The 1153433-nt window shown below is 47.7% G+C and overlaps 1 protein-coding gene across 3 annotated transcripts; it reads right to left on the bottom strand.

Moving 5' to 3' along the window:
• Window positions 1-212574: 212574 nt before the first annotated feature.
• LOC138285541 (proteoglycan 4-like) lies at window positions 212575-1001124 on the bottom strand. Of its 3 annotated transcripts, XM_069225611.1 has the most exons (11): window positions 1000946-1001124; window positions 930030-930055; window positions 899189-899273; window positions 847555-847645; window positions 762876-763007; window positions 620067-620152; window positions 619907-619980; window positions 474738-476118; window positions 391748-391893; window positions 268025-268169; window positions 212575-214800 (listed from the first exon to the last, which is right to left on the bottom strand). In XM_069225611.1, the coding sequence occupies exons 1-10, from the start codon at window positions 1001099-1001101 to the stop codon at window positions 268043-268045; spliced, it is 2304 nt and encodes a 767-aa protein (XP_069081712.1). In that variant the 5' UTR covers window positions 1001102-1001124; the 3' UTR covers window positions 212575-214800; window positions 268025-268042. The 3 variants fall into 3 exon arrangements, 2 of the variants coding, with proteins under 2 accessions (XP_069081712.1, XP_069081713.1); XR_011201610.1 differs by lacking the exon at window positions 391748-391893; XM_069225612.1 differs by lacking the exon at window positions 762876-763007.
• Window positions 1001125-1153433: the final 152309 nt, after the last annotated feature.

The raw sequence follows: 1153433 nt of genomic DNA, 5'->3' as shown, positions 1-1153433 counted from the left end.
CAGGGTGCTGGCGTACTACCGGGCTCTGAACACCAGCCCTTGAGGTCCTAAAACAGCCGATGTTTGGGCTGTTCCCGACGGTCTTTAGGTCTTGAGACCTAACAGGGACCATTTTAAATATCAAGATGTTGGATTTTGAGGCTTTTAAGAATCTGTTGAGGGTTCCACCACCCTATTGCTTTTGAGTGCATGTAAGAGCTGCAGAGTTTTTATATTTAGACCTATGGACGCCCTTATTACAAAGAGTAGATCTTACAGTCCTTAGGGGGACACGGTTGCCTAGTCACGCCAATATATTGTCTATGTCAACTGTGGCTGATTCACAGGCTATGACCACCTCCCTCCTACACCTTGCTAACCGCAGGATTAACACTCTCTGGGATGGTCTGGAGGACCTGGTATCGACCCCCAACTTACCAAGTTTTGAGGTCTTGAGGTTCAGACGTGATGGCAGTTTCCTAAAGGCCTGTTGTATTTCTTTCAGACATGTTTCCAAAACCCTGTTGGGGGTCAGGGCGCCACATTTTGTTCTGCTACGTGTGTTATTAGCTGAGTGGTGTATATTACAGCCTGATCACTGATAACAGCAATAAGCCCTTTTTGAGTAGGTGGGTCGGATCAAAAGAACAGGGCCCCAATGTGAACACCTCGGTGATCGGAAGCCTGATCATCGCTACATGGAGTTCCAAAACTATGATTTTGTGAACTGCTACAGCCTGTACTGCTGTCAGGATATATTGAGGAGGATGGTGAAGACCATTGCACGCAGGCACTTGGTGTAGGGCTGGTGGGGTCATACGCTCCAGGTGGTATAATTGGTGACATCAGACATGGGGAAGTTAAATGTTGGTCATAATAACTCAAGGCCTCTGATGCATACGAAGTGCTGTGGCTGGGTGTGGATGATTGAGATCCTGGTGATTGCAACCCTTCGGTGGGCACGTTAGAAGGGCCACATTGCGTTGCTGTGGCTTCAGAACTCTCTACCAGACCCGCTAGTGCCTTTAGAAGTCCTATACACCCAGAATAGAGATCCTCTCTGGGGCTATCTGTTTCTAGGTGTGTGTCATGTAAACTGGGAGGGGTAGTTATACAGGCGGGTGGGTACTAGGGCGTTGACAGCCCCCACTATATTACACTCCTCAAACATTGAGCATTTAAAACACTGGGAGCTAGGTGGAACAGTCTGAGCCTCAACAACATTTTTAAAAGACAGGTCTAACAGCAAGGCTTGTATCTCAGGGGTCTGCAGATTCTTCTTACGGTTCTTTAAGGACAACTAATTTATTTTAGGCTTGTTGCATTGATTAGGGTCCCAACCATAGGTTCTACATGTTACAGGACGGTGTGTGCCTGAGGCTGCAATCGTTAAGCTGTCAGATTATCAAAAACGCATGTACACAGGTAGTTACTGTAGAAGTGTTCACAGTACTGGGCCCAGCCTTTATAATGGCTGGTATGGTGTAGTTAAGGGCTGTACCTGGTCCAAGACATCTGTCTGTAGAGCCGGTGCATGGTTCGTCCTTGAGCCCTGCGTTGTACACAGATGCTGCTGGTGCCCTGGGGTTTTGAAGGGTCACGGTGTTGTCCTTTAAAGACGGGGCCGTCCGCTTAGCCTGATGGCAGACTTCTCCAGAGCTCTTTTGTGATGGTTCTAGGATGTGGAGATAACAAAATACATATTAGGTGCTGCTTTGGCAGCAATATCCTAGAGGTGAAAGAGGTTTGGGAGACACTAAGGATTGAATTCGTCGGGCTCTTCCGGTTCTAAAAACTCACCTGTGGTGTTCCGATGTGAGGGGCCTTTCTTTATAGGTGGACCTTCCTTAAATGCTGGGGACTTACTTTTGCGGACTGTCTTTTTAATGCCCCCTACCATATTCTGGATTGTTACCATGGGAGTCTCTTGTACCACAGGAGGGCCTGGAGAAAAAAAAAAGAAGAAAAATGTCACATTTACAATATAATACACAGACTATACCTGGTCTTTGAGGGTGCATTCTATGCGGTTTTTATGGGGCTTTTCAGGTTTTCACAGCATTTACACAGGGACTTCTTTTGTTTACCAGCAAAAGCTGTATCCTAAGACAGTTTGCCTGCACCATTTTGAGCCTACAGGATTTGATGTACAGCACTAAACGCCAGCTGTAGTTCGGCATCATAGCCTTAAAAGCACACAAACGCATAGGAAACCATTAATGGTAAAAAAATAACAATCAGTACATCCGTGTTTGTGATGGCTGATGACACGGGTCTCTGAACTATAAATCTCTAGATACATATACCTTGTTGCAAGGCATCCATTTCCTCTGGGGACAACATTAGCTCTTGGGGATTCTGCATGCAGAAGAGACAAAAAAAGGACTTTTAAACCTTAATGCTTTTTAAGCTATATACATAATTGCAAGGTAGCATTGCAGATAAATATTAGTTGAAGCGTTGCCACTCCTCATGATTGTAAGCCTTATTGATTATCAGGGTATACACACACTTTTAGAGGTATATACTAATACATATGTCACATTCAAGATTTCTTTATACATACATTTAAAAATAAAACTAATTTCAAGCATGCTCTCTCAGGATGCTTGCTGTTAAGTATCCACGCAATCCATACACAGGTTCTGAAAGTACAATACAGAAAAAAAATAATGTTCACATTTCTCAAACACCCTAGCTGATTATCAGAAAAAAAAAACACATTGTGGCGCTGATGCATAACATAAGATGTAGGGCTCTTTCAATAGGACAATATTTATGTGGCTCCAGAACCTTCAAAACATTATTTACACACATTACTATATAATTTATAGTCCTTTTAATACACCACCTCATAATTATAAAACACTATAACATATACCACATAACATTTTGAAAACAAATACAGCAAATTTATATTATACATATATATATATATATATATATATATATATATATATATATATATATATATATATATATATATACACATATATATATATATACATATGTATATATATGTACATTGGATTGGCTACTATATCCTGGAATCCATTCCAGGTTTTTACCCTCACTCTCCAACCTCTCAACCATGTGTGGGGGTGGGGCTACCTTGTTAGGAAGAACAGTGGAGCCAACGGAGGCACAGCCATTCTTCCTCACAAGCGCATGGATTTAATACTGGCCTCCCCCAGCCCCATGGAGAACACTAGGCCCACACGTTTGGAGCCCTGCTTTTGCCCCCCCTGTACCACAGGTCTGTAAAGGGGCACACCCTTTGACGGGTGGCCACTAGGGTTACATTTTTTTTTTTTTTTTAAATTTATTTTTTAAACCCCTCACTCATAAGTGGGGTTCTATAGCACATAAAACACTGCTTCAGATGCTGTTCAGACCCCTCCTGGGGGCTGCAGGGGTGCTTGTGGGGCCCGGTTCATGTTTGGCATAGGGGGCAGCCTGCAGTGAACCATATCAGCTTAAAAAACAAAAAAAACAACAGGGATCATGGCCCACGCGCGGATCGGATCCCCAATTGCCATTATAGCCAGAGCTGTGAGGCCCGCATAGTCCTAACAATAATGTCTATAATGGCGGCCGGGGACCTTGGCTGCGTGAGGAGTGTGTCCCCGGCCGCCTTTACAAACATAGATGTTAGGGACCGCATGGGCCTTACTGCACTGGCATTAATACCGGCCGGAGCCCCGGGTAGCGCATGGCCCGGGTGCCCCAGCATGTTTTACAAACAGCTATGTTAGGGACCACATAGCCCTAACCCTGATAAGTGTAATATCGGCTGGGGACCCTGACCGATTGCGGCCCGGGTCCCCGGCCTGCTTTACAGACAGCGATATTAGGGGCCCCCTGGCCATAATCCTAGTCCTCAGCCCCACCCATCAGCACCCTAGTCGTAACATAGGATAAATGTGCATAACATCTCTCCAAAGCCCAAATTTCACATACATGCATTTGTTTTACAATGTTTGTCAAAGATGGCTTTACTAATCCACACAATTGTCCATAAATAAATATAGTTCTGCTATTTGCAGAACTATGGCCCTCATTACAACATTGGCGGTAAATGCCGCTTACCGCCGTGCAGAAGCCCGCCAACACATTGCTGCAGTTGCGGAATTCTGCTACAGCTATCATGACCCACACCTCGGAATCCACCATTATACAGACACCCACACAAGTCTGCCACACCAAAGGTCAGTGATAAACTGGCGAAAACAAAACCTCCACCGTCACGCCAACAGGAATACGCCCACACTAATACGACCCATGAATCCAAGTGGCGGTCTTTAAACCGCGGTATTCCATTGGTGGTACACACCGCAGCGCTCAAAATACACACACATTTACAAAACACAACCACATTGGACAATTCGAAATACACACACCACTCCCACACACCCAATCCAATATAAAACACACACCCACATCACCCACAAACCCTTACTACCAAAAATTCCGAAAGGAGGCCAGAGAGAGACACCACCAGAAACAACACTAGCATCCACAGACACACAACATCATCACTCACACAACATCCACGCACCTCAAACAACACACAACACATCCCCTCACACATCACAACACACAACACACACCACCTCACACATCACCCACACCACATCATGGCACCACAGCGACACCCCAGGTTCTCTGAAGAGCTGCTCAGGGTCATGGTGGAGGAAATCGTTCGGGTAGAGCCACAGCTATTCGGATCACAGGAGCAGCACACCTCCATTTCTAGGAAGATGGCGCTATGGCGCAGAATCGTCGACAGGGTCAATGCAGTGGGACAGCATCCAAGAACACGGGATGACATCAGGAAGAGGTGGAACAACCTACGGAGGAAGGTGCGTTCCGTGGTCTCAAGACACCAGATTGAAGTACAGAGGACTGGCGGTGGACCCGCACCTCCTCCCCCACAACTAACAACATGGGAGGAGCCAGTCTTGGCAATACTGCATCCTGAGGGCCTCGCAGGAGTAGCAGGAGAAATGGACTATGGTAAGTCAACTCTTAACTATTATATCCCCCACCCTCACCCCCATCACTCCAACACCTCACATATGTCCCACTATCACAACCCACCCATCCCAACACCAAGCCCTGCATGCAACACCAAAGCAGGGACACCCATCACCAAAGCATGTCCACTACAGATACCCACACAGACCCCAAACCAAATATCACACAAGGACCTAGACAAGAATGCAAGCACTGGAGTACAGGGTTACTCACCCATTGCACACGATGGCACACACAGATGCAATAATCATGCCTTTACACCCCTGCAGGACCCCTACTCAACGTCACCGGACAAGAGGTTCCAGACATATCCAGTCCCCCCACAGAAGAGGCCCACAGTGATGACAGCATCTCTGCACAACTGGATCAAGATGACCAGCCCGGCCCATCTGGGACCTCGGGACAGTCGGTTCCCCTGACACTGGCACAAGCCACCACAGAGCCTCCCCCCCAGGAAACACCAGCAAAGCACCCACCCAGCGGGCCCATCCCTCTGTCCCCAGGACACGTCAAGCAGCAGTGTGTCCACCACTACAGGGAACCCAGGCAAATCCACCACCCCAAGAAAATCAGGGACCTGGGGGCAGTGGCAGTGGGCACACGGTTCAGGGGACAGAGGAACAGGAAAACAGGGGAACTGGGAGGACAGCTGTGCGACAGGGGGAGGACAGGCCCAAGGAACCCACTCTCCACGAGGCCCTCTCCAACATCATGGGAGCGTACCATCATTTCCAGGAGACGATGGCAGCAGTACTAGCCAACTTTCAGGAGACCCAGTGGCTGCAGAAGGAACACTATCTGGGGATCAGGGAGGAACTGAAGTCCATTAACACCACCCTGGTCACCATTGTAGGGGTGCTGAAGGACCCTGTCAACACCAGGAGGGACACTGTGGCACAACAAGGGGCCCCTGACACTAGCCTGGATGATGAACAGCCCTCCACCTCCGCCGGTGCTAGTGGACAGGAGGCACCGCCACAGGACCACGACACCAGCACCCTACCTCCTGCAGATGGAGAGCCACCCCGCAAACGGTCCCTGAGATACAGGAACAAGACAGAGAACATTGCCAAGACCCCTGTCAGGGAATGAGACTCCCCTGAATGTCACCCTTTTGTCCCACTTTAACACGCTGTCCATCCATCAACTGCCTTTGCTCCACTTCCTATGCCCCTGTGGACAATGCACCTGTGAAACAAATAGACTGGACTCTGCCATGGACATTCCTCCACCATCACCCCTGCCCATTTTGCACCCCCTCCACTTATTTGCACAGAAATAAACACACATCAAGCACAAAACAATCTGGATTCAGTCTGTGCTTTCACTAATGTGTAATTGCAATAACTATGGAATATAGCAATATCAATTTAATTGTTCACATACCGATGAAACACAGCTGAAGGTCTTCAGGAAATATAGTAGAGGGCACAAAGTGGGACCCACATCTGTTAAATAGAAAGTCAAAGTGACAAATCAGGGTCCATACACTGGGTGAAAATGACAGACTTCTGATAGATCAAACAATAGTATGAGATGTGTGAGGCAGTGACATCTTCTTACCTGTGTCTCACTGGAAGTATTGCTGGATAACGTTGTGTCAGTTGTCGATATCCTCTTCTTCTGCCTCCTCTTCTTCACTGTCCACAGGCTCCACAGCTGCCACAAGACCTCCAGCTGGACCATCCTCCTGCAGAAAAGGCACCTGTTGTCACAAAGCCAGGTTGTGCAGCATACAGCAGGCCACAACGATCTGGCACACCTTCTTTGGTGAGTAGTAGAGAGAACCACCTGTCATATGAAGACACCGGAATCTGGCCTTCAGGAGGCCGAAGGTCCGTTGGATCACCCTCCTAGTTCGCCCATGTGCCTCATTGTAGCGTTCCTCTGCCCTTGTCCTGGGATTCCTCACTGGGGTCAGTAGCCATGACAGGTTGGGATACCCAGTCACCTGCAAATTTCGAGGGACAACTGTTAGACACACACCAACCCGTAGGGACAACCCCATACCCAGACGCCTATTCACACTGTATAGGGTCCTTGTCCTCACCTATTAGCCACACACGGTGCCTCTGGAGTTGCCCCATCACATAAGGGATGCTGCTATTCCTCAGAATGTAAGAGTCAGCACTGAGACAGGAAATTTGGCATTCACATGGGAGATGTACTGGTCGGCCAAACACACCATCTGCACATTCATCGAATGATAGCTTTTCTGGTTTCTGTACACCTGTTCACTCCTGCGTGGGGGTACCAATGCCACATGAGTCCCATCAATGGCACCTATGATGTTGGGGATATGTCCCAGGGCATAGAAGTCACCTTTCAATGTAGGCAAATCCTCCACCTGAGGGAAAACGATGTAGCTGCGCATGTGTTTCAGCAGGGCAGACAACACTCTGGACAGCACGTTAGAGAACATTAGCTGGGACATCCCTGATGCAATGACCACTGTTACTTGAAAAGACCCACTTGCCAGTAAATGGAGTACTGACAGGACCTGCACTAGAGGGGCTATCCCTGTGGGATGGCGGATAGCTGACATCAGGTCTGGCTCCAACTGGGCACACAGTTCATGGACTGTTGCACAATCAAGTCTGTAGGTGACTATTACGTGTCTTTCTTCCATTGTCGACAGGTCCACCAGCGGTCTGTACACCGGAGGATGTCGCCATCTCATCACCTGGCCCAGCGGACGTGCCCTATGGAGGAGAACAGCGAGCAGAGAGTCAGCCTACACTGAGGTATCACAAAATGTAATTTTCCCACATTAATCCGCAATGTGCCTGTTACTGTGTGTATGCAAGGTCTAGATAGGTGTGATGCAGTTATTATTAATGCTATGTGGCCCCCTGAAATGGCGGATGCCTGACCTGTAAGGTGGGACAAGGGGATATGAGGTAATTGCGCTGGCGTTCTACACTGTCGCGGTAGGCGGTCGAAGACCGCGGCGCAATCCTGCATTGGTTAACATTGGACCCTATGGGTCCGAGGAGCCAATGATGATGTATGCCGGCGGTGATGGTTCGCACCGCCGTGGACGTGACTGCCATTTTCTGTCTGGTCACTCACTTGATACCTGACCTTCAACAGGAGACGACCTACACTGCAAGTACTGCTGTGACCTCAGTCTGGAAGCAACGATGGCTCATGTGTCTGGGGAAAGGGCCCCTGCCTTCACTTCGGAGGAGTTGGATAAATTAGTGGATGGGGTCCTCCCCTAGTACACACAACTGTACGGTCCTCCAGACAAACAGGTGAGTACACTGTGACCATGCTGCATGGGCAATGCCTGTTTGGAGTGGTGTGGATGGAAGATACATGGGGGGGGACTGAGGCCTGCATACGCGGACAGTGAGTGGGTGGGAACGTGGGCCAATGAGTATGACAGTCCAGATAGGTAAAGATCTTCCATTTCCCCTGTACTATTCCTCTACGTCAGCGCCCACCAGAAGAAGGATATTTGGCGTGTCATCGCCAAGGACGTCCGGACCCTGGGGGTCCACCACAGACGGAGCACCCACTGCCGTAAAAGAAGGGAGGACATTCGCCGCTGGAGCAAGATGGCCCAGCTGGGGATGGCCTCCCAACTTGGGAGGGGTGCCGTCGCACCATGACCCCCCTGATGTTCCGGATCCTGGCGGTGGCGTATCTGGAGTTGGATGGGCGCTTCAGGGCATCACAGCAGTCACAAGGGGGTGAGTACAGTCACATTCGTCTGACTCTGCGTGCATTACGAGGTGTCTGGGTGGGGGAGGTGGGCAGTGGGTTCCCCTAGGCCAGGGCGAGCTTGGTAGGCAAGGTCCCTTGAGAGGCAGGTTCAGTGGAACCCCAACCCACCTAGTGGTTAGTGCCATCTACACCTAGTCAGGCTCCTGTGACTTCCATGTGTGCAGCAATCGGGCTTAGGCCTTGTACCCCAGGGGCATGTGAATAATCTAGGAACAATAAGTGCATGGCGTAGTGCAGAGGGCTGCTGTGTCTGTAGTGTTCACCAACGGTAGTGGTGTTGCATGCACTGAACATGTCTTTCTTCTGTCTTCCCCCCACCCTTTTTGTGGTCTCCCTGTTCTTGTGTGCAATAGCATCATCAGGCGGAGGAGCAGTGGCACCTGAGAGGAGGGAGCTGCATCCCACTTGGCCCTGGAGGGTGAACAACTGAGTCAGAAGCCACCAGTGGGACGGAGGGCGAGGGGAGCTCCACGGCGGGGACAGGAGGTGACAGCAGTGACTCCTCCTCTGATGGGCGCTCCCTTGCAGTGGTGGGCCCCTCTGTGCCCCCCACATCAACAGGTACAGCCGCCACCCCCCTACCAGCACCGCCCTCCCAGCAGCCCCTCAGCGTGTGTCCCGTGCCCGCTCACCCAGGAGGTTGGGCATCTCCTTCGCCCCAGGCACCTCAGGCCCTGCCCCAGTCAGCCCTGCTGCCCTCAGTGAGGAGGCTATCGACCTCCTGAGATCCCTCACTGTTGGGCTGTCTACCATTCTGAATGCCATCCAGGGTGTTGAGAGGCATTTGCAAGAAACAAATGCATACCTGGAGGGCATTCATTCTAGCCAGGCAGCCCATCAGAGAGCATTTCAGGCTCTGGCCTCAGCACTGATGGCAGCCATTGTCCCTGTGTCTAGCCTCCCCCCTCCAACTTCCTCCACCCAGACCCAATCCCCTATACCTCAGCCTATCCCAAGCACACCATCAGACCAGCATGCACACACCTCAACACACAAAAGTGGCTCAGGCAAACATAGGCACCACACATCCAACAGGCACTCACATAAGCATCATACCCATGCACACATATCAACATCCACTGCCTCCACTGTGTCCCCCTCCTCCACGTCTCCCTCCTCCCTCCCAGTATCGTTTCCACTCACACCTGCATGCACTACATCTTCAGCCACTACCTCCATCACCAGCACGCCCATCACAACACACCGCTCACGTGCACTCACCACCCCCACTACCATTCACACATCCCCTGTGTCCTATCCCAGTGTGTCAGTGAGCCCTCCTCCTAAAGTACACAAACGCAGGCACACACCCACCCAACAGCCATCCAGCCATCCACCTCACAACAGCCTGCAGCCCATGCACCTTCACCCAAATGCAGCAGACGTACACCTCCTACAACCACTGCCTCTTCCTCCACTCCCAAACCCCCTCCATCTACCCATCCCAGTGTGTCTAAAAAACTTTTCCTGGCTAATATTGACCTCTTCCCTACACCTCCACCCCCCCGTCCGTCCCCTAGGGCCAGGCTTTCCAGGTCCCAACCCAGCAACTCAGCCACCACATCCCCAAACACAGTGGTGCCAGCAACAGTGGGCTATTGGAGTGCACCAACCATCAGGGCTGCCAGTGTGCCACGGAGCGAGGGCAAGGACATTCCGCCACCTGCCAAGCTAAAAAAGTTGCCCACATCCCGGAGGGTGAAGCAGAAAACACCTGCCACCAAGGGGTCAATAGTGGCAAGACAGCTGCGCCATCATCAAAGGTGGGGGAAGGACCAGAAACTGAAGGGCAGGTCAGGAGAGGGCATGGTGGCACCGACTGAGGGACCAGTGTCACACCTTCTTTCCACATCGACGCCAACCTGTACGGCAGAGAAGACCGCCACTTGCACCGCCGCCACAGAGCCCGACACCAGTACCACTGCCACAGAGCCCGGCGCCAGCACCGCTGCCACAGAGCCCGCCGCCAGCACCGCCGCCACAGAGCCTGCAACCAGAACTGCCGCCACAGAGCCCGCAACCAGCACCACCGCCACAGAGCCCGCCGCTAGCACAGCTGCCACAGAGCCCACAACCAGCACCGCTGCCACAGAGCCCGCAACCAGCACTGCCGCCACAGAGCCCGCTGCCAGCACCGCTGCCACAGAGCCCGCCGCAAGCACCGCCGCGACTGACACCACCGCAAGCACCGCCGCAACTGACAACGCCGCAAGCGCCGGCAGCGGCTCCGCAACATCCTGAGCCAGTGGCACCACCGCAGACATGGCTGGCATCCCCAGTGGTCAGTCGTCCAAGGCTGGTGGTGAGCTCCAGGAGTCTGGGCAAATTCCATGAAGCATCACTTTCAATGGAGAAAGGCATCCACTACCTCAGTCCTTGGCAGGATGAAACACTCTGGGCACAAAGCCCCCCCCCCAGAACCAGTGGAGTATCACATCCACTACCTCAGTCCTTGGCAGGATGAAGCACTTTGGGCACAAAGCCCCCTCCAGAAGCAGTGGAGAGATACATCCACTACCTCAGTCCTTGGCAGGATGAAGCACTCTGGGCACAAAGCCCCCTCCAGAACCAGTGGAGACTGTTATCCACTTGAGAGACTGTGGCTTTGCACTCCCCAGGATGAAGCAGTGGGCAACCCACCCACTGAAAAGACTTGAGAGACTGTGGCTTTGCACTCCCCAGAATACATCAATGGGCATGGAGCCCCCTCGTGGAGCAGTGGCGTCGTGCGTTCATCAGGCTGAGGTGCCCCCCTCCCCCTGAGGTGCCTGTTTCATTTCAATCTGATGCCCCTGCAGTGTTCTCTCCGTTTCCAGTCAGGTATCTAGTGTGGGCCTCGCCCATGCATTTTGGGCCCAGTGGTCCACGGACAATGATTGGTGCACTATCCGGACTTGTGTAGTTGGTGTACATAATTGTATATACTGGATTTGGAGTTTTGACTACTGGATTTTTATTGATTACAATCGTTCAATTTATTTCCTTTTGTCCTAGCGTTATTCAAGGGGGGGAGGGAGGTAAATGTAATGTTGCAGCATGTATTTGTATGTATGGTGTTGTGGGGGTGTTGCGTGTGTGTGTCACTCTCTTTTCCCTCCCCCCCCTGTGTTGTAGGTGCAGTACTTACCGTGGTCATCACCACCGTCGTTGGAGCTCCTGATAGAGGAGCAGGAAGACCATCGCCGGAAGGATCTGCAGTTCTGGCTCCATGGCGTCCTGGTTCCTCGTGGGGTGTGGAGAGGTGAGTGATCTTCCCTTCTGTGTACTGTTTCCGCCGTGTTTTTATTTGTGTTGGTTCCGCCCCAGAAAAGGTGGCGGATTGCCGTGTTGTGATAGGGTGGGCGGTACATTGTTTTCCGCCTGTCTGTTGGCGGTTACCGCCGTGCTGTTTGTTTGTCGACCGCCGTGGGGGTTGGAGTGTTAAAGTGGCTGTCTATGTTGGCGGTTTCCGCCTTGGTCATGATTCCATTTTTTTTTCCACCGGCCTGTTGGCTTTATTACCGCCACTTTAACACCGACCGCCAGGGTTGTAATGAGGGCCTATGTATTAACCATCTGAGCTACATTATGACCAGTCAAAGCTGCCTCTAGACAAAACACCCTTCTCTCTCTCCCTGTAGCATAAACATTAATTGCAAGTAATATCACAACATTATAAATTCTTCCTAAATCTGGATGCCCATGGAAGCTTTCAGTATGTGTTTTTACATTGTTAGTTTCATAAGTTATTGCTAAACACAGCTACCCAGTGCGGCCAGCACCACCCAAACCACATCATCACCAACCTTAAAGCAGACACTGCTAATAACCTTCAAAACATAATGGGTCTGATAAACCTATTTTATAAAAACAGCAGAGTAATAAAATTGTGTGCGCCTAAACCACATAGCTTCGGATTGCAATATTAAAAAAACTTTTAATTATCATGTATATTGTCCTATAAATTTAGACACTTCTATTTTTACCACAAACACTGTTTTCACCCCTTTAAACATACTATACCCCTCTACAAATTAAACTGTTTCAACACCTTATAAAGGTGTATCTCTGATAACTCTGAGTAAAAACCTTGGCGTTATGCTCTCATGGGGCATAGTTGGTAGGGGTAACGTCTAGGTTAAACTACAATAGAACATACATGCAACACATCATTACAGACCTTAAGTAGAAGATGGTTAGCATCACCAGTCTGTGCTCTTTCCTTCATGTTTTCAGCCTTAAGGCCCGGATGGTACCTGCTCTCCGCAAACTTCAAATATGTAGTTCAGACAAAATGAGGTCTGTGAATGTGGGGGCTTTTATATCAGCCTCCTTGTGCTAATTATGCCTAGGCTTTGTGTTGGGTGGGGCTTAGAAATAGACATCCGTTTTAGGGGGGCATTGCCTACCCACTGTTTGTTTCAAACTTTTAATTGCATGGGCAGTTTATCATTTAACCTCTACTGAGACCCCTTTGATGGCTGTCCTGGGATTTCTTTGGGCTACATCTGTGTTAGGTTTGCAATGCCTGTCATCCTTTGAGTCCATTCCTGGGAAGTCATGGGGGCATACATCTGTTTTAGGTTTGCAATGCTTGTCTTCTGTCTATTTCAAAACAATTTTAATTTGCCTGGTCACTTTATACTTTGATGTCTGTCGAACACCTTTAAACCCTGGCATGGGAATTTTGAAGCAAGCATCTGTTTTAGGTTTACATTTTTAAATTGAGTGGTTGGCTCTAACAAAAGCAACATTTGCCCAGTCCCTCTTTTTGGATTAGTCAGCAGTGTGGAGGTTTGGCCTTACATTCCCAATGCTCTGCCCTGTGAGGAGGCACCCAAGCAGCCACTTGGTCCTGAATGTCTGACATGTCCAGACTTGTACTCTTGGGCTCAGAAACATGGTGCACACCAGCATGGCCACCATTCTACACAGCCCATAGTCCTAGACCCAGGGGCTAGGACCCTGGCACATGACTAACACATGACCCCATGATGTCACAACCCATGTGGCACCCCTACACCTATGTCAGTTCCGGGGCGGACTCTCAGGGGCACCGGAACTCCCAGTAACAGATGTGATGTCATTTCCAAGGGGGCAGGACAACTGTCACTTTCCAATTGATGAGTAAAGGTATCCCGGCTTACTACGCCTGTCTTTTGAGAGGTATTTAGAGTTATTGCATCTAGAGATCCTAGTAGAGCACAAGGTGTGTAATGAGGAAGTGTAGCAGCATGAAAACAGTTTAATGAGAGACAGTTCGCAGGAGTAGAGTTTCCAGGAAAAGTTTATTCTTTAGATAAATGACCCACAATGATTCAAAATGACACCAAACAACATTAAAAGAGAAACAACATACAATACATACAAGTAAATAAAATAAACCACTACATTTTCTCCCTTCTTAAAATAAAACAAGAAATAAATAATGTTAATCCATTGATAAATCATAGTACAATAATTTGACAGGTAATTTGGCTTCACGACGTACATGTGTTCTGAGCCCTTGCATGTCATTGCACCCAAAATAAATAGATCTAGATTTCTTATTGATCTCAATGAGCTTGACCTGGAGGAACAAATGTTAACATTTGGGGCAAGTCTTGATGCAAAAGATTGTACACCATCTTCGTCCAGCCTTCGTGTCCCCAAAGCAAGCAAATCAGTATCTGAAAAGCACTTAAGAATATTGCAGCCAGACATAGCACGATCATTCACATTATTAAGGCAACAGGGCATCATAAGCATCAAAAAGGCCATCCTTTAAATCTGTTGTGAGGTTATTTTAGTGAGCTTTTTATGGGCACATTATTTTAGCAGCAGACCTGCCACTTGTGCCCTTTAGCCTAATAACAATTTATTTTATCAATTTTAATTTCTGAGCAGAAGCTTCATTCTGCTGTGATGTTTTATTTATCTCATACACTTTTAGCCTATAAACTGTTTTCATTCTTCTTAGTAGGACATTCTCATTCTGTACCCTGCTCAAGGCTGTATTTGATATTAGTATTCAGTACAAAGTAGGAATACCACAATCTTTGCCACTTCACAGGAAACATATGTACTCTTACGTTAGGACAGTTTTCTCTGAACACCAGCTGTTTTATTATAAAACATCCCTTTGCCCCCTATACATTAGAGGGAGAGTTCCAGCCAGAAAACTGCCACTGCATGCTGTGGCTTCATTGCAGGTGTCTGCTGAGACTTGACATAATTTCCGTCCACCTGGGAAAGGACTCTCAGTAGACCAACAGCCCTCTTGCCTACTACCATTTTCAGGTATGGTGTCTTCCTAGGGATCCTGAAGGACGGATTAGGATCAACACAGCTATGCTCTAGTAGTACCTTACTGGAGTAGGTAGGAATTCCAACCCATAGCATTCTTAGACTATGGTGGGACTTTTCTCATGTTTCACTTTCCTTGTCACCACATTGCTATTTTTTTGTTTTATCATCCTAATCATTGCAGTACATGCTATTTTATCTAGAACTCAGTTCTTTAAAAAAATGTATTGAAGCTATTCTAGCTTCTGTTTGTCTTTGTATGTGTGAGATGAATGTAAGTGAGAAAAGGATGACATCTGTTAGATCACGATTTCCCCGACAAATCAGAATGTCATGCACATGGCTGCCACAAATCACCGCCACCTTTAGTTCCTTGTGAGGTACTGCTATCTGGCCGGAAGGGTTAGGCCGACAATTGTCACACGGTGTGGAATTGGACTCAGTTCCCCGCAACCCAGTGGTGCTGCCGCCTGAATCCAGCAGTCTCATTGGTACATTGGAAGTCCACACGACATGGTGCCACCAACGTTTGGTCAGGCACTGATTTATGAATCTCCCTGAGTATCTCTGTCTTACTACGTGCTAAAGGCACCCCAATACTATATACTGAGACATCCATGGTATTGAAGATTTCGTCCTCAGCTAACTAGGTAGTACCTATTTTAGACTGAAAGATGCTCAAGCCTGAACTTTAGTAGGATTAATCCCCAATTGGTGTCTATCAATGAACCACTACATTTACTATGGCAAGCCTGCAGCAGGTGGTAATTACAGTAAATATGAGGCCCCCCTCACTAATCATTTATTACATAATGGCAATAGAGCATGGGGGGGGTGCTGTTTAATTTGTGGTTGAGGGTCACCCAGCTTATAGAACTCTTCGGTCAATTTTTCAGCAGTTTATGGGAACACTAATATATTTCATTATTATACACCTGTACAATACAGAGCATATGCATACAAAGAAATACCTCTATCTTTTCAAGACCACCAGAACTGGCTTCATGGCACCCTACCACATATAATACTACACGTTAGGTTAGGTCCTTTGAGTAATGATGGACCAACCAAGCCTCAATTGACCACATACACACCGCATCCTGATCCAGGCACCTTGGCGGTAGCTGAGGTTCACAGCTCATACACTGAGCTTGTAGCAATATACAGACTATGAGTACAGTTTGTAATGCAAACATTAAATACAAACCCAGCACGTGCTGCTCCAGCACAAACCCATGCAGTCACACCAGGCATTAACCCTGCGACGGTGCATTCGATCATGGGAAAAGTACTCGCAAAACATGAAGAAATTCTGTTTTGGCTATCTGAGAAAATAAATGTGCTGGAAGCTGTATTTCCCCATACGGGACCTCAAGTTAAACATAGAATTCTCAACATGTGCTTGTCACTTAGAATGGTTCCCACAGTGGATAACTGCAACAATTGGGGCACAGTATGGGGTACCACGCTCTACACTACCACACACGGTACACCCACACTTGCCAATCTTCTAGAAGTGTTAAAACAAATTCAAGATGAATACGGGGCTGCCCTGGCCTTGGATTTGGGGATGCAATTAATAGGCAATTTTGCTACAGTGTCCTCAATAAAACCTTAAAGGGGAAGCAGAAGCACTTGCAGTGCGCATGTGGCTCCAGGATGTTCCTGTACAGGATCAAAAACACAAGCTGCCTAAGATTATTGCCAAAAACGTATTTGAGTATAGGTCAAGATAATTTGGGAGCCAGACCTAGTAAACCACAATGACAATGTAAATCCAATAAGGATACTACCAAGCAAGCAAATGAGAGTTCTTAAAAAAAAGCTGGGATAAACAAAAATCAAAATTTTAAATAGACAGGGGACATCTTCACATTTGGAGACCCCTGAGAAATGACGTAACTTAAGAAATAGGGTTAATATAAAAACTCTTGATAGATATCAATACACTGTTACACGCCAATCTTGTTCTTTTCAGGACTCACCAGATAAACGTAGTGAGAAAGGTGGGCGATCAGAACAATGAACAGAGTACGTGAAACCATAAAAAGATTCACAATGCTCAGCCAAAGTTTCAGTTAAAAAAAGAAGAGAAACTTCCACAACAAAAACCCCAATTCAAAAAGAAGGTGGTGGCAGCTATTTCTGAACGAAATGCCATGCAAGATAAGAGTTTTATTGAAGAACAGGAACCGGGCTCTGGCTCTGCTAGACAGCACAGCAGAGGTCTCAAAATCTTCTACAGCATCTGCAAGTGAAAGCAACTGACGACTTCATAAAAGTCAAGACTGCGGACATGCGCCTCTACACCCCTATAGGGTGTTTAAAATGAAAATACAATTAGAGGGAGACACTGAGTGCACAACTGATATAATATTCTGGAAACACTGACTGGTATTTATGATATTTTATTGGCCGAAAAAGATTATTAAGCCTTCCTTCTCGCCCCTCCTATAGAATTAATAGAGTCATTCTCATTTAATTCGGCATTGGCACAGGCCCGAGTTGTATCGCAATCATCTAGGGTGGGATAAAGATTCTCCCTACCATATAATAACAATCAAGCCTCAACCTCAATATCCTATTAAGCATGAGGCTAAAACACCTGTGAGAGAAATTCTTGCACGGTTAGAGTACCAGGGTATAATTGAGCCCTGTCAATGTACAGTCCTCTATTTCCTGTTGCAAAGGCGGACCATTCATATAGAATAGTCTTAGATTATAGACATTTAAACAGCTTTACAAGCACATTTGCTATCCAAAATGCACATAGCACAGCACTGCTGCTGCCATCGGTTTCATTTAATGAGGGTGATACAGTCCCTATTGCATACAAATCACACTTATACTCCACAGCTGAACAACGTTTTGTTCCCACAGAAAAGATTCTGACTGCGGTTGAGATGGCTGTCATTAAAGAGAGACCTCTGACTCAGGAGAAACGCATCGCTGTGTCACTGATCCCAGCCCTCAATACTGTCACAAAGTCCTGTGTCCCGAACGCCAGTGGTAGCCCCCCCATTGGGGCAGAGGAGTGTCACCCCCCTGCTGCCAGTGCAGCAAACCAGTGAAAAATAAAATGGTAATAAAAAGAATTACCATTTTATTTTTCAATGCTCCCAGCCAGAGCAGTGTTTGGGGGCGGGCTGCTTGCTGCCGACTAGCAGCAGGGGGGGTGCTCACTCCCCCAGTTTAAACTACGCATGGCAGTTTGGCCAGCTGTCTTGAGCCAGCCAGCCTCACATGCACAGTGTAAACCTCTTCACCTAGCTGCCTTAGACAGCTTAGTGGAGGGCAGGCACATGCCCCCCTGTGCCTGCTGGAGCATGGAGGAAGCCCACTCCAGCCAATCCTGAAGCTGCTTTCATGCTGCTCATCTGCTGCATGAAGGCAGCATCAGGATTTGGAGAAGGGAGCTGGCTGAGGCTCCATGAGGTGCCATCGCTTTGAGGAGCGTGGGTCAGTACATTTGTTTTTTCCTTTTTCCTTTGGGCCCACTGACAGGCACTGTGAGAAACTGACATTGTCTTCAGGTTTAGTTCCAGAGCTCTTAGGCATAGCACGTTATAATAACGAGCCATGATTAAGAGCTCTGCAATCTTAGCCTAAAGGCATTGTGATTTTTTTTTTTTTACCGGGCCTGCCACTAGACTGCCACTGTCTCGATGACCCTCCACTGTTGAGGGTCACCGGCCGCCACTGCAGGCATTACATCCACGTTGGGTCCAATTGGCAATGTCTCCGACAACAACTGATGTTGAATATATTTTTGACCCAAAATTACAAACTCAAGAATTCCTTCAATACAAAATGGAATATCTAACACCGGCAAACACATTGCCAAGTGATCATTATCAAACAATTATTTACACTGATGGATCAGCCCAACCAGATATAGGCACAAGATATCAATACTCTGCGGTTGTGTGTCGGAACAACGCAGGCATTTACGGCGCCTGCCTTAAGAGCGTGGCCCAAACCACAAACGCGTCCCTACAACACATTTCTTTACCACGCAATCATTACAACGACTTTTCTTGGGGAAAGCGATGGAGTTTGGAATAGTATAATTTACTATTCCAACTCCAGTCTGCGCCCCAGTAGGGAAAGTGTTGGACATAAAGTCCAACATCAGTCCAACAACACTTTCCCTAAGGCAAGTCGTTGTAATGACTTGCGTGGTTAAGGAATGCGTTGTAAATGCATATTCGTGGTTCGGGCCTCGCTTTAAAGGCATAGCGTGGTTTGAGCCACATTGTTAAGGCTGTTTCCCATACTCTGCTGCTTGTGTAGCTGTAGTGGCTACATGAAAGATGGTGAATTCCATCCATTAAAAACACTTACCTACAGACCTTAGGAGACTGCACTACACAACTAGCAGAGCCTAAAGCTCTGGTCATGGCACTGGAACACACGGATTCAGAACAGCTAACACCGATAGTCTGTGATTCATACTACTCTGTCCAGTGCTTCAATGATTATCTGCATTACTGGTGTCAGCATGGGTTCAGAAACTGAAAATCAACACCATAAAAACACAGGTTACTCTGGGGGAAAGTAGCGGATCTGAAGGAGTTCATACATTGGGACATCAACATGTAGGACTACACGTTGCAGGCAATACCTTGGCTGATGATGCGGCAAAGTCAGCAGTAGCTACAGCTTCTGTTGCTTCAATAACTATTTCGCAAACGAGGTTGGATGATGAAATATTTGCTGCTGTGAAACCTTCAGCTGATTGCAAGCCATTAGCAAAGGCATTTCCTGCCAAATATTACTACCACATAACTAGACTAAATACTGACCTAGTAACAATACCATGGGTGGGTGATTGTGTGATTCCCAACCAAGATCAAAGATCTGAGTTGATAAAAGCGGCACATGAGGGGGTTGCTTCTGCCCATGCAGGTGTGTTGGTGACTATTTCTTTACTTCAAAAACTCTACTGGTGGCCAGGTCTATACAAACAGACAAAACAATATGTCCTTTGCTATGACACCTGTTAGCAAATAAAAGGGTCCACCGTTAAACACCCACTGCAGACACCCCTTCTAATTTCAAACAAACTACTACAAAGTGTGTACCTGGATCACTGTGGTCACATGATACCTGATGGTGCATACAAATACATTCTAGTAGCTGTCAACTTATGATCCAGATTTCTATGGGTTTGGCCACAACGATCAGCTGACGCTCAAAATGTTATTAAAAATTTGCAAGCCTTTATCATTACATATGCAGTTGCAGTTTTCCCACTCAGACCAGAGCCGTGCTTTCACCTAAACGGCATTCAGGAACACCATGGCTTCATTAGGGGTCCAACTAGATTTCTCATCCTGAGGGTAACAGTGTAGTGGAGCAGAAGAATCGAGACTTAAAGCAATCCTTAGCAGCGAGGGTATTAGGCAAGGGTCGTAGTTGGCTTGGTCACCTGCATAGAGTCCAGAGAGCACTTAATAATCTGCCCAGAAGATTCTTGGGAGGGCGCACCCCATATGAGGTGCTGTTTGGGACACAAATGTATTTTCCAGATCTTGATGGCTCTGGCGCAGAGGGGGCAGACACAACCTTTGACATAAATGAACAAGTCACTGTTATGCAGGAAATACAACAGTTACGTGACAAAAACGCATCTGCCTGTGCTGCCTCCTTGGGACTAAGGGATGCACCCATCTGCCGTCTGGATTCCAAAAGTTGGGGATCTATTGCAAGAAAAGATTGCTGTGAAAAAAGAGTTTGGTCCATCATATTGTGCACCGGTCCCAGCCCTGGGAATACACTGTACAAGAATTGTTATTCTACCACTGCTGCCTGGATCAAAAGAAAATTGCTTTGGCTCCACTGATAAGGTCACGCTACACCATATGGCCGATCCTCCACAGCAGACCTAGTGGACTCCTGGGTAGTTCCTGAATCCCTTTCACTACTGACCAAGATGTTCCTTTAAAGGTTTTGAGCAGCAATGCTGGCACTTCCCGGAGCTTGGCGAGGGTGTAAAATGATCTTTCATTAGTACCATTATCTTGATCTTTGACAAGAAGCGACAAAGGTAATGAGCACTACTACTCAAATGCAACTCAAACAGAAGGCATTGTTTACTACAAACCACTGATCAAGACTTCGGTTAGTTCTCCACTTCCTAACACAGCTCCAGCTTTTGCACTAACTGCTTCAGGATATTTTGCCAATCAACATAATTCATATTTTGACTCATCCACTTCTTCTGCGAGACCATTGTCAATACCATGTAAACTGATAAATTGGCTTGAACAAAACTATTTCATTTGTCCATGGAACTATCTGTGTTTTTTTATTAACTGTACATACCATTCCTCTTTTGATTAGGTTTGTTATTGTTTTTTTCTTACTGATACATGGTCATTACCTTCCTGAACGTGCTGCAGTAGAATTGGTGGATGAGGTTCTAAAACCACATTGTTCTTCACATAAGGTCCGTCAAGGCTTCTCGCTAATGAACATTTCAGCTATACCAGTCCCCGGTGAGATTATTTGGGATAAAGTATCTTTTGATATTTTCGGTCCGATGGACGTTCTGCAAATACCATATGTTTTTAAACTTACTTTCAATTATGGAATAATACCTGGGGTTGTTTCTGATGTACGGGATGTAAAAACTGTTGACTCCATGTTATCTTAATTAGAGTACTTTACTGTATTTGAAAGTGAAGACATTTACCAAACCAAAAAAAATTATGGTGATATGCTCTGCTACAATTATTATGGACATCATTTCATTCATAGAGCAAGTACCCGAAAGACTATTGTTAATTATACACAATGGGAAAATTCTCCTTCCCCGCTAATGGGGAGTTCTAAAACATATATGGATAAGTTTACATATTGTCCTGGGCATAATTATTAGATAATAATATTATTTCAAATTCCCCATAATGGAAATACACACTGTATTGTTGACTGATAAAAAATGGATTTATTTTGATTCCTTCATTTTCTGGTTGGCTATAGAAGGCTATGAATATTGGATGAAGTTGATTGACTTGAAGAGTGTTAGGGGAACTAAACATTGGCAAATACAGGGAAGAGAAGCTTTATTTAGAGCATGCCTGATACCTTTACAACTGATATTTTTAAATGACACAGTTCAGTAAACAAGTTGTTTAGGCTTGTCTAAATGGAAAGATTTAACTGTGGCCAGTATTCCCACTCCCGCAATATTTTACAAATGGCAAAAATACGTTAATGCAACTGAAGAATAGCTTGATGGATGGATCCAAAATGGAACATTTAACACAACACTTTCAACGTCTTGGTGGACAGTTATTTTGGCCAGTGGACACAAGTGGTTGTCAGGCACGTTTTGTAAACTCCACAGGGTTTTTTTTTTTAAGAGTGAACAGACCAGATCCTCACTATTTGTGACAACATACAGTGTAGGAAAATTATGCCAACAATGGTTAAAGAGTTCCTTACTAGATGCTGTAAAAGAACACCTACCTCTCCTGTCTAATAACACAGACTTACAAGACTTTCTGTTAGGCCCCAGAAGACAAAGTAAAAAGCGCTTCTTTTATGCAATTTATAATGAAATTTGGAAACTTTCACAACAAGAAGCCACAGCCCGGTTAAGGCTAACAGACCAAGAAAACGTACAGAAAGTCATTGTACATAATAGGACTAACACTTTGTCTGACCGCAGGCGATTCCAACCTTGTGTCCACCAAGGGTTCAGCCCTCCTGCCCAACATAACACCTGCAGCCTAAATCCAGAGGAACCCCTGACCGTGAGAGAACCAGACGAAGATTCCCGACAACAAAAGGTACCCCTGCACCCGCGTCCTGGGGCTTCAGTGCAGCAACGTTGAGTAGGTGGCCCTCCTCCTTTTCAAGCCTGTGGTTTTTTGGAACCAACCCCCTCAACCAAGCCTGCAGCTTATTGAAAATCATGGGAGCCCGATGCTGTGTTTGCACCCTGCAACCGGCTGCCCCTGTGCTGCTGAGGGTATGAGTTTGGTGCTGACCTATGCCACCCCCGGGTGCTCACCCAAACACCCCCCCCTCCAAGGTCTGCCCTCCGAAGTCACTGGTACTTACCTGCTGGGAGATCCATTTCTGAGTGGCACCAGTCTCCATAGTATCCCATTCTAATTCCCACAGCAACTTTGGCTTTGTGATGCTGGTGGTGTGTATTTGGGGTCAACTTGAATCCCAACCAGTGGACATCCTAACCCCAGCTACTGGAACTGTAAGTCGGGTACTCACCACAAAACTACTTTAACACTTTTCCCCCAGAACAGAGTTAAAAATTGCAGTGTGTCAACTTTTGAAATAGAAAATTGCTACTTACTTGTAAATTGTTTTCTTTGCCAAATCTAAACAAAGTGGTGTTGATACATATGCTTGACACTTACTTGCTAATGTACTTACCGGCAACAAGATCCCTTTGGTTCTAGAAATAAAGTAAAAATATATATTTTTGCTATATAAAAACAATTGGCCCGGAGTTAGTCATTGATTGTGTGCCTTGTTTATTGTCTGTGTGTGTACAACAAATGCTTTGCACAACCCTTGGGTAAGCCTAACTGCTCGACCACACTACCACAAAAGAGAGCATTAGTATTAGCTACTTTAGCCTATGCTAAGCCTCCGGGGAACCCCTGGACTCTGTGCACACTATCTCATTTTTATATACAGTAGTATATACAGAGCCAGCTCCCTATAGAAGGTACTTATATTATGCTGATCATGAAAAATTTGAAAAGTTGCCTTTTACTGTAGAGAAAATACCATCTGCTGTCTGGGTAATTCATAGGGTTATTAATCTGCCTATTTCAACACTTCAAGTCACATCCTGCTTGAAACACATTCCTGTAGGCAGGTATGAAAGGCTGGGAGATAGTTACATTAATGAGGTGTGGGAGCTACCCTTTTCGAACAAATGTTTCAATGGCATGAAGGAGGTCTTTCTTAGCTGCAGCAAATACCAGACTTCTGTGAGCCATTCGATGGTTTGTAAACAGCACAGAGCATATAACGCTTCAGCAGCAAAATTGGTATGTTATGTGAAGGGAGTTCCTGTCCCCTTGATTCAACCAGCATTCCAGGTGCTCCCTTTAGGAATGCTGGCCTGGTGTGTGGTGAGCACCTATGGTGTTATCACTTTATACCAAGTCCAGGCATCCCCTATTAGTGAGGTGTAGACAGTGTCAAGGAAGCCAGGGCTCTCTAGGGGTAGCTGTGGATGAGCAACCAGGACGTAACTAGGAGACATACAAAGCTTACGCAATTCCACTACAGTCACACGGCATTTACACACATGAAAGAACCACACAGTGTTGCATAAATAAAGGTACTTTACTATGGTAACACAAATACTAAAATACTGTATAGGCAATACACCACTAGGAGGTGAGTAAACACACTATTATATACACATTAGAAGTCAGTGATTAGCATAGAAAGCAATAGAAGATAGTAAAACAAAAGAAAATAGTGAAGGCCCTAAGGGGAGACTAAACCATATACTAAGTAAGTGGAATGCAAAAGGCAGCCCCCCACCAAGGGAGTGGAATCTGTAGAGAGGAACTGGAGGAACTAGGAACCCCAAAAGGTATGTACCAGGGTGCCCCCTCAGCAACCAGGACAGAAGAGGTAAGTACCTGGGTTTTCCCAAAACCCACAGGTAAACCCTGGGCAAGACCCAAGCAAGACTGGAATAACCCAAAGGTGAATCCTAACAGAAGAGGACCTGCAAAAGAAGAAGACCATGTCCAGTTCGAGTTGGAGTGTCTGGTTGGGGCAGGAGCCACTACTCACCCTACTGGTGATGCAGGACCAGGTTGATGGTAAAGACCAGGTGTCAGCTATGCAACACTGGAGCAGGAAAAGAGTTCCAGACGATGTCCCAGGATGGAAGAAGTGTTCCAGTCAGTCAGTGTGGTTAGAAAACCACCAACAAGCCTTGGCAAAGGCAAAGGTTGCAGATGAAGAGTTGTAGAGTTGCCGGGGACCAGCAAGGTCCAGGGAGACTCAACCCATGGATACTCAGCAGTGAGGAGAGTCGGAAGACGAGGCAGGCAGGCACAGGAGTAGCAGTGAGGCCCACTCAGCATACATGAATAGGAGTCACACATCAATGGAGCAGGAGACATTACACTGTGCTTAGCTTAGAAGAGTGCTGGTAGCTGGGGCTACATGGAGCTTGAAGATCCCTTGGAGAAGGAACAAATCAACCTTGGTAGAGTTGTGGAACACAGGGGATACTGTCCTGCAAGGCGAGGCAAAGGCTCACCGTCTCCCAAGTTGGAGAGCTGGTAGACGGGACCGAAGGGACCACTCCAGACCACCACCTGACTTGCAGGATCCATTCAGTTTTGCAGGAGAGAAGACCCACGCGCCTGAACGTCATTGCAGTTAGTGTCTGCCAATGTTAGGGAGTGACTCTTTCACTCCAAGGGAGATTCCTTCTTGCTTCTTGTGCGGGCTGAAGATTCGTTGCCCTCAGAGGCTGCACAGCCAGGGAAATGTTGCAGTTGCCGGAAGGAGCCAGAGAAAGAATGTTGCAAAGCAGAATCGCAGCTGGAGTTGCAGATTGTCGGTTCCTGGAGGGTCCAGTTGCAGTCTTGGTGTCCAGAAGATGAAGTAAACAATGCAGAGGAGTCCTGCTGGAATCTTGCAAGTCAAATCTGATGTCCCACACAGGAGGAAGACCCTAAATAGCCAAGGAAGTGGAATTGGTCACCTAACAGAGTGACCACCTATCAGGAGGGGGCTGTGACGTCACCTGCCAGACCTGGTCACTCAGATGCTCCCAGGGGCCTCTTCCCACCTTGGATTTGAGATTGCAGAATCAAGTGGCCACCTGGAGGAGCTCTGGGCACCACCCCTGGGGTGGTGATGGACAGGGGAGTGGTTACTCCTCTTTCTATTCTCCAGTTTCATGGCAGAGCAGGGACCCAGGGTCCCTGGACTGGGGCAAACCAGTTTATGCTAGGAGGGCACCAAATGTGCCCTTCAAAGCATACCAGTGGCTTGGGGAGGCTACCCCTCCCAAGCTATGTAACACCTATTTCCAAAGGGAGAGTGTCTTGCCTCTCCCCCCCCAAAGGAAATCCTTTATTCTGCCTTCGTCTGCTGGAGCAGGTTAAGCACCAGGAGGGCAGAAACCTATCCATGGGGCGGCAGCAGCGCCGGCTGCCTGGAAAACCCCAGAAGACTGGTATGAGCAATGATGGGGATCATCTAAAGAGCCCCCGGAGTGCATGGAACCATACAACCAATACTGGCAACAGTATTGGGGCATGATTCCGACATGTTTGACACCAAACATGCCCAGGTTCGGAGTTACCATTATGTAGCTGGACATAGGTAGTGACATATGTCCAGTACACTGGTAAAATGGCTTCCCGGAATTTACAAAGTCCAAGAAAATTGAGCTGGAGTTAGTAGGGGCACCTTTGCTCATGCAGGGGTGCCCTCACACACACAGGTCCCTGCACCCTGCCTTCTGGGCTGGGAGGGCCAGCCATAGGGGTGTCTTTCAGTGACCTGGTGCAGTGACCTGTAGCGAAAGGGTGCAAGCACCTTTTCACGCAGGCTGCATTGGCAGGCCTGCAGACACATTTTGCATGGATTTCCAAGGGTAGAACAATACATGCTGCAGCCCATGGGGAACCCCTGGTGCCCCAGTGCCCTGGGTACTGGGGAACCCCTGGTGCCCCAGTGCTCTGGGTACTTGAGTACCATATACTTACATAGGGGCACCAGTATGCCAATTGTGGGGTGTGCAAAGACCTAAGCAACCATATTTAGAGGGAGAGAGCACAGTCACTGGGGTCCTTGTTGGCAGGATCCCATTGAACACAGTCAAAACACACTGACAACAGGCAAAAAGTGGGGGTAACCATGCCAAAAAGATGGTATTTCCTACACAATCAAATATAAGTTATGTGCTTTTAAACAGTGAGAGCTGCTGTGGAATACAAGCCGGATTTGCCTATGTAGTTTCAGTCTCCCAAATTGTAAGTTGTTGCGGGAACGTCCCTTTTCCCTCAATGCAACAGATGAAAGTAGCAGACATCTGGCCTCATATTGCTACTTCTAATGTAAATTTTGACAAGCTGAGCAGATTAAAAGCTCCACTGTTTCAGAAACATGTAGCGCTGACATCTGCGTGCGAGATCTAAGTGCTCCAAGAAGCAAGGTCATCTACGGAAATACAGTCCTTTTTAAATACAAGCTTTTCAAGACACTTTAGTGAGCTTATGGGACGAATGCTTAATGTGTCCGATACTGCTGGGATTGTACACTTTTTTGAGGATGTTGGTTCTGGGTTCATCAACACCCTCTCTTCCACATTTCGCATAATACCCTCAGCCATACACTCAATATTTTCATGAATTTTTGTAGGATTCACAATTACTTTGGCCGTAATTGGTGACATTTTGCAGTTGCTATTTTTCATTTGCAATGGCTGCCCCATCTCAACAAGGAGGACTGATGGCGCTTCCACGAGTGCAACTGTGTTGTGAACGCATGTATTTCGAAGCACTCCTTGAGGAACTGGAGTGCAACTGGTCTCTATCATTCAGACCGGTACTGGACTGTGTGCAGCCCGTGTTTTGTGGCCTTTGGTGCCTTTTCGAATGTGCACTACAACTGTGCAGAGGCTGCCCCCCCCATTAGGGCAGATGAGTGTCGCCCCCTGCTGCCAGTGCAGCAAACGTGAAAAAATAAAATGATAATAAAATTAATTACCATTTTATTTTTCACTGCGCCCAGCCCAAGCAGTGTTTGGGGGTGGGGCATTGCTGTTGACTCGCAGCAGAAGAGTGGTGCTCTCTCCCCTAGTTTATACTGTGCATGGCAGTTTGGCCGGCTGTCATCAGCCGGCCGACCTCACATATGCAGTGTAAACCTCTCCACTCAGCTATCTGATACAGCTGGGTGGAGAGCAGGCACAGGCAATCTGTGCCTTCTGGAGCATCAAGACAGCCCACTCAAGCCAGTACTGTTGCTGCTCTCATGCTGCTCATCTGCAGCATGAAAGCAGCATCGGGATTTGGAGAGGAGAGCTGCCCGAGGCTCCAGGAAGTGCTGTTGTGCTGACTGGAGAACGACCAGGAGCAGAAGCAGAAGAAGGAGAGTGGGAAAGAATATTTTTCTTTTTTTTTTTGGCCTACTGATAGGCAATGTGAAAAACTCACATTGCCTTCAGCTTTAATTCCAGAGCTCTCAGTCACAGCCCGTCATACTTAACAGCCACGATTAGGAGCTTTGGAATTTGAGTCTAAAGGCACTGCATGGTTTTTTTGTTCTTTTTACAGTGCCTGCCACTGGACAGCGGTTTGACGACCCTCCAGTGTTAAGGATCATCAGCCGCTACAGAAACTGTGTCTTTCTACATGAAGCTTACTTTAACTGGACACTGATCTGTTGATGTTCTTGATGAGGGCTCTTTACCAGACATGCGCATTGAGAGTGAGTTTGCTACGGAAAGCCTCCTATGAGCTGCACTTTGTGGATTATGTGGCTCTGGGCACTTCATCTGGCACTACACGGAATTCTGCCACCTCAGCTGGAGCTAAGGTCTCAGAACACAAGTGCGCTTTGTTTTCCTTGGTACTGATTTGGTTACATGAACATCTGCCAAAGTGGGATCTTTCCTTGATTCTACTGTCCTGGATATAATTGGCACTTTTCAAAATAACAATGGCTTTTAAATCTGACATTCGGCTTTTGGTTTTGTCTTAATTTGGCCTGCTTTAGTATGCTATGCTTATCAACTTGGACATTTATATATTTGCTTCATTTTTCATGTAGTACTGACTGGGTTTTCCTTTACACTTTGAACTGACAATGAAAGGGTGCTGTGAGGTTATTTTAGTGAGATTTTTATGGGCATGTTATTTTCGCAGTAGGCCTGCCGCTTGTGCTCCTTTGCCTTCTAACATTTTATTTTATTCATTTTAATTTCTGAGCAGAAGCTTCATTCTTCGGTGATGTGCCATTTCTTTTATCTCATACACTTTTAGCCTAGAAACTGATTTCATTCATCTTAGAAGAACATTCTCATTCTGTGCCCTGCTCAAGGCTGTACTCAATATTGTTGTCAGTACAAACTAGGAATACCACAATCTTTGCCACTTCACAGGAAACATACTGTTGGAGGCTGGCCCTCTATTCAGTGAACAAAACTAAGTACACTATGCAGAGGGTCCGAACAACCACATGTTAGTTTTCAGGGGTAAAAATCAGACCACCTAATGCTCTAATTTTTAAGCTAGCTGGTCAAGCAGTTAGGCTAATCCAGGAGAAGTGCTAAGTATTTGCTGTACCCACCAATCCAACCATGCACCACACACACTCAATGAATAACTCAAGACGAGAATTTATAAAAATACTACAGACTTTTATATAATTTTTAAGACCAAAATCTTTAGAATACGTTAAGTACTTTTCTTGTTATTCCTTATTAAAGGTTTAGCAAAGTTAGTCTTTCTGAGCGTAATTACGCACCATTGGAATCAATAGGCAGTCACTTTTAAAAATGCATTAAAAATCATATGGTTGAGTAACCAGTCTCTTCTTTTGCACGGTGGTCGCAGTGGTTGTTGGGCACCTTGTGCCTTCTGGAGAGCTTCGGGCAGCTCCCGGTTCCGGCAGGAGCAGCTTTGGAAAAGTTCTTGGCACAGGCACAGGGCCACCTGGATGGGCCACTTGGAAAAGGAGCTGGTTTGCAAATTCAAAGTGGTGCTTGGGAGGTCCCCTTTGGCTGTCTAGGTCACAAGGGGTTGGGGACCTGGAGCACACAGCAGAACCTGCGATGGCAGGCCCAGGCAGCCAGGTGCAGGGCGTTTTGGAGGTCTTGGATGCTGTGCGCAACAAAGTCCACTGGAGCTGGAGGTAAGTCTCTTTGGTGGTCGCTTGCAGGACAATGTGGGCACTCTGGTTGGAGGTCCAGGGTGTTCCTGAAGTCTCTCGACAGGGGCTTCCTCCTGATCCTTTGTCCGCTCTGGGGAGCTGGTTTTCTCCTGGTCTGACATCATCTGACCAGGACCCAGGGTATTGCTCTATCTCGGCCGCTAGGGGTTGCAGTGCCACCAAATTTGGTACAGTTGGGTGGCACTCCTGGATTGTCGTCTGTGTGTCATCGGGTCTGGCTGTGACTTCCAGATGCAGAGAAATTGGCGATTCAGTGAAGTGTCCCTCACTGGTTTCTTGGTCCTTTGCAGCTTACCTGCTTTTCTTGAGTGGTGCTTTAGCTCAGAAGGGAGATCTGGGGTGATCCTTGAAGCCTGGAGGTCCCCTGGGTTTTTTGGGATTGGTCCAATGTTCAGCGGGTTCTCAGTTCTCGTCCTGGCAGTTTCTCTGGTGCTGGTTTTCTTGTCTTCTTGGAATCTTCTTCGAGTCATTTTCAAATCTACAATCTTGGTCTAGAGGAGCCAACTAAATTCTGAATTTAGTGGGCGTTTTAGGGGGAGCCTGGTAGTGTCCAATGGGGCACTTAGCCTTGGGTGGCTACACCCACTACAGTGACCACTTCCTGTGGGAAGGGTCACTTCCCTAAACCTCATTGGCTATTTTTCTCCATTCCACGATGGAGAAAACCGAATAAGAGGGTCCACTTCGCATGCAAGCCCTTAGGGGTGGTGCATGCTCAGTGAGGCCACTCCTCCTACCCTTTGTCTGGTTTCCCACCTTTGCAAAGGAGGAAGCCTTCTGCTGCTGGCAGCAGGCCTGGAGGCTCGAGTTTCAGGGGCTGTAGCCCTTTGAAGCTCACCGCCAGGGTGTCGCATATTCCTGAGGGAGGGGGACTTCGCTCCTTCACCCAGGAGGGGCATTGTCTTACAAACCAGAGAGCCAGGGCTCTCCCCAGGTTTGTATATTAGCTGTCTGGAGTGGCAGCTGGATGGAACCAGACAGCAACTCTGCCAGTTAGGGTTAGCTTTTGCAGGGGACACCTCTAAGGTGGCCCCTGTGCACATTTAAGGTTAAATCCAATACTGGTATCAGTTTGGATTTAATATTCTGAGTTGTTTCATACCAAACAACCCAGGGTACAGAGTGGCCATTATGTAGCTGGGGAACTCGTGTTTGGCCATTGCCCAGCACATACATTAAAATGGCTGCTCTGTTTACTCACTATGTCCTAGGATTAGCAAGGACACAGTGGGGGCATATTGCTACTGTAGCTATGCCCTCACATATAGTATGGTGCACCCTGCCTTAGGGCTGAAAGGCCTGCTAGAGGGGTGACTTACCCATAACATATGCGGTGTATGGTGGACAAGGCACACAGAGAGTGCCATGTCGAGTTTATCTTTTTAGGGTTGCCCAAGTACACTCAGGGGGTCATTACAACATTGGCGGTAAAAGCCGCTTACAGCCGTGCAGAAGACCGCCAACACACCGCCGCAGCCGCGGAAAACCGCCACAGCTATTATGACCCATAGCTCGGAATCCGCCAAAATTCAGACACCCACACAAGTCCGCCACACCAAAGGTCAGTGATAAACTGGCGAAAACAAAACCGACACCGTCACACCAACAGAAATACGCCCACACTATCACGACCCACGAATCCACGCGGTCTTTCAACCGCGGTATTCCATTGGCGGGACACACCGCCACGCTCAAAATACACACACATTTACAAAGCACAACCACATTGGACAATTCCAAATACACACACCTGATACACATACACACACTACTCCCACACACCCAATACAATATAAAACACCCACCCACATCACCCACAAACCCCTATGACCCAAAAATTCAGAAAGAAGGCCAGAGAGAGACACCACCAGCAAGAACAACAGAATCCACAGGCACACAATACCATCACCCACACAACTTCCACGCACCTCACACAACACACCACTACATATCAGCACACTTATCACCACACAATCCACCCCACACATCATCTACACCACCCCATGGCACGGCAAAGACAGGCCAGGTTCTCGGAGGAGGAGCTCAGGGTCATGGTGGAGGAAATCATCCGGGTAGAGCCACAGCTATTCGGAGCACAGGTGCAGCACACCTCCATTGCAAGGAAGATGGAGCTATGGCGAAGAATAGTGGACAGGGTCAACGCAGTGGGACAGCACCTAAGAAATCGGGAGGACATCAGGAAGAGGTGGAACGACCTATGGGGGAAGGTGTGTTCCGTGGTCTCCAGGCACCACCTGGCGGTTCAGAGGACTGCCAGCGGAACCCCACCTCCTCACCCACAACTAACAACATGGGAGGAGCAGGTCTTGGCGATTCTGCATCCTGAGGGCCTCGCAGGAGTAGGCGGAGGAATGGACTCTGGTAAGTCAAATCTTAACTATTACATCCCCCACCCTACCTGCATGCTATCACATGCCCCCACCCTCACCCCCAGCACCCCAACTCCTCACATATGTCCCAACATCACAAACCACACATCCCAACACCAAGCCCTGCATGCAACAACAACGCATGGACACCCATCACCAAAGCATGCCCACTGCACATACCCATACAACCCCCTAAACCACCATCACACAAGCTGCCACACAGGAATGCAAGCACTGGGGTACACGCTCACCCACCCATTGCACACCATGACACACACACAGATGTAATAACCATCCTCTTATACCCCTACCCAACGTCACCGGACAGGAGGGTTCACACATGTCCACACCACCAACAGAAGAGGCCCACAGTGATGACAGCAGCTCCGTCCAACTGGATCTAGATGACCAGCCCGGCCCATCGGGGACCTCGGGACAGTCGGTTCCCCTCACCCAGTCACAGGCCACCACAGACCTTCCCCCCTCTGGAAACACCAGCACAGCACCCACCCGGCGGGCCTATACCTACGTCCCCAGGACACGTCAATCAGCTGTGTGTCCACCACTACAGGGAACCCAGGATAACCCACCACCCCAACAACAACAGGGACCTGGGGGCAGTGGTAGTGGGCACACGGTCCAAGGGACGGAGGCACAGGAACACAGGAGAACTGGGAGGGCTGCTGTGCGACAGGGGGCGGACAGGCCAAGGGAACCCACTCTCCACGAGGCCCTCTCCTCCATCATGGGAGCCTACCACCACTCCCAGGAGACGATGCCAACAGTACTGGCCAAGTTTCAGGAGACCCAGCGCCTGCAGGAGGAACAGTATATGGGCTTCAGGGAGGAACTCAGAACCATCAGCTCCACCCTGGGCACCATCGTAGGGGTGCTGAAGGAAGTACTCAACACCAGGAGGGACACTGTGGCACTACAAGGGGCCCCTGACTCTAGCATGGACGATGAACTGCCCACCACCTCCGCCGGCGCGAGTGGACAGGACGCCCCGCCACAGGACCACCACACCAGCACCCCACCCCCTGCAGAGGGAGAACCACCCCGCAAACGGTCCCTGAGATCCAGGACAAAGACAGAGCACAATGCCAAGACCCCGCAAAGAAATGAGACCACCCTGATTGTCATCCTACTGTCCCACTTTGTCACTCTGTCCATCCTTAAACTGCCCCAGCTCCACTTCCTATGCCCATTTGGGCAATGCACCTGTGAGACTAATAGACTGGACTCTGCCATGGACATTCCTCCGCCATCACCCCTCACCATTTCACCACCCCCTCCAATACTGAGCACTTAAATAAATACACTTAAAACACAAAACAATCTGCAGTCTGTCTGTGATTTCGAAATAGTGTATTAGCAATTACAGTGACAAAATGCTCTTTCAATAGTAATGTCAACATACCTATGTCACACAGCTCAAGTCCATGAGGAATCAAAGCAGATGTCACACAGTGGGACCCACATCTGTGAAATCGTAAGGGAAAGTGACAACTCAGTGACCATACACTGGGTGAAAACGACACACAGTAGAGAGGTAGCAGTGTTTAAGTACATGTAGTAGGCAGGTCTGTACTCTTACCTGTGTCGCACTGGAAATATTGCTGGATCACTGAGTCCCTGTTGTTCATGTCTTCTTCCTCTGCTTCCTCGTCTTCACTATCCACAGGCTCCACAGCTGCCACACCACCATCATCTGGACCATCCTCCTGCAGAAAAGACACCTGTCGTCTCAATGCCAAGTCATGAAGCATACAGCAGGCCACGATGATCTGGCACACCTTCTTTGGTGAGTAGAATAGGGATCCAACTGTCATATGGAGGCACCGGAACCTGGCCTTCAGGAGGCCGAAGGTCCGCTTGATCACACACGGGCCTCATTGTAGCATTCCTCTGCCCTTGTACTGGGATTCCTCACTGGGGTCAGTAGCCATGACAGGTTGGGGTAACCAGAGTCACCTGCAAATGGCGAGGGACAACTGTTAGACACACACTAACCTGTAGGGTAACCCCAGACCCAGACAACCATTCTCACTGTCTTGCTTCCAGGTGCTCACCTAATAGCCACACACGGTGCCTCTGGAGTTGACCCATCACATAAGGGATGCTGCTATTCCGTAGGATGTAGGCGTCATGCACTGAGCCAGGGAACTTAGCATTCACATGGGAGATATACTGATCTGCCAAACATACCATCTGTACATTCATGGAATGATTACTCTTCCGGTTTCTGTACACCTGTTCACTCCTGCGGGGGGTGACCAAAGCCACATGGGTCCCATCAATGGCACCTATGATGTTGGGGATATGTCCCAGGGCATAGAAATCACCTTTCACTGTAGGCAAATCCTCCACCTGAGGGAAAACTATGTAGCTCCGCATGTGTTTCAGAAGGGCAGACAACACTCTGGACAATACATTGGAAAACATGGGCTGGGACATCCCTGATGCTATGGCCACTGTTGTTTGAAATGACTCACTTGCTAGGAAATGGAGCACTGACAGCACCTGCACTTGAAGGGGGATTCCTGTGGGATGGCAGATTGCTGACATCAGGTCTGGCTCCAACTGGGTACACAGTTCCTGGATTGTGGCACAGTCAAGCCTGTATGTGATTATGACATGTCGCTCCTCCATTGTCGACAGGTCCACCAACGGTCGGTACACCAGATGATGCCGCCATCTCCTCACATGTCCCAGCGGACGGTGCCTATGAAGGACAACAGCAAGCACAGAGTCAAACAACTCAGAGGTACGTACCCAAAGTTTACACAGAACACCATTCATACACAAAAGGTGGCCTGTATGTGTGTTGAGTCTAGGCCTAGGTATGTGTGACGCAGTTGGAAATGAAGCCATGTGGGCCCCTGAAATGGCTGCTGCCTGACCTCTAAAGTGGGACAATGGGATGTGAGGTAACTGTGCTGGCGCTGTACACCGTCGCAGTAGGCGGTCGAAGACCGCAGCGCAATGCTGCATTGGTTAACATTGGACCCTATGGGTCCCAGGAGCCAATGACGATGTGTGCCGGCGGTGATGGTTCGCACCGCTGCGGACGTGACCGCCATTTTCGATCTGTTCAATCACTTGATACCTGATCTTCGACAGGAGAGGACCTACACTGCAAGTGCTGCTGTGACCTCAGTCTGGAAGAGGCAATGGCTTGAGTGTCTGGGGAAACGGCCCCTGCCTTCACATCGGAGGAGTTGGAGAAGCTCGTGGATCGGGTCCTCCCCTAGTACACGCTACTCTACGGTCCTCCAGACAAACAGTTATGTACACAGGGAGCATGTTGTATGGGCCATGCCTGTGTGGAGAGGGCTGGATGTAAGAAGGAAGGGGGGAGAGTGCTGCGTGCATGAAAAACAGTGAATGCATGTGCCACATGGCAAGGGTAGGGATGGGGGCCAATCACTTTGACGGTGCAGTTGGTAATAACTTCTCTTTTTCCCCCTGTACATTTCATGTAGGTCAGCGCCCACCAGAAAAAAGATATTTGGCGTGCCATCGCCAAGGACGTCCGGACCCTGGGGGTCTACCACAGACGGAGCACCCACTGCCGGAAAAGATGGGAGGACAATCACCGCTGGAGCAAGAAGACGGCGGAGGCTCAGCTGGGGATGGCCTCCCAACGTGGAAGGGGTGCCCGTCGCACCATGACCCCCCTGATGTTCAGGATCTTGGCGGTGGCCTACCCGGAGTTGGAAGGGCGCTTGAGGGCATCACAGCAGACACAAGGGGGTGAGTATACTCTCATTCTGCTGACTTTGCGCGCAGTGGAGGTGTCTGGGTGGGGGATGTGGGCTGTGGGTTTCCCTAGGCCAGGGCGAGTTCCGTAGGCAAGGCCCCTCTGTACGGCAGGCCATGTGGCACCCCAGCCCACCTCTGTAGAGTGTCAAGTACACCTAGTCATGCCCCTGTGTCATCTACGTGTGCAGATGTCGTCCATAGCCTTGTAGGCCATTTCCCAGGAATTGAACAGTGGAGCCCAAGAGCGTGGCGTAGTGCAGGGGGCTTCTGTGTCTGTCGTGTCCGCCAACGGTAGCGGTAATGCATGCACTCAACATGTCTCTCTCCTGTCTCCCCCCCCCCTTTTTGTGGTCTCCCTGTTCTTGTGTGCATTAGCACCATCAGGCGGAGGAGCAGTGGCACCATAGCACAAGGGAGCTGCATCCCACATGGCCCTGGAGGGCGACACTACGGAGTCTGAATTCACCAGTGGGACGGAGGGCGAGGGGAGCTCCACGGTGGGGACAGGAGCTGAGACCAGCGACACGGACTCGTCCTCTGATGGGAGCTCCCTTGTGGTGGCGGCAACATCTGTGCCCCCCGCATCTACAGGTACAGCTGCCACCCCCCCCCCCTACCAGCACCGCCCTCCCCTCAGCCTTTCCCCGTGCCCGCTCACCCAGGAGGGTGGGCATCACCTTCGCTCCAGGCACCTCAGGCCCTGCCCCAGTCACCCCTGCTGCCCTCAGTGAGGAGGCCATTGACCTCCTCAGGTCCCTCACTGTTGGGCAGTCTACCATTTTGAATGCCATCCAGGGTGTAGAGAGGCAGTTGCAACAAACAAATGCATTCCTGGAGGGCATTCATTCTGGTCAGGCGGCCCTACACCAAGCTTTTCAGACTCTGGCCTCAGCACTGATGGCAGCTATTGTCCCTGTCTCTAGCCTCCCCCCTCCAACTTCCTCCACCCCGACCCAATCCCCTGTACCTCAGCCTATCCCAAGCACACCTACAGACCAACATGCACACACCTCAACACCCAAGGGTAGCTCAGGCAAACATAAGCACCACACATCCCACAGGCATTCACGCAAGCATCACACACATGCAGACACACCAACATCCACTGCCTCCACTGTGTCCCCCTCCTCCTCGTCTCCCTCCTCCCTCCCAGTGACGTCTACACTCACACCTGCATGCACTACATCTACAGCCACTACGTCCCTCTCCAGCACACCCACCACCACACCCCGCTCATGTGCAGTCACCACCCCCACTACCATTCACACGCCCCTGTGTCCTCTCCCAGTGTGTCTGTGACGCCCCCTCCCAAGATACACAAACGCAGCCACACACCCACCCAACAGCCATCCACCTCACGACAGCCTCCAGCGCACGAACCTTCACCAAAGTCAGCAAACGTACACCTCCTACAACCACCACCTCTTCCTCCACTCCCAAACCCCCTCCAGCTATCCGTCCCAGTGTTCCTAAGAAACTTTTCCTGGCCAGCCTTGACCTCTTTCCCTCACCTCCCCCACCACGTCCGTCTCATAGGTCCCGAACTAGCGCCTCAGCCACAACCTCTCCGGGATCAGTGGTGCCTGTAGTCACCGGAATCTGGAGTGCACCGGCCACCAGGGCAGCCAGTGTGGCACGGAGCCACAGCACAGACAGTCCCCCATCTGTGAAGCATCAGAAGTTGGCCAGTGCCCGGCGGGAGAGGGGAAGACTCCAGCCACCAAAGCCGCTCCCAGGGGTCCCGGTGGGAGTGTGGAGTCAGATGTGACACCTTCCAAGGTGGGGAAGGGCCACAAGAAACCCGGCAAGTCTGGAAAGAGCAGCACGGCGGAGAAGACCGCCATCATCCCCGCTGCCCAGGAGGCCACCGCCAGCACCAGCCCAGCTGCCCAGGAGGCCACCACCAGCACCAGCCCAGCTGCCCAGGACAAGACCACCAGCACCAGCCCAGCTGCCCAGGACAAGACCGCCAGCACCAGCCCAGCTGCCCAGGACAAGGCCACCAGCACAAGCCCAGCTGCCCAGGACAAGACTACCAGCCAAGGCCCCGTTGGGCCATGAAGGACCGCCAGCACAAGCCCCGTTGGGCCATGAAGGATCGGCAGCAAAGGCCCCGTTGGGCCATGAAGGCCCGGCAGCACAAGCCCCGTTGGGCCATGAAGGACCGGCAGCACAAGCCCCGTTGGGCCATGAAAGACCGCTAGGAAAGGCCCCGTTGGGCCATGAAGGACTGCCAGCAAAAGCCCCGTTGGGCCATGAAGGACCGCCAGCAAAAGCCCCGTTGGGCCATGAAGGACCGCCAGCAAAGGCCCCGTTGGGCCATGAAGGACCACCAGCAAAGGCCCCGTTGGGCCATGAAGGATCGCCAGCATAAGTCACGTTGGGCCATGAAGGACCGCCAGCAGCTGAGACCCTGCAATGGAGACCGCCATCTCAAGCACCGCTGCACAGGGCACTGACGCAACTGAGTCCGTCATGGGGTGAATGAAGCACTCTGGGCACAAACCCCCCTCCAGGACCAGTGGAGAGATCCATCCACTCCCTCTGTCCTTAGCAGGATGAAGCACTCTGGGCACAAAGCCCCCTCCAGAACTAGTGGAGAGATCCATCCACTACCTCTGTCCTTAGCAGGATGAAGCACTCTGGGCACAAAGCCCCCTCCAGAACCAGTGGAGAAGGCATCCACTTGAGAGACTGTGGCTTTGCACTCCCCAGGATTGAACAGTGGGCATGTGGCCCCCTTGTGGATTTGGCGTCTTGCACTCATCCGGCTGAGGTGCCACCCCTTTCCCTCCCCCTGAGGTGCCTGTTTAGTTGCTGTCTGATGCCCCTGCAGTGTTCTCTCCGTCATGGTCGGGGATCTTGTGTGGGCCTCGCCCATACCGTGTGGTCCCAGTGTTCCACGGACTTTCTTAGAACACTACCTGGACTACTATGCTTGGTATATATTATGTACATGGTGTATTTATATATTTCTGCCCACTTGCTTTTAATTTATTACAATAGTTACACTCCTTTTCTATTGTCCGGGGGGTTTGGGGGGTGTAACTGTGATGTATTGATATGCATTGTTTGTGTGTTGTTGTGGGTGAGGGTGGGGGTGTTGCGTGTGTGTGTAGCTGTTTTTTCCCTCCCCCCTCCCCTGTGTTGTAGGTGCAGTACTCACCGTGGTCTTAGCCGCCGGCATTCGTGCTCCTGGTAGAGGAGCAAGAAGATAAAGGCTGGGAAAATGTGGAGCTCTGGTTCCATGGCGTCTTCGTTCGTCGTGGAGTGTGTAGAGGTGAGCGTTTTCCCTTCAGGATTCCTGTTTCCGCCGTGTTTTTATCCGGGGTGAATCCGCCCCGGAAAAGGTTGCGGATTGGCCTTTCATAATAGCGTGGGCGGTACACTGTCTTCCTCCTGTCTGTTGGCGGTGACCGCCGCGCTGTTTGTTTGTACCGCTGTGGCGGTCTGAGTGTTAAAGTGGCTGTTTTTGTTGGCGGTTTCCGCCACGGTCGTAATTCCAAATGTATTTCCGCCGGCCTGTTGGCGGTCTTACCGCTGCTTTAACACCGACCACCAGGGTTGTAATGACCACCTCAGTCTGCAATGGCAATGCTGGGTGCATCTGGGGGCAGGCCCCTTGGGGGCTCCTGCCCCCAGGGGCCTACTCTTAATATCTCTTGCTCTGGGTACTGGGGTACCCATTTACTAGGAACTTATAGGGGTATTGAAGAGTATAACCAATTGTGCCCAGCATCACTACAGTTTAAGGGAAGGAGCTCTGGCCCAGGGAACCTGTTTAGCAGGGGCCCTGGGCACTACCAACTTCTAGAACACATCAACATCAGGCAACAATTGGGGGCTAACCATGCAAAAAGAGGCCTCCTCTCACACATATATATTCTTACTTTAGGACAGTTTCTCAGACACCAGCTATTTTATTATAAAACATCCATCTGCCCCCTATACCTAAGAGGAAGAGTTCCAGCCAGAAAACTGCCACTGCATGCTGTCGTTTCACTGCAGCTGTCTGCTGACACTTGATGTCTTTTCAGCTCACCCGGGAGAGGACTCTCAATAGACCAAGAGCCCTCTTCGCTACTACCATATTCAGGTATGGGGGATGGTGTCTTACTAGGGATCCTGAAGGGTGGAATAGGGCTATCACTGCTGTGCTCTGGTAGTATCTTTTTGGAGTAGGTAGGAATTCCAACCCAGAGCATTCTGACACTATGGTGGGACTTTTCTTGAGTTTCACTTTCCCTGTCACCGCATTGCTATTATCTTGTTTTATCATCCTAGACATTGCAGTACATGCTATTTTATCTAGAACGCAGTGGATTCAATAACATTTATTGAACCGATTCTTGCTTCTGTTTGTCTCTGCATGTGTGAGACACATGTAACTGAAGGAAGAGGATGAGATCTGTTAGACCACGATTTCCCTGGGAAATCAGAATGTCATGTGCACGACTATCACAAATCACAGCCACTTTTAGGTGCTGGTGAGGTACTGCTAGTTGGCCGAAAGGGTTATGACGACAGTTGTAACAGGGTGTGGAATTGGACTCAGTTCCCCGCAATCCATGGTGCTGCCACCTGAATCCAGCAGTCTCATTGGTACAATAAGGGCCAACACGACAAATCATCAGAAATCTTGGTACGCTCATAAATTTCAATTTGTTTTACAGTCATGGGAACAAGACGATTCTTATGTCATCAACCTTTTTGGTGTAACAAAACAGAACCTCCACTTACCCTCAGAGCATGCACAAGCTTAGTAAAGTTGGAATCCCCTTTTCCTACTTTAAAGGTTTCTTAATAAGAACCCATCCAAGGGGAAAAAAGTCCCAACACTGCCATTTCGATTATCAAAATATAATTTGTTTCCTTTGATAACATACAACGCTGTTCTTAACTTCATGTCCTTTCAATAAAAATAGAGAAACACCTGTAGACAAATGTGAAGAAACATAATATGCCCACAGTTTTTCATTTAAGAATTCTTTAACATTCAAGCCAGTTGAAATATCTGTCTGTAGGTCATCTTTAAGAAAACGATTAGCTCTTTCCACCAAACCATTAGCCAGGGGGCTACAAAGGGCAACTTGAAAATCTTTTACATTGTGCAGAGTTAGTAGTTCCTTAATCTCTATCCTTGATAAGATGTTTAGATGCTCCCTCAAGATGGAAAACACCAGTAATAAACTTCAAAACAGTTGTGGTAGTTGGCACATCCACAAAAGAATAGTAAATCAATTTAGAAAAGTAATCAATCATTACAATGAGAGCTTTACACTCAGATGACAAAATCTGGAATGTCCGTGAGAAATCCAAGGAAACTTTGTCCCAGGGATCGTCCGGTAATGGGACAGGATGTAAAAGCTTTTCATAAGTTTAAAGTGTTTGTCCAACACATTGTGGACCACTACTGACAAAAGCTCGAACTTGGGCATCCAATGAAGGTTACCAATAAAATTCTCCAACTTTTTCAACAGTAGCTAAAATCCCCAAGTATCCCTCATGAGCCAATTCTACAATTTTTCCACACAAACCATAGGGAGATACAAAATACCCATTCTTTATACAAATATCATTTCCACAAGTCAATTCAGCTGAAACATGAGCAAAGCTTCTCAAATCACTGGAAAGAGTCTTTGAATGAGGCCACCCTTCTTCAATAAATCTCACCACCTTCCACAACGTTTTGTCACTCATAGATGCTGCCACCCACTCAGTACAGAGATAGCACCTGTAGAAAGAAAAACAGCACCCAGAACGCCCACCAAACATTCAAACTCATCATTCATGAGATAATAAGACTAAGAAATAGAAGCTAAGCAAGAAAGACAGTCTGCTTCAAAATGTTTTTCCCTTTGTATGTATTTAACTTGCTCATCATACTCCTGCAATTTTGACAAACTGACTAAACTGACGATTAAATGCCGTCCCCAAACCATTTCCACCAAAAAGATACACCATTGGTTTATGATCCATATAAACTACTAAAGAGTTGTCCCATATATAAGTCTCACATTTCTGAACAGACCACGCACAGAAGGCCTGCCTTTCACTAGTACTATATTTCGATTCAGCATCAAGTAAAGTCCTAGAAGCAAAGGATACAGTGATCTCTTTAACACCAACAATTTGTCCAGTCACAGCACCAACCCTTTTTTAACTTATATCCAACACAATAAAAGAGTTCCCTTCTGGCATAGAGGGACTGAGAGTAGGAGCATTCGCAACCAACCTTTCGACAGACTCAGAAGCTTCATCCACCTCGAGAGTCCACTCAAACACTGCACCCTTTTTAAGCAGGGACCTCAAAAGCTGCACAATCAACACATAACCAGGGACAAGGTGTGCATAGTAATAGCAAGTTCTTAGGAAAGAACGAAAAGCATCTTTGTCCAAAGGTAGAAAAGCTTTTTGTATAGCCTTCAAATTACAACATTTTGGCCTTACTCGGATGTGTTGTGTCATTTGTACTTGAGTTCAGAAGCTGGAAAGTCATGTCTAATTCTTCAGGCGCCCTCTGGATAACAGAGGAAAAGAAACTGACCTGCGCCAATATGTTAAGAAGAACCTGTCTTTGGAGAGGTATTGAAATTTATTGCATGTAGAGAGCCGAGAGCAACATGTGTGTAATGAGGAAGTAACGAGTTGTCCGCTTCAGAATCATCATCTTCTGTGTGTGGGAATTCTGAAACGGGCGTCTCCAAAGCATAAGAATCGAAGCCGAATGTCTCTTCAATACAGGGAGGTAAAACATTTTCTAGCTTACACGTCAAGAATTTTCCATTCTATTAAGGACATGGAGGCAAGGATTATGCTTTCTCTTTCTTTTACTATTCCAAACAGCAGTCAATAATATAACAGTAAACAAAAAAACTTCAATACCCATAAGGTATAGTAACAGTCACATGGTCCAATCATATCACAGGACCAATCTCCATAAAAGCCATGACCTCAACAGTCACTTCCTCTTTCTTTGTAACAGTCCGATAAGAACCAGACACTGAAGGAAACAAAACTCCTTACAGAATAACAGTCGAAGGAAACTCTTTGTAGTCCAACATCATGATCCCAGAACCACCAGAGTCCAGAACAAGCTGCAACCTCAACCGGCACCTCCACGAACAGGAAGTTCAGGAACTGTACTCCTGCATCTCAAGGGATGAACCATCCGAAAAAACCATGGAGTCTTCTGATATGCTCCTAAAAGAGATAAAACAAATTCCAGTAATATCTTTGTTGGATATAACATCCACTTACAATCTATACATTGTCATGATACACCCGGGCGGTAAATACATAAAATATCAAAATCCTTTGAATACTATCATTTACAATAAATGAAACACAAATACTCGTGTAAGGGTGGGATAATCCTCGCCTCTGTGTCCTTAATAGAATTGAAAATTCTCCACGCGTAAACTAGAATAATTTTATTCTATGTCAGGACTGGAGGCTCCGATTATGCTAGTTTAAAGCTGACAAACCACCACAGTCGCCACATCAACCACTGGCTTATGACAGAATTTTCTAAATGTAGATTCTGAAGACCAATCAGCTACTCTCATAATGTCATCCAGACGAGAACCTAGCGAAAGGTCTTGGAAGCCATAGCTCCAGTAGCTGAATGAGCTCCATATTTAGAGGTGTCAATTCCAGCCTCATTCATCAACCACCTCATCCATCTAGCCAAAGTAGTCGTTGAAACCGGTTGAAATAGTTTTTGTAAGGATATTAAAAGCTGAACTTTATCATTTTGTCTAATGTCAACAGTAGCAGAATCATAATCCTTCAAACATTGAACTACACACAATTGTTGATTATCAGGAAACCTAGGATAAGTTACCAATCTGCAATTGGTTTTTGTTCTTCTGGTGACATTAAATGTAACTCCCTCTGGTGAATAAGCTCTACCCGCCAAATCCAAAACCCTAACGTCTGAAACACGTTTACAAAAAATAAGACAAAGCAACATAGTCAATTTTGCTGAAATTTGTTTCCTAGACAGATAACGGTTAGAAGGCCATTTATCTAAAAATTGTAAAATTACATCCACATCCCAAAGGGCAGTATATTTAGATTGAGGAGGAGACGTCAAGCGAATCCCTCTCATCACTTTACAGACTAGAGGATGTTCACCTACTAGTTTCCCTTCTACCTGAGAATGACCTGCAGAAATAGCTGACCTAAAATTATTCACTGTACAATAGGTGTAGGAGGCTGGCCTGGCTTATAGTGGGAACCTGATGGTACTTACACCTTGTGCCAGGTCCAGTTATCCCTTATTAGTAGATCAGTAGTGTTCTAGCAGCTTAGGCTGATAGAGGTAGCAATAGCAGAGCAGCTTAGGCTGAACTAGGAGACATACAAAGCTCCTACTATACCACTTATATCATATAGCACTATATCATAAGAATCACAATACTCAGAGTTACCAAAAATAAAGGTACTTTATTTTAGTGACAATGTGCCAAAAATATCTCAGAGGATATACTCCCTTAGGAGGTAAGTAAAATACACAAAATATACACACAAACCAAAATCAGGTAAGTAAACAGTTAGAAAAGTAGTGCAAACACTGTAGAATACAATAGGATGCAATAGGCCTAGGGCCAACACAAACCATATACTCTAAAAATTGAATGTGAACCACGAATGGACCCCAGGCCTAGAGAAGTGTGTAGAGGGTTGCTGGGAGTGAAAGAAAAGACTAAGGGTGTCCAATATACCCCAACCCAAGACCCTGGAAAGTAGGAGTAAAGTTACCCTAATACCCCAGAAACATACTAAAGTTGTGATAGGAGATTCTGCAAAGACAACAACTGACTGCAAAGCACTGAAGAAGGATTCCTGGACCTGAGGACCTGCAAAGGTAAGGGACCAAGTCCAAGAGTCACAAAAGTGTCCGGGGGGCAGGAGCCCACTAAACCCTGGATAAAAGTGCAAAAGGGCTGCCTCTGGGTGGAAGAAGCGGAAAATTCTGCAACAACGAAAGATGCCAGGAACTTCACCTTTATACAGAAGATGTCCCACGGCGTGCTGGAGGATGCAGAGTTGTTTCCACGCAAAAAGACCGCAAACAAGCCTTGCTAGCTGCAAAGGTCGGGGTTTAAGAAAATGGGTGCTGCCCGGGCCAAAGAGGAACAGGAGGTTGCCCCTTGGAGGAGGAGACAGAGGGGGTGCTCAGCAGCACAGAGCCCCCATGCAAAAGCATGCAGCAACCGCAGAAGCACTTGAACAGGCGTTCAAGAAATCTGAGCACAGCAGTCGTCTCAACACTACAAAGGAGGGTCCCACGAAGTCGGTGGTCAACTCAGCGAGTTGATCAATGCAGGAAAGAGTGCTGGGGACGTGGGCTATGCTGTGCACGAAGGATTCCTTGCAAAAGTGCACAGAAGCCCTAGCAGCTGCAGTTCACGCAGTACACAGGATTACTGTCTGGCGTGGGGAGGCAAGGACTTACCTCCACCAAATTTGGACAGAAGGACCACGGGACTGTCGGGGTCACTTGGATCCAGCTCCTGTGTTCCAGGGACTACGATCGTCGAGATGAGAGGGGACCCAGAGGACCGGTGAAGCAGAAGTTTGGTGCCTGCGTTAGCAGGGGGAAGATTCTGTCGACCCACTGGAGATTTCTTTTTGGCTTCCAGTGCAGGGTGAAGGCAGAAAGCCCTCAGAGCATGCACCACCAGGAAACAGTCGAGAAATCCGGCATGATTAGGCGCTACAATGTTGCTGGTAGTCGTCTTGCTACTTTGTTGCGGTTTTGCAGGCGTCCTGGAGCAGTCAGCGGTCGATCCTTGGCAGAAGTTGAAGAGAGAGATGCAAAGGAACTCCGGTGAGCTCTTGCATTCATTATGTGACGAGAAACCCACAGGAGAGACCCTAAATATCCCTCAGAGGAGGATTGGCCACCTAACGCGGTAAGCACCTATCAGGAGGGATCTCTGACATCACCTGCTGGCACTTGCCACTCAGAGACCTCAATTGTGCCCTCAAACCTCTGCATTCAACATGGCAGAGGTCTGGGACACACTGGAGGAGCTCTGGGCACCACCCCTGGGGTGGTGATGGACAGGGGAATGGTCACTCCCCTTTCCTTTGTCCAGTTTTGCGCCAGAGCAGGGGCTGGGGATCCTTGAACCGGTGTAGACTGGCTTATGCAAGGAGGGCACCATCTGTGCCCTTCAAAGCATTTCCAGAGGCTGGGGGAGGATACTCCTCCCCAGCCCTTAACACCTATTTCCAAAGGGAGAGAGTGTAACACCCTCTCTCACAGGAAATTCTTTGTTCTGCCTGGGACTAGGCTGCCCAGACCCCAGGAGGGCAGAAACTTGTCTGTGGGTTGGCAGCAGCAGTAGCTGCAGTGAAAACCCCAGACAGCTTGTTTGGCAGTACCCGGGATGCATGGGATTGGCACCCCAATACCAGATTTGGCATGGGGGGACAATTCCATGATCTTAGACATGTTACATGGCCATGTTCAAGGTTACCATTGTGAAGCTACATATAGGTATTGACCTCTATGTAGTGCACGTGTGTAATGGTGTCCCAGCACTCACAAAGTCTGGGGAAATTGCCCTGAACAATGTGGGGGCACCTTGGCTAGTGCCAGGGTACCCTCACACTTAGTAACTTTGCACCTAACCTTCACTAGGTGAGGGTTAGACATATAGGTGACTTATAAGTTACGTAAGTGCAGTGTAAAATGACTGTGAAATAACGTGGAACTTATTTCACTCAGGCTGCAGTGGCAATCCTGTGTAATATTGGTCTGAGCTCCCTATGGGTGGCAAAAGAAATGCTGCAGCCCATAGGGGTCTCCTGGGTACCTAGGTACCATATTTTAGGGAATTATAAGGGTGTTCCAGTATGCCAATCAGAATTGGTGAAAATGGTCAATAGCCTGCAGTGACAATTTTAAAAGCAGAGAGCGCATAATCACTGAGGTTCTGGTTAGCAGAGCCTCAGTGACACAGTTAGGCACCACACAGGGAACACATACAGGCCACAACCTATGAGCACTGGGGCCCTGGCTAGCAGGGTCCCAGTGAGACATATAAAACACACTGACAAATAGGGTTTTCACTATGAGCACTGGGGTCCTGGCAGGCAGGATCCAAGTGAGACAGTAAAAACACCCTGACATATTCACAAACAGGCCAAAAGTGGGGATAACAAGGCTAGAAAGAGGCAACCTTCCTACACAACCCCCACCAAACGAAGGACAATAAGGCTAACCTTGGCCAGTTAAGTGGTGATAAGTGGAGAGTAGCTCTGTAATAGATTGGTTACTCCCTTTATCATCCACTGTATAGTTAATTCCCTGTGGGGATGTAATCCACCCTGTTTTTTTTTTTTTTTTAGCTAGCCAACAATGTGAAGATATATTCTCAGAGTTCCTATTAGTATGTTTTAATTTAGAGCAGTGGGAATTGTCCACTGGGCCTATGTCAAATGATGAGAATGCCTGACTGGGATGCTGTCTCAATAAAGCCATAGCTGGGCAAAAACTTTGTCCATATGGCTGCAAGAGAGAACAGGGTTGCTGTTTCTCTTGAGTTGGAGCAGGGCAGAGCTGCTGTCCTACAAGCTCCAAACTAGGACAGGGTTGCTGTCCTAAGTGTTTTGAGGCAGTGCAGGGTTGCTGCACTAAAGTTTCTCTGGGAGGGTTGGAGGGATGCTCCATGTTAACTAAAATGGTGCACTTTTTCTCACCAATATTAGTTATCCCACAGAGAGGTACTTCCACCTCAGGGAGTACAGCTGTGCTAGCTAATGGTTCCCTTGGTACAGGTGTCACCCCAGGAGAGGTTTCTCCCACCACAGGAATGGTATCCTTAATGGCAGGGTGGGTAAGGGATACTTTGATGCCCTTTTTATCTGATGCTGGAGAAGGATCCTGAGTTTTCAGGCCTTTTTCATTTCAGCTGAAAGGAGAGGAAACAATTCCTCAGGGATATCCAGCATGGCTGCATGAGTATTAAACTCTACCTTAGCCCAACCTGAGGTCTCTAGGTCATTACCTAAGAGACAGTCTAGAGGTAAGCTAGGTGATACTACCACCTGCTTAGGGCCAGTAACTCAACCCCAACTAAACTGAATTATAGCTAAGGGGAGGAACTGAGTGGAGTCATGGACATCGATAATCTTGTACTGTTGTCCAATGATGTGTTGCGCAGGAGACACTAGGTTTTCAGTCACCAAAGTCACACTGGCACCTGTGTCCATGTATGCCTGAGCCTCAACACCATTTATTGAAACTGTCTGCCTGTACTTATACATTGTAAGGGGACAAGCAGCCAATGTAGCAAGGCCAATGCCAACAGGTGTGACAGAAACTGTCTTCGGACTGATTACCCCAGTTTCTATGATGGACCCAAAAGTGAACCCAACTACACCCTTATTTTGACTGTTGCCAGCAGTCCCACCACTATTCCCACTACTGCTAGGGGTACTAGAGTTTGATGTATTAGGGATGGTAGGCTCAGGGGGTTTACCTGGGCAGGACTTATCCCCTGGCCTATGGCCTTTATTTTTACACACATAGCACCAAGGCTTTTTAATGCGTGTGGGTTGTGAAGAAGAGGAAGAAGATGATTTATCCCCACCCCCTGAAGTGTGTTTAGGATGTGAAGAAGGATCTTTAGTTTTACCTTTATCTCCATGCTTATCCTGAGATTTCTCACCATCTTTCTTCTTGTCATCCTTGTCACCACATGTATGAACTTTTCTGTTCACTCTTGTTCTGACCCATTTGTCTGCCTTCTTTCCAAATTCTTGGGGAGAGGTCAGATCTGAGTCTACCAAGTACTGGTGCAACAAATCAGACACACAATTGTTCAAAATATGCTCTCTCAGGATTAGATTATACAGGCTTTCATAGTCAGTCACATTACTGACATGTAACCAACCCTCCAAGGCCTTCACTGAACAGTCTACAAAGTCTGTCCAGTCTTGAGAGGACTCTTTTCTGGTATCTCTGAATTTTATCCTGTATTGTTCAGTGGTAAAGCCAAATCCATCCAAGAGTGTATCCTTCAATTTTGAAAAAATTATTAGCATCACTTTCTCTGACAGTAAGGAGCCTATCCCTACCCTTACCAGTAAAAGATAGCCACAAGATAGCAGCCCACTGCCTTTGAGGGAGCAACTGTACCATACAAGCCCTCAAGTGCGGCAAACCACTTGTCAAGGTCATCCCCCTCCTTGTAAGGGGGGGGACTCTCTTATGCAGGTTTCTGGAATCTTGTTCTCTTACGGGATTGCTATCAAAAACACTGCTGCTGCCACCATGGGGAACTAACCCCAACCTCTGCCCTTCCTTCTCTACATCTATAGATTCCCTGTTTAAGGCCAGCTGCTGCTGTCTTAGCTTCAGCCTGGCCTCTTCCAACCTTAGCTTTCTGACTTCCCGTTCCATAATGTTATCATCAGGGTGGGAAGCTTGGGAATTCTGAGACACAGAAGAAATGTGGGAATTGGCAGAGTGTGGCCTGTCTCTAACTGGCTGGACTCTAGTAACCTGGCCTTTTGGAGTGAAAGGTGCCCTACTAGTGTGTGACCTGTGGGAGGCTGGCCTGGCTTATAGTGGGTACCTGGTGGTACTTACACCTTGTGCCAGGTCCAGTTATCCCTTATTAGTAGATTAGTAGTGTTCTAGCAGCTTAGGCTGATAGAGGTAGCTATAGCAGAGCAGCTTAGGCTGAACTAGGAGACATGCAAAGCTCCTACTATACCACGTATATCATATAGCACTATATCATAAGAAAACACAATACTCAGAGTTACTAAAAATAAAGGTACTTTATGTTAGTGACAATATGCCAAAAGAATCTTAGAGAATATAGGGGGTTATTACAACTTTGGAGGAGGTGTTAAACCGTCCCAAAAGTGACGGTAAAGTGACGGATATACCACCAGCCGTATTACGAGTTCCATAGGATATAATGGACTCGTAATACGGCTGGTGGTATATCCGTCACTTTACCGTCACTTTTGGGACGGATTAACACCTCCTCCAAAGTTGTAATAACCCCCATAGTCTCTTAGGAGGTAAGTAATATACACACAATATACACACAAACCAAAATCAGGTAAGTAAAACACCTAGAAAAGTAGTGCAAACACTGTAGAACACAATAGAATGCAATAGGCCTAGGGGCAACACAAACCATATACTCCAAAAGTGGAATGCGAACCACAAATGGATCCCAGGCCTAGTGTAGTGTGTAGAGGGCACTGGAATTGTAACAAAACACTAAGGGTGTCCAAGATACCCCACTCCGAGACCCTGAAAAGTAGGAATAAAGTTCCCCTACTACCCCAAAAGACAGTAAAGTCGAGATAGGGGATTCTGCAAAGACAACAACTGACTGCAAAGCACTGAAGACAGATTCCTGGACCTGAGGACCTGCAAAGGAAGGGGACCAAGTCCAAGTGTCATGCAAGTGTCCGGGGGGTGGGGGGGCAGGAGCCCACTAAACCCCGGATGAAGGTGCAAAAGTGCTGCCTCCAGGTGGAAGAAGCCAAAGATTCTGCAACAACGGAAGGTGCCAGGAACTTCTCCTTTGGTCAGAAGAGGTCCCACGGCGTGCTGGAGGATGCAGAGTTGTTTCCACACAGAAAGACCACAAACAAACCTTGCTAGCTGCAAGAGTCGCGGTTGAAGATTTTGGGTGCTGCCAGGGCCCAGGAAGGACCAGGAGGTCGCCCCTTGGAGGAGGAGACAGAGGGAGCACTCAGCAGCACAGAAAGCCCATGCAGAAGCAGGCAGCACCCGCAGAAGCACTTGAACAGGCGTTCAAGAAATCTGAGCACGGCGGTCATCTCAACACTACAAAGGAGGGTCCCACGAAGTCGGTGATCAACTCAGCGAGTTGAGCAATGCAGGACGGAGTGCTGGGGACCTGGGCTATGCTGTGCACGAAGGATTCCTTGCAAAAGTGCACAGAAGCCCTAGCAGCTGCAGTTCACGCAGTATACAGGATTACTGTCTGGCGTGGGGAGGCAAGGACTTACCTCCACCAAACTTAGACAGAGAGACCACTGGACTGTCGGGGTCACTTGGATCCAGCTCCTGTGTTCCAGGGACCACGCTCATCTTCTTCACCCATAGGACCGGTGAAGAAGAAGTTTGGTGCCTGTTTTAGCAGGGGGAAGATTCCGTCGACCCACTGGAGACTTCTTCTTGGCTTCCAGTGCAGGGTGAAGGCAGACAGTCCTCAGAGCATGCACCACCAGGAAACAGTCGAGAAAGCTGACAGGATTAGGCGCTACAATGTTGCTGGTAGTCGTCTTGCTACTTTGTTGCAGTTTTGCAGGCGTCCTGAAGCAGTCAGCTGTCGATCCTAGGCAGAAGTCGAAGAGAGAGATGCAGAGGAACTCTGGTGAGCTCTTGCATTCGTTATCTGACGAGAAACCCACAGGAGAGACCCTAAATAGCCCTCAGAGGAGGATTGGCTACAGAGAAAGGTAAGCACCTATCAGGAGGAGTCTGACGTCACCTGCTGGCACTGGCCACTCAGAGGCCTACATTGTGCCCTCACAACTCTGCATTCAAGATGACAGAGGTCTGGGACACACTGGAGGAACTCTGGGCACCACCCCTCGGGTGGTGATGGACAGGGGAGTGTCACTCCCCTTTCTTTTGTCCAGTTTCGCGCCAGAGCAGGGCTGGGGGATCCCTGAACCGGTGTAGACTGGCTTATGCAAGGAGGGCACCATCTGTGCCATTCAAAGCATTTCCAGAGGCTGGTGGAGGCTACTCCTCCCCAGCCCTTAACACCTATTTCCAAAGGGAGAGGGTGTAACACCCTCTCTCACAGGAAATTATTTGTTTTGCCTTCCTGGGACTGGGCTGCCCAGACCCCAGGAGGGCAGAAACCTGTCTGTGGGTTGGCAGCAGTGGTAGCTGCAGTGAAAACCCCAGAGAGCTAGTTTGGCAGTAACCGGGATCCATGCTGGAGCCCCGGGGATGCATGGGAATGGCACCCCAATACCAGATTTGGCATGGGGGATAATTCCATGATCTTAGACATGTTACATGGCCATGCTTGGGGGTTACCATTGTGAAGCTACATATAGGTATTGACCTATATGTAGTGCACATGTGTAATGGTGTCCCCGCACTCACAAAGTCCGGGGAAATTGCCCTGAACAATGTGGGGGCACCTTGGCTAGTGCCAGGGTGCCTTCACACTTAGTAACTTTGCACCTAACCTTCACTAGGTGAGGGTTAGACATATAGGTGACTTATAAGTTACTTAAGTGCAGTGTAAAATGGCTGTGAAATAACGTGGACATTATTTCACTCAGGCTGCAGTGGCAGTCCTGTGTAATATTGGTCTGAGCTCCCTATGGGTGCAAAAGAAATGCTGCAGCCCATAGGGGTCTCCTTGAACCCCAATACCCTGGGTACCTAGGTACCATATACTAGGGAATTTAAAGGGTGTTCCAGTGTGCCAATCAGAATTGGTGAAAATGGTCACTAGCCTGCAGTGACAATTTTAAAGGCAGAGAGGGCATAAGCACTGAGGTTCTGGTTAGCAGAGCCTCAGTAACACAGTTAGGCACCACACAGGGAACACATACAGGCCACAACCTATGAGCACTGGGGCCCTGGCTAGCAGGGTCCCAGTGAGACATATAAAACACATTGACAAATAGGGTTTTCATTATGAGCACTGGGGTCCTGGCTAGCAGGATCCAAGTGAGACAGTAAAAAGACCCTGACATATATTCAGAAACAGGCCAAAAGTGGGGGTAACAAGGCTAGAAAGAGGCTACCTTCCTACAATAGGCAAGACCAGAACTTGCAAGTTCTGCCAAAAAGTTAACAATCATGTCAACATTCAACCCCAGCGGATCGATACTCCGTCTGTCACACCAACTGGACCATCTCCGCCAGGCTGAAGCATACCTCTTATGCGTGCCTGAAGACCAGGCTTGTCTGCTGCCTGCTACGAAATGCCTGGGGAACTCCATCTCGCCCTGAAGCCGTCCAAGCCATCAACCAAAGCTGGTTCAACAGAACCAAGGGATGCTGAAGGCCCTCCGGACTCATCAGAAGATTCCGACGAGGAGGAATGAGAAGAGGAGGAGAGCAAGCTAACTGCAGAGCTACCGGGAACCAGGGTTGAGCCCTCCACGGAGGGGTTAGAAGTATAATCTCTACTTTTTGTCTTCTCACCTGGGCTAATACCCTGGAGATCATCACAAATGCAGGAAAGGCATATCCCCGAAGTGGGCTCCAATCCTGAAGGAAGGCATCTGTCACCCGAGCCATCGGGTCTGGACGCCAAATTAAAAATATCAGAATCTGAAAATTGAGACGTGACGCAAAAATGTGTATGTCGCAAGGACCCAGTTCCAGAAGGATAGGATGAAAGAGATCTTGACTTAATCTCCAATCACTGGCATCCCTCAAATACCTGGAGTTCCAGTCCGCTATGATGTTCTGATCCCCCGGGAGATACACTGCTGTGACACTCAAGCGATGAAGAAGGCAATAATGCCAAAATTCCTTTGCTATCTCGGCTAACATTTTGGACCGAGTTCCCCCCAGTTTGTTGATGTATCTCACTGCTGAGATGTTGTCCATCCTCAACAAGATACAACAATCTCGTCTGGGGAGAGAGACTCTTGATGGCGAAAGAACCCGCTAGAAACTCTAGACAATTGATGCGAAGCCTCATCTCTGTTTGGGACCAGCGACCCCCCCGTCGCAATCGAGCCACAGCGTGCTCCCCAGACCCACTGGCTGGCCTCCAACTCTATTACTACGTCTGGGAGAGAACCAAATATGGCCCTCCCATTCCATGCTTCCATATTGTTCAACCACCAAAGAATCTCCGACCTTACCTCCTTGGTTAAAGGAATCTGTTCCAAGCAGGAAAGACCCTTGCGTAGATGCTGACCTTTTAACCTCTTCTGGGACCGGTAATGAAGGGGAGCCGGAAAAATTGCTTGAATGGAGGAGGCCAGGAGGCCCACTATCCTGGAAATGGCTCTCAAAGACACGGTCTGGTTGGTCAAAGCCGACCTCAGTTCGCTCTTGATGTTGCGAATCTTGGGAGAGGGCAGAATAAGTTGAGTTCGCACTGAGTCTATCTGAAAACCCCAAAAATCTATTAACTGGGTAGGATTCAACAGTGACTTCTGCACATTGATAATGAATCCCAGATCCTGTAACAGATGAATAGTCCACGATAAATGAGTCAGGAGAGTCTGAGTGTCCTGAGGAATCAGCAAAATATTGTCTAGATAAATTATCAACCTGACCCCCTTGGCTCGAAGGGACTCTACCACTAGTCTCATCAACTTTGTGAAGTACCACGGGGCAGACGACAGGCTGAATGGAAGTGCTTTGAACTCCAGACAATGATTCCTCCACAGAAACTGGAGGAACCGTCTGTGAGGCGCGAAAAATAGGAATTGAAAGGTAAGCGTCTTTCAGATCCAGACCCACCATCCAATCGCCTTCTAACAGAATATCCTTCAACATGTGAATTCCTTCCATCTTGAAGTGTCTGTATAAAGTCCAGCCATTGAAATCTTTGAGATTAAAGACAAGACGGTGACCTCCACCCTTCTTGTCCACAAGAAAAATAGGGCTGATGAAACCTCCTGGATGGGGAGTGGAAAACCCCACAGCTCCCTTGTCTATAAGGGATTGCACTTCTTAATCTATTGTGGAAAGATCTGTTAGTGAAAAATACACTGGAGCGGGAAATTTAGTTTGTTTCGGGGTACTGATAAACTCTAGTCTGAAACCTGTCGCTGTTTGAAGAACCCAAGGATCCCCCAAAATCAACCTCCAATTGTGGAGAAAGGAACTTAACCTGCCCCCCAAAATTACATGTGAAGATGGAATAACACTTACCAGAATATCCTGCGTTTTGAACTGCACCCTGTTGTCCTCTTCTGGGACCTCTGCGGAATCTGGCACGTCCGCCATGAGAACGGGTGGGATAGAAGGTGGGCTCCCCAGGTTCTCCATACCAGCCTTCTCGACCTTTGGGGCAGTAGACTTGAGGGCTTGTGAAGGCTTGTCCGTAACGAACGGCGCTGAGAAAAAGGCCGTGCTTAAATACCTTCTTGAGGGACATCTGTGCCTTGTCGAGGGAGGTGCAGGTAGAGTAAAATTTTGTCAATTCTTTCACGAATGGTGCACCAAACAGCATACCATTCGCAGCAGGGCCAGCTTCCGAGGAAGACAGATCATTAAGCTTGGGGTCAATATGTATCAAGAAAGTCCATCTGCGCTCGGGAGAAATAGCACAGTTAGTGTTGCCAAGTTGGCAAACGGCCCTCTGTGCCCATCCAATTAGAATGTCAGTGTCTACTACCATACCCAATTCGTTGGAATGAAAGGCCAACTTCAAAATTTTTGTAAGGGAACCAGACATGTCCAACAGTTTATCTTGACAAGTGTGCCAAGCTCTGTCTAGACCCTTTTTAGGATCCTTCGAAAAAAAAAATCATAAATACTACCATTGTGGGATCCAGTTCAGGCGTATCTGTCACCTTCCCTTCTAGGTCGGGTCTGGGACATTCGGCCCGGAGACAAGCGCAAACCTCCTTATCGAAAGCTTTACACAAATGCGATTGTACATAATTAGCCACCTCAGAAGGAGGAACCCAGTTGGATGCCCTAGGGTGAACGATATCAGTGGGATCAAAATCTAGAACTTTGGGAGGAGACGGCTGTCTCTTGGGTTTGTTGCTGGGACCTGGTACATCAGTGTCATCAGAATCAGAAGAGACGTTGTCATTAGAGGAAGAAGGAGTATGATCCTCCTTTTTACTGCTGTAGTTGTGTTCACCAGCTCTTTTGCTGCATAATTTCTCAAAGGCATCAGTCTGATCAGAAGCGATATCGGAATCGGTCTGTTTCCCTTTGTCCCTCAGCTTAGGATGTTCAGAAGGGGCTGGAAGACCCAGTATTCAACCTTGATTACGAGCGTAATCAAGCAACTGACCCGAAAAGGGTCCCAAAGCTTTAACCAGAGCGTCATTTACTGGTTGTTGCACCCTAGAGTCAAGGGGTTCGACCAGATTCAATTTCCAGCTGGTCAAAATTATCTTCAGGATAATATCCTGATTCATCACCATGCCATTGAGTCATTCTCCTAAATTCCAGTTAAGTATTAAAATATATTACTATATATATATATATATATATATAATAATATAAGCTACAGAGTATACTCAGGAGGTCAAAACGGGGAGTGCAACAACCCCTGCCAGGCCAACACAGACAGATTTTTTCCTAAAGTGTGGAGGGAGCAGCCTGGCACAAAAAAGCACTCTAGGCAGTGCCTATTCAATTTTACAACCCCAAGCAAAGCTATGGGGCATCAGGGAGCACAGTATGGGGCCACAAAACTAGGGGAGTTAATCACCGTCGTGTCGCACCAACGCGTCGGCTCTTCACACTAAGGAAAAGGTAAAAAGAGCCGGAGCGCACGCGACATGACGCAGTGATAGAAATAAAGAAAGGACTATGCAAGTAACACATAGTCCGCTCCCGCTCCACTATAAAGTCGGCCAAACGGCACAAGTAACAGGACACACGCACGATGAAAGCGCCGCACAATAACACACAAACACACTACATAAAGATGATCGCTTTATGCGAGATAGTGTAAGAAGAAAAACAAGTTGTACTTATTTGCTGCGGAGCAGCAAAGAAAGAGGAAGAGACTGTTGAGGTCATGGCTTTTATGGAGATAGGTCCTGTGATATGATTGGACCATGTGACTGTTACTATACTTCATGGGTATTGAAGTTTTGTTTGCTTACTCTTATATAATTGGCTGCTGTTTGGAACAGTAAAAGAAAGAGAAAGCATAATAGGAGCCTCTGGTCCCGACACAGAATTTCAGTAACAGATTCTTCATCAAAAGAACCTTGCGCTCGTTTAAAGAAATATGCTTTTCTGCTAAGCAAGGCAGCTGGGACACATCCATAACAGGTGGTTCTAAAAGCTGCAGTTCTGGCTTCGTCAATAGCAGCAAGCACCCCGGAATCCAATTGACCAGTGGTTGAGAAAGCATCACTGTAGAAGCCACGCTGCTCTGCACGGGGTCAAAGTGCTGGACCCGCCTGAGGAGTGGAAGCCAGTGATCCCAAATCCACTTTGGGAGATGAGCGGAAGAGGAGCAGACTTGAAAATATCATGCCAGAAAGCCTTTATCTGTTAAACATTGACAGACGGTGCAGAAAACTCTGACCAGAACCTTTTTCAAGGTGGGCACCAGCTCGTAGTATACTGGAGTCAGAGAACAACATGCAGTCTACCAGAATGGGAGTACTTCCCAGGAGGAGTCGGGCGTCTCTTTGCCTTTCTTCCAATGCTGTATATGTTGGAAAACACTCTCGGGAGAATGCTGTCCTGTTAGACTGACCTGCAGGGAACAAGTGAAAGCACGCCAGATCACTACTAAAGGGCCTGGCTATGAACAGTTTGACCTCCATCTCCCTAATCGCCCTTGGGAGCATCGGGGATAGTTTTCGCTTGATGAGTCATGTCTGAAGGTAAGGCACAACAAGCACTCATAGTAGGGATTGAAGTTGTGAAATAACTGAAATGAACAGAGGAAGCACCAAATCCGTGTGGTAAACGTGCTGGAAAATAGGAATGGAGACAGTGCAAAGAGTAGCACCCTGTATGGCCCAATGTCACCGTTTCCAGAGCTGGTGAAGAGCACTGGTTGGAGCTGCATGATGATAATGCCCACTGGCAGCACTGAGGAGATTTTACTAAATGTCACACCTGGGGATATCCAAAAGTTGAGGAACTGGTCAGAAGAAGGATCACTCAGAAACATTTTTTTTTTTGAATAGCCAATTGTTTAACCTTTGTTTCATTTCCTGCACAAGCACATCCTATTCTCCCCACATACTTTGCAAAAGGGCTCTCCTCAGCCATGAAGAGCAAAGTGCCTTCTGCAGTCACAGTTCCTGAACTCCCTACTCAAGACTGCTTTAAGTCTTACTTTTAGTACACCGATACCTGGTGCATACCTCGATGGTACACTTTGCCTTGTTAGGGCGAGCGTGCAAATGCTATGACCTGTTATAAGTATTGTGGGCTTTTAACCAAGCCCACCTCACACCCATCACTTTCATTTATTCATTTGTGAGCTTACCTGTCAAATGTCACTTGATGTCATTGGAAAATGTTTTAAGTTTGTCCCGCCTTGGGGCGGTTTAGGTTACTGCCTTGAACACAAACCCTGTGACAGGGATAACTGCACGATTGCCAATATACTTCAGCGTGGGCAAACTACTTTTTTCTTTTGTCTGAGCTTTGTGGCCATGGCACTCACAGCGCGAACTCGATCTGCTGTATCGTTTTTACATTATATGCACTCTCATCTGCTTAGTACACATTCTGTGCAGCAGGCGTATTAACCCTGTGCGCTACCTCATGATGACTCCAAGCTTCCACTACACAAAAGTACGTTCTCTTGAATGGCAAGGTGTTCACAGCACGAACTCGATCAGCGATATCTTTTTTTACAATATATGCACTCTGATCTGCTTAGTACATGTTCTTTGCAGCAGGCACATTAACCATTTGTGCTACCTAATGTTGACCCCAAGCTGCCACTAGACAAAAGTATGTTCTCTCTCCAGAAAGAATATAAATCACCAGAGTTATTTTGATATTTTACATTACATGCACTTTGTGATTTGCCTAGTACACGTTTACTGCAGCAGGCACATTAACCCTGTGCGCTACCTTATGATGACTCCAAGCTTCCACTAGACAAAAGTATGTTCTCTTGACTGCCATTGCAATCACAACACTCAGAGCGCAAACTCAATCAGTGATATTTTTACATTATATGCACTCTGATCTGCTTAGTACACGTTCTTTGCAGCAGGCATATTCACCCTGTGTGCTACTTTAAGGTGACTCCAAGCTTCCAGTAGACAAAAGTACGTTCTCACTCCAGAAAGCGCATAAATGGCCAGAGTTATTTTGACATTTTTACATTATATGCACTTTGTGATTTGCCTAGCACACGCTCTTTGTAACAGGCACATTAACCCTCTGCGCTACCTTATGAGTCTAAGCTTCCACTAGACAAAAGTGTGTTCTCTCTCCAGAAAGAACACTAACCCTCTTCGCTGTTATAATGAGTCCAAACTTTCACTAGACAAAAGTACGTTTGCTCTCCAAAAAGAACATTAATCGCCAGAGTTACTTTGACATTTTTACATTATATGCACTCTGAACTGCTTAGAACACGCTCTTTGCAGCACACATGTTCATTCTGGGACTTGTAGCTTTATTTCTATAACGTGATACAAGCTGGGAACCAGCCCTTGGAGTAGTATTCGTAGAGTTGTCCAGCTTTCTACTTCGATGTGTGATTCACTCATTTAGTTTATGTTTCAGATTTGCATTCTGGGACTTGTAGTTTTATTTTTATAATGTGATATAAGCTGCGAATACAAAGCAGAAACCTGACCAGATGAACTACACGTTTGAGTTTGTGAAACTTGAGCTGTGTGTGTATGTATTTATAAAACTAACCTCAAGGAGAGCTTACAATTGATTACGCTGGTCAATATTGTATAACTAACATTTCAGTTCAAGACTGACTAAGGATCATTACTATCATGTGAGGTGGCTCTCCTTAAGCATGTGCAAAATCATAGAAGTTTTGCTAGACTCCCCCAGACTGCAGTAAAGGGACAGTAATCCACTAAGCACGCATTCTTGGAGTACAATTATTTATTCATTGGCCCGCCGGCAAAGTCGCCTGTACCAACTGCCAAGTAAATATATTTTGCACCTGGGAGTAGTTTGTGTTTTAAGGGCCTTGTTAAAAAAAATATTCCAGTAGGCCTACTAGCCCTTTAGTTATATGCAGAGCCACTGGAATTATGTGGCAGAAAGGAGCGAAATATGAGGCAGGGTTGACCAATTAATGTAGCAAAAAAAAGTCCAGGTATGCATTTACAATGCCAATAGCTCCAACTCAAGTAAATGTAAGACCTATTACATTGCAAATGCTTGGTTAGGTTGATTATTTCTTTTTTCAGGTCGAGCACGCAAGCACTTTGACCTGTTGTACGTCTTGTGGGCTTTTAACCACACCCACAGCACGCCCATCACTATCACTCGTTCATGGACTTGCCTTTCAAAGATCCTCTGTAATCATTGGTAAATGCATTTGGTTTGTCCTGCCATGGGGAGGTTTTGTTACCTCCTTGCAGACTGCCCCTGTTACATGGATAATTGCACTTTTGCCGATACTTGAATGCAAGCAAACTTCTTTTTAATTTTGTGTCTCTCTTTCGCACTCATGGCGGCCATGGCGCTTTAAATCGGCTCATTTATGTCAACTGTTTTACTTTTTATTTTCAATTTATGTGGCAAGAAAAGTCCAGTTAGGAATTTACAACTCTAATAGCCCTAACTTGAGGAAACGCGAGACCCATTGCATTGCAAATGCTTGTCTATCTTCAGGAGGTTAGCAGAACTACTGGCAAATGTTTTTTTCCCGTGGTTGACACCAAAATCTGGCACTTCCAATCCTTTACCCTACAGAAGATAAGGAACAGCACAATTCTTTCTTCCAAGCAAATCACTTACTTCCACCTTCATTTCTTTATTGTCAAGGAGGCAGTTTCTCAAAACAACGGGTCCCATAAATAAAATGAGCAGACTATATTTTTTAAAACTACATTTTGTGTACTAACCCTCGTACGTGACACAAAAATATAACATTAAAAAACACGAGCAGCACATTTTATTAACTCAGTGTGAGTGTGTTTTATATGTGCTAAGCAGTGTCACTTGCCATTTGTTTTGAAATCTCACTTCGAGAAATAATCGAGCTCAGAACTCTGTAAGTGTGAAGGAGATGCATGTGATTTACAGAAGCCCTGGGTTTGGTCGGGCGTGCGTGTGCTTATAAGGAGTATTTATGGGGCGAACTTGGGCATTTTTGACCAGCAAAACAAATCCTCTAGGACCGGCACTTGTGTTTCCCTCTCGATTCAAAACCTGAGGATTCCACTGATTGTTCACAATGTGTACAGAAACTGTTTGTACCATAGTTAGTTTGCTATAATGGCAGTTTGTTCCACGCAAGCAATCCTTCCTGGACCTTTTTTTAATACAGGGAGTGCAGAATTATTAGGCAAGTTGTATTTTTGAGGATTAATTTTATTATTGAACAACAACCATGTTCTCAATGAACCCAAAAAACTCATTAATATCAAAGCTGAATATTTTTGGAAGTAGTTTTTAGTTTGTTTTTAGTTTTAGCTATGTTAGGGGGATATCTGTGTGTGCAGGTGACTATTACTGTGCATAATTATTAGGCAACTTAACAAAAAACAAATATATACCCATTTCAATTATTTATTATTACCAGTGAAACCAATATAACATCTCAACATTCACAAATATACATTTCTGACATTCAAAAACAAAACAAAAACAAATCAGTGACCAATATAGCCACCTTTCTTTGCAAGGACACTCAAAAGCCTGCCATCCATGGATTCTGTCAGTGTTTTGATCTGTTCACCATCAACATTGCGTGCAGCAGCAACCACAGCCTCCCAGACACTGTTCAGAGAGGTGTACTGTTTTCCCTCCTTGTAAATCTCACATTTGATGATGGACCACAGGTTCTCAATGGGGTTCAGATCAGGTGAACAAGGAGGCCATGTCATTAGATTTCCTTCTTTTATACCCTTTCTTGCCAGCCACGCTGTGGAGTACTTGGACGCGTGTGATGGAGCCTTGTCCTGCATGAAAATCATGTTTTTCTTGAAGGATGCAGACTTCTTCCTGTACCACTGCTTCAAGAAGGTGTCTTCCAGGAACTGGCAGTAGGACTGGGAGTTGAGCTTGACTCCATCCTCAACCCGAAAAGGCCCCACAAGCTCATCTTTGATGATACCAGCCCAAACCAGTACTCCACCTCCACCTTGCTGGCGTCTGAGTCGGACTGGAGCTCTCTGCCCTTTACCAATCCAGCCACGGGCCCATCCATCTGGCCCATCAAGACTCACTCTCATTTCATCAGTCCATAAAACCTTAGAAAATCAGTCTTGAGATATTTCTTGGCCCAGTCTTGACGTTTCAGCTTGTGTGTCTTGTTCAGTGGTGGTCGTCTTTCAGCCTTTCTTACCTTGGCCATGTCTCTGAGTATTGCACACCTTGTGCTTTTGGGCACTCCAGTGATGTTGCAGCTCTGAAATATGGCCAAACTGGTGGCAAGTGGCATCGTGGCAGCTGCACGCTTGACTTTTCTCAGTTCATGGGCAGTTATTTTGCGCCTTGGTTTTTCCACACGCTTCTTGCGACCCTGTTGACTATTTTGAATGAAACGCTTGATTGTTCGATGATCACGCTTCAGAAGCTTTGCAATTTTAAGAGTGCTGCATCCCTCTGCAAGATATCTCACTATTTTTGACTTTTCTGAGCCTGTCAAGTCCTTCTTTTGACCCATTTTGCCAAAGGAAAGGAAGTTGCCTAATAATTATGCACACCTGATATAGGGTGTTGATGCCATTAGACCACACCCCTTCTCATTACAGAGATGCACATCACCTAATATGCTTAATTGGTAGTAGGCTTTCGAGCCTATACAGCTTGGAGTAAGACAACATGCATAAAGAGGATGATGTGGTCAAAATACTAATTTGCTTAATAATTCTGCACTCCCTGTATAACAAAGTACAATTTCCTGATTAGGAATTATTTCATTTGTAACATTTTTTTAATCTGTTGCTTGATGCTAAAATTCTTTAAGGGCTATCCAGTGTCGACAAGAGACATTTCTCTTAACCTAGCATCGGTAACAATCACCAAAAATAAGTATACAAAAGGCTCTCTAGCATGTGGCTTTTTTTGATGACGTGTACTTGGGACTGGAAATATATTGTGGTAGCATTCACTGGATGGCTCCATCCTCGCCAGCACTTATGCCCTCTTCAAGCACCTGCTGACAGTGCATATAACATGCACGAGGTTGAATAACACTGATTCATTTACAAAGTGGCATTCCATGCATAACACCGCCTCCTCATATACTAGGTTTACCACATCATCCTCTGTTATGTGTCACGATATATGTTCACATATATTCTGCTCCTCTAGCCGAAGTCAATTAAATAATACAGCAGGCTTTTATTCTGGAGCGATGACCTGTCTCTTTATTGTCACAAGGGTGTGAGTCACAGTTCTGAAGTCGCTTTTCCACCTCTGGCGTGGTTCCTCAATAAGTTTGGCATTCAGTAACAATGCGCTCAAATGTTACCAATTAGCCATAGTACACATCTGCAGTATATTTTCTATTTTCAAACTCCCTCAGTTCTTTTTTTTACTTTGGAGAGTCCTTCAACACATCCAGTGATGCAGCGTTAGGTGCATGCTGTGAGCAAGTTAATTCACCACAATCATATCAGACAATAAGGGTATGATTGAAAGAAACCTAAATGTAAGCGCTAAAACCCTATTTCTTTTCAAAAAAAATTCCTCAGCTTTTAGGGTCACATTATCAGTTTAATCGAATGCAATTTTCAACTTTCTATGTGCTAACAAGTGAACTTTGCCAGTAGATATAATATTTTGCTGACGCACTACCTGAATTTCTAGCACAGTGCAACCCGATTTAAATAACCAGCTTATGGGTTTTCCAGGTCTGTTGCAGTCTGACAAGAAAGGCTGCCATACAAAGAAACATGTGTGGTCACCTGGCAAAAGGTTACACAGAGCAGCACGTGCTGTCAGGGTCTGTCGGCACCTTATGCGCCTCTTTTGTATCGCATCTAATAGTAACATAACTTCAAAGCTCAGCCCAAGTCGCACCAAACAATACAACACTTCCTTGTTTCCTGATCAGTAGTTTTCTGGTTTGCAAAGTCCTAGGTTATCTTCCATTTTTTTTTTTTTTTTAAAGTCTGAAGCAGCTTTGTAGTGATGACACAAGGTGGCCTAAGCAAACAGAGGTACGTCGGTAAGCACACCTCTGCTTGTTGCCAATGTAAAGAACTGGAAGCAGGTAAACATCAGCTAAAATTCTGCATTAAGAGCCAAAGTCACATGCGGATGTCAGCAGCAGACTCAACCGCAGTCCAGACAGGATGTACAAAAAAAAAAAACAAGCTGTATGCGAGAGAGCAAAAACACAATACTTATACTTGGTATTTCCACTGGAAACTACCTGCATGCTTTAGATATACTGATGACATATTTCTAAAATGTGAAGCAGTTAGTCGAAAACTAGAAAAGCGTACTACTTACTTGAACAGTGTACATCCCACCATCAACTTCACCAGTACCACCACTAAGCAAAATCCTCATCCCCTTTTCCACTATACGCTCCCAACCTGACACTCATTGGCCTCCCTTACAACTCCAGGCACTACACTGCTGCAGAACTACAAGTTTGGACAAGCCACTCGGTCCTCAGAGCGGGAAACATTTTTTCTGAAGGCCATTTCCCTCTGTTCGACCAACTAGGAATGAGGAACACAACTTAATAACTGGGCAGTTATTAATGCACCAACGCCTTAACCACACAAACTATACCCTTTGGGACTTATCAGTGGGAGAACCTGACCACGCCCAGTAATGCAGGCCATTATAGCAAAGGGTGCCAGACATCACCTGGCTCTACAAAGCCATACGAGAATTTACGGCTATCTCCCTCATGGCAATACGCCAAAAGTGGGATGATGACTTTGGCAGGATGCTCCATGACAAAGACTGGGAACGTACTTTCGAGTTCTCTAAAAGGGTCTCTCAAAACTCTCGATTCAAAAATATACAATTCTTTGCCCTACATAGGGATTACTTGACCCCAGCGTGATTACATCCCCATTACTCTGGGACTCTGTTTGAATGCCCACGCTGCCGGGAACCAGATGCAGTCCTCAAACACATGCTCTAGTCCTGTCTGGCCTTATAGGACTATAGGCTCTCCATACACAGCGCCCTTTGTACGGTCACAGAGTTGCCTAATATATACTCCTGGGAGGCCTGCACCCTAGGCATCTACAAGCACAAGGCATCCCAGAAAGTTGGACCTCGCACTTCTTATAGCCAAGTGCGCCATAACACTACATTGGCACTTCTCTGAGCCCCCCTCTCAAAGCCTGGCAGGGCGCACTGTGTAAATGAAGAGCGGCGGAAGAAAATGCACTCAGCTACGAGGAGGTTCGTCACCTCCGCAAGTGACCCATATCCTCTTAATGGGCCACCAAATTGACATACCGCACAGGTGATAAAGAACGACGACCTTTCACCATGAACTACAGAGTTGCACACTGCCACATGCGACAATGAATAACATCTGTCAAACTCACTATGAAACCGCAAGCGAACATCTGCCCCTCCCCCCAGTGTTGTAAACCTCTCGGCTTGATCAGTGGTGGTGTCCCTCCTTCATGCACATACATTTTAACGCCGGGGAATGGATCCGACACTCCCCTTGACTGCCGTACATTTCCCACTAGTAATACGCCAATGTGATCTGTTCACACTAATTTTAAGTGTAAACGCAAGCAAAAATGGCTGCACGAATGCACACCTAACAACCACACAGCACTCAAGGACGCTACACGCAGCCATCACCAACTCCTCAGGCTAGCAAAAAGATCCTTCTTCAAAACTCGCCTAGAAAACAACGCTCATAACTGCAAAGAACTCTTCAACATCGTGAAGGAGCTCTCCAGCCCCAGCGCCACTGTCAACGACATCACCCCCTCCCAAGAACTATGCGACGCCCTAGCCACCGCCTTCCACCGAAAGATCACGGACATACACGATAACTTCAACACCCCTCCCACCTCTGACACGCCCATCCCGCTCTCTCTTCGAACTCCACCCGCACCAACCACCTGACCTCCTGGACCAGCATCAACGACGACGAAACTCGCAAGACCATGAATTCCATCCACTCTGGATCACCGTCGGACCCCTGCCCACACCACATATTCAACAAAGCAGACGCAGCCATCACACCACACCTACAGAAGGTCATCAACATCTCCTTCAAAACAGCAAGATTCCCGGAAAGCTGGAAACACGCCAAAATCAACGCCCTACTCAAAAAACCAAAGGCGGACCCCAAATACCTGAACAACTTCAGGCCCATCTCCCTACTTCCATTCCCGGTTAAGGTCATTGAGAAAATCATCAATACACAACTCACCCGGTACCTCGAAGACAACATCCACTACCCCTCCCAGTCCGGCTCCAGACGAAACCACAGCACCGAGACCGCCCTCCTCGCGGCCACAGACAACATCAGAAGCCATCTCGACAATGGAGAAACATCAGCCCTCATCCTCCTAGACCTGTCAGTCGCCTTCGACACAGTCTGCCACCACACTTTGAAAATCCGCCTCCACGAAGCAGGGATCCAAGAGCAGGCCCTCAACTGGACCACATCCTTCCTCACCGGAAGAACCCAGAGAGTCCTCCTCCCCCATTCCAATCCGAAGCCACCAACATCATCTGCGGCGTACCCTAGGGCTCATCCCTCAGCCCGACGCTGTTCAACATCTACATGGCCCCCTCGCACAAGTGGCCCGTCAACACAACCTCAACATCATCTCCTACGCTGACGACACCCAACTCATCCTCTCCCTCACCAAGGACCCACACACCACCAAAACCAACCTCCACGAGGGCTTGAAGGCTGTCGCCGACTGGATGAGAAGTAGCCGGCTGAAACTGAACTCGGACAAAACTGAGGTTCTCATCCTTGGGCCCACCCCCTCCGCCTGGGACGATTCGTGGTGGCCCGCCTTGTTATGCACCCCTCGGACACCAAGCGACCACACACGAAACCTCGGCTTCATCCTCGACTTATCCCTCTCCATGTCAAAACAAGTCAACGCCATCTCCTCCTCCTGTTGCAACACCCTCCGCATGCTTTGCAGAATTTACAAATGGATCCCAACCGAAACAAGAAAAACAGTAACTCAGGCCCTTGTCAGCAGCAGGCTCGACTACGGCAACGTACTCTATGCAGGCATCGCGTCCAAACACCTGCAGCGTCTTCAAAACACCTCCGCCCGACTCATCCTCAACATCCCTCGCTGCAGCCACATCACCCCCCCACCTAAGAGACCTACACTGGCTCCCCTTCGACAAGAGGATCACCTTCAAGCTCCTCACCCACGCACACAAAGCACTTCACAACACCAGACCAACCTACCTGAACAGCAGACTCAGCTTCTACACCCCCACCCGGCAACTCCGCACAGCCACCCTCGCCTCCATCCCCCGCATTCGGCGCAGATCCTCCGGCGGAAGATCTTTTTCCTACCTCACCGCCAAAACCTGGAACACCCTCCCGTCTGACCTAAGACAGATCCAGGACCTGCTCACTTGCAGAAGACACCTCAAGACCTGGCTCTTCGAGCAGTAGCAGCACCCCTTCCCCTCTGCCCCCAGCGCCTTGAAACCCTCACGGGTATGTAGTGCGCTTTATAAATAGTCTGATTGATTGATTGATTAAGGACATAGAACTCTGACAGGCTGCACATGCCTGCAGCTGATCCTTAGCAAAACATTTCTGTGATGGATTTACACCAGACTGATACTATGTCATATCAAATCAATACCATTATCACTCACCTATCAACTACTCTATGATGCTGTTGAACCTGTATATAAAAAAAACCAATAGAGATAATTTTTTTAAAAAGACCCCATTTTCTGGATGTGCGACTCTACACTCATAAAGGAAAATCATGCCAGATTTGTACAAGAAGTCAGCATATACTAATTTGTATCTCAACTGCATTTGAAGTGTAGGCAGTGTCTTAGAAACCAGGGCTCTCTAGGGGTAGCTGTGGATGAACAGCAAAGACTCATCTAGGAGACACGCAAAGTTTATGCAATACCACTATAGTCACACAACCCTTATAAACATAAAAGAACCACACAGTGTTACAAAAATAAAGGTACTTTATTATAGTAACACAAATACTAGAATACTGAATAGGTAATTCCCCAACTGGAGGTAAGTAAACACAGTATTATAGACAAATTAGCAATCAGTAAATAGCAGAGAAAGTAATACACATTGGTAAAAGCAATACCAAATAGTGAAGGCCCTTGGGGAGGGTCAAACCATATACTAAAAAAGTGGAACGTGAAAGGCAGTCTCCCATCCAAGCAAGTGGAATCAGTAGAAGGGAGCTGGAGGAACTAGTAACCCCAAGAGAAGAGTACCAGAGTGAGCCCCAGTTACCAGGAGAGGCGAGGTAAGTACCTGGTTTTCCCCATAACCAACAGAAGGGCTTTGGAAAAGAATTATGCAAGACCCAACAAAGACTCGAAGAACCCAAAGGTGGATCCTGACAGAAGAGGACCTGCAAAGAAAGGGGATCGAGTTCAGTGTGAGATGGAGTGTCTGATTGTGGCAGGAGAAACTACTCACCCTTCTGTGGATGCAGGACCAGGTCGTCGGTGGACGAAGAAGGTCAGTAGTGCATCACAGGAGCCGAAGAGGAGTCCCAGAAGTGATACAAGTGATGTCCCAAGTCTGCAGTCGAGATCCAGTCAGTTATTGGTGCTGGAGAACCACCAACAAGCCTTGGGAAATGCTAGAAACAGGAAAGAAGGTTTGCAAGGCTGAAGAGGACCAGCAAGGTCCAGGGTACTCGACCCAAGGAGAGGAGTCCGGGTTGACCCTCAGCAGCTGGGAGTGTCACAAGAGGAGGCAGCTCCCAAAGGCAGCAGGCACAGGAGTCGCAGTGAGAACCACTCGGCACACCTGGAGGAGTGTCCCACGTCGCCGGAGCAGCAGGCAGGGGACTGTGCATCGCAGGAAGAAGTGTCGGAGGCCGGGGCTACACGTAACCTGAAGATCCCTTGGAGGAGGAATAAACAAGCCTGGGTAGCTGCAAAAGCCGCAATGCACAGGGTACTGTCCTCAAGGAGAGGCAAGGGCTTACCATCTCCCAAGTAGAACAGCTGGTAGAGAGGACCACTTCAGACCACCACCTGTGAAGCAGGATCCATGCAGCTCCAGGGGAGAGAAAATCCAAGCAGCCGGTCATCTTTGCAGTTGGTGCCTGCGGATGCAAGGGAATGACTCTTTCACTCTAAGGGAGATTCCTTCTTACTTCCTGTACAGGCTGAAGGCTCGTCGCACTCACAGGATGCACACCTGGGAAAATGTTGCAGTTGCTGGAAGGAGCTGGAGAAACAATGTTGCAGAACAGAGTTGTCACTGGAGTTACAGATTGTCTGTTCCCGGAGGGCCCAGTTGCAGTACCAGTGGCCAGAAGATGAAGTAAATGATGCAGAGGAGTCCTGCTGGAATCTTGCACATCTAATCTGAGGACCCACCCAAGAGGGAGACCCTAAATAGCCCAGGAAGGGGGGTTGGTAACCTAGCAGGGTGACCACCTATCAGGAGGGGGCTGTGACATCACCTACCTGGCCTGTCCACTCAGATGCTCCCAGGGGCCTCTGCCTACCTTCGATTCAAGACGGCAGAATCCAGTGGCCACCTGGAGAAGCTCTGTGCACCACCCCTAGGAGGGGTGATGGACAGGGGAGTGGTCACTCCTCTTCCTTTGTCCAGCTTCACGCTAGAGCAGGGACCGGGAGTCCCTGGACTGCTGCAAATCGGTTTATGCAAGGAGGGCACCAAATGTGCCCTTCAAAGCATACCAGTGGCTTGGGGATGCTGCCCGTCCCAAGCCATGTAACACCTATTTTCAAAGGGAGAGGGTGTCGCCTCCATGTCCCATAGGAAATCCTATGTTTCGCCTTCCTCTGCCTGAGCTGGTCCAGCAGCATCAGGGCAGCGCCCTGTCTGAGAGGTGGCAGCAGCACAGGCTGCCCAAAACCCCCCAGGAAACTGGTATGAGCAATGTTGGGTGTTTTCTAAGGAGCCCCCAGAGTGCATGAAATCATACAACCAATACTGGCAACAGAATCGGGGTATGATTCTGACATGATTGATACCAATCATGCCCTGGTTTGGAGTTACCGTTGTGTAGCTGGACACAGGGAGTGACCTGTGTCCAGTACACAGGTAAAATGGCTTTCCCGCACATATGAAGTCCAGTGTAATGGAGCTGGAGTTCGTAGGGGCACCTCTGCTCATGCAGAGGTGACCTCACACACACAGGTACCTCCAACTCTGCCCTCTGGGCTAGGAGGGCTTCCCATAGGGGTGACTTACAGTGACCTGGTGCAGTGACCTGTAGTGAAGGGGTGCATGCACCTTTTCACGCAGGCTGGAATGGAAGGCCTGCAGACACATTTTGCATGGGCACCCATGGGTGGCAGAATAAATGCTGCAGTCCATGGGGAACCCCTCGTTCCCCAATGCCCTGGGTACCTAAGTACCATATATTAGGGACTTATATGGGGACACCAGTATTTCAGTAGTGGGGAGTGCAAAGTCCCAAGCAAACAAATGTAGAGGGAGAGAGCACAATCACTGGGGTGCAGGTTAGCAGGATCCCAGTCAAAACACACTGACCGCAGGCAAAAAGTGGGAGTAACCATACCAAAAAGAGGGCACTTTTCTACAATTACACACTCCTTACCAATATTACACATTAATTTACATATACATTACCCAGTGGCGAGATCACTACTGGGTAGTTATAGTTAGGATCTGGTTTTTATATGAAATGCCCTTTTCTGTTGGTGATAACTTTGGCGCCATGTGATGAATCTCCACAAAATTTTCCAAACAAGTGCTGCTTTTTGACTAGTTTGGTAATGGAAATTTTTGGAGTGGTCCATCAAGCAGGGGCAGAGAATAAGGGGGAGGGCCAAAACACATTTCATTTTCCCTATTAATTTTTTTGTAGGAATGTGAGAAACAGCTACAGTCTGAACCATTGAATGGATTTACACCAAACGTGCCTGAAAGTTAGCTCCAGGAAATGTGTTTTTTATGATTTGGTCTATATCTTTTCAATAGATGTAGTGGACAAAAAGATGTAGGAGGCAGGGTAGGAATTCTCGGACCCCTAAGGTCTGGTGTCTGGACCCCAAAAAAAGTTTAAAAAAAACTTTTGTAGCAAATTGGTGATGGAGCCGCAAATCCACAGCTAAAATTAAAAATCTTTTTTAAAATTAACCCCGGGTGGTCCAGATCCCGGAGGACAACATTAACTAACATTTTGAGGAGAGCGGCACGTGGTCCCCCTCCCTGAGCCTTTAAAGGCCCTGGGAACCCCAAGCCCACCCCAAGACAGTTTCCCTGCCAGCACTATCACAGGCAGGGAAACATATGTTTGCTCCCATCTAGAATAGCATTTTTAAATCTCCCACCAAATGTGAGCAAACCAACAAGTCTCTTCCCAGCCAGCGGGAGCTTTAGAAATGCTCCAGCTGGCTGGGAGCCGACTTCTGTTTGGGACACAGAACACATATTGCTACCACCAGAACGGAGCATGCAAAGATAGCTGCTCTCTACGAGCAGAAGCAATGTCGGTTCCCACACTATGCGGAGACCCTGAGGATCCATCTGTGGCCCCCAATGTGTTACTTGGTGGGTGCCCCTGGTGGGCACTGGGGCACCCACCTATAAAGTAGAAATGCCCCTGGGGATGGGGTCCCTAGGGCCTAATAAGTCTTCGGGAAGGGCCTGCATGCCTGCTTCTACTTTTTTTAATTATATTTGGCCAAATGGATGGGGTCCTGAGGGCCTATTAACATTTGGGAAGAGGAGCTGAATGCCCACTCCACTTAACATATATGTTTTTGTCCCAAGGGATGGGGTCCCAGGGGCCTGAAGGCCAACCCTACACCGTGTTGCTAAAGGCTGTGCATGGCGTGAAGTGCTCATTGTAAACAAATCATTTTCATAACCTTCCTCAAGATAAGTATTGATTCAATGTTCGTTTGTCATTATCAATAAAGCATTTCATTTTCAATAAACTGTGCATGAGACGTTTTTCTACTTCAAACATGCTGCAATGCAGCCTCAGGACCAAACAACAAAGGTCACCACACTCCAGAGTCTTGGGGTAAAGGTCCCAGCTTCAGGAGTACTAGAAAGTAGGGAAAAGGGCTCCCCAGGTCACGAATCCTGGGACCCAGAAGACTTAGGATGGCTTTTACCAAGTGACCATCTCTGATGGGTTAAAGGGGGCCCACTGCTGACCCAAGGCAGACCTTGAAATTGCCACCCTAAAGCAGAAAATGATGTGGTCTCCAGTGCCCCGTTCTGCTGTGCACCTTTACCTTCAGATGGATAAGATACTTACCTTCCATAACACCTTATCTGGCAGAGACACCATTTAGTTGCAGATTCCTTATCTTAGAATTTCCCCCAGGTGTCAGTCTGGTGCCAGAGATTGTTCTTGAGCAGTACCCCTGCGCGTCGTTAGGTGGTGTCAATTGGCTCTGTGTTCATTGTCAACAGCGCTGGATATGATGTTGTGGGTCCTATATAGGCGACACCCTGGTACACTGGCATCAGTTTCTTGTCACAACTTTCCATGCCAGAAGTGCAGAGCCATAAAGAAACTGACTACTGGTGGGTCAAAACTAAGGCCCTCAAAGGGAAGTCCCTTCCCCTAGAAATCAGTTCGCAGAGAGGGGAGGATGGGTGAGTCGGTAATGAATCTGTAGCTAAATATTGTCTCTACCAGATAAGGCGTTACTGAAGGGAAGTAACTTGTGCATCTGATAGGGGCATCTAGTTGCAGATTCCTTACCTTAGAGTAGATAACCATGCAATACCCTCCCCAGAGGTAAGTCTGCAAACTAAGATCATAATAGAAAGTCCTGCAGGACCAAACAGGCAAAGTGCCTCTCCCTACAGACCTGAATGTCCAGGTAGTAGTGTTTGGCAAACATGTGCAGTGACGCCTATGTTGGCGCCTGACAGATGTCAAGGACTGGGACTCCGCATACCAGCACAGTGGTCACAGCTTCAGCTCAGGTAGAATGAGCATGCAAGCCCTCAGGGGGTTGCTCCTAGCCAGAGCATAGCACAATTTAATACAGAGTATGACCAATCTGGAGATGGTTCTCTTCCGCACTGCCTGACCTTGCTTCACAACCAGATAACCAACAAAGAGTACATCATCCACCCTGAAATCTTTGGAATGATCAAGGTAGAATTCCAATGCCCTTTTTAGGTCCAGGGCAGTGATGTCTCTTCTTTTCCTTAGAAGGATGTGGGGGTGCTTAAAAAGTAGGCAAGGTGATGGATTGGCCTACATGAAAGGGCGTGACCACTTTTGGCAAAATAGAAGCTCTAATGCAAAGCACCACTTTGTCAGGATAGATGGAAAGGTAGGGCAGATTAGATGGCAATGCCTGCAGCTCACTCACCCTGCTGGCAGATGTAATGGCCACAAAGAAGGCTATTTGAAAGTGAGAAGACAATTGTGGAGAGCCTCAAAAGGAGCGCACATCAGGAATGTCAAAACTAAATTCAATTCCCATTGGGGGCATAATGAATGAAGATGGAGGAAACATGAGTAAGACCTTTAAAGAATCAATAGGAGACTTAAACAAGGAAGGCTGATCAGGCAACCTTAAAAAAGCAGAAATAGCAGAAAAATAACCTCTGAGAATGCCCATGGCACAGCCCTGGCGTGCCAGAGAAAAGATAAAAAACAGAACCTCAGAAAGAGGGGCAGAAAGGTGGTCAACAGACTTTGTCCTTGCACCATGAAACAAATATTTTCCAGTGACAGACATATACCATTTTGGTTTAGACACGCCTGGCTGCCAAGATTAAGTTACAGACTTCAGGCGGAAGGCCAAAAGTGTCAACTGCCGCTGCTCAATCTCCATGCAAGAAGGGGGAGACTGGACAGGTTTGGGTTGAGACCCTTCCCTGCTGCTGCGATAGAAGATCCTCCCAAAAAGGCAGTATGATCAAAGGATCGATGGCTATGCTCAGTAGCTCAGGATACCAGGCTCTCTGTGCCCAATCCGGACCCACAAGGATTACTTGGGCACGGTCGTTCTTGATCTTCTTGAGAACTCTGAGCAGAAGTGGTATGGGCAGAAAGACGTACAGGAGGCCTGAGTTCCACTCAGTACAAAAAGCGTTGCAGAGCGACTGCCATCTTGGAAACTCCAATCCACACAGCATTGCGTGTTCTCTGCAGAGGCAAACAAATCTAACTAAGGCTCTTCCCACTGCTTAAAGAGACCTCACACCACCTCTGGATGGAGATGCCATTCGTGATCGACTAAGCATTGTCGGCAGAGTTCATCCGCTCTGGCCTTTCAGAGATCCCGCCAGATCTTGAATCACCAGGAAAATGCCTTCATGTTCCAGCCACATCCAGAGGCGCAGAGCCTCCTGACAAAGGGTTCCCAACCCCAACACCGCCCTGCTTGTTGCAGTACCACATGACAGTGGCAGTTATCTGAGAACACCCACACTTCCTTCCCCTTAATAGATGGAAGGAATGCATTCAACCCGTCTGATTACACAAAGCTCCAACAAGTTGATGTGGAGTCTGGATTTTGCCGGAGACCAAATTCCTCTGATCTTCACCCCTCATACCAGGAGTTATGCACCTGTCACTGTTGTCAGATCTGGATGGGGAAGGGAGAGGGATCTGCCTCGAAACCAATAGCGGTTTGTTAACCACTACTGCAGATCTTGCGCAGTTCCCTCTGAGATCTGAGCAATGTCAGAGAGATTCCTCTGATGCTGCACCACTGGACTCTCAGGTCCCACTGCAGAGCCCACATATGCTATCTGCCATATGTCGCCAGCAGGATGCAGGAGGCCATGTGGCCCAGCAGTCTCAGTCATTCTCACCCACCAAGAATCCAGGATAGAGGCTGAAACATCGATATCATAGCCTGAAAATCCCAGACTCGCTGCTTAGGAGGATAAGCCCGAAACCACACTGTGTCCAGAACAGCTCAGATGAAAGGGAGCATCTAAGAGGGAGTCAGGTGTAATTTCGGCATGTTTATAGTGAGCCTCAGCAAATGCAGGAGGTTTGCCGTAGTCTGGAGGTAGGAGACAACAGCCTGTAGTAAGCCTGCTTTTAACAGCCAGTCATTGGGATAGGGGAAGACTGAAACCCCTAATCTGCGAAGATGAGCTGCGACCACTGACATCACCATGGTGACCACTCGAGAGGCGCATATAAGACGAAAAGGGAGCACGGTGAACCAAAAGTGCTCGTGGCTTACAGTAAATCACAAGTAACGTCTGTGGACAGGGAGGATGGGAAATACAGAAGTAAGCACCCTGCAAGTCTAACACTATCATCCAGTCTCCAGGGTCCAGGGCAGAGCCACCAGAGTGAGCATTTTTAACTTCTCCTTCTTGAGGAAGAGATTGAGGAACTGAAGTTCTAGGATAGGGTGGAGGCCCTTTTCCTTTTTGGGTATCAAAAAATAGCAGGAATAGCAACCACAACCTATTTCTGGCACAGGAAAGTTCTCTATGGTGCCCTTGGCCAAAAGAGCTGTAACATCCTATCAGAGAAGTGCCAAATGATCCTCCATCATCTAATCGTAGGAGGTTGGCATGGATGGAGGGATTGTCTCTAAGAAGAGGCAGTAGCCCCTTTGCACTATGTGCAAAAACCCACCTGTCTGGCGTGATGGATTGCCAGCGGAGCAGGTGATGGTGAATACTGCCTCAGACTTGTCCCTGAAGGGGAAAAGTCAGACTAGGAAGGTTTGGAGGCAGATTCAGGGGGGAGGGCGGCAGAATGGCCAGATTAGTGTCTCCCTGATCCACTAGGACCCCAGGAGGTGGATCTCAAATCCCCAGCCATGCGGAGGCTGGGCAGCAAGCATGGTAGGGTGGCTGGATGAGAACAGATGTGGCTGGGTGCCCCTTCTGTAGCCACAAAGGGGGTGAAAAGCAGACTGAGGGAGATGAGGGGCCACTGCGAGGCCCAAGGACCTGGCCATAGCACGAGAATCCTGCTTTCTCTCGGAAGAGACAGGTGCCATCAAAGGGCATGTCCATAAGATTGGTTTGGACATACCGCAAAAAGCCAGATGTCCTCAACCAGGTATGGCACCACACTTATATGAGATGTATGTGGAAGCGCATCAACGAGGTAAGCTCCCCTTTGATGCTAATTTGGCAACTATAGTAGTGATCCCAAAACTTGAGAAACCGCTGGAACGAAGGGACTCATATCTCTCAATATAGTTAATCAGTGCAGACACTAAGGTACTGTCTAAGGTCTTGGTGGATTGTTTGAAGTAAGTGATCCTAGATTTGGTGCATCCAGACAAAAATGGTTTCATGTCACACAGATTCATTAGGCTCAGTATTTGGCATCTCCACAACAACATGCTGCAGCAAAGGATGTAACATTTCTATTAGTGGTGGTATCGCTGGATGTGAATAAAGCATTCGACTCAGGAGAATGACCATTCCCTTTTGACGTCTTAGAAAAAATGGGTATGGTGCCCAAATTCAAAGGGTGGATTGGTCTCCTCTACGAGGCACCAAGAGACCAAGTTAAATTGAATGGTATTCTTTACCATAAGTTGCCTATAGGCAGGGGGACTAGACAGGGTTGCTCCTTGTCAGATATGCTGTTTGCCCCGGTGATAGAGGCATTAGCAGTGCGGATCTGAGTAGATGTAATAGTTTGGGACTGGTGTTGGGGAGACACCTGGGAGAAGATATTACTGTACGTTGATGATGTCTGTTCATCACTTCTGTTCCCCCTGGGTTCTTGGGAAGCTTGAGTTGCTCTTCCCATAGCTCTTAGAGTGGTACATGACTTTCTGATACCTGGGTCTCTGGGCTTCCAGGGACGGACCCACTCAATTTGAGAAAAATGTGGCCCTGTCTTCACATCCGACTTGAAACTGACACCATACATGGGAGGGTTCTCTCTGTTGGATTGAGCAGCACTGTTTAAAATGAGAACTTTACCTAAACGTATGTCCTATAAAACAGCCTCTATCGGATATCGGAGACTTTCTTTTGTAAAAATAACAGTTGTGTGAGGACTCGGATTGTGGCTGGATAGAACACCACCAATGGCCCTTCGCACCCTTCAAAGGTCTATGTATGATAGCCTTACCAGATGTTCACAAATATTACAAATCTGCTCAGGTTATCATTGTAAATGAGTGGGCATTTGCAGCTCTGGAGGACCCGGCCTATCGACATGACTGAGATGCCCTGAGAGTCAAGGGATATCTTCATGCTCTCTATGGTGACATACCCCCAGTGCCCCAGATGTAACTAAGATGGGACATGAAACACTCTTTCGAAGGACATGGGCTAGAGGAAGAGGTTCACCCCACAGAACCCCATTTTGGGGGGGCACGAAACTTGAGGTGGTATTGACCTTGCAGGGCTTTAGAGGGTGCCACCTAATCGGCCTCTCCATGCTCGTTGATGTATGGGATGCAAACATTACGTTGCCATTTGCACATCCTACAGAGGAATATGATATGGCTCCCTCACAATATCTTAAATAATACAACGTGAGACACGTCCTGAGGGGACAATTGCGCTGGATGATGACATGATGGAGAAGTCTCTACTACAGAGACCACTCTTAGATGACCATATGGTGATTAAAACAATCTCGTTAACCTATAAGACCCTCATGAATAACACACAGGGGGAACTAACACATTTGCAAATTAAATGGCAGGCAGATGTGGGCAATCTGGAAGATGATGAGTGGCAAAAGGCACCCCAGTTTCCAAAGGAGGTGGTCTTACAGAAACAAATCTGCATAATTCAACTTAAACCCTTCACAGAATATACTACACTAGGGCACTCGTACACAAGATCAATAGGGTGATGAGTGATAAATGCCTGCAGTCAGTGAGGGTCCATCGTGCAAACATTATGGGAGTGTCCCAGGATCTGCTTGTTTTGGGAGGGTATACAAGTTTGGTTGGATACAGTGATCGCGTAGCCACTTCCATGTCAACCTCAGTTGACAATATTTGGGTTGTGGGAAACTTCAGACCTCAACTGATAATAGAAAACCATGGGGAACTTGGGGTTTCTCCTAATAAAGCGAGAGATTGCTTGGAGATGGGGGGAGTGCAGCAAGCCCACAATTACAGGACTGGGTGCGAAAAATGGATATGTGCTGCAATCAGGAAAACATTATCTACAAGGGGCATGGCTGCCCAAGAAATTCAAGAAGCTGTGGACGGGGATGACCTCTGGGGGGAAAAAGAGGAAGTAACCGTGGGATGGGGTGAAGGCTGTAAAAGCTCAAGGACAATGGTCATGGAAATATTAATGGGGCTGGAATTCCTGACAATGCAACAGAACTTCCCAGGCATTGTGCCCCATGGTGAGAGACTATATTCGTGACACTTGGTATACTATGTTTGTTCCTGCCATGGTGGGGGGAGACTTTGGATGGGGGTAGGTGTCATTGCATCTTTTTGTTTTGAAGGTTGTTGTTTGACTATTTGTCTAAAAATCAATAAATACATTTGCAAAAAACAAAAAATGGCAGCCCCACCTTTGACTGGCTCCAGATGTCCAGCTACTCTCCTTTGTCTCTGTGGGGTTTAACCTTCCCAGGTCAGGTGCAGCATGAAGAGTAATTATCACATGCAGATTCCATGCCTACCATTTCTTTTCCTATGAACAGGCCCAAGTACTTGGCAAATGGCACTGCTAAAGGGGGAGGTTTTAGTTCCTCCAGCTGGCCGGAAAAGTCATTAGATTGGCCCAGCAGTAATACAAAAGCATGGAATCTACATAGAAGCTGAGTCAGAGAAAAATTATAAATCTTGAATTGCCACAAGAAGCGCAGATAAGTAGTAATTGATTTCAGATCTGCATTTGTTATCCTAATTTACTATAATACTCTTTCATCAACCGATACTCTAGCCTCACTGTGGCCAAATTGAACTTGAGTTCAGATTTTGCACATGGGGTATAAACAGTAACATACTCCAGAGGTACACACTCACACCCACTCATATTATAAGCCCTGCATACTTCACAGCTCATCAATGAAGAGTCCCTTTAGCAACAGACTACCGGTGTGCAGATACAAGGCCCAGTTACTTGATAGTTTCACATGGTCTGCCCATACACCTGTTTATGTTTATGTGCAGCCAGGCAGAACCTCTTACAATAGCTGTGCAGCAAAATACCTAATCGTATAAGGTAATTAGGTGGACACTGGTGGTTAGCAATCCTGATCCATTATAACAGAGCTTACAGTGAATAAGACCTAGGCAGTGAGAGTCATTGATGACAGATGTCCCTAAACCAGGTACTAAAAAAAAAAACATGAAACCCAAGGAGTTGAAAAAGGACAGACCCCATTTCTTACACCAGCTTAAAGTAGGGGAAGAATCAAGCCATTTGCCAGGGGGGTTCTTGCTTATTAAGCGGTCATAAGTCAAAATAGGTTCTGTCTGTCCCTACCATTCATCAGTTGTCTGCCACCACAGGTATCCTAAATGCCCTTCCTATACCAAAGACCTCCTACCTAACCCAGCCATAAAATGTTTCACCCCACAGGGAACCTAGATTGCACTAAGAAACAACCCACTTGGTTCTATTTTGAATGCATCCAGTACAGTAAGTGCCTACATGGCCTGAGCAGGTGTAGGCTCATTCTTGCCCTGGATCACACATCTCTATGCCAACCACAATGACCCTGATAAGAGTTCAGTGCCTCAGTACAGATGCTGTCAAACTTGACAGGTGCCAAACCTGTTTTTTGAGTGACTGTCAGTTACGGAAAATGCAACATCAATACCCTAACTCACCTGTGTCACTACACCCAAAAGATGTAGACACAGACCACTCATAGGTCTTCTGACCCACAGCACTTAGGTTGGGGTCTATAGCGGCCACCACCCTTGGGGGATAACTGGACTTCCCTGAGGGAAGAACAGAAGATTCAGCGTACTCTCCTAAAAGTCACTCCAGAGAAACCTCACCAATAGGAACCAACCACGGCGCCCTAGCCCACCTGCCCTCTGCCATTACACGGTCTGTGTCCCCCAGCACAGGAACTATCAAGCCACACTTTGGTTTTTTGGAAGACTGATGTGGGTCCTGTTTGGAGAACCAGCAGCAAATTGCACAACTTCATGAACCACTTTATAAACCCTGGCCCACACATTCTCAAAGAGGAGAGGCCTGTGTCTCTCACCCATGAGCTATCAAGCCCCTGGAAGCACCTCATGGCCCAATGCAGGCCACACAAGACCCAAGTCCAACTCTGGAAACTCCCTGGCCTCAAAAAGGCCAACCTGGAGAAGAACTAGAGTCCCTAAAGATACCTCTTTGAAATTTGACAGATCACTCTTTAGACAAACACTGTCACCTTGAAAGTCACTAAGCTCATGCGTGGTCCCTACAGCTGTACCACTGCATAGCAAACCAGAACTTCTGAGGGGGCCTTAAGGCATTCTGCCCCAAGGTTGGTACACCTGAAGTTCACCAGGCAGGAGTCTGCCAACGCAGAGCCCTCTGCAGCCTGTTCTTCAGACAGCATAAAGAAACAGAACAGTCCAGCACAAACACAGACTGATGCTAAAGGTCCCCTCCGTCTGCAGCAGGCACCACCCAGCAACCTTTTTGTGCCACTGTGAGCTCCATCTGCCTTATCCACCTTCTTCTCATGGGTCTGCGTCCATTGGGTCTGACCCCAAAAGACATACCTGATGGGCCATAGACATAGCCTGCTTAAGCTCCTCAAAAGCTTCCTGACAGCTAGCTGTTCACAATACGTTTTTAGGCATCTTCTTGGATGTGAGGTCATTAAGAGGGGCAACAATGGAGCCATAATTCTTAATAAACCTCCTGTAATACCCAGTGAGACCAAGAAAGCATCCGACCTGGGTCTATGTTGTACGGGGAGACCAGTCTAAAATAGTCTATATCTTCTCCTGCAGCGGTTCAATCTATGCCCCACCAACTAGGTGTCCCAGATAAATCACCTTCTCCTGCCCTATCTGGCATTTTGAAGCCTTGATAGTGAGGCCTTCCTTTTGCAGGGCTTCCAAAACTTTCCAGAGGTGGACTAGGTGGTCATCCCAGGTGGAGCTGAATACATCAATATCATCCAGATATGCTTCACCGAAAGCTTCCAGACCTTGGAGGACTGTGTTCATCAGCCTCTGAAAAGTGGCAGGTGCATTCTTCAAACCAAAGGGCATAACAATGAACTGATAATGCCCTCCAATGGTAGAGAAAGCAGTTTCAGCTTTAACCTCTTCTGATAGCTTGATCTGCCAATACCCTTCAGTCAAGTCAAAGGTGCTGAGATACTTGGCAGATGCCAGTGTATCTATAAGCTCATCTGCCCTGGATATAGGGTGAGATCAGTCTTTGTGACTGTATTGAGCCCTCTATAATCTACACAAAACGTCATCTCTTTCTTACCATTCTGAGAATGAGGCTGGGTACTATCACCACTGGGCTGGCCCAGGGGTTATCTGAGTGCTCAATCACTCCAACGTCCAACATATTCTGAACCTCAGACTTAATGCAGCCCCTGACATGGTGAGGCTGTCTATAAATCTTACTTTTGACCGGTAAACTGTCTCCAGTATCTATGGTGTGCTCACACCAAGTGGTCTGACCAGGTGTCAGAGAGAAAAGTTCAGAGAATTGGCCAAGGAGGTTCCTGCAATCCTCCTTCTGCCCTTCAGAAAGACAATCTACAAGAACAACTGCTTCCAGTGAGCCATCAGCTGCAGTGTTGGAGAAGAGGTCAGGGAGACGGTCACTCATCTTCCTGTCCCTCAGCAGTGGCCATGAGTAGGGTTAAGTCAGCCCTATCATAGTAGGGTTTCAGGCGGTTCACATGAAGTACTCTTAGAGGACTTCTGGGAGTTCCTTGGTTCACTAAAGTGACCTCACCCTTCTTTTCCACTATCAGATGTGGGCCACTCCATTTGTCCTGGAGTCTCTGTGTGCCACAGGCTCCAGCACCCACATCTTATGTCCTGGGTGGTACTGAGTCAGGACAGCCTTTTGGTCATGCCATTGTTTTTGCAACTCTTGGCTTGCCTGAAGGTTTTTAGTGGCCTTTTTCATGTACTCAGACATTCTAGATCTTAGGCCAAGTACATAATCCACTATATCATATTTAGGGGCCTTCAAAGGTTGCTCCCACCCCTCTTTCACAAGAGTTAATGGACCCCAAACAGGGTGACCAAAAAGGAGTTCAAATGGGCTGTAGCCCACTCCCTTCTGGGGTACCTCCCTGTAGGCAAAAAAGAGGCATGGTAATAGGACATCCCATCTCCTTCTGAGCTTTTCAGATAGTACCATAATCAAAACTTTGAGAGTTTTGTTAAATCGCTCAACCGACCAATTTATCTGGGGATGGTAAGGTGTGGTGAACTTTTAGGTTCCCCACACTTTCCACATTGCTTTAAGGTATGCAGACATGAAGTTTCTACCTCTGTCTGATACCACCTCTTTTGGGAAGCCCACCCTAGAAAATATTCCCAGGAGGCCTTTGCCACTGCTGGAGCTGTAGTGGTCCTCAGAGGAATTGCTTCTGGATATCTAGTGGCATGGTCCACTACCACCAAGATAAACCTATTGCCAGAAGCAGCAGGAGGGTCAAGGGGGCCAACTATGTCAACCCCTACGCTTTAAAAGGGCACTCCAACCACTGGCAGTGGGATCAAGGGGTCCTTTGGGGTGCCAACAGTCTTACCACTGGCTTGGCAAGTGACACAAGAGTGACAAACCTCTTTTTGTGTCTTCTGACATATGAGGCCAGTGAAAGTGAAGGACCAATCTGTCCCAGGTTTTGCTTTGCCCCAAATGGCCAGCAAGGGGAATGTCATGTGCTAGTGTCAGAAGAAACTCTCTATACTGCAAGGGAATGAACAGTCTCCTGATAGCACCAGGGCTTGGGTCCCTTGCCTCTGTATAAAGGGGATTAGTTTCCCAGTACACTCTGTGAGAGCCACTAATATCCCCCACTTGCTGTCTCAAACTCTCTAGTGTGGGTCAGGTCTGCTGTACTACACTTAACTCCTCCCTGGCAGGCCCCAATGCATCCAAAAGCTCAGCTGTGTCAGCCTGAAGCTTCTCTGGTGTAGGTTCTGCACAGAAAGTAGACTCCTCATCAAAAGGGGAATCTTCAGTGGAGGGAGGGATAGTGGATAAGGGTTTACCCTTTGTACCCCTAGTTTTTGGGAGCACTTGGTCTATTGTTCCAGGATCCAAGTTTCCCTTTCCTCTTTGCTTCTTGGCCTGAGCCCTGGTTAAAGCAAAGATATGTAAAGGAGTGCCCAGCATTGCTGCATGAGCCTCCAACTCTACTTCAGCCCAAGCTGAAGTCTCCAAATTATTGCCCAGTAGACACTCTACAGGTAGGTCATTGGATACCATGATGTATTCCTGGACCTGAAGACCTTTAAAAGAAGTGGACCAAGTCCAAGAAACACTGACGAGTCCAGGGAGAACGGGGGCCCCTGCTAACATGGATGAAGGTGCAAAAGAAGAACCACCGGTGAATAAGAACAGTCAGAACTGCACCCAACAAGACGGATGCAGGTTCCTGGTTGGTGCAGATGATGTATCACGCCGGATGGATAATTGCAGTTTGGTTTGCATCGTTGGATTCCGCCAACTAGCCTTGAAACACTCAAAGCTTGCGGTTAGCGAAAAATGGTGCTGCCCAGGACCAGGAGGGACCTGGTGGCCTCTACCCAGAAGGGGGATACAGAGGGGGCTCTCAGCAACTCAGAAGACCAGGCACTGTGCACAGGAGTCCCACAGCACGACGACAAAGAAGGTGAAAATGGCAGCCCACGCAGCCATACACAGAGAACTCCCACGCCGCCGGAGAACCACACAGGAGGTTGTGCGTCACAGGAAGGAGTGCTGGGGGACGGAGCTGCACAGTGCACGAGGAACTTCATGGAAGGATGCCAACAAGCACTGGCAACTGCAACACACACAGTGCATAGGGGTACTGTCTTGCGTGGGGAGGCAAACTCTTATCTCCACCAAAGTTGGACAGTAGGACGTCATGACTGTCGGACCACTTCAGTCCACCACCCATGATGCTGGATCCACGCACTTCTTCAGGAGAGGGGACCCAGGCCACCGGTCGTCGCTGCAGAGGAGTGCCTGCTGAAGCAGGGAAGTCACTCCTTCACTTCCAGGGAGATTCCTTCGTTCTTCTGGTGCAGGCTGAAGATAGGCAGTCCTCAGAGGAAGCACGACCTGGAAACAGTTGCTGAAGTTACAATGTTGCAGAAGTTGCCTTTGCTTCTTTGTTGCAGTTTGTAGAGTTCCTGCAGGGTCCAGATGCAGTTTTGTCGGTAGAAGGTGAAGTAAAGGATGCAGAGGATTCCTGCTGGAGTCTTGCCATCCGAATCTGATGAAACACCCAGAGGAGAGACCCTAAATGGCCCTGAAAGTGAGATTGGTCAGCTACACAGGTAAGCACCTATCAGGGGATGGCTCCGACGTCACCTGCTGGCACTGGCCACTCAGATGCTCCCAGAGTGCCCCACCACCTTGGAATCCAAGATGGCAGAACCCAGGGACACACTGGAGGAGCTCTGGGCACCACCCCTGGGGTGGTGATGGACAGGGGAGTGGTCACTCCCCTTTCCTTTGTCCAGTTTCACGCCAAAGCAGGCACTGGTGGTCCCTGAACCGGTGTAGACTGGATTATGCAAGGAGGGGACCATCTGTGCCCTTCAAATCATCTCCGGAGGCTCTGCGAGGCTACCCACCCCATGCCTGTAACACATATTTCCAAAAGGTGAGGGTTTAACACCCATCTCCAACAGGAAATGCTTTGTTCTGCCTTCCTGAGCTCGAGTTGCTTGAGCAACAGGAGGGCAGAAACCGGTCTGTGAGGTGGTAACAGCTGGGGCTGCCTGAAAAACCTCAGAAGGCTGTAATGGCAGTACTGGGGGTCCTCTAAGGAGCCTTCAGAGTGCATGGAATCATACAACCAATGCTTGCAAAATCCTTGGGGTATGATTCCAACATGTTTGATACCATACATGGCCATATTCGGAGCTACCATTGTGAAGGTGTACATAGGTAGCGACCTATGTACAGTGCACGCGTAAAATGGCGTCCCCGCACTCAAATTCTGGGAAAATGTTCCTGGATGACATGGGGGCACCTCTGCTAGTGCAGGGGTGCCATAACACACAGGTACTTTGCCCCTAGCCTTCAAGGTTGGAAGGCGTGACATATAGGTGACTTATAAGTGACCTGGTGCAGTATAAATGGCAGTGAAGGGGTGCATGTGCCATTTCACACAGGCTGCAATGGCAGTCCTGTAGAAGCCTTTGTATGGGCTCCCTATGGTTGGCAAAAGTAATGCTACAGCCCGTAAAGATCCCCTGTGACCCCAATGCCCTGGGTACCTAAGTACCATATAATAGGGACTTATAAGGGGTGACTAGTATGCCATTTTGGGATGAAATACTGGGTTACCAGTATGCAGTGACAACATTTATAGGAGAGACAGCATAAGCACTGGGGTCCTGGTTAGCAGGATCCCAGTGACACAGTCAAACACACTGACAGCAGGCAGAAATTGGGGGTAACATGCCCAAAAGAGGCTACTTTCCTACACTGGGGCCCTGCACCCAGATACCCCCAGCACTGCCAGTGCAGGCTGGTTGTACTGGGGCAAACCTAAAAAGTCAAATTCGACATGGCACACTCCCTGTGTGCCCTCTCCACCCTACACTGCATATGTTATGGGTAAGTCACCTCTCTAGAAGGCCTTACAGCCCTAAGGCAGGGTGCACCATACTATATGTGAGGGCATAATTGCATGAGCAATATGCCCCCACGGTGTCCTTGCTAGACCTGGGACACTGTGAGTGAACAGAGCAGCCATTTGCAAGTACATGTGCTGGCCAGTGGTATCAAACAACTCAGAATATTAAATCCAAACTGTTACCAGTGTTGGATTTAACCCTAAATGTACCCTGGGGTCACCTTAGAGGTGCCCCCTGCAAAAGCTAACCCTAACTGGCATAGTTGCTGACTGGTTCCATCCAGCATGCCACTTCCAGAAGGCCAGTATACAAATCCGGGGGAGAGCCATGGCGCTCTGGTTTGTAAGACAATGACCTTCCTAGGTGGTGGAGCTAACACCTCCTCAGGAATGTGCAACACCCTGGCAGTGAGCTTTAAAGGGCTACTGCCCCTGAAACTCGAGCCCCCAAGCCTGCTGCTAGCAGCAGATGGCTTCCCCCTTTGAAAACACCCACTTTTGGCGGGAGCTAAGGCTGGAGACCAGACAAAGGGTGGGAGGAGTGGCCTCACTGAGCATGCACCACCCCTAGGGGCTTGCAGGCAAAGTGGACCCTCCATCTCATTTTCCTCAATGGTGGATGGCAGGAAAATATCCAATAGGGTTTAGGGAAGTGCCCCTTCCCACAGGAAGTGGTCACTGTAGTGGATGAAGACACCCAAGGGTAAGTGCCCCAGTGGACACTACCAGGTTCCCCTTAAAACACCCACTAAATTCAGTATTTAGTGGGCTCCCTTAGACCAAGAAATTAGATTCATCTGGAGGAAAAGACGACAGCACCAAAGACCACGACCGGACGAGAACAGAGGACCTGCTGCACTAGAAGAGGCCCCTGCTTGCTTCACCAGAGTCCTGACAATCACTGCTGCGAGGAGCTGACCACTGGACCAACCTCAAAAGACCCCCAGGACCTCCAGGCTTCGCATATAGCCTGAGAACTCCCTCTTGAGTGGAGGCACTGTAGGAAGGTAGCCTCTTTTTAGCCTTGTTACCCCCACGTTTGGCCTGTTTGTGAGTATATGTCAAGGTGTTTTTTCTGTCTCACTGGGATCCTGCTAGCCAGGGCCCAGTGCTCATAGTGAAAACCCTATGTTGTCAGTGTGTTTGATATAGGTCACTGGGATTCTGCTAGCCAGGACCCCAGTGCTCATAAGTTTGTGGCCTGTATGCGTTCCCTGTGTGGTGCTTAACTGTATCACTGAGGCTCTGCTAACCAGAACCTCAGTGTTTATGCTCGCTTTGCTTTTAAAATTGTCACTGCAGGCTAGTAACCAATTTTACCAATTTTCATTGGCACACTGGAACACCCTTATAATTCCCTAGTATATGGTACCTAGGTACCCAGGATATTGGGGTTCCAGGAGATCCCTATGGGCTGCAGCATTTTTTTTGCCACCCATTGGGAGCTCAGATAATTCTTACACAGGACTGCCACTGCAGCCTGAGTGAAATATCGTCCACGTTATTTCACAGCCATTTTACACTGCACTTAAGTAACTTATAAGTCACCTATATGTCTAACCCTCACTTAGTGAAGATTAGGTGCAAAGTTACTTAGTGTAAGGGCACCCTGGCACTAGCCAAGGTGCCCCCAAATTGTCCAGGGCAATTTCCCCGGACTTTGTGAGTGCGGGGACACCATTACACGCGTGCACTACATATAGGTCTATACCTATAAGCAGCGTCACAATGGTAACTCCAAACATGGCCACGTAACATGTCTAGGATCATTGGAATTGTCCCCCCCAATACCAGATACATCCCCGGTGCCAAACGAGCTTTCTGGGGTTTTCTCTGCAGCTACCACTGCTTCCAACCCTCAGACAGGTTTCTGCCCTCCTGGGGTCTGGGCAGCCCAGTCCCAGGAAGGCCGAACAAAGGATTTCCTCTGAGAGAGGGTGTTACACCCTCTCCCTTTGGAAATAGGTGTTAAGGGCTGGGGAGGAGTAGCCTTCCCCAGCCTCTGGAAATGCTTTGAAGGGCACAGATGGTGCCCTCCTTGCATAAGCCAGTCTACACTGGTTCAGGGAGCCCCCAGCCCCTGCTCTGGGCGAAACTGGACAAAGGAAAGGGGAGTGACCACTCCCCTGTCCATCACCACCCTAGGGGTGGTGCCCAGAGCTCCTCCAGTGTGTCCCAGACCTCTGCCATGTTGAATGCAGAGGTGTGAGGGCACAATGGGGGCCTCTGAGTGGCCAGTGCCAGCAGGTGATGTCAGTGACCCCTCCTGATAGGCTCTTACCTGGTTAGGTAGCCAATCCTCCTCTGAGGGCTATTTAGGGTCTCTCCTGTGGGTTCCTCTTCAGATAACGAATGCAGGAGCTCACTAGAGTTCCTCTGCATTTCCCTCTTCGACTCCTGCCAAGGATCAACCGCTGACTGCTCCAGGACGCCTGCAAAACCGCAACAAAGTAGCAAGAAGACTACCAGCAACATTGTAGCACCTCATCCTGCCGGCTTTCTTGACTGTTTCCTGGTGGTGCATGCTCTGAGGGCTGTCTGCCTTCACCCTGCACTGGAAGCCAAGAAGAAATCTCCTGTGGGTTGACGGAATCTTCCCCCTGCTAACGCAGGCACCAAACTTCTGCACCACCGGTTCTCAGGGTCCCCTCTCATCTTGACGAGCGTGGTCCCTGGAACACAGGAGCTGGATCCAAGTGCCCTCGACAGTCCAGTGGCCCTTCTGTCCAAATTTGGTGGAGGTAAGTCCTTCCCTCCCCACGCCAGACAGTAATCCTGTGTACTGCATGAACTGCAGCTGCTACGGCTTCTGTGCACTTTTGCAAGACTTCCTTCATGCACAGCACAGTCAAGGTCCCCAGCACTCCTTCCTGCATTGCCCAACTCGCTGAGTGGGACTGCGACTTTGTGGGACCCTCATTTGTTGTGCTGAGACGGCTGTCGTGCTCAGATCTTCTGAACGCCTGTTCAGGTGCTTCTGCGGGTGCTGCCTGCTTCTGCGTGGGCTCTCTCTGTTGCTGAGTGCCCCCCCTGTCTCCTCCTCCTCAAAGGGGTGACCTCCTGGTCCCTCCTGTGCCCTGGCAGCACCCAAACTCCTCAACCGCTACTCTTGCAGCTAGCAAGGCTTGTTTGTGGTCTTTCAGCGTGGAAACAACTCTGCATCCTCCAGGACGCCGTGGGACATTTTATGACCAAAGGAGTAGTTCCTGGCACCTTCCGCTGTTGCAAAATCTTCTGCTTCTTCCACCCAGAGGCAGCCATTTTTGCACCCTCATCCGGGGTTTAGTGGGCTCCTGCCCCCCTGGACACTTGCGTGACTCTTGGACTTGGTCTCCTTCCTTTGCAGGTCCTCAGGTTCAGGAATCCGTCTTCAGTGCTTTTCAGTCAGTTGTTGTCTTTGCAGAATCCCCTATCTCGACTTTACTGTCTTTCTGGTGTAGTAGGGTAACTTTACTCCTACTTTTCAGGGTCTCGGTGGGGTATTGTAGGAGGCTGGACTGGCTTGTAGTGAGTACCTAGGGGTACTTGCACCTTGCACCAGGCCCAGTTATCCCTTATTAGTGTATAGGGTGTCTAGCAGCATAGGCTGATAGATAATGGTAGCTTAGCAGAGCAGCTTAGGCTGAACTAGGAGACGAGTGAAGCTCCTACAGTACCACTTAGTGTCATATGCACAATATCATAAGAAAACACAATACACAGTTATACTAAAAATAAAGGTACTTTATTTTTATGACAATATGCCAAAGTATCTCAGAGTGGACCCTCAGTGAGAGGATAGGAAATATACACAAGATATATATACACACAATACCAAAAATATGCAGTATAGTCTTAGAAAGCAGTGCAAACAATGTATAGTTACAATAGGATGCAATGGGGACACATAGGGATAGGGGCAACACAAACCATATACTCCAAAAGTGGAATGCGAACCACGAATGGACCCCAAACCTATGCGACCTTGTAGAGGGTCGCTGGGACTATTAGAAAATAGTGAGGGTTAGAAAAATAGCCCACCCCAAGACCCTGAAAAGTGAGTGCAAAGTGCACTAAAGTTCCCCAAAGGACAAAGAAGTCGTGATAGGGGAATAAGGCAGGAAAGACAAACCAACAATGCAACAACAATGGATTTCCACTCGAGGGTACCTGTGGAACAAGGGGACCAAGTCCAAAAGTCACAAGCAAGTCGGAGATGGGCAGATGCCCAGGAAATGCCAGCTGCGGGTGCAAAGAAGCTTCTACTGGATAGAAGAAGCGGAGGTTTCTGCAGGAACGAAAAGGGCTAGAGACTTCCCCTTTGGTGGACGGATCCCTCTCGCCGTGGAGAGTCGTGCAGAAGTGTTTTCCCGCCGAAAGACCGCCAACAAGCCTTGCTAGCTGCAAATCGTGCGGTAAGCGTTTTTGGATGCTGCTGTGGCCCAGGAAGGACCAGGATGTCGCAAATTGCGCCAGGAGAGAGAGGGGACGTCGAGCAAGACAAGGAGCCCTCTCAGCAGAAGGTAGCACCCGGAGAAGTGCCAGAAACAGGCACTACGAGGATGCGTGAAACGGTGCTCACCCGAAGTCGCACAAAGAAGTCCCACGTCGCCGGAGAACAACTTAGGAGGTCGTGCAATGCAGGTTAGAGTGCCGTGGACCCAGGCTGGACTGTGCACAAAGGATTTCCGCCGGAAGTGCACGGAGGCCGGAGTAACTGCAAAAGTCGCGGTTCCCAGCAATGCAGTCTGGCGTGGTGAGGCAAGGACTTACCTCCACCAAACTTGGACTGAAGAGTCACTGGACTGTGGGAGTCACTTGGACAGAGTTGCTGGATTCGAGGGACCTCGCTCGTCGTGCTGAGAGGAGACCCAAGGGACCGGTAATGCAGCTTTTTGGTGCCTGCGGCTGCAGGGGGAAGATTACGTCGACCCACGGGAGATTTCTTCGGAGCTTCTAGTGCAGAGAGGAGGCAGACTACCCCCACAGCATGCACCACCAGGAAAACAGTCGAGAAGGCGGCAGGATCAGCGTTACAGAGTTGCAGTAGTCGTCTTAGCTACTATGTTGCAGTTTTGCAGGCTTCCAGCGCGGTCAGCAGTCGATTCCTTGGCAGAAGGTGAAGAGAGAGATGCAGAGGAACTCGGATGAGCTCTTGCATTCGTTATCTAAAGTTTCCCCAGAGACAGAGACCCTAAATAGACAGAAAAGAGGGTTTGGCTACCTAGGAGAGAGGATAGGCTAGCAACACCTGAAGGAGCCTATCAGAAGGAGTCTCTGACGTAACCTGGTGGCACTGGCCACTCAGAGCAGTCCAGTGTGCCAGCAGCACCTCTGTTTCCAAGATGGCAGAGGTCTGGAGCACACTGGAGGAGCTCTGGACACCTCCCAGGGGAGGTGCAGGTCAGGGGAGTGGTCACTCCCCTTTCCTTTGTCCAGTTTCGCGCCAGAGCAGGGCTAAGGGGTCCCCTGAACCGGTGTAGACTGGCTTATGCAGAATTGGGCACATCTGTGCCCAAGAAAGCATTTCCAGAGGCTCCCCTGCCTTCACACCATTTTCCAAAGGGAGAGGGTGTAACACCCTCTCTCAGAGGAAGTCCTTTGTTCTGCCATCCTGGGCCAGGCCTGGCTGGACCCCAGGAGGGCAGATGCCTGTCTGAGGGGTTGGCAGCAGCAGCAGCTGCAGTGAAACCCCGGGAAAGGCAGTTTGGCAGTACCAGGGTCTGTGCTACAGACCACTGGGATCATGGGATTGTGCCAACTATGCCAGGATGGTATAGAGGGGGCAATTCCATGATCATAGACATGTTACATTGCCATCTTCGGAGTTACCATTGTGAAGCTACATATAGGTAGTGACCTATATGTAGTGCACGCGTGTAATGGTGTCCCCGCACTCACAAAGTCCGGGGAAATGAGAGAGCATAACCACTGAGGTTCTGATTAGCAGAGCCTCAGTGAGACAGTCACTACATAGGTAACACATTCAGGCACACTTATGAGCACTGGGGCCCTGGGTGACAGGGTCCCAGTGACACATACAACTAAAACAACATATATACAGTGAAAAATGGGGGTAACATGCCAGGCAAGATGGTACTTTCCTACACAACCCCCCCCCCCCCCCCCCCCCCCCCAAACGAAGGACAATAAGACTAGCCACGACCTGATGAGTCTTCATTGTCTAAGTGGAAATATCTGGAGAGTCCATCTGCATTGGAGTGGCTACTCCCAGGTCTATGTTCCACTGTATAGTCCATTCCCTGTAGGGATATGGACCACCTCAATAATTTAGGATTTTCACCTTTCATTTGTTTTAGCCAAAGTAGAGGTTTGTGGTCTGTCTGAACAATGAAGTGAGTGCCAAACAGGTATGGCCTCGGCTTCTTCAGAGCCCAGACCACAGCAAAGGCCTCCCTCTCTATGGCAGACCAACGCTTTTCTCTAGGGGTCAACCTCCTACTAATAAAAGCAACAGGTTGATCCTGGCCCTCAGAATTAAGTTGTGATAGGACTGCCCCTACTCCTAATTCAGATGCCTCAGTTTGGACATAGAAATTTTTAGAGTAACAAGGGCTTTTCAGGACAGGTGCAGAGCACATGGCCTGCTTCAGCTCCTCAAAAGCTTTCTGACAGTTTGCTGTCCATAATACCTTTTTAGGCATTTTCTTGGATGTGAGGTCATTAAGAGGGGCTGCAATGGAGCCATAGTTCTTAATGAACCTCCTGTAATACCCAGTGAGGCCTAGGAAGGCTCTCACTTGAGTCTGAGTGGTAGGGGGAATCCAATCAATAATTGTTTGGATTTTCCCCTGAAGTGGTGCAATCTGTTCCCCACCAACAAGGTGTCCCAGATAAACCACCTTACCCTGCCCTATCTGGCACTTTGAAGCCTTGATAGTGAGGCCTGCCTTTTGCAGGGCCTTTAAAACTTTCCATAGGTGGACCAGGTGATCATCCCAGCTGGAGCTAAAGACAGCTATATCGTCCAAATATGCTGCACTGAAAGCTTCCAGCCCTTGCAGGACTGTGTTCACCAGCCTCTGAAAAGTGGCAGGTGCATTTTTCAATCCAAAAGGCATTACAGTGAACTGGTAATGGCCTCCAATGGTTGAAAATGCAGTTTTAGGTTTAGCATCTTCTGATACTTTGATCTGCCAATACCCTGCAGTCAAATCAAAAGTTCTTAGATACTTGGCAGATGCCAGTGTATCTATGAGCTCATCTGCCTTGGGTATAGGGTGAGCATCAGTTTTGGTTACCTGGTTGAGACCTCTGTAGTCTACACAAAACCGCATTTCCTTTTTTCCATCTTTGGAATGGGGTTTTGGTACAAGTACCACAGGAGAAGCCCATGGACTTTCAGAGTGCTCAACCACTCCTAGTTCTAGCATTTTCTGCACCTCTTGCTTTATGCAGTCCCTGACATGGTCAGGCTGCCTATAGATCTTACTTTCGACAGGTAAACTGTCTCCAGTATCTATAGTGTGCTCACACCAAGAAGTGGTACCTGGCACAGTAGAGAAGAGTTCAGAAAACTGACCCAAGAGATTTATGCAATGGTCTTTCTGCTCAGCAGTAAGACAATCAGCCAAAACTACACCTTCCACAAGAGCATCTTGTTCTGTGGAAGAGAAGAGATCAGGTAGAGGATCACTGTCTTCTTCCTGTCCCTCATCAGTTGCCATGAGCAGGGTGAGATCAGCCCTGTCATAGTAGGGTTTCAGGCGGTTGACATGGAGCACCCTAAGGGGACTCCTGGCAGTGCCTAAGTCAACTAAATAGGTGACTTCACCCTTTTTCTCAACAATTGTGTGGGGACCACTCCATTTATCTTGGAGTGCTCTTGGGGCCACAGGCTCCAAGACCCACACTTTCTGCCCTGGTTTGTACTGAACCAAAACAGCCTTCTGGTCATGCCATTGCTTTTGGAGCTCTTGGCTGGCCTGAAGGGTTTTACTGGCCTTTTTCATATACTCAGCCATCCTTGATCTGAGGCCAAGTACATAATCCACAATATCTTGTTTTGGAGCTTTTAAAGGTTGTTCCCAACCCTCCTTGACAAGTGTTAGTGGACCCCTAACAGGGTGTCCAAAGAGGAGTTCAAAGGGGCTGAAGCCCACTCCTTTCTGGGGTACCTCCCTGTAGGCAAAAAGGAGGCATGGTAACAGGATATCCCATCTCCTGCGGAGTTTTTCAGGGAGACCCATAATCATGCCTTTGAGAGTTTTGTTAAATCTCTCCACCAGTCCATTTGTTTGTGGATGATAGGGTGTAGTGAATTTGTAAGTCACACCACACTCCTTCCACATGGCCTTTAAGTAAGCAGACATGAAATTGCTTCCCCTGTCTGATACTACTTCCTTTGGGAAGCCCACCCTGGAAAATATTCCCAGGAGGGCCTTTGCCACTGCAGGTGCTGTAGTGGTCCTTAAAGGAATAGCTTCAGGATATCTTGTGGCAGTAGGAGGGTCAAGGGGGCCAACTATGTCAACCCCTACCCTTTCAAAGGGAACCCCAACCACAGGCAGTGGAATAAGGGGTGCCTTTGGAGTGCCACCTGTTTTGCCACTGGCTTGACAGGTTTCACAGGACTTACAAAATTCCTTTGTGTCCTCAGACATCCTAGGCCAATAAAACAGGGGAACAAGTCTGTCCCAAGTTTTCATTTGCCCCAGATGTCCAGCTAGGGGAATGTCGTGGGCTAGAGTTAGGAGGAACTTTCTGTACTCCTGAGGAATCACTAACCTCCTGGCAGTTCCAGGTTTAGGATCCCTTACTTCAGTGTACAAGAGGTTGTCCTCCCAGTAAACTCTGTGAGAGTCACTGACATCCCCATTAGCCTGTTTGACAGCTTGCTGTCTTAGACCCTCTAGTGTGGGACAGGTTTGCTTTGCCACACTCAGCTCCTCCCTGGCAGGCCCCCCTTCAACCAAAAGCTCAGCAGTGTCTGCTTCCAGCTCCTCTGGTGTAGGTTCTGCACAGGGTGGGAATTCTTCTTCCTCAGAAGTAGAATCCACTGTAGAGGGAGGGATAGTAGGAAGTGGTTTGCTTCTACTAGCCCTAGCTTTAGGGAGCACTTGGTATATTGTTCCAGGATCCAAGCTTCCCTGTCCTTTTTGCTTTTTGGCCTGAGCCCTGGTTAAAGCAAAAATATGCCCTGGGATGCCCAGCATTGCTGCATGGGCCTCCAACTCCACATCTGACCAAGCTGATGTCTCCAAATCATTTCCTAGTAGACAGTCTACAGGTAAATCTGTGGCTACCACAACTTTCTTTGGAACAGTAACCGCCCCCCCCCCCCCAGTTGAGATTTACAACAGCCATGGGGTGGCTAAGTGTGTTGTTGTGAGCATCGGTTACTTGGTACTGGTGACCAAGTAGGTGTTGTTCAGGGTGGACCAGTTTCTCTATGACCATAGTCACACTGGCTCCAGTGTCCCTGTAGGCCTGAACCTCAACACCATTTATTAGGGGTAGCTGCTTGTACTTATCCATATTAAGGGGACAAGCAACTAAGGTGGCTAAATCAATAGCCCCCTCAGAGACTAATATAGCCTCTGTGGTCTCCCTAACAAGACCAACCCCAACTAAGTTACCAATAGTGACCCCAGCTACTCCCTTGGATTGGCTATTAGTAGGTTTGCTCCCACCACCACTGCTATTAGTAGGGAAACTAGGTGTAGCAGTAGGGGTTATAGTGGTAGGAGGCTTGGTGCTTTTCTTTGGACAACTGGGATCTGTTGTCCAATGGCCTTTTATTTTACATAAATAGCACCATGGTTTCTTTTCCTTGTTTTGATTAGAAGAGGATTTGGGCCCACCACCCCGACCAGAGTGTTTTTGTGGGCCTGATGAAGACTCATTTTTAGATTTGTCCCCACCCTTGTCAGAAGACTTACCATCCTTCTTCTTGTTGCCATCTTTGTCACCCTCTGTATGAACTTTTCTGTTCACCCTTGTTCTGACTCATTTGTCTGCCTTCTTTCCCAATTCTTGGGGAGAGGTCAGATCAGAGTCCACCAAGTACTGGTGCAACAAATCAGACACACAATTATTAAGAATATGCTCTCTCAGGATCAAGTTATACAGGCTGTCATAATCAGTAACTTTACTGCCATGTAACCACCCCTCCAAGGCCTTCACTGAATGGTCAATGAAATCAACCCAGTCTTGTGAAGACTCCTTTTTGGTCTCTCTGAACTTTATCCTGTATTGTTCAGTGGTTAAGCCATAACCATCCAGGAGTGCATTCTTAAGAACTTTGTAATCATTAGCTTCATTTTCTTTCACAGTAAGGAGCCTATCCCTACCTTTTCCACTAAATGATAGCCATAGGATAGCAGCCCACTGCCTTTGAGGGACATCCTGTACAGCACAGGCCCTCTCAAGTGCAGCAAACCACTTGTTAATGTCATCCCCCTCCTTATAAGGGGGAACTATCTTGTGCAGATTCCTGGAATCATGCTCTTTTGCAGGATGACTATGGGGAATACTGCTGCTGCCACCATGGGTTTCTAAACCCAGTTTCTGTCTCTCCTTCTCTACTTCTAAGGTCTGTCTATCCAAATCCAGCTGTTGCTTCTTGAGCTTCAGTCTGGTTTGTTCCACTCTCAATCTATTGAGCTCCCTTTCTAACAATCTGTCATCAGGGTGGGTGGGAGGGACATTCCTAGACACAGAAGTATGATGAGAATGAACAGAAGGAGACCTGTCCCTTACAGAGGGCACCCTAACAGCTTGGCTGACAGTGTAATGTGAGAGCACACCATCTGTATGATGTGACTCCACCTCAGTACCAACTATGCTAGACTGTCTAGTAATGGGCAGGCCAAGAAGTTTCTTTCCTGAATCTTTTCCTGGGGGAGTCCCTGGATCAGATTGGGAACCATTAGCTACTTTTTCAACAGATGGGGCACTTTTAGCCTTATCTTGTTCTCTAAGCATGTTAAGTAACAATTCCAAGGAAGGATTCTTCCCTACACTCAAACCTCTCTCTATGCAGAGACTCCTTGCTCCTTTCCAGCTAAGGTGATCATATGCAAGTTTGGACAGATCAACATTTTGGCCTGTGCCAGACATTTTTAGAGAGAGTTAAAGTGATAGAAAAAGAGAAAAAAGTTTGTCAGAGCTTTTAGAAAGACTGGAAAAAAAAACTTTCAACTTTTTAGAACTTTAGAAAGTTAGAAGTACTTTTCAGCACTTAGAAAAGAGTGAAAAGAGGAAATGTAAAACTTTTTGGTTATGTGTATATACACTGAACTTGTTTTGTATATTTTTCTCTTATGAAAAGTACAATGACAAGAGTGGTAAGTAGTCTCAAAGCACTTATCCCACCGCTGCACAACCAATGTAGGAGGCTGGACTGGCTTGTAGTGAGTACCTAGGGGTACTTGCACCTTGCACCAGGCCCAGTTATCCCTTATTAGTGTATAGGGTGTCTAGCAGCATAGGCTGATAGATAATGGTAGCTTAGTAGAGCAGCTTAGGCTGAACTAGGAGACGAGTGAAGCTCCTACAGTACCACTTAGTGTCATATGCACAATATCATAAGAAAACACAATACACAGTTATACTAAAAATAAAGGTACTTTATTTTTATGACAATATACCAAAGTATCTCAGAGTGTACCCTCAGTGAGAGGATAGGAAATATACACAAGATATATATACACAATACCAAAAATATGCAGTATAGTCTTAGAAAACAGTGCAAACAATGTATAGTTACAATAGGATGCAATGGGGACACATAGGGATAGGGGCAACACAAACCATATACTCCAAAAGTGGAATGCGAACCACGAATGGACCCCAAACCTATGTGACCTTGTAGAGGGTCGCTGGGACTATTAGAAAATAGTGAGGGTTAGAAAAATAGCCCACCCCAAGACCCTGAAAAGTGAGTGCAAAGTGCACTAAAGTTCCCCAAAGGACAAAGAAGTCGTGATAGGGGAATAAGGCAGGAAAGACACAAACCAACAATGCAACAACGATGGATTTCCAGTCGAGGGTACCTGTGGAACAAGGGGACCAAGTCCAAAAGTCACAAGCAAGTCGGAGATGGGCAGATGCCCAGGAAATGCCAGCTGCGGGTGCAAAGAAGCTTCTACTGGACAGAAGAAGCGGAGGTTTCTGCAGGAACGAAAAGGGCTAGAGACTTCCCCTTTGGTGGACGGATCCCTCTCGCCGTGGAGAGTCGTGCAGAAGTGTTTTCCCGCCGAAAGACCGCCAACAAGCCTTGCTAGCTGCAAATCGTGCGGTAAGCGTTTTTGGATGCTGCTGTGGCCCAGGAAGGACCAGGATGTCGCAAATTGCGCCAGTAGAGAAAGGGGACGTCGAGCAAGACAAGGAGCCCTCTCAGCAGCAGGTAGCACCCGGAGAAGTGCCAGAAACAGGCACTACGAGGATGCGTGAAACGGTGCTCGCCCAAAGTCGCACAAAGAAGTCCCACGTCGCCGGAGAACAACTTAGGAGGTCGTGCAATGCAGGTTAGAGTGCCGTGGACCCAGGCTGGACTGTGCACAAAGGATTTCCGCCAGAAGTGCACGGAGGCCGGAGTAGCTGCAAAAGTCGCGGTTCCCAGCAATGCAGTCTGGCGTGGTGAGGCAAGGACTTACCTCCACCAAACTTGGACTGAAGAGTCACTGGACTGTGGGAGTCACTTGGACAGAGTTGCTGGATTCGAGGGACCTCGCTCGTCGTGCTGAGAGGAGACCCAAGGGACCGGTAATGCAGCTTTTTGGTGCCTGCGGTTGCAGGGGGGAAGATTCCGTCGACCCACGGGAGATTTCTTCGGAGCTTCTAGTGCAGAGAGGAGGCAGACTACCCCCACAGCATGCACCACCAGGAAAACAGTCGAGAAGGCGGCAGGATCAGCGTTACAGAGTTGCATTAGTCGTCTTAGCTACTATGTTGCAGTTTTGCAGGCTTCCAGCGCGGTCAGCAGTCGATTCCTTGGCAGAAGGTGAAGAGAGAGATGCAGAGGAACTCGGATGAGCTCTTGCATTCGTTATCTAAAGTTTCCCCAGAAACAGAGACCCTAAATAGCCAGAAAAGAGGGTTTGGCTACCTAGGAGAGAGGATAGGCTAGCAACACCTGAAGGAGCCTATCAGAAGGAGTCTCTGACGTCACCTGGTGGCACTGGCCACTCAGAGCAGTCCAGTGTGCCAGCAGCACCTCTGTTTCCAAGATGGCAGAGGTCTGGAGCACACTGGAGGAGCTCTGGACACCTCCCAGGGGAGGTGCAGGTCAGGGGAGTGGTCACTCCCCTTTCCTTTGTCCAGTTTCGCGCCAGAGCAGGGCTAAGGGGTCCCCTGAACCGGTGTAGACTGGCTTATGCAGAATTGGGCACATCTGTGCCCAAGAAAGCATTTCCAGAGGCTGTGGGAGGCTACTCCTTACCTGCCTTCACACCATTTTCCAAAGGGAGAGGGTGTAACACCCTCTCTCAGAGGAAGTCCTTTGTTCTGCCATCCTGGGCCAGGCCTGGCTGGACCCCAGGAGGGCAGATGCCTGTCTGAGGGGTTGGCAGCAGCAGCAGCTGCAGTGAAACTCCGGGAAAGGCAGTTTGGCAGTACCAGGGTCTGTGCTACAGACCACTGGGATCATGGGATTGTGCCAACTATGCCAGGATGGTATAGAGGGGGCAATTCCATGATCATAGACATGTTAAATGGCCATCTTCGGAGTTACCATTGTGAAGCTACATATAGGTAGTGACCTATATGTAGTGCACGCGTGTAATGGTGTCCCCGCACTCACAAAGTCCGGGGAATTGGCCCTGAACAATGTGGGGGCACCTTGGCTAGTGCCAGGGTGCCCTCACACTAAGTAACTTAGCACCCAACCTTTAGCAGGTAAAGGTTAGACATATAGGTGACTTATAAGTTACTTAAGTGCAGTGTAAAATGGCTGTGAAATAACGTGGACGTTATTTCACTCAGGCTGCAGTGGCAGGCCTGTGTAAGAATTGTCAGAGCTCCCTATGGGTGGCAAAAGAAATGCTGCAGCCCATAGAGATCTCCTGGAACCCCAATACCCTGGGTACCTCAGTACCATATACTAGGGAATTATAAGGTTGTTCCAGTAAGCCAATGTAAATTGGTGAAATTGGTCACTAGCCTGTTAGTGACAATTTGGAAAGAAATGAGAGAGCATAACCACTGAGGTTCAGTGAGACAGTTAGTCACTACACAGGTAACACATTCAGGCACACTTATGAGCACTGGGGCCCTGGGTGACAGGGTCCCAGTGACACATACAACTAAAACAACATATATACAGTGAAAAATGGGGGTAACATGCCAGGCAAGATGGTACTTTCCTACAGGTATCTTGGACACTCAGTGTTTTCTTACACTCCCAGCGACCCTCTACACACTACACTAGGCCCGAGGTCCATTTGTGGTTTGCATTACACTTTTGGAGTATATAGTTTGTGTTGCCCCTAGGCCTATTTTCTCCTATTGTATTCTATTGTGTTCTACAGTGTTTCCACTACTTTTCTAAGTGTTTTACTTACCTGATTTTGGTTTGTGTGTATATTTTGTGTATATTACTTACCTCCTAAGGGAGTACATCCTCTGAGATACTTTTGGCATATTGTCACTAAAATAAAGTACCTTTATTTTTAGTAACTGAGTATTGTGTTTTCTTGCAATATAGTGCTATATGATATAAGTGGTATAGTAGGAGCTTTGCATGTCTCCTAGTTCAGCCTAAGCTGCTCTGTTATAGCTACCTCTATCAGCCTATGCTGCTAGAACACTACTAATCTACTAATAAGGGATAACTGGACCTAGCACAAGGTGTAAGTACCATCAGGTACCCACTATAAGCCAGGCCAGCCTCCTACAGTGTGTGCTACATTTCCTACCCAGAACCCTCTATTTTGCCACTTTTCAAAAAGACATAACCCATCCTTGGCCAAACAGGCCAAGTAGCCCACTCATAGAGTTGTGGCTAGTTTTTTGGGGGTGTACACCTCCTGACAACCTGATTTTCCCATCTGCCCCATCTGCCCGGGTGTAAATGTGACTGGGCCTGAGGGATGGCTTTGTCTTCCTCTGGGGAGCCTACTTGCATATCAGAGGCAATGTGCTCTTTGAAGCTCACTGCCTTGGTGTGCCACTTCACTAACCTTCCTGTCAAGAAGGGACTGTGGTGACACCTGCTGCTCAGGCAGGCCTTTTTTCTGACTCCTGAAAGTGTTCACATTCCCTTGCAGGGGGGTCAGAATTATATCTTGGCGGCAACAACTGCAAACTGGCAGCCACAGCACAGGAAAGCTGGATCAACCAGGTGGGCAACCTCTAAGGTCACCACCTGGGTGCATACCACATCACCCTGAATATAAGATACATGTCTGGGGTGGAAAGGCATGTTGTTTGATACCAAACATGACATATTTCAGCGGTACCATAATGGAGTGCCGGTAATGGAGTTATACCATTGACCACCTATCACTTATAGTAGACGTTAACAAGAAAAGGCTACTATAGGGACATATAAGCTTGCACTTATATGTCAACACCTTTAATATAATGCACCCAGCCTTTTGGGCTCAGAAGGCCTTAATTTGGGGTTACTGACATAGATTAAATTTCTTTTAGCTATTTTCTAAGGTATGTTTAAGATATTCTTAGTGGTTGTGAGACATCCACTTTGAGTGTTCTCTTTCTGATTGCTAAGCAATACCTGTGGATTTTTAAGTGAGTGAAGATCACTGTAGTGCCAATAGGATGAATGAGACATACTTAGTGGATTTTTGACATCCTACCTACCGTCGACCTGCTTGTTATATGTGTGAGTTTGCTTTAGGCAACATGCTGCATGGAGCTTAAAAGACTGTGGTCTCGGTGCAAGCATGCATGTCTGAGTAGAACAAGTTACTTACCTTTGGTAACACCTGATCTTGTAGATTATATCTAGCTGCAGATTCCTCACTTTAGAACTATCCCAGGAATCAGACTGGATCTAGAAGATATATAGTGAGTAGTATAGGAAAGGAGCATCTTTCTGACATAGTTAGCCCCACTTTTTGCCTGGTGTCAGTGTGTTTAGACTGCAGTACATTGGGATGCTGCTAATCAGGACCCCAGTGTCTGAGCTTTCTTGTCTAAATTTGGTTGCTGGAAAACCTTTACACCCCACAATTGGCATACTGGTGCACCTATGTAGGGTCTCTGTTATATGACACTTGGGTACTCAGGGCATTGGTACAGAAGGGGTATCCCACAGGCTGTAGCATGTATTATGCCACCCATGGGAGCCCATGCACACTGTGTGTGCAGTTCTGCCATTGCAGAACTGCATGAAGTGGTGAATGCACCTTTTTACTACCAATATACAGCTTGCCTTATATTGCAATCACAGCACTTACACACTATAAGTCACCCCTCAGGTAGGCCCTCCAGCCCAAGGGCAGCGTGTATGTACCTAAGTGTGAGGGTACTCCTGCATGAGCGGGGTACCCCTACGAGCCCAAGACTCCATTCCCTAGGCTTTGTAAGTGCAGGGAAGCCATCTTCAGGTACGTAATGGACATTGGTAACCACAAGTGGTCCAACTACATAATGGCTTCTCCAAACCTAGGCATGTTTGGTATCAAACATGTTGGAATCATGCAACTACACCTATTCCAGTGCTACTTGCAGGATCCCATGTACTCTGGGGGTTCTTTAGAGGACCCCCCAGTTCTGCCTGTGCAGCCTTACATGGTCTGGCTGCCAGCCCACACTGCTGCCAACCCAAGACACCGTTCTGCCCTCCTGCTGATGAGCCTATCTAAAGCAGGGGAAGGCAGAACAAAGAATTTCCTGGAAGGGAGAGGGATGACCACCTCCCCCCTTTTGAAATAGGTGTCTCTGGGCTGGTGTGGGTGGCCTCTGAGCGCCACTAGACTGCTTTGAAGGGCACACTTGGTGCACTCCTTGCATAATCTGGTTTGCACCAGTTCAGGAACCCCCAGTTCTCCCTCTGGTGTGAAACCACACGAAGGACAGGGGAATGATCATCCCTCAGTCCAGCTCCTCCCCTAGGGAGGTGCCCAGAGGTCTGCCAAGTGGTCACTTGACTGTGCCATCTTGAAAATAAGATGTGCAGAGACACCTGTGAGCATCTGACTGGTTCGGCCAGGTAGACGACGTTCCTGACCCCTCCACCCCCGATAGGTGGGACACTGCACCCTTTCTGGGTTACTTAAGGGTTCCCCCGAGGATGGATCCCATATTCATTGAGCAAGACTTTACAAGCAACTCTCTGAAAGACATCTTCTACTCCCGGCCTCCGGAGCCACTGCTGGTCTTCTTTTGGAACTGAAACAAGACTGTATCCAGTTGGGAGGGCTCCCACTGCAACATTGTTTCTCCTGCTCCTACAAGATGTCTGCAACCTCCGTGGCTGTGCAGCCTCCAGGGTCATAAAGACTGTGCCTTCATCCAAGAAGCAAGAAGGAATCTCCCTTGGAATGGAGTCACTCACCTTCAACTGAAGGCACCTCAAGATGACAATGAGTGGCTGGTGGATCCTGCTGTCCCACGGACACCAAAAAGGCTCTGCTCAAAGGTGGTGGCACTGTGGTCCCCTCTGGGTCCCTCTATTCTTCTGACCAACTTGGAAGATGGTGGGCCCTTGCTGAAACTAAAGGAACAGAACCCTTGTGCCTTGCGATTGTTGCTCTTACCAAGGCTTGTTGATTCTTCCACCAGGAGATCTTCAGGCTCTTAGAAGCCCCAGCCTCTAGCATTCTGCAACTCAAAGATCATTCGACTCTCTGTGGCTCCTGTGACATGGGACTCATATTTTGTTGTGCTGCTGAGGCCTGCCTGTGACTCCCTGTGCCTGCTGCCAGTGGGTCACGCTTGGGGGCTCCCCTGACTCCGGCTGGCTTTGTTCAATGCTGAATGCCTGCCCTGACTCTCTTCCAAGGGTCGATTCACTAGGACCTTGCTGGTTCCCAAAAGCCTACAGTCTTCCATGCACCAGCTAGTTGTATTTGCCAAGGCTTGTTGGTAGCCCTGCTGGATACTGACCCTCCTGCAATCCGACGACCGACGTAGGACAGTTCATGGGTGACTCCAAGAATCTCCTGCATCCCCTGGACTCCGCAGCTGGACTTTTGCCTTGACCGTCCTGCAGGAACGTCACCACCAGGTGGGTGGGCATTGCCATCCTGCACCACCTGGACATCTGAGTGATCTGGATATTGTCCCCTTCTTCCTCAGGTTCTTATTATACAGAATCCACCTATGGGTTCCACAGACCTGGTCCACGGGTCACAACAGCTGCTGGACAGTTAGGCTTCCATTTGCTTCAACTAGGGTTTCCAACAACACTTCACCCCTACTTCACCTCCATTCTCATACCACTTTCTTAGTATATGGCTTGCCCCACAGGTTCCCATGCATTTCTACATTGTTGCTGCTTGTTGCTAACTGCATGTATTTCATCTGTTCATATCTCCCAGTGGAGATATACCAATCTTAGTGTAGTCCTAGTGTTGCAACAAAGAACACTTTATTTTTGCAACACCTGGTGTGGTTCTTGTGAACTGTTACTGATTTTCTATCGTGGGTACTGCAAGTGCTTTACATTCCTCCTAAATAAGCTTTAGCTGCTCACCACAGCTACATCTAGAGGGTTTTGGCTATCTGGACACTTAAACACTATCACTAAGGGCTGTCTAGACTCAGTATAGGGTACCACACCACAGGTGTAAACCACAAAATGAGCCAGCCTCCGACAAGCAGTACCTCTGTGCACCACGGCATCATTCGGCTCCACATGCATCACTGGTGTCACCTGTGCCGGAAGTGACGTCCATGGCATCGATACAAACACCACCCAGGCGCGCTGATGTCAGTTTCTTTTCACAATTTTTCATGCTACATGAAGAACACTGACTGCTGGTGTGGATAACTAGGGCCCTGAAAGGAATACAGCTATGTCCTTAGAAATCTATTTGCAGAGTAGGGAGGATGGGTGAGTTAGTAAGGAATCTGAGGTAAGTTATAGGGCCTGATTTAGAGTTTGGTGAAGGGGGTTACACCATCACAGATGTGACAGATATACCGTCCGCCGTATTATGATCCATTTATATCCTATGGGAATTGTAATACAGTGGAAGAGATGTCAGTCACATTTGTGACGGAGTAACCTGTCCACCAACCTCTAAATCAGGTTCAAAGTCTGAACCAGATAATGCATTACCGAAGCTAAGTAACTTGTTCATCTAATAGAGACTTCTAGCTGCAGATTCCTTACCTTAAAATAAATACCCAAGCAATACCATCCCCGAAGGTGGATCTGTGGACAAATTACAGACGAGAAGTCCTGCAGGACATAACGGGCAAAACGCCCATCACAACAGACTTGACTGTCCAGGCAGTAATGTTTGATAAACGTGTGCATTGAAGTCCACGTTACTGCCTGGCAGATATCAAGACTGAAACTCCATGTACTAATGCAGAGGTAGCAGCTTTGGCTCTGGTGAAATGAGCGCGCAAGCCCTCAGGGGGTTGCTTTTTGGCCAATGCGTAGCATATTTTAATGCAGAGCATGACCCATCTGGAGATAATTCTTTTCTGCACAGCATGGCCCTTTTCATCTCCCACCTACCCTACAAAGAGTTGATTATGAACCTGGAATTCCTTTGTGCGGTCAAGGTAGAATGACAATGAACATTTGGGGTCCAGACGATAAAGAAGCTCCTCATCGTTGCAAGGGTGAGGTGGAGCGTAGAAAGTAGGTAAGGTGATGGACTGACCTATATGAAAGAGCATGATAACATTCAGAAGAAAGGAGGTCAGCGTGAGAAGCACCACTTTGTGAGGATAAATAGTTAAATAGAACGGCTTAGATCGGAAGGCCTTTAGCTCACTAACTAATCAGGTAGATGTTATAGCCACGAAGAAAGCAGTTTTGATGGTGAGCAACTGTAGGGGACAACTGTGATGTGGCTCAAAGGGAGCGCACATCAAGAGTGTGAGAACTAGATTCAAGTCTGACTGAGGCCTGATAAAAGGAGAAGGGGGAAAGAGATGGACTAAACCTTCCAATAATCTATGCACAATAGGAGATATGAAGACATAGGGCTGATCAAGTAATCTTAGGAATGCAGAAATAGTAGAAGGATAACCCTTAAGAGTGCCCAGAGCAGAGCCTTGCCTAGATTAAAGAAAAGAACCTGAGAAAAGGGGGCAGAAATGGGATCAACATTTGTCAGAACACCAAGCTGCAAATTTCTTCCAACGGCAGGTGTATAAGGTCTTGGTGGAGGAACACCTGGCAGCCAAGATGACATCACAGATTTCGGGAGGAAGGTAAAAAGCTGTCAATTGTCGCTGCTCAATCTCTGTGCAAGAAGATGGTGACTAGGCAGATTCAGAAGGGTAAGCCTCCCCTGCTGCTGCAACATAAGACCCTCTCAAAGGGGCAGCCTGATCGGAGGATTATTGGCCATGCTCAGTAGCTCGGGACATTTCACTCTCCGTGCTCAATCCAGGTCCACAAAGATGACTTGGCTCCAGTTGTTCTCAATCTTCTTGAGGACTCTGGGCAGGAGTGGTATGGACAGAAAGGCGTACAGGAGGCCTGAGCTCCACTCTAGATGAAAAGCATCCCTGAGCAACAACCATCTTGGAAACTCCAGCATGCAATACTGCTCATATTGTGCGTTCACTGCAGAGGCAAACAGATCTAACCTTGTCTCTCCCAACTGCAGAAAGAGACCTTGCGCCATCTCCAGATGGAGATACCATTCGTCATCCGCTAAGGAACTGGGGCTGAGTTTGGCCACCCTGGCGTTCAGAGAGCCTGCCAGGTGTTGAACCACTAGGGAAGTCCCATTATGTTAGGGTTCACAAATCCAGCCTTCACTGCTTGTTGCAGTACCACATGGTGATGAGGTTGTCCATGAACACCTGCACCAACCTCCCCTTCAATGCTAGTCGAATCGCCCGTAACTTCAGCATACTGATGTGGTGTCTGATGTGGAGTCTGGATTCTGCCGGAGACCAGAGTCCTCTGATCTTCACCTCTCCCAGATGGCTGCCCCATCCCAGGAGTGACACATCTGTCACGACCCTGTGTGTTCCGGTTGGGGAAGGGAGACGGGTATGCCTCTGACTTAATCGTGGTTTGTTAGCCACCACTGAGGATCTTTTGCAGTACCCTTTGAGATCTGGACCAAGTAGGAGGGATTCCCCTGATGCTGTGCCCATTAGAACTTCAGGTCCCACTGTACAGCCCGTATATGCCAACATGTATTTGGTTCCAGTAGGATACAGGAAGCCATGAGTCCCAGTATCCTTAGAGTTTGTCTCACCAAAATCTGTGGCTTGCAACATGTTGTTGCATTCATAATGTTGGTTTCACCCATTTGCCTCAAAGGCACAAAAAAGTGGGTAGAAACTGACATCAGCACAGTGAAGAGGACTTCTTATTGCTCTGATGCCATCACAGAGTCACGTGTGGAGTCGTATTCATTGACGTGGAGAGCTATGAAGAAATGTTCTGTGGAACGCTGGAGCATTAGGATATTTAAAAGGTGAGGAACCTACAGGTAGATGGAACTACCAGAAACATCACTATCATAGCCTGAATATCCTGAACTCACCGCACGGGAGGATAAGCCTGAAACTGCACTGTGTCTATAACGGCTCAGATGAAAAGGATCATCTGAGAGGAATCAAGTGTGACTTCAACATGTTTATAAAAAAAAATCCAGAGAGTGCAAGAGCTCAGCCGTAGTCTGGAGGTGGGCCCGTCTTCAACAGCCAGTCGTCGCTAGAGGAAGACTCTGTGGGAAAGAAGCCTCTTTCTAGCTTGGTTACCCGCACTTTTGGCCCATTTGTCAGTGTGTTTGACTGAGTCTAGTGGGATCCTGCTAATCAGGACCCCCAGTAGTTATGCTCTCTCCCTTAAATTATGGTTGTTGCATACTGGTAACCCAGTATTCCACCCACAATTGGCATACTGGTACCCCCTTATAAGTCCCTAGTATATGGTACTTAGGTACCCAGGGCACTGGGGTTCCAGGAGATCCCTATGGGCTGCAGCATATCTTTTGCCAGCTATAGGGGACCCATGCAAAGGCTTCTGCAGGACTGCCATTACAGCCTTTGTGAAGAGGTGCATGCACCTTTTCACTGCCATTCACACTGCACCAGGTCACGTAGGGGAGGGTGCAGAGTACCTGTGTGTGTGAGGGCACCCCTGCACTAGCAGAGGTGCCCTCACGACCTCCAAGGACCATTTTCCCCAGACTTCCTGAGTGCGGGGACACCATTTTACGTGTGTACTGGACATAGGTCACTACCTATGTCCAGCTACATAATGGTAACTCCGAAAATAGGCATGTTTGGTATCAAACATGTTGGAATCCTACCCCAAGGCTTTTGCAAGCACTGGTTGTATGATTCCATGAACTCTGGGTGCTCCTTAGAGGGCCCCCAGTATTGCCATTACAGCCTTCTGAGGTTTTCCCGGTAGCCCAAGCTGCTGCCATCTCTCAGACAGGTTTCTGCCCTCCTGTTGCTTGAGCAGCTCAAGCCCAGCAAGTCAGAATAAATGATTTCCTTTGGGAGAGGGGTGTTACACCCTCTCCCTTTGGAAATAGGTGTTACAGGCTTGGGAGGGGTAGCCTCCCCAAGCCACTAGAAATGCTTTGAAAGGCACATTTGGTGCCCTACTTGCATAATCCAGTCTACACCTGTTCAGGGACCTCCAGTCCCTGCTCTGGCACGAAACTGGACAAAGGAAAGGGGAGTGAGACTTCCCCTGTACATCATCACCCCAGGGGTGGTGCTCAGAGCTCCTCCAGAGGGTCCCTGGGTTTTGCCATCTTGGATTCCAAGTTGGCAGGGAACTCTGGGAGTATCTGAGTGGCCAGTCCCAGCAGGTGACATCAAAGCCCTCCCCTGATAAGGTCTTACCTGTTTAGCTGACCAAACCCCCATTCAGGGCTATTTAGGGTCTCTCTTGAGAGGTTCTTCAGAATCTGATTTTATGACTCCAGCAGGAATCCTCTGTACTTCACCTTCTTACTAACGAAACTGGATCTGGCCCTTCCAGGAACTCTACAAATTGTAACAAAGAAGCAAAAATTACTTCTGCAACATTGTATCTTCAGCTCCTGCCAGCAACTGTTTCCCGGTCATGCATCCTCACTGGACAGCCTGTCTTCAGCCTGCACCAGAAGAGCTAAGGAATCTCCCTTGGAGTGAAGGAGTCACTCCCCTACTTCAGCAGGCACCTCCCTGCAGTGGTGTGAGTACCCTCTCCTGATGAGTTGCGTGGATCCAGCATCACAGGTGGTGGACTGAAGAGGTCCCGATGGTCCTGATGTCCTACGGTTCAACTTTGGTGGAGGTAAGAGCTTGCCTCCCCATGCAAGACAGTACCCCGTGCACTGCGTGTTAGTTGCCAAGGCTTGTTGGCATCTCTCCATGAAGTTCTTCATGCACCGTGCAGCTCCGGCCCGCAGCATCCTTCCTGCGATGCACAGCTTCCTGAGTGGTTCTTCGGCGGCGTGGGATCTTTTGTTGTAGTGAAGTGTGGGCCTCCTTTTGCACCTCCTTTGTCCCCATGCTGTGGGACTCCTGTGCACGCTGCCTGGTCTTCTGAGGGCTCTCTGAGTTGCTGAGAGCTCCCTCTGACCCCCCTTCCTGGGTAGAGTCCACCAAGTCCTTCCTAGTCCCGGGCAGCGCCATTTTCCGCTAACCACGAGCTTTGCGTTTGTCAAGGCTTGTTGGCGGGAAAAGCGACGCAAACCAGACTGCAATCATCCACCCGCGTGGGACATCACCTGCACCAATCAGGAACCCAAATCCGTCTTCTTGGCTGCATTACTGACTGTTGTTCTTCACTGGTGGTTCTTCTTTTGCACCTTTATCCAGGTTAGCAGAGGCTCCTGTTCTCCCTAGACTTCTTGTGCTTCTTGGACTTGGTCCCCTTCTTCCACAAGTCTTCAGGTCCAGGAATCCACTGTTGGTGTCTTGCAGTCTCTTCTGGTTCTTGCATAATCTTCTTTCTCGTGTTCTTATGTGTTCTAGGAAAGTTGCTGTGATTTACTCTTACTTTCCTGGGCTCTGGGGTGGGTTCTATTACTTACCTTTGGTGTTTTCTAATACTCCCAGCGCCCCTCTACACACTACACTTGCCTAGGTGGGAAACCGATATTTGCAATCCACTTTCTTAGTATATGGTGTGTGTTCCCCCAAGCCACATTTCTGCCTATTATCATTTTCACTATTTGCACTGTTTTCTAACTATTTTACAGCTATTTCTGCATACTAGTGTATATAATTTGTGTATTACCTACCTCCCAAGGGAGTATAGTCTTTATGGTATTTTTGGCATTTGTGTCACCAAAATAAAGTACCTTTATTTCTGTAACACTGAGTATTTTCTTTCATGTGTGTGAGTACTGTGTGTATACAGTGGTAATGCATGAGCTTTTCATGTCTCCTAGTTAGGCCTTGACTGCTCATCCACACTACCCCTAGACAGCATGGCTTCTTGACACTGTCTACATTTCACTAATAAGCGATAACTGGACCTGGTATAAGGTGTAAGTACCTTAGGTACCCACTACAAACCAGGCCAGCCTACTACAGACTGGAACTCCTGGCCTCCACAGATGAGCTGCAACTGCCATCACCTAGTGTAGGAAGCTGGCTCTCTATATAGTGCACTAAAATGAAGATCCACTGGATTCTCTGCACAGTGTACATCTATTGGTATTGCAGAGGCAAAGGTAGATAGGACTGATACTCTATTGTGGTAGTATGGGTGAGCAGTTAGGTTTATCAGAAGGTAGTGCTAAGCATTTATTTTACTCACAGTAGCAATAAATGAGACACAATGAATAAATCGACAAACAATTTAGAAAAATTATTATTTTTATATATGTTTCAAACCCAAGAACTTTGTGATCAGATAAGTAGACTTTTAAGAATAAATCTTTACAGTTTCAGAAATCAACAGTGCAATTCTCAGCTCTCAATGTTATCCTACGGAGGAAAAACAATGTTCAGCAAACACTGGGTTAACGACGACTTACAAAGCCAATCTCAGGGAGTTAAGGTGAGCACTGATCAGGACAACACCAACAGGTCACACTGGGCGGGTGGGTGCAGAGATGTAGTAAGGCATTGGTTGCCCAGTGGTTTCCTATGGGAGTTTGGTCCTCGTGAATATAGACTGCAGACTCTTGCTAGGAAGCCAGTCAGGGACAACAAACAGGTAGGCAGTAGACTTTGGGTGCTCGGGGACATAGGTGCACCTTTGGTCCTGTGCACAGGGGCAACTGATGCAGGGGTGACTTTGGGCATAGCTTACTTTAGTTAGGACTGCAAAAACCTGTGTAGTTTAGTAAAATAATGAGTACCTCAGAGGACGGGGCTTTGGAGCTCAATGTCACCCTTTACCTTCAGCTTTCCCACAAGCAGTTAAGGGCCCTATGTAAAAGATACATAATAAAAACAGGCTCAATCCCTACCAGTGCCAGGCTCCAGGAACTACTGGCAGAGCATGAGCGGGCCCACCCTGCAGATTCGGCTTCTGACCTTGTAGATCAGGGCAGTGCAAGTGAGGGAGAACTGGACCCTTCACCACTTAAAAGAGTGGAACCTGTACCACAGATATAGAGCACACCTCCCCATAGTGAGGAGGACTCGGGTTCCTCAAGTTGTAGAGAGAGATTCTCTGAAGAGATGCTTTTAAAGAGATTAGCTTGGAGACTTGCCCAGGAAGGGAGAATCCTAGCAATAGAAAAAGAGAGAAGAGAAATGGTGTAGGAAAGTACCATCTTGCCTGGCATGTGTAGGAGGCTGGACTGGCTTGTAGTGAGTACCAAGGGGTACTTGCACCTTGCACCAGGCCCAGTTATCCCTTATTAGTGTATAGGGTGTCTAGCAGCTTAGGCTGATAGATAATGGTAGCTTAGCAAAGCAGCTCAGGCTGAACTAGGAGACGTGTGAAGCTACTACAGTACCACTTAGTGTCATATGCACAATATCATAAGAAAACACAATACACAGTTATACTAAAAATAAAGGTACTTTATTTTTATGACAATATGCCAAAGTATCTTAGAGTGTACCCTCAGTGAGAGGATAGGAAATATACACAAGATATATATACACAATAGCAAAAATATGCAGTATAGTCTTAGAAAACAGTGCAAACAATGTATAGTTACAATAGGATGCAATGGGGAAACATAGGGATAGGGGCAACACAAACCATATACTCCAGAAGTGGAATGCGAACCACGAATGGACCCCAAACCTATGTGACCTTGTAGAGGGTCGCTGGGACTATTAGAAAATAGTGAGAGTTAGCAAAATAACCCACCCCAAGACCCTGAAAAGTGAGTGCAAAGTGCACCAAAGTTCCCCTAAGGACAAAATAGTCGTGTTAGAGGGAGAATGCAAGGAAAACACAAATCAGCAATGCAACAACGATGGATTCCTGTCTGAGGGTACCTGTGGAACAAGGGGACCAAGTCCAAAAGTCACAAGCAGCTCGGAGATGGGCAGATGCCCAAGAAATGCCAGCGGTTGGTGCAAAGAAGCTCTTACTAGGCTGAAGAACTGTGAATACTGCAGGAACGACAAGGGCTAGAGACTTCCCCTTTGGAGGATGGATCCCCCACGCCTTGGAGAGTCGTGCAGAAGTGTTTTCCCGCCGGATGGACGCCAACAAGCCTTGCTACACGCAAATCGTGCGTTTGGCGTTTTTGGACGCTGCTGGGGCCCAGGAGGGACCAGGAGGTCGCAAATTGGACCTGCAAAGAGAAGGGACGTCGAGCAAGACAAAGAGCCCTCACTGAAGCAGGTAGCACCCGGAGAAGTGCCAGAAACAGGCACTACGAGGATGCGTGAAACGGTGCTCGCCGAAGTTGCACAAAGGAGTCCCACGTCGCCGGAGACCAACCTAGAAAGTCGTGCAATGCAGGTTAGAGTGCCGTGGACCCAGGCTTGGCTGTGCACACAGGATTTCCGCCGGAAGTGCACAGGGGCCGGAGAAGCTTGCAAAGTCGCGGTTCCCAGCAATGCAGCCCAGCGAGGTGAGGCAAGGACTTACCTCCACCAAACTTGGGCTGAAGAGTCACTGGACTGTGGGGGTCACTTGGACGGTGTCGCTGGATTCGAGGGACCTCGCTCGTCGTGCTGAGAGGAGACCCAAGGGACCGGTAATGCAGCTTTTTGGTGCCTGCGGTTGCAGGGGGAAGATTCCGTCGACCCACGGGAGATTTCTTCGGAGCTTCTGGTGCAGAGAGGAGGCAGACTACCCCCACAGCATGCACAAGCAGGAAAACAGTCGAGAAGGCGGCAGGATCAGCGTTACAGAGTTGCAGTAGTCGTCTTTGCTACTATGTTGCAGGTTTGCAGGCTTCCAGCGCGGTCAGCGGTCGATTCCTTATCAGAAGGTGAAGAGGGAGATGCAGAGGAACTCGGCTGAGCTCATGCATTCGTTATCTAAAGTTTCCCCAGAGACAGAGACCCTAAATAGCCAGAAAAGAGGGTTTGGCTACCTAGGAGAGAGGAAAGGCTACTAACACCTGAAGGAGCCTATCACAAGGAGTCTCTGACGTCACCTGGTGGCACTGGCCACTCAGAGCAGTCCAGTGTGCCAGCAGCACCTCTGTTTCCAAGATGGCAGAGGTCTGGAGCACACTGGAGGAGCTCTGGACACCTCCCAGGGGAGGTGCAGGTCAGGGGAGTGGTCACTCCCCTTTCCTTTGTCCAGTTTCGCGCCAGAGCAGGGGCTAAGGGGTCCCTGAACCGGTGTAGACTGGCTTATGCAGAATTGGGCACATCTGTGCCCAACAAAGCATTTCCAGAGGCTGGGGGAGGCTACTCCTCCCCTGCCTTCACACCATTTTCCAAAGGGAGAGGGTGTCACACCCTCTCTCAGAGGAAGTTCTTTGTTCTGCCATCCTGGGCCAGGCCTGGCTGGACCCCAGGAGGGCAGCTGCCTGTCTGAGGGGTTGGCAGCAGCAGCAGCTGCAGTGAAACCCCAGGAAGGGCAGTCTGGCAGTACCAGGGTCTGTGCTACAGACCACTGGGATCATGGAATTGTACCAACAATGCCAGGATGGCATAGAGGGGGCAATTCCATGATCATAGACATGTTACATGGCCATATTCGGAGTTACCATGGTGAAGCTACATATAGGTAGTGACCTATATGTAGTGCACGCGTGTAATGGTGTCCCCGCACTCACAAAGTTCAGTGAATTGGCTCTGAACAATGTGGGGGCACCTTGGCTAGTGTCAGGGTGCCCTCACACTAAGTAACTTTGCACCTAACCTTTACCAGGTAAAGGTTAGACATATAGGTGACTTATAAGTTACTTAAGTGCAGTGTAAAATGGCTGTGAAATAACGTGGACGTTATTTCACTCAGGCTGCAGTGGCAGGCCTGTGTAAGAATTGTCAGAGCTCCCTATGGGTGGCAAAAGAAATGCTGCAGCCCATAGGGATCTCCTGGAACCCCAATACCCTGGGTACCTCAGTACCATATACTAGGGAATTATAAGGGTGTTCCAGTAAGCCAATGTAAATTGGTAAAAATGGTCACTAGCCTGTCAGTGACAATTTGGAAAGAAATGAGAGAGCATAACCACTGAGGTTCTGATTAGCAGAGCCTCAGTGAGACAGTTAGTCACTACACAGGTAACACATTCAGGCACACTTATGAGCACTGGGGCCCTGGGTTACCAGGGTCCCAGTGACACATACAACTAAAACAACATATATACAGTGAAAAATGGGGGTAACATGCCAGGCAAGATGGTACTTTCCTACAGCATGTTACCCCCATTTTGTACTGTATGTATGTTTGTGTTTGCCTATGTGTCACTGGGACCCTGCTAGCCAGGACCCCAGTGCTCATAAAGTATGCTGTGTGTGTGTTTCCTGTGTGGTGTCTAACTGTATCACTGTGGCTCTGCTAGCCAGAACCTCAGTGTTTATGCTCTCTCTGCTTTTAAAATTGTCACTGCAGGCAGGTGACTAATTTTACCAATTCTGATTGGCACACTGGAACACCCTTATAATTCCCTAGTATATGGTACCTAGGTACCCAGGGAATTTGGGTTCCCGGAGATCCATATGGGCTGCAGCAGTTCTTTTGCCACCCATAGGGAGCTCAGACAAATCTTATACAGGACTGCCACTGCAGCATGAGTGAAATAACGTCCACGGGATTTCACAGCCTTTTTACACTGCACTTAAGTAACTTATAAGTCACCTTTATATCTAACCCTCACTTAGTGAAGGTTAGGTGCGAAGTTACTTAGTGTGTGGGCACCCTGGCACTAGCCAAGGTGCCCCCACATTGTTCAGGGCAAATTCCCCAGACTTTGTGAGTGCGGGAACACCATTACACATGTGCACTACATATAGGTCAATACCTATATGTGGCGTCACAATGGTAACTCCGAACATGGCATCCCCGGGTCTCCAGCATAGAGCCCGGGTACTGCCAAACTAGCTTTCCGGGGACTCCTCTGCAGCTACCGCTGCTGCCAACCCCACAGACAAGTTTCTGCCCCCCTGGGGCCTGGGCAGCCTGGTCCCAGGAAGGCAGAACAAAGGATTTCCTCAGAGAGAGGGTGTTACACCCTCTCCCTTTGGAACTAGATGTGAAGGACCTGGGAGGAGTAGCCTCTCCTGGCCTCTGGAAATGCTTTGAAGGGCACAGATGGTGCCCTCCTTGCATAAGCCAGTCTACATCGGTTCAGGGATCCCCCCAGCCCTGCTCTGGCGCGCAACTAGAGAAAGGAAAGGGGAGTGACCACTTCCCTGACCAGCACCTCTCAGGGGAGGTGCCCAGAGCTCTTCCAGAGTGTCCCAGACCTCTGCCATCTTGGATGCAGAGGTGTGAGGTGACAATGGACAGCTCTGAATGGCCAGTGCCAGCAGGTGACGTCAGAGACCCCTCCTGATAGGTGCTTACCTTTCTCTGTAGCCAATCCTCCGCTGAGGGCTATTTAGGGTCTCTCCTGTGGGTTTCTCATCAGATAACGAATGCAAGAGCTCACCAGAGTTCCTCTGCACTTCCCTCTTCGACTTCTGCCAAGGATCGACCGCTGACTGCTCCAGGACACCTGCAAAACCGCAACAAAGTAGCAAGAAGACTACTAGCAATATTGTAGCGCCTCCTCCTGCCGGCTTTCTCAACTGTTTCCTGGTTGTGCATGCTCTGAGGGCTGTCTGCCTTCACCCTGCACTGGAAGCCAAGAAGAAATCTCCCATGTGTCGACGGAATCTTCCCCCTGCCAACACAGGCACCAAACATCTGTACCACCGGTCCTCTCGTCATCCTGACGAGCGTGAGCCCTGGAACACAGGAGCTGTATCCAAGTGTCCCTGACAGTCCAGTGGCCCTTCTGTCCAAATTTGGTGGAGGTAAGTCCTTGCCTCCCCACGCCAGACAGTAATCCTGTGTACTGCGTGAACTGCAACTGCTATGGCTTCTGTGCACTCTTGCAAGACTTCCTTCGAGCACAGCCTAGCCCAGGTCCCCAGCACTCCATCCTGCATTGCCCAACTCGCTGAATTGTACTCCGTGGGACTCTTTTGTTGTGCTGATTCGACCATCGTGATCAGATCTTCTGAACATCTGTTCAGGTGCTGCCTGCTTCTTCGTGGGCTCTCCGTGTTGCTGAGCGTCCCCTCGGTCTACTCCTCCAAGGGGCGACCTCCTGGTCCTCCCTGGGCCCTGGCAGCACCCAAAATCCTCAACCGCGACTCTTGCAGCTAGCAAGGCTTGTTTGCGGTCTTTCTGTTTGGAAACAACTCTGCATCCTCCAGCACGCCGTAAGACATCTTCTGACCAAAGCATAAGTTCCTGGCACCTTCAGTTGTTGCAGAATCTTAGGCTTCTTCCACCCGGAGGCAGCCCTTTTGCATCTTCATCCGCGGTTTATTGGGCTCCTGTCCCCCTGGACACTTGGTTACTCTTGGACTTGGTCCCCTTCCTTTGCAGGTCCTCAGGTCCAGGAATCCGTCTTCAGTGTTTTGCAGTCAGTTGTTGTCCTTGCAGAATCCCCTATCTCGACTTTACTGTCTTTCTGGGGTAGTAGGGTAACTTTACTCCTACTTTTCAGGGTCTTGGGGTGGGGTATCTTGGACACCCTTAGTGTTTTCTTACACTCTCAGCAACCCTCTACACACTACACTAGGCCTGGGGTCCATTCGTGGTTCGCATTCCACTTTTGGAGTATATGGTTTGTGTTGCCCCTAGGCCTATTTTTCCCTATTGCATTCTATTGTGTTCTACAGTGTTTACACTCCTTTTTAACTTTTTACTTAGCTTATTTGGTTCGTGTGTGTATATTTTGTGTATATTACTTACCTCCTAAGGGAGTATACCGTCTGAGATACTTTTGGCATATTGTCACTAAAATACCTTTATTTTTAGTAACTCTGAGTATTGTCTTTTCTTATGATATAGTGCTATATGATATAAGTGGTGTAGTAGGAGCTTTGCATGTCTCCTAGCTCAGCCTAAGCTGCTCTGCTACAGCTACCTCGATCTGCCTAAGCTGTTAGAACACTACTAATAAGGGATAACTGGACCTGGCACAAGATGTAAGTACCACAAGGTACCCACTAAAAGCCAGGCCAGCCTTCTACACTCAGTGCTTATGCTCTCTCTGGTTTTAAATTTGTCACTATAGGCTAGTGACTTCATTTATCAATTTCAATTGACACACTGGACCCTTCCCTTATAAGTCCCTCACATTTGGTACTCAGGGCATTGGGTTCCAGGAGATCCTTATGAGCTGCAGCATTTCTTCTGACACCCATAAGGAGCTCAGAAAAATCTTTTCACAGGACTGCCACTGCAGCCTGTGTGAAATAACACACGTTATTTCACAGCCATTTTCACTGCACTTAAGTAACTTATAAGTCACCTATATGTTGAACCTTCACTTGCTGAAGGTTAGGTGCAATGTTACTGTGTGTGTTAAGGCACCCTTGCACTAGCAAAGGTGCGCCCACATAGTTCAGGGCCATTTCCTGTGACTTTATGAGTGCGGGGACGCCATTACACGTGTGCACTACATATAGGTCAATACCTATATGTAGCTTCACAATGGTAACTCCGAATATGGCCATGTAAGGGGTCTAAAATCATGGAATTGTCCCCCCATTCCAAATCTGGTATTGAGGAGCCAATTCCATGCATCCTGGGGCTCCACTATGGACCCTCAGTACTGCCAAACCAGCTCTCTGAGGCTTGTACTGCAGCTACAGCTGCTGCCACCTCACAGACAGGGTTCTGCTCTCCTGGGGTCTGAGCAGCTCAGTCCCAGGAAGGCAGAACAAAGCATTTCCTTTGGAAGCAGGGTGTTACACCCTCTCCCTTTGGAAATAGGAGTTACAAGCTGGGGAGGGGTAGCCTCCCCCAGCCTCTGGAAATGCTTTGAAGGGCACAAATGGTGCCCTCCTTGCATAAGCCAGTCTACACCGGTTCAGGGACCCCTTGCCCCCTGCTCTGGCGTTAACCTGGACAAGGGAAAGGGGAGTGACCACTCCATTGTCCATCACCACTCTAGGGGTGGTGCCCAGAGCTCCTCCAGTGTGTCCCAGACTTCAGCCATCTTGCTTTGCAAGGTGTGGGGCACTCTGGAGGGCTCTGAGTGGCCAGTGCCAGCAGGTGACGTCAGAACCCCCTCCTGATAGATCCATACCTGATAAGGTAGACAATCCCCCTCTCAGGGCTATTTAGGGTCTCTCCCATGGGTTCTTTTCAGATTCTACTTGGTAGTTGCCACCAGGAATCCTCTGCAACTACTACTTCATCCTCTGACCTCAGATCAACCGCAGCTTGCCCCAGGAAGCACTGTAACAGCAACAAAGTATCCACAAGGGATACTTTTCTTCTGCAACTTCAGCTCCAGCCAGCAACTGCAACAGTTTCTACTGTGTGCACGCTCGGAGGACTCCCTGTCTTCACCCTGCACCAGAAGGACTGAAGAAATCTCCCTGGGGTGACGGAGTCACTCCCCTGCTCACGCAGGCACCTTCTAAGTTGAGGACCGGTTCTCTTGGACTACTCTCCTGCCAACGAGTGTACTCCTTGAAATACAGAGGGTGGACCCCATCGACACAGACTGTCTTGTGGTCTTTCTGCTGTCCCCATTTGGAGGAGGTAAGACCTTGCCTTACCCCAGAATGACAGTACCCCTGTGCATTGCGTCTTCTTCACCTCCTGAGGCCTCTGTGCAGTATTTGCAAAAATCCTTCATGCGCAGCCTGGCCCAGGCTCCCAGCACTCTACCCTAGACACTCAACTCGCTGACTTGTTCTCCGGCGGCGTGGGACCTTCCTTTGTAGTGCTGCACCAACCGCATTTTGCACCTCCTTTGTCCCCATGCCCTGGGACACCCGTGGGTGCTATCTGGTGCTCTGAGGGCTCTCTAAAGTGCTGAGAGCCCTCTCTTCCTCCTCACACAGAGTTGAAGCCCCCAGGTCCCTCCTGGGTCCAGATAGCGCCTAGTTGACGTAAAACGCGACTTTGCCGGAACCAAGGCATGTTGGAGGAATCCAGTGCCAAAACTTGCCCGCATCCAACTTCACAGCGTGCGACATCCTTTGCATCATGCAGGGACCCGCTGGCATCTTCCTAGGGTGCATTTCTGCAGTCTTCGTCCAACCTGGGACTCTTCTTTTGCACCCTCTTCTGGGTTGGCAGGGGCTTCTGTCCTTCCTGGAACTTCTTTCAACTTCTGGACTTGGTCTCCTTCTTTTGCAGGTCGTCAGGTCCAGGAATCCACTGTTTGTTGCTTGCAGACTTGGTTGGTTCTTGCAATAATTCCAATCACGAGGTGTAGTGTGTCCTAGGGAAACTTACAGTACTTTACTCTTGCTTTTGTGTGCTCTGGGATGGGGTAATTTACTTACCTTTACTGTATTCTTACTCTCCCAGCGATTCTGCACACACTACACTTGTCTAGGGGGAATTCACGATTCACATTCCACTTTCTTGGTATACGGTTTATGTTGCCCCTAGACCTATTTTTTCCCATTGCATTCTATAGCATTTCCTATTGTTTGCACTTTCCTATGTCTAATTACTTGCCTTATTTTGGTGTCTAGTGTATATATTGTGTATAATACTTACCTCCAAAAGGAGTATTGTCTCTAAGATATTTTTGGTACTGTGTCACCCAAATAAACTACCTTTATTTTTGGTAACACTGAGTATTGTCTTTACTTGTGTAAACTATAAGTGGTATTGCAGGTGCTTTGCATGTTCAGCCTAAGCAGCTCTGCTGTTACCTTTATCAGCCTAAGCTGCTAGAACACTACTACATTTCACTAATAAGGGATAAATGGATCTGGTGTAAGGTGTAAGTACCCAAGGTACCCACTACAAACCAGGCCAGCCTCCTACACCTGAGATTGGCTTTTTAAGTCATTGTTAACCCTGTGTTTGCTGGACATTGTTTTTCCTCCATATAACACTGAGAGAACTTTGAAAATTGCAGTGTCTATTTCTGACACCGCAAAGTATTTATGCTTTAAAGTCTACTTCCCTGATTATGAAGTTCTTGGGTTTGAAACATATAAAAAGAATTATTTTACTAAATTGGTCTCAGATTTATTCATTGAGTGTGTCTCTCATTCATTGCCTCTGTGAGTACAACAAATGCTTAGCACCATCCTCTGATAAGCCTAACTGCTCGCCCACACTACCACAAATAGAGCATTAGTCCTATCTACTTTTGCCTCTGCAATACCAATTGGGGATCTACTGACTAGCTGCATAGCGTTCTTCATTCTAGAGAGTCAGCTTCCTAAACCTTTGTAAACACCCAAGGACTGCTGGTCGGGCAAAATGGTAGCACAGCACACTGAAAATGCCTGCGGCTGACCGTGAACCTTAGGTAATGCCTGTGGGCAGGCAGGACGAGGATTTGAAAATACGGTCCCGCAAGTCAAACGCTACCATCCAGTGTCTTGGATCCAGAGCAGAAAGACCCTGAGCCACTGTGAGAATCCTGAACGTCTCCTTCTTGAGGAAGAAATTGAGGGACCTCAAATCTAGAATAGGATGAAGGCCTCAGTCCTTCTTCTGCACCAGCAATCACAACCGACTTCTGGCATTGAGACCCTCTCTGACGCCCAAGAGAGCCGCAACTTCCTTGCGGAGAAGAGAAAGATGATCATCCATCAGCCTAGCTTGAGACAGTGGCATGGAGGGAGGGGTAGTGACAAAGAGGAGGGAGTAGCCCTGCCAGACTATTTGCAAAACCCCCCTGTCCGATGTTATGGACTGCCAGAGGGACAGGTGGTGGCATATCCTGTAGCCAACTGGGTAACCGTGATGGTTTAAGGGCAGATTAGGAGGGTTTGAAGGCTGCATCTGCCGGGGTAGTGGGGGCGGCGGACTGACCCAACCTCTGGCTGTCTGCTCCATGAGGTCTGTGGATACAGCACCCTCGGCCATGCAGGGGGCTGTGGAGCATATGCAGCACATTGGTTGGGTAGGTAGTGGCACAGCAGGTAGGTCCTTCTGTAGCTGAGAAGAGAGTGAAAAGCAGACTGGGGGGGGGCAAAGGGATGAAGATAAGCCCAATGACTAGGCAGCAGCCTGCCTGTCGTTAGAAAAGTTCGAGCGTTGAGTCTGATTTGTCTCCGAAGAGATGACCCAAAGGCTTGTGGTGTTCACAGACCGCAATGGCAGGTTGGCAGAAGACAACATTTTCTTCCCAAGTGTCTCCAGCACTTGGATTTCTTGCCCCGTGGAGCAGTAGGGAAGACGCCAGAGTTCACATGGAAGGTGGAAGTATGGAGCACAAAACTCTCAGGGGAGGGGTGTTGAGTGAGCAAAACTGGGTCCCCCGGAGTGGGGATGTGGCAACGGTCAATTATCCTATTTACAGGAGCCCCTGTGCTGAGCTTGGACGAGGTACCCAAAAAAACACATGTAAATGGGAGGAGCGGTACACATGGGAAAACTCAAGGCTGAAGCACCCCGTCGAGACATTCTTGAATGCCATTGAAGGCAGCTGATAGTCAAGGACCTCTGCTGCCCTCTGCACCACCATTGCAAATGACGCTCTTTCCTCTGTATTAACGGTAGGGGGAGAAAGCATGCCAATATCTGGTTAAGTGTCCAGGCCACTAGCTTCACCCAGTTACTCACACCAGTCCATAACCTGATCATAAGGCTGGAGTTCCTCATGGCCAAGTGACCCCTCCCATTTCTCCCCAAGCCCTAACCCATAGGAATGGGGCTGAAGCTCTGATCAGAGAGGAACCAGATTCTACCTCATGTGACACCCCCCTGTATTGGAGATCAGAGTAGGGATGGCATCGCTGATGGGCACTAGCGCCATCAGGAGTGTTAGCATCGGGACTGGCACTGGAGAAGGTTGAGGTGGTACGACCAGCATCAGTCCAGATCCATGAATGGTGCCAGAACTGCTAGTGTGGAACCAGAAAGGGCCCCTGCTGATCCCATGGGTCCCGAAGGTACACTGGAGGAGTGATCCTGCCCAAATATGATGCACAAGGCATCATAAAATTCTTTAAGTTAGGTGGGGGCACTCCGGCTCCCGGAAGCTCAGGGAGGTGCAGAAATGGCCCAAAAACAGGCTCAACTGCTGAGCAAGCCCTAGAATGCAGACACTCCCACGTCTCGTCAGCCAACAGGTGTGGATAAGTTGAAGAACGCTTCAATCTCTTTTTGTGCTGGAACTCACCAGAATGTCCTGATGACTTGGAGTAAGATGATGACACTGGACTCCGCAACCAATCCAGGGACCTTCCTCTTGACTGGGACCTAGAACAATGCAGAGTCACACAACCGGCTGCCGTCAGCTTTGGGGACAAATCCCTCAAAGTCTTAGGATTCATGATGCTGTAGTCAGAGCACAACTTCGGGTTATGCTTGAGGCACCACTGGAAAACATGATGTGGGCATGTCATCGACTACCAGCATGCAGGGGTGCTGCTCAGGAAAAAAGTTCCAGACCTGACGCCTGGGATAATTCGAAGGTAAAGAATCTGCTGCTAGAAGTTTCTATTAAATGGAGTGTGCATGTTGCAGTTTAGCTCTGGGCTTTATATTACTGCTTGCATGGAAGGGTGTGGTCTGCGCGCAGAGTATGAACTGGACACATTTGGGGGGTGTGAGCGTACCCCTTCCAGCATGAAAGACTGTAGTTTGTACCTTTTGGGGATAAGTGCATTGTTTCAAGTTTACCTTCTGGAATAGATAATTGTAGTTTGTATGAGGAGTATGCACTGCACACCCTTAGTGTATTTGTGTAGTGTATCGAGATTGCTATAGGCTTTATTCTCCTATTGGCTTATAATCTTGATTTCTACATACTGGGTATGCATGAGGTACCGTGAGAAATCCTGTACTAGTTTTGAGGTTGCGCACCGGTTAGGTGTGTTTAGTTTCTGCACGTTACACAACAATATGCATGCTAATTTGTTATGCCTTTAGCATTACCTTTATTAATTGACATTTTGGGTTAGACTGGTTTCTGCTTATTTAACCTTGCTTTGTATTTTCTCTACCTTGCCGTTGTATGCTCAATCCTTTTCTTGGATGTACACTCTCCTCGAATGTGCAATTGACTTGTTATGCCAATATCTGAATATTTGTTGCTGTTCTTACTGACAGGTGAAGAATGTCGGAAGCTGGCATTTTATGTAGTGTACCAATGTAGGGGTACACCATGCAAAATGTCCAGACGACCCTTATTGGTTTACAGGGGCTTACATTAATAATCCCAAGTGCTCTATTTGAGGAAGTGTGGTTAAGCAGTTTAGTCTTACCCGAGGAGAGTGTTGAGCATTTGTTCTACACACACAGCCAATAAATGAGACACACTCAAAAAGAAATCTGAGACCAACTAAGAAAAAATAACAGATATATATATATATATATATATAGACACCAAGATCATTGTACGAAGCTGGCTCTTCATATGGTGCACTAAATAGAAGTACACCCTTCAGAAAGTCCAGTGTATCCCCAATTGGTTTACACACGCAAAAGTAGATAATAGCAATACTCTCTTTTGTGGCAGTGTGGGCAAGCAGGAATGTGTAGGAGGCTGGCCTGGCTTGTAGTGGGTCCAGTTATCCCTTATTAGTATATTAGTAGTGTTCTAGTGGCTTAGGCTGATAGAGGTAGCTATAGCAGAGCAGCTTAGGCTGAATTAGGAGACATGCAAAGCTCCTACTATACCACTTATATCCTATAGCACTATATCATAAGAAACACATTACTCAGAGTTACTAAAAATAAAGGTACTTTATTTTAGTGACAATGTGCCAAAAATATCTCAGAGGATACTCCCTCAGGAGGTAAGTAAAATACACAAAATATACACACAAACCAAAATCAGGTAAGTAAACAGAAAAGTAGTGCAAACACTGTAGGATACAATAGGATGCAATAGGCCTAGGGGCAACACAAACCATATACTCCAAAAATGGAATGCGAACCACGAATGGACCCCCAGGCCTAGTGTAGTGTGTAGAGGGTCGCTGGGAGTGTAAGAAAACACTAAGAGTGTCCAAGATACCCCACCCCAAGACCCTGAACAGTAGGAGTAAAGTTACCCTACTTCCCCAGAAACACACTAAAGTCGTGATAGGAGATTCTGCAAAGGCAACAACTGACTGCAAAGCACTGAAGACTGACTCCTGGACCTTAGGACCTGTAAAGGAAGGGGACCAAGTCCAAGAGTCATGCAAGTGTCCAGTGTGGGCAGGAGCCCACTAAACCCTGGATGAAAGTGCAAAAGGGCTGCCTCCGGGTGGAAGAAGCCGAAGAGTCTGCAACAACGGAAGGTGTCAGGAACTTCTTTGGTCAGAAGATGTCCCACAGCTTGCTGAAGGAGTTGTTTCCACGCAGAAAGACCACAAACAAGCCTTGCTAGCTGCAAAGGTCGCAGTTGAAGAAATGGAGTGCTGCCTGGGCCCAGGAAGGACCAGGAGGTCCCCCCTTGGAGGAGGAGACAGAGGGGGCGCTCAGCAGCACAGAGATCCCACGCAGAAGCAGGCAGCATCCACAGAAGCACTTGAACAGGGCTTCAAGAAAACTGAGCACGGTGGTCGTCTCAACACTACAAAGGAGGGTCCCACAAAGTTGGTGGTCAACTCAGCAAGTTGAGCAATGCAAGACGGAGTGCTGGGGACCTGGGCTATGCTCTGCACGAAGGATTCCTTGCAAAAGTGCACAGAGGCCTAGCAGCTGCAGTTACCGCAGTACACAGGATTACCGTCTGGCGTGGGGAGGCAAGGACTTACCTTCACCAAATTTGGAAAGAAGGACCACTGGTCTGTCGGGACACTTGGATCCAGCTCTTGTGTTCCAGGGATCGCACTCGTCAAGATGACAGGGGACCCAGAGGACCGGTGAAGCAGAAGTGTGGTGTCTGCATTAGCAGGGGGAAGATTCCGTCGACCCACAGGAGATTTCTTCTTGGCTTCCAGTGCAGGGTGAAGGCAGACAGCCCTCAGAGCATGTACCACCAGGAAACAGTTGAGAAAGCCGGCAGGATGAAGGTGCTACAATGTTGCTGGTAGTCTTCTTGCTACTTTGTTGCGATTTTGCAGGTGTCCTGGAGCAGTCAGCGGGCGATCCTTGGCAGAAGTCGAAGAGGGAGATGCAGAGGAACTCTGTGAGCTCTTGCATTCGTTATCTGGCGAGAGACCCACAGTAGAGACCCTAAATATCCCTCAGAGGAGGACTGGCCACCTAGTCAGGTAAGCACCTATCAGGAGGGGTCTCTGACGTCACCTGTTGGCACTGGCCATTAAGAGGCCTCCATTGTGCCCTCACACCTCTGCATTCAAGATGGCAGAGGTCTGGGACACACTGGAGGAGCTCTGGGCACCACCCCTGGGGTGGTGATTGACAGGGGAGTGGTCACTCCCCTTTCCTTTGTCCCGTTTCACGCCAGAGCAGGTGCTGGGGGATCCCCGAACCAGTGTAGACTGGCTTATGCAAGGAGGGCACCGTCTGTGCCCTTCAAAATATTTCCAGAGGCCAGGAGAGGCTACTCCTCTCAGGCCCTTAACACCTATTTCCAAAGGGAGAGATTGTAACACCCTCTCTCAGAGGAAATCCTTTGTTCTGCCTTCCTGGGACTGGGCTGCCCAGCCCCCAGGAGAGCAGAAGCCTGTCTGTGGGTTGGCAGCAGCGGTAGCTGCAGTGAAAACCCCAGAGAGCTAGTTTGGCAGTACCCAGGGTCCTTGCTGGAGCCCCAGGGATGCATGGGATTGGCACCCCAATACCAGATTTGGCTTGGGGGGACAATTCCATGATCTTAGACATGTTACATGGCCATGTTCGGAGTTACCATTGTGAAGCTATATATAGGTATTGACCTATATGTAGTGCACACATGTAATGGTGTCCCGCACTCACAGAATCCAGGGAAATTGCCCTGAACAATGTGGGGTCACCTTGGCTAGTGCCCTCACACTTAGTAACTTTGCACCTAACCTTCACCAAGTGAAGGTTAGACATATAGGTGACTTATAAGTTACTTAGTGCAGTGTAAAATGGCTGTGAAATAACGTAGACATTATTTCACTCAGGCTGCAGTGGCAGTCCTGTGTAAGAATTGTCTGAGCTCCCTATGGGTGGCAGAAGAAATGCTGCAGCCCATAGGGATCTCCTGGAACCCCAATACCCTGGGTGCCTAGGTACCATATACTAGGGAATTAAGGGTGTTCGAGTGTGCCAATCTGAATTGATGAAAATGGTCTCTAGCCTGCAGTGACAATTGTAAAGCAGAGAGAGTATAAACACTGAGGTTCTGGTTAGCAGAGCCTCAGTGATACAGTTAGGCACCACACAGGGAACACATATAGGCCACAAACTATGAGCACTGGGGTCCTGGCTAGCAGGATCCCAGTGACACAGGCGAAAACAAACTGACACAAGTAACAATGGGGGTAAGATGCCAGGCAAGATGGTACTTTCCTACATAAGTCAACTCTCTACTACTAACACCCCCCTATCTGCATGCCATCACATGCCCACACCCTCACCCCCATCACTCCACTACATCCCACTCATCCCAATGACAAGTCTTGCATGCTGTACCAGTGCATGGGCACCCCTCACAGCCATGCACGGACACTCATCACTGAAGCATGCACACCATGAAGAACTAACACTCCCACCATACACTACGATACACAAGTGAAAACTGGCAGGGCAAATCCAACCATAGAGGGGAAGCCACAGCTGTACAATATTTCAGAAACATAAACCATAACACATCATTTCCATCCCCACAGGTATCCCAGCCAATGTCAGCTGAAAGGAGGTGCCAGCACTATCCAGCCCCCCCCAACTGAAGAGGCCCACAGTGATGACAGCAACTCTGGTCACCAGGATCTGGACGACCTCCCTGGCCCATCAGGGACCACTGGACAGCCGGTTACCCAAGCCCAGTCACACACCACCACCACCAGAGCCTCCCCAATCTGGAAACACCACCACATCACCCACCCAGCGTACCCACACCTCTGTCTCCAGGATATGTCAAGCAGCAGTGTGTCCACCTCTACAGGGATCCCGGGCCACACCTCACACACAAGACAGTCAGGGACTTGGGGTCAGTGGCAGTGGGCACACGGTTCAGGGGGCAGAGGCATAGGCCAACAGGGAAACTGGGAGGACTGCTATGCGCCGGGGAATGACAGACCCGGGGTACAGACTCTCCAGGAGGCACTCGCTGAGATCCTGGGAGCCTATCAACATTCCCAGGACACAATGGGCCAGATACTGGACAATGTGCAGGAGAACAGGCGGCTGCAGGAAGGACAGTACCAGGGGATCAGGGAGGACTTGCAGCCCATCAACAACACCCTGATCTCCATAGCAGGGGTGCTGGAAGACATAGCCAACATTATGAGGGAGGCAGTGTCACACCAGTGGGCCCCTGCCACTAGCCAGACATCTGAATAGCCTTCCACTTCCGCTAGTGGACAGGAGGCCCCACCACAGGCCACCAGCACCCCTCCTCTGCAGAAGGTCAACCATCCCACAAACGCTCCCTGCGATCCAGCCAGAGACACTTACCAAGACCCCGCCAGGAAATGAGACTCTCCTGATTGTGACCCTGGTTTCCCACTCAGTCACCCTGCCCACCTTGAACTGTCATTGCTCCCCTTCCTATGTCCCTTTGGACAATGCACCTGTGCTACAGACTGGAACAATACCCTGGGCTTTCCTCCATCATCACCCCATTCCATTGCACTTCCCCCCTCTATGTTAGCACTTCAATAAACACCCTTTGAAAAAAATCCATTTGGAGTATGTCATGTATATCAAATATGTATTGATTGAAACAGGTACAAACATAGCAAATTAAATGAGCATAGATTAATGACCTGTAGCTGGCTGTAGTAATCACACCAGGAGTATATGTCAAGTCACCAACATCTTCAAAATGAATTGCTAGAGGGAACAGTAAGTGGCCATAGGAGTTGGAAATATCAGCATGCCATTGCCACACAGAATACAACCAAAGTCATTGAAATGTAAAGTTACACTGCCCTACCTGTGTGTCATTGGAAGCATTGTCAAATAACTTATGATCCTCACTGTCCACAGGGTCTAATTCTGCCACACGGGCATCTCCAGTCTCCTCCTCCTGCAGAAAAGGGACATGGCGTCTGAAGGCCACGTTGTGCAACATGCAGCATGGCAATACTATCTGGCAGACCTTCTTGGGTGAGTAGCACAGGGATCCACATACTAGATGGAGGCACCGGAACTTGGCCTTCAGGAGTCCAAAGGTCCTTTCAATTATCCTTCTTGTTCGCCCATGTGCCTTATTGTAACGTTCTTCTGCCCTTGTCCTGGCATTCCTCACAGTATCAGCAGCCATGATAGTTTGGGGTAACCTGAGTCGCCTGCAAATATTGAGGGACAACATTTAGCCACACACTATCCTATATGGCCCACACCATACCCATACACCAACATCTACTGGGTCGGAACCAGGGGTCACCTATTAACCACACCCTGTGCCTCTGTAGTTGGCCCATCACAGCTGGGATGCTGCTATTCCTTAGGGCAAAGGCATCATGCACCGACCGAGGATACTTTGCTTTGACGTGGGAGATGTACTGGCCTGCCAAGCACACCATCTGAACATTCATGGAGTGGAAACTCTTACAATTCCTGAACACCTGTTCATTCTGCCGGTGCAAGGGCGGACAAATGCAATATATGTACCATCAGTCGCCCTAATTATGTTGGGGATATGTCCCATTGCATAAAACTCGGCCTTCACTGTGGCCAAATCCTCAACCTGGGAGAAAACAATGTAGCTGCACATGTGTTTAATCAGGGCAGACAACACGCTTGTCAGCATTATTGAGAACATTGGCTGTGACATTCCTGCTGCCAAGCCCACTATCACTTGGAAAGAACCAGTTGCCAGGAAATGGAGTACAGATACCACTTGCACAAGAGGGGGGATCCCAGTGGGGTGATAGACAGCAGATATCAGGTCAGGCTCCAATTGGGCACACAGCTCTGTGATCGAGGCCCTGTCAAGTCTATAGGTGAGGATAATGTGCCTGTCCTCCAGTGTTGCCAAGTCCACCAGGGGTCTGTACACGTGGGTATGTCTCCATCTCCTATGCATCAGCAACAGTAGGTATCTAAGAGACACAAGAGTGAGGAGGCTGTCAAAAACTGAACATTAGACGCCACAACAGGAGTTAGCAATCTGTAAACTTGTAATGGGTCAGTGTGATTTGTCCAGTATGTGCCTATTTAGCCTGTGACGCAGCATGAATCCATAGGGCTGCCCCTCCCCCTGAAATGGCATCTGCTTGTCCAGTGTGGAGGGACAGGTGGAAGTGAGGTAATTCTGCTGACGTTGTGCGCCGTGGCAGTAGGTGGTCAGGAACCGCAGTACAACTCCTCATTGGTTAATATTGGGCCCTATGGGTTACAGTGGCCAATGGTGATCTATGCCAGCGGTGACAGTATGCACCGCCACGGACGTGACCACCATTTTCTATCATATTCCTCACTTGCTACCTGACCTTCCATAGGAGAGGACCTACACTGCATGTGCTGCAGTGACCTGTCTGGACCTTCCATGTCCCGTGTGACCGGGGAAAGGGCCCCAGCCTTCACATCGGAGGAGTTGGAGAGACCAGTGGATGGGGTCCTACCACATTACAGACTGCTGTATGGGCCCACAGACCAACAGGTGAGTACACTGTGGGCACGATGCATGTGGCATGAATGCATGGAGTTGTGTGTGTGAAGGTCTCGTGTAAAGGGGGTGGGTGGATGTCCTCTTTTTGGTGCACAGCTTGTGTGCTGGGCTATGTGTGTGCCGATGGTGATGGAAACGGGTATGGTGGGCCTTAGTTGTAACAGGCTGGACTGTTTGTCTAATGTTATTTTCCTGTGTGTTTTGCCTCTGCAGGTCAGCGCCCATCAAAAGAAGGGTATATGGCGTGTCATCGCCAAGGAGGTGCAGACCCTGGGGGTCTATGGCCGGCAGAGTACTCACTGCTGCAAACGTTAGGAGGACCTGAGATGCTGGGCACGTAAGATGGCGGAGGCCCAGGTGGTGATGGCCTCCCAACGAGGAAGGGCTACCCGTCAAACCCTGTCACCGATGGCTTGCATACTGGCGGTGGCCTATCCAGAGCTGGATGGACGCTTGAGGGCATCACAGCAGCCTCAAGGGGGTGAGTACAGTGCCTATCACTCCAACTTATGCCTGGTGGGGTGGTATCTGGGTGGTGGATGTATGTCAGTGGGTGCCCTAGGCCAGGCCTGACATAGCAGCATAGGTCCTCTGGTGGCTAGGGTTCTGAAGGGATAATCCTGCCTACCTAGCTTGTAAGCATCCACTACTGGTCAGAGCTGCATGGGGCCCAGGTGTGCTGCAGTTGGCGGTGTGTGCCCCTCCTCATCCTTTGGTGGCTAGCGAGATCAGTGGTGGTGCAATGCATAGTGCTCAGGCCTGTTCCCTGTGTGTGAGGGTGCTGTGTACCCCAAGGGTGGTGCTGGTGCAGCCACTGACCCAGTGTATCCTTTGTCTCTCTCCCCCCCTTACTTGTTTTGTCATCCTGTCCTACTGTGCATTAGCATCATCTGGCGGAGGAGCTGAGGCACCGATGAAGGAGGGAGCTGCATCCCACAGGACCCAGGAGGCAGAGCCCACTGACGCTGAGGGACCCAATGGAACGAAGGACGAGGGGAGCACCACGGCAGAGACTGGAGGGGACATCACAGACTCTGACACCTCCTCTGATGGAAGCTCCCTGGTGGTGGCAGACACTTCTGCGAACACCCCAGCTACAGGTACAGCCACCAACCCCCGTACCAGCACCGCTTTCCCAGCAGCCCCTCAGTGAGTTGTCCGTGCCCGGTCACCCAGGAGGATGGGCATCTCCTTTGCCCCAGGCACCTCATCCCCTGCCACAGTGAGCCCTGCTGCCCTGGGTGAAGAGGCTATTGACATCCTGAGATCCATCTCGGTAGGACAGTCAACAATTGCGAATGCGATCCAGGGGCTGGCAGCCCAGATGCAACAATCTAATGCATTCCTGGAGGGCATTCACACTGGATTGGCGGCCCAACAGAGATAGATCTAGGCTCTGGCCTCCTCTCTGATGGCAGCCATTGTCCCTGTTTCTACCGTCCCCTCTCCAACTACCACTTCCCGGTCCCATTCTCCTCAACCCCAACCCATCCCAAGCACACAGCCAGGCGTGCATGCACACAAGACAACACCCAAGAGTGTCACAGGCAAACACAAGCACCACACTTCATCCCACAGGCACTCACACAAACACCATCCAGTTGCAGACACAACAACATCCACTATTTCCGCTGTCTCCCCCTCTTCTTCCTACTCTGCCTCCCACCCAGTTACATATGCATTCACACCTGCATGCACTACATCATCATCCACTACCTGCATCATCACCACACCAATTAGAATATACACCTCACTGGCAGACACCTCCACAAGAGCCATGCACACGTCCCCCTGTGTCCTCTCCCACTGTGTCTGTCCCCTCTCCTAAAGTACACAAACGCAAGCACTCAGACACCCAACAGCCATCCACCTCACAACAACATCCAGCCCATGCACCCAAATTCAGCAGACAAACACCTCCAACAACTACTCCCTCATCCTTCACTCTCATTCCTTCTCCCTCTTCCTGCTCCAATATCCCTAAAAAGCTTTTCCTTTCCACCATTTACCTCTTTCCTACCCCTTCCCCCACTTCCTGCACGTATGGCCAGGGTAGGAAGAACCCAGCCAAGCACCTCAGCCACACAGTCAACAGGCCCAGTTCCATCTGCACCTACTCATGGTGGAAAGGAATCCAGGCCACATATACTGAAGGGGAAGGAGCCTGCACCAGCAGGCAAGAAGGGCAAGGAGCCTGCACCAGCAGGCAAGAAGGGCAAGGAGCCTGCACCTGTCACCCGTAAGGGCAAGGAGCTTGCCACCTGAAAGGGCAAGAAGGGCCAGGAGCCTGCACCAGCAGGCAAGAAGGGCCAGGAGTCTGCACTAGCAGGCAAGAAGAGCAAGGAGCCTACACCAGCAAGCAAGAAGGGCCAGGAGCCTGCACCAGCAGGCAAGAAGGGCCAGGAGTATGCACTAGCAGGCAAGAAGGGCAAGGAGCCTACACCAGCAGGCAAGAAGGGCCAGGAGCCTGCACCAGCAGGCAAGAAGGGCCAGGAGCCTGCACCAGCAGCTGTCACAGAGCCCCCACCACCAACCATGGTTGTGCATCCATCCGAGGGTGCAGGGGATTTGCAGGAGCCTCCCTCCACCACCAGCACCACCACAGTACATCCATCCGAGGGTGCAGGGGATGTGCAGGAGCCTCCCACCACCAACAGCACTACCACAGTGCATCTATCCAAGGGTGCAGGGGATGTGCAGGAGCCTCCCACCGCCACCGACACAGTGCAGCAGTCACCGCCAGCGGACGCAATGTCATCCTGCCTCAATGGGCTGCTGTGCGGCCTGTCTACTCCAGAACCAGTGGGGAAGACACCCACCTGACAGACTGGGGCCTTGCACTCCCCAGGTCAAAGCAATGGGCATGTTGCCACCTCCAGAACCAGTGGGCAAGCCACCCACTTGAGAGACTGTGGCCTATCAATCCCCAGGACCAGGCATCGGGGCATGTTGCTCCCTCCAGAACCAGTGGGGAAGACACCCACCTGAGAGACTGTGGTCTTAACTCCCCAGGACCAAGCACAGGGCATGTTGCCCCCTCCAGAACCAGAGGGCAAATTACCCACTTGAGAGACTGTGGCCTTGCACTCCGGAAGACCAAGCACAGGGCATGTTGCCCCCTCCAGAACCAGTGGTCTTGTTTCTGCTAAGGTGCACCCCCCCCCCAACTGGGGGGGGGGGTGCTGTGCGTGTCACTCTCTCCCCCCCCCCCTCCCTTGTATGCTAGGCGGCTGTAATCACTGTTGTTGTCTTCGCCGGCGCTGGTGTTCGTGGTGGAGCAAAACGTAGAATATAATCGGGAATACATGCAGTTCGGGTTCCATGGCGGCATGGTTCTTCCCTGTGTCTATAATGGTGAGTCCTTTCACTTCTGAGGTCTGTTTCCGCCAGGCTTTTGATGTTGTTGGTACTGCCAGGAAAAGGTGGCGGATTGTGTTGTTGAAATATGGTGGGCGGAACATTGACATATGCCTGGCTGTAGACGGCTACCGCCGTGGTGACTGTTGTTTCCACCCTGGCGGTCGGTGTGGTTCATTGGCTGTATTTCGGTGATCTTTCCACCATGGTCATAATTTGGCGGTAATCACCGCAGGCCTGTTGGTGGTATTGCCGTCACTTTATCACTGACCGCTAGGGTCATAATGAGGGCCTAAGTCTGTTTTTGTTATGAATTTTCACTGTTAAGTAAAATGCTCAAACCTATGAGCCTTTATGCACAATGCAATCCTATGGAAGGAAAGGTCAGTGATGCATAAAGATAGGTACAGTCCGTTTCAGGGGTTCACCTTCAGGGTTTGGAGTTGTAGTGGGCAAATGTCCAAGGTGCTACCAGCAGTTCTTCTGGAGGCGCCTGGATTTGACTGAGAGCAAGGTGCTGTTGAGGTTGTAGCTGGGCGTGCTACAGTGAAGAGGGGCCACCTGGAAACAGGCTGCCTAGGGGAACTTAGGGACAGGTCAGAGAGCTCCTAAATGGCAACTTGTGTCACAAGGTGTCTTAGAGTAAGGGGGCATAGCCGGTTCTTCAGTACCCAAGGTGGGTGCAGAGTGGTTAAGGCGGCAGGGCAGGTATGCAAAGATGGTCCTAGCGGTTAAGTGCCAACAGCTGGCAGGGGCAAAAGCAAGACTGCTAGGTCACTCACAAAGTGAGTCTCGGTGGTGCTGATGTCCCTTGATGGCTGCTTGGTCCTGGTGCAGTGGGAATCCGGAATATACTCTTACTGTTGGTGCTTAGTGCAGGGCATTAGGTACCCCGGGGTTGGTGCTGTACAGCTCCGGTTGGTCCTGGTGTCTTCACACTCAGATGGGAGAACGATCTAGTCCTCCAGAGCACAAGTACCTTCTTCTAGTCCTCTGCAGCAGCTGGGCTGCGGAGCTGCCAAGGCAGTGGACCAGATTCTGCTTGTTGGTGCCTGCGGTCTGCAGGAAAGTATCTCCTCTACTCCAAGAGAGACTGGCAGGCGACCCAAGGCTTTGGTAGTTCTCCAGCTTGCAGGACGAGTCACTCTGTCGCAATGGTCAAGTGAATTGCAGGCAGGCAGGGTTTCACACCAAAATATCCACAGCTCTTCTGCTGTTCTCACCAGGCAGTGACTCTTCTTCATCGTCCTCCTAATTTGTTGACTCTGGGTTCTTGGGTTCAGGGGTGCCACCTAAATACTCAATCCTGGGGTGTTACAGGGAGTGACAGGTAGCAGCCAATAGGTTGCCTACTTTTAGGGTGACTACATCCTCTAAATGACCACTTCTGCTGGGAAGTGGTCATAACCCTGACCCTAGCATACTAATTCTGTCAAAAACAAGATGGAAGAATTTGAAAAGTGGTGTCCACATCAGCTGGTCCACCTTAGGGGTGAGACTGGCTGGATGTGGGCACACCTCCTATTCTTACAAATTTTCCTGCCTGTCTTGCCACCAAGAAAGGGGGTCAGGACAGGGGGGGGGGGGGGGGGGGGGGGGGGGGCTCATCTCTGCAATCTGGAGGGGCCTGGGTTGCATAACAAGGAAGTCTGGTTCTTTGAAGCTTCCCACCATGAAATGCCCTTTCTGCCCAGAAGAAGTGATAACGCCTCCGCCTAGAGCAGGTTTTAATCCCAGCCTCCAAGAGTGCTGGCTCTCATCTCAGTAGATCAGAAATCTGTCTAGCATGGCTGTGTTGGTCCAGACCAGTCAGTCAACACACTAGTAATTGGCTAGATGTACTGCCTGAAAACCTAAGGTACCTTCTGGATGAATATATTAATAAATCCAGCACTGGAATCAGTGAGGGTTTATTAATACAAGAGTTTTGATATCAAACATCTCTAATTTCGGTGGAGCCATCATATAGCTGGGGAATTCATACTGAACAGTGTCCAGCACATGCATCTAAAAGGGCTTTCCCTGTCCACTTACTATGTCTAAGAATTGACAAACACATAGCAGGGGCTCATGCAGATATGACACCACATGTGATGTAAGGCATCCTGCCTTAGAGCTGGAAGGCCTTCAGTAGGGGTGACTTACAAATATCAGATTCAGGGGACCTGGCACACAAAGATGTGTGACAGGTTGTGTTTTCACTTTTGTCTGCACCAAGATACGTTGCCTGCAATTTCAGCACTGTGTGGCACAATTTGTGCTGCAGCCCTTAGGGACCTTCTTTATTACCTCAGGCACTAGGTATCAGGGGAACCATTTAGTTGGGACTTACAGAGGGTGCTAAAGATTTTGCCAATTGGGGAAACAACTGTACAATTTTGGGAAGGAGATCTGGCACTAGGGACCTGGTTAGCAGGAACCCAGTTCACTTTCAGTCGAAATCACACCAGATACCAGGCAAAAATTGGGGCATAACAATGCCCAAAAAAGTGCTTTCCTACAATCATCGATATTGTATAAGTACTTTAGTCGTTATAGATTTTGCATGAAAACAGCAAAAATAACAGTGCTGTCAGAATTGGAAGCATGAGCCTCAAACATATTAATGTTATCCTATGGGAGAAACATACACTGCATAGGTGCAAATGTTTTGGGGGGGTGCTTTCTAGGACTCAAGGTGCCTAGGGAAACCCACAGCCGATCTATTTTACCTGCCCGGGTATGTCCGGGTACATAGGTGTTTTGTCCAGCAGGTCACTTGCGTTGTGGGCTCTCACTTTGCTTGAGAGACCTGGAGAGGGGTAGAAAATAGAACAGCAGGGCCACTTTCGATTTAGGCCTTGTTGATCCTGAAGTCCCTCCTTGGCAGGTCAAGTTTGATGTCAGTGATGTCCGGGCTGGAACACAACAAGCCTTGGTTGATGCAACTGTTCCAGTGCCCAGGGAATTGGTGCAGGGAGGCTCCTGGAGGTTCTAGAGTCTCAAAACCCAATAAAGAGAAGGGACGGACCTCTTGGAATCACTGTAACCTCCTTCTAACGAGACACTCCCTTAGTGAGACTGATGGCCAGTAAAAGACATACCAGGTGGATGCGGTTGGTGCCTACAAATGAAGGGGAATGCTCCTCACCCCTCAGGGAGATGTTACCTGGTTGTTTAAGTACTGGGCAGGCCTCCAAGTGATGCAGAGAATGCACAGCTTTTGGGCGAGTTCGATCAGTGCAACTGTCAAGGTACCAGAAGGAGGGCAGACTTTGGCACCAAGTTCAAGGAAATTCCTCTGCTCTCGCGGTGACTACTCTTTGTCCTTTTTTTGGTTTCCAGGTAGACACATGAATTCCTGGTGTCTGGGGGAACCCTTAGATACTGCATTTAGGGGTGTTTAGGGGAGTGTAGGGTAGTAGCCAATGGGATACACACCCCTGGTGTGACTACACCCCCTATGTGATCACTTCCTGTGGAGAATGGGCACATTCCTTACCCAGAGTTCCTAGTTTCACCAACAACAAGATGGCGAAATCCTTCCTTGGCTGTGCACTTCAGGTATCCCGTGCCTTAGGGGTGTGACAAGCCTAGGAATGCAACATACCTCCTGAATATCTAATGTCTTGCCTGCGCTAGTACCAAATGGTCTTCAGGGAAAGGGGTGGCATTTCCCAGGTCTGTGGGAAAGCCAGGGGTGCATATCAAAAGCTGCAGGGGCTTTGAAGCCCCTGTCTCCAATATGCTAAATCACTAGCCATCTTGCTGGAGAAGATGTGTTTACCTTCCTCCAGAGCAGGCATTGTTTCTGGCCTTTGAGATCATGGGTGTTCACCTGAAGAGGGGTCAGAAATACATCTGTAGTGGCAGGCTGGTTGATAATAGTCAGCCAGCACACTAAGAGAGTAGTAGGTTTTCAGGGTGCACCTCTAAGGTGCCCACTGGTTGCATGTCATAAATCCGGTACTGGACCCAATACAGATTTATTAACACAAGGTGTTTGATACCAAACACCATTAGTTTCAGTGCAGCCGTCATGTAGCTGGGTAATTCGTAATGACCAGTGCCACAGTGAGTGTGCCATGTCATGCTTCAGAATGGTTTGCACCATTTCACGCAGCATGCAATGGCAGTCTGCATGCTGTTTGTGTGTGGGTCCTTTAGGGTGGCATAATACATGCTGCAACTTACAAGGGACTTACAGAGGTGCTTAAGTCCTTGCAATTTAGGTTAAAATTAGCCATTTATCCTGTTGTAAGGGAAAGATCACTGGTACTGGCGACCTGGTTAGCAGGGACCTAGTGCCCTTTCAGTCAAAAAGCATAGGCAATAGGGCAAAATGTGAGGGAGAATGTTAGAAATGTGGTTTCTGGTTGGCAAGCAGGACTGACCACTCTAGTCAGGGCGATTAAGTTACACAATAAAGATCACTTGTGCTCACCCCCTTGAAACTTGGCACAGAGCAGTCTGGAGTATACCCAGAGGTCATGTGTAAAGCGTATGCTTAACTCTGTAGGAAGCTGGCCTGGTGCGTGGTGGGTACCTAAGGTACTTACACCTTATGCCAGGTACAGGTAATCCCTATTAGTGTAGTGTAGACAGTGTCTAGAAGCCAAGCTTTCTAGAGGTAGCTGTGGATGAGCAGCCAAGGCTTATGTAGGAGAAATGCAAAGCTCATGCAATACCACTGTAGTCACACAACACTTATACACATGAAAGAGAACACTCATTGATACAAAAATAAAGGTACTTTATTATGGTAACAGCACCAAAAATAATATACAGGCAATACACCCTTAGGAGGTACGTAACTCACAAGATATATACACTAATAGCCAGAAATAGACATAAGAACAGTTAGAACACAGTGCAAAACAGTGTAAAACAATAGAGAATGGTGACCCTAGAGGGAGCACAAACCATATACTAAAAAAATTAAATGCGAGAGTTGGACCCCCACCTAGGTATGTGGAGTGTGTAGATGGGGGCTGGTGGGGGGGACCAGGAAAGCACAAAAGTAAGTACCACAACACCCCCTAGTGACCAGGAAAGTAGGAGTAAATCACTAGAATTTCCCTAAAACACTCACTAAGAAGAAAATAATAGAATTTCAAAACCCAGAGGCGACTGCAAGAAACCAGAGGTGGTTTCCTGAAAAGGAAGACCTGTGGAAAGAGGGGACCAAGTCCAGAAGAACCAGCAGAGTCCAGTGGGGGCAGGAGCCCCTACCCACCAAGCTGAGGATGCAGGAGTTGGTCGACCATAAGGAAGGAAAGTCAGCACTGCAGCCCTGGAGTCGGAGTCAAGTTCCTGGAGGATGCAGGTGATGTCCCATGCCGGAAGGAAGATTGCAGTTGGGTTTGCCTGTTCGGATTCCAACAACAAGCCTTGGCACAGGCAATACTCGTAGTTGGCAGAAAGTGGTGCTGCCAGGGACCAGCAAGGCCCAGGAGGACTCAGCCCAGGAGGACTCAACCCAGGAATGGAGTCAGAGGGGGCTCTCAGCGTCGCAGAGAGCCCACAGAAGCACAGGCAGCACTCACAGAAATCCCACAGGATGGGGACACAGACGTTGCAAATGGAGCCTACCAGCACTATGAAAAGGAGTCCCACGCCACAGTAGAGCCACTCAGGGAGCTGTGATGGATTGCTGGGGCTTGAGCTACACAATGCCTGCAGACCCCTCGGAGGAAGTGCCAACAAGCCTTGGCAGCTGCAAAAGACGCAGTGCACAGGGGTACTGTGCTACGTAGAAAGGCAAGGGCTTGGTAGAGAGGACCGGCGGGACCACTTTTGACCACCACCCGTGATGAAGGATCCACGCAGCTCAGCAGGAGAGGTGATCCACGCAGCCGATGGTCGTTGCTGTTAAACCTGCAGATGCAGGGGAGTGACTCCTTTACTCCAAGGGAGATTCCTTCTTATTTCCTGTGCAGACTGAAGACGGGCTGTCCTCAGAGGATGCACGACCGGGGACATGTTGCAGAATCTGGAAGGAGCTGTGGAAACAATGTTGCAGGTGAAGTCTTGGTCTTTGTTGCAGAATGTCGGGTCCTGGAGAGTCCAGATTCAGTATCTTTGGTCAGAAGTCAAAGTGGAGGTTGCAGAGGAAAATTCTGCTGGAATCTTGCAAGCCGAATCTGAGGAGCGACCTAAAAGAGGGACACTAAATAGCCCTGAAAGGGGGATTGGTCACCTAGCTGGGTGACCACCTATCAAGAGGGGACTCTGATGTCACCTGCCTGACCTGGCCACTCAGATGCTCCCAGAGTTCCCTGCCAACCTTGGATTCAAGATGGCAAACCCAGGGACCCTTAGGAGGAGCTCTGGGCACCACCCCTGGCGTGGTGATGGATAGGGGAGTGGTCACTTCCACTTCCATTTATTGTTCAGTTTCGCACCAGAGCAGGGACTAGAGGTCCCTGAATCGGTGTAGACTGGTTTATGCACAGATGGTACCAAATTTGCCCTTCAAAGCATACCAGTGGGTTGGGGAGGCTACCCATCCCAAGCCATGTAACATATTTTTCCAAAGGAAGGGGGTGTAACACCCATCTCCCAAAGGGAATCCTTTGCTCTGCCTTCCTGGGCTTCAGCTGCTCAAGCAACAGGAGGGCAGAAACCTGTCTGTGAGGTGGCAGCAGCTTGGGCTGCCTGAGAAACCTCAGAAGGCTGTAGGAGCAATGCTGAGGGTCCTCTAAGGATCCCCAGAGTGCATGGAATCATACAATCAATACTTGAAAAAGTACTGGGGTATGATTCCAATATATTTGATACCAAACATGCCTAGTTTCGGAGTTACCATTATGTAGCTGGACCTATGTCCAGTACACACGTAAAATGGCGTCCCTGCACTCACAAGGTCCAGGGAAATGGATCTGAAGTTTGTGGGGACACCTTTGCTAGTGCAGGGGTGCCCTCACAGATAGGTAACTGCACCCTTCCCTCTGGGTTGAGAGGGCCTACCATAGGGGTGACTTATAATGACCTGGTGCAGTGACCTGTAGTGAAAACTGGAGCATGCACCTGTTTGACACAGACTGCAATGGCAGGCCTACAGAACCCTTTGCATGGGCTCCTTATGGGTGGCAGAATAACTGCTGCAGTCCATAGGGATCCCCTGGAACCCCAATGCCCTGGGTACCATATACTAGGGGCGGCTTACATGGGGGCACCAGTATGCCAATTGTGAGATGAAATACAGAGTTTTGGGAAAGAGAGCATAATCACTGGGGCCCTAGTTAGCAGGATCCCAGTGAACACAGTCAAACGCACTGATATCAGGCATGCCAAGAAAGTGGGTACTTTCCTGTAAACGCACGCACCCACACACACACACATACCCCCCCAATGATACAATAAATGCACAACAAAAGAGACTCAACACAGGATTATGTAAAAATATATGCCATATAATGTAAATATATATCATTTGGTCACAAAACCTCATAGGTCATAAATACAATGCAGTTTGCTCAATTACTGAACAGTTCCTAATACCCTTCTAAATGCAGTCAGATATAGCATCAGAAGACACACAATATAACCACAGGGTTTACCATATGAGTACATGAACCCTCAGATATGAGCTATCAGAAATTTATGAATCACAACCACTGGACTTGTAAGGCAAGGGAATTAGCATGAACCGCAACATCACAGCATGAGGCACAGCAGGGGGATTATAGCAGAAAATGTATGCATCCTCATATATCCCAAATACTGGGCATATTATGCAGTCATTCGAATATCAGTGGGTACTCAATGGTGCAAAATGACATGCACCAAATAGTTAGTTTGAGCAAGGCAAATGAAACACTCATATGGCAGAATGAGACAAATTTTGTAGGCAATACCAATAATGCAACCAGGCTCAGAGAACAGACAAATCACCATATCCAATCAGTGGGTGCGGAGTTTGCCTGCACTTCTACTAGAGTAATTACAGTAGATTTCATAGGTCTCAGGGAAACAAGTGAAATTATCACCAAAGTAAAGGCCACAGGAGTACCTACATGCCTACTCGTCGGGTTGTGCTAATCGAGTCACCCATCCACAGAGTTTCCTGGGATGGAGTGGGTCCTGCTTCAATTGGTGCCTCGTCCCCCAACAAGGATACTACTGTTCAAGTGCTCCCTCCAAGTAAGCACCCCCGGGCATGGCCCGAGGTAAGGAGAGAGGGCAGGGGGCGCGAACACAATGGAGGCTGGCAGGGAAAGCCTCCTCGCCTCTAGCCCCCACCTGTAGACTTCCTAGAAGGCCGGTTCTAGTGTGGCTCCTATCTGGCTTCAGGGCTCCTCCCTCTCTGATCTGGAGCTTGGCAGTTCCTTCCTGTGAGTGGTGTGCTCTGACACGCCCACAGGCGATTCCTCTCTCTGAGGCAGTGGACAAAGTAGAGATAGCACAGAGTGCAACTGGATTCTTCGGCCGCTTAAGCCATGCAGCTTTCTTTAGAAGACTGGCTCGGTGGCCTCTCCTCTCTCCATGCTTGCCATGTGCTGGGGGACGCAGTACAGAGGAAACAAAGCGAGCAGGGCACTCCACATGCCCCAAGGGCAAAGTGATCACTACACTCCTGTGGGGCAGAACAAGTGCTCTTATGCATTAGATGAGGAAATTGGGGGGGGGGTATAAAAGTGCTAACCAGGCACTATTGTAAATAACAAAAATGTAGATGCTCCTCATGCACTAAGCGGAGGATACAGAACTCCTCCTGCGCTGACTGTAGAAGATGCCAAGGAGTTGTAAACAGCAGTTCCCCCATACTGGGATCCTTTGGAAGCACTTGAGGGGCAGGAAAGGGGCAGGCAGTCAGACCAGGACAATAAAGCAAGTGGCTATTTGGTGGTTCCTCCTGACAGGTCAACAGTATTGAGTGAAGCCCAAAGTCAGGGAACAGCAGGCAGCAGGGCAACAAGCAGAAAAGCAATCTAGGGAGTCCTTTATGCCACCCAGCAGCAACAGGTAACAGAGTAACCACAGAAGAGCAGTCCAGCAGTCCCTCTGGCAGAGGTTCAGTCCCAGTTCCAAAAATGCTCTAAAAATCATACTCCTGGGCCGAGAGTACTTATACTCAAGTTGACCTGCTTCTAGAAGGTGAGAGAAGTTTCCAGCCAGCTCTGACCAGTTTCAGTGGCTTCCCCCCTTCCCTACTCTCACTTCAGACACCAGTCGAGGGTAAACAAGCCCTTTGTGGGAGGGCAGGACACAGCTTATACAAGTATAAAGTCTGCCTCGTCTCCCTCTCTCCCAGCCTTGGAAGACCATCAGTATGTAGATGAAGGCAGATATAACCCTATTACATGTAACCCCCCTAATTGAAGGCTGTCTGGATAGTAGGCACAAAGTGGAGCTGTCACTCTGCCCTAGACATGGATTGAAGTCAAGCTGCAAAGCACCAGAGTTATAAGCACAGAGAAATGCCCATTTTCTAAAAGGGGCATTTCTAAAATAGTAATGTAAAGTCCACCTACACCAGTAGGCAGGATTTCTCGGTACCATTCCAAACATACCAAAAATGTCCAAGCTACTCCTCACAGTTCAGAAATTACCACTTAGACATATATAAGGGAATTTCCAATGCAAACCTATGAGAGGAGCACCACTCACAGCAGTAAAAAACGAAACAGGCTGTTTGTCACCACCAGGACACGTAACACATAAAAATATACGTTCTACATTTTACATACAGAGCACCCTGCCCATAGGGCTATCTAGGGCCTGCCTTAGGTGTGACTTAGGTGTTGTAAAAAGGGAGTTTAGGCCTTGGCAAGTAGTTTGACTTGCCAAGTCAATGTGGCAGTAAACTGTGCACACATGCACTGCAGTGGCAGACCTGAGACAAATTTGAAGGGCTACTTCTGTGGGTGGCGCAATCAGCACTGTAGGCACACTAGTACCATTTAATTTACAGGCCCTGAGTATACGGTATAGCACTTTACAAAGGACTTACAGGTAAATTAAATAAGCCAAACAGGAATAAGTTAGTTATACCAAGTTTTGGGAGACAGAGCACATGCACTTTAGCACTGATTAGCAGTGGTAAAGTGCCCAGAATCCTAAAGCCAACAAAAAGAGGATCAGAAAAATAGGAGGAGAAAGGCAAAAAGTTAGGGGATAGCTCTGCAGAAAAAGCCATTTCCAACAGTGACCGTGTCAAAAGGAGCACTTTCCTGCAAAGAGAACATGTATTGACTTTGTGCTAGTGGCATGTTGTTTTCTGAAGATGTTAAATATGTTCATTTGACATTGAAATTCATTATGTTCTTGTGATGGGTTTTTCTATTTGAGAAAGGAAGTGTGTGAGGCTTGTGGCTGGGTGAGTTCATTCTGAGAATGTGCTATCTTGCTGTTTTTCTTGCATTTTAGGGAAGGTAGATGTGTGGTATATTAATCTGAGTGTGTCAACACTGTGTGATGTGATTAAATCATTTACTGCAGCCTACCAGAGATCGTTTATGGCACTCTCATGAGCGGCTGGCACAAAGTGACCTGCGCTAAGCTGCTATCATTCTACTTCCTGTTTGGGTCTCATATAATAATCTAGTTTTTTTCATCTTCCTACGCTAAATTACAAGGAATCCATTCGCTTAGGAAGCAGCATACATTATTAAAATAATATAAAATGTATTGAAATAACAAATAGCAGCAAGCTCCACCACCACTAAGGAAACAATATAAGCATTATGTATCTCAGAAATATCACTCGAATATCAGCTTAAGTATAGCCACAAATACAAGATTGTCATTTTCTGAAAATTCACACATTAATACCAGATTTTCCTTTTGGATATATTTAAATAAGTTTCCCAAACAACAGTTTATAAACACACATGTGATCCTGGGTGGTTAACAAAATGCAAAGAAAGCTCACAATATGCCAAAGAGTGCGACAACTATATCAGGGCAAACAATGTGCCACAGATGGGAGCCCATTATATACCAACACTATTATGCCAACGGATGCCGATAAAATGGCAAGTACAGACACCATTATCCAGGGATGTGCCCCCACATCAGCTTTATTTCTGGTGACACCATTTTGTAAGGGTGAGGCGGTGGCACAAGTACTGCAGTGAGAGGTCACAGTGAGGACTCAAGAGTTCCTTAGTCCCTCTCCATGTGATTTGTACAAACATAAACCTCTTTCCTCTGTAGAAAAAGTAACTTACCTTCAGTAATGCTTTTCTGATGGATACAACTACCCGTGGATTCCTCACCCAATGAATTCTCCCAACACGCCAGCATTCAATTGAAATTTTTCCCTTGCAGCTCTCCACATAGAACAGTCTCTGGTGCTTAAGCTTGGATCACAACGTTGCGGGTTACTCATCCTGTCAAAGCATGATTTCTAAAGCTCTGAAAGAAAGAGAAGCGAGGCTCTTTCTATCGGAAGCCAAGAAAGAGAAGCGAGGAAGTCGTAGATCCCGGACTTGGGAGGATACTTTGTCGCACTGATCGTTGAGATCCCACAAGAAGCGACCTCATCATTGACCATGGCACTGGTCGTCCCGAGATCATAGGCCTCGGCTAGTATCTCCGACTTGGAGATCACGGCGCCGCACGACTTGGGAAATGAGTCCATCTCTATCTCCCCAACCAAAGTCACCTGAGGTGTCTCTGGTGCCGTCTTTGGTGGAGATTTCGGATTCACCTTTGAGTCCAGTGGCTCAATTTTCACCTGTATCCGCACAAGGTCTGGAGTTGGAGGATCAGGCATCAGACTCATGGGTGTTGAGCATAGTGAGAAATGGCCTTCCCTTTTTGGGAGTTTCAACCACCCCCACTTCCCTTCCCGACAATCTTTGCGCTCAGAAGAGCAACAGGAGGTGCAAAGTCTACTGTTAAAGGGTGCAGAAGAGTTGGTTCAGAGTAAGAAAACGGTCAGGGATGTTATTTAAGGTATTTCCTCATTCCCAACAAGGATAGTCGTTTGAGGCCTATTCTAGTCTTGAGGGTTTCGAATTGGTTAATCAAACAAGAGAAATTAAAATGCTGATCCTAGCACAGGTCCTTCTTGCGGTGGACAAAGAAGACTGGATGGTGTATATCGACTTGCAGGATGCGTATTTTCACATCCCTATTCTGAAGTTGCACAGGAAGTATCTCTGGTTCATGGTAGGGTCGTAGCACTACCAGTTTGCGGTCCTTTCATTTGGTCTTACTTCTGTACCTTTAGTCTTCACGAAGATAATGGCAGTGGTTGCAATGCATCTCAGAAAGAAGGGAATATCAGTATTCCCTTACCTGGATGATTGGCTGATCAAAGCAAAGTCCCCAGAGTTAGTGCTACACCATTAGCAGGTGACAACCCAGTTGTTGTTCAACCTGAGCTTTTCCTTGAACATGCCCAAATCTCACCTGGAGCCCACTCAGTGCCTCCTGTTCATAAGGGCAGTGCTGAACACAACGTTGAATCAGACCTAACCTCCTCCCTAGAGGATTCAGGACATTCAGGCTATGATTCCAATGTTTCAAAAGGGAGCAGCTATTCCAGTCCTAAAGGTCCTACGCCTGCTTGGTCTGTTTGCTTCCTGCATTCTGCTGGTCACTCCCGCACGTTGGCACATGAGGGCTCTCCAGTGGTGCCTCCTTAAGCAGGGCAAGCGTCGCTCCCATTTGGGGGGCATGTGTTTTATTGCCATTTCCGCCCCCCTTGGGGGCAGATTGGCCTATTATTTTTAGAAACCACTGGAACGGCAGGAATTTTAAAAATTTATTTATGTGGGGGGGAGCGCCCCCTTGGGCAAAGGGCATAGAACTGTTGGCCATTTTTGCCCCCCTTGGGTGCATATCGGCCTATTTTTTTTTAGGTCCATCTTCCCCCAAGGGGGGCAGAAGCCACTTAGGCGCCAGGGATAGTGTGTGTGTGTGTATTTAGTGGACAGGGGGGTGGCACCTTGGGCAAGGGTCACTCCCTAGGGGGGATATTATTTATGGCCATTTCTGCCTATTATTTTTATTTTAGGCTGATCTGCCCCCCTTGGAATGCCCGGGATTTTTTTTATTTGTGTATTTCTGTGGGGGGGCGCCCCCTGGGCCAAGGCTCGCACGCCCAAGGGAGGCATAGATATGTTGGCCATTTCTGCCCCCCCTTGGGGGGCTGATCGGCCTATATTTGTTTGAGCCCATTGCCCCCAAGGGGGCAGACGCCACTTAGGCACCAGAGATTGTGTGTGTGTGTGTGTGTTTTTTGTTTGGGGGTGGTCCCTTGGGCAAAGGTCGCTCCCCATGGGGACACACTACTAAAGGTATTTTCTGCCCCCCTTGGGGCAGATAGGCCTATTTTTTTGTAGGCCCATCAGCCACTTAGGCACCAATTTCTAAATGCTTGATGGTGGGGTGTTTGTCAACTGGCAAAGTATTTGCATTTGTGCTAAAAAAAATATTCTTTTTGTTCTAGTTCAAAGCTTTTGCTTTCTTTGCTGTGGCTCCCTGCGGTTTTAGCGGTTGTTGACCTGTGGTTTGCATAGTTGCATGTTTTAGGTAAGTAAAAACAATTTACTCCTAAGGAGTATTGTTGCCATGCATGAATGACACGTTTGTAGGTGGTGTACTAAATGCAGGATTGTGTGTGAAATTGTCCTTAGATTTGTGCACAATGATATTTGTGTTGTCTTATTTCTAATTTGCTTTTCTTTCTTTCTTTTTAGTGGGATATCGTTGGTGATTGCTGTGTCTGTGCAGACTAGTTGCTGGTGAGTCCAGCTTTTTCAGGCAAGTGAGCGGTATAGTTTTTGAGTTCATAACTCTTAGTGATAAAGCTACACTTTATTACTTATCTTACACAGTGCTGGTTGTTGGTGGTGCATTTGTCCAGTTACTTTTCGTAGGAAAGATCATGGCTAGCTGCAGGATGACCGCTCAGCAGGTTGTTGGTATGCTTTTTGAGTCTTTGCCAGATCATGATTATGAGACGGACTCTGCATCTGAGGCAGAGGAGGAAGTGAGAGATTCTGGCAGTGAAGTTCCTGTGGGTGAGGAATCTTCTGATGAGGAAGCCACTCAGTGCAGATGAAGGGCCTGTTTTAGAGGAGGACACTGATGTGCCATTAGTGCAGCAACCTGGGGCTGAAAAGTTTCCCGTTAGAAGACCTGAACTCTGGGTTGCCTCAAACATGATGCCTGCCTTTACTGGTCTCCCAGGGTGTAGAGTCAATACAGAGAACTTTTTGCCTGTCAATTCCTTCGAGGTATTTATGGATGATGTGTTTTTGGAAGAGATTGTTGAGCAGACTAATTTGTATGCGGAGCAATATTTGAGGGACAACGCTGCTAGACTTAGGCCACACTCTGGAGCTACCCAGTGGATTCACACAAATTTGGAGGAGATGAAAGGGTTTTTGGATTTGACTCTTTTGATGGGATTGGTAAGGAAGCCGTCACTAGCTTCTTATTGGTCTACTCGTCCCTTGATGGCAACAGCTATATTTCCTGAAACCATGAGTCGTAATCGGTATTTACTTCTTCTTAGGATGCGGCATTTTGTTCACAATGCTTTAGCCTTGCCACGAGATCACCCTGATTCTGACCGTCTTTTTAGGATTAGGCCTGTCCTTGATTATTTTGTAGATCGTTTTTCAAAGGTCTATGTTCCAGGCAAAGAAATAGCTGTGGACGAGTCTTTGGTCCTCTTCAAGGGTCGTTTGGTTTTTAGGCAGTACATTCCTAACAAGAGATTGTATATGCTGTCTAAAAGTAGTACAAGATATGTGTATACTTTCCTGGTCTACACTGGTAGGGATTCCAGTATTGACCCCCCTGGTTGTCCTCCCACTTTTGGAGTTACTGAGAAAATTGTGTGGGAACTTGGTAGACGACTGTTCAACAAAGGTCACCATTTGTATGTAGATAACTTCAACACTAGAGTGCAGTTGTTCAAGGAATTGTTTAGAGTGGACACTATTGCTTGTGGCACACATCGTCGTAACTGGAAAGGCTATCCAAGGGAGCGTGTCTGTAAAAACACTTGAGAGGGGACAGTGCAGTGTCTTGGGAATGATGAGCTGCTAGCTTGGAAATTTTCCGACAGGAGGGATGTCTACATGCTAAGTACCATCCATGATGAGAGTACTTTCCCCGTGACTGTTTGGGGTCAGGTTGCTGAAGTGCACAAACCTGTGTGCATTTTAGAATATAATAAGCACATGGGAGGTGTAGATAGAATTGATCAGAGGTTGGAACCTTATACTGCTATTCATAAGTCTCACGTTTGGTATAAGACGTTAGCAATTCACCTCTTCTACCTGGCAACTTTTAATGCTTTTAAAGTGTTTAAGGATAGGTCTCCAGAGTCAAAGATGACATTAGTGAAATTTCAGGAGTCAGTGATAGAGAGCCTTAGTGTGGTGGTACAGGCAAGAGTTCCTAGAGAAGCAGTGGTGGAGGATGTGGCTAGATTGAAAGATCACCACTTTGCTGAGCACATTCCTCCCACGCCCAAAAAAGACTTTTCAGCTAAGAAATGTAGAGTCTGTGCTCGCAGAGGTATCCAGAGGGCGACTCGAATGTTCTGCCCAGATTGTCCTTCAAAGCTTGGGCTGTGTGTGGGTTGTTGTTTCAGGAATTACCACACCCAGAAGAATTACTGGGAACTACCATGAGTGTAAACTGCCTGTTTTATATTTTCATGTGTTCAGTTTCATGGTTGGCATTTCTGTCATGTACTTAGTTAGAGCATTTGTGTTTGTAGTTTTGTAATTATTTCTAATTAGTTAGTGGTTTCTTTGTTAAAAAAAAAAAAAAAAAAAAGTGATGCCATTGTTGTGGAGTGGCGCTTGGCTGACGATGTAAATATTGACTTGCTGTTGGCTACTGCAACGCACTGCCAGCCAAACGCCAGTCCACACACTCCCATCAGCTGGTGTGATTGCTGTATCAGGCATGTGGGCGTATGTAAGTGATGGGCCCTTGAGTGGCGCTGTCTGTTGATGCGAGTGTTGTAATGTGCTGGGCCCGTGGCTGGTGGCGTGAATGGTCTTGTGCACGTTATGTATGAAAGGTGTGTGAATGGACTGTAAAGCGGTTGGTGCCTTGTCGTGGCTTTACAGCTCACGAGCTGTGAGTCATTGGTTCAGTTTTTTGGCCTTTCAGATATTAATAGTGCATTTCATTTTTGTGAAATCTCTTGTTAATAAAACTTGATCCACTGAACCATCGCTCACCCTCGTGCAAAATCCAACCAGTATGTGTGGTAAAAATGACAAAACCTACTCCGCTGTGATCAGGATTCGCAGCACACCTATGACATGCTAGGTATCTCGGGTGGGAACCCGATGATGAAGCATGCCACCAACTTGGTTGGTGGGTGAGGGGTCTTTATAACATAACCTAAGTGCGTTTCTTTTCACATTTTTTTGTGTTTGGAACATCACATAAGTACGTTGGCACATCAAAATGATCTATTGCAAAACTACCTGTGTTTGGGGGGTAGTGGGGGAACCTATGTTTTTGGTCCCAGGTACGGCCTTCATATAGTGAAACCTACCAAACCCAGACATGTTATAAAAATAGACACCCCAAGGAGTCGTGGCTTGCCTAGTAACGTTTTCTTACCCAGAATCCTCTGCAAACCTCAAAATTTGATTTAAAAAAAGCATATTTTTCTCACTTTTATTTTTAGGATCACCACTGCGGCACAAATTTCCTACCACCCAGCGTTCCCCTCAGTCTCCCAAGTAAAATGATACCTCACTTGTGTGGGTCCCCAAAGCAGAGTCAGCCTAAAAGATGTATAAAAAAAAATGTGTGCTTTATCAGGTCGCTGTGCTAGCCCCTCAATCTCCACAGGTTTTTGGCATTTTTCTGTTGCAGGCACCTGGCCCACCCACACAAGTGAGATATCATTTTTATCTGGAGACTTGGCGGAACGCTGGGTGGAAGGAAATTTGTGGCTCCTCTCAGATTCCAGAACTTTCTGTCAACGAAATGAGAGGAAAAGGTGTTTTTTTTGCCAAATTTTGAGGTTTGCAAAGGAATCTGTTTAGCAATCTGGTCAGAGCCCCACAAGTCACCCCATCTTGGATTCCCCTAGGTGTCTAGTTTTAAAAAATGTGCAGGTTTGGTAGGTTTCCCTAGGTGCCGGCTGATCTGGAGGCCAAAATCAACAGCTAGTGTAGGAGGCTGGCCTGGCTTATAGTGGGTACCTTGTGGTACTTACACCTTGTGCCAGGTACAGTTATCCCTTATTAGTAGATTAGATGTGTTATAGCAGCTTAGGCTGATAGAGGTAGGTATAGCAGAGCAGCTTAGGGCTGAACTAGGAGACATGCAAAGCTCCTACTACACTACTTATATCATATAGCACTATATCACAAGAAAAAACAATACTCAGAGTTACTAAAAATAAAGGTGCTTTATTTTAGTGACAATATGCCAAAAGTATCTTAGAGGATATACTCCCTTAGGAAGTAAGTAATATACACAAAATATACACACAAACCAAAATCAGGTAAATAAGCAGTTAGAAAAATATTGCAAACACTATAGAACACAATAGAATGCAAGAGGAGACAATAGGCCTAGGGGCAACACAAACCATATACTCCAAAAGAGGAATGCGAACCACTAATGGACCCCAGGCCTAGTGTAGGGTGTAGAGGGTCGCTGGGAGTGTACGAAAACACTAAGGGTGTCCAAGATATCCCACCCCAAGACCCTGAAAAGTAGGAGTAAAGTTACCCTACTACCCCAGAAAGACAGTAAAGTGGAGATAGGGGATTCTGCAAAGACAACAACTGACTGCAAAGCACTGAAGACGGATTCCTGGACCTGAGGACCTGTAAAGGAAGGGGACCAAGTCCAAGAGTCACGCAAGTGTCCAGGGGGGGTAGGAGCCAACTAAACCCCAGATGAAGGTGAAAAAGGGCTGCCTCTGGGTGGAAGAAGCCAAAGATTCTGCAACAACAGAAGGTGCAGAGTTGTTTTCATGCAGAAAGACCACAAACAAGCCTTGCTAGCTGCAAGAGTTGCGGTTAAAGGTTTTGGGTGCTGCCAGGGCCCAGGAATGACCAGGAGGTTGCCCCTTGGAGGAGACAGAGGGGGCGCTCAGCAACACAGAGAGCCCACACAGAAGCAGGCAGCACCCGCAGAAGCACCTGAACAGGTGTTCAGAAGATCTGAGCACGGCAGTCGTCTCAGCACAACAAAAGAGGGTCCCACGAAGTCGGAGTCCAACTCAGCGATTTGGGCAATGCAGGACGGAGTGCTGGTGATCTGGGCTAGGCTGTGCAAAAAGGAAGTCTTGCAAAAGTGCACAGAAGCCCTAGCAGCTGCAGTTCACACAGTACACAGGATTACTGTCTGGCGTGGGGAGGCAAGGACTTACCTCCACCAAATTTGGACAGAAGGGCCACTGGACTGTCGGGGACACCTGGATCCAGCTCCTGTGTTCCAGGGACTACGCTCGTCAAGATGAGAGGGGACCCAGAGGACCGGTGATGCAGAAATCTGGTGCCTGCGTTGGCAGGGGGAAGATTCCTTCGACCCACTGGAGACTTCTTCTTGGCTTCCAGTGCAGGGTGAAGGCAGACAGCCCTCAGAGCATGCACCACCAAGAAACAGTCGAGAAAGCCAGCAGGATGAGGCGCTACAATGTTGCTGGTAGTCTTCTTGCTACTTTGTTGCAGTTTTGCAGGCGTCCTGTAGCAGTCAGTGGTCGATCCTTGGCAGAAGTCGAAGAGAGAAGTGCAGAGGAACTCTGGTGAGCTCTTGCATTTGTTATCTGATGAGAAACCCACTGGAGAGACCCTAAATAGGCCTCAGAGGAGGATTGGCTACAGAGAAAGGTAAGCACCTATCAGGAGGGGTCTCTGACGACACCCACTGGCACTGGCCCCTCAGAGGTGTCCATTGTGCCCTCACACCACTGCATCCAAGATGGCAGAGGTCTGGGACACACTGGAGGAGCTCTGGGCACGTCCCCTTGGGAGGTGCTGGTCAGGGGAGTGGTCACTCCCCTTTCCTTTGTCCAGTTTCGCACCAGAGCAGGGCTGGGGGGATCCCTGAACCGGTGTAGACTGGCTTATGCAAGGAGGGCACCATCTGTGTCCTTCAAAGCATTTCCAGAAGCCAGGAGAGGCTACTCCTCTCAGGCCCTTAACACCTATTTCCAAAGGGAGAGGGGGTAACACCCTCTCTCAGAGGAAATCCTTTGTTCTCCCTTCCTGGGACTGGGCTGCCCAGGCCCCAGGGGGGCAGAAACCTGTCTGAGGGTTGGCAGCAGCAGTAGCTGCAGAGAAAACCCCAGAGAGTTAGTTTGGCAGTACCCGGGCTCAATGCTGGAGCCCCGGGGATGCATGGAATTGTCCCCCCAACACCAGAATGGTATTGTGGTGACAATTCCATGATCCTAGACATGTTACATGGCCAAGTTTGGAGTTACCATTGTGACGCTACATATAGGTATTGACCTATATGTAGTTCACGGGTGTAATGGTGTCCCTGCACTCACAAAATCTAGGGAATTTACCCTGAACTATGTGGGGGCACCTTGGTAGTGCCAGGGTGTCCTCAAACTTAGTAACTTTGCACCTAACCTTCACCAAGTGAGGGTTAGACATACAGGTGACTTATAAGTTACTTAAGCGCAGTGTAAAATGGCTTTAAAATAACGTGGAAGTTATTTCATTCAGGCTGCAGTGGCAGTCCTGTGTAAGAATTGTCTGAGCTCCCTATGGGTGGCAAAAGAAATGCTGCACCCCATAGGGATCTCCTGGAACCCCAATGCCCTGGGTACCTAGGTACCATATACTAGAGAATTATAAGGGTGTTCCAGTGTGCCAATCAGAATTGGTAAAATTAGTCACTAGCCTGCAGTGATAATTTTAAAAGCAGAGAGAGAGCAGAAACACTGAGGTTCTGGTTAGCAGAGCCTCAGTGATACAGTTAGGCACCACACAGGGAACACATATAGGCCCCAAACGTATGAGCACTGGGGTCCTGGCTAGCAGGATCCCAGTGACACATATCAAACACACACTGACAACATAGGGTTTCCACTATGAGCACTGGGGCCCTGGCTAGCAGGATCCCAGTGAGACAGTAAAAACACCCTGACATATACTCACAAGCAGGCCAAAAGTGGGGGTAACAATGCTAGAAAGAGGCTACGTTCCTACAGCTAGGCAATTAGTAAAAAAACAGCTCTGTTTTCTTTGTGAAAATGTGATGTGTCCACATTGTGTTTTTGGGCATTTCCTTTCGCGGGTGCTAGGCCTACCCACACAAGTGAGGTACCATTTTTATCGAGAGACTTGGGGAAACGCTGGGTGGAAGGAAAGTTGTGGCTCCTCTCAGATTCCATAACTTTCTGTCACCAAAATGAGAGGAAAAAGTGTTTTTTTTGGCCACATTTGGAGGTTTGCAAAGGATTCTGGGTAACAGAACCTGGTCAGTGCCTCAAAAGTCACCCCATCTTGGATTCCCCTAGGTGTCTTGTTTTTAAAAATGCGCAGGGTCGGTGGGTTTCCCTAGGTGCCGGCTGAGCTAGAGGCCGAAATCTACAGCTAGGCACTTTGCAAAGAACATGTCAGATTTCAATGTAAAAATGCGATGTGTCCATTTTGTGTTTCCTGTCGTGAGCAGTAGGACTAACCATGCAAGTGAGGTACCATTTTTATCGGGAGACTTGGGGGAACACAGAATAGCAAAACAATTGTTATTGCCCCTTGTCTTTCTCAACATTTTTTCCTTCCAAATGTAAGACAGTGTGTTAAAAAGACATCTATTTGAGAAATGCCCTTTAATTCACATGCTAGTATGGGCACCCCGGAATTCAGAGATGTGCAAGTAACCACTGCTTCTCAACACCTTATCTGGTGCCCATTTTGGAAATACAAAGGTTTTCTTGATACCTATTTTTCACTTGTTATATTTCAGCAAACTTATTGCTGTATAACCGGTACAGAATGAAAACCCATTGCAAGGTGCAGCTTATTTATTGGCTCTGGGTACTTAGGGTCCTTGATGAACCTACAAGCCCTATACATCCCCGCAACCAGAAGAGTCCAGCAGACGTAACAGTATATTGCGTTCAAAAACCTGACTCATCCACTACGAAGCTCTGTGAGTTAAAAGTTAAAGTGCTTCATCTGTTGCCGGCAGTGGGCGGAAGCCACTGTAGTCAGCCTGCTCTGTTTCAGCTGTCGGCACAATGTAGGAACCAGTCACAAGCCTTCTGTTGTCGGGGCACTGAAAGTTAAAACAAAATAGTACCTTAATCACGTGGGGAGCAGTGGACGGGCACTAATTAATTTAAAATTAATCAGTGCTTGATCCCTGCTCCACATTGAGGAACGGAAATGGTGCCAGACGTGCCCTGACGAATTACGTGGCTGTCACGAAGAGTGCCGCGCAAACCAAAAAATGGTGAACGACAGGCGGGCTCCAAGCCCTTTATTGAACACAAGAGGGTCTCGCATACGAGACGCATGCACAAGTGCATGCACTCGTAGGCTTAACCCTAAGAAATGGGTGAAACTGATGTTAGCACATTGGCGAGGACTTCTTATGGCTCAAATGACGTCAGAAGGAGTTGCGTGTGGAGCCATACTATTATAATGTCCTTGTCGACGTGGAGAGCTAGAAAGAAAATATTTCTGTTGGATGCTGGAGCATTGGGAGAATTCATAAGGTGAGAAATCCGCAAGTAGCCGTTATCGAAGGGAAGTTCTTCCAGTGAATACTGTAGCTACCTGCACATCCCTCACCTATTGAATATTAAAAATGTCAGTTTGGATCTGGAAACACTTCAATAACTCTCCCATGCTGTTGGCGGGTGCCAACTCCACTTAGGCACAGCATACTACACCTCGTGACGTCACTCGAACCATAAAGCATCCCTGGTGGTATGAAAATGTCAGTTGGTATAAAAAAAAAAAAAAATGTGCCTTCAAGATGGACAGATAAAACCAACAACAATAAGGAAGTTGTAGTTTTTGGCAATATGATAGGGGCCACATCAAGAAGAAATGTGGTATACCAGCCATGCATGGAGGATCTCTGGGGATCAAGGTGGTGAACTCTCTTTTCCTTAATTTTTGGGTGTGGAAGAGGATATTATGTTGGAAAAGTAATGGACTGGGCTAGGTGGGAGGGGGTAATCACTTTTGGCAGGAAGGCAGCCCGGATTGTTAACACAGGCTTGTCTAGAACAAAAGAGCCATACAGAGGTTTTTCAATTAAGGATGGTAATTTGCTTACATTGTTAGATGATGTGATAGTGATCAGGAAGGCCGTCATAAAAGTAAGATGTCATAAAGGGCATTTTTACAACTGTTCAACCGTGGAACATATAAGAAATCTTAGAACAATGTTGATGTTCCATTGGGGCATAATAAGGTAAGATGGTAAGAATCTCACTACAATAGGTTATATAAAGAAGGATGGCTGATATGGCATGTGAGAGAACTGGGCTGACTGCAGAAGCCCTCTAACTTTTTGCCCCCATTTTAAACTTTTTGCTGGTGTTTTCCTGACTCTGATGGTACCCTGGGGACTGCAAACCAGTCCCAAGGTATGTGCTCCGATTAAAATTAGTATTCAAATTAGGCTAATTATAATTGGCATTATCAACCTACCCCTAAGTCCCTAGTATATGGTAGGGTATGTAGGTTAGGGGCGCCAGCATAGGTAGTGCCCCCGTAGGTGCACTGCTGAGGTGCCCAGAGTCATTTTAAAGGCAGGCCTGCCTTGCTGGCTGCTTTTAAATTAAAGTTACATGCAAATTCGACTTTGGAATTAAACATACTTCCAAAGTCTTAAACTACCGTAATTGTACATAAATGTCACACTTAAGGTGTGTCCTAGGTGCCCCTACGGAAGGGCCAGTGTACCTATAAGCAGGGACCTTATCAAATATGTTTTATAAGCCCTGGTGAGGAAAAATAGTAAAAGTCGCTTTCCCTCATTGTAGTGAATAGGCTCCATAGGCTAAAAAGAGGAGACTTCATTTTGATTAAAAAAAACTCTCCAAAAGATCAAGCTATGGCAAGTTTGGTCTCAAATTATTGTTATAATAAATCCCACAGGAAAAGAGTTTTAAAACTCTTCCTAAAAGTTACCAGTTTCAGCTCTCCAGTACCATTCTCTGCCTGGCCAGGCTGCCTTGATGAGGTGTGAAGTGGCCTGGGCTGAACACAAAGGAAGTGCCTGAGGGAGGAGATCTGCCTCAACAGATGATAAACCAGGAAAGGGGAGGGCAGCCAAACAGTCTTCAAAGGAGGGAAGGACATTTGGAGCAGCTCAGGACCTCCCTCATTTCCTGCAAATCCAGACAACCAGGAGCCCTCTTGATTAGATTAGGAGAGAGCAGGAGAGGGGTGTGTTAAGGATTTTTACCCACACCAGTGGGTGGGGCCAGCCAGACCCATCTTCCAAAATTCAGTTTCTGCCATTTTGAATTTTTAAGGAATGCTGCTCCTTGGGATTAAGGTTTTGCCACACTTCCCATGAAGTGGTCATCCAAGGGGGTAGTGGCCTGCCTGTGATTGCACAGACATGCCCCCTCTCCCTGCGCGTTTTACCCCAGGAGCGAGGATAAATTTGGCAGAGCTGCACCCACACCTCAGATCCCTACAAGGAACAACATCAGAAGGAAGACAGCCCTGCTGGACCTCTGACCTGCACCTGGACACTGCACTCTGTAGGACTGCACCAACTGCACACTTGGGCTTCACCACAAAAAGGACTTTGCCTGGCTGCAACAGGTTCAAGGGGGACTCCCAACTTGCTATAGGTGAAAAATAGCTAACCAGGGTACCCTGCATCAAATCCTGAAGAAACTGGCCAGCTGACCGCTGCCTTACCTGCCCTTATCAATAATCCACTTTCCAACAGGACAAACATAGGAAGGCTGATAAAGCTAATACATAGCTGTTAAGAGTGCCCACTATGCAACTCTGCTGGGCGAGCAAGATGGCAAACCATAGGATGTCAGAAAAACACACTGAAGAGGATTAATGGAGGCAAAATAACATCAGTCAAGACTGTCTGTCTTGAAAGCTGAGGGCTGGTGCCATGTGATTTGTCATCAAACAATTCTGGCAGACCTGAACCTAGGACCAGAGCTGCAGGAATTCTCGACAGAGAAGGAACAACCTCACTTCCCTATAGTTGCTGATGATACACTTTGCTGTTTTATTGTCCATTAACATCTGGACAGTTTGATCGCGAAGGGAATAGAGGAATGCCTTGAGAATCAGATGCATTGTCCATAACCCCAACAGATTGATACTCAATACCTGTTTTTATATAAAACAGAAGCTTTTTATGTTCAATTGCTCCAGATATGTCCTGACCGTAGAGTAGAGGCATCTTTGATAACTGCTGTCAGCTTTCCTTGTATAGGTTTACTGTTCTTACCCCACTATCATAGGTCTGCTACAGTGTACCTGGAGAGATTGATGCAGCTTTGGAGATCTCTGTTGTGTTGAACCCCTCGCTGCAGAGGCACCACTGGAGGGTCAGCGTACATGGGAGACCAACAGAATGCATGAGGCTAGCAGACAGAGCAGGTGTAAGACCTTCAGGATTGGAACACTTGTTCCATTCTGAACCACCAGAATCACTGTCTAAATATCTTGAACCCTCTGTGGAGGAGGGAAGGCTTGACTCAATATGGTGCCTAGTACTGCCCCTACGAAAAGGATGCACTGAAAGCTCTCTAGGTGAGATTTGGGCTTGTTGACTAAAAAGCCCAGGTCAAAGAAAAACTTGGTTGTCACCTGCAAGTGGCAGAGGAGAGCTGGTTTGATGGCTCAGAAGTCTGGGTAGGGATATACTGGCATTGCCGCATGCCTGAGATAGGCTGTAACCACTGGCAATGGAGCAGAAGTGAGGCCATATAGAAGAACCACAAACCAGCAGTGCTCAGACCAGACCGTGATTCAAAGATGCTTCCTGTGTGACTGAAGTATAGCAATGTGGAAATAAGCATCCTCCACATCGACAGAAACCATCCAGTTTTTGTCAACATCAGGACAGTGCGCGCTCTACGGGCATCTAGAATGCAAAAACCCAGCACTCTCAAGTTAATGTAATTTATGCATTGTGATGATATGTTATTTTTTAACCTTTTGCATTGCAGAATTCAACCCAGAAGATTCATTCTTAAGGTGCTTATAAATACTGTTCATTTGCAATGTATTGCTGCAGGCTTTCAAAATGAGTCAGGGTGTGGTCCCTTTCCAGGGCCTTCTAGAAGCTTCCCTGCAGCATGCCTGGGTGTGGTTGTGGGCTGGGCCAAGACTCTATATACGGGAGCCAGCCCAGCTCCACGTGCTCACTATTCAGAGGTCCCGGTGCAGAGCAGCGGCAACATCCTGAGCTCCTGTTCCGGTGGCCTACTTTGACCTTCCAGGCATCTGTGCTTCATACTACCGTGGTGATCCTTAGTCAGGGCGGTAAGGCGGAGGTTGGGCTGGGCTCCCGACCCCGTAATCAAAGATGCTCAAATTCTTGGGCCTAATTCTTTATGTTAATAACATTTTGCTCTTGCGCATGTAATTGTGCGTTTAGACTTTTCATGGCATGTGTATGCACATTCGAATCGGCAAGACGCACTATTCTTTCCTTGTGATTAATTAGTGTTATTTATTGTGCGCTACCATTCCTTGACAGTCTCATGGTGGCATTCGAATCGGCAACACGCACGATTCTTTCCTGGTGTGAAATTCTTGATATTCATTGTACGCTACCATTTCCGAGGCATTTTCATGGTGGCATTTGAATCGGCAAGACGCACTATTCTTTCCTTGTGATTAATTAGTGTTATTCATTGTGCGCTACCATTCCTTGACAGTCTCATGGTGGCATTCGAATCGGCAACACGCACGATTCTTTCCTGGTGTGAAATTCTTGATATTCATTGTACGCTACCATTTCCGAGGCATTATCATGGTGGCATTTGAATCGGCAAGACGCGCGATTCTTTCCTTGAGTGCTTTTCATGTTATTCATTGTGCGCTACCATATCTTGGCAGTTTCATGGTGCATTCGAATCAGCAAGGTGCGCGATTCCTTCCTTGAGTTTTAATTCATGTTATTCATAGTGCACTACCATTTTTTGGCAGTTTCATGGTGACATTTGAATCGGCAACACGCGTGATTCTTTCCTTGAATGCGATTCTTGATATTCATTGTACGCTATCATTTCCGAGGCATTTTCATGGTGGCATTCGAATCGGCAAGACGTGTGATTCTTTCCTTGAGTGCTTTTCATGATATTCATTGTGCGCTACCATTTCTCGGCAGTTTCATGGTGGCATTCGAATCGGCAAGATGCACGATTCCTTCCTCGTGTTTAATCCATGTTATTCATAGTGCGTTAACATTTTTTGGCAGTTCCATGGTGGCATTCGAATCGGCAAGACGCGCAATTCATTCCTCGTGTATAAATAATGTAAATTACTGTGCGCTACCATTCTAAGACATTTCCATGATAGCATTTCGAGTTGACAAGTCGCGTGATTTATTCCTTGAATCTACGTTGTGTGATTTCATGGTGCACAATCCTTTATGGTATTTATTACACATATAAAAACCTGCAATGTGCGCAATTCCCTTTCCAATGTTTTGAGAAGAACACAACAAGACCAGAGTTCTAGATCTAATGCTGTGTGTTCCTGATTTGTATTCTTAAATGGAGATTCATATGATTGTTTAGAAATTACTCAAAGTGTTTCCTGATTCTCATGCTAAAGAAAGTACTTGAATTTGAAAGTTCTATCTAACTTTTCTTGTTTCCTCCTCAGGTATTCATTCATCTAAAGCCTAGTCAGTTTAGGACTATTCTAGGGTTGTTCATGTTTTCAGAATGACTAAGCTTAGAGTTATAGCATGGTACTGATTTCATGAGATGTAATTTTGATGTTGTGTGTTTTAACCTTCTGCTTCCTACAGGTCTCCTTTGCAGCTGTTCCCTTCCTAATCCCCTTTTCTCCACTTGGACTCTCTTAGACTCTGTGACAAATCTAACCAGAGTATTGGCGCTGTCTTGTGGTGGAAGTGTTGGGAACGTGCACAGACCACGAGGATCTGGTGACTCTGACAGTTTTCTGCTTCCAGTTCAAACGGAACCTGAGCTAGGGATTGCATTTTCAAGTTTTCCTTTTTGAGGAACCAGTTCAGAACTCTGAGCTCTATGGTCAGGCATACGCCTCTGTCATTTTTGGGGATCGGACGTTTTGGAAATAGAACCCCTGATGGCGTTACTTCTCTGGAACCAACTCCACTGCGTACTTTAAGTGTAAGAATTAAGCCTCTTGCGGGAGGACACACAAATGATCTGGAGGGAATAAATCTGGATAGGGATGAGGTGCTTGTTCAAAGGATAGAGCGTATCCCCTTTCCACAATCTTCAGGACCCAAAGTCTGAAATGATGGTCCTCCATGCTTGTGAAGGGATAGCTGTCCTTCAAAAAGCTGGGTGTGTTCGGGTAAGCTGTGACTAGGGCTGCTTCCCTGCTCCGGCTGAGGAAGAGGAGGAGAGAGAAAGAGGAAAGGCATGTGTTCATCCTTTATCTCTTCCTCTATTTTATTTGTAGAGAGAGCTCACTTGTAGCTGTAGTTTGTTGGCATACTGATGCCGGCCCTGAAAGGAGAAGCCTCTGCAGAAGCCCCAAATCCTCCAAAATTGTAGCCAGTCTCAGATTTGAGTTTGGAAACCAACAGATCTCGCTGTGGCCTTGCCATCTTTGAATCTCTCCACTGCAGAATCAGCTTCTGCACCAAATAGGGGAGAGCCGCAGAATGGGAGATCCATCAGGCATGATGATGTAGGGAGCCAGATATTCCTATATCCCTTGCTATCGAATTAGCCATGTCAAGGCATCCTTGGAATATTTGCTTTGCAGAAGCTTGTCTACTCCCGATCAGCTCAGTAAAGTGGATTTGTTAATGGTCTGAAAGATTGGGCTATGGTTCCTTGTGCCGAGACCAAAATAGCATGGATGTATCTGTCAAGGTGTCAGGTGGCATTGATGGACTTATGGGCTCCCTACCAAGAAGATCTTTTAGTAAACTGCTCCATCTTCTTTGACTTTCTGTTAGATGATGTAGTAGGAAAGGCTTCCAGTGTCAGGATCAAAAGGTCTGTACTACCAGTCTATTCAGAGACAGATGTGGGGAGAGAAAGTCAGGACATACTTAGGCTAGCTTGTATTGTCAGGCAATGGTTCTTGAATCTGCAGTAAAGAAAAGGTTACTTGCATTCGGTTACACCTTATCTGGTAGAGACATATTCTAGTTGCAGATTTCGTACTTTAGAATTTTCACCAGGCATCGGTCTTGATCTGGAGATTTTTCTTGATCAGTACCCCTGCGTGCTGTTAGGCGGTATTGGTCGGCTCTGCGTCTGTCGTCAGCATTGTGCACGCCAGATATGATGTCACTGGACCTACATAGGCGCCACACTGAAGTCAGTTTCTTTTCACAGCTTTCCACAACAGAAGCGTGGAGCCATGAAGAACACTGACCACTGGTGCATCAGAACTAGGGCCCTGAAAGGGAAGTACCTGTCCCTAGAGATCAGTTTGCAGAGTGGGGATGGGTAGGTGGTGAGGAAATCTGCAATTAGAATATGTCACTACCAGATACTTTGTTACCGAAGATAAGCAACTTGTTTATCTGATTGAGACTTCTAGTTGCAGGTTCCTTACCTTAGAATAGATACCCAGCAATACTATCCCTGGAGGAGGGTCTACAAAATAAGATCATACTAGGAAGTCCTGCAGGACCGAATAGGAAAAGTACCCATCCCTCCAGGCCTGAATGTTCAAGCAGTAGTGCTTGGCTGAATGATTGAAGTGATGCCCACGTTACTGCCTGACAGATCCCCAAGACTCAAATTCCTAGTGCATTAGTTGTAGCTGTTGCTTTGGTAGAGTGGGCATGCAAACCCTCCAGGGGTTGCTTTTTAGCCAATGCACAGCACATTTTATTTCGGAGAGCAACCCATCTAGAGATGGTTCTCTTCTGCACTGCCCGACCTTTCTTCGCACCCACATACCAAACAAAGAGTTGGTCATCCACCCAGATCTCTAGTACAATACAAAACTCGGAATTCCAGACTCTTCTTGCCCAGTTCGGAGGCACAAGGTTTATTTGGGCCTGGTTCTTCTTGATCTTCTTCAGGATTCTTTGCAGAAGGGAGGAAAGGCATACAGAAGGCTTGTGCTCCACTCGAGACGAGAAGTGTCGCTGAGCGAGTGCTGCCTCAGAAACTCTAACGTGCAACACAGCTGACATTGTGCCTTCTCTCTGGAGGCAAACAGATCTAACCAAGGCTTTCCACACTGCTGAAAGAGACCTTGTGCCACCTCTGGATGGCGACGCCATTCGTGATCGATCAGGCATTTTTGTCTGAGTTTGTCTGCTCTGGCATTCAAGAGCATGCCAGGTGTTAAACCACCAGGGAAATGCCCTATGTTCCAGCCATATCCAGAGAGGGTCCATGACTCCACCCCTCCTTGCTTGCTTCAGTACCACATGGCGGTGGTGTTGTCCATGAACACCTGCACTACTTTCTCTTTGACAGAAGGAAGAAATGCTTTCAATGCTAGCCTGATCGCCCTGAGCTCCAAAAGGTTCAACCCTACATATCAAGAGCGCAGCTGTCAATAGTTCAGCAGGTTCACAGTGCAGAAGGTTCAGTGGCACCAGGGTTCCCCGGCGCCCCAATCACAGCTGGTTTTTAACTTCTGTATTCAGGGGATGGGTGGGGAAAAGAATAATGTGGAGCTAGGATTCTGCTGGAGATCAGGCATCTCTGATCGCCACCTCTCCCATGTGGCCGCCCCATCCTAGGAGCGACGCATCCGTCACTGTGAGAGCTGGTTGGGGAAGGGAGAGGGATCTGCCTCTCACCTAATCGCAGTTCAAGAGCCACCAGTGCGGATCTTGCACAGTTCCCTTAGAGATCTGGACCATGTCGGAGAGATTTCCTCAATGCTGCGCCCACTTGAACTTCAAGTCCCACTGCAGAGCCTGCATATACAATCTGGCATGTATCACCAAGATGCAGGAGGTCAGCACCCTCAGAGTCAGTTCTCCCTGAAATACAGGATACTGGCTGAAACATTGGTATCATAGCCTGAATATCCTGGACTCGCAAGCTCGAGAGGATAGACCGAAACTACACTGTGCCCAGAACAGCTCAGATGAAAGAGAATCTGAGAGGGAGTCAGGTGGGACTTCGGCATGTTTATAGTGAACCCTGTGAAATGCAGGAGGTCCGCCTTAGTCTGGAGGTGGGAGACGACAGCCTGGGGCAAGCCCGCTTTCAGCAGTCAGTCCTCGCAGTACGGGAAGACTGAAACCTCTGACCTGCGCAGATGAGCTGCAACCACATCCATCACTTTGATGAACACCTGAGGGGTGCTGGAAAGGCCAAACGGGAGCACAGTAAACTGAAAATGCTTGTGGACTACCATGACCCGAAAATTAAGTCTGTGGGCAGGAAAGGAATGTGGAAATAGGCGTCCTGCAAGTGTAACGCTACCATCCAGTCTCCTAGTCCAGGTTAGATAGAAAATGAGCCAGAGTGATAATTTTGAACTTCTCCTTCCTGAGGTAGAGTTTGAGGGACCGGAAGGCTAGGATAGGGTGAAGACCCTTGTTCTTTATGGGTACCAGAATGTAGCAGAAATAACAACCACGACCTACTTCTGGGGACCCTTTCCATGGCTCACTTAGTCAAGAGAGACGTAACATCCTCGTGGAGAAGTGCCAAGTTACCCTCTGTCATCTGATCATGGGATGGTGGCACTGATGGAGGAGTAGTCTTAAAGGAAAGGGAGTATCCCCTTCGGACTATTTGCAAAACCCACCTATCTGACATGATTGATTGCCAGTGGGACAGGTGATGCCAAATCCTGCCTCAGACTGGTCCCTGAAGATTTGGAGGCATGAATGGCTGGGGGAATGGCGGTTTTCTGGTTAGACCGCTGGCTCCCTCATCCATGAGGACATTGAATCCCACATCACCGGCCACGCAGAGGCTGGGCAAATGCATGGCATGGTGGCAGGAGGGGGTTCTAGACTTGGTGGGACGCCCCTTCCGTAGCCACAAAAGGGGCAAATAGCGGACTGGGGGGGCTAGGGACAGCTGCGAGGCCCAATGACCTGTCCGTAGCCTCGGACTTTTTTAAGAACTGGAGCATTAAGTTCTGCTTTGTCTCCTAAAAGATGGGTCCCATCAAAGGGCATGTCCATAAGAGTGGATGAGACATGCCCCAAAAAGCCAGACATCCTCAACCAAGCATGGCCCTTAAGGCCACCATCGATTCAACTGATCTACCTAGTGAGTCAGTCATATAGAGCCCACAAGTTAGCTGCATCTCTCCCATCAGCAACAGCTTGGCAGAGAATGACTTGGGCCTCCTCCGGGACCTGTGGCAGCACATGCGCAACAGTGTCCCATAAAGTATTGGTGTAACAGCCCAAAAGGCATGTGGTGTTCACTGACCATAATGCCATGCTGGAGGAAGCAAGCATCTTCTTCCCAAGCTGATCCAGCATCTTAGATTCTCTTTCAGGTGGTGCAGAAGAGAATGCACCTGGGGACGTGGAGGCTTGGATAACCAAGCTCTCAGGGATCAGGCGTTCCATCAAGAACACTGGTTCATAGGGAGCTGGTCTATGCTGGCAGGTGATTGCCTGGTTTGCAAGACCCTCGTGGGACTGGACCAGGTCCCCATCAGAACATCAGTGAGAGCTTCATTAAAGGGCAAAAGGGGTTCAGAAGAGTAAGCCCGGGCTGAAGCACCTAAGTCAGGAGGTTAGTCCTGACTGCCACCAAAGGCAGCTTGAGGTCCAGGACCTCGGCAGCTCTCCACAAGACCATGGAGTAGGATGATCCCTCCTCCGTAGTCACCATACAGGGAGAAAGCATGCCAGCGTCAGGGGAAGTATCCAGACCACTGGCTTCACCAAGGTCCGTTCCCCCATCCATGGATCTTCAAGCTGGTATTCCAAAGAATCCAGCGACCCCTCCCAATCCTCACCGTACCCCAACCTAAGGAAATAAGGGTCAGCATCAGAACTAGGGATCAAAGTCCCTGTTGAAGTTGGAATCAGCATTGCATGCCGTTGGTCCGGCACCGTGTCGGAGCCGCCAATGAAGATGGGGTCGATGCCAATGTCACGTACATTCTCATTATGTTAACGAGGCTACTAGATTTGGGCAGCAGAATCACATGGATTGTGGGTACTGAGTACAATTTCACACCATATGACAACTGTTGGCCTAATCCGGGTTCTCTGGCTAACTAACAGCATTTCATCTCTGGCGGAGATGATTGTGGCAACCGGACGCATGACAAGAAAGACTCTTCAGGGGAATCATGGTAAATCAGAGCTCATCCCTTTCTCTCAGTTACAAAAGTCTCATATAGGAAAAGACAACAGAGGCAGAATATAGTTCAGTAAGGATGTATTGAAGTAACTGCATTTTAGATTTAAAAAAAGGAATGTATTGCAATAACTAGGATGATAAAACACAATAAAAGCAAGCAGGTGACTAAAGAGTAAAACCCCAAAACAGTCCTACCATACTGTCACTAGGCATGATCAATATTTCTCCTGCCTATGCTATGTTTGAGCATAGCATAATAAGCTTAAGTCTTCCCTTCAGGTTTCCCCCTGAGAGAACGTCATCCCTCATACCTGGAGAAAGAAGCCTGTAGTCTAGAGAGATACCGTCCCCATGTGGACCAGGGGTTCAGTCGTCTAAGCAAATAACTGTAGCGAAACAATCAGCATACAATGGTGGTCATCGGGTTGGAATATCATTCTAACATGTTTGGGACAAAGGGGTGTTGTAATAATAAAACAGCTTACATTCTAAGAAATGGTCCTCACGTATGAGTGCATGTTTTCCTGTGAATGTTGGAGACACAGCATACCATGTTTGTTGGCAACCCTATCTGATTGTAGCCTTGGAGAAAGCACAAAGTGAAATAAATGCCCTACTAAGAACGAAATACTTTCCTAGGCGAAAGGACAATAAGATAGAGAAAATAAAACAGCACCGCAAATGTGGCTATTGCCAGAAAAAGAAGCGATGCTGAATAAAATGTAACTGTGTTAAAGTGCACAGCGGCAGGCATATTTGGCTAAAATAACATGTCTAAAATATGGCTAAAATAGCTATATAACACCAGCAGTAGGTACAGGCAGAGTCAGGAGCTTCCTTGGGGAAGGACGATATGGAACAACCGATCCTGGTTCGGATCTGGGAATGGATCCCTGGGTGCCCCCAGAGCTGAGACCAAAGCCACTGGCACGGAACACGAGGGGGACCCTGATGACTCCATAGGGCCCAACGACACTCTGGCAGAGTCTGACATCCCAGATATGAGGTGCGTAGCCTCATAGAACTCGCAGAGTTAGGCAGGGGTCGCTCCAGATCCCAGAAACACAGGGAGGCACAGAGCTGACCCATAAAAAGGTTCCAAGGACACAGCCCTAGAGGGACGATGCTCTTTTTCCCACATTGCCTCCACCGACGGACGAGGTGAGGTCGAAGGCTGCTTGTTTTTCTTCAACTTCATTTTGTGCCTTGACTTACCCAACCGTCCTGAGCACTTGGAGTGCAACAATGAAGAATGGGAGCTCCATTCTTCGGACCTTCCCTCTTGACCGAGACCAGGAGTGACACAGAGCTGAGCATTGGTGTGAGAAAAGGCCCCTTTTTGATAAGGTTAGCTCCCACTTGTTGCTTGGTATGTGATGTAGCCTAGAAGTTGTGAGTGCTCAGGGCCCGTGCTAACCAGGTTCCCTGGGCCAGAGCTCTTTCATTAAACTGTTGTGATGTATTAGCACAATTGGAGACACCTTTAGCTGCCACCATAAGTCCCTGCTACATGGTACAGAGGTACCCAGGGCAGGAGGTAATAAGAGTAGGCCCCTGAAGGCAGCAGCACTGATTGTGCCACCCTCTAGGGACATGCATTCAGAGGCACACAGAACGGCAATTTTAATACATGTGCTCGACACTGGTCAATACAAGTTTCAAAGCTACATGATGGCCACTTTGAACCCTGAGTTATTAGGTATCAATCATCTCAGAAATATAAATCCAAACTGGTACCAGAGTTGGATTTATTATAAAATGTACCAAGGGGTCTTTTGCCCTCTGGGATGCAGAACAAAGTCCTTCCTGGGTGGCGGTGCACCCTCTGCAGTAATGTGCACTGCCCTGTTGACGAGCTTCAAAGGACTTACTGCCTTTGAAACTAGACCTCCATGCCTGCTGTTAGCAGCAGGTGATTGCCCTGTTGCAAACCTCCACTTTTCACGATAGCAACAGTGGGAAATCAAACCTACCTGGCATGCACCACCCCTAAGGTCTTACACGTGAGGCGCACTCTCCATTTCCTTTTCCTCCAACTGGGGCGAAAGGAAAATAGCCTATCAGGTGTAGGGAAGTGACCTCTGACCACCGGACGTGGTTACTTAGTGGGTGTAGCTCCCCCCATAAAACGCCCACTAAATACAATATTTAGTGGGCATCCCTAGACCAAGAACTCAGATTTGACAGACAGAAGAAGACCAGCAACAAGAAGATCCAAAGGCACAAGAAATGTGGACCTGCTGCACAACGAAAAGGCACCAAACCCTGCCTACTGCACCCAGGACCTGACAATCGCCACTGAAGAGCTGCTGGACAACTGGACAGCTCTGAAGTACCCAAGAGGACCTCCAGGCTTTGTAAATTGCCAGAGAACTCCCTTCAGAGTGGAGGTACCACTCTAAATCCAAAAGGAACCAACAATCCAGTGAGGTCCACTTCAGTGATCAAATGCTAACTTCAGAACTGGATGCGCATCATGACCAAACTTTAACCAACAACCACAAGGACAATCCCTGCCACTGTGTCAAGCTTGGTGGCACTGCGCCCTCTACGGCTTAACCACACCAATACCCTGGGTATTGGTCACCTAGCTTAGGACATCCCAAAAAAAGTCCATCCGAACTGAAAAAGGACCAGTTGGAATCCCAGTTGAGGGACTTTGGAAGAAACCTGGACCTCCTGCCAGAGTGCCCCAGTTGTCCTGCAATTGACCCTTGAAGCGGCCCACCACCTGCTTCTAAGGGCATCCTTGCACACAGCTCCTGCACCAATTCACTCTGCATGCGGCTGCCCTGTGCCCTGTAACGAAGAACCGACTGTGCCCTAAGGCTCCCCCATTCCTTGCAACCTCATCACTTCAAGGGGACTGAAATAAATCCATAAGAAAAATACCAATTCAAAAAGTAAAACATTTGTTTATTTATTCAAGTCCGGAATAATGAAAGACCCCAGCCGCTCCTGCTCAGCTCCTTCTTTAACTGCCTCCAATCCCCACATTCCAGGCAGTACCGTTCTAAGAGCAGGGAGAGCAGGAAGATACCATTTCACATAACATAAATAAACAAAGCATAAAGGGACAAGATATAATTACCTGAACCTTGAATTACAATTTGCATACATAAATGTTTCCCCAACAAACAGAATACCACACCATCTTTCCCCTTCAAACAAATAACTATAAACATATATATATAATATTATTATGACATTCCTATTGAGATTCCCAAATAACTATAAATATATACACATTATTTTATTTTGACAATTCTATTGAGATTCCATACACGTCCATCATCCAATTTAACCGCTCCTTTGTAGACTTTAATAATTTTAAAGACTCTACTAAGACTGCCCTCCACCAGTTCTCCCTGGTAATTTGACTTTAACTAACTCCCCTACCCCAAAATGCATCTCCTTTACAGATTTTCTCGCATCATACACAAGTTTTCTTTTCTCCTGACAGGACAAATGCTTACTCCTTGCTGAAACTCTCCTGCCCTCATAATTGAGATGTTCCTTGGTATAATTTTTAACCCACGGTGGATTTATCACAATGTGAGGTATACGTTTCCTGAACATGATGAACGGAGATTGACCAGTGCTAGTGTGAGGGGTGAACCTATATTCCTCAACCTTCTTCTTCACCATATACACCCAATCACAATTTAAATGATTAGCTAACTGGATAGTCTCTTTTAATGTTCTGTTGAAGCGTTCTACCATGCCATTGGTTTCTGGATGATATAATGCACTCTTTTTGTGTAAAATCCCTCTTTTCCTCAAGAACTCACACATAAGTTTGGATGTGAATTGAACTCCATTATCGGTCAAAATAGACTTAGGATTACCCTCTCTACTAAATACTTCAGTGAGGAATTCTAAAACAGTCAAAGAAGACACCTCCGAGACAATCTTGACTTCCGGCCATCTAGATAACTCATCCATGAGGACCACCACATACTTCGAATGAGATATATAATTCAAAGGCCCCAAAATGTCAATAGATACAGAATCCCACACCTCAACAGGAATTTTTTTGAGTATCATGGGTTGAGTTCTGACTTTCAATGATTTATCTGCAACATTACACTCCACACAACCCCACCCTCATCGCCAAAATGAAGTAAATCCATAAGAAAAATACCAATTCAAAAAGTAAAACACTTGTTTATTTATTCAAGTCCGGGATAATGAAAGACCCCAGCCGCTCCTGCTCAGCTCCTTCTTTAACTGCCTCCAATCCCCACATTCCAGGCAGTACCGTTCTAAGAGCAGGAAGATACCATTTCACATAACATAAATAAACGAAGCGTAAAGGGACAAGATATAATTACCTGAACCTTGAATTACAATTTGCATACATAAATGTTTCCCCAACAAACAGAATACCACAGGGACCCCTAGGATTCACCTTTAAACTTACCAGTGCAGTGTTTTTCCAGTGGTACCTCGCAGTGGCCCTGCACCAGCTCCAGAGACCTTTTCCTGCCGGAACAAGGATTCGAAAGAACTCCTCCAACTGGCACAGTGTGCCCACTGACAACTTCAACCAACCTGCAAAAGAACAACTTGGTAAACCTACTGTGTGATTTTATATGCGTTTTAAAGGCAGTCCTCCATTGATTCCTATTGTGTGTAATTACGCACAAAAAGACTACATTTATTAAATTTCAAAACTTCATTTTTTGAAAAGTACTTAACCAATACTGATGACCTTGGTAATACAAACAACATAAAAATCAGAAGTGTTTTTATAAATTGGTCTTGGGTTATTCCTTTGAATGTGAGAGTTGCAAGATTGATGCTGTGATACAACAAATGCTTTGCTTTGCACTTCTCCAAGACTGGCCTAAAGGGTCGACTAAGCTAATTAGAGCATTAGGTGATTTAGTTTTTTCCCCTCTAAACCAGCTTGTGGTTGCCTGGACCCCCTGCACAGTGTGCCTATCTTTGTACACTACAAAGAGGGCCAACCTCCTACATTTGGTGGATCAGCAGTGGGATGAAGACTAAAGCATTTGCTGCTACCGCTTTGTCAATTTTGTGAGCACTCCGATAATTCTCCAAATTGCCTTTAGTTAATTATTTTTTGATTTTTAATTGTCAGGGATACCAGATCCTCGGGGTCTGCGCACGTTCCCAACATGTCCACCACTAGACAGCTCCAAGACTCCGATAGATAAAATCACAGAGGCTGAGAGAGACCAAGCGGCGGAAAAGGGGATTAGGATGGGAACAGCTAGGAAGGAGACCTGTAGGAAACAAAAGGTTAAACCACACAATATCAAGATTATATCACTTTGACTTTTACTAGACTATGATTCTAAGCATTGTCATACTGTAACCAGGGATAACTTAAGAAAGGACTAATAACTAGGCCTCAAGACATCTGAGTACCTGGGAAGGAGTCAAGAATAATTAATACAACTTCTCAATGAAACTTTTCATGAAATGTTACACATTGTCTAGGAATATAAGAATCTTCTAGAATTATGTTTTCAAAACAAACATGGTCTTTTTACATGAGGACAAAAAGTAATCTGAACGTTTCCTGGAACACAATAGGAATTGTATTAAGGACTTAATATGCACATATAATGTAACATCTAGAATTTTAACTCCTAGTTTTAAATGCAGGAAATGAATCGCGCACACTGCCGATTTCAACAAGGATATGCAAATGCCATGAAATGATTGCGCACTCTGCAAGTGATCTGAAACATCAGGATTTAAATGCGGGAATGAATTGCGCGTCTTGCTGATTCGAATGCCACCATGTAAATGCCAAGAAATGGTCACGCACAATGATTATCAAAGTTTTAGTGCAAGGAATGAATCATGCGTCTTGCTGATACGAATGCCACCATGTAAATTCCAAGAAATGGTTGCGCACAATGAGTATCAAGAGTTAAATGCACGGGATGAATTGCGCGTCTTGCCGATTTGAATGTCAATATGCAAACGTCTAGAAATGGTGGCGCACACTGTTGCTGACCCAAATCTCAAAAGTCAAATGCCAAGAATGAATTGCGCATCTTGCCAATTCAAATATCAACATGTAAATGCCAGAAACCAAGAGCACATTTACACGCACAAGGAAAAATCTTCCAACATGAAAACTAGGCCCAAGAACTCGAATGCCTTCGAAAACGGGAGCGGGGGCCCAGCCCGACCTCCGTCTTACCGCCCTGATCAATGATCACCAATACAATGAAGGACAAAGGCCTGAAAGATCAAGGTAGGCCTCCGGAACAGGAGCTTAGGAAATTGCTGCTGCTCTGCACCAGGACCACTGAATAGTGAGCACGTGGAGCTTGGCTGGCTCCTTTATATAGAGTCTGGCCCAGCCCGCAAACCACACCCAGTCATGCTGCAGAGAAAGCTTCTAAGAGGCCCTGGAAAGGGACCACACACTGACACACTCTGAAAGCCTGCAGCAATACATTGCAAATTAACAGTATTTACAAGCACCTTGAATATAAGTCTTCAGGCTTAAACTCTGCAATGCAAAAGGATAAACAACAGCCTATCAACATAAGGCATGAATTACGTTATCTCATAAGTGCTGGGTTTTTGAATTCCAGTCGCCCATAGAGCGCGCACTGCCCTGATGTTGACAGTACTCCCCTCTCGCAGACGCGCTCTAGGGCCTGGCTTGCCTGGATTGAGACGATGAAAACGCCTCACAAGTAGTGGAGCATGAATATCAGATGCGGAAACCCATGAGTTACTTTCAGGGCCATAACCTTTCCACGAGATTAAGTCACATAGGTTACGCCCTCTCAGTTTGGAATCCAACACCTTCTTGACTTCGTATTCGACTTCCCCCTGAAATAGAACTGGAGCTGGATGAGGACGGACCTTCTGGACTGCCTTTTTCAGGAGGGAAGTGTGGAACACTGGATGAATACGTAATGACCTTGGTAAATGCAAATTATAGGTCACAGAATTGATTTGCTGAAGGACAGTGTAGGGACCTATGAATTTGGGATTAAACATGTGCTTTTTCTTGAAGTCTTTGGGGGTCATTACAACATTAGCGGTAAATTCCACTTACCGCCGTGCAGAAGACCGCCAACACACCACCGCAGCCGCGGAATTCCGCCACAGCTATTATGACTCACAGCTTGGAATCCGCCAAAATTTAGACACCCACACAAGTCCGCCACACCAAAGGTCAGTGATAAACTGCCGATAACAAAACCTCCACCGTCACGCCAACAGGAATACACCCACAATCATGACCCACGAATCCACGCGGCGGTCTTTCAACCGCGGTATTTCATTGGCGGTACACACCGCTGCGCTCAAAATACGCACACTCCTACAAAACACATCCACATTGGACAAATCGAAATACACACACCTGATTCACATACACACACCACTCCCACACACTCAATACAATATAAAACACACACCCACATCACCCACAAACCCCTACGACCACAATTGCGACTGAAGGCCAGAGAGAGACACCACCATCTACAAACTAGCATCCACAGGCACTCAACACCATCACTCACACAACATCCACGCACAAAACACAACACACCCCTAAACATCACCCCACACATCACAACACACACCACCCCACACATCACCCACACCACCCCATGGCACCGCAAAGACACCCCAGGTTTTCTGAGAAGGAGCTCAGGGTCATGGTGGAGGAAATCATCCGGGTAGAGCCACAGCTATTCGGATCACAGGTGCAGCACACCACCATAGCTAGGAAGATGGAGCTATGGCGCAGAACCGTGGACAGGGTCAACACAGTGGGACAGCACCCAAGAACACGGGATGACATCAGGAAGAGGTGGAACGACCTACGGGGGAAGGTGCGTTCCGTGGTCTCAAGACACCATATTGTAGTTCAGAGAACTGGCGGCGGACCCCACCTCTTCCCCCAGAACTAACAACATGGGAGGAGCAGGTCTTGGCTATACTGCATCCTGAGGGCCTCGCAGGAGTAGCTGGAGGAATGGACTCTGGTAAGTCAAATCTTTACTATTACATCCCCCACCCTACCTGCATGCTATCACATACCCTCGCCCTCACCCCCATCACTCCAACTCCTCACACATGACCCACTATCACAAACCACACATCCCAAACCCAAGCCCTGCATGTAACACCAAAGCATGGACACCCATCAACAATGCATGGCAACTGCACATACCCATACACCCCCCTAAACCATTATCACAAAAGGTCCCACACAAGAATGCAAGCACTGGGGTACAGGGTCACCCACCCATTGCACACCATGGCACATACAGATGCAATAATCATGCCTTTACACCCCTGCAGGACCCCTACCCAACGTCACCGGACAGAAGGGTCCAGACATGTCCACTCCGCCCACAGAAGAGGCTCACAGTGATGACAGCAGCTCTGTCCAACTGGATCTAGATGACCAGCCCGGCCCATCTGGGACCTCGGGACAGTCTGTTCCCCTCACACAGTCACAGGCCACTACAGAGCTTACCCCCCTCTGGAAACACCAGAACAGCACCAACCCAGCGGGCTCATTCCTCTGTCCCCAGGTCACATCAAGCAGCAGTGTGTCCACCACTACAGGGAACCTAGGCTAACCCACCTCCCCAACAACACCAGGGACCTGGGGGCAGGGGTAGTGGGCACACGGGTCAGGGGACAGAGGCACAGGAACACAGGGGAACTGGGAGGGCTGCTGTGCGACAGGGGGAGGACAGGCCCAGGGAACTCACTCTCCACAAGGCCCTTTCCATCATCATGGGAGCCTACAAACATTCCCAGGAGACGATGGCAACGGTACTGGCCAAGTTTCACGAGACCCAGCAGCTGCAGGAGGAACAGTATTTGGGGTTCAGGGAGGAACTCAAAGCCATCAATACCACCCTGGGCACCATTGTAGGGGTGCTGAAGGAACTCGTTAACACCAGGAGGGGCAATGTGGCACAACAAGGGGCCCCTGACACTAGCCTGGATGATGAACTGCCCACCACCTCCGCTAGTGGAGAGGAGGTACTGCCACAGGACCACGACACCAGCACCCCACCCTCTGCAGATGGAGAACTACCCCACAAACGGTCCCTGAGATCCAGGACAAAGACAGAGAACAATGCGAAGACCCCCGCCAAGAAATGAGACCACCCTGAATGTCATCCTTCTGTCCCACTTTGTCACCCTGTCCATACTTAAACTGCCCTAGCTCCACTTCCTATGCCCCTTTGGACAATGCACCTGCGAGACTAATAGACTGGACTTTGCCATGGACATTCCTCCACCATTACCCCTGACCAATTTACAACCGCCTCCACTATTTTGCACTTAAATAAACACCCTCAAATCACAAAACAATCTGGAGTCAGTCTGTGCTTTCGAAAATGTGTATTTGCAATAACTGTTGAAAAATGCTATATCCAATGTATTGTCAACATACCTATGTCACACTGCTCTAGTCCATGCGGAAACAAAGCAGATGTCACACAGTGGGACCCACATCTGTGAAATTGAAAGGGAAAGTGACAAATCCGGGTCCATACACTGGGTGAAAGTGACAGACAGATGAGAGGTAGAAGAATTAAATCAGATGTAGCAGGCAGTGTTGTCTTCTTACCTGTGTCTCACTGGAAGTATTGTTGTCTATGTCCTCTTCTTCTTCTTCCTCGTCTTCACTGTCCACAGGCTCCACAGCTGCCACAACACCTCCATCTGGACCATCCTCCTGCAGAAAAGGCACCTGTTGTCGCAAAGCCAAGTTTTGAAGCATACAGCAGGCCACAATGATCTGGCACACCTTCTTTGGTGAGTAGAATAGTGAACCACCTGTCATATGGAGGCACCTGAACCTGGCCTTCAGGAGGCCGAAGGTCCTTTCTATAATCCTCCTAGTTCACCCATGTGCCTCATTGTAGCGTTCCTCTGCCCTTGTCCTGGGATTCCTCACTGGGGTCAGGAGCAATGACAGGTTGGGGTAACCAGAGTCACCTGCAAATATGGAGGGACAACTGTTAGGCACACACTAACCCTTAGGGACATACCCAGACACCTAGTCACACTGTCCTCACCTAATAGCCACACACGGTGCCTCTGGAGTTGCCCCATCACATAAGGGATGCTGCTATTCCTCAAAATGTAGGCGTCATGCACTGAGCCAGGAAACTTGGCATTCACATGGGAGATGTACTGGTCGGTAAACACACCATCTGCACATTCATCAAATGGTAACTCTTCCGGTTTCTGTACACCTGTTCACTCCTGCGGGGGGGACCAAGGCCACATGTGTTCCATCAATGGCACCTATGATGTTGGGGATATGTCCCAGGGCATAGAAGTCACCTTTCACTGTAGGCAAATCCTCCACCTGAGGGAAAACGATGTAGCTTTGCATGTGTTTCAGCAGGGCAAACAACACTCTGGACAACACGTTGGAGAACATAGGCTGGGACATCCCTGATGCAATGGCCACTGTTGTTTGAAATGACCCACTTGCCAGGAAATAGAGTACTGACAGGACCTGCACTAGAGGGGGGATCCCTGTGGGATGGCAGATAGCTGACATCAGGTCTGGCTCCAACTGTGCACACAGTTCCAGGATTGTGATACGACCAAGTCTGTATGTGACAATTACATGTCGCTCCTCCATTGTCGAGAGGTCCACCAGCGGTCTGTACACCGGAGGATGCTGCCATCTCCTCACCTGCCCCAGCGGACATGCTCTATGGACGAGAACAGCGAGTCAACCAACACTGAGGTACATAAACACAACTTAATTCCTCAATTTTTTGGAATTCTATATATGCCTGTATTATTGTTTATGCAAGGCCTAGATATGTGTGACGCAGTCAAAATTAATGCCATATGGCCCCCTGAAATGGCGGCTGCCTGACCTGTAATGTGGGACAAGGGGATATGAGGTAACTGCGCTGGTGTTGTACACAGTTGCGGTAGGCGGTCAAAGACGGCGGCGCAATCCTGCATTGGTTAACATTGGACCCTATGGGTCCCAGGAGCCAATGACGATGTACTCCGGCGGTGACAGTACGCACTGCCGCGGACGTGACCGTCATTTTCTCTCTGTTCACTCACTTGATACCTGATCTTCGACAGTAGAGGACCTACACTGCAAGTGCTGCTGTGACCTCAGTCTGGAAGAGACAATGGCTCATGTGTCTGGGGAAAGGGCCCCTGCCTTCAGCACGGAGGAGTTGGAGAAACTAGTGGATGGGGTCCTCCCACAGTACACGCTACTCTACGGTCCTCCAGACAAACAGGTAAGTACACTGTGAGCATGCCAAATGGGCAATTCCTGTGTGGAGTGGTGTGGATGAAAGATTTGGGGGGGGGGGGGGGGAGAATGAGGCGTGCATGAAACAACGGTGAGTGCATGTGTGTCATGGCAAGGGTAGGGATACGGGCCAATGACTGTGATGGTGCGGACGGTTATATCTTCTCCTTTTCCCCTATACTATTCCTGTAGGTCAGCACCCACCAAAAGAAGGATATTTGGCATGCCATTGCCTAGGAAGTCCAGACCCTGGGGGTCCACCACAGACAGATGCACCCACTGCTGTAAAAGATGGGAGGACATTCGCCGCTGGAGCAAGAAGAAGGCGGAGGCCCAGCTGGGGATGGCTTCCCCACGTGGGAGGGGTGCCCGTCGTACCATGACCCCCTGATGTTCCGGATCCTGGCTGTGGCGTATCCGGAGTTGGATGGGCGCTTGTGGGCATCACAGCAGCCACAAGCGGGTGAGTACACTCTCATTCTGCTGATTCAGCACGCATTGGAGGTGTCTGGTAGGGGAGGTGGGCTATGGGTTCCCCTAGGCCAGGGCGAGTTTAGTAGGCAAGGTTCCTTCTTAAGGCAGGCCGTGTGGCACCCCACCCCACCAGTGTTCAGAGCCAACTACACCTAGTCAGGCTCCTGTGACTTCCACATGTGCAGCAATCGGGCATAGGCCTTGTACCCCATGTCCCTGTGATTAATTAGGGAACTCTAAGTGCACGGCGTAGTGCAGGCGGCTTCTGTGTCTGTAGTGTCTGCCAACGGTAGTGGTATTGCATGCACTGCATGTCTTTCTTCTGTCTCCCCCCCACTTTTTGTGGTCTCCCTGTTCTTGTGTGCATTAGCATGATCAGGCGGAGGAGCAGTGGCACCGGAGCAGGAGGGAGCTGCATCCCACATGGCCCTGGAGGGCGACACAACGGAGTCAGAAGCCACCAGTGGGACGGAGGACGAGGGGAGCTCCACGGCGGGGATAGGAGCTGAAACCAGCGACATGGACTCCTCCTCTGATGGGAGCTCTCTTGCAGTGGCGGGCCCCTCCTTGCCCACCGCATCTACAGGTACAGCATTCATTCTGATCAGGCAGCCCAACAGCGAGCTTTTCAGACTCTGGCCTCAGCACTGATGGCAGCCATTGTCCCTGTGTCCAGCCTCCCCCCTTCAACTTCCTCCACCCAGACCCAAACCCCTGTACCTCAGCCTATCCCAAGCACACAATCAGACCAGCATGCACACACCTCAACACACAAGGGAAGCTCAGGCAAAAATAAGCACCACACATCCCACAGGCACTCACGCAAGCATCATAGACATGCAGACATACCAACATTCACTGCCTCCACTGTGTCCCCCTCCTCCTCATCTCCCTCCTCCCTCCCAGTCTCGTCTCCACTCACACCTGCATACACTACATCTTCCGCCACTACCTCCATCACCAGCACACCCACCACCACAACCCACTCACTTGCACTCACCACCCCCACTACCATTCACACATCCCGTGTCCTCTCCCAGTGTGTCTGTGAGCCCACCTCCCAAGGTACACAAACGCAGCCACACACGCACCCAACAGCCATCCACCTCATGACAGCCTCCAGCCCATGCACCTTCAACCAAACTCAGCAAACGTACACCTCCTACAACCACTACCTCTTCCTCCACTCCCAAACCCCCTCCATCTACCCATCCCAGTGTGTCCAAAAAACTTTTCCTGTCCAACCTTGACCTCTTCCCCTCACCTCCCCCACCCCTTCAGTCCCCTAGGGCCCGCCTTTCCAGGTCCCAACCCAGCACCTCAGCCACTACATCAGCAGGAACAGTGGTGCCAGTAGTAACCAGCTTCTGGAGTGCGCCAAGCAGCAGGGCAGCCAGTGTGCCAAGGAGCCAGACCACGGACAGTCCCCCTCCTCAAAAGCACAAAAAGTTGGCCACTGCCCGGCGGGAGAGAGGCAAAACATCTACCACCAAAGCCTCTCCCAGGAGTACAGTTGGGATTGGGAAGACAGCTGCGCCACCATCCAAGGTGGGGAAGGGACACAGAAAAACAGGCAAGTCGCAGAAAACCTGCACGGCGGACAGGTCCGCCACCAGCACCGGTGAACAGGACACCGCTGCCACAAGCACCGTTGCCAAGGACACACCGCCGCCACAAGCACCGCTGCCAAGGACACCGCCGCCACCAGCACCGCTGAATAGGACACCGCCGCCACCAGTACCGCTGAACAGGACACTGCTGCCACCAGCACCGCTGAACAGGACACTGCTGCCACCAGCACCGCTGAACAGGACACTGCTGCCACCAGCACCGCTGAACAGGACACTGCTGCCACCAGCACAGCAGGCCAATGCAATGCTACTGAGGCTGCCACGAGCAGGATGAAGCACTCTGGGCACCAAGCCCCCTCCAGAACCAGTGGAGTATCACATCCACTACCTCTGGAGGGGGCTTAGTGCCCAGAGTGCTTCATCCTGCCAAGGACAGAGGTAGTGGATGTGATACTCCACTGGTTCTGGAGGGGGCTTGGTGCCCAGAGTGCTTCATCCTGCTTGTGGCGGCCTCAGTAGCGTTGGAGCTTTTGGTGCTTATTGGCCTGCGGTGCTGGTGGCGGCGGTGCCCTGTTCAGCAGTGCTGGTGATGGCGGTGTCCTTGGCAGCGGTGTCCTTGGCAGAGGTGCTTGTGGCGGCGGTGTCCTGTTCAGCGGTGCTGGTGGCAGTCTTGTCCGCCGCGCAGGTTTTGCCCACTGCTGTATCCTGGGGAGTGCAAAGCCACAGTCTCAAGTCTTTACAGAGGGCGGTTTGCCCTCTGCTGTTATCCACTTGTGAGACTGTGGCTTTGCACTCCTCAGGATACAGAAGTGGGCAAACCACCCGCTGAAAAGACTTGAGACTGTGGCTTTGCACTCCTCAGGATACAGAAGTGGGCAAACCACCCACTGTAAAGACTTGTGAGTCTGTGGCTTTGCACTCCCCAGGATAAAGCAGTGGGCAAACCACCCACTGTAAAGACTTGTGAGACTGAGGCTTTGCTCTCCCCAGGATATAGCAGTGGGCATGGAGCCCCCTTGTGTAGCTGGCATTGTGCACTCATCCGGCTGAGGTGCCCCCCCTTTGCTTCCCCCAGAGGTGCCTGTTGTATTTCTATCTGATACCCCAGCCGTTTTGATCGGGTATCGAGTGTGGGCTTCGCCCATGTATTTTGCTCCCAGTGGTCCACGGACTTTAATGGTGGAATACCTTGGACTTGTATTCTTGGTGTATATATTTGTTTATAGTGTAAATATATATATATTTTTGATTACTGTATTTTTAATAAATTACAAACGTTCAACTCATTTCCTTTTGTCCTTGCATTCTTCCAGTGGGGGTTGGGGGTTGTAACTGTAATGTATCAACATGTATTGGTGTGTGTGTTGTAGTTGGTGAGGGTGGGGGTGTTGCGTGTGTGTCACTCTTTTTTCCCTCCCCGCTGTTTTGTAGGTGCAGTGTCGTCTTCGCCGCCATCTTTGATGTTCGTGGTAGAGGAGCAGGAAGACAAAGGCTGGGAGTATCTGGAGCTCGGGTTCCATGGCATCCTGGTTCCTCGTGGGGTGTGTAGAGGTGAGCGTTTTCCCTTCCAATTTCTGTTTCCGCTGTGTTTTTGTTGGCGATGAATCCGCCCCGGAAAAGGTGGCGGATTGGACTGTTGTAATACAGTGGGCGGAACCTCGTCTTACGCTTGTCTGTTGGCGGTTATCGCCGCGGTGTTTGTTTCTACCGCCATGGCGGTCGGAGTGTTAAAGTGGCTGTGTATGTTGACGGTTTCTGCCACGGTCGTGATTACATTTTTTTTTTACCCCCGGCCTGTTGGCGGTTTTACCACCGCTTTAACACCAACCGCCAGGGTTGTAATGACCACCTATATTTCTTGTAGAAAGTCACACTTTATCACCTGGTTGATACTGAGGTCCCTCACAATGTTTCTTGTCGTAATGCTTTTTGCATTTTTGTTTGGCTTTTTCTAAATACTGGTGAATACATTTCTGGGTTTTGTGAAGGTGTTGAATGCTTTCCGACACAGCTGGTGTAAGAGAGCTTTCTTGAGGGATCGTGATGGACAAGGTGTCTGGATGATAGCCAAACAAGCCACAAAGGGTGTAACACCAGTGGAGGTGTGAAATGAGTTATTGTAGGCTAACTCAGCTAACCAGAGCATTGATGCCCAAGAATGAAGTGCCTTCTCAGCGTAAGCATGCAGGTATTGCTTCAATGTCTGATTTAGTCTCTCAGTTTGACCATCTGTTTGAGGATGATGGCTAGTAGATAGTGTGGACGTGACTTGAAGTGTTCTGCATCATGTTTTCCAGAAATTGGAGGCAAATTGCGACCCTCGATCGGAGAGAATCATTTTCGGCAGCCCGTGATAACAGACCACTCTATTCAGTAAGATGGTTGCCAGTTCGCTGAAGATGGGCAATTTCTTACAGGCAATGAAATGTCCATATTTTGTGAGACTATCTACTACCACAAGGATTACTGAATGTTGTTGAACCACTGGTAGTCCTGTAATAAAGTCTAAATAGATGTGTGCCCAAGGTCGACATGGAGTTGGGAGCGGATGCAACAACCCTTTTGGTTTTGAATGACTTGTCTTGATGCGAGAACAGACTTCGCAGTTGTTTACCATTGTTTTGACATCGTTTGTCAGAGTAGGCCACCAAAAGTAGGTTGAATTAATTCAAGAGTTTTAGGAGCACCTGGATGACCTGCCGTAGGTATAACATGCAACCAATGAAATACTAACTTGTGAAGCTTGGTAGTGGGCACGAACAAGCAAGCGTCATGGAAAGGTAGTCCTTGCTTGATTGACCTTTTGAGATCTGCTTGAGCCCATGTTTGCCATTTCTCTATGGTGAAGGAATTACGGATGTCTTCAAAGAAATCTTCAGTTTTTATGATGCATAGGACTTTGTCTGGAGCAATGATAGCTCTGGAGGTTTGGACTGTAGGCAACGTGGTAGACTCTTGGCGGGACAAGGCGTCTGCTTTGCGATAGTCTTTTCCAGGACGGAAAGTTACCACAAAATCAAATTCTGCAAAAAACAACATCCATCATAATTGCCGAGGAGTCAAAAGTCTGGCTGAACTCATGAACTGGAGATTGTGATTATCAGTATATACTGTGACAGTGTACTTGGCACCCAACAAATGATGTCTCCATTCTTTAAAGGCGTCACCAATCGCCAGAAGCTCTTTTTCAGCAATGACATAGTTCTGTTCGGCTTCGTTCAGCTTTCGAGACATGTAAGCTACAGGATGAAGTTGGCCAGTGTCTTTGCTTCGTTGTGACAAGACTGCACCAATTGCCACATCTGAGGCATCGGCTTCCACTATGAATGGACAATCCACATCAGGGTGAGTCAAGACTGGGGAAGTGGAAAAAGCTTCTTTCAAAGTTGAAAAGCCTTGATCAGCTTCTGGGGACCATACAACATTTTCTTTCTTTCTCAATAACTTAGTGATTGGGGGCCACTGTTTGAGAGAAATTGTTTATAAACCTGCGGTAAAAGTTTGCAAACCCCAGGAAACATTGTACATCTCGAACAGTCTTTGGAGTGGGCCAATCAGATGCAGCTTGTACTTTCTTTTCTGCCATGACCATACCTTGAGGGATAAGAATAACCCCTAAAAACTCAACTGTGGTAACATGAAACTCACACTTGGTTAGTTTGCAGTATAAATGGTGCTTTCGAAGGGCTGCGAGACTTTTCTTGACATTTTGCACATGTTCGGTTTCATTGTCAGAGTAGATCAAAATGTCATTGATGTAGACTATTGAAAATATGTCGAGATACTCTCTAAGAACGTAATTCAGCAAAAATTGAAATGCTACTGGAGCATTACACAGACCAAAATGCACGACGGTGTATTCAAAGAGACCATATCTTGTCTTGATAGCAGTTTTCCATTAGTCACCCTCTCTCATTCTGACTAAATGGTAAGCACCTCGTAGATCGAGTTTAGTGTAGATTTGAGCTTTTTTCACTTGTTGCAGCAAGACAGGAATCAGGGGCAAGGGGTATTTATTCTTGATGGTGACCTTGTTCAAACCCCTCTAGTCAGTACACGGTCGAAGGTCTCCATTCGCATTAGGGACAAAAAACAAAGGAGAGGCTGCAGGAGACTTGGAAGGGTGGATGAAACCATTCTCCAAGAATTGATCTAGATCCTTTCGTAAATGTTGAGTTTCATGTTCTGACAAGGCGTATACACGACAGCTGGGGAGTATCGCACCTGGTATTAGATCAATTTGACAGTCATAAGGTCTATGAGCAGGCAAGGTTTCTGCTTCTTTTTCATGGAATACATCTTCATAGGATGAATATTGTCTGGGCAACTTTACTTCTTTCTCCGCTGAAGTGGCTATGTAAGAGTTGCAATGTTTAGTTACTTGAGAAGTCTGGAAGCAATTTTCTTTCTGAAGAGAACACGACCTTCCGTTCTGCTCAATTAATCTCAGGATTGTGATTAATTAGCCAGGGTAAGCCAAGGATAATTCCATACTGAAGAGCATGGATCAAGTCAAGGATGAGTTTCTCTTTATGTTTGGTTCTTTGGTTCTCCCCCTCACAGATCACCAACAAGGGGACAGTCTGAAAAGTTACTGGGCCTCCAGTCAAGAGTTTTCCATCTACTGCTTGTATTATTTCTGGAGTCTTCTTCCCGATACATGGGATCCCCGTGTGCGAACCAACTGGGCGTCAACAAAGTTCCCAGTAGCCCCAGAATCTACCAGGGCCATCTTGAAATAGTTCTTTTTCTTTACTTGAACTTTTATGCCCAGCTTGAAATGTCTAGATTGTAAAAGGGTCCACAGTGACACCGGAGAGCAACCCTTCTTTACATCTTGGGTGAATTAGTTTTCCGGCTAGACTTGTGCATTGGCTGCAAGTTTCTGGACAGGTCCTCGTTTGCTCTTTGGTTTGATTTGGGCACTTTTTGGCGAAATGACCCTTGCGCCCGCAGTAAAGACATTGTCCATTCTTTCTACGTAGGTCCTTTTCGTCTTTGGTCAAAGGCCTCCTGATTGTCCCGATTGCCATAGGTTCTGGAGATCTTTCTTTCTGGGTTCTTGATTCTCTATTATCGTGAACACGCCAGGAATATTTCTCTTTTTGCGTGTTCCCCTTCGTTCTGCTAAACGGTGATCCAGTCTCAAAACGATGTTTATTAGCTCTTGACAGTCTGTAGGCTGAGGGTCTATTTGAGCAAGGATGTCTTTTAACTCATCCTTGAGTCCTTTGTAGAACAAGGCCGCTTGCTTTTCTTCAGGCCAGGATGTCTCAGCTGATAAAAGTTAGCTAAGTAGGACACTAAATCCTGGTTACCTTGTCGCGAGTCTAAAACTTCACGATGTGCCGACAATGTCACAGTTCTACAATCAAATACTGGTTCAAACTCCCGAACAAAATTTCTCCAATTGTAAAGCAGGGGACTGTCTTTACGCACAAGAGGAATTGCCCAGGTAGCTGCGTCCACAGTCAGGCATGATAACAAGAAAGCCACCCTGGATTGGGCATCAGGGAAAGTGTGTGGCTGGCAGGTAAAATGTAATTCCACTTGAACCAGGAAAGATTGCGCTTTCAAGGGATCGCCTGAGAAACGTTCCAGAGGAGCTAGGTGAATGGCCGAACTCCACAGCTCCATAATGGCTACACTGAATACTAGGAAGTTTGGTATCAAACTTCTCAGGATAATAAACCCACACTGATGCCAGTGTTGGATTTATTAAAAAAGTGCTCACAGGGGCATCTTAGAGATGCCCCCTGTATTTTTCCCAATCCTTCAGTGCAGGACTGACTGGTCTGTGCCAGCCTGCTGCTGAGAGACGAGTTTCTGACCCCCTGCGGTGAGGGCCTTTGTGCCCTCTGAGGCCAGAAACAAAGCCTGTACTGGGTGGAGGTGCTTAACACCTCCCCCCCTGCAGGAACTGTAACACCTAGCAGTGAGCCTCAAAGGCTCAGGCTTCGTGTTACAATGCCCCAGGACACTCCAGCTAGTGGAGATGCCCGCCCCTCTGGACACAGCCCCCACTTTTGGCGGCAAGTCCAGAGGAGATACTGAGAAAAACAAGGAGGAGTCACCCACCAGTCAGGACAGCCCCCTAAGGTGTCCTGAGCTGAGGTGACCCCTGCCTTTAGAAATCCTCCATCTTGATTTTGGAGGACTCCCCCAATAGGATTAGGGATGTGCCCCCCTCCCCTCAGGGAGGAGGCACAAGGAGGGTGTAGCCACCCTCAAGAACAGTAGCCATTGGCTACTTCCCTCCCAGACCTCAACACACCCCTAAATTTATTATTTAGGGGCACCAAGAACCCAGGAAATCAGATTCCTGCAACCTTAACAAGAAGAAGGACTGCTGACCTGAAGCCCTGCAGTGAAGACGGAGACGACAACTGCTTTGGCCCCAGCCCTACCGGCCTGTCTCCCAACTTCGAGGAAAACTGCAACAGCGACGCATCCAACAGGGACAAGCGACCTCTGAAGCCTCAGAGGACTGCCCTGCAACCAAGGACCAAGAAACTCCTGAGAACAGCGGCCCTGTTCAACAATCTGCAACAAACAAGCAACTTTAAAGACTTCACGTTTCCCGCCGGAAGCGCAAGACTTTCCACTCTGCATCTGATGTCCCCTGCTCGACCTGCGGAAAACAAACACCTCAGGAAGGACTCCCCGGCGACTGCGAGCCCGTGAGTAACCAGAGACGACCCCCCCCTGAGCCCCCACAGCAACGCCTGCACAGGAAATCCAGAGGCTCCCCCAACCGCGACTGCCTGTAACAAGGGACCCGACGCCTGGAACCAACACTGCACCCGCAGCCCCCAGGACCTGAAGGAACCGAACTCCAGTGCAGGAGCGACCCCCAGGCGACCCTCTGCTTAGCCCAGGTGGTGGCTACCCCGAGGAGCCCTCCCTGTGCCTGCCTGCATCATTGAAGAGACCCCCGGGTCTCCTCATTGCTTTCAATACAAAACCCGATGCCTGTTTGTACGCTGCACCAGGGCGCCCCGTGCCGCTGAGGGTGTACTTTCTGTGCCTACTTGTGTCCCCCCCCCGGTGCCCTACAAAACCCCCCTGGTCTGCCCTCCGAGGACGCAGGTACTTACCTGCTGGCAGACTGGAACCGGGGCACCCCTGTTTCCATGGAAGCCTATGTGTTTTGGGCACCTCTTTGACCTCTGCACCTGACCGGCCATGAGCTGCTGGTGTGGTAACTTTGGGGTTGCCTTGAACCCCCAATGGTGGGCCACCTTGGACCCAACCTTGAACCCTGGTTACCGGTGAACTTAACAATTACTTACCTCCCCCAGGAACTGTTGATTTTTGCAGAGTCCACTTTTAAAATAGCTTATTGCCATTTTGCCAAAACTGTACATGCTATTGTGATTAGTCAAAGTTCCTAGAATACCTGAGTGAAATACCTTTCATTTGAAGTATTACTTGTAAATCTTGAACCTGTGGTTCCTAAAATAAACTAAGAAAATATATTTTTCTATATAAAAACCTATTGGCCTGGAGTAAGCCTTTGAGTGTGTGTTCCTCATTTATTGCCTGTGTGTGTACACAACAAATGCTTAACACTACTCTCTGATAAGCCTACTGCTTGACCACACTACCACAAAATAGAGCATTAGAATTATCTCTTTTTGCCACTATCTTACCTCTAAGGGGAACCCTTGGACTCTGTGCACACTATTTCTTACTTTGAAATAGTATATACAGAGCCAACTTCCTACACTAGGCCTCAAGATGCCTGGGTACCTGGGAAGGAATGAAGAATAATTAATAAAACTTCTGAATTAAACTTTTCATGAAACGTTACACATTGTCTAGGAATATAAGATCCTTCTAGAACTATGTTTTCAAAACAAACATGGTCTTTTTACAGGAGGACAAAAAGTAATCTGAACGTTTCCTGGAACACAATAGGAATTGTATTAAGGACTTCAAATGCACATATAATGTAACATCTAGAATTTTAACACCTAGTTTTAAATGTGGGAAATGAATCGCACACGCTGACGATATCAACAAGGACATGCAAATGCCATGAAATGATCGCGCACTCTGCAAGCGATCTGAAACATCAGGATTTAAATGCGGGAATGAATTGTGCGTCTTGCCCATTCGAATGCCACCATGTAAATGCCAAGAAATGGTCGCGCACAATGATTATCAAAGTTTTAATGCAAGGAATGAATCGCGCAAATTGCTGATTCGAATGCCACCGTGTAAATGCCAAGAAATGGTAGAGCACAATGAGTATCAAGAGTTAAATGGATGGAATGAGTTGCGCGTCTTTCCGATTCGAATGTCAATATGCAAATGTCTAGAAATGGTCGCGCACACTGTTGCCGACCCGAATTTCAAAAGTCAAATGCCAAGAATGAATTGCGCGTCTTGCCAATTCAAATATCAGCATGTAAATGCCAGAAACCAAGAGCACATTCACACGCACAAGGAAAAATCTTCCAACATGAAAACTAGGCCCAAGAACTCAAATGCCTTCGAAAACAGGATCGGGGGCCCAGCCTGACCTCCGTCTTACCGCCCTGATCAAGGATCACCAATACAATGAAAGGCAAAAGCCTGGAAGATCAAGGTAGGCCTCCGGAACAGGAGCTCAGGAAATTAATGCTGCTCTGCACCGGGACCTCTGAATAGTGAGCACATGGAGCTGGGCTGGCTCCCTTATATAGAGTCTGGCCCAGCCCACAAACCACACCCAGTCATGCTGCAGAGAAAGCTTCTAGAAGGCCCTGGAAAGGGACCCCACACTGAAAGCCTGCAGCAATACATTGCAAATGAACAGTATTTACAGGCACCTTGACTATAACTCTTCAGGATTAAACTCTGCAATGCAAAAGGTTAAACAATAGCATATCAACATAATGCATGAATTACGTTATCTCGTAAGTGCATTCCAGTCGCCCGTAGAGCGCGCACTGCCCTGATGTTGACATTAATTGACTAAAAATGTTTTGCTAATTTTTAAAATAATTGTTAGGTCCCTATAACTTCTGCAAAAGGTTTTGAAAATCCTTACTTTAGTGGGACTATCCAAGAAGGGGATTCCAAATTCTTAAAAAGGTCTCAAGTTTAGGAAGGTAAAAATGACAGATGCAGAGACCAAGACCCAGTAGCTCGACCTGGAGCTACCTATGAGGCATATAGATATGACCAATTAAGGAGACTCTGCAGGCTGTACCAAATGTGTATTGGAAAAAGCCCCAGTGCAGAAAAACGTAGATTTCTGGTGGGCCAGTATGAAAAAGATAATCCTCCAGATGAAGAAGATAATACATCTGTGGTGGATGAAGTTCCTGTGGATAATGGGGAGAAGCTCTAGAGCACCCACATAAACAGACCTGGATATTGCCAGGCTGACCAAGAGATTGGCCTTAGAGTCAGCTCTTGGAAATAGAGAAACGAGTTGGGCCTATGACCTATCTCTGGTGGCAGCATACAAGTGTTGAGGGAGGAATCTTTCAGCATCAAACTCCCAAAAGGAACTGTCCCTCAATTCACTGAAGGGGATGATATAGTCAAATGTTTTTCTGCCTTTGAAAGAGCCTGCATTGGGTGGGAAATTGAGAAAAAGCAGTGGGACACACTGTTGTGGGAGTTATTGTCAGGAAAGTGCAGAGATAGGCTCCTGACACTAAATGAGGCAGACTCTAAATCCTATGGCCTCATCAAGGGTACCCTGATTGAAGGCTTTGTATTTACAACTGAAGAGTACAGAATAAAGATCAGGGAGGCTTGAAAAGCCCAGAGCCAAACCTGGGTAAACTTTGTGGACTATTCAGTAAAAATGCAGGATGGTTGGTTAGTTGTACACAAGGTACACAATGGAAAGTATAACCTGTTCAGGAAAGTGTATCTGCTGAGTAATTGTTCCAATGATAGGATACATCAATGTCGGGCAGACCTGGGTCCACTTTCCCCTCATGAATTGGAGAGGAAGGCAGACCACTGTATCAAAACAACCACTTGTGGGGGAGACCAAAAGAAAGAGGACACTCCCCCTCCCCCCCAAGGAAAAGATGGGAGCCAGAGGGAAAAAAGTCTTCTCAAGGCCCCCAAAAACCTGCACAGGAGGGTGGGCCCAGAGACTCCTCACAGTCTAGGGGTGGGTACAAAGGTAGGCACTTCGATCCCAACAAGCCTTGGTGCCATGACAGCAAAACTAAAGGACACCAAACTGGAGACTCCAGCTGTAAAAACAAAACAAATGCCTCTAGTCAACCTGCAGTAAATGCAGTTGCCATTCTCCAGGTGGCATCAGAGGTGTGGCTTGACTATGTCAGTGACCCCTCAGAGGCAACATTAGTCACTGAGGGTGGGGTAGAAATATCCTGTGCTGTCTGGCCAAGTAATATGCAAAAATGCAGACAGCACCCTTTGATTAATGGGAAGAAAGTGGAAGCCCTGAGGGACACAGGAGCTAGTGCTACCATGGTAACTCAGCACTTGGTTCACTCAAATCAGTTCCTTGTAGGGAACTCTTATCCTGTCACCAATGCTGAAAATTAGACAAAGTTCCATCCAGTGGCTATGGTAACCTTTGATTGGGGTGGGGAGTTGTAGGCCAAAAAGAAATGGTTGTGTCCTCATCTATCCCAGTAGACTGCCTGCTTGAAAATTACCTGGAGTATTCCCCCTGGGCTGATGTAGAACTAAAGACCCATGCAGCAATGCTAGGGACCACTGAGTCGGCATGTGTCAAGACAAGGGCACAAAGCAAACTTCCGAAAGAAAAAGGAGAGCTAGATCCTGAAATAGTGGACCAGCCTCCCAAGAGAAAAGACAAGAAGATTGGGGGACCAGCTTCAAAACAGATCCCAAATCAGGATCCCTCTTCTCAGGAGGAGGCGTCGACCTTCCTGGAGGGAACTGAGTCTGGCGAGCTTGGGCCAGACCACCCAGAGCTCTTGGGCCCAGGGTGACCCTCCAAGGAAGATCTGTGCAAGGGAAAAGGACCTGTCCCTCTCTTGAAGGCCTGGGGCAGCAAGCTGCACAGGAGAAGTTAGAGAATGTCAGTGGTACCCACAGGGTTTATTGGGAGGAGGGGTTCCTGTACACTGAGGCCTGGTACACTGGTGCAACCAGGAGGGTGGTAGTGCCCCAGCAGTTCAGAGAATTTCTCCTCACTCTAGCCCATGACATTCCCCTAAGTGGGCATCTAGACCACAATAAAACTTGGAGTAGGTTAGTTAACCCCTTTTATTGGCCAGGAATGTCCCAAAAAGTGATGGACTTTTGTCAGTCCTGCCCCACCTGCCAGGCCAGTGGAAACGCAGGTGGGTACTTAAAGGCCCCCTTAATGCCACTACCTGTGGTACCCTTTGAAAGGAAAGAGGTGGACACTGTTGGCATCCTTGACCCTCAAACAGCATCAGGACACAGATACATATTAGTGGTAGTAGATCATGCCACTAGGTAACCTGAGGCTATACCCCTTAGGACTATTACTGCACCTGCAGTTGCCAAAGCCCTCCTGGGTATCTTCACCAGGGTAGGGTTCCCTAAGGAGGCAAAATCAGACAGAGGCTCAAACATCATGTCAGCATACTTAAAACACGTGTGAAAGGAATGTGTGGTGACCTACAGGTTCACCACCCCATCCCATCCTCAAACAAATGGGCTGGTTGAGAGATTTAATCAGACCCTAAAAGGCATGATTTGAGGACTCCCTGAAAAGCTCAGGAGATTGGATGACCTGCTTCCTTGCCTGATGTTTGCCTGCAGGGAAGTGCCACAAAAGTGACTAGGTTTCTATCCATTTGAACTTTTGTTTGGGCACTCTGGTATGGGACCACTAAGTCTTGTTAGGGACGGCTGGGACAAGCCTCTCAAAGAGCCCGTCAACATATTGTGAACTGTGTGCCTGGCCTACATTCAAGGATAGATGAGTACATGGAGAAAGTCAGCAAAACTCTTTTGGCCAGCCAGAGGCTGCAAAAGCTCTGGTATGACCAGAAAGTTGCTACAGTAGAGTTCCAACCAGGGTAGAAAGTTTGGGTGTAGCAGCCTGTTGCTACTAGGGTCCTCCAGGACAAATGGTCTGAGCCCTATCCCATATTTGCGAGAAAAGGGCAGTTCACTAATCTAGTTGACCTGGGCAGTTGCAAAAACCCAAAAAGAATAATTCATGTCAACAGCCTAAAACCTTTCTATGACAGAGTTGATGTGACCATGCTCATAGTTAAAGATGAGGAACAGGAGGATGAGACTGAGCCTCTCCCTGATCTCCTCTCCAGCAACCCACACAATGGTTCTGTGGACAGAGAGGTCTTATCAGACACCCTCACAGAACAACAGCAAGCTGATTGCAGGCAAGTCCTCAACCAGTATACTGAGTTTTTCTCTCTGACCCCTGGAAAGACAAACTAGTGTACCATAATTTGGAAACTGGTGACAGCCTGCCTATCAAGAACAAGATTTACAGTCAGATCACCTCACAGAGTATTCAAGCAGAAAATAAAAAGATTCTGGATTTGGGTGTCATTGAATCCTCTGAGAGTCCCTGGACTAACTCAGTAGTTTTATCCCCAAACCTCACTCCAAAGGAGAGAAAAAGGAAATGAGGTTATGTGTGGACTACAGGGGCCTTAATTCTGTTACAAAAACTGATGCTCGCCCAATTCCAAGAGCTGATGAGCTCACAGCAGACTAGGGGCAGCCAAATATCTTAGTACGTTTGATTTAACTTCTGGGTACTGGCAGATTGGCCTGACCCAGGAGCAAAAGAGAGGCCAGTACTTCCTACTCTTATTGGGCATTTTTCAATTCACTGAAATGCCCTTTGGATTAAAAAATAGACCTTCCAGAGTTGGTGAACCAAGTCCTTGCTGGACTGGGAATTTGTAGTGAAGTTTATCTGGATGATATAGCTGTCTATAGTTCCACCTGGCAGGATCACCTGATCCACCTAGGTCCTTGAGGCTCTGCAGAGGGCAGGCCTCACTATCAAGGCCAGTAAGTACCAGACAGGGCAGGGAAAGGTTGTGTACTTGGGTCATCTGGTTGGTGGAGGCTAAGTACAACCCCTTCAACCCAAGATTCACTTGCACTTGTGAAAGAGGGGTGGGAGCAACCCTTGAAGCCCCCCAAACAAGATAGTGTGGATTATGTACTTAGCCTAAGTTCAAGAAAGGCTGAGTACATGAAAAAGGCAACTAAAAACCTTCAGGCAAGCCAAGAGTCACAGAAACAATGGCATGACCAGAAGGCTGTTTTGACTGAGTACCACCCAGGACAGAAGGTGTGAGTATTGGAGCCTGTGGCACACAGAGCACTCCAGGACAAATGGAGTGGTCTACATCTGATAGTGGAAAAGAAGGGCGAGGTCACTTATTTAGTGGACCTAGGCACTCCCAGAAGTCCTCTAAGAGTACTTCATGTGAACTGCCTGAAACCCTACTATGATAGGGCAGACTTAATCCTACTCATGGCCACTGATGAGGGGCAGGAGGAAGAAAGTGACCCTCTCCCTGTCCTCTTCTCCAACACTGATGGCTCAGTAGAAGGAGTTGTTCTTGCAGACTGCCTTACAGAAGAGCAAATGGAGGCCTGCAGGAACCTCCTAGGTCAGTTTTCTGAGCTGTTTTCTCGGACATCGGGTCAGACCACTTGGTATGAACACACCATAGATAGTGGAAACAGTTTACCTGTCAAACGTAAGATTTACAGACAGCCTGACCATGTTAGGGACTGCATAAAATGAGAAGTTCAGAAAATGTAGGACTTAGGAGTGATTGAGCACTCAGATAGACCCTGGGCCAGCCCGGTGGTGCTAGTACCAAAGCCTCATTCTCAAAATGGGAAAAGGAAGATGAGGTTTTGTGTAGATTACAGAGGACGCAATACAGTTACTAAGCCTGTTGCTCACCCTTTACCCAGAGCAGGTGAGCTGATAGATACACTTGTATCTGCCAAGTATCTAACCACTTTTGACTTGACTGCAGGGTATTGGTAGATCAAGCTATCAGAAAATGTAAAACCTAAAACTGCATTCTCTACCTTTGGAGGGCACTACCAATTTACAATTATGCCATTTGGTTTGAAGAATGCGCCTGCCACTTTCCAAAGGCTGGTGAATACAGTCCCCAAAGGTCTGGAAACTTTCAGTGCAGCATATCTAGATGATATTGATGTATTTCAGCTCCACCTGGGGTGACCACCTGGTCCCCATCTGGAAAGTTTTGGAGTTGGTTTCAAAATGCCATATAGGGCAGGGGGAAGGTGGTTTATCTGGGACACTTAGTTGGTGGAGAACAGACTGAACCACTGCTGGGGAAGATCCAGACTATTTTTGGTCTCCCCTTCCTAATTAGACCCAGGTCAGAGCCTTTCTTGGTATCACTGGGTACTACAGGAGGTTCATGAAGAATTATGGCTCCACTGTTTCCCCTCTTAATGACCTTACTTCCAAGAAAATACCTAAAAAGGCATTATGGACAGCCAGCTGTCAAAAAGCTTTTGAGGAGCTTAAGCAGGCTATGTGTACTGCACCTGTCCTGAAAACCCAAAACTATTCTAGTTTATTGTCCAGATAGATGCTACTGAGGTGGGGATTGGGGCAGTGACTGTTGTGCACCAGGGGGAGGACAGGCCCAGGGAACCGACTCTCCAGGAGGCACTTGCAGAGATCCCGGGAGCATATCAACGTTCCCAGGACACAATGGGCCAGATCCTGGACAATGTGCAGGAGGGACAGTACCAGGGGATCAGGGAGGACTTGCAGGCCATCAACAAAACCCTGGTCTCTCTAGTAGGGGTGCCGGAAGACATGGCCAATATTATGAGGAAGGCAGTCACACAACAGCCGGTCATCTGAACAGCCATCCACCTCAGCTGCCGCTAGTGGCCAGGAGGCCCTGCCACAGGACCAACAGGCCACCAGCACCCCTCCACCTGCAGAAGGTGAACCAACACGCAAATGTTCCCTGCGAACCAGACAGAAGCCAGAGACACTTGCCAAGACCCCCGCCAGGACACAAGACTCTCCTCATTGTCACCCTTGTGTCCCGACCCTGAAATGCCATTGCTCCCCTTCCTATGTCCCCTTGGACAATGCACCTGTGCTACTAACAGACTGGAACAATACGCTGGACTTTCCTCCATCATCACCCCAGCCCATTGTACTTGCCCCTCTATACTTCAGCACTTCAATAAACACCCTTGGAAAAAAAGAAGTTTGGAGTATGTCATGTTTTTCAATTACGTATTCATCGAAACAGGTACAAACATTGCAATTCAACTGTACAGAAAATGATCGTAGATTAATGACCTGTAGCTGGCTGCAGTGATCACACCAGGAATGTATGTGAGGTCACCAACATCTGCAAAAAGATTTGCCAGAGGGAAGAGTAAGTGGGCATAGAAGTGAGAAGTATCAGCATGCCAGTGCCACAGAAATGCAAACCATTTTCATTGAAATGTGAAGTAACACCGTCTTACATGTGTCATTGGAAGTACTGTCTGATGACTGTCCTCATCCTCTGCCTCCTCATCCTCACTGTCCACAGGGTCCACTGCTGCCACACGGACATCTCCAGCCTCCTCCTCCTGCAGAAAAGGCAAATGGTCTCTCAGGGCAAGGTTGTGCAACATGCAGCATGCCACTATTATCTGGCAGACCTTCTTGGGTGAGTAGCACAGGGATCCACCTGCTAGATGGAGACACCTGAACCTCGCCTTCAGGAGACCAAATGTCCTTTCTATTATCCTTTTAGTTGGCACATGTGCCTCATTGTAACTTCTTGTGCCCTTGTCCTGGCATTCCTCACAGGGGTCAGCAGCCATGAGAGGTTTGGGTAACCAGTCACCTACAATATTGAGGGACAACATTTAGCCACACACTATCCTATATGGCCCACACCATACCCATACACCAATATATACTGGGTGGGGACCAGGGCTCACCTATTAGCCACACCCTGTGCCTCTGGAGTTGGGCCATCACATTTGAGATGCTGCTATTCCTCAGCACAAAGGCATCATGCACTGACCCAGAATACTTAACATTGACATGGGAAATGTACGGTCCGCCAAGCACACCATGTGTACATTCGTGTGGAAAGTCTTACGATTTCTGAACACCTGTTCATTTTGACAGGGGGCGGGAACAAATGCAAAATGTGTTCCATCAATCGCCCCAATTATGTTGGGAATATGTCCCATTGCATAGAACTCGGCTTTCACTGTGGCCAAATCTTCAAACTGGGTGAAACAATGTAGCTGCACATGTGTTTAATCAGGGCAGACAACACTCTGTTCAGCACTACTGAGAACATTGGCTGTGACATTCCTGCCACCAAGCCCACTATCACTTGGAAAGAACCAGTTGCCAAGAAATGGAGCATAGATAGGACTTGCACAAGAGGGGAGATCCCAGTGGGGTGACGGATAGCAGATATTATGTCAGGATCCAATTGTGCACACAGCTCTGTGATTGTGGCCCTGTCAAGTCTATAGGTGAGGATGATGTGCATGTCCTCCATTGTTGCCAAGGCAACCAGGGGTCTGTACACGGGGGTATGTCTCCATCTCCTATTCATCTGCAGCGATAGCAATCTACAGGACAAAAGAGTGAGGAGCCGGTCACAAACTGAACAATGGGGCTACAACAGAATTTTGCATGCTGTTAACTTGTAATGGGCAAGTGTGATTTGTATAGTATGTCCAAATTTCAACAGTGATGCAGCAAATATCCAGGGCCTGCCCCCTTCCTCCCCCCCCCCTACGAAAGGCATCCGCCTGTCTTGGACAGGTGGAAGTGAGGTAAATCCGCTGATGATGTGCGCCGTTGCGGGAGGCGGTCAGGAACCACCGTGCAACTCCTCATTGGGTAACATTGGGCCCTATGGAGTACAGTGACCAGTGGTGATCTACACCTGCTGTGACGGTATGCACCGCCACAATTGTGACTGCCATTTTCTATCCAATTCCTCACTTGCTACCTGATCATCCACAGGGGAAGGCCTACACTGCATATGCTGCTGTGACCTGTGTCTTGAACCTACCATGGCACATGTGACTGGGGAAGGGGCCCCTGCCTTCCCTTGGGTGGAGTTGGGTGGAGTTGGAAAGACTGGTGGATAGGGTTCTACCCCAGTACGGACTGATGTATGGGCCTCCAGACCAACAGGTGAGTACACTGTGGGCGCGATGCATGTGGCATGAATGCAAGGAGTTGTGTGAGAAGGCCTTGGGTAAGGGGGGTGGGTGGATGTCCTGTGGGTGGCATATTGGTTGTGTGCCGAGCCATGTGTGAGTAAATGGTGATGTGAAGGGGTATGGTGGGCCATAAGTATAACAGGCAGGACTGTTTGACTAATACTATTTTCCTGTGTGTATTTCCTCTGCAGGTCAGCGCCCATCAAAAGAAGGGTATATGGCATGCCATCACTAAGGACGTGCGGACCCTAAAGGTCTATGACAGGCGGAGCACCCACTGTCGGAAACGGTGGGAGGACCTGAGACGCTGGGCACGGAAGACGGCGGAGGCCCAGCTGAGGATGGGCCCCCAACGAGGAAGGGGTGCCTGTCGAACCCTGACCCCCCCTGATGGCCCGTATACTGGCAGTGGCCTATCCTGAGCTGGATGGGGGCTTGAGGGCATCACAGCAGCCACAAGGGGGCGAGTACAGTGCTCATCATTACAACTTACACATAATAGGGTGGTATCCCAGTGGGGGATGTGTGTCAGTGGGTGCCCCGAGGCCAGGCCTGACATTGCAGCGTAGATCCCCTTGTGGCTAGGGTTCTGAGGGGATAATCCTGCTACATTGCTGGTAGGCATCCACTACTGGCCAGGGCTGCATAGGTGCTAGGTGTGCTGCATTTGGCAGTGTGTGCCTCTCCCCATGCTTTGGATGCTAACTTTTTCTCTGGTAGTGCTATGACATATTGCCTAGGCCTGTTCCCTGTGTGTGAGGGTGCTGTGTACACCAAGGGTGGTGTTGGTGCAGCCACTGACCAAGTGTATCCTTTGTCTCTTCCCCCCTCCCCTATTGTTTTGTCATCCTATCCTTATGTGCATTAGCATCATCTGGCAGAGGAACAGAGGCTGTGTCCCTTTTTTATGTACACATGTATATATCTCTTGTCTTGCCTCACTTGTTTATCTTGATGTGTTTCTCTCATTACATTCCCTTTCTCAAAATGGTTTTGTCCTTGCATTATTCAACCGAGGTACAAATGTTTTGGTAATGCAGCTGAATGTGTGTTTGGTGTGTGTGTATGGTGGGTGGGTGTGTGGGGGTGTGGGGGTGTGTATGGTGGGTGTGTGTGTGTGTGTGTGTGGGGGTGTGTGTGTGTGTCACTCTATTTTTCCTCCCTCCCTTGTGTGCTAGGCGTCCGTACTCACCGTCGTCGTCTTCGCCGGTGTTCGTGGTGGAGCAGCACGTAGAAAATCATGGGGAAGACATGCAGCTCGGGCTCCATGGCAGCGTGGTTATTCCCTGTGTCTCCAATGGTGAGTCTTTTCACTTCTGTGCAGTGTTTCTGCCAGGTTTTTGATGTTGTTGGTACCACGCCGGAAAATATGGTGGAATCGTGTGTCCTAATATGGTAGGCGGAACATTGACTTCCGCCTGGCTATAGGCAGCTACTGCCGTGGTGGCTGCTGTTTCCACCCTGGCAGTTGGTGTGGTACATTGACTGTCTATCAGAAATAACAACGCCATTGTCATAATTTGGCACTAATTACCGCTGGCCTGTTGGTGGTATTATTGCCACTTTAACACCAACCGCCAGAGTGGTAATGAGGACCTAAGTGCCCAATTTATTTTCATTCTCATAATGGTTTTACCGTTTTTCTCAAATACTATTTAAGTAGTGAATGCATCAAAACCATTTTTTAAATGATGTATCAGACAAACAGTATTTAAAGCTACATAATAGTTTAGCAAAACATTTTCTGAAGTTGCAATTTGTTTTTGTTGTTGAAAGCAAACAATCTACCAGTTTTACTTTCATACTTCTGCATACATTTACATATGTGTGGGAGCATTTTAAATAGCCCTCAGCTGTTAAAAACTGCAAACAGGTGTACACATTTTTCTACTGAAGCCACTGTCAGAAGAGCAGACAAGCTTACAGCTCACTGTATTAGCTTAGAGCACTGAACCTAATCGCGAAGGGCTTTGCACTAGTGAATCATATATGTATAAGTTTGACCAACTTACGCTAGTAGGGACACAAATATGCCTCAGTGGCAGGCAATTGTTTTCCCCACAACTGTACTGTGGTACTGTAAATTAGAATCCAAATGGGTTTGGCCTGGCCTATTTGTCCACTGGAAAAAATAAACATCAAAACATGTTCTTGACTTCAAACATGTCCTGGGCACTGGGCTAAAGGAATTCCACAATCCTGGTGATAGTTAATGTTGGTTATCGAGGCCCAATCTAAGACACCACAATCTTTTTGGGTCAGCTGTCTGCTGCCTCGGTCTTGATCTTATCTGAAGTCGAGGTCATCCTTGGGAAAAAAACGACATTTAAGGACTATTTTTGTCAAGAATCATTTACTGACTATTAGTGCAGAGCATTGCCTACCTGAAGATGGTCTGCTCTGCTTTACCTTTCTTCACCCCGGCGAACCCAATGAAGAGTTGTTCATCCACCAGCTGTTCTATGATGCAATTGTTGTAGAATTGTTGTTTTTGGTGGGCGGGGGCCCAGGCAATCTCTCACCCTGTTTAGAAGGGTGAGACAGAGCAAAGAAGGTTGGCAGCGTTATGCTTTAAATGACATGGAAAGGGGTCACCATTTCTGGGAGAAAGAGGCACTGGTGCGGAGAACCAATTTATCTGGAAGACGTTGGTGTACAGAAGATGTACAGGCAGCACCAGTAACTCGTCAACCCACCAGGCTAATGTAATGGCCACTAAGAAGACAGTTTTGATAGTCAGCTATGCTTGGGCTTGAAGAGTGAATACATCGATAAAGGTAAGATCAAGTTAAGATCCCATTGAGGCAGAATGAAACATTTAGCAGGAAATATGTGTTTGAGTCCTTTCAGAAAGCAAGTGCCAACAGGTGACTTGAAGAGGGAGAGCTGATCTGGCAACTGCAAGAAAAATGAAATGTCCAAAGTATACCCTTTAACTGTGCCCAAAGCACATCCTTACTAGTCCAAAGATAAGGCAAATAAAGTTATGCTACCATCCAAACTCCAGCATAGACAGGACTTGAGCCAACATGCGCATTTTGAATTTCTCCCTTTTCAAAGAGTAGCTGAAAGGGTGTAGACTTACTATAGGGCAGAGACCTCCATCCTTCTTCGGTACCAGAAAGCAGCAGTAATAGCAACCACAACATACTTCTGTTGCTGGCACTCTCTCGAAAGCTGGTTTGACCTGAACAGACTGCACTTCCTGACAACATGGAGAAGTGGCCGTCCGTCAGTCATTTAGAGGTATGTAGCACGGCTGGCCAGTTTATGGAAGGGCATAACCCCAATGAACAATTTGGTGCACCTATTTCTCATAGGTTATAGACCACCATCGGAGCGGGTGGTGCAGAATTCTGCCACCAACTGGTTGCCAATGATGAGAGGGCATATTAAATGGGTTTGCAGGGGGTGAGGTTGCGGACTCAGCAGAGCTCTGGCCTTGCGTCCCATGAGGTTTGTCAAAGCTGCATCCGTGACCACAGAAAAGACTGGGAAGTCAGCTGGCCATGGTGGCTTGGTGTAAAAGGATGCGGCTATTAGCCCCTATAGTAGCCACGAAAGGGGCAAAAAGTAGAATGGGGCTGGTGAGGGGCTGTAAAGAATCCTATCAACTGGGCAGTGACCCTGCTGTCAAAGGGCTCAGGCGTAAAATCTGCTTTATCGTCTAACAGGCGAGTGCCATCCAGGGGTATGTCCATAAGGTATGCCTAAACATCCACAGAAAAGCAAGTGGAATTCAGCCAGGCGTGATGGCTAAGTGCCACTGATGAAGCAATCGCGTCAACTAGTGACTCTGTTGTGTCAAGTCAGCAGTGTATCGTGAACTTTGCCGCATCACAGCCATCAGCAATAGCATGGGACAGGATGGCCTCCTCTGAGACCATTGTCAGCAACCAAGTCCCAAACTGTGTGGGAATGCCAGCCATACAGGCATGCAGTGCTCATGGACTTCAGTGCAAGCTTGATGACAGGAAAAAGTCTATTGCTAAATATGTCCAGACTCTTGGATTCAATATCCAGTGGTGTGGTAGGGAAAGCACCAGGCTTCATCTTGGAAGTGGAGTCCTGGAAGACCAGGGTCTCTGGGGTGGGGTGCTGGGTGAAGAAAGCTTGGTCCCCAGGAGTGGTGCAATGGCAACAGTCCAATGTACAGAAGCATCTGTGCAGGGCTTGGCTCATGCCCTGATCAGGACATCAAAGTGCTTCATTAATGAGGTTAAAAGGTTCCATGGGGGCCTACCTGGTTGAAACTTCTTTGTCAATACTGGACTGCCATCAAGGGAATTGCGAGGTCCTGGACCTCAGTCGCTCTCACCGGCATGGTAAAGAAAGCACCTTCCTCCGTAGCCACACTAGAAGGAGAGACTACGCAAGTGCTATGAGAAGTGTCCAGACCACTGGCATTACCAGTTCCTCACAGCAGTTATCCTCGGCTAAGGGCTCTTCCGGGGGGTCAAGAAAACCATAAGGATTCTCAGAACCACCACAATCGTATTTCCAAAAAAGCCTGTCATAAAAGAAGGTGCTGTCTCTGACCTAGATTGTCTTCGTCTGGTCAGCATGCTGTAGTTAGCATCAGTTAATGCTGGTCATGCTCTGTATTGGAGGAAGATGCAATGATGGGGTCGGCGCTGCTGAGGGGTGTAGGTGGAGTCAGGAAGGGCGCTACTTGAATCGACTCTGGGGAAGGTCGCTGGTTTGTGACTGAGCAGGTCAGGGAACCAATTGAAAGGTCTCAACAGGTGCTAAGAGCAAATCCAGTCGGCGCACCTGCCGAAGCCGCAAGACCTAAAGATGCTCCAGAGGGGTCGTCCCACTCAAAGATGAAGTGCATGACCTCATAAATTTCTTTAAGCTGGGCTGGGGTTGTGCCAGATCCAGGAAACTCTGGAAGACACTGAGAGGACCTATACTCGGGTTCCAAAGCTGGGAGCGGAATCTAGATTTGTGGCGTCATACTTGTAGGAAGGTACTTGCCTGGCATGCTACCCCCATTTTTACTGTATGTATGTTTGTTTTTACCTATGTGTCACTGGGATCCTGCTAGCCAGGACCCCAGTGCTCATAAAGTATGCCCTGTATGAGTTCCCTGTGTGGTGCCTAACTGTATCACTGAGGCTCTGCTAACCAGAACCTCAGTGTTTATGCTCTCTCTGCTTTTAAAATTGTCACTGCAGGCTGGTGACTAATTTTACCAATTCTTATTGGCACACTGGAACACCCTTATAATTCCCTAGTATATGCTACCTAGGTACCCAGGGTATTGGGGTTCCAGGAGATCCCTATGGGCTGCAGCATTTCTTTTTCCACCCATAGGGAGCTCAGACAATTCTTACACAGGACTGCCACTGCAGCCTGAGTGAAATAACTTCCACGTTATTTCACAGCCATTTTACACTGCACTTAAGTAACTTATAAGTCACATATGTGTCTAACCCTCACTTAGTGAAGGTTAGGTGCAAAGTTACTTAGTGTGAGGGCACCCCGGCACTAGCCAAGATGCCCCCACATTGTTCAGGGCAAATACCCCGGACTTTGTGAGTGCGGGGACACCATTACACGCGTGCACTACATATAGGTCAATACCTATATGTAGCGTCACCATGGTAACTCTGAACATGGCCATGTAACTGGTCTAAGATCATGGAATTGTCACCCCAATACCATTCTGGTATTGGGGTGACAATTCCATGCATCCCCGGGTCTCCAGCATAGAGCCCGGGTACTGCCAAAACTAACTTTCCGGGGTTTTCTCTGCAGCACCGCTGCGGCCAACCCACAGACAGGTTTCTGCCCCCCTGGGGCCTGGGCAGCCCAGTCCCAGGAAGGCAGAACAAAGGATTTCCTCAGAGAGAGAGTGTTACACCCTCTCCCTTTGGAAAAAAGGTGTGAAGGGCATGAAAGGAGTAGCCTCCCCTGGCCTCTGGAAATGCTTTGAAGGGCACAGATGGTGCCCTCCTTGCATAAGCCAGTCTACACCGGTTCAGGGATCCCCCCCAGCCCTGCTCTGGCACCAAACTGGACAAAGGAAAGGGGAGTGACCACTCCCAGGGGAGGTGCCCAGAGCTCCTCCAGTGTGCTCCAGACCTCTGCCATCTTGGATGCAGATGTGTGAGGGCACAATGGACAGCTCTGAGTGGCCAGTGCCAGCAGGTGACGTCAGAGACCCCTCCTGATAGGTGCTTACCTTTCTCTGTAGCCAATCCTCCACTGAGGGCTATTTAGGGCCTCTCCTGTGGGCATCTCACCAGATAACGAATGCAAGAGCTCACCAGAGTTCCTCTGCACTTCCCTCTTCGACTTCTGCCAAGGATCGACCGTGACAGCTCCAGGACGCCTGCAAAACTGCAACAAAGTAGCAAGAAGACTACCAGCAACATTGTAGCGCCTCATCCCGCCGGCTTTCTGGACTATTTCCTGGTGGAAAATAGGGCTGTCTGCCTTCACCCTGCACTGGAAGCCAAGAAGAAATCTCCAGTGGGTCGACAGAATCTTCCCCCTGCCAACGCAGGCACCAAACTTCTGCATCACCAGTCCTCTGGGTCCCCTCATCTTGACGAGCGTGGTCCCTGGAACACAGGAGCTGGATCCAAGTGTCCCCGACATTCCAGCGGCCGTTCTGTCAAAATTTGTTGGAGGTAAGTCCTTGCCTCCCCACGCCAGACAGTAATCCTGGGTACTGTGTGAACTGCAGCTGCTAGGGCTTATGCACACCTCTGCAAGACTTCCTTCGTGCACAGCACAGCCTAGGTCCCCAGCACTCTGTCCTGCATTGCCCAACTCGCTGAGTTGGATTCTGACTTCGTGGGACCCTCTTTTGTTTGCGGAGTCGACCGTCATGCTCTGATCTTCTGAACGCCTGTTCAGGTGCTTCTGCGGGTGCTGCCTGCTTCTGCATGGACTCTCCGTGTTGCTGAGCGCCCCCTCTGTCTCCTCCTCCAAGGGACGACCTCCTGGTCCTTCCTGGGCTCTGGCAGGACCCAAAGACTTCAACTGCGACTCTTGCAGCTAGCAAGCCTTGTTTGCGGTCTTTCTGCATGGAAACAACTCTGCATCCTCCAGCATGCCGTGGGACATCTTCTGAACAAAGGAGAAGCTCCTGGCCCCTTCCGTTGTTGCAGAATCTTCGGCTTCTTCCATCCGGAGGCAGCCCTTTAGCACCTTCATCCGGGGTTTAGTGGGCTTCTCCCCCCCTCCCCGGACACTTGCGTGACTCTTGGACTAGGTCTCCTTCCTTTACAGGTCCTCAGGTCCAGGAATCCGTCTTCAGTGCTTTGCAGTCAGTTGTTGTCCTTGCAGAATCCCCTATCTCGACTTTACTGTCTTTCTGGGGTAGTAGGGTAACTTTACTCCTACTTTTCAGGGTCTTGGGGTGGGGTACCTTGTACACCCTTAGTGTTTTCTTACACTCCCAGTGACCCTCTACACACTACACTAGGCCTGGGGTCCATTGGTGGTTCGCATTCCACTTTTGGAGTATATAGTTTGTGTTGCCCCTAGGCCTATTTTCTCCTATTGCATTCTATTGTGTTCTACAGTGTTGGCACTACTTTTCTAACTGTTTACTTACCTGATTTTGGGTTTGTGTGTATATTACTTACCTCCTAAGGGAGTATATCCTCTGAGATACTTTTGGCATATTGTCACTAAAATAAAGTTCCTTTATTTTTAGTAACTTTGAGTATTGTGTATTCTTATGATAGAATACTAAGTGATATAAGTGGTATAGTAGGCGCTTTGCATGTCTCCTAGTTCAGCTTAAACTGCTCTGCTATAGCTACCTCTATCAGCCTAAGCTGCTAGAACACCTCTAATCTACTAATAAGGGATAACTGACACAAGGTCTAAGTACCACAAGGTACCCACTATAAGCCAGGCCAGCCTCTTACAATACTTGCACTTAATTTGATGACATGGTCCAGCAAAGTCAAAGAACAGTTCAACTCTTGGAATTTTTAAACTTCTTGTGGGAGTTACTGCAGGGTGACCTGAAGCACAACCAACCAGAACAACTTCAAGAGCTGGCCTGAGACCTTCCTTGTGACCAGGACCTGGAGTGGGGGAAGCTGTCTCATGTCAGACAACTAAGAACTCCAGTGAATTATCGCAGACCTCTTTGGGGTAGGTATATGTAGGAAAATGGCTCCCTGTTGCAGTTACCCCCCACTTTGTGCCTGATATCGATGCTGACTTGACTGAGAAGTGTGCTGGGACCCTGCTAACCAGGCCCCAGCACCAGTGTTCTTTTACTTAAAAATGTACCACAATTGGCACATCCCTGGCACACAGGTAAAACGTACCAGTGGTACCAAGGGCCCTGTGACCAAGGAAGGTCCCTAAGGGCTGCAGCATGTGTTGTGCCACCCTAAGGGACCCCTACCCTAACACATGCACACTGCCATTGCAGATTGTGTGCGTGTTGGTGGGGAGAAAAAGGCAAAGTCGACATGGCATCCCCACCAGGTTGCCATGCACACAAAATACTGCCTGTGGCATAGTTAAGTCACCCCTTGAGCAGACCTTACAGCCCTAAGGCAGGGTGCATTATACCACAGGTGAGGGCATAGCTACATGAGCAATATGCCCCTACAGTGTCTAAGTCTATTCTTAGACACTGTAAGTGGAATCTGATTTCCTGGGTTCTGGGTCCACCCTAAATACTACATTTAGGGGTGTGTTTAGGTCTGGGGGGCAGTAGCCAATGGCTACTGTTGTCTGGAGGGTGGCTACACCCTCTTTATGCCTTCTCCCTGAGGGGAGGGGGCACATCCCTAATCCTATTGGGGGAATCCTCCAATCTCAAGATGGAGGATATCTAAAGGACACCTTAGGGGCTGTCATGACTGGTGGGTTACTCCTCCTTGTTTTTCTCATTATTCTCTCCTGCCTTGCTGCCAAAAGTGGGGGCAGTGGCCGGACGGGCGCCATCTCCACTAGCTGGGATGCCCTGGGGTGCTGTAACAAAAGGCATGAGCGTTTGAGGCTCACCGCCAGGTGTTACAGTTCCTGCAGGGGGCGATGAGAAGCACCTCCACCCAGTGTAGGCTTTGTTTCTGTCCTCAGAGACCACAAAGGCTCTCACCCCGGGGAGGCAGAAACTCGTCTCAGTGGCAGGCTGGCACAGACCAGTCAGTCCTGCACTGAAGGTTTGGGTAAATTACAGGGGGCATCTTCTAAAATGTAATAAATCCAACACTGGCATCAGTGGGGGTTTATTATGCTGAGAAGTTTGATACCAAACTTCCCAGTATTCAGTGTAGCCATTATGGAACTGTGGAGTTCGTTTTGACAAACTCCCAGACCATATACTCAATATGACCACACTGCACTTACGAAGTCGAAGAATGAACTTAGACACTGTAGGGGCATATTGCTCATGCAGCTATGCCCTCACCTGTGGTATAGTGCACCCTGTCTTAGGGCTGGTAGGCCTGCTAGTGGGGTGAACTACCTATGCCATAGGCAGTATTTTGTGGGCATGGCACCTTGAGGGGCATGCCATGTCGACTTTCCCTTTACCAACACATATAATCTGCAATGGCAGTGTGCATGTATTAGGTGAGGGCTCCCTTAGGGTGGCACAACACATGCTGCAGCCCTTAGGGACCCTCCCTGGTCACAGGCCCCTTGGTACCACTGGTAACTTTTACAACTGACTTATCTGTGTGCCAGAGGTGTGCCAATTGTGGAAACAATGGTACCTTTTTAAGGAACGAACACTAGTGCTGGGTCCTGGTTAGCAGGATACCATCACACTGTCAAGTCAGCATCAGTATCAGGCAAACAGTGGGAGGGTAGATGCATACGTGCCAGTTTCCTACAGCCGTCTACAAATTTACATCAACATTCAAATCAAAATAGATGACTTCTAAAATTAAGTTAGGAGAGAATACTTGTAGAACTGTCAGAAGACATCCTATGACAGGTCAGTTACAAACAATGTAAAAGTATTGATTCATAATCCTTTTGTTAAAAGATCCATTTTTTGATAGTGCTAAATATCGAAATGGTTCAAATATTAAAGTGACTCCGGAGTTGGCATTTTTTTTTTTTTAATATAATGAAGGTTTTGCTGATTAGTTGTAATCCTTGGGTCAACCCTGGACAATGTCTCCCTTGAGGTGGAATATTTATGGGCAAAAGGGATCTGACAAGCACAATGACCTTTGTGAGTTTACATTTTATATATTTTTGCAAGAGGCGTGGTAGCAGTAGAGTGCTCAAATTAATCTCTTTAAGGTTTTATTGTAAGGCAGCATGTAATATTGACAGAGGAAGCCATCATGTGGGCTACTGACCATGATTTCCACCCAGTATACCAGTGATGCATGGACAATAAACATGGATACTTCATATAGCATGGTTATGCTGATCTCTTTTTCTTGACAAACAACTTACCTTCCTTCTGTAATGCGTCATCTGGTAGAGACAATATCTAGTTGCAGATTCCTTACCTTTGAATTTCCCCCAGGTGTCACTCAAGCCAGGGACTTTTCTAGAGCATTACCTCTGCGCGTTGCTAGGTGGCGACTGCCTCTGTGTCCGTCGTCGGATATGACATTGCTGTTTCTATATAAGCGCCACCCCGGCGTGCTGACATCAGTTTCTTTTCAAAACGTCCAACGCCAGAAGTGCACAGCCATGAAGAGCACTGACTACTGGTGTGTCAAAACTAAGGCTCTGAAAGGGGAGTCCCTGTCCCTAGAAATCAGCGGTGCAACCGCCACAAAAATGCTGGCAGTCTGCCGACTGCGGTATTGTGGCTAGTGCCTGGCCAGAGATGCTCACCTCCGCCCAGGCGGTACAGGTGGCATTTCGGCAGTTTGGCTTTAGCCAAACCACCAAAGTCGTAATATGGCGGTCTTCACTGTCGGCCTGGCAGCGGAATGACCGCCACCGCCACCACTGCGGTCAGGTGACCGCCAGAAGCATAATGACCACCATTGTCTCTAACAGATAAGGCATTACTGAAGTTAAGTAACTTGTTCATCTGATACAGACTTCTAGTTGCAGATTATTTACCTTAGAATGTATACCCAAGCAATACCATCACCGGAGACGGTTTTGAGAACTAAGATTATACTAGAAAGTCCTGCAGGACGGAACGGGCAAAGTAACTGCCCCTATGGACCCGATTGTCTAGGCAGTAATGTTTGGTAAATGTGTGCAGGCATGCTCACGTTACCGCCTCACAGATATCAAGGACTGGAACTACGTGTGCTAATGCAGTGGTCATAGCTGTAGTTCGACGAAAATGAGCACACAAACCCTTAGGGGGTTGCTTTTTGGCCAGTGCATAGCAGATCTTAATGCAGCGTATGGCCCATCTGGAGATGGTCTGTGTAGGAAGCTGGCTCTTTACGTATTGGGCCAAAATTAGGTACACTGGGAATCAATGCATACTGGTAGTAGTGTATCATGCTACCAGGTACCCTGAAGCAATTCCCCTAAGGTCTTACTACAGCTCCTGCAGTAGCCAAGGCCCTGTTTGGTATTTTTACTAGGGTGGGTTTCCTAAGGAGGCGGTTTCTGACAGAGGTACAAACTTAATGTTAGCTTACCTAAAGCACATGTGGAATGAGTGTTGGGTGACTTACACATTTTTGAGAGATTCAACAAGACGTTGAAGGGCATGATCATGGGGCTCCCTGAAAAACTCAAATGGAGATGGGATGTCCTCCTGCCATGCCTGCTCTTCGCTTACAGAGAGGTTCCTCTGAAGGGAGTAGGGTTCTCCCCCTTTGGACTTCTGTTTGGCCACCCTATAAGGGCACCACTGGCACTTGTAAAAGAAAGCGGAGAGAGACCTTGCCATGAGCCCAAACAAAATGTGGTGCACTATGTGCTTGACCTCTGCTCAAGGATGGCTGAGTACATGGAAAGGCATCCAAAAACCTTCAGGCCAGCCAACAGCTCCAGAAGCTGTGGTATGACCAAAAGGCTGCTTTTAAACTTGGCATCCTTTGCGTGGTCCCTCCGGTCTTTTTTGCCTCTGCTTCCCATGTTTTGACTGTGTGCTGGACTCTGTTTTTGCTGTGTTTGGTACTTTGGGCACTTTACCACTGATGACCAGTGCTAAGGTGCAAGTGCTCAATGTGTACAATATATGTGTAATTGGCTTTCCCATAATTGGCACATTTGATTTACTAGTAAGTCCCTAGTAAAGTGCACTAGAGGTGCCCAGGCCCAGTGAATCAAATGCTACTAGTGGGCCTGCAGCACTGGTTGTGCCACCCACATCAGTAGTCCTGTAAACATGGCTCAGACCTGCCACTGCAGTGTGTGTGTGCAGTTTTAACCTGCCAATTCGCCAAACCTTCCCTTTGTATACATGTAAGGCACCCCTAAGGTAGGCCCTATGTAGCCCCATGGGCAGGGTGCCATGTATGTTAAAGGTGAGACATGTACTGATGTGTTTTACAAATCCTAACAGTGATATACTGTCAAATTTGGTTTTAACTGGTGCAAGGTCCATCTCTCTTATAGATTTAACACGGGGCTGCCTCTGAATAACTTTTAAGAGCAGTTTCCCTTTGGGAGCAGATTGAAATTTGGAGTTTCGTGTTTCTGAATTCACGATTTAAAAATACATCTTTTGGTAAAGTTGTTTTTTAAATTTTAAATTGTCAGTTTGAAAATGCCACTTTTAGAAAGTGGGAATTTTCTTGCTTAAACTCTTGCTTAAATCATTCTGTGACTCTGCCTGTTTGTGGATTCCCTGTCTGGGTCAGACTGACATTTGGACTGTTTATGAATCCCCTCTAGACAGTGAGACAAAGGGAGCTGGGATGTAGCCTGCATATCCTGATGGGCCATCTGAGCTAGAGTGGAGGGAGGAGTGGTGACTTACACCTGAATGGGCTGTGTCTGCCCTTACATAATGCAGTCTCCAACACCCTGGTGTGCGTCTAGAGCCAGGCCTCAGCAAGGCAGTACCTGTGAACAACAGAGACTTTTCTTTGAAGTTCGCCTACTTTAAAGGGAGAAAGGAGAATAATTAGGGGACCCAAAACCTCAGATTTTTAAATCACTTCTATATTCAAAAGGAACCTTTGCCAAGGAGAAGAGCTGAAGGAGTACTGCTCCTTTGCCTGTGACTGTGCTTTGATGGGTTGGCCTGCAGTTGCTGCTTCTGCCTGAAAGAGGACAAAGACTGGACTTTGTGGTATATTCTTGCTTCTGAAGAATTAAGCTTGGATTGAGCTTACCTCCTGTTTTGAAGTCTCAGGGCCATCAAAGACGTCCTCTGCCTGCACCTGGACTCTCTGCTGAGACTCATGTCCTGCCAAATGGTGCCCCACCCAGTCCCTCGGCCCTTGTGAGTTGAAGTTGGCAGAACAAGGACTGAAATCCATGCACAGAACACCGTGCGGGGGAAATAATCGATGTGCCACCTGCAACACAGTAACAGCTAAAATCGAGACTATACCTGCATCGTGGACGGGAGTTCGATGCATTGCGGCTGAAGAAACACCACAACAGCCGCTTGCGGCTGATGATAAACACGTAGCGTGGTTTTCCAACACCATGCAGCTGAATTTCTCAAGCATCACTGCTGGGCATCAAAAATCAAAGCAAGCCTCAGCAGATCTGAGTTGCCCGTCTGGAAATCGACACATCGCTCTCTTGGAGGAGACCACCTGACCAGAGAAGAAAACGATGTACGTCTTCACTTGCAAGTAAGGAATTAACTCATCGCTGACTTTTCAAATGCAGGCTTGTCCGTGCGGCTTTATTTTTGGTGCATCGACGTCTCCATTGTTTTCTATGGAGTAAGACTCTTATTCTTTTAAAAATTCATATCATGACTGGAGTATGTTGGATTTTTGTCATTTTGGTCTTGTTTAGTTTAGATAAACATTACCTATTTTTCTAAAATGGTGTGGTGTCCATTTTTATAATGTTTTCACTGTATTACTGTGTGTGTTGGCACACATACTTTACACATTGTCTTTGAGATAAGCCTGACTGCTTGTGCCAAGCTACCAAGGGGGTGAGCAGGGGTTATCTTGAGTGTGTGTAGGAAAGTACCATCTTTCTTGGCATGTTACCCCCATTTTTACATGTATGTCAGTATGTTTTTGCCTGTCTCACTGGGATCCTGCTGGTCAGGACCCCAGCGCTCATAATTTATGGCCTAATGTGTGTGTTGTCAGTAGTGCTTAACTGTGTCACTGAGGCTCTGCTAACTGGAACCTCAGTGCTTATGCTCTCACTTCTTTTAAATTTGTCACTATAGGCTAGTGACTTCATTTGCCAATTTCAATTGGCACACTGGACCCCCCCCCCTTATAAGTCCCTAGTATATGGTATCTAGGTACCAGGGCATTGGGGTTCCAGGGGATCATTATGGGCTGCAGCATTTCTTTTGCTACCCAAAAGGAGCTCAGACAAACCCTTTCACAGGACTGCCATTGCAGCCTGCGTGAAATAGTGCACACAATATTTCACAGCCATTTTCGCTGCACTTAAGTAACCTATAAGTCACCAATATGTCTAAACCTTAATTTACTGAAGGTTAGGTGCAAAGTTACTAAGTGTGAGGGCACCCTTGCACTAGCAAAGGTGCCCCCACATAGTCCAGGGCCAATTCCCTGGACTTTGTGAGTGTTGGATGCCATTACACATGTGTATTACATATAGGTCAATACCTATATGTAGCTTCACAATGGTAACTCCGAATATGCTGCAATTTGCACCTTCTTTGTCTCCGTGTCCTGGGCCCTCCATGGGTGCTGCCTGGTCATCTCTGGGTTCCCTTCAGTGTTGGGAGCCCCCTCTGCCTCCTCAGTCCAAATTGAGGCCCCTAGGTCCCACCTGGACCCAGGCAGCACCACTTTGACGCAAAATGCGACTGTGCTTGAACCAAGGCTTGTTTGACGAATTCAGCGCCGAAACTCACCTGCATCCAACATCTCTTTGTGGGACATCCATTGCATCACGCAGAAACCTGCAGCCATCTTCCTTTGGTGCATTTCTGCAGTCTTCGTCCAACCGGGACTCTTCCTTTACACCCTCTTGTAGGTTGGCAGGGGCTCCTGTCCTTCCTGGAACTTCTTTCAACTTCTGAACTTGGTCTCCTCTCTTTGTAGGTCTTCAGGTCCAGGAATCCACCAGTTGCTGTTTGCAGTCTTGCTTGGTTCTTGCAATAACTCTAATCACGACTTGCAATGTCCCCTAAGGAAACTTGCAGTACTTTACTCCTACTTTCCTGGGCTCTGGGGTGGGGTATTTTACTCACGTTTGTGGCTTTACTACTCTCCCGGCGATTCTCTATACACTACACTTGTCTAGGTGGGAATTCGTGATTCGCATTCCACTTTTAGTATATGGTTTATGTTGCCCCTAGACCTATTTTCTCCTATTGCATTCTATAGCATTTCCTATTGTTTGCACTATCCTATGTCTAATTACTTCCCTTATTTTGGTGTCTAGTGTATATGTTGTATATAATACTTACCTCCAGAAGGAGTATTGCCTCCAAGATATTTTTGGTACTGTGTCACCCAAATAAACTAACTTTATTTTTGGTAACACTGAGTATTGTCTTTACATATGTACGAGTACTGTGTAACTATAAGTGGTATTGCAAGAGCTTTGCATGTCTTAGTTCAGCCTAAGCTGCTCTGCTATAGCTACTTCTATCAGCCTAAGCTGCTAGAACACTACTAATCTACTAATAAGGGATAACTGGACCTGGCACAAGGTGTAAGTACAACAGTACAGTCCTTGTAGGGTTTAATACCTATCACTTTGAGGGGTGGCATTTCTCTTGCACACTGTAAAATTTGTGAGGTACAGGGTTTCAAAGAGATTACAGGCAGGTCCAGATCTGCATCTGCCGGCATGCCAATAAATTGACATCAGCACGCAGGAGTGGCGCATATTTATAGGTAACACTTATTTCCGAAGTGGACTCCAGCCAGTGCAGAGTCTCACAGTGCCAATTACTTGTGAGCAGAGGAGCTGCTGAAAAGTTTCCGGATCTAGGCCGATTCCTGGGGAATATTCAAAACATGAGGAATCTGTGGTAGAAGGCTCCATCAGAAAAACCAGTACTAATGAGCTGAAAGCTTGGCTCGGATAGTGTTAACATGAGTATAAATAAAACAATGAGGTAACGCTATTATGACATACGCATCACTTTACTGCATAATTTGCGTTTTCATTGTCGCAAAATGTAGGTAGCCATGCCCTAAATACAGGAGGATCCATTCAACCTATGTGAAATATTGTAAGTTTGTGTATAATGGAAATCCCATAAAGGAGAACAGTTTATACAGCAGCTTACTTAAAGACGGTATTAAAAGAAAACATTACAAGGATCCTTATTTATTAATTACAATAACTTTTACTACTTTGCTCATGTGTCCTTTATTACTTTATTGTAGCAGTTCGCATGCATTTGATGTCAATGCTTAATTATTAGCAACCACATTGAATCTGGGATAGGGTACAAGTGACTTTTCATTTTTATTTACCTGAAATGAAGTCACAAAACTTAGATAAATATGGCACATCTTGAAATGTTAAGCACCGTGTTGGAACAGTGTGGTGATGAGCATGTCTTAAGCATGACAGTCCAACTAAGGCACAGTTAGGAATGATAGTTACATGGCCACAGGGAAGTATGCAGCAATAGTGAAAGCAAAGAGAACAACTAAAGGAGGCTTAAGAACGAGCTCTAGGATTCTTGATCTGTATATAACATTAATGCCTGCATCCTCAGCTCACTGATTAAGGCACAGACTCCCCATTTGCTTTTAAATACCAGATTCTGTAGGTTACAGGTTGTAATGTTTTATATAGGATCAACTAACTTCTTCAAGTTAGTTAACTAACTAACAAACTAACTTCAATTATGGTTTTGCTTTCAACATCGCAACTTTCTATTTTCAGAGGTGTGCTATAATAACTAAACAGGAAGCACTATATAAACATAAAAGTTCACAATCGTACTGTGGAGATTGTTCCAACCTGGTAAAACTAAGCATCAAATTGCAGTTACTCAAAGGGAGGTTGCAATCTGTCCTCAGCATGAGGGAGGTGTTAAATCAAACTAAATAAACAACGTAGGCAGTTTAAGCATAAGGCACTGCAGTAAATATAGAGGCTAACCAGGGTACAAAAGAGTGACGTTAAATTAAAGAAATATTTACAAAAAATCGTGAACTCAATATTGAGATCTACCTGGTACTACAATACAAACCTAACAATATTTTGACATGCATTCAAATTACCAAGTCGTACTCCTCGTGCAACAGAGACGCTGGAAGCAGGGAGTTGTGACCCAGACCAATAGGCCAGACAAAATAGAGAGCCTAGCACCCGTGCAAGTTTCAGGATCAATAAAGCACAGCCATGGATGACCCAAGAAGCACACAAAAGCCACCTTATCCTTTTTTAATTCACTAGTAGGAGGGAGTGAAAACTCACAGGAGAGCAAGCTCCAAGAAACTGGGAAAGGAGCCTCCGATCCATCTTAGGCCCAGCAAGTGTGGTGGAAGTGGATTACAAACATTAAGACTTCAAGAAGATAAATCTAGTTGCATACTCGCCTAAGCACAATGAAAAAGCATGTTAATCCAGTTTAAGAACCAAGAAAGGGGCGCGCAGGGAACTCAGTAAACTTGTAATACATCACAGTTCTAGTAGTTGAACAGAAAGTGTTAGGGTGCCACCTAGTGTTTGTCACTATATACGCCATTATTTTATATATTATTCCATCCAGTTTGTACTTTCTTTGATGCTCTCTCCACTAGGCCATATCTTCCTGGGTCCTTATTTTGAGGCTACAGAAGAATTTGTTTTTTTCATAAGCGCTCATCCAAATGCAGGCATTTCGTCACTACCTTTAAATAAGGGACTAATATTCTGCAACAATTCCAGCTAGAAGCATGAGCAGATTTCATAGTTTTAAAGAGGTACGTGTTTGTCCTTCAAAGTGTATGAAAAAAGGTAAGACAAAAAGGGTGACAAAGAGGACTCCAAGGTAAAAAGACAGCCGTAACTCCTGTTCATATTATTCTGCCTGGCTTACGAAGGCGTTGTAAAGCAAAAAAGCTGCGCACAAGTTAATGAATTTGAGACATCTTGGTTGCATGTGAAAACTGCATTAACAAGTAGAGAAAAAAAGGACCTGCAAAACATACAATTAACATTGCCTAAATTTGAGACAATGCTCAGGAATCCCAACTCAAAAAATGTGGAAACAAGAAAACAAAGAGTAAAGAAAACCAATATTACATATAATCTAAGTATGTTTTATCCAATTCAACAAGGGATGGTCCTAATGCCGAGCCCTGAAAATCTAGCTCTCCAGCTTCTGATAACGCTGTGAACGAGATGGATTTGGATTTCTCACATCAGTTGTCTCCACAGCTAGTAGAAAATAAAGGATCTTAAGGAAGTGGACAGGCTGTCTCCTTCCTGACTAAAACTCAGTGTCATTTCAAAGCATCCAACAGTGTGTTTAAAGCTGGAACAGAAAAACAGCAATGCGTAGATCCCCCATAGGTGAATTCTACGTGGCACAAGTCCAGCAGGGGAGGGGAAAAAAGTGAACCAAAGTCTCTCTGCTAGGGGGATGTTTCCAAACTATGCATCTGATCGTTTTCAAGAGCTGTGAAGGAAAGAAAATAAGTTATTTGCCGCCCTGCTCTCATACTTATTTTAAACATTCAAAGCATTTGAATTGTATACAAAAATAAATAAGGTGACATAAAATATATTTAATAACTCCCTAGTATTGACAATTTGTCTTTCAAATTATTTTTTCCCTATGCATGGGAAAATAATGACTACTAACTATCAAATATGTAGCTGTATACATCTGAAACCACCTGTCAACACAGTGATACTGGTAACATTAGTTGAAGTTAATTTAGCCTTTGAATATAAAGTTACTTACATGAAAATCCTAGTATATTCCCCCATCAAGGAATACTTTTAGCATTTATAAAAAACAAAATGTCAATAAATGCTATAAATGTTAATTCTAAATATACCAAGGCCCCATAGCATATCCGAGGCTAGGCATACAAATTACATTTTCTGATGCTTTTTCTTTAAAACATAATGCCCAAATGAAAAAGAATATGTAAAACAACTTTGGGCATTACTTTAACCGTGCTGTCCTAAACTGCTTTAAAAACATGTAAGAAATGAAAGAAAATTAAGCCAGCTAGGCAGCGGTCCTGAAAAGCTAAAACCAGGTCAGTGCTCATTTAAGAAGCTAGTAGCTTGCTTATCCATCACGCCTTGTGCTGGCATGGCAGTTGCTTCAGAACTCCAGTTTTTTAAATAGGATCCTAGAATTATTGAATTCCCTACCATATTATAAAAGTCGATCGTTATAGTTTCGCACAATGTCTTCTGCAGTCTTGAGTGTTTCCTGAGAGACTTTCAGTGCACTGTTTCAGTTCATCCACAATTATGTCATCAGAAATTGGCAACCATGCTCTCTGTAAAATGTCCTTGTTGTGGAAGGAACAATCTGCAAACAAACTTCATTATTTGTGTGTGCTCCGTTTGCAAAATCCCCACACTATAGACAAACTGTCCTTTTGTGCTATATTATGTACAGAAGGACCTGCAAGGATCGTAAAGGTACCTGTCTGAGAAGGGGACAAGGATTGAAAAGATATCTGTTTGAGACGGAGACTGGAGGACAACTACTTGAAAGATCTCCAGATCCAGTCTGACACCTAAGAATACACTACAGGAGAGGAATCTGCACTGTAATACCATTAGGTATTGTAACTGGTGGAAGTCACATTCAATATCTATTGACAACTCACAAAACAATATTACTTCGTAAAGAGTAGTTTAATCAATTATTTCACAAAAAGGGAGAACAAGCATGCATAATCATTGATACAAATGCAGAAATGTATAGAATTATATTTCATTACTTATATCAAAGACTACAACAAATGTCTTCCTTACTCTTGTCTTCAACATTCGATCAACTACAAGGTAACTCTCACAGGTAAATTCAGTAGACCACACCTGTATTTCTTCCATAGAAGAACAGCCCAAGACTGATACTGAAGTAGTTCATGACAGCAAACACGTGTTCCGCTGTGCAAATGTCACCACTTCTTCAGGGCTGTATAAGAGAATCACAGAAATGTACACATCAAATACTTTAAAACTGAAGGTGAATATACACAAAATATTGTACAATATCTTTTCGTGCATACAAGATTTAAGATTATACATTAGATACACACACAACCATTAACAGAACTCACCCATCAGTGTTTACAATATTTTTTTTACCTATGTAATTGATTTTAGTGGTGTTGAGGAAACCTCAATTAAAATTATACTAGCTATTCTGACCAAGGGATGGAGGAACTGAAAGATGTGTATTTTTTAATTTGTGACAACCTATGGTTCATATTGTGAAAGAAGTGATATTAAGTAGAGTACATACTGCATCTTTATAGACTCTAGTTTAAGGAAATGCTCCTTTTTGGTAATCAAGCACATCAATTTATATTACACTTGATTGCAGTGGATTGTTTTCACTGGGACAGTGGGATGTTTGGTATATATATGATTAATAAAGATGTACACCAATATTAAAACACCAGGCTTGTGACACCATTCAGAGTAAGGAAAGAAAACGAAGGCAAAAATAATATCTTGACTTGTGAACTTTAGCACACAATCTGCTCTTAGTATTTAGTCCAGCATGACTGACTTCATTGTTTTTTAAACAAAATGATTGGTGATTGTCTTAGTCTGGACTAAAATTTGAATTGTAATGATAGAATAACCGTTTATATTGGATTTCTTTATGAAAGGAGAAATGGATGATGCTATTAAATAAAATGCATATTAACCGAATGGAGTAGGGTAAAAGACATCAGAGGAAACTAAAGTTAAAAGAAATAATCAAGAAAAAGCATTTTGAAGCACTTAATTTTAAATTTAATGAAAACTTTGTGATTGTTAGTATTGCTATTTTTAACATCATAACAGTAGAGATAAACTGCATATGTTTTTGGTGATTTCAGCTACATTATTCTTTCAATGGTAATGGATAAAGAGTAATAGGGACTATAAATTGTTACTGTTTGTCTTTTGTGACAATCAGTAGTACTGCCACTCTGGTACTGCTGTAAAGGCAAATTTCCCTAAGTTGATGAGATCGAGTCTTTTGCCATCAAATCAAGTAATACTTAGTATTAGGTTGTGCCTGTGGATAAAGAAAGCATAAAAATAACACTGCAGGTTATTGTGCTATGTTTAAATGATACTAGGCACTGGAGATAGAAGATTTTTATCTTTTGTGACAGCTAGTAGCTGAGGGGCTTTGTTACTGCCACAGAGCTGGATATCATTGGATGACGTGATACCGTCCTGGGACAACAAATAAAGCGATGTTTAGTCTTTTGCAATATTTAAATTTTTTATTTTGAGAGGTAATTTTTAATGGTAAGTAGCGCAAATCTTTACTTACTGCTGTTCTGTATTTTTGCATTCTTATAGAATATTTGCCTAATTAAATTTTTCTTTCAATTTTCACTAGCAATTTTAGTCATTTACATTGCTGTGGTTGCATCATGGGCAATGCACTGATATTTCCTTAAAAACTTCATTCTCAGAATAATCAAACATGAAATACGTGATACTGGTTGTAAATCTAAACTCTTCCCATGTTTCGGTAAGCTTGACCACTTTGTTAAGACACACGATAAAGGTAAGGGGAGAATATATTTAAAATATTATATTTAAGTTGTGTACATAATATTTCTTACTTCTATCTATATATTTGTAAGTTATTGAGATGTCTGAGCAATTTGTGACCTGTTAAAAAGCTATTTACAGGAGCTCCTTAAAAATTAGGGACTATGAAAACTTAGTATGTGAATCAGGTATTGTCCAACCATGATGAAAGATAAGATATTGTTTTCATTATGAATTGTATCAAAAAACATAGGTAAGAGATATAAACTCTGAAGGATGAGTTTCGTTAATGATGGTATGCATGTCTAATGTGTAATCTTGAATTGTGTATGTATGAAAAGGTTGTGCAGTTTTTCTGTATATACACCTTCTACTGTAAAGTATCCTTTGAAGACCTTTCTGTGACTCTGCTTTACAGTCCAGAAGAAGCGGTGAAATTTGCACAGCAAAACAAGTGCTGGCTGTCTTGAGCTACTTCAAAATCTGCCTTGGGCTGCACTTCTGTGAAAAATATACAGAAAAAGACTGCTGATTACCTGTGAAAATTAACTTGTGGTTGGTCAAATATTAAAGGCAGAATAGGGACAAATATTTTTTGATATAAACAATGAAATTGAATACTATATAGTTAAGCATTTGCATGGATGAATATTTATGTATATTGCTTAATAAATTGTGTAAACTGCTTTTTACAAAAAATATTTTGTGAGTTGTGAATGGGTACTGTAGATGACTCCACACAAATTATAATACCCAATTGTAATGCAGTGTGAATATTGCATTATATGTGGGATATCTGACCAAGTGGGTTTGTAGTCTTTGCAGAGTATTTACGCTTGGTAGTACCACTTACCTTCCCATAAAATGCTAATATTTAGAATTGTTACATGCATTCCTGATTGACTGTGGTGAACGGGTCTGTCAAAGCTAGTGGGTGCCAAGGCTACTAAGTCAGAAAAGATCATAGGGTAGGACTTCCAGAGTACAGTAGGCAGTGGCACAATTGAAGAACTTAACCTTCTTTAGGAAGGTGCCTAGCAACTTCCTGTAGTGCACAGAACTTATCAATTGTCATAGTACTTCGATCACTGCTCTTTTTTCCGACACATCGCTTCCCCAATTTCTTCTTTTTTTCCTGACTTCCTGCCTTCTTTGACTGAAGTACAGATGACTCCTTGTTTTATTTATTCTTGTTTCACATTACTTCTTGGTTCTCAGCATAGCTATGAGCCTAGATTTTGTCAACTGTTGCACTGGTTTCTAATTATACTTGCTTAGGTTCTACTGAATTTACTGATGTTTATTAATGTCACTAAATATATCCGTGTTCTATTTATATGTACTGTACACTTAACTTTCCCAAGAAATCCAGAGTGTGAGAACTAAGTTAAAAATGCTGTTTTAATCAAAAACAGCAACACCTGACGATACCTACAAGCTGTCTCTTCTCCCTCTCCCATTCCCTCCAGAATTTAGTTCTTACTTTATTTTACTTTGTAGTAGTAGAAGCATGCTCCGGGGAGTGGAGATGAACAAACTGACATCCCACTATGCTGTACAACCCCTTCAAATCCTGCCAATTTGCCATGCCTAATCAAACGGCATGAGTTCAGATCCTAATCCACAGCAGGTTATGGTGCAGGCCATTACAGATTATCTGGAACACTTAATTACTGCCAGAAGTGAACAAATTAATAACTGCCTGTATTACTTACATTAATGATTCGTGAGAGAATCCACCCTTTTGTCTTTAACGCACAGTTGTTGCAATGCATCTTTTGGTATGGCACCACCAGAAATATTCACTGGAAATCCTCAGTTTATTAATCCTTCCGAACGCAACACAATTTACGTTCTCTGTCCCAACCCATGCATATTTCAATTGACAGCATTAAAAGTAAATTTATTTTATCCACTCTGACCAAGGGTGCACTAGTCTGGGCAATGACCTTCTTGACCAATGTGAAGGTCAAAGACAGACTGCTCAATCAGCTCACACTCTTCCTGTCTTTACTGCAAGGGTCAAATGGTATTACCACTTACATCAGTCATTTCAGGTAATTAAAATCAGAAGCAGGCTTGGATTGATGAGGCCTCATCCGCTGTATTTTATCACTGATAAGATAAGTTAACCAAGCAACCACTACTAATTAATAACTGATTTACTGTTGCAAATACACCAGCAAAAGAACAGATGTTCAGAAAGATGAATAGCCCTGTGTTAGTGGAACCAGAGTGCTCCTGTGGAAATCTACTCCAGCTACACTTTCAGAGGAACCAGGCCAATTGGGAATGTATGTGAATCTCTTTCCCAAAAAGAGCCATTTTGTAGAAGGTAAAATGATATGTCCATTCATTGTGGAGAGTAGGGCATTTTCTACCTGTGCCTTAATGGCAGACCATGCTTTAGTGATTCAAGCATCCAAGGGTTTGGTCAAATTTTTTATAAACGGTACAATGGTTACACTAGGAGAACCTGTTGAGTGTTGGACTTTACTAGACTCCTGAGTTGTTGGCTGTTTTAAGAATATCAAGGCTGTAAAGTCACGTAACATTCCTACCCAAGGAAAAGCAAGCCAATGCCTATCAAAGGGATTCATAGCACATCCCTAATATCTGGGAAAGATTGCAAAGCTATCAAGAATTTGATAATGGCCTTGGAATCAAGCCATTGTGAAATTATTAGTTTTCATTTAATCAATACTACAAATGTCCATAGCGTACTAGGAACTTCATGGTTGTGTCAGCACAAACCATTGGTAGATTGGAAGCCTATGAATGAACAATTTAATTATGAGTAATATAAAGAACACTGCTTTCCAAACGATTCCTGCTCCTGAATTCACCCATTGGTTTAATACTCCATACTGAATCCACAGGAGAAAGTAACATTCTTCAAGTCCCTGAAGTCTATTCTGATGTTCAGGACAGGTTTTGTGAAAAAGATGAATATTCTTTAAAACCGCAGAGGGAGCATGGCTGTTCTATAGAGTTAATCCCATACTCAAAAATATTAAATAATAAAATATATTCATTGGCGAAAAAAAAAGGAAGAACATCTAAAGAAATATACTGATGAAATGTTTGCCAAGAGCTTTATAAAACACACTTCTTAAGCAGAAGCATCAATACTTTTTGTCCTTCAAGCTGATGATCTGAGACCATATGTGAACTACCAAGTACTGAATGCCAGCACTGTAAAGAATTGGTCCACATTACCTTTAATTTCTGTGCTACCGATAAATTATTCAATAAATTAGACTTGCGGTTAGCATATACTTTAGCCCACATCAAAGAGGGTGAAGAGTGGAAAACCGCTTTTAGCATTAAATATGAACATTTCGAATATTTAGGCATGCCATTTTACCTATGCAATGCTCCTGTGTCTTTCCAATATTTAGTCCAAAATATCTTATGAAACATCCTGGCTACCTTTTCTATCCTTTATTTGGACAACAGTTTGATATTTTTTTAAGACCTGGAAACAGATATGTTCACGACTTTTTTTTTTAACCATCAAAATGTTATACTGCTTTAATGCAACAAGGGTAACAAGCAGTATAGAGCATATACATACAACAGAAGATACATGACAAAAGAGCAAAAATATCATCAAGTCATCCTCCTCCACATGGCCAACAAATCAATGGTGGGGTGGGGCAACAGTCCACTAGCCTCTAGAAATTCAGATAGTGTGGTGAAAATCAAGGACCAATGTGTGTAATAACTGGGCAAAACATAGCATATGATAGAAATCATGGTCATTTCTACACCTAGGACATGTTGGATGGGGAGTGTGCCCATTCTTCACAGCTGCTGTGGGGCAAAATAGAAAACATGCATATGTTTTTAGCTGACCAAGACATACACAGGAGGTAATAACTAGCGCCGTCTTAGCATGTCTCCAATCACTATCATCTTGATGGCCGAACCAATCCCCCCACCCCAATTTAGCCCAAAGGGCTTCAAAGGAATCTGGTGAATTGATAAGTGATCAATACACTCCTGAGATGTCACCTCAACCTAGCTGAGTGGAAGGAACCTGGGCCTTGGGAGAGCTACTTTCCTGCAGTTCCTGCAACTGCGGGTGGTACACCTTCAACAAGTGACGCAGCAGCAGATAGCTGTAATTCCTCCTGGAGGACATGAAAGGTCTTCAATTGTGAACCCTCCCAGACATCGCCAAGGTGGGAAATACTTATGAGGTCCCATCGCTCAAACCTGTTTAGGTTAGTAACTTGGGGGATCCACCTGCCCTGCCACAAAAGTGTTACCTGTGTAAACCTACGGTCCCACTTAATCCAGCTGAGGGCACCCCTCCAGCACAAGAAAGCAGCCCTTGTGATCTCAGGCAAAGAGTCACTGATGGGACAGGCATAAGGACGTGCAGTATATTTTGTTGGCCCAGAAAGGCAGCTACTTAGTGTAATGCTTGATAATTGGAGTTGCCAAACAGCGAGTTTTTAATGGTTTGGAGTTGCGAGGCCCATTAGTGCAAATAAACATCAGTTGTTCCCATCCCGCTGTCATAAGGAAACTGAACATAGTTACGGAAGGCTATTCTCTGAGTCTTGTTCGCCCATAAGACGGAATGTACTGCCCCAAAAACAGTGGCAACCAAGGTTTGAGGAACAAAGAGGGTAACTTCTACAGGATGTACAGCACTCTTGGTAGAGCAATCATTTTGAAGAGTATGAAATGGCCCAAGGAGGGTGGACCACCTGGTTAGGTTCTGGCAAGTTCTGTGCAACAATGGTGTTAGGTTAAGGCCCAGGTTAGCTCGAGTTCTAAGTCGTCGACCCCAGGTTGAGGGAAGCTCAGTCTGCAGACCAGGAGAAAGTCCTGCCAGCCCACAACCTTACTTGATGCCTTGTAAGGGGACCAGGAGCAATTTGGACCAGTTGACTACTATCCTGATGCTTCACCATAAAGTTAGAGCAGTTGGAGGAGCCGGGATTGGTAATGTGGGGCTGGCAGAGTAATAACAATGCGTAATCTGTGTACAATGTATTACAGTGCTTTGGGCAATTCTGCCATTGAAGCATAGCCAGACAACCAACGCAAAGAGCAGAGGCACAAGAGGGCATCCCTTTTTAATGCCTCTGTGGACTGAGAAGGGGGTGCCAGGACGCTGCGGTGTCTAACGTGCTCGAGGGTGAGCATAAAGCACTTTGAAAAATGACAGAAAGTGGGGTCTGAATCCTGTATGGGAGAGAACCTGAAACAAGAATCCCCAGTCCAGAGAGTCAAACGCCTTCTCAAAGTCCAGGAGCATGAGTGCCATAGGATCGTTAAAGCGCTGGTGATGCTCCAGAGCGATGTGCATTCTGCAAATGCAGTGTCAGTGCTGCAAAGAGGCTTGAAGCACCATTGATTTGGGTGGCTAAGGGAGGACAACATCAGCTTTGGCCTGGTTTATGAACCAGAACTGTGGCAAGATCGAGCTTGGGAGGGCAGTAACCAATGTCCACAACCTCTAAGTAGAAGTTTAAAAGGGGTTGAGAAAGTAGTGATAAGTGTAGGAGGCTGCCTCAGTTTATGGTATACATCTATGGTGTGGCACCATATAATGAGTCCAGCCAACCCTGGGTGAAAGTGAACCGGTGTCCAGATAGCAAAAGCTCTCTAGGTATAACTGAGGCAAGCAGCTGGAGCTTATCCAGGAGGAATGTAAAGCACATGCAATACCACAGCAGTCAGACAGTAACTCACTCACAAGAAAGAACCACACAAGTGTGCAAAAATAATTAATTCTTTATTACAGCACTAGCTACTAGACTAGCATTGGTATATCTCCCTCTGAAGATATCTACACAGATTATATACACAAAATGACAAGCAGAAGTAACATAAAATATACAGGGCCCTATTGGGGGCACAAACCATATACTAAGTAAGTAGAATGCAAATTAGTGAACCCAACCAAGTTAAGTGTGGTAGTAAGCTCAGGGCTGAGGCTAGATGAAAACACCATAGGTAAGTATGTTAAGTGTCCCTAGAGATCAGGTGCAGAGTGGTTATCTACCCAGTCGTTCAATAGACTAACACTGGCAAGTAGTGGTTGGAGTTTGTGTGTTTAAGGACCCTTCCCAGTGGACCATGAGGAAACCAACAGACAAGAGGTAGATTGGAGTGTGCCCCCACCCAAAGATTTCCAGAAGACAGGAGTACCTACACCAGGGGACCTGGATGCAGAGGGGAGAAGGTACTCTTACTGAAGTCAATGGAAGCCTTGGATTGTTCAATTGCTGTTGCGACCTGTGGAACCCAGGGACGGATTCCAGATGCGGATGACCTAAAAAGGATGGGGACAGAGTCTAGCACCCTTGGAGGTGCCAAGGGGGTGCAGGCTGCAACGCCCACACTCCTAGAGGTGAAGTTCCTGCAAGTCGTGGCGGAAGAAGCCCAGCTGTGGGGTCCCGGAGCTGCAAATTATCTCAGGAGTCACATACGAGCTGTCCCAAGATGGTTGGGAGATTGCAGGAGAGTCAGTGACCAGCGAGGCCACCAACAAGCACTGGCAAATGCAAGCAGGAGCTGAAGATGTATTTGCTAAGTTTTGGGGACCAGGAAGGTCCAGAGGACGCTACCCTTGAGGGGGGAGTCAGGGATGGCCCTCAGCAAGCGGGAAGGCCAGACGAAGCCATTGGAGCCCCAAGAGTAACCCACAGGGAGTCACAAGGAGGCTTCAACAGCACAACAAAATAGAAGCCCCATGTCACAGGACGGGGGCTGATCTTCAAGTTGCAGAGTTCTGGAGACTGGGGCTTTTTGGCACCTGAAGATTCCTGGAGGAAGAGTCAAAAAGCCTTGGCAAGATCAACAGTCGCTGTGCACAGAGGTTCCAGTCCAGTGGCAGGAGCAGGGGGCCACAGGCTCCTAAGTTGGCCAGAAGACAAGCACGACCCAGAGGAGGCCACAGACCCACCATTTGTGATGCAGAACCCTTCGATGTCTGTGGCAAAGCAGACCCCCACCAGCCGGTCGATGTTGTCTTGAGGTGTCTGCGGATGCAGGGGAATGACTCCTTCACTTCAAGGGAGATTCCTTCATGCTTCCTGGTGCGAACAAAGTCCTTGTGACCCTGGAGGATCCACAGCTTTGGTTGCTGCAGAATTCTTGCAGGACCCAAACAAACAATGTTGCAATGGGATTCTTCCCATCAGAAGCAGACTTGTTTCGGTTCCAAAGCAGACCAGCAGCAGTTCCAGAGGCCAGGAGAAGATGTCGTCTTGCAGAGATCCTTGTAGAGTCTTGCTCAACGAATCTGAGAACCCACACTCGAGGAGCCCTTAAATAACCCAAAAAAGGGGGCTGGTCACTCTCTGACATGACCCACCTATCAGAGGGGGTCAGAGCCATCACCTACTTGGCCTGACCAGTCAGATGCTCCCAGGGGCCTCTGCACATGGTATTTTGAAGATGGCAGAATCAAGTAGCCACCTGGCAGAACTCTATGCACCTCCCTAGGGCAGGAGCTGGACAGTGGGAGATGGTCCTTCCACTGTCCTTTGTGCAGTTTCGCGCCAGAGCAGGAACTGGGGGGTTCCTAAGTGGTGCAAAGCATATTATGCAAGGAGGGCCCCAAATGTCCCCTTCAAAGCAGTCTGGTCACCCTCAGAGGCCACCCCAGCCCTTAGACACACAAAGCGCAGGGAGAGGTGGTCACATCTCTCCCTTGCAGGAAATCCTTTGTTCTGTTTTCCTCTGCCTGAGCCAGGCTCACCAGCAGGAGGGCAGAACACTGTCTGTGGTTGGCAGCAGCTTGGGCTGGTAGCCAGACCCCGTCAAGCTGCACAGGGATCCTCTAAAGAACCCCAGAGTACAAAAGATCATGCAACAAGCACTGGAATCGGTGATGTTGCATGATTCCAACTTGTTTGATACCAAACATGCCTAGGTTTGGAGAAGCCATTATGTAGTTGGACCACTCGTGTTGACCAGTGTCCACTACATAATTTAAGATGGCTTTCCCGCACTTACAAAGCCCAGGGAATGGAGTCTGGGGTTTGTAGGGATACCCTGCTCATGCAAGGGTACCCTCACACTTAGGGACATGCATCCTGTCCTTTGGCTGAAGGGCCTATCAGAGGGCTGATTTATAGTGTCTAAGTGCAGTGACCAAGATATAAAGCAAGCCTTCTATCTTAAGCGAAAGGTGCATGCACCATTTCACACACGCTGCAACAGCAGGCCTGTAGACACATTTTGCAAGGGCTCCCTTGGGTAGCACAATACATGGGGGTCCCCTGGTGTACCAATGGCCTGGGAACCTAGGTACCATATACTAGGGACTTACATGGGTGCACCAGTGTGCTAATTGTGGGTGTGAAGAATTTACCAGCAACCACATTTAGAAGAGAGAGCACAGATAAATGGGTCTTGGCCAGGAGGACCCCACTGAACTACAGGCTAAAACACTGACATCAGTCAAAAAGTGGGGGTAACCATGCTAAAAAGATAGTACTTTCCTACAATAAGAATTTTTTGTAGTATTAGATCTGGAAACCATCTGGCCCAGGGGACTTGCCTGGCTCTAAGCTGCCAATGGTATAGGCCAATTACTCCAGTCAGGCCTTAATGAAGGATTACCCTGTCTGCTGCTGCTAGTATTGCCAAGGGAAAGTCAGCAATCAGAGAGTGAGTGTCCGCATATGTAGAGGCGTTTGCCCCATTCACAGAGTATGTCTGAGACTTTTTACAATAAGTATATTCCTTGTATGCCAAACCAGGTAAATGCATTGAAGTTCTATCTGTGGCTTTTTGTAGGTAGGCTTCACACTATCAGATAAATGGATAAGTGTGGCTCTGCACGTTTGTGCAGTGATGTGAATGAGATGCAGCTTTGCTAGTTTTTATAGTCCTTTGATCAAAACTGTCTTTTACCATAGTGACAGCCTTAATCCAAGTTACCATTGCCTTTCCATTCAGGTACAGCACAGCGGAAGGCTTATGATCAACAATTAAAGACTGTGTGTACAAGAGTATTCATTTGTTAAACCCAATCAGAGTCTACCCTCCATCATTGAAAACAGATGCATATTTTTTTTGTCTAGTGGTCATACTTTCACAAAGGGGTCCTGTTACAGAAGCAGTGCATCCAGTAGCCTTTTACTCGTGTATCTTGTCATTAACAGAGAAGAATTACACAAAACATGATAAAGAAGACACACTCGCTATCAAAGTGTCTTTCTCATGCTGGTGATATTTACTTAAGGGCTCCAGCATTTACTGACAATATGGACTAATCACAAAAACCTGGTATTTTGAAAATCAGTGAAATGTACAAATTCTCAGCATGCCAGACGGATGGTATTCTCCACATTCCAATATCAAATTAAATACAGATCAGGAAGAAGCTAAGGGAAAGCAGATGCTTTGTCCAGACAGTTTGAACCAGAAAAAATATAGAATCCCCTCATACCCTTGCTATACATATTTTGACCGTATCAGACATTGAAACGTTTTTAACTGTACTGAAATTGGATTTGAATTCATGAGATCAGAACCAAGAAGTGGGGCTCAAAGTAAGTTTGAGGGGGGGGGGGGAGCACGATCAGTAATAAGCATGATTTCTGGATACTTGCATCTGTGCTGGAAAACAGTGAAGGAATTGAGTTACACAAATTCCTGTTAAGATCCCGGAAAACTGCTTTGTGGTGGCATTTTTTCTGACCGGTTTTGCTGTTTTGTAAAAATTTGAGCATTTTGCCACTATTGCTCAGACCCCATTATATGTGCTCTGACACTTAAAACACAGTACAATTGGCTAATCCCCAATTGCCATATTTAACTTTCCAGTAAGACTACAGTATATTTTGCAGGAAAAAAACACTGCCAGGGATCATTCAAGAACACCTGAGCAGTGCAAAACATACTGTACGATCCACTGAGCTGATAAGCAAAAATACTGCTTCTTGTCTTTGTGTAGCTTCACTGTTGTGGCTTTTAAACCTGCAGGTAAACCTGCCCAAATAACCCCTTTTGAAAGCAAAGAATCCTACTTTTAAATACTAAGCAAGGCATGCCTAGGTAGGCCAAGTAGCCTACAATGTAGGGTGCCTGGCACTTAAAAGTGGATCATTTAAAAATTTCAGGTTGGCAGGTTCCTGCAGTGACTAGCCCGCAAAAGCTATTTTCACTCTGAAGCGCTGCGGCTGATCCCCTGAGAAAAACTAAAACATGATTAAAATAACATTTCTGCTAACTTTGGTATGGGATAAGATACAGAATTGACTCAACTACTGTTTTAACAGTCTATTAAAAGTAAACTCAATACTGAGTTGGAGTTTGATAAATACCTGGAAAAGTACTTTTAAAAAGTTAGATTTGGAGTGCATTAGCCAGCCAGCAGCTGCCCCCTGATTACACTTTCCTCTTAATGAGGTATGAAAACTGCTCCTAGAACGGAAACAATGTTTTAGTCCTTTTGGCAGTAAGACCCGGGGGTGGGGTATGCGACTCTTTTCAGCACAGGAGTGTTCATGAACTTCATTAATTTAAAAGAAACCAGGGTGAGGCCTGACTATTCATAGTTAAGTGTAAAGTGAGAACTGGGAAAAAGAGGCCTTTTGATCCGAGGCGTACTATAACTAGCTAGGTGAGAATGAGGAGGAAGCTGCTCATTTCCGTAGACGCACCCATGACTAGGACACCAGTCACTTCTACGGACAGAACGTTCTGCTATGTTGGATGTCACTCAAAATAGTATAGAGTTTGCAGTAAAGCAAGCAGAATGAGGTGCTAGAGTGGTAGAATTTACCCCCTGGAACTTTTTCTCAAAGGTTAGGGAGTGGGCAGGTTGTACCCTCCACACATTGGCCAGGCTAGTGAATTATACAAAAGTGGCACCTCACTGCCAGCTCCTAAGAATGCTTGCTAGACCTGTGGAAAAAAGGAAGAGGGCTGGACCTGCAGTCTGTGACCTGTATGGAGACCTGAGGGGCTGAGCCTGGTTTTACTTGTACCTAGCACTCTGAAGTAGACTACATGGGTGAGATGGCTGACCTCTTGCGTGATTAGGGGGACACAATAAGCTGCAAGGGCCATTATCCTGGAGTCACCATTTAACCAGTAACAACTAGACTCTTCTGCTTGCCTCTGATGGAGTGAGTCCTGGCCTCTAAGTGTTGTCCCTGAGGTGCAGAGAGCCCTGGAACACACTAAGAGATAGCATTGAAAGTTGGGACTTAGAAACTTTTTGGGTTTCCAAGACCTTTGGAACAACAGCGAACCTCTCGGCAAAGGTGTCCTATTTTGAGATGACTTAGTCAGATACAGCATCAATGTTTGCTCTGCTAGAGGACTTACAGCTCAAACAAATGAGACTAAGAAGGTAAAAATTGTGACAGGGCAAAGATGCGAAACGTAACGAACAAGAGGCATCACATGCAAAATTCAAAATGTTCTGCTCTTAACTTTTTCTTGCAAAAGCAACAGCGTCAGTGGGACCTCAACCAACAGTGACTTCCAATAGCTGCTCTATGTTTTCTAGGTACCTTTTGAGATTCGGGTCTCTAGTTCCTTTTAGAAGATTTGAAGAATGTTCGTGTTTTTCCAATTCCAACGGACTATTTTTGGAAACTGTGTACAGGAGTTTTTGTATTGCGTATTGAATTTAATTGTTTTGTTACTGCTTTGTACTTTATATACTTTTCCATTAGTGCCACAGTTACAAGGGATTGAGTCCAAGATATTCACTGAATTTGTGTTAGATTTGACAAGAGTTTAGGCTTATTAGTTGCAAAGTACTCACATCCTCTCCAACTAAATCTATTTTCTTACATTATCTATTGACCTTTTCTCTATTAGTGGTTTCAAATGCAAGCCTGTGTGCAAAAAACCCCATATTTTGCAAATGTCCTTCAGAATCACAAAAACGCAGGTAACCACAAATTCAGTCTTGAAAAAGAACCACTATTCTTAAGTTCACATTAGTGCGCACGTTTTAAAAATAAAAATGCATACTTTTTCTTCTTACCTATGTTTCCATTCATAAGATTTAGTTTTTTCATGTATGGCCGGTACACAATTAAAAATCATAAGCTGCAACTCTGTTGATGGCTCACATAATTGTGTTTTTTGGACAACCAACAATAACAATATATATCCTATGACTGAGACAGGTGTAACCGTATATTATTCTGTACATAAGCCTTTGTGGCACGAAATACATTTGTAGTTCTGTTTTTATATTTCCTACTTTCATTAGTTTTGATTTCAACAATTACTTTCTTTGGGAAAACCATTGGCAATTTACACAAATGACCCTGCTGAAGTTTCTCTACTTTTCAGAAATCTACAGCTTCTCTGGTTTAACAACTCTTCCCCACAAAGTGTAACTAGGTAGAAATCACAGCAATAGCACATTTTGACTATACATAAGAATTTAATTTTACAACTCTGCCTTTTGCTGAAAGCTGGAAAGTGAGTGACATTAACACAGCAAACCTTTTGTTGGTGCCAGTTTTAGGAAAAACAGTGTCTTACCCAGAACTTTATTTTACAATTTTTCTAAAAACGACTACATTTTGATTATTTTCTCAGTTTCCTCAACGGGAATCCACATATCCTGGGTTCCTTTAGAATCACCAAGATGTGGGGAAAAAAAATGAATATTTGGCCATGATATCTTTCACTGGAAAAAAAGTTATGAAGGCTTAAGAAACAACTACTCCAAACATCAAAAAAGGACTTAGCACCTAAGCGGTTAAAGTCAGGATGGTTTTGGGGTCTAAGAAATTTTGTCAGAGCTTTTACAACAGACAGGATACTTATAAACTCTTCTTTGGATAATTCTGGATTCAAAAACCCAGTCAGTGCAAAGGGCTATATGTCCAGCTAAAAGGATGCAGGCCACAGCCTCCAACATACTCAAGCGCTTCTTTCATTCTTTAACAACTCACTTTTATTTTTTCCAAGTTTTAAAAGTCAGTTTAATCCTCTAAAGAAAAAGCCATCTTTACACTCTGTAAATGTAAATAACTAGCAGACCATTTCATTCCTTTCCTACTTTGTGAATGTAGGAGAATAGCCTCTTTGTAGCCTGGTTACCCCAACTTTGAGCCTCTTTCTCAGTGTGTTTTCCTGTGCTCACTGGGATCCTGCTAACCAGGAGCCCAGTGACTGTGCTTTCTCCTTTAAATGTGGTTGCTAGTAACCTTTTCTTGCCACAATTGGCATACCAGCTCCCCCATATTAGTCCCTAGTATATGGTACCGTGGTACCCAGGGCATTGGGGTTCCAGGGAATCTCTATGGGCTGCTGCAGTTATTCTGCCACCCACAGGGAGCCCAAACAAAGGATTCTGCAGGCCTGCCATTGCAGTCTGCATTAACTGGGTGCTCGCACCCGGTTTCACTACAGGTCACTGCACCAGGTCACTGTAAGTCACCCCTATGGTAGACCCTCTCAGCCCAGAGGGCAGGGTGCTGGTACCTGTGTGTGAGGGCACCCCTGCACTAGCAGAGTTGCCCCCACCAACTCCAGACCCTTTTTACTGGACTTCGTGAGTGCAGGGACGCCATCTTGTATGTGTACTGGACATAGGTCACTACCCATGCCCAGCTACACAATGGTAACTCAGAACCTAGGCATGTTTGGTATCAAACATGTCAGATTCATACCCAAATACTGTTGCAAGTATTGAAAGTATGATTCCATGCACTCTGGGGGCTCCTTAGAGGACCCCCATTACTACAACCAGTCTTACAGGGCTGTCCGGGCAGCCCAGCTGCTGCCACCCCTCAGACAGGTTTCTGCCCTCCTGCTGCTTGATCTGATCAAGCCCAGGAAAGCAGAACAAAGGATTTCCGTTGGGAGAGGGAGGTAACATCCGCTCCCTTTGGAAATAGGTGTGACTGGCTTAGGAGGGGTAGCCTCCCCAAACCACTGGTTTACTTTGAAGGGCACATTTGTTGCCCTCCGTGCATAAACCAGTCAACACCAGTTCAGGGACCCCCAGTCCTGCTCTGGTGCAAAACTGGACAATGGAAAGGGGAGTGACCACTCCCCTGTACATCACCAGCCCAGGGTGGTACCCAGAGCTCCTCCTGAGGGTCTCTGGGTTCTGCAGTCTTGATTCCAAGGTTGGCAGGGAACTCTGGGAGCATCTGAGTGGCCAGGCATGTAATGTCAGTGGCAACCTCTGATAGGTAGGTACTTGGTTAGGTGACAAAGCCCCCTCTTTGGGCTATATAGGATCTTCCTCTGGGGTGGGTCTTCAGATTCGGCTTGCAAAATCCCACCAGGACTCCTCTGCAACCTCTGCTTCGACTTCTGGCCTCCGGAACCGCGACTGAACCTTCTAGGAACCTACATGCTGCAGATCCACAAGGAAGACTCTTCTGCAACATTGTATCCAGAATTCCTGCCTGCTTTGCAACATTTCCCCTGCCGTGCATCGTCAGAGAACTACAACTCTTCAGCCTGCACAAGAAGAAGGAGGAATCTCCCTTGGGGTGAAGGCATCACTCCCCTGTAACCACATATACCTGGCTGCAACGACGTCCGGCTGCGTGGATCTCCCCTCATCCTGGGTGGCGTGGGTCCTGCATCATAGGTGGTGATCTGAAGAGTCTCCCTTGGTCCTCTCTACCAGCTGTCACACTTTGGTGGTGATAAGTCCTTTCCACTCCACGCAAGACAGCACCCCATGCATTGCGTCCTTTGCAGCTGCCAAGGCTTGTTTGCTTCACCTCCAAGGGGAACTTCAGGCGACGTGTAGCTCCAGCCCCCAGCACTCCCTCCTGCAACCCCTGGGCCTCTGAGTGGTCCTCCGGGGATGTGGGAGCAACTTCTTTGGTGCTGCATGGGCTGCTTTAGCAACTTCGGTGTCCCTGTCCTGTGCGACACCTGTGGGTGCTCCCTCTGCTCCTGTGGGCCTTCTGCGACATGACTCCCCTTCCTGGGTAGAGTCCTCTTGGACGTTGCTGGTCCCCGGCAGCACCTCTTTTTATCCAACCGCGAGTTTGCCTTTGCCAAGGCTTGTTGGTGGAAATCCTTCACCGACACCAATCTGCAATCCAGCTTCCAGTGTGGGACACCTTTTGCACGCATCAGGAACTCTCCTCCGGCTTCTGTGCTGCAGTGCTGACCTGCTTTCCTTCTTTGTTGACCAACTCCAAAAGGTAACTCCGGGTGGGTAGTGTCTCCTACTCCCCCTGGACTCCACAGACACTTCTGGGCTTGGTCCCATCTCTCTACACAGGTCTCCATCTTCAGTATTCCACCGCTGATTTCTTGCGGGCTGTTCTGGGAGTCTTTGTTTTCTTCTTTTCATCCTTTGTGGTGGTTTTGGGGAAATCCAGTGTTTTACTCCTGCATTCCTGGTCGATGGGGGGTACTGCATTACTTACCTGTGTGGTTTCCTAGTACTCCCAGCTTCCCTCTGCACGATTTACTTACCTAGGTGGGGGCCCTGTGTTTGCATTCCACTTTTAGTATATGGTTTGGGCTCCCCCTAAGGCTACTATTGCTTATTGCTATTTTACACAGTTTTCCAACCTTTTTAAGCCTCTTACCGTTTATTAGTGCATCTATATGGTGTATTTATTGACCTATTGGAGGATTGCCTCTAGTATTTTCTGATGCTGTGTTCCAAAAATAAAGTATCTTTATTTTTGTACAACCAAGAGTTTTTTTTTCTTGGGTGTAAGTACTGTGTGACTGTAGTGGTATTGCATGAGCTTTGAATGTCTCCCAGATAGGCCTTGGCTGCTCATCCACAGCTACCGCTAGAGAGCCTATTTTCTAGACACTGCCTACACATCACTGAGAGGGGATACCTGGTATAAGGTGTAAGTACCACAGATACCCACCACACAAAAGGCCAGCTTCCTACACTGGTGGTGTAGTGGTGGGATAAGCACCTGCAATCACCTTACCACTCTTTCATTTGGTGCTTTCAGCAAGAAAGACCACTTCCTAGTTAGGTTTACACTTATACTTAGTAGCAAGGACAGTCTCTTAAAGTTTGACACACACAATAGAGAGCATAGGTGTGCCTGGATGGATGGACCATCACTGGCAGGATGGGAGGGTGAAACTGAACAGAGCTCTACTTACACATGAATGGGTTGTGTACTGCCCCACACAAAGGGCTGCATACTCCCTGTAGTTAATCTGGAGCTAAGGTAGGGAAGGCAGGATGCCTTGGGATGTCAAAGGTAAACCTCTAGAAGCTTCTGCCCCACTTCAAAGACACAACTGGTATAAATACTGGACCCCAGACACCAACTCTTCATTACCCTTCTGAACCTGTGGATAATCTGGCACAAAGATGGACTGCTATGCTGCTGAAAGGACAACCACTTTGTGGGATCAATGTTCTGAAGGACGCTGCCCTGTGGCCCTCTTGTCTGGGGGAGGACTGGACCTCCATCTGTTGAGCTCAGGACCCCAATGTGACTCCAAGAGATAGTTGAGTGGTCGCCTGATGACAGCCTCAGGGACAGAAGGCTCCCTCAAACTTAAACTCAGCACCTGGCCAATTTGTGAGTCTACCATGCCACTTGATGTCACCCAGGTTCTGGACTCTTGAAAGTGGGCCTAAGATGCTCTCTGCCACCCTCTGTGATTTCAGCTGAACAGACGCATCTCTCCTCTTCTGTACGGCGCTACCCTGATCAGAACTGACATCACTTCTACTGCATGGATTGGAGTTGTTGCAAAGACCTGCATCATATCGCAGCCTGTCACCTCATCAGAACAGCCACTGCATGACATATCCTTAGCACAGATCTCATATCTCTTGTTGGCGGCATCCTTGACGACAGACTCTCCATCACGCCCTCACAGCTTCTCAGAAACTACACTGCCCCAATGCGTACTGATCTTCAACAATGACGAAGGACCTCGCACAGCAGCCTCGCTACATTTTTACATTGACGCATTGCTTCGGCTACGCAATTCATCTTTGACGGGATCTTCGCAATGCTCCCCAAAACAGAATGTAAGGTACTCTGTTCAGTGGGCCTAACTGGGTCCCTGTAGCCGGCCCACATCCCATTTCAGTCAGCCTGAACTTGTGACTTTGTCCTGGTCTGGTGCAACCAGATAGCCTAAGTTGGTGCTCTTGTTACTGAAATCTTTAAACCTGCTTATCTCCAGCACTAAAATATTTACTTTTTCTAAACTGGTGTGGGATCCTTTTCTGCTGTGTTTTCACTGTGTTATTGTTTGAAGTGTTGCACAAATACTTTACACATTGCCTCTAAGTTAAGCCTGATTGTTCTGTGCCAAGCCACCTGAGGGTGGAACATAGGTCAATTTAAGGTTTGCTTGGGACTTCACCCTGAAGTACAAGTTACTTACCTTTGGTAACAAAATATCTGGTAGAGACATATTCTAGTTGCAAATTTCCCCCAGGTGTCAGACTGGATCCGGAGATTCTTCTTTAAGCAATACCCTTCCTTGTCGGTAGGTGGCGTCAGTCGACTCCGCAGGCGTCATAGTCACCGTGATGACTTCGGGAGTTGTACATAGACGCTGCTTCAGCGCAGTGACGTCAGTACTTTTCTTTCCGCACCACGCGCTGATCCAGAGAGAGAGCTACCCTGGCCTCTTTTTGACCTAGTTCTCCCGTTTTGGCTCATTTTTTGGTGCGTCGAGATGTCCCCGAAGACAGTTTCAAGCTGTGCGAGAAACTTTCACCGCATAATGTCGGTGATGGATCCACATCGGGTTTGTCTGTGGTGCCTGGAGCATGACCACAACCCGAAGTCGTGCTCCGAGTGGCAGGCCATGCACCCGAAGGCCTTGAGGGAGCGTTTTCTCAAGCTCCTGGTGGCCCAGCGCTCGACTCCGTGTAGGACCCAGTTCGCGGAGCCACCACCATTCGCCTTCCTCCAAATCTTCGGGCACAGGTGAGAAGAAGTTGAAGCGGTATCGTCGCCCTTTGACTTCGTCTCAATATGCGGCTGATGCGACACGTGAGGAGCGTCGACACTCGAGGCCTCCGTAGTCGAAGCCTGCTTCTGTGTCTGCTCCATGCTTCCCTGAATTTCCGGGAGCTGGAGGGACCCCCCGCCCAACTTAAAGAGTTCTATGAGGCCATGCGCCTCATTTGTGGGTGGACCGACCCAGATACGGTGCCTTTGGGCCCAAGGGGTAAGGTAAGGAATCTTCAACTAGAAGTCTTTATCGGATAAGAAATGTAGTTGCTGCTTCTTACAGTTCCCAATGTCCTAATGAAGCTGTTGGATGCCAAGGTGCTGGGGCATTGATTCTAATACATCAGCAGCCTTTAACATCTCTTATACAAACACTCTGATTTGGGCATAAGAGGAACAAACTTAAGAAACTACTCACCTGTTACTCCAGTTTTCCAGAGTGGAGGACCTACGTGTCTGAATCATTCCCCACTGAAGTTCAAGCCCAAATTAATTCTCATGGCTTTCTCTTGAACAACCCCATCATTCTTTGCTTTTTTCCAAACCCATCAACATCAGCAGAGAAGAATCTCCACTAGTTGAATATGCACAGGTTTAGCACATTCTACATGGACAGAACCATAGATATATGTTAATCCGAGCAACTCAATCTCTTTTGACTGCTCTGGCAGGGGCTACCCCCTGTCAAAAAGGGGCACTACCTGTTGGTTTTCAGCCTGCAATAAATTTTGTCACAATATAGCAGTATCCTCTTTGAGCTATGATGATAGTGCATTACACTAGAAGTGTGTTTGCAACAGCTGCACTCTAAGTATGATTGTCGCTCCGAACAACTGCCAAGCAGCTATGTGAAAAGCGGACCCTTTCTCTTCTCAATGCTGCCTGGTCTTGAATACAGCAGCTGATATTTCGGTGGGCCAGGCAGTCCAGTGAAACCTCTTTCATTAAAGGGGAGCCCGCTTCCCGCTTAACTTGGAAGGTTTTTATACTGCTTGTGGTTCTGATTTAAGCATATCAATCTAGGACAGATCCAACAGTGAAGGGCATGGATACGGCGGAAGGAATGGGTTGGACTTGAGCGCAGACTCCTCTGGAGGACAGCGCGAGAGTGGTGACACAGAAGGACCATCGGACGTTGACATCATAATACACTAACGACTTTTGGAATGCTCCCGGGACCACAAGGAAGAAGACGGACTCCGACACCACCGGGAAGACGACTTGTCTGCCGCGCCACCTGGAGCTTCATATGATGCTCTCTCAAGGGTTTGGGCTTCAGACGATGGCAGATGTTGCAGTCATCGGCGTCGGGATGAGAACCCAGACACCACAAACACACCGAGTAGGGGTCCATCACTGACATTTGTCAGGTAAAGGACCCATAGGGCTTAAACCAAGAAGGCATATTCACTATTTTCAAGAAAAACACCTGAAAAAATCATGAGAAAGGCAAAAAAGGGCCGAGGTACAGCTACACCGGATCCGCATTGCTGCGCAGAAAAGAAGAAACTGACAGCGCGTCAGAGGAGGGAATATATGGACTCCACTGAAGTCATGTCCGGGTTCGACATCGCTGCAGAGTCACTCGACACCCTATACCGATTTGCAGAGGTACTACTGAGGAAAAATTTCCGTATGCAGTATTGGCGCCTGTGAGAGAATTCTAAGATAAGGAATCTGCAGCTAGTTGTCTCTATCAGATATAAGGTGATAACACTATAGGTGCTCACCACGCACGCTTCCTAAAACATGTGAGGTCATATCTGCATGAGCAAGTATGCCCATGCTATGCCTTTGTAAATTTTTGTTGGTAAACTACCCTAGGCTTTGGTAGTTCTCCAGCTTGCAGGATGAGCCACTGTATCGCGATTGTCATGAGAGGTGTAGGCAGGGTTTCAGGCGACGACTCTGACCTCCTGGTCAGTGTCTGTTCACCCTCCTCTGTCCACTCCACCTGTTGCTGTTTGTAGGCGGTTAGCCTGGTTTGTAGTGGGTTCCTAAGGCACTTACACCTTATACCAGGTCCACTTATCCCTTATTAGTGAAATGTAGTCAGTGTCTAGAAGCCAGGCTGTCTAGAGGTAGCTGTAGGCAGAGCAGCCAGAGCTGAACTAGGAGACATGCAAAGCTCTTGCAATACCACTGTAGTCACACAGTACTCACACACAAGAAAAGACAATACTCAGTGTTACCAAAAATAATGGTACTTTATTTTAGTGATACAAGGCTAAAAATATATTAGAGGCTATACTCCTTTAGGAGGTAAGTAAAACACATAAAAAATACACTAGTAACCAAAATCCGGTAAGTATACAGTTACAAAATAGTGCAAATAGTGAAAATCACCACAGGTGCGTGCTGCCGGGAACTAGCAAGGCCGGTGAGGACTCAACCTAGGAGGGGGAGTCACAGGGGACCCTCAGCAACACAAAAGACCGACAAAAGCGGAGGCAGCACCCACAGGACGGGGACACAGAAGGAGCCCACGCAGCACTACAGAAAGGGATCCCACACCGCAGGAGAACCACGCAGAGGGTTGTGCATCACAGAAAGGAGTGCTGGGGACAGGAGCTACATGCCGCCTAAAGATCCCTTGGAGGAGATGCAAACAAGCGTTGGAAGCTGCAAGAGACGTGGTGCACGGGGGGAGGGTACTGTCCTGAATAGGAAGGCTAAGCTTACCTCCATCAAAGTTGGACAGCTGGCAGAGAGGACCAAGAGGACTACTCAAGACTGCCACTCATGATGCAGGATACATGCAGCTCAGGATTAGAGGAGATCACACAGCCGGTCGTCATTGCAGCAGGTGCCTGCGGATGCAGGGGAGTGACTCCTTCACTCCAAGGAAGATTCCTCCTTCTTTTTTGTGCAGGCTGACGAGTTGCTGAGAAGTGGAAACAAAGTTGCAGATGAGTCTTCTTCATGGGTTGCAGCGTTGTCGGTTCCTGGAGGGTCTAGTCGCAGTTCCAGTGGCCAGAAGTTGAAGTGGAGGTTGCAGAGGAATCCTGCTGGAGTCTTGCAAGCCGAATTTGAGGCCCACTGAAGAGAGAGACCCTAAATAGCCATGAAAGGGTGATTGGTCACATAACCAGGTAAGCACCTATCAGGAGGGGGCTCTGATGTCACCTTCCTGGCCTGGCCACTCAGATGCTCCCTGAGTCCCCTGCCAACCTTGCAAACAAGATGGCAGAACCCAGGGACCCTTAGGAGGAGCTCTGAGCACCACCCCTGGGGTGGTGATGGACAGGGGAGTGGTCACTCCCCTTTCCATTGTCCAGTTTCAGAGCAGGGACTGGGGGTCCCTGAACCTGTGTTGTCTGGTTTATGCAGGGAGGGCACCAAATGTGCCCTTCAAATCATACTAATTGCTTGAGGAGGTTACACCCCCCAAGCCAGTCGCACCTGTTTCCAAAGGAAATCCTTTGTTCTTCCATCCTGGGCTTGATCAGATCAAGCAGCAGGAGGGCAGAAACCTGTCTGAGGGGTGGCAGCAGCTTGGGTTAGCCGGAAAATCCTGTAAGACTGGTTGTAACAATGTTGGGGGTCCTCTAAGGAGCCCCCAGAGTACATGGAATCATACAACCAATACTTGCAACAGTGTTGGGGTATGATTCCGACATGTTTGGTACCAAACATGCCCAGGTTCGGAGTTACCATTATGTAGCTGGACATAGGTAGTGACCTATGTCCAATTCACATGTAAAATGGCATCCCAACCCTCACAAAGTCCAGGAAAATGGGCCTGGAGTATTTGGGGGCACATATGCTAGTGCAGGGGTGCCCTCACACACAGGTACCTGCACCATGCCCTCTGGGCAGAAAGGGCCTACCATAGGGGTGACTTATAGTGACCTGGTGCAGTGACCAGTAGAGAAAAAAGGTGCATGCACCAGTTTCACGCAGACTGCAATGGCAGGCCTGCAGAACCATTTTCACGGGCTCTCTACGGGTGGCAGAGTAAGTGCTGCAGCCCATAGGGATCCCCTGGTATCCCAGCACCCTGGGTACCATATACTAGGAACTTACATGGGGGGACAAGTAAGCCAATTGTGGGACGAAAAAGGTACAGTTTCCAAGTTAGAAGGGATTGAGCATAATCACTGGGGTCCTGGTTAGCAGGATCCCAGTGAAACACAGTCAAACAAACAGACAATAGGAAGAGAATGGGGGTAACCATGCCAAGAAAGAGGGCACTTTCCTACTGAGGGCAACCCCTTTGACCTCCTAGTCAGCGTCAGTTCGCCGTCCTCTGTGCAGCTACACCTGTTGCTGCTACCCCTACTGCGTTTTGAACTGAGAGCATGCCTGACTCTCAGCTTGAGGCCCACCTCCACCTGCAGCCTCCTGCCTGCGTCTCATGCCAAGTGGCCTAGTGGCCATCTGTATGTATTTATCTTGCTGTCTCTTTTTACTTCTGCTTATTTTTCACTCTCCCTGCATTTCCTGCGCAACTGCTGCCCCGCCCCCCTCCCTGTGAAGCGCTTTCCCACCCCCCTGCCTCCCAGCTGACTGGACCCCCTGCATCCCTCCCCTTCCTAATGGCAGCTGCTGAGCTCTGAGAGGGAGACTCCTCTGACCTCCTGGTGAGCGTCTGTTCACCCTCCTCCATGCAGCTCTACCTGTTGCTGCTGCCTCTGCTGTGTTTCGAACTGAGATCCTGCCTGACTCTCAGTTCGAAGCCCACCTCCAACCACAGGGTCCCACCTGCACCTCATCCCTGGTGGCCCAGTGGTCATCTGTATTTGAGTATCTTGCGGTCTCTTTTTACTCCTGCTTATTTTTCTGTCATTTTTATTTTTTCTTTCCCGTCTCTTTCTCTCCTTCAACCTTTCACTCTCCCTGCATTTTCCACGCCACTGCTGCCCCCCGAGGTCCCATGCCCCTCTCCCTCCCTGAGAAGTGCCCTCCCGCCCCTTCTTAATGGTGGCCGCTGCACACTGAGAGGGAGACTTCTCTGGCCTCCTGGTCAGTGTCTGTTCACGCTCCCTTGTGCAGCTCCACCTGTTGCTGCTGCCTCTGATGTGTTTTGACTGAGAACCTGCCTGGCTCTCAGTTCGAGGACCACCTCCACCGCAGGCTTTCGCCTGTGCCTCATCCCTGGTGGCCTAGTGGCCACCTGTACGTATCTTGCCATCTCTTTTTACGTCTGATTTTTTTTCTGTCATTTTTCTTTTTTCTTTTATTTCTTTGTATCTTTCTCTCTCGTTCATCCTTTCACTCTCCCTGCATTTTCCGGGTCACTGATTCCCTTGAGGCCCCACCCCCTCTCTCCCTACGAAGCGCTACCCCTCCCTACGCAGCAGCATTCTTTCTAAAAGCAAGGAATTCAATTATTCATCGCGTGTGACCCAGTACCACAGAGCTGCTCTCCGGGACATGACTGACTACAAAATACAGGTGGTGACACTGGCTTGAGCCTATAACGCTAAGGCACAATTAGCATAAATCAAATCTACATAAGAACTGGTGAGCACACCTTGGAAAAATGCACATAAGAGCAGAAATTTGGCCAGTTTTACATAAACATCATTTTTATGGGCGAGCGCAAAGTGCTCCGTACATTCTGTACTCTCTCTCTGGGCTTCAAACCACGCCCATGTCACGTCAGTCACTTACAGTGGTTCGTGACCTTGCCTTTTAAAATCTGCTTGCTTTCATTTGTGAAAGGCATGCATATGTGATGCCTTTTCCGGTGTTTAGCCCACCTACACAGCACTGGTAAACTACTAAAAACATGCAAGGCTCAATGTTTTCAGCCTGGGGGCCAGACTACTTTATCTGTTTATTTTCCACGCAGGGCAATTGCCCTGCATTTTACATAGCGCGATCGCACTGCTTTTTTTTCCCCTTTACAACGCAAATAGCTCTAATTCGAGAAAATGCGAGACCCGTTGCATTGAAAATGCTCATTTAGTATTGGTACTGATTGCATAGGTTTTCTTTACAAAGGCAATCTTTAGAGGAGAAAAACAGTGAGTGTAGTTCGAGAGATGTTCTCATTACAACTTTCCTATCAGTCTCGATGAGGCTAGTAAAAGGAGTTAAAAGCACTGCGGCAGAATTAGAATACAGCTGCCCTGGCTAGGGCGAGGAGGCGCCAGCTGCTTTGCATCTTCCTGGCAATTTTGGAAGCCTGTTTATATTCTTTTTTTTCTGGCTCAGGCACTAACTCTCTCAGCTGATTTTGTTTTTTCTCCGGGGCTTGTGGCACCTTTACTGATCCTTTGCTTTGCGGCCTATTATTCACAACGGGTGTGCTTGTGTGGAACAGAAGGATGACAGGGAGTCCCAGAAACCTCTGCAGGCCCCCTTCTGCGACGACAGGCGGTACTCTGGGACTCCTCTCCTGATGACGAGCATGCTCCCTGTAACACAGGTTGTGGACCGAAGTGACTCAGACTGTCCAAAGGTCCAGCTGTCCAAATTTGGTGGAGTTAAGAGCTTTCTTCCCCGTGCTGCGCCAGTACCCCTGTGCACTGAGTCTTCTGCAGGTCCTTACGCTTCTGTGCATTTCTTCCAAGAATCCTTCAATCACAGCGTAGCCCAGGTCCCCAGCACTCTATCCTGTGATGCACAGCTCCCTGAGTTGTTCTCCGGTGGCGTGGGACCTTCCAGTGTAGTGCTGTGACGACCGCACTTTGCACCTTCTTTGTCCACGTGTTCTGGGACTCCCATGGGTGCTGCCTGGTCTTCTGAGGGCTCTCAGAAGTGCTGAGAGCCCCCTCTGTCTCCTCAGTCCTAGTTGAGACCCCCAGGTCCCTCCTGGGTCCAGGCAGCTCCTTTTTGACGCAAACCGTGTACTTGCTTGAACCAAGGCTTGTTGGACGAATCCAGCGACGCAAACAGCCTGCATCCAACAAATCCACGTGGGACATCTCCTGCACCAAGCAGGAACCCACAGCCATCTTCTTTGGTGCTCTTCTGTACTTTTCTTCTGACCGGAGAATCCACTTTTGCACCTTCTTCTAGGCTGGGAGGGGCTCCTGTCCTTCCTGGACTCGTCTTCAACTTCTGGACTTTGTCTCCTCTCTCCACAGGTCTTGAGGTCCAGGAATCCATTGTTTGTTGCTTGCAGTCTTGCAAAATCCTATAGCACGACCTGCAGTGTGTCCTGAGGAAACTTGCTGTACTTTACTTCTGCTTTCCTGGGCTCTGTGGTGGGGTACTTTACTTACCTTTGGTGTTTTCCTACACTCCTAGTGCCCCTCTACACACTACACTTACCTAGAGGGGAATTCGACATTCGCATTCCACTATTTTAGTATATGGTTTGTGTTGCCCCCTAGGCCCATTGCAATCTATTGTATTTTCTACTGTTTGCACTATTCTATGACGGTTTACTTACCTGATTTTTGGCTACTAGTGTATATATTGTGTATAATACTTACCTCCAGAAGGAGTATTGCCTCTAAGATATTTTTGGTCTTGTGTCACTAAAATAAAGTAACTTTATTTTTGTTAACACTGAGTATTGTCTTTTATTGTCTATAAGTACTGTGTAACTATAATGTTATTGCAGGAGCTTTGCATGCCTCCTAGATCTGCCTAAGCTGCTCTGCTACAGCTACCTCTAGACAGCCTGGGCTGCTAGAACATTGCCTACATTTCTATAAAAAGGGATAACTAGACCTGGTACAAGGTGTAAGTACCTTAGGTACCTACTACAAACCAGGCCAGCATCCTACACTATCTGATCCAAAAGACTTTTTTATTTCTTGATAACTTTGTTCTGCCTGTCAACTGCAAGTTAACAGGGGTGCTGCAGCGGGTCATGATGGCTTTGATGGGTCACCACATCTACTTCATGAACAACAGCTGCATCATTTGCAATATTTTGGATGTAGTGTACCAGCAAGAGGATCTAATGGAGTTCCATCATAGGATAGGGGTGATATAATCATATTTCTTCATCCCCCTCAGTGAGACATACAGTATCTTGTTGGGTGCCCACCCTACGGCCTTTTAGTGCTTATTCCTTGCTGACTCATTGTGTCCAGTCTGACAAATCACAATAACTTATTTCCTCAGTACATTTCAATTGTAAAGATATAACAATAAATAGGAACATCTGTGTGGTAACCAGCAGTGTTATCTCAAAGTCTGTTATGAAGTTCTGTGGTTTGGTTATAGTTAATAAGCAGCTACCTACATCATTATCATATGAAATATCTCTATTAATGTTATAACTACACTTTCACAATTGAATTATTAACCTTCTTCCGTTCTCAAATTTAGTTTAAAATGCACCATTTGCAAACTTTTCATAATTTTCTCGGGGTAGAACCTCCCTTCCAAATTATAACACTCTGGATCGCTTGCTACGTTCACTCGTGACAGCTCCCTCATCACAAACCTTTACACCCCACCACTTTCAGATGTCACCAGCTGCCACTGGCTTCAAGGCTTTCAAAGCTGCCACCAAATCCCTCCACCACCTTATCAGAGTCACCAGGAAAGCCGTCCTGCAGGACCGTATCAGCACCACCGATCACAACACCAGAGCTCTTCCCTGTGGTCAGAGAGTTTGTCAAACCCCAATCAGAAACAGCAAGCATACCTCCATCTCAGGACCTCTGTGATAGGCTAGCTAACTTCTTCCACCGGAAAATCAAAGACACATACAACGATTTCAGATCCCAAGACCCTCCGAGCCCTCCAATAACCCATAAGATCTGTCCCATTGAACCACCACAGACCCTGCACGGCTGGACCACCCTCACCACAGTTGAGACCCGCACCACCATGAGCAACATCAATTCTGGAGCCACTATGGACCACTGTCCCCACCACATTTTGAACAAGGCCAGCACAACCTCAACTGTTCTATAGAGACAGCTACCTTCCCAGAGGACTAGAAGCATGCAGAGATCCGCCCGCTCTTGAAGAAACCCACGGCTGACCCAATGGTCATCAAGAATTACCACCCCATCACTCTGCTGCATTTCCCAGCCAAGATCATCGAAAAGGCCATCGATGCTCAGCTCTGTAAGCACATCGAGGACAACAACATCCTGGACACCTCCCAATCAGGCTTCAGGAGCAATCACAGAATTGAGACCGTCCTCCTCGCTGCCACAGATGACATCCGCTCACTCCTCGACCGCGGCCATAAAGCAGCCCTCATCCTACTGGACCTATTGGCTGCCTTTGACACGGTCTCACACGCATGTTTTGCTCCAGGCTCCACGCAGCAGGCATCTGTGGAAAGGCCCTACAATGGATACGCTCCTTCCTGTCTGGCAGAACAAAGAGTCAGACTCTCACCTTACCTGTCAGAATCTAAGGAGATCAGCTGTGGAGTTCCCACAGGGCTCCTCCCTGAGCCCCACACACTTCAACATCTACATGGCCCTGCTCGTATCCATCGTCTAGGACCACGGACTGAACATGGTCTCCTACGGCCACGATACCCAGCTGATCATCTCACTAACCAAAAACCGCACTACTGTAAAGAAGAATTTCCACAACGGTATGGACGCCGTTGCGGACTAGATGAAGGGCAGCTGCCTCAAGCTCAACTCTGACAAGACCAAGATCATCTTCCCGGGACAATCCACATCAGCCTGGGACGACTCCTAGTGGCCATCAACCTTCAGCGCACCCCTCCCTCCTAACCATGCACAGAACTTCGGGTTCATCCTGGACTCATCGCTCACCGTTACCCACCAAGTCAACTCAGTCGCATCCTCCTGTTTTCACACACTCAGCCTTCTCCGGAACATCTTCAAATGGATCCCAAAGGACTGCTGCAAAACCATAACCCATGCCCATTACCAGCAGACTCAACTATGGCACTGCCCTCTATGCCGCTACTACCCAGAAGAATCTGAAGAAACTACAACACATCCTAAATGCCTCCGCCAGACTCATCCTGAACAATCCCTGCCACAAACATATCTCCATTCACCTAAGAGACCTCCACTGGCTTCCTACTGAGAAACTAACTAACTTCCAGCTCCTCGTCCATGCTTAAAAGGCCCTCCACAACTAGGACCCGTCTAACTCCACCGCTGCATCACCTTCTACTCCCCCACCAGACCGCTCTGTTCAATAACCATTAACCACCGCACCCTGCAAAGGGAAGACTTTGGCTGGTGGAAGATCTTTCGTCTACCTCACGGCAAAGATCTGGAACACCCTGCAGACGGCTAGAAAAAAGATGGAGGAACATCAAGTCTCCGGAAGATTTCAAGGCATTCAAAGCTGACAAACCCGACCACCACCTCATCAGAGTCACCAGGAAAACCTGCACCTCAGGCAGTCACCATTGTTACCTCAATTCAGGAAGGACCTTAAAACCTGGCTCTTCGATTGAAGCTCAGAGGACAAACCCCCTTAGTGCCTTGGGTCCCTTACGGGTGAGTAGTTACGCTTTATAAACCCTGATTTGATTTCACACCAAAATATTCACAACTCTTCTGCTGTTCTCGTCAGGCAGAGGCTCATCTTTATCTTTCTTCTTTTGATACTCAACGGATTGCCTACCTGTAGAGTGGCTACACCCTTTGTATGAACACCTCTGTTAGGAAGTAGGCATAACCCTGACTCTAGAATACTAATTCCATCCAAAATAATATGGAGGAATTTAAAAAGTGGTGTCCACATCAGCTGGTCCACCTTAGGGGTGGGCACTAGCATGACTGGAGTACATCTCTTAATCCTAATAATTTTCCCACCTGTCTTGCTGCCAAAAGTGGGGTGAAGTACAGGGGTTGACCAATTTGTGCCATCTGGAGAGACCTCGGTCGCATTACAGAGGTGGCTCGGCCTTTGCAGCCCCCCGGAATGTGCATCCTGTCTGGAAGATGTGATAACACCTCTGCCCAGAGCAGGCTTTTGTTCCAGGACTCCGAGAGCACTAGCTCTCAACTCAGGAGGTCAGAAATCAGTTTAGGGTGGGTATACTGGTTGAGACTCGTCGGGTAGGTTTTCGAGGGGCACCTCTAAGATGTCCCCGGACTGCATGTATTAATAAATCCATCATTGGATGAAGTGAGAGTTTAATAATACAAGATGTTTGATACAAAACATCATTAGTTTCAGTTAAGCCATCATGTATCTCGAGGACTCAATGACCAGTTTTCAGCACTCAAAATAGCTTCCCTGTTCACTTACTATGTCTAAGAATTGACAAACGCATGGTAGTGGCATATCTGCTCAAGCAGAGATGTCCTCACATATGATATAATGCACCCTGCCATACGGTTGCAGGATTTCTGTAGGGATGACTTACAAATATCACATACAGTGGAAGGGGACCTGGCACATGGGGATGTGAGACAGGTCATGTTTTAAATTTTGTCTGCACCAAGACAAGCAGCCTGCGATGGCAGCACTGTGTGCGTTTGGTGCGAGATCTCGGAGGGTGGCACAATTTCTGATGCAGTCCTTAGGTACCAAGCCCTAGGTACCAGGGATACCATTCACTAGGACTTACAGTGGATGCTAAAGGTGGCACCAACTGAACAACTGTACCTGTAGGGAAATGCCTCCCTTGGCATGGTAACCCTCTAACCTTTTGCCGTTTGTTGATGCCAGTTATGATTGAAAGTGTGCTGGGACCCTGCTAACCAGGCTCCAGCACCAGTGTTCTTTCCCTAAACTGTACCTTCAGTCCCACAATTGGCACAGCCCTGGCACACAGATAAGTCCCTTGTAAATGGTACCCCTGGAACCACGGGCCCTGTGGCCAGGGAAGGTCTCTAAGGGCTGCAGCATGTATTATGCCACCCTGGGGACCCCTCACTCAGCCTGTGCACACTGCCTCACAGCTTCTTTGTGCTGGTGGGGAGAACATGACTAAGTTGACATGGCACTCCCCTCAGAGTGCCATGCCCTCAACTCACTGCCTGTGGCATAGGTAAGTCACCCCTCTAGCAGGCCTTACAGCCCTAGGCAGGGTGCACTATACCACAGGTGAGGGCACAGTTGCATGAGCACTACGCCTCTACAGTGTCTAAGCCAAACCTTACACATTGTAAGTGCAGGGTAGCCATAAAGAGTATATGGTCTGGGAGTTTGTCAAACATGAACTCCACAGTTCCATAATGGCTACACTGAAAACTGGGAAGTTTGGTATCAAACTTCTCAGCACAATAAACCCACACAGATGCCAGTGTGGGATTTATTGAAAAATACACACAGAGGGCATCTTAGAGATGCCCCCTGAATACCAATCTGACTCCTAGTGGAAGGCTGACCAGTTCCTGCCAGCCTGCCACAACCAGACGAGTTGCTGGGCACATGGGGTGAGTGCCTTTGTCACTCAGTGGCCAGGAACAAAGCTTGCACTGGGTGGAGGTGCTTCTCACCTCCCCCTGCAGGAACTGTAACAGCTGGCGGTGAGCCTCAAAGGCTCCTGCCTGTTGTTACAGCACCCTAGGACATTCCAGCTAGTGGAGATGCCCGCACCTCTGGACACAGCCCCCGCTTTTGGCGGCAAGTCCAGAGGAGATAATGAGAAAAACCAGGAGTCGTCACCTACCAGTCAGGACAGCCCCTAAGGTGCCCTGAGCTGAGGTGACCCTTGCCTTTAGAAATCCTCCATCTTGAGTTTGGAGGATTCCCCCAATAGAAATAGGGATGTGCCCCCCTCCCCTTTGGGAGTAGGCACAAGGAGGGTGTACTCACCCTCAAGGACAGTAGCCATTGGCAACTGCCCCCCTGACCTAAATCACCCCTATAGTCAGTATCTCGGGGTGACCCTGAACCCAGGAAATTAGATTCCTGCAACCTACAACAAGAAGAAGGACTGCTGACCTGAAAGCCCAGCAGAGACGACGGAGACAACAACTGACTTAGCCCCAGCCCTACCGGACGGTCTCCAGACTCAAAGAACCTGCACGACGACGCATCCAGTGGTACCAGCGACCTCTGAGGACTCAGAGGACTGCCCTGCACCTCAAAGACCAAGAACCTCCCGAGAACAGCAGCACTGTTCAGAAACTGCAACAACTTTGCCACAACTTTTAAAGAGACTCTCACTTCCCGCCGGAAGCGTGAGTCTTCACACTGCACCCAACGCCCCCAGCTCGAGTCCAGGACAACCAACACTACAGAGAGGACTCCGAGGCGAATCCAAAGACGTGGACACCCTGGGTCGACCTCCCTGAAACCCCACAGCGATGCCTGCATAGAGGATCTAGAGGCTCACCTGACCGCGACTGCCTGGTAACAAAGGAACCCGACGCCTGGACCAAGCACTGCACCCGCAGCCCCCAGGATTGAGAGGAACCACCTACTAGTGCACGAGTGATCAGCAGGCGGCCCTCATCCTAGCCCAGTCGGTGGCTGTCCCGAGGAGCTCCCCTGTGCCCTGCCTGCATCGCCAGAGTAACTCCCAGGTCCCTTCATTGCTTTCTATAGCAAACCCGACACCTACTTTGCACACTGCACCTGGCCGCCCTTGTGCCGCTGAGGGCGTGTTTTGTGTGCGCCCCCCAGTGCTCTACAAAACACCGCTGGTCTGCTCCCCGAGGACGCAGGTACTTACCTGCTAGCAGACTGGAACCGGAGCACCTCTGTTCTTCATAGGCGCCTATGTGTTTTGGGCCCTCCTTTGACCTGTGTACCTGATCGGCCCTGGGCTGCTGGTGCTGTGGCTTTGGGGTTGCCTTGAACCCCCAACGGTGGGCTGCCTATGCCCAGGAGACTGACTGTGTAAGTGCTTTACTTACCTGCAAAAAGTAACCAAACTTACCTCCCCCGGGAACTGTTGATTTTTGCACTGTGTCCACTTTTAAAATAGCTTATTGTCACTTTAACCAAAACTATGTGTACTACTGTTTTAAATCAAAGTTCTATACCTAACTGTGTGAAGTACCTTGCATTTTATTTACTTACCTCAAATCTTGAATCTTGTGGTTCTAAAATAAATTAAGAAAATATATTTTGCTATATAAATCCTATTGCCCTTGAGTTAAGTCTTTGAGTGTATGTTCCTCATTTATTGTCTGTGTGTGTACAGCAAATGCCTAACACTACCCTCTGATAAGCCTACTGCTTGACCACACTACCACAAAATAGAGCATTAGTGTTATCTAATTTGGCCACTATCAACCTTTAAGGGGAATCCTTGGACTCCGTGCACACTATCTCTCACTTTGAGATAGTATACACAGAGCCAACTTCTTACAGTACCATTTGAGGGAAAGAGATCTCACACTGGGGACCTGCTTAGAAGGAACCCAGTGCACATTCAGTCAATATCACATCAGATACTAGGCAAAAAGTGGGAGGCTAACCATCCCAAAAAGGGTGCTTTCCTACAGAGAGCCAGCTTCCTACATTGGTGGATCAGTGGTGGGGTTGGCGACTTAACATCTGCTGATACCACTTTGGTCAATAAGGGACTACATAAATACAAAAATTGCCTTCAGTTAAAAGTGCATATTTCCAACTGGGAATTTTACTAAATTCTTGAAAGTAACTCTTAGAGTCTTGGTTAAGTCCCTTTAGTTCTTGTGTTAGTATTTTTTTTATCCCAAAAAGGTCCCAACGTTGTGCAAAAATTGGTACCTCAGAGGTTGTGGTTAAAGAGCTCAACCTTACCCCTCATCTGCAGCTATCTTCCAAGCAGTTAAGGACCCTCTGCAAGGAGTACAAAAATCAAAACTGTCTCAAACCCTACTACTGAAAAGCTTCAGAAGCTGTTGGCAGAATATGTGCTGGTCCATCCTTCGAAAGAGGCTACTGACCCTGAGAATTAGGGTGGAATGAGTGAAGAGGAAGACCCAGATTTCCCCCTCACTTGAAGAAGACATTATGGATCTTGCTCCCAGCAGGCCTGGGGTGTGGTGAGTACCTTATACCATGTCCAGATATCCCCTATTAGTGTAGTGTGGGCAGTGTCTAGAAACCAGGCTCTCTAGAGGTGGCTGTGGATGAGCAGCCAAGACTTATCTAGGAGAAATGCAAAGCTCATGCAATACCACTGTAGTCACACAGCACTTACATGAAAGAAAACACTCAGTGTTACAAAAATAAAGATACTTTATTATAGTAACACACAGCGCCAAAAATACTACAGAGGCAATACTTCCCTTAAGAGGTAAGTAACACACAAGACAAGATATATACATTAGTAGTCAGAAATGGGCATAAAAACAATTAGAAAACAGTGCAAAACTGTGTAAAACACAATAGAGAATAGTGACCCTCGGGAGAGCACAAACCATATACTAAAAAAATGGAATGCGAATGTTGGACCCCCACCTAGGTAAGTGAAATCTGTAGAGGGGAGCTGGGGGTACTAGGAAAGCACAAAGGTAGGAATCCCAACACCCCCCAGCGACCAGGAAAGCAGGAGTAAATCACTAAGCTTTCCCCAAAACACCCATAAAGAAGAAAAGCAGAGAATTGCAAAACCCAGAGGCGACTGCAAGAAACCAACAGTTGAATCCTGAAAAGAAGACCTGTGGAAAGAGGGGACCAAGTCCAAAAGAGAGAGCAGAGTTCAGTGGGGGCAGAAGCCCCTGCCCACCAAGCTGAGGATGCAGAAGTTGGTCTACAGTGAGGAAGGAAAGTCAGCACTGCAGCCCTGGAGTCAGAGTCGAGTTCAGTGAGGATGCAGGTGATGTCCCACACCGAAGGAAGATTACAGTCGGGTTTGCGTGTTCAGGTTCCTCCAACAAGCCTTGGCACAGGCAAAACTCGCGGTTGACGGAAAGTGCTGCTGCTGGGGGCCAGCAAGGCCCAGGAGGACTAAACCCAGGAAGGGAAACCAGAGGGGGCCCTCAGCATCACAGAGAGCTCACAGAAGCACAGGCAGCACTTGCAGGAGTCCCACAGAATGGGGACACCGAAGTTGCAGATGGAGCCCACGCAGCACTATGAAAAGGAGTCCCACGCCGCCAGAGAGTCACTCGGGGAGCTCTGCGTCGCAGGGAGAAGTGCTGGGGGCTGGAGCTACACGATGCCTGAAGACCCCTTGGAGGAAATGCCAACAAACCTTGGCAGGTGCAAAAGATACGGTGCACAGGGCTACTGTCCTGCGTGGGAAGTCAAGGGCTTACCTCCACCCAAGTTGGACAGCTGGTAGAGAGGACCGAAGGTACCAAGTCCGACCACCACCCGTGATGCAGGACCCACGCAGCTCAGCAGGAGAGGGGATCCACGCAGCCGGTCGTCGTTGCAGTTGGTGGGAGATTCCTCCTTTTTTCCTGTGCAAACTGAAGATGGGCTGTCCTCAGAGGATGCACGACTGGGGAAATGTTGCAGAAGCTGAAAGGAGACGTGGAAACAATGTTGCACCCCTCCCAAGCCTGTAACACCTATTTCCAAAGGGAGAGGGTGTAACACCCCTTTCCCAAAGGATATCCTTTGTTCTGCCTTCCTGAGTTTGAGCTGCTCAAGCAACAGGAGGGCAGAAACCTGTCTGTGAGGTGGCAGCAGCTTGGGCTGCCTGGGAAACCTCAGAAGGCTTTAGAAGCAATGGTGGGGGTCCTCTAAGGAGCCCCCAGAGTGCACGGAATCACACAACCAATACTTGCAAAAGTATTGGGGTATGATTCCAACATGTTTGATACCAAACATGCCTATGGTCTGAGTCATCATGTAGCTGAACATGACCTATGTCCAGTACACCATAAAACGGAATCCGCACACTCGCAAAGTCCAGGAACATGGAGCTGGAGTTTGTGGGGGCACCTCTGCTAGTGCAGGGGTGCTCTCACAACCAGGTACTTGTACTCTGCCCCCTGGGCTAGGAGGACCTACCATAGGGGTGACATAGTAACCTGGTGCAGTGAACTGGCAGTGAAAGGGTGCATGCACCTTTTCACGCAGGCTGCATTAGCAGGCCTGCAGAACACTTTGTGTGGGCTCCCTATGGGTGGCATAATATATGTTTCAGCTCATAGGGATACCTTGGTACCCCAATGCCCTGGGTACCATAAACTAGGGACTCATATAGGGGCACTAGTGTGCCAAATGTGGGATGAAATACAGAGTTTTTGGAGAGAGAGCAATATCACTGGGGTCCTGGTTAGCAGGATCCCAGTGAGCACAGTCAAACACACAAACATCAGACAGAAAAGGGGGTAACCATGCCAAAAAAGATGGTACTTTCCTACACCCTGCCTCTAGCGAGGATTGCTCTGGTGGCTCAGGGGCAGTGATGAAGTCTCTGAGGAGGAGGCTTATCTCAAAAGACTGGCCTGTAGAATAGCCCTGGAAGACAGGATACTGGCTCTAGCACCCATGAATGGTGGCAACTTAATACATAGGGACATAGAAGTAACTTCTGACCTTAAAACACCCAAAAGGATTCTGCCCAAATATGAGGAAGGTGATAATATTATCAAGTGGTTCTTGGCCTTCGAGAGGGCCTCTATCACCAGAGAAGTTAAGAAGTACTGGGGATTTCTTCTTTGGGAACTGTTCTCAGGAAAGTGCAGGGATAGTCCCCAGACACTGAAAGAGGCAGATGCTGGGTCCTATTACCTCATGAAATGCACCTTGATTGAGGAATTTGGGCTCACCACTGAAGTGTACAGAATCAAGTTCATGGAGACTTGAAAAATCCAGAGTCAGACCTGGGTCAATTTTGTAACCTTTTCAGTAAAGACACTAGGTGGCTGGTAAAGGGGTAACAATGGCTATGGTGGGCATTATAATGTAATTATGAAAGAGCATCTGTTGGGTAATTGTGTTTAGGAGAAGTTACATCAGTACCAGGAAGACCAAGGTTTACTTTCTCCTCAAGAGGCAGACCATTGGGTCAAGACAAGGTGACCATAACTATCACTGGTGGAGGAGAGGTACCCAGTTCCCAGAGGGAACTGAGCCCAAAGAAATTGGACCTTACACAGAAGAGCTCTTGGGCATGTTGGGACCCTCTAGGGAAGATCCGTGCTATGGGCTGAGGACCTGTCACACGCTTGAAGGCCTGAGACAGCAAGATGCTGAAAAGGAAAAGAGATATCAGTGGCTCCCACAGGACCTTTTAGGAGGAAGGACTCCTTTCCACTGAGGCCAGAGACCCCAAACCTGGTGCCACCAGGAGAGTGGTAGTGACTAAGCAGGTTAGAGAATTTCTCCTCACACTGGCTCATGACATCCCCCTAGCTGTGCATCTTGGTCAGTTTAAAACTTGGAGTAGGTTGGTGATCCACTTCTACTGGCCAGGTATGTGGCAGAAACCTGTCAAGCCAGCAGCAAGACAAGTGGCCACCCAGAGTCTCCCCCATAATTTCACTACCAGTGGTTGGGGTTTTCTTTGAGAGGGTAGGGATTGACGTTGTTGGTCCCTATGCCACTCCAACAGCACAAGGAAAACGATTTATGCTAGTTGCAGTGGATCATGCAACCAGGTATCATGAAACAATTCCCCTGAGGACCCCTACTGCCGTTGTAGCAGTTAGGGCCCTCACTGGTATCTTTACCAGAGTGGGCTTTCCAAAGAAGGTGGTATTAGACAGAGGTACAAACCTCATGCCTGGGTAACTAAAACACATGTGGGCTGAATGTGGTGTGACCTACAAGTTCACTAACCCATACTACCCACACACCAATGACTACGTTGAAAGATTCAACAAGACTTTGAAAGGTATGTGTATGAGGCTGGCCTGGCTTATAGTGGGTACCTTATAGTACTTACACCTTGTGCCAGGTCCAGTTATCCCTTATTAGTAGATTAGTAGTGTTCTAGCAGCTTAGGCTGAACTAGGAGACCTGCAGAGCTCCTACTATACCACTTATATCATATAGCACTATATCATAAGAATCACAATCCTCAGAGTTACTAGAAATAAGGGTACTTTATTTTAGTGACAATGTGCGAAAAATATCTCATTATACTCCCTTAGGAGGTAAGTAAAATACACAAAATATACACTCAAACCAAAATCAGGTAAGTAAACAGTTAGAAAAGTAGTGCAAACAGTGTGGAATACAATAGGATGCAATAGGCCTAGGGGCAACACAAACCATATACTAAGAAAGTGGAATGCGAACCACTTAGGGACCCCAGGCCTAGTGTAGTGTGTAGGGGGTCGCTGGGAGTGTTAGAAAACACTAAGGGTGTCTAAGATACCCCACCCCAAGACCCTGAAAAGTAGGAGTAAAGTTACCCTACTTCCCCAGAAACACACAAGTCGCGATAGGAGATTCTGCAAAGACAACAACTGACTGCGAAGCACTGAAGACTGATTCCTGGACCTGAGGACCTGTAAAGGAAGGGGACCAAGTCATGAAAGTGTCCAGGGGAGCAGGAGCCCACTAGACCCCAGATGAAGGTGCAAAATGGCTGCCTCCGGGTGGAAGAAGCTGAAGATTCTGCAACAACGGAAGATGCCAGGAACTTCTCCTTTGCACAGATGTCGTCCCATGGCGTGCTGGACGATGCAGAGTTGTTTCCACGCAGAAAGACCGCAAACAAGCCTAGCTAGCTGCAAAGGTTGCGGTTGAAGAAAATGGGTGCTGCCCGGGACCAGGAAGGACCAGGAGGTCGCCCCTTGGAGGAGGAGACAGAGGGGGCGCTTAGCAATACAGAGAGCCCACACAGACGCAGGCAGCACCCACAAAAGCACTTGAACAGGTGTTCATGAAATCTTAACACGGCGGACGTCTCAACACTACAAAGGAGGGTCCCACGAAGTCGGTGGTCAACTCAGTGACTGCAGGACGGAGTGCTGGGGACCTGGGCTATGTTGTGCAGGAAGGATTCCTTGCAAAAGTGCACAGAAGTCCTAGCAGCTGCAGTTCACGCAGTACACAGGATGACTGTCTGGCGTGGTGAAGCAAGGACTTACCTCCACTAAATTTGGACAGAAGGACCACTGGACTGTCGGGTCACTTGGATCCAGCTCCTGTGTTCCAGGGACCACGCTCGTTGAAATAAGAGGGGACCCAGAGGACTGGTGAAGCAGAAGTTTGGTGCCTGCGTTAGCAGGCGGAAGATTCCGTCGACCCATGGGAGATTTCTTCTTGGCTTCCAGAGCAGGGTGAAGGCAGACAGCCATCAGAGCATGCACCACTAGGAAACAGTCGAGAAAGCCGGCAGGATTAGACGCTACAATGTTGCTGGTACTCGTCTTGCTACTTTGTTGCGGTTTTGCATGTGTCCTGGAGCAGTCAGCAGTCGATCCTTGGCAGAAGTCGAAGAGAGCGATGCAGAGGAACTCTGGTGAGATCTTGCATTTGTTATCTCAAGAGAAACCCACAGGAGAGATCCTAAATAGCCCTCAGAGGAGGATTGGCCACCTAACCAGGTAATCACCTATCAGGAGGGGACTCTGACGTCACCTGCTGGCACTGGCCACTCAGAGGCCTCCATTGTGCCCTCACACCTCTGCATTCAAGATGGCAGAGGTCTGGGACACACTGGAGGAGCTCTGGGCACCACCCCTGGGGTGGTGATGGACAGGGGAGTGGTCACTCCCCTTTCCTTTGTCCAGTGTCGCGCCAGAGCAGGGGCTGGAGGATCCCTGAACCGGTGTAGACTGGCTTATGCAAGGAGGGCACCATCTGTACCCTTCAAAGCATTCCCAGAGGCCAGGAGAGGATACTCCTCTCAGGCCCTTAACACCAATTTCCAAAGGGAGAGGGTGTAACACCCCCTCTCAGAGGAAATCTTTTGTTCTGCCTTCCTGGGAATGGCCTGCCCAAGACCCCAGGAGGGCAGAAGCCTGTCTGTGGGTTGGCAGCAGCGGTAGCTGCAGTGAAACACCCAGAGAGCTAGTTTGGCAGTACCCGGGTTCCATGCTGTAGCCCTGCGGATTCATGGGCTTGGCACCCCAATACCAGATTTGGCATGGGAGGACAATTCCATGATCTTAGACATGTTACATGGCCATACTCGGAGTTACCATTGTGAAGTTACTTATAGGTATTGACCTATATGTAGTGCACGCGTGTAATGGTGTCCCCGCACTCACAAAGTCTGGGGAAATAGCCGTGAACTATGTGGGGCACCCTGGCTAGTGCCAGGGTGCCCTCACGCTTAGTAACTTTGCAGCTAACCTTCACTAAGTGAGGGTTAGACATATAGGTGACTTATAAGTTACTTAAATGTAGTGTAAAATGGCTGTGAAATAACGTGGATGTTATTTCACTCAGGCTGCAGTGGCAGTCCTGTTTAAGAATTGTCAAAGCTCCCTATGGGTGGCAAAAGAAAAGCTGCAGCCCAAAGTGATCTCCTGGAACCCTAATGCCCTGGGTACCTAGGTACCATATACTATGGAATTATAAGGGTGTTCCAGTGTGCCAATTAGAATTGGTGAAAATGGTCACTAGCTTGCAGTGACAATTTTAAAAGCAGAGAGAGCATAAGCACTGAGGTTCTGGTTAGCAGAGCCTCAGTGACACCGTTAGGCACCACACAGGCAACACATTCAGGCCACAAACTATAAGCACTGGGGTCCTGGCTAGCAGGATCCCAGTGAGACAGGCAAAAACAAACTGACACGCAAGTAAAAATGGGGGTAACATGCCAGGCAAGATGGTACTTTCCTACAGTATGATTGGTGGACACCATGAAAAACTCAGGAGATGGAAAGTCTTACTTCCATGCCTGATTATTGCCAATAGGTAAGTGCCACAGAAGGGAGTAGGTTTTACCCCTATGAACTTCTGTTTGGGCATCCTGTGAGGGGACCACTTACTGAGTACATGAAAAAAGCATCCAAAAACCTTGAGGCCAGCTAGGAGCTCCAGAAGCTCTGGTATAACCAAAAGGCTGCACTGGTAGAGTTCCAACCAGGGAAGAAGGTGCTGGTTTTCGAGCCTGTGGCTCCTACGGCCCTCCAGGACATATGTAGTGAACCATACCCTATCCTAGAAATAAAAGGCAAAGTAAACTACGTGGTAGACTTTGGCTCTTGGAGGAACCCCCAAAAGGGTCATTCATGTTAATCGCCTTAAACCCTATCACGACAGAGCTGAGATGACCATGCCCATGGTCACTGATGAGGGACAGGAAGGTCAGGGCGAACCTATTCCTGATCTCCTCTTCAGCAACCCTAAGGATGGCTCAGTTGAAAGAGTGGTCGTTTCAGATACCCTCACTGACCAACAACGAACTGACTGTACCAGAAGTGTTGCATCAGTACGCAGAGCTCTTATTTTGACCCCTGGCTGGACTACCTGGTGTACACATGATGTAGACAATGGGGACAGCCTAACAGTCAAAAATAAATCTACAGGTGATCTGATCATGTCAAACAGAGCATCAAAGCTGAAGTAAGCAAGATGCTGGAATTGGGAGTCATAGAACACACTGAGAACTTAGATTTTGTGTGAACTAACCAAAACAAATGAACACCCTATTCATACGGCTGATGAACTAATCGACAGGTTCGAAGGCAGCCTAATATCTCAGTACGTCAGATCTCACATCAGGGTACTAGCGGACTGGTCTGACCCCTGGATTGAAAGAGAAATCAACATTCTCAAATCTAGATGGGCATAATGAGTTTACTGTTATGCGTTTTGGATTAAAGAATGCCCATGCCACCTTTCAGAGTTTGGTGAACAAAGTCCTGGCTGGTTGGAGGACTTTACTGCAGCATTTCTTGGCGATATTGTTGTCTTTAGCTCCACCTGGCAAGATCACTTGATCCACCTGGGGAAGGAGGCTCTGAAGTGTGGAGGTCTCACTATCAAGGCAAGCAAGTGCCAGATAGGGTAGGGCTTGGTTGTATACTTGGGACACCTTGTGGCCATGTTCAGCCATTAAAACTCAAGATCCAGACCATTGTGGACTGGGAAGCTCCTATCACCCAGACCCAAGTCATGTCATTCCTTGACTTGACTGGGTGCTACCAGAGGTTTGTTAAGGGCTACGGCACCACTGTGGCACCCCTCACAGAACCTACCGCCAAGAAGATGCCAAAGAAAGTGAATTGGACAGTGAGCTGTCAAAAGACTTTTGACACTCTGAAGAAAGCAATGTGCTCAGCACCCATTCTAAAAGCTCTCAATTTCACAAAGCAGTTAATTGTGCAGACATATGCCTCTGAACATGGTTTTAAGAGCAGTCCTATCAGAATCATGATGGCCATGACCAACCTGTTGCTTTCATTAAAAGGAGGTTACTCCCCAGACAGCAGCCTTTGAGAGGTAAGCCTTTGCTACAGTTTGCAAATGAAAAGTGAAAACCCTAAACTGCTGAGGTGGTCCATCTCTCAACAGGGAAATGACTTCACAGTGGAACAGATCCCTAGGACTGCCCATGCTAACGCAGATGGCCTTTCCAGGCTATTTCACTTAGAAAATGAAGACTCTCTTGGGAAAGGTAAGTTTCATCCTCTTACATGTTCGGGGGTGGGGATGTCATGTAGGAAAGTAGCCATTTCAGCGTTGTTACCCCCCACTTTTTGCCTGGTATCTGATGTGAAGTTCACTGGGTCCCTGCTAACTAGGTCCCCAGTGCCAGATCTCTGTCCCTAAAATGCACAGTTGTTTCTCTCAAAAAGCAGCACCTTCAGCACTCTTTCCAAGTCCCTAGTAAATGGTACACCTGGTACCTAGGGTATGATGTACTAAAGAAGGTCCCTAAGGGCTGCAGCACGAATTGTGCCACCCTCAGCGACCTCACACCAAATGCATACAGTGCTGCCATTGCAGGCTGCGTGTCTTGGTGCAGGCAAAGTGAAAACACAACCTGTCACATGTCCCTGTTTGCCAGGTCCCCGACTACTGCATGCAATATCTTTAAGTCACCCCTACAGCAGCCTACATCCCTAAGGCAGGGTGCGTTATATCTTATGTGAGGACATATCTGCATGAGCAGATATGCCTCCTACTATGTCTGTCGATTCTTAGACATAGGGAGTGGACAGGGAAGCCACTTTGAGTACATGTGCTGGACAGTGTTCATTATGAGTTCCCCAGTTAAATAATGGCTTCACTGAAACTAGGGATGTTTGGTATCAAACATCTTGTATTCATAAACCCTCACTGAATCCAGTGATGGATTAATAATGTACTCAGAGGATACCTTGGAGGTGCCTCCTGCAAACCTACCTTACTGCTAGTGTGTTAACTGCCTGGTCTGAACCAGTACTGCTACCCCACACAGATTTCTCACCTTCTGAGACTGCTCAGGGCAGAGGCGTTATCACCTTTTCCAGGCAGGAGGGACACTCCAGGGCGGGAATCTTCAAAGGACCAGCCGACTTTGTTTTGTGAACCAGATCTCTCCAGAAGGCGGAGAAGTCCACCTCCATGTTCTGACCCTACTTCTTGGTGGAAAGATAGGCAGGAAAATTAGCAAGATTAGGATGTGTGCCCACATCATGCCACTCCCACCACTAAGGTGGACAAGCTGATGAGGACACCACTTTTCAAATTCCTCCATCTTGTTTTGCACAGAATATGTATTCTAGAGTCAGGGTTTTGCCCACTTCCCTGTGGAAGTGGTCATATAAAGGGTGTTGTCACCCTCCAGGTAGGCAGCCCATTGGCCTCTACATGGCACTCCCTGTAACGCCCCCAAATTGAGTATTTAGGTGTCACCCCTGAACCCAAGAACTCAGATTCGACTAATCAAGAAAAGAAGGATGAAGAGTCAACTGCCTGGTGAGAAGAGCAGACGAGCTGTGGACATTTTGGTGGGTTGCAAGTGGGTGGCATGGGTGGAGGGCTAGCCACCAAGGGGACGGAGTAGTCCTTCCCAACAATCGAAAGAACCCAGCGGTCTTATGTCTTATACCTCCAATGGGACAGGTGACGGCGTATCCTGCCTCCTACTGGGTGCCCATGATGGTAAGAGGCCAAACTAAAGGAGATTAGAAGATGAGGCTGCTGGGATGAGTAGTGAACTGGCCCGATGTCTGGCTGTCTGACCCAGGTGGTCTGGGAATACCGTGTCCTTGGCCACTCAGAAGATGAAAGCTTGCCCGCTGTGGTGGGAGGGCAAGGACACGGCTAGAAGCCTTTTATGAGACAAAATGAGCAAAAGCGGACTAGGGTTGGCAAAGTGCCATGGAAAGGGAACGTAAGTGCCCCTTTAGGCAAGGTTACCCCCCCAAGATTATGCCTGGTATTGATGCTAACTTGACAGTGTGTGGTGGGATCCTGCTAACAAGGCCCCAGCACCAGTTTTCTTTATCTAAACTATACCATTGTTTACACAATTGGCATACCCCTGGCACACAGCTAAGTCCCATGCAAACGGTACCAGTGGTACCGACTCTGTGACCATGGAGAGTACCTAAGGACTGCAGCATGTATTGTGCCACGGTAAGGGACCCCTCACCAAACACATGCACACTACCTTTGCAGGTTGTGTGTGCTGGTAGGGAGTTAAAGGCGAAGTCGACATGGCACCCCTTTCAGGGTACCGTGCCCACAAACCACTGCCTATGGCATATGTACGTCACCCCTCTAGCAGGTCTTAAAGCCCTAAGAAAGGGTGCACTATACCAAAGGCGAGGACATAGCTGCATGAGCAATATGTCCCTTCAATGTCTAAGTCCATTCTTAAGACATTGTAAGTGCAGTGTAGCCATACTGAGTATATGGTCTGGAGGTTTGTCACTACAAACTCCACAGCTCCATAATGGCTTCATTGAATATTGGGAGGTTTGGTATGAAACTCCCCAGCACAATAAACCCAAATTGATGCCAGCGTGGGACTTATTGCAAAATTGACTCAAACGGCATCTTAGAGATGCCCCCGTCATTTACCCAACCCTTTAGTGTAAGGCCGACCAGTCTGTGCCAGCCTGCCACTAACAGACAAGTTTCTGACTGCATAGGGTGAGAGCCTTTGTGCTCTCTGGGATCAGAAACAAAGCCTGCTGTGTGGAGGTGCTTCACACCTCTCCCCTGTAGGAAGCTGGCTCTGTAAATACTATGTCAAAATGAAATATAGGCCCTCATTACAACCCTGGCGGGCTGTTCCGGAGGAAGCACCGCCAACAGGCTGGCGGTGCTTCCCAGGGCATTACGACAGTGGCGGAAACACCGCGGTCGCACCGCCGGGGCCGACGGTTTCCCACCACAATGGCCCCAGCGGTTGTAATCTGCCAGCAGCGCTGCCCAGGGGATTACAAGTCCCCCTACCGCCAGCCTTTTCCTGGCCGTTTGAACCACCAGGAAAAGGCAGGCGTTATGGGGAGTCGCGGGGCATGGGCAGTGCAGGGGCCCCCTGACAGGGCGCTGTGCAGCTTTTCACTGTCTGCTATGCAGATAGTGAAAAGCACGACGGGTGCAACTGCACCCGTCGCACGGCCGCAATACCGCCGGCTCCTGTGTTGCAGCCGAGATCCCACCTGGGCCGGCGGGCGGAAACTAGGTTTCCGCCCACCGGCCCAGCGAGGATCTCCAAATGGCCGCGGCGGGGGTGAGGCTGCATTGGCGGCCGCCTGGCGGTCCGATCTTGGCGGGCAGCTGAAGCCGCCCGCCAAGGTCATAATGAGGGTCATAGTGTGCACAGAGTCCAGGGCTTTCCCAGAGGCTTAACTGAGGCTAAAATAGATAATACTAATGCTCTCTTTCGTGGTAGTGTGGTCGCGCAGTTAGGCTTATCAGAGGGTAGTGCAAAGCATTTGTTGTACACACACGGTCAAGAAATGTGGCACAAACTCAATGACTAACTCCAAGCCAATATATTTATATGGGGAAAATATATTTGTTACTTTAATCTTTAGAACATGTCTCTACCAGATAATTTGTTACTGAAGGTAAGTAACTTTTTCATCGGAGAGAGACTTCTAGTTGCAGATTCCTTGCCTTAGAATAGATACACAAGCAATATCATCCTCGTTGGAAGGCTACGAACCAAAATCATACTAAAATGTCTTGCAGGACCGAACGACCAAAGTAGCCGTCTATGCAGACCTGACTGTCCAGGCAGTGATGTTTAGTAAACATGTGCAGGGACGCCCAACGTTGCTGACTGACAGATGTCCAGGACAGGAACTCTGCGTGCTAACGCTGTGGTAGCAGCAGTTGCTGAGTGAGTGGGCACGCAAACCCTCTAGAAGGTTGCCTCTTTGCCAATGCGTAGCACATTTTGATGTAGAGAAGCACCTATCGTGAGCTGGTAAGCTTCTGCACTGCTTCCCTTTCTTTGCACCCACATAACCATCAAAGGGTTGATAGTCCACCCGGAAATCTCTAGTGCGATTGAGGTAGAATGCCAATGCACTTTTTGGATTCAGACAGTGGAGCCTCTCCTCCTCATGAGAAGGTTGGGGAGGTGCGTAAAAAGTAGGCAAAGTGATGGATTGGCCCACGTGAAAAGGTGTGACAACTTTGGGAAGGAAGGAGGCCCTTGTGAGTAGCACCACCTTGTCAGGATGTACAGACAAAAATGGAGGCTTCAAAGAAAAAGCCTGGAGCTCACTTACTCCGCGAGCAGAGGTGATAGCCACCAGAAAGAGTCTTGAGGGTAAGGAGCCACAAAGGACGACTGTGTAATGGCTCAAACGGAGCACACATCAAGTAAGTGAGGACAAGATTGAGGTCCCACTGGGACATAATAAATGGAGTGGGAGGAAACAAATGGATATGACCTTTGAGGAATCTACCCACAATAGGGGACTTGAAAACAGAAGGATGTTCTGGCAATCGAAGAAAGGCCGAGATAGCCGATAAGTAGCCTTTTTAGAGTGCCCAAAACAGAAACCTGATGGGCTAACAAAAGAATGACCAAAAGAACCTCAGAAAGAGGGCAGAGAGGGTATCAACTGACTTGTCCATTGGCTGCCAAGATAACATCACACACTTCGCCGCTCAATCTCCATGCAAGAAGGCGGACACTGGACAGGTTCAGGTGAATATCCTCTGGAAGGGGCAGTCTGATCGGAGGATCCATGGCCATGCTCAGTAGCTCTAGATACCATACTCTTCGTGCCTAGTCCAAAGCCACAAGAATGACTTAGGCCTGGTTGTTCTTGATCTTCTTTAGAACTCTGAGCAGAAGTGGTATTGATGGAAAGGCGTACAGGAGGCCTGAGCACCAAGTGAGGTGATAAGTGTCGCCGAGCGAGAACTATCTTGGAATCGCCAATGCGCAAAACTGCAGACATTGTGCGTTTTCTGCGGAGGCGAACAGATCTAACCAAGGCTCTCCGCACTGCTGAAAGAGGCCTTTCGCCACCTCCGGATGGAGATGCCATTCGTGATCGACTATGCATCAGCGGCTGAGTTAGTCTGCTCTGGCGTTCAGAGAGCCCACCAGATGTTGAACCACCAGAGAAATGCCCTGATGTGCCAGCCATGTCTGTAGGCGTAGAGCCTCTTGCCAAAGGGCCCACTACTTTCCCCTTGATAGAGGGAAGGAATACTTTTAACGCGTGTCTGATCGCCCGGAGCTCTGGCAGGTTGATGTGGACTCCAGACTACGTCGGAGACCAGAGGCCTCTAATATCTGCCGCTCCCCTCTGGCCGCCCCAACCCAGAAGTCACGCCTCTGTCACTATTACAAATTCTGGTTGAGGAAGGGAGAGAGTGATCTGCCTTTGACCCAATCTTGATTTGAAAGCCACCACTGCAGATCTTTTGCACTCCCCTCCGAGATCTGGACCATGTCGGAGAGATTTCCCTGATGCTGCGCCCAGTGGAACTTCAGGTCCCACTGCAGAGCCTGCATATGCCATCTGGCATGTGTCACTAGAAGGATGCAGGAGTCCATGAGGCTGAGCAGCCTCAGTCATTCTCACCGAAACCCAGGATAAAAGCTAAAACATCAGAATCATAGCCTGAATTTCCCGGACTCGCTAATCGGGAGGATAGGCCAGAAACTGTGCTGTGTCCAGAACAGCTCTGATGAAAGGGAGCGTCTGAAAGGGGGGTCAGGTGTCACTTCGGCATGTTTATAGTGAACCCTAGCATATGGAGGAGGTTTGACATAGTCTGAAGGAGAGAAATGACTTTCTGGGGCGTGTCTGCCTTCAACAGCCAGTCGTCGAGGTAGGGAAATACTAAAGTCCCCGACCTGCGCAGATGAGCTACAACCACTGGCATCAATTTTGTGAACACCCGAGGGGCACACGGTAAGCAAAATGATCGTGACCTACCATGAATCATAGGTAATGCGTGTGGGCAGGCAAGACGCAGATATGCAAATAAGCGTTGTGCCAGTCCAACTCCACCATCCAGTCTCCTGGGTCCAAGACAGAAAGGACATGAGCCAAGGTGAGCATTTTGAACTTCTCCTTCCTGGGGAAGAGATTGAGGTTCCTGAGGTCGAGGATAGGATGAAAGCCCTTGTCCTTTTTGGGCACCAGAAAGTAGCGGGAATTTCAACCACAGCCTACTTCTGGTGCAGGAACCCTCTTCATGGCCCCCTTAGCCAAGACAGCTGCAACTTCCTCACGGAGAATTGCCAAATGATTCTCTGTCAGATGGCCAAAAGATGGAGGCGTGACCGGAGTGCAAGTCTCGAAGGGGAGGGTGTAACCACTTCGGAAGATCTGCAAAACCCACCTGTCCGTCGTGATGGATTCCCAGTGGGGCAGGTGATGGCCAGTTAGCGGCAGGATAGGCCGGCGGTGGGGGGACGGAATAGGAAGGTTTGGAGGCTGCAGCGGGGGAAGTGGTGGACTGGGCGGATCTCTGGTTCCCGGTCCTACGAGCCCCTGGGATTCCACGTCCCCGACCACGCAGGGGCTGAACGGCATGCGTGGCATGGTGACTGGGGAAGGGGCGTGGCCGGGAGCCCCTCCCGTGGCACGAAAGGGGCAAAAAGCGGACTGCTGGGGGAGGGAGTCAGTGGAAAGTCCAACAGACCAAGCCGTAGCCCAGGAATCATTAAATCTCTCCAGCGCCAAGTCCGCCTTATCTCCGAAGAGATGAGTCATCAAAGGGCATGTCCAGGAGGGTCTGTTGGACATCCCCCGAAAAACCAGAAGTTCTCAACCAGGCGTGGCATCATAATGCCACTGTTGACGGAAAAAACCTACCTAGAGAGTTGGCTGTGTACAGTCCACATCGTATGGTGAACTTGGCTGCATCTCTCCCGTCAGCAACAGCCTGGGAGATGATCGCATGGGCCTCTGCCGTGATTTCACGCAGGAGTGGGTGTAATGGCCCAAGAAGCATGCGTGTTCACTGATTGACCGGAGGAAGAAAACATCTTCCTCCCAAGATGGTCCAGTATTTTTGATTCCCTATCTGGGGGAGGGGAAGGGAATGCACCAGATGTCGAAGATGCCTGAATGACCAAGCTTTCAGGCATGGGGTGTTCGGTCAGGAATTTAGGATCATTCGGGGCGGGTCGATGGCAGTGAGCGATTGCCCTATTCACAGGAGCCCCTGTGCTGAGTTTGGACCAGATACCCAGAAGGACAATGGGTGAGGGCTTCACTGAATGAAAGGAGAGGCTCTGAAGCAGATGCTCCTGGGTTGAAGCATCTCCATCAGGAGATTAGTCCTGACCAGAACAGTAGGCAGTTCAAGGACAAGGACCTCGGCCACTTTACTGACCACCATGGAGTAGGAAGCTCCCTCTGCCATAGCCACGGTAGGAGTAGACAGCATGCCAGTGTCTGGGGAGGTATCAAGACCATTGGCCTCGCGCAGTTCCTGATCCGAGTCCATGTTTGCGTCTTCTTGCTGGTATTCATAAGAGTACAGCAAAACCTCCAACCCTTCCTCAAATTCATACCCATGGTAAAAAGGATCTAAATCCAACCTGAGGTGGGTAGGACCCATCAAAGTCAGAAGCGGTGTCTGACTCCTAGTGGTGCGGCCGGCACGGGTTCACAGGGACTCTCAGTGTCCAGAGCTGCCGGCGCAGAACCCGAAGGGCTCCCCTCCAACACCTAGGCCCAGAAGGCGCCGCAGGGGGATCAGACTGCCCAAAAATAAGGCACATGGCCTCAAAGAATTCCTTTAGTTGGGCAGGGGTCGCTCTGGCTTCCGGAAAGTCAGGGAGGTGCAGAGCGGACCCAGTAGTAGGCTCCACTAAAGGAGACAGAGCGTCAACGCTCTTCCCGTGTCGCATTGCTCGAATGACGGGGTGAAGTCAAACAATGCCTGGCCTTCTTTGACGACTTCTTTTTCTCACCTGAATTTCCCAACGACTTAGAGAACGATGAGTTGTGGTGAGACTGCGGCCAGTCTCGAGACCTTCCTCTCAAACAAGACCGGGAGCGATGCGGAGTTGAGCGCGAGGCCACCATTAGCTTTAGGTACTGCTCCCGAAAGCCTTCGGGTGCATAGCCCAGCACTCCGAGCATGAAGCGGATCTGTCACTGACATCATTCGGAGACCATCCTCGCAAGGCTTAAACCCGGTCTTCAGGGACATCCTTAGACGCACCAACAGTCACCACAAAATTCAACAAAAGTGTTGAGGCAGGTCAAAAAGTGACCAGGGTAGCGCTCTCCAGATCAGTGGGTGGCACGGAAAGAAAAGAACTGATGTCGCCAAGGCGCGCCTATATTTGACCCACACGTCATCGTGGCAACCACAACGCCAATGATGGATGCAGAGTCGACCGACGCCACCTAACGGCACGCGCAAGGGTACTGCTCAAAGAAAAGTCTCCCCATCCAGTCTGACACCTGGGGGAAATTCTAAAGTAAGAAATCTGGAAATAGAAGTCACTATTCATGCTATGGCAAATTAACTTACCTGGTGAATTAGTGGTGAACTAGTCTGTGTAGAATGCAGCAGTAAATCTGATTAAGAGGCTTATTAAGCATTATCACATTACCCCCTAATAAGACAACAAAACTAGATTATGAAAAGCTGCTGAGTAATCTTTAAGGCCATGTTGACTGAATACCCTTATAATTTGTAAATGCACCTAGTACAGGACTGGAAAAGCCCTTCACTCTGCTCACCAATGTATTCTTGCTGTCCCAAAGAGATGAACAGCATGCAATGGTGACAGGTCCTTTCTTATCGCTGCTAGGGTGTGGAACTTCCACCGCATGACCTTCTGTGCAAGCCATCATTGCTGAATTTCAAAAAACTACTAAAACCCTACTATTCACATACTAGCAATCACAGAAGCAGGCTGGTTGGTCTCATTAAAGTGTCATAAAATTATTTTACAAAAGAGCGTGCTATAAATAGTAAACGAAACAGGAAAGTTGACAAGGCCACAGTTGCATGTAGTACATACGTACCTTGTAATAGGAGAAAAACCCTTGATTAACACATTCCAGACATTTTCTGAAGTTACAATACTTTCTGCATATCATGACATGCGAGAAGAGTATGTGGCAACAATAGTTAACATCCAGTGAACTGACATACATGGCCAAATCCAGTCACCGCAAACTCAAGCAGATGCATTTCTTTTAGAAGTAAAGAACAGGACAATGGAAAATGCACTAAAGAAACCTACTGCCTTACCTGCTTTTATTTCTTTACCTAGGGCTCGACCGCCGATTGTGCCAGAACTGAAGAAGCCCTAACCACAATGACATCGAGGGGCAAGCCAGTAAGGAAACCATTGTTGTTTGCTCTCACCACAGCAAGCGATTCTACAATATGCTTTCTAAAAAAAAAAATACATATGTATATTACATTGCAGCTTTATTCACCATGCAATATCTTTAACGAATGTTGAGCTAATCTTACTGGTCAAGCTTGTCCTACACGTGGAAAGCTTTGTTAAGCTTGGGTAGTGTATTATCACTTCTATAGTTACTACAAACTTAACTGCTGCTTGACCCTCTACAAATATGGCTCAGTTTAACACAGTGGCTATGGCGAGCTACTGAAAAAGGTGTGTTTTCAGAAGCTCACTAAACCTAAGGTGGAGGACTCATCAGGCAGGCACACACATACAAACACATGCACATACAACACACACACACACATACTAAAATACATACAACTCTCCACATTGAGTTCCAGCCATTTATATTACAGACTAAAATGTACAAATTATGGTGTTTACAGCAAACCTATCACATTAAAAAAAATACAAAGTGAAAACAGACGTTGCCTAACCTTGCATTATACTAATAAAGTAAATCTTTTCTTACAATACAAATATTTCACAAATAATAGTCTAATTATGTAATGGTGCAACATTTTCAGGTCCTGACACAAAACACATCACATAGTTTGCAAATCAACTCAACAGTAGTTACACATTATTTCTGAAAGCATTAGATTTTCAAAAGCATCCTTATAATAATAAAGGGACAACCCTCTCTTAATTTAAAATGTAAATAATAATAATGGCAAAACTTATCTTGGTTCGCAGTTAAATATAATTCCCACCAACCCACCTTCACACTCATTATGATTGCGCTGAAATTAGATAATTTAACATATTGATTCAAGTTCTCTTTAAAACTATTATAGATAGTGTGGGCAGGAGAGAGGGAAGGATACCCCCTGATATTAGACCGCCTACAACCCGAATGCCTACACTCACTGGACTAGAGCTGGTGTTAAACCGCAATGTGTCCCTGCTTTAAGACACTTCCTAATAATCCAAATCTAACAAATACAATCCTTTTAATAAATGCGCCCACTCCATAACTATGTTCTAGAGTAATAGAAAAATTGAAGGGTTTTACTAGAGAATTTCAAAAGGAAGCAGTACTAAATCACTGCCTTGAAGGCTCTCAATGAAAATTATACAGCAGAGCAGCATCATTGGTATAGTAACAGACAGCAGCCCTACTAGAACAGGAACGTCTTGTGTCTCACTCCCAAAATCCAGGGAATTTCTCCATTATTTCTGAATATGAAATTACAAGATCTGAAGGCTCACTGTGGAGTGAGCAAATGTAGCATTGTATAAGCAAATCTAAGCACATGAGCAAGAAGGCAAAATTTCATATTAGCTTAATGTAGGAGGCTGGACTGGCTTGTAGTGAGTACCAAGGGGTACTTGCACCTTGCACCAGGCCCAGTTATCCCTTATTAGTGTATAGGGTGTCTAGCAGCTTAGGCTGATAGATAATGGTAGCTTAGCAGAGCAGCTTAGGCTGAACTAGGAGACGTGTGAAGCTACTACAGTACCACTTAGTGTCATATGCACAATATCATAAGAAAACACAATACACAGTTATACTAAAAATAAAGGTACTTTATTTTTATGACAATATGCCAAAGTATCTCAGTGAGTACCCTCAGTGAGAGGATAGGAAATATACACAAGATATATATACACAATAGCAAAAATATGCAGTATAGTCTTAGAAAACACTGCAAACAATGTATAGTTACAATAGGATGCAATGGGGAAACATAGGGATAGGGGCCACACAAACCATATACTCCAAAAGTGGAATGCGAACCACGAATGGACCCCAAACCTATGTGACCTTGTAGAGGGTCGCTGGGACTATTAGAAAATAGTGAGAGTTAGAAAAATAACCCTCCCCAAGACCCTGAAAAGTGAGTGCAAAGTGCACTAAAGTTCCCCTAAGGACAAAGAAGTCGTGTTAGAGGAATAATGCAGGAAAGACACAAACCAGCAATGCAACAACTGTGGATTTCCAATCTAGGGTACCTGTGGAACAAGGGGACCAAGTCCAAAAGTCACAAGCAAGTCGGAGATGGGCAGATGCCCAGGAAATGCCAGTTGCGGGTGCAAAGAAGCTTCTACTGGACAGAAGAAGCTGAGGTTTCTGCAGGAACGAAAAGGGCTAGAGACTTCCCCTTTGGTGGACGGATCCCTCTCGCCTTGGAGAGTCGTGCAGAAGTGTTTTCCCGCCGAAAGGACGCCAACAAGCCTTGCTAGTCGCAAATTGTGCGTTTGGCGTTTTTGGACGCTGCTGGGGCCCAGGAGGGACCAGGATGTCGCAAATTGGACCTGAAGAGAGAGGGGACGTCGAGCAAGACAAAGAGCCCTCACTGAAGCAGGTAGCACCCGGAGAAGTGCCAGAAACAGGCACTACGAGGATGCGTGAAATGGTGCTCGCCGAAGTTGCACAAAGGAGTCCCACGTCGCCGGAGACCAACTTAGAAAGTCGTGCAATGCAGGTTAGAGTGCCGTGGACCCAGGCTTGGCTGTGCACAAAGGATTTCCGCCGGAAGTGCACAGGGGCCAGAGTAGCTGCAAAGTCGCGGTTCCCAGCAATGCAGCCCAGCGAGGTGAGGCAAGGACTTACCTCCACCAAACTTGGACTGAAGAGTCACTGGACTGTGGGGGTCACTTGGACAGAGTCGCTGGATTCGAGGGACCTCGCTCGTGCTGAGAGGAGACCCAAGGGACCGGTAATGCAGCTTTTTTGTGCCTGCGGTTGCAGGGGGAAGATTCCGTCGACCCACAGGAGATTTCTTCGGAGCTTCTGGTGCAGAGAGGAGGCAGACTACCCCCACAGCATGCACAAGCAGGAAAACAGTTGAGAAGGCGGCAGGATCAGCGTTACAGAGTTGCAGTAGTCGTCTTTGCTACTATGTTGCAGGTTTGCAGGCTTCCAGCGCGGTCAGCAGTCGATTCCTTATCAGAAGGTGAAGAGAGAGATGCAGAGGAACTCGGCTGAGCTCATGCATTCGTTATCTGAAGTTTCCCCAGAGACAGAGACCCTAAATAGCCAGAAAAGAGGGTTTGGCTACTTAGGAGAGAGGATAGGCTACTAACACCTGAAGGAGCCTATCACAAGGAGTCTCTGACGTCACCTGGTGGCACTGGCCACTCAGAGCAGTCCAGTGTGCCAGCAGCACCTCTGTTTCCAAGATGGCAGAGGTCTGGAGCACACTGGAGGAGCTCTGGACACCTCCCAGGGGAGGTGCAGGTCAGGGGAGTGGTCACTCCCCTTTCCTTTGTCCAGTTTCGCGCCAGAGCAGGGCTAAGGGATCCCCTGAACCGGTGTAGACTGGCTTATGCAGAATTGGGCACCTCTGTGCCCAACAAAGCATTTCCAGAGGCTGGGGGAGGCTACTCCTCCCCTGCCTTCACACCATTTTCCAAAGGGAGAGGGTGTCACACCCTCTCTCAGAGGAAGTTCTTTGTTCTGCCATCCTGGGCCAGGCCTGGCTGGACCCCAGGAGGGCAGCTGCCTGTCTGAGGGGTTGGCAGCAGCAGCAGCTGCAGTGAAACCCCAGGAAGGGCAGTTTGGCAGTACCAGGGTCTGTGCTACAGACCACTGGGATCATGGGATTGTGCCAACTATGCCAGGATGGCATAGAGGAGGCAATTCCATGATCATAGACATGTTACATGGCCATATTCGGAGTTACCATGGTGAAGCTACATATAGGTAGTGACCTATATGTAGTGCACGCGTGTAATGGTGTCCCCGCACTCTCAAAGTTCAGGGAATTGGCTCTGAACAATGTGGGGGCACCTTGGCTAGTGCCAGGGTGCCCTCACACTAAGTAACTTTGCACCTAACCTTTACCAGGTAAAGGTTAGACATATAGGTGACTTATAAGTTACTTAAGTGCAGTGTAAAATGGCTGTGAAATAACGTGGACGTTATTTCACTCAGGCTGCAGTGGCAGGCCTGTGTAAGAATTGTCAGAGCTCCCTATGGGTGGCAAAAGAAATGCTGCAGCCCATAGGGATCTCCTGGAACCCCAATACCCTGGGTACCTCAGTACCATATACTAGGGAATTATAAGGGTGTTCCAGTAAGCCAATGTAAATTGGTAAAAATGGTCACTAGCCTGTCAGTGACAATTTGGAAAGAAATGAGAGAGCATAACCACTGAGGTTCTGATTAGCAGAGCCTCAGTGAGACAGTTAGTCACTACACAGGTAACACATTCAGGCACACTTATGAGCACTGGGGCCCTGGGTTACCAGGGTCCCAGTGACACATACAACTAAAACAACATATATACAGTGAAAAAATGGGGGTAACATGCCAGGCAAGATGGTACTTTCCTACACTTAACATCTAACTGTAGGAAGCTGTCCTGTTGTGTGGTGAGCACTTATGGTGTTATCACCTTATACCAGGTACGGGTATCCTCTATTAGTGAAGTGTAAGCAGTGTATAGGAAGCCAGGACTCTCTAGAGGTAGCTATAAATGAGCAGCCAAGAGTAATTAGGAGACATGCAAAGCTTATGCAATAACGGTGTATCACACAGCACTTACACACATGAAAGAACCACATAGTGTTACAAAAACAAAGGTACTTTATTATGGTAACGCAAATACTATAATACTGAATAGGCAGTTCCCCAACTGGAGGTAAGTAAACACAATTATATACAAATTAGCAATCAGTAAAGAGCATAGAAAGCTAAAGTCATTGGCAAAAGCAATAGAAAATATGGTAGGCCCTAGGTGAAGGCCAAACCATGTACTAAATAAGTGGAATGCGAGATAAAGTCCTACACCCAAGGATGTGGAATCGTTAGAGGGTAGCTGAAGGAACTAGGAACCTAGCAGGGTGACCAACTATCCGGAGGGGGCTGTGATGTCACCTACCTCACCTGGCCACTCAGATGCTCCCAGGGCCCTCTGCCCACCTTGGATTCAAGCTGGCAGAATCAAGGGGCCACCTAGAGGAGCTCTCGGCACCACCCCTGGGGTCATGATGGAGAGGAGATGTGCCCTTCAAAGGATACCAGTGGCTTGGGGAGGATACCCATCCCAAGCCATGTAACGCCTATTTCCTGTCTCCCACAGGAAATCCTTTGTTCTGCCTTCCTTTGCCTGAGCTGGTCAAGCAGCAAGATAGCAGAAACCTGTCTGGGGGTGGCAGCAGCGCGGGCTGCCTGGAAAACCAAGGAAGACTGGTAGGAGCAATGCTGGGGGTCCTCTAAGGAGACTCCAGAGTGCACAGAATCATATAACCAATACTAGCAAAAGTATCGGGGTATGAGACATGTTTCACTCCAAACATGCTCAGGTTTACCATTATGTAGGACACAGTTAGTAACCTTTGTCTAGTACACGGTTAAAATGACTTTCCGCACTTAAAAAGGCAAGTGCAATGGAGCTGGTTTTTGTAGGGGCACCTCTGCTCATGCAGGGGTGCCCTCACACACAGGTACCTGCACTCTGCCCCCTGAGCTAGGAGGGCCTTCCATAGGGGTGACTTGCAGTGAACTGTGGTGAAAGGGTGCATGCACCTTTTCAAACAGGCTTCAATGGCAGGCTTCAATGGCAGGCCTGCAGGCACATAGTGCATGGGCTCCCATAGGTGGCACAATACATGCTGCACCCCAAGGGAAACCCCTGGTGCACCAATGCCGTACCATATATTAGGGACTTATGTGGAGGCACCAGTATGACAATTGTGGGGTGTGCAAAGTCCTAGGGAACCAAATTTACAGAGGAAGAACACAATCAACTGGGGTCCTGGTTAACAGGATCCCAGTGAAAACAGTCAAAGCATACTGACAGCAGGCAAAGAGTGGGGCTAACCATGCACACTACATCAATATTTATTGAGCACCTTCTATGCCAGTGGTTCCCAACCGTTTTACTCTTGAGGACCCCAACTGAGTCACTACTGGATGTCTGGAACCCCCAAAGCAATTTGTATGATTTACATTTCAAACATTAAAACAGTAATTTTCAAAAAATACACAAGTTAACACCAAACAAATAGTCAAATTGCTAAAGAGATAATGATTATAAATTGAAAAAATATGCAAAAATCGAAAAAAGGGGAGGTTGCCGCTGCATCTCGGCAACTGTAGGAGGCTGGCCCTCTATGTAGTGTGCAAAACTAGGCACACTGTGCAGGGGGTCCAGGCAACCACACTTTGGTTTCCAGAGGTAATATTTAGACCAGCTAATGCTCCAATTTTTAAGGTATCTGGTCGAGCATTTAGACTAATCCAGGAGATGTGCTAAGTATCTGCTGTAGTCACAAATCCAATCATGCACCCTCTACACTCAATGAATAACTTGAGTCTAGAATTCATAAAAATACTTCAGACTTTTATATAAATTTTAAGACCAAGATCTTTAAGATACGTGAAGCACTTTTTGAAATATGACTTTTAAAAATTTTGATTAAGTTAGGCTTTGTGCATAATTACGCACCACAGGAATCAACAGGTGGTCACTTTTAAAAATGCATTAAAAATCGTTCAGTTGGGTTACCAGTCTCTTCTTTTTCAGGATGGTCGCAGCAGTCTATGGGCACCTTGTGCCAGCTGTAAAGCCTCCGGTGGCTCCCGATTCCGGCAGTAGCAGCGTTGGAAAGTCTCCTGGCACAGACGTAGGGCCACCTGAAGGGGCCATGTGGAAAAGCATCTGGTTTGCCGATTTAGTTGGTGCCTCGGGGACCCTTTGCGCTGTTGAAGTTGCAAGGGATTGGGGACCTTTGGAGCACAGCTGGTTACTTGTTACAGGGTGGCCGGATGCAGGGTGAGTTGGAGATCCAGGAGCAGTGCGCAACAGAGTACTTTTGGAGCTGGAGATGAGTCTCTTTCAGGGCTGATTACAGGATAACGGGGGTGTTCTGGTCAGAGGTCTGGGGTTTCCCTGAAGTCCCTCGACTGGGGCTTCCTCCTGATCCTTTTATAGCTCCCCAGGAACTGGCTTTCTGGTTGTCCGACATCAGCTGACCAGTACCCAGGGTATTGGTATAACTCGGCCACTGAAGGGCGCAGCACCACCAAACTTGGCACATTTGTAGGTCACGTTCAGGCTGTCACTGGTGTCTCGTCGGGTCCGGCTACGACTTCTGTTTACGGAGCTCTCGGCTGGTAAGTGAAGTGATCCTCACTGGCTTGTTGGTTCTTGCTTAGTTTTTGAGTGGTGCCTCCACTCAAAAGTGAGATCTGGGGTGATTCTGGAAGCCTGAAGGTCCCCTGGGGTTTTTAGGGTCTGTCTAGTGTCCAGCTCCTCTCCAGCGGCGATTTTCAGGTCCTTGGTGCAACAGGCAGAGATGGTGCCTTTTCTTTTCTGCAGCAGGTCCACAGTTCTCTTGCTTTGGATCATCTTTGGTACTGGTCTTCTTTGTCTTTTCAAATCCGATTTCTTGTTCTAGGGGAGCCACCTACATACTGAATTTAGTGGGCGTTTTAGGGGGAACCTGGTAGTTTCCAATGCAACACTTACCCTTGGGTGGCTACACCCACTACAGTGACCACTTCCTGTGGTAAGGGTCACTTCCCTAAACCTAATTGGCTGTTTTCCTGCAATCCAACATGGAGTAAAATGAAATGGAGGGTACACTCCGCCTGCAAGCCCCTAGGGGTGGTGCATGCTCAGTGAGACCCCTTCCTCTTGCCCTTTGTGCGGTTTTCCTACCTTTGCTCCCTCCAGAGGTGGGGGTTTACAAAGGGGGAGGCCATCCACTGCTAGGAGCAGGCCTGGGGGTCATGTTTCTAGGGCTGTAGCCCTTTGAAGCTCACTGCCAGGGCAGTGCACATTCCTGAGAGAGGGGGAGTTAGCTCTTCCACCCAGGAAGGGCATTGTTTTAAAAACCAGAGAGACAGGGCGCTCCCCCAGGTTTGCATATTGGCAGTCTGGATGTGGCAGGCTTGCTGAAACTAGTCAGCAACCATGCCAGGATAGTTAGTTTGAGCAAGGGCCACCTCTAAGGTGACCCCTGGGTAAATTTTATAATACATCCAGTACTGGTACCAGTTTGGGTTTATTATTCTGAGTTTTTTTATACCAAAAAACCCAGGGTTCAGAGTAGCCATTATGTAGCTGGGAAACTCGTACTGACTAGTGTCCAGCATATATAATTAAAATGGCTGCTCTGTTGAATCACTATATCCCAGGTTTTGCAAGGACACAGTGGGGGCATATCGCTCATGCAATTATGCCCTCACGTATAGTATCGTGCACCATGCCTTAGGGCTGGAAGGCCTGCTAGAGGGGTGACTTACCCATAAACATATGCAGTGTAGGGTGGACCAGGGCACACAGGGAGTGTGCCATGTTTAGTTTGCATTTTAGGTTTGCATCAAGACAGTTAGCCTGCTATGGCAGTACTGGGTGTATCTGGATGCATGACTCTTCGGGTGGCACAATCAGTGCTGCTGTCCTTGGGGGCTTACCCATAGTACCCCATGCCTTGGGTACCTAAGTACCTTTTACTAGGGACTTATAGTGACAGCTAAAGATGTTTCCAATTATTTTTACAATGTTTAGGCAAAGAACATTGGCACTGGGAACCTGGTAAGCAGGATATCAGTGCACTCCAGTTGCCTTTAGAAACCAGGCAAAAAGTGGGAAGGTACTGCAACAAGGTGCCAGTCTTTCACACAACTCCCCCACCAGCCCACAGTCCAAGAGACTCACCCAACATCTGGGAGAGGCTTCCTAGTCTTTGTCAAAGCCCAGCTCACCTGAGTTCTTGTTCAGTTCTGATGGAGGTTGAAGACAATCCGACCCCACCCTGAAACTGCTTGTTCCAGCACACTAGTTTTTAAAACAGTGCACTAAGAACAGAAGCTCAAGGGAAGGGGGGAAGTGGATAAAATAAAAAAAAGAGAGACTGGATAAAATAAAAAAAAGAGAGACAACACCGTTCTTGCGTTTCCACTGTTGAAGTGCTGCACAAATCTGCGGCCCTTTCTGACTTCTGTAGAAACTGGTGCCTAATGAAACATAAACAAAGAACAGATAAGTGCAACCTATTCCTAAATGGGTTCCTGACTATCCCTTTATTTATTGGAAATTCTCTTCTAAAAGTACCTCTTGGATCCTGGTCTCTAGTTTCCAGGTTTGGAATGTGTTACTGCTCTGGGATGTGTTTTCTATTACTGTTAAGCTTCTAAAAAATTAAACAAATACCGTTATCAGAATTACCAATATCAAACATTCATCATAATATAACTAAAGCCTAAATTCCCAATAGCAGACTCACTTTTCGCATATTTCCAGAATCTTTTATAAAACAAATACTGTACTTTTACATCAAAATACAGCATGTAATTTGTGCAAGTCCTTGATTTACTGTTTTCCTTGCTGTCAATGGTTTCCACTGTTCGATTCCCAAAAGTTCCATGAAAAAAAACAATGTCCGCTTCACAAAGTCCTGCAAAATAATCCTGCAACAAAGAGCCTTAATCACAATGCTCGTGGAAGGCACTTCGCCTCAAACTGTCTATACACGAATCCAGAAATTGCCGTCAAAGCTCCCTCAGGTAATAAAAAGTTTTGCACTTACTTGTTGCTGGCAAGAGATACTGATCAGTCTAACCTTGTCTTCTTTCTCTTTTGCAGGTTACTCGTAGGAGAGAGGCTGAGGCAAGGAGGAACCGGAAACCGGAAGAAGGAAGAGCCAGCAGCTGTGCCAATTGAAGTCAAAGAAAGTCTGTAAAGAGCAGGAGGGCCAGCGCCGAGGGATCTGTTCTCAGGTAAGCGGGAGGTAGACGAGCACAAGCACTGGGTGAGGCTCGGGGGATGCCTTTTATAGACAGGGCTGGGTGTGGTTCGAAGAGCTGGGTGTGGTTTGAAGGGCTGGGTGTGGTCCTCACATGCTGCACATGTTCTTGGAAGGTGTGCAGAGCTGGGTGTGGTTTGAAGAGCTGGGTGTGGTCCTCACATGCTGCACATGTTCTTGAAAGGTGTGCAGAGTTTCAGTTATTATGCAAATGAGTTGGATTAACACATGGCCTAGGGAGGAGTGTTTTAAAGAAGCCTTGGTAAAAGCAAGGCCCAATGTGTAAACAAAACAGCACATTAAACAACATACACAGAAGCCTAGGGGGGGGGGGGGGGGGGGGAAGGTGAGATAACAAGAAAGGCTTTGAATAGTAAGTTTAAAAGGGAGCTATTACAGAACCCACTAGTGCAGTGAGAGAGGACATGCTCTTTGCTGTGTACAAACCCTAACAGTTGCCCCCCTCAAAGGCCCTCCTACAGGACGGGGTTTTCCTGGATTTTTTTAAATAAAACCGTCTAATCAGCTGTGGGGCATGTACATATGATGCTGGTTCCCATGAATTCTCAGATTCATCATATCCTTTCCATTCTACTAAATAAAACAGACGTCCACTAATTCTTTTTGAGTCTTTTATGCTTTTCACTTCATATTCCAGATTTCCTTTAATTGGTATGGGTGGAGGTGGTGGTTCAGGTCGGGTTTTTGAGTTGTACGGCTTAAGCAAGGACACATGGAATGTAGTATGTACTGGATATTCTTTTGGTAAATCTAATTTTACTGTTACCGGGTTTACTATGGCAGTTATACTAAAGGGTCCAATGAAACGTGGTTGCAGCTTTCGGGATCCCTCTATGTTTAGGTTTTTTGTGGAGAGCCATACCTTGTCACCAATTTTATACATTGGGGCCTCAGACCTGTGTTTGTCTGCTTGTCTTTTCATGCTTTCCTTGTACTTTAATAAATGTTTCCTGGCTTTGTCTTGTATGTCACCTAACCTCGTTAGTCTATCCGTCACCGTAGGCAACAGGGAATCTTCTAACAAAATGGGTATAGCTCTTGGATGATACCCCTGCAAGAAATAGAATGGTGAGCAAAGTAGAGCTGAATGCTCAGTATTATTATAAACAAACTCTGCTACAGGAAGAGCTTCCAACCATTCACTAGAATAATCAGCCAATAAACAACGTAGCGTTTGAAGTAAGGTTTGGTTCAGTCGTTCAGTCTGTCCATCTGTCTCTGGGTGGAAAGCAGTGGATAAGGCCACATCTATTTTCAGTTTTTCACATAATTTTTTCCAAAATCTGGAGTTGAACTGGCTCCCTCGGTCTGACACCACTTTGCTTGGCAAACCATGTAAACGCACAATTTCCCTTATAAAAATATCGGCAAATTCTGCCGCCGTGGGTAATTTCCGTAATGGTACAAAATGTGCCATTTTAGATAAAAAATCCACTATAATCAACACTGTTGTGAAGGATTTTACAGGTGGTAAACCTACAATAAAGTCTACGCTCACAGTGTGCCAAGGTTGTTTGGGTGTTGGCATTGGTATTAACAAGCCGTCAGGAGCCTTATGAGAAGATTTATGTCTTGCACAAATTGGACAGGTAGTGACAAATTGCTTAATGTCCTTTCTTATAGTGTCCCACCAAAAGTGTTTTTGCACATTTTCCAGGGTTTTTACCCAACCAGGATGACCTGCCAACGGTGAGGCGTGATGCCAAATTATCACCTGTGTTGTCAGAGGTGGGCACTAACAGCATGTTGTCGTGATACAATAAACCTCGTTGTATTGTGTTATGGGAATCCTTTAACCAATCCTGAGGTGCTATTTGCATGTGTGCATTATATAGATCTGTGATGAAATCCTTCTGTTGTACTGGTGCCAACAACTTTTGGGGAGGAATAATGGGTTCTCCTATTTTATCTTGTTTCATGTCTGAGGTATGTCCGTATCTAGATAACACATCAGATTGAATTTGTTGTGCACCTGGTCTATAGGTTATAACAAAGTCAAATGTGCTAAAAAAAATTAACCAGCGCATCTGACGTGGTGTTAGTGCTTTAAGTGATCCAAAAAACTGTAGGTTCTTATGGTCAGAAAAGATTGTAACTGGGTACTTGGCTCCCATTAAATGGTGCCTCCATTCTGAAAAGGCTACTTTGATAGCTAGTAGTTCCCTTTCAGCCACAGTGTAATTTTGTTCAGCTGGTAATAACTTTTTGGAATAGAAGGCTATAGGATGTAACTGGCCATCTACTGCATCTCGTTGAGAGAGAACTCCTCCTAAAGCTACTTGTGAAGCATCCGCTTCAACAAAAAAGGGCAAGTCAGGATCAGGATGTTTCAGAATTGGGGCTGAAGTGAACTTTTGTTTTAGGAGTTGAAAGGCGTGTGCCGCCTCATCAGTCCAAAGAAATCGTTGCCCTTTCCGCAACAAGGTAGTTATTGGGGCTGCAATGTCTGCAAAATGTGCAATAAACCTCCTATAAAAATTGGCGAAACCCAGAAATTTCTGAATATCTTTTACAGAGGATGGTTCTGGCCAATCAGCAATAGCACTGATTTTCTTTACATCCATAGTTATTCCTTGAGGTGACAGGCAGTATCCTAAAAAGTCCACCTTGTTGACATTAAAAGTACACTTTTCTAACTTAGCAAAAAGATGATTTTCTTTTAACTTTGATAATACTGCACGAACATGTTGGGTATGTTCTTCTGAGTTCTTAGAGTAAATGAGGATGTCGTCTATGTATACTATGACACAAACGTCCAGGAATTCGTGTAGGACCTCATTTATAAAGAACTGAAAGGCCGCAGGGGCATTACATAACCCAAAGGGCATTACTGTGTACTCAAATAAACCAAACTTTGTCTTGAAAGCTGTCTTCCACTCATCCCCCTCTTTTACTCGGACCAGGTGGTAAGCTCCCCGCAGATCTAGTTTAGTGTATACAGTAGAATGTCTTAATTGATCCAACAACACAGGTATTAGAGGAAGAGGATATTTATTCTTTATTGTAGCCTTATTTAGTCCTCTATAATCGATACACGCGCGCAGGGATTTATCCGGCTTCGGGATAAAAAAGAGTGGAGATGACACTGGAGATGTGGAATGACGGATGAACCCAGACTGTAGTAGGTCATCTAGGTAGGTTCTTAAGTATTTGGTTTCTTCGTCAGTCAAAGCATATACTCTGTTATTAGGTAAAGGGGCCCCTGGGATAAGATCTATACGGCAGTCATAAGACCGATGTGGGGGCAGCACACTAGCCTTTACTGGATCAAAGACGTCTTTAAAGTCAGAATATTCAGGAGGGAGACTTGGTTCATCTTGTGTAACACTAGCACAGTGTAATACTGTGCTCTGTTCTGTACCTGCTTCTTGATAGCAATTGGTTCTACAGAAAGAGGAATCCAAAGTAACAGTTCTATTCACCCAATCAATTTTTGGGTTATGAGTTGTTAACCAGGGTACCCCGAGAATCAAACCAAAATTAGGAGTATCTATCAGATCAAAGCTAATCACCTCTGTGTGCCCGTTCTGACAGACCATAACAAGTGGACTTGTTTGTTTTGTGATTAATCCAGAGGTCAATTCTGACCCATCCACTGCACATACTGCTTCTGGACAAGGCTTTAGGCACATAGGAAGTTCTAAGATTTCAGCTAACTTATTATCCACAAAATTTCCTGTCGCGCCTGAGTCCAGTAGGACAGGGAGAGAATGCCTCACTTGGGTAGTAACAATTAAAACGACCTGAATTATGAAATGTCTAGGTATGTGCGGTACCCTGAAGGCTGCAGCATTAGAGGTTTGATTAAGATGTTTTCTCGAACAAGTAACCTCTCCCCTTGTCGAGCTTAATCGTTTCCCGATTCAGTTGAGGAGGTGGAGGAAACAGCACCCTTTCGTGGAGTTTTAGGCTTTACTGGACATTCTCTGGCAAAGTGACCTGCCCTGCCACAATATAAACATAATTGAAATGTTCTCCTTCTTTCTTTTTCCTCTGATGTGAGTGGACCTCTGAGTGTCCCTATTTGCATAGGCTCTGGTTCAGGGAGTTTATTATCTGTGTCTTTCTTCTCGTGTCTAATAAAAGTTAACCGTGATTCCAGTTTGTATTTATCTCTCTTTCTTTCTCCTAGTCTATGTTCTAATTTCACAACTAAATCTACAAAGTCTGAATAGTCTTTTGGCAAATCAACGATATGAGCCAGCGCGTCTTTTAACTCGTCTCTCAAACCTTTATAAAAAAGGGAGACACGCTTTTCTTCTGGCCACTGTGTCTCGGTGAGTAAACGATTAAAACTAGTGAGATAGGTCAATAAATCCTTGTTACCTTGTTTAAGATTTAAAAGCTCATTATCACTTGCCTGCATGAAAGTGTGTTTTGCAAAAAGGCTGGTCATGGTACGTTTAAATTGATTCCAATTATGGAGGATGGGATCATCTCTATCCACGAAAGGAATTGACCAATTGGCTGCTGTGCCACCCAAATAAGACAAGACGAATGCCACTTTCGTAGCATCAGTAGGGAACTGTTGTGGCTTACAAATGAAGTGTAATTGACATTGATTGATAAAAACATGGAATTTGTTACTATCTCCATGAAAACGTTCAGGTGCTGCTAAGGGCACAACATTAGGAACATTAACAGTAACCTCAACTGGGGAAGGCAAAGTTGTATGTTTTGATGGCGCCCCTGTCTCTGAGGAGGTTTTAAACAAAGGCGTAGAAGCTGTGTTCCACTGAGATCCCCTAAATTTATACCTGCTTAAATCCTGTTTTAAAGAGGTATTCTCCATCTTTAATCTCTCTATTTCCTCTTGCATATGTTGCAAGATGCCAGACACTGATTCATTATGAGCCAAGTCCTCATTTAGGGCCTGCGCCATATCCGTGACATCAATGCCCTCTATTTCTTCCCCGGTATTCATCGTCCACCAGAACTGAAATTATTTTTTAAGGCTTGTGCTTCTGTCAAAGCCCAGCTCACCTGAGTTCTTGTTCAGTTCTGATGGAGGTTGAAGACAATCCGACCCCACCCTGAAACTGCTTGTTCCAGCACACTAGTTTTTAAAACAGTGCACTAAGAACAGAAGCTCAAGGGAAGGGGGGAAGTGGATAAAATAAAAAAAAGAGAGACAACACCGTTCTTGCGTTTCCACTGTTGAAGTGCTGCACAAATCTGCGGCCCTTTCTGACTTCTGTAGAAACTGGTGCCTAATGAAACATAAACAAAGAACAGATAAGTGCAACCTATTCCTAAATGGGTTCCTGACTATCCCTTTATTTATTGGAAATTCTCTTCTAAAAGTACCTCTTGGATCCTGGTCTCTAGTTTCCAGGTTTGGAATGTGTTACTGCTCTGGGATGTGTTTTCTATTACTGTTAAGCTTCTAAAAATTTAAACAAATACCGTTATCAGAATTACCAATATCAAACATTCATCATAATATAACTAAAGCCTAAATTCCCAATAGCAGACTCACTTTTCGCATATTTCCAGAATCTTTTATAAAACAAATACTGTACTTTTACATCAAAATACAGCATGTAATTTGTGCAAGTCCTTGATTTACTGTTTTCCTTGCTGTCAATGGTTTCCACTGTTCGATTCCCAAAAGTTCCATGAAAAAAAACAATGTCCGCTTCACAAAGTCCTGCAAAATAATCCTGCAACAAAGAGCCTTAATCACAATGCTCGTGGAAGGCACTTCGCCTCAAACTGTCTATACACGAATCCAGAAATTGCCGTCAAAGCTCCCTCAGGTAATAAAAAGTTTTGCACTTACTTGTTGCTGGCAAGAGATACTGATCAGTCTAACCTTGTCTTCTTTCTCTTTTGCAGGTTACTCGTAGGAGAGAGGCTGAGGCAAGGAGGAACCGGAAACCGGAAGAAGGAAGAGCCAGCAGCTGTGCCAATTGAAGTCAAAGAAAGTCTGTAAAGAGCAGGAGGGCCAGCGCCAAGGGATCTGTTCTCAGGTAAGCGGGAGGTAGACAAGCACAAGCACTGGGTGAGGCTCGGGGATGCCTTTTATAGACAGGGCTGGGTGTGGTTCGAAGAGCTGGGTGTGGTTTGAAGGGCTGGGTGTGGTCCTCACATGCTGCACATGTTCTTGGAAGGTGTGCAGAGCTGGGTGTGGTTTGAAGAGCTGGGTGTGGTCCTCACATGCTGCACATGTTCTTGAAAGGTGTGCAGAGTTTCAGTTATTATGCAAATGAGTTGGATTAACACATGGCCTAGGGAGGAGTGTTTTAAAGAAGCCTTGGTAAAAGCAAGGCCCAATGTGTAAACAAAACAGCACATTAAACAACATACACAGAAGCCTAGGGGGGGGGGGGAAGGTGAGATAACAAGAAAGGCTTTGAATAGTAAGTTTAAAAGGGAGCTATTACAGAACCCACTAGTGCAGTGAGAGGGGACATGCTCTTTGCTGTGTACAAACCCTAACAGTCTTCCAGGCGAGGAAGACGAGGGAGACAGGCTGGTTAGTTGCAGGGCCTACTCTGCCTTACATCCTACTGTCCATGTCATTCCCTCTGGGGAACTGACCCACCCCAACAGCTATAGGACCCAATCTGAAATGTCTTATAACTGTACCACCAGTGTCTGCACTTTTCCCTTCTGTCTTGGGGTCAGAGGTGTCCACCTCTGCTATCCCTATCTTAGCCAGGGCAACCCCTGGAGTGTGCTTGACACAGGAGGTTACCCATAACAGGAATAACCCCACTGTGTCCAATGGGATCAGGGGGCCTAACTTGCTGTTGGTATGGGATCAGACCACCATGCCTAGTACAGTGCAGCTATAAAGGCTAACACTCAGCAGAGGCCACTGACAACCGTCAGTGCCCAGAACCACACCTTTAGCTCCATACCCACAGGGGACAGGCCTAACTTACAGGCTTCTTTGGTTTAAGGGTGACTGTCTGTTGTAAGGGAGTGGGGGAGTTCTGCATCCTGCAGAGAACACCCTCCTTCAACTCTCTTTTCTGCCAGCTGAGGAGCTATCAACTCAGTCTGAGCAGGTACCTGACTAGTTAGGTTTTCTTGGGGGTAAAGCTGCGCTTCAGCAGTTCCAACAGTGGAGTTCTTACCTAAAGGAGTTGAAACTCCTTGGCTCTCTGGTGCCTTAGTTAAAGGTTGCCCACCTTTCCTTTTATTTGCTTTCCCTTTTTCTTCTGGGGCCTACTTGCACTCACTGCACAAATCACTGGGAGAGGACTGGACCAGTTCTTCTTTTGGGCTCTGACCAACCTCTGGGTGGTCATTTCCAATGAGAAAGTCAAGGGGGAGGTCTGTACTGACTACCACCCTTCTCCAGCTAAGGAACCCATCTATCTCTATAGGCACTACTGCTTCTGGCCTATCAGTGACTTTCCTTGGGATAACGCTTACCCTGGCAGTCTCTCCTGGGCATACTGGTTTGAGAGCACCAGCATGTCATGCACAATTGTGTGACTGGCACAGGTGTCTCTCAGGGCAGTGGTTGTGATTCCATTCACCGTAGGTGGTGGAAGTGTCTCCTCCCCTCTGGAATCTCCAACTCACCTGTGAGGCCCACTTTCCACTTTAAGGCTATGAGGACCTCCTCATCTGAGCAATCATCCCCAATGGCTACACTGGTTACACCTGAGGGCTTACTAGTGGGTCTGTTTTTAGGACAAGAAGTGTCCTTGGTGTGGTGCCCTGTCTTGACAGCTGTGGCACCATGCCTTAGTAGCATCCCAGTTTTACCCTGGTACCCACCTTTGTTTTGTGAGGCATCTTTGGGCCCACCATCGGGTTGCTTGTAACGTCACTGTACCTTCTGCATTTCAGGATAGATATTGCCAATGTTTGATATGTACTTGATGTTACCAATGCGTGTTCCACTATATAGTTGTTTTCACCAATGCTTCTTTAACACATGTGAGTGTGTCAAGTCCTTGTGCGTCTAAATTTGTCAAGTTCACTTATTTAGTGGTTGCCAGGAAATCACCATGCCCCCAAGGTCTCCATGGAGCAGCTGCCTAGAGTTTGCTAAGACATGAGTCATGCTGGCTGTAGGAAGTTGGCTCTGTATATACTATCTCAAAGTGAGAGAGTGTGCGCACTGAGTCCAAACGTTCCCCTTAGAGGTTGGTAGTGGCAAAATTAGATAATACTAATGCTCTATTTTGTGGTAGTGTACTCGAGCAGTAGGCTTATCAGAGGGTAGTGTTAAGCATTTGTTGTACACACACACACACACAGGCAATAAATGAGGAACACACACTCAAAGACTTAACTCCAGTACATAAAATGCAAGGTACTTCACACAGGTAAGTATAGAACTTTGTTTAAAACAGTAGTACACACAGTTTAGGTTAAAAAGGCAATAGGCTATTTTAAAAGTGGACACTGCAAAAATCAACAGTTCCTGGGAGGTAAGTTTGGTTAAGTTTCTCAGGTAAGTAAAGCACTTACACAGTCAGTCTCCTGGGCATAGGCAGCCCATTGTTGGGGGTTCAAGGCAACCCCAAAGCCACAGCACCAGCAACACAAGACCATTCAGGTGCAGAGGTCAAAGGAGGGCCCAAAACACATAGGCGCCTATGGAGAACAGGGGTGCTACGGTTCAAGTATGCTAGCAGGTAAGTACCTGTGTCCTCGGGGAGCAGACAAGATGGGTTTTGTAGAACACTGAGGGGGACACAAACAAGCACACAAAACACACCCTCAGCGGCGCAGGGGCGGCTGGGTGCAGTGTGCAAAGTAGGCGTCAGATTTGCTGTAGGAAGCAATGGAGGGACCCGGGGGTCACTTAGGCGATGCAGGCAGGGCACAGGGGGGCTTCCCGGGCCAGCCACCAACTGGGCTAGGAAGAGGGCCGCCTGCTGGTCACTCCTGCACTGGAAAGTGGGTCCTCTTGGTCCTGGGGGCTGCGGGTGCAGTGCTTGGTCCAAGCGCCGGGTTCTTTGTTACCAGGCAGTCGCGGTCAGGGAGAGCCTCTGGATCCTCTCTGCAGGCGTCGCTGTGGTGGTGCAGGGGGGGGTCAACTCAGGGTACTCACGTTGTCGTAGACGCCTGGGAGTCCTCTCTGCTGGGTTCGTTCTCTGGAGCTCGAGCCGGGGGCATCAGGTGCAGAATGAGAAGTCTCACGCTTCAGGCGGGAAAAGAGAGTTCTTTGGAAGTTGCTAAAAAGTTGCAAAGTTGTTGCTGTTTTTGAACAGTGCTGCTGTTTTCAGGAGTTTCTTGGTCCTTCGGGTTCAGGGCAGTCCTCTGAGTCCTCAGAGGTCGCTGGTCCCTGTCGGATGCGTCGCTGTGCAGGTTCTTTGAGTTTGGAGGCAGGCCGGTAGGGCTGGGACCAAGTCAGTTGGTGTCTCCTTCGTCTCTGCGGGGCTTTTAGGTCAGCAGTCCTTCTTCTTTGTGTGGGTTGCAGGAATCTGATTTCCTGGGTTCAGGGGCGCCCCTAGATACTCAATTTAGGGGTGTGTTTAGGTCAGGGGGCAGTAGCCAATGGCTACTGTCCTGAGGGTGGCTACACCCTTTTTGTGCCTCCTCCCTGAGGGGAGGGGGGCACATCCCTATTCCTATTGCGGGAATCCTCCAATCTCAAGATGGAGGATTTCTAAAGGTAGGAGTCACGTCAGCTCAGGGCACATTAGGGGCTGTCCTGACTGGTGGATGGCTCCTCCTTGTTTTCCTCATTATCACCTCCAGCCTTGCCGCCAAAAGTCGGAGCAGTGGCCGGAGGGGCGGGCATCTCCACTAGCTGGGATGCACTGAGGTGCTGTAACAAAAGGCATGAGCCTTTAGGGCTCACCACCAGGTGTTCCAGTTCCTGCAGGGGGAGGTGAGAAGTACCTCCACCCAGTACAGGCTATGTTCCTGGCCACAGAGTGACAAAGGCACTCACCCCATGTGGCCAGAAACTCGTCTGGTTGTGGCAGGCTGTCAGAAACTGGTCAGCCTAACACTAAGAGTTGGACTGGTATTCAGGGGGCTTCTCTAAGGTGCCCTATTGGTGTACTTTACAATAAATCCCACACTGGCATCAGTGGTATCAAACTTCTCAGCACAATACATGCACAAACTTCCCAGATTTCAGTGTAGCCATTATGGAACTGTAGAGTTCGTATTTGACAAACTCCCAGACCATATACTCTTTATGGCTACCCTGCACTTACAATGTCTAAGGTTTTGCTTAGACACTGTAGGGGCATAGTGCTCATGCACTTATGCCCTCACCTGTGGTATATTGCACCCTGCCTTAGGGCTGCAAGGCCTGCTAGAGGGGTGACTTACCTATGCCACAGGCAGTGGGTTGAGGGCTTGGCACTCTGAGGGGAGTGCCATGTCGACTTAGTCATTTTCTCCTCACCAGCACACACAAGCTGTGAAACAGTGTGCATGTGCTGAGTGAGGGGTCCCCAGGGTGGCATAAGACATGCTGCAGCCCTTAGAGACCTTCCCTGGCAACAGGGCCCTTGGTACCTGGGGTACCATTTACAAGGGATTCATCTGTGTGCCAGGGCTGTGCCAATTATGGGAGCAAAGGTACAGTTTAGGGAAAGAACACTGGTGTTGGGGCCTGGTTAGCAGGGTCCCAGCACACTTTCAATCATAACTGGCATCAACAAAAGGCAAAACGTCAGTGGGTAACCATGCCAAGGAAGGCATTTTCTTACACTGGCTATAAATAATCTTGCTGTGCACATGACTGCTTGCCTTTCTTCCTGTCTGGCGAGGAAAGCCCTCTGCATTCTGGAATTCCCTCCAGGCCCCACCCGATGCCCTCTTGACTCAGGTGGCAGCAAAGAGCCTCAGCAATATGTCTCTACCAGATATTTTGTTATCGAAGGGAAGTAACTTGTACATATGATAGAGACTTCTACTTGCAGATTCCTTACCTTAGAATAGATACACAAGCAATGCCATCCTCAGAGGTTGGCTGCGAACCAAAATCATGCTAGAAAGTCCTGCAGGACCGAAGGACTAAAGAGGCCATCGCGATGGACCCAAATTTCCAGGCAGTAATGTTTAGCAAACGTGTGCAGGGATGCCCACGTAGCTGCCTGGCAGATATACAGGACAAGAACTCCACGTGTTAACACAGTGGAAGTAGCAATTGCTCTGGTGGAATGAGCGCACAAGCCCTCAGGGGGTTGCTTCTTGGCCAAAGTGTAGAAAATCACATCACGAGATGGTACGTTTTGCACAGCCTTCCCTTTCTTCGCACCCATATATCCAAAGAGTTGATCGTACACCCGGAAATCTTTAGTACGATTTAGATAGAACGCTCTTTTTGGGTCCAGATGGTGGTCTCTCTTCCTCATGAGAAGGACGTGGGGTGCATATAGAGTAGGCAGGGTGATGGACTGGCCTACATGAAAAAGTATAACAACCTTAGAAAGGAAGGAAGCCTTAGTGCGCAACACCACTTTGTCAGGATGCACAGACAAGTACAGGGGCAAGCAGAAGTGATGGCAACAAGAAAGACAGCCTTGAAAGTGAGAAGCAGTAAAGGGCAAATGTGCATCGGCTCACGGGGAGTACACATTAAGAACAAGATGGAGGTCCCACTGAGGCATGATAAATGGAGTGGGAGAAAATAAATGGGTGAGACCTTTAAGGAATCGATTGACAATAGGAGACTTAAAGAGTGAGGGCTGATCAGGTGACCTAAGAAAGGCCGAAATAGCCAATAAATACCCTTTAAGAGTGCCTAAAGCAGAGCCCTGCTGGGCTAAAGAAAGAATGAAGAAAAGGACCTCAAAATGAGGAGCAGAGAGGGCATCGACATATTTGTTGGTACATCATGCCAGAAATGTATGCCAACGACAGGCGTATACCGTTTTGGTGGAGGGACACCTGACTGATAAGTGTGAGTTGAGGATTGGTGGCCATGCTCAATAGCTCTGGATACCATACTCTTCTTGCCAGTCCGGAGCCACCGAGATAACTTGGACCCGGTCATTCCTGATCTTCTTGAGAACTCTGCGCAGAAGTGGTATAGGCGGAAAGGCGGCCATAATTCAAGGTGAAAAGCGTCTCCAAGCAAGTGCAGCCTTGGAAACTCCAACGTGCAAAACAGCTGACATTGCGCGTTCTCTGCAAAGGCGAACAGATCTAACCAAGGCTCTCCCCACTACTGAAAAAATACCTTGCTCCAACTCCGGATGGATATGCCATTTGTGATCAGCTATGCATCGACGTCCAGAACCCTACTCTTTCCTGTTTGTTGCAGTACCACATGGCGGTAGTGTTGTCCGTGAACACTTGCATTACTTTCTCTTTAAGAGAGGGAAGAAATGCTTTCAACGCAAGCCTGATCGCCCGGAGCTCCAGAAGACTGATAGGGAGCCAAGACTTCACCAGAGACCAGAGGCCGATTCATTGAACAGTAGAAGGGGCTCAGATGTGGAAGCCCCTGGCTGAAGCACCTACGTCAGGAGATTTGACCTGACCAGTAGGCAACTCAAGGCCAAGGACCTCAGCCGCCCTAGTGACCACCATAGAATATGTCACTCCCTCCGCCGTAGCCACAGTAGGAGAAGACAGCATGCCAGCATCTGGAGAAATGTCCAGGCCACTGGCCTCGCCCAACTCCTGTGCCCAGTCCAAATTAGGGTTGTCCTGGTATACATAGGGGTAGAGGGACCCTCCAATCCTTCCCCTAATTTGTACACATAAGAAAAAGGGTCAGAATCTGACCTGGGGTGAGTAGGCCCCATCGAAGACAGAGACGGCGTCGGCAACGCTGTTCCGACTCCAGGTAGCCGGGGATGAGGATCAGGTTGACGTCGATGGTGGGCACCACTGACGTCGGGAGCGTTGACAATCGAACCGGCACAGGGGAAGGTCTCAGTGGTAAGACCAGCGTCAGTGCGAATCCGAGAGCGGAAACCCGTAGGCCCTCACTCCCCGACCAAACCCCTGGGCCCAAAGGTGCCATATCGGGGTCAGCCTGCCCAAAAATGAGGTGCGTGGCCTCATAAATCTCCTTTAATAGGGCAAGGGTCGCACGGTTCCAGGAAATTTGGGGAAGCACAGAGCGGACCCAGAAGCAGGCTCCTAAGACAGATGCCTCAAGCGCCTACGCTCCTCCAGCATCGCATCAGCCAAGCAATGGGGTGAAGTCAAAGGGTGACGGGACAGCTTCGACTTCTTCTTACCTTGGCCTGAAGATTTAGAGGAAGAAGAATGGTGGTGGCTCTGCAAGCGGTCTCGAGACCTTCCCCTCGAGCGTGACAGGGACCTACATGGAGTTGAGTGCCGGGCCGCCATATGCTTGAGGGACTGCTCCCTCAAGGCCTTCGGGCGCATGGCCAGGGATTCAGAGCACGATTTTGGGTCGTGGTCACGCACCAGGAACCACAAACAGACCCGATGTGGATCCGTCACCGACATCACACGGTGACAGTCCTCAGACGGCTTGAAACAAGTGTCGAAATCGGTCACCAAGTGACCAGGGTAGCTCTCTCCCGATCAGCGCGTGGCTCGGAAAGAAAACAACTGACATCACTGCGCTGAGGCGGTGTCTATGTACTACTCCCGACATCATCACGGCGACTACGACACCAACGACGCCCGCGGAGTCAACCAACACCACCTACTGACGTGCAAAGGTATAGCTCAAAGAAAAAATCTCTGGATCCAGTCTGACGCCTGGTGGAAAATTCTAAGTTACGGAATCTGCAAGTAGAAATCTCTATCAGATCTGCACTATCCTCCACCTGTTTATTTTTGTACTAATAGTGATTACGCGATTCAGTGCTAGGATTACTTTATGTGTGAGTTTACCTGCTTTTGGTATTGCAACTCGTTTAATGATAATAGTGATTATGCAATTCAGTGCTAGAAATACTCCACATGTGAGTTTTCTTGCTTTTGGTATTGCAACTCGTTTTAAGTTGCAGTTTTACCAAAGAAATCCTGATGTGAAGTGCAGATCCATGAAAAAAACTTGCAGAACGTCCTAATTTGTTAAGAGACATTCAGATTTCGTCACCTTTTGTAGATATTAATCCGTGAGAAGAGAGAGTGGGCCAAATTGATGATATTAGCAGGTGAATATGCTGTGATAACCAAATTATACAAATTTAACAAGACCAGTGGATGCTTTATTGAATGTTGTGAAGCAGTCTCTTAATAGCACATAGCTTCACCAATACCGTAATTCATCACAGAAAGGCAACTTCCAGGGGCTCTGCTGACAGTCCTCCGTTACCCAAAAACCGCACCAGGCTGGACTTGGTGAAAAGGAGTTCAGTGTTTCCTTCTCTTTTTCCAAATCCCCTTCCCTTTTGGGGCACCTACCGGGGCTCCTGGTGCAATCAGCAGCACTCGGAGGTGCCTCAGGAGGTCGGGAGAACAGTCATCGCCCCTGCAGACAGCCTGGTTTTCAGGTGAGTGGCCACGCCCCAACACTTGGTAGGTGGGGGGAAGGGGCAGGGGGACAAATCCTTGTGTAAGTCTTGGGTTGAAAGGATTCTCTTCCTCCCTATTTATTAGTATGCTGCCACCAGAGATGGGTCCTAAACCCAACTCTTTTTTTTGTTTCCCTATTTCCAAGAGCTGCCTCTCTAAGGTCAGTCTTTTCGTCAGCCTGGCAAATTCCAGGTCTGTTTCTGTGGGTGCTCTAGAGATGCTGAGTTAAGAGGCATTACCCTCATCCCCATTCTCCACAGGATCTTCATCCTCCTCAGATGCATCATCATTATCTTCACCCGGGGGACTGTCTCTTTCATACTGGGCCACCAGAAACCTAACTTCATCCGTTTTGTGGCTTTTACCAGTATGACGTTTGTACAGCTTGGAGAGTTTCCTTAATTGGTCTTAGCTATATGCCTCATAAGGTTCCAGGTTGAGCTCCTGTGCTCTGGACTCTGCTTCTGACATTTTTATCTCACAAAAGTTGGGACCTTTTTGGAAGTTAGACACTGGTGGCTAGCGGGTGTAGAAGGGGGCGAGGCAGGTGGCGCTCGTGGGTGGGCGGGGGTAGTAATAAAATGTAAATAAAAAATGACTTACCTTGGCTCCCACGCCGCGTATCGCTCCTCTGCTGGCTGGAGGCAGGCACAGGCTCCGAGCCTGCCCTGCGGCCAATCCTGACGCTACTCAAAACAGCGCAAGGATTAGCTGGGAGCCCCAAGCCAGAGCGCACCCAGGCAGACTGGGAGCCTGTGCAGGCTCTCTCCATCCCAGCAACAGTGTTGCTGGGCTGGAGAGAGCCCTGTGCACATGTGTGTTTAGCCGGCTGAGACTGAGCACTCCCCCTCAGAGCATATCACCCCAGTGTCCCCACCCCTTTACAAGGGAACGATAAACACTATTTGTTATTGTTTCCTTGTAAATGTTTTGCAGCTCTCGCTGCTGGCGGGGGGAAGTCGCTCATCCGCCCTAATGGAGGAGCCGCCCCTGAATTTAGAACTCACCTTTTTGAATAACCAACTAAAGCAAAAGGCTTTTAAACTTTTTGTAAGTTGTACGAACCTAACCAGGACCCCAACAATTACTTTCAGAATTTAGATAATTATTTTTGATTTTCTAAATGACTAGCAATTTTGTTTTTTAAAGACAATTTAGAGAGTTATTCATGTATTCACACATTTGAAAAAGTGGTATCAGCAAACACATAGGCCCTCATTACAACGCTGCTGAGGTTGAACCGCCAGGCGGCTGCCAATGGAGCCGCACTCCAACGGGGTCTATTATGAGATCCCGGCTGGGCTGGCGGGCGGAAACCTCATTCCTGCCCGCCAGCCCAGTGGGGATCTCGGCCGCAGCACGGGAGCCGGCTCCAAATGGAGCCGGCGGTGTTGCGGCTGTGCGACGGGTGCAGTTGCACCCATTGCGTTTTTCACTGTCTGCACAGCAGACAGTGAAAAGATCCATGGGGCCGTGGCAGGGGGCCCCACGACTCCCCTTTCCGCCAGCCTTTTCATGGCGGTTCTTACCGCCATGAAAAGGCTGGCAGGTGGGGGACTCGTAATCCCCTGGGCAGCGCTGCAGGCAGCGCTGCCCTTGGGGATTTAAACTGCCAGGACCAATGTGGCGTGAAACCGCCGGGACGACCACGGCGGTCATAATGCCCCTGGAAGCACCGCCAGCCTGTTGGCGCTGCTTCCTCCCAAACAGCCCTGGTGGTAATGACCCCCAAAGTCTTATGAGTTTTTGAAGTTTTAGCTAAGTTAGTCTTTCTGTGCATAATTACGCACCATTGGAATCAATGCACAGTCACTTTTAAAAATGATGTAAAAATCACACAGTTGAGTTACCAGTCTCTTTTCTTGCAGAGTGGCTGGAGTGGGCGGCTCCCAGTTCCAGCAGGAGCAGCGCTGGAGGGTTTTGCAGATTTAAAGATAGTGCCTTGGGGTCCCCTTGGGCTGATGAGGTCGCAAGGGGTTGGGGAACCGGGGCACATAGCAGATCCAGCGATGCAAGGTCCAGGGCGGCCAGGTGCAGGGTGAGTTGGAGATCCAGGAGCTGTGTGCAACGGAGTCCTTTGGAGCTGGAGGTGAGTCTCTTTGAGGGCTGCTTCCCTAAACCTCATTGGTTGCTTTCCTCCATTTCAACATGGAAAAATATGAAATAGAGGGTCCACTTCGCATGCAAGCCCTTAGGGGTGGTGAATGCTCAGTGAAGCCACTCCTCCTACCTTTGTCTGGTTTCCCGCTTTTGCTCCCCCCCCAAAAGTGGGAGTTTGCAAAGGGGGAAGGCATTTGCTGCTAGCAGCAGGCCTGGGGACTTGAGTTTCAAGGGCAGTAGCCATTTGAAGCTCACCGCCAGGGAGCTGCACATTCCTGAGGAAGGGGGAGTTAGCTCCTCCACCCAGGAAGGGCATTGTCTTACAAACCAGAGAGCCATGGCTCTCCCGCAGGTTTGTAAATTTACTGTCTGGAGTGGCAGGGTAGATGGAACCAGTCAGCAACTATGCCAGTTAGGGTTAGATTTTGCAGAGGGCACCTCTAGGGTGACCCCTGGGTACATTTAGGGTTAAATGCAACACTGGTGCCAGATTGGATTTAGTATTCTAAGTTGTTTAATACCAAACAACCCAGGATACAGAGTGAACATCATGCAGCTGGGGAACCCGTTTTTGACCAGCGTGTCCAATGCATGTACTTAAAATAACTGCTCTGTTCACTCACCATGTCTTGGGTTTAGCAAGGTCACAGTGGAGACATACTGCTCATGCAGTTATGCCCTCACATATAGGCCCTCATTATGACATTGGCGGTAAGTGCCGCTTACCGCCATGCTGACTGCCGCCAACATACCGCCGGTGTGGCAGTTTACCGCTACCCATATTATGACACACACATAGCAATCCGTCACTATACAGCCACACATACAAGTCCGCCAGCCCAAAAGTCAGTGATAAACTGGTGGTAGCAAAACCCACACTGTTACGCCAACAGAACTACGCCCACAGCATTAGGACCCACGAAACACCGTAGCGGACATTCAACCGCGGTAAGCCATTGGCGGTACATACCGCTGCACTCAAAATACACACACACACAGAAAACAGCACTACATTGGACAATTCAAACTAAACACACCTGACACACACACACCACACCAATATAAAACACACACACACACTACCCACAAACCTTTACGACTAAAACAAAATTGACAACAGAGAGCGAGAGACACCAAGAGCACCCACAGAACCAGAGCCACAGATCATCACCCATACACCATCCACACACCCCAACACATCACCCCACACACACTACACCCATGGCACCACAAAAACACCCCATATTCTCTGAGGAGGAGCTAAGGGTCATGGTGGAGGAAGTCATTCGGGTAGAGCCACAGCTATTCGGATCACTGGTGCAGCAGACATCATCGCTAGGAAGATGGAGCTATGCTGGAAATTCGTGATCATGGTCAACTACGTGGGACAGCACCCCAGAACAAGGGACGAAATCAGGAAGAGGTGGAACGACCTACGGGGGAAGGTGCGTTCTGTGGCAGCAAGACACCAGATAGCAGTACAGAGGACTGGCAGTGGACCCCCACCTCCTCCCCAACAACTACCAACATAGGAGGAGCAAGTCTTGGCAATCATGCATCCTGAGGGCCTGGCAGGAGTAGCAGGAGGACAGGACTCTGGTAAGTCAACTCTTTACTACTTTCACACCCCCTTACCTGCATACCATCACATAACCCCAACCCCTACCCTCACCACCATCACTCCACCACCTCACATACACCACACCATCACAACCCACCCATCCCAATACCAAGCCCTGCACTTAACACCAATGCACGGACCCCCATTACAGACCTGCATGGACACACATCACTAAAGCATGCACATTAGAATCACCTAGGCCACAAACTCACTACTCACACAAGGCAAAGTTGACAGGGCAATCACAACTATAGAGGGCAACACACCCATGCACAAGATGTCACACGCAGAAATAATAACACTGCATTTACATCCCCACAGGTCCCCCACACGTCACCGGAAAGGAGGTGCCAGCAACATCTAGTCCCCGCCAGAAGAGGTCCACAGTGATGACAGCAGCTCTAGACACCTAGATCTGGATGACCAACCTGGCCCATCAGGGATCTCCGGACAGTCAGATACCCAGGCACAGTCCCAAACCACCACAGTGCCTCCCCCCCTTAGGAAACACCAGCACAGCACCCACCCAGCGGGCCCATACCTCTGTCCCCAGGACCCATCAATCAGCAGTGTGTCCACCACTACAGGGACCTCAGGCAACCCCACAAACACAGGACGATCAGGGACCTGAGGTCAGTGGCAGCGGGCACACGGTTCAGGGGACAGAGGCACAGGACAACAGGGAAGCTGGGAGGACTGCTGTGCGACAGGGGGAGGACAGGCCCAGCGAACCAACTCTCCAGGAGGAAAATCACCAACATCCTGGGAGCATACCACCATTCCCAAGAGACGATGAGCCACATACTAGACAAGTTGCAGGAGACCCAGTGGCTGCAGGAGGGACAGTACCTGGGGTCAGGGAGGACCTGAAGTACATTCACACCACCATGGTCACCATTGCAGGGGTACTGGCAGACATGGCCAACACCAGGGGGGAGGCAGTGGCACACCACCGGGCCACACCGATTAACAGCCCTCCACCTCTGCTAGTGGACAGGAGGCCCCGCAACAGAAACAACAGGCCACCAGCACCCCTCCCCCTGCAGAAGGAGAACGACCACACAAACGGTACCTACGATCCAGGCAGAAGCCAGAGAACATTGCCAAGACCCCCACCAGGAAATAGGACTCTCCTGATTGTCACCCTTGTGTCCCACTCTGTCACCCTGTCCACCTTTAACTGCCATTGCTCTACTTCCTACGCCCCCCTGGACAATGCACCTGTGATACAAATAGACTGGACTCTATCCTGGACTTTCCTCCACCATCAACCCAGCCCATTCCACTACCCCCTCTATTTCTTAACGCTTAAGTATGGAGTCTGTTAAATGATTGAACAATGTACAGGGAGTGCAGAATTATTAGGCAAATGAGTATTTTGACCACATCATCCTCTTTATGCATGTTGTCTTACTCCAAGCTGTATAGGCTCGAAAGCCTACTACCAATTAAGCATATTAGGTGATGTGCATCTCTGTAATGAGAAGGGGTGTGGTCTAATGACATCAACACCCTATATCAGGTGTGCATAATTATTAGGCAACTTCCTTTCCTTTGGCAAAATGGGTCAAAAGAAGGACTTGACAGGCTCAGAAAAGTCAAAAATAGTGAGATATCTTGCAGAGGGATGCAGCACTCTTAAAATTGCAAAGCTTCTGAAGCGTGATCATCGAACAATCAAGCGTTTCATTCAAAATAGTCAACAGGGTCGCAAGAAGCGTGTGGAAAAACCAAGGCGCAAAATAACTGCCCATGAACTGAGAAAAGTCAAGCGTGCAGCTGCCACGATGCCACTTGCCACCAGTTTGGCCATATTTCAGAGCTGCAACATCACTGGAGTGCCCAAAAGCACAAGGTGTGCAATACTCAGAGACATGGCCAAGGTAAGAAAGGCTGAAAGACTACCACCACTGAACAAGACACACAAGCTGAAACGTCAAGACTGGGCCAAGAAATATCTCAAGACTGATTTTTCTAAGGTTTTATGGACTGATGAAATGAGAGTGAGTCTTGATGGGCCAGATGGATGGGCCCGTGGCTGGATTGGTAAAGGGCAGAGAGCTCCAGTCCGACTCAGACGCCAGCAAGGTGGAGGTGGAGTACTGGTTTGGGCTGGTATCATCAAAGATGAGCTTGTGGGGCCTTTTCGGGTTGAGGATGGAGTCAAGCTCAACTCCCAGTCCTACTGCCAGTTCCTGGAAGACACCTTCTTCAAGCAGTGGTACAGGAAGAAGTCTGCATCCTTCAAGAAAAACATGATTTTCATGCAGGACAATGCTCCATCACACGCGTCCAAGTACTCCACAGCGTGGCTGGCAAGAAAGGGTATAAAAGAAGGAAATCTAATGACATGGCCTCCTTGTTCACCTGATCTGAACCCCATTGAGAACCTGTGGTCCATCATCAAATGTGAGATTTACAAGGAGGGAAAACAGTACACCTCTCTGAACAGTGTCTGGGAGGCTGTGGTTGCTGCTGCACGCAATGTTGATGGTGAACAGATCAAAACACTGACAGAATCCATGGATGGCAGGCTTTTGAGTGTCCTTGCAAAGAAAGGTGGCTATATTGGTCACTGATTTGTTTTTGTTTTGTTTTTGAATGTCAGAAATGTATATTTGTGAATGTTGAGATGTTATATTGGTTTCACTGGTAATAATAAATAATTGAAATGGGTATATATTTTTTTTTGTTAAGTTGCCTAATAATTATGCACTGTAATAGTCACCTGCACACACAGATATCCCCCTAACATAGCTAAAACTAAAAACAAACTAAAAACTACTTCCAAAAATATTCAGCTTTGATATTAATGAGTTTTTTGGGTTCATTGAGAACATGGTTGTTGTTCAATAATAAAATTAATCCTCAAAAATACAACTTGCCTAATAATTCTGCACTCCCTGTATTCTTTTAAAAAGCTTTAAACACTGAACAGGAATAAATATATAGGAATGACTTGTAGTAGGCTGCAGTCAACACACCAGGTGCCAAAGTGGGGCACAGATATCTGAAAATAGAGAGGCCAAAGGGTACAGTAAGTGGCCATAGAACTGGGAGAATATGCCTGCCATGTACAATGTCAAACACAAAACTGTCAATGTAAAGTGAAGTTACAGTGTCTTACCTGTGTGTCACTGGAAGTACTGTTGTATAATTGCTATTCTATTGTCCTCATCCTCCTCATCTTCACTGTCCACAGGGTCCTCTGCTGCCACACGCCCATCTCCAGCCTCATCCTCCTGCAGTAAAGGCACCCACCTTCTCAAGGTTATGCAACATGCAGCATGCCACGATCTGGCAGACCTTCTTGGGTGAGTAGCACAGGGATCCACCAGTTAGATGGAGGCAACAAAACCTGGGGGGAAGAAATGCAATATGTGTTCCATCGATTGCCCCAATGATGTTGGGCATATGTCCCATTGCATAGAAGTCAGCTTTCACTGTGGCCAAATCCTTCACCTGGGGGAAAACGATGTAGCTGCGCATGTGTTTAATCAGGGCAGGCAACACTCTGGTCAGCACTGGCTGTGACCTTCCTGCTGACAAGCCTACTGTCACTTGGAAGGAGCCAGTTGCCAAGAAATGGATCACAGATAGGACTTGCACAAGAGGGGGGGGGATCAAAGTGGGGTGACTGATAGCAGCTATCAGGTCAGGCTCCAATTGGGCACACAACTCTGATTGTGGCCCTGTCCAGTCTACGGGTGAGGATAACATGCCTGTCCCCCATGGATGCCAAGCCACCAGGGGGCTGTACACGGGGGGATGTCTCCATCTCCTATTAATCCGCAGCAGTTGTAATCTAGGGGGCAAACGGGGAGCAGCTAGTCAGCATTCCACATTTCCAAACAATACACTGCATTGCATGTTGTGACTGTAACAGTATATTGTTGGATAGGCCCAAATTGTGCCTATGTGTACAGTGACGCAGTTAGGTGCCATGGGCTGCTCCCCCTCCCTGAAATGGCGCCCGCCTGTCCTGTGTCGATGGACATGTGGAAATGAGGTAATGCCGCTGAAGTTGTGCACCGTTGCGGGAGGCGGTTGAGTACCGCCCTGCAACTCCTCATTGGGCCCTACGGGTCACAGTGGCCAATGGTGATGTACGCCGGCAGTGACGGTATGCACCACTGCGGACGTGACCACCATTTCCTATCTGTTCACTCGCTTGCTACCCGACCTTCAACAGGAGAGGGCCTACACTGCAAGTGCTGCTGTGACCTGTGTCTGGAACAGACCATGGCTCACGTCACTGGGAAATGGGACCCTGCCTTTACCGCTGCGGAGTTGGAGAGACTGGTGGATGGGATCCTACCCCAGTACTGAATGCTGTATGGGCCTCCAGACCAACAGGTGAGTACACTGTGAGTAAAATGCATGGAGCATGAATACATGGAGTGCTGTGTGTGAGGGTCTCGTGGGGGGATGGTGCTGGGCAGCGTGAGGCATGTATGGTGAGCACTGTCTGTGCGTAAGGGGGTGTGAGGGCCATGGCAGGACAGGAGGGTAACAGGCCGGACAGTCTGACTGATACCTTTTTCTGTGTGTATTTTTCTGCAGGTCAGCAGCCATCAGAAAAAGGGTATATGGCGTGCCATCGCCAAGGACGTGCGGATCCTGGGGGTCTATGGCAGGCGGAGCACCCACTGTCGCAAACGGTGGGAGGATCTGAGACGCTGGGCAAGGAAGACGGCAGAGGCCCAGCTGGGGATGGCCTCCCAGCAAGGAAGGGGTGCCCGTCAAACCCTGACCCCCCTGATGGCCTGCATACTGGCGGTGGCCTATCCAGAGATGGATGGGCGCTTGAGGGCATAACAGACGCCACAAGGGGGTGAGTACAGTTTCCCAATATACTACTTGCGCGTGGTGGGGTGGTCTCCGGTTGGGGGATGTGGGCCTGTGGGTGCCCCTAAGCCAGGCCGGACATTGCAGGGTAGGTCCCATGTTGGGCAGGGGCTGATGAGCACCACCTCCTACCAAGCTAGTAGGCATCCACTACTGGGTAGGGGTCTGTGAGTGTCAGGTATGCTGCTATTGGCATTAGGCATTCCTGTCCATGGCCTGGTGACTAGCATGTATTACTGGATGTGCATTGCCTAGTGCGTGGGGCTGTTCCCTGTGTGTGTGTTGTGTATGCCAACGGTGGTGTTGGATCAGCCATTGACCAAGTGTATCCTTTGTCTCTCCCCCCCCCCCTTTTTGTTTTATCACCCTGTCCTTATGTGCATTAGCATCATCTGGCGGAGGATCAGAGGCATCGGTGACAGAGGGAGCTGCATCCCACAGGGCCCAGGAGGCCGAATTCACTGACGGTGAGAGCACCAGTGGGATGGAGGGCGAGGGGAGCACCATGGCGGAGACAGGAGGGGACAGTTCTGACAGTGATACCTCCCCCGATGGAAGCTCCCTGGTGGTGGCGGACACCTCTATGCCCACCCCAACTACAGGTACAGCCACCACCCCTGCACCAGCACCACCCTCCCAGCAGTTCCTCAGCGTGTTTCCCGTGCCCGCTTACCCAGGAGGGTGGGCTTCTCCTTCGCCCAGCACCTTATGCCCTGCCCCAGCTAGCCCTGCTGCCCTGAGTGAGGAGGCTATTGACCTCCTGCGGTCCATCTCTGTTGGGCAGTCAACCATGGTGAATGCCATCCAGGGGCTGGCAGCCCATTTGCACCAAACAAATGCATTCCTGGAGGGCATTCACTCTGGCATGGTGGCCCAACAGAGATCAATCCAGGCTCTGGCCTCCTCCATGATGGCAGCCATTGTTCCAGTTTCTAGCCTCCCCCCCTAGCATACAGGAGGCCTGAATTCCATTCAAGATGAAAAGCGTCGCTGAGCAATTGCCTCCTTGGAAACTCCAATGTGCAATACTGCTGACATTGCGCGTTCTCTGCGGAGGCGAACAGATCTAACCAAGGCTCTCCCCACTGCTAAAGGGTCCATGTGCCACCTCCGGATGGAGATACCATTCGTGATCCGCTAGGCATCGACGGCTGAGTTTGTCCGCCCTAGCGTACAGAGAATCTGCAAAGTGTTGAACCACCAGGGTTACGCCCTGCTATTCCAGCCATGTCCTGAGATGCAGAGTCTCTTGACAAAGGGTCCATGACCCCCACACTGCCCTGCTTATTGCAGTACCAAACTGTGGTGATGCTGTTCTTGAACACCTATACTCTCTTCCCTTTCACAACAGTAAAAAATGCTTTCAATGCCAGTTGGATTGCCCGGAGCTCCAGTAAGTTGATATGGACTCCGGATTCCGCCTGAGACCAAAGGCCTCGGATCTCCACCTCTCCAAGATGGGGCCCCATCCCAGAAGGATCTGGTTGGGGAAGGGCGAGGGGTCTGCCTTGGAACCAATCGCAGTTCACTAACCACCACTGCAGGTCTTTTGCAGTTCCCTCTGAGATCTGAACCGTATCAGTAAGATTTCCCTGATGCTGTGCCCACTGGAACTTCAGGTCCCACTGCAGAGCTCTCATATGCCATCTCACATGTTTGACTAACAGGATGAAGGAAGCCATGAGTCCCAACAGCCTCAGAGTCTGTCTCACTGAAATCCAGGATAGAGGCTGAAACATCGGTATCATAACCTGAATATACTGGACTCGCTGCTTGGGAGGATAAAGCCGAAACTGCACTGTGTCCAGAACAGCCCCGATGAAAGGGAGCTTTTGAGAGGGAGGAAGGTGACACTTCGCACGTTGATATTGAACCCCAGCGAATGCAGGAGGTCCGCTATAGTCTGAAGGTAGGGTGACGAGAGCCTGGGGCATAGGAGCCTTTCAACAGCTAGTCGTCGAGGTAGGGGAAGACTGAAAACCCTAACCTGCGCAGATGACATGCCACCCCCGACATCACCTTGGTGAACATCTGAGGGGCACTGGTGAGACAGAAGGGGAGCAAGGTAAACTGAAAGTGCTTGTGGCCCAACTTGACCTGCAATTAAGGCCTGTGGGCGGACAGGATAGGGATGTGAAAATACACATCCTGCAAGTTCAACGCTACCATCCAGTCTCCTTCATCTAGGTCAGACAAGACATGAGCAAGAGTGAGCATCTTAAATTTCTCCTTTTTGAGGAACAGATTGACGTCCCTTAAATCCAAGATAGGACGAAGACCCTTGTTCTTTTTTGGAATCAGAAAGTACCAAGAATAACAACCACTGCCTACTTCTGAAATCGGGACCCTTTCTATGGCTCCTTTGGCCAAGAGAGCCATAACTTCCTCGCGGAGAAAGATTAAATGATCCTCCATCAGCCGTTCTTTCAATGGAGGGAATAGAGGGAGGGAAACACTGGAAGGGGAGGGAATAGCCCTTCTCTATGATCTGCACGACCCATATGTCCGATGGTATGGACCGCCAAGTGAGAGAGATGAAACTGAATCCTCCCTCCAACTGGACGAGTGTGGTCTTACAGAACCATACTGGGAGGGCTTGGGCGTTGTGAATGAGGGGGGCTGGGTGGTGGCCGACCTCCGGCTAGACCTTCTGGGTCTGAAGGTACCACAACCTCGTCTTCGCACTGGATGCTGTGAAGCTGGAAGACGGTGGCTGACCTGTGGGTGGCGTGGTACCCTACCCCTCCAGGATCCTCGAAAGGGGCGAAAGGCAGACTGCTGGCGAGTGGGTGCCATTAGGCCCAAGGATCTGGCCATAGCTCTCAACTCCTTGAACCGCTCAAGCGCTGATATGCCTTCTCTCCTAAAAGGCGTGAGCCATTGAAGGGCATGTCCATCAGATTTGCCTGGACAGCCCCCAAAAAAGCAGTGGTACGAAGCCAGGCGTGGCGACGAAGGGCCACTTTCGATGAAATTGCAGCTCCCTATGAGACAGCTGTGTCCAAACCACACCAAATTCTAAAACCTGGCTGCATCTCTCCCATCCTTGACAGCCTGAGTGAGTGTGTCCGGTACGCCCTCTGGGACCTGGGGCAGCATCTGTGCCACTGCATCCCATAAAGTATGGGGAAAACGGCCCAATAGGCACAAGGGTGGTCATTACAACATTGGCGGTAAAAGCTGCTTACCGCCGTGCAGAAGACCGCCAAAACACCGCCGCGGCATTCCGCCACAGCTATTATGACACACATCTCGGAATCCGCCGAAATTCAAACACCCACACAACTCCGCCACACCAACGGTTAGTGTTAAACTGGCAAAAACAATTCCTCCACCGTCATGCCAACAGAAATACGCCCGTGCTATCACGACCCACGAATCCACGCGGTGGTCTTTCAACCGCGCTATTCCATTGGCGGTACACACCGCCGCGCTCAAAATACACACACATCTCCAAAACATCGCCACATTGGACAATTCCAAATACACACACCTGACACACATACACACACCACTCCCACACACCCAATTCAATATAAAACACACACCCACATCACCCACATCACCCACAAACCCCTACGACCATAATTCACGAACGGACAGAGAGACAGAGCACAGCAATTGAGAACCCCACCACACAGAGACACACAACACCATCACCCATTCAACATTCCACGCACAAAACACCACACACCACTACACATCACCACACACATCAAAACTTACACCACCCCACACATCACCCACACCACCCCATGTCACGCCAAAGACACCCCCGGTTTTCCGAGGAGGCGCTCAGGGTCATGGTGGAGGAAATCCTATGGGTAGAGCCACAGCTATTTGGCTCACAGGTGCAGCACACCTCCATAGCCAGGAAGATGGAGCTATGGCGCAGAATCGTGGACAGGGTCAATGCTGTGGGACAGCATCCAAGAAATCGGGAGGACATCAGGAAGAGGTGGAACGACCTACGGGGAAAGGTGCATTCTGTGGTCTCTAGGCACAACATCGCGGTACAGCGGACTGGCAGCAGACCCCCACCTCCTCCCCCACAACTAACAACATGGGAGGAGCAAGTCTTGACCATCATGCATCCAGAGGGCCTCGGAGGAGTCGGTGGAGGAATGGACACTGGTAAGTCAAATCTTAACTATCATATCCCTCACCCTACCTGCATGCTATCACACACCCCCACCCTCACCCCCTCCCCTATCACCCTAAATCCTCACTAATGTCACTAATGTACTAATAACACAAACCACTCATCCCAACACCAAGCACTGCATGACACAACTAAGCATGGTCACCCCTCACCAAAGCATGCTCACTGCACATACCCAGAACAACCCCCTAACCATCATCACACAAACCCACACACAGGAATGCTTGCACTGGGGTACACGCACACCCACCCATTGCACACCATTACACACACACATGCAATAATCATGCTCTCATATCCCTGCAGGACCACTAAGGAACGTCACCACACCGGAGGGTCCAGACATCTCCATTCCACCCACAGAAGAGGCCCACAGTGACGACAGCAGCTCTGCCCTACTGGATCCTGATGACCAGCCCGGACCATCGTGGGCCTCGGGACAGTCGGTTCCCCTTGCACAGGCACAGCCCAACACTGACCTTCCACCCTCTGGTAACACCAGCACAGCACCCACCCAGCAGGCCCATACCTCCGTACCCAGGACACGTCAATCAGCGGTGTGTCCACCACTACAGGGAACCCACGATAACCCACCACCCCAACAACAACCGGGACCTGGGGGCAGTGGTAGTGGGCACACGGTCCAGGGGACGGAGGCACAGGAACACAGGGGAACTGGGAGGGCTGCTGTGCAACAGGGGGCGGACAGGCCAAGGGAACCCACTCTCCACGAGGCCCTCTCCTCCATCATGGGAGCATACCACCATTCCCAGGAGACGATGGCGACAGTCCTGGCCAAGTTTGAGGAGACCCAGCGCCTGCAGGAGGAGCAGTATTTGGGGTTCAGGGAGGAGCTCAGAACCATCAGCTCCACCCGGGGCACCATCGTAGAGGTGCTGAAGGAAATACAAAAGACCATGAGGGACACCGTGGCACTCCAAGGGGCCCCTGACACTAGCCCGGATGATGAACTGCCCACCACCTCCACCAGCGCTAGTGGACAGGACGCCCCGCCACAGGACCACCACACCAGCACCCCACCCCCTGCAGACGGACAACCACCACGCAATCGGTCCCTGAGATCCAGGAACAGGACAGAGCAAGATGGCAAGACCCCCGCCAGGAAATGAGACCACCCTGATTGTCCTCCCACTGTCCAACTTTGTTACCCTGTCCATACTTAAATTGCCCCAGCTCCACTTCCTATGCCCATATGGGCAGTGCACCTGTGTGACCAATAGACTGGACTCTGCCATGGACATTCCTCCACCGTCCCCCATCACCATTTTACAACCCCCCTCCATTTTTTAGCACTTAAATAAACACCCTTTAACCACAAAACAATCTGGAGTCAGTCTGTGATTTGGTAAATTTGTATTATCAATGACAGTGTCAAAATGCGTTTTCAATTGTAAAGCCAACATACCTATGTCACACATCACAAGTCCTTGAAGGATGCAAGCAGATGACACACGTTGGTAACCACACCTGTGAAACCGTAATGGAAAGGTACAACTCAATTACAAAATAGTGCTATGGAATGACAGACATGATAGTGGTAGAAGTATGAAAGTGAATGTAATGGTAAAAAAAAATGTTCTCACCTGTGTGTCACTGGAAATATTGCTGTATGACTGACTCCCTGTTGTCTATGTCTTCTTCCTCAGCTTCCTCTTCATCACTGTCCACAGGCTCCACAGCTGCCACACCACCACCATCTGGACCATCCTCCTGCAGAAAAGGCACCTGTCGTCGTAAAGCAAGATTGTGAAGCATCAAGAATAGGGAACCACCTGTCATATGGAGGCACCTGAACCTGGCCTCCAGGAGGCCGAAGGTGCGTTCGATCACCCTCCTAGTTCGCCCATGGGCCTCATTGTAGCGGTCCTCTGCCCTGATCCTGGGATTCCTCACTGGGGTCAATAGCCGTGACAGGTTAGGGTAACCAGAGTCCCCTAATAGCCACACACGGTGCCTCTGGAGTTGACCCATCACATACGGGATACTTCTATTCCGCAGGATGTAGGAGTCATGCACAGAGCCAGGAAACATAGCATTTACCTGGGAGATGTACTGGTCTGCCAAACATACCATCTGTACATTCATCGAATGATAACTCTTCCGGTTCCTGTACACCTGTTCACTCCTGTGGGGGGGGGGACCAGAGCTACATGGGTGCCATCAACAGCACCTATGATGTTGGGATATGTCCAAGGGCATAGAAGTCACCTTTAACTGTAGCCAAATCCTCCACCTGAGGGAAAACGATGTATCTCCTTACGTGTTTCAGCAGGGCAGACAACACTCTGGACAACACGTTGGAAAACATAGACTGGGACATCCCCGATGCCATGGCCGCTGTTGTCTGAAAAGACCCACTTGCAAGGAAATGGAGCACTGACAGCACCTGCACGTCAGGGGGGATTCCAGTGGGATGGTGGATTGGTGACATCAGGTCTGGCTCCAAATGGGTACACAGTTCCTGGATAGTGGCACTGTCAAACCTGTAGGTGATGATTAAATGTCGCTCCTCCATTGTCAACAGGTCCACCAGCCGTCGGTACACCGGAGGATTCCGCCATCTTCTCAAATGTCCAAGCGGACGGTACCTAGGAAGGACAACAGCGACCACAGAGTCAACAAATTTCCAGGTATGTCCCCACAGATACACAGAACATGACACCAAACACAAAACTCTTTCTGTATGTGTGTTGAGTGTAGGCCTAGGTATGTGTGACGCAGTAGTAAATGAAGCCATGTGGGCCCCTGAAATGGCGGCTGCCTGACCTCTAAACTGGGACAATGGGATGTGAGGTATCTGCGCTGGCGTTGTACCCCGTCGCGGTAGGCGGTCGTAGACCGCGGCGCAATGCTGCATTGGTTAATATTGGACCCTATGGGTCCCAGGAGCCAATGATGAAGTGCGCCGGCGGTGATGATACGCACCGCCGTGGACGTGACCGCCATTTTCTATCTGTTCAATCACTCGATACCTGATCTTCGACAGGAGAGGACCTACACTGCAAGTGCTGCTGTGACCTCGGTCTGGAAGAGACAATGGCTGCTGCGTCTGGGGAAAGGGCCCCTGCCTTCACTGCTCAGGAGTTGGAGAAGCTCGTGGATGGGGTCCTCCCCAAGTACACGCTACTCTACTGTCCTCCAAACCAACAGGTAAGTACCAATGGAGCACGTTGTATGGGCTATGCCTGGGTGGAGAGGGCTGGTTGTAAGAAGGAAGGGGGCAGAGTTCAGGGAACATGAAGGACTGTGAATGCATGTGCCACATGGCAAGGGTAGGGATCGGGGCCACTCACATCGACGGTGCAGTTGGTAATGACTTTTCTTCGTCCCCTGTGCATGTCATGTAGGTCAGCGCCCACCAGAAGAAGGACATTTGGCATGCCATTGCCAAGGACGTCCGGACCCTGGGGGTTCACCAGAGACGGGGCACCCACTGCCGGAAAAGATGGGAGGACATTCGCCGCTGGAGCAAGAAGACAGCGGAGGCTCAGCTGGGGATGGCCTCCCAACGTGGGAGGGGTGCCCGTCGCACCATGACCCCCCCTGATGTTCAGGATCCTGGCGGTGGCCTACCCGGAGTTGGATGGGCGCTTGAGGGCATCACAGCAGACACAAGGGGGTGAGTACACTCTCATTCTGGGGACTTTGCGTGCAGTGGAGGGGTCTGGGTGGGGGAGGAGGGATGTGGGTTTCCCTAGGCCAGGGCGACTTACGTAGGCTAGGCCCCTCCGTAATGCAGGCCATGTGCCACTCCACCCCACCTCAGTAGAGGGCCGAGTACAGGTATACATGCCCCTGTGGCATCCATGTGTGCAGATGTCCACCATAGCCATGTAGGCCAGATCCCAGGAATTGCATCTGTAGTGGCCAAGAGCACGGCGTAGTGAGGGGGGCTGCTGTGTCTGTATTGTCCGCCAACGGTAGCGGTAAGCCATGCACTCAACCTGTCATTTATCTGTCGCCCCCCCTTTTCTGCTCTCCCTGTTCTTTTATGCATCAGCATCATCAGGTGGAGGTACAGTGGCACCGGAGCACGAGGAAGCTGCATCCCACATGGCCATGGAGGGCCACACCACGGACTCAGAATACACCAGTTGGACGGAGGGCGAGGGGAGCTTCGCGTCGGTCACCGGATCACCAACCAGCGACACAGACTCCTCCGCCGATGGGAGCTCCCTTGTGGTGGCGGCACCATCTGTGCCCCCTACTTCTACAGGTACAGTCGCCACCTCCCCTACCAGCACCGCCCTCCCAGCAGCCCCTCAGCGTTCGCCCCGTGCCCGCTCACCCAGGAGGGTGGGCATCACCTTCGCCCCAGGCACCTCAGCCCCGGCCCCTGTCACCCCTGCTGCCCTCAGTGAGGAGGCCATTGACCTCCTCAGGTCACTCATTGTTGGGCAGTATACCATTGTGAATGCCATCCAGGGTGTAGAAAGGGAGTTGCAACACACTAATGCATTCCTGGAGGGCATTCATTCTAGTCAGGCTGCCCATCATCGAACCCTGCAATCTCTGGCCTCAGCACTGATGGCAGCCATTGTCCCTGTTTCTAGCCTCCTCCCTCCAACTTCCTCCACCCAGACCCTATCCCCTGTACCCCAGCCTATCCCAAGCACACCATCAAACAAGCATGCATACACCTCAACACACACAAGTAGCTCAGGCAAACATAGGCACCACACAACCCACAGGCACTCACGCAAGCATCACCCACATACAGACACAGCAACATCCACTGCCACCACTGTGTCCCCCTCCTCGTCGTCTCCCTCCTCCCTCCCAGTGTCGTCTACACTCTCACCTGCATGCACTACATCTACAGGCACTAGGACTTGCACCAGAACACCCAGCACCACACCCCGCTCACCTGCACTCACCACCCCCACTACCATTTACATGTCCCCTGTGTCCCCACTTCCAGTGTGTCTGTGACACCCCCTCCCAAAGTACATAAACGCGGGCACCCACACACCCAACATCCATCCACCTCACGACAGCCTCCAGTACCTGCACCTGCACCCAAAACACCTAAAGTTACACCTCCTACAACCACCTCCTCTTCCTCCACTCCCAGACGCCCTCCAGCTACCCATCCCAGTCTTCGTCAGCAACTCTTCCTCAGCAACGTTGACCTCTTTGCCCCCACCCCTCCAATTCATAAGTCTCATAGTAGTACCTCAGCCAAAAAAACTCCAGGACCTGTGGTGCGTGTTCAAGGTGTGTGGAGTGCACCGGCCACCAGGACAGCCAGTGTGACACGGAGCCAAAGCACTGCCAGTCCACCCCCTGTAAAGCACCTCAAGTTGGAAAGTGGCCGACGGGACAGGGTGAAGACTCCTGGCGGCAAAACTGCTCAAAAGGGTCCCAGGGAGATTGCACAGTCAGCTGTGACTCCTCCAAAGGTGGTGAGGGGCCAGAAGAAGTCTGCACAGTCTGGTAAGAGCAGCACGGCGGAGAAGGGCGCCATCCTCCCCGGCGGCCGGGACGCCACCGCCAGCACCATTGTCACTGGTCAGGAGACGAGTGCCAGCGTCAGTGCCCAGGAGGGCAGCAGTATCGTCACTGGTCAGGAGACCACCGCCAGAGTCCGGGCCCTGGAGGGCAGCAGTATCGTCACTGGTCAGGAGACTGAACAGGGCAAAGACCGCCATGGCAAAGCACCGCTGAACAGGTCAGAGACCGCCATGGCAAAGCACCGCTGAACAGGGCAAAGCACCGCTGAACAGGTCAGAGACCGCCATGGCAAAGCACCGCTGAACAGGGCAAAGCACCGCTGAACAGGTCAGAGACCGCCATGGCAAAGCACCGCTGAACAGGTCAGAGACAGCCATGGCAAAGCACCACTGAACAGGGCAAAGACCGCCATGGCAAAGCACCGCTGAACAGGGCAAAGCACCACTGAACAGGTCAGAGACCGCCATGGCAAAGCGCCGCTGAACAGGGCAAAGCACCGCTGAACAGATCAGAGACCGCCATGGCAAAGCGCCGCTGAACAGGGCAAAGCACCGCTGAACAGGTCAGAGACCGCCATGGCAAAGCACCGCTGAACAGGTCAGAGACCGCCATGGCAAAGCACCGCTGAACAGGTCAGAGACCGCCATGGCAAAGCACCGCTGAACAGGGCAAAGCACCGCTGAACAGGTCAGAGACCGCCATGGCAAAGCACCGCTGAACAGGTCAGAGACCGCCATAGCAAAGCACCGCTGAACAGGTCAGAGACTGCCATGGCAAAGCACCGCTGAACAGGTCAGAGACCGCCATGGCAAAGCACCGCTGAACAGGGCAAAGCACCGCTGAACAGGTCAGCGACCGCCATGGCAAAGCACTGCTGAACAGGTCAGAGACCGCCATGGCAAAGCACCGCTGAACAGGTCAGAGACCGCCATGGCAAAGCACCGCTGAACAAGGAAAACACCGCCACATCAAGCATCGTTATCCCATGTGCAGCTGGGACAGTGACGGAACAGGAACAGTCACAGGGAGCCTGATGCAGTCTGGGCACCATTCTCCCTCCAGAACCAGTGGAGACATGCATCCACTCCGTCTGTCCTTAACAGGATGAAGCACTCTGGGCACCAGTCCCCCTCCAGAACCAGTGGAGACTGTTATCCACTTGAGAGACTGTGGCTTTGCACTCCCCAGGATGGTACAGTGGGCAAACCACCCACTGTAGAGACTTGAGAGACTGTGGCTTTGCACTCCCCAGGATGGTACAGTGGGCAAACCACCCACTGTAGAGGCTTGAGAGACTGTGGCTTTGCACTCCCCAGGATTAAGCAGTGGGCAAACCACCCACTGTAGAGACTTGAGAGACTGTGGCTTTGCACTCCCCAGGATTAAGCAGTGGGCAAACCACCCACTGTAGAGACTTGAGAGACTGTGGCTTTGCACTCCCCAGGATACATCAATGGGCATGGAGCCCCGTCGTGGATCTGGCGTGGTGCTGTAATCCGGCTGAGGTGCCCCCTCCCCCCCTTCCCTTCCCCCTGAGGTGCCTGTTGTATTTCTATCTGATGCCCCTGCAGTGTTATCTCCGTTTGTGGACAGGCATCTAGTGTGGGCCTCGCCCATGCATTTTTGGACCAGTGGTGCACGGTCATTGATATGTGCATACCTGCACTACTTCTCGTAATGTATATAATTTTGAATGTGTATATATATCTTTATATATTTGGAACTGCATTTTGATACATAACAATGTTTGAACTGATTTCGTTTTGTCTTTGCATTCTTCCGGGGGGGTTGTGGGTTGTACTGTGATGTTTGGAAATGCATTGGTGTGTGTGTTGTAATGTGCGAGGGTGGGGATGTTGCGTATGTGTGTCCCTGACTTTTGCCTCCCCCCTCCCCTATGTCGTAGGTGCAGTACTCACCGTTGTTTTCGGCGCCGCCGTTGCTGGTGTTCGTAGATGAGCAGGAAGACAAGGGCAGGGAGTATTTGTAATTCCGGCTCCATGGTGTCCTCCTTCCTCGTGGAGTGTGTTGAGGTGAGCGTTTTCCTATTGCAAAAGCTGTTTCCGCCGTGTTTTTATCCACTGTGAATCCGCCCCGGAAAAGGTGGCGGATTGGCAGGTTGTGATACTGTGGACGGTACATTGTCTTCCGCCTGTCTGTTGGCGGTGACAGCTGCGCTGCTTGTCTGTACCGCCGTGGCGGGCGGTGTGTTAAAGTGGCTGTCTATGTTGGCGGTTTCCGCCACGGTCATAATTCCCTTTTTTTGTCCGCCGGCCTGTTTGCGGTATTACCGCACCTTTAACACCGTCCGCCAGGGTTGTAATGACCCCCAAGGTGTTTATGGACCTCACTGCCAGGCTGGAACATCATCTTCCCAAGTTGTGCTAGCCTCTTGGATTCCCTATCCGGGGAAGCGCAAGGGAAGGCACCATGGGATGTGGAGGTTTGGACCACCAATCTCTCTGGGGTTGGGTGTTGGGTGAGTAAACTAGGGTCGGTAGGAGCTGGTTGATGGCGGCAGCCAAATTGTCTTATTTGCAGGAGACCCTCTGCTGGGTTTGGACCACGTCCCCAGCAGGACATTAGTAAGGGCCTCATTAAAAGGTAACATCGGCTCCGATGTAGCAACCCCAGCTGAAGCACCTCTGTCGGGATGTTAGTATTGACCGGCAACATAGGCAAGGCCAGGTCCAAGACCTCAGTTGCCCTACGCACCACCATGGCATAGGACGCTCCCTCCTCCATAGCCACAGAAGGAGCTATGAATACCAGCATCTGGAGAAGTATCCGGTCTGCTGGCTTCTCCAAGATCCTCATGCTAGTCCTGCTCCTCTAATCCACACTCTCAAGGGTCTTCGTACCCCTCCCATTCCTCACTTGTGCCTGGCTGATCAAAATAAGCCTCAGGCACTGATCTGGGCCGTGTCGGCGCTGTTGAAGTCAGAATCGGCGTCGTACAATGCTGTTCTGGCTCCAGATCATCTGGAATGAGGATGGGGCTCCTACCACCGGTGGGCGCCGGCGGAGCGTCGACGTTCGACCCGCGCCAGAGGAGGCAGACTTTGTGGAACAGGTGCCGGTCTGGATCCGATAACGGATCCCGGGGTCCCTAACGGCACCGAGGCCGAAGTCGCCAGCGTCGAACATGATGGGGCCCCTGCTGTCCCCGCAGCGTCTGAAGACCCACTCCCAGGGGCAGCCCACTCACAAATGAGGCACATCCTTTCGTAGAAGTCTGATTTGAGCGGGGGTTGCTTCAGCTACCGCATAAGGTTGGAGATGTGAAGTCGACCCTAGCATCGGCTCTGTGGAACATTGACGTTCTTGTGACGCCTCGTCGGCCGACGAGCATATCAAAGTCGAAGTCCAGTTGGACTTCTGCTTCTTGTTCCTCTTCCCCCGAGTGCCCTGAGGACCTCGAGTGCGAAGAGGAGGACTTGAGGCTCCTAGAGCGGTCTCGCACCCTCCTCCTTGAGCGGAACCGTAACATCCTAGGAGTCGCACCAACCGAAGTCGACTGCAGGCCGCCATGAGTTTTAGAGACTGCTGTCGCAACACCTTCGGGGCTATGGCCCATCATCCAGAGCATGACTTTGCATCATGGTCTCCGTCGAGGCACCAGAGACATACCGACATGGTGCGATGGCAGGCGCCACACGGCTTAAACATCGGCTTCCTAGATGATATTCCTGGCACAGACACGAAAAGATCTTCAACAAAACAATCGAAAAAAGTCTTGCCAAAAAAAGCAAAGGGTGGCTCAATCCTGAATCTGGCTTAACCGTCGCGGAAGGAAGAGAACTTATGTACACGTGCCGGGGTGGTGCCTTTATAGGCGACTGACGTCACAGACGGCTCCAACGACGCTGACGAAGCCACACAGAGCCGGATGACGCACGCCGGTCCGAACAATGACACCCAATGGTGCGCTCAGGGTATTGCTCAGCAAAAAATTCCGGATTCGAAGCTGACGCTAAGGAATTCAAAGGTAAGGAATCTGCAGCTAAAAGTCTCTATCAGATACCCTTCCTAGCTGACTAACCCAGGAACCTACTGTTTCCCCCATGCCATGCTCCTCCAATGCTTTGACGTCATGAGAAAGATTAGTTATATTTTGTACATATGCATTAATAAGCCTACTGTTATCAGGTAGGAAGGTGCAACAATCCTTTACCTTCAGTACTGTGAAAACACTATCTAGGTTTGTAAGGAAATGCCTCCTTGGCATTGTTACCCCTAAATTTTTGCCTTTGCTGATGCTAAGTTTTGATTGAAAGTGTGCTGGGACCCTGCTAACCAGGCCCCAGCACCAATGTTCTTTCCCTAAACTGTAACTTTGTCTCCACAATTGGCACAACCCTGGCACTCAGATAAGTCCCTTGTGACTGGTACCCCTGGTAACAAGGGCCCTGATGTCAGGGAAGGTCTCTAAGGGCTGCAGCATGTCTTATGCCACTATGGGCACCCCTCACTCAGCACATACACACTGCCTCACAGCTTGAGGGGGCTGGTGGGGAGAAAAAGACTAAGTCGACATGGCACTCCCCTCAGAGTGCCATGCCAACCTCACACTGCCTGTGGCATAAGTAAGTCACCCCTCTAGCAGGCCTTACAGCCCTAAGGCAGGGTGCATTATACCACAGGTGAGGGCACATGTGCATGAGCACTATGCCCCCACAGTGTCTAAGCAAAACCTTAGACATTGTAAGTGCAGGGTAGCCATAAGAGTATATGGTCTGGGAGTTTGTCAAACATGAACTCCACAGTTCCATAATGGCTACACTGAAATCTGGGAAATTTGGTGTCAAACTCACCACAATAAATGCACACTGATGCCAGTGTGCAATTTATTGTAACATGCACCCAGAGGGCATCTTAGAAAAGCCCCCTGTCATTGTAAGAAGATGCTAAACCCAAGACAGCATTTTCAACCACTGGAGGGCACTACCAATGCACAATAATGCCCTTTGGTCTGAAGAATGCACCTGGCCACTTTTCAGAAGTTAGTGAACACAGTCCTCAGAGGTCTGGAAGCCTTCTTCAGTGCAGCATATCTAGATGATATAGCTGTCTCTAGCTCCACCTGGGATGACCACCTGATCCATCTTTTCTCTGCTATAAAGTGCCAGATAGGGGAGGGAGGGAAAAGTGGTTTATCTGGGACACCTAGTTGGTGGGGAACAGATTTAGCCACTACAGAGGACGATCCAAACCATTTTGGATTTGACTCCCCCCACCACAGAGACTCAGGTCAGAGCCTTCTTAGGTCTCACTCACCATTGAAAGAGGTTCATTAAAAACTAAGGCTCCATTGTTGCCCCTAATAATGACCTCACCTCCAAGTAAATGTCTAAAAATGTATTATGGACAGCCAGCTGACAGAAAGCTTTTGAGGAACTCAAACAGGCCATGTGCTCTGCATCTGTTTTAAAAAAGCCCAAACTACTCCAAGATGTTCCCAGTTCAGACTGATTATTCAGAGGTAGGGGTGGGGGCAGTTCTATCACAGCTTAACACAGAGGGCCAGGACCAACCAATAGCTTTTATCAGCAGAAGGTTGACCCCAAGAGAAAAACGTTGGTCAGCCATAGAGGGGGAGGCATTTCTTGTGGTCGGGGCCTTGAAGAAGCTGAAACCATACCTCTTTGGTACTTACTTCATTGTTCCGAAAGACCACACACCTCTCTTAAGCCTCAAGCAGATGAAAGGAGAAAACCCAAAATTGTTGAGATAGTCCATTTCCCTACACGGTATGGACTTTACAGTGGAACAAAGACCTGGGAGTACCCACTCCAATGCAGATGGACTCTCCAGATATTAGACCTTAGACAAGGAAGACACATCTGGGCAAGGTTAGCCTTCTTGTCCTTCGTTTTGGGGGGTTGGGTTGTAGGAAAGTACCCTCCTTGTTGGCACAGTTACCCCCTTTTTCTGCCTGTCAGCGTGCTTGAGTGTTCACCCGGATCTTGCTAACCAGGATCCCAGTGATTATGCTCTCTCTACCAAACCTTGGTAATTTACCCACAATTGGCATACTCGTGACCCCTTATAAGTCCTTAGTACATGGTACCTAGGTACACAGGGCATTGGAGTTCATCCATATGGGCTGCAGTATATATTTTGGCACCCATAGGGAACCCATGCAAAGGCTTCTGCACGACTGCCATTGCAGCCTGCATGAAAAGGTGCAAGCACCCTTTCACTGCCATTTTCACTACACAAGGTCACTTATAAGTCACCCCTATGGCAGGCCTTCTACCCCAGAGGGCAGGGTGCAAGGTACCTGTGTTTAAGGGCACCTCTGCGCTAACAGAGGTGCCCCCATGAACTCCAGGACCTTTTTTACGAACTCCGGGCGTGCGGGGAGGCCATTTTACGTGTGTACTGGACATTGGTCACTACTTATGTCCAGCGACATAATGGTTACTCCGAACATAGGCATGTTTGGTATCAAACATGTTGGAATCATACCCAAGGCTTTTGCAAGCATTGGTTCTATGATTCCATACACTCTAGGGGCTCATTAGAAGACCCCCATTATTGCCATTTCAGCCTTTTGAGGGTTTCTAAGCAGCTCAAGCTGCTGCCACCTCCCAGACAGGTGTCTGCCCTCCTGTTGCTTGAAAGGCATTTCCAGAGGCTGGGGGAGGCTACTCTTCCCCAGCCCTTAACACCTATTTTCATAGGGAGAGGGTGTAACACCCTCTCTCAGAGGAAATCCTTTGTTCTGCCTTCCTGGGACAGGGCTGCCCAGACCCCAGGAGGGCAGAACCCTGTCTGTGGGTTGGCAGCAGCGGTAGGTATTGACCTATATGTAGTACACGCGTGTAATGGTGTCCACGCACTCTCAAAGTCCGGGGAAACTGCCCTGAACTATGTGGGGGCACCTTGGCTAGTGCCAGGATGCCCTCACACTTAGTAACATTGCACCCAACCTTTACTAAGTGAAGGTTAGGCATATAGGTAACTTATATGTTACTTAAGTGCAGTTTAAAATGGCTGTGAAATAACGTGTGTGTTATTTCACTCAGGCTGCAGTGGCAGTCCTGTGTAAGATTGGTCTGAGATCCCTATGGGTAGCAAAAGAAATGCTGCAGCCCATAGGGATCTCCTGGAACCCCAGTACCCTGGGTACCTAGGTACCATATACTAGGGAATTATAAGGGTGTTCCAGTGTGGCAATTATAATTTGTGAAAATGGTTACTAGTCTATAGTGACAATTTTAAAGGCAGAGAGAGCATTAGCACTGAGGTTCTGGTTAGCAGAGCCTCAGTGAAACAGTCACTACACAGGTACACACATTCAGGGCACAAACTATGAGCACTGGGGTCCTGCTAGCAGGATCCCAGTGAGACAGGCAAAAACAAACTTACATACATGTAAAAATGGGGGTAACATGCCAGGAAAGATGATACTTTCCTACACAACCCCATCCCACCCCCAAACGAGGGACAATGAGGCTAACCTTGCCCAGATGAGTCTTCCTTGTCTAAGTGGAAATATCTGGAGAGTCCATCTGCATTGGAGTGGGTACTCCCAGGTGTATGTTCCACTGTATAGTCCATTCCCTGTAGGGAGATGGACCACCTCAACAATTTAGGGTTTTCACCTTTCATTTGTTTAAGCCATAATAGAGGTTTGTGGTCTGTCTGAACAAAAAAGTGAGCACCAAACAGGTATGGTCTCAACTTTTTCAGTGCCCAGACCACAGCAAAGGCCTCCCTCTCTATGGCAGACCAACACTTTTCTCTAGGGGTCAACCTCCTGCTGATAAAAACAACAGGTTGATCCTGGCCCTCAGTGTTAAGCTGTGATAGAACTGCCCCTACCCCTAATTCAGAAGCATCTGTCTGGACTATGAATTTCTTGGAGTAACACAGGCTTTTCTGACAGGTGCAGAGCACATGGCCTCCTTTAGCTCATCAAAAGCCTTTTGACAGCTAGCTGTCCACAATACCTTTTAAGGCATTTTCTTGCTGGTGAGGTCATTAAAAGGGGCTGCAATGGAGCCATAGTTCTTAATGAACCTCCTATAGTGCCCAGTGAGGCCTAAGAAGGCTCTCACCTGGGTTTGAGTTGTAGGGGGAGCCCATTCCATAATGGTCTGGATCTTCCCCTGCAGTGGTGCAATCTGTTCCCAACCTACCAGGTGGCCCAGATAAACCACTTTCCCCTCCCTATCTGGCACTTTGAAGCCTGGATAGTGAGGCCTGCCTTTTGCAGGGCCTCCAAAACTTTCCATAGGTGGACCAGGTGATCATCCCAGGTGGAGCTAAAGATAGCTATATCATCTAGATAAGCTGCACTAAAGGCTTCCAACCCTTGCAGGACTGTATTCACCAACCTCTGAAAAATGGCAGGTGCATTTTTCAGACCAAAGGGCATAACAGTGAACTGAGTGCCCTCCAATGGTGGAAAATGCTGTTTTAGGTTTAGCATCTTCTGACAACTTAATCTGCCAATACCCTGCAGTTAAGTCAAAAGTGCTTAGATACTTGGCTGAAGCCAGTGTATCTATGAGCTCATCTGCCCTGGGTATACGGTGAGCATCAGTTTTGGTTACCTGATTGAGTCCTCTATAGTCAACACAGAACCTAATTTCCTTGTTACCATCTTTACTATGATGTTTAGGGACAAGCACCACTGGGCTAGCCCATGGGCTTTCAGAAGGCTCAATCACTCCCAGATCTAACATTTTCTGTACCTCTTGTTTTATGCAGTCTTTGACATGGTCAGGCTGCCTATAAATCTTACTTTTGACAGGTAAACTATCTCCAGTGTCGATTGTGTGCTCACACCAGGTAGTTTTACCTGGGATCAGTGAGAAGAGGTCAGAGAACTGGTCTAGGAGATTTATGCAGTTGTCCATCTGATCAGCAGTAAGGCAATCTGCAAGCACAACTCCCCCCCACTAAGCCATCAGATTCAGTGGTGAAGAAGAGGTCATGGAGATGGTCACTCTCTTCTTCCTGCCCCTCATCAGTTGCCATGAGCAGGGTTAAATCAGCCCTGTCATTATAAGGTTTTAGGTGATTGACATGGAGCACTCTAAGGGGACTCCTGGCAGTGCCCAGGTCTACCAAATAGGTGACCTCACCTTTCTTTTCAACAATGAGATAGGGTCCACTCCATTTGTCCTGGAATGCTCTTGGGGCCACAGGCTCCAACACCCACACCTTCTGTTCTGGGTGGTACTAGGTCAGGACAGCCTTCTGGTCATGCGATTTCTTTTGGAGCTCTTGGCTGGCCTGAAGGTTTTCTTCTGGCCTGTTTCATGTACTCAGCCATTCTGGATCTTAGGCCAAGCAAATAGTCTACAATGTCTTGCTTGGGAGCTTTTAAAGATTGTTCCCAACAATCCTTCACAAGAGCAAAGGGATCTCTTACAGGGTGCCCAAAGAGAAGTTCAAAGGGGCTAAAGCCCATTCCTTTTTGGGGTACCTCCCTATAAGCAAAAAGGAGGCATGGCAAAAGGACATCCCATTTTCTCCTGAGTTTTTCAGGGAGTCCCATTATCATACCTTTGAGAGTTTTATTAAACCTCTCAACCAGAACATTTGTCTGTGGATGATAAGGAGTAGTGAACTTGTAAATTAAACCACACTCATTCCACATAGCTTTGAGGTATGCAGACATGAAGTTACTACCTCTGTCTGACACCCCTTCCTTAGGGAAACCCACTCTGGAAAAGATTCCTAGGAGGACTTTTGCCACTGCAGGAGCTGTAGTGGTCCTTAAGGGTATAGCTTCAGGGTACCTGGTGGCATGGTACACCAACACAGGGATTAACCTATTGCCTGAAGCTGCTGGAGGGTCAAGGAGGCCAACTATGTCAACCCCTACCCTTTCAAAGGGCACCCGAACCACTGCAACTGGAATTAAGGGGGCCTTAGGTTTACCACCAGTCTTACCACTGGCTTGGCAGGTCACACAGGAGCGACAAAACTCCTTGGTGTCCTCTGACATGTGAGGCCAGTGAAACAATGGAACAAGTCTGTCCCAAGTTTCACTCTGGCCCAAATGCCCAGCCAAGGGAATATCATGTGCCCAAGTCAGAAGAAACTCCCTATACTCAAAAGGGATGACCAATCTCCTGGCAGCTCCAGGTTTAGGGTCCCTTGACTCAGTGTAGAGGAGGTTATCTTCCCAACAGACTTTATGGCTATCAGTGATATCCCCATTCTGCTGTTTGACAGCTTGCTGCCTTAAACCCTCTAGTGTGGGACAGGTCTGCTGTGCCACACTTAGCCCTTCCCTAGCAGGTTCCCTGCACCCAAAAGCTCAGCAGTCTGCTGCTGCTCATCTGGTGTAGGTCCTGCACAGGAAGAGGATTCCTCTTCCTCAAAAAGGGAATCTTCTGGAGAGGGAGGGATAGTGGGCAAGGATTAACCCTTTCTACCCCTAGCTTTTGGGAGCACTTGATCTATTGTTCCAGGATCCAAGCTTCTCTGTCCTCCTTGCTTCTGGGCCTGAGCCCTTGTGAGAGCAAAGATATGCCCTGAAATGCCTAACATTGCTGCATGAGCCTCCAACTCTACTTCAGCCCAAGCTGATGTCTCAAAATCATTGCCTAGTAAGCAGTCTACAGGTAAATCAGTGACTACCACAACTTTCTTTGGACCAGTCCCACCCCCCCCCCCCCAATCAAGATTCACAACAGCCATGGGATGGCTAAGAGTGTTGTTATGAGCATCAGTCACTTGGTACTGCTGACCAAGTAGGTGTTAATCAGGGGGAACCAGTTTCTCAATCACCATAGTGACACTGGCTCCTGTATCCCTGTAGGCCTCAACCTCAACACCATTTATTAGGGAAAGTTGCTTGTTCTTACCCATATTGAGGGGTGGCAAAGACAATACCACAATCAGAGACTAAAACAGCCTCTGTGGTCTCCCTAACTAGACCAACCCCAACTGCATTACCAATGGTGAGCCCAGCTACACCCTTTGATTGGCTATTTGCAGTATTCTTCCCACCACCACTGCTATTACTAGGGGCACTAGAGGAAGCAGTTGGGGTTGTGATGGTGGGAGACTTGGTGTTTTTCTTTGGACAAGTGGAATCACTTGCCCAATGGCCTTTACTTTTACTCTCCACCTAAACTTGGGAACTACTCAGAGTTCTCTCTTTCGTTTTGCATAATTTATGCATCACTGTAATCCTGAAAGGGTTCTGTTTTTAGATATGTATGTGTATGTGTATATATATATATATATATATATATATATATATATATATATATACACACATACATATATATACACATATACACACACACACATATATATATATATTTGGTGTATACTTACTTTGGTTGGGAGGAACTGCCTATAAGTAATCTATTGTAGTGTTACTGTAATAAAGACCCTGATTTTTGTAACAGTGTGTGGTTTCTCTCAAGTGTGATAAGTTACTGTGTGACTATTGTGGTTTTGCATGTCTCCTAGATAAGTATTGGTGGCTCATCAACAGCTACCTCTGGAGAGCCCTGGTTTCCTAGACACTGTCTTCATTCACTTATTGGGGTTGTCTGTACCTGGTATAAGGTGCCAACACCATAGGTGTCCACAACACACCAGGACAGCTTCCTACACCTTACCTCTAGATTTTCCAGGTGTCAGCCTGGAATCCCGAACTCATGCTGAGCAATGCCCCTGCGCGCGCTGTCAGGTGGCATTGTTCGAATCTGCGTTGCATCGTCTGAGCCGTCTGTGACATCACGGTCGCCTATAAAGGCACAACCAAGGCGTGCCTATATCAGTACTTTTCCACAAACTTCCACACCAGAAAAGCAGAGCCATAGACAGAACCAACAGCTTTGTCTGTGAAAGAAAACTAGGGCCCTGAAAGGGACAATCCTTAACCCTAGCAATTAAGTCCGCAGAGCGGGAAAGCATGGGTAGGTGTAAGGAATCTGCAAATAGATAGAGTCTCTACCAGATAATGCGTTACCAAAGGTAAGAAACTTGTTCATCTGATAGAGACGTCTAGTTGCCGATTCCTTACCTTTAGAATAGATACCCAAGCCATAACCTCCTAGCGGTGGGCTGGGGACAAATTGACCTCAAACTAAAATTTCCTGCGGGATTGAACAGGCAAAGTGCCAGTCTCTGCAGACCTGATTGTCCAGGAAGTAGTGTTTGGCAAACATGTGCAGAGATGCCCACGTTGCAGCCTGACAGATGTCCAGTACTGGCACACCTCTTGCTAACGCAGTGGCAGAAGCTTTGCCCCTGGAGGAATAAGCTCTAAAGCCCTCAGGAGGCTGCTTCTTGGATAGCGTGTAACAGGTCTTTATGTAGAGAACAACCTAGAGCAAAATGGCTAATTTCTGCACTACTCAGTCAGTCAAATAACTTTATTCGGCAATTGCCATAAAAGTACAAACCAAGACACATTTCCCAATCTATAAATAGTAAAATAAAACTTTAAAACCATTACTGGAAGCACCAGATGAACATCCAATCTGAAACCCCTTGACATACATAGATAAATATACTAGACATGATAAAAAATCACAAAGTCAGAAAAGTACAAATGTTAGCGTTAAAAAGATATACTATACGTACATAAAATATTTAAAAAGGAGTAGGCCTTTTCCTAATGCGTAAAGAAGCTGTGACAAAGTCTAATACATGGTGACAAATTTGGATATTAGGCAATCTCTGAAGGTATAGCAGGGCTTCCTTATAATGAATAGGTCTAAAAAGACGTAACGTGGGTAAAATAAAGGCCCCTCTAGGTGCAGCATATAAAGGGCAAAAAAGAAAAAAATGCAAAGTGCTCTGGGTTGATTTGGAGTCACAGGGACAAAGCGGTAAATCCTTTTTCCAGAAACATGGTTCAGGGAAAGCTACCTTAAAATGAATTACATTAAGTCTAAAAAGTGTTAAAAAGGAAATTATTTTAAAACTTGAAAACCAAGACAAATAGGGTTCAAGGCATGGAACAGTCACAATCCGAGAATAAGAATCGAAAGATTTCAATTTCAGGGAACTATAAAATCTCAGCTCTGATATGTGCTTGGAATAAGTAGACTTCAAAACAGACCTAGAGTTTGTGGTTAATAGATGGGGATCATCAAACATATATCTAAGCCCTAGGTTCTCAAAGGAGTTTTGCAGAAACATAAGCCAGGGAATCCTATTTGAGTATTCCAATTGAAGACAATCAGTGATACAGTCTTGGACCAAACTTGCCATAGGGTTTGACCAACATTTGATCCACAGCAGTAGGGGAGCCATAAAGACCCTGTCCTCCAAAAAGCACTGACCCAGTTCTTCATGGCAGATTATGTTTGCGGTGCATTTTGGAACCAACAATAATCTGCGCAGGAATTTATTTTCTACACTCTGAAGAGACGGTATTTTATTATAGCCCCAGACGCCTGCCCCATAAAGGACTGATGCAGTGCATTTGGAATTATAAAGAGTTTTCAACTGAGCAGGGGGTCTGTGACCTAGTTTATTTGAAAAGCGAAAAATTGCTTCATTGTTCCTTATCAACTGTTGGAGCTTAAAATTAATGTGTGTCTTCCAGGACAAAGAAGAACTCATGTACATGCCTAGATAACAAAATTCTTTGACCTTATTAAGAGTGTGCCCTCCCATAGAAAATAGTTTAGACTTTGTATTGCGTGGGCCACAAGTCATAACAAAAGTCTTTGGGTAATTTACTTTCAGATCCAGATTCAGCATAAAATCGTAAAATACATCCAGTAGTCCCTGTAAACCGTTTGCAGTACGGGCAATTAAAACTGCATCGTCAGCGTATAATAAAACTGGAAGGTGTCTCTGACCCATCTTCGGTATGTCCTTTGCATGTTTTAAAAGTGAATCATAGAGCCCATTTATATAAATCAGAAAGAGAAAAGGGGCTAAGATACATCCCTGCCTTACGCCCCTAGTTGACGGGATGGGGGAGGTTCTCTGCCCATGTGAGCCGACCTGAACAGAAATTGTTAGGTCTGTGTGTAGGCGTTTAATAAGCTCCAATAGAGGCGGATCACAGCCTAAGGCTTACAAAATTTGCCATAACTTTGACCTATTAACCATATCAAAGGCACTGGTTAGATCAATGAAAGCCATGTGAATAGACTCTTTTTTGACTGTCACATATTTGCTGAGTATCAGCTGCAAGTTTAAAACTTGCTCAACTGTGCCTACACCAGGTCTAAAACCAAATTGAATAGGGGATAAAATCTGGGCCTCGGACACCCAGTCTTCTAACCGGGACAAGATCACACTACCTAAAATCTTTGCCGTCGAATCAATAAGAGAGATTGGTCTGTAACAGGAAGGATCTTGTCTATTACCTTTTTTAAAGATAGGAACAATAATGGCTGATTTCCATGAAAGGGGCACGTTACTGTTTACCACACTATTCAAAACATTTGTAACTAGCGGACCCCAAAGATCAATTTCTGATTTAAAAAGATCAGCGGGAACCCCATCGGGGCCGGGAGCTTTTCCCTGCCTTGATCTATTAATAGCATTTTTGACCTCGTGGAGGTCAAAAATAATGTTTGGGGCCTTAGTTTTGGAATCTAAATTGAAAAGTGCAGAAGGATTTACATGCGAATTCTCATAGGTTCCTGAACAGAAGACTTTCCTAAAATGAGTTAACCAGACATCCTCAGTAATAAGACAGTCATCGGCCAAAGAGTGGTGACCAGAAAAGTATGAGTGATTAATCACTTTCCAAAATTTAGAAGTGTCCTTCTGCTCAGATGCAGCCAAAAGATCGCCCCAGGCCCTGGACCTAATTTCTGATTTCCGTTTGTCAATGGCAGCCTTATAATCAACTCTGGCTATTTTAACTAATTGACGGGAGAGAGGAACTGCTTTAAGTGCATCTTTGAGTTTTTTGTGGGCAGATGAACACGCGGAGTCGAACCATCTGTGGGCCGCCGGCCCCTTCGCAGGCCTGTCCACCGCCAAGGCGCGTGAAATGTCAGTGCTTAAAAATTCAAATTCACGCACTATGCGGTCAGAATCTAACTGCTGGGAGAGACACATCTGAATCGAGTCCGACCTACTTCTTACAATTTCCTGGTTAAAAAGTTTTGGATCTATTTTGTCCCATTTTAAACGTATGCCACAGTTTGGATTATAAACAGTAGCAGCGCTCAAGCTTTTATTATTGGGTGCCTGAATAATTTTTAGGTCCAATATAATACTAAGGGGGTTATGATCACTCGCACAGTGGGGCGTAATCTTGAATTCTTGAATTACGTAAAAATCAGAGGAGCTGATAAGTATGAAATCGATAATACTCCCCCTCAAATTCCCTGTAAAGGTTGGTATATTGCAGGCGTCAGGGGCCAATTTCTCGGTAACATGGACCAAGTCAAATTTACAAGTAAAAAGGTTTAAGGCATCTCCTTCAGATGTATGGTTAAAATGAAATACTGACTCTCTGCCCTCAGCAGGAAAGGCACACAGGTCCATGTGTTCTTTGCTGCACAGAGGAGTGTTGAAATCGCCCACCCATATAATAATTAGGTCACTATTCTGCAAAGCATGTGAAGAATCTATAAAATCCGTTACCTCTTCCAAATGACCCATAAGGAGGCCCCGAGGGATATTGTTATAAAAGTTTAAAATAAGGATATCCTTTTGGCCACAAATAGAGACTAGGACAACCATAAAATAAAGGGAAGACCAGATTAAAGACACTTTTAAAAGCGGGAGATGTACGGAAACGAGAACTAAGAGGCCGCCACTAGCTCTCCCCATCTGGGAGGTTAATGCCGGCTGACACAAAGAGAGGAGTTCAGGAGGAACGTATCTTTGGACCAGGTCTCCTGTAGACAGATTATATCGTAGGAGGAAATGAAGCTCTTCCAGTCCGAATTGTCAGATTTAGATCGCAGCCCTGCTATGTTCCAGCTAAGCAGAGTTAATGGTCTAGACACAGGACATGACATTAGAACTTTAGTATTTATAGGAGCTTTCAGGTCCAAATCAGGCTTTCCTGTGTCCCAGATACATTCAGCGTGGACATTCCCAGCCTTTGGTCTCTCCTTTTTAGAAGAACAGGGGTGGGTCACCGATAGTCAATCGTTCACGTCAAGGTGACAGAGTCGAGAACCGGTTGCTAGAGGGTACATTTACCTGTAAATGAAGCCTTTCAAAATCTGGTCTGCGAATACTAGAATTAGTGACAATGCGGTTTGGTAGGAGCACAGGGTCGTAAAAATGATACAGGGGATGTATTTGAATCCTGTTAGTTGACATTTTACAGTAGTCCAAATTGGTCAAAAAATTGTCTACTGAACGAGGATTAGCAAAATTTAAAACAACATAGTCTCCCTCCTCCAATACTTTGGAGTGTCCTACCCTCCTCACTCTTCGGGCCATGAGAATCTTATCATTGTGGAAACAATTGGATTTGAAATTGAAGTTCAACCAGTGACCAGCTTTTCTAATTAGGGAGTGGGTATCTTCTTGTTTGGAGCACTCCAGAGGAGGAACATTTGAGAGAACCAGAACGTACGGGTTGCAGGCAGGTGGTAAATGTAAAAAGTCTGCATGGTTAGTAAGTTTAGAAGGATCTTTGTCATGCGTTCTAGAGGAATAAACTTCCCTTATCGGCCCTGATGCAGGGTTGTCAGCGAAAGGTCCTTGACCAGAGACGGTTCGTGGATCAGGCAAAAAATTACTTACTCCTTGGGGTACCAAAGTAGGGGGAGGAGTAGACTGATGTGCTGGTTCGGGGCTATGAAGTATTCCCGTGCATAAAGGACCTGGTTTTAAAAAACTAGATAAAAACCTGGTCACATCGTTACAAAAGAAATCGAGCTTCCTAGCGATCAAGGTGGAAATTTTTGCCTCAAGAGTTGCGCAAAAGGATTTGAGTGTCAAGTCAATAAAACTAGAAAGATCTTCAGGAGCATCCTTACTCGGAGGGCATTCGGGGAAGGAGACCAGGGGGATTGGGGGTTGGTCACTATGGGCCAGGGAGGTAGGTAGATTCTTATTGGAGCCCAGGGCCTTTTTTGTATTTTTGAGCTTTTTCCCGGCTCTCCTCTTCTTCAAAGGGGGAGAATCGGCCTGAGAGCAAGAGCTTTCAGGAGGAGGAATAGCTAAAAGGAGAGAAGAATTAATTTGGTCGGTAGTGGGGAGTATATCGGCGCCCAACTGGCTGGTATTCAGAGGCGAGATCAGTGATGAAGGACCAGTCCTTGGAAAAGTGGAAATATGGATGGTAGGTTCCAAGGGGGGGTGTTGAACAGTACTTTGGACAGCCCCAATCCTTTCTTCTACATGTTCAAGTTCGGATTCAATGGCCCCCATCACAGAAGATAAATAACTAGTAATGGAGGACTGAAGGGAGCTGGACCCGGCTTCCCCCTTCTGAACATTAGACTTTCTTTTCCCCATATTTGGTAACAAACTCACACAGTATCTGAAACAGCACCCCGATGGAGATTCCACAGGCAGAAGAAGTAGACGTTAGGGGGGGGGCCCAGCCCGGCCTCTTCCGGTTGATGACGGGCGAAGGACGGGCCCGCCCTTGGCCCGGGCTTTGCCCGGGCGCCGCCCGCGTGCGTCCAGCGCAGCGGGCACGCAACAGAAATATAAAGGGCTCCTGCCCCTCCTCCGCTCACGGCGCTTCCCGCGACGGCGGGAGCGCGATTTCAAAGTTAAAGGGCTCCTGCCCCACCTTCACTCACAGCGCTTCCCGCGACGGCGGGAGCGCGACAGAAATATAAAGGGCTCCTGCCCCTCCTCGGCTCACGGCGCTTCCCGCAACGGCGGGAGCGCGATTTCAAAGTTAAAGGGCTCCTGCCCCTCCTTCACTCACAGCGCTTCCCGCGACGGCGGGAGCGCGACAGAAATATAAAGGGCTCCTGCCCCTCCTCCGCTCACGGCGCTTCCCGCGACGGCGGGAGCGCGATTTCAAAGTTAAAGGGCTCCTGCCCCTCCTTCACTCACAGCGCTACTCAATCTTTCTTGGCTCCCACGTGCCCTACAAAGAGTTGGTCATCCACCCTGAACTCTTTTGTGCAGCCAAGGTAGAACGATAATGCTCTTTTTGGGTCCAGTAGATTGAGTCACCCTTCTTTCTTAGAGGGATGCGGGGGAGCAAAGAAGGTGGGCAGGGTGATGTTCTGACCCAGGTGAAATAGGGTCACCACCTTAGGGAGAAAAGAGGCACAAATTCAAAGCACTACTCTGTCCAAAAACATGGTTAGATATTGAGGTTTGGATGAAAGCCTTCATCTCACTCACCCTTCTGGCCACTAAGAAGGCTGTCTTGCTGGTGAGCAGCCGAAGGGGACAATTGTGCAAAGGCTCAAAGGAAGCACACATGAGAAAAGTGAGAACCAAATTTTTAAGTTCTATAGAGGCATGAAAAAGGGAATAGGAGGAAACATACGTACAAGCCCTTTAAGGAATCTTATTACAATAGAGGATTTGAATAAAGAAGGCTGATCAGGCAGCTGGAGAAAACCTAATAAGGCAGAAAGATATCCCTGGAGTGTGCGCAATGCAGAGCCCTGCTGGGCAAGGGACAAAATATAGGGAGTGTAGCAGAAACTGGATCAATAGATCTTTCTGTAAAATAATATATAAAGGCAGGCATATACCGACTTGGTGGAGGGAAGCCTGGCTGCCAGAATAACTTGACAGATTTCAGGAGGAAGGTTGAAGGCTCCCAGCTGCCGATGCTCAATCTCCACGCAAGAAGGCGCCGAGTTAACAAGCTGGGGTGAAGAAACGTCCCCTTCTGCTGAAAAAGACGATCTTCCTGAATTGGCAAACTGATTGGAGGATCGATGCTCATTTTCAGAAGCTTGGGATACCAGACTCTCCATGCCAGTCCAGAGCCACCAGGATTACTTGGGCTCAGTAGTTCTTGATCTTCTTGAGAACTCTGGTCAGAAGTGGTACGGGCAGAAAGGCGTACAGGAGGCCTGAGCTACACTCCAGACGAAACGCATTGCCGAGTACCACCTTGGAAACCCCAATGTGCAATACTGCAGACATTGCATGTTCTCTTTGGAGGCAAACAGATTTAACCAAGGATCTTGCCACTGCTGAAAGAGTTCTGGTGCCACCTCTGGATGGAGATGCCACTTGTGATCTGCTAGGCATCAGCGGCTGAATATTCCGCCCTCGCGTTCAGAGAACCTGACAGGTTTTGAACCACCAGGGTTATGCCCTGATGTTCCAGCCATGTCCAGAGACGCAAGGCCTCTTGACAAAGGGTCCATGACCCCACCACGCCCTGCTTGTTGCAAAACAATGTTGTGGTGGTGTTGCCTGTGAAGGTCTGCACTATCTTCCTGTCGTAGCTGGACTCTTACTCTGGTCAAGACTGCTGGTTTAGGGATGACAGCTCTTTTGTTTGTGGGTGACTAGGTCAATCCTAAAACAAGTCACTAACTGTCGGCCCAACCCTCCCGGGTCACAATCAATACTTCACCAAAAACCCAAATAGTAAAAGGTAATGTGTGGCAGCCTTTACGCATGGACTCAAGAGTGCGACATCTCAGGGGAGTCGTGGTCAAATGGATATTACCCTTTACTCATCTGAGCAACAAGTCTCAGTCACACACAGGCAATAAAGGCGATGCAGTAAAGTTTTCAATAGGTTTGATTAACAAAACTACAATCTACTGTAAAATGCATGGGCTGCAATGATTAGGATAATGAACAATGCAAGAAACAGAATTGAAAAAATGAGAGTTATGAACATAAAGACCCCCACTAACTTACAGTAACATGAGATGCGAAATAGGTCCTAATACCCTTGCATGATGAACCTAACCTCTAACCTAAAGAGAGCCTGGTGTGTTAAACCTAATCTGCCAGTACCATGTCCATGAGAAGAGCCCCCTCAACCCTCATTACTTTGGAATGAGGTCTCTAGATCAGACTCTGCGGGGACACAAAGGCTGGGTCTGCATCAGGGCGAAGTGTAGGATAGATAGTGTTGATGACATCTGGTAGGAATCCCTCTGATAACCCTGTCTGCGTGAGATGTAGTTATACAGATCTTGTAGGGCCCTTGACGCAGGTATGTTCCCAAACAACAGATAAGAAGGTATCCTTGGGGCGGCAATTACATAAACAATTCCATGAAAAACGACATTATGTTACTGTCACACATAAGTGAGAAGGCACATGATGTAAATACCTATGAATATCACTTATCTTTGACGCTGATAGTGACACCTTCAGAGAGTGGCACTGATAACATGAAATTAAAACATCTTCCTATCTATAAATATAGCAACCATCTTGGAAGAAATTATCAAATAATATGTGCTAAAACAGAGCAAGCTAAGTAGGTTAAAAGTCACTAGGTGACAGGGGCACGGATCTGCAAGCCAGAAACTCCTGATTCCCACTACACCCTTCCCATTGCCAGAACAAGTATGTCGCCATAATGATGATCCCAGAGAAGGTGAATTAACCCAAGCTAAAGTGTGCTGGACTAAAACAAGCTAAAATCTTATTAAAATATAACTAAAATCTAATTAAAAACTTGTTAAAATAGCTGAAGAGAGACAAAACGTCGACCATGGCAAGCACAGCTGGCCAAAGTTAAAGGCAATGTTAGCAAAACTTTGAAACTTTAGAATAAATCAATGGTCAAATTAATTTAACAGTAGTCATGATCTTAAAGAATGTCTTCAAAGCCATCAAAAGGAAGGGTATCCAGGAAAGAATCCACATTGTCAGATGTAAGATCGATGACAGGATTGGCAGATGGATCCACAGGGCAGTAGTGGGCTGCAGCTTCCGGATCACCCGTGAGGACAGCACCATCCAAATTGCCTAAAGGAGCCAGATAGTCCACCAAGGGCGGCCCGTAACTGGCCTCACGAATCAGCCTTAGTCTCAGTCTCAAGGGGCACGACCAGAAATTAACCCTCATCTGGAACATCAGCAGTTCTTGGTCCACAGGAGGCACTGGTGGAACAGCAAGGCACACCGAACGTAGATGTTCAAAGAGGCACTAGGTGCAATGAAAGACTGGTTGCACACACCATAAGACTGGTCGGAATGACAGTGACCAATCACGCTCCAATTCTTCCAGCAACGGAGCACTAAAGAACTGCACCATGTGATTACAGCACAGCTGGGCTAGTGGTAGTAGCTCCATCACTCCGCTTAACTGGGAAGGCACAACCACTGCGTATCAGGAACAACAGCAGCAGTATCCTGCCGATTAATACCAAAGTTGCAGGAAAACCGCCAAACACACTTGAAAAGAGTAAATGGATGGCTGAAGGAATGACTCTGAAGACAGTCTGGAAGATGGACAAGAATCCAGACCTGACAGCCTTAAGGAAGTGCACAATCCCTGTAGTGCTTGAAGATACCAGCTCTCCAAAGTGCTTGGTGAAGTTGGTATTTAATAGGGATTGTATCTTGGCTGATGATCTTGCTATCTGGAGAGCATACATCTCGCTAGCCGATGTCAATGCAACTTGTTTCTGGAACAGTAGCGCCTTCAGTCTGCTCAGCTTGTCATAATTTACGTTAGTAGTATCAATGTGAGGCCACACTTCTACTACTCTTATCTCTTGTGTGCGAGGGGAATAAAACATTTCCGCAACAAGTTACAATCTTAAAGACTGAAATTGCATCGGCAATTCATGGTCTCATACCACAGCAGCTTTGATCGCTCAAGACCACAGAACTTCCATTTGAAAGTATATGAAATGCTAGACGAATTAAAGGGACAGGAGTACCCTTCAGAAAACAGGCCAAGTTTGCGACCCCTGCATTGCAAAGGCCCTGAAGAAACACCTGTATGCAAATCATTCAATGACTAACAGTAGTCTCACATTCGCTGACAAAGTCCTCTTTTTCGCAGTTCAGACATTTATATTCAAAAGGCAATTCCCACACTTCTTTAATATAGCTATCACCTAGCTGCTCGCATCTGCCCACTGCACGATATTTCAAACATTTAAAAAAACGAAAGGTGGAAATGGGAAGATTTATAATGCCATGTACGAGCCTTACTATTGATGGACTTTCTGCAACCGTCAAAGGCAACTTCTCTAATTTTTCTATATGAAGCATGGTGAAACTCGCTTCCCTTTTACCCTTTGTTTGTTGTTCCCTGGATAAATTAAAATCAGCTAACAGGTCACTACTGTTAATGTATGTCCATGGAACGCAGCCATATATCAGAATCTGTAATGTCCAACCTAATTGCATAATGGAGCACTGTTCACTTCGTCCATGGTGTAAAAAAAGAAAATGTAATTCTTAATGATGTCAATCGCAGATGACTGTTATTAAGGGAGTGTATCCTGTTGGACAGATTTCATGCCATTATCAACAACAGCTAAAGTCTTTTCTAAATTTTCCTTATCTATCTGCCTTAAATATGCAACTGCTTCCATTTGAGAAAGCTTCCAGATGTCATTGTATGTGGCAAAGGTTAATCTTTTAGAGAGTGGCTTTCTGGGACTTATCGAGAAATCTTGTACGTCTATGTCTTCAGATAGCATATTAAGATGTTTTTAAACTGCTGCTATGGTGTTAGTTTTCAACCATTGTTGACACAGTTTACCCACACTGTTTGTAGTAACTATACCAGAGTGTTGATGTAGGAAGTTGCACTGTATATATGATTTCAAAGTAAGAAATAGTGTGCACAGAGTCCAAGGGTTCCCCTTAGAGGTAAGATAGTGGCAAAATTAGATCATTCTAGTGCTCTATTTTGTGGTAGTGTGGTCGAGCAGTAGGCTTATCAGAGGGTAGTGTTAAGCATTTGTTGTACACTCACAGGCAATAAATGAGGAACACACACTCAAAGACTTACTCCAGGCCAATAGGTTTTTATATAGAAAAATATATTTTCTTAATTTATTTTAAGAACCACAGGTTCAAGATTTACAAGTAATACTTCAAAGGAAAGGTATTTTACTTATGTATTCTAGGAACTTTGAATAATCACAATAGCATGTAGAGTTTTGGCAAAAATGGCAATAAGCTATTTTAAAAGTGGACACTGTGCAAAAATCAGCAGTTCCTGGGGGAGGTAAGTAATTGTTAAGTTCACAAGTAAGTAAAACACTTATAGGGTTCAAAGTTGGGTCCAAGGTAGCCCACCGTTGGGGGTTTAAGGCAACCCCAGAGTTACCACACCAGCAGCTCAGGGCCGGTCAGGTGTAGAGGTCAAAGAGGTGCCCAAAACACATATGCTTCAATGGAGAACAGGGGTGTCCTGGTTCCAGTCGCCAGGAGGTAAATACACGCCTCCTCGCACCAGAACATGGTTTTTTTTTAGGGCACCGGGAGGGGGGGGGAACAAGCAGGCAAAGAAAGTACACCCTCAGCGGCACAGGGGCGGCTGGGTGCAGAGAGCAAACAGGCGCCGGGTTTTGTATTGAAAGCAATGGGGAGACTCGGGGGTCTCTTCAGCGATGCAGGTAGGCACGGGGGGCTCCTCGGGGCAGCCGCCACCACCTGGGCTAGGCAGAGGGTCGCCTGGGGGTCACTCCTGCACTGGAGTTCAGTTCCTTCAGGTCCTGGGGGCTTCGGGTGCAGTGTTGGTTCCAGGCGTCGGGTCCCTTGTTACAGGCAGTCGCAGTCAGGGGGAGCCTCTGGATTTCCTCCGCAGTCGTCGCTGTGGGGGATCAGGGGGGTCGTCTTTGGCTACTCATGGGCTCGCAGTCGCCGGGGAGTCCTCCCTGTAGTGTTAGTTTTCCGCTGGGCGAGCCGGGGGCGTCGGGTGCAGAGTGGAAATTCTCACACTTCCAGAGGGAAACGTGAAGTCCTTAAAGTTGTTTCTTTGTTGCAAGAAAGTTGCAGATTGTTGAACAGGGCCGCTGCTCACGGGACTTTCTTGGTCCTTGGTTACAGGGCAGTCCTCAGAGCTTCAGAGGTCGCAGGTCCCTGTTGGATGTGTCGCTATTGCAGTTTTCTTCGAAGTTGGGAGACAGGCCGGTAGGGCTGGGGCCAAAGCAGTTGTCATCTCCGTCTTCACTGAAAGGGCTTCAGGTCAGCAGTCCTTCTTCCGGTTAAGGTAGCAGGAATCTAGTTTCCTAGGTTCGGGGGGCCCCTAAATACTGAATTTAGGGGTGTGAGGGTAGTAGCCAATGGCTACTGTCCTTGAGGATGGCTACACCCTCTTTGTGCCTCCTCCCTGAGGGGAGGGGGGGGGCACATCCCTAATCCTATTGGGGGAATCCTCCATCCAGAAGATGGAGGATTTCTAAAAGTAAGAGTCACCTCAGGACACCTTAGGGGCTTGTCCTGACTCGTGGGTGACTCCTCCTTGTTTTTCTAATTATCTCCTCCAGCCTTGCCGCCAAAAGTGGGGGCAGTGGCCGGAGGGGCGGACATCTCCACAAGCTGGGATGCCCTGTGGCACTGTAACAAAGGGGGTGAGCCTTTGAGGCTCACCGCCAGGTGTTACAGTTCCTGCAGAGGGGGGTGGGGGGGGGGGGGTGAGAAGCACCTCCACCCAGTACAGGCTTTGTTCCTGGCCACAGAGTGACAAAGGCACTCACCCCATGTGGCCAGCAACATGTCTGGTGTGTGGCAGGCTGGCAAAAACTAGTCAGCCTACACTGGAAGTCAGGTATGTTTTCAGGGGGCATCTCTAAGATGCGCTATGGGTGTATTTTCAAATAAATTGCACGCTGGCATCAGTGTGCATTTATTGTGCTGAGAAGTTTGATACCAAACTTCCCAGTTTTCAGAGTAGCCATTATGGTGCTGTGGAGTTCGTGTTTGACAGATTCCCAGACCATATACTCTTATAGCTACCCTGCACTTACAATGTCTAAGGTTTGGCTTTGACACTGTAGGGACATAGTGCTCATGCACTTATGCCCTCACCTGTGGTACAGTGCACCCTGCCTTAGGGCTGTAAGTCCTGCTAGAGGGGTGACATACCTATGCCACAGGCAGTGTGAGATTGGCATGGCACCCTGAGGGGAGTGCGATGTCGACTTAGTCATTTTCTCCCCACCAGCACACACAAGCTGGCAAGCAGTGTGCATGTGCTGAGTGAGGGGTCCCTAGGGTGGCATAAGACATGCTGCGGCCCTTAGAAACCTTCCCTGGCATCAAGGCCCTTGGTACCAGGGGTACCAGTTACAAGGGACTTGCCTGAGTGCCAAAGTTGTGCCAATTGTGGAGACAAAGGTACAGTTTAGGGAAAGAACACTGGTGCTGGGGCCTGGTTAGCAGGGTCCCAGCACACTTTCAAATCATAACTTAGCATCAGCAAAGGCAAAAAGTGAAGGGGTAACCATGCCAAGGAGGCATTTCCTTACAGTTGACCCTAGACAAAGCAAGGGTCCGGCTGGCTGATCTTCAAACCCCATGAGGAATTAACAAAACGCACCTGACACCTATTTGTGCCTATTGGTCACAATAACCACCCACCGGGACTAGAAAGTGAAGAATTAAAGGTACCAGCCTGAAGCTTTGCATCTAGTTCTTCCTCGGTGACGTTCAGGAAAGACTGGACAAAAGGTGAATTTTACCAGTGTAGGGATACTGGGCGCATTCATTTCTTTTATTTCTGCTTACCCCAGACAGGATGTCTGTTGAATTCTGTCATTTAAAAAGATCATTTGAACAGGAATAAGGCTTGCTCTAAACAAAGCTTTCCTACCCTGAATTTGCCAATCTTGTGTTCACCCTACACTTTTTACATTGATGATGTCCTTCCAGTATCCGTATCCTTCAAATGCAAGTCGGGAAATAAAGGAATGTGAATGGATCGATTTAGTGTTTTTTTAGCAAAAGTTTCCTAATCTAAGAAGGTGGTAACTTGAAATAGTATGATTCTGCCTTCTTAATATCATGCCCAGAAAAATATGTGGATTTATCTGAATATTGTTCTGGACTCACCATAGGCGGAGTTGAACAGTGTTCCTGTAGGAAGTAGGAAAGTAGCCTCTTTCTAGCCTTGGTACCCCCACTTTTGGCCTGTTTGTGAGTATATGTCAGGGTGTTTTTACTGTCTCACTGGGATCCTGCTAGCCAGGACCCCAGTGCTCATAAGTTTGTGGCCTATATGTGTTCCATGTATGGTGCCTAACTGTATCACTGAAGCTCTGCTAACCAGAACCTCAGTGTTTATGCTCTCTCTTTGCTTTAAAATTGTCACTGCAGGCTAGTGACTAATTTTACCAATTCTCATTGGCACACTGGAACACCCATATAATTCCCTAGTATATGGTAACTAGGTACCCAGGGTATTGAGGTTCCAGGAGATCCCTATGGGCTGCAGAATTTATTTTGCCACCCCTAGGGAGCTCAGACAATTCTTACACAGGACTGCCACTGCAGCCTGAGTGAAATAACGTCCATGTTATTTGACACCCATTTTTCACTGCACATAAGTAACTTATAAGTCACCTATATGTCTAACCCTCACTTGGTGAAGGTTAGGTGCCAAGTTAATTAGTGTGTGGGCACCCTGGCACTAGCCAAGGTGCCCCCACATCGTTCAGGGCAAATTCCCCAAACTTTGTGAGTGCTGGGACACCATTACACACGTGCACTACACATATGTCACTACCTATGTGTAGCGTCACAATGGTAACTCCGAACATGGCCATGTAACATGTCTAAGATCATGGAATTGTTACCCCAATACCATTCTGGTATTGGGGTGACAATTCCATGATCCCCCGGGTCTCTAGCACAGAACCCGGGTACTGCCAAACTGCCTTTCCGGGGTTTCCACTGCAGCTGCTGCTGCTGCCAACCCCTAAGACAGGTTTCTGGCCCCCTGGGGTCTGGGCAGCCTGGTCCCAGGAAAGCAGAACAAAGAATTTCCTCTCAGAGAGGGTGTTACACCCTCTCCCTTTGGAAATAGGTGTGAAGGGCTGGGGAGGAGTAACCTCCCCCAGCCTCTGGAAATGCTTTGATGACCACAGATGGTGCCCATCTCTGCATAAGCCAGTCTACACCGGTTCAGGGATCCCCCAGCCCTGCTCTGGCGCGAAACTGGACAAAGGAAAGGAGAGTGACCACTCCCCTGACCAGTACCTCCAGTGTGTCCCAGACCTCTGCCATCTTGGTTTCAGAGGTGTTGGAGCACAATGGACTGCTCCGAGTGGCCAGTGCCAGCAGGTGACGTCAGAGACCCCTCCTGATAGGTGCTTACCTCTTTCAGTAGCCAAGCCTCCTTTCTTAGTAGCCAAACCTCCTTTTCTGGCTATTTAGGGTCTCTCCTCTGGGCTATTCCTCAGATAACGAATGCAAGAGCTCACCAGAGTTCCTCTGCACTTCTCTCTTCGACTTCTGCCAAGGATCGACCGCTGACTGCTCCAGGACGCCTGCAAAACCGCAACAAAGTAGCAAGATGACTAGCAGCAACATTGTAGCGCCTCATCCTGCTGGCTTTCTTGACTGTTTCCTGGTGGTGCATGCTCTGAGGGCTGTCTGCCTTCACCCTGCACTGGAAGCCAAGAAGAAATCTCCTGTGGGTTGACGGAATCTTCCCCCTGCTAAAGCAGGCACAAAAAGACTGCATCACCGGTCCTCTGGGTCCCCTCTCATCCTGACGAGCGTGGTCCCTGGAACACAGGAGCTGGGTCCAAGTGTTTCCCACAGTCCACTGGCCCTTCTGTCCAAATTTGGTGGAGGTAAGTCCTTGCCTCCCCACGCCAGACAGCAAACCTGTGTAATGCGTGATTTGCAGCTGCTCCGGTTTCTGTGCACTTCTCCAAGGATTCCTTTGTGCACAGCCTAGCCTGGGTCCCCAGCACTCCGTCCTGCAGTGCTCAACCCGCTGAGTTGGACTCCGACATCAAGGACCCTCCTTTTGTGACTCTGAGTTCACCGAACTGCCAAGTGCCTGCTCCGGTACTTCTGCAGGTGCTGCCTGCTTCTGCGGGGGCTCTCTGAGTTGCTGAGCGCCCCCTCTGTCTCCTCCTCCAAGGGGCGACATCCTGGTCCTTTCTGGTCCCCAGCAGCGCCCAAAAACCTCCACTGCGACCCTTGCAGCTAGCAAGGCTTGTTTGCGGTAGTTCTGCGTGGAAACACTTCCAGCACGCCATGGGACATCTTCTATCCAAAGGAGAAGTTCCTAGCCCTTTTCGTTGTTGCAGAATCTTTAGCTTCTTCCACCCGGAGGCAGCCCTTTTGCACCTTCATCCGGGGTTTAGTGGGCTCCTGCCCCCCCCCCCGGACACTATCTCTTGGACTTGGTCCCCTTCCTTATCAGGTCCTCAGGTCCAGGAATCAGTCTTCAGTGTTTTGCTGGTGCTTGTGGTTCTTGCAGAATCCCCCCATCACGACTATTGTGTCTTTCTGGGGCAGTAGGGTAACTTTACTCCTACTTTCTAGGGACTTGTGGTGTGGTATTTTGGACACCCTTACTGTTTTCTTACAGTCCCAGCGACCCTCTACAATCTCCCATAGGTCTGGGGTCCATTCGTGATTTGCATTCCACTTTTGGAGTATATGGTTTGTGTTGCCCCTAGACCTATGCCTACCTATTGCATCCTATTGTGATTCTACATTGTTTGCACTACTTTTCTTACCGTTACTTACCTGTTTTGGGTCTGTGTACATATAACTTGTTTATATTATTTACCTCCTAAGGGAGGGTATTCTCTGAGATTCGTTTGGCATACTGTCACTAAAATAAAGTATTTTTAGTACCTCTGAGTATTGTGTTTTCTTATGATATTGTGCTGATATAAGTGGTATAGGAGGAGCTTTGCATGTCTCCTAGTTCAGCCTAAGCTGCTTTGCCATAGCTACTTTCTATCAGCCTAAGCTGCTAGAAACACCTCTATTCTACTAATAAGGGATAAGTGAACCTGTCACAGGGTGTAAGTACCACAAGGTACCCACTATAAGCCAGGCCAGCCTCCTACAGTTCCCACTGTGTGTAACTGAATACCGATCTGTGTCTAGTTGCTTGGTGCAGGTAGTAATGTCCCCAATTGTTATAATAGAACATCTCCCCATTATTCTTTGTGTTAGTGTATACACTCACACTTTCAAATACAGTGTAATTCTGCAATTAAGCTAGCATGGAATCAACTGTTTGAACATCCCAGTCATCAGAAACAACACCAGGTGTCACTGAAATTTTGAAAACTCAGAATTTGAATGACCTCAGTAGGCCTGTATATATCAAATGGAACTTTATCCCAAACAATCCCACCAAGAATTGGTACTGCTGAAATGTTCACAAGGTAAAAATCTCTTTGGACCTTATGTAAGGAAAGATAAGGACAGAGAACTTCATCCACTGGCTCGATAGAAGAGAATTCAAGAAGATAATGACATACGCGCGCCAGGGTGGTGCCTTTGTAGACAACCGTGATGTCACAGACTTCTCCAATGACGCCAAGCAGAGCCGCACGAAGCACATGGATCCAAATAACGCCACCGGACTGGGCGTGTAGGGTATTACTCAACAAAAAAATTCAGATTCGAAGCGGACGCCAGGAAATTCAAAAGTAAGGAATCTGCAGCTCGAAGTCTCTATCAGATATGTGATTTATATGCTATGGGCACCGTGTTGCCTTTGTTAAAGAACCAAATGACACCAGCAATTATTCTGATGATCAAATTCGTTTTATAATGGGTAAATGGTTTGCTTTTACCATGTCCTGATGCAATCCTCTAAGGATGCGTGTGTGTTCCACTGTCCAGTGTCAGCTAGAAAAATCTGGGCATATTAAGTCAGAGTGGCTTGATGCGTTGTGCATAATCAGGAATGTATGTTCTGGCAAAGTTGAAGAAACCAAGTAAAAACTGTAGCTTCATGACAGTATTTGGTGGCTGGAGTTGAGTACACTTCTTGAAGGAAGCCAGTCCTCTATGTAGTATGCAAATCAAGGCACACTGTGTAGGGTGTCCAGGCAACCACACATTGGTTCCCAGAGGTAAAAATCAGATCACCTAATAATCCAATTTTTAAGGTAGCTGGTCGAGCAGCTAGGCTAATCCAGGAGATGTGCTCAGTATTTTCTGTACTCACAACTCCAATCATGCACCGCACACACTCAATGAATAACTCGCCACCAGAATTTATAAAGATATTTCAGACTTTTATATACATTTTAAGACCAAAATCTTTAGAATACGTTAAGTGCTTTTTTAGATATTACTTTTTGGAGTTTTAATAAAGTTAGTCTTTCTGTGCGTAATTACACACCATTGTTATCAATGCACAGTCACCTTTAAAAATGCATTAAAAATCGTACAATTGTGTAACCAGTTTCTTCTCTTGCAGGCTGGGCGGAGTGGTCGGTGGGCACAATGTGCCAGCTGGAGAGCCTCGGGCGGCTCCCAGTTCCGGTGGAAGCAGTGTTGGAAAACCTCTTGGCACAGGTACAGGGCGACCTGTAGGGCCACTTGGAAAAGGAGCTGGTTTGCAAGTTTAAGGTGGGTTCTTGGGGGTCTCTTGGGCTGTTGAGGCCGCAAGGGATTGGGGACCTGGGGCACACTGTAAATCCCGTAATGCAAGACTCAGGGCAGCCAGGTGCAGGAGTTTTGAAGGTCTAGGATGCTGTGCGCAAAGGGACCCTTTGTAACTGGAGGTAAGTCTTCTTCTTGGGGTCTAACAGGATGTCGCGGGTGCTCTGGTGGGAGGTCCGGGGTGCCACTGAAGTCCCTTGACTGGGGTTTTTTCCTGGTCCAGTTGCAGCCCTGGGGGAGCTGCTGTTGGTGATGTCTGATGTGCACTTGTCAGTACCTGGGGTATTGCCACAACTCAGCCACGGGAGTGCGCTGTGCCACCAAACTGGGCACCGTTGCAGTTCTCATCCAAGCTGTCATTGGTGTGCCATCGGGTCCAGCGGTGACTTCCGGTTGCGGAGATATCGTCCGGTCGGCAAAGTGTCGCTCACCGGTTTGCAGGTTCCTGTAGACTCTTGAGTGGTGCCCCCACTCAGAAGGGAGTTCTAGGGCTATTTACGAAGCCTGGAGGTCCTCTGGGTCTTCTGAGGTTGGTACAGTGGTCAGCTCCTCTGCAGCAGCTATTGTCGGGTCTCTGGTGCCGGAAGCAGGGGTCTTGGTGCTTCTTCTGGTGCAGCAGCTCATCTGTTCTCGTCCTGTCAAGTTCTTTAGTGCTGTCTTTTATTCTTCCAGATGAACCTAATTTCTTGGTCTAGGGAAGCCCAGTAAATACTGAATTTAGTAGGCGTTTTAGGGGGAATCTGGTAGTGTCCAATGGGACACTTTCCCTTCGGTGGCTACACCCACAACAGTGACTACTTCCTGTGGGAAGGGGCACTTCCCTAAATCCTATTGGATATTTTCCAATCATCCAACATGGAGGAAAATGAGATGGAGGGTCCACTTTGCCTGCAAGCACCCAGGGGTGGTGCATGCTCAGTGAGGCCACTGCACCAACAATTTGTCTGGTTTCCCACCTCTGGTCCCACCAAAAGTGGGTTTGCAAAGGGAGAAGCCATCTGCTGCTAGCAGCAGGCATGGGGGGGTCGAGTTTCAGGGGCAGTAGCCCTTTGAAGCTCACCGCCAGGGTATTGCACATTCCTGAGGGAGGGGGTGTTAGCTCCTCACCCAGGAAAGGCACTGTCTTACAACCCAGAGAGCCATGGCTCTGCCCCAGGTTTGGATATTGGCCATCTGGAGTGGCAGGCTGGATGAACCAGTCAGCAACTATGCCACTTAGGTTAGCTTTTGCAGGGGACACCTCTAAGGTGACCCCTGGGAACATTTAGGGCTAAATCCAACACTGGTTACAGTTTGGATTTAATATTCTGAGCTGTTTGATACCAAACAATCCAGGGTACAGAGTGGCCATCATGTAGCTTGGGACCTAGTGTTTGACCAGTGTCCAGTACATGTACGTAAAATGACTGCTCTGTTCACTCATTATGTCCCTGGCTTGGCAAGGACACAGTGGGGGTATATATTGTTCATGCAACTATGCCTTCACGTAAAGTATGGTGCACCCTGCCTTAGGGTAAAAGGCAAGCCAGAGGGGTGATTTATCCATAACATATGCAGTGTAGGGTGGACAAGGGCACACAGGGAATGTGCCAAGTCGAATTGGTCTTTTTAGATTTGCCCCAGAACACTCAGCCTGCAATGGCAGTGCTGGATGCAGCCTACCCCTAATTTCCCATGCCCTCGGTACAGGTGTACCCATTTACTAGGGACTTACAGTGATATTTAAGGCTGTAATCAATTGTGCCATGCATCTCAACAGATTTAGGTAAAGAGCTCTGGCCATGAGAACCTGGTTAGCAGGGGCCCTGGGCACTACAACTTCTAGGACACATCAACATCAGGCAAAAAGTTGGGGAGGGGAGGCAAAAAGAGGCCTCCTCTCACACTTCTCTAAAAAAAACAAAAATGCGGGGCAGACTCTTACCCTCCTTTGATAGATCGTATCCCAGGAACAATACATTGAAAAAAGGCTATTTTAGTTTTCCTGAAACTAAATTCGTAATCAAGGGCTGCGAATCCTAGAACGATACGATCGACCCTGGCAAGATGAATGCTGAGATCGTCATTTGTGAGATAGATGTCATCCACATAGGACAATGCCTCAGGATCAATATCATGCAATATTGATATTACACGGGCTGAAAACAGCCCTGGGCTATTCTTGTAGCCTTGGGGCAAACAACAGAAGTGTTTTTGTGAGCCACAAGAGAATGCACTCAGGTCCTGATGTTGTTTTATATTTTTGAACGCACTATATTGTTAATTAGTGCTGTGTGAATTTTGTATTGCGTATGTGACTATTTAGATGTCTGTAATCTAAGACTATTCTATATGAATAGTAGGATTTTGCAACGCAAAATAACTGGTTATTCATTGCAGACACAGGGCTCAAATACTTCTTGGTACATGAGCTGAGTGAGGATCTCCCTCACTGGAGCCATAGCTTTGTGTTTAACAGGATATTGTGGCTGGGGCGTAGACCTAATCGTATTAAATGATAAGGGGAATCCCTACCCAACCTAAATGGTTGCAGTATAGTGCAGGTGCCAGCGCTAAAGATGAATTGACAGCGTAGGCTTGTTTTACCGCCTCCGTAACAAGATCAGAGAAAGCCAGGCAGACATCCGTTCACCATATTATGACACATACACACACACACATCGCTCAATTTACAACCAAGTAATTTTAAGAAAATTCTCAATGAATTTCGGAAACCTACATCCCACTACTCAAGATTTCACAAACAAATTGGCAACTCACTACACAACCAAGGCAGACACATTGGACTCCTATTTAAAACAGAAGAAAACCATCAGCACCAACCCCTTTCCTAAAATACCCTTTAAGAATAAACCATCCCAACTTCTACAGTCCTTCAAACAAATATCCCAGGATGAATTTATGGATTTGGTCAAAGCAAGCAGACCTTCTGGTTGCCCTTCTGACCCTTGCCCACCACAAATCTTCAAGAACATCCTGGTATCTACTTCTGCTGCCACACCTGTAAGAAGAATCATCAACAACTCTAACTTCAGGAACTTTTCCTGCAGACCTGAAAAAGGCATACATACGACCTTTATTAAAGAAAACAAACCTAGACTCGCAAGATCCCAACAATTACAGACCAATCACAAATGGACCTTTCCTGGGCAAATTGATAGAAAGAGCAGCGTTCGCCCAGATGTCACAATTCATTGAAGACAATTCTATACTTTCAGACTTCCAAACTGGATTCTGCCCAGGAAGAAGCACTGAATCAGCACTCATGGCAATCTGGGAGGATCTTAAAAACACAGTCAACCGAAATGGAGTTGCTGCACTACTTCTCTTGAACCTCTCAGCTGAGACCATGACACACTAACTCAAAGACTCCACGAAGCCGGCATACAAGGGATTGCGCTCGACTGGATTACTTCCTATCTTCAAAAAAGATTGAAAATCATCCACTCGCCCCCCTTCTCATCCGAACCCTACCTCACAAAAGCAGGGGTCCCCCAAGGGTCAATCATCTCACCTTTGCTTCTCAACATCTACATGATATCTTTACCAGAACTGATCAATGATTTCCATCTCACATGCTACAACTACGCAGATGACACACAAATACTACTTAAATTAGAATGCCCCCAAAACATTGAAAACTCACAAATCTTCAGTTGCCTCAGAGCCGTTGATCAGTGGATGACCTGGAGCCATCTCAAACTAAATACCTCTAAAACAGAAATACTCCTATGTGGTGACTGGAAAAATTATGACCCTCTGTGCGTCTGGCCTGACGATCTCGGACCACCTCCTCAATTATCCAAGGAAGTTAAAAACCTAGGAATCACCATGGATTCCAAGTTAACTATGAATGCCCAAGTAGACAAATTAGCACGCACAAGCTTCATCACCTTAAAGACTTTACGACGCATCTTCCCCCACCTCGGATTTCCACACAAGGTGCAAGCTACTATCTCGCTTGTACTATCCAAAGTGGATTATGCCAATAGCCTCTACCATGGATCATCTCTATCTGTTATGAAAAAACTACAACGTATCCAGAATTCCGCAGCAAGGCTACTATTACATATAAAGCAAGCCCACATCTCCCCTGCCTTGAGAGCACTACAGTGGTTACCCGTTGCCAGAAGATGCACTTTCAAGCTGCTTTGTATCACCCACAAAGCTATACATGGAACAGGACCACTTTTGATCAGAAAGAAAATTACCAAATACATCCAACAAAGAACCCTCCGCTCAAGATTGGCACCCCGCCTTAGAACACCACCATACAAGAAAAAGACTGTAGGTGGTACATCCTTCTCCGTCCTAGCAGCCAAACTATGGAATTCATTACCCCCAACTATAAGAGCCACAGATAACTTTCTTGTCTTCAGAAAACTACTCGAGAGTTGGCTCTTTCCTTCATAACCACCTTTTTCAAACAACTATGAACTGCATATGCCTATGTTGATAAATATTTATTTCAGATTATATGTATATTTCTATTTATTTATAGTTTCTTTAGAAAATATGTATTGCTACTATGTCATAACAATAAAATACACATACACTCTTTAAACCTGTCTAAGTATTTTTTTACCCATGATTCTAATTATCTATTGTATGTGCATATGTGTGTGTATTCATGTGTGTGTATATATATATATATACACACACACATATATATATATATATATGTACATATATATATATATATATATATACATACATATATATATATATATATACATACATATATATATATATATACATACATATATATATATATATACATACATATATATATACATACATATATATATACATACATATATATATACATACATATATATATATATATATATATATATATATATATATATATATATATATATATATATATATGTATATGTTGTTTCTGTGCTTGGCATGTTCGTGGATCATTGCATGGCTCCTGGGTGGGTTGTATACTAGATATCTATGAATTCCTGCTCCTATCTTATCACACTTATCTACTCATCACTCTTATGACCTGTCTCTATCAAACTATCCTCCATTCTCACTCTGACTCATCCCAAATCCCTTCTACCACTTTCATCTCCTAAATATCTCTGCCTAAGCTCTTCCCTCCGCTTCCACATTTAACCCACCAAACCTCACTCTACTACTGTGACCTCCCACACAACCCTACTAAATTCTCCTGCATTTATCTCATCCTACTACTATGCTCTCCCTAACCCTTCCACATACTCTTCCCCCTCCGCCCCCCTTTACTCATCCCAAGCCTTTGGGTTGAGTAAATGAAGGATATACTCCCAATTAACACTTCTGGATTTCTTTCCTCCTCCACCCCTCCATTAGTCCAGTCAATCTAACTAACAAACTCTCATATCCGTTGTTCAAATTAACTCATAATACTACTAAAACTGTACTCATTATTTAACGACACTAATCCATCACTAATTCTTGTTGGGTTCCAGAGTAGTGTGCTACTCATCGAAAAGCGCTTCGACGCCTCGCCAGGGGTAGTAAGCGCTATATAAATACGATTACAATACAATACAATACAATACTATTCAGCCACAGACACAAGTCCCCCACACGAAAAGTCAATGATAAACTGACAGTATCAAAACCCACACCGTTACGCCTACAGAACTATGCCCACCACATTATGACACACGAATCACCATGTCGGACATTCAATAGTGGTAAACCATTGTTAGGTACATACCGCCACGCTCAAAACACACACACTCAAACAAAACAACACTACATTGGTCAATTCAAATAACACACACCTGACACCCACAAACACACCACACCCACACTACTATAAAACACACACCCACACTACCCACAACCCTTTACGAATACAAACCGTTGGCAAGAGACAGACACCATGACTACATACAAAACCAGAGCCACACACCACCTACACACCTATACACCACCCACGCACCCAACATCACACACCCCAACACATCACCCTACACACCCTCACCTGCACAACTCACACAACACCCATGGTACCACAAAGACACCTCAGATTCTCAGAGGAGGAGCTACGGGTCATGGTGGAGGAAACCATCCGGGTAGAGCCTCAGCTATTTGGAGCACAGGTCCAGCAGATATCCATTCCTAGGAAGATGGAGCTATGGCAGAGGATCGTGGACAGGGTCAACGCCGTGGGACAGCACCCCAGAACAAGGGACGACATCAGGAAGAAGTGGAACGACCTACGGAGGAAGGTGCATTCCATAGCAGCAAGGCACCAACTCGCTGTACAGAGGACTGGCAGAGGGTCCCCACCTCCTCCCCTACAACTAACAACATGGGAGGAGCAAGTATTGGCAATCATGGACACCATTCACAGACCAGCATGGACACTTATCAGTAAAGCATGCACACTAGAGAGAAGCTATCCCACCACATACCAACGTACACAAGTGAAAGCTGCCAGGGCAAATACAAACAAAGAGGGCAACCCACCGATGCACAATATGTCACACACAGAAACAATAACACTGCATTTACATCCCTGCTGGTATCCCAGCCAATGTCAGCAGCGAAGAGGTGCCAGCAATATCCAGTCCCCCACAGTAGATGCCCACAGTGATGACAGCAGCTCTGGTCGTCTGGATCTGGATGACCAACCTGGCCCATCAAGGACCTCTGGACAGTTGGTTACCCAGGCACAGTCACACACCACCACAGAGCCTCCCTCATCTGGAAACACCACCACAGCACCCACCCAGCGTACCCATACCTCTGTCCCCAGGACATGTCGATCAGCAGTGTGTCCACCACTTCAGGGACCCCAGGGCACACCTCATACCCAAGACAATCAGGGACCTGGGGTCAGTGGCAGTGGGCACACGGTTCAGGGGACAGAGGCACAGGACAACAGGGACACTGGGATGACTGCTGTGTGCCAGGGGGAGGACAGGCCCAGGGAACCTGCTCTCCAGATGGCACTCACTGAGATCCTGAGAGCTTACCAACTTTCCCAGGATACGCTGGGACAGATCCTGGACAACGTGAAGGAGAACAGGCGGCTGCAGGAGGGACAGTACTAAGGGATCAGGGAGGACTTGCAGGACATCAATACTACCCTGGTCTCCATAGCAGAGGTGCTGGCAGACATGGCCAACATTATGAGGGAGGCAGCCTCACAACAGCGGGCCCCTGTCACTAGCCAGACATCTGCACTGGCTTCCACCTCCGCTGCAACTAGTGGACAGGAGGCCCTGCCACAGGACCAACAGGCCACCAGCACCCCTCCCCCTGCAGAAGGTGAACCACCCCACAAACGTTCCCTGCGATCCAGGCAGAAGCCAGAGACTACTGCCAAGACCCCACCAGGAAATGAGACTCTCCTGGTTGTCAACCTTGTGACCCACTCTGTCACCCTGACCACCATGAACTGCCATTGCTCCCCTTCCTATGTCTCCCGTGGACAATGCACCTGTGCTACAAATAGACTGGAACAATACCTTGGACTTTGTTCTATCATCACCCCATCCCAATGCACTTGCCCCTCGACTTCTTAGCACTTAAATAAACACCCTTTGAATAAATACAAGTATGGAGTATGTCAAACTTATTTTAGTATGTATTCGTTTAACCAGGTTCAAACATTGCAATTCAAATGTACAGTAATGTTCAAATAGGAAAGACCTGTAGTTGGCTGGAGTGATCACACCAGGAGCGATAGTGAGGCACCAACATCTGCAAAATGCGTTGCCAAAGGGTACAGTGACTGGGCATAGAAATGGGAAATAACAGCATGCCAGTGCCAAAGATAATCTAAATAATGACAATGAAATGTGAAGTAACACTGTCTTACCTGTGTGTCATTGGAAGTATTGTTGAGTCACTGAAGTTCTGTTGTCCTCATCCTCACTGTCCACAGGGTCCACAACTGCCACACGGCCATCTCCAGCCTCCTCCTCCTGCAGAAAAGGCACATGGCGTCTCAAGGCAAGGTTGTGCAACATGCAGCATGCCACAATTATCTGGCAGACCTTCTCGGTGACTAGCACAGGGATCCCCCAGTTAGATGGAGGCACCTTCAGGAGGCCAAACGACCGTTCGATTATCGTCTTGTTCGCTCATGTTGTTCGTCATTGTAACGTTCGTCTGCCCTTGTCCTGACATTCCTCACAGGGGTCAGTAGCCATGATAGTTTGGGGTAACCTGAGTCACCTGCAAATATCGAGGGACAACATTTAGGCACACACTATCCTATATGGCCCACACCAAACCCATACACCAACATATACTGGGAGGGGATCAGGGTTCACTTATTAGGTACACCCTGTTCCTCTGTAGTTGGCCCATCACATTTAGGATGATGCTATTCCTCAGGATAAAGGCATCATGCACCGACCCAGGATACCTAGCACTGACATGGGAGATGTACTGGTCTGCCAAGCACACCATCTGGGCATTCATTGAGTGGAAAAGTTTTCGATTTGTGTACACATGTTCATTTTGCCGTGGGGGGTGTGGGGGTGTGGTGACAAATGCAATATGTGTTCCATTAATTGCCCCAATTATGTTTGGGATATGTCCCATTGCATAGTCAGCCTTCACTGTGGCCAAATCTTCAACCTGGGGGAATACAATGTAGCTGCACGTGTTTAATCAGGGCAGACAACACTCTGGTCAGCACTATTGATTACATTGGCTGTGACATTCCTGCCACCAAGCCCACTGTCACTTGGAAAGAACCAGTTGCCAAGAAATGGAGCACAGATATGACTTGCAAAAGAGGGGGGATCCCAGTGGGGTGACGGATAGCAGATATCAGGTCAGGCTCTAATTGGGCACACAGCTCTGTGATTGTGGCCATGTCAAGTTTGTAACTCAGGATAATGTGCCTGTCCTCCAGTGTTGCCAAGTCCACCAGGGGTCTGTACATGGGGGTATGTCTCCATCTCCTATTCATCCACAGCGGTTGCAGTCTAAGGGACAAAAGAGTGAGGAGCCAGTCACAAACTGAACATTGGAGCCACAACACTACAATGCATGATGTTCATTTCTAATGGGAAATTGTTATTTGTCCCGTTTGTCCAATTTTTAACTGTGACGTAGTTATTATCCGGGCCCTGCCCCCGCTTGAAATGGTGGCCGCCTGTCCTGTGTGGAGGGACAGGTGGAAGTGAGGTAATTCCACTGAAGTTGTGCGCCATTGCGGTAGGCGGTCAGGAACCGCAGTGCAACCCCTCATTGGTTAACATTGGGCTCTATAGGATACACTGGCCAATGGTGATGTACGCCGGTAGTGGCGGTATGCACTGCCAAGGACGTGACCGCCATTTTCTATCTGATTCCTCACTTGCTACCTGACCATCCATAGGAGAGGACCTACACTGCATGTGCTGCTGTGACCTGTGTCCGGAACCTACCATGGCTCGTGTGACTGGGAATGGAGTGGTGTGTGTGTTTGAGGGGGGGGGGGGGGGGGTGCGGATGTCCCCTGGGCAGCATACAGCTTGTGTGCTGGGCCATGTGTGTGTAAATGGCGACGTGAAGGGGTATGGTGAGCCATAAATGTAACAGGCAGGACTGTCTGACTAATACCATTTCCTGTGTGTATTTCTCTGCAGGTCAGCGCCCATCAAAAGAAGGGTATATGGCTTGCCATCGCCAAGGAGGTGCGGACCCTGGGGTTCTACGGCAGGTGGAGCACCCACTATCGGAAACTGTGGGAAGGCCTGAGACGCTGGGCACGGAAGACTGCAGAGGCCCAGCTGGGGATGGCCTCCCAACAAGGAAGGGGTGCCCTTCGAACCCGACCCCCCTCATGGCCCACATACTAGCGGTGGCCTATCCGGAGCTGGATGGGCGCTTGAGGGCATCACAGCAGCCACAAGGGGGTGAGTACAGTGCCCATCATTACAACTTACGCATGGTAGGGTGGTATCCGGGTAGGGGATGTGGGTCAGTGGGTGCCCCTAGGCCAGGGCTGACACTGCAGAGTAGGTGCCATGTTGGCCAGGGTTCTGAAGTGATAACCCTGCTACCTAGCTCGTAGACATCCACAACTGGTCAGTGCTGTGTGGGTCCCAGGTGTGCTGCATTTGGCGGTATGTGCCCCTCCCCATGCCTTGGTGGCTAGCATTATAGCTGGTAGTGCAATGGCTAGTGTGTAGGGCTGTTCCATGTGTGTGACGGTGGCATGTACGCCAACGGTGGTGTTGGTGCAGCCACTGACCCAGTGTATCCTTTGTCTCTTCCCCCCCCGAGGTTTTGCCCTTATGTGCATTAGCATCATCTGGTGGAGGAGCAGCGGCACCAGTGACAGAGGGAGCTGCATCCCACAGGACCCAGGAGGCAGAGTCCACCGACGCTGAGTGCACCAGTGGGACGGAGGGCAAGGGGAGCACCACGGCGGAGACTGGAGGGGACATTTCAGACTCTGATACCTCCTCCGATGGAAGCTCCCTGGTGGTGGTGGACACCACTGTGACCACCCCCAACTACAGGTACATCCGCCACCCCCGTACCAGCACCGCCCTCCCAGCAGCCCCTCATAGAGTTGCCCGTGCCCGCTCACCCAGGAGGTGGGCATCTCCTTTTCCCCAGGCACTTCAGGCCCTGCCCCACTGAGCCCTGCTGCCCTGAGTGAGGAGGCTATTGACCGCCTGAGATTCATCTCTGTAGAGCAGTCAACCATTGTGAATGCCATCCAGGGGCTGGCAGACCAAATCCAACAAACTAATGCATTTCTGGAGGGCATTCACCCTGGCTTGGCGGCCCAACAGAGATCAATCCCAGCTCTGGCCTCCTCTCTGATGGAAGCCATTGTCCCGGTTTTCACCCTTCCCCCTCCAACTTCCCCTTCCCAATCCCATCCCCCTCAACCCCAACCTATCCCAAGCACACAGGCAGACGAGCATGCACACAAGACAACGCACAAGAGTGGCACAGGTAAACACAAGCACCATGTAAGGAAATTCCTCCTTGGCATGGTTACCCCCTGATGCCACGTTATGATTTGAAAGTGTGTTGAGGCCTGCTAACCAGCACCAGTGTTCTTTCCCTAAACTGTACCTTTGTCTCCACAATTGGCACAACCTGGCACCCAGGTAAGTCCCTTGTAACTGGTACCAAGGGCCCTGATGCCAGGGAAGGTCTCTAAGGGCTGCAGCATGTCTTATGTCACCCTGGGGACCCCTCACTCAGCACATACACACTGCTTGCCAGCTAGTGTGTACTGGTGGGGAGAAAATGACTAAGTCGACAAGGCACTCCCCTCAGGGTGCCATGCCAACCTCACACTGCCTATGGCATAGATAAGTCACTCCTCTAGCAGGCCTTACAGCCCGAAGGCAGGGTGCACTATACCACAGGTGAGGGCATAGGTGCATGAGCACTATGCCCCTACAGTGTCTAAGCAAAACCTTAGACATTGTAAGTGCAGGGTAGTCATAAGAGTATATGGTCTGGGAGTCTGTCATACACGAACTCCACAGCACCATAAAGGCTACACTGAAAACTGGGAAGTTTGGTATCAAACTTCTCAGCACAATAAATGCACACTGATGCCAGTGTACATTTTATTGTGAAATATACCCAGAGGGCATCTTAGAGATGCCCCCTGAAAACATACCCAACTTCCAGTGTGGGCTACACACCAGGCATGTTGCTGGCCACATGGTGAGAGTGCCTTTGTCACTCTGTGGCCAGGAACAAAGCCTGTACTGGGTGGAGGTGCTTCTCACCTCCCCCTGCAGGAACTAACACCTGGCGGTGAGCCTCAAAGGCTCACCCCCTTTTGTTACAGCGCCACAGGGCATCCCAGCTAGTGGAGATGCCCGCCCCTCCGGCCATTGCCCCCACTTTTGGCGGCAAGGCCGGATGAGATAATGAGAAAAACAAGGAGGAGTCACTGGCCAGTCAGGACAACCCCTAAGGTGTCCTGAGCTGAGGTGACTCTGACTTTTATAAATCCTCCATCTTGCAGATGGAGGATTCCCCCAATAGGATTAGGGATGTGATGCCCTCCCCACCGGGAGGAGGCACAAAGAGGGTGTAGCCACCCTCAGGACCAGTAGCCATTGGCTACTATCCTCCCAGACCTAAACACACCCCTAAATTGAGTATTTAGGGACTCCCAGTACAGAGAAAGATAGATTCCTGCAACCTGAAGATGAAGAAGGATTGCTGACCTGAAGACCTGCAGAGAAGACGGAGAAACCAACTGCTTTGGCCCCAGCCCTACCGCCTGTCTCCCCACTTCGAGAAAAACTGCAACAGCGATGCGTCCCCCAGGGTCCAGCGACCTCTGAAGCCTCAGAGGACTACCCTGCATCTAAAAGGACCTAGAAACTCCTGAGGACAGCGGCCCTGTTCAACCAACTTGCAACTTTGCAACAAAGAAGCAACATTTAAAGACCACACGTTTCCCGCCGGAAGCGTGAGACTTTCCGCTCTGCCATTGACGCCCCCGGCTCGACCTGCAGAAAACCAACACTACAGGGAGGACTCCCCGGCGACTGCGAGCCCGTGAGTAGCCAGAGTTGACCCCCCCTGAGTCCCCACAGCTACGCCTGCAGAGGGAATCCAGAGGCTCCCCCTGACCGCGACTGCCTGCTTCAAAGAACCCGATGCCTGGGAAACACACTTCACCCGCAGCCCCCAGGACCTGAAGGATCCGAACTCCAGTGCAGGAGCGACCCACAGACGGCCCTCTTCCTAGCCCAGGTGCTGGCTACCCCGAGGAGCCCCCCCCCCCTTGCCTGCATCGCAGAAGAGACTCCCGGATCTCCCCATTGAATCCTATTGCGAACCCGATGCCTGTTTGCACTCTGCCCGCCCCTGTGCCTCTGAGGGTGTACTTTCTGAGCCTGCTCGTGTCCCCCCCGGTGCCCTACAAAACACCCCTGGTCTGCCCTCCGAAGTCACGGGTACTTACCTGCTGGCAGACTGGAACCGGGGCACCCCTATTTAAATTGAAGCCTATGTGTTTTGGGCACCACTTTGACCTCTGCACCTGACCGGCCCTGAGCTGCTGGTGTGGTAACTTTGGGGTTGCCTTGAACCCCCAACGGTGGGCTACCTTGGACCCAACTTTGAATCCTGTAAGTGCTTTACTTACTTGTGAAACTAACAAATACTTACCTCCCACAGGAACTGTTGATTTTTGCATTTTCAAAATAGCTTATTGACATTTTTGCCAAAACTGTATGTGCTATTGTGATGATTCAAAGTTCCTAAGATACCTAAGTGAAATACCTTTAATTTAAAGTATTGTTTGTAAATCTTGAACCTGTGGTTCTTTAAATAAACTAAGAAAATATATTTTTCCATATAAAAACCTATTGGCCTGGATTTGTCTTTGAGTGTGTGTGTTCCTCATTTATTGCCTGTATGTGTACAACAAATGCTTAACACGACCCTCTGATAAGCCTACTGCTCAACCACATTACCACAAAATAGAGCATTAGAAATATCTCTCTTTGCCACTATCTTCCATCTAAGGGGAACCCTTGGACTCTGTGCATGCTATTTCTTACTTTGAAATAGAACATACAGAGCCAACTTCCTACACACCACACATCATCCCACAGGCACTCACATAAACACCATTCAGATGCAGTCATACCAACATCCATAATTTCCACTGTCTCCCCCTCCTCCTCCTCCTGCTCCTCCTGCTCCCTCCTAGTTGTGTCTATGCTCACACCTGCATGCACTACATCCTCATCCACTACCAGCATCACCACCACACCTAGCAGAACACACACCTCACTGGCAGACACCTCCACAACAGCCATGCACACGTCCCCTGTGTCCTCTCCCACTGTGTCGTTCCCCCCTCTCCTAAAGTACACAAACACTGAGATGCCCAACAGCCATCCACCTCACAACAGCATCCAGCCCATGCACCTGCACCCAACACAGCAGACAGACACCTCCTAAAACCACTCCCTCTTCCTCCACTCCCAAACCTTCTCCCTCTTACCACCCCAAAGTCCCTAAGAAGTTTTTCCTCTCCACCACTGACCTCTTCCCTACCCCTCGCCCCGTCCTTCACATCTGGCCAGGGTGGCAAAAACCCAGGCAAGCACCTCAGCCACCCAGTCCATGTGCCCAGTAGTCTTCACACCTACTTCTGGTGGGAAAGGATACAGGGCACCAGGCAGCCTCAAGGAAAGGGGTGCCTACCCCAGCCATCCCCAGCTGCTGCCCGGAAGGGCAAGGAGCCATCCCCAGCTGCTGCCCGGAAGGGCAAGGAGCCATCCCCAGCTGCTGCCCGGAAGGGCAAGGAGCCATCCCCAGCTGTTGCCCGGAAGGGCAAGGAGCCATCCCCAGCTGTTGCCCGGAAGGGCAAGGAGCCATCCCCAGCTGTTGCCCAGAAGGGCAAGGAGCCATCCCCAGCTGTTGCCCAGAAGGGCAAGGAGCCATCCCCAGCTGTTGCCCAGAAGGGCAAGGAGCCATCCCCAGCTGTTGCCCAGAAGGGCAAGGAGCCATCCCCAGCTGCTGCCCGAAAGGGCAAGGAACCATTCCCAGCTGCTGCCCGAAAGGGCAAGGAACCATTCCCAGCTGCTGCCCGAAAGGGCAAGGAACCATTCCCAGCTGCTGCCCGAAAGGGCAAGGAACCATTCCCAGCTGCTGCCCGAAAGGGCAAGGAGCCATTCCCAGCTGCTGCCCGAAAGGGCAAGGAGCCATCCCCAGCTGCTGCCCGAAAGGGCAAGGAGCCATCCCCAGCTGCAGCCCAGAAGGGCAAGGTGCCTGCCCCAGCTGCAGCCCAGAAGGGCAAGGTGCCTACCCCAGCTGCAGCCCAGAAGGGCAAGGTGCCTACCCCAGCTGCAGCCCAGAAGGGCAAGGTGCCTACCCCAGCTGCTGCCAGGAAAGACAAGGAGCCAGCATCAGCGGGCAGGAAGGACAAGGGGCCTGATGAAGAGACTCAGACAGAGCACCCACCACCAACCATGGTTGTGCAGCTGACCGAGGCTGTAGGGGATGGGCTGGAGCTTCCCACCACCAGCAGTAACACCATCACCACCAGTGGTCAGCCGTCTGAGGCTGAAGGAGATGGGCTGGAGCTTCACCCCACCACCAGCAGCACCACCACCAGTGGGCAGCCAACTGAGGCTGCGAGGGATGGGCTGGAGCTTCTCTCCACCAGCAGCACCACCACCAGTGGGCAGCCAACTGAGGCTGCGAGGGATGGGCTGGAGCTTCTCTCCACCAGCAGCAGCACCACCAGTGGGCAGCCGTCCAAGGCTGCAGGGGATGGGCTGGAGCTTCCCCCCACCAGCAGCAGTAGGGGCAGCCGTCTGACGCTGCAGGGGACGTGCTGGAGCTTCCCCCCACCACCACCAACAGCACCACCACCAGCAGCAGCAGCACCACCACGTAGCCGTCACCGCTGTGGATGGTAAGTAGTCCTGCCTCCATGGGCTGCTGTGCGTCCTGCTCCCTGCAAACCCTGTGGGTATGACACCCAGCTGAGACTGTGACCTTGCACTCCCCAGGATCAAGTGCTGCACAGGCCATTTTGCCCCCTCCAGAACCAGTGGGCAAGTCACCCACCAACCCCAGCCTCCCCAGGATCAGAAGCACAGGGCACGATGCCCCCTCCAGAACCAGTGGGCAAGTCACCCATCAACCCCAGCCTCCCCAGGATCAGAAGCACAGGCACGATGCCCCCTCCAGAACCAGTGGGCAAGTCACCCACCAACCCCAGCCTCCCCAGGATCAGAAGCACTGGGCACCATGCCCCCTTCAGAACCAGTGGGGAAGTTACCCAGCTGAGTTACTTTGGCCTTGCACTCCCCAGGACCAAGCACAGGGCATGTTGCCTCCTCTAGGACCAGTGGTCCTGTTTTATCTGCTGGCTGAGGTGCCCCCCTGTTCCCGGTCTCCCTAAGGTGCCTCCCTATTTACCAACTGATGCCCCTGCAGTGTTCTCTCTGTGTTGGTGCAGGTGAAAAGAGGGGCCTTGGACAAGAGCCTGTGGCCCACTCACAATATGGACTGGGAAGTGTCCCTTGAACTGTACATATGTACATACCATTACATTGCATTTTTGTATTTATCCAGTGTTGTTATTATTACACTTACTTTTGCACAATCCTGTAGCCCTTTCTTTATTCCCCCGGGGTACAGGGTAAATATATGTTATTACTGCTGCTGATTGTGTGTATGGTGTTGGGGGTGTGGGGTGTGTGTTGTGCATGTGTGTCTCTCTTTTTCTTTCCTCCCTCCCTCCCTCCTGTGTGTGCTAGGTGGCTGTGCTCACTGAGGTCATCTTCACCATTGTTGCTGTTCGCAGTGGAGCAGGAAGTAGAAAATCATTGGAAATATTCAGGCTCCATGGCGGCGTGGTTGTTCCCTGAGTCTCCAATGGTGAGTCCTTTCCGTTCTGTGTAGTATTTCCGCCAGGCTTTTGATGTCGTTGATACCGCCCCGGAAAAGGTGGTGGTTTCGAGGGTCTTAATATGGTGGGTGGAACATCGACTTCTGCCTGGCTGTAGGCGGCTACCACCGTGGTGACTGTTGTTTCCGCCCTGGCAGTCGGTGTGGTAAAGTGGCTGTCTATCTGAGTTCTCACTGCCATGGTCATAATTTGGCAGTATTACTGCGACTTTATTATCGACCGCCAGGGTTGTAATGAGGGCCATAGTGACTTCTGCCATGCTGTCCCCAGCAGTGTCACAACCCACGTCTTGTTCTTCAGCAATGTTCTCAAGTGTACTCGTATTTTAATTGACAGTTCTGCCACCTTTTTCTTTTTAAACTGTGCTTTTGTTGTGGGAACTTGTCTTCTTTTTTGTCTGAAAACCGCAGTGAGTCTTTCTTTTGTCTTCACGTAGTCAGGACGTTGCTCTGACTGGCCCACTCTCTTGCTACGTCTATCTGGTGGGTCCTAAAAGGAACGAGAGGGACGTGAGTCAATATATCTGTCAGGAGCGTTTATATTCTTTCTAGTTCTGAGATTATATCTCCTTTCGGAGTTCTCCGGGTGTGGAGAGTCTGCTCTCTGACTTTGTCTTTAATTTGCTTTTGTTTAGCTCAGCGCGTTTTATAACCCTCCTGTGCTTGTTTGGTACCTTCCTTAGGGGTGTTACTATGTATTTCATGCTTTTTTGGCTTGGCTCACAAACTATCCTGTCCTATATTGGTATAGGTATTGGAAATTATTTTCACTAGCTGTTTCTCCTGTTCCAAGTGTGGAACCTCTCGGAGTCGCTGGTGTATAGCCAACACTACAGCTTCCCCTTTAATGTTACTAAGTATTATTGAGGAGACTGCACCAAAATTACGCATCCGTTTCATCCCCAAATCTAGGGCTAGAGCTGCCCCATGTTCGTTCTGAATTTGTTTTAACACTTGCGGTAAATTGGCAAGTGTTGGGGTACCATGTGTGGTAGCATATATTGCAGCGAAGACTGTATTCCATGTGGCGCAGCCATCCTCTGGGAAAGCCATCCCAAAGGGCAAGCACATTGGGAGAATTTTGTCTTTCCTGTGGCCCCGTATGGGAAAACACAGCTTCCAGCTGATTAGTTTTGTGGGCTATCCAGAATGGGATTTTCTCTTTTTCCGTAGGCACTTGATAGAATGTACTGTTTGTGGATTAATCCCAGTAGTGGCCAACTGATATCCAACGGGTGCTGGACGTGCTGGTATTGTGTTCAGAGTTCGCATTACAAACTGAACAAGTCGTCTATATAATGTTACTGGCTCAATGTAAAGATTGAGCAGATCAGCTGCCTGCATGTTTTGTACACCAGGGAGAGGTGTATAGGTGGCAAACATTGGCCACGTTTGTCCTTAATTACCTAAGGGACCTAATCTCTTGGGTTGTATTATGTATGGTAGGGAGCCATTAAACCAGTTCTGATGTTCTTGATAAGTAATCGGTATTTCAAGATAATGGTATGCTTGGTACCATTGTGGTACATTTGCAATTCTGTATGTGTGGAATGTGAATGTGCTAGTCTTCCTCAGGAAAGGTGAGCAAAGAGTAGAATGTTTCTGTTTGGTAAGCTTCATGAGCTTCTACGATGAATGTAACATCCCTGCCTATATTTGACAAGCCATGAACTAATAGGCGGAGTGTTAATGGCGTTAGCCTTATTGTGAAATGGGTAAAGAGATAGAAAACCAAATGGGGAAAAAGTCCTTTTAAGAGTTCGAGCTCAAACAATCTACAGGTGCTCCTTGTTCAGCTGAGGAGGATCATCCGAAAGACCACAGACGTCTCAGTATAATGGTACTTAGGATACCTGTTGTGCGTGAGACAGATACACTTAGGACATCCATAAATTAGTGCCAAAAGAACAAGTTACTTACCTTCGGTAACAAATTATCTGGTACAGACTCTATCTAGCTGCAGATTCCTTACCTTCGAATTCCCTGGCGTCGGCTTTGAATCCGGAATTTTTCTGCTGAGCAGTAACCTGCGCGCCGTCGGGTGGCGTCGCTCGGATCCGCGTGCGTCGTCGGAGATGTCTATGATGTCACGGTTGTCTATATAGACGCCGCCTCGGCGCGCGTACATCAGTTTTTTCCCCATAAATTTCCACGCCAGAAGCGCAGTCATGGAAGAACTAACAGTTCTTACATGTCTTTAAGAAAGGCAAAAATGCCAAAAAACATATATACAGAATTATATATATATGTATAAAAATATCTGCAGAGTGGGAGGCTTGGGTGGGTGTAAGGAATCTGCAGCTAGAAAGAGTCTCTACCAGATAATTCGTTATCGAAGGTAAGTAACTTGTTCACCTGACAGAGAATTCTAGCTGCAGATTCCTTACCTTAGAATAGATGCCCAAGCTATAACCCGTGGTGGTGGGTCTGAAGGATATATTTTTATACTAGAAAGTCCTGCAGGACTGAGCGGGCAAAATGCCCCTCTCTTCTCACCTGGCTATCCAGGCAGTAGTGTCTTGCAAACGTGTGCAAGGAAGCCCACGTAGTCGCCTGACAGATGTCCAACACGGGTACCAGATGAGCTAACGCAGAGGTAGCAGCTTTCCCTCTGGCAGCGTGAGCTCTCAAGCCCTCTGGAGGCTGCTACTTGTCCAAAGCGTAGCAGATCTTTATACAGAGAACGATCCAGCGCGAAATGGACCGTTTCCGTACTGCCCGACCCTTCTTTGCATCAACGTAGCCCACAAAGAACTGGTCGTCCACCCCGAACTCTTTTGTGTGGTCAAGGTAGAACGATAAAGCTCTTTTTGGGTCCAGCCGATGGAGAAACTCCTCTTCCTTAGAGGGATGCAGTGGTGCAAAGAAGGTGGGCAGGGTGATATTTTGACCCACATGGAAAGGGGTCACCACCTTGGGGAGGAAAGAGGCACGAGTTCTTAACATTACCTTGTCAGGATATAATGTGAGATACAGCAGTTTTGAAGATAAAGCCTGCAGCTCACTCACTCTCCTGGCAGATGTAATTGCCACCAAAAAGGTTGTTTTAATAGTGAGCAGCTGGAGAGGACAGTTATGCAAGGGCTCGAAACGAGCACACATTAGGACGGTAAGAACAAGATTAAGATCCCACTAGGGCATGACGAAAGGCACAGGTGGGAACAAATGCACAAGACCTTTCAAAAATCTTTGTACTATAGGAGACTTAAAGATGGTTGATCGGGCAAGCATACGAAAGCCAATAAGGTAGCAAGATAGCCCTTAATGGTCCCTAAGGTGGAACCCTGTTGGGCGAGAGATAGAATAAGCAAAAGGATATTAGAAAGAGGAGAAGAAAGAGGATCAACAGACCTCTCTGTACAATATGAAACAAAACATTTCCATTGGTAGGCGTAAATCGACTTAGTTGAGGCATGTCTGGCTGCCATAATGACATCACAGACTTCGGAAGGGAGGTCATAAACCATCAACTGTTGCCGCTCAACCTCCACGCATGAAGCCGCCAATGTGACAGGTACGGATGGAGAACCTTCCCCTGCTGCTGCAACAGAAGATCCTCCCGAAGAGGCAGCCTAATTGGAGGAATGATGCTCATTTTGAGAAGCTCTGGATACCATATTCTCCGTGCCCAATCTGGAGCCACTAGGATTACTTGGGCCCGGTTGTTCTTGATTTTCTTGAGAATTCTGGGCAGAAGTGGTATGGGCGGAAAGGCGTACAGGAGGCCTGAACGCCACTCGCGACGAAAAGTGTTGCCTACCGATAGCCCCCTTAGAAACTCCAACGCACAAAACTGCTGACATTGTGGGTTCTCTACGGAGGCAAACAGATCTAACCAAGGCTCTCCCCACTGCTGAAAGAGTCCTTGCGCCACCTCTGGATGGAGATACCATTCATGATCCGCTAAGCATTTTTGGCTGAGCTAGTCCACCCTGGCGTTCAGAGAACCTGCCAGGCGTTGAACCACCAAGGTTATGCTCTGGTGGTCCAGCCATGTCCAGAGATGCAGAGCCTCTTGACAAAGGGTCCATGACCCAACATTGCCCTGCTTGTTGCAGTACCACTTTGCGGTAGTGTTGTCCATGAACACCTGCACTACCTTCCCTTTCATAATAGGAAGAAATGCTTTTAATGCTAGTCGGATCGCCTGAAGCTCCAGTAAGTTGATATGGAGCCCAGATTCCGCCAGAGACCAGTGACCAATGACCTCTGATCTCCACCTCTCCCAGACGACCGCCCAATCCCAAAAGTGACGCATCTGTCACTACTGTGAGATCTGGTTGGCAAAGGGAGAGGAGTCTGCCTTTGACCCAATCGCAGCTCACTAACCACCACTGCAGATCCTTTGCAGTCCCCTGTGAGATCTGAACAACGTTGGTAAGATTTCCCTGATGCTGTGCCCATTGGAACTTCAGGTCCCACTGCAGAGCCCTCATATGCCATCTGGCATGCTTGACCAACAGGGTGCAGGAAGCCATGAGTCCCTGTAGCCTCAGAGTCTGTCTCACCGAAATCCAGGACAGAGGACGAAACATCGGTATCATAACCTGAATATCCTGAACTCGCTGCTCAGGAGGATAGGCCTGATACTGCACTGTGTCCAGAACAGCTCCGATAAAAGTGAGCTTCTGAGAGGGAGTCAGGTGTGACTTCGGCACATTGATAGTGAACCCTAGCGAGTGCAGGTGGTCTGCTGTCGTCTGGAGATGGGTGACGAGAACCTAGGGCGTGGGAGCCTTCGACAGCCAATCGTCGAGGTAGGGGAAGACCGAAATCCCTGACCTGCGCAGATGAGCTGCTCCCACCGCCATCACCTTTGTGAACCCCCGAGAGGCACTGGTGAGACCGAAAAAGAGCATGGTAAACTGAAAGTGCTCGTGGCCCACCTTGAACCGCAGGTAACGCCTGTGGGCTGGCAGGATGGGGATAAGACAATATGTGTCCTGCAAGTCCAATGCTATCATCCAGTCTCCTTGATCTAGGGCAGACAAGACCTGAGCAAGAGTGAGCATCTTGAACTTCTCCTTCTTGAGGAAGACATTGACTTCCCTTAAATCCAGGATAGGGCGAAGGCCCTTGTTCTTTTTGGAAATCATAAAGTAGCGGGAATAACAACCACTGCCTATTTCTGACTTCAGGACGCTTTCTAAGGCTCCCTTGGCCAAGAGAGCCATAACTTCCTCACAAAGCAAAACCAGATGGTCCTCCAACAGCCGCTCCTTTGTCAGAGGGATAGAGGGAGGGAAATACTGTAAGGGAAGAGAGTAGCCCTTCCGTATGATCTGCAAAACCCATTTGTCCATTGTGATGGAAAGCCAGTGAGGGAGATGAAGTTGAATCCTCCCTCCAACTGGATGGACGTGGTCCTGCAGAACCATACTAGGAGGGCTTGAGCGCAGTGGAAGGGGGCTGTGTGGTGGCCAAACTGTGGCCAGACCCTCTGGGTCTGATGATACCACGACTACGTCCTCTTCCGGGATGTTGTGAAGCCTGAGGACGGTGGCTCAACTGCGACTGGCGTGGCCTCGAGAGGGGCGAAAGACAGACTGCTGTCGTACTTTCACATAGTCTCTCATTATTCTAATGAGACTACTGGATTTTGAGCAGCAGGATGCAGCAGGATCACCTGTGGCGTAGAAGTCTAAGTCTGACACCTGTCGTTCCAATTCGGTTTTTGCTCCGGCTAACTAGTAGTGCCTCATCTCTACCCGGGGGCAGGGATGCCTAGGCAGCCGAGCGCATGACATACTTGGTTTCTCAGGGAAGCTATGGTCACTCAGGTCTCATCCGTTTCTCTCAGTTACCTTGGTCTCATATATAAATGACAGACAGAGGCAGTATATGTTTCAATAATGATTTTAATAAAACAACTGCATCTTAGAAAGCAAAGCGTGAGGTGCAATAACCAGGACGACACAGCATGACAGTATAAAAATTGTGACGAGAAGAGTGGTCAACAGACTAATTCCTACCTAGGCTATAATAGAGCACAGCGTGCTAAGCTCTAATTCTGCCCTTCAGGTTCCTGGGATGACATAATTCCCCATACATGAGCAAAGGTGTGCAGTCTGCGTTAGCATCTGTAGCGAAGCATTCAGCTATCAGCATACAGTTGTGGTTCTCTGGCTGGAATCTACCCCTTAACGTGTAAGGGACAGGGAAGTGTTTTATAACAAAACAACTGATGTTCTGAGAAAATGTCCCTACGTAAGGATGTGTATTTTCTAAGAATGTTGGAGACTAAACTTCTTCCATGTTCACCGGCAATGTACCGTGCTGTAGACTTGGAAGAAGCACAGAGTGAGCAAGAATGTCTTGTTTGAGAACAGAGTGTTGGCCTAAGCAAAAACTGTGAAATAAACAGAAAATAAAACAAGACTGTAAGGAAATGCCTCCTTGGCCTGGTTACCCCTTAACTTTTTGCCTTTGCTGATGCTAATTAATGATTGAAAGTGTGTAGGGCCCGAGCACCAGTGTTATTTCCCTAAACTGTACCTTTGCTTCCACAATTGGCACAGCCCTGGCACTCAGATAAGTCCCTTGTAACTGGTACCCCTGGTACCAAGGGCCCTGATGCCAGGAAAGCTCTCTAAGGGCTGCAGGATGTCTTATGCCACCCTGGGGACCCCTCACTCAGCACAAGCACACTGCCTCACAGCTTGTGTGTGCTGGTGGGGAGAAAGTGACTAAGTCGACATGGCATTCCCCTCAGAGTGCCATGCCAACCTCACACTGCCTGTGGCATAGGTAAGTCACCCCTCTAGCAGGCCTTACAGCCCTATGGCAGGGTGCACTACACCACAGGTGAGGGAATATGTGCATGAGCACTACGCCCCTACATTGTCTAAGCAAACCCTTAGACATTATAAGTGCAGGGTAGCCATAAGAGCATATGGTCTGAGAGTTTGTCAAAAACGAACTCCACAGTTCCATAATGGCAACACTGAAATCTGGGAAGTTTGGTATCAAACTTCTCAGCACAATAAGTGCATACTGATGACAGCGTGCAATTTATTGTAACATACACCCAGAGGGCATCTTCGAGATGCCCCTTGAATACCTACCCGACTTCTAGTGTAGGTTGACCAGTTTCTGCCAGCCTGCCACACACCAGACATGTTGCTGGCCACATGGGGAGAGTGCCTTTGTAACTCTGTGGCCAGGAACTAAGCCTGTACTGGGTTGAGGTGCTTCTCATCACCCCCTGCAGGAACTGTAACACCTGGCGGTGTGCCTCAAAGGCTCACTCCTTTTGTTACAGCACCCCAGGGCATCCGAGCTAGTGGAGATGCCCACCCCTCCGGCCACAGCCCCCACTTTTGGCGGCAAGGCTGGAGGAGATAATGAGAAAAACAAGGAGGAGTCACCCACCAGTCAGGACAGCCCCTAAGGTGTCCTGAGCTGAGGTGACCCCTGCCTTTAGAAATCCTCCATCTTAGTTTTGGAGGATTCCCTCAATAGGATTAGGGATGTGCCCCCCTCCCCACAGGGAGGAGGCACAAAGAGGGTGTAGCCACCTTCAAGGACAGTAGCCATTGGCTACTGTCCTCCCAGACCTAAACACACCCCTTAATTTAGTATTTAGGGGCACCCCAGAACCCAGAAAATCAGATTCCTGCAACCTGAAGAAACAAGGACAACTGCTGACCTACAAGCCTGCAGAGAAGACGGAAGATGACAGCTGCTTTGGCCCCAGCCCTACCGGCCTGTCTCCTGACTCAAAAACCTGCAACCAGCTACGCATCCGACAGGGACCAGCGACCTCTGAAGCCTCAGAGGACTGCCCTGGACTAAAGGACCAAGATACTCCCATGAGCAGTGGTCCTGCTCAACACCAGCAACTTCTTTGCAACAAAGAAGCAACTTTTAAAGACTTCACGTTTCCTGCCGGAAGCGTCAGATTTCCAACTCTGCACCCGACGCCCCCGTCTCGAGATTCAGAGAACAAACACCACAGAGAGGACTCCCCGGCAACTGCCAACCCGTGAGTAGCCCGAGTCGACCCCCGGAGCCCCCACAGCAACGCCTGCAAAGAGAATCCAGAGGCTTCCCCTGATCGTGACTGCCTGTAACAAGGAACCCGACGCCTGGAACCAGCACTGCACCCACAGCCCGCAGGACCTGAAGGAACCAAACCTCAGTGCAGGAGTGACCCCCAGGACACCCTCTGCCTAGCCCAGGTGGTGGCTGTTTCGAGAAGCCCCCCCCCCTGTGCCTGCCAGCACCGCTAGAGTGACCCCGGGTCCCTCCATTGTTTCCTATCTGAAACCCGACGCCTGCTTTGCACACTGCACCCGGCCACCCCTGTACCGCTGAGGGTGTGTTTTGTGTGCCTACTGGTGTTCCCCCCAGTGCTCTACAAAACCCCTCGTCTGCCCCCCGAGGACGCGGGTACTTACCTGCTGGTAGACTGGAATCGGAGCACCCCTGTGCTCCATAGGCGCCCATGTGTTTTGGGCACCTCTTTGACCTCTGCACCTGACCGCCCCTGAGCTGCTGGTGTGGTAACTTTGGGGTTGCTTTGAACCCCCAATGGTGGGCTGCCTATGCCCAGGAACTGAGACTTGTAAGTGTCTTACTTACCTCGCAAACTAACCTTTACTTACCTCCCCCAGGAACAGTTGATTTTTGCACTGTGTCCACTCTGAAAATAGCTTATTGCCATTTTAACAAAGACTGTTTGTGATATTGCTTTTATTCAAAGTTCCTAACTTACCTGTGTGAAGTACCTTGCATTTGATGTGTTTACTTCAAATTTTGAACCTGTGATTCTTAAAATAAACTAAGAGAAGATATTTTTCTATATAAAAACCTATTGGCCTGGAGTAAGTCTTTGAGTGTGTGTTCCTCATTTATTGCCTGTGTGTGTACAACAAATGCTTAACACTACCCTCTGATAGGCCTACTGCTCGACCACACTACCACAATCCACACCTGATGTTAAACTTGGCTGCATCTCTCCCATCCTTGAAAGCCTGTGTGAGTGTCCCTTATGCCCTCTGGGACCTAGGGCAGCACTTGTGCCACCGTATCCCATAAAGTATGGGAAAAACGCTCAAAAGGACAAGAGGTGTTTACGGACCTCAATGCCAGGCTGGTGGAATAAAAAAAATGTCTTTCCAAGCTGGTCCAGCCTCTTGGATTCCCTATCCGGGGGAGCAGAAGGGAAGGCACCACAGGAGGTAGAGGCTTGGACTTCCAAGCTCTCAGGGGTGGGGTGTTGCGTCAGGAGACTAGGGTCGCTCGGAGTAGGTCTATAGCGGCGAACGACTGTCCTATTCACAGGAGCCCCTGAGCTGGGTTTTGACCATGTACTCAGAAGGATGTCTGTAGGGCCTCATTGAAGGGCAACATCGGCTCTGATGTTGTCATCCCTGGTTGAAGCACCTCTTTCAGGAGATCCGTCCTGACTGGCACCGTAGGCAAGTCTAGGCCCAATACCTCAGCTGCCCTACGCACCACCATAGCATAAGAAACTCCCTCCTCTGTAGCCACATTAGGAGGAGAGAGCATGCCAGTATCTGGAGATGTGTCCAGTCCACTGGCCTCCCCTAGATCCTCATACCAGGTCATATTCAAAAGGGTCCTCAGACCCCTCCCATTCCTCTCCTGTGCCTGGCTGTTCTAAATAATGCTCAGACAATGATCTGGGCGAAATCGGCGCCAAAGTCGGAGTCATACGACGCCACTCCGGATCATCCGGAATGAGGATGGGGTTACCACCGGTGGAGGAAGCGTCAACGTCGGACCTGGCGCTGGAGGTCGACTGTGAGGGACCGGCACCAGTCCGGATCCGGTATCACATCGTGGGGTTACCAACGGCGCCAAGGCCGAAGCTGCCGACGGTGAACACGAAGGGACTCCTGCTGATCGTGTGGGGCCCGAAGACCCACTCGAGGTTGCAGCCTGCTCAAAAACAAGACGAATGGCCTCGCAAAATTCCTTTATTTGAGCAGGGGTCACTCCGGTCCCTGGAAAAGGGGGAAGATGCGGAGTGGGCCCCGGGGACGGCTCTGCAGAACCGCGCTCGGAACGTCGACGTTCCCTAGATGCCTCGTCAGCCGATGGGCATGGCGAAGTCCAAGGCCACTTGGACTTCTTCTTCTGCCTCTTACCTGAATGATCAGATGACCTCGAATGCGAGGAAGAGGACTTGGGGCTCCGGGAGCGGTGCTGCAACCTCCTCCTACTGCGGGACTGTGACATCCTCGGAGTCACGCCGACCGAAGATGGCTGTCGGGCCGCAAGAAGCTTAAGGGATCTCTCCCGCAGGGCCTTCGGAGCCATGGCCCGACAGTCGGAGCACAAGGTGTAATCGTGATCCTTCTAGAGGCATCAAAGGCAAACACGATGCGGGTCCGTCACCGACATGGTGCGATGACACGCACCACATGGCTTGAACCCAGTCTTTCTTGAAGACATGACTTCAAACAGTCAAAAAGACCTTGACGAACGTCGAAGAAAGGGTAGCTGTAGTCGGGATAGGTGCTTAACGGGCGCGGAAGGAAAACAACTGAAGTACGCGCGCCGAGGCGACGTCTATATAGACAACCGTGACGTCATAGACGCCTCTAACGACGATGCCGACGCATACGGATCCTAACGACGCCACCTGACGGTACGCGCAGGGTACTGCTCAGCAGAAAAATTCCGGATTCGAAGCTAATGCCAGGGAATTCTAAGTTAAGGAATCTGCAGCTAGAAGTCTCTATCAGATCTCCATTGTTGTTGGAGCCATGTCATAGTTGGACTCTTGCTCTGGGCAAGACTGCTGGTTTAGGGATGACAGCACTTTTGTTTGTAAGCAACTAGGTCAAAAGCCATACCTCACCCAAATACTAAAAGGTGAATTGGACAGCCTTTACGCATGGACTCAAGAGTTTAACATTTCAGGGCAGTTGTGGGTAAACAGAGTGTAGGAAGTTGGCTCTGTATGTACTATTTCAAAGTAAGAAATAGCATGCACAGAGTCCAACGGTTCCCCTTAGAGGTAAGATAGTGGCAAAAAGAGATAATTCTAATGCTCTATTTTGTGAAAGTGTGGTCGAGCAGTAGGTTTATCAGAGAGTAGTGTTAAGCATTTGTTGTACACACACAGGCAATAAATGAGGAACACACACTCAAAGACAAATTCCAAGCCAATAGGTTTTTATATAGAAAAATATATTTTCTTAGTTTATTTTAAGAACCACAGGTTCAAGATTTACAAACAATACTTTAAATGAAAGATATTTCACTCAGGTATCTTAGGAACTTTGAATCATCACAATAGCATGTACAGTTCAGGCAAAAATGGCAATAAGCTAGTTTAAAAATGGACACAGTGCACAAATCAACAGTTCCTGGGGGAGGTAAGTATTTGTGAGTTTCACAGGTAAGTAAAGCACTTACAGGGTCAAAGTTGTGTCCAAGGTAACCCACTGTTGGGTGTTCAAGGCAACCCCAAAGTTACTACACCAGCAGCTCCGGGCCGGTCAGGTGCAGAAGTCAAAGTGGTGCCCAAAACACATAGGCTTCAATGGAAAGAGGGGTGCCCCGGTTCCAGTCTGCCAGCAGGTAAATACCTGCGAGTTCGAAGGGCAGACCAGGGGGGTTTTGTAGGGCACTGGGGGGGACACAAGCAGGCACCGAAAGTACACCCTCAGCGGCACAGGGGCGGCCGGACGCAGAGTGCAAACAGGCGTCGGGTTTGCAATAGGATTCAATGGGAGACCCAGGGGTCTCTTCAGCGATGCAGACAGGCAAGGGGGGGGGCTCCTCGGGGTAGCCACCACCTGGGCTAGGAAGAGGGCCGCCTGGGGGTCGCTCCCGCACTGGAGTTTGGATCCTTCAGGTCCTGGGGGCTGCGGGTGCAGTGTGTTTCCCAGGCGTCGCAGTCGCCGGGGAGTCCTCCCTGTAGAGTTAGTTCTCCACAGGTCGAGCCGGGGGCGTCGGGTGCAGAGTGGAAAGTCTCACGCTTCCGGCAGGAAACGTGTGGTATTTAAAAGTTGCTTCTTTGTTGCAGTCTTTGTGGAACAGGGCCGCTGTCCTCGGCAGTTAGATGCAGGGTAGTCCTCTGAGGCTTCAGAGGTCGCTGGACCCTGGGGGACGCGTCGCTGTTGCAGTTTTTCTTGAAGTGGGGAGACAGGCCGGTAGGGCTGGGGCCAAAGCAGTTGGTGTCTCAGTCTTCTCTGCAGGGCTTCAGGTCAGCAATCCTTCTTCGTCTTCAGGGTGCAGGAATCTATCTTCCTCGGTTCTGGGCGCCCCTAAATACTCAATTTAGGGGTGTGTTTATGTCTGGGAGGTTAGTAGCCAATGGCTACTAGCCCTGAGGGTGGCTACACCCTCTTTGTGCCTCCTCCCTGTGGGGAGGGAGGGCACATCCCTAATCCTATTGGGGGAATCCTCCATCTGCAAGATGGAGGATTTCTAAAAGTCAGAGTCACCTCAGCTCTGGACACCTTAGGGGTTGTCCTGACTGGCCAGTGACTCCTCCTTGTTTTTCTCATTATCTCCTCCGGCCTTGCCGCCAAAAGTGGGGGCTGTGGCCGGAGGGGCGGGCATCTCCACTAGCTGGGATGCCCTGTGGCGCTGTAACAAAGGGGGTGAGCCTTTGAGGCTCACCGCCAGGTGTTACAGTTCCTGCAGGGGGAGATGAGATGCACCTCCACCCAGTACAGGCTTTGTTCCTGGCCACAGAGTGACAAAGGCACTCTCCCCATGTGGCCAGCAACATGTCTGGTGTGTGGCAGGCTGGTAAAACTGGTCAGCCTACACTGGAAGTTGGGTATGTTTTCAGGGGGCATCTCTCAGATGCCCTCTGGGTGTATTTTTACAATAAAGTGCACACTGGCATCAGTGTGCACTTATTGTGCTGAGAAGTTTGATACCAAACTTCCCAGTTTTCAGTGTAGCCATTATGGTGCTGTGGAGTTCGTGTATGACAGACTCCCAGACCATATACTCTTATGGCTACCCTGCACTTACAATGTCTAAGGTTTTGCATAGACACTGTAGGGGCATAGTGCTCATGCACCTATGCCCTCACCTGTGGTATAGTTCACCCTGCCTTAGGGCTGTAAGGCCTGCTAGAGGGGTGACTTATCTATGCCATAGGCAGTGCGAGGTTGGCATGGCACCATGAGGGGAGTGCCGTGTCGACTTCGTCATTTTCTCCCCTCCAGCACACACAAGCTGGCAAGCAGTGTGCATGTGCTGAGTGAGGGGTCCCCAGGGTGGCATAAGACATGCTGCAGCCCTTAGAGACCTTCCTTGGCATCAGGGCCCTTGATACCAGTTACAAGGGACTTACCTGGGTGCCAGGGTTGTGCCAATTGTGGAGACAAAGGTACAGTTTAGGGAAACAACACTGGTGTTGGGGCCTGGTTAGCAGGCCTCAGCACACTTTCAAATCATAACTTGGCATCAGCAAAGGTAAAAAGTCAGGGGGTAACCATATCAAGGAGGCATTTCCTTACACAGAGATTACCCTTTTCTCACATGAACAAGTCTCAGTCATGCACAGGCAATGAAGGAGATGCAGTAAAGTTTTCAATAGGTTTTATTAACAAGACTGCAATCTACTGTAAAAGCATGGGCTGCAATGATTAGGATAACGAACAATGCAATAAACAGAACTGGAAAAAAACAATAGCTGTGAATATAAAGACCCCCTCCGTCTTACAATCCCATGAGATGTGAAATAGGCCCTAATATCCTTGCATGATGAACCTAATCTCTAACCTAAAGAGAGCTAGGTGTGTTAAACCTAATCTGCCAGTACCATGTCCATGAAAAGAGACCCCCAATCCTTATTACCTTGGAATGAGGTCTCTAGATCAGACTCCGGGGGGATCGAAGGCTGGGTAGGCATGTAGCATAGGTAGCGTTGATGACATCTAGTAGGAATCCCTCTTATAACCCTGTGTATGTGAGATGTATTTATACAGATCTTGTAGGGCCCCCGATGCAGGTATGTTCCAAAACAATAGCTAAGAAGGTATGCTTGGGGTGCAATTATATAAACAATTCCCTGAAAAAGTACATTATGTTACTGCCACACGTAAGTAGGAAGGTACATGTTGTGAATACCTACGTATATCACTTATCTTTGACGCTGATAATGAGGCCATCACAGAGTGGCACTGATAACATGAAATTCAAATATCTTCCTAACTATAAACACAGCAGCCATCCTTGAAGAAACTATTAAATAAATGTGCTAAAACGAGCAAGCTAAGTAGGTTAAATGTCACCAGGTGACGGGGCACCAGCCTGCAAGACAGAAGGCTAAGCTAAACTCCTGATTCCCATTAAAACTAAATTGGATCCACTACATTCACTTTGAAACAGGAAGCGCAGCTCCAGTAAGTTGATATGGAGTCCGGATTCACCTGAGACCTCTTATCTCCATCCCTTCCACATGGCCAACCCATCCCAGAAGTGGCACATCGCCACTACTGTGAAATCTGGCAGAGGAAGGAGGAGAATTCTCTCTCTGACCCAATCACCGTACTTTAACCACCACTGCAGGTCTTTTGCAGTTCTCCCAGAGATCTGAACAGTGTCGGAGAGATTTCACTGGTGCTGCGCCCACTGGAACTTCACATCTTACTGCAGAGCCCTTGTATGACATCTGGCATGTTTTACTAACAGGATGCAGGAGGTCATGAGGCACAGCAGGCCCAGAATCTGTCTCAGCAAAATCCAGGATAGAGGCCAAAACATAGCAATCATAATCTGAATATCCTTGCCTTGCTGGTCAGGAGGATAGGCCCAAGACTGCACTGTCCAGTTCAGCTCTGATGAAAGGGAGCATCTGAGAGGGAGTCAGGTGTGACTTTGGCACATTTATAGTAAACTCCAGCAAATGCAGGATGTTCGCCATAGTCTGGAGGTGGGAGACAACAGCCTGGGGCGAGCCCGCCTTCAACAGCCTGTCGTCGAGGTAGGGGAAAACTGGAACTCTTGACCTGTGCCGATAAGCTGCGACCTCCGCCATCACTTTGGTGAACAACCCAGGGGCACAATTAAGGCCGAAGGGGAGCATGGTAAACTGAAAGTGCTTGTGGCATATGCTGAACTGCAATTAACACCTGTGGGCAGGCAGGATGGGGATATGGAAATACACGTCCTGCAAGTCCAACACTACCATCCAGTCTCCTTGGTTGAAGGCAGACAAGACCTGAGCTAGAGTAAACATTTAGAATTTCTCCTTTTTGAGGAAGAGAGACACGTCCCATAAATCCAGAATAGGGCGAAGACCCTTGTTCTTTTTGGGTATGAAAAAGTAGCGGGAATAACAACCTGTGCCTACTTCTGAAATTTGAACCCTTTCTATGGCTTCCTTGTTCAAAAGAGCAGCAACTTTCTTGCGGAGCACAGCAAAGTGATCCTCCATCAGCCATTTTTTTGAGGGAGGTACTGGGGGAGGGAAAGACTGGAAGGGGAGGTAATAGCTCTTCTGTAAGATCTGCAAGACCCATTTGCCCGATGTTATGGACCACCAATGAGAGGAATGAAATTGAATCCAGCATCCAACTGGATGTACATGGTCATGAAGAATCACACTGGAAGCTGTGGAGGGAAAGGGGTGGGTGTGGATGACTTCTGGCCAGACCCTCGGATCAGAAAGCACCACGATCGGGTTTGTGCACAAGTTGTGGGCCTGGCGTTTGATGGTGGCTAACCTGTGAATTTCGTGGCACCGTGACCCTCCCGTAGACATCGAAGGGACGAAAGACAGACTGTGGTTGAGGGGCCCTTGAGAGGTGTAACGACTTGGCTGTAGCCCGAAAGTCCTTAAAGGGCTCCAGTGCCAAGTCTGCCTTTTTGCCAAATAGGAGGGACCCATCAAAGTGCATGTCCATAAGATTTGCCTGGACATCCCCCAAAAAGCCAGATGTATGTAGCAGGGCATGGTGTAGAAGGGCCGCTATCTATGTAATCTTTCTACCTAGTGAGTCAGTCGTATACAAACCACACCTTATGGTAAACTTCGCTGCATCTCTCCTGTCCTTAAATGCTGGAGAGAGAATGGCCTGTGCACCCTCTGGGAGGCAGCACTTGTGCCAACGTATCCCACAAAGTGTGGGAAACATGGCCCACTAAGCATGAGAAAACATTTTCTTCCCAAGCTATTCTAGCCTCTTGGATTCCCTATCCAGAGTGCAGAAGGAAGGGTGCCCTGGGAAGCGGATGCTTGGACTTCCAAGCTCTCCGGAGTGGGGTGTTGAGTGAGGGAACTAGGGTCACCCGGAACCGGGTGATGGCGGCAGCCAATTGTCCTATATACAGGAGCTCCTGTGCTAGGTTTGGACCACGTCCCTAGCAGGACATCGGTGGGGGCTTCATTAAAGTGCAACATTGGTTCCAATGTGGAAACCCCCAGCCGGTGCACCTCTGTCAGGAGGTTAGTCGTGACCTGCACAGAGGACACTACAAGGTCAAGGAACTCCGCTGCCCTACGTACCACCATCACATATGATGCACCCTCCTACCTAGACACATTAGGAGGAGAGAGCAAGCCAGAATCTGGAGAGGTGTCCAGTCCACTGGCCTCCCATAGTTCCTCATGCCGTCCCAAAGGTCCCATATGGTTTTCTAGATGGTCCAAAGACACTTCCCATTCCTCACCAGTGCATGGCCGATTAAGGAAATGCTCAGACAATGATCTGGCACCTGTGGGCGCAGAAATCAGCGTTGTATGACGCTGTTCCAGCTCATCAGTGATGAGAATGGGGCTTGCACCACGGTCACGTCACAGTCACTTATGAAGGCACCCCCCAGACGTGTGTATGTCAGTTCTTTTCCTTAAGCTCTGGTTAAGTGCAGATCCAGGATAGAGCCACCCCACTGTCTTTTTTGACAGGCCTTTTTGTCAAGAATTTTTCGTCTCTTGAAAAAAAAAAAAGGATCTAAGCTGTGTGGCGCCTGCCATAGCACCATGCCAGTGACGGATCCCCATCAGGTATGCCTTTGGTGTCTCAGGCGCAACCACGACTCAAAGTCATGCTCGGGCTGCCGGGCCTTGGCTCCGAAAGCTTTGAGGGAGCAGTCCCTAAACCAAATGGCGGCCTGGCAATCCACATAGGCAGGCAAAGTTTGCGGGACTGCTCTAGGAGCCCCAAGCCCTCTTCATCCCACTCGTGGTCCTCCGGGCACTCAGGGAAGAGGCAGAAGAAGAAGTCTAAGCGAACTTCGAGTCGCTTATCAGCCAATGAGGCAACTTGGAAACGTCTACGTTCCAGGCTCGGTTTCGCAGAATCGTTGCCAGGGCTGACTCTGTGCCTTCCTCCCTTTCTAGTAGCCGGAGCCACCCCGGCTCAATTAATGGTAATTTACGAGGCCATGTGCCTTGTTTTTGAGTGGGCCTGCCCCACGGTAGCGCCTTTGGGCCCCGTGGGGTCGGCGGAGGCCCCATCAGGTTCTGCACTGGAAGCTTCAGCTATGGCTTAGATGGGGTCTTGTGGATCCAATACCGGATCTGGAACAGTGCCGGCTTCACACAGTGTACCTTCTCTGGCACCTCTCCTGACACCACCAGCTCCCTCCATGCAAAATGTGTCAGCAGGCATGCCATTGCAGCATGCGCAAAACTGTGCATGCACCCTTTAACTACAGGTCACTGCACCAGGTCACCGTAAGTCACCCCTGTGGCAGTCCCTCCTAGCCCAGAGGACAGGTACCTGCATGTGAGGGAACCCCTGAATGAGTAGAGATGCCCCTACGAAGCCCAATTCCAATGTACTGGACTGCAGGGAAGCCAATTTACCTGTGTACTGGACACAGGTCACTCACTACCTGTGTCCAGCTACATTGTGGCAATTCCGAACCTAGGCATGTTTGGTATAAATATCCCCCTGTTAGTGTAGTGTAGACAGTGTCTAGAAGCCATGCTCTCTAGAGGTAGCTGTGGATGAGCAGCCAAGGCTTAACTGGGAGGCATGCAAAGCTCATGCAATACCACTGTAGTCACACAGCACTTACACACATGAAAGAAAACATGCAGTGTTACACAAATAAAGCTACTTTATTTTAGTGACAAAATACCAAAAAGTACTAGACAGGCAACCCTCCAATAGGAGGTAAGTAACACACTGGATATATACACTAGTTATCAGCAATAGGCATAGAAAGTGATAGAAAACAGTGCAAATGCAGTTAGACAATAGTGACCCTAGGGTGAGCCCAAAACATATACTAAAAAAATGGAATGCGAACACAGAACTCCCACCTGGGTAAGTGGAATGTGTTGACGGAAGCTGTGGTTACTAGGAAACCCCAAAGGTAAGTACCACAGTGTCCCCTAGCGACCAGGAGAAAACTAGCAAGTTAGTCGATTTTCCCCAAACCACCCAAAAGGAAGGAAACAAAGAAAATACAGCACCCATACAAGACTGCAAGAAACCAGCGGCGGCTTCCTGATGAAGAAGACCTGTGGAAGAAGGGGACAAAGTCCAGAAGTCACATAAGGGTCCAGGAGGAGTAGGAGCTACTACCCACCCAGCTGTGGATGTAGGAGTTTGTGGACGGTGATGTGAAGGTCAGCACCACAGCCCTGGAGTCGGTGAAGAGTTCCTGAAGGATGTAGACAACATCAATCAATCAGTTTTTGAAAAGTGCAGCTACTCACCCATGAGGGTCTCAAGGCGCTGGGAGGGGGTGGGGTGGAGGGGCCTCATCCGAGGAACCACGTCTGAGGTTCTTCCTGAAGATGGTGAGCGACAGGCTTTGTCTGAGATGCAGGGGGAGGTTGTTCCAGCTCTTTGCTGCAGTGTAGGTGAAGGATCGTCCTCCGGTAGTGGTTTTTGCGAATGCGAGGGATATTGGCCAGGGCCATCTGGGCGGAACGGAGCAATTTAGCGGGGGTGGAGAAGGAGATGCAGTGGTTCAGGTAGGCTGGTCCTGCGTTGTGTATGGCCTTATACGTGTGGGTGAGTAGATTAAAAGGCGATTCGCTTCTCAACCAGTAGCCAGTGGAGGGTCCTCAGGTGTTGGGAGATGTGTTCTTGGCGAGGGAGGTCCAGAATGAGTCTGGCGGAGGCGTTCTGGATCAGTTGTAGTTTTTGATGTTTCTAGTTGAGGTACCGGCGTAGAGGGCGTTGCTGTAGTCGAGCTTGCTAGTGATCAAGGCGAGGATGACTGTCCTGCGACAGTCTGAGGGGATCCATCTGAAGATCTTCCAAAGTTTGTGGTGTGTTCCAGCAGGAGGGGGAGACTGAGTTTACCTGGTGGGTCATGGCTAGGGAGGAGCAGAGGATGATTCGTAGGCTGTGGGCGTGATCAGTCAGTGCGGAAGGGGTGGGTCACTGAGGGATGTGGGCCACCAGGAGTCATCCCAAGCTGAGGTGGCATTTCCGAAGATGATGAGCTCAGTCTTGTCGGAGTTGAGCTTCAGGCAGCTTTCTCTCATCCAGGTGGCGACGACTTCCATTCCTGAGTGGATGTTCCTTTTGGCCGTGTCCGGGTCATCGGTGAGGGAAATGGTAAGTTGTGTCTCATCGGCATACGACATGATGTTCATACCGTGGCGCCTGACAATGGCAGCGAGAGGGGTCATGTACATGTTGAACAGTGTAGGACTCAGAGAAGATCCTTGGGGGACCCTGCAGTTGACTCCTGTTGGTCTGGAAGTGCAGAGCGGGAGTCTGACCCTCTGCTTCCTCCCGGAGAGGAAGGAGTGGATCCATTCCACGGCTCTTCTGCGGATTCCTATGTCATAGAGTCTGGTGCGCAGAGTGCTGTGGGAGACTGTGTCGAAAGATGCTGAGAGGTGGAGCAGTATGAGCGCTGCGGTGTGGGCACGGTCTAGGAATAATCGGATGTCGTTGGTGGCTGCCAGGAGCGCTCTTTCTTTACTGTGGTTGCTGCGGAAGCCAGACTGGGAGCTCTCCATGGAGTTGTTGGTCTCAATGAAATTCCGTAGTTGTGCGTTGATTGCTTTCTCCAGTACTTTGACGGGGTAGGTTAGCAGTAAGATGGGCCAAAAAATCTTTAGTTCAGATAGGTCGGCCGAAGGTTTCTTCAGGAGAGGGCATATTTCGACATGTTTCCAGTCCTCAGGGATGGTGCCAGTGTTGATGGAGCAGTTGATTGTATTCTGGAGCTCGGGGCGATTGGTGTGCTGGCTCTGATGTATATGTGTGCGGGCAGCGATCCGTGGGGCTCCAGAGTGGGTGCTGTTCATGTTCCAGACTGTTTCCTCTGTGGTGAGCGTGGTCAGCTGTGGATGGTCTGGGTGGGTGGGTCGGTCACAGGCTCCAGGTACTTGCACCCTGCCCTCTGGGCTAGGAGGGACTGCCATAGGGGTGGCTTACAGCGACCTGGTGCAGTGAAAATAAAAGTACACCTTAGAGTCAAGCACAACAACCACATTAGGGAGCATTACAAGGGGACGTACTAAAGAACACTCAAAGGATTTAGAACACCCAGAAAGCTGGTAAAATTCCCAGTGCCCTAAAAGGGATGATAGTAAAATGGAAGCCTAATATCAGACACATAATGAGTGTTAGAAAACTAACATACAACATAAATAGTCTACTTAGAGTATGATATATACCAAAGAGGTATCAACTGTGGAAGGCCGATTGAGTTTATGGTGTACACCAATGGTGTGGCACCCTAAACTGAGTCCAGGCAACCCTTAGTGATAGTGTTTTGGTGCCTAGATAATGAAAGCTCTCTAGAGGAAGCTGTGGAGAGCAGCTCAGGTTTAACAAGAGGGAATTTAAAGCACTACAATACCACAGTAGTCAGTCAGTGATGTTCACAGAAGGAAGAACTACACGTCTTACAAAAATAAAGTACTCTATTATAACACTAGTACTACCCTAAAGTTGGTATATTTCCACTTGGAGATATCTACACACAAAATATATACTTAGAAACGCAGTAAAAGCATAGAAATACATGTAGCCCAATTGGAGGTGGGGGTTGCAAACCATATACAGAGAAAGTGGTATAAGAATGGAGGTGCCCAACCAAGATGAGTGTGTTAGCATCCCAAGTGCTAGGGGAGTAGGGAATTACCAGAGGTAAGCACCAGAAATCCCACAGGTGCAGAGTAGTTATCGAGCCGGATGTCCCATAGGCCAGCACAGGACTGTCGCAGTTGGAACTTTCAGGATTCAGGCCCCTTCCCAGAGGAGCCCGAGAAAACCAGTTGGTACAAGAAAGGTTGGATGTTGTCCCCACCAGTGGATACCCAGAGAAAGGGAGTACCTACACAAGGAAGACCAAGTGCATAGGGGTGAAGTGATGTTTGAAATCTTCATTGGAGTTAATGGAGCCTCCATAATCCAGCTGCAGTCGCGAACCTTGGACCAGGTGGGATCATTAGTGTGCCCAGAGCAAATCAGGGTTCACAATGAAGCTACTTTAGTCTCTGAGGATGGGGTAGATGTTGCAACTCTTGCTGTCTGCCCCCCCAATATGAACAAATACAGACAGCACCCCTTGATTAATGGGACAAAAGTAGAAGCCCAGAGGGATACGGGTGCAAGTGTCAACACAGTGACCGAAAGAACAAGTTACTTACCTTCGGTAACGAGGTATCTGGTAGAGACTATCTAGCTGCAGATTCCTTACCTTAGAATTCCCTGGCGTCAGCTTCGAATCCGGAGTTTTTTGTGAGCAGCACCCTGCGCGCGAGCCGTCGGATGGCGTCGTTCGGATCCGCGTGAGTCGACCAGCTCCGCGTGCGTCGCCAGCGTCGTTGGAGTCATCTATGTCTATATAGACGCCGTCTCGGCGCGCGTACGTCAGTTCTTTTCCACAACTTCCCGCGCCAGAAGCACAGAGTCATGGAAGAACCAACCAATACACTTTTAACCTCTCTGACTGTTTAGAGAAAAACACTATCATGTCTGTAAGAAAGGCAAAAAGTTGCCAAAATGAAACATATATATACATATATAAACACATATGTACATGAGAAAAAATTCCCCAGAGTGGGGAGGCTTGGGTGGGTGTAAGGAATCTGCAGCTAGATAGAGTCTCTACCAGATACCTCGTTACCGAAGGTAAGTAACTTGTTCATCTGATAGAGACTTCTAGCTGCAGCTTCCTTACCTTAGAATAGATACCCAAGCTATAACCCATGGTGGTGGGTCTGAAGGAGATTTTTTTAAAATTTCTTTTTTTTTTACACAAGGAAGTCCTGTAAGACAGAACGGGCAAAATGCCCCTCTCTCCTCACCTGACTGTCCAGGCAGTAGTGCTTCGCAAACGTGTGTAAGGAAGCCCACGTTGCGGCCTGACATATGTCCACCACCGGTACGCCACGTGCCAACGCAGTGGTAGCAGCTTTCCCCCTAGTGGAATGAGCTCTCAAGCCCTCGGGAGGCTGCTTCTTCGCCAAAGCGAAGCATACTTTTATGCAGAGAACGACCCAGCGCGAAATGGATAGCTTCTGTACTGCCCGACCATTCTTTGCACCAACGTACCCCACAAAGAGTTGGTCGTCCACCCGGAACTCTTTAGTGCGGTCAAGGTAGAACGATAACGCTCTTTTTGGGTCCAGTCGATGGAGACGCTCCTCTTCCTTAGAGGGATGCGATGGTGCAAAGAAGGTGGGCAGGGTGATATTTTGACCCAGATGGAAAGGGGTCACCACCTTGGGGAGGAAAGAGGCACGAGTTCTAAACACCACCTTGTCAGGATATATCATGAGATAGGGAGGTTTATAAGATAAAGCCTGCAGCTCACTTACTCTCCTGGCAGATGTAATTGCTACCAAAAAGGCTGTCTTAATAGTGAGCAGCCGGAGAGGACAGTTATGCAAAGGCTCGAAAGGAGCACACATAAGGAAGGTAAGAACCAGATTAAGATCCCACTGGGGCATAACGAAAGACACAGGCGGAAACAGATGTACGAGCCCTTTCAAAAACCTCTGTACTATAGGTGATTTAAACAGAGATGGTTGATCAGGCAACTGAAGAAAAGCCGATAAGGCTGCAAGATAGCCCTTGAGAGTCCCCAAGGAGGAACCCTGCTGGGCAAGAAACAAAATAAACAAAAGGATGTTAGACAGAGAAGAAGAAAGAGGATCAATAGACCTCTCTGAACAATAAGAAACAAAACGTTTCCAACGGCAGGCGTAGATCGACTTAGTAGAGGGACGCCTGGCTGCCAGAATGACATCACAGACCTCGGGAGGGAGGTCATAAACCATCAACTGTTGCCGCTCAATCTCCACGCATGAAGGCGCAGAGTTGACAGGTTAGGGTGGAGAACATTCCCCTGCTGCTGCGACAGAAGATCCTCCCGAAGAGGCAGCCTGATTGGAGGACCGATGCTCATTTTGAGAAGCTCTGGATACCAAACTCTCCGTGCCCAATCCGGAGCCACAAGGATTACTTGGGCCCGGTCGTTCTTGATTTTCTTGAGAACTCTGGGCAGAAGTGGTATAGGCGGAAAGGCGTACAGGAGGCCTGAACTCCACTCGCGACGAAAAGCGTCGCCTAGCGATAGCCCCCTTGGAAACTCCAACGCGCAAAACTGCTGACATTACGCGTTCTCTGCGGAGGCGAACAGATCTAACCAAGGCTCTCCCCACTGCTGAAAGAGTCCTTGCGCCACCTCCGTATGGAGACACCATTCGTGATCCTCTAAGCATTTTCGGCTGAGTTCGTCTGCTCTGGCGTTCAGAGAACCTGCCAGGTGTTGAACCACCAGGGTCATGCCCTGCTGTTCCAGCCATGTCCAGAGACGTAAAGCCTCTTGACAAAGGGTCCACGACCCCACACCGCCCTGCTTGTTGCAGTACCACATTGCGGTAGTGTCGTCTGTGAACACCTGCACCACCTTCCCTTTTACAACAGGAAGAAATGCTTTAAATGCTAGCCGGATCGCCCGAAGCTCCAACAAATTGATGTGGAGCCCGGATTCCGCCGGAGACCAGTGACCTCTGATCTCCATCTCCACCTCCCCCAGATGGCCGCCCCATACCAGAAATGACGCATCTGTCACTACCGTTAGATCTGGTTGGGGAAGGGAGAGGGGTCTGCCCTTGACCCACTCGCAGTTCACTAACCACCACTGCAGATCTTCCGCAGTCCTCTCCGAGATCTGAACTACGTCGGAAAGATTTCCCTGATGCTGTGCCCATTGGAACTTCAGGTCCCACTGCAGAGCCCTCATGCGCCATCTGGCATGCTTGACCAACAGGATGCAGGAAGCCATGAGTCCCAGCAGCCTCAGAGTCTGTCTCACCGAGATCCAGGATAGAGGCTGAAACATCGGAATCATAACCTGAATATCCTGAACCCGCTGATCGGGAGGATAAGCCCGATACTGCACTGTGTCCAGAACAGCTCCGATGAAAGAGAGCTTCTGAGAGGGAGTCAGGTGTGACTTCGGCACATTTATAGTGAACCCCAGCGAATGGAAGAGGTCCGCCATCGCCTGTAGGTGGGTGACGAGAGCCTGGGGCGTAGGAGCCTTCAACAGCCAATTGTCCAGGTAGGGGAAGACTGAAATCCCTGACCGGCGCAAATGAGCTGCCACCACCGCCATCACCTTTGTGAACACCCGAGGGACACTGGTGAGACCGAAAGGAAGCACGGTAAACTGAAAGTGCTCGTGGCCCACCTTGAACCGCAGGTAACGCCTGTGGCTTGGCAGGATGGGAATATGGAAATACGCATCCTGCAAATCCAACGCTACCATCCAGTCTCCTTGGTCTAGGGCAGACAAAACCTGAGCAAGAGTGAGCATCTTGAATTTCTCCTTCTTGAGGAAGAGATTGACATCCCTTAAATCCATAATAGGGCGAAGGCCTTTTTTCTTTTTGAGAATCAGAAAGTAGCGGGAATAACAACCACTGCCTACTTCTGATATCGGGACTCTTTCTATGGCTCCCTTGGCCAAAAGAGCCGAAACTTCCTCGCGGAGCAAAGCTAAATGGTCCTCCATCAGCCATTCCTTTGTCGGAGGGATAGAAGGAGGGAAAGACTGGAAGGGAAGGGAGTAGCCCTTCCGTATGATCTGCAGGACCCACTTGTCCGTGGTGATGGAAAGCCAGTGAGGGAGATGAAAACAAATCCTCCCTCCAACTGGACGGACATGATCCCGCAGAACCACACTAGGAGGGCTTGGGCGCAGTGGAGGGGGGGTGTGTGGCGGCCGACCTCTGGCCAGACCCTCTGGGTCTGATGGTACCACGACCACGTCCTCTTCCGGGATGCTGTGAAGCCTGAGGAAGGTGGCTAAACTGTGGCTGGCGTGGTACCACGCCCCTCCCGAAGCCTCGGAAGGGACGAAAAACAGACTGCTGTCTTGCCGGCGTTGAAAGGCCCAAGGATCTGGCCGTGGCTCGAGAATCCTTGAACCTCTCAAGCGCGGAGTCTGCCTTTTTGCCAAAAAGGCGAGAGCCATCAAAGGGCATGTCCATCAAGCAGGACTGAACATCCCCTGAAAAACCAGTGGAACATAGCCAGGTGTGGCGACGAAGGGCCACTGACGATGAAATCGCTCTGCCCAGCGAGTCGGTTGTATCCAAGCCACACCGGATTGTAAACTTGGCTGCATCTCTCCCATCCTTTACAGCCTGGGTGAGAGTGTCCCGCACGCCCTCCGGGACCTGGGGCAGCACTTGCGCCACCGTAACCCATAAAGTATGGGAATAATGGCCCAATAGGCAAGAGGTTTTTATGCCAGGCTGGAGGAAGAAAACATCTTCTTCCCAAGCTGATCCAGCCTCTTGGATTCCCTATCCGGGGAAGCGGAAGGGAAGGCACCACGTGTAGTAGAGGCTTGGACAACCAAGCTCTCAGGAGTGGGGTGTTGTGTTAGGAAACTAGGGTCGCTGGGAGCGGGTCTATGGCAGCGACCGACCGTCCTATTCACAGGAGCCCCTGTGCTGGGTTTGGACCACGTACCCAGAAGGACGTCTGTAAGAGCCTCATTGAAGGGCAACAACGGTTCCGATGTTGACACCCCCGGCTGAAGCACTTCTGTCAGGATATTTGTCCTGACTGGCACCGTAGGCAAATCTAGGTCCAAGACCTCAGCTGCCCTACGCACCACCATAGCGAAAGAAGCCCCCTCCTCCGTAGCCACATTAGGAGGAGAGAGCATACCAGTATCTGGAGATGTGTCCAGTCCACTGGGCTCCCCTAGATCCACATACCAGTCCTATTGCAATCCTGATTCTAAAGGGTCCTCAGACCCCTCCCATTCCTCTCCTGTGTCTGGCTGTTCCAAATAATGCTCAGACAATCATCTGGGCCGAATCGGCTCCGTTAAAGTCAGAGTCGTACGACGTCGCTCCGGCTCCAGGACATCCGGAATAAGGATGGGGCTGCCACCGGTGGGCGCCAGTGGCGGAATCGTCTACGTCGGACCCGGCGCCAAAGGAGGTCGACTGTGTGAAACCGGCGCCGGTCCGGATCCGTTATCGGATCCGGAGGTCCCCAACGGCGCCGAGGCAGAAGCCGCCGGCGTCGAATCCGAAGGGGCCCCTGCTGACCCCGCGGGGCCCGAAGACCCACCCGAGGGCACAGCCCGCTCAAAAACGAGACGCATGGCCTCGTAAAAAATTCTTTAATTTGAGCGGGGGTCGATCCGGTCCCCGGAAAGGGGGGAAGATGCGGAGTCGACCCTGGCGACGGCTCCGCAGAACTGCGCTCGGAACGTCGACGTTCCCTAGACGCCTCGTCGGTCGACGGGCGTGGCGAAGACGAAGTCCGCTCAGACTTCTTCTTCTTCTTGTGCCTCTTACCTTCCGATGACCTCGAGTGCGAGGAAGAGGACTTGGGGCTCCGGGAGCGGTGCCGCAACCTCCTCCTACTGCGGGACCGTGACCTCCGCAGAGTCGCGCCGACCGAAGACGAATGTCGGGCCGCAAGAAGCTTAAGGGATCTCTCCCTCAAGGCCTTCGGTGCCATGGCCCGACAATCGGAGCACGAGGTGGAATCGTGGTCCTTGTCCAAGCACCAAAGACAAACTCGGTGCGGATCCGTCACCGACATGGTGCGATGACACGCACCACACGGCTCGAATCCTGTCTTTCTCGAAGACATGACTCCAAACAGTCATAAAAGCGTCGACAAACCGTCTAAGCAGGGTAGCTCTTTCCGAAACTGCGCTTATCTTGCGCGGAAGGAAAAGAACTGACGTACGTGCGCCGAGATGGCGTCTATATAGACAACCGTGACGTCATAGACGACTCCAATGACGCAGGCGACACACGCGGAGCTGGTCGACGCACGCGGATCCGTACGACGCCGTCCGATGGTGCGCGCACAGGGTACTGCTCACAAAAAACTCCGGATTCGAAGCTGACGCCAGGGAATTCTAAGGTAAGGAAGCTGCAGCTAGAAGTCTCTATCAGATAACTGGTTTCCCCTGGGCAGTATCTGGCTCGACAAACTTATCCAGTCAACAATGCTGACAGTGTAACTAGGGTCCGTCCCATGGCTATAGTGACTTTAGAATGGGAAGGGGTTACTGGCCTACAACATTTAATAGTCTCTTCTGTAATCCCAGTGAAATGCTAGCCTTGGGAATTGTCTGGAGTCCTCAGCTTAGGCTGAGTTAGACCTCAAAACCAATGCAGCCATGCTGGGAATCCCTGAATTGGTGTGTGTGAAAACTAAAGCACAGAGTCGAGCACATGGTGACAAAGAAGTGTTGGAGCCTGGAATAATGGCCCAACCTTCCAAGAGAAAGAGCAAGAAGACTGGGGGACCAGCTTCTGAGCAGCAAAAGAAGCAAGACCTCTTCTCAGGAAGAAGTCTTATCGCCTGAGGAAATTGAGTTCATGGAGATGGATCCTTATCAGGTAGAGCTCTTGGCCCCAGGGGGACCCTCAAAGGACAAGTTCTGCCAGGGACAGAAAACCTGTCCCACCCTTGAAGGCCTGAGGCAGCAAGCAGCTGCACGGGAGAAGGGAGATTTCAGTGGCTCCCACAGGGTCTATTGGGAGGATAGGCCAGAGGCCCCAAACATTGTGCAACCAGGAGTGTGGTGGTGCCTCAGCAGTTTAGGGAGTTTATCCTAACTTAGGTCCATGACATCCCTCTAGCTGGGCATCTGGGACAAACAAAACATGGATAGTCTTCTCAGCCACTTCTATTGTCCCAAAATGTCCCAGAAAGTGAAGGGGCTTTGTAACTCCTGTGTAACCTGCCAGGCCAGTGGTTACGAAGGTGGCCACTCAAAGTCCTTCTCATTCCACTTCATGTGGTGGGGGTTCCCTTTGAAAGGGTTGGTGTGGACATTGTGGATCCACCTGAGCCACCCACAGAGTCAGGAAATAAGTACATACTGGTAGCAGTAGATCATGCTACCATATACCCTGAAGCAATTCCCCTTAGGTCTAACTACAGCTCCTGCAGTAGCCAAGGCCTTGATTGGTATTTTTTACCAGAGTAGGGTTTCATAAAGAGGTGGTTTTAGACAGGGGTGCAAAGTTCATGTTAGCTTACCTTAAACCTATGTGGAATGAGTGTGGGGTGATTTATAAGTTCACCCTACCATGCGATCTACAAACCAATGGACTTACCGAGAGACTAAACAAGGCACTGAAGGGCATGATCGTGGGGCTCCCTGAAAAGCTAAAAAGGAGATGGGATCCTCCTGCCATACTTGCATTTCCTTCATGGAGAGGTTTCTCAGAAGGAAGCAGCCCCCCCTCCTTTAAACGTCTGTTTAGCCACCCTGTAAGGGGACCATTTGCACTTGTAAAAGAAGGCTGGGAGAGACCCTCCATGAGCCTAAACAAGATGTGGTGGACTATGTGCTTGGTCTCCATTCAAGGTTGGCTGAGTACATGGAAAAGGCATCCAAAAACTTTGAGGCCAGCCAACAGCTCCAGAAGCAGTGGTATGACCAAAAGGCTGCACTGGTAGAATTCAAACCAGGGCAGAAGATATGAGTTCTGGGGCCTGTGGCTCTCCCAGGGCACTTAAGGACAGATGGAGTGGCCCTTACCCTATTTTAGAGAAAAAGAGAAAGGTCTACTTGGTAGACCTGGGCTCCAGCAGGACACCCAAAAGGGTGATCCATGTGAACCGCCTAAAGCTCTATTGTGACAGGGCAGATGTAACCATGGTGATGGTTACTGATGAGTAACAGGAATCAGACAGTGAACCTCTCTCTGACACCCTCTCAAATGACCCTATGACAGTCCCTAGGCTAGCCGAGTGGTCCTGGTCCCCAAACCTTATTCCAAGGACGGGAAGAGAGAGATGAACTTTTGTGTGGACTACAGAGGTCTCAACTCTGTCACCAAGACAGATGCTCACCCTATACAAAGAACAGATGAACTAACAGACAAACTAGGTGCAGCCAAATTCTTTAGTACCTTTGACTCAACTGCACGGTACTGGCAAATTGGAGCAAAAGTGAAGACAGCATTCACTACACCCGATGGGCATTATCAGTTTACGGTTATGCCCTTTGGTTTAAAGAATGCCCCTGCCACCTTCCAAAAGTTGGAGACTTAACTCTTTGCTAGCTTGGAGTCCTTTAGTGCAGCAAATCCAGATGATATTGCGGTCTTCAACTCCTCCTGGCATTATCACCTGAGCCACCTGGGTAAGGTTTTGCAGTCACACCTCTACCAGGCCTTAGTCCTAGGGCAGAGTGCACTTGACCACAGTTGAGCGCATAGCTGCACGACCAATATGCCCCTACAGTGTCTAAGTCCATTCTTTGACAATGTAAGTGCAGTATGGCCATATTGAGTACACCGGCTGAGAGATTGTCATTACAAATTCCACAGCTCCATGATGGCTTCACAGAAGATTGGGAAGTTTGGTATCAAACCTCTCAGTTTAATAAACCCACACTGATGCAAGTGTTGGATTTATTGATACATGCATTCTTAAAGATGACCCCTGTATTTCACCCAACCCACTAGTGTAAGGCAGACCAGTCTGTGTCAGCCTGCCACTATCAGAAATGTTTCTGAGCCCATGGGAGCCTTTAAGCTCTTGGAGGGTCTGTAACAAAGCCTGCTCTGGGTTAGGGTACCTACCACCTCACCCCTGCAGGAACTGCAACACTTGGCGGTTAGCCTCAAAGGCTTCTACCTCATTTTACTCTGCCCCAGGGCACTACAGCTATAGGCAGATACCCCCTGTCACTCTTGGACCAAGCCCCACTTTTGGTGGCAGGTCCGGCGGGAAAATTAGTAAACATCAGTGAACCAGACCTCACTATTAAGGCATCAAAGTGCCAGATAGGACAGGGCACTGTTGCATACTTGGCCACCTTGTAGGTGGAGGCCAAGTGCAACCTTTACAGCCCACAATTCACACAATTCTGGACTAGGAAGCTCCAAAAACCCACACAAGTCAGGGCATTCCTTGGCTTAACTGGTTACTATAGGAGGTTTGTGAAGGGCTATGGGTCCGTTGTGACCCCCTCACGGAACTGACCTCAAAGAAAATGCCCAAAAAGGTAAACTGGAGTCTTGACTGTCAGAAGGCCTTTGACACCCTGAAGGAAGCAATGTGCTTAGCACCAGTACTCAAAGCTCCAGATTATTCTAAGCAGTTCATTGTGCAGACAGATGCTTCTGAACATGGTATAGGAGCAGTCCTGTACCAAACCAATGATGACGGCCATGATCAGCCTGTTGCTTTTATTAGCAGAGAGCAGCGTTGGAGTGCCATTGAGAGGTAGGTCTTTGTTGTGGTTTGTCCAGTGAAAAATCTGAGACCATACTTGTTTGGTACTCACTTTACTGTTCAAACTGACAACAGACCTCTCAGATGGCTGATGCAAATGAAAGGTGAAAACATTTGAGGTGGTTCATTTCCCTACAGGGAATGGACTTTTCAGTGGAACACAGACCTGGGACTGGCCATGCAAATGTAGATGGCCTTTCCAGGTTCTTCCACTTAGACAATGAAGACTCTCTTGGGAAAGGTAAGTCTTATCCTCTGGTTGTGTGGTCGAGCAGTTAGGCTTATCAGAGGGCAGTGCAAAGCATTTGTTGTACACAGACAATAAACGAGGCACACACTCAATGACTAAGTGTAAAGAAATGCCTCCTTGGCATGGTTCCTCCCTGACTTTTTGCCTTTTGCTGATGCCAGTTATGATTGAAAGTGTGCTGGGACCCTGCTAACCAGGCCCCAGTACCAGTGTTCTTTCCCTAAACTGTACCTTTGCTTCCACAATTGGCACAGTCCTGGCACTCAGTTAAGTCCCTTGTAAATGGTGCCCCTGGTACCAAGGGCCCTGATGCAAGGGAAGGTTTCTAAGGGCTGTGGCATGTCTTATGCCACCCTGGGGACCCCTCACTGAGCACATGCACACTGCCTCACAGATTGTGTGTGCTGGTGGGGAGAAAATTACTAAGTCGACATGGCACTCCCCTCAGAGTGCCATGCCAGCCTCACACTGCCTGTGGCATAGGTAAGTCACCCCTCTAGCAGGCCTTACAGCCCTAAGGCAGGGTGCACTATACCACAGGTGAGGGCATATGTGCATGGGCACTATGCCCCTACAGTGTCTAAGCAAAACCTTAGACATTGTAAGTGCAGGGTGGCCATAAAGAGTATATGGTCTGGGAGTTTGTCAAATACGAACTCCACAGTTCCATAACAGCTACACTGAAATCTGGGAAGTTTGTTATCAAACCTCTCAGCACAATAAATGCACACTGATGCCAGTGTGGAAATTATTGTAAAATGCAGCCAGAGGGCATCTAGGAGATGCCCCTGAATACCAATCCGACTTCTAGTGTTGGGCTGACCAGTTTCTGCCAGCCTGCCATAGCCAGACGAGTTGCTGGCCACATGGGGAGAGTGCCTTTGTCACTCTGTGGCAAGGGACAAAGCCTGTACTGGGTGGAGGTGCTTCTCACCTCCCCCTGCAGGAATTGGAACACCTGGTGGTGAGCCTCAAAGGCTCACCCCGTTTGTTACAGCGGTACAGGGCATCCCAGCTAGTGGAGATGCCCGTCCCTCCGGCCACTGCCCCCACTTTTGGTGGTAAGGTTGGAGGAGATAATGAGAAAAACAAGGAGTCACCACCCACCAGTCAGGACAGCCCCTAAGGTGTGCTGAGGTGACCCGTGCCTTTAGAAATCCTCCATCTTAAGTTTGGAGGATTCCCCCAATACGATTAGGGATGTGCCTCCCTCCCCGCAGGGAGGAGGCACAAAGAGGGTAGCCACCCTCCAGGACAGTAGCCACTAGCTACTGCCCCCCTCAGACCAAACACACCCCCTAAATTTAGTATTTAGAGGCACCCCAGAACCCAGGAAATCAGATTCCTCCATCTTGAAACAAGGAGGAGGACTGCTGACCTGAAAGCCCTGCAGAGACGAAGGAGACGATAACTGCTTTGGCCCCAGCCCTACTGGCCATCCAGACTCGAAGAAAACTGCAACAGCGACGCATCCGACAGGGACCAGCGACCTCTGAAGCCTCAGAGGACTGGCCTAAACCCAAAGGGCCAAGAAACTCCTGTGAGCAGTGGCTCTGCTCAACAAAAGAAACAATTATTGCAACTTTCTTGCAATTTCTAAAGACTTCACTCTTCTAGCCAGAAGCGTTAGACTTCACCCTCTGCACCCGACGTCCCCGGCTCGAGCTCCAGAGAACTGACACCACAGGGATGACTCTCAGGTGACTGCGACCTCGTGAGTAACCCGAGATGACCCCCCTGGGCCCCCACAGCGACGCATGCAGGGAGAATCCAGAGGCTCCACCTGACCGCGACTGCTTGTAACAAGGAACCAGACGCCTGGACCAGGCACTGCAGCCCCAGCCCCCAGGACCAGAAGGAACCGAACTTCAGTGCAGGAGTGACCCCCAGGCAACCCTCTGCCTAGCCCAGTCGGTGGCTGGCCCGAGAAGCTCCCCTGTGCCCTGCCTGCACTGCTAGAGTGACCCCCGGGTCCCTCCATTGAATCCTATACAAAATCCAACACCTGCTAGGCACACTGCACCCGGCCGCCACTGTGCCGCTGAGGGTGTGTTTAGTGTGCCTACTTGTGTCCCCGCCAGTGCTCCACAAAACCCCCCTGGTCTGCCCTCCGAGAACGCGGGTACTTACCTGCTGGCAGACTGGAACCGGAGCAGCCCTGTTTTTCATAGGCGCCTCTGTTTTGGGCACCTTTTTGACCTCTGCACCTGACCGGTCCTGTGCTGCTGGTGTGGTAACTTTGGGGTTGCCTTGAACCCCCAATGATGGGCTGCCTATGCCCAGGAAATTAGACTTGTAAGTGTCTTACTTACCTGACAAATTAACCATTACTTACCTCCCCAGGAACTGTTGATTTTTGCACTGTGTCCACTTTTAAAATAGCTTATTGCCATTTTTGCCAAAATTGTGTATGCGATTGCTCTAATTCAAAGTTCCTAACTTACCTGTGTGGAGTACCTTGCATTTTATGTATTTACTTCAAATCTTGAACTTGTGCTTCTAAAAATAAATTAAGAAAATATATTTTTCTATATTAAGAACTATTGGCCTGGAGTTATGCCTTTGATGTTGTGTTCCTCATTTAGTGCCCTGTGTGTACAACAAATGCTTAACCCTACCCTCTGATAAGCCTACTGCTCGACCACCCTACCACAAAATAGAGCATTACAATTATCTAATTTTGCCACTATCTTACCTCTAAGGGGAACCCTTTGACTCTGGGCACACTATTTCTTACTTTGAGATAGTACATACAGAGCCAATTTCCTACACTAAGTCCAGGCTAATGTATCTGTGATGGAAAAACATATTTTGTTACTTTATTTCTAGAACCAAAAGGATCTTGTTGCAGGTAAGTAGGCCTGCAAGTAGGTATCAAACATATGTATCAATAGCACTTTGTTTGGATTGGATTGGATTTGGTAACTAAAACAGTTTACAGGCAAGTAAAACGTTTAAATTTCGTAAGTTGACAGTGCAATTGTCCTTGCGGGGGTGGGTGGATGGGTAGAGTAAGTTTTAGGGCAGTTTTGAGGTAAGTACTCGACTTACAGTTCCAGTCTCCGAGGCAAAGACTTCCACAGGTCAGGTTTACACCACCAGCATCACGGGGCCAGTCTGGTGCAGATGTCAAAGTTGAAGGTAGATTTAGAATGGGATCCTATGGAAACTGGGGGCACTCGGAAACAGATCAGCTAGCAGTTAAGTACGTGCGACTTTGGAGGGCAGACCTGGGGGGTTTAGGTGAGCACCGGGAGTGGGGCACAGGTCAGCAGCAAACACACCCTCAGGGGCACAGGGGCAGCTGGGTGCAAACACGTCAGGCTCCCAATGCTTTTCCATAGAGGGATGCCACGGGCCACAAAGATGCTGCAGGTTGGGTACAGAGGGTCAGGTCGGGTCCGGAAAACCACAGGCTGGACAAGGAGGTCGAATTTCCCAGGGGCAGGGGTACCTTGAAGCGTCGGTAATCTTCGTCTGGTTGAAGAGTGAAACAGAATTGGGCGTAGGGCACACAAATAAATATTCTATCACTGGAAAAGATCAATAGACATTCTCTCTCAAGTTAAACAGAGGAAAAAATATCTAAAGTGTATCATGTGATCCCAAATTTACCTGTCTGCCTCTGGGTGTAGGTCAGTAAGTTTCTTAATCAGTTTATTAAGGCTGCAAACGTTCACTGTGTTCTTTGGTATGAATGGTGCAGGCTCACCAGGTGTGCACGGCTCACACTTTTCTTCTATGTAAATCTTGGGGTGTACCTTAATATGTGGAGAAAGAGACAGAGGAATATTTGCTACTGTATTAACCTGCTTTTCATAATGAACAGGTTACTTACCAGTGGTAACTGCCTTATCTGCAGGAACTATCTAGCTGTAGATTCTTTACCTTAGAATTCTCCTCAGGTGTCAGACCGGATTCAGAAGATTTTTTTATGAGCAGAACCCCTGGCGCCGGTAGGTGGTGTATGGCTCCACAACCATCATCTCTGACATCCGTACCAGAAGTGATGTTGTGGTAACTATATAGGTGCCATCCAGGTCCACTGACGTCAGTTATTTTTCATGACTTTCACGCCAAAAGCACAGAGCCATTAAGAACACTGATCAATGGTGTGTCAAAACTAGGGTCCTAAATGGGGTCATTCTTGTCACAAGAAATGCATTTTCAGAGTGGGGAGTGTGGGTGAATTGGTGAGGAATCTGCAAGCTAGGTATAGTCTCTACAAGATAAGGCGTTACCTACGGTAAGTAACTTGTTCATCTGACAGAGATGTCTGGCTGCAGATTCCTTATTTCGGAAGAGATACTCAAGCAACACCATCCCAGAGGAGGGTCTGCAAACGAATTTCAAAAGAGGTTGTACTGAAGGACTGAACAGGCAAAATGCCTATCCCAAAAGACCTGACCAGATAGTAATGCCTAGTAAATGTGTGCAGAGATGCACAGATTGCTGCCTGGCAGATGTAGAGGACCGGAATTCTGCATGCTAACACAGTGGCTGCTGTTTTATCTCTGGTGGAATGAGCTTGCAATCCTTCAGGAGGTTGCTTCTTGGCCAGTGCATAGTACTTATGCAGAGTACAACCCAATGAGAGATGGTTCACTTCTACACTGCCTGACCATTCTTTTCACCCACATAACCCATGAAGAGTTTGTCGTCCACCCGAAACTCACGGGTAGAGTCAAGGTAGGACGCCAACGTTCTTTTTGGGTCCAGACAGTGGAGTGTTTCCTCTTACTTAGAAGGATGTGGGGGATGTAAAAAGTATTCAGGGTGACTGACTGGTCTGCATGAAAAGATGTGACCACTTTTGGATAAATAGACATCCATGAGTGGAGCATCAATTTCTTAGGGTGTATAGAAAGGTAAGACAACTTAGATGACAAGGCCTACAACTCACTGACTTGGCAGGCAGATATGATTCCAAGTAGGAAGACCGTTTTCAGTGTGAGGAGCCTGAGGGGACAATTGTGGAGAGACTCAAAAGGAGCACACATCAAAAATGTTAGATCTAAAGTAAGTTACCACTTTGGCATAATAAATGGAGAAGAGATGGGTAAGACCTTTGAGGAAGAAAGAAGTTTGATCAGGCAACTGCAAAAAGACAGAAATAGTAGGCAAATAGCCCTTAAGAGTGCTCAAAGCAGAGCCCCTCTGGGCAAGGGAAAGAATGAAAAGCAAAACTTCAGAAAGAGGGGCAGAAAGGGGATCAACAGATTTTTCTGCGTACCATGCTACAATTTTTTTTGAAAAATCTGGGCAGAAGTGGCATGGGTAGAAAGGCATAAAAGAGGAATGAGTTCCACTTAAGATGAAAACCGTCTTCGAGCAAGAGCCACCTTGGAAACTCCAGTGCGCAAAATTGATGACATTGTCTGTTTTCTGCAGAGGCAAACAGATCTAACCAAGGCTCTCCCCACTGCTGAAAGAGACCTTACACAACCTCTGGGTGGAAATGCCATTCGAGCAATGTGCATCATCAGTTGAGTTAGTCTGCTGGGGGATTCAGTAAGCCTGCCAGATAATGAACTACCGGGAATGTGCCCTGCTGTTCCAGCCATGCCCAGAGACGCAGAGTCTCTTGACAAAGGCTCTACGACCCCACCCGCTCGGTTTGCTGCAGTACCACATAGCAGGTGCTGTCCGTGAACACCTGCACTAGCCTTTCTTTGATGGAGGGTAGAAAGGCTTTCAATGCCAATCAGATCGCTCGGAGCTCTAACAAGTTGATGTGGAGTCCAGATTCTGCAGAGACCAGAGTCCTCTGATATCCACCTCTCCTGGATTGTTGCCCCATCCCAAAAGTGATACATCTGTCACTACTGTCAGATATGGTTGGGGAATGGAGAGGGGGCTGCCTCTGACCCAAGTGCGGTTCGTTAACCACCAGTGCAATTCCTTTGCAGTTCCCTCCCAGATATGGATCATGTTGTAGAGATTCTTCTGATGTGGCGCCCAGTAAAACTTCAGGTTGCACTGCAGAGCCCGCATATACCATCTGGGATGAGTCACCAGCAGGATGCAGGAGGCCATGACTCCAAACAAGCCTCAGAGTCAGTCTTACTGAAATCCAGGATAGAGGATGAGACATTGGTATCACAGCCTGAATATCCTAGACTCGCTGCTCAGGAGGATAAGCCAGAAACTGCAGTGAGATCCAATGAAAGAGAGAGACTGAGAGGGAATCAGGTGTGACTTCGGCACATTTATAGTGAACCCCAGCGAAAACAGAAAGTTTGCCTTAGTCTGGAGGTGGGAGATGACAGCCTGCAGCAAGCCTGCCTTCAACACCCAGTCTTCAAGGTAGGGGAAGACTGGAACCCCTTATCTATGCTGCAACCATCACCTTGGTGAACACCTGAGGGGCACTAGTAGGGCCAAAGGAGAACACAGCAAATTGAAAATACTTCTAAAGTACCGTAAACCACAAATAGCACCAATGGGCAGGCAGAAATGGAATGTGAAAATAGGCATCCTGCAAGTCCAAGCTACCATCCAATCTCCCGGGCAGACAAGACCTGAGTAAACTTGAGCATTCTGAATTTCTCCTTTTTGAGAAAGAGACTGAAGGCTTGTGGATCTAGAATAGGGCATAGACCTTTGTCCTTTTTGGGAACCAAAAAGTAGAGACAATTGCAACCACAGCCTACTTCTGGCACCAGAACCCTTTCCATGGCTCCCTTGGCCAAGAGAGCAGTGACTTCCACGCAAAGAAGGGACAGGCTATCTTCCAACAGCTGATCGTGAGATTTTGGCATGGGTAGAGGGGTAATCTTGAAAGGGATGGAGTAGCCCTTTAGGACAATCTGCAAAACCCACGTGACAATGTTTTGGACTGCCAGTGGGACAGGTGATGTGGCGAATTCTGCTGCCAACTGGGTGCCTGTGGTGGTAAAGGGGCAGACTATGACGATTTGCAGGCTGCTGCAGTTGGGGGGGGGGGGTTGTTTGTACTGACCAGACCACTGGCTACCTGAACCACGAGTTCTGTGGGTACACGCCCTCGTCCTTGCAGAGGCAGGGAAGCATGCACGGCTAGGAACTGCTGCAGCTAGAAGCCCCTTCCGTAGCCAGATGGGGGGGCCACCACGAAGCCCAAGGACCCAGCCATGGCCCAAGTTCTTGAAGTGCTCAAGTGCCGAATCTGCCGAATCTCCGAAGAGAAGGGAGGCATTAAAGGGCAAGTTGTAGGAAGCTGGCTCTCTAAAAGGTGCACTAAAAAGAAGTACACTATACAGAGTCCAGTGGATCCCTAATTGGTTTGCAGAGGCATACGTAGATAAGACTAATGCTCCATTTTGTGGTAGTGTAGGCGAGCAAATAGAGGTAGCAGGGGTATCATTAGGCACCATGTTTTTTCATCTGGGACGACCTGCAAGTGCAAGGGGTCCTGTGTGGTAAGGCTGCAGGCGTCACCTGGGAGTCCAGCTGGGGGGTGCCCGGGCTGGACTCAAGCTCGGAGGAGCTTGGGGGCGTTGGCACCGGTGACCCACCTCAGATCGGGTTGTGGGCATCGGGTGCAGTGGTTGATGGAAGTGTCAGGTCTTCTCTCAAGGCTGCGGGAGAGGGGGCCTGTGTCTTGGGTGAGCTCAAGATGGGTGAGAAGACACTGGATTCGGTCTCTGGACAGCTGGTGAACTCTTGTTGGCAGCGATGGTTGGCTTCACCTAGGGTTGTGGAGGTCGACACGACGGATGTCAGGTCTTTGTGGTTCCACAGGCTACAGAGCCTTTTCATCAGGCTTTGTTGGAATGCAAATGTGCTGCTCACAGGATACTTGAGTATTTATGGAAGGCAGGACGAGTCGGCTTTTTGTGCAGAGTCCTTTGAGGTCAGCAGGCAGTCTGGCGAGGTCAGCTGCTTCTTTTCTTCTTCTGTAGGTGGGACTCTTCTGTGTCCTTGTAGGTTGCCAGTATCTGAGTTCTAGGGTTTAGGGGTGCCACCTAAATACTCCTTCCAAACAAGAGGGAGGAATCTGAAAAGTGGTGTCCACTTCAGCTCGTCCACCTAAGGGGTGGACTGGCATGAAGTGGGCACACCACCTAATATGCCTAATTTTCCCACTTATGCTGCCACCAAAAGTGGGGTCAAGACAGGAGGGGGTCAATCATCTGGAGAGACCTGTGTTGCATACCAAAGGCAGGTAGGCCTTTGAAGCTCCCAGTCCTGGAATGTCCATCCTGACTAGGTGAGGTGAAAACACCTCCGCCCTGTGCAGGCTTTTGTCTCAGGCCCTCAAGATCATTGGCACTCTCCTTGAAGGAGGGGGAGGGGGGGAAGAAATGAGTCTATGGTGGCTGAACTGGTCAGAACTAGTCAGTCAACACACTAGTACAGGGTAGGTTTTCAGGGGTCACTTCTAAGATGCCCCTCTGGGTACATTTATTAATAAATCCATCAATTGAATCAGTGATACCAAACGTTCCTGGGTTCAGAGAAGCCACCATGTAGCTGGGAATCTTGTAATGACCAGTGCCAAGCACATGCATTTAAAATGGCTTCCCTGTTCACTTACTATGTTTCAGAATCGACAGACATAGCGGAGGCATATTTGCTCATGAATGTATGCCCCCACATGTGCCCTTATGCTCCCTGCCTTAGGGGTGACTTACACATGGCACATGCAGTGGTAGGAGACCTGGCACACAGAGGTGTGTGACAGTCGTGTTTTCAATTTTACCGGCACCAACACACGCAGTCTGCGATGGCAGCACTGTGTAGGTTTGGTGAGGTGTCCCTGGAGGTGGCACAACTGGTGCTGCAGCTCTCAGGGTCCTTCCTTAGTACCCCAGGCCCTAGGTACCAGGGGTACCATTAACTAGGAACAGTGGTAGCTAAAGAGTGTGCCACTTGTGGAGATCAACTGTGCATTTTTCAGAAAGAGCTCTGGCACTCGGAACCTGGTTAGCAGGGACCAAGTGCACTTTCAGTCGAAATCACATCAGAAACCAGGCAAAAAGTGGGGGATAACCATGCCAAAAAGAGTGCTTTCCTACACACATCCATAAGGGAAGCTCGGACATTCCCCAAAAAGCAAGACGAGCTTAGCCAGGCATAGCGCCTCAGAACCACGGTCGTGGAAGCCGCTCTGCCTAGTAAGTTGATTGTGCCAAATCTGCAACGAATTGTGAACTTTGCTGCATCCCTCCCACCAGCAACAGCCTAAGACAGTACGGCCCAGGCCACCTCCGAAATCTGTGGCAGCACTTGTGCAACCATGTCCTACATGGTGTGGGAATAACAGCCCAAAAGGCAAGCAGTGCTCATGGACCGCAATGCCAGGCTAGTGGAAGAAAACATCTTCATCCCAAAGGAATCCAGTCTCTTGGATTCCCTATAAAGGGGAGGAGTAGGGAAAGCGCAATGGGAAGGTGGGCTTGGACCACCAAGCTCTCTTGCAAGAAAGGTTGGGTCCCTGGGAGTGGGGCGATGGAAACAGGAAATCATCCTATTCACAGGAGCCCCTGTGCTGGGTTTGGGCCAGGTACCCAAAAGGATGATGATGGCATCATTGAATGGAAGTAAGGGTCCAGAGGTGGAAACTCTGGGCAGTAGCATCTCTGTCAAGAGATTAGTCTTGACTGCCACTCAGGGTATTTGAAGGTCATGGACTTCAGCCTCCCTCGGCACCACCACTGTTTAGGAAGCTCCCTCCTTCGCAGCCACGTTAAGGGGAGAAAGCATACCAATACCCGCAGAAGTATCCAGTCCATTGGCTTCACCCAGATCCTCACACCAGTCCATTTCTTCCTAATAAGGCTGGTATTCTAAAGAGTTCAGTGACCCTGCCCAGTCCTCCCCAAGGCCAAGCCCAAGCCAAAGGGAATAAGGCTAAGGCTCTGAATGAGGAGTCAAGGATCTTGGCGGCACTGGGTGACGCCCATTCGCCTCCATGTCGGGGATGACAATGGGGATGGTGCAGCCAGTGGGCACTGGGAGCGTTGACATCGGGACCGGGGAAGGATGAGATGGTTCCACCCATAAAGGTCACGATACAGGACTGGAATCTTGACAGCCCATTGTGCAGAGACAAAAGCCGCCAACGTGGAACCTGATAGGGCCCCTTCTCACTCCGTGGGGTCTGGAGGTGCTCCAATGGGTTCAGAATGCCTAAAAATGAGGCGACTGGTTTCATATAACTCAAAGTTGGGCAAGAGTTGCTCCGGTTCCCAGAAAGTCAGAGAGGTGTGCAGTCATCCCAGGGTGCAGGAACAAGGTCTAGAATGTCAACGCTCCCTTGTCGTATCAGCTGACAGACGTGGAGAAGCCGAAAACCGATTCAACTTCTTGCTTTTCTTCTTCTACCTCAACTTACCTGATCGCCCCAAAACCTTGGAATGGGATGAAGACAACTTCAGACTATATGACCATCCACTCTGCCGGGACCGCAATTGGCAATGAGGTGCATGACGGGCCCCCATCAGCTTTAGGGGCCGCTCCCTCAAAGCCTTCAGATGAATGGTCCAGCAATCGGAGCGCGGCCTTCAGACGTGGTTACACTCCAAACACCACAGACAGACTAGGTGCAGATCTGTCACCAATATCGGCCACTGACAAGCTTCACAGGACTTAAAACCAGTCTTTCTTGTTGACATCCTCAAGACACCAGAGGGGAAAACTTAAAAATTTTGGAAAACTTCAGTCAAAAAATGACTGAGGGGTTGTTCTTCTCCGGATCAGCACAAGTTCTACCCCAGGAAGAAATGGATGGGGCTTATATAGGTACTGTGACATCACTTCTGGCGGACACGAAGCAGACAACAGAGGTGGAGGAGGAGCCGATCAATGCCACCTACTATCGAGCAGGGATACTGCTCACTGAAAAAAATCATCCAGATTCAGTCCGACAACTGGGGAGAATTCAAAGGTAAGGAATCTGCAGCTAAAAGTCTCTATCAGACTGTCTAATAACTCACAAAACAAAGATATCATAAGCAAACACCTGCCCATATGAAAAGCCCATATGTTTGTTTTAATTCAAATGTTTGTTTTTTGGTTTAAAGAACCTTTCTCATAATGACATTAAGGAACAAATACATTAGCACCAACAGAAGACTTGGTTATTATTCACATAAAACAATTGGAAAGAATGAACAATAGCACAGTCACTCAGCATCATGACAAAAAATCAAATAATGCAATTATTACTTAAATATTTTACGCAAGTTAAAATATAAGGTAGATACAAAACTACGTTCTCGTGCTATGACCTCGAAGAAAGAGATAGCAAAAAAAGGAAAAGGGTAAGAAGAAGAGTACCAAAGCAGCTTGTTTTCCCTTCGAATGACAAGGCCCGTTTAATAAATCAACAGCTGCCATTAATACATGAATAAGCTCACAGGTTTAGAAGATATAAATACTCATGTAAGAGATTCTCTGAGAGACCAGAACCATTAATGGCGTTGTTTTCAAGTATGGCATTGACAAATGTTCTCAATTTGGTGGAAGTAAGTTTTTGTACCACTCGCCTGCTCTCTAACCATTTATAGGGCCACAGCCAATATATGTTGAGTAAAAAAAAAAGTATTTTGCAAACCAACTGCTTTAGGCAACTCAATTCATTTTATCACTATTTTTATCACTATTTTTACTCCTATTAAAGTTGGATATCTCACATTCAATATTGTAGGAAAGTGCCACTGTTGGCTCCCAACTTCTGTGCCTAGTACTGATGCCAGCTTTGATTGAAAGTGTGCTGGGATCCTGCTAACCAGGCCCCAGCACCAGTGTTCCTTCCTAAAATCTGTAACTTTATTTCTACAACTGGCACTCCCATAGCACACATTTAAGCCTCTTGTAAAAGAATACCCATGGTACCAAGGGTCCTGTGGCCAGGAAAGGTACCCATGGGCTGCATCATGTGTTATGCCACCCTGGGGGACCCCTCACCAAGCACATGCACACTGCCTTTGAGGCTTGTGTGTGCTGGTGGGGAGAAAAAGGCAAAGTCGACATGGCACCCTTCATAGGATGCCATTCCCACGCACCACTGCCTATGCCTTAGGTAATTCACCCCACTAGCGGGCCTTACAGCCATAAGGCAGGATGTAATATACCACAGGTGAGGGCATAGCTGCATGAGCAATATGCATCTACAATGTCTAAGTCCATTCTTAGAACTTGTAAGTGCAGTGTAGCCACATTGAGTATATGGTCTGGGAGATTGTCATTACGAACTTCACAGCTCCATTGAATACTGGGAAGTTTGGTATCAAACTTCTCAGCACAATAATGACCACATGGGGAGAGAGCCTTTGTGCTCTCTGTGGCCAGAAACAAAGCCTATCCTGGGTGTAGATGCTTCACAACTATCCCCTGCAGGAACTTTAACACCTGGCGGTGAGCCTCAAAGGCTCAAGTCTCGTGTTACAGTTCCCAAGGATACCCCAGCTAGTGGAGTTGCCTGCCCCCCATACAAAGCCCCACTTTTGTGGGCAAATCCGGTGAGAAAATTAGGGAAACCAGGGAGAAGCAACCATCCCAGCTAGGACCACCCCTAAGGTGTCCTGTCCAGAGCTGAGGTGACTCCCCCCCCCCCCTCCATGCAGAATGCTCCATCTTAGTTTGGAGGACAGGGACCAATAGGGTTAGGTTTGTGTCTCCCTTCCCAAAGGGAGTGGACACAAGAAGGGTGTAGCCACCCTCAGGGACAGTAGCCATTGGCTACTGTCCTCTGACCCCTGTAACACCCCTAAATCCAGGATTTAAGGGCTCCCCTGAACCCCAGTCAGATTCCTGGCAACCTGACTAGAAAGAAGAAGGACTGCTATGCTGAAACACCAGCAGAGAAGAAAAAAGACTAAAACTGACTTGGCCCCAGTCCTACCGGCCTGTCTCCTACTTCAAACAACCTGCAAAAAAACAGTAACGCATCCTGCGGGACAACAACCTCTGCCAAGCTCCAGAAGACTGCCCTGCATCCCAAAGGACCAAGTACTCCTAAGGACAGCGGCCCTGCCCAAAAAGAAACTATACTCTCAAGCCTCTGGGGAACCCCTGGACTCGTTGTACACTATGGCCCTCATTACAACCGTAGCGGTCAGTGATAAAGCAGCGGTAATACTGCCAACAGCCTGGCGGTAAATCCTGCCAAATTATGACCATGGTGGTGAGAACTCAGACAGCCACTTTACCACAGCGACCGCCAGGGCGGAATCAACAGGCACCACTGCAGTAGCCGGCAACAGTCAGGGAAAAGAAGTCAATGTTCCGCCCACTGTATTATGACAGCCCAATCCGCCACCTTTTCCGGGGTGGTACCAACAACATCAAAAGCTTGGCGGAAACACTGCACAGAAGGGAAACAACTCACCATTGGAGACTCAAGGAAGAACCACGCAGCCATGGAGCCCGAACTACAGATCTTCCCAATGCTTTTCTACATCCTGCTCCACCACGAACAAAAACGACGGCGAAGACGGCCACAGTGAGTACAGCCACCTAGCACACAGGGAAAGGAGGAAGGAAAAAGAGTGACACACACACACACACAACACCCCCACTACCCCAACACCATACACACAAGCAGATGCAGTAACACAACATATCTCCCCCGTACCCCTCAGGAATAATGCAAGGACCACGGGAATAGATGAAAGTGAGTGTAATGATACTGAACAGTAGAAATATGAACATTCAATCTAAAAGTACATACATATGTACAAACAAGGGACACTGCCCAGTCCTCAATGTGTGTAGGCCACAGGGCCACATTACAAAGTCCAAGGCCCCACTTGACTCCTGCAACAACACGGAGAGAACACTGCGGGAGCATCAGTTCGAAAATAGGCAGGCACCTCAGGGGGACGGGGAACAGGGGGCACCTCAGCCGGCAGATGGAACACCACCACTTGTCCTTGAGGGGGCAATATGCCCTGTGCTTGGTCCTGGGGAGTGCAAGGCAACAGTCTCTCAAGTGGGTGTCTTCACCACTGGTTCTTGAGGGGGCATGGTGCCCTGTGATCTTCATCCTGGAAAAGATGGGGTGAGTGGGTGCCATACCCACTGGTTCTTGAGGGGGCATGGTGCCCTGTGATCTTCATCCTGGAAAAGATGGGGTGAGTGGGTGCCATACCCACTGGTTCTGGAGGGTGCATCGAGCACCGTGATGCACATCTTGGGGATTGCAAGGTCACAATTTTCTCAGGTGGGTGTCATACCCACAGGATTTGCAGGGGCCAGGCCGCACAACAGCCCATAGATGCAGGACTACAGACTGTCTGCCAGCAGTGACAGCTGCTCAGTGGTGGTAGTGCTGCTGGTGGGGGGTAGGGAGGTTCCTGCCCATCCCCTGCAGCCTCGGACAGCTGCCCACTGCTGCTGGTGGAGCTGGTGCTGCTGCTGCTGGTGGTGGGGCAGGCTCCTGCCCATCACCTGCAGCCTCGGACGGCTGCCAACTACTGCTGGTGGTGGTGCTGCTGCTGGTGGTGGTCTTGGTGGTGGGGGTAGGATCTCATGCTGCTGGTGGGGGGGGGTAGGGAGGTGAGGGGGGGGCGGGGCTCCTGCCATCCCCTACAACCTCGGACGGCTGCCCACTGCTGCTGGTGATGGCTGCTGCTACTGGTGGTGGTGGGAGGAGGCTACTGCCCATACCTGCCGCCTCGGACAGCTGCCCACTGCTGCTGGTGGTGGCTGCAGCTGCTGGTGGTGGTGGGGGGAGGCTCCTGCCCATCCCCTGCAGCCTCAGACAGCTGCAACACCATGGTTGGTGGTGGGGGCTCTGACTGAGTCCCAGCACCAGGCCCCTTGCCCTTTCTGCCTGCTGGCACAGGCCCCTTGCCCTTCCTGCCAGCAGCTGGGAATTCCTCCTCCACCTTCCTAGCAGCAGCTGGGGATTGCTCCAGTGCATGGAGTATAACTGCGTCACAGATCACATTTGTACTTACAGGACATATGCCACTAATACATTTAAAATTCACATCATGCATTGATCTGCAGTGGCTACAATTTAAATTTTATGACCGGCTCCTCACTCTTTTTCCCCATAGATTGCAACCGCTGCGGATGAATAGGAGATAGAGACATCCTCCCGTGTACAGACCCCTGGTGGACTTGGCAACAATGGAGGACAGGCACATTATCCTCACCTACATACTTGACAGGGCTACTATCACGGAGCTGTGTGCCCAATTGCAGGATGACCTGATAGCTGCTATCAGTCACCCCAAAGTGACAGTGGGCTTGGCAGCAGGAATGTCAAAGCCAATGTTCTCAATTGTGCTGACAAGAGTGTTGGGTGCCCTAATTAAACACATGTGCAGCTACATTGTTTTCCCCCAGGTAGAGGATTTTCCCACAGTGAAGGCTGACTTCTATGCAATGGGACATATCCCCAACATAATTGGGGCAATTGATGGAACACACATTGCATTTGTCCACCTCCCCACCCCCCACGCAAAATTAACAGGTCTTCAGAAATCAAAAAAGTTTTCACTCGATGAATGTGCAGATGGTTTGTTTGGCAGACCGGTACATCTCCCACATCAATGCTAAGTATCCCGGGTCTGTGCGTGATGCCTTTATCCTTAGAAATAGCTGCATCCCAAATGTGATGGCCCAACTACAGAGGTACCGTGTGTGGCTAATAGGTGAGCCCTAGTTCCCACACAGTGGATGTTGGTATATGGGTATGGTGTAGGCCATAAGGGATAATGTGTGGCTAACAGTTGTCCAACGATATTTGCAGGTGACTCAGGTTAGCCCAACCTATCATGGCTACTGACCACTGTGAGGAACGTTACAATAAGGCACATGGGTGAACAAGAAGGATCACTGAACGTACACTTGGCCTCCTGAAGGCCAGGTTCCGGTGCCCCCATCTGACTGGTGGATCCTTGTGCTACTCACCCAAGAAGGTCTGCAGATAATCGTGGCATGCTGCATGTACATGTTGCATAACCTTGCCTTGAGACTCCATGTGCCTTTTCTGCAGGAGGAGGAGGCTGGAGATGGCCAGGTGGCATCAGTGGACCCTGTGAAGATGAGGAGGCAGAGGATTAGGACAACAGATCTGCAGCGATTAGACAATACTTCCAATGACACACAGGTGAGAGTGTTACTTCACATTTCATTGTCAGTTTTTTGTTTCACATTGCCACTGGCAGGCTGCGATTTCCAACTTGTGTGGCCACTAACTGTACCATTTGGCAACTCTTTTTGCAGATGGTGTTGCCCCACTATCGCTCCTGGTGCTGTCCCTGCAGCCAACTACAGGTCTTTCCTATTTTAACATTACTGTACAGTTGAACTGCAATGTTTAAACCTTGTTAAACAAATACATACTTCAATCATTTGACATACTCCATACTTGTATTTTTTCAAACTGTGTTTATTGCAGTGCTATGAAGAAAAGGGAGAAGAGCAATGGGCTGGGGTGATGGAGGAAATTCCAGGGTATAGTTCCAGTCTATTTGTAGCACAGGTGCATTGTCCAAGGGGGAATAGGAAGGGGAGCAATAGCATTTGAAGGTGGACAGAGTGGCAGAGTGGGACACAAGGGTGACAATCAGGAGAGTCTCATTTCCTGGCGTGGGTCTTGGCAATAGTCTCTGGCTTCTGCCTGGATCGCAGGGAACGTTTGGGGGTGGTTCTCCTTCTGCAGGGGGAGGGTTGCTGGTGGCCTGTTGGGTCCTGTGGCGGGGCCTCCTGTCCACTACCTGAAGCTGAGGTGGAGGGCTGTTCAGTAGTCTGGCTAGTGGCAGGGGCCCGCTGGTGTGACACTGCCTCCCTCATAATGTTGGCCATGTCTGTCAGCACCCCTGCAATGGTGCCCAGGGTGGTGTTAATGGCCTTCAAGTGATTCCTAATCACCTGGTACTATCCCTTCTGCAGCTGCCTGTTCTACTGCACGTTGTCCAGGATCCGGCCCAGCGTATCCCAGGAATTTTGGTATGCTCCCAGGATCTCGGTGAGTGCCTCCTGGAGAGTTGGTTTCCTGGGCCTGTCCTCCCCATGGCGCACAGCAGTCCTCCCAGCTTCCCTGTTGTCCTTTGCCTCTGTTCCCTGAACAGTGTGCCCACTGCCACTGATCCCCAGGTCCCTGATTGTCTTGGGTTTCTGGTGTGCCCTGCGGTCCCTGTAGTGGTGGACACACTGCTGATTGACGTGTCCTGGGGACAGAGGTATGGGCACGCTGAGTGGGTGCTTTGGTGGTGTTTCCTGAAGGGGGAGGCTCTGTGGTGGTGTGCGACTGTGGCTGGGTAACAGACTGTACAGAGGTCCCTGATGGGCCAGGTTGGACATCCAGATCCAGGCAAGCAGAGTCACTGTCATCACTATGGGCCTATTCTGTGGGGGCACTGGATGTTGCTGGTACCTCTTCTCCGGTGACATTGACTGGGATACCTGTGAGGGTGTAAATCCAGTGTTATTGTTTATGTGTGTGACATAATGTGCATGGAGGGGTTGCCCTCTATAGTTGTTTTTGCCCTGGCAGCTTACACTTGTGTATGTTAGTGTATGGTGGGATGATTAGTTCTCTCTAGTGTGCATGCTTTACTGATGGGTGTCCATGCTGTGAGTGGTGTCCATGCATTGGTGGTGCATGCAGGGCTTGGCATTGGGATGAGTGAGATGTGATGGGGGGATGAGGTGGCGGAGTGAGGGTGAGGGTATGTGATGGCATGCAGGTAGGGCAGTGATAGTAGTATAGAGTTGATTTACCAGAGTCCAGTCCTCCTGCTACTCCTGCTAGGCCCTCAGGATGCATGATTGCCAAGACTTGCTCCTCCCATGTGGTTAGTTGTGGGGGAGGAGGTGGGGGTCCACCACCAGTCCTCTGTACAGCGAGTTGGTGTCTTGCTGCAATGGAATGCACCTTCACCCATATTGTGGGTGAGGGTGTGTAGGGTGATGTGTTGGGGTGTGTGTTGTGAGCTGCATGGGTGGTGTATAGGTGATGGTATGTGGCTCTGGTTGTGTGAGTGGTCTTGCTGTCTCTCGCTAGTGGCAATTGTTAGTATTCGTAAAGGGTTGTGGGTAGTGTGGGTGTGTGTTTTATAGTGGTGTGGTGTGTGTATGGGTGTCAGGTGTATGTAGTTTGAATTGTCCAATATGGTGCTGTTTTGTTTGAGTGTTTGTATTTTGAGCACAGCGGTATGTACCACCAATGGTTTACCGCCATTGAATGTCCGCGGGTCATAATGTGGTGGGCGTAGTTTTGTTGGCATAACGGTGTGGGTTTTGATACCGCCAGTTTATCACTGACCTTTGGTGTGGCGGATTTGTGTGTGTGGCTGAATAGTGACTGATTGGTGTGTGCGTGTCATAATATGGTGAACGGATATCTGCTCCGGCGGTGGCATATTGGCGGCAGTCAGCATGGCATTAAGTGGGATTTACCGCCAATGTCATAATGAGGGCCTATATCTCATTTTGATACAGTATATACAGACCCAGCTTCCTACAATTATTATTCAAGAAAAGTTTTATAACATTGCATTTATGCATCATGTGTACTAAGTCACATTCACACAGTGCCAGCAAACAAGTGTCAACCTTCTGCCCTCATTTAAACATCTTCCGAAATGTCCAAGCAATGTTTTATAAGACAATTAGAAACTAACAATTTACTTACCTTCAGTAATTCTCTCTGATGAAAACTAACTTACCAAAGATTCCTCACTTTTTTAATTATCCCAGGGACCAGACTGGATCATGAAGTTTGCATAAGAATTGCTCTTGCGTGCCAATAGGTGCTGGCACCAGACTCTGCGTCCACATCACAGTATCTAAGGAAGTGATGGCATGGGGGCATATAAAGCTGCCAACTGTGCTCAGTGATGTCAGTTTTTCTTGCAACTCTTCTGTGCCCATAGATGTGGATCAGCTGTGACACTTATGATGACTACCTCTAGTTGCAAATTTATCACCTGTTGAGTAGATACCAAAAGCAATTCAACTCAGGTTGAAAAGGCTCCGAGGAGTGGACTGAAAGAAGCTGGTGAAATGTTACTCCCTGAAGACTTGACTCTTCAAAACATTAATGCCTGGTGAAGGTGCATACTGATACCCATGTATCAGCCTGGCAGCTGCCCAACAACAGATCCCCCCCCAAAGTAATAGTTGTAGCCTTGGCTCATGTTGAATAGGCCTGAAGGATCTCAGGAGGTTCTTTTTTGGCTAGGGCATAGTATTTTTTTATCTAAAGGATAATACACCAGGGCAAGGTTCCCTTCTGGACCACCTTTTCTTTGTCAGCATAAGCAAAGCAAATAAAAAGCTTATCTACTTTCTTGCATTCGATGTAAAAGCCAAGAGCTCTTTTCAGGTCTAATCACTGAAGAATCTCCTCCGCCTTCGAGGGGTGAGGAGTGGAGAAAAACAGAGGGTGGTTGATGGTCTGTGCTATGCGGAATGGTGTGACTACTTTCAGCAGAAATGACACACAAGTTGCCTTTACACTGTGTCCTGAAAGAAGGTGGCATCTGGAGGTAGCACTGAAAGCAGCAGTAGTTCAATAACACATTACATCAAAGTAACTGTAATGAGGAATCAGTAATCTAAGAGAGCAACTGTCCATATGCTGTATGGGCATGCCCATCAAAAACAAGACAAAACTAAGGTTCCACTGAAACACGTTAAAGGGTGCAGAGAGATGTATTTGTGAGCCACTTCAAAATATAAGGGTTGATTATGCAAATGTAGAAAGAGTGAAAGGGTGTGTGTTCTTTGGTGCATTTCTGACTTGTTCTTCCAACTGGAGAATACACTTTTGCACCTTCATCCAGGTTAGCAGGGGCTCCTGTTCTCCCTGGACTCCTCAGTGCTTCTTGGACTTGGTCCCCTTATTCCACAGGTCTTCAGATCCAGGAATCCATTGTTGGTGTCTTGCAGTATTGCTTGGTTTTTGTGTAATCCTTTACCATAACCCCTAGTGTGTTATGAGGAAACTTGTGGTACTTTACTTACCTTTGGTGTTTTCTTACACTCCCAGCGCCCCTCTACACACTACTGTTGCCTAGGTGGGGAATAGACGTTCGCCTTCCACTATTTTAGTATATGGTTTGTGTTGCCCCTAGGCCCATTCTAGCCTATGGTGATTTTCACTATTTTCACTATTTTGTGACTATGTACTTACCTGATTTTTGTGACTAGTATATATTTTATGTGTTTTACTTACCTCCTAAGGGAGTATAGTCTCTAAGATATTTTTGGCCATGTACCACTAAAATAAAGTACCTTTATTTTTGGTAACACTGAGTATTGTCTTTCGTGTGTGTGAGTACTGTGTGAGTACAGTGGTATTGCAAGAGCTTTGTATGTGTCCTAATTCAGCCTTGGCTGCTCTGCCTACAGCTACTTCTAGACACTACCTACATTTCAATAATAAGGGATAACTGAAACTGGTATAAGGTGTAAGTACCATAGGTAGCCACTACAAACCAGGCCAGCCTCCTACAGGGAACTGAACATGGCTTGGACCAAGTCATTATTGCTGTTTTGTTTCTATCAGAAACCTTGCAGCCTCATTAACCCCTTCTGTGCCCAGGACGTAATGGTTACGTCCTGAGGCACAGTGCTGCTGTGCCCAGGACGTAACCATTACGTCCTGTGCACAGAGCCCAGAGGGAGCGCTCTCGCTCCCTCTGTGGGGTTCCCCCCCACCCCCCCAAGTCAGGGATGGAAGGGGAAGCCCTTCCCCTCCCACCCCCGACCCCCCCAACCCCTCCTGTGATGTCAGCGCGCGAGCGCGCGCTGATTAGTCACAGGGTCTCGCCCATCGCGCTGGAAGCAGAGCTTCCAGCGCGATTGAAAAAGAAATGCTTTTGCATTTCTTTTTCAATCCCATGGGGGAGGCCCCGAGAGGCTTCAAAGGGAAGGAAATGTATTTCCTTCCCTTTGAAGTCTCTCACAGGTTTCAAAAGCCGGATTTGCTTGCAATCCGGCTTTTGAAACCCCACTAGACACCAGGGATTTTTTTTTTTCTCTTGAAATTGGCAAAAGGGAGCGACCCCTTGGGCAAGGGTCGCTCCCAGGGGGGCATTTTTTTAGGAAGGCCTTTTCTGCCCCCCCTGGGGGCAGATTGGCCTATTATTAGGCCGATCTGCCCCCAGGGGGGGCAGAAACCTCTAGGCACCAGGGACCATTTTTTTTTTTCTTTTTTTTCTTGTGATGAATTCTTTTTTTTTAGGTGGGGAGCGATCCCTTAGGCAAGGGTCGCTCCCCTACGGGGCAATATATATTTAGGCCATTTCTGCCCCCCTTGGGGGCAGATTGGCCTATTTTGATAAGGCCAATCTGCCCCCAAGGGGGGCAGAAACCATTAGACACCAGGGAGTTTGTTTTTGCGCGCGAATGTCACGCAACAAAGCGACCCCTTTGGCAAGGGTCGCTCCCAGGGATTTATTTTAGGCCATTTCTGCCCCCCCGGGGGACAGATCGGCCTATTATTAGGCCGAACTGCCCCCGGGGGGGGGGGGGGGGCAGAACACTCTAGGCGCCAGGGCAATTTTTTTTTTGTGTTTTTTTTTTTTGTTGTTTCTTTTTTTAGAGATGGGGAGCGACCCATCAGGCAAGGGTCGCTCCCCTGGGGGGGCAAATTGTATTTAGACCATTTCTGCCCCCCTGGGGGCAGATTGGCCAATTTTAGGTCAATCTGCCCCCAAGGGGGCAGAAACCACTAGGCACCGGGGATTTGTTTTTTGGCGCCAATGTCACGCAGGGGGAGCGACCCCGTAGGCAAGGGTCGCTCCGGGGGGGGGGGGGGGGGTGGGTGTTGGGGGGGCAAATTTATTTTAGGCCATTTCTGCCCCCGGGGGGGGGGGGGGGGCCAGAAACCTGTAGGCGCCAGGGGAATTTTTCTTTTTTTTCTTTGTTTTTTTTTTTTTTTTAGAGATGGGGAGCGACCCATCAGGCAAAAGTCGCTCCCCTGGGGGACAAATTGTATTTAGGCCATTTCTGCCCCCCTTGGGGGCAGATTGGCTGAGTTTAGGTCAACCTGCCCCCAAGGGGGCAGAAACCACTAGGCACCGGGGATTTGTTTTTTGGTGCCAATGTCACGCAGGGGGAGCGACCCCGTAGGCAAGGGTCGCTCCCGGCGGGGGAGGGTGGGGGTTGGGGGGGCAAATTTATTTTAGGGCATTTCTGCCCCCCCCCCCCCCTGGGGCCGGCTGAGCTACAGGCCAAACACCACAGGTAGGCACCTTGCAAAAAACACCTCTGTTTTCTGTGAAAAAATATGTTGTGTCCACGTTGTGTTTTGGGCCATTTCCTTTTGTGGGCGCTAGGCCTACCCACAGAAGTGATGTACCATTTTTATCGAGAGACTTAGGGGAACGCTGGGTGGAAGGAAATTTGTGGCTCCTCTCAGATTCCAGAACTTTCTGTCACCGAAATGAGAGGAAAAAGTGTTTTTTGGGCCAAATTTTGATGTTTGCAAAGGATTCTGGGTAACATAACCTGGTCAGAGCCCCGCAAGTCACCCCATCTTGGATTCCCCTGGGTTTCTAGTTTTCAAAAATGCACTGGTTTGCTAGGTTTCCTCAGGTGTCGGCTGAGCTACAGGCCAAAATCCACATGTAGGCACTGCTTTTTATAAAAAAATGTGATGTGTCCACGTTGTGTTTTGGGCCCTTTCCTTTCGTGGGCGCTAGTCCTACCCACACAAGTGAGGTATCATTTTTATCGGGAGACTTGGGGGAACGCTGGGTAGAAGGAAATTTGTGGCTCCTCTCAGATTCCAGAACTTTCTGCCACAGAAATGTGAGTAACATGTGTATTTTTAGCCAAATTTTGAGGTTTGCAAAGGATTCTGGGTAACAGAACCTGGTCCGAGCCCCGCAAGTCACCCCTCCTTGGATTCCCCTAGGTCTCTAGTTTTCAGAAATGCACAGGTTTGGTAGGTTTCCCTAGGTGCCGGCTGAGCTAGAGGCCAAAATCTACAGGTAGGCACTTCGCAAAAAACACCTCTGTTTTTTTCCAAAATTTAGGATGTGTCCACGTTGCGCTTTGGGGTGTTTCCTGTCGCCGGCGCTAGGCCTACCCACGCAAGTGAGGTATCATTTTTATCGGGAGACTTGGGGGAACGCTGGGTGGAAGGAAATTTGTAGCTCCTCTCAGATTCCAGAACTTTCTGCCACAGAAATGTGAGGGACATGTGTTTTTTTAGCCAAATTTTGAGGTTTGCAAAGGATTCTGGGTAACAGAACCTGGTCCGAGCCACACAAGTCACCCCTCCTTGGATTCCCCTAGGTCTCTAGTTTTCAGAAATGTACAGGTTTGGTAGGTTTCCCTAGGTGGCGGCTGAGCTAGAGGCCAAAATCTCCAGGTAGTCACTTTGCTAAAAACAGCTCTGTTTTCTGTGATGTGTCCACGTTGTGTTTTGGGGCATATCCTGTCGCGGGCGCTAGTCCTACCCACACAAGTGAGGTATCATTTTTATCGGGAGACGTGGGGGAACGCTGGGTGGAAGGAAATTTGTGGCTCCTCTCAGATTCCAGAACTTTCTGCCACAGAAATGTGAGGAACATGTGTTTTTGTAGCCAAATTTTGAGGTTTGCAAAGGATTCTGGGTAACAGAACCTGGTCCGAGCCCCGCAAGTCACCCCTCCTTTGATTCCCCTAGGTCTCTAGTTTTCAGAAATGCACAGGTTTGGTAGGTTTCCCTAGGTGGCGGCTGAGCTAGAGGCCAAAATCTACAGGTAGTCACTTTGCTAAAAACAGCTCTGTTTTCTGTGATATGTCCACGTTGTGTTTTGGGGCATATCCTGTCGCGGGCGCTAGGCCTACCCACACAAGTGAGGTATCATTTTTATCGGGAGACGTGGGGGAACGCTGGGTGGAAGGAAATTTGTGGCTCCTCTCAGATTCCAGAACTTTCTGCCACAGAAATGTGAGGAACATGTGTTTTTTTAGCCAAATTTTGAGATTTGCAAAGGATTCTGGGTAACAGAACCTGGTCCGAGCCCCGCAAGTCACCCCTCCTTGGATTCCCCTAGGTCTCTAGTTTTCAGAAATGCACAGGTTTGGTAGGTTTCCCTAGGTGGCGGCTGAGCTAGAGGCCAAAATCTACAGGTAGTCACTTTGCTAAAAACAGCTCTGTTTTCTGTGATGTGTCCACGTTGTGTTTTGGGGCATATCCTGTCGCGGGTGCTAGGCCTACCCACACAAGTGAGGTATCATTTTTATCGGGAGACGTAGGGGAACACTGGGTGGAAGGAAATTTGTGGCTCCTCTCAGATTCCAGAACTTTCTGCCACAGAAATGTGAGGAACATGTGTTTTTTTATCCAAATTTTGAGGTTTGCAAAGGATTCTGGGTAACAGAACCTGGTCCGAGCCACACAAGTCACCCCTCCTTGGATTCCCCTAGGTCTCTAGTTTTCAGAAATGCACAGGTTTGGTAGGTTTCCCTAGGTGGCGGCTGAGCTAGAGGCCAAAATCTACAGGTAGTCACTTTGCTAAAAACAGCTCTGTTTTCTGTGATATGTCCACGTTGTGTTTTGGGGCATATCCTGTCGCGGGCGCTAGGCCTACCCACACAAGTGAGGTATCATTTTTATCGGGAGACGTGGGGGAACGCTGGGTGGAAGGAAATTTGTGGCTCCTCTCAGATTCCAGAACTTTCTGCCACAGAAATGTGAGGAACATGTGTTTTTTTAGCCAAATTTTGAGATTTGCAAAGGATTCTGGGTAACAGAACCTGGTCCGAGCCCTGCAAGTCACCCCTCCTTGGATTCCCCTAGGTCTCTAGTTTTCAGAAATGCACAGGTTTGGTAGGTTTCCCTAGGTGGCGGCTGAGCTAGAGGCCAAAATCTACAGGTAGTCACTTTGCTAAAAACAGCTCTGTTTTCTGTGATATGTCCACGTTGTGTTTTGGGGCATATCCTGTCGCGGGCGCTAGGCCTACCCACACAAGTGAGGTATCATTTTTATCGGGAGACGTGGGGGAACGCTGGGTGGAAGGAAATTTGTGGCTCCTCTCAGATTCCAGAACTTTCTGCCACAGAAATGTGAGGAACATGTGTTTTTTTAGCCAAATTTTGAGGTTTGCAAAGGATTCTGGGTAACAGAACCTGGTCCGAGCCCCGCAAGTCACCCCTCCTTGGATTCCCCTAGGTCTCTAGTTTTCAGAAATGCACAGGTTTGGTAGGTTTCCCTAGGTGGCGGCTGAGCTAGAGGCCAAAATCTACAGGTAGTCACTTTGCTAAAAACAGCTCTGTTTTCTGTGATGTGTCCACGTTGTGTTTTGGGGCATATCCTGTCACGGGTGCTAGGCCTACCCACACAAGTGAGGTATCATTTTTATCGGGAGACGTAGGGGAACACTAGGTGGAAGGAAATTTGTGGCTCCTCTCAGATTCCAGAACTTTCTGCCACAGAAATGTGAGGAACATGTGTTTTTTTAGCCAAATTTTGAGGTTTGCAAAGGATTCTGGGTAACAGAACCTGGTCCGAGCCACACAAGTCACCCCTCCTTGGATTCCCCTTGGTCTCTAGTTTTCAGAAATGCACAGGTTTGGTAGGTTTCCCTAGGTGGCGGCTGAGCTAGAGGCCAAAATCTACAGGTAGTCACTTTGCTAAAAACAGCTCTGTTTTCTGTGATGTGTCCACGTTGTGTTTTGGGGCATATCCTGTCGCGGGTGCTAGGCCTACCCACACAAGTGAGGTACCATTTTTATCGGGAGACTTGGGGGAACATAGATTAGCAAAACAAGTACTATTGCCCCTTGTCTTTCTCTACATTTTTTCCTTCCAAATATAGGAGTGTGTGTAAAAAAGACATCTATTTGAGAAATTCCCTGTAATTCACGTGCTACTATGGTCACCCCGGAATTCAGAGATGTGCAAATAACCACTGCTCCTCAACACCTTATCTTGTGCCCTTTTTGGAAATGCAAAGGTTTTCTTGATAGCAATTTTTTACTCCTTATATTTCAGCAAATGAATTGCTGTATACCCGGTATAGAATGAAAACGCACTGCAGGGTGCAGCTCATTTATTGGCTCTGGGTTCCTCGGGTTCTTGATGAACCTACAAACCGTATATATCCCCGCAACCAGAGGAGTCCAGCAGACGTAACGGTATATTGCTTTCGATAATCTGACATTGTAGGGAAAAGTTACAGAGTAAAACGTAGAGAAAAATTGATGGTTTTTTCACCTCAATTTCAATATTTTTCTTTTTCAGCTGTTATTTTCTGTAGGAAACCCTTGTAGGATCTACACAAATGACCCCTTGCTGAATTCAGAATTTTGTCTACTTTTCAGAAATGTTTAGGTTTCTGGGATCCAGCATTGGTTTCATGACCATTCCTGTCACTGACTGGAAGGAGGCTGAAAGCACAAACAATTGCACAAATGGGGTATGCCCCAGTAAAATGCCAAAATTGTGTTGAAAAATTGGGTTTTCTGATTCAAGTCTGCCTGTTCCTGAAAGCTGGGAAGCTGCTGAGTTTAGCACCGCAAACCCTTTGTTGATGCCATTTTCAGGGGAAAAACCACAAGCCTTCTTCTGCAGCCACTTTTTCCAATTTTTTTGAAAAAAACGAAATTTTCACTGTATTTTGGCCAATTTCTTGGCCTCCTTCAAGGGAACCCACAAAGTCTGGGTACCTCTAGAATCCCTAGGATGTTGGAAAAAAAGGACGCAAATTTGGCTTGGTTAGCTTATGTGGACAAAAAGTTATGAGGGCCTAAGCGCGAACTGCCCCAAATAGGCAAAAAAAGGCCCGGCACAGGAGGGGGAAAAGGCCTGGCAGCGAAGGGGTTAAAGGGCAGAAAGGCCTTGAAGTAGAAGGCCTAGGCTGCATGATTCTATCATTAGATTTGTCTGTTCTCCACAGTAGATAGCTCAAAGTCCAACAGTTCAGCTGCCCGGAGGACTACTACTAGAAACAAGGCACTCTCCTCAATTGGTGACCTCAGATGGGTGTCCAATTATGTCCAAGTGAGTATCCTGGCCATTAATAACCTGTAGTCCTACATAAAGCAGAGCAGTAAGATAATGACGGGGAGTAAAATATCTGCCTCTTCATAATAGTCCTTGTCGCTCTTAACATTTTGAAGTCCTTGAACGGTGTCAAAGTCTGATCTGAATAATACGACCAGGCTACAATATGAGAGTTGAGGAAGAGACTCGGGTTCTTCCAAAGTGGGTGCTACACACTGGTAATCGTGTAACGAAACAAGGCCTAGTGAAGGTCAAAGTCAGTTCTGGATTGGAACTAGCCATCAGGTCTGGAGAAGGTCCCAGTGGAGTCAAGGTGAAGCCAGAGCTGTTGGATCCAATAAGGTCTCAGGCACAAGAGATGTGGTGTAGGCCAGAGCAGGCAAGGACAATATCAGAGGCCGAACGGGATGAATCAGTGCTAAGTAGAGACCTTTGGAGTCCTCACCAATGTCACGAAACACTTGAAAATGATAAATCATTTGCCTTTGGTAATGCTCTTTCGGGGGGATACTCTAACCACAGACTTCTCACCTTGTGAATATCAAAAGGCAGCAGAATGGATTCATATGTATTTAAAGCAATCCCTCCTGCACACTACCTGCAGCCTCATAGCGTCTCTAGAAGTTATGGCATGGAGCCATATAAAGGTGCCACCTATGTGTGCTGACATCAGATTATCTAGATCTTAATCTGCATCATCAGCTGTGGCTCAACCAAGACAGACTGGCGAGAATAGTGTGCGGAACCTAAATTGGGACCTTTTATTGTTTCAGAAGCTCCCTCCAAAGAAAAGAAATATGGCAGGGAAATTAGCAATCTGAGTATCTACCAGGAAGAGCAATGCCAAAAGAAATGAACATGTTCTTCTTATTGATATTCTAACTGCATATCCCTCACCCTGCGTAGGAAAGTAGCCTCTTTCTAGCATGGTTACCCCCACTTTTGGCCTGTTTGTGAGTGTGTGTCAGTGTGTTTTTACTGTGTCACTGGGATCCTGATAGCCAGGGCCCCAGTGATCATAGATAAAAACCTATATGTCAGTGTGTTTTGCTGGTCTCACTGGGATCCTGCTAGCCAGGACCCCAGTGCTCATAGTTTGAGGCCTAATGTGTATGCCTGTGTAGTGCGTAACTGTGTCACTGAGGCTCTGCTAATCAGAACCTCAGTGCTTATGCTCTCTCTGCTTTTCAATTTGTCACTGTAGGCCAGCGACTTCATTTACCAATTTCAATTGGCACACTGGACGCCCCTTATAAGTCGCTAGTATATAGTACCTAGGTACCCAGAGCATTGAGGTTCCAGGAGGTCTATATGGGCTCCAGCATTTCTTTTGTCACCCATAGGGAGTTCAGACAAACCCTTGCACAGGACTGCCATTGCAGCCTGCGTGAAATAGTGCACACACTATTTCACAGCCATTTTCACTGCACTTAAGTAATTCAGAAGTCACCTATGTGTCTAACCTTCACTTGCTGAAAGTTAGGTGCAAGGTGACTAAGTGTGAGGGCACCCTTGCACTAGCAAAGGTCCCCCCGCATAGTTCAGGGCCATTTCCCCGGACTTTGTGAGTGCGGGGACGCCATTACATGCGTGCACTACATATCGGTCAATACCTATATGTAGCTTCACAATGGTAACTACGAATACGGCCATGTAACATGTCTAATATCATAGAATTGTCCCCCCATTACAAATTTGGTATTGGGGAGCCAATTCCATACATCCTGGGGGCTCCACCATGGACCCCCAGTACTGCCAAACCAGCTCTCTGAGGCTTGCACTGCAGCTACAGCGACCTCACAGACAGGGTTCTGCCCTCCTGGGGTCTGGGCAGCACAGTCCCAGGAAAGCAGAACAAAGCATTTCCTCAGAGAGCAGGGTGTTACACCCTCTCCCTTTGGAAATAGGTGTTACAGGCTGGGGAGGGGTAGCCTTCCCCAGCCTCTGGAAATGATTTGAAGGGCACGGATTGTGTCCTCCTTGCATAAACCAGTGTACACCGGTTCAGGGACCCCTTCTCCCCTGCTCTGGTGGGAAACTGGACAAAGGAAAGGGAGTGACCACTGCCCTGTCCATCACCACCCAAGGGGTGGTGCCCAGAGCTCCTCCAGTGTGTCCCAGACTTCAGCCATCTTGCTTTGAGAGGTGTGGGGCACTCTGGAGGGCTCTGAGTGGCCAGTGCCAGCAGGTGACGTCAGCGACCCCCTCCTGATAGGTCCATACCTGATAAGGTAGCCAGCCCCCTCTCATGGCTATTTAGGGTGTCTCCAGTGGGTTCTCTGCAGATTCTGCTTGCAAGTTTCTTTCAGGAATTCTCTGCAACAACTTCAGACTCTTCTGACCTCGGATCAACCGCAGCCTGCTTCAAGAAACAGTGTAACTGTAACAAAGTGTCTACAAGAGACACTTCTTCAGCAACAAGTCAGCAACTGAAAAAGTTTCCACAGTGTGCACGCTCTGGGGACTCCCTGTCTTCATCCGAAGAAATCTCCTGTGGAGTGACTGAATCACTCCCCTGCTCCAAGTAGGCACCTTCCAAGATGATGACCGGTACCCTGGGACTCCTCTCACAACGACGAGCGTGCTCCTAATGACACAGAGGCTGGACACCATCGACACAGGCTGTCCTGAGGTCCTGCTGATGCAATTTGGAGGAGGTAAGACCTTGCCTTCCCTGAGAACGACGGTACCCCTGTGTACTGTGTCTTCTTCATCCCCTAAGGCCTCTGTGCAAATTCCTTCGTGCATAGCCTGGCCCAGGTCCACAGCACTCCATCCTGCGACACTCAACTCGCCGAGTAGTTCCCCGGCGGCGTAGTGTGCTGCATCAACCGCGTTTTGCACCTCCTTTGAACCCGGATCCTGTGACTCTTGGGGGTGCTGGCTGGCATCCTGAGGGCTCTCTAAAGTGTTGAGAGCCCCCGTTTCCTCCTCACACAGAGTTGAGGCCCCCAGGTCCCTCCTGGGCCCATCCAGTGCCATTTTGATGAAAATGCACTTTTGGCATGGCCAAGGCTTGTTGCCGACTTCCAACACGAAATCTCGTCTGCAACGATCTTCACGCCGTGTGACATCTTTTCCATTATGCAGGAACCCACTGGCATCTTCCTAGGGTGCAATTTTGCAGTCTTCAACTAATCGTGGACTCTTCTTTTGCACCCTCTTCTGGGTTGGCAGGGGCTCTTGTCCTTCCTGGAACTTCTTTCGACTTCTGGACTTGGTCCCCTTTCTTTGCAGGCCTTCAGGGCCAATAATCCAGCAGTTGTTCTTTGCAGACTTGGTTGGCTGCTGCAAAATCCCCAAAAAGAGGTGTAGTGTGCCCCAAGGAAACTTGCAGTACTTTACTCCTGCTTTGCTGGACTCTGGGGTGGGGTAATTTACTTACCTTTACTGTATTCTTACTCTCCCAGCGATTCTACACACACTACACTTGTCTAGGGGGGAATTTGTGATTCACATTCCACTTTTTTAGTATATGGTTTGTGTTGCCCCTAGACCTATGTTCTCCCATTGCATTCTATAGGATTTCTTGCATTGTTCTATGACTATTTACTTGTCTAATTTTGGTGGCTAGTGTATATATTGTGTATAATACTTACCTCCAGAAGGAGTATTGTCTCTAAGATATTTTTGGTAAATAATAATACCTTTATTTTTGGTAACAATGAGTATTGTCTTTACTTGTGTATACGTACTGTGTAACTATAAGTGATATTGCATGAGCTTTGCATGTCTCCTAGTTCAGCCTAAGCTGCTCTGCTATAGCTACCTCTATCAGCCTAAGCTGCTAGAACATTACTACTTCACTAACAAGGGATAACTGGACCTGGTATAAGATTTAAGTACCCAAGGTACCCACTACAAACCAGGCCAACCTCCTACACCCTGTGAATAGATCTCAAAGTAGCATCTCCAAAAAGGGTTTTTTTATTTTCGTTTTATGGGAGGGGGAGGGAAGTTCTGAACAGTAGACTTACAACAGGGTGTCCGAAAAGACTGAGCAGGAAAAAGATCCATCTCTGAGGATTTAATTTTCCTCATAGTAATAATGCCGGGTCAACATCTCTAAGGAGCAGCTAAATGGATCCCCAACACCAGAATACCTCTTCCAAATACCACTGTGGCAACCTTGGTTCTTGTAGAATTAGATGGTACACATTCAGGGGGTTTCTTCTTGGGTAGGATAAAGCATGTTTTATGCAGAGCCTGATCCACCTGGAGTGTGTACACTTCTATGCTGCCTTGACTTTGTTGTCCCAGTAAATCCCAAAAAGAGTTAGTCTCTTGTGTACTCAATGTAAAAGCTGGGGGCTCTCTTGGCTTTCAGCCTGCAAGGTCGAACATCCTTCTTTGAGACGTATGGCAGAGAGAAGGAAGGTAGGACAGTGATAGCTTTCCCCAAGTGTAACAGTTGCAACTTTCAGCCGAAATAAAGCTAGAGTTGGCAGTACAAACAAGTCAGGAAAGAGGTGTTTCATGGAGGATACACTGACAACTTCTGCAGCTTACTGAGATTGCATGCAAAAGGAACTGCAATGAGTAAAACTGTTTTGACCACCAGCAATCTCAGTGAGCAAGTGTGAATAGGACTGAGGTGTGTGCAGATCAGGTCTGTAAAGTCTATCCCATTGAATTATAATGAAGGTGGTGACATGTTTGGGAATAACTAACACAGAAAGGCCAAAGGGGCTGGTAAATAAAAAATTTCAGTATCCACCCCAAGCTGGGCCAGAAATAAAACAAACAACAAAACCTCAGATTACTTGGCCTGCAGATGGTCAACATAGCTTTCTATAAACACCACGAATTTCACCCACAAACCCAAAAACAAAAGATGTGATAGACTGGCATCTAGTTGCAAAAATAACATGCACTATTTCAGCAGGCAAGTCACAACTGCTCAGTTGTTGCTGCTTTAAACTCCTGACGCCTGCTGGTGCATGAGGGAGCATTTGTCATACAACTTCAAGTCATTCCCCAACCCAAAGCACGATCAACAGATATTGTGTGGCTATGTAACCGACATCTGCTTCTTGTAGTTGTGGCATAGTTTTAACCTGTGGATTTTAGAAGGGACATTTCCCTAGCACACCATCTTTGAAAAGGTCATGTTACGTAGACCGGCACAAAATAAGTCAGGTTTAGTTTGGAGACAATGCGTAAATTATTTATACAGCACTCAAACAGTCATAAAGGAACAAAACATCAGAAAAATCCCATAAATAGAAATTTAGAAACAGTGTATTTTATAAAATAAAATGACAACAGAACAAAAAAACTCACATAAGTGGAACCAGAGTTGTGACTTTTTGAAAGTTTCAGGTAAAATAGCAAAACAAAGTGCCAATCATGGTCATTTGATTGCACTAGACTGAGTCCAACTCAAGAGTTCAGGACAATCGTGACGAAGCATGGGCCAGACACAGGTACCAGGTTCGTCCCAGTTAAGAGATTTTCTTCTCACTCAGTCCAGATCCACAAGTGGAGCCTCAGATGGACCTCAACACTAGTGGGGGCTGCGAGGAGATGCAGAGCAGGTTGACATCAGAGCTTTATCTTGGCAAGAGATGCTGGCGGTCAGCTGTGATTCAAAGAGCACAGAACCCTCGAATTCTTCACTTGAAGACCAGTTCATGCAGTTCGGAGGATTTCACTCTGACACAAACCAAGGTTTTAGGACCTGGGGAGAAACCTCTTTGGGGTTAAGACTCACTTCAGCTGAGGGCAGAAAGGTCTCAGCAGGTTCAGTTGGTGGTGAGCTGGGCAACTGCAGCTTAGGCCTCTGGAAGCTTGTTGTCTCCCTGTAGCTTGAAAAGTTCAGCCAACTGACACTTGGAGTCCCTTTAAGGTTCCTGTGTTCATGGCAAGCAGGTCTCCTTTTCCTTCTTCAGTCATCAGGGTAGTTCTTCTGAATCTGCCATGGGTCAACGGGTTCTGATGAGAGGTTCTAAGGGTGCCACTTGTATGCCCAGTGCCAGCGTGTGTGTGGGGGTTTACCTCCTTGCTCCAACCTTAACTGGTTCTTATCGGTTCTTCCTGTGGGCCTTGCTCCAATAGGTTTAGGGTGACAAAGAACAGGAAGCCCCAGGTGTGAGCTGAAATTGCCAGTGATAGGGCAGAGTGCTGCATACATCAGGAAAGGGGTAGGGCACAGACCTCAGGCTACCCTCTAAATCTAAGTAATGGCTGAATACAACTCCCAGGCCATACTGCTCAGGACAGAAACACTCTTACCACACCCAAGACCCTTTTGCCCCATCTGGAATGAATATGCATCCTACCAGAGGAGCATTATTAATTGTCATGAGATGCTGGGGCCTGCTAGATCGACGACATTTAGTTAGCATGTTCACACTGGCAGAAAGGCACATTTGGTATAAGCAGAAAATGGCAACTTTCTAAAAGTAGATAGATAGCTTTTTCTTGTTTTTAGTTATTTAAAACCATCTTAAAGCACCTAGACAATTAAAACAATAAAATTAGGCAATGGCACAAGTAATTGGATCATGCTTATTTCCATCATATCAAATATTCCTAAAGGAACATAGGCGGTCATTACAACATTGGCGGTAAAAGCCGCTTACCGCCGTGCAGAAGACCGCCAACACACCGCCGCGGCAGCAGAAATCCGCCACAGCTATTATGACCCACAGCACGGAATCTGCCAAAATTCAGACACCCACACAAGTCCGCCACACCATCATCAAACAAGGTCCCACACAGGAATGCAAGCACTGGGGTATACGGTCACCCACCTATTGCACACCATGGCACACACAGATATAATAAACATCCTTTTATACCACTGCAGGACCCCTACCCAACGTCACCGGACAGGAGGGTCCAGGCATGTCCACACCACCAACAGAAGAGGCCCACAGTGATGACAGCACCTCTGTCCAACTGGATCTAGATGACCAGCCCGGCCCATCGGGGACCTCTGGACAGTCGGTTCCCCTCAACCAGTCACAGGCCACCACAGACCTTCCCCCTCTGGAAACACCAGCACAGCACCCACCCAGCGGGCCCATACCTCGGTCCCCAGGACATGTCAATCAGCAGTGTGTCCACCACTACAGGGAACCCAGGCTAACCCACCACCCCAACAACAACAGGGACCTGGAGGCAGTGGTAGTGGGCACACGGTCCACGGAACGGAGGCCCAGGAACAGGGGAACTGGGAGGGCTGCTGTGCGACAGGGGGCGGACAGGCCCAGGGAACCCACTCTCACGAGGCCCTCTCCAACATAATGGGAGCCTACCACCACTCCCAGGAGATGATGGCAACGGTACTGGACAAGTTTCAGGAGACCCAGCGCCTGCAGGAGGAACGGTATTCGGGCTTCAGGGAGGAACTCAGAGCCATCAATTCCACCCTGGGCACCATCGTAGGGGTGCTGAAGGAAGTACTCAACACCAGGAGGGACACTGTGGCACTACAAGGGTCCCCTAACACTAGCATGGGTGATGAACTGCCCACCACCTCCGCCGGCGCTAGTGGACAGGAGGCACCACCACAGGACCACCACCCCAGCACCCCACCCCCTCGCAAACGGTCCCTGAGATCCAGGACAAAGACAGAGAACGATGCCAAGACCCCCACCAAGAAATGAGACCACCCTGAATGTCATCCCGCTGTCCCACTTTGTCACCCTGTCCATCCTTAAACTGCCCCAGCTCCAATTCCTATTCCCATTAGGGCAATGCACCTGTGAGACTAATAGACTGGACTCTGCCATGGACATTCCTCCACCATCACCCCTCACCATTTTGCTACCCCCTCCAATATTGAGCACTTAAATAAACACCCTTAAAGCACAAAACAATCTGGAGTCAGTCTGTGATTTCGGAATAGTGTATTAGCAATTACTGTGGCAAAAAGCTCTTTCATTGGTAATGTCAACATACCTATGTCACACAGCTGTAGTCCATGAGGAATCAAAGCAGATGTCACACATTGGGACGCACATCTGTGAAATCGTAAGGGAAAGTGACAACTCAGTGACCATACACTGGGTGAAAACGACAGTAGAGAGGTAGTAGTGTTGAAGTACGTTTAGTAGGCAGGTTTGTATTCTTACCTGTGTTTCACTGGAAATATTGCTGGATCACTGAGTCCCTGTTGTCCATGTCGTCTTCTTCTGCTTCCTCGTCTTCACTGTCCACAGGCTCCACAGCTGCAACAACACCGCCATCTGGACCATCCTCCTGCAGAAAAGGCACCTGTCGTCACAAAGCCAAGCTGTGAAGCATACAGCAGGCCACGATGATCTGGCACACCTTCTTTGGTGAGTAGAATAGGGATCCACCTATCATATGGAGGCACCTGAACCTGGCCTTCAGGAGGCCGAAGGTCCGCTCAATCACCCTCCTAGTTTGCCCATGGGCCTCATTGTAGCGTTCCTCTGCCCTTGTCCTGGGATTCCTCACTGGGGTCAGTAGCCATGACAGGTTGGGGTAACCAGAGTCACCTGCAAATGGCGAGGGACAACTGTTAGACACACACTAACCTGTAGGGATATCCCCAGACCCAGGCAACCATTCCCACTGTCTTGCTTCCAGGTGCTCACCTAATAGCCACACACGGTGCCTCTGGAGTTGACCCATCACATAAGGGATGCTGCTATTCCTCAGGATGTAGGCATCATGCACTGAGCCAGGGAACTTGGCATTTACGTGGGAGATGTACTGGTCTGCCAAACATACCATCTGTACATTCATCGAATGATAACTCTTCCGGTTTCTGTACACCTGTTCCCTCCTGGGTGGGGGGGGGGGGAGGGAACCAAAGCCACATGTGTCCCATCAATGGCACCTATGATGTTGGGGATTTGTCCCAGGGAATAGAAATCACCTTTCACTGTAGGCAAATCCTCCACCTGAGGGAAAACGATGTAGCTCCACATGTGTTTCAGCAGGGCAGACAACACTCTGGACAACACGTTGGAAAACATAGGCTGGGAAATCCCTGATGCTATGGCCACTGTTGTTTGAAATGACCCACTTGCAAGGAAATGGAGCACTGACAGCACCTGCACTTGAGGGGGATTCCTGTGGGATTGCGGATAGCTGACATCAGGTCTGGCTCCAACTGGGTACACAGTTCCTGGATTGTGGCATGGTCAAGCCTGTATGTGATGATCACTTGTCTTTCCTCCATTGTCGACAGGTCCACCAACGGTCGGTACACCGGAGGATGCCGCCATCTCCTCACATGTCCCAGCGGACGGTGCCTATGAAGGACAACAGCGAGCACAGAGTCAAACAACTCAGAGGTACGTATCCACAGCTTACACAGAACACCAATCATAATCTAAAAAGTGGCCTGTATGTGTGTTGAGTCTAGGCCTAGGCATGTGTGACGCAGTTAAAAATGAAGCCATGTGGGCCCCTGAAATGGCGGCTGCCTGACCTCTAAAGTGGGACAATGGGATGTGAGGTAACTGCGCTGGCGTTGTACACCGTCGCAATGCTGCATTGGTTAACATTGGACCCTATGGGTCCCAGGAGCCAATGACGATGTACACCGGCGGTGACGGTACACACCGCCGCGGACGTGACCGCCAGTTTCTATCTGTTCAATCACTCGATACCTGATCTTCGACAGGAGAGGACCTACACTGCAAGTGCTGCTGTGACCTCGGTCTGGAAGAGACAATGGCTCGAGTGTCTGGGGAAAGGGCCCCTGCCTTCACATCGGAGGAGTTGGAGAAACTCGTGGATGGGGTCCTCCCCCAGTACACGCTACTCTACGGTCCTCCAGACAAACAGGTAAGCACACTGGGAGCATGCTGTATGGGCTATGCCTGTGTGGAGAGGTGTGGATGTAATAAGGAAGGGGGGAGAGTGCGGCGTGCATCAAACGACGGTGAGTGCATGTGCCACATGCCAAGGGTAGGAATGGGGGCCAATGACTGTGACGGTGCAGTTGGTAATAAGTTTCTCTTCCCCCTGTACAAATCATGTATGTCAGCGCCCACCAGAAAAAATATATTTGGCGTTCCATCGCCAAGGACGTACAGACCCTGGGGGTCTACCACAGACAGAGCACCCACTGCCGGAAAAGATGGGAGGACATTCGCCGCTGGAGCAAGAAGACGGCGGAGGCTCAGCTGGGGATGGCCTCCCAACGTGGGAGGGGTGCCTGTCGCACCATGACCCCCCCCTAATGTTCAGGATCCTGGCGGTGGCGTTCTTGGAGTTGGATGGGCGCTTGAGGGTATCACAGCAGCCACAAGGGGGTGAGTATACTCTCATCCTGCTGATTTCGCGCGCAGTGGAGGGGTCTGGGGGGGGAGGTGGGCTGTGGGTCTCCCTAGGCCAGGGCGAGTTCCGTAGGCAAGGTCCCTCCGTAAGGCAGGCCATGTGGCACCCCACCACACCTCTGTAGTGTGCCAAGTACACCTAGTCATGCCCCTGTGTCATCCATGTGTGCAGATGTCATCCTTAGCCTAGTAGGCCATTTCCCAGGAATTGAACAGTGGAGCCCAAGAGCGCGGCGTAGTGCAGGGGGCTTGTGTGTCTGTCGTGTCCGCCAACAGTAGCGGTAATGCATGCACTCAACATGTCTTTCTTCTGTCGCCGCCTCCCCCCCCCCTTTTTGTGGTCTCCCTGTTCTTGTGTGCATTAGCATCATCAGGCGGAGGAGCAGTGGCACCGGAGCACGAGGGGGCTGCATCCCACATGGCCATGGAGGGCCACACTACGGAATCGGACTTCACTAGTGGGACGGAGGGTGAGGGGAGCTCCACAGCGGGGACAGAAGCTGAGACCAGCGACACGGACTCATCCTCTGATGGGAGCTAGTTGTGGTGGCCCCTGATCTGTGCCCCCCCCCCCCCTCTACAGGTACAGCCGCCACCCCCCTTCCAGAACCGCCCTCCCAGCAGCCCCTCAGCCTTTGCCCCGTGCCCGCTCACCCGGGAGGGTGGGCATCACCTTCGCCCCAGGCACCTCAGCCCCTGCCCCAGGCACCTCAGCCCCTGCCCCAGTCACCCCTGTGCCCTCAGTGAGGAGGCCATTGACCTCCTCAGGTCCCTCACTGTTGGGCAGTCTACCATTTTGAATGCCATCCAGGGTGTAGAAAGGCAGTGGCAACAAACCAATGTATTCCTGGAGGGCATTCATTCTGGTCAGGCGGCCCTTCAACAAGCTTTTCAGACTCTGGCCTCAGCACTGATGGCAGCCATTGTCCCTGTGTCTAGCCTCCCGCCTCCAACTTCCTCCACCCAGACCCAATCCTCTGTACCCCAGCCTATCCCAAGCACACCTGTAGAGCAGCATGCACACACGTCAACACACAAGGGAAGTTCAGGCAAACATAAGCACCATACACCCCACAGGCACTCACGCAAGCATCAGACACATGCAGACACACCAACATCCACTGCCTCCATTGTGTCCCCCTCCTCCTGGTCTCCCTCCTCCCTCCCAGTCTCGTCTACACTCACACCTGCATGCACTACCTCTACAGCCACTATTACCATCACCAGCACACACACCCCGCTCACGTGCAGTCACCACCCCCACTACCATTCACACGTCCCGTGTCCTCTCTCAGTGTGTCTGTGACGCCACCTCCCAAGATACACAAACGCAGGCACACACCCACCCAACAGCCATCCACCTCACAACAGCCTCCAGCCCATGCACCTTCACCCAAATGCAGCAAACGTACACCTCCTACAACCACAACCTCTTCCTCCACTCCCAAACCCCCTCCAGCTACCCAGCCCAGTGTCTCCCAAAAACTTTTCCTGTCCAACCTTGACCTCTTTCCCACACCTCCCCCACCCCGTCCGTCTCCTAGGTCCCGAACTAGCACCTCAGCCACAACATCTCTGGGACCAGTGGTGCCTGTAGTCACCGGAATCTGGAGTGCACCGGCCACCAGGGCAGCCAGTGTGGCACAGAGCCACAGCACAGACAGTCTCCCTCCTGTCAAGCATCAGAAGTTGGCCAGTGCCCGGCGGGAGAGGGGGAAAACTCCAGCCACCAAAGCCGCTCCCAGGGGTCCCGGAAGGGGGAAGGGCCACAAGAAACCAGGAAAGTCTGGGAAGAGCAGCACGGCGGAGGACACCGCCATCATCCCCGCTGCCCAGGAGGCCACAGCCGTCATCCCCGCTGACCAGGAGGCCACAGCCATCATCCCCGCTGGGACAGAGAGGACCGCCAGCACAAGTCCCGCTGGGCTAGAGAGGTCCGCCAGCACAAGCCCCGCTGGGCTAGAGAGGACCGCCAGCACAAGCCCCGCTGGGCTAGAGAGGACCGCCAGCACAAGCCCCGCTGGGCTAGAGAGGACCGCCAGCACAAGCCCCGCTGGGCTAGAGAGGACCGCCAGCACAAGCCCCGCTGGGCTAGAGAGGACCGCCAGCACAAGCCCCGCTGGGCTAGAGAGGACCGCCAGCACAAGCCCCGCTGGGCTAGAGAGGACCGCCAGCACAAGCCCCGCTGGGCTAGAGAGGACCGCCAGCACAAGCCCCGCTGGGCTAGAGAGGACCGCCAGCACAAGCCCCGCTGGGCTAGAGAGGACCGCCAGCACAAGCCCCGCTGGGCTAGAGAGGACCGCCAGCACAAGCCCCGCTGGGCTAGAGAGGACCTCCAGCACAAGCCCCGCTGAGACAGAGAGGACCGCCAACACAGGCCCCGCTGGGACAGAGAGGACCGCCAGCACAGGCCCCGCTGGGACAGAGAGGACCGCCAGCACAGGCCCCGCTGGGACAGAGAGGACCGCCAGCACCGGCCCCGCTGGGACAGAGAGGACCGCCAGCACAGGCCCCGCTGGGACAGAGAGGACCGCCAGCACAGGCCCCGCTGGGACAGAGAGGACCGCCAGCACAGGCCCCGCTGGGACAGAGAGGACCGCCAGCACAGGCCCCGCTGGGACAGAGAGGACCGCCAGCACAGGCCCCGCTGGGACAGAGAGGACCGCCAGCACAGGCCCCGCTGGGACAGAGAGGACCGCCAGCACAGGCCCCGCTGGGACAGAGAGGACCGCCAGCACAGGCCCCGCTGGGACAGAGAGGACCGCCAGCACAGGCCCCGCTGGGACAGAGAGGACCGCCAGCACAAGCCCCGCTGGGACAGAGAGGACCGCCAGCACAAGCCCCACTGGGCCATGAAGGACCGCCAGCACAAGCTCCGCTGGGCCATGAAGGACCGCCAGCAGCTGAGTCACTGCAAAGGAGCCCGCCGCTCCAAGTACCGCTGAACAGGGCACCGCCGTCTCAAGCACCGCTGAACAGGGCACTGCCGTCTCAAGCACCGCTGAACAGGGCACCGGCGTCTCAAGCACCGCTGAACAGGGCACCGCCGTCTCAAGCAACGCTGAACAGGGCACTGCCATCTCAAGCAACGCTGGCCCATGAGCGCCAAGGGCACTGACGCTTCTGAGTCCGTCACGGGCAGAATGAAGCACTCTGGGCACCATGCCCCCTCCAGAACCAGTGGCGAGATCCATCCACTACCTCTGTCCTTAGCAGGATGAAGCACTCTGGGCACAATGCCCCCTCAGAACCAGTGGAGAGATCCATCCACTACCTCTGTCCTTAGCAGGATGAAGCACTCTGGGCACCAAGCCCCCTCCAGAACCAGTGGAGAGATCCATCCACTACCTCTGTCCTTAGCAGGATGAAGCACTCTGGGCACAATGCCGCCTCCAGACCAGTGGAGAGATCCATCCACTACCTCTGTCCTTAGCAGGATGAAGCACTCTGGGCACCAAGCCCCCTCCAGAACCAGTGGAGAGATCCATCCACTACCTCTGTCCTTAGCAGGATGAAGCACTCTGGGCACCAAGCCCCCTCCAGAACCAGTGGAGAGATACATCCACTACCTCTGTCCTTAGCAGGATGAAGCACTCTGGGCACAATGCCCCCTCCAGAACCAGTGGAGACTGTTATCCACTTGAGAGACTGTGGCTTTGCACTCCCCAGGATTGAAGAGTGGGCAATCCATCCACTGTAGAGACTTGAGAGACTGTGGCTTTGCACTCCCCAGGATTGAAGAGTGGGCAACCCGCCCACTGTAGAGACTTGAGAGACTGTGGCTTTGCACTCCCCGGGATTGAACAGTGGGCATGTGGACCTCTCGTGGATTTGGCGTCGTGCACTCAACCGGCTGAGGTGCCCCCCCTATCCCTCCCCCTGACGTGCTTGTTTTCTTGCTCTCTGATGTCCCTGCAGTGTTCTCTCCATCATGGTCGGGGATCTTGTGTGGGCCCAGTGTTCCACAGACTTAATTGGAGCACTACCTGGACTACTATGCTTGGTGTATATTTTGTTAAGGGTGTATATATATATTTTTGCATACTTGCTTTTAATATATTACAATGGTTACACTCATTTCCTTTTGTCTTTGCATTCTTCCGGGGGTGGGGGTGTGTGTCTATTATTTATTAATATGTATTAGTGTGTGTGTTGTAGTGGGTGAGGGTGGGGGTGTTGCGTGTGTGTGTGTGTCCCCCTGTTTTTTCCCTCCCCCCTCCCTTGTGTCATAGGTGCAGTACTCACTGTGGTCTTCGCAGACGGCGTTTGTGCTCCTGGTAGAGGAGCAGGAAGACTATCGCAGGGAGAATTTGGAGTTCCGGCTCCATGGTGTCCTGGTTCCTCGTGGGGTGTGTAGAGGTGAGCGTTTTCCCTTCGGAATCCTGTTTCCGCCGTGTTTTTATCCACGGTGAATCCGCCCCGGAAAAGGTGGCGGATTGGTAGGTTGTGATACTGTGGGAGATACTTTGTCCTCCGCCTGTCTGTTGGCGGTGACCGCTGCGTTGTTTGTCTGTACCGCCGTGGCGGTCAGAGTGTTAAAGTGGCTGTCTTTGTTGGCGGTTTCCGCCACGGTCGTAATTGCTAAATTTTTACCGCCGGTCTGTTGGCGGTCTTACCGCCGCTTTAACACCGATCGCCAGGGTTGTAATGACCACCATAATCTTTATATTTTTTAGCTGCTGCTTTAGGTTGTGGGGAAATTGGCACTGTGTGATCAATTTTGCGAGGGCGCCTTGATAAGCCTTTGAACCCAAAGAACGAGTTACTTACCTTCGGTAACGACTTTTCTGGTGGATACATTAGCTACCTGTGGATTCCTCACCTCATGAATACTCCCATGGCGCCAGCATTTGACGGAAATCTTCTTACTAGTCTCTGCACGTCGACGAGGACGTCACTCTAGCCCACGCGACGCCGTCTGACGTCATACAGGCAATAAGAAGTCCTCGCCGACGTGCCGATGACAGTACCAACATTTTTTACGTGCATGAGAATAATAATAATAACCCAATGCAATGAAAGAGCAAAGCAACATCTCTTAATATTGTAAATCACACAACATTGCAATAAAATAGCTGTAGATTTAATATAACCTTTTTTTTTTTTTTTTTTTTTTTTTTTTTTTAAACAAATAAATATATTTATACATACGAATCATGTATATACCCAATATATATATAGATTTATATATACATATACACATATATACAAATATCATACATGCAAAATGTATTGCAACTTTGAAGACCAAAAGGAGCACACTCAAGGATTGCTTGGAGAGACCAAAAAGGCAACGGGGAGGCGGGTGGGACCGTGAGGAATCCACAGGTAGCTAATGTATCCACCAGAAAAGTCGTTACCGAAGGTAAGTAACTCGTTCTTCTGATGGATACAACTACCTGTGGATTCCTCACCTCATGAATAGAGTCCCAAAGCAGTACCACGCCCGGCGGTGGGTGCCTAAATGGTCAAACCAAGAAATCCTGCAGCACTGACCGTGCAAAATGACCGTCCCTTCTGACCTCAGAGTCCAAACAGTAATGTTTCACAAAAGTGTGAAGGGACGACCAAGTTGCGGCCTTGCAGATGTCAACCACAGGAACACCCCTGGCCAAGGCCGAAGAGGCCGACTTAGCTCTGGTGGAGTGAGCTCTAATGCCCTCAGGCGGATCCTTCTTTGCCAAAGAGTAACAGATTTTAATGCAAAGAACAACCCACCTGGAGAGTGTTCTCTTGTGGACTGCCTTTCCTCTCCTCTTGCCCACGTATCCGACAAACAGCTGATCCTCCAGCCTGATATCCTTCATTCTGTCGATATAGAAGCTCAACGCCCTTTTTGGGTCCAGGCGATGTAGTCTTTCTTCCTCCTTTGAAGGATGAGGCGGAGGATAAAACGTGGACAAAGTGATTGTCTGAGCCAAATGGAAGGGTGAAACAACCTTCGGAAGGAAAGCAGCCTTGGTCCTCAACACCACCTTATCCCCATAAAACGTTATATAAGGGGGTTTAACCGATAAGGCCTGCAACTCGCTCACTCTCCTTGCAGATGTTATAGCTACCAGGAATACTGTTTTAATAACCAAATACCTTAAGGGGCAAGAATGCATAGGCTCAAAAGGGGACCCCATAAGGAAAGTCAGGACCAAGGACAAATCCCATTGAGGCATAACGAATGGTTTTGGAGGATATTGATTCAGAAGACCTTTCAAGAATCTGAGAACAATAGGGGATTTAAATAACGATGGTTGGTCTGGAAGACAAATGAAGGCTGACAAGGCCGACAAATAACCCTTAATGGTAGCTACTGCACAACCTTTCTGCGCTAGAGACAGTGCAAAAGACAAAACATGTGACAGATGAGCATGTAAGGGATCAATCTGTCTCTCTCCACACCACATAACAAATTTAGACCACCTATTAGCGTAGATAGATTTAGTGGAGTGTCGCCTGGCCGCTAAGATAACATCCACTACATCAGGCGGGAGAGAGAAGGAACTCAGGTTGCCCCGTTCAATCTCCAAGCATGTAGGTGCAGACTCTGGAGGTTGGGGTGTAAAACCTGCCCCTGCGACTGCGAGAGGAGGTCTGCCCTGAGAGGGAGACGGAGCGGAGGGCACAGTGAGAGTTGGAGAAGGTCGGAGTACCATACCCTCCTTGGCCAATCCGGAGCTATTAAGATGACTTGGGCCCGGTCTTGGCGAATTTTCCTCAACACTCGAGGAATCAAGGGTATGGGGGGAAACGCGTAAAGCAACTGGTCGCACCAGGTTATCTGAAACGCGTCCCCCAACGCTCCCTGCATCGGATACTGGAGGCTGCAGAATAACGGGCAATGCGCGTTCTCCCGAGTGGCAAACAGATCTATCCGAGGAAACCCCCACATCTGGAAGATTAAACAGACTTGATCTGGATGGAGACGCCACTCGTGGTCTGCCGAGAATTGGCGACTGAGACTGTCCGCACGTACATTCAAGACCCCGGCCAGATGATTTGCCACCAAGCAAATCTGATGGTCCTTTGCCCAGGACCATAGCCGAAGAGCTTCTCTGCAGAGAAGGTACGACCCTACTCCTCCCTGTTTGTTTATGTACCACATCGTGGTAGTATTGTCCGTCAGGACCTGTACCGACTGACCACGAAGGGATGGGAGGAAGGCCTTGAGAGCCAAACGTACAGCCCGTAACTCCAACAGATTGATATGAAACACCTGTTCCTCTGGAGACCAAAGCCCTTTGATCTCCAGATCCCCCAGATGAGCTCCCCATCCTAGGGTGGAGGCATCCGTTATTACCGTGGCCACTGGTGGCGACTGCGCGAACGGCTTCCCCTGTGAAAGATTGTTGCCCGCAATCCACCACTTCAATTCCACAGCAGCATCTCTGGAGATCTTGACAGTACCTTCTAAATCTCCCTTGTGTTGAGACCACTGCCTTCGGAGGCACCACTGAAGAGCCCTCATGTGCCAGCGAGCATGCGTGACCAACAGAATGCAGGAGGCGAACAGACCGAGCAGACGAAGGACCTTGAGGACTGGAACTACCGCTCCATTTCGAAACATTGGAACCAATTCCTGAATATCTTGAATCCGCTGAGGCGGAGGAAAGGCTCGACTCAATGTTGTATCCAGTACTGCCCCTATGAACAGGAGGCGCTGAGAGGGCTCCAGGTGAGATTTGGGCACGTTCACCGAAAAGCCCAGGTCGAACAACAACTGGGTTGTTGACTGCAGATGATGCGACACAAGCTCCGGGGACTTGGCTTTGATCAACCAGTCGTCCAAGTAAGGGAATACTGCTATCCCCTTCCTTCTGAGCTCCGCCGCAACCACTGACATCACCTTTGTGAAGACTCGAGGTGCTGAAGTAAGACCAAACGGGAGGACCGCAAACTGATAGTGCTGCGACCCTACCACAAACCGGAGATACTTCCTGTGCGACTTGAGTATCGGGATATGAAAGTAAGCATCCTGCAAGTCGACAGACACCATCCAATCTTCCTTGTTCAACGCCAAAAGCACCTGTGCTAGGGTCAGCATCTTGAACTTTTCCTGTTTGAGGAACCAATTCAAGATCCTCAGATCCAGGATTGGTCTCAACTGACCATCCTTTTTGGGAATCAGGAAGTATCTTGAGTAACAACCTCGACCCTTTTCCTGCTCTGGGACCAACTCTACCGCGCCCTTTGAAAGGAGGACTTGAACCTCCTGTTCTAGCAACAGGAGGTGTTCTTCTGAACAATAAGATGGGCGGGGCGGGATGAGGGGCGGGAACTCCCGAAAGGGAAGGGCGTAGCCTTTTCCCACAATGCCGAGAACCCAAGTGTCCGTTGTGATAGACCTCCACTTGTGGAGAAAACGCTGTAATCTTCCCCCTACAGGAGAGGAGTGAGTGGGAAACGGTGGAAGCCTAAGGCTGCTTCCCCTGCTGCACCCCTCCAGAGGACGAGGAAGAGGCAGAGTGCTGTTGAGAGGCTCCTCTGGTACGGACCCCACCCCTCCCCCTCCCTCTAAATGACCTATAGGGGAGGGAAGAGGCGGGTTGCTGGAACCTCCCCCGAAAGGAAGAGGAATAAGAGCCACGCCCAAATCCCCGAAACCTCCTGAAAATTCTAGAAGAGGCAGAGGAAGAAGGAGCTTGCAGTCCTAACGATTTGGCTGTGGCTCTGCTCTCCTTAAATCGTTCCAAGGCCGAATCTGCCTTGGCTCCAAACAGTCTGTCCCCATCAAACGGGAGGTCCAGCAGGGTCGACTGCACATCCGCAGAGAACCCTGAGTTTCGGAGCCAGGCCTGTCTTCTTGCCACCACAGCCGTGCCCATCGCCCTGGCCACCGAGTCGGTCGTGTCCAGCCCAGACTGGATAATCTGGGTCGCGGCAGCCTGGGCGTCCGAGACCACATCCAAAAGACCCTGGGGAAGCTCCGTGAATGAAGACGAAATATCATCCATCAGCGCATGGATGTACCTCCCCAGAATGCACGTGGCGTTGGTGGCCTTCAACGCCAAACTGCATGCCGAAAATATTTTCTTGGACTGCGCATCCAGTTTCTTGGAGTCTCTGTCTCCAGGCACCGTCGGGAAGGAACCAGGCGCTGACTTTGAGGAACAGGAGGCTTGCACCACCAAGCTCTCCGGCGTAGGGTGTCTAGAGAGAAAGCCAGGGTCAGATGGTGCAGCTCGATACCTCCTGGCCACAGCCCTATGAACGGCCGAGGAAGACACCGGCTTCTTCCACACCTCCAACACCGGATCCAGCAAAGCCTCATTAAATGGCAAGAGAGGCTCAGCTGCAGCAGAGGCCGGATGCAATACCTCTGTCAGCAAACTCTGCTTTGCCTCTGCCACCGGCAAAGGCAGGTCCAAAAAGCTCGCTGCCTTCCTCACCACAGCATGAAAGGAAGCAGCCTCCTCCGTATATTCCCCTGGAGATGAAAGGTCCCACTCAGGGGAAGTGTCCAGCCCACTGGCTGTATCCAGACCATGCAGTCCGTCTCCAGAGTCCTCAATCTCTCCCTCCTCTAGGACTCGCTGGTACTCTTGCTCTTCTAAAAGACGGAGAGCACGCCTCCTCGAATGAAGTCTCTCCTCGATACGCGGAGTCGACATGGCCTCCGCCGACGTCGAAGAACGGCGCCGATCTCCAGAAGCATCTGACGCCGCGTCCGGCGCCACAGGCAGCTTCGGCGCCGAGGCAGGAGCCGGAGGACGAGGTCTTGGAGCCGATGGACCAACCGGAGTCACAGGGCAAAATCCTGACTTCGACGGAGGGGCAACCTCCGGGGCCGAAACATCCGAAGCCACCGGAGCGGCCACCGACGCCGGCACCGGCGCCGAGCCCACATTCCCAAAAGGGAGAAAGGGCATAAAGGGTGCCGGCCGAAGAGGCGCAGGATCACCCAACGAAAAGGCCAAGGGCCCCGAAGGACCAGCCGGAGCAGCTCCTGGAGCCATCTGCTGAAAGATGGTATACATCGCATTAAGAAACGCGGTACTATCGGCTCCAGGAGTGGGAAAAGCCGGATACTGGGGTGCCTGGATCGAAGGCGACCCCGACGCCGGCCTCGACGTCTGCGACGCCGGAGAAAACACAAGAGGCTGCACCACCTCAATCACTGACGCCTGACCAGGTGAAGTCGGTGACGCCGGAGAGGGCAACGGCGTCGATGGATGCGGCGTGACCGTGGGGCTGACCTCCCAAGTCCTCCGACGCCGAGCCGAAGGTGACCTCGAATGAGACTCCTTGCTGGAGTGACGTCGTGAGTCTCTACGGCGCCGGGAGTCTCGATGACGCCGGTGAGACCTTGGCGAAGAAGACTTCTTATGATGTTTCTCCTTCTTCTTTGACTTTGCCATGAATAACTTGGCCTCGCGCTCTTTGAGGGCCTTCGGATTCATGTGTTGACATGAATCGCAAGTCGAGACGTCGTGGTCGGAGCTCAAACACCATAGACAGTCGGAGTGAGGATCTGTAACTGACATCTTGCCCCCACACTCTCGACAGGGCTTGAAACCCGACTTCCTCTGAGACATTGTTACCGCAGAGAAGACTACGCAGCAGACAATACACTGTAACCACGAAGGTAACAGTAACTCCCTCGAAGATAACCGTTTCGAATGCACGGAAAAAAGGGAACTGTCATCGGCACGTCGGCGAGGACTTCTTATTGCCTGTATGACGTCAGACGGCGTCGCGTGGGCTAGAGTGACGTCCTCGTCGACGTGCAGAGACTAGTAAGAAGATTTCCGTCAAATGCTGGCGCCATGGGAGTATTCATGAGGTGAGGAATCCACAGGTAGTTGTATCCATCAGAAAGCAAGGGTTGCCAGAAATAAGACTTGGCTCAGGGTAACTATGCAGTAGATGAAATGTATGGTGACTCCGTTCAGGAGCGCTGGTCATAAAATTTATGTTGACAGCCACACCTGTCCCCGCTCAACCAAAACGAGGCACGACTGCAAGACTACAGTCAAAGAGTAAGGAGCGGAGTGCTGTCATTTGAGGCATAGGACGTTCCAGACAATGACTGCATAAATAACGGACCCTATGCAACTTCACTGGACTTATGGGGCAGCCTTATGCATAAAGAACAAGTTACTTACCTTTGGTAACAAAGAACAAGTTACTTACCTTTGGTAACGCATTATCTCATAGAGACTATCTAGCTGCGGATTCCCTACCTTTGAATTCTCTGGCGTCTGCTTCAAATCCGGAATCATTTTGCTCAGTAATACCCTGTGCGCGCCGTCGGATGGCATCGTTCGGTTCTGCGTGTGTCGCCGAACTCCGTGCAGCTTTGTCAGCATCGTTGGAGCCTTCTGTGACATCACAGTCGTCTATATAGACCCCACCTTGGCGAGCGTACGTCAGTTCTTTTATCCACAGAACTTCCACGCCAGAAGCGCAGTCATGTATAAAACCAACATTTGTCTGTGCAAAACTAGGGCCCTGAAAAGGAATAAACCCTAACCCTACTAGTCATATCCGCAGAGCGAGGAGGCATGGGTGGGTGTAAGGAATCTGCAGCTAGATAGAGTATCTACCTGATAATGTGTTACCGAAGGTAAGTAACTTGCTCGTCTAATACAGACTTCTAGCTGCAGATTCCTTACCTTTGAATAGATACCCAAGCCATAACCTCCAGGCAGTGGGCTGCGGATACTACTCCTTATACTAAAAAGTCCTGCAGGACTGAACGGGAAAAGTATCCGTCCCTTCATACCTGACTGTCCAGGCAGTAACGTTGTACAAACGTGTGCAAAGACGCCCACGTTGCCGACTGACAGATCTCCAGGACTGGTATGCCTTGAGCTAACGCCATGGTAGCAGCTTTGCCCCTGGTCGAATGAGCCCACAAGCCCTCAGGAGGCTGCTTCCTGGCTAATGCGTAGCATAGCTTGATGCAGAGAACGACCCAGTGTGAAATGGTTCGCTTCTGCACTGCCCGACCCTTCTTTGCCCCAACGTACCCCACATAGAGTTGGTCATCCACCCAGAACTCTCTTGTGCAGTCAAAGTAGAACGACAACACTCTTTTTGGGTCCAGTCGATGAAGTCCTCCTCTTCTTTAGCGGGATGCAGTGGAGCAAAGAAGATGGGCAGGGTGATGTTCTGACCCAGATGGAATGGGGTCATCACCCTGGGAAGGAAAGATGCACGAGTTTTGAGAATCACTTTTTCTGGTTGGATAGTGAAATACAGTGGTTTGGATGACAGGGCTTGCATCTCATTTACCCTCCTGGCAGATGTTTTGCCTCTCAGAAGCTGTCTTGATGGTGAGCAGCCAGAGGGGACAGTTGTGTAAGGGATCAAAAGGAGCACACATGAGAAATGTAAGGACAAGATTTAAGTCCCACTGAGGAATAATAAAGGGTTTAGGGGGAAACATATGTACAAGCCCTTTGAGGAATCTATTTACAATGGGAGATTTGAAAAAGGAAGTCTGGTCAGGCAGCGGGAGAAATGCCGATAAGGCAGAAAGATAGCCCTCTAGAGTCCCTACGGTAGAACCCTGCTTGGCTAGAGTCCGAATAAAAACAAGAATGTCAGAAAGAGAAGCAGAAAGAGGGTCAATAGACCTTTCTGTACAATAATATACAAAGCGCTTCCAATAGCAGGAGTATACAGTCTTAGTGGAGGGACGCCTGGCTGCCAAAATAACCTTACATACTTTGGGAGGAAGGTCAAAAGCCATCAATTGCCAACGCTCAATCTCCACGCATGAATGCGCAGAGTTGACAGGAACCCTCTCCTGATGCTGCGAAAGAAGATCCTCTCGAAGGGGAAGCATGATTGGAGGATTGATGCTCATTTTGAGTAGCTCGGGATACCAAACTCTCTTTGGCCAATCCGGAGCCACTAAGATGACTTGGGCCCGGTGTAGAAAAGTACCATCTTGCCTGGCATGTTACCCCCATATTTCACTGTATATATGTTGTTTTAGTTGTATGTGTCACTAGGACCCTGCCAGCCAGGGCCCCAGTGCTCATAAGTGTGCCCTGTATGTGTTCCCTGTGTGATGACTAACTGTCTCACTGAGGCTCTGCTAACCAGAACCTCAGTGGTTATTGCTCTCTCATTTCTTTCCAAATTGTCACTAACAGGCTAGTGACCAATTTCACCAATTTACATTGGCATACTGGAACACCCTTATAATTCCCTAGTATATGGTACTGAGGTACCCAGGGTATTGGGGTTCCAGGATATCCCTATGGGCTGCAGCATTTCATTTGCCACCCATAGGGAGCTCTGACAATTCTTACACAGGCCTGCCACTGCAGCCTGAGTGAAATAACGTCCACGTTATTTCACAGCCATTTACCACTGCACTTAAGTAACTTATAAGTCACCTATATGTCTAACCTTTACCTGGTAAAGGTTGGGTGCTCAGTTACTTAGTGTGTGGGCACCCTGGCACTAGCCAGGGTGCCCCCACATTGTTCAGGGCAAATTCCCCGGACTTTGTGAGTGCGGGGACACCATTGCACGCGTGCACTACACATATGTATAGCGTCACAATGGTAACTCCGAACATGGCCATGTAACATGTCTAAGATCATGGAATTGTCACCCCAATGCCATTCTGGCATTGGGGAGACAATTCCATGGTCCCCCGAGTCTCTAGCACAGACCCGGGTACTGCCACACTACCTTTCCCGGGGTTTCACTGCAGCTGCTGCTGCTGCCAACCCCTCAGACAGGCTTCTGCCCTCCTGGGATCTGCCAGGCTTGGCCCAGGAAGGCAGAACAAAGGACTTCCTCAGAGAGAGGGTGTTACACCCTCTCCCTTTGGAAAAAGGTGTCAGGGCTGGGGAGGAGTAGCCTCCCCCAGCCTCTGGAAATGCTTTGATGGGCACAGATGGTGCCCATCTCTGCATAAGCCAGTCTTCACCGGTTCAGGGATCCCCCAGCCCTGCTTTGGCGCAAAACTGGACAAAGGAAAGGGGAGTGACCATTCCCCTGACCTGCACCTCCCCTGGGAGGTGCCCAGAGCTCCTCCAGTGTGCTCCAGACCTCTGCCATCTTGGAAACAGAGGTGCTGCTGGTACACTGGACTGCTCTGAGTGGCCAGGGCCAGAAGGTGACGTCAGAGACTCCTTCTGATAGGCTCTTACCTGTGTTGCTACCCTATCCTCCTTCCTAAGTAGCCAAACCTCCTTTTCTGGCTATGTAGGGTCTCTGCTTTGGGGAATTCTTTAGATAATGAATGCAAGAGCTCATCAGAGTTCCTCTGCATCTCTCTCTTCACCTTCTGCCAAGGAATCGACTGCTGACTGCTCTGGACGTCTGCAAAACCGCAACAAAGTAGCTAAGACAACTACTGCAACCTTGTATCGCTGATCCGGCCGCCTTCTCGACTGTTTTCCTGGTGGTGCATGCTGTGGGGGTAGTCTGCATCCTCTCTGCACTAGAAGCTCTGAAGAAATCTCCCGTGGGTCGACGGAATCTTCCCCCTGCAACCGCAGGCACCAAAAGACTGCATCACCGGTCCTCTGGGTCCCCTCTCAGCACGACGAGCGTAGTCCCTGGAACTCAGCAACTTTGTCCAAGTGACTCCCACAGTCCAGTGACTCTTCAGTCCAAGTTTGGTGGAGGTAAGTCCTTGCCTCCCCACGCTAGACTGCATTGCTGGGTACCACGTGATTTGCAGCTGCTCCGGCTCCTGTGCACTCTTCCAGGATTTCCTTTGTGCACAGCCAAGCCTGGGTCCCCGACAATCTAACCTGCAGTGCACGACCTCCTGAGTTGTCCTCCGGCGTCGTGGGACCTTCTTTTGTGACTTCGGGTGAGCTCCGGTTCACTCTTCTTCATAGTGCCTGTTCCGACACTTCTGCGGGTGCTGCTTGCTTCTGAGTGGGCTCCTTGTCTTGCTAGGTGCCCCCTCTGTCTCCTCACGCAATTGGCGACATCCTGGTCCCTCCTGGGCCACAGCAGCATCCAAAAACCCTAACCGCGACCCTTGCAGCTAGCAAGGCTTGTTTGCGGTCTTTCTGCACGGAAACACCTCTGCAAGCTTCTTCACGACGTGGGACATCCATCCTCCAGAGGGGAAGTTCCTAGTCCTCTTCGTTCTTGCAGAATCCACAGCTTCTACCATCCGGTGGCAGCTTCTTTGCACCCTCAGCTGGCATTTCTTGGACATCTGCCCACTCACGACTTGAGTGTGACCCTTGGACTTGGTCCCCTTGTTCCGCAGGTACTCTCGTCTGGAAATCCATCGTTGTTGCATTGCTGGTGTTGGTCTTCCTTGCAGAATTCCCCAATCGCGACTTCTGTGCTCTCTGGGGAATTTAGGTGCACTTTGCACCCACTTTTCAGGGTCTTGGGGTGGGCTATTTTTCTAACCCTCACTGTTTTCTTACAGTCCCAGCGACACTCTACAAGCTCACATAGGTTTGGGGTCCATTCGTGATTCGCATTCCACTTTTGGAGTATATGGTTTGTGTTGCCCCTATACCTATGTGCTCTCATTGCAATCTATTGGGACTGTACATTGCTTGCATTGCTTTCTATTGCTATTACTGCATATTTTTGGTATTGTGTACATATATCTTGTGTATATTTGCTATCCTCATACTGAGGGTACTCACTGAGATACTTTTGGCATATTGTCATAAAAATAAAGTACCTTTATTTTTAGTATATCTGTGTATTGTGTTTTCTTATGATATTGTGCATATGACACCAGCGGTATAGTAGGAGCTTTACACGTCTCCTAGTTCAGCCTAAGCTGCTCTGCTAAGCTACCCTTTTCTATCAGCCTAAGCTGCTAGAACACCTCTTCTACACTAATAAGGGATACCTGGACCTGGTGCAGAGTGTAAGTACCCCTTGGTACCACTACAAACCAGGCCAGCCTCCTACACCCGGTCGTTCTTGAACTTTTTGAGAACTCTCGGCAGAAGTGGTATAGGCGGAAACGCGTATAAGAGGCCTGAACTCCACAAGTGACGAAAAGCGTCGCCGAGTGATTGCCACTTTGGAAACTCCAACGTGCAATACTGCTGACATTGTGCGTTCTCTGCGGAGGCGAACTGATCTAGCCAAGGCTCTCCCCACTCCTGACAGAGTCCTTGTGCCACCTCCAGATGGAGATACCACTTGTGATCGGCTAGGCATCGACGGCTGAGTTTGTCCGCCCTGACATTCAGGGAACCTACCAGGTGTTGAACCACCAGTGTTATGCCCTGGTGTTCCAGCCATGTCCAGAGACACAGAGCCTTTTGACAAAGGGTCCACGACCAAACACCGCCCTGCTTGTTGCAGTACCACATTGGGGTGGTGTTGTCCGTGAACACCTGCACTAGCTTCCCTTTCACAACAGGAAGAAATGATTTTAAAGCGAACCAGATCAACCAAAGCCCTAATAACTTCATTTGGAGCCTGGATTCCGCTGGAGACCAGAGGACCCTGATCTCCACCTCTCCTAAGTGGCCACCCCATCCCAAAAGTGACGCATCTGTCACTACTGTGAGATCTGGTTGGGGAAGAGAGAGGAGTCTGCCTTTGACCCAATTGCAGTTCACTAAACACTACTGCAGGTCTTTTGCAGTTCCCTCTGAGATCTCAACCATGTCGTTAAGATTTCCCCGATGCTATGCCCACTGGAACTTCAGGTCCCATTGCAGAGCCCTCATATGCCATCTCACATGTTTGACTAACAGGATGCACGAAGCCATGAATCCCAACAGCCTCAGATTCTGGCTCACCGAAATCCAGGACAGAGGTCTAAACATCTGTATCATAACCTGAATATCCTGGACTCACTGCTCGGGAGGATAAGCCCGAAACTGCACTGTGTCCAGAACAGCTCCGATAAAAGGGAGTTTCTGAGAGGGAGTTAGGTGTGACTTCGGCACGTTTACAGTGAACCCCAGCGAATACAGGAGGTCCGCCGCAGTCTGAAGGTGGTTGATGAGAGCCTGGGGCACAGGAGCATTAAACAGCTAGTCATCGAAGTAGGGAAAGACTGAAATCCCTAACCTGCGCAGATGAGCTGCCACCATTCCCATCACCTTAAGCGGTTTCACACACCGAATTCGACTGCCGGGCCACCATGAGCTTTAGGGACAGCTCCCTCAAAGCTTTCGTGGCCATGGCCCGGCAGTTGGAACACGACTGAGTCATGGTCCCTATCGAGGCACCAGAGACATAGCTCATGGGGCTCTGTCACCGACATCTCGTGATGGCAAGCGCTGCATGGCTTGAACCCCATCTTCCTAGAGAACATCCATGCACAAATGAGAAAAAATCTCGATAAAATATTGAAAAAGGGTAGCTCGATCCTGGACCTGCACTTAACCGGAGCGGAAAGAAAAGAACTGACATACATGCGCTGTGGTTGCATCTTTATGTCACAGATGGGTCTAACGACACTGACGAAGCCACGTGGAGCCGGACGATGCACTCGGAACCCGAACGAGGCCACCCGATGGCGCATGCAGGGTATTGCTCAGCAAAAAGATTCTGGATTCGAAGAAAATGCCAAGGAATTCAATTGTAAGGAATCTGCATCTAGAAGTCTGTATCAGATGTACAATATACCATGGCCAATCGTCTAAAATTATTGGCTCGCACTGGGGCCTTAATGGTCCAAAAGGACAGATTTTCAACCAGATCCAAAGCGAGCCAGCAACTGCATTATTTGGCTTCCGGAGCCAGACAGACTCGCATTTTCTTTGTAGAGTGCTACTTTTGCTGGTGAGGGGCTAGCCAAGCCTGGTCCCCAGTGGTCCTAGCCAGGATGTGGAAACTAAACTGTATGCCAAACATGGAATGCTCAGTAGAGACAGAGCGATAGCTGTATTTTACCTTAGGATTAAGTTGGCAGCTGCCGCTTGACTGTCCGCAGTGCTCAAATTCAATACCTTAAGGTCATCCCTAAGCAATTTCATCCACTTGGATTAAAGCTGCACGTCTGTACCACCCAAGTATGCAATTACAGCTTTATTACATTGAGTGATGCCCTGTAGCACCTCAAACTTTTTAAACCAGGGCAAAGCCAAATAATATCCATCAGTGATTCCTGCCTAAAGTTACACAGTCAAATGTTGTAGGGAAATGCCTCCCTTGGCATGGTTACCACCTAACCTTTTGCCTTTTGTTGATGCTAGTTATGACTGAAAGTGGGCTGGGATCCTGCTAACCGGGGCCCCAGCACCAGTGTTCTTTCCCTAAACTGTACCTTTGGTCCCACAATTGGCACAGCCCTGGCACACTGATAAGTCCCTTGTAACTTGTACCCCTGGAACCAAAGGCCCTGTGGCCAGGGAACGTCTGTAAGGGCTGCAGCATGTATTATGCCACCCTGGAGACCCCTCACTCAGCACATGCACACTGCCTCACAGCTTCTGTGTGCTGGTGGGGAGAAAATGACTAAGTTGACATGGCACTCCCCTCAGAGTGCCATGCCCTCAACCTACTGCCTGTGGCATAGGTAAGTCACCCCCTAGCAGGCCTTACAGCCCTAAGGCACGGTGCACTATACCACAGTATACACCTTCCCCTGCAGGAACTCTAACACCTGACGGTGAGCCTCAAAGGCTGATGCCTGTTGTTACAGTGCCCCAGGGCATCCCAGCTAGTGGAGATGCCCGCTCCTCTGGTCACAGCCCCCACCTTTGGCGGCAAGTCCAGAGGAGATAATGAGAAAAACAAGGAGGAGTCACCCACCAGTCAGAATAGCCCCTAAGGTGTCCTGAACGGAGGGGACCCCTGCCTTAAGAAATCCTCCATCTCGGGTTTGGAGGGTTCCCCCTGTAGGAATAAGGATGTGCCCCCCTCCCCTCAGGGAGGAGGCACAAGGAGAGTGTAGCCACTCTCCAGGACAGTAGCTATTGGCAAATGCCCCCCAGACCTAAACACACCCTTAAATTCAGTATTTAGGGGCAATCCTGAACCCAGGATATCAGATTCCTGCAACCTACAACAAGAAGAAGGACTGCTGACCTAAAAGCCCTGTAGAGACGACAACTGACTTGGCCCCAGCCCTACTGTAGGAGGTTGGCTCTATATATACTATTTCAAAGTGAGAACTAGTGTGCACAAAGCCCAAGAGTTCCCCCTAGAGGTAAGATAGTGGCAAAATTAGATAATTCTAATTTGTGGTAGTGTGGCCGAGCAGTAGGCTTATCAGAGGGTAGTGTTAAGCATTTGTTGTACACACACAGGCAATAAATGAGCATCACACACTCAAAGGCTTAACTCCAGGCCAATAGGTTTTTATATAGAAAAATATATTTTCTTAGTTTATTTTAAGAGCCACAGGTTCAAGATTTGAAGTAAACACATAAAACGCAAGGTACTTCACTTAGGTAACTTAGGAACTTTGAATAAAAGCAATATCATATACAGCCTTTGTGAAAATGGCAATGAGCTATTTTCAAAGTGGACACAGTGCAAAAAGCGATCCAGCGAGGGGACGGAGTGGGTTCACAGTGAGCGCCCCTTTGACGTTTGTGTGACATTAAGGGGACACTCCCCCTCCTGGAATCCTGGGGCTAGTAGCCTCCAGGTATAGGGCCTCCACAAGGTAACTCCTTGCTTAACATAGGCCCCATATCTCTTTTCTTTCCATTTACTCTCCTATTTATACGGAGTATGCTCTCCTTATACTTTGAGGCTTGGGGGTCCCGAGGTCCTGACGAAAGCCCCAAGACCTTCCTTGGCTCATCACAGAGGGCAGAAACATGTTGGCAATTGACTGTTAGATAGGCGACCCTGTGAGTCCTAGCTCTCACAGAGGTGGCCCACTTTGTTTTTAATAACACAAACAGACACCATTATTAAAAGTGTACTCTCACACAGGTGACTGTTAGGCGTTTTTAAGTATACCTTAGGTTAGCTGGATCCCATATCTTTCCAGATTAGTTAAAATTTACGCACTACCTCCTGTTCCTTTAACAGCGAGGTTGAGTCCGCCCAGGTGGCACTGTCCTACCTGGGTGGGGCTAGGTGGTCAAATGATGAAGCATGGCACTATATATAGTGTGTGGGACCACCTAGTCCGTAAAGAACACTTTCCCTCCTCACCTACAACACATGACTCTCCACAGCATTTAACAATACTGTTTCACCTAGTAAGGTCTCAGAGCCGCAGGGGATAACTCCCCCTGTTGATAGCTCCTTAATAATAAGTGAACCCCGCACTCCTTTGTGGAATTCTGTCATATATATATATAGGGAGACTAGTGCGGCTGTGTTCCTTCTGGTTTATTCATTATTCTCCCTTCCTCTCCATATGTGTTACCACAGTGCAAAAATCAACAGTTCCTGGTGGAGGCAAGTAAAGGTTAGTTTGGGAGGTAAGTAAAACACTTACAAGTCTCAGTTCTGGGGCATAGACAGCCCACCGTTAGGAGTTCAACGCAACCCCAAAGTTACCACACCAGCAGATCAGGGCCGGTCAGGTGCAGAGGTCAAAGAGGTGCCCAAAACACATAAGCGCCTATGGAGAACAGGGGTGCTCTGGTTGCAGTCTGCCAGCAGGTAAGTGCCTGCGTCCTCGGGGGGGGCAGACCAGGGGGGTTCTGTAGAGCACACGGGGGGGAGAACAGGACACAAGTTGGCATACAAAACACACCCTCAGCGGTACAGGGGTGGACAGGTGCAGTGTGCAAAGCAGGCTTCAGGTTTCAGCTAGGAATCAATGGAGGGACCCGGGGGTCACTAGCGGGGGTCACCATGCTGAGTTGCTTTGTGACCGCGAATGCGGTGGCGAACCAACTCGCAGTTACCATCCACTTGAAGTGGGTGGTAACTCATTCGCAAAAGGGAAGGGGTCCCCATGGGACCCCTTGCCCTTTGTGAATGCCCCAAATTTTTTTTTTTCAGAGCAGGCAGTGGTCCTATGGACGGGCTAAAACGGGATGCAAAAAGAAAAAAAAACTGCTTTATTAAAAAAGCAGTCACAGACATGGTGGTCTGCTGTCTCCAGCAGGCCACCATCCCTGTGAGTGCATGGACTCGCTATGGGGTCGCAAACTGCGACCCACCTCATTAATATTCATGAGGTGGGTCTTTGCGACCCCATAGCGAGTCGCAGAAGGTGTCTGAGACACCTTTCTGCATTTCGTTTTGCGAGTTGCAATTTGCGAGTCGCTATGACTCGCAAATTGCAAGTCGCAAATTTCTACCTACCTACATCTGGCCCTAAGTACCTTGCACCTAACCTTCACTAAGTGAGGGTTAGACATATAGGTGACTTATAAGTTACTTAAGTGTAGTGTAAAATGGCTGTGAAATAACGTGGACGTTATTTCACTCAGGCTGAAGTGGCAGTCCTGTGTAAGATTTGTCTGAGCTCCCTATGGGTGGCAAAAGCAGCCCATAGGGATCTCCTGGAAACCCAATACCCTGGGTACCTAAGTACCATATACTAGGGAATTATACGGGTGTTCCAGTGTGCCAATCAGAATTTGTAAAATTAGTCACTAGCCTGCAGTGACAATTTTAAAAGCAGAGAGAGCATAAACACTCAGGTTCTGGTTAGCAGAGCCTCAGTGATACAGTTAGGCACCACACAGGGAACACATACAGGGCATACTTTTGGATCCTGCTAGCCAGGATCCCAGTGACACATGCAAAAACAAACATACCTTAGGTAAAAATGGGGTTAACATGCCAGGCAACATGGTACTTTCCTACACGGATTGGACAGGGCAGCTGTCCACAAGAGTTTCTTGGTCCTTTGGGTGCAGGTCAATCCTCTGAGTCCTCAGAGGTCACTAGTCCCACTAGACGTGTTGTGCAGGTTCTTTGAGTCTGGAGACAGGCTGGGAGGGCTGGGGCCAGGTCAGTTGTTGTCTCCGTCATCTCTGCGGGGCTTTCCGGTCAGTAGTCCTTCTTGCTTCAGGTCGTCAGGAATCTGGTTTCCTGGGTTCAGGGTCACCCCTAAATTCTCAATTTAGAGGGGTGTTTAGGTCTGAGGGCAGTAGCCAATGGCTACTGTCCTTGAGGGTGGCTACACCTTCTTAGTGCCTCCTCTCTGTGGGGAGGGGGCACATCCCTCATACTATTGGGGGAAATCCTCCAAAGCAAGATGGAGGATTTTCTAAGGCAGGGGCCAACTCAGCTCAGGATACCTTAGGGGCTGTCCTGGCTCGAGGGTGATGATTCCTTGTTTTTCTCATTATCTCCTCTGGACTTGCCGCCAAAAGTGGGGGCTGTGTTCGGGAGGCAGGCATCTCCACTAGCTGGAGTGTCGTGGGCCATTGTAACACGAAGCCTGGGCCTTTGAGGCTCACTGCTAGGTGTTACAGTTCCTGAAGGGGGAGCTGTGAAGCACCTCCACCCAGTGCAGGCTTTGTTTCTGGCCTCAGAAAGCACAAAGGCTCTCACCCCATGGGGTCAGAAATTCGTCTCGGTGGCAGGCTGGCACAGACCATTCAGTTCTGAACTGAAGGGTTGGGTAAAATACGGGGGCATCTCTAAGATGCCCTCTGTGTGCGTTTTTTTAGTAAATCCAAAACTGGTAACAGTGTGGGTTTATTATTCTGAGAAGTTTGATACCCAACTTCCCAGTATTTAGTGTAGCCATTATGGAACTGTAGAGTCCGTTCTGACAAACTCCCAGACCATATGCTTAATATGGCCAAACTGTACTTACAATGTCTAAGAATGGACTTAGACACTGTAGGGGCATATGGCTCATGCAGCTATGCCCTCACCTGTGGTATAGTGCACCCTGCCTTATGGCTTTAAGGCCTGCTACAGGGGTGACTTACCTATGCCACAGGCAGTATTTTGTGTGCATGGCAACCTAAGAAGTTTGCCATGTTGACTTTGCCTTTTTCTCCCCACCAACACACACAATCTGCAATGGCAATGTGCATGTGTTAGGTGAGGGGTCCCTTAGGGTGGCACAACACATGCTGCAGCCCTTAGGGACCTTCCCTGGTCACAGGGCCCTTGGTACCACTGGTACCTTTTACAAGAGACTTATCTGTGTTCCAGGGGTGTGCCAATTGGGGAAACAATGGTACATTTTTAATTAAAGAATACTGGTGCTGGGGCCTGGTTAGCAGGGTCCCAGCACACGTCTCAGTCAATTCAGCATCAATATCAGGCTAAAAGTGGGGCGTAACTGCAACAGGGAGCCATTTTCCTACACCCAGGCACTGGTCAGTGCACGTCGCACTACAGCAAAACAGCTCTCCCAGAGCTGCAACTGGACCAGGAGGAAGCCTTACTCGAGGGACTTCAGGAACACTATAGACCTCCCACCAGAGCACCCACGTTGTCCTGCAAGGCCCCAGAAAAAGACTTACCTACAGCTCCAAAGGATTACATTGTGCACAGCCTCCAAGACCGCCAACTCGTCCTGCATCCGGCCGCCTTGAGCCCTGTATCGTGGAACCAGCTGTGTGGCACGGGTCCCTAGACCCTTGCTATCTCAAAAGCCCAAAGGAACACTGAAGCACCACCTTTGATTCTGTAAACCAGCTTCTTTTCCAGGTGGCCCCTCCAAGTGGCCCAGTGCCTGTGTCAAAAGACATTCCAGCTCTGCTCCCGCCGGAACCAGGAGCCGACCGAGGTTCTCCAGGGCACAGAGTGCCAACGAAACCTCCTCGACAATAGTGCAAAAGAAGAGACTGGTAACTCCAGGGTCTGATTTTATATGCTTTTTTACAGGTGGCCTTCCATTGATTCCTATAGTGTGTAATTACGCACAGAAAGACTAACTTTATTAAAACTGTGAAAAATCATAACTCAAAAAGTACTTAACGTATCAACCATTTTGGTCTATAAAATTATACAAAAATTTGAAGTACTTTTATAGATTCTGGTCTCGAGTTATTCATTGAGTGTGTGCGGTGCATGATTGATATTGTGAGTACAACAAATGCTTGGAAATCTCCTGGATTAGCCTAACTGCTCGACCAGCTACCTCAAACACTGGAGCATTAGGTGATCTGATTTTTAACTCTGGAAACCAACATGTGGTTGCCTGTACACCCTGCACAGTGTGCCTAGTTTTGCACACTACATAGAGGGCCAGCCTCCTACATTTGGGGTACTAGTGGTGGGATAAAGACTTTGCATTTGCAGATACTACTTTATCAATTGTGTGAACCCATGGATAACTCTCTAAATTGTCTTTAGATAATTGTTTTTTGATTTCCTAATTGAGTAACAATTTTTACAAAATTTTAAAATAATTGTTAGGGCCCTGGTTAGGTCCCTAAAACTCTAGAGGAAGTTTAAATGTCCTCTCTTTAGTTAGTTATCCAAAAAGGGGAATTCTACATTCTAAAAAGATCCCAGCTTTAGTAAGATAAAAATGTTTGATACAGAGGTCAGAACCCAGGAGCTCAACCTGGGACCTTGTGAGGCATAGAGCTATGACCAATTTAGGAAACTCTGAAGATTGGACAAATTTCAAACTGGAAAGAGTCCCAAAACAGAAAAACTTAGGTTTCTGGTGGTCCACTATGAAAGAGATCATCCCCCAGCTGAAAATGATGATGATACATATGAGGCGGATGAAGATCATGTGGATAATGGGGATGAGGGTAGCTCCTCTTCCCTCAGAAGCTCTACAGCACCCATAGACACAGATCTGGATCTTGCCAGGTTGACCAAAAGACTGGCTTTAGAAAGTCAGCTTTTGGAGAGCAATGAAAAGAGTTGGGCTTGGCACCCATCTCTGGTGGCAGCATTCAAGTATTGAAAGAAAAAGCTATCAATATCAAGCTCCCAAAAGGGGTTGTCCCTCTCTTCACTGAAGAGGATGATATAGTTAAATGGTTATCTGCCTTTGGAAGAGCCTTCATTAGTGGGAAATTGAGAAGAAACACCAGGGCACACTTATGTGGGAGTTATTCTCAGGAAAGTGCAGGGATAGGCTCCTGACAATGAATGAGGCAGATTCTAAATCCTATGACCTCATGAAGGGTACCCTCATTGAGGGCTTTGGATTTACAATTGAAGAGTAGTAGATAAAGCTCAGGGAGGCTCGAAAATCCCAAAGCCAGAACTGGGTTGACTTTGTGGACTATTCAGTAAAAATATTGGGTGGTTGGTTAGCTGGGAACTAAGTACAATATTATGATGGGCTGTACAATTTATTTATGAACATATGGAGTACTAGGTTCACTTTCCCCTAAAGAATTGAGGAGGAAGGCAGACCACTGGGTCAAGACAAGGGTGACCAAAACAACCACTGGTGGGGAAGACCAAAAGAAAGAGGCCAAAAAGATCCCCAATGGAAAGATGGGAGCCAGGGTAAAAACAACAGTCTTCTCAAGGCCCCCAAAAATCTGCACCGGGGGGTGGGCCCAGAGACTACTCACAGACCAGGGATGGGTACAAAGGGAAACAGTTTGACCCCAGCACTGCATGGTGCCAAGATTGCAGAACCAAAGTGTAGGAGTCTGGCTTGGTTTGTAGTGGGTACCTAAGGTACTTAGACCTTATATCAGGTCCAAGACTTGTTAGTGACTCCGTCGACGCAAACCTGACTGCAATCCTCCATCCGGCGTGGGACATCACTTGCACCCTCCAGAAACCCAACTCCATCTTCTTGGGTGCAGTACTGACTGTTATTCTTCACCGGTGGTTCTTCTTTTGCACCTTCGTACAGGTTAGCAGGGGTTCCTGTTCTCCCTGGACTCTTCTGTACACTGTGGCCAGAGACCTCAAAAAGGCTGGTGCAACCAGGAGGGCAGTAGTGCCACAGAATTTCAGGGACTTTCTTCTCACTTTAGCCCACGACGAACGAGTTACTTACCTTCGGTAACGACTTTTCTGGTGGATACATTAGCTACCTGTGGATTCCTCACCTAATGAATACTCCCATGGCGCCAGCATTCGACGGGAATCTTCTTCCTAGTTTCTGCACGTCGACGAGGACGTCACTCTAGCCCACGCGACGCCGCCTGACATCATACAGGCAATAAGAGGTCCTCGCCGACGTGCCAACGTCAGTACCAACATTTTTTACGTGCATGAGAACAACAACCCAATGCAATGAAAGAGCAAGGCAACATCCCATAACACTGTAAAATACACAACATTACAATAAAATATATATATAACTTTTTTTTTTTTTTAAAGCCAACAAATATATGCAAATCATGTATATACACAAAGATATATACATATATATATATATATACATATAATTATATACAAGTATCCATATATACAACATCTATTGCAACCTTGAAGACCAAGAGGAGCGCACTCAAGAATTACTTGGTAAGACCAGAAAGGCAACGGGGAGGCGGGTGGGACCGTGAGGAATCCACAGGTAGCTAATGTATCCACCAGAAAAGTCGTTACTGAAGGTAAGTAACTCGTTCTTCTGATGGATACAACTACGTGTGGATTCCTCACCTAATGAATAGAGTCCCAAAGCAGTACCACTCCCGGTGGTGGGTGCCGAAATGGTCAAACCAAGAAATCCTGCAGCACTGACCGTGCAAAATGGCCGTCCCTTCTGACCTCAGAGTCCAAACAGTAATGCTTCGCAAAAGTGTGAAGGGACGACCAAGTTGCGGCCTTGCAGATGTCGACCACAGGAACACCTCTGGCCAAGGCCGAAGTGGCCGACTTAGCTCTGGTGGAATGAGCTCTAATACCATCAGGAGGATCCTTCTTTGCCAAAGAGTAACACATTTTAATGCAAAGAACAACCCACCTGGAGAGTGTTCTCTTGTGGACTGCCTTTCCTCTCCTGTTGCCCACGTATCCGATGAACAGCTGATCCTCCAGCCTGAAGTCCTTCGTTCCATCAATGTAGAAGCTTAACGCCCTCTTTGGATCCAATCGATGTAGTCTCTCTTCCTCCTTTGAAGGATGAGGCGGAGGATAGAACGTGGACAAAGTAATTGTCTGAGCCAAATGGAAGGGTGAAACAACCTTCGGGAGGAAAGCAGCCTTGGTCCTCAACACCACCTTATCCCCATAAAAAGTTGTATAAGGGGGTTTTACCGATAAGGATTGCAACTCACTCACTCTCCTTGCAGATGTTATAGCCACCAGGAAGACTGTTTTAATAACCAAATACCTTAAGGGGCAAGAATGCATAGGCTCAAAAGGGGACCCCATAAGGAAAGTGAGGACCAAGGACAAATCCCATTGAGGCATAACGAATGGTTTTGGAGGATATTTATTTAGAAGACTTTTCAAGAATCTGAGAACAATAGGGGATTTAAATAACGATGGTTGATCTGGAAGACAAATGAAGGCTGACAGGGCAGACAAATAACCTTTAATGGTAGCCACTGCACAACCTTTCTGCGCTAGAGACAGAGCAAAAGACAAAACATCTGACAGATGAGCATGTAAGGGATCAATCTGTCTCTCTCCACACCACATAACAAATTTAGACCACCTATTAGCGTAGATAGATTTAGTGGAGTGTCGCCTGGCTGCTAATATAACATCCACTACATCAGGCGGGGGAGAGAGAAGGAACTCAGGTTGCCACGTTCAATCTCCAGGCATGTAGGTGTAGACTCTGGAGGTTGGGGTGTAAAACCTGCCCCTGCGACTGCGAGAGGAGGTCTGCCCTGAGAGGGAGACGGAGCTGAGGGCACAGCGAGAGTTGGAGAAGGTCGGAGTACCACACCCTCCTTGGCCAATCCGGAGCTATTAAGATGACTTGGGCCCGGTCTTGGCGAATCTTCCTCAACACTCGAGGAATCAAGGGTATGGGGGGAAACGCGTAAAGCAACCGGTCGCATCAGGTTATCAGAAACGCGTCCCCCAATGCTCCCTGCACCGGATACTGGAGGCTGCAGAATAACGGACAATGCGCGTTCTCCCGAGTGGCAAACAGATCTATCCGAGGAAACCCCCACATCTGGAAGATTAAACGGACTTGATCTGGATGGAGACGCCACTCGTGGTCGGCCGAGAATTGACGACTGAGACTGTCCGCACGTACATTCAAGACCCCGGCCAAATGATTTGCTACCAAGCAAATCTGATGGTCCTTTGCCCAGGACCATAGTCGAAGAGCTTCTCTGCAGAGAAGGTACGACCCTACTCCTCCCTGTTTGTTTATGTACCACATCGTGGTAGTATTGTCCGTCAGGACCTGTACCGACTGACCACGAAGGGAAGGGAGGAAGGCCTTGAGAGCCAGACGTACAGCCCGTAACTCTAACAGATTGATATGAAACATCTGTTCCTCTGGAGACCAAAGTCCTTCGATCTCCAGATCCCCCAGATGAGCTCCCCACCCTAGAGTGGAAGCATCCATTATGACCGTGGCCACTGGTGGCGACTGCGCGAACGGCTTTCCTTGCGAAAGATTGTTGCTCGCAATCCACCACTTCAAGTCCACAGCAGCATCTCTGGAGAACTTGACCGCACCTTCTAGATCTCCCTTGTGTTGAGACCACTGCCTTCGGAGGCACCACTGAAGAGCCCTCATGTGCCAGCGAGCATGCGTGACCAACAGTATGCAGGAGGCAAACAGACCGAGCAGACGAAGGACCTTGAGGACTGGAACTACCGCTCCATTTCGAAACATTGGAACCAATTCCTGAATATCTTGAACCCGCTGAGGCAGAGGAAAGGCTCGATTCAATATTGTATCCAGTACTGCCCCTATGAACAGGAGGCGCTGAGAGGGCTCCAGGTGAGATTTGGGCACGTTCAACGAAAAGCCCAGGTCGAACAACAACTGGGTTGTTGACTGCAGATGATACGACACAAGCTCCGGGGACTTGGCTTTGATCAACCAGTCGTCCAAATAAGGGAATACTGCTATCCCCTTCCTTCTGATCTCTGCCGCAACCACTGACATCACCTTCGTGAAGACTCGAGGTGCTGAAGTAAGACCAAACGGAAGGACCGCAAACTGATAGTGCTGCGACCCTACCACAAACCGGAGATACTTCGTGTTCGACTTGAGTATCGGGATATGAAAATAAGCATCCTGCAAGTCGACAGACACCATCCAATCTTCTTTGTTCAACGCCAAAAGCACCTGTGCTAGGGTCAGCATCTTGAACTTTTCCTGATTGAGGAACCAATTCAAGATCCTCAGATCCAGGATCGGTCTCAACCGACCATCTTTCTTGGGAATCAGGAAGTACCGTGAGTAACAACCTCGACCCCTTTCCTGCTCTGGAACCAACTCCACCGCGCCCTTTGAAAGGAGGACTTGCACCTCCTGTTCTAGCAACAGGAGGTGTTCTTCTGAACAATAAGATGGGCGGGGCGGGAGGGGGGGCGGAAACTCCCGAAAGGGAAGGGTGTAGCCTTTCTCCACAATACTGATAACCCAAGTGTCCGTTGTAATAGTCTCCCACTTGTGGAGAAAATGCCGTAATCTTCCCCCTACAGGAGAGGAGTGAGTGGGAAATGGTGGAAGCCTAAGGCTGCTTTCCCTGCTGCACCCCTCCAGAGGACGAGGAAGAGGCAGAGTGCTGTTGAGAGGCTCCTCTGGTGCGGGCCCTACCTCTCCCTCTAAATGATCTATAGGGGTGAGAAGAGGCGGGTTGCTGGAACCTCCCCCGAAAGGAAGAGGAGGAAGAGCCACGTCCAAATCCACGAAACCTCCTAAAAAACCTGGAGGAGGCAGAAGAAGCGGCTTGCAGCCCTAATGACTTGGCTGTGGCCCTGCTTTCTTTAAACCTCTCCAAGGCCGAATCCGCTTTGGCACCAAAAAGTTTGTCCCCATCAAACGGGAGGTCCAACAGGGTCGACTGCACATCCGCAGAGAACCCTGAGTTGCGAAGCCAAGCCTGTCTCCTCGCAACCACAGCCGTGCCCATCGCCCTAGCCACTGAGTCAGTCGGATCCAACCCAGATTGGATAACCTGGGTTGCAGCGGCCTGGGCATCGGAGACGATATTCAAAAGCCCTTGGGGAAGCTCCGTATGTGAAGATGTTATTTCGTCCATAAGAGCATAGCTGTACCTCCCCAAGATACATGACGCGTTGGTGGACTTCAACGCCATGCTGCAGGATGAGAATATTTTCTTGGACTGTGAGTCCAACTTCTTGGGAGTCTCTATCCCCCGGCACTGTCGGAAAAGATCCAGACGCAGATCTAGAAGAACAGGAGGCCTGGACCACCAAGCTCTCCGGCGTAGGGTGTCTGGACAGAAAGCCAGGGTCAGATGGTGCAGCCCGATACCTCCTGGCCACAGCCCTATGAAGAGCCGAGGAAGATACCGGCTTCTTCCACACCTCCAACACCGGATCAAGCAAAGCCTCATTGAATGGTAAAAGAGGCTCCGCTGCAGTAGAGGCCGGATGCAGGATCTCAGTCAACAAATTCTGCTTCGCCTCCGCTACCGGCAAAGGCAATTCAAGAAAGTTAGCTGCCTTTCTTACCACAGCGTGAAAAGTGGCTGCATCCTCAGTATACTCCCCTGGAGATGACAAGTCCCACTCAGGGGAAGTATCCAGCCCACTAGCTGTATCCAGTCCAGGAAGACCCTCGCCAGAATCCTCTATCTCTCCTTCCTCCAAGACCCGTTGGTATTCCTGCTCCTCTAAGAGACGGAGAGCATGCCTCCTAGAATGTAGCCTCTCTTCAATACGCGGCGTCGACATGGCATCCGCCGAATTCGAGGAACGACGCCGATCGCCGGATCCATCCGACGCCATGTCCGGCGCCACAGGCAGCTTCGACGCTGAGGTAGGAGCCGGATGCAGAGAGGCGCGTCTCGGAACCTCCGATGGTCCTGTCAGAGTCACTGGTCGAAACCCCGAAGTCGACGGGATGGAAACCTCCGGGGCCGAAACCTCTGGGGCCACCGGAGTCGACACCGGCGCCGAGCCCACATTCCCTAAGGGGAGAAAGGGCATGAAGGGTGCTGGGCGTAGCGGCGCGGGAGCACCCAAGGTGAAAGCCAACGGCCCCGAAGGACCAGTTGGAGCACCTCCTGGAGCCATCTGCTGAAATATGGTATACATCGCATTCAAAAATGCGGTATTATCGGCTCCAGTGGCAGGAAAAGCCGGATACTGGGGTGCCTGGATCGAAGGCGACCCGACACCAGCTTTGACGTCTGCGACGCCGGAGAGAACACCTGAGGCTGCGTCACTTCAATCACTGAAGATGTCTGCCCAGGCGAAGTCAGCGAAGCCGGAGAAGGCAACGGCGTAGATGGATGTGGAGTGACTGTGGGACTGACCTCCTAAGTCTTACGACGCCGAGCCGAAGGCGACCTCGATCGAGACCTCTGGCTGGAATGGCGCCGGGAATCTCGATGATGCCGATGAGTCTTCGGCGAGGAGGACTTCCTATGATGCTTCTTCTCCTTCCTCTTCGACTTCGCCATGAAGAGTTTAGCCTCTCGCTCTTTTAGGGCCTTGGGATTCATGTGTTGGCATGAATCACATGTTGCGACGTCGTGGTCGGAGCTTAAGCACCATAAACAGTCCAAGTGTGGGTCCGTAACGGACATCTTGCCCCCACACTCCCGACAGGGCTTGAAACCAGACTTCCTATGAGACATAGTAACTCTCAGATAAAAATCACGCAGCAGAAAAACACACTGTAACTTCAAAAGCAACAGTAGCTCCCTCGAAGATAACCGTTTCGAATGCACGGAAAAAAGGGAACTGACGTCGGCACGTCGGCGAGGACCTCTTATTGCCTGTATGACGTCAGACGGCGTCACGTGGGCTAGAGTGATGTCCTCGTCGACGTGCAGAGACTAGGAAGAAGATTTCCGTTGAATGCTGGCGCCATGGGAGTATTCATTAGGTGAGGAATCCACAGGTAATTGTATCCATCAGAAATGGCCTAGCAGGGCATCTGGGCCAGAATAAAACTTGGGAGTAAGTTGGTTAACCACTTCTAATGGCCAAGTATATCTCAAAAAGGGAAAAACTTTTGTCAGTCCTGTCCCTCCTGCCAAGCCTTTGGCAAGGCAGGAGGGCACTCAAAGGCCCCCTTAATACCACTACCTGTGGTTCGGGTATACTTTGAAAGGGCAGGGGTTGGCACAATTGGCCCCCTTGACCCTCCAACTGCATCAGGGCATAGATATATCCTAGTGGATATGGATCATGCCACTAGGTATCCTGAGGCTATTCCCCTTAGGACACTAACCGCACCTGCAGTTGCAAAGGCCCTCCTGGGTATCTTTACCAGGGTTGGGTTCCCCAAGGAGGTAATATCAGACAGGGGTGTTGGGGGAATGGGGGGGGGGGGTGCAGGGGAGGGGAGGGGTCAAACTTCTTGTCTGCATGCTTAAAACATGTGTCTCAAAAATGTGGAGTGACTTATAAATTCACTACCCCATACCATTCCCAAACCAATGGGCTGGTGGAAAGTTTAACCAGACCCTAAAAGACATGATTGGAGGGCTCCCTGAAAAACTCATAAGGAGATTGTATGTCTTACTTCCTTGCCTGCTCTTTGCCTACAGGGAAGTGCCACAAAAGTGAGTTGAGTTTTACCCTTTTGATCTTTTGGGTGGGCACCTTGTTAGGGGACCACTAAGTTTTGTCAGAGAAGGCTGGGAGAGACCTCTCAAAGAGCCCAAATAGGACATTGTGGACTATGTACTTGGACTACATTCGAGAATGGCTGAGTACATGGATAAAGCCAGCAAAAATCTTCAGGCCAGCCAAAAGCTTTGGTATGACCAAAAAGCTGCCATGGTCGAGTTCCGACCAGAGCATGAAGTTTGGTTTGGGAGGCTGTTGCTCCAAGGGCCCTCCAGGGAAAATTGTCTGGGCCCTATCCAGTACTTGAAAATAAAGAGACACTTATCTAGTGGACCTAGGCAGTTGCAAGAACCCAAAATGTTTCATACATGTCAACCACCTGAAACCCTTTTATGATAAAGCTGATGTGACCATGCTTATGGTTACAGACGAGGGAGAGGAAGATGAGAGTGAGCCTCTCCCTGATCTCCTCTCCAGCACCACCCAAGATGGTTCTGTAGATGGAGTGTTCTTGTCAGACACCATCTCAGAGCAACAGCAGACTGATTAAAGGAAAGTCCTCAGCCAGTATGCTGGCCTTTTTTCTCTGACCCCTGGAAAGACAAACTGGTGTACCCATGATGTGGACACTGGTGACCGCCTGCCTGTCAAGAACAAAATGTACAGATAGTCTGACCATGTCAGAGAAAGCATAGAAGCTGAAGTAAAGAAAATGTTGGATGTGGGTGCCACTAAACCTTAGGGGTTCTTCAGAAAGCCTCTGTGCTAGCCCAGCAGGGTTAGTCCCCAAACCTCTCTCCAAGGGTGACAAGAAATAAATGAGGTTTTGAGTGGACAACAAGGGCCTCAACTCAGTAACCAAAACTGATGCACACCCAATTCCAAGATCAGATGAGCTCATTGACAGATTAGGGGCAGCCAAGTATCTGAGTACATTTGATTTAACAGCAGGATACTGGCAGATTGGTCTAACCCCAGGAGCAAAAGAGAGGTCCGCATTTTCTACTCCTAGTGGGTGTAAGGAAATGCCTGGCTTGGCATGGTTACCCCCTAACTTTTTGCCTTTTGCTGATGCCAGTTATGATTGAAAGTGTGCTGGGACCCTGCTAACCAGGCCCCAGCACCAGTGTTCTTTCCCTAAACTGTACCTTTGTTACCACAACTGGCACAGCCATGGCAGGTCTCTAAGGGCTGAAGTGTGCATTATGCCACCCTGGGAACCCCCTCACTCAGCACATGCACACTGCCTCACAGCTGGTGTGTGCTGGTGGGGAGAAAATGAGTAAGTCAACATGACACTCCCGTCATGGTGCCATGCCCACCTATCACTGCCTCTGGCATACGTAAGTCACCCCTCTAGCAGGCCTTACATCACTAAGGCAGGATGCACTATACCACAGGTGAGGGCATAGTTGCATGAGCACTATGTCCCTACAGTGTCTAAGCAAAACCTTAGACATTGTAAGTGCAGGGAAGCCATAAAGAGTATATGGTCTGGAGTTTGTCAAAGACAAACTCCACAGTTCCATAATGGCTACACTGAAAACTGGTAAGTTTGGTATCAAACCTCTCAGCACAATAAATGCACACTGATGCCAGTTTGGGATTTACTGTAAAATACACCCAGAGGGCATCTTGGAGATGCCCCCTGTATACCAGTCCGACTCCTAGTGCTAAGCTGACCAGTTTCTGCCAGCCTGCCACAACCAGATGACTTTCTGGCCACATGGGGAGAGTGCCTTTGTCACTCTGTGGCGAGGAACAAAGCCTGTACTGGGTGGAGGTGCTTCTCACCTCCCCCTGCAGGAACTGTAATACCTGGTGGTGAGCCTCAAAGGCTCATGCCTTTTGTTACAGGACCCCAAGACATCCCAGCTGGTGGAGATGTCCGCCCCTCCGGCCACAGCCCCCACTTTTGGCGGCAAGACTGGAAGAGATAATGAGAAAAACAAGGAGTCACCACCTACTAGTCAGGTGGCCTGAGCTGAGGTGACCCATGTCTTTAGAAATCCTCCATCTTGAGTTTGGAGGATTACCCCAATAGGAATAGGGACGTGCCCCCCTCCTTTCTGGGAGGAGGCACAAAGAGTGTGTAGCCACCCTCAAGGGAAGTAGCCATTGGCTACTGCCTCCCTGATCTAAACACACCCCTACATTTAGTATTTAGGGGTGACCCTGAACCTAGGACATCAGATTCCTGCAACCTGAAGAAAGAAGGACTGCTGACCTGAAAGCCCTGCAGAGACGACGACGGAGACACCAACTGACTTGGCCCCAGCCCTACCGGCCTGTCTCCAGACTCAAAGAACCTGCACAGCGACGCATCCGACTGGACCAGCGACCTCTGGGGACTCAGAGGACTTCCCTGCACCTAAAGGGCCAAGAAACTCCAGAGAACAGCGGCACTGTTCAGAAACTGCAACAACTTTGCGACTTTAACACAACTTTTAAAGAGGCTTCACTTCCCGCCAGAAGCGTGAGTCTTCACACACTGCACCCGACGCCCCCGTCTCGAGTTTGAACACTACAGAAAGGACTCCCAGGTGACTTCAACAACGTGGATACCCTGAGTCGATCTCCCTGCACCCCCCCAGCGATGCCTGCAGAGAGGATCCAGAGGCTCCCCCTGACCGCGACTGCCTGGTAACAAAGAAACCCGACGCCTGCACCAAGCACTGCACCCGGAGCTTCCAGGACAGAGAGGAACCACCTACCAGTGCAGAAGTGACCAGCAGGCGGCCCTCATCTTAGCCCAGTCAGTGGCTAGCCCGTGAAGCCCCCCCTGTGCCCTGCCTGCATCACCTAAATGACCCCTGGGTCCCTCCACTGCTTTGTATAGCAAACCCGACGCCTACTATGCCGACTGCACCCGGCTGCCCCTGTGCCGCTGAGGGTGTTTTTTGTGGGCTTGTTTAAAAAAAACTACTGGCCTGGAGTTAAGTCTGAGTGTGTGTTCCTCTTTTATTGCCTGTGTGTGTAACAAATGCTTAACACTACCCTCTGATAAGCCTACTGCTCGACCACACTACCACAAAATAGAGCATTAGTATTATCTAATTTTGCCACTATCAACGTCTAAGGGGAACCCCTGGACTCTGGGCACACTATCTCTCTCTTTGAGATAGTATATACAAAGCCAACTTCCTACAGTGGGCATTATCAGTTCACAGTTATGCCCTTCGGATTAAAGAATGCACCTGCCACCTTCCAGAGGTTGGTAAAGTCCTTGCTGGATTGGAACCTTTTAGTGTAGCTTACTTGGATGACACAGCTGTCTATAGTTCCACCTGGAAGGGTCACCTGATTCACCTTGGAAAGGTCATTGAAGCTCTGAAAAAGGTAGGCATCACTATCAAGGCCAGTAAGTGCCAAATAGGGCAGGGAAAAGTTGTATACTTGGGCCACCTGGTTGGCCGATGCCAAGTGTAACCCCTCCAACCCAAGATTCAGACTATTCTGGCTTGGGAAGCTCTCACAACCCAGACACAAGTCAGGGCATCCCTTGGCTTAACTGGAGATTACAGGATGTTTGTGAAGGATTATGGCACAATAGTTGCCCCCTCACAGAACCTACCTCCAAGAAAATGCCCAGAAAAATCAACTGGGCATTGAGTTGTCAAAAGGCCTTTGACACTCTGAATGAAGCTATGTGCTCTGATCCAGTACTACAAGCACCAGACTACTCTAGGGAATTCATAGTTCTGACAGATGCTTCGGAGATGAGGATAGGAGCTAGTCCTCTCCCAAAGGAATGATGATGACATGACCAGTCAGTTGCTTTTATTAGCAAAAATCTACTCCCTACGAAACAGAAATGGAGTGCCATAATGAGGGAAGCCTTTGCTGTGGTTTGGGCTCTGAAAACATTTAGGCCATACTTGTTTAGCTCTCACTTTACTGTTCAGACTGACCACAGTCCCCTCAGATGGCTACAATATAATAAAGGTGAACCCCCCAAGCTGCTTAGGTGGTCCATTTCCCTACAGGGGATGGACATTAAAGTGGAACACAGACCTGGGACTGTCCATGCCAATGCAGATGGCCTCTCCAGATTCTTCCACTTAGAAGATGAAGACTCAAGGGTAGACTCATCCTCTTTCATTTGGGAGGGGGTGTAATGTGAGAGAAGCACTCTTTTTGCATGATTCGCCCCACTTTTTGCCTGATGTTGAGGTGTTCTAGAAGTTGGTATTGCCCAGGGCCCTGCTAACCAGGTTCCGTGTGCCACAGCTCTTTCCCTAAATCTGTTGTGATGCTTGGTCCAATTGAATACACTCTTACATATCACAGTAAGACCCTAATAAATGGGTATCCCAGTACTCCGGGCATGGGATAGTATGAGTAGGCCCCTAAGGGCAGCAGCACTGATTGTGCCACCCTCTAGGGCCCTGCACCCAGATGCACCCAGCACTGCCAGTGCAGGCTGAGTGTACTGGGGCAAACCTAAAAAGGTAAAATTGACATGGCACACTCCCTGTGTGCCCTGTCCACCCAACACTGCATATGATATGGGTAAGTCACCCATCTGGTAGGCCTTACAGCCCATACTATATGTGAGGGCATAGTTGCGTGAGCAATATGACCCCACTGTGTCCTTGCCAAACTTGGGACATAGTGAATGAACAGAGCAGCCATTTTAAGAACATGTACAGGACACTGGTCAAACACGAGTTCCCCAGTTACATGATGGCCACTCTACACCCTGGGTTATTTGGTATCAAACAACTCAGAATATTAAATCCAAACTGGTACCAGTATTGGATCCAACCCAAAAAGTACCCAGGGTGACCTTAGAAGTGCCACCTGCAAAAGATAACCTAACTGACATTGTTGCTGACTGGTTCCATCCAGCCTGCCACTTCCAGACGGCCAATATACAAACTTAGGGGAGAGTCATGGCTCTCTGGTTTGTAAAACAATGCCCTTCCTGGGTGGAGGAGCTAACACCCCCTCACTCAGGAATGTGCAACACCCTGGGGGTGAGCTCCAAAGGGCTACTGTCCCTGAAACTCAAGCCCTCAAGCCTGCTTCTAGCAGATGTCTTCCTCCCTTTGCAAACCCCCACTTTTGGCGGGAGCAAAGGCAGGAAACTAGACAAAGGGTAGGAGTGGCCTCATTGAGCATGCACCACCCCTCGGGGATTGCAGGCAAAGACCCTCCATTTCATTTTCCTCCATGTTGGATGGCAGGAAAATATCCAGTGAGGTTTAGCGAACTGACCCTTCCCAGGAAGTGGGCACTGTAGTGTGTGTAGCCACCCAAGGGTAAGTGCCCCATTGGACACTACCTGGTTCACCCTAAAACGCCCACTAAATTTAGTATTTAGTAGATTAATTTGGAAGAAAAGAAGACCGCACCAAAGAACCCACCAAGGTGAGAATAGAGGCCCTGCTGCACCAGGAGAGGCTCCAAGACCCCTCCTTGCTGCACCAGAACCCCGCAATCGCCACTGTGGAGGAGCTGACCACTGGACCAACCTCAAAAGACCCAGAGGACCTCCAGGCTTTGCAAATAGCCCAAGATTTCCCTGTAGGAGGCTGGCCTGGCTTATAGTGGGTACCTGATGGTATTTACACCTTGTACCAGGTCCAGTTATCCCTTATTAGTAAATTAGTAGTGTTCTAGCAGCTTGGGCTGATAGAGGTAGCTATAGCAGAGCAGTTTAGGCTGAACTAGGAGACATGCAAAGCTCCAACTATACCATTTATATCATATGGCACTATATCATAAGAAAACACAATACTCAGAGATACTAAAAATAAAAGTACTTTATTTTAGTGACAATATGCCCCACCCCAAGACCCTGAAAAGTAAGAGTAAAGTTACCCTACTACCCCAGAAAGACAGTAAAGTCGAGATAGGGGATTCTGCAAAGACAACAACTGACTGCAAAGCACTGAAGACGGATTCCTGGACCCGAGGACCTGCAAAGGAAGGGGACCGATTCCAAGAGTCACGCAATAGTCACGCAAGTATCCGGGGGGCAGGAGCCCATAAACCTCGGATAAAGGTGCAAAAGGGCTGCCTCTGGGTGGAAGAAACCGAAGATTCAGCAACAACTGAAGGTGCCAGGAACTTCTCCTTTGGTCAGGAGATGTCCCACGGCGTGCTGGAGGATGCAGAGTTCTTTCCACGCAGAAAAACCTCAAACAAGCCTTGCTAGCTGCAAGAGTCGCGGTTGAAGATTTTGGGTGCTGCCAGGGCCCAGGAAGGACCAGGAGGTCGCCCCTTGGAGGAGGAGACAGAGGGGGCGGTCAGCAACAGAGAGCCCATGCAGAAGCAGGCAGCACCCGCAAAAGCACCTGAACAGGCATTCAAGAAATCTGAGCACGGCGGTCGTCTCAGCACAACAAAAGAGGGTCCCACGAAGTCGGTGGTCAACTCAGCGAGTTGAGCAATGCAGGACGGAGTGCTGGGGACATGTGCTAGGCTGTGCATGAAGGAATCCGTGCAAGAGTGCACAGAAGCCCTAGCAGCTGCAGATCACGCAGTACACAGGATTACTGTCTGGCCTGGGGAGGCAAGAACTTACCTCCACCAAATTTAGACAGAAGGGCCACTGGACTGTCGGGGTCACTTGGATCCAGCTCCTGTGCTCCAGGTACCACGCTCGTCAAGATGAGAAGGTCCCAGAGGACCAGTGATGCAGAAGTTTGGTGCCTGCGTTGGCAGAGGGAAGACTCAGTCGACCCAAGGGAGATTTCTTCTTGGCTTCCAGTGGAGGGTGAAGGCAGGCAGCCCTCAGAGCATGCACCACCAGGAAACAGTTGAGAAAGCCGGCAGGATTAGGCGCTACAATGTTGCTGGTAGTCTTCTTGCTACTTTGTTGTGGTTTTGCAGGCGTCCTGGAGCAGTCAGCGGTCGATCCTTGGCAGAAGTCGAAGAGAGAAGTGCAGAGGAACTCTGGTGAGCTCTTGCATTTGTTAGCTGAAGAGAAACCCACAGGAGAGACCCTAAATAGCCCTCAGAGGAGGATTGGCTACCTAACCAGGTAAGAGCCTATCAGGAGGGGTCTCTGACGTCACACCTGCTGGCACTGGCCACTCAGAGGTCTCCATTGTGCCCTCACACCTCTGCATTCAAGATGGCAGAGGTCTGGGACACACTGGAGGAGCTCTGGGCACCACCCCTGGGTGATGATGGACAGGAGAGTGGTCACTCCCTTTACCTTTGTCCAGTTTTGCGCCAGAGCAGGGTCTGGGGGTTCCCTGAACCGGTGTAGACTGGCCTATGCAAGGAGGGAACCATCTGTGCCCTTCAAAGCATTTCCAGATGCTGGGGGAGGCTACTCCTCCCCAGCCCTTCACACCTATTTCCAAAGGGAGAGGGTGTAAAACCCTCTCTCAGAGGAAATCCTTTGTTCTGCCTTCCTGGGACTGGGCTGCCCAGAGCCCAGGAGGGCAGAAACCTGTCTGAGGGTTGGTAGCAGCGGCAGCTGCAGAGAAAACCCCAGAGAGCTAGCTTGGGAGTAGGTGGGGTCCATGCTGGAGCCCCGGGGATGCATTGGACTGGCACCCCAGTACCAGATTTGGCTTGGGGGGACAAGTCAATGACCTTAGACATGTTACATGGCCATGTTCGGCGTTACCATTGTGAAGCTACACATAGGTATTGACCTATATTGAAAATGTCACTTACCCAGTGTACATCTGTTCGTGGCATCAGTCGCTGGAGATTCACATGTTCTACATAGCTCGCCATCTGGTGTTGGGTCGGAGTGTTACAAGTTGTTTTTCTTCGAAGAAGTCTTTCGAGTCACGGGACCGAGTGACTCCTCCTTCTGTCTCCATTGCGCATAGGCGTCGACTCCATCTTCGATTGTTTTCCCCGCAGAGGGTGAGGTAGGAGTTGTGTTGTAATAATAGTGCCCATGCAATGGAGTGACTAAGTATGTACCTATTTAAGGTTAAAATAATATATATACAAATGTACAAAGTTGAAGCTAACTTCCGAACTGCTACAGGCTCCCGGGGAGGTGGGTGGGCACATGTGAATCTCCAGCGACTGATGCCACGAACAGATGTACACTGGGTAAGTGACATTTTCAGTTCGATGGCATCTGTCGCTGTAGATACACATGTTCTGCATAGACTAGTAAGCAGTTATCTCCCCAAAAGCGGTGGCTCAGCCTGTAGGAATGGAAGTGGTTTGAAATAATGTTCTTAACACGGCTTGACCTACTGTGGCTTGCTGTGCGGATAGCACGTCTACACAGTAGTGCTTGGTGAACGTGTGTGGCGTAGACCATGTGGCTGCCTTACATATTTCTTGCATTGGGATGTTTCCTAGAAAGGCCATGGTAGCACCTTTTTTTCTGGTTTAGTGTGCCCTTGGTGTAATGGGCAGTTGTCGTTTTGCTTTAAGGTAGCAGATTTGGATGCATTTAACTATCCATCTGGCTATACCTTGTTTTGATATTGGGTTTCCTGCATGAGGTTTTTGGAATGCAATAAATAGTTGTTTAGTCTTTCTGATGTTTTTCGTTCTGTCAATGTAGTACATTAATGCTCTTTTGACATCTAATGTATGTAGTGCCCTCTCAGCTACGGAATCTGGCTGTGGGAAGAACACTGGTAGTTCCACTGTTTGATTTAGGTGGAACGGTGAAATAACCTTTGGTAAAAATTTAGGATTAGTCCTTAGGACGACTTTATTTTTGTGTAGTTGTATAAAAGGTTCTTGTATTGTAAACGCCTGAATTTCGCTTACTCTTCTTAGAGATGTAATGGCGATGAGAAATGCAACCTTACAGGTTAGGAACTATATTTCGCAAGAGTGCATGGGTTCAAAAGGTGGACCCATGAGTCTTGTTAAGACAACATTTAAGTTCCATGAAGGAACAGGTGGTGTTCTTGGTGGTATAATTCTTTTAAGGCCTTCCATGAATGCTTTAATGACTTGGTATCCTATATAGGGAAGTTGAATAGGTAGTCTGCAGGTATGCCGATATTGCTGCAAGGTGTATTTTAATGGAAGAGAAGGCTAGATTAGATTTTTGTAAGTGAAGCAAGTAACCCACTACATCCTTTGGAGTTGCGTGTAAAGGTTGGATCTGATTATGATGGCAGTAGCAAACAAACCTCTTCCATTTACTTGCATAGCAGTGCCTAGTGGACGGCCTTCTGGCTTGCTTTATGACTTCCATACATTCTTGGGTAAGTTGTAAGTGTCCGAATTCTAGGATTTCAGGAGCCAGATTGCTAGATTCAGCGATGCTGGATCTGGATGTCTGATCTGTTGGTTGTGTTGTGTTAACAGATCCGGCCTGTTGGGCAATTTGATGTGGGGTACTACTGATAGGTCTAGCAGTGTTGTGTACCAGGGTTGCCTTGCCCAAGTTGGTGCTATTAATATGAGTTTGAGTTTGTTTTGACTCAATTTGTTTACCAGATAAGGAAGGAGAGGGAGAGGAGGAAAGGCGTAGGCAAATATCCCTGACCAGTTCATCCATAGGGCATTGCCTTGGGACTGCCTGTGTGGGTATCTGGATGCGAAGTTTTGGCATTTTGCGTTCTCTTTAGTTGCAAACAAGTCTATTTGAGGTGTTCCCCAGAGTCCGAAGTAAGTGTTTAGAATTTGGGGGTGAATTTCCCATTCGTGGACCTGTTGGTGATCTCGAGAGAGATTGTCTGCAAGTTGATTCTGGATCCCTGGAATAAACTGTGCTATTAGGCGAATGTGGTTGTGAATTGCCCATCGCCATATCTTCTGTGCTAGAAGGCTCAACTGCGTTGAGTGTGTCCCCCCCTGTTTGTTTAGATAATACATTGTTGTCATGTTGTCTGTTTTGACAATAATGTATTTGTGAGTTATAATTGGTTGGAAAGCCCTTAATGCTTGAAAAACTGCTAGCATTTCTAGGTGATTTATATGCAGTTTTGTTTGATGTACGTTCCATTGTCCTTGTATGCTGTGTTGATCGAGGTGTGCTCCCCACCCTGTCATGGAAGCATCTGTTGTTATTACGTATTGTGGCACTGGGTCTTGGAAAGGCCGCCCTTTGTTTAAATTTATACTGTTCCACCATAGAAGCGAGAGGTAAGTTTGGCGGTCTATCAACACCAGATCTAGAAGGTGACCCTGTGCTTGTGACCATTGTGATGCTAGGCACTGTTGTAAGGGCCTCATGTGCAGTCTTGCGTTCGGGACAATGGCTATGCATGAAGACATCATGCCTAGGAGTTGTAATATCATCTTTGCTTGTATTGTTTGTGTTGGATACATGCGTTGTATGATCTTGTTGAAATTTTGAATTCTTTGTGGACTTGGAGTGGCTACTCCTTTTGTTGTGTCTATTATGGCTCCCAGGTATTGTTGTACTTTGCACGGCAAAATGTTGGATTTTGCAAAGTTGACGGTGAAACCTAGTTTGTAGAGGGTTTGTATGATTTGATTTGTGTGGTGTAAGCACTTTGTTAGTGAATTGGTTTTGATTAGCCAGTCGTCTAGATACGGGAATACATGTATTTGCTGCCTTCTGATGTGTGCAGCCACTACTGCTAGACATTTTGTAAAGACTCTTGGTGCGGTTGTTAAACCAAAAGGCAATACTTTGAATTGGTAATGTATGCCTTTGAATACGAACCGTAGGTATTTTCTGTGCGATTGATGTATTGGTATATGGAAATACGCGTCTTTGAGGTCTAAGGTTGTCATGCAGTCCTGTAGTTTTAGCAATGGTAACACTTCTTGTAGAGTGACCATGTGAAAGTGGTCTGATTTGATGTAGGTGTTTAGTATTCTGAGGTCTAGGATTGGTCTCAGTGTTTTGTCCTTTTTTGGTATTAAGAAGTACAGTGAATAGACTCCTGTGTTTGTTTGTGTGTTTGGTACTAATTCGATTGCATTCTTTTGCAATAGTGCTTGAACTTCTATTTCCAGAAGTTCGGAATGTTGTTTTGATAAATTCTGTGCTTTTGGTGGTGTTTGGAGGGAATTGTCGGAATTCTATGCAATAACCATGTTGGATAATTGCTAAGACCCAAGTGTCTGTAGTTATTTCCTCCCATGCTTTGTAATAATGACCTATTCTTCCCCCCACTGGTGTTGTGTGGAGGGAGTGAGTGACATCTGAGTCATTGCTTGGTTGTAGGGGTTTTGGGGCTTTGAAATTTTCCTCTATTCCTAGGGAATTGCCCTCCTCTGTATTGGCCCCGAAAGCCTCCCCTGTACTGTCCCTGGTAGCTGGACGGTGTTGCCTGCGAGGTGCTGGCTTGTGTGGCCTGACCCCGAAACCCCCCTCTAAAGGGTGTCTTGCGGAAGGTGCTGTAGGTTCCTCTGCTCTGCGGGGAGTAGAGTGCGCCCATGGCTTTAGCAGTGTCAGTGTCTTTTTTTAGTTTTTCGATTGCCGTGTCCACTTCTGGTCCGAACAGTTGTTTTTCGTTGAATGGCATATTGAGCACTGCCTGCTGTATCTCTGGTTTGAACCCAGACGTTCTTAGCCATGCGTGCCTTCTAATGGTCACAGATGTATTAATTGTTCTTGCAGCTGTGTCTGCTGCGTCCATAGAGGATCGTATCTGGTTATTTGATATGTTCTGTCCTTCCTCAACCACCTGCTTTGCCCTCTTTTGTAGTTCCTTGGCTAGATGCTCGATGAGGTGTTGCATCTCATCCAAATGGGCTCCGTCATAGCGCGCAAGTAGTGCTTGAGAGTTAGCTATGCGCCACTGGTTTGCAGCTTGTACTGCGACTCTTTTCCCAGCTGCATCGAACTTGCGGCTCTCTTTATCTGGGGGTGGTGCATCCCCAGATGTGTGGGAGTTGGCTCTTTTCCGAGCTGCTCCTACTACGACGGAATCTAGTGGCAGCTGTGTGGTGATGAAAACAGGGTCTGTAGGAGGTGCCTTATACTTCTTTTCCACCCTTGGCGTTATTGCCCTACTTTTGACCGGCTCCTTGAAGATTTCCTTTGCGTGCCGAAGCATACCTGGCAGCATAGGCAGGCTTTGGTAGGAGCTGTGGGTGGAGGAGAGGGTGTTGAATAAAAAGTCATCCTCGACTTGTTCTGAGTGGAGGTTTACGTTGTGGAATTGTGCTGCTCTAGCCACCACTTGAGAGTATGCTGTGCTGTCTTCTGGTGGTGAGGGCTTTGTTGGATATGCCTCCGGACTGTTGTCCGACACTGGGGCGTCATATAAGTCCCAAGCATCTTGATCCTGGTCACCTTGGCTCATGGTGGTGTGAGCCGGGGAATGTGACGGAGTTTGTGCTGGTGAGGCGTTAATTACAGGCGGAGGAGAGGGTGGCGGAGTCACCTTTTTCACCATTTTTGTTTGTGGCGCCTGGTCTATTTGAAACTCCAGTCTCCTTTTTCTCCTAATAGGGGGAAGGGTGCTTATTTTTCCTGTTCCCTGCTGTATGAAAATACGTTTTTGCGTATGGTCCACTTCGGTGGATTGCAGCTCTTCCTCAAACCTATGCTTTCGCATCTGAGAGGACAGTGATTGCTCCTCTGTATAAGAGCCTGGACCTGGGTCGGTTACGGGTTGTTTCGGCACCGAAACCCTGCCTGTATCTTTTTTCAGCTCCGAGGTGGCTTTTTTCTTTTTTGGAGTCGAAACCTCTCGGCGTCGATCTTCGTCGGTGCCGCTGTCTCGGCGTCGAGCCGTTTCTACACCGCTATCTCGGTGTCGTTGCTTTTCTCCAGCACTTTCTCGATCCCGAGAAGGCTGCATGCCGGTGTCTCGACCGGAGTCGGACGATCTCGGCACTGTTTGGGCCTTTTTCGGTGCCGATGGTCAGTCACCGAATTTATGGGTGGAGCCATGGCCTGGTGGCAGTGGCGTCCCCTGGGCCTTGTCACTTTTCTTATGTGTTTTTGACGTCTTACTCACGGTTCTTTGATCGTCGAATTCCTCGGAGTCCGATTCGTGGATCGAAAAGGTTTCTTCTTCCTCTTGTTCCTCGAACTCTCGGTGCGCTGTCGGCGTGGACGCCATCTTAAGTCTCCTGGCTCGACGGTCACGGAGTGTCTTTCGGGACCGGAACGCGCGACAGGCTTCGCAAGTCTCCGCACTGTGCTCAGGTGACAGGCACAGGTTACAGACCAAATGTTGGTCTGTATAAGGGTATTTGTTGTGGCATTTGGGACAAAAACGGAACGGGGTCCGTTCCATCGGCGTTGTTCGACACGCGGTCGGGCCGACCAGGCCCCGACGGGGGATCGAAAACTACCCCGAAGGGCACCGGAGCGCGTCGATCTTCGATGCAGTGTTGAATCTAACTACACCGATCCCGAACGCAACAATACCGACGAAAATCTTCCGATATTTACTAACTTTCCGTTCCGAAACTCGGAGCGACAGGAACACGTCCGAACCCGATGGCGGAAAGAAAACAATCGAAGATGGAGTCGACGCCCATGCGCAATGGAGACAGAAGGAGGAGTCACTCGGTCCCGTGACTCGAAAGACTTCTTCGAAGAAAAACAACTTGTAACACTCCGACCCAACACCAGATGGCGAGCTATGCAGAACATGTGAATCTACAGCGACAGATGCCATCGAACGTAGTTAACACGTGTAATTGTGTCCCCGCACTCACAAAGTCCGGAGAAATTGCCCTGAACAATGTGGGGGCACCTTGGCTAGTGCCAAGGTGGCCCCACACTTAGTAACTTTGCACCTAACCTTCACTAAGTGAGGGTTAGACACATAGGTGACTTATAAGTTACTTAAGTACAGTGTAAAATGGCTGTGAAATAACAAACGTTATTTCCCTCAGGCTGCAGTGGCAGTCCTGTGAAAGAATTGTCTGAGCTCCCTATGGGTGGCAAAAGAAATGCTGCAGCCCATAGGGATCTCCTAGAACCCCAATACCCTGGGTACCATATACTAGGGAATTATAAGGGTGTTACAGTGTGCCAATCGGAATTGGTAAAATTAGTCACTAGCCTGCAGTGACAATTTTAAAAGCAGAGAGAGCATAAACACTGAAATTCTTGATAGCAGAGCCTCAGTGATAGTTAGGCACCACACAGGGAACACATACAGGGCATAAGTTATGAACACTGGGGTCCTGGCTAGCAGGATCCCAGTGACACAGGCAAAAACAAACATACACCCAAGTAAAAAAATGGGGGTAACATGCCAGGCAAGATGGTACTTTTCTACATTCCCTCCCGAGGGGAGGCACCACTCAAGAAACTAAAGGAACCTGTAAGCCGGTGAGGGACACTTCACCAACTGGATGATATCTCTGCAACTGGAAGTCGCAGCCGGACCCCACGACACACCCACAACAGACCGGACGAGACCTGCAAGTGTGTTAAGTTTAGTGGCACAGCGCCCTCCTGTGGCAGAGTTGTGGCAATACCTCAGGTATTGACCAGTGCGTGCGGACATCATCATAAACGGCTCTCTCAGAGCTGCACCTGGACCAGGAGGAAGCCCCAGTTGAGGGACTTCAGCGACACCCCGGACATTCTGCCAGAGCGCCCACGACGTCCTGCAAGATCCAAAGAGGAAGACATACCTCCAGCTCCAAAGGGTCTCTTTGCGCACAGCATCCAAGACCTTCAAATCACTCTGCACCTGGCCACCCTGAGCCTTGCTTCGTAGGAATTGATGTATGCTCCGGGTCCCTAACCCCATCCGACCTTAACAGCCCAAGGGGACCCCAAAGCACCATCTTTAAATCTGTAAATCAGCTTCTTTTCCAAGTGGCCTCTCCAGAAGGTCCTATGCCAAGAGATTTTTCAACACTGCTCCCAATGGAACCAGGAGCCGCTCGAGGCTCTGCAGCTGGCATAAGGTGTCCACCGACTGCTCCGACCATCCTGCAAAAGAAGAGACTGGTAACTCAACTGTATTATTTTTTATGCATTTTAAAAGGTAACTGTGCATTGATACCAATGGTGCGTAATTACACACAGAAAGACTAACTTTGCCAAAACTTTGAAAAGTCATAACTCAAAAAGTACTTAACGTATTCTAAAGATCTTGGTCTTAAAATCTATATAAATGTCTGAAGTATTTTTATAAAATCTGGTCTTGATTTATTCATTGAGCATGTATGTTGCGTGATTGGATTTGTAAGTACAGCAAATACTTAGCACATCTCCTGGATTAGCCTAACTGCTCGACCATCTACCTTAAAAATAGGAGCATTAGGTGGTCTAATTTTTAACTCTGGAAACCAACGTGTGGTTGCCTGGACCCCCCTGCACAGTGAGCCTAGTTTTGCACACTACATAGAGGGCCATCCTCTTACACACTCCTTGTGGAGTGAGTGGCTAGACGCCTATGAAGCATGCTTGGACTCATGTTTTTTGTGTGAACATCTCAACCTATCTAAACTTCTGGAACTCGAGGTAGAGTGGGCTCACGATCAGGAGCGAGAGAGTGGTCACACTTTTGACAGTGAATGGGACCACTTTCTCAACTACGCCAAGCTTGGCCTTATGATCTTATGTTGGTTTGCATTACATCTTCAAATGACACAAACACAACTGTCATGATTGGGTTCGAGGCACCATAGGCAGATGGCATGGGTGGCAGTCACCGACAATCACAACATAACTTTAAGTCTGTCATTTCAGGGCCTATATCCATAAACTGGGGGAGAAGTTAGTGTGGAAAAGATAGTTTTCCAAATGGAAGGTTCTGCCAAAAAGACCGTACTGCTAGCTCCAGATTTGAAGTTAGAGCACAAAGGTGGAAGTCTGATAGCGGTGCAGAAATCACATTCGGAACAGACATGGTGCTGCACAATACCACCTGTCAAAGCACAAAGGGAACTGCCAGTAAAGTTTCCAGATCCAGTCTGGTGCCTGGGGGAAATTCACAATGTGAGGTATCTGCAGATAGAAGTCTCTATCAGAGAACCTTAAGTATAAGTGGGAACCTAAGATCTCCAGAATAAAAGGAGCAGAGATAGCATGCAAATGTCCAGTATCCACAAAGCAGAAAAATGACCTACCCATGAAGACTGTATGAAAGTGCACATAAAGCATTGGTGTGAGCGGCACACCAACATACAGGCAGACATTTTACCTTTGCTATGTAATCTACCAAGTCCATACCATTAAGGGGGGTGTCAGATGGTTGACAAGGAAGTAGGCGTGGGAGCTACGGATAAGGGCATTAGAAACAGTACTAAACTGGCCCAATTACATAAACCTTGATATCTTCGAACCCCACATTTTATTGAATGCCAAGTTACTTGGATGCACAGTGAACCCTGAAGGATCACAGACAAAAGAAATGAAGATGGCATGTGTCACCTTTTACTTCAAAATAAACTGTAAACATTTCTTCCAGAAAGCAACTTCAGAACGGCTGTTCAAGCCATTGTGTTCTCACATGTGGGTGGTGATAACACCCTTCACCATGTCCTCCCAGACTCCACAATGCCACTACTTGAGGATATTCTAAATGCTGCGGTAATCTCATCCAAAGCCAGAGGATATAAGATCACATCGCTGCTATCCTGATGGCACTGCATTGGCTTCCTTGCTGGGCCTCACCATCTTCATTTACGTTTACAAAGCCATCATAACCAGCAACCCCACTTTTCTGGTAGACAAGCTCACGATCTCTGATGGCGCTCTGCACCACCACAGATAGGCTAGGATACATTAGAGTGAAGGCTAAGAAGTATGAAAAAGAAAAAAAACACAACGCAGAAGGTCTCTTCAAACTACGCTCCTAGAATCTAGGACAACATCCACTTTTCCATGGGGATTGCACCAAAGCAGCTCCAATTTAGGAAATATTTGAAAACCCTCCCCTTTAAAGATACCACCACAGTGAATTAATCACCCACATCCTAGCTACCAATCATATCACTTGTCGAATTTATGCTTCTCTTTGATCCTGTGCAGTGCTCGGATGGCTACTGGCTTGGTTCTCTGTAGATATACTAAATATATATGCTCATTCATGCAGGAATGTTTGAATGACTATTACCCTGTGGAAAGGCATGACCCTGTACTCAACAAGCCATCCATCCATCAATGTGCCACACATCCATCTCTTACTAGTGTATACAATCACAACTTAGTGATATTTTATCTATGTTGACAAAGAAACTTCAATGAGTATGATTTTCTGTAAAAATGTTAATTAACTATACACTATGGCTTACCACTGGTGTTCTGGATGATGGCTGAGTCACAGGTGCAGCAGGAGTTGCAGAAATAATGCTGGACAAAACAGCACAGTCTTTCCCATTGGCACAGGTAGTGGTTCCACTTGCATCTGTTATTTGGGCTGTAACAGAATTATTTATTGCAGAAAAGAATGGTCCAGGGCAGGAAACGGTATTAGTTAAGGTACAACTGGGTGATGTGCTGATAGTGGTAGAAGTAGGGTCTTTTTTTGGCACTTTAGAAAGTGGTGTGATAGAAGCCACTGACTTTCTAAGTCCTGAGGCAGTGACTCTCACTTTTGGAAGAGCCATTTTCCTAGGTTTGGAGATTGAAGAGGTCACTGTTGTGGGAGGTACAGTGAAGCTGATCTCATTTGAATATTCCAGAGTAGTAATTGCCCCTTTAGGAAGTGAAGTGGAAGAACTGTTAACCTGAGAGGAAGTCAGGGAGCTTTTGGCTACCTCTATGAGGCCAGGGAAACTATGAGTGTTTTTGAAGGGTCCTAAACAAACTGCTTGTGTACCGATAGAAGGTTGACTACTGTCTTTCGAGGGGGTGACAGAACAGATTGCCTCCTTGGTAGCACAAGTCACTTTAGTATTTGGGCAACTAGTTTGCTTTGGTGAGGTCATGACAGAAGTAATGCCACTTGAAATTGAGGGAGAAAAAGAGTTCAATGACCAGGAAGCTTGGGGAAGAGTATGATGTTGCCATTGAAAATTGGTGAATCCATGCCCAGGAAAGGGAATCTGGGTGGAAGTGGCCCCTGGGCATGGGCTCTGAGAGGTGTTGGATCCTAGCCAGTTATAGTTATGAGGACTATTTATCATCCATGGGCAGGCATTAGATGCAGGCACTTGCCAACAAGGAGTAGGATAAGTGCCAGGAAGTAACCAAGGAGGTGGAAATGAACTGGGCATCATCAAGGGGTTGGAGGTGCAGCTGGCCACTTTCTGAGGCAATGCTGTCATTTTCGCAGGTCTAGTGTGTTCAGCTAAGTCGTTCACATGAGAAGATTTTGGAGCATTGACAGAACTCGGAGCAGGTCCATGGGAAGCCATCTGTTTAAGTGGACATTTATCCTTCACAGGCATTTCCTCAGGCAGCCTAACATGTATTGCCAGTTTGTGGGGGTCATCCATTGTCGGCGGCCTCAAAGGAGAGTTGATTTTCAAAGACCAACTTGGGTTGCAGACTGTGAATTTTGTAAACATATTTTTTTCAAGCACATGATGTTCTGACTGTATCACAGAAGCAGTTTTCTTTGCAGCGTTTATGATACGAACTCTGACTTCTTTTCCATTGATTACTTTCCCATTCATTTTATCCACAGCCATCTGGGCCGCACAGGCAGTGTTGAAAAAGAGAATGGCATAACTAGAAAAAAGCAACAACAAAAATAAATAAGATTATACCTTCTTTTTAGAAGAGCAACAAGAATTGTTCCAAAATTCAAATATTGTGAAACTGGGAGCAAAACACATTTTCACTGTTATGCTGTAATCATTTCAATAAAGTCTGTAAAAATGTCATGTTCTCCCTTTCACATTTTTTGCCACATCATTCCACAAGCATAATAGCCATGCAAATCTCAAGGCGAGAAGGGAGTTAAGGTACTAAGGTAGCAGATATGTGGGACTTTGATGAGGTATTAATAAGGGCAGGAAACTATGAACAATGTCAAATTACAATGCATTTCTTTTAGCTACTAACTATGAAAAAAGTAATTACAAAATAAGGAAACACCCCTTACCTGTAATCCTAGCCCTCATTCAGCATGATCTTCAATGAAGAAAGTCAAACACCTAGTAGTCCCACTCATAAGCAGGACACTGAAGATTGTTTAGTTAAAATATATAAAGATCGAGTAAAATACTATAAAGAGACTTCCTGGGAAAAATCTTTTTTAGAGGGTAATCATTTTGTCTATGTAAAGAATATTGCCCAGATTTAAACAAACACTTAAATTTTAAAAGACACTATGATTTATAACAAGAGACTAGAATTAGCTTTCACAAACCTTTTAATTAAAACAATTTGAATTGGGCTTTATATTGCACACATGTACAGTGAGCTTTGTGGTTCATGTCTATATTCCTTCACAAACTATCACAACAGGATCATTCTGGTTTTACAAATAAAATATAAGCTTTATACAGACTTTGGTACACTTACACTGCATAGCTAGCAAGCATTTGGGGATAATCAACTACAAGTCCACAAATCTGCCATAAGAATTATCGTTTTTAGGTCTCAGCTTGTAGTAAAAATAGATGCGTTTGACCACTGACTCTGGGTTCACCACTGAGCATATCAGTTGTTCAGTGTTCACCAGTTGCAGATTACTTTCTGTATTCAGTTTAGCTGCCTATTGACTTTATCGTGGCGTTAGACATTGCGGTTCAGACATTGCAGTTGAGCTGTGTTTTTCCACATGGTAAACTAATCTGGTTTCTTTGTATTTCTCTCACCGAACACTAACAGTTCATGATAAGAAAGCACATATTTTTTGTTTTCTTCAGTGCAGGGAAAGGTGCAACCTTTAAAGGAGAGCCTTGAAAGGTTGGACAGTTTTCAACATTTTTCTTCCAACTCTGACCTACAGTAACCAGCATGTTTGAATATTTCCATCTGAGAGGGGATGGCCTTTCAGAAGGCTCTTTCCATTGTTGTTTAAACTATAAAAGAGGTGGCCCTGCTCAGTAGCGAGGGAATTCTGAGACCTCGTCAGGATTGGACATTAAATGCCTGACATTTTCCTGTGGGGGAGCGGATCTCTTTCTCGCCGTTGAACAGGGGTTATCTTCTTGCTGGCATGTGAAAGATGAAGAGCTTGGCAGGCCTTACGGTGATGAATTTTTACTTTATATTCTTTGCTTTGCAATTTTGCTATAATATAATCACATATATTTGCTGTGTACATTGCAGTTGAGAATCATTTTGATATATTTTTCTTTCATTGCTGTGACTATTTTTAAACGTGTGCTTTCGACCTACTAATCTCCTTCATTTTTTTAGGAACCTCGTGGTGCAGTAATAATAAATGTCTTTTTTGAACTAAGAAGTGCATTCCAGAGATTTTTGTCAGCTCGGTCATTAGTAAAAAGCAAAACATATTGGCACAGTCGTAAGTAAAAAAAAAAAAAAAAAAAAAAAGGGATGGAGGTTGGAAGTGCACGATTTAAAAGTGTACAATTTATTTTGTTTAGAGAATTAAAGGAAGCACTACAAACCATGTTTAAAAATACATGTGAAATTAAATTGCCTTATGGTGTTGTGATAAACATGTTTTCTTGTTTATCAGGACTTTCTAAGTTTTGGGATGGGTGCTTCGATAAAACTAAAGTGTTTTCATATTTAGAAAAGGTGCTTTTTTGATGTCCCTTTTGTTCTTGACAGTAGGGTTTGGATACATTTGTCTGCTTACCGAAAAATGCATGAAAGATGTAAATAGTTAGAATATGAAAATAAGAATTTACAAGAGCAAATTAGCCAGAACAAATTAATGCAAGATCAAACTGAAATCTACCCAGCTGTTACAGGAGAATCTGGCTTTTCATATTCCAGTACAGAGGAGGTTAAAAAAGGTGGGGGCCAGCGTAAGCCTCATGAGCAGAGCGTAGTTCTCAATGCGCAGAGAAGCCCACAGTTTTTGGCAGGAGTTGAAATGCATTCTTTGAAAGATTACACTGAGCAAGAAGTTGACGATGTTACAGGTATATTCAGACCACTTTTGCACAGTACGATGTGTATAATTAATTCAGACAAGACACAGGTACTGTCGCAAAATGTGCAGTTTCTGGGAATCCAGAACACAGAGAGATGTTGTTACAGGTAAAACAAAAGATTTTGGAATTTCTTACTCTTTGCACTAAGCAAGAGAGACAGAGTTTCATGAAATTGTTTGATTTTTGGAAACAGAATAACCCTCATCTGAGTAACGTCTTAACCCTTTGGTACAAAGTAGCTAGGAAAAAACATGTGTTTGAAAGTAGTGAAGAGCTGCTGTGTGCTTCCGATTTGGCAAATTAAATAATTCAACATACTTTAGATTTGTGTACAGTGCAAGAGGGAAACATTGAGTTACATGTAACTGTTCAGGGACAATATGCAAACTTGAGTATGTGACAGAAACAGGGGAGGACAAGGGTGCCCCTGGGGCCTTTGGACTAGAAAACTACCTGACTTTGTGGAGCTCTATACTCCTTTTGAAAAACAGCTTTTGACTTGCTATTGGGCTCTAGTGGATACTGAGCTAATCACATTACGTTACAATGTAATTCTGAAACCTTAAATATCAATCATGCAGTGGGAGATGAGCTCACCTTAATCCCACCGCATAGGACATGCACAAGAGGCTAGTATCATACACTGGATCTGGTACATACAAGACAGGGCTAGAGTAGGACGGACAGGCACTGCAGCCCTACATGAACAGGTGTCACAAGCTCCTGTACAGGATGAGGAGAGGATGCAGGGAGTACCACAGGTAAAAGAGTCACCAGTGAGATGGAGTGCACATTTGAATTCGTGTCCCCTGAGGATAGAAAGCATGTTTGGTTTACCAATGATTCATAGAAACACGTGGGTACCAAAAGACATTGGAAAGCAGTGTCATACAATCCAATTGCTGAAAAGTTGTTTACCACAGGAGAAGGAAAAAGTAGCTAATACACCAAGTTGTACACTGTGTGTGAAGTTCTAAAGAAAGAGCTGCCTGAGACTTGTCATTTTTACACTGATTCTTGGTTCACTGCTAATGGATTAGCCGTCTGGCTTTCCACATAGCATGCACATAACTGGTTCATTCATTCAAAGTAGGTGAGGAGCAAAGAGTTGTGGCAGGAAATCTGGGAAATGTTAAAACAGAGTAAAGTCATAGATGCTCATTGTCCCATTGACTCATTAGAACGCTGGTTCAATTCCCTTGCAGACGTCAAAGACAAAAGTTCAGAGGCAGAAGTGTCAACCCAGAATTCTGACTTGGTGGGGATGACTAAGTGGGGGCACCAGAAATGTGGACATTAAAGAGAAAAAGCCACTTACATGAGGGCAGAGATTAGAGAGACGCACATTCCCTTAGATTTGATAAAAACTGTAATTTTGCAATGACCTATTTGTCAGCACACACACAACAGAGATCTGTCCCACAAACAGTCAAAGATCAATTGGGGAGAGGAAAGTTACCAGGACAGATATCGCAAATTGATTACATTGGACCACTACTGATTAGTCGTGGGTGTCAATACGCCTGCACCGTAGTGGACACTTATTCTGGATACTTGATTGCTGTCCCTTGTAAACGTGCTACTCAGCACAATACTATCAGAACTCTGTACTTGTAAATGTTATACTTTGGAGTACCACTCCAGATCCAAAGCGACAGTAGGTCACACTTCAAAGGCAAATTGGTGCAGGACTACTGTTCTCAGCACAATACTGAGTGGATATATCATATTCCTTATTATCCACAGGTCTCAGGATTGATTGAGAGAATGAATGGTTTACTAAAAGCTCAATTGCGAAAATTATCTGATGAAAATTTGAAAAACTGGAGACAGCATTTAAATGAAGCCCTCCATATTCCGAACAATAGACCAGTAACAAATGCTGAAACACCTTTGATGCGAATGTTAACTCCAGCTTTGCAAATATAACCACATATGGCCACCAATAGCATCACATACTGGGAAATAAAACCAGGAGCATTAGCTCCTTACAAAGCCACACCCGAATCTGCAGGTGTTGACTTACATGATTTACAAGTTTACAGACTAAAACCCCTAGACCTAGCGTTGTGTGAAACAGGTGTTGGAATACAGATTATTTAGGATTGATTGCTCCCAGATCAGTGTTGGCCCTTAAATATATTCAGATTTTAGGGGGAGTGATTGTTGCAGAACACCAAGGAGAAATCAAAGTTATTCTGTTAAATAGTGGAGAAGTTGACTTATTCATACAGATTGGAGACAGAATTGGCCCAACTTGTCATAAGTGCAGTGTATGGAGGTTGGTAAGGAAGGGGACAGCCTCAGCCCTTCTGACAGTGCAAGGAAAAGGACGCTGTGGTGCAGCAGATAAAAACCTCAGTGCTAAGGTGTCTGTTGAATCCCCAAATGGCCCTCCAGAATCTGCAGAAATTATAGCAAAGGGCCCCAATAACATCCTGCTGATTATCAAACAAGGAAAGAAAAAAGGAGAGCACATTTCAGATGACAAATGTTATTTGCAAGAAAAGTCATTCTTGTTTCTTTTGCAGATCCTACTACGACTTGCCACTGACCATGAGTGTGCTGTGTGGTCTCCCTTCGGGCATTTGCGTGTGGGGTTGGTGGATGGACCGCACCCCCAACCTGAACCTGATTGATAACCTTTTGAGCAACGCTCCTGCTGCTTTTAAAGTACAAAAACCTATGGATCAATTTTGGGCAAATTGAGTCATTGATTCAAGTTCTACATGGGAACAATACACACTACCATGGATGCTCTGTCAACTTGTTTGATTACATTTTTGCACTGGAAGTAACTAATAGCTTGTTATCATCTGATGACTGTTGCCAGTCTCATTAAGCAAAATTGCCAGTTGGCTGGCTGTTTTCGTGGGGAAACCTGACTTTTAATTATATTCCAGCAAACCTTTCAGGCGGACAGTGTACCTTTACATGATTAGAACTCATGATGTTTCCACGTAGTTCTACAGCAACTTGCTATCCTAGAGACACTACTCAATCAGTTATTGTCCCAATCAGACTAAATATAAGCTTCAGTCATTTCATTGTAGGAGTGTCTGGTTTAACTGTTTATAAGATCAATACGTTAATCCGCTTCCATTGCTTTACAGTGATTGCTTTTATTATTGCATTATGTTGCTGTATACAATGCAAACCTAATTTGCTTATGATATTTTCTTTTTTTTAAATAAGAGAAAAGTACACAAAGTCATTGGTCAGACGGGTGGAAATTTAGTAAAAATAGATGTGTTTGACCACTGACCTTGTGTTCACCAATGTGCATATTAGTAGCTAAGTGTGCACCAGTGGCAGATTACATTTTGTATTCAGTTTAGCTGCCTACTGGCTTTATCATGGCGTTAGACATTGCAGTTGAGCTGTGTTTTTTCGCATGGTAAACTAAGCTTGTTTCTTCGTATTTCTCTCACCGAACACGAACAGTTCATGATAAGAAAGTACATATTTTTTGTTTTCTTCAGTGTAGGGAAAGGTGCGGCCTTGAAAGGTGGCCAATTTTCAACGTTTTTCTTCCAACTCTGACCTACAGTAGCCAGTATGTTTGAATATTTCCATCTGAGAGGGGAGGGCCTTTCAGAAGGCTCTTTCCACGTTTGTCTAAACTATAAAAGAGGTGGCCCTGCTCAGTAGCGAGGAAATTCCGAGACCTCGGTCAGGATTGGACATCAAATGCCTGACATTTCCCCGTGAAGGTGAGGATCTCTTTCTCACAGTTGAACAGGGGTCATCTTCTTGCAGCCATGAGAAAGATGAAGAGCTTGGCAGACCCTACAGTGATTAATTTTTACTTTATCCTTTGCTTTGCAATTATGCTCTAATATAATGCTGTGTACATTGCAGTAGAGAATCATTTTGATATATTTTCCTTTCATTGCTGTGACTATTTTTAAACGTGTGCTTTCGACCTACTAATCGCCTTCATTTTTTAGGAACCTCGTAGTGAAGTAATAATACATGTCTTCTTTGAACTAAGAAGTGCATTCCAGAGATTTCTGTCAGCTCGTTCATTTGTGAAAGCAAAACACAGCTACAGAGAGTTTCAGCCTTTGATGGGCAGATCTATTACATCCAATACATTTACTACATCACCTTGCACATGATAAGATGGCCTTCCTTCTTATTTTTTGCTGGTTCCATGCAGGAGTTTTTCCGAAATACAGTGATTGGACTGGGTGAGTTTTGTCCTTCCACTGCTAACTTGAGGGGTGGGACTGACTCTAGTTATGTGCATCAACAATCCATGCAGGAACATGTTTCCTTGACACCGCTCACCAAAATGATCTTTCTTTTATTTATTTATTGTTACGAAGGCCCTGGAATATGCAAAATTGTCTAATGCCCAATAGGTTAGAATGGTAAGTAAAAATGGTTGTGGTGTGCTAGGGGACAGGATATGGCAGCAAAGCCAAAGCAGCTAACCATAAACAGGGAGCGCCGTTAAAGTCTTGGCATACACTCACCATCCTGTGATTATATGTCAGGACCATAGGCGAGGATTAAGCTTTTCTTTCCTCACTTTTATTTTACCAGAAGCCACTGAACATTTGTACTTAATCAGAACAAAACTTTGTTTCCCATGTGGCTGCAGGAAAAAACAAACATGTCAACCAATCACAGTCCAGGAACACACTTCAAGGATCCATGCAGATGCTCTATACACCGCTTTCTTCACTGTTGCTGCAGCCTAAAGCTAAGTGATTTCACCACTGTGATTCTTTATTAGTATAATGCATTACTCGCTTATGTTAATGCTATTTATGTCACTCAGACACTGTTAAATTACTGCTGCATGAGTAATTAAACTATTTCCTTTACAGTGCGGCATTGGGAACGATCTCGCTCCTTCATGGCCGCTTCCACAATCGGGCTCTGCGCGCAGTGCTGTAATCCCACCACTGGAGGGCCCGCGCTATTCCTTACGTGCTCAGTGCATCTAACCTACCGGCGAATCAGTTTTACCCATTACTGGTTGTAAGGAAATGCCTCCTTGGCATGGTTACCCCCTGACGTTTTGCCTCTACTGATACTAAGTTATGATTTGAAAGTGTGATGGGACCCTGCTAACCAGGCCCCAGCACCAGTGTTCTTTCCCTAAACTGTACCTTTGTCTCCACAATTGGCACAACCCTGGCACCCAGGTAAGTCCCTTGTAACTGGTACCCCTGGTACCAAGGGCCCTGATGCCAGGGAAGGTCTCTAAGGGCTGCAGCATGTCTTATGCCACCCTAGGGACCCCTCACATGCACACTGCCTCTCAGCTTGTGTGTGCTGGTGGGGAGAAAATGACTAAGTCGACATGGCATGCCCCACAGAGTGCCATGCCAACCTCACACTGCCTCTGGCATAGGTAAGTCACCCCTCTAGCAGGCCTTACAGCCCTAAGGCAGGGTGCAGTATACCACAGGTGGGGGCATATGTGCATGAGCACTATGCCCCCACAGTGTCTAAGCAAAACCTTAGACATTGTAAGTGCAGGGTAGACCTAAGAGTATATGGTCTGGGAGTTTGTCAAACACAAACTCCACAGTTCCATAATGGCTACACTGAAAACTGGGAAGTTTGGTATCAAACTTCTCAGCATAATAAATGCACACTGATGCCAGTGTGCAATTTATTGTAAAATACACCCAGACGGCATCTTAGAGATGCCCCCTGAAAAAATACCCAACTTCCAGTGTAGGCTGACCTGTTTCTGCCAGCCTGCCACACACCAGACATGTTGCTGGCCACATGGGGAGAGTGCCTTTGTCACTCTGCGGCCAGGAACAAAGCCTGTACTGGGTGGAGGTGCTTCTCACCCTTTTTGTTACAGTGCCACAGGGCATCCCAGCTAGTGGAGATGCCCGCCCCTCCGGCCACTGCCCACACTTTTTGGCGGCAAGGCTGGAGGAGATAATTAGAAAAACAAGGAGGAGTCACCCACCAGTCAGGACAGCCCCTAAGGTGTCCTGAGCTGAGGTGACTCTTACTTTTAGAAATCCTCCATCTTGTGAGTGGAGGATTCCCCCAATAGGATTAGGGATGTGCCCCCCTCCCCACAGGGAGGAGGCACAAAGAGGGTATAGCCACCCTCAAGGACAGTAGCCATTGGCTACTGCCCTCCCAGACCTAAACACAGCCCTAAATTCAGTATTTAGGGGCTCATCAGAACCTAGGAAACTAGATTCCTGCAACCTTAACAAGAAGGACTGCTGACCTGAAGCCTTGTAGAGAAGACTGAGACGACAACTGCTTTGGCTCTAGCCCTACCGGCCTGTCTCCCAACTTCGAGGAAAACTGCAACAGCGACGCATCCAACAGGGACCAGCGACCTCTGAAGCCTCAGAGGACTGCCCTGCAGCCAAGGACCAAGAAACTCCCATGAACAGCAGTTCTGTTCAAAATCCTGCAACTTCTTCGCAACAAAGAAGCAACTTTAAAGAATCCATGTTTTCCGCCAGAAGCTTGAGACTTTCCACTCTGCACCCGACGCCCCCGGCTCGACCTGCAGAAAACAAACACCTCAGGGAGGACTCCCCGGCGACTGCGAGCCCGTGAATAACCAGAGACGACCCCCCTGAGCCCCCACAGTGACGCCTGCAGAGAGAATCCAGAGGCTCCCCCCTGACAGCGACTGCCTATAACAAGGGACCCAACGCCTGGAACCAACACTGCACCCGCAGCCCCCAGGACCTGAAGGAACCAAACTCCAGTGCAGGAGGGACCCCCAGGCGACCCTTTGCCTAGCCCAGGTGGTGGCTATCCCGAAGAGCCCCCCCGGTGCCTGCCTCCATCGTTGAAGTGACCCCCGGGTCCCTCCATTACTTTGTATCTAAAACCCGACGCCTGTTTGCACACTGCACCCGGACGCACCTGTGCCGCTGAGGGGGTACTTTCTGTGCCTGCTTGTGTCCCCCCCGGTCCCTACAAAACCCCCCTGGTCTGCCCTCTGAGGTCAAGGGTACTTACCTGCTGGCAGACTGGAACCGGGGCACCCCTGTTCTCCATTGAAGCCTGTGTGTTTTGACCTCTGCACCTGACCGGCCCTGAGCTGCTGGTGTGGTAACTTTGGGGTTGCCTTGAACCCCCAACGGTGGGCTACCTTGGCCCCAACTTTGAGACTTGTAAGTGTTTTACTTACCTTCAAACCTAATCTTCACTTACCTCCACCATGAACTGTTGATTTTTGCACTGTGTCCACTTTGAAAATAGCTTATTGCCATTTTTACAAAGACTGTATATGATATTGCTTTTATTCAAAGTTTCTAAAGTATCTAAGTGAAGTACCTTACATTTAAAGTATTACTTGTAAATCTTGAACCTGTGGTTCTTAAAATAAACTATGAAAAGATATTTTTCAATATAAAAACCTATTGGCCTGGAGTAAGTCTTTGAGTGTGTGTTCCTCATTTATTGCCTGTGTGTGTACAACAAATGCTTAACACTACCCTCTCATAAGCTTACTGCTCAACCACACTACCACAAAATAGAGCATTAGAATTATCTCTTTTTGCCACTATCCTACCTCTAAGGGGAACCCTTGGACTCTGTGCACACTATTTCTTACTTTGAAATAGCATATACAGAGCCAACTTCCTACACTGGTGATTTGGTGCAACGTGACCGGCTGCATATTGTCACGGGGAAAGAACTCAGGAGTCCATAATACAAATCTTCCATAGCGGAGCCATCGCCTGGAGTTTGAGCACCTCTCAGGGTAAGGTCAGCCTCAGTCCAAGCATTTTATTTGGAACCAGACCCAGGGGGCACTTATCATTCTGCTAGACAAAAAGGAGTACATTATCCCACAGGCTGTTTCAGGCCTGATTTACGGTTGCTTCTGGGGCTCCCGATATCCTGGGCTAACCCCACTTTTGCACTGCCCTTCTTGCAACTGCAGTATTGTTTAATACCCCTAGCTTTCAGGGTGCAGGAATCCCAAGAATACATGGAGGAGGAAGAAACAGCATATCTTCCCATCGATGATCAATTCTCCAGATCATGGATGTCTCCATGCTCAAGGCAGTGTCCAGGCAGCGGCGCTCTTGGAGAAGAAAATTCTCCAAATAGAATCACAATGCGCAAATGTTCACAAAGAGGAAAATCCTTCCAGGCCCCTGCCCCCACACCTACAGGGCAGCCACGGCACCTGGGGGATTATCTCTTTTATGCTGGGCCACCAGAAACCTAAGTTTCTCGGTTTTGGGGGTTTTACCAGTATGAATCTTGTACAGCTTGGAAGTTTCCTTAAGTTGTCATAGCTATATGCCTCAAAGTTCCAGGTTGAGTTCCTGGGATCCAGACTCTACTTCTGAAATTTTTACTTTACTAAAGTTGGGACCTTTTTAGAATTTAGAATTCTCCTTTTTGATTAACCAACTAAAGCAAGGACTTTTAAACTTTATCTAGAGTTGTAGGGGACCTAACCAGGGCCCTAACAATTATTTTAAAAATGTGTAAAAAAATTGTTAGTCAATTAGAAAATCATAACAAATTATCTAAAGACAATTTAGAGAGTTATTTGTGTGTTCACACAATTGACAAAGTGGTAGCAGCGAATGCAAAGACTTTATCCCTCTGCTGATAGACCAAATGTAGGAGGGTGGCCCTCTATGTAAAGTGCAAACCTAGGCCCACCGTGCAAGGGGTCCATGCAAACACACTTTGGTTTCTAAAGGTAAAAAATCTGATCAGGTTAATGCTCAAATTTTAGAGGTTGCTGGTCGAGCAGTTACGCTAATCCAGGAGATGTGCTACGCATTTGTTGTACTCACAATATCAATCATGCACCAAACACACTCAATTAATAACTTCGAGACCAGAATTTATAAAAATACTTCCGATTTTTATATAATTATTAAGACCAAAATGGTCAATATACGTTAAGTACTTTTGGAGTTATGATTTTTCAAAGTTTTAATAAAGTTAGTCGTTCTGTGCGTTAGGAATCAATTGAAGGCCAACTGTAAAATGCATTTAAAATCACACAGTTGAGTTACCAGGCTCTCCTTTTGCAGGATGGTCGATGAGGTTGATGGGCACACTGTGCCAGCTGGAGAGCCTCAGACAGCTCCTGGTTCCGGCAGGAGCAGAGCTGGAAAGTCTCCTGGCACAGGCACAGAGCCACTTGGAGGGGCCACCTGGAAAAGGAGCTATTTTTCAGAATTAAAGGAGGTGCTTCAGGGTCCCCTTGAGCTGTTGAGGTTGCAAGGCGTTAGGGACCTATGGTACACAGCTGGTTCCGCGATGCAGGACTCAGGGCGGCTGGATGAAGGGTGAGTTGGAGGTCTTGGAGAGTGTGCGCAATGGAGCCCTTTGCAGTTGGAGGTAAGTCTTCTTCCCGGGGCCTTGCACGACCACAAGGGCGTTCTGGTGGGCAGTCCGGGGTGTTTCTGAAGTCCCTTGACTAGGGCTTCCACCTGGTCCAGTTGCAGCTCTGGGAGAGCTGTTTTTGCTGTTGTCTGACATGCACTGACCACTACCGGGGGTATTGGCACAACTTGGCCACGGGAGGGCGCAGTGCCACCACAATTGGCACACTTCTAGTTCTCGTCCGGGCTGTCTTTGGTGTGTTGTCGGGTCCGGCTGCGACTTCCGGTTGCAGAGGGATCGTCCAGTTGGTGAAGTGGCTCTCACCAGTTTGCTGGTTTTTCCTGGGTTTCTTTTTCTTCTCAAGTGGTGCCTCCACTCAGGAGGGAGATTTTGGCTATTTGCTAAGCCTGGAGGTCCTCTGGGTCTTAAGAGGTTGGTCCAGTGGTCAGCTCCTCCGCATCGGTGATTGTCGGGACTCTGGTTCAGAAAGCAGGGGTCTTGGAGCCTCTTCTGGTGCAGCAGGTTTTCTGTTCTTGTGCTGGCAGGTTCTTTGGTGCTGTCTTTTTTTCCTGATGAGCCTGATTTCTTAGTCTAGGGGAGCCCACTAAATACTGAATTTAGTGGGCGTTCTAGCGGGAACCTGGTAATGTCCAATGGGACACTTACCTTGGGGTGGCTACACCCACCAGTGACCACTTCCTGTGGGACATGACACTACCCTAAACCTCATTGGCTATTTTCCTGCCATCTAACATGGAGGAAAATTAAATGGAGGGTCCACTTTGCCTGCAAGCCCCTAGGGATGGTGCATGCTCAGTGAGACCCTTCCTCCTACAATTTGTGTGGTTCCTGCCTTTGCTCCTGCCAAAAGTGGGGGTTTACTAAGGGGGAAGCCATCTGGTGCTATCAGCAGGCCTGGGGGCTTGAGGTTCAAGTGCAGTAGCCTTTTGAAGCTCACTGCTCGGGGAAATCACATTCCTGAGGGAGGGGGTGTTACCTCCTCCACCCAGGAAGGGCATAGCTCTCCCCCAAGGTTTGTATATTGGCTGTCTGGAGGTGGCATACTCGATGGAACCAGTCAGCAACCATGCCAGTTAGGTTAGCATTTGCAGGTGGCACCTCTAAGGTGACCCCTGGGTACATTTAGGGATACATTCAATATCAGTAGTACCAGCTTGGATTTATCATCCTGAGTTGTTTGATAACAAACAACCCAGTGTGCAGAGTGGCCATCATGTAGCTGGGGAGCTCGTGTCTGACCAGTGTCCTCTACATGTACTTAAAATGGTTACTCTGTTCACACAGAATGTCCCCGGTTTGGCAAGGACACAGTGAAGGCATATTGCTCATGCAACTATGCCCTCACATATAGTAAGGTGCACCCTGCCTTAGGGCTGAAAGGTCTACCAGAGGGGGCGACTTTTCCATTACATATGTAGTGTAGGGTGAACAGGGCACATAGGGAGTGTGTGCAAAGTCGAATTGGTCTTTCGAGGTTTGCCCCAGAACACCCAGCCTGCAAAGTGCATCTGGGTGCAGGGCCCTAGAGGGTGGCACAATCAGTACTGCTGCCCTCAGGGGTCTACCCCTAATATCCCATGCCCTGGCTACAGGTGTACCAGTTTACTTGGGACTTACAGTGATATTTAAGGGTGTATCCAATTGTGCCAAGCATCACAACAGATTTAGGGCAAGAGCTCTGGCCAACGGAACCTGGTTAGCAGGGGCAGTGGGCACTACAACTTTTACGACACATCATTATAAGGCAAAAAAGTGGGGGGCTAACCATGCAAAAAGGGGCTTCCTCTCACACCTGGCACAAGGTTAAGTCCCTTGTAAAAGGTATCAGGTACCAAGGGCTGTGTGGCCAGGGAGGGTTCCTAAGGGCTGCAGCATGTATTGTCCCACCCTAAGGGGCCCCCTCACCAAATAAATGCACACTGCCATTGCAGATTGTATGTGTTGACAGGGATAAAAAGGTAAAGTTGAAATGGCATCCCTCCAAGGGTGCCATGCCCACAAACCACTGCCCGTAGCATAGGTAAGTCACCCCTCTAGCAGGCCTTACCGCCCTCAGGCAGGGTGCACTATACCACAGGTGACGGCATAGCTGCACGAGCAATATGCTCCTATGGCATCTAGTTCCATTCTTAGACATTCTAAGTGCAGTGTGGCCATACAAAGTACATGGGCTGGAATATGTCATTACGAACTCCAAAGCTCCATGATGGTTTCACTGAAGACTGGGGAGTTTGGTATCAAACTTCTCAGCACAATAAGCCCACACTGATGCCAGTGTTGGATTTATTGTGGAATGCAGACAGAGGGCATCTTAGAGATGTCCCCTCTATTTTACCCAACCCACTAGTGTAGGGGTGACTGATCTGTGCCAGCCTGCCACTAACAGACAGGTTTGTGACCCCATGAGGGGAGAGCCTTTGTGCTCTCTAGGGTCTAAGGCAAAGCCTGCTCTGGGTGAAGGTGCTTTACACCTATCCCGCAGGAACTGCAACACTTGGCGGTGAGCCTCAAAGGCTCGGGCCTCCTCTTACAGTGTCCCAGAGCACTCCACCTAGTGGAGATGCCTGCCCCACCGGACCAAGCCACACTTTTGGCAGGAGGTCCGTTAGAAAATTAGATTTAAAAAAAGAGGAGTGGCCACTACAGCTAGAACTGTAGCCCAGAGCACAAGTGACCCCCTCCTTGCAGAATCCTCCATTTTGTTTTGAAGGAGAGGGACCAAAAGGGATAGCAATGTGCCTCCTCCCCAAAGGGAGTGGGCACATGTAGAGCGTTGCCACCCTCAGGGATAGTAGCCAGTGGCTACTACCACCTGACCCCTGTAACACCCCTAAATCTAGTATTTAGGGGCACCCCTGAACCTTGCTCTTCAGATTCCTAGTGTCCGCAAGAAAGGACTGAAGAGCAAACCCTAGCAGTGAAGACTCCGGATGACAACCGGCCTGTCTGCAGCTTCAAGACTCCTGCTCCAAAAAGGTGACACATCCTGTAGGATCAGCAACCTCCACAATCCCCAAGAGAACTGCCTCTCCAGCAGAAGACCAAGAACCCCAGAGGACAGTGGCCCTGTCCAAAAGATACCCTCCAAAAGGACTCCAGAACTTCCCCGGATAAGCGAGCCCTGTCCACCCTGCACCCAATGCCCACAGCCCCTGTCCAGCTGGCCCACCGGTCCAGAGGAGGTCCCCAGGTAATTCTGACTTCAACACCACCATGGGTTGACCCCTCCTGGCCAACATGACGACGCCTGCAGCCTAAATCCAGAGGACCCCCCTAACCGCGACCGGATACAACTAAGATTCCAGATGCCCAAAGGAAACACAGCCCCCTGGCCTTGGGGAATCAGACTGACGGTCCAGAAACATCCAGCAGGCGCCTCTCCTTGTTCAGCCTTTGGTTTTCCGGAACCTACCCCCTGGACCCAACCCTGCAGCATCCCCCATTGAAAAGCATTGGGCACCTGACACTGTGTCTACACCCTCCGCCCAGTCACCCCTCTGCTGCTGAGGGTGTGTGTTTAGTGCATACCTGTGGCCCTTTCGGTGCTGACCTACTCCCTGCAGGCAGATGTCCTGAAACAGCGGGTAGTTACCTGCTACCTGTGCTCTTCTGCGCACCCCCAGTCCTCATAGGATTCCACTGAAAACCCAACACCAACTTTGACCTCTGCCCCCGGACGGACCTCTGTTCCTGGTGGTGCACCTTTGGGGTCAACTTGAACTATGACCCGCAGACATCCTAGCCCCTGAAGACAGGAATCTTAAGTCAAGTACTTGCCTGTTAGCTGTGCTAACACTTTTCCTCCCCTAGGACTACATTGGTTCCGGAGAAATTGCACACTCAACTTTTAAAATTGAAAACTGTTACTTACTGGTAAACTGTTTTATCTGCAAAACCTAAATTTCATTTGATACATATGCTTGATACGCACTTACAACTGGACTTAACTGCAACAAAGCCCTTTTGGTTCTAGTAATACATTAAGAAAATATATTTTTACTATATAATAACATTGGCCAGGAGTCAGTCATTGAGTGTGTGCCTCATTTCTTGACTGTGTGTGTACAACAAATGCTTTACACTACCCCCTGACAAGCCTAACTGCTCAACCACACTACCACAAAATAGAGCATTAGTATTATCTACTTTAGCCTCTGGGGAAACCCTGGAGTTTGTGCACACTATATCTCATTTTGGTACAGTAAATACAGAGCCAGCTTCCTACACATCCTCATTAGGAAAAGAGTTGGTGAAAAGACAAATGTAAGGGGTTCTGAGAACACAAGCGGGCTAAAAAATTGAAAAGACCGACATACAGCAGAACGTATATGAGCCTTAACAGATTGCACTACCAAGGACCCCACAGAGGAACCACTGAGTAGGAATCAAGAACCATAACAAACATAAAATGAATAAAGCTATGTGAACATGAGCAATCAGTGTAAAAGGCGAATAGCAGTATCTAAGAAAGCTACTCACTCCATTAAAGGAGTGAAAACCCATGTAAGAACAGTTTGTCGAACCTGCGGAAATTATCACACCACTGAGCATCAAAACAAGAAAACGTGGATAAGAAAGACTACCTGTGATCGTATGATAGCATCAGCAACTGAGCTAGTGGATATATCAATCTATTCCTAGATGTAGATCGCAGTGGCAGGCTCCACGCTGCTGGAACACAGGGTAGCAGAACCTCTTACCCTAGAAAAGCATAAGCCAAGCAGACGTACCTCAAAAGGCAAATCTCAGGCAGAGAAAGCAGACAGTTGCCTCCAATGAAAAGAAAAAGACTAATCATTGTTATATGAAATACTTTACCTCAAGGAAAGCAGCTATATCATAACATCATCATCAAGATACGTAAAATACACATCTATTGACATATGAGGAAAGAATCACCAAGCACATACGTTTAGATGCAAAAATGTGCGCACATACATACACACAGATATAACACCCATAGATGTGTATGTTTGTCACTGAAAGGGAATGAACTTGCGTCAATTTTCTTTTGGATAGGGCAAAAAGGGCCAGTGGTATAAAAGTGGAAACAGAGGTCAATTTAAGATCAAAGGATATAGTAGAGAAGTTCTCAAGGCTGAAATAAGAAAACAGACTAGATTCTTAGGAAATTAATCAGTCAGAATGTAATGAATACATCCAATAACACACCTCCAAGCGTGAATTCAACTACAACAAAACAGCCATGGAAAAAGAAAGAAATTGTATCTATATGAGGAATCAATAACAAACTTTATAATATATGAAAAATATATTATCCTTCTAGAAAAGAAGAATAACTCCCAAAAAAGTGCAAAAGCCTTCCAAAACGAAGGAAGTCATGCACGCAAGTGCAACAAATGTAAAAGAACTCCAAAGAGTTCAATAACAAAAAGTATGCACAATAGACTAAGCAAAATCGACGAGACACAACTATATGAAGGCGTATCATGGACTGACTGAAGTGATGAAACTGCAAGGAATACGTAATAGAACCCTATAAGACAAAAACAAGGAAGGCCTGAATATCCGAGAATCCTGAAGAAGAGAGTGAAATCACAGGAAAAAGATAAATGTACCCGTCAAAAAGTGAAGCACATCAGCTAACCTATTTGACAGTACAAGGGGACGTAGTAACCAATGCAGGAAACTGGCCTGATTTGTAGTGGGTACCTTCGGTACTTACACCAGGTCCAGTTATCCCTTATTAGTGAAATGTGGTAGTGTTCTAGCAGCTAAAGCTGATAGAGGTAGCTATAGCAAAGCAGCTTAGGCTGAACTAGGAGACATGCAATGCTCCTGCAATACCATTATAGTTACACAGTACTTATACACAAGTAAAGACAATACTCAGTGTTACCAAAAACAAAGGTCGTTTATGTGGGTGACACAAGGCCAAAAATATCTTAGAGACAATACTCCTTCTGGAGGGAAGTATTATACACAATATATACACTAGAGACCAAAATCAGGTAAGTAATTACACAAAGGATACTGCAAACAATAGGAAATGCTATAGAATGCAAGGGGAGAAAATAGTTCTAGGGGCAACACAAACCATATACTAAGAAAGTGGAATGTGAATCATGAATTCCCCCCTAGATAAGTGTTAGTGTGTAGAGAATCGCTGGGAGAGTAAGAATAAAGTAAAGGTAAGTAAATTACCCCACCCCAGAGCCAAGAAAAGTAGGAGTAAAGTACTGCAAGTTTCCTTAGCACACACTACAAGTCGTGATTAGAGTTATTGCAAGAACCAAGCAAGACTGCAAACAACAAATGGTGGATTCCTGGACCTGAAGACCTGCAAAGGAAGGAGACCAAGTCCAGAAGTCGGAAGAAGTTCCACGAAGGACAGGAGCCCCTGCCAACCCAGAAGAGGATGCAAAAGAAGAGTCCCCGGTTGGACGAACACTGCAGAAAGCCGGCCAAGGAAGATGTCAGCAGGTTCCCGCATGATGCAATGGACATCCCACGAAGAGATGTTGGATGCAGGCGAGTTTTGGCACTGGATTCGTCCAACAAGCCTTGGTTCCAGCATAGTCGTGTATTGCGTCAAAATGGCACTGTCTGTCCCAGTGCTCATAATTTGTGTCCTATATGTGTTCCCTGTGTGGTGCCTAACTGTATCACTGAGGCTCTGCTAACCAGAACCTCAGTGTTTATGCTCTCTTTCCTTTTAAAATTGTCACTGCAGGCTAGTGACTATTTTCACCAATTCTGATTGTCACACTGGAACTCCCTTATAATTCCCTAGTATATGGTACCCAGGTATTGGGGTTCCAGGAGATCCCTATGGGCTGCAGCATTTCTTTTGCCACCCATGGGGAGGTCAGACAATTCTTACACAGGACTGCCACTGCAGCCTGAGTGAAATAAAGTCCACATTATTTCACAGCCATTTTACACTGCACTTAAGTAACTTATAAGACACCTATATGTTTAACCCTTACGTAGTGAAGGTTAGGTGCAAAGTTACTAAGTGTGAGGGCACCCTGGCACTAGCCAAGGTGCCCCCACATTGTTCAGGGCAAAGTCCCCGAACTTTGTGAGTGCGGGGACACCATTACACGCATGAACTACATAATAGGTCAATACCTATGTGTAGCTTCACAATGGTAACTCCGAACATGGCCATGTAACATGTCTAGGATCATGGAATTGTCCCCCCAAGCCAAATGTGGTATTGGGGTACGAATCCCATGCATCCCCAGGGCTCCAGCATGGACCCCGGGCACTGCCAAACTAGCTCTCTGGGGTTTTCTCTGCAGCTACCGCTGCTGCCAACTCTCACACAGGTTTCTGCCCTCCTGTGGTCTGGGCAGCCCAGTCCCAGGAAGGCAGAACAAAGGATTTCCTCTGAGAGAGGGTGTTACACTCTCTCCCTTTAGAAATAGGTGTTAAGTGCTGGGGAGGAGTAGCCTTCCCCAGCCTCTGGAAATGCTTTGAAGGGCACAGATGGTGCCCTCCTTGCATAAGCCAGTCTACACCGGTTCAGGGAGCCCCCAGCCCCTGCTCTGGCGCGAAACTGGACAAAGGAAAGGGGAGTGACCACTCCCCTGTCAATCACCACCCTAGGGGTGGTGCCCAGAGCTCCTCCAGTGTTTCCCAGACCTCTGCCATCTTGAATGCAGATGTGTGAGGGCACAATGGAGACCTCTGAGTGGCCAGTGCCAGCAGGTGACGTCAGAGACCCCTCCTGATAGGTTCTTACCTAGTTAGGTAGCCAATCCTCTTCTGAGGGCTATTTAGGGTCTCTTCTGTGGGTTCCTCTTCAGATAACGAATACAAGAGCTCACCAGAGTTCCTCTGTACTTCTCTCTTCGACTTCTGCCAAGGATCGACTGCTGACTGCTCCAGGACGCCTGTAAAACCGTAACTAAGTAGCAAGAAGACTACCAGCAACATTGTTGCGCCTAATCCTGCCGGCTTTCTCGACTGTTTCCTGGTGGTGCATGCTCTGAGGGCTGTCTGCCTTCACCCTGCACTGGAAGCCAAGAAGAAATCACCCGTGGGTCGAAGGAATCTTACCCCTGCTAACGCATGCACCAAACTTCTGCATCACTAGTCCTCTGGGTCTCCTCTCATCTTGACGAGCATGGTCCCTGGAACACAGGAGCTGGATCCAAGTGACTCCGACAGTCCAGTTGTCCTTCTGTCCAAAGTTGGTGGAGGTAAGTCCTTGCCTCCCCACGCCAGACAGTAATCCTGTGTACTGCGTGATCTGCAGCTGCTAGGGCTTCTGTGCACTCTTGCAAGGATTCCTTCGTGGACAGACTAGCCCAGGTCCCCAGCACTCCGTCCTGCATTGCTCATCTCGCTGAGTTGACCACCGACTTCATGGGACCCTCTTTTGTTGTGCTGAGACGACCGCTGTGCTCAGATTTCTTGAACGCCTGTTTAAGTGCTTCTGCAGGTGCTGCCTGCTTCTGCGTGGGATCTCTGTCTCCTCCTCCAAGGGGCGACCTCCTGGTCCTTCCTGGGCCCTGGCAGCACCCATTATCTTCAACTGCGACTCTTGCAGCTAAGCAAGGCTTGTTTGCAGTCTTTCTGCGTGGAAACAACTCTGCATCCTCCAGCACGCCGTGGGACATCTTCTGACCGAACGAGAAGTTCCTGGCACCTTCCGTTGTTGCCGAATCTTTGGCTTCTTCCACCCGGAGGCAGCCCTTTCGCACCTTCATCTGGGGTTTAGTGGGCTCCTGCTCCCCTGGACACTTGCCTGACTCTTGGACTTGGTCCCCTTCCTTTGCAGGTTCTCGGGTCCAGGAATCCGTCTTCAGTGCTTTGCAGTCAGTTGTTGCCTTTGCAGAATCCCCTATCTTGACTTTACTGTCTTTCTGGGGTAGTAGGGTAACTTTACTCCTACTTTTCAGGAGTGTTCTCTTACACTCCCAGCGATCCTCTACACACTAGGCCTGTGGTCCATTCGTGGTTCGCATTCCACTTTTGGAGTATATGGTTTGCGTTGCCCCTAGGCTTATTGTCTCCTATTGCATTATACAGTGTTTGCACTACTTTTCTAACTGTTTACTTACCTGATTTTGGTTTGTGTGTATATTTTGTGTATTTTACTTACCTCCTAAGGGAGTATATCCTCTCAGATACTTTTGGCATATTGTCACTAAAATAAAGTACCTTTATTTTTAGTAACTCTGAGTATTATATTTCTTATGATGTAGTGCTATATGATATAAGTGGTATAGTAGAAGCTGTGCATGTCTCCTAGTTCAGCCGAAGCTGATCTGCTATAGCTACTTCTATCAGCTTAAGCTGCTAGAACACTACTAATCTATTAATAAGGGATAACTGGACCTGGCACAAGGTGTAAGTACCATCATGTACCCACTATAAGCCAGGCCAGCCTCCTACAAGGATCCAAGCAGTTCCTAAGGAGAGAAGATCCTCACAGCCCGCCGTCACTGCAGTTGGTGCCTGCAGATGCAGGGCGGTGACTCCTTCACTCCAAGGGAGATTCCTTCTTAGTTCTTGTGCACACTGATGACTGCTACCCTCAGTGGATGCATATCTGGGGAAATGTTGGAGTTGCTGGAAGGAGCCAGAGAAAATGTTGCAGAGTGGTGTTGTCGCTGTAGTTGCAGACGGTCAGTTCCAGGAGGGCCTGGTTGAAGTCCCAGTGGCCAGAAGATGAAGCAAACGATGCAGAGGAGTCCTGCTGGCATCTTGCACGTTGAATCAGAGGACCAACCCGAGAGGGAGACCCTAAATTGCCCAGGGTGGGGGACTGGTCACCTAGGAGAATGACCACCTAACAGGAGGGGGCTGTGACGTCACCTACCTGACCTGGCCACTCAGATGCTGTCAGGAGCCTCTGCCGACCTTGAATTCCAGATAGCAGAATCCACTGGCCACCTGGATTAGCTCTGGGCACCGCTCCTAGGATGGTGATGGTCAGGGGAGTGGTCACTTCCCTTTCCTTTGTCCAGTTTCGTGCCAGAGCAGGGACCGAGGGTCTCTGGACTGGTGCAAACCGGTTTATTTAAGGAGCGCACCAAATGTGCCTTTCAAAGCATACTGGTGGCTTAAGGAGACTACCACTCCAAAGCCATGTAACACCGATTTACAAGGGAGAGGTTGTTACCGCCCCCTCCCACAAGAAATCCTTTCTTCTGCCTGAGCAGGAGGGCAGAAACCTGTCTGAGGGGTGGGCTGCCCGGAAAACCCCATAAGACTGATTGGAGCAATACTGGAGGTCCTCTAAGAAGCACTCCAAGTGCATGGAAGGAGTATGATTCCAACATGCTTGATACCAAACATGCCCATGTTCGGAGTTACCATTCTGTAGCTGGACACAAGTAGTGACCTGTGTCCATTACAGAGGTAAAATGGCTTCCCCACACTTACAAAGTCCGGGGTAATGGAGCTGGAGTTCGTAGGGGTACCTCTGCTCATGCAGAGGTGCCCTCACACACACACAAGTACCTGCACCCTGCCCTCTGGGCAAGGAAGGCCTACCATACTGATGGCTTACAGTGACCTCGTGCAGTGACCTATAGTGAAAAGGATGCATGTACCTTTTCATACAGGCTGCAATTGCAGGCTGGCAGACACATTTTGCATGGGCTAACATGGGTGGCATAATACATGCTGCTCCCCATGGGGAACCCCTGGTGCCCCAATGCCCTAGGTACCTAATTACCATATACTAGGAACTTATATGGAGGCACCAGTATGCCAACTCTGGAGTGTGCAAAGTCCTAGGCAACCAAATTTAGAAGGAGAGAGCACAATAATCACTGGGATCCTGTTTAGCAGGATCCCAATGAAAACAGTCAAAGCATACTGATAGCAGGCAAAAAGTGTTGTAACCATGCCAAAAAGAGGGTACTTTCTTACATTTATGTAATTTATAAGACCAAGCTTTTCAAAATTGGTTAAGTATTTTTTGAGAAATTAATTTTCGAAGTTTAGTAAATAGTCTTTTTGTGCGTAATTAGGCACCTTAGGAATCGATGGAAGGTCACCTTTAAATGTATATAAAAATGGTACAGTTGGTTTCCCAAGTTCTTCTTTTGCAGGTTAGTCCAGGTCGTCGGTGGGCACACCGTGCCTGCTGGAGAAGTACTGGCAGCTCCTGGTTCTGGCGGGAGCAGCAGGAGCTGCAGCAGGGTGGTGCAGGGCCACTGCAGCAGACCACCTGGAAAATCACTGCACAGGTAAGTTTAAAGATGGTTTCTTGGGGTCCCCTTGGAGTGTTGGTCGCAAGGGGTGGGGGACCCTTAGGGTACAGCAGATTCTTCGATGCAGGGCGGTCGGGTGCAAAGCAAATTGGTGAGTCAGGGGCTGTGTGCAAGGATACCCTCAGGAGCAGGAGGTAGGATGGTTCAAGGGTCATTTGCAGGACAACGGGGGCTCTCTGACAGGAGGTCAGGGGTGTTCATGAAGTCCCTCGAATGGGACTTCCTCCTGGTCCATTTTAAGCCCCAGGTGGAATGGTTTTCTTTGTGTGTGATGTTAGCTGACCAATACCCAGGGTATTGGTACGGTTTGACCACTGGCAGGTGCAGTGCCGCCAAACTTGGCACACTAGCAGGGTTTGTTCTCATGGTCGGTGTGTCATTTGGTCCAGCTGTAGCATCCGGTTCAAGAGTTAGCGCCTGGTCAGTGAAGTGAGCCTCACTGGCTTGCTGGTTTCCCCCTACTGTAGAACTCTGGAGGGAGTACAATGGCGATTTTCAAAGCCTGGAGGTCCTCTGGGAGGTCCTCTGGGGTTCTTTGGAGTGTTTCCAGTTGTCGAGTCGCACCTCAGCCGTGACTGTCGGGTCCTAAGTGCAGCGGGCAGAGTTTGGCGCATTTTCTTTGTTGCAGCAGGTTCACAGTTCTCGTGCCTTGGATCTTCTTGGTGCTCGTCTTCTTTTGTCCATCAAATCTGATTTTCTGGTCTAGGGGGTGCCACCAAATACTGTATTTAGTGGGCGTTTTAGGGGGAACCTGGTAGTGATCAATGGGTCATCTACATGCGGGTGGTTACACCGACTAAGTGACCACTTTCTGTGGGGAGTGGTCGGCTATTTTAACTCGATCCAAGATGGAGTAAAGTGAAATAGAGTGCCTACCTCACAGGCAACAACTTAGGGGTCGTGCATGCCAGGTGGGGCCACTCCTCCTATCCTTTGTGTATTTTCCAGCCACTCCTCCCGCCTAAAGTGGGGGTTTGCAAGGCGGGTGACCATCTGCTGCTAGCAGCAGGCCTGGGGTTGCATTTCAAAGGCGGTAAACCCTTTGAAGCTCGCACCAGGGCAGAGCGCATTCCTGTGCGAGGGAGTGTTAGCACCTCCACACAGGAAGGGCATTGTTCTAAAACCCAGATTTGGACGTCTGGCATTGGCCAGCTCGATAGGACCAGTCAGCAGCCATGCAGGGGGCGCACTGCTAAGGTGAACCCACATTTAGGGATGAATCCAAAACTGGTAGCAGTATGGATGTATCACCCTGAGTTGTTTAACACCTAACCCAGGGTTCAGAGTGGTCACCATGTAGCTGGGAAAGTCGTATTGACCAGTGTCAAGCACATGTATTAAAATGGTCGCTCTGGTCACTCACCATGTTCCAGGTTTGGCAAGTACACAGTGGGGGCATATTGCCCTTGCAGCTACACACTCACATATAATAATAGGGTGCACCCTGCCTTAGGGCTGGAAGGCTTGCCAGAGGGGTGTCTTATCTATAGTGTATGTAGTGTATGGTGGACAGGACACACAGGCAGTGACTCAATTAGCGCTGCTGCTCTCAGGGACCTACCAATAGTAACCCATGCCCTGGGCATTTAGAGACTAGTAGCGGTAGCTAAAGGTGTATCCAATTGTGCCAATGCATCACAACAGTTTTAGGGAAAGCGCTCTGGCCCAGGGAACCTGGGTAGCAGGGGCACTGGACACTACAATGTCTAGGCTACATCATACAGAAGGCAAAAAGTAGGGGCTAACCATGTCAAAAAGAAGCCCTTCCTGACACTGGAGGCCTGTAACAAAGGGCTCCCAAGAACACGATGCCTTCACTGGTTTTCAAAGTCAAGTCTAATATCTCAACATTCCCAGCCTCATCAGAGAAAGGGAGGAGAGGTTACATTTCTCCTTGTGGATAATCCCTACTCTGCCTTCTCTCCTGATGTGACACAGTTTATGGTAGGCCTTAAAGCCCACTGGGTATGCCAATCCAAGATCTACCACAGATTACGCGAAGGCCCGTTCCCTGCCTTGCATTTCCCGCTGGGGGTCGTGTTCTCCCTCCGTGGGGCCCTGGATTGACCGGCAGCCTGTGGTGGGCTTGAGGCATCCTGCAAGGTGCCCGAGCGTAGTCGTTGGAAGGTGCAGGCCTGCGCTCTTGGGCATGCCCGGTCGGACTGGTGGTCTCCCCAGGGGCCTGGACTTGGGCACTCTGAAACTGGAGGTGTTGGGCTTGCTAAGAGGAGTCTCTGGGGGTGCTTGGATCGTCTGAGTCTGGGGCTGTCTGCTGGGAGCCGGCGTGTAGCAGTGCCCTGAGGCTAGGGGAGTGGTGGATCCTGAGCCTCGGGTGCCGTGGGCTCTGGGCTCCTCTGCCGCCTCACCAGGCCTGTTGAGAAGGAAATACAGTTTAGTTCCAAGTACGCTGCGGAACGAGGTGGCACCGCTGGACGGAAACATTGCAAGTTAAAACCATGGAGCAATATGCCACTCTGGTTCCCCTACTGCAATGACAGACCTGATTAGGGGGGGACCGAAGATGGCCTGGGTGTGTCGGTGAATACCGAGGAGCCATCGCTGAGATTCTTGCAGATATACAGGGTTCTAGGAAGGCCCTTGAAGGAAAGATAGAAACAGTGGCAGTTGAGGTCAACCTCCTTCGGGTGGACTTCAGGAAGGTCTCTGACAAGATCAAGGTGGCGGAGGGCTCTATTGTGGAACTGCAAACGGAGGTGGGGGCACTGCGGAAACAGATGGAGCAGGCCGATTTCAAGGCTGGAGGCAAAGTTGGAAGATGCAGAGGGCAGGTCCCGGCAGAATAATATCTGACTGCTGGGATTCCAGGAGGGTGCGGAAGGGTCCGTGGCTGAAACTTTTGTCAAGAATTGGATCAGGGACGTTCTGCGGCCGGCTGGGCTGTCCAAGGTGTTCGTGGTGGAGCGGGCTCATGGGGTCCTCGTTGTGCCTCCCCGGCCCGGCACACCACCGAGGGCTATTATTGCCCATCTCTTGAATTTTAAAGATAGAGACTGTGTTCTGTGGGCGGCCCGGGAGTCTGACAGGGCGGTATTCGAAAACTGCCAAATCTCCATCTATCCTGATTACACAAACATGGTTCGGAGCTCCCAAAAGGGGTTCCTGGGCATGAAAGCGAAGCTCCGTGCCATGATCAACAGATATATGCTCCTGTATCCTGCACACCTGATGGTGCTCTCCGGTGGTAGGTCCCACTTTTTCGGGTGTCTGGAGGAGGTATGGAGATGGCTGGAAATGTGGGACAAAGTGACTCCGGGCAGATCAGAGAGGACAGGTGGGGCCGCTTATCAGAGCTCTGGAGAGGACGGTCCGAATTGGAGGAATCGGGAGGATGGCCACCAGGGGGGTACTGTGGCTCAGGTGGCAGCTACTGACTCTGCCCATAGAATTGAGATACAACAGGATGGGACAATGGCGGTGGCGACTGCTGGATCGGCGGGGGGATCGGACTAGGAGATGGAAGCGGAGAGGATCTCCGCGGAGGATTAACAATGCTACTGATATCTGGAAATTGTTGTTGTGCCCTCTATCGGGGGGCTTGTGTCTAAGTCAGAGCACTTGGTCTGCGAAAAGGGGTGCTTCTGGACAACGATTAAGGTCCTGAGGTGGTGCTATTTGAACTCTGGAATGCATTGGACATCGTGGGGTCCTATGACAATATCGAGACATGTTGGGTTGATAATCAGGCATTATTGTGTTGAAACCGGGGTGGGGGTGGTCACTCCATGGCTGTGGTAGGACCTCATAACCAGGTAGTTGGGGATTAGGCTGTTGTCCCGGCAGCATCTACAGCATGGATCTACAGTATGGTTTGTTATGCTTGTTTTACTGTTTATCCAGGGTGGTGGATGGAGGTTGGGTTGTTTGGTTGGTGAAGTTTATCAATATTTGCAGTTCATTTCAGCAGTGCAGGCATATAGGCGAGAGGGGCATTGTATATTCTCCTTCTCTTCCCATGGTTTGGGGGGTCGGGAGGTGAGGGTTGGAGATACAGAGGGAGGGATGGAGGCCAGACATTGGTATGGGTCGACAGATTAATGTGTTGACGTGATATGTCGGGGTTGAAGAGGTTCACCACGCGTTACAGGGTACACTCCTTTCTGAGTAGACAAAAGGTTCATATTGCCGGTCTTCAGGAAACACACATGACTGAGGAAGAAGCACAAAAACTATCCAAGAAATTGTGGGGCCAGATGTTTTCCTCTTTCTCCTCTTATGTGAGGGGCGTGACCATATGGGTGGCCCCAGGGGTCCCATTTACCAATGTGGGTAGTGAAGTAGATGTCGAGGGTAGATACGTACTTATAGAGGGCACCTTGGATGGATTGCCTTTCATTACCCTTTACACTTATGCGCCCAACACAGATGAACACTCCTTTTATGACAGAATTCCTGAGATCTTGGGGGACAGTGTGGATGGGCCTATTGTGTGGGCTACTGATTATAACTGAATACTGAATGGTGAACTGGATCGTCTTCCACCCAGGCTAGGGACTAAACCCTTGATGGTGAAATCTCTCATGGAAGTTATGAGTAATTTAGAGTTATGGGATGGATGGAGGGAACTACATCCAGAGGGCAGGGAGTACACTTTTCATTCAAAGACCCAAAATACATATAGTCGGCTGGATAAGTTTCTCGTGGGCGGACTGAACAGGTCTCAGGTCCTGGATGTCACATCTGGGTAGGTTCTTATCTGATCATGCACCGGTGTGGAGCTGATATCACTGGGTTAGTACGTAGTTGGCGTATGCCAGCAGACTTTAACTGATGTGGGATGTCGGGACAAGGTGGGGGAGGCCATTAAAGTTTATATGGACTTGAACTGAAACATGACAACGTCTAGGGGTACGGAGTGGGAGTGTTTGAAGGCTGTAGCGCGGGGGGTCTGCATAGGTACTGCTTGCGGGGTACGTAGACAAATGGAGCAGGAACTCACGAGCTCGGAGGAGAAGTTAGCGGTTCTGCAACACCAGAAACCGACCACAAGAGTGGCTGAAAGGGAGGAACTCAGGTTGTACAAGGAGGTTAAGAATTGCTGGGATATCCTGAGCAGGGTTACATTCAGAGCGTACAGGCAGCGTCTGCACTGGAAGGGAGACAAATCTGGAAACTATTAGGTGGATCCTAAAACGGGAGGTGGAGGGGCCTCCCATTGTGCATATTACGAATGCTAGTGGTGAGATGATCACTAAATCGTAAGGATATCCTTCAGGTGTTGGTGGAACATCTGCAGAGGGTATCAAGAGCTGGTGCACCAATCCCAGAGGACGGCTTGGGGAGTTTCTGCGGCAGGTGCAGCTCCGGCGTTTGGTACCGGAGAGTAGGAATGCATTGGAGGCTGCAATTACTGTGGAGGAAGTGAGTAAGGCAGTGGATTCAATGACCACGTCTAGGTCTCTGGGTGGTGATGGTTTTCCGGTTGAGATGTACCAAACGTTCTCCCTCCTCCTGCGGGAGAAGCTTCTGGTGGCGTTTGAGGAGGACCGAATGCGAGGCATGTTGCCAGAAACGATGCTTCAGGGCACTGTGTGCTTGATGCTCAAAGCTGGAGGGGATCCTATTGACCTTTCTTCCTATCGCCCACTTACCATGCTGAACAGTGATATAAAGATACTGTGTAAGATTTTGGCTACCCGGCTTCGTGGGGTGATTTGGAGCTAGGTACACGAAGATCAATGCAGCTTTATCCCTGGTCGCAGCACGACCTATAACATGCGCCGCTTAGCACATGTTCTGCATGAAACCGAGAATGAGGAGGATGAACTGGCGCTAGTGTCATTGGACCTGGAGAAGGCCTTGGACACAGTGGAGTGGGGCTAGCTTTTAGAGGTGTTGCAGGACATGGGGTTCCGTCCAGGTTTATGCGCATGGGTGAGACTGTTGTATACTGCCCCCTCCGCACGCGTTCGGGTTGGGGGAAGAACTATCGGACTCCTAGGAGATCGGCAGGGGAACTAGACAGGGGTGTCCGCTCTTGCTGCTCCTCTTTGCCTTGGCTGCGGAGCCGCTGGCGATCTGGCTCCGGGAGGAACAGGGGCTGTGGGGTATCCGGGTGGGGCAGACTACGCACATTGTTTCTCTATATGCAGATGATGCTATGGTGTATCTTCGGAAGCCCAGTGTCTCAGTGCCTTTGTTGCTGCAGCTGTTGGGAGTCTTCAGAGTTGTGTCTGGACTTAAGATGAATAGGAAGAAGTCACTCCTGTTACCTTTGGGGTCACTTTACGTTGTCCGTCAGGATGATTTTTTGAGGGTGGGACTCAGGGAGGAGATTTAAAGTTTCCTATATCTCTGCATTTGGGTTACTCACACTGTGGCGGCGCATGGAAAACATAGCCTAAAACAGGTAATTACCGGCCTGGAGCATTCGGTCTTGTTTTGGAACAGATTACCTCTTTCTGTATTGGGGAGGGCTGCGGTAGGTAAGATGGTGTTCCTGCTGCAGTGCCTTTACTTGGTTCAGAACGCCCTGTTTCCGCTGTCCGATCGCCTCTTCTGCCGTCTGGATAGCTTGCTCATCTCACTGGTGTGGGCTGGGCGATGCAGTAGGGTGGCATTGCCTGTGTTACAAAGGGATCTTGGGGGTGGGGGAGGCTTGAGATTCCTTATATTAGACATTATTATTACGAGGCGCACGCTGCAAAGTGGATGACGGAGTATGACAACTGGGAGGAGAGATTGTTTGCAGGAATGCTGGGCGGACGGAAGTTGGTGCAATTAGCTGTCCCCTATTTGGTAAAGACCACTGCCTGGATCTGGGAGCAGGCCGTTAAGGCTGTGCTATGACAGGCCCCATTTGACAGAGAATTCAGGATATGGGACTTAGCACCCTTAAGGGACATGGACAGTCTGATGTCCATGGAAGGTTGGAGGCTAAGAGGCTGTGAAGTGGTAGGAGATTTATACCCCAATGGTGAGTTCATTTCCTTCACTGATGCACAGGATTCATTTGGTCTGAGCCCTGGTCAGTTCTTGTAATATGTAAAAATGGAGTGTGGGGCTCGTGAGATTTGGTGTTGCTTTCCGGTGGCCCTGCAGGCCTCGGCGGTGCTGAATGGACTGATTAATTGGGGCGAGGGGACTCACTTGATCACCCGGTTTTACAAAGCCCTCCAGGATGATCAGCCGGATGCGATAAGTGTGGCTCGTAGGTAGTGGGAGAAAGAACTGGGGGCCCACATAGAAGAAGCTGACTGGGAACTGGCGTTGTCGTTGGTGCGCATGGTGTCATGCAACAATAGGATTAAGCTGTTACACAGCAACATCACAAAACAAAAGCAAATGATGGACAGAGTGTTGAAACCTTTCAAACACTCACCCCCAGTCACAGATCTGGGTTTAATCCATCCTTATTTTGCTTGCCACGTCACCCCAGTTTGGACCCAGCCATATGCAAATCAGTCTTGACATTGTTCCCCATGGGAACAGTCCAGCCCGAACTGCTAGGCCAGGTCCTCCCTGGACAGGAAACAAGCATCCTGGGACCGGTTTCAGGGTATCACCCTTCATCAGCCAGGCTAGCTTGAATCCAGTGGTGCAGTGAGCAAGGGACCCATGTCTGGGCAACTGCTAAAAGTTAGGATTAGTGGCTGGGCTGCATTACGAAGTACAACTCAAGCACCACAGAATAATACTGGACTTGGAGGAAGAACAAAAAAGGTCACAGACACAAAGAACAAGTTGCTTACCTTTGGGAATGCTTTTTCTGGGGGGGGGTACTTTAACTGCAGAATCCTCGCTCTAGAATACTCTCCAGGGGCCAAATTGGTTCCAGAAACTTTCTCCATTCACCGAACCATGCAGCCCCACACTGACTCAAAACTGCCCTAAAAGTGATGGAGTGGAGCTGCATATAAGCACCACCCTCTGATGGCTGTTGTCAGTTTCTTGTTTATTCCTTTTCATGCCATCAGATGCACAGCATGAATGACTGTTGGTAACCGTTTGCAGATTCTTAACTTTAGACATTTTTAGATCAATGGGAGGTAGGAGGTTAATATGGAATCTGATATTAGATGGCGTGATCACCAGAAAGAGAATTATCGAAGATATCTAACTTATTTTTGATGGATAATCCTGTGGAATACGACCATATGTAGCACTGGACCTCCAGCTGGATTCTGGATGTAGAAGGCTGGCTCAGTTTATGATGTACACCTATGGTGTGGCATTGTATACTGAGTCCAGGCAACCTTTTGTGATAGTGTTTTGGTGCCTAGATAACCAAAGCTCTCTAGGGGTAGCTGTGGAAAGCAGCTCAGGCTTATCCAGGAGTAACATAAAGCACTTACAGTACCACAGTAGTTAGTCAGTGATTGTCACACAAGAAAGAACCACACCAGGTGTTACAAAAAAAAGTATTCTTTATTACAACACTGCTACTATACAAATATTGGTATATCTCCACTTTGAGATACCTACACACAAAATATATGCCTAGTAACAAGAAGGAAAAGCATAGCAATTTATGGGAGCTGTAGGAAAATGCTACTTTTGGCATGGTTACCCCCTAACGTTTTGCCTTTTTGTTGATGCCAACTGTAGGAAAGTACCCTCTTGCCTGGCATGTTAACCCAATTTTTACTGTATGTATGTTTGCTTTTGCCTGTGTCACTGGGATCCTGCTGCCAGGACACCAGTGCTCATAAAGTATGCCCTGTATGTGTTCCCTGTGTGGTGCCTAACTGTATCACTGGGGTCTGCTAATCAGAACCTCAGTGTTTATGCTCTCTCTGCTTTTAAAATTGTCACTGCAGGCTAGCGACTAATTTTACCAATTCTCATTGGCACACTGGAACACCCTTATAATTCCCTAGTATACTTAGGTACCCAGGGTATTGGGGTTCCAGGAGATCCCTATGGGCTGCAGCATCTCTTTTGCCACAAATAGGGAGCTCAGACAATTCTTACACAGGACTGCCACTGCAGCCCGAGTGAAATAACGTCAACGTTATTTCACAGCCATTTTACACTGCACTTGAGTAACTTATAAGTCACATATATGTCTAACCCGCACTTGGTGAAGGTTAGGTGCAAAGTTACTTAGGGTGTGGGCACCCTGGTACTAGTCAACGTGCCCCCTACATTGTTCAGGGCAAATTCCCCGGACTTTGTCAGTGCGGGGACACCAAAACACGCGTGCACTACATAGGTCAATACCTATATGTAGCGTCACAATGGTAACTCCGGACATGGCCATGTACCATGTCTAGGATCATGGAATTGTCCCCCCAATCCCATTCTGGTGTTGAGGTGACAATTCCATGGATCCCCGGGTCTCCAGCATAGAGCCTGGGTACTGCCAAACTAACTTTCCGGGATGTTCTCTGCAACTACCGCTGCTGCCAACCCTCAGACAGGTTTCTGACCCCCTAAGGCCTGGGCAGCCCAGTCCCAGGAAGGCAGAACAAAGGATTTCCACTGAGAGAGGGTGTTACACCCTCTCCCTTTGGAAATAGGTGTGAAGGGCCTGGGAGGTGTAGCCCCTCCTGGCTTCTGGAAATACTTTGAAGGGCACAGATGGTGCCCTCCTTGCATAAGTCAGTCTACACCGGTCCAGGGATCCCCCCCAGCCCTGCTCTGGTGTGAAACTGGACAAAGGAAAGGGGAGTGACCACTCCCCTGACCAGCGCTCCTCCAGTGTGTCCCAAACCTCTGCCATCTTGGATGCAGAGGTGTGAGGGCACAATGGACAGCTCTGAGTGGCCAGTGCCAGCAGGTGACGCCAGAGACCCCTCCTGATAGGTGCTTACCTTTCTCTGAAGCCAATCCTCCTCTGAGGGCTATTAAGGGTCGCTCCTGTGGATATCTCACCAGATAAGAAATGCAAAAGCTCAGAGTTCCTCTGCACTTCCCTGTTCGACTTCTGCCAAGGATTGACCGCTGACTGCTCCAGGATGCCTGCAAAACCACAACAAAGTAGCAAGAAGACTACCAGCAATATTGTAGCTCCTCATCCTGCCGGCTTTCTCAACTGTTTCCTGGTGGTGCATGCTCTGAGGGCTGTCTGCCTTTACCTTGCACTGGAAGCTAAGAAGAAATCTCCCTTGGGTCGATGGAATCTTCCCCCTGCCAACGCAGGCACCAAACGTCTGCATCACCGGTCCTCTGGGTCCCCTCTCATCCTGACGAGCGTAGTCCCTGGAACACAGGAGTTGGGTCCAAGTGTCTTTGACAGTCCAATGGCGCTTCTGTCCACATTTGGTGGAGGTAAGTCCCCACGCCAGACAGTAATCCTGTGTACTGCGTGAACTGCAGCTGCTCGGGCTTCTGTGCACTTTTGCAAGACTTCCTTTATGCACAGCCTAGCCCAGGTCCCCAGCACTCCGTCCTGCAATGCCCAACTCGCTGAGTTGGACTCCAACACCGTGGGACCCTCCTTTGTTGTTCTGAGTCTACCATCGTCCTCAGATCTTCTGAGCGCCTGTTCAGATGCTTCTGCAGGTGCTGCCTGCTTCTGCGTTCTCTCTCTGTGTCGCTGAGCGCCCCCTCTGTCTCATCCTCCAAGGGGCGACCTCCTGGTCCTTCCTGGTACCTGGCAGCACCCAAAAACCTCAACTGGGACTCTTGCAGCTAGCAAGGTTTGTTTGCAGTCTTTCTGCGGGGAAACAACTCTGCATCCTCCAGCACGCCGTGGGACATCTTCTCACCAAAGGGGAAGTTCCTGGCACCTTCCGTTGTTGAAGAATCTTCAGCTTCTTCCACCCGGAGGCAGCCGTTTTGCACCTTCATCCGGGGTTTAGTGGGCTCCTGCCCCCCCTGGACACTTGCCTAACTCTTGGACTTGGTCCCCTTCCTTTACAGGTCCTCAGGTCCAGGAATCCATCTTCAGTGCTTTGCAGTCAGTTGTTGTCCTTGCAGAATCCCCTATCTCGACTTTACTGTCTTTCTGAGGTAGTAGGGTAGCTATACTCCTACTTTTCAGGGTCTTGGGGTGGGGTATCTTGGACACCCTTCGTGTTTTCTTACACTCCCAGCGACCCTCTACACACTACACTAGGCCTGGGGTCCATTCGTGGTTCGCATTCCACTTTTGGAGTATATGGTTTGTGTTGCCCCAGGCCTATTTTTCCCTATTGCTCTCTATTGTGTTCTACACTGTTTGCACTACTTTCCTAACTGTTACTTACCTGATTTTGGTTTGTGTGTGTATATTTTGGGTATTTTACTTACCTCCTAAGGGAGTATATCCTCTGAGATACTTTTGCCATATTGTCACTAAAATAAAGTACCTGTAATTTTAGTAACTCTGAGTATTGTGTTTTCTTATGATGTAGTGCTAAGTGATATAAGTGGTACAGTAGGAGCTTTGCATGTCTCCTAGTTCAGCCTAAGCTGCTCTGCTATAGCTACCTCTATCAGCATAAGCTGCTAGAACACCTCTAATCTACTAATAAGGGATAACTGGACCTGGCACAAGGTGTAAGTACCACTAGGTACCCACTATAAGCCAGGCCAGCCTCCTACACCAACTTTGTCTGAAAGTACGCTGGGACCCTGCTAACCAGGGCCCAGCACCAGTGTTCTTTCCCTAAATCTGTACCTTTGTCTCCACAATTGACATAGCCCTGGCACACACATAAGTCCCTTGTAAATGTTACCCCTGGTACCAAGGGCCCTGTGGCTAGGGAAGGGCTCTAAGGGCTGCAGCATGTCTTATGCCACCCTAGAGACCCCTCACTCAGCACATGCACACTGCCTCATAGCTTGTGTGTGCTGGTGGGGAGAAAATGACTAAGTCGACATGGCACTCCCCCAAGGGTGTTATGCCCACAACCCACTGCCTGTGGCATGGTAAGCCACCCCTCTAGCAGGCCTTACAGCCCTAAGGCAGGGCGCACTATACCCCAGGTGAGGGCATGGCTGCATGAACACTATGCCCTTACAGTGTCTAGCCAATTCTTAGACATTATAAGTGCAGGGTAGCCATAAAGAGCATATGGTCTGGGAGTTTGTCAAACACAAACTCCACAGTTCCATAATGACTACACTGAATACTGGGAATTTTGGTATCAAACTTCTCAGCACAATAAATCCACACTGATGCCAGTGTGAGATTTATTGAGAAATGCACTCAGAGGGCCTCTTAGAGATAACCCCTGCATGGCAGCTCAACTGCTAGTGCTAGGCTGACTGGTCTCTGCCAGCCTGCCACTTCCAGACTAGTTAATGGCAACATCGGGTGAGTGCCTTTGTGCACTCTGTGACCAGGAACAAAGCCTGCCCTGGGTGGAGGTGCTTCACACCTCCCACTGCGAGGACTGTAACACCTGGTGGTGAGCCTCAAAGGCTCAAAAGCCTGGTGTTACAAAGCCCCAGGACACTCCAGCAGTGGAGATACCCCACCCCGGACACAGTCCACACTTTTGGCGGCAAGTCCAGAGGAGTTAATGAGAAAAACAAGGAGGAGTCACCTTCCAGCCAGGACAGCCCCTAAGGTGTCCAGAGCTGAGATGACCCCCTTTCCTTAGAAAATCCTCTATCTTGGCATGGAGTATTCAGCCCAGTAGGATTAGGGTTTGGCCCCTTCCCCAAAGGGAGGAGGCACAAGGAGGGTGTAGCCACCCTCAGGGACAGTAGCCATTGGCTACTGCCCTCCAGCCCTAAACGCAACCCTAAATCTACTATTTAGGGGCGACCCTGAATCCAGGAAAACTAATTCCTGACGACCTAACAAGGAGGACTGCTGACCTGAAAACCCTGCAGAGAAGGCGGAGACAACAACTGCTTTGGCCCGAGCCCTACCAGCCTGTCTCCAGATTCAAAGGAACCTCCAACAGCGACGCATCCAGCGGGCCCAGCAACCTCTGCCGACTCAGAGGACCACCCAGCAACCCAAAGGACCAAGAAACTCCTGTGGACAGCGGCTCTGTCTAAAGCAACAAGAAGAAATCATCCTTAAAGGGAGTCTCACCTCACTCCTAAAGTGTGAGTGCCCAACACTCTGCACCTGGCGCCCCCGGCCTGTGTCCTGAGGAACCAACACTGCAGTGAGGACCCCCTGGCAACTCCCACAACGTGTCCACCCTGAGACGACCTCCCTGCACCCCCACGGCGACTCCTGCAGAAAGAATCCAGAGACACCCCCCGGACTGCGACTGCCCGGTAACAAAGAACCCGATGCCTGGAAGAAGCACTGCACCCGCAGCCCCCAGGCCCGAGAGGAACCAACTACCAGTGCAGGAGTGACCAGTAGGCGACCCTCCTTCTTGCCCAGTTGGTGGCTGGCCCGAGAAGACCCCTGTGCCCGGTCTGCATCGCCAGAGTGACCACCAGGTCCCTCCATTGAAACCAATACAAAACCTGATGCCTTGTTAGCACCCTGCACCCGTCTGCCCCTGTGCCGCTGAGGGTGTGTTTTTGTGCATGTTTTCCCCCTCCCCAAGTGCTCTACAAAACCCCCCTGGTCTGCTCCCTGAGGACACAGGCACTTACCTGCTAGCAGACTGGAACAGGAGCACCCCTAATCTCCATAGGCACCTGTAAGGAAATAGCTCCCTGTTGCAGTTACCCCCCACTTTTTGCCTGATATTGATGCTGACTTGACTGAGAAGTGTGCTGGGACCCTGCTAACCAGGCCCCAGCACCAGTGTTCTTTCACCTAAAATGTACCATTGTTTCCACAATTGGCACACCCATGGCACACAGCTAAGTCCCTTGTAAAAGGTACCAGTGGTACCAAGGGCCCTGTGACCAGGGAAGGTCCCTAAGGGCTGCAGCATGTGTTGTGCCACCCTAAGGGACCCCTCACCTAACACATGCACACTGCCATTGCAGATTGTGTGTGTTGGTGGGGAGAAAAAGGCAAAGTCGACATGGCATCCCCCTCAGGATGCCATGCACACAAAATGCTGCCTGTGGCCTAGGTAAATCACCCCTCTAGCAGGCCTTACAGCCCTAAGACAGGGTGCACTATACCACAGGTGAGGGCATAGCTGCATGAGCAATATGTCCCTACAGTGTCTAAGTCTATTCTTAGACATTGTAAGTACTGTGTGGCCATATTAAGTATATGGTCTGGGAGTTTGTCAAAAACGAACTCCACAGCTCCATAATGGCTACAATGAATACTGGGAAGTTTGGTATCAAACTTCTCAGAATAATAAACCCACACAGATGCCAGCGTTGGATTTATTACAATATGCACACAGAGGGCATCTTAAAGATGTCCCCTGTATTTTACCCAATTGTTCAGTGCAGGACTGACTGGTCTGTGCCAGCCTGCTGCTGAGAGACGAGTTTCTGACCCCATGTGGTGAGGGCCTTTGTGCTCTCTGAGGACAGAAACAAAAGCCTGCTCTGGGTGGAGGTGCTTCATGCCTCCCCCCTGCAGGAACTGTAACACCTAGCAGTGAGCCTCAAAGGCTCAGGCTTCGTGTTACAATGCCCCAGGGCACTCCAGCTAGTGGAGATGCCCGCCCCCTGGACACAGCCCCCACTTTTGGCAGCAAGCCCAGAGCAGATAATGAGAAAAACAAGGAGGAGTCACCCATCAGTCAGGACAGCCCCTAAGGTGCCTTGAGCTGAGGTGACCCCCTGCCTTTAGAAATCCTCCATCTTGGTTTTGGAGGATTCCCCCAATAGGAATAGGGATGTGCCCCCATCCCCCAGGGAGGAGGCACAAAGAGGGTGTAGCCACCCTCAAGGACAGTAGCCATTGGCTACTGCCCTCCCAGACCTAAACACACCCCTAAATTCAGTATTTAGGGGCTCCTCAGAACCTAGGAAACTAGATTCCTGCAACCTGAAGACAAAGAAGGACTGCTGACCTGAAGCCCTGCAGAGAAGACGGAGACACCAACTGCTTTGGCCCCAGCCCTACCGGCCTGTCTCCCCACTTCGAGAAAAACTGCAACAGCGACACTTCCCTCAGGGTCCAGCGACATCTGAAGCCTCAGAGGACTACCCTGCATCTAGAAGGACCAAGAACTCCCGAGGACAGCGGCCCTGTTCCAAAGAAACTGCAAATTTGCAACAAAGAAGCAACTTTTAAAGACCACACGTTTCCCGCCGGAAGCGTGAGACTTTCCACTCTGCACCCAACGCCCCCGGCTCGATCTGCGAAAAACCAACACTACAGGGAGGCCTCCCCGGCGACTGCGAGCCCATGAGTAGCCACAGTTGACTCCTCTGAGCCCCCACAGCGACGCCGGCAGAAGGAATCCAGAGGCTCCCCCTGACCGCGACTGCCTGCTTCAAAGAACCCGACGCCTGGTAAACACACTGCACCCGCAGCCCCCAGGACTTGAAGGATCCGACCTCCAGTGCAGGAGTGACCCCCAGGTGGCCCTCTTCCTAGCCCAGGTGGAGGCTACCCCGAGGAGCCCCCCCCCCCCTTGCCTGTCTGCATCACTGAAGAGACCCCCGGGTCTCCCATTGAAATCTATTGCAAACCCGACGCCTGTTTGCACTCTGCACCCGGCCACCCCTGTGCCCCTGAGGGTGTACTTTTTGTGCTGACTTGTGTCCCCCCTGGTGCCCTACAAAACACCCCTGGTCTGCCCTCTGAAGTCACGGGTACTTACCTGCTGGCAGACTGGAACCGGGGCACCCCCTTCTCCATTGAAGCCTATGCGTTTTGGGCACCACTGACTTCTGCACCTGACCGGCCCTGAGCTGATGGTGTGGTAACTTTGGGGTTGCCCTGAACCCCCAACGGTGGGCTACCTTGGACCCAACTTTGAACCCTGTAAGTGCTTTACTTACCTGAAAAACTAACCCACTTTCTTTGCACCACCGCATCCCTCTAAGGAATAGGAAAGTCTCCATCGGCTGGACCCAAAAAGAGCGTTATCGTTCTATCTTGACCGCACTAAAGAGTTCCGGGTGGACGACCAACTCTTTGTGGGGTACGTTAGTGCAAAGAAGGGTCGGGCAGTACAGAAACGATACATTTCGCACTGGGTCGTTCTCTGTATAAAGATCTGCTACTCTTTGGCAAAGAAGCTGACTCATGAGGGCTTGAGAGCTCATTCTACTAGGGGGAAGACTGCTACCACTGCGTTAGCCCGTGGTGTACCTGTGGTGGACATCTGTCATGCTTCAAAGTGGGCTTCCTTGCATACGTTTGCAAAACACTACTGCCTGGATAGCCAGGTGAGAAGAGAGGGTCATTTTGCCCTTTCTGTCTTGCAGGACTTCCTGATATAAAAATCCCCTTCAGACCCACCGCCAGGGGTTATAGCTTGGGTATCTATTCTAAGGTAAGGAAGCTGCAGCTAGAAGTCTCTATTAGATGAACAAGTTACTGACCTTCGGTAACGAGGTATCTTGTAGAGACTATCTAGCTGCAGATTCCTTACACCCACTCAAGCCTCCTCGCTCTGCGGATATTTTTTATACAGATATATATATATATATATATAAAGTAATTGCCCAAAATTGCTTCGTTGAAGCCTGATCGCAAACAGGGCGGCCTCGGCGCATGAGAGCGGAGCCTCTCACATAACTTCAAACAATCTTCCCACACAGAGAAAGTGCGCCGTACGCCTAAGTTTCCAGTTTAAAAGGGCACTTTATTTGCCACCAAAGTTAAGAAAACCGCAGTTATTTTCTTCCTGACGCGTTTCAGCTGCCCCAGCAGCCTTAATCATAGGTGCCTGGCTTTCAAATTCCAAAAATACCACGTGGTTTTAAACTGGAAACTTAGGCGTACGGCACACTTTCTCAGATTGTTTGAAGAGATATATATATATATATATATATCAAATTCCACTGGGGTTTAGCTTGATATTGCAATTAGCTATGTATATATGATTGATTTGATATTATATAACTCGTTTCAAATTTTGAATTAAATAATGAATAAGATTTTAGATATTGTAAATTATAACTATATTGGATATTATTCTGTACTGAACCATAGGATAATAATTATTTTGCTGATTGGTTTATATGTACTGATTAATTTCTTATAACAAACTATAACATTTCTTAGCATTTTGCAATATTTATGATAATTTTACTAGAAACATTTAGAGTTATCCATATATAAATACGATATTAGAGTGATGGAGGTTGATCAGAAAGATTGATAACACTGGTTGAAATTATGTATTAACACTTAATTTCATGCTCATAATATTTAATCAATGATTTTTATTAGATTTAATTAATGATATGTATTATGTATTTATGAAACTTAAGTGGCATTGGATTGATGTCCAAACTATCGAAAGCAATTCATGTAAAGATTGTAGAGTTAAAACTTCAGGTTCTTGCATGTGTTAAGATGGCCGCTGTAGTAGATCACACTAGAATGCCATGAAAATAAATGATGGAGTTTAACTTGTATATATATCGTGCCGGCTTGTTGGCCGGATTTGTCCAGTAGAAGGCGTTCTGCCGAAACGCGTTGACATTTCTCTTCAGGACTCTGTGAAACCTTTATAAGTAATAAATTTGATGAACTGAACACGGCTTTATTGAATACGACTTTGTTCCAATGGTCGGGATCCAATTAACGGGATTGGTGCAGCCGTCAGATGGTTATCGTTCCATCTGTTGAAGATTATATATATATATATATATATATATATATATATATATATATATATATATATATATATATATATATATATGATTTTGGAATTTTTGCCTTTCTGTAAGAATTTTTACTTCAAACAGTCAAAGAGGTAAAATCCATAACTGTTGGTTCTTCCATGACTCTGAGCTTCTGGCGTGAAAAGTTATGGGACAAGAACTGACGTACGCGCGCCGAGACGGCATCTATATAGACAACGTGACATCATACACGTCTGCAACGACGTTGATGACGCCGTGGAGCTGGTCGACACACGCAGACCTGGGCGCCGACGGCGCGCGCAGGCTACTGCTCAGAAAAAAATCAGGATTCTAAGCTGACACCAGGGAATTCTAAAGTAAGGAATCTGCAGCCAGATAGAGTCTCTACTAGATTCCTCGTTACCGAAGGTAAGTAACTTGTTCATCTATCATTGCCTCTGTCAAGCCTCTTGGGGGACCTCTGGACTCTGTGCACACTTATATCTAATTTTTATATAAGATATACAGAGCCAGCTTCCTACAGCAGGCAAGGGTTAACCTCCACCCAAGTTGGACATTTGGAAGAGAGGACCGTCAGGACCTTTTCAGTCCACCAGCCATGATGCAGGATCCATGCAGCTCAGCAGGAGAGGATCCATGCAGCCGGTCGTTGTCGTAGTTGGTGCCTGCAGAAGTGGGGGACTGACTCCTTCAGCCCAAGGGAGATTCCTTCTTCCTTCTGATGCAGGCTGAAGTCTGACTTTCCTCATGAAATGCACAGCCGGGTAAATGTTGCAGTTGATGGAAGGAGCTGGAGATGCAATGCAGCTTGTAGGTTGCTGAGGAGTCCAGATGCAGTTTCTTCAGTCAGAAGTCGAAGTGGAGGTTGCAGAGGATTCCTGCTGGAGTCTTGCAATCGAATCTGAGGAACCACCCAAGAGAGAGACCCTAAATATCCCTGAAAGGGGAATTGGTCACCTAGCTGTGTGACCACCTATCAGGAGGGAGCTCTGACATCGCCTGCTGCCACAGGCCACTCAGATGCTCCCAGAGTTCTCTGCCAACCTTGAATCTGAAATGGCAAAACACAGGGTCCCTCTGGAGGAGCTCTGAGCACCACCCCTGGGGGTGATGATGGACAGGAAAGTGGCCACTCCCCTTTCTTTTGTCCAGTTTTGTGCCAGAGCAGGGACTGGGGTTCCCTGAACCGGTGTAGACTGGATTGTGCAAAGAGGGCGCCAAACGTGCCCTTCAAAGCATTTCTAGTGGGTTGGGGAGGCTACCCCTCCCAAGCCTGTAACACCTATTTCCAAACAGAGAGGGTGTAACTCCCCTCTCCCAAAGGAAACCCTTTGTTCTGCCTTCCTTGTCTTGAGCTGTTCAAGCAACAGGAGGGCAGAAACATGTCTGGGAGGTGGCAGCAGCTGGGGCTGCCTGGAAACCCTCAGTAGGCTGTAATGGCAGTATTCGGGGTCCTCTATGGAGCCCCCAGAGTGCATGGAATCATACAACCAATGTTTGCAAAGACCTTGAGGTATGATTCCAACATGTTTGATTCCAAGCATGCCTATGTTCGGAGTTACCATTATGTAGCCGGAAAGAGGTATTGACCGGATTCCAGTACACGCGTAAAATGGTATCTCCACACTCATGAAGTCTGTGAAAATGGGCCTGGAGTTCGTAGGGGCACCTATGCTAGTGCAGGGGTGCTCTCACACACAGGTACTTTGCACCCTGCCCTCTGGGCTAGAAGGCCTGCCATAGGGATGACTTAAAGTGACATGGTGCAGTGACCTGTAGTGAAACCGGATGCATGCATCCGTTTCACGCAGACTGCAATGGCAGGCCTGCAGAACCCTTTGCATGGGCTCCCTATGGGTGGCAGGATAACTGCTGCAGTCCATAGGGATCCCCTGGAACACCAAAGCTCTGGGTACCTAGGTACCATATACTACGGACTTACAATGGGGCACCAGTATGCCAATCAATTGTGGATGAAATACAGTGATAACAGTTACCAACAACTACATTGAAGGGAGAGAACATAATCACTGGGGTCCTTGCTAGCAGGATCCCAGTAGACAGAGTCAAACACACAGGCAAACAGGTCAAAAGTGGGGGTAACCAAGCTTGAAAGAGGCTACTTTACTACAGTCTCCCTGAATTTGATTCTTTACTGTTCATTAAGACCAAACCCATCCAAAAGAGCAGACTTTAACATTGTGTAGTTGTCAGCATCCTCCTCTCTGACAGTAAGGCATCTATCCCTACCCTTATCATGGGGGAGAGCCAAAGGAGAGCAGCCCACTGTCTCTGGGGGACCCTCTGAACTTTGCAGGCCCTTTCCAGAGCAGAGAAACACTTGTGAATGTAGGGGTGGGGGGGAGCGGGCAACTTTACTAAGGTTTTGAGTCCTCCCTGTCCCTAGGTTCCTTGAAACCAAAGCTGCTGCCACTGTGTGGTACTAACCCAAACCCCTGCCTCTCTCTCTCTCTCTCTCTACTGCCAAGGCCTCCCTGTCTAGGGCTAGCTGTTGCAGCCTCAGGTTGGCCTCCTCCAGCCTCAGTTTCCCGAGATCCCTATCTGAGGAGTCTTCTTCTGGAGTAGAGCAGCATGTCCCCCCAGATACTGAGGTGACATGAGTGGGCAGAGGATGATCTGTCCCTAGTTTTCCAAACCCTCTGGGTACAAAGTGGGGGTCTACTGACATGGCCACCTTTGGAACTACCTGTAGTGCTCCCAGCTACACTAGGGGGGTTACTAGGGACTCTGTGATCCTCTGAGTGACCCTCATGACCCTCCTCAGCATCCAGATCCTCTCTTTCTAGCACTGTGGTGCTAGAGTCTACATCCTCTTCCCTCTCCTCCTGGCTACTAGCTTGGTCCTGGTCATCCTGGAGTAGCAGGCCTTGGAGCAGACTTATGTTGGGGTTTCTCCCTGTCTTCAGTTTCCTACTTTTACACACTTTCCTCAGTTCCTGAAAGGTAAGATCCTTATAAGGAGAATCCATGGTCTGGGATGTGCTAGGTGCTGAAGACATGTTTGTGTTAGAGTGGTGTAGGGTGTGCCTAATCTCCCTAACTTCTAGTTTCTCGTAGAGAAGTTTGGAGCAAGGGCTATGTCAACACCCCTTTCTTACCCAAACCCCAGAGACTGTGTCCTGAAGCTAGGTATAAGTGGAGATCCCTAGCTAGTAAGTGGTCTTTCCTGTGGAAAGTACCAAGTGACAGAGTGGTAAGACAATTGCAAGTGCTTATCCTATCGCTGCTACCAATGTAGGAAACTGGCCTGGTGTGTGGTGGGTACCCAATGTACTTACACCTTCTACCAGGTATCCCCTCTTAGTGAAGTGTAGGCAGTGTCTAGAAGCCAGGCTCTCTAGAGGTAGCTGTGGAAGAGCAACCAAGGCTTATCTGGGAGACATGCAAAGCTCATGCAATACCACTGTAGTCAAACAGGACTTGAAAGAAAACTCTCAGTTGTACAAAAGTAAAGGTACTTTATTATTGGAACACAATACCACAAATTACTAGAAGGACAACCCTCCAATAGGAGGTAAGTAACACACTAAATATAAACACTAGTAATCAGAAACAGGCATAGAAAAGGTTAGAAAACAGTGCAAATAGCAAACACCAATAGTGACCCTAGGGGGAGCACAAACAATATACTAAAAAAATTGAATGCAAATACAGAGGCCCCACATAGGTAAGTGGAATGTGTAGAGGGGAGCTGGGAGCACTAGAAATCCACAGAAGCAAGTAACACAGTACCCCCAGCGACCAGGATAGGCAGGCAGGCAAGGGGGGGGGGGGGGGCTCCTCGGGGTAGCCACCACCTGGGCGAGGGAGAGGGCCACCTGGGGGTCGCTCCTCGGATCCTTCAGGTCCTGGGGGCTGTGGGTGCAGTGTGTTTCCCAGGTGTCGGATTCTTTGAAGCAGGCAGTCGCGGTCAGGGGGAGCCTCTGGACTCCCTCTGCAGGCGTCGCTGGGGGGGCACAGGGGGGTCAACTCTGGCTACTCACAGGGTCGCAGTCACCGGGGAGTCCTCCCTGAAGTGTTGGTTCTCCGCAGGTCGAGACAGGGGCGTCGGGTGCAGAGTGGAAAGTCTTACGCTTCCAGCGGGAAATGTGTGATCTTTAAAAGTTGCTTCTTTGTTGCAAAGTTGCAGTCTTTGTGGAACAGGGCCGCTGTCCTCGGGAGTTCTTGGTCCTTTTAGATGCAGGGTAGTCCTCTGAGGCTTCAGAGGTCGCTGGACCCTGGGGGACGTGTCGCTGTTTTTCTTGAAGTGGGGAGACAGGCCTGTAGGGCTGGGGCCAAAGCAGTTGGTGTCTCCCTCTTCTCTGCAGGGCTTCAGGTCAGCAGTCCTTCTTCGTCTTCAGGTTGCAGGAATCTATCCTGCTTGGTTCTGGGGGCCCCTAAATACTCAATTTAGGGGTGTGTTTAGGTCTGAGAGGTTAGTAGCCAATGGCTACTAGCCCTGAGGATGGCTACACCCTCTTTGTGCCTCCTCCCTGAGGGGAGGGGGGCACATCCCTAATCCTATTGGGGGAATCCTCCATCTGCAAGATGGAGGATTTCTAAAAGTCAGAGTCACCTCAGCTCAGGACACCTTAGGGGTTGTCCTCACTGGCCAGTGACGACTCCTTGTTTTTCTCATTATCTCCTCCGGCCTTGCCGCCAAAAGTGGGGCCGTGGCCAGAGGGGGAGCGGGCATCTCCATTAGCTGGGATGCCCTGTGGTGCTGTAACAAAGGGGGTGAGCCTTTGAGGCTCACCGCCAGGTGTTACAGTTCCTGCAGGGGGAGGTGAGAAGCACCTCCACCCAGTACAGGCTTTGTTACTAGCCACAGAGTGACAAAGGCATTCTCCCCATGTCGCCAGCAACATGTCTGGTGTGTGGCAGGCTGGCAAAACTAGTCAGCCCACACTGGAAGTCGGGTATGTTTTCAGGGGGCATCTCTAAGATGCCCTCTGGGGTGTATTTCACAATAAAATGTACACTGGCATCAGTGTGCCTTTATTGTGCTGAGAAGTTTGATACCAAACTTCCCAGTTTTCAGTGTAGCCATTATGGTGCTGTGGAGTTTGTGTATGACAGACTCCCAGACCATATACTCTTATGGCTACCCTGCACTTACAATGTCTAAGGTTTTGCTTAGACACTGTAGGGGCATAGTGCTCATGCACCTCTGCCCTCACCTGTGGTATAGTGCACCCTGCCTTAGGGATGTAAGGCCTGCTAGAGGGGTGACTTATTTATGCCATAGGCAGTGTGAGGTTGGCATGGCACCCTGAGGGGAGTACCATGTCGACTTAGTCATTTTCTCCCCACCAGCACATACAAGCTGGCAAGCAGTGTGTCTGTGCTGAGTGAGGGGTCCCCAGGGTGGCATAAGACATGCTGCTGCGCTTAGAGACCTTCCCTGGCATCAGGGCCCTTGGTACCAGGGGTACCAGTTACAAGGGACTTACCTGGATGCCAGGGTGTGCCAATTGTGGAGACAAAGGTACAGGTTAGGGAAAGAACACTGGTGCTGGGGCCTCGTAGCAGGCCTCAGCACACTTTCAAATCATAACTTGGCAACAGCAAAGGCAAAAAGTCAGGGGGTAACCATGCCAAGGAGGCATTTCCTTACAGTGGTCCTTCTCCAGGCACCAAAGACAAACACAGTGCGGATCCTTCACCGACATGGTGCGATGACACACACCACACTGCTTGAACTCTGTCTTTTTAGAAGACATGACTTCAAACAGTCAAAAAAGCCTCGACAAACCGTCGAAGAAGGGTAGCTCTTTCTGGAACTGCGCTTTAACCGGCACAGAAGGAAAAGAACTGACGCACGCACACCGAGACGGCGTCTATATAGACAACCGTGATGTCAGACAGCTCCAACGACGCTGACAACGCACGCAGAGCTGGTCGACGCACGTGGATCCGAACGACGCCGCCCGACGGAGCGTGCAGGGTACTGCTCAGAAAAAAATCCAGATTCGAAGCTGACGCCAGGGAATTCTAAGGTAAGGAAGCTGCATCTAGAAGTCTCTATCAGATAACAATAGATAATACTAATGCTCTATTTGCGTAGTGTGGTCGACCAGTTAGGCTTGTTGGAGGGTAGTGTTAAGCATTTGTTGTATACAAACAAGCAATAAGTGAAAACACACACTCAATGACTTAACTCCAGGCAAATAGATTTTTATATAGAAAAATATATTTTTGTTACTTTAATACTAGAACCACAAGACTCAGTTCAGAAGTAAATACTGTTGCAGGTACGTACTTAGCATAGACATCAATGTAACTTTGTTTCACGTTAGTCAAGTAAACAATTTTTAAGAAAGCAGAGAATATCTATTTTAAAAGAGAACACTGCATGTTCTGAACAGTTCCTGGGGGAAGAAAATAAAGTACAGTTTTAGAGGTAAGTACTCGACTTACAGTTCCAGTCTCCGGGTTGAAGGTAGGCCAAAAATATTTGTTAAGCTATTATTAGAACCAAAAGGTTCAGATTGAAGGTAAGTACAGTCAATGAAAGGTACTTTGCATGGGTATAGTTAGAACGTTGAATAAAAAACAGTATTGTACACAGTTTTTCATAAAATGGCAATAAACTATTTTAAAAGTGGACACTAATTTTCAACAGTTCCTGGGGGAGGTAAGTACAGTTTAGTTATCACAGTAAGTATAGCACTTACAAGTTCAGTCTCTGGGGCATAGGTAGCCCACCGTTGGGGGTTCAAGGCAACCCCAAACCTGGTCAGGTGCAGAGGTCAACCAGGAGCCCAAATAACATGGGTGTCTATGGAGAAAGGAGTGTGCTCTGGTCCCGGTATGCTGACAGATAAGTACCCGCGCTATCAGACCAGGGGGGGTTTGATAGAGCATAGGAGGGGCCCCCAATAAGGCACACAACACACACACCCTTAGTGGTACAGGGGCGGCCGGGTGCAGTGGGCAAACAGGGCGTTGGGTTTTCAATAGGATCCAATGGAGGGACCCGGGGGTCACTCAAATGCTCTGTGTAGGGCACAGTCGGGCCAGCCACCGACTGGGCAAGGGTGAGGAACGCCTGCTGGACATTCCTGCACCAGTGCTCGGTTTCTGACGGGCCTGGGGACGCAGGTGCAGTGCTTCTACAGGCATCGGATATCTTCGTTCCGGGCAGTCACGGTGGGGGGGCGGAGAGGGTTTCCTCGGGATTCCCTATCTGTGGGGTTTTTCGGGTAAGCAGTCGTCCTTCTTTGTAGGTCGTCAGGAATCTAAAATCCTGGGTTCAGGGTTGCCCCTAAATACTGAATTTAGGGGTGTGTTAGGGTCACAAGGCAGTAGCCAATGGCTACTGTCCTTGAGGGTGGCTACACCCTCCTTCTGCTACCTTCCTTTGGATAAGATGGAGGATTTTCCAAGGAGGGGGTTACTTCCGCTCTGGTCACCTTAGGGGTGGACCAGGCTGAGGGGGGTGACTCCTTGTTTTTATCATTATCTCCTCAGACTTGCTGCCAAAAGTGGAGGCCGTGTCAGGGTGTGGGATTCTCCACTAGCTGGAGTGCCCTGGGGCATCGTAACACCAGGCTTGAGCCTTTGAGGCTGACCGCCAGGTGTTACAGTTCCTGCAGGGGGAGGTGTGAAGCACACCAACCCACGACAGGCATTGTTTCTAACCACAGAGTGCACAAAGGCACTGTAGGAAGTTGGCTCTGTATAAACTATTTCAAAGTAAGAAATAGTGTGCACGGAGTCCAAGGGTTCCCCTTAGAGGTAAGATAGTGGCAAAATTAGATAATTCTAATGCTCTATTTTGTGGTAGTGTGGTCGAGCAGTAGGCTTATCAGAGGGTAGTGTTAAGCATTTGTTGTACACACACAGTATAGGAGGCTGGCCTGGCTTATAGTGGGTACCTGATGGTACTTACACCTTGTGCCAGGTCCAGTTATCCCTTATTAGTAGATTAGTAGTGTTCTAGCAGCTTAGGCTGATAGAGGTAGCTATAGCAGAGTAGCTTAGGCTGAACTAGGAGACATGAAAAGCTCCTACTATACCACTTATATCATATAGCACTATATCCTAAGAAACACAATACTCAGAGTTACTAAAAATAAAGGTACTTTATTTCAGTGACAATATGCCAAAAGTATCTCAGAGGACATGCTCCCTTAGGAGGTAAGTAAAATAAACAAAATATACACACAAACTAAAATCAGGTAAGTAAACAGTTAGAAAAGTAGTGGAAACACTGTAGAATACAGTGTGATGCAATAGGCCTAGGGGCAACACAAACCATATACTCCAAAATTGGAATGCGAACCACAAATGGACCCCAGGCCTAGTGTAGTGTGTAGAGGGTCGCTGAGAGTGTAAGAAAACACGGAGGGTGTCCAAGATACCCCACCCCAAGACCATGAAAAGTAGGAGTAAAGTTACCCTACAACCCCAGAAAGACAGTAAAGTCGAGATAGGGGATTCTGCAAAGACAACAACTGACTGCAAAGCACTAAGACGGATTTCTGGACCTGAGGACCTGTAAAGGAAGGGGACCAAGTCCAAGAGTAACGCAAGTGTCCGGGAGGGGGGGGTGGGGGTGGGGGGGGGGGGGGGGGGGGTGCAGGAGCCCACTAAACCCCAGATGAAGGTGCAAAAGGGCTGCCTCCGGGTGGAAGAAGCCGAAGATTCTGCAAAAACGGAAGGTGCCAGGAACTTCTCCTTTGGTCAGAAGATGTCCCACGGCGTGCTGGGGGATGCAGAGTTCTTTCCACGCAGAAAGACCACAAACAAGCCTTGCTAGCTGCAAGAGTCGCGGTTGAAGATAATGGGTGCTGCCCGGGCCCAGGAAGGACCAGGAGGTCGCTCCTTGGAGGAGGAGACAGAGGGGGCGCTCAGCAACAGAGGGAGCCCACACAAAAGGCAGCACCCGCAGAAGCACTTGAACAGGCGCTCAGAAATCTGAGCACAGCGGTCGTCTCAACACAACAACAGAGGGTCCCATGAATTCGGTGGTCAACTCAGCGAGTTGAGCAATGCAGGACGGAGTGCTGGGGACCTGGGCTATGCTGTGCATGAAGGACTCCTTGCGAAAGTGCACAGAAGCCCTAGCAGCTGCAGATCACGCAGTACACATGATTACTGTCTGGTGTGGGGAGGCAAGGACTTACATCCACCAAATTTGGAAAGAAGGACCACTGGACTGTCGGGGTCACTTGGATCCAGCTCCTGTGTTCCAGGGAACACGCTCGTCAAGATGAGAGGGGACCCAGAGGACCGCTGATGCAGAAGTTTGGTGCCTGCGTTAGCAGGGGGAAGATTCTGTCAACCCACTGGAGAGTTCTTTTTGGCTTCCAGTGCAGGGTGAAGGCAGACAGCTAACAGAGCATGCACCACCAGGAAACAGTCGAGAAAGCTGGCAGCATTAGGTGCTACAATGTTGCTGGTAGTCTTTGTTATATCTTGTGACATGTCAAATGACAATCTATTCTATGTACTTTTATTTTCATTGTACTGCTCCTGACAAGATATGGAATGTAGAATGTAACCGGAGGGAGGATTCCAGGAGTGGGAGACAGAGGACAGTTGATGAAGGCTGCGGTCAGGGGTCTTTGTTTGGTGACTTAATAAACAGCTACAACATATTTCCAAGGAGTGCATTTTACTTATTTGGAAAAGTGGCGACCCAGGTGGGACCAGGTGCTACTTTCTTACAGTTTTGAGGGCATCCTGGGGCAGTCAGCGGTCGATCTTTGGCAGAAGTTGAGGAGAGAGATGCAGAGGAACTCTGGTGAGCTCTTGCATTCGTTATCTGAAGAGAAACCCACAGGAGAGACCCTAAATAGCCCTCAGAGGAGGACTGGCCACCTAACGAGGTAAGAGCCCATAAGGAGGGGTCTCCGACATCACCTGCTGGCACTGGCCACTCAGAGGTCTCCATTTTGCCCTTACACCTCTGCATTCAAAATGGCAGAGGTCTGGGACACACTGGAGGAGCTCTGGGCACCACCCCTGGGGTGGTGGTGGACAGGGGAGTGGTCACTCCCCTTTCCTTTGTCCATTTCCGCACCAGAGCAGGGGTTAGGGGATCCCTGAACCGGTGTAGAATGGCTTATGCAAGGAGGGCACCATCTCTACCCTTCAAAGCATTTCCAGAGGCCAGGAGAGGCTACACCTCCCAGTTCCTTCACAACTATTTCCAAAGGGAGAGGGTGTAACACCCTCTCTCAGAGGAAATCCTTTGTTTTGCCTTCCTGGGACTGGGCTGCCCAGGCCCCAGGGGGGCAGAAACCTGTCTGAGGGTTGGCAGCAGCGGTAACTGCAGAGAAAACCCCAGAAAGTTAGTTTGGCAGGACCCGGGCTATATGCTGGAGACCCGGGGATCCATGGAATTGTCACCCCAATACCAGAATGGTACTGGGGAGTGTCTCCTGACCCGTTTTGGCCAGGTAAAACACTCCCCGCACGCACAGCACCACCAAGCCGTGCCCGTGTCTCCCCATCCCCGCCGCTCCAAGGGATCGAGGCCCTACTGGACCCGATCCGCCCTGGTGAGCGCTAGAGTGTTTTCTCTTTTTCTCTGTCCATTCTTCTGCGATCTTTGGCTATCCTTGACTTTTCTTCCTGCATTCTTGCATTTCTTGTTCTTCTTTCCTCTGCTTTTTTCACTTTTTGTCTTTTTCGCTTTTTTTGCCTTTTGCCTTTTTTCACTTTTCCCCCCGTTCTGCACCTTTTTTCAGCTCTCTCCCTGCTGCCCCCGCACCCACATTTGCCCGCTCCTCCCGCCTCCCAGCTGCTCCTCCCTCCCCTCTTAATGGCGGTCGCTGCGCGCTAAGGTGAGTGTCTCCTGACCTGTTTTGGCCAGGTAAAACACTCACCGCACGCACAGCACCAACAAAGCCGTGCCTGTGTCTCCCCCTCCCCGCCCTCGCTGCTCCAAGGGATCGAGGCCGTCCTGGACCCGATCCGCCCTGGTGAGCGCTAGAGTGTTTTCTCTGTTTCTCTGTTGCTCTGTCCATTCTTCTGCGATCTTTGGCTATCCTTGACTTTCCTTCCTGCATTCTTGCATTTCTTGTTCTGCTTTCCTCTGCTTTTTTCACTTTTTGGCTTTTTCACTTTTTTGGCCTTTTGCCTTTTTTCACTTTTCCCCCTGTTATGTGCCTTTTTTCCAACTCTCTCCATGCTCCCCCCGCCCCCCACACCCACATTCGCCCATACCTCCCACCTCCCAGCTGTTCCTCCCTCCCTTCTTAATGGCAGTCGCTGTGCGACTGCGCCGCGGGCGCACGCCGCTGGCAGAGGCGAGCCCGTCTGCACCAGAACTCCTGGACCCCGCAACAGCCACACCACCAGCCTCCGTTACAACGCCAGCACCCTCCTCGCACTCAACACCGGCCGAGATACCACCTGCTTCCAGGATACTCCGAAAAGCACACACAGACCCTTCTCCTGCCGCAACTGCAGCTTCACCTGCGTCAGAGCCCATAAACCTCCCAGGACCAAGACCAACCACCTCCGCTGCATACTATTCAACACTCGCTCCGCACGTAAGCACGCCATCGAGCTCTGGGACCTGCTCAACTCCACCGCCCCCGACGTTGCCTTCCTGCCCAAAACCTGGTGGAACGACTCTTCAGCGCCTGACATCGCCATAGCCATTCCGGACGGGTACAAGATCTCCCACAGAGACCGCATCAACAGAACCGGAGGAGGCATAGCCATCGTCCACAAGGCCACCCTCGAAGTCCACACCCACCTGGACGACTCCCTCAACTCCGCCAAACTCCTACACTTTCAAATCCATACCGACCCCAACACCACCCTCAGAGGAACGCTCTTCTACAGACCTCCTGGACCCAGGGCACTGTTCAGCAACACCATCACCGACCTTGCCAGCACCCACGCACTCGCCTCCACGGACTACATCCTTCTCGGGGACCTGAACTTCCACCTCGAAAACAATAACGATATCAACTCCACCACCCTGATAGACAACCTCGCCAACCTCGGCCTCAGACAGCTTGTCAATGCACCCACCCACACTGCCAGCCACACCCTAGACCCCATCTTCTCCACAAGCGACCACGTCACCTTCAATCGCACCACCGAACTCTACTGGACCGATCACCACTGCATCCATTTCACCTTCAAGAAACAAACCAAAAACCACCACACCGAGCAACCACCCTGTCGTCGCTGGAGCAAAGTCACCGAAGACCAGCTGACAAACGCCCTAGCACAGAAACCGCCCACCAACCCCACCGACTCTGACATCGCCGCCCACAACCTCAGGCTATAGATCGAAGACTTCGCCAACTGCCTCGCACCACTCAAGAAACCCCCCCAACAACCAAACCAACAGAAAAGCCACTTGGTTCACCAACGACCTCCAAGCCTCCAAACGCAACTGCCATAAACTCAAGAAGAAATGGCTCCACGAACGCACACCCGACAGCCACACAGCACTTAAGGATGCCACACGCAGTCATTGCCAACTCCTTAGGCTAGCAAAAAGATACTCCTTCAAAACTCGCCTGGAAAACAACGCTCACGACTGCAAAGAACTCTTCAACATCGTGAAGGAGCTCTCCAACCCCAGCGCCACCATCAACGACATGCCCCCCCTCCCAAGAACTGTGCGACGCCCTAGCCACCGGTTTCCACCGAAAGATCGCTGACATCCACGACCGCTTCAACACCCCTACTACCCCAAACACGTCAGTCTCCCCCTCCACGAACTCCACCCGCACCAACCGCCTGACCTCCTGGACCAGCATCAACGACGACGAAACTCGCAAGACCATGAATTCCATCCACTCCAGATCACCGTCAGACCCGTGCCCACATCACATATACAACAAAGCAGACACAGCCATCGCACCACACCTACGGAAGGTCATCAACCTCTCCTTCGAAACAGCAAGATTCCCAAAGAGCTGGAAACACGCTGTAATCAACGCTCTACTAAAAAAACCAAAGGCGGACCCCAAAGACCTGAAGATCTTCCGGCCCATCTCCTTGCTCCCATTCCGGCGAAAGTCATTGAGAAAATCGTCACACAACTCACCCGATACCTTGAAGACATCAACATCCTTGACCCCTCCCAGTCCGGATTCAGACGGAACCACAGCACCGAGACCGCTCTCCTCGCCGCCACAGATGACACCAGAAGCCAACTCAACAAGGGAGAAACATCAACCCTCATCCTCCTAGACCTGTCAGCCACCTTCAACACAGTCTGCCACAACAGTCCGAAAATCCGCCTCCACGAAGCAGGGATCCAAGAGAAAGCCCTCGACTGGACCACATCCTTCCTCTCCGGAAGAACCCAGAGAGTCCGCCTCCACCCGTTCCGATCTGAAGCTACCATCTGCGGCGTAACCCAGGGCTCATCCCTCAGCCCGATGTTGTTCAACATCTACATGGCCCCCCTCGCACAAGTGGCCCGCCAATACAACGTCAACATCATCTCCTACGCCGACGACACCCAACTCATCCTCTCCCTCACCAAAGACCAACACACCGCCAAAACCAACCTCCACGAGGGCATGAAGTCCGTCGCCGACTGGATTAGAGGCAGCCAGCTGAAACTGAACTCGGTCAAAACGTAGGTCCTCATCCTTGGGCCCACCCCTTCCGCCTGGGATGACTCGTGGTGGCCAGCCTCACTGGGTACCCCTCCAACGCCAACTGACCACGCACGCAACCTTGGCTTCATCCTCGACTCATCCCTCTCCATGTCAAAGCAGGTCAACGCCATCTCCTCCTCCTGCTACAACACCCTCCGCATGCTTCGCAGAATCTACAAATGGATCCCAACCGAAACAAGAAAAACAGTAACTCAGGCCCTCGTCAGCAGCAGGCTCGACTACGGCAACGTACTCTACGCAGGCATCCCGTCCAAACACCTGCAACACCTCCAACGCATCCAAAACGCCTCCGCCCGACTCATCCTCAACATTCCCCGCCGCAGCCACATGACCCCCCACCTGAGAGACCTACACTGGCTCCCTGTCGACAAGAGCATCACCTTCAAACTCCTCACCCACGCACACAAAGCACTCCACAACACCAGACCTGCCTACCTTAACAACAGACTCAGCTTCTACACCCCCACCCGACAACTCCGCTCTTCCAACCTCGCCCTCGCCTCCATCAGCCGCATCCGATGCAAATCCTCTGGCGGCAGATCTTTTTCCTACCTCGCCGCCAAGACCTGGAATACACTCCCGTCTGACCTTAGACAGATCCAGGACGTGCTCACCTTCAGAAGACACCTCAAGACCTGGCTCTTCGAGCCGTAGCAGCACCCTCCCCATTTCTCTCCCTCAGCGCCTTGAAACCCTCACAGGTATGTAGTGCGCTTTATAAATATACTGATTGATTGACTGACAATTCATGATCCTAGACATGTTAAATGGCCATGTTCGGAGTTACCATTGTGATGCTACATGTAGGTATTGACCTATATGTAGTGCACGCGTGTTTTGGTGTCCCCGCACTGACAAAGTCTGGGGAATTTGCCCTGAACAATGTGGGGGCACCTTGGCAAGTGCCAGGGTGCCCTCACACTTAGTAACTTTGCACCTAACCTTCACTAGGTGAGAGTTAGACATATAGGTGACTTATAAGTTACTTAAGTGCAGTGTAAAATGGCTGTGAAATAATGTGGACGTTATTTCACTCAGGCTGCAGTGGCAGTCCTGTGAAAGAATTGTCTGAGCTTCCTATGGGTGGCAAAAGAAATGCTGCAGCCCATAGGGATGTCCTGTAACCCCAATATCCTGGGTCCCATATACTAGGGAATTATAAGGGTGTTCCAGTGTGCCAATCAGAATTGGTAAAAAATGGTCACTAGCCTGTAGTGACAATTTTAAAAGCAGAGAGAGCATTAACACTGAGGTTCTGGTTAGCAGAGCCTCAGTGGTACAGTTAGGCACCACACGGGGAACACATATAGGCCAAAAACTCATGAGAACTGGGGTCCTGGCTAGCAGGATCCCAGTGTCACAGGCAAAAACATACTGACACACAAGTAAAAATGGGGGTAACATGCCAGGCAAGAAGGTACTTTCCTACATACAGGCAATAAATGAGGAACACACACTCAAAGACTTACTCCACGCCAATAGGTTTATATATAGAAAAATATGTTTTCTTAATTTATTTTAAGAACCACAAGTTCAAAATTTGAAGTACATGCATGAAATGCAAGGTACTCCACACAGGTAAGTTAAGAACTTTGAATTAAAGCAATATCATATACAGTCTTTGTTAAAATGGCAATAAGCTATTTTAAAAGTGGACACTGCAAAAATTAACAGTTCCTTGGGGAGGTAAGTAAAAGTTAGATTGTGAGGTAAGTAAAACACTTACAAGTCTCAGTTCCTGGGCATAGGCAGCCCACCGCTGGGGGTTCAAGGCAACCCCAAAGTTACCACACCAGCAGCTCAGGGCCGGTCAGGTGCAGAGGTCAAAGAGGTGCCCAAAACACATAGGCGCTGTAGGAAGTTGGTTCTGTATATACAGTTTCAAAGTAAGAAATAGTGTGCACAGAGTCCAAGGGTTCCCTTTAGCGGTAAGATAGTTGCAAAAAGAGATAATTCTAATGCTCTATTGTGTGGTAGTGTGGTCGAGCAGTAGGCTTATCAGAGGGTAGTGTTAAGCATTTGTTGTACACACACAGGCAATAAATGAGGAACACACACTCAAAGACAAATTCCAGGCCAACAGGTTTTTATATAGAAAAATATATTTTCTTAGTTTATTTTAAGAACCACAAGTTCAAGATTTCCAAACAATACTTTAAATGAAAGGTATTTCACTCAGGTATTCTAGGAACTTTGAATTATCACAATAGCATGTACAGTTTTGACAAAAATGGCAGTAAGCTATTTTAAAAGTGGACACAGTGCAAAAATCAACAGTTCTTGGTGGAGGTAAGTAAATGTTAAGTTCACAGGTAAGTAAAAAACTTAAAGGGGTCAAAGTTGGGTCCGAGGTAGCCAACCGTTGGGGGTTCAACGCAACCCCAAAGTTACCACAACAGCAGCTCAAGGCCGGTCAGGTGCAGAGATCAAAGTGGTACCCAAAACACATAGGCTTCAATGGAAATAGGGGTGCCCCGGTTCCAGTCTGCCAGCAGATAAGTACACGTGACTTCGGAGGGCAGACCAGGAGGGGTTTTGTAGGGCACCGGGGGCGGGGGGGCGTTGCAAGCAGGCACAGAAAGTACACCCTCAGCGGCACAGGGGCGGCCAGGTGCAGAGTGCAAATAGGCGTCGGGTTTTCAATAGGAAAGATGGTCACTCCTGCACTGGAGTTCGGTTCCGTCAGGTCCTGGGGGCTGCGGGTGCAGTGTGGTTTCCAGGTGCCTGGTTCCTTGAGGCAGTAGGCACACAAAACACACCTTCAGCGGCACAGGGGCAGCCGGGTGCAGTGTGCAAAGCAGGCATCTGGTTTCAGATAAACAATGGAGGGACCTGGGGGTCACTCTAGCGGTGCAGGCAGGCACAGGGGGGGCTTCTCGGGACAGCCACCACCTGAGCTAGGCAGAGTGTCGCCTGGGGGTCACTCCTGAACGGAGGTTTGGTTCCTTCAGGTCCTGGGGGCAGGTGGTGCAGTGCTTGGTCCAGGCGTCGGGTCCCTTGTTACAGGCAGTCGCGGTCAGGGGGAGCCTCTGGATTCTCTCTGCAGGCGTCGCTGTGGGGGGGTTGAGGGGGGTCGCCTTAGGCTACTCACTGGGTTGCAGTCGCTGGGGAGTCCTCCCTGTGGTGTTGGTTGTCTGGATCTCGAGCCAGAGGCGTAGGAGTGTGAAGTCTCACGCTGCCGGCGGGACGAGTGAGTTCTTTGGAAGTTGCAAAGATGTCGCTGTTTTTTAGCAGAGCCGCTGCTCACGAATGTTTCTTGGTCCTGGGGGTCAGGGCAGTCCTCTGAGGCTTCAGAGGTCGCTGGTCCCTATTGGATGAGTGGCTGGTTGCAGGTTTTCGACTCTGGAGACAGGCCGGTAGGGCTGTGGCCAAAGCAGTTGTCGTCCGTCGTCTCTGCAGGCTTGTAGGTCAGCAGTCCTTCTTGTTTCTTCAGGTTGCAGGAATCCGATTTCCTGGGTTCTGGGGTGCCCCTAAATACTAAATTTAGGGGCGTGTTTAGGTCTGGGAGGGCAGTAGCCAATGGCTACTGTCCTTGAGGGTGGCTACACCCTCTTTGTGCTTCCTCCTTGTGGGGAGGGGGGCACATCGCTAATCCTATTGAGGGAATCCTCCAAAACTAAGATGGAGGATTTCTAAAGGCAGGGGTCACCTCAGCTCAGGACACCTTAGGGGCTTCTCCTGACTGATGGGTGACTCCTCCTTGTTTTTCTCATTATCTCCTCCAGCCTTGCCGCCAAAAGTGGCAGCAGTGGCCGGAGGAGCGGGCATCTCCACTAGTTGGGATGCCCTGGGGCGCTGTAATGAAAGGGGTGAGACTTTCAGGCTCACCGCCAGGTGTTACAGTTCCTGCAGGGGGAAGTGAGAAGCACCTCCACCCAGTACAGGCTTTGTTCCTGGCCACAGAATGACAAAGGCACTCTCCCCATGTGGCCAGCAACATGTCTGGTGTGTGGCAGGCTGGCAGAAACTGATCAGCCTACACTAGAAGTCAGATTGATATTCAGGGAGCATAACTAAGATGCCCTCTGGGTGTATATTCCAATAAATTGAACACTGACATCAGTGTACATTTATTGTGCTGAGACGTTTGATACCAAACTTCCCAGATTTCAGTGTAACTATTATGGAACTGTGGAGTTTGTGTTTGACAAACTCCCAGACCATATACTCTTATGGCTACCCTGCACTTACAATGTCTAAGGTTTTGCTTAGACACTGTAGGGACATAGTGGTCATGCACCTATGCCCTCACCTGTGGTATAGTGCACCCTGCCTTAGGGCTGAAAGGCCTGCTAGAGGGGTGACGTATCTACGCCACAGGCATTGTGAGGTTAGCAGGGCACTCTGATGGGAGTGCCATGTCGACATAGACATTTTCTCCCCACCAGCACACACAAGCTGTGAGGCAGTGTGCATGTGCTGAGTGAGTGGTCCCTAGGGTGGCATAAGACATGCTGCAGCCCTTAGAGACCTTCCCTGGCATCAGAGCCCTTGGTACCAGGGGTGCCAGTTACAAGGGACTTATCTGAGTGACAGGGCTGTGCCAATTGTGGAAGCAAAGGTACAGTTTAGGGAAAGAACACTGGTGCTGGGGGCCTGGTTAGCAGGGTCCCAGCACACTTTCAATGAAAACGTAGCATCAGCAAAGGCAAAATGTTAGTTGGTAACCATGCCAAGGAGGCATTTCCTTACACTTAACTAAAGTGAAACAAAGTTACATTGATGCCTATGCTAAGTACGTACCTGCAACAGTATTTACTTCTGAACTGAGTCTTGTGGTTCTAGTAATAAAGTAACACATATATTTTTCTATATAAAAACCTATTGGTCTGGAGTTTAGTCACTAAGTGTGTGTTTTCACTTATTGCTTGTGTGTGTAGAACAAATGCTTAACCCTAACCTCTGATATGCCTAACTGCTTGACCACACTACCACAAATAGAGCATTAGTATTTTCTAAAATTGCCTCTGTCAAGCCTCTTGGGGAACACCTGGACTCTGTGCACACTATATTGCATTTTGATATCGTATATACAGAGCCAGCTTCCTACAACTACAGTCTAAACACACAGGCAAAAAGTGGGGGTAACTATGCTAGAAAGATGGTACTTTCCTGCACGCACTGAATCATCTTCTAGTCAGTGGTTAATTTGTGCTTGTTGTTTTCGTTGCTGAGCACCAGTACTTATTTTTGAGGGCTGGCACTTATTTTTCTGCCTCAAGCATTTACTGTGAGCAAAAGACACATATGGGAAAGACGGAGGAAGAGAAAAACTAAAGTGTCACAATGGGAGAAAGCAGGAAGCTACAAGAGTGAGCTGGGGGGGGTGACTTTAAATGGATTGAAGAGGTCTGTGATGGCTTCGGCATTACGCTGCCGCAGTAGTTCCTGTTCACACATTTAATTGCGTGTTTAAGGGGAGGGCTTTGGGCACCAGCACATTTTTATTTACAAATTAAGCACTGCTTCTAGTGCTGCTGACACCGAAGGGAAAGGCCCGTCGCAGGGCTGGAGTTATGTAACTCTATATTGGTTGGGTCCTGAGACGAGTCATAATAGGTCAGATGGTGCTGGGGAAAAAATTTCTGGCTGCAAACTTACTGGGGGCCCTGTGGTTCTTTGGGGTCCAAAGGTGCACCAGAAGGAATCCGATATGCTCCAAAAATCTACAGCATGGCCTCCTTGAAGGCCTTTATCTGCTAGAGCATTGCGCATCACCCAGACAACTTAGGGTGCAACAGGATCAGTTGGGAGAATCTAATCTGAGGCTTCGAATCCTGAGGGCGATCAGCTGGCATTGCAACACCCTTGCATCCTCTCCCTGAATACAGGGTGGGGGGATGAGGTAGTCATGCTTTTCTTTTTTATGTTGTTGTAGGAAAGTAGCCTCTTTTTTTAGCATGGTTACCCCCACTTTTTGGCCTTTTTATCAGTGTGTTTGACTGTGTTCACTGGGATCCTGATATCCAGGACCCCAATGATTATGCTCTCTCCTTTTAAACATGATTGCTTGAACCTTTTTCACCCTACATTTGGCATATTGGTACCCCCATGTAAGACCCTAGTATAAGGCACATAGGTACCCAGGGCACTGGGGTATCAGGGAATACCTATGGGAATCCCTAATATATTCATAATGAGCCCATGCAAAGTGTTATGCAGGCCTGGCATTGCAATCTGCATGTAACAGGTGCATGCACTCGTTTTTGCTACAGGTCATGACAAGGGACTTACCAGGGTTGTGCCAATTGTGGAGACAAAGGTACAGTTTAGTGAAAGAACACTGGTGCTGGGGCCTGGTTAGCAGGGTCCCAGCACACTTTCAAATCATAACTTAGCATCAGCAAAGGCAAAATGTCAGGGGGTAAACATGCCAAGGAGGCATTTCCTTACACAACCCCCCCCCGCCCAACGAAAGAGGATGAGACTAACTTTTCCCAAGAGAGTCTTCATTTTTTAAGTGGAAGAACCTGGAAAGACCATTTGCATTGGCATGGGCAGTCCCAGGTCTGTGTTCCACTATAAAGTCCATTCCCTGTAGAGATATGGATCACCTCAACAGTTTAGAATTTTCACCTTTCATTTGCATTAGCCATCTGAGAGGTCTGTGGTCAGTCTGAACTACAAAGTGAGTACCAAAGAGGTATGGTCTCAGCTTCTTCAGGGACCAGACCACAGCAAAGGCCTCCCTCTCAATGGCACTACAACGCTGCTCCCTGGGGCGTAACCTCCTGCTAATGAAAGCAACAGGCTGGTCAAGGCCATCGTCATTTGTTTGGGACAGAACTGCCCCTATCCCATGTTCAGAGGCATCAGTCTGCACAGTGAACTTCTTGGATTAATCTGGAGCTTTGAGAACTGGTGCTGTGTACATAGCTTGTTTCAGGGTGTCAAAGGCCTGTTGGCATTCTACAGTCCAGTTTACCTTCTTGGGCATTTTCTTAGAGGTAAGTTCTGTGAGGGGTGTCACTATGGATCCATATCCCTTCACAAACCTCCTATAGTAACCAGTCAAGCCAAGGAATGCCCTGACTTGAGTCTGGGTTTTTGGAGCTACCCAGTCCAGAATAGTCTGGATCTTGGGTTGGAGTGGCTGAACATGGCCTCCACCTACAAGGTGTCCCAAGTAAACCACAGTACCCTGCCCTATCTGACATTTAGATGCCTTGATAGAGAGGCCTGCTGCTTGCAGGGCCTGCAAAACCTTCTTCAGGTGGACCAGGTGATCCTGCCAGCTGGAGCTAAAGACAGCAATATCATCAAGATAAGCTACAGTAAATGACTCCAAGCCAGCAAGGACTTGATTCACCAACCTTTGGAAGGTGGCAGGGGCATTCATTAAGCCAAAGGGCATCACAGTAAACTGGTAGTGCTCATCAGGTGTAGAGAATGCTGTCTTTTCTTTTGCTCCTGGTGCCATTTTAATTTGCCAGTACCCTGCGGTTAAGTCAAAGGTACTTAAGTATCTGGCAGCACCCAATTTGGCAATTAACTCATCTGCCCTTGGAATGGGATGGACATCTGTCTTAGTGACAGAATGAAGTCCTCTGTAGTCCACACAAAACCTCATCTCTCTCTTGCCATCTTTTGTGTGAGGTTTGGGGACTAAGACCACTGGGCTAGCCCAGGGACTGTCAGAGTGCTCAATGGCTCCCAATTCCAGCATGTTGTGGACTTCCACTTTGATGCTTTCCTTAACTTGGTCAGACTGTCCAAAGATTTTGTTTTTGACAGGCATGCTGTCTCCTGTGTCCACATCATGGGTACACAGGAGGGTTTGACCAGGGGTTAGGGAAAAGAGTTCAGCAAACTGTTGTAGGACTTGCCTGCAGTCAGCTTGCTGTTGGCCAGAGAGGGTGTCTGAATAGATCACTCAATCTACTGAGCCATCTTTAGGGTCAGTGGAGAGGAGATCAGGGAGAGGTTCACTCTCAGCTTCCTGGTCTTCATCTGTAACCATTAACATGTTTACATCTGCCCTGTCATGAAAGAGTTTGAGGCGGTTCACATGGATCACCGTTTTGGGGGTCCTGCTAGTGCCTAGGTCTACCAGGTAGGTGACCTGACTCTTTCTCTCTAGTACTGGGTAAGGAACACTCCATCTGTCCTGTAGTGCCCTGGGAGCCACAGGCTCCTGAACCCAGACTTTCTGCCCTGGCTGAAACTCAACCATAGCAGCCTTTTGGTCATACCACATCTTCTGGAGTTGTTGGCTGGCCTCAAGGTTTTTACTTGCCTTTTCTATGTACTCTGCCACCCTGGAACGTAGGCCTAGTACATAGTCCACTATATCTTGCTTAGTCTCATGAAGAGGTCTCTCCCAGCCTTCCCTCACAAGAGCTAGTGGTCCCCCTTACAGGATGACCAAACAGAAGTTCAAAGGGGGAAAACCCTACTCCTTTCTGAGGCACCTCTCTGTAGACGAAAAGCAGACATGGCAAGAGGACATCCCATCTCCCTTTGAGCTTTTCAGGGAGCCCCATGATCATGCCCTTCAATGTCTTGTTAAACCTTTCAACAAGACCATTGGTTTGTGGATGGTATGGTATGGTGAATTTTGTAAGTCACCCCACACTCATTACACATGTGTTTAAGGTATGCTGACATGAAGTTGGTACCTCTGTCAGAAACCACCTCCTTAGGAAATCCCACTCTGGTAAAGATACCAATGAGTGCTTTGGCTCCTGCAGGGGCAGTAGTGGACCTAAGGGGAATTGCTTCAGGGTCCCTAGTAGCATGATCCACTACTACTAGGATATACTGATTCCCTGAGGCTGTGGGAGGTTCAAGTGGACCCACTATGTCCACCCCCACTCTTTCAAAGGGGAGCCCCACCACTGGAAGTTGAATGAGCGGGACCTTTGGATGGCCACCTGTCTTACCACTGGCTTGACAGGTGGCACAGGAGGCACAAAACTCCTTGACTTTCTGGGACATGTTGGGTCAATAGAAATGGTTGACTAACCTCTCCCTTGTCTTGGTTTGTCCCAAATGCCCAGCAAGTGGAATGTCATGAACTAAGGTCAGAATGAACTCCCTAAATTCCTGAGGCACTACCACTCTCCTAGTGGCACCAGGTTTGGGATTTCTTGCCTCAGTGTAAAGGAGCCCATCTTCCCAATAGACCCTGTGTGTTCCACTGACTTTTCCTTTTGTTTCCTCAGCAGCTTGCTGCCTAAGGCCTTCAAGAGAGGGACAGGTTTCTTGCCCCTTACACAGCTTTTCCCTTGTGGGTCCCCCTGGGCCCAAGAGTTCAACATGATAAGGTTCCAACTCCATGGGCTCAGTTCCCTCAGAGGATAGAACTTCTTCCTGGGAAGAAAGGTTATTTTTCTTTCCTTTTCTCTTGGAGGGTTGGGCCATTATTCCAGGCTCCAACATCTCTTTTTCACCCTGAGCCTTGCACTGTGCCCTTGTCTTGACACACACCAGTTCAGGGATACCCAGCATGGCTGCATGGGTTTTGAGTTCTACCTCAGACCATGCTGAGGACTCAAGGTCATTTCCAAGCAAACAGTCTACTGGTATAGCAGGGGAGACTGCCACCTGTTTCATGCCAGTGACCCCTCCTCATTCTTAAGTTACCATAGCCATGGGATGTACTTTAGTCTGATTGTCAGCGTTGGTGACGGGATAAGTTTGTCCAGTCAGGTATTGTCCTGGGGAAACCAGTTTGTCTGTCACCACTGTGACACTGGCACCTGTATCCCTCATGGCTTCTACACTAGTCCCATTAATAAAGAGTTGCTGCCTGTATATTTGCATATTAGGGGGCCAGGCAGCTAGTGTGGCTAAGTTCACCCCACCCTCAGAGACTAATGTAGCTTCAGTGTGGACCCTGAGTTGCTCTGGGCACACTGTTGATCCCACCTGGAGACTGGCTATTCCAGTGCTAACTGGAGTAGTAGTAGAAGTGGAACCTTTCTTGGGACAGGCCTTGTCTCCAGTTTGGTGTCCATGCTGAAATTTTTTATAAAACATGCTGAGGACAAGAGGGAAAATTTACTAAGAGAAATAAGAGAGCTTGAAGCAGAGATTTTAGCTCTTAATTTACCGGAGGTAAAGATTAAAAACGATAAAATCCTGAAGGAGATGTTGGATAGACATCAGCTATATATTAAAAACAAAAAAAAATTCCAAAATACAGAGGGACGGTAAGGATGATGAAAATGGAAGGGTGTAAACCTTTGCGAAAAGGTTTGATGGTCTTGTAAATAAGACCAATAGCACTGATGCACAGGCAGCTATAGAAATAGTGGCGGGTGGGTCAAAACATTCTGCCACTTCAGAAGAATTTGATACTACAAGTGCATCAAGTGATAACATTAGCTTAGTCTCCAATGAAGATCAGATGGCATCAACAAGTTTTTTTACGGGAGGCAAAAAGGTACAGACTGGGCAACAAGAATTTTTTTTACAAGCTACCACTCCCAAATCTAAGAAAAGGACCCGTAGAGGGAAAAGGAGAGCAAGATCCAAAGAGACAATCACAGGAGTACAAACCAGAGCAGCCAGGAACAAAACCATGAACAATTGATGACTTTAGATCTGCAGATTGGAAGTGCAACTGAAAACTCCATGTGTAATAATAACATCTCTATTGTCAATCTCTCTGACTGTTTGCTTACTGATGAACAAATAAATGTGTTGAGTAAAGAATTGGGATTTTGTGTGTCTAGCATTTGTAACATGACTGAAGTGCATATAGATCTATTCAAATTCTTGCGACAACTCAAACTTAAAAAGCATTTTGCGGAGAATATTGACATACCTACTACCGTTGTACCAAATATCACTCTTAGTACTTACACTATAAGAGATATTATGGATATTGAATTGTTATTGACTTTGGATGACATGGATTCAACTAATTTGGATAGACAAATGTTATTGGATGATCTAAAGATTGTCCAGGATTTATCATTGGATAGCGGCTTGAAACCTAGGTCCCTCTTCATTCCCAATTTACCAAGTAGCAATGCAATTGATACATTTGGTAAATTGGTCAAGGATGATCTCAATAAATTGGAAAACCAGATTAAGAGGGGCCACTCGCATAATTCACATAATATAACTTCTAAACAAAGAGCAGCCTTAAAAAAACTTTGCAGCAATCCAAACATAGTCATCAAAGAGGCTGAGAAGGGAGGCAACATTGTCATCCTTAACAGAGTTGATTATGTCAAGGAAATTGACAGACAATTGGCTGATAATGTTGCCTACACAAGGTTGCCAACTAATCCTATGGGTACAATTGTCAATAATCTGGAAAAATTGTTACGAATATGGCAAGAAAAGGGATTCATTACTCTCTCAGAATTCAAATACATGTTTAATGCACACCCTACATCTCCGTGCATATATATCCTGCCCAAACTACATAAGAGTAGAACATTCCACCAGGTAGACCCATCATATCAGGTGTAGGAGCACCGACTGAAAGACTGTCTGAATTCATTGACAGTTATCTCCGACCAGTCGTCAAAAATATACCCTCTGATTTACAGGACACTAAGGATGTCCTTACTAAACTCGAAGATTTAACATGGACCCCTGAAATGATTTGGGTTACATTGGATGTGGCCTCGTTATATACATGTATAACTAAAGAGAAGGGCTTACAAGCAGTACGTCACTTTCTATCTGAGAGATCTGCATCACACTATGAGCATACTGAGATGTTGTTATCCATGATAGAATTCACATTGGAAAATAATGTGTTCATGCATGAGGGCCAATGGTTTTAACAGGCACAGGGAGTAGCCATGGGCTCGCGATTCTCACCATCATACGCAAACCTTTATATGGGTTTGTTTGAGGCCACACACATTTGGAAAAGAGGTCCCCCCATTTGACTGAAAACATCTTTTTTGGGGGGAGATACATTGATGATGTTATTATGATCTGGACAGGATCACAACATCAGCTGACAGATTTTCTTAAATATATCAACATCAATACATACATTATACAGATGACTTATGAATATAGCAGAGATAGCATTCATTTTTTGGATCTAAATATATTCATTAAAGATAATAGGATTCAACCAATATTTTTCATAAACCAACAGCATGCAATGCATTACTACATGCGGAAAGAGCCCATCCTAGAAACCAGATCTCAGCCGTTCCCTTTGGGGAAATGATCAGGCTCAAAAGAAATTGCAGTGAGCCTGACACATGTAGTCTTGAGTTGGATGCTTTGGAAAAAAGATTCCTACAAAGAAGTTATTCTAAACGCACCATAGGTTCAGCCAGAAATAAGATCAATGGAACCTGTCGTACCACCTTATTAAATAGAAATTCCAAATCTCAAGACATTGCATCACGCACGTCTGTTCATTTCTGTACAGCCTACAGTCTAAATAGTTCAAACATATCGCATTCTGAGGAAACATTGGAATATATTACAGACTGACTGTACATTAGCACAATTACTACCTAAAAGACCTAAAATGATTCACAAAAGGGGAAAGACTATTAAAAACTATGTATGCAAAAGTTTTTTACCCCCCTTGAGGGAGTCCATTAATACATGGTTCCCAGAGAGACTAAATGGTTTTTATAGGTGTGGACAATGCAATGTGTTCAATTTAGCGTTGCATAGAACTTTTGAATTTAGCTACAATGATAGTGACATATATAAAATAATGACTTTCATTAACTGTAATACCAAATTCACTGTTTACATCTTGGAGTGTACATGTGGTCAGATATATGTGGGCAGCACCATCAGGCCCCTAAAGGAACAGATTCAGGAGCACGTTCGTGCACTTAGAAACAATGATATATGTCGTCACCTGTGGTGCGACACATGAACAAAACACACCCTGGTGTAGAAATTCCAACAATAAAGTATATGGGTATCAGTCATACTCAAGCTAATCCCAGGGGTGGGAATAGAACATTGGACCTCAGAAGGCAGGAAGCAAAATGGATTATTAAGCTTAAAGCCATAGAACCAGGTATGAACCTAGACGATGAATTATACAATTTCTTATGAGTAGCATGTGTATCTGTTTATTAACCCTTTGGGTTATGCTACTAATTGTCTCTGTCTTATGGTTCTAACACCCATGTGGCTTTAATTCTATATTCATGTATAATTATGATGTTGATTGTACTTCTTTGTGAACAGGCGCTAAGGCTGTCTTATAATATTTACATATGTAGAATTTTCCCTTGATGTGCAGCTCTGATGTGAATTTATGTCTAATTGGGGCCTATATGTGTTTATCATGTTGATTCCTTGTACAGCCTAAATTGACCAACTAGTACATTGATTAATTGGTGTGATGTGGTGTAGTCACACCTAGGATTTTCATTTCATTTGCTCAACTGACATGCACTTTTTCTTCACTGCACTACTAATACTTTAACCCATGGGGGAATTTAGTCACTTACACATTAGTTTGTATTTCTCTCCATGTGGGCCTAATTCCTTCTTTGCCTTTCAAAAACTTATAGAGACTTAGATTCGGTGTTCTTATACCGAATTTCACAGTTAGGCTGCAAGATAATCCTTACTCTTTAAGGGATCTCTAATTGTACGTTCCTTCTCTACCGACTTGTTTATTTTTACATAGAGAATGGTGGAGTTCATGACACTCCAAGACGTCCGTCGCATTTTTTCTTTGCGTACATCTTGAGTCCGTTAACACTGTTTATCACCATTATGATTTGGGCACTTCTATATCCCACATCGGCATTGGATAATTGCCGGTGTTTCTTTAGATAAATAAATGGCGCCTTCCACGTGCTTTCAGACCGGGTGACTGCCGTGTTTTGGCATTTGGGACGCGCGGCGCTAAAGAATAAAGACATACAGGTATTTTCCCCTACAGCTCCCTGTTTTTTTTTATCGATGCTCCGTTTGTACGCTGATTTAGTTTATAATGAGACCTTTTTACCGTTTAATTTCTTTTCATGAGGTGCCGGTTATTCGCTAATGGAGTACATTTTGAATGTACATAGTAGTCCTTTATATCGCGATCATTGTATTATTATTGTTGAATACCTAAGCGATGTGCATTCGTATTCAAACATTAAAGATTTTCTAGGCATCTAGTTATTTGTTCAGTATCACGGAACAGGCTGTTGTGATTACCGCTCGTATGTGCATATGATTATTTGGCTTATTAATGCTGTTTAGGCATAACTTTTTGATTAATTTACTAGAAATTAAGCGTGTTTTTTGTGGCTTAATGTATTTTTTTTTTTTTTTTTTCAGGCCAAAGAACTTATTCCCTTTTGCTATTTCCCCTCGTGACTATGGGGCATACAGGGTTGCTTTTTCCAATTAACTATACCTGTGGCTAATTATTGGAGCATTTGAACCGTATATATACAAGATTCTTTTATGAAGGTTAGTATGGGACTCTGCTCTTTCAGCAAACAGTATAATTCCTTATATTTTTGCAAATTTGGATCCTCATTATAGTTCCCTCTCCTTGTCTTCTAGTTCAGAATATCTCTAGAAGATACCTTATTGGTTACAAACGTATGGATAGTTAAGGTACTCTTCTTTTCCCTAATGCATTTCTCACGGGGTTGTGGATTTGACACACAAGACTTGCTCTAATTTCTGACTTATTTCATAAGTTTTAGTTTGATTCTTTCACTGGTTTACCTATGTTTTCCTACCCTGGAACATTTAATTACTTATCAGGATGCTCATTGATTATTTGGTTAATTGGATATTTTGAGATCTGGTGCTGGCTTTCCCTTTTTTTCTCACATTTTTCCTGTCTGTTCACCACACATTCTTATATTTTTGTGTGGGTTTTTTACTTTGACATCACAATTCCAATTTTTAACTTAAATAAATAACGTGATGTTTTATTATCATAATTTGTCAGCCTTGAAGAAGTCCAGTTGTGGACGAAACACGTGTCGGCTGATGTTACAGATGGGCTCAACATATCACTCTCTGGGCCCCATTGTTTCAGAACTTCATTTCTAAAGAACAATGCGACGTTCTTGATTGCTAATGTAACCAATGCATCTCAATTGTATAAGTCTGTGTTAGCACTGTAGATACTATTTCAAAGTAAGAAATAGTGTGCACAGAGTCCAAAGGTTCCCCTTAGAGGTAAGATAGTGGCAAAAAGAGATAATTCTAATGCTCTATTTTGTGGTAGTGTGGCCGAGCAGTAGGCTTATCAGAGGGTAGTGTTAAGCATTTGTTGTACACACACAGGCAATAAATGAGGAACACACACTCAAAGACAAATTCCAGGCCAATAGGTTTTTATATAGAAAAATATATTTTCTTATTTTATTTTAAGAACCACAGGTTCAAGATTTACAAACAATACTTTAAATGAAAGGTATTTCACTCAGGTATCTTAGGAACTTTGAATAATCACAATAGCATGTACAGTTTTGGCACAAAGGGCAATAAGCTATTTTAAAAGTGGACACAGTGCAAAAATCAAAAGTTCCTGGGGGAGGTAAGTAAAGGTTAAGTTCACAGGTAAGTAACACACTTACAGGGTTCAACGTTGGGTCCAAGGTAGCCCACCGTTGGGGGTTCAAGGCAACCCCAAAGTTACCACACCAGCAGCTCAGGGCCGGTCAGGTGCAGAGGTCAAAGTGGTGCCCAAAACACATAGGCTTCAATTGAAATAGGGGTGCCCCGGTTCCAGTCTGCCAGCAGGTAAGTAACCGCGACTTCGGAGGGCAGACCAGGGGGGTTTTGTAGGGCACTGGGGGGGGGGGGGGGGGGGGGGGGGGGGGGACACAAGCAGGCACAGAAAGTACACCCTCAGCGGCACTGGGGCGGCCGGGTGCAGAGTGCAAACAGGCGTCGGGTTTTCAATAGGATTCAATGGGGAGACCTGGGGGTCTCTTCAGCGATGCAGGCAGGCACGGGGGGGGGGCTCCTCGGGGTAGCCACCACCTAGGCTAGGCAGAGGGTCTGGAGTTGGGTTCCTTCAGGTGCTGGGGGCTGCGGCTGCAGTGTGGTTTCCAGGCGTTGGGTTCCTTGAAGCAGGCAGTCGCGGTCAGGGGGAGCCTCTGGATTTCCTCTGCAGGCGTCGCTGTGGGGCTTCAGGGGGGTCAACTCTGGCTACTCACGGGCTCGCAGTCGCCGGGGAGTCCTCCCTGTAGTGTTGGTTTTCCGCAGGACGAGCCGGGGGTTTCGGGTGCAGAGTGAAAAGTCTCACGCTTCCGGCAGGAATTGTGTGGTCTTTAAAAGTTGCTTCTTTGTTGCAAAGTTGCAGGTCTGTTAAACAGGGTTGTTCTTGGGAGCTTCTTGGTCCTATTAGATGCAGGGTAGTCCTCTGAGGCTTCAGAGGTCGCTGGACCCTGGGGGATGCGTCGCTGTTTTTCTCGAAGTGGGGAGACAGGCCGGTAGGGCTGGGGCCAAAGCAGTTGGTGTCTCCATCTTCCCTGCAGGGCTTCAGATCAGCAGTCCTTCTTCGTCTTCAGGTTGCAGGAATCTATCTTCCTCGGTTCTGGGAGCCCCTAAATACTCAATTTAGGGGGGTGTTTAGGTCTGGGAGGTTAGTAGCTAATGGCTACTAGCCCTGAGGGTGGCTACACCCTCTTTGTGTCTGTGGGGAGGGGGGCACATCCCTAATTCTATTGGGGGAATCCTCCATCTGCAAGATGAAGGATTTCAAAAAGTCAGATTCACCTCAGCTCAGGACACCTTAGGGGCTGTCCTGACTGGGGAGTGACTCCTCCTTGTTTTTCTCATTATCTCCTCCAGCCCTGCCGCCAAAAGTGGGGGCAGTGGCCGGAGGGGCGGGCATCTCCACTAGCTGGGATGCCCTGTGGTGCTCTAACAAAGGAGGTGAGCATTTGAGGCTCACCGCCAGGTGTTACAGTTCCTGCAGGGGGAGGTGAGAAGCACCTCCACCCAGGACAGGCTTTGTTCCTGGCCACAGAGTGACAAAGGCACTCTCCCCATGTGGCCAGCAACATGTCTGGTGTGTGGCAGACTGGCAAAACTAGTGAGCCTACACTGGAAGTCAGGTATGTTTTCAGGGGGCATCTCTAAGATGCCCTCTGGGTGTATTTTTACAATAAAGTGCACACTGGCATCAGTGTGAATTTATTGTGCTGAGAAGTTTGATACCAAACTTCCCAGATTTTAGTGTAGCCATTATGGTGCTATGGAGTTCGTGTTTGACCGACTCCCAGACCATATACTCTTATGGCTACCCTGCACTTACAATGTCCAAGGTTTTGCTTAGACACTGTAGGGGCATAGTACTCATGCACCTATGCCCTCACTTGTGGTATAGTACACTCTGCCTTAGGGCTGTAAGGCCTGCTAGAGGGGTGACTTACCTATGCCACAGGCAGTGTGAGGTTGGCATGGCACCCTGAGGGGAGTGCCATGTCAACTTAGTCATTTTCTCCCCACCAGCACACACAAGCTGGCAAGCAGTGCCTCTGTGCTGAGTGAGGGGTCCCTAGGATGGCATAAGACATGCTGCAGCCCTTAGAGACCTTCCCTGGCATCAGGGCCCTTGGTACCAGGGGTACCAGTTACAAGGGACTTACCTGGGTGCCAGGGTTGTGCCAATTGTGGAGACAAAGGTACAGTTTAGGGAAAGAACACTGGTGCTGGGGCCTGGTTAGCAGGCCTCAGCACACTTTCAAATCATAAGTTGGCATCAGCAAAGGTAAAAAGTCAGGGGGTAACCATGCCAAGGAGGCATTTCCTTACAAATAGTATATACAGAGCAAACTTCCTACACCCCTATAGTATTTTTGGTGTTGTGCTACCATACTAAGTACCTTTATTTTCGTAACACTGACTGTATTCCTTCATATGTCTAAGTGCTGTGTGACTACAGTGGTATTGCATGAGCTTTGCATGTCTCATAGACAAGCCTTGGCTGCTCATCCACAGCTACCTCTAGAGAGCCTGACTTCTAGACACTGCCTACACTACACTAATAGGGGATACCTGGACCTGGTATAAGGTGTAAGTACCTTAGATACCCACCACACACCAGGCCAGCTTCCTACTGTTGTCACTTGACCCTAGATTTAGATTTAACAGAGTACTTTGACAGACTGGTAGACCTCTCACAGGAACTGCCCTAGGTCTGAGTTGGAGGCATGGAGCAGGAGTTGGACGTTTGCAAGGGTCTCAACTTTTTCTTATATTCTGCGATGTACAGCTTCAGTTATCTGAACCAGATCCTTTTCAGGGGCATGAGGGCACGCTTACTGCACAACATCAAATTGTGCTCAGAGCCCAAACACCAGAGACACACCTTGTGAGAGGCCGTTACTGACAATATCCTACAGTTACTGCATGGTTTAAAACATGTAGCTTAGGGTGAGACATCGTTCCCTAGCAAACTGTATTTCACTTTAGGAGTTATCAGAAGCCCAAAAAATGTTAAGAGCAGTGCTCTGGTTCCATGCTAAAAGGCACGGAAAGAAAGAAACCGACATCGGTTTGCAGGGATGGTACATATGCAGTTTAACTCAGTCACTTCTGGGGAGGTGTGGAGCCAGTGAGGGGGTGCAAGGCACCACATAGCAGCATGTAGCAGTTTTCCTGGCAAAAGTTTCCAGATCCAATCTGGCACATGGGAAATATTCTCAGGTGAGGAATGTGCAGTTAAAAGTATTTGTCAGAATTCTGGAAGAAACCTGAGGAATGGACTGGTTCTCCCTGCTACCCCAACTCTGCATACGCTTATCAGGGGACAGACCAGCTCACCTCTTGTAACCTTGGGGAGATAACAAGCAGAATAAGGACATCTCGGAAAAAGTATCTTCAGAACAGTTGGAACTAGGCCCAGTGCTGCAGGTGCTGCTGGGAAAAATAGGATGCATCTGCCGTCTACTGTAGACTACAACTCAAGACAATAATAGCCTTCCATTACCTGTTTCAGGGCTGTGGGAGTGACCAGGAAGAAGCTAACAAGCATCTCCAAAAATGGTTGGCCTCTGAAAGACCAGGACACAGTATTGAGTTAAGAGAATCTCTACGACTAACATATGCCAACTAACCCACTATGAGTTTTTCAGTGGAAAGTTCGAGGAAACCTTGGGCCTGCAAAAATCAAATGTCTGACCTCAAGGAGCTCTCTGCCTTGTTCTGATGTAGGATTTTTAGCTCCATAATTTTTTTCAGTATGCAAAGGTAAAGCTATTTCCATGGAACAGTCACTAAGGTAAATAGGACCACTGCTACAATGCGGAGCCTAAAATCATTGGTATTAATCCTTCATCCCAGTAATCAACATGCATAGTTATTTGGCACTTGTTGACTTAAACTTTAAAAACTGATTTTGTTAGGGGTGTTAGATGCAGACAAGTAGGACGTGGAGACCCTGCTCTCCCGCAGGACGCCAGCCAAAAAACACCACTCAGGAGCCAATTAGCCCCTAAATTTAGGTTGTGGACAACGAGAACTAGACCTGACGAAAGTGTTGGGGGTGACGACACTGGAATGAGCGCTGCACCAGCAAAAAATTAGCATGGTATGAAGTTTAAGTTGGCAGCCACTTAGTGAGTCCAATCACCAAGAGCAATGTTGGGGAGGTTTGCATGCATTGGAGGGTTTCTTGCAAGAGCCTACAACCCAAGAAACAATGTTGTCTCATCGGCATGCAGGACAAAAAGAGATAAAGTATCTTTCCCTCTGAAGGCAGAGAGGAATGCGGACGGCCTCTGACTTTGGTGACTGCCAGAGACCCTGAAGCGGAGGTGTCTGTGGAAGCTGGCACTGAGGGCATTTGTAGAGCCCACATTCAGATTACAGTAAGCAGATTCTTCTCTTACCAGACATGACAAACGATCTTTTGGACCCTCAAAATTAGCCTGAACTCTGGGAGTATTCCCTCCTTGCCTATGAGGCGATAGAGCACAGGGGCCAATATCAGATCAGTATTGATAATTGGTGATTTAATTGGTGATTATGGACATGTGCAAGTACCGCACCTGGGAGTCTGGCATGAGTCCTAGCAGTTCCGGCAGCTGATCCATTATAAGGTCAACCGGCAAGAAAACGTAATGTGGAGCAGACATGCTTGTGGCTACACCATTACCCCTCAACTGAGAATTGGATGCCGACGAGGGCTCTGCACCTCAAATAAGGGGCCATAAAAGAGGAAGCAGATTGCAGGGCATGGGGGAACAACTGAAGCTCAAACCTTTATCTGGCAAGTTTCGCCACACCCATTGCAGTTTGGATTCCCACAGGCACAAAGCAATACTCCAAAATGTGCAATTGCAAACTGCGGACCAGTGCAAGCCTCAAATAAAAAGCCTAAGATGAAAGAGTGATGATTGCAAGGTTGGGGTGCACAATGCAGATCAAAGGTTCACCTGACAAATACATGCAGTGCATATCAGTGCGAGACATCATAGCGTGTACACCACCCCAGAGTCAAAGAAGAGGCGTGAAACATTCAACAACCTGAGCAATGCCAAGCAGTACAACATTGGATACCCCCCAACCTCCCTTGCAAAGAATTCACTGAGTAACCAATTCCTCATAATACCATAAATACAACATCATAATAATACCACAGTTGGTTGTCACATCTTCCGAACCACACAACAACCCAAGCATCAGCCCTCATCTTCAGTGCTACGATCAGAACTGGACTCCTCCGATCCGAAGATGCATTCCATTAATGTACCCAAAGCCATTATATCTCTTCGGGTACCCTCCTCCCTACGTGTCATTCTCATATTCTGCTCTTCAGCAGCTCCCCACTCCAGTACATCTCGGGTCCAGAGAGGAATAGTAGGACACCGAACACTCATCCAGCCAATAGCCACTCTACATCTAGCCAGTACCAATGCAAGCTGTGCGAGTCTATGTGGGATACGCTTGCCTTTTGATCTACAGGTCACACCTAAAAGGCAGATCAGTGGTGTTGCCTCGAGCCCCAATCCTGTGGCCCTATCTGTTATCCGGACCACCTCCCGCCAGAAGAACTGCACCTCTTTAAAGGACCAAGCCACGTGGAGAAGGGTCGCACCCATCTCCCCACATCTAGAACACCCAACAACCTTAATCTGGTCAATCATATTAAGGCGGGCAGGCGTGAGATACCCACGGTGAACAAAGTTAAAATGTAAGAGCTTAAATCTGTTATAACAGGAGACTGTGCGCACCAACGATACAGCCATATCCCATTCGCCATCCTCCAAAGGGTCCTCCAGTTCTCGATCCCATGCCCAACGCGCCACACACTCCAAACCTGGTTGATCCCCCCGGAGCGCTTTATAAAACCAGGTAATCAAGTGAGATTCCTCCCCCCAGTTTATCAATCCGTTCAATACCTGCGATGCAGGAGGAGCCATCGGAAATCCAGACCAAATCTGTCAAGCCACACTCTCCAACTTGGCATACTGCAGAAACTGCCCAGGGCTCAGTCCAAACGTATCTCGCGCCTCCTGAAAGGAGATAAACTCCCCATTGGGATACACATCACCCGCTAATAAGCAACCTCCCGCTCTCCAAGGATCCACTGACATTACAGTGTCCATATACCCAAAAGGAGCTAAATTCCAGACCTTCAACTCCTAATCAAAAGGAGCACGGCAAATCACTTTCTTGACTGCCTGCTCCCAGATCCATGCAGTGGTTTTAACCAGGTAAGGGACAGCAGCCTCCAAACGACCTCCCATCATCAAGGCATGCACCAATTCCTCTCCTCCCATTATACCCGACAAAAGTCGTTTCTCCCAGTTATCAGACGGAGACATCCACTTAGCAGCATGTTGCAGGTGTGCCGCATAATAGTACCTGATATTCGGAACAGCCAACCCTCCGTCCACCATCTCCCTCTGCAGTGTAGACAGGGCCACTTTACTACGATGCCCGGCCCAGACCAATGAGATCAACAAGTTATCCAGCCAGATGAATAGTGGAGCCGCCAACAGAAATAAAGAGTTCTGCATAAGATAGCGGCACAGCAGCAAAAACACCATCTTGGCCACTGCCGCCCTCCCCATAACCGAAAAGAGGCAGCCTATTCCAAAACGAGACAGATCTCTCCAGCCCAGTCACAACCCGCTCAACATTGTGCTTCAAATGCGCTTCCACGGTATGAGTGACCCAGATGCCCAGGTATCTAAAACTTTCTATCTCCCACCTGAGCCCCATCCCCAGCAAATCCTCCAAAGGAGCACCACTTAAGGACCCCAAGGGAAACAGAAGCAACTTTCTCCTACCAAAGCCCAGACATAACCCCGAATTCTTCCAGTAATCGCAACAAGAGAGGCACCGAAACTCCTGGCTTCCCGTAGATATAACAACGCATCATCAGCATAAAGAGAGACAATGTGAGTGACCCGTTCCCCCACCTGCACACCCACAGGCGCCAGTTCCCCATGAAGCCAAACCGCCAGCAGCTCCACCGCCAAGGCAAAAAGAAGCAGGGAGAGAGGGCAGCCCTGCCTGGTACCCCTCCCGATTATCCAGGAGTCAGAAAGCTCCCCGCCCACCCGGACACATGCAGTAGGTGCCGTATACCGCAAACAAACCCAAGAGCAGAAATGAGGGCCAAATCCCATTCCTTGCAGCACCGCCAGTAAGTAGCCCGACTCAACCGTGTCAAACGCCTTCTCTAGGTCCAACGACATCAGCACTAAGTCTTCCCCAACACCCATAGTTTCATGCAGGACATGTGTTAAACGACGTAAATGAGTCGTGCTACGTCCAAGTATGAAGACACATTGATCTTCGTGCACCAATCCCTGAATCACTTCACGTAGCCGAGTAGCCAGTATTTTTACATAGAATCTTTATATCGCTATTCAGCATAGTAAGCGTGCGATAAGAAGGGTCACAAGTGTCCCCGCCAGGCTTAAGCATTAGACAGACGACGCCCTGACGCATGGATTCCGGAACCATACCCCACAACCGAGCCTCCTCAAACACCTCCAACAACTTCTCTCAGCTGTGAGGAAAAGGTTTGGTACAGCTCAATTGGGAATCCATCCCCACCTGGGGATTTAGCCTTCGAGAGTGCCTCCACAGATGCCGTCACTTCCTCCATTGTTATTTCGGCATCTAGACTCTCCATATGCTCCAATTCCAGCCACGGCAAACACATCAGGCGCAGAAACCCTTCTAAATCAGAATCGATATCGGTACTCCGGCGCAGGACACACTCAGCAAGTGTGCCAACAAAACTCGAAAGATGTCCACCTTATTAGTGACCTGCATACCATCGGCGTCCCTGATGCGAAGAATGGAAGGAGATTCAACCTCCCGCTTAAGGATCCACACTAGTAACATACCAGGCTTATCACCCTCCCTATGGAGGCGCTGTCTATATGATCTGAGTGTGACCTTGTCTAATGTCTCCCAGCAGCTACTAACCTTCTTATACAAGCTGAGCTGTTCGGAGTCTATCTCCCCAGTTAATTCTACACAATGTTGCATTTCCACCAGCTCCTTCTCAGAACTGGAAAGCTCCTGCTCCATCTGCTTGCGTACCCCACAGACCGTGCCTATACAGACCCCTCTCCACAAAGCCCTTCAGGGCCTCCCATTCCACTCCCCAGTAGTCTGTCACCCTCCAACTGTGATCCATATAATCTTCAAGGGCCAGAGCTATTTTCTCCCGACAGCACTCATCCATCAGAAAATTCGTAGGCATGCGCCAACTGCGTCTCACCTCCATAGCAGATCCCCACTGTATTTGCAGCAACACTGGTGCATGATCAGATAAAAACCTCCCCAGATGCCTGACATCATCCACCTGCGAACGAGTGAGGCCACCCAAGAGGAAACGGTCCAGACGACTATATGTATTATGCGTCTTAGAGTGACAAGTGTATTCCCTGCTCGCCGGATGTAGTTCCCTCCATCCATCCCAAAGCCCGCAATTGTGCATGACCTCCGTGAGAGAACTCACCATCAAAGGCTTGGTACCCAATTTAGAGGGGTAACAATCCTTTTCCCCATCCAAAATACAATTGTAATCTCCTGCCCATAATAGGGGTTCTTCAACACCCTCCCCCAGGACCTCGGGAATATTATCAAAGAACGCTCGGTCATCCACATTAGGCGCATAAGTATTGAGAACAGTAAGAGGCAACCCATCTAGCGTGCCCTGCACAAGTATATATCTCCCATCTACATCTGCTTCACTGTATGTATGCACAAATGGGACACCTGGCGCGATCCAGAGCATCAAACACCTGGCATAGGAGGAGGACGACGAAGAGAACACCTTCCCCGCCACTCCTTAGCTAATTTCCACGACTCCTCCTCAGTCAAATGCGTCTCCTGAAGACAGGCTATATGAATCTTTTGCCGCCTTAGCAAAGAGTGCACCCAGTAACTCATAGTATATGTTTTCAACCCCCTGACATTCCACGTCAGTGTGTTAAGCTGTCTCCCCATGTAAATGGTGCAAAAACCCTACCCCTTGTACGTCTCCTCCCCCCTCCTCCCTCCAGATTAGAGAAAAAGCAGAGTAAGTCCACACATCATGTCCCACACTCATCCACGCACTGCTGATACAACCCACAACCACATGCACAAATGCACTAACAAACCCCAACTCCCAGAACCCACCCCGGATAAACAGTAAAACAGCAACCTCAAAACATAATGTAGATCCACGTGCATGTATGCTGCCAGGACAACATCCTAATCCCCAACAACCCACTACCTATCACAACAGTGGACGTGAACACCCCCCATTCCGTTAACAGAAATCAATGTGCCCAGGAATCTTATCAGATATAGGCAAGGACAAGAACATTCTCCCCCTCATGTTATTAATCAGCACCATGCAAAGAATCCTGACATCCATGCTCCTCACAGTGCCCAAGACCCCCGACTGCCCAGAGCGCGCCCCTCAGGCACAAGCCCAAACCACCAGGGCTCCCATTTAGACAGCACTAACAAGGAGCAAACAGTATCAACAGACACCAATTCCATTTGTGCATCCAATGGCTCACTACTCTCATCAGTTATCTCAGGCACCACAACAGCCATGGTGCCGTCCTGTTGAATTTCGACTCTACCATCAGAATCAGCAGTTCCGTGAGCAGAGATCGGAGCCTGGCTCGCCCCACGCTTCCTCCAGTCCGTATCATCCACACCAGAAGTACGAGCAGCCCCACTGGAGGGCCTCACAGACCGTGCCGTGCCTTCCTTGTCCCATATCTCCAACCAACTCCAGACCTCCTCAGGATGTTTGAAGAAGTGCGACTTGTCCCCGGAAAGCACCTTCAGCTGTGCCGGGTATAGCAACATATATCTGATATTCATGGCACGTAGGTTCGCCTTCACCTCCAGAAAATCTTTCCTGAAGGTCTGGACCTTGTTTGTGTAGTCTCTCAGGTAGCCCGCAGGATACCGTCCCTATCTTTATAATTCAAGAGGTGCGCAATGATGGCCCTCGGAGGCGCCCCAGGCCACAAACACCCTAGACAGACCCACAGGCTTCAGCACATCCGTGATCCATTGTTCCACAAAGCCCTCCGTCGAGGAACCCTCTGCTCGCTCCAGAAACCACAAGAGGCGCACGTTGTTCCTATGGGATCTGCCTTCTGAGTCCTCCACCCTAGCCTCCAACATCCCGACCATGGAAGTGACCTGTGCCATCTACTTGCGTAGAGTGGATACCTCCGCCTGTAGGTCCACAACAGACCCCTCTGCCACCTTATCAGAAACCTTACAAAGGTCCGTCCGAAGAAGGTTCACCTCCACAGCCTCGATCTTCACCTCGAGGACCACACAGGAGCCCTGTATTGCAGCCAGTGGTTCAGCCCAAGAGGGCTCCTCAGCCGGGGTGGGCGCCTCTGGAATGCCTCCAGGGCCCCCCAAACGAGTCTGGCGCTGCGGCCGCAGGGTGGGCATAGTATATTGCTCCATAGTATTCCCCTGTGAGGCAGAGGACTGCCGATGCCTCCCCATCTCGCCGACCAGTCAATAACAGTAAATGCAGTTCCACAGTACCTTATTCCAAGGATGGCAGTAGTATACAGTCCAGGGACACACTCCCAAGCAGGGTGGCTTGAGCATCAGGTCCCCCAAGGGCCCAGAGCGACTAACCATATAGCCACAGCACACAGGGTGTCCCAGGTCCAGGGACCAGAAGGCACAGCAGAGGCTCCCAACAGCAGGGCAGTCACCACATACTCCAAAGGGTTCCACAGACAGGGCCGAAAGTGCACCCCTCCAGGCAGCACCCCAGCAGGGCATACCGGCCCTCCTTACCAGGGCCGCAGTCCAATCCACCAGAGAGAGCACCCAAGCTACGCTCCAAAACTGCCCGGCCAGCACCCCCTCAGGGCCTCCAAATTGCACCCATCCAGCGCCAATCCGGGCCCCAGGATCAAGGCCCCGAGCAGCAGGAACCTCACCGGCTCCGCAGGGGGCCTGCACACAACAGGCAGCTGCCAGCGAGAAAAACGGCGTCCACCCAAAAGGGCAGATACCAATGCAGGCCCCCCTTTCACCACCTGGGGGGGGCCCGCAGAACAGCCATCAGGAATGGGGCGCAAAGTCTGCCGACTGAGGGGCACGGTATAGGCCCTCCTGCACCCCATCTAGCTGTGATCCTCCCGGCCTAGTACGGGCCCACCAGAAGTACGGGATCCAGGGGGAATGACGGGGGGAGGGAGCCCCAAAAATGCCGCCAAACAGGAGCTGCTGTCCTCACAGCACCTAACTGTGCCAACAGGGGGGGGCTCCAAATCCCCCGAGCACAACAGGATTACTTGCAGGATCGGCAGGGATGGAGGAGCTCACTCAGAGCACGTCCCATCGGCCATCTTGCCAGGCCCCGCCCCCGATGAGGGCTATCTTACCCTAACCATGCTTGCAGCAACGATGGCAGTAATGCTCGAACTGGGGAAGGACACATCGCATGCGGCTCATAAAGGCCCATCTTGCTGATCAATGTTGATGCTAAGCTGTTTACCCGCATCTCAGCAACAAGACGCAATCCGTACATGCAAGGTCTGATTGATCCTGACGACTCAAACTTTATCTCAGAAAGACGATGCTCAGACAACACCACAAGACATCATTAATACAGGAGTTCTTAGCATTTTGACTTCTGTCGACCTCTACAATCATTAGCTGGAATCTAAGGACCCCTATTGAGACTTTTTTTTTTTTTAAACCGGGACCATGGCTAGAGCAATTACGATGATGGAAATAAGCATTCATCCAACAAATACATGAATGAAGAAATATTTTATTTAATCCAGAAACAAATATATAAAAAAGAGCTTTTCTAAATCCAATTACATTCACTGATCGTTCAAAGTATAATTATGTGTTACTGCTCCCACAAACCAATCCCAGGACACCAATTTACCTTTTAGTGTCCAATTTCATATTTCTTGACATTTACAGAACATTTGTCAATTTCTAGTTTACATTTTGTATCTTTATTTACCTTATTAATCTGTTACTATTATTTGATTTTCTAAGCAGTTGTGGACTCCGAGTAGGTGTTGCAGAACCCTAGGGGTCCCTGGACCACAGGTTAAGAACCACTGATCTAATAAATAAGGTCCACAGATCTAAATTAGATGTCCTACAACTAATAACAGACACAGAAAAGGTCTTCAACAGGGTCCACTGGCCCTAGCTCATGACAACTCCTCAAGAGTGTGAATTTGGAGACAGGTTCCAAAAACATTTCCAGTGTGGAACTTCCTCCCATGAGAGTAGAATAGGAGTGAACAGAGCCTTTTCCGACACTTTTTCCATACAGACACACTAGTGTCACCCGCTATCTCCACTCTGGCTTGCTCCGAGAGTCATTAGCACAAATAGTTCAAGAATATATTTTCTTCACAGGCATTCCCTTTGGGAGGGAGGTACTTTAGACAAGCCTTTATGCTGATCCTCACTAGGTGACCTAGCTCGCTCCTTTCAAGCAGAGGTTGTGGAAATGCGAGCCTTTGTCATGATTTCAAGTTAAATTTATAAGAGTTCCAAAAGTCTACGATATTCAGCTTATCAGTCCCAGGTCTGCAGCGGGAGATCCTCCGCAGCCTTCACCCAATCTCTTGGGATGCTAAACACGTTCTGTACATGGGAATACAACTAGCTAACACCCTACAATTATTACGATGTTCTCAAACAAGTACATAATGACCTGCAGTTGGGGCAAACTCAAGGTTTCTCATCAATGGGTTGCACAGCTGTTCTCAAAATAACAGCCCTCCCACGGATGGGGTTTCTGCTTCAAACTCTCCCATTACAACCCAGCCCCTAATATGTTACAAAATCTAAAGCGCGAAGCAAACGCTTTTGTTTAGGGAGGTTAGACGCATCACAAGTCAATTGCACTGCTTTACCAGCATCGAAGGGAGGGAGGCCTGGTCATCCCTAGCATAACACAATGTTTTTTTTTATTTATTTTTTTAAATCTGTTTATTAAACTTAAAGTCAAACAAGGTCTGGACATAGCAGTACATTACATATATTTAGGTGAAAAGTCACCTATCTTCTAACGTTTATACGTTACACAGTATTGATACATTTCAATGTACTGGCTTTCCATGAACATTCTATAACCAATAACATTAGACATGATAAATAATATTCTTAAGTATGTCTTTTGGCGTCCATTATGATAGTGGAAGCGTGAAGTTGTACTGGTTCCGAGGGCTACACTACTGTGTGTGTTCTTTGGCATAGGGGGATAGTTGTATTATGGGTCAGTCGTTGGGTAGATGTGATGCGGGCTAGGCCTAGTAATGCAGTAATTTGGATCTATTCTTGTAAGATTCGGTTATTATGAGTAGATCTAGGGATAGCGTGTTTTGAGTTTATTAAAGGGTGTAGTTCATGGGGGGTATTTGTCATCTCTAGATTCAATTCTAACTACAAAGAGATCCCAATTTTCAATCCCACCTTGTGTCTGACCTCTTTGCTGTGATTACCTCAGAGTTTGAGCTTCTGCCAATGTGTAATCGTGCAGGTCACGCAGCCAGATGGAATGGGGGGGGCATTTGGGGCCTTCCAATGTGTGGCTATCAGGCGTTTGTATGTCACGAATGCTAAATCAGCATAACACAATGCTATCAAGTAGGGCGCACCTTTGCCATGTGATGGAATGGGCCAGAGAACATTATGAGAGGCACTGGTGCTTCATGGGCCAGCATGTTGCAGGGGTTCATTATTAGAAGTCCCAATGGCTGCCCAAGCAGCATAGGCATTGGGTCCTTTACTTCTCCCCAGTCACAAGATCCACAATGCTGGTATGGGACTTTGCGGCAATGTGGGCCTCACTACATTACGCTCCCCACTCACAGAATCATTAGGAATGCCGAGTACACAACAGCATTAACGGAAAAGCAATTTTAAGCTTGGCAACAAGTAGGGTACAAACACACTGGGGATCTGATAGATGGGGGGAAAACATACTTTCCGGGATTTATTCCTTCCTAAAGCTGCCCCCTTCAAAGACCAAAACCATATGTCAGAAACGGAGAGAATGAGAATTGGAGCGCATATTATCAGACAAAGACCAGGAGAATATGCTTTACAGGGTCTATACGATGGCACATCCTGTGGCTAGTAGGGAAACAATGACAAAGAATTTCCTATTGGTACTACACCCCACCAGAATACATCGCTGGTGGGAACACAGGTGCACTTCTACACTTGTTTTGGTACTGTACCAAACTGACAAGACAACCAATCAGATGATTAGAAATAACTGTTCCCCAGCTTACATTACCTTGGATGTCCCCAGTGAGCTGTCATATCCACTTTGCTCCCTAAGGGGCAGGCAAATTGCTATAGCGAACAAGTTACTTACCTTTGATAATGCCTTATCTGGTAGAGGCATAGACTAGCCGCAGATTCCTTACATTAGAATTCTCCCCGGGTGCCAGACTGGAACCAGAAAAAAAACTTTTCAGCACTACCTCTGCGCATCGGTAGAGGGCACCATGCAACTCTATCGATTTCGTCCACCGGATACGACGTCAACGGAGTATATATATGCCCTCCTCCGACACACTTACGTCAGTTTCTTCTTTGACTAGAATTCGCGCAACAACGCAGAGCCACCACAGAACCTGGCAGTGGAACAGTGAGCCAACAAGAGAGAGAGAGATGTAAATTTGAATTACAATTACTAAATCGAAATGTATGGTAAGAATACCACGAAAAGGATACTGAGGTAAGAAAATAGTTTGCAGAACGGGGAGGATTGGTGGGTCAGTGAGGAATCTGCGGCTAGTCCATGTCTCTACCAGATAAGGCATTCCCAAAGGTAAGTAACTTGTTCACCTGATAGAGACAACTAGCCGCAGATTCCTTACCTTAGAATTCGATGTCAAAGCAATATCAACCCAGGCGACCATATCCTACATAAAAATAAGTGGTCTAACTGAAGGAGGGGCAGACCAGCCACAAGAGAGAGAAAGGTGAGAAACAACATTTGTCTCACCAGAAGAGCAGTGGAAAGATCCACAGAACATGTTAAGAAGACATGAAACGCCATGAGCAGCAGAGCATATGGCAATGAAAAATGAATCTGTCGGTAGGCAACACGCAATATGAAAATAAACATGCATAGCCCTAATATAGGAGCTGTACTGATGAAGAACTGAGGACTAAGGTGCAAGACCACCGCAAGAGTCACTAAGATAATTGGGATGGAACACCTAACAAGGGGGAATCTATAGAGGACATGAAAAGAGGAGGAGTGATGCATGCATGCTGCCTCAGCCAGGATGCGTAGGCAAAACCAGCAAGAAGCAGAAAACAACGCTAGTAGGGACAGTAACTCGAAAGACAGGGTGTACACCTCCAGGAATACAAAAAGAGAAGCTGTAGAGAGGTGCAACAGAACTGTAATACACATAGAAATGGTCAACAGCGGACACGAAGAACAAGTTACTTACCTTCGGTAACGCTTTTTCTGGTGGATACAATAGCTACCTATGGATTCCTCACCTTATGAATTTGTCCTTGCGCCAGCATCTGACGGAAAGTCTTCTTCCCAGCTCTCCACGTCAACGAGGACGTCACAATTGCACAGCTCCACGCGACTCCGTCTGACGTCACCGTGCCAATAGGAGGTCCTCGCCGGCGTGCTGACATAAGTTTCACCCATTTTTTACGTGCCTTTGAGGCGAACAGGTGAGAACCGACTTTCACAATAACTCCAATAAATACATATATACATAAAACCTTCATGATGCAACATAATCAAAAACCATCATTTATATATATGTACAGGAAAAATATCAATATAAACATACATCTATACAACCACATATCCTAGTGCAATCAGACAGGCAACGGGGAGGCGGGTGGGACTGTGAGGAATCCACAGGTAGCTACTGTATCCTCAGAAAAAGCGTTACCGAAGGTAAGTAACTTGTTCTTCTGATGGATACAAACTATCTGTGGATTCCTCACCTTATGAATAGAGTCCCAAAGCTGTACCGCACTCGGAGGTGGGTGCCCGTCTGATTACACCAAGAAATCCTATAAGACAGATCGTGCAAATGGCCGTCCCTCTGAACCTCAGAATCCAAGCATTAACGCTTTGCAAAGGTATGACGGGATGCCCAAGTTGCCACCTTGCAAATGTCCACCACCGGAACCCCCCTTGCCAGTGCCAAAGTGGCCGACTTAGCCCTAGTGGAGTTAGGAGGAACTTCTTTGCCAGTGAGTAGCAAACTTTTATACAAAGAATGACCCACATGGAGATTGTTCTTTTATGGACTGCTCTGCCCTTCCACTGACCAACATACCCCACGAACAGCTGATCCTCCAGGCGAAAGTCTTTTGTCCTCTCAATATAAAAACTGAGAGCCCTTCTAGGGTCCAATCGATGAAGTCTCTCTTCCTCTTCTGAGGGGTGGGAAGGAGGGTAGAAAGAGGGAAGGGTAATAGTTTGCCGTATATGAAAAGGAGTGACAACTTCTGGCAGGAAAGCCACCCTGGTTTTCAGTACCACTTTATCAGGGAAAAACAAGGTAAAGGGGGACTTTACGGAAAGGGCTTGAAGCTCCCCAACCCTCCTAGCAGAGGTTATAGCGATTAGGAAAACAGTCTTAAGGACCAAATACCTTAAAGGACATGAACGCATGGGCTCGAACGGTGAACCCATCAGAAATGTTAAAACAAGATTTAAATCACACTGAGTCATATGAAAGGGTGTGGGAGGAAACTTATTAAGCAAGCCCTTAATAAATCTATTTACAATCGGAGATTTAAATAAAAAGGACTGGTAAAGGAGGCAAAGAAAAGCCGATAGAGCAGCCAAATAACCTTTAACTGTAGCCACTGCACAGCCTTTCTTTGCTAAATCAAGAGCAAATAACAAAACATCTGAAAGGTGGGCATTCAACGGATCTTTCTGTTTCTCTCCACACCAAATCACAAATTTAGCCCACCTACCGGCATAAATGGACTTAGTGGAGTGTCGCCTGGACAATAGAATAACATCCACTACATCCGGTGGGAGAGAAAAGGAACTCAGGTTGCCCCGTTCAATCTCCAGGCATGAAGGTGCAGGCTCTGGAGATGGTGGTGTAGAACCTGCCCCTGCGATTGCGAGAGGAGGTCTGCCCTGAGCGGGAGACGGAGCGGAGGGCACTTTGAGAGTTGCAGAAGGTCTGTGTACCACACCCTTCTCGGCCAATCAGGTGCCACCAAGATGACTTGGGAACTGTCTTGGCAAATCTTCCTCGGGACCCGAGGAATCAAGGGTATGGGGGGGCTGGGGTGGGGGGGGGGGGGGAAACACGTAAAGCAACTGGCCATCCCAGGGTATTTGAAACGTGTCCCCAACGCTCCTTGCATCAGATAATGGAGACTGCAGAACAACGGGCAGTGCGCATTCTCCCGAGTGGCGAATAGATCTACCTGCGGAGATCCCCAAATCCCTAAGATGTACAGGACCAGGTCTGGATGGAGATGCCACTTGTGATCGGCCGAGAAGTGCCGACAGACTGTCCGCACGTACGTTCAGAACCCCAGCCAAATGATTTGCTATCAAGCAAATCTGATGGTCCTGAGCCCAGGACCAGAGCCGTAGAGCTTCTCTGCAGAGAAGGTACGACCCTACTCCTCCCTGCTTGTTTACGTACCACATTGTGGTAGTGTTGTCCGTGAGGACTTGAACCGACTGACTGCGAAGGGAAGGGAGGAAGGCCTTGAAAGCCCGACGTATCACCCACAGTTCCAACAGACTGATATGAAACATCTGTTCCACCGGAGACCAATGACCCTTGATCTCCAGATCCCCCAGATGAGCACCCCACCCTAGAGTGGAGGCATCCGTTCAAATGTGGCCACTGGAGGTGGTAGTGACAACGGCCTTCCTTGGGAAAGGTTGCCGTCCACTGCCCACCATTGGAGGTCCGCTGCAGTGTCCCTGGAGATCCTTATCGAGTCCTCGAGATCTCCTTTGTGCTGAAACCACTGCCTGCGGAGGCATCACTGAAGAGCCCTCCAGGTGAGACTTAGTCACGTTTATCAAAAACCCCAGATCGAACAACAACTGGGTTGTCACCTGCAGGTGATGCAGCACCAAATCTGGAGACTTGGCTTTGACCAACCAATCATCCAGGTAGGGGAATACCGCTATTCCCTTCCTCCTGAGATATGCTGCAACCACTGCCATCACCTTTGTGAAGACTCTAGGTGCTGAAGTAAGCCCAAAAGGAAGGACCCCAAACTGGTAGTGTTGCGACCCCACCACAAACCGGAGATACTTCCTGTGCGACTTGACTATAGGGATATGTAGTAAGTTGGCTCTGTATGTACTATTTCAAAGTAAGAAATAGCATGCACAGCGTCCAAGGGTTCCCCTTAGAGGTAAGATAGTGGCAAAAAGAGATAATTCTAATGCTCTATTTTGTGGTAGTGTGGTCGAGCAGTAGGCTTATCAGAGGGTAGTGTTAAGCATTTGTTGTACACACACAGACGATAAATGGGGAACACACACTCAAAGACAATTCCAGACCAATAGTTTTTTTTATATATCTTAGTTTATTTTAAGAACCACAGGTTCAAGATTTACAAACAACACTTTAAATGAAAGGTATTTCACTTAGGAACTTTAGGAACTTTGAATTAGCAAAATAGCATATACAGTTTTAACACAAATGGCAATAAGCTTTTTTTAAACTGGACACAGTGCAATTTTCAACAGTTCCTGGGGGAGGTAAGTGTTTGTTAGTTTTGCAGGTAAGTAAACCATCTACAGGGTTCAAAGTTGGGTCCAAGGTAGCCCACCGTTGGGGGTTCAGAGCAACCCCACAGTTACCACACCAGCAGCTCAGGGCCGGTCAGGTGCAGAGGTCAAAGAGGTGCCCAAAATACATAGGCTTCAATGGAGAAGGGGGTGCCCCGGTTCCAGTCTGCCAGCAGGTAAGTACCCGCGTCTTCGGAGGGCAAACCAGGGGGGTTTTGTAGGGCACCGGGGGGGACACAAATCAGCACCAAAAGTACACCCACAGCGGCACGGGGCAGCCGGGTGCAGTGTGCAAACAGGCGTCGGGTTTGCAGTAGGATGCAATGGGAGGCCCAGGGGTCTCTTCAGCGAAGCAGGCAGCACCACCTGGGCAAGGGAGAGGGCCAACTGGGGGTCGCTTCTGCACGGGAGGTCGGATCCTTCAGGTCCTGGGGGCTGCGGGTGCAGTGTCTCTACCAGGTGTCGGGTTCTTTGAAGCAGGCAGTCGCGGTCAGGGGGAGCCTCTGGATTCCCTCTGCAGGAATCACTGTGGGGACTCAGGGGGTCAACTCTGGCTACTCAAGGGCTCGCAGTCGCCGGGGAGTCCTCCCTGTGGTGTTGTTTCTCCACAAGTCGAGCCGGGGGCGTCGGGTGCAGAGTGCAAAGTCTCATGCTTCCGGCGGGAAACGTGTTGTCTTTAAAAGTTGCTTCTTTGTTGCAAAGATGTTTCTTCTTTAGAGCAGAGCCACTGTCCTCGGGAGTTCTTGGTCCTTTTAGATACAGGGTAGTCCTCTGAGGCTTCAGAGGTCGCTGGACCCTATGGAACACGTTGCTGTTGCAGTTTTTCTTGAAGTGGGGAGACAAGCCGGTAGGGCTGGGGCCAAAGCAGTTGGTGTCTCCGTCTTCTCTGCAGGGCTTTCAGGTCAGCAGTCCTTCGTCTTAGGTTGCAGGAATCTCTCTTCCTAGGTTCTGGGGGCTCCTAAAAACTCAATTTAGGGGTGTGTTTAGGTCTGGGGGGTTAGTAGCCAATGGCTACTAGCCCTGAGGGTGGCTACACCCTCTGTGCCTCCTCTAAAAGTCAGAGTCACCTCAGCTCAGGACACCCTAGGGGCTGTCCTGACTGGCCAGTGACGACTCCTTGTTTTTCTCATTATCTCCTCTGGCCTTGCCGCCAAAAGTGGGGCCGTGGCCGGAGGGGGCGGGCAACTCGACTAGCTGGAGTGCCCTGGGGTGCTGTAACAAAGGGGGTGAGCCTTTGAGGCTCACCGCCAGGTGTTAGTGCCTGCAGGGAGAGGTGAGAAGCTAAAACTAGTCAGCCCACACTGGAAGTCGGGTATGGTTTCAGGGGGCATCTCTAAGATGCCTTCTGGGTGTATTTCACAATCAAATGTACACTGGCATCAGTGTGCATTTATTGTGCTGAGAAGTTTGATACCAAACTTCCCAGTTTTCAGTGTAGCCATTATGGTGCTGTGGAGTTCGTGTATGACAGACTCCCAGACCATATACTCTTATGGCTACCCTGCACTTACAATGTCTAAGGTTTTGCTTAGACACTGTAGGGGCGTGGTGCTCATGCACCTATGCCCTCACCTATGGTATAGTGCACCCTGCCTTAGAGCTGTAAGGTCTGCTAGAGGAGTGACTTATCTATGCCATAGGCAGTGTGAGGTTGGCATGGCACCCTGAGGGAAGTGCCATGTCGACTTAGTCATTTTTCTCCCCACCAGCACACACAAGCTGGCAAGCAGTGTGCATGTGCTGAGTGAGGGGGCCACAAGGTGGCATAAGACATGCTGCAGCCCTTAGAGACCTTCCCTGGCATCAGGGCCCTTGGTACCAGGGGTACCAGTTACAAGGGACTTACCTGGGTGCCAGGGTTGTGCCAATTGTGGAGATAAAGGTACAGTTTAGGGAAAGAACACTGGTGCTGGGGCCTGGTTAGCAGGGTCCCATCACACTTTCAAATCATAACTTGGCTTCAGCAAAGGCAAAACGTCAGGGGGTAACCATGCCAAGGAGGCATTTCCTTACAGTGAGGTGCTAGTTCTAGTGCTTGTTTTGTTAATAGTGCTTGCACCTCTATTTGTAACATGTCTAGATGTTGCGCCGACAGTTTGTGCGCTCTAGGGGGAATATCTGGAGGGAAATTTGTGAATTCTTAATTGTAGCCATGCCGATTAATTGATAGGACCCATGTGTCCGTGGTTATGTCTGACCAATGTTTGTGGTAAAATGTTAGTCTTCCCCCCACTGGTGATGTGTGTTGGGGAAGTGTGACAGTCAAGTCACTGTTTGTTACTAGTGGCCTGCTTGGTGGCCTGAAATTTCCCCTTGATCTTGGGAATTGTCCCCTGAAGGAGCCGCGAACCCCCCCCACCCCCCCCTCCCCTCTGATATTGGGATTGGTAGGTGGGTTTTGCTTGAGAGGTGGATGCCTCTGAAGGCTGTTGTCCGAACCCTCCCCTGAATTGCCGTTTCCTAAATGTTCCTCTATATTGAGAGGAGTAGAGCACGCCCATGGCTTTGGCGGTGTCAGTGTCTTTCTTCATCTTTTCGATGGCTGTGTCAACTTGTGGCCCAAACAGTTGTTGCTGGTTAAATGGCATGTTCAGTACTGCCTGCTGTATCTCGGGTTTGAACCATGAGGACCTTAGCCAAGCGTGCTGACTAATTGTGACTGCTGTGTTCACAGTTCTTGCGGCAGTATCAGCGGAGTCCAATTCCGAACGGATTTGATTGCTGGATATCGCTTGCCCTTCCTCTACCACCTGTTGAGCTCGTTTTTGAAATTCCTTGGGGAGATGCTGGATGATATCGCTCATCTCATCCCAGCGAGCCCGGACATAACGTGCGAGGAGGGCTTGTTAATTTGTGATAAGCCACTGGTTGGCAGCCTATGACGCCACTCTCCTTCCCGCAGCGTCAAATTTGCTACTCTCTTTATCCGGGGGTGGTGCATCTCCCGATGATTGTGAGTTGGCTCTTTTCCTTGCGACACCAACCACTACAGACTCCGGTGGGAGCTGTTGCATGATGAACACTGGGTCCGACGGGGGTGGTATGTACTTTTTCTTCACCCGCGGTGTGATGGCTCTTCCTTTTACCGGCTCTTGAAAAACTTGCTGAGCATGTTTAAGCATGCCTGGTAGCATAGGCATGCTCTGGTATGAGGCATGCATGGAGGCCAGGGCATTAAAGAGGACGTCATCCTCCAATGGCTCAGAATGCATACTAACATTATGGAATGCAGCAGCCTTGGCCAAGACTTGGGTGTACGAGGTGCTATCCTCTGGTGGAGACGGTTTTGAGGGGTAGCACTCAGGGCTATTGTCCGAGACAGGGGGATCGTAGAGGTCCCAGGGGTCTACATCATCCTGCGTTTGCACAGTATGTGTGGGTGACTGTGCAGTGGGAGTACCAATTGGTGACCCTGTCCTTTGTGGTCAATGCGGGGGAGAAAGTTCTGGAGAAAAATGGCGAGTTGGTGATTTGTCTCTAGCCACTTTAGCTCTTGGCTGATCAATCTCAGTCTCTGACTGTGGTTGGAAAGCCAGCTTTCTCTTGAATTTGAGAGGAGGGGCAGTTTGGATTTTTCCAGTATCCTTATGGATCTGTATCCATGCCTACGTTTGGTCTATTTCTTAAATTTGAAGCTCCTCTTCAAATCTGTGCCTCTCCTTCAGCTGTTTAGAGAGTCCATGTTCCTCTGTGTAAGAGGTCTTTTTTGGCTCCGAAGCCAGTTTTCTCGGCACCGAAATGCCCATGGTGATGGATGGTCTCGGCTCCGAAAGGCTCTTTCGAGGCTTAGTCGAATTGACAAGGCGATGTCGAGATTTTTCAATGCCGGGTTCTCGGCTCGAGTCAGAAGACTTTGGCACGATCTTGGCCTTTTTCGGTGGCGAAGGTGTTGCTTGGTCACCGCTTTGTTTTTTCTGGGTCGAGCCATGGCCTTCAGGCAGTGGCGTCCCCGAGGCCTTAGGTTTCTTTGGTTGAGTTTGTGGGGTTGGGTCGGGGCAGGGGTACTCACTTTTTGGCCTGCTGTAGGCGGTCGGTCTCCGTCAGAGTCGTCTGAGTCCGATCCCTGGATGAAGATAGCCATCTCCTCCTCTTCGACGTCGAGGTGTTCGGAAGATTGACGCCATCTGCATTCGCCTCACCCTCCGATCCCTCAAGGTCTTTTTAGATCGAAAGGACTTGCAGGCCTCGCAAGTATCTTCTCTGTGCTCCGGTGACCGACACAGACCCGATGTTGGTCTGTATATGGATACTTAGCGTGGCACTCCGGACAGAAACCAAAAGGGGTCCGGTCCATTAGGCTTCGACGACAACTGTTGTCGGGGCCACCAGGCCTCGGCTGGGCGCGGAAGCCACGAAGGGCCACCGAAACGGTTGTCTTGTTGGTGTCGATGGAAGATGTTTACCGATCGCAAACAATACTGACGCTTTTCGAACATTTTTATTCTTTTCCCGATTCAAATCACGGACCGAAGAGGAACCTGTCCGAAACGGATAGCGGAAAGAAAACAATCTAAGAAGGAGTCGATGCCCAGGCGCAATGGAGCCAATGGGAGGAGTCACTCGGTCCCGTGACTCGAAAAGACTTATTTGAAGAAAAACAACTTGTAACACTCCGAGCCCAACACTAGATGGCAGGAACAGTGCACACACACACACACACACATATATAAGCAATAAGTTAACTGCATCAGGGATCAGACAGAAAGGTCAGAAGGATGGAAACCAGTGCACTATAATGGCAACAGAATATGTCCCTTGCATGTAAGAAAGCAAGTAAGTTCATACATAGTAAAAACAGAAAGAGGGATTGTAGGAGGATGGCCCTCTATGTAGTGTGCAAAACTAGCACACTGTGTAGGGGGTCCAGGCAACCACACATTGGTTTCCAGAGGTAAAAATTAAACCACCTAATGCTCCAATTTTTAAGGTAGCTGGTCGAGCAGTTAGTCTAATCCAGGAGATGTGCTAAGTCTTTGTTGTACTCACAAATCCAATCATGCACCACACACACTTAATGAATAACTCGAGACCAGAATTTATAAAAATACTTCACACTTTTAAATACATTTTAAGACCAAGATGTTTAAGATTCATTAAGTACTTTTTGAGATATGACTTTTTAAAATTGTAATAATTGTAGTATTTCTGTGTGTAATTACGCACCATAGAGATCAACAGGCAGTCACATTTAAAAGTGCATTAAAAACCGTATAGTTGGGTTACCAGTCTCTTCTTGGATGCTGTGCGCAAAGGGACCCTTTGGAGTTGGAGGTAAGTCTTCTTCTTGGGGTCTTGCGGGGTGCCCTGGCGGGAGGTCCGGGGTGTCACTGAAGTCCCTCGACTGGGGTTTCCTGCTGATCCAATTGCACCTCTGGTGGAGCTGTTGTTGGTGATGTCTGACGTGCACTGGTCAGTACCTGGGGTATTGCCCCAACTCAGCCGCGGGCACTATGCCACTAAACTTGGCACACTTGCAGGTCTCGTCTGGGCTGCTGTTGGTGTGTCGTCGGGTCTGGCTGCGACTTCTGTTTTTCAGGTTCCTTTGGTTTATTGAATGGTGCTTTCACTCAGGAAGGAGATCTCTGGCTATTTGCGAAGCCTGGAGGTCCTCGGGATCTTTTGAGGTCAATCACATAGTCTGCTCCTCCGCTGCAGCGATTGTCGGGACTTGGGTGCAGTAAGCAGGGGTCTTGGAGCCTCTTCGGGTGCAGCAGGTCCTCTGTTCTCGTCTTGTCGGGTTCTTTGGTACTGTCTTCTTTTTTTTTCCCCAGATGAATCTAAAATCTTGATCTAGGGGAGCCCACTAAATACTGAAATTAGTGGGCGTTTTAGGGGGAAGTAGGTAGAATCCAATGGGACACCTACCTTTGGGTGGCTACACCCACTACATTGACCACTTCCTGTGAGAAGGGCCACTTCCCTAAATCTCACTGGATAATTTCCTGCCATCCAACATGGAGGAAAATGAGATGGAGGGTCCACTTTGCCGCCAAGCCCCTAGGGGTGGTGCATACTCAGTGAGGTCACTCCTCCTACCCTTTCTCTGGTATCCCACCTTTGCTCCCACCAAAAGTGGGGGTTTGCAAAGGGGGAAGCCATCTGCTGCTAGCAGCAGGGCTGGGGGCTCGAGTTGGCAGGATGGAGCAAGTAGGAACCATGCCAGTTAGGTTAGCCTTTGTAGGGGGCACCTCTAAGGTAACCCCTGGGTCGATTTAGGGTTAAGTCCAATACTGGTACCAGTTTGGATTTCATATTTTGAGTTGTTTGATACCAAACAACCCAGGGTACAGAGTGGCCATCATTTAACTGGGGAACTTGTGTTTGATCAGCATCCAGTAGATGTACTTAAGATGGCTGCTCTGTCCAGTCATACAGTATAGTGCACCCTGCCTTAGGGCTATAAGGCCTACCAGAGGGGTGACTTACCCATATCATATGCAGTGCAGGGTGGACAGGGCACACAGGGAGTGTGCCATGTCGAGTTTGCCTTTTTTAGGGTTGCCCCAGTACACTCAGCCTGCAATGGCAGTGCTGGGTGTATCTGGGTGCAGGACCCTAGAGGGTGGCACAATCAGTGCTGCTGCCCTCAGGGCCCTACTCCTACTATCCCATGCCCTGGGGCACCCATTTACTAGGGTCTTACAGTGATATGTAAAAGTGTATCCAATTGTGCCAGGGCATCACAACAGATTTAGGGAAAGAGCTGTGGCCCAGGGAATCTGGTTAGCAGGAGCCTTGGGCACTACCAACTTCTAGAAGTGGGTGGCTAACCATGCAAAAAGAGGCTTCCTCTCACAGGGCCACTTTGAATCAAATAGCCCCTAGGGGACCTAGAGCACAGATTTGAAAGCAGAAACACTGATTCCCACTGCACCAGTGGGAAAGGACATCCTTAAAAACAGAGGTTGTTCCCCCCCAAAAATGGGAGGGAAATTGAAAGCACCGGTACAGTCCTTACTTATACAAGGAACTATATAGTAACTACTCCCAAAAGAAGCACCTAACAAGTTCCTGGTAGGGAATAGAAAAGATGTACTAAAACCCCCCAGCGGATCTAAAACATGGACTTGAAAGCAGAAACACTGCTTCTTACTGCACAAGTGGGAAGGGACATCCCTAAAAACAGAAGCTGTTACCCCTAAAAATGGGGGGAACCGGATGCACCGGTAGAGTCCTTACTTATACAAGTACCTATATAGTAACTATTCTCAGAAGAAGCACCTAACAAGTTTCCGGTAGGAAAATGAGAAACACAGAAGTATGGCTAAAAGCCTACATCAATTGTCCCGAAGAGTAGGGAACTGAAAATAACGCTCACATGAGGAAAAACCCTGTAGAGAGCACAATCTCTTAGATGACACGCCACCTGGCAGAGACAACAGAAAAACCCTCTTTAAGAGGTATCGGACACAAACAGGGTCACAAGAAATAAGGGAACCTGTCTACGACAGTGGAAAAAGAAACACAACACCTGTAAATGCAGGAACACCACCTTGAGTGCTAGGCAGTGTGAACATAATAAGAAAAAGCACCCACAGCGAGCAGGAATACCACACCTGGTGTCGTCATGAAAGAAAAAAGCACTCTGTATTGGTTTCTTTCCCTTGTTCAGGGGCGGTTTTTATTCGGTTAATTTTCTCTCCGCCTCTAGGGGAGAAGTGGAGAGAAAATCAACAGGGGAATAAAAAACACCCCTGAACAAGGGAAAGAAACCAATACAGAGTGAGACCCTGTCCCACCAGGAGGCATTAAGACTATGTACCACTATGAGCATCTGTAAATTGGCATAAAGTCAAGTCAGCATGCGCACCAAAAAGTGAGGGGACATCAAAAGGCATGTCAAGTAAAGTTGCCTGCACAGCCTCCAAAAAATGGAATAGATGCAACCATGCCCGCTGATGCAGAGCCACTGAAGAGGCCATAACCCTTCTAACAGAATCAGTGGTATCTATACCGCATCGGATACTAAGCTTGGCAGCTTGCTGATCATCCCAAACTAGTAGAAGAAGAATATTCCAAGCCTCCTCAGGGAGACCAGGAAAAATGTGCTTCATTGAGTCCTACAAGCTTCGGAGAGGCGAACAAGGACACAAGAAATGTTGGTAGAACGCAGGGCAGAGATCGATGAAGCGAAAATACGCCTACAAGACGTGTCAAGCTGCCTGGCATCTCAGTCTAGAGGAACATGAGTACGACTATGCAACTAAAGCAGTTTGCACCACAAAGCTTTGAGTAGACAGATGCCGACTTAAGCAAGATGGATCCTCTGGGGTTGGTCTGTGTGAAATAGAGCGTTCCACAGTAGGGCCAGATTCTAGCTGGGCCCAAACCCCCAATAGGATTTCGTAAAGAGTGTCACAATAAGGACAGGCTCTACAGAAGACCGGCCAGGATGTAGATCATCAAAGTAAAGGGTCCGTTGGCAACTGAACAGTAGCAAGTTGTAAATTCAACAACTCGAAACACGTTTTAACATATGTGGTGCAGCAAAACTTGCCTCTGTAGCCAACCCAGGGGGCGACAGGAGGCTTGAGGCCAGGGAGGAGTCCAGGCCACTAGCGCTGCCCAATTCAAATAACCAATCCAATTGTTGATTTGGAATGGTGTCGTGGAGAGGGGAGGTCGATAATCCAAACCATGCCCCTCTGACTGAGGAACTGGAGGATGGGGTTCAGAAGACGTAAGGCAAGAATCTGACACAGCCAACTCCATCGGTACTGCTCCTGGTGTCGGGAGTGATGTTGACTGACGCTGTGAGGATAAGACAACGTTGGAAGGTGTGTCGGTCAACTTCATTGAAGTCGACGGCACCACCTCCACTGGAGTCTGCAAAGCAGAACTCAATGCAGACACTGGAGCTGGCAGAGAAGACCCAGGTGCAGGAGATGGAAGCCATAGAAGGCCGTGCACGGATGCCAAAACGACTCCAGAGATGGAGTCAGGGGGCCCAACGGGCACCCAGGCAAACCTGCCGGTAAAAATCTCGCCAGGGTACCCTCCACCTCCTTGGAGCCTGAAGGCGCTCAAGGGGAAGGGGTAGGCCCAAAAATGGCATGCAGGGATGTGTAATAGTCCCCCATCTTGGCCAGAGTCACCCCAGTGCTAGAAAAACAGGAAGATGCAGTGCGGACTCCTGCATGGACTCGTCCTCAGAAGAGCGGCATGAGGCGGGTTAGTTGAAGGATGGCACGACTTTGACTGTGGACAATCTTTACCTTGAGAAGTCAATGGAGCCACATGCGAACGGCTTCTGGAACGTTCATACGGATGGGTCTTGAATAGAGAAGGACTCCTATGCCTATCAGAGTACTGGGAAGACAGACAACTGCACCATCAGGAGCTTCATCCACCGCTCCCTCAACGCTTTTGGCTTAATATGTTGACAAGCATGGCAATCCTCAGAGTCGTAGCGGGCGCCTAAGCACCACATACAGACAGACAGAATGGGGGGTCCATGACGGACATCTGTCAAGCACAGGAGCAAAAAGGCTTAAAGCTAGAAGGCATACACACTAATTCCATCCAACGGAAAACTGTTGAAAAAGGAGGACAAAAAATGGCCAGAGGAACCACTTCTCCGGATTGGCGTTGCAGCACGGAAAGACGAAACTGACGTCAGACTGTCGGATGAGGGATTATATGGACTCTGTTGATGTCATATCCAGTGGATGATGTTGATATAGAGTCACACGGCGCCCTCTACTGACGCGCAGAGGTAGTGTTACAAAGTTTTTCTGGATCCAGTCTGGCACCTGAGGGGAATTCTAAGGTAAGGAATCTGCAGCTAGTTGTTTCTATTAGATACTCTGGTCAGCACATCAAACTATCGTAGCACACTGAATTTCTGCTCGCCTAATCCTGGAACTATGAATATGTGATTCATAGGTAAAGGTGAGATTGGGGAGGAATGGGAAATTAGTATATGTTCTTTAGTACAAGGCAACCTATGGCTGCAGGCTATATAGCTTTGTATTTGATTTTTGTATGCTGTTTGAAACTGCAAATGAAGAAACCTGATCCACAAAAATCCACATCTCTAGTTCACTTTATCAGATGTTTAAGAAATCAGATTATGATTTAGGGTGGGTGACTACTCACCTCGAGGAGTAAGTACAACCCTCGCCAGGCCAAACCCTCAAAGCCACTAAAATAACCAGAGCTTAACCCGAGTAGTTATGGCACAGAGCAGACAGGCTTAACATAGGGCAATGTGTAAAGTATATATACAGTACCAAAGCAGAAATAAAGTAAAAATGCAAAGCAATAAAAAGTTAAAATCGAAAAATAAATTAAAATGTAATAAACAAAATGACACCAAAAATACAAAAGTCCAATAATGGGAACCAGGAGATTCAAAGATGTTAGGGAAAATAACACCAAAAAACGCTAAGTCTATAGTCACAAAAGACTGAAAACTAGGAGCAATTTGAGGCTGACCAAAATGGAGTGTGGGCCGCACAAAAGCCAGGTTTGTCCTGTCCAAACATGTTACCTTATGACTTAGGGCATGATTTAAGTTTTGGCAGACGCCCTGTCCTCTGCTAGGGCCACAAGAGTAAATCACTCCCTCTCCCTGATTGGGGTGCTGCCCGCCAAATTGTGGTCAGCCTTCCTGGCAGATATATATATATATATATATATTTTTTTTTTTAAATATGTTTTTATTGTTTTACCAGCCAAATGGCAACATTTAAATGAAATACAAGAGGTTACACTATGTTTCATCATGCATTATACATGTTAATTATTATGTTTGCACATTCTGCAAATCCCGTGTGAATGCACCATTACCCAGTTTGGGCCTTACGAGTTGTGTCTTTACAATTGTGTTTCATTTATCACGAGTTCCTCCCCATCCAACAACCCCTTTAGTTGTATAAACCTGCCCTCTGTCTTTTGTGCTGTGTTGTACTGTGTAAGGGACACCCGGCGCTATCCAGATCAGCACCCATCTGGCGAAGGAAGAGTCGCCAGCGCTGTATATTGAGCCCATCCAGCACTTTTCTAACCGAGCAGCCTCTGTAGGCGTAATGTGTGTTTCCTGTAGTATTGCTATATGTATGTGGTGGCGTTTGAGGTACGCATGTATTCTGTGATGTTTGTTAGTCCCGGCCATGCCCTTCACATTCCAAGTTATGAAATTAAGGGGTGTGGAATTTATTAAAATATCTACTTGTCCAGGGGACAGGTTGCTTCTCAAATCTACTTGTCCTGTAGAAAGATCTACTTGTCCCTTTGGTGCCATGTAGTGTGGCGACAAACTATGGCAGCAATCTCATTATGTAAGAGCTCTGATAATAGCCTCTCTGATTATGCCAGGGCTACTACCATAGTAGGGCTTGAATACTTGCAGTTTCAATCCCTACTGTAGCAATTTCCTTATTTTGCCACCTTTATGCAGATCTCAATACTGGGGCTGAAGGAAGCAGTAAGCTATAGTTCCAGGGCTGGAATGCCTTTGAGTCTGCAAACCTACTAACCTGTATGCTTTAAAGATTTTCACCAGCTTCTCTCTAATATTTTCCCATATTAAGAAAGGTTGGACATTTACTCCTGACAATGGCATAATTATAACTTCTTCAGGGTTGGGAAGAAAGTGGCTGGAGGGAAAATGAACTTGCAAATGCTCAATAGATTTTCACATGAGCAAATCTACACATGCTTATTTACCCATGCTAAAATACAGTTCACAAATATTTTATAGGGGTACGACATATACTATGGGTGCACTTTTGTGACTTTCTTTAAGAATTTAGGGCCACATGTAGGTAGGTTCAGATTTGCGACCCGCAAACCCTAATGTAGGATGGTGTCCCTGACACCATCTGTGATTCGCAAGGGCTTCGCAAATGCCCACCTCATGAATAATCATGAGGTGGGTCGCAATTTGCGACCCCCTTGCGAATGGCGGCCCTCACAGGGATGGTGGCCTGCTAGAGACAGCAGACCACCATGTCTGTGACTGGTTTTCAATAAAGCTTTTTTTTTTTTTTTGTAATGCAGCCCGTTTTTCTTAAAGGAAAACGAGATGCATTACAAAAACGAAAAATGGAACGTTTTCGTTTCATTTTTTCAGAGCAGGCAGTGGTCCACAGGACCACTGCCTGCTCTGAATTTTTTTTACAGTGACATTCACAATGGGGAAGGGGTCCCCTGGGGACCCCTTCCCTTTTGCGAAAGTGTTAGCACCCATTTGAAATGGGTGCAAACTGCGATTGGTTTGCGCCCGCGTTCGCGGTCACAAACAATCCTTCATTGCACTGCGAGTCGCAATTAGGAAGGGAACACCCCTTCCTAATTGCAAGCGGCAAACCCGTTTTGCGATTCGGTAACCAGGTTACCGAATCACAAAACTGGGTTTGTGCATCGCAGTGTGCTTTTTGCACGTCGCAAACAGCGAAAGTCGCTGTTTGCAACATGCAAAAAGCTACCTACATGTGGGTCTTGGTCCCTAATTAGGTCTGGTGTTAACAAAGACATTTTGTTTTTATTAAACTTCTATTTCTCTCTCTTTCGGCTGGCTTTACTGTGAGTGATCGCATTCTGCTCTTCCACAAGGAGCATATTGGCACACAAAGTAGTTTTGTTCAGTGTCAGGAACTACAGTGGCAATCAGTGACGTAACGAAACTGGAGGGTGCCCCTTTGCAAAGAACATAGAGGAGCCCCCTCTCCAGACTCACTCAGGGCAGGTGCTGTGCTGAAGGGGCCCCCTGGAGGGCGGCTGCAGGACCTTTGTTATGCCACTGGTGGCAACGTGTGCTTTTAGAGTTCAAAAACCTTTGTTTTTCTTTTTGCCAGTGTTTGTTACAATGTTGAGGGCCTGGTAGCTCTTACAACAATAAAGTGTTACAAAAGCCATGTCAAAACAAGACACGCATTGATGAAACTAAAAGACTTATAAAAATATGTCAGATCAGTTGGCTTTGTCAGTGTTTGTTTATTTTCATGCTTCCCATAATCGTGCTGAAAATGGTTACACTGATTTTCCATTAGAAATATTTTTGGGAAATACTAGCATGCATCAACACATTTTACTAAATGACACTTCATTTGCATCTAATCAGAGAGCATTCTGGGAGCATTATACTTAGCCTCATAGCCTTAACTTTTCCAACATGTGTATTCACTTTTTTTTTTTTTTGTACTGGAACCAACATCAGTAGTGAAGTGTGACCTTAAAACATTTATTTACAGCACTCACGCTAATAATGAAGGCTTTCAAATAATGAACCATAAATACAAGTTCGAACAGCATTATCTTTCGGAAACACATTACCTCAACTGCAGAGAGTTCCACTCTCTGTAAACAGGCAGAGGGGTTGGGCCTACTTGTCCCAAGGACAAAGTAAACATAAAAACTTGTTGCCCTTGACCCCAAACAAGATGTCCAGGGCGTCAGGCGATAGTAATTCCACATCCCTGGAAATTATATCTGGGTTCCTTATTCAATGTGTTATGTTGAGTCGTAGGGAGCTATCTGATCTGTACCTGCCCGTCCACCCACCCAGCCCCGCCCCCACCAACCCGCCCCCAGTCCCCAACCCTCCCGCCCCACCCCCTGCGCTCCGAGGAGTGAGGAGTAAGCCCATAGTGGGCTAAAGAAAGAGACAGATATAACAACTAAAAGGATATTGCGGACTGTGTACGTCCGTTAAATAAAGTGGCACAACCGGTGCCTAAAGTGGCTTCCAGGGAAGTCAGTTCCATTCGGATACCGTTCAGGTGTATGGGGTCGTGGGTTACTTGATGTCGGGCCCTTGGGTGGCCCACCTACAGGATACTTCACGCCTCTGCAGTCCCATGCGCCTTTGTGCAGCTTTCAAGGATTCAGTCATAGTTACTCCTGTTAATGGCTGTTATTCGCTGTGGAGCTCGGGGAGAGGGTCCCGGTGCTGGTGGCATGCAACACCTTAGTCGCTGCCACCGTCGGGGAGGGGCCACGGATGCCAGTTCTTCACTTTTAAAGTTCGTCCGCCGATCGCGGCGTAAGGTCCGGGCCCGCCAGCAACGGGGAGGGGGATGGGCTTGTGTCTCCCCCGTGTGAGGCGGTGTCATTGCTATCCGTTTCGCTCCTGGCATCCAGCATCCCACGAGCGAATGAGTTCGTGTCTTATTATTTGCGCACGGTCCAATGCCATTTGCGCTTTTGTGGGGCGGGAGGATGTTTTAGTGTTTTTTTTTAATTCTTTCTGGAGTTAGCGGTAGTCCATTCTTCGGATACTGTGTCTTCGTTGGCCGGATCGGCCAATCCTTTAGCATGGATCCATGTCCATGCATCTTCAGGGGTAGGGAACATTAGGGTTTTCTCGTCCATAACGATGCGTAGTCGTGCTGGGAACATAAGGGAATAAGTGATGCCTTTTTCTCGCAGCAACTGCTTAATCTTGCTATACGCAACTCTCCTGCTTTGTACCTCCATTGTGTAGTCAGGGTAGGCAGTTACTCTGCTGTTCTCTAGCATGATCTGGTCAGACGTTCTGAAGTGCTGAAGGACCAAGTCTCTGTCCCTATAATTTAGGAAGCGAGCTATTAGTGGTCGGGGCAGTGCTCCCGGCCTAGGTGGTCTGCCCGGTATTCTGTGTGCTCTTTCGATCACTGGTATTGTAGTAGGGTACTGCTCTTTAAGTGTGTTCCTCAGCCAGGTCTCTAAGGACACCTCTGCCTTAGGGTGTTCGATTCTCTCAGGAATTACAAGAAATCTGATGTTATTAGGTCTGGAGCGTCCTTCAGCTTCCTCAGCCCTACGTTGTAGTAGAGTTATGTCTAGTTCCATTTTTTACATTTTAATTCTCATTTCTACTACTTCTGGCTGGATATTTTTCAGTGTCATTTCAGTATCGTGGACCCTTTCAGTTAATTTGCGGTGGTCAGCTCGCAGCAATGAGACTTCCTGTACTGCGGCGTCAATTTTCCCTTCTAGCGAGGTTTAGTGTCCATTATTGCTTGCATAATTGTATCAAATTGGAGGGAGTGCGTGCGTAATGTTTCATTCAGCTGTAGCTGTGTGGGCGATTGCATGTCTGCATGGCCAGTCGGCTGGGGAGGGTCTCCTTCTCCCATAGACCCCGTTTTGGGGTGTTTTGGTTTGACCATGATTTTCTTGCTGTCCTGCACCAGTTCGTTAAGCCAGGGTTACCAGCCAACTCTTTGCCGGGATTGTCCGCCCCCGCCTTCGATCTTCCCCCAGCACGTCCCCTAGTTCTCTTGGTTTGAAGTTCAGGAGGGAGTTGCGTGTACGTACTAATATTGATGTCTATTTTAGATTCTCCGTTTTCTTACTCCATCTTTGTAGTTTTAGGCCCAGTCTGGTGCCTAGCTGCTCCTCGCCGCATAGCAGCCGCCGCCCCCGGTAGCCAGCAGGACCCAATTGGGCCAGGTGTTATGCGTGGTGCCCCTCGCCAGGGGGGGCAGCCCGAAATTCAGTACTCCCGGAGATTCCCAAGTTGCAAGCAATGAGAGTACCATTAGTGACACCAAAGGTCTGGTAAAGATCGCCGCAGGCCCGCGCGGCGCAGTTCGGTAGGAGCACTGGTTCTGTCAGGGAGCCGCGATTTCACCTCCAGCCCCCACGCCAGCGGAGCCCAGATGATTAACTCAATGCTAGGACGACAGTGTGACCAGGATGTGAGGAGAGCACTGTGCGGGTAAGGCAGTTGGCGCAACAGCTCAGTACTTCAATATGCCATAAATGCCGTAGATCGTCGGTGAGGGAGCAGGCCGGGAATGCATAAGTTGACGAGGGTCTGGGGCAACGCTGAGTACCTGCCCAGCCAGTAAAGCCAGGGGTGGTGTCTCCCACACCCCTGCTCCTCTGTTGTCCGCTTCACGTGAGCAGGCCCCGAAGGGGGGAGAGCGATCCGCCTCCACACCGCGACTCGATCTGTGTCGCCGAAAGGGGTGCAGCTCCCTGCTGCTCCAACAAGCATGGGCGCCTGGGGCCCGGCAGGGGATCCCCCGAGCGGCCGCCCTGGATGGCGCGGGGACGTCGGCGGCTCCGCCACCGCAGCTCCCAGGTCGCTTGCTGAGCTAAGTTAAGTTTAGTTTTGGGGGCCTCAGCACAGTCGGGCCGTGCCCAAATTAGGTACCATAATCCAGCGCCATGGGGGGCCACAGTAGATGTCTCCGGAGCCGTCCGGTTAGTGTATGTAGAAATGGTGCCCAGCCGGGAAGGGAGCACCGCGGGCCGGAGAGTCCCAGTGCGGCCGCAGTTCGTTGTGTCGCGCGGCGCCGGGCGCTCCGCAAGGCCCAGCACCGCAGCGAAAGCTCCGTCGCAGGTGATGGGCCGCGTGCTATCGCACCGCAGCGGCGCGATCCCTGGGACGCGGGTCCTCCCGGTCCCCGGCGCACCTCGGCTCCCCGCGGGCCTCTCCAGTTCAGCGCAGAGCGCTAGAGGTCCGGGGGCGGAGCCGGCCCCGGGCAGCAAACTCACCAGCCGCGGCCGCAGCCGCGGGCGTCGGCTCGGCAGGCCGCCAGCTCCTCCTCGGTGCCTGAGGCGACCCCGGTGTCACGAAGAGGATCACTGCATCGATTGGTGGTCCTGAACAGTTGGGCAGACGGCACCCGCCTCAAGGAAGGTGATGGGCGCTGTTTTCAGGATATTTTTGTGGGCCAGGCACGGAGCTGCAGTATTACCCTGCCACTCCGGTCGCCATGTTGGCCATGCCCCCCACAGAGAATTCTCCCTGGCAGATATTTCAAGCATTGTTAGGAACTTCGTCAACCAATTTCCTACCAATGCATTAAACTTTACAGGACGATGCATGGCAAAGTTACATGTTACATCTATTTATTTATTTTTTTAAATCCCAAAGCGGGATTTTTTCTTTGAAAAGAAAATAAATAACTACCCCCCTCATCATGAGTTTTCTTTAATGGCGAATGAGGCAATAAGCACATTTCACTGCCCATTACCGATAGGTTTTACCTGGCAGTGACGGGCACTGAAAACAGCTATATGTCTGCCCATCTAGATTAACTAGGTGGACATATATCCAAATCTCTGACGGCCCTTACACCATCGGAGAAGTCGGACCATGGCAGAGACGGAATGTTCTCTTCTGTCAAACTACAGGCCACCCAAATAAAAATTGAGAGAGCAGACCATAATTGGAGGGAAGGCAATTCTTTCACTGTTGCGATTTAATTCCCTCTCCGCCAACATTTAAATTAGGTCTTTTGTCTTAAGTTCCTGAGGGGAGCTGGCCTGGTATGTGGTGGACACCTCTGGTGTTACCACCTTATACCAGGTCCAGGCAACCCCTATTAGTGAAGTCTAGGCAGTGTCTAGGAAGCCAGAGCTCTCAAGAGGTAGCTGTGGATGAGCAGTCAAGACTTATCTAGGAGACATGCAAAGCGTATGCAATGCCACAATAGTCACACAGCAACTTGTCACACATGAAAGAACCACACAGTGTTACCAAATAAAAGGTACTTTATTATAGTTACACAAGACTAGATTACTTATAGGCAGTCCCCCAACTGGAGGGAAGTACACACTAGTTATATACACAATAACAATTAAAAATTAGCATAGAAACAACAAGCATTGGCAATTCTTACTGAAAATAGCAAGGGCCCTAGGGGAGAGCCAAACCATACACTAAGAAAGTGGAATGTGAGATACAGTCCCCCACCCAAGGATGTGGAGTTGTTAGAAGGGAGCTGGTAGGACTAGGAACCCCAAGAGGTGAGTACCTGAGACACCAAACGACCAGGAGAGAAGATTAAGTACCTGTTTTTTGCAAGGACTAACAGGAGTTAGAAAAAGGATTATGCAAGAACAGGACCAGTCTAGGAGAAACCAATGGTGGATTCTAAAAGAAGAGGACCTGCAAAAGAAGGGGACAGAGTCCAGTCCACAATGGAGTGTCCAGTGGGGGCGGTAGCTACTACCCACCCTTCAGTGGATGAAGAACCAGGTCGACAGGGAGAGCAGAAGACCAGCTGTGAAGCCCAGGAGCAGAAGAAGATTCCTTGGAGCAGTGCAGATGGTGTCTCATGTCGGTTTGCAGTTGGTCAGTGGTGTTGGAGAACCACCAACAAGCCTTGGCAAATGCAATAGGCGCAAAAGAAGAGTTGCTAGGCTAAAGAGGACCGAAGAGGACCAGCGAGCCCTAGGGTACTCAACCTTTGGAGGGAAGTCCAGGGTGACCCTCAGCAGTTGAATGAGCCAACAGAAGCAGTTGCAGCCCCCACAAGCTCCCACCGGCAGCAGGCACAGTAAGTCGCAGTGAGGCCCAATCAGCACACCTGAAGAAAAGTCCCACATTGCTGGAGCAGCAGAGAACTGACTGTGCTTGGTAGGAAGAAGTGCTGGGGGCCGGCGCTACTCGGAGCCTAAAGATCCCTTGGAGCAGGAGACAACAAGCCTGGGTAGCTGCAAGAGTCGCAGTGCACAGGGGTACTGTCCTGCAAGGAGAGTCAAGAGCTCACCATCTCCCAATTGGACAGCTGTCAGAGAGGAGCAAGGAGACCACTCCAGACCACCACCTGTGATGCTGAAACCACGCAGTTTCAGAGGAGAGCAGCTGGACGTCATTGTTGTAGGTGCCTGCAGATGAAGAGTGACTCCTTCACTCCAAGGGAGATTCCTTCTTGCTGCACCCTGAAGTCTTGACAACCCCACAGGATGCACAGCCGGGTAAATGTTGCAGTTGCTGGAAGGAGCCAGAGAAACAATGTTGTAAAGTGAAGTTGTTGCCGAAGTTGCAGCCTTGTTGGTTCCTAGAGAGTCCAGTTGCCATTCCAATGGCCAGAAGTCGAAGAAAATGATGCAGAGGAGCCCTGCACGCCGAATCTGAGGATCCACCCACAGGAGAGCCCCTAAATAGCCCTAAAAAAAAAGGGATTGGTCACCTAGCCAGGTGACCATCTATTAGGAGGGGGCCGTGATGTCACCTTCCTGACTTGGCCACTCAGATGCTCCCCGGGGCCTCTGCACATCTTGGTTTCAAGATGGCAGGATCATGTCGCCACCTGGAGGAGCTCTGGGCACCACCCCTGGGGTGGTGATGGACAGGGGTGTGGTCACTTCCCTTTCCTTTGGCCGGTTTCGTGCCAGAGCAAGACCAGTGGGTACCTGGACTGGTGCAAACCAGTTTATGCAAAGAGAGCACCAAATGTGCCCTTTAAAGCAAACCAGTGGCTTGGGAAGGGTGTTACCTCCCTCTCCCACATTTGGTCTGCCTTCCCATGCCACAGCTGGTCAAGCAACAGGAGGGCAGAAACCTGTCTGAGGGGTGGCAGCAGCGCAGACTGCCCGGAAAACCCCAAAAGACTGGTAGGAGCAATACTGGGGGTCCTCTAAGGAGCCCCCAAGAGTGCATGGAATCATACAACCAAAACTGGCAACAGTATTGGGGTATGATTCTGACATGTTTGTTACCAAACATGCCCGGGTTCAAAGTTACCATTATGTAGCTGGACCTATGTCCAGTACTCGGGTAAAATGGCTTCCCGTGCTTACGAAATCCAGTGCAATGGAACTGGAGTTCACAGGGGCACCTCTGCTCTTTCAGGGGTGCCCTCACACACAGATACCTGCACCCTGCCCTCTGGGCTAGCAGGGTCTACTGTAGGAGCGACTTACAGTGACCTGTGGTGAAAAGTAGCATGCACCTTTTTAAGCAGGCTGTAATGGCAGGCCTGCAGTCACATTTTGCATGGGCTCACATGGGTGGCACAATACATGCTGCAGTCTATAGGGAACCCATGGTGCCCCAATGCCCTTGGTACCTAAATACCATATACTAGGGACTTATACGGGGCCACCAGTATGCCAACTGCGAGGTGTACAAAGTCTCAGGCAACCAAATTTAGATAGAGAACACAATCACTGGGGTCCTGGTTAGCAAGATCCCAGTGAAACAGTCTAAGCATAGAGATAGCAGGCAAACCATGCCAAAAAGAGGGTACTTTCCTACAGTTCCAACCAACCACAGAAGTAGGCTTCTATAATCACCCCAGGACTGCACAGGATGCACTTAAAGACTCATAGGGTGTTGTGCAGAGGCCAACAGCAGGGTCAGTCTAGATGCCACTATTCAGCCGGGTAATTTCAGGCAAAGGACTCTTTCAGGTTGTCGTCTCCCTGTAGCCACACAGGAGATCAGCCAAATGAATCTTGGGAGTCCACTTCTTTGTCCCGGGTACAAGAGGAAGCAGTTCCAGTCCTTGGGCTTGTGCCATGGACGAGCTGGTCTGGGCTAGCCCTTCCCCCGTGGCCCTCTCATCCCCTCCCCCTCGCTTCCCCTTCCAAAGCCTGGCCCCCGACACCTCCCCCCACCGTGACATCTGATGATGTCAGCGTGTGATAATGTGCAGACCTCATCAGAGGTTGCCCCCATCGCACTGGGATAGGAAGAGAAACAAAAGCGTTTTTCCTCTGAACGGGGGAAGAGTCAGTCAGAGGCATGAAAGGAAAGGTAAGGCTTTTCCTTTCATGGCTCTCAGAGCATTCCTGCAGCCCGATCGCATAGCAATTGGGCTGCAGGAATACCCACTAGACACCCGGGACATATAAGGCTAGCAACCCCTTTGGCAGGGGGAGGGTTGGGGGTGGGGGGAGGAAGGGTGGCAGGGAATTTACTTTAAGGCCGGTCTGCCCCTCTGCAGAAATCACTAGGCACCAGGGATTATTTTTTATTTTTTACTGAAGGGTCGCTGCCCTGGGGTGGGGGGATTTATTTAAGGCCATTTCTGCACCCGTGGAGGGCACATAGGCCTATTTATATTAGGCCCATCTGCCTCCAAGGGGGGCAGAAACCACTCACCAGGGATTGGTGTGTGTGTTTGTTTTGTTTGGGGGGAGCCCCTTGGGCAAGGGTTGCTCCCTATGGGGGCACATTACTGTTGGCAGAACAACCTATTTTTGTAAATCCCATCTGCCCCCAAGGGGTTCTGAAAACCCACTAAACACCATGGAAGATGTGTTTCTATTTTTTCTATTTTCTTTTTACAAACAAGAGGATGGGGGTATGGCTATACCCCCACCCTAAATAAATGGGGACACAGTTGCTCTGCCCACTAGGGGGGGCAGATGGGGCTATTACCCCAGAAGAAAGCCTCCTTGATGCCAGGGAATTAAAAAAAAAAAAAATAGTGAGGTAGTGGCTACCAACCATTATGAGCATAACCCCAACTGAAGGGGGTAACAGTCTTTCAGCTCCCGCCCCCCCTACACAAAAAAAGGTCTTATCCCAATGGCAAGCAAGAGGACATTTAATTATTTTTGGTTATGGTTTTACATTTGGGCCATGAGAGATTGGCTAAATCACAAAATCGTCCCACTTGGAATGGTAATGGCTGCACTTTTTGGACTTTGGGACGCTGCCATCTAGAAAAATCTACGAGACCTAGACACATCTGAAAACTAAACATGTGGGTGAGTCCAGGGTTTTGTGCTTCACATGCACCCCGCACTATTTTCTTACACACAGTGCCCTGCAAACCTCCAACTTTACCTAAAATCACACATTTTCCCCACATTTTTGTGATGGATCCTTCCAGAATCTGCAGGAATCCACACAATTCCTACCACCCAGCATTGTCCCATCTATACCGATAAAAATTCTGCCCCACTTCCCAACCTAAAAATGTTTTTTTCTTTCCCCAAACTGCCCTTTTGGAACAGCTTTGGTTCCCCCTCAATTTCGACATGTTTTTGGCTCTTCCCTGTCACAGGCACTTGGCCCACCTATGTAAGTGAGGTATCATTTTTATCGGGAGACTGAGAAGAAGTTTGGGTGGTAGGAAATTTGTGCTGGTGCGGTGATCCAACACAGAAGTGTAGGGAAAATGTGATTTTTTTAAAGCTAAATTTGAGGTTTGCTGAGGAGTCTCGGTAAGAAAACACTGGGGGATCCTCGCACGTCACACCTCCCTGGACTCCCTCGGGTGTCTAGTTTTCAGAAAGGTCTGGATTTGGTAATTTCCCTAGACGGGTGCTGAGCCCAGGACCAAAAAACGCAGGAAACCCCCCCAAAACAGATAGTTTTGTAATTTATAATCTTGATGTGTGCACATAGTGTTTTGGGGCATTTCCTGTTGCATCACTAGGCTTACCCAAACAAGTGAGGTGCATTTTTATCCGGAGACTTGGGGGAATGCTGGGAGTAAGGACATTTGTGGCTTCTCTCAGATTCCAGAATTTTCCATCACCGAAATGTGAGGAAAAAGTGATTTATTTATGCAAACTTTTGAGGTTGGCAAAGGAATCAGGGTAACAGAAACTGGTGGGAGCCCCACAAGTCACCCCATTCTGAATTCTCCTAGGTGTCTAGTTTTTAAAAATGTATAGGTTTGCTAGTTCTCCCTAGGTGGTGGCTGAGCTAGATGTCAAAATCCACACCTAGGCACTTTGCAAAAAAGAGGTCAGTTTTCTTTGGGAAAATGTGATGTGTCCACGTATTTTGGGGCGTTTCCTGTTGTGGGCACTAGGCCTACCCACACAAGTGAGGTACCATTTTTATTGGGAGACGTGGGGGAATGCTGGGTGGAAGGAAGTTTGTGGCCCCTCTCAGATTCCAGAACTTTGCAGCACCGAAGCGTGAGGGAAAAGTGTTTTTTGCCAAATTTTGAGGTTTGCAAAGGATTCTGGGAAACAGAATCTGGTGAGAGCCCCACAGGTCACCCCATCCTGGATTCCCCTAGGTTACTAGGTTTAAAAAATGCACAGGTCTGCTAGGTTTCCCTAGGTGCCAGCTGAGCTAGAGGCCAAAATTCACAGCTAGGCACTTTCCAAAAAACACATCAGATTTCAATGTAAAAATGGTTTGTGTCCATGTTGCATTTCCTGTCACGGGTACTAGGCCTACCCACACAAGTGAGGTACCATTTTTATTGGGAGACTTGGGAGAACACAGTATAGAAGAACAAGCGTGATCGCCCCTTGTCTTTCTCTACATTTTTTCCTTCCAAATGCAAGAAAGTGAGTAAAAAGTAGGTCTATTTGAGAAATGCCTTCTAGTTCAAATGCTAGTATGGGTACCCCAAAAAGAGATGTGCATATAACCACTGCTTTTCAACACCTTATCTTGTGCCCATTTTGGAAATACGAAGGTTTCCTTGATACCTATTTTTCACTCTTTATATTTCACCAAATTAACTGATGTATACTCAGTATACAATGAAAACCCATGGCAAGGTGCAGCTTATTTATTGGCTCTAGATCCCCGCAACCAGAAGAGTCCAGCAGACTTAACTGTATATTGCTTTCAAAAATCTGCCATAGCTGAAAAAAGTTAAAGAAGAAAATGTGGACAGAAACGGCTCTTTTTTTCACCTCAATGTCAATACTTTTTTTTATTTCAGTTGTTACTTTCTGTAGGAAAACCGTGAAGGATCTACACAAAGGACCCCTTGCTGAATTCAGAATTTTGCCTTTTTTTTGTTCAGCTCTCTGGGATCCAGCATTGGTTTCACACCCATTTTTGTCACTAACAGGAAAGAGGCTGAAAGCACAAAAAATAGTAAAAATGGGGTATTTCCCAGTAAAATGCCAAAATTGTGTTGAAAAATGTGCTTTTCTGATTCAAATCTGGCTGTTCCTGAAAGCTGAGAAGAATAAGTTACTTACCTTCGGTAACGCTTTTTCTGGTGGATACAGTAACTACCTGTGGATTCCTCACCTAAAGAATTCTCCCCTCGCGCCAGCCTTCGACGGACATTTCTTCTGTTTCTGCACGTCGACGATGACGTCACAATCGCCCGACTCCACGCGACGCCACATGATGTCATCCAGGCAATAAGAAGCCCTCGTCGACGTGCAGACGTCAGTTTTCACCATTTTTTACGTGCCATTGAGGCGAACAGGTTAACCTAAAGAGCACACATTCATCCAGAATAGATGAAAACAAAACATTTAATATAAAACTCAATATAAATCAAGTTATGAATGCTCAATTCGAGATAGAAGTAAATATATATATGTATAATTCCAGTCCAAAATGTCCTTTTCACTATCTTTATTTTGCAAAGGAAAAGTATATACAATGAATACAACTATATGCATGAAAAGGCTATATACATATATACAAAAACACACGGAAAACGACTTTTTTAGACGAAATGAAACTGGTATACTTGGACCAGACAACACCGAGGAGCAGAGGAAGATCTGGAAGAGGCAGAGGCCAGGGGTGGCAAGACCCCACAGGAAGAGGAAGACGAGGCGGAGCAAAAGGAAAAGACTACATGCTACGCAGCCGGAAAGATCAGTAACTCCCCAGCATTTAAAACTTGCAGCTGAACAATCAGAAAATTTGATTGTCAACTTATCCAATTATGTATTAAGCAAAGTTGAAACACAAGTTCTGTCAAAGGGTCTAGGTTTCTGCCCTGAGAGACATCATGACTTTGCCCAAACAAGAATTGATCAGTATAAATTTACAAGGAAACTAAAACTGGCAAAATATTTTGCTAAACTGAGTCCTACTGCGAAACCAGAAGCAGGCCACGTACGTGATGAACTAGATTTAAATATCGAACAAGGCATTGATGTAAAAACTATGTATGATTTGACGCATAATTTGAAAGATGAAGAGCTGACTGAAACAGAAATATTAGCCACACTGGGTATTGAGATAAATCATAGGGTCAAAACGAAATTTAAACCTAACTCAAAATTCTGCCCTTCTTTATCGCCAGGAAATAAAATTGATATATTTCATGATCTGGTGACCAATGATCTAGAGAAGTTACAATCCCCCCAGAAAAAAGATAGGGAGAATTTGACGCAAGAACAAAGACAGGCCTTGAAAGGTCTAAGAACCATACAATAGTGATCAAACCTGCAGACAAGGGGGGAAATATTGTAATTCTTAACAAGGATGACTATGTGGAAGAAGCACTGAGACAATTGAATATCCATATGAATTATTGCAAATTAACGCATAATCCGATCAGTGATCTTATTTGGGATTTAAATGAGGTTGGAAAAATGGTACTCAGAAGGTTTGATTAGCTTTGATGAGAAAGTATACATGACAAATAACTATCCAACTATGCCAACAATCTATTTCCTACCCAAAATCCATAAAACCTTAGATAAACCTCCTGGCAGGCCTATTATATCAAGCTGTGGGTCACTATATGAAGGTATCTCAAATTATATAGATCACTTTTTGGCCCCAATGCTAAAAGGTCTGAACTCATATATAGAAGATGCTGGAGACTTTCTAAAAGCATTGGATGGCGTAGGATGGCAATCTGACTATTTGTTGGTAACAATAGACGTTGTGTCACTATATACCTCCATTTCACATAAGGTGGGGATAAATGCAATGAAATACTTTTTGTGGCAAAAAAGCATCCACTTTCTCAAACATTCTGAGATGCTATTAGAAATGATAGATATATGTCTCAACAACAATATCTTCTTGTTTAATCATCAAATTTACAAACAAATCTGTGGTACAGCGATGGGAATTACCTTTTCCCCTAGTTATGCAAATCTCACAATGGGGTGGTGGGAGAAGTGTGTAGCTTGGGCTCAAGAGAATGATAGATACTTAGACAAGGTGATCATGTGGCTTCGCTACATAGATGATTTGTTCTTGATCTGGCAGGGAACGACAAAAGATTTCGAGGAATTCTTTCATATATTGAACCACAATGACGTAGGGTTACAGTTTACATATAAACTTAGCGATACCCGGATCGAATTCCTAGATGTACAAGTACATATTGTAGCAGGAACATTACAGACCACATTATATAGAAAACCCACCGCAACCAATAGTATCTTACATGGTACTAGTTTCCACCCTACATCTTTAATTAGAAGTATCCCTTATGGTGAATTTATCCGTATAAGAAGAAACTGTTCAGATGAACAAGATATGAACGAACAATTTAGTGAAACCCGACAGAGGTTTATCAATAGGGGATACACATTAAAATCTGTTAAGTTAGGGGAATCAAAGGGAAAAGAAAAAACCCGGAATCAGGTGCTGGCCAAAAGAAGCAATGTGCCAGCACACTCGGAACAGAATGAAGATGAGATTAGACTCATTCTAGACTATAGCAAAGAACATCATCAAATTGTGAAAGTATTGAGAAGACATTGGCACTTAATTCAAAAAGATAGTGACATAGGACACCGGGTCGGAACGTGTCCTTCTGTCACATATCGGAAAGTACCATCTTTACAGAATATGTTAGTTAAAAGTCATTTTGAGACGCCTACAACTGCTGGTTGGCTAACAGGGGGCAATAAGGGTTTCTTCTGTTGCAAAAAATGTAAAGCATGCAAAATTGGCTGTGACAAAAAGTTTGTAACAGATTTTAGAGGAAAAAATCTAGTGATCAAAGAAAAAATCACATGCGAGACTTCTTTTGTGGTGTATGTTTTAGAATGGTCTTAAATATATGGGCAGTACCACATGCCCTTTAAAAAAGTGCATCTTAGAACATATAAGGGCAGTACAAAATGAAGATATGTCTTATGCCATAACGAAACATCTCAAAACTCATCCAGATCTGAATTGGATGACCATGAAATATTATGGTATAGCAGCTGTATATAAACATGAACGAGGGGGTGACAGGGTACAAAAACTAAGACGCTTGGAGTCCAAATATATCATTAAATTAAAAACCAAGATGCCCCATGGAATTAACTACGATGAGGAGTTATACAGCCACCTGTGATATTGTAATAGTAACTACAGCCAATTGTACTCATAGAAAGTCATAGATAGACGACCAGGAACTTAATAATAAGGGGAATAGCATCCCCGTAGCGATTGGAACGTTATAGTGTGGCTGTTGTCTATCTATTATGAGTTACAGAAATCATGATAAAAATATCTTGAATACAATGTAACATGCATGGAGGAGTAGTAATTAATTGCTTATTTCATTTACACTGTATTATCACATATTTGTTTTGAATATTCTGGGTATGTATTTATTCACTTGTCTTCTTTTAGTTGTATTAGTAACACTTTTATGATAAGTTTACTTTATCGGTAATATGCTATGGCACTAGATATGTTATATACAACTACAGATCCCAGAATGCCACATAAAGGCATAGCTTAGTGGAACAGTATAAATGGCACATGTTTTGGAGTAACAAATTACCGTGACCAAGACCGTGAAGGTCGAAACGCGTAGGTGTTAGGTGGTGGGATGTTTCGTTATTGAAAATAAAAGTGGATTCATCACAATCCTGTGAGTGCGGCATTTTTAACCTAAGTGTTAAACTGGTATAATGATTTACGGGAATAGGTTCTTCCCGGATGCCGGCACCGACGAGTAGAGCGCGCTTCCTTTTGTGGATCTGTTTGAGCTTAATTAATACATATATACAAGATCAAGGATGCGCACCCAAAGAGATCTTGGTTTGACCAGTCAGGCAACGGGGAGGTGGGTGGGACCGTGAAGAATCCACAGGTAGTTACTGTATCCACCAGAAAAAGCGTTATCGAAGGTAAGTAACTTATTCTTCTGATGGATACACCTACCTGTGGATTCCTCACCTAAAGAATAGAGTCCCCAAGCAGTATAACCTCCGGAGGTGGGTGCTCGAATGGTCAAACCAAGAAATCTTGCAGCACCGAGTGAGCAAAATGGCCATCCCTCCTGACCTCAGAGTCCAAACAGCAATGCTTGGCAAAAGTATGGAGGGATGCCCAGGTCGCTGCCCTGCAGATGTCAGCCACAGGAACACCTCTAGCCAAAGCCGATGAAGCCGCTTTGGCCCTGGTGGAATGGGCACGAAGCCACACAGGTGGATCTCTCTTCGCCAAAGAATAGCAGATCTTAATACACAGAATGACCCACCTGGATAGCGTTCTCTTGTGGACTGCTCTTCCTTTCCTCTTCCCCACGTATCCAACGAAGAGCTGTTCATCCTGTCTGAACTCTTTCGTCCTGGCGACGTAGAAGCTCAGCGCTCTTTGTGGATCCAGCCGGTGAAGCCTCTCTTCCTCCTTGGATGGGTGAGGTGGAGGGTAAAAGGAAGAGAACGTAATTGACTGCCCCAGGTGAAAGGGTGTAACAACCTTCGGTAGGAAAGCCGCCTTGGTCCTCAACACCACTTTGTCCTTGAAGAAGGAAAGGAATGGGGTTTCTACAGTTAGAGCCTGAAGCTCACTAACCCTTCTGGCAGATGTTATTGCCACCAGGAAAACAGTTTTAAATACTAGGAACCGTGAAGAACAAGAGTGCATGGGTTCAAACAGGGCCCCCATAAGAAAAGTTAAAACCAAGTTAAGGTCCCACTGAGGCATAACGAATGGCGTGGGCGGATACTTATTAGTGAGTCCCTTTAGAAACTTTAAAACAATTGGTGATTTAAAGAAGGATGGTTGATCAGGAAGGCACAGAAAAGCAGATAGTGCAGACAGATAACCCTTAACAGTGGCAACTGAAAAACCTTTCTGTGCCAAATAGAGCGCAAATGACAAAATGTCAGATAAACCAGCTCTTAAAGGATCTAAACTATTCTCTCCACACCAGCCTGTAAACTTAGCCAAACGATTTGCATAGATTGACTTGGTGGAGTGTCGCCTGGCCGATAGAATAACATCCACCACATCTGGATGGAGAGAAAAGGAACTCAGATTGCCCTGTTCAATCTCCAGGCATGAAGATGCAGGCTCTGGAGGTGGGGGTGTAGAATCTGCCCCTGCGACTGCGAGAGGAGGTCCACCCTGTAAGGGAGACGGAGCGGAGGGCACTGAGAGAGTTGGAGTAGGTCCGAATACCACACCCTTCTCGGCCAATCCGGAGCTATTAAGATGACTTGAGCTCGGTCTTGGTGGATTTTCCTGAGAACTCGAGGAATCAAGGGTATGGGGGGAAACGCGTAAAGCAACTGACCCTTCCAGGACATCTGAAACGCATCCCCAGAACTCCTTGCACCGGATACTGGAGGCTGCAAAACAGTGGGCACTGCGCATTCTCTTGAGTCGCAAACAGATCTATTTGTGGATATCCCCACATCTGGAAGATATACAGAACTAGATCTGGATGAAGACGCCACTTGTGGTCGACCGAGCTGCGTCGACTGAGAATGTCTGCACGCACATTCAGGACTCCGGCCAAATGATGTGCAATCAAGCAGATCTTGTGGTTCTGAAGCCAGGACCAGAGTCGAAGAGCTTCTCTGCAGAGAAGATACGACCCCACTCCTCCCTGCTTATTTATATACCACATCGAGGTCGTGTTGTCCGTTAGAACCTGGACTGACTGACCGCGAATGGAAGGGAGGAAGGCCTTGAGTGCCAGCCGTACTGCCCGCAATTCTAACAGATTGATGTGTAATTTCTGTTCTACTGGAGACCAAAGGCCTTTGATCTCCAGGTCCCCCAGATGAGCTCCCCACCCTAGAGTGGAAGCGTCCGTTACCACTGAGGCCACTGGTGGGGGTAGCGCGAACGGCCTTCCTTGAGACAGGTTGTCGACCGCTGCCCACCATTGAAGATCCACTGCAGTGTCTCTGGAGATCTTTATCGAGTCCTCGAGATCCCCTTTGTGCTGAAACCACTGCCTGCGGACGCACCACTGGAGAGCCCTCATGTGCCAGCGTGCATGAGTGACCAACAGAATGCAAGAAGCAAACAGACCGAGCAGACGAAGGACTTTAAGAATTGGAACTTCCGCTCCATTTCGAAACATTGGAATCAAAGCCTGTATGTCCTGAACCCGCTGTGGCTGAGGAAAGGCTCGATTCAATGTCATGTCCAATACTGCCCCTATGAACAGGAGGCGTTGAGAGGGCTCCAGGTGAGACTTGGGTACATTGACTGAAAACCCCAGATGGTACAACAATTGAGTCGTCCACCGGAGATGGCACCGCACGAGCTCTGGAGTACTGGCTTTGATCAACCAATCATTCAGATAGGGAAACACAGCGATCCCTTTTCTTCTGAGCTCTGCTGCTACCACCGCCATCACCTTCGTGAAGACTCGAGGTGCTGAAGTAAGACCAAACGGGAGGACCGCAAACTGATAATGTTGTGATCCCACCACAAAACGGAGATACTTCCTGTGCGATCTGAGGATCGGAATATGAAAATACACGTCCTGCAAATCGACCGACACCATCCAGTCCCCTTCGTTCAACGCCAAAAGAACCTGTGATAGGGTCAGCATTTTGAACTTTTCCTGTTTGAGGAACCAATTCAAAATCCTCAAGTCCAAAATCTGTCTCAGCCAACCATCCTTCTTGGGAATCAGAAAGTATCTTGAATAGCACCCCTGACCCCTCTCTTGCTCGGGAACCAACTCTATTGCACCTTTTTGTAATAGGGATAATACCTCCTGCTGTAACAGAAGAAAATGGTCTTCCGAACAGAAGGATGGGCGGGGAGGGTGGGAGGAAATTCCCGAAAGGGAAGAGCGTACCCCTTCTTCACAATGTCGATGACCCAGGAGTCTGATGTTATGACCTCCCACATTGGAAGAAAAAGGGTAAGTCTCCCCCCTACTGGAGACGAATGGACAGGGAATGGTGGAGGACTACGGCTGCTTTCCTTGCTGTACCCATCCCGAGGAAGAGGCAGAGTGCTGCAAGGTGGCTCCTCTCGTACGGACTCTGCCCCTGCCCCTGAAGGATCTGTAAGGCAGGGTAGAAGCAGTTTGTTGTGGTCCTTGCAGTCTTCCTCGAAAGGAACCACGACCAAATCCTTTAAATCTCCGAAAGCCTCTAAAGGTGGATTAGGCCGACGACTGGAGTCCCAAGGATCTAGCTGTCGCTCTGCTCTCTTTAAAACGTTCCAAGGCTGAGTCAGCCTTAGAACCGAAGAGCTTTTCCTCATCAAGTGGAAGATCAAGGAGTGTAGCCTGCACGTCCGTCGAGAAGCCCGATGATCTAAGCCAAGACTGCCTCCTAGAGACTATGGTCGTGCACCGAGTCCGAAGTGTCCAAACCAGACTGGATCACTTGCGTCGCAGCCGCTTGAGCATCCGAAAAGAGTTGCAGCATCTCCTGTGACACATCAGGATGGCCCTTTGCCTCTTCCATAAGGGCATGTATGTAACGTCCCAGTATGCATGTGGCATTGGAAGATTTCAGGGCCATACTGCACAATGAAAATGTCTTTTTTAGCAGTATGGTCCATCTTTTTCGACTCTCTATCAGCAGGAACCCCAGGAAACGAGCCAGGAGAGGATCTGGAGGAACATGAAGCTTGGACCACAAGGCTTTCCGGAGTTGGTTGCCTGGAAAGAAACACTGGATCCCCAGGCGCTGTCCCGTAACGCCGAGCCACCGCAGCGGTGGATACAGGTTTCATCCAAATATCCTTAATAGGGTCCAGCAGAGCCTCATTGAATGGAAGAAGAGGCTCAGCAGAAGCAGATGTCGGATGGAGGACCTCTGTCAATAAATTTCTCTTAACCTCCGCGGTAGGAAGAGTAATATCCAAAAAGTCCGCAGCCTTTCGAATAACCTTATGGAAAGAAGCTGCTTCCTCTGTGATCTCTCCAGGAGAAGCTAGATCCCACTCCGGGGTAGTGTCAAGGCCACTAGCTGAGTCCAGACCCTGGAAGTCACCTGAGGGCTCTACAACTTCTCCTTCCTCCAGGTGTTGCCTCGCGTACTCCTCTTCCAAGAGACGAAGGGCCAGGCGCCTTGATCTAAGTCTGGACTCCAAGCCTGGAGTCGACAAGGCGTCAGCCGACGCCAAAGATCTTCGTCGCGCCGAACCTCAGATTCGTCCGACGCCGGAGACTCCGGCTCCACAGCGTTCTTGGACGTCGATGGGATCAAAGGCGAATCCGACGGCGCCGTAACAGGTGTAGCCATCCTGATCGACGTCGTAGGCATCGGCGCCGCTTCAGACATAAACGGGGTGAACGGTGCCGACTTGAAAGACGCCGGAACACCCAAGTCGTAGGCCAAAGGACCAGACGGACCTGCATGACTTCCACCCGGTGCCATGGAAGCAAACATGTTAAACATAGCGTTAAAAAACGCTGCAGGATCCGATCCCGGAGTCGGGAAAGCCGGGTACTGTTGCTGCTGCACCGGCGCCGGCAAAGTTGCCGAAGAGGGTCCAGGTAACTCCTGGCCAGGAGAACCTTCAGGCCTCTGGGGAGGCTCGACCTCAAAGACCGACCCAGGTGATGTCGGGGTCGCCAGAGGTGGAGGGTTGACGGTCGGGCTTATATCCCATGTCAGACGACGCCGAGTCGACGGAGAAGCCGATCTAGACCTGGACCGTCCTTTGCTCGATCGGCGCCGAGAGCCACTATGGTGACGACGAGACCTAGAGGATCTCGACGAAGACTCCCTCCTATGACGCCTTTCTTTCTTCTTCTTGGACCAGGCCAAGAATAACTTCGCCTCTCTTTCCTTGAATGCCTTAGGGTTCATGCGCTGGCACGAACTGCATGCCTCGACCTCATGATCAGAACTAAGGCACCAGAGGCAGTTTTCGTGGGGGTCGGTAACCGACATCCGACCCCCGCATTGGTTACAAGGTTTAAAGCCGGATTTTCTAGGCTGCGAAATCGTAACCGTCTGTTGGTAACAGTAGCTCCCTATGAGCCTCGAAGAAACAACCGTTATTCGAGCACGGAAAAAAGGGAACTGACGTCTGCACGTCGACGAGGGCTTCTTATTGCCTGGATGACGGCATGTGGCGTCGCGTGGAGTCGGGCGATTGTGACGTCATCGTCGACGTGCAGAAACAGAAGAAATTTCCGTCTAAGGCTGGCGCGAGGGGAGAATTCTTTAGGTGAGGAATCCACAGGTAGGTGTATCCATCAGAAGATGGTGACTTTGGCACCGCAAACCCTTTGTTGATGCAATTTTCAGGAGACAAAAAAAACAAATGCTTTCTTCTGCAGCCCTTTAAAAAAAAATATAGCTATATTTCAGCTAATTTCTTGGTCTCCTGCAGGGGGACCCAAAAACTCAGTGTACCTTTACAATTTTTAGGATGTTGGAAAAAAAAAAAGGATGCAAATTTAGCGTGGATAGCTTATGTGGACAAAAAGTTATTAGGGCCTAAGTGCGAACTGCCCTAAATAGTAAAAAAACAGGCTCAGCACAGGAGGGGAAAAGGCCAGGCAGCAAAGGGGTTAAGGGCTTGGGGTGTGCAGCGGGGAGTTTTGTATGGTAATCCTAGAATCTCCCAACATTTAACACTAAAATTGAGATTGAGGCAGACTCTGTACCTACAAGAAACCCAGGGACAGACTCTTGTAGTTTAAAAGCAGGTTTCTTCAGCAATCAGACAGGAGATCCAGAAGTACTGTGTTGACAATGTTCTGTCCCTTTCAAGAGTGCCTCAACTGATACATATGTCTCAACAAATTTATCAGGAATGATTTAACACTGTAGTTTCAGGAAGGATGCCCATAACGTCCACCCTTCATAGTCTGTTGAGTTCAGAGGAGGCATCTCTGTCCATTTATGCCAGCTTCTTTTTTGTTCTGGGGAGACATTTGACACATTTTTCACACCAAGTCAAGACTGAGCACAGGCTCATAACTAGCAAATGCTTTTGCTAATTTGCCTTCTGACAATTTAGACAAGTGAAGGTACTACAGTTACCATAAGTTATTTTTCCTAATAAGCTACATTTTCACCATTGAAATAGATGTTTTGGGATTTTTAATAGCTATTAAAAATAGAAGTTTAATTATTTTCCGAGCTTATACCAGTTGCCAAATACAATTATAGTATTTAATTGTGCTCATCAGTGTTTCTCTATGAGCCAGCCAGCCAGCCTTCCTTCTGGGCTACATAGCCTTAATAGAGACGAGATTTATATGTAAAAGAAGGGTTTTTATCTTCCATAGAGGGTTTATTTTGAAATCTTGCAGTACATGTTCTGTACTGTTACAGTCAGGTTGCAGTGATACGCCTGATGCCACATTTGCAATGCCACAATAGTGAAGAAACCAACAGGTGCTGCAGTCCACTAACAGCATTTAACTTCCAGGCCCTGGGTACACAGTGTACCATATTGTATAGACTTAAAGGCCAGCAGGCCAATTCAACCATATTTAATGGAAGAACACAGACACTTTGCCACTTGTTAGAACAGGTAAAATGCACATAGTTCTAAACTTGGCAAAAATACAGGGCCAAGCAAAAGGTGAAAAATCAGGGGGTGATGACGCAGAAAAGGTGCTAATCTTATTTGTGCCATTCGGTTTGATAAAAGTTTTTTTTTTTTTTTTTAACTTCGCTAAACTGATCTGTGAATTGTCGTGTTTTGTTTCTTATCGTCAAAACTGTTTTGGTGCTAACTAAACACTTAGCTTGCATTTCGCAGAAGAAAAACCTGCTACCTGTGTTCCGTGTAATCTTAGAATAAGCCCAGGTTTTCTCATTTAAACTGCATTGCTCTAACAAGGGATTGTTTTTCTAACTTTGTGGTAGTACTCACCATGTCCTCTCCACTATTAATGAATCGAAAAGTTCCTTAATTTCAAAAAGATATAAAAAAAATGAATGCAAAAATTAAATAAAAAGTATTCAAATATAAAAGGCATGAAAAAATATTAGCGTTCCTGATGAGGACACAAAGTTCATTTTTTAAAAATAAAATACAATACAATAATATACAAAAACACTGGTTAGTAAAAAAAGATATTCTATTGCTATTTTAAATTATTTAAAATAATTAAAAAATATAAAGAGAGTACGGGCCCAAGGAATAGCTCAATGACCAGATGAAGATAAGGAAATGGTTAAAATGAAGAAAACATACCTTGTTCAGGAAATGGAAAACAAATAAAAACCTCAGGGGAAATGGCACGAGATTAAATGTTAAAGACTTAAGATTGATCTGTTAACAGGCATATGGAGACTGGCAATGAAAACTAATGGCATGGTGCATTTAGCAATACGTGTTTCAGGCATGTGGGAACTTACAACAAACTAATAGGACTGGAGGTTCTGCAAATACATATAGGACAGCTGGAGATATCTAAATAGGTTGTGAAAATCTCAAATAAGGGCAAATGATATTCTATGTTTCTGAAGTTTTATAGAAGTTTTCTGGATAGAGGTGCAGGTCTAACTACTTATACTTTGCTTCTGAATCTTGTGAAGTTTTGGTGTTTGTGAGAAGAGAGGCAGTAATATCGGGTTCAACCCTGGGATTGACAGTATCTGTGAGATAGACAGAAAAGTAGGAGATATATGTAAAAAATGGGTAAATCACATTCTGAAGAGGATTAGTCAGACTCCACAATGCAGGTCAGGTGTGGCCTTAAAGGGCAACCTTACTGAATAAAATGCCAAGACATCACTTTTCCTAAATATATGGGGCTCCTGTCTAGAGCCGAAGATTCATACCCTGGCATTGGTGAGAACAACAAGTTTTATCTAACTCATTAGGACTTTGTCCTTCTCTATTTGTTTTTGCTACAATTTCACTGGAAGAGCCTGACAACGCTTTACCAACTTGTAAATCTGGTTCTCAGGAAGATCCCTGTCTTCCTCATATTATGGGAGCTAACTACGTGGATATCAATACAACTCTTAACTCCATTTTAAATGAGCTCCATCGCCAATCTACCGTGCCTAGCTGTTGGAAAAAAAGCTAAGCTCATCCTGTAGGAAAGTACCCTCTTTCTGGCATGGCTACCACCACGTTTTGCCTGCTGTCAGAGTGTCTGACTGTGTTCAGTGGGATCTTGCTAACCAATGACTGTACTCTCTCCCTGTAAATTTGGTTGCTTGGACCACACACAGCCCTCATTTGGCCTACTGGTGCCCCCTTGTAAGTCCCTAGTATATGGTACCCAGGGCATTGGGGCACCAGTAGTTCCCCATGGGCTGCAGCATGTATTTTGCCAGCCATGGGGAGCCCATGCAAAGTGTACCTGCAGGCCTGCCACTGCAGCCTGCGTGAAAGGGTGCATGCACCCTTTTCACTACAGGTCACTGTAAGTCAACCCTATGGTAGGCCCTACTAGCCCAGAGGGCAAGGTGCATATAACTGTGTGTGAGGGCCCCTGTGCATGTGCCCCCACAAACTCAAGCTCCATTTTCATGAACTCCGTCAGTGCGGGGACGCCATTTTACACGTGTACTGCATATAGGTCACTACCTATTTCCAGCTACATAATGGTAACTCTGAACCTAGGCATGTTTGGCACCAAACATGTCTGAATCATACTCCAATACTGTTGCCAGTATTGGAAGTATCGTTCCATGTACTCTGGGGGCTCCTTAGAGGACTCCTAGAATTGTTCCTACCAGCTTTCTGGTGCTTTCCAGCAGCCCAAGCTCCTGCCACCACTCAGACAGGTGTCTGCCCTCCTGCTGCTTGAACAATTCAAGCTCAGGAAGGCAGAACAAAGGATTTCCTTTGGGAGAGGGGGGTAACACCCTCTCCCTTTGGAAATAGGTGTTACATGGCTTTGGAGGGGTAGCCTCCCAAGCCACTGGTATGCTTTGAAAGACACATTTGGTGCCCTCCTTGCATAAACCAGTCTGCACCTGTTCAGGGACTTCCAGTCCCTGCTTTGGCACAAAACTAGACAATGGAAAGGGGAGTGACCACACCCCTGTCCATCACCACCCCAGGGGTGGTGCCCAGAGCACCTCCAGAGGGTACCTTGTTTCTGCCATCTTGAATCCAAGATGGGCAGAGGATTCCGGTAGCATCTGAGTGACCAGATCGGGCAGATGACGTCAGAGCCCCATCCTGATAGGTGGTCACCTGGCTAGGTGACCAATTCATCTCTCAGGGCTATTTAGGGTCTCCCTCTTCGGTGGCTCCTCAGATTCAGTTTGCAGGTTTCCAGCAGGACTCCTCTGCATTCTCTACTTTCGGCCACTGGAACCACAACAGGACTTTGCAGGAATAGACAATCTGCATCCACAACAAAGACTCTGGTTGCAACATTGTTTTCACGGCTCCTTGAAGCCTCTGCAACATTTCCCCGGCTGTGAACCCTCTGAGGGCAGCGAGTCTTCAGCCTGTATGAGAAGGAAGAAAGAAGGAATCTCCCTTGGAGAGGAGTCACTCCCCTGCATCCGCACTCACCAACTGCAACGACGACCAGCTGCAGGGATCTCCTCTCATCCTGAGCTGCATGGATCCTGCATCACGGGTGGTGGTCTGAAGTGGTTGCCTTTGTCATCTCTATCAACTGTCCAACTTTGGAGGAGGTAAGCCTTTGTCTTCCCACGCAGGACAGTACCCCCGTGCACTGCGTCTCCTGCATCTACCAAGGCTTGTTGGCATCTCCTCCAAGGCATCTTCAGGCTTCGTGTAGCCCAGCCCCCAGCACTCTCCCCTGTGATGCATAGTCCTCTGTGTGCTTCTCCTGCGGGGTGGGACCCTTCTCCAGTTGAGCTGCGTGGGCTCCTCTACAACTCCTGGTTCCTCTTTCAGTGGGTCTCCTGTGGGGGCTGCTTTTTTCTTCTGTGGACTCTCTGCCTTGCTGAGGGACCCCCCAGGACTCCCCCATAGGTTGAGTCCTCCTGGACCATGCTGGTTACCAGAAGCTCCACTTTTGCGTCACTGTGAGTTCTGCCTTTGCCAAGGCTTGTTGGTGACTTTTCCAAGCCACTAACAGACTACAATCTTCCATTCGGTGTGCAACGTCGACTGCATCCTCCAGGAACTCTTCACCGACTGCAGGGCTGCATTGCTGACTAACGCCCACCTTCGACCAATTCCTGCAACTGCAGACGGGTGAGTAGTGGACACTTCTATGACTTCTAGACATGGTCCCCTTCTTCTACAGGTCTTCCTCTTCAGGAATCCACTGCTGGTTTCTTGCAGTCTTGTCTGAGTGTTGCAATATCTTCTTTTTAGTCCTTTTGTGAAGTTTGGGGAAAATCCAGTAACTTTCTCCTTTCTTCCTGGTCGCTGGGGGGCACTGTGGTACTTACCTTTGGGGTTCCCTAGTTCCTCCAGTACTCCTCTACGCATCCCACTTACCTAGGTGGGGGGTCCTGCATTCCCATTCCAGATTTAGGGTTGAACGCAAAGCGCTCTGTCCCCGATATCTCTCTACTGGCTTGTAATCACACCCATGTCCTGCCCATCTCTTTGGTTGGTTCGTCGGCTTGCCTTTTACAATTCGCTTGATTTTATTAGTGAAAGTCATGCATACGTCACGTATGGTTTCTGGACTACTTTTTCTCTTTAGTTCATAGGCAGAGCTAACTCACTAGGCAGTAGTCGAGTGCTCTGCATGACGTCGACTCGGTTACAAGGATAATTGTACTTTTGCCGGTTACATGGACAATTGCACTTTGCAGATACATTTCAATCAATCAATCAGTAATTTATTAAGCGCGCTACTCATCCGTTAGGGTCTCAAGGCACGGAGAGGGAGTTTAGGTTTTCGGCGGCAAGGTGGGAGAAGGATCTGCTGCCGGCTGTGGTGGATGCGGGGGACGGTAACGAGGGCGAGGTTAGCGGAGCTCGCGTGTGGAAGTTGAGACGCTCGTTGAGGTAGGCAGCGTCGGGGAGAGCCTTGTAAACGTGGATCAGGAGTTTGAAGATGATCCCTTTGTTGACGGGGAGCCAGTGGAGGTCTCTGAGGTGGGCTGAGATGTGTTTGTGGCGAGGGAGGTTGAGGATGAGTTGTGCTGAGGCATTCTGGATGCGCTATAGTTTCCTCTGGAGCTTGGTTGTTGTTCCCGCGTAGAAAGCGTTGCCGTAGTCCAGTCTGCTGCTAACGAGGGCCTGGGTGACCATTCTTCTGGTTTCAACAGGGATCCATCTGAAGGTCTTGTGAAGCACGTGAAGGGTGTTAAAGCATGAGGAAGTGACGGTGTTGACTTGCTGGGTCATAGACAGCGATGAGTCCAGTATTAAGCTGAGGTTGCGTGCATGGGTGTTGGGGCAGATCCCAGGGTGGCAGACCACCAGGAGTCATCCCATGCTGATCTGTTGGAGCCGAAGATGATGATCTCGGTCTTCTCAGAGTTCAGTTTGAGGTGGCTTGCCTCCATCCAGTTGGCGATGGCATGAAGTCCGGTGTGGAGATTGGTCTTGGCGGTTGCAGGGTCCGTCATGAGAGAGTGGATGAGCTGAGTGTCGCCCGCGTAGGAGACAATGATAAAGCCGTGGGATTGGACGATGTTGGCGAGCGGTGCCATGTAGACATTGAAGAGGGTGGGGCTGAGTGAGGATCCCTGGGGAACTCAGCAGATGGACTTGGTGGCTTTAGACAGGATCGGGGGAGGCGGACTCTTTGGGTTCTGCCAGAGAGGAAGGATGTGAGCCAGTCCAGTGCTATGTGGCGGATTCCGGCGCTGTGGAGGCGTGTGCGAAGGGTGTGATGACAGACTGTGTCGAAGGCTGCGGAAAGGTCAAGGAGGATGAGGTTAACGTTTTCACCATTGTCGAGCCTGCTCCTGATGTCGTCGGTGCAAGTGATAAGGGCGGTTTTGGTGCTGTGATTCGTGCGGAAGCCGGACTGGGAGATGTTGAGTAGGCTGTTGTCCTCCAAGAAGCGAGATAGTTGGTTGTTGTAAGGAAATACCTCCTTGGCATGGTTACCCCGACTTTTTGCCTTTGCTGATGCTAAGTTATGATTTGAAAGTGTGCTGGGACCCTGCTAACCAGGCCCCAGTACCAGTGTTCTTTCTCTAAACTGTACCTTTGTCTCCACAATTGGCACAACCCTGGCACTCAGGTATGTCCCTTGTAACTAGTACCCCTGCTACCAAGGGCCCTGATGCCAGGGAAGTTCTCTAAGGGCTGCAGCATGTCTTATGACACCATAGGGACCCCTCACTCAGCACATACACACTGCTTGCCAGCTTGTGTGTGCTGGTGGGGAGAAAATGACTAAGTCGACATGGCACTCCCCTCAGAGTGCCATGCCAACCTCACACTGCCTGTGGCTTAGGTAAGTCACCCCTCTAGCAGGTCTTACGGTGCACTATACCACAGGTGAGGGAATATGTGCATGAGCACTCTGCCCCTACAGTGTCTAAGCAAAACTGTAGGAAGTTGGCTCTGTATGAACTATTTCAAAGTAAGAAATAGCATGCACAGAGTCGAGCAGTAGGCTTATCAGAGGGTAGTGTTAAGCATTTGTTTTACACGCACAGGCAATAAATGAGGAACACACACTCAAAGACAATTCCAGAACAATAGGTTTTTATTATGTAGAAAAATATATTCTCTTAGTTTATTTTAAGAACCACAGGTTCAAGATTTACAAACAATACTTTAAATGAAAGGTATTTCACTTAGGAACTTTAGGAACTTTGAATTAGCAAAATAGCATATACAGTTTTCACACAAATGGCAATAAGCTACTTTAAAACTGGACACAGTGCAATTTTCAACAGTTCCTGGGGGAGGTAAGCGTTTGTTAGTTTTGCAGGTAAGTAAACCACCTACAGGGTTCAAAGTTGGGTCCAAGGTAGCCCACCGTTGGGGGTTCAGGGCAACCCCAACGTTACCACACCAGCAGCTCAGGGCCGTTCAGTTGCAGAGGTCAAAGTGGTGCCCAAAACACACAGGCCCGGTTCCAGTCTGCCAGCAGGTAAGTACCCGCATCTTCGGAGGGCAGACCAGGTTTTTTTTTAGGGCACCGGGGGGAACACAAGTCAGCACAAAAAGTACACCCTCAGCGGCACGGGGCGGCCGGGTGCAGAGTGAAAACAGGCGTCGGGTTTGCAATGGAGGTCAATGGGAGACCAAGGGGTGTCTTCAGCGATGCAGGCAAGGAGGGGGGGGCTCCTCGGGGTAGCCACCACCTGGGCAAGGGAGAGGGCCACCTGGGGGTCGCTCCTGCACTGGAGGTCGGATCCTTCAGGTCCTGGGGGCTGCGGGTGTAGTGTCCTTACCAGGCGTCGGGTCTTTAAAGCAGGCAGTCGCGGTCAGGGGGAACCTCTGGATTCCCTCTGCAGGTGTCGCTGTGGGGGTTCAGGGGGGTCAACTCTGGCTACTCACGGGCTCGCAGTCGCCGGGGAGTCCTCCCTGTAGTGTTGGTTCTCCACAAGTCGAGCCGGGGGCGTCGGGTGCAGAGTGCAAAGTCTCACGCTTCCGGCGGTAAACGTGTGTTCTTTCAAAGTTGCTTCTTTGTTGCAAAGATGCTTCTTTCTTGGAACAGAGCTGCTGTCCTCGGGAGTTCTTGGTCCTTCTAGATGCAGGGTAGGCCTCTGAGGCTTCAGAGGTCGCTGGACCCTGTGGAACACGTCGCTGGAGCAGTTCTTTTGAAGTGGGTAGACAGGCCGGTAGAGCTGGGGCCAAAGCAGTTGGTGTCTCCGTCTTCTCTGCAGGGTTTTCAGCTCAGCAGTCCTTCTTCGTCTTAGGTTGCAGGAATCTATCTTGCTGGGTTCTGGGAGCCCCTAAATACTCGATTTAGGGGTGTGTTTAGGTCTGGGGCCATCCGGCCACTGCCCCCACTTTTGGCGGCAAGGCTGGAGGAGATAATGAGAAAAACAAGGAGGAGTCACCCACCAGTCAGGACAGCCCCTAAGGTGTCCTGAGCTGAGGTGACTCTTACTTTTAGAAATCCTCCATCTTGTAGAAGGAGGATTCCCCCAATAGGATTAGGGATGTGCACCCCTCCCCACAGGGAGGAGGCACAAAGAGGGTGTAGCCACCCTCATGGACATTAGCCAATGGCCCTAAACACACCCCTAAATCCAGTATTTAGGGGCCCCCAGAACCAAGGAAGATAGATTCCTGCAACCTAAAGAAGAAGGACTGCTGACCTGAAGCCCTGCAGTGAAGACGGAGACGACAACTGATTTGGCCCTAGCCCCACCGGCCTGTCTACCTACTTCTCGAAAACTGCAACAGCGACCACTCCAACAGGGACCAGCGACCTCTGAAAGCCTCAGAGGAATGCCCTGCATCTAAAGGACCAAGAAGCTCCCGAGAACAGCAGCCCTGTTCAACAAACTGCAACTTTCTGCAACAAAGAAGCAACTTTAAAGACCCTACGTTTCTCCCCGGAAGCGTGCAACTTTCCACTCTGCACCCGATGCCCCTGGCTCGACCTGCGGAAAACAAACACCTCAGGGAGGACTCCCCGGCAACTGCAAGCCCGTGAGTAGCCAGAGTTGGCCCCCACAGCGACGCCTGCAGAGAAAATCCAGAGGCTCCCCCTGACTGCGACTGCCTGTAACAAGGGACCAGACGCCTGGAACCAACACTGCACCCGCAGCCCCCAGGACCTGAAGGAACTGAACTCCAGTGCAGGACGACCCCCAGGCGACCCTCTGCCTTGCCCAGGTGGTGGCTACCCCGAGGAGCCCCCCCCCTGTACCTGCCTGCATCATTGAAGAGACCCCCAGGTCTCCCCATTGCTTTCAAAACAAAATCCGATGCCTGTTTGCACTCTGCACCCGGCCTCCCCTGTGCCGCTGAGGGTGTACTTTCTGTGCCTTCTTGTGTTCCCCCCCGGTGCCCTACACAACCCCCCTGGTCTGTCCTCCGAGGACGCGGGTATTTACCTGCTGGCAGACTGGAACCGGGGCACCCTTGTTCCCATTTAAGCCTATTTGTTTTGGGCACCTCTTTGACCTCTGCACCTGACCGGCCCTGAGCTGCTGGTGTGGTAACTTTGGGGTTGCCTTGAACCCCCAACGGTGGGCTACCTTGGACCCAACTTTGAACCCTGTAAGTGTTTTAGTTACCTGTGAACTTAACATTTACTTACCTCCCCCAGGAACTGTTGATTTTTGCACTGTGTCCACTTTTAAAATAGCTTATTGCCATTGTTGTCAAAACTGTACATGCTATTGTGATTATTCAAAGTTCCTAGAATACCTGAGTGAAATACCTTTCAATTGAAGTATTACTTTCAAATCTTGAACCTGTGGTTCTTCAAATAAACTAAGAAAATATATTTTTCTATATAAAAACTTATTAGCCTGGAATTGTCTTTGTGTGTGTGTTACTCATTTATTGCGTGTGTGTACAACAAATGCTTAACACTACCCTCTGATAAGCCTACTGCTCGACCACACTACCACAAAATAGAGCATTAGAATTATCTCCTTTTGCCACTATCTTACCTCTAAGGGGAACCCTTGGACTCTGTGCACACTATTTCTTACTTTGAAATAGTATATACAGAGCCAACTTCCTACAGTTGTTGACTATCTTCTCGATGACCTTCGCAGGGAAGGGGAGTAGGGAGATGGGCAGGTAGTTTTTGAGGTCTTCGAGATCTGCTTTGGGCTTTTTGAGCAGGGCGTTGACTTCGGCGTGTTTCCAGCTCTCTGGGAAGATGGCAGTCTCGAAGGAGCTGTTGATGGTCTGGGGCTAGCGAGCGATGATTTGGCTGGCTTTATTGAAGACGGGGTGAGGGCAGGGGTCGGCGGGTGAACCGGAGTGGATAGTGCTCATGGTCTTGGCGGTTTCCTTGTCGTTGGTGGGGGTCCAGGCACTCAGGATGTTGGTGTAGTTGGGTGCATCGGGGTCGGCCTTGGCAGTGGTGGTGGTGGGGGGTGGTGGTGCGAAGCGGCCATGGATGTCTGTGATCTTGCGGTGTAAAAATGTGGCGAGGGAGTCACAGAGGTCTTGCGAGTGGGAGGGGGGTCGGCGAAGCTGGACTTGGGGTTGGTGAGTTCCTTGATGATGCTGAAGAGCTCCTTGCTGTTGTGCGAGTTGTTGTCCATTCGTTCTTCGTGAAAAGATCTTTTGGTGGTCTGGATGAGCTGAAGTTTGCAGATCTTTGTTTTGTTTGGGCACTGATGTGTTTTATGTGCTTACTCAGGACACTACGCAATATGATTGGAAAATATTAGCGCTGCCAAATATAGTGTAGCATTATTTCATACCTATCAGTGTAGCACTTGCTTGGCAGATTGTGGTCTGCTATGTTTTACACATACAGAGGTTATACAGGATGAATGAACACAATGGGTTTACTGATTTTAGGATTCCAACTTTGTTGCTGCACACAGAAGCCTGAACATTTTTCCTTTTAATACACAGATTAGAGTTTTTCCTGGTAGGTATAAATTGAAATATGATTGAGGCATATTACATTGCTTGCTTGAAGAAGTATTTTAGTGAGTTTTATTTTGTGTTTCAGCAGTCAGATTTATCTTGTTGCGTTAAAATATTTGGTTGTGATAACACAATGTGATGTGGTAAGACACAGGATTTGTGGTTTTGTGTTGCTAACCTCGTTGGTAATAGTGCCATGCTTGCTTTTTAGGGTCAAGCACAAAGCGCTCTGTCCCTGGTGTAATCTCTCTTTGGGCTTTTAACCACACATATGTCAAGCCCATCATTTTGGTTGGTTTGTGGGCTTGCCTTTTAAAATTAGCTCAATTTAATTAGTGAAAGGCATGCATATGTCATGCCTTTTCCGGTGTATAGCCCACCTGAAGCGCACTGTGCAACTCCTGAAAACATACGAGGCTCCATGTTTTCCGTATGGTTTCTGCACTATTTTTTCTCTCTATTTCTTAGGCAGCGCAAGCTCCCTGGGCATTAGTAGAGCGTTTTGCATGACATCAACCCGGTTACATAGATATATGTACTTTTGCCGGTTACATGGATAATTGCACTTTTTCCGGTTACATGGACAATTGCACTTTTGCCCATATGTTTTACTGCGAGCAAACTTCTGTTTCCTTTTGTGTGTTTGCTTTGCGCTTATGGCAGCCATCGCCCCGCTTATGTGAAACTGTTTTACTTTTCATTTTCAGTTTATGTGGAAAGAAAAGTCTGGTTAGGCGTTTACAAGGCTAATAGCTTTAACTCAAGTAAACGCGAGACCCATTGCATTGCAAATGCTTGTTTTAGTATATGGTTTGGGCTCCCCCAAGGGTCACTATTGTCCATTGCTTCTGTACTGTTTTCTACGCTTTTTATGCCTATTTCTTGTACTGGGGTACATATCTAGTATGTTACTTAACTCCTACTGGAGGGTTGCCTCTCAAGTCCTTTTTGGTAATTGTGTCACTAAAATAAAGTACCTTTATTTTTTTAACACTGAGTGTTTTCTTTCATGTGTGTCAGTGCTGTGTGACTACAGTGGTATTGCATAAGGATTGCATGTCTCCTAGATAAGCCTTGATCCCTCCTGCACAGCTACCTCTAGAGAGCCTGGCTTCCAAACACTGCCTACACTACACTAATAGGGGATAACTGGACCTGGTAAAAGGTGTAAGTACCTTAGGTTCTCCGCTTCCTACACATCCCACTAGTGAAAAATCTTTCAGCTATGTCAATCTTACCGGCCTTCTCTAAAAGTTTAGACAAATTGATGAATGCTCAATTGTCTGGGTATTTGGACTCCAACCAGTTGCTGCATTCCTCTTCATTGGGCTTTCGCCATGGACATAGAACTGAAACTACATTGGTGGAAGTCTTGGATATTATTAAACGTCCTGTGGATTAAGGGAAGCAAGTGGCTCTCCTACTGCTAGAATTATCAGTGGCATTCAATACTGTTTCTCATTCCATCCTCTTACAAAGACTTAACAATATCAGGGGGGCCGCCTTAGTGTGGTTTAAATCTTCTCTTTCGGACAGAACCCAGTCGGTTTGGATGCCACTTTTTGCGTCTGATCCCAAACCTTTGTGGTATGGTGTCCCCTATGGCTCTGCATTGAGTCCTACACTGTTCAACATGAATATGACTCCCATGGCAGTCCTGGTTGAATCCTTTAGTGTGCAGGTGGTGGTGTATGCCGACGATCCTCCTTACTTCGGATGGTAATACCCCCAATATGCACAACAGATTTATCTTATGTCTACCAGCAGTGTTTCAGTGGATGTGTAAGGACAATCTCCTATGCAATACTAATCAAACTGAGGTTCTACTGTTTGGTTCCAACATTCCTGAGTGGGGAGGCAAATTTTGCCCTAGTATGGTTCCTTCTCTTCCCACCACAGCCTCAGCTGTTTGCAGCCTAGGAGTAAAATGTGATAATAAATTATCTTGTGACCCCAAGTGGACAATGTGGTGGGAATGTGCTTTGACCTGCTATGTTGATTAAAAAGGTTTTTATTCCTACTTCCCTTAGATTGGCAGAAGATGATAATCCATGCCCTTAACACCTCTTTTATGGATAATGCTAATGCTTTGTACTGCGGTCTACCTTCATACCAACTTAAGAGGCTCCAGCTGCAGCAGAATGCAGAAGCTTGTCTGCTGTTAGGACTCTGTAAAAATGATCATATTCCTCTGCACCTGAAGGAGTTGCACAGGCTACAGATCCAGGATCATCTTCAGTTAAGTGTTTAGATTTAGCGCATAGAGCTTTTTATCAGTTTGGCCCTAACTAGCTAACTAACACAACAGCACATTATCTTCCAACCAGAACGTTTCACTCTTCTGATGCTTTGTTGGTGAATGCACCAAAAACTAGAAGGAAGAAATGGGGTGTATGCTCTTTTTCATCGTTGGTCACTTTAAGATGGAATACTTTTCATTTAGATCTGAGGGCAACCAAAGATGAAGGGTACTTTAAACGCAGGTGAACACCAATGTTTTCACACACCTTTTGAAATACATCCTTCTGATCAGTGGCTACCAATCTGGGACACTGAGTAGCTATGCGCTTTACATAAAAAAACAATAATAATAAATGTATACACTGGGAATCTACTGAGTATATCCAAGGTGCAACTAACCACACTCATGAATCAGTATGAGACAGTTGTCATACTGTAACTTTAAAATGCAATTCACATTGACCATACAAAACTGGATGCTTGCTGTGTGACGACAAACACAAGAAGCAAGGCAAAACAATCTGAAATAAATTCCCTCTCAAGGGTCAGATTTTTCATTTCCTAATGAAAAATTCTTGTTGAATCTAAAATGGAAGAAGCATCTGGAAGCCCAAGTAGCAGAGGCTGGCAGTAACTGTCTCATTAAACAACATCCACATAGTGCTATTCCAAACTTTTCCAAACCAAAAATCAGTGATCAATCTATCTGTATGGGGTAGAAGAATGAGTTACTTACCTTCGGTAACGACTTTTCTGGTGGATACATTAGCTACCTGTGGATTCCTCACCTAATGAATACTCCCATGGCGCCAGGATTCGACGGAAATCTTCATCCTAGTCTCTGCACGTCGACGAGGACGTCACTCTAGCCCACGCGACGCCGTCTGACGTCATACAGGCAATAAGAGGTCCTCGCCGACGTCAGTACCAATATTTTTTACGTGCATGAGAACAACAACCCAATGCAATGAAAGAGCAAGGCAACATCCCATAACATTGTAAAATACACAACATTGCAATAAAATGGCTGTAGATTTAATATAACTCTTATTTTTTTTTATTTTTTTAAACCAACAAATATATGCAAATCATGTATATACACAAAGATATATACATATATATATACATATAATTATATACAAGTATCCATATATACAACATCTATTGCAACCTTGAAGACCAAGAGGAGCGCACTCAAGGATTACTTGGTAAGACCAGAAAGGCAACAGGGAGGCGGGTGGGACCGTGAGGAATCCACAGGTAGCTAATGTATCCACCAGAAAAGTCGTTACCGAAGGTAAGTAACTCGTTCTTCTGATGGATACAACTACCTGTGGATTCCTCACCTAATGAATAGAGTCCCAAAGCAGTACCAATCCCGGTGGTGGGTGCCGAAATGGTCAAACCAAGAAATCCTGCAGCACTGACCGTGCAAAATGGCCGTCCCTTCTGACCTCAGAGTCTAAGCAGTAATGTTTCGCAAAAGTGTGAAGGGACGACCAAGTTGCGGCCTTGCAGATGTCGACCACAGGAACACCTCCGGCCAAGGCCGTAGTGGCCGACTTAGCTCTGGTGGAATGAGCTCTAATGTCATCAGGAGGATCCTTCTTTGCCAAAGAGTAACAGATTTTAATGCAAAGAACAACCCACCTGGAGAGTGTTCTCTTGTGGACTGCCTTTCCTCTCCTCTTGCCCACGTATCGGATGAACAGCTGATCCTCCAGCCTGAAGTCCTTCGTTCTATCAATGTAGAAGCTTAACGCCCTCTTTGGGTCCAATCGATGTAGTCTCTCTTCCTCCTTTGAAGGATGAGGCGGAGGATAGAACGTGGAAAAAGTAATTGTCTGGGCCAAATGGAAGGGTGAAACAACCTTCAGGAGGAAAGCAGCCTTGGTCCTCAACACCACCTTATCCCCATAAAAAGTTGTATAAGGGGGTTTTACCGATAAGGCTTGCAACTCACTCACTCTCCTTGCAGATGTTATAGCCACCAGGAAGACTGTTTTAATAACCAAATACCTTAAGGGGCAAGAATGCATAGGCTCAAAAGGGGACCCCATAAGGAAAGTGAGGACCAAGGACAAATCCCATTGAGGCATAACAAATGGTTTATTTACAAGACCTTTCAAGAATCTGAGAACAATAGGGGATTTAAATAACGATGGTTGATCTGGAAGACAAATGAAGGCTGACAGGGCAGACTAATAACCTTTAATGGTAGCCACTGCACAACCTTTCTGCGCTAGAGACAGAGCAAAAGACAAAACATCTGACAGATGAGCATGTAAGGGGTCAATCTGTCTCTCTCCACACCACATAACAAATTTAGACCACCTATTAGCGTAGATAGATTTAGTGGAGTGTCGCCTGGCCGCTAATATAACATCCACTACATCAGGCGGGAGAGAGAAGGAACTCAGGTTGCCCCGTTCAATCTCCAGGCATGTAGGGGTAGACTCTGGAGGTTGGGGTGTAAAACCTGCCCCTGCGACTGCGAGAGGAGGTCTGCCCTGAGAGGGAGACGGAGCAGAGGGCACAGCGAGAGTTGGAGAAGGTCGGAGTACCACACCCTCCTTGGCCAATCCGGAGCTATTAAGATGACTTGGGCCCGGTCTTGGCGAATCTTCCTCAACACTCGAGGAATCAAGGGTATGGGGGGAAACGCGTAAAGCAACTGGTCGCACCAGGTTATCAGAAACGCGTCCCCCAATGCTCCCTGCACCGGATACTGGAGGCTGCAGAATAACGGACAATGCGCATTCTCCCGAGTGGCAAACAGATCTATCTGAGGAAACCCCCACATCTGGAAGATTAAACAGACTTGATCTGGATGGAGACGCCACTCGTGGTCGGCCGAGAATTGGCGACTGAGACTGTCCGCACGTACATTCAAGACCCCGGCCAAATGATTTGCTACCAAGCAAATCTGATGGTCCTTTGCCCAGGACCATAGTCGAAGAGCTTCTCTGCAGAGAAGGTACGACCCTACTCCTTCCTGTTTGTTTATGTACCACATTGTGGTAGTATTGTCCGTCAGGACCTGTACCGACTGACCACGAAGGGAAGGGAGGAAGGGCTTGAGAGCCAGACGTACAGCCCGTAACTCTAACAGATTGATATGAAACATCTGTTCCTCTGGAGACCAAAGTCCTTTGATCTCCAGATCCCCCAGATGAGCTCCCCACCCTAGAGTGGAAGCATCCGTTATGACCGTGGCCACTGGTGGCGACTGCGCGAACGGCTTTCCTTGCGAAAGATTGTTGCTCGCAATCCACCACGTCAAGTCCACAGCAGCATCTCTGGAGATCTTGACCGCACCTTCTAGATCTCCCTTGTGTTGAGACCACTGCCTTCGGAGGCACCACTGAAGAGCCCTCATGTGCCAGCGAGCATGCGTGACCAACAGTATGCAGGAGGCAAACAGACCGAGCAGACGAAGGACCTTGAGGACTGGAACTACCGCTACAGTTCAAAACCTTGGAACCAATTCCTGAATATCTTGAACCCGCTGAGGCGGAGGAATGGCTCGATTCAATGTTGTATCCAGTACTGCCCCTATGAACAGGAGGCGCTGAGAGGGCTCCAGGTGAGATTTGGGCACGTTCACCGTAAAGCCCAGGTCGAACAACAACTGGGTTGTTGACTGCAGATGATACGACACAAGCTCCGGGGACTTGGCTTTGATCAACCAGTCGTCCAAGTAAGGGAATACTGCTATCCCCTTCCTTCTGAGCTCTGCCGCAACCACTGACATCACCTTCGTGAAGACTCGAGGTGCTGAAGTAAGACCAAACGGGAGGACCGCAAACTGATAGTGCTGCGACCCTACCACAAACCGGAGATACTTCCTGTGCGACTTGAGTATCGGGATATGAAAATAAGCATCCTGCAAGTTGACAGACACCATCCAATCTTCTTTGTTCAACGCCAAAAGCACCTGTGCTAGGGTCAGAATCTTGAACTTTTCCTGATTGAGGAACCAATTCAAGATCCTCAGATCCAGGATCGGTCTCAACCGACCATCTTTCTTGGGAATCAGGAAGTACCTTGAGTAACAACCTCGACCCCTTTCCTGCTCTGGAACCAACTCCACTGCGCCCTTTGAAAGGAGGACTTGAACCTCCTGTTCTAGCAACAGGAGGTGTTCTTCTGAACAATAAGATGGGCGGGGCGGGAGGGGGGGCGGAAACTCCCGAAAGGGAAGGGTGTAGCCTTTCTCCACAATACTGATAACCCAATTGTCCGTTGTAATAGTCTCCCATTTGTGGAGAAAATGCCGTAATCTTCCCCCTACAGGAGAGGAGTGAGTGGGAAATGGTGGAAGCCTAAGGCTGCTTTCCCTGCTGCACCCCTCCAGAGGACGAGGAAGAGGCAGAGTGCTGCTGAGAGGCTCCTCTGGTGCGGGCCCTACCTCTCCCTCTAAATGATCTATAGGGGTGAGAAGAGGCGGGTTGCTGGAATTTCCCCCGAAAGGAAGAGGAGGAAGAGCCACGTCCAAATCCACGAAACCTCCAGAAAAATCTGGAGGAGGTAGAAGAAGGGGCTTGTAGTCCTAATGATTTGGCTGTGACCCTGCTTTCTTTGAACCTCTCCAGGGCCGAAACCGCCTTGGCCCCAAACAGTTTGTCCCCAAACGGGAGGTCCAACAGGGTCGACTGCACGTCCACAGAGAACCCTGAGTTGCGAAGCCAAGCCGGTCTCCTCGCAACCACAGCCGTGCCCATCGCCCTAGCCACTGAGTCAGTCGTATCCAACCCAGATTGGATAACCTGGGTTGCAGCAGCCTGGGCATCGGAGACGATATTCAAATCCCTTGGGGAAGCTCCGTATGTGAAGATGTTATTTCGTCCATAAGAGCATAGATGTACCTCCCCAAGATACATGACGCGTTGGTGGACTTCAACGCCATGCTGCAGGATGAGAATATTTTCTTGGACTGTGAGTCCAACTTCTTGGAGTCTCTATCCCCCGGCACCGTCGGAAAAGATCCAGGCGCAGATCTAGAAGAACAGGAGGCCTGGACCACCAAGCTCTCCGGCGTAGGGTGTCTGGACAGAAAGCCAGGGTCAGATGGTGCAGCCCGATACCTCCTGGCCACAGCCCTATGAACAGCCGAGGAAGATACCGGCTTCTTCCACACCTCCAACACCAGATCAAGCAAAGCCTCATTGAATGGTAAAAGAGGCTCCGCTGCAGTAGAGGCCGGATGCAGGATCTCAGTCAACAAATTCTGCTTCGCCTCCGCTACCGGCAAAGGCAATTCAAGAAAGTTAGCTGCCTTTCTTACCACAGCGTGAAAAGTGGCTACCTCCTCAGTATACTCCCCTGGAGATGACAAGTCCCACTCAGGGGAAGTATCCAGCCCACTAGCTGTATCCAGTCCATGAAGACCCTCGCCAGAATCCTCTATCTCTCCTTCCTCCAAGACCCGTTGGTATTCCTGCTCCTCTAAGAGACGGAGAGCACGCCTCCTAGAATGTAGCCTCTCTTCAATACGCGGCGTCGACATGGCATCCGCCGAATTCGAGGAACGACGCTGATCGCCGGATCCATACGACGCCATGTCCGGCGCCACAGGCAGCTTCGACGCCGAGGTAGGAGCCGGATGCAGAGAGGCGCGTCTCGGAGCCTCCGATGGTCCTGTCGGAGTCACTGGTCGAAACCCCGAAGTCGACTGGATGGAAACCTCCGGGGCCGAAACCTCTGGGGCCACTGGAGCGGACACCAGAGTCGACACCGGCGCCAAGCCCACATTCCCTAAGGGGAGAAAGGGCATGAAGGGTGCTGGCCGTAGCGGCGCCGGAGCACCCAAGGTGAAAGCCAACGGCCCGAAGGACCAGTTGGAGCACCTCCTGGAGCCATCTGCTGAAAGATGGAATACTTTGCATTCAAAAATGCGGTATTATCGGCTCCAGGGGCAGGAAAAGCCGGATACTGGGGTGCCTGGATCGAAGGCGACCCCGACGCCAGCCTCGACGTCTGCGACGCCGGAGAGAACACCTGAGGCTGCGGCACTTCAATCACTGAAGATGTCTGCCCAGGCGAAGTCGGCGAAGCCGGAGAAGGCAACGGCGTAGATGGATGTGGAGTGACTGTGGGACTGACCTCCCAAGTCTTACGACGCCGAGCCGAAGGCGACCTCGATCGAGACCTCTGGCTGGAATGGCACCGTGAATCCCTACGGCGCCGGGAATCTCGATGGCGCCGATGAGTCTTCGGCGAGGAGGACTTCCTATGATGCTTCTTCTCCTTCCTCTTCGACTTCGCCATGAAGAGTTTAGCCTCTCGCTCTTTTAGGGCCTTGGGATTCATGTGTTGGCATGAATCACATGTTGCGACGTCGTGGTCGGAGCTTAAGCACCATAAACAGTCCGAGTGCGGGTCCGTAACGGACATCTTGCCCCCACACTCCCGACAGAGCTTGAAACCAGACTTCCTCTGAGACATAGTAACTCTCAGATAAAAATCACGCAGCAGAAAAACACACTGTAACTTCGAAAGCAACAGTAGCTCCCTCGAAGATAACGTTTCGAATGCACGGAAAAAAGGGAACTGACGTCGGCGAGGACCTCTTATTGCCTGTATGACGTCAGACGGCGTCGCGTGGGCTAGAGTGACGTCCTCGTCGACGTGCAGAGACTAGGAAGAATATTTCCGTCGAATGCTGGCGCCATGGGAGTATTCATTAGGTGAGGAATCCACAGGTAGTTGTATCCATCAGAAATCTGGGACTTGGCTAGCATTCCTGGAGCCAAGTCTGAAGGAACAGAGGAACATTTAAAAAACCAATGGAAGGACAGAGCTGCTGATAAAACTCTCTGCAGGGTTACAAAGAAAGGAGTGCAAGGTGTGGATATTCCAGTCCACCCAGTAATCACGCAGGGAAGACTTAAAAAATAAAGACTCAACATAAACCTACCACATATTAAAGAAAGACAAAGGACTTCACACTTCAAAGAATTAACAGAAGACTTGAAAGGCGTTCACTGGAAATATATTCATCAGAAAGAATGCACTTACCGCCCACTGTTTTTGAAGTTTCTAAATGCCTTTGATCAGGGCTGATGAGATGCCCCCCCTCCTACCGAACCCAACTGAGCCCCTCAATTACTTTTAGCCATACCTAGACAGTTTGCTGAGCAGATGCATTCAAAAATATCCATCAATAGACAAGAGGTAAAAATGTTCACCACTGATTGTGCATTCAAAGCCTTCGTGACATCTTTGCAACACAAATATCTCAAACACTACTGAATGGATTTACAGCACACCACTCAGTCACTGAAGATGCAATAGAGATCGGAAAAAGGAAGAGTGTAGGCATGGCAGGCTACTGGCTGATGGGAAACTATGTGCTGTGACAAGCGTGGCTGGGAGGTAGTTGACATCAGTACTGACATCCGTGATGCAGGATGGGACATGATGTAGGGTAAAGGACCTGGAGATGTTCTGACTGGCCTGAATTTAAACCTTCAGGCTGCAGAAATGGATGGATTGGACCACAGTTGTCTGAGGCAGGTAGATGAGACTTTAGTCATATTATGGCCTGAACAGGACATTGGTAGTTAACCGTGTTAAAAGTAGCATATTTTGGGTTAATCCTATTTACGACACTGATGAGGTATTCACTGTAAAAAAAAAAAAAAAACATGTTGAACATAAAAATGGGTGTCGCAAAGCATAGTATAAAAAACGTTGGTCCCTACAAGGTGGGAGTTTCTGTTCCTATTTCAATCAGAAAATTGATTTCTATATCGACTTTGTTTCTTAGAACAATCACAGTCTTCCACACAAGGTAAACGTGCCACAGATAACCCATGTCTACTCAAGTAAAAAACACATGGAGACAAGTGCTTTAGTTATTGTGAGGGGTGAAATGTTGTCAGAAATCTACAGTAAAAGATTGTAAGTTTCTATGAATAGTTTTTTGCTAATGCATTTGTCTATTAGCAGACACTGGAGAAGTGACACCACCAATGGTCTCCAATTTCCGTAAGTGTAATAACATCACCTCAGCACCAGGACCAATGATGCTGAAAAGAGGATGTTAGAGAGGGGACATCAAAGAAAATATTCTAGGCGAAATCCGTATGTAAGTAGACACCCTATGCCAGTAGGTGAGAAGACACAGGACTAAATGGATATCCTACTGACTGGACAATTTTTCTTCCAGGCAAGCAGGAAGACAGCGATAAAGGACAATGAAAGACATGGGAAAGGTAGGAAATGTAGGAGAAGGCCTTGGACAGGGAGGACAAGCTACTGACTGAACAGGATTTTTATATTTTTCATACATTGTTTTAAAAGACAAATGTAAAGCAAATGTTGCCTATGTATAGGCATTGTGTTTTTATTATTAGGAGAGTTTTGTATCATAATTAGTTGAGGGATTTCTCTCGTTTGATGGCAGAAGTACAAATGTACTGGACTGACTACTGAGTGTTCATGAATTTTAATGGAGATCTTTGAAGAGAAATGAGGACTACCTCAGGACAGGCACAAAGGGAAAGCAAGGAAGCTGAAGTAAGTTCAATTGTCCATCAAAAATAACTATTCCTTCTAATGCATATGGCTTACTGCCAGTTCCTCCTCTTAAACAAAATCAAAAATCAGTGACTGTGCGAGAGGGGTGGTGGACAATCACAGCCATACTTTTAATTCAACAACTGTTGGAGAACTGCCTAGACAAAACTGACCATAAGAGAGCCTACTTTACCATGTTTTCTATTCTTTAGTTAGACTGGAAAACTTGAAGAAGATGATTTAGAAAGCTGTGTTCCGAAATCTTGTACATGCTTGTAGTTATTCTACCTTTTACAAAGACCAGCGAGAAACTCATGGTAAAGAACTGCCTCCCCAAAGTAAGCTTCAGAGCTTCCATGCAAATAAAAACAATAATGATTAACAAACATGTGCATAGATGTCCACGTAGCTCTTTGGCCAGTATCCAAAACTGTCACTCACCAAAGTCGTATATAGGTGGCTACCTTGCCTTTTAGAGAATGAGCGTTAAGAAAGACAGGCTGCTCCTCCTTTGACAGCTTGCAACAGAGCATAATGTAAAGTACAACCAATCTGGAACTAGCTTGTTATCAGGCAGCTTTTATAATATTTGCAAACATGAAGCAGACAAAAATTGTCAGCTCTAAACTATTTCAGCAGCACCACATATTAGATGAGGCCCTACTGCAGGAATATTCTGCCCAACCTCCATTCTAACCTGAATGATAATAATGAAGTAGAGGAAAAAAGCTGCCAATTACACTTTCTGAAAGACAAGGGAACACCTTATGCATAAACCTTGGAGTAACGCTCAGCAACACCTTCCCTTTGTGTAATTTCCTTTCAATGCAACATTACCAACGCCATCATTTTTAAATTAGTGGTGCTAAAGCATCATTTAACCATGGTCATACATGGAAGATCACAGTCATGCAAGCACATCTAAAAGAATTTTAAATGTAAACAAAATGTACATATTTAATGAGTTACGAAAACTGTACCTGCATTTCAATGAAAACTGCTCAATGAAGACCTTTGAAGCCTGATACGTAAGAAAATTAGACCTTAGTTCATTCTGTAAAAGAGAAGACATTGTTGATTTGTAAAGACACAGAAATTGGAACATTGATTAAAATCTCACTCTAGACCTTCTATTGATACCTCAGATATGGAGGGGGGCAGGCCGGCAACATGAACATAACAACCCTTCTCCAACTCACATCCTGAAGTCTCTGCCACTTTGAACTCTAGGTAAAAAAAATTAAAACAATGCTAAAATGAGTATACATTTCTTTGGTAAAATTTTTCACAACTATAAAGTATTTCAGTTCAGAGTAGCACTGTGGAATTAAGGGGCTCCTCCTCAGGTAATGTCAGGGGTACTGAACATTATAATGGAACTTCGTTACTCTGAAATTGCTATTAAAGACCCCACTTTTTAAAAGAGCTAGCGTATAAGGAAGAGCCTTCGCTGCGCTTTCTCCATACTTTTAGGCCACTATCATCATCAAAAACGTTTATTTCAGAGTATGACCCCATAAAACTTACAAATTAAAATACAATTCATTACATCTAGGAACAGTTTAAACAATATAAAACATGCATATATTGCCAAATACAATATGCTTGCTTGTGTCAGATGCAAATATTCATAGCTCAACTTGATGAGGTCTTACATCAAGATTCTAGCATAGTGGCAAATCCATTTGCCTCTAAGATTAAGATAGACAGGGTGAAAGAAAATGACATGTTCAATGTTCTCAATTATGTTGGAGCAATTATTACAAGTGGAAGAATTATCTTAAGCGAAAGCTTGTACAGGTAAAAATACCGAGCCAGGACGATAAACATCATCCAAATAGGATTCAAATTTAGGGGTGAGCTTATGGCACAGAAACTGGCCAGAGAGCTTGCCACTCTTAGTTGACTGACGCCATTGTCCCTTAACAAAGGTACTGTAAGTTTTAAGATACTTTCAATGATTTTTTTTTAATAAAGAAGCTTGCCACAACATCTGCCATCTAATCAATAGAATCAGAATTTTACATGGTTTAACCACTTTATACTTAGATTTATATTAAGTACAGTAACCTTTTGCACTTCAACTCTACATCTGGACCACAATCTTATTAAAAGAAGAGGTCTCAAGGTGGCAAAATAGGATGGGTGCAAAGACACAGCCCTGATAGACCCACCTATGGATTAGAAAAGAGCTGTTAATATTTCTTTCTGAATTACCCCATCTAACTTAGGCTTATTTGGACTGATGAGACTAATTAAATTGTCCAGAATACGAGAAGGCCCACCCATTGAACCAAGAACCTGTTTCTCTGAACCACGTCAAATGCAGCCCTTAAATCAACAAAGCCCACTTGCAAGTGATCTTTGAACAGTGTAATGTATTTCAATGTTAAAACCTGAAACAAAAGACTTGGTCAATAGTGCTAACCTTAGCATGGAATCCAGCCTGAGCCTGAAAAGGGGATACAATCTGAGCACCAGCATTCCGGACCTGCAGCTTATACTTTCAGAAAACGTTGTGCCAGTTATCAAGAAAGTGTATAGGTCTATAGTTTCCACAGACTCCACATCACCATATTTAAAGAATGGTATGATATGTTCCCAAGTGTCTGGTAGGTCTGCTCCATCCAATATCACATTGGATATTAAGTTAATATTGGGACCCCAATGCTAATCTCAGATCTATATACATCTCCAGGGTTCATACTGGGACCTAGAGCTTTCCCCAGGAGATGCACTCTAAATCTCTGGTAGTATCTAACAATAAAATAGCAATGAGGTCATCAACTGGAATTTCTCTCAATAACAGGATCTGTTCAGAGTCAGATGTTTGAACTATATCGGGGAATTGGGGTTCTGATCAGATTGAAGGTCAGAAAAGTGGCTGACTCAAAGATTAGGTTTTATATATTATGGTTGGTGGGAGTACTACCAGCCAGACTATCATGAGCTATTATATGTCAAAATGCAGCATTACTATTTTGAGAAGCATCCAGTAATTCTGCTGATTGACCCCCCCATCCCAACCTCGTTTTCAAAAGGTATGACATCTCTTTTAACCGTTCTGTATTCCAATGTGACAGTTTGATCAGTTGTAATTTGGCCCTTCAACAATCATAACTGTACCAGGATACAGATTTGGATTTCGGCTTGGGTGCTGAAACATTATGCTTGGAAAAAAAATACTTTTTAAAGAGGTAAACAATTCTGAATGACGCTCAATGATTTGAATACTGCTCTTGTAATTTATCAACGGGAGCTAATATAGAATTAAATGTATCATAAATATTTACTAATGTGGCAGGATTACATTTTATATTTGGCCATTTTATTTTTTATCTGTCACTAACTTATCCCCTTCACTGCTAGGCCTTTCCCCTCCTGTGCTAACCTTTTTTTGGCTATTTGGGGGAGTTCACTCTTAGGCCCTCATAACTTTTTGTCCACATATTGCATCCACGCCAAAGTTGTTCCTTTCTTTTTCCAACATCCTGGGGACTCTAAAGGTACCTAGAGTTAATAGATTCCCCTGGAGAGGGCTGAGAAAATGGGCAAAATAGAGCTACATTTGGAATTTTAGGTTAAAAAAAAAAAAAAAAAAAAAAGAAATGCTGCAGAAGAAAGCATCAGTTTTTTCCCTTCATATGGTATCCACAAAAGGTTTGCGGTGCTAAAATCACCATCTTTCCAGCTTTCAGGAACAGGTAGGCCTGAATCAGAAAAACAACATTTTCAACACAGTTTTGGCATTTTACGGGGACATAGTCCATTTTTCCTTTTTTGTGTTCTAAACCTCCTTCCAGTTAGTGGCAGAAATGGGTGTGAAACCAGTGGTAGATCCCGAAAAACTATACATTTCTGAAGAGTAGACAAAATTCTGAATTCAGCAAGGGGTCATTTGTGTAGGTTCTTCAAAGAATGTCTATAGAAACTAACAGTTGAAATTAAAAATATTGAAATTGAGTTGAAAAAAAGAACAGACATTTGTGGCAACGTTTTCATCTGTAACTTTTTCAACTATGGTAGATTTTCAAAAGCAATAAACTATTGCATTCGCTGGATCCTTCTGGTTGTGGGGATAGATAAGGCTTGTAGGTTCACCAAGAACCAGAGGTACCCAGAGCCAATGACGGAGCTGCACCTTGCAATGTTTTTTCATTATGTACCGGGTATACAGTAATTCATAAGGTAAAATATAAATAGTGAAAAGTAGGTATCAAGGAACCCAATGTATTTCCGAAATGGGCACAAGATATGAAGCAGGGGTATTTGCACATATATGAATTTGTGGGTACCCATACCAGGATGGGAATTGGAGGCTATTTCTCAACAGTACTTACTTCTTACACATTGTTTTACCTTTGGAAAGTGCAAATGCAGGTAATTACAATTGGTAATAACACTTGCTCTACTATTCCGTGTTCCCTAAAGTCTCCCAATAAAAATGGTATCTCACTTGTGTGAGTAGGCCTGGTGCCCACAGTAGGAAATGCCCCAACACACAATATGGCTACCTCACATTTTCCAATTCAAAACTGACCTGCTTTTTTGCAAAGTGGATATCTGTGGTTTTTGAGCCCTACCTCAGCTGGCATGTAGGGAGACCTAGCAAATACATACGTTATTGAAAAGTAGGCACCTAGGGGAATCCAGGATGGGGTGACTAGTGTGGCCCTCATCAGGTTGTTTTCCCCAGAACCCATTCCAAACCTCGAACGTTGACTAAAAACATATTTTCCTCACATTTCTGTGATGGAAAGTTCTGGAATCTGTGGGGAGCCACAAACGTTCTATCTCAGCACTCCCCTTGGTTTCCTGATAAAAATGATACCTCACTTGTGTGGGTGAGGCAAGGTCCTGCGACAGAAAAGGGCCAAAAGGTTTGAGGGGGAACCAAAAGGACAGTTTTTTTTTTTTTTTAATATACGTTTTAGGCTGACTCTGCTTTTGGCACTCACACAAGTGAGGTATCATTTTTCTCAGGAGACTGAGGAGGTAGTAGGAAATTTGTGATTTACTTCTGTTTCCGGAAGAATATGGCACAGAAATGCCTGTGGGCAGCCCTCTACTCCACTTTTAAATATATAAAAAAATCCCTGGTGTCTATTGGGCTTTCTACCCCACCTGGGGAGCAGATCTGGGGTAGTAACAGCCATCTGGCCCCAACTGGCTGTTCTTATTTGTGTCTGGGGTGGTGGGGGCATTAGCATGCCAATTTTGGGCATCCCCCCCCCCCCCACTACAAGTAAAAGAAAAAATTCCTGGGACCCAACCTTTTAGTCAGCCATTTCCCCCTTAACTCCCCATAAGGGGAGTAGAGAATTTCTTCCCGCTGAGTACAGGAGCAGAATTGGAATTATGCAACATGAAAGACTCTTCCCTTTTAAGTGGTAGCTGCTGAGGCGACAAGGCCTTGATTATGATGTAACCAAGTCCTTTGCGGGTGATTATTTTGCATCCTGCTCAATTATAAAATAATTGATTCTGCTATTTTTTTTTTTTTTTTTTAACGCCACTAAGGAAAGTATGTGATCTTGCCTTATTTGAGATGGACCTTCCATTGAAAAGGTCGTAGGACACACTTAATTAAGCTAGTTGTGATGATGCTCCTGACCACCCTTTAAAAAAAAAAAATGATTCAGCCACCCTAAAACCTCATCCTCCTATTGTGTGAGGTTACTCACACAGTCGAGTGGTACATAGGTGGCATGAACACCACCATCAAGGATTACTAGAGACCATTTAATGGCACACAGTACACGATCATCAAGTATTTTTAGACTGGGTGATTTTTTTATTCATAGAAAGAGAATAATTGTAGATATAATAAAGACAGATACACATCCTACAGGGGGCCTTAATATATAGGCCCAAAATATTGGGAGAAGGGTTAGACAATTTAACAAAATGATTACACAAATTATTAGCCCACAGACGTTCTACCAGAAGTAGATGGGATAGCATCTATATTATCGGTCACAAGCCCTGGCCTACGTAGTTGGGTTGTCACCCATGATTCCTGTAACATGCAAACATGATATAAATTCGCGCCCTTTTTATCAGATTTAGAATAGGGTCTCTCCCTTTGTGCTCCCTAACGTATAAATGGTCCAGCTCCACCAAAAGATCTAAGTTCTGCCCGATGGGTTGCAAAAATGAAGAGTCTGTTTCACATGTTTTTTTTTCATTGCCATGCATACCACAAACAAAGAGCTCTTTGGATTACCCCCCTTTGCAAACACATAGGTGTCAGGTCCTGCTTACATGCTGAGAGAATTTTAAAATCTGATTCATCTGTCCATATAGTTTTACCAGTGGCAACATTCCTTCAATCAATCTGGCGCCTTAGATTAGCAATTTTAAAGAACAAGATTGGGTAGCTAATTCTTAGATTTATTTATGTATATTTATTGAACTCCGATGCATGATTTTAGCTGTTAATTTGTAGTATATAGATATTGTCCCACTATATTATTGGTTACTTATGGATTTAGGGAATTGGTCTCTTGTTGAGTGGAACTTTTTATTACTGGAGACATATATTTCATGTTTATTTTGTTTGGATCTTAACTTTCTTCAATTTTCTTAACTTTTTTTATTGTGTTTTTATCTCTAGTGTCTTCTTTCTTTTCAAATTCGATGTGCATTGTACTTTTATGGTATGTTTTTACCTGCTGAAATAAAGTTAAATGATGATGATATAAATTCATAAATTAATTCCAAGCAGATCTAATTTGTGGTGTAGCTCAGCTATTTTCCATGATAAAAATCGAAAGTTCTAAGAACATTTTTCAGCTAGTCCATTTGTGGGCAAGACTGAAAAGGTTCTGGTTGTTAATAATACATTAGACCTCCTGCATGTATAAAGTGCTTTTTGTTTGAATATTAGTCTATTGGGCTGTTAGTTTATTAACAGATAAACTCTCTTCATTGCACCCTCAATGCTGGCAATCAATTTAACTTAACCTGGTGGCAGATTGGAGTTACCGGTCCCTATTTGTCTCCTCCAGATGACTACAATCTATGATGACGTGTTCAGAGCGAGCAGCATATTTGTTATTAAGTGGGACTGGGATAATTGAGGTGGGTGGGGGTCCATGCGCAAGAATAATTGAGGTAGATGATAGGACAAATGTAAGTTTTGGTCTGTAAAGAAAACCCCCCAAAGGAACAGCCTCTACTGGAGTTGCAGATTCTTTTTTGTATTTTCCAGATCACTGCAAACTATGGTCACGTGTTCAGAGTGAGCAGCATATTTGTTAAGTATGACTGGGATAACTGAGGTGGGTGGGGGTACACCCACAGCAATAGCGATTCTCTAAATTAAATGCCAAGAGAATCTTCATTTCATGAAAGACACGGAGGCTAACATAATGCATTATTCCTTTAATGCCACTCCACACAGCACTTGAAAGTAGTTAACCTCACAAAGAAAACATTCTAAAACAGAATATTCAATACATATAATTAGTGTGTATAGTCAACAATCTGCCTCTTTTAAATGCCAAGATTGTTGTTTCCATAAAAAAGGAATGAAGATTAAAAAAAAACTTGAAATGAAAAAGTCAAAGAAATGAGTTTTCTTATAGTAGGCTAACTATTAGATATTCTCTGGAACAAAAAGAAGAAATATTGAAATAACAGATACATTGCAACTAACAGCAGTAATATAATCCTACAGTTCTTTCCTAATTTTTTTCTTTAAACATATATTCCAAATAAATGGGCTAAAATGGTGGCATAATGTTAACCTCTGTGTCTTTAATGAAATCCAGTTTCTCTTGGCATTTAATTTGGAGAATCGACAAGACCGGAGGCTACCATTCATGTTGGTAGACCCTCAGTACATCAGAAATGGATTCAATTAGTTTACAATATTACTTCACAAAGGTATAAGTATTAGATCAATTAGCTGCTCTCAAAATATCTTCCAGTTTACCACCTTTGAAAATGATTGGCTGGCCATAGCACCGCTCGTAGAATGAGCTTGAAATTTCTGTAAATGAACACCAGCTGACTACATAATCCACTTTACCCAACTACCAATAGTAGCTGTGGTAACCTATTTGAAGGGTTTAATATAAGAAATCAAAAGCTGGTTAATCTGAACGAAAGTCACTCATTCCAGAGTTATACTCCTTCATGCAGTTCACAACAAAAAGCTATCTGCAAGAATCAAAGGTTGGATAAAATATAGTATCAGACATAGTTTTACTTCTTCTAATAACCTTGAAGGTAACCCCAAAGGCATCCTAAACTCTGTTACTTACCTCCAAAGGCTTAACGTCCGACACTTGACGACAAGAAATTAAACAAAGTAAAGAGGCCACTGTCATAGACAACCTTTTCAGGTCCAAATACCTATTACAGGCCAAGAGGAAAACAAACAGGACAAAATTAACGTCCCATAATGAATAGCATCTAGGTCTTGGAGGCTTCCTCAACCTCATGCTTTTAAGCACTCTGCAAACCAAAACATTCTTACCTAGAGGCCTGTCATTGAACATACTATGCCCTGCAGAAATCGCAGATCTATAGCAGTTAATAGTTCTATAGCTAAGAACTCAACTGAACTATTCTATGAGAAAATTAACTACCTCCACGGGATCCAGATCCCTTCCCAAGCACCAACGTACCCAAGTCTTCCAAATTCCTCTATATCAGCACTAGGTACCTGGAGCTCAGGATCCAAGAGCTCCTCTGCTCTTCCCGAAAAACCTGACATTTCTCTAGATTTCCTGAGACTCTCCAGGCAAGAAGGTTCATAGCTCCAGTCAAAACCAGAGGATGCTCCTCTCCATCTATGCTTCGCAGTAGGCATTGCACTGCAGGAAGAAAGAAGGGAACGTCGCAAGCTAGCTCCAATGTCATTGGGAACCATGCATGTGAGACCCAAAACAGAGTTACAAGAACAAATGAGCACCTCTCCTGTCTGACCATCCAAAGGACCCTATCAAAAGGAGGGAATGCATACGTGTTTACTCCTTTCCAAGACTGTACAAATGTGTTCACTGCTAAAGCACCCAGGTCTAGCATCCAACTGTAGTATCTCTTCAGCTGAAATGTCAGACTTCTCGCAAAGAGATCTATCCCCAGAGGGCCCTACATCTGAAACGACCTCTTGAAACAAAGATTGTTCAACATCCAGTCGCTGAATAAAACCTTGAATTCCAGTCTGCAGTAGTATCTGCCTTCCTAGGCAAATATTCTGCCTTCAGGCTGATCTTGTGTTCCAAGCAGAATAGCGAGAGTTTCTTTGCTAATACCGACAGATTTAAGGAGGTTTATATATGCTACAGCGGAAACATTATCCATTTTCAACAATACCACTCTGGCGTCAGAATGGACCTGGACATTTTTCTTCGAGCAGTACCCCTGAGCGCCGTCAAGTGGTGTCGGTCAACTCCACATGCGTCACTGGCATTGGTCGACTCGTGTGCTTTGTTGGCATCGTGGTCGCAGTGATGACATCATGTTTGTATATAGGCGCCACCCCGGTGCGCTTACGTCGTTTTTTTTTTACAACTTTCCACGCCAGTAGCACGGAGCCATGAAAAACATTGAGAATGAGAATGCTGCGCCAAGACTAGGGCCCTGAAAAGGGAATCCATAGAAATCATTTTGCAGTGAGGGGAGGATGGGTGGGTCGGTAAGGAATATGTCTCTATCAGATGAACAAGTTACTTACCTTCGGTAATGCCTTTTCTGGTGGATACATTATCTACCTGTGGATTCCTCACCTCAAGAATTTTCCCCCACGTGCCAGCTTCGATGGAAATTTTCTTCCAGCTCTGCATGTCAACGATAACGTCACAATTGCCCGACTCCACACAACGCTGTATGGCGTCATCCAGACAATAAGAAGCTGTCGATGTGCAGACGTCAGTTAGCACCACTTTTTTACGTGCCTTTAAGGCGAACAGGTGACATTGAGTTTGCAGAGAAATATAACTACATCAAATAAAATTATATACCAACATTTATTGCACCAATATAAAACGATACTAATAGAAACAACACACTAATATGGAAACAAATATATATATATATTTCTATATATACATATACCTATCCGAACAGGTTTCCTTTAAAAAAATACCATATATATATAAATATGTACATATACATCTAATCATTATATACAAATATACAAGAAACCTGTGCTCACCCAAGGAATTCTTGGTAAGACTAAACAGGCAACGGGGAGGCAGGAGGGACCGTGAGGAATCCACAGGTAGCTAATGTATCCACCAGAAAAGGCGTTACCGAAGGTAAGTAACTTGTTCTTCTGATGGATAAAACTCAAGAATAGAGTCCCAAAGGAGTACCACCTCCGGAGGTGGGTGCCTGAATGGTCAAACCAAGAAATCCTGCAGCACTGAGCAGGCAAAATGGCCATCCCTCCTGACCTCAGAGTCCAAACAATAATGTTTGACAAAAGTATGGAGGGACTCCCACGTTGCCGCTTTGCAGATGTCAACCACAGGAACACCCCTAGCCAAGGCAGACGAAGCAGCCTTAGCCCTAGTGGAATGAGCTCGGAATCCTACAGGGGATTCTTTCTTTGCTAAAGAATAACAAAGTCTGATACAGAGAATGACCCACCTGGACAGCGTTCTCTTGTGGACTGCTCTGCCTCTCCTCTTCCCCACGTATCCAACAAAGAGCTGATCGTCTTGCCTGAACTCACTCGTCTTGTCGACAAAGAAGCTCAACGCTCTTCGTGGATCCAACCGGTGGAGCCTCTCTTCTTCCTTGGATGGATGAGGCGGAGGGTAAAAGGAAGAGAGAGTAATGGTCTGCCCCAAATGAAACAAGGACCAAGGCGGCTTTCCTCCCGAAGGTTAACACCACTTTGTCTCTAAAAAAGGAAAGATATGGGGACTCTACACTAAGAGCCTTGAGCTCACTCACTCTTCTGGCCGATGTTACGGCCACTAGAAATACAGTCTTTAAAACTAGTAATCATAAGGAACAAGAATGCATCGACTCAAATGGCGACCCCATAAGAAAGGTCAATACTAAATTAAGATCCCACTGAGGCATAACAAACTGAGTGGGCGGAAACTCATTAGTGAGACCCTTAATGAATCTCAACACCAAAGGTGACCTAAACAGAGAGGGTTGGTCTGGGAGACACAGATAAGCTGATAAATAGCCCTTAACTGTGGCAACTGCACAACCTTTCTGTGCCAAGGTTAAAGCAAATAATTACACATCAGACAAATGAGCCTTCAAGGGATCAATTTGGTTGTCTCCATACCAACTGACAAATCTGGCCCACCTGCTTGCATAGATTGATTTGGTGGAGTGTCGCCTGGCCGATAAAATAACATCCACCACCTCCGGCGGGAGAGAAAAGGAACTCAGATTGCCCGTTCAATCTCCAGGCATGAAGGTGCAGGCTCTGGAGGTGGGGGTGTAGAACCTGCGACTGCGAAAGGAGGTCTGCCCTGTAAGGGAGACGGAGCGGAGGGCACAGAGAGAGTTGGAGAAGGTCTAAATACCACACCCTTTTCAGCCAATCCGGGGCTATTAAGATGACTTGGGCCCGGTCTGGTCGAATCTTCCTCAGAACCCGAGGAATCAAGGGTATGGGGGGGGAAACGCATAAAGCAACTGACCCTTCCAGGACATCTGAAACGTGTCCCCCAAAGCTCCTTGCACCGGATACTGAAGGCTGCAGAACAACGGGCAGTGCGCGTTCTCCCGAGTGGCAAACAGGTCTATCTGAGGAAACCCCCATGTGAGGAAATGCCTCCTTGGCATGGTTACCCCCTGACTTTTTGCCTTTGCTGATGCCAAGTTATGATTTGAAAGTGTGCTGAGGCCTTCTAACCAGGCCCCAGCACCAGTGTTCTTTCCCTAACCTGTACCTTTGTTTCCACAATTGGCACACCCTGGCATCCAGGTAAGTCCCTTGTAACTGGTACCCCTGGTACCAAGGGCCCTGATGCCAGGGAAGGTCTCTAAGGGCTGCAGCATGTCTTATGCCACCCTGGGGACCCCTCACTCAGCACAGACACACTGCTTGCCAGATTGTGTGTGCTGGTGGGGATAAAATGACTAAGTCGACATGGCACTCCTCTCAGGGTGCCATGCCAACCTCACATTCCTATGGCATAGATAAGTCACCCCTCTAGTAGGCCTTACAGCCCTAAGGCAGGGTGCACTATACCATAGGTGAGGGCATAGGTGCATGAGCACTATGCCCCTATTGTGTCTAAGCAAAACCTTAGACATTGTAAGTGCAGGGTAGCCATAAGAGTATATGGTCTGGGAGTCTGCCATACACGAACTCCACAGCACCATAATGGCTACTCTGAAAACTGGGAAGTTTGGTATCAAACTTCTCAGCACAATAAATGCACACTGATGCGAGGGGACATTTTATTGTGAAATACACCCCAGAGGGCATCTTAGAGATGCCCCCTGAAACCATACCCGACTTCCAGTGTGGGCTGACTAGTTTTAGCAGCCTGCCACACACCAGACATGTTGCTGGCCACATGGGGAGAGTGCCTTTGTCACTCTGTGGCTAGTAACAAAGCCTGTACTGGTTGGAGGTGCTTCTCACATCCCCCTGCAGGAACTGTAACACCTGGCGGTGAGCCTCAAAGGCTCACCCCCTTTGTTACAGCACCCCATGGCACTCCAGCTAGTGGAGCTGCCCGCCCCCTCTGGCCACGGGCCCACTTTTGGCAGCAAGGCCGGAGGAGATAATGAGAAAAACAAGGAGGAGTCACTGGCCAGTCAGGACAGCCCCTAAGGTGTCCTGAGCTGAGGTGACTCTGACTTTTAGAAATCCTCCATCTTGCAGATGGAGGATTCCCCCAATAGGATTAGAGATGTGCCCCACTCCCCTCAGGGAGGAGGCACAAAGAGGGTGTAGCCGCCCTCAGGGCTAGTAGCCATTGGCTACTAACCCCCCAGACCTAAACACACCCCTAAATCGAGTATTTAGGGGCTCCCAGAACCTAGGTAACTAGATTCCTGCAACCTAAGACGAAGAAGGACTGCTGACCTGAAAGCCCTGCAGAGAAGACGGAGACACCAACTGCTTTGGCCCCAGCTCTACCGGCCTGTCTCCCCACTTCAAGAAAACTGCAACAGCGACGCGTTTCACAGGGTGCAGCGACCTCTGAAGCCTCAGAGAACTACCCTGCATCTAAAAGGGCCAAGAACTCCAGAGGACAGCGGCTCTGCTCCAAAGAAGAAACATCTTTGCAACAAAGAAGCAACTTTGAAAGAATACACGTTTCCCGCCGGAAGCGTGAGACTTTGCACTCTGCACCCGACGCCCCCGGCTCGACTTGTGGAGAACCAGCACTACAGGGAGGACTCCCCTGCAACTGCGAGCCCGTGAGTAGCCAGAGTTGACCCCCCTGAGCCGCACAGCGACACCTGCAGAGGGAATCCAGAGGCTCCCCCTGACCGCGACTGCCTACTTCTAAGAACCCATCGCCTGGTAAGGACACTGCACCCGCAGCCCCCAGGACCTGAAGGATCAAACCTCGAGTGCAGGAGCAACCCCCAGGTGCCCCTCTCCCTTGCCCAGGTGGTGGCTACCCGGAGGAGCCCCCCCCTTTGCCTGCCTGCTTCGCTGAAGAGACCCCTGGGTCTCCCATTGAACTACATTGCAAACCCGACACCTGTTTGCACTCTGCACCCGGCCGCCCCCGTGCCGCTGAGGGTGTACTTTTTGTGCTGACTTGTGTCCCCCCCCGGTGCCCTACAAAACCCCCCTGGTCTGCCCTCCGAAGACGCGGGTACTTACCTGCTGGCAGACTGGAACCGGGGCACCCCCTTCTCCATTGAAGCCTATGTGTCTTGGGCACCACTTTGACCTCTGCACCTGACCGGCCCTGAGCTGCTGGTGTGGTAACTTTGGGGTTGCCCTGAAACCCCAACGGTGGGCTACCTTGGACCCAACTTTGAACCCTGTAGGTGGTTTACTTACCTGCAAAACTAAAACACTTACCTCCCCCAGAAACTGTTGAAAATTGCACTGTGTCTAGTTTTAAAATAGCTTATTGCCATTTGTGTGAAAACTGTATATGCTATTTAGCTAATTCAACGTTCCTAAGTGAAATACCTTTCATTTAAAGTATTGTTTGTAAATCTTGAACCTGTGGTTCTTAAAATAAACTAAGAAAATATTTTATTCTATATAAAAACCTATTGGCCTGGAATTGTCTGAGTGTGTGTTCCCAATTTATTGCCTGTGTGTGTACAACAAATGCTTAACCCTACCCTCTGATAAGCCTACTGCTCGACACACTACCACAAAATAGAGCATTAGAATTATCTCTTTTAGCCACTATCTTACCTCTAAGGGGAACCCTTGGACTCTGTGCATGCTATTTCTTACTTTGAAATAGTACATACAGAGGCAAGTTCCTACACCCCACATCAGGAAGATGTAAAGAACCAGATCCGGATGAAGACGCCACTCGTGATCAGACGAGATGAGCCGACTGAGAACGTCCACACGCACGTTCAGAACTCCGGCCAAAAGATTTGCTACCAAGCAAATCCTGTGGTCCTGAAGCCAGGACCAGAGTCAAAGAGCTTCTCTGCAGAGAAGATCCGACACCACTCCTCCCTGCTTGTTTATATACCACACTGCGGTAGTTTTGTCTATCAGGACCTGGACTGACTGACTGCGAATGGAAGGGAGGAAGGCCTTGAGAGCCAGACGTATCACCTGCAATTCCAACAGATTGATGTGAAACCTCTGTTCCACTGGAGACCAAAGACCTTTGATCTCCAGGTCCCCCAGATGAGCTCCCCATCCTAGAGTGGAAGCATCCGTTACAACTGTGGACACTGGCGGAGACAGCGAGAACGGCCTTCCGTGCAACAGGTTGCCGACCGCAGCCCACCATTGAAGATCTGCTGCAGAGTGTCTGGAGATCCTGATCAAATTCTCGAGATCTCCCTTGTGTTGAAACCACTGCCTGCAGACGCACCACTTTAGAGCCCTCATGTGCCAGCGTGCATGAGTGACCAGCAGAACGCAAGAAGCGAACAAACCGAGCAGATGAAGGACCTTGAGGACTGGAACGACCGCTCCATCCTGAAACATTGGAATCAACGCCTGAATGTCTGAATCCGCTGCGGTGGAGGAAAGGCCCGATTCAATGTTGTGTCCAGTACTGCCCCTATGAACAGGAGGCAGTGAGAGGGCTCCAGGTGAGATTTGGGCACATTCACTGAGAATCCCAGGTCGAACAACAACTGAGTTGTCGACTGCAGGTGACATCGCAAGAGCTCCGGAGACTTGGCTTTGATCAACCAATCGTCCAGATAAGGAAATACTGCTATTCCTTTTCTTCTGAGCTCCGCTACTACCACCGCCATCACCTTTGTAAAGACTCTAGGTGCCGAAGTAAGACCAAACGGAAGGTCCGCAATCTGATAGTGCTGCGACCCCACCACAAACCGGAGATACTTCCTGTGCGACTTGAGGATCTGAATATGGAAGTACGCATCCTGCAGATTGACAGACACCATCCAATCTCCTTCGTTCAATGCCAAATGAACCTGTGACAGGGTCAGCATCTTGAACTTTTCCTGCTTGAGGAGCCAATTCAAAATCCTCAGGTCCAGGATTGGTCTCAACCGACCATCCTTTTTGGGGATCAGGAAGTACCTTGAATAGCAGCCCTGACCCATCTCCTGCTCTGGAACCAACTCCACTGTGCCTTTTGACAAAAGGGACATCACCTCCTGTTGCAATAATAGAAGATTGTCGTCCGAACAGGAGGAGGGACGGGGAGGGAAGGGAGGAGGAAATTCCCGAAAAGGAAGAGCATACCCTTGCTCCACAATGCCGGTGACCCAGGAGTCTGATGTTATGGACTCCCACATGCGAAGAAAGTGAGTAAGTCTCCCCCCTACCGGAGACTTGTGAGCAGTGAGTGGTGGAGGACTAAGGCTGCTTTCCCTGCTGCACCCCTCCGGAGGAAGAGGAAGAGGCAGAGTGCTGCTGGGTGGCACCTCTAGTGCGTACTCTACCCCTGCCCCTGAAGGATCTGTAAAGAAGAGTTCCTGCAGATTGCTGTCCTGCCACATGGAGCCTGCCACGAAAGGAAGCGCCACGACCAAAACCTCTAAACTTCCTAAAAGATCTCAAAGTAGAGGAAGTGGCTGCCTGGAGACCCAATGACCTCATCGTGGCTCTACTCTCTTTAAAACGTTCTAGAGCAGAGTCGGCTTTTGCCCCAAAACGTTTATCTCCATCAAATGGCAGGTCCAGGAGAGTGGTCTGTACATTTGGGGAGAACCCTGACAAACGCAGCCAGGCCTGCCATCTGGTCGCTATGGATGTGCCCATAGCTCTTGCCACCGAATCCGCCTGAGCATCCGAAAACAGGTTCAACACCTCCTGTGACAAACCAGGGTGTCCCTTAGCCTCATCCATAAGGGCATGAATATAACGCCCCAAAATGCAAGTCGCATTGGTAGACTTTAATGCCATGCTACAAGAAGAAAAGGTATTTTTCACTGCCTGTCCATCTTCTTAGACTCCCTGTCCGCAGTGGCCCCGGGGAACGAACCAGGAGCAGAACTGGAGGAGCACGATGCTTGGACAACTAAACTCTCCGGAGTTGGATGCTTGGTGAGAAAGTCTGGATCACCTGGTGCCACACGATAGCGTCTCGCTACCGCCCTGTTGACGGCCGCCGAAGTCACTTGCTTTTTTCTAGATGTCCTTAATAGGGTCCAAAACAGCCTCATTGAAAGGCAAAAGAGGCTCTGCCACCGCCGACGCTGGATGCAGCACTTCGGTCAGGAGGTTTGTCTTCACCTCCTCAGCAGGAAGTGGAAGGTCCAAAAAGTCTTCTGCCTTCCTCACCAAAGCATGAAATGAAGCAGCCTCCTCCGTATACTCCCCCGAGGAGGCCAGGTCCCATTCCGGGGAAGTGTCCAGGCCATTTGCTGTAAATAAGCCATGCAGGTCCCCTGAAGGCTCCACAATCTCACCTTCCTCTAAATGCTGCCTGTCATACTCCTCTTCTTGCAGCAGCCGTAAAGCCAATCTCCTGGATCGGAGCCTGGACTCGAGCCCCGGTGTCGATAAGGCGTCGGCCGACGCCGAAGATCTTTGACGGCGCCGCTCCTCAGAGCCATCCGACACAGGACCCTCCGGCGCCATAGGCAACTTCACTGTCGACTGGATCCATGGCGAATCCATCGGTGCCAGAACAGCGGACGTCATTGGCATCACCGGCCTTCTGGGCGACGTCAAGGGTATCGGCGCCGAAGCAGTTCCAGAAGGAAGAAAGGGCATATAGGGTGTCGGCTTGTAAGGAGCCGAAGCACCCAAGTTAAAGGCCAAAGGACCTGTCGGACCCGCATGCCCTCCACCAGGCGCCATGGTGGCAAAAATATTAAACATAGCATTAAAAAATGCAGCGGGTCCGTGCCCGGCGCTGGGAAAGCCGGATAAGTTTGAGGAACCAGCGCCAGAGGGGAAGCCGATGATGGTCCTGGCATCTCCTTCTCCGGAGAAGCCCTCGGCTCCTGATGTAGTTCGACCTCAAATACCGGCAGTGGAGATGTCGGAGAAGCCGGAGTCGTTTGGGAGGTGGAGGCGTGACAGTCGGGCTGATCTCCCACGTTGGCCGGCGCCAAGCTGATGGCGATCTTGAACGGGAACGTTCCCTGCTTGATCGGCGCTGCGATTCATGACGACGCTGAGAGTCCCCATGGCACTGATAAGTCTTCGAAGATCACGAAGAAGACTCCCTCCGATGATGCCTCTCCTTCCTCCTCTTAGAACGGGCAAGAAACGATTTTGCCTCTCGTTCCTTAAGGGCCTTAGGATTCATGCGTTGGCATGAGCTGCATGACTCGACCTCATGGTCGGAAAGGCACCATAAGCAAATTTCATGGGGGTCAGTGACTGACATTCGACCCCCACACTGTTTACAGGGTTTAAAACCCGACTTCCTTGGTTGTGACTAGTTACACCGGAGTGAAACTGTAGCTCCCTGGTAGCCTCGAAGAAAAAACGTTACTTGAAGGGACGGAAAAAAGGGAACTGACGTCTGCACGTCGACGAGGGCTTCTTATTGTCTGGATGACATCATACGGCGTCGCGTGGAGTCAGGCAATTGTGACGTCATCGTCGACGTGCAGAGCTGGAAGAAAATTTCCATCGAAGCTGGCGCGTAGGGGAAAATTCTTGAGGTGAGGAATCCACAGGTAGTTGTAGCCATCAGAAAAATCATTACCGAAGGTAAGAACTTGTTCATCTGATGGAGACTTGTACTTCAGGTTTCTTACCTTAGAATAGATACCCAAGGAATACCATTCTTTGGGGGGATGGGGAGGGAGAACCAAGATTATACTAGATAGTCCTACAGGACCCAATGGCCAAAGTAGCCATCTCTGCTGACGTAACCGTCCAGTCAGTAATGTTTAGTGAACGTGTGCAGGGATGCCCACTTTGCTGCCTGACAGATACTCAGGACAGGAACTAAGCACTAACGCTGTGGAGGCAACAGTTGCTCTGGTGCAGTAAGTATGCAAACCATCAGGGGTTTGCTTCTTTTCCAAAGCATAGCACATTTTGATGCAGAGCAGTACCCATCGTGGGTTGGTACATTTCTACTCCGCCTTCCCTTTCTTCGCACCCACATATCCAACAAAGAGTTGATCGTCCACCCGGAAATCTTTAGTACGATTGAGGTAGAATTCCAACGCTCTTTTTGGATCCAGAAGGTGGAGTCTCTACTCTTCATCAGAAGGATGTGGGGGTAAAAAGTAGGCAGAGGGATGTGGGGGTAAAAAGCAGGCAAATTGATGGATTGGCCTACATGAAAAGGCATAACACCTTTGGAAGGGAGGACGCCCTTGTACATAACACTACTTTGTCAGGGTGGACAGACACAAATAGTGTCTTGGAAGAAAGAGCTTGAAACTCACTTAATCTGCGCGCAGAGGTGATGGCAATATGGGCATAAGGAACAGGGTCGGGGGAAACAAATGGGTGAGTCCCTTAGGGAACCTTCAAACGATGGGAGCCTTGAATAAGGAAGGTTGGTCTGCCAATCTAAGAAAGGATGAAATGGCTGATAAGTAACCTTTAAGGGTGCCCAAAGCAGAGCCCTGCTGGGCCAAAGAAAGAATGAACAAGATAACCTCAGAGAGAGGTGCAGAAAGGGGATCAACAGACTTGTTGGTACACCATGCCACAAATTTATGTCAACGACAGGCATATACCTTTTTGGTGGAGGGACGCCCGGCTGGCAGAATAACATCATAGACTTTGGGCAAAAGGTTGAAAGCTGTCAACTGCTGCCGCTGTATGTCCATGCAAGAAGGCGCTGACTGGACAGGTTCGGGTGGAGAACCGTACCCTGCTGCTGCGACAGAAGATCCTCCTGAAGGATCAGAGGATCTGTAGCCAGGCTCAGTAGCTCTGGATACCATATTCTTCATGCCCAGTCTGGAGCCACAAGGATTACTTGGGCCCGGTCATTCTAGATCTTCTTCAGAACTCTAGACAGAAGTGGTATAGGCGTAAAGGAGACCTGAGTTCCACTGGAGATGAAAAGCGTCGCAGAGTGAGTGCTGCCTTGGAAACTCCAATGCGCAAAACAGTTGACATAGCGCGTTTTCTACGCAGGCGAACCAATCTAACCAAGGCTCGCCCCACTGCTGAAAGAGGCCTTGTGCCACCTCCGGATGGAGACACTATTCGAGATCCTGCCAGATGTTGAACCACCAGGGTTATACCCTGACGTTCCAGCCACGGTCAGAGGCCCAGAGCCCAGGACCCTACTCCGCTCTGCTTTTTGCAGTACCACATGGTGGTAGTGTTGTCCATAAACATTTGGCCCACTTTCCCTTTTAGAGAGGCAATAAATGCTTTCAATGCAAGCTTGATGGCCTGTAGCTCCAAGAGACTGATGTGGAGTCCGGACTCAGCTGGAGACCAGAGACCTCCATCTCCACCTCTCTCATGTGGCCACGCCATCCCAGAAGTGACGCATCTGTCACTACTGTAAGATCTGGTTGGGGAAAGGAGAGGGATCTGCTGTTCACCCAATCTCGATTCCAAAGCCATTACTACAGGTCTTTTGCAGTTCCCTCCGAGATCTGGCCATGTCAGAGATCACCCTGATGCTGCACCCAGTGGAACTTCCTGTCCCACAGCAGAGCCCACATATGCTGTAGGAGGCTGGCCTGGTGTGGTGAGCACCTATGGCGTCATCACCTTATACCAGGTCCAGGGATGTTCTATTAATTAAGTGTAGGCAGTGTCTAGGAAGCCAGTACTCTCTAGAGGTAGTTGTGGATGAGCAGCCAAGACTTATCTAGGAGACATGCAGAGCTTATGCAATACCACTACAGTCACCCAGCAAAATATCACACATATAAGAACCCCACAGTGTTACAGAAATAAAGGTAACTTATTATAGTAACACAGCACTAGAATACGTATAGGCAGTTCCCCCCAACTGGAGGTAAGTACACACTAATTATATACAAAATAGCAATCAGTAAATAGCAAAGAAAAAACATGCATTGGCAATACTTAGTAAAATTATCAAGAGCCCCAGGGGAAGGCCAAACCATACACTAAGAAAGTAGAAAGCAAGATACAATCGTCCACCCAAGGATGTGGAGTTGTTAGAGGGGAGCTGGAAGGACTAGGAACCCCAATAGGTGAGTACCTGAGTGACCCCAGCGACCAGGAGAGCAGAGGTAAGTGCCTAGTTTTCCCAAGGGTCAACAGGAGGACTTGGAAAAAGGACTGTGCAAGAACAGGACCAGACAAAGAGGAACCAAAGGTGGATTCCAGGAGAAGAGGATCTTCAAAAGCAGTCCAGTCCATGATGGAGTGTCCAGTGGGCGCAAGAGCAACTACTCACCCTTCTGTGAATGCAGAACCAGGTCGACGAGGGGAGAAGAATAACAACTGTGGCACCTAGGAGCTGAAGAAGAGTCCTTGGAGTGGTGCTGATGGTGTTCCACGTTCATGTATGATCGCAGATGGTCAGTGGTGCAGGAGAACCACCATCAAGCCTTAGCTAATGCAAGAGGAGCAAAAGAAGAGTTGGAAGGCTGAGGAGGACCAGCAAGGCCCAGGGGATTCGAGCCAGGGAGGGGAGTCAAAGGTGACCCTCAGCAGCCGGGAGAGCCAACAGAAGCAGTCGTAGCCCACACAGGCAACCCACTGGCAGCAGGAACAGTAAGTTGCAGAGAGGTGTATTAAGCACGTCTGAAGAGAAGTCACACGTCGCTGAAGCAGTAGAGCGAAGACTGCTTGGCAGGATGTATTGCTGTGGACCGGGGCTACACGGAGCCTGAAGATCCCTTGGAGCAAGAGCAAACAAGCCTGACAGCTGCAAGAGTCGCCGTGCACAGGGTTACTGTCCTGCGAAGTGAGGCAAGAGCTTACCATCTCCCAAGTTGGACAGCTGGTAGAATGGAGCAAGGGGACCACTCCAGACCATCACCTGTGATTGCAGAGGAGAGGAGATCCACACAGCCAGTCGTTGTTCCAGTTAGTGCCTGCAGATGGATGGGGAGTGACTCTTTTACTCTTTTACTGATTCCTTATAGCTTCTTGGTGCAGGCTGAAGTCTCGCCACCCTCAGAGGATGCACAGCAGAGAAAAAGTAGCAGTTGCTGGAAGGGGCCGAAGAAACAATGTTGCAAAGCAAAGTTGTCACCGGGGTTGCAGCTTGTTGGTTCTGGTTCCAGTGGCCAGAAGACAAGGTAAACGATGCAGAGGAGTCCTGGTGGAGTTATGCACGTCGAATCTGGGGACCCATCCTTGAGGGAGTCCATAAATAGCCCTAAAAGGGGGTTTGGACACCTAGTAAGGTGATCACGTATCAGGAAGGGGCAGTGATGTCACCTGCCTGACCAGGCCACTCAGATGCTTCCAGGGGCCTCTGCACATTTTGGTTTCAAGATGGCAGAATCAAGTGGCCACTTGTAGGAGCTCTGGGCACCACCCCTAGGGTGGTGATGGACAGGGGAGTAGTCACTCCCCTTTCCTTTGTCCAGTTTTTCACCATAGCAGGGACCGAGGGTCCCTGGACTGGTGCAAACCGGATTGTGCAAGGAGGGCATCAAATGTGCCCTTCTAAACAAACCAGTGGCTTAAGGGGGGCTACCCCTTCCAAACCATGTAACACCTATTTCCAAAGCTGATCAAGCAGCAAGAGGGCAGAAACCTGTCTGAGGGGTGGCAGTTGCGCAGACTGCCCAGAAAACCCCAGAAGACTGACAGGAGCAATACTGGGGGACTTCTAGGGAGCCCCAAGAGTGCATGGAATCACACAACCAATACTGGAACAGTATTAGGGTATGATTCCGACATGTTTGATACCAAACATGCCCAGGTTCTGAGTTACCATTATGTAGCTGGAGCACAGTTGGTGACCTGTGTCCCGTACAAGGGTAAAATGGCTTCCTCGCACTTACGAAGTCCAGTGTAATGGAACTGGAGTTCGCAGGGTCACCTTTGCTCATGCAAGGGTGCCCTAACACACAGAAACCAGCACCATCCCCTGAGGGATAGGAGGGCCTACCATAGAGGGTAATTTACAGTGACCTGGTGCAGTGAACTGTGGTGAAAGAGTGCATGCATCTTTTCACACAGGCTGCAATAGCAGGCCTGCAGACACATTTTGCATGGGCTCACAAGGGTGGCACAATACATGCTGCACCCATGGGGAACCCCTGGTGACCCAATGCCCTGGGCACCTAAGTACCATATGTAGGAAGCTGGCTCTGTATATACTATAACAAAATGAGATGTGGTGTGCACAGATTTCCCCAGGGCTTCACAGAGGTTAAAGTAGATAATACTAATGCTCTCTTTTGTGGTAATGCGGTCGGGCAGTTAGGCTTACCAGAGGGTAATGCAAAGTATTTGTTGTACACACACAGACAATAAGGGAAGCACACACTCAATGACTAACTCCAGACCAATGGTTCTAATATAGAAAAAATATACTTTGTTAATTTATTTCTTGAACCACAATATAAATAAGTATTCCACATACGTATCAATACCACTTTGATTAGAATTGGCAAGTTGTGCAGTTCTCGAAGAAATGGCAATCTGTTTTAAAAGTTGACAGTTTAATTTTCAGAAACAGTTCCTGGGGGAAGAAAAGTTAGTACGATTTGCAGGTAAGTACAAGACTCACAGTTCCAGTCTCCAGGGCTTAGGAAGTCCACAGATTAGCGTTCAAGTTAAACCCAAACATCCACCAGCAACAACACAGGACCGGCCGGGTGCAGACGTGAAAGATAAGGTAAATTTAACATGGGCTCCTAGGGAGATTGGGGGCACTCTGAATACGGCTTGCTTGCAGGTAAGTATCCGCGTCTTCAGAGGGCAGACCTGGGGGGTTTAGAAGAGCACCGCGGGCGGAGGGGGCCACAGGTCAGCACCAAACACACACCCTCAGCGGCACAGGGGCGGCTGGGTGCAGGGTACAAACAGAGTCGGTCTCCTAATGCTTTCCTATATAGGGACTCCGGGGCCACAAAGATGCTGCAGGTGAAGTCCAAGGTGGTCGGTTCCAGGAAACCACAGGCTAGACAAGGAGGGTGGCCGTCTGCTTAGAAATGCCCTCTGGGTGCACTGTTCAATAAATCCCACACTGGCATCAGTGTGAGTTTATTGTGCTGAGAAGTTTGATACCAAACGAACGAGTTACTTACCTTCGGTAACGACTTTTCTGGTGGATACATTAGCTACCTGTGGATTCCTCACCTGATGAATACTCCCATGGCGCCAGCATTTGACGGAAATCTTCTTACTAGTCTCTGCACGTCGACGAGGACGTCACTCTAGCCCACGCGACGCCGTCTGACGTCATACAGGCAATAAGAAGTCCTCGCCGACGTGCCGATGACAGTACCAACATTTTTTACGTGCATGAGAAGAATAATAATAACCCAATGCAATGAAAGAGCAAAGCAACATCTCTTAATATTGTAAATCACACAACATTGCAATAAAATAGCTGTAGATTTAATATAACCTTTTTTTTTTTTTTTTTTTAAACAAATAAATATATTTATACATACGAATCATGTATATACCCAATATATATATAGATTTATATATAAATATACACATATATACAAATATCATACATGCAAAATGTATTGCAACTTTGAAGACCAAAAGGAGCACACTCAAGGATTGCTTGGAGAGACCAAAAAGGCAACGGGGAGGCGGGTGGGACCGTGAGGAATCCACAGGTAGCTAATGTATCCACCAGAAAAGTCGTTACCGAAGGTAAGTAACTCGTTCTTCTGATGGATACAACTACCTGTGGATTCCTCACCTGATGAATAGAGTCCCAAAGCAGTACCACGCCCGGCGGTGGGTGCCTAAATGGTCAAACCAAGAAATCCTGCAGCACTGACCGTGCAAAATGACCGTCCCTTCTGACCTCAGAGTCCAAACAGTAATGTTTCACAAAAGTGTGAAGGGACGACCAAGTTGCGGCCTTGCAGATGTCAACCACAGGAACACCCCTGGCCAAGGCCGAAGAGGCCGACTTAGCTCTGGTGGAGTGAGCTCTAATGCCCTCAGGTGGATCCTTCTTTGCCAAAGAGTAACAGATTTTAATGCAAAGAACAACCCACCTGGAGAGTGTTCTCTTGTGGACTGCCTTTCCTCTCCTCTTGCCCACGTATCCGACAAACAGCTGATCCTCCAGCCTGATATCCTTCATTCTGTCGATATAGAAGCTCAACGCCCTTTTTGGGTCCAGGCGATGTAGTCTTTCTTCCTCCTTTGAAGGATGAGGCGGAGGATAAAACGTGGACAAAGTGATTGTCTGAGCCAAATGGAAGGGTGAAACAACCTTCGGAAGGAAAGCAGCCTTGGTCCTCAACACCACCTTATCCCCATAAAACGTTATATAAGGGGGTTTAACCGATAAGGCCTGCAACTCACTCACTCTCCTTGCAGATGTTATAGCTACCAGGAATACTGTTTTAATAACCAAATACCTTAAGGGGCAAGAATGCATAGGCTCAAAAGGGGACCCCATAAGGAAAGTCAGGACCAAGGACAAATCCCATTGAGGCATAACGAATGGTTTTGGAGGATATTGATTCAGAAGACCTTTCAAGAATCTGAGAACAATAGGGGATTTAAATAACGATGGTTGGTCTGGAAGACAAATGAAGGCTAACAAGGCCGACAAATAACCCTTAATGGTAGCTACTGCACAACCTTTCTGCGCTAGAGACAGTGCAAAAGACAAAACATGTGACAGATGAGCATGTAAGGGATCAATCTGTCTCTCTCCACACCACATAACAAATTTAGACCACCTATTAGCGTAGATAGATTTAGTGGAGTGTCGCCTGGCCGCTAAGATAACATCCACTACATCAGGCGGGAGAGAGAAGGAACTCAGGTTGCCCCGTTCAATCTCCAAGCATGTAGGTGCAGACTCTGGAGGTTGGGGTGTAAAACCTGCCCCTGCGACTGCGAGAGGAGGTCTGCCCTGAGAGGGAGACGGAGCGGAGGGCACAGTGAGAGTTGGAGAAGGTCGGAGTACCATACCCTCCTTGGCCAATCCGGAGCTATTAAGATGACTTGGGCCCGGTCTTGGCGAATTTTCCTCAACACTCGAGGAATCAAGGGTATGGGGGGAAACGCGTAAAGCAACTGGTCGCACCAGGTTATCTGAAACGCGTCCCCCAACGCTCCCTGCATCGGATACTGGAGGCTGCAGAATAACGGGCAATGCGCGTTCTCCCGAGTGGCAAACAGATCTATCCGAGGAAACCCCCACATCTGGAAGATTAAACAGACTTGATCTGGATGGAGACGCCACTCGAGGTCTGCCGAGAATTGGCGACTGAGACTGTCCGCACGTACATTCAAGACCCCGGCCAGATGATTTGCCACCAAGCAAATCTGATGGTCCTTTGCCCAGGACCATAGCCGAAGAGCTTCTCTGCAGAGAAGGTACGACCCTACTCCTCCCTGTTTGTTTATGTACCACATCGTGGTAGTATTGTCCGTCAGGACCTGTACCGACTGACCACGAAGGGATGGGAGGAAGGCCTTGAGAGCCAAACGTACAGCCCGTAACTCCAACAGATTGATATGAAACACCTGTTCCTCTGGAGACCAAAGCCCTTTGATCTCCAGATCCCCCAGATGAGCTCCCCATCCTAGGGTGGAGGCATCCGTTATTACCGTGGCCACTGGTGGCGACTGCGCGAACGGCTTCCCCTGTGAAAGATTGTTGCCCGCAATCCCCCACTTCAATTCCACAGCAGCATCTCTGGAGATCTTGACAGTACCTTCTAAATCTCCCTTGTGTTGAGACCACTGCCTTCGGAGGCACCACTGAAGAGCCCTCATGTGCCAGCGAGCATGCGTGACCAACAGAATGCAGGAGGCGAACAGACCGAGCAGACGAAGGACCTTGAGGACTGGAACTACCGCTCCATTTCGAAACATTGGAACCAATTCCTGAATATCTTGAATCCGCTGAGGCGGAGGAAAGGCTCGACTCAATGTTGTATCCAGTACTGCCCCTATGAACAGGAGGCGCTGAGAGGGCTCCAGGTGAGATTTGGGCACGTTCACCGAAAAGCCCAGGTCGAACAACAACTGGGTTGTTGACTGCAGATGATGCGACACAAGCTCCGGGGACTTGGCTTTGATCAACCAGTCGTCCAAGTAAGGGAATACTGCTATCCCCCTCCTTCTGAGCTCCGCCGCAACCACTGACATCACCTTTGTGAAGACTCGAGGTGCTGAAGTAAGACCAAACGGGAGGACCGCAAACTGATAGTGCTGCGACCCTACCACAAACCGGAGATACTTCCTGTGCGACTTGAGTATCGGGATATGAAAGTAAGCATCCTGCAAGTCGACAGACACCATCCAATCTTCCTTGTTCAACGCCAAAAGCACCTGTGCTAGGGTCAGCATCTTGAACTTTTCCTGTTTGAGGAACCAATTCAAGATCCTCAGATCCAGGATTGGTCTCAACTGACCATCCTTTTTGGGAATCAGGAAGTATCTTGAGTAACAACCTCGACCCTTTTCCTGCTCTGGGACCAACTCTACCGCGCCCTTTGAAAGGAGGACTTGAACCTCCTGTTCTAGCAACAGGAGGTGTTCTTCTGAACAATAAGATGGGCGGGGCGGGATGAGGGGCGGAAACTCCCGAAAGGGAAGGGCGTAGCCTTTTCCCACAATGCCGAGAACCCAAGTGTCCGTTGTGATAGACTTCCACTTGTGGAGAAAACGCTGTAATCTTCCCCCTACAGGAGAGGAGTGAGTGGGAAACGGTGGAAGCCTAAGGCTGCTTCCCCTGCTGCACCCCTCCAGAGGACGAGGAAGAGGCAGAGTGCTGTTGAGAGGCTCCTCTGGTACGGACCCCACCCCTCCCCCTCCCTCTAAATGACCTATAGGGGAGGGAAGAGGCGGGTTGCTGGAACCTCCCCCGAAAGGAAGAGGAATAAGAGCCACGCCCAAATCCCCGAAACCTCCTGAAAATTCTAGAAGAGGCAGAGGAAGAAGGAGCTTGCAGTCCTAACGATTTGGCTGTGGCTCTGCTCTCCTTAAATCGTTCCAAGGCTGAATCTGCCTTGGCTCCAAACAGTCTGTCCCCATCAAACGGGAGGTCCAGCAGGGTCGACTGCACATCCGCAGAGAACCCTGAGTTTCGGAGCCAGGCCTGTCTTCTTGCCACCACAGCCGTGCCCATCGCCCTGGCCACCGAGTCGGTCGTGTCCAGCCCAGACTGGATAATCTGGGTCGCGGCAGCCTGGGCGTCCGAGACCACATCCAAAAGACCCTGGGGAAGCTCCGTGAATGAAGACGAAATATCATCCATCAGCGCATGGATGTACCTCCCCAGAATGCACGTGGCGTTGGTAGCCTTCAACGCCAAACTGCATGACGAAAATATTTTCTTGGACTGCGCATCCAGTTTCTTGGAGTCTCTGTCTCCAGGCACCGTCGGGAAGGAACCAGGCGCTGACTTTGAGGAACAGGAGGCTTGCACCACCAAGCTCTCCGGCGTAGGGTGTCTAGAGAGAAAGCCAGGGTCAGATGGTGCAGCTCGATACCTCCTGGCCACAGCCCTATGAACGGCCGAGGAAGACACCGGCTTCTTCCACACCTCCAACACCGGATCCAGCAAAGCCTCATTAAATGGCAAGAGAGGCTCAGCTGCAGCAGAGGCCGGATGCAATACCTCTGTCAGCAAATTCTGCTTTGCCTCTGCCACCGGCAAAGGCAGGTCCAAAAAGCTCGCTGCCTTCCTCACCACAGCATGAAAGGAAGCAGCCTCCTCCGTATATTCCCCTGGAGATGAAAGGTCCCACTCAGGGGAAGTGTCCAGCCCACTGGCTGTATCCAGACCATGCAGTCCGTCTCCAGAGTCCTCAATCTCTCCCTCCTCTAGGACTCGCTGGTACTCTTGCTCTTCTAAAAGACGGAGAGCACGCCTCCTCGAATGAAGTCTCTCCTCGATACGCGGAGTCGACATGGCCTCCGCCGACGTCGAAGAACGGCGCCGATCTCCAGAAGCATCTGACGCCGCGTCCGGCGCCACAGGCAGCTTCGGCGCCAAGGCAGGAGCCGATGGACCAACCGGAGTCACAGGGCCAAATCCTGACTTCGACGGAGGGGCAACCTCCGGGGCCGAAACATCCGAAGCCACCGGAGCGGCCACCGACGCCGGCACCGGCGCCGAGCCCACATTCCCAAAAGGGAGAAAGGGCATAAAGGGTGCCGGCCGAAGAGGCGCAGGATCACCCAACGAAAAGGCCAAGGGCCCCGAAGGACCAGCCGGAGCAGCTCCTGGAGCCATCTGCTGAAAGATGGTATACATCGCATTAAGAAACGCGGTACTATCGGCTCCAGGAGTGGGAAAAGCCGGATACTGGGGTGCCTGGATCGAGGGCGACCCCGACGCCGGCCTCGACGTCTGCGACGCCGGAGAAAACACAAGAGGCTGCACCACCTCAATCACTGACGCCTGACCAGGTGAAGTCGGTGACGCCGGAGAGGGCAACGGCGTCGATGGATGCGGCGTGACCGTGGGGCTGACCTCCCAAGTCCTCCGACGCCGAGCCGAAGGTGACCTCGAACGAGACTCCTTGCTGGAGTGGCGTCGTGAGTCTCTACGGCGCCGGGAGTCTCGATGACGCCGGTGAGACCTTGGCGAAGAAGACTTCTTATGATGTTTCTCCTTCTTCTTTGACTTTGCCATGAATAACTTGGCCTCGCGCTCTTTGAGGGCCTTCGGATTCATGTGTTGACATGAATCGCAAGTCGAGACGTCGTGGTCGGAGCTCAAACACCATAGACAGTCGAAGTGAGGATCTGTAACTGACATCTTGCCCCCACACTCTCGACAGGGCTTGAAACCCGACTTCCTCTGAGACATTGTTACCGCAGAGAAGACTACGCAGCAGATAATACACTGTAACCACGAAGGTAACAGTAACTCCCTCGAAGATAACCGTTTCGAATGCACGGAAAAAAGGGAACTGTCATCGGCACGGACTTCTTATTGCCTGTATGACGTCAGACGGCGTCGCGTGGGCTAGAGTGACGTCCTCGTCGACGTGCAGAGACTAGTAAGAAGATTTCCGTCAAATGCTGGCGCCATGGGAGTATTCATCAGGTGAGGAATCCACAGGTAGTTGTATCCATCAGAATTCCCTGTATTCAGTGAAGCCATTAAGAAGCTGTGGACTTCGTAATGACAAACTCCAAGACCACATACTTAACATGGCCACAATGCACTTACAATGTCTAAGAATGGACTTAGGCGCTATAGGGGCATTTTGTTCATGCAGCTATGTCCTCACCTGTGGAATAGTGCACCCTGCCTTAGGGCTGTAAGGTCTGCTAGAGGGGTGACTTACCTATGCCACAGGCAGTGGTTTGTGGGCATGGCACCCTGAGAGGGGTGCCATGTCGACTTTGTCTTTTTCTCCCCACTACCACACACAAGCTTCAGTGGCAGTGTGCATGTGCTTAGTGAGGTGTCCCCCAGGGTGGCACAATACATGCTGCAGCCCTTGGGGACCTTCCCTGCCCACAGGGCCCTCGTTACCATGGGTACCTTTTACAAGGGACTTATGTGTGTGCCAAGGTGTGCCAAATGTGGAAACATTCATACAGGTTTTGGGAAAGAACACTGGTGCTGGGGCCTGGTTAGCATGATACTAGCACACATTCAGTCAATGTGACACTCCAGAAGTCGTATGGTCCGGGAAGACCTCTGCAGATTCGTCAGATGATATAGCACGGCCTTTCTCCGTAGTCAAAATCTCTTGATGATCGGTCAGCACAGCAGGTTCCACCAAGGTAGGTAGCACTCTCTTGCACTGAGTACTATGGACCCAATTCTTTCGGTTCGTCACTCGAACTGCTGTCCTTGTTGCAAGGAGCACCTGTTCTGGGCCTTGCCACCTTGGTTCAAAGTCACATCAATATCAGTCAAAAAGTGGTGGGGGAGAGGGGGTAACCATGCCAACAAGGGCGCTTTCCTAACCCATATACTAGGGACGTATAAAGGGGCACCAGTATGCCAATTGGAGGGGGGGTTCAAAGTACTAGGCAATCAAAGAGGCGGAAAGAGGAATGTGTTGGGTGAGGGGCAGCCGCGAGCCCAGGGGACCTAGCCATAGCCTGGGACTCACTGAACCTCTCGAGCACCGGGTCCACTTTGTCTCCAAAGAGACAGATGCCATCGAAGGGCATGAGAGACTGTTGGACATTCCCTTAAAACCAGATGTCCTCAACCAGGTGTGGTGCCTCAAGATCACCATCGATGCAACCGATCTGCCCCGTGAATCGGTCGTGTCCAGTCCACAACAAATTGTGAACTTAACAGCATCCCTCCCATCAGCAACAATTTGGGAGATTATGGTCCGGCCTCCCCTGGGACTGCAGCAATACCTGCACAACTGTATCTCACAATGAATGGGTATAGCAGCCTAAAAGGCATGCAGTGTTCACAGACCGCAATGCCAGACTGGAGGAAGAACACATTTTTTACCCAACTTGAGCCAGTCTTTTTAACTCCCTATCTGGGGGACCAGGGAAGAATGAGTGAGAGGAAGAAGCATGGATGACAAGCCTCTCTGGTGTGGGAAGCTGGGACAGGAATTTAGGGTGGTTCGGGGGGGCTTATGGCGATAGGCGGTTATCCTACTCACAGGAGCCCCTGTGCCGAGTCTGGACCAAGTACCCATAAAGACATTGGTGAGGGCTTCATTAAATGGATGGAGAGGCTCCAAAGTGGAAGTCCCAGGCTGAAGTACCTCTGTCAGGAGGTTAATCCTGGCTGCAACAGAAGGAAGCTCAAGGCCAAGTACTTAGCCACCCTACTCACCACCATGGAAGGAGGCGAAAGCATGCCAGCACCTAAAGAAGTGTCCAGACCACTAGCCCCACCCAATTCCTTTGCCCAGTGCAAGTCAGGGTTGCCTAGCTGGTATTCCAAAGTCCCGTCCAATCCCTCCCTATGTTTGTAACCATAATAAAAAGGGTCAGAATCCAACATGGGGTGAGAAGTCTCCATCGAAGTTGGATCCCGGGTCGAGCGATGCCGCTCCTGCTCTGGGTTGTCGGGGAGGAGGACTGGGTCGACGCCGATTGTGGGCCCAACTGGTGTCGGGAGCAACAATGCACTTGCCGGTGAAGGTTGTGTTGTCACAACCGGCTTCAGCACATGTCTGACAACAGATCCAGAGTCGAAGCCGCAGGCACAGAACCCGAGGGTCCCCAGTCCGACACCCCAGGCCCTAAAGGACCCACAGGGAAGTCGGTCTGCCCAAAGATGAGGCACATGGCCTCATAAAACTCCTTCAGCTGGGCAGGGGTGGCTCCAGCTCCCAGGAACTCGGGGAGGCATGGAGCAGACCCAGAAGTAGGCTCTGCGGACAGAGGCCTAGAGCGTCAGCACTTTTCTCACGTCACATCAGTCGAGCAACGTGGCGAAGTCAAAGAACATTTGGCCTTCTGCGACTTCTTGACCCAAGAGTCACGAAGATTTAGAATGGGACGACGAAGAGTGGTGGTAACTCCGCAAGCGGTCTCGTGAACTTCCTCTTGAACAAAACCGGGAGCGATGCGGAGTCAAGCGCCGGGCCTCGATGACCTTCAGGGACCGCTCCCTCAAAGCCTTGAGGTTCATGGCCTAGCACTCAAAGCATGACTTTGGGTTGTGGTCGCGCTCCAGACACCCCAAACACACGAGGTGCGGATCGGTCAACAACATAATTCGGTGACAGGAGTTACACGTTTGAACCAGGTTGTGTGTGAAATCCTTTGACACACAAAAAAGTTAAAAATAGTGACAAAAAAAAAAACCAATCGAAGCTACTCAAAAAATTACTAAGGGTAGCTCCTGTCTGGATATGCTCACGGCATGGAAAGAAAAGAACTGACGTCCGCGTGCCAGGGTTGCGCCTATGTATGACCACAATGTCATCACAGCAACCACGACGGCAACGACGCATTCACAGTCCACCGACACCACCTGATGGCACTCACAGTTACTGCTCGAAGAAAAGTCTCTGGATTCAGTCTGATGCCTGTGGGAAATTCTTAGGTAAGGAATCTGCAACTAGAAGTATGTATCAGATAACACTGTTTAAAAGTAGAGTCCTGCTGCAGATTCCAAATAGTTTATGTGATGCAGCGTCTCCGCGTGAGAACACAAGCTACCAGTTTCCTGAGAACCTAAGCGTGCACCCCAACTGGCTAAGCTCACATCCGACGCTAGGACAAAATCTGGACAAAAGCCAAAGATCTCTCTACCATTCCAGGTATCCAAGTTCCACAACCAAGATAACTCAGACCTTGCTTCCCCATCTAAAATCACTTTGTCTTCATACCACAATCCTCCTCAAAGGGCCTTTGTTTTTATTCTCTACAAAGCCTGATAAAATAAGGTGCCTGGAATGACTGCTTGAATAGAGGATGAAAAAAGACCTAGCAGTCTGACTAGTTCCCTCAGAGTTAAGAACTCTTGTTTGAGAGCATATCGTATCCCTTTGCGAATTTTGGCAATCTTCTTTAAGGATAATAAAAGAACCACTTGTACAGTATTTATTGTGAATCCCAAGAACCGTGGGTATGTGGATGGATGGAGTAGGAACAGATTTCTCTTTCTTTACTATGAGGCCCAAACTAGCCAAGAGAGAGATAACTATGCTCAGGTCTTTCAAAATATGTGTTCTGCATGGGGGCATAAAGATGTCATCCAAATAAACGATCATTCAAATTCCTTTCTCCTAGAGGTACGACGCTACTGCTCTCATTACGTTGGTAAAACACCATGGAGTTGACGAAAGGCCAAACTGAAGTGCTTGGAATGGACGGAGTCGACCCTGCCAGGTGAATTGAAAGTAAGGTTGATACGTCCTGGCCAAGGTAATGGTAAAGTAGGCATCTTTCAGATCTAACTTCACTAACCAATTACCCCTTTAGTTAAACATCCCTTAAAAGATGGATTCCCTCCATCTTGCGGTGCCTGTAGACAAGGGACTTGTTCAGCTCTCTTAGGTTTATCATGGGTCTTCACCCTTTGTCCTTTTTTCACAAGGAACAGCATAATTGCAAATACCCTTTGCTTTAAAGAGACCTGCAGAATGGCTCCCTTTTGTAATAAGGTCTTTACCTCTTCTTCTACAATCTGCTGTTGAACAGTGGATAAAAGTAACTCTCTTGGGGAAACTGTCTGAAGGGTCTCTTTCCAAAAATATATTTTGAAACCTTCTGACGGTTTCTAAGACACAAGGATCTTGCATAATTGATTCTCAGACTTGAGAAAAAGTGAGTCGTCCTCTCACTCTTGCCAGGGAAGAAGGTGGTAAAATCATAGTCCTCATCCTGGTATCTTGATGAGCCTTGTCCACATGATCTATATCCCATTCCATGATGGACACGTCCTCTTTGGAGTCAAAAGGATGCAGCTATTCTGCCCTGATAGCCTTTGTCTGAGCCTCCTGGATGTCTGTAGCTTGTTATATGGGACCTTTAGGAGCCACAGCCAGAAGCAAGTCTCCTTCTGCTGGGTCGTCCAAAAACACTTGCACTAAACACTTTGTGCATATTGGATGTGCTTTGTCAAGGGCAGTGAATGTCGCAACATATTTGCTGAGAGATTTAATCATGTCTTCGCTGTGGAGAAGATCCTTGGGATTCTCTGAAGGCTCCTTTTCCTCAAGGTCAGTAAGCTTTGGGTTAATCTTCATTAATACAAGTCTACGTCTCTCGGCATTTAGGTTTGCATTTGCATTTCCGAGGCAAATCATAGCTCTTTGGCTCCACCCTCTGAGCAGGTTTAAGTCTATCTGGAGATCATTAGTGTGTGCCTCCTCCACCATATCATTTATTATCACCAGCGGCATAACCAGGTCAAGGAGTGTAGGAGGCTGGCTTGGCTTATAGCGGGTACCTTGTGGTACTTACACCTTGTGCCAGGTCCAGTTATCCCTTATTAGTAGATTAGAGGTGTTCGAGCAGCTTAGGCTGATAGAGGTTGCTATAGCAGAGCAGCTTAGGCTGAACTAGGAGACATGCAAAGCTCCTACTATACCACTTGTATCACTTAGCACTATATCATAAGAAAAGACAATACTCAGCGTTACTAAAAATAAAGGTACTTTATTTTAGTGACAATATGCCAAAAGTATCTCAGAGGATACCGTCACTTAGGAGGTAAGTAATATACACAAATTATATGTACACAAACCAAATCAGGTAAGTAAACCGTTAGAAAAGTAGTGCAGACACTGTACAACACAAAAGAATGCAATCGCGAAAAATAGGCCTGGGGCAACACAAACCATATACTCCAAAAGTGGAATGCGAACCACGAATGGACCCCAGGCCTAGTGTAGTGTGTAGAGGGTTGCTGGGAGTTAGGAAAACACTAAGGGTGTCCAAGATACCCCACCCCAAGACCCTGAAAAGTAGGAGTAAAGTTACCCTACTACCCCAGAAAGCCAGTAAAGTCGAGATAGGGGATTCTGCAAGGACAACAACTGACTGCAAAGCACTGAAGACGGATTCCTGGACCTGAGGACCTGCAAAGGAAAGGGACAAGTCCAAGAGTGACGCAAGTGTCCAGGGTAGGGGCGGGGGGCAGCAGGAGCCCACTAAACCCCGGATGAAGGTGCAAAAGGGATTCCTCCGGGTGGAAGAAACCAAAGATTCTGCAACAACGGAAGGTGCCAGGAACTTCTCCTTTGGTCAGAAGCTGTCCCACAGTGTGCTGGAGGATGCAGAGTTGTTTCCATGCAGAAAGACCGCAAACAAGCCTTGCTAGCTGCAAGAGTCGCGGTTGAAGGTTTTGGGTGCAGCCAAGGCCCAGGAAGGACCAGGAGGTCGCCCCTTGGAGGAGGAGACAGAGGGGGCGCTCAGCAACACAGAGCCCATGCAGAAGCAGGCAGCACCCGCAGAAGTACCTGAACAGGCTTTCAGCAGATCTGAACACGACAGTCGACTCAGCACAACAAAAGGGAGTCCCACGAAGTCGGAGACCAACTCGGCGAGTTGGGCAATGCAGGACGGAGTGCTGGGGACCTGGGCTAGGCTGTGCACAAAGGAAGTCTTGCAAAAGTACACAGAAGCCCTAGCAGCTGCAGTTCATGCAGTACACTGGATTACTGTCTGGAGTGGGGAGGCAAGGACTTACCTCCACCAAATTTGGACAGAAGGGCCACTGGACTGTCGGGGACACTTGGACCCAGCTCCTGTGTTCCAGGGACCACGCTCGTCAAGATGAGAGGGGACTCAGAGGACCGGTGATGCAGAAGTTTGGTGCCTGCGTTGGCAGGGGGGAAGATTCCATAGATCACGGGAGAGTTCTTCTTGGCTTCCAGTGCAGGGTGAAGGCAGACAGCCCTCAGAGCATGCACCACCAGGAAACAGTTGAGAAAGCCGGCAGGATTAGGCGCTACAATGTTGCTGGTAGTCTTCTTGCTACTTTGTTGCGGTTTTGCAGGCGTCCTGGAGCAGTCAGCGGTCGATCCTTGGCAGAAGTCGAATAGGGAAGTGCAGAGGAACTCTGGTGAGCTCTTGCATTCGTTATCTGGTGAGATACCCACAGGAGAGACCCTAAATAGCCCCCAGAGGAGGATTGGCTACAGAGAAAGGTAAGCACCTATTATCAGGAGGGGTCTCTGACGTCACCTGCTGGCACTGGCCACTCAGAGCTGTCCATTGTGCCCTCACACCTCTGCATTCAAGATGGCAGAGGTCTGGGACACACTGGAGGAGCTCTGGGCACCTTCCCTGGGAGGTGCTGGTCAGGGGAGTGGTCACTCACCTTTCCTTTGTCCAGTTTCACGCCAGAGTACGGCCGGGGGGGATCCCTGAACCGGTGTAGTCTGGCTTATGCAAAAAGGGCACCATCTGTGCCCTTCAAAGCATTTCCAGAGGCCAGGAGAGGCTACTCCTCTCAGGCCCTTCACACCTATTTCCAAAGGGAGAGGGTGTAGCACCCTCTCTCAGAGGGAATCCTTTGTTCTGCCTTCCTGGGACTGGGCTGCCAGGGCCCCAGTGGGGCAGAAACCTGCCTGAGGGTTGGCAGCAGTGGTAGCTGCAGAGAAAACCCCGGAAAGTTAGTTTAGCAGTAGCCGGGCTCTATGCTGGAGACCCAGGGATGCATGAAATTGTCCCCCCAATACCAGAATGGTTTTGGGGAGACAATTCCATGATCCTAGACATGTTACATGGCCATGTTCGGAATTACCATGGTGACGCTACATATAGGTATTGACCTATATGTAGTGCATTTGTGTAATGGTGTCCCCGCACTCACAAAGTCCAGGGAATTTGCCCTGAGCAATGTGGGGGTCACCTTGGCTAGTGCCAGGGTGCCCTCACACTAAGTGACTTTGCACCTAACCTTCACTAAGTGAGGGTTAGACATATAGGTGACTTATAAGTTACTTAAGTGCAGTGTAAAATGGCTGTGAAATAACGTGGATGTTATTTCACTCACACTGCAGTGGCAGTCCTGTGTAAGAACTGTCTGAGTTCCCTATGGGTGGCAAAAGAAATGCTGCAGCCCATAGGGCTCTTCTGGAACCCCAATTCCCTAGGTACCTAGGTACCATATACTAGGGAATTATAAGGGTATTCCAGTGTGCCCATGAGAATTGGTAAAATTAGTCACTAGCCTGCAGTGACAATTTTAAAAGCAGAGAGAGCATAAACACAGAGCCTCAGTGATACAGTTAGGCACTACACAGGGAACACATACAGGGCACACTTTATGAGCACTGGGGTCCTGGCTAGCAGGATCCCAGTGACACAGGCACAAACAAACATATATACAGTAAAAATGGGGGTAACATGCCAGGCAAGATGGTACACTTTCCTACAAGGAGGCAATCTTGGCATGAGTTAAAGGACCTCTTCAGTTTCTTCCTAAGATGTCTACCTAGTTTAAAAAGAAAGGTGAGAAGCTATGGGTCTAAATTAGGTGCAAGAGATACTTTATCCTGTATGACCGGCCTTGAGCCTTCTGCCTTTAAAATGTTACTTGCTCCTTTTCCAAGCAGATTTTTAATCCAGTGCTTAATGAACTTGGCTACATGGTCAAAGGGCCACAACTCAGCACTCCCAGGATGTTGTCAGAAGAAAACATTTCCTCACCTAAGGGGTCTCTTATTACATCTTTTGAGGCCGTAGAGGTATCACCCTCCATAAAAAAATCATCACCTTCAAGGTCCCTTTGATTCAGGTCTAAAATATATTTGTTTAAAAGGGAATCATTATGTGGGTCCTCCTAACCCATATCAATAATTTGGATGTCGCTTAGGACAGCTGAACCTTTTGTGTCACATCAGGCACCTTTCATCTTTGTGCTGCTTAGGGTCACCCATATTGTGCATGACCTCCCAATTTTGTCAAGGTGCTTCGACCTCACATCTTTTTAAAAGGTAGAATCCCCTACTCAATATATTTGGACTTTCTCTTTGTTTTACCCCCCATATCTTCTTGAACTGGGATTTCCTCTGAAATAAACTACTGTTCCCCTTCATTTTGGGCTCCTCTCACAGACATCACCTGATTAAGGGTCTCTCAGCATCTTGTGCTGAATAATTTTTTTAATTGCCTCCTCATTCATCGTGAGTTGAGATGTCCCAGGGATCTCACCTTCTTAGTTAGACATCATAGTCTATTGAATGTATTAGTTTCTCAGGGGGTATTAATTAGGTGAAGATAACGTTTTTTGTTGGTAAATAGTCAGTTAAATACTGAATAATGAAGTGAACAATGGTGTGCTAATGACAATGAGAGCAAATACTGAGTGAACAGCTTATCAGTACAAAGGCCAGAATTGCCTGTCAGCCCGTCAAGACTCCACAAGACACTGCGGGCCCCTGCTGGGATCAAAGCACAGGAACCGCGCATTGTCCGCCAAGTGATTTGTCGATCCGTGCCCTGATTTGGAGACTGCATTGGGTGGCCCAGAAGGGTTCAGTACAAAAAGGAGTGAGGCCGCTCAGCTCCTAAAAGGTAAAAAAAAAAAAAAAAAAGGCTGAGCTATAGAGCAGGTCAGGACTCGAAAGTACAGCTAGGGAAAACCATTTAAATAAGACGGTAATACACAAATAATACCAGAGTACAAACAATGGGCTGCATAAACTGAAAACCGTAAGGCAAATGAAACCAACACAAACCAAACCAACACAGTAAAAACTGTAATAATAATAGGATACCTATCTGCAGGGGAGCAGCATTTAAAATATGCAGATTATTGACTGCATAGACTACTTATATGTATTGCATGTTCTGTGTTTGGAATGTTTTCTGTGCGATGTTAACTACTTTCAAGTGCAGCATAGAGTGGCAGTAAAGGAATAATGCATAATGGTAGCCTCTGGTCTTTTAGTGAAATACTTGAGGTAGATGATAGGACAAATATAAGTTTTGGCTTGTAAAAAAACCAAAAAAACTAGAGGAACCGCCGCTAGACTACTAGAGCCCCACCTGACAGAAGTAATCCTTGATAAGGTGCATCTTCCAATAGCTTCATACCTGAAGTTGACTACAAAGCAGCCACTGGCTCTATTTTGGGATCAATCCTAATCCATACTATTCTCCTGGCCAACTTTATTTTCCTATGTGGTGTGTTTCTATCTCCCAATTGCCCCCTGAACCAGTGGGTAACTTTATTGAAGTGTTGGTCATAACATTCCACCTGTTCCAATCTAAGGGAGGGTAACAGCCTTTTAAACTGTTGCATATGGTGTAGCTTCACATGGGCTTGCTACTAGCAATGAACATGAGGGGAGTACAGAACTTCTTCCTGGCGAGGATGGTACAGGAGCAGAATTGCAATTATGCAAGAACAAAGTTGTTCCCTTCTTAGTGGTAGCTGCTGAGGTGATAAGGCCTTGATTAAGATGTAACCAAGTCTCCTCCTTTACTGAGATAACCTGCTGACTTACATTGGGATTTTGTTCCATTATCAGCTTTTTTAATTTCACCCGATCTTGTTAGGACAAAGTCAATAAAAGTAATCATACGTCCTCTCTAATTTTTCCAGCATGGGACAAATAGAGGGGACTTCATTTTGGTGCTTCTAACCACAACAAGCATATTGAGGGCTATGGGAGATTTAGTTTTTAGGGTAACGCTGACCTTGCTTCCTTTTGCCACATAATTCGTCTTTAGGTCACTTTTTCCTTTTAGCTGGAGGCGACGTGCACAGCAAATCAATACTGGAATTAGAGCCCAGACCAGCTTCTTACTCTATGAGTAGCGGTGCATCAGAATACAAGGATTAGCCCTTATTACACTCTCAGGGCATTTGTGGGTAAGAGAGAGCAGTGTATTGCCAAAGTTAGAGTTACAATTGCAAGCAGCTTTTTCGGCAGTAAGTCCTTGTGTGGTCGCTTTACTATTACTTAAATGCTCCACATCATCATCAATTTCACAATTAATTGCCCCAATAGCATTAGAAAGGAAGCGTGTAATGGAATGAGACAAATAATGTTTCATACCAGGTGGTAGCATGGCTTTTTCCCCACTGCACCAGCAGGTTGTTACAATACAGTGTGACTGCTTTCTCAAGGTCACAGGGCCAATAGTAAAGAGGGGTGGGCTCAGCCACCTCCAGGGATTTGGCCTGGTGCAGAAGGGCCAATCTTCACCAAGGAATCTTCTGTGGTGCAGGAAGCAGTTTAGTGCTTTACTGTGCCCCTCCTTTTTCTCTGAGCGTGCAGAGTAATTGGTGAGAGAGTCCAGGTTATCACTAGTGTGTCCTCTGGTGCGGGAAACAGACTTGTGCTTGTAGCGCTCCCCTTTGGCTCTTTCTTCTGCTCTGCATGCTACTCCAGAACCCAAGAATAGTAGTTAATTTAGTGTGGTTTAGTTTGAGGTTAGGCCTTTGTTCTCAGTAGAAATCCTTACATTGGTAATCCCCAGTTAGTTTGTGATAGAATCAGAGGAAGTTAAATGTCATGGCTAGCAGGAGCGTGGGATATGTTAGTTCATGTGAAGGACTGGTGGGGTGAATAGAAATGCCCTTTTGGGTGGTCACTCTCACACTTAATGCTCTAGATTCTGTTATGACTCTGAAAATGCACTGAAGCCTGCTATCTAGGCCCCAGAGCCAGTTCTCTCGCAATAAATTGGTATATCTGAATTGGCATCCCCAATAGGTAAGCACTTTAACCTCCTTATAAGAACCTAGCATATGGTACCAGTGGTACCCAGGGCATGGGTGTTAAAGAGGTCACGAGGGCCCAAAGCAATGTTTGTGCCACTCGGAGTGTCCCAGGTAAACTACTGACAAGCAGGCATGCCACTGCAGACTGCAGGAGCAATGCAAACTGCTTGAACTAGAACTGTGCGGCACAGTGTGGCACAGCCAAAAGTGCTATGTTTAATATCTAAAATCTTAATATCTAAAGGAATGACTCCTTCGCCCAGAAGGCACAGTGCATTACATTAACGGTATGGGAATGTAGGTTCAAGCATATATATGTTCCTATAATGGCCTTTTCCATTACGGGACAGTGGTCCGTAGGATAACATGGGTTGGCACCCAGGCAAACCCAAGGTCACCAGCTCCATTATGGTACAGCCAAAATGGGTCATGTTTTATATCAAACAACATTTCTTCTCACCCCCAGCGCAAAACTTGTGTCAAGGGTGACGTGGCATGGACCCAGAAATCAACCGTAGAGGTTGCCCACCTAGTTAACCAAGTTTTCCTATGCTTTGGCTGCCAGCTTGCAGCTGCTGCCACCAATACAGAACTCTGACCTGCTGTGGAGAAGTGTGAACACTCCCAGTAGTCAGGACAATGGCCTGGATGGGAATAAAGGAGGCCATACCTCCCTCCGGCCTAGAAAGGCTAGTGAAATGACACATCAAGGCAGTGAGCCTAAAAGTGCATACCGACTCTGATGTGCAAGCAGGCTTTCCCCCAGTGCAGGACCAAGCCGTCCCTGGCCCTCAGGCACATTTGCACCTGGGCAGGTGAGAAAATTAGTCAGTCAGGAGGGGTGCACCTCCAGAAGGCTAGCCACAACTCTAGGGTGGGCAATCTGGTCTGTACAGTCAAGGAAGACTTCTTCCATATTGAAAAGTGGCAAAATAGAGGGTTCTGGATAGAAACAGTGCCACAACCCACCAGATGTGGTCACCTCTGGGGCGAGTTAGATTCTGTGGCCCATTGATTGCTTGCACCCACACACACCACTTACATTCCTAAATCTAGAACCTAAGGTGTACCCCTGGCAGAAGAATCTCAGATCTACAAGAGAAGACGTCATAGACAACAACAGGAACCTGTACTAACAACAGGCATGATACCTTTAACCTATGGCAAACGTCCTGGAACTGCTTGACTGCGGCTTGTCCTGGACTAAAGAATGCTTCCTCTAGGAAGAGGGAGCCCTCTGTTAGCCAAAGTTAAAACCAGACTCCCTCGGAATAGTGGCATTAGACCCCTGCCCACCACAGGGAAAAAAGCACCTACCGGATCCGCAGATGCCTAGCCATGGGCCCTCCAAGAGATCACCCAAAGACAGGTGGTACAGTGCATAGTGGGAAATGTAGTCCAGCTCCCTGCAAGTTACAGCCAGCTAATGTTTTCCAAAGGACCTCCAGAAAGGGAGATAGCTTCTCCTCCACCTAATCAATGCCAAGGCTTGTTGATGGCCAGTCTAGTCAACACCACCTGTACTTGACGCTGCAACTTGAGGGTACACCCCAAAATCTTCAGCCGACGTCACCGGTGCTCTTTTGCAGGGTTTTTGCATCTGCTTACTGACCCTCATTGTATCAGTGGTAAACAAGCAGCACCTACAATAGCCAAGCACACCTCGGCTCCCAAGACACCGAAGCTAAGTGGAGTTGTTCTGCCTGGTGAACCCTGGTCCAGGGGCCCACCCAAACTTAACCCCCAGTGGGCTCTCATGTACTCGACCTGAAAGTAACCGAGTGGCCCAAGTACCATTTGCGGCTCCCGCGCGCAGCACCAAGGACAGCCAGGACACCTCTGAAACCAGGGGCCTTTTGTGAGTCCAAAAGAAAGATGACCCTAAACCAAGTCAACTCAAACTTACACCAGACAACGTTCAAAGTCAAAACCATGAATCTTTAAGTTTAGAATCATTACAGAAAGCAAAAATAGTTATTCAGTTCAAATCAAAATGACAAATTCTAAAATGCTAATAAATAGGAATTAGCATAGATATCAGTCTTTATTCTAGTGAAATCGATAAGACCACATACGCTCTAGCCCGAAGCAGAATAATGCAAAAAATATTCTGAGTATATAATCAAGCAACAAACATCGTAGTGAATCAAGTACAAACTCCATAAAAGTCTGACATGGAGTCTGCCTCCAAAGAGAGCAAGCGAAAGCCTATGGAAATCTCTGTATTTTACATCAATAACTCAGACGAACGTCGAGACAGCTCTTTTGAGTAAAGGGAAAAACTCTCAAAATTATTCCAAGTACAGAATTAGATAAGTCTTACAGAGGCTGCCTGGTATGAAAGCAAGGGAAAATCCAGCAAGCATCACTGAAACATCATGCTATATAGTTTTCCCAAACAGAGAATTCACACTGTTGCCATGGTGTGAAACAAATGATACATTCCATTACCCAAAGTTAAAGCAAAAAACATATCACATGGAAATTGACTTTTGCTCAAATTCTAATTAGTAACCCTGTATGGTACTGTAGTGTGGTTAGTTTTACGTATTCATTGTGCTTTAGCTTCAGGCTTTAGGCCTTTGTGCACTCTGCCCTGAATATATTTTATTCATTTGCTGACAGCTTAGAGCCTCTGTGCACTTTGCTCTACATGCTTTTTATTAGGCTTCGTACTGTTATTTTTCAAATAGCCAGTTATACGGTGTTGTTTTTTTATTCATATCACACTGTTTTGCCTACTTCAGCACTGGAGTTCTCCATAACATATTTACTCTGTGCTTCAGTCAAGGATACAGTCTGGTACATTGCCGATAGACGTGGTAAGAGTTTAGACTTGGCATTCCTGCGTAGGGACATTTTGTGATCACGATGACATATTAGTTATAAAATCACTTCCTTGTCCCAATACACGCAAGAGGGAGATTCCGACCAGGGAACCATAACTAGACGCTGACTGCCTCGTTGCAGATGCTGAACCAAGATCACAGGTCTTTCTCAGGTATGAGGGCTGATGTCTCCACAGTGATTCTAATAGGCAAGCTAGAAGCTTAACATGCTGTGCTCTAAATAGAACAAGCAGAGGGAGAGTAGAAACTGTTAGACAATATGATAACTTTGTTCTTATGTTTTACTCTCCTGGTGACTATTTCAATCCTACTGTGTTGTATCGTTCTGGTTATTGCGGCTCACGCCTTAATATCTAAAATACAGTTGTTTTATTAAAAACATTATATAAAACTTATACTGTCTTTGTCATTTGTATATGAGATCATATTGGAAATAAGAGTTGGTTTGGATCTGAGTAACCACGACTTCCCTGAGAAGTTCCAAAGATGTCATGCGCTCGGCTGCCAAATCATTTCTTCCACATGGGAGAAATGAGGCACTGCTAGTTAGCCGGAGCAAAAACCGGATTTAGGGTGACAGAGTTCTTTACACGTGGGTCAGACTCAGTCCCCCACACCGTTATAGATCCTGCTACCTAGAAATCCAGTAGTCTCATTTAGAATAATGAGAGCCCACGCGACATGGCGCCGCCAATGTTTGGTCTGGCTCTAATGTTTAGGTCCGACTGACTCTCTTGGTCTCATATATATTTTGACTCCTCGGTTCCGTATACGGAGACGTCCGTGGGGCTGAGGGTTTCCGCCGCCACGGGATAGGTGCTTCCTATTGCTTAGTGGTTGGTTGTTCAAGCTTGAACTTTGAAAGGAAAAACCCCGATATTGGTGTGCCTTCTCTGACCTGAAGCTATTTTTTTATAAAAATGGCGAATCCTAATGTAGTGAATATAGCAATTAATATGCGTCACCCGCTCACGGGACATCTATTGACACATGGACTGACAGTCCAGGGGGGTCCAGTCACTTTTGTGGTGGACGCCCATGCAGCCTATAGAACGGAACTTTTTTATTCTTGGGTCGGATTTCCAGCAGTGGATGGGGGAACAAATACTTTTCACGAATACACTGTTGCGAATGTCCCTGGACAATACAGGGCTTACGCTTATTTAGAAATACCTCTATCTTATCAAGAACACCATAATTGGCTTGATGGCACCCTCCCACACACAGTAGCACAAGTTAGGTTAGGTCCGCTGAGTAATGATGGTCCTACCTGGCCTTTATTGGCTACATATACACCTCATCCTGCGGTTGCCCAATTGGCAGTGGTTGAAGTTCGTCGTTTATATACAGAATTAACGGCTACATATAGACGATTAGTTCCGTTTGTAATGCAGACACTAAATACGAATGCAGCGCGTGCTGCTCCAGCGCACCCACAGGCAGTGGTTCCGGGTATTAATCCGGCCACTGTACACTCTGTTATGGGTAAGGTACCGGCTAAACGAGAGGAGACTCCATTTTGGCTGGCGCAAAAAATTAATACGCTGGAAGCAGTATTTCCCCATACGGGACCTCAGGATAAACATAGGATTTTGACGATGAGTTTGCCGTATGGGATGGTTCCTCCGGTGGACACCTTTGTAATACCTGGGGCACGGTGTTTGCCGCGCTCTACACTACGGCACACGGTACACCGACATTAGCTAATTTACCGGACGTGCTTAAACAGATTCAGGATGAATATGGGGCTGCCCCTGCCTTAGATTTGGGCATGCAGTTGCTGGGCAATTTTGCCACAGTTTCTTCTATTATTTTGAGTAATCTCAAAGGAGAGGCAGTAGCACTGGCAGTGCGAATGCGTCTTCGGGATGTTCCGCTGCTTAATCAGGAGCGGGAGCTTCCGAGAATAATAGCGGAAACATATTCTAGTATTGGTAGTGAAAGCCTGGGGGCTAGACCACAAAAACCCCAGTTACAGGGTAAAAATAATAAAGACAATGCTAAACAGCAACAACCTGAGGGTTCGAAAAAGCGCTGGGAAAAGAAACAGCAAACACCTAAGAAAGATGGTGGGCAGTCTCTGCAACCGGAGACCCCACAGAATAAGTATAATCTCAGGAATAGGGATACTTTGAAGACGCCTGATAGATATCAATATACTGATACACGCCAATCTCGTTCCTTTCAGGACTCCTCGGAAAAGAGAAGTGAGAGAGGTGGGCGGTCAGAGCGGAGGACGGAGTACGGGAAACCGAGACAGGATTCACAACGCTCAGCGGAGGTTTCTATTAAACAAGAAGAGAAACCGCTGCAACAAAAACAGCAATTTAAAAAGAAGAAAGTGGCAGCTGTCTCAAGTCAGACATGCCGCTCAAGAAGAGAGTTCTCTTGACGAACAAGACATGGGCGTTAGCACTGTTAGACAGCGCGGCAGAGGTCACAATAGTTCGCCGGAGTCTTCGAGAGCATCTGGAGGTGAAAGCAACTGATGACTTCATACAAGTCGAGACGGCGGACATGCGAGTCTCTGATCCTGATAGAGTATATGAAGTGACTCTGCGATTGGAAGGGGACATTGACCGTATTATAAACGCCATTTTTTGGGACCATGTGGTAAAATCATATGATGTTCTGCTGGCCGAACAAGATTGGCCACCTGACTTTGTTCGCGACTGTCCGGTTGGGGAGGAGGTTATTGCTCCTTCCTTCTCACCACTTGTTCCGAGAGAACTAGCGGAGTCCTATAGTACATAATGGGCTCTAGCACAGGCTCCCGCCTTGTATAGAAATAACGTGGGGTGGGACAGACAATCACCTTATCATGTAATTACGATAAAGGGCGAACCTCAGCCACAACCGCAGTATCCTATCAAATTTGAAGCTAGGGCATCGGTTAGGAAAATTCTTACACAATTGGAGTACCAGGGTGTCATTGAGCCCTGCGTCTCGCCGATGAATAATCCCTTGTTTCCGGTTGCTAAACCGGACCATTCATATAGGATAGTGTTGGATTACCGACATTTGAATAGTCATACACGCACATATGCAATACAGAATTCACACAGCGCAGCACTTATGAATAATATAGTGCGTAAAAAATACAAGACAACATTAGATATCTCGAATGGATTTTTCTGCCAGAATATAGCGCCCGAGAGTCGGGACTATACCTGTTTCAGTGCGTTTGGCTCTCAGAAAAAAATTTGTCGTTTGCCTCAGCGGTATAAGAATAGCCCAAGACTGTTTTTGGCTCGTGTGACTGAAATGCTGCATGAGTTCGACCCTGAAGCATTATCATATGTTGATGACATATATCTGACAGATGATGGGATTCTGCAACATCTAAGGCGTGTATCGCGCATTGTTGTGGGGTTTGCTGATATTGGCTATAAGTTTAATTTTAAGAAATCAAAGATTGCCTTCCTCAGCGTCATTTTCCTGGGATATGAGTTGTCGAGTGAGGGCAAGAGCCTAGCGCCACATTTTTTGGAGAAATGTGCTTTGTTGCAGCCTCCTAATACGGTTCGGAAGCTCCAGTCATTGTTGGGGTTTCTGAATTTTGGCAGAACTTACATTCCTGAATATGCGACGTGTATAAAACCCTTATACGAGTTGATTCGCCCTAATTTTTCGAGTAGATTTTGGACGATTGAACATACACACATACTGCGAGAGTTACAGAGTGATCTCTTAGCTGTTAAACACTTACACACACGGGACAATAAGACACATTTAGTCATCAGGGTGATACCTGGGGCTGTTGGGTTTACTTATGTCACCTTTAATGAAGGGGAGACAGTCCCGATTGCATACAAGTCTCACTTGTATTCAGCTGCAGAGCAACGTTTTGCACAAACTGAGAAAATTCTCACTGCAGTACAGATGGCTGTTATTAAAGAAAGACCGCTGGCCCAGGGTCAACGCATCGTTGTCGTTTCCCCGATTCCGGCCTTAGAGGCAGTTACAAAAGCGAGTGTTCCAAATTCGAAAGCTTTACACCCGCGATGGATACAATGGGCTACGTCTTTGACAGCCACTGATGTAGATTATGTATTTGACCCTAAACTGCAGACTCAAGAATTTCTTCAATATGAGATGGAATACCCTGTTCCTGCTGGTACTTTGCCTATTGACCAATATCAAGTGGTCATGTATACCGATGGCTCTGCGCAACCAGCGGTTGGGACTAAACAACAGTATTCTGCTGCATGTGCGGTGGTGAGCGGCACTATGGAGGGGGAAGTGTTCTGCCCCCGACATACTTATACTAAAACCTTGGGAGATTGCACGGCACAGCTGGCTGAGCTCAAAGCTCTATTGTTAGCATTGGAGCACGCGGATCCAGCGACTTTAACCTTGCTGGTCTGTGACTCCTACTACTGTGTTCAGTCTTTCAATGAATATCTACACTATTGAAAGATGAATGGGTTCAGAGATTCTAAAGGCAACACCATTAAACATAAAATGTTGTGGGGTAAGGTTGCGGATCTGAAGGAAACGCTTCCCAACGTCCATGTTGTGCATACACTTGGACACCAGCGCGTTGGAATACACGTTGCTGGGAATACTTTGGCTGATGAAGCCACGAAATCGGCAGTGGCTGTCGCCACTGTGGCCGCAGTGACTCGTTCGAGTTCCAAACCAGACACAGAAATTTCGGCTGCCATAAAGGCTACGGCTGCTGGCACGCCCTTTCCTAAAGGATTTCCTTCAAAATATAGTTACTGCTTGAGTGGTGCGCTGAATGCTACTGTTACAATTCCAGGCATTGGTGTACGTGAAATTCCCAATAAACTAGAGAGGCCTCGATTAATTTCTGCAGCACATGAGGGGGTGGCTTCTGCACATGCTGGTGTGACTGCCACGATTTCACTTTTACAGGCTCGTTACTGGTGGCCTGGTCTCTATAAAGAGACAAAGCAATATGTCCTTTGTTGTGACGTTTGTCAACAGATTAAAGCATCGTCGGCTAGACGCCCGCAGCAGACGCCCCTTCTGATTTCAAATAAACCATTACAGTGTGTGTACTTGGATCATTGTGGTCCGCTGACACCAGATAGTGCATACAAATATATATTGGTGGCTGTAGATTCATGCTCCAGATTTGTATGGGTATGGCCACAACGCTCGGCTGACGCTCGCACTGTTATTAAAGATTTGCGCATCTTTGTCGATATATTTGCAGTTGCGGCTTTTCATTCGGACCAGGGCCCTGCTTTTGCCTCTAAGGCATTCAGGGACACCATGGCTTCGTTGGGGGTCCAACTCCAATTCTCGTCTCCATTCCATCCCGAGGGAAATTCTGTCGTGGAGCGTTTAAATCGTGATTTAAAGCAGTCCTTAACGGCCAGAGTTATAGGTACGGGTCGTGGTTGGCTAGCCCACCTATATGGAGTACAGAGAGCACTTAATAACTTGCCTAGAAGGTCACTGGGGGGTCGTACTTCATATGAGTGCCTGTTTGGAACACGAATGTATGTTCCTGATCTAGATGGTCCTGGTGTGGAGGCGGCAGATACGCCCTTTGACATAAATGATCGTGTCACTGTTTTGCAGGATTTACAACAATTCCGTGAAGATAACTCTTCTGCCAGTGCTGCCTCCTCAGGAATTAAGGATGAGCCAGTAACACCTACTGGTTGGATACCCAGGATTGGGGATCTAGAGCGTGAAAAGGTCGCAGTTAAAAAAAGAATTTGGTCCTTCTTATCGAGAACCTGTCCCTGTGTTAGGGGTGAGCGGCACGAGAACTGTGATTTTACCGCCGCTGCGAGGGGCCAAAGGAAATCGCTTTGTTTCCATTGATAATGTCAAGTTACAACATGTGGCCGATTCTGCACAGCAGACCAAGAGGGACACCCAGTAGTTCCGGAATCCCTCTCACTACTGGGGAAGAAGTCCCGCTGCAGGTGATTTTCACCGACACTGTTTCCTCTCCGAGCTTGGGGAGGGTGGATGATGATCTTGCGATTGTTCCACCGACGGCGATGAATATGGAATCTTGTGATCAAATTGCTGTACGTTCTACTGACGTTTCTGAACATGTGGTTTATAGCGTGCCACGGCGAGAGCCTCCATCTGCTTCTTTGTTCACAGTTGCACCTTTTGCTAGAACTGCTTCTGGCTGCTTCCACGACGCTGATAATGATGTGTCTGGCTCCTCGTCTTTGATGTCTTCTGTCCACGACGGCTGCTGGGTTGGCTTAAACGCACATATTTTGTTTTTCCTTGGAACTATTTTTGGCTGTTTTTGGCCGTGATGACTCTTTTATTATGGTTGGGATTTGTGGTTACTTTTTTTCTGATAATACATGGTCATTTTCTTCCTGATCGATCTGACATTGAGCACGTGGAGACTGTGTTAAAACCGCATTTTTCGTCTCATATGGTTCGCAGAGACTTGTCCACAGTGAACATTTCTGCTATACCAGTTCCGGATGGAATTGTGTGGGATAACGTAATGTTTGATATATATGGTCCCACTGAATTGATTCAAATACCGTATGTCCTCAAATTATCAATGAATGATATTGTTATACCTGGCATTGTTTCTGATGATTGGGATGTGAAGACAGTAGATTCTATGCTAACGGATTTGCAATACTATACTGTCTATGACGATGAAGATGCTTACCAGTTTAGAGATAATCATGGTGACATGTTTTGTTATAACTATTATGGACACCACTTTATTCATAAAGCTAGTAGCCCTAAGCCCATGTTTAATTATGTGCAATGGGAACATTGCTCGACTCCTCCACAAGAGAGTTCGAAAACGTATTATGACAAATTTGCATATTTTTCTGGGCATGATCAACGAAATGCTAAGTCCTACTATTTTAAAGTTGCACCGTATTCTAATAAGCAAATGTTATTGACCGATACTAAATTACTGTATTCAAATTTGTTTGTATCTAAACTTTCGGTCGAGGGGTATGAATACTGGTTTAAAACTGTTGACTTGAAAAGTGTTTGGGGTTCGAAAAATTGGCAAATGCGAGGCAGGGACATGTTATTTAGAGCATGTATTATCCCTGTGCAGATGATTTTCCTCAATGACACAGTACAACAGACTAGCTGTTTGGGCTTAGCGACAATTAGGGAGTAGACTTTGCCTAGTATACCTGTCCCTTCTAAATTAAAAAATTTGCAGCACTATGTGAATGCTACTTTTAGTGACATTACACATTGGGTCCAGAATGGTACGCTTAACACTTCCTCCGTACATCCAGGCGGGTGGTTATTATGGCCTGTAGACACTAATGTGTGTCATCAACGTTTTGTCACCTCTTCAGGGGGGTTCAGGACTAGTAGGTCAGACCCTCGTTACGTATCACCAGAACATGCTGATATTATAACTACATACAGTGTGGGGAAGCTTTGTCAGCAATGGTTGAAGTCATCCACGCTGGATGCAGTTAAGTCACATCTCAAGTTACTGTCTAATGATACTGATTTACAAGATTTTTTGTCAGGTCCCAAAGTACCACGGAAGAAAAGGTTCTTATACGAGGTTTATAATGAGATTTGGAAGCTTTCACAACAAGAGGCTGCAGCCCGGTTGAGGCAGATTGATCAGGAAAATCTGATGCAGACTTTGTCTGTTGTTGATAATGGCATGCATACCCTTTCTGACCGTGTTTACACGATTGACAGCATTGTTTCCTCTGCCATTGACATTATTAAATCGGACATGTCTTCTTTATATCATGGGCAGAGTCAGACGCGGTCCATCATGCAGCTGGGTTGGACTCTTCAGACCTTGAAGGCGGGTCGCGTTCCATGGCAGCACATTCGTGCCAGAGAGATCTTTATCTCTTTTAATTTGACTCGTCAACAACAACTGATGGCTAAAAAGGAAGCGACGTATGTTATGTTAAATATTGAGAAATTAGAGAAACTGCCTTTCACAGTAGCTGAGATTCCGTCAGCTGAATGGTTGATTCATGGGGTTATTAATTTGCCTATCTCTACTTTGCAATTTACTTCGTGTTTGAAGCACATTCCGGTGGGTAGATATGAACTATTGGGAGACAGTTACATACACGAGGTGTGGGACCTTCCCTTTCAGTACAGATGTGTTAATGGTTTGAAGGAGGTTTTTCTTAGCGGCAGCGAATGCGAAGCTTCTGTCAGCCATTCAATGGTTTGTAAACAGCTGTCCTTGCACGGGGCGTGTAACGCTTCGATTGCTAACATAGCTTGTTATCTGAAGGGAGTTCCAGTCCCGGTTATTAAAAACACTTTCCAGGTGCTTTCTAACGGCAGTTACATTGTTCTTAACAGCGAACGCTGCTGTGGCATGCGTGCCGGAATAGTTTACATCGTCGTTGTCAACAAGGCCATTACGTGCTGCGGGAATGTGTTGTTTCCCCCCACTCAATTTAGGGAGGTAGCGGACATCTGGCCTCATATTGCTACTTCCAAGGTTGATTTCGACAAGTTGAGTCGGCTGAAAGCTTTATTGTTTCAAAAGCATGTGGCCCTTACATCTGCTAGCGAGACCTACGCACTTCAAGTGGCAAGGTCATCGGCGGAGATACAGTCCCTTTTGAATACTAACTTTCCGAATCACTTCGGTTAACTTGTGGGATGTATATTTAATGCTTCCAGCACTGCTGGTATTGCACATTTTTTCAAAGTCGTTGGTGTTGGTTTTGCTCATACCTTCTCTTCCATATTCGGTTTGATACCTTCGGCTATACATTCTATTTTCTGAAGCATTTTTGGGGGTTTCCCGATTACTTTGGCTTTGTTGGCTGGAGTCTTGCTGTTGTTGCTATTTTTTCGCAATGGCTGTCCCGTCACGACGAGATCCTGTATTGCTGCTCCCGTCAGCGCAGCTGTGTCGTGAACGCATGTTGCAGCATTTTGGAGCGACACTCCTGGGACATTTGGAGTGCGACTGGTCTCTGTCATTCAGACCGGTTTTGGATTGTGTGCAACCCGTGTTTCGATGCCTTTGGTGCTCGTTTGAACATGCACTGGCTCTCTGTCTCTCATTGCAGCGCCCTCCAATGGTCGATACTGATCTGTTGATGTTCCCGATTAGGGCTCATTCCCAGACTTGTGCACTACGGATGCGCTTGCTTCGTGAGGCGGTTTATGAGATTCCCTTCCTGGAGGAAGATGGTATTGTCTCTTTCATAGGCCCTGCACGGGGTGCCGCCCTGAATGATTTTGGGAATTTGGATCACACCTGCTCCATGGTACTTTGTGGCGTGGATCTTCCGATATTGACATATATCGAAGTGGAGGAACTCCTGCGTTCTATTGCTTCTATCTGACGATTGGATTTTTACGAAATTGACACTATATTGAATTTGGCTTTATGATCACATGTTCCCTAAATTTATGACTTTGTTGTCTTCTCACCTTGTCGAAATAATTGTTTTAGGTATTGTTTATATTTGGGGCATCCTTTTATATTATTGGAACCACTTGCTACCGACAAGGGGAGGGTGTAGTGTGGTTAGTTTTACGTATTCATTGCGCTTTAGCTTCAGGCTTTAGGCCTTTGTGCACTCTGCCCTGAATATATTTTATTCATTTGCTGACAGCTTAGAGCCTCTGTGCACTTTGCTCTACATGCTTTTTATTAGGCTTCGTACTGTTATTTTTCAAATAGCCAGTTATACGGTGTTGTTTTTTTATTTATATCACACTGTTTTGCCTACTTCAGCACTGGAGTTCTCCATAACATATTTACTCTGTGCTTCAGTCAAGGATACAGTCTGGTACATTGCCGATAGACGTGGTAAGAGTTTAGACTTGGCATTCCTGCGTAGGGACATTTTGTGATCACGATGACATGTTAGTTATAAAATCACTTCCTTGTCCCAATACACGCAAGAGGGAGATTCCGACCAGGGAACCATAACTAGACGCTGACTGCCTCGTTGCAGATGCTGAACCAAGATCACAGGTCTTGCTCAGGTATGAGGGCTGATGTCTCCACAGTGATTCTAATAGGCAAGCTAGAAGCTTAACATGCTGTGCTCTAAATAGAACAAGCAGAGGGAGAGTAGAAACTGTTAGACAATATGATAGCTTTGTTCTTATGTTTTACTCTCCTGGTGACTATTTCAATCCTACTGTGTTGTATCGTTCTGGTTATTGCGGCTCACGCCTCAATATCTAAAATACAGTCGTTTTATTAAAAACATTATATAAAACGTATACTGTCTTTGTCATTTGTATATGAGATCATATTGGAAATAAGAGAGTTGGTTTGGATCTGAGTAACCACGACTTCCCTGAGAAGTTCCAAAGATGTCATGCACTCAGCTGCAAAATCATTTCTTCCACATGGGAGAAATGAGGCACTGCTAGTTAGCCGGAGCAAAAACCGGATTTAGGGTGACAGAGTTCTTTACACGTGGGTCAGACTCAGTCCCCCACACCGTTATAGATCCTGCTACCTAGAAATCCAGTAGTCTCATTTAGAATAATGAGAGCCCACGCGACAGTACAACGAAACAGAAGCACATTTGAAATTACATACACAGCCTGTGCTAGAAAGAGGAAGCTGCCTTATAAAGATACAGTCAAGCTCTGCTCCTTCCTTCAAGAACATCAGAAGCCAAAAGATGAATACATTATAAGATACAACAAAACACAAATGTAAAACTACTTAATTTAATTGCATTTTTCAAAATGCAGAAGGACACATTTTAACTCAAGCTGCACAGGTGAACGAGAAACCATGTTCCTTTTAAATTGTGCTAATGCATAACAAATGAAAGTGAATTTTGTGTCTAGACATGTCAACTTAAAAGCTTTATGTTAAATACAGCTCAAGTATATTGGTGATGGGCTATTTATGTTAACTAAACATACTATATTTGTTATTTCTAAATTCTCTTTCATGTGTAACCAGTGGAGAGCCTTCAATGTAGATGAGATGCGTGTAACTGTCTTTATAAGTAAAAAGCTCATATCTTGTCACACCAAACCATGGGGGCACCCACACAGACCACTGCAACACATTATTTTATGAAACAATGGTGACGCACCATGTGCTAGTGAGCATAGTAGGATGGGCACTGTAAAAGACAGCAAGGAGCATTATCTACATTATCACATAGATATTTATTCTTTTCTTACTCTCCAACCATACCGCTCACCCTTCATTCACAAAAGAAGGCAGTGGAAGAAGGTGAACATCATATGAAGAAGTAGGGTTCTAGCATATAAAGTACAAAGCATCTCGTGGCCAAAAGAAGTCTAGGAGATGTTCTATAAGTCTCTTTTGCAGGTGGGATTCCACCTTACTGCAAAACTGGAAGATCTCAGTAAACCAACTGATGTTACCTAGGATCTGCTTCTGCAGAAGGGATGTCTTTTAGGGACAGGAATCCCACATATTTGGAAACAGTATGGGATAGAAGAAATTATCCATCTAGAAATGCCTGATTTGGATGTATGTTTCTGTGAAGAAGGTCATGACGGTTAAAAAAAACGGGATCAGAACTCCTAAAATACCTGGTAGAATGTAAGAGGGTCCCTATATTTAGTTATGCAAGGTTTCATCAGGAGTGGAAGAGTGAGGAATAGATTAGAAAGCTGGAAGTGATGCTTCCGGTGTAGCTGTCCGAATAATATCACTTTAGGTGATCCTTCATACTAGAAGACAATACATTTGCAGGGGCAGGGTCTTTGCATGCCGCTGTCCTTCTTAAGGTAAATATCAATGCTTTGGTTGACAGGCCAGAAGGGGAGCTGAACTGCCTAAAGTGAGGAGCAGCTGAAAACAGACTGCAAGGATATTGTGGAACAACACAGTTGTCTGAGTCGTGGTCACCTTAAAGGAAACAAGTTACTCAAGGGCCAAACCATCAATATATCTAGAGCTTGCAAGAGTTAACTGGGATCATGGAGCTGCAGAGGTGATTTTTTCTCATCCCACATGAAGAGGCGGTCTTTTCCCCAAGGCAAAAGGTGCCAATGTACTACACCTCTGTGAACCAGAAGTATAAGGAGGTCTTTTCACCTTCACCATTGCTGTTGGGTGCATGCCACAAGAAGCTGATCATCCTGATTACAATCAGTTTAAACAGATGCAATGTGTTGATAATACACTGACTTTCTGTTTTGATTTCCAAACATTTTCATTAGATTTCATGGAAGAAATCAATATAGTTGGTGGAATGTAGAGACATCACTGCTGCATTTCAGATACAAGACTGCATGTTTGTATTATTTCAAGCTGGCCAACAGCAAAGTTTCCTAGTATCACACATTTTAGGATGTTGAAAGCTGATCAGATAGTTACACAGCATTACTGTCATTTTTTTTTTTTTTTTTTTTAACAGTAATTCAGTTGAGTGTGGAGGTGAGAGTCCATCCTGATAGGGTGCATACTTAGCAGATAGGAGAACGTGAATGGGAAAAGATACACTGGAAGAGGTAGGGAAAGGAAGGCAGAGGAAAAGAAGAAAGATCAAGAAAAAGGATATTAACCTTTTATTCTGCGGTGAACCCTGAGCTAAAGTCCAAAATCCCGGGTGGGTGGCCAACCCAGTGTTTGAAGCCTGTGCCCCAACCACCACTATAAGTCATTTCACAGTATGGACCCCCAACGTGAGGTGTCCCAGGGGACACTATTATTAATACAAACTTTAGCTATTGGCCCCCATAAAAATGTGACAAAAGACTGAACCTTGTTGAGTCTTTACTTTACTATTTTGAAATTAATAACATCAAGACACCGACTGTCAGTCCCTGACAGCCTTGTTAAACTGCACACAAAAACTGAACTAGTATGAGACAGACTGCAACCAGAGGAATAACCATGCCAGTTATGATTACCTCCTTCATAGCAAACATGTGATATTAACAAATGGACTGTATAAATCATCAAACTAAAAATCTAATGTTGCATATTGCTTCAGCTCTAAGTACTGAGCTAATGAAAATTTGAATATTGCATGACCCTTGGATAAAATAGCTGAGTTACATTTTGCATATTGCAAACGCACTTCCTCTGACCTTGCTGCTTATGCTTTGTGGTTGCGGACATTACTTAAGGTTAACTCCTTTAGCAAACTCAAAATTAAGTACAATTCAGTGAGGCACGAATTTGAAAAATATTTACACAAGCAGGTGTGAAAAGAAAATTAAAATCAGGAGATTTAAGAGTCATGGACTTTTCAATGACAAACTAATTGTTGAGTTTCTGCTCTTTCAAAAAGATATGTTTTTGTATCACATCTATATGATCAATAAACTCTGGCACGGCCAGACAGCAGCTAATGCTACCAAAGGAACATTTTGCCAACTAAGGACAGAAATACAGTGAAACCACTTGCCATAATCTACTGGTAGGTGCAAGTTCATGCTACAAAACAAAGAAGAAAACAATGTTACCCTTCATTTGGTGACACAGCATAATGGATTACAAGGTCATGACTCTTCACCCCCTAGCGACCCATAATATGATTTTGCAAGTGTTCACACATAGCTCAGTAACATGAGTCAGATCCACTTCTTCCTTCTGAGCATAGGATGGAGTGGAGAACGTGAGACCAAAAGGCTACCACGAGCAGGGAACTTGATCTCTGGATAAATTAAGTAAAGATGAACATCTTACTCACACAAAACTCTCCCAATAAATTAGACTACAATCCCCAACCTACGTCTGTGTGAGAAGCCCCCAAAAAATGGTCAGTAGTAAGAAATCTTGGAGCTCTGATTGATTTGCATTTTCATTAGATTCTCATGTGACAGCTGTTCCCAAAAACTACCCTACATATATTGGGTTGGGGGACATGGCCTTGCCAAGATGGCTAGACCATGGCAGAGTGTTCAAAACAGACCTCCTGACATGACCTCGACTAACCTGAAGAGTTTCACTGTATAAGAACCACACTGCGAGAACCTAAGGAGGGCCAGTAGGACATCAAGAAGAGTATCAGATGATGACAAATTGAGTTGAGCTGCTGGGGAGGCCAGGCAATGGGAGATGGAAGACAAGATGGTGCCTGCAGTGGGGAGTGAGCCACAGGGAGCAAACCAGGAGCAGCAGCCCATTATGAAGTGGCCATCTGAAGAGGAAAAGAGAGGCCCATGTAATTGATTGCCCAAAAGATAACTGCGAGCGGAGACAAAGCAGCAGTCACGGAAGAGGGTGGGGAGGTGGGGGGGTTAAGAACTCCACAAACAAATAGGGGGGGGGGGGGGGAGGATGCTGCACAAGGTAAACAAAGGCCTCCGAGGCGGGCACGTCAGTGCTCATAAAAACCATTGACAAAATAAAGTGTGTGACTGGGTGGCATGATAGAGGGTAAAGCCATGGAAAAGAGATGATTCAAGGCTGAGTACATTCTACTTACTCTCAATAAAACTGAGATTCGGGCTAGGACCTGAAAAACGTGGAAATGATGCATTGCCAGCAGGCTCAACAGATCACAAAATTCCTGTAACATGTGTCCAGGGAAGAGGGCGTGTGACAACCACAATGGACTTAACTGACCATAATCACAAGTTGAGAGAAACTGCCAGCAATACCCCTTTCCTTCCTCTCTCTCCAACTCCACCCCCCACCAACAGGGCATGAGGAGCTGGGGGCCCATGATTTGCCCATTTGCCAACTAATGGGCTTACCTCTGATGAGTTAGCCCACAGCGGGGAAGAGAAGGTGGTCCACTTGTGCAGCAGAGAATAACCACAAGCAATTAAAAAAGGGATGAAGTCAGGAGTTGTGATGTCCATAAGAGGACAGAAGTGGTGACTTCTAAAAAGTGTAGAGATCTTGCTCCCCTGGACTTTGGGGTCTTACAAACCATTGTAAACATAGCTGCTGCCAAGAGCAAACGAGATGGGACAATTAAAGAACTGCTGCACTTAAATGCTACCAAAAAATGGACAGCAGATCTAAACTCAATAAGCAGGTAAATAACCATGAGTAAAGTGCCAAGAAAAGCCACAGCAAACAATTCGCCTGATTCCGCATGAGGGATGATTCGGCTTGAGGCTTTGCTGCACATATGTATGCAAGGAGGATGAGCCTCACAGACAAATTCTCTCGCTCAGTCTTGCTACCCCATCTGAGAACCGAAACAGGTGCTTACTGCTTCGCCCATGCAGGTCGCCCGCAGTCTTGTTAGTGGGCATATTCGTCCTTAGGATTACAGTCTTGAGCAATGCTGAGGAGCCACTGAGAGGCCAGGGCTGTGGAGTGGTCCTGAGGAGCGGCCACAGCAAGCGGTGAGGAGGGGAGGTGGGAGTTTTTGGGGAGAGGGGTCCAGGATCAAGGAGGGAAGCTGCACAACCAAGGAGGAGTTACACCCTGAGGTCCCATGTAAGCAGCCTGCTTTTCTGACACCAGTACAACATCTGTATGATAACTGCATAACGCTTACTGCTGCTTTCCAACCAGCTAGTTGTGACCACAAAGACTGCAGGACTGAGGGTAGGGGTAGTGTGATGAATACAACCCTAGGTTTTGTTAACCTAGCAGGAAAAGCCCAGCATCCACGGAAAACGCCTGTCTAGGTTCAGGAGCGGCTTGTCGTCCTGTGAGCTCCATCCCTCCATGCCCCCTCCCCTGCAACCAGCCCAGCTGTGGTGTGTTGTGGTGCAATCACCTCTGTTTGTGGTCCAGACCAAGCACCTCTGCACTCCTGGTACTGCAAACTGTGGGACAACGAGGTCTGGCAGGTCAGAGCTTTACCAACAGTACTCAAGCACAGGAAGATTAAGAACGTCTGACCAGTGAATTCGGATTTGTCACGCAAGTCCCTGTCCCTTGAGCTTAGCCTTCTGGCCGTGGTCTCAATTCCCACACTTAACTCTGCCACAGCCAGCCCCATGAACAGGGCGCACAACCACCCTTCTTGACTTTTGCATTAAGAAACATTTGATTGATGACTGCACTTATCCATAGCAAAAGGGGAAGCCCTCCACTTATGAACATATGGTGCTGGCTAAGGCTGGGCCAACAAAGACCATTGTTCATGCTACGGTTCACGGAGTGCCGCGGTCACTGTGTTAGAGCAGCAATGGCAGCAACGTTATTGAAGGCTTGTAGCCTTCTTCTAGAATTCACCTGCTTCATTTGACTCACCTGACCGAAACCACAGGTTCCATTTGAGCCGGTTTTATGATGGACTCACACATTCCATTGTAATGAATGCTGTTACAACGCAGACTTTACAACGCATGTTTTTTTCAACAATTATGCCTTTACCACATGTGCTTTTACAACTAATTTTGTTGTAAAAGCATGAATGGTAACAGCATATGCATTGTAAAGGTTTCACCAGTAAATACAAGTATTTTACATGTAAGTATAACCTATATATATATATATATATATATATATATAGGTTATACTTACATGTATATATATATATTCTCTAAGGGTTGATGTTGATATTTTTTTTGTAAAATACTAACATTTACGTGGTAAAGACACATGCTTTGTAAAAAAGTTACAAGTAGGTACACAGTTTTTTGCATACTTATATGTGTGTGTGTATATATATATATATAAATATGCATTTTTTATATATTTACACACGCATAAAAACATAAGACTGTATATACATATAAAATATCCTTAAAACCCCTCAACCGATACCCACCCTAAACCCTATAATTACCATTGCCACCCAAAAACCCATACCCACGCTAAACCCTAAAAATGCCCACCCTCCCCAAACCCTTTTAAAACACATTTTCCGTATATATATTCATATTCTCTCTCTCTCTCTACCTACCTACCTACCTAACACTTGCATTTAAAATGCAACTGTTGGATCTGGTCCTTTTTGCTAGGTCATCCCAAAACTTTTTGTCTTCCTCCTCCTATTTCTTTAACCTCTTTTTGTTGGCTCAAGGAATCTGGGTACTTTATCACTGCTGATCAGTCCTAAAGTGCATGTGCTCTCCCTTCCGAACTTCGTATGATTGGCTTATTTAATTTACCTGTAGGTCCCTTGTACAGTGGTGTCCCTTATACCCAGGGCCTGTAAATTAAATGCTACTAGGTCTGCAAGGCAGCTTGCGCCACCCACAGAAGTAGCCTCACAAACCTTTCTCGTGCAATTTACTGCCACACGGATTTGGCATCTAAATGTACTTGCCAGGACTGGAATTCCCCTTTTATTACATACAAGTCACCCTATGGTAGGACCTAGGTAGCCCTAAGGGCAAGGTGCTGTGTAGGTAAGAGGTAGGACATGTTCCTTGTTGTGTGGCTTATCACAGTAGTGACAGCCAGCCTATTTGGTTTCTCACTGCTGTGAGTGCTGCCTCTTTCATAGGATTGCATTGGAAATGCCCTTTCATATGGCTAAGTGGTATTTTCTGATCTATGAGGGGTGGCATGAGCATGTTTGGTATTGTTGGAATGGTAGTGAGGAATGCTTCTTACTGGTGTAGGTGGATTTTCTTATTACCATTATAGAAATGCCACTTTTGGAAAGTGGGCTTTTCTCTGTGCTTATAACTCTGGTGCTGTTGCAGTCTGCCTCCAATCCACGTCTACGGTAGAGTGACAGCTGGGCTTTGTGCATACTTTCCAGACAGCCATCACAGAGGGAGGGTGAAGGTGTATTAGGAGTACATCTGCATACTGAGTGGTCTTCCTGGGCTCGGAAAGGTAGATGCAGGGCACACTTACATTTGTATAGGCTGTGTCCTGCCCAGACACAAAAGACTTGTTTACCTCCTACTGATGTCTGGAGCTAGTGTGGAGGAGATGGGGCATTCCTGGAACTGGTTGGAGCTGGTTGGAATCTTCTCCTCACTTCTAGAAGTTGGGCAAACTGAGTATAAGTATAGGGATTGTTACCCATGTTAAAAAAACAGGGAAGACAGAGACACTGAGATACACTGGGACACTACAGGGACCGGTGACCAGATGCTGCTGAAGGGGGCTGTTGTGCTGCAAGTAATCGCCATTTAGCCAACTTGCCCTTGTGCTGACCTGTGGTCGCTGAGCTATGAGGACTGCCACTTCGCATGGAAAGACCCTGGTGTGCTGGCCTGCTGCATGCCCTCTACCTGGTGCTCCTTAGTGGTCTCCAGGGCTGGATGGTGTGCCCTCGTTAACCCGTTTCAAGATTTCTAGCGCAAGGCAAGTGCTGTGGCCCAAGGAGAAGTAGCTGGAGGGCACTTCAGGATTCTATCTTTTTCTGCAGGAAGGTGTTTTCTAGTCCGAGGAGAATGAGGAGGGCAGCATCAGTGTTTGGAGTCAGCATGATCTTACTGTGCACTCTCCGGTGCCCACAGGTACCTATAGCAGCACCTTACTGCTGCGTCGGAGCTGTAGAGACGGCTGCACTCTGCTCTGCTATTCTGCCCAGGTTTCCACCAGCACAGCCCAAGTCAACAGAAAAGGGCACTGTGAGGTCATCACTGCTGCAAGGAGCTTTGCCGGGCTGTCTCCCCGCCAGCTGATCCAGAGGGAGCGTTACGCCCGCCACACCACCTCTGCGGGCAGCCCGCCTAACAATTGTAGCAACAGCTGGAGCCAATGCCTCGCCTGCTTGTGGGCAGCAGCCCTGTGGTGCACCGAGACAGCGGTCCGGGAGACCTGGATTGCTCCGGACGCGCAGACCGTGGCAAGGCAGCCTGAGAGGAAGCCGCAGAAGTTACCCACAGCCGTGCAGATGCAGGAGTCAATTGATTGCTCTGCCCCACACAGGGGAAGGAACCCAGAGGAATCTTCCTGCCAGCAAAGAAGGTGTGAGTGCCAACCCCTTCATTCTTGTGGGCATACCTGTGTTAGCGGGGCACTGAGTGTGAAGCTAGCAGGACGGGGCGGCAACCCTCGGCGATTACAAAAGTACTGCCCTGAGGTAGTAGGAGTGCGGGAGCTCCTGCGTTCAGCATGCGAGTCCCAGGAATTACTGTCCATCGTATATTATAGGTGCAGGTGTGCTATATTCACACACTGAACCCAATTGTAGAGGGGTATTGGGTGAGGGCCATTATTATTACTTGTTGCAAATCCACGTTCCCATATTGATGCATGCTGTGCTTCCTCCAGGCAGGAGTACTGACTGGGGTTCTAGGGGCTGAATAATATGAGCTGTAAAGTTTAATTGGTAATGTTTCTATTATTACATATGCAAAGTATGAGGATATTTCTTTTATTTACATTCATAATGATGGTGATCTGAAAACTACTTTAGCAGAGGATTCCTGGTTTCTGTAATTTTTGGTCTAAGGATGTTTTATGCAATATAGTATATTTTCATATAACTTGTTGTAGAGTTTTATTTGTGGTGTATTTATGGTGTCACTAGTGTGTGTGTTGTGCAAAAGCTTGACACATTGCCTCATGCATGAGCCTCACTGCTTGTGCCAAGCTACCAAGGGGGTGAGCAGGGGTTATGTTAGGTGTGTAGCTCGCTTACCCTGACTACAGTGGTGGTCCCTGCCTGGCTGAGGTGCCTACCCTAGCCAACCAGGACACCCCATTTCTCGCAGCAACCCAAACCAACCGTAAACCCTTTATAAAAAAAAAAACATTTCCTTAATATATATGTACCTAACTAATAAAACTAATTAAAACACACATGCCTTTACCATTCATGCCTTGAAGGCATGCGTGGTAAAGGCATATGTATTGTAAATTCCTGCGTGGTAAAGGTTATGTGTGATAATGGCACTCGGGTTATAACAGCTGCGTTATAATTGCAATGTGTGGTAATGGCTGTGTTGCAATGGCTGTTTCCCTCCTGATGTCACCAGTCCCTGCCCCGTTTTTACCATCTCAAGTCCCTTTTCCTATGAGCCAGCCCTGCCCTCCCCATCTTGGCATTCGAGCGTATTACAATCACCTCACCTGCAAGGGCCAATTGGTCAGTTCCTCAAGCCCCTCAACCAGGCCCCCCCACGCACGAGTGCAACACCGGCCAGATCCAATCCTGGAACCAAGCACAAAATGCCCTTTCAGTCCTCCAGCCTCCCAGCGGAACCGGGCTTCAGTGGAAAGGAGTGCCTTACTATTCACAATTACATTTTTCATCCCTGACATCACAAGCCATCACCAGCCCAAGGCTGTCTGAGCAGAACTGAATGACTGTAGGAGGCTGGCCTGGCTTGTGGTACTTACACCTTGTGTCAGGTTCAGTTATCCCTTATTAGTAGAATAGAGGTGTTCTAGTGGCTTAGGCTGATAGAGGTAGCTATAGCAGAGCAGCGTAGGCTGAACTAGGAGACATGCAAAGCTCCTACTATACCACTTATATCATATAGCACTATATCACAAGAAAACACAATACTCAGAGTTACTAAAAATAAAGGTACTTTATTTTAGTGACAATATGCCGAAAGTATCTCAGAGGATATACTCCCTTAGGAGGGAAGTAATATACACAAAACATATACACACAAACCAAAATCAGGTAAGTAACAGTTAGAAAAGTAGTGCAAACAATGTAGAATCGCAATAGAATGCAATAGGGAGAAATAAGCCTGGGACTTACTCCAAAAGTGGAATGTGAACCACAAATGGACCCCAGGCCTAGTGTAGTGTGTAGAGGGTCGCTGGGAGTGTAAGAAAACACTAAGGGTGTCCAAGATACCCTACCCCAAGACCCTGAAAAGTAGGAGTAAAGTTACCCTACTGCCCCAGAAAGACAGTAAAGTCGAGATAGGGGATTCTGCAAGGACAACAACTGACTGCAAAACACTGAAGACGGATTCCTGGACCTGCGGACCTGTAAAGGAAGGGGACCAAGTCCAAGAGTCACGCAAGTGTCCAGTGGGGGCAGGAGCCCACTAAACCCCGGATGAAGGTGCAAAAGAGCTGCCTCCGGGTGGAAGAAGCCGAAAATTCTGCAACAACAGAAGGTGCCAGGAACTTCTCCTTTGGTCAGAAGATGTCCCACAGCGTGTTGGAGGATGCAGAGTTGTTTCCACGCAGAAAGACTGCAAACAAGCCTTGCTAGCTGCAAGAGTCGCAGTTGAGGATTTTGGGTGCTGCTAGGGCCCAGGAAGGACCAGGAGGTCGCCCCTTGGAGGAGGAGACAGAGGGGGCGCTCATCAACACAGAGAGCCCACGCAGAAGCAGGCAGCACCCGCAGAAGCACCTGAACAGGCACTTAGAAGATCTGAGGACAACGGTCAACTCAGAGACACAAAAGAGGGTCCCACGACGTCAGAGTCCAACTCAGCGAGTTGGGCAATGCAGGACGGAGTGCTGGGGACCTGGGCTAGGCTGTGTACGAAGGAAGTCTTGCAAAAGTGCACAGAAGCCCTAGCAGCTGCAGTTCACGCAGTACACAGGATTACTGTAGGGCGTGGGGAGGCAAGGACTTACCTCCACCAAATTTGGACAGAAGAGCCACTGGACTGTCGAAGACACTTGGACCCATCTCCTTTGTTCCAGGGACCACGTATGTCAGTGGAGACCCTTGAAAGTTAGTTTGCCAGTACCCGGGCTCTATGCTGGAGACCCGGGGATGCATGGAATTGCATCAATTCCATGATCCTAGACACGTTACATGGCCATGTTCGGAGTTACCATTGTGATGCTATATATAGGTAGTGACCTATATGTAGTGCACACGTGTAATGGTGTCCCCTCACTCACAAAGTCCGGGGAATTTTCCCTGAACAATTTGGGGGCACCTTGGCTAGTGCCAGGGTGCCCTCACTCTTAGTAACTTTGCACCTAACCTTCACCAAGTTAGGGTTAGACATATAGGTGACTTGTAAGTGCAGTGTAAAATGGCTGTGAAATAACGTGGACGTTATTTCACTCAGGCTGCAGTGGCAGTCCTGTGTAAGAATTGTCTGAGCTCCCTATGGGTGGCAAAAGAAATGCTGCAGCCCATAGGGATCTCCTGGAACCCCAATACCTTGGGTACCTAGGTACCATATACAAGGGAATTATAAGGGTGTTCCAGTGTGACAATGAGAATTGTTAAAATTAGTCACTAGCCTGCAGTGACAATTTTAAAAGCAGAGAGAGCATAAACACTGAGGTCCTGGTTAGCAGAGCCTCAGTGATACAGTTAGGCACCGCACAGGGAACACATACAGGGCATACTTTATGAGCACTGGGGTCCTGACTAGCAGGATCTCAGTGACACATAGGAAAAAACAAACAGATACAGTAAAAATGGGGGTAACATGCCAGGCAAGATGGTACATTCCTACAATGACCAATTGCTCCTGGAGCTGTTGCTCTCCTTTCTAGAGGACCCTCTTAGTCTTGGTTCACCTGTTAACAGCAACCCTGGCCCTCCATCGGTCAACACTGTGGTCCTTCTGGCCACAACTACTGCCATCAACCATCATTCCAAAAAGTTGGACTTCAAGTAGACCTCTTGAATTCCTTTGCCCTTTTACTGCTGTGATTGACAATAAGCTCGACAATTTAAACAAACATATTCAGAACTCAATCCAGAAGGTTTTTTTTCAATGACAATTATGCCAAATCTACACCAATGTTGCATTAGAACGACCGGCCCAGCCACAACCCTGTAAAATAGGGAGAAAACACCACCGTAAGCAATGGAATATAAACAGCAGAAAATGTTCCTCAGCAATCCACTAACTGGATCCGTTCATAAAAAGAGTTTGAGAGCCCAGTGCCCCTCGAGAAAAGAAGCAGCACTGATCAGCCCACAAAGGCCAGACCACCAGATCAAAACGGTGGCAAACAGATTATCAGCTTAAATGTTCTTCTAAATCCTGGGCGCAGGGAAACAAGGCAAACTGAAACCAAGCCAAACTGACCTGAGGGCTTAAGAAATAAGATATAAGGGTGAGTTAGTTGGAAAGGATGATGAACCTGGTCCTCTCATAGACCGGGGTCACACACAATTTGGGCTGTCTAGGTGACTCTCGGGCCTTGCACCTAAGTTGAGAGAAAGCATTTGAGTCACAACTGTAAGGGAAAAAGTAGGCTCGCACCACCAGACAGTTGGTCCAAAGGTGGAGCATCTGTTGAGTGGCCAATTGGCAAAAGAAAACAGGGTGGTACAATGCTTTACATCCCATTCAGGATTCTCCTGGTCCTACTATAAGCCAAAGAACTACTATGCAAGCAACTCTGCAACATTCCAGTGTTAAATTGTAGTTCATCCCAGAATATCATACACAAGGTCCTTACAATAGCTTTTCACCTGAACCTCTTACAAGTACTTTACTCCTGCTTTTCTGGGCTCTGGTGTGTGGTATTTTACTTACCTTTACTGTATTATTACTCTCCCACCGATTCAACACACTCTACACTTGTCTGGGGGTGGGGGGGGAATTTGTGATTCGCATTCCACTTTCTTCGTATATGGTTTATGTTGCTTCTAGACCTATTTTCTCCCATTGCATTATATAGCATTTCCTATTGTTTGCACTATCCTATGTCGAATTACTTGCCTTATTTTGGTGTCTAGTGTATATATTGTGTATAATACTTACCTCCAGAAGCAGTATTGCCTCTAAGATATTTTTGGTACTGTGTCACTGTAAGGAAATGCCTCCTTGGCATGGTTACCCCCTGACTTTTTGCCTTTGCTGATGCTAAGTTTTGATTTGAAAGTGTGCTGAGGCCTGCTAACCAGGCCCCAGCACCAGTGTTCTTTCCCTAACCTGTACCTTTGTTTCCACAATTGGCACACCCTGGCATCCAGGTAAGTTCCTTGTAACTGGTACCCCTGGTACCAAGGGCCCTGATGCCAGGGAAAGTCACTAAGGGCTGCAGCATGTCTTATGCCACCCTGGGGATCCCTCACTCAGCACAGACACACTGCTTGCCAGCTTGTGTGTGCTAGTGGGGATAAAAAGACTAAGTCGACATGGCACTCCCCTCAGGGTGCCATGCCAACCTCACACTGCCTACAGGTATAGATAAGTCATCCCTCTAGCAGGCCTTACAGCCCTAAGGCAGGGTGCACTATACCATAGGTAAGGGGCATAAGTGCATGAGCATTATGCCCCTACAGTGTCTAAGCAAAACCTTAGACATTGTAAGTGCAGGGTAGCCATAAGAGTATATGGTCCGGGAGTCTGTCAGGCACGAACTCCACAGCACCATAATGGCTACACTGAAAACTGGGAAGTTTGGTATCAAACTTCTCAGCACAATAAATGCACACTGATGCCAGTGTACATTTTATTGTAACATACACCCCAGAGGGCACCTTAGAGGTACCCACTGAAACCTTAACCGACTATCCGTGTAGGCTGACTAGTTTTAGCAGCCTGCCACACACCAGACATGTTGCTGGCCACATGGGGAGAGTGCCTTTGTCCCTCTGTGGCTAGTAACAAAGCCTGTACTGGGTGGAGGTGCTTCTCACCTCCCCCTGCAGGAACTGTAACACCTGGCGGTGAGCCTCAAAGGCTCACCCCCTTTGTTACAGCACCCCAGGACACTCCAGCTAGTGGAGTTGCCCGCCCCCCTCCGGCCACGGCCCCACTTTTGGCGGCAAGGCCGGAGGAGATAATTAGAAAAACAAGGAGGAGTCACTGGCCAGTCAGGACAGCCCCTAAGGTGTCCTGAGCGGAGGTGACTGACTGTTAGAAATCCTCCATCTTGCAGATGGAGGATTCCCCCCAATAGGGATAGGAATGTGCCCCCGTCCCCTCAGGGAGGAGGCACAAAGAGGGTGTAGCCACCCTCAGGGCTAGTAGCCATTGGCTACTAACCCACCAGACCTAAACACACCCCTAAATTCAGTATTTAGGGGCTCCCCAGAACCTAGGAACTCAGATTCCTGCAACCTAAGAAGAAGAGGACTGCTGAACTGAAAACCTGCAGAGAAGACGGAGACACCAACTGCTTTGGCCACAGCTCTACCGGCCTGTCTCCCCCTTCTAAAGACACTGCTCCAGCGACGCGTTCCCAGGGTCCAGCAACCTCTGAAGCCTCAGAGGACTACCCTGCATCTAGAAGGACCAAGAACTCCTGAGGACAGCGGCTCTGTTCACCAAAGACTGCAACTTTGCAACAAAGAAGCAACTTTGAAACAACACACGTTTCCTGCCGGAAGCGTGAGACTTAGCACTCTGCACCCGACGCCCCCGGCTCGACTTGTGGAGAACAAACACCACAGGGAGGACTCTCCGGCGACTACGAGATCATGAGTAGCTAGAGTTGACCCCCCTGAGCCCCCACAGCGACGCCTGCAGAGGGAATCCCGAGGCTCCCCCTGACCGCGACTGCCTGCTTCAAAGACCCGATGCATGGTAAAGACACTGCACCCACAGCCCCCAGGAGCTGAAGGATCCGACCTCCAGTGCAGGAGCGACCCCCAGGTGGCCCTCTCCCTTGCCCAGGTGGTGGCTACCCTGAGGAGCCTCCCCCCTTGCCTGCATCGCTGAAGAGACCCCTTGGTCTCCCATTGAAACCTATTGCGAACCCAACGCCAGTTTGCACACTGCACCCGGCCGCCCCCGTGCCGCTGGGGGTGTACTTTTTGTCCTGACTTGTGTCCCCCCCGGTGCCCTACAAAACCCCCCTGGTCTGCCCTCCAAAGACACGGGTACTTAACTGCTGGCAGACTGGAACCGGGGCACCCCCTTCTCCATTGAAGCCTATGCGTTTTGGGCACCACTTTGACCTCTGCACTTGACCGGCCCTGAGCTGCTGGTGTGGTAACTTTGGGGTTGCTCTGAACCCCCAACGGTGGGCTACCTTGGACCCAAACTTGAACCCCGTAGGTGGTTTACTTACCTGCAAAAACAAACAAACACTTACCTCCCCCAGGAACTGTTGAAAATTGCACTGTCTAGTTTTAAAATAGCTATATGTCATTTATGTGAAAAAAGTATATGCTATTTTGCTAATTCAAAGTTCCTAAAGTTCCTACATGAAATACCTTTCATTTGAAGTATTAATTGTAAATCTTGAACCTGTGGTTCTTAAAATAAATTAAGAAAATATATTTTTCTATACAAAAACCTATTGGCCTGGAATTGTCTCTGAGTGTGTGTTCCTCATTTATTGCCTGTGTGTGTACAACACATGCTTAACACTACTCCTCTGATCACCATACTGCTCGACCACACTACCACAAAATAGAGCATTAGAATTATCTCTTTTTGACACTATCTTACTTCTAAGGGGAACCCTTGGACTCTGTGCATACTATTCCTTACTTTGAAATAGTGCATACAGAGCCAACTTCCTACAGTCACCCAAATAAACTACCTTTATTTTTGGTAACACTGAGTATTGTCTTTACCAGTGTATAAGTACTGTGTGACTATAAGTGGTATTGCTGAGCTTTGCATGTCTCCTAGTTCAGCCTAAGCTGCTCTGCTATAGCTACCTCTATCAGCCTATGCTGCTAGAACACTACATTTCACTGATAAGGGATAACTGGACCCGGAATAAGGTCTAAGTACCCAAGGTACCCACTACAAACCAGACCAGCCTCCTACAAGATCTTCTTCAGCTATCCAAGATCCAGCTGTAATTCAGCCTCCTTGACCAGGGGTGCGCACATTCCAAAATATTTGCTACAAACTTCGACTTGCCAGAAGAGGGAGCTTAGAGGCTCTACTGTGGGTTCAAATTCAAACTGGTAGTCCCAGACAACCCCACCTTTTGTACCTTGAGGACTTCCGTAGAATTTTAAATGCTGGAGAACTTTGGGCTTCGCACAAATCAAAATGCTTTTAAGCAATGCATCAAACAGTATGTGTGCTTCGTTTCATGACAGGCTGACATGGATGTTCCAGCAAAGTGCAAGCATGCGTGGGCTGTTAATTCCAACTAACAAAGGCAATTTCTACCTTACTAGACCTGCACGTACTCAAAACACCAAAATGCAAGATTAATTGCCCTTAGGCTTGGTGAATGGCTGTTCCTTAAACATGTTACCAGGTGGCACTAGCCCTCAGAATCAACAACATGCAGGGGTTGTGGAATGTTCGACAAAACATTTCAATATATTATCTGCAGCTGGCCAGCCTTACTTGAGGAACAGAAAGCTCTATTAAAGTTGGAATGCAACAAACTGGGCATACATGCATGCCGGTAGGCAATCCATCAACTCTCTTAACTCTGATAACATCACTCTGAATATCTCACTGGTCAAGTCTGTGGCTCTAATAGTCAGGAAGGTCTGCTGCCTAGGGGTACTAACAAGCGTTGTTAGCCCAAGTACCATACAGGATAACTGTCCGCTGGTGCCTCCTTCATGAAGGCGCATTTTTTGTCACAATTGTCTGAACACTAAGAAAGTGCTTCACATGTCTTTGGTTACATTGATGTTTATATTTTCACTTGTTCACATCCATGCTTGCTTATGAAACTGTATTGTAATTTTATTGCGATTTTGCTAATTGTATTTTGCACCCAGGCGTTATCAGCTTTTGGAGCGACCATTTGTGTTAGTCTTTCCATTGAAAGTGAACTTGAACTGCTAACCAGGTGCTTGCCTTAGGCATGAGCATTAGGCTGTGGCATCCATCCTTCGCAGGCAAAAGTATGCTGTCACTTTTTACACTGCATTTTGTGTGGTGCAACTCCAGTCACTGGTTAAATACTTTATAGGCACCTGTGGTGCTATTTTTTTGTTGCACTTTAAACCAGGTTTTATGAGCTGCAGGACCACCTTCACTGGCGGAATGTGACTCAAGCGCCGGACCCAGGAGTGCCAACATCTGTGAGACAAGGCATCTTTTGTCATGGTTAGCCCCCACTTTTTCTCTGGTATTTGATGTAGCTTCAAAGTTGTTAGTGTTCATGGTCCCTGCTAACCAGTTTCTTTAGGCCAGATCTCTATCCCTAAAACTGCTGTGATGCATTGGCACAATTAACACCTTTAACTGACAGTGTTTAAGTCCATAGTAAGGGTGTGCTAAAGGTAGGCTCCTGAGGACAGCAGCACAGATTGTGTCATCTTCTAGTGCCTTGCATCCAGAAGTGCCCAGCACTGCCATTGCAGGCTGAGTGTTCTGATGCAATCCTCAAAGACAAACTCGACATGGCACACAGCCTGTATGCCTTGTCCACAATTCTCTACAAGCACTATAGGTAAGTTACCCCTATGGCAGGCCTTTCAGCCCTGAGGCAGGGAGCACTACATGGTATGTGTGGACATAGATGCATGAGCAATATGCCCCTACTGTATCCTTGCCAAACCTGGGACATAGTAAGTGTCCAATACATACCTTAAAATTGCTTCTATGCACTTACAAACCCAGGAAATTAGGCCTAGGGTTTGTAGAGACACTTCTGCTCATGGAGGGGTGCCCTCACACTTAGAACCATGAACCCTGCCCTTGAGCTGAAGGGCCTACCTTAGGGGTGACTTACAGGGTCAGAGTGCAGTGATCATGATACATGGCAGCCCTATATCTGGAGTAAAAAGTGCATGCACCATTTCACATAGACTGCAGTGGCAGGCCTGTAGCCACAGTCTGCATAGGCCCCCATGGGTGGCACAACACAAACTGCAGCCCATGAGGGACCCCTCGTGTACCAATGCCCTGGGTACCTAAGTACCATATACCAAGGACTTACATGGGTGCTCCAGTATGTCAATGGTGGGGTGTAAAGGTTACCATACAACTAAATTTAGGGGAGAGACCACGGACACTGGGCTCTTGGTTAGCAGCACAGTCTAAACATAATGACACCAGGCAAAAAGTGGGGGCAACTATGCCAGAAATAGGCTACTTTCCTACACCAGAGGGATACAAATGCCAAATAGACAGAGGAAGGGGGCTCACCCACCCCCCCTTTCCAACCCTGACACAGACTGTAACTACCATATGGAAAAGGGCAACACAGACATTAGGATGGCAGGTTAGGGTAATATTATGGACCCCACTCTGGGACTCAGACTTACTTCACAGGCTTAGAGACATCAAGGGACATCGGAACTGGGACCAGTTGGGAATGTCCCAACCAAGGGATGTCTGGAGGGTGGGAGAAATAATGTCTTTTGAAGAAATGCTAATGGAATTCGACTTATGCGGTAGCCAATTCCTCCAATACCCACAAATGCGGTTTTTACTCACAAAGTGCAAATCACTACGAGGTGAGATTGAGGCAGAGACCCCATTCGAGTGCAGACTACTGGGTTCCACCCTGACGAGTCATGCAGTGTCCTGTATCTATTCCACAATATCGCAAAATAGTCTTTCCACAGTAGACCCATTGTGGGAAAAGTGGGACGGAGATCTGGGCAGATTAGAGAACAAAGACTAAATTCAGGCATGTGGGTACCCTAGAGAAGTTGTGTTCCAAGCCGGTTTCTGAATGACTGAGTTAAAAATCCTACATAGGGCGTATAATACCCAGACTCACCTTTTCCACATGGGTCAGACAGGGTATGACCAATGTCACAAGGGATGCCATATGAGAGGCACCCTAATCCACACACTATTGGACTGTCCAAAACTGGCGACCTACTGGTAAAGTGTGGGTGAACGAAAATATCAGGGATCTTGGGCGAGGAGGTGAAGCTTACGCCCAGACTGGTCATACTGGGAATATGGAGGGATCAAATGATGGACCGCTACATCCTAATAGTTTGTAACCTGGATTTGATGGAGGCCCGTAGGGATATATTGAAATGCTGGGGAGCACTCACTTCACCCACACTGCAGGAATGGGAGGAGGGTTTGAACTGACCCATGGGAGATGAAAAATGTGTATACCAGGCAAGAGGTTGACCGTGTAAATTTTAAAAAAAAATCTGGGGCCCACGGAGAGCTTGGAAGGAAGAGGGGGGTGGTGAAGGAGCAAGAGGTCTACAAGGATAGGGGAAGGGATGGATACCCCCTAAAATGCAAAGGGGACAGTCTCTAGTCCAGGGACCTCATACCAGAGGAGGAACAGTGTCTGAACTGCCGACACCCGGCCTTGACCGGACCCAAAAGATGGGAATTGCTGTAATAAATGTGTTTTTGGCCTACATGCCCATGGATAGTGGGGGAAGTTTTATGAAGTTTGAATCTTTTCAAAATGAAAAAAGGGGTGTTAAGTAAGCCTGATGAAGATATTTTAATTGCTCTCGTTGGGATCTAAGCTGAAGTCGCCAGAACATGGAATGCCATGCAAGCATCCCTCAGTCCACTGTTCTGCCCACCCTTCCTACTTGTCCCTCAGGGGACCCAGCAAGTTGGGTGAGTGCACCACAGGGGTTCTATTGATCTGTGAGACCCAGATCCACTTCAAATGACTCACAAGCAGTCTGCTCTCTAATGGGCTTTAATCTGGGACGTTGTCTAGTTCCCCTTAATATTCATAAAGAGCATAGTGGAGCTGAAGGTATCAGAAGAATAGGGAAGCTGGCATTTTTTAAGTCTGCACCCAGGTCCTGGAGTGCCCGCATGTGGTCCCGTTCCCAGACAGCACCCAACTTCGATATTCCTATATTATCTCAGCCTTTAAGGCCCTCCAGTGTTGACACCTGGATCAGACACTGGCCCTCCCACAATGGGAATCTCCAGTGTAAGTATGCGGTCTCACCCGTTCATCTCAAGGCGGCTCTCCATGCCCTAAACACAACCGGAGGCACCTCTGGAAGGGAGGGAGGAATGGGCGCACCATATAGGATACTTGTTACCTTGTTCAAACCCATCAGAGATCGCTCTCCCTGTTGTGTAGCCATTTTAGTTATAGCTCCATGCACCTTATTTTAGCACACTAGGCCTGCCGATGTGCGCTTTAACCTAGATATATTTTATTCAAATTCATTTATTATTTTAGCAATAGCCACATTTGCAGTCTTGTATATTTCTATCCAGCTGTTCTTTGCCTATGCCAGCACTGTGTTCTTAAACAAGACATTTCTTTCACTCTGTGCTTCTCGCAAGGCTGCAGTAAGATTGGTTGCCGGTAAACGTGGTAACATTTTGTCTCTGGTATTCATAGAAACATACACATCCTTACGTAGGGACATTTTCTCAGATCATCAGTTGTTTTATTATACACGTAAGAGGGAGATTCCAGCCAGATGACCACGACTGTATGCTGATTGATGAGTGCTTCACTACAGTTGCTTATGCAGACTTCAGGCCTTGCTCAAGTATGGGGGATGATGTATTCCCAGGGGAACCTGAAGGGCAGAACTAGAGCTTAACATGCTGTGCTCCAATATAGCCTAGGGAGAAATTAGTCGATTGACTCTAGTGACAATATGTAGCGTTATTTCTATGCTTCACTCGCCTTGTCACAATTTTAATCCTGTCATATATTATATCCTGGTTATTGCAGTACATGCTTTATTGTCAAAGATGCAGTTGCTTCATTAAAAACTTATTGAAACTTATACTGCCTCTGCTTGTCCTCGTATATGTGAGACTAATGTAACTGAGAGAAACGGATGAGATCTGAGTGACCACGATTTCCCTGAGGAGTCAATTGTGTAATGCGCTCGGCTGCCCAATCATCCCTGCTCTTGGTTAGAGATGAGGCACTGCTAGTAAACCAGAGCAAACCCCGGATTGGGGCGACAGGTGTTGCCTGTAATGGTTTAGACTGAGTCTCCCACACCGCAGGCGATTCTACCCCTCAAATCCAGTAATCTCATTAGAATAATGAAAGCCTATGAGACAACCCAAATATGCAAGGTCATCCCATTCCCCATGCATTCAATCGTTGCTGGGCAAGAGTTGAGTTGCCCAGTAGTACAATTGTAAGCCTGCCATAGCAAGATCGCTGTCGTACACTGCACTGATACATTTGCCTAAGTCCACCCTTGGGGTCCCACCAGCCCATATAAATTTACGTCCCATGGCCATCATGGTGCTGAACCAAGTCTGAGAGATATACAGGGGGTAGTTTTAAAGAATGTATAGAAACCTCAGGAGGATCATTATTTTAAAAAGAGCTATCCAACCTATGAAGTTAAGAGGGAGTTTGTCCCATCATGTCATGTCCTCCCAGACCCTAAGCGTCACAGGGCAAAGATTCAGGCTCCATGTAATGCACGGCTTCCAGGAAATATAGATCCTGGAGTACTGGAAACTAATGTAGCATATTGGAATCTGCGATTGACAGGTTTCCTTTCGGTGTTGCCCCTCAGGGGAACCAACATGGATTTGTGGCAGTTGAACTTCAACCCGGAGACCGCCCCAAAAACATCCAGAATATGGAGGAGCCGAGGTCCAGTCTCTGCTGGCTGGGACAGGAACAGCAAGACATCGTCCGCATAAAGAGCTATTCAGTCCTCTGTCTCCAGGCCCCAGTCAAATCGCCAGACCTGAACATCACACTGGATCCAGACTGTTAAACACTCTATGGTTAAGGCAAACAAGAGGGAAGAGCCCTGCCTGGTGCCCCGCACGATGGAGAACTTACGGGTCAGCACCCCGCTGATACACAGCCGGGCCTGAGGACCGGTAGTGGAGGACCCTAACATAGGCATGAAATTTAGGCTCGAGCCCCATCTTGAGAAGAATTTCTTCCAAGAATGACCAGTTGACAGTGTAAAATGACTTCTCAAAATCTTTTAGGAGGGCTTCCCGACCACCCAGGGTATGCATGAGGGCCAGGTGCACTCTTCAGATGTCGTGCCTGGTGCTGTAGCGAGGAATAAAGCTGCCGACCAGGCAGATGAGGGACGACGTGCAATAGGCAACTGGCCAGAAGTTTTGTGTGACATCTGGATCAATGAGGGAAATGAGTCGAAATGGCACACAAATGCATGAAGGGTGGTCCGGCTTGGACATGACCACAATCGTAGCTTGATCAATGTCTGGGGAAAATGAGCTTTGGTAATAGCCTCAGAGTATGAGTCTAGCAGGTGCAGGCAGAATATCCAACCAAAGCTTGCAGTAAAACTCAACTGAGTAGCCATCTGGCCCGATGCCTTTCCGGAGCTCAGATTCGCCAGAGTGTCTCCCCTACTCCTCCCCCGTGATGACCTGGTCCAAGGCATCCCCGTCAGTATCGGTCAGTTGAGGCAACTGGAGTGCCTCCACTAAAGAGTCAGTACATTCACACTCTGGGCAAGCCCTCGTCGCATGCACCTTCTTGTAATTTCAGGCAAAAATTGCCACAATCCCCTGCAAGTCCTTGACCCTCTGTCTAGCCTCATCCAGTACACAGGATATCACCCTAGTTTCCAAATTATTTGTGGCTAGCCAGTGTAAAAGCTTGCTTGAATTGTGCCCCCATTTAAAGACTCTCTGCGTGGGGGCCATCCAGCACTTCTGGGTTTCTTCCATGAACGGGAGGAACATTACTCTGTTGCGCTCTAGCTGACATGCATCGGGTCAGTCAGTCTTACTGGACCCTCTTGTTCGCTAGTCAACATCAACTTTCAGATTGGTGATGTGGCTTCTCTTTTTGTGGTCTGCGTAGGAACAGGAGACAACCATCATTGGGGCCTTACAAGCTCCCACAAGGTCCCTGAATTGTCCACTGAGCCCTTATTTAGGCTGAGGAAAGCTTTTAGCTCTTTGAGCAGATGGTCTGCAAACTGACCGTCCATAAGGAGCCACACAATGAGGCGCCACACAGGGCGCTCCCCTGCGGGTGTGGTACGGAAATGGGTCAGGATCGGAGTGCGGCCTGATATTGTGTGAGGGAGTATTTGTGATTCAGTAGTGTGCAGGAGAGCAACAGCTGGAAGAAACAAGTAATCTATATGATATGGCGTCCTGTGTGTTGCTGATGCATGAGTGTATTCTAGTTTTCCAGGATTCTAAACCCACCAAACGTCGCTAAGACCAAGCCACTTTGACCATTCCTCCAGACCTCTTTCCCGTCTCAGGGGACTACCATCTGCTTTATGCCAGTCCAGCCGTCACAAGACATTGCTGAAATCACCTCCTACAATCATCATCCCGGGAGGCAGAGTGGCTACCAAAGCTCTGAGTGCTCATTCAGTAGATTGGTGCATGGCAGGTTGGTTGACACACTGAGGATGTTATGTGTGGTTTATCTAATGTTCCCTATAAGAGTGCATATCAGCCCTGGTCGTCCCAAGTGACCTTAGTTATGGCTGGTGGTACTGTTTTATATAGGAAGATTGCCACCCTGTGGGACCCACAGCCGTATCCTGCGTGACATTTTCCATTTCACCACCTGTGGACTAAAAATTGGCAACTGTGGCCCCGTAAATGAGTTTCCTGGAGCAGAAGGATCTTCGGATTATTTTGTTTCACAAAATATAAAACAGCCCCACTCCTAACGCGGTCCAGTAGACCTTTAAATTCCTGCAAACGAATTTTAAAACACACCGTTTCAGGATAATTCTACCATAGTATTCTACTCCCTTTTACACTGATTTCCTAGAATGTATTTGGAAGTTGAAGTTATAAATATATTCGATTGCAACTCAATTGCATTTACTGCACCCCTCTGCCCACATGGCTAGTTTTGCACTCTGCATATGCCATAAACAAAGTAAATTTCTGGTATGCAAGGCGAGTAAGGCTTGACCTGATGCATTTGAAAATATGCTATAAGTGCCCTCCAAACATACTATTGTGTCATGAGGGCCCCCTAAAGAACTGCCTAAAATAAGGAAGTGCCAAATGTTTGCCACTGGCACTGTTGAACAAGTTACTCACCTTTGGTAACTAATTATCTGGAAGACATTTTTTTAAACAATTTTATTTATTTTATAAGCATACAATCAGCAATAAAGTACATAAGGTAATATTCACATGTATATTGTTGCATAAAGGGAATGCAATAAAGTCAGTCCTACCTGGCTTATGACAAAAGTTAGCTGATATCTTTTTCAGTTAAACCAAACAACAATAACAATGCCTCAACCATCCCCATTCCCTCCCATCTGGTACAGACATTTTCTAGTTGCAGATGCCTTACTTTAGAATTTTCCCCAGACGTCAGTCTAGATCCAGAGATTTTTCCTTGTGCAGTACCCATAGGCGCTGTTAGGTGGCATCAGACTCTGCTTAAGTTGTTGGCATAAGTTTTGCCGGATATGACGTTGTGTGTCTTATTATTGGTGCCACCCCGGTGCGCTGACCTTAATTTCTTTTCATGCCAGAAGCACGGAGCCATGAATAATACTGACCCTGGTGCGTCAGAACCAGGGCCCTGAAAGGGAAGTACCTCTCCCTAGAAATCACTTTGTAGAGTGGGGAGGATGAAACTAGAAAATAAGTCTACCAGACAGTTTGTTACCGAAGGTAAGTAACTTGTTCATCTGATAGAGAATTCTAGTTGCAGATTCCTTACCTTAAGATAAATACCCAAGCAATACCATCTCTGTAGGTGGGTCTGCGAACAAGGACCATACTAGGAAGTCCTGCAGGACAGAACCGGCAGGGTACCCGTCCCTTCGAACCTGACTGTCCAGGCAGTAGTGCTTAGTGAATGTGTGCAAAGACGCCCAGGTTGCTTCCTGGCAGATGTCCAGGACTGGAATTCCATGTGCTAATGCAGTGGGTTGCAGCTGTTGCTCTGGTGGAGTGAGCACGCAAACCATCCGGAGGTTGCTTCTTAGCTAATGCGTAGCACATTTTAATGCAGAGAACAACCTATCTAGAGATGGTTCTCTTATCCACTGCGCGACCTTTCTTTGCACCCCACCCACATAAGTCACTCAAGGCCACATGTACAAAGCTTTTTTCTCGCCGCAAACAGCCCAAATAGCAGTATCGGGCGGTTTGCGATGACAAAAAAGCATTTTGCAATGTACAGACCCTGTTTTGCGATTCAGTACTCTATTTACCGAATTACAAAAATGGTTTGCAAGTTGCAATTAGGAAGGGGCGTTCCCTTCCTTATTGCAAGTTGCAGTGCGATGTAGGATTGTTTTGTGACCGCAAATATGGTCAAAAAGAACGAGTTACTTACCTTCGGTAACGCTTTTTCTGGTGGATACACTAACTACCTGTGGATTCCACACCTTATGAATTCGATCCTTGCGCCAGCATCCGACGGAAAGTCTTCCTAGCTGTCAACGTCGACGTCATAATGGCACAGCTCCACGTGACTCCGTCTTACGTCAACGTGTCAATAAAAGGTCCTCGTCGGCGTACTGACGTCAGTTTCACCTCATTTTTTTCGTGCCTTTGAGGCGAACAGGTGAAAACCGACCATGATAATAAATATACATAAATATATACAAACACAAAAATCTTGTCCATTGAAACCATATATTTACATTATTACCTTAAATACATGAATATACAAAAATATATAGATATATATATACAAATATATAAATATAAGAAGAAACATTAATCTAAATACTGCAAGATAAGAGTGTAACCAGGCAGGCAACGGGGAGGCGGGAGGGACCGTGAGGAATCCACAGGTAGTTAGTGTATCCACCAGAAAAAGCGTTACCGAAGGTAAATAACTTGTTCTTCTGATGGATACAACTCCCTGTGGATTCCTCACCTTATGAATAGAGTCCCAAGCAGTACCGCACTCGGTGGTGGGTGCCCACCTGATTACACCAAGAAATCTTGCAATACCGAATGAGCAAAATGACCGTCCCTCCTCACCTCAGAGTCTAAACAATAATGTTTTACGAAGGTATGGAGGGACGCCCAAGTTGCCGCTTTACATATATCTATTAACGGAACTCCTCTCGCTAGGGCCGAGGATGCAGATTTAGCCCTAGTAGAATGGGCCCTGATACCTTCAGGAGGGACTTTTTTCACCAGAGAGTAACAAATCTTAATACACAAGATGACCCACCTGGAGAGTGTTCGTTTCTGGACCGCTCTGCCCTTTCGCTGTCCAGCATACCCAACAAACAGTTGATCATCTAGGCGAAAGTCCTTAGTCCTCTCCAGGAAGAAACTCAGGGCCCTCTTAGGGTCCAACCTATGGAGCCTCTCTTCATCTTTAGAAGGGTGAGGAGGAGGGTAGAACGCAGGTAGGGTAATAGACTGCCCTATATGAAAAGGAGTGACAACTTTTGGCAGAAAAGCAGCCCTGGTTTTTAGTACCACTTTATCAGGGAAAAACATGGTAAAGGGAGGCTTAACGGAAAGTGCTTGAAGCTCTCCAATCCTCCTGGCAGAAGTGATTGCGATTAAGAAAACGGTCTTCAAGACTAAATATCTCAACGGACATGAATGCATGGGCTTGAAAGGCGAACCCATTAAGAACGTCAAAACAAGATTTAAGTCCCACTGAGGCATGTGAAAGGGAGTAGGAGGAAACCTATTCACCAAACCATTAAGGAACCTATTTACAATTGGAGACTTAAATAAAGATGGCTGGTCCGGAAGGCAAAGAAACGCCGACAGAGCCGCCAAATAACCCTTAACTGTAGCTATCGTACAGCCTTTCTTTGCCAAACTAAGAGCAAACAAAAGTACATCTGAAAGGTGGGCTTTTAAGGGATCTTTTTGGTTCTCTCCACACCAAAGCACAAATTTTGCCCACCTACCGGCATAAATAGATTTAGTGGAGTGTCGCCTGGACGAGAGAATAACATCCACTACATCCGGAGGGAGAGAAAACGAAACTCAGGTTGCCCCGTTCAATCTCCAGGCATGAAGGTGCAGGCTCTGGAGGTGGGGGTGTAAAACCTGCCCCTGCGATTGTGAGGAGGTCTGCCCTGAGAGGGAGACGGAGCGGAGGGCACTGAGAGAGTTGAAGCAGGTCTGTATACCATACCCTTCTCTGCCAGTCCGGAGCCACCAAGATGACTTGGGCCTGGTCTTGACGAACCTTCCTCAGAACCCGAGGAATCAAGGGTATGGGAGGAAACGCGTAAAGCAACTGGCCGCTCCAGGACATCTGAAACGCATCCCCCAACGCCCTTTTCATCGGATACTGGAGGCTGCAGAATAACGGGCAATGCACGTTCTCCCGAGTGGCGAATAAATCCACCAGAGGAGCACCCCACATCCCGAAGATGTGGAGGACTAGATCCGGATGGAGACGCCACTCGTGATCTATTGAGAAGTGACGACTGAGACCGTCCGCTAGTACATCCAGCACTCCGGCCAAATGATTTGCTATTATGCAAATCTGATGGTCCTGAGCCCAGGACCAGAGTCACAGGGCTTCTCTGCAGAGAAGGTACGACCCCACTCCTCCCTGCTTGTTTATATACCACATCACGGTAGTGTTGTTCGTCAGGACCTGAACTGACTGACCGCGAAGGGAAGGGAGGAAGGCCTTGAGCGGCAAACGTACTGCCCACAATTCCAACAGATTGATATGCAACATCTGTTCCGCTGGAGACCAATGACCCTTGATCTCCAGGTCCCCCAGATGAACTCCCCACCCTAGAGTGGAAGAATCCGAAATCACTGTGGCCACTGGAGGAGGCAGTGAAAACGGTTTTCCTTGGGAAAGGTTGCCGTCCTCTGCCCACCAAAGAAGATCCGCTACAGCTTCCTTGGAGATCTTTATTGAATCCCTGACATCCCCCTTGTGATGGAACCACTGCCTGCGGAGGCACCACTGAAGAGCCCTCATATGCCAGCGAGCATGAGTGACCAACAGAATGCAAGAAGCAAATAGACCTAGCAGGCATAAGACCTTGAGGACTGGAACTGCCGCTACAATTTGAAACAACGGCATCATCGCCTGAATGTCCCGAACCCGCTGAGGTGGGGTTAGGCCCGAAACATTGTTGTGTCCAGTACTGCCCCTATGAACAGGAGGCGCTGAGAGGGCTCTAGGTGAGATTTGGGCACATTTACAGAAAAACCCAGATCAAACAACAACTGGGTTGTCATTCGCAGATGAGACAACACAAGCTCTGGCGACTTGGCTTTGATCAACCAATCGTCCAGGTAGGGAAAAACTGCTACTTCCCTCTTTCTGAGATGTGCTGCAACAACTGACATCACCTTCGTGAAAACCTGAGGTGCTAAAGTAAGTCCAAAAGGAAGGACAGCAAACTGGTAGTGTTGCGATCCGACCACAAACGGAGATACTTCCTGTGTGACTTGAATATGGGAACATGAAAGTACGTGTCCTGCAAGTCGACAGACACCATCCAGTCTCCTTCGTTCAACGCCAATAGCACCTGCGCTAGGGTCAGCATTTTGAATTTTTCCTGCTTGAGGAACAAATTCAAAATCCTCAAGTCTAGGATCGGCCGTAATCGACCGTCCACTTTGGGAATCAGGAAATATCTTGAATAACACCCCTGACCCCTTTCCTGCAACGGCACCAACTCTATAGCGCCCTTTGCCAACAACAGAAGATGGTCTTCTGAACAAAAGGAGGGACGGGGGGGGGGAAAGGGAGGAGGGAACTCCTGAAAGGGGAGAACATAGCCCTTTTCCACAATTTTTAGCACCCACGAGTCTGTTGTAATTGACCTCCATTTTTGCAGAAAAAGACTCAATCTTTCCCTACAGGAGAAGTATGGTTGATAAAGTGGGCAAAACTAGGGCTACTTCTGCTGTTGTCCACCAGAGGAGGATGAAGAAGAAGATAGCTGCTGGGCTGGACCTCTAGCCCTACCCCGCCCTCTAAAGGCACAATAGGGCGGATTGGCAGGTTGCTGGGTGTAAGACTGTGACCTTCGAAAGGCAGAACCTCTAATGAACCCTCAAAACCTACGAAAAGGTCTATAAGGTGTTGTAGTAGAGGTCTGTAATCCCAGGGACTTAGCTGTAGCCCGACAGTCCTTTAACCGTTCAAGGGCAGAGTCTGCCTTGTCCCCAAACAGCTTTTTCCCATCAAATGGAAGGTCCATTAAGGTGGATTGTACGTCTGAAGAAAATCCAGAGGACCTTAGCCAGGCATGCTTCCTTGTAGCCACCGATGTTCCCATGGCCCTGGAATCTGAGGTATCCAGGCCAGATTGTATAATCTGCTGTGCAGCAGCTTGCGCATCCAAGTAAAGGGACCCAAACGATTTCTGCATCTCCTGTGGCAGATCCCTCGCCATTTCCTTAGCAGAGTCCATAAGGGCATGGACGTATCTGCCTAGCACACAGGTGGAATTAGTAGCTTTAAGGGCCAAGCTGCAAGATGAAAAAATCTTCTTTGAAGACTGTTCCACCCTCTTGGATTCCCTATCAGTCGGAACTCCAGGGAATGTTCCAGGGGCAGTCTTCGCAGAACATGACGCCTGAACTACCAAACTTTCCGGAGTCGGGTGCTGAGACAGAAAAAACGGATCTCCTGGGGCACTTCTATGTCTCCTCGCCACTGCCCTGTTCACAGCAGGAGTTGTCACTGGCTTTTTCCACAAGTCCAAAATAGGCTCAGTTAAAGCCTCATTGAAAGGCAGCAAAGGGTCAGCACTGGATGAAGAGGGATGAAGTACCTCTGTGAGCAGGTTAGTTTTTACTTCTGCCACGGACAAAGGCAAATCCAGATACTCAGCTGCCTTTCTCACCACTGCATGGAAGGAAGCGGCCTCTTCAGTAAATTCCCCCGGAGACGCAATGTCCCACTCCGGGGAAGTATCCAAACCACTTGCAGTGGCAAGACCCTGGAAGTCATCAGAAGGCTCGATCTCGCCCTCCTCAAGCCGTCTATACTTCTCCTCCTCCAGAAGTCTCAATGCCTCCCTCCGAGATCTAAGAAGCGTTTCCAGGGCCGGCGTCGACAAAGAATCCATTGACGCCGTCGATCTCGAACCCCGAACAGGACCAGGAAGGCTCTTAGGCTCATCCGGCGCCAACACGAAGACGGCTGATGACCTTCTCGAAGTCGATTGGCCGGAAGGTGATGGAGCCGGTCTGGATGGAGACAACAACGACGCCGGATGGCGCGGAGAAGGAGTCGGCTGACATGCAGGTGGATCCACAGACACAGGTGGCGGACTCCTGCCAGGGGAGACCCTAGGCGCCGAACCGCCAGTCTCTGAAGGGCAGAAGGGCATAAATGGAGCAGCCCTGTACGACGCTGGTGAGCCCACACTGAACGCCAATGGCCCCGTGGGACCCACCGGTGCACCAGCAGGGGCCATGGAATGAAAGACGGCATACATCGCATTCAAGAATGTGGCCGGATCCGTCCCTGGAGTCGGGAAAGCCGGGTACTGTTGTGCAGATGTCTGCTGAACATCAGAATCCCTCGGCGCCGGCGAAAAGTGAGGGCTCGTTGAGCGACCTCAAAAACTGAAGGCACCGGTGACAACTCCGGACTCTCCTGCTGAGGCGTGACAGTAGGACTCATCTCCCATGTCTTCTGGCGTCGTGAAGATCGAGACCTCAACCTCGATCGGCTCCGCTCCGAACGGCGCTGAGAGTCATGACGGCGCAGAGAATCATGATGACGCCGCTTCTTATGCTTTTTGGGAGAAGCATGGGAGGAATCCTTTTTATGGCCCTTCTTCTTTGCTTTGGCTAAGAAGAGCTTCGCCTCACGCTCCTTCAGAGCTTTTGGATTCATGCTCTGACACGAAGAGCAACCTTCCACATCATGCTCTGAACTAAGGCACCAAATACAGTCCGAGTGGGGGTCGGTCACTGACATCCGACCCCCGCATTCTCTTCACGGCTTCAAACCGGACTTCTTCGGAGGCGACATTGTAACCACCAAAAATCTTAACAGTTAACAACGAGCCAGGAAGAAAAACCGTTGGCGTCGAAGGCACGGAAAAAAGGAAAACTGACGTCAGTACGCCGACGAGGACCTCTTATTGGCACGTTGACGTCAGACGGAGTCACGTGGAGCCGTGCCATTATGACGTCCTCGTCGACGTTGACAGCTAGAAAGAAGACTTTCCGTCGGATGCTGGCGCAAGGATCGAATTCATAAGGTGAGGAATCCACAGGTAGTTGTATCCATCAGAAATCGCAGTTAGCACCAATTTCAAATTGGTGCTAACCCATTTGCAAATGGGAAGGGGTCCCCCAATGGGACCCCTTTCCCTTTGTGAATGGTAGCGAAAATACAAAGCAGAGCCTTGCTGGGCTAGAGAAAAAAACAAACAAAAGGACCTTTGAAAGAGGGGCAGAGATGGGGGGGGTCAACAGAATTGCCTGTACACTATGCCACAAATTTGTTCCAACAGCAGGTGTGTATCGTTTTGGTGGAGGGATACCTGGCTGCCAAGATAACATTTCAGACTTTGGGCAGAAGGTCAAAAGCTGTCAACTGCCGCTGTCCAATCTCCACACAAGACGACAGAAACTGAACAGGTTCGGGTGGAGAACAGTCACCTGCTGCTGCAACAGACGATCCTCCCGAAGGGGGAGTCTGATTGGAGGATTGATGGCCATGCTCAAGAGCTAGGGATATCAGGCTCTTCGTGCCTAGTCCGGAGCCACAAGAATTACTTGGTCCCGGTCGATCTTGATCTTCTTGAGAACTATGGGAAGAAGTGATATTGGCGGAAAGGAGGCCTGAGTACCACTGAAGACAAAAAGCGTCACCTAGCGTATTCCCACATTGGAAACTCCAATGAGCAGAACAGCGGACATTGTGGGTTCTGTGCAGAGGCGAACAGATCTAACCAAAACTTTCCCTACTGCTGAAAGAGACCTTGAACCACCCCCGGATGGAGATGCCATTCGTGATCGACCAGGCATTGATGGCTGAGTTTGTCTTCTCTGGCATTCAGACAGCCCGCCAGATGTTGAACCACCACAGATATGCCATGACGTTCCAGCCATGTCCAGAGGAGTAGAGCCTCCTGACAAAGGGTCCAAGACCCTACCTTGCCCTGCTTGTTGCAGTTCCACATGGCAATGGTGTTGTCTGTGAACACCTGCACCACTTTCCCTTTGAGAGAGGGAAGGAATTCTTTCAATGCTAGTCTGATTTCCCTAAGATCCAAAAGATTGATATGGAGCCCGGACTCCGCCAGAGACCAGACACCTCAGATCTTAACCTCTCCCATGTGGCCGCCCCATCCCAGGAGTGATGCATCTGCCACTACTGTCAGATCTGGTTGGGGAAGGGAGAGGGATCTGCCTCTGACCCAAATGCTTAACAATGCAGACATTCACCCCTAGTCACAAATATCTGGGTTTAATCCAGTGCCACTGGATTCAAGCTAGCCTGGCTGATGAAGGGTGATACCCTGAAACTGGTCCGAGGACGCTTGTTTCCGGTCCAGGGTGGTCGTGGCCTGGGAGTTCGGGCTGAGCTGTTCCCATGAGGAACAGGGTCAAGACTGATTTGCATATGGCTGGGTCTAAACTAGGGTGGCATGGTGAGCAAAAGAAAAATGGATTAAACCTAATTATGTGATTCGGTGAGTGTTTGAAAACTTTCAGCACCCCGTCCATCATCCTTTTGTGTCACCTTTCTACCATATCCAGCTGTCCTTTTTGCCTACCCCTGCTATGGGCTAACATTTTGCTAGTAAAACAATCAGAGTTTGGATAAGGCGTGGCCTAGCGGGTGTTGTCACCACAATTTTGTGCAGATGTCTTGGTGGGTAGACTTTTCAGGCCCACTGAGCCTGTGTTTTGCAGAAGAAAATTCTTAGAGTGTTTTTTATTTTGGTAAATTTCTTGCAAGCTGTGTTTTGATTATATTCAAGACAGCATAGCTGACAAAAGACCCTTTTTTGGGCCAGGATGTCAGAAGACTGTAGCATTAGGTCGGCTGTAGGGCTTCAATTATCCAGCTCCCCTTTCTGCTGCTGATAGACCAATACAGCGAAACTGCTTAACTTTAACCGCACATGCTGCATGCAGGGAGTGGATATTTCCCATAACCGAGCCAAGGTAATCCCACCCTCCCAGCTCCTTAAGAGAGTGGGTGTTGTACACACCATATAGCTGATGAAGAAGGACTTAATCTTTCAGGGTTTGACAAAGCTTATAAGGAGAGGGCAGCAATAAACATAATGAATGCCACAAAAAATGTTAAGGCTACATATAGTTCTAGGTGGTCCCTCAACTCTTTAATCAGAATGGAACTCACAGAATCACAACTTTGATATAAAGTTTTTCTGGATTAATGTAAAGTAAGTATGCTCCAGTTTCTTTAGTCTGGGATGCCTTTATGGCTGCATTTAGAGGGCAAGTCACCACCTATTCAGTAAAAATGGCCAAATATAGGAAAGCTGAGACCTCAATGCCTGTTGAGGTCAACTATGGCAATCCATTCATCTAATTCAGAAATTAAACTTCAAAAGTTGGCTCTCACAAAACAAAATTCAAGAGACCATTGTATTGCAACATCACTTCTGAATGAAAAAATATAAACCACACATTTTTCAGGGAGTATGAGAAAGTTGATGGGCATAGTCTGCAAAACCAAAGCCCAAAGTGAACTTTATAAAAGGTGTTATAGATCCAGTAACTAAGGTGTTTGTGTTGGATCTGTGCTTCATTCAGAGAGTTTTTCTAGATCATTATAAAGTATTTTGTCAGATGGGTTAAGTCACTGAAACTTAATTGAAATATATGTTTCCGTAGTCTCTATTTTGATCAAATATCAGATCTCATTAAATCGCTTTCAATGGAAGAAATTAAATCAAATCTAGAGAGCAGCATCAATTGCAGATATACAGGCAGTGATGAGATACCAAATGAAATTTCTTCCCTAAATCACAGGAATTAAGGTAAAATTATTAAACTCTACTTTACTCAGTGAGAAGGTACCGGATTCTTTGTCAGAAGTGATTGTGGTCAATATATTGATAAAAGAGAAACCCTTTGATAATCCTAATTCCTATTGCCTGATTGAATTGAGCTCAGATTATAAATTTTTTACAATCACGGTCAGAATGAGGTTCAATCTCACAAGGTCAGTTAATGTCTATTTTTTTATCCAAGCGGTTGACTATGGTTCACAAAAAATCTGGCACCTGCAGTATTAATGACATGTGGAAAAAAGCTTTAAACTTGGTAAATTGGGATTTTTTTCTGCATCTTGGAAGCTTTTTCATTTCTGAAACAATTGATAGATAAAGATTCTTAAAAAGCTTTATGGTGATGCCTCAGCTTTGATAATTAATTCAAAGTGGGAACAATCAGTATTTGCCAAGAGTGCCTGATGCCCCCAATTGTATTTGCTATAATTATAGAGCCTTTAGATGCTACAATCTGTAGCAAAAATAAAAATGTGCCCACCAGTCCCTGGTATATCAAAACTGAAATTCTATGCAGATGATCTAGTTTTCTATTTGACAGCAGAGAAATCAAGGATAGATTAAGGAATTTGCACTGACTGAGGGATATAAAATCAATCAAGTGAAAATTTTATTTAATTCATCTACTGCTGGTCTTTCTCTTGGGTTGTGTTCTAGGTAGAATTCCACTCCTGCAATTTAGTATTAGGTAATTTATGCTACTTCATACTATGCTGATTTATTCAAATTGAACTACATGGCAACATTAGCTAACGTTTTAAACTTTTTAAGTAAAGGGAAATCTATGCCTCTCAATTGTAGACATGGTGACACTAGTAAAGATGTCCATTTTTACAGCTGTTTATTTTTCTATTTGCTAATGTCCCTAATAAAGGTGTCAACATTTTTTTTTTTTGGGCAAGTCGAATCTGTGATTCATAACTTTATTTGGATTGATCAGCATGCACGTTTCAAATTCAGTCATATGCAATTAGATAAAGAGTATGGTGGGTTAATGCTGCCACATCTTTGACTCTACTACCATCCAGCTCTTTTAGATGTACTCTGGCTGGATGATCTACTCTTGATACTAGCTTTTGATGAATGTTTTTTTTATGCATTGATTGAGGAACCAGGAATCCAGAAGCATTTTTATTCAAAGTTTTTAATTTACATAAATAGACTATTTAGGAATCAATTTACAGGCTTGCTTTTCGAAAGAATGACATTGTTAGAGAGTATAATATACAAGACTGTTGTCAGTTTTTGTCGTTCAAAGACTGAAAAGGCCTTAATCCGTCAATCTCAAATGAGATCTTAAAATTAAACAGCATAGGATTCCAAAATGTAGCCGATTTTAAATATAATTCCTTGATGAAAACCTGGGGGCTGCTAGGTATCTCAGACAATACCATGGATATTCATCTTTAGTTTGTTTTCTAAAAATTAAAGTTTTCTAAAACGTTTAATACAGCACAAGCCAGCATTTGCTAAAAAAAGCCCATATGTCACTAAAAAGTACTATTTAAACTCAAGCTAAGACTTATTTGTAGCTGGTATGGTCATTTGTGAAATATTAGGAATTATCTATCCTCTGCGAATTACTGCTTTCTATGTCATCTTGAAGAGAAGGGGGGCTAGAAGCATATTATAGGCACCTTTCCATACATTTTCAAAACCGCTGTTCTGTTCCTTAAATTTACAAAGCAATAGATCATTTCTACCTGCTGTGTTTAGAATCTAATACAAATACTTAAAAATGATGCTTTCAGTTTCAGCAATCCCTTTACAAGGATGGAGTGGATGATTGTTTTTATTGCTTTGTCTGCAGCCCGCTCGATTATTTTATAGCGTTGGAAGACTACTGATGTACTACTCTTTGTTCACTGGCAGTTAAAAACTTAACTAACGTTTTTCGAATTAACCTACACAAAAATAACCAAACAAGTAGTTAAATATCAAAGAGTATGGCCAAATCTCTTGTCTAGAATTAATTATATCAACCAATTATTTTTTAGAAAGTTGCCATATTTTACTAACTGGAACCTGTATTTAGGTATTCTCCTACTATTGTATAATGAATTTACTTTGAGTATATATTGATCTGTGATTATGGCTTTAATATAGATCTATTTTGTATGAAACTATTGGTTATTTTTTTTCTTTTGCACTGATATTTTTTTTTTTTATAGTGCCTGGTAATAAAAATACTATTTTCACAGTACCAGGTTTAGCAGCTCCCATATGAAAGACTATTAAAGCAGATTAAATCACCAACTGTGCATTATCCAATAGTAAAGAAGAACGTTTCCAAACTGCTTTGAAAAATTCAATTCCCTGGAAGAAGTCAGATTGTTTACTAAATATTTAGGAACTACACCTTTCGGAAAAGTTATATTTACTTGCCTGAGGCACTTGAGGCTAATTAGCCTTAGTCTACCACTGAAAGCGGAGCCTGCCCTGCTTGTAATAAGGTGTGAACTCCTTCCAGGAGCTGAACACCGGATCCCATTTACTTGACAGGTTGATCAGTGATGATGCAGCTGAGCTAAGCAGAACAAATTCTGCATGACAGACCTGTCTAAAACACTTGTGAAACGTATGCTTCCTTGAAAGAGAATATACAGGACCAGATAATTCTTGTGTATCCTCTGTCTAGTTACTGAAAAGCCCCTGTTATGTCTAACTCGACGTACATCTCATTTTAAGTTGTGGTCCCAGGGTCTGTTTGAAACTTGAAGTTAGTGTAAGATATATGAGGACACTAGTAATTTCAATTGTACACTCTCCTAAACATCCCGAGCTCTCAGATCCCAATTTTAGTGTAATGAAGACTTTGGCCAGCTTGGATTTTGTCTGACACATTGCAGGTGTGGGCCATTTTGTAGTAAACCAAACTGGAACTTGTTTTGGAACATTTCCTTAATTGTGCAGAGAGGGGCTAGGAGTGGCTGAGGATACCTCCCACCAACAGGCTGGTGAACCCTAGAAAAGTGAACCCTGACCCAGCCTGCCTCAGATGACTGCTGAACTTGTGAAAGGATCCCAGAAAGAATGAACCCCCAGCACTTGGAATCAATGATCTGTGAGAAGGACCTATGGAGGTTGAACCCAATCTTCATAGATCATAAAGCAGATACATTGGGTGGCTCCAGGAACATAAAAGGAACATTCCTGTGACAAACTGCAGTGGACCGGTGGCAACTGGATGGGGCTTTGCTGTTGGTATCTCTCTGACAGCCTCCGATTCTGTCAATGCCTTGTTCCCTGAGGTCCTTGAGGCCTTACCCAAATATTTCTGTGGTTGTTTGGGTGCCAGAACCAAGTTTGGAAACTTTCGGAAATGTTTTCCTCCAGAGATCTAGAGCTTCATCGGGACCTGCCAGAAAAAGTATCCGACCGGTAGTTCTACACCATCAGACTGGATTACAGCTATGTCCCACAGGGAGATTTCTGCACAGCCAGAGAAATGATTAAGTCCTCTTGGGAGATGGGACGGTTTTCAAATTTTCAGCAAGAAATCTCAAAAGCACGAGAGAGACCAAAATGCTCAAGGTATCTGGCCTTTCTTTCCATGGAGGTGACTTCAGCTTCATCAGTCACAGTCTGCGTTGGAAATTTATAAATCTTTCTTCAAAAAGTAGGCCTTTCCTTCCTTAAGTGGCATTTAGAAACTCTCTAACATGCAGACTTTCACCAGGAGATGGGCATGAAATTGCACCTTTGTCCTGGTCTACTACAACTACTGACTAACATTGGACGCATTCTGTTTTTTTTATTAGCGCCTTTTCACCTTAATTCTTTAGAAATTGAGTGCCACTTTTATTTCACTCATGAAACTTTTACTTTAAAATTGGCTGTGGAATTTTTCTTTTTGTTTGACTTTTTCTACTGTTTCAGTTTATGCAGTGCTTAAATATTTTAAACACTGCCTTTGACTCAAGTCTGACTCCACTGTACTACTTTACAAAGAATTGAGCACAAGCTTATTTAACTTATATGCCATTTAACAGGTGGTGGCTTTATCCTTTGAGACTATTAATCCACTTTCTACACTTTCTCATTGACAGTCTGCCTCACGTATGCACATTGCGACACTAAAATACCATCCCTTCTCTGTCTCACATGCACGTTTACAGTCTCAATCAAGGTGTAACATACACAGTCAACCCTATACTGTCTCATTCACATGCTCCCACTAGTGTTTCCACTCAAAGCCCAGTCTCACTCACATACAGTGTCCCATTCACATGCTCACACACTGTCTCACTTACACACTGCTTCACTTGCACAGATTCACACATAGATTTACTCAGAGTCCCACTCACATGTTCACTCTTACTTATTGTCTCACTTGAATACATTCTATCCTCCTAATTCACACTCATTGACATTTACTCAAACCCCTATTTCTGAGCATATTCTTCACTTACTCCTTTGCTGCCTGAATAGATAGTGTGAGAAAAGGTCTCTTTTGTCACAGTTAGCCCCCACTTTTTGCCTAGTATCTGAATTAGTCTAAAATTGTTAGTGCCAATGTCCCTGCTAGCCAAGTTCCTTTTGCTAGATCTCTTTACCTAAAACTGTTGTGATGCACTGGCACAATTGGCAACACCTTTAGGTGCCACTATAAGTCCCTAGTAAATTGAACTTAGGTACTCAGGGCATGGGGTACAATGGGCAGGCCCCTGAGAGCAACAGCACAGATTGTGCCACCCTCTATGGCCATGCGCCCAGAAGCACCCAGCACTGCCATTGCAGGCTGAGTGTTCTGATGCAACCCTAAAAGACAAACTCGACATAGAACACAGCCTGTATGCCCTGTCCACTACACACTGCAAGCAATATAGGTAAGTCACCCCTTTAGCAGGTCTTCCCGCCCTAAGGCAGGGTGTACTATACTGTATGTGTGGGCATAGATTCATGAGCAATATGCACCTACTGTGTCCTTGCCAATCCTGGGACATAGGAAGTGAACAGAGCAGCCATTTTAATGCCTGTGCTGGACACTGGTCAGTACGAGTTTCAAAGCTACATGATGGCTACTCTGAACCCTGGGTTGTTTGGTCTAAAGCAACTCAGAATTATAAAGCCAGTGTGGTACTTGCATTTGATTTATCTCATTATGTATGCATGTAAAAGTGTTTTATTAGTTGTTTAGAATTGATATATATATATATATATAAAATATATATCTATATCTATTCTAAGCAACTAATAAACCCTAAAAAATAAAATAAAAAAATTACCTTAAAATTTGTTGTTCGGGAATCGTTATTCAGGCAAAATTGTTATTTAGACAGTAGTTGTTCAGTACTTCATTGTAGAGACTTTTTAGTTGTTTAGCAGTAGTGGTTTAGGCAAGTAGATGTTTAGGACCTAGTTGTTCCATCACATATTTCCTTAGAGGTGCACCTGCAAAAGCTAACTACCCTGGCATGGTTGCTTCCCAGTCATAACCAGCCTGCCACCACTAGACAAGATTCTGGAACCCTGGTGTTAGAGATCCAGCTTTCTGGGTCCCAGAACAAAGCCCTTCCTGAGTAGAGGTGCAAACACCCCCTCCCTCAGGAACGTGCACTGCCCTTCTAGTGAGCATTTAAGGGCTTATTGCCCTTGAAACTCGATTCCCAAGCCTGCTGCTAGCAGCAGATGGATGCCCTATTGCACACCCCTACGTTTGGCGGAAGCAACGGCGGGAAAACACAGGACAGCAGGAGTGGTCAGCCCCAGCTTGTACCACTCCTATGGTGTTGCATGCGAGGTGACCATTTCATTTTCCTCCATCTTGCATAGAAGGAAAATAGCCAATCAGGTGAAGAGAAGTGACCGCTGCCCACTGTTAAGTGGTCACATAGTTGGTGTAGCCACCTTAAGGTAGATGACCCACTGGTCACTACTAGCCACCACCTAAAACTCTCATTAAATATAGTAATTATTTGGCATCCCTAGACAAGAAATCAGATTACAAGGACAAAGGAAGACCAGCAGCAAAGGTGACTCAAGACTCGAGAACTGAAGTCCTTCTGCACCAAGAAAAGGCCTCAAACCCTACCTGTTTCACCCAGGACTCGACAATCACCGCTCAGGGGCTGCTTGGATGTTGGACACACTCTACAAACCCCCAGAGGACCTCCACATTTCAAAAATCCCCAAAGGTCTCCCTCCAGAGTTAAGGCATCGCTGTACTGCAACAAGGAACCAAAGACCCAGTGAAGACCACTTCACTGACCGGCTGCTGACTAAGAAGCCTGACGCTGCAGACAGACCAACCTTCGCTCGTCGGACCGTGAGGACAATCCCTGCCAGTAGGTCAAGTTTAGTGGCACTGAACCCGCCACTGGCAGACCGTGCATTAGCCGTAGGTACTGGTCACCTCACTTCGGACACCCAGAAGACAGCCCATTCAGTACTGAAAAAGGACCAGGGGGAAGCATCAGTTGAGGGGCTTCAGGAACCACAGGACCTCCCACCAAAATACCCCTGTTGACCTACAAGCAACCCTTACTCCGTATTTAGGGGGACATTGCTCATACATCTATACCTACACATACAATATAGTGCACCCTGCCTTAGGGCTAAAAGGCCTGCCAGAGGGGTGACTTACCTGTAGTACATACAATTTGTAGTGGGCAGGGCACATACACTGTGTGCCATGTCGAGTTTGCCTTTTAGGATTGCATTAGAACACTCAGCCTGCAAGAGCAGTGCTGGATGCATGGCCCTAGAGGGTGCCACAATCTGTGCTGCTGTCCTCATGGGCCTACGCTTTGTACCCCATGCCCTGGGTGCAGAAGTACCATTTACTAGGGATTCATAGTGGCAGGTAAAGGTGTTGTCAACTGTGCCAACAGTTTTAGGTAAAAAGATCAGGCACAGGGTACCTAGTTGGCAGGGGCCCTGGACACCAACAACTCAGACTACATCAAATACCAGGCAAAAATGGTGGCTAACCTTGGCAAAAAAGGCCTTTTCTTACAGATCTACTTTTATGCCCAGTGATAGCCAAGTGGGGAGGGTAGGTTCACCACTAAGACCATTACGCTCAATTCTTCTCCTCCCACTGGGTTTGGAGCCAGCCGATTCAGCAGAGAAAAGGAAGGTAGTCATAGGTGTGAGCGCAATCTGCTGGTAACAAGGTAGGCATCCTCTGGAGCTCAACAACTGGCTGAGCACAGCTCCCTCGGCCATCCTGTCAAGGAAGGAGTTCCCATCCCTTCTCCCAGAGCCCTTTGTCCACTGTCTAGGAACAGAACACATATTTTGGATTTAAGCTCGCTGAGCGCACTCAATTATTATAACTCAAAAGTAATTAAAATAAGACTGCTTGTCTTGGTGTGTTCCCTGTCCATCTGAACATAACATGAAATAGAATGTTGCTGATAGCAGAAATTTGCTGACCAAAATTAAATGTATAGTGATCAAAATATTTTATGTCTTCTGAAGACATATGTTTTGATCACTATACACATCACAACAAAACATGTTTCTCAAAAACAGAGTATACAATACTACAATGCTAAAGAATTGTACTAACCAAACATTAAAGAGTTGATGTTGTGAATCTAGCAGTGATGTGTTTAACTCTGCTTAAATAGTTTCAGCCTACGGGCTTATCTAATACAGTACATCCTGGGACTGGTCACCAGATTTCTACTATCAGTAACAATCTAGAAACCTAAACAAAGGGGAATCATCCGGTGACATTTGGACACTAGCAGGTAAATGGTAACTTTCTGTAAGTGTAATTTCGAAAACAGTAATATAAAATGCAACTTGAACATAAGTCGGATTTCAAATTACTATTGAAGAGAGTCCATGATTTGTTTTTCTAGCTACTCCCAAAATGAATTTAGCACTTATTGATTGCAATAGTGAATACAAGTGTTAACCTATGGTAGGTAGAGGCAGCCTTCGGACTGCAAAACGACTTTGATGTTTTTTCACTGCCAGGACATGTAAAGCATTAAATATATATGCCCTACTTCGAAAATACCATGCACCCTATCCTATAGGATTTTTGGGCCTACCTTTGTGGTGAGCTATAAATATTAAAAAGGAATGTTTAGGCCTAGCAAAAGCTTTATATTGCCAGGTTGGAATGGCAGTTTTAAACTGCAAAACCACAGGCTGCAGGCCTGGAGACAGTTTTTTGCAATGCTTCTTTACTGGGTGGCATAATACATGCTACAACCCAGTAGTAGTATTTATATTACAGGCCCTGGGTACAGGTGCTTCTGTATACTTAGGACTTACAAGCATTTTAAATGTGCCCGTCAGGTTTATACCAATTTTACCAGGTATGGGAGCAAGGGCACAAGCACTGGTTTGCAGGGAGGGCTAAAGTGCACAGAGGCTGATGGCCACCAAAAAAACAGGCTCAGCAACAGAAGGCAAAAATCTGCGGTAATACCACATAAAAGATTATCATTTCCAACAATATGGAGATTGTGTACTACTAGTTTGATGTGTACATATGGAAGCTGAATATTGGTATGGATTTGTGTTGCCATGAACATACGGACTTTACACCTGGATATACACTGCATCTGACTTACCTGTGTGATTTAGTAAAAATATGTGAATTGGGTGTGGCTGCCAAGTGACACTAGCGTAAGAGCTATGGTGACAGATTATGCTGGAGTCTGGTCACTAAAGTTTTGCATTTGAGCTGAAGTAAGGTTATACTATCCATTGTAATTATCGTTTTGCTCTATAAATGTGCAGTTACGTGGATAACAGATGAACATCTTCATGAAAGATGTGTCTGAGGGACTGTAGGAAGCTGGCTTTGTATATACTATCTCAAAGTGAGAGGTAGTGTGTACAGAGTCCAAGGGTTCCCTAAGAGGCTTGACAGAGGCATTAATAGATAATACTGATGCTCTATTTGTGGTAGTGTGTCGAGCAGTTAGGCTTATCAGAGGGTAGTGTTAAGCACTTGTTGTACACACACAGGAAATAAATGAGAACACACTTAATGACTTAACTCCAGGCCAATAGGTCTTTATATAGAAAAATATGTTTCTTAATTTATTTTAGAACGACAAGATTCAAATTGCAGGTAAGTACATTAAATGTAAGGTACTTTGCATAGGTATAGGTAGGACTTTGAATCAAAACAGTAATGTACAGAGTTTGGCATAAAATGGCAATAATCTATTTTAAAAGTGGACACAGTGCAAAATGTAACAGTTCCTGGGGGAGGTAAGTACAGTTAGGTTAATGTGGAAAGTAAAGCACTTACAAGTTCAGTCTCTGGGGCATGGGTAGCCCACCGTTGGGGGTTCAAGTCAACCCCAAACACCCAGCACCAGCAACACAGAGCCGGTCTGGCGCAGAGGTCAAAGAGGAGCCCAAATAACATGGGCGCCTATGGAGACAGGGGTGCTCTGGTTCTAGTCTGCTGGCAGGTAAGTACCTGTGTCTTTGGGAAGCAGACCAGGGGGGTTTTGTGGAGCACTGGGGGAGGGGGGGGGGGGGTGAGGTCCCAAGTAGGCACACAAAGCACACCCTCAGTGGCACAGGGGCGGCAAGGTGCAGTGGGCAAACAGGGCATCAGGTTTGTAATAGATTTCAATGGAGGGACGTTGGGGTCACTCAGATGTTGCAGGCAGGGCACAGGGGGGCTTCTCGGGCTAGCCACCGACTGGGCAATGGTGACGGCCGCCTGCTGCTCACTGCTGCACTGGTGGTCAGTTCTTCACGGGCCTGGTGGCTGCGGGTGCAGTGCTTCTTCCAGGCATCAGGTTTCTTCGTCCCAGGCAGTCGCGGTCAGGGGGGTCCTCGGGGTTCCCTCTGCAGGCATCGTCGTAGGGGTGAAGAGAGGTTATCCCAGGATGGACATGTCGTCAGACTCGCCTAGGGATCCTCTCTGGGTCGTTGGTTACTCTGGACCCGGACGGGGTCATCGGGTGCGAAGTGGTGGGGACTCACGCCTCTGGAGTGAGGTGAGAGTCCCTTTAAAGATGGTTTCTTCTTGCTTGGTTGGACAGGTCCGATGTCCACGGAGTTTCTTGGTCTTTTGTAATTGCAGTGCAGTCCTCTGAGATGGCAGAGGCTGCTGGGCCCGCAGGATGCGTTGCTGGTGAAGGTTCTTTGAAATTGGAGACAGGCCGGTAGGGCTGGGGCCAAAGCAGTTGTACTCTTCCTTCTTCTCTGCGGGCTTTATCAGCTAGGCAGTCCTTCTTTGTAGGTCATTGGTAATCGGAGTTCCTGAGTTCAGGGTCGTCCCTAAATACTAAATTTAGGGGTGTGTTAGGGTTGGAGGGCATTAGCCAATGGCTACTGTCCCTGAGGGTGGCTACACCCTCCTTGTGCCTCCCTCCATTGGGGAGGGGGGGCACATCCCTATTCCTATTGGGCTAAATCCTCGAAAACAAGATGGAGGATTTTCTAAGGAGGGGGGTCACTTCAGCTCTGGTCACCTTAGAGGTGGACCTGGCTGAGGGGGTTACTCCTTGTTTTTCTCATTATCTCCCACTTGCCGTCAAAAGTGGGGGCTGTGTCCGGGGGGACGGGCATCTCCACTAGCTGGAGTGCCCGGGGCGTTGTAACATCAGGGGTGAGCCTTTGAGGCTCACCACCAAGTGTGGGACCGGGGCTGTGCTGTGCACGAAGGATTCCTTGCAAAAGTGCACAGAAGCCCTAGCAGCTGCAGTTCACCTAGTACACAGGATTACTGTCTGGCGTGGGGAGCAATGACTTACCTCCACCAAATTTGGACAGACGGACCACTGGATTGTCGGGGTCACTTGGATCCAGCTCCTGTGTTCCAGGGAGCACGCTCGTCAAGATGAGAGGGGACCCAGAGGACCAGTGAAGCAGACGTTTGGTGCCTGCGTTAGCAAGGGGAAGATTCCGTCGACCCACGGGATATTTCTTCTTTTCTTCCAGTGCAGGATGAAGGCAGACAGCCCCCAGAGCATGCACCACCAGGAAACAGTTGAGAAAGCTGGCAGGATTAGGCGCTACAATGTCACTTGTAGTCTTCTTGCTACTTTGTTGCAGTTTTGCAGGCTTCCTCGAGCAGTCAGTGGTTGACCCTTGGCAGAAGTTGAAGAGGGAGTTGCACTAGCCAAGATGCCCCCACATATATCAGGGCAATTTCCCCGGACTTTGTGAGTGTGGGGACACCATTACACGCGTGCACTACATCTAGGTCAATACCTAGAATTGCCCCCCCATGCCAAATATGGTATTGGAGTGCCAATCCCATGCATCCCCGGGGCTCCAGCATGGACCCCAGGTACTGCCAAACTAGCTCTCTGGGGTTTTCACTGCAGCTACCGCTGCTGCCAACCCACAGACAGGCTTCTGGCCCTCCTGGGGTCTGGGCAGCCCAGTCCCAGGAAGGTAGAACAAAGAATTTCCTCTGAGAGAGGATGTTACACCCTCTCCCTTTGGAAATAGGTGTTAAGGGCTGGGGAGGAGTAGCCTCCACCAGCCTCTGGAAATATTTTTAAGGGCACAGATGGTGCCCTCCTTGCATAAACCAGTCTACACTGGTTCAGGGATCCCCCAGCCTCTGCTCTGGTGCAAAACTGGACAAAGGAAAGGGGAGTGACCACTCCCCTGCCCATCACCACCCCAGGGGTAGTGCCCAGAGCTCCTCCAGTGTGTCCCAGACCTCTGGATTCAAGCTAGCCTGGCTGATGAGGGGTGAAACCCCGAAACCGGTCCCAGGATGCTTGTTTCCAGTAAAGGGAAGACCTGGCCTAGCAGTTCGGGCTGGACTGTTCCCATGGGGAACAGGGTCAAGACTGATTTGCATATGGCTGGGTCCAAACTGGAATGGCATGGGCAGCAAAAAAACGATGGATTTAGGCCCAGATCACTGTACTGGGGGTGAATGTTTGACAATGTTCAGCATTCCGTCCATCACTTGTTGTTTTTGCTTTGTCGCCCTAAGTGGGAAGGGTATGCCCAGACGTGGGTCCCGTGCTTCCCATGCCACTGGATTCAAGCTAGCCTGGCTGATGAGGGGTGAAACCCCGAAACCGGTCCCAGGATGCTTGTTTCCAGTAAAGGGAAGACCTGGCCTAGCAGTTCGGGCTGGACTGTTCCCATGGGGAACAGGGTCAAGACTGATTTGCATATGGCTGGGTCCAAACTGGAATGGCATGGGCAGCAAAAAAACGATGGATTTAGGCCCAGATCACTGTACTGGGGGTGAATGTTTGACAATGTTCAGCATTCCGTCCATCACTTGTTGTTTTTGCTTTGTCGCCCTAAGTGGGAAGGGTATGCCCAGACGTGGGTCCCGTGCTTCCCATGCCACTGGATTCAAGCTAGCCTGGCTGATGAGGGGTGAAACCCCGAAACCGGTCCCAGGATGCTTGTTTCCAGTAAAGGGAAGACCTGGCCTAGCAGTTCGGGCTGGACTGTTCCCATGGGGAACAGGGTCAAGACTGATTTGCATATGGCTGGGTCCAAACTGGAATGGCATGGGCAGCAAAAAAAAACGATGGATTTAGGCCCAGATCACTGTACTGGGGGTGAATGTTTGACAATGTTCAGCATTCCGTCCATCACTTTTTGTTTTTGCTTTGTCCCAGACCTCTGCCATCTTGAATGCAGAGGTGTGAGGGCACAATGGAGACCTCTGAGTGGCCAGTGCCAGCAGGTGATGTCAGAGACCCCTCCTGATAGGTGCTTACCTGACTAGGTGGCCAATCCTCCTCTGAGGGCTATCTAGGGTCTCTGCTGTGAGCTTCTCGTCAGATAACAAATGCAAGAGCTCATCTGAGTTCCTCTGCATCTCCCTCTTCAACGTCTGACAAGGATCGACCGCTGACAGCTCCAGTAGACCTGTAAAACTGCAACATAGTAGCAAGAAGACTACCAGCGACATTGTAGCACCTAATACTGCCAGCTTTCTCGACTGTTTCCTGGTGGTGCATGATCTGGGGGCTGTCTGCCTTCACCCTGCACTGGAAGCCAAGAAGAAATCTCCTGTGGGTTAACGGAATTTTCCCCCTGCTAACGCAGGCACCAAACTTATGCTTCACCGGTCCTCTGGGTCCCCTCTCATCTTGTCGACCGTGGTCCCTTGCACACGGGAGCTGGATCCAAGTTACCCCGACAGCCCAGTGGTCCATCGATCCAAATTTGGTGGAGTTAAGTCCTTGCCTCCCCTCGCCAGACAGTAATCCTGTGTACTGTGTGAACTGCAGCTGCAAGGGCTTCTGTGCACTTTTGCAAGGAATCCTTCATGCACAGCACAGCCCAGGTCCCCAGCACTCAGTCCTGCATAGCTCAACTCGCGGAGTTGACCATCGGCTTAGAGGGACCCTCGTTTGTAGTGTTGAGGCGACCGATGTGTTCAGTTTTCTTGAACCCCTGTTCAAGTGCTTCTGCAGGTGCTGCCTGCTTCTGCGTGGGCTCTCTGTGTTGCTGAGCGCCCCCTCTGTCTCCTTCGCCAAGGGGCAACCTCCTGGTCCTTCCTGGGCACGGATAGCACCCATTTTCTTCAACTGTGACCTTTGCAGCTAGCAAGGTTTGTTTGAGGTCTTTCTGAGTGGAAACAACTCTGATCCTCCAGCACGTTGTGGGACATCTTCTGTAAAAAGGAGAAGTTCTGGCATCTTCTGTTGTTGCAGAATCTTCAGCTTCTTCCACCCAGAGGCAGCCATTTTGCACCTTCATATGGGGTTTAGTGGGCTTCTGCCCCCGACACTTTCGAGACACTTGGACTTGGTCTCCTTCCTTTGCAGGTCCTCAGGTCCAGGAATCCGTCTTCAGTACTTTGCAGTCAGTTGTGGTCTTTGCAAAATCTCCTATCATGACTTTAGTGTGTTTCTGGGGAAGTAGGGTAACTTTACTCCTACCTTTCAGGGTCTTGGGATATGGGGTATCTTGGACCCCCTTAGTGTTTTCTTACACTCCCAGCGACCCTCTACACACTACACTAGGCCTGGGGTCCCTAAGTGGTTCGCATTCCACTTTCTTAATATATGGTTTGTGTTGCCCCTAGACCTATCGCATCCTATTGTATTCTACAGTGTTTGCACTACTTTTCGGTTTCCTTACCTGATTTTGGTTTGTGTGTGTGTTTTGTGTATTTTACTTACCTCCTAAGGGAGTCTATCCTCGGAGATATTTTTGGCACATTGTCACTGAAATAAAGTACATTTATTTTTAGTAACTGAGTATTGTGATTCCTATGATATAGTACCTATATGATATAAGTGGTATAGTAGGAGCTTTGCATGTCTCCTAGTTCAGCCTAAGCTGCTCTGCTATAGCTACCTCTGTCAGCCTAAGCTGCTAGAACACTACTAATAAGGGATAACTGGGCCTGGTACAAGGTGTAAGTACATCAGGTGCCCACTATAAGCCAGGCCAGCCTCCTACCGCGATTGACAAGGAGCACCCTTAAGTGGACTCCTGGCAGTGCCCAGGTCTACCAAGTAGGTAACCTCACCCTTCTTTTCAACAATGAGATGGGGTCCACTCCATTTGTCCTGGAGTGCTCTTGGGGTCACAGGCTCCAATTCCCACACCTTCTGTCCTGGGTGGTACTGGGTCAGGGAAGCCTTCTGGTCATGCAATGCTTTTGGAGCTCTTGGCTGGCCTGAAGATTTTTACTGGCCTTTTTCATGTACTCAGCCATTCCAGATCTCAGGCCAGGTACACAGTCCACAATGTCTTGCTTTGGAGCTTTTAAAGGTTGTTCCCAACCCTCCTTCACATGTACAAGGGGACCTCTTACAGGGTGCCCAACCAGGAGTTCAAAGGGGCTAAAGCCCACTCCTTTTTGGGGTACCTCCCTGAAAGCAAAAAGGAGGCATGGCAACAGGACATCCCATCTCCTTCTGAGTTTTTCAGGGAGTCCCATTATCATACCTTTGAGAGTTTTATTAAACCTCTCAACCAGACCATTCGTCTGTGGATGATAAGGAGTAGTGAAATTGTAAATTACACCACACTCCTTCCACATTGCTTTGAGGTATGCAGACAAAGTTACTACCTCTGTCTGACACCACTTCCTTAAGGAAGCCCACCTTGGAAAAGATTCCTAGGAGGGCCACTGCAGGAGCTGTAGTGGTCCTTAGGGGAATTGCTTCAGGATACTAGTGGCATGGTCCACTACCACAAGGATAAACCTATTGCCTGAAGCTGTTGGAGGATCAAGGGGGCCAACTATGTCAACCCCTATCCTTTCACTGGGAGTGGGATGAAGGGGGCCTTAGGTGTGCCACCAGTCTTGCCACTGGCTTGGGAAGTCACACAGGAGCGACAAAACTCCTTAGTGTCCTCTGACATGTGAGGCGAGTGAAACAATGGAGCAAGTCTGTCCCAAGTTTCACTCTGGCCGAAATGCCCAGCCAAAGGAATGTCATGTGCCAAGGTCAGAAGAAACTCCCTATACTGCAAAGGGATAACCAATCTCCTGGCAGCTCCAGGTTTAGGGTCCCTTGACTCAGTATAAAGGAGGTTGTCTTCCCAATAGACCTTATGGCTATCACTGACATCCCCATTCTGCTGTTTGACAGCTTCCTGTCTTAAACCCTCTAGTGTGGGACAGATCTGCTGTGCCACACTCAGCTCTTACCTAGCAGGCCCCCCTGCACCCAAAGGCTCAGCAGTGTCTGCTGCCAGCTCATCTGGTGTAGGTTCTGCACAGGGAGAGGATTCCTCTTCCTCAAAAGGGGAATCTTCTGGAGAGGGAGGGATAGTGGGCAAGGATTTACCCTTTCTACCCCTAGCTTTTGGGAGTACTTGGTCCATTGTTCCAGGATCCAAGTTTCCCTGTCCTCTTTGCTTTTTGGCCTGAGCCCTTTTCAAAGCAAAGATATGCCAAGGAATGCCCAGCATTGCTGCGTGAGCCTCCACTCCACTTCTGCCCAAGCTCTCCAAATCATTGCCTAGTAAGCAATCTACAGGGAAATCAGTGGCTACCACAACTTTCTTTGGACCAGTAACCCCCTCCCCAGTTGAGATTCACGACAGCCATGGGGTGGATAAGAGTTTTGTTATGAGCATCAGTCACTTGGTACTGCTGACCAAGTAGGTGTTGATCAGAGTTGACCAGTTTCTCAATCACCATAGTCGCACTGGCTCCTGTATCACTGTAGGCTTCAACCTCAACACCATTTATAAGGGGAAGTTGCTTGTACTTACCCATATTAAGGGGACAAGCAGCCAAGGTGGCAAAGTCAATACCACCATCATAGACTAAAGTAGCCTCTGTGGTCTCCCTAACAAGACCAACCCCAACTACACTACCAATGGTGAGCCCAGCTACATCCTTTGATTGGCTATTTGTAGTAGACTTCCCACCACCACTACTATTACTAGGGGCACTAGAGGACGCAGTTGGGGTTGTGGTAGTGGGAGCCTTGGTGTTTTTCTTTGGGCAGGTGGAATCACTTGCCCAATGGCCTTTACTTTCACATAAATAACACCATGGCTTCTTTTGATTGTTGGAAGAGGATTTAGACCCACCACCCCAGAGGATTTTTGTGGGCCTGATGAAGACTCAGAATGTTTTTTATCTTTGTCCCCACCCTTGTCAGAAGACTTACCATCCTTCTTCTTGTCATCCGTGTCATCACCTGTATGAACTTTTCTGTTCACTCTTGTTCTGACCCATTTGTCTGCCTTCTTTCCGAATTCTTGGGGAGAGGTCAGATCTGAGTCTACCAAGTACTGATGCAACAAGTCAGACACACAATTATTCAAAATATGCTCTATCAGGATTAGATTATACAGGCTTTCATAGTCAGTCACCTTACTGCCATGTAACCATCCTTACAAGGCCTTCACTGACCAGTCTACAAAGTCTGTCCAGTCTTGAGAGGACTCTTTTCTGGTATCTCTGAACTTTATGCTGTAATGTTCAGTGGTTAAGCCAAATCCATCCAAGAGTGCATCCTTCATAACTTTGTAATTATTAGCATCACTTTCTCTGACAGTAAGGAGCCTATCCCTACCCTTACCAGTGAAAGATAGCCACAAGATAGCAGCCCACTGCCATTGAGGGACCAACTGTACCATGCAGGCCCCCTCAAGTGCAGCAAACCACTTGTTAATGCCATCCCCCTCCTTGTAAGAGGGGACTATCTTATGCAGGTTTCTAGAATCTTGTTCTCTTACAGAATTGCTATCAAAACACTGCTGCTGCCACCATGGGGAACTTACCCCAACTTCTGCCTTTCCCTCTCTACATCTAGAGATACCCTGTCTAAGGCCAACTGTTGCTGTCTTAGCTTCAGTTTGGCCTCTTCCAACCTCAGCTTTCTGAGTTCCCTTTCCATAGTGTTATCCACAGGGTGGGAGGCTTGGGAATTCTGAGACAAAGAGGAGATGTGGGAATTGGCAGAAGTGGACCTGTCTCTAACTAGCTGGACTCTAGTAAACTGGCCTTTTGGAGTCAAAGGTGCCCTACTAGTGTGGGACCCCCTCCCACCACCAGGGTCACTAGGCGGCCTGTTAGCTGGCAGGTCTTTGGATGAACCCTCCCCAGCATCCTCAGGGAACTCCTCTGATTCTTGCTGGGTATCCTCATCCTCTACCTCCTGATCCTGTGATGGGCCAGACTGGGTCTGGTCACTTTCTAGGAGAAGGCTAAGGAGAAGATCTTTGGTAGGGTTCTTACCAAAGCTATGCAGAGACCCCTCAAACTTTTAAAGTTTAAACTACCATAGGTTGCCTGGACAACTGTAGGAGTAAGTTCTACTGCAGACATGATTGTTAGAAAGGGTTTAGGACAGAGAGAAAAAAGTTTAGAAACATTTAGAGAAAAGAGAAAAACTTTTTCAAACTTTTCAAAACTTTTCAGAAACTTTTTAAAAAGTTTGTAGATAGAAAGTTAAACTGTGTAGGTTAACTGTGTATATTTTTAAGTATTTGGTATATGTTTTTCTTATGAAAAGCACCAATGACAAAGTGGTAAAGCAGTTACAAGTACTTATCCCACTGCTGCACCACCAATGTAGGAGGCTGGCCTGGCTTATTGTGGGTACCTGATGGTACTTACACCATGTGCCAGGTCCAGTTATCCCTTATTAGTAGATTAGTAGTGTTCTAGCAGCTTAGGCTGATAGAGGTAGCTATAGCAGAGCAGCTTAGGCTGAACTAGGAGACATGTAAAGCTCCTACTATACCTACTATACCACTTATATCATATAACACTATGGCGGTCATTCTGTCCCGCCGTCAGGTTACCGTTCCGCGGTCGAAAGACCGCAGCGGTAATTCTGACTTTCCCGCTGGGCTGGCGGGCGGTCGCCTTCAGACCGCCCGCCAGCCCAGCGGGAAAGAGGCTTCCACGATGAAGCCGGCTCGGAATCGAGCCGGCGGCGTGGAAGCTGTGCGACGGGTGCAGTTGCACCCGTCGCGTATTTCACTGTCTGCGCAGCAGACAGTGAAATACATGTAGGGGCCCTCTTACGGGGGCCCCTGCAATGCCCATGCCAGTGGCATGGGCACTGCAGGGGCCCCCAGGGGCCCCGCGACCCCCCCTACCGCCATCCGGATCTGGATGGCGGTAGGGGGGGTCGGAATCCCCGCGGCGGTGCAGCAAGCTGCGCCGCCGTGGAGGATTCAATGGGGCGGCGGTACACTGGCGGGAGCCCGCCAGTGGTGCCGGTCCGACCGCGGCTTTACCGCCGCGGTCGGAATCCCCATTGGAGCACCGCCGGCCTGTCGGCGGTGCTCCCGCGGTCCTCCGCCCTGGCGGTCTTTGACCGCCAGGGTCAGAATGACCGCCTATATCATAAGAATCACAACTCTCAGAGTTACTAAAAATAAAGGTACTTTATTTAGTGACAATGTGCCAAAAATATCTCAGAGGATACACTCCCTTAGGAGGTAAGTAAAATACACACAATTTACACACAAACCAAAATCAGGTAAGTAAACAGTTAGAAAAGTAGTGCAAACACTGTAGAATACAATAGGATGCAATAGGCCTAGGGGCAACACAAACCATATACTAAGCAAGTGGAATGCGAACCACTTATGTACCCCAGGCCTAGTGTAGTCCATAGAGGGTCGCTGGGACTATTAGAAAATACTAAGGGTGTCCAAGATACCCCACCCCAAGACCCTGAAAAGCAGGAGTAAAGTTACCCTACTGCCCCAGAAACACACTAAAGTTGTGATAGGAGATTCTGCAAAGAACACAACTGACTGCAAAGCACTGAAGATGGATTCCTGGACCTGAGGACCTGTAAAGGAAGGGGACCAAGTCAAACAATCCTTGCTAGCTGCAAAGGTCGCGGTTGCAGGAAATGGGTGCTGCCCGGGCCCAGGAAGGACCAGGAGGTTGCCCATTGGAGGAGGAGACAGAGGGGGCCCTCAGCAACACAGAGAGCCCATGCAGAAGCAGGCAGCACCCACAGAAGGACCTGAACAGGGCTTCAAGAAAACTGAGCACAGTGGTAGTCTCAACACTACAAAGGAGGGTCCCACGAAGCCGGTGGTCAACTCAGCGAGTTAAGCAATGCAGGACGGAGTACTGGAGACCTGGACTGTGCTGTGCACAAAGTATTCCTTGCAAAAGTGCACAGAAGCCCTAGCAGCTGCAGTTCACGCAGTACACAGGATTACTGTCTGGCGTGGGGAGGCAAGGACTTACCTCCACCAAATGTGAGCAGATGTACCACTGGACTGTCGGGGTCACTTGGATCCAGCTCCTGTGTTCCAGGGACCACGCTCGTCAAGATGAGAGGGGACCCAGATGACCAGTAAAGCATACATTTGGTGTCTGCAATAGCAGGGGGGGAGGCAGACGGCCCCTAGAGCATGCACCATCAGGAAACAGTCGAGAAAGCCGGCAGGATTAGGCGCTACAATGTCGCTGGTAGTCTTCTTGCTACTTTGTTGCAGTTTTGCAAGCGTCCTGGAGCAGTCAGTGGTACGATCCTTGGCAGAAGTCGAAGAGGGAGATGCAGAGGAACTCTGGTGAGCTCTTGCATTCGTTATCTGAAGGGAAGGCCACAGAAGCAACTCTATATAGCCCTCAGAGGAGGACTGGCCACCTAGTCAGGTAAGCACCTATCAGGAGGGGTCTCTGACGTCACCTGCTGGCACTGGCCACTCAGAAGCCTCCATTGTGCCCTCACATCCCTGCATCAAAGATGGCAGAGGTCTGGGACACACTGGAGGAGCTCTGGGCACCACCCCTGGGGTGGTGATGGACAGGGGAGAGGTCACTCCCCTTTCCTTTGTCCAGTGTCGCGCCAGAGCTGGGTCTGGGGGATCCCAGAACCGGTGTAGACTGGCTTATGCAAGGAGGCACCATCTGTGCCCTTCAAAGCATTTCCAGAGGCTGGGGGAGGCTACTCCTCCCCAGCCCTTGACACCTATTTCCAAAGGGAGAGGGTGTAACACCCTCTCTCAGAGGAAATTCTTTGTTCCACCTTCCTGGGACTGGGCTGCCCAGACCCCAGGAGGGCAGAAGCCTGTCTGTGGGTTGGCAGCAACGGTAGCTGAAGTGAAAACCCCAGAGAGCTGGTTTGGCAGTACCCGGGGTCCATGCTGGAGCCCCAGGGATGCATGGGTTTGGCACCCCAATACCAGATTTGGCTTGGGGGGACAATTCCATGATCTTAGACATGTTACATGGCCATATTCGGAGTTACCATTGTGAAGCTACATATAGGTAGTGCACACGTGTAATGGTGTCTCCACACTCACAAAAGTCTGGGGAAATAGCCCTGAACTATGTGGGGGTACCTTGGCTAGTGTCAGGGTGCCCTCAAACTTAGTAACTTTGCACCTAACCGTCGCTAAGTGAGGGTTAGATATATAGGTGGCCTATAAGTTACGTAAGTGTAGTGTAAAATGGCTGTGAAATAACGTGGACGTCAGGCTTCTGGTTAGCAGATCCTCAGTGACACAGTTAGGTACCACCCAGGGAACACATTCAGGCCACAACTATGAGCACTGGGGTCCTGTCTAGCAGGATCCCAGTGAGACAGGCAAAACCAAACTGATACACAAGTAAAAATGGGGTAACATGCCAGTCAAGATGGTACTTTCCTACACAAGCCATATATCAAAAAAGTGGAATGTGAAAGGCAGTCCCCCACTGTAGGAAAATGGCTCCCTGTTGCAGTTACCCCCCACTTTTTGCCTGATATTGATGCTGACTTGACTGAGAAGTGTGCTGGGACGCTGCTAACCAGGCCCCAGCACCAGTTTTCTTTCACTAAAAATGTACCATTGTTTCCACAATTGGCACACCTCTCTAAGGGCTGCAGCATGTGTTGTGCCACCCTTAGGGACCCCTCACCTAACACATGCACACTGCCGTTGCAGATTGTATGTGTTAGTGGGGAGAAAAAGGCAAAGTCAACATGGCATCCCCCTCAGGATGCCATGCACACAAAATACTGCCTGTGGCATAGTTAAGTCACCCCTCTAGCGGGCCTTACAGTCCTAAGGCAGGGTGCACTATACCACAGGTGAGGGTATAGCTGCATGAGAAATATGTCCCTACAGTGTCTAAGTCTATTCTTAGACATTGTAAGTACAGTGTGGCCATATTAAGTATATGGTCTGAGAGTTTGTCAAAACCTAACTCCACAGCTCCATAATGGCTACACTGAATACTGGGAATTTTGGTATCAAACTTCTCAGAATAATAAACCAACACAGATGCCAGTGTTGGATTTATTACAAATGCACACAGAGAGCATCTTAGAGATGCCCCCTGTATTTTACCCAATCATTCAATGCAGGACTGACTGGTCTGTACCAGCCTGCTGCTGAGAGACGAGTTTCTGACCCCCTGGGATGAGGGCCTTTGTGCCATCTGAGGCCAGAAACAAAGCCTGCTCTGGGTGGAGGTGCTTCACACCTTGACCCTGCAGGAACTGTAACATATAGAAGTGAGCCTCAAAGGCTCAGGCTTTGTGTTACAATGCCCCAGGGAACACCAGCTAGTGGAGATGCCCGCCCACTGGACACAGCCCCCACTGTTGGCGGCAAGTTCAGGGGAGATAATGAGAAAAACAAGAAGGAGTCACCCACCAGTCAGGACAGCCCCTAAGGTGTCCTGAGCTGAGGTGACCCCTGCCTTTAGAAATCCTCCATCTTGATTTTGGAGGATTTCCCCATTAGGAATAGGGATGTGCCCCCCTCCCCTCAGGGAGGAGGCACAAGGAGGGTGTAGCCACCCTCAAGGACAGTAGCCATTGGCTACTGTCCTCCCACACCTAAACACACCCCTAAATTTAGTATTTAGGGGCACCCCAGAACCTAGGAAACTAGATTCCTGCAACCTGAAGAAACAAGGAGGACTGCTGACCTACAAGCCTGCAGAGAAGGTGGAAGACGACAACTGCTTTGGCCCCAGCCCTACCAGCCTGTCTCCAATTTCGAAAACCTGCAACCAGCAACGCATCCGACATGGACCAGTGACCTCTGAAGCCTCAGAGGACTGCCCTGGACTAAAGGATAAAGAAACTCCTGTGAACAGCTGCCCTGTTCAAAACAAGCTACTTCTTTGCAACAAAGAAGCAACTTTCAAAGACTGCACGTTTCCCGCCGGAAGCGTGCGACTTCCCATTCTGCACCCGACACCCCCGGCTCGAGATCCAGAGAACAAACACCTCAGGGAGGACTCCCCAGCGACTGCGAGCCCGTGAGTAACCAGAGACAACCCCCCTGTACCCCCACAGCGACGCCTGCAGAGAGTATCTAGAGGCTCCCCCTGACCGCAACTGCCTGTAACAAGGGACCCGGTGCCTGGAACCAACACTGCACCCGCAGCCCCCAGGACCTGAAGGAACCGAACCTCGGCTCAGGAGTGACTCCAGGCGACCCCCTGCCTTGCCCAGGTGGTGGCTGTCCCGAGAAGTACCCCCCTGTGCCTGCCTGCACTGCTAGAGTGACCCCCGGCTTCCTCCATTGGTTCCTATCTGAAACCTGACGCCTGCTTTGCACACTGCACCCGGCCGCCCCTGTGCCGCTGAGGGTGTGTTTGCGTGCCTACTTGTGTCCCCCCTAGTGCTCTACAAAACCCCCCTGGTCTGCCCCCGAGGACGTGGGTATTTACCTGCTGGCAGACTGGAACTGGAGCACATTGTTCTCCATTTACCTGACTGGCCCTGAGCTGCTGGGTGTGGTAACTTTGGGGCTGCCTATGCCCCATAACTGAGACTTGTAAGTGTTTTACTTACCTCCTAATCTAACCTTTACTTACCTCCCCCAGGAACTGTTGATTTTTGCACTGTGTCCACTTTGAAAATAGCTTATTGCCATTTTTACAAAGACTGTATATGATATTGCTTTCATTCAAAGTTCCTGAAGTATCTAAGTGAAGTACCTTGCATTTAAAGTGTTTAATGTAAACCTTGAACCTGTGGTTCTTAAAATAAACTGAGAAAATATATTTTTCAATATAAAAACCTATTGGCCTGGAGTAAGTCTTTGAGTGTGTGTTCCTCAGTTATTGCATGTGTGTGTACAACAAATGCTCAACACTACCCTCTGATAAGCCTACTGCTCGACCACACTACCACAAAATAGAGCATTAGAATTATCTATTTTTGCCACTATCTTACCTCTAAGGGGAACCCTTAGACTCTGTGCACACTATTTCTTACTTTGAGCTAGTATATACAGAGCCAACTTCCTACACCCTCAAAGAAGTGGGATCAGTAGAAGGGAGCTGGAGGAACTAGGAACCCCAAGAGGTGATCACCAGAGTGACCATCAACGACCAGAAGAGCAGAATTAAGTACCTGGTTTTCCCCAAAACCAACATGAGGACTTTGAAAAAGCATTATGAAAGACCCAACCAAGACTGGAAGAACCCAAAGGTAGATCCTGACAGAAGAGGACCTGCAAAGGAAGGGGACGAATTCCAATTTGTGATGGAATGTCTGGTTGTGACAGGAGCCACTACCCAACCTTCTGTGCATGCAGGACTAGGTCGACAGGGGACGAAGAAGGTCAGCAGTGCAAGAAAGGAGATGAAGAGAAGTCCCAGAATTGATGCAAGTGATTTCCCATGTTCGCGGTCTAGATGCAGTTGGTTAGTGGTGCTGGAATACCACAAACAAGCCTTGGCAAATGCAAGAGATGTTGAAGAAGGTTTGCAAGGCTGAAGAGAACCAGCAAGGTCCAGGGGACTCAACCCATGGGGGGGGGGGGGTCCGGGGTGACCCTCAGCAGATGGGAGAGTCACTAGAAGAGGAAGCAGCCCCCCCCCCCCCCCCACAAGCAACCCACTGGCAGCAGGCACAGGAGTAGCAGTGAGGCCCACTCAGCACACCTGAAGTTGAGTTCCATGTCGCTGAAGCAGCAGGCAGGAGACTGTGCTTCGCAGGAAGGAGTGCTGGGGGCCTGGACTACACAGAACCTGAAGATCCCTTGGAGGAGGCACAAACAAACCTTGGTAGCTGCAAGAGTCATGGTGCATAGGGCTACTGTCCTGCAAACAGAGGCAAGGGCTTACCATCTCCAACACTGGACAGCCGATAGAGAGGACCAAGGGAACAACTCCAGACCACCGCCTGTGATGCAGGATCCACACAGTTCCGGAGGAGGGCAGATCCACACAGCCAGTTGCAGTTGGTGTGTACAAATGTGGGGGATTGACTCCTTCACTGCAAGGGAGATTCTGTCTTACTTCTTATGCAGGCTGAAGACTCGCCACCCTCAGAGGATGCACACCTGGAGAAATGTTACATTTGGTGCAAGGAGCTGGAGAAACAATGTTGCAGAGCGGACTTCTCACTGAAGTTGCAGATTGTCGGTTCCTAGAGGGTTCAGTTGCAGTCTCAGCGGGCAGAAGATGAAGTCAACTATGCAGATGAGTCCTGCTGGTATCTTGCACATCGACCCCACCCAAGAGGGAGACCCTAAATAGCCCAGGAACGGGGATTAGTCACCTAGCAAGGTGACCACCTATCAGGAGGGGGCTCTGAGGTCATCTACCTGAACTGGCACTCAGAGGCTCCCAGGGGCCTCTGCTCACCTTGGATTCAGGATGGCAGAATCAAGTGGCCACATGGAAGAGATCTGGATCACTCCCCTTTCCTTTGTCCAGTTTCGCACCAGAAGGAGGGCACCAAATGTGGCTACCCCTCCCAAGCCAATGTAACACCTATTACCTGTAACCTCCCTCTCTCACTGATATTCTTTGTTTTGCCTTCCTCTCCTTGAGCTCATCAAGCAGTAGGAGGGTAGAAACCTGTCTGAGGAATGGCAGCAGCGTGGGCTGGCCAGAAAACCCCAGAAGACTGGTAGGAGCAATGCAGGGTGTCCTCCAAGGAGCCCCCAGAGAGCATGGAATCATACAACCAATACTGGTAATAGTAGTGGGGTAAGATTCTGACATGTCTAATACCAAACATGCACAGGTTTGGAGTTACTATTATGTAGCTGGACACAGGTGGTGGCCTATGTCCAGTACAAGGGTAAAATGGCTTCCCCGCACTTACGAAGTCCGGTGCAATGGGAATGGAGTATGTAGGGGCACATGCATGGGTGCCTTCACACACAGGTACCTACACCCTGCCCCCTGGGCTAGGAGGGCCTGTCATAGGGGTAACTGACAGTGACCTGGTGCAGTGACATGTAGTGTAAAGAGTGCATGCACCTTTTCACGTAGGCTACAAAGGAAGGCCTGCAGACACATTTTGAATGGGCTCTCATTGGTGGTACAATACATGCTGCAGCTCAAGGGATACCGCTGGTGCCTCAATGTCCTGGGTACCCAAGTACCATATACTAGGGACTTACAAGGGGGCACCAGTATGCCAATTGTGGGGTTTGCGAAGTCCTAAGCAACCAAATTTAGAGAGAGAGAGAACAATTACTGGGGTCCTGCTTAGCAGGATCCCAGTGAAAACAGTTAAAGCATACTGACAGCAGACAAAAAATTGGGGGTATCTATGCCAGAATGAGGGTACTTTCCTATACTCCATACTGCAACAAAAGTGACAGAGGAGATGCATGTAAGTGGCACCTCTGTTTCTTTCTTTCTACTCCTTTTCAGACAGATTCAGAGCTCCACTTTGAACTTTTTGGTCAGTCTTCCAACCACACCAAACATACAAGTTACTTACCTTCTGTAACGATATATCTGGTTGAGACATATTCTAGTTGCAGATTCCTTACCTCTGAATTTCCACAGGCGTCAGACTGGATACCGAGATTTTTCTTTGAGCAGTATTCTCTGCGAACAGTCAGGTAGCGTCGGTCGACTCCGCGGTTGTAGTTGGTGTTGTGTTCGCCGTGATGACTTTGCGGTCGTAAATAGGCACCGCCCAAGCGCGCTAACGTCAGTTTCTTTTCACAACTTTCCAGGACAGTAGAGCGGAGCGGAGCCATGAAGAACACAGAGTGATGTGCCAAAACTAGGGACCTTAAGGGGAAGTTCCTGTCCCTAGAAATCAGTTCGCAGTGCGGGGAGGATGAGCGGGTCGGTAAAGAATCTGCAACTAGAATATGACTCTACCAGATACATTGTTACCAAAGGTAAGTAACTTGTACAACTGACAGAGACTTCTAGTTGCAGATTCCTTACCTTTGAATAGATACCCGAGCAATACCATCCCCGGTGGTGGGCTGCGAACCAAGATCACAGCCAAAGCAGCCGTCCATTCAGACCTGATTGTCCACACAGTAGTGTTTGGTAAAAGTGTGCAGAGATGCCCACGTTGCTGCCTGACAGATGTCGAGGACTGGAACGCCCTTTGCTAGCGCTGTGGTAGCAGCAGTAGCTCTGGTGGAGTGAGCGTGCAAACCTTCAGGAGGTTGCTTTTTAGCCAGAGCTTAGCACATTTTGATGCAGATGAGTCCTGCTGGAATCTTGCACGTCGAATCAGAGGATTCCAACCAAAAGGGAGACCCTAAATATCCCAAAAACGGGGATTAGTCACCTAGCAAGGTGACCACCTATCAGGAGAGGGCTGTGAGGTCATCTACCTGACCTGGCACTCAGATGCTCCCAGGGGCCTCTGCTCACCTTGGATTCAGGATGGCAGAAAACCATTGTGAAATGATCCTCTTCTGCACCGCCTTCCCCTTATTTGTACCCACTTTTCCCACAAAGAGTTGATCGTCCCCCAAGTCTTTGGTATGATCAAGATAGAACGCCAATGCTCTTTTTGGGTTCAGACAGTGGTATCTCTCTTCTTCATGAGAGGGAGGTGGGGGTGCATAAAAGGTAGGCAAGGTGATGGACTGTCCGACATGGAAGGGTGTCACAATTTTAGGTAGAAAAGAAGCCCTCGTGCGAAGTACCACTTTGTCAGGATGCAGGCCAGGAAAGGTGGCTTAGATGAGAGCCTGGAGCTCACTTACTCTGGGGGCAGAAGTAATGGCAACTAAAAAGACAGTCTTGATAGTTAAGAGCCGTAAAGGGCAGTTGTGAAGCGCCTCAAACGGGGTACACATAAGGTATGTTGATACCAGATTTAGCTCCCATTGGGGCATGATGAATGGGATAGGAGGAAAGATGTGTGAGAGGCCTTTAAGAAATCTTCCAACTATAGGAGGTTTAAATAAGGATGGCTAATCTGGTAACCTCAAGAAAGCAGAGATAGCAGAAAGATATCCCTTATGAGTGCCCACTGTGGAACCCTGCTGGGCAACGGAAAGAATAAAGAGAAGGACTTGAGAAAGAGCAGCAGATTTGTCGATGCACCATGCCACAAATTTCTTCCAACGACAGGCGTATACAATTTTGGTTGAGGGACACCTGGCAGCCAAGGTAACATTACAGACTTCAGGTGGCAGGTCAAAAGACGTCAACTGACGCCGCTCAATCTTCACGCAAGGAGGCGGAGGGTGGACAGGTTCGGATGGAGGACCCTTCCCTGCTGCTGCGACAGAAGATCCTTCCGAAGGGGCAGTCTGATCGGAGGAGCTATAGCCATGCTCAACAGCTCGGGATACCAGACTCTTCGTGCCCAGTCAGGAGACACCAGTATTACTTGGGCCAGGTCTTGCCTGAACTCTGGGCAGAAGTGTTATGGGCGGAGAGGTGTATAGGAGGCCTAAATTCCCCTCACATCGAAAAGCATTGCTAAGCGAGTGCCGCCTTGGAAACTCCAACGTGCAAAATAGCTGACATTGCACGTTCTATACTGAGGCGAACAAGTCTAACCAAGGTTCTCCCCACTGAAGGAAAAGACCTTGCGCCATCTCCGAATGGAAACTCTATTCGTGATCGACCACGCATCGTCGGCTGAGTTCGTCTGCTTTGGCATTCAAGGAGCCTGCCAGGTGTTGAACCACCAGGGAAATGCCCTGATGTTCCAGCCAAGTCCAGAGGCGAAGAGCATCTTAACAAAAGGTCCACAACCCCACTCTGCCTTGTTTGTTGCAATACCACATGGCAGTGGTGTTGTCTGTGAACATCAGCTCTGCTTTACCCTTGAGAGAGGGAAGGAATGCTTTCAATGCTAGTCGAATTGCTCGGACCTCCAGATGATTGATATGGAGCCCGGTTTCCGACGGAGACCAGAGGCCTCTGATCTCCGCCTCTCCCTTGTAGCCGCCCCATCCCAAGAGTGATGCATTTGTCAAAACTGCAAGATCTGTTTGGGGAAAGGAGAGGGATCTGCCCTTGACCCAATCCGGATTCGTTAACCACCACTACAGGTCTCTCGTAGTTCCTTCCAAGATATGGACCTTGTCGGAGAAATTCCCCTGATGCTGCGCCCACTGGAACTTCAGGTCCCACTGCAGAGCCCGCATATGCCACCTGGCATTTTGAACCAGCAGGATGCAGGAGGCCATGAGGCCCAGCAGCCTCAGAGTCATTCTCACCGAAATCAGGAGAGAGGCTGAAACATCTGTATCATAGCCCGAATATCTTGGACTTGCTTTTCGGGAGGATATGCCAGAAACTACACTGTATCCAGAACAGCTCTGATGAAAGGGAGCGTCTGAGAAGGAGTCAGGTGTGACTTCGGCACGTTGATCGTGAAACCTTGCAAATGCAAAAGGTTCACCGTAGTCTGGAGGTAGGAGACGACTGTCTGGGGCAAGATCGCCTTTAACAGCCAATCGTCGAGGCAGGGGAAGACTGTCGTGACCCCTAACCTGCGCAGATAAGCTGCCACCACTAGCATCACTTTCGTGATCACCTGAGGGGCACTGGTAAGGCCAAAGGGGAGCACGGTAAACTGAAAGTGCTCGTGACCTACCACAAATCGTAGGTAACGTCTGTGGATGGCAAAACGGGAATGTGGAAGTATGCGTCTTGCAAGTCCAAAGCTATCATCCCGTCTCCGGGATTCAGGGCAGATAGGACAGAGCCAGTGTCAACATTTCGAACTTATCCTTTTTGAGGAAGAGGTTGAGGGACCGAAGATCTAATACAGGACGAAGACCTTTGTACTTTTTCTGCACGCGAAAGTAGCAGGAATATCAACCACGACCTGCTTCGGGCAACGAAAACCTCTCTATAGGTCCTTTGGCCAAAAGGGCTTGGACTTCCTTGCAGTGAAGCGCCATATGATTCTCCGATATTTGATTGTATGAAGGTGGCATGCCTGGAGGAGGTGTCTCGAAGGGGAGGGAGTAGCCCCTTTGGTCAATTTGGAGAACCCACCTGTCCAACGTAATGGATTGACACTGAGTAAAGTGATGGCGAATCCTGCCGCCAACTGGTTCCTGGTGTACCTGCGGACTAGGAAGGTTTGCAGGCTGAGGAGGGGGTGGGGGTGGACTAGGTGACCCGCTGGGTCCCTGATCCCCAGGGGCGTGGGATCCCGGGTCAATGGCCAGGGGGGGAAAGGACACGGTTTGGTTCCTCTTTCCGTAGCCAGGCAAAAGAGGGACTACTGAGGTCTAGAAGCGGGCGTGAGGCCAAGGGACCGGGCCGCAGCTTTGGAATCTTTAAAGCGCTCGAGCGCAGAGTCTGCTTTGTCTCCGAAGAGACGTGTGCCATCAAGGATTGCTGGACATCCCCTGAAAAGCCACATGAACAAGTTACTTACCTTCGGTAATGAATTATCTGGTAGAGACTATCTAGCTGTAGATTCCTTATCTTGAAATTCCCTGGCGTCCGCTTTGAATCCGGAATTTTTCTGCTGAGCAGTACCCTGCGCATGCCGTCTGGTGGCGTCGTTCGGATACGCACGCGTCGTCCGGATCCACATTGCGTCGTCAGAGCAGTCTGTGATGTCACGGTCTTCTGTATAGGCACCACCCCGGCACGCGTACGTCAGTTCTTTTCCCCAACTTCCCACGCCAGAAGTGCAGAGTCATGGAAGAACCAACAAACATTTCAGTTTTACCCTTGATTGTTTGAGGAAAAAGACATGCCCTTGAGAAAGGCAAAAATATAAAACATGATGTATATATCTGCAGAGTGGGGAGGCTTCGGTGGGTGTAAGGAATCTGCAGCTAGATAGAGTCTCTACCAGATAATTTGTTAACAAAGGTAAGTAACTTGTTCATCTGATAGAGACTTCTAGCTGCAGATTCCTTACCTTAGAATAGATACCCCAGCTATAACTCCTGGTGGTGGGTCGCGAGGATATATTTCAAACCAAGAAGTCCTGCAGGACCGAGCGGACAAAATGTCCCTCTATCCTCACCTGGCTATCCAGGCATTACTGTCTTGAAAATGTGTGCATGGAAGCCCACGCTGCCGCTTGGCATATGTCAAGTACCGGCACGCCACGAGCAAATGCAGTAGTAGCAGCTTTTCCCTCTGGTAGAGTGGGCCCTCAAGCCCTTTGGTTGCTGCTTCGTAGCCAAACCGTAGCAAATCTTTATACACAGAATGACCCAGCACGAAATGGATCGTTTCTGTACTGCCCGACCCTTCTTTGCACCAACGTACCCCACAAAGAGTTGGTCGTCCACTCGGAAATCTTTTGTGCGGTCAAGGTAGAACGAGAACGCTCTTTTTGGGTCCAGCCAATGGAGGCGCTCTTCTTCCTTAGAGGGATGCGGTGGCGCAAAGAAGGTGGGCAGGGTGATATGTTGACCCAGACAGAAAGGGGTCACCACCTTGGGGAGGAAAGAGGCATGAGTTCTGAGGACTACTTTATCAGGATATATCGTGAGATAGGGCGATTTTGATGATAAAGCCTGCAGCTCACTCACTCTCCTATGTGATCGCCACTAAGAAGGCTGTTTTGATAATGAGCAGCCAGAGAGGACAATTATGTAAAGGCTCAAAAGGAGCACACATTAGAAAAGTGAGTACTAGACTAAGATCCCATTGGGGCATCACAAAAGGCACAGGTGAAAACATATGCACAAGCCCTTTTAAGAATCTCTGTACAATGGGAGACTTGAACAAAGATGGTTGGTCGGGCAAGCGTAGAAAGCAAATAAGGCAGCAAGATAGCCCTTGAGATTCCCTAAGGAGGAATCCTGTTGGGCAAGTCATCGAATAAACAAAAAGGACATTAGATAGAGAAGAGGATCTATATACCTCACTGTACAATATGAAACAAAACGTTTCCACCGGCAGGCGTAAATCAACTTAGTAGAGGGATGCCTGGCTGCCAGAATGACATCACAGACTTCGGAAGGGAGGTCATAAACCATCAACTGTCGCCGTTCAACCTCCACGCATGAAGCCGTAAAGTCGACAGGTTCGGGTGGAGAACCTTCCCCTGCTGCTGGTTTGACAGAAGATGCTCCAGAAGAGGCAACCTGATTGGAGGACTGATGCTCATTTGAGAAGCTCTGGATACCAGACTCTCCATGCCCAGTCTGGAGCCACTAGGATTACTTGGGCCCGGTCGTTCTTGATTTTCTTGACAACTCTGGGTAGAAGTGGTATGGGCGGAAAGGCGTACAGGAGGCCTGAACTCCAATCGCGAAGAAAAGCGGCGCCTAACGATAGCCCCCTTGGAAACTCCAACTGGCAAAACTGCTGACATTGCACGTTCTCTGCAGAGGCAAACAGATCTAACCAAGGCTCTCCCCACTGCTAAAAGAGTCCTTGCGCCACCTCCGGATGGAGATACCATTCGTGATCAACCAAGCATTGAAGGCTGAGTTTGTTCACCTTGGAGTTCAGAGAACCTGCCAGGTGTTGAACCACCAGGGTTATGCCCTGCTGTTCCAGCCATGTCCAGAGACTCGGAGCCTATTGTCAAATGGTCCACTACCTCACATCGCCCTGCTTGTTCCAGTACCACATTGCAGTAGTGATGTCTGAGAACACCTGCACTACCTTCCCTTTCACAACAGGAAGAAATGCTTTTACTGGTAGCCGGATTGCCCGAAGCTCCAACAAGTTGATAAGGAGCCCGGATTCCACCAGAGACCAGTGACCCCTGATCTCCACCTCTCCCAGATGGCCGCCCCATCCCAGAAGGGATGCATCCGTCACTACTGTGAGATCTGGTTGGGGAAGGGAGAGGAGTCTGTCTCTGACCCAATCGCAGTTCACTAACCACCACTGTAGATCCTTTGCAGTTCCCTCCGAGATCTGAACAACGTTGGTAAGATTTCCCTGATGCTGTGCCCATTTGAACTTCAGGTCCCACTGCAGAGCCCTCATATGCCATCTGGCATGCTTGACCAATAGGATGCAGCAAGCCATGAGTCCCAACAGCCTCAGAGTCTGTCTCACTGAAATCCAGGCTAGAGGCCAAAATATCGGTATCATAACCTGAATATCCTGGACTCGCTGCTCGGGAAGATAGGTCTGAAACTGCACTGTGTCCAGAACAGCTCCGATGAAAGTGAGCTTCTGAGAAGGAGTCAGGTGTGACTTCTGCAAATTTATATTGAACTCCATCGAATGCAGGAGGTTCACCGTCGTCTGGAGTTGGGTGATGAGCCTGGGGAGTCGGAGCCTTCAACAACCAATCGTCTAGGTAGGGGAAGACTGAAATCCCTAGCATGCGCAGATGAGCTGCCACCACTGCCATCACTTTGGTGAACACCCGAGGGGCACTGGTGAGACCGAAGCGGAGCATGGTAAACCGAAATACCTTGTGGCCCACCTTGAACCACAAGTAACGCCTGTGGCAGGCAGGATGGGGATATGAAAATGCGCATCCTGCAAGTCCAACGCTACCATACAGTCTCCTTGGTCTAGGGCAGAAAAGACCTGAGCAATAGTGAGCATCTTGAATTTCTCCTTCTTGAGGAAGAGATTGACGTCCCTTAAATCCAGGATAGGGCGATGGCCCTTGTTCTTTTTGGGAATCAGAAAGCAGCGGGAATAATAACCACTGCCTATTTCTGACATCAGGACTCTTTCTATAGCTCCCTTGGGCAACAGAGCCGTAACTTCCTCGCAGAGCAAAACTAAATGGTCCTCCATCAGCCGTTCTTTTATCCGCGGGATAGAGGGAGGAAAAGACTGGAAGGGGAGGGAATAGCCCTTCAGTATGATCCGCAAGACCCATTTGTCCGTTGTGATGATATGCCAGCGAGGGAGATTAAATTGAATCCTCCTTCCAACTGGACAGACATGGTCTTGCAGAACCACACTAGGAAGGCTTGGGTGCTGAGTAGGGGAACTGTGTGGTGGCTGACCGCTGGTCAGACCCTCTGGGTCTGACGGTACCACGACCACGTACTCTCCTGGGATGCTGTGAAGCCGGAGGACGGTGGCTGAATTGTGGCTGGCGTGGTACCACGCCCCTTCCGAAGCCTCGAAAAGGACGGAAGATAGACTGCCCAATGATCTGGCTGCAGCTTGAGAGTCCTTGAACCTCTCAAGCGCTGAGTCTGCCTTTTCACCAAAAAGGCAAGAGCCATCAAAGGGCATGTCAATCAAACTCGACTGGACATCCCCTGAAAAGCCAGTAGAATGTAGCCAGGGGTGGTGACGTAGAGCCACTGTCAATGCAATCGATCTACCCAGCAAGTCGGTTATATCCAATCCACACTTTATTGTAAACTTGGCTGCATCCCTCCCATCCTTGACAGCCTGGGTTAGAGTGTCCCGTACACTCTCCGCGACCTGGGGCAGCACCTGTGCCACTGTATCCCATAAAGTATGGGAAAAACGGCGCAATAGGCAGGAGGTGTTTACTGACCTCAATGCCAGGCTGGAGGAAGAAAACAACTTTTTCCAAGTTGGTCTAGCCTCTTGGATTCCCTATCCGGAGGGGCGGAAGGGATGGGACCATGGGAAGTGGAGGCTTGATCCACCAAGCTCTCCGGGGTGGGGTGCTGGGTAAGAAAACTAGGGTATTTTGGAACAGGTCTATGGCGGCGGCCGACTGTCCTATTCACAGGAGCCCCTGTGCTGGGTTTGGGCCATGTTCCCAGAAGGACGTCCGTTAGGGACTCATTGAAGGGCAACAGCAGTTCTGATGTAGTCATCCCCGGTTGACGCAACTCTGTCAGGAGACTCGTCCTGACTGGCACTGTGGGCAAGTCTAGGCCTAAGTCCTCCGCTGCCCTACACACCACCATAGCATAAGAAGTTCCTTCCTCCGTAGCCACATTGGGAGGAGAGAGCATACCAGTATCAGTCCACTGGCTTCCCCTAGATCCTCATACCAGTCCTGTTCTTGCACCAAGTCGTACTCTAAAGGGTCCTCAGACCTCTCCCATTCTTCTCCTGTGCCTGGCTGTTCAAAATAGGGGTCAGGCAATGATCTGGGCCTAATCGGCGCCGTCAGAGTCAGCATCGTACGACGTCACTCCGGCTCCGGATCATCCGGAATGAGGATGGGGCTACCACTGGTGGGTGCCAGAAGCGTCAACGTCTGACCCGGCGCCGGAAGAGGTTGACTGTGTTGGACCAGTGCCAGTCGGGATACGCTATCCGATCCTGGGGTTGCTGATGCTGAATCCGATGGGGTCCCTGTTGACCCCGCGAGGCCCGAGGACCCACCCGAGGGTGCAGCCCGCTCAAAAACAAGGCGCATAGCATCTTAAAATTCCTTTAGTTGGGCGGGGGTCACTCTGGTCCATGGAAAAGGGGGAAGACATGGAGTCAGCCCTGGCGATGGCTCCACAGAACTGTGCTTGGAACGTCGACGTTCTCTAGATGCCTTGTCAGCCGACAGGTGTGGCGAAGTCGAAGTCCGCTTGGACTTCTTCTTGTGCCTCTTACCTGAATGATTAGATGACCTTGAAAGCAAGGAAGAGGACTTGGAGCTTCGGGAGCAGTGCCGCGACCTCCTCCTACTGCGGGACCGTGACCTCCTTGGAGTTGAGCCGACCGAAGACGGCTTTCGGGCCGCTAGAAGTTTGAGGGATCTCTCCCTCAAGGCCTTCGGAGCCATGGCCCGACAGTGGGAACATGAAGTGGACTCCTGATCCTTCTCCAAACACCAGAGACACACTGTGCGGATCTGTGATCGACATGGTGTGATGACATGCACCACATGGTTTGAATCCTGTCTTACAAGAAGACCTGTTCAAACAATCAAACGAAAAAACCTCGACAATAATCAAAGAAAAAGGGTATCTCTTTCCGGATCTGTGCTTAACCAGTGCCGAAGGAAAAGAACGGACGTTCATGCGCCGGGATGGTGCCTGTATAGAAGACCGTGCCGTCACAGAAGCCTCCAACGATGCGGACGACGCCACGCGGAGCAGGACGACACACGCAGATCCGAATGATGCCACCCGACGGTGCGCGCAGGGTACTGCTCATCGTAAAAATTCCGGATTCGAAGCTGTATCTATCAGATGTTCTCATCCAGACGTGGCATCTCAATGCCACTGTTGATGCAACCGATCTGACCACTGAGTCGGTCGTATCCAGTCCACAACCAATCATGAACTTCGCTGCATCCCTCCCATGTGTTACGGCTTGGTAAAGGATAGTCCGGGCCTCCTCCGGAACTCTAGGCAGCATTTGTGTGACCGTATCCCAGACAGTATGGGAATAGCGGCCCAAAAGGCATGCGGTGTTCACGGCCCGCAGCCCCAGACTGCTGGAAGAAAACAACTTCTTCCCCTAATTATCCAGTCTTTTTGATTCCCTATCTGAGGGTGAGGTGGAAAATGCGCCAGATGAAGAAGAAGCCTGGATGACAAGGCTCTGAGGCGTGGGTGTTTGGGTGAGGAATTTCGCGTCTGACGGCGCAGGCCGATGGTGGTGGGCAATCGTCCTATTCACAGGAGCCCGTGTGCTGGGTCTGGACCAAGTACCCAAAAGGACGTCTGTAACTGCCTCATTAAAGGGAAGAAGGGGCTCGGAAGAGGAAGACCCAGCGGAAGCACGTTGCATAGGATATTAGGCCTAACCTCCACAGAAGGTAGCTCGAGGTACAGGACCTCAGCCGCACTTCTCACCACCATGGAATAAGAGGCACGCTCCTCCGTAGCCACAGTAGGAGGAAAGAGAATACGTTTGCCAGGGGGAGGTATCTAGTCCACTGGCATCCCCGTATCCATACCCACAAGAATAAGGGTCTGGATCAACCCTGGGCCCAATAGAATCGGCATCAAGCGATGTCGTTCCGGCTCTGGGGCTGAGGATGGGATCGACGTCAATTGTGGGCCAAACCCGCGTCAGGAGCGTTGATGTCTGACCTGATGCCGAGGAAGGTCGCTGTGGCACGACCGCCATCGGGACGGATCCGCGATTGGATCCGGTGGGGCGCTCTGGAGCCATGGTCGAAGTCGACGACTTTGAACCAAAGGGGGCCCCCCCAACTCACATGTGCCCAAGGGCGCCAAAGGTGGGTCGGTATGCCCAAAAATGAGGCGCATTGCCTCATAAAATTCCTTAAGCTGGGCAGGGGTGGCTACGGCTCCCGGGAATTCGGGGAACCGTGGAGCCGACCTGGTTCAAGGCTCCAATGACAAGAGGCCTAGAGAGTTGACGCACTTTCCCTGTTGCATCGTCCGAGCGGTTGTCCTTCTTCAACTTCTTTTTGTGACCCGAATGTCTGGATGACTTCAAGGTCAAAGAGTGGAGGTGACTCTGCGGCCGGTCTAAAGACCTTCCTCTCGAACGAGACTGTGAGCGCCGCGGAGTTGAGTGTCGGGCCGCCATGAGCTTTGGGGACCGATTCCTCCAAGCTTTTGGGTTCATGGCCCGACACTCTGAGCACGACTTTGTGTTGTGATCGCGCTCCAGGCACCAAAGACACACGAGGTGCGGATCCATCACCGACACAGTTTGGTGACAGGAGTCACAGGGCTTGAATCCGGTCTTGCGGGACATCCCTCGATGCATCCACAAACTTGTCAAAAAACCTTTACAAAAGTGTTGACGTAGTCAAAATATGACTGAGGTAGCTCTCTCCGGATCTACGCGTAGGCTGTCGTGGAAAGAAAAGAACTGACGTCAGTGCGTCGGGGTGGTGCCTATATACGACCATCATCACGGCAAATAAGACGCCAACTACGCCCGCAGAGTTGACCAACGCCACCTGATGGCACGCAGAGGTACTGCTCGGAGAAAAATCTCCGGATCCAGTCTGACGCCTGGGGAAATTCAAAGGTAAGGAATCTGCAACTAGAAGTCTCTAGCAGATACTCTTCACAGTGTGCTTGAAAATGATGTCTGTCAAAAACAGCAGGATTCAATTGCAGGGCAGATGTCAGTCACAGACTAGCAAAAGATGTGTCTTTGGTGACTGGGCTCTTGCCACAACTATAAGTTATGTGACCAATGCACCTTCAATGCAACCGACGGTGATTTAGGCCCTGGAAGGGCAGGGAGTTCTGTACATCGCGGAGCATATTAGTTGCAGTCTTCACATAGGTGTCACTACAAATCAGTGGGCCAGTCCCAGTCATGAGGCTGTTTTCTCAGCTGCTTCACTTCCTGGTGAAAATCTTCAGGTACGTTGAAGTCAAAGTCCAAATGCAAACAAAAAACTGAAGCAAGACTTGTGCAGATCCTGCCCACTTGGTTATAAAAAGAAGGCAAAAGGGCATTAAGAAATAAGTTGCACTCCCTCTGTCATTGGCCATGGAACTGATACCTCAGCTGGTTCCAGTACACCCTGAGCTCTTCAGTCTGTTGTCAACCATGAGGCAAATTAAGACCTTCCAGGAGATCATGCTTCAAAATTTTTGTGCGCTTCCGACTCTCCCTGAGATGCCTCTGGGATCCACAGAGGCCTTGAGTTGGGTTACTGCTTGTGGACCCTTCTCCAATGCAGTCTGTCCGCACAGGACCCGTTATAGGGGCAATATGGACTCCAGTGCAGACTTCCACACTGGCCTCAAGATCCACGCTGGTTACCTCAACCTAACACCAATACTGACTTCACCAGTACAAAGGACTGATGAGCCAGTGCTGACATCCATGTTGCACCCTGAAGTAACACCAGCCGAGCTCAACAGATAATGCAAAATTACAAACGCCCAACCGGTTGTAATGCAGCCTGAGTCTAAACTGGTGCCTCTCCAGCAAAGCAGAGTCTCCACTTTCTTTTCAGTTCTGACTCTTATACTGTTTCAGAAAGGGGTGCACCCCGGGATACTGATGATGGTGGTAGCAGGGACGGCGTTCTCCCCTTTTAATATGCTTATGGTGCCTAACGTGTTGACTTAAAAAACGTCAGAGAGCTTAACACCTTCCCTGAAACAGAACCTGGCGTGCCATTTGGGACACCAATGGAAAAAAGTGAGCTTCAGTTGCAGTCATAGTTCAGAGGGTAGCTGCGGTACTGGATTTGTAGCTGCTTTCCATTGAGATTACAACAAGGGTTGTAAAACAGAGTATGCATCTTGGGCCGGCTATGTCAGAGCTCTTTCTCCCAATTCAACGACGCCCTCACAGAAGCCTTGATGGCTAACTGGTCGATACATATTCTTGACCACAAATTAGACAACTGACCAGGCTGCACACTGTGATTTAGATTTGCACACCCAGCACCCTTCTCTGTTGTACAGGCTTCAACAATAAAGGCAATTCCCAACTCAGTTCTGACAAACACCCTAAAAGACTGATTATTTTTCCAAGCAATTCTTTTCTTCTGCCAGCTAGGTAGTGCAGTCCATAAATTTAGTCTGTTAGGCAGCTATGTACATACCTCATAGAACGCAGCCAGTGAGATCCTCTTAGTGGTCCCAAATGACCTTATGGCCTCAGTGACTCAGATAATCCATACTATGCAGGATGTAGCAAAATACAACAGTAGCACTAGCTTAGATATCACAGATTGTAATGGCAGAGCAGTTGGTACTAATGTTATGCTCTAAAAACTCCCCTGGATGAGGTTGGATATTCTGGTGATGTGCCAGCATTGCTAATAGATATGTTTTTAGCTGCGTCTTGACACTTTGAAGGGAAGGTGACCACTGGAACGGTTTGTAGACAGCAGGGCCACAACGTGTTTGAGGCTGTTGACGGCCACAAAGCAATTCCCCCATCAGTTTGTCAAATTGAGGATACATTCAAAATGCACACATTGGCTCAGATCCTATCTATTATCAACCCAGGATACTGGATGGTATCCTTGGTCTTGAAAGAGGAGTATTTCTATATAGCTCTACTGCAGTGCCACAGGCATTCCCTGCGAGTCAAGGTGGGCCAGGAACATCTCCATCTCTGCCCCTTAGTCTACCAAAAATGATGGCAATAGTGGCTGCCCATCTCCAGAGTTTGTTAGTATCGAATTATCATACTACGACGACTGGCTGCAGACGACAAGCTTGCAGCAGTCACTTGTAGACCACGTCCAGATGACAGAGTAAGACCAAACAACATTCGGGCTCACCATAAACAAGAAGAAATAGCATATGCTTCCCTCACAAAGTCTCTCATACATTGGCGTCTTTATGAACACAGTGGGGTTAAAGGCCTTTCCTCCAGCATCGCGAGCTCAGTACATTCAGGCTATGATTCTGTTAATGTAGAGCTGATCCTGTATACCAGTGAGGGGGGGCTCTGAGGTTTCTCTGGCCTCCCAGATTTGTGCACCCTCCTTGATCACTATGTGAGGTAGCACATGCAGGCCCTCCTACTGGAAGCTGAAATCTCAGTGGATGAAGCATCCTGGGCACCTCTTTGTCCCCACCTAGGGCTCGAGGTAGACAGCCGAAGAACTGCAGTGGTGGCTCACCAATCCCAATTTGTTCTGCAGCATGCCACTCTCTCTTTCTCACCTAGAGAAAACAGTGGTGACAGATGGATCCCTGCACCATTGTGAGGAAGTGGATCATCTGGTGGAGATCAGGCAATTAGTGTACAGCAGAGAGCCAGCTTTTCTTCAACCATCTACAGCTAAGAGCCAACTGTTTGGCCCTGAAGACTTTCTTGCTGTCCATCAAGGGGAGGTGGGTGCAAGTTCTAACAGACACCGCAACGTCCATGGGGTATTGTAATAAGAAGGGCAGAGTGGGGTCTTTGGACCTATGTCCAGAGCTGTTGTGTCTTTGGAGATAGCTGGAGCAGCACAACACCCTTCTGGTCCCCAACCACCTGGCCAGGTTCCCTGACTGTAAGAGCAGAAAAGCTGAACAGAAGCCAGCTTGCAGATCATTAGTGGCTTCTACATATGAAGGACTGCATGGTATATTCAATAAGTGGGGAAAGCCCTGGCTAAATCTATTTGCCACCGTTAAGACTGTAGTGAATCCTAGTTTGTTTTAATGGGATAACAGGAGTTAGCTTAGCCTTTGGCTTGCAGACTCGTGCCCCCGTCACCTAACGACTTTTAACCTACTTAGCTTGCTCTGTCTTAGACCATTTATTTAATTAATTCTTCTAAGATGGCTGCCTTGTTTATAGTTAGGCCCTTTTGTTTAGAGATATGTTGTCAGTCTCACCGCGCTAAGGCGTCAACTCATGTGACAAAGACAAACAAACTGTAGGTGCTCACATTAGAAATTACCGTCCCAAGCATGCAGTGTTATCTATTGTTTTTGAACAACCTACATCAGGTATAAATACATCACGCTTTAGACAGATAATCAGAGGGATTCCAACCAGATACCATCGCTGCTATCGATGCTGCACGTCGCCTTGATGCTGACCAGGACTTCATGTTCCTTCGAAGTCTGAGCTCGGGACCTCATTCCAAGGTAACAAGGGTTGGAGGCTGCTTCCAGGGACATGGCATTGGCAGATTAGGTTTAACATACCCAGCTCTCTACTAGGTAAAAGATTAGGCCTATCACAATAGGGTACTAGGACATACTACATACGTTATGTCTTTCCATGCTAATGCAAGATGGTGGGGTCTTCATAATCATGACTCTCGTATTTACAATTCTATTTCTTGCACTGTTCATTATCCTAATCATTGCAGCCCATGCGATTTAACACAGATTGTATTAAATAAAGACCATTGAAACATTACTGCATCCTTGTTATTGCCTGTGTTTGGTTGAGACATGATATATCTGTGAGAAAGGGGTAATCTCAGTTTAACCACAATAATCCCTGGGATGTCATACTTCTGAGTCCATGCGTAAAGGCTGCCACAAATCACCTATTTTGGTTTTTGGTGAGGTACTGCTAGTGAGCTGGAAGGGTTCGGGCTACAGTTGCAACTCGTTGTAGGATAGGCATAGTCACCTACAAAATAAGTACTGTCATCCTTGAACCAGCAGTCTTGCCCAAAGCAAGAGTCCAAACAACGACAAGACCACGCTATGAATGTGATTTGGTGCTCTGTTTTTTTTTTTCTTTGTTTTTTTGCAAGATCACTTAAGAGAAGCATTCTGTCCGGAATGGACAAGGCATTCCTGTATGTCTTTCAGTGGTTACCTCTCTCACCCAGAGTTCTGAAGAAGATGAAGAACGAACATGCTGGCTGTGGGCATGGCTTAAGCGCTAATCATGGTGGTCATAAATTAACACTGCTCCGTGCAGCCATAATCCATCCGTTCATAGAGGTGGGGGGGGGCTGGCAAGATTTGGCCTGCTGGACCCATGCAGTGAAGGGTGTGGTCCAAGACAGTGACGGGCACCTACTCTGCAGCTAAGGCAGGAGGACGTTCTACCTGAACTAAAGGTTGCGGTCGCACTGAGGAGCCGGGGAGGTGGATGCAATGGAGGAGCAGCGGTGTGGATCGGAGGAGCCCTGCGGCACTGAGTTCACTGACGCTGGGGCCTGGGCCCGGGCCCTCCCCTACCGGGTGAGGCCTGCGGCCAAAGGCCTTGAAACTGGAGCAGAGGCGAGAGTGCCCTGGCCAATGGTCACCTCAGCTCTATTGGGATCTGCAGGGGGAGTAATTTGCTGGTAAGAGGCGGCAAGCCCTGGGGGAGATTTCAGACATTGGGCGATGCAGCGACCATCCTGTGGCATCTTATGTCCGGGTTGGGGTGGGCGATACTCCCCCATACCCCTCCCCATGTAGCATGAGAGGAGCAGCAAACTGCACCACAGGGGGCCCGATATTGTCTGGTTTGGGTCACAGACTTGGGGGGGATTGGCAGTGCTCCAGCTATGCATAAAGGACAATGCTGTAAGGGGGCATGTGTGGGTCCACTCCAGGTCACAGCCTCTTCACCGTCACCAGCGCAATCTCTGCTGCGTATGAGAGGGAGGTCCCTGAGCTATAGGATCATCAGTGAGTCAGTAGAGCCATATACGGAGGCCCCTTAGGATCAGGTGCAGATCTTTCTTGCCCAACTGCTCTTTCTCCATAAACTAGGCTGGGTAATGAACAAGAAGAGTGCGGCCTGCTGAACAGGTCCTCAACCCCTAAGCCCTGGTGTTGGGTCACTGTCACCAATGAATAAACTATGCTCCACTAACAAGTCATGATCATGTACCACTAGCTGACCCTGGTGAGCAATTGCCCTGGGATGGCGTGTCTGACTCTTCCACATATAACACTGGCCTGCAGAGATGTGCTTGGGCTCTGGACAGTGTGCTGGACTGCTTGCTAACTGAGGTCCGGGGCCTCGGCAGGGGGATACTCGGAGGAGACGCCAAACCCTGTTTCAGTGCAGTTTGTGGTGGTTCAGACCCCCAGCTCCAATCTGGAACTTAAATACTTGCTTCCTGGGCATAGGCGGCAGGCCATGGGACACTGCTGCCACTAGAGACTCCAAAGCTTGACTGCTCATGCTGCCTCCAGCGCAAAGTAGCAGTGGGGGGGCAGTGTGGCGCCTGATACCCAGCGGGTTGGGTTGTGGTACCCAGTCCCACTCTTGCGACACACCTGTAAGGCGCATCTGGGGCCCAAAAAAGCACTCTTGACAGATATGCTCAGCAGGGGAGTAGGTGGGGTGGGGCGCATCGTAGGCCACCGTGGCAGGCAGGGCCGACCCTCCATTATCGGACAACGCTGCCCTTCTAGCAGCCATCACAGTCAAGAGACATGATTGATACCAAGATTGGCATGGTGGGCACAGATGTCATCCTGGATGGGGAAGCCCCCAAAAGACCGCGGCGAGGCGCTGTGGCAGGTCTCAGTCATTGTGGAGGAACTCCATACAAATTACAGATGCCATGGGTAGAGGCGGGTGGGGGTTCCAGGGTGCTGCCCTTGACTTCTCATCTATACCACTTTTGAGGACACCTACTCTGGCTAGTGTCTCCTATGACCTCTATGTGCCATACTTTACATGTGGCCGTAAGACTCCACAAGTGACTTGTTGATCTCCCTGATCATATGTTTACGTTGAGCATGGGGATCTGCTAAGACCGGCCTCGCTAGGCTTCCTCTGTTGGGGCCTTGTGAGGATCTGCCACACAACAGATACTTCATGTTCTGTGTATGTGAATGGGGGAGGGTTGGGCACAAGTTCCTATCATTGTTACTTTTGCTTCACTGCTGATAATGTTTGTATGCGTATTATTGTTCTTTTACATCCCTGCATTGCACCCATCAGTACACTCACCCCACAGGTTGATTTCTTCCCAGAGTGCCATGTATGACCCGCCGAAGACAGGTTCCACGACCACCTACAGTTGGTGTCGCGAGAACATAAATGGCCTACTTAACAAGGTTAAAAGAGGAGCCATCCTGAAACATGCAAAAAGGGCTGGGGTTGATCTACTACTTCTTCAGGAACTCCACCTCCTTGGTAACAAAGCCCAGTGCTTGGCAAACTGCAGATACAGACAGGTCTTCCACTCTGTGTTAACAAGGGGGTCTAGGGGCACTAATGTCTTGATCAAAAGCACAATCCCATTTCAGCATAACAAACAACAAGACACGGACGGGCAGACATGGTAAATACATAGCTGTGGCAGGTACTTCATGTGGGGAACCTCTAACACTGATGGGTGTTTATGCTACCCCAGCGAAGCCAATCCTTCATGGACCTGTGGATAGGAGTGTGGAGAGAGCTCCCAGGAGGGCTCATGGAATTAGGCAGTGATTTGAAAGGCATTGTGAGCCCATTCATGGATCAGTGGAGTCCACAGGGGAGGCTATAGAAGATCGGGACAACACACTTGCCGCCCTCTTATCTGCACTGGGCCTGGCCAATGTGTGGAGAGCACACCACACCTCTGCAGGGAGTTACACATTCTTCTTGGCCACCCATGGCGGCTCCTCCCCTCTCGATTACCTTTTAGTCCTGGCGACATACATGCACAGGGTCTCCGATATTACCATTCTGGCCAGGGGGTCATTCCCCATGGCCTTACAGCTCTGTGTGGGCACCAGCGTCTTGCCCTTTGCTGGCACCTGTCACCGTGGCATCTACAGAACCCAGGATATCACTTGCACATTGAGCAATCCATCAAAGAGTACTTCTCATTTACATACCCAGCGGCCATTTGGGGGTCTCTGCAACCCACATTACGAGGGGCAGACATTAGCTTCTGCACCGCAGAGCTACAGCACAGCAAAACGCAAGAGCAGGGTCATGGGCGCGACGGCCAGGATGAGTGTAATAAGCTGGGTCTCCTCCAGCAGCAATACCAACAGACCTTGCGGGCTGAAGCCAATTTGGCCTGTCAGGAGACCCAGAGCCAGATCTATCAATGGGAGGGGTGGGGGGTGGGCATGTGGCTGTCGGGACGACAATTTGAATACGTTGCTCCACAGACTATGTCTGAGTCCACCCTCTGCCACTCTATTCCTTTGGTCAGGGACTCTTTCAAGCTCGCACTGACCCCAGAGAGACAGCGGGCACTTTTGCTGCCCACTTAGAGGGCATTTACACCTGAAGAGAGACAGGCCCTCATTATGACTCCGGCGGGCGGCGGAGGCCGCCCGCCAGAATTCCGCCCTCCGTAATACCGCTCCGCGGTCAGAAGACCGCGGAGGGTATTATGAGTTTTTCTCTGGGCTGGCGGGCGGTCTCCAAAAGACCGCCCGCCAGCCCAGGGAAAAACTCCCTTCCCACGAGGATGCTGGCTCGTAATAGAGCCGGCGGAGTGGTGAAGGTGCGACGGGTGCTGTTGCACCCGTCGCGTATTTCACTGTCTGCAAGGCAGACAGTGAAATACATTTTGGGGCCCTCTTACGGGGGCCCCTGCAGTGCCCATGCCATTGGCATGGGCACTGCAGGGGCCCCCAGGGGCCCCGCGACTCCCCCTCCCGCCATCCGGTTCCCGGCGGGAGAACCGCCAGGAACTGGATGGCGGGAGGGGGAGTCGGAATCCCCAAGCCGGCGCAGCAAGCTGCGCCGGCTTGGAGGATTCCTTGGGGGCAGCGGGAAACCGGCGGGAGACCGCCGGTTTCCCTTCTCTGACCGCGGCTAAGCCGCCGCGGTCAGAATGCCCCGCGGGGCACCGCCGGCCTGTCGGCGGTGCCTCCGCGTCCAGCGGCCCTGGCGGTTACAAACCGCCAGGGTCGTAATGAGGGCCATAGTGTCTTGTGAGCAGATAGCAGACTTTGTGCACACTCTCCCCCTCAGGCCTTTTTCCTAGCCAACCGTGAGACACTAGATAATGCCCTAATAGGGGACAAGGTCTCACTGGCTTTGTCCGGCTTCAATACAGGAAAGGGCAGGGCCCAACAGGTTCCCAAGTGAGTTGTCTAAAGAGTATATGCCCAAGCTTCAGGAACACATGCTGGAGGTGATTCTCTCATGACTGCACAATGCAACCTTGCTATCTGACTGGCGTCATATGGATATTGTAGCCTTCCCCAAGACCGGCCGACCGCTTGACAAGTATTCTTCCTACCACCCAATTTCTTTGTTAAATCTCAAGGCTAAGATCTTAGCAAAGGCACTTGCCAACAGGCTGATATGCGTCATCCAGGATTTAATCCACCACTACCAGGCAGGATTTATGCCATTCCGTGCCACCCATCATAAAATTATGCATTTGTATAAAGCACTGGCCCACACAACGACATTCCCTAGGGTGGTGTAGGAAGTTGGCACTGTATATACTATTTCAAAGTGAGAAATAGCATGCGCAGAGTCCAAGGGTTCCCCTTAGAGGTAAGATAGTGGCAAAAAGAGCTAATTCTAATGCTCTATTTTGTGGTAGTGTGGTCGAGCAGTAGGCTTATCAGAGGGTAGTGTTAAGCATTTGTTGTACACACACAGGCAATAAATGAGGAACACACACTCAGAGACTTACTCCAGGCCAATAGGTTTTTTAATTGAAAAATATATTTTCTTAGTTTATTTTAAGAACCACCGGTTCAAGATTTACAGTTAATATTTTAAACGTAAAGTCACTTAGATACTTTAGGAACTTTGAATGAAAACTATATCATGTACAGTCTTTGTAAAAATGGCAATAAGCTATTTTCAAAGTGGACACAGTGCAAAAATCAACAGTTCCTGGGGGAGGTAAGGAAAGGTTAGATTAGGAGGTAAGTAAAACACTTACAAGTCTCAGTCATGGGGCACAGGCCGCCCACCGTTTGGGGTTCAAGGCAACTTCAAAGTTACCACACCAGCAGCTCAGGGCTGGTCAGGTGCAGAGGTCAGAAAGGTGCCCAAAACACATAGGCTCCTATGGAGAACAGGGGTACTCCGGTTCCAGTCTGCCAGCAGGTAAGTACCTGCGTCCCAGGGGCAGACCAGGGGGGATTTGTAGAGCACTTGGGGGGGGGGGGGGGAGAGGGGGGGGACACAAGTAGGCACACAAAACACACCCTCAGAGGCACAGGGGCTGCTGGGTGCAGTGTGCAAACCAGGCGTCGGGTTTTGTATAGGTTTCAATGGAGGAACCCGGGGGTCACTCTAGCGGTGCAGGTAGGCACAGGGGGGGCTTCTCGGGACAGTCACCACCTGGGCAAGGCAGAGGGTCGCCTGGGGGTCACTCCTGCATTGAAGTTCGGTTCCTTCAGGTCCTGGGGGCTGCGGGTGCAGTTTTGGTTCCTGGTGTCGGGTCCCTTGTTACAGGCAGTTGCGGTCAGGCGTAGCCTCTGGATTCCCTCTGCAGGCGTCGCTGTGGGGGCTCAGGGGGGTCGTCTCTGGTTACTCATGGGCTCACAGTCGCCATGGAGTCCTCCCTGAGGTGTTGGTTTCCTGCAGGTCGAGCCAGGGGTGTCGGGTGCAGAGTGTAGAGTCTCACACTTCCGGCGGGAAACGTGAAGTCCTTGGAAGTTGCTTCTTTGTTGCAAAGTAGTAGCTGGTTTTGAACAGGGCCGCTGTTCACGGGAGTTTCTTGGTCCTGTAGTCTAGGGCAGTCCTCTGAGGCTTCAGAGGTCGCTGGTCCCTGTCGGATGCGTCACTGGAGCAGGTTTTCGAAGTTGGAGACAGGCCGGTAGGGCTGGGGCCAAATCAGTTGTTGTCTTCCTTCTTCTCTGAAGGCTTGTAGGTCAGCAGTCCTCCTTGTTTCTTCAGGTTGCAGGGATCTGATTTCCTAGGTTCTGTGGTGCCCCTAAATACTGAATTTAGGGGTGTGTTTAGGTCTGGGAGGGCAGTAGCCAATGGTTACTGTCCTTGAGGGTGGCTGCACCCTCTTTGTGCCTCCTCCCTGAGGGGAGGGGCGGGCACATCCCTATTCCTATTCCAAAATCAAGATGGAGGCTTTCTAAAGGCAGGGGTCACCTCAGCTCAGGACACCTTAGGGGCTGTCCTTACTGGTGGGTGACTCCTCCTTGTATTTCTCATTATCTCCCCTGGACTCGCCGCCAAAAGTGGGGGCTGTGTCCAGGGGGTGGGCATTTCCACTAGCAGGAGTGCCCTGGGGCACTGTAACACGAAGCCTGAGCCTTTGAGGCTCACTGCTAGGTGTTTCAGTTCCTACAGGGGGAGGTATTAAGCACCTCCACCCAGAACAGGCTTTGTTTCTGGCCTCAGAGGGCACAAAAGCCCTCACCCCAGGGGGTCAGAAACTCGTCTTTCAGCAGCAGGCTGGCACACACCAGTCAGTCCTGCACTGAAGGATTGGGTAAAATACAGGGGGCATCTCTAAGATGCCCTCTGTGTGCATTTTTTAATAAATCCAACACTGGCATCAGTGTGGGTTTATTATTCTGAGAAGTTTGATACCAATTGATACCATTCAGTGTAGCCATTATGGAGCTGTGGAGTTCGTTTTTGACAAACTCCCAGACCATATACTTAATATGGCCACACTGTACTTACAATGTCTAAGAATAGACTTAGACACTGTAGGGGCATATTGCTCATGCAGCTATGCCCTCACCTGTGGTATAGTGCACCCTGCCTTAGGGCTGTAAGGCCTGCTAGAGGGGTGATTTACCTATGCCACAGGCAGTATTTTATGGGCATGGCATCCTGAGTGGGATGCCATGTCGACTTTGCCTTTTTCTTCCCACCAACACACAATCTGCAATGGCAGTGTGCATGTTTTAGGTGAGGGGTCCCTTAGGGTGGCACAACATATGATGCAGCCCTTAGGGACCTTCTCTGGTCACAGGGCCCTTGGTACCACTGGTACCTTTTACAAGGGACTTATCTGTGTGCCAGGGGTGTGCCAATTGTGGAAACAGTGGTACATTTTTAGTGAAAGACCACTGGTGCTGGTTCCTGGTTAGCAGGGTCCCAGCACACTTCGCAGTCAAGTCAGCATCAGTATCAGGCAAAAAGTGGGGGGTAACTGCAACAGGGAGCCATTTTCTTGCAGCCTGACACTAGCTAAATGGGATACAGCATGAGAGTGGAGGGCTGCACCTCCCTTTGTTGGCTGTTGGGGCTGAACCTCTGTATGGGCATAGAAGTAACAATTTACAAAGCGAGGGGCTGCCACTGGAATTACCCCAACATCTGGCAGGGGTGGGCAGATTATCGGGCCATAGTGCTGGAACCTGTCACCCCCCCCACCCCCCCCCTGTCACCATCAGCTGCTACATGATGAAGTCCAATTATTCAGGGGATGTGTCACAAATGTTCCAATAATTGTTTTTGTTTCATGTCTCTATGATGGTCTGTGGGTGGAAGGTGGACTGGTTAAAGGCGAGCAGGTAATTGTTTATGTTTTTGCCTTATGGTTGAAATGTATTTTTTGCATTTGGGTCCGAAGGGCCCTGCTGTATATTGCAACTTTAAAATTATTAAAATTGGTTATTAAAAAAAGAACGACTGTGCCAAGTCATCCTTATTTCCCTGGACTGGGCTAGGAGAGTTTGGTAACCAGAAATCCTGTGCACAAACATCTGCCCTCTGATCAGGCTACTGGAGGATCTTCAGCCTCAGCAACAAGACAGGGTCTTTCATTCAAACATCTGTAGCTTACACATTCATATTTGAAGAGTGACCAGAGGCAAAATGCTGCCTTTGATTTGCCGCCTGAGGTGTTGGATGTCATCCGTACTGCCAGAAGCCCCTGCCATGAAACTCATCTATGCTTGTCATTGGGAAATTTTGATAACATGGTGTGGTATCTAGCGCTTTGTAGAGAACTTCAAAGTTCTTTCTTGTGATGTCACCCCAACTGATATATTCTACCCTTTTTGTGATTTCATCATTTTGTGTATTTTGCTATTCATTTTCCAATATCTCCTTCAATAGTTCTAGAATGCTAGTGAAGGCCGTTCTAGGGTTTGCGTCCCACCTCCACCCATCCCAAATTTCTCTGGATCTCTGGTATAAGTAGGGCGAAAGGAAGGGATTCTGAGTGCCCTTGGAATTCCGTTTGCCTTGAGGTACTATTAGAGTGTTATTTCTAGGACACTTAAGGCATTTTTGTTGACAAAGTGTTTGCAAAAGTTTTACTCATAGAAGAGGTTCTATCAGTATCACACACTGCTGTATTGGGTTAGTTCAGTTGTCCATTCTGGTAAAAAAAAAAAAAAAAAAAAAAAAAAACTGTATTCGAGCATAAAGTTTTTAAAGGAAGAGGGTGTTACGGCAAGAGGCAGGCTACCAATACCATATGAAATAAGCAATCCAATCAGGTTATAGCTCCACTGTCCCAAACATAGGTAATGTCCTACTCCTGTGGACGTGCTTAGCTTTGTGAAGAGTGATGAAGGTGTGTTTACAGAACAATCATAACATTTACAATTAATAAATAGGCAGTCCACATAAGCATTTATATTTCATTAAAGAACGCTCCACTCACCCAGCCAATTTTACAGCTCATTGAAGGCTATATTGGCCAATTTTTCTTAAATTTACCTAGCAAAACCGTTCCTAAACCTTTTTTAGAAGAAAAGTTAGACACTAGTCCAACACAGGTTGACAGGCTGCAGTCTAAAGAGGCTGGAAATTTGACACTGCTTCATAAAAGGAAGCACACTCAACCAGTATCTCCTTCATGATCTGTAAGTGATAGTTGCTTCACCATTTCTGATTGAATACTAAGCATCCTCTCTTTTAAACAATCAACTGTTCTATTCTTCCTATGGGGTGAAGGAAGGCTGCTTAACATTTTAGTGGAGATTCCCCTGAATATGAAGTCTGATTATAGGTAAGACACTTTTCCTTTTCCTTCAGGGATCTCCAATGAATCATAAGAAATTAAAAGAAAAGCAGCTGGTTCAGCATCAGACGATGGAAGAGTAATACAATTGTGGATCAAACTAACCAGGTTCCATAATAAAGCTTTCCATAATTGGACATCTGCTCTGGTATCTGGATCCAAACAAGTGTGTTTAATTAAGGAGTGACTGAAAGCCCTGTAGCAGCATTACAAATCTCCACTATAGGAATGTTTGCAGCCTTCACCTTTAGTGGACTGAGCCTTCCTCTTACTTAGTAAGGATCCATTTACTGTCTGATAGAGTACTGTGCAAGAGATACCATCTGAAAGTTGTCTGCTTTGAAGTGGACATACCCAAATGAACATGCCACAAATTACAAACATGAAGTCATATCTGTATGTGTCTTTCATCTTATCAAGACCGGAAAGAAAGAATGGGCTAGATGAAGCATAAGCAAGTGTGAAACATACTTATCAGAAACAACTTGCATAGTTAATAAACAGGATGGTGTAACTATTCAAAGACATGTGACACACGTACATAGTTTCATGTCAGCCATCATTTCCACCTATTCAATACCTAATCGAGGAGTAAGTTACTCAACAGCAACTGAACAAATGAATGTTTCATGACTAGGCCATGATTGGAGTCATGAACCAAAACACCGTAAGAATCATCAACAACACTTATGATTTGGTTGGAAAACATCATCCCCCACTGTCAACAACAGCTGAAAATCTGCGTTTGCAAAGGATTCTGTTGGAGAAATTTAACAAGTGTCACAGGGATCTATCATAGCTGCAAAGTGAAGCTACTGCACTGGAGGCTTTTATGGCAGTAGCAGGTGTGTCAAAAGTTTATTTCCAATATCACCTTTCTCCTTCAGGAGGCACTGTATACGCTAGAGCAGAAGAATGGTATTTTCCTGCTGCAGAATCAATGTACAAATCTAGTTTCAGAGCTGACCTTAAGAAACGAGGATCTTGATACAGAGCCTTGTACATCTTCTGCAATGTTACAGGAGTCACTTTGGTTGATGCTGGCGTTAAGAAGCGGCACACTGTGGATTCCAAAAGCCCAGGAGCAAGTGGAAGCAGTGATCTCATTACTGAAGGATGTCAGGGTGTCTCAAAAGTCAAATAACTTATTGTTGTAACCAAAGGCACTGGTATACAGAACTTTTGCAACCCCACTTATCAATACTTAATTAACGTTGATAACCTTGATTGTGGCCAATCAGTGTTGGTGAATAACATATGCACATCTAAGAGGAAGCAGAAGATCTAGAGAAGGCTGTTGTTGGAGTATAGTGTCTGAGATGGGACTGCAACTTTGTTCTGGAACTTCTTGAGTGGCTGGGATTAGATCTCTGTTGCCAAGAGGAAGACCATGCATTTCTTCCAGATACTGTAACACCTTCTACTAAGCCATAGGACAGGGTGCTGGAGGATGTGCTGGTAGCTCAGTTGGCTGTTGTGGCAAAGCTGGCAGTGGTGCGGAAGGTTTTGTCACAAGATGTCTGGGAGTCGAGGATCTAAGAGACGGTGAACTACTCACCAGTGATACATCATGAGAAGGAAAGTATGAACAAGAATACTCTGAATCTGAAGTACCCTGTCCATGATTGCAGACAAGTTCAGTGACTTACACACTGTTGTAGTTGCTGTTGAATTTCCTGACTTTAATAGCCTAAGTGTCTTTGAAGGTGAGAGACCCAATGTCAATCCTTCTCTCAACAGGGAACAGATGGAAACTGTGGTTGTACCGGATAATGTTTTTCATTATTGGATGTTTCTCTTGACCCCCCCCCCCCGAGAAGAACTTATGTAAGAAGAAACTAGCAATAGTAGAGTCAGCCCCCTCTCCATGCCTCCAAGACCTCACAGATGTTGCCTCCTCACCTGTACAGTCCTCTTGAAGTTAATGGCGGAGATTATTCTCCCTGTCCTCCTTCACATGTTCTTGCAGTGGACAAACTTCTCAGAAAGTTAGGAACTAACTAAGTAGGTGTGTTGAGGATGAATCTGCTTTTCCCATACCACAGGAAGGGCAGTTCACAAAGAGAGATGACATTTTTCTCTGAAAATGAAAACATTTTCTGTCAGGAAAAGGAAATTAAATTCTACTGAAGAGAAACTAAGTAGACTGAAAGGCTTAATGTGAAGGTTTGAAAATATTTTTCTACAACAAAGCCAATAAAGGCAGAGCTTGGTGGCTCAGGATTCAATTGTCAGCAGCCAAAGAAAAAAAATATGGAGTAATTGTCAGTGACAGGGCATGAGGGGATACGGTACGAGTGTGCTTCCTTAAAAGGAGCCGTGTCAGTTTTCTAGGCTCTTTAGGTTGCAGCCTATGAGGTCTACTGTCCTCTTCTCTCATTTATTTTTAAAAGGGTTTGAAAGTTTGTCTTGTTAATTTTTATTCTTTTTTTACCTTTTTTTTTATATAAAGGAGGCTTTTTTTTTTTTTTAGGAATCGGGCTAGCTATCCCACTATGTAAAAAGATACTAGCTACAGAAACATCATCCTTGCCTTGGGAAGAGAGGAATCTCCTCATGGAGAGCTATGAAGTCTCCCTGGAAGCCACATGGCACACCCTCCTGCTTTTGACCAAGACTATCACCAACAGGACATGGAACGTGAGGACCATGTACAAGACAAGCAACACAGCCTAAGTGGCATTGGAGATTAAAAAATACAACCTTGCCCTGCTTGGCACCAGCAAGATCACATAAACACAGTCCAGACAGAAAAGGCCGTCTCCAGGAGCAATGATTTTGTACACACTCAGGGAGTAGCACTGATGCTAATGCCACCAGCAGAGCTCTGATTGGATGGGAAGTCGACAGTCCCGGAATCATAGAGACCTTCCGCACAAAGAGAAAGAGAATCAACATGAAAATTATCCATTACTATGCAACTGCAAATGACAGCAAAGAAGAGGAAACTGAATAGTTTTACAACAGAATCCTTTCCATCCTGGAGAAATGCCTTGATAGAGATTTTACCATACTGATGAGGGGCCTCAAGGCAAAGATTGGAAGCGATAACACTGGGTACAAAGAAGTCATGGGAAACCATGACTTTAGCACCATGAACATGAATGGTGAAAGGCTTGCAGATCTCTGTGCCTTGAACAGTCTGGTGATAGGCAGTAGTTCACACAATACACAAGGCAATGTGGGTGTTACCAGACCATTCAACAGAGAATCAGATCGACCATCTCTGTATTGCCAAGAAGACCTGGAGGTCCATGCAGAATCTGAGAGTGATGAGAGGAGCAGATGTGGTATCAGACCATCACCTTGTCATGGCCAGGCTCAAGCAAGCATGGATGGAATAGGCAAACCAATGCCAGTGATATGGCACCACCCTCCTCTAAGATTCACAGAAACTGAATGAATACTCAATCACCTTCAGTAACAAGTTTCAAGACCTGCAAGAACTAGAGGACAACAGAGACCCAGCAAAAAGTAAATGAGGGAATATTAAACAGTGACATCAACCTGCCAGGAGGTAGTAAGTCACATTAAACATCAGCATAAAGAATGCGTCTCCAGTGAGACACTCTGCAATACCCGAGAGAAAGGAAAAGAAAGACACAGTCAACACCAGCCAAACATGAGCAGACAAAATGAAACCAACAAGCAAGCAGGGAGAAGCTTGGAAGCAGACAAGTGAAGATTGATCTATGGTCTAGTTACAGAAGCACAGGAAGAAGCAAGCCATGAAAAATTGAAAGAACTCTAGGACATTTCAAGGAAACTCTCCAGAAGATAAAGCAAGCCAGAAAGACCTGTTAAAGACAAAGCTGGGAAGACAGTCATGGGTAACAAAGGCCAACAGTGCAAATGGGTGGAGCACTTTGAAGAAGTCCTAAACCAACTTGTGCAGTCTCTACCAGACATACAGCCAGCTGACAAGGACTTGCCAATCATCTGCAGAAGACCAACCAAGGAAGAAATATGGCAAGCCATCAAATACCTGAGAAACAGGAAGGCAGCAGGAACGGACAACATTCCTGCAGAGTCACCAAAGGCAGACAGTGAAACATCAGTAGACATAATCTACCCCATGTTTAGAAGGATCTGTGAAAAGGAAAAGGTACAATCAGACTTGAAGTAGGGTTATCGGATTAGGATCCCCAAGAAAGGTGTCTTGTGTAACTGTGCAGACTACAGCAGAATAACCCTTCTATATATTGCAGGAAAAGTGTTTATTAGTCATCCTGAATAGAATGAAGAAACAACTTGATGCTCAGTTGTGAGACCAGCGAGCTGGCTTCTGCAAAGATCAATTTTGTACAGACCAGACAGCAAAACTGCACATCATCATTGAGTAGCTGATGGAATTAAACTCTCCACTCTATGACAACTTCTTCAACTATGAGAAGGCATTCAGTAGCGTAGACAGAGAGACCCTTTGGAAACTTCACCACCACTACAGTAGGCCAGATAAACTCAGTCTCTGAAGAACAACTTAAGGAAACCTTCCAAGTGAGGACAAAGTCCTTCACAGCTATTTGCTCTCGCCTTGTCTCTTCCTACTGGCCATAGAATAGACCACAAAGACATCCACAGCAAGAAGAAGAAATGTGATCTACTGGACACCTTAGATGCAGCTCGATGACCTTGACGTTGCAGATGACCTGGTCCTACTCTCCCATACCCCTTTTCAGATGCAAGAGAAGACTGGCAATGAGGCAGCCACATCAGCACAACTTGGCGTCAACATCCCTGGGGGGGGGGGGGGGGGGGGGGGGAGAAGAATAAGATCCTAAAGGCTAACACAGTCAAGACACACAACTGCAGTCACTCTTCCAAGCGATTCACTGGAAGAGGTTGAGGCCTCCATCTACCAGTGTACTCTCATAGACAAGCAGGGAGGCACAGACGCCAACATAAAAGCCAGAATAGGCAAAGCAAGGGCTGTCTTCATTCAGCTGAAAAAAGATCTGGATCTCCAAGGACCTAATGCTGCAAACCAAGATCAGGCTATTTAACTCCAATGTAAAATCGGTCCTTCGGGATGGAGCAGAAACTTGGAGGACAACATTGACCACCACCAACAAAGTCTAGACCTTCATTAACACCTGGCTGAGGAAAATACTCTAAATCCACTGGCCAAACATCATCAGGAACAATGACCTATGGCAATACACATTCCAAATCCCTGCTCATGAAGAAATCATAAAAAGACACTGGGGCTGGGTAAGTCACACCTTCCTCAAGACTACAAGGAAATGGGTTACACCTGGAGTCAGATTTAAAGAAAGGAAAAGAACAGAGGTGGCTGGAGAGTCCTGGTTGTAGACAGAAGTACACAACAGAAGGGCCAATATCATCTTCAAAAGGATGCCAAATTAAATTTTGTATAGAAAATTGTCATTTCTAGAGAGCTGTGAAGTGCTCAAAGACCCCACATTTGGTCAAAACTATTTAGTGCTATGATTATCAATGGAGATCCTCAGAACGAAAAAAGACACACATATTTATCCTCAACCCTGAAAAATTTGAAAAATTAATTAAGTGGAAAAAAGAAGATGCTTCTGTAGCTTACCAACTACTGATCCTGCCTCTGGTGCTCCTAGGTTCAGCTCATCAACTTGCATGGTTACACAAGTCTCATTTAAAGTAAGCTTTTCCTTGGCATCAAACCATCCCTCACTTTCTTCCTTCGTTACATCAGTATCTGCAAATGAACAATGTAGTTTTGTGAGTCATGACCACAAGGCACACAGCAAAGAGGAGGTCAAACCAGCACATGTGGAAAATGGTGCCAAATAGAAAGCGCACTCCCACTGGCTATAGAGCGAGACCTGACCGAGGAGAAAAATTAAGGGATGAAGTTCATTAAATGAATTATTAGAATGCAGTTCAGTCGGTGGAAAAGTGTACATCTACATTAGACCGGAGTGGCAGCTGGTCCATAGTTGCACCTCGTTGTCTATGGCTCAATCGGCTATCTCTGAATTAGGCACTGTTTCCTCCCAACCAGAACTGAGTTAAGGTGTTTGCTTGTTAGGTCAGAAATACATGGCTCATTTTGCTGCTTGACATTCCATCCACTTGCCATTTACACAGTTGATACACACCATTAAGCCTATTTGTTGCTACACTGACCTCGTTCTCATAGATCTCTTAAATTCTATACTTTATATAGCCTCAGTTAGTAACCTGTACTCCTTCTGTGCACTGCTCTCTAATCCCTTCTATAATTAAATTGCTTCCTTACTTTCCCTAGCTATTGTAACTGTCCTTTGGAATGTTTGCTAAATATGCAACAAATCTACATCAACAATTCAACCATCAGTGGACTTACTGTCCAGCTTTTTTTTAAATCCGGAATTTATGATTCCGCCCTGCTGTTACAGCTGACCATATTACCTGGGCAATCAAAGATACTAAAGTGTGTGTGTGTGTGGTTTTTTTTTTATCAAGGAAATAACCATAAAAATGTAATAGCCATCATTTTCTTTAAGCAAAGCAAGCAAACATAAAAATAAATCTCATCCATGAAGCGTTTGGAAAAAGAAGGGCTGAACTGTGCATTTTCAAGCCCAAGTTTCAACAGTAATTATTCTACCAGAAAGATCTGAAGGGACACTCATGGAAAAGTCTAGTCCTTTCTAGGTGCATTAGGGGCTCTTACCAAATTTGTTTAGTATTGTGTCAAAACAGCATTTCTCAGTTCAATTTCCCTAAGCTTCGGTTAAAAGAAATCTTAGCCTTTACAGAGGGAACTTTCGCATAAAATCCAAGTCAAACATTATGGATAAGAAAGTATTGTAGAGGTCAGAATGGTGGAGAGAAGTAACACATCTCATATTAAGTCCATAGATAGTAAAGCTTTAAATTGCTAGGGCACTTCATGAGATAGTGGCTGAGCGCATGACTGACTCATCTGCTCCCTGGTAGTACAGGTTACAAAAGCAGGGGTGTGGAATTTAATAAAATATCTACTTGTCCATTGGAAAGGTTGTTTCTTAAATTCACTTGTCCTCTAAAAAAAATCTACTTGTCCCTTTGGTGCCATGTAGTGCTGCGACAAATTATAGCAGCCATATCATTATGTAAGAACTCTGATAATAGCCCCTCTGATTATGCCAGTTCTACTACTATAGTAGGGCTTGAATGCTTACAATTTCAATCCTTACTATAGCAATTTCCTTATTTTGCCACCATTCAGCAGATCTACATACTGGGCTGGAGGAAGCAGTAAGCAATAGTTCCAGGGCCGGAATGCCTTTTGAGTCTGCAAACCTATTAACTTGCATGTTTTAAGGATTTTCACCAGCTCTCCTCTAATCTTGTCCTATGAGAAAGGTTGGAAATTGACTCCTGACAATGGCAGAAGTAGTTCTTCCGTGGTTGGGAATAAAGTGGTTGGAGGGAAAGTGAACTTGTAAAACACTCAACAGATTTTTGCATGAGCAAATCTACACATGCATATTTGCTCGTGCTAGAATACAGTTCACAAATATTTTCTAGGAGTAGTTTCCTGGTCTACTTCTGTAAGTTCTTGTGAATACATGAAAGCCACTAATGCAGAGACATACCAGGGGTGCACGTTTATAACTTTCTTTAAGAACAGGGTTCCTAATTAGGTCTGGTGTTAAAGATGTTTTTATTAAACTTCTATTATTCTATCGGCTGGCTTTACTGTGAGTGATCGCATTCTGCTCTTCCACAAGGAGCATATTGGCGCACACAGTACGTTTGTTCAGTGCCAGGAACTACTGCGGCAATCAGTGGCGTAACAAAAATGGAGAGGGTCCCCCTCCAGATTCACTCAAGGCAGGTGCTGTGCAAGGGGGCCTCCTGGAAGGGGCTGCAGGGCCTTACGCCAGTGGTGGCAATGTGTGCTTTTTGAGACCAAAACTTTTTTTTCTTGCCAGTGTTTGCTACAATGGTGAGTGCCTGGCAGTTCTCACAACAATAAAGTGTTACAGAAGCCATGTCAAAGCAAGACATGCATTGACGAAACCAAAGACTCACAAAAAATGTCAGATCGGTTGGCTTTGCCAGTGCTTGTTTATTTTCATGCTTCCCAAAATCGTGTTCAAAATGGTTACACTGAGTTTCCATTAGGACTATTTTTTGAAAATACTAGCATACATCAACACATGTTACTAAATGCCGCTTCAAAGAAACAGCACAGAAACAATTTTTTTCCTACTTACATTTTTTCTGAACATTTGTTTTTGTTTAAAGCAAAGAATCATCACTCTTGCTTACAAGCTTCTGCAAACATCTGCAAACATTTGCATCTACTCGGAGAGCATTTTGGGAGCCTCATATTGTTAAACTTTGTAAACATGTGTATTTTCTTTAGTGGAACCACTATCTGTAGTGTAGTGTGACCTTAAAATGTTTATTTAGAGCACTCGCACTAATAATGAAGGCTTCTCATTAATGAACCATAAATACATGTTTGAACAGCATTAACATAAGCTTAACACACACATTACCTGAATGGCAGGAAGTCCCCTTTGCTGTAAACTTGCAGCCAAAGGGTTTGTGCTGCAGGGGGTTGTGTCTACGTGTCCCAAGGACAAAATAAACATGAAAACTTGTTGCCCTTGACCACAAAAATTTGTCCCGGGCTATAGGAATTCCACACCCTGAAAGGACACAAAGCATGCGAAGGAACCCCAACACATATACAAATTTTCTAAAAAATAAAAAAAAATTAAGTATTTTTCCCAACACTCTCTCGATTCATTACAATCATCCAATTTCTTATCTTCAATCAAGATGTGTGTGATCATGAAATCCAATGCCACCTTAAGAAAGAGAGTTCATACATAGCTCATTAACACTTGTTTTCCAAACCCCAAACTAACATATCAGTCTGTGGCAAGTAAATAGAAACAAGGACTAAAACTTAACACTCAAATCTGTTTTTAATACCAACCCTATTAAAATTAATAACAGATGTAATACAGAGCATGTAAGTTGATAGAACCAACATCCTTGGTGTGCTCTTCAAACTTTTTGCCTCCCCCTTCCTGTTTTCTGAATTTTGTGTTTTTTGCATTAGGACTCTGTACATGTTACAACTTTTGACCAATGCTAAAGTGTTAGTGCTCTCTCCTTCAAATATGGTAAAATTGGCTTGCACCCAATTGGGACATTTAAGTTATTTATTATAGGCCCCTAGTAAACTGGTACTAAATGTACATGTAAATCCTATTAGTGGAGTGTGTAGAATTTTCTGTGCCACCCAATAAAGTAAGCACTATTAAACATGTCTCAGGAGACGCTGGACTTAGAAGGGGCAAATCAATATCTTCTTTCACTTTATATGGAACATATACCCAACAGTGAGGCCTCCCATATGGATAGGGATATTCATGCTGATGAGGTGCTTGGAACTACAGCCCAGCTGCAGCCAGATAAGGCGAATGGCTAGGTTGGCTACACCTCTGACTATAGGACCTTTGCTCCAACCTTGGCTCCTATATTATCCCACCTTTATAACTCTTAACATATCAGAACCCCTCACAGACACAATGAGAGATATCATCATTACAGTGATTCCCAAACTGGGGAGGGATCTAGCATACTGTGCCCCCCGTCTGCCAAAATATTCATTATAGAGTTAGCGACACGCCTAGCCCCCTATATGAGGGGCTTGGTCGATCCTGACCCGGGCACATTAATCCTAGAAAAAGGATGTAGTAACATTAAGCACTTCTGTCACCTCATAGACAAGGTTCATCGCTCCAGTACACCGACACTCCTGCTCTAGGTCGACGCACATAAGGCGTTCAACGGGGCACATTTGCCATATCTCCGGTTGGTGCTGGCCATGATTGGCCTCAGTTCCTGCTTTCAGAGATGGGTGTGGTATAGTTATGCCAATCCTATGGCACAGATTAGCACAAAAGGAGTGACGTCACAACTCTAAAATTCTTTGTGGCACAAGGCAGGGCTTTCCCCCTCTCCTTTTTGCCCCTATATGGAGCTGAGAGGATGCGGGACAATCCTCAAATATCGGGCTTCACCATAGGGGGGCAGGGAATATAACCTGGCAATGTATGCTGATGTGTTCATGATAAAAGTCACACAACCTCTTACGTCCCTCCCCTACTTGATGCTAGAATTGCAGGCCTTTGGGACAGTATCATGTTTTAAAGTCAATCTTCAGAAAACGCAGGTACTGGGTCTCATTCTACAGGAAGACCAACTTCATCTTAGTCGCCTACTCCTCTTCGTCTGGGCCACTCTGGGATCACCTACCTGGGCCTACAAATTCACTCTATGTTAGAGAGAACAGGCTAGCACACAGCCAGGACAGATCTACAATCCTGAACGGGAGGCTCTACCTCCTGGCTGGGAAGACCGGGAGCAGTAAAAATGACCCCTCTGCCCAAAATATTATATGCGATGCAAATGCCACAATCCCTCCCTCCACCCACATGTTCTTAAGAAGATGCAGCATCTAACTGAGAATTATATCTCGGAAGGTAAAAAGGCACATAGGACAAAGAGACATGCTACTTGTTCATGAAGGACGATGCTCTGGGAATTCCCCACCTAACACATTACTACTAAGCAGAATAACTGATACATGGTGAAGTGGTCTAGATCCAAGACTGAGCTCTGGTGCTTTATAGACCAAGCAATAGCTGGATCCATATCTGGAAGTGCCTTGGCTCCCACAGACCAGTGGGGGATTACATCTCAACAGTGCTATAGGTGATGGTCGGCACTTGGAACAAGGAATAACTAACACAGAAACTCTCCTCCCGCATATCGCCACAGACACCAATTCTTGGGTATCCTGATTTCCCAAACGCTCTGCAGGGCACATCCTTCTTGCAGTGGCAGGTTGCCGGCTGTAAAAGGGTGGGAGATCTTCTTGACCAGGACGGCCTTCTGGACTTTGCACACATCCTATAAGATTAGGACATCCCCTCTGGTGCACATTGGCAGTATTTCGCCATCTTACACTAGGTCACACAACTGCACATAAAACCGCATGCCAGCCGCCGGTCAAGAGGTGGATCATCACCCTTGAGACAGACAAGACTACTAACAGACATTTCTCCATTTCTTAATAAACCTCCACATAAGGTCATATCCTCTGCACAGTAGTGATGCGAGCTGGAATGGGAACGCCCCTTAACTCCAATGTAATGGGAGGACATTTTACATTGAACACGGACATCCGCTTGTAGTGCCAGTGGTAATGAAAGGCTGTTGAAAATCATACACTACTAGTACAGACTAATATATGCTCGGCAATGGCTGGGTCCATCACCCTTGTCCTATGTGCGGCTAAACAAATTATTTTAGCTAAGTGGGGAATAGACAACTTGCCAACTAAATTAGACTGGCAGCACAAACTGTGTGGTCTGTTTGGCATGTAGAAACTGACTGCGGTGGCTAAACATAAGCTGCCCCAATTTGACAAAACATGGAGGCCACGTATACGCTTCCTTTCCCAGTTCAGCAAACAATCCTGCCCGATATACTTACCAGTAGTCCCCCCTCACCCAGGTGGAACACGATCCACTTGGAGGATCTACAGTTACTTCCTGATTCTGACACTGTCTTTGCAAGTCTGACTGCCCTGTATTCTTCAATACTGAGAAATGTTGAGTGTAATCACACATATGTTCTCTGAAGTTACTTTTCCTATATGCTCCCTTAATACCTATCCCCCCCTCACCTTTCTTGTCTGAGTCTATACGCTTCCTTCATCCCACTGGCAGGTGGATGTAGGTGAGGGAAGATTTGCACTGTTTCTCTCTCTTTTTCCTGAAAATTTAATTAAAAAAAATAATTAAACCAAAACATGTGTCGGGTCTCCCATTGCAGCTTGTACTGCAGTTTTAAACTGAATCTGGCAAAATAAACAGTTTGCCAGACCAAAACCTTCCTCTTTAATGCATACAAGCTACACACGCCACAGGGTAGGGTGCACTGTATTTATAAATTAGGACGTGTTTTTAATTTGTACATGCCCTAGTAGTGAAAAACTCAACTTCGTTTTTCACTACTGTAAGGACTACTTTCCTCCACAGAGGACTCCCCTGCTATTTGTGGCCTACTTTGCTGCTTGAACCTAGGACTAAGGCAGTGACTTACACAGGGTAGTTGGCTGGCCTCCTGTGTGACCTACAGGGACATAAGTTCAGAAGACCATGAACCCTGCACCTAGCCTGTGATGGAGTGATTCTTTTACCAGTCTTGTGTAATCAAATACCCAGAGTTGGTGCTTGGATTGTTTAGTTGCACTACTGACTTAAAACTTTAAAAAGTCATAACTCAGGATCTGCTGATTGCGTTTAGTTTGTTTTCATGCCAATTTATTTCATTTTAGAAAACATTTTTAATTTGGTGTTTGATTTTTCTTGTGTTGTTTCAATTAGTTATTATTTGTGCGCTGCACACATTTTTAACACACTCCCTCTAAATTACAACTGACTGCCTTTGTGCCAAGCTACCAGAAGGTGAAGCACAGGATAATTCAGTGACTTTGACCTTGACAAGGATCATGGCTGTTGTAAGAGAAGGCGTTACAACTCATCAATCAATATACCAATTTATTATGCAATTCATAAATAATTTAAGTAGACATATCAAAAGGAAAATAAACAAATGCTCAGCATGCAAGTATATTGAAATACTATATATCACAAATATATTAATTTCACTAGATAGCCTATAAAACATTGCAATGTTTTTCTTTAACATCCTTCAGTATTTATTACTATATGAACCTGTCACCTAAGTGAAAATCTAAATTTCACAAAGTGTGCGCACACTGCTATTTTATAACACACCTAAACATTTTTAGGCAAGGTACTCAATATCCAGACACACATTTACCCATAACCTTGTGCTTGTAATAACATTCTTTTCAATTCAATGTACATTCCAAACATTAACTCATTAAATTATATTCCTGATGTAATTTCAAAAAGATATCATCAAAGCTCTAAAACAATTGAGAACATCCAATTCCAAATTACTCTTGCACTCGTTGCAATGTAAAATTAATTCACATTTGTACTTATTAAGTAGACATTTAAATCCATATTTATACAGTCAATTATTTTTCTTTGTATCTTTTCTTCTAAAATATTATTATTGTTTCACATATAGATCTTATTTCACTACTACCTTTCAAGGGTTACACTCCTTCCTCACAGCACACAGTATAGGAACACTGCATAACGTTTGTCAATTATTGCCAATCACCTTAACAAACATTTCATTAAGTTAAGCATGAGTCTTAGACTAAATTATGTACAAAACAAACATTTAACCAATCAAGTTAATTACTCTGCCTGTATCTTTTAAGTACCATGGTCTCAATTCAGTATTCCCTCTAGCAAAGGCAGAGAGCTGCCTTTATCACTCATCCACCTAATAACAATCCCTCCACTCCAATCAGATGACCAAACTCTATTCTGGAATAGGGAAATGGGGATTATCCTTTTAGAGTTCAAGCTTGAACAACCTGCACCGTTAGTTAGGTACTCAGTCAGTCAGTCAGTCAGTCAAATAACTTTATTCGGCAATTGCCATAAAAGTGCGAACCAGAACACATTTTACAGATCTATAAATAATATAAAACACAAATAGAACTTATAAAACCATTTCTAAAAACACTGCATAAGCGTCCAATCTGAAACCCCTTGACATAAACAGATAAGTATACTAAACATGATTAAAATCACAAAATCAGAAAAATACAAATATTAGCTTAAAATAATAAACTATACATAAATGTAAGAATTTAAAATAGAGTAGGCCTTTTCCTAATACTTAAAGAAGCTGTAACAAAATCTAATACATGATGACAAGTTTGAATATCTGGCAATCTCTGAAGATATAGTAGAGCTTCCTTGTAGTGAATGGGTCTAAGATGACGTAAAATGGGTAGGATAAAAGCCCCTCCGGGAGCAGCATATAGAGGGCAAAAAAGAAGAAAATGCGAGGTACTCTGAATTGATTTGGAATCACAGGGACAAAGTGGTAAATCCTTTTTCCAAAAACATGGTTCGGGAAAGGCTACCTTAAAGTGAATTAGATTAAGTCTAAAAAGTGTTAAAAGAGAAATTACTCTAAAACTTGAAAACCAGGTCAAATAGGGTTCAAGGCATGGAACAGTTGCAATCCGAGTGTAGGGATCGAAAGATTTCAATTTCAGGAAACTATAAAATCTCAGCTCTGATACATGCTCGGAATAAGTAGACTTCAAAACAGACCTAGAGTTTGTAGTTAACAAATGGGGTTCATCAAACATGTACCTAAGCCCTAGCTTCTCAAAAGAGTTTCGCAGAAACATAAGCCAGGGAATCCTATTTGAATTATCCAATTGTAGACAATCAGAAATGCAGTCTTGAACAAGTTTTGCCGTAGGGTTTGACCAACATCTAATCCAGAGCAGTAGGGGAGCTATAGAGACCCTACCCTCCAAGAAGCGCTGGCCAAGTTCTTCACGGCAGATGATGTTTGCAATGCATTTTGGAACCAACAGTAATCTACGCAGGAATTTATTTTCAGCGCTCTTGAGAGAGGGTAGTTAGGTACTCCCTACTTAGCGGAGGAGGATATCCTCAATACCACGAACGACTCCGTACGGAGGTCTGAGGTGTCTTTGTAAGTAGTAAGACAAAGATACTCAGGAGGACCCGAAAAATTTGAGCCTGACCAAATGTTGGCGGTGCCATGTCGAAAAAACAGAGTATTTCTACATTGTAGACAACAAATATTCATACAAGTCAGCTTAAATTACTGGTGTTAAAACCTCCAAGGTCTTTTACCACACAAAAAAAATTGAATCAATTTCCCTTTGATCTAATTTCTCTTTCAAATTATACCGTTTGTTTCCGTAACAAATTCAAGAACATGAAAATTAATTTGTGATAATAAAGGATCTCTCCAAAAACAAATTGCTGGCCAAAGGAGATTTTACATTTTTTTTTTTTAAAGAAATGTTAGATCTGTGTTCATTTAGACATATTCTGACCACTCTAAGTCATTTCAAAACAGTAGTAATTACACACATTTAATTCTAAATATGTATATCTTATGCCCATCTTTCTCTTCTAGGAGGATGATATACAAACTCATCTGATTATGTATGTACAATTTCTGCAATTGAGACAATAAGTTCTTTCTTTATGAGTCTTCATATCCTTTGGGTGTAGGGAAGTGCCTTCTTGCCTGGCATGTTACCCCCATTTTTACATGTATGTCAGTTTGTTTTTGCCTGTCTCACTGGGATCCTGCACCCCAGTGCTCATAGTTTGTGGCCTGAATGTGTGTACCTGTGTAGTGACTAACTGTCACTGAGGCTCTCCTAACCAGAACCTCATTGCTTATGCTCTTGCTGCCTTTAAAATTGTCACTATAGGCTAGTGACCATTTTTACGAATTCTAATTGGCAAACTGGAACACCCTTATAATTCCCTAGTATATGGTACATAGGTACCCAGGGTACTGGGGTTCCAGGAGATCCCTATGGGCTGCAGCATTTATTTTGCCACCCACAGGGAGCTCAGACAAATCTTTCACAGGACTGCCACTGCAGCCTGAGTGAAATAACACACACGTTATTTCACAGCCATTTTACACTGCACTTAAGTAACTTATAAGTCACCTATATATCAAACCTTTACTTAGTGAAGATTAGGTGCAAAGTTGCTAAGTGTGAGAGCACCCTTGTACTAGCAGAGGTGCCCCAACATAGTTAAGGGCAATTTCCCCTGACTTTCTGAGCGCAGGGACACCATTACACGTGTGCACTACATATAGGTCATTACCTACATGTAGCTTCACAAAGATAACTCCAAATATGGCCACGTAACATGTCTAAGATCATGGTAATTGTCCCCCCAAGCCACATATGGTATGGGGTGCCAATCCCATGCATCCCCGGGGCTCCACCATGGACCCCGGCTACTGCCAAACCAGCTTTCTGGGGTTTTCTCTGCAGCTACCGCGGCTGCCAACCCACAGACAGGGTTCAGCCCTCCTGGGGTCTGGGCAGCCCAGTCCCAGGAAGGCAGAACAAAGAATTTCCTCTGAGAGAGGGTGTTACACCCTCTCCCTTTGGAAATAGGTGTTAAGGGCTGGGGAGGATTAGCCTCCCCCAGCCTCTGGAAATGCTTTGAAGGGCATAGATGATGCCCTCCTTGCATAAGCCAGTCTACACCGGTTCAGGGAACCATTAGTCCCGGCTCTGGCACGAAACTGGACAAAGGAAAGGTGAGTGACCACTCCCCTGTCCATCATCACCCCAGGGGTGGTGCCCAGAGCCCCTCCAGTGTGTCCCAGACCTGTGCCATCTTGAATCCAGAGGTGTGAGGGCACTTTGGAGGCCTCTGAGTGGCCCTCCTGATAGGTGCTTACCTCACTAGGTGGCCAATCCTCCTCTGAGGGCTATTCAGGGTCTCTCCAGTGGGCTTTTCCTCAGATAAAGATTTGCAAGAATTCACCAGAGTTCCTCTGCATCTCCCTCTTCGACTTCTGACAAGGATCGACTGCTGACTGCTTCAGGACACCTGCAAAACTGCAACAAAGTAGCAAGAAGACTACCAGCGACATTGTAGCGTCTAATCCTGCCGGCTCTCTCAACTGTTTCCTGGTGGTGCATGCTTTGGGGGCTGCCTACCTTCATCGTGCACTAGAAGCCACGAAGAAATCTCCCGTGGGTCGACAGAATCTTCCCCCTGCTCCAGCAGGCACCAAACTTCAGCATCACCGGTACTCTGGGACCCCTCAACCTGACGAGCGTGGCCCCTGGAACACAGGTGGTGGACCCAAGTGACCCAGACTGTCCAGTGGTCCGACTGTCCAAATTTGAAGGCGGTAAGCCCTTGCCTGGCTTCTCCAGACAGTAATCCTGTGCACCGCATGAACTGCAGCTGCTAGGGCTTCTGTGCACCTTTGCAAGGAATCCTTTGTGCACAGCTGAGCCCAGGTCCCCAGCACTCCGTCCTGCATTGCTCAACTCCCTGAGTTGACCTCTGGCTTCGTGGGATCCTCTTTTGTGGTGTTGAGATGACCGCCGTGCTTAGTCTTCTTGAACCCGCGTTCAAGAACTTCTGCGGGTGCTACCTTCTTGTACGTGGGTTCTGTACGTTGCTGAGGGCCCCTCTGTCTTCTCTCCCAAGTGGCGACATTCTGGTCCTTCCTGGCCGGGCAGCACCCTTTTTCTTCAACCGCGACCTTTGTAGCTAGCAAGGCTTGTTTGCGGTCTTTTGCCAAAGAAATAACTCTACATCCTCCAGTACTCCGTGGGACATCTTCTGCACAAAGGAGAAGTTCCTATCACCTTTCGTTGTTGCAGAATCTTCAGCTTCTTCCATCTGGAGGCAGCCATTTACACCTTCATCCGGGTTTTAGTGGGCTCCTGACCGCCCTGGACACTTTCACAACTCTTGGACTTGGTCCCCTTTCTTTGCAGGTCCTCAGGTCCAGAAATCCGTCTTCAGTGCTTTGCAATCTGTTGTGCTCTTTGCAAAATCCTCTATCACGAGTTTAGTGTGTTTCTGGGGAACTAGTAGCACTTTGCTCCTACTTTTCAGGGTCCTGGGGCGGGGTATTTTGGACACCCTTAGTATTTTCTTACACTCCCAGCGACCCTCTACACACTACACTAGCCTAGGGGTCCCTTTGTGGTTCGTATTCCACATTCTTAGTATATGGTTTGTGTTGCCCCTAAGCCTATTGCATCCTATTGTATTCTACAGTGTTTGCACTACTTTCTGACTGTTTTACTTACCTGATTTTGGTTTTGGTTTGTGTGTATAATCTGTGTATTTTATTTACCTCCTAAGGGAGTATATCCTCCGAGATATTTTTGGCACATTGTCACTAAAATAAAGTACCTTTATTTTTAGTAACCTTGAGTATTGTGTTTCTTGTGATATAGTACCTATATGATATAAGTGGTATAGTAGGAGCTTCGCATGTCTCCTAGATCAGCCTAAGTTGCTCTGCTATAGCTATCTCTATCAGCCTAAGCTGACAGAACACTACTAATCTACTAATAAGGGATAACTGGACGTGGCACAAGGTGTAAGTACCATCAGGTACCCACTATAAGCCTTGGATGGTGCAGAATTCTAGTCCATCTTATTTCCAAGATAGCAGAATCGAGTGGCCACCTGGCAGAGCTCTGTGCACCTCCCTAGGGGAGGGGCTGTACAGTGGGGTGGTCACTCCCCTGTCTTTTGTGTAGTTTTGTGCCAGAGTGGGAACCAGGGGTTCCTGAACAGGCGCAAACTGGATTATACAAGGGGTGCACCAAATGTTCCTTCAATGCAGTCTGGTAGCGCTCAGAGTTCAACCCCACCCCAGCCCTTGGGCACCTAATACAAAGGGTGAGGTGATCGTCCTACTCCCTTGAAGGAAATCCTTTGTTCTGCCTCTCCAGCCTGAGCCAGGCTCGCCAGCAGGAGTGTCTGGGGTCAACAGCAGCATGGGCATGCAGCTAATCCCATAAGGCTGCACAGGTAGAACTGGAAACCTCCAGAGTGTATTGTATCATGCAACTAGCACTGAAACTGGTGTAGCTGCACAATTCCAACATTTGTGATACCAAACATGCCTAGGTACTGAGATGCCATTATGTAGTTGGACCACTCATGTTGACCAGTGTCCACTACAAACCTCAAGATGGCTTCTCTGCACTTACGGAGTCCAGGAAAAGGGGACTGGGATCTGTAGGGGCGCCTTGCTTATGCAGGAGGACCTTCACACCAAGGACATGCACCCTGCCCTTGGGCTTAAGGGCCTACCAGAGGGGTGACTTACAGTGTCTATGTGCAGTGACCAGGATATAAGGCAAGCCTTATATCTGTGGTGAAAGGGTGCATGCACCATTCGAGGCAGGCTGCAATGGCTGGCCTGCAGACACAATTTGCATTGGCCCCCAAGGGTGGCACAAATGCTGCAGCCCATGGGAGACCCCTGGTGTACCAATGCCCTGGGTATCCAAGTACCATATGCTAGGGACTTACATCGGTGCACCAGTATGCCAATTGTGGGTGTAAAATGTTTACCTGCAACCAAGTGTAGAGGAGAGTCACTGGAGTCCCGATTACCAGGATCCCAGTGAACTTCAGTCTAAACACATTGGCATCAGGTAAAAAGTGGGGGGAGCTATGCTGGAAAGATGACACTTCCAAACAAGATGGAGGAATTTAAAAAATAGTGCCCACTTTAGCTTGTCCAGCTTAGAGGTGGGACTAGCATGAAGTGAGCACTCATCCTAATTTAACTAAACCAAACGTGTGGTCAGGAACTAGGGGTCGGCCTTCTCTACCGATTGGAGAGGTCTAGGTCACATTTTAAAGGCAACAAGGCCTTTGAAGCTCCCCGCCTTGGAATGTCCATCCTGCCTGGATGAGGTGTTATCACCTCTACCCAGAGCAGGCCTTTGTTCTGAGACCTCAAGAGCGTTGGCTGTCACCTCAGGGGGTCTGAACACTGTCTAAGGTGACTACACTGGTTTGCACCAGTCAGTGACCACGCTATGAGTTTGTAGGTTTTCGGGGGGCACCTCTAAGGTGCCCCCTGTAAACATGCATTAATAGATCCATCACTGGATTCAGTGAGGGTTTATTAATACGAGATTGTAGGGAAATGCCTCCCTGGGCATGGTTACCCCCTAACTTTCTGTCGTTTGTTGATGCCAGTTATGATTGAAAGTGTGCTGGGACCCTCTTAACCAGACCCCAGCACCAGTTTTCTTTCCCTAAACTGTACCATTTTTCCCACAATTGGCACAGCCTTGGCACACACATAGGTCCCTTGTAAATGGTAACCCTGGTACCAAGGGCACTGTGGCCTGAAAAGGTCTCTAAGGTCTGCAGTATGTATTATGCCACCCTGGGGACCGCTCAATCAGCCCATGCACACTGCCTCACAGCTTGTGTGTGGTGTTGGGGAGAAAATGACTAAGTCGACATGGCACTCCCCTCAGAGTGCCAAGTCCTCAACCCACTGCCTGTGGCATAGGTAAGTCACCCCTCTAGCAGGGCTTACAGCCCTAAGGCAGGGTGCACTATACCACAGATGAGGGCATATTTGAATGAGCACTATGCCCCTACAGTGTCTAAGCCAAACCTTAGACATTGCAAGTGCAGGTTAGCCATAAAGATTATATGGTCTGGGAGTTTGCCAAACACGAACTCCACAGTTCGATAATGGCTCCAATGAAATCTGGGAAGTTTGGTATCAAACTTCTCAGCACAATAAACCCACACTGATGTCAGTGTGGGATTTATTAAAAATACACACAGAGGGCATCCTAGAGATGCCTCCTGAATACCAGTCAAACTCCTAGTACTAGGCTGACCAGTTTCTGCCAGCCTGCCACAACCAGGCGAGTTTCTGGCCACATGGGGTGAGTGCCTTTGTCACTCTATGGCCAGGAACAAAGCCTGCACTGGGTGGAGGTGCTTCTCAACTTCCCCTGCAGGAACTGTAACACCTGGCGGGGAGCCTCAAAGACTCCTGCCTGTTGTTACAGCACCCCAGGACTTCCAATCTAGTAGAGATGCCCACCCTTCTGGGCACAGCCCCCACTTTTGGTGGCAAGTCCGGAGGAGATAATGAGAAAAACAAGGAGGAGTCACCTAGCAGTCAGGACAGCCCCTAAGGTTCCCTGAGCTGAGGTGACCCCTGCCTTTAGAAATCCTCCATCATGAGTTTGGAGGATTCCCCCAAAAGGAATAGGGATGTGCCCCCTCCCCTCTGGGAGGAGGCACAAGGTGGATGTGGCCACCCTCAAGGACAGTAGCCATTGGCTACTGCCCCCTGACCTAAATACAACCCTAAATTCAGTATTTAGGGGCGACCCTGAACCCAGGAAATCAGATTCCTGCAACCTACAACATGAAGGACTGCTGACCTTAAAGCCCTGCAGAGACAATAGAGATGACAACTGATTTGGCCCCAGCCCCACCGGCCGGTCTCCAGACTCAAAGAACCTGCACAGCGACGCATCCAGTGAGACCAGCGACCTCTGAGGACTCAGAGGACTGCCCTGCACCTAAAGGACCAAGAACCTCCCGAGAACAGTGGCACTGTTCAGAAACTGCAACAACTTTGCAACTTTGAAACAACTTTTAAAAAGACTTTCACTTCCAGCCAGAAGCGTGAGTCTTCACACTCTGCACCCGACGCCCCCGGCTCGAGTCCAGGACAACCAACACAGCAGAGTGGACTGCCAGGTAACTCCAACGACGTGGACACCCTTAGTCGACCTCCCTGCACCCCCACAGCGACACCTGCATAGAGGATTCAGAGGCTCCCCCTGACCGCGACTGCCTGGTAACAAAGGAACCCGACGCCTGGACGAAGCACTGCACCCGCAGCCCCCAGGACCGAGAGGAACCACCTACCAGTGCAGGAGTGACCAGCAGGCGGCCCTCATCCTAGCCCAGTTGGTGGCTGGCCCGAGAAGCCCCGTGCCCTGCCTGCATTGCCAGAGTGACCCCCGGGTCCCTCCATTGCTTTCTATAGCAAACCCAACGCCTACTTTACACACTGCCGCCCCTGTGCTACTGACTGTGTTTTGTGTGCCCACCCCACCCCACTCCTGTGCTCTACAAACCCCCCCCGGTCTGCTCTCCGAGGACGCAGGTACTTACTTGCTAGCAGACTGGAACCGGAGCACCCCTGTTCTTCATAGGCACCTATGTGTTTTGGGCCCTCCTTTGACCTCTGCACCTGACTGGCCCTGGGTTGCTGGTGCTGTGACTTTGGGGTTGCTTTGAACCCCCAACGGTGGGCTGTCTCTGCCCAGGAGACTGACTGTGTAAGTGCTTTAGTTAAATGCAAAAACTAACCAAACTTACCTCCCCCAGGAACTGTTGAATTTTGCAGTGTCTACTTTTAAAATAGCTTTTTGCCATTTTAACCAAAACTCTGTGTACTACTGTTTTAAATCAAAGTTCTATACTTACCGGTAGGAAGTACCTTGAATTTATTGTACTTACCTCAAATCTTGAGGTTCTAAAATAAATTAAGAAAAGATGTTTTGCTACATAAAACATATTGGCCTGGAGTTAAGTTTTTGGGTGTGTGTTCCTCATTTATTGCCTGTGTGTATACAACAAATGCTTAACACTACCACGTGATAAGCCTACTGCTCGACCACACTACCACAAAATAGAGTATTAGTATTATCTAATTTTGCCACTATCAATCTCTAGGGGAACCCCTTGGACTCTGTGCACATTATCTCTCACTTTGTGATAGTATATACAGAGCCAACTTCCTACAGAGATGTTTGAAACCAAACATCCCTATCTTCAGTGAAGCTCTCGAGTAGCTGGGGAACTCATAATGACCAGTGTCCAGTGCATGTACTTACAATGTCTTCACTGGTCACTTGCTATGTTTGCGAATCGACACAGACATAACAAGGGCATAGCTTCTCATGCAGCTGTGCCCACACATGTAATATGATGCACCCTGCCTTAGGGCTGGAAGGCCTTCCAGAGGGGTGACTCACATATATTGCAGGCATTGTTAGGGGACATGACACACAGGCTGTGGGCCATGTCACATTTTCATTTCATCTCTGACCAATACACGTAGTCTGCAATGCTTCTGCTGTCTGCAGTTGGGGAGAAGATCCTTGAGGGTGTCACAGTCTGTGCTGCAGCCCTCAGGGGCCCCCTTTATTGCCCCATGCCCTAGGTACCAAGGGTACCATTTACTAGGTACTTACAGTGGCATTTAAAGGGTTTGCCAATTAGAAAAATGACTGTGCACTGGGGACCTGTTTATCAGGTACCCAGTACACTTTCAGTCAAAATTGCACCAGAAACCAGGCAAAAAGTATATTGGTAAAAATGTCAAAAGAGGCGCTTTCCTACATTGATATTCAAAGTTGGGGGCCTGGGGCCCTCTTTCTCCACTGGCAGCCGCGTGGCACCAGCTGCACCAGCCCTTCTTCCAGAGGAGGCCCTCCATCATGGTATATGTAAGGTATGGAAAGGCCCCAGAGGAATGTGCACAGGAAGGTAGTGAAAATAATATAACAGTCGGGGGAGTATCATCATTTTTTGACAGCAACACCCTGCCTTGTACTGTCAACAGAAGCGTGCACCAGAATCCCAGCTGGTGGTGAGGGAAGGAAATGGTTCTCGTCAAGTTGCTTTCAACGAGATCTCTGGTGTTAAGATATATGCTAATCCCTAATATACGAAGGTGGGTGACTCCCATCAGAGGGGGTGCATGTCTACTATGAAGCGCTGTGGTGGAAACAAACAGGTTTTTGACCAATTCACCACAAGTCCAGGGGCATCCGAGAGATTTAATAATATATCCGTTATGCCCCCTCAAATATCGCGGACATGTATTAGGCTACCATCCGTGTAAAGAGACACAACTTGTTTTGCCCCCTTCAATGTTATGCCCCACACGTGGCCCAGCTGTCGAAGCCTCTGTGCCAGCGGGTACATCACTGGAGCGTTCCCCTCCTCACCGAAAAAGGGGCAGACACACATTGCCCTATCTTCATCCACGATGTAGGTGTTCTGTAGGTGCTGTATAAAAGAGCCCAATGAATTGCTGCAAGCTGCCATCGATGTCCATGGAAGCTAGTGTTGCAAACATCAGTCCCAATCAACAATATTAACTATTTTTCTCTGTTCAACCTACACAGGTCGTATATGTCCAGTGTCTATGGAGCCTCTGTATGTTAAGGGTGGTAGATCTGCCCGGGATGAAGCCGTGTCTGTCTCTGTGGACCAAACGAAAATGTGCAACTGCAGCCATGCAGTCTCAATTTTTTAATTTTAAAGTATTGTATAATCTGTTGGAAGCATGGGCAAAGGATGGCATGACACCAGCTCCAGCAAGTCTTTATCTGGTTATGGAAGGGACCGCCAACAGTGCTTCCTGATGTGTCGGCAGAAGTCTATTCTCCGGCAAGGAAGCCCTGTACAATTCCCGGCGCTTGGGGACCAAGAGAGTTTTGTATGCTTTGTAAAACTCAACAGGCAGCCCATCCAAGCCCAGGGTCTTGCAGGTAGATGCACACCAATAGCTCTGTGGATCTCCTGCTCAATTATGGGACCACTTAACTCTTTCCATATGAGGGCTCAGTAACAGGTAAGGTAACCTTTTTGAAGAAGTCTCAGATCTAGGGAAGATGATCAAAGGGGGAAGGAGAGTCTATAAGGCATAATTATGGGCAGTGAACGCCACATAGATGTCTACCTGGGTAGTGACTAGGCAGATTGGGGTCACTCAGATCATGGTGATAAGGGTGGTCAGAAAAGCACTTTTCAGCAACCACGCCAGTAACTGGCATTATTTGTCACCCTCGGCCTGCATCTTGCCCTGATACACTTTAAAGTCTAATATTCTGAACTGTTCAAGCAGCTCAGCATGTCGTTCCCGTGCCGTTGCCAATGGCCACCCACAGCGGGGGCAGACTGCGTTGCCACCTCCAGGGATCCTAGAGCTGTCTCTACCAGGACAAGATCTGGGTATACGTCACCTCGTACCCATACCACTGCCTGTATGCAATGTCCCCTAAGGACCACATTCACGGCCTCCATCTCCATTAGTCACAAGGTGGCAGTGGCCCAGTTTTCCATCAGACAGTTAGGAAGTGCAGTACATGTTGAATCCCTGAATATCTGGTTCTTTAACACAGTGGGCTGCAGGTGCCAAGCCGAGTCCAGTGAACATTTCTCCCCCCAAACTAAACCCAGCTGGAGTGGATTATGATCTAATAGTGTCTTTCCCAGGTATTCACCGCTTGCAGTTGTATAGTAGGATGACAGGGGATGCTATCAAAGTGGACCTGTAGATGACCTGGTGGCAAGTAGTAAGAGCATTCCCTGGCAGTCGGATTTAAAATGTGGCAGCTATCTAACAGAGACCAGTAAATGAGCCACTGAAACAGTTAAGCAACCACACCTACCACATGGGAGACCGTCAGTGAAAGGTGCAAGTGGTCCAGCTGCGGGTTTAGAACACAATTAAAATCTTTGTCAATAATCCAAGGGATATGTGTCCATCGCAGCAGGAGAACTGAGAGGCGCACTAGAAAGGACTGCTGTGCTACATTTTGGGTATATACGCTCCTAAGTAGGAGGGGAAGGTTATCCATGTGACCCTCCACCAGCACATAACTCCCCTTAGGGTCTATCTCAGTGGACATACAGTTACAAGGGCACAGAGGGCCTCACCCATATGAAGGCCCCTCTAGCAAAGCCGGAATGTGTGGTGCTGTAACAGTGCTGCCATTGCCTCTTCAAGCTTATGTCTTCCCCTTTATATATGGAGGTTTCATGAAGAAATGCAATCTCAGCATCCCGTCTCCTAATGTATTGCATGTCTTAGGAGCTTTCCCCGCATCTCGGATGTTATATGTTGTGAAGCGCAACGCAACCATATTTTGCAACAATGTGCTGGAAGTTGCAAAAGCATGCCCATCCAGGGCACCAACACAGGGGGTAGGTAGCAGGCATGGCTGGCTATAGTCAAATAGCATGGCTGCATAAAGAGAAAAAAAAAACAAAAAAAACAAAAAAACACAGAACTCCCATCCCAGCGCGGCCAAGAAACCTTCAACTGCCCAAACAAGCAACAAACTGCCACACCGGTGGGAATCATCGGTTTTTATGTCAATATAGAGCATTTCTCTCAGGGAGGAGATTGGGTTTTGGGTGGCCAGCCTATCCTGACCTATGAACCAGGCTCAAGTGACATCAGATGGTACTTTAGAAACAAAAAAAACCCACAAAAGATAGGAGGAACTGAGAAGGGTCCCTCCGACCCATGTCTTTGAGATCAGGGCCAAAAGTAATCTGGGAGAGCGTTACAAGACTCAATGCAGTGCCAAATCCGCCTAGACTTCGGTCAGACTCGAAGAGGGGCAGGCAGGTCAAGTGTATCATCCAGCCTTAGGGAGGCAAGCATACATTGGAGTTTAGCTCCACCAGTCCTGTAGCCAACTCACAGACATGACCCTCCTTACCTCCAATGACAAACTATATCGTCCCTAGTCTGTGGCGTGACCTCCAGTTGGAGGTCACTCTTCTCGCAGAGGCGATAGAGCCCATCTTGGAGAGCATGTTTTCAAACATTTTTGCTGATGGGGGATTGTCTCTTTGTCCACAAGTTGGTGGCTGTCGATAACTGCACCATTTGTTCTTCGCGGGCCTGGGATAGGGTAGGGGCGCTGCCAATCCTGCTCCACCATGTCCACGTCGACCACAATCCCTTCAAGCTTTGTTTGACGGCTTCTGCGTGGTGTGTGCGCTTGGGGCCAGGGAGTCTTACCACAGCTGCTCCACCCAGTACCAGGCATCTGCCAGATCAGTAAAGAAATACCTGGGTCTGTTAATCAGTTTGGCCAGGAACAGCAGCAAGCAGGTTAGATCGGTTGACATAGACGACTATTCAATCCCAGAAATTAAGCTCTGCAGTGTTGTACTGCCTGAGTGCGATCCAGGAATGAGAAGACTTATGCATTCTCGTGTGTTATGGGCCCATTAGCACTGACTGCGCAAAAAATTGTCTAGTTATCTCTACAGTTCGGCTACGATTGGCCTAGGGCACTCAAGGCAGTGGCCATCTCATTTGCACTCAGTGGGATCGTTCCACCAGGTAGTTTGGTGATAGTTCTACCATGTGTGCCAACCATGCTTCAAATAACACCACTGGGTCTGAACTTTCAGCAAAGCCAGTGATTTGCATGTTATTTTGGTGCGATTGCCCCTCACAGTTGTCTGCTCTATTCTCAAGCTTGTGGACCTTGGCAGTGAGGCACTTGACCTTTATCTCCAGATCAGTCACCATGGGGTAAAGAGTTTCAAGCACATCTTCAGCCTACGTGACTTGGTTTGCAAGTTTCCTTTGGTCTTCCCAGAGCAGGCTTAGTTCCACCGCTACTGCTTCTATACTGCCCAGCAGGTCTTGTCTTGTCTCCACAATGGCAGCAAGTATTTGGTCCAGTTTCGCCAATGCTGCAGGAGCCTCAGACGCTGCAAGGGCAACTGGGTTGAGGAGCCAGACTCCCATCGCTCCAGCGGTAGACAACCCCTGCTCCCCGGTACCCCATATCAAGGCTGCTCACACCGCTGCCCGCGTAATGGTCAAACCAAGTCCGTAGACATACAGGGCCATTGAGGCTAGCCCACAGCGAGTGCCATCAATCGCCAGTCACCTAATCCCCTCCACAGGGTTTGTTAGTGTGGTGTAGGAGGCTGGCCCTATATGTAGCATGCAAACCTATGCACACTGTGCAGGGGGTCCAGGCAACAACACATTGGTTTCCAGAGGTAAAAATTAGACAACCTAATGCTCCAACTTTTAAGGTAGCTGATCGAGCCCTTAGGCTAATCCAGGAGATGTGCTAAGTATTTGCTGTACTCACAAAAATTCAATCATGCACAACACACACACAATGAATAACTCAAGACCAGATTTTATAAAAATACATCAGACTTTTATATACATTTTAAGACCAAGAGTTTAAGAATACATTAAGTACCTTTTGAGTTATGACGTTATAAAGCTTTAATAAAGATAGTCTTTCTGTGCGTAATCATGCACCATTGGGATCAATGTACAGTCACCTTTAAAAATGCATTAAAGATCGTACATTTGAGTTACCAGTCTCTTCTCTTGCAGGGTGGCCGGAGTGGTCGGTGGCTACACTGTGCCAGCTGGAGAGCCTCCGGCAGCGTTGGAAAACCTCTTGGCACAGGGCCACCTGGAGGGACCACTTGGAAAAGGGGCTGGTTTGGAGGTTTAAAGATGGTGCCTTGGGGTCCCCTTGGGCTGTTGAGGTCGCAAGAGGTTGGGGAACCCGTGGAGCACATGCAGGGCAAGTTGGAGATCCAGGAGCTGTGCGCAACGGAGTCCTTTGGAGCTTGAGGTGAGTCTCTTTGAAGACTGCTTACAAGACAACAGGTGCGCTCTGGTTGGAGGTCCAGGGTGTTCTTGAAATCCCTCAACTGGGGATTCCTCCTGATCCTCTTTCATCTCCGAGGGAGCTGGTTTGCTGGTTGTCCGAGGTCAGCTGACCAGTACCCAGAGTACAGGGCATACCTCGGCCACTGGAGGGCGCAGTGGACCAAACATGGCACACTTTTAGGTCACATCCAGGCGCTCGTCGGGTCCGGCTGCAACTTCCTGTTGCGGAGATATCGGCCAATCGGTGAAGTGACCCTCAACAGTTTGTTGGTTCTTGCTTGGTTTTTGAGTGGTGCCTCCATTCAGAAGGGAGAACTGGGGTGATGCTTGAAGCCTGGACATCCCCTGGGTTTCTTGGGGTCGGTCCAGTTTCCAGCTCCTCCTCAGCAGCGATTTTCAGGAGCTGGGTGCAGCAGGCAGGGTTTGCCGACTTTTCTTGTGCAGCAGGTACAGAGTTCTCTCGCTTTGGATCTTCTTTGGTGCTGGTCTTCTTTGTCTTTTCCAATCTGATTTCTTATACTGAATTTAGTGGGCGTTTTAAGGGGGACCAGGTAGTGTCCAATGGGACACTTACCCTTGGGTGGCTACACCCACTGTGCTGACAACTTCCTGTGGGAAGGGTCACTTCCCTCAACCTTATTGGCTATTTTCCTGCCATCCAACATGGAGAAAAATGAAATGAAGGGTCCACTTCACCCGCAAGTCCATAGGGGTGGTGCATGCTCAGTGAGGCCATTCCTCCTACCCTTTGTGTGGTTTCCTGCCTTCGTTTCTGCCAAAAGTGAGGGTTTTGAAAGGGAGAGGCCATCTGCTGATAGCAGCAGGGGTTGGGGATCGAGTTTCAAGGGTGGTTGCCCTTTAAAGCGCACTGCTAGGGCCAGTGCACATTCCTGAGGGAGGGGGTGTTCGCTCCTCCACCCAAGAAGGGCATTGTTTTACAAACCAGAGAGACAGGGCACTCCCCCAGGTTTGTATATTGGCTGTCTGGATGTGGCAGGCTTGCTGGAACCAGTCAGCAACTATGCCACGATAGTTCGTTTTGCAGGGGGCACCTCTATGGGGTCCCCTGGGTGCATTTTATAATAAATCCATTACTGGTACCAGTTTGGAGTTATCATTCTGAGTTGTTTGATACCACACAACCCAGGGCTTACAGTAGCCATTATGTAGCTGCAAAACTCGTATTGACCAGTGTACAGCACATATATTAAAATGGCTGCTCTGTTCACTCACTATGTCCCAGATTTGGGAGTGGGGGCATATTTATGCCCTCACATAGTATGGTGCACCCTGCCTTAGGGCTGGAAGGCCTGCTAGAGGGGTGACTTACACATAACACATGCAGTGTAGCGTGGACAGGGCACACAGGGAGTGTACCATGTCAAGTTTGTATTCTAGGTTTGCACCAGGACACTCAGCAGGTATGGCAGTGCTGGGTGTATCTGGATGCATGGCCCTTGATAGTGGCACAATCAGTGCTGCTGCCCTCAGGGGCTTACCCATAGTACCCCATGCCCTGGGTACCTAAGTACCTAACACTGGGGACTTATAGTGGTAGCTAAAGGTGTATCCAATCACTTTTGCATTGTTTTAGGGAAAGAACACTGAGCTGGGAACCTGGTTAGATGGATCCCAGTGCACTCCAGTCCAAGCTCCATTCAGACACCAGGCAAAAAGTGGGGGGTACTGCAACAAGGAGCCAGTCTCTCACAGGTGGCAAGTGCAGTCCTGTCCCCTGCTGAAGTAACTGGTAGTAAACTTTGAACAGGTCCCACACAAGCAAGGAAAGCTCAGTCCAGTAGGGGAGTTTTGACTTATCTCCTTTGGACCTCCAAGTGGCTGCTCCAGGCCTTTTGGGGGGGTGTGAGGTTCAGTTTGTTAGCATTACCAATAGCTGTGGGCAATCCCGGATTTAGTACCCCCTGCAGGAGCTAACCAGTGCATCCCATTGGTGTACAATCTGTCTCTAGCAGCGTCACCCAAGAGCTCTCCAGTCTTGTCCAGCCCACCAGAGCACTCTAGCAAATGTGCTTTGTCGCACAAATTAGGTGGGCACGAGCAGTCCAACTGTGAAAAGTTTGCAGTAAAGGCAGTCCAGTTGCTCTTCAACTCGGCTGGGGCGGGCTGCAATCCGGGTCCACCCCAGTAGATAAGTGGTATGGAGGAGACTTGGGGGTGTCAAGGGTGAAAAGGGCTCATGGGAATCAATGTCAACCAGGCATTGTGGGGGTTTGGGGGCACTGGGTTGTCATAAGTCAGCCGGGCGTATCTTCAATGTAGTGCGGCTGAGGCCACAACAATAAGGCTCCCTTGGCCTCCTCCCCCACTGCAGACTGTCAAAGAAGGGGCCTCCAGGCCCAATTCCATGGCGCCAGAAGAGGATCGTCTGGAAAAGATATACGGGACGCTGCCGCCACCTCTCATAAGGATTCAGTGGGACGTGCCTCCAAAGGGGAAGAGCTTTGCCCTGCCGACATCCGATACCCTGACTGCGGGCATGAGATTATGTGGATGCCGCCACAACCGCAGCAGTCTTCCTGACCCTCCTCCACTTCAACCAGCAGTACCTCACAGGGTGGGCAGCCACAAGACAGTCCAGGCCTCTGCACTGCTCTGGAGAATCTTAGCTCCCTAAAAAAAACAGCTGGTCAGACAACGCTTGTTTCTCCCTGGCAGATCCTCACTGGCCGAGGTGGTATCAGTGAGGATGCTGGATCTGTGTTGGATCGTGGGTCATATGGTGGGAGCGCTCCTATGTGGCGTCCGCCATCTTGCCTGGGCTGGCAATGGCCCTTATGTTCATTTTTATATCATGTTTCTCAGAATAATCATGGAGTGCATTTAAGTTTCTTTGTAAGCGGATAGCAGTCAAGTCTGATACAAATAAATCATTGGTGTACAGGAATGAGAGGCTTCTAAAATTTCCCAGTTTTGGAGGAATTAAATTAATGGACCAAAAGCAGTTAGGTAAATTAAACACAAAGAAAAAAGTAAAAAGCTAGTGTGCATCTCTCTTTCAGGCCATTTTTAGTTGCATGTGGGCTCAGAAAGCCCCCTTTTTCTCCACTGCAAAACTTTACATCAGCCTGAGGAATGTAAGGCCACTACTAATCTTAAATGTAGCAGGTAAACCCATCTGTGCTAGTTATTCCCACAGAACGGGGGTGATCTACCCAGTCAAAGGCTGTGGAGAAGATTAATGGAGGGAGCATGGAATGCTTGATTTTTTTACTTTAAATATTTATTCACTATTTTTTGGATATATGCAATGTTTTCTAGTGTAGAGTGATTCTTTCTGAAGCCAAATTGTTCACACAGCAGAACGTTTTCCTTTTTGGTCCAAACGGATAGATATTTGTGGATGCTTTTAGTGAAAATAATACCCATGGCGTTCAATAACGCACTCTGTAATTTTTGGGATCATTTTTGAACAATGGAAGGATTATGATCCGAAGCCATGATGTAAGGATGTTGCCTGAACGATCACAAGTAGTGAATAAGGGTTCTAAAATATTTCCCCAAAATCTTGCTTTTGATTTCAATATAGATATAGGAATGTTGTTTGGGTCTATCGCTCCAGAGTGCCTTGCATTAGAAATATTATTTTTAATCTAAAGTGCAGAGGGGCAACGGACAATAACAATGGTAAAGACAATTCCTCTGTTGACCATGAATTTATTGGAATCTTATGGTCTGACAGATTGCCCTTCTATAACTGGCCAAGGTAATGCACCCATTCTTTACAAAAGAGCAATAACCAAGGGTTTCGATCTCGTTTGGCAATGAGGTGCTATAATTTGCCAGAATTTCCTTAGGCACATTTTCTCTGCATGCCACTGCAGATCTGCCTGTGCTTGAACTTGTTTTAATTTAGCTTTTCTTTGTTGCTTATTCAGTTGTTTAATCTCCATTGCCCTTATGGAGCAAGGGCCTAGAAACCGTTTATGTATCTAGGTATTTAACTCCATACAAATGTTAACCTCCGGCATATCCTAAAATATTTAAAGCCTGCCTTCACTATTTGGTTTTATTAAGCTAGAGACAACTGAGGTTAATGGTTGCAACCAGCACTCAAAAGTTTTGATAATGAAATTGCTGCTGTTTGAACAATCTCACTATAAAAACCAGAAAGCCAGTCCACAACCTGAGTGTTGGCATTTTCATTCCAAAACAGCCTTATGTGTTTTGCCATTATACCACTCTGCCATACTAGTTCCAAATGTAATTCTACAATGGAAGCCAATGTAACTTCACTGAAAGTATGGCATGGTGATTAGTAAATGTTGAATTACCTTTCCGTCTGAAAGTAAGCTGAACAGGGCATGTAATCAACTATGGAAGTAAAAATGGGTCCGTATCTTATAGGCTATGCTGCGGAACCTTCAGCAATATGGCAATTAATAATTACATAAACTAATTCCCTTAGTTTGAAAAGAAAGATAGATCTACCTAGATGATGTGTTTTTCCTTGCACAAGCCAAACGACTGGAGGTTTTGCCCAAGATTCTTCTGTCCCGTCTCCCAAAAAAATAAATAAATAAGGAAATTAGAAGTCTCAGCATGAAGAACTCAAATTATTAGTAATCAAACCTCCTGTTACTTCTGTATCCAGGCAGACGATATTTAAAATTAAACTCAAGGTTGGTTTGGCTAGCTGGAAATTTTCAAAAGTTGGTTTCAAACGCATTAAATTTAACAGTTAGATAATTCCATGTCTATTTTATTAAAAGAATTGAAAAACTGCCAATTGCATTCCCCTTGATGTTGGGATCAGTAGGGTTATACAACCACATAATAATAATACACTTTAACCCTTTTCTCTGTAATCCACATTTCTTAGAGGCCAAAAATGCCTCCATTACAGTTGCACAGTAGCTGCTGTATTTCAGGGTTCGTAAGCAAGCCTGCCACTTTCCAGGACCAAATACATAGGTAGGAACTAAAATTAGTGTTAGCATCAGTTAAGTAGTTCCTAGAATTTATTGCCCTTGCCACTCATGACCAGTCATTTTCCCTACAGATCGAATAGTGTGGTCACTTTTGGTGTGAACACCATACGTTTATTGACTACAAGTGAATGTAAGAGGCTCCAACTAGTTCTCTTGACAGGGATGATGATCCAGTGGAGTTTATGATATCAGATGCTGACTCAGACTTACCTCCAGAACTGGATAGAGCCTCTAAGGATAGCATTTGTAGATCCTAAGATATTACATTCTTCGGATAAATAAATGCATTTGCAATGGAAAAAAATCACTTCCACTGAGGAAATAAAATTAGAGTGGGATATTACTTATAGAGATTCCTGAATTGGTTCTAAATTTGAACTAATTTAATGTCTCCTGACTGAAGCATCTGTTACTGGGGGAAGGAGTGCAGATATGTTGGAATAGTGTGTCAATTTAAGAACTCTTCACTTCAGCCAAATAGGTCCCTGTACTCAATTAGTTGGGCCTCTCCCATACAAAGATTTGATTCTTCCACCAAGTCCCTTTGTGACAGGAACCTGGGGATTTTGATATTTGTCTGCCAAGGGCATTAAGTATGATTCTTGAGCGATAGTCAGGGGGGTGGGGGGGGTCTCAAGTGGACAACTGGGGCCTGCTTCCATTACTGGTGGTGACTTAGGTTGGAATTTCACAGCTCTCAGGTGTTTTTTCTTGTGTCTTTGATTTATAATCTTCTTTTATACCCAGGATTGTTTGTCTTTTCTTACTGACCAGATGAGTTAACAGTTGCTTAACAGACTTATGGTACTTCAGCTTTTTGGGCGATTTATTTCTCAGTGGGCTTATTATCATAATCCACTCCCTCTTTCTTCTTAGAAAGTGACATTTTATTCTTCTTCAGAAAGACTAGGCAATGGGATTGTTTGTTAATTTTTCCTCTAGAGGCATGACTATGTCGCAAATCTTGTCAATCAAATACACCGATGAGTAATCCTTAATTAGATCATCAACCAGTGCAAATCTGGGGGTATTGATGTTATTACTGCCTTTTTCACCTTCTTTGCAGGGGAAAGAGTTTGTGTACTTTTACTGGTCTGTGTACAATCTTGAGCTTACAGAAATACATTATTGGCTTGAGTATGAGTTGATTTCTCAGAACTTTTGTTAATTTTCTTGGCTTTATTTGATAGGCTGAGATGAATACTTGTCAACATGTCAAGATAATGATCCCAATGTACTGTTAATTTCTCTAATAAAGACAATATTGCACTATTCCTGAAATTCAGATGACGACTGAACATATTTCCCTGGTGTAAGAGGAGGCCTCTTATTGCATGGTTAGCCCCCACGTTTTGCCTGATGTTGATGTGTCCTAGAAGTTGTAGTGCCCAGGGCACCTGCTAAACAGGTTCCCTGGGCCAGAGCTCTTCCCCTAAATATGTTGTGATGCTTGGCACAATTGGATACACTCTTGCATATCAATGTAAGACCCTAGAGAAGGGTAATCCAGAACCCAGGGCATGGAATAGGAGGAGTATGTCCCTGAGGGCAGCAGCACTGATTGTGCCACCCTTTAGGGCCCTGCACCCAGATGCACCCAGCACTGCCATTGCAGGCCGAGTGTACTGGGGCAAACCTAAAAAGGCAAACTTGACATGGCACACTCCTGTATGTTCCCTGTCCACCCTACACTACATATGTTATGGGTAAGTCACAGCTCCAGTAGGCCTTACAGCCTTAAAGCAGGGTGCACCATACTATATGTGAGGGCATAGTTCATGACAGAGAGTGAACACAGCAGCCATTTTAAGCACATGTACTGAACACTGGTCAAACGCGAGTTCCCCAGGTACATGATGGCCACTCTGTACCCTGGGTTGTTTGGTATCAAACAACTCAGAATATTAAATCCAAACTGGTACCAGTATTGGATTTAACCCCAAAAGTTTCCAGGGGTCACCTTAGAGGTGCCCCATGCAAAAGCTAACCTAACTGGCATAGTTGCTGACTGGTTCCATCCAGCCTGCCACTTCGAGATGGCCAATATACAAACCTGGGGGTGAGCCCTGGCTCTCTGGTTTGTAAAAAAATGCCCTTCCTGGGTTGAAGAGCTAACTCCCCCTCCCTCATGAATGTGCACTCTCCTGACTACTGCCCTTGAAACTCGAGCTCCAAGGCCTGCTGCTAGCAGCAGATGGCTTCCCCCCTTTGGCAACGCCCACTTTTGGCAGGAACAAAGACGGAGAACCACACAAAGGGTAGGAGAGGTCTCACTGAACATGCACCACCCCTAGGGCCTTGCAGGCGAAGTGGACCACCCATTTCACTTTCCTCCATGTTGGATAGCAGGAGAATAAGGTTTAGGGAAGTGACCCTTCCCACAGGAAGTGGTCACTGTAGTGGGTGTAGCCACCCAAGATTAAGTGTCCCATTGGACACTACTAGGTTCCCCCTAAAACACTCACTAAATTCAGTATTTAGTGGGCTCCCCTAGACCAAGAAACTAGATTCATCAGGAAAAAAAAAGAAGACAGCACCAAAGAATCCGACAGGACGAGAACAGAGGACCTGCTGCACCAGAAGAGGCTCAAAGACCTGCAGCAGAGGAGCTGACCACTGGACTGACCTTAAAAGACCCCGAGGTCCTCCAGGCTTCGCAAAAAGCCAGAGATCTTCCTCCTGAGTGGAGGTACCATTCAAGAAACCAAAGAAACCTGCAAGGAACCAGCAAACCGGTGAGGGTCACTTCACCGACCAGACAATATCTCCGCAATCGGAATGCAGCCAATCCAGACGACACACCAATGACAGTTAGAACGAGACCTGCAGAGTGCCGATTTTGGTGGCACAGTGCCCTCCCGTGACAGAGTTCTGCCAATACCACAGGTACTGGTCAGTGCACATTGAACAACCCCAAAAACAGCTCAACCAGCTGCAACTGGACTAAGAGAAAGCCCTAGTCTAGGACTTCAGTGACACCTCAGACTTCCCACCAATTCGCCCTCGACATCCTGCAAGGCCCTCAGAAGACGACTTACTTCCAGCTCCAAAGGGTCCCTTTGCGCACAACATCTAAGACCTTCAACTCGCCCTGCATCTGGCCGCGCTGAGCCCTGCATCACGGGATCTGCTGTGTGGCCTGGGTTCCCAACCCCTTGTGACTGTGACAGCACAAGGGGACCCCAAGCTACCATCTTTAAATCTGCAAACCAGCTCCTTTTCCAGGTGGTCCTGTGCCAAGAAACTTTTCCAATGCTGCTCCCGCCGGAACCGGAAGCCACCGGAGGCTCTCCAGCTGGCACAGTGTGCCCACCGACTATTTCGAACATCGAAGAGAGTGGTAATTCAACTGTACGATTTTAAATGCATTTTTAAAAGTGACTACCAATTGATTCCTATGTTGCGTAATTACGCACAGGAAGGCTAACTTTGTTCAGATTTTGAAAAGTCATATCTCAAAAAGTACTTAACGTATTGTAAAGATCTTGGTCTTATAATTTATATGACCGTCTGAAGTATTTTTTTTTTTGTAATAAATTGTGGTCTTGAGTTATTCATTGAGTGTGTGTGGTGCATGATTGGATTTGTGAGTACAGCAAATACTTAGCAAATCTCCTGGATTAACCTAACTTCTCGACCAGCTACCCTAAAAATTGGAGCATTAGGTGGTCTAATTTTTACCTCTGGAAACCAACGTGTTGTCTGGACCCCCTGCACAGTGTGCCTAGTTTTGCACACTACATAGAGGGCCAGCCTCCTACACCTGGCACATGAAGAGCCTTCAACATTATAAACTGGAGTTGTAGATAAATTTGAGCACCAATCAAAGATGTTACCTTGAAAACTACGTGTGCTGTTGAAAAGGTCCATTGACGCCTTTGTAGGACCTAACATACTTGGTGATTTAATCTGTACAAGGTCAATGTCCAGAAGAGTAACATCCATGTGGCTGATGGTAAAATAGTTTACATCTCCCTCTTTTCCCACCCATGGTGACTATGCTGGCTTTAACATTTATTTATACTTGGAATTAAGCTGGGGCTTTCTTCCAACTTGGGTTTTTCAATATGTTCAAGATTTCCCTCACTTAAGTATTCAAATTGATTTTTAGAACTTACTTCCTCTTGTGGAAATTTCTTCACCCAATCAATTCCACTTCTGAAAAAAAATTAGCAATAGGAGAATAAATCCGAGAGGTCCTAGGGAACGGAATTGTGCACCTGGACCTATTAGCTGAATAGGATAGGTTTCTTTTCTTAGTTAAAATGGTCCTATTACCCAATATTCTGTCATTTTCCCAAGTAAATGGACAGTAAGTCTCTAAGCTATTCCTAAAAGTAAGAGGAAAGTTTCTCTACAAGTTATTTTCTAAAGTAAGCCTACAGCTGTCAATTGAAGTGTATGCTAATCTGCAGTAAATGCACTCCGATGACAATATTCCTCCAGACAGTGCCAGAATGTGATGAATGCACCAGTGTTTTATGAAAAATTAGCAAATTAAATAAGATGTTGGCGTTAAAGGATTCAAAATAAAGTAAAACATTTAAATTAAAAGAAATCTCCATTCAACTCACCAATAGCAGAGCAGCAAGTCGCAGCGCCGCCACCTTCTCTATTCCCCCCAATTCAGAGACCTCCCTGGGTGGATCGCAGAACACCGAATGGCCTCAGGTTCCCTTTTTACAACATTGTGAGGCAATGTTTCTTCAACAATATCAGTATGAGTGCTCTGAGAAGATTGACCCTCTAACACCCGGCTTCCCAAGAGGGATGGTCAACTTGGGGTTTACTCAGTACAGCTGACAAAATTAACAGAAACAGACCTCTCGGATTGTATCCCAATCATGGGCCTCTCCAACAGCACAGGTACTGCAGGGTTCCACACTAACAAGCAGACTACACCACTGGTATGATGCTGCGGCTGGTCAATGTATTGTTTTAGCATTTCAGTTAAGCACATCAAGATGCCTACAACATCTCCACATTGCAGCCACCAGGCAGTTGGTCTATGCCAGACTAAGCCAGTCTGCAGTTCAACTAGGGTTGAACCTCTTGTGGTAGACAGCAACGCTCCAGGATCCACAGAACATTAAATATTCTTAGTTGACCTGTTGAGTAGTGGGAAATAGACACAGTGAATTAGCTGCAGCTCTGCTATCTTTGAAATGCTTCAGTGCAGAGTCTGCCTCGTTACCCAAACCACTGAAGGTTATGTCCATGAGAAAGGCTTGAAATTCCCCAGTAAACCCAGAGGCACACATCCATGCATGACTTCCACTTACAACACTGGTGCCGTAGTTCGAATGTAACAGCACAAGGAGAACTGCCTTCACCTCAAAATATGCATTGCCACATACTAGCAGTCCTCTACAATTTGAACACATGGCAAAGTGGGTACAGTGTCGCAGGACATAATCCAGAAGGCAGGGGTGAAGCAACCCAAAAGGTAAAGAGTATTCAATGATGGTAGAGCAAGAATACCATCTACTCGAGTCAATTTTCTTGCACCAACTGTTTCAATTTATAAAGGAAAAGAAAGGTGTCTGAATTAGCTATATTTGCAAATAGTTAAACTATGAGGTTTTCATGGGTTGAATACTGCCTCAAAAAGGTCTGATCACTTGGCGCAGATCTGTGTTGCTGAGCAATCAAGCAACTCAATGAGTGCAGGTGACTCACTGAGCATGAACTGGAACAGGGCACCATAAAGGATTAATTGAAAATGTCATTAAAAAGAAGCCTGGGCTCTGAATTAGAAGGTTGAGGCTGCAAGATCTGGGTCAAAAGGTCACACTTACTTCTCACAATAGGCAATTGTAAATCCAACACCCTTGCATAGTATCACAGGAAAAAAAGCACTTTCTTCAGTTGTAAGTACTAAGGGTAGATACAGTTATATTTCTGGTAAAGTGACTAAGCCACTGGCATTTTGCGAAGAGTGTAATGAGGGGGAGCAAGTTATCTGCCTCCCATAGTTGTCTTCACAAGTGGCATGCTTCAGTGCTTTAAGGTCATTGGTATCGGAGCAATAGACAGCCTCCAAGACCTTGAAATACTGCCTTCAGGAAAGGGGATGGAGGAAAGTCATCCTCAACTGGAAGCTCGCCTATGGTAATTTCATAGCATGACTTAACATACCCAGACTAGTGTAGGTTCTGGTCAGCCAATGGAGTCAGAACCGGAACTGAATCCAAAGTCAAAGCTGGAGTCAGCCCCTTTGAATATCTATTGTGCGAGTCCTTTCAGGAGTAGGAGTGACAGAGGTGAAGAACCTGACTTAAGCTTCCTAGGTTTCCATTTAGACTTGCCCTTCAAATTTGTCCTGGGATTGCCAGAAGATGGTGATTGTGAATGGGCCCAGGAACAACCCTGCATTTTCCTGCTGCACAGGCTCTGCTGTTTTGGCTTGCTGCCTCCGGGTGGCCTTCGGATGCATCAGATCGCATTCGTCACAGGCCTTGAGGCACCAGAGGCAGACAAACAAGTTGCTTACTTTTGGTAATGATCTATCTAGTTAATACTCTATCTAACCTCAGATGCTTCCCTGCAGCATATACCCCGGGTGCCAGGCTGGATCCAAAGGTTTTCACAGATGTCCTGCTGCATGCAACCAGGTGCTACCATGCAGCTCAGCATTTGTCTCATTCCACCCTGAGAGTGATGGAGTGCAACCATGTATAAACGTCAATCCTGTGCCTTGGTTGGCTGGTGCTGCTCCAAGTCTGGTGCCTGTGGGATACTCTACATCTTTTTAAGAGGTGTGCATATCTGTGAACAACATCTGTTTGTGACAAGCACGGCATGGCTTAACCCCTGTTGTATTGAGAGGCATCCCTGCATATTGTCAAAAAACTTGGTAAAAGAACCAGAAATGGCAGCAATAGATCTCCAGCTCTCCATCAAAGAACGAAAAGGAGGATGGGCATCAGTGCACACGTTTGGTGCCTAGATGCAGCTCTGTGTAACCACATCTGGAATTAGAAAGAGGCTGTAAACAAGGTTGAAGACGCACATATCAACAAGCAGAAACAATTGCAGGGAGTTTTTCCACTTCCAGTCTGTTTAGGAAAATTCATAAGGTGAGGAATCAGCGATTAGAAGTACCCATCAGAACTCACACATGATACTGCACAACAGTAAAATAACCTACATCACATGGCCAGGGTGCCCATCATATGACTGTGGCCAGGGAAGGCTATCTATGTCCCTCGGATGACCGTGAGTGACAAAGGTGCTGGCAATGAGCTAAAAAGGTCAGCTTTTCAAGGGACATCATAATACTAGGCCTTGCCATCACAAAGATTGAGAGGCCACAATACAGCAAAAGCCTCGCCATAATAATTATAATGCCCACAAATGTCGTCCTAATGCCTAGATAGAAGGCCCACGATTTGTCAAGGGGTGTCACCACAACTGACAAGTCAGTCTACTATCTCATGCCAACATCTTTCTCATTAAATCACCTTCACTTACGTTTTTCTTGCTTTAAACTCCATTTCTTTAGCTTCTCCCTCACCTGAATTTCCACACATTCTTTTTCCAATCAGTAGTATAGTTATGGTAAGATGACCACAGACAGTTTCTGCAATATTTCCTATTATCCATTGTTTTCTTCTCACTGCTTGTATTTCTTCCCTAGACTTTCCTCACACTGATTTTTTTTTACTTAATTTACCTTTCTTTCCTTCCTGCCTCTGAGTCTTTTTTCTATTTCACATCTGCACCTTTCCTTCTCCCATCTTTCCATTCCTATTTTTGTTACTTTACATTTAATTGCTTTCTTCTAATTCTTTTTGTTCTTTTTCTTTACATCTTAATCTTTCTTTCCCATTCTCACCCTTTTTCAATTTCATTTTTGGAATTATCCTTCTTTTTTCCTAACTTTTTCCCCATTCTTTTCTACCTTTCACTATCTACACATTATTTTCATCTCACTTCATTCCTCCTTTCTTTCCTCTTTTCCATTTTACCTCATTATTTTCTTCACTATATCCCTTTTCTTCTTTTGACAACCTTAATTTTACTTTTTATCCTTTATGACACTCTTTATCGCTCTATTTGCCTCTCCCTTTCATTTACCTATTTGATCGATACTCTGCCACTTTATTTGGTTCATTCGTCACCAGTTCGCGCTACTACTCAACCCAGTCAAGCACTTGGTTTAAAGGTGTTATTTGTGACTTTTGGTCTCTGTCATTTCAAAAGTCTCTATTCCAGGCTTCTCTAACAAGTAGTTTATGAGCTACTGGTAGCTCTCAAACTGCCTTTAAGTAGTTCCCGTGTGCAACTCAGCCTATTATGGAAGATTTTGCTTGGCTGAATTAATATATTTATACCAAAATTGAAGACTATAATCAAGACATAATGGCCCTCATTTTGACCATGGCAGTCTTTTGACCGCCAGGGTTAATGTGGCGGTATCACCACCAACAGGCTGGCGGTGTATACTGCCACATTATGAGTGTGGTGGGCTCGCCCCTGCCAACGCACCACATCTCCACTCATACCGCCATGCACCGCCGGGCCAGGGATGTGCCTCTTTGACCCAGGGGTCCACATGTGACCACCGGCGGTATAAAGACCCAGCTTACCGCCATGGTTTCCACAGCAGTAGCACTGCCACGAAAACCATAGCGGTAGGGCTACCAGTGAGAGGGAATTCCTTCCCTGTGACAAGTAGACGGTTCCCCGCTCCACCCCAGCAATCACCTGACCCCCCCAAACCTCCTACACCCACCCCCCTAGAGAGACAGTGCCCCCCACCCCTATACAGGCACACATGCACCACACATACACCCATTCACCTCCACTTCCAGTCACGCGTTCACTCCCACTCATCCATACACGCGTTCACTCCCACTCATCCATACACACGTTCACTCACACATACACTCATTCAGGGACGCATTCACACTAACATGCTCACATGCATACACCACTCAGTGCAACATTCAAACGCATTCACTCACATACATACAACCACAAATACACCACAACACTAACAGACGCATATACACACGCATTCATACATACATGCAGGCACCACACACTCTCACAAGACACCACCACCCTCCCGTGTCGGACGCCCGACTTACCTTGTCCGGCGAGGTCATCTGGCAGGGAACGGGAAGCGGCGCTGCTACTGTCAGCAGCGTTCCGCCAGCAGGACACCACCAGGCCATCTGTATGGTCAAAATACGGCTGGCGCCGTCCTACTGGTGGGGCGGTGCAGGAGGTAGCACTGCCCATGCGTCTCCGACCGACAGCATGGCTTTTAGACGTTACTGCTGGTAACCCTGTCAGATGCACCGAGGAAATCACTGCTGGTGCTGTTGCTTAGTGTGGCCACTAATATAATCTTGTTTGATGGTGGTCACTATTACAGCACTAATAATATCAGTAGCTCGGGATAATTTTAATTTAATGTAAGTAACTCTTGCAACAGAAAAAAGGATTGAGACCCCTGCTCTATTCTAATGTGAAGGAAACAAATCTCACAACATTTTAAATAGTGAGAGGCCCAGAAGCAATCCATGCAGCAGAAGCAGTGTATTAACTACCCAACTCTTACATCCTGTCCTGGATTCCCACCAGTTCTACTTCTCCCTTTTCAAGGTCTTTCTCATTTTTTTTTATTAATTTATCCTTCATTGGCACTACATCCATCTCATTCATACTATGCCCACCTCCTGTTTGGTAATCTATCACCCTCCTCCTTCTACAAGGATTTCAGTACTTTACAAAACAACTATTATTTGTCATGCCATACATAGAACAACAGTAACACCGAACATGGGGAGAAATATAAATATAATGGGATAATAAATTTCAGGGTAATTGAGAAACATATGCATATGGTGATGGCAATTAGTTCTGAACAAATCGAAGGGAAGTGCATGCAATATCCTAGACACTGAGGCCAATACTAAGGGGCACTGTTAGCATGTACAGGATAAGGTCTATGAAGTCTTCTAGGGAGTCGAACTCACACTTAGAATAAGGAGGCTAGCTCTGGGGTTTCCAATGTCAGTAGGTAATCTATCAGTGGTTGCCAAATGCCTTTTGGTCTGGAGGTTGGACAGTAGCATGGAGTTCGCTGTTAGTGTCACAATACATGAGTGTTTTCAGTGAGGCCTTAGTCGTAGGTGGGCTCCTAGCTACCCCCTTCGCCTCCCCCACTGTTTGGCCAGGAGCAGTGCAATGGCTGTGAATCATTGCACATTTTTAGGTGTGTCTTGAACATAGCCAAGTAGTGCTAATAAGGGATCAGGTTCAAGTGTGTTGTTTATCAAGGCTAGGCAGCCAAATACATCACTCAAAAAGGGTGCAACATGACTACATGTCCATGTCATATGGGCTAATTGGCCCCAGCAATATGAAATTTTGGGCAGTTAGATGATCGTGTGAGGTTGAGTGACGTCTTTGGTGGGTGTGACATAAGAACTTATAAAGTTGGGGGAGATGAGGAGTGTTTGAGCGCAGCAGGCATACCAAATCTTGTGAGACAGGGGTCACCCTAAATCTGTTTCCAAGGTGTCTCTAAACTTTGCATTGTGCGTCAGCAGGTCTATGCAGGAGTGGTATTATTTGGAAATGAGTTTGCCCCCATCACTAGCTGTAATCATCAGTGTCAGCTGGGTGAATTCCTCGGGGGATAGCAGATACAACAGGACCTGGACTCGGAGGGCACTTCGGAGGTGTTGAACCACAAAGTGGTCTATGTGTGTTGCATTAATAAATCTGTCGTCTTCTCTTTGGGAAAAGATGTCCATCTGGGAATAAGTCTCTGAAAGTGAATAGGGCATGTTGTGTCAACCTGTGCTGGACCAACTTCTCTTGTGTTACAGGGAGCCAGGAATTGTTTGCCAATGGTATTGCAGGGGAATAAATAATCCCGCCACCCAGAAGTAGAGTAAATCTCTGCCAGGCCCTGCTATTAGTGAATATGGTTTGGACATCTGTCAGGTGTAATGGTAGCCCAGTGGAAAGTAATGGTGTCGGGGCAGCTTAGTCCATTTTAGGTTTGGAGTAAGAAGGGCATGCAACTGTGTGGTACCAGTGGTAGGCAAACTGACACTGTGCAGCGAAATGATACAAGTGGAAGTGGGGAACGCTAAACTCGCCATGCTCGTATGTGTCCCACCCAATTCAGGGCCGTCTATCTGCCCAAATCAGCCGCAACATCAGACTCCTCAGAGTGATAAAAAAGGAGTTGGTGAGCGGCATGGGTTTTTCAGAAAAAGATACATAAAGAGGAAGAACCACCATTTTTATGATGGTGATGCAGTCTGGCAACAAGAGGGTGAGGTGGATCCATCTTCCCACCTGGGTGGCCAGTTTGTCCATAGCCAGACAGTAGTTCAGTCGTATTGCCTGTTTTTTGTCATGGTGTAAATGGATTTTTTTTTTTTTTAAATATATTTTATAACATTTTTAATGCAAGTCTTTACATCCTGAATATGCATATGCAATTACATTGAAAGGATTTTGTGGATTTGTTATCATTGTGTTTCCACTTGTGATGTCATGAAAGAAAAGAGGAGCACAACAGAATCGAGAAAAAGAAGAAAGTAAAGGACATACATATGCAATGCACAAAACAAACAAACAACCCCACTCTGAACTTAGGTCTTATTATTATTTACAGAATACATATTTAACTGCTGTGCAAGATTGGAGAAGCATTCTACGTGGCACTTATTGGTCTCGACATCGGGGCCCCGAGTAATGCTGTGACTTTAATAACACTTATTTAGTTGTACTGGGAAGGAGGGGGGAGAGCTTGCGCTTATTTCTGATTATTCAATGTGGCGTGATGGAGTGCGTTCTGCACATGCTGCTTATATGCTCTACCCTGCGTGCTGGTTATGAGTGTCACTGAGCTCTGGGAAGCAGGTGTGGGCTCACAGCGCTTTCGCAGTTTGTTCTTTGGGTGTTATTTGGTTATGCTGCCACTGAGTGAGTGCTGGTCGGGTCGGCGCCCGGACCGTGACGCTATTTGGTTCAGGGTGGCCTCTCGTCATTTTTTGCCTCTAGTCGGGCTGTCAGTGTTTCCCAGGTTTCCAATCCCGTGTGTTGTCGTCCCGCCCGTGCTAGTGTGCTCAGAACTTGGGATTCTGTCCGAGTCCAGCACAGTGTGAGGGAGTGCCAGGCTTTCAGGTCGGGTGCCCTGGGCGCCTTCCAGTTCATCGCTATCAACCTTTTGTACATCACGAATGCTAGGTCTATAAACTTATGCAAATATCTGTGCTTCTTTTCTCTGGGTCTCAGCCCTAGCAGGCAGGATCTGGGGTCTACTGCAAGTGTCAATCCTGTTAGTTCTGCTACCTCTTCTACCACTCCGCTCCATTCCCTATATATGTGTGCATACTCCCAGACCATATGGTAGAAGTGTGCTTTTAAAGCATTACATCGCGGGCAGGCCGACATCGAGCCAGGGAACATACGGTGAATTCTGTCTGGGGACAGGTATGCTTGGTGTGTGTAATTGAATTGCATGAAGCGGAACCTAGGGTTTCTGGATACCCCCCCGAGTGTGATAGAGGGCTTTTGGCCATTCCGTTTGCGTTATCTGGTCAGTGAGTACTGCGTTCCACCTTTCTCTCGTTCTCTCCAGATTAGGCTCAGGGGGTTTGTTCAGGGATTTGTATAAGTGTGTCACTATTTTTGTTTGATCGTCGAATTGCAGCATATGGTTCAGCGTGGGAGAACACGGTGGCTCCCCGTCCCCCGCGTCTTTTTAATTAGGTGGCTTATGGCATAGTAGGACAGGAAGTACCCGGGGCTCACCGCCGTAAGGGCCTGAATGGATTCAAATGACATCAGTTTCCCTTCCTCAAAGCAGTCCCCAACCATTGTTATTCCAGCCTCGGTCCACGGCTTAAGTGAGTGTGGACCTGCTGCGTCAACCCAGCCCGGGATCGATTCCAGTGGGATGAGCGGTGAGTATGGAATTGTTTTGTGGCCCTTTTGTATGTACCTTTGCCAGCACATGTGAGCTACTGCCATCAGCGGGTTGCCGAGTCCCCCTCTAGGAGTTTTGTTCATTAACCATGTGATCAGTGGTGTCCCGTTTAACCGCCCCCGGATCCACATGGACTCCGCCTGTGTTGGCCTATGCAACCAATTTAGTATCCACTGTAGCTGTGCAGCTGCATAGTAAAGTTTGAAGTTGGGAGCCCCTAGTCCTCCCGCAGCGAGCGGGTATTGCAGTGTGGTGAGTGCGACCCTCGTCCTGCCTCCGCCCCAGATGAGCTGCAGCAATACTGCATTCAGATCTCTGAAAAAGCTCCTGGGGACCCAAAGTGGCAGTGCCGCGAAGTAATATAGTAGCCTAGGCAGCAATAGCATATTTGCCACTGCCACTCTGCCCAGGGGCGAGAGTGGGAGTTTGGTCCAGAACCGCAGGGATCCCTTCATAGAGGCCAGAGCTCTCCCTAGGTTCCCATCTCTAAGGTCCTCATTTTTATGGTATATGTGCACCCCCAGATATTTGAATGTTTCGAAGCACCATTTTAAGCGGCCAGTCGGGGCGTTCTCTTTTCTTACTGGAGACCATCTAGTTAGCGGAAATATACACGATTTATCCCAGTTCACTACCAGTCCAGATAAGTCCCCATACTCGGTCAGGAGTGACATTACTAAGGGTATTATCTCGGTCCCGTTCCGCAAGTATACTAGTGCATCATCTGCGTACAGTGATATACTGTGGTGTAGCCCGCTCCTGACCACTCCCCAGCTCTCTTGCATAGCACGTATTCGGGTAGCCAGCGGTTCCATCGCCATGGCAAACAACAGGGGGGACAGGGGACAACCCTGTCTAGTGCCTCTTGTGATCAAGAAACTCTGATATAACCCCGCCTGTTTTTACCCTGGCTTGTGGTCTGGCGTACAGCGTCTGTACCCATTGTATATAAATAGGCCCTATTCCCATGCCCTGCATAGTGGCGAACAGGAAGTCCCATTCCAGAGTGTCAAACGCCTTCTCGATATCTAACGACAGTACCATCTCTTCGTGTTCCTCCGGGGGGTGTCGCCCAGTACCCCCAGGAGCCTGCGGATGTTTAGAGAGGTGTTGCGTTTTGGAATGAAGCCATTTTGGTCTTCATGTATCACTGTATGAATTAGGAGGGCCAACCTATTAGCCAAGATTTTGCCTAATATTTTACAGTCTAGGTTCAGGAGGGATAGTGGCCTGTAGGATTTAACATCGGAGGGATCGCGCCCCTGTTTAGGGAGGACCACCACCATTGCCTCATTTAATGTTGGAGGTAGAGTTTTGTTCGACCATGCCTCCTCAAACACTTTTAGCAAGTGCTGCTTCAAGTGTGTCGAATATGTGGAGTAATATTCTATTGGAAGTCCATCTGTTCCCGGCGCTTTATTCCTGGGCATCTGCGACACTGCTCTAACTCTTCCAGTGTCAATGGAGCCTCTAGGGTCTGCCTGTCTATCAAAGATAATTGCACCATTGGGGAGCCCGCTAGGAAATTCTGTAGTTGTAGAGGTGTGCATGTTGTGCGTTTGGTGTAAAGGTTTGTGTAATATTCCCTGAACGCCCCGTTAATCTCTTCCTGTGTGGTGAGCATTTTGCCTGCGGATCCCTTTATAGTCCCTATGGGGGAACGCTGCCGGTTTTCTCAGAGGAGCCACGCAAGCAATCTGCCAGACCTATCGCCCTCTGAATGTAGGCGCATTAAACAGTATTTATAATCGTGCCGTCGAAGGCGGACGTCTGCTACGTTATATTTTGTTTGTGTCTTTTAGCACTGTGTATGGAGTCATATTATTTGCTACTGCTTTTTCTATTTCCCCCAGTTCCTTTTCAGGCTTATTTATTTCCACATGTAGCGTGCGCCTAACTCCCCAGCTGGTTGAAATGCAATACCCCCTGACCACGACCTTGTGTGCCTCCCATTCTGACGCTCTGGAGCTGGTGGATTCCCCATTGATCTCCCAATACTGCTCTACTGCTGCATTTAATCCTTCCCTAAACGCCTGGTCCTGGAGGGCCTCACCCTGCATTCGCCAAGTGGGGATCTGCGAGCGTCCGCTGCCCCAGTTCAGAGTTATTTTAAGTGGAGAGTGATCGGATAATGTTTTGGCCAGATATTCGGACTTGTTCGTCAGGTTGCAGATATCCCGGGTCCCCCATACTATGTCTATCCTTGTGTGTACCTTGTGAGGTATTGAGTAGAATGAATATTCCCTCTGCTGAGGGTGTTTTGTGCGCCATATGTCAAATATTCTCATGTCTGCCGCCCAATTAACTAAGGGGCTTCTAGCTGTTCTATTTGGTTTTGCTTTCGGGGTAGTGGTTGACCTGTCTAATTCTGTGTTCGGGATGCTATTAAAGTCGCCCCCCCAGATAGCTGGGGCGTCAGGGTGTGCTAATAATGCTGGGGTGAGTGTGCCCAGAAATTCGACTATCGCCCTGTTGGGAGCATAAATGCCAATTATTGACAGTTGCTTCCCGTCTAGGTGCCCCTCTATTACCACATATCTGCCCCCTTGGTCTATTGTCTGTGAGGTTTGGACAAAGGGAACCCCGCTTGCTATCCAAATCAGCACTCCCCTGGCGAATGCCGAGTACGTTGTGCCCACCACTTGTCCACCCCATCTTTCTCGTAGTTCCCGCAAGTCAGGTTCCAGGCAGTGTGTCTCCTGTAGTATAACTATATGTGCGCCCTGGCGTCTGAGGCGATCATATACACGGGTTCTTTTGCTTGGGGCGCCCAGGCCTCTCACGTTCCACGTAATAATATCATATTTATGCAGTGTGAGATTAGCGTTTAACGCCATTTCGCGTTATGTATAGCGCCTGTCTGTGTCCCCCAGCTATTGTCTGTGTGCTCGTGTGTTCCCTCTATCCCGATTAGGTGTGTACTCAAATGTAACATCGCTAGCAGTATTACCAGTGTTTTATGTTGACCTTTAATATTCGACTTAACTATTAATCCCCATATACTCCCCCTACTGACACTCAACCCCAACTTATTAACTAAATTCAAGGTACCAAACACATTAATACATAACAAACTTTGCATCCATATGGATACCTGAGGGGCAGCCATGTTAGCGACCAGTTGCGGCTCACGTGTGGGGCCCACAACTTTCCGCAGCCATAGACTGCATGTACATCTGGGCGCTCCCGGGTCGGCCCCCCCACCCCGACAGGGCGACCGCCGCCATCAAACCCACTCTTCAGTAGAAGCAGCTGAATAGTCAGAGGATTCTCAAAGGCCTTAGCAGAGTTCTTCAGCGTGCAGGCCCACGTATAGTTAATCTGTACCTCCTTGCAGGTTTGTCGCTCCCCCCCGCCGGGGGGGGGGGGGGGGGGAGGCAAGAGAAGGGGGGGGGATGTAGGGGGACACCCGGCGTCCTACGGCTACAGTTCGTCCGCTGTTCGAGGCGTGAGCTTCGGTCCCGCAGGTGACTCTGTGAGCGTGGAGGCCGAGATGGTCGAATCGGAATCTGGGCTGTCCGTCGAGGCCTCCCGCAGTGCCCCAAAGGTGTTTTGCGTGTGCAGAGGAATTTCTTTCAATGCCTTTGCCCTTTCCTCAGCTGCCTGTTGTTCAGTGGGCTGGACCTTGGTTTTTTTCTTGGCGCGCTTCCGCACTGGGGCGGGTAGCCATTCCTCTCCATCTATTCCAGATTTGGTTCGCGCCAAGCCCTTGGCATGCAGCCACGTCCAAGCATCTTCGGGAGAGTTGAATACATGAGTGCGCTCGTCTGATATTACTCTCAGCTTTGCGGGGAACAGCAGGGCGTATTTAATGTTGTGCTCACGGAGGCGTTGTTTGATTTTTACAAATGAACTGCGCTGTCTCTGCACCTCCTGAGTGAAGTCTGGATAAGCGTTGATTTCTGAGGCCTCGTATCGAAATGGGCCTTTGTTGCGGAATTGCTGTAGGATTAAGTCGCGGTCTCTGTAATTTAAAAGTCTCGCAATCAGAGGTCTGGGTGGTTGACCCGGGGCCGGGGGTCTCCCCGGTACCCTGTGTGCCCTTTCCACAGAGAAAAACCTCGACGGAGTCCCACTTAATACCTCCTCTGTCACCCATTGCTCCAAAATTATTTCTATATTCTGCTCTGTTGGCTTTTCGGGGAATCCCAGGAAGCGGACGTTGTTGCGCCGGGATCTGCCTTCCGCCTCTTCGGCGCGGCGCCATAGTATTTTTACCTCTGCATCCAGCCGTTGTAGTTGTTTTTGGTTAGCCAAGACCGTGGGGTTCAATTCTTTTAGCTCCGATTCCGTTGACTTCACTCTCTCTGCCAGGTTACGATGGTCCACTCTAAGCAAATTTAGGTCTTGTGATACTGAGTCTATCCTGCTCTCCAGAGAGGTTTTAGTGTCCATTATTGCTTGTAATACTTTTTCAAATTGGATTGAGTGGGCCTGTAGTGTGGTTTCCAGTGCTTGTAGAGTCGGTGCCAGCTGCTGGTCACTTGTGGAATGACCCAATGTGAGTCGGTCTTGGTTTTTCGCAGATTTAATTCTTCCAGCCATTGTGTGCACTTAGAAGGCTGCTCGCAATGAGCAGAGCAGGAGGTTGCGCGCCGTGGCCCTCAGCTGAGATCTCTGCGTGTCGCCTGTTGGGACTTCCCGCGTATCAGAACCAGCCCGGCCTACAGTACTCACTGCGCTCGAAACAGGGGGGGTAATTTTTCAGTACATTCTACCAGCGCCCTCTGCCTGCAGCACCTCGGGACTCGCAGTCCTTTATGCTCACACAGGGGCAGTCGACCACCTTAGTTCTCCGTGTGGGGTGCTGCTGTGTGGTGTGTTGCGTTTTCTGTGAGAAAGGTGCCCTGCTCTGCCGCTTCTGGTATTGCCAGCCTGCTGGTAAGTGTGCCCACGGTCTTCACCTCAACCTTTGGCAGATGACAACTGCAGTCGCCGAGGTCTGCACAGGGGTCTTGTCCCTATCCCCTATTGTCCATGCCGCTGTTTAAAAAAAAAAAAAATTGTATTTATATTTTAAATTTATTTGTTTATTTATTTTTGTCCCCACTTCCCCCTCTGTATGTGCAGGAGAGGGAGGGGCCAACGCGATCCGCCCTGCAGCCGAAGTCAGGGAGGGGTGGGGGAGGCGGAGAGGGAAGCCCCCCTCCTCCGGAGCCTGCCCCACCCCTCGCAGGGGGCAGAAGGGGGGGCTCCACGGCAGTTGTTGACAATTGATCCCCGGGTCAGGCGGTGTTTCCTGATGCCTCTCCTCCCGTTGTGGGGAGGCAGCCGGCAAGGCTCCCTGCCGGCAGATTAAACTTAAGGGGGGAGAGGGGGAGCAGCGCGCCAACCCCCTCTCCACAGCAGGCTCCGCGATCCGGTGGGAGGACGCTCCCCCGGACTCGATGGCCGACCCGGGTTGGGATCCACCGGGGCCGGCTCCATGTCAGCCCCGCCTTACTTGATGTGCTGCATCGACACGGCCTCCAGCTCCTCCGCGGCCCGCTCCTTCGCCCGGTTCCCACGGCGACGCGGACGACCGCAGATCACTCCTGGGGGCTGCCGGGTGCACGCACCGGCCCCCCCGCTCCCCTGCGCCCCGTGCAGCCGCCCGGGAGCGCCCGGCAGGATATTTTCTAATAGGCTCTGACTCAAGCTTCCGTCCCGGCCGCCATTTTGGCCACACCCCCCATGGTGTAAATGGATACCGAGATACCGGAGGGGGACATCACACCATGTCATAGTGAACTCGCACTTCACTGGGTTAGTTGCATCCAAGAGAAGAAACAACTCTGACTTGGCCCAGTTAATATGAAGTAATGAAAATTCTCCAAATCTGGCGGTCTTGAGAAGGATAGGTGCTAGTCTGTCTGCAGGGTGCCGTACAAATAACAAAATGTAGTCTGCATATAGTAGTAGTGGACCTGGTTTGAACTGAAAGCCATGGTGCAAATGTTTCCCCTGGAGATCGTACACTAGGGGGTCCATCACTACAATAAAAAGCAGCGGCAACAGGGGACACCCCTGCCGGGTTCCACTAGTAACAGCAAAGGGGATGACAGGGTGCTGTTGGCTGGATTACAGGTCACTGACTGCTAATATAATCAGGGAGATGAATCCGCACGGCATGCATCGTTTGCAGAGTGTGGCTTGTAAATAAAGGGCCATTCCAAAGAATAAAAGGCTTTCTTTCATCTAATCGGGGCCATTGTGGATAGAACAGCCAGGAAAATTCTGTTGACTACACAGAAAACCGTGCGCAAGTTTAAGGATGTGGAGCGGTGTGGGACAAAGCCTGACTGAGCGCATGATATGATCTAGTCCATCAGGAGTGATAGGCGAGGGGCAAACATCTTGGCCAATATCTTATTATCTATATTAAGTAGTGACAATGGTCGATATGAGCCACTATGCTGCTGGTCTTTGCCGGGCTTTAATAGTAAGGTAATCACTACCTCACACAGCGTCAGTGGGAGCACCCCAGCTTTGAGTGATTCTGCGTACACAGCAAGTAATTGTGGTGCTAGAATATGTATGAAAGTCTTGTAGAAAATTCTAGTAAAACCATCTATGGTTCACTGAGGAACCTCTGATGTGCATCAGTAAGCCAGACCACTGCCACCTCAGCGAGGTATGTCGTCAATTCAGTGGATTCTTTACTTTGTTTGGGAGGAAGAGTGGTGAGTATAATAGCTGAGTAGCTCAGCTTGGATGTCTACAGTGTCAGTGACCTGTGTAGCATCAGCCCATTGCAGCTCCGGTATATACGAGGCATCTCTAGGCAGCTGTAACAGTCTGACCAGCCTCTTGCCCTCGATGAGTACTGACTTCCTTCCCTAGGTAGTTCACTTCATGCTCTGCCAGATCACGAAATTCAGCTAGTAGCTTGTGTAACTGAGGCACATTGCATTGTTGGGCATCTGCATGTTCCAGGTCTGCTAGTCCAGTCTTAATGTGGTCCAGGCTTCTGTGAATGTTGTGCCATACCCCAGAGTGTTTGATTATACATACGCCTCTGATATGGGCCTTAAATGGCTCCCATAGGGTAGCTTGTGATGTAACAGAGCAGTTATTAAGTCTGAAGCATTCTATGATTGCGAAGTGAAGCTTGGAGCAGAACAGCTCATCATGTAACAATATGCTTGTGAAACACCACTGATATTCGAGGCCTCCTCTAATGGGAATATGTAGAGCCATCTTGACAGGCGAGTGGCTGGAGGGGGTGCGTGGCAGGTGTGCGAATGAGCCTAGCCATGGATTAAGCATGGCGGACATGAGCCAGGAATCAATGCATGTCCACGTGTTCTGTGGAATGGAATGTGTACACCGACGCAGAAGCATGCTGCAGACTCCAATGGTCCCTGCATGTGTAGGCATCACAGACATTGCTTGGTGTCTCATCTATGAACATGTTCAAATCGCAATGATGTTATGTATGTAAAGTGCCTGTAGCTACTGAGAAATGCAAAAAAACTAAAACAACCAACAGAAAAAATTACTATTCCCCTTCTCCTCTTTCACACCTGTCCAGAAGATGCCTGGTGAATCCCAAAGGTAACCGCTAACCAACAATAAGACCTTAAAAAATTCCAATGTAAGACTCTCAAAAACTCCAATGCAGTGTACACCTCAAGGGGGTAGCAATGCAATGGTGGGGGGGCATGCATGTAGGAGTGTCCAACAGTGGTAAGAGTGAAGATGGGCCGTATGATTTAATCTGTGGTATGGAGTTAAGGGGGCAGCATCCGAAAACAGTCAGGAGTCGCCTTATAAAAATAGTCACACAATATAGCGCAGGTGGGCCAAGGGCAGGAGTCTTGTATTTGTCAGGTACATCAATCTAGGGGAAACAGATCTAAGCTGGCTGTGGCATGACAGTCTGGAGGAGAGCCATCCGGTGTAATGCGCCTGGGGGAGGATCGTCCCTAGCATGTTGCTTAAAGATATCAAGGGTATCAAAAAAGCATGGCCTGTCATTCACATCCACCTGAATGCATGCTGGGTATAGCATGCCATAGCATAGATACAATTTACGTAGCCCAGCTTTGGCGTCCTTAAACTTGCTGTGAGTCTCCTGGCCACTGTGAAGTCTGGAAAAAGGAAAATCGGTGTACCTTGGTACTGGAGTGGGCCCAGCCCCCTTGTCAGTCGTAGCTTTGTGTCTTCTAAAATTGAGAAGCCGAGTGACGATTGGTCGCAGTGGAGTGCCTGGAGCAGGATATGGGCCAAGGGATTTATGGGCCCACTCCACAACAAACGTGTTTGTGAAGTTTTGGCGAGGAGTTTGGAGAGGAGATTTTCTACGAATATATCTGTGGACTGCAATGCACAGGATGTGGACGTTGTTGCAGCATCTGTTGGTTTCTAGGCCTTCATTTTTGATAGCTTGGACAGACTCCAATTTCTCTAGTCACTTTGCTGCTGTGGTGAGACAGTCTTCTAGTCCAGATATGCATTTCTCTACGCCATTTAGCAGTGTGTTCTGCCGGTCCAGTCGTTCCCCCATTCGGTCATGGCAGCCAGTAAGGGAATCAAACCATAAGTCAATTGCACAGAAGCCAGCTCCGAGTTCGTACATGATGGCATCTATGCCAGAACAACTGTCCGGTGTCAGGTTCCCCTGAGCGTTGGGGCGCAGGTTTCAGAAGAGAAACAAAGACATATCGGCCTACCAGTCTGCCATCACTACGGTTCACCACATCCGAAACGTTGTCTCAGGGTTGAGCGACGTGGTTAGTGTATGAAAGTACCCTCTTTTTGGCATGTTACCCCTAATTTCTGCCTGAAGTCAGTGTGTTTGACGGTGTCACTGGAGTCCTGCTAACCAGGACACCAGTGCTTATGCTCCCTCTCCTCAAATTTCTCATTAAATACTGGTAACCCAGTATTTCATCCCAAAGTGGCATACTGGTCACCCCTTAGAAGTCCCTAGTATATGGTACATAGGAACCCAGGAAATTGGGGTTCCAAGGGATCCCGATGGGCTGCAGCATTAGTTTTGCAACCCACAGGGAGCTCATTGCAAAGGCTTCTACACAACTGCCATTGCAGCCTGTGTGAAATGGTGCATGCACCATTTCACAACCATTTACACTGCACTAGGTCTCTTATAAGTCACTTATATGTCAGGCTTTCCAACCCTGAAGGCTGCGTACAAATTATCTGTGTGTGAGGGCACCCCTGCAATAGAGTTGCCCCCACCTCGTCCAGGACCATTTTCCCAGACTCCGTGAGTGCGTGGAGGCTATTTTACACATGCACTGGACATAGGTTAATACCTATGTCCAGCTTCACAATGGTAACTCCGAATATGGCCATTTAAGGTGTCTAACAACTGGGAATTTTAACCCAATACTGATTCTAATATTGGTTGTGCAATCACATGCATTCTGGGGGCTCCACAGTGGACCCCCAGTATGGCCATACCAGCCTTCTGAGGTTTTCCAGGCAGCCCCAGCTGCTGCCACCTCACAAACAGGTTTCTGCCCTCCTGTTGCTTGAGAAGCTCAAGCCCAGGAAGGCAGAACAAAGGATTTCAACCCTCTCTGTTTGGAAATAGGTGTTACAGGCATGGGAGAGGTTGCCTCCCAGAGCCTCTGGAAATGCTTTGAAGGGCACAGATGGTGCCCTCCTTGCATAATCCGGTCCACACTGGTTCACTGGTCCCTGCTCTGGCGCGACTCTGGACAAAGGAGTGGCCACTCCCCTGTCCATCACAACCACCAGGGGTGGTGCTCAGAGCTCCTCCAGAGGGTCCCTGGCTTTTGCCCCCCTGGATTCAAGGTTGGCAGGGAACTCTGGGAGCATGAGTGGCCAGGTGCTTACCATGTTAGTTGCCCATCCCCCTTTCAGGGCTAGTTAGGGTCTCTCCTTTGGGTGGGTCCTCAGATGTGGATTACAAGACTCCAACAGGAATCCTCTGAATGCTCCACTTCGACTTCTCACTGAAGAAACTGCATCTGGACCATCCAGGCACTCTACAAGCTGCAACAAAGAAGCAAGACGCCTTCTGCAATATTGTATTTCCGGCTCCTGCCAGCAACTCTAATTGTTTCCCCGGTTGTGCATCCTCTGAAGACGGCCCGTCTTCAGCCTGCATCAGAAGAGTGGAGGAATCTCCCTTGGGGTGAAGGAGTCCCTCCCCTGCTTCTGCAGGCACCAACTGCAATGATGATCGGCTGCGTGGATGCCTGCTTCTGCAGCTGCGTGGATCCTGCATCACAGGTGGTGGACTGAAGTGGTCCGGATGGTCCTCAGGTCCAACTGTTCAACTTTGGTGGAGGTAAGAGATTCCCTTCCCACGCAAGACAGTACCCCGTGCACCGCGTGTTTTGCAGCTGCCAAAGCTTTTTAGCATCTTTCACCAAGTTCTTTGTGCATCTTGTAGCTCCGGCACCCAGCACTCTATCCTGCAACGCACAGCTTCCTGAATGGTTCTCCAGTGACGTGAGAGCCTTTGCCGTAGTGCTATGTGGGCCTCTTTTGCACCCTCTTGTCCCCGTGCAGTGGGACTCCTGTGAGTGGTTCTGCCTGGTCTTCTGTGGGCTCTCGGAGTTTGAGAGCTCCCTCTGGCTCCCTCTCCTGGGTAGAGTCCACCTGGTCCACCCTGGTCCCGGGCAGCGCCATTTTTCGCTAACCACAAGCTTTGCATTTACCAAGGCTTGTTGGCGGACTCTGATGAAGCAAACTTGAATGTAATCCTCCATCCGGCATGGGACATCATTTGCACCAACCAGGAACCCGACTCAGTCTTTCTTAGTGCAGTAGTGACTGTTCTTCACCGGTGGTTCTTCCTTTGCACCCTTCATCCGGGTTAGCAGGGGCTCCTGTTCTCCCTGGACTCTTCTGTGCTTCTTGGACTTGGTCCCCTTCTTCCACAGGACTTCAGGTCCAGGAATCCATTGTTGGTGTCTTGCAGTCTCTTCTGGTTCTTGCATAATCTTCTATTACGACTTCTTGTGTGTTTCAGGAAACATACTGTGACTTACTACTGTTTTCCTGGGCTCTGGGGTGGGTTCTATTACTTACCTTTGGTATTTTCCTTCCATCCCAGCGCCCCTCTACACACTACACTTGCTAGATTGGACATCGACTTTTGCATTCCACTATTTTAGTATATGGTTTGTGTTCCCCCAGGCCCTTTGCAACCTATTGTGATTTTCACTAATTGCACTGTTTTCTAACTGCTTTTATGCCTATTTCTGTATGCTAGTGTATATGCTGTGCATTTACTTACCTCAAAAGGGAGTATAGTCTCTAAGGTATTTTTGGTCTTGTTTAACTACAAATAAAGTACCTTTATTTTTATAACACTCAGTATTTTCTTTCATGTGTGTGGGTACTGTGTGATTACAGTGGTATTGCAAGAGCTTTGCATGTCTCCTAGATAAGCCTTGGCTGCTCAGCTATCCCTAGACAGCCTGACTTCTAGACACTGACTACATTTCACTGATAAGGGATAACTGAACCTGGTGTAAGTACCTTTGGTACCCACTGCAAACCAGGCCAGCCTCCTACAGGTAGGCCGCACCATCAGGTTGCATCCATCAGTGTCAGCCGCCGCAGGCCTCATTTAGGTGTGTGTGCTGGCCAGGCTGGCCCAGCTACGCCTCTCTGCCATTAACTGCTGTACGGACTAGATCGCTGCAAAGCAGTAGTGAGCTCAGAGGGGTCTGCACGGCCCAATTACTTGCCTCAGGCTCACTGTGGCCTTCTCACAATGGGGCCTCCGAGGCACATGACGGCAGTTGAGTACACTGCTGTCCGGAGGTGTGGCGGCCCTCAGCTCATGGGAAGCACCTGTATCATTTGCTCCAAATGATTAGGGGTTATGAAGGAACACTTCAGATGCACGAGGGGGTGGTTTCTAAACCATCATCTACGATTACAGGGCTGGGTCTACCAGAGCTTCAGCAACATGCGGCCATCTTGGTCGCAGGCGTGGCCAAACCCCTAAGGGTATCAGTAGTTTACTCTGTCTTCTTTCTACTCTTTGGCGCTACAGACAATTTTTTTTTTTTTTTTAACAGATGTAGGTGAACACATACCATACACTATAATAGCAATGCTACCACACAAAGTAACATTTCGAAAAAAGAAACAGACCAGCAAAATACTTCAACATGTAACTCATTATATTAGAAAATAAAAAACACAACATATATTTGTTTTTAGCAGGCTATGTTCAAGCAGAATTCATTTATCTGGGAAAAGATCTGCTATTGGTTGGTTCCGAATGCATGTATGCAATGCATCACATTTAAAGTAACAGTCTGATAACACTGTAGCTATTTATTCCATCGCACACATTTACTAATTTATTCCACTTTATGTCAATCTGCAAATCATAGGAGCATTTCAATAACACAAAGGTATAAGAGTGCTTGAATGGTTCAAGCATGGATATTAGTATTTTTAAGTACATATTTTCAACTTTATTTAGCACAGCTACAAGCCTATAGAATCCGATCTGGTGCATCATTGTAGAGTTTTGTGATTCTTGCTGAGATTGTGCCTGTGACGCTATATGTATTCCACCACTGATTCCATGTTAGACCATAGACTCCATTTTGTGCGAGTGATTCCAATTTGTGATCTGTCATGGTTGCAGGGCACCGCAGGTGTTTTTCCACACAGAACTTGTTTTACTCTCCACAAGAAAAGGATCAGACTGTACTGGAACATATTACAGGGGATGTTGACTCACAAAGTTGACACGGTCTCAGAGAAATTTAAAGTTCTGCCACAAAACAGGCATAGGGAGCCTGGCCAGCTCTTTTGTGTGTTTTCGAGCAGACAAAGTACAGCCAGCATTAAATTTCATAACAGAGAACAGAGGATTTCTAGAATTCTCTCCTTCAGCTTGTCTAAGGTATAAAAGACGGGAAACTTGGCGCTAAGACAAGAACTCCCCTGTGGAGCGGATGTGCTACCCTGGATCTCTTGATCCCATTCGTAGGTCGCCTGCCTTGGCTGATTGAAGGTTTCCAAAGTCTGGTTGGGAAAGATGATGATCTCAACCCCCATAGTGATGCATTTTAAATCTTGATTTAGCTTATGTATACATGCTCTGTTGATATATTGCATATTTATTTTTAAGTCTGGACCACTTGATATATTCGTTTATCTTTGTATATATACACACACATGTTCTGCTGCATTTCAGTTATATGCCTATCCTCATGTATTTGTGTGACTTTTAATTGATATTTGGAAAATGCCATAATAAATTCATTGTTTAGACTAAGAGTGCTGCATTCTTTTGGCATTGAGTCCTCTTAGTTTAAAGTGAGAGCACTATGGTCCCATAACACAACTTTCTGATCTAATTCTTGATTTTTCTAAAGAACAATTCAGTACTTGAAAAAACACTTTATAAAAGTGATGTGTAGCCATCCTGACCAGGTGCCGTGCATCACCAAATGTGAAGAATCTGGTCTGAGATTTCAGATCTGATTTCTGGAGTTTCCCATTGGTAACCTGAGCTTTAAAAAGACCAACCGAGTAATCTGTGAATATTTTCCACCCTCTCCTCGTAAACAAATTATCTATTGTAGGAAACTGGCACCTGTTGCAGGTACCCCCACCCCCACACACCTATTGCCCGATATTGATGCTGACTTGACTGAGTGTGTGCTGGGATCCTGCTAGCCAGGTCCCAAAATCCAGTGATCTTTCCCTAAAACTGTACCATTTTTTCCTCAGTTGGCACACCTCTGGCAAACAGATAAGTCCCTTGTAAAGGGTACCAGTGGTACCAAGGGCTCTGTGGCCAGGGAGGGTCCCTAAGGGCTGGAGCATGTGTTGTGACACTCTTATGGAACCCCTCACCAAACACATGCACACTGCCATTGCAGATTGTGTATGCTGGTGGGGAGAAAAAAGGCAAAATTGACATCCCTCTCAGGGTGCCATGTCCACAAAACACTGTCTGTGGCATAGATAAGTCACTCCTCTAGCAGAATTCACAGCCCTAAGGCAGGGTGCACTATACCACAGGTGAGGGCACAGATGCATGAGAATTATGCCCCCTGCAGTTTCTAAGTCCATCCTTAGACATTGTAAGTGCAGGGTGGCCATATTAAGTATATGGTCTGGGAGTTTGTCATTATAAACTGCACAGCTCCATAATGACTTCACTGAGTACTGGGAAGTTTGGTATCAGACTTCTCAGCACAATAAAACCACACCGATGACAGTGTTGGATTTATTATAAAAAGCACACATAAGCCATCTTAAAGATGTCCCATGTATTTTACCCAATTATCTAGTGTAGGGCTGACTGGTCTCTCCCAGCCTGCCACTTGCAGACAAGTTTCTGACCCCATGGGGTGAGGGCCTTTGTGCTCTCTGAGGCCAGAAACAAAGCCTACTTTCAGTGGAGGTGCTTCACACCTTTCCCCCAGCCGGAACTAACACCTGGCGATGAACCTCAAAGGCTCAGGCCTCAGGTTACAGTGCCCCAGGGCACTTGAGCTGGCGGAGATGGCCATCCCCCAGACAAAGCCCCACTTTTGGCGGCAAGTTTGGCGGGAAACTTTGGAATAACAAGGAGTGACCACTTCAGCTGGGAACACCCCTAAGGTGTAGAGAGCTGAAGTGACTCCCTCCCTGCAGTATCCTCCATCTTGGTTTGGAGGACAGGGACCAAAAGGGTTAGGTCTGTGTCTCCCTCCCCTAAGGGAGTGGACACCAGATGGGTGTAGTCACCCTCAGGGACAGTAGCCATTGGCTACTGCCTTCTGACCCCTGCAATGCCCTTAAATCCAGGATTTAAAGGCTCCCCTGAACCTAGCTCATTAAATTCCTGGCGACCTCACAAGAAGAAAGAAGAGGGACTGCTAAGCTGAAGCACCAACAAAGAAGGAAGACAAAAACTGACTTGGCCCCAGCCCTACCGGCCTGTCTCCTGCTTCAAAGAACCCTGCAAGAGAAGGCGATGCGTCCTGCGGCTCCAGCAACCTCTGCCAAGCTTCCAGAGGACTGCCTGCACCACAGAGGACCAAGAACTCCCATGGACAGTAGCCCTGTCCAAGAAGAAACAGCACCCAAATACTCCAGTCTCCCCCAGATCTGGAAATCCGGACCACTCTGCACCTGACTCCCAAGGCCCCTGTCTAGGTGGCCCCACTGACAAGGGAGGATCCTCAGGCAATTCTGAGCAAGTGCCCACCCTGCGCTGACCTCTCCTGGGCTCCACAACAACATCTGCAGTGTGAATCCAGAGGACCCCTTGACAGCGACAGCCCCCGACGAAGATACCAAACGCCAAAAGGTACACTGCACTCTCTGGCCTTGGGGAATCAGACCTCCAGTGAAGCAACGTTCAGCAGGAGGCCCTACTACTTGTCCAGCCATTGGTTTTCTGGAACCGACCCCTGGACCCAGCCTGCAGCATCTACGTGATCCCCCAGGGTCCCAACATAGGAAAGCATTGGGAGCCCAATGCTGTGTTTGCACCAAGCACCCGGCCGCCGCTGTGCATTTGACGGTGTGTGTTTGGTGCTGACCTGTGGCCTCCCAGTACTCTTCTAAACCCCCCAGGTCTACACTCCAAAGACGCGGGTACTTAGCTGCAAGCAGATCTGAATCAGAGTGCCCCCAGTCTCTATAGGAGACCATGTTAAATTTGTCTCATCTTTGACCTCTGCACCCGACTGGCCCCGTGTTGTTGGTGGTGGGTGTATGGGGTTAACTTGAACCACAACCTGCAGACTTCCTAGCCCCCGTAAACTGAAGCTGTAAGTCATGTACTTACCTGTAAATCATATGAAAATTTTCTCTCCCAGGAACTGTTGTGAAAATTGTACTGTCAACTTTTAAAACAGATTGTCATTTATTAAAACAATGTACAACTTACCAATTCCAATCAAAGAGGTATTGATACATAGGTGAAATAGTTATTTATGTACTTAACTACAACATGAATCTTGTGGTTCTAGAAATAAATCAACAAAGGATATTTTTGCCATATAAAAACCATTGGTCTGCAGATAGTCATTGAGTGTGTGCTGACAAATGCTTTACACTGCCCTCTGATAAGCCTAACTTACTCAACCACACTACCACTAACAAAAGCATTAGTATTAGCTACTTTAGGCTCTGTTAAGCCTCTGGGGAACCCCATGACCCTGAGCACACTATATCTCATTTTGATATAGTATATACAGAGCCAGCCTTCTACATTTTTTTAAAGAAACAAAATAAGCTAATGTTTTATTTGCATTGTATCTAGGGTGTAATCAACCGATTTAGTGGATGTCAATTGATGATGAAAGATCTTTATTTGATTATTAAAATGATCATAAAAGAGCAATGCAGTAAAAAATAAACAATACAAGTAAAAATAAACGATCACGATCATAAAAGGCATACATTACTACATAGGAAGACAAAATTGTATAAATATTCTTGAAGATAAAAAGGCTAAAAAGTCATGCCATACATATCACGTAAAGCATGAATATCCTGCTTCCAAAGCAAATACACAGAATGGACATAGCTGTAAAAGAAGAGGACCTCACACAACATCGCTCATGGGTGCTATTGATACAAATAAAACTATGGTGGAGCCAGGCTGGGCTGCAAGATGGCCACTGCTTGAGAAGGCCCTGTTGACCGAATTATCCTGCATTAATCCTCCCCTAAACTGAATCACCTTGGACAACCTCTCTGCATCTGCCCCTCCTGGAGGATCAGCGTTTTCTCCCGACTGAATTTGTGGGCCCTGGGGGCATTCCCCTTGGCCGCGGGGTAAGTGTTCGTGTTGCGGCATCCCTGCGTCTTGCTCGCCGGGCCAGTGTAGGAAAGTACCCTCTTTCTTGGCATGGTTACCCCCATTTTCTGTCTGATGTCAGTGTGCTTGACTGTGTTCACTGGGATCCTGCAAACCAGGACCCTAGTGATTATGCTCTCGCTCCCAAAAGTCTGTATTTCACTCACAATTGGCATAGTGGTGCCCCCTTATAAGTACCTAGTATATAGTACCTAGGTACCCAGGGCATTGGGGATCCCTAAGGGCTGCAGCATATATTTTGCCACCCATAGGGAGACCATGCAAAGGCTTCTGCAGGACTACCATTGCAGCCTGCGTGAAAAGGTGCAAGAACCCTTTCAATGCCCTTCACACTGCACCAGGTAATTATAAGTCACCCCTATAGCAGGCCGTCCAACCCTGAGGGAAGGGTGCAAAGTACCTAAGTGTGAGGGCACCCCTGCACTAGAATAAGTACTCCATGAACTCCAGGACCATTTTCCTTGACTTTGTGAATGCAGGGACGCCATTTTACGTGTGTATTGGACATAGGTCACTACCTATGTCCAGCTACATAATGGTAACTCAGCACATAGGCATGTTTGGTATCAAACATGTTGGAATTATACCCCAAGGCTTTTGCAAGCATTGGTTGAATGATTCCATGCACTCTGGGGGCTCTTTAGAGGACCCCCATTATTGCCATTTCAGCCTACTGAGGTTTTCCATGCAGCCCCAGCTGCTGCCACCTCACAAACAGGTTTCTGCCCTCCCGTTGCTTGTGCTTGAGAACAGGAAGGCAGAACAAAGGACTTCCTTTGGGAGAGGGGCATTACACTGGAGGAGGCTGGCCTGGTTTGTAGTGGGTACCTAAGGTATTACACCTTATACCAGGTCTAGTTATCCCTTATTAGTGAAATGTAGGCACTGTTCTAGCAGCTTAGGCTGTCTAGAGGTAGCTGTAGCAGAGCAGCTTAGGCTGAACTAGGAGACATGCAAAGCTCCTGCAATACCACTATAGTTACACAGTACTTATACACAATAAAAGACAATACTCACTGTTACCAAAAATAAAGGTACTTTATTTTAGTGACACAAGGCCAAAAGTATCTTAGAGGCAATACACCTTCTGGAGGTAAGTATTATACACAATATATACACTAGAGACCAAAATCAGATAAGTAGTCATAGAATAGTGCAAACAGTAGAAAATACAATAGAATGCAATAGGCCTATGGGCAACACAAACCATATACTAAGAAAGTGGAATGCGAATCACAAATTCCCCCCTACGCAAGTGTAGTGTATAGAGGGGCGCTGGGAGTGTAAGACAACACCAAAGGTGAGTAAAATACCACACCCCAGAGCCCAGGAAAGTAGGAGTAAAGTACTGCAAGTTTCCCCAGGACACACTACAAGTCGCGATAGGAGATACTGCAAGAACCAAGCAAGACTGCAACCAACAACTGGTGGAATCCTGGACCTGAAAACCTGTGAAGAGAGGGCACAAGACCAGAAGTCGCAGAAGATTCCAGGAAGGACAGGAGCCCCCGCCAACCTAGACGATGGTGCAAAAGAGGATTCTCCAGTTCGAAGAAGACTGAAGAAGAGCAATAAAGAAAATGGCTGTGGGATCCTCCGTGGTGCAGGAGATGTCCCATGTTGAGTTGTTGGATGCAGATTGTTTGCGTCACTGGATTCGTCCAACAAGTCTTGGTTCAAACAAGTTTGCGGTTTACATCAAAATGACACTGCCTGAACCCAGGAGGGACCTGGGGGTCTCAACTCTGACTGAGGAGACAGAGGGGGCTCTCAGCACTGAAGAGAGGACACAGAAGATGAAATATCTAAAGTACACTGTTCAATAATGAAGAATATGGAACAGTGTACTTTATATATTTCATTTACTGTAATTGGGAGAATGTACACTGGACCAATAATCCCCCTGTTCACTCTTCTTTTGTAATGAGAGTCCACAGAAGACCAGCACCCATGGGAGTCCCAGGACACAGGGGCAAAGAAGATGCAAAGTGCAGTTGGTGCAGCACACCAGAGTAAGGTCCCACACCGCAGGAGAACACCTCAGCGAGTTGTGCGTCGCAGGATGGCATGCTGGGGACCTGGGCTACACTGTGCAAAAGGATTCTTGGAAGAAGCGCACAGAAGCCTAATGAGCTGGAGATGATGCGGTGCACAGGGGTACTGTCGTAACACAGAAAAGCAAGCTCTTACCTCCAAAAGTTGGACAGCTGGGCCTTAGGACAGTCTGGGTCATGTCAGTCCACCACCTGTGTTTCAGGGAGCACGCTCGTCGTCAGGAGAGGAGCCCCAGAGAACCAGTCGTCGTCGCAGACGGGTGCCTGCAGGAGCAGGGAAGTGTCTCCGTCACTCCACCGGAGATTCCTTCGGTTCTTCTGGTGCAGGGTGAAAACAGGGAGTCATCAGAGTATGCACACCTTTGAAACGGTTGCAAATGCTGGCTCTAAAAAAAGTTTTAGTGTCCACAGACCTACCTGTAGAGTGTCTACTAGGAAACGACTTGGAGACTTCAGCTTGGGCTGAAGTACAGCTGGAGGCCCATGCAGCCACGTTAAGAAATCATCCCCTATCCCTCCCTCCACTGATGATTCCCCCTTTGAGGAGGAGGACTCAACTCCCTGGACAGAACCTACACCTGAAGAACTTCAAGCTGATACAGCTGAACTCTTAGGTGCAGGGGGTGGGGGGGGGGGGGGGGGCTGCCAGAGAGGAGTTAAGTGTGGCACAACAGACTTGCCCCACACATAAGGGTTTGAGACAGCAATCCGTCAAAGAAGAAGCAGGGGATGTCAGTGGCACCCACAGGGTGTACTGGGAAAAAAAAACAATCTCCTGTATTCAGAAGCAAGGGACCCCAAACCTGGTGCCAACAGGGGATTGGTCATCCCTCTGCAATACAGATAATTTTTGTTGACCTTGGCACATGACATTCCCCTTGCTGGACATCTGGGGCAAAGCAAAACCTGGGACAGACTGGTCCCTCACTTTTACTGGCCTCACATGACTGAAGATACCAAGCAGATATTTCGCTCCGGTGTCACTTTTCAAACCAGTGGCAAGGCACTCCAAAGGGAATCCCACTGGCAGTGGTTGGGGTACACTTTGAAAGGGTAGGGGTTGATATTGTTGGCCCCCTTGACCCTCCCACATCTTCTGTAAACAGATTTATTCTGGTGGTGGTAGACAATGCCACCATGTATTCTGAAGCTCTTAGGTCCACTACAGCTACTGCAGTGGCCAAAGCCCTTCTGGGAATCTTTTCCAGGGTGGGTTTCCAAAAAGAGGTTGTATCAGACAGGGATAGCAACTACATGTCTGCATACTTGAAAGCAATGTGGAAAGAGTGTGGTGTAACATATAAATTCACTACACCATACCATCCTGAAACAAATGGGTTGGTTGAGGGTTTTAATATAACACTCAAAGGCATGATTATGGGACTCTCTGAAAAACTCGGGAGGAGATGGGATGCCCTGTTACCATGCCTCCTCTTTCCCTACCGGGAGGTACCCCAAAAAGGAGTGGGCTACAGCCCCTTTGAACTCCTCTTTGGTCAACCTGTTAGGGGTCCATTAGCTCCTGTGAAGGAGGGTTGGGAGCATCCCCTTAAGCCCCCTAAAAAAGATATAGTGGATTATGTGTGTGGCCTCAGATCCAGAATGGCAGAGTACATGAAGAAGGCCAGGAAAAACTTTCAGGTAAGCCAAGATTTGCTAAAACAATGGCATGACCAGAAGGCTGTCCTGACAGTGTACCAACCACGGCAGAAAGTATGGGTCCTGGAGCATGTGGCACCAGGAGCACTCCAAGACAAATGGAGTGGACTACACATCATAGTGGAGAAGAAGGGTGAGGTCACTTACTTAGTCAACGTTGGCACTCCTAGAAGTCCTCTCAGAGTACTTAATGTGAACAGCCTAAAGCCCTACTATGACAGGGCTGTCTTAACGCTACTCATGGCCACTGATGAGGGACAGGAGGAAGAGAGTGACCCTCTCCCTGACCTCTTTTCAAATTCTGCAGCTGATGGTTCAGTTGAGAGGATAGTGTTAGCAGATTGCCTTTCCTAGTCTCAAAGAGAAAAGATTGCAGAAATATCCAAGGGCAGTTCTCAGAACTGTTCTCCCTTTACATCTGGACAGAGCACATGGTGTGAACACACCACTGATACAGGAGACAACCTGCCTGTCCAGAGTAAAATCAACAGGTAACATGATTATGTAAGGGACTGAATCAAAGCAGAGGTGCAGAAGGGATAACTGGACCTGGTATAACGTCTAAGTACCATAGGTACCCACTACAAGCCAGGCCAGCCTCCTACAGCCAGCCACCTCTTAGGCCTGCGACCCGCTGGCTGCTGCTGTTGAGCCTGGGGTACCGGTCGCAGGGTGCTGGGATGCGCACAGGCCCACCGCAGATCCCAGCTATCGATTTCCCCCAACGCCAGTGCTCTGTTCTGAGTTGGGCCTTGAAGCTGGATGCAGCTGCGGTGTTTCTCGCGTGCTGGGCCGTGCTGCGGCGGTCAGGCTGTTGCCGTCCACCAGATCCCAAAGGGCAGAATCACACGGAGCTGCATCACATACCGGCCACAATGTGTTCCGGGTCTGCACAGCCACTCGCCCTCTACCGACGACAACTAATTTGGGCCTACACTGCCTGGTGAGTACTGATTACCCGCACTTCTAACTTCTAAACTGCTTGTTCGCCCTGCAGCATATGCCGCCTTTGCTACTTACCACACTTGTCTTCTAACACAGTGGGCCCAGACTATTCTAACAATATATTGCCTGTGAGAAGCTCCCCACTTCTCCTCCACTCTGGAAAGCTATCTACAGCCCCTCCTCAAGAAACTCTTGCTGTATGAGGCTTGGCCCACCCAGCTAACTCAGCGGCGACAAAGAGGGCTATGACTACCCCTTCTACTCGGGACTGCCACCAAATAAACAGGGCGTGCTCGTGCCCCCCGGATTAGAAATCACCTGGGGTGCGTCAGGGAGTGTGCCTAAATATTATGGTCTTTTGGCTGTCATACACTCTCCATTGTTGTCTCTTTGCTTCTGTGGCCAAGCCGCATTTAGGGGTGGGTCCACTGACACAAAGCTGGACATTCTTTCCACCTACCCATATCACATGAAACAACTCAAGGATAAGCACCAACCTAGGCTTGATCGCCAGAAGCCTGGGTCTCCGAAGTGGACAATGGCAAGCTGAATCCAAGAAACACCTGCACAAATGGACAAGGTCCTCAATGTTAAGGAAAAAAACGAGGACTCAGAGGCCAAGTTGCGAAGGAACAACCTTCGTATTACAGGTGTCCCAGAGTAGAATGCCATCAACAAGATGGATGACTTCATGGAAGCCTTCCTCTGTGAACTCTTTGGAGGGGACCTATCACCCGTCTTTATTGCGGAACGAGCACATCGCATGCTGGGGCCGCGTCCCCCTCCAGGGGCTCTGCCGCGCCCCACTGTCACTCAACTGTTGAACTACAGAGACCGTGACCCTATCTTGCACGTGCACACAAAAGAATGACCATCGTCTATCAAGGGAGCAAGCTCTCATTCTACCCTGATTTCACTCTGTTAAAGCGGCGAGAGTTTCTCCAGGCCAAAAGGCTTCTTCTAAAAGCGGACATACTCTTCGCTCTCATGTACCCAGCAAAGCTACTCATCCCATTTGAGGGGGAGCGATACTATTTCAAAAACACCAAGTCTGCACTCAAATTTGCCGAGCACATCACTGTGTCCAGGTGAATCATCACAAGAACAAGCTGAAAATTCCACCAGTGACAATGACAGAAGAATAGCATTCTGTAGCCCACAATTGATATGCACTGGTGGCGTGCCTCGAATGGTCCTTTTGCAGACATTTCCTTAACAATTGAAAACCAGAATGCGACTCGATGCTGCTGCCTCTTGCGGTGATCACCGCAGCCTTCTGCTCATCTAAGAGCCATTATGAGCCGACTTTCTAACCCTGGGGTGCTTCACGCCCCTTCGGCCACTTTGTTTTGCCCGGACTCTCTCTGCCTCTAGTGATGATTCCCAAACTGATAATTGTTTACTCACTGGGGAGTTAGGATGTAGGGTTTGACTGGCTTACGTAACCATTTTTTAGGATTGGAGTGGGTGGTGGGAGGATGTGGGATGATTTCCGTTGTTTGAAGCTGCATGTTTCCCTCTCTGTTCTCCTGCACGGTTCATTGCTCCACTTACTCGCACCCACAAGGGTCATGCTCCACAATATTGCTATGCTCAACCACAGCGCCCACTCACAACAGCACAATGACCTCTACCAAGTGCCTCACTTTGAACATCTGAAGTATAAATGAAGGAAAGTGCGCCTGGGACACTGTACCTTAACAGACATAGTAGATATCTGTTTTCTTCAGTAACTGCATCATACCCAATCTTTGGCATCAGGGCTGCATGCGTGCTGGTACGGGGAGACACACCCTTCCCTTTACTCCAATTATGCTAGAGGAGTGGTCATACTGCTACAGGGAAGCCTGCTGTGGCAGACAGCGTGTGATCTGTGACGTGTGCAGCAGATATGTCCTGCTTGCCGGTACCCTGCATCGCCAACCTTTTATATTAGCCGCTATTTACAGCAATACTGACAACCCGAATTTCCTTTCTGAGATATGGCAGCTGATTTCTAATTTAGAAGTGGGAGCCAATATATGGGGAGGTGTCTTCATTGTCACTTGACATGTCCGGGTCATCCAGGTGACCCAAACCCCATTCGACACTGACACACAACACAATTATACACAATAACTACTAATAAGACATCTGGTGGCACATGCATGAAAAACTCAAAGAAGGCACCTGTGTCACAGTCAATCACAATGCATGGTCCAGAGTTGATTATTGGATATTATCACAGAATGCTCAGACCTGGGTCACGCAGGTGTTACACTTCCAACCAGGCCCCCGTGGTGCTGAAGCTACTGATCCCAGAATAAACCCCCAGACTTTCACCGGGGGTCTACCATCCAGGGAGCTGTGCGACACTGTATTCCATGAAGACAGCCGACAGATAACTTAGTTCTTCAAGCAGAATGAGGGCACTGTCACTTCTCCATCCACACTGTGGGAGGTCTTCAAGGTAGTCATATGCAGTGTGCATTGCTAAGCAATCTGTGGACCTAAAGCTATATACGAGGAAAGCTCGCCCTCCTGGAGCAGGAAATCCAAGCCCTAGAAGAACTGGTTACTTACCTTTGGTAATAAATTATCTGGTAGAGAGACTATCTAGCTGTAGATTCCTTACCTGAGAATTCCCTAACGTCCGCTTCGAATTGCCTGGTGTCAGCTTCGAATCCGGAATTTTTCTGCTGAGCACTACCCTGCACACGTCGTCAGGTAGCGTCGTTCAGATCCGCGCACGTAGTCCGGCTCTGCATGGCATCGTCAGCGTTGTTGTAGCCGTCTGTAACGTCACGGTTGTCTATATAGATGCCACCTCAGCACGCGTACGTCAGTTCTTTTTCCACAACTTCCCACCCCAGAAGCGCAGTCATGGAAGAACCAACAACTTTTTATTTTACCCTTGATTTTTGAAGAAAAAAAAAGACATGCCTTTAAGAAAGGCAAAAATATAAAAACATTATATATATATATATATATATATATATATATATATATATATATATATATATATCCGCTGAGTGGGGAGGCTTGGGTGGGTGTAAGGAATCTGCAGCTAGAGTCTCTACCAGATAATTCATTACCGAAGGTAAGTAACTTGTTCTTCTGATAGAGACTTCTAGCTGCAGAGTCCTTACCGTAGAATAGATACCCAAGCTTTTAACTCCTAGTGGTGGGTCTTGAGGATATATTTCACATCAGGGAGTCCTGCAGGACCAAGAGGGCAAAATGCCCCCGTCTCCTCACCTGGCTATCCAAGCAGTACTGTCTCGCAAACGTGTGCAAGGAAGCCCACGTTGCTGCTTGGCAGATGTCAAGTACCGGCACACCACTAGCTAACGCAATGGTCGCAGCCTTTCCTCTGGTAGAATGAGCCCTCAAGCCCTCTGGAGGCTGCATCTTGGCCAAAGCCTAGCAAATCTTTATACAGAGAATGAACGACCCAGTGCAAAATGGATAGTTTCTGTACTGGTCGACCCTTCTTTGCGCCAACGTACCCCACAAAGAATTGGTCGTCCACTCAGAACTCTTTTGTGCGATCAAGTTAGAATGATAACACTCTTTTGGGTCCAGCCGATGGCGACGCTCCTCTTCCTTATAGGGATGGGGTGGCGCAAAGAAGGTGGGTAGGGTGCTATTTTGACCCAGATGATAAGGGGTCACCACCTTGGGTAGGAAAGAGGCACAAATTCTGAGGACTACTTTATCAGGATATATCGTGACATACGGTGGTTTCGATGATAAAGGCTGCAAGCTCACTCACTCTCCTGGCAGATGTAATTGCCACCAAAAAGGCTGTTTTGATAGTGAGCAGCCGGAGAGGACAGTTATGTAAAGGCTCAAAAGGAGCACACATTAGGAAAGTAAGAACAAGATTAAGATCCCACTGGGGCATGACAAAAGGCACAGGTGGAAGCAAATGCACAAGCCCTTTTAAAAATCTTTGTACAATGGGAGACTTGAACAAAGATGGTTGGTTGGGCAAGCGTAGAAATGCTGATAAGGCAGAAAGATAGCCCTTGAGAGTCCCTAAGGAGGAACCCTGTTGGGCCAGTGATAGAATAAACAAAAGGACATTAGATAGAGAAGAAAGAGTAGCAATAGACCTCTCTGTATAGTAGGAAACAAAACGTATCCACCAGCAGGCGTAAATTGACTTTGATGGACGCCTGGCTGCCAGAATGACATCACAAACTTTTGAAGGGTGGTCATAAACCATCAACCGTCGCCGCTCAACCTACTTGCATGAAGCCGCAAGGTTGACAGGTTTGGGTGAAGAACCTTCCCCTGCTGCTGCGACACAAGATCCTCCCCGAGAGGCAATCTGATTGGAGGACCGATGCTCATTTTGAGAAGTTCTGGATACCAGACTCTCCGTGCCCAATCCGGAGCCACTAGGATTATTTTGGCATGGTCGTTCTTGATTTTCTTGAGAACTCTGGGCAGAAGTGGTATGGGTGGAAAGGTGTACAGAAGACCAGAACTCCACACGCGATGGAAAGCGTTGCCTAGCGATAGCTCCCTTGGAAACTCCAACGTGCAAAACTGCTGACATTGCGTGTTCTTTACGGAGGCGAACAGATCTAACCAAGGCTCTCCCCACTGCTGAAAGAGTCCTTGCGTCACCTCCCGATGGAAATACCATTCGTGATCCGCTAAGCATCGTCGGCTGAGTTCGTCCGTCCTGGTGTTCAGAGAACCTGCCATGTGTTAAACCACCAGGGTTATGCCCTGCTGTTCCAACCATGTCCAGAGACGCAGGAGCCTCCTGACAAAGGGTCCACGACCCCACACCGCCCACATTGCGGTGGTGTTGTTCGTGAACACCTGCATTACCTTGCCTTTCACAACAGGAAGAAATGCCTTTAATGCTAGTCGGATCGCCCGAAGCTCCAACAAGTTGATATGGAGCCCTGACTCCGCCAGAGACCGCTGAGCTCCACCTTTCCCAAATGGCTGCCCCATCCCAGAAGTGACATGTCACTACTGTGAGATCTGGTTGGGGAAGGGAGAGGAGTCTGCCTTTGACCCAATCGCAGTTCACTAACCACCACTGCAGAACCTTTGCAGTCCCCTCCGAGATCTGAACCACGTCGGTAAGATTTCCCTGATGCTGTGTGCATTGGAACTTCAGGTCCCACTGCAGAGCCACCATATGCCATCTGGCATGCTTGACCAATAAGATGCAAGAAGCCATGAGTCCCAACAGCCTAGGAGTCTATCTCACAGAAATCCAGGATAGAGGCCGAAACGTCGGTGTCATAACCTGAATATCCAGGACTCGCTGCTCTGAAGGATAGGCCAGATAATGCAGTGTGTCCAGAACTGCTCTGATGAAAGTGAGCTTCTAAGAGGGAGTCATGTGTGACTTTGGCATATTGATAGTGAACCCCAGCGAATGCAGGAGGTTCACCATCGTCTGGAAGTGGGACACGAGAGTCTGGGGCGTCGGAGCCTTCAACAGCCAATCATCGAGGTAGGGGAAGACTGAAATCCCTGACCTGCGCAGAAGAGGTGCTACCACCGCCATCACCTTTGTGAACACCCTAGGGGCACTGGTGAGACCGAAAGGGAGCACGGTAAACTGAAAGTGCTCGTGGCCCACCTTGAACCGCAATTAACGCCTGTGGGCGGGCAGGATGGGGATATGAAAATACGCATCCTGCAAGTCAAACGCTACCATCTAGTCTCCTTGGTCTAGGACAGAAAAGACCTGAGCAAGAGTGAGCATCTTGAATTGCTACTTCTTAAGGAAGAGATTGATGTCCCTTAAATCCAGCAAAGGGCGAAGGCCCTTGTTCTTTTTGGGAATCAGAAAGTAGCGGGAATAACAACCACTGGCTACTTCTGACATCGGGACCCTTTCTATAGCTCCCTTGGCCAAGAGAGCCATAACTTCCTCGAAGAGCAAAACCGAATGGTCCTCCAACAGCTGTTCTTTTGTCAGAGGGATAGAGGGAGGAAAAGACTGGAAGGGGAGTTGATAGCCCTTCCGTATGACCTGCAAGACCCATTTGTCCGTTGTGATGGAATGCCAGTGAGGGAAATGAAATTGAATCCTCCCTCCAACTGGACGGACATGGTCCTGCAGAACCACACTAGGAGGGCTTGGGAGCAGTGGAGGGGGGATGTGTGCTGGCCGACCGCTGGTCAGACCCTCTGCGTCTGAGGGTACCGCGATCACGTCCTTTCCCGGGATGGTGTGAAGCCTGAGGACAGTGGCTGAGTTGTGGCTGGCGTGGTACCGCACCCCTTCAAAAGCCTTGAAAGGGACGGAAGACAGACTGCTGTTGAGCTGGCAGTGAGAGGCCCAAGGAACTGGCCGTAGATCGAGAATCCTTGAAAGTCTCAAGCACGGATTCTGCCTTCTCACCAAAAAGGCGAGAGCCATCAAAGGGCATGTCCATCAAACTTGACTGGACATCCCCTGAAAAGCCAGTTGAACATAGCCAGGCATGGTGACATAGGGCCACTGTTGACGCAATCGCTCTACCCAGCGAGTATGTCATGTCCAATCCACACCGGACTGTAAACTTGGCTGCATCTCTCTCATCCTTGACAGCCTGGGTGAGAGTGTCCCCGTACGCCCTCAGGGACCTGGGGCAGCACCTGTGCCACTGTATCCCATAAAGTATGGGAGAAACGGCCCAATAAGCAAGAGTTGTTTACTGACCTCAATGCCAGGCTAGAGGAAGAAAACATTTTCTTTCAAAGCTGATCCAGCCTCTTGGAGTCCCTATCCGGGGCAGCGGAAGGGAAGGCACCACAGGAAGTAGAGGCTTGGACCACCAAGCTATCCAGGGTGGGCTGCTGGGTAAGGAAACTAGGGTCACTTGCAGCAGGTCTATGTCGGCAGCCGACTGTCCTATTCACAGGAGCCCCTCTGCTGTGTTTGGACCATGTTCCCAGAAGGACGTCCGTTAGGGCCTCACTGAAGGGCAACATCAGCTCTGTTGTAGTCACTCCCGGCTGAAGCACCTCGGTCAGGAGATTCGTCCTGACTGGCAACTGGGCAAGTCTAGCTCCAAGACCTCAGCTGCCCTACGCACCACCATAGCATAAGAAGCTCCCTTCTGCGTAGCCACATTAGGAGGAGAGAGCATACAAGTATCTGGAGACGTGTCCAGTCCACTGGCCTCCCCTAGATCCTCATACGAGTCCTGTTCTTGCTCCAGGTCGTACCCTAAAGGGTCCTCAGAAAGTGTTGACGTCGGACACGGCGCCAGAGGAGGATGACCGTGTGGGACCGTTTCTGGTCCAGAGCTGCTATTGGATCCTGAGGTCCCCAATGGCGCTGAGGATGAAGCCGATGGGGCCCCTGCTGACCCCACAAGGCCCGAAGACCTACCCGAGTGTGCAGCCGACCCAAAAACAAGGAGCATGGCCTCGTAAGATTCCTTTAGTTGAGCGGGGGTCCCTCCGGTCCCCGGAAAAGGGGGAGGATGCAGAGTCGGCCTTGGCAACGGCTCCGTGGAACCGCGCTTTGAATGTTGATGTTCCCTAGACGCCTCGTCGGCCGACGGGCATGGCGAAGTCAAAGTCCGCTTGGACTTCTTCTTGTGCCTATTACCGGAGTGATCGGATGACCATGAATGCGAGGAAGAGGACTTGGAGCTCCATGAGCGGTGTTGCGACCTCTTCCTACTGCGGGACCATGACCTCCTCGGAGTCGCGCCGACCGAAGACAGCGATCGGGCCACAAGAAGTTTGAGGGATCTCTCCCTCAAGGCCTTCGGAGCCATGGCCCAACAGTCGGAACATGAAGTCAAGTCGTGGTCCTTCTCCAAACACCAGAGACACTCTGTGTGGATCCGTGACTGACTGACCACACGGTTTGAATCCAGTCTTTCCAGAAGACATGCTTCAAACAATCAAGACAAAAAACCTTGACGACCGTCGAAGAAAAGGGTAGCTCTTTCCAGATCCGCACTTAACCGGTGTGGAAGGAAAAGAACGGACGTACACGCGCAGAGGTGGCGTCTATATAGACAACCGTGACGTCACAGATGGCACCGACGCTGACAACGCCATGCAGAGCCGGACGACGGCGTGCACAGAGTACTGCTCAGCAGAAAGATTCTGGATTCAAAGCCGACGCCAGGAAATTCGAAACAGACACCAGGGAATTCGAAGGTAAGGAATCTGCAGCTAGAAGTCTCTATCAGATCAACAATAGTTCTCCTGTCATGAAACCACCACACTTGCCAAGATTCAAGACAAAATAACAGACTTCTTTTCTCAGAAGAGGCCACCACTGAAACTCATTACTTGGACAGCGAGGCACAAGCTCGCTGTTATGGGGAGGGTGACCGCCCAGGCAGGACCCTAGACGGTCTTTTACTCAAGTCACAAGCTTCCGCCTATGTGGTAGAACTGCTAGACGACGACTATGTCCTCCAATCCGCCCCTAAAATTCTACTGGACACCATGTCCCCTTCCTATACCAAGCTGTACACTACCACACCAGCCAGCTCTAAGAGCAATTTCACAACATACTTTTATTGAACAGAACTTATTTGGCTGGACCACGCTCACGGGGAATACCTCAATTCGCCTACCATGGTGGAGGAACTCGTACAAGACATTCATGGTTTGCCGGGTGATAAGGCACAAGGCCTGGAGACTGCCTTTTATAAAGAATGGACCCGGATTCTTGCACCAAACCTGCTAGCAATGTTCGAAGAATCGCTGGAGAAGCACACCATACCCCAGTCTCTCAAAGAAGAAGTCATTGTAACAATCATTAAACCAAGTAAACAAGTGCAGAATTGTGATTCCTACAGGACACTGTGCTGTCCATAATTAAAGTGGACAATAAGATTTTCGCAAAAATCCAGGCCAAGCGCCCCCTTCTCCTGTTGCCCCAAACTGTCAGTCCAGATCAATCCAGGTTTATTCCAGGCCGCTCCACTTCTAATAACCTGCAGACCATTTTCACAACCATGGATTACCTGGACTCTCAGGTCCTGGCTTCTGCTGCTCTCTTGGACGCTACGAAGGCCTTTCAATCCCTTGAAAAGGTTTACCTATTTGCATTACTAGTGCACATGGGCCTGAGCTCCAGAATCCTCCATCAAATTCGGCTCCCTTACACCTTGCCCAATGGACATCTGTGGCTCAATGGAATGCTGTCAGAACCATTCCTGGTAACTCGCTTTAACACGATAGGGATGCCCACTCTCGCTCACCCTATTTGCCATGGCGTGGAGCCTTTAGTGGGTCAGTTCAAGCAACACCATTCCCAATGTAGCCTTGGCTTTACCTCCTGGAGGCTGGTGGTCTTCATGTATGCCGATGACATCACATTTTACATTCATAGCCCACATACAAACTTGGCCTTTCTGACATGCGAGATTATTTGCCTTGGCTGTTACTCTTATTTTGATCAATTGGACAAAATCCATATAATTTCCCCTCACAGATGGTAATCAGCACTTCCCTACAGAATACCAATTCAAGTGGGCATCTGAGCCAGTACACTACTTAGGGATTTTGCCGTGATCTGGACAAAATTTGGAAACCTAACTATGGCAGATCCATGTACTGGTTTGAAGACAGAATTTCAATTTGGTCCCACCTGCCCCTTACGATTGCGGGGCGTATGGCGACAGCAATGATGGTTGGCCTTCCAAAGCTCCTTTATCGTTTTCTCAATTTGCCCATCCCCCTGACAGCTCAATATCTGCGCTGCATGCGCTCCAAATTAATTGCACTGACCTGGGCGAACAAACAGCCCTGCATCAAATGGAAGGTCCTAACACTACAGCTCAGCTAGGGAGACCTCAGCACACCTGATATAGTCCTCTATGCACGATGCGCTCCGGCACAACATCTACACCACTGGCTTTATCCACAGCCTTTTCAACCGCATGCAGCTGTTGAAGCAGATCGCGAAGCACTGCAGTTGCTCAGCGCTGCCTTTTATGTACCCTACAAGGCTCCCAGAGCGCAGCTGTGTTGGTAAGTACTCTCTTTTTGGCATTGATACCCCCACTGTTTGCCTGAAGTCAGTATGTTTTGACTGTGTTGACTGGGATCCTGCTAATAAGGACCTCAGTGACTGTGCTCTCTCCCTCTAAATTTGGTTGCTGGGACTTCACACACCCCACATTTGGCATACTGGTGCCCCCATATAAGTTCCTAGTATATGGTACGCAGGGCATTAGGGCACCAGGGGTCCCCCATGGGCTCAGCATGTATTATGCCACCCATGGGAGCCCATGTAAAATGTATCTACAGGTCTGCCCCTGCAGCCTGTGTCAAAAAGTGCAAGAACCCTTTCACCTCAGGTCACTGCACCAGATCATTGTAAGTCACCCCTATGGAAGGCCCCCCTAGCACAGAAGGCAGGGTATAGGTACCTCTGTATGAGGGGGTGCCCACATGTACTCCAGCTCCATTTTCCTGGACGTCGTAAGTGCGGGCAAGCCATATCACCCATGAACTGGACATAGGTCACTACCTATGTCCAGCTACACAATGGTAACTCCGAACCTGGGCATGTTTGATATCAAATAGGTCTGAATCATACCCCAGTACTCTTGTGTAGGAAGTTGGCTCTGTATATACTATCTCAAAGTAAGAGATAGTGCGCACAGAGTTCAAGGGTCCCCCTTAGAGGTTAATAGTGGCAAAATTAGATAATACAAATGCTCTATTTTGTGGTAGTGTGGTCGAGCAGGAGGCTCGACAGAGGGTAGTGTTAAGCATTTGTTGTACACACACAGGCAATAAATAAGAATACACACTCAAAGACTTAACTCCAGGCCAATAGGTTTTATGTTGAAACCTTTTCTTTTCTTAATTTATTTTAGAACCACAAGATTCAGAATTTAGTTAAGTACATAAATTGTAAGGTACTTCACACAGTTAAGTATGGAACTTTAAATTAAAACAGTAATATACACAGTTTTGGCAAAAATGGCAATAAGCTATTTTAAAAGTGGACACTGCAAAAATCAGCATTTCCTGAGGGAGGTAAGTAATAGTTTCTCAGGTAAGTAAAGCACTTACAAGTTCAGTCTCCTAGGCATAGGCAGCCCACCGTTGGGGGTTCAAGGTAACCCTAAACCCACAGCACCAGCAACACGGGCCGGTCAGGTGCAGAGGTCAAAGGAGGGCCCAAATAACATAGGCGTCTATGGAGAACAGGGATGCACCGGCTAGAGTCTGCTAGCAGTTAAGTACCTGCAACCTTGGGAAGCAGACCAGAGGGGTTTTGTAGGGCACTGTGGTGAGAAAGAGGACAACACACAGGCACACAAAACACACCCTCAGAGGCACAGGGGCAGCCGGGTGCAGTGTGCAAAGTAGGTGTTGGGTTTTGCATTGAAAGCAATGGAGGGACCCGGGGGTCACTCTGGCGATGCAGGCAGGTCACAGGGAGGGCTTCTCGGGCAAGCCGACTGGGCTAGGATAAGGGCCGTCTGCTGGTCACCCCTGCACTGGTAGGTGGTTCCTCTCGGTCCTGGGGCTGCAGGTGCAGTGCTTGGTCCAGACGTCGGGTTCCTTTGTTACCAGGCAGTCGCGGTCAGGGGGAGCCTCTGGATCCTCTCTGCAGGCGTCGCTGTGGGGGTGCAGGGAGGTTGACACAGGGTGTCCATGTTGTTGGAGTCGCCTGGGGATCCTCTCTGCGGTGTTGGTTCTCCTGAACTCGAGCCGAGGAAGTCAGGTGCAGAGTGTGAAGACTCACACTTCCGGAGTGGGGAGAGAGTCTCTTTAAAGTTGGTTTCTTGGTTGCTGTTTTTGAACAGAGCCGCTGTTGTCTGGAGGTTCTTGGTCTTTAGATGCAGGGCAGTCCTCTGAATCCTCAGAGGTCACTGGTCCCGCTGGATGCATTGCTGTACAGGTTCTTTGAGTCTGGAAACAGGCCGGTAGGGCTGGGGCCAAATCAGTTGTTGTCTCTGTCGTCTCTGCGGGGCTTTCAGGTCAGCAGTCCTTTCTTCAGGTTGCAGGAATCTGATTTCCTGGGTTCAGGGTCGCCCCTAAATACTCAACTCAGGGGTGTGCTTAGGTCTAGGGGGAAGTAGCCAATGGCTACTGTCCTGGAGGGTGGCTACATCCTCCTTGTGCCTCCTCCCTGAGGGGAGGGGGGCACATCCCTAATCCTATTGGGGGAATCCTCTAAAACAAGATGGAGGATTTCTTAAGGCAGGAGTCACCTCAGCTCAGGACCCTTCGGGGCTATCCTGACTGGTGGGAGACTCCTCCTTGTTTTTCTCATTATCTCCTCCGGACTTGCCGCCAAAAGTGGGGGCTGTGTCAGGAGGGGCTGGCATTTCCACTAGCTGGAGTGCCCTGGCACGAAACTGGACAATGTCAAGGGGAGTAACCACTCCCCTGTCCATCACCACACCAGGGGTGGTGCCAAGAGCGCCTCCAGGTGGCCACTTGATTATGCCATCTTGAACCCAAGGTTGGCAGGGACTTCTGGGAGCAGCTGAGTGGCCAGGTGAGGCAGGTGACGTCACAGCCCGATCCTGATAGGTGGTCACCTTGCTAGATGACCAATCCCTCTTCCAGAGCTATTTAGGGTCTTCCTCTTGGTAGGATCCTCAGATTCGATGTGCAAGACTCCAGCAGGACTTCTTTGCAACGTTTACTTTGAATTCTGGCCACTGGAACTGCAACTGGACTTCACAGGAACCTACAATCTGCAGCTACAGCGACGATTCTGCTCTGCAACATTGATTCTCCGGCTCCTTCCAGCAACTGCAACATTTCCCCATCTGTGCATTCTCTAAGAGGAAAGAGGCTTCAGCCAGCACAAGAAGAAAAAAGGAATCTCCCTTGGAGTGAAGGAGTCACTCCCCCGCATCCGCAGGCACTACCTACAATGACTGCTGGCTGCGTGCATCTCCTCTCCTCTGGAGCTGCATGGATCCTGCATTACAGGTCTGGAGTAGTCCTCTGGGTCCTCTCTACCAGCTGTCCAACTTCGGAGACAGTAAGACCTTGCCTCTCAACGCAGGACAGTACCCCAGTGCGCCATGTCTCCTGCAGCTACCAAGGCTTTTTGGCATCGCTTTCAAGGGATCTTCAGGCTCTGCTAAGCCCCAGCACTCCTTCCTGGGACGCAGAGCCATCTGCGTGCTTCTCCTGTAAAGTGGGACCCCTTCCTAGGTGTGCTGCATGGGCATCACTTCGACTCCTGTGCTTGTCACCTGTGGGGGCTCCCTCCTCTGCATGTGACTCTCCTCACTGCTGACGGTCATTCGGGACTCCCTGACCCCATGGGTGAAGTCCCTCTGGATGTTTCTGGTCCTCGGCAGCTCCGCATTTCTTCATCCACGGCATATGTCTTTGCCAAGGCTTGTTGGTTTTTCCACACCTTCTTCCGGCATGAAACGTCGACTACATCACTCCAGGAACTCTTCAGCTGCTCCAGTGCTGCACTGCCGGCTGTCTTCATCCACTGTCGACCTGGTCCTGCATCCAAAGACAGGTGGGTAGTGGCTCTTGCCACCACCGGACACTAACGTGAAGTGGACTTGATCCCCTTCTTTACAGGTCTTCCTATTCCAGGATCCACCTTTGGTCTCTTGCAGCCTTGTCTGGGTCTTGCAATATCCTTCTGTGAAATCCTTTTGGTGGGTTTGGGGAGAACCAGGTACTTATCTCTTTTCTCCTGATCTCTGGGGGGGAGCACTCTAGTGCTTACCTTGTTAGTTTCCTAGTCCCTCCAGTTTCCCTCTACCGATTCCACTTCCTTGGGTAGGGGAATCAACTTTTACATTCCTCTTTCTTAGTATATGGTTTGGCCGTCCCCAGGCCTTCAGTACTTACTATTGCTTTCACTGTTTTCTATTGCACTCTATGCTAATTCCCGACTGCTACTGTGTATATATAATAGTGTGTTTACTTACCTCCAGTTGGGGTATAGCCTACATAGTATTTTAGTATTTGTGTCACTGAAATAAAGTACCTTTATTTTTGTAACACTGTGTGGTTCTTTCATGTGTGAGTGCTGTGTGACTTTACATGTCTCCTAGATAAGTCTTGGCTGCTCATACCTTTAGAGAGCCTGTCTCCCTATACACTGACTACACCTCACTAACAGGGGATACCTGTACCTGGTATAAGGTGATTATATCACAAGTGCTCAACACACACCAGGCCAACTTACTACAATGTCCATGACAGATCTGCACCTCGTGTGTCTTTGGAGCAAGACTATGACCAGAAGTCGTGCTTCGAGTGCTGGGCCAAGAACCCTAAGGCTTTGAGGAATCGGTCCTTAAAGCTTCTTGTGGCCTAGTGCTCAGCCCCACGTTGCTCCTGGTCGAGAGGAAGGTCCTGAGACCGTTCACAGAGCCCACAATCGTCGTCCCATTCGAAATCTTCGTGACGCTCGGATAAACATAAGAGGTCGAAGAAGAGCAAACGTTCTTAGACTTCACCTCGTCAGTCGGATGATGCTTTACTGAAAAAGGAGCGTCGACACTCTAGACCTCCATCCTCAGAGCCAACTTCTGGGTCTGCTCTGTGCCTCCCTGAGTATCGAGGTGCCGGACCCACCCCTGCCCAGCGATGTGAATTTTACAAGGACATGTACCTCTTTTTTGGGCTGTCTGACCCTGCCAGAGCACCTTTGGTCCTGGCACGGTTGGGAGGCGCCCTCTTGGGTGTTCAACAAAGTGTGGGCGGTGGTCGCAGCTCATCTGCACAGGTTAGAGGTTTCAGTCTTCCCCTACCTCGACGACTGGCTGTTATAGGCAAGCTCGCCTCAGGATACCGTCCCCCAACTCCAGACTATGGCGGACCTCCTGCATTCACTGCGGCTCAGTAGAAACCTGCATTAAAATGTGTTACGCATTGGCTAAAAAGTAACCCCAAGAGGGTTTGCATGCTCACTCCACTGGAACAGAAGCTGTAACCACTGCGTTAGCAAGTGGAGTTCCAGTTCTGGACATCTGCCAGACAGCAACGTGGGTGTCATTGCACACATTCACCAAACACTACTGTCTGGACATTCAGATCCGAATGGACGAGTACTTTGCCTGTTCGGTCCTGCAGGACATCCTAGTATGATCTTGGTTTGCAGACCCACTAGGAAAGTACCATCTTGCCTGGCATGTTACCCCCATTTTCACTGTATGTATGTTTGTTTGTTTTTGCCTATGTGTCACTGATATCCTGCTAGTCAGGACCCCAGTGCTCATAAAGTATGCCCTGTATGTGTTCCCTGTGTGGTGCCTAACTGTATCACTGAGGCTCTGCTAACCAGAACCTCAGTGTTTATGCTCTCTCTGCTTTTAAAATTGTCACTGCAGGCTAGTGACTAATTTTACCACTTCTGATTGGCACACTGGAACACCCTTATAATTCCCTTGTATATGGTACCTAGGTACCCAGGGTATTGGGGTTCCAGGAGATTCCCATGGGCTGCAGCATTTCTTTTGCTACCCATAGGGAGCTCAGACAATTCTTACACAGGACTGCCACTGCAGCCTGAGTGAAATAACGTCCACTTTATTTCACAGCCATTTTACACTGCACTTAAGTGACTTATAAGTCACCTATATGTCTAACCCTCACTTGGTTAAGATTGGGTGCAAAGTTACTTAGTGTGTGGGCACCCTGGCACTAGCCAAGGTGCCCCCACATTGTTCAGGGCAAATTCCCAGGACTTTGTGAGTGCAGGGACACCGTTACACGTGTGCACTACATATAGGTCAATACCTATATGTAGCTTCACAATGGTAACTCCGAAAATGGCCCGGTAACATGTCTAGGATAATGGAATTGTCCCCCCAATACCACTCTGGTATTGGGGGGACAATTCCATGCATCCCCGGGTCTCCAGCACAGAGCCCGGGTACTGCCAAACTAACTTTCCGAGGTCTCCACTGCAGCTACCGCTGCTGCCAACCCCTCAGACAGGTTTCTGCCCCCCCTGGGGCCTGGGCAGCCTGGTCCCAGGAAGGCAGAACAAAGGATTTCCTCTCAGAGAGGGTGTTACACCCTCTCCCTTTGGAAATAGGTGTGAAGGGCTGGGGAGGAGTAACCTCCCCCAGCCTCTGGAAATGCTTTGATGACCACAGATGGTGCCCATCTCTGCATAAGCCAGTCTACACCGGTTCAGGGATCCCCCAGCCCTGCTCTGGCACGAAACTGGACAAAGGAAAGGGGAGTGACCACTCCCCTGACCAGCACCTCCCACGGGAAGTGCGCAGAGCTCCTCCAGTGTGTCCCAGATCTCTGCCATCTTGGATACAGAGGTGTGAGGGCACAATGGACAGCTCTGAGTGGCCAGTGCCAGCAGGTGATGTCAGAGACCCCTCCTGATAGGTGCTTACCTTTCTCTGTAGCCAATCCTCCTCTGTGGGCTTTTTAGGGTCTCTCCTGTGGGCATCTCACAGACAACGAATGCAAGCGCTCACCAGAGTTCCTCTGCACTTCTCTCTTCGACTTCTGCCAAGGATCGACCGCTGACTGCTCCAGGACGCCTGCATAACCGCAACAAAGTAGCAAGAAGACTACCAGCAACATTGTAGCGCCTCATCCTGCCAGCTTTCTCGACTGTTTCCTGGTGGTGCATGCTCTGAGGGCTATCTGCCTTCACCCTGCACTGGAAGCCAAGAAGAAATCTCCAGTGGGTCAGCGGAATCTTCCACCTGCCAATGCAGGCACCAAACTTCTGCATCACCGGTCCTCTGGGTCCCCTCTCATCCTGACGTGCATGGTCCCTGGAACACAGGAGCTGGATCCAAGTGTCTTCGACAGTCCAGTGGCCGCTCTGTCCAAATTTGGTGGAGGTAATTCCTTGCCTCCCCACGCCAGACAGTAATCCTGTGTACTGCGTGAACTGCAGCTGCTCGGGCTTCTGTGTACTTTTGCACAGCCCAGGTCCCCAGCACTCCGTCCTGCATTGCCCAACTCGGTGAGTTTGACTCCGACGTTGTGGGACCCTCTTTTGTTGCTCTGAGTCGACCGTCGTCCTCAGATCTTCTAAGTGCCTGTTCAGGTGCTCCTGCTGGTGCTGCCTGCTTCTGCATGGGCTCCTTGAGTTGCTGAGCGCCCCCTCGGTCTCCTCCTCCAAGGGGCGACCTCCTGGTCCTTCCTGGGCCCTGGCAGCACCCAAAATCCTCAACCGCGACTCTTGCAGCTAGCAAGGCTTGTTTGCAGTCTTTCTGCGTGGAAACAACTCTGCATCCTCCAGCACGCCATGGGATATCTTCTGACCAAAGGAGAAGTTCCTGGCACCTTCCGTTGTTGCAGAATCTTTGGCTTCTTCCAACCGGAGGCAGCCCTTTTGCACCTTTATCTGGGGTTTAGTGGGCTCCCCTTCCTTTACAGGTCCTCAGGTCCAGGAATCTGTCTTCATTGTTTTACAGTCAGTTGTTGTCCTTGCAGAATCCCCTATCTCGACTTTACTGTCTTTCTGGGGTAGTAGGGTAACTTTACTCCTACTTTTCAGGGTCTTGGGGTGGGGTATCTTGGACACCCTTAGTTTTTTCTTACACTCCCAGTGACCCTCTACACACTACACTAGGCCTGGGGTCCATTCGTGGTTCACATTCTACTTTTGGAGTATATGGTTTGTGTTGCCCCTAGGCCTATTTCTCCCTATTATGATTCTACATTGTTTGCGCTGCTTTTCTAACTATTACTTACCTGATTTTGGTTTGTGTATATATTTGGTGTATATTACTTACCTCCTAAGGGAGTATATCCTCTGAGATACTTTTGGCATATTGTCACTAAAATAAAGTACCTTTATTTTAGTAACTCCAAGTATTGTGATTTCTTATGATATAGTACTAAGTGATATAAGTGGTATAGTAGGAGCTTTGCATGTCTCCTAGTTCAGCCTAAGCTGCTCTGCTATAGCTACCTCTATCAGCCTAAGCTGCTAGAACACCTCTAATCTACTAATAAGGGATAAATGGACCTGGCACAAGGTGTAAGTACCACAAGGTACCCACTATAAGCTAGGCCAGCCTCCTACAGACCCGCCTCCGGGGATGGTATTGCTTGGGTATCTATTCTAATATAAGGATGAACAAGTTACTTACCTTCAGTAACGATTTATCTGTAGAGACATATTCTAGTTGCACATTCCTTATTAACCCACTGTGAGAAGTTAGCTCTGTATATACTATCTCAAAGTGAGAGATAGTGTGCACAGAGTCCAAGGGTTCCCCTTACGGGTCGATAGTGGCAAAATTAGATAATTCTAATGCTCTATTTTGTGGTAGTGTGGTCGAGCAGTAGGCTTATCAGAGGGTGGTGTTAAGCATTTGTTGTACACACACAGGCAATAAATGAGGAACACACACTCAAAGACTTAACTCCAGGACAATAGTTTTTATATAGAAAAATAGCTTTTCTTAATTTATTTTAGAACCACTCGATTCAAGATTTGAAGTAAATACATAAAATGCAAGGTACTCTGCACAGGTAAGTAAGGAACATTGAATTAAAACAGTAGTACACACAGTATAGGTTAAAATGGTAATAAGCTATTTTAAAACTGTACACAGTGCAAAAATCAACAGTTCCTGGGAGAGGTAAGTATGGTTACGTTACGTTTGAGGTAAGTTACAAGTTCAGTCTCCTGGGCATAGGCACCCACTGTTGGGGGTTCAAGGCAACCCCAAAGTCACTGCACCAGCAACACAGGGCCGGTCAGGTGCAGAGGTCAAAGGAGGGCCCAAAAAACATAGGCGTCTATGGAGAACAGGGGTTCTCCGGTTCCGGTCTGCTGGCAGGAAAGTACCCGTGTCCTCTGGGAGCAGACCAGGGGGTTTTGTAGAGCACTGGGGGGGAAGCAAACAGGCACACAAGACACTCTCAGCGGTACAGGGGAGGCCGGGTGCAGTGTGCAAAGTTGGCGTTGGGATTGTTATAGAAAGCAATGTAGGGACCTGGGGGTCACTTAGGCAATGCAGGCAGGGCACAGGGGAGCTTCTTGGGCCAGCCACCAACTGGGCTAGGAAGAGGGCTGCCTGCTGGTCACTCCTGCACTGGAGGTTGGTTCCTTTTGGTCCTGGGGTCTGCGGGTGCAGTGCTTGGTCCATGTATCAAGTTTTTTGTTACCAGGCAGTCGCGGTCAGGGGGAACCTCTGGATCCTCTCTGCAGGCGTCGCTGTGGGGGTGCAGGGGGGTCTTCTCAGGTTACTCACGAGGTCGCAGTTGCCTGAGAGTCCTCTCTGCAGTGTTGCTTCTCTGAAGCTCGAGCCGGGAGCGTCGGGTGCAGAGGGTGAAGTCTCACGCTTCCGGCGCGAAGAGTGAGTTCTTTAAACGTTGTTTCAAAGTTGCAAAAATGTTGCTGTTGGTGAACAATGCCACTGTTCTCAGGAGTTTCTTGGTCCTTCGGTTCAGGGCAGTCCTCTGAGTCCTCAGAGGTCGCTGGTCCCCATCGGATGCATCTCTGTGCAGGTTCTTTGAGTCTGGAGACAGGCCCGTAGGGTTGGGGCCAAGTCAGTTGTCAACTTCGTCGTCTCTGCAGGACTTTTAGGTTAGCAGTCCTTCTTGTTGCAGATATCTGATTTCCTGGGTTCTGGGTCGCCCCTAAATACTAAATTTAGGGGTGTGTTTAGGTCAGGAGGGCAGTAGCCAATGGCTACTCTCCTGGAGGGTGGCTACACCCTCTTTGTGCCTCCTCCCTGAGGGGAGGGGGCACATCCCTAATCCTATTGGGGGAATCCTCCAAACTCAAGATGGAGGATTTCTAAAGGCGGGGTCTACTCAGCTCGGGACACCTTAGGGGCTGTCCTGACTGGTGGGTGACTTCTCCTTGTTTTTCTCATTATCCTCTCCTGCCTTGCCGCCAAAAGTGGGGGCAGTGGCTGGAGGGGCTGGCATCTCCAATAGCCGGGATGCCCTGGGGTGCTGTAACAAAAGGCATGAGCCTTTGAGGCTCACCACCAGGTGTTACAGTTCTTGCAGGGGGCGGTGAGAAGCACCTCCACCCAGTACAGGCTTTGTTCCGGCCACAGTGACAAAGGCACTCTCCCCATGTGGCCAGAAACTCGTTTGGTTGTGGCAGACTGGCAGAAACTGGTCAGCCTAGCACTACGAGTCAGACTGGTAGTCAGGGGGCATCTCTAAGATGCCCTATGGGTGCATTTTACAATAATTCCCACACTGGCACCCACCAGGGGTACCATTTACAAGGGACTTATCTGTGTGCCAAGGCTGTGCCAATTGTGGGAACAAAAGGTACAGTTTAGGGAAAGAACACTGGTGCTGGGACCTGGTCAGCAGGGTCCCAGCACACTTTCAATCATAACTGGCACCAACAAAAGGCAAAAAGTCAGGGGGTGACCATGCCAAGGAGGCATTTCCTTACACCCACCCAAACTCCCTGCTCTGCAAACTGGTTTCTGGGGACAGGGACTTCCCTTTCAGGGACCTAGTTCTGACGCACCAGGGTCAGTCTTCTTCATGGCTCTGCGTTTCTGGCTGGTAAAGTTGTGAAAAGAAACTGACGTCAGAGTTCCGGGGTTTATACGACCTGCGACATCATAACTGATGAGCCGACCACCAACCCGGACGCGCAGTCTACCAACGCCACCTAATGTCGCACTGGAGTACTGCGCAAGAAAAAAATCTCCGGATCCAGACTGACACATGGGGGAAATTCAAAGTTAAGGAATCTGCAACTAGAATATGTCTCTACCAGATAATTTGTTGCCGAAGGTAAGTAACTTGTTCATATTTACTTTGGTAACCAAGAGTCACATGAAAATGGATTCAAACTGTAAGACAGGGGCTCTAAAATATAGTTCGGCTCAAATATTGCACCATATCCACTCACAGCAATGCCTATTTGGCTACGGAACCGACTAATTCGACAACATAACAATGGGTCACTCAGATATATTGATTTTAAAATGCTGTCAAATCCTCTAGGTAGATACCAAAAAGATCTGGCTCACCCCCACAATCAATGATTCGTATAGCCACATTTGGCATAGGAAATAATTGAAACTGCAAAGTCAGCATGGTGTGAATATCGTTCTAACAAATAGCTGCTCATTTAACTACCTGTTCTCAGCGGACAAGAACCCGATTTACGTCTGAATACTTTACAATGTTTGTAGATAACCTGATTTGTGTCTGCTTAAACTAGTGTTTGCTGTGGCACGTGGAGCAGCAGCCAATCATTTACAATACTTGAACAGTTGTATTGATCCAGAGTTGCTCAAAGTAAGTTAAATGGGGAAAATACTTTACAGACAGTTTGTGGTCACAGGTGTATATTAGTACCTAGACCGCTTCTTCAAGTAATATTCTCCCTAAAAAACTGAACCACTTACAATGATCTCACGATGAAGCAGATAAACATTTTTCAAAGGATTCCCGAATTAACACAATTAGAGGTACCCTCCCCCCAAAACTGTGATAAATTTTATATTCCCTGTGGGGTACAAATTTACACCACTGTGTGTCTTAAGTAGGAGGGTATTTTCCATCCAAATAAGAGCATCTGAATCTGACTTTTTTCAACAAGTGTGTCAATGTCAGTCTGTGTGCATGTTTTGGTGGATCTATGGGTCTACGTAGCAATGTAAGGTGAAAACAATCTGGCAATGTGATTTTGGCCTAGCAAAACGTGGAAAGGTGACACTCTGCGATGGCGAGATACAAGCAAATGAGAAGTCCAAGGGCAGGCATCCACAAATGTGGATTCATTAGAGCAATATATTGTAGACTAGTTTTAGTTTCTTTGAACAATGGTCCCATTTAATCATTATTATAATAGTCACCCCATACAGGGAATCAAGGTTCTTCCCTCCGCATGCGTGTCTTGTACACTTGGGTGAATATAAGAAGGAAACATATTAACTAAAGGATTTGGACACAAGTCCCATTAGTGACTAGATCAATTTGGAAAAACAATGCAAAGTCATAGTTCAACCTCAGGCTTCAGATAACTCAGGAAAATGGTGTGGTTCTGTTTAGGATGAAATCTAATAAGAGTTTAACTGTTCAACACTTGTCTCCAAGTAGGTGGCAAGTCTCTGGTGTAGTAGTCTTCATAAGCTAGTGACTGATCACTGAAGTTTAAGCCCCAAACATGATTATATCAGGGGTAATGTTCATTATATCTGCCTTCATATCGGAGTTTTACCTTGCACAGTCTAAGCCCAGATTGATAGCAGTGCAACAGGTAGGTGAGCTAAATATGTTTTTGTACTTTGGTCAGTGAAAGCTATTACCATACATTTTTCTCTAAAAAGAAAAAAAGAAATCTCGAAAGATCACAAGTTATGATATTTTGCCAGTGAAAATGTACAAAACCTAAGGTTTTTTTATAGGCCTCTAAACTTGATCATGAAGCAACCACTTTTTTGTTGCGCATTTACTGCAAAAACACAAATAATGTGTAACTAGAAACTTTGTTCCCTACTACTGGCATTCACTGCCCTCTTACTATGTGGCCAATAAGCAACACACTTTATAATTTCTGCCAAATCATGCTGGGACTTCTTTGTGGGTCAATGCAGTCATTCTCTTGTAATTAAGTCTACATTTTTGCAATGTTCACTACTTTTTGTTATGACTAAATAATAAAATAAACTTGCAATGCAGTCAGATTATTGACTGAAAGTCCTAAATTACATTCAAGATGATGCACAAAGGTGTTCCATGCTAAGGAATAGGCTTATCATGAAAATGTATTTTTAATGAAATTTGTAACCCTCAGAGACTAAATGGTGTATCTAAACACTAATCCATTCAGATTGTTTGTCCACTTCTTTCCACTTACTATGCAACCCTCCCAAACACTAAGCATGATTCATTCTTTTGATCCAAACCCTTTAAACCTAAGTGGACCAGGAATTATCCTCCTCACCCACTCATTAAACAGAGAGAACATTCAATAGCATTCTCTCAGCATAATGTTAGACAACAGAACTTCCACTGCTGTGGAGCAATCAAGCCGGTTCATGCTTATATATTTAAGGCACACAAGATATCATCAATCCAAACACAATCTCAGAGTGAAGGTTTAAATCACATACCCTTTATATTGCTGTCTTCTACAGAGGTGAACTCGCTATCAAGAAAGGACTCGTACTGGGTGCTGCAACTGCTTTCGGACAACACATCTGCCTGAGGAGTTGATTTTGAAATGTTATTTCATCAAACAACATAGTGAACTAAATAAGGACAAGACACCTACCAAAAAACAAACTAATTTTAAAAATACATGGGAAAGAAAACGTTACTTTTAAATCATAGTTCTCCACCAAAGGAATCTTTAATGAATTAATGAACACTGACATATCTCAGCCGTCAATCCTAATCTTGAAACACTTTCGTAAGAAAAATGTTTATTTGCTAAAACTAAAATATAACTCTCCCGGTTCGGGCACTTGAAAAGGAAAAAAAAAGTTGACATCTTTCTTTAAAACGTGAAAAAAAAAAACTTCACTAAAAGATAAATTGTTAAACACTAAGAAGGTGGCACAATATTCACTCAACCCCTTTTTAAAATACATAAAAGTGAAAGAAAATTAGGACAGACAGGCATCAACCAATATATACAATGGTTACACCACTACAATGTAGATTTAGGGGTGTAAGCTGATCGAACAACAATAAAGGCACAGCGGAGCAGATGAAAGCCTGTGCATCGTACTGCACTCCATTATTAGAGCCCATGAACCTTGGACTCTGGGCTCTCATCTTTAAGGTTGATTTTTCCATTCAAAAATCTTTTAAAAAACAGTGCAACTTCACACCCATAGCTGTTGTTGCATAAGTCTCCCAGCTATTTGCTACTTTACAGGAACCATTTATATGAATGAACCAAAGAAGACAACAAAGATTACAGATGTTATTGTGAACAGTGTTCACAAAGTTGTCAAAACAATATATAAGCATCAATGTCTAAAGACAATGCGGAGCAGAAAGACTTTTAAAAGATTAACGGTCAGGGGAAGGTCTCTGAGGCTATTGAAGACTGAGTCGAAGCAAACAATTTCAACAATTAAGCTGCTGAGATAATTTACATCAAGACCATAGATACGGAGAAATACAGCATCAGTCAATCTGACCTGCAACTACCGATCTGTTAAAGATATAGCAGACAAATCTGGACCTGGCTCACTAGCAGATTTTGATGACTAAAGAACCAGGGGAAAAAACTACTATGGTGTTAAGGTCACTTAAGCAACAGGGTACACATCTGTCTCAAAATCATGCTTAAAGGGGATTTGAAACTTCAACACTGTCATCCAAACTAAACACACTGGAGGTACAAAGTTAGGGTAGCGAGACATGGAGAAAATTACCCATGCACTACAAGTATGAGAGCCCTTGTACACAGACTGATGGGCACCACATGATGGCTTCTAACCATTGCAATGCACTGTTTGAGGAAACAAGGGAGGTTTACATGGGAAAGAATGGGTGAAATAATTGGTGGAGATGACAAAGTGGAAACCATAGAAACACAGCAACACAACTGAAGCCTTTTTTTTTTTTTTACAGCCAAAGCAGAGGTGTGCATTCTCCTAAAGAGTACCTCTCTTGGTCCTCAAACTAACTACACATTTTACAGACACAGACGGGCATTGTCCATCAAACAGATCCCTGGGAGAGTAATTGAGTACTGTGCTTTTTTTGACACAGCAAAACAATCATTTGTGAGAATTACCAATGTAAGGAGATGGTTAATAATTCAAGCTGCTTAGTTGCCACAGTGAAAGAGCCTAGATCTCTTGCCCCAGTGTTTCCTGAGGTTGTGTTTCATGGTGGTGCTTTGTATTTGAACCGGAATCCTTACTGTTTTTAACTACGGAAGCAAAATCTCCAGAGCTAGCTGCACCACTCTGAATGCAAGAGATTGTTGTACCTACACTCTCCTTCCTACCAAAGGTTGTGTACCTTCAGATGGTACAGGCAACCTCTTCATCCCAAAAGGGAGGCATCAGTTGCAATGGTTTGTGTATAGGACACCTAATGAAAAAGGAATCTGATTGAAGGAGTTTCTCTTGAGACACTAGCATATGCACCCCTGCTGGAAAGAAATGAGGTTTGTTGTCCCAGATGTTCTGCCTTTGTCACCAGCGATCCCTCAGGCATTGCCACAGCAGCCTCATAGGGAGCCTTTAACTGTGACCAATGAATATCTCTATTGCCATTCAGGATAGACAAGAGGACATTTATTGATCCGTTGTGATACGAGACAGCAGGATCTGCTGGCACTTCTGTGAGACTATAGATATCTCCACAGAAAAAGACACTTGCTGAAACTGTGTTAAGGAATGCTCCTGGATACAAGAGGTTTTGAACTGAAGGAGCTGAGGATTTCGAACAATTCTCTTGTTCACCTAGTAGGTAGAGAAGTGCAACATTTGTGTAGCCAATCGTCAAAGTACCGGCATGTGAACATTTTCTCTCTGTGAAGGAAGGCTGCCACATATTTGGCGGTGCAAGAAGCAGACTTCAGAATGAACAGCAAAACTTTGTATATGACAAGAAAACCTGCAAAAGTAGATGCCATGGTAGCGTTATTGTTCAGTTCAAGTTAGTCCTCCTAAACAATGTTCAAAATATCAATGCTCAATTCTTTTCTTTCCCTTTTTCTGACTGCTAAAGTGCTCACAGTTAGTTTTTGGTGCTTGTTTCTGGAAAGTTGGGTACTCCTCTGGAGGCTCATATCTTTTTTAACCAAACCAACTCCTCAAACCCGGTTACAAGTGACAAAAGTGGTCTCACAGAAGAACAATGATGCATAGCTTTTATTAGGACAGTGATCATGTCTTAGGTACTTGCACTGGTAAATTTAGCTTGACTACTACATAAGGTATTATCCATTTAAATTAACTCTTATGCATATGTCTGTAGTTTCTTGGATTGGGTGGTTTAATTAATGTCTTTATGGTAAATAACAAAGTATTTGAACTGCTGAATGAGACTGAGAAAGTAGCCACTTTCTAGCATGGTTACCCCCACTTTTGGCCTGTTTGTGAGTGTGTGTGAGAGTGTTTTTACTGTGTCACTGGGATCCTGCTAGCCAGGACCACAGTGCTCATAGTTTGTGGCCTAATGTGTGTGTTGTCAGTAGTGCGTAACGGTATCACTGAGGCTCTGCTAACCAGAACCTCAGAGATTATGCTCTCTCTGCTTCTAAATTTGTCACTATAGGCTAGTGACGTAATTTAACAATTTCAATTGCCACACTGGACTCCCCTCATAAGTCCCTAGTATATGGTACCTAGGGCATTGGGGTTCCAGGAGATCCTTATGCACTGCAGCATTTCTTTTGCCACCAATAAGGAGCTCAGACAAACCCTTTCACAGGACTGCCACTGCAGCCTGCGTGAAATAGTGCACACACTATTTCGCAACCATTTTCACTGCACTTAAGCAACTTATAAGTCACCTATATGTCTAACCTTCATTTACTTCAAGGCTAGGTGCAAAGTTACTAAGTGTGAGGGCACCCTTGCACTAGCAAAGGTGCCCCCATGCTGCCCAGGGCCAAATCTTCAGACTTTGTGAGTGCTGGGACACCATTACACACGTGCACTACATATAGGTCAATAACTGTATGTAGTTTCACAATGGTAACCCCGAATATGGCCATGTAAGGTGTCTAAGATCACCCCATTCCAAACCTGGTATTGGGGAACTAATTCCATGTGTTATGGTGTTATGGGGGCTCCACTATGGACCCCCAGTACTGCCAAACCAGATCTCTGAGGCTTACACTGCAGCTGCTGCCACCTCACAGACAGGGTTCTGCCCTCCTGGGATTTGAGCAGCTAAGTCCCAAGAAGACAGAACAAAGCATTTCCTTTGGAAGGAGGGTGATACACCTTCTCCCTTTGGAAGTAGGTGTTACAGGCTTGGGTGGTTAGCCTCCAGAGCCTCTGGAAATGCTTTGAAGGGCACAGATAGTGTCCTTCTTGCATAAGCCAGTCTACACCGGTTCAGGGACCCTCAGTCCCTGCTCTGGCGCACAAATGGACAAAGTAAACGGGAGTGACCACTCCCCTGGTCATCACGACCCCAGGGGTGGTGCCCAGAGCTCCTCCACTGTGTCCCAGACTTAAGCCATATTGTTTTCCAAGGTGTGGGGACACTCTGGAGGCCTCTGAGTGGCCAGTGCCAGCAGGTGACGTCCTAGACCCCTCCTGATAGGTCCATACCTGATAAGTTAGCTAATCCCCCTCTCAGGGCTATTTAGAGTCTCTCCTGCGTGTTTCTCTTTAGCTTCTGCTTGCAAGTTTCCATCAGAAATCCTCTGCAAATACTACTTCATCCTCTGATCCCCCGCATACTGCTCCAGGAACCGCTGTAACAGCAACAAACTATCCAGAAGGGCTACTTTTCCTCTGCAACTTCAGCTCCAGCCAGCAACTGCAACAGTTTCCACGGTGTGCACGCTCTGGGGACTCCCGGTCTTCACCCTGCACCAGAAGGACCGAAGAAATCTCCTGTGAAGTGACGGAGTCACTTCCCTGCTTCAGCAGGCACCTTCTAAGACGACTGGTTCTCTTGGACTCCTCTCCTGGCGACGAGCATGCTCCTTGGAACAGAGGTGGTGGACCCCTTCGACACAGACTGCCCTAAGGTCCTGCTTTGGAGGAGGTAAGAGCTTGCCTTCCCCGTTTGTGACAGTACCCCTGTGCACCGTGTCATCTTCACCTCCTGAGGTCTCTGTGCACTGTTTGCAAGAATCCTTCGTGCACAGCCTGGCCCAGGTCCCAGCACTCTATCCTGCGCCGCTCAACTCACTGAGTTGTTCTCCGGCAGCGTGGGACCTTCTTTTGTAGTGCTGCAACAACTGCAATTTGCACCTTCTTTGTCCCTGTGTCCTGGGACCTCTGTGGATGCTGCCTGGTCATCTGTGGGTTCCCTCCCGTGTTGGGAGCACCCTCTGCCTCCTCAGTCTGAGTTGAGGGTCCCAGGTCCCTCCTGAGTCCAGGCAGCAGCACTTTGCCGCAATCTGCGACCCTGCTTGAATGAAGGCTTGTTGGACAAATTCAGTGGCGAAACTCGCCTGCATCCAACATCTTCACATGGGACATCCACTGAATCATGCAGGAACCCGCAGTCATCTGCCCTTGGTGCATTTCTACACTCTTCTTCCAACCGGAGACTCCTCTTTGGCACCTTCTTCTAGGTTGGCAGGGACTTCTGTCCTTCCTGGAATCTTCTGCAACTTCTGGACTTGGTCTCCTCTCTTAACAGGTCTTCAGGTCCAGGAATCCACCATTTGTTGTTTGCAGTCTTGCAGTAACTCGAATCACGACTTGTAGTGTGTCCTAAGGAAACTTGCAGTACTTTACTCATACTTTCCTGAGCTCTGGGGTGGGGTATTTTACTCACCTTTGTGGTTTTCTTACTCTCCCAGTGATTCTCTACACACTACACTTGTCTAGGGGGGGGGAGAATTCGTGATTTGCATTCCACTTTCTTAGTATATGGTTTGTGTTGCCCAATGACCTATTTTCTCCCATTGCATTCTATAGCATTTCCTATTGTTTGCACTATCCTAGGTCTAATTACTTACTTTATTTTGGTGTCTAGTGTATAATACTTACCTCCAGAAGGAGGAATTGCCTCTAAGATATTTAGTGTCACTAAAATAAAGTACCTTTATTTTTGGTAACACGGAGTATTGTCTTTACTTGTGTATAAGTACTGTGTAACTATAGTGGTATTGCAGGAGCTTTGCATGTCTCCTAGTTCAGCCTAAGCTGCTCTGCTACAGCTACCTCTATCAGCCTAAGCTGCTAGAACACTACTACATTTCACTAATAAGGGATAACTGGACCTGGTATAAGGTGTAAGTACCCAAGGTACCCACTACAAACTAGGCCAGCCTCCTACAGATGCAACAGGAGGATGGTGAAGGGGAGGAGTAGAAGGGAACTAGGGATCTTTGATGACCCAAATATGGATGTGAGTAACTTGGGAGAGGATAGGAAGCATGGTAACACAGGAAGTTGATGATGTTGGTGAAGGTGGTGCGTGGGGCAGTCAAATTAATAGAACAAATGTTTCAAATCTTAGGTGATGTCTATTAGTTAAGAGGTGAGGCCAACTTGTGGAATGAGTTGACATTGCGTTCTCTTGGAGGACCTTCCTCAGATACAGTCCCTTTCAACTGCTCAAGAAGAAGTCTCAACTTGCTGTGAGGTGCTCTTTGCTGAGCTCCCTGTGGCAAACCGGCACCTTGTTGCAGTACACCCCACTTTTTGCCTGGTTTCTGAATGCAACTTGGACTGGAGTGCACTTGGATCCTGTTAACCAGGTTCCCACTGCCAGTGTTCTTTCCCTAAAACATTGTAAAAGTAATTGGATACACATTTGGCTACCACTATAAGTACCTAGTAAAAGGTACTTAGGTACCCAGGGCATCAGGTACTATGGGTAGACCCCGGAGGGCAGAAGCACTGACTGTGCCACCCTCTACGGTCAGGCATCCAGATGCACCCAGCACTGGCATTGCAGTGCTGAGTGTCCTGGTACAAACCTAAAACTCAAACTCAACATGGCACACTCCCTGTGTGCCCTGTCCACCCTACACTGCATATGTTATGGATAAGTCACTCCTCTAGCAGGCCTTCTAACCCTAAGGCAGGGTGCACCATACTATATGTGAGGGCATAGCTGAATGAGCAATATGCCCCCACTGTGTGCTTGCCAAACCTTGGACATAGTGAGTGAACAGAGCAGCCATTTTAATATATGTGCTGGACGCTGGTCAATACAAGATTCCCAGCTATATAATGACTACTTATAACATTGCGTTGTTTGGTATCAAACAACTCAGAATGATAAATCCAAACTGGTACCAGTACTGGATCTATTATAAAATGTACCCAGGGGTCACCTTAGAAGTGCAAAAATGAACTACCCTGGCAGGGTTGTTGACTGGTTCCAGCAAGCCTGCCACATCAAGACAGCCAATATACAACCTTGGGGGAGAGCCCTGTCTTTCTGGTTTGTGAAACAAAGCCCTTCCTGGGTGGAGGAGCTAACATCCCCTACCTAAGGAATGTGCACTGCCCTGGCAGTGAGCTTCAAAGGGTTACTGCCCTTGAAACTCCATCCCCAGGCCTGCTGCTAGCAGCAGATGGCCTCCCCCTTTGCAATCCCCAACTTCTGGAGGGAGCAAAGGCAGGAAAACCACACAAAGGGTAGGAGGAGGGGTCTCACTGAGCACATACCACCCTTAGGGGCTTGCAGGCGAAGTGCACCCTCCATTTCATTTTCCTCCTTGTTGGATGGCAGGAAAATAGCCAATAAGGTTTAGGGAAGTGACCCTTCCCACAGGAAGTGGTCACTGTAGTAGGTTGGCCACCCAAGGGTAAGTGTCCCATTGGGCACTACCGGGTTTCCCCTAACACGCCCAGTAAATTCAGTATTAAGTGGGCTCCCCTAGACCAAGAAATCGGATTTGAAAAGACAAAGTAGACCCGCTCCAAAGAAGATCCATAGCAAGAGAACTGTTGTCCTGCTGCACAAGAAAAGGCGCCAAACCCTGCCTGCTGCACCCAGGACCTGAAAATCGCCGCTGCGTAGGAGCTGAACACTGGACCGACCCCAAGGAACCCAGGGGACCCCCAGGCTTAACAATAATCACCCCAGATCTCCCTTCTGAGTAGAAACACCACTCAAAAACCAACCAAGAACCAACAAGTCAATTAAGGTCAATTCACTGACCGGCTGATATCTCTGCAACAGGAAGTCGCAGACGGACCCAACGACACACAGACGACCGCCCGGACGTAACCTACAAGTGTGCCAAGTATGGGGGCACTGCGCCCTCCAGTGGCCGAGTTACACCAATACCTTGGGTACTGGTCAGCTGATATCTGACAACCAGAAAACCAGCTGCCTCTGAGCTGAAAAAGGATCAGGAGGAAGCCCCAATTGAGGGACTTCAGGAACAACCCAGACCTCTGACCAGAGTGCCCCCGTTGTCCTGTAAGCAGCTCTCGAAGAGACTCACCTCCAGCTCCAAAGGTCTCCTTTGCGCACAGCTCCTGGATCTCCAACTCGCCCTACATCCGGCTGAGCTGCAATGAGGAACCAGTTGTACTCCACAGGTCCCCAACCCCTTGCAACCTCAACAGCCCAAGGGGACCTCAAGGCACCATCTTTAAATCTGCAAACCAGCTCCTTTTCCAAGTGGCCCTGTCCCTGTGCCAAGAGACTTTCCAACGCTGCTCCCGCCGGAACTGGTAGCCGCCCGAGGCTCTCCAGCCGGCACAAGATGCCCACTGACTGCTGCGACCATCGTGCAAAAGAAGAGACTTCCCAACTGTACCATTGTTTATGCATTTGAAGGTGACTGTGCATTGATTCCAATGGTGCGTAATTACGCACAGAAAGGCTAACTTTATCAAAACTTCGAAAAGTCAACGTAGTCTAAAGATCTTGGTCTTAAAATGTACATAAAAGTCTGAAGTATTTTTATAAAATCTGGTCTCAACTTATTCATTGAGTGTGTGTGGTGCATGATTGGATTTGTGAGTACAGCAAATTCTTAGCACATCTCCTGGATTAGCCCAACTGCTCGACCAGCTTCCTTAAAAATTGGAGCATTAGGTGGTCTAATTTTACCTCTGGAAACCAGCGTGTGGTTACCTGGACCCCCTGCACAGTGTGCCTAGGTTTGCACACAACATAGAGGGCCAGCTTCCCTCACCCCCTCACTACTTCTCTGCGTAGTGCAGAGCACCCAGCATTGGCCCATTTTAAAGGGGTCTGCAGCTAGGCTGATATGGGGTGGGGAGTGGAGTTCAACTTCCGTTGGGAAGTAGTTGCTTGTTTAGCTAGTAGGAGTGCCAGGTTAGCCAGTCTTGTGGCTGTGTGGTCTTTCTTGGACCTTTGATATATAACCAGTTCTATTAAAGGCAGTCAAGGGGAATGGGGTTGGCTGTGATGGAGGTCAGTAGATTAATACTATTGGTCCAATATGATCTTAGGAGTGTGCAAGTCCAAAGCATGCATGGGAAGTCAGTTACTTGGGCTGAGCAACTGGGACATGAGGATGCTGCTTGTCGGAAACATCTTCTGATGGTTTTGGGGTATAGGTATGCCTTGTGCAGCATGAAGTATAGTAACAGCTTAAATTTTGTGTTAATGGAAATTGAATGGGGTAAAAATGTTAGGGACCATTTGTCATGAAAAGCTCTACCATCCTTTTCCAATCTGCTTCTTGAGTTAATATAGGGGAACGCTGTGGGATTGAGGCCCCACAGAACCATGAGATATGCTTATGCCCGAGACCCATTATGTACAGGTGTATAACGTGAGGCACAGGGGAAGAATTTTTAATTGGTCATAAGCTATATAAGGTGCCCTAGATAGTGTTATATAGTAGCTAGTGGACGTCATGATTATCCATAAGTTCTGTGAAGGCAAGTAACTGGCTTCATAAAAGGAGTCACCCATGGTCACTATACTGGACTCGTGCACTGGGTGAGGTACGATGATGTAGTGTGGCCAGAAGGGGAAGGCAGGCCAGGTACTGGAACTGCCGGGGTGCAGAAAGTGACCATCTTATAAGGCTCAGTGGTCGTGAAAAACATCACAGTGCTACTTGGCAGAGCAGAGGATAAGAGAGCAAAAGGAGTTTGTGAATAGTAAGGTGTTCAGTTTCTCCACTTAAAATGATGGTGCTTTTGGGGCTTGCTCTTCGAGCTTGCTTTCCCTAAAGTAATCTGCTCAGCCATTAGAGTTGAGTGACTAGATATTACAGTTCTAACTAAGCTCACAAACCTTCTGCATCAAGTGCCACTCTCCTCTAGCCCACACTGCAAATGAGCTATGCTAACAGTTCATATAGACCCCAGAAAAATAAGGAGGGTAATGCAAGCAACAAGTTAAAAAAAACAGTAATACAGGCATGAAAGGGCTACCTTTCTGAGAGCGCAATGCATCCAATTGGTGCTATAAGTTAGACTTCATGTGGAGTGAGTGAGGTGGGTATGAAAAAGCAAAAAGCATTAGAATCCAAATTGATAAATTTGTGTCTTGGACGATACTGACTAAATGCTTTTATCCTCTTATGTCCATACCAATCCTAAATGAACAAGTTACTTACCGTCGGTAATGCATTATCTGGTATAGACTATCCAGCTACAGATACCTTACTTTCCCAGGTGTCAGGCTGGATCCGAAAACTTTTAATGAGCAAAACCTTTTGCATGCATCATCGAGTGGCTCCATAAGGCTCTGCATGGCATCACTGGTGCGGGAAGTGACGTTGTGTCCACCTACATAGGCACACAGGTGTCAGTTACTTTTATCGTAACATTCCATGCTAGAAGCACAGAGTCATGTCAAGAACTGGAGCAATATGTGTCACATCTAGGGCCCTCAAAAAGGAATCACCCTAACCCTAGTAACAAGTCAGCAGAGCAGTAAGGCATAGCTGGGTGTAAGGAATCTGCAGCAAGTTAAGAGTCTGTACCAGATAATGCGTTGCAGAAGGTAAGTAACTTATTAATCTGATAGAGAGACTTCTAGCTGCAGGTTCCTTACCTTTGACTAGATACTCAAGCCATATCCTCCTAGTTGTGAGCTGACGACAATGTTTCAGACTAAAAAGTCTGGTAGGACCGAACAGGCGAAATGCACAGCTCGGCTGACTGACTGCCCGCCCAGGCAGTAGTGTTTGGCAAACGTGCAGGGATGCCCATGTTGCTGCATGGCAGATAACCAGGACTAATGCTGTGGTTGCACCTTTTCCCCTGGTGGAATGGGCCCTTATGCCCTCGGGAGGCTGCTTCTTAGGTAGGGTGTAGGAGGCTGGTCTTCTGTACAGTGGGCATCTATGGTACTTACCCCTTATACCAGGTCCAGGTATTCCTTATTAGTGTAGAGTAGTCTGTGACTAGAAGCCAGGCTCTCTAGAGGTAGCTGTGGATAAGCAGACAAGGCTTATCTAGGAGACAGGCAATGCTCATGCAATATCAATGTAGTCACACAGTACCTACACACATGAAAGAATACACTCAGGGTTACAAAACTAAAGGTACTTTATTTTGGTGACACAAATGCCAAAATTACCATAGAGGCTTTAATCCCTTAGGAGGTAAGTAATACACACATTATATACACTAGTACGCAGAAATAGGCACAAGAACAGTTAGAAAACAGTGCAATTAGGGAAAATCACAATAGAGAGAAAAATTCTTAGGGAGGCACAAACCATATAGTAAGAAACTGGAATGCGAATTTCGGTACCCCACCTAGGTAAGTGTACTGTGTACAGGGGAGCTGAGAGTTCTACAAAAGCCAAAGGGAAGTACCACAACCCACCCCAGCGACCAGGAAAGGAGTAAATCACTGTAAATTCACCAGATCACACACAGAGAAGAGATGAAGAAGGATACAAAGCCCAGAAAAAACCGCAAAAAAACAACAGTGGATTACTGGACAAGAGGACCTGTGGAAGAAGGGGACCATGTCCAAGAAGCACAGCAGAGTCCAGGAAGGGCAGAAACCCCTACCCAACCAGGCGGAAGGTGCAAGAGGTGAGCCACCGGTGAAGAAGAAGTCAGCACCGCACCCAAGAAGACAAAGTCAAATTTCTGGAAGATGTAAGTGATGTCCCACGCCGGAAGAAGGATTGTAGTTGGGTTTGAGTCTTCTGATTCCGCCAACAAGCCTTGGCACGTGCAAAACTCACGGTTAGCAGAAGGTGGAGCTCCCAGGGAGCAAGAAGGACCAAGTGGACTCAGAGGGGACCCTCAGCAACACAAGAGACCACAAAAGCCCAGGCAGCACCTACAGGAGTCCCACAGGACAGGGACAGGACGGTCACAGAAGAGGCCCACACAGCACAACGAAAAAGGCTCCCATGCCACCTGAACCTTTCAGGGAGCTGTACATCGCAGGAAGAAGTGCTGGAGCTTCAAGATGCCTGAAGAGCTTGTTGAAAAGATGCTAACAAGCCTTGGCAGCTGCAAAGGACGCAGGGCACAGGGGTATTGTTCCGCGTGGGCAGGCAAAGGCTTACCTCCACCCAAGTTGTACAGCTGGAAGAGAAGACCGTCCGAACCACTTCGGTCCACGACCCGTGATGCAGGATCCACGAAGCTCAGCAGGAGAGGGGATCAAGTCAGCCGTTCGTCTATGCAGTTGGTGCCTGCAGAAGCAGGGGAGTGACTCCTTCAGCCCAATGGAGATTCCTTCTTCCGACCGATGCAGGCTGAAGACTGGCTTGTCCTCATGGGATGCACGACCGGGGAAATGTTGCAGTTGCTAAAAGGAGACAGACATACAATGTTGCAGGAGGCGTCTTGCTTCTTTGTTGCAGCTTGTAGACTCCTGAAGAGTCCAGATGCAGATTCTTTGGTCAGAAGTCGAAGTGGAGGTTGCAGAGGAATCCTGCGGGAGTCTTGCAATCTGAATCTGAGAACCAACCCGAGAGATAGAAGCTAAATAGCCCTGAAAGGGGGATTGGTCACCTAGTTGGGTGACCACCTATCAGGAGGGGGCTCTGAAATCACCTGCTGGCACTGGCCACTCAGATGCTCCCAGAGTTCCCTGCCAATCTTGAATCCAAGATGGCAAAACCCAGGGACCCTCATGAAGAGCTCTGAGCACCACCACCAGGGTGGTGATGGACAGGGGAGTAGTCACTCCCCTTTCCTTTGTCCAGTTTCACGCCAAAGCAGGGACTGGGGGTCCCTGAATCAGCGCAGACTGGTTTATGCAAGGTGGTCACCAAATGTGCCCTTCAAAGCATTTCCAGTGGCTTAGGGAGGCTACCCATCCCACGCCTGTAACACCTATTTCCAAAGGGAGAGGGTGTAACACCCCTCTCCCAAAGGAAATCCTTTCTTCTGCCTTCCTGGGCTTGAGCTGCTCAAGCAGTAGGAGGGCATAAACCTGTCTTGGAGGTGGCAGCAGCTTGGGCTGCCTGCAAACCCTCAGAAGGCTAAACATGGAAATACTGGGTGTCCTCTAAGAAGCCCCCAGAGTGCATGGAATCATAAAACCAATGCTTGCAAAAGCCTTGGGGTATGATTCCAAAATTGTTTATACCAAACATGCCTATGTTTGGAGTTACCATTATGTAGATGGACATAGGTATTGACCTATGTCCAGTACACACGTAAAATGGTGTCCATGTACTCACGAAGTCTGGGAAAATGGGGTTGGAGTTCGTGGGGGCACCTCTACTAGTGCAATGGTGCCCTCAAACACAGGTACTTTGCATACTGCCCTCTGGGCAAGAAGGCCTGCTATAGGGGTGACTTATAAGTGACCTGGTGCAGTGGAAGGTGGCAGCGAAAGGGTGCTTGCACCTTTCCACACAGGCTGCTTGCACCTTTTCATGCAGGCTGCAATGGCAGTCTTGCAGAACCCTTTGCTTGGGCTCCCTATGGGTGACAAAATATATGCTGCAGCCCGTGCGGATCCCCCTGGAACCCCAATGCTCTGGGTACCTAGGTGCCATATAATAGGAACTTATAATGGGGCACCCAGGATCCCAGTGAACACAGTCAAACACACTGACATCAGGCAGAAAAAGGGAGTAACCATGCCAAGAAAGAGGCTACTTTCCTACACAACCCCCGCTCCCCTGAGGAACAAGAAGGCTAACCTTACCCACATGGGTCTTCCTGGTCTAAGTGGAAATATCTGGAGAGTCCATCTGCATTGGAGCGGTTACTCTCGGATCTATGTTCCACTGTAAAGTCCATACCCTCCAGGGAAATGGACCACCTTAACAATTTGAGGTTTTGAACTTTCATCTACCTAAGCCATAAGAGAGGTTTGTGGTCTGTCTGAACAATGAAGTGAGTACCAAAGAGGTATGGTCTCAGCTTCTTCAAGGCCCAGACCACGGAAAAGGCCCCCCTCTCTATGGTTGACCAATGCTTTTCTCTGGGGGTCAACCTTCTGCTAATGAAAGCTACTGGTTGATCCTGGCCCTCTATATCAAGTTGAGAACTGCCCCAAACCCTACCTCTGAAGCATCAGTCTGAACTATGAACGTCTTGGAGTAGTTAGGGCTTTTTAGAACAGGTGCAGAGCACATTGCCTGTTTAAGTTCCTCAAAAGCTTTTTGACAGATGGCTGCCCAGAATACCTTTTTAGGCATTTTCTTGGAAGTGAGGTAATTAAGAGGGGCTACATGGAGCCATAGTTCTTAATGAACCTCATGTAACACCCAGTGATACCTAAGAAGCCTCTCACCTGGGTTTGTATAGTAGGGGGGAGTCCAAACCAAAATGGTCTGGATCTTACCCTGTAGTGGCTGAATCTGTAGCCCACCTACTAAGTGTCCCAGACAAACCACCTTCCCCTGCCCTATCTGGCACTTTGAAGTCTTGATAGTAAGGCCTGCGTTTTGCAGAACCTCAAAAACAGTTCAGAGGTAGACCAGGTGATCATCCCAGGTGGAGCTAAAGACAGCTATATCATCTAGATATGCTGCACTGTAGGCTTCCAAATCTTGGAGGACTGTGTTCACGAGCTTCTGAAAAGTGGCATTTTTCAAACCAAAGGGCATTACTGTAAATTGGTAGGGACCTCAAATGGTGGAGAATGCAGTTTTTGGTTTAGCATCTTCTGACAACTTAATCTGCCAATAACCAGCAGTAAGTTCAAAAGTGCTAAGACACTTGGCAGATGCCAGTGTATCTATGAGCTCATCTGCCCTGGGGATAGGATGAACATCTGTTTTGGTTACTGTATTGAGCCCTCTACAGTCAACACAAAACCTCATCTTTCTTTTCCCATTCTGATAGTGGGGTTTTGGGACCAGAACCACTGGGCTAGCCCAGAGGTTTTCAGAGTGCTCAATGACTCCTAGGTCCAGCATTTTTTTGCACGTCTGCTTTGATGCAGTCCCTTACATGGTCAGGCTGCCTGTGAATTTTACTCTTGACAGGTAGGCTGCCCCTGTATCAATGGTGTTTTCACACCGTGTGATTTTTCCAGGTGTAAGGAAAAACAGTTCACAGAGCTGCCCCAGGAGATTTCTGCAGTCTTCCTTTTGAGACTCGGAGAGTAAATCTGCTAAGACGGCCCCCTCACCTGACCCATCAGCTGCAGAATTTGAGAAGAGGTCAGGGAGAAGTTCACTCTTCTTCCTCTCCCTCATCATTGCCCATGAGCAGGGTTAAGTCAGGCTTTAGGCCGTTAACATGAAGTACTCTGAGAGGACTTCTAGGAGTGCCAAGGTCAACTAAAAAAGTGACTTCACCCTTTTTTCCCCACTCTGGTGTGGGGTCCATTCCACTTGTCTTGGAGTGCTCTGGGTGCCACAGGCTCCAGGACCCACACTTACTGTCCTGGTTGGTACACAGTCATGACAGTCTTCTGGTCATGCCACTGCTTCTGCAATTCTTGGCTTGCCTGAAAGTTCTTACTGGCCTTCTTCATGTAGTCAGCCATCGTTGATCTGAGGCCAAGTACACAGTCTACTATATCTTGTTTAGGGGAATTCAAGAGTTATTCCAAACCCGAGCAAGTGGATCCCTAACAGGGTGACCAAAAAGGGAGTTTAAAGGGGCTGTAGCCCACTCCCTTCTGGGGTACCTTCCCTGTAGGCAAAGCGTAGGCCGGGAAACAGGACATCCCACCTCCTCCTGAGTTTTTCAGAGAATCCCATAATCATGCCTTTGAGTGTTTTGTTAAAACACTCAACAAACCCATTTGTTTGGGGATGGTAAGGTGTGGTGAATTTATAGGTTACACCACACTTTTTCCACATTTCTTTCAGGTTTGCAGACATGAAGTTGCTACCTCTGTCTGAAACAACCTCTTTTGGGAAACCCACTCTGGAAAAGATTTCCAGGAGGGATTTGCCACTGCAGGAGCTGTAGTGGTCCCAACAGGTATGGTTTTTTGGATACCTGGTGGCATGGTCCACCACTACTAAAATAAATCTGTTTCCCCAAGCTGTGGGAGGGTCTACGGGACCAACAACGTTAACCCTTACAAAGGGTACACCAACCACTGGAAGTAGAATTAAGGGGGCCTTCAGAGTGCCCTCTGTCTTGCTACTAGCTTGAGAGGTGACACAGGAGCAAACAAACTCCATTGTGTCTTCAGACATATGTGGCCAGTGAAAATGAGGGACCAGTCTTTCCCAAAGTTTGCTTTGGCCCAGGTGACCAGCAAGGGGAATGTCATGGGCTAAGGTCAAGAAAAACTCTCTGTATTGCAGAGGGATTACCAGTCTCCTGGTGGCACCAGGTTTGGGTTCCCTAGGTTATGAATACAGGAGCATGTTTTCCCAGTACACCTTGTGGGTGCCACTGACATGCCCTGCTTCCTGTTTGACAGCCTTCTGTCTCAAACCCTCAGGTGTGGGACAAGTATTTTGAGCCATACTTAACTCCTTTCTGGCAGGCTCCAGACACCTAAGAGCTCAGCTGTGTCAGCTTGATGTTCTTCAACTGTAGGTTCTGTTCAAGGAGTAAATTCCTCCTCCTCAAAGGGGGAATCGTCATTGGAGGGAGGGATAGGAGATAATTTCGTACCCTTTCTACCCCTGCTTCTGGGAAGCTCTTGGTCCATATTTTCAGAATCCAAGTTCCCCTGTTCTCTTTGCTTTTTGGCCTGAGCCCTTGTTAAAGCAAAGATATGCCCAGGAATGCCCAGCATGGCTGCATGGGCCTCTAAATCTACTTCAGCCCAAACAGAAGTGCCAAGTCGTTCCCTAGTACACACTCTACAGGTAGGTCTGTGGACACTAAACTTTCCTTTAGAACCAGTAACCCCCCTTACCCCCCAACTCCAGCTGAGATGCCATGGGGTAGCTCACAGTATAGTTGTGGGTGTCAGTCACTTGGAACTGAAGACCAAGTAGGTGTTGCTCAGGGGTCACCAGTTTTTCAGTCACCATGGTGACACTGGCACCTGTGTCCCTGTAGGCCTCAACCTGAATGCCATTGATTTGGGGATGCTGCTTGTACTTATTCCTATTAAGGGGACAAGCAACGAGGGTGGCAAGGTCAATGCCACCATCAGAGACTAAAACTGCCTCAGTGGTTTCCTTAACTAAACCAACTCCCACTACACTTCCCAGAGTTAGCCCGGTTTCAACCTTGGATTGACTATTTGTAGTATAGTCTTACCACCACCACTGCTATTGCTAGGGGCATTAGTTGTAGTAGTGGTGGGAGGTTTGGTGCCTTTCTTAGGACAGGAGCTGTCTCCCACTCTATGGCCTTTATTCTTACAAATATAGCACAAATGTTTTTTTTCTGATTGTTATGGGAACAGGCTTTAGACCCACCCTGTAAGGAAGTATCATCTTCCTTGGCATGTTACCCCCATTTTTACCTGTATGTCAGTATGTTTTTGCCTGCCTCACTGGGATCCTGCTGGTCAGGACCCCAGTGCTCATAATCTATGGCCTAATGTGAGTGTCTGTATAGTGCTTGACTGTGTCACTGATGCTCTGCTAATCAGATCCTCCGTGCTTATGCTCCCTCTACTTTAAAATCTGTCACTGTAGGCTAGTGACTTCATTTACCAATTTCAATTGGCACACTGGACCCCCTTAAAAGTCCCTAGTATATGGAACCTAGGTATCCAGGGCACTGGGGTTCCAGGAGATCCTTATGGGCTGCAGTATTTCTTTTGCCACCCATAAGGAGCTCAGACAAACCCTTCCACAGGCCTGCCATTACAGCCTGTGTGAAATAGTGCACACACTATTTCACAGCAATTTTCACAGCACTTAAGTAACTTATAAGTCACATATATGTCTAACCTTCACTTGCTGAAGGTTAGGTGCAAAGTTACTAAATGTGAGGGCATCCTTGCACTAGCAAAGGTGCCCCCACATAGTTCAGGGACCTTTCCAGGGACTTGAGTGCGGGGACGCCATTACACGTGTGCACTACATATCGGTCAATACCTATATTTAGCTTCACAATGGTAGCTCCGAATATGGGCATGTAAGGTGTCTAAGATCATGGAATTGTCCCCCCCATTCCAAACTTGGTATTGGGAAGCCAATTCCATGCATCCTGGGGGCACCAACATGGACCCCCAGTACTGCCAAACCAGCTCTCTGAGGCCTTCACTGCAGCTACAGCTGCTGCTACCTCACAGGGTTCTGCCCTCCTAGGGTCTGAACAGCTCAGTCCCAGTAAGGCAGAACAAAGCATTTCCTCTGAGAGCAGGGTGTTACACCCTCTCCCTTTGGAAATAGGTGTTACAGGCTGGGGAGGGTTAGCCTCCCCCAGCCACTGGAAATGCTTTGAAGGGCACAGATGGTGCCCTCCTTGCATAAGCCAGTCTACACCGGTTCAGGGACCCCTTTGTCCCCTGCTCTGGTGCGAAACTAGACAAAGGAAAGGGGAGTGACCACTCCCCTGTCCATCACCACCCCAGGGGTGGTGCCAAGAGCTCCTCCAGTGTGTCCCAGACTTCGCCTTCTTGCTTTGCAAAGTGTGGGGGCACTCTGGACAGCTCTGAGTGGCCAGTGCCAGCAGGTGATGTCAGAGACCCCTCCTGATAGGTCCTTAGCTGCTAAGGTAGCCAATCCCCCTCTCAGGGCTATTTAGGGTCTTTCCTGTGGATTCTCTTTAGATTCTACCTGCAAGTTTCCATCAGGAATCCTCTGCAACTACTACTTCATCCTCTGACCTCGGATCAATCGCAGCCTGCTCCAGGAACCGCTGTAACAGCAAAAAGTATCCACAAGGGATACTTTCCTCTGCAACTTCAGCTCCAGCCAGCAACTGCAACAGTTTCCACAGTGTGCACGCTCTGAGGACTCCCTGTCTTCATCCTGCACCAGAAGGACCGAAGAAATTGCCCGTGGGGCGACGGAGTCACTTCCCTTCTCACGCAGGCACCTTCCAAGTCGATGACCGGTACTCCTGGACTCCTCTCACATGCTCCTAGAAACACAGAGGGTTGACTCCATCGACACAGACTGCCCTGGGGTCCTGCTGACGCAATTTGGAGGAGGTAAGACCTTGCCTTCCCTGAGAGCGACAGTACCCCTGTGCATCGCTTCTTCTTCACCTCCTGAGGCCTCTTTGCACTATTTGCACAATTCCTTTGTGCAGAGCCTGGCCCAGGTCCTCAGCACTCTATCCTGCGACCCTCAACTCGCTGAGTTGACCTCTGGCGGCGTGGGACCCTTCTTTGTAGTGCTGCACCCACTGCGTTTTGCACCTCCTTTGCCCCGTGTCCTGGGACTCCCGTGGGTGCTGCATGGCATCCTGAGGGCTCTCTAAAGTGCTGAGAGCCCCCTCTTCCTCCTCACACAGAGTTGAGGCCCCCAGGTCCCTCCTCTGTCCAGCCAGCACCATTTTGACGCAAAACTCACATTGGTCGTAACCAAGGCTCGTTGGCGAATTCCAACACAAAATCATTTCTGCATCCATCTTCACATCGTGGGACATCCTTTGCATAACGCAGGAACCCGCTGGCATCTTCCTAGGGTGCATTGCTGCAGTCTTCGTCCAACCAGGGACTCTTCTTTTGCACCCTCTTCTGAGTTGACAGGGGCTCCTGTCCTTCCTGGAACTTCTTTCGACTTCTGGACTTGGTCCTCTTCTTTTGCAGGTCTTCAGGTCCAGGAATCCAGCAGTTGTTATTTGCAGACTTGGTTGGTTACTGCAATAATCCATATCACGAGGTGTAGTGTGTCTTAAGGAAACTTGCAGTACTTTACTCCTGCTTTTCTGGGCTCTGGGTAGGGTAATTTACTTACCTTTACTGTATTCTTACTCTCCCAGCGATTCTCAACACACTACATTTGTCTAGGGGTAAATTTGTGGTTTGCATTCCACTTTTAGTATATGGTTTGTGTTGCCCCTAGACCTATTTTCTCCCATTGCATTCTATAGCATGTCCTATTGTTTGCACTATCCTATGTCTAATTACTTACCTTATTTTGGTGTCTAGTGTATATATTGTGTATAATACTTACCTCCAGAAGGAGTATTGCCCCTAAGATATTTTTGGTACTGTGTCACCCAAATAAACTACCTTTCTTTTTGGTAACACTGAGTGTTGTCTTTACTTGTGTGTAGGTACTGTATAACTGTAAGTGGTATTGCATGAGCTTTGCATGTCTCCTAATTCAGCCTAGGCTGCTCTGCTATAGCTACCTCTATCAGCCTAAGCTGCTAGAACACTACTACTTCACTAATAAGGGATAACTGGACCTTTTATAAGGTGTAAGTACCCAAGGTACCCACTACAAACCAGGCTAGCCTCCTACACACCTCCAGATGAATTTTGTGGGCCTGATAAAGACTCTTTCTTATCTTTGTACCCACCTTTGTCATGTGACTTACCACTTTCTTTCTTTCTTGTCCTTGTCACCCCCCTGTATGAGCTTTTCTGCCCACCCATGATCTGATCCATTTGTCTGCCTTCTTTCCCAATCCTTGGGGAGAGGTCAGATCTGAGTCTACCAAGTATTGGTGTAACAAATCAGACTACAATCATTCTCAATATGCTCTCTGAATAATAGATTGTACAAGCCCTCATAGTCAAACACTTTGCTGCCATGTAACCAGCCTTCTAAAGCTTCCACAGAACAGTCCACAAAGTCAACCCCATCTTGTGAGGCCTCTTTTCTGGTGTCTCTGAACTTGATCCTATATTCCTCAATTGTGAGACCAAAACCATCTAAGAGTGCAGTTTTAAGAATTGTGTAGTTGTTTGCATCCTCTTCTCTGACTGTGAGAAGTGTATCCCTTCCCTTGCAAGAGAAGGACAACCAGAGAATAACAGCCCCTGCCTTTGGGGGACCTTCTGACTTTTACAGGCTCTCTCAAGTGCAGCAAACCACTTATAGATGTCATTCCCCACCCTGTATGGGGGAACAATTTTGTGCAAGTTTCTGGAATCCAAGGAGTCCTCTGTGACCCTGTAATCCCTGAAACCTGAGCTATTTCTGCCACCATGGGGTGCTATACCCAAACCCTGTCTCTCTCCACTGCCAAGGTGTAGGAAGTTTGCTCTGTATGTACTATTTAAAAGTAAGAAATAGCATGCACAGAGTCAAAGGGTTCCCCTTAGATGTAAGATAGTTGCAAAAAGAGCTAATTCTAATGCTCTATTTTGTGGTAGTGTGGTCGAGCAGTAGGCTTATCAGAGGGTAGTGTTAAGCATTTGTTGTACACACACAGGCAATAAATGAGGAACACACACTCAGAGACTTACTCCAGGCCAATAGGTTTTTATATAGAAAAATATATGAACCACAGGTTCAAGATTTACTAGTAATACTTCAAATGAAAGGTATTCAACTCAGGTATCTTAGGAACTTTAAATAATCACAATCACATGTACAGTTTTAGCAAAAATTTCAATAAGCTATTTTAAAATTGGACACAGTGCAAAATTCAACAGTTCCTGGGGGAGGTAAGTATTTGTTAGTTTTCCAGGAAAGTAAGGCACTTACAGGGTTCACAGATGGGTCCAAGGTAGTCCACCGTTGGGGGTTCAGGGCAACCCCAAAGTTACCACACCAGCAGCTCTGGGCCGGTCAGGAGCAGAGGTCAAAGTGGTGCCCAAAACACATAGGCTTTAATTGAGAAGGGGGTGCCCTGGTTCCAGTCTGCCAGCAGGTAGGTACCAGCGACTTCGGAGGGCAGACCAGGGGGGGTTTTGTAGGGCACCGGGGGGGGACACAAGTCAGCACAGAAGGTACACCCTCAGCGGCACAGGGCAGCCAGGTGCAGTGTGCAAACAGGTGGCGGGTTCGCAATAGGTTTCTATGGGAGACCCAGGGGTCTCTGCAGCGATGCAGGCAGGGAGGGGGGGGGCTCCTCGGGGTAGCTACCACCTGGGCAAGGGAGAGGGCCAACTGAGGGTTGCTTCTGCACTGCCAGGCAGCCGCGGTTAGGGGGAGCCTCTGGATTCCCTCTGCAGGCATTGCTGTGGGGGCTCAGGGGGGTCAACTCTGGCTACTCACAGGGTCGCAGTCGCTGGGGAGTCCTCCCTGTAGTGTTCCTTCTCCACAAGTCGAGCCGGGGCGTCGGGTGCAGAGTGGAAAGTCTCACGCTTCCGGTGGGAAACGTGTGGTCTTTAAAAGTTGCTTCTTTGTTGCAAAGTTGCAGTCTTTGTGGAACAGGGCCGCTGTCCTCGGGAGTTCTTGGTCCTTTTAGATGCAGGGTAGTCCTCTGAGGCTTCAGAGGTCGCTGGACCCTGGGGGACGCGTCGCTGTTGCAGTTTTTCTTGAAGTTGGGAGACAGGCCGGTAGGTCCGGGGCGAAAGCTGTTGGTGTCTCCGTCTTCTCTGCAGGGCTTCAGGTCAGCAGTCCTTCATCTTCAGGTTGCAGGAATCTATCTTGCTTGGTTCTGGGAACCCCTAAATACTCAATTTAGGGGTGTGTTTAGGTCTGGGGGGTTAGTAGCCAATGGCTACTAGCCCTGAGGGTGGCTACAACCTATTTGTGCCTCCTCCCTGAGGGGAGGGGGCACATCCCTAATCCTATTGGGGGAATCCTCCATCTGCAAGATGGAGGATTTCTAAAAGTCAGAGTCACCTCAGCTCAGGACACCTTAGGGGTTGTCCTGACTGGCCAGAGACTACTCCTTGTTTTTCTCATTATCTCCTCCGGCCTTGCCGCCAAAAGTGGGGCTGTGGCCGGAGGGGGCGGGCATCTCCACAAGTTGGGATGCCCTGTGGCGCTGTAGCAAAGGGGGTGAGCCTTTGAGGCTCACCACCAGGTGTTACAGTTCCTGCAGGGGGAGGTGAGAAGCACCTCCACCCAGTACAGGCTTTGTTACAAGCCACAGAGTGACAAAGGCACTCTCCCCATGTGGCCAGCAACATGTCTGGTGTGTGGCAGGCTGGCAAAACTAGTCAGCCCACACTGGAAGTTGGGTATGTTTTCAGGGGGCATCTCTAAGATGCCCTCTGGGTGTATTTCACAATAAAATGTAGACTGGCATCACTGTGTATTTATTGTGCTGAGACGTTTGATACCAAACTTTACAGTTTTCAGTGTAGCCATTATGGTGCTGTGGAGTTCGTGTATGACAGACTCCCAGACCATATACTCTTATGGCTACCTGCACTTACAATGTCTAAGGTTAGACACTGTAGGGGCATAGTGCTCATGCACCTATGCCCTCACCTGTGGTATAGTGCACCCTGCCTTAGGGTTGTAAGGCCTGCTAGAGGGGTGACTTATCTATGCCATAGGCAGTGTGAGGTTGGCATGGCACCCTGAGGGGAGTGCCATGTCGACTTAGTCATTTTCTCCCCACCAGCACACACAAGCTGGCAAGCAGATGTCTGTGCTGAGTGAGGGGTCCCCAGGGTGGCATAATGCATGCTGCAGCCCTTAAAGACCTTCCCTGGCATCAGGGCCCTTGGTACCAGGGGTACCAGTTACAAGGGGCTTACCTGGATGCCAGGGTGTGCCAATTGTGGAGACAAAGGTACAGGTTTAGGGAAAGAACACTGGTGCTGGGGCCTGGTTAGCAGGCCTCAGCACATTTTCAAGTCATAACTTGGCTAATGCCAGAATGCCCTCACACTTAGTAACTTTGCACCTAACCTTTACCAAGTGAGGGTTAGACATATAGGTGACTTATAAGTTACTTAAGTGCAGTGTAAAATGGCTGTGAAATAACGTGAACGGTATTTCATTCAGGCTGCAGTGGCAGTCCTGTGTAAGAATTGTCTGAGCTCCCTAAGGGTGGCAAAAGAAATGCTGCAGCCCATAGGGATCTCCTGGAACTCCAATTCCCTGGGTACCTAGGTACCATATAGTAGGGAATTAAAAGGGTGTTCCAGTGTGCCAATTAGAATTGGTAAAAATGGTCACTAGCCTACAGTGACACTTTTAAAGGCAGAGAGCGCATAAGCACTGAGGTTCTGATTAGCAGAGCCTCAGTGACAGAGTTAGGCAACACACAGGGAACACATTGAGGCTACAATTATGAGCACTGGGGTCATGGCTAGCAGGATCCCAGTGAGACAGGCAAAAACAAACTGACACACAAGTAAAAAATGGGAGTAACATGCCAGGCAAGATGGTATTTTCCTATGGGGAGCACAAACATGTAGTAAGAAAGTGGAATGTGAAAGTCGGTCCCCCACCTAGGTAAGTGTAGTGTGTTGAGGGGAGGTGGGAGTACTAGGAAAGCCCAAAGTTATGTACCACAAACCACCCCAGCGACCAGGAAAGCAGGAGTAAATCACTGTATATTCCCCAGATCACACACAGAGAAGAGAAGAAGGATGCAAAGCCCAGACCAACAGTGGATTCCTGGACAAAGGGACCTGTGGAAGAAGGGGACTGCGTCCAAGAAGCACAGCAGAGTCCAGAAACAGCGGGAGCCCCTACCCACGAGGCTGAAGGTGCAAAAGGTGAGCCACCAGTGAGGAAGAAAAATCAGCGCTGTGCCCAAGACGACGAAGTCGAGTTCCTGGGGGATGCAAGTGATGTCCCACGCCGGAAGGGGGATTGCAGTCGGGTTTGCGTCTTCGGATTCCGCCAACAAGCCTTGGCACATGCAAAACTCACAGTTAGCGGAAAGTGGAGTTGCTGGGGACCAGGAACGACCTTCTGGACTCTGCCAGGAAGGGGAGTCAGAGGGGGTCCTCAGAACACAGAGAGACCACAGAAGCCCATGAAGCACCCACAGGAGTCCCACAGGACAGGGACGGGAAGGTCGCAGAAGAGGCCCATGCACCACTACGGAAAAGGCTCCCACGCCGCCTGAGAACCAGTCAAGGAGCAGTGCGTCACAGGAAGGAGTGCTGGAGCATCAGGATGCCTGAAGATCTCTTGGAAAAGATGCCAACAAGCCTTGGCAGCTGCAAAGGATGCAGTTCACGGGGGTACGGTTTTGCGTGGGCAGACAAAGGCTTACCGCCACCCAAGTTGGACAGCTGGAAGTGAGGACCGTCAGGACTACTTCAGTCCACCACACATGATGCAGGATCCATGCAGCTCAGCAGGAGAGGGGCTTCACGCAGCCGGTCGTTGCTGCTTGCAGAAGCAGGGGAGTGACTCCTTCAGCATAAGGGAGATTCCTTTTTCCTTCTGATGCAGGCTGAAGATGGGCTGTCCTGAGAGGATGCACAACCGGGGAAATGTTGCAGTTGCTTAAAGGAGCCAGAGATACAATGTTGCATGAGGCGCCTTGCTTCTTTGTTGCAGCTTGTAGGGTCCTGAAGAGTCCTGATGCAGTTTCTTTGGTCAGAAGTCAAAGTGGAGGTTACAGAGGAATCCTTCTGGAGTCTTGTAATCTGAATCTGAGGAACCACTCAAGAGAGAGACCCTAAATAGCCCTGAAAGGGGAATTTGTCACCTAGCTGGGTGACCACAGAGTTCCCTGCCAACCTTGAAACCAAGATGCAAAACCCAGGGACGCTCTGAAGGAGCTCTGAGCATCACCCCTGGAGTGGTGATGGACTGGGGAATGGTCAGTCCCTTTCCTCTCTCCAGTTTTGCACCAGAGCAGGGACTCAGGATCCCTGAACCAATGTAGACTGGTTTATGCAGGCAGGGCACCAAATGTGCACTTCAAAGCATTCCAGTGGCTTGGGGAGGCTACCCATCCCAAGCCTGTAACACCTATTTCCAAAGGGAAAAGAAGTAACATCAATCTCCCAAACGAAAACTTTTGCTCTGCCTTCCTGGGCTTGAGCTGCTCAAGCAGCAGGAGGGCAGAAACCTGTCTGGGAGGTGGCAGAAGCATGGGCTGGCCAGAAACCCTCAGAAGGCTGAAATGGCAATACTGGGGGTCCTCTAAGGAGCCCCCAGAGTGCATGGAATCATACAACCAATGCTTGCAAAAGACTTTGGGTATGATTCCCAAATTTTTGACACTAAACATGCCTACGTTCGGTGTTACCATTATGTAGCTGGACATAGATATTGACCTATGTCCAGTACATGCGTAAAATAATGTCCCCGCACTGACAAAGTCTGGGAAAATGGCAGTGAAAGGGTGCTTGCACCTTTTCACGCAGGCTGCAATGGCAGTCCTGCAGAACCCTTTGGTTGGGCTCCCTATGGCTGGCAAAATATATGCTGCAGCCGATACAGATCCCCTCGAATCCTAATTCCCTAGGTACCAAGGTACCGTATACTAGGGACTTACAATGGGGCACCAGTGTGTCAATTGTGGATTAAATACAGAGTTTTGGGAGAGAGAGCATAATCATTGGGATCCTGGTTAGCAGGATCCCAGTGAATACAGTCAAACACACTGACGTCAGGCAGAAAAAGGGGGTAATCATGCCAAGAAAGAGGGTACTTTCCTACACAGGGCATAACCGGTCTTAATATACAGAACAACCCAGAGCTAAATTGTCAATTTCTGCACTGCCTGTCCCTTCTTGGCTCCCACATACACCACAAAGAGGTGGTTGTCCACTCGGAACTCTTTTGTGCTATCAAGGTAAAACGACAAAGCTTTTGTTTGGTCCAAATGGTGCAGTCATTCCTCTTCCTTAGAGGGATTAAGGGGGAGCAAAGAAAGTGGGCAAGGTGACAGTTTGACCCAGATTGAATGGGGTCACCACCTTGGGGAAGAAAGAGGCACAAGTGCAAAGAACTATCTTTACTGGAAACACTGGGAGATATGGCGGCTTAGATGATAAGGCATGTAATCTCACTCACCTTCTGGGCAGATGTTATTGCCACTAAGATGGCTGTCTTGATGGTGTGGAGCCAGAGGGGACAATTTTACAGTGGCTCAAAAGCAACGCACATGAGTTATGTTAGAACTAGATTGAGAACCCACTGAGGCATGACAAAGAGCTTGGGGGGAAAACATATTTACAAGCCCTTTAAAAAACTTATGGTACAATAGGGGACTTGAAAAAAGAGGGTTGAACAGGCAGCCCCAGAAAGGCTGACAGAGCGGAAATATAGCCCTTCAGTGTCCCCAAAGAGGAACCCTGTTGGTCACAAGTAAGAATGAAGAGAAGAATATCAGATAAAGAAGCAGAGAGAGGATCTATAGAGTTCTCTGTATAAAATCCTACAAATCTTTGCCAGTGACAGGCATGTACCATATTTGTGGAGGAATGGCTGGCTGCTAAAATGAGATTACAGACTTCTGAAAGGAGGTTGAAGGGTGTCAACTGCCACCACCCATTCTCCACGCATAAAGAAGCAGAGTTGACAGGTTCGGGTGGAGGACCATCCCCTGCTGCTGCGACAGAAGATCCTCCCTCAAAGGATCGCGGTTCATTTTCAGAAGCTCAGGATACCATACTCTCCGTGTGCCTAGTCCAGAGCCACAAGGATTATTGAGCCCAGCTGTTCTTGATCTTCTTGAACACTCGGGGCAAGAGTGGTATAGGTGGAAAGGCATACAGGAGGCTTGAGCTCCACTCGCAACAGAAAGCGTCGCCAAGCAAGTGCCACCTTGGAAACTCCAACATGCAATACTGCTGACATTGCTCATTCTCTTCGAAGGTGAACTGATGTAACCAAGGCTCTCCCCACTGCTGAAAGAGCCCTTGTACCACCTCCGAATGGAGGTGCCACTCGTGATCCACTAGGAAAAGTGTTAACAGAGTTTACAGGTACATACTCGACTTACGATCCCAGTCTTCGAGGGTTAGGATATCCACAGGTCAAGGTTCAAGTTGATCCAAAATGCACACCAGCAGCAACAGAGGGACGGCTGGGTGCAGATGACAGAGTTGGTGTTGGGTTTTTAATGGAATCCTATGAGGCTGGGGGCACTCTGAAAGAAACAGGCTGCAGGTAAGTACCCAGGACTTCAGGGCATAGACTTGGGGGGTTTAGATCAGCATCCGGGGGAAGGGGCAGTTTGGGGGCACAGGTCAGCACCAAACACACACCCTCAGAGGCACAGGCGGCAGAGTGCAGGGTGCAAATAAAGTGACAGGTGCCCAAATGCTTTTCAATGGATGGGAGAACACCAGGGGGTCACAAAGATGCTGCAGGCTGGGTCCAGGAAGTGAGTTGCGGAAAACCAAAGGCTGGACAAGTAGGACAGGAGCCAACGGGACATTGCTCTAATATCAGTCAGATTCCCAAGGCCAGGGCGCTGCAGATGCAGGGGTACGTTTGGGCGTCAGGAATCTTTGTCGGATCAGGTTGCGGTCAGGGGGTCCTCCAGATTTAGGCTGCAGGTGTTGTTGTGTTGGCCAGAAGGGGTCAACCCAGGTTGAATTCAAGGTCGGAGTTGCCGGAGGACCTTCTCTGAACCGGTGGGCCACCTGGACACAGGACAGGGCTCACGGAACCGGGGCTGTTCTGGAGTCGTCCTTGGATGTTTCTTTGTGGACAGGGCCGCTGTTCTCTGCAGATCTTGGTCCTCTGGTGGGCTGGCAGTCTTCTGAGTGTTTGTAAGGGTTGCTAGTCCTGAAAGATGTCTCATCTTTTGTAGCAGGATTCTTGACACTGCAGTCAGGCTGGTAGGGCTAGGGCCAAGTCAGTTGTCATCTGAAGTTTTCACTGCTGGGGTTGGCTCTTCAAGGTCTCCTCCTTCTTGGGGTCTCAAGGAATCTGAAGAGCAAGGTTCAGTGGTGCCCCTAAATACCAGATTTAGGGTTTTACAGGTGTCAGAGAGCAGTAATCTATGGCTACTGTCCCGGAGGGTGGCTGGCACCCTCCAAAGAAAGATAGAGGATTCTCACGGGGGTGTTTCCTGCCAGACCCGCCACCAAAAGTGGAGGTTGGTCCGGAGGCGGACATTTTCCACTAGCTGGAGTGCCCTGGGATAGTGTAACAAGAGGCAGGAGCCTTTGAGGCTCACCGCCAAGTGTTGCAGTTCCTGCAGGGGGGAGGTGTGAAGCACCTCCTCACAGAGCAGGCCTTGTTCCAGACAGACTCCATGGGGTCAGAAACTTGTCTGTTGGTGGAAGGCTGGCACAGACCAGTCAGCCTTACATTAAAGGGTTGGGTAAAATATAGGGGGCATCTCCAAGAAGCCCTCTGTGTGCATGTAGGAAAGTACCATCTTGCCTGACATGTTACCCCCATATTTCACTGTATATATGTTGTTTTAGTCTATGTGTCACTGGGACCCTGCCAGGCAGTGCCCCAGTGCTCATAAGTATGTGCCCTGTATGAATCCCTGTGTGATGACTAACTGTCTCACTGAGGATCTGCTAACCAGAACCTCAGTGGTTATGCTCTCTCTGCTTTCCAAATTTGTCACTAACAGGCTAGTGACCAATTTCACCAATTACATTGGCATACTGGTACACCCATATAATTCCCTAGTATATGGTACTGAGGTACCCAGGGTATTGGGATTCCAGGAGATCCCTATGGGCTGCAGCCTTTCTTTTGCCACCCATAGGGAGCTCTGACAATTCTTACACAGGCCTGCCACTGCAGCCCGAGTGAAATAACGTCCACGTTATTTCACAGCCATTTACCACTGCACTTAAGTAACTTATAAGTCACCTATATGTCTAACCTTCACCTGGTGAAGGTTGGGTGCAAAGTTACTTAGTGTGTGGGCACCCTGGCACTAGCCAAGGTACCCCCACATCGTTCAGGGCAAACTCCCCGGACTTTGTGAGTGCGGGGACACCATTACACGCGTGCACTGTACATAGGTCACTACCTATGTACAGCGTCACAATGGTAACTTTGAACATGGCCATGTAACATGTTTAAGATCATGGAATTGTCACACCAATGCCATTCTGGCATTGGGGGGACAATTCCATGATCCCCCGGGTCTCTAGCACAGAACCCAGGTACTGCCAAACTGCCTTTCCGGGGTCTTCAATGCAGCTGCTGCCAACCCCTAGGGTCTGAACAGTTCAGTCCCAGTAAGGCAGAACAAAGCATTTCCTCTGAGAGCAGGGTGTTACACCATCTCCCTTTGGAAATCGGTGTGAAGGATGGGGATGAGTAGCCTCCCCCAGCCTCTGGAAATGCTTTGATGGGCACAGATGGTTCCCATCTATGCATAAGCCAGTCTACACCGGTTCAGGGATCCCCCAGCCCTGCCCTGGCACGAAACTGGACAAAGGAAAGGGGAGTGACCACTCCCCTGACCTGCACCTCCCAGGGGAGGTGCCCACAGCTCCTCTAGTGTGTCCCAGACCTCTGCCATCTTGGAAACAGAGGTGTCTGTGGCACACTGGACTGCTCTGAGTGGCCAGTGCCAGCAGGTGACGTCAGAGGCTCCTTCTGATAGGCTCTTACCTCTCTTGGTAGCCAATCCTCCTTCCTAGGTAGCCAAACCTCCTTTCTGGCTATTTAGGGTCTCTGCTTTGGGGATCTCACCAGATAACGAATGCAAGAGCTCACCAGAGTTCCTCTGCATCTCCCTCTTCACCTCCTGCCAAAGGATCGACCGCTGACTGCTCAGGATGCCTGCAAAACCGCAAAAACAAAGTAGCAAGACAAGTACTAGCAACCTTGTATCGCTTCATCCTGCCGGCTCTCTCGATTGTTTCCAGGTGGTGCATGCTCTGGGGGTAGCCTGCCTCCTCCCTGCACCAGGAGCTCTGAAGAAATCTCCCGTGGGTCGACGGAATCTTCCCCCTGCAACCGCAGGCAATAAAAGACTGCATCACTGGTCCTCTGGGTCCCCTCTCAGCACGACGAGCGTGGTCCCTGGAACTCAGCAACTCTGTCCAAGTGACTCCCACAGTCCAGTGACTCTTCAGTCCAAGTTTGGTGGAGGGAAGTCCTTGCCTCCCCACGCTAGACTGCATTGCTGGGTACCGCGTGATTTGCAGCTGCTCCAGCTCCTGTGCACTCTTCCAGGATTTCCTTTGTGCACAGCCAAGCCTGGGTCCCCGACACTCTAACCTGCAGTGCACAACCTTCTGAGTTGTCCTCTGGCGTCGTGGGACTCCCTTTTGTGACTTTGGGTAGACTCCGGTTCACTCTTCTTCCAAGTGCCTGTTCAGGTACTTCTGCGGGCGCTGCCTGCTTTTGTGAGGGCTCCCTACGTTGCTGGGCGCCCCCTCTGTCTCCTCATCCAAGTGGCGACATCCTGGTCCCTCCTGGGCCACAGCAGCATCCAAAAACCCTAACCGCGACCCTTGCAGCTAGCAAGGCTTGTTTGCGGTCTTTCTGCAAGCTTCTTCTCGACGTGGGACATCCATCCTCCAAAGGGGAAGTTCCTAGTCCTCTTCGTTCTTGCAGAACACCAAGCTTCTTCCACCCGGTGGCAGCTTCCTTGCACCCTCAGCTGGAATTTCCTGGGCTCCTGCCCACTCTCGACACTGTCGGGGCTCTTGGACTTGGTCCCCTTGTCTTACAGGTACTCAGGTCCGGAAATCCAGTGTTGTTGCATTGCTGGTGTTTGTTCTCCTTGCAGAATCCCCCTATCACGACTTCTGTGCTCTCTGGGGGTAGTAGGTGCACTTTACACCTACCTTTCAGGTTCTTGGGGTGGGCTATTTTTCTAAACCTCACTGTTTTCTTACAGTCCCAGCGACCCTCTACAAGCTCACATAGGTTTGGGGTCCATTCGTGGTTCGCATTCCACTTTTGGAGTATATGGTTTGTGTTGCCCCTATACCTATGTGCTCCTATTGCAATCTACTTTAACTTTACTTTGCTTGCATTACTTCCTTTCGCTATTATCTGCATAATTTTGGTTTGTGTACATATATCTTGTGTATATAACTTATCCTCATACTGAGGGTACTCACTGAGATACTTTTGGCATATTGTCATAAAAATAAAGTATCTTTATTTTTAGTATATCTGTGTATTGTGTTTTCTTATGATATTGTGCATATGACACCAGTGGTATAGTAGGAGCTTTACATGTCTCCTAGTTCAGCCTAAGCTGCTTCGCCATAGCTACCTTCTATCAGCCTAAGCTGCTAGAAACACCTCTTCTACACTAATAAGGGATAACTGGACCTGGCACAAGGTGTAAGTACCTCTGGTTCCCCAACACAAGCCAGACCAGCCTCCTACAGTGCATTTTTCAATAAATTCAACACTGGCATCAGTGTGAGTTTACTGTGCTGAGAAATTGAATACCAAACTTTCCAGCCTTCAGTGAAGCCATCATGGAGCTGTGGGGTTCTCAATGACAAACTCCCAGCCCATGTACTCAATATGGCCACACTGCACTTACAATGTCTAAGAATGGACTTAGACATTGTAGGGGCATGTTGCTCATGCAGCTATGCCACCTGTGGTATACTGCACCCGGCCTATGTGGATTGGCAGAGTGGAGCGGTGTGGAGTGACGTAGTGTGTTGTCAAGTGGTATGATGTAGTGGAGAAGGGAACAGGGTGTCAGTGTGTCATGGAGTGTTGTAGAGTGGACCGGTGTAGAGTGTTGTGTAGTGGCAAAGGTTGGAGTGGTGTCAAATAGAGTGGAGTGTCCTAGACAGGAATGATTTAGAGTGCAGCAGCGAAGAGTGCAGTGGTGCAAAGTAGAGTGGCATAAACTAGTGGCGCGCAGCAGAGTACAGAGCAGTAGAGTGATGTGGAATAGAGTGGTGTGGCAGAGTGGAGTGGAGCAGAGTACAATAGAGAGGTGCAGAGAAAAGCGGCACATCGTAAAGTGGAGCATGCATGATGTGATAGTGCACTGCCATTACCAGTCAACATATTTTCAATTCAAATGACCATTACGTTTGCACAGACAAGAGTTTTACTGATAAAACTATACAGTGCACAAACGAGAAGGTGTGGAAATGGCATCACCAAGTGTACTATTTTGTACATATTAAAATATTTGTTTCCTCCAGACTTCAGATTTACAAGGAATGCATTTCATTTGGGCTTTCCTCATTGCTGATATATTATGAAATATTTGCACAGTTCATTTACAGGCATTTAAATTTTGTTGTGTGCTAGGAAAAAGAACATCCTACAACCTTGTCTCACATGGGTACCTAAAAGGATTGTCACATAAATCCTCTCAATCTGTAGTCAGAAATAAAAGAAAACACCCCCACACTCCAAAGACAAAGGAAGAAATGTGACCTCTGTCTTTGAATGCACAGCAAATGTGCCAAGAACACAATTTAAAGGCAAGCACTTGCATACACTTTTGTAGACAAATACAAGGACAATCTACAGATTTGACTAACCCAAGAGAAAGAGCCTAAAATAATTAAAGCCAGCAAATAATAAGCAAGCAAATGTGACTTATAAACCACCATGCCAATGATGAGCAATAGGTGGAATGCCTTCCCAGGGAAGCTTCCTGAATGCCTCCTAAGATGTCTTTAGCACACCTTCAACCTAAAAAGGAGTCATAGTGATGCTGGGAATGCTAAGAGTGATGGCAATAGCAATGTTGTTTCCATTTAGATACAATCACAGAAACAGTCGAGGTTGTACCATTCTGGACAGCTTCTGCACACTTTTACTCTGCATGCTTGAGGTCTTCAAGCTTAATCGTGAGACTGATTTTTTTATATATCCATGTGGGCCCTTCTGGTCACTTTGCTGCACAATTCAGAGTCCTTTGTGGAATGTGAGTAGGAGAGACATAAAAAAAAAAATAACAAGCTGGGAGAAATCACAGGCCATCTGTTCTTCCTCCCATGCACAGAGGTGCACCTCACAGTCATTGTACGGTGAAAAATGTTGCAAAATAAAATACCCTTAGGAGGCATGACTTGCCTAACCAAGATGGTGGATGCATTGTAATCGCGCTCCACAGCCCTGCTCCGAATCCCTCACAATCCAATGCACTACATGTTACTCACCTCTAGGATTACACCACAGCCGATGCCTGTCCACCCCAAAACTGTTTTGCGGCCATACCGATACCCCTGGTCATGGCTTCTGGACATGGGCCTGGAAATGTCTTCTGCTGTCTGGTGGGGGACAGGAGTGATGGCTCCAAGCACATCCTTGCACTTAAATGAGGTGGTGGGCCTGTGGGTCTTGGGTGGCGTGACTGAGATCAGTGGCCTGTCCCGATCATGCTAGAAGCAATACTTGCCCTCTTCCCCACTGGGGAGCAGAAGTACTAGACACTGGGCATCCTCTCCAGACAACTTTGGGCTGCCAAGAGGGCCTGGTGGGTCCAAGGGGCCTCCCATCTCGCACCTTTCTGGCACAACTTGCTGATCATGGCTGATCCGCTGCCCCTGATTAGCAAAGCATGCACCCAATCCCATCAACCTGCCACCGTACCAAAAATGGATAGAAGCTAGAGCGTGCTTTGAGGAACAATCTCTAATGCTGAGACATCCAACCCTCCCATCACTAAGAGGAGAAGACCAGGATCACAGTTGCTCTGTTTGGGGTATGTGCACTGAGACTACTCGTGCTGCTCCTATTGGTTGCGGTAAGTGGGCCTTCACGTATTTCCTGCAAACATGGCTACCTACGTAGCTACCACAAAACACCCTCTCCCAGCTATTTGTTTTTGAACAGACACACAGATTCTTGAATCAATGACCCCCCACACCCCATTATTGCACCGATCCTTAATTATGGAGACCGGTACACTCTCTTTTGAGAAGCCCACAAGAAGGATCAGTTAATGTATCAACAAACCCGTATGATGATATTCCCAGACTACATCTAAGAGATGCAACAGAGGAACAAGTTACTTACCTTCGGTAATGCTTTTTCTGGTGATATACTAGCTACCTGTGGATTCCTCACCTTATGAATTCTCCCAATGGGCCAGTATTCGACGGAAAATCTTCTTCCCAGCTCTCCACGTCAACGACATCGTCACAATTGTACGGCTCCGCACGCGACTCCTTCTGACATCACCGTGGCAATAAGAGGTCCTCACCAGCGTGCTGACATCAGTTTCAACCTTTTTTACATGCCTTTGAGGCGCACAGGTGAAAACCGACCTCACGATAGCTCAAATAAATGCATACATATAATCATACTGATGTCTTGGTATGACCAGACAGGCAACTGGGTGGCGGGTGGGACTGTGAGGAATCCACAGGTAGCTAACTGTATCCACCAGAAAAAGCGTTACTGAAGGTAAGTAACTTCTTGTTCTGAGGGACACAACTACCTGTGGATTCCTCACCTTATGAATAGAGTCCCAAAGCAGTACCACACTCGGAGGTGGGTGCCTGACTAGTCACACCAAGAAATCCTGCAACACAGATCTAGAAAAATGGCCATCCCTTCTGACCTTCGAATCCAAGCAGTAGTGCTTCGCAAAAGTAAGAAGGGAAGACAAAGTTGCCGCTTTACAAATATCTACCACTGGCACACCCCTAGCCAAAGCGGAAGTGGCAGCCTTAGCCCTGGTAGAAAGAGCTCTAATACCCTCAGGAGGAATCTTCTTTAAAAACGAATAACAGATCTTAATGCAAAGGATGACCCACCTGGATATGGTTCTTTTATGGACAGCTCTGCCTTTCATCTTTCCTACATATCCAACAAAGAGTTGGTCATCCAACCGAAAGTCCTTTGTCCTCTCAATATAGAAACTGAGAGCCCTTCTGGGGCCAAGCGATGGAGTCTTTCTTCCTCTTTTGAAGGATGAGGAGGAGGGTAGAAAGATGAAAGGGTAATAGACTGTCCCATATGGAAAGGAGTGACAACGTTAGGAAGGAAAACTAACCTGGTTTTTAGCACCACTTTATCAGGAAAGAATGATGTAAAGGGAGGTTTGACACAAAGGGCCTGAAGCTCACTCACACGCCTAGCAGACGTAATAGCTTTAAGAAAAACTGTCTTAAAGACCAATAACCTTAAAGGACAAGAATGCATGGTTTCAAACCGTGAACCCATTAAAAAATTTAAAACCAGATTTAAATCCCACTGAGGCATAAGAAATGGAGTGGGAGGGAATGTATTTGCTAAACCTTTCAAGAACCTAAGAACAATAGGTGATTTGAACAAGGAAGGTTGAACCGGAAGGCAAAGAAAGGTTGACAGTGCCGACAAATAGCCTTTGACAGTCGCATCTTGTAAGGAAATGGCTCCCTGTTGCAGTTACCCCCCACTTTTTGCCCGATACTGATGCTGATTTGACTGAGAAGTGTGCTGGGACCCTGCTAACCAGGCCCCAGCACCAGTGTTCTTTCACCTAAAATGTACCATTGTTTACACAATTGGCACACCCCTGGCACACAGATAAGTCCCTCGTAAAAGGTACCAGTGGTACCAAGGGCCCTGTGTCCAGGGAAGGTCCCTAAGGGCTGCAGCATATGTTGTGCTACCCTCAGGGTAGCCTCACCTAACACATGCACACTGCTGATTGTGTGTGCTGGTGGGGAGAAAAGGGCAAAGTCGGCATGGCATCCCCCTCAGGATGGCATGCACACCAAATACTGCCTGTGGCATAGGTAAGTCACCCCTCTAGCAGGTCTTACAGCCCTAAGGCAGGGTGCACTATACCACAGGTGAGGGCATAGATGCATGAGCAATATGCCCCTACAGTGTCTAAGTCTATTATTAGACATTATAAGTACAGTTGTGGCCATATTAAGTATATGGTCTGGGAGTTTGTCAAAACCTAACTCCACAGCTCCATAATGGCTACACTGAATACTGGGAAGTTTGGTATCAAACTTCTCAGAATAATAAACCCACACTGATGCCAGTGTTGGATTTATTAAAAAATGCACACAGAGGGCATCTTAGAGATGCCCTCTGTATTTACCCAATTGTTCAGTGCAGGACAGACTGGTCTGTGCCAGCCTGCTGCTGAGAGCCGAGTTTCTGATCCGGTGTGGTGAGGGCCTTTGTGCTCTCTGAGGACAGAAATGAGGACATGCACTATTTCAAAGTAAGAAGTAGCAAGCACAGAGTCCAAAGGTTCCCCTTAGAGGTAAGAGAGTGGCAAAAAGAGATAATTCTAATGCTCTATTTTGTGGTAGTGTGGTCGACCAGTAGGCTTATCAGAGGGTAGTGTTAAGCATTTGTTGTACACACAGGCAATAAATGAGGAACACACACTCGAAGACAATTCCAGGCCCATAGGTTTTTATATAGAAAAATATATTTTCTTAGTTTATTTTAAGAACCACAGGTTCAAGATTTATAAACAATACTTTAAATGAAAGGTATTTCACTTAGGAACTTTGAATTAGCAAAATAGCATGTACAGTTTTCACACAAATGGCAATAAGCTATTTTAAAACTTGACAGTGCAATTTTCAACAGTTCCTAGAGGAGGTAAGTGTTTGTTAGTTTTGCAGGTAAGTAAACCACCTACAGGGTTCAAAGTTGGGTCCAAGGTAGCCCACCGTTGGGGGTTCAGGGCAACCCCAAAGTTACCACACCAGCAGCTCAGGGCCAGTCAGGTGCAGAGGTCAAAGTGGTGCCCAAAACGCATAGGCTTCAATGGAGAAGGGGGTGCCCCGGTTCTAGTCTGCCAGCAGGTAAGTAATCGCGTCTTCGGAGGGCAGACCAGGGGGGTTTTGTAGGGCACTGAGGGTGGCACAAGTCAGCACAAAGTACACCCTCAGCAGCACGGGGGCGGCCGGGTGCAGTGTCCTAACAGGCGTCGGGTTTGTAATGGAGTTCAATGGGAGAAGAAGGGGTCTTTTCAGCGATGCAGGCAGGCAAGGGGGGGGGGGGCTCCTCGGGGTAGCCACCACATGGGCAAGGGAGGGGGCCACCTGGGGGTCGCTCCTGCACTGGAGATCGGATCTTTCAGGTCCTGGGGGCTGCGGGTGCAGTGTCCTTACCAGGCGTCGGGTATTTGAAGCAGGCAGTCGCGGTCAGGGGGAGCCTCTGGATTCCCTCTGCAGGCATCGCTGTGGGGGCTCAGGGGGGTCAACTCTGGCTACTCACGGGCTCGCAGTCGCCGGGGAGTCCTCCCTGAAGCGTTGGTTCTCCACAAGTCATGCCGGGGGCGTCGGGTGCAGGGTGCAGAGTGCAAAGTCTCACGCTTCCGGCGGGAAATGTATGTTGTTTCAAAGTTGCTTCTTTCTTGCAAAGCCGCTGTCCTCTGGAGTTCTTGGTCCTTTTAGATGCAAGGAAGTCCTCTGAGGCTTCAGAGGTCGCTGGACCCTGTGGAACTTGTCGCTGGAGCAGTTCTTTTGAAGTGGGGAGACAGGCTGGTAGAGCTGGGGCCAAAGAAGTTGGTGTCTCCGGCTTCTCTGCAGGTGTTTCAGCTCAGCAGTCCTTCTCCTTCTTAGGTTGCAGAAATCTATCTTGCTGGGTTCTGGGAGCCTCTAAATACTCGATTTAGGGGTGTGTTTAGGTCTGGGGGGTTAGTAGCCAATGACTACTAGCCCTGAGGGTGGCTACACCCTCTTTGTGCCTCCTCCCTGAGGGTAGGGGGGCACATCCCTAATCCTATTGGGGGAATACTCCATCTGCCAGATGGAGGATTTCTAAAAGTCAGAGTCACATCAGCTCAGCACACCTTGGGGGCTGTCCTGACTGGCCAGTGACTCCTCCTTGTTTTTCTCATTATCTCCTCTGGCCTTGTCGCCAAAAGTGGGGCCATGGCCGGAGGGGGTGGGCAACTCCACTTGCTGGGGTGCCCTGGGGTGCTGTAACAAGGGGGATGAGCCTTTGAGGCTCACCGCCAGGTGTTACAGTGCCTGCCGGGGGAGGTGAGAAGCACCTCCACCCAGTACAGGCTTTGTTACTAGCCACAGAGTGACAAAAGCACTCTCCCCATGTGGCCAGCAACATGTCTGGTGTGTGGCAGGCTGCTAAAACTAGTCCGCCCACACTGGAAGTCGGTTAAGGTTTCAGGGGGCGTCTCTAAGATGCCCTCTGGGGTGTATGTTACAATAAAATGTGCACTGGCATCAGTGTGCATTTATTGTGCTGAGAAGTTTGATACCAAACTTCACAGTTTCAGTGTAGCCATTATGGTGCTGTGGAGATCGTGCATGGCAGACTCCCAGACCATATACTCTTATGGCTACCCTGCACTTACAATGTCTAAGGTTTTGCCTAGACACTGTAGGGGCATAGTGCTCATGCACTTATGCCCTCACCTATGGTATAGTGCACCCTGCCTTAGGGCTGTAAGGCCTGCTAGAGGGGTGACTTATCTATACCTATAGGCAGTGTGAGGTTGGCCTGGCACCCTGAAGGGAGTGCCATGTCGACTTAGTCGTTTTATCCCCACTAGCACACACAAGCTGGCAAGCAGTGTGTGTGCTGAGTGAGGGGTCCCCCAGGGTGGCATAAGATATGCTGCAGCCCTTAGAGACCTTCCCTGGCATCAGGGCCCTTGGTACCAGTTACAAGGGACTTACCTGGATGCCAGGGTGTGCCAATTGTGGAAACAAAAGTACAGGTTAGGGAAAGAACACTGGTGCTGGGGCCTGGTTAGCAGGCCTCAGCACACTTTCAAATCATAACTTGGCATCAGCAAAGGCAAAAAGTCAGGGGGTAACCATGCCAAGGAGGCATTTCCTTACATGCCCCTTTCCATATGACCAGTATATCATCATTGTACCTTTCCCATATTTTTATCTTCTCCCTGTACGGGTTTTACAGGGCTCGGGATTCTCTGTTTCTTGAGATGGTGGACATAGAGGCCTGCTAAGCTCGAAGCGAATGTACTTCCCGTGCTGGTCCATGTTTCTGAAGATACAAGGTTCCTCTAGACTCGAAGAAATTTAGTGTTAGAGCCCAATAGCAACATTCCATAACCACTTTTTGTGGTGTCCGATACTCCTAGTCTATGTCTAAAATTACCTCAATTATTTGTAATATATCAGTATGAGGAAGTCTAGTGTATAGGCTCTCCACATCTCTTTTTCTAGGTCGAAAAGTCTGTCTTTTATGAGACGTAGTACTTGTTTCGTATCTTTCAGGTAAGTGTCCATGTTCCACACTGCTAACTCTGGTCCTCAGATATTCTGTCCACATGGGACTTCTAGCCATGGCCAGTGGTACTGCACCTTCTGCTGTTGACTCTACAGGGACATCTAGTAACGACTTGTGGCACTGCACACTTGTGCCCCTGAGTCCACAGTTAAGTGATATTTAAAAGGCCTGCTAGGCCTGAAATTGTGTAATACACTATGCCCTCAAGGGGCTGATTATATGGTTACATGAACATGTTTCTTTTAAATTCTATTTTTACTGTGGTGCTCTGTAGGGGCTGTCTACAGTCTAAGGCCAAGTGTATGAAGGAATGTACAAACATTTGATCTGCTGCATGGAGGGTCGGTCAGGTGCAGAGGTCAAAGAGGTGCCCAAAACACATAGGTGCCTATGGAGAACAGGGGTGCTCCGGTTCCAGTCTGCCAGCAGGTAAGTACCTGCGTCTTTGGGGGGCAGACCAGGAGGGTTTTGTAGAGCACCGGGGGGGGGGGGGACACGAGAAGGCACACAAAGTACACCCTCAGCGGCACAGGGGCGGACGGGTGCAGTGAGCTGGGTTTCAGGTAGGAATCAATTGAGGGACCCGGGAGTCACTCTAGTGGTGCAGGCAGGCACAGGGGGGGCTTCTTGGGACAGCCACCACTTGGGCTAGGCAGAGGGTCACCTGGGGCTCACTCCTGCGTTGAAGTTCGGTTCCTTCAGGTCCTGGGGGCTGTGGGTGCAGTGTTGGTTCCAGGTGTCCGGTCCCTTGTTACAGGCAGTCGCGGTCAGGGGGAGCCTCTGGATTCTCTCTGCAGGCGTCTCTGTGGGGGCTCAGGGGGGGTCGTCTCTGGTTACTCACAGGCTTGCAGTTGCCGGGGAGTCCTCCCTGAGTTGTTGGTTTTCTGCAGGTAGAGCCGGGGGCGTCAGGTGCTGTGTGTAGAGCCTCACTCTTTTGGTGGGAAACGTGAAGTCCTTGGAAGTTGCTTCTTTGTTGCAAAGAAGTTGCAGGTTTTGAACAGGGCCGCTGTTCATGGGAGTTTCTTGGTCCTGTAGTCCAGGGCAGTCCTCTGAGGCTTCAGAGGTCGCTGGAGCAGGTTTTGGAAGTTGGAGACAGGCCAGTAGGGCTGGGGCCAAATTAGTTGTCGTCTTCCTCCTTCTGTGCAGGCTTGTAGGTCAGAAGTCCTTCTTCTTTCTCAGGTTGCAGGAATCTGATTTCCTGGGGTCTGGGGAGTCCCTAAATACTGAATTTAGGGGTGTGTTTAGGTCTGGGAGGGCAGTAGCCAATGGCTACTGTCCTTGAGGGTGGCTACATCCTCTTTGTGCCTCCTCCCTGTGGGGAGGGGAGCACATACCTATTCCTATTGGGGGAATCCTCCAAAACCAAGATGGAGGATTTCTAAAGGCAGGGGTCACCTCAGCTCAGGGCACCTTAGGGGCTGTCCTGACTGGTGGGTGACTCCTCGTTTTTCTCATTATCTCCTCCAGCCTTGCCGCCAAAAGTGGGGGCAGTGGCCTGAGCGGCGGGCATCTCCACTAGCTGGGATGCCCTGGGGCACAGTAACAAAAGGGGTGAGCCTTTGAGGATCACCGCCAGGTGTTACAGTTCCGGCAGGGGGAGGTGAGACGCACCTCCACCCAGTACAGGCTTTGTTCCTGGCCACAGAGTGACAAAGGCACTCTCCCCATGTGGCCAGCAACATGTCTGGTGTGTGGCAGGCTAGCAAGAACTGGTCAGCCTACACTAGAAGTCGGGTATGTTTTCAGGGGGCATCTCTAAGATGTCCTCTGGATGTATCTTACAATAAATTGCACACTGGCATCAGTGTGCATTTATTGTGCTGAGAAGTTTGATACCAAACTTCCCAGTTTTCAGTGTAGCCATTATGGAACTGTGGAGTTCGTGTTTGACAAACTCCCAGACCATATACTCTTATGGCTACCCTGCACTTACAATGTCTAAGGTTTTGCTTAGACACTGTAGGGGCATAGTGCTCATGCACATATGCCCTCACCTGTGGTATACTGCACCCTGCCTTAGGGCTGTAAGGCCTGCTAGAGGGGTGACTTACCTATGCCACAGGCAGTGTGAGGTTGGCATGGCACTCTGAGGGGGAGTGCCAGGTCGACTTAGTCATTTTCTCCCCACCAGCACACACAAGCTGTGAGGCAGTGTGCATGTGCTGAGTGAGGGGTCCCTAGGGTGGCATAAGACATGCTGCAGCCCTAAGAGACCTTCCCTGGCATCAGGGCCCTTGGTATCAGGGGTACCAGTTACAAGGGACTTACCTGAGTGCCAGGGTTGTGCCAATTGTGGAGACAAAGGTACAGTTTAGGGAAAGAACACTGGTGCTTGGGCCTGGTTAGCATGGTACCAGCACACTTTCAAATCATAACTTAACATCAGCAAAGGCAAAACGTTAGGGGGTAACCATGCCAAGGAGGCATTTCCTCACAGTTGACAAATACAAAGTGGAAAAGCCACCAAAGAAAGGTGTTCAGCAGCTGAAAAGACTACAGACCGTGCAAATGTACAAAGCAGGAGCCAATTCTGAAAATGAAGACACAAGAGTTTCACGTTTGTCCTCAGCTGGCATTTACGTTCCAAAACAATAGACTTCAAACTGAAATTAATGTTTGTGATATCATTATACCTTAACATCCTAGTATTTGAGATGACCCTCCTAATTCCCCCACCTGCAACAAGGAGTGATTGATTGAGATGGCTCCTGGAAACTTAACGAAGTTGCACAAGTGGGGCCACGTTCAATTTCAAAGCATGCCCACAGAGATGTCTTTAAGCCTTCCATCATCTATGCAAATAACCCTGAGTAGCAAAAGAAAAGGATTGCAGTATAGGGAGCATCAAGAGTGCTGAGTCGCTAGGGAAAGGAAACACATGTATGCTGGCCTCCTCTGAACGTGTTCATCTGTTATAGTTCATAAAATGTTCCAAAAAGCATTCTTCCAGCTAGGACAGTCACGTAAAAGGGGGCAGTATGCACAAATGCACTATCTGAGCTAAGAAAGCTGGTTCATGTGGTGGTCACACACACAGATCCACGCCATCAAACAAATTGAAGTGGCAATGGAGACAGATGTGTGCAGGCGAGCATTGCATAGATGGTGCTCAGTGCCCAAAAGAACAAGTTACTTACCTTCGGTAACGCTTTTTCTGGTGGATACAATTGCTAACTGTGGATTCCTCACCTTTTAAATTCACCCTTGCACCAGCATCCGACGGAAAATCTTCTTCCCAGCTCTCCACGCCGACGAGGACGTAACAATTGCACGGATCCACGCAACTCCGTCTGACGTCACTGTGCCAATAAGAGGTCCTCACCAGCTGCTGATGTCAGTTTCACCCATTTTTTACTTGCCTTTGAAGCAAACAGGTGAGAACTGGCTTCAGAGTAACTCCAATAAATACAGCCTTCATGATACAACATAATCAAAACCTATATATATATATATATATATATATATACACATATATACACATACATACACTCGGAGGTGGGTGCCTGTGATTACACCAAGAAATCCTGCAAAACAGATTGTGCAAAATGGCCGTCCCTCAGAGTCCAAGCAGTAATGCTTTGCAAAGGTATGGAGGGACGCCCAAGTTGTTGCTTTGCAAATATCCACCACCGGAACCCCCCTTGCCAGGGCCGAAGTAGCAGACTTAGCCCTGGTGGAATGGGCTCTGATACCCTCAGGGGGAACCTTTTTCGCCAACGAGTAGCAGATCTTGATACAAAGGATAACCCACCTGGAGATCGTTCTTTTATGGATTGCTTTGCCCTTCCTCTGTCCAACGTACCCCATAAACAGCTGATCTTCCAGGTGCAAGCCCTTCGTCATTTCAATGTAAAAACTAAGCGCCCTTTTAGGGTCCAACCAGTGAAGCCTTTCACCCTCCTTCGAGGGGTGAGGAGGAGGGTAGAAAGATGGAAGGGTATTAGTCCGCCCTATATGAACTGGAGTGACAACTTTGGGCAGGAAAGCCGCCTTGGTTTTCAACACTACTTTATCGGGGAAAAACAAGGTAAGGGGGGGTTTAAGAGAAAGAGATTGAAGCTCTCTAGCCCGCCTAGCTGAGGTTATGGCAAAAAAAACAACTGCCTTAAGCACTAAAAACCTTAACGGGCATGGGCTCAAAAGAAGACCCCACTAAAAAGGTCAAAACAAGATTTAGGTCCCACTGAGGCACACGAAAAGGAATCGGAGGAAACTTATTAAGTAAACCCTTAAGAAACCTAACTATAACAGGTGATTTAAACAATGAAGGCTGATCCGGGAGGCAAAGAAAGGCTGACAGGGCAGTTAAATAACCTTTAACCATAGCCACTGCACAACCCCTTTGCCAAAGTCCAAAGCAAATAATAAGATATCAGAAAGGTGGACCTTCAAAGGGTCAGTTTGCCTTTCTCCACACCAGGACACGAATTTTGCCCACCTACTGGCATAAATGGTCTTAGTGGACTGTGTGAGAAAGTAGCCTCTTTCTAGCCTTGTTAACCCCACTTTTGGCCTGTTTGTGAGTGTATGTCAGGGTGTTTTCACTGTCTCACTGGGATCGTGCTAGCCAGGGCCCAGTGCTCATAGTGAAAACCCAATGTTTTCAGTATGTTTGTTATGTGTCACTGGGACCCTGCTAGTTAGGACCCCAGTGCTCATAAGTTTGTAACCTATATGTATGTGTTCCCTGTGTGATGCCTAACTGTCTCACTGAGGCTCTGCTAACCAGAACCTCAGTGGTTATGCTCTCTCTTTTACAAATTGTCACTAACAGGCTAGTGACCAATTTCACCAATTCACATTGGCATACTGGAACACCCTTATAATTCCCTAGTATATGGTACTAAGGTACCCAGGGTATTGGGGTTCCAGGAGATCCCTATGGGCTGCAGCATTTCTTTTGCCACCCATAGGGAGCTCTGACAATTCTTACACAGGCCTGCCACTGCAGCCTGAGTGAAATAACGTCCATGTTATTTCACAGCCATTTACCACTGCACGTAAGTAACTTATAAGTTAACTATATGTCTAATCTTTACCTGGTAAAGGTTGGGTGCTAAGTTAGTGTGTGGGCACCCTGGCACCAGCCAAGGTGCCCCCACATTGTTCAGGGCAAATTCCCCGGACTTTGTGAGTGCGGGGACACCATTACAAACGTGCACTATACATAGGTCACTACCTATGTATAGCGTCACCATGGTAACTCCGAACATGGCCATGTAACATCTCTAAGATCATGGCATTAGGGAGACAATTCCATGATCCCCCGGGTCTCTAGCACAGACCCGGGTACTGCCAAACTACCTTTCCCGGGGTTTCACTGCAGCTGCTGCTGCCAACCCCTCAGACAGGTTTCTGCCCTCCTGGGGTCCAGCCAGGCTTGGCCCAGGAAGGCAGAACAAGGGACTTCCTCAGAGAGAGGGTGTTACACCCTCTCCCTTTGGAAAAAGGTGTCAGGGCTGGGAGGAGTAGCCTCCCCCAGCCTCTGGAAATGCTTTGATGGGCACAGATGGTGCCAGTCTACACCGGTTCAGGGATCCCCCAGCCCTGCTTTGGCGTGAAACTGGACAAAGGAAAGGGGAGTGACCATTCCCCTGACCTGCACCTCCCCTGGGAGGTGCCCAGAGCTCCTCCAGTGTGCTCCAGACCTCTGCCATCTTGGAAACAGAGGTGCTGCTGGCACACTGGACTGCTCTGAGTGGCCAGTGCCAGCAGGTGACGTCAGAGACTCCTTCTGATAGGCTCTTACCTGTGTTGCTAGCCTAGCCTCCTTCCTAAGAAGCCAAACCTCCTTTTCTGGCTGTTTAGGGTCTCTGCTTTGGGGAATTCTTTAGATAACGAATGCAAGAGCTCATCAGAGTTCCTCTGCATCTCTCTCTTCACCTTCTGCCAAGGAATCGACCCCTGACTGCTCTGGACGCCTGCAAAACCGCAACAAAGTAGCAAAGACGACTACTGCAACCTTGTATTGCTGATCCAGCTGCCTTCTCGTCTGCTTTCCTGGTGGTGCATGCTGTGGGGGTAGTCTGCCTCCTCTCTGCACTAGAAGCTCCAAAGAAATCTCGTGTGGGTCGACGGAATCTTCCCCCTGCAACCGCAGGCACCAAAATACTGCATCACCGGTCCTCTGGGTCCCCTCTCAGCACGACGAGCGTGGTCCTGGAACTCAGCAACTCTGTCCAAGTGACTCCCACAGTCCAGTGACTCTTCAGTCCAAGTTTGGTGGAGGTAAGTCCTTGCCTCACCACGCTAGACTGCATTGCTGGGCACCGCGTGATTTGCAACTGCTCTGGCTCCTGTGCACTCTTCCAGGATTTCCTTTGTGCACAGCCAAGCCTGGGTCCCCGACACTCTAACCTGCAGTGCACGACCTCCTGAGTTGTCCTCCGGCGTAGTGGGACCTTCTTTTGTGACTTCGGGTGAGCTCCGGTTCACTCCTCTTCGTAGTGCCTGTTCCGGCACTTCTACGGGTGCTGCCTGCTTCTGAGTGGACTCCTTGTCTTGCTGGGCGCCCCCTCTGTCTCCTCACGCAATTGGCGACATACTGGTCCCTCCTGGGCCACAGCAGCATCCAAAAACCCTAACCGCGACCCTTGCAGCTAGCAAGGCTTGTTTGCGGTCTTTCTGCGTGGGAACACCTCTGCAAGCTTCTTCACGACACGGGACATCCATCCTCCAAAGGGGAAGTTCCTAGTCCTCTTCGTTCTTGCAGAATCCACAGCTTCTACCATCCGGTGGCAGCTTATTTGCAACCTCAGCTGGCATTTCCTGGGCATCTGCCCACTCCCGACTTGAGTGTGACTCTTGGACTTGGTCCCCTTGTTTCACAGGTACTCTCGTCTGGAAATCCATTGTTGTTGCATTGCTGGTGTTGGTCTTCCTTGCAGAATTCCCCTATCACGACTTGTGCTCTTTGGGGAACTTAGGTGCACTTTAAACCTACTTTTCAGGATCTTGGGGTGGGCTATTTTTCTAACCCTCACTGTTTTCTTACAGTCCCAGCGACCCTCTACAAGCTCACATAGGTTTGGGGTCCATTCGTGTTTCGCATTCCACTTTTGAAGTATATGGTTTGTGTTGCCCCTATACCTATGTGCTCTCATTGCAATCTATTGTGACTGTACATTGCTTGCATTGCTTTCTATTGCTGTTACTGCATATTTTTGGTATTGTGTACATATATCTTGTGTATATTTGCTATCCTCATACTGAGGGTACTCACTGAGATACTTTTGGCACATTGTCATAAAAATAAAGTACCTTTATTTTTAGTATATCTGTGTATTGTGTTTTCTTATGATATTGTGCATATGACACCAGTGGTATAGTAGGAGCTTTGCATGTCTCCTAGTTCAGCCTAAGCTGCTTTGCTAAGCTACCTTTTCTATCAGCCAAAGCTGCTAGACACCTCTTCTACACTAATAAGGGATACCTGGACCTGGTGCAGAGTGTAAGTACCCCTTGGTACTCACTACAAACCAGGCCAGCCTCCTACAGTGTCGCCTGGTCGATAAAATAATATCCACTACATCTGGTGGGAGAGAAAAGGAACTCAGGTTGCCCCGTTCAATCTCCAGGCACGAAGGTGCAGGCTCTGAAGGTAGGGGGTGTAGAACCTGCTCACGCAACTGCGAGAGGAGGGCTGCCCTGAGAGGTAGACGGAGCGGATGGCACAGCGATAGCTGGAGAAGGTCCGGGTACCACACCCTTCTTGGCCAATCCGGGGCTATTAAAATAAACTGAGCCCAATCTTGGTGAATCTTCCTTAGAACCCGAGGAATCAAGGTTATGGGGGGAAATGCGTAAAGCAACTGGTTGCACCAAGAGATCTGAAACACATCCCACAAAGCTCCTTGCACCGGATACTGGAGGCAGCAGAATGACGGGCAGTGCACGTTCTCCCAAGTGGCAAACAGATCTATCAGCGGAGAACCCCACATCTGAAAGATGTGCAGGACCAGATCCGAATGGAGACGCCACTCGTGATCAGCCGAAAGGAGCCAACAGAGAGTCAGCACGCACGTTGAGCACCCCGGCCAGATGATTCGCTATCAAGCAAATCCGATGATCCTGAAGCCAGGACCAGAGACGCAGAGCTTCGCTGCAGAGAAGATACGACCCTACTCCTCCGTGCTTGTTCATATACCACATCCCAGTAGTGTTGGCCGTCAGGACCTGAACTGACTGACCACGAAGGGACGGAAAGAAGGCCTTGAGAGCCAAGCTTATCGCCCGCAATTCTAACATTTATATGAAAAGTCTATTCCACTGGAGACTAACTACCGTTGATCTCCAGGTCCCCCAGATGAGCTCCCCACCCTAGAGTGGAAGCATCCGTCATGACCGTGGCCTCCGGAGGCAGCAGTGAAAACGGCCTTCCTTGAGAAAGGTTGCTGTCCACAGCCCACTATTTTAGATCTGCTGCAGCGTCTCTGGAGATCATTATCGACTCCTCGAGATCCCATTTGTGTTGAAACCAATGCCTGCGGAGCCACCATTGGAGAGCCCTCATGTGCATGAGTGACCAACAGAATGCAAGAAGCGAACAGACAGAGTAGGCTTAAGACCTTGAGGACTAGAACAACCGCTCCATTTTGAAACACTGGAATCAATGCCTGAATATCCTGGATCCGCTGAGGCGGAGGTTAGGCCCGATTCAATGTTGTGTCCAGTACTGCCCCTATGAACAGGAGACGTTGAGAGGGCTCCAGGTGAGATTTGGGTACATTGATCGAAAAACCCAGCCTGAACAACAACTGAGTTGTCATCCGCAAGTGACACAACACAAGCTCTGGAGACTTGGCTTTGATCAACCAATCGTCCAGGTAAGGGAATACAGATAGCCCTTCCCTTCTGAGACTTGCTGCCACCACTGCCATCACCTTTGTGAAGACTCGAGGTGCTGAAGTAAGACCAAACGGAAGGACCGCAAACTGGTAGTGTTGCGACCCCACCACAAACCAGAGATACTTCCTGTGCGACATGAGTATAGGGATATGAAAATACGTATCCTGTAAGTCGACAGACACCATCCAATCCTCTTTGTTCCAACGCCAGAAGCACCTGCACTAGAGTCAGCATTTTGAATTTCTCCTGTTTGAGGAACCAATTCAAAATCCTCAGGTCTAGGATCCGTCTCAAATGACCGTCCTTCTTGGGGATCAGGAAGTATCTTAAACCAACTTCACCGCACCTTTTGACAATAGGGTCTGAACTTCCTGCTGTAACAACAGGAGATGGTCTTCTGAACAAAACGAGGGATGGGGAGGGATGGGAGGAGGAAACTCCTGAAAAGGGAGAGCATATATTTTTCTCACAATATTTAGAACCCATGAGTCTGATGTAACTAACTCCCACTTGTGGAGAAAAAGATGTAATCTTCCACCTACAGGAGAAGTATGGTCGACAAAGGGGAGGAAACTAGGGCTGCTTCCCTTGCTGTTGTCCTCCAGAGGAAGAGGACGACGTAGGATGCTGCTGGGTGGCCCCTCTTGTTCTAACCCTCCCCTGCCCTCCAAAGGACAGATATGGGAGGCTGGTAGGCTGCTAGACCGAGGACTGGGGTCTCCCTCAATAAACTGCCCCACATCCAAACCCCCTGAAACTACTAAAGGACCTAAAAGGGGTAGCAGAGGAGGTTTGCAATCCTAAAGACTTTGCCGTGGCCCGGGTATCTTTAAAGCGCTCTAGGGCAGAGTCCACTTTATCTCCAAACAGTTTTTCCCCATCAAATGGCAAATTCAACAAGGTGGTCTGAACATCCGAAGAAAACCCAGAGGACCTCAACCAAGCGTGCCTCCTGGTAGCAATAGATGTACCTATTGCCCTGGCCACCGAGTCCGCAGAGTCCAGGCCAGACTGAATTATTTGTTTCGTTGCAGTCGGCGCATCAGACAGGAGTTCCCCAAATGGTCTCTGTACATCTTGCGGCAGATCAGGAACAATGGCTTTTGCGGAGTCCATAAGGGCGTGGACACACCTACTCAGCACACAGGTAGCGTTTGCAGCCTTGAGAGCCATGCTGCAAGACGAAAAAGTCTTCTCTGCTGATTGTTCCATCCGCTTGGATTCCCTGTCAGATGGAATCCCAGGGAAGGAGCCCAGAGCAAACCTTCTGGAGACCTGGACCACCAAACTCTTCGGGGTAGGATGTTGTGATAAAAACCCCGGAACACCAGGCACCACTCTATATCTCCTTACCACAGCTCTATTCACCGCAGACGACGATACAGGCTTCCTCCAAAGTTCTAATATGGGTTCCGTAAAAGCCTCATTGAAAGGAAACAAAGGGTCTGCAGATGCCAAAGAAGGATGCCGCACCTCCGTCAAAATGTTCGTTTTAACTTCTGCAGCAGGCAATGGAAGTTCTAAAAAGTCAGCTGCTTTCCTGATCACCGTGTGAAAAGAAGCTACTTCCTCCGTAATTTCCCACGGTGAAGACAAGTCCCATTCCGGGGAAGCATCTAGCCCACTGGCCTACTCTAGGCCCTGATACTCTTCCAAAGGCTCGACAATCTCTCCTTCCTCCAACAACTGCCTTTGATATTCTTCCTCATCCAAGAGACGCAAGGCCTTCCTGCATGACCTCAATCGAGCCTCCAACCTCGGTCTCGACATGGAATTTGCCGACGCCGAAGACACCGGCTTCAACACCTGACTAGGAACAGGAGAGGAAGGTTGACTCCGTTTGAATCCATCACCCAGATCCTGTGTCGGCACGGATCCTAATGGCGTCGAAGATGCATGTGGCTCCACCATCGGTGCAGGGTGATGATATCGGCGCCATAGATCTAGAAGGCGACGTCATGGGATTTACAGGACCTCGAGGCGATGTCATTGGCGCTGGTCCGGTACCCTAAGCTGGACAGAATGGCATAAACGGCACTGGCTTGTACGCAGCAGGAGAGCCCAACGAAAATGCCAATGGACTCGTGGGACCAGCCGGTGCACCAGCAGGAGCCATGGTGTTGAACATAGTAAACATGGCATTCAAAAATGCCGCCGGATCCGCTCCCGGAGCCGAGAAGGCAGGATACCGCTGGTCTCTCTGTTGCACCTGTGCTTGCTGAACATCGGACTCCTGACCTGCAGGTGAAAATCGAGGACTGTCCTGAGGTGCCACAACCTCAAAGAAGGACGGCGCCGGAGAAGCCTCAGGACTGTGGGGTTGAGGAGTCACCGGACTCACCTCCCACGTCGCACTGCGCCGACGGGACTGAGACCTCGAACTTGATCGGCTCCAAGCCGAGAGGCGCCGAGAGTCATGACAGCGCTGTTTCTTATGCTTCTTCGAAGAAGCATGGGAAGGGGATCTTCTATGGCTCCTATGACCCTTCTTCGCCTTGGCCTCCCTTTCCTTTAAAGCCTTAGAATTCATGCTCTGGCAAGACACACACTCCTCGATGTCATGCTCAGAACTAAGGCACCAAAGACAATCGTCACAAGGGTCAGTGACCAACACGCGACCCCCCACACTCTCTGCAAGGCTTGAAACCGGACTTTCTAGGGGTAGACATTGTAACTAGAAAGAGCAACAAGATGAAAACTCCAACAGAAGCGAGAGCTAGGAGAAAACCTTTAGTGTCCAAGGTATGGAAAAAAGGGAACTGAAGTCAGCATGCCGGCAAGGACCTCTTATTGGCACAGTGACGTCAGACAGTCGCGTGGAGCCGTGCAATTGTGACGTCCTTGTCAGCGTGGAGAGCTGGGAAGATTTTCCGTTGGATCCTGGCGCAAAGGTGAATTCATAAGGAGAGGAATCCACAGGTAGTTTGTATCCATCAGAAAGCTCTCATCTAGAGGCTTGGCGGAGAGCAGCAACACTTGACGTGGATGTTGCTTTAAGGGTATCTAAATCATATGGCAAAAGAGTAGCTGGAATCCTCAGACCCAAAAACGAATAATATAAACCAGGTTTCCCTAATATCAGATCATTACAGCATGAGTCCACAGAGAAATTAACTTTGTTGTTATTAAAACTAACTTTATAGCACATACTTATTGAATGTGTAAGTTTGTATGTTCAACATGCAGAAGCAAATGACACTTACAGTTAGTGAAACATTTTGAGTTACAGAAGAGGTTCTAACGTCGTTCTCTTTTTGGACTGCAAGTTTTGACTGTAATCTCTGAACACTGGAATTAAACAGAAAGAAACACAAACTACCTTTAAAATAACTATAGATAAACATTCCATCCTAGCAAATTCAATTTTGAGCTCACATGTATGCCATACCTGCAGCCTCACAACTGAAAGACAGAAATTGATAATTGTACTCCTAACAGCTTTTGCAACCCTCCATAAAACAATGTTTCACGTTCAGCAAAATTAATCAGTATAACGATCTGAAATGCATGCTCCCAAGTCCTGTTCTGTGTTGATACAAACGGTTGTATAAATGTCATCATCCTGTACAGTTCAGATAACAGACTCCCAGTTTGTAAATCCTCATCTAAAATGTAGAAGGGGTTATTTTTTATTCTAAATGTGACTACCATTGTAGGGCTCATTTACTTTCCAACATGAACCAATGCTATAAAACAGTGTTTCCCAACCTTTTGACTCCCGAGGACCCCCAATGAATCATTACTGGAAGCCAGGGACCCCCAGCAATTTGTACGATTTAAATTTCAAACATTAACATAATTTGCAAAAAATATAACAAGTACACACCAAACAAATACTCAAATTACTAAAGATATAATTCTTTTATATTGAAACAAATATGCAAAATTCAAAACATTTTATTGGGAAGGTTGGCGCTGCATCTCGGCGACTACCTTTTCATTGTTTGGTTTTATTTATGAAAGGTGAATCCTCAGGTCAGATTCTACATTTCCGGAGCGATTTCTGTTTTGATATTTTTTAGGTATGTAAGATCTGAGAAAGCTCTTTCACATAAATGAGTGATGGGGAAAGGAAGTAAACCACAGGGGCCCTCTCATCTCTCCCTAGCCTCTCCGTCAAATGTACTTCATTTGTTTTGAAGCACCTCTCATACCACTGTAGGGTGTCAGAGCACTTTACAGGGGACTACCAGGGGTAGGATTCACATGTCATCCACACCGGTAGGCATTTTCTAAGAGTTCTTGGTCTGGGGCAGCACAAACTTAGGATTGAGAACACAGCACAGTGATTAGCGAGGACATTAGTAATAAGTGTATTTCTACAAAAACAATTTTTTTTTTTTTTTAGCAGCATAAGGAAAATTAGACTAGGGAAAAACAACTTTCTAATTTGTGCCATGCGGTTTGCATGTAGCTCTTTAACGGCGGTTCATAGCTCACTGTGCTAGATTATTATTATGAACTGCACAGTAATAAAAGAATCCCTGTGACAAAAGCAGTAACCCACTGTGCCATGCTCATAAAATACTGTTCTTTGCATGATACACGTTCTTTGCAGCAGGCATATTAACCATCTGCGCTACCTTTGAGTCAAAACTGCCACTGACTAAAAACTCTAATTCCTCTCCAGCAGGTACATTAGTCAATAGAGTTCTCTTGACACTTTATTTTTGTTGTACATTAGCTTTGTAGTGCTTTTAAAACTGCTGAACAAAGGAAATAATAAAAATAAAAACAGGACGCAAGTGTTTGTCAGAGGCCCCACTGGAGAAGTGTCTTTCTCCCAGCCCAGGCCTGCAGGCCCCTGGGAATGTGTCACGGACCCCTGGGGGTCCGCGGACCACAGGTTGGGAACCACTGGCCTATATATTAGCAATGTAGGCTATAATGGGAACAATCTGTTACCTTAATAGCCTATCTATATCCTTTTCTCTAAAAAGGACCGCAGTTCACTTTAACCCATCAGATGAGAGCACCCCCACAAAGGCTGAAACCCTCAGATTTATTTATAGCACTAGTGTACTTTAGATCCACTGTTTACTTGTGCAGGGAGCCTCTGAGGGGAGGAGGGTGGGTCGCATGTGAACCTATGAAAGATACCAATACTGGAGAACTACAGTTACAGGTACGTAACTCATTTTCTTCTCCAGAACTGGATCTTTCATAGATTCACATGCTTGAATAAGACTAATAAGCAATGCACTAAATAATTATGTCTGTATTACAACAACCATAAATAGTGGATGGTGAGGAAAAACAATAGGAATAAACACAGAGGTCACCTCATCCAAAAAGGTGATGTAGCACTGCCTGTCCCACTGCTGCATCCGTTTTATGACTCTTGTCTTGGTAATAATGTTTTGTGAACGTATGCCTGTTTGGCCAAGTTGCTGCAACAAAACACCTCTAGAGGGGTGAGAGGAACAACTTCCTTGTCCAACCTCCCAATATATCAACCACTACCACTAAAGGACAAGAAAAACCAGTGCCCCCCACCCCCCAAGGGGTGGGTGACACCAGTGTGAAAAAACTGCCCTCACCCACTTATTGTGGCAGGCTTCATCATTGGGCTGCTGCAAACACATTCCTACGTAAACCCACGTTGGAGTAGAGCAGTAAGGGTGGGGAAGAAAAATTGTCACGCAACAACACAAAACACAAACTGGGAGCAGAACAAACAACAGAACATAAAACTGTCTCAGGAACGGCCCCTTCCTTAATTTTATTATAGGACCGCCTGGAAAGGATTAAAATTGGACCCCTGGTGGTGATCTCAGGATACCATTACCTTTTCACCCCAGTACCTGTTTGAACTAATGAACAGGTACTGGGGTGAACAGATAATGGTATCCTGAGATCATCACCAGGGGTCCAATTTTAATACTGTCAACGTGGTTTTAGGTAGGAGTGTGTTAGCAGAAGCCCAATGATGAAGCATGCCACTATAAGTGGGTGAGGGCAGGTTTTTAACACTGGTGGACACCCACCCCTGGGGAGGTGGTTGCACTGGTTTTTCTTGTCCTTTAGTGGTAGTGGTTGATATATTGGGAGGTTGGACAAGGAAGTTGTTCCTCTCACCCCTCTAGAGGTGTTTTGTTGCAGCAACTTGGCCAAACAGGCATACGTTCACAAAACATTATTGCCAAGACAATGAGCTGGTTTATGTTAGACGACACACACCAAGACAGAACCGCCTCCATTTGAACCTGTAAGTTGTTGGTTGAGTCCGCTCTCGCCCTCAATAGAATGCCTCTAAATTCAGATGAGATATTTACAGAGGAGAACTCATTGTATTCCGGATTTATGCTGACAAGTGTGGTGAGCTCTGTTCTGGATGTTGTATTTGGCCCTGGCTCATTGTTAGTAAAGTCGGTGTTACTTTGGGTTGGCGAAGAGGCTACTCTGACAGGAGAAGTAGTTTGGTGAACCAGAACTGTCTGGTTCATCTCGGGACTATCAGGAGTATTCTGCAAGGCTCCTCCTTAATTTTTCTGATTACCTTTGGAATCAGTGGGTTTGGTGGAAATGCGTAGGCACATATCCCTGACCAGAGTATCGAAAATGCATTCCTCCCACGATCCTTTCTGGGGATGCCAGCTTGTGAAGAACCAGCATTTCTTGTTCTCCTTCATCGTAAACAGATCTGAGTGAGGTTTTCCCCTGCAACAGAATAGAAAGTTCAGGATCGTTTGGTCTATTTCCCACTCGTAATAAGGAATGATGGCCCTGCTCAAGGAGTCCGCCAGGACATTGGACCTTCCTGGTAAATGTTCTGCCTTGATGGTTATGTGATGCTGAAGTGACCAGTTCCATTTCTCCCGAGCTTGAGCAGAGAGTGCCCGGAAACTGGTTCCTCCCTGCTTGTTCAAGTAGAACATACTGGTGGTGTTGTCTGTTCTTATAAGGACTGTAGAGTGAGTTATCTTGGGAAGAAAAGCCCTTAACGCTAAGGCGATTGCTCTGAGTTTCAGTTGACTGATGTGCAGGTTTTTCTCCTCTGTTGACCATCTCCCGCTGATTTGTAAGCCCTGGAGATGCACTCCCCAGTCTTGTAATGATGCCTCTGTTGTTATTATGAAGCTAGGAGTCTGCTGTACATATTCCAACCCCTTGGAAAGATTTTTTTGGTCGAGTCCACCAGAATTTCGCTGTTCTCTTAATTGGTGTGATCTGAATGAGATCTTCAAAAAAGCCTTGTATTTGCCACCATTGCATGTCTATTTGTTCTTGCAGCGGCCGTAGATGTAGCCAACAGTTTGGGAGTAGAAGGATGCAGGAGGAAATCACACCCATGAAAGATTTATAGATACGGACTGAAACCAACTTTTTTCTAGATAGTTTGATTGCCAAACGCTGGATTTTCAGTTGTCTGTCTTTGGAAGGATAGGCTTTGTTGTTTAAAGTGTCTAGGACTGCTCCCAAGAACCTTATCTTTGTAGTTGGTATTAATTGGGATTTTTGGTAGTTTGTTGCGAGCCCTAAGTTTTCGAATAGTGAAAGGCAGGTTTTCGTGGCCACTGCTGTCTGCTGCGATGTAGGAGGTTTTATGAGTCAATCGTCTATATATGGGAACACCTGGATTCCCTGCTGTCTGAGATGTGCTGCGCCCAGAGCCAACATTTTTGTAAAGATTCTGGGAGGCGATTTTAGGCCAAAGGGCAGCACCTTGAATTGAGAATGGATCCCAGCTACCTGGAACCGTAAGAATTGGCGATGATTTGGACGTATTGGGATAGGACAATATGCGTCCTGTAAATCGACGCACGTCATATGGTCTCCGTTGTTCAGGAGCTGCAGTATTTCCTGAAGAGTTACCATTAAAAAGGGCTGCTTTTATAGGAATTTGTTGAGGTTCCGCAGATCGAGAATCGGACGACAATCTCCTGAGGGTTTTTTGATGGGAAAAAAGCGAGAGTAGAAACCCATTCTCCTTTGAGTCTTTGGAATGATCTCTATCACTCCTTTCCTTAACATCTTGGAAATTTCTGTCATTAGTTGCTTTAGTCGAGGTGGAGGTGGGCCTGATGGTGGAGTGTAAGGTGGTATTTGGAGAAATTCTAAAGAATGTCCTCTTGAAATGATTTCTAGGACCCACCTGTCCGAGGTTATTGTGGACCATTGTTGAAAATGATGTGATACTCTGCCTCCAACCAGAGATGTTGGCGAGGCTGAAGGAACTGTTCCATTGTCATTCTTTTCTAGACTCTCTGCCTCTTGCTGGCAACTTGCCTCTGGAGCCCTGTCTATAAGCAGCTGCCGGAGGTTGCGTGGATTGTGGTGGTTGTGAATAGTGAGGACGGTACTGTGCCTGTCCGGATTGATACTGTCTATAAGGTTGGTAGACTGCACAAAAGGAATAATTTCCTCTTCCCCCTAGCACTTCGAAGAGGTAATTTCCGGTCCTGGAGCATTCCCAGCGATCTTGCTATTTCTGTGTCAGTTTTTATAGTTTGTAATGCATCCTCTACATGCTTGCCAAACAAATCACATCAAACAGCATGTCTAGAATTGTTGTCTGGATTTCTGGGCGGGAGGAAGTGGATTTTAGCCATCCCCATCTGCAAAGCACTGCCGCCCCCGCTAGCTGCATGAATCAGATGTTAGCAACATCAAGTGCACCATCAATCATTTCTGCTAGAATGCGTTCTCCTTCCTGTAAAATCTTGTGCGCCTCTAATTTCTCATTCTCCGGCAAAAGGTCTAAGTATGGCGCTATACCGGATACTGCCGATCATATTGAGCTAATATAGCCATCAAATTTGCCGCTCTTACAGTAGTGCCAGCCATTGTTGAAAATCTTTTTCCTTTTCTTTCCAACTTGCGACCTTCTTTATCAGGGGGAGATGAGATTTGTGGAGACGGGTTCTTGGAGTGCCTTTGCGCTGTCTGCGATACTACTGAATCGGGTTTTGTTTGTCCAATAAGACACGGTGGAGAAAGGTCTGGAGCTTTTTACTTTTCAAGGCGTGGAATTACTGGCGATACAGTAGCCTGATTTTTCATGGCTTTCAGACCTTCTTGCCATATAAAGTCTATTAATGGAATAGCTCTTATTGATTTCTTTGCTGGGTCTTTGAAATCATACAGGAAACAATCTGACTCGCTTGCTAATGGTGGCAAGTCAAACCTTTTCGCTGGTCGCTCCATAAGGTTATGGAACCCCCCAATGTCCTCTGGAGGGGAGTCCACCTGAGTAGCCAGAGGTGGAGATGGGGTCAGAATAAGATAGTCATCCCACTCATCCTGCTTAGTTATAGTGTCTCTTATTTCCCCTTCTTCTGCCTCCTCCCCGGATGATAACTTGTGTTTTTCCATCGGTTGTGATCCCTCCTGGGTAGGGATAATTGGTGCTGGAGGTGTTTGAACGGGCTGTGGTAACATCGTTGGTGTTTGAACGAGACCTTCCAACTGTACTCTGACTTACGGGTGTAGTAGGTGTTGACGGTGAGAATCTACGATAATAATCCTGCTATAGGTATTGTAGATTTGATACCAGGAAAGCAGGCATTGGAATAGACTGTTCTTGATCTTCTCCTTGAACTGGTTCAGCGCCTGTAATATCGTACTGATATTCTTCATAGGCATCATCATCATAAACCTGACATTTTATCTGTAATTACGATGGGCTACTAGCCACACCAAAAGGTCCTTCATTGTCTGATTCTTCGTCCTCATCTAAGAGGTGTACAGGTGGGTAAGGTAGTATCTTACTTGGAGAAGTATGTTCAGGTAAGATTTTCGACCTTATGGGTGTTAAAGAGATCGGAGGAAATGTTTTTTCAGGCAATCGTGTTGTCGTCGATGATGATTTTTTTCTCCAAGTCAATGGTGTCGCCGTCGATGGTGTGTCCGTCATCCTTACCCTCGTCGACAGTATGATCTTTGACAGTCTGCCTGTTGACCGTGTGCTCGTCGATGGTGCCCTCGTCGACAGTGCAGACAGCGCTGTCGACGGCGTTTGCGCTGATGACCCTGCAGTCTCTAATAAGGGGAAATTTTCAAAAGCTGTCGTCGACGGACTCTCCGTCAATGAAAACTTAAGAAGTTTTGTTGTCACCCTTATGGTTGATGAAAGCAGTGACGATGTAACAATTAACAGAGACCTGGCTGTAGTGAATGTCGACGTTACAGTCGATGTAGCCGTCGACAGTGTCGTCAACAGTACTTTTTCTGTGGGCGTTTTTGTCGACTACAGTACAAGATGTTTCGGGGAAGGAGTAGGAGGCTCCAACTTCGTATTAGAAATAGGCCTTTTAAGTTTAGAGGTGGAAGGATGGGCCTTATGACCAGTTTCACAGTCAGTGTCAGCATTTCTTGGTTTTTTACTGACTTCATGGTGGCTCTGAGGAACGCTTGGTTTCCTTTCTTTTCATTTTAGTAGAAGTTGAGGTGTAAGAAGAGATCTTACTGTCCTCGTCGGACACTGTATATTCTTTAGATTTCAGCTTCTGGGCCACAATAAGAGCCTACCTTCCCTGTCCTTCAAGGTTTTTTTAGAAAAAGTATGACAAATTTTAAAATCCTTTACCTTGTGGTCTGGATAAAGGCAGTAAATGCACTTCTTGTGAGGATCTTCTGAGTGGAGCCTTTTCTTCCCACATTTTCACAATCTCTAAAAAGTCCTTTTTTAGATGTGTGAGACATCTTCACCAATCTGGAGTAAGCAGAAAAATTAAATAACACCTTCTGTGAAGGAAAATCTTCTGAGTTAAGTCTGAGGAAAAGCGGCTTGAGCAGAGGTCAAGGAGACTCCTTCCACGCGACATGCGGTACAAAATCTGAGTGCTGCAGCCTCTGTGGGGAAGCTTCTAGAGGGTGCTCTCATCTGACTGGTTAAAGTGAACTGTGGTTCTTTTTAGAGAAAAGGATATAGATAGGCTATTAAGGTAACAGATTGTTCCCATTGTAGCCTGCATTGCTAATATATAGCCTATATGGCTTATATGTACATATATATATATATATATATATATATATACACATATATATATATATATATATACACACACACATCTGTGTGTAAATAAATATATCATTTTGTATATGTATATAAATATACAGATATATAACTGTAACTTAACTGCTTTATTAATGTACTGTGGGTCTCCTACTTCGACAACAGGGAATATTCAAGCATGTGTATCTATGAAAGATCTAATACTGGAGAAGTGAAGTTGCACCTGAAGGGATTTAAGCATGTCAGAGTTTGGACAGGGTGATCCACCAAATATGCACCTTAAATGTCTCCCAAACTGTCAAGCATGAGAGGATCAATCTATTTTAATGTCAAAGAATTTCTCGATTGCCTTTGCCATGTCTGATTTAAAAACAAAATCCAGCATGAAGGAAAACACCATGGTTTGTAGTACACTCATTGGCCAGGGATCTCAATCATAAGGATTACCAGGGAGAGGACCAAGGGGGTCTGTGGCCAGCATTCAATGTCATGTAAACAGATGATTATGTCAGAGGAGTGTAGCCAAAGTTTGATGCGGGAGAGTGAGTTGTGTTCAGTGAAGGAGAAGGTAGGGGCAAGGTCTCTAAGTTTCCACCCGCCATCTATCGGGTCATCAAAGGGCAGCAGTTGTTTAAGGGCGCACACTGCATTAGGATTGCCTACTCTCCAAGGGTTAAAGTCAAGGAGGTGGTCGGTCCAGGGCGAGATTGGAATCAACATCCCAAACAATGTGGGAGTCGTCGCTAGTGTGGAACTGGCAGGCTAAAATTCAAAGTAATCTCATCACCATGTTGTTCTGGATATGCAAGTATTAAGCCTCTGTTTTTGGGGTCTCCAAAAAGCGAAAATTCTGGGTAACTAAGTTAATTTAATGGGACATCATAGGTGTGTGGAAATGTGCAAAGTGCAGATTTTCTGACAAGTCTCAAACCTATAGGGATCTAGGATATATACGCAGACTAAAGTTGGCTGAAGTCCAGTGTGAGGAACATGCCAACATGTCAAGAAAGACATACAGTAGTCAGTACTGACCATACCTCCTCCACCCCAAATGATTTCCCCAAACCTCAGGGAACATGCCCAACAGGCAAGGCTTACCCCAATCGGTGCTAAACACAAGGGAGGCGTGGTACAATATATTTACCCCGGCCCCCTATGATGCAGGAGCTCACCAAAACAGCAGATTACAACAGTACCTATGACAGAGTCACAACAATTTATGGATTAAATGTAGTGTGAGGTGGCTTCCACTGTAAGATACATCAAAGAGAATTACAGTAGGATTGAACAAGTAAACAACAGGTGCAGGAACAGCAAACATGGAATAGAAGCCTCCTAGCACTCAACAAATAAAAACAAGAAAGAGGCCAGCATGGCCTGAAATTGCTCCATAGAGATAGGAGGAGAGAATGTGAAGAGACCTCGCAGAAGGAGGAAGGAAGGAAATGTTAAAGGCACTCCACATATTCATACAAGTCTCTAGAGGATGTATCTATAACCGTGAAGTGATCCAGTGTGTTCCGCTGCTTCCTCCGCTGTGACCCAAGGCAGGCCTGGGCTACCTTTACAGACTCTGGGTGAGGTAAAAACATTGGAAGTAGCCCCAAGTATATTTATATGTTTTTAATCTTCCATGAAGGCAAGACTAGCCTCCTGTACTGCTGGGGAAAAGTCTGGGTGAATGTGGATCTCAATGCCCTCATGAGAGAGGCAGCCCTTCTCCCTGGCCAGGTGGAGCACTGCATTTCTGTCCTTTAAACTTTAAAGGCTAGCTATGATCGGGTGGAGGAGCAAGGGGACTGGAGTGGGTGGAGGGTTAGTGAGACTGGGCCCAATGACCTTTTAGCCCTCTCTCTGATAAAGTATTGGGAGAAATTGTCCTTGCCTAGGACCTCTGTCAAATTGCTCAACAAATGTCTCCATCCTGTCTGTGGTTTGGGTCTCCGGCATACCAAGGACATGGAGTTCCAAGTTCCTATTTTTAGCAATAACCTTTGACATGTCTAGTGTTAGTTTGGTGACCATGGCCTTGAGGTCAGTAGTGCAGACCTGCCAACTTGTGAAAATTGTTCATCGTGTGAGGGGAAGATGAGGCTTTGAAGGAGTCGGGGCTAGGTACCAAGCACAGCTTGAGGTCCTTTTAAATGCACCTCCAACAATGCCCTCCAACCCCATTCTAAACTAAGAACAAGGCATTAGAGGCTTCCGCTGATGTCCTGGGAAGGTTTCAAACCCCATAATTGTCATTGGCTGAGCAGAACATCCAAACAATTAGCTGGAAACCTGCTCTCTGCATAGGTTTCCAGCTAACTTGACGGTACTCAAAGTGCCTGTCTGCCGAAACAGTAAATCAAATTAAACACCCTGTTCGTCACCTGTAAAGGTGCACACCTTACCTTCCATAAAGAACTAACAGAACTATTTTCACCAAACAAGATGAAAATAAACCGATGCCCCGCAAAGACACCAAGCTCATTTTAACCAAATGGAGAAGGAAAAGTCTTAAAGGTAAACCATCCACAACAGCAGGTACAGAACTAGGAAATTCCTTGATATGCAGTTTTGTAGAAACGTCACTCTCTTCTCTGATAAGACAAACATCTTCTGTTATGGGAGTACACACTCTCTGGTTCTGATAATTCAAGGTTTTTTCTTAAACTATAATAAGTACAAAAATTCACACGGATTATATAGTACCAACTGGTACCAATGTATTTTAGAAGCACATTCGACATCCTTAAATGCAATATATGAATTGTTAAATATCAACAGACCTTAAAGGGGAGGAGTATCACTCCACTTTCCTATGTAACTTAGAATCCAAAACGAGCAATGAAGAAATACAAGTTCTATAGTGCTTTAAGTTTAACTCTCAAACAGTATTTAAAATGAGTTTCCAAAATATGGCTTCCAATCACACTTTCAGAGATAAAGCAAACAATGAGAGATTTTCACAAGGTCTAATAATAAGATCCTGCAACATCAAAGTACCTTGATTACTTAGCAATGATGCTGTGCAACACATGAAAACATACTCACTGTCACAATTTACAATCACCAGAGTTTTGTGGTTTACTGGAAATATACTTTCCAGATGTGCATTCTGGGGCATAATTCATCCTCCAAAGATGGACAGCATTTTGTTTAGCGGCACCAACATTCAGGGGGTGCCATCAGCCTTTACTTCCGCAAAATGAGCATGGCCCCTAAGACCCTGAAGTATTTTACTCAGCAAGACCACAAGCCTGGCTAAGTAGGTTTTTGCCTCAGATTGTGACACCAAAGTTCTTAGTTCTTTCAGTGCAAAAGTTGTGGAACGTATCCATCTCAAAAAGCAGAATCTGCTCTGCAGCATTTGTGGGGATGGGGATTAGCTTTCAGGAAAACTGGGTCATTAGGATGAAAGGGTGTTGTTTCCTTATGAATAAACCTGAGATTGTTGAGCAATTTGACTCTATACTATTGGCATCTTATTAACTGACCTTGAATTGTAAACACCTTTATCTCACTTTTTTGTGGTATTTCTCTATCACAAAAATATACAGGAGGGGTAACTTGCACACAAAATACTTAATATTGACCCAATTGATGAGCTTTTCAGGAGATGGCCTAAAATAGTGTTCGACTGCACTACTGGAAATATTCTGTACATCCTGATGCAGAATTATTTAATAAATCTGCAGCGGAAAAGGGATGATCCAGGCAGTGAATTTGTAATCTTTAAACAGCCGCTCAGTAGCCAAAGCATACTAGAGGCCTGGCCAAGGTAACCAAGACAGGGTAAAATTGTACTGATCCTGGGTGAAAAGCTTTTGAAAGATACAAAATATCTTCTACGTAGCTTGGTACATCTTGATAGTCGCGACTGCCCTGGCTTATGCAGGGATGTGCCGGTAGTCAGAAGGAATAGCTACTCTGATGAACTCCTGGTGATCAGGAATGAGTCGTTTGCCCAAAATGAATACATGGTGTTCCAAAGAGATGGATTATTGTGAACCAATATTGAAGACGCCAAGACAGAGCTATCAGGGAGATGAGGCAGGGCTCCCTTTTGCGTCTGACAAGCATTCTGAGATTGAGGGGAATGGGTGAATAAGAGTTCACACAGGTCTTCTAGCATGTAATCTAAAATGTACTGTGACCCTAGATCCTAGTTGCCAGAGCCTGCTTGCAAAAAAACTAAAAGATAACATAACCTGTTGGATACTGTTGCAGCAGAGTAAAGAGTCAATCATCCCTAAATACAAAACTGCATGACATGTTGGATCTAATTTAGCTCCCAATCCTGACAATCTTCCAATATCTTGCAGACTGAATATACTCACTCACTGCTGACAGTTGCCTCAGAATAATCCCTCAGTGGATTACCCAGCTCCATATCAGTGTCCTTATTGCAAAATAAGAATGGATATTAGTTTGATTTGGGAGTTGGTGTTGTCTATACTTAGTTTAGGGTAGCATGCAATAAGGAGAAACAACTGAAGGCCTCCCCTAATGGCTCAGAGTTTTAAAATGGTAATATGAAATTGATTCTTCAGTGGCAACGAGCATTGTTTTGCTGCCATTTCTTTCAGATGTTCAGGGAGGACCTGGTTTGGCCGTACGGCCTAGACTGTTCCCATTGGAGCAGGGTCAAGACTGATTTGTATATAGTTCTGTCCAAATTGAGGTGGCATGGTGAGAAAGAAACACCATGGGTTGGAGTGCTAACCTGAGCTACTGACAGTGGTTAGACGTATTGTCAGCAGTCTTCCATCACCTTTGGTGTGTTATGTTTCTTGAAGATGAGCAAAAAAAACATACTCCAGGGACAAATCTATCATACTCACAAAAGGTGGCACCAAAGGGTGAAAATGTTGGGCCACTTGTATGCTGTGACACCGAATATGAAAAAAATGCATTTATCCTGGCAATAACTTGTATGCACTGATCGAATGATCTAAAGGCCAGCTGCTACTGGGAATCCCACTCCTTTTCAAGAAACCACATTTGCAGGTTTTAAAAAAAAAGGATGACGGGAAGACAGAAGCACACCATGCCTAGGAGAGATATGAAAATGGATGCAAGTACTCTGTGCAGCTTTTGGATCTGGCGTGGCAATGCATGAAGCTTTTTACGCTCTTCACTGACAGGAGGGCCTTCGCTAGTGCTATGACCACAATTACTCCAAGAAATTGAATATGAGTGGATGGAGAGAAGGAAGACCTTTGGTATTCAAACTGGCTCGGGAAAACTCTGCAGGTGTTGTAGCCATCCGGTACAACTTCCTACTGAATAGTCAGTCATCAATGTAAATAAAACCCTGATGAAAGTGGGACTGCACCTTTTTTTTTTTTTTTTTAATAGAACATCTGCGGAGTGGATTTTATTTCAAGGACATCATGGCATAAAATGATATTAAGTCATTTTTCTTGGTAACTTCACGTACAGAACATAAAAGACAGGTTGGTCTATAGTAATAAGAGCGATTTGCTTTTAGGTACTTCAGCTCAAGAGTATTTTCGATTGCTCAATTTAATAACCCAGAACATGGATTTTTCCTTCCTATTAAGTAGCTGTGGAACTGCTAGGTAACTATGAGCAGTATTAAATATCTTAATTTCGGAAGAACAAAAATATATTGAGCAAGAGTCGAGCATAAACTAACCACCTGCTAGACCCCACGCCCGTTGCTCCACAGACTACCACGCAAGAAAAAAAGTATAAGAAGTAACAGTAACTGAAACAGGACATGGCAATGGCACATGGACCAATTGCTATGGGAATGTTGAGAGACAAACCTCAAATTTCAACTTAAATGTATGTAACTTGTACACAATCACAGTAATGAGTTTTAATCAGATCATATGTGGGAGAACATCCAATAATAAATATTAGTAAGTTGTAAAATACTAATATTTGTAAGTGGCTCATGGCAGTGATCCACATTTTCACCTGTAGACAAGTGCATCAGCCATGTTTATCCCTTCCTCATAGCGAATACCTCAGCAGAGTTGAGACATGTCTGCCAGTTTTCCTAGTCTCTGAACAGGTCGCAAATTTCCTTCTGGATGAACATGACTGCCCAGGATGCACTGTGGACCAGCGGGTGGCAAAAAGGTGCATCTTGGTCAGCTATGCCATCTACAAAATCTTGCCCCCACTAGCTGCTTGATGACTGTGCTACCACACAGATTCTATCTTCTCACAGAGTAGCTCTTGCATCTTCCTTTTCTCCTCCGGAATCAACAGGCAAAATGGTATTATCCACACCTGAGAGATGAGGGCTCTGATCACTAAAGAATATGCCACTGATAATGCAGTGACCAAGATCAAATTATCAGTTTTCTTGCCTTCTGTCCAGAGAGAGTGAGGCTTAGGGCGTTTACTCACATAATCATCTTAGTGCCACCTTCCTTATCAGTTAATCAGCCCTAGACTGCCAAGTGACGCATGCAGGCGATCCCAGGTGCCCTATATGTTTACTCGAGGAGATGGCAGTGCAGAAGAGGTCTTGAACCTTGACAAGGCATGTGTCAGCTTATCAACCATTTATGAAGGAGCTCTATTCAGCAATGGTGTTGTTGCAACAAAACAGACAGAGGTCATAGTTGACAACTCTACAAGAACCTGACTTAACAGACAGGTGCTGCTGAGGGTACTTAAGAATGCATTTTCAGTAGATTCTTGATTACATTTTAATAGTCTCTGTGGGGGAGAAGGAGAAGTAAGGAGAGGATTGCTAGGTGTAGAATTAATCCTTGAGACAGGGGTTCCATATAACTGGTGTAGGAAGCTGGCTCTGTATTTACTATCTCAAAGTGAGAGATAGTGTGCACAGAGTCCAGGGGTTCCCCTTAGAGGTGGATAGTGGTAATAATAGATAATACTAATGCTCTATTTGTGGTAGTGTGGTCGAGCAGTTAAGCTCATCAGAGGGTAGGGTTAAACATTTATTGTACACACACAGGCAATAAATGGGAACACACATTCAAAGACTTAACACCAGGCCAATAGGTTTTTATATAGAAAACTATTATTTTCTAAATTTATTTTAGAACTACAAGATTCAGAATTGAAGTAAGTACATACATTGTAAGGTACTTGGCATAGGTAAACATAAAACTTTGAATCAAAACAGTAATGTACACAGTTTATCATAAAATGGCAATAAGCTATTTTAAAAGTGGACATAGTGCAAAATTCAACAGTTCCTGCGGGAGGTAAGTAAAGGTTAGTCTCCGGGGCATAGGCAGCCCACCGTTGGGGGTTCAAGTCAACCCCAAACACCCAGCACCAGCAACACAGGGCCGGTCAGGTGCAGAGGTCAAAAAGGGGCCCAAATAACATAGGCGCCTATGGAGACTAGGGGTGCTCCGGTTCCAGTCTGCTGTCCGGTAAGTACCTGTGTCCCCTGGGAGCAGATCAGGGGGGTTTGGTAGAGCACGGGGTGGCCCAAACAGGCACACAAAATACACCCTCAGTGGCACAGGGGTGGCCGGGTAAAGTGTGCAAAGAAGGTGTCGGATTTTGAGTTGGTTTCAATGGAGGGACCCGGGGGTCACTCTGGCGATGCAGGTAAGGCACATGGGGGCTTCTCAGGCCAGCCACCAACTGGGCAAAGATGAGGGCCGCCTGCTGGTCACTCCTGCACAGGTAGTTGGTTCCTCTCTGGCCTGGGGGCTGTGGGGGCAGTGCTTCTTCCAGGCGTCTGGTTCTTTTTTTTTTTTTACTAGGGGATCCTCTGGATTCTCTCTGCAGGCGTCGCCGTGTGGGTTCAGGGAGGTTGTCTTAGGGTGTCCACATTGTGGGAGTCACCTGGGGGTCCTAGCTGCAGTGTTAGTTTCTCTGGACACGAGCCGGGTGCAGAGTGTTGGGGACTCACGCTTCAGAAGTGAGGCTAGAGTCCTTTAAAGATAGTTTCTTCTTTGTTGTTTGGACAGAGCCGCTGTCCACAGGAGTCCTCTGAGGTCCTTTGAGTTGCAGGGCAGTCCTCTGAGTCGTCAGAGGTCACTGGTCCCACTGGTTCTTGGAGTCTGGAGACAGGCCGGTAAGGCTGGGGCCAAGTCAGTTGTAGTCTCCATCTTCTCTGCGGGGCTTTCAGGTCAGCAGTCCTTCTTGTACACATCGACAAGATATCTGATTTCCTGGGTTCAAGGTAGCCCCTAAATACTGGATTTATGGGGGTGTTTAGGACTGGAGGGCAGTAGCCAATTACTACTTTCCCTGAGGGTGGCTACACCTTCCTTGTGCCTCCTCCCTTTGGGGAGGGTGGCACATACCTATTCCTATTCGGCTAAATCCTCCAAAACAAGATAGAGGATTTTCCAAGGAGTGGGTACCTTCAGCTCTGGTCACCTTAGGGGTGGGCCTGGCTGAGGGGGTGACTCCTTTTTCTCATTATCTCCCTGAACTTGCTGCCAAAAGTGAGGGCTGTGTCTGGGGCGCAGGCATCTCCTCTAGCTCGAGTGCCCCGGGGAAGTGTAACACAAAGCCTGAGGCTTTGAGTCTCACTGCTAGGTATTACAGTTCGTGCAGGGGGGAGGTATGAAGCACCTCCACCCAGTGCAGGCTTTGTTTCTGGCCTCAGAGAGCACAAAGGCTCTCACCCCAGGAGGTCAGAAACTCGTCCCTCAGTGGCAGGCTGGCACAGACCAGTCAGTCCTGCACTGAAGGATTGGGTAAAATACAGGGGGGGGGGGGCATCTCTAAGATGCCCTCTGTGTGCATTTTTTTAATAAATCCAACACTGGCATCAGTGTGGGTTTATTATTCTGAGAAGTTTGATACCAAACTTCCCAGTATTCAGTGTAGCCATTATGGAGCTGTGGAGTACGTCTTGACAAACTCCCAGACCATATACTTAATATGGCCACACTGTACTTACAATGTCTAAGAATGGACTTGGACACTGTAGGAGCATATTGCTCATGCAGCTATGCCCTCACCTGTGGTATAGTGCACCCTGCCTTAGGGCTTTAAGGCCTGCTAGAGGGGTTACTTACCTATGCCACAGGCAGTATTTTGGGTGCATGGCATCCTGAGGGGGATGCCATGTCGACTTTTCCTTTTTCTCCCCACCAACACACACAATCTGCAATGGCAGTGTGCATGTGTTAGGTGAGGGGTCCCTTAGGGTGGCACAACACATGCTCCAATCCCTTAGGGACCTTCCCTGGTCACAGGACCTTTGGTACCACTAGTACTGTTTATAAGGGACTTATCTGTGTGCCAGGGGTGTGCCAATTGTGGAAACAATGGTACATTGTTAGGGAAAGAACACTGGTGCTGGGGCCTGGTTAGCAGGGTCCCAGCACACTCAGTCAAGTCAGCCTCAATATCAGACAAAAAGTGGGGGGTAACTGCAACAAGGAGCCATTTCCTACAATTGCCATTACTCTGAAGCCAGAGGTAGTGGCGATTCTCGCAGTCCTTGAGGGTCTCGTTTGAGAATGTTTTTCACATCTTTTAGAGATGTTCTCTGTGATTGGGATAGAGGAGGCAAAGATCCCCTCTTTCAGGGGATCTTCAGTACAGACGTTAGGAGTTTTTCCCCCAATAAGGTGAATACACTACTAGGGTGGGGGTTACAAAGTTACTTTAAAATCAATGGAGGATTCCCCGTTCAGTGATGGGGAATGATAAAAGCATCCGCACAGTAAAAAGATCTAATGTTGCATAACCATGTGGTATAAGGTGGGTACTGTCTGAGTTTTGTTTTCCTTGTACGATGTGTTGATTTAGATCTGGACGATCTGTTCTCTGCTACCGAGGACCGTGGCTGGAAAGTCTCTCTGTCGTGGGACCTCAAAAAGAAATGGAAAACCGGAGACACAGGCCAATTTCTCATGTAGTGACTGCTACACTCAAGAACTGACATCACAGGGAAACCGACGCAGTGGTCCGGAACCAGAGACGCACCGCATCACGCCTCGCCAGCGCACCAGGTACCAGGAGCAGCAGGTGAGCCAGGCTAGGTAAGGAGACGTCAAGCGGAGCTGTGTCGCTCCGAGGAGGAAGGTCAGAGACCCGCGGTCCGCACTGTGCCTCAACGGGCTCTTGTAGCCCTAGCTGCAGCAGCAACCCCCGCTGACTACCACGGAAGCAGCCCAACCGGTTGCGGCTTGCAGGGGGTGGGGGCCCTGCCACCAACAGCCTCTCCCTTGCACTCCTGCAGTTCTGCCGTCCTCCAGAGGTCCAGAGTGTGCACCAGTCCACTGCAGCCACCAGCAGCCCTCCGACTGCTATCTGTTTGGTGACGGACGTTCGTATGGAGAAGCTGTAACTTCCGGATCCGCGCTTACGGTTTCATGATCGCTGCGGCTGCAGCGGATGAGAGCCGCATAGCGTTGCGGGAGCAGGGAAGCAAAAGAGCAAAGGAGCGGGCAGATGAGTGAAGGGCAGAACTGTGGCGCTTCTGGCCATCAGGTGCTTGCAGCCGGGAACTGCAGCAGGGAGGCCAGGAGCACCGCGCAAAGAGGGCAGGAGTCTGGCAAGCCAAGTGGGATCAGGAGGATTACGGTAAGAGGCAGAAGTGCCGGTGGTGTTCTGCTTTCCTGCCCCCCAGCGCCATCGCCAGCGGTCCTCACACCCGGTTTTCTTTAGGAAGGCCCCACCTACCCTAGCCTCCCGTCCTCCACTGAGGCCCCCGTTGAAGTTGAGCTACCTGCTTCTGTGCTACAATCCTACAGTCCTCCAAGACTGCGCAAAGTTAGGCCACCCCCACTGAAAGGGCATAAATACACTGTATCATAAACTGGGGGGGGCCTAGCTATATGACCAGCTGGCAATCCTGCGTAACTTGAGTAATCTACCCCAGAGAAGACGTATGCAGCCTTTTTACGGCACCAGCTCCCAGGGCAGCATATCTGGATAAATATTAAAAAGGAGTGCCCAACAGTGCCCGGGCAGCGGAGGTGGCCGTGGATCTCCGTGGTGCAGTTTGCTGCCTTAACCACAGACTCCTCTATCAAACCTCTCTGTGACCGGAAACGTATCTTGGCTGGGATAGCACCAGAGGAGGACTACACGTGCTCGTGCCCTTCAACCCAGAGGTGTGGCGTTGTGTCTATTTTGTAAAAAAAAAAAAAAAACACAAAAAAAGGGAAGAAGACTGCTGGACCTCGATAGGGGTCAGTGGCATGCGCTCGTGCCCCTCTATCCAGAGGTGTGGCGGCATGTCTATCCGACAGAAAAGAAAAAGGGAAGAAAAACGCTTGAACCTTGACAGGAGCCAGCAGCTCGCTTGGGCAGCATTTGAAGAGGATCACACGTGCTCGTGCCCTTTGCCCCCTGAATTGTGTTCAGTTTTAGTAAGGAGGAATTTCTAAAGGAAATTTAACAGTTGGCGAAAATGAGGTCGGGGAAGGAAAGGGCATTTCAGCCGCAATCCAAGAAAATCAGGAAACAAATTAATCCCATGTTTTTACCATCACCATTACCATTACCATCAACATCAAAAGTGTCAATCCCTGGTCTCCCCTATAACCTCTTTTTTCAGCAGACTTTAAAAATCTGTAAGGGTCCCCCACAGGTCTGATTTCTTAAAGGCACCTCTGGATTTGATTTTTACTCTTCCAAATGGCTCCGCGACTCTACCTCATCCAATCTCCCCTATAAAAAGTGAATGCAGTCTGTTACAAGACCAAGATGATAAAAGTAGGTTTAGGGAGTAAGGGCAGGCAGAAAAACCCACCTTTGGAAAAAATAACAACCAAATGGAATACAACCCTAAAGATAATGTTTGGGGCTCAAATAATGACTTAGAATTACTGACCCTCAGGTCGTCTTCACCTTCCCCTGGCACCTCAAACTGTCCATCCTTGGAAAATCAAATTCATTTTTCCCATTTAGGCACTCAATTTCCATTTGCGGTAAATGTGATTATTAAAGGAGCGACTGATTCTTCCCTAAGTGAACCTGTTGTGATTTTCACAAGAGTATGGGAGTAAAGTAAGGGAAATGGATAATTCGTCAGAAACTATTCATATTTCGGACAATTTCAATAATGTGGACCCATTAAAAACTAATCTTTCTTGAAAAACAGGAACCCAAGTCCCACCATGTATATCCTTAACAGGTATTTTAATAAAGATATGGGAATATCGCTTTAAGAAGACAAAATTGGAGTCTCAGATACACAAATGGATATCTCAGTCCTTAAATGCAGATCCCTAAATGTATCCTCTATATTAAATGAAAAAACAAGTGAACCTGAAGGTAGGGAGGAAAATAAAGAGAACACACCGGAAGTACGAAATACTAAAAAGCAGTTGGATCAAAATGCGGTATGGGACATCTTTTTTAAAACCTCGCAGCTAACACTGGATGCTCTGTCCTAGGAGTCCTCTAAAATGGATGTCTAGGTGGATATATTGAATACTATGGCCAAATCAGTAGCAGGGATCGACCAGAAACTGTCAAATTTAAACAACTTGATTAAGCGAGCTCAGAATCTTGCTGAAATATCAGCAATAGAATGCACTTGTGAGCCCATAATTGACAAGTCAGCCAACTCTTCCAGAAGCTTTAAACTCACTGATAGCAAAGTTTAAAGAAAAGTTAAATATGAAAAGAGAGGAGGAAATTATAGCCAAAGGATCCCCCCATATCAGAGGGAAGCGAGGGAAAGCAAAAACTCGGGAATCAGAGCAAATTGGTGTACAACGAAGACAAAGGACAAAGAGATAGAATCCTTTGAAGAACTAAAATGTGAGCAGGAAGAGGTATGTAAGGAAATTTTAGGCTCTTTGGACTGTCCCAAATCCATGGGGCTCCCACTTGAACCAGTTAAGCCACCTACCAAAAGAAAAGAGAAAGCAACGAAAAGCGAGAAATAAAAAAGGGGTGGTCTCAATAGGCCCCCCGGTGATAAAATCAAACCCCTCCTCTAGCCTGGGTAGAGGTGATGGCCTGCCAATGCCGAATGACCTTGTGACAAACACAACGAGTTTCTCAACGGTAAATAAATTGTTCCCATTATTCAACTTAGGAGCAAAGGGCAATACTACTCATAATCAAGGGGGGCAAAACGAAAATGAACTATACTCCAATGAGGGGGATATATAAAGTAATGACCAACAAACTATGGTAATGACAAACGATATAGGCAAATCAGAGCAGGAACCTCAAAATATAAAGCCACACCAACGGGGGACACAGGTTGTAATAAGTCCTAGTCCCTTATTATTTAGGAGGACTTTTGAAGAAGAGGGTATATTAATTATGGTCGCAAATTCAGAATATGAAGAGTACAATGGGGCTCAAACCGGAGCCCTTTTGGCCCAAAATCAGGCAATAAAACAAAGAAGGCCAAGGTCCACCCTGGATGAAGGTTCCTTAAGTGGCTTAATAGCAAAGCTAAGGGCTATAAAGTTGAAACGGTCTGATACCGGTAGGGAGTCAGGTACTAGAATATTCGAGGACTGCCAAACTATACAAACAGGCGGATATTTTAGGTAGCTCCGATTTTGTTTTGCCAAACGATTGCTTACAATTAATATTAGAACCTCAATATCACTCCAGGAGGTGATTTGACATCTTAAATAGAGGGAACATACTAAAATTATTACAAGTTATTCCTGCATTAAAAGATATAAAATCTACTGATATTGTCTCCATAGACTTTTTTCCTAGGGAAAATATAAAAGAGAGAGGCTTAAACGAATTAACCCTGGTAACCTGGAGGTCATTACAGTTGGTTAAAAGAGTTGTTAATGAAAAAGGTTCCTTCTTAAAATGGGGAATACATTTCAGCATACCTAAACAAGTAGGCTATCCTGACCCTTTAGAGGAACAAACCAATTTGTCTAATCAATCTAAGCCAAAAGAGTTGGATAAACCTTTCTCAGTTCTTAGATCTGCAACTGGAAGAATGGAAGATTACCCCTTTGCGCATACCATATCTAATACACGCTTATCGCAGCTAGATTTAGGCTGGATATCGGAAACAATCCATCGAGAAAAACATCAGTGACTTATGAGTAGTGGGGCGCATAATAAACTGACAATCTTGCATGAAAACCCCCTCCAAGTTTGCTCCTGGAATATAAATGGGATTAAATTAAATACCCTACAAAAATAGCTATCAAGTTTACCAAAGAAATTTCAAATTATTTTTCTCCAGGAGACATGGGCCACCGACTTTTTCAATTGATGGATTTATGGGATTTTTTTCCCCAGCAATAAAGGAAAAAAAGTATGGACATCTAAAGGGGGGATAAGCAATTTTGATCTCAGCAGGATTAAATATATTATGTACTCGAATATATGAGGATAACAAAGACTTCTTGTTAGTAAAGTTAGATGGGTGGAATAAGGAACATTCCAGTCCACTCCTGCTAATTGATGTCTATATCCACCCAGATGTACGAACCAGGAAATATATATCTTCCAAATGAATGGATACAATTTTAACTGCCCATCAGGATCTAGGACCCATGGAGCGCTTAGTAGCAGGGGACTTTAATCTGAAATTACTATACCCCTTTGAAAGGGATACGCAAACCATTTTGCAAGATCTATTATGGGCAGTACCACAGCAGTCCATGGGGGCAACAGAGAAAGGAAAAGCCGGGATAGTAGCACTCTCCTTAGTAAAAGATCTTGAGGCTCTTGGGCTTAGATTACTAAAAGGAAGATATGAATAAGTTACTTACCTTCGGTAACGCTTTTTCTGGTGGATACAGTAACTACCTGTGGATTCCTCACCAAAAGAATTCTCCCCTCGCGCCAGCCTTCGACGGAAATTTCTTCTAGCTCTGCACGTCGACGATGACGTCACAATCGCCCGACTCCACGCGACGCCACATGACGTCATCCAGGCAATAAGAAGCCCTCGTCGACGTGCAGATGTCAGTTTTCACCATTTTTTACGTGCCCTAGAGGCGAACAGGTTAACCTAAAGAGCACACATTCATCCAGAATAGATTAAAATAAAACATTTAATATAAAACTCAATATAAATCACAGGTATGAATGCTCAATTCGAGATAGAAGTAAATATATATATGTATAATTCCAGTCCAAAATGTCCTTTTCACTATCTTAATTTGCAAAGGAAAATTATATACAATGAATACAACTATATGCATGAAAAAACTATATACATATATACAAGATCAAGGATGCGCCCCTAAAGAGATCTTGGTTTGACCAGTCAGGCAACGGGGAGGTGGGTGGGACCGTGAGGAATCCACAGGTAGTTACTGTATCCACCAGAAAAAGCGTTACCGAAGGTAAGTAACTTATTCTTCTGATGGATACACCTACCTGTGGATTCCTCACCAAAAGAATAGAGTCCCCAAGCAGTATAACCTCCGGTGGTGGGTGCCGCAATGGTCAAACCAAGAAATCCTGCAGCACCAAGCAAGCAAAATGGCCATCCCTCCTGACCTCAGAGTCCAAATAGTAATGCTTGGCAAAAGTATGGAGGGATGCCCAGGTCGCTGCCCTGCAGATGTCAGCCACAGGAACACCTCTAGCCAAAGCAGATGAAGCCGCTTTGGCCCTGGTGGAATGGGCACAAAGCCCCACAGGTGGATCTCTCTTCGCCAAAGAATTGCAGATCTTAATATACAGAATGACTCACCTGGATAGCGTTCTCTTGTGGACCGCTCTACCTTTCCTCTTCCCCACGTATCCAACGAAGTGCTGTTCATCCTGTCTGAACTCTTACGTCCTGGCGACGTAGAAGCTCAGCGCTCTTCGTGGATCCAGCCGGTGGAGCCTCTCTTCCTCCTTGGATGGGTGAGGTGGAGGGTAAAAGGAAGAGAGCGTAATTGACTGCCCCAGGTGAAAGGGTGTAACAACCTTCGGTAGGAAAGCCGCCTTGGTCCTCAACACCACTTTATCCTTGAAGAAGGAAAGGAATGGGGTTTCTACAGTTAGAGCCTGTAGCTCACTAACCCTTCTGGCAGATGTCATTGCCACCAGGAAAACAGTTTTAAATACTAGGAATCGTAAAGAACAAGAGTGCATGGGTTCAAACGGGGCCCCCATAAGAAAAGTTAAAACCAAATTAAGGTCCCACTGAGGCATAACGAATGGCGTGGGCGGATACTTATTAGTAAGTCCCTTTAGAAACTTTAAAACAATTGGTGAATTAAAGAAGGATGGTTGATCAGGAAGGCACAGAAAAGCAGCTAGTGCAGACAGATAACCTTTAACAGTGGCAACTGAAACACCTTTCTGTGCTAAAGAGTGCAAATGACAAAATGTCAGATAAACCAGCTTTTAAAGGATCTAAACTATTCTCTCCACACCAGCTTGTAAACTTAGCCCAACAATTCGCATAGATTGACTTGGTGGAGTGTCGCCTGGCCGATAGAATAACTTCCACCACATCTGGATGGAGAGAAAAGGAACTCAGATTGCCCCGTTCAATCTCCAGGCATGAAGATGCAGGCTCTGGAGGTGGGGGTGTAGAATCTGCCCCTGCGAGAGGAGGTCCACCCTGCAAGGGAGACGGAGCGGAGGGCACTGAGAAAGTTGGAGTAGGTCCGAATACCACACCCTTCTCGGCCAATCCGGAGCTATTGGGATGACTTGGGCTCGGTCTTGGCGGATCTTCCTGAGAACTCGAGGAATCAAGGGTATGGGGGGAAACGCGTAAAGCAACTGACCCTTCCAGGTCATCTGAAACGCATCCCCCAAAGCTCCTTGCACCGGATACTGGAGGCTGCAAAATAGCAGGCACTGCGCATTCTATTGAGTGGCAAACAGATCTATTTGTGGATATCCCCACATCCTGAAGATACCCAGAACTAGATCCGGATGAAGACGCCACTCGTGATCGACCGAGCTGCGTTGACTGAGAATGTCTGCACGCACATTCAGGACTCCGGCCAAGTGATGTGCAATCAAGCAGATCTTGTGGTCTTGAAGCCAAGACCAGAGACGAAGAGCTTCTCTGCAGAGAAGATACGACCCCACTCCTCCCTGTTTGTTTATATACCACATCGCGGTCGTGTTGTCCGTTAGAACCTGGACCGATTGACCGCGAATGGAAGGGGGGAAGGCCTTGAGTGCCAGACGTACTGCCCGCAACTCTAACAGATTGATATGCAACTTCTGTTCCCCTGGAGACCAATGGCCTTTGAACTCCAGGTCCCCCAGATGAGCTCCCCACCCTAGAGTGGAAGCATCCGTTACCACCGTGGTCACTGGTGGAGGCAGCGAGAACGGCCTTCCTTGAGACAGGTTGTCGACCGCTGCCCACCATCAAAGATCCTTTGCAGTGTCTCTGGAGATCTTTATTAAATCTTCGAGATCCCCTTTGTGTTGAAACCACTGCCTGCGGACGCACCACTGGAGAGCCCTCATGTGCCAGCGTGCATGAGTGACCAAGAGTATGCAAGAAGCAAACAGCCCAAGCAGACGAAGGACTTTGAGGATTGGAACTACCGCTCCATCTCGAAACATTGGAATCAAAGCCTGTATGTCCTGAACCAGCTGTAGCGGAGGAAAGGCCCGATTCAATATTGTGTCCAATACTGCCCCTATGAACAGGAGGCGTTGAGAGGGCTCCAGGTGAGACTTGGGTACATTGACTGAAAACCCCAGGTCGTACAACAATTGAGTCGTCGACTGGAGATGGCACCGCACGAGCTCTGGAGTATTGGCTTTGATCAACCAATCGTCCAGATAGGGAAACACAGCGATCCCCTTTCTTCTGAGCTCTGCCGCTACCACCGCCATCACCTTCGTGAAGACTCAAGGTGCTGAAGTAAAACCAAACGTGAGGACCGCAAACTGATAATGTTGTGATCCCACCACAAAACGGAGATACTTCCTGTGAGATCTGAGGATCGGAATATGAAAATACGCATCCTGCAAATCGACCGACACCATCCAGTCCCCTTCGTTCAATGCCAAAAGAACCTGTGAGAGGGTCAGCATTTTGAACTTTTCCTGTTTGAGGAACCAATTCAAAATCCTCAAGTCTAAAATTGGTCTTAGCCGGCCATCCTTTTTGGGAATCAGAAAGTATCTTGAATAGCACCCCTGACCCCTCTCTTGCTCGGGAACCAACTCTATTGCACCTTTTTGTAATAGGGATAATACCTCCTGCTGTAACAGGAGAAGATGATCTTCCGAACAGAAGGATGGGCGAGGAGGGAGGGTGGGTGGGAGTAAATTCTCGAAAGGGAAGAGCGTACCCCTTCTTCACAATGTCGATGACCCAGAAGCGGTGGATACAGGCTTCATCCAAATATCCTTTATAGGGTCCAGCAGAGCCTCATTGAATGGAAGAAGAGGCTCAGCAGAAGCAGATGTTGGATGGAGAACCTCAGTCAACAAATTTCTCTTAACCTCCGCGGTGGGAAGAGTAATATCCAAAAAGTCCGCAGCCTTACGAATGACCTTATGGAACGTAGCTGCCTCCTCCGTGATCTCCCCAGGAGAAGCTAGATCCCACTCCGGGGTAGTGTCCAGGCCGCTAGCTGAGTCTAGACCCTGGAAGTCACCTGAGGGCTCAACAACTTCTCCTTCCTCCAGGTGTTGCCTTGCGTACTCTTCTTCTTCCAAAAGACGGGGGGCCAGACGCCTTGATCTAAGTCTGGACTCCAAGCCTGGAGTCGACAAGGCGTCAGCCGACGCCGAAGACCTCCGTCGGCGCCGAGCCTCGGATCCGTACGAAGCCGGAGGCTCCGGCTCCACAGCGATCCTAGACGTCGATGGGATCCGAGGCGAATCCACCGGCGCTGTAACAGGTGTAGCCATCCTGGCCGACGTCGTAGTCATCGGCGCCGCTTCAGACGCAGTAGGCGTGAACGGCGCAGACTTGAAAGACGCTGGAACAGCGAAATCGTAGGCCAAAGGTCCAGACAGACCTGCGTGACTTCCACCCGGCGCCATGGAAGCAAAGATGTTAAACATAGCGCTCAAAAACGCTGCAGGATTCGATCCCGGAGTCGGGAAAGCCGGGTACTGTTGTTGCTGCACCGGCGCCGGTAAAGCTGCCGAAGAGGGTCCGGGTAACTCCTGGCCAGGAGAACCTTCAGGCCTCTGGAGAGGCTCGACCTCAAAGACCGACCCGGGTGACGTCGGGGGTCGCCGGAGCAGGAGGGGTGACGGTCGGGCTTATCTCCCACGTCGGACGACACCGAGCCGACGGAGAAGCCGATCTAGACCTGGACCGACCCTTGCTCGACCGGCGCCGAGATCCATGACGGCGCCAAGAGCCACTATGATGGTGGCAAGACCTCGAGGATCTCGACGAAGACTCCCTCCTATGACGCCTCTCTTTCTTCTTCTTGGATTGAGCCAAGAATAACTTCGCCTCTCTTTCTTTGAGCGCCTTAGGGTTCATGCGCTGGCACGAACCGCACGCCTCGACCTCATGATCGGAACTAAGGCACCAGAGACAGTTATCGTGGGGGTCGGTAACCGACATCCGACCCCCGCATTGGTCACAAGGTTTAAAGCAAAATTTTCTAGGCTGCGACATCGTAACCGACAGTTGGTAACAGTAGCTCCAGTAGACAGTAGAAACAACCGTTATTCGGGCACGGAAAAAAGGGAACTGACGTCTGCACGTCGACGAGGGCTTCTTATTGCCTGGATGACGTCATGTGGCGTCGCGTGGAGTCGGGCGATTGTGACGTCATCGTCGACGTGCAGAGCTAGAAGAAATTTCCGAAGGCTGGCGCGAGGGGAGAATTCTTTTGGTGAGGAATCCACAGGTAGTTGTATCCATCAGAAGCGCAAGATACTCCTCCGGCAACTATCTGCTATGCCGCTGGAACTCAAGCGACAATTGACTATACTGTGGTATCCATATTTTTGCTTACGCTAATTACAAAAGTTTACATCATTAAATCGGATATGAGCGACCATGGCCAGCAATGCCTGGAGATAGGATGTGGCTTTCCTAACTTTAACCTTGCATTTACTACACCTAGGAATATTAATACAACCATCTATAAAAAAACTTTGGTGGTCTGAAAGGTTAAAAGAATCCATTGGTGAACGGTCAATGGAGATAAACGAGCAATGCAGTATGGACTTAACAGGGGATTCAAGAACGATCTGGTAATCTTTCCTAGGTATATTTGCGGCTGTTCTCCTCACAGATAGATCGCAAAACTGGTATCAAAACCAGGGGTGAGGTGCGGAAATTAAAGATAAAAAAAAAAAATCAGCACTCATGATTAAATTAAGAAAAGAACGGAATAGAGCTTTAAGAATATACAACAAGAATTCAATAAACTGTTATTTTAAGGCAGATTTAAAAAGAATAAACAATATATGTCGAAAACAAATATGGGAATACAAGCATCAGGAAAACCATGGTTTTTGGGCCAAGGACCTATTCTTGAGTAAAAAAATCAAATACACAAGGTTTTTGGAAAATGGCGAATGCCCTGAATAAAGCTCCAATGACTCTGACCAGCTCCAGTATCTCGGAAGCCATCTGGTTTGATTACATAAGTCATCACCACTTCGATGAACAAAAGAGAACCAGCAAAAATTTAGAAGAGGATGCAAAAAAGTTAAGCCTACAAAAAGCAAAATTAAAACCCCTTACACCCCAAAATGACACCAAAAAAATAATATTTACAATGGCTGAAATTATGAGGTCAATAGAAAACAGCAGAACTGGGGGTGCTCCGGGCCCAAATGGGATCCCAAATGCCTTGTTTAAACTGAATCCTGCATTTTGGGGTGCAAAATTGGCTTTGACTTTCAACCATTGTATGGCATTAGGAAGTATTCCAAAATCTTGGAGAGGTGCGATAATCCATCCAATATTTAAAGGAGGTAATAAGTCACAAACTAAGAGCTATCGACTAATTACCCTAACAGACGTAGAAGCTAAAAATTATGCAGGGATTTTACTGTAGTATCTTTGTAGGTGGGCAACCTGAAAAAACATTATTCCTTCCAATCAGACAGGTTTTGTAAAGGGCCTGGGTACTGCTGCAAGTATTTTAACTCTATCCCTGATCACTGATAAGTACACACAAAAAAAACAACCCTTGTATCTATGTTTTGTAGATTTTAAATCAGCCTTTGAGTTGGTACAGCGACCTCTCCTATGGGAGAAATTAGTTTCCTGGGGGATACTGGCGAATCTGTTAAAGGCTATTGAACAGCTATACACAGATACATGGGTAAGAGTTAAGATAGGGGATGGATCTATCCTTTCAAGGGAAATTAAAACAAGGATTGAAACAGGACTGTGTGCTGGCACCATATCTTTTCAATCTCTTTTTATTTGACTTGACTGCCGAATTAAACAAGGTAAATGCACACCCACAAAGCTTGGTGATATGACTATTTCAAACTTGCTATATGCTGACGACGTAGTACTCCTGAGTCAAACTAAAGTAGGGCTACTGCAGCTCATTGTACAGATATTCGAATATGCAGAGCGAAATGGTCTGAAAACAAATCAGAAAAAATCCAAGGTTATGGAAATTAGCAAACAAATTTCGAGAGCAGAAAAACAGAATACCCAAAGGGGTGTTCTGGAACAAGTAAACCTGCATAGATATTCGGGTGTGCTTTTTGAGAAACGGGGCTCCTTTGTTCCCCAAAAACAGTAACTATACAGAAAAGGAAATGCTCTATTATTTGCTTTTCGCACTTTAAAGAAATTGCTTACTGGCCCAAGTTATCAGCCACTACAAGTTGTTACAGCCAAACTAATTCCAACATTAGGATATGGAAGCAAAGCCTTGTGTGGACAAAATGCTATAATCTTAAATAAAATTACTGGGAACATTTTTAGGTCCTTATTCCAGCTACCGGGATACACCCCCCCAAGCACAAATCAGGCTGGAGTTTGGTTATCTAAATCAATGTATAGATAGGAAAGCCAGTTATATCAAAGTTTGGAAACATTTACAGCTAACAAAGGAAAATCAGCTTTGCCAGTGCCAGAGGACATGCAGACCAGCCAAGGTGGAAAATGGCATTTACTTTTTGGACAGCAGGACTACCAGAAACAAAGATTTTCCATTCTAAAACTACTGTATTTTAAACACTGTCTAGAGGGCCCACAGAAAAGGGATTTGAGTTCATTTTCAAGGAAGAGGCTTGGACCACCAAACCTCAAGTCTAAGGGAATGACAATAAGAACTATGGGTCACACAGGTAAGGCCAGGGTCCTCTGTGGATTGCTGTCCCAAATAGGTTTTTCCCACCAGTCAGAACAGGTTCAAGGAGTGACCCTTTACAGGGAAGCAATGGCTTTTCATTTAAAGAGGTCTGCACAATCTCAAAATGTTAGGTTTAACCTCTGCAGAGGGCTAGGTCTGTCACAGTTGTGCTGTTTTTCATACTACCATAGTTAACAGAGAAATTGTATCTTAAGAAGAATCAGATGGGTAGGAACTTTTATTTCTGGAAGGTATTAAGAGCAATTGCATCATGCAATTCAAGGTAACCAACACTGTTGTACAGTGAGATGTTGTCCTCCTAAGGCACAGGAAGGGCAGCAAGACCGAACAAAAAAAATCCTCCTTCTGTTGAAGTCCCTGGGCACTAGGAAGATGTCCGCCAAGAGTCCATCTAATTGCTGCCAAAAATATGATAAAATCCTTCAGTATAACATAAACAAGTACAATCCATGTCACTGCAGGACTGAAAAACAAGAAATAACACCAGCCGCGAGGTGGTGATCAATATACTTTGACTTCATCGCATCCAGTGGTCACAGTCACAGCTGAAAAGACATAGTGACACTAAAGAGTTATGCTGGGGAAGCATTTCTTGATGTAATCTAGCACCTGAAGGATTCCTCAATGTGATGAAGCTGTAGGAAGACGCATCCATCAGAAAAAATAGACTAGAAGGATGCCTTTCTTCTAGGAGTGGACACATCTTATTTTGTAAAAGGTGGGATGTCATAAAGCAGAACAAAGAGTAAAAAGAATAACATTTATAAATTGGCCATTTTGAGTGCTCAAACAGTTTAAAAAAACACTTTACAGGTCGGAACAAAACATTTTTGCCACTGACTCAGTATTTTATTAAAAAAATAACTTTGGCGATATAGTATTTGTATTTTCTTATCTCATCTATGAATAGTAAGTACCTTTCCTCTCCCATTACATTTCCAACCTCTATCATTACAAATAGTTAATAGAAAACCTACTTACTCAGACTCCATATCTGATTTCATTATCTGCAAAGGAAAAAAAAGGTACTTCAAATATGAGTCACAAGAACAGAGGTAAATAATATAGGAGCTCCTTTTAGTGCTGCCCCCCCCACCTTATATGGTGGAAAAAAATTCCACTCAGGACAGTCGGATTTACTGTTAATTTTCCAAATGAACAAGTTACTTACCTCCGGTAATGCCTTTTAGCTGGTCGAGACTATCTAGCCGCAGATTCCTTACCATAGAATTATCCCTAGGCATTAGAATGGATCCGGAAATGTTTCCTGTGCACCGGTAGGTGGCATCGTTCAGCTCAGAGTGGTGTAGTCGGACACACAGGAAGGGAAGTGCACGATGCCTACATAGATGTCACCCCAGCACGCTGATGTCAGTTTCTTTTCACAAATTTGCACCACGCTGATCACTGGTGTTTGAAACTAGAGTCTTGAAAGGGACCAGCCCTGGCACTAAAAATCCAATTGCGGAGCAGGGAGGATGGGTTGGATGCAAGGAATGTGCAGCTAGCTAAAATGTCTACCAGATAAGGCATTGCCGAAGGTAAGTAACTTGGTCATCTGATAGAGACTTCTAGCTGCAGATTCCTTACCTTAGAATAGATACCCCAGCAATACCTCTATGGAGGTGGGAGTCTGCAAGTCTGATTTAGACAAAAAAATCCTGCAAATCACCCATCCTGACGGACCGGACTGTGCTTGGTGAACATGTGCAACAAAGCCCACGTTGCAGCCTGACAGATGCATGCTAACACAATGGTCTCAGTCTTTCCTTAGGTGGAATTAGCATGCACACCCTCCAGGGGTTGCTTCTTGGCCAGCGATTAGCAGATCTTAATGCAGAGCACAATCTATGGGGAGATGGTTTATTTCTGCATGGAGTTCCCTTTCTTGGTTCCGACATACCCCACAAAGAGTTGATCATCAACCCTGTACAGTTTTGTGTGGTCAGGGTAGAATGGCAATGCTCTTTTTAAATCCAGCTGGTGCAGTCCTTAGAGAGATGAGGTGGAGCGTAAAAGGTAGGCAAGGTGATGGACTGATCTCAGAGGAATGCACAAAGGATGCCAGAGTCCGAAGGACCAGCTTATCTGGGTAAAAATGAATGTATGGAGGCTGAGATGACAGGGCCAGCAGTTCACTAACCCTCCGGGCAGATATAATTCCCACCAGGAAGGCCGTCTTCATGGTAAGGCGCCTAAGAGGGCAGATACGAAGCGGATGAAAGGGAGTGCACATTAGAAAGGTAAGAACCAAACTGAGGTCTCACTGACGCACAATGCAGGCAGCTGAAGTAAACGTGCTGAAGACCTTTAAGGAACCTATCTACAACATGTAACGTGAAAAGGGAGGATTGATCTGGCAACTGCAAAACAGATGACATAGCAGACAACACTTCAACATGCCCAATGCAGAGCCCTGCTAAGCCACTGTAAGAATAAACAAAAGAACCTGGGAAAGGGGTGCAGATAATGGGTCAACCTGTACATCATGCCACAAACGTGCTCCAATGGCCAGCATATAATGCCTTGGTGGAGGGATGCTGACCTGCCAAAATAACATTACAGACTTTGGGTGGAAGGTCAAAGGTTGCAGATTACTGCCACTCAGTCTCCACGCATGAAGGCGTAGCATTCACAGGTTCAGGTGGAGAACCACCCCCCTCCTGCTGTGACAGGAGATCCTCCTGAAGGAGCAGCCTGATAGATGGACATGCTTTACAGCTCAGGATACCAGACTCTGAGCCCGGTCTGGAGTCACAAGAATGGATTAGGCCCAGTCATTAATGATCTTCTTCAGAACGCCGGGCAGGAGTGGTATTGGAGGAAAGGAGTACAGGAGACCAAGGCTCCATTCAAGATAAAAAGCATCTTCGAGCGAGAGCTGCCTTGGAAACTTTAGTGTACAGAACTGCTGACATTGCCCATCAGTGGTGGCAAACAAATACAATCAAGGCTCTCCCCACTGCTGAAAGAGACCTTGCACCACCTCTGCTGGAGAAGCCGCTGGTGATCCGCTAGGCATCTTCAGCTGAGTTTGTCTGCTCTGGCTTTTGGAGAATCTGCCAGATGTTGAACCACCAGGGAAAATCTAGAAAAGCAGGGCCTCTTGATAGAGAATCTACGACCCCACCTGCCCTGTTTGTTGCATGCTCACATGGCTTTGGTACTGTCCCTAAACACCTGCACTGTCCCTGTCGCGTATGGCGAACGTAGCAGCGTCCCTCCTGTCAGCAAAAGGCATAAGGCATGCAGTGTTCACTGACTGAGTGCCAGGCTGGCGGAAGAAAACATCTTTGCTAAGGTACCTGCCTTCTTGTATTCCCAGTCCACAGGGGAGTGGTAGGGAATGTGCCAGGATTTACTTTGGAGGTGGTGACTTGGACCACCAAGCTGTCCGGGTGGGGTGTGCTGTGAGGAAATTGGGGTCCCCTGGGGCAGGGCGATGGCAGTAGGCACTCGACCTAGAAACAGGAGCCCCTGTGCAGGGTGTGGACCAATCCCAGAATAGGAAGTCCGCGAGGGCTTTGCTACATGGGAGGAGCAGTTCAGGTGGGGTGTAGGGAGCTGGGTTCTGGTTGCAGTACCTCCCCAACCCCACACACCTCCCTTATTTGCCTTTTTTTGGATACAACTTAGACTGAAGTGCACTGGGTTCCTACTACCCAGGTCCCCAGTGTTTCTTCCATAAAACAAGGACACCTAGTCACTTGATCCCCAAGTGATCAGGGCTTTCAGCCCCCTAGAAGCCCCTAGTAAATGGTACCCCTAATACCTAGAGCATGGGTACTGAAGAGGGCCCCTCAGAGCTGCGGCACAACTTGTGCCACTCTGAGGGACCCAGCACCATCCTTATGCAGACTGCTATTGCAGGCTCCGTGACAAGGTGTTCCATTTTGTGTTTTCAATTTTGGGAACACAGCCTGTGTGCCATGTCCCCTTACACTGCATGCAATACATGTAAGTCAGCCCTTTAGCAGGCCTTGCAGCCCTAAGGCAGGGTGCATTATATTTCATGTGAGGGCATATATGCATGAGCAGATAATTCCCATGCTATGCCCCTATCGATTGAGACATAGTAAGTGCACAGGGAAGCCATTTTGAATGCATGTGCTGGGCACTGGCCACTACGAGTTTCTAGGCTACTTGATAGCTTCTCTGAACTCTGGGATGTTTGATATCAAACATCTCAGAATAATAAAACCTCACTGATTCCAGTAATGGATTTAGTAAGAGATGCACCCAGAAGGCACCTTAGAGGTGCCGCTGAAAACCTACCAGCTACTACTGTGTTGCCTGACGGGCCCTGACCAGTTCAGCCACCACGGACGCGTTTCTGGACCCCCACGGTGAGCACCAGTGCTCTTGAGGCCCAGAGACAAAAGCCTGCACTCGGCAGAGGTGCTACTTCGTCTCCCACGCAGGCTGGACATTCCAGGAAGGGGAGCTTCAAAGACCTTGCAGCCTGTGTAATCCAATCCAGGTCTCTCCAGGTGGTGGAGATAGCCAACCCTCCTGTCCTGACCCCACTTTTGGCAGCAGCACAGGTAGGAAAATTTGCAACATTAGGAGGAGTGGCCACTTCATGTCACTGAAGTGGACACTACCTTTTAAATTACCCCATATTGTTTGGAAGGAATGTAGGCCAATAGGTTTAGGGTTATGTTCACTTCCTAATGAAAGTGGTCATAAAAAGGGTGTAGTCACATTAAGGTGAGTAGGCCCTCGATGATCCTGTGCCAAAAGACAACCCGTCCTGCAGCCCAGCGACCTCTAAAGCTCCAGGAGGGCTGCCTGCGCCTTTGACAAAGATCAAGATCTCCATAGAACAGTGGACGTGTTCAAGAAATCAACTGTAAAAGAAAAGAACTCTGCCCTGAGGAACTGCAGAACCTCCTCCAGACCCATCTCAGCACCCAGTGCCCATGGCCCAAGTTCAAGTGGCCAACCGGTCCTACGAAGGTTCCCAAGTGATTCAGAGTCCACTGTGGGCGGACCCCTGCGGGACTCTGCAATAAAGCCTACAGCCTCAAATCAAAGACTCCCCCTGGCTGCGACATGCCCAGTGAGCTGTTCTAGGTGCCGAAGGACACCTCTGCCCCTGGGTCTTAAGGAGCTGGATGTCAATGTCACTACGTCCCCTAACATCTAAACTTACCTGGGCAGCTGTGGGTTTTCTTCGTTCAGCCTTCTGCCCAGAGACTGCAGCCTTTTTCTAAAACGGATCTCCCCATTGACTTGCATTGAGCGCCCGATGCTGTGTTTGCACTGTACACCTGGCCGCTGAGGATGTAAGTTTGGTGCTGCCTTGTGGCCCCCCTTGTGCTTACCTCAACCACAGGAGATTGACCCCGCCACAGCTTTATTCACCTATGAGCAGCACATCTTTGTTCACCCCCAGTCACCATTGATTAACATTAGGCACCAGACTCTGAATTAGATATCTGCACCAGCCCGCCCCTGTGCCGCTTTGGGTACACTCTTGGAACTGATTTGAACCTTACCTGTTGTTGACCTAAAATCCAGAAGACTGGATTAGTAAATCATGTATTTATTTGCAAAACTGCTTTCTTGTTTTCCTCCCATAGGTTACCATTGCTGAACTGAAAAATTGTTGATATCTGAAACTGCAAAGAATTTATCTTTTAAAAACTTCTTACCTTATAACGAAATTCTTTGGTACAAAAAACACATAAAAGCAAATATTTTTCTAAATTGGTCTCGTTTTTTTTCACTGAGTGTGTGTCTCATTTATTGCCTCTGTGAGTAAAACAAATGCCTAGCAGGACTTCCTGATAAGCATAAGTGCTCACCCATACTACCACAAAATAGAGTATTAGTCCTATCTACTTTTGCCTCTGCAATACCAATTTGGAATCCACTGGACTCTCTGCACAGTGTATTTCATATTAGTGCACTAAAGAGAGAGCCAGCTTCCTACACTGGGGGGACTCCTGGCTGAAGCACCTGTGTCAAGACCTTTGTCTTGACAACCATGGATGCCAGCTGAAGGTCCAAGACCTCAGCCGCCATCCTCGTCATCATAGCAAATTAGGCTCCCTCCTCCTTAGTCATGGTATTAGGAGAGTCCAAACCAGTATCTGAGGAGTTGTCCAGTCCACTGGCATCCACCAGATCCTCATACCAAGTGTCTTCGCAAACACCTAGGGGATGGCCTTCATCAGGGTCCAGTTTCCCATCCCAATCATCCCCAGTTCTTAGCCCAAAGAAATAGGTCACAGGCTCCAACCTAGGAGGAACGCCTCCAGTCACCTCCAAAGTCAGACTGACCCCATCCAGCTCCGTGTCGAAGTCAGGGATGAGTATGGGGACTGTGCAGCTGGAGCTAGCAGGGATGGGCCGCTCAAATAGGAGGCGTATGACATCATAAAAACTATGAAGCTGGGAGGGGTCCCTTTGGCTCAAGGAAACTTGGGAAGTCTCTGATACAGCCCTGACGCAGGCTCCACCGTGGAACCGGGCCTCGAATGCCAACACTCCCTCAGCTCGTCAGATGACTGATGGATAAGGCGAAGTTAAAGATGTCTTTTGCATATACACTTCTTTCATTTGTGGGTCTTAACCGAACAACTTCAATTGAGAAAGCAATGATTAGAGTGGCATTGCAACCAATCCTGGACCTTCCTCTTGATCAGGATCAAAACCATATCGGCGTTGCAGGTCCAGCACCAAAGAGCTTGAGTGACCACTCCCTCAAGGGCTTGGAGTGCACGGCTTGACAATCAACACAGGTCTTAGTGTTGTGGTGGTACTCAAGACAGAGACAGACGAGGTGTGAGTCTGTCATCTACATCTGATGGCAACTGAAACCAGCGTTCCTTGTGGACAACCCTGCTACATCACGAGACAAAACTTAAAAAATCTTCAACAGAAGGTTGAAAAAGGGTCAGTCTAACAAAAACTGGGGGTAGTTCTTCTCTGGATCTGCACAAGAGGGCAAGCAAAAGTTACACATAAAACTTAGATACAAGTCTAGATCTCTATCATGGGTATCTTCAATGAATTCAGAAAATACTCTCCTGCCTAATCAGAGAGTAGGAGAGTTTGCTTTCTTATGCATCAACAAAGAAACCCCATGACTCAGAACAAGTATTTTATACTACTTAATCAGTCATATTTTATGGGTATTTATGCACATAACTGTAACATCAATCTCATTTGGTAAAAATGAAGAAGTGACATTTATGTTTATCAGAGATTATTATGAGCATAACAAAGCTATTGCATGTTGCCAAAGTCTACACAAGTAACTACTCCTTCTCAAGTGTAGGATCCTCACTGATATTTATCAACATTGAAAGAAATAGGCATATCCATTGTGTAAAGATAGACCACAGTAACCCAGTAAAATAAAAAGAACATGTATTTTTGCCTTAGAGTCAGAATCTGAATAGTGTCTGGCAAACATATGGACTGATGTCCAGATTGCTGCTCTGTAAATGTCTTTGCTATGACCATTTGTAATAACATCAGTAGATGCAGAATTGATTATAGGATTACCCTGAAGCCATCTTGTTTTCTTTTGACAGCAAGGCTTGTGTACAGGTTGCACTGGTGCACATAGTTAAATAGTTTTTTTTTTAAAAGCTAGCTGTATATTAGAATCTCTTTAGCCTTTAATTAGATGTGATAGAACAGACGGTTTCACAAGATCTGTGGTCAGAAAACAGTGGCTTAGCAAAGACCTTCTCTCCAAACAATCGATCTGTATGAAAGTGTAATATGACACCAAAAGTAAAGAATATTGATTTCTCAGGAAAACCTTACTCTTATTGAATATAGGAAAGGACACCTTGAAATGTAGAGCCCTTTAAATTACTCACCCTTCTGAGAAATATAAAGGCTAATGAGCAGACTAACTGCAAAGACGCTAAGATACTGTGCAGCAGTGGGCACATAATATTTTATTTTGTTTGTTTTTTTAAACACAAAGTTTAGGTGCCAGAGTTGTGAAGAACTTAAGGGAACAGGCACTTTTCAAGGCCTTCAAAATATCCAGTCAGTCATCAGAATGGTAAAATGAGATGCCAACTCTTATGAATAAGGATGGAAGCAAGAGTTTGCCAAATTAATCAGTAGAACGCATCTCTTCCTAAAATGATCATGGGTTAATATGCTTCTCAAGCAACAGATGTACAACATTTTCCAATGAAGGAACAGGAAAACATAGTTGCTGGGCAGTTTGACTATTTCAAATTGTTAATACTTTTGGTAAGAAGACACAAATTACTATCCTGAATGCATTCAAGATCTAGGATAGCTTCAGCAATCAAAGAATGTGGTGGAGGATTTTCAATCCCTCACTCTGGAAGGAGATAAGGAAATAAGGGTCAACGATTAATTGGCCCCATGACAGGGGAATAGAATAGACAGATAAGGGTCATCCAAGTGTTTTGATTGAGTTTGATGATTCATTTCGGTAGCAGAAGAATAAGAAAAAAGGTAGAAAAGAGTGTCTGACCAGAGTTGACAAAAATCATATTCAGTAGGAAGTGCTGGATGCATAGCTTTGGCATTTCACATTTTTTGTCATGAACAATAGATCTATTGTGGGGCTCCATAGAGCTTGAACATTACTGCAAGGATGCCTTTATTGATGACTCAACCCATGTTCCTCTAATAAGTTTCCACTTAGCCTTTTTGGTTTTACATTCTGAAACCCAGAGATATACAAAGTTGTGGCTGCAAGACAAGAAGCCAATGCTAGATCTTTAGCTTGCTTTTTGTCCTGAGTACAGCACCATTTTTGTAGTTCAAGGTGGAAGAAATTAAAATGTTCAGCTGCACACTGATCAACATCAACTCTAGAATAGTTACATTGTGTTTAGTTCTAGCAGTGACTTAGCCCACATGCTTACCAGCTCACAAAGCGTAAGCTGCTGAATCATCCAAAAACAGTCAGGGGAAGGGTGGAAAGGTTAAGCACATTTGCTGAGGTGGTTGTACTACTGTATGTTGGTGGCCAAGCTTTGTGTATTTCGTATATAGGACTTTGCAATCTCAGTCTGGTGGTGGTGACTGGGCCCTACTGGTGAATGCCATTTGCATCTGTAGACCTAGCACAGACCTTCAACTCTAAACCATGGTACACTGGACCTTCCATACTTCATGACAGGTGCACCAGCAGCATTCAAAAGGCATGCCCTACCTGGAGACAAAGCGGTAGGACAGATTCCACTGGGGATTTCTGTGGGTCAAATACCATTGCTGCTTGTCTGGGCATACAATCATTCTGGCGGGAGCCTCGTATAGGAGGTTCAAAGGCTGGCCCCATATGGGTGTTAGTGTGGTACAAGTGAAGGCTAGGCATCCAAGTGAAATCTCAGAGGTGCAAGTATTCTAAAGAATACTTCTTTCATTAACCAGTTCTGTGCGGCAGACGTAATGGTTACGCCCTGCGGCACAGTGCTGCTGTGCCGAGGACGTAACCATTACGTCCTCGGCACACAGCCCAGAGGGAGCGCTCTCATTCCCTCTGTGTCCTTCCCCTCCACCCCCCCAAAGGCAGGGATGGAAGGGGAAGCCCTTCCACCCCCCATAAGGACGTCAGCGCGCGATTGCGCGCTGACTTCATTACAGGGTGCCCGTCGCACAGGAAGCCATTTGCTTCCTGTGCCGCGAGGGTGGAAGAGGTGAGTTTCTCTTCCCGGTGGGTGGGGGGTTTGCAAAAAGAGGCAACAGGGGAAAGGAAAGGGTTTTCCTTTCCCCCGGTGTCTCTTTGAGCATTCCTGCTGCCGGATCGCATTGCGATCGGGCAGCAGGAATGCCCACTAGACGCCAGGGATTTTTTGTTTTGTTGTTGTAATGTTTGATTTTAGTGTCGGGGAGCGGCCCCTTGGGCAAGGGTTGCTCCCCTTTTGGGGGCAAATAATTAACGCCCATTTCTGCCCCCCTTGGGCCTACTATTTTAGGCTGATCTGCCCCCAAGGGGGGCAGAAACCACTAGAACGCCAGGGATTTTTTTTTAATTTGTTTATTTTTGTGGGGGGGGCGTCCCCTTGGGCACGGGGCGCCCCCCCAAGGGGGGCATTGACCTGTTGGCCATTTCTGCACCCCTTAGGGGCTGGTGGGCCTATTTTCTTTATTCACTTAGGCACCAGGGATAGTGTTGTGTGTTTTTTTGTTTGGGGGCTGTCCCCTTCGGCAAGGGTCGCTCCCCATGGGGACACACTACTAAAGGTATTTAGGCCTATTTTTTTAGTAGGCCCATCTGCCCCTATGGCAGAATCCACTTAGGCACCAATTTCTAAATGTTTGATGGTGGGGTGTTCGTCAACTGATGAAGTATTTGCATTTGTGATAAAAAATGTTTTTCTCCTTTTTGTTCTAGTTCAAAGTTTTTGCTTTATTTGCTGTGGCTCCTTGCCGTTTTGGCGGTGGTTGACCTGCGGTTTGCATAGTTGCATGTTTTAGATAAGTAAAAACAATTTACTCCAAAGGAGTATTGTTGCCATGCATGAATGACATGTTTGTAGGGGGTATACTAAATGCAGGATTGTGTGTGAAATTGTCCTTAGATTTGTGCACAATGATATTGGGTTTGTCTTATTTTTAATTTGCTTTTCTTTCTTTCTTTTTAGTGGGATATCATTGGTGATTGCTGTGCAGAGTAGTTGCTGGTGAATCAAGCTTTTTCAGGCAAGTGAGCGGTATAGTTTTTGAGTTTATAACTCTTACTAATAAAGCTACACTTTGTTACTTATCTTACACAGTGCTGGTTGTTGGTGGTGAATTTGTCCAGTTAATTTTAGTACGAGAGATCAATGGCTAGCCGCAGGAGGACCGCTCAGCAGGTGGTTGGTATGCTTTTTGAGTCATTGTCTGATCATGATTATAAGACGGTCTCTGCATCTGAGGCAGAGGAGGAAGTGAGAGATTCTGGCAGTGATGTTTCTGTTGGAGAGGAATCTTCTGATGAGGAAGCCACAGTCAGTGCAGATGAAGGGTCTGTTTTAGAGGAGGACACTGATGTGCCATTAGTGCAGCAACCTGGGGCTGAAATGTTTCCCGTTATAAGATCTGATCTCTGGGTTGCCCCAAACATGGAGCAGCCAGAGTTGTCTGCCTTTACTGGTCTCCCAGGGTGTAGCGCCAATACAGATAACTTTTTACCTGTCAATTTCTTTGAGTTATTCATGGATGATGTGTTTTTGGAAGAGATTGTTGAGCAGACTAATTTGTATGCAGAGCAGCATTTGAGGGACAACGCTGCTAGACTTAGGCCACACTCTAGAGCTGCCCAGTGGGTTCCCACAAATTTGGAGGAGATGAAACAGTGTTTGGGTTTGACTTTTTTGATGGGGTTGATAAGGAACCCGTCACTGGCTTCTTATTGGTCTACTGGTCTCTTGATGGCAACAGCTATATTTCCTGCGACCATGAGTCGTAATCAGTATTTGCTTCTTCTTAGGATGCTGCATTTTGTTGACAATGCATTAGCCTTGCCACGAGATCACCCAGATTCTGACCGTCTTTTTAAGATTAGGCCTGTCCTTGATCATTTTGTAGATCGGTTTTCGGAGCTCTATGTTCTAGGCAAAGAGATAAGTGTGAACGAGTCTTTGGTCCTCTTCAAGGGTCGTTTGGTTTTTAGGCAGTACATTCCTAGCAAAAGAGCACAATATGGAATTAAATTGTATATGCTGTCTGAAAGTAGTACAGGATATGTGTATAGTTTCTGTGTCTACACTGGTAGGGATTCCAATATTGACCCCCCTGGTTATCCTCCCACTTTTGGAGCCACTGAGAAAATTGTGTGGTATCTTGGTAGACGACTGTTCAACAAAGGTCACCATTTGTATGTAGATAACTTCTACACTGGAGTGCAGTTGTTCAAGGAATTTTTTTAAGTGGACACTGTTGCTTGTGGCACAATTCGTTTCAACCGGAAAAGCTATCCAAGGGAGCTGGTTTGTAAAAAAACTTCAGAGGGGACAGTGCTGTGCCTTGCGGAATGATGAGCTGCTAGCTTTGAAATTTTCAGACAAGAGGGATGTCTACATGCTAAGTACCATCCATGATGAGAGTACTCCCCCGTGACTGTTTGGGGCCAGGTTGCTGAAGTGCTCAAACCTGTGTGCATTTTAGATTATAATAAGCACATGGGAGGTGTAGACAGAGGTGATCAGAGGTTGGAACCTTATACTGTTATTCGTAAGTCTTACGTTTGGTATAAGAAGTTAGAAATTCACCTCTTCCACTTAGCAACCTTTAATGCTTTTATTGTGTTTAGGGATAGGTCTCCAGAGTCAAAGATGACATTTGTGAAATTTCAGGAGTCCGTGATAGGGAGCCTTATTGTGGTGAAACAGGCCAGAGTTCCAAGAGAAGCAGTGGTGGAGGATGTGGCTAGATAGAAAGATCGCCACTTTGCTGAGCACATTCTTCCCACACCCAAAAAAAGACTTTCCAGCTAAGAAATGTAGAGTGTTTTCGAAGAGGTATCCGGAGGGAGACTCGAATGTACTGCCCAGATTGTCCTTCAAAGCCTGGGCTGTGTGTGGGTGGTTGTTTTAAGAATTACCACACCCAGAAGAATTTCTGGGAACAACCATGAGTGTAAACTCATGTCTGTTTTGTATTTTCATGTGTTCAGTTTCATGGTTAGCATTTCTGTCATGTACTTAGTTAGAGCTTTTGTGTTTGTAGTTTTGTAAGTCTTTCTACTTAGTTAGGGGTTTCTCTGTTTAAAAAAAAAAAAAAAAAAAAAAATGATGCCATTGTGTGTGGAGTGGGGCTTGGCTAAGGGTGTACATAGTGTACATATTGACTTGCTGTTGGCTACTGCAACACACTGCCAGCCAAACACCAGTCCACACACTCCCATCAGCTGGTGTGATTGTTTTATCAGGCATGTGGGCGTATGTAAGTGATGGGCCCTTGAGTGGCGCTGTCTGTCGATGTGAGTGTTGTAATGTGCTGGGCCCGTGGCTGGCGGTGTGAATGGTCTTGTGCATGTCATGTATGAAAGGTGTGTGAATGGACTGTAAAGCGGCTGGTGCCTTGTTGCGGCTTCACAGCTCACGAGCTGAGTCATTGGTTCAGTTTTTTGCCTTTCAGTTATTAACAGTGCATTTCATTTTTGTGAAATCTCTTGAAAATAAAATTTGATCCACTGAACCATCACTCCCCCTCGTGCCAACTCCAACCAGTATGTGTGGTAAAAATGACAAAACCTGCTCTGCTGTAATCAGGAGTCGCAGCACACCTGTGACATGCTAGGTGCCTCAGGTGGGACCCCGATGATGAAGCATGCCACCAACTTGGTTAGTAGGTGAGGGGTCTTTTTCACATAACCTAAGTGCGTTTCTTTTCACAACTTTAGTGTTTGGCACAATGTAGACACATCAAAATTATATATTACAAAACTACCTGTGCTTGGGGGGTGGGGGGGAGAGGGCACCTAGGTTTTTGGTCCTGGGTGCGGCCTTCATCTAGGGAAACCTACCAAACCCAGACATTTTTTTAAACTAGACACCCAAAGGAGTCCAGGGAGGTGTGGCTTGCGTGGATCCCCCAACATTTTCTTACCCAGACTCCTCTGTAAACCTCAAAATGTGCTTAAAAAAAGCATATTTTCCTGACTTTTCTTAGTAGGATCACCGCTCCAGCACACAATTCCTACTCCCCAGTGTTCCCCTCAGTCTCCCAAGTAAAATGACACCTCACTTGTGTGGGTCCCCAAAGCAGAGTCAGCCTAAAGATGTATAAAAGAAGAATATGTCCTTATCAACTCGCTGTGCTATCCCCTCTATTTCTACAAGTTTTGGTCCTTATTCTGTTGCAGGCACCTGGCCCACCCACACAAGTGAGGTATCATTTTTACCGGGAGACTTGGGGGAACGCTGGGTGGAAGAAAAATTTGTGGCTCCTCTCAGATTCCTGAACTTTCTGTCACTGAAATGTGAGGAAAATGTGTTTTTTTAGCCAAATTTTGAGGTTTGCAAAGGATTCTGGGTAACAGAACCTGATCAGAGCTCCACAAGTCACCCCATCTTGGATTCCCCTAGGTCTCTAGTTTTAAAAAATGCACAGGTTTGGTAGGTTTCCCTGGGTGCCGGCTGAGCTAGAGGCCAAAATCTACAGGTAGGCACTTTGCAAAAAACAGCTCTGTTTTCTGTGAAGAAATGTGATGTGTCCACCTTATGTTTTGGGGCATATCCTGTCGCAGGCGCTAGGCCTACCCACACAAGTGAGGTACCATTTTTATCGGGAGACTTGGGGGAATGCTGGGTGGAAGGAAATTTGTGGCTCCTCTCAGATTCCTGAACTTTCTGTCACCGAAATGTGAGAGAAATGTGTTTTTTTAGCCAAATGTTGAGGTTTGCAAAGGATTCTGGGTAACAGAACCTGGTCAGAGCCCCACAAGTCACCCCATCTTGGATTCCCTAGGTCTCTAGTTTTAAAAAATGCACAGGTTTGGTAGGTTTCCCTAGGTGCCGGCTGAGCTAGAGGCCAAAATCTACAGGTAGGCACTTTGCAAAAAACAGCTCTGTTTTCTGTGATGTGTCCACGTTGTGTTTTGGGGCATATCCTGTTGCGGGCGCTAGGCCTACCCACACAAGTGAGGTTCCATTTTTTATCAGGAGACTTGGGGGAACGCTGGGTGAAAGGAAATTTGTGGCTCCTCTCAGATTCCAGAACTTTCTGTCACCGAAATGACAGGAAAGTGTTTTTTTAGCCAAATTGTGAGATTTGCAAAGGATTCTGGGTCACAGAACCTGGTAAGAGCCCCACAAGTCACCTCATCTTGGATTCCCCTAGGTGTCTAGTTTTCAAAAATGTGCAGGTTTGCTAGGTTTCCCAGTTGCCGGCTGAGCTAGAGGCCAAAATCCACAGCTAGGCACTTTGTAAAAAAACAGCTCTTTTTTCTTTCTGAAAATGTGATGTGTCCACGTTGTATTTTGGGGCATATCCTGTCGCGGGCGCTAGGCCTACCCACACAAGTGAGGTATCATTTTTATCTGGAGACTTGGGGGAACATAGAATAGCAAAACAAGTGTTATTGCCCCTTGTCTTTCTCTACATTTTTCCTTCCAAATGTAAAACAGTGTGTAAAAAAGACGTCTATTTGAGAAATGCCCTGTAATTCACATGCTACTATGGGCACCCTGGAATTCAGAGATGTGCAAATAACGACTGCTCCTCAACACCTTATCTTGTGCCCATTTTGGAAATACAAAGGTTTTCTTTTCTTGATAGCTATTTTTTACTCTTTATATTTCCGCAAATAATTGCTGTATACCCGGTATAGAATGAAAATCCACTGCAGGGTGCAGGCCATTTATTGGCTCTGGGTACCTAGAGCTCTTGATGAACCTACAAGCTCTATATATCCCCGCAACCAGAAGAGTCCAGCAGACGTAACGGTATATTGCTTTAAAAAATATGACATTGCAGGAAAAAGTTACAGAGTAAAACGTAGAGAATAATTGCAGATTTTTCCACCTCAATTTCTTTTTTTTTTTTTCAGTTGTTATTTTCGGTAGGAAACCCTTGTAGGATTCTACACAAATTACCCCTTGCTGAATTCAGAATTTTGTCTACTTTTCAGAAATTTTTCTGGGATCCAGCATTGGTTTCATGGCCATTTCTGTCACTGACTGGAAGGAGGCTGAAAGCACAAAAAAATCATAAAAATGGGTTATGTCCGAGTAAAATGCCAAAACTGTGTTGAAAAATTGGGTTTTCTGATTCAAGTCTGCCTGTTCCTGAAAGCTGGGAAGCTGGTGATTTTAGCACCGCAAACCCTTTGTTGATGCCATTTTCAGGGGAAAAAAACACAAGCCTTCGTCTGCAGCCCCTTTTTCAATTTCTTTTGAAAAAAACAAAATTTTCACTGTAGTTTGGCTAATTTCTGGGCCTCCTTCTGGGGAACCCACAAAGTCTGGGTACCTCTAGAATCCCTAGGATGTTGGAAAAAAAGGACGCAAATTTGGCGTGGGTAGCTTATGTGAACAAAAAGTTATGAGGGCCTAAGCGCAAACTGCCCCAAATAGCCAAAAAAAGGCTCAGCACAGGAGGAGGAAAAGACCTGGCAGCGAAGGGGTTAAATATGGTTGCACCCACCCTTTTAGTGTTTCTGGTGTGAAGTTCACCAAACAATATCATCATAAATGATGTACTACAACTGAATCAGCTTTTGTGTTTGTTGTGATATGCATCCAACTTCCTTAGCTTTGTCAGAAGTTATGGCACCATGGCACTGTTATTGGCTAAAAGGAGGGAAGGCAATCTTATTTTGGAAATACCCAGCATCTCGGGCGTCTATCTGGAATAAGAAATAGGCCCTCATTATGACTTCAGCAGACTTTTCTCAAGACTGCTGAAGACAAGGGTGCCAGAAGACAGCCACTGCTAGCGGCCTTCCAACCGCCATATTCCGAGTACTGAAGGATTTCTGCCACAATTTGGGCGGAAATCCTCCAGTAGTCGTGCTTGCGGTCGGAAGCGGTTCAATCGTCATCACCACTACGCCAAAAGAACTCCACCCGCTGTATTACGAGTAGTAATACGGTGTGGTGGTATCCTAATGGCAGGGTGCTGCCGGCGGTGGAAGTGCCTGTTCCTGATCCCTGGTGGATGACCTCCACGCCGGACAAGGTAAGTCAATCGTCCGACAGGGGAGGGAAAGTGGGGGGTTGTTGTGTGTGAGTGGATGTTGTCTGCGTGTATGCGTATGTGTGTATAGGCATTTTAATGTGTATGATTGTTGAAGTGAGTGCGTGTTGAAATGTTTGTGTGAATGCGTGTATGTATATCTATAAGTATGTATACATGTGAGTGAATGAGTATGTATACGTGTGAGTGGATGAGTGTGCGTGGATGAGTATGTATGGGTGTGAGAATGAAGGAGTATGTGTGCGTGAGACTGAAGGAGTGTGCGTGAGACTGAAGGAGTGTGCGTGAGACTGAAGGAGTATGTATGCATGTGAGTGAATGTATCTAAGTATGTGTGAGTGAATGAGTGTGTATGAGTGAATGAGTATTCATGCGTGTGAATTAGTAAACGTATGAGTGAATGAGTACATATGCAACTGAGTAAATGAATGTAAGTATGCGTGTAAGTATGTGAGTGAATGAGTATGCATGCGAGTGAGTGAATGAGTATGCATGCTTATGAGTGAATGAGTATGCATGCTTATGAGTGAATGTGTATGCATGCTTACGAGTGTATGAGTATGCATGTGAGTGAATGAGTATGTATGCATGTGTGAGTGAATGAGTATGTATGCATGTGAGTGAATGAGTACGTATGCGTGTGAGTGAATGAGTATGTATGTGTGTGAGTGAATGAGTATGTATGTGTGTGAGTGAATGAGTACGCATGTGTGTGAGTAAATGAGTACGCATGTGTGTGAGTGAATGAGCGCATGCGTGTGAATGAATGAGTGCATGCGTGTGAGTGAATGAGTGCATGCGTGTGAGTGAATGAGTGCATGCGTGTGAGTGAATGTGTGAGTGAATGAGCATGTAGGTGTGTGAGTAAATGTGTGTATGTGAGTAAATGTGTGTATGTGTGAGTAAATGAGTATGTAGGCATGTGTGAGTGAATGAGTGAATGCTTGAGTGAATGAGTATGCATGCGTGAGTGAATTAGTGTGTGTGAGTGAATGAGTATGTATGCGTGAATGAGTATGTATGCGTGACTGAATGTGTGTATGCAAGTGAATGAGTATTCATGAGTGTGAATGAGTATGCATGCGTGAGTGAATGAGTATGTATGCATGTGTGTGAGTGAATGAGTATGTATGCATGTGTGTGAGTGAATGAGTATGTATGCGCGAGTGAGTGAATGTGTGTGAATGCAAGTGTGAATGCGTGTATGTGAGTGAATGCGTATGTGAGTGAATGAGTATGTGAGTGAATGAGTATGTGAGTGAATGAGTATGTGAGTGAATGAGTATGTGAGTGAATGAGTGTGCGAATGAATGAGTGCGAGTGAATGAGTGCATGTGTGTGAATGAGTGCATGTGTGAATGAGTCTGAATGAGTGAATGAGTGTGCATGTGTGAATGAGTATGCATGTGTGTGAGTGAATGAGTATGCATGTGTGTGAGTGAATGAGTATGCATGCGTGTGAGTGAATGAGTATGCATGCGTGTGAGTGAATGAGTATGCATGCGTGTGAGTGAATGAGTATGCATGCGTGTGAGTGAATGAGTATGCATGCGTGTGAGTGAATGAGTATGCATGCGTGTGAGTGAATGAGTATGCATGCGTGTGAGTGAATGAGTATGCATGCGTGTGACTGAATGAGTATGCATGCGTGTGACTGAATGAGTACGCATGCCTGTGAGTGAATGAGTACGCATGCCTGTGAGTGAATGAGTACGCATGCCTGTGAGTGAATGAGTACGCATGCCTGTGAGTGAATGAGTACGCATGCCTGTGAGTGAATGAGTACGCATGCCTGTGAGTGAATGAGTACGCATGCCTGTGAGTGAATGAGTACGCATGCCTGTGAGTGAATGAGTACGCATGCCTGTGAGTGAATGAGTACGCATACCTGAGTGAATGAGTATGCATACCTGAGTGAATGAGTATGCATGCGTGTGAATAGATATGCATGCGTGTGAGTGAATGTGTGTATGTATGCCTGTGAGTGAATGTGTATGTGTGTCAGTGAATGCGTGTAGGTGTGAGTGAATGCGTGTAGGTGTGAGTGAATGCGTGTAGGTGTGAGTGAATGCGTGTAGGTGTGAGTGAATGCGTGTAGGTGTGAGTGAATGCGTGTAGGTGAGTGAATGTGTATGTATGTCAGTGAATGAGTAGGTAAGTGACTGAATGAGTATGTGTGAGTGAATAAGTATGTATGCGTGTGAGTGAATAAGTATGTATGCGTGTGAGTGAATGAGTATGTATGCGTGTGAGTGAATGAGTATGTATGCGTGTGAGTGAATGAGTATGTATGCGTGTGAGTGCATGCGTGTGAATGAGTGCATGCGTGAGTGAATGTATATGCATGCGTATGAGTGAATGAGTATGCATGTGTATGAGTGAATGAGTATGTATGCATGTGTGTGACTATGTATGCGTTTGAGTGAATGTGTGTATGTATGCCTGTGAGTGGATGTATGCCTGTGAGTGAATGTGTGTATGTGTGTGTGAATGAGTATGAATGCATGTGAGTGAATGTGTGTGACAATGTGTATGTATGTGAGTGAATGAGTATGTATGTGACTGAGTATGTATACATGAGTGAATGAGTATGTGAGTGAATGACTGAGTGAATGAGTATGTGTGTGAGTGAATGATTATGTATGTGTGTGAGTGAATGAGTATGTATGCATGTGAGAGTGAATGAGTATGTAGGCATGTGTGAATGAGTATGAATGCATGTGAGTGAATGTGTATGTGTGACAATGTGTATGTATGTGAGTGAATGAGTATGTATGTGACTGAGTATGTATACATGAGTGAATGAGTATGTGAGTGAATGACTATGTGAGTGAATAAGTATGTGTGTGAGTGAATAATTATGTATGCATGAATGAGTATGCATACGTGTGGGTGAATGTGTATGCATGTGTATGAGTGAATGAGTATGTATGCTTGTGAGTGAATGAGTATGTATGCTTGTGAGTGAATGAGTATGTATGCTTGTGAGTGAATGAGTATGTATGCTTGTGTGAGAGTGAATGTGTATGTATGTGTGTGAGTGAATGCATGTAGGCATGAGTGAATGAGTATGTATGTGACTGAATGAGTATGTATGCATGAGTGAATGAATATGTATGCATGAGTGAATGAGTATGTGTGTGAGTGAATGAATGAGTATGCATGCGTGCGAGTGAATGAGTATACATGCGTGCGAGTGAATGAGTATGCATGCGTGCAAGTGAATTAGTATGTATGCGTGCAAGTGAATTAGTATGTATGCGTGAATGAGTATGCATGCGTGTGAGTGAATAAGTATGCATGCGTGTGAGTGAATAAGTATGCATGCGTTTGAGTGAATAAGGATGCATGTGTGTGAGTAAATGTGTGTATATGTGCGTGAGTGAATATGTATGTGTGAGTGAATATGTATGTATGCGTGAATGTGTATGTATGCGAGTGAATGAGTATGTATGCGAGTGAATGAGTATGTATGCGAGTGAATGAGTATGTATACATGAGTGAATACGTGAGTGAATGTGTGAGTGAATGAGTATGCATGCATGTCAATGAATATGCATGCGTGAATGTGTGTATGTGTGTGACTGACGTGAGTGAATATGTATGTGTGAGTGAATGAGTATGTATGCATGAGTGAATGAGTATGTATGCATGAGTGAATGAGTCTGTATGCGTGAATGAGTCTGTATGCGTGAGTATGCATGTGAGTGAGTATGCATGTGAGAATGTGTGTGTGTGAGTGAATGAGTGAGTGAATGAGTATGTATGCAAGTGAATGAGTGTGTATGCAAGTGAATGAGTGTGTATGCAAGTGAATGAGTATGTGTGAATGAGTGTGTATGTGTGAGTGAATGAGTGTGTATGTGTGAGTGAATGAGTGTGTATGTGTGAGTGAATGAGTGTGTATGTGTGAGTGAATGAGTGTGTATGTGTGAGTGAATGAGTGTGTGTGAGTGAACGAGTGTGTGTGAGTGAACGAGTATGCATGTGAGTGAAAGAGTATGCATACGTGTGAATGAGTATGCATACGTGTGAATGAGTATGCATACGTGTGAATGAGTATGCATACGTGTGAATGAGTATGCATGCGTGTGAATAGATACGCGTGTAGGTGTGAGTGAATGCGTGTAGGTGTGAGTGAATGCGTGTAGATGTGAGCGAATGTGTATGTATTTGAGTGAACGAGTATGTGAGTGAACGAGTATGTGAGTGAATGAGTATGTGTGAGTGAATGAGCATGTATGCGTGAATGAGCATGTATGCGTGTGAGTGAATGAGCATGTATGTGTGTGAGTGAATGAGTATGCATGCAGGTGAGTATGCATGCAAGTGAGTGAATAAGTATGCATGCGTGTGAGTGAATATGTGTATTTGTGAGTGAATGAGTATGTGAGTGAATGAGTATGTGTGAGTGAATGAGTATGTATGTGAGTGAATGAGTGTGTGAGTGAATGAATATGTAGGCATGTGTGAGTAAATGAGTATGTATGCATGTGAGTGAATGAGTATGTATGCGTGTGAGTGAATGAGTATGTATGCGTGTGAGTGAATGTGTGTATGTATGCGTGTGACTTAATGTGTATGTATGCGTGTGAGTGAATGAGTATGTATGTCAGTGAATGAGTATGCACGCGAGTGAATGAGTATGCACGCGAGTGAATGAGTATGCACGCGAGTGAATGAGTATGCACGCGTGTGAGTGAATACGTATGCATGCGTGTGAGTGAATACGTATGCATGCGTGTGAGTGAATACATATGCATGCGTGTGAGTGAATACGTATGCATGTGTGTGAGTGAATACGTATGCATGCGTGTGAGTGAATACGTATGCATGCGTGTGAGTGAATACGTATGCATGCGTGCGAGTGAATACGTATGCATGCGTGCGAGTGAATACGTATGCATGCGTGCGAGTGAATACGTATGCATGCGTGTAAGTGAATACTTATGCATGCGTGTGTATGCATGTGTGAGTGAATGAGTATGTATGCATGTGTGTGAGTGAATGAGTATGTATGTGACTGAGTATGTATACATGAGTGAATGAGTATATGAGTGAATGACTGAGTGAATGAGTGTGTGTGAGTGAATGATTATGTATGTGTGTGAGTGAATGAGTATGTATGCATGTGTGAGTGAATGAGTATGTAGGCATGTGTGAATGAGTATGAATGCATGTGAGTGAATGTGTATGTGTGACAATGTGTATGTATGTGAGTGAATGAGTATGTATGTGACTGAGTATGTATACATGAGTGAATGAGTATGTGAGTGAATGACTATGTGAGTGAATAAGTATGTGTGTGAGTGAATAATTATGTATGCATGAATGAGTATGCATACGTGTGGGTGAATGTGTATGCATGCGTGTGAATGAGTATGTATGCTTGTGAGTGAATGAGTATGTATGCTTGTGAGTGAATGAGTATGTATGCTTGTGTGAGAGTGAATGTGTATGTATGTGTGTGAGTGAATGCATGTAGGCATGAGTGAATGAGTATGTATGTGACTGAATGAGTATGTATGCATGAGTGAATGAATATGTATGCATGAGTGAATGAGTATGTGTGTGAGTGAATGAATGAGTATGCGTGCGAGTGAATGAGTATACATGCGTGCGAGTGAATGAGTATGCATGCGTGCAAGTGAATTAGTATGTATGCGTGCAAGTGAATTAGTATGTATGCGTGAATGAGTATGCATGCGTGTGAGTGAATAAGTATGCATGCGTGTGAGTGAATAAGTATGCATGCGTTTGAGTGAATAAGGATGCATGTGTGTGAGTAAATGTGTGTATATGTGCGTGAGTGAATATGTATGTGTGAGTGAATATGTATGTATGCGTGAATGTGTATGTATGCGAGTGAATGAGTATGTATGCGAGTGAATGAGTATGTATGCGAGTGAATGAGTATGTATGCGAGTGAATGAGTATGTATGCGAGTGAATGAGTATGTATGCGAGTGAATGAGTATGTATACGTGAGTGAATACGTGAGTGAATGTGTGAGTGAATGTGTGAGTGAATGAGTATGCATGCATGTCAATGAATATGCATGCGTGAATGTGTGTATGTGTGTGACTGACGTGAGTGAATATGTATGTGTGAGTGAATGAGTATGTATGCATGAGTGAATGAGTCTGTATGCGTGAATGAGTCTGTATGCATGAGTATGCATGTGAGTGAGTATGCATGTGAGAATGTGTGTGTGTGTGAGTGAATGAGTGAGTGAATGAGTATGTATGCAAGTGAATGAGTGTATGCAAGTGAATGAGTGTGTATGCAAGTGAATGAGTATGTGTGAATGAGTGTGTATGTGTGAGTGAATGAGTGTGTATGTGTGAGTGAATGAGTGTGTATGTGTGAGTGAACGAGTGTGTATGTGTGAGTGAACGAGTGTGTGTGAGTGAATGAGTATGCATGTGAGTGAATGAGTATGCATACATGTGAATGAGTATGCATACGTGTGAATGAGTATGCATGCGTGTGAATAGATACGCGTGTAGGTGTGAGTGAATGCGTGTAGGTGTGAGTGAATGCGTGTAGATGTGAGTGAATGCGTGTAGATGTGAGCGAATGTGTATGTATTTGAGTGAACGAGTATGTGAGTGAACGAGTATGTGAGTGAATGAGTATGTGTGAGTGAATGAGCATGTATGCGTGAATGAGCATGTATGCGTGTGAGTGAATGAGCATGTATGTGTGTGAGTGAATGAGTATGCATGCGGGTGAGTATGCATGCAAGTGAGTGAATAAGTATGCATGCGTGTGAGTGAATATGTGTATTTGTGAGTGAATGAGTATGTGTGAGTGAATGAGTATGTGTGAGTGAATGAGTATGTGAGTGAATGAGTATGTATGTGTGAGTGAATGAGTATGTATGTGAGTGAATGAGTATGTATGCATGTGTGAGTGAATGAGTATGTAGGCATGTGTGAGTAAATGAGTATGTATGCATGTGAGTGAATGAGTATGTATGCGTGTGAGTGAATGAGTATGTATGCGTGTGAGTGAATGTGTGTATGTATGCGTGTGACTTAATGTGTATGTATGCGTGTGAGTGAATGAGTATGTATGTCAGTGAATGAGTATGCACGCAAGTGAATGAGTATGCACGCGAGTGAATGAGTATGCATGCGTGTGAGTGAATACATATGCATGCGTGTGAGTGAATACGTATGCATGCGTGTGAGTGAATACGTATGCATGCGTGTGAGTGAATACGTATGCATGCGTGTGAGTGAATACATATGCATGCGTGTGAGTGAATACATATGCATGCGTGTGAGTGAATACATATGCATGCGTGTGAGTGAATACATATGCATGCGTGTGAGTGAATATGTATGCGTGTGAGTGAGTGAATACGTATGCGTGTGAGTGAATACGTATGCGTGTGAGTGAATACGTATGCGTGTGAGTGAATACGTATGCGTGTGAGTGAATACGTATGCGTGCATGTCAGTGAATACATATGCATGCGTGTGAGTGAATAAGTATGCGTGAATGAGTATGTATGCATGTGTGAGTGAATGAGTATGCGTGAATGTGTATGTATGAGTGAATGAATATGTATGCAAGTGAATGAATATGTATGCAAGTGAATGAATATGTATGCAAGTGAATGAATATGTATGCATGAGCGAATGTGTGTGAGTGAATGAGTATGTATGCAAGTGAATGAGTATGCATGAGGGTGAATGAGTATGCATGCGAGTGAATGAATGAGTATGCATGCGAGTGAGTGAATGAATGAGTATGCATGCGAGTGTGAGTGAATGAGCATGTATACGTGTGAGTGAATGAGCATGTATGCGTGTGAGTGAATGAGTATGTATGCATGTGAGTGAATGTGTGCATGTATGAGTGTGAGTGAATGTGTGCATGTATGAGTGTGAGTGAATGTGTGCATGTATGCGTGTGAGTGAATGTGTGCATATATGCGTGTGAGTGAATGTGTGTATGTATGCGTGTGAGTGAATGTGTATGTGTGTGTTTGAGTGAATGAGTATGTATGTGACTGAATGAGTATGTATACATGAGTGAATGAGTAGGCACACGTGCAAGTGAATAAGTATGCATGCGTGCAAGTGAATAAGTATGCATGCGTGTGAGTGAATACGTATGCGTGTGAGTGAATAAGTATGCGTGAATGAGTATGTATGCATGTGAGTGAATCAGTATGCGTGAATGTGTATGTATGAGTGAATGAATATGTATGCAAGTGAATGAATATGTATGCAAGTGAATGAGTATGTATGCATGAGTGAATATGTGTAAATGAATGAGTGTGAGTGAATGAGTATGTGTGTGAGTGAATGAGTATGTGTGTGAGTGAATGAGTATGTGTGTGAGTGAATGAGTATGCATCTGTGAGTGAATGAGTATGCATGTGTGAGTGAATGAGTATGCATGTGTGAGTGAATGAGTATGCATGTGTGAATGAGTATATGCGTGTGTGAGTGAATGAGTATGTATGCGTGTGTGAATGAGTATGTGTGTGAGTGAATGAATATTTAAGCGTGTGAGTGAATGAGTATGTATGCGTGTGAGTGACTATGCATGTATGTGTGAGTGAATGTGTGTATGTATGCTTGTGAGTGAATGTGTGTATGTATGCTTGTGAGTGAATGAGTATGTATGCTTGTGAGTGAATGAGTATGCATGTGTGAATGAGTATGCTTGAGTGAATGAGTATGTGTGTGACTGAATGAGTATGTGTGTGACTGAATGAGTATGCGTGCGAGTGAATGAGTATGCGTGCGAGTGAATGAGTATGCGTGCGAGTGAATGAGTATGCATGCGAGTGAATGAGTATGCATGCGTGCGAGTGACTACGTATGCATGCGTGCGAGTGACTACGTATGCATGCGTGCGAGTGACTACGTATGCATGCGTGCGAGTGAATACGTATGCATGCGTGTAAGCGGATAAGTATGCATGCGTGTAAGCGGATAAGTATGCATGTGTGAGTGAATGAGTATGTATGCATGTGTGTGAGTGAATGAGTATGTATGCATGCCTGTGAGTGAATGAGTATGTATGCAAGAGATTGAGAATGCATGCGGGTGAATGAGTATGCATGCGGGTGAATGAGTATGCAAGCGTGTGAGTGAATGAGTATGCATGCGTGTGAGTGAATGAGTATGCATGCGTGTGAGTGAATGAATATGCATGCATGTGTGAGTGAATGAGTATGCATGTGTGAGTGAATGAGTATGTATGCGTGTGTGAGTGAATGAGTATGTATGCGTGTGTGTGAATGAGTATGTATGCGTGTGTGTGAATGAGTATGTATGCGTGTGTGAATGAGTATGTATGCGTGTGTGAGTGACTATGCGTGAGTGAATGTGTGTATGTATGCGTGTGAGTGAATGTGTGTATGTATGCTTGTAAGTGAATGAGTATGTATGCTTGTGAGTGAATGAGTATGTATGCTTGAGTGAATGAGTATGTATGCTTGAGTGAATGAGTATATATGCTTGTGAGTGAATGAGTATGTGTGTGAGTGAATGCGTGTAGGCGTGAGTGAGTATGTATGTGACTGAATGAGTATGCGTGCGAGTGAATCAGTATGCATGCGAGTATGCATGCGTGCGAGTGTGAGTATGCATGCGTGCGAGTGAATGAGTATGAATGAGTGCGAGTGAATGAGTATGCATGCGTGCGAGTGAATGAGTATGCATGCGTGCGGGTGAATGAGTATGCATGCGTGCGAGTGAATGAGTATGCATGCGTGCGAGTGAATGAGTATGCATGCGTGCGAGTGAATACGTATGCATGCGTGCGAGTGAATACGTATGCATGCGTGCGAGTGAATACGTATGCATGCGTGCGAGTGAATACGTATGCATGCGTGTGAGTGAATACGTATGCATGCGTGCGAGTGAATACTTATGCATGCGTGTGTATGCATGTGTGAGTGAATGAGTATGTATGCATGTGTGTGAGTAAATGAGTATGTGTGTGAGTGAATGAGTATGTATGCGTGAATGAATATGTATGCAAGTGAATGAGTATGTATGCAAGTGAATGAGTATGTATGCAAGTGAATGAGTATGTATGCAAGTGAATGAGTATGTATGCAAGTGAATGAGTATGTATGCAAGTGAATGAGTATGTATGCAAGTGAATGAGTATGTATGCAAGTGAATGAGTATGTATGCGTGAGTGAATGTGTGTGAATGAATGAGTATGTATGCAAGTGAATGAATATGTAAACAAGAGATTGAGAATGCATGCGGGTGAGTGAATGAGTATGCATGCGAGTGAATGAGTATGCATGCGAGTGAATGAGTATGCGTGTGAGTGAATGAGTATGCATGCATGTGAGTACGCATGTATGTGAGTGAATGAGTACGCATGTATGTGAGTGAATGAGTATGCATTCGTGTGAGTGAATACGTATGCGTGTGAGTGAATACGTATGCATGCGTGTGAGTGAATAAGTATGCATGAATGAGTATGTATGCATGTGTGTGAGTGAATGAGTATGTGTGAATGTGTATGCATGAGTGAATGACTATGTATGTAGGTGAATGAATATGTATGCAAGTGAATGAGTATGTATGAGTGAATATGTGTGTGAGTGAATGAGTATGTGTGAGTGAATGAGTATGTATGCGTGAATGAATATGTATGCAAGTTAATGAGTATGTATGCAAGTTAATGAGTATGTATGCAAGTGAATAAGTATGTATGCGTGAGTGAATATGTGTGTGAATGAATGAGTATGTATGCAAGTGAATGAATATGTAAACAAGAGATTGAGAATGCATGCGGGTGAGTGAATGAGTATGCATGCGAGTGAATGAGTATGCATGCGAGTGAATGAGTATGCGTGTGAGTGAATGAGTATGCATGCATGTGAGTACGCATGTATGTGAGTGAATGAGTACGCATGTATGTGAGTGAATGAGTACGCATTCGTGTGAGTGAATACGTATGCATGCGTGTGAGTGAATAAGTATGCGTGAATGAGTATGTATGCATGTGTGTGAGTGAATGAGTATGTGTGAATGTATGCATGAGTGAATGACTATGTATGTAGGTGAATGAATATGTATGCAAGTGAATGAGTATATATGTATGAGTGAATATGTGTGTGAGTGAATGAGTATGTATGCAAGTGAATGAGTATGCATGCGGGTGAATGAGTATGCATGCAAGTGAGTGAATGAATGAGTATGCATGCGAGTGAATGAGTATGTATGTGTGTGAGTGAATGAGTATGTATGCGTGTGAATGAGTATGCATGAGAGTGAATGAGTATGCATGCAAGTGAGTGAATGAGTATGCATGCGAGTGCATGAGTATGTATGCGTGTGAGTGAATGAGTATGTATGCGTGTGAGTGAATGAGTTTGCATGAGTGTGAGTGAATGAGTATGCATGAGTGAGTGAATGAGTATGCATGAGTGTGAGTGAATGAGTATGCATGAGTGTGAGTGAATGAGTATGCATGCGAGTGTGAGTGAATGAGTATGTATGCGTGTGAGTGAATGAGTATGTATGCGTGTGAGTGAATGAGTATGTATGCGTGTGAGTGAATATGTATGCGTGTGAATGAGTATGTATGCATGTGAATGAGTATGTATGCATGTGAATGAGTATGTATGCATGTGTGAGGGAATGTGTGTATGCATGCGAGTGTGAGTGAATGAGTGTATGCGTGTGAGTGAATGAGTATGTATGCGTGTGAGTGAATGAGTATGTATGCGTGTGAGTGAATATGTATGCGTGTGAATGAGTATGTATGCATGTGAATGAGTATGTATGCATGTGAATGAGTATGTATGCATGTGTGAGGGAATGTGTATGTATGCGTGTGTATGTATGCTTGTGAGTGAATGTGTATGTGTGTGACTGAATGTGTGTGTGAGTGAATGAGTATGTATGTGACTGAATGAGTATGTATGCGAGTGAATGAGTATGTATGCATGAGTGAATGAGTAGGCACACGTGCAAGTGAAGTATGCATGCGTGCGAGTGAATAAGTATGCATGCGTGCGAGTGAATAAGTATGCATGCGTGTGAGTGAATAAGTATGCATGCGTGTGAGTGAATAAGTATGCATGCGTGTGAGTGAATACGTATGCATGCGTGTGAGTGAATACGTATGCATGCGTGTGAGTGAATACGTATGCGTGAATGAGTATGTATGCATGTGTGTGAGTGAATGAGTATGCATGAATGTGTATGTATGAGTGAATGAATATGTATGCAAGTGAATGAGTATGTATGCATGTGTGAATATGTGTGTGAGTGAAGTGTGTGTGAATGAGTATGCATGCAAGTGAATGAGTATGCATGCGGGTGAATGAGTATGCATGCGTGTGAGTGAATGAGTATGTATGCGTGTGTGAGTGAATGAGTATGTATGCGTGTGTGAGTGAATGAGTATGTATGCGTGTGTGAGTGAATGAGTATGTATGCGTGTGTGAGTGAATGAGTGAGTATGTGTGTGTGAGTGAATGAGTGAGTATGTGTGTGAGTGAATGAGTATGTGTGTGAGTGAATGAGTATGTATGCGTGTGTGAGTGAATGAATATGTATGCGTGTGTGAGTGAATGAGTATGCGTGTGTGAGTATGCGTGTGTGAGTGAATGAGTATGTGTGTGAGTGACAATGCGTGAGTGAATGTATGTATGTATGCGTGTGAGTGACTATGCGTGTATGTATGCGTGAGTGAATGTGTGTATGTATGCTTGTGAGTGAATGAGTATGTATGCTTGAGTGAATGAGTATGTATGCTTGTGAGTGAATGAGTATGTATGCTTGTGAGTGAATGAGTATGTATGTGAGTGAATGCGTGTAGGCATGAGTGAATGAGTATGTATGTCAGTGAATGAGTATGTATGTCAGTGAATGAGTATGTATGTCAGTGAATGAGTATGTATGTGACTGAATGAGTATGCATGCGAGTGAATGAGTATGCATGTGAATGAGTATGCATGCGTGCGAGTGAATGAGTATGCATGCATGCGAGTGTGAGTATGCATGCATGCGAGTGTGAGTATGCATGCGTGCGAGTATGTATGATTGTGAATGAATGAGTATGTATACTTGAGTGAATGAGTATGTATACTTGAGTGAATGAGTATGTATGCTTGAGTGAATGAGTATGTATGCTTGAGTGAATGAGTATGTATGCTTGTGAGTGAATGAGTATGTATGCTTGTGAGTGAATGAGTATGTATGCTTGTGAGTGAATGAGTATGTATGCTTGTGAATGAGTATGTATGCTTGAGAGTGAATGAGTATGTGTGTGAGTGAATGCGTGTAGGCGTCAGTGAAGAGTATGTATGTCAGTGAATGAGTATGTATGTCAGTGAATGAGTATGTATGTCAGTGAATGAGTATGTATGTCAGTGAATGAGTATGCATGCCAGTGAATGAGTATGCATGCATGCGAGTGAATGAGTATGCATGCGTGCGAGTGAATGAGTATGCATGCGTGCGAGTATGCATAGGGCAAGTGAATGAGTATGCATGCGTGTGAGTGAATGAGTATGCATGCGTGTGAGTGAATGAGTATGCATGCGTGTGAGCGAATACGTATGCATGCGTGTGAGTGAATACGTATGCATGCGTGTGAGTGAATACGTATGCATGCGTGTGAGTGAATACGTATGCATGCGTGTGAGTGAATACGTATGCATGCGTGTGAGTGAATAAGTATGCATGCGTGTGAGTGAATAAGTATGCATGCGTGTAAGTGAATAAGTATGCATGCGTGTAAGTGAAGTATGCATGCGTGCAAGTGAATAAGTGTGAGTGAATGAGTATGTATGCGTGAATGAATATGTATGCAAGTGAATGAGTATGTATGCATGAGTGAATATGTGTGAGAGTGAATAAGTATGTATGCAAGTGAATGAGTATGTGTGCAAGAGATTGAGAATGCATGCCGGTGAGTGAATGAGTATGGATGCGGGTGAGTGAATGAGTATGCATCCGTGTAAGTGAATAAGTATGCATGTGTGAGTGAATGAGTATGTATGCGTGAATGAATATGTATGCATGAGTGAATATGTGTGTGAGTGAATGAGTATGTATGCAAGTGAATGAGTATGTGTGGAAGAGATTGAGAATGCATACGGGTGAGTGAATGAGTATGTATGCATGTGAGTGAATGAGTATGTAGGCATGTGAGTGAATGAGTATGTATGCATGAGTGAATGAGTATGCATGCGGGTGAGTGAATGAGTATGCATGCGGGTGAGTGAATGAGTATGCATGCGAGTGAGTGAATGAGTATGCATGCGAGTGAGTGAATGAGTATGCATGCGAGTGAGTGAATGAGTATGCATGCGAGTGAGTGAATGAGTATGCATGCGAGTGAGTGAATGAGTATGCATGCGAGTGAGTGAATGAGTATGCATGCGAGTGAGTGAATGAGTATGCATGCGAGTGAGTGAATGAGTATGCATGCGAGTGAGTGAATGAGTATGCATGCTTGTGAGTGAATGAGTATGCATGCTTGTGAGTGAATGAGTATGCATGCTTGAGAGTGAATGAGTATGTATGTGTGTGAGTGAATGCGTGTAGGCGTCAGTGAAGAGTATGTATGTCAGTGAATGAGTATGTATGTCAGTGAATGAGTATGTATGTCAGTGAATGAGTATGTATGCGAGTGAATGAGTATGTATGCGAGTGAATGAGTATGCATGCGAGTGAATGAGTATGCATGCGAGTGAATGAGTATGCATGCGAGTGAATGAGTATGCATGCGAGTGAATGAGTATGCATGCGAGTGAATGAGTATGCATGCGAGTGAATGAGTATGCATGCGAGTGAATGAGTATGCATGCAAGTGAATGAGTATGCATGCGAGTGAATGAGTATGCATGAGTGTGAGTATGCATAGGGCAAGTGAATGAGTATGCATAGGGCAAGTGAATACGTATGCATGCGTGTGAGTGAATACGTATGCATGCGTGTGAGTGAATACGTATGCATGCGTGTGAGTGAATACGTATGCATGCGTGTGAGTGAATACGTATGCATGCGTGTGAGTGAATACGTATGCATGCGTGTGAGTGAATACGTATGCATGCGTGTGAGTGAATACGTATGCATGCGTGTGAGTGAATACGTATGCATGCGTGTGAGTGAATACGTATGCATGCGTGTGAGTGAATACGTATGCATGCGTGTAAGTGAATAAGTATGCATGCGTGTAAGTGAATAAGTATGCATGTGTGAGTGAATGAGTATGTATGCGTGAATGAATATGTATGCAAGTGAATGAGTATGTATGCGTGAGTGAATATGTGTGTGAGTGAATAAGTATGTATGCAAGTGAATGAGTATGTGTGCAAGAGATTGAGAATGCATGCGGGTGAGTGAATGAGTATGCATGCGGGTGAGTGAATGAGTATGCATCCGTGTAAGTGAATAAGTATGCATGTGTGAGTGAATGAGTATGTATGCATGAGTGAATATGTGTGTGAGTGAATGAGTATGTATGCAAGTGAATGAGTATGTGTGGAAGAGATTGAGAATGCATACGGGTGAGTGAATGAGTATGTATGCATGTGAGTGAATGAGTATGTAGGCATGTGAGTGAATGAGTATGCATGAGTGAATGAGTATGCATGCGGGTGAGTGAATAAGTAAGCATGCGAGTGAGTGAATGAGTATGCATGCGAGTGAGTGAATGAGTATGCATGCGAGTGAGTGAATGAGTATGCATGCGAGTGAGTGAATGAGTATGTAGGCATGTGTGAGTGAAGGAGTATGTATGCATGTGTGAGTGAATGAGTATGTAGGCATGTGTGAGTGAATGAGTATGTAGGCATGTGTGAATGAGTATGTAGGCATGTGTGAGTGAATATGTAGGCATGATTGAGTGAATGAGTATGTAGGCATGAGTGAATGAGTATGAAGGCATGAGTGAATGAGTATGCATGCGTGTGAGTGAATGAGTATGCATGCGTGTGAGTGAATGTGTGTATGTATGCTTGTGAGTGAATGAGTATGTATGCATGTGTGTGAGTGAATGTGTATGTATGTGTGTGAGTGTACGTGTATTTGTGTGAGTGAATGCGTGTAGGCGTGGGTGAATGAGTATGTATGACAGTGAATAAGTATGTATGTGACTGAATGAGTATGTATTCATGAGTGAATGAGTATGTGAGTGAATGAGTATGTGTGAGTGAATGAGTATGTGTGAGTGAATGAGTATGTGTGAGTGAATGAGTATGCATGCGTGCGAGTGAATGAGTATGCATGTGCGGGAGTGAAAGAGTATGCATGCGCGGGAGTGAAAGAGTATGCATGCGCGGGAGTGAAAGAGTATGCATGCGCGGGAGTGAAAGAGTATGCATGCGCGGGAGTAAATGAGCATCCATGCGCGGGAGTAAATGAGCATCCATGCGCGGGAGTAAATGAGCATCCATGCGCGGGAGTAAATGAGCATCCATGCGCGGGAGTAAATGAGCATCCATGCGCGGGAGTAAATGAGCATCCATGCGCGGGAGTAAATGAGCATCCATGCGCGGGAGTAAATGAGCATCCATGCGCGGGAGTAAATGAGCATCCATGCGCGGGAGTAAATGAGCATCCATGCGCGGGAGTAAATGAGCATCCATGCGCGGGAGTAAATGAGCATCCATGCGCGGGAGTAAATGAGCATCCATGCGCGGGAGTAAATGAGCATCCATGCGCGGGAGTAAATGAGCATCCATGCGCGGGAGTAAATGAGCATCCATGCGCGGGAGTAAATGAGCATCCATGCGCGGGAGTAAATGAGCATCCATGCGCGGGAGTAAATGAGCATCCATGCGCGGGAGTAAATGAGCATCCATGCGCGGGAGTAAATGAGCATCCATGCGCGGGAGTAAATGAGTATGTAGGCATGAGTGAATGAGTATGTAGGCATGAGTGAATGAGTATGTAGGCATGAGTGAATGAGTATGTAGGCATGAGTGAATGAGTATATATGCATGTGAGTGAATGAGTATATATGCATGTGAGTGAATGAGTATGCATGCGTGTGAGTGAATGAGTATGCATGCGTGAGTGAATGAGTATGCATGCGTGTGAGTGAATGAGTATGCATGTGAGTGAATGAGTACGTGTGAGTGAATGAGTACGTGTGAGTGAATGAGTATGTATGCGTGTGAATGAATGTATGTGTGTGAATGAATGCATGTAATTAAGTGTTGGTGAATGAGTGTATGCAGGGTACATGCGGTGTGTGTATGTGGGGGTGGGGTGGGAGGAGGGAGGTGCTGTTATGGAAGGGAGTGGGGTGAGGGGGTGCTGTTATGGAAGGGGGTGGGGGGATTGTAATTGCAGCGGGGCTTCGGGGCGTCATCTGCCGGCAACAGGAAAGAAATTTCCTGTCACCGGTAGCCTTTCAACCAGGGTTTTCATGCGGAAAGGAGACTCGTGATCCCTGCCTTGTAGGAAATTGTATTATTAGTTGTGTGGACTGCACAAGTAATAGGTCCACAATCACCTAACTCGGAACCAAGCATCCCATTGTAGCAATCGACTCTCAGGGTTGCAAAGCACAGCAGTCCAAAGCCTACTCAGAACGTGGTAAGGGCTAGTAATCACCATTCACTGGCATGTAATATAAACACTCAAATAATGAGTGTCCAGTCTGTACTTTTTCTTTAGAAAAAAGAAGTTAATTTATTACATACATACTCCTACATATTACTCAATGATTTACAAATATGTACATTGGTAGATGGAAAATATTATATATGACATTGTGTAATCACCTCACACAAGCATATCAAGTAAGTCTATTGGTTTTGTCAAGGTTCAAGAGCAACAAACCACATGTTAAAATCATGATTTTGCACTTAAACTATCACAAACGATACTGCAGCATGAATGCACCTACTTATAATGAGAAAATATATACTGTGAGCAGAAATCTTTGACATTATGATGAACCAATAAAACATTTGGAATGAATAAAAGCAGTGTGAGTATATATTTTTTTAATACATGCATTTATAAAAGAAGCCCCTAGAGAACATCACAATGTAGTGACATTTCATTGCCACCATATACTTGCTGTAGAGCAAAAGCTCCACCCTTGGGGTGATTAAAAATGTAAGTAAAATCCTGGGATGGTGAATGTCTTGGAATATAACCCCCACCCAACTTAGGGTGGGGATTCCAAAAATACACTAGAGTACATGGCTGCGCATCCCTGATGCTGGTGACCCCATACTTCTGTGGCTACCACAAGGAGATAATCAGCTCAAAATGCGGGCAAACCAGACAAGCCCCACAGGGCATTAATGGGCGCTTCTTGCGAGTGCATTGAATAATACAGTATTGGCTCTCCCGCTGAGATGGAAGAGCCCTGATGCTTTTTCTTTTGTTTGGTTTTTTGATTTTCTTTAACCTGCAGCCTCATGCCACATCCTTTTTCTGAGGGTGCAATTCTCTACCCGGGCACCCCATGTGCAGAGTTCTCTACATTGGGGGACAGCTGGGGGAGCCCAGCCACAGCTGTGTCTGCTGGCACCCCATGCCGGCAGCACTCGAGCATGCTGCAGTGGGACTTGGCAGCACTCTTTTGGCCTGCCCACTCCTGCAGGCAGGCTCATTCGGCAGCAGCTCGGATCTCACTCGCCCTAGTCATGGCACAGGGAGCGGGGAGGCTGGCCACATTGGGAAGTACGGCGGCACTTCTCCCTCGTTGCTCACACCAACAGGCCTTTGCGGTGAAGCTATGTGCCCCTTGCCGCCATTGTTGTGGAGTGCGGATCGGGTCCTGGCCCCCTAAACAGACCAACGCCAAGGGGATAAATTCCCAGCCAAAGAAGTGGAAATGGGTGAGGGGGAGGTGGAGCCCCACACACACCCACTTCAGTGATACTTTGAATTATATTCTCTTTACACTGTCCCCTGCACCCTGGCCCTTTCCAGGGAATTTACCAGACCTGCAGCAGAGCTCCACTCGCTTGGTGGCAGGAAAGGTCAAAGGCTCATTGTGCTGGTGGTGAGCTCGAGCAACCCTTCTCATCTCCAACGTGGTGCAGTCCTCAATAGAGCTGGTTGCCTGTGTCAGTTCACCTCCTGATCTTTTTTTCTGGGCATAGAAAAGTCAAGGGCTTTCCCCAAAATGGTTATCAGGGGGATGGTGTGGGGGGAGGGGGTAAGGGGACATCCTCCCTGGCCCTTGGAGAGACACTGATTCTAGTTTCAACTGGATAGGGTTCTCAGTCCTGAGTGAGGATCAAGGAGTTCCGGCTTCCAGTCCTCCATGCTGGCCTCAGGATTCAGCAGCAAAGTGTAGAAAAATCCACAGACAAGAGAAACTCTCTGCCTTAAAGGGGAGAAGAAGGTTCCAGAAGTCAGGCACCCCTGGTCAATCCTAGGGTGCCATGTCACCTCTCCACCCCTGTCTCAACCCTCCTGCACAGCATGCTGGGACAGTCCAAAATGGTGTCACCCCAGAGTCACATCTGCTCCTGGGGTCTCAGCTCCGCCCCTCGCCGGCATCACTGCAAGGAAATTGCACACTAGAATTTCAAATAGCACCCACCCCTCCCCCCTGTCTGGATTTGCTCCAGTTGTCTCAGCACATTCCTTTGTTCAGTGGGCTTGGGCAGACCCATCCCTGGTACAGTATGGCAGATGAGTGATTGATGCAGATCATTTTTCCCTACCCCTTTCCTTCTCAGGAGTTGGGAGAAGTGCTGTTAATTGCTCCTTTTGTGTGGGGCCACCTTTGTTCCTGCTGCTGGAGAGAAATACAATTAACTGGACACAGAAGGGTGACAGAAGTCCTGAGTCTGATGATGAAGCAGGTAAGAATGAAAACTCTGGATGAACCATAACGTTCACAAATATCATTTTGCGAGTTACATAATTGATTTTCCCATACAGGTTGCACTCCTATTCAAAACAACAATGGTCTCTGTAGGTCAAAGGGGAGCAAAACTGCACTAGAAGGCAGTTCCCTCCCTCTGTGTATAGTGGAGTGTCACCATAGGCAAATCAGTAAATCGCAAAGACTTTCCCTATTAGTGTACACTAACCTTATAAGGCCTATCCCAGGTGAATATCTAACTCTGCAGAGTCCGCACTGAGCCAGGCTACCTGTGGGCAGTTACCAGACTGCGCACAACAGTCTCCCACAAGCAACCCCCACACAGGTGCACACATGTGTGCATGTGTTCCTGCGTAACCAGCTAAGTGCCCCTTACCCTTGCTGTGTCGCAGGGGCCTTATCTTAAAAAGCAGACACTGGTGGTAATCATGCTCAGTGAGTTTGCCATGTAATTAACGTGGGTGAAACACTGGTAGTGAGGCTTACCCACAGTGAAAAGTCCATAACCAGGGAAAAAAAGCAAAACATCTTGACGTAATGAAGGGGTGGAACACAATTGCAACAAGCTTCATATGGAAGTCATAGGTGGGCTAAATCAGTGTAAGAAGCCCCGCCCCAAAAAATCTATCTATTAGTATCTCTAGAGAGCAGCAATGTCACCCCTGGGGGTATCAGGGTGCTGGAGTGTGAGGTCTATGTTGAAGAGCCGGGAAGTGAACTTTTTCCCGAAATCTGCCAGAGAAGGTGCTGTTTGCAGGTGGAGAGGCATGTCATTCCAGGTCATGGCGGCGGTGTGAGAGAAAGAGGTCACCGCTGAGGTAGATTCGGGGTCTGAGGTTGAGGGCTAGTGAAGAGGAGTGCAGTTGTCTGGAGGGTTGATGAAAGTTCAGTCAATGGTTGATGTAGGCCGATCCTTGATTGTGTAGGGCTTTGCTGGTGCACAGGAGGATCTTGAACCAGCATCTTTTCTCGATAGGGAGCCAGTGGAGGTTTCTCAAGTGGGGGGTGATGTGGGCTCATTTGGAGAGGTGAAGGACAAGTGCAGCTGCCACGTTCTGTATTGTCTGGAGTCTTTTGAGGAGTTGCATGGCGATGTTGACGTAGTGTGTGTTGCCGCAATCAAGGCAGCTGATGAGGGTCTGGGTGACTTTTTCTAGTGTTGAAAGGGAATCATCTAAAGATTCTGCAGATTGTGTGGTGAATATGTGAGGTGACTGCGTTGATTTGTCACTTCATCGTCAGTCCGTTGTAGAGGATGATGCTCAGAATGCAGGCATGGTCAGTCGGAGTGGTGGTGGGTTCGGGTTCGGCTGGCCACCAGCTGTCGACCCAGATGGATGTGTTCCTCCCGAAGATCAGTACTTCTGTTTTGTTGGAGTTGAGTTTGAGGCTATTATCTCTCCTCCAGTTGGCGACAATGGTCATGGTTTTGCGGAAATTTGTTCCGTTGGTGGTGGTGGTCTTAGTTGAGTGCGAGGATGAACTGTGTGTTTGCATAGAATATGATGTTGAGACCGTGGGATCAGATAATGTCCATGGGGGGGGGGACAAGTAGGTGTTGATCAGCGTGGAACTAAGGGATGATCCTTGGGATATGCTGCATATGATGTTCTTGTGTTCAGAGGTAAAGAGCGACAGCCGGATGCTCAGAGTACATCCTTTGAGGAAGGAGGCAATCCATTTGAGGGCATTCTCTTGTATGCCGATGTTGTGGAGTCTGTTGATGAGGGTGTGGTAGGAGACTGAGTTGAATGCTGCTGAGAGGTTGAGGAGGATCAGAGCAGCAGTCTCCCAGCGATCGAGGAGGTGTTCTCACATTCTCTGTGGCTGCGATCGGTGTGGTCTCTGTGCTGTGGTTGGCTCGGAAGCCTATTTGGGAGATGTCAAGTAGGTTCTTTTGTTCCAGATAGTCGGTGAGCTGTTGGTTGCTGGCCTTCTCAAGAACTTTGGCAGGGTTTGAAAGTAGAGCGATAGGGTGATAATTTTTTAGTTTGTGATCAGGATCAGTGAAAGGAAGCGCTGAGGATGCTGAAGCAATGCTTCAGCTCCTGTGCCTCAAGGGAACTCGGGCTGATAGGCTACCCCGTTCTGGCAGATGGGCTACAGAGTTCAAACATTCTGACAACAGCAGAGACAAATGCTCCACCGCCAGAAACACATTGGTTTCCAAACTATAAATGCTTTGACGGAGCCGCAGGTTTGGTGGGGCCAGAGTGCCATCAATTTGTCGGTGCAAGAACACTACTGTAAACTCTAAACAAGATTAATAGTTTACTGCAATGATATAAAAAAGATATATGCCCTCTTACCACCTGTTGCAGTCTGGCTCAAGAACATTTGCTACCCTCAAACGGTATCTACTACAAAAGGACGAAGAGAAGCAGCAATGAGAACAGGTAGTGGATTGTGGTGGTTACAATTGTGAATAGGTAACTTGCGGCTACAGGCCTGAAACCAAGTTGTGTACATCACCTTTGGACTACAATCTGCATGATGTTTTATAAAAGTAACTGCAACATGTGGGGGTGGTGCTTCTATACCAACTCAGTAATACATGTCACAGCCTACTTCAGTCTAAAGCCTCTGTCTACTTGAGTGATTTGTACATGACCACACAAGTTATATTCACTTCTCTATTTGGGAAAAATGCAAATAAAGCTGCAAAAACAGTACAGCAGGACAGAATATTGGGCGTTAGTGTGTCAAATAATAAGGGTTGCTGCAACTTAGGATCTGATGAGGCATTATGTCCCATGCAGATCTGTTTACCACTTCTTTAAACGTAGCAGTATAATCCCCCAAGGGTGACAGAGGTTATACAGCCATACACAAATATCTGAGCCCCCATTTGAAAGTGAAAAGGACTCAAGACCATCCTGGGTAGCATTCTTCTACTACTATCGACTGGTAACCATGATCAATTTAGACACTAAGGTGTTGTGTAAGGTACTGGCCATTTCACTGCAGCATGTTGTGGGACAGCTAGTTCATATGGATCAGTGTGGGTCCATACAAGTTCGCAATACAGCCATGAATATCAGGAGACTCACTCATTTGCTTCACTCTTGCTCACAGTTCTCTGGAGCTTTCTATGGTCGTGGATGACCTTGAGAAGGCATCTGAGACTCTGAGGTGATCTTCTCTACTGAAGTGCTCCATGTGATGGGCTTTGAGCTTATGTTCCATGGTGGAGTCCAGCTGCTCTACACAAGCTCTCTGATAATATCCCACCGTATGTAAATCGCGCCAAAGAGATGGCCTAATGAACTGGGAAGGCGCCAGTGATGTCAGCCATCCCTCCTTTTGTTTGCACTGGCCCTAGAAACATTGGCCATCAAGCTTAGGAAAGATATATAATAGGAGAATCCAAGCTCACAGCTCGGTACACAGTGTCTCTGTATGCGGATGATGCTCTTTTCTACATTAAAGATCCTCAGACCTCAGTACTGAGACTGATGCAACTATTGAGGGAATTTTAGGAGATCTCAGATCTTCAACTCGCAAGTATTTTCTATTCCTTTTGGGGGGGGGGGGGGGGGAAGGCGGTGTCGCACTGGAAAAGCAAACTGCTCCCTCACCTTGGCCTTAGGTAGGAGGTGGACAGTTTCGATATTTGGGCATAATCGAAGCAGCAACAGCCAACAAGCATACAACTTGGGGATGGTTACAGATGGGCTACGCACATCTGTACGGCTCTGGAACACACTCATTCTCCATAATGGGTCTGGTGGCGGAAGCTAAGATGGTCCTATTGGCATACTGTCTGAACCACCCGTAAAATGCGCTTTGCTAGCTTGGACCTGCAGTCTTTAAGCAACTAAAGAGCCTCCTAGTGTGTTCCTGGTGTGGGCTAGTTGAAGGAGCAAAGTTGGGCTGGAGGTACTGTTTCTAGACCAGGAATTGTGGGCTTCGGTGTAGGAAGGTAGCCTCTTTCTAGCATTGTTACCTCCACTTTTGGCCTGTTTGTGAGTATATGTCAGAGTGTTTTTACTGTCTCACTAGGATCCTGCTAGCCAGGACCCCAGTGCTCATAGTGAAAACCCTATTTGTCAGTGTGTTTTATATGTCTCACTGGGATCCTGCTAGCCAGGACCCCAGTGCTCAGTTTGTGGCCTGAATGGGTGTATCTGTGTAGTGACTAACTGTGCCACAGACTCTGATAACCAGAACCTTAGTGCTTATGCTCTCTCTGCCTTTAAAATTGTCACTATAGGCTAGTGACCATTTTCACCAATTCTAATTGGCACACTGGAACACCCTTATAATTCCCTGGTACATGATACCTAGGTACCTAGGGTATTAGAGTTCAAGGCGATCCCTATGGGCTGCAGCATTTCTTTTGCCACCCATAGGGAGCTCAGACGAATCTTACACAGGACTGCCACTGCAGCCAGAGTGAAATAACACACGTTATTTCACAGCCATTTTATACTGCACTTAAGTAACTTATAATACACCTATATGTCTAACCTTCACTTAGTGAAGGTTAGGTGCAAAGTTGCTAAGTGTGAGGGCACCCTGGCACTAGCAAAGGTGCCCCCACATAGTTCAGGGCTATTTCCCTAGACTTTTTCAGTGCGGGGACACCATTACACGTGTGCACGACATATAGGTCAATACCTATATGTAGCTTCACAATGGTAACTCTGAATATAGCCATGTAACACGTCTAAGATCATGGAATGGGGTGGCAATCCCATGCATCCCCGGGGCTCCACTATGGACCCCGGGTACTGCCAAACCAGCTCTCTGGGGTTTTCATTGCAGCTACTGCTGCTGCCAACCCACAGACGGGGTTCTGCCCTCCTGGGGTCTGGGCAGCCCAGTCCCAGGAAGGCAGAACAAAGCATTTCTTCTGAGAAAGGGTGTTACACCCTCTCCCTTTGGAAATAGGTGTTAAGGGCTGGGGAGGAGTAGCCTCCCCCAGCCTCTGGAAATGCTTTGAAGGGCTCATATGGTGCCCTCCTTGCATAAGCCAGTCTACAGCCGTTCAGGGAACCCCCAGTCCCTGCTCTGGTGCGAAACTGGACAAAGAAAAGGGGAGGTACCACTCCCCTGTCCATCACCACCCCAGGGGCGGTGCCCAGAGCTCCTCCAGTGTGTCCCAGACCTCTGCCATCTTGAATCCAGAGGTGTGAGAGCACAATGGAGGCCTCTGAGTGGCCAGTGCCAGCAGGTGACGTCAGAGACCCCTCCTGATAGGTACTTACCTCAATAGGTTGCCCATCCTCCTTTGAGGGCTATTTAGGGTCTCTCCTGTGGGCTTTTCCTCAGATAACGACTTGCAAGAATTCACCAGAGTTCCTCTGCATCTCCCTCTTCGACTGCTCCAGGACGCCTGCAAAACTGCAACAAAGTAGCAAGAAGACTACCAGCGACATTGTAGCACCTAATCCTGTCGGCTTTCACAACTGTTTCCTGGTGGTGCATGCTCTGGGGGTTGTCTGCCTTCACCCTGCACTGGAAGCCAAGAAGAAATCTCCCGTGGGTCGACGGAACCTTCCCCCTGCTCCAGCAGGCACCAAACATCAGCATCACTGGTACTCTGGGACCCCTCTCGTCCTGACGAGCGTGGCCCCTGAAACACAGGTGGTAGACCCAAGTGGCCCAGACTGTCCAGTGGTCCAAATTTGGAGGAAGTAAGTCCTTGCCTCCCCTCTCCAGACAGTAATCCTGTGCACTGCGTGAACTTCAGCTGCTAGGGCTTCTGTGCACTTTTGCAAGGAATCCTTCGTGCACAGCCTAGCCCAGGTCCCCAGCACTCCGTCCTGCACTGCTCAACTCGCTGAGTTGGCCACCAGCTTCGTGGGACCCTCTTTTGTAGTGTTGAGACGACCACTGTGCTCAGTTTTCTTGAACCTGTGTTCAAATACTTCTGCGGGTGCTGCCTTCTTGTGCATGGGTTCTCTGTGTTGCTGAGGGCCTCTCTGTCTCCTCTCCCAAGGGACGACCTCCTGGTCCTTCCTGGGCCTGAGCAGCACCCTTTTTCTTCAACTGCGACCTTTGCAGCTAGCAAGGCTTGTTTGCGGTCTTTCTCCAAGGAAACAACGCTGTATCCTTCAGCACTCTATGGGACATCTTCTGCACAAAGGAGAAGTTCCTAGCACCTTTCGTTGTTGCAGAATCTTCAGCTTCTTTCATCCGGAGGCAGCCATTTTGCACCTTCATCCGGGGTTTAGTGGGCTCTTGACCCTCCCCCCCCCCCCCAGGACACTTTCGCGACTCTTGGACTTGGTCCCCTTCCTTTGCAGGTCCTCAGGTCCAGGAATCCGTCTTCAGTGCTTTGCAGTCTGTTGTGGTCTTTGCAGAATTCTCTATCACGAGTTTAGTGTGTTTCTGGGGAAGTAGTAATACTTTACTCTTACTTTTCAGGGTCTTGGGGTGGGGTATATTGAACACCCTTAGTGTTTTCTTACACTCCCAGCGACCCTCTACACACTACACTAGCCTAGGGGTCCATTCATGGATCGCACTCCACTTTTAGAGTATATGGTTTGTGTTGCCCCTAGGCCTATTGCATCCTATTGTATTCCACAGTGTTTGCACTATTTTTCTAACTGTTTACTTACCTGATTTTGGTTTGTGTGTATATTTTGTGTATTTTATTTACCTCCTAAGGGAGAATATCCTCTGTGATATTTTTGGCACATTGTCACTAAAATAAAGTACTGTTATTTTAAGTAACTCCGAGTATTGTGGTTCTTGTGATATAGTGCTATATGATATAAGTGGTATAGTCGGAGCTTTGCATGTCTCCTAGGTCAGCCTAAGCTGCTCTGCTATAGCTACCTCTATCAGCCTAAGCTGCTAGAACACTACTAATCTACTAATAAGGGATAACTGGACCTGGCACAAGGTGTAAGTACCATCAGGTACCCACTACAAGCCAGGCCAGCCTCCTACATTTGGTCTCCTGAACCTGGAACTAGATTATTGGGCTAAGTGGCTTAGGGCTATGCTGCTAAGTGGCTTACTGATCAAGATAACAGGGAAAAACGACGGGGGAGATTGGGGGGAGGACGACACGTGGTGGGGAGCCTTCATTGGTCCTACTCAAGAGGGACAGTGTCCGCTTGGGATCCATGCCTTCAAATGTGGTATGACAGACCGCTAGAATCTTGGAATTGACGGTTATGAGGACTGTTAGGTGCTCACTTTTCACAAGACAGTTTTACATTCAGCACTTGCAGCACTTCCGATGCATCATTAGTGATATATGATGACTGCTCTGTGGAGAGAAGGGTGGTGTCAGTTACTTGGTAATTGATACTCTGGGGAAATATTCATTACCTTCCAAGGAGCACTTTCGGGGTTGGACTTGGGCAATTTTTATAATGTGCCAAACTGGTTGGTACAGCACAGGAGCTACAGACAGATTTTCCCAATGCTCCAACCATGTCTCATATGCCAGATAACATCCTGCATCAAGACAACATTTAATTACACTAATGAACAAGCTACTTACCTTCGTTAATAATTTATCTGGTAGAGACATTTTCGCTGCAGATTCCTCACCTTAGAATTTCCCCCAGGTTTATGTCTGGATCCAGAGAATTTTCCGTGTGCAGTACCCCTGCATTCCATTAGGTGTCATCCATCGACTGAGTGTGTTGCTGGCATCGTGAACACTGAATATGACGTCACGGGAAATATACAGATGCCACCGCGGCGCGCTCCCGTAAGTTTGTTTTCATGACTTTCCAAACCAAAAGCGTGGAGCCATAAAGAACACAGACCTTGGTGTGCCCGAAAGAGGACCCTGAAAGGGAAGTTCCTGTCACTAGAAATCAGTTTGCAGAGCGGGGAGAATGGGTGGGTTGGTAAGGAATCAAACTAGAATATGTCTCTACCAGATAATTTATTACCGAAGGTAAGTTGTTCATATGATAGAGACTTCTAGTTGTGGATTCCTTACCTTAGAATAGATACCCAAGCAATACCAGCCCCAGAGGTGGGTCTGCAAACCAAGATCATACTAGGAAGTCCTGCAGGACCAAACAGGCAAAGTACCCGTCCCTTCAGACCTGACTGTCCAGGCAGTAGTGTTTGGTGAACGTGTGCACTGATGCCCACGTTGCTGCCTGGCAGATGTTCAGGACTGGAACTCTGCGTGAATGCAGTGGCTGCAGCTGTTGGTCTGGTGGAGTGAGCAGGCAAACTCTCCGGGGGTTGCTTCTTAGCTAATGAGTAGCACATTTTGATGTGGAGAACAACCCATCTAGAGATGGTTCTTTTCTGCATTACCTGACCTTCTTTCACCCCACATAACCCACAAAGAGTTGATCATCCACCCAGAACTCTTTAATACAATTAAGAGAGCGCGTCAACGCTCTTTTTGCATCCAGGCTAGGTGATGGATTGGCCTACAAGGAAGGACGTGACCACTTTAGGTAAAAAAGAAGCTCTGGTACGAAGCATCACCTTGTCAGAATGGATGGAAATGAAAGGTGGCTTCGAGAAAAGGGTCTGCAGCTCACTCCCTTTGCTAACAGAAGTGATGGTGACCAGGAAGGCTGTCTTTAAAGTAAGAAGCCAAAGTGAACAGTTAGGAAGTGGCTCGAAAGGAGTATCCATCAGAAAAGTAAAAACTAAGTTCAAATCCTTTTGGGGCATTATGATCTGAGAAGGAGGAATCATTTGGGTAATAGCCTTCAGAAATCTACCAACCATAGGAAATATAAACAAAGAGGGTTTGCTAGGTAATCTCAGGAAAGCCGAGATGGAAGACAAATAACCCTTGAGGGTGCCCAGAGTAGAACCATGCTGGTACAGAGAAAGAACAAACAAAAGATCTTCCGAAAGAGGGGCAGAAAGGGAGTCAACAGACCTGTCTGTACTATGTTCCACAAATTTATTCCAACAAAAGGCGTATACTGTTTTGGTGGATGGATGCCTGGCTGCCAGGATAACGTTACAGACTTAGTGGAAGGTCAAAAGCTGTCAACTGCTGTCTCTCAATCTCCAAGCAAGAAGTCGCAGACTGGACAGGTTTGGGTGGAGAACCGTCCCTTGCTGCTGCAACAGAGCATACTCCCGAAGAGGCAGTCTGATTCGAGGATCGATGGCCATGCTCAAGAGCTCAGAATACCAGACTCTTTGTGCCCAGTCCGGAGCCACAAGAATTACTTGGGCCAGGTCGTTCTTGAGAATTCTGGGCAGAAGTGGTATTGGTGGAAAGGCATAAAGGAGGCCTGAGTTCCACTTGAGGTGAAACATGTCACCAAGCGAGTGTCGCCTTGGAAACTCCAATGTGTAAAACAGCTGACATTGTGTGTTCACTGCGGAGGCGAATATACCTAACCAACACTCTCATGAATGCTGAAAGAGACCGTGCTCCACCTCCGGATGGAGATACCTTTTGTTACTGGCTAGGCATTGACGGCTGAGCTTGTCTGCTCTGGCGCTCAGAGAGCCCACCAGTTGTTGAACCACCAGAATATGCCCTGATGTTCAAGCCATGTCCAGAGGCACAAAGCCTCCTGACAAAGGGTCCACGACCCCACCCCATTTTGCTTGTTGCAGTACCACATAGCGGTGGTGTTGTTCATGAACATCTGCACCTCTTTCCCTTTGAGAGATGGAAGGAAGGCTTTCAATGCTAGCCTCATTGCCTTGAGCTCCGAAAGACTGATATGGAGCCCAGGCACCTCAGATCTTTGCCTCTCCCATGTCCCCCCCCCCCCCCAATCCTGAGAGTGGTGCATCTGTCACTACTGTCAGATCTGGTTGGGGAAGGGAGAGAGATCTGCCTCTGACTGAATTGCAGTTCAAAAGCCACAACTGCAGATCTTGCGCAGTCCCCTCCGCGATCTGGACCATGTTGGAGATTCCCCTGATGCTGCACCCACTGGAACTTCATGCCTCACTGCAGGGACCACATATGCCATCTGCATGGTTCTCCAGCAGGATGCAGGAGGCCATAAGGCCCAGCAGCCTCAGAGTCATTCTCACCGAAATTCAGGATATGGCTGAAACTTTGATATACCCTGAATATCCTGGATCCTTTGAAATGTACGTCCTGCAAATCTAACACTACCATCCAGTCTCCTGGGTCCAGGGCAGAGAGGACCTGAGACAGACTGAGCACCTTGAACCTTTCCTTCTTGAGGAAGAGCCTGAGGGACAGGAGGTCTAGGATAGGGCAGAGGCCCTTGTGTTTTCTGGGCACTAGAAAGTAGCGGGAATAACAACTGCAATATACTTCTGGCATAGAGACCCTCTCTATGGCTCCCTTGGCCAAGAGAGCCTTAATCTCATCACGGAGAAGTGCCAGGTGATCCTCCATCATCTGGTCATAGGATGGTGGAATGGAATGAAGGGTAGTCTGGAAGGGGAGGGAGTAGCCCCTTTCGACTACAAGCATAACCCAGCTGCCTGACATGATGGATTCCAAACTTGACAGGTGATGGCGAATCCTGCCTCCTGATGGTGAAGTGTCAGTGTAGGAAGGTTGGGAGGCTACAGCACTAGGGGTGGTGGACTGGGCTGACTGATGGCTCCCTGATCCATAAGGACATTGATTCTGACATCCCTGGCCACGCAGAGGCTGTGTAGCATGTGCTGTGTGTGGCTGGAAGGAAAGGGATATGGTTGGGTGCCCCTCCTGTAGCCAAGAAAGGTGTGAAACGCAGACTGAAGGAGGCGTGCAGCATCTGTGAGGCTTGAGAGCTGAGCCGTAGCCAGGTATTCCTTAAAGTGCTTGAGAACAGACTGTTCTTTGTCTCTGAAGAGATAAGTGATATCGAAGAGCATGTCCTTAAGCGATCCTTGGGCATCTCCAGCAAATCCAGACGCCCTCATCCAACCGTGGCACCTCAAGGCCATCAGTGATGCAACCGATCTACCCAGTGAGTCAGTCGAATCCAGTTCCCATCCGATTGTGGACTTAGCTGCATCTATCCCATCAGCAACAGATTGGGAGAGAATAGCCTGGGCTTTTTCAGGGACCTGAGGTAGCACCTGTGCAACAGTGTCCCATAAGGTGTGGGAGTAATGGCCCAAAAGGCATGTGGTGTTCACGGACCACAATCCTGGTGGATGAAAACATTTTCTATCTAAGCTGTTCGTATGCAAGGGAATATGTCTGAGGATGTAGAAGCCTGTAGTACCAAGGTCTTAGAGGTGGGGTGTTGGGTCAGGAATGTTGGGTCATTAGGTGCAGGCCAACTGTGAGAAAAGACCTCTTTTGTCATGGTTAGCCCCCACTTTTTGCCTGATATTTGCTGTGGTCTCAAAGTTGTTAGTGCCCAGGGCCCCTGCTAACCAGGTTCCCTGGGCCAGATCTTTTTCCCAAAACTGTTGTGATGCATTGGCACAAGTGGCAATACCTTTAGCTGCCACTATAAATCCCCAGTAAGTGGTGCCGCCGGCATGAAGTACTAAAGGTAGGCCCATGAGGGCAGAAGCATAAATTGTGTCATCCTCCAGAGCCATGCATTCAGATACACCCAGCACTATCATTGCAGGGCGAGTGTTCTGGTGCAATCCTAAAATGCAAACTCGACATGGCACACAGCATGTGTGCCCTGTCCACTACACACTGCATGCAATATAGTAAGTCACCCCTCTGGGAGGCCTTCTAGCCCTAAGGCAGGGTGCACTATACTGTATGTGTGGGCAAAGATGCATGAGCAATATACCCCTACTGTGTCCTTTCCAAACATGAGACATAGTAAGTGAGCAGAGCTGACATTTTCAAACATGTGCTGGACACTGGTCAGTACGAGTTTCACAGCTTCATGATGGCTACTCTGAACCCTGGGTTGTTTGGTATCAAACAACTCAGAAAGATAAATCCAATCTGGCACCAGCCTTGGATTTATTCCAAAATGTACCCAGGGGTCACCTTAGAGGTGCCCACTGCAAAAGCTAACTACCCTGGCATGGTTGCTGGCTGGTCACAACCAGCCTACCACCACCAGACAAGATGCTGGAACCCTGGGGTGAGAGATCCTGCTCTCTGGATCCCAGAACAAAGCCCTTCCTGGCAGAGGTGCTATCACACTTCCGAGGAATGAGCAATGCCCAGCTAGTGAGCTTCAAAGGGCTTCCTCATTTCCCCAAGTCGGCTGCTGGCAGCAGATGGCCGCCCCTGTTACAAACACACACTTTTAGTGGGAGCAACGGCAGGAAAAAAAGGATAGCAGCAGTAAACAGCCCCAGCTTGCACCAACCCTAAGGCGTTGCATGCAAGGTTACCCCTTCATTTAATTTTTCTCCATCTTGTATGGAAGAAAAATAGCCAATCAGGTGTAAAAAAGTGACCTCTGCCCACACGTAGTGGTCACTTAGTGGATGTAGCTACGAAAAGGTAGAAGCCGTTGGGCACTACTAAGTACTCACCTAAACATCCACTAAATACAATATTTAGTCGGCACCCCTAGACCAGAGATTCAGATTCCAGGGACAAAAGACGACCAGCAACAAAGACCACCCGGGGCTCGAGAACTGAAGTCCTGCTGCATCAAGAAGAAGGTGGCAAACCCTGTCTGCTGCCCCCAGGACTTGACAATCGCCGCTGAGGGATTGCTTGGACATTGGACTGACTCTACAAACTCCCAGAGGACATCCACACGTCTGAAAAATTGCCGAAGACCTCTCTCCAGAGTGAAAGCATCACTCCCCTGTAATAAAGACCAGAAGACCAGTGAAGTCCACTACACTGACTGGCTGTTGACCAGGAAACCGGATCCGCAGTTAGACCGGTCCACCTGAGGAATATGAGGACAAAACCTGCAAGTCTGTCAAGTTTGATGGCACTGCAATCTCCGTGCAATAGCATGAGGTACTGGTAACCTCATGTCGGACACCCAGAAGGACAGTCCATTCCAGACTGAAAAAAGGACCAGAAGGAAGCCACAGTCGAGGTGCTTCAGAAAGTACCAGGACATCCCACTAGAGTGTCCCTGCTAATGTGCAAGCGACCCTAAACTCAACTGTAAGGAAATGCCTCCTTGGCATGGTTACCCCCTAACTTTTTGCCTTTGCTGATGCTAAGTTATGATTTGAAAGTGTGCTGGGACCCTGCTAACCAGGCCCCAGCACCAGCGTTCTTTCCCTAAACTGTACCTTTGTCTCCACAATTGGCACAACCCTGGCACTCAGGTAAGTCCCTTTTAAATGGTACCCCTGGTACCAAGGGCCCTGATGCCAGGGAAGGTCTCTAAGGGCTGCAGCATGTCTTATGCTACCCTAGGGATCCCTCACTCAGCACATGCACACTTCACAGCTTGTGTGTGCTGGTGGGAAGAAAATGACTAAATCGACATGGCACTCCCCTCAGAGTGCCATGCCAACCTCACACTGCCTGTGGCATAGGTAAGTCACCCCTCTAGCACGTCTTACAGCCCTAAGACAGGGTGCACTATACCACAGGTGAGGGCATATGTGCATGAGTACTATGCCCCTACAGTGTCTAAGCAAAACCTTAGACATTGTAAATGCAGGGTAGCCATAAGAATATACAGTCTGGGAGTTTGTCAAACACAAACTCCACAGTTCCATAATGGCTACACTGAAAACTGGGAAGTTTGGTATCAAACTTCTCAGCACAATAAATGCACACTGATGCCAGTGTGCAATTTATCGTAAAATACACCCAGAGGGCATCTTAAAGATGCCCCCTAAATACATACCCGAATTCTAGTGCAGGCTGACCAGTTCCTGCCAGCCTACCACACACCAGACATGTTGCTGGCCACATGGAGTGAGTGCCTTTGTCACTCTGTGGCCAGGAACAAAGCCTGTACTGGGTGGAGGTGCTTCTCACCTACCACTGCAGGAACTGTAACACCTGGCAGTGAGCCTCAAAGGCTCACCCCTTTTGTTGCAGCGCCCCAGGGCATCCCAGCTAGTGGAGATGCCCGCCTCTCCGGCCACTGCCCCCACTTTTGGCGGCAAGGCTGGAGGAAATAATGAGAAAAACAAGGAGGAGTCACCCACCAGTCAGGACAGCCCCTAAGGTGTCCTGAGCTGAGGTGACCTCTGCCCTGAGAAATCCTCCTTCTTGAGTTTTCCCCCAATAGGATTAGGGATGTGCCCCCCTCCCCACTGGGAGGAGGCACAAAGAGGGTGTAGCCACCCTCAAGGACAGTAGCCATTGGCTACTGCCCTCCCAGACCTAAACACACCCCTAAATTCAGTATTTAGGGGCTCCCCAGATCCCAGGAAATAAGATTCCTGCAACCTGAAGAAAGAAGAAGGACTGCTGACCGACAAGCCTGCAGAGAAGGCGGAAGACGACAACTGAATTAGCCCCAGCCCTACCGGCCCGTCTCCAACTTCGAAAACCTGCTCCAGTGACGCATCTGACAGGGACCAGCGATCTCTGAAGCCTCAGAGGACTGCCCTGGACTACAGGACCAAGAAACTCCCGTAAACAGCGGCCCTGTTCAAAACCAGCTACTTCTTTGCAACAAAGAAGCAACTTCTAAGGACTTCACATTTCCCGGCAAGCTTGAGACTTTACGCTCTGCACCCGAAGCCCCCGGCTCGACCTGCAGAAAACCAACACCTCAGGGAGGATTCCCCGGCGACTGCGAGCCCGTGAGTAACCAGAGACGACCCCCCTAAGCCCCCACAGTGACGCCTGCAGAGAGAATCCAGAGGCTCCCCTTGACTGTGACTGCCTGTAACAAGGGACCCGACGCCTGGAACCAACACTGCACCCGCAGCCCCAGGACCTGAAGGAACCGATCTTCGACGCAGGAGTGACCCCCAGGAGACCCTCTGCCTTGCCCAGGTGGTGGCTGTCCCGAGAAGCCCCCCCTGTGCCTGCCTGCACCACTAGAGTGACCCCCGGGCCCCTCCATTGAAACCTATACAAAACACAACGCCTGCTTTGCACACTGCACCAGTCCGCCCCTGTGCCGCTGAGTGTTTTGTGTGCCTACTTGTGTCCCCCCCCCCAGTGCTCTACAAAACCCCCCTGGTTTGCCCCCCGAGGACGCAGGTACTTACCTGCTGGCAGACTGGAACCGGAGCACCCATGTTCCCCATAGGCACCTATGTGTTTTGGGCACCTCTTTGACCTCTGCACCTGAACCCCTAACGGTGGGCTGCCTATGCCCCAGGACTGAGACTTGTAAGTGTTTTACTTACCTACTAATCTAACCTTTACTTACCTCCCCCAGGAACTGCTGATTTTTGCAGTGTCCACTTTGAAAATAGCCTATTGCCATTTTTACAAAGACTGTACATAATACATGATATTGTTTTCATTCAAAGTTCCTAAAGTATCTAAGTGAAGTACCTTACATTTAAAGTATTAACTGTAAATCTTGAATCTGTGGTCCTTAAAATAAACTAAGAAAATATATTTTTCAATATAAAAACCTATTGGCCTGGAGTAAGTCTTTGAGTGTGTGTTCCTCATGTATTGCCTGTGTGTGTACAACAAATGCTTAACACTACCCTCTGATAAGCCTACTGCTCGACCACACTACCACAAAACAGAGCATTAGAATTATCTACTTTTCCCACTATCTTATCTCGAAGGGGAACCCTTGGACTTTGTGCACACTATTTCTTACTTTGAAATAGTATATACAGAGCCAACTTCCTACAGCGATCTACCTCCTGCTTCCAAGAGCACCTTTGTGCACAGCTCCTGGCTCACCGAATCGCTCTGCTCCCAGCCGCCCTGTACCGAAGAACCAGCTGTGCCCTAAGGGTCCCCCACCCCTTGCGACTTCGACACTCAAAGGAGACCCGCTGGACTCACCTTGAAGTCCACCTGTGCAGTGGTCCCCCACAGTGCCCTTGGACCAGCTCCAACGACTTTCTGCCGCTGCTCCCGCCGAAACCGGGAGCCCCCCCAGAATGCTCCAGCAGGTCCACAGTGCTCACTGACGACCTCGACACACCTGCAAAAGGTAAATGCATTTTCTCATTCTATACGCATTTTTAAAGAATTTCTCCACTGATTCCCATAGTGCGTAACTAGGCACACAACAGACATTTTCTAAATTTTAAAAATTCATAACTTAAAAAGTACTTACTCAGTTTTGATGATCTTGGTCTTAAGATTTTTATAAAAACCTTAAGTATTTTTGTAAATTGGTCTCGAGTAATTCTTTTGAGTGTGTGTCTTGCTTTATTGATACTGTGAGTACAACAAATACTTTGTACTTGTCCAAGATTAGCCTAACTGCTCAAAGAAGGTACCATAAAAATTAGATCATTGGGTGGTCTAGTTTTTACCTCTGTAAAACGTGTGGTTGCCCAGACCCTCTATACCGTGTGCCTGGTTTCGCACACTACATAGAGGGCCAGCCTCCTACACCTATGGCAGCAGGCAACTGTCCTGTTTACAGGAGCCCCTGTGCTGGGTTTAAACCAAGTCCCCAGCAGGACATCAATGAGGGCCTCATTGAACGGCAAGACGGGTTCTGAAAAGGAAGCCCCAGGATGAAGCACCTCAGCCAGGACTCTGGTCCTGATGATCACAGAAGGCAACTCGAGGCCCAGGACCTCGGCTGCGCTCCTCACAACCACTGAATGCACCGCTCCTTTGTCTGTAGCCACGGTAAGGAGAGAAAGCATGCCAGCGTGAGGGGAGGTATCTAGGCCACTGGCTTCAACCAAGCCCTGAACCCAAGTCCATGGGTTCGGTAGGAGGCTGGCTCAGTATATGGTGTATAGGTGAGACACCCTGCACTAAGTCCAGGCAACCCTTAGTGATAGTGTAAGTGGTTCCAGATAACAAATCCTCTCATAGGGTACCTGTAGAGAGCAGCTAAGGCTTATCAGAGCAGGTGTAAAACAATTGCGACTACCACAATAGTCAGTCAGTGATGTCCACATAAGAAAGAACCACACCAAGGTAACTGGAGATATGTACACACAAAAATATACTTAGAAACAGGTAAGTGAAGGCATAAAATAACATGAGCCCCTATTTTGGCAGGGGAGGGAGAGGCAACTATATACTGATAAAATGGGATGTCAAAGTCACTACTAACCAAGGTTGCCACCCATGGACCCTCAGGACTAGGGAAACACTAAAACACCAAAGTTATGTAGCTAGGATTACCCAGGTTCCCAAGTGCAGAGTTGTAACCTGGTCAGTGTCCACTGGATAACATGGGGAAGTCGCGGTTAGAGTTTTCATGTTCTAGGATCCTCCCCAGAGGAGCACAAGGAAACCCGTTGGGACAAGGGAGGTTCAAGGGTGACCCCACCTGTGGATACCCAGAGAAGTGGAGTACGTACATTAGGGAGCCGAGGTGCATAAGGGTGAAGTTGTGTTAGAACCACCCATTGAAGTCAAGGGGGGCCTCATTCGTCCAGCTTCTGCGGTGACCTCTGGACCAGGTCGGTAGAACCCAGTCATCGCTTACAGATGAAGAGGACCTAAGCAAAGAGGAGACAGAGTCTAGATCACCCAGGGATGCAGGAGGACAATGCCCACCCTTCTTGGAGATGATTTCCTGAGGGACGATTGTCGTGAAAGAGCAGCTGTGGTGTTCAGTTGATGCAGACAGATCTCAGGAGTCATACACGAGCTGTCCCACGCCAGTCATTGGGTTGCAGGGGGTAAGTGGTGAGCAGGGCCACCAACAAGCCTGGGGAAATGCAAGAAAGCTATGCACCAAGTGTTGCTGGATTTGGGGACCAGCAAGGTCCGAGGGACTCAACTTTTGTAGTTAAGTCAGGGTCAGCCCTCAGCAAGCAGGAATCCCAGCAGGAGACTGCAGGAACGGTTGGCAACGCCAGGAGAACCCTCTGGCAGCAGGCAAAGGAAGTCAGAGAGGCCTCAGCAGGACAACAAAGATGGATGCCCATGTTGCAGTGTTGAAGCCTCCTCCAGAACAGGAACAAAAACAGACACTAGCCAGTCCTAGGATATAAAGAAAGACAATTTAAGACGTGAACGGGAACTGATGGCTTGAGCAGTCCAAATTGCAAAACTTCAATACAACCTTTTATGGAAGAAGTCCACAAAAATGTGAAAATACATCACCCAATAAGAACAACAGAGAGGTAATTTCTTCATCAAGTACATGGTGTGATGTTGATCAGGTGATGCATGGTGTTATACATACATTAGGCATCTATCCAACCACAGTAGAACAACATTTCATGTTTGCAGCGTGATACAAGATGATCACAAGCGTCACCTTCACATTTCTCAGACGGTTGGGACTTTCCAAGCATCACCAAACCAGTTTCTTCATAAACTTTCCTCAGACCTATGTAGACATTCAGATGTCTGTCTGTTGCTGGGTGAATGAAGCAATGTATGTTGTGTGAGGTGTCTCTTTGAGGCAAGCCTTGCATTACAAGCTGTCTTTCAGGGTTAATTTAGTAAAAGTCATCCTACCTTTTGCATATGTTTTTCAGGCCTGTTCAGCATGGAGTATCATAGGATGACGTCAGGCCTGGAGAAATAATAAAATGGATTCATTAGCCAGTTTCCACTGCAGCAATTGCAATGAGGACCTCGTTCTTGGGGCTGTGTGAGGCTGGGACTTCCCGGAGCTAGGAGGTTTTCAGACTTAATAGCCAACAAGCCTTGGCAACGACAAACAGACGAAGAGCACAGGGGTATCAGCCAAGAAGTTCCAACAAGGGACCACAGACTTCTCAGACACAAAGAAGATAGGTCGGACCTCTGGAGAACAACATAACCAAAACCTGTGTTGTAGAGTGTAGGAAAACGCCACAGCTGACATGGTCATCCCCCACTTTTTGTCTAATGTTGATGCCAGCTTTGATTGGCAGTGTTCTGGGACCCTGCCAACCAGGCCCCAGCACCAGTGTTCTTTCCCTAAAACTGTATCTTTATTTCCACATTTGGCACAACCCTGGCACACAGTTGAGTCTCTTGTAAAAGGTACCCCTGGTATCAAGCGCCCTGTGGTCAGTGAAGGTCCCTAAGGGCTGCAGCATGTATTATGCCACCCTCAGGGACCCCTCACTCAGTGCATGCACACTGCTTTGCACCTTGTGTCGGCTGGTGGGGAGAAAAAGACTAAGTCGACATTGCACTCCCCTCAGAGCACCATGCCCCAAACCACTACCTGTGGCATAGGTAAGTCACCCCTCTAGCAGGCCTTACAGCCCTAAGGCAGGGTGCACTATACCACAGGTGAGGGGATAGCTGCATGAGCGCTATGCCCCTACAGTGTCGAAGTCAATTCTTAATTGTAAGTGCAGGGTAGCCATACTGAGTATATGGTCTAGGAGTTTGTCATTACCAACTCCACAGCACCATAATGGCTACACTGAATACTGGGAAGTTTGGTATCAAACTTCTCAGCACAATAAACCCACACTGATGCCTTTGTTGGATTTATAAAAAAAAAATGCATACAGAAGGTATCTTAGAGATGCCCCCTGTATGTTAGCCCAACTACTAGTGCAAGGCTGACCGGTCTGTGCCAGCCTGCCACTTCCAGGCGAGTTTCGGACCACATGGGGTGAGTGGCTTTGTGCACTCTGTGGTCAGAAATAAAGCCTGTCCTGGGTGGAGGTGCTTCATACCTCCCGATGCAGGAACTGTAACACCTGACAGTGAGCCTCAAAGGCTCAGGCCTAGTGTTAACAATGCTTAGGGCACTCCAGCTAGTGGAGATTCTCCCCCACCCCCCCAGACGAGCCCCCACTTTTGGCGGCAAGTCCGGAGGGATAATGAGAAAATCAAGGAGGAGTCATCCCCTCAGCCAGGTCCACCCCTAAGGTGACCAGAGCTGAAGTGACCCCCTCCGTGAGAAATCCTCCATCTTGCTTTGGAGGATTAGGACCAATAGGGATAGGGATTAACTCCCCTTCCCAGATGGAGTGAAGGCACAAGGAGGGTGTAGCCACCCTCAGGGACAGTAGCCATTGGCTACTGCCCTCTAACCCTAACACACAAATTTAGTATTTAGGGGCAACCATGAACTCAGCTCCTCAAATTCCAGATGACCTCACAAGGTGGACTGCTGAGGTGAAAACCCAGCAAAGAAAAGGAGATGACAACTGACTTGGCCTCAGTCCTACCGAACTGTCTCCTGGTTGAAAGACCCTGCAACCGAAAAGCAAAGCGTTCTACAGGACCAGTGACCCCTAAAAAGCCTCCAGGGGACTGTCTGCATCACCGAGGACCAAGAACTCCTGTGGGCAGCGGGGCTCTGCCCAACCAGAAGAAAAGACATCCATCTTTAAAGGAAATTCCACCTCACTACAGAAGCATGAGTCCCCACTACTCTGCACCCGACGCCCCCGGCCTGTGTCCAGAGAAACCAACTATCCAGAGAGTACCCTCAGGCGACTCAGATGACGTGTCCACTCTGGGCTGACCTCTCTGCACCCCCACGACAACACCTGCTGAGGGAATCCCGAGGACCCCCTGACTGCGACTGCCTGGGATGAAGATATCCGACGCCTGAAGAAGCACTGCACCCGCAGCCCCCAGGCCGGTGAGAAACGAACACAGGTGCATTAACAACCAGCAGGTGGCCCTCACCCTTGCCCAGTCGGTAGCTTGCTTGAGAAGCCCCCCTGTGACCTCTCTGCAGCGCCTAAGTGACTCCCGGGTCCCTCCATAGAGTTCTATAGAGAACCCAACGGCCTGTTTGCACACTGCACCTGGCATCCCCGTGCCGCTGAGGGTGTGGTTTTGTGCCTAATTGGGGCCCCTCCAGTACTCCTCCAATCCCTCCTGATCTGCCCTCTGATAACGCGGGTACTCACCTGCAAGCAGACTGGAACCGGAGTACCCCCTGTCTCCATAGGCACCCATGTTATTTTGCCTCCTGTTTGATCTCTGCACCTTACCGGCCTTGTGTTGCTGGGTGTTTGGGGTTGCCTTGAACCCCCAATGGTGGACTACCTATAACCCAGAGAATCCTTAAGTGTGGTACTTACCTCTGAAACTGTACTGTACTTCCTTGCCCCAGTAACTGTTGAAAATTGCAGTGTCCACTTTTAAAATAGCTTTTTGCCATTTTAATGAAAACTGTGTACAATATTCAATCTATTCAAAGTCTCAGCTATTACTATGCAAAGTACCTTTCATTTAATGTAATTACCTGCTAAATGAATCTTGTGGTTCTAAAAATAAATTAACTAAAGAATATTTTTCTATATAAAAAACTATTGGCCTGGAGTTAAGTCATTGAGTGTGTGTTTTCACGTATTGCTTGTGTGTGTACAACAAATGCTTAACACTACCCTCTAATAAGCCTAACTGCTCGACCACACTACCACAAATAGAGGATTAGTATTATCTATTATTAACCCTGTCCAGCCTCTTGGGGAACCCCTGGACTCTGTGCACACTACATCTCATTTTGATGTAGTATATACAGAGCCAGCTTTCTACATAGAGCCTAGAAGAGTCCGTAGGACAGCAGGATCCATTTGTCGACTCAGAGGTGCCCGTTGATGCAAGAGAGTGACTCCTTCACTCCAAGGGAGATTCATTATTGCTGTCCTAAGTCCAGGCAGAGTCCTTGGGATTCTGGAGGATGAACAGCCATGGAGGTTGCAGAGTCCTTGCAAGGCACAGAGACAAAGCTGCAGTAGGAGCCCTCCTACTAGTTCAGTGTTGTCTTAGTGCCCAGAGCAGTCCAGCAGTAGTTCCAATGTTCAGGTGGCAGAAGAATCTTACTGACGAATCTAGGGTGGTTGAACAGCTGACCCACCTATCAGGGAAGGGGGTGGGAGGATTTAGGGGTTCTAATCTGGTGGACGGACTACTCAGATGCGCCCTGGAGCCTCTGCTCATCTTTTTTCCAAGATGGTAGAATCTAGCAGCCACATGGAAAAACTCTGGGCACTTCCCTAAGGAAGGGCTGGACAGGGGGGGTAGTCATCCCCTGTCCTTTGTGTGGTTTCGTGCCAGAGTAAGTCTGCACAGGCAGATATGGGGGATCCTCTAAGGTGCCCCACAGTACATGGTATCATGCAACTAACTCTGGAATCAGTGTAGTTGCATGATTCCAGCATGTTTGATACCAAATATGAATAGGTTCAGTGAAGCCATTATGTAGTTGGGCATCTTGTCATGACCAGTGTTGAATACATACCTTAAGATGGCTTTCCCATACTTACAAAGCCAAGAACATGGGGTCTGGGGTTTGTAGGGGTGCCTCTGCTCATGCAGGGGCACCCTCACATCATGCAACCTGCCGGTTGGTCTGGAGGGCCTACCTTAAGGGTGACATATTGTCAGAGTACAGTGAAAATTATATAAGGGGGACCTTACACCTCTGGGGTGAAATGTGCATGCATCATTTCACACAAGCTGCAATGGCAGGCCTGTAGTAGCAGTTTGCAGGGGCTTCCATGGGTGGTATAACACATACTGCTGCATATTGGGGGTCTCCTGGTGTACCAATGCCCCGGGTACCTAAGTACCATATACTAGGGACTTACAGGGGTACACCGGTATGCCAATTGTGGGGTGTAAAAGTTGCTTACAAACTACATTTAGGGGAGAGAACATTGGCACTGGGGTCTTGGTTAGCAGGTTCCCAGTGCACTACAGTCAAAAACACACTGACAAAGCAAAAAGAGGGGTAACTGTCAGGAAGATCATACTTTCCTACAAGATCATCAAGTTGGTATTTTAAAGGGTCCAGCGACCCCTTCATACTCTCACTGTAACCATAAAAACAAGGATCAGGAGCCAACCTGGGGAGCAAGGTCCCCGAAGTCCGAATCAGCGTCCAGCTATGCCAGTCCGGCTAAGTGTCACAGTCGACATTAAGTATGGGATCGACGCCAACCGTGGGTGGCATCGGGAGCAGTGACGTCTGCACCATCGTCAGGGAAGGTCACAGTGGCACGAACAACGCCAGTGAGGATATGGAAACTGATCCCTGGGTGCCCTGCGGGTCCAAATCCGCCAGAGCAGCACACGAGGGGGGCGTTGAGAACCCCGTGGGACAAAGGTGCACCAGCAGGGTCAGACAGCCCACATATGAGGCGCATGGCATCAAAGAACTCAAGGAGTTGGACAGGGGTGGATCTGGCTCCCGGAAACTTGGGGAGGGGCAGAGCCGACCCAGAAGTGGGCTTCGAGGACGGAGGTCTAGAGTGACAACGCTGTTTTTCCTGCATCACACATCCGACCGACGGGGTGAAGTCGAAGAACGTTTGCTGCTCTTTGACCTCTTCTTGTGCTTACCTTAAGACTCTGAATGGGACGACAGCGTGGGCTCCTCGAGCGGTTTTGGGACCTTCCTTTCGACCAAGATCGACGCAAGAATGAGCACTGGGCTGCAAGAACATTTAGGGACTGCTCCCTCAAAGCTTTTGGGTTCATGGGCTGGTTCGGTCCGCACTCCAATCACCAAAGACACACGAGGTGCAGATCCGTCACAGACAACATCCGATGACAGGAGTCTCAAGGCTTGAAGCCTGTCTTCAGTGAGGACATATGTAAAGGAATAGGAGGTCAAAAAGCTGCAACAAAAAGTTGAAAAAGCAAGTCAAAAAGTGACTGTGGGGTAGCTCTTCTTCGGATCTGCGCATAGGCTGACGCAGAAAGAAAAGAACTGATGTCAGCATCCCAGAATGGTGCCTATATGCAACCTGCAATGGCATATCTGGAAACCACGACACCAATGATGGATGCAGACTCGACCGACGTCACCTAATTGCGTGCAGAGGTACTGCTCGAGGACAAATCTCTAGATCCAGACTGACGCCTGGGGGATATTTCTTAGGTAAGGAATCTGCAACCAGAAGTCTCTATCACATGTACCGAGCCATAAATCTGATTGGTCCAGACACTTATACAAGGCTAGAAAAGCATAGGGAAAGGTCTTGGGTGCTCATTTCCCTGATAAAGTCTGGGAAGCGGCATGTGAATTGGTCTGAAGGGTGTTGTGGAATGTTAGATTTAAATAAAAATCATTTCAGTTTCTTGCTTTGCACTTATTTAACACCAAGTATGTAGGAAGCTGGCCTGCTGTGTGGTGAGCAACTATGGTGTTATCACCTTATAACAGGTCCATGTATCCCCTATTAGCGAGGTGTAGTCAGTGTCTAGGAAGCCAGGCTCTATACAGGTACAGGAGGATACATAGCAGGGGAAATGTTGCAGTTGCTGGAAGGAGCCAGGGAAAAAATGTTGCAGAGCGTCATCGCTGGAGCTGCAGTTTGTAGGTTCCTGTGAAGTCCAGTTGCAATTCCAGTGGCCAGAAGTCAAAGTAAAAGTTCCAGAGGAGTCCTTCTGGAATCTTCAATCAAAGCATTTGTAAAGTGCACTACTCTGGACACTACGAGTCCAGGAGGAACCCCAGGTTGCGTGTGTGGTCGGTGGTTGTCAGTGTGGTACCCAGTGTGGCAAGCCACCAGGAGTCATCCCAGGCAGAGGGGGTGGAGACGAGGAAGAGGACCTCAGTTTTGTCAGAATTCAGTTTCAGGCCCCTGTTCTTCATCCATTCGGCGATGGCCTTCATTCCTTCGTGGAGGATGGTTTTGGTGGTGGCGGGGTCCTTGGCGAGGGAGAGGATCAGCTGGGTGTCACCTGCGTATGAGACGATGTTGAGGTTGTGTGATCGGACGATGTTTGCAAGCGGAGCCATGTAAACGTTAAAGAGGGTTGGGCAGAGGAACGACCCCTGGGGAATGCCCAGATGATCTTGGTGGCTCCAGAGTGGAAGGGAGGGCGGCGGACTCTCTGGGTTCTGCCGGTGCAGAAGGAGGTGATCCAGTTCAGGGCTCTGTCGCAGATCCCTGTGTCGTTGAGTCATGTGTGTAGGGTGGGGTGGCAGATGGTATCTAAGGCGGCCGAGAGGTCCAGGAGAATGAGGGCCCCGGTTTTTCCATTGTCAAGTAGGATTCTGATGTCGTTGGTGGCGGCAGCGATGAGGGCGGTTTCGTGCTGTGGTTGCTGCGGAATCTGGATTGGGATGGGTCCAGAGTGTTGTTATCCTCGAGGAGGAGGGTCAGTTGTTTGTTGACAATTTTCTCGATTACTTTTGCCGGGAAGGGGAGCAGGGAGATGGGCTGGAAGTTCTCGAGGTCCTTTGAGTCCACCTTGGGTTTCTTGAGGAGGGCGTTGATCTCGGTGTGTTTCCAGCTCTCCGGGAAGGTGGCGGCCTCGAAGGAACTGTAGAAGATGATATTCCAGAGTTGGGGTGCGATGACGGAGCTCGCTTTGTTGAAGATGTGGTGAGGGCAGTGGTCGGATGATGAGCTGGAGTGGATGGTGCCGTCGTTGACGTGGGTCCAGGAGAGCAGGAGGCTGGTTGGCGTGAGTCTGTGGTGTTGGTAGTTGACAGGGGGGAGGGGGGGTCAGGGTATTAAAGCTGTCATATATGTTTGCGATCTTGTGGTAGAAGAAAGTGGCTAGGGAGTCGCAGAGGTCTTTTGATGGCGGGATGTTGTTGGAGAGTTCTTTCACAATGTTTAAGACCTCCTTATAGCTGTGTGCATCGCTGTCGATTAGTTCTTTGAAGGGGGTTCGTTTGGCGGTTCGAATGAGTTGGTGGTGTCTGCGGATGGCATTCTTGAAGGCTGTGTGGTTGTCCGGTGGTCTGTTTTTGGCGACACTTTTTTCTCGAGTCTTCGGCATGTTTGCTTGGATTCTTGGAGGTTGGCGGTGAACCAGAAGGCCTTTCTGTCAATGCGTCTGTTTGAAGGTTTCTTGATCAGGGTGTGAGTGTTGGCACAGTCGTCAATCCACTGCCTGAGGTTGCAGGCTGCTATGTCGGTGGTGTGTTCCGGGAAAGTGTGGTGATCAGCTGGTCTTTGGTGACCTTGGTCCATCTGCAGTGGGGAATCCGCTGCTGGTGATGGTGTGTTGTGGGTTTTCTCGAAGGAGAAGTGGATGCAGCGGTGGTCGGTCCAGTGAAGTTCGGTGGTGTGGCTGAAGGAGACATGTTTACTAGCGGAGAAAATGGGGTTGAGCGTGTGTCCTGAAGAGCTGCACGAGGCCGAGGTTGGCGAGAACGTATAGAGGGATGGTGGAGTTGTTGTCGTTGGTGTTCTCGAGGTGGAAGTTCAGGTCCCCGAGGAGTATGTAGTCTGTGGATGCGAGGGAGTGTGTGCTGATGACGTCTGAGATGGAGTCACTGAACTGCTGTCAGGGTCCGGGGGGGGGGGGGGGGGGGGTCTGTAAACGAGGGTCCCTCTGAGGGTGGTGTTTGGATCGGTGTGGATCTGGAAGTGCAGGTGTTCGTCAGTGCTGGTCCTGATTTTGAGGGTATTCCTGTGGACGATGCGATGCCTTCTCCTGGTTTGTTGGTGCGGTCCCTATGGGTGATCTTGTAGCCATCCGGGATGGCAATGGTGATGTCGGGTGCTGAGAAGGGGGTCATCCAGGTCTCAGTCAGGAAGGTGACGTCTGGGGAGACTGAGTCGAGTAGGTTCCAGAGTTTTATGGCGTTTTTGTGGAGGGAGGGGGTTTTGAGTAGGATGCATCTGAGATGGTTGCGTCCTGTCATGGCGGAAGGGTCGCTGGCAGGGAGGATGGTGAAGGTGCAGTTCGGGCAGGAGAAGGGTCTGCGGGTGAGCTGCGGGCTGGCCTGAGGGCAGGTGAATGAGCGGCTGGCTTTGAGTGCGTGGAGGGTGATGGCGTCGCAGCAGAGAAGAGTCGTGGCGGGGTGGGTGCTGGGGGAGAACCAAGGGTCCCGGCACTGGGCACGGTCCAGGCGCGGACGGGCACAGACGGGCTTGTCTTAGGCACACCACCGGCACGGGTGGCATTAAGAAGGGGAGGAAGGAGAGGACAGCTGGGAGGTGGGGGTGGAAAACGGTGCAAAAAAAGGCGTGGGGCGCAGGGGTAGCAGCGGCAGGGCAGAGAGAGGGAGAGAGAGAAGGGGCGGGGGGAGAGTGAGTGAGAGAGAGCGCAGAGTGAGAAGCGAGGAAAGAGTAACGCAGAAGCGAATGGCAAAAGGAGCACAAAATGGGACAGAGAATGAAGAAAAAGCACACAAGGAGCACAGCAGTAAAAAGGAGAAGAGAGGCAGAAGGAAGCCTAGTAGAAGAGCAGAGCTCTCCCACTAGACACCAGGGATGAAGTGCAGGCAGAATCCTGCGCGTGGAGGAGCGCCTCGAACTCCTGACAGAGGTCAGGAGTTCAGAAGAACAAGGGCTCTACTTGCCCGTGGAGCTACAGGCGGCAGAGCAGTTCACTGACCAGATCAGTGCACTGCTCTGCCTTGCACATCGAATCTGAGGACCCACCCAAAAGGGAAACCCTATAGGGCCCTAAAAGGGAGATTGGTCACCTAGCAGGGTGACCACCTATCAGGAGGGGGCTCTGATGTCACCTGCCTGATCTGCCCACTCAGATGCTCCCAGGGGCCTCTGCCCACCTTTGAGTCAAGATGGCAGAATCAAGTGGCCACCTGGAGGAGCTCTGGGCACAAACCCTGGGATGGTGTTGGACAGGGGACTGGTAACTCCCCTTTCCATTGTCCAGTTTCGTACCAGAGCAGGGGCTGGACGTCCCTGGGCTGGTGTAAACCGGTTTATGCAAGGAGGGCACCAAATGTGCCCTTCAAATCATACCAGTGGCTTGGGCAGGCTTTCCCTCCCAGGACATGTAACACTTATTTCCAAAGAGAGAGGGTGTTGTCTTCCTCTCTCAAAGGAAATCCTTTGTTCTGTCTTCCTGGGCTTGAGCTGTTCAAGCAGCAGGAGGGGAGAAACCTGTCTGTAGGACGGCAGAAGCAGGGGCGGCCCGAGACAACCCTGCAAACTGGTAGGAGCAAAGCTAGGGGTCCTCTAATGATCCCCCAGAGTGCATGAAAAAATACAACCAATACTAGCAGCAGTATTGGGGTATGATTCGGACATGTTTGATACCACATATGCCTAGGTTCAGAGTTACCATTATGTAGCTGGACATAGGTAGCGACCTATGACCAGTACACAGATAAAATGGCTTCCCCGCACTCACGAAGTCCAGGAAAATGGACCCAGAGTTCGTAGGCACATCGAGCCCTCACACACCGGTACTTGCACCCTGGGCTAGGAGTGCTTCCCATAGCGGTGACTTATAGTGACCTGGTGCAGTGACCTGTAGTGAAAGGGTGCATGCACCTTTTCACGCAAGCTGCAATGCAGGCCTGCAGACACATTTTGCATGGGGTGGCATAATACATGCTGAAGGCCATGGAAAAGCCCTGGTGTCCCAAGGCACCTAGGTACCATATTCTAGGGACTTATATGGGGGCACCAGTATGCCAATTTTGGGGTGCAGAAAGTCAGGGACAACCAAATTTAGAAGGAGAGAGCACAGTCACTGGGGTCCTGGTTAGCCGGATCCCAGTGAACACAGTCAAAAACACACTGACAGCAGGCAAAAAGTGGGGGTAACCATGCCAAAAAGAGGCTACTTTCTTACAAAGTGCATTGAATAAGACATACCCATCCAGGAGCTGCGGTGTCCCCGAGATGCATGGCAGAGGCAGCATCCTTTCAGCATGTGACTTGCTCCTGTCCAAGAGATTTGGACGAATGGGAAGAGGTCAGCATGTGAACACGGAGTAGGGGATCCCACCAGCGCATCTCTGCCAACAATGCTCCTTGGGCATTGCTGGTTGACCGCAGCAGAAGAAAATGCTCTACAAGTTTTTACATTTGGCCTTATTATTGGCAAAAGGGTGTGCTGTTATTGGCAAGCTGGGTAAAAGACACCCCAGTGTCACATACGTTATGGGTGAAGAAGCTGGAATGGGCATAGGACGAATAAATACATCACCATCACACCACACCAAATACAATCGCGCCAGAACAACTCCACTGCCTTCTGCTCAACGCATGATCACTCTGCATGCACACCACTGAATTTGGGACACCAATACCTCCCTCACCCCTGATGTCATCTTCCTCATTGAGACTCAGCTCAACACCGCATCTGTGCCTGACATCGCCTTAGTAATGCCTGACGGCGACAAGATCGCACACCTAGATAGCATTAAACACAGAGGTGGAATCACCATCATCCACAAAGAAACCATGCAATGCACCACACCGCAGATGATACCATCCCAACCATGGAACACCTAAACTTCCATCTCCAATCAGACAACAGAATCATCAGTCACCCTCTCCTACAGACCTTGAGGACCATACCCCAGCTTCTGTGACGACATACCCAAATTAATCACCATGCTTGCATTTATTCTAAACATTACATCTTCTTTGAAGACCTCAATGTTCACCTTTAGAACATTAACACCATCAAAACCTCCTCGAACGCATGAACAACATTGGCCTCCCCAACTAGTCACCAAACCCACACACATTGCAGGGCACACATACTCAACCCCATCTTCACGGCCAGCGACAGAGTCAAGTACATCCATATCAATGAGCTCACTTGGACAGCCAACGCTATCATCCACTTCATCATAATAGGATCGCCCAGCACCGCCACCTAGCACCTCTCACCGCAGCTGGAAAAGTGTGTCAGACAGCCAGTGAATCAAAGCCCTCAACACCTCCCACCCTGACACCACAACTGACCTAGAACAAGCTGTTAAACACTTCACCGCCTGGATCACAAATTGTGCCGTCAGAGTTGCTCCAGTTAAGCCCAACAAACTCAAGAGATCCTTCAAACAAGCCAGCTGGTACACCATGGAACTGAGGACCACAAAATGCAACTGCGACTTGAAGGGAAATGGTGCACCAGCAAGATGTCCACAGACTGCGCCACATTCAAGACTTACCTCAACCAATACCACCAACTCCTGAAAGAGATCAGGCGCACCTTTGCCAACTGCATAAAAAGCCAGTGATAACTGCAGCAAAGAACTCTTCTACATCGTCAGAGTTCCCCAAGCCCTCAGCTACCAAAAACACCATTAGTGCTTCCCAGGAACTCTGAGACACCCTGGCAGACTTCTTCCAAAACAAGATCTCAACCATCTACAAAAACCTCGAAACCAAACCCACTGCCTTTCTTCAGCTGCCGTGCTCCCACTGATGCAAGCCCCGACGACTTGCTCACCACTTGGAACAAGCTCACCACACAAAACACCACAATCATAACATCCAGCCACTTTGGAGCACCCAAGAACCCCAGTACCCATCACTTTAACCTCAGAAACAAGATTAGCAGCAATGAGCTCACCACCATTTTCAACGCATCCATCATCATGGCCTCCTTCCCCAAAGTACGGAAACATGCAGAAGTCATACCCCTCCTCAAGAAACCATCCGCTGACCCCAGCAAACTCATGAACTACCGTCCCATCCCTCTGCTCCACTTTGTTGCCAAAGTCCTCCAAAAGGCCATCAACCAGCAACACTCAAAACACCAGGAGAAATAACAATCTTCTGGATAAATCCCCTTTCGGATTCTGCACCAACCACAGTACAGAAGCCTCCCTGATTGCTGCCACAGACAACAGAACCCTTTCCGACCAGGGAGAAATGCATCTCTGATCTTCCTCGACCTCTCAGCAGCATTCAACACCATATCCCACCACACCCTTATCAAAAGGCTTCACTACAAGGGAAGCCAAGGAGACTCTCTCAGATAGACTGCCTCCTTCCGCACCAGAAGAACCCAAAGGATCCGCCTACCTTCTTTTAAAAATATAATCTGCGGCGTCCCTCAAGGCTTGTCCCTCAGCCCTACTCTGTTCAACACCTACATGACCTCCCTTGGCCAACATCATCAGAAGCGATGGACTAAACATGTCCTACACCGACATCCAGCTCATCCCCTCAATACCACAAGGCCCCTTCACCACGTTTCTTCCACAGTGGCATAACTAGCCTCGCAGAATGGATAAAAGACAAATGCCTAAAACTCAACGGACAAAACAAAAGTGTTCATTTTCAGGAACACCCCCCCCCGTAGAAACTACTGTGACCCTCCAAACTAGGACCATCACCCACTCCAACAGACCATGACCACAACCTTACATCATCCTAGACAACAAGCTCACAATGAAAAGCCATACCAACACAGTCTCCCTCATTCTTCGCATGCTCCGTAAGACCTTCAAGTGGCTCCCCATCAACACCATCTGTACCGTCATTCAATTCCTAATCACTAGCTGGCCGAACTACAGCAACGCACTATACGTAGGAATCACCTCACACCTCCAGAGAAACTGCAGAACATACAGAATTGAGCAGTCAGACTCATCCTCGACTTCCAAACGCGGACCCATATCAACACCCCTACTGAAGAACTTTCACTGGCTCCCCATCCAGAAGAGCTCTTAATTTAAGATGTTGATCTACACCTTCAAGGCCCTACACAACCAAGAACCAGCAAACATCAACCACTGCCTGAATTTTAAGCAACCCTCTAAACACCTGCAATCTGCCTCCCTCTCCCTAGCTCACAGACCCTGCATCCGCCAAAGCAACAGCGTAGAATGTTCCTTCTCTTCCCTTGCTACAAAGTCCTGGAATTATCTCCACCTCCGGACATTACCCTCCCTGCTGGAATTCAGGAAAGAACTCAAGACCTGGCTATTCAACTGAACCCTCCATACCAGCTGGGTCCTCAGGGCCTGGATAACCCCACGGATAATTAGCTGCACTACACAAGTCCTGTTTGATTGATTGATACTAAAATTTCCAGGACTGACGATAAAGTATGCAGGCATAACAGTGAGTCCTCGGCTGCACGTCCTTTTTACTACTTTGTGAATTTATTAGAACTGTTTTTATATATGTTTTAAAGCACTTTTTATGGTACTTAGATCGTTTTTGTAATAGCCGCATTCGCACTTACTTAACTCTGTTAAGTACGAGGTCGGGTTCGGGCCTGTTAGAGCCCGCCCGTCCTCCATTACGGTGCCTCTTTTGGGGAGTGGTAGACAGGTTGGCAGTCTAGTGCTGCCTGTCACGTGGGGGCGTGACTGTGGGAAGGGGCCATAATTACAGCAATGAAGCGGGCGCGCAGCGGACGGGCGCAGGCAAGCTCGCCTGCGCCCGTCCGAGGACGGGGGCCGGGGGGGCTGAGTGGGGCACAAGGACCCCTAGGCATATAGGCTTCTCAGGACCCGAGCTTCGGGCCCTGGCCCCAGCCAATTTATGCAAACATGTTCTTCTGCCTTATTCTGGGCAGATCTTTCAGCGGGTTTGTAGGAATTGTGGTTGGGCCCCAATGCTCTCCCAACCAGTTTTGACACTAGAGGATTCGGGTCTGATTCGCCCCAAGAGGTTGGAGGAAATCAAATCCATTGTTTATGCATTGATAAATGCACGGTCACTGGTAAAACATAAGACAGAAATTGCGGAAATGATTATCTCTAATAAAGTGGACTGCCTTTTTATAACGGAATCATGGGCCAAAGCAGATTCTAACCCGGATTTTATCGAAGCCTCCCCCAGTAGTTACTCCTTTTCCAGGCTGGATAGGCCAACTGGCATGGGAGGAGAGCTGGCCATCATCTGCAGGTCTACTTTGTCCTGCCAATGGGAACCTGCCAATTCCCCTCATAAGTCTTGTGAGGGCATGTATTTTAAAATTCATCAGAATAATTACACTCTGATTGAGGGTCTTCTGATATATAGACCTCTAGGCTCTGCTGCTTTGTTTCTGGCAGATTGGCCCTGTCTTATTGAACCTGTGATTGCGGCATCTAATTGTATTATTCTGGGCGATTTTAACTTACACTTTGATAATGTTCAGCTTCCTTATGTCAAAGAGCTGGTGAATCTGATGGCATTGTTTGACTGGATTCTCTCAGTCTCCTTGGCTACTCATCAGGCAGGGCATATCCTTGATGGGATTTTTGCTCGCCCAAAGGACGTGGTGTCGGTATCCAATATTCCCTTGCATTGGACTGATCACCATCTTCTCCTGTTCAAAAGTACGAAGGGGTCCCCATACCAACAGACAAAATCAGTTAATAAATCACTGAGATTATGGAATAAAATTACAGAGTCGCAGTTGGGCCCGGCAGTAAAGGAAGGCTGGGAGGCGGTTGGGGATCCTCTTCTGCCTGCTCTGGAAGTGTTTAACTAAGGTTTAGCCCTTGCCATGAATACACTGGCCCCGGCGTTAATAAAGCCGGAGGGCAGACCCCAAAAAACTAGCTGGCCTTGGTTTAAAAGTGATCTAAAGGTGTCCAGCGGGAGTACCGTCAACAAGAAAGACATTGGAAGTTTAACCCTAATGTATCAGAGAAGGAGAAATTAAGGAGTGTTTTAAAAACCTACAAGGTAGCCTGTTTTGAGGCTAAAACTACTTTCTTTTCTAACAAGATTAAAAATGCACCTAATGTGCCGAAAGAGCTATTTAAGGTAGTTTGCTCGCTTATTACGCCTCCTGTTCCCCCCACAACCTCGCCGAACTCGCAGGCAATCAAATAGCTGAGTTTTTTAAAACTAAAATCAGGCTACTACACAAATATTTCCCCCGGATGGATCCTGGGATTACCCCCATGGATTCGCCAAATCAGAATACCCCGCTGCTCACATGTTTCTCCCCGTGGATGCCGGACAGGATTAAAGAAATTATTATGGGGATTAAATCAGGCTCACCCATGGATCCCTGCCCACCCAGTATCTTGCAGATGATTCCGGACTTGGTGGCTCCAAAACTAGCTACCATCTTTATGGATGTACTATCCACAAGGGTCTACCCCTCCTCATGGAAGCAGGCCACTGTAATTCCCCTTAAAAAGTAGGCTGATCGAACTACCTTTGATTTAAGTAATCTGCGGCCTATCTCCCTGCTACCGACACTAGCCAAGATACTTGAAAACGATATCAATTATGAATTATCCATGTTTCTTAAGTAGGCTGGAGGCTTTGGTCAGTCACAACAGGATTTCAGAAGGGCGCATAGCACCGAATCAGCGCTACTAACAACATCAGATTCCATCCGGAAGTTTCTGGATGAGGGCCAGGGTGCTGTTCTTGTGCTATTGGATCTCTCTGCGGCATTCAATACCATTTCACCTGATATCTTGGTATCTCGCCTTCATAATGTTGGAATAAGACATGCCGCGCTTAGAATCCTGGAGTCCTTCTTAAGGGACAGATCTAATATTGTTAGCTGGGAGGGTTTTAAAGCTCCGGCCTTCCACTTGCCATGTGGGCTACCCCAGGGCTCGGCGCTGAGTCCTATGCTTTTTAATGTCTATGTGGCCCCCCCTGGCAAGACTTATTCAATCAAATGGCTTTTCACCATCCTCCTATGCTGATGACACCCAGATTATTATTCCAGTATCTAGGAGTAATGGAGAGGAAGTGGCAGAGCAGTTTAATAGCTGCATGAAGGATATTAATCAGTGGATGAGACAGAGTTGGCTTAAGCTTAATACCAACAAGACGGAGATTGTCTTGTATGGTTGTAGTAAGGATCTGTGGGGTCCGCGATGGTGGCCAGATGATTGCGGGCAACTACCTATCCCGTGCGGAGCAACTAGAAACCTAGGAGTGATTTTTGACGAAGCATTAAGCTTTAAACCACAGGTTAATGCCTTAGTGAAGTCTTGCTATTGGATCTTGAAAATCCTGAGGAAAATTTTACCGTTCCTGAAGCAGGAGGAAAGAATTACGGTTATGTTGGCACTGATCATGTCAAGAGTAGACTATTGCAACTCACTGTTGTTGGATATTGATGAGTGCACTTTGAAGAAACTGCAATTAATTCAGAATAATGCAGCTCGCATGATTCTGGCACTTCCACGTTTAGCATCGGCGTCCCTTAGCCTTAAGAGCCTTCACTGGCTTCCGGTGGGCAAGAGGATTATTTTTAAATCTCTCTGCATTACCTTTAAAGCACTACATGGGGATGGTGCAGAACACCTGGTGGACAGACTCAGGTGGTATCGTCCAGAACGCATCCTAAGATCAGAGAAGTCGTTTCTGATCCAGGTCTGTAGGACGCGCAGAGTTAGGTGGGGAGATAAAGCGTTCTCAGTGGCGGCTGCCAGATATTGGAATGGTTTACTGCTTGATATCAGGAAAGAACAAAACTTCTCGATGTTTAGGAAGAGGGTGAAAACCTGGTTGTTTCCTCGATAGGGCTATTGGCCTTCAGTCGTATTTTTCTCCTTTATGTCCTCTTAGCACTTCGATGCCAAGGCCGGAACGCGCTTTATAAATGCCCATATACATACATACATAAAGTAGAGGAAGATCTGGCAACCTGGGGGTTAATTATGGATAAATTTGCTAAGGCAATAGACAATAACGTACAAGAGGCTCCTCAGGAACTGACTTGAACATATGACCAAGCAATGGAAAAATGTATGCATTTAAGATACGTTACCGGGTCACAGTCCCATTTGTGTTGTGTGTATCCCTATCCTGGGATAGCGCTTCATGTATATATCTAGGTAATGTTTTAGGCTCAAAGGCGGGTGGTGGAGGGAAAAACAGACATATGCAACTTGTTTACTGTTAGACAACAGGGCATCCAGCATTTTGTGCTGGTGTGTTTTATTTGAAACTGCACAAATAAAATAGTTTTAAAAAAGCATATATGTAACAATTTGTGGTTCGGAAGCTCTAATATCAACCTAAAATGTAACACTATTACTTGTTTTCTAAATTAAGGTGATTTAAAATAAGTACCTGAGAAGGAATATAATCAGTGAAGGACAACTTATTTTTCACTTCTAGGGAAAGCTGTGGAAGATCATCCAGGGGTGTGCCGCTTAAAAGCTTTTCTTTCAAGGTTTCATACTTCTTTTTCAAGTTGCTAAGTGAAGATGAGAGGGCAAACCCCATCTCTGTGCAACTGCTTGTTAAATCACTGCCAAAAAAAAAACAATTGTTACATTTATTTATGAGACAGTGAAGATTCATTTAAAACAGTAAACTCAAAGATTATTTTGCTTTTTGGAACTTACTATCTGTTTAAAACGAAGCAAACCTTGACTTGTATGATTAGAAAGAAAGAAGGATTTAATGTTCACGTTACACATTCATACTGTTGGAGAAAAGGCACAATTACTAAAAGCAACAGCTCTTTGCTCTGAGAATGTTCTGTGTATCAGTTCGAATGAAATTATTAACCCCCCCCCTCCCAATACACACAGAATTTATGTATATGCTGGTGCAAAAGTTACCAAATGAGATTTACAATATTATTTCTAACTAGACTCTTGGTACCTTCCTTCCAGCAATCAAGCTTTTACTTTGCATGTTTAATACTGTGATTTGGGAAAGCTCATTTGGTACCACTGGTACTCAATACGAACCTTACATGTATTGCTAACATTCAGTTTCACTTCTGTTAAACAAGAATCTTCAACATTTATAATCAAAATACACTTTCTATCTGGTATATCATCACATGTTGCATACATATACAAAAACACTGCCAATATTTTATGCAATCAATTTTGTTGGGGGATTTGTTAATTCAGGCTGGTTGTATCAGCTCTAGCATAAAACGGGGTCTGCAATTCTACCCAAAGAAGAGAATGGGCACAAGTGTTATTGGTCTTCTTACTTTTAAGGCCTTTCCTAGAAATTTTGCAGGCAGTTGCATGCCTTGTGAGGTTTGCCTTGATACTGATTGCATGAACACAGCGCTTCATTCCTGCAAGAGTAGTCATGATTCTCTTAATGCATGCACTGATGAAGACCTGTGTGGCAAGCATATTCAAGTATTAATGGTGTCAGAAGGATAAACTGTGTGGGTGCACACAGTGCTGTAAGGATGCGATCTTGGCTGCTGCAATTGGAACTAGAAGATGCACTGCGCGTGCTGGGCTCACCAAGGCATTTCGCAGAGTTTGCACTTCAGGTTCTGCCACTGAGGAGGTTGGTGGTGAATGCTGAGGTACTTTGTTAGACAGCCATTAGGGACATCGGGCCATTTATGTTCTATTGCATGTTCAGCTTTTCCATTGAATCATGGTAGTTTGCACATCGAAGGAGCTACCCAATGCCATCCTGCCCCCTGCATGACTTGCCTTTCTGTCAGAATTTCCCTTTTTCAGAAGCACTTAAGGTTGTGTGGAGTTGTGATTAATTGCATTAGAACTCCATTAAGTTCTAGTGGGTACAGTATCTCACTGTGGCTCTGGCTACAGACATCTTGCTAGTTCCTACTATTCTGTTTTGGTGAAGTGCCTACAGGTCTAAAGATCAAGCAACTGCTAATTTCCCAAAGGCCAGTAACGTTCATTCTTAAGATCTACCTCCAAATTTTTCAATACACTAAAATGAAGAATAAGAACAAACTGTAAACATGACTTGCTGAGGAAAAGCATCAGCACCCAGGAAATTTGTGGCATCTTTGTGATTCCTACTTTCCGGGGAACTGCAAGTCTCTCTTAAGAAAGCTCACATGGCTTCTGGAAGGAGTTGCCCCTTTTTTAAAGAAACTAACAATCGACCCTGATGTTGCGCCCTAGATCTGTTGAGAAGCAAAATAGTTTCTTGACCCTCTTAATAGGAAACCAAGGATTCATGTCTATTATACAGCCGAAACACGATACCTTCCAAAATGATATTACTACAAAGTCTACATGTTTACATGGATAACTCTATACTTAATTTTGTCAGATTCAGGACTTTTGGAGTTTAAGAGGAATCATTTAAAGTTGAAAGTATTTCGGGATGCCCTCTTGGTTAAGTTTACCTTTCAGTCCTTAAGTTTCAAACCGATCAAAAGTAGGAAGCTTGATAAGTAAATGATGTCAGCTTAATGCTGTCTGCTCAACTGGCTAATAATGATGACCAAAAGCTGTATATGTATGCTCTCAGTTAAACCACTTGATCGAGTGAATGTTGCAGCATCTGCAGAAAAGCTCTGCATGATTTTTAATGGATGCCACAATGTTTTTAACTTATTTTCAAACATGGACAACTTTGAGTAGACAAAATTTAGATGGCACTTGTGTAAAAACATGAATGTTGCCATTAGAGGTAATTTAACACATCCAAATCATAGTCAATGGTCCGATTGCTCCAATTCTTCTAATGAGACATAGGAGGGAAGTACAGAGAGAAAAAAATAATTCCTAGTACAATACTCATTAGAACGTCTAAGTTGAGGTGGAGCTTGGAGCGCACTGTAGATGGGGAATCCCCGATTTGGCGCTGACCCTGCCTTCCGTTCTGTCTTGCCCACCTTGTCCTGGAGCGCATAAATCAACCTCTCACATGCAGCTGAGGTCCCTGAGGTGTACACTTCGGAATAGACTCCGGGCCGTGACGTGCAAAACCCAGAGAGGAGAGTGGCCTAGGGGCAGAGCGGCGACATCACCTTTCCTAGCTCCCTGGCTGGCCCGCTAAATAGGAGCAGCAGCCTCCCACCAGATTGTTGGCTCGCCTGGCACAGGCCTATTGGAATCCCCCAGCATTTTTCGGGCCGACGGAGGACCGCCGCTATTTAGATGCCCATCACCAGGAGGAGAAAGACTTGTAAATATAGTGGTGCAGTTTCGAATAAATATCATAGTGAATTTTCCATGTGTGGATAACAACTTTACAAGTGGCGACGAGCAGCACCACCAGACGAACCTTCACTTGTGCAAACAACTTATTGAGGAAGTTAAGTTCTACTGAATGCCACATTTCAACCATTCGCTAGGTCTTCAAAATGCTTACCGTTCTTGCTGGAGGATAACGTCTAACATACAGGAGGAAAACTTAAGATTTACGTTTGAACTTATAAGTTCCGTGTCTAACTTTTTGATGGCGTAGAACCTTTAAAGAAGCCTTTCGTGTGTGACTGTTAGCTTGTGCTCTTAAAAAAAAAAAAAAAAAAAAAAAAAACAGATGTTAACATTGGAAGCACTACCAGCAGAAAACTTCCCGTATTTGTGAGGCGTTTTTTATTCACAACGATTGTCCTGGTGTGTTACAGTTACGGTGCTTTGCATTTTTCAATCCAACATGGAACTTCTATGCGTTCTTTCCCTCTACACCTGGTGCATGGTGCCTGACATGAACTTTCCCAAGCACGTGAGAGCTATGTGGATTCCTACACGTCGACCCACGAGCGCCTGCGCGCTGTGTGGATTCATTCGCACGTCTTAAAAATTCCAGGAAGTACCTGTACTTGGTTAGGTCTTCAAGCCTTGTGCCCTCGAGATATTAACTAATGCGCTGTCTTTGATCAATAGCGCTCTGTACAGATTGGACAGTAACTCATTGTCATGCTGTACGTGCATGTCTGGTGTTGACAGAGTTCTCTAAACGGTTTGTAACGCCTTACGGCCACGTATTTCTTCAAAAAAGTTTCTCGGTGACAGGCACGCCTCCCTGAATTGCTCCTTTTATTCTCGGAGGAGATTTCAACCTGTTACTATTTTGTTGCATGCTTAAAAATATCCCTGCACTTAGTATTAAGTTCAAGCCAATTCTGCAAGCAAGTGTTTAATTAGCACATTCCTTCAGCAAGTTCCCTACAGCATCTATGTAGGAAGCTAGCCTGGCGTGTGTGGTGGGTACCTAAGGTACTAACACCTTATACCAGGTATCCCCTATTAGTGTAGTGTAGGCAATGTCTAGAAGCCAGGCTCTCTAGAGGTAGCTGTGAATGAGCAGCCAAGGCTCATTTAGGAGACATGCATAGCTCATGCGAAACCACTGTAGTCACACAGCACCTACACACATGAAAGAAAACACTCAGGCCCTCATTATAACATTAGTGGCAAATGCAGCCTACTGCCATGGCGACGACCGCCAACATACCATCTCAGTGGCTACCAACCATCCACCAAAATATGACCGTAGCCAGAATTCCGCCAGAAGGCTGGCGGAATTCCGGCTACGGTCATGACGGCGGTAAGGTGGTGCTGCCCACACCAGCAAAACGTCGCCGACCGTATCATGAGCCATGATATGGCCTGGCGATGTTCTGCTGGTGGACCCTGCTGCTGGCAGCAGTGCCACGTCCCGTCTCCTGCCAGAGGATCCCCCTGCAAGCAGGTAAGTTGGGTTCTCCAACAGAGGAGAGGTGTTGGGGGTGTTGTGTGTGTGGGGGGGGGGGGGGGGTGGGGGGGGGGTAGGGGGGCTGTAGGAAGTTGGCTCTGTATATACTATCTCAAAGTGAGAGAGAGTGTGCACAGAGTCAAGGGTTGCCCTTGGAGGTTGATAGTGGCAAAATTAGATAATTCTAAGGCTCTATTTTGTGGTAGTGTGGTCGAGCAGTAGGCTTATCAGAGGGTAGTGTTAAGCATTTGTTGTACACACATAGGCAATAAATGAGGAACACACTCAAAGACTTAATCCAGGCCAATAGTTTTTATATAGAAAAATATATTTTCTTAATTTACTTTAGAACCACAAGATTTGAAGTAAATACATAAAATGCAAGGTACTCCACATAGGTAAGTAAGGAACTTGGAATTAGAGCAATAACAAACACAGTATAGGTTAAAATGGCAATAAGCTATTTTAAAAGTGGATACAGTGCAAAAATCAACAGTTCCTGGGAAAGGTAAGTAAGGTTATGTTTCTGAGGTAAATAAAGCACTTACAAGTTCAGATCCCTGCGCATAGGCAGCCCACTGTTGGGGGTTCAAGGCAACCCCAAAGTCACCGCACCAGCAACACAGGGTCAGTCAGGTGCAGAGGTCAAAGGGGGGCCTAAAACACATAGGTGCCTATGGAGAACAGGGGTGCTCCGGTTCCAGTCTGCCAACAAGTACCTGCGTCTGAGGGCAGACTAGGGGGGTGTTGTAGAGCACTGGGTGGGGGCACAAACAGGCACACAAAGCACACCCTCAGCGGCACAAGGGTGGCCCGGTGCAGTGTCTAAAGTTGGTGTCGGGTTTGCAATTCAAAGCAATGGAGGGACCTGGGATCACTTAGGCGATGCAGGCAGGGCACAGGGGGGCTTCTCGGGCTATCCACTGACTGGTCTAGGCAGAGGGCCGCCTGATGGTCACTTCTGCACTGGAGGTTGGTTCCTTTTGGGCTTGGGGGCTTCGGTTGCAGTGCTTGGTTCAGGCGTCTGGTTCTTTGTTCCAGGCAGTCGCGGTCAGGGGGAGCCTCTGGATCCTCTCTGCAGGTGTTGCTGTGGGGGTGTGTGGGGGGGGGGGGGGTCGTCTCAGGTTACTCACGAGGTCACAGTCGCCTGGTAGTCCTCTCTGCAGTGTTGGTTCTCTGGAGCTCGAGCCAGGGGCGTTGGGTGCAGAGGGTAAAGTCTCACGCTTCCGGCGGGAAGAGTGAGTTCTTTAACAGTTGCTTCTCTTTGTTGCAAAGATGTTGCTGTTGGTGAACAGTGCTGCTGTTCTCTGGAGTTTCTTGGTCCTTCGGGTTCGGGGCAGTCCTCTGAGTCCTCAGAGGTCGCTGGCCCCTGTCGGATGCGCCGCAGTGCAGGTTCTTTGAGTCTGGAGACAGGCCGGTAGGGCTGGGGCCAAGTCAGTTGAGAAGCACCTCCACCCAGTGCAGGCTTTATTTCTGTCCTCAGAGAGCACAAAGTCTCTCACCCCAGGGGGGGCAGAAACTCGTCTCAGTGGCAGGCTGGCACAGACCAGTCAGTCCTGCGCCGAAGGATTGGGTAAAATACAGGGGGCATCTTCTACGATGCACTCTGTGTGCATTTTCTAATAAATCCAACACTGGCATCAGTGTGGGTTTATTATTCTGAGAAGTTTGATATCAAACTTCCCAGTATTCAGTGTAGCCATTATGGAGCTGTGGAGTTCGTTTTGACAAACTCCCAGACCATATACTTAATATGGCTACACTGTACTTACAATGTCTAAGAATAGACTTAGACACTGTAGGGGCATATTGCTCATGCAGCTATGCCCTCACCTGTGGTATAGTGCACCCTGCCTAAGGGTTGTAAGGCCTGCTAGAGGGGTGACTTACCTATGCCACAGGCAGCATTTTGTGGTGTGCATGGCATCCTGAGGGGGATGCCATGTCGACTTTGCCTTCTTCTCCCCACCAACACACACAATCTGCAAAGGCAATGTGCATGTGTTAGGTGAGGGGTCCCTTAGGGTGGCACAACACATGCTGCAGCCTTTAAGGACCTTCCCTGGTCATAGAGCCCTTGGAAACAATGGTACAATGGGGGAGGGGGCAGGGGATGGCACTGATAGTGCCTACCGCCATGATTTCCGTGGTGGTACAGAAGCCACAGAAACCATGGGGTGTGGTCATAATGCCATGGGCAGCCTAGTGAAGGCCGCCGGGCTGGAGACTGTAGTCTCCAGCCCAGCGGTCGTTACCGCCGTGGTGGTCGGTGTGTTAAATTGGCGGTTTGGCTTTGTCTGATATTGATGCTGACTAGTGGCAGCCTGTTGGCAGTACTGCCGCCACTATTACACTGACCGCTGGGGTCGTAATGACCCCCTCAGTATTACAAAAATAAAGGTACTTTATTTTAGTGACACAATGACCAAAAAGGTACTAGAGAGGCAACCCTACAAAAGGAGTTAACACAGTAGATATGTGCATTAGTAATCAGAAATAGGCATAAAGAGCAATAGAAAACAGTGCAAATTGCAACAGGCAAAAGTGACCCTAGGGGAAGCGCAAACCATGTGCTAAAAAACATGGAATGCAAATGCAGGACCCCCACTTAAGTAAATGAGATATGTAGAGGGGAGCTGGGGGGTACTAGGAACCCCAAAGGAAAGTACCACAGTGCCCCCTAGAGACCAGGAAGAAAGGAGTAAGTTACTGGTTTTAACTCAAACCACACAAAAGGAAGGAATAGAAAATGCAAAATCCAGACAAGACTGCAAGAAACCAGTGGTGCACTCCTGAAGAGTAAGACCTGTGGAAGAAGGGGGCCAAGTCCAGAAGTCACAGAAGAGTCCAGGGGGAGCAGAGCTACTACCCACCCAACTGTGGTTGCAGGAGTTGGTCGACTGAAGGACAAATACCGTCAGGAATGCAGCCCTGGAGCAGGTGAAGAGTTCCTGGAGTATGCAGTTGATGTGCTACACCGTATAGAAGATTGCAGTCAGTCAGTGACATGGAAAAGCCATCAACAAGCCTTGGCAAAGGCAGAAGTCGCGGTGAAGCACAAAGTGGAGCTGCCGGGGACCAGCACGGAGCCTGAAGATCCCTTGGAGGAGATACCAACAAGCCTTGTTAGCTGCAAGAGAAGCAGTGCACTGGGGTACTGTCCGGCGTGGGAAGGCAAAGGCTTACCTCCACCAAAGTTGGAGAGCTGGCAGAGAGGACCAAGAGGACTACTCCGGACTACCGCCCGTGATGCAGAATCCACGAAGCTCAGGATGAGAGGAGATCCACGCAGCTGGTCGTCGTTGCAGTTGGTGGCTGCGGATGCAGGGGAGTGAAACTCCTTCACTCCAAGGGAGATTTGTTCTTCCTTCTCATGCACACTGAAGACTTCTACCCTCAGAGGATGCAGAGCTGGGGAAATGTTGCAGAATCTGGAAGGAGCCATGGAAACAATGTTGCAAGAAGAGTCTTCGTCGTGGATGCTGATTTTCGGTTCCTGGAGGGTCCAGTTGCGGTTCCGGTCGCTAGAAGTCGAAGTAGAGGTTGCAGAGGAGACCTGATGGAATCTTGCAAGCCGAATTTGAGGACCCATCCAAGAGAGAGACTCTAAATAGCCCTGAAAGAGGGACTGGTCACCTAGCCAGGTGAGCACCTATCAGGAGGGGGTTCTGAGATCACCTGCCTGACCTGGCCACTCAGAAGCTGCCAGAGGTCCCTGTCAACCTTGGATTCACGATGGCAGAACCTAGGGACCCCCTTGAGGAGCTCTGGGCAGCACCCCTGGGATGATGATGGACAGGGAAGTGGTTACTCCCCTTTCCATTGTCCTGTTTCGCGCCAGAGCAGGTAGCAGGAGGGCAGAAACCTGTCTGAGGGGTGGCAGCAGCTTGGGCTGCTCAGAAAACCCCAGAAAGCTGGTAGGAGAAATGCTGGGGGCACTCTAAGGAGCCCTGAGAGTGCATGGAATCATACTTCCAATACAGGGAACAGTATTGGTGTATGATTCTGACATGTTTGATACCAAACATGCCTAGGTTCGGAGTTACTATTATATAGCTGGACATCGGTAGTGACCTATGTCCAGTACACACATAAAATGGCATACCTGCACTCACGAAGTCCAGAAAAATGGGACTAGAGATCGTGGGGACACCTCTGCTAGTGCAGGAGTGCCCTCACACACACGTTCTTGCACCCTTCCCTCTGGGCTACAAGGGCCTGCCATAGGGGTGACTTACAGTGACCTGTAGTGGAAAGGGTGCAGGCAACCTTACACGCAGGCTGCAATAGCAGGCCTGCAGATACACTTTGCATGGGTTCCCCGTGGGTAGCATAATACATGCTGTAGCCCATGGGGATCCCCTGGTACCCCAATACCCTGGGTACCACATACTAGGGACTTACATGGGGGCACCAGTAAGCCAAATGTGGGGTGTAAATGGTTAATGTTACCAAGTTTAAAGGGAGAGAGCATAATCACTGGGGTCCTGGTTAGCAGGATCCCAGTGAACACCGTCAAACACACTGACAACAGGCATAAAATGGAGGTAACCATGCCAAGAAAGAGGGTACTTTACATATTTACTGGACAAATATTTCATTCATAGGATATTTCGTAGCATAATTTCACGCTCATCTGTTATATTCTATATAGTAATACGTTTGCAGATTCAGTTAACATGTGTGCACAAAGCATCTCTCTCTCTCTTTCTCCTCCCCAATCGTTTTGGATGGCAGGTGGTGTTCCTTCCATGCAATGGCCTGAATGGAAAGTGTTTATCAACTATATTGAAACCATTGATGTTGAAGACGATATGTCACCGGAACAAAATAAACGTATTTTCCTACACTGTGTAGGTCCAGAAGGATTAAAAGCCTACAACCACTTTACTAAAGGAACTGGAGGAGAAGGAGATAGAAATGTTTTTGATTGTGCTGTCAGTGATTTTGACAAATACTTTTCTCCCAAAGTTTGTATAGGTATTTGTGACAGGGTCACCATATGCCCGCCTTCCGAAAGCCATTCGGGCCGCTTAACTTATGCCCTGGGGGTACCGTGGAGGATGTCAAACAGGAAATCGATCAACCGGAAATCAGACTGAGAAAAACAGAGACGAGGGGTAAGGAGAAGGGAAGAGCGAGAGAAGAGACGAATGGCAAGGAGAGCGGAGGAGTGAGAGGAGAGACGAGCGGCAAGGAGAGCGGAGGAGCGAGAGACGAGCGGCAAGGAGAGCGGAGGAGTGAGAGGAGAGAAGTGGAGCAAAACAGGAGCCAGAATTATTGGCAGAGGGGCACGACGACTTAACAGGTCTCGTCGAAAATGCCAACAGACCCCGCCACGTCCCCGGAGGGACCTGGCTATCCAAGATGTGTGCACTCATCCCTGGCAGTTGGGGACACTGGTGGGCTTAGAGAGGTGGGAGAAGGGACAAAGGTGTCAACAGGGCGAGACGCTGGATCACTCGGGAGTGCAGAAGGAGATCGAACATAAACCACAGCTCACTTTTCGGGAGTCAATTTTGTTTGGTGTATATATTTTACGATTCTTCACTGGCACTATCCCTCACAGTCCCATTGTTCACCTTCACTTCCTCCCTAGTCCTAAAGAAGAAGTTACTTACCTTCGGTAACGAGGTATCTGGTAGAGACTCTATCTAGCTGCAGATTCCTTACATTAGAATTCCCTGGCGTCAGCTTAGAATCCGGAGTTTTTTCAGAGCAGTACCCTGCATGCGCGCCGTCGGGCTGCGTCGTTCGGATCCGCTTGCGTCGACCAGCTCCGCGTGCGTAGTCAGCATCGTTGGATCCGTCTAGGAGCGCATACGTCAGTTCTTTTACACAACTTCCCATGCCAGAAGCGCAGAGTCACGAAAGAACCAACTATCATGTATTTCACCTCTAACTGTTTGGAGGAAAAAATTCTTTCATGCCTTTAAGAAAGGCAAAAAGATGGCAAGATAAAAAATATACATATGTACACATAAATACATATATACAAATATATACATATCTACATGAGAAAAAACTTCCCCAGAGTGGGGAGGCTTGGAAGGGTGTAAGGAATCTGCAGCTAGATAGAGTCCCTACCAGATACCTCGTTATCGAAGGTAAGTAACTTGTTCATCTGATAGAGACTTCTAGCTGCAGCTTCCTTACAATAGATACCCAAGCTATAACCCATGGCGGTGGGTCTGCAGGATATTTTTACACAAGAAAGTCTTGCAAAACAGACCGGTCAAAATGCCCCTCTCTCCTCACCTGGCTATCCAGGCAGTAGTGTTTTGTGAACATGTGCAAAGAAGCCCACGTTGCAGCCTGACAAATGTCCACCACCGGTGCGCCACGTGCAAATGCAGTGGTAGCAGCTTTTCCCCTAGTGGAATGAGCTCTCAAGCCCTCAGGAGGCTGCTTCTTTGCCAAAGTGTAGCATATTTTTATACAGAGCGAAATGGATCGTTTCTGCACTGCCCGACCCTTCTTTGCACCAACGTACCCCACCAAGAGTTGGTCATCCACCCGGATCTCTTTAGTGAGGTCAAGGTAGAACGATAACGCTCTTTTTGGGTCCAACCGATGGAGACGCTCCTCTTCCTTAGAGGGATGCATGCGGTGGTGCAAAGAAGGTGGGTAGGGTGATATTTTGACCTAGATGGAAAGGGGTCACCACCCTGAGGAGGAACGAGGCACGAGTTCTGAGAACCACTTTTTCAGGAAAGATTGTGAGATACAGCAGTTTTGATGACAAAGCCTGTAGCTCACTAACTCTTCTGGCAGATGTAATTGCCACCAAAAAAAGGACAGTTATGCAAGGGCTCGAAGGGAGCACACATAAGGAAGGTAAAAACCAAATTAAGATCCCACTGGGGCATAACGAAAGGCACAGGTGGGAATAGATGTACAAGCCCTTTTAAAAACCTCTGTACTATAGGTGATTTAAACAGAGATGGTTGATCGGGCAACTGAAGAAAAGCCGATAAGGCTGCACGATAACCCTTGTGAGTCTCCAAGGAGGAACCCTGCTGGGCGAGAGACAAAATAAACAAAAGGATGTTAGACAGAGAAGAAGAAAGAGGATCAATAGACCTCTCTGAACAATACGAAACAAAACGTTTCCAACTGCTGGCGTAGATCGACTTAGTAGAGGGACGCCTGGCTGCCAGAATGACATCACAGACCTCAGGAGGGAGGTCATAAACCATCAACTGTTGCCGCTCAATCTCCACGCATGAAGGCGCAGAGTTGACAGGTTCAGGTGGAGAACCTTCCCCTGCTGCTGCGACAGAAGCTCCTCCCGAAGAGGCAGCCTGATTGGAGGGCCGATGCTCATTTTGAGAAGCTCTGGATACCAAACTCTCCGTGCCCAATCCGGAGCCACTAGGATTACTTGGGCCCGGTCGCTCTTGATTTTCTTGAGAACTCTGGGCCGAAGTGGTATAGGCGGAAAGGCGTACAGGAGGCCTAAACTCCACTTGTGACGAAAAGCGTCGCCTAGCGATAGCCCCCTTGGAAACTCCAACACGCATAACTGCTGACATTGTGCGTTCTCTGCGGAGGCGAACAGATCTAACCAAGGCTCTCCCCACTGCTGAAAGAGTACTTGCGCCACCTCCAGATGGAGACACCATTCGTGATCCACTAAGCATTTTCGGCTGAGTTTGTCTGCTCTGGCGTTCAGAGAACCGGCCAGGTGTTGAACCACCAGGGTCATGCCCTGCTGTTCCAGCCATGTCCAGAGACGTAAAGCCTATTGACAAATGGTCCACGACCCCACACCGCCCTGCTTGTTGCAGTACCACATTGCGGTAGTATTGTTTGAACACCTGCACCACCTTCCCTTTCACAACAGGAAGAAATGCTTTTAATGCTAGCCGGATCACCCAAAGCTCCAACAAGTTGTTGTGGAGCCCGGATTCCGCTTGAGACCAATGACCTCTGATCTCCATCTCCCCCAGATGGCCGCCCCATCCCAGAAGTGACGCATCTGTCACTACCGTTCGATCTGGTTGGGGAAGGGAGAGGGGTCTGCCCTTGACCCACTCGCAGTTCACTAACCACCACTGCAGATCTTTTGCAGTCCCCTCCGAGATCTGAACCACGTCGGTAAGATTTCCCTGATGCTGTGCCCATTGGAACTTCAGGTCCCACTGCAGAGCCCTCATGCGCCATCTGGCATGCTTGACCAACGGGATGCAGGAAGTCATGAGTCCCAGCAGCCTCAGAGTCTGTCTCACCGAGATCCAGGATAGAGGCCGAAACATCGGAATCATAATCTGAATATCCTGAACCCGCTGATCGGGAGGATAAGCCCGATACTGCACTATGTCCAGAACAGGTCCGATAAAAGTGAGCTTCTGAGAGGGAGTCAGGTGTGACTTGGGCACATTTGTAGTGAACCCCAGTGAATGCAAGAGGTCCGCCGTCGTCTGTAGGTGGGTGACGAGAGCCTGAGGCGTAGGAGCCTTCAACAGCCAATCGTCTAGGTAGGGGAAGACTGAGAACCCTGACCTGCGCAAATGAGCTGCCACCACCGCCATCACCTTTGTGAACACCCGAGGGGCACTGGTGAGACCGAAAGGAAGCACGGTAAACAAAGTGCTCGTGGCCCACCTTGAACTGCAGGTAACGCCTGTGGGCTGGCAGAATAGGAATACGGGAATATGCATCCTGCAAATCCAACGCTACCATCCAGTCTCCTTGGTCTAGGGCAGACAAAACCTGAGCAAGAGTGAGCATCTTGAATTTCTCCTTCTTGAGGAAGAGATTGACGTCCCTTAAATCCAAGATAGGGCGAAGGCCTTTGTTCTTTTTGGGAATCAGAAAGTAGCGGGAATAACAACCACTGCCTACTTCTGGCATCGGGACTCTTTCTATGGCTCCCTTGGCCAAGAGAGCTATAACTTCCTCGCGGAGCAAAGCTAGATGGTCCTCCATTAGCCATTACTTTGTCGGAGGGATAGAAGGAGGGAAAGACTGGAAGGGAAGGGAGTAGCCCTTCCGTATGATCTGCAGGACCCACTTGTCCGTGGTGATGGAAAGCCAGTGAGGGAGATGAAAACGAATTCTCCCTCCAACTGGACGGACATGATTCCGCAGAACCACACTAGGAGGGCTTGGGCACAGTGGAGGGGGGCTATGTGGCGGCCGACCTCTGGCCAGACCCTCTGGGTCTGATGGTACCTTCACCACGTACTCTTCCGGGATGTTGTGAAGCCTGAGGACGGTGGTTAAACTGTGGCTGGCGTGGTACCACACCCCTTCCGAAGCTTCAAAAGGGGCGAAAGACAAACTGCTGTCGTGCCGGCGCTGAAAGGCCCAAAGATCTGGCCGTGGCTCGAGAATCCTTGAACCTCTCAAGCGCGAGTCTGCCTTTTCGAGAGCCATCAAAGGGCATGTCCATAAAGCTAGACTGGACATCCCCTGAAAAACCAGTAGAACGTAACCAGGCGTGGCGACGTAGGGCCACTGACGATTAAATCGCTCTGCCCAGCGAGTCGGTCGTGTCCAAGCCACAACGTATCGTAAACTTGGCTGCATCTCTCCCATCCTTGACAGCCTGGGTGAGAGTGTCCCATACGCCCTCCGGGACCTGGGGCAGCACTTGCGCCACTGTATCCCATAAAGTATGGGAATAACGGCCCAATAGATAGAGGTGTTTACGGACCTCAATGCCAGTCTGGTGGAAGAAAACATCTTCTTCCCAAGCTGATCCAGCCTCTTGGATTCCCTATCTGGGGGAGCAGAAGGGAAGGCACCACGGGAAGTAGAGGCTTGGACAACCAAGCTCTCAGGTGTGGGGTGTTGAGTCAGGAAACTAGGGTAGTTGGGAGCAGGTCTATGGCGGCGGCCCACCGTCCTATTCACAGGAGCCCCTGTGCTGGGTTTGGACCACGTACCCAGAAGGACGTCTGTAAGAGTCTCATTGAAGGGCAACAACGTCTCCGATGTTGACACCCCCGGCTGAAGCACTTCTGTCAGAACATTCGTCCTGACTGGCACCGTAGGCAAATCTAGGTCCAAGACCTCAGCTGCCCTACGCATCACCATACCGAAAGAAGCACCCTCCTCCGTAGCCACATTAGGAGGATAGAGCATATCAGTATCTGGAGACGCTTCCAGTCCACTGGCCTCCCCTAGATCCTCATACCAGTCCTGTTGCAATCCAGTTTCCAAAGGGTCCTCAGACCCCTCCCAGTCCTCTCCTGTGTCTGGCTGTTCCAAATAATGCTCAGACAATGATCTGGTCCAAATTGGCTCCGTCGAAGTCGCACGACGTCGCTCCGGCTCCTCCGGGATAAGGATGGGGCTGCCACCGATGGGCGCAGGCGGCGGAATCGTCGACGTCGGACCTGGTGCCGAAGGAGGCCGACTGTGAGAGACCGGCGCCGGTCCGGATCCGGTATCGGATCCTGGGGTCCCCAACGGCGCAGAGGCCGAAGCCGCCGGTGTCGAATCCAAAGGGGCCCCTGCTGACCCCGTGGGGCCCGAAGACCCACCCGAGGGTACAGCCCGCTCAAAAACGAGACACATGGCCTCGTAAAACTCTTATTTGAGCGGGGGTCGACCCGGTCCCTGGAAAGGGGGGGAAGATGCGGAGTCGACCCTGGCGACTGCCCCGCAGAACCGCGCTCGGAATGTCGACGTTCCCTAGACGCCTTGTCGGCCGACAGTCGTGGCAAAGACAAAGTCCGCTTGGACTTCTTCTTCTTCTTCTTCTTCTTCTTGTGCCTCTTACCTTCGGAAGACCTCGAATGCCAGGAAGAGGACTTGGGGCTCCGGGAGCGCTGCCCTCCTCCTACTGCGGGACCGTGACCTCTGCGGAGTCGCGCCGACCGACGACGAATGTCGGGCCGCAAGAAGCTTAAGGGATCTCTCCCTCAAGGCTTTTGGCGCCATGGCCCGACAGTCAGAGCACGAGGTGGAATCGTGGTCCTTGTCTAGGCACCAAAGACAGACTTGGTGCGGATCCGTCACTGACATGGTGCGATGACACGCACCACACGGCTTGAATCCTGTCTTTCAAGAAGAAATGACTCCAAACAGTCAAAAAAGCGTTGACAAATCGTCGAAGCAGGGTAGCTCTTTCCAAAACTGTGCTTAACCGGCGCAGAAGGATAAGAACTGACGTACGCGCGCCGAGGCGGCGTCTATATAGACAACTGTGACGTCATAAATGGCTCCAACGACGCACGCGGAGCTGGTTGACGCACGCGGATCCTAACGACGCCGTCCGATGGCACGCGCGCAGGGTACTGCTCTGAAAAATCTCCGGATTCGCAGCGGACGCCAGGGAATTCTGAGGTAAGGAAGCTGCAGCTAGAAGTCTCGATCAGATATAAATGATCACAGACAAAGACAACAATCCACTTACCATGTATTTCCCGTTCTTTTTCCTCCCCCACGGCGCGATAATCATGAAGAACAAAATCAGTAAAAGCAAGGAAGCCGCTATTAACCAGAGAAACTGGATAACAAAGATTAACTAAAAAGAAGAACACTAAAGAAATAAAACCAAGAAGAGAAGAAAACATATTGGACTAGAATACAATAGAAGAAAATAAATAAATAAAATAAAATACTGGTGAGAGTTTTTCAATTGAATAAAAGGCGTAGCATCTTTCTTTTCCCAGGAACCCACCACAATGGTGTCAGAAGTGGGATTCTGACTATTCAGAAGGGAAAAGAAAAATTATAAATCAGACCAGAATGGAAGACAAACCCACATTGGAGGACATGATACAACAGTTGGCAGAGGGCCAACGTTATCTACAACTGGTGTGGGAGAAGTAGCAGAAGGAGGCTTGAACAGACCGTGAAACACTTCAAAATGCACTGAAAAGCCAGGCCACCATCATTGCCAACAACCAGCTTGTGCACAAGACGGCTTTGCGCAAGTTAACGGATACGATAGCCTCTAGTCTAGTTCACCCTAATGTCCCGAGCTCCGTTCTGCAGAAGTTCTAAGAAGGGGAGGATCCAGACGCATTCTTTAAAACTTTGAACGCGTTGCCACATCAGCTACATGGCTAGAAGATAGGTGGCGACAGTATATTGCACCCCTCTTAACTGGAAGATTACAAGCCACCTATCAGGCTATCAACCCAGGCGGCACTACTCCATATCTCGAGATAAAAAAGGGAATCCTGGAACGAGTGGGGCATGATACGGAGTTCTATCGTATCAAATTTCGGAAAACCAAATGGACCCCGATGGAAAATCCTTGAGCACTGTATAACTGAATTCAGGACTTAAGTTTCAAATGGTTGGCTCCTATAAGCACTGACAGAGTTGATGTAATCCAAATTATACTATTGGAACAATTCCTTGAGGCCTTAAACCCTCAGACCAGAAGTTGGATCAAACAGCATCCAAAGGTTGATACCACCATGGCCATAGAATTGGCCTGTGCGTTCCACCGGGCTACTGAATTTAGGGTAGGAAAAGGAGCTATTGCTGGCAGTCGACCCTCCATTTCACCATATCGGGGAAAAGCCTAAAAGAGTCCGGAGGAATCTAAGGTATCCAAAGGTGTCAATAAATCCCCGAATCAATTACCCCAGTGTTACAGCTGCGCAGAATGGGGCCATATAGCCCGTAATTGTCCCCATAAGGCAGATAAGGTTGAACCAATGGAGATAGGGGTTACTCGAGGGAGGGTTCTCTACATGGGTAAAGAAGTGCCCCAGTATACCGAAGACCTTCTGATAAACGGACATGTGATCAAAACCCTTGTTGACTCTGGGGGTAGTCAGTCTGTAATTCGTGCAGATTTAGTACCAACTCTATCAGATACCTCCAATAAGATAATTTCAATTTGCTGTTTACATGGAGACATGAGACAATATCCACTCATAACGGTGACTATTGACTGGAAAGGACTGAGTGAAAACGTGGGTTCTTCTTCATTTAGTGGAAAAAGCGATTATAGGCACTAACTATGGTCACTGCTATCGCTTGTTAGATAGTATACAACAGAAAAACAGAGTAGTGGAATGGTGGCCTGAGGCTCCATTTTCTTAAACTATAATTATTCCTGAGAAAGAGCGGGTCAAGCAAAGTAAAAGACAGAAGAGAGAAGAAGGGAGAACATTTCAAAAGGGTATGGTAGACAATAAGACCTCTATAGTCTATAAACCAGTATTAGCATCTCTCCCACCATTTAAGAGCAGTCAAAGAGAAGACCCCGCCTTACGACAAGCATGGGAGAGCGCCACGAATGGAGATAACGGACAGGTGGGTCCCTATTTTTTTGTTCATAATGGCCTATTATACATGATCATACGGAATAAAGAACAGGAAAAACAGCAGCTACTAGTACCCCAACCGTATCGCATTCAGGCACTACACTTGGCCCATAGTCTGGTGGGGGGGGGGGTCATTTTGGTCGAGAAAACATGGAAGAGTATCTGTTGCAGCGATTTTATTGTCCCGGTGTCTTTTCCGACATACAACGCTTTTGTCAACAATGTCCCAAATGTCAGCTCATTTATCCCAGGGCAAATAAAAAAGCACCTCTATTCCCGCTACCTATTTCAGACATTCCTTTTTCCCGGGTGGGGATGGATGTAGTAGGACCCCTGACCCCATCTTCAAAAGATAACATGTATATTCTTGTCCTTGTTGACAATGCTACCAGGTTTCCCGAGGCCATTCCTTTAAGTAGTATGACCACTAAAAATTTAGCCAAGGCTATGATTGGGTTTTTTTCCAGGGTAGGATTCCCTAACGAATTGCTTACAGATAAGGGAACACCATTCATGTCCCGACTGATGGCGGAAATTTGTAATCTACTTGGAGTAACCCACATCCGTACCTCGGTTAAACACCCTCAAACAGACGGGCTGGTTGAACGATATAACCGTACCATAAAGACCCTTTTGCGCAAAACCATAGCAGATTCAAGGAAAGACTGGGACAAAAAATTACCCCTCGTATTATATGCCATAAGAACGCAGCTACATTCCTCTACGGGCCATAGACCTTTCGAATTAATCTTTGGGCGACAACCCCGGACTTTACTAGGCATGGCTTCCGAAAAGTGGGAGGAGTCGGAAAGGGACGAGAAGGATATTTTAGACTACACCCAATGCTTAAAGGAACAGATCCATATTGTATGGGAAGACGTTAGGATGTATCTGGAAGAGGCACAAACTAGACAAAATAAATATTATGATAAAAACTCATCTCTTAGAACTTTTCAACCCGGGGACAGGGTACTTTTATTACTCCCCAGTTCAGAGAATAAACTATTGGCAAAATGGCAGGGCCCATATACAGTACTAAAAGGAGTAAGCCTTGTCACATATGAGATAGAATTGTTGAATAGTCCACATCGTACTCAAATACACCATGTAAATCTATTTAAAAAAATGGGAAGAAACACATGATGTAACAAGGGCCTATTCACACAGGGTTTCTGGTAGAGACAAACCCCTTGAAATCAATCTTTCCCCACATGCCGAAAATAATACTATGACCCTTTCGTCAATTTCTGCCACACTCTCCATAGAACAGGACCAGATAAGTGCTGTCCTTAATGACTTTCAGAAGCTCTTTTCTTTAAATCCAGGTTGAACATCACTTAGCCATCATACCACCAAAACCTAAATAGGGAAGACTCCGTTCATATTGAATACCGGAGGCACGAACACACATCATGGAGAAGAAGTCCAAAGTATGTTACAGGCAGGCATCATTGAACCATCAATAAGCCCCTGGTGCTCACCTGTGGTACTGGTCCCAAAACCCAATGGGACTATCTGCTTCTGAATAAACTTCGGACAACTTAACAGTATTTCACAATTTGATACCTACCCTATTCCAAGAGTAGATGAATTACTGGAACAATTGGGCAAAGCACAATATATGTCTACCTTAGACTTAACAAAAGGTTACTGGGAGATTCCATTGCACCCTCTCAATAAGGAAAAAACTGCTTTTTCTACCCCTTCAGGCTTATACCAGTTTACTGCTCTCCCTTATGGTCTTCAAGGGGCTCTGGCCACCTTTTAATGTTTAGACAGACTCTTAAGCAACCATAGAGGTTATGCAGTGGCCTAACTTGATGATATCGTTATCTATAGTGAAAACTGGAGGAACCATTAACACCATCTAGAAATGGTATTCCAAACATTGCTTCTGGCAGGGTTAACAGTGAATCCACAACAATGTAGTCTGGCGAGAAATACCATTGCCTATCTAGGGTATAACATCGAAATGGTCAGATACGATCCCAAATTGATAAAGTTCAAGCCATCCTAGGCATACCGCAACCCTCCTCCAAACGAGAAGTATGCTCCTTCCTGGGCATGGTGGGTTATTATTGCTGGTTCATTCCTAGATACTCCACTATTGCAGCACTTTTGACTGATCTATTAAAAAAGGGTTGTCCGAACAAAATCACAGCCTTATCTCACCAACTACTTCACAGTTTCGAAATCCTTAAAACAAAACTAACATCAGAACCAGTGTTGCAGTGGCCTGATTTTATGCAACTATTTTATTTACAAACCATCGCTTCGGACGTTGGTATAGGAGCGGTTCTTTCTCAAAAACCCGACGGAAATACCCTTTTTCCCATTGTATATATCAGTAGGAAATTGGTACCCAGAGAACAAAATTACCCTATTATAGAAAGTGTGTGTCTGGCCATAAAATGGGCCATCGAGAGCCTCTAAAATTACTTGTTGGGACATCCATTTACCCTCTAAACTGATCATGCCCTTCTTACGTGGCTGGCTAGACAAAGCCACTAATCCGAAGATTTTACGATGGTTCATGGAGCTTCAACCGTTTGTATTTCAGGTTCAATCAATCAATCAATCAATTTATTTATAAAGCGCGCTACTCACCCGTCAGGGTCTCAAGGTGCTTGGGTGGGCATATTGGTTGAAAAGCCAAGTTTTTAGGCGATTTCTGAAAGCCAGGAGGTCTTGGGTCTGGCGTAGCTGGGGCAGTAGGGAGTTCCAGGTCTTGGCGGCGAGGTAAGAGAAGGATCTTTCTTCGGTGGTGGTGCGGGTGACGGAGGCGAGGGCGAGGCTGGCAGAGCGGAGCGGAGCTGGCGGGGGTGTGGAAGGTGAGTGTCGTTGAGGTAGGCCAGACTTGTGTTGTGGAGGGCTTTGTGTGCGTGGGTGAGTAGTTTGAAGGTAACCCTCTTCGATACAGGTAGCCAGTGTAGCTCTCTAAGGTAGGCAGAGATGTGGTTGCTGCGTGGGACGTCAAAGATGAGTCGGGCGGAGGCGTTCTGGATACGTTGCATTTTCTTTTGTAGTTGCCCGTGGTTCCTGCATAGAGCGCGTTGCCGAAGTCCAGTCGGCTGCTGACTAGGGCATGGGTGACTGTTTTTCTGGTTTTGACGGGAATCCATTTGAAGAGCTTGCGGAGCATGCAGAGGGTGTTGTAGCAGGAAGAGGAGACTGCGTTGACCTGCTGAGTGCTGAGTCAAAGATGATGCCCAGGTTCCGTACTAGGGATGTGGGCCACCAGGAGTGGTTCCAGGCGGAGAGGTTGCTGCCAAGGATGAGGACCTCTGTCTTGTCTGCGTTTAGCTTGAGGCGGCTTGAATCCATCCAGTCGGCGATAGCGTGAAGTCCCTTGTGGAGGTTGTTTCTTGCTGTTGTGGGGTCCTTTGTGAGGGAGATGATCAGCTGGCTGTCGTCTGCGTAGAATACTATATTGATGTGGTGGGATTGTGCGATGTTGGCGAGGGGAGCCATGTAGACGTTGAAAAGTGTTGGGTTGAGGGAGGATCCTTGAGGGACGCCACAGACGGTTTTGGAGGATTCGGACAGGTAGGGCGGAAGGCGGACTCTCTGGGTTCTGCCGGAGAGGAAAGAGAAGATCCAGTCGAGGGCCTTGCCCTGGATTCCGGTGTTGTAGAGGCGTGTACGAAGAGTGTGGTGACAGACTGTCGAAAGCTGCGGAAAGGTCCAAAGGTGCTGCGGTTTTGCCTTTGTCGAGCATGGTCCTGATGTCATCTGTGGCAGCAATGAGTGCGGACTCCGTGCTGTGGTTCTTGCGAAAACCTGATGGGGAGGTATCGAGCGCTTTGCTGTCTTCCAGGTAGCGGGAAAGTTGGCTGTTCACGATTTTTTCTATGACCTTCGCAGGGAAGGGGAGGAGGGAGATAGGTTGGTAGTTGGTGGGGTCGTCTGGATCTGCTTTGGGTTTCTTCAACAGGGCGTTGACGTCAGCGTGTTTCCATCTCTCCGGGAAGGTAGCTGTCTCGAAAGACCTCTTGATGATTGCGCAGAGGTGGGGTGCGATGATGTTGCTGGCTTTGTTGAAGATCCGGTGCGGGCAGGTGTCCGAGGGGGAGCCGGAATGGATGGAGGCCATGGTGTTAATGGTGTCCATGGTGTTAATGGTGTCTTCAATGTTGACGTGGGTCCAGGAGCAAAGAAGGTTGGTGGTGTTTGATGTGTTGGGTTCATGGTTGTCTGTCGTTGGCTGATGGGTCAGGGGTTTGAAGCTGTTGTGGATGTCTTCGATCTTTTGATGGAAGTGAGTGGCGAGGGAGTTGCAGAGTTCCTATGATGGCGAGGGTTCGTGGGAGCAGGTCTTGGGGTTGGAGAGTTCTTTGATGATGCCAAAGAGCTCTTTGTTGTTGTGGGCATTGGTGTCTATTCGGCTTTTGTAGTTGGCTCTTTTGGTAGAGCGGATCAGCTGGTGATGTTTGCGGATGGAAGCCTTGAGGGCGGTGTGGTTGGATTCAGTGGGTGCCAGGCCTTCTCCATTCTTCAACATTCCCGTTTGGAGACCTGCACGTCGGGGGTGAACCAGCTGGCCTTGGGTCTGTGGTGGGAGTTTGAGGGTTGTTTGAGTGGTGCGAGGGTGCTGGTGCAGTCTTCTAGCCATTTGTGCAGGTAGGTGGTGGCTGTCCTGGGGTCCCGGGTCCTGGGAGGGGGTGCCTGGGTGAGTGTGGAGATCAACTGTTCTGTTGATATTCTGTTCCAGTAGCGGCGGGGGGGTTTGGTGGTGAGTGACTGGCTTTTGAAAAGAGAAATGGATGCAGCGATGGTCGGTCCATAGGAGTTCGGTGGTGTGGCTGAAGGAGACGTGGTTGCTGGCTGAGAAGATGGGGTTGAGTGTGTGTCCTGGGGTGTGGGTGGGTGATGTGACGAGTTGCTTGAGGCTGAGGTTGTCGATTAGGTTGGTGGTGTTGATTTCATTGTTATTTTCTAGGTGGAAGTTCAGGTCGCCGAGGAGGATGCAGTCCGTTGAGGCAAGGGCTTGGGAGCTGATGGCGTCAGTGATGTCGTCGCAGAACTGCGTCTGGGGCCTGGGGGTCTGTAGACCAGTGTTCGTCTGTGGGTGTTGTTGGCGTTGATGTGGATTTTGAAGTGGAGGTGCTCGGCGGATTTGATGGTGTTGTGGGAGCTGGTGGAGACTCTTATGGTGTTTTTGTGGACTATGACGATTCCTCTTCCTGGTCTGTTGCTGCGGTCTCTTCTGGTGATCTTGTAGTTTTCTGGTATGGCTATGGCTATGGCTATGTCTGGTTCCGAGGCCAAATTAATCCAAGTTTTGGTGAGGAATGCAACGTCAGGTGAGTATGTGATCAGTAGGTCCCAGAGTTCGATTGCATGCTTCTAGATGGAGCGGGTGTTAAGCAGGATGCATCTTAGGTTCAACATCTTCCTAGATCCCAGATGTCCACAGCAGACTATCTGTCTAGACGTCTCTATCAGCCCTTCTCATGGGGGAGGATGTGTGACAGGGTCACCATATCCCGCCTTCCAAAAGCCCTTTGGGCCGCTTAACCTATACCCCGGGGTACCGTGGAGGATGGCAAACAGGAAATCGATCAACCGGAAACCCGAATGAGAAAAACTGAAACAGCTGAGACGAGTGGCAAGGAGAGCAGAGGAGTGAGCGGAGAGATGTGCGGCAAGGAGAGCGGAGGAGCGAGAGGAGAGACTGGCAGCAAGGAGAGCGGAGGAGCGAGAGGAGAGACGAGTGGAACAATAACGGGAGCCAGAATTATTGGCAGAGGAGCACGACAAGTTAAACAGCTCTCGTCAAAAACGCCAACAGACTCAGCCACGTCCCCGGAGGGATGTAGCTATCCCCAGGTGCGTACACGCATCCCTGGCCTTTGGGGACACTGGTGGGCGTAGGGAGGTGGGAGAAGGGGTCAACAGGGCGAGACGGTGGATCACTCTGGAGTGCAGCGGGAGATCGAACACAAACCACGGCTCACTTTTCGGGAGTCAATTTTGTTTGAGAGAGATATATATATATATATATATATATATATATATATATATATATATATATAGGTTCTTCACTGGCACTATCCCTCACAGTCCCGGGTTCACCTTCCCTTCCTCCCTAGTCCTTAAATAAACGATCAAAGACAACAATTCACTTACCATGTATTTCCGGTTCTTTTTCCTCCCCCCCCCCCCCCCCACGGCGAGATAATCGTGAAGAACAAAATCAGTATAGCAAGAACCAAAGAGACTGAGAAAAAAAGATTAAGAAGAAGAACACTAAAGAAATAAAACCAAGAAGAGAAGAAAACATATTGGACTAGAATACAATAGAAGAAAATAAATAAATAATATACTCGTAAGAGTTTTTAAATTGAATAAAAGGCTTGCATCTTTCTTTTCTCGGGAACCCACCACAGAACTATAAGGTATACAATTTTCCATAGGAAACAGGAAAGCGAAGAGAGCATCGATTATTACGTAGCAGCGTTAAGAACAATATCCCTGGACAGTAAGTTTGGTCCCCTACAAGAAGATCTCATAAGAGATCAGGTGGTTATGCATTTAAAAGGCACGTGTATACAGGCGAGACTGTGGTTGAATGGTGATGCTAATTTGCAGCAAATACTGGATATAGTCAGGAAAGCTGAAATGTTCTGCAGGAGTGCTAACGTAGTACAACGGGAGTTCAAACAAGAGGAGTGTATTAGTAAAGTGCACAACAAAACAAGTTTGCAGTACAATCTGTTACATTTCTATCTCCCTCTCCTGGAGACACAGAGTAGAAGGTTCTCCCTTTATAAAGCACCTGTAAGCTCCGCCCGCTGAGCCACGCCCGTCCACCCTCGAAGTAGGTAAAGGAATTCCCGCCTTTTACCAGGATGATGGACAGCTTTCCAAAACGACCCCAATGCGTTTACCGCCGATTCCGGTGGTGCGTTGTTAATGCTCAGAAGCACGAGGACATCTCCACAAAGACGCACTAGTAACAATCACATTGCCAAAGGAACACAAGGTTGCTGGAGACGTTTTCCCCGTGGCCCATCACGTACCCTTAGTGTACAATATAAACTGGGCGTATAAAACATGCTAGGTTACGCTTACTAACATACTCGTAGAAAATACTCTGGTTGGGTAGGCCACGATGCTCATTTTACAGAGGCTAAACCTCAAAGGAAGCACTTGCAATTATAATCGTAGCAGGTGCCGCAGTTGAAGCTCAGCTTCAGGAAAGGACAAGCCACCCTAACTCTTGGGCTTGGCAAAGATAAAGCACGGCTGTGCGCTCAGAGATCCCATAGCAGAAATGATCTAGAATCCTTCCTGGAGGTGAACTGATGATGTACTGGAGCGTAATCAGTATCTGACTGTGACGCGCGGGTTCTATCTTCCTCTCCTGGAGACACAGAGTAGAAGGTTCTCCCTTCATAAAGCACCTGTAATATCCGCCCGCTGAGCCACGCCCCGTCCACCCTCGAAGTAGGTAAAGGAATTCCCGCCTCTTACCAGGATGATGGACAGCTTTCCAAAATGACCCCAATGCGTTTACCGCCGATTCCGGTGGTGCGTTGTTGATGCTCAGAAGCACAAGGACATCTCCACAAAGACGCACTAGTAACAATCATATTGCCAAAGGAACACAAGGATACTGGAGACGTTTACCCCGTGGCCCATCACGTACCCTTAGTGTACAATATAAACGGGGCGTATAAAACATGCTAGGTTACGCTTACTGACATACTCGTAGAAAATACTCCGGTTGGGTAGGCCACGATGCTCATTTTACAGAAACTAAACCTCAAAGGAAGCACTTCCAAATATAAACGTAGCAGGTGCCGCAGTTGAAGCTCAGCTTCTGGAAAGGACAAGCCACCCTAACTCTTGGGCTTGGCAAAGATAAAGCAAGGCTGTGCGCTCAGAGATCCCATAGCAGAAAAAGATCCAGAATCCTTCCTGGAGATGAACTGATGATGTACTGGAGCATAATCTGTATCTGACTGTGACGCGCGGGTTCTATCTTCCTCTCCTGGAGGCACAGAGTAGAAGGTTCTCCCTTTATGAAGCACCTGTAAACTCCGCCCGCTGAGCCACGCCCCGTCCACCCTCGAAGTAGGTAAAGGAATTCCCGCCTTTTACCAGGATGATGGACAGCTTTCCAAAACGACCCCACTGCATTTACCGCCGATTCCGGTGGTGCGTTTTGTTGATGCACAGAAGCACGAGGACATCTCCACAGAGACGCACTAGTAACAATAACATTGCCAAAGGCACACAAGGTTTGCTGGAGACGTTTACCCCGTGGCCCATCAGGTACCCCTAGTGTACAATATAAACGGGGCGTATAAAACATGCTAGGTAACGCTTACTGACATACTCGTAAAAAATACTCCGGTTGGTTCGGTCACGATGCTCATTTTACAGAAACTAAACCTCAACAGGAAGCACTTACCAATATAAACGTAGCAGGTGCCCCAGTTGAAGCTCAGCTTCTGGAAAGGACAAGCCACCCTAACTCTCGGGCTTGGCAAAGATAAAGCAAGGCTGTGCGCTCAGAGATCCCATAGCAGAAAAAGATCCAGAATCCTTCCTGGAGGTGAACTGATGATGTACTGGAGCGTAATCTGTATCTGACTGTGACGCGCGGGTTCTATCTTCCTCTCCTGGAGGCACAGAGTAGAAGGATCTCCCTTTATAAAGCATCTGTAAGCTCCGCCCGCTGAGCCACGCCCGTCCACCCTCGAAGTAGGTAAAGGAATTCCCGCCTCTTACCAGGATGATGGACAGCTTTCCAAAACGACCCCACTGCGTTTACCGCCGATTCCGGTGGTGCGGTGTTGATGCTCAGAAGCACGAGGACATCTCCACAAAGACGCACTAGTAACAATAACATTGCCAAAGGCACACAAGGTTGCTGGAAACGTTTACCCCATGGCCCATCACATACCCCTAGTGTACAATATAAACGTAGCAGATGCCGCAGCTGAAGCTCAGCTTCTGGAAAGGACAAGCCACCCTAACTCTTGGGCTTGGCAAAGATAAAGCAAGGCTGTGCGCTCAGAGATCCCATAGCAGAAAGATCTAGAATCCTTCCTGGAGGTGAATCTGATGATATACTGGAGCGTAATCAGTATCTGACTGGGACGCGCGGGTTCTATCTTCCTCTCCTGGAGGCACAGAGTAGAAGGTTCTCCCTTTATGAAGCACCTGTAAGCTCTGCCCGCTGAGCCACGCCCCGTCCACCCTCGAAGTAGGTAAAGGAATTCCCGCCTTTTACCAGGATGATGGACAGCTTTCCAAAACGACCCCAATGCGTTTACCGCCGATTCCGGTGGTGCGTTGTTAATGCTCAGAAGCACGAGGACATCTCCACAAAGACGCACTAGTAACAATAACATTGCCAAAGGCACACAAGGTTGCTGGAGACGTTTACCCCGTGGACCATCACGTACCCTTAGTGTAGAATATAAACGGGGCGTATAAAACATGCTAGGTAACGCTTACTGACATACTCGTAGAAAATACTCCGGTTGTGTAGGCCACGATGCTCATTTTACAGAAACTAAACCTCAAAGGAAGCACTTACAATCATAATCGTAGCAGGTGCCGCAGTCGAAGCTCAGCTTCTGGAAAGGACAAGCCACCCTGGCTCTTGGGCTTGGCAAGGATGAAGCACGGCTGTGCGCTCAGAGATCCCATAGCAGAGGAAGATCTGGAGTCCTTCCTGGAGGTGAACTGATGGTGTGCTGGAGCGTGGTCTGTGTCTGACTGTGACGTGCGGGTTCTGTCTTCCTCTCCTGGAGACACAGAGTAGAAGGTTCTCCCTTTATAAAGCACCTGTAAGCTCTGCCCGCTGAGCCACGCCCCGTCCACCCTCGAAGTAGGTAAAGGAATTCCCGCCTTTTACCAGGATGATGGACAGCTTTCCAAAACGACCCCAATGTGTTTACCGCCGACTCCGGTGGTGCGTTGTTGATGCTCAGAAGCACGAGGACACCTCCACAAAGACGCACTAGTAACAATAACATTGCCAAAGGCACACAAGGTTGCTGGAGACGTTTACCCCGTGGCCCATCACGTACCCCTAGTGTACAATATAAACAGGGTGTATAAAACATGCTAGGTAACGCTTACTGACATACTCGTAGAAAATACTCCGGTTGTGTAGGCCACGATGCTCATTTTACAGAAACTAAACCTCAAAGGAAGCACTTACCAATATAAACGTAGCAGGTGCCGCAGTCGAAGCTCAGCTTCTGGAAAGGACAAGCCACCCTGGCTCTTGGGCTTGGCAAGGATGAAGCACGGCTGTGCGCTCAGAGATCCCATAGCAGAGGAAGATCTGGAGTCCTTCCTGGAGGTGAACTGATGGTGTGCTGGAGCGTGGTCTGTGTCTGACTGTGACGCGCGGGTTCTATCTTCCTCTCCTGGAGACACAGAGTAGAAGGATCTCCCTTTATAAAGCACCTGTAAGCTCCGCCCGCTGAGCCACGCCCGTCCACCCTCGAAGTAGGTAAAGGAATTCCCGCCTCTTACCAGGATGATGGACAGCTTTCCAAAACGACCCCACTGCGTTTACCGCCGTTTACCGCCGACTCCGGTGGTGATGCTCAGAAGCACGAGGACATCTCCACAAAGACGCACTAGTAACAATAACATTGCCAAAGGCACACAAGGTTGCTGGAGACGTTTACCCCGTGGCCCATCACGTACCCCTAGTGTACAATATAAACAGGGTGTATAAAACATGCTAGGTAACGCTTACTGACATACTCGTAGAAAATACTCCGGTTGTGTAGGCCACGATGCTCATTTTACAGAAACTAAACCTCAACAGGAAGCACTTACCAATATAAACGTAGCAGGTGCCGCAGTCGAAGCTCAGCTTCTGGAAAGGACAAGCCACCCTGGCTCTTGGGCTTGGCAAGGATGAAGCACGGCTGTGCGCTCAGAGATCCCATAGCAGAGGAAGATCTGGAGTCCTTCCTGGAGGTGAACTGATGGTGTGCTGGAGCGTGGTCTGTGTCTGACTGTGACGCGCGGGTTCTATCTTCCTCTCCTGGAGACACAGAGTAGAAGGATCTCCCTTTATAAAGCACCTGTAAGCTCCGCCCGCTGAGCCACACCCGTCCACCCTCGAAGTAGGTAAATGAATTCCCGCCTCTTACCAGGATGATGGACAGCTTTCCAAAACGACCCCACTGCGTTTACCACCGATTCCGGTGGTGCGGTGTTGATGCTCAGAAGCACGAGGACATCTCCACAAAGACGCACTAGTAACAATAACATTGCCAAAGGCACACAAGGTTGCTGGAAACATTTACCCCATGGCCCATCACATACCCCTAGTGTACAATATAAACGTAGCAGATGCCGCAGTTGAAGCTCACCTTCTGGAAAGGACAAGCCACCCTAACTCTTGGGCTTGGCAAAGATAAAGCAAGGCTGGGCGCTCAGAGATCCCATAGCAGAAAGATCTAGAATCCTTCCTGGAGGTGAATCTGATGATATACTGGAGCGTAATCAGTATCTGACTGTGACGCGCGGGTTTCTATCTTCCTCTCCGGGAGACACAGAGTAGAAGGTTCTCCCTTTATAAAGCACCTGTAAGCTCCGCCCGCTGAACCACACCCCGTCCACCCTCGAAGTAGGTAAAGGAATTCCCGCCTTTTTACCAGGATGATGGACAGCTTTCCAAAACGACCCCAATGCGTTTACCGCCGATTCCGGTGGTGCGTTGTTAATGCTCAGAAGCACGAGGACATCTCCACAAAGACGCACTAGTAACAATAACATTGCCAAAGGCACACAAGGTTGCTGGAGACGTTTACCCCGTGGACCATCACGTACCCTTAGTGTAGAATATAAACGGGCGTATAAAACATGCTAGGTAACGCTTACTGACATACTCGTAGAAAATACTCCGGTTGTGTAGGCCACGATGCTCATTTTACAGAAACTAAACCTCAAAGGAAGCACTTACAATCATAATCGTAGCAGGTGCCGCAGTCGAAGCTCAGCTTCTGGAAAGGACAAGCCACCCTGGCTCTTGGGCTTGGCAAGGATGAAGCACGGCTGTGCGCTCAGAGATCCCATAGCAGAGGAAGATCTGGAGTCCTTCCTGGAGGTGAACTGATGGTGTGCTGGAGCGTGGTCTGTGTCTGACTGTGACGCGCGGGTTCTATCTTCCTCTCCGGGAGACACAGAGTAGAAGGTTCTCCCTTTATAAAGCACCTGTAAGCTCCGCCCGCTGAACCACACCCCGTCCACCCTCGAAGTAGGTAAAGGAATTCCCGCCTTTTTACCAGGATGATGGACAGCTTTCCAAAACGACCCCAATGCGTTTACCGCCGATTCCGGTGGTGCGTTGTTAATGCTCAGAAGCACGAGGACATCTCCACAAAGACGCACTAGTAACAATAACATTGCCAAAGGCACACAAGGTTGCTGGAGACGTTTACCCCGTGGACCATCACGTACCCTTAGTGTAGAATATAAACGGGCGTATAAAACATGCTAGGTAACGCTTACTGACATACTCGTAGAAAATACTCCGGTTGTGTAGGCCACGATGCTCATTTTACAGAAACTAAACCTCAAAGGAAGCACTTACAATCATAATCGTAGCAGGTGCCGCAGTCGAAGCTCAGCTTCTGGAAAGGACAAGCCACCCTGGCTCTTGGGCTTGGCAAGGATGAAGCACGGCTGTGCGCTCAGAGATCCCATAGCAGAGGAAGATCTGGAGTCCGTCCTGGAGGTGAACTGATGGTGTGCTGGAGCGTGGTCTGTGTCTGACTGTGACGCGCGGGTTCTGTCTTCCTCTCCTGGAGACACAGAGTAGAAGGATCTCCCTTTATAAAGCACCTGTAAGCTCCGCCCGCTGAGCCACGCCCGTCCACCCTCGAAGTAGGTAGGGGAATTCCCGCCTCTTGCCAGGATGATGGACAGCTTTCCAAGGCGACCCCACTGCGTTTGCCGCCGACTCGCGTGGTGCGTTGTTGATGCGCAGGGGCGCGAGGACATCTCCGCGGGGACGCACTAGTGGCAATGACATTGCCGGGGGCACACAAGGTTGCTGAAGACGTTTTGCGCCCGTGGCCCATCACGTACCCTAGTGTACAATGTGGACGCGGCTGATGCCGCGGTTGAAGCTCACCTTCTGGAAAGGACGGCCCACCCTGGCTCTTGGGCTTAGCAGGGATGGGGCGGGGCTGTGCGCTCAGAGATCCCATGGCGGAGGGGATCTGGAATCCTTCCTGGAGGTGAGCTGATGATGTGCTGGAGCGTGGTCTGTGTCTGACTGGGACGCGCGGGTTCTGTCTTCCTCTGCTGGAGACACAGAGTGGAGGGTTTCTCCCTTTGTGGAGCACCTGTGGGCTCCGCACGCTGGGCCACGCCCCGTCCACCCTCGAGGTAGGTGGGGGAGTTCCCGCCTTTTACCAGGATGATAGATGGACGACTAAGTATTTTTTACCCATGATTCTAATTATGTATTGTATGTGCAGATGTGTGTGTATAGTCATGTGTGTGTGTGTATAAATATATATATATATATATATGTGTATGTATGTGTATATGTTGTTTCTGTGCCTGGCATGTTTCTATGAATTTCTGCTCTCTTTTTATCACACTTATCTACTCATCACTCTTATGTCATGTCTCTATCAAACTATCCTCCATTCTCACTCGGACTCATCCCAAATCCCTTCGACCACTTTCATCTCCTAAATATCTCTGCCTAAGCTCATCCCTCCACCCCCACATCTAACTCACCAAACCTCACTCTACCTCTGTGACCTCCCACACAACCCTACTATATTCTCCTGCATTCATCTCACCCTGCTACTATGCTCTCCCTAACCCTTCCACATCCTCTTTCCCCTCCGCCCCCCTTTTATTCATCTCAAGCCTTTGGATTGAGTAAATGAAGGATAAACTCCCAATTAACACTTCTGGATTTCTTTCCTCCTCCACCCCTCCATTACTCCAGTCAATCTAACTAACAAACTCTCATATCCGCAACTCAAATTAACTCATAATAATACTAAAACTGTACTCCTTATTAAATTATACTAATCCATCACTAATTCTTGTTGGGTACCGGAGTAGCGTGCTACTCATCGAAAAGCGCTTCGACGCCTCGTCAGGGGTAGTAAGCGCTATATAAATACGATTACAATTACAATTACAATATCTAGGGCATGTTTTGAATAAAACCCAAACCATATTTAGTGGAAGCAATACGGTTGGCTTCTGCACCCACCTGTAAAGATGATGTAAGATCATTTCTTGGTATCACAGAATTTTATGCCAAATATAATAGAAATTTGCATGTAGGACTTTTCATATAAGAGTTACTTAAGAACAAAAAACAGGTTTAATTGGTGTATCAAGTGTGAAAATGAATTTAAGACATCAAATCAGCCATATCATGCGCTACTGCACTTTCAGGGTTTGATCCCTGTAGGAACCTGGCTCTATATTTACTATATCAAAAGGAGATATATTGTGCACACAGTCCAGGGGCTCCCCAAAGGCCTAACAAGAGGAGTGTATTAGTAAAGTGCACAACAAAACTCAGGAAAAAAGAAAGGATGAAACAATAGGAAAAAAGCAAGGTAAAGTTTAAAGAGTGTTTGAAGCGTTTTCAATTTGATAGTAACTCACATTTAGCTAACAGCAAGTTGTGTCCTGCACTTAAACTACAATGTTTTGTGTGAGGCACTGGTAGGCCATTTTTCTAAAGTTTGCAGAAGTAAAAAGAATCAAAAAGTTACGTGCGTGGACGATGGAGATACTAGTAATGATGATATGTATTCTTTTAAAACGCAGGAGGATTACAGATTCCTTCTAAATATCAAAGACAATAAAAAGATGACAGGGTAAAAAAGAAATCTGTTTGCGACATGACAATTTGAAGTATTGATATTTCGATTTATGTTGATTCAGGATCCCCATACTCAACCATAAATGAAAATGTTTGGAAAACAAAATTTGTATAAAAACTTGGCCATAGACTAGAGTCCAGATATTTCTCCAGAAGGTTATTCAGGAGAAATAATGTAAATGTTAGGGAATCATAAATTCATTTTTAAATTTAAAAAAAGAGAAAGTGTATGCAAGTTGTATATGGTCAGAAAGTGACCCCCTGTTTTAGGGTGGCAAGATCAAGGGGAGCTTGGTATTGTTCTGGACTCCAGTAGTCTAAAACTCGCAATGGTAATTGATGGAAGTGAACAAACAGGCAGTTGATGTGTGAGAAATTTGAGGGATTTCAGTGATAAAATTGGTCAACTAACCAATTTTCAACATAATATTGTCCTTAAGAAGGATGTCACAAAAAAAGCAAGAAATATACCTATGACTGTAAAGAAGGGAGTCGAAAAAGAGTTGAATAAGCTAGCAGCGGAAGACATAATAGAAAAAATAAAAATCTTCAGAATGGGTTTCTCCTGTTGTAATTGCATAATCAAATATTGCCATCAGAATGTCTAGCATTGATTTACACTATCTAAATAGTATTATTATGCTTATAGATCAATTTCCATTGCCCCGCATTTCAGAGATGCTTTTGTCCATTAATGGTGCAAAAATGTTCACAATATATAGATCTTTCTGCAGTGTATCACCACTATGTATTACAGGAAAGTTGCAAGAATTATACTGCCTTTATTACACTTTTATTACGCCTTTATTACACCTGTTGGTTGCTATCAATACAAAAGGATGCCTTTTGGACTAGCGCCTGCTGCCACAGTGTTTCAAAGACTTATGTACTCATTGTTTGGTGAAGTGTCAAACCTTCCAATGCTTTCAAGGCAATATCTTAATTATATTATATTATAAATATCTTAATTTATCGAAAAGACAGAGCACAAGATAATCAAACGTTGGATTGTGTTTCAAGAATTTTGGAGGATAGAGGTTTAACTGTAAAATTTTCAAAATGCAAGTTTGCAGTACAATCTGTTACATATCTAGGGCATGTTTTGAATAAAACTGAAACCATATTTAGTGGAAGCAATACGGTTGGCTTCTGCACCCACCTGTAAAGATGATGTAAGATCATTTCTTGGTATCACAGAATTTTATGCCAAATACACTAGAAATTTGCATGTAGGACTTTTCATATAAGAGTTACTTAAGAACAAAAAACAGGTTTAATTGGTGTATCAAGTGTGAAAATGAATTTAAGACATCAAATCAGCGATATCATGCGCTACTGCACTTTCAGGGTTTGATCCCTGTAGGAACCTGGCTCTGTATTTACCATATCAAAAGGAGATATATTGTGCACACAGTCCAGGGGCTCCCCAAAGGCTTAACAGAGGCTAAGATAGATAATACTAATGCTCTATTTTGTGGTAGTGCGGTCGAGCGGTTAGTCTCTCAGAGGGTAGTTGTAGGAAGTTGGCTCTGTATGTACTATTTCAAAATAAGAAATAGCATGCACAGAGTCCAAGGGTTCCCCTTAGAGGTAAGATAGTGGCAAAAAGAGATAATTCTAATGCTCTATTTTGTGGTAGTGTGGTCGAGCAGTAGGCTTATCAGAGGGTAGTGTTAAGCATTTGTTGTACACACACAGGCAATAAATGAGGAACACACACACTCAGAGACAATTCCAGACCAATAGGTTTTTGTATAGAAAAATATCTTTTCTTAGTTTATTTTAAGAACCACAGGTTCAAGATTTACAAACAATACTTTAAATGAAAGGTATTTCACTTAGGAACTTTGAATTAGCAAAATATCATATACAGTTATCACACAAATGGCAAATAGCTATTTTATAACTAGACAGTGCAATTTTCAACAGTCCCCGGGGGAGGTAAGTGTTTGTTAGATTTGCAGGTAAGTAAACCACCTACAGGGTTCAAAGTTGGGTCCAAGGTAGCCCACCGTTGGGGGTTCAGGGCAACCCCAAAGTTACCACACCAGCAGCTCAGGGCCGGTCAGGTGCAGAGGTCAAAGTGGTGCCCAAAACACATAGGCTTCAATTGAAATAGGGGTGCCCCGGTTCCAGTCTGCCAGCAGGTAAGTACCCGCGTCTTCGGAGGGCAGACCAGGGGGGTTTTGTAGGGCACCGGGGGGGACACAAGTCAGCACAAAAAGTACACCCTCAGCGGCACGGGGGCGGCCGGGTGCAGTGTGCAAACAGGCGTCTGCTTCGTAATAGATTTCAATGGGAGACCAAGGGGTCTCTTCAGCGATGCAGGCAGGCAAGGGGGGGGGGCTCCTCGGGGTAGCCACCACCTGGGCAAGGGAGAGGGCCACCTGGGGGTCGCTCCTGCACTGGAAGTCGGATCCTTCAGGTCCTGGGGGCTGCGGGTGCAGAGTCTTTACCAGGCGTCGGGTCTTTGAAGCAGGCAGTCGCGGTCAAGGGGAGCCTCGGGATTCCCTCTGCAGGCGTCGCTTTGGGGGCTCAAGGGGGTCAACTGTGGCTACTCACGGTCTCGTAGTCGCCGGGGAGTCCTCCCTGTGTTTGTTTGTTCTCCACAAGTCGAGCCAGGGGCGTCGGGTGCAGAGTGCAAAGTCTCACGCTTCCGGCGGTAAACGTGTGTTGTTTCAATGTTGCTTCTTTGTTGCAAAGACGCAGTCTTTGGGGAACAGAGCCGCTGTCCTCGGGAGTTCTTGGTCCTTCTAGATGCAGGGTAGTCCTCTGAGGCTTCAGAGGTCGCTGGACCCTGTGGAACGCGTCGCTGGAGCAGTGTCTTTAGAAGTGGGGAGACAGGCCGGTAGAGCTGGGGCCAAAGCAGTTGGTGTCTTCGTCTTCTCTGCAGGTTTTCAGCTCAGCAGTCCTTCTTCGTCTTAGGTTGCAGGAATCTATCTTGCTGTGTTCTGGGAGCCCCTAAATACTCGATTTAGGGGTGTGTTTAGGTCTGGGGGGTTAGTAGCCAATGGCTACTAGCCCGGAGGGTGGCTACACCCTCTTTGTGCCTCCTCCCTGAGGGGAGAGGGGCACATCCCTATCCCTATTGGGGGAATCCTCCATCTGCAAGATGGAGGATTTCTAAAAGTCAGAGTCACCTCAGCTCACGACACCTTAGGGGCTGTCCTGACTGGCCAGTGACTACTCCTTGTTTTTCTCATTATCTCCTTCGGCCTTGCCGCCAAAAGTGGGGCCGTGGCCGGAGGGGGAAGGCAACTCTACTAGCTGGAGTGCCCTGGGGTGCTGTAACAAAGGGGGTGAGCCTTTGAGGCTCACCACCAGGTGTTACAGTGCCTGCAGGGGGAGGTGAGAAGCACCTCCACCCAGTACAGGCTTTGTTACTAGCCACAGAGTGACAAAGGCACTCTCCCCATGTGGCCAGCAACATGTCTGGTGTGTGGCAGGCTGCTATAACTAGTCAGCCCACACTGGTAGTCGGTTAAGATTTCAGGGGGCACCTCTAAGGTGCCCTCTGGGGTGTATGTTACAATAAAATGTACACTGGCATCAGTGTGCATTTATTGTGCTGAGAAGTTTGATACCAAACTTCACAGTTTTCAGTGTAGCCATTATGGTGCTGTGAAGTTCGTGCATGACAGACTCCCAGACCATATACTCTTATGGCTACCCTGCACTTACAATGCTCATGCACTTATGCCCTCACCTATGGTATAGTGCACCCTGCCTTAGGGCTGTAAGGCCTGCTAGAGGGGTGACTTATCTATACCTATAGGCAGTGTGAGGTTGGCATGGCACCCTGAGGGGAGTGCCATGTCGGCTTAGTCGTTTTATCCCCACTAGCACACACAAGCTGGCAAGCAGTGTGTCTGTGCTGAGTGAGGGGTGCCCAGGGTGGCATAAGACATGCTGCAGCCCTTAGAGACTTCCCTGGCATCAGGGCCCTTGGTACCAGAGGTACCAGTTACAAGGGACTTATCTGGATGCCAGGGTGTGCCAATTTTGGAAACAAAAGTACAGGTTAGGGAAAGAACACTGGTGCTGGGGCCTGGTTAGCAGGCCTCAGCACACTTTCAAATCATAACCTGGCATCAGCAAAGGCAAAAAGTCAGGGGGTAACCATGCCAAGGAGGCATTTCCTTACAGTAGTGCAAAGCGTTTGTTGTACACACACAGACAATAGAGAAAGCACACATAATGAGTTAACTCCAAGTCAATGGTTGTTATATAGCAAAAATATCTTAATTTATTTCTAGAACCACAATATTCAAGGTGCAGGTAAGTAAATTAATAGATTCGTATTTCACACGTATACCAATAATACTTTGTTTGAAATCGATAAAGTATAGAGTTTTTAAAATATTGGCAATTACCTGTTTTAAAAGTTGACACTTCAATTTTCAAAAATTCCTGGGGGGGAAGAAAGTTAGTACAATTTACAGGTAAGTACTGAACTTACAGTTCCAGTCTCTGGGGTGTTAGGAGGTCCACAGGTTGGGGTTCCAGTTAACCCCAAACACCCACCACCAGCATCACAGGGCCGGCCAGGTGCAGAGGTCGATGTTGAGGAAGATTTAACATGTGCTCCAATAGAGACTGGGGGCACTCTGTTTCAGATCTGCTGGCAGGTCAGTACCCGTGTCTTCGGATGGCAGACATGGGAAGTTTAGAGGAGCACTGTGGGGGGAGGGAGGGGCACAAGTAGGCACTAAAAACACACCCTCAGCGGAACAGGGGCGGCCGTGTGCAGGGTGCAAACAGCATTGGGCTCCCAATGCTTTTCTTTGAGGGGACACCGGGGTCCCTTAGATGCTGCAGGTGGGGTCCAGTGGGTGGGTTCGGGAAAACCACAGGCTGGACAAGTAGGAGGGCCATCTGCTGAACGCTGCTGCATCGGTGGTCAGGTTCTCCAAGGCCTGGGGGCTGTGAGTGCAGTATACCTTTAGGCGTCAGTTATCTTCATCGCCGTAAGGGGGATCAACTGGATTCACACTGCAGGCATCGTCGTGAGGAGCAGGAGAGGTCAACCCAGGGTGGGTACTTGCTGAGAATCACCTGGGGATCCTCTCTAGCCAGTTGGGCGACCTTCTGCAGAGTGGTCAGGACTCACGGATCCAGGGAGGCTCTGGAGTCTTTAGGTGTAGTTTCTTTTTGGACAGGGCTGCTGTCCTCGGGAGTTCTTGGTCCTCTGGGGTGCAGGGCAGTCCTCTGGAGCTTGGCAGAGGTCACTGGTCCCACAGGATGGATCACTGTTCTTGTACAGGTGTTTTGAAGCAGGAGACAAGCTGGTCAGGCTGGGGCCAAGTCAGTTTGCGCCTTCCTTCTTTTCTGCTGGGGTTTCAGCTTAGCAGTCCTTTTTTGTCAGGTGGCAAGGAATCTGACTTGGGTCCAGGGGAGCCCTTAAATCCTGGATTTAAGGGGGTGTAGTGAAATATGTGTTTTGACCACTGACATTGTGTTGCACCACTTTGCACCTGGATTAGCGGTCTAGTGTTCACCAGTTGCAGACTACATTTTGTATTCAGTTTAGCTGCGTACTGACTTTTCTGTAGCATTAGACACTGCCATGTTAAATCTGCTCGTATTTTTCCACATTGTAAATTGTGCTTATTTTGTGCTTTTTCTCACAAGAGCTTCGGTTTATAAGGATGTACTCAGACGGCAGGGAACAGCCTTGTTTTGATTTGACACGTTGGGATTGCGGCCAAAGCACAACGTGTTATTTTCAAAGCAGACCTAAACTAGCCAGCATGTTTGAATTACGAATTGAGTTTTTTTTTTTCCAGAAAGCTGCTTTTGTTTTTTTAAGATATAAAAAGACTTAGTGCGAGAGTGAGAGTGGCCTCAATCAGGATTCTTGAAGTCAGATGCCTGATATCTGTCCGGTGAGGGTGGAGATCTTTCTCGCAGTCGAACGGGGTCGTCTTGCTGGCATGAGAAAGATGAAGAGCTTAGCAGGCCCTAGGGTGATTAATTTTTACTTCATTATTTGCTTTGCAGTATAGTATAATATAAATACATATATTAGCTGTGTAAATTGCAGTGGAGAATCATTTTGGTATATTTTCCTTTCATTGCTGTGACTATTCTTAAACATGTGCCTTCAACATGCTAATCTCCTTTTAGGAACCTCATGGTGAAATAATAATGTCTTCTTTGAACTGAGAAGTGCATTCCAAAGATTTTTTGTCAGCTCGGTCATTAGTGAAAGCAAAACAGGTGGTCATCTCAACTCTGTACACCTTAGTGGTGGTCACTCCCGGTTTCCCTAATTTTCCTGCTGAATTTGCCACCAAAAGTGGGGCTTGCCCGAGGGACGGGCAACTCCGCTAGCTCGAGTGCCCTGGAACACTGTAACCTGAGGCTTCAGCCTTTGAGGCTCACCGCCAGGTGTTACAGTTCTTGCAGTGGGGAGGTGTGAAGCACCTCCACCCAGGACAGGCTTTGTTTCTGGCCACAGAGAGCACAAAGGCTCTCACCCCATGGGGTCAGAAACGTGTCAAAGTGGCAGGCTGGCAAAGACTGGTCAGTCCTGCACTAGCAGTTTGGCTAACATACAGAGGGCATCTCTTAAATTCCATCTGGATGCATTTTTCAATAAATCCCACACTGACATCAGTGTGGGTTTATTGTGCTGGGAAGTTTGATACCAAGCTTCTCAGTATTCAGTGATGCCATTATGGAGATGAGGAGTTTGTAATGACAAACTCCCAGACCATATGCTCAATATGGCTACACTGCACTTACAATTTCCAAGAACAGACTTAGACACTGTTGGGGCATTCTGCTCATGCAGCTATGCCCTCACGTGTGGTATAGTGCACCCTGCCTTAGGGCTGCAAGGCCTGCTAGAGGGGTGACTTAGCTATTCCACAGACAGTGGTTTGTGGGCATTGCACCTTGAGAGGGGTGTCATGTCGACTTTGACTTTTTCTCCCCACCAGCAAACACAAGCTGTAAGGACAGTGTGCATGTGTTTGGTGAGGGGCCCCCAGGGTGGCATAATACATTTTGCAGCCTTTGGGGACCTTCCCTGGCCATGGAAGCCTTCGTACCATGGGTACCTTTTACAAGGGACTTAACTGTGAGCCATGGGTGTGCCAATTGTGGAAACAAAGGTACAGATTTTGGGGAAGAACACTAGTGCTGGGGCTGGTTAGCAGGATGCCAGTACACTTCCAATCAAAGTTGGCATCAATATCAGGCAAAAAGCTCGAGGGGGTAAAACCATGCGAACAGTGGCAAATTACTACAATCCCAAATTAACAAGCATCATTACCACTGATTTTAGCTAAAAAAATAAAAAACATGGGGGCGGTTTTATCCCAAAAGTTGGAAAAAAGGAAGATAATCTATAAAAGCTTATGCCTCTAGGGCTCTCACAGCAATTGAAGGGAAATATTCAGTTATAGAAAGAGAAACAACAGCCTGCGTGTGGGCTCTAGAGCATTTTAGAGCCTTTGTGTGGGCCAAGTTGTGCGAAATAAGCAGCAACCACAAACCACTTAAGTTACTCACTACCAGTGGGATGAATAAAGCATCGGCACGCCTAGCTAGGAAGTCCATGAGGCCACAGGATTTTGTTTACAAATTAACATACGTACGTGGTAAAGACAATGTATCATCCGGTTTATTTTTAGCTAGGGAGGTCAGGAACGAGTTCTCAAACCAATGGTATTTTATGGAAAGGAGAACGCGATTTCACCTACCAATTTAAGAAAATTGATTACAATGTGATGCCATGAAGAGCATGGAGGAATTGTAAAGACCAAACAGTCTAAAAAGGTTTTTGGGTGCCAAGGTTGGATGTTTTTGTAGAGTGTTGAGCCAGGATCTGCATAGTGTGCCCAATGCGGATATATATTTAAAATCACTGAAAACAAATATGGGTACACCTTGTATCCCAAATAATCCAAAGGAGGTAATTGCTATGGACATAACAGGTCCTGTAAGCGACAAGGATAAATACATAATTGCTGCAATAGATGCTTTTTCTAAATAACCCATTGTTAAGATTGTTGACAAAGTTGACACAGAATTTTTAGATAGGATTTTGATTGATGAAGGTATGCCAACTCAAGTGATCCCCGATACCGGGATTCAATTTGTTTCAGGGAAAGCCAAGAACTATTTTAAGGAAGTAGGTGTTAAACATTGCACTACTTCCTTGTATAATCCTAGTGGGAATGGTATAATTGAGTGTTTCAACATAATACTCAAGTGAACCATTCAATCTGCGGGGGTTATGAATGTAGAATGGAAATTACAAATACAAAAAACAGTTTGGATGTATCTTACTACTTTTAACGGGTTGACCCTATTTGAGATTATGAGAAGAGTTGCTAGAACTAATCCAGTGTGGTTCACTGAGAAACCTGTGGTCACCCTGGATTTAGATAAAGTCAGACAAAGATTAGAGAACACTCATAATAGTTACAAAAGCAAATCTAACCAAAGGAGAGGTACCATGGGGGAGCCAACAACAAAGTAGAAAATGTAAGTAAAAAGAAGGAACTATGGAAAGTAAAGAAGAGAGAAAGTCTATTTTCGGAACATTATGAAGTGGTGGAGTAAGGTTTGAAAATTAAAATGCATTGCCATCTCAAAGGGTGAAAGGTAGGTGTATTCTAATAAGCGTTTTTATAGGCTACATGACTTAGTTTGAAGTAGATCCCCCAAGTGGAGACCAGACCAGAAAAGAGAGAAAGGGTTGGGTGGGCAAGTTGAGTAAAATTCAGAGGCCCAAAGTGAACAAAGAGGGTTCTCTCAAATGACAAGTAAGGATGGCGAAACTTCTGAGGTAGAGTCTTCTGGTGATGGATCTGCCACAGAGGGAAAAAGAATCAGAAGGAAACCAGAATGGATGTCAGATTATACAGTATAATTTTATGTACTTTGTGTTTGTTTATTTTTTATTTCAGAACTAGTTATTTTAGTTCTACCTTGTTCTCATATGATTTTAGACATGTATATTTTTGTGTGTTTTAGGTATAATTTTTTATAAAGGGGAAAGATGTGTTGTATATTTACTAGCGCACTATGTATCCCTTTTGCTCCATATTAGAATGCATTTATTGAATAGGTGGACAGTTAAGGCACAGTGCTGGGAGGAGAAAGATGTGGATTCATGGTGGTGCTGTATCAAATAAATATAGTGAATTTTCCAGGTGTGGATCTCTACTTTACAGTGGTGCTCATCTAACTTTGGCAGGGCCATGCAACCACTACATCTAATGCAACACCCCCACCTCAGCCTGCTTGGCTGGAAGGGGTGAGGGAGAGGACTGAGGATTCACCAGAATCGGCAGGGCCACGGCCTTTTCATTTCTGCACCTTTCTGTCTTTTGCCCCCCCCTTTCTCTGCTGGCGGGGGCAACCAGAAGGGCACAAAATCTGGCCCGCAGTGGGGGACACAGCCGCGGCTTCCCTCAGTCTTACCATCAATGCTGCTCGAGGTAGGGGGGAGTACAGATGCAGCACTCTCCCCTAATATTACCACTCTTGGCCTTGTGCCTGGGGAGACTGCTTCTCAACTGTCTGCAGCCTGTCCCTTCTTCTTTGCCCTCAGGCTTCCCTGTGCTGAGCTCAGTGCCTGCTACGTTGGGGACTCTCTCCACAGAGCAAAAGGACTGAGGTCACCCCATCTCTACTTTTCACTAGGCCACAGCAGGTGGTATTCCTTCCTGCCTCCTTTGGTCTACCACTCCTGCCTGCCCCAGCTGGTGGCAGCCCTGTGACGTAGGGAGCTCTTAGACCTGTCCTACTTGGGCCCCTGTCTGCTGATCACTGCGGAGAGTGCATGGCCCCTCCTAGAGTCTGGGCTTGCAGAGGGGCTGCCTGCATGTCACCTGAACTGAGTATCTCAGAAGGGGCTTATGAACAGTGCCTGGCCTGCTGGGCATCTGCGATGGACCCCTGTACTGTGCCTGTGGTGTAGCCTGTCGCCTTCACGCCCAGATCTTGATGCGCATGTCCCTGTGATCCTGCATATAGCCTCCACCCTTTCCCTTCCGCATATCTACTTGCCAACTACTCTTCTCAGAAGCTGCAAGGCACTCCCAGGCTACTCTGAGGATGACCCCCCTCGGCACCGTACCCCCAGCCAACCAACCAAGACAAGGAAGCGCTCCTCAAGGAGATCTCGTCCACTGGGTCCACCCTCACGGCAATGGATGCAAAAATGTTTGATCTTACATCAGAGGTAAAAAACCATCAGACAGGACATGACAACGATCGGTACACACCTCAATGTGGTCGAGGAGTCAACAATCGCTGGATGCCGTCAAAGCCCCACATAAATGTCTCCTGGACTAGGGCCGTGACATTGATATTGATACAATACCTGAAATCTATGGTGTCCTGGAGGACTTGGAACAGTTTTACGTGATGGGATACTTAACATTTATGGTCCTGGATCTCCTACACCTGCTCATTGCCTGTGTGCTGCACCATAAGCATACATGGGCAATTCTGCGAGCCACCCAACTACTCTCAGAACTCTTTCTCCTTGGTGGTAACAGGATTTTATTTGCTGCAAACTATTCAGCGGTTACTAATACTACCCACAGGCGGTTCATCGCCCTCCGCCCCAAACTGAAGTGCCGGGATCTGAAATATGGCCTTCTCGATCCGGACACGATTAAGGTCACCTATGGTCCACGTTGGTACACTCCCTTGCTCTGACCTCTAGGGACTCACTGGAGCACATGCTTGGACTGGTGGAAGGCACAAGGGGACTTCTTAATGTGATTGCTCACCACTTGTTGCAATGCCCATTTGTGCTGGTTGTTTCTAGTGTGAGATTTAATACTTTTCTGTTCCTTAGTTTTAGGTTCTGGGCCGTGGGCAAGGGGAGTGTGGTGGGGGCAGGTGGCAATCTCCTTCATTTTACTGTATCCTGGGGTGTGCATTCTCTAGGCTGGGGCCAAGCTCTGTCATCTTGATGCCTTCCTGCTCCTTGGGTGCTGCCTGTGTCTCAACCCTCCCCTGCCATGTCCCATGTTATGGCCCTCGGAATTAAGGTGCTGCTGCCTCTTCTCTGATGTTGCGCACCCTTTATCCCCCCCCTTCCCAGTGGGGTGGCCCCATCCTCCTCCTCTCCCCTATTGCCTCCTGTGGCCCTGGGAATAGTTCTGGCTGGCCACAGACGGCACAAGTCGAAGCTTGAGTTCAAAGCTGTTAGTTCCCCCTTCACTCCTTTTTTGGGGTCTTCCCCCCTTTCGCTTTTTATTTTTTTGTTCTATTGCTACCCTCTCCTTCCCTTCCTTGATCCAAATTCCTGGTTGCATCCTATAGGCGGCTGTCATTTGGTGTTACCTCTCCACCGGGGTCTTCTCTTGCCTTTTCCTCCCAAAGCTTGGGAATTTCAGTGTCCCTGACAGTGGTGTCTCTTAACAGCAATGGTATAAACGTTTATGATAAAAGTAAAAAAGTGCTGCATTATCTACACTCCTAAAATGGGTATACCCTTACTCCCGGAAACACACCTTTCTTTTGTAGAATGTGCAAAATTAGGTCGAGATTGGGTGGGTAAGGTCATCAGTAGCAGTAGGCCTGTTACCAATGAGGGAGATACCTCAATTGCATTGGGCAGTTCCAAGAAGTATGGGGTGGTTATACTGTATCATCTGGTGTATCGGATACTGTGAGAAAGTAGCCTCTTTCTAGCATGGTTACCCCCACTTTTGGCCTGTTTGTGACTGTGTGTCAGTGTGTTTTTACTGTGTCACTAGGAACCTGCTAGCCACGACCCCAGTGCTTATGGTTTGTGGCCTAATATGTATGCCTGTGTAACTGAGGCTCTGCTAACCAGAACCTAAGTGCTTATGCTCTCTCTGCTTTTACATTTGCACTGTAGGCCAGTGACTTCATTTACCAATTTCTGTTGGCATACTGGACCCCCCTTACAAGTCCCTAGTATCTGGTACCTAGGTACCCAGGGCATTGGGGTTCCAGGAAATCATATGGGCTGCAGCATTTCTTTTCCCACCCGTAGGGAGCTCAGACAAACCCTTACACAGGACTGTCATTGCAGCCTGTGTGAAATAGTGCATACACTATTTCACAGCCATTTTCAGCACACTTAAGTAACTTACAAGTCACCTATATGTCTAACCTTAACTTGCTGAAGGTTACAGCAAAGTTACTAAGTGTGAGGGCACCCTTGCACTAGCAAAAGTGCCCCCACATAGTTCAGGGCCATTTCCCCACACTTTGTGAGGGCAGGGACACCATTACACGTGTGCACTACATCTAGGTCAATACTTACATGGCCATATTCGGAGTTACCATTGTAAAGCTACATATAACATGTCTAAGATCATGGAATTGTTCCCCCCCCCTCCCCCCATGCCAAATGTGGTATTGGGGGGACAATTCCATGCATCCTGGGGACTCCACCATGGACCCCCAGTACTGCCAAATCAGCTCTCTGAGGCTTGCACTGCAACTACAGCTGCTACCACCTCACAGACAGGGTTCTGCCCTCCTGGGGTCTGGGCAGCCCAGTCCCAGGAAGGCAGAACAAAGCATTTCCTCTGAGAGTAGGGTGTTACACCCTCTCCCTTTGGAAATAGGTGTTACAGGCTGGGGAGGGGTAGCCTCCCCCTGCCTCTGGAAAAGCTTTTAAGGGCACAGATGGTGGCCTCCTTGCATAAACCAGTCTACACCGGCTCAGGGACCCCTTCTCCCCTGCTCTGGCGGGAAACTGGACAAAGGAAAGGGGAGTGATCACTCCCCTGTATATCACCACCACAGGGGTGGTGCCCAGAGCTCCTCCAGTGTGTCCCAGACTTCAACCATCTTGCTTTACAAGGTGTGGGGGCACCATGGAGGGTTCTGAGTGGCCAGTGCCCGCAGGTGACGTCAGAGACCCCTCCTGATAGGTCCATACCTGATAAGGTAGCCAAGCCCCCTCTCTGGGCTATTTTGGGTCTCTCCTGTGGGTTCTCTTCAGATTCTGCTTGTAAGTTTCCTTCAGGAATCCTCTGCAACAACTTCAGACTCTTCTGACCTCGGATCAACTGCTGCCTGCTCCAAGAAAAGCTGTAACTGCAACAAAGTGTCAACAAGAGACACTTTTCTTCAGCAACCTCAGCTCCAAGTCCGCAACTGCAACAGTTTCCACGGTGTGCATGCTCTGGAGACTCCCTGTATTCATCCTGCACCAGAAGGACCGAAGAAATCTCCTGTGGATTGACGGAGTCACTCCCCTGCTCCAAGCACCTTCCAAGGAGACGACCGGTACCCTGGGCTTCCTCTCTTGGCGACAAGCGTGCTCCTAAGGACACAGAGGGTGGACATCATCGACAGACTGTCCTGCTGAGGCAATTTGGAGGAGTTAAGACCTTGCCTTCACCGAGATCGATGGTACCCCTGTGTATTGTGTCTTCTTCGCCTCCTGAGGCATCTGTGCACTCTTTGCAAAATTCCTTTGTGCACAGCCTGGCCCAGGTCCCCAGCATTCCACCCTGTGACGCTCAACTCGCTGAGTTGTTCTCCGGCGGCGTGGGACCTTCTTTTGTTGTGCTGCATCAACTGCGTTTTGCACATCCTTTGAACCAGGATCCTGCGGCTTCTGGGGGTGCTGGCATCCTGAGAGCTCTCTAACATGCTGAGAGCCCTCTCTTCCTCCTCACACAGAGCTGAGGCCCCCAGGTGCCTCCTGGGTCCTTCCAGTGCCATTTTGATGAAAAATTCAGTTTTGTTGTAGCCACGGCTTGTTGGCGCCTTCCAACACGAAATCTTGTCTGCAACAATCTTCACGCCGTGGGACATCTTATGCATCACGCAGGAACCGCTGTCATCTTCCTAGGGTGCATTTCTGCAGTCTTTGACTAACCGGGGACTCTTCTTTTGCACCCTCTTCTGGGTTGGCAGGAGCTCCTGTCCTTCCTTGAACTTCTTTCGACTTCTGGACTTGGTCCCCTTCTTTTGCAGGTCTTCAGGTCCAATAATCCAGCAGTTCTTTGCAGACTTGGTTGGCTGCTGCAAAATCCCCAAAACAAGCTGCTTTTCTGGGCTCTGGGGTGGGGTAATTTACTTACTGTTACTGTATTCTTACACTCCTAGCGATTCTGCACACACTACACTTGTCTAGGGGGAATTTGTGATTCACATTCCACTTTCTCAGTATATGGTTTGAGTTGGCCCTCGACCTATTTTCTCCCACTGCATTCTATTTACTTGGCTAATGTTGGTGTCTAGTGTATAATACTTACCTCCAGAAGGAGGTATTGTCTCTAAGATATTTCTGGTACTGTGTCACCCAAATACCTTTATTTTTGCTAACACTGAGTATTGTCTTTGCTTGTGTATAAGTATTGTATAAGTATTGTGTAAGTATAAGTGGTATTGCATGAGCTTTGTAATGTCTCCTAGTTCAGCCTAAGCTGCTCTGCTATAGCTACTTCTATCAGCCTAAGCTGCTAGAACACTACTACTTCACTAATAAGGGATAACTGGACCTGGTATAAGGTGCAAGTACCCAAGGTACTCACTACAAACCAGGCCATCCACCTACAGATACTTCAGACATGGATCGATGTAGACGGTAGGTGAGTCTTTGGGAAGTTGTGTATTTTCGGGAGCTCCATCGTTGTGGGCTTGTTCTATGACCCTGTTGAGGACAATACTCACTTAATGGCATGTTTCTCATGGCTTCTGCAGGAATTTGGTAGGACCCCTGTCCTTTTGGAAGGGGACTGGAATGAAAAGCTGGACACAACGCTTAAACAGACATTGCGCCCAGACGCCCAGCGTGGTCATGAAAAGGAGCTGCTCAGAGATCTCCTTGCTGACCATGAGCTCTGCGATGTCTGAGGTCTCTTTCACAATGTAGAGCAGGATTACACCTTCCTCTCTGCCCCCATGGGACTCCGTCTCATATGCACTATTTTCTCCTTCATGGGAGCTTTCTACTGCATGTAACTAGTTGTGGCGTCATCTTGGAGGGGGCATTGATTACCACTGCCTGGATTGCATTGGTATGGATTTGGTGCTTGCCCCCTACCCCCCTCCAGTAGTAGATGAAGGCTTTTGCTTAAAAGACCCAGAGAGTAGCACCCAGCTCTGTGACCTACTTTTTGGAGAATGGGGACTTCATGGGGTCCAAAGGCTCCCTTGGACAGCGTGCAAGGTGACACTTTGGAGGCAGATGATGCAAGATTCAGTGTTGGCAAGGCACCCGCTCCGAGCTTTAGGCCCTAATGGCTGAGGTACGCTCCCTCACTGCCTCCTACACATAGGCCACTACCCGGGCCCAGCGGACTCAGCAGGAGTGGGCAAGGATTCAGTTAAACTCCTCCTTTATGATGGCAACAAAGAAAAGCGATTGTCAAACTTCACTGGCAACACTATGATCACAGAGAGAAGGCTGGTGCGCTTCATGCAACCCTGCAGCAGCAGCAGGAATCTCAGTTCAAGGTACAGGCGGTGCATGACCCCACTGGTCTCCTCTTGGTGCACCCCAGGGACACTGTGGACTGCTTTGGGGGCAACAACAACGCTATTGTCCTCGGATGAGCAGGACCCCAGCCCTGACCACATCAAGCGCTTCCAGACCTCTCTGTGGACACAAACTCTGACCAATTAAGGCTGCGTGGTCCTGGAGGGGGCGTTCACAGAGGAGAAGGTGGCGAAGAGAGTCTTAGGGCTCCCAAACTGCAGGTCGCTAGGCAAAGATGGGTTAGATGCCAAGAAGGGGGTCGACAGTCAAATGGCTCTACTTGTTTCAGGTTATGTCCTGTATGGGCTTGGGGGACGAATTAATCCAGAGCCTCCACCTCCTGTATGACTACCCCCCCTTGGCTAAAGTGTCATGCAGCTGTTTTCTTTTAAGGTCCTTCCAGGTTGGCCTTGGCACCCGGCAGGGATGCCCAGTCTCTGCTCCTGTTCCTCTTGGCAACAGAGCCCCTGGCGGCCACCATATGTAGGTGTGTGTGTGTGTAGGGGTGTGTGTGTGTGTAGGGGGTGTGTGTGTGTGTAGGGGGTGTGTGTGTGTGTGTGTGTGTGTGTGTGTGTGTGTGTGTGTGTGTGTGTGTGTGAGGTTCAACTGAAAATGAGAATGCCAAGATTCTGCTCTACACAAATGATATTCCTCTTCTTCACTTTCAACTGCAGTCCCCAATAGCGGCAGTCATGTCTATCGTAGAGGATTTCTCAGGACTCTTGGGTTTTAGGGTCACCTGGGAGAAAAGTGAAGCCCTCCCAATGTCGGTAGTCACATGCCTGCATGTATCCACAGATATCATGACCTGTGTGACGAATGGCTCCATTATTTAAGTCAACAGGGGCCTCACACGCATGGTAGAGGACAAACTCCTTCCCCTGCTGGGGTGCAGACGGCAAGACGTTTTGAAGTGGTCCCACCTTAATCTGTCCCTTTTTTGAGGGGGGAGGGGGGCCAGTTAAAATGACTGCATCCCCTCACTTTCAGTACATCTTTGGTATGACACCTCTTCAGGTGTCAAAGACTTTGCTTGCCCGGATCGCAACAGGCATCCGATCCTCTGTTTGGAGTTTGGAGTGGATGGAAACTGTGCATCCAGGCTGGGCAGACATGGCATCCAGTGGCCTGTGGATGCCCCATCGCTCTTTATATCACTTGGCCTAAAACCTTTCCCACCCACACTTTGACCGGGATGTCCAACTCTGGGTGCGCCTGGAATGCCACCTCATGGGCATCTTTACCTCCATAGCTCTAGTCTAAGTGGCCCTCCCACTCGATTCTGATGTTGACCTTCTGGGCATGACAGGAAGCCCACTGCCTCCTGGGAGTGGCTCCCTATTTATATCAGCGAGTCCCTCTCTAGCACAACTCTTTGCTTATTGGCGGACATTTTCTCACTGTCTCAGGCTATTAGGTGATCTCTTTCCGAGAATTTGCCACAATTACACATGCTACAGTATCTTCTGATTCTTGGTTGGTGCAGGGGTCTGGGTCAGCACTCTTCTGTTCCTCATGGCTAGCAGGCATTTCTGGCAACCTCTTCTGGAGAAGCATACTTCCAGAAATACTGGGCCTCACTATTTTTGGAATCCTGCCTGAAATTTTAAAATATTACAGGATTGGTACTGGACCCCTCAGAAGCTCCATATAGCCAAGCTCTTGCCACGTTAACTTGTGTTGGCTGTGTTCCGCCGCTGATTGTGACCTGCTCCATGTCCTGTAGCTTTGCCCCATATGGGATCCATACTGGTCCCACATCTAGAGGCACCTCCGTCAGTACAGCTTCACCCTGATTATTCCTTCAGCCCACTTGGCTCTTCATTACTTTTTGGAGATTGTACGACGAAACAACGACTTCAAAAACAACTACTGCCTTAACAACGAGGTCGGAAAACACCGACCTCGTTGCTACTACTAATGATTTCACCACGAATGCCTTAACGATATTTCGTTGTAAAGGCATTCCTGATAAAATCATTAGCAATAGGCACCATTCACCCTACATCCCTCACCCACCCCCCCAACCCCACCCCAAAACCTAAAACCCCCCCCGACCCCCCACCCACTCCCCAAAGCCAAAAACGCCCCACCCCCCAAACCCCACCCTAAAACCTAAAACCCCCTGACCCCCCACCCACTCCCCAAAACGCCCCACCCCGCCAACCCCACCCCAAACCCTAAAACCCCCTGACCCCCCCAACCCCACCCTAAAACCCCCTGACCCCCCACCCACTCCCCAAAACCAAAAACGCCCCACCCCCCCAACCCCACCCTAAAACCTAAAACTCCCTGACCCCCTGACCCCCCACCCACTCCCCAAAACCAAAAACGCCCCACCCCCCAACCCCATCCTAAAAACTAAAACCCCCTGACCTCCCACCCACTCCCCAAAACCTAAACCCACCACTTACCTTCGCCAACTCCCTTCTTTGTACCTTAACCACGCATGTTCGTTGTTCAGAACATACGTAGTTAAGGCACAAAAAACCAGAGACGTGGTTAAAAAAAGCGCTGTTGCGCTTTTGTTAACCACGACTTTCGGAAAAAAAAAATCGTAAAAAAGGATGTTTCCCCTTTTTCGACCTCTTCAGCACAACCTCTCATAACTGCTGATGGCTTTCTACATCATTTCAGTGGTTAAACTCTGTATCTTACGCTACTGGTGACAGCCCTCTGTCCCCGTCGACTGAATGGCTGCTGGAGTTGTATTGTGTAGCAGGTTATGAGAAGATAATGGATACTTTTATTGACCAACTACATATCAATGAGGCTGTCTGGGGCCCTTTCATGGCTGGAGTGATGGACTCAATCCCAGACACCACCTCAGCCCAGGTACACGAATGTGGTCTGCTGTGCTTCACCCCTGGCATTCTAAGCAGGTGGGATCTGTCATTTCCAGGACACTGTGACCTGCTGTTGCCCTTTGCTTGGCCTTCCTGCCTTGTCCCGCCCACCTCTCTACCCACTATCTGTTGGCACTTCTGGAGTGTCCCCACTTTTTTAAGTGGACTTCCATAAGATATTCAGTCCACTCAGTCCCCTAATGGTGTGATCCTGTTCCACTTATGCTGGTTGGTGGGGTCATTTACGCACACTTCCCACACGGCACACATGCATTATTGCTTTCCTGCTGTCTTCTGCTTGCTTACTGTTGGTTTCCCCTCACTTATCTCCCTACTCCTACTCCCACCCCCACCCCCTCCCTCACCCCTGTTTTGCCTTTTCTTTGCTACCCCATACCATTGTAGTGGATCCTATTTAGCTTTAATGTGAATCAGGAATTTAGCCTAGCCTTCTGACTTCCAGGCCTGTGCCCAAACACCTAGTGACTTTTAACCTACTTAGCCAGCTCTGTTTTAGCGTATGTATTTAATTATTTCATCCAAGATGGCTGCTATGATTATAGTTAGGAAGATGTTTTGATTTCACGTTATCAGTGCCACTCTGTGAATGCTTCACTATTAGTGTCAAAGACAAGTGATAAACTTAGGTAGTCACATCATGTCCCTTTCCTACTTACGCGTGACAGGAACATAATGTACTTTTGGAGGGAATTGTTTATGTAACTGCTGCCCCAAGCACACCTCTTTATCTACTGTTTGGGAACATACCTACAAGATCTGCATAAATACATCTGATGCAGACAAGGTTATCTTAGGGATTCCTGCCAGATGCTATGCTACACGTCGCCTTGAAGTAGACCCAGCCTTTGTGTCCCCACGAAGTCTGATCTAGAGACCTCATTTCCAGGTATCGCTAGTTGGGGGGGGTCTTCTCATGGACATGGTACTGGCAGATTACGTTTAACACACCTAGCTCTCTTTAGGTTAGAGATTAGGTTCTCCATGCTAGAGTATTAGAGACTATTTCACATCTCATGTCATTGCAAGATGGTAGGGGTCTTCATATTCACGACTCATTTTTACAATTCTGATTCTTGCATTGTACATTATCCTAATCATTGTAGCTCATGCATTTTACAGTAGATTGCAGTCTTATTGAGAAAACCTATTGAAAACTTTTTTTGCATCGCCTTCATTGCCTGTGTGTGACTGAGACTTATTTACTATTTGGTTTTTGGGTGAGGTACTGCCTGTGAGTTGGGAGGGTTTTGGCCGACAGTGGTGACTTGTAGGATTGGCTTAGTCGCTTACAAACAAAAGTGCTGTCATCCCTAAACCAGCAGTCTTGCCTAGAGCAAGAGTCCAACGACGACATGGCAGCACAATGGTGTTTTGGCACTATTTTACAGATGCCCCAAGTGTATCTGTCTCACACACAACAGGTACCCAAAGTACCATTATACAGAGACGTCCGTGGTTTTTGGGATAATCCTCCTCAGCTGAAAAGGGAGCACCTAACTAGGCTGTTCGAGCTCGAACATTTAAAATAACTTTCTCCCCTTTGGTGTTCCATCTATTTACCCATTTCATAATATGGCTAATGCCACAGACATTCCTGAGAATGTCAGACATGCATTAACACTACATCTGATAAGGCATGGCTTAAGAGATGCGGGTGGGGATGTCACATTCACAGTAGAAGCTAATGAAGCTTACCAAACAAATATTTTGTTCCTGGGTCACCTTTCATGAGGAAGAACCTAGAACATACACATTTCCACACATACAGAGTTGCAAATGTACCACAACAGTACCAAGCATACCAGTATCTTGAAATACTAATTAGTAAAGAACAACACAACTGGTTTAACGGCACGCTACCACACGTAATACAACCCATGAGATTAGGTTCCTTAGGTAATGATGGGCCAAGTGGCCTATGTTTGCTACATATACATATCACCGCTTTGTACAAAACATGCAGGCAGCTGATCTGCACAATCTTTTATAATGAGCTAGACTATATGGATGACTTGTTCAGTTCGTAATGTAAACTTTGAACACATAACCAGCGCATCCAGCACCAGCTGGATATCAACTGGCCACTACTGGGATTAATCCACAAACAGTACATTCTATCATGGGCAAAGTGACCACAGAACAAGAGAAAATCCCGTTCTGAATAGCCCAGAAAACTATTCAGCTGGAAGCTGTGTTTCCCCATACAGAACTACAGAAAAAACAGAATTCTCACAATGTGCTTGCCATTACGAATGGTTCTCTCAGTGGATGACTGCGCCACATGGGGTACAGTCTGCGACACGGTACCCTGACAGTTGCCAATTTACCGGAAGTGTTAAAACAAATACATGAACACAGGGCTGCTCCAGCCCTAGATTTGGGGATGAAACTGATGTGTAACTTCGATGCAGTCTCCTCAATGATACTTAGTGACATTAAAGGGGAAGAGGTAGCGTTGGCATATATGCCAGCGGTTCTGAGAGATTCCACACTTGGAAAAGGAGAAACAGCTAGCGAAAATAATTTCTGATACCTATACAAGTATAGGAAGAGATAGCTTGAGAGTCAAGCCGAAAAAGCCGGAAATTCAGAGTACCATCCCTAAAGAAAGTACCAAACAAGCACAAAAAGGGTTCTAAAATGCGCTGGGATAAACAAAAGCAAATTAAAGACAGACGAAGTAAGAGAGCAGACTCTCCACACCCGGAGAACTCCGAAAGGAGATATAATCTTATAAATAGAGAAAATATAAAGCTCCTAACAGATATACTGATTCATGTCCCTCTTGCTCCTTTCAGGACGCACTTGATAGACGTAGCGCGAGAGTGGGCCGGTCAGAGCAACGACATGATTACGTAAAACAGAAAAAAGACTCAACACGGTCTTCAGAAAAAAAGGAATACAAGTCCACACAACAAAAGCCATAGTTTAAAAAGAAAAAGGTGGCAGCACTTACAATTAAAAATGCCAGTGAACTTGAGAACATTGCTGAGGAACAAGAAGTGGGCTGTGACACTGCTGGACAGCGTGGTAGAAGTCACGATATGTGGCCAGAGTCTGAAAGATCATCTGGATGCAACAGCAACTAGCGATTTTATTGAAGTCGAGAATGCAGACGGAGAGCGTTCTCCCACCCGACAGGATTTATGATTTAAATATCCAAATTGAGGGAGACAGAGCGCACCATTAGTGTAATATTCTAGGATGAACTTAGTAATGATATCCTACTGGGTGAAAGAGACTGTCCTCCTGAACACGTTTGTAAGCTCCCACATGGGAAAGATGTAATTTTGCTGTCTTTTTCTGATCTTGTTCCAGAAGCAGAAAACAAGCCTATGCGCTATACCGCAACCATGTAGTTTGGGATAAGGATTCTCATTACCATGTATTACCGATTAGGTCTACACCCCAACCTCAGCCCCAATATCCCATTAAACACAAAGCCAACGCTCCAATGAGGGAGATCCTCACTCAGATTGAGTACCAGGGAATAATTGAGCCCTGTGACTCTGCAATGAATAACCTGTTATTCGCATAGAATAGTCTTAGATTACAGACACTTAAAAAAAAGTCATACATGCACAAACGCAACACAAAATTAACACAGCACAGCACTCCCTAACAATATAGTGCATAAAAAAATACAAATTAACCTTGGATATCGCCAATGTTTCTTTCTGCCAAAACTTAGCACACGAAAGTCAGAACCGGAGTGCATTCTCATTTGGCTCACAAAAACGCTTCTGTTTGCCCCAGGGCTACAAGAACAGCCAGGGGCTAGTACTGCATGATATTGATCCTGAGGCGCTGTCCTGTGTGGATGACATCTATCTCACAGATGACGACCTCAAAATTCATCTTGCCAGGGTCGATCGGAGCATTCTGGGATTAGCAGCCCTTGGTTACAAATTTAATTTTAGGAAATGTTTTTTATTTTAGAAAAACTAAAATATCCTTTCTTAATGTATTGTTCCTCGGATATAAGCTATCAAACCAGGGCAAGAGCCTGGCCCGCACTTTTTTTTAGAAAAATGTGCTCAAGTCCAGCCACCAACCACTAACTAGAAACTATAGTCTTTACTTGGTATCTTTAACTTCGGCAGAACTTACATTCCTGATTATGCACAACACATCAGGCCACTTTATGATTTAATACACCCAGATGTCTCAGGCAGACACTGGATAGTAGAACACATGCATCCTTAGAGGATGGCAACAGGACATGCTAGAAGCAAAACACACACTTGTGACAACAAAACAAATTTGGTCATCAGGATAATTTTTGGTGCCATTGTTTTCACTTATGTCACATTTAATGAAGGCGACACGGTGCCCATAGCTTATAAATCATATTTATATTCCAGTGCAGAACAACGTTTTGCACCAACAGAAAAAATTCTAACTGCAGTGCAGATGGCTGTTATCAAGGAGAGGCCACTTGCCCAAGGGAAATGCATTATCGTTGTTAAGCCAGTGCCAGCCTTAGAGGCCGTCACCAAAGCTAGTGTTCCTAACGCTAAAGCATTACATCCACATTGGATTCAGTGGGCAACCTCCCTGACCGCCACCAATGTTGATTACATCTTTGATCCAAAACTTCAAACACAAGAATTTCTCCAATACGAACAGGAGTACCCCCACACCTCTTGACATTTTGCTGCTTGACAGATACCATACTGTCATTTACACTGATGGTTCAGCATAACCACCTGTAGGTACTATACATCAGTACTCACCCATGAGTGGAGTGATGAAGGATGGTATAGTCCACCCTCACAATGCCTACACACCGACCCTGGGGGACTGCACAGCTCGCTGAACTTAAAGCCCTTATTCTAGCGCTAGAACATACACGGATCCAGGACAACTCACACTCATTGTCTGTGATTCGTACTACTGTATCCAGTCCTACAATGATTATCTTAATCAATGGCGAATGAACGGGTTCAAAGACTCAAAGGGGAACAGCATAAAACACAGAACTCTGTGGGGGAGAGGAGCTGATCTTAAGGATAAGCTACCTAATGCTCATGTAGTCCATACAATGGGCCACCAATGTGTAGAAGTACATGTTATTGGCAACACTTTGGCCGTTGCTGCAGTGATTCATTCTCAGACGAGATTGGATAATGAAATACTGGTTGCTGTGAAAGCTTCGGCTGAAGGCAAGCCTGTTCAAAAACAATACCCTAAAAAACATTCATACCATATCAGTGCACAGAATGTTACCTCTGCAACAATTCCTAGGCTTGCAGATCCAGTGATCCCCAACCAAAATCTAATCAAACCAGGGCTTGAGTGTGTCACCTCTGCACATGCTGGTGTTTCAGCCACAAAAACACTCTTACAGAAACACTTCCGGTCGCCGTGTCTATAGGAACAGACCAAGCAATATGTTCTTCGCTGTAACATTTGCCAGCAGATAAAGTGCCCACATATCAAATGCCCACCACAGGCATCCCTCTTAGTACCTAATAGGCCACTACAATGTATGTACCTGCGCCAATGTGGCCCCCTTGAACCTGATGGAGCATACAAATACATCTCAGTCACTGTAGATTCTTGTTCTAGATTCTGTGGACTTGGCCTCAATGGCCGGCTGACGCTCGAACTGTTATAAAAGACTTGCTGATATTTATCGGTACATATGCGGTTGCAGCATTCCATTTGGACCAGGGCCCTGCCTTTGCCTCTAAGTCTTTCAGGGGCACCATGAGTACGTTGGATGCTGCTCCATTACTCCTCATCCTACCATCCTGAGGGTAATTTGGTTGTGGAGAGGAGTAATTGAGATCTAAAGCAGTCTTTAGCAGCTAGAGTAATATGTTTTGGCCGCAGCTGGCTTCATCACGTAAATGAGGTCCTTGGGAGGTCGCACTCCTTACGAGGTTCTATTTGGAATACCTATGTACTATGCATGTCCCAGATTTAGATGGCCCTGGTTTGGTGGCAGCAGATACACCATTTGACATAAATGAACGTCTCAGTGTCTTACAGGAGCTTCAGCAATTTTTGTGACGATAATTCATCCGCCAGTGCTACCACCTTAAGAATAAGGGATTTGCCAAAAAGTTCTACAGGCTGGATTCGTAAAGTCAGGGATCTGGTTTGTGAAAAGACTGCTGTGAAGAAGAAATTCAGCCCATCTTACAGAGCACTGGTCAAAAGCCTTGGTAATATAAGGTACCAGAACTGACGTCATACCACCACTGCCTTGTTCCAAAGCAAACAGATTTGTCTCAATTGACAACATCAAACTCCATCATTTGGCCGATCCTGCATAGTAGATCCAGAGGTTCCTTGGGTATTTCCCAGTCCTCTCTCTCTACCAAACAGGACACACCTCTTCAAAGAAGAAACAACTCCCCTTTAGACTACAACAGCATGTACAACGCTGCTACAAATGCCTCCTCGGGCATGAGGAGGGCAGAAAATAAGCTTTTGCTGATTCCAGTTACTACTTCATCAACAACAACTGTCCAAGATGTAGCTGTTTTCTACTCCAACTCAACAAAAATAGGCAACATCATCGATGAACCCCAACATGAAGTGGATACATCCACCAATAATGCACCGGCTCCTGTGTTGCAGAGACTGCTTCTAGTTATTTAATCGACCTTGATAACTTTTCTTTGACTTCATCCGCACCTGCAAATGAAACAGTTTCAAAGACACTTAAGCTGTACATATGGTTTAAGAATAACTATTTAATTTATCCATGGAATTATCTGTGGATATTTTTGACATTGCTTGCCTTTCTGTTTTGGATTGGTTTCATGACTGTTTTCTTTCTCTTGATAAATGGTCATCTTCCTGAACGCTCTTCTGTCGAGCCGGTGGATGAAGTTCTAACCCTGTATCTTTCCTCACACAAGGTCTGAAGAGATTTGCTCCTTGTGAACATTTCAGCAGTACCAATTCCTGACAGGATTGTGTGGGATAATCTTCCATTTGATACATATGGGCTGTAGGAAGTTGGCTCTGTATATACTATTTCAAAGTAAGAAATAGTGTGCACAAAGTCCAAGGGTTCCCCTTAGAGGTAAGATAGTGGCAAAATTAGATAATTCTAATTCTCTATTTTGTGGTAGTGTGGTCGAGCAGTAGTCTTATCAGAGAATCGTGTTTAGCACTCGTTGTACACACACAAGCAATAAATGAGGAACACACACTCAAAGGCTTACTCCAGGCCAATAGGTTTTTATATAGAAAAATATATTTTCTTAGTTTATTTTAAGAACCACAGGTTCAAGATTGGAAGTAAACAAATAAAATGCAAGGTACTTCACACAGGTAAGTTAGGAACTTTGAAAAAAAGCAAAATCATATACAGTCTTTGTTAAAATGGCAATATGCTATTTTAAGAGCAAAAATCAACAGTTCCTTGGGGAGGTAAGTAAAGGTTAGATTGTGAGGTAAGTAAGACACAAGTCTAAGTTCCTGGGTATAGGCAGCCCACCGTTGGGGGTTCAAGGCAACCCCAAAGTTACCACACCAGCAGCTCAGGGCCGGTCAGGTGCAGAGGTCAAAGAGGTGCCTAAAACACATAGGTGCCTATGGAGAACAGGGCTGCTCCGGTTCCAGTCTGAAGGCAGCTAAGTACCTGCGTCCTCGGGGGGCAGACCAGGGGGGTTTTGTAGAGAAGTGGGGGAAGGGGGGGGGGGGGGACAAGTAGGCACACAAAACACACACTCAGCAGCACAGGGGTGGCCGGGTGCAGTGTGCAAAGCAGGCGTCGGGTTTTGTATTGGTTTTAATGGAGGGACCCGGGGGTCACTCTAGCGGTGCAGGTAGGCACAGGGGGGGGCTTCTCGGGACTGCCACCACCTGGGCTAGGCAGAGTGTCATCTGGGGGTCACTCCTGCACGGAGGTTCGGTTCCTTTAGGTCCTGGGGGCTGCGGGTGCAGTGCTTGGTCCAGGCGTCGGGTCCCTTGTTACAGGCAGTAGCGGTCAGGGGGAGCCTCTGGATTCTCTCTGCAGGTGTTGCTGTGGGGGTCCAGAGGGGTCATCTCGGGCTACTCACAGGGTCGCAGTCGTTGGGGAATCCTCCCTGTGGCGCTGGTTCTCTGGACCTCGAGGCGGGGGCGTCGGGTGCAGAGTGTGAAGTCTCACGCTTTCCGGCGGGAAGAGAGTTCTTTAGAAGTTGAAGAAAAGTTGCAAGTTTGTTGCAGGTTGTTGAGCAGAGCTGCTGCTCACTGGAGTTTCTTGGTCCTGGGGGTCGGGCAGTCCTCTGAGGCTTCAGAGGTCGCTGGTCCCTGTCGGATCAGGAGACAGGCCGGTAGGGCTGGGGCCAAAGCAGTTGTTGTCTTCCGTCTTCTCTGCAGGGCTTGTAGGTCAGCAGTCCTCCTTGTTTCTTCAGGTTGCAGAAATCTGATTTCCTGGGTTCTGGGATGCCCCTAAATACTAGATTTAGGAGTGTGTTTAGGTCTAGGAGGGCAGTAGCCAATGGTTACTGTCCTGGAGGTTGGCTAAACCCTCTTTGTGCCTCCTCCTGTGGGGAGGGGGGCACATCCATAATCCTATTGGGGAATCCTCCAAACTTAAGATGGAGGATTTCTAAAAGTAAGAGTCACCTCAGCTCAGGACACCTTAGGGGCTGTCCTGACTGGTGGGTGACTCCTCCTTGTTTTTCTATTTATCTCCTCAAACCTTGCCGCCAAAAGTGGGGGCAGTGGCCGGTGGGGCGGGCATTTCCACTAGCTGTAATGCCCTGAGGTGCTCTAACAAAGGGGGTAAGCTTTTGAGGCTCACCACCAGGTGTTACAGTTCCTGCAGGGGGAGGTGTGAAGCACCTCCACCCAGTGCAGCCTTTTTTTCCTGGCCACAGAGTGACAAAGGCACTCTCCCCAAGTGGCCAGCAACTCATCTGGTTGTGGCAGGCGGGCAGAAACTGGTCAACACCACACTAGAAGTCGGATTGGTATTCAGGGGGCATCTCTGAAATGCCCTCTGGGTGCATGTTACAATAAATTGCAAACTGGCATCAGTGTGCATTTATCGCGCTGAGAAGTTTGATATCAAACTTCCCAGATTTCAGTGTAGCCATTATGGAATTGTGAAGTTTGTGTCTGACAAACTCCCAGACCATGTACTCTTATGGCTACCCTGCACTTACAATGTCTAAGGTTTTGCTTAGACACTGTAGGGGCATAGTGCTCATGCACATATGCCCTCACCTGTGGTATAGTGCACCCTGCCTTAGGGCTGTAAGGACTGCTAGAGGTGTGACTTGCCTATGCCACAGGCAGTGTGAGGTTGGCATGGCACTCTGAAGGGAGTGCCATGTCGACTTAGTCATTTTCTCCCCACCAGCACATACAAGCTCTGAGGCAGTGTGCATGTGCTGAGTGAGGGGTCCCCAAGGTGGCATAAGACATGCTGCATCCCTTAGAGACCTTCCCTGGCATCAGGGCCCTTGGTACCGGGGTACCAGTTACAAGGACTTACCCGAGTTCCAAGGTTGTGCCAATTGTGGAAACAAAGGAACAGTTTAGGGAAAGAACACTGGTGCTAGGGCCTGGTTAGCAGGATCCCAGCACACTTTCAATCAAAACTTAGCATCAGCAAAGGCAAAAAGTTAGGGGTTAACCTTGCCAGGGAGGCATTTCCTTACATGGGCCTAATGAGGTTATTCAAATTCCATGTGTTTTCAAAATTTCAATGACTGATGTAAATACACCTGGTGGTGTTTCTGATGACTGGGATGTTCAAATAGTTGATTCAATGCTTGTTCAACCGCAGGATTATACTGCATTTGAAAGTGATGATGTGTACACTAACACAAAGAATTATGGGGAAATGTTATAACAATTGGAGACATTACTACCTGCACCGAGCAACTAGACACAGATCAGTAGTTAATTACACACAGAGGGAACACTGTTGAACTCCTTCGCCTCTGGGGAGCCCAAAGCAATATTCAGATTCTGGGCATGACAGTTAGAATGCAGAATCATACTACTTCAAGTTACCCCTTCTAAAATTAGGAAAACTTTGTTAGTAAACACTAAATTGATCTACTCAGATTCCTTTGTTTCCCAAATTGCAGTTGAAGGATATGCATACAGGGAGAACACTATTGATGTAAAAATGGTATGGGGAACACAAGACTGGCAAACTCAGAGTAAGGAAGCTTTATTTAGAGCATGCCTTATTCCTGTTTAAATTATCTTTTTAAATTATACAATTCAACAGACATCTTGTCTAGGGTTAGCAAAAATAAAGGAGATGAATGCGCCCAGTCTCCCCACACTGGCAAAATTCACCAATTGGCAGTTCTTCCTAAACATCACCGAGGAAGAATTAGGTGCAAAGGTTCTGGCTGATACCTATAATTCTTCACTTTCTAGTTTCAGAGGGTAGTTATTGTGGCCAATAGACGCAAATGAGTGTCTTGCGCATTTTGTTAATTCCTCAGGAGGTTTAAAGATTAGCCAGCTTGAACTTCGCTTTGTCTTGGGTCAACACTCAGGTATAGTTACCACATACAGTGTGGGTAAATAGTGCCAACAACCTTACAGCCTAATACCTTAGCAGCAGTTAAAGAACATCTGAATACACTATTTGAAAACAGACTTGCAAGACTTTTTTGTTAGGTCCAACAAAGCCACACTCTAAAAGATTCATCTATGCCATATGCAATGAGATCTGGAAGCTTTTTCAAATGGAAGCAGCTGCGCGTTCAACGCAGATAGATAAGGAACATTTGGAAAAGGCTTTAGCTGTTGTCGATAAAGCATGAACACTCTGTCTAACAGACAGTGTCATCTGAGATAGACATCATTCAGAATGACAGGTACTGTCCTTTTTACACCTTGGATAAAGTCAACTGCGTTCCATCATGCAGTTAGCTTGAACACTACAGATTCTGAAAAATGGCCGCATTCCATGGAAATACATTAACAGTAGTGACCTGTTTGCTGCTTTTAATTTATCCAGGTAACAACAGACAATGGCTAAAAAGGAAGCGAGTTTCACAATGCGTCATATAGAAAAGTTGCTTTCACGGTTGCAGAAAGTCCATCAACAGTATGGCTCGTACACGGCATTATACATCTGCCCATTTCCACTTTTTGTTTTTTGCAATGCTTAAAAAATCTTGCCGTGGGCAGATACGAGAAGCTAGGTGATAGCTATATTAAAGAAGCGTGGGAGTTGCCCTTTGAGTATAAATGTCTGAACGGCGAAACAGAAGTCTTTCTCAGCAGAAGCGAATGTGAGTCTACTGTTAGTCATTCAATAATTTGAAAACAGGTGTCCCTTCACGGCCTTTGCAATGCAGGGGTCATGAACTTGTCCTGTTTTCTGAAGAGTACTCCTGTCCCTTTGATTCGTCCAGCATTTCATATACTTTCGACTGGAAGTTATGTGGTCCTGAATGAAGAGATGATGCGGTATGAGACCAAGAATTGCCTATGTAATTTCAGTCTCCAAGAGTGTAACTTGTTGCTGACATGTTTTGTTTCCCCCCCACACAAGAGATAAAAGTAGCAGAAAAGTCGCCTCACATGGATACTGCTAATGTTAAATTATGACAAGCTGAGCAGACTAAAGGCACTACTGTTCGAGAAACAAGTTGCGTTGACATTGGCTAGAGAGACATATGCTCTTCAGATAGCAAGATCATCAGCCGAGATACAATTCCTATTAAATATCAACTTATCCAAGCAATTTGTTAATAGGAGTGAGTGTGTGCTTTTCTTAGTCACTGGTCTTTTTAACAAATATTGTTGTGAGCGCATTTTTATGACATTTACATTTTACCTAATTGATTTTATTTCACGGCTCGCTTTTACTACAGGATAATATATTTTCATTACTTTTTACCGGGCACCAGGCGCTTAGCCAGTATTTGCTGCTTTTGCCCTTCATCACTGGGATCATGGGAGTGTTAGAGACCTCCCTTTCTGATGCAGGCAGGCAGCCATCTTGGGGGGGAATCAGGTTAGCAGGCTGTGCTCACAGCATGACGAGACTCTCGGTACATAAACCGAGTGGGATGCGGCCCGTCTGCACCTGACCGGGGCTAGGGACTTTGCACCTCTAATGCTAGATTCTGTACATATTCACTACTCCCAGCCTTGTCTCACCAAGTTAGCTGGGAGACAGAGCTGTAAGGGCAGTGTTCTAGTCTCCCCTGATCAGATAGAGGGTTGGAGTTACAGTATGTGCGCCTGGGAACCCGGGACAATGCCTCACACAAGATCCATCAGCACCCCCCATCAAGACCTCTCGCAATTGTCTTAAGGGGAAAGAGGACGCTAACGTGAAACAGATAACATGCAGCCTTATTAATGCCCGCTCTCTGACTAAACATAGGACTGAACTTAGATGGCTTATTCATTGATGAGAACTGGGGTAGAGAAGACTAGTCCCGATTTTATGGCAGCCTCTCCACCAGGCTACACGTTCTCTAGACTTGATAGAACAGGTGGGAGAGGAGGTGGGCTGACGATTATTTTTATGTCTCAATATTATTGCCATTTAGAACCCACAAATGCTAGACCAGGTATCTGTAAAGGCACCTTTAAGGTTTGCCTGAAAAATGTGGTGTTCTTTTTTGGCCTATCGACTTATCGCCCTCCAAGCCCAAAAACGTATTTTCTCCAATATTGGCCGACCATTATCGAGCCTATTACTGCAGCCTCCAAGTGTACTGTATTGGAAGATTTCAATATTATTTTTCAGGACACTCAGGACTCCACCACTCATGAGTTCCTTGATTTTATGGCGAATCTTGATTGGCACCATAAGGTCGCGTCAGCCACTCATCATGCCGGACATTTATTGGACAGAATATCTGTTCGCCACAGCAGTTGCGCTTTTTTGGAGAACAGGGCGCTGGAGTGGACAGATCATCACCTTCTTACTTTTAGGGTGGCAAACACTAAGATTCTGGTCCAATCTTCTCCCCCCAAGTTAATTAGACAATGGAGCACAATAGATGAGCAGAATCTCATCCCAGCCTTGACGCTAGGCTGGGAGCAAGCCAGGGAACAGTTTATCTAAGCCATTGACAGATTTGATTATGGGGTAAAAACGGCCATTGATCTTGCCCCTCTGAGGATATCTCGTCCCCTGGCCAGGAAGAAAGCATCCTCTCCCTGGTATACCAAAGAACTTAAGGACTTGCAAAGAATATATTGATGCCAGGAACGCAGATGGAAATTCAATCAAAATCTTGTGGAAAAAGAAAAGCTTAGGTCTGTGCTCAGAGATTACAAACTGGTGATCAATAAAGCCAAAACTGACTTCTATGTGCGAAAAATCATGGAAGCTAAAAATGCCCCCAGAGAACTCTTTAGAGTGGCACGCTCCCTCACCGCTCCGACTGCTCCCTTCCCCCCTGGAACTGGAAAATTCCCAAGCTTTCTGTAACAAGGTCGCAGACTTTTTAAAAAATAAAGTCATCCAAATCCAAGCTAACTTTGTGCAACACTCCGGGGTGCTGGACTCTTACGAGGACATAAATGATTTAGAAAGTTATGAAGCCCCTATTCGCACTAATTTCCAGCCTCTGCAGATGGAGAAGCTTAAGGAACTGCTGTGGAAAGTTAAGTCCAGATCCCCCATGACCCTTGTCCTCACCATATACTAAAGCTTGCTCTGGATTTGGTGTCTACGGCACTTGCACCTATGTATCCGGAGATTTTGAACACTGGAGTGCTTCAAACTTTGTGGAAGGAAGCAATTGTCCGTCTTTTACCCTTGCTGCCCTTTCAGGCATTTTTTCTTTTTTTTTAAAGCACCTCAATTTGGAATTGGCTCAATTCTTACAAGGTACAGGTTGCCTGGATCCCTCTCAGCACGCCATTAGGAAAGCACATTGTACAGAATCTGCCCTCATCACCACCTCAGACTATCCGTAAACTGGTTGATAAGGGGGATGGCGCTGTTTTAGTGCTATTGGAGTTGTCTCCTGCGTTTGATACCATTTCGCCGTAACTGATGGCACAACACCTTCATTAAGCGGGAGTCAGAGAGAAAGCCTTGAGTGTTCTCAAGTCCTTTCTATGTGAGAGATCCACCATAGTGAGATGTGGAGACTTCAGTGCTGCCCCATTACAACTACCCTGTGGGGTTCCTCAGGGCTCCTCTCTTAGTCTCACTTTGTTTAATCTTTATGTGGCCCCTCTGGCCATACCTATCCGCTCTTTCAGCTTTTTGGCCACCTCCTATGCAGATGACACTCAGCTCATCATTCTTGTTAACAGGAACTGGGAGGAGGAGGTCGGCAGATTCCATCACTGTGTGAACGAGATTAATAATTGGATGGGCCATTATTGGCTTAAAATGAAAGGCGACAAAAAGGAGATCTTATTTTTTGGCTCCAACAGTGATCTGTTGAGCTCTGGTTGGTGGCCGCAATCTTGCGGAGACCTGCCAGTTCCCATAGCATCTACTAGAAACCTTAGGATTTCTTTTTGACAATTCTTTGTCATTCAAGCTCCAGGTAAATTTGACCACCAAGGTTTGTTATTGGATTTTAAAAACCCTGAAGAAAATCTTTCCTTATCTCCAGAGGGAACTTAGAATTACGGTGTCTCTGGCCTTGATGATCTTTAAACTAGATTACTGCAATGTGCTGATGTTGAATATCGATGAAGGCTCTCTGGACAAATTGCAACTGATTCAGAACACCACTGCCTGCTTGATACTGGATCTTCCTTGCTCGGCTTCGGTCAGCGGCAGCCTGAGACAATTGCACTGGTTACCTGTTGAGAAGCATATTACGTTTAAGGCCCTTTGTCTGGCTCATAAGGTACATCACTCAAAAGGCTCTGAGTACCTTTCTTCTTCTTAACAACGGTACGTGCCAGGTCGTCAGCTTAGATCTTCTGGTCTACACTTGATTTCTGTCCCCCGCAAACATAAGGCTAAGTGGAATGACAAAGCTTTCAGAGTGGCAGTTGCAAAACGCTGGAATACTCTCCCGCTGTCTATTAGGAAAGACAATAGCCTCCTGTCCTTTAGGAAGCAGCTAAAGGCTTGGCTTTTTCCCCAATTATTCTCCTTCAGTCTAGGCAGCTATATGTCACCTGTTTATGCTTCTCTCACTCCTCTGCTACTCAGCGATTCGATGCTATAGATGGAATGCACTGTACAAATGCAAATACATACACTCACTCACTTTGGAGAGCTTGTATCCAGAATATTCAATGCTACAGGCACTACAGGGATTGTGCATTTCTTTAAGGCTGTCAAGTATGGATTCGTGTCCATCTTCCAGACTGTCTTCTGAGTCATTCCTTCAGTCAACCATTCACTCTTTTCAAGTGTGTTTGGTGGCTTTCCTGTGATTTTGGCATTGATTAGCGGATACTGCTGTTCCTGCTATGCAGTGGTTGTGCCTTCCCAGCTAAGAGGAGTAATGGAGCTACTACCACCAGACCAGCTGTGCTGTGATCGCATGGTGCAGTTCTTTGGTGCGCTGTTACTGGAAGAGTTGGAGCATGATTGCTCAATGTCACTCCGACCAATCCTATGGTGTGTGCAACCAGTCTTTCATTCCTCTTGGTGCCTCTTCAGACATCTACCTTCGGTGTGCCTTGCTGTTCCACCAGTACCTCCTGTGGACCGAGAACTGTTGATATTCCCGATGAGGGTTCATTTACAGCCATGCCCCATGAAACTAAGGTTGATTCCCGAGGCCACTTACAAGCTGACCTTGGTTCGCTATCTGGCTCCTTCAGCACTTTGATTAGTGGTTGAGGCTGCTGCCCTACTGCCCCGTGGATCTGTCTGCCAATCCTGTCATCGATCTGACATCAGACAATGTGGATTTATTTCTGGATGCCCTGCGTTTTGATGACTTCAGAGAATCTTCAAAATCATGACTATTGTTAGATGAATTTGATCACTGACTGTATTCTAAATTCCAAAGTCTTGCCAAAAAATGCCTTTTTGACCGAATTACCTTTGGCCTGCTGTGCTCGTTATGGTCGACATGTTGTCTGCATGTTTTAGCTATTTTAAACAGTTTTCTAATTAGACTTTAATAGTATTTTTTATAATATTTTAGTTTGTTTTTAGTTCAGAGGATTTTAGCTTGGCTTCCTGCTCCTTTACTGGCGTCATCATTATGGCGCCATACTTGTTCCGGCAATGCGGAGGATGTAGTGGATACTATTTAATGGGAATCGGAATCAGGAGTTTTAGCTTAGCCTTCTGGCTTGCAGGCCTGTGCCCCCGTCACCTAGTGACTTTTAACCTACTTAGCCTTCTATGTTTTAGCACATTTTTTAAAAATGATTTCTTCCAAGATGGCTGCTTTGTTTATAGTTAGAAAGAGGTTTTGATTTCACGTTATCATTGCCACTCTGTAAAGGCATCACTATCAGCGTCAAAGACAAGTGATATACATAGGTATTCACATCATGTCCCTTTCCCACTTATGCGTGATTGTAACATAATGTACTTTTGGAGGGAATTATTTTAATGTAGTTGCTGCCCCAAGCATGCCTGCTTATCTGTTGTCTGAGAACATACCTGCGTCAGTGTCCTGCAAGATCTGAATAAATACATCTCACGCATACAAGGTTATCAGAGGGATTCCTACCAGATGCCATCAACGCTATTTATTCCACACTTCACCTTGATGCAGACCCAGCCTTCGTGTCTCCAGAGTCTGATCTAGAGACCTAATTTCAAGGTAACGATGGTTCGGGGTGGGGGGGGGGATCTTCACATGGACATGGTACTGGCTGATAAGGTTTAACACAACTATCTCTCTTTAGGTTAGATATTATGTTTTCCATGCTAGGGTTTTAGGGCCTATTTCACAACTCGGGTTATTCCAAGAATGTGGGGACTTCATATTCACGACTCGTTTTTATAATTCTGCTTCTTGCATTGTTCATTATCCTAATCATTGCAGTGCATGCATTTTACACCACATTACAGTCTTGTTAAGAAAACCTATTGAAAATTTGATTGCATCTCCTTCATTGCCTGTGTGTGACTGAGACTTATTGCTCATGTGAGAGAAGGGTAATCTCCATTTATACTCCAAAAGCTCTAGAAACAGGCCTTCTGACAGGAAAGTTTGAGCAGAGCTCAAAGGAGACTCCTCAGCACAACGTGCGGTGGAAAACCTGAGGTAAGGCAGCTCCTCACAGGAGGTTCTAGATGGGTGAGGCAATCCGAATGGTTCAAGTTTGAGTTTGGGTCTATTTTACAAACCGACTATGATGGGTTATTGTACTGAGGCCTAGTTCATGTATTGTGTGCATACATATTCAGGCCTGGTTTTATATTCCAATGGGGACTCCCATCTCGACGACGGGGAAGTATTCAAGCATGTGAGTCTATGAAAGTTCCAATACTGGAGTAACAAGTAAATACACTTGGGCTCATGAGTAACTGTGTTAACACAAGTGGAGCCTCCATCTTAGTTTTATTACCAGTTAGTATTCAGTTGGATTCTGAAAGCTACCTGTATAGGTATCTGGAGCTTCAGGAACGTTATAGCAGTAAGCTCGGAAAAATCCAGACAGTCAGTTACATACAGGATATTATGACAAGCTTTTCATTTGGGAATTATAAGGTGATTTTCTGTGATCTCCTCTCTTTTCTAAAATTCACAGCTGAATCAGAAAATCAAAAAGGAGTAGGATATAATTAGTATACTGATTATGTGATTCAATAAATGGTGTTAAACAGAGTTTTGTCATGAGAAGTTTTCTTAAGATCTGTTATTCTGACACCTGTCAAGACAGCAGGGGAGAGAAGATCCTGTAATATCCATGTTCACACTTGATTTAGAGTAAAATATAAATTACCCAATTGTCTTCTGCTTCTTTAACGTGTCTTTGCATTTTGAACTGTTAGACACTAAGCTTGGGGACCTAGTTAATTTTAGACACAGCTGTTTTTAATTACAAGAAAATCTTCATAGTGGTCTGACTCCGCCTTCTTATTCCATTGGAGGACTGTAAGTGATTGGCATCAGAAGACATTGGTTCCCCATCCCTGTATTGATGACAGGGAATTGAATAGACTAACTATAAAATATCAGTATCAATTTAATAAATGTGATTTAGCAAACTGTTAGAAGAGCAAACATTTTTAACAAGTTAGTTCTTCTTGGGCCATAGCATATATTGCATCCTAAGCAACATATTGAGAAGAAAATAAGTTACTAACGTGTAAAGGTGATTCTTCAGCATTGTTATCTTTTTTACATTTATTTACTGTGTGAATTGACTAACATCAAGCTGGGAACCCACTAGTAAAAAATATGGAACATAACTTTATGCAAAACCCCATGAAGGGACCTTTTCAACAGTTAAGCTCACATTTACCTATACCTGCTGCCCAGACCTAGTCCATCCCTAAAACCCCTTTTTTTCAGAAATTAATTGCACCTCACACAAACAACTATGTACTTAAAAGTACCACCATATAGATAAGTAACTTATTTTTCTCTATAACGGAATCCTTAATTGATTCACATACTATTTGAAAAGCACAAAAAGCAGCAGATAACTGGGAGGCAGAAGAAAATGTAATATAAGGCAGCACTTGTCTAGCAGCAGCCCTCACATCAGAAATCAGACAAGTAATGCTTGCCAAAGACTCAGGCCACTTCAGGTAGCCAGCTTGGCAAGTGTCCGCTCAAAGTACACCTCTCACGAAAGCCATGCTGTCAGCCCTCACACCCTCAAAGTGTGGCTTGTGCTCCAATGCAGCTGCCTGCCATCCTTTTTGAAGGATGCCCCCAACCTATCTGACTTTAGCAGTCTTAGTCTATGACTGCCACTGCAACAGTGGCTGAAAGCCATAAACAGCTTAGCTGTCATGTAAGCAGGCTAGTACAGTCAACCTAGAGCCACAATGCCTATTGACCTCCAGTGGAGCAGCATTCTCTCCGCCTAAGGCTTTGACAACTTCAAGTATTCTATCAGAGAGTCTGGTTGCGATGAAACTCAGCTACTACCTTTATTATGAACTTTTATTGTGTGTGCTGTATGACTTGTCAGGGTGAAATGTGATATCGAATCACTACATGACACAGAATCCTTGAATCTTCCATACTTGAGTTAACAGTCACCAGGAAAATAGTCTCCCATCTAAGAAGCATGAGATCAGTCATGCACTGACTGATGGAAGTTTGACATGAGTCACTTGAGCACATTAAGTTCCTACATCAGTACTTATCTGATAACCAGGATAAACCTTCATAGCCCACCTCTGAGAAAGCCACATACCAAAGGTTGGGCACAGAGGGTATCATGTGAATGCTTCTTCTAGTAGCACGACATTCCAGACAAGCACACTTCTACAGATGCAGAATGCAGTTCCAGCTTCATGAAGCCCAGAACATACACCAATAGATCACGTGGCACACTCAGCACTGAATAAAGTAATACCTGTGAGCAGAAGGAACCTCTCCGCTGATCAAAAGTGTTGGCAAATTAAATTAGAAATTTGGATTTAGAAACTCCATGGTTTTCTAGAGAGTTTTCTAGAGAGTCTAAGGTGCCAAACCTTGGGAGTGTAGGAGCCATATATATTGGAGGTGCTGGATTATGATACAGAATCCTGCCTATGTCAATGATCAGGAGATGGCTGACTGCAATAAACAAAGTGGTGCTGAAAAATGGGGGACAGTTCTGGAACCACATTTCTATTGCCCAATTTAGAGCACCAGTATCATTTAGCAAATGCACCCCAGGAGTAACTGCATCAAACACTGCAGCAAATTAAGAGAAATGTTTGCCCACCACAGTCTGATCCACTTTCCATTGTGTAACCAGATCTGATGAGGTAATCTGCCTATTAATGTTAAAACTCAGTTGGTCTCCCACGTTGTTGTTGGGTGCTTTTGGCATGTGAGCAGAACAAGTTTAGGCCTGCAGCTAGATGTTTGACTCGTACCAGGGTTTCCTCCCTGCTTCGGAGTCGTCTTCCTGCCCTTCTTCCCCCGCTTGTCCTGTTCTTCATTTCCCACACCCTACGTCACTATTTCTTTTTTATCCCTGAACAGCAGTAGACACCAGCGCCCCCTCCTCCCCGTGACAGAGGGGCCCCTCTCTTGAGAAGTCCAATTCCGCCCTCCTCTCTTTCTTTCCTCCCCCCACCTCCTCCTTGCCTGGACACCCCCTATTTTTCCTCGTGGTTCAACCCTACCCACCATTAACGACGTCCCTCCCAGGATCTCCGATAATGTCCACATTGTCTACGATCTTTTGGAATGTTAATGGCCTCACCCACTACATTAAACGGAAAAGGTCCTGGCCTGCCAACTGTACGTAGCTCTCTTGCAAGAAAACCACCTTTCCCCTACAGAATCCAAGAAACTGTGCTGCAACTGGGTGGGCCGGGTGATATACAGTAGCTGCCCAACAACTTTGATTTCAGACTCAAGCCGTTCCAGGACATGCAAAGTCGTGATCCTCATATGCAGCTCCTTGCCCCTCACCATTCTTAAAACCTGGACGGACCCAAAAGGTTGCTACATCCTCATTAAAATCAGGATCGCAATCATTGTTGTGTGTTGGTTCTCCTATGCTCCTGTGGGGACTAAACATTACTTTTTCCTACAATTCAACCGTCTTTTCATGGAGATTGGGGCCGTACATTTTCCCCTGGGGGCGACTGGAATTTTGCGTGCTACCCTATCCTTGACCGCACCTGTCCACTAGATCACTGCAATGCAGTTGACAGGGCCATGTTATTTCAGACCATTGTGCCTCACCCATCCATCGGATCAGAAATATACTTCCATGTCGCCGGTACACGATACCCACTCCAGACTAGACTATTTTTCTGGTGACCCACAGGACGGTGGCCCACGTTGAGGACTCCCGTATATTGGTGGCTGCACTCTCAGACCACTCTCCCACCCTCCTCACTCTTGACCTGGGCTTGCCAACCCAGGGCTCAAGCCGTGGCTTCTGAATATGTAGTGTTACCGCACCCCACAAGGCAAACCCCAACTTAGATCTCATGTTGCTACCTATTTAGAATGCAACAAAGACTCAGTCACTTCTGGTGGAGTTCTGTGGGCCGCACCCAAGGCAACCATTCAAGGCCAACTGATGAGAGAAGCGGCCATTGAAAACACCAAACGGTGCACACAAGCAGATTTAGAGGATGCAAGTGATCCTCATGCGCTAATATACCACAAAACCCTCCCCTGCCCTTCGCTGTCATCTTTAAATGGCTAAAATGGACCTCATTGCCCTCTTTACATCCAAAGCGGAATATGCCCTCATTAGAAGGAAGGGTCGCCACTGAGCAACTGTGCCGACAGGAGGGTGCTCTCACAATTCCGGCCATCTCCTCCTCGACTGGAGACGTCCTCATGTACCCACAGGATATTATTAACAAATTTGCAGCCTTCTACCGATCTCTGTCCACTCCGGAAACCACAGAAGATCCTGGACGACTGTCTGCCTTCTTAGCAGATGTCTTGCTGCCTAGCCTCAGTGGAGATGACAGGACCCTATTGAAGGGTGAAATCGGCAAGGACGAGATTGCCCAAGCTATCTCTAAGTTATCCTATCATAAATCACCAGGGGAAGATGGATTCCCTGCAGAATTCTATGAGTGGGCGGGATAGGATGTAGTCTCCTTTTTATATGAGGCCTTCTGGGACACGACATGTACAAAGCAACCATAACCGTCCTCCCAAAGCAGGAAAAAGACCCCCTGCTTTGTGAAAGCTACCGACCCATATCTCTCTTTAATGGAGATACTAAGATCCTGGCAGGGGTATTAGCGACAGGGTAACATAAAGTTATCCTTTCCCTTATCCACCATACTCAGGTGGAATTTGTGCTGAGTCCCTCATTCAGAAATCACCTCCGCACCGTGGTGCATGCCTTATGTTCAGCGAAGGACCTGCAGGATGAGGCACTCGCCTTATCCTTGGACGCTGAAAAAGGGTTCAATAGGACTGAATGGTGATATTTCTTTGAAGTCCTGCAGCACTTCGGTTTGGGTGATGACTTCATTGACAACGTCCGCTGACTATGACTTACCCACACGCACAGGTGAACTGCGGAGGTTTCCTATCAGACCCATTTCCCCATCAGCCGCGGGACTTGTCAAGGCTATTCGCTTTCACCTTTATTGTTTCTTCTGGCCATGGAACCGCTGGCTGCCATGATCCAAAATACCCTGAGCATATCAGGAATTCCTATCCTGGGCGGCACTTCTACCATATGTTTATATGAGGACAAAATCCAACTTACACTCATGGATCTTCCGTGCTCAGTCCTGAGTCTACAGGGAACCCTTGTGAACTTCGCAGCCTTGTCTGGTTATAAAGTAATCTGGGACAAAAGTGTAGCACTACCCATCTCCCGGGTCACCATAAAGACGGCCATTGCGGGCCTATCGGATTGCTGGGCACCTTCCCACCTTAAATACCTAGGGATCTACATCAACAGAGGCCTGGATCATATGATTACAGACAATCTCAACTCGCTGCTTGTGCGCACACGTTTGGATTTTGACAAATGGTCTCAACTAGGCTTCTCCCTTTGGGGGAGGGATCAAGTAGTACGCATGGTGACGCTACCCGCTTTACACATGTCCTGGGTATGCTTCCCTTGTGGACCCCCCCTCCCTCTCTTGTTCTCCACTGACAAAAACATACGTATGCTCCTTTGTTTGGGTGCCTTCTCGACCTCGCCTAACCAAAGCCAAATTACTGGCTCACTGTTCCTGTGGTGGCTTAGGTCTTCCCTCTGTAGAGATGTATGCACTCTCACTGCATCTTTCACAGATAGGTACATGCTCCCTGGGACGAAAGACCCACCGTAATGTGTACAAACTGAACAGGGCTTGATAAGTTGTCTGCTAGGGGGAGTCCCCTTTATGGAGATGGGAAGTCTGGAACACAAACCAGCAATCCAATGGTGTAAACCATGATAAAATCCTGGAAACACGTTCACAAACTACTCGGAATGCATGCTCATCTTCATAAGTATGCCCTGGTGTGGGGTAACACCAAGTTAAGGGGGGGGGGATGGAGAGGGTGGAAGATGCTCAATTGGAGCATATGGCGTGCAGCTGGAATCACCCACCTGGACCAGCTCCAAACCAACGGAAATCTGAAACCCTTTGCAAAATCCAAGAGGAATATAATCTCTCCACCAAGCAAGTCTGGAGATTTACTCAGCTCCAACATCGTCTCACCTGGAGCTTGGGGCCACACCACCAGTCCCGGAAGTCCTCGCCAATGGACTCCTATCTTAGCACCTTGGGACACTTTTGCGGCATGATGTCCTAGTATGCACACCCACTTGATACGTTAACTCTACTCCTTACCTCTTCTACACAACCTCAGACTCTCCTTACAACTAAAGCTACAAATGGAAATCGACTAGGAAGACTGGGCTAGACCTCCTAGAAGCCCGCGATCATGAAGCACAGGAAGCCCGGATTAAATTCTGTCTATATAAAACATTCACTCACACACACACACACACACACACACACACACACACACACACACACACACTGTGATCTCTTTCATATCATGTGCAACTGTCCATCAGTTATACCCTATTGGGACAAGGTAGGACAAATGTTACAGGAAACCCAACCACTGCTGGACCCACTGCCACGTTCGTTACTATTCCTCCACGATGTCACAAGCTCCCCGGATGTGACACGCCCCCAAACATGTCTCCTTCAAACAGCACTTGCCACAGCCCAACTCTGTATTCTTAGACATTGTCGATCCCCTGTACTCCCCCATGCATGCTAAATGGTTATCGGCAATGTATCAAACAGCGTTGTATGAACGGATCATTTACAATTTGAAAGACCAAGTGGACGTATTGCTCCACGCAAGGGCACCTTTTCTCCAGGATGAAGTAAACCCCTGTGAACTGCCAGTCCCTGCATCATTACACATCCTTACCTACCCCCCCTTTGTCCACTTCCAGCTTCATTCACCCTTCCCTTTCTCCGCCCCTCAGTCAGGCATACATATGCACCCCCGACCCCCTCATAGTCGCTCTTCTTATCCTAACATGATTCCCCAACCCTCTCTCTGTTATCCCCCGCCCACTTTACTCAACACTGCCCAGTCTTTGTCTCTCCCTGTCTCATACTCTACTCTTCTTCTCCCAATATCTGCTATTGTTATCCTATCCCATCCCCCCTGAATCTTCTATGTTACCCCTGCGGCACAAGGGCTCTGCATCCATTACAGTGAGATTCCATATTGTACTGTTTCCCATAGTGTTCTTTTCTTTCTCATACTACTACCATTACTTTGCCAACATATTGATACTCTACATAATAGACTTCAGATCCCACTGCCTATTTCCCCAGCAGTACTCGTTCAAGGCCAATCTCATCTGTCGATCTTCTACAATGAAACCCCTTCTCCGCCCTGCCCTTCCCCATTCCCTCTCTCATCCTCATCAACAGTGATGACCTATTTGGACCACAGATGCTACTTTGGGTCTCTCGACCCACTTTGCCCCTGTGATTCAATGCATCAGCAGGACACATCCTCTTCTGAATGCTCGCACCGTATGTTTGGCCCAGGAGCTAAATCCCCCCCACCTCCGAATGGCTTTTCCCTTACTAGTAAAGGCCTTCCTGGTTCTCCAACAGAGAGGAGATTCCTCTCCTCTCATCGCATAGATGGTAAAGTCTAATTTCCGAATACTTCAGCACTATGTATGTACAATGTTATTGATGTTTTCTTTCCAAGACTGCCACAAATGCTAATTTTTACCTCTGTGGTATTCTGTATTTTGTGATTCTTCCAAATAAAAAATTGTGAAACAAAAACCCAATTGGCGTTTCACTTGCATCAGAATACTTGCATCCAGATGTTCTATACTTCAGACAATCCGTAATGAGGGCTCACCTTCATCAGAATATGGAACATTGTCACTGTATTCTGGTATTGTAGCCATAGTATTTCCTGTGACTTTTGCTTGGAACGCTCTATGGGAAACATTTAGCAACATGCGTGCTATGAGTAGTTGTAGGAAGAATGAAGGCATGCAGAGCTGGCTAGCAACATGGTGTATCTGTCGTTCTCGGTCACTACCTGAACACTTCTACAGTTAGCCAGTCAAGATTTCAGAACCAAAACACACACAAGTGTCCGACACGAGCAGCACAAGCATAATTAACTAACATACAAAATTAAAAAAGCTTACTCTAGAAAACACTTATAAAGCAACATCACTCCTGTTTCTCAACATAGACAACCAAAATGAAAAAAAACCAATGCGAGCAAAATTAACAAAGACAACTATGTATCAAAATTACACAAATGTTGTGCTTCCCTCGAAACACAACCACTGCGTCTGACAAGGTCATTGTTCAATGCTGGTTTGGCACTGCATCCTTCATGAGCTTCATCATTCACACCAGGAACATCAGAGCTTGACAATCAGCCTGAACAAAAGGAATACCACAAAAAGAGGAATCCAAACACACCTCTTCATTAACATGACCATCTACAATAAAATCACAAACATGGTTATGCAACATCTCACTTGATTTGCCTAACTGCTCATCAGAAACTCTGTGCTGCATATAATCAATTGAAATCAAATTTCGTTTGGACAACCACATAGCAGTGTTCAATTTAAAAGAGCTATGAGCCACCTGAACAACTTGAAAAGGGCCAACAAATTTAAAATCTGACTTCGAATTCTTGGGTCCCATATCTTTCAACACTTTCAACATGACCCAACAAACTACATCCATTTTTTGACCACAATTTGTGTTTTGCGTCAAAATATTTCTTCATTTTATTCTCTGAAACACTAGAAACAACTGTCAAACACCACCTCATCATCATCCAGATGTCTCTTCTCCTCTAACCATTCACGAATAAGCCCAGTTCTGCTTCCTTACCCCTTAAAAACAAAGATGATAGCGGTGGATGACCTGTTGGTGGCACATATGTCAAGCAGTTTCGCCATTTTTTGTCCACTCAAGTCTTATTTGGCTAGCAGAGCAACAGCTGCAAAATATATGATGGACATTGTCCCAGATATCCTACGGACCATTGCCTGTATTTCTTTTTTTTTGTGCCTGAGTAAGGAGATCAATGGGAGTTGTAATACATTAAAGGGGGTACTGGAAAAATCCTACCATTAAAGTCTATCTGCTTCCTTCCTGGAGGCATAATTTGTCATCCTCCTTAGTCTTTTTTTTCTTTGACTTTTCTTTTTCCTTTGTTATTCCTACACCTTTTAGCCTTCAGCAATATTCTTCGGGCACTTTTTTTAAAGTATATTCATTCTACAAGTTAAAATTGATCATGAGGTTGTGATAGAGACTGAGGGGCATAACCGAAGAGGTTGTTGAATTCTCTCCTGGTATCTAATTCTGAAGGCCCCAATGTAGGCAAGAGATGCCAAGACACTGGCAAAGTAGATTCCAGACAGAAAAGAAACAATATGACACTGGTCGAAGTGGAACAAGGCACCATATGTTCAGCATAATACTATGTACAGTTGCCAGATGATACAGATGGTGACTCATGACTGGAAGCAGACAAGGGGAGTTATTGTCTTCCCAGTTTGACCAGCACACATCTGCTGGAGAATTGGAATCTGACACTGTAGATGAGGGAATGATATTATGGGCCTCTTCCTCTATTTCTTAGACTCCTGTTCTGATTATGAATACACCGACTAAGATACCGCTTTCATTATCTTACTATTTTTACATTAGGTTGGAGACATACTAGATACTAACTGAAAGAGTGCGGTCATCCTCAGAGATGCTACTCGGACAAATCAATGCAATGCCTTAAGTAAAGTTGCCTTTTTCAGTTTTACAAACAAACACTATCTGTTACGGAGAGAACAAGGTTGATGCCTATACACAATCCTGTAGACAAGATAGTCAAAGAGCTTAGATTAAGCTGATGAAGAGCAGAGTACTTGAGGACCCCCATGCTCTAGCATTTGCACTGAGACACTAGGACTAGACTTGGGAAATGCTGAGGAGCCAGATAACTGTAGAGCGCATAAGTATGGGTAAAAGTGAGCCAGCTCACTGCAGAAAACAGCCCTCCTGCAGGGAGTTCAGTTACAGACATGTTAGGTGCAGTGTATGTTTAAAAAGATTGCCAGCTTGATGAAAAGGGAAAATAGTTCATTTATAAAAGCTGGATAACAGTTTCAGGAGCATTCCTTGGCCCATCAGAGAACAGAATAAAGCAGTCTGGACAGCATAATACTCCAGTAATATTTCAAAGTTGAAGGAATTATTTTTCCTACTATATTGAATGAATATACTTGGATTATTAACTGATCATTTGCTCTCTAGTGGAAGATTTCATGCACAGAATAATTAGCTTGCATTAAGCGTAAAAAAAAATAATGATTAAGATAAAACTTCTAGTATCTTGGGTTCCTTTTATCTACCACTGGATTATCACTGGAGTTCACTGATATTACATATTTTTCATTGTCTACAGCAGTTAAGACAATTAGGTGTTTGTCATTTTTGCACATTTCTATAAATTATTTAAAATGCATTTTATTTTGCATCTGATCTTACACAGATATTTAGAGACATCTACAGAAATGTGTTTTGTATCCTATCACTAACCATCTTTTCAGAAGTTGAAAAAAGCATGAAACTGCCCTGGTATTTTCTTATTTTTTTTTATATCAGAACTTGATCTTGCTGACTCTTTCACAAAAAGCTGTTGTCACAGTGCAAGTAAACAATGATGATAATCATGAAGAACCTATAAAGACGGTCCCTTACCTTTTGGCCTTTTACTTATAATGCTCTCCTGCACCACTTTTCAGGGAGAATCGTTTTATAGGCTGCATCTCTGCTGGAAAAACAGTGTAGCTAGTCCCTGGAGAGGGAGCCAGAGAGCAGCATATGGAGATGACTTCCTAATCGGTGTGCTTTCCCAGCCTGTGCATTTGAGCAGTATACATTGGACCTCTTGAAAGAATTCCCCCCCCCCCTCCCCAGTGGGAGGCCTGCAGTAGCTAAATGTCTGAGGCACGTTCTGAAAGTGTGAGCCAAAGTTGTTCAGGAGTGTAGCTTTTATCTATGCACACTCACAAGGCCTGAAGCCTAGGTAGTCCAATAAGGAAGTGTGATGGCGGCTCAAAGGCATCCAGGCCCGCTGCTAAAATGGAGATCGACCGACAGTATATGTTAGAGGAGTATGAATAGGGTGACTTAGCTTACTAAAACACGGTGAGGATCAGAGCACGATCAGAGCAAAGGCTGCGTAGCTGAGCCGGGGGATCGAAAGAAAGACTACAACTCAGAGTCTGATGAAGAAAGCAGCACTGTACCCATTGAGAGTAAAAGGCAGTGCAACCTATGGACAGGCAACATGGAGTAAGATTGTGGTCTAATGGGGTATTGGAACATCGTTAGGTGTGTAATCAGGTCACCTAGGAACACGTAGCTGTTGGAACACTCACCTTGCCAACGCTGAATGGTCCACACTGAAAATTGTCACTGCAGTACACGCATTGAGTATTTAGCACCCTAAAAAGATACCAACAAAAGCTCATGGACATCACAAATCAAGTGTGGGGTAAATGAATCTGTCATAACTGAGGTTGTTTGAGCTGCACACAAATACTACAATATTTGGCCACATGGGCATGAATGGAAAGATTTTAAATTGAAAGCCATGGGCCAAGTACACAAAGCAAAACACTAAGGATCTCAAGCTTATAAAAATCAAAAACGAGTTGGAGGGCAGATCACGTGAGAGCAATGTGAGAATCATGGGAGTGACTGAAACGGGACAAATAATAAACATGAAAACATTTGTGGAGCGACTGCTAATATCTCTATCTGGGAAGGCCACTGTAGGAATCTGGCTCTGTATATATTATATCAAAATGAGGTACAGTGTGCACAGAGTCCAGGGTTTCTCCAGAGGCTTAACAGAGGCTAAAGTAGATAATACTAATGCTCTGTGTTGTGGTAGTGTATTCAAGCAGTTAAGCTCATCAGAGGGCAGTGCAAAGCGTTTGTTGTACACACACAGAAAATAGAAGAAACACACACTCAATGACTCAATTCCACACCAATGGTTTTTTATACAGAAACAATACATTTTCTTAATTTATTTTTTTAGAACCACACTATTCAAGTTGCAGGTAAGGACTTCAAAAGATACGCATTTCACACAGGTATCAACAGTACTTTGTTTGAAATCGATAAGTTATACAGTTTTTGAATTATTGGCAATACTCTTTTTTTTTTTAAAAAGGACACTGCAATTTTCAGAACAGTTCCTGGGGGGAAGAAATGTTAGTTCGTTTTATAGGTAAGTACAACAATTACAGTTATGAATCTCCGGATTTTAGGAAGTCCACAGGTTGGGGTTCAAGTCAACCCCAACAACAGCAACACAGGGCCGGCCAGGTGCAGAGGTCCAAGTTGAGCAAATCTGACGTGAGTTCCTAAGGAGACAGGGTGTACTCGGAATCCGGTCTGCCTGCAGATAAGTACCAGCGGCTCGGAGGCATACCACGTGGAATTAGAAGAGCACTGAAGGGACCACAAGTAGGCACAAAAACACTCACCCTCAGAGGCACAGGGGTGGCTGGGTGCAAACAGGATGTCAGGTTTTCTATGCTGGTCTATGAGATTACTCCGGGGGTCACTTAGGGGCTGCAGGCGAGGTACATGGGGTCGTCTCGGGCAGCCCACAGGCTGGACAGGGAGGAGGACTGCCTGCTGAAAGTAGCTGCACCAGAGGTCGGGTTCTCCAGGGCCTGGGGGTTGCAGGTGCCGTTTGTCTGTAGGCGACGGATATATTCGTACGGAGCTTCACGCTCGGGGGAAGGGGGTGGGGTTCCTCGGATTCACTCTGTAGGCGTCATAGTGGAGGGGTGGAGATGTTAATGCAGGGTGGGCACTTGCTTGCAATCGCCTAGGGACCCGTCTCTAGCTGGGTGGATCACCTGGATATGGGCCGTGGGCGTCGGGTGCAGAGGACTCACGCATCCAGAGTGAGGTGGGAGTCCTTGTTAGTTGGTTTTCCTTAGACAGGGCGGCTGTCCTCAGGAGTTCTTGCTCCTTTAAGGTGCAAGGTCCAGCTAGTCCTGTTGGACTTGTCACTGTTCTTTAGTAGGTTCTTTGAAGCAGGAGACAAGCTGGTAGGGCTGGGGCCAAAGCAGTTGTCTTCCTTCTTTGCTGGTTTTTTTTAGCTAAGCAGTTCTCCTTCTTGTAGGTTGGCAGGAATCTGGACAGCTTGGTTCAGGGAGGCCCTTAAATACTAGATTTTAGGGGTTAGAGGGCAGTAGTCAATGGCTACTGTCCCTGAGGGTGGCTACACCCTCGTGTCCACTCCGTTTGGGGGATCTGGCACAAACCTATTTGTGGGAGAGGGGGGCACCTAAGCTCTGGACACATTAAGGGTGGTCCTGGCTGGAGTGGTCACTTCTCCCTGTTTTCCCACTAGCTGGAGGGCCCTGGGGCACTGTAATCAGTGGCTTGAGCCTTTGAGGCTCACTGCCAGGTGTTCCAGATCCTGTAGGGGGGAGGTGTGCAGTATCTCCACCCAGGACAGGCTTTGTTTCTGACCACTGAAAGCACAAAGGCTCTCACCCCATGTGGTCAGAAACTCGTCTGAAAGAGGCAGGATGGCACAGACCGTTCAGTCCCACACTGGCATCAGCGGGGGTTTAATGTGCTGAGAAGTTTGATACCAAACTTCCCTGTGTTCAGTGAAGCCATTATGGAACTGTGGAGTCCGTAATGACAAACTCCCAGGCCATATACTCCAGATGGCTACACTGCACTTACAATGTCTATGAATGGACTCAGATACTGTAAGCGCATATTACTCATGCAGCTATGCCCTCACCTATGGTACAGTGCACCCTGCCTTAGGGCTGTAAGGCCTACTAGAGGGGTGACTTACCTATGCCACAGGCAGTGGTTTGTGGGCATGGCACTCTGAGAAGAATGCCATATCGACCGTTGATTTCTTCCCACCAGCACACACAGGCTGCGCAGGCAGTGAACATGTGCTTGGTGAGGGGTACCCAGGGTGGCGTAATACATGCTGAAGCCCTTGGGAACCTTCCCTGGCCACAGGGCCCTTGGTACCATAGGTATCTTTTACAAGGGACTTATCTGTGTGCCAGGGCTGTGACAATTGTGGAAACAAAGGTACAGATTTTGGAAAAGAACACTGGTGCTGGGTATTAAGTGCCCCAGTACACTTTCAAAGTTTGCATCAACACTAGGCAAAAAGTGGGGGCTAACCATGCCAGCAGTGGCACTTTCCTACATTCACCTTTTCTGCCGTCTTCATTGTGGAAAGAAACCACAGGACACAGGCATCTAGACCCAATTCAGGGCAAAGGCCAAGATTATTTGTAGCACGATTGCTAGACTATAGAGACAGAGATGCGATCTTACAATTTAACAGTTGTAAAAGGGATTGCCAACATGAGGGCTTGCTGTTAGTATTTTATCTGGATTTTACTCTCCTCATGAAGGAAGCAAGGAAGTCATTCCTTGAGGTCAAGAGACAACTGCCTAAACCCTCCATTGGGTACTCTTTGCTATTCCCAGGCAAGCTGAGAAAAGAGCTTAATGGTAAAGCTTTCCTTTTTACTCGGCTTGAAGCAGCAACAGAAGTCTTTGAAACGCATTTAAAACCCAATGTGGAGTCAGCTCGGGAGAGGCTAGCCCAGTCATTGAGATCGGAGACAAGAGTGTCCGTAGTGACAATGACTGACCACCTTTTCTGTACTGGCCAATGGCATAGGTTACATTTGGAGTAAAACTGATTCAGACAAAGCCCCAAGTGAAGTCACCTTTACACCTTTATGAGCACCTAGGTCCTGGACATTGTTCACTGTTTGTTGCACACCTTTAACAGTATGGTTTTAAATATAGTTTATTTTCTAGCACAGAGAACCATTATCACGAAAGCGATGGTAATACTTTAATCTGAGAATTGATACAAGGAAAAATATGTCATTCTATGCTATGGGAGTAAATAAGGAGGCCAGATGAATATATTGTTGTTTCTAGAATAACAAATGCCCGCTGAACGCCCAGGCCAGCTGCATGCTTCCAAGCTCCCACCTGGACCCCCCCAATATGCTTTCCAGAGGCCTTGTGTGTTTGAAGCAACTGAGACCAACCCTCATCATAGTATAAAAGCTGTATTCTATCCTGCAGCAGAGCCGGAGTGACCTTTCTGACAGTGAGGACAAACGTTTGGTAATCCGGAATTTATACAGATCAGTGATTAAGTTTTTGTAGTGTCCCCATTTCGTTAATTAGTCATGGCAGGATGAGGGAGGCAAGGTCCATGGTTGTGGTCCTAGCTGGGAACAAAGAAAATGTCTAAGTTGTACATATCACAACAGATTTTGGCGAGGGACGCAAAACTCAGCCAACAAGTCAGTCAATGGTTTGATGGTGTCCCAATCGACAACTCGGTCCAGTGTGTGTATACCTTTCTGTTCCCAATACTTCCATTTGAAGGAATTGTTGCTAATTATCAATACCCAGTTATGCCATACAGGTGCATTGGGGTGGAGGAAGCCATGCTCTCCCAGCAATCTGTGGGTTGAGAGCCCGATATTGTGCATTGTGGTGAAGACGTGGTTGATGAGTCAGATGATGCTCCATGACCACCATAAAGGAGCATAGATCCCCAGGCAACTCCATGCAATTCCCTTTCCAGTTTAACTCTGAATATGGTATCTGTATGAGGGTTCAAGTAAGAGATGGATCACCCTGTAATATGTTTTCATGTGGGGGTAAGCGCAAACCTCCAGATGGGGTAGCAGCACAGAGTCCTTGCAGCCAATCTGGGTGGCATTCAGTTCCAAACAAACTTTCATACTATGGTATCTATGCGAGGTTGGCCTGGGAGGATCTTGATCGGTAACATGTCAATCACATAGTTGAAGCGGGGAGGGATCACCATCTTTACTGTTTGGCCCCCTGGCCCAGAGAAAGAGTTGGAGGGAGTCCCATTTGCAATGCCTAGTTTGGTTTTCTCTGCCATGCTTAGGGCACTGTTACGTGTCATAGAAGAGAAACCCATAGTCATGAGAATCCCCAGTGTTTTAAGTTTATTCAGGAGCCATCTTGGCTGTAGGTCTTCCAGTGCTCGTCTGGTCGTAGAGGTAGTCAACAACATAGCTTCAGTTTTATTTTAGTTCATCTTGAAACCTGAATTAGAAGAGAAGGCAGTCCAGGTGTGAAGCAGAGTCGAGATCAGTGACTTAAGCATTGGATCAGTCAATACCCCAATGGCTCCAAACGCACAAGGCTTTCTTCACTGAAAAGGCTGCTTAGAGCTCGGAAAGGTTAAGCTTGTAGTGGACGGTGACTGGTACGTAGTCCTTGTTCCTTGCCTAGACCTAACCAGCAATCACGGTGTTCATGATAGGTACATCATCGAAGACATCATGTCAGATTACGCACTACTAGATTCCTGGTGACTACTACGTTTGTCAAGAATAGAGTACACCTACCTGTCCCCCGAGCATGGAACTGATCCTAGACATGACTTCTTTCTGCTCGACGCTCTCTAAAGTCACCTCACCTCCTGTGTGACTGATTTTAGCATGGTCTCAGATCATACCCCCATAGTCTTGCAGTCTCTTTTTGAGTACATTGTCCTGGAACTAGAACATGGCGCTAGAATGTCTCTCTCTCTCAAACTGAAATTCACTCAGAAAAATAAGAAACTTAACCTTCTCTGCGTCTATTTAGATCACAGGGAATCCTCAGTTGACTCCCCGAAACTACTGTGGGTAGGGGGCAAAACCTACCTTAAGGGCATGCTTACAAAAGACTAGAACATAGAACAAAAATCTGCAAAGGTGTTTGGAAACAGACATACAAGTAATGTTCCCATCAACCCGTTGTCGGCTTTTCTACATACATTGATAGGGGGAAAAGTTCAAACTTAACTCTCTCCTGGCTCAGGTAGCTATGAAGGCCCTCACCCATATTAAGGGAGCCACATATGAACACAGGGAGAAGCAAGACATCTCCTTGCATGGCAATTAAAGCAAAGCGGTCGAATCATTGATCTCTGCCATATTATATGCCTTTTGCACACCGTGTCGCATCCCGCCACCATCCTGACGGAATTCACCACCTTCTACAAATGATCTATACACTTCTGCTTGCCTGGTTTCAGCTCCCGGTGAAGATGTCTTCATGAATGGCCTTAACCTCCACCTTCTGTCTTGACACTTTTGAGACAAACTGGATGCTGACATAATGGAAAACAAGACTGCAGAAGCTTTAAAAATTGATAGCGACTGGGAAAACCCCAGGCGAAGATGAATTTCTGTTGGAATTCTACAAAGCCAAGGAACCACGGATCATCGCCCTTTTATTGCAGCTCTACTGGAATGCCAGGCAGACTGGCTCCTTGCATTCTAAATTCAGTAGGGTGCATATTTCTCTTATTTTCTAAACCAGGGTGTGATACCCTCTCCGGCAGCTGTAGGCCGATTTCCTTTATTAACTGCAACATAAAAAACCTTTGACTAAGGTGCTGACCACAAGGCTTGCAATGCCCACGATCACCTCATATGATATATGTAAGTCACCCATATAGCAGGTTTTAGAGCCCTAAGGCAGGTTGCATAATATTACACTTGAGAGCACATCGGTATGAGCAGATGAACCCCTATAATGTCCATTGCTAGGAATTGCAAGTGTTTAGGCAGCAATTATGAGAACATGTACTGGGCGATGGTCATTATGAGATACCCTGCTACATGATGGATGAGCTGAAAATACTGGTGTTTGGTATCAAATATCCTCATCTTAAGAAATCCATACTGATGCCTGTTTTGGATTTATTATGACAAAGGGACCTTATAGGTGTCTCCTGAACCCTACTAATCTTCTAATGTGCTGTATGACTGGTATCGTCCAGCCTGCCACCACAGTTGATGTTCTAACCCCTTGCAGGTGAGAGCTAGCGCCCTCTGGGGTCTGGAAACAATACCCGGCTCCAGAGAAGGTGTTATCACCTTCTCCAGCAGGAATGCTAGTGAATCTGCATACTAAGGCCAGAGGCTTCAAAGCCCCTGCTGCCTTTGTGACCCCAGCTTCCTCCAGACCTGGGGAATGCTACCCCTTAACCTGAGGACCATTTGACGTCAGGACAGGTGAGAAATTAGCTATGCAGTAGGCGTTGCACCTCCAGGGTAATCACACCCCCAAGGTGGGCTACCTGATGTGCTCCACAAAAGAAGGGTTCTGCCATTTTGGTGGAACTAGGAAGTCTGGGTCAGTAAAATGATCACTCCCAACAAGAAGTGGTCATGTAAAGGGTGTAGTCACCCCATGGGCATGTAGCCAATTGGCTAATACCCTACAATCCCCTTAATGTCCCAACATTTAGTATTTATGTGACCCCTGAAACCAAAAACTCAGATTTATCTGCCTGAAAGAAGATTGGCAATGACGAGCCAATGACGTGAGAACTGTGGACCAGCACCGAACTTGTGCAAAACCCTGTCTCACTGCTGCTGTTCCAACAATCACAAAGACCTACTCATCCAGACACAGAACAGCCTCCCCAAACCGCTGGCAGTCTGCCCAACACTTCATCGATTCAGCAATATCCCTTGGAGTGGAGGAGCCATTTCCCTGCACCAGAAAGCCGCGACCGCAACTACCCGGTCCCCTCTTCTGCTGCCCATCAGGTCAGGAGTACCATGCTCACAGATTGATACGTATCAAGGCAGGTCAATTATTGATATCTCTATAGGCAGACAGAATACAATGCAACAGATTACAGATCACTTGGGATAAGTCAGAAATATTCACACTGACTGTAGCAGCTCATACATTGTTAAGTACCCACTGCAATGGAAAGCCAACAGTATTAAATATTTGGGTGTACTTTCATCTAGGAACATAGAGAAGATAATGAAATGATCAGTTTTGAATCAACCAATAAGAGAGGTGCGGGTTGGTCTCTTACCTTCACGTTTATTATCTTGTTGCGCAGACAGCATATGAATTTATGATCTAATAACACAAAGCTAACACATGCCGAGGTAGAAAAGACACTGGTCAAGCCAGACTCCCTCAAATGTCATAGCAACTGCAAGCTGGGCATGGTGGAAAATATCAGATCAATTAAAGGGAGATAGATCCTATTTTTTTTTTTTTTACACCGGCTGTACTAAAACACCCTTAATGAATGGCTTGTTTTTTTGCAGGTAAGTGTAGTAAAACGTAAGAAATATAAGGTGATAAAAGCAGCTTTTTTGCATGCAGAATGCAGTAGACACACAATGGTTACTTATAAGGGGCAGTTATTCCATATATTCCGAAATGAGATTCACATGTAGTATGCATTTGCCATACGGAGGCTTACATTTATGGCCCTGCTTTTGGTCAAGAATCAAGTGGCGATATGCTGGATGAGCCCTAGACTACCTACAGCTGAAATCCGACTGAAGGATATGGCATTTTGTAATACGTTGTTTGACGATTAAAGTAGTTTCATCACAGCAACACCACAAGACTTGAAGAATGATAAAGGTGGAAGGTGTTGGGCATATATTTTGAATCCTTGATGTACTTACTACATGTAGTATTACAAGAAGAGATGTAATTATATTGTTTCATGAAAAACGTGAAAACCTGACAAATGTGTGTATCAATTGTGAATAAATTGTTTAAAAATGAATTACGATGTATTGGGAATTGTTATGATGTACTGTTAAAAAATTTGAATACAAATTATAAAAAAGTGATAGTGTGGCTTATGAAAGCGGTCAGCATTTCTTCAAGGTGTAAAAAGCTGAAGAGGAGACCGCCCATTGCAGTATTTAACTGACAGACTGTCATATGTGATCCTCGACTAGCTTTCTAAAACGTTTACAAATTTTAATTTGTGCAATATTTTTGAAGAGCTTTTTAATGGACAACCTGCATTTACTAAGATTTCTACTAATGGAAAAACATTTAAAAGAAAGGAAAAGGAAACTTTTAAGATGTAGGCTATCACGGTTAGTTACTTCACCACCAGTGACATACCCTAGATGAAGTCGTCTTAACAGTTAGGGAAAAAAAAAACATATCACTCCCCATATGAGACTTTGAGGGTATCATACCGGTAAAGCGATTGTTAAGAAACGGTGTTAAATTATGTATGCAAATTGTAGTACCTCTAACATGCTGCTTGTTTAAGGAGTAGTATCTGGACTGTTGTCACATGAATCGGTTAAGGTTACTAAATTGCATTTATTGTGGCATTTGAAACTAGTGGTGAAAGGATTACATAGCAAAGAACATGACCATATTTACAACAAAGCAAAGTCAAGCTGCTTAAATCTGATTATATAAACTAGTCCACCTATTCCATTTTAAACAGTCAATACAGATGTTGAAACAAAACATAACGTCTGACATACCAGCTAAAACACAAAATACCAGAAAATATAAATCAGATGTTTTTTAAATACCAATATTGAGCCATGCCAGTACTGAATAAGGGAATAAGAACCCTTTGATTCATTACCCAGACATCTAATATAATGTGGGAGACAATAACCCTAAGCAACCTTTAGTAGTTTTACCTTAAGACTTCAATACTAGAATTAAATATTGAGCAGCCCAGAGAAAAGGGTGATGGAGCATGGGTCAGCTTCCAGATTGATATCACTGGTTTAAGCAGAGTCCACTACCATGTATCAGCCTCATTCCTAAGGAGATGTTTTTTCATAAGGGTAGAAGGATCAATGGAAGCTTGCAATAGTTTTAAACCCATCAGCAAAGAACAGGTGGTGTTGTTAAAGGGTAATGAGTGGGTAGCTAACAGTTTCATAACACTCTCTGTGGGGAACTGGGCCGGTTGAAGGACTTTGTCCACAATATCAAACTGAAACCTAAAGCAGCCTCAGTGAAACAAAATGAAAATGGTGCCGCTGAATACCAGGGGCGAGATGAACGAGTTGCTTGGGAACTTAGCTAAATATTAGGTCATAGAAGAAAATGATTCTTCTGGCTGGGCATCTCCCATCTATGCACAGGCTGTCACAAATCAAGGGGATGTCTTCTGAATTGGCCCCAGCGGCTTCTGTTTTTTAAAGGCCTAGGTTTTAGATTTTCAGAGACGCAGAATACTGTATTTAATGTTACCAAGATGATATTTTGGTTCTCACAAAGAATGAAAAGGAACACAAAAAGCAGTTTTTCATAAGAAAATGGCTTGACATTCAGAGGGGAAAAATGTAAACTGTCCGAAACAAAGTATACTATTTGGGTCACAAAGTATCTAGAGAAGAGACTGCTACCTAAAATGTCCATCATGGACGTAAAACTCTCTACAGACAACAAAGGTAAGTAACTTTCACCTGCAGGCCCCTGAGTTTTACAGTAAATCTGAGAATAGTTTTAAATGTTATTGAGAAAGCTTAGTGTTTTTTTGACAAATGTACAACAGCAAGCCTCTGTGCAGATAACATCTGATACTGTCCACACACCCACTTGAAAGCCTTTTTGTGTGGGCAAGGGTTGCATACTACCTGTTGATGGCGCTAAGACAGGTGTGTGAGGGAAGTTTTGTCACAAACAGAATGGAAGAGTATATAATATTTATACAATCTAACTTCCTCTATTTTGAACCCATTTAAAAACCAAATTTCATGGGCCCCCTTTTCGCCAGAAACTGACAATTTAGTTTTTTCCATATTTCTTTAAAAGGTTTTCATTACAACATTCTGCTAAAATAGCCAATTTCTTCCAAAGTCCACTGAGTGTATATTCTAATAAAATGAGGTCATCAGCATACAATAAACAGGATAAATGGATATGTCCTATTTTAGGTGAATAGGAGCTTGTACGATTTAATGTGTTTAGCAAGTGGGCCACTACTATGAATAAGAAGATTGCTGTTTAAAAACAAAATCGATACCCACTACTGCAATATTTTGTAGAAAACACTATTACAAAATGGAAAGTGCACATGAATTATTAACTGGTAAAGTGATGTCAAACTGTGCAACTACTTATAACTGAACATAAAAACTACTGAACTTTATTTCTACATTACAAAATAGCCAATAAAAATGGTAAAAAACAAAACAAAACAGACACCAGATGATTCCAATCATATTCTACAACTTTCTAGACTGTGAAATAGAATGATCTTCTGCAACAGGAACAATGGGGCTCAAATCAACTCGACGTCTAGACACCTAACACGGATCTAAAAAGAAATCAACTTGATGCCTTCTATGCAGATATTAAAAAATGTGTGCTGGAGACTCTACTTAGATTAAAAATGTAAGTGTACAATTTAAGGCAGGCAAAACAAATACTAACAAATCCTACTGCAAGCTGCACATCAACACAAATAGCACTGGTCCGGAGTGATGGCAGCAGGCCATTGTCCAATGCACAGGACACCCTGTGCAGGACTTGGGCCATGCCCCGAGTAGGACCTCAGTAAGAGCTTCATTGAATGGGAGTAATGGTCAGTGGAGCCAACTCCCGGCTGAATCACCTCCGTTAAGGCGTTTGGCTTGACTACTGCTCAGAGTAGCATAAGATACAGGACCTCTGTCGCCCTCTTAACTACCTCTGGGCATGAGGCACCAGGCCTGTCATACGACTAAGGTACTGCCTCCGATATGGGGAGTCTGACCCCCCTGTCAGCGTACCAGGGCCGGACAACACCTGTACAGCTCTGTATCAGAGTCAGGAAATATGATGGGGGGTGGCGGCACTGCTGAGTGCTGGGGCATTGGCACTGGAGTGGGCACCAGGGAAGGTCAAGGTCACACAACTAGCGCTTCTCTGGATTAGTCAATGGATCCTTGAGGCTAGACTTGCTAAGGGCGAAACAGCTGCTGGACGACCAGTAGGGTGCCCGATTCAAACCCATTGGGCCTTAAGGCACAACAGAGGTGGTCAGAGCACACATAAATTAGGTGCATGGCCTCATAAAATTCATCAAGTTGTGCTGGGTTCACTCCAGCTCATGGTAATTCAGGTAAGTGTGGAGACGGCCCAAGTTCAAGCTCCAACACAGAGCCATGCCTCGAGTGGTAACGGCCCCTGTGACTCGTCCGAAGTCTTGTAGAGTGAAGTCAAAGACTCTGGTGAGTTTTTTTAGTATTACTTACCCGACTTCTCTGATGACTTGGAGTGGGACAACGATCGCCGGGCACAACTTAGCAAATGATCTCAGGACCTTCCTCGTGACACAGACAAGGTGCGTCATGGAGTCTATTGACGTCAGGCAGCGAAGAGCTTAAGGGAGCGCTCCATCAGCATCTTAGGGTGCATGGCCAGCATTCTTCACATGTCTTAGCGTTGTGGTCTTGGTCAAAACACCAGAAACAAACAAAATGCAGGTCCAGCCCCCACATCTATACGACTTAAAACCTCTTTCTGGTGGACATGCTGCACACCAGGACACACAGTCTCAAAAAATCTTCAACAAAAGGTTGAAAATGTCAGTCAAAAAGTCACTGGGGTAGCTCTTATCTGGATCTGCGCTGACTGGCACGGAAAGCAAAGAACTGACCCCAGCATGTTGGTGTGGCACCTATACAGACAACCTGCACGTCGCTTCTGACAGAGCTAAACAATGCCACCTACTGGCACGCAGGGGTATTGCTCACCAAAACCTTCTTGATCCAGTCTGATGTCTGGGGAATATTCTCAGGTATGGAATCTGCAACTAGAAATCTGTCGGAAATCAAGGACAGCAGTACAAACTGTGTGCAAAGCTGGTGTATAGCTAAAGCAAGAAAAGGTGCATCAGCTATCGATCAATATCCAAGGTATTTATTATGATTATTATTTATTCTTCCTCAGACTGAAAAGATACACGCATTCGAACATAAAACATCCAATGACAAAGAAAGAGGTGTGTGCCAATAAATATTCGGTCAGATAATGCAACTTCATCTTATGCCTTTCATATACTGCTTCCCACTCTCTAAATTATTAAACCCCTTCACTACCAGGCCTTTTCCCCTTGTGGGACTTTTTTTTTATTTTTTTTAATAGCTATTTGGGGTAGTCCGCGTTTAGGCCTCCATATCTTTTTGTATACATAGGCTACCCAAACCAAATTTGCGTCCTTTTTCTTCCAACATCCTGGGAATTCTAGAGGTACCCAGAGTTTGTGGGTTTTCCTGGAGGAGACCAAGAAATTAGCCAAAATACAGCAAACATTTTGTTTGTAAAATACATTTTTTTTAAATAGGGGAAAATGGCTGCAGAAGAATGCTTGTGATTTTGCCCCTGAAAATGGCATCAACAAATGGTTTGCGGTGCTAGAATCACCATCTTCTCGGCTTTTAGAAACAAGCAGACTTGAATCAGAAGAAAACTATTTTTCAACACAATTTTGGCATTTTACTGGGACATACCCCATTTTTACTATTTTTTGCGCTTTTAGCCTCCTGCCAATTAGTGACAGAAATGGGTGTGAAACCAAGGATGGATCCCGGACAGCTAAACATTTCTGAAAAGTAGACAAAATTCTGAATTCTGAAAGGGGTCATGTGTGTAGATCCTTCAAGGTTTTCCTACAGAAAGTAACAACTAAATAAAAAGAAAATATTGAAATTGAGGTGAAAAAAAAAGCCATTTCTGTCCACGTTTTCTTCTATAACTTTTTCCAGCTATGGCAGCAATATACCATTATGTCTGCTGGACTCCTCTGGTTGCGAGGATATATAGGGCTTGTAGGTTCATCAAGAACCCTAGGTACCTAGAGCCAATAAAGGGCCTGCACCATGCAATGAGTTTTCATTGTATGCCGGGTATACAGCAATTCATTTGCTGAAATATAAAGAGTGAAAAATAGGTATCATGTAAACCTTTGTATTTCCAAAATGTTCACAAGATAAGGTGCTGAGATGCAGTGGTTATTTGAACATCTCTGAATTCTGGGGTCCCCATACTAGCATGTGAATTAAAGGGCATTCTCAAAGAGAAGTCTTCTTTACACACTGTCTTATATTACGTAGAGAAGGACAACGGGCATATTCCCCCAAGTCGCCCAATAAAAAATGGTAGCTCATTTGCGTGGATCGGCCTAACGCCCGCTACAGGAAACACAACATGGACACATCACATTTTTACATTGAAATCTGCCATGTTTTTGGAACGTGCCTAGCTGTGGATTGTGGCCTCTAGCTCAGCCTGCACCTAGGGAAACCTAGCAAACCTGTGAATTTTTTTAAACTAAACACATAGGGGAATTCACAATGGGGTGACATGTGAAGCTCTCACCAGGTTCTGTTACCCAGAATCCTTTGCAAACCTCAAAATGTGGCAAAAAAAAAAACTAATTCCTCACATTCCAGTGCTGCAAAGTTCTTCAAACTGAGGGGAGCCACAAACTTCCTTCTACCCAGCATTCCCCCACATCTCCCAATAAAAATGGTACCTCACTTGTGTGGGTAGGCCTAGTCCCTGTGACAGGAAATACCCCAAAACACTACGTGGACACATCAAAATGATCAAATAGAAAACACCTCTGTGTGTGTGTCAGACATTTCTGAAAACTAGACACCCGAGGGATTCCAGGGAGGTGTGTCTTGCCTGGCTCCCCCAGTGCTTTCTGACCCAGAATCCTAGGCAAACCCCAAATTTAGCTGAAACAAAATAAATTTTAAAAAAATTGCACATTCCTGTGTGGGATCACCGCACCGGCACAAATTCCCTACCACCCAACATTCCCCTCTGTCTCCTGATAAAAATGATACCTCACTTGTGTAGGTAGGCCAAGTGTCTGTGACAGGGAAGAGCCAAAAGTCGAAATTGAGGGGGAACCAAGGCGTGTCCAAAATGGCAGTTTGAAAAAAAAAAGTGTTTTTAGGCTGACAAGTGGGGCAGAATCTTTATTGGTATAGATGCGGCAATGCTGGATGGTGAGAATTTTGTGGATTCCTGCAGATTCTGGAAGGCTCCATCACAAAAATGCGGGGAAAATGTGTGATTTCAAGCAAATTTGGAGGTTTGCAGGGCATTGTGGGTAAGAAAATGGTGCGGGGTGCATGTAAAGCACACTACCCTGGACTCACCCAGATGTTTAGTTTTCAGATGTGTCTAGGTCTCGTAGATTTTTCTACATGGCAGAGTCACAAAGTCCAAAAAGTGCAGCACTCACCATTCCAAGTGTGACGATTTTGAGAGTTAGACAAGCTCTCATGGTCCAAACATAAAACCAAAACCCAAAATAATCACATGTCCTCTTGCTTGTTGTTGTGATAAGATCTTTTAGTGTGCAGGGTGGAGCTGAAAGACTGTTACCCCCTTCAGTTGGAGTGGGCATGCTGGTTGGTAGCCACCACCCCACTATTTTTTTTAATTCCCTGGCATTTAGTAGACTTTCTGCCCCCACAGGGAGTGGATCAGGAGTAGTTGCCCTATTTGCCCACCAGTGGGAAGAACAACTTTGTCCCCATTTATTTTGGGTGGGGGTGTGGCAATACCGCACCCTCTATTTTTTTTTTTAAACAAATTCTTCCCTGGTCTCTGGTGGGGGCAGATGGGGCTTACAAAAATAGGCCGATCTGCCCCCAAGGGGAGCAGAAATGGGCAATAGTAATGTGCCCCAGGGGGAGTGACCCTTGCCCTAGGGGCTGCCCCCACCCCCAAAACAAAACACACACACACCAATCCCTGGTGCCTAAGTGGTTTCTGCCCCAAGGCCTAAAATAAATTTGCTCCCCATCTGTAAAAAAAAAAAATAACCCTGGTGCCTAGTGGTTTCTGCCCCCCTCGGCAAAAATGGCCTAATTAAAATAGGCTGATCTGCCCCCAATTCCCTGTAGTATTTTATGTTGTACGTCTGTATTGTATTACAGTGTATTAAGAGTTAACAAACATGTGGGTACCTGCCCGGCCTGCTGTGTGTATGAGAAATAATTACTTGACAGCGACTCTTGAACTTTCAGCATGTTGTGTCAAGTGTTAGGACACCTGATATACAAGGAAGTGTCAACCTATATGTTTTTAAGGAGACGCTTATAACGATACCGTCCATTTGTTCTTTTTATCTGTTCTAGGCTGGACAATACTACATAAAGGTATTGATTTGTTTGGTAAGTACCTGTTACCACACATCCCATTTAGATTTAGGGTACGGATTCTCCTGGTCATGAAGAAACACCAGGGATCTGGTTGGACTGACAGACATGAAACATGTCAACCCTACATAAATCATATTAAGCCTATCTTCGTTTATTGAGCTCTGAAGGGGACCACTATATTTAAAATCACTTGGACACCCCCTACAGAGTTTTAACTCAGTTAGACCTTTTTTTTTTTTTAACTCACTACACCCTACACATATTATAGCCACACACACACATACACACACACACAAATACATTATTACAGTGGAAAAACAAAAAGGTCCCTGAAAAAGAGCTCTCTTTGGGAGCCCCTCGAGCACTGTAATACCCAATTGCTTTCTTTTCCATACTTTCTATAGGAACAGCACCTTTCTGACTCATTGTACCATCATTTGAACCAAGTCCCCCAGGGCATGCACGTTACAGAACAAGAGACAATTCACATCTAGCGATTTCAGGGCCATTTTAAAGGTAAAAAAAATAAAAATTCCCCAGTGCTTCTAAACTCTTAAAGTTCCCTGCTAGAGGGACTTGTGTTTGACCCAGGTAGAAGGATGCCTGAATTAGCAGGCTTTCCTTAAGGGGGGAAGAGGAGGCGAGGCAGAAAGAAATGAAGGGTACCCCGGAGCGGAACAACAGCATCTGGCCACCATCTTCTGATGAAGAGTTCAAGTGTGTTGGAAAATGGTCCTCTCTCACAGGTTACCCCAAACTTTTTGCCTTCCTCCTCCTTTTTTTCTGACCTCCTTCGTGTTAGCTTTAGGACTGTGGATACTTAAGTGCATGTGTTCTCCCTCAAAATACATGGTAGCGGTGGTTCATACCCAATTGGCATATTTAATTCACTTGTAAGTCCCTGATAAAGTGCACTACATGTGCCCAAGGCCCTTTAAATTAAGTGCTACTAGTGGGCCTGCAGCACTGATTGTGCCACATAAGTAGCTCCTTAATCATGCATCAGGTCTGCCATTGCAAGTCCTGTGTGGCAGTTTCTCTGCCACTTTGACTTGGCATTTAAAACTACTTGACAAGCCTTAAACTCCCCTTTTCCCACATATAAGTCACTCCTAAGGTAGGCTGTAGGTAACCCATAGGGGAGGGTGCTATATAAGTAAAGGGCAGGACGTGCTTATGTGTTTTACAAGCCCTGGTAGTGAAAAACTCACAAATGTGTTTCTCACTACTGTGAAGCCTGCTCCTCTCTGTCTAGCATTAGAACTGCCCTTAAATACTTTTAAGCAGGCGCTGCTCCTCTGCTATGGAGGGTCGCTCCCCCGCCAGCAGCTGCAAATATTTTACTATAAAACTATAATAAACTATGTTTATTATCGTTTTATAGTAAATGAGGTGGGCCACGGGCTATGACGGGGATGGTGAGTGCACGTGTATGTTCGGTGGCCGCCCATCTCGGCCATGTCTGAGGGTCTGTGCGACTCCACGATTGGCCCCAGTGGCGTCTGACTGTTGGGAATTACTCCGGCAACGATCTGTTGTGACAGCCCCAGTTGGAGCAATTGTATTTCTAAGTGCTTTAGCAGGAATTAATCTTTAAAACATTTTATCTTGGCTTGTACGCATTGGATCCTTCACACTTTGACCTTATTTTATTCAGATAAAGATTATCTAGTTATCTAAACTGGTGTTGTGTCTTTTGTGGTGTTTACACTGTGTTACTATATGAGTTCTTGTGCAAATACTTTACACATGTACTTCTAAGTTAAGCCTGCCTGCTCTGTGCCAGGCTACCAGAGGGTGAACACAGGATAATTTGGATTGTGTTGTGATTTACCCATACTAGGATTGTGGTCCCTACTTGGACAGGGTGCATACATCTGCCAAATAGAGACCTCATTTCTAACAAAGTGGCAGCAGGAATTATGTTAGTATATTTGTTTTTATATCTACTGAGGGCACTTCAAGGTCCAAAACCTCAGATGTTAGCCTGACAGGCACCCAGGCCAACAAGGAGGACACATAACCAAGGTAGCCTACAACAACACAGGGCTGAAGGGATGATCCACCAACAGGTAGGAGGGATACACTTACCACTGCAGATCCATTAGGACACAATCTCAGAGCTGCAATCCAGTTTAGAGTTTCCCCAGAAATAGGAGCCATGGTTTACTTCCACATCACCGAAGAGCACTCATTTGCAATCTATGTCGGACTCAAATAGGATGGATGAGGCCGACAGGCATACATAGCACAGGATTTTCTGTGATCAGTATCTGATCCAGAAACATCAGAATACAATTTGGGACATCTGCAATTGTGTAAGGCTTAAAGTCCTTCATACAAGCTATCTCCACCACTGTTTCTAGTTTTTGAGTGTCCGAGTGAGATTGATCTTCTAGAGCATAGAGGTGAAACATGGTGTACTGAAGATACTCTGGGACCACAGAGGAGAGACCCAGTCGTCACTAGACAGTCATCCAAGTGGTGGAATACAAGGCTTCTGAACTCCACAGTGAAATTGCCACCTCAGTCAGCACCTTGCTGAAAACACACAATACAGTTGTCAGTCTAAACAACAGAACCATGAGTAGATGGTACTGAGACCCCCATAATAAACATCAAAAACACCGGCGAGGGGGTAGAACTGTCAGATGAGAGTAGGAGTCCTGGAGGTCCAGGGGCACCGTTCTATCATCTGCATTGAAGGCAAACCAAACCTGCCTGAAGGACAGCACTTTAAACTGGCCTTGAAAAAGTAACAGATTAAAGAGACTTAGGTCCACATGGTTCTCAGGTAAACACTTCTCTTGTGGAACAAGAAGCAAAAGGATTAAAGTGCGGTGACCCTTTCAAACCAAATCAGGGTTCATAGAGCGTAACTACTTACCCGTAAGGGTCTCAAGGTGCTGAGGGGGTTTGTCCTCTAAGCTTCAGTTGAAGAGGCAGGTTTTAAGTTTAGGATCCTTCCTGAATTAAGGTAATGATGGTGACTGCCTGAGGTGCAGGGGCAGGGTGTTCCAGCTCTTTGCCGCTAGGTAGGCGAAGGAACTTCCACCAGCTGAGGTCTTTCGTGTGCAGGGTGCGGTGGCTAGCGCTTTTTGAGCAGAGAGGTCAGATGGTAGACTATAAGGTGAAGCAGTGGTTGAGGCAGGCAGGTCCTAGGTCCTGGAGGGCCTTTTATACGTGGACAAGGAGTTTGAAGTTATTCTTTTCTAGATAGGAAGCCAGTGGAGGTTTCTTATGTGATTGGAGATGTGTGCGCGGCAGGGAATGGCCTGGGTCAGTCTGGTGGAGGTGTTTTGGATGTCCTGTAGTTTCTCAAGGTTCTGATGAGTGGTGCGGTTGTAGAGGGCGTTGACATAGTCGAGTCTGCTAATAACCAGTGTATGGATTACGGTTTTGTGGCAGTCCTTTGGGATCCATTTGTAGATCTTCCAGAGAAGTCGGAGTGTGTGAAAGCAGGAGCATGCAACTGAGTTGACTTGGCGGGTCATGGTGAGCGATGAGTCCAGGCTGAAGCGGACATTGTAGGCAAAGAACACAAAAGGAATGCTTTAAAAGTTCCTTATTGACGACTTCCTGGACACACCCCTTGCATTATCCGCAAAATCTCTGTAGAGGCCTTAGGTTTAATATGTTGTAATGGCTCTCTTAAATCACTCAGCAGATACTACTTTTGAGTTCCTATTGAAAAAATAATAATAATGATGCTGCCTCTTCAGCCACAGTGAGCTCATTGGCTCTCCATTACACTATCACAAATATCTCAGTTATAGTCACTCTCAATAGCCAGTCCTTTTCATGCACTATTCTGGTCATCAGCTTCACATCCACCATCATTCTTTGCAATCCTTCATGCAAGTTTCATACTGTATTTAGCAATTTGCAAGGGCCTCCTGCGGACTAAACGGTTGTCATTTCTATTCCAAATGTTGGCTTAAATGTCTCAGAAAAGAACAGTCAACTCCATCAACCTAATTTATTTCAATGTGATTTCAAACGGCTTCATATAATATCCTTCTGTATGCAATACATATGATAATCTGCCGGAGTACTCAACACAACAAGACAGTAGTGTGCTGTGATTGGATAACAGGGCATGTATTTTGCTTATACTCTTTTGGGAGGCACTGTAACATCTACAAATAGGTACTGTATCCTGAAATAAAACTGCTGAACAACGGGAGTGCATCATCTCACAGGAGTGATCTGTTCACAAGGCCTCAACCTACTTCCATTTGTCACTTTCATCCAGGAGAGTATTTGAAGCCTGCCCTAATGGCTTTTGAGGATGAAGTGGCATGTTCTGTTTGTAGGAGGCTGGTCTGGCTTGTAGTGGGTACCAGAGGTACTTACACCTTGTGCCAGGTCCAGTTATCCCTTATTAGTATAGAAGAGGTGTTTCTAGCAGCTAAGGCTGATAGAAGGTAGCTATGGCAAAGCAGCTCAGGCTGAACTAGGAGACATGTAAAGCTCCTACTGTACCACTGGTGTCATATGCGCAATATCATAAGAAAACACAATACACAGATATACTAAAAATAAAGGTACTTTATTTTTATGACAATATGCCAAAAGTATCTCAGTGAGTACCCTCAGTATGAGGATAAGAAATACACACAATATATATGTACACAATACCAAAAATATGCAGTAATAGCAAAAGGAAGTAATGCAAGCAGTGTAGAGTTACAATAGATTGCAATAGGAGCACATAGGTCTAGGGGCAACACAAACCATATACTCCAAAAGTGGAATGCGAACCACGAATGGACCCCAAACATATGTGAGCTTGTAGAGGGTCGCTGGGACTGTAAGAAAACAGTGAGGGTTAGAAAAATTGCCCACCCCAAGACCCTGTTAGGTAGGTGTAAAGTGCATCTACAACCCCCAGAGAGCACAGAAGTCGTGATAGGGTGATTCTGCAAGGAAAACCAACACCAGCAAAGCAACAACAGTGGATTTCCGGACCTCAGTACCTGTAAGAGAAGGGGACCAAGTCCAAGAGTCGCGACAGTGTCGAGAGTGGGCAGGGGCCCAGGAAATGCCAGCTGAGGGTGCAAGGAAGCTGCCACCGCATGGAAGAAGCTTGGTGTTTTGCAAGAACGAAGGACTAGGAACTTCCCCTTTGGAGGATGGATGTCCCACGTCGTAAAGAAGCTTGCAGAGGTGTTCCCACGCAGAAAGACCGCAAACAAGCCTTGCTAGCTGCAAGGGTCGCGGTTAGGGTTTTTGGATGCTGCTGTGGCTCAGGAGGGACCAGGATGTCGCCACTTGGATGAGGAGACAGAGGGGGCGCCCAGCAAGTCAGGGAGCTCTCACAGAAGCCGGCAGCACCCGCAGAAGTACCGGATCAGGCACTTAGAAGAGGAGTGAACCGGAGTCCACCCAAAGTCAGAAAAGGGAGTCCCACGACGCCGGAGGACAACTCAGAAGGTTGTGCACTGCAGGTTGGAGTGTCGGGGACCCGGGCTTAGCTGTGCACAAAGGAAATCCTGGAAGAGTGCACAGGAGCCGGAGCAGCTGCAAATCACGCAGTACCCTGCAATGCAGTCCAGCGTGGGGAGGCAAGGACTTACCTCCACCAAACTTGGACTGAAGAGTCACTGGACTGTGGGAGTCACTTGGACAGAGTTGCTGAGTTCCAGGGACCACACTCGTCGTGCTGAGAGGGGACCCAGAGGACCGGTGATGCAGTCTTTTGTTGCCTGCGGTTGCAGGGGTAAGATTCTGTCGACCCACGGGAGATTTCTTCAGAGCTCCTGGTGCAAGAAGGAGGCAGGCTACCCCCAGAGCATGCACCACCAGGAAACAGGCAAGAAAGCTGGCAGGATGAAGCGATACAAGGTTTCAGTAGTCGTCTTTGCTACTTTGTTGCGGTTTTGCAGGTGTCCTGAGCAGTCAGCGGTCGATCCTTTGGCAGAAGGTGAAGAGGGAGATGCAGAGGAACTCTGGTGAGCTCTTGCATTCGGTATCTGAAGAATTCCCCAAAGCAGAGACCCTAAATAGCCAGAAAAGGAGGTTTGGCTACCTAGGAAGGAGGATAGGCTAGTAAGAAAGGTAAGAGCCTATCAAAAGGAGTCTCTGACGTCACCTGATGGCACTGGCCACTCAGAGCAGTCCAGTGTGCCAGCAACACCTCTGTTTCCAATATGGCAGAGGTCTGGGGCACACTGGAGGAGCTCTGGGCACCTCCCCTGGGAGGTGCAGGTCAGGGGAGTGGTCACTCCCCTTTCCTTGGTCCAGTTTCGCGCCAGAGCAGGGCTGGGGGATCCCTGAACCAGTGTAGACTGGCTTATGCAGAGATGGGCAGCATCTGTGCCCATCAAAGCATTTCCAGAGGCTGGGGGAGGCTACTCCTCCCCAGCCATCACACCTTTTTCCAGAGGGAGAGGGTGTAACACCCTCTCTCTGAGGAAGTCCTTTGTTCTGCCTTCCTGGGCCAGGCCTGGCTGGACCCCAGGAGGGCTGAAACCTGTCTGAGGGGTTGGCAGCAGCAGCAGCTGCAGTGAAACCCCGGGAATGGCAGTTTGGCAGTAACCCGGTTGTGTGCAAGAGACCCGGGGGATCATGGAATTGTCTCCCCAATGCCAGAATGGCATTGGGGTGACAATTCCATGATCTTAGACATGTTACATGGCCATGTTCAGAGTTACCATTGTGATGCTATACATAGGTAGTGACCTATGCACAGTGCACGCGTGAAATGGTGTCCCCGCACTCACAAAGTCCGGGGAATTTGCCCAGAACGATGTGGGGGCACCTTGGCTAGTGCCAGGGTGCCCACACACTAAGTAACTTAGCACCCAACCTTCACCAGGTGAAGGTTAGACATATAAGTGACTTATAAGTTACTTAAGTGCAGTGGTAAATGGCTGTGAAATAACGTGGACGTTATTTCACGCAGGCTGCACTGGCAGGCCTGTGTAAGAATAGTCAGATCTCCCTATGGGTGGCAAAAGAAATGCTGCAGCCCATAGGGATCTCTTGGAACCCCAATACCCTGGGCACCTCAGTACCATATACTAGGGAATTATAAGGGTGTGCCAGTATGCCAATGTGAATTGGTGAAATTGGTCACTAGCCTGTTAGTGACAATTTGGAAAGCAGAGAGAGCATAACCACTGAGGTTCTGGTTAGCAGAGCCTCAGTGAGACAGTTAGTCATCACACAGGGAACACATCCAGGCACACTTATGAGCACTGGGGCCCTGGCTGGCAGGGTCCCAGTGACACATACACTAAAACATATATACAGTGAAATATGGGGGTAACATGCCAGGCAAGATGGTACTTTCCTACACTGTTGCATTTTGCAACAGGTCAGAGTATGGTGCAGTTGTGACCAACAATCTTAAAACCAATGATGTTGCTTGGAAATTTTAGATCTATGTGCGAAATGAATATATCAGTAATAATTAGACTTTGGCCTTAAAATGCACCTCACCTTGTATACCTTATTTCAGTGCCACAACACCCCGCCATTAATCAACATCAGTATAAACCAAGATGAAGATGAACAGGCAAGGCAGTAAAACTGAACCCTCCTTATCATTTAAAGTACTCACAATGCTTTTGCTCATGCAACCTTTGTGCCAGAATGGTTGGTCTATATACATAAACCATATCCTGCGCATTTCACCATGCCACAAATGGGACATTGCGGTGGTGACTGTATTACCAGCCACCACATGTAATGCTTTTAAACCTTTCATCTTATGTTATACTACTGAGCACAGAATGAGAAATGCTTCATCTGCTGAGGTAACAACCAAGCCTTTCTTTTGATCATTTTGGTTCTTTCTAGCTTATCTCCCACCACAACTCAAATTGCAACAACAGAGCACTGAGGACCTCTGAAGGCAACTCAGTGACAGTGTCATCACCTTCCTTCTTCAAAGAGGCAGAGCAGTCATTAAACAAGTAATACAGGGTGGTCACAATGCTCTAGCAGGATGCAGCTGCTCAACAGCATTACTCTTACCAAACATTGCAATCACAAAAGGACACTTGTGCAAGCTAAGCTTACAATTCTCTCATACCAATATTAGAAGACATGATGCAGCATCTTCAGCTCTCATTAACTCTATGCTAATAAAAAATGGTGTTGGCCCACATGAACACCAACTATTTCAGCAGGTCACCAAGCTTGGCTAGGAAGATCAAGGAATACATTTTTCCATACATAATCTATAAGGGATACTCACAGCTTCTGTGTTTCCGCACAAAAATCAAGACATAGAGAAATTTGTTTTCCAGTTTTAGCAAGTCACTCTGCATAGGAGCCACAGCTACTGATGGCATTAGAGAAATATCTGGAGTCAACATGAATTGGTGTACTAATTGCTCAGTACATTTAAATTACTGACAGGTTTTCATACTTAGGAAACATTTTCTGAACTGCACCACCTCTCCATTCTTTCTGGTAATGCCTAGCAGCATTTTTCTAGGTCAATGAACTTCGCAGCCTGCCATTTCATAGTCTCAACATGACAGATGTGTTTGGTTGTCTTATCCTTGATGTCCCCAATTCATTTTTCGGTGGTTTGTTCCTGAACATTTTTAAATATTGACAAATGATAGAGATATATTGCATGTTTCTGTTCAATGACTGTTGAGCCCAGAGATGGTCAGAGATGAAGTATGCTAAGGAACATCACAGTAGGTGCTTCTGTCCATATTCAAGCCTGAGATTATGAGGCTATACACCCAACTACATAGTTCTTTAATAACATTTTCAAAAAGAAGTGAATTAAAAACATCTCAAAGGTTGTCCTTCTTTAGAAGTCCACAATATAAGAAGTTGAACAAGAAAATATGCTTTTAGATGTGTGTGCATGTATATAAAAGGAATGTTTGCCATTTATGAAGTGTTTTAGGACAACTGAATTCAAAAGAGAAAAGGATTGCAAGTTAGCTTTCTTTCTGCAATGCCATGGTACTGCTCTTTCAATCTAAGGACAGAATGAGCAGGAGCTCAACATGTCATCCCATTTTCACCTCAGTACCTACCTCAATGCTCCCAGTCACAATGCATCTTCTATGTTCTCATATGTAAGTTTAAATATCGGGGTAATACTCATGTTTATCAACCACCGAAAGATCTATGGCCCTCAAATATGCTACTAAACTACCTTCAAAACATGCTATTATTAGAACCCTGATTGCATCCATCTGGGTAAGCAAAAGTCTCTTGTTGAAATTAACAAGAAACCATTTTATATTGTTGAAATGAGACCTCTTCATCAATCACCCAATCTCAAATCTCCCCTTCATCTTCAAAGAAGGGCAACGCTTACAACCTTTCAAGACTCTATACTCCAGACAGAAATTACACAGCTATCTTGGACATTTGAGACAGCTGATCTACTCTACTTAAACTTTTGACTGATTCTAATAACGTTGATCATGATTTATTGGTTAAACCACTATTAGCAAATGGTTCTTGAGCTGAGCAATAACCTGTGCATTCTCATTCCTCAGTACTAGTGGTATGGAGTCAGTCTGGTAAAATGTTATTCTAAGGAGGAGGACAATTGTTGTGGAGGTGATTCATCTTTTCTCCTGTGCTTTAATATCTAATGGTTCTCTGAACCAAAATATTGTTAATCCTTTGCTGGTGTGCCAATATCAGTCTGCCACCTATCTCTCCATGTGAGCCTGACTGGGTTTGTACTTTCAATATGAGACAAGATGGCAAGGTAGGCAGATCACACTGCTGAGTTCTAAAGTACTGGGTGTTACTTATAATTCAAATCACCCAATCCATACATAAAATTAGACCATTAAAATGCAATACAAAACACCTAGTCACTGCCAAGGCATAGTACTCCAAAAGCCTCCCTCAGCTCAGTACCTCTGTTCTCCATCAATTCAAACCCTAATCACAGCCAAGGCGTAATACTCCACTAGTCTCCCTCAGCTCAGTACCTCTGTTCTCCATCTTCACAAAGTAACCAAGATTTTAGTACGTGATTTGAAAAATCAAACAACATTTTGTATTCTAATCTTTGTGCTCCATTGAAGTAATAGAAGTAAGTGGTGGAATTCCCACCCTGAAATGAATTCCAACACAGCGGAGAGGGCATAAATCTAAGTAAGGCTCAAGCACTTGTCATTATTGTTTCAATAAATGGTCATAGTACTTTCCAATGCCTTGTGTAGCTGCTTCCAGTATACCCATCTCCAGTATCACTTCTTCAAGGCATTCTATTCTGATTTAGGACTCCCACAACAGAGGCAACAATACAGGAAGGGTCATTTTGACATAGTTCAGACAATAGATTTTGAGTGCATTTTATAAACCCCAAAAGTTAATCCAGATGTTCCTATATATCTGTCATTTTATGTTTAGTCATATTGCATGTTCAACACTCTCCTCCCCACCTTGATATAAGGAAGCATTGCCTTGCAAGGACCCACCTATTTGTTGGCAGCTTTGTCTATGAGTGGACCACTAACATATCAGCAATCCTCATCTCAATGTAACCAAAATAACAGATATGCTTCAACGGTGACATACCTACAAACAGGAATGATGAATTCACATCTGTTCTCCATAGTCAATACCTTAGTTTCTGCCTCATTAATTGCCAGACCTTTTCTTTTACAGAGTTTAGGTGAGTTTTCCATTCAAAGTATTAACACTGCATTATCTGCAAACTAGAATAAGGGAATCCACTCACAAAAGATCAGGCAATTCCCCTTTATTTATTTTTAAACACATTTTATTAAGTTTTGCATAAACAAACTGTTAAACAATGCAAGAGTCACCCCTTGTTTTCACAAGATTAAATCACTTAATGGCCTGTTGGGTAAATTAGTATCAAACAACATATCTTAATTGTAAGACAAGTGTAAACAGTGCATAATTATGCAAGTGCTAAGTATAATGTACTGCAGGATAACAGGGTTGGCAATTAGTGTTATTCAGAGTGAGTGGAGTAGGGTTTGACTCCTGATAAACCTAAAGCCCTTTACTCTCCCCCTCCCTCAAATCCTGCATCCTTTAACTCTTCAAGAATTTAGTGTTTGTCCTTTGTCTAGTATTGAGAGGGGGACTTTGATTAGGTGTTCATTGTTAATGGGTGTAAGACCTAGCAGCTCTTTGGAGTGGTTCACTGCACTTTCTGCTTATGACCTCCTGTTTCTGGACACTGTGTTGTACTTCGTTTTGGGTGGTGTTGATACTCTGAGCACTTTAGCATTGCTAACCAGTGCTAAAATGCAAGTGCTCTCTGTCTAACTTGTATTGGTGATTGGTAATCCATGATTGGCATTTTTGATTTGCTAGTAACTACCTAATAAAGTGCCCTAAAGGTGCCTAGTGCCTGTAAATCAAATGCTACTAGAGAACCTGCAGTCGATTTTACCACCCACGAGTAGCCCTGTAATCATATCTTAGACCTGCCACTGCAGTGTGTGTGTGTGTGTGCAGTCTTCCACTGCCAATTCGATCTGGCAAGTGTACCCACTTGCCAGTTCCAAACCTTCCATTTTATTTTGTGTAAGTCACTCCTAAGGTAGGCCCTAGGAAGCCCCATGGGCGGGGTGCAGTGTATTTAAACAGCAGGACATGTTTTGATGTGTTTTACATGTACTGACAGCGAAATACTGCCAAATTCGATTTTCGCTGTTGTAAGGCCTATCTCTCTGATAGGTTAACATGAGGACTACCTTTAAATACCTTTTAAGAGCGGCTTTCCATTGGGAGCAGATAGAGATAAGGAGTTTGGAGTCCCTGAACTCACAATTAAAAATACATCTTTTGGTAGAGTTGTTTTTTATATTGTCTGTTTGCAAATGCCACTTTTAGAAAGTGGGCCTTTTCTTGCTTAACCATTCTGTCTCTGCATGCCTATGGAATGCACGTCTGGGTGAGACACCGTTGAGCTGTTTGTGAATTCCCGCTAGACAGTGACACAAAGGGAGCTGGGGATTGTCCTGCATATCCTGATGAGACTCCTGAGATAGAGAGAGGAGCTGACACTTACACCTAAAAGGGGTTTGTCTGTCCTCACACAATGCAGACTCCAACCCCCTGGAGTGTGTCTGGGGCCAGGCCTGGATATGGCTGGATCTTGTGAATAACAGAAACTTTCCTTTGAAGCTTGCCTGCTTCAAAGGCAGAAATGAGTATAAGTAGTGGACCCAAGCCCCCAGATTTTCAGACTACCTCTGGGTCAAGAGGTACCTCTGCCAAGGAGAAGAGCTTGATGCTGTAGGAGGACCTGACACTCTGGCTGTTGTTTTGCTGGCCTGCTGCTGCTGCTTCTGCCTGAAGAGGGAAAAAACGTGGGCTTTGCTTTCTGTAATCCTGCTTGAGCAGTTTCTACAAGAGCTGGGACTGAGCTTTCCCCCTGTTCTGAAGATTCAGGGACATCAGAGACTTTATCTGCAGTGCCTGGGCTCTTCTGCTAGGAGTCCTGACTTGTTAAGTGCTGCCAAATCCAGTCCCTGGGCCCTTAGAAGTGCAAGCTGGTAACCTGCAGGGGAAAATCCATGCACAGCTGTGTGCCCATCAGAAAAATTGACACAAGGCCCGTCCGTGGCTGAAAATTCACTGCAGTGCCTGCCCTGCACCTGGATCTTCTGTTCACACCGCGGACTCTTTGCACAGTGCAACTGAAATTTCCACGCATGGATCCTGGGCGTCAAAGTCTTCAACATCCCCGCACAAACCCTAGGTTGTGCACCCAGAATTGATGCACGGCCTTCCTTGCGAGAAAAGAATCAACACAGTCTCACTTGTAAGTAAGAAATTTATCCATTGCTTGCTTTTTTCTGACGCACCATCACCCATGTGGCTTTCTTGTTGATTTATACCAGGTACTTTGTGCTAAAACAATGCATCCATTGATTTCTATGGATTAAGACTCTTATTTAAAAAATTCCTATCTTTGCTTGTGTATGTTGGATTTTTGTCGATTTGGCCTTGTTTGATTTAGATAAATATTGGCTATTTCTCTAAACTGGTGTGGAATCCTTCTGTGGTGTTTTGACTGTCTATGGTGAGTTTTTTGTACACAAATACTTTACACATTACCTCTGAGATAAGCCTGACTGCCTGTGCTAAGCTACCAAGGGGGTGAGCAGGGGTTATCTGAGCTGTGTATCTCTCTTACCCTGACTATAGTGAGGGTCACAGCTTGGACAGTGTGCAAACTGACTGCGAATCAGAGACCCCATTTCTAACAATGGGCCCTCAGTAGTCGCACCTCTATGTGCATTGTGATATGGGAAGCATATTCCTCGTATTCGAGGGACGCCCCCGTGGCCCATGTTCTAAGTATGGTGTCTATACTCAGAAGGAATCTGGGTTCATGTTCTCGAGTGCATGAATCAGGGAATCCCAGGCCCCACCCCCTCGAGAAAGCCCTGACCACGTTTAACTTATCTGAACCGTATTATGCTCTCTTAGCCCACCCACTTAAGCAGTTTCTGCCTCCAGGTGGTATATCTGGGGCCCCTTGGTGCCTTTCAATTTCTAGTGATTTCTCGTTTGCCCAAAATGAGCAGTAAGTCTTGGAACTGGCTGGTGACCTTTGTTTTGGCATTTTGAGGGAATCAACTTAATAGGCCACGCCCAGGTGTGCAAGGAATGTCTCTTTCTACTACCTCAGCTAGCGTATCAGCGATAACTGCCAATATTCTGTCAGGTTGGGGCAGCTCAAGAGCATATGAAAAAATTCAGCACCTTCCTCTGTGAGAAAAGGCCTCTTGTCATGGTTCTCCCCCACTTTCTGCCTGGTGTTTGATGTAGTCTCTAAGTTGTTAGTAGTACCCATGGCCCCCTGCTCACCAGGATCCCTGGACCAGATCTCTTTCCCTAAAACTGTTCTGATGCATTGGCACAATTGGCAACATCTTTAGGTGCCACTATAAGTCCCTAGTAAATGGTACTTAGGTACCCTGGGCAGGGGGTACTAAGGGTAGGTCCCTAAGGTCAGCAGCACAAATTGTGCCCCCCTCTAGAGCCATGCATTCAGAAGCACCCAGCACTGCCATTGCAGGCTGAGTGTTCTGATGCAATCCTAAACCACAAACTAAACATGGCACACAGCCTGTGAGCTTTGTCCACTACACACTGCAAGCACTATGGGTAAGTCACTCCTCTAGCAGACCTTCCAGCCCTAGGCAGGGTGCACTATGATGTATGTGTGGTCATAGATGCATGAGAAATATGCCCCTACTGTGCCCTTGCCAAACCTGGGAAATATTAAGTGAACAGAGCAGCCATTTTAATACATGTGCTGGGCACTGGTCAGTACGAATTTCACAGTTACATGATGGCTACTCTGAACTGCAGGATATTTGGTATCAAACAACTCAGAATGGTAAATCCAAACTGGTACCAGTATTGGATTTATTACAAAATGTACCAAGGGTATAGTTGCTAGCCGGTCTCAACCAGCCTGCCACCACCAGACTAGATTCTGGAACCCTGGGGTGACAGATCCCTCTCTCTGGGTCCCCAGAACAAAGCCCTTCCTGGTGGAGGCGGAAACACTCTGAGGTAAATCCATTTTAGTTCCCACTGGGCACAGGAGACAGCTTAGCCATCAGCTTGCAGGCCTGCTGCCCTTTTTACCTAGTAATCGTTTACCTACTTAGCATCTCTGTTTTATTCCATTTATTTTATTATTTATTTTACCACCTCACAGCTGCCTACATTTTATAATAAATGTTTTGCTTTTGCTTATCAGTGCCATTCTGAGAAGGCATCATTATCAGTGATGTACGTAGGTATTGCCATCATGTGCCTTTCTCACTCATGTTTGACAAGAACATGATGCACACTTGTTAGGAATTGTTTATGTAATTCCCGACAAGCCTGCCACATTATCAATTGTTTAGCAACACACCTGCGTCAGGGATCCTACATGATCAGTATAAATACACCTCACACAGACAAGGCCATTAGAGGGGTTCCTTCCAGGTGCCATCTACGCTGCATATCACCTTGCTGCAGAATTCAGTCTGTGTCTCTTCACGGAGTATGACCTGGAGACCTCTTTTTAAGGTAAGGAGGGTGGGTAGAGGAGCTTCTCACAGAGATGGCACTGGTAGATTAGGGTTTATCACACCTAGCTCTCAATGGGGTAGAGAGTAGGCATTCTTTGTTAGGAATTTCATATCTAATGTTTATTGCAACATGGTGGTGGTTTTCATAGTCACAACTCATCTTCAAAATTTTGCTTTTATTATTGCTCACTATCCTAATCATGGCAATTTATGTATGTGTATTGTTATTTATACAGCACGTTCCGGCCTTAGCATCGAAGAGCTAGAGAATGAGAAAGAGAAATGCAGCAAACCGGCGTTAGCGTGGAAACAGCCATGTTTTTACCAGCCTTCTGAAAGTCAGGAAGTTTTGTTCCTTCCTGACATCACCAGGAAGCGAGTTCCAATGCTTAGCTGCTGCTACAGTGAAGGCTTTGTCTCCCCATCTGACTCTGCGTGTTCTGCAAACCTGGATCAAATGTGCATTTTTAGATCTGATTTTGCGCCCTGGGCAGTACCAGCGAAGTCTAGCTGCTAGATAGTCTGCTCCCCCTTCATGAACAGCCTTAAACGTTAAACACAAAGTTTTAAAGATAATCCGCTTCTCAACCTGAAGCCAGTGCAAACGTTTAAGACTGTGGCTGGCCGAAGCTGAGCGAGGGAGATCCAATATAAGACGAGCCGCATAATTTTGGATCAGCTGAAGTTTCCTCAAGGACATAGTATCCAGCTCCAGCAGCAGAGAGTTGCAGTAGTCAAATCTGGACATAACCAGAGCCAGAATGACCATAACTCTCTCATCCTGCTTCAAGTATGGCAGAATTTTCCTCCGCGTTTTTAGAACCCAAAAGCTGGATTTAACTATGGCATTAACTTGAGGTCTAAAGCATAGAGCGTTGTCAAACACAACTCCCAGGTTTTTGGTGGCAACACTGGGGAGGGAAGCTTCCCACACTCCGAAGGCCACCAGTGCAGGTTCCATCCCTCATTACTAAATCCGAACAACACAATTTATGTCTTGTTGGTGTTGAGCTTTAGCCAATTGTGGCCCATCCAGTGATTAATCTTGCGCATACAGTTGCAAAACCGGTTGGCAACTTCCTCCCAGTTGTTCCTGGACACCGGGATGATCAGCTGAGTGTCATCCGCATAGGAAGTGGGAGTAAAGCCAAATGAACGAATCAGGCAACATAAAGATTAAACATAGTAGGGCTAAGAGCAGAGCCCTGAGGGACCCCACATGGCAAACAAAAGGCCGGTGCGTTAAAGCCAGCCCAACTTACCAAGAGCATCGTCTCTTATCTCTGCCTGGTAAAGACGCAACAACATGATCTGCGGGGAGATGGTATCAAAAGCTGCGGAGAGATCCAACAGGACTAAAACAGCACCCTGGCCATCATCTAGCAACCTACGTATGGAGTCAGAAGTCGTAAGAAGCGCTGATTCGGTGCTAGGGGCCCTCCAAAAACCATGTTGCGACTGATCAAGGCAGCCGTCTTGATGGAAAAAAGCGGCAAGTTCATGATTAATGTGTTTTTCAAAGATTTTAGCCAGAGTGGGCAGTAAGGAGATGGGACGCAGATTGCTCAACTCAAAGACAGCTTGGTCAGGTTTCTTTATCAAAGGAATAACGGTAGCTTCCCTCCAAGAGGTGGGGGGGAGTCAGGGGGGGGGGGGGGCTCCAGATGAGAGAACTTCCTGAAAAATCATCACCAGAGCTGGTACGACCAAATCGGGAACCATCTGAAGGATATAGGGTGGGCAGGGATCCAATGGTAAGCCAGACTTAATTCCCATTAAGAGTTCTTTAACCCTATCTGGCAGTATAGGTGGACATTTTGTAGTAATGGGTATTGAGAGCCCAGGATGGGGTCCAGTAAAGGAGGAGGGGAAGCGTGGATCACGGTAGATTGAGGGAAGTCCACATAAATTCCTAAAATGTTTGTTTTAAAAAAAAGAAGCAATTTGATTGCAAATTTCCTGAGAATGGACTGTGTCAGTAGGGGGGGGGGGGGGGTCCAAGGATCAGACCACCTTGAATAGTTCGCTCGGGCTGTTTGACATATCTTTAATTCTTACCGAATGATAATCAGCTTTAGCCTCAAAACAAGCAGTTTTATACGTTTTTAAAACTGTTCTCAACTTATCCTTTTCCACTGCGTTAGGAGCTAGCTTCCATCGCCTTTCTTGTTGCATTTTACAGTAGATTGCAGTCTTTTCAATAAATATACTTAAAAACTTACCTGCATCTCCTTCATTGCCTATGTGTGTATGTGACTTATTGCTAACAAGAGAAAAGGGTAACTTCCATTCCACCACAACACCCCTGATAATTCTCATTTAGAGTCCATGCTTAAGGTTGCCAGAAATCATCTTAATTGTCTGAGTTTTGGTGACGTTCTGCTTGTGAACCGGGAGGGTTGGGTCGACAGTTGCAACTTGTTGTAGGAGTTGCCTACAAACAGAAGTGCTGTCACCTACAAAACCAGCAGTCTCGCAAAAGAGCTCAAGTCAAACTAAGACAACCCCCTCCCTCTGGAATGTGTACTGCCCTGCTAGCGAGCTTCAATGGGCTTTCCACTCCTGAAACTCAACCCCCTCCACCATGCTGCTAACAGCAGATGCCACCCCCTTTGAAAAACCCCCACAGTTTGGTGGGAGCAATGGTGGGAAACCACACAAAGGACAGGAGGAGTGGTCATCCCCAGCTTGCACCACCCCAAAGGTGTTGCCTGTGAGGCGACCCCTCAATTTTATTTTCCTCTACCTTGCATGGAAGAAAAATAGCCAATCAGGTGTAGGGAAGTGACCTCTGCCCACAGGAAGTGGTCACTTAGTGGGTGTTGCTAACCTAAGGTAGATGACCAACTGGTCACTACTAGGTACTCCCCTGAACGCCCACTAAATACAGTATTTAGTGGGCATCCCTAGACTACGAAATCAGATGCCAAGGACAAAAGAAGACCACCAACAAAGAAGACCCAAGGCTTGAGAACTGAAGTCCTGCTGCACCAAAAAAGGCGCAAAACCCTGCCTGCTGCATCCAGGACTCTACAATTGACAAAGAGGGGTTGCTTGGATGTTAGATGGACACCCCCAGAGGACCTCCCCTCTTCAAAAACAAATCGCCAGAGATCTCCCTCCAGAGTGAAGGTATCACTCTACTGCAACAAGGAACCAAAGACCCAGTGAAGGCCACTTCCCTGACTGGGGTCTTCAGGTCTTCCTCCCACTTTCATTTAAGGGCAGTTAAGGGAAGCTTTATATCGTCACACAATCTCCTATAGAGGTAGGTGACTGCCTTGAACATGCCCATTGTTACCGTAATATATTGACAGACACTAGAAGGGAGCGGTTCCATTTGCCCTAGTTTCCAATGCTTGATGACTGCGCTTGTGACAGCCCTATATAAGAGGAACTGGCCCTAGGGTAGCATTATTCAAGCAGACATTTTAAAATGGCAGAAAGGTCTCTGACTCATAAAGGGCTCCCAAAGTCGTCTCCCCTGCTTCCACTCAGTCCAAGAGTACCCTCCAGTCACCTCTGTGGGGCAACTCTGCCAGAAATCGCAACGGTATGGCTGGGGAGTAAGGTATAAGGCACCTAGTATTATGGAGGCATCGGAACCAACAGCGGCCTAGCGCTCCAAGCTCCATGGTGTTAACAGTAGAATGGGGTATCCGGAGTAAAAGAATGGTAAAGTAATAAAGCAGTAAAGGAGGCAGGGCTATCATCTTCAGCAGAGTGGCCCGACCCCACCACTGACAGGGGTAGCGCCTTCCAAAAATCCATACTGCTGCAGAGGCGCCATATGGTCCATCTCGCATTGCCTTCCAGAAAATCGAATGGGTCAAGATACACATGCACACCTAGATACAGTAAACACCATGGTTCCCAGGGCAGGTTGTCAAGGTAATCAAGATCGAGCACGCAGCCTATGTGGGAAATAGACAGGAATTTTGCCAGTTCAAGCAAAGCTCTTAAAGTGAGCCAAAGTGTTCCAAGCAAGATTCTCGTCCCTCCCAGGGCTCCGTCACTGTTTTTTATGAATAACAGGAGGCTGTCCGCCAATAGTGCTATATCCTGCTGCTGTCCTCAGACATGGAGCCCCTCGAAGGCCTCCCCCTATGAGCATGACAGGCCAGTGGTTCCTTGGCAAGGGTGAAAAGGAGGGGCAACAATGGGCAGCACTGCCGGGTTCCCAATCACACTTCATAGCTCTCAGAAATGGTTCGGACTCTCGCTCTCGAAGCTCTGTAAAACAACTAGGTCCAAGTTACAAAGCCTTTACCCAACCCAAATTTACATAGCACTTCGCAGAATTAAGTCCATTACAGCCTATCAAAAGCTTTTTCTATTTCTACGGTGAGAATCTCTGCTTGGTCTTTCTTTTACATAGTGGCTTCTAAAATAGAGAATATTTATTTAATATTTAGAGCTGTATTTCAGCTAGGTATAAACAGGCTTGGTCACAGTGGACAAGGCGGCATGTGCTTGAGAAGTCGGGTAGCTAAAATTCTGCGGAGTATTTTACAATCAATATTCAGCATAGATACGCAGTGGTATTATCTGTGGGCACCTTTCCAGACTTTAGTAGAGGAATGATGAGTGCTTTTTGGGTGGATGAAGGGAGTGACCCAAACCCCACCCTCCCCCACCCCCCAGTCCCTAGCCATTTTATAGAGGGGTTACTAGCTGAGGGGCCCTGTCCGCGATATAGGGCAAATAAAACCTGGCAGGGAGGACATCCATACCCGGTGTTTTGATGCAGGATACGCCCTTGATGGCTGCACGGATCTCTGAGAGCATTATATCATGACCAAGGGCCTCGGCATCTAGAGGTGTAAGTGTTGGTATTTCCACCCTCGACAAGAACTCACAAATTTCTGGGATCGTGGCTGTAGTAATACTGTGACATAAGTGAGAATAATAGAAGAAAAATTCCTGATTGATGTCAGCTTGCCGGTAAACCATGCAATTTTCGGAGGCTTCAAGCTCCACTACTACTGTTCCCCTTTTATCTGGGTTTGCTAGCCACTCCAGGGGTGACCCAGTATGGTCTATCTCTGCTCGGGCCATGTAGGTTTCATAATCAAAGCAGCAAAATCTTTCCACCACCCTCTGCCACTTTCTTTTGGCCTCCAAGAGGTCAGGCTGAAGGTTTGGGTTATCGGGTCTGGTCTGTTCCAGCGTTCTAAGCTCCCTTTTCACCACCTAACCCTTCTGCAGTAGGGTGCGGCTAATCCCAGCAGCAACAGAGATACAGCAGACTGACCACTACTATGAATGCCTCTCACTGTGTTACCGGGGACAAGGCAGACCCTGCATTAGTCTCGAAATAACCTATTATGGCAGTACTAATAGGGCTTCAAAACGCTTGGTCCTCCAATTGGAGGGGTGAGGGGGGGGGAGTCGTGGGGGGGGAGAAGAACGAGCAGCCCCCTGATATTCCATGTGAGTACTTTATAATTCAGAGAGGTAGCCATTAATCATGTTTGAGTTAATTCTCTAATTCACACAATAGGGCTGACTATCACAATACAGAATTCCCCTTCCTGCACAGGACGAGAGCTGCATAGTTAAGGCTTTGTGTGGATTGTATCCCTCTGTACCAAAAACAGGGACATAAACTTCGTAACTCCCACTCCTCGGACAAGCACCACAGTTCCACTCATCCAAACATTCATCAAACCTCTGAACAGTTGCAATTGTAATGTTACTCCCACCCAATCATACATCATCCAGGGGGTGAGGGAAGGTTGTGGCCAGTGCCTGACACCGCTACTGTGTTTCCCCCATCTAGTCAATATATGGTTCAACATAACAGTAAGGAGCCCAAAGGAAGTTGATAATTTACAGTGCTTCTTGTGGCAATAGTGGGACTCTATTTTACAGACATTGCAAGCCTTCGTAATAGTTACTAAATTAGGTAATTGGCTGTTCCTGGGGTTATTACAGGCACAGGGTTCTAGAGGTCTCCGAGTCAGATGTGACAGCCTAGTCCTCAGCAGTCCCCAGATCTGAAGAGGGCGCAAGACTGCCATCCTCCCCTTGCATTGCCACTACTGCCGCAAGTGTCCACCTCTGCGGGAGGTGGAGGCAGCGGTTGGCACATCCTCTTGAAATATCGTCATTTTTGGCGTTGAGGTTTTTGTCACTGTTTTGGGTGCAGTTTATAATTGTGGCCACTTTGGTGTGACTACATGAACGTCAATTCACCAAAATGCCAGGGATAGTGGAAGAGACATCACATACCATTTAACCTTTTCTTTTATTCACACATGCATGCTTACACACGTGCATACACATTCACACATACACACACTCTCTCTTACTGAAACATACAACCACCTGCAAGCACATACACAACATATATTTAAAAGCATTTTTTACTTACTTTAACTGCTAGGGATGGTAATATCCCAGCCAATTGTACTTCATTATTTATGACACTAGGAGTAAATAATAAAACATTATTCACTTTTACTGTATTAAAAAGTTGACAGACAACAAGGCAAGTGGAACAGCAGGTGAAGTCCATAAGGTGGAGCTGCCCTAGTATTCCTGGAACTGGTTTTGACAACTGAGGCCAGGGATTGCAAAGGCAGTACCAGAGGTTGCAAGGGGCAAGTCAGGGGTCACATCTGAGACTCCTGGCAACCCCCAAATGATGGCCATGCATTACCACTCTCAGCTTCGCTGAAAACAGAATTGAACATTAAAGACTGCAGGCTCAGACTCAACTTTGGGCATCCTCTGATTCAGGCCTGTGCAAGAATGTGGTCTCTATCCCCATAATACAATAGTCTAGCAACCACTGGTCAAGGGGTGCCGGCAGCAGGAAAGGCACTATGAGCACATTCAAGGGCACAAACCTGTGCTGTATCGGGCCCGGTTAACCTCTTCTGCCCTTCAGAGTCCACCCTAGCGCTTGGGGGTCTCATAAAGCGATACAGCAGCCGTGGCCTACCTTGAATCTCGACCAGGCAGACAAAGTGTCTGCCCCCCAGGCCTCTGAGGTTCCACCTGGCCCATCAGTGCAACACTTCTTTTTGAGGCAGCCGGGGAGCACTTATTATGTGATCGTGGGCTGAGGTGTCTGCATTTACCAGGTCCGGTTCTTCATTAGAGTTTGTTAAGACCACTGGGAACCATCTCCATACGACCCTCAGCGCCTGCAGCTGCAGCATTCTTTATAGTGTTTACAGCTGGTTTCTCCGTTAAAATATAAAAATAAAAAAACCTAGTTAATGAAAAAAACAAAACTAGTACACTCCCTTCACACTTCATTTAAAACCTACAAACTCACAATTTTCAAATCTTAACCTACTATTTACTTAACCACACAAGCACTCTTGAAAGTGTGCTAGCAAACCTCACGGTTGGCAAGGTAAAAAAACCAGTCTATGCATCAAGAAAAATGAGGATCAACTTGTAACCATTCGTAACTATATAGTTATTCATAATCAGATGGAAAATAAGAATGCTTATTTTGTTTGCCAAATGAGAATGCTTAAAATCCCATCTTCAAAATTAGAAAATGAGAGAGTGGTACAGAAACCTGAGAGGACTTTTGGCAGCATTTCCGGCAACCCCACGGACAAAGCTGTTCTCTGCTGATGAAGGGCTAAACCAAGAAACATGTGTCCTGAGATATACAGCACTAGCTGCACGCACTATGATGAAAAACTACAGACTACTTTATGGAATAAAAACGAATTTGTACTGCATTTAGCATGATGCAATGTGGTTGACTTCATGCTGGAGTGTGAGGCAGGGTGCTCCCATCTGTTTCCTGTGGTGGGATGGATGTATGGTGGTGTGTGGGTGTAGGGTAAAGTGGTGGTGGCTATGGTGATGGTGGTTAACAGGGTGGTAATTGTTAAGGAGGCGCTGGTTATGGTGGTGGTAGAAGCAGATGGTGTCTGTGTTTGGTGTACCTGGGAGCATCTGAGTGGGTGTCTGAGTTTCTTTAGATGTTTATTGTGCTATTTTTCCAAATAACATCAGAGCAATATTTTTCCAAAAGCCTACATGAAATGTTATCAACGTAAAAGGATATATGAAAAGTGGCAGCCCCAAGAGACTGGATAATATGCAGACCATCCAATCCCTTTGTAAAATGTGAATGATGAGCCACTAAGCACAAAGAGGCTCCCTTAATGATACATGTGCTATATAGAAGAATATATACATTGAGTCATCAAACAGGGTCCGGTTCTTTATCCACCTCAGTGACAATAAGGAACATTTATCTTATACCACCTTTGTCCCATCAGTCCAACCCCCAGCATGCATTAGTCTGCTGGCAGTGTGCATCAGCATCACTTGCAGTCTTGCTTGTACCCTTTCAATGATAAACTCAAAGACAAATCCCTCAGGGTCCACACGTTATGTCCTCCCTTGCCAGCTACAGGCAGGAGTACATCAATATCCGTGGGGTTGTAAAATCATACCCAAGGGTTAGTAGGTGGTCAGTCATTGGGCTGCAATAGGGATGTCATGGGTGCTTTGGGGGCCCACAGTGACTGTAAATGTTTGTCTTCTATCTGACACTACTAAGGACTAAAATACGCTATGCTCAAGCCTGGTTGACACAAACCTCATGTTGTGCTTGTTTTATGTGCAATGGGATTAATTTAGGTAGGGTCAACTCTCACATTTTCCTACACCCCTTTTTGTACAACATGGAAAGGGATGGGAGGGTAGAGGGGGCACTTGCATTCTTATGGAGTATTGCAATTTAAATAAAAAAAGTACCTCTGAAATCATGTACACAGTAGGTGACTGAGTGCAGCTAGGGAACAGTACTTGGCTCATGCTTCTTGGCAGGGTCAAACCCGAAGAGGAAGTGAAGCCAGTATGTGCTGACTAAAGACACAAATACATGTGTTATGGTGAAGCTAACAAATAGTAAGCAATGGGTCGGCTCTAATTCCCTTGTAAATAAACAAAATGTCTTGCAAACTAGGTGATCTCAGGGGAAATGTAAAAAGGAAAAACACTCCTTTGTACATTTATTGTGTCTGTGCTGTTTGTGGCACCAGAGGACCTCTCACTAGAGCTTTCTTTTAAAGGGTGACTTAACTTTTAAAGAATAGCATGAACTTGAAGGTACAGTAAGGCAAACTTTCATCATTAACAATTTGGCATCCAGTTCCATGATAGCTCACCTGTGAATATGCAAGCACTTGACACAAGAGTGATGTTTGACCTTAGGCACACCATGCTCTTACTGAGTAGGTCGATGATGGTTGAGTAGGAAAAAGTTGGTTCTAAACCATTCTGTAAAATTCTACATTTGGTTGTGGATTTAATTTTTTCTGGCTTCCATCAGTAAGGACAGAGAAATTACCACTTTGTAAAAGTGTCATTTCTAAACTAGTAATATTAAATCCAACTTCACCATTAAGCAGTATTTTCTATTACCATTCTGACCACACTAAACATGACAGGGATACTCCTTCCAAATCAGAATCTACCACTTAAAAGTATATAAGGGCAGTTTTAAAGCTGGCCTGTTAGAGGAGCAGGCCACACAGTAGTGGAAAATTAATCTGTAAATTTTCAGCTACCAGGAAAGTTAAAACAGATAAGTACATGTCCTGCCTTTTATTTCTATCGCACCCTGCCCCTATGGGTTACCTAGGGCTTACCTTAGGGGTGACATATGTAGAAAAATGGGAGTTTAAGGCTTGGCAAATAGCTTTAACTTCCAAGTCGAAGTGGCAGTGAAAACTGCACACACAGCCCTTGCAATGGTAGGTCAGATACATGGTTATAGGGTTACCTACATGGGTGGCACAACCAGTGATGTAGGCCCACTAGTAGCATTTAATGTACAGGTCCTGGGCACCTCTAGTTCACTTTACTGGGGACTTACAAGTAAATTAAATATGCCAATTGGGTAGGAACCAATGTTACCACATTTAGGGAAGAGAGCACATGCACTTTAGCACTGGTCTGCAGTGGTAAAGAGTACAGAGACCTAAAACCAGAAAACACAGGGTCAGAAAATGGAGGGAGGCAGGCTAAAAGTTGGGGGATGACCACCCTAAGGCAGTTTTGCTATTACCTTCTATGCATTAGGGTAGAGTGAATGTGGCAGGCAGAAGCCACATAAAAGCTAGTCTCATTATGGGTTGGAGGTTCCAATTGGAATCTGATCTGAGCCAGGCTTAAGTCTGCTTGAGCTTTCAGTGGCTGGTCCACTTCTACACCTCTAGGTTAACATGATTACTTCAGTTATCTGTATGTATAACCGGTTGGTGCACTGGGGACTAGTGACTTGTGTGTTTATACACCTATGAGGTCCAAGCCTGGGAGTAGAAACACTATATGTAGGACAATTTCAAAATATATTACTGACTGCATACACTATAAGATAGACCGAAGGTACGAAGAAAGACCACGGGAAATTGACTAAACGTTTTCACTAGGTTTGTGCCACAAAAAAAGTGACACAAACCAAGTGTTATGCTGGAATTTACTTTCCAAAACACATCCTGATTTGCACTGCACAGTTACCTAATCAATCAATCAGGATTTATAAAGCGCAGCTAATCACCCAATTGGGTATCCAGGCACCGGAGGTTTATTCGAGCAGCCAAGTCTTGATGGCCGTTCGGAATTCCGGAAGTGAGGTGATGGTCCGGAGGTGTGTGGGGAGGATGTTCCAGGTTTTTGCAGCAGTGTGAGAGAAGAAGCATCCTCCACTTCTGCTTTGGTAGATGTGGGGAATATGGGTAAGTGAAAGGGAGGCACGGGGTAGTTTTGACGGTTGGTGGAAGTTCAGGCGGTGGTTAATGTACACAGATTCTTGGTTGTGTAAAGCCTTGTGTGCGTGGTTCAGCAGCTTAAACTGGCATTTCTTCTGTATGGAGTAGCCAGTGGAGTTGTTTGAGGTGGGGTGCGCTGTGGGTTCATCGGGGAAGGCCGAGGATGAGTCTGGCTGGGCATTCTGTACAGTCTCTAGGGGGTGGGCGGAGATTCTTACGTAGAGAATGTTGCCGTGGTCCAGTCAGCTGGTGATGAGGGCCTTTGTCACGGTGCGGCTTGTCTGTAGGGGTAGCCACTTGAGGGTCTTATGTAGCATGTGCAAAGTGAGGAAGCAGGCAGAGGAGATGGTGCTGTTCTGTGATTTCATGTTGAACTTGTTGTCAATGATGAAGTTTCTGGTGCAGTCGAGGGAGTGGGTGCAGGTCCTAGGTCTGATGGCCACCAGGAGTTGTTCCATATGCTGCTGCAGTTGCCAAAGATCAGTACTTTCATATTGTAGGGGATAATCTGGGAAAGTTGGTCCTGGTGGTGGAGGGGTCGTCGGGGAGTGAGGGTGAGCTGGGTTTCACCTGTGTAGGAAATTATACTGAGACCAAGGGATCTGACGATGTTGCCAAGCAGGGTCATATGTCCATTGAAGGGCGTGGGACTGAGGGATGAGCCCTGGGGGACACTGCAGATGATCTCCTTGGGTTTAGAGATGAAAGGTGGGAGGTGGATCCCCTGGGTTCTTTTTGAGTTGCTTGTCGATGATCTTCTACGGTACCTTCGCTGGGAATAGGAGCAGGGAAATTTTCTGGTAGTTTTTGGGTTTGCTGGCGTCAGCGGGTTTTTTGATGAGTGGTCTGACTTCGCGTGTTTCCAGACATCGGGAAATGTTGAGATGATGATAGAGGTGTTGAGCAGGGTGGCGAGTTCCTGGCCAAGGCTTTGGTTTCCAAGGTTGAAGATGTGGGGCAGGCATGGGTCTTTGGGAGCTCCTGAGTGGATGGATTTCATGGTGGAGATGATGTCCTGGGTGGAGAAGATGCTCCAGGTGGTCAGTGCGTGGTTCATGACTGTTACGGTGGTGGTGTATCTACCAAAGAAGTCCGAAGGTGTGGGTTGGGATTCAAAGTTTCTGGATATGGTTGCGATCTTGTCATGGAAGAAGTGGGCGAGATAGTCGCAGCTCATGTTAGGGTGTGATGTTGCATTTGCTGGCAGCTGGGTTGGAAAATTCCTTAACGATGTTGAAAAGTGACTTGGTGTTATTGGCACTGGTTTGAAGCGTGCAGCAAGGGCTGTCTTTGTTGCTCTCAGCAGGCGGTGGTAAAGGTTGAGGGAGGTCTTGAAGGCTGCTCTGTCAGAAGTGTCCTTGCTGGCCCACCATATCCTCTTCAGCTGTTTGCGGTCTCTTTGGCTGTTCTCAGTTCATGGGTTTACCAGCTGCCCTTTTTGGAGGATTCCATGGATGTAGCTCTTGATGGGGACGATGCGGTCAGCACAATTGGTGATCCAGGTGTTGATGTTTTCCCACTCCCTGTTCTAGGCTGCTGGTGGTAGCAGGGTTAGAGGTGTTGAGGGCGTCCACACAGCTTGTCTCTAAGATTTTGTTCCACCTCCAGTGGGGGGCAGTGGTCATCTTGTGGGTGGAGGTGCAGAGGCTGGAGATGCTGAAGTGGACGATGGAGTGATCAGTCGATGCGAGTTCTACAACATGGCTGTATTTGATGCTGTTGCTGGAGGTGAAAATGGGGTCTAGAGTGTTTCCTGTGGTGTGTCTAGGGTCATAGTTGATATGGGTCAGTTTGAGGCGGCTCATACTGTTGAGGAGGTGAGCCGTGTTGTCGTCATTGGGGTCGTTGATGTTGAAACTTAGGTTTCAGAGTAAGATGTAATCCTTGGAGTCTAAGACTAGGGGAGCAATGAGGCCTGCAATGGTGTCGCAGAAACATGGGTCAAGGGAGTCGGTATGCAAGGGTGTCTCTGATGGTTATTTTGTCATTAATGTGGAGGATTAAGTTGAAATGTTCCATGGGGGTGGTGGTGGTGTCAGTGGTGGTGGTGCACTGTATGGTCTCTTTGTGGATGAGGGCTGTTCCGCCTTCTGGCTTGTTTGTGAGCTCCTGGTGAGCGATTTTATATCAGTCGGGGAGCGCCGTGGCAATGTCTGAGGGATGTGGGGTTGAGCCAGGCATCGTTACAGAAGACGATGTTGGGTGCGAGGGTGGTATAATTTAGTTGAAAGCTTGCATAGTGAGCGTGTGTTGAGAAGTGAGCATGCAAGTTGGTGTTTTTGCTCAGGTAGTGTCTGGGGTGCGTTTCGGGTGGGGCTGGTCGGTGGGCTTGTATGTGTACTGTAGCAGGTGAAGTTGCAGTGGGTGCAGGTGAAAGGTCCTAATGTGGGACATACGTCGGCACGCTGGCAGTGTATGTTACGGTGTCCAGGGTCAAAGGTGTAGATCTCGGCAATGGTGTATCTTCTGGGGAGGGCCAAGGGTTGCGGTGTTGGGCATGGTCCAGGTGCATACAGGAACAGACGGGCTTGCCTTTGGTGCGACAGTGGCACACCCGCTGCGTGTGTCCACTGCACTGTGGCCTGCATTAAGTAGCTTCTGCTTTCGGAGGGCTTCTACTGGGAGGAACAAAGGTAAGTGGGAAAATCTGGGCGGAAAAACCCTGTTGGGAAAACCCAGGCAACTGTGGTGTCACCGGATCAGACTGGCACTGCAGGAACTGGAAGCCGCAGGTAAGTGGCAGGCTAGGTGTCCAGGTGTCTACTGAGGTGGTCACGCTGTGGCCTGCATTAAGTAGGTCTTGGGGTGGGGAGGGCTTCTGTTGTCTGGAAGAGCGGTGAGTGGGAAAACCTGCTCTGAAAAACCCAGGCAGCTGCATGTCACTGGATCAGTCTGGAACAAGCAGGAAATGGAAGCCACAGGCAAGTGGCAGGCTAGGTGTCCAGGTGCCTAGCATAACAAAAAGTAGAGCTAAGCACTACTTTGCGGCAAGGGTACATTTCATGTGGTTGTATACATGGGCATTCCCATGCAACCATCCATAGTTTTAGGGGGCAAAGCCTTATTTGCAGAAAAAAGGTAGATCAGAATTTGTGCCGAAATGTACACCTCTGAGAGAGGCATAAGGAATGAGTAAAGATTTCTTCTCCCTAAACTTTTTGCATGTACAGCACTTTACAGCGTGTACACAGAGGTAAAACTATTAAACTATGTTAAAGCATAGTTTTTGTACAGAACGGTACCCTTCCACTCCAAAAACCTACGCTTGACATCACACACATACACAAACCCCTCCCCCACAATGCACTAAAACGTACGGATGTGTGCATTGGCACAAGTCTGCCAAATGTGATACATGCAGATAAAGACATGACTGGTGGCATCCTTCGTAGATATGGTGCTGGTCTACGCTCTCCTATTGATGCAGGGAAGCAACTTTGGTTACTGTGCTACGTTGTATCTAAAGTTAAAACTGTGCACCTCTACATTTAAATGCTTACAGCGCTTTCTAAAATATTTTATTAGTATGACAGATTCGGACTGTAGTCAATGCAAACCTTTTCAGGACTGTTAACCTTAGAGTACCTTTAAAAAAAGAATACCTGACACAGGAATCTTCAAATGATTCTATGAATTAAAGCCTGGCTCCAAAGAAGACCTTAGATTTGCTTATTAACCAAGCATCACTCACACTCTTCTTTTCTGCATATTTCACTAGGGTGAATTTCTGTGCGCAGCTCAGAAGCTGGTACCACATTTCTCATTGTTTCAAGCATCTCATGATGAAGGCTACTCTTTCCCTCATACAACAAGCTTTATGCATTTGTGTGAATTGTCAAACACAGTGAGTCTTATTTTTGTGAATGTTACACACACACACACCTTGTTTGAAGACATCTCACATACTATGCTTTAAGTATCTGTTTATTTCACATCAGGCTTTTCACATTTGTAAAGCAGCTATCTCCAAAACACACACACTGCATCACTTTTTGTGAGCATCTCATTTAGAAGGCATGTTTCATGTCATGTTTGTCTGCGCCTCCAGCTATTTGTTTTGTGAGCACTTTACACTCATGGCATCCATCTGCACTAATTCTTCCTGTCGATTAGACAGCAAATGTGTAATGCTTTTTTAATATGTTATTTATTTTGTGTTATATTGAGGGCATACAGTGCCTCAGCGTCTACCTTCCAGCCACAGAAGAGCAAGAAATGCACTTTAACTGTATGTAGTAGTGTCCCCAATCCCCCTCCCCGAACTATGCAATGCTAAAGGAAATGGTATCAGAGTTATATGATACAAATATAATTGACCACAGGCACACAGTTTTTCACCAGGGGGGCCTTGAAAAATAATTTTTCCTGGCCCCACATTGCCCACAGCACTGCAGGTATGGTGGGGTGGGTTCTGATAAAAATGCCCAGGCACTGCTTTCATGGACAAATGGCACTGTTGGGAGCCCCTTGCAGATCTTAAAGTGGTTATTACATCATACTTTCATTGAAAAGAAGCTGGGATTAGAAATCTAATAGTCCTTTGACTAAAACTTGCACACAGGACAAGACCACATTTAGGGGAGTAGTGCTGTCTGTTACACCAGTGAATTGCCAACTGGGGGTCTGGTCAAGGGTTCTTTATTAGAATTGTTTTTATGCTCTATCATTCCTGACAAGCAGACTGTTAAGCCACTTCAAGAGACCTGGGGTAGTAAGCGGTTACTGAATGATGGGTACTGTAAAAAATTTAGTTTTTGATTGAGTGTAGTGAAAACCCTTCTCAAGCAACAAGCACAATCCTGGTCAGGGCGAATCACAAAAAAGTTTCTAAGTTAACCTGTGCTTAACCCTCTGATTTTCTGGCATAAAAGCAGCCAGGAGTAACGTAGAGGCACTGTCTTAAGTATTCATGCATCACACAAACAGTAACAAAGTGAAAACTTAACACAAGAAAACCCCCCATATCAATTTAGAAAATAGAGTAATCTTTAATAAATAAAACGAGACCAAAATGACAAAACTCCAATCAGTAGAATCAGAGATATGTTATTTTAAACGTATAAGTAGAAATAGTTCAAAGACGCAGAAAGCGCTAACTGTGGGCATCTGGTCACTAGATCAGGACAAAGTCACAAGTTCAGGCCGAACACAATGGAATGCAGGACAGATACAGGTACTATGCTAGTTCCCCTGAAAAGGTTACCTTCTCAGTCCTGCACACAGAGTTCAAAGCTCAGGTTTTTACTGGGGAACATCAACTAATGGCCACCAATGGTCCAGGACCTGGGGAAGCACCTCTTGGGGATCAGGAACTCACTTCGGCAAAGGTCAGCAGGGTTTAGGCAGGTCAGGTTGGAGGTCCAGACATGCCCAGTTGCAGGTCCGGGCGAGCCCAGTTGCAGCAGGTCATCTCGAAGTTGCAGGGAGGTCTCCGACGCTTGCTTTGTCACTGTAGCTCAGAAGAGGTTGTCAGCTACCTGACCATTAGTCACTTTGGTAGGCTTTGGTTCAAGGAGATAGTCCTCTCTCTTTCAAGAAAGAAGCAGGGCAGTTCTCCAAAGAGCAAGGCAGGCCTCAAGCGGCTGGCAGTCTTCTGGTAGCATCAGGGCAGTCCTCTGAGAAACAAGACAAATCTGAAGCAGGACAGTCCTCTAAGAAACAAGATGAGCTCAAGCAGCGGGGCATTCCACTGGAGTACAAGGCAATCTTTCTGTGGTCTTCCACAGGTCCAGGAGTGATCTGAGGGTCTAATATTTATACCTGGTGCTAGCCTTTGAAAAGAGACCACTAGACTTCCCCCATTTCTGGAATGTCCTTCCTTTCTCTACACAGGCTCCAAGGGTTCTGGGGTCACAAGACTGGTGTTAAGTTCTTTGTGAATGTGTTGAGACACTCCCTTTGAAATGTAATTGAGTAGGGGAGCAACTCCGCTCTTTCAATCCTGCCAACTCATTGTGTCTCAGTCTGAGGGGAATACACAAAGGCCAACTGCCAGCTACATCCAGTGCTGTGACCCGGGACACACGCCATAGGCACCAAATAGTTAGGACAAAAATAGGCCAACTTTCTTTAAGTGACATTTTCAAAAGTGTGACTTAAAAACCTAACTTTACGGGGGGCATGGCTACGCAGGCCAACATGGCGGCCGTGTTTTAACATAGCTCTGCAGCCCCCCAGCCATCTGCCCAGATCCTACCTGATCGAGTGGCCTCCAATGGTCTTTGGGGCTGCAGGAGCAGCAGCGGAGGCCATACCACAGTGCAGAGCCTGCCGCTGCAGAGGAAAAGAAAAGCAGAACGGGTGCAACGCGCCTGTCGGAGAGCCTGTCTGACCCTAAGATGGTGGGCGCCGCACAGGGCTTGCTTGGGCCTCGGCGGCCCTGGAATGCGATCCTGCGGTGGGGGCCTGGGGTGCCCTACCCCTGCCTCCCACCAACCGTTTTTTTGACAGCTGCTCAGCCAGCAGCAGCCGGGAGGAGGGAGTGGAGCCGGCCATCCCAGGAAAAACAGCAAAAGTGAAGGAGTGGTGCAGTGGCGGTGCCTGCCTGGCTTTCTGAGGGTGGGTACCACATGAGTCCCAGGCCTTGCCGGCCTCTGGGCCAGAGGTGCTTCGAGGGAGACCCAGGGGCTGGCCTGTGAGGAGGCAGAGGTGGACGCTCTGGAGGATGAAGTGCAGAAGAGGACAGCCTGAACCTGGAAGCAAGGAAGGGGGTGGCTGAAGGGAATGTGCAGGAGGTGGCGGAATCCCCACCACCAACTCCCCCCCCACGACAGGCGCAGCTGAGGAGGATACTGAATGGGCGTCCGGCCTTTCGAGGGGGGCCCCGCCGGAGCAATGAAGGAGTGGACAGCGGCAGTGAGACCTCCTGGGACCCCCGGACTGAGGCCACTTGGATGCAGGATAGACAGGCCCAGAGGCTGGCACTGGTAGCCGTGAGAGGTTCGTACACTGATCTCTGGGGGGTGGGGGTGTATGATGGGGGGGAATCCCTGGACATAGGTCGACTAAGGAGTGGCCCTGCTTTCCTTCCCCACCCTCCCCCACCCCTGGGTTTCCTTAGATTGGGCACGTGGAACCCACTGGACATCGGCCTGAGGTACCTAGAATTCTGGGGGCCCTTTCCACCAACTGAGTGCAACATGGCCGCATAGAACCGCCGAGGCTGAGTGGCAGAGTAGGTGACTGACGGTGGTTCTCTGGGCTGGGCTGAGGCCTCCTAAAGTGGGAAGGTGAGGGTCCCTGATGGGCCTGTTGTCTTCTACACCTGTGGCTCCGTGGGGCGGCCGGCCTAGCCATGAGCCAGAATAGGCCATCACCGTCTGCGCAGGCCCAGACAACTATGGTGCAGTACATGGTCCCCACTCTTGCGTCGGATGGCGTGAGCGATGTGGCTGATCACTCCCTGGGGCCCGCAGCGTGGCAGCTGGACCTTGGTGTCATCCTCAAAGCAATTCAGGACTCATGGGAAGCTGTAGAGCACAAGGTTGACAACTCTGTATTGACCTTTCACTGATCGGGCAAGACCTGCGGGGAGTTACGGGGAGAGTCTCCGAGGTGGAGAAGCGCATTTGTACAACAGAGGATGAGGTGGCCGTCCTCAAGCGCCAGGTTTCGAAACTCAATTCCTCAATGGCAGAATTGCATAAGCGCGCAGAGGATGCCGACAGCCGGGTGCGGCGCAACAACTTGCAGCTGGTGGGCCTGCCATAGGCCTTGGAGGTACCAGATCTCGCCACGGCGCTTGAGGTCTGATTTCGCACCTGGATGCCTGCAGAGAAAATGTCCTCCACCTTCATCACAGAACGTGCGCACCGCTCGCTGGTGCCTTGTCGCCGGTAGGCGTATGCCCCGACCGATAATACTGAGGATTCTGAAGTTTAGAGAGTGAGATGCAATTCTGCGCGAAGCCAGGATTCAGACAGACCCCTGGTATCAAAACTCCCAAATCCTGGTTTTTCCAGACTGCTCCAGAGCATTGCAGCAAAAGCGCAGGTCGTTCATGGCTGTCAAACAGAAACTACGTGTGCTAAACCTTCACTACATAGTATTCTTTTCTGGTCGCCTAAAAGTAATCTTCCAATCCAATACGTCTTTTTTTACTCCCCGTAAAACACATACTGAGGCCTCCGGTGGGGGATAGCAGGGGTTGGACCAGGGGAAGGTACTGAAACCCTGGATGGAGCCCCCCTCCTGGCCCGATTACGGATGAAGAGCTCCAGCTCTTGGGAGGTCACGAGTGGTGGCTGGGGAGCAGAAAGGACGGCCTGAGGCCTCACCGGTGCCCAAGTTGCAGGTGGATACTGGGTTGGATGCTGCCCTGGTGGCCACCCCTGCCCCGTTTGAGTCAGCAGAGGACACGCCGATCCCCTTGGATTGATCAGATCTGAGGGGGAGGATGCCCGGAGACTGGGATTCAGCTTGGAACATCTGGCAGCAGATGGATGCCGGGCCAGGGGCAGGTAATAGTCCGGGAAACTAGAACCGTCTCATTTTGTAACAGTCAGGTTGCACATCCGTGATCAAGGCACTGCTACATCTTGAGAACCCCTAAAATTTCTCTTATTTACTTTGCTAGTTTGCAAAAGTGTTGGGCAAGGGCGACAGATGCTTCAGGGGTAGAAGTATGGGGGGGAGTTCTTGGGGGGGTTTGAGGAGAGTTGTGTTGTTTCCTTTGCATTAACTTTCTTTCTCCTAGGTTAAACCTGTACACAGTGAGTACCATGCACACAGATCCGTTACCCAAGGTCATCTACAGTAGCCCTTGCGCTCGGCAACTTGGGCCCGGCGAGGGACCAAAGTTGAGTTTAGTGCCCTTCCCTACATCTGCAATATGTCTACAATACTCTCCTGGAACATTAAGGGTCTGTTAGACCTCATCAAGAGATCCGCAGTCCTACGATACATTGGGAGATATTACCCGGGGGTTGTTCTCTTGAGGAGACCCACCTACTGAGAACCCAATGTTTGTTTCTCGGTCACTTCGGATACGACTGGGTGTACCACTCTGGTTTCTTCAGGGGAGTGGCCCTCATGCTCCACAGGTTGTTCCCCATGCTGGCAGACAAGGTCCACAACGAGCCTCCGTGATGGTACGTCAGAGTGGAGGGCCGCTTGGCATGCCGACAGGTCCAAATTTATTTTATGCTACCTCTCTGCCCCCCCCCTCCCCCCCCACAGGGCCCACTCTGGCACGACTGCATGCTTTGCTTCTATCCCTACCGCACGGAACCACCATTCTGGAAGGAGATTTCAACGCGGTCCTGGACACGATCTGAGACACTTCTACTGTCCCACGCCAGGGCGTTGCACGGACTCTGTGTTCCTCTTGAGCTGGACGGACTCCTTGGGCCTGTGTGACGCATGGTTGGCTTGGCACTCACAGACTGCATTCACCCACCAATCGGCAGCTCAACACACAGAGGTGCAGATAGACTTGATACGGCTCCCAGAGGAAGATCTCCTAGCCTTGACCTCAGTGAAGATTACGGCCTGCGGTATCTCGGACCACGCATTAGTCCCATTGAACAGGGGAGCTCTTGTGGCGCTTCAGCGCATAGTATTTGAAAAACCCTGCTTACGTCAACTACATCGACCAAGAATTAGCGCACTACTTTAGAGAGAATCAGGAATCAGTGGCCTCGGCGGGGACTCTCTGGGAGGCTAGCAAACCCTCCTTGAGGAGTATCATTAAAGGGTATGTCAGGTGGGGGAAGCCCAGCAGGCATGGCGAATAACCAAGCTGGAAGATGAAATGGCGGATTTGGAGCATCGCGCCTGACAGACCGAGGGGGAGGAGTCGATGAGACAGTTGGAGCTTCTGCGTGCGGAACTGCGGCAAGTGTCTCTTGCGGAGGGTCCACAATATTGGCAGGCCTCAACCCAAAGAGTGTTTGAGCTGGGCAATAAGACCAGAAAACAGCAGTATTGGCTGGCGACTCGAGGTTTCTCAGCCCAGGTGGAGCCCCTCAGAAATCGGACGGGAGCCTGTAGGAAAGTACCATCTTGCCTGGCATGTTACTCCCCATTTTCACTGTATGTATGTTTGTTTTTGCCTATGTGTCACTGGGATCCTGCTAGGCAGGACCCCAGTACACATAATGTATGCCCTGTATGTGTTCCCTGTGTGGTGCCTAACTTTATCACTGAGGCTCTGCTAACCAGAACCTCAGTGTTTATGCTCTCCCTGCGTTCTAAAATTGTCACTGCAGGCTAGTGACTAATTTTACCAATTCTCATTGGCACACTGGAACACCCATATAATTCCCTTGTATATGGTACCTAGGTACCCAGGGTATTGGGGTTCCAGGAGATCCCTATGGGCTTCAGCATTTCTTTTGCCACCCACAGGGAGCTCAGACAATTCTTACACAGGACTGCCACTGCAGTCTGAGTGAAATAACGTCCACGTTATTTCACAGTCATTTTTCACTGCACTGGCGCGAAACTGGACAAAGGAAAGGGGAGTGACCACTCCCCTGACCAGTACCTCCCATGGGAGGTACCCAGAGCTCCTCCAGTGTGTCCCAGACCCCTGCCATCATGGATTCAGAGGTGTTGGGGCACAATGGACAGCTCTGAGTGGCCAGTGCCAGCAAGTGACGTCAGAGACCCCTCCTGATAGGTGCTTACCTCTTTCAGTAGCCAAACGTCCTTTTTTGGCTATTTAGGGTCTCTCCTGTGGGCTATTCCTCAACTAACGAATGCAAGAGCTCACCAGAGTTCCTCTGCACTTCCCTCTTTGCCTTCTGCCAAGGATCGACTGCTGACTGCTCCAGGACGCCTGCAAAACTGCAACAAAGTAGCAAGACGACTACCAGCAACATTGTAGCGCCTCATCCTGCCGGCTTTCTCGACTGTTTCCTGGTGGTGCATGCTCTGAGGGCTATCTGCCTTCACCCTGCACTGGAAGCCAAGAAGAACTCTCCCGTGATCTATGGAATCTTCCCCCTGCCAACACAGCCACCAAACTTCCTCATCACCGGTCCTCTGGGTCCCCTCTCATCCTGACGAGCGTGGTCCCTGGAACACAGGACCTCCGTCCAAGTGTCTCCCACAGTCCTGTGGCCCTTCTGTCCCAATTTGGTGGAGGTAAGTCCTTGCCTCCCCACGCCTGACAGAAAGCCTGTGTACCGCGTGATTTGCAGCTGCTCTGGCTTCTGTGCACTTTTCCAGGACTACCTTTGTGCAAAGCCTAGCCTGGGTCCCCAGCACTCCGTCCTGCATTGCCCAACTCGCTGACTTGGAATCCGACGTCGTGGGACCCTCCTTTGTGACTCTGAGTCGACCGCTGTCCTCAGATCTTCTAAGTGCCTGTTCCAGTACTTCTGCGGGTGCTGCCTGCTTCTGTGGGGGCTCTCTGAGAAGCTGAGCGCCCCATCTGTCCCCTCCTCCAAGGGGCGACATCCTGGTCCTTCCTGGTCCCCAGCCGCACCCAAAATCCTCAACGCGACTCTTTTCTGCCACCTCCATCACGCCGTGGGATATCTTCCATCCAAAGGAGAAGTTCGTAGCCCTTTTTGTTGTTGCAGAATCTTCGGCTTCTTCCACCCGGAGGCAGCTCTTTTGCACCTTCATCCGGGGTTTAGTGGGCTCCTGGACCCCTGGACACGTTCGTGACTCTTGGACTTGGTCCCCTTCCTTTACAGGTCCTCAGGTCCTCAGGTCCAGGAATCCGTCTTCAGTGTTTTGCTGGTGCTGGTGGTTCTTGCAGAATCCCCTATCGCGACTATTGTGTCTTTCTGGGGTAGTAGGGTAACTTTACTCCTACTTTTCAGGGTCTTGGGGTGGGGTATTTTGGACACCCTTACTATTTTCTCACAGTCCCAGCGACCCTCTACAATCTCCCATAGGTCTAGGGTCCATTCGTGATTCGCATTCCACTTTTGGAGTATATGGTTTGTGTTGCCCATAGACCTATGTCTACCTATTGCATCCTATTGTGATTCTACATTGTTTGCACTACTTTTCTTACTGTTACTTACCTGTTTTGGGTTTGTGTACATATAATGTGTATATTACTTACCTCCTAAGTGAGGGTATCCTATGAGATACTTTTGGCATATTGTCACTAAAATAAAGTACCTTTATTTTTAGTAACTGAGTATTGTGTTTTCTTATGATATTGTGCTATATGATATAAGTGGTATAGTAGGAACTTTGCATGTCTCCTAGTTCAGCCTAAGCTGCTTTGCCATAGCTACCTTCTATCAGCCTAAGCTGCTAGAAACACCTCTATTCTATTAATAAGGGATAACTGGACCTGGCACAGAGTGTAAGTACCACAAGGTACACACTATAAGCCAGGCCAGCCTCCTACAGAGCCACACAGGAGGACCTGTTGGTAATTGCACGTACTTTTGCCTCCTACTATGAGGACCTCTATCCCAGAGTTCCCCAGCCTATGTCAGAACAAGAAAACCCTATTCTGGGAGACATTGTGCTGCCCTCTCTACCATCATCCTTGGCAGCAGAATTGGATCTACCTTTGACAGAGGAGGAGGAGGTGGAGGTGGGACAGGCCATCTCCCCTCTTCAATCCGGGAAAACCACAGGTCCTGACAGGTATCCTGTTGAATACTACAAGCAATTCCGATACCAACTGGTGTCTCTCCTGGTCAACGCCTGTGAGGAGGTGTTTCGCCGCGGCTCCTTCACCCCAGATTTTGATTGCACCACGATTGTGGTCATACCTAGAGACAACCTGCCCCAGAACCAATGCTCACCCTACCGGCCCATCTCGCTAATTCATGCAAACATTAAGATATTCACGAAGGTTCTTGTTCAGGTTGGTACGCACACCGCCTTATCTGGTTCATCGTTATCAGTGCGGCTTCATGTCAGGCAGAAGCATGCACCACTGTCTCCGGCGGATTCAGGTGGAGCTTTTGCAGGCGGATTGACTGGAGGGCAGGTTGGTGCTCCTCCTGGTGGATTTTCGCAAGGCTTTCGATACCCTGGCTTGGAACTTCCTGGAGGAGGTCTTGGTGCATATGGGCTTCCACCTGAAATTCAAGAGCATGGTCCATCTTTTCTACCACAACCCTTCGGCGCGGGTTAATGGTATTCTATCAGATCTCTCTCCAATCAGGCAGGGGACACGTCGGGGACACCCCCCTCCTCATTACTGTTTGCCCTAGCAATCGAGCCACTGATCTACCTCCTCCACGGTGACTGGCTTATCAACAGTTGGAGGTGGGGGATTGGCCATGAAGATAGGGTGTCCTTATAAGTGGATGACGTCTTGATGTTCCTGTGGCGGCCTCAACGCTCGGGTCCCTGTCTTGAGCTCCCGAAGTTGTATGGTGAGTCCTCGGGGCTACGCTTAAACCCCAGAAAGTCACTGCTGGTGGAGGAGCGGGGAGCCGCGGGGGAGAGGATTAGTGCCCAGATATCCTAGTAAAGCGAAATGCCTTCTAATACTTGGGTGATAATCTCTCCCGCTCCCGGATCTGGCATGGCAATTAAACTTCCAGCCTCTATCACATGCTCTAAGGGGAGACCTGACCTGTTGGAGTCGTTTGCCCCTGAACCCATTGGGTAGCAACGCCTTTTTCAAAATGATCTGCCTCTACCCTATTTGTATGTCCTGACAAACTTCCCCTATTTGGTGCCCCATGCCTGGTTTCGATCCCTCACCTCCAAGCTCACCTCCTTTATACGGTAGGGAGGGCGCCACCATGTGGCCTTCTGCTCCGCGCAGAAAGCACCACATGAGGGTGGATTGGAAGTGCCAGACCTCTACGTCTACTACTTGGCAGCCCAGTTGGTTCCGGTCAACGAGTGGTTTACTGGGGGATGGCATGACCCGGCCTACCGCTTGGAACTCTGCCATCTCTGATTCAAGGGCCGGCTGGGATTGTATGATGGTCCGGTCCCCCAGGTAGCCCCAGATTGCACACAGGTGGCAGTGCGGTGTTGGTGGGCTGCCTTGCGGTTGACAGGCTGGGACCGTTGCCTCACCGAGCTGACGACCATGTGGAATGGAACGTGGTTAGAGCAGGTGTCCCGTTTGGAGGGCTTTAGGCAATGGGATACCATTGGAATTACCTACCTTTGAGATGTCTGCACTCGTAACAGTCTGATGTCCTTTCAGCAGCTGAGGGAGCATTATGACCTATCCAACTCTCAGTTTTTACGCTTCGTCCAGTTGTGTCATGCCCTGCGGGCCACCTGTCGTCCAATTTCTCACCCGCTAATCAAACCCTGCTTGAGGTGCTTGAGGAAGGGTGTCATTACCCAGATCTTTCAGGGTGGGGGTGGAGAGGACCTTGGGTGTTCCATTGGGTTAAATGTGAGGGTGGCGCTGTTGGAACTTCTGGAGGAGCTGACCAAATATTCATAGGGGTGGCCTGCCTGGTGGCCAAAAGAGAGATTGCACAGCTCTGGAGACTCCCGGTGGTGCTGTCAATTTCGAAATGGCGAGCCAGAGGGGACTGGTGCTCTGGACTAGAAAAGGCAATTTATGAGGCATGTGGCTGCCCCCGAAAATATGAGGGAAATGGCAGGTGCACTGGGGGTTGCATGTTTGAACAGTGTTACTATGTTTTGCTTGGGGAGAAGGAGAGGGTTATCGTTTGTAGGAACGGTACTGCCCACCTCATTCAATGGTGCTATTACTCACTGTCATGTCTTTGTTTCCTTACCTTTTCTGTTCCCACGCTTAAATAAAATAAAATTGGTTTTTCACTATCAGGACATATACAACTTGAAAGCACATGGACAACCTTTTAAATACAAAGAAAAAATATGGGGGGGATAGGGAGAGATAATGGTCCAGTGTATAATCTCCCTCCCGTGGGAGCACAGCCAGGGGTAGGTCACCCCGTGCGGTTCGGGATTATTTCAATAATTTTGACATCCGGCCAGTGGCTTTAACTGCCCCATGAAGTATGTTCCTCAAATTGGGAGGGGCGCAATGTAGGATTAGTACATTCAAGTTACACCAGATAATGTGTAAGTGACAGGAGACATTATAACTGACAGTTGCAGGTTATAGCAGTCTTATCAGTATTATTATTTGTGATAGGAGAAGTATGTGTTATTTTGGTCCTGAAGAAGCGTCATGGGATCCAGCTGGACCATAGAGACGCGAAACATGTAGACCCTTTTCTTTAAGGGAAGGTCTGGTAATTCCTCGCCTCCTCTGCCTCAATAAGTGTGATTGAGAGTACCTGACCATTATTTCAGGTTCACTCTCCCTACTGATTTTAATCTTGGCCCATACCCTACATGGACTAATAAATTTGTTACTCTTAAGTTAGGGCCGTGAGTCAATTTTATCTTATATTATTTCTCTCCTTTCATCCCCTTTGTTCTCCAAACTCACTTTTGGGGTCTTGGCATCATCGAGAAAAGATCTCCGGCAAAGAGCCCCCCCCTTGGGGGGTGCCCGTCAGACATTGCAGCGCTGGTCTGACAAGGAGCAATTCCGATAATGAAGCATGACACCCATTTGGGTGTGTGAGGTTTCTGCACCTAAATATTAGGACTCCTTTGTACTTTTTCTCTTGTCCCTTTACTTTTGGAACAGTGTATCAAGATTTTTTCAACCTTTTAAATACTGCATCCTGTCCTATTGGGCATTTAGCGCCTACCCTAAGGATGACTTGTGTGCATTATAAATGACGGTTTAGGCCTAGCAAAAGATTTACTTTGCCAGGTCGAAATGGCAGTTTAGAACTGCACTACAAAATTGCATGGCAGGTGTCAGACATGTTACAAAAGGTTGCTTAAGTGGATGACACAATAAGTGCTGCAGGCCCAATTATAACATTTCATTTATGGGCCCTGGGGTATGTACCACCACTTTCCTAGGGACATATAAATAAATTAAATGTGTCAATCCGATGTAAGCCAATTTTACCATACATAAAGGAGAGAGCATAAGCACTCTACCACTGGCTAACCGTTTGTCTCCCACCCTTGTTTGCTTGGTGAATTAAGATACAAATTTCATGTTTTCCACATATTTTCTAATTACTTTCCAGAATGCAATTAACAATAAAGCATAATTAGTCTGTGACAACATGCCATCCTTTGCTATTTCACTTCAGAACTATGCAACGGTATGCAATTATCGAAGTCTGCGGCTCTCAGAGTACAGGCATTTTCTATAGGGCCAATAAAAAGTCTGCAAGCCTCCCATCCCAAGATATGTAGTGTCTTCTACACCAATGCAAATGTACAACTCTTAGTGTTTTTTTTGTGATGTCAGAGGAAAGCCTGTTTCTAGGGCCTCACAAGTATGGATGAAAATACCAAGTAGACCCAGGGATATGGCCAGGATCGCACAATTCGAACAATATGGGAATAAGGGATTTGACTCCGTAAACTAAACTGCACTAACTTTGTACTACTGAAAACATAGTAAATCCTTGTTTACAACTCTTTGCTGCTTGTACAAGGAGTGTTTGCGCCATTAATTGTGATGAACATTTTTGCACCACAGCAAAAATCGCCCAGAGAAACAAAAACAAAAAATACACATCTTTTGCTTATTATTCATTTTACTAATGCACTACAAGTGAGGGCACTGTTGGATCTTCCGTTCTGGGTTATCAACGTCGTTAACCTGCCCCACTCCCCACGGCTCCCGAGACCAACTGGTACAGTGGCAAGAAAGTTTACTCTTGGTTTGAGTGAGGCCTCAGCATCTTGAGCAAGTTACAACAGAAAGAGTTGTTGATCTGATCTATAATGTGAATAAACAAGAGAAACCACAGTATACTTTTGAGACTTATTTAGGAGGCTCTCAGGCGGCACAGTGCACTAACTGCCAGTGCTCTCCCTGCATATGCAGGTCCATGTTAAGCAGACCTCGCGGGGAGGTCCCACAGCACACAAAATGTGACACTAATGCATTTTAGTGTGGTCATGCAGACACTGCATTAAAACGCGTTTGTCTAACCCCTGATGGGTGGTACTTGGCAGGGCTGAACAAGACCCTGTCCAACCCACTCTCCGTAATGTGATAGGGGCTAAACCCCATTCGCTGGTGGCTGCATCCAGGGAATGCACATTTGTAGGCCTTAACTCAAGAGTCCACTCCGACTTAGCAAAAGGAGTCTTGGCACCATAGTGCAATTAGCAGTGAGTCCCCCAGGGTTTGATTAGCCCTTAACCAGTCTTAACTGCTCCAGTAGCAGGGAGGCTAGCAATGTCTCAGCTAGTACCTTGACAGCAGATACTTGCACTACTCCAGTCCTGTTTGGAGAGCTGGCTGCATGCAGGCTCTCTCCTAAGCATATGTGACTGGCTCCTGCACCAATCAGAGGGGTACTACCTGTATGGTAAGTCTTGCACTTCCCAGTGATTAGGCGATGCATCCACGGCATCCTAATCAGGTCCCGGGGGTGAGGCAGGCTTAATCCTCAATGCTTTGGGGTGCCCTACAGGTCATGCTTCATAGTTCTCAGGCAACAGCTTGATCCTTGCAACAACTTTAGTATCAGAAGCCCCTCCTGGCACACAGGGTTGCCATAGTTCCACTGGCCAACGCGCCAGTCTCAACACATTGTAGTCTGTACCACCCTGGCTACTCCTGAAAAGTGGGGTCATTGCTAGGCTTCGCATACTCTTTGTATCTAGCACAATTTACATGGCAGCCCCTTGTGGCATATGGGAGTGCCACAACATGGCCACACAGGCTTCTCTTACCACGCACTCCACTCCACCTTCACAGCAGCCCTCTCCTGTCATAAGGGATTCATAGACTGGAACGTGCCCCCTGGCAACAACCCAATCAGTGCAGCAGCCATCTCCTCACATCAGGAGCGTACTTGGCTAGACTCCCAACTGGACCACCGTCCAACACACTCCTCTTCTTCACCGGGCACACTGGCCTCGGAACATAGGTAGGAGCTGGTGTTCAGTCTCCAGAGCAGGTGATCCGCCATCCTGGTTCAAATCCTACCCTCAGAATTTAACTTCGCTGAGTCCTATCTGGGATTCTGTGTAGATAAAGAAAAAAAGTTGATGCCCTCATGAGAAATTATAAAGGGCACAATAGATCTCTTGTTCCTCAAGTACTGAAAGTCCTCACTCCAGCTACTTTTCTCAGCACTTCAAGGTGCATATCTGCGACTCTTAGGTGCTCCAACATTTCTCACTAGATTTCTATCATCAGGGAAGATTAACATTAGTTTAGGGAGAATTAGCACTGATAATGTATCACAGGGGACTCAATTTTTAATAAAAAAATAAAAAAATCACATGGCTCTTGCGTCTGCTAGATCACTCCAGACTACAGTTCTCAACTTTCTCCTTATAGCTTGAACCACAGCATTTTTTGTAATTCAAGGAGTAATTTCAAAATGCCACCTTCTAGCCTCTCCCATGTAACCAGTCTACCTACTGCCAGCACCTCCGCTCCTTATTCAGCCTGGGAAATTAATTTACTCTGAAAGACTATTTAGTGGCTCAAAGAATTAAATGCTGTATTTGCGATCAAACAGCTTCAACCTACTCACTTCAGTTTTCAATACAAGCCTCCAAGTGGCCAGATTTCTGTACCATCTTAGATCGTATAAAAAATAAATAATAATAAAAAATAAAAAAAGACACCTCCAAACACTCTTACTACCAGTCCTGCTCCAACTGCCAATTCTTGAAAACCAAGTAAATCTCCTTTCCCTTTTTGCGAAGGACAAGTATTTTGTCTTTTTAATGTTAAGTGTTAATTTATTTTCAAGGCAATAAGAACTTAGTGCATTTAATTCGCGTTGGAGCCCCACAGGCGTAAGATGCTTCACCACCAGTTCATCCGCATACATAAGACAACTGATGTGCCTAACCCCCAATCTCAGGAGGAAAAACTGTAATTAGCACTTAACGCATGGATGAGATCCTCTATAAACAAACTAAATGGCAAAGGAGCTAAAACACACCCCTGGCTTAAGCCATTCTCTACCAGGATTTTCCTCAACACGCTTCATGTCCTGTCAAGATCAACTTCTACCCAGTTATCACTATGAAGTTGTTGAACACCGCCTGGAAGTCAACAAAACAGCAGCAAATGCAGCCTACCAGTTCCACTGACCACCTTGCGACACCACACAGTGTGAAACAGTGGTCTAATTTTTGAATGTTTTGGCCTGAATCCTACCCTGCTCCACGGGGATCAGTTCAGTTTCTAAAGCCCAGGAGGCTTAATGCTTTAAAGGGGTTTGAGCAAACAGCTTAGAAGTGATATTCAGCAACGAAATTAGATGATAGTTAGCAGGCTGGTTGATTTTGTCTTTTATATATGAATAGGCTTCACTACGGCTCCCTTCCATGAATTTGGAAGGGTACTTGTACATGTTACATATGAAAAACCCACTCAAATTTGGCCGCAATTCAGAGGATCCTTCTTAAAGATAACATATGGGAGACTCTCTGGACCTCCAGCCCTAGAGGCTTTCATACTGCAGTTAATTTCGGACAGCACCATTGCTGCTGCTACTGCAGTATGGGAGGTTAAGATAGCCTCTCTATCAGCTTTGGAATTAGCAGTGGTCCTTGACAAATTTTCCTGAGTTTCTGCCAATGTAGAGGGAATAAATAAAAGTACACCAATCTTTCTCACGTATCTGAACTTCAACTGAAGATTTTACGGTAAGGGTAAGTAAATTGACCAGCCGCTAAAAGTGCTTAGTATGATTCTCTACAGCAGTAACTAACATTACCCCCCAATTTAACTTGGAAAATTCCTTTCACTTATGGGCACTTAAGTTATGATATGCAAAGCCTCCATAGCTTCTCTTAGACTAGCACTGTTTGGATTTGTATTAATGTGTCAACAACACTTATTTACAGTTCTTCTTCCCTCCCAATAGTCAAACCAGCCACTCCCCTTTCCTCTACTACCTAACTGGCATAGGACCATCATTTGCCAGATTAAAGTGGGTTAATAGTTGCTTCATCCATCTGCCATACCATCCTATTGATTTATCTTCTACTTCCAAATCTAGATGGTCAAATTTAATTGAAGATAGGGCCTGAAGTGAGTCTTCCATAATCAAAACCCAAACTCTTTGATGGTAAACTACTTCAGAGGGCAGGGTCTTGTTTACACAAACCACAAAAGGATAGGTGCGCCTTACTCCAGTTCCAAAGATTAAAAACGACCTGTTCTCGTCTACTGATCATAAAACAGTATGCTTCCACCACTAAACTCATGCTACTTAACCTTCCACCACTACATGCTTTGGGTGCTCCCTTTAGACCAACAAGCCCGCAATTCCTAAAACAGGCCTATGTCATGGCACACAAACAATCCTTGTTTGCCTCTGACAACAGAAATCTGCAATAGGGAACCAGGCGACAGTACAGATGGCCACTCAGGGCAGAGGTACACATCCATAATCAGGAAAGAGGAATTTTCTGTCTCATCACTAGATATAAGTATGAGGGTTCTTCTTTGATGGTGTAGTGAGTCACTATTTTGTTGCATAAATCTTGAAATTGAGCAGCAGTTGTTTCACTACTTTCAGGCTTTTTAAATTTCTATAGCATTTTATCGAGTTCCTTGGCTGGGTATTTGGTGTTGTAATACTTATAATTCGTGTACACTGGGGTTGTAGAGAAAAATATAGAATAAATAACCGAAAATAGAAAAATACAATTTGTGTGCATCTAGTACTTTGGGAATGTAGGGTGGGACTCCGCTTTTGAAATAAACTCTGCAGATTAGGGGTACTCTGATCGGGTTGTATGATGCCTAACACTCCCTCTCTGAAGGAGTATAACTCAATAGAGAGAAGAGTGAGAGGCACATGCCAGTTCTCCTTGTACATGCAGAGGATAAGATTGTATATTTCCATTTGGGGCAGATGCTATCTATCTGGGTTGTGACCTCTAACAACAAAGGATTGAGACAAACAGTGCGAGCAAGATGTCCGTGTGTGTATCCAGTTGTTTCGCAGATTTCTTTTCTTGACTGTTGTCTGTATCGTTAAACTGTAGGACGATTATTCTGCAAGTAGCATAGCTGGTAGTAGTAACAGCTATTGTGGCTCTAAGCACTGAAGGGTGGAATACTCAAAACAGGAGAAAATCCTCTCCCTCCTGGATCCACTAAATGGCATTTAGACATCATACTCTAATACTCCTAGACATTTGGCTTTGTTGGTTGAAATGTTCACATTTAAAGACCTACATCACCAACTTTGACGTTCAAGGACAGCAGCTGATTGCACTGGCTGAAAACAACACCATACTGATATCTACTGAGGCATCCGGCACAGCCTATGGAATTATCAGGCACAGCCACGGACCACGGAGGCCCCTCTATTAGGATTGCCTTGACCTCCTGTTTTGGTGACCATTATGATATCAATTGTAAGAGCAATATCTAACTACATCTGTCGGCCATTCTATACTGGTAAAATTATTTGGCTCTTTAATAGCTACAACTACAAGGGTGTTCTTTGTTCTGTATCAGGAGAACCTTCATTGAAATCATAAGCACTGAATAGTGCTGTCCACGTAGGGGCCCAGGAGCAGCTCTATCAAAGTCAGATTTTCTTTGTCTTACTTCAGGAAGACAAGGATGCCCAAATGACAAATGTGAACCTTTGCAGCCTTAAAACAGGCTCCATTGCCAATTGTATTTAATTACTTCAAAATGTGGAAGGTAACGGGCATAAGCCTTTAAAAGTCACTAGAAATAATTCAAAGAGATCTTTTAAAAACGTCCTTCACACACTATTTGTATTTCTTGTTACAGTAAGACAGAAAATTATATGCAATGTAGCTGTAAAGACTGCAGTACTAAATACAATGAGAATAGGACAATGCGCCATTAAGGGCCTTTTGACCTCCGGAGTCCCATCATGTCCTGCAGGTGGCAGTTTGCTCATTCTTTCTGACATAGAAAATATCATGATAGAGTTAGTATATTGCTTCCCTCAGAGGGGAAAGGAGGGTTGCTTATGATTTAATTGGACATTCCACAGACACAGAAGTGGGAATAAAAGTAAGAAGGCATTCCTTTTCTCTCAGAACCCTCTTATCTGAATCAAAACAATAGTGCCTTGTAAAGATGTGAACTGATATCCAAGTTGAAGCTTTACAAATGCCAGCAACTGGGATTTTTCCAAGTAAAGAAGCAGTATCTGTTTTACCTATGGTATAATTGATTCCAGGTCTTCCAGGCAAGGTTTTGTTGGCCTTCTGGTAGAGAGGCTTATACATGAGAATCAATCTAGACAAGGATAGTTTCAAAGTGGCAAATCCTGAACATAAAGGACCATAGTTCACAAAATTTCCTTTGCCTTCCCTAAAGATTGGGTCCTCTTTAAACAAAACTTCAACATCTTCCTAACAGAGTGTGGAGAGACTTATCTGCAGGAGAAGGATGCTACAAAACGTAGGCAAAGAAATAGTCTGGTTGACATAAAAATCTGTGACTACTTCAGGGAGAAATGTAGGATGGCTCCTTATCACTACCATATTGCTATGACACATTGCATTAGATTCAAAGGAACATAGGGCCTGTATCTCACAAACTATGAGCATAAATTGTAGTGACCAAAAAGGAATCTTTCCAGGATAGGTGTTGGAGAGAAGACTTATGAATGGGTACAGAGGGAAGTCCCATGTGGCAAGATAGGACAATATTTAATGGCGGGCGAAGATCTCCTGAGATGAGGATATATCTTCTTAATACCCTTCAGAAAATCTTTTGCCACAGACATTCTGAAAAAAAAACCACAATTGTGAAGGACATTTTCGATAAGCTGTGATTGTTACAAGATGCACTTTAATAGAGGCGAATTGCAATTTTGCTTTAACCAAATGGAGACGGTATGGCAGAGACACCTCTTCTTGACAAGTGAGAGGACTGACAATATTCTGAGAATGCCAGATGCAGAATCTCTACTATTTAAACAAATAGGAAGTTCAAGTAGATGTCTACTGGCTTCTCCCAAAACATTCATGCACTCCTCAGGAACATTCAGGTGACCATATTGTATGAGTTCAGGAGCCAAACTGACAAGTTCAATGAGTGAAGTTTGGTGTGTTGAATTTGTCCTCTGTACTTCCAAAGGAGTTCTGGTCTGCAAGATAGCCTCCAATGTGGACACTTAAAAGATGAAGGAGGCCAATGAACCACTATTGTTGGAGTCACTCCGGAGCAATGATAATCAATCTGGCCTTCAAGTGGGCCTGCTTGATGACCACTGTTGGTAGCAGTAGAACTGCAGGAAAGGTGTAAAGAAATCTGCCTGACTTGTCAATCCACAGGGCATTCCCCACTGTGTCTGGTGGGTAAAACATCAAGGAAAAGTCTGGATATTTTTCTTTTCTCCATCTGCAGAAAGATTAATTTGAGGAAACCTGCAGATGCAAAAGATTTTGTGAAGTTCAGAGTCATTTGATACCCAGTCATGATTTTCTTGAATGGTTCTGCTGGGAGTGTCTTCCTGAGTATTCCGGATTCCCGGCAGATGGGCCGTTGTAATCCTGAGATCTCTGGATATTGGTCATTTCCAGATTGTTTGTACCTCCACAGACAAATATCTTAATCGTGTACCTCCCTGCTTTTGTTCAGATAATGCATGGTAGTTTTATTATACATCTCAACAAGGGAAAGAATTTGTCCTGAATAACGGGAGGAAAGCTTTCATGGCTATATGCAATGCTTTCTTCTCCAGCAAGTTGATGTGGCAAGAATGTGGTTACCTTTGAGACCAAATGCTATGTACTTGAAGTTGGTCCACATGAGTACCCCAAACTATAAGGGAAGCATTCATCACTATGGTTTTGGGTCAGAATGTCACGATGGAAATTAATTCCTTTGAGTACAGTCTCTGATAAACACAGCCAACTGAGTGATCGCTTTGCATGAATTGTTAGCAAATCTCTCTCCTCCCAGCTTCCTATCTCATTGATCTTCTATGCACTGCTATAGAGGCCCCACCTTGAGACATGCATTCAATACCAAGAACATGTTTGATTCCTTTGATCCTAGAAGAGGAGACTTGCCTCTCTCCTGGATAGGCTGTTACCTTCAGACTACAACCCTTCCAAAGGATAAGCATCTTTCCTCCACAGGAAACAGTTTTGTGTGCGCTGTGTCTAGGACTGTACCTAGGTAGTGTAGGGATTAAACTGGTGTTGAGGTAGATTTCTCAAGATTTACATGCAATTCCATCTGACAGAGTATTGACAGTCAAATGTTAATATTAGCTTGCTTGTTGGTACTAAGGTGCCTTGATGAGCCAGTCATCTAGCTATGGAGAGACTAAGATTTAGATTTTTCTGAGGTGGGCTGCCATACCGCCAAATGCCATACATTTGGGTGAAGTTTGCAGTGCAGACCTGAGACCAAAAGGAAGAACCTTTTCATCAGTAATGGTATCCTCCTGGGGTGAACCTCAGGAATGTTTGGTGCTTTTTGACTGCCATGATAAGGAAATTGGCATCTAGCAGATGTACTGTACATAACCAGTCCCTCTGATGGACTTGAGGGTAGATTTGCTGAAGAACCAACATTCGGAATTCTTCGCAAATCCTCTTGTTCGCTTTGAGGTCTAAAATGGGGCTGTCCTACTTTTTCTTTTCTTTATTTTTTCACCAGAATGAAATTAGAATAGATTTCTGCTCTTTTCAGGCGCGTAGGGACGTTTTACACCACATGTTCCTGCAAGAGCCGTTTCGTCTGTGGAATGGATGGTGAAGGGAACTAGACTGAGACAGCATCCATGTTATACAATATTGAGAACCCATTTTTCTGTGGCTATCCTATCCATTATTTCAGGTAAGATGTTATGCTTCCTCCACTCTCACTCCTGTGTTCCCAACCCCCTACCAACCCAGCTCCCCCTCTGTATTCCCCCCATCCCTACCCCCGCCTCACTCTCCGCCCCCTCCTCAAATTGCACCCCTTCACCCCAACCTCCACCAGAGTGTGTAAAAAACAACAGGGAAGAAAGCACTCATGGTCTGCCTCCAGTAGTTAACTTTTTGATTTGGCCAGATGGCTGTGGACCTCCTCTGCATCTTGACTGATATCTGTGCTGCTGAGGTATCTGTGGCTGTTGCCCCTGGAGCCAATGAGGGGTTTGAACCCTCTGATGGAAGTGCTAGTGGTCATAGAGTCTATAGGAATATCTCAAATATTCTTTCCTTTTCTTTGATCCAACACATCTGAGATTGTCCAGCTCCGTCTTCATGCAAGACATCTCAGCATCTGTAGGAGATCCAAATAAAGTATTCCCTGAAAAGGGGAGAGTTAATATGCAACACTGCACTTCTGGTTTCAATCCTGCGAGTCTGAGCCATGTTAATTAACAGAGAGCCAGGTCACAATAATATCCATGTGTTGCTAGTGTGAAGGGCTGCAGACTGATGATTTGATAGGACCCCATCATGCTCACGATTTCCTGGAATTCTTGAAGCCTGTCTCTTGAGAGGTCCTCTATAAATGGTTGGGTAGAATCCCAAACAGATCTGTCATATTGCCCCAGACACACTGAAACCTTAGACACTTTCACAGCAACAGCAGACGTACCACATATGTTTCTTCCCACAGAGTCCAACATTTACTTCCCCTGGCAGAAGAACAGTGGATGAAGGAGCTGCGGTATGTAATTTACGGGCAACAGAGACTCAGTCTGGTACAGGATCTGTGCTTAGAATAGTGGGATCCTGATCTGGATGCTTGTATTTCCTCTGGAAGGAGTTGGAGGAGCCTTAACAGCAAGAAGCCAGTGTCAAAAATAAATCCATAGCATGGTTCAACATATCTGGTGACAACGGCAGCAATAGTCTAGACTTATGACATAGCATTTAGAAGATTACTGATGTGGAGGCTGTGGTAGTCAGTAACTCAATATTTAACTTGTTGGCACTTTTGATGAGAATCTCCTGGAAAGTATTGATATCATCAAAAGGAGATGTTCTAGATGGAGGAGAATCAGCTCATGTAGGAGAGTACAGACCCAAAGAGGAAGTGGTATGATAAGACTGTGAGGAGTTTGATCCGGAGGAATAATATCTTCTTCATCTTGAGTGTGAGTGCCTGGAGCGATGAACCTTTGGCAACATTGATCAGGACCTAGACCTATTGCTGTGAGGTCTGGTTTGAAAGGAACAAGATCTGGGTAAGGCGCATTAGTGTAAATGCCACTGATATTGATGACTGTGGTGGTTTAAGAAGAAGTGACTAGCTTATTTGGTGGCAGAATTGCCACTGGAATGGCTGGTTGTGGAGGAGGCGGTAGAGGATGAGGCTATGAAGGTAGTGGGGGAGGAGATTCCGTTATCACCTGAGAAGTTGTTGATGAATCAAGAATGGTGACTAGAGAAGATGGCCTGGATGGAGAATAGGCTTGTGAATACTCTGAGTCAGACTCTGCTGGAAACCTTCATGTGTGGAAGCCACTCTACCATCTTAGATAGAGAAGTTGACTGATAGACGTTGGTCCATGTTTCGTTATCAAATTTTCAATGTCTAATGGTGCCTTAATGGTGCTGGTGCTCTCCTCCTCAATGTTGTATGTGCTATCCACGTCAAACCAGTACTTGATGTTGTGCCTCTTTTTGACATCCTCTACATTGAATGGGAGAGTAGTTTTTTTGCCAGATCTCTTCCTTTTGGATCCCCCCCCTGCGAAGTCCTCATGGGTGAGATTGGGGCACCGGCAGAGGGAAACTTTTCTCCCCGCCCTTTTGATGTCTCTCCAGCCAGGAAATATTAATTCTTTGGTGCTCCACTGGCCCACATTTGTCCCTCAAAGTCTGCCTGGAAAGAGTCTTGCAGTGGTTGCATATCTTGGGGTCATGAGAGTCTGGCAAACGAAGGACACATCTTCTGTGGGGTCTGATTTTGCTATTTCTCAGCCTCATTCTGGGGATTTCACAAAAAAAAAAAAAAAAAAAAAAAAAATTATATATATATAATATGGTTCCATATTGCCCCAAAGGACACTGAGTGAATCACACCTATGGTTGAAGAAAAAAAAAAAAAACATTTTTGGGTGAAAAACCTTAACAAAAATGCAGACCTCTTCTCCACGGTCCTGTCAGCAGGAACCGGAAAAAAGAACTGAGTAAACTGCCAGCCGCAGAACATGATGGGACACTGGAGGTAAAGAGGTCCATTAACCTGTGTCTTATTTTCATTGTGTTCAAAAATGTACCCTATACAGCTACATAGCCATATACCTCTATCATTTTTCTTTGAAAAGAAATAAAAAACAATTCTGAAGGAAGTTTGTAAAAATTATTTCTAGTGAGTTTTGAAGGCTTATGTCTTTTTTCTTCAAAAGTTTAAAGTAATTCAATATAATTGGAAACATAGCCTGTTTTAAGGCTGCAAAATATTACATTTGTGTTACATGTGCCTCCTGGCTTTTCCAAAGTAAGGCAAAGAAAATGTTACTTTATAAAAACTGCTCTAGTGTCCCCGCATGTGGGCCGGACTTTTCAGTGCTTATGAGTAGCAATGGATAGTCCTTGAGAGAGAAATGGGTTTTGCAACTGCAGGCTACGTCACAAGCTGGGATAGCTGTAAAATCTGCTGTGTATTTAGCACAGCGAATCTTGTACAGCAGCCTGACATCATGCAGGGGAGATCCACAGGAATCTGTAACATCATGGTGCCTTAGTAAGAAGGACCTTGGTGGTAATTGTCAGACAATCAAAGTGCAAACCACCTTAACATCAACTGTGGTTGTTTTTATTCGACTTCACACAGGTGACAAATGTTGCCATCGCCTTGTCCATCTTAGACGTTCTGGTCTTGGCCCACCACATCCTCAGTCATGAGTTGTGCAGGCTGGCAACAGGATCAAATAGACCCTTCTCCTGGGAATTATCCAATTTCCAGGATTTTCAGAGGCCAATACATTTAAACAAATGTTCTTTGAAGCACCACACATCACATTATTCTTGGCCTCAGATAAAAGAAAACATGTGCTAGCACGCTAGTGTCAAAGGAAAAAAAACAGGTTGTGACCCACGCATCTCCTACCATTCACCTGGACACATTGTTAATTGACCAAACAATCTGATTCTGTCAGAGATGTTCAAAAATATATTTATATTTTTAGTGTGTTGATAGTACAGTATTCTCTTCCCCATAAGGAAAGAGTCGATAAATGCAAATAAATGAAATAACACACAGCAGTTATACATTACACAATGTGGGTGAAGCCTTGGGAAACGATGAACCTACCGAATATATTTTATGAGGGGGGCTCATAGGTATAAATAAGGCAACATATACATGGTGCTTTCATCTGAAAGGCCTTGCCAATTGTGTCCTTCGAGGTAAAGGAAGAACTACAGCTGATGGAAAAGGAGGGGACAACTGATCTGTAGAAAGATATTTTGTGATTGCAGAAGTCGTTAAGCAAAAAAGGCATTGAGGGAGATGAAAAAGAAGGTTCCTCATTAGGTGCCTCAAACATTAGGCGTGTCCAGTTTCATGGTGCATTTGTTTTAAACCCATGTGCAGGGATGAATTGCACCTCTTCAGATGATGCTCCTTTTTTGCCTTCCAACCTGTATTTCTTTACTTGTTTTGGTTGGCCAGAGCGAGAACATTCATTTCCAGATGATGGCATATTAATAGACCTAAACTTTTCAGCAGCCACCTCAGAAGACAACAGTCAAAGTTATTCAAAGTTTTCACTATAAAATTCCTGTAGATATTACATTCTTTTGCTCGACTCCTTGGGTAAAGGCAGAAGGGCAGTCCTAGGGAGATCTTCATGTGAAGACGTTTTCCTACTTGAATTGCAGGTCTTGAAAAGACCCTTTCAGGAGAGTCTTACATGACGCGGAAAAAAAGACATGTTCATGTGGTATAAAGTTATCAAATACCAATAGAAGGTGGAATTAGAAACAATAACGTTTACAGGTAAACAGAAAAGGAGTATTAAGGAGAACATAGAGCTCTGCACTGAGGGACTCCCACACAACATAAGTGAGAAATGTTGAGGTATGGTGGACTCTAAGGGGAGAGCTATGTTGAGTGTTTTCTTTTTATTGGTTGAATTTGGATTATTTTCTCTGAGATATCTGACATCTAAAATGTGGGTTTCTCAGGACTTTTCAGACTGATTTACAAAATACTACACAAAATGTGATGATTATCATTGGATGCCCAGCTCAATGTCAGTGAATGATTAACACGTGCAAAACTATGAAAAATCCAGTGCTGGAGGAACTTAAGTCACTAATATCGAATTGAAAGTTATTCATTTTATTAGTCACGGATGAAAATTAAAACCTATCCACTGATACCTGGATGAGCCAGGACTCTGCAATGGGTATACTAACCCATTAAGCTCTATGCTACTAATGCAATGCAAAGATAAATGTCTGAGATCTACTGTTCTTTTAGTGGAGAAAAGAATTGAAGACAGATACCCAAAGCATTTTTGATGGTGCAAATGGCCTGGTTTGCAGATTCAGGTAGGTTGCAAACGCAAAAATGCGAATTTAAATGTACAAATACTAAAATGCAATTCTGAAACTTTTTACGGAATCGGAATTCGTGCTTGTAACCTAAATCCGATTGGTATTTGAAAGGGTCTTGTTTAGGCCAATCCTTCCAAATAATTAATCAGTATGGTATGTATTACTGTTTTGCTACTGAATTCCGGTAGCAAAACATTAATAATTTACCAATCTCAAATAAGTGATGGTAATCCATTTGCAAATGAGAAGGGGCCCCCAAGAGATCCCGATCCCTTTGTGAATGTATAAAACATGTTTATTTAAGAAGAGGAAATAGTCCACTAGGCCACTGCCTCTTCTTAAACTAAACTAAAAATAAAAAACACAGAAAAACTTTGCTTTTTAAATAAATGCAGTCTGGTTTTCTTTTGTTTTGCTGTGATTAACAAGCAATCAGAGACGGACCTCAGCTGGTCCCCATTCCTGTTCTGGCTGTGATCCCTAGTGGATCGCAAATTGTAACGTACTTCATTAACATCCATGAAATGGTTCAATTTGCAACTCACTAGTAATAGCTAAGTTACATTTAACACTTCTATACATCAAAAACTGCAGTTTCCTAATAGCAATTTGGTAAGAATCACAGTTTGGAATTTGCAGTCCCTAATGTTAGTACACCTTGGTATATAAAAAGCAAAATACAAAACATAAGTAATTTGTGGCTGGTACAGGTATTTCTACTTTCTGAGTTTTATAAACGAAGGGTACCTAATCGATCTGGACATTTTTATCAGACAATACTGGTGTAATTCAAGGTTCAATTTGCAAAACAATATGATTTAACCGGTTCTGTGCTTTGGACGAGGTGACCTCGTCCAAGGCTACAGTTCCCCTGTGCCTTGGACAAGGTCACCTCATCCAAGGCACAGGGGAACTTGGGGGAGCTGGTATAATATTTTTTAGTATTTCACCCCCCCTCACCCCGGGGGGCAGATCGCCTTTTTTTCGGCGGATCTGCCCCCAGGGGGGTGGGGGGCAAAATCCACTAGACACCAGGGATTTATTTTTACTGTAAAGTTTCTTCTGGGGGCGAACCCTTGGGCAAGGGTCGCCCCACTGGGGGGCTATTTTTTTTTGTATTTCGCCCCCCCCCCCCCACCCCCGGGGGCAGATAGCCGATTTTTTGGCGGATCTGCACGCAGGGAGGGGGCGAAATCCACTAGACACCAGGGATTTTGTTTTTATTGTTTATTTTGGGGGCAACCCCTTGGGCAAGGGTCACTCCCCTGGGGGGCTATTTTTTTTTTCTGTTTCAGCCCCCCGATGGCAGACCAGCCATTTTTTGGACGATCTGGCCCCCGGGGGGGTGGAAGCACACTAGGCACCAGGGATTGTGTGGTGTGTGTTTGGGGTCACCCCTTGGGCAACGGTCGCCCCCCTAAAGTGGGGAAAGTTCGTATTGGCCATCGATGGGCCTATTTTTGTAGGCCCATCTGCCCCCAAGGAGGGCAGAAACCACCAATACGCCAGGGATTTTTTTTGGGGTTTTGTTTTGTGCTGGGGGTGCCCCCTTTGGGAAGGGTCACCCCCTATAGGGGGCACAGAGGTGTTGCCCATTTCTGCCCCCCTTGGGGGCAGATTGGGCAATTTTTTTACGCCCATCTACCCCAGAGGGGGGCAGGATCCACTTAGGTACCAGGGACAACTTCTAAGTTCTTGGTGGTGGGGTGTTTGTCAACTGTCGAAGTATTTGTATTTGTGATTATAACAATATATTTCTTCGTTTTCTTCTAGTTCAACGCTTTTGCTTCCTTTGCTGTGGATCTTTGCGGTTTTGGCAGTAGTTGTCCTGCGGTTTGCATAGTTGCATGTTTTAGGTAAGTGAAAGCAATTTACTCCAAAGGAGTATTGTTGACATGCATGAATGACATGTTTGTAGGTGGTGTACTAAATGCAGTATTGTGTGTTTGACATTGTCCTTAGATTTGAGCACAGTGATGTTTGTGTTGTCATTTGTCTAATTTGCTTTTCTCTTTTTAGTGGGATATCATTGGTGATTGCTGTGTCTGTGCAGAGTAGTTGCTTGGTGAGTAGCTTTTTCAGGCAAGTGAGTGGTATAGTTTTTTTTGTAGTACATAACTCTTTGTGATAAAGCTACACTTTGTTTATTACTTATTTTAGTGCTAGTTGTTGTTGGCAATCCATTTGTTGTTAGTGAGGATCATGGCTAGCCGCAAAGTGACTGCTCAGCAGGTTGTTCGCATGCTCTTTGAGTCGTCTTCAGACCATGATTACGACACTGACTCTGCATCTGAGGCAGAGGAGGAAGCAGGAGATTCTGGAAGTGAGTTTTCTGTTCGAGAGTATTCTTCTGATGAGGAAGCTACTCTCAGTGCAGATGAAGGGCGTGTGTTAGAGGAGGACATTGATGTGCCAAGAGTGCAGCAGCCTGGGGCTGAAGGGTTTCCCATTAGAAGATCTGACACCTGGATTGCCCCAAACATGGAGCAGCCACAGTTACCTGCATTTACTGGTCTTCCAGGGTGTAGAGTTAATACGGAAAACTTTTTGCCTGTC

Source organism: Pleurodeles waltl, chromosome 3_1 (genome assembly GCF_031143425.1).
Source record: "Pleurodeles waltl isolate 20211129_DDA chromosome 3_1, aPleWal1.hap1.20221129, whole genome shotgun sequence".
In the NCBI taxonomy this organism is placed as follows: domain Eukaryota; kingdom Metazoa; phylum Chordata; class Amphibia; order Caudata; family Salamandridae; genus Pleurodeles; species Pleurodeles waltl.
The sequence above is the reverse complement of the archived record's forward strand: the minus strand, read 5'-3'. Positions and strand labels throughout refer to the sequence as shown.

Excerpts from the sequence above, each read along its gene's own strand:
- LOC138285541 (XM_069225611.1), bottom strand. The coding sequence starts at position 1,001,101 with ATGGGGTTTGCCCTCTCATCTTCACTTAGCAACTTGAAAAAGAAGTAT. Across the intron at positions 899,274-930,029 it reads AAATCAGATATGGAGTCTGA|TGTTCAGAGATTACAGTCAA; the intron begins GTAAGTAGGTTT and ends GTTTAATTCCAG. Across the intron at positions 847,646-899,188 it reads CTCAAAATGTTTCACTAACT|GCAGATGTGTTGTCCGAAAG; the intron begins GTAAGTGTCATT and ends TCAACTCCTCAG.